Here is a 1,153,433-nt window from a genome sequence, read left to right as displayed (position 1 = left end):
TAAATATATGTTCATACACATACTCACATATTCATAATATATATTTAAATTTATTTCACTGGAACCATTACATCCAACACATCTTTTTTTCTATACTTTTCTTTTTGTGCCTTCACATAATTTTTATTTTTCATTATAAAGAATTTCTGAGGACATTTATCCCAGGAAGACACTTGCTAGAACTCGTCCTATTCTCTACAACACTATTTTCCCTTTTTTAAAAATTTTTCTGTGGCTACCACAGTTCTCATCCATATATTTTTAAGAACTCTAGAGCTAGCTAATATTTTCAAAAAAATATATATTTTTTATTCCTTTTAAAACTCAGTTTGGAAAATGAATTGTTTGGTTGATAATCTCATACTGAATACTTTCTTTGTTGTATGAAGTTTTCTAGTGCAGACCACATGTTAGGCCACAAAACAAGTTTCAACAAATTCAAGAAGATTGAAATCATGCCAAGCATCTTTTCTGCCCACAATGGCATGAAAGTAGAAACCAATCACAAAAGGAAAACTGGAAAATTCATGAATATATGGAAATTATTATATCTAATGAGTGAATTCAATAAAGTTTCAGGATATGAAATCAACATACAGAAATCAGTAACATTTCTATACCTTTTTTTACTGTGTATAAAATGCTTTATTATTATCATCACTGTACATCTAACAAGTATTGATTGTTATCTCAAGCTCTTTATATAGATGATACATCTTCATATATGTCAAGCAGGAAGTTTGGTCAATATTCACTTGGTTTCCCAGTGCTATTTCCAGATTATTATCTTTTACACTGTTGAGTAGAAACTAAAGCTCTCCTGAGGAGAAACTTAGGTTCTACACATTGCCTTATTCATACTATATGCTAATGACCAAAACATACATGTTGCAGAAGAAAAATAGTGGTGCTTCTTTCTGATATTCAGTTAAGATATTTCTCTTTGTTTATTATAGTACTCAAGTGTACTTATGTTACTAAAGCCTAAAGTCTGTGTCATTTATACTTTCTTTTAAAAGATGAGACTGCTTTTAGCCTTTTTAAAAAACTTCATTTATATTAAAATGATAACCGTATTTCCTTAATCGGAACTCTAGCCTTGAAATTATGAACTCCTGGAAGTGTTACTAATCAAGTTTGCTACTAAATTAAACCTGGTTTAATTCAAAAGATTGCATTCAAAAGATTAATGAAAAATAAACATTTCCTTCCTCCTGAAAAAAAAAAAAAAAAAAAAAGGCTGTTGAGGCTCATGGCACATTCTTACACCACCTCTATTTTCCTGTTCAACATCAACTGCAGAATTCTTGGATGTTCCCATTTAGTCAGTGAACACTTTGATATCTCACCAATTGTTATATTTCCAACTGAAGTCCTGCCTTCATCCTAAATGATTTTAATATGCAAATGACCCCTCTAGAATCTATTTGTTAAAAGAATTCTCTTTCCATTGAATTGTCTTAGCATGTCTATACATTAACAATAGAATTTCTGAAAAGGAAATAAAGAGATTGATCCCATTTATAATAACATCAAAAGCAATAAAATATTTAGGAATAAATTTAACTAAGGAGGTGAAAGATCTTCAGCATGGACGTAGAAAACTACAAGACATTGATGAAATAAATTGAAAAAGACTCAAATAAATGGAAAGGTATCTCATGTTCATGGATTGGAAGAATTAATATTGTTAAATGTCAATACTACTGAAAGTCATCTATAGAATCAATGGCAATCTCTATCAAGATTGCAATGGAAATTTTTTACAGAAGTTAAAAAAAAGAAAACCTCTTAAAATTTATATAGACTCATAAAAGATCCCAAATAGCTAAGGAATTCCTGAGAAAGAAAATCAAAGCAGGAGATTATCAGATTTCTTGATTTCAAGCTATACTATAAAGCTATAGTCATCAAAACAGTATGGTACTGGCATAAAAATAGACAAATCAATGAAACTGTATCAAGAGTCCAGTAATAACCCCAAGCATATACAGTCAACTAATACTTGACAAGGGAGCCAAAGGTACTCAATAAAGAAAAGATAGTCTCCTCAATAAATGTTGCTGGGATAATGTGATATTCACAAATAAAGGAATGAAATCAGACCCACATCTTACACCACTCACAAAAATTAACTCAAAATGGATCAAATACTTGAATGCAACATATAAAAACATGAAACTCCTAGAAGAAAGCTTATGAACAAAGTTTCTTGACATGGGTCTTGGTATTGATTTTTTGGATATGACACCGAAAGCACAAGTAACAAACTAAAAAATAGACAAGTGGAGCTAAATCAAACTAAAAAGCTCAGCCCAGGAAAAGAAATCATTAACAACATGAAAAGATAGCCTATAGAATGGGAAAAAATACTTGCAAACCTATATCTGATAATGAATCCCAAAATATAAATAACTCTTACAATTCAATAGCAAAAAAAATCCAAATAACCCAATTAACAGATGGGCAAAGGCCTGAATAGATATTTCTCCAAAAAAGATATGCAAAAGGCCAACATGTACATAAGAAGAAGCTCAACATCACTAGTCATTAGGAAAATGCAAATTAAAACCACAATGAGATATCACCTCATTTCTGTTAGAATGACCATCATCAAAAAGACAAGAGATAAATGCTGGCTTGGATGTGGAGAAAAGGGAACCCTTGTGTATTGCTGGTCAGAATGTAAACTGGGGCAGTTACTATGTCAAACAGAATGGACAACTGTTAACAAATTAAAAATAGAACTACCATATGATTGAGCAAGAAAAACACTAACTTGAAAATATATCTGTACCCCCTTTTTCACAGCAGCATTATATATAATAGCCAAGCCATGGAAATGACCTAAGTGTCTAACAGTGGATGAATGGGTAAAAATGTTGTGGTTAGACATACAATGGAATATTATTCAGTCATAATACAATAAGGAAATCCTACCATTTGTGACAACATTGATGGAGCTTAAGGGCATTATGCTAAGTGAAATAAGTTAGACAGAGAAAAATGAATGTATGACCTCACTTATATATGGAATCTAAAAGAAAAAAAAACAATAAATCTCATGAAAAAAGAGATTAGACTTGTGGTTACCAGTAGCAGAGGGTGGGAGGAGGGGGACTGGAAGAAGGTAGTCAAAAAGTACAAACTTCTAGTTATAAGATAAATAAACGCTAGGGATATAGGGTTCAACATGGTAACTATGTTATCAATACAATAACTGATATATAATATACAGAAATATTGTTGAGAGAGTAAATCTTAAGGGTTTTCACCACAGGGAGATTATTATTCTTCATTGTTTTCTTTTCTATTTCTTTTTATTGAATCTATATAAGAAGATAGAGGTTACCTGAAACTATTGTAATCATGTCATGACATATGTAATTCAAATCATCCTGCCATATGCCTTACACTTATGCAGTAATGTATGCCAATTATTTATCCATAAAATGGGGAAAAAAGTTACTTTCACCAAGATCAGTTTTCCACTTATGTACTCAATCATCTTTTGCATTGTTAGGAAGATGAATATTAGGATATAACCAACAAACTGCAAGAATGGGTCAAAGATAGTGAAGAAAAACGTTTCAGTCATTGGTGAAGTGTTTCCAAAGTTTAATTAAACTTCTGGAATTTGTACTTACTAGGGGTTAAGGGGAAATGAAACACACTAGTTAGATAGTTCCCCACAAGATGATTTTTATAGCACCTGCAAAATACAGCTGTGGGTTCTTTCTCAAGGTAACGTACGTTTCTGTGTTCCTGAACTGATGACCTGCTTTGCACTTCTCAAATAGCAGCAAAACAAAATTCTCTTAGAATCGAAGAAATTTTAAACATGTCAAATAGCATGTGAAGCTGAGAATCCTCTAAGGCAGAGGAATCTAGTTTTTAAGAGAGTAGAGAAATAAGCAAAATGACCCAGACAGAAAGCTTACCCTAAGAGAGAAAATAGCTGGGAGTGGAAAACCAATTCTTCAGAGGACAAAGATAGGAGGATAATTGGTTCAGAAGAAAACTTCTACCTGAAGTAGAGAAAAAGCAGGTTGATAACCCTTGTGGAACTATGAAGGAAGAGAACCAGAACTGTCTTCATAATCATGGAGGCTGGGATGGCCCCCAGTATTAGAGATTCTATTGTGAAAGTTAAAAGATAGAAGAAAGGAAGTCATTGTTCACTTGGAAAGGAACTAAAATGTTTTCAGGCCAAAGAAAATTCAATGCTGGGATTGAAACTATGAGGAAGTAAAAAGATAAATGAAACACTAGATGGAAAACTAAAAATCAATAACTTTTAGAAGGTTACTGAAAAAAGGATAATGTATATTCCCCCAAATTATTGAATTCATTCACATTTCTGTTTTTATTAAGCCTGTGTATCATTCCAAAATAAATGAAGCCAGTGATAATTTTTCACTTTCCTACCCATCAGTTTATAGGTACGTATTGCATATTTACACATATCAAACATGATGCCTGCAAAGACTACTCAGTGCTGTGTAACATGACTATGCAGTTAATCTTTGAGCAAGTAGCATTGGAGTAGGGAGTGTGCTTATTTTTAGTATAACATATAAATATGTTTAATATAACATATAAATATGTTTAATATAACTATGTTTAGTATAACATATAAATATGTTATACTGACAACGGAATGGTTTCTACGTTTCTTTGTAATTCTGGGAAACTTTTCTGTTCAGGATGCATCTGGAATTTTGTCCCTTCTTTCCAAAAAGAAAGGAGAATAAAATCCTAATATTGCAGATTATGAAACTACAGAAATGGAAACAGAACCAAAAGCACTACAAACTGGGCCAATTCTTTGGCAATATAGATGCCTTTAAATACCTTTATTAAAGACCAGGTCTTAAATGTTGGAGAGTGGAGGTTTTACACTAATTTTAATGACATTACAGAAAGGAGAAACCATCCCAATATAGGAAAACTTTGGACACAGAATGTGGACATTTTAAGAGAATCATTATCAGCTGAATGATTTAGAAGAAAAGTACAGGACAAGCTCTCAAATAACGCATTTCCTAGGCATATCTTCATAAAGACTTTCTTAAAAAGAATCAATCCTTTTTGAGTGTAAATTTAAAACAAAATAAAATACCACCATGCAAGTCAAAGACACGGGGAGTCATTCTGACCTTCAGAAATCTAGTGAACTTCTCCTAACACTCCTGTCAACTCCAGAGCCGATGGAAATGAAAACCATTAGAGTAGATGATGTTTGTGCCCTGCCAACATGCCCTTACTCAGCATTCAACTTCCAGCACCAATATATACACCTCTATTTCTTGGGGACAGAGGTGCCAAGGAGTACCCACTGGGAATAGCTCTCTACCAATAATTGGCAGGAATGATATATTAATACCCCCTCAGCCCGGGATACCTCTGAGGTATCACACTGGTTCCCCTTCCCCCAACGGGATTATGCTCAGTCACTCACAGTGTTAGAATAGCTTCATCAGGAACATTATGGGGGCCACCTTCCCTTCCTTTTCTCATTTCCTCCCTGCTGGACTGGTGGTTTCTTCTCCTCGGAGATGAACTACCTGCCCTAGAATCCTTGTCTCAGCATTGGCTTCTGGGGGCATATATGCTATGGCACATTCTCTGAGATCTCTATGTACTCCCAGGGTGGTAACATTTCTAGAGACCCTGTGTTCTCATAAGCTAACCATGGGTGAAATTCAGCTGCTTCTTCAGTTCTCAAAATAAATAGTCACTTCCACGACTTTTACAAATTTAAATGACTCTACTGAGAATTTGCAACGGTCTCTGGGAGGAGTCACTGTGCACAGCATGCAGCTCGTCTCTCTCTCTCTTTCTTGTCCTCTACATCTTTTTTGCAGATTGTGGAGCCTCAACTTCCTCTCCCTTCTTTTACATAGAAAAAACTCTTCTAATTTCTTTCTTCTTTCATGGAGTAGTGATAGCCAGCCAGCATCTGGGAGTCCCACTGCAACCCCAAGAACTTGTCTTTTCTCGGAGATAACTCTCTTCGGGGGATTTTAGAGTTAGCAGTTAAATTAACATTTTCTACACTTTGTTACGGTCGCGATGACCATACTAAATGACACTTACATTCTGAAAGTTACTATTAGTTATTCTTGTAGAGAATAAGAATAAAGTAGTTATTCTTAAAATACTGTGTAAAATAAACTGAACAGATTCCTCTAACCAAATTAGTGCCCATTGTCAACCCTTCTTTCTGTCATCTTGCTAGAAGTCTGAGTTAAAGAAATCCTCCTAGTACAGTTATGAATAACTATGTGGATTGGGTCCACTCTACTTGACCAGGGGTGGAACTAAGTTCTATTGGGTTTGACATCTATACCATTTGGAATATGCTTTAAGAAAAAAAAATGCAAAGATAGGTAGATGAGCCTTGGAAAGTCAAGAACTCAGAAAATTAACTTTAATTAACTTCACAGTCAATCAGCCTTACTCCGAGACTTGTTTTTTTTTTTTTTTTTTAATGTTTATTTCATTTTGAGAGAGAAAGAGACAGAATGCGAGCAGGGGAGAGTCAGAGAGAGAGGGAGACACAGAATCTGAAGCAGGCTCCAGGCTCTGAGCTGTCAACACAGAGCCCGAGGTAGGGCTCAAACTCACGGACCACGAGATCATGACCTGAGCCGAAGTTGGACGCTTAACCAACTGAGCCATCCAGGTGCCCCTATTTGTTTAATCTATATTTAATCCCAGATTCACAGATGAGGAAACTGCTGAACAGCTAGGTTAAGTAATCTGATGGAGGCCACACAACGACTAAATGACAAAGCTTTTGCCTTGGACAGTAATGATGTGTCTCTAAAACCAGTATTTCTATGCTATAATGCTTCTGAAAATTGTGCGCTCTAAATAGCTCACTATCCGTGAAAGGAAGTACACACCAAAGATAAATCCAGCATAAACAATAAAACTCCAGTTGTTACTTCCCTACGACCTTCACAGGTAATTGGATCAGCCATATAGTCAGGCAGGGGAGTACCAAAGGTGCACTTGTCTCATGAATCTTTCCCACAGGGCAGTCACTACAGTAGGAAACTCACTACTTGATTCCCTTCAAAATAAAATTCAACCGCCCTGTTAAGCCCAAAGCATATACATTAGTATAGATGTGTTGATCTGGACAGTGTCGTAATGGTACAATTACTACAGCAAAGTAGGTCTAATTATAGAACTCCTGAGGCAATCCAAATTCCTGAATTTGGATTCAGGAATGGGATCTGCTTGCATTATAATAAATACTCCATAGAGTATTTTCCATTGTGCAAACAGCCGCTACCTCAATTGCCTTTTGTCAGTTGAACTTAAGGGCCTAATCAATCTTTCTATTTTACTCAATTGAACCAAAAGGGGAAAAAAAAAACCTCTCCAAACTGACAAGAAAGAAGAATTTTCTTTCCAGGGAATTCATAATTGATACTGATATATCCTTGTTCAGTTAGGAGCAACTGTAAACTTAGATGTGTGGGGCGACTCTCTTCTACCCACTGTATGGTGGTGACTGAGAGGCAGAGAAAGCCAGTTACCAGAGAGAAACTGCCAGCAAAATTTGCCATTCACGGAGATGAGCTGCATAATTTCTCCTTTGGGGTTGTAATATGCCTGTGTATCATTTATAAAGTTTGGATTTTTCTGTTTTTTCCTTTATATTTTAACCTAGTTTGAATTCATTTTCATTAATTACAATTTAGAGAGTCCTAATTAATACAGATGTAACCGAAAACTTATGTTCATTTTATTAAAAATAAAAACCTATTTAAAAGTTTGACCTCCTTCAGAATTTTAACCACAAGTTGCTACAACAGTTTTCAATTACTATTAACAAGAGCGAGAATGTTCACATTCCTCTATGACCAGGGATCTATCGCAGTGTAAGTGGCCAGGACCGGTAATTTCTGAAGGCAACAGTTATTTCTCAGGGTATGTGGTATTAGATGGGTCTTTACCAGATCCTTCCTTAATTCTATGTTCTCCTTTTAAAGATTGAGGTCATTTTATTTTTAGTCGTTCATGTCATTGATATATTTCTGTTTTTCCTCTTCATAGAAACTATTTTTTTTTCTTTTTTCATAGAAACTTTTGATAATGAATCCTTGCTTTATTAGGGCTTGGGGCTTTTTAAAAGTTCAGTTGCACTGTGAAGTCAAGGTCTTAGAATTCTTTACAAGCACATGATTTTTGCTTTATGTTCATCTCAACTACTAGATTAGTTATAGCCTTACCTGAATTTTTATTTGATAGTTCATATGTATTTGTGTATGTATTCATGCATTTCTATATGCATGTATGTATGCAGTAGGAACTAAAGTAAATTATCATGCTGAAAATAAGAGGCAGGGGAAGACCATCAGTATTAACTCATTAAATAAAAGTAATTTCATTACTTAGTCAAATATAATCCTTATCTGGATATTGGGTTTTTTGTGAGTCCAATGTAATTTGAGTATTTACTGGGGTACAGGATGTTTCCTTTACTATTTTGGTTGTCTTTTCTGATTCTGTTAGATTTTCTATTCATGAGGAAATTTTAAAAGAAGCCGAAAAATATTTTAAAAGGAAAACTGTCACTTGTTAATTGTTCCAAGCAGATGGTAATGTATTTTAGTAACAAAAATTGGAAACTGGCTTTATATTCTCTTCAAATTTTGTCTCACGAGTAGTTTAAAAGGTTTGGATTGTCATCTTTATACCTTCTAAAAAACAATAAAATAAAATGACAGAAAACAAAACATTGGTTTGATTATTGCAGGAAGGGCTAATAGTATGTGCATAGCATTACAGTCTCCGTTGTTATTTTTCTCTTTAAGCAGCTATTTAAATTTTGGAGTTATGTTTACTATTTAAAATAACATAATATAATACAAGCAGTGGGGACCCTCAAGCCACATCTTCTTACATCTCAAGTACATAAGTATTGTGTCCTCACATGACATTAGTAAGACTCATCAGAGAAAATGAAATGTTATGATAACCGATTACAATTTTCTTGCAGCAGGCTGAGCTGAAAGAGTCATATGTAGAAATTCTACAGCTTAAAGAGCATGGCAGGCAGGATAGAATGATCATTATGCAATAAATATTTTACTTGCAGGGCATCCTTTTTTTTTGCATTGGTTTTGATTTTTGGTGTGAAACATAATCACACATAAAATACATACAATGTGTAGAAACCATTCACTTGTCTTACAGTTTTATCATATGTATAGTCACCATAAATGTTTTTGAGCTTTATATACATGAAATCATAATGTCTGTATCTTTTGATGAATTACTCTTTTTCATTCAACTTTATGACTTTTAAACATTTATCAGTTTGTATATCATTCACTTTTGCTTCAAATAGTAGTCTGATTTTTAAGATCTGTTGTTTCAAGATACATTATTTAATTTTTTATACTCTTGGCAAATATCATCTGGATTGTTTTCAGGTTTTAAAATTCTGTTTGTTTTTCGTATTACTGTATTGCTATGAACATTTTTGTGGATATCTCTAAGCTATATATCTAGAATTGAAATTGCTAAATCAAAGGATATGTATATATTCAAATTTATTAGATAACGCAACTTGTTTTTGCAAAGTTGTGTTTTTCTTTTTAATTTTTTTTCAACGTTTATTTATTTTTGGGACAGAGAGAGACAGAGCATGAACGGGGGAGGGGCAGAGAGAGAGGGAGACACAGAATCGGAAACAGGCTCCAGGCTCTGAGCCATCAGCCCAGAGCCCGACGCGGGGCTCGAACTCCCGGACCGCGAGATCATGACCTGGCTGAAATCGAAGGCTTAACCGACTGCGCCACCCAGGCACCCCGCAAAGTTGTGTTTTTTTAAAAATTCCATCCATATGTGAGAATTCATTACTCCAAATCAAGGCCAAGATTTAGAATGCACTAATGTTTTAATTATTATCAATACCATGGGTGACATATCATTATGTTTAATTTGCCTTTATTGGATTACTATAGATGTTGAATAACTTTTTAATGTATTTATATGCCACTTGTTTTTTATCTTCTTTGAAGTGCTTGTTTATGTCATTTATCCATTTTTTTCTATTGAGATGTTGATCTTTTTATTTATTATTGATTTGTAGGAATTTTTTATATATTATGAATGCTAATCCTTTGTCTTTTGTGTGTTTTACAATGATCTTTTCTCCAGCCCTAGTTGTAGTTTGTATTTTCTCTACCTTGTTGTGTCATTCATTGAATATAAAGTTTCAATTTTAACAAAGTCAAAACTGGTTTTCTTTATGTTTTGTGTTTGTATGTTTTACTTAAAACATGTTGCTTAACTAGATGATAGTTTCCTCTAAAAACATTTTGGCAATGTATGTCCTCCTGTCACTGACTTTGTGTATGGTTTAGAGTAGCATTTATTTTTCATTTTTATTTCCGAGAGGATAACCAATTATAACTGCACTGTTTACTAAAGAGTCCGTTCTTTCTCTACTGATGTGAATATCCACCTCTCTCATTTTTTAAGTCGCCACATATTCGGGAGATTTTTGAGTGCTCTCAAACTATTACCTTGGTCTATCTATTTATTCCTGCACCACTATGACCTTGTTTTAAATATGTTAATCTTGTAATCAATGTTGGTATTTAATAATGAAGCCTTTCAACTTGTTCTCTTAGAATACCTCTTGGGTATTCTTTGTCTTTAATCTTGTATCATAGAATCATATCACCAACATTCATTTAAAAATAAAATCCTGTTGTGATTTTGGCATTGACTCTATAGATCGATTTGGCAAGAATTCGTATTTTTTATGGAATTTATTTCTATCCATATACATGGTCCACTTCTTCAGTTAGTTGGGTGTTAAATACCTTTCAATCATATTTTATAGTTTTGTACATAAAGTCCTTGTACATTGTTTTTGGGTTAATTGATAGTACGTTATTTTTTAATGCTTTTATAAATTTATTTTTATATTAATGACATTTTCTAAGTCATTCTCTTATATATTTGTACTTCATATACCTTCATGCGGTTGGTTCAATAGCTCAGGGGTTAGAGCAGTGGTCTGTATACCTTCATGTATTGAATTGCCTAATATTTTTTAACCTAAGAAAATTCTTTCTTAAATCCCAATAATTTGTCTATAATGTGTCATGGATTTTTTTTGTAGAAAATCATATAATTTACAAATAATAACTTCAATATTGTCTCTACCAAATTGTAATATGTTATATTTTCATTAATTTAGGAATTTTAACATACATATAAAGTTTAACAAAATCTAAAGTTATAAAAATCTTCCCCCTTCTCCCGAATAATGCTAGCATTTAGCATGTTGAAACTCTGATCACTCACTGCTTAATAGTCTATTGTACACGATTTTTAGTCTGTCTTGATTTTATACCAACCCATGAGGTACCTACTATATTACAGCTTTACAAAATAAATCTGTCTAGTTTAACATTTTCTGCAATATTATTTATTTTTTCAACTCCTTTCTTCTTGAAACAAGTACATCCTGCAGGATTTCCTTTAATGAAAGTCTTTTAATTTTAAACTCTCTCAGGATTCTCTCTCTTTTTTTTTTTTTTTCATTTAAATTTTATATAGTTAACTTACAATGCAACATTGGTTTCTGGAGTCTTTCAGTTCTCTTAATGTAAAAAAAAAATCTTTATTTTTATCTTCTTTGATTTTTTTTTTATTTTCTGAACATGCAATTTGTTACTTACAGTTTTTTACTGTTTGGAGAAATTATTTGACCTCTTTCTTTTCCTCTGTTGTTCTTGTTGAGAAGCCACTTATCTGTGCCATTATTATGTCTTGGTAGCTAGCTTCTGTTATCCCTGGCTTCTTTTAATATCAGTCAATTTAATGATTTTTCCTTTAGCTTTGTCTAAATGTTCTTCTTAGTTACTTTATGAACTTCTAATAACATTTATTATTTTTATCTTTTCCAGAAATTCTACTTCATGCTTTTTCAAATTTCCCAGTCGTTAATTCCTCATCACTTAAATAATTCTGTGGTTTGTTTTTAAAAATGCTAAATATTTGTATTTTATATTCTATATCTATTAGTTCAAATATCTGCAGTCTTTATGAATATGATTCTGAAAGGGGTTTTTTTGTGGTTTGTTTATGCTTATACTCATTTCTAATGTCTTCTTTCTACATGTTTTAGTGACCTTTTTAGTTATGAGACTGTGTCTATAAACTTTATCTGTGAGAATTCTTTGAGGACTGGGTTAAAGACAGACCTTTCATAGAAAGTGTATATATGCTTCTCGTAGGAGGTAGGGGGAATTATTCACTGAGTAACATTTTGAACTAAACATTTGGCTTGGGATTTGGGGTGACCAAATAAGAATTTGAATTCCAGTTCCCAAACCATATAAATGTAAAGGGATAATTAGAAATTTTCAGGGAAACTCTCCCCCGGATTTTCTCTGAATTTAGTGAGGAGCAAAGCCCAAACAGGTAAGTGTTCTTTAAAGTGATAAATTGTTTCTTAGGTCGTGCATAGAAGGCCTTATACTTTTGACGGCCTGGCTTTTTGAGGATAGTATCTGACATCCAGCTACCTTTGGTCCTAGCTTTGTGCTGTCCTGCTTTCCCAAGATGGTGCCTTTGGCCAGAGGTGTCAGCAAATGCCCTGAAGACAAAAGGCTTCAAAGGCTTCCTTACTACTGTAGAATGGCTTCTTATGGTTTCTTGCTTCTTAGGAAATCTCTTATTTTCCCACTATTATACCATCTTCACCTCTTTCTCCCTGTCCCCTTCTTCCTCTTCCTCCTCCTCCTCAATTATCCTTTTATTTTTGACTATTTTATCAAACTTTTTTTTCTCTACTGGGACATATTTCTTTGCACATTTGTAGCTTCATATTGTGAGAAATGGAAATGAATTTGTTTCTCTCAAGAAAATTTTGGCTCTTTGGGTGCACAGAAGATCATAATTTTAAGCAGAATCATGTCTTTGGCACCCTTCTCTTTTGGTTCAAATTGCTTTGGGGCACTTATTACTGTTATGATCTTGGGAAAATTACTTAATATACTTGTATCTCAGTTTCCTTATGGGGTTAATAACTCTCCTACCTTATAGGGTTGTTAAGTTATTAAATGAGCTTAATGAAATGATAACCTACATATAATGTGCATTCAATAAATGATGATAGTATTGTTCTTCCTGATAAAGTGGGAAGAAATTATGTTCTTCTGGTTAGATCTGTTTGCATAGGCAGAACTGACTAAGTCAGGACAGACAAAATTTGTAAAGTTTGACTTGTAGATTGAGTTAAAGATGAAGATCTTGTTAGTAATAAAACCTATACCTTGTTTCTTCTTTTTTTCCTGTGTCAAATTGGAAATTGTAACATTTTGATTCTCAGCTTACTCCCCTTTATGATGAATCCATTGGTCCATGGCAGTAGGCTCACAGTGCATAGTTGCCATAACTTCTTGATAAAAGTCACTTAGATTTTTGTTTAAAAAGCTTGTTCGCAGAACCTTTTCTTAGAGATTCTGATTCAATAGACCTATTTCAGTTAAAAGTGAATTTCAATAAGTGCCAGTTGAGGAAAAGAACCTTTTCGTCTACACTCTATGTTTATGACCTGGAAGTTGCTAATTAAACCGATAAAAGACAGATTAACAGGAGGAAAATGGTTTATTTATGTATGCAACACACATACAGGTAGGAATGCTCAGTGATGAGTAACTCAAAGAGGTGATTAGAATTTGGGACTCATATACCTTAGTAGAGGAAGGAAAGGAAGAAAAAAGACTCCAGTGGGGAGAACAAATTGGTTTCTTTAGGAAAGATATAGGGATTTTCTTTTTCCCTTAGCAGAACTGATGAGAGATAAGAAAAGTTGTGATAATGTTTGTCTATGCAGCTATGAGTGGTCTTTGTGTCTTCTTCTGAGCCATAAAAATCCCCCAGTGAGGGGATTTATGGTAGGTTTACTCCTGATCTCTCCCTAGGGAGTAGAATGTACCTCAAAAAGGCAAATTATGGCAATCCTCATTTCTCAGAAGTTTCTGCTTTTTGTCAGATAAGGGAAGCTCTGAGAAGGTTTCTCTCTGCATCTGTTGAACCTCAAATGTCTTTAGCCTAAAATAATCTTTCTATAAACTCTGGAGTTCCAAGTGGGTCCTCACAGACCCTAGGGAAATCTAGGAAACACAAATCTATGACATCATGTACTAAAATAAAATCTAATGTATTTTCTAGTTCCGATCTCATTAAAATAAAAAAAAAACCTCAAGAAAGTCATTTGTACTTCATTCTCTTTTGTTTTACTCAGATAATCATGCTGGTTCTTTGTCATCAACAAGTGAAGAAAAATGTGTACAAAATACCACTGAGCATTTTGTAAAGAGAGAGCACACCGAATTGAAGCCAAATAATTTCCTAAAGTATGATTATGGCTCTCCTTTTGGTGTTTGATTTTGGTTATGTCCTCCAAATGCATCTAGCCAGATCAATAACCCTTTCTTGAATCACAGCACAATTTCCTTTTCCAGAACTTCTCTCACATTGTCCCAGACCTCCTTTTATCACCTCAGAGATACTATTGCAATAAATACATTACCTGGAAGATGTGTGCCATATGGAGAGTGATCTCATAAATAAAGTACAGCCAGATCAATCAGTTCATATCTCATGTATTAGAAGGTGGTTGAATCCAATGTGAATAGCAAAGTTGGTATTCTTTCATTTTTTCACATCTTTGTGAAGAGACAAACTCTACTAAGTTTCTGCAATTCATAATTCAGAAATACATCATGCATATTAAAGGGGAAAAAGCTATAGCCACTAACAGAAAGATACAGGCTTTCTATTTCTTCTGTTATATATTCCTGATTATACTTTACGAAATTCTTATGAGTTGAAATTTTCACTATGGCTCTTTCACTATCCTTAAAATTTTAGAGCTATGAAGCACCAGATACAAATATATGAAAATATTCAATACAAATATGTTCCTAACCCAATATGAAAGATTACAATTTAGATATTTTCAGCCTACTTCCTGAATGCTATGCATTTTAAACATTGATTTTGTTCATTTTTTTATTTTAATTCCTGCATATCTCACGTACAGTGTTATATTAATTCCAGGTCTACAATATAGTGATTCAACAATTCTATACATTACTCAGTGCTCATTATGACAAGTGTACTCTTAATTTCCTTCACCTATTTCACCCATCCCCCCCAACCTTGAATGCAGTGCATTTTTAAATTAAAAAATGGGTAATGATATAGTCCCTGTCCTTCATAATAATGTAATCCTGCTCCCCCAGCTTCCAACCACCACCCCCACCACCAATCTCACTAGAATAGAAAAAGCAGAAATGACTTTTAATAAAAAGTACCTTATTTCCTCCAAACATTGCATCAGTTCTGATTATTGAGTATAGCCCTATGGCTCATTTGTATCCAGCATTGTGAGTTCTGAGGAAGGAGCAATTAGACTTGAACAATGGGATTCCAGAACATAATGGACAATATGCCAGGTATTTAGTTTCACTATCTTCATTTCTATTCACATCTTTATGTACTGTGTGATTTTTTCTTAATTTAATTTTAGTGCCGTTATTGTATCTTCTGTTTAATTTTTTTATAGCTTGCTATAATTAAGCTTTTATTTGGAAGTCATTTTAAAACCACTGCATCGTTGTCATGGAATTGTTGGTAATATGTGATTACATTATGTTATCTTTTGCCAGGACACTCTTGTAAATGAAGCATTATCCTCAGAGATTTTCTTGGCTGAAAATGTAAGTAATTAAAAATGTAAACAAATATTATCTGTTACATATGCTGCAATAATAAATACTTCAGTATAATACAAGTCAATGTCTCTTTGGGGATGCAGTTTAATCCTACTACAACATGTTTTATAAATGGACAAATAAATGGTTAAGCACTTAATATCATATGTACTATAGCATGCAGATGTCCAGGGCTTTTATATGTTCTCTCTTTGAGTATTTATGCATTTTTAAATAGGCATCGTCAGTAATCTTTTCACATTATTTGTTATTTTATAACAATGCCAACTACAGAGATGGGAAAAAGAGAATCACTCTTCAAAAATTCCCAATTAACATCCAATGTAAATGATAATCTAGGAAAATAGGCACCCTTTGTCTATAGATTTTAGGAGGAAAATTAGTACATCTTGTTTGGAAGGCAATTTGGCAATATGTAACAAAAGCCTAAAAAATGTGGATAACCAGGGTGCCTGGGTGGCTCAGTGGGTTAAGCATTTGACTTTCGCTCAGGTCATGATCTCATAGTTCGTGAGTTCAAAGCCCCGTGTTGGACTCTGTGTTGACAGCTCAGAGCCTGGAGCCTGCTTCAGATTCTGTGTCTCCCTCTCTCTCTGCCCCTCTCCTGGTCGTTCTCTGTCTCTCAAAAATAAATAAACATCAAAAAAAGTGTTTAAATTTTATCTGTTAGCTTATTTCTTTGAAATTTTCCTTAAAAACACTGAAATGTATACAGAAGAGAGTGTACATGATTTTCATCACTATATTATTTCCAATATTAAAATATTGTAAATAACCTGATCACATATCTGTAGATAATTGGTTAAGTAGAATATGGTAAATCCATAAAATAGACTATTGTGCAACTATAAAAGCCAAGTTACAAAGGAAAAGTAATTGACATGATAACATAACTTCCCCCCTTCCTTCCTTCCTTCCTTCCTTCCTTCCTTCCTTTTCTTTCTTTCTTTCTTTCTTTCTTTCTTTCTTTCTTTCTTTCTTTTCTCCTTTCCGCTATTAAACTATAGTTGACACACAATGTTACATTGGTTTCAAGTGCAAAACAAAGACAATATTATACATTGCTCAATGCTCGCTCACCACAGTATGTGTTGATCCAGGATTTTGATGGCTACTCATTCATCTTGTTTTATTTCCTATACCTCGTGATGCAAATTGCTTATGCTATTGTTCTCAAGTGAAAAGACTCACTAGATAAGTGCATATGTTCAGTAAAACTTAATTTAAAAAAACAAATTTTATGTGTTTTTTTTTTCAAACTACATTCTTAGACTACCCATTGACGCCATCATTTTTAGAAACATAGTTCACACTCTAGTGTTTCCTGATGCTTTGGTAGTTCTTTGAGCAGGTGAACACACAGATGTATAGCTATCTTTATCAGGAAACATTTGTTTAATGTCCACCTGTGCACATTTCTATTAAATACTAAATTTGTTCATTTTGTGTTTTACATCCTTGGAGGGTAAAAAAGTGATATAACAGCACTTTCTCATGCAACATTCTAGCATCACAAATTAGAGGACGTGTCCACAATGTTGGAATACAATCAGGTGCAGAGCCACAGAAAGGGAATACATGAGAGGAAGCCCCCAAATCAAAGTTAAATTACTTGCCTTAAGTGTGACTAGAATTAAATCCTGTATTCTAGTCTTTAATATCCAGCTCTAACTTATTCCTTTTTCTCTCTGACTTATTGCACACACTTTACTTTTAATATCAGATTATCACATAAAAACTCTTTTTTGTATCTTACCTGTACCTAATAGCATGCAGAATTGCTTACATTTATGTGGTCTTTGACCTTAAAGCAAATAATTTCAAACAAGGAACACATACATGAAAGGCATATGAACAATTAAATACCTATGAGTCTAATATTATACCTTAGTTCTTAAAAATATGCTTATTTGTGGGGCGCCTGGGTGGCTCGGTCGGTTAAGCGTCCGACTTCGGCTCAGGTCATGATCTCACGGTCCGTGGGTTCGAGCCCCGCGTCGGGCTCTGTGCTGACAGCTCAGAGCCTGGAGCCTGTTTCAGATTCTGTGTCTCCCTCTCTCTGTGACCCTCCCCCGTTCATGCTCTGTCTCTCTCTGTCTCAAAAATAAATAAACGTTAAAAAAAATTAAAAAAATATATACTTATTTGTCATTAATATTTTATGAAGATGGTAATGGGCATTCACACAATTTTGGGCCATTTCATTTCACATTAGTCTTCATTCACTCTTATATAGCTCCTTATAAGAATTTCTCAGCATTTTTTTTGAAGAAATATGAAGAAAAGTAAGGCATGATGCAAAGTAATTTACATAGAGAGTATAAAAGTTAGGCTTCCATTTTTTGTTTGTTTTGCTTTGACTTTGAAGATTTTTTTTTTTTTTTTTTTAGTTTTGAATTAGAAGGCCAACCGGAATTAACAACGCTGCCAAGTTCTCAGGTGTCTGCGCTGGGGTTGGAAGTCCTGTGTCTTCAAACCCAGGTAGAGTAAGTACTAATTCTGTAGTTATCTTCTCCACTGCAGGAAAAAATGTAAAATGCTGCCATTAATTAAATCCTTTTCTTACAAAGGTAAAGTGTCCTTAAACAAAGCCCAACAGAAGGGATGAGTTGCTATGTAAAGAACATATGTTAGACATATAGATCTTTCAGTCTTTAGTTATAAAACCAGTGGATACTTTTTACAGAATTATGGGAAGCTCAGTCAGCATCGTGTTTGTTGTTCCAAGGTGTAATAAGGAGAAGGAGGGCATTTTTATTCATCAGAAAAATTCTTTAATTACTTTTTTCAACAAGTGAAAAGAGTGATACATATACCATTAGTATACATATGACATTTATATTGCCTGTAATCGATGTCGCAACTTTTTAGATCAAATTAAAAAAGAGGACAAAACATAATGAAAGTGTCTCCTCTCTGCACACTACTTCTTTATACAGGGTGGAGCTTTAATAAAAATGGAACCTATTTTCTAAATCAGCAGGAAGGATTTCTGAAGGAGATAAGCTTATGGTTCTTAATAATTCAAAATTGCTATATTTTTTCAGACTCAGACCATGCATCAGACATTAACCCTCCCATCCTCTATTTCCTTTCCCCCCTTCCTTTTTGCTCTGTGGATGATAAGGGATACCAAATCAATAGCTGTGTAGAAGAAGCAGATATAACATTCCGAGAAACACTGGAGACAGGGAATAGAGGCAACAATTCATTTTTCTGTCTCAGTTTAGATTGTATTTATACCACCTGCTATGTCTGTGGGAATGGAATCTATAGTAGTGTCTTTAGACACAAACTTTCTGTTAGTGACTTTCCTTTTTCTATTCAGTGTGATAGCATTTTTTTTTTCCCTGGGAAAAGTAGCCTATGGCACTTGGCTGAAGAGATGAGACTTCAATGAGAAATAGGAGACAAAGAGTGACAAATTAAAATGACAAGGCTGTCTTATAAGATTGTGATCCAGTGAAATGAAGTATTTCTGGCCCAGTCAATGTAGACAGCATTATGCTATGTGGGAATAGATTGCAAGACCTGGGCAGCCTGTATATGTCTTCGAGATAACTGAATTTGTCACTATCAACGCTCTCCCAAATTGTGTCTTTCCTGGCTTTTGAGAATAGGAGTATGGACAAAGGTGTTTCCAGAAGTCAAGTATTTAATGATACATTATTTTCCTTAAAAAAAAACTTAAAAAAAAAGATATTTTAGTAATATGTTAGTCTCTGGCATGAAATTAATCCAAGGAGAAGCCTTGAAATCGGTAACTAATAGCTCTAAAAGTAAACTTAGGCACCATATCTAGTTACATCTGTTCTCTTATTAAGTCTACCTGATAAGTGAACACATACTGTCTCCTGAGCATGAGTCCTGTCTGCTAGACATCTTTACCTGGTGTTAGCAACATCGTCTCAAATTCAACAAACATTAAGTAAACTTTGGAGACTTTCTTTAAGAAATCAGTGGAAATGCCATTGCACATTATCAGACAAAATTTACATGTAATCTGCATTTCACTGCCTGGTATGAAATGAGGAAGGAAAAGAGATAAAATGGTTATAAACATGCTTGAGTAGGAGAAAATTTAGAGTGACCTGTAATATGTCCTTCTTTGTCATCTCCTACATGTTACTTGGTGAATCACCAGATCCTGTAGTTTCTTTATAATGTTTCTTAAAACATTGCCTGGGTGGCTCAGTTGGTTAAGCATCTGACATTGGGTCAGGTCATTATCTCATGGTTCCCCATCGCTGCTTCTCAGGTTCTACCCTGATTGGCTTGATAACTCTAGGGGCTGGGTTGTCCGTTCCTAATTCACTCCATTGTGTGGGGAATCAGGCCATGGTTATACTGTCCCTTGTTTAACATAAGTTTTACAGTTTACTTTTTTTAGTTAGGCATTTTGATTGTCAAATTCCTTGGGGGAGCTGTGGGGGAGTAGGCGGTGTCTGTTACATTCTTAAAAGGAACCTTACAACCCAGGGGCGTTGATCAGGAACAATATGACGGTTATGACCTAGGGGGTTTGGGCTTTGATTGTGGCCAAATGCTCCAAGCGTTGTTTCAAAATATGTGTTTTTCTGCACCCCACCCAGACTCCTTGGGTCCTAACCTTTCCCTCGCTGCCTACTTTATTCTATCTTTCCCTATCATACAATCACTACAAAATGTAGAGGATGGTGTGCTTTTTTGTTATGTGACAATTGTTAGAATGGTCAGATTATCATTGTCTTTACTTAAATGTTATGCCCATATCCCCCAGTAAGACTGTTCATTTTTTTTAAATTCATTTATATAGTGTGAAGGATATTTTAGATGCTTTCTATTTTCTGAAACCAAACTCTGAAAAGTTTAGATAATTACTTAAAAAGTTGAATAAATGAGTGATGTCAAACCTGATTGTTGCAGAAATCTTAGACTCCCCCCAAATTGAGGCTCCTGGGGTCTGTCTTTCATACCCAACCCTAGGAATGGGTTATAACAATAGCCTTTTGGATGATGCAAAAGAATTTGAGTGGAGCAGTGTTTTGTAATTCAGAAACACAAAGGAAAAGTTACAATGAGAGCTATCACTCTTGGAAACAAGAGAGTCCCTTATGTTGAATCAGGAAAACTTCTGTACATATTCCCATAATATGAGAAAATAAAACCACTTCTCAAAGTCCCCATCCTTATTGTCTTATTTTTGAAAACTTTAGATTGTTTTACTCAATTCCCATTTTTTGGATTTTCCCAATGTGTTAGAAAAATAAAAGGTAAATTATAAAATGTCAAGACAAAATTTAAAATACTCCTGTAAAGTTCAAGATCCAAATGTGGCTCATTTCTCAGACACATTTATATAAGAATCAATAAACATAATCTCTCTTTGGTAAAGTTAGTGTTTTTAAATTGTAAACTGCTCAATATACAATATTTCCTCAGGAGCAATGGAAAGAAAAAAGGTGACTTACTTCACCATCAAAGATAACACTATATGAATGAGCTCAATGGTGGTCATTGTAGACTCAACTGGACTTAAGATGAATAAACAATTTCAATAAATTGAATTAATAAGGTGGGGCTTAAGTGTGCAAGCAGTCTATTTTCTGAAATCATGTACAATAACTTATTCAAGAAGCACTGGTGTATAATTGCCTGAAGTCAGAGGATAAAAAAGAGAAAAAACTGAAAATCCATTATGTTCATGTTAACAGTCTAACTAAACTAATTAACTGCTATCTGAATTTTCACACCTCTATTTCTTGATCTTTCTTGTCTCAAACCTCCAAGGCTCAAAAGCAACAAATAAACAACAACAAAAAAAAGCATGTGGAAGAGAACAGTATTAACTATAATGCAAACCATCCCATTTTGAAAACCAGTGATTCTTATGTTTTCCACCTTCCTCGGTTTACACTGCCTGACCAACAACCTTATCATATATACTCTCTCTATAAACTTATGTATCCTAATCAGTTATGTGCAAACAAATAAAATGAAATACTTTTATACAGCTATCAACTATGTTATGTGTATAGCTACTTTTAAATTTAATATCAAAATTAGAATTCTTAATATTCTAGAATTCTAGAATTCCTAATATTCAAACTTTTAAGATAATTGAGTAAAAAATTTCAAATCAAATACCAATACCCAGCTCTCTATATTTGTTATGCAGTTTTGAAAATGTCTAAAAGGCTTTCTTTAGTTTCTATCTATATTTGAATACGTTGTTGGAATCCATTGATTCACACACCTTCACTAACTGGGATCTTCTCTTTTATATTTGATTTTTAAAGAAAGAGACATATGAAAAGGAAACAAGTTTTCTTAAAATATCTTTTTTTATAAAGAATTTTTTACGTTTATTTATTTTACGTTTATTTATAGAGAGACAGAGCACAAGTGGGGGAGGGGCAGAGAGAGAAGGAGACACAGAATCCGAAGCAGGCTCCAGGCTCCAAGCTGTCAGCACAGAATCCGATGCAGGGCTCGAACTCATGAGCCATGAGATCATGACCTGAGCCGAAGTCAGACTCTTAACCGACTGAGCCACCCAGGTGCCCGAGGAAACAAGTTTTCTTGAGAAGTTATGCTTATGTAACAGGAAAGTGACCAACAGCCAACAAAAATCAAAGACAAAATTGCTATGTTGAACCATGTGAAATCTCCAATATTTGACTATTTTTGGCTTATGTACATGTTTATTTAATATGATTGAACCAGATTTAGGTCTGAATCAGAATTACTCATCCTGTACATCGCAGTTAACGGAGGCATAATAATATAATTTAAGATCTCCCAAAAGCCCTCAAATTTTCATGACTATTTAATGTTAAGATGCCCATTTTTCCTTGGAAAATTTGAAAAGCATATTCTATTTCCAAATATAACACTGTTCTTTAAATCACTATAAAAATGTAGTTTATTGAATTTTTAATGATTGACATGTTATTCTCTTGTAGAAGATATTCTGATGTTCAACAATTGGTTTTATAGATACATATTTTATTGTGATTTTCTTTTATACTGTCATTAGTTCAATTTAATTTACAAGAAGAGATGATATTGACAGTGATAGTATTTTACATTTCAATAAATATATTTTATTTTCAATAAAATCAAATTACATTATATAATATTTATAACATGTAAAATAGCATAATAAATAATATTTTACATTGATTATTTCTTTATAGTTTAAGAAACAGTTTAGGGTTGTAAACAAAACTATCCATAAAGAGTTTTCTTGGTTCTTAATAAAATTTCTTCTCTTGATAAGTTTTCACTTATGATTTATGAATAACACTAAATCTGAAATTACATATCAATTCAAATAAACTAAGGACTCACAAACCACAAATTATTTTATATTCTAAGAGTTGAATCTGCTAGTAGTCAGTGTCATATTCATGAACTGAAATCTTTGAGAGTGATTAGACCCTAATTTTCTTGTACTGCAATCCCTCTTTCATGCTCTTTGGTATACAGATTGTCTGGGTAATTTCTACAGTTGAGTTCTGACTATGAAGTGGCATTAAAGTTCAGCAGGACCCATTTCCTGTATATATTCATGGCTGGTTGTGCAATTGGTGAGAACACTCAGCTAATGAATCTAAGGTCATGAGTTCACTACTGGGTGCAATTGTTTGCTTTGTTGTAGTCAAGGGTTATGGATCACACCCTTCATCACAAATAACTTTCTTGCACATGTATGTTACTTGTCACAAGAGAGATCCATTTGCTGGATTTTGGAAGGATCAAAGCAAATCCTTATGCACGGGTGGGAAAATCACTCAAAGGCCATGTCTCCACAAGGCTGAGTCACCATCTTCCTCCCCCAGGATTCCTGCTGTTGTATGCTTTATGTTCACATGTTCTCCACACTCTCCTGTATCCCTCACAACAAGGTAATAATGGTATTTTTCCTTTGGGGAAGAGAACCCCTTCCAAATTATGTTCTGCCATCCCGCTATACCCATGGTTATGAAGGAATGCATGTAACAGTCAGAATTAACTGTCCTAAATCCTGTTCTTCCAGCCTTTCTGTATGGATTCTGAGTTTTACTTAAGATCATTAAGAACACAAAATATCTCAAATTAAGAGTCAAAAACTCAAGCCCAGGAATTTCTCATCCAAAATGAAGGAAATTATGAGTCAAAAAAGAAAATTTCCTTTCCAGTATTTATGAAGTCATTTAATAAAACTGTGCTTATTTTCAACATCTACTCCCTTCCAGTCTCTAAGATGTAATCTCCGGATATAAAAATAGATATAGATATAGATGATATAGATATAGATACATATATATACACACACAGAGAAAAAATATATTTAGAATATATATATTTAGAACTTAGAAATATTTACTTTTGAAAAGGTAAACAGAAAACCAACAACATGAAGGAAGATATTTTATAGAGTTTAGAACTACTATCTATTCCATTGGATTTCATTTTCTAAAAGTTTGCCTATAAGTATATCCATTTTTCAGATGTTAATAAAATTTTAAAAGGCAGTCACTACTAGAATGGAAATCTCCAAATGTAAAAACTAATAATAGCTGCAGACCCAATAATAATATATAAATAAGGCAGAGAATATTTACAATAAAATTTCCAAGGTTTCAAATAAGAGTATTAAGACACTATCAACTAGGTATGTCGATCTTGCAAATTCTATGTAAATGTTAATGATATTGTGATATTAAAGTGCATAAGGTTTTCTTATACACACACATTCCAAAAATGCAAAACATGGCTGTAGTTTACATCAGTTAAAGAACTTTTGTAAAATAAAAAGAGAAAGGAAAACTAGAAAAATGGGCAAGGAGATATTAGCAGTACTACTAGTAAAGAGAGAAAAGCAAATTAAAATAGCAACACTGTACCTACAGTGATAGGTTACGGTACTCAGTGAAATTTAATGTGCAGATATGGGTCTACAGTTCTATTCCTGAGTATGTATGCCATCCAGAGAAACTCTTGCTTAGGTTTCTAATAGGATATGTAATACAAGAATGCTTACTTCAACACTGTGTGTGTGTGTGTGTGTGTGTGTGTGCGCGCGCGTGTGCATATGTGTGTATGAGTGAGTATGTGTGTGTAAACTGGAAGCAATCTAAGGGTCCATCAGTAGGAAGATGGGTAAGAAAAGTGGGGATACTCATAAGCAATAAACTAGAAGTACATAGAGGAAGAGGAAATCTTAAAACTTATTGCTGAGTGAAAAAAGGAAAACAAACAAGAAGACAAAACGCTGGGGCACTTGGGTGGCTTAGTCAGTTAAACATCTGACTTCGGCTCAGGTCATGATTTAGCAGTTTGTGAGTTTGAGCCCCACGGTGGTCTCTGTGCTAGTAATGGCTCAAAGCCTGGAGCCTCCTTCAGATTCTGTGTCTCCCTCTCTCGCTGCCCCTCCCACACTCACACTCTGTCTCTCTTTTCTCTCTCAAAAATAAACATTAAATTTTTTTTAAAAAGGCAAAACCCAGAAAAGTAAAAAGCAAGGACAATAGTATAATAGGTATTACATAAAAGTAAAAATTCCAATATACACCTAGAGATCTTTCTAAGTATTCTTACATATCCTACAAATTTACTTTTAATGGGAGTGTGTACATAGTAGGAAGAGGAAAAGGGAAAGAAAAATAGGGATGATGGAGAAGCACTAAAACCAAAATAAAACAGCGACACACACTGAAGAAATGGGGTAGGATCAGGTGCCATGAGCTGACGGATTTAACTTGTTCTTTGCATCTGAGGTTATACAAGAAAAGAAAATGGAGGAGGAGGAAAGAAGAGGCAGATGAAAGACAAGAGGAGAGGCTCAAGCAAACATGCTAATCTTAGTCTTCCTGAATCACTAAGGATGTACTTTTAGGTAAGTCTTAAACTCAAAGCAAGAGTGAAGTCTGTTCTCAGATGCCAGTGCATTTGGAGAGTTTAACTGACGCTTTCCACAGACACTGCTGGTTCTCACTCGTCAAATGCTCCTTACATCCTGGCAATGATAGTCTCGGATTTTATTAATTCGGAAATTGTTTTTCTAATAAGGCTATTTGTGTGATGACATGCCCATGTCGCTTCGAATATATTTGGTGAACTATTAGAATCTTAAAAGAGTACATTGGGTATATTGTGTTTGATTAGAAAAAGTGCCACTGATTGCCCTACAGCTAAACTCTTTATTAATTTGTACCATGCAGTTTCTAGTTTGAAATTCATAGGCATTTAGAAAATTAATCCTTCACAGAGAAAGGATAATTCAGGTGGTGAACTTAGTAGAAGGAAGGCCTTTTGGGTATTTACTTTGGACACATTATTCCCAGCAGACCTGAGTGAAGGGCTTGCTGAACCATTTGCTGCAAAAATCTTTTCGGTAAGGCAAGTTCAGACGTTGCCTTCATCAGCTTATGGAAGGTGAATAAATCTTGCATTTACATAGTGTTTTGCATTTTAGCTTTAAAGTGCATTACATAGTACACTTGACTTAGGTAGAAGTAAACAATGTCAGGGGCTGGGGCAAAGCAACTCATGGTACTAACCACACCACAAACACACACACACACGCGCGCGCACACACACACACACACGCGCCACCCATTCAGTGTTGACAGGAAGATTATTCACCAAGAAGCCAACTGTGATATCACAAGCATATGATTATAGGCAAATTTTCTGCCAGCCAGCTATGTAAAATCTTCAACTTGAATTACATTCTTGGTGATTTTGGTTTGATTCTCCGAGGAGTTTCATGGCATGAATGTCCAAGTGCAGAATTGAGTTTGGAGCATAAGTACATGAGATAAAAACCTGGTTGCCATACAAAAGGGAGTGGGATGATTAAACTCACATTAAATAACATTATTTAACAGTTCTATATTTCTTTCACACAACTCACAAGACCAAAAATAAATTCACAGAAAAATTATAAAATCAGTGTAAATCCATCTGGAACCATTGTTCACAGGGTGATTATCTCTAAAATTTTTTCAGAGTATGAACAAGTAACACTTTGAAACTCAGTTTCAACTAGAATAATGTGGTTGCATACTACATACATTTATGTATATACCTACACACTCATTTTTCAAAATACACCACAATGACAGAGATGCATATACTCCACATGTACCCATGTGTAAAGTGTATACATATATATATACCAGGATGGCTTCCTGTAGAATAAAAGCATAAATATAGGTGAAACTTGAATTTAACAAACACAAATGTATCTTCAACTTTGCAAGCAATCTATCCTCAGTTGTCTAAAGAAAAACTGCCAGTTACATTTTTTCAAGAAAGCTTTGTTCATTATATTACCATTGTCCATGGTGACAAAAGTTCTTAGGAAAATTACTGGATGACATTTTATAATAGTTCTTTTCAAGTCCGTGGTTTCTCCTTTCTCTGTCAATATATTCTAATGCTGTGTCTAGAGCGCAGCATGAAGAAGCTGACTTTGTGGCTGATGACGATAGTAGCCACGAAGAAGCTGTTGGCAATTCAAAATTCTCTCCCGAGCTGAGGAGAGTGACTGAGGATGTTGATTTCTTTTGTGTTGTTGCTGTTTTCAGAAAAATAATTGGATCTTAAAATAACAACAAAAATAAAAGATAAAAATAAAATAAAACAACAATTCCTAATAATGACCTACACTGGGTTCTGGGAGGGTGTGTACATATAAACTAGTAATTTGAACAAAGTTAGGCAATTGATTGACATGACCTGGAACATACAGCATTCAAGGTGTGCCTGTGTGCATTTTGACTATTTACTCATTAGTAATCATTTCTGGACTGCATATAACCTCCGTGCCTTTAGCTAAGTTACATCTGTTAATATCTTTGTATAGAACAGAGGGTCCGGATTCCTTTCTGTTAATGAGGTAATAGCCAAATATGACAAACTTACCCCCTGCCAATCTTCATGTCTAACTCTTGATTTTGAGATACTTTCTTAATCTTTAATTTAAACTAAGCCAATAGAGTCGACTACTACTACTATTATTATATGATCTATGATTTTCATAAAAAGGCATCCTGGGGAAAGGGTCAGTTTTAGAACGAGGTAGGATATAGACAATGGAACACTCAGGCCCTAGGGCCGTAGCCCATCTGTGGCCAGTTCTGAACACATTTCTATGGTCTTTCAGTCATAGCCTCTGTGCTATGCTGGCAGGTTTGTAAACATCTTTAAAATAACGAAGTAGGTGAGAGAGGTGGAAACCAGATTGACAGGCACACCACCTTATTATCGTTTATCCCTGATTTAAAAAAAAAAAAACAATGCCCATATTAATTTTCACAGCACGTATAGAAGAACAAAAGGAATGATTTAAATGTCTATTAGCACCTATTATCTGGGACTACATTAAGGAGGTGCTGGTCAGCTTGGCTTCATTTGTCCTCCAGACGCTGCGGAGATGTGAGGCCAGGCCAATTGAGGTTAAAGCAGGCAGGGAACTGGTACAGCTGGGGATCATTAAGAGTGATCAAGGGCCAGCCAGAAGACAAAGTCAGCTGAAAACAAGGCTGAACGCTCTTCCAGGCAGAGCTGGAGAGTCATGTGCACTCAGGAAACAGCCTAACCCCATCCCGCGAACTTTGTTGATTTAATTAGATTTTGTTTAAAATTCCAAAGTAGGAGCAGCATGGTCAGCTTTGATGCAAAACTTGGCAGGGGAAACTATCATTCATTTTCAAAAGTAGTCTTATTGAGGCATTTAAGAAATGTTCAAAATCTTTGTCGTGGTTAAAAAAAATACACTAAAGCACACAAATGTCTCCTGGCTGATAAATTCTTATCATCTTTCCTTGACCAATTAATATATAGATTGTGGATTTTATTGTGAGCTTGTTCATCTACGTGCATTTAATTTATTGGCTTTTCCTCCCGTCTCTGTCTCACATTTCCACTCCTTCAACAGTACTTTCGGGATGACTTTCTGAATAAGTTATTTGATCTCAAATCCTTGTCTTGGAGTCTATTTGGTGAAACTAAATCAAGATGTACAAATCCCAGGAATTACTTAAATTTCATCTTTACCTCACAGAATCACACCTGATAATACAGGCAAAAATAGTTTTTAATAGTAAAGTGATACAAATGGAAGTTATTCAAAGACCCCCAAATTTGTCTTTGTACCGATTATAATTTGCCGTATTATAAACTAGAGGAGGAATTTAATAAACGTCTGTGGAAAAACGCTAGAACTCTGATGCTTACTTGGATATGTAAAATATTTTCAGAACTAAAAGCCAGGTTTACTGTTCTCATAGGCACACATGGGCAATGCTGCTACAGAGCTCTTGCTTCTTCTGTGCTTCTATGAGAGTAAGGGTGTGACATGAAACCAGGGGAGGAGAGGCAGTGGAAGGCGCAGATAGTATCAGCTAAAACTAGGTCCTTGCCTATACTAACCTTTGCCTACAAAAACATAGCTCTGAGGAAGACAAGGAAACAAATAAAATTCTGAGTCCCTAGTGACCAAATTATTTTCCAAGCCTAGGTTAAAAAAAGTAAGATAATGAAGGAGAAGAAGGACTCGGTTCATTCCCAGTATTTTCACTGTGTGTGTGTGTGTGTGTGTGTGAGTTTTATGAAGTCCTAGAAATTTCATCTCTTCTAGAATTTGCCTGTGTAAGCATAGCTTACACCAGTGGCTCTCAAACTTGTGGTCCTCAGCCACAAGTATTATCATTATCTGAGAGCTGTTAGAAGTGGAAATTACTTTTTTTAAAAAAATCAATATTTATATATATTGCAAAATGATCACCAAAGAAATCCAGTTAATATCCCTCACCATACAGAGTTACCATTTTTTTTCTTGTGATGAGAACTTTAAAGATCCATCCTTCTAGCTACTTTCAAATATGCAATACAGTATTGTTAACTATAGTCACCAAGACGTGAATTGCATCCCCATGGCTTACTCATTCTAAAGTTGGAAATTTGTACTTTTTGATCCCTTCACTCATTTCATGGACCCCCCAATGCACTGCTATACACAACCAATGGTCTGTTCTCTATATCCATGAGCTTGTTTTGTTTTGTTTTTAGGTTTCACATGTAAGTGAGATCATATGATATTTATGTTTTTCTGTATGACTTATTTCACTCAGAATAATGCCCTCAAGGTCCATCCATGTTGTCATAATTGGCAAGATTTCATTCTTTTTTATGGCTGAATAATATTCCATTATAGAAAGATAGATAGATAGATAGATAGATAGATCTTCTTTAACCATTGCCATCAATGGATATTTTGATGTCTTGGGTATTTTTCATGTCTTGGATATCTTAAAAGATGCTGCAGTGAACATGGGGGTGCATATATCATTTCAAATTAGTGTTTTAACTTTCTTTGGATAGATATACACAAGAGGGTTGATAGAACATATGGTAGTTCCATTTTAAAATGTTTTGAGGAAACCCCAAACTGCTTTCCACAGTAGCTACACCAATTTACATTCTCACCAACAGTGTTCCCATTTCTCCACATCTTGTCAACACTTGTTATTTCTTGTCTTTTTTATAACAGCGTTCTAAGATGAGGTGATATCTTATTGTAGTTTTGATTTTCATTTCCCTGATATTAGTGACAGTGAGCACCTTTTCATTATCTGTTGGTTAATTTGTCTTTTTTGGAAAGATGTCTATTCAGATCCTCTGCCCATTTTTAAAACTCAGATTGTGTTTTTTGCCACTGAGTTGTATGAGTTCTTTATATATTTTAGATATTTGACCCCTTATCAGATATGTAATTTGCAAGTATTTTCTCCCATTCAGGAGGTTGCCTTTTCATTTTGCTGATTGTTTCCTTTGCTGTGAAGAAGAAAAATTCTTTTTTTTTATTTTTTTTTTAATTTTTTTTCAACGTTTATTTATTTTTTGGGACAGAGAGAGACAGAGCATGAACGGGGGGGGGGGGGGCAGAGAGAGAGGGAGACAAAGAATCGGAAACAGGCTCCAGGCTCCAAGCCATCAGCCCAGAGCCTGACGCGGGGCTCGAACTCACGGACCGCGAGATCGCGACCTGGCTGAAGTCAGACGCTTAACCGACTGCGCCACCCAGGAGGCCCAAAATTCTTAAGCCTCATCACACATCTACTGAATCAGAAGCTCTGCACTCAGGGCTCAGTAATGTGTATTTTAACAAACCTTCCAGGTGATTCTGACATTTAAAGTTTTGGAACCTCTGGCCCACCGTGATGTCTTTGGATAAACTAAGAATGCTTTTGATTTAAAGTGAAAGTTCTAGAATTAATCTAGCCTTTAAATTTCTGTTGTACCAAAGCCTGCCTATTTCTGTTTTTAGAGCATCTAAAATTGAGGATCTGAGTTACATTGTCCAAGCTTCTGAGTGCCAGAGCAATAGGAGGAAGAACTCAGGATTTCTAGGAATAGCACATTGGAAACCACCAGGTTCTGCATAACCCATCTAGGGTAAAGAAGAGCGGAAGCCTATACACATCTCCCAAGGAGGGCAAAGCTAAGTTAGTGATGGGAAAAGTGGGTCCCTCCCAAATGACCTCTGCAGTGCTGTCTGGATGGAGAAAGAAAGGTCTTGATGATGCACAGCTTCTTTCCCCAGTCCATCTCAATGATACTCGAATGTATCATTTCCTTGGGAAATAATATCACTTATATTATTCTTGATATTGGTTATATTGCTTGGTGAAAGTCCTGGTGTGACCTCTGTGAATGGTGTCTTCCAACATTCTTAATAAATATTGACTCTTAGATAAATAGCAATCTCTATTTTATTTGGAAAGTACATGCAAATTGGATATAATGGAAATTTATTTGTATTTACTAGTGTGCTTGTTAACGTGTTTAAACTCAGTTAACATGTTTAAACTCAGTCATTCCATGGCCAATTTGATGTTTGTACACTGGGGCATTAAACTTGGGGCTGCATTAGCATTTGGGATCCTCACATTAAGCTAAATGTGGGAAATTGAAGGTGATGTGAAGGAGGAAATAAGTAGAAATAACCATAAGATTGCAAAGCAGGCTAATAGAGGAAAAATAAGGAAATTCAGATTAAATAATTTAGAGAAGGAAAGACTGAAAGGCAGCCTACCACTTTCCCTCAAGTTTATGAAAAATAGTCGTTAGTAGTTTATCCCCTTCAATGGCAAGAATGAAAAGGATAAGTTTAAATGACAGTGAGTAGGATATAGGTTAACTAGAACAACCTTCTTGGAATAAGGATTAACACAGACATGCCTCATCATGAATGGAATTGGACTTCTTCAGTGGAAAATTGGGCAGTGAGTTGAAGAGAAGGAAGCCAGAGCCTTATCATCCCTGGTCCAGGCGTGGGAATATTGCTGTGGATTCCCACACTTAGAAATATGGCGAGGTGTCATGAGAAGGGACCAGTTTTACTTCACAAATGGTTCAACTTCGGTTATTCATGGATGCTAAGAAGGTATTTACAGTCTATAATTTACAAAGCCTTAGAATCAATGACCTACAGTTAGCCAAATCTTCATTTTTTAAAAGAATTTAACCAATATAATTCACCCCATTTCCAAATATAGATTATTTGAAATATGGTATATTCTCTCTTTGAGAAATTTTCCTTTTTTAAAGGCAAACTATTGAATTTTGTAAAACTGTAAGTGAGATCTAAGGAAATTGATTAGGGTCCAATTAGCTCTTTTATCAAAAGAAGTGCTCTTCTTATGAAGGAAAGGTTTCGAACATTCATGTCTGAGAGGAGGATCTACAGATCCTCACTGGCATTCAAATCCATAGAACTTTTAAACTCAAGAGAAGATTTGAAAGATGGTGCTTATATTTCAACTGTTTTTTAAATAATAAAGGAGTTAGGGGTTTAATACATCAATATGAAATTTCATTCAATAAGAAAAATATTTGTCATTTATTGTGTTTTAAAGTGAAAAAAAATTAACGTGCGATTTCTCTAGCAATTCCAGGTAGTCTGACATATTATATTATCTGTGTATGCAGGAGGGGGGCTAGGTATGTGTTTACGTGTATTTATGAATGCACACTCCAAGCTCATATTTCCTATATAAATGATTATTTTAAAAAAAGAATCTCGCGGGGCACTTGGGTGGCTCAGTCGGTTAAGCATCCGACTTCATCTCAGGTCATGATCTCACAGCTCGTGGGTTCAAGCCCCGTGTCGGTCTCTGTGCTGACAGCTCAGAGCCTGCAGCCTGTTTTGGATTCTGTGTCTCCTGCTCTCTCTGCCCCTAACCCACTTGCACTCTGTCTCTCTCTCTTCTCTCTCTCTCTCTCTCTCTCTCTACCTCTCAAAAATAAATAAACATTAAAAAAAAAAAAAGGAATCTCATAAGAAGAGTAATTCCAGGACATGATTGATGTAGAGGAAATCTTAAGATCTGATAAATGATGGAACACTGGAGAAATCTTCATTCAAGGTTACTTTCTTAAATCCTCAATTTTTAAGTAGAGAACAGTCTTGTGTTAGATAACTAATCGGACAAGTATAGAATCTAAACTACAGTGCTCCACCTTTAAAAATAATTGGATTTCAAACTGACAGACTTATGAACTTGTATTCTGCAGTTTTAAGAGTTAACACAGAAGTATTGCATGTCAATTTAGATAGTAATGATTTGAATGTGTTCACAATTATCATTGCATTATTTTACTAATCTTTGCACATCTGTTAAATAACATTTACAACACAACTATATAAATCCATTAAATAGATAAATGTTTTGATTATCTTTTATTGTTTATATTTTATCTTCAGGGATTCATTACGTTGACTATACCTTTCAAAACATAATCTACAGCTTAATTAAGCCTTGCAGTTATAAATTTTGAGCCAACATATTAAGAGAGAAGTTATTGCTTTTGAGGGTACAATATTACTAATGAATGTTTTGCTCTGCGACACCACTGCTGGTATAAAATTCCGAGTCTATCCAAAAGAAACTGTCCTTGATTTCACTATTCAGAGATCATAAGTCAACTTTTTATGTACTATAAGCTTCTTAGGAACAAAATCCAAACCTATTGATGGCTGAGTAAATTTCACAGCTTGTAGAAAAGACACATATCATTGTAATGTGTGAAATTTTAATCAAAAATGTTATGAGGGAGAAAGGTAAACTGACTGCTATAATTAATGTGTTCTGACACAGAGATTTAGCTGGCACATTTGTGGACCGTGCTGTGCTCTGTTAACTGTTCCATTGCTTAAGGACTGTCAGAGTTAGGAGTTCCTGTGCTATGGTTCCACCACCGGACACATTTTCCGAGAGCGTCAGCTTTTTCATGGTTTGAAATTTACCGTCATTTCTTCCTTGGCTTTCCTATTAATATTTAGTTAGGTGTCATGGGTGTCTGGTGATAGGGTATGTTATCTTCCTTTTCAAAGCAGCTTCACTTACAATTAAACTATAGAAACATTGCTTTTAAAATGAATGACCTTGTGTTTTGTTTCTCTGCTGTTTAAATAGTATCCTATGTCTTAAAGGTGAGAGCGCTGAGTAAAACTAATTGAGGTAATGAAGAAATTAGGAACCATATCCTCATGTAACACACCCGAGTATTTTCATATTTTTCCACATTTATTTCACAATTAAAGTTACGTGGTCTCTCAAAGTAAATAAAATGCTTCTCCATTAGGAAATAAACTCTGATTTTTAAATTGTTTTAAATGTTTATTTATTTTTTGAGGGAGAGGGAGAGAGAGACAGAGAGCAAGTGGGGGAGAAACAGAGAGAGAGAGAGAGAGAGAGAGAGAGAGAGAGAGAGAGACAGAATCCGAAGCAGGCTCCCGGCTCCGAGCCGTCAGCACAGAGCCCAACAAGGGGCTCGAACTCACAAACCATGAGATGATGACCTGAGCCAAAGTGGGGCACTTAACGGACTGAGCCACCCAGGTGCCCCTTTAAACTATGATTTTTAAAAGAATACTTGCCGTGTATTTACAATTTGGAAGAATCATCAGATTCATGAACTATTGGTAAAATGGTGCTAAAATATTCTTTCATGCCAGACACGGAGTAAGATGGTAGGTTTCACGCCAGACGCTAGATTAGATGGTGGCTCTATATTTCAGAGAGATTCTTCTGAAAATTATAGATTGGGTTCCTGGCTCTGCTGTGTCAATCTACTTGCAGAGATCTACTACAAACTCTCTGAGCGCACCGTCAGTGTGGTTGTGCAGTAGACAAAAGACATACCTGAAAGGGGAAGACAGATACGCCACTTAAATTAAATAGGAAATGAATTGGCCAGCAAGCTGGCATGTCTGCTGAGACAAATCATGGACAACATGTCTCTCAACAACAAAACTTATTTGTTTTCTCTTGCCAACAGATTCATCACTGCCCAGGCAAAACAGGCAAAATACATTAGTGTCATGGTAAACTGATAAAGAGAAGTGCCTCAATCCAGCATCCTCAATGGTGAAAGTCTTAGGGCAGTATTGATCTGTGTTATATAAATCTTGTTTTCTGTCTGCAGAAGTGAATCAGGAATGACCCGTAAGGTTAACAAACATTGTAATGTCTTTCAGCTGGGGCAGATGCCTGTGAGTTCCACACATTGTATTTGGTCAAGTTCCATCTTGTCATTTTACCGCCAAGAAGCTTAACTAATTGCTGGCAATCATAAGAATGTTTGACGGAAGGAGAGAATTCCTATGATTTTTACCCTCTCTCCCATCCCCTCTCTCTCTCTCTTTTTTTTTCCCTTAAGTCTTAACAAGCAGTCAAAGCCAAGTAGCGGAAAACAATCAACACTGAATTAGTCAGCAGGAGTCTTCACTTACTTGAAAGTTTATGTAATTGGCATGTCATGTTCCTACATTGCCAAGAACAGACCTGATTAAGCTGATGCACTTTGTTTCAGTAAAGTTTGACAAAGAAAGCTTCTCCTCCTTTTGAGTTACATGCCGGGGTATGTACTTACCATGATTTTCTTCTGTTCATAAGGAACCAAAGGCCAATAGTGTACTCTGTGAGCTGATGAAATAAAAATTGTCACCAAATAAAGGGCTGACAAAATCGGTGTTTGGGGGAAAAGGGAAGACAATATTGATGGTAAAAGATAATCATCAATGAAAGGAAAATGTATGAGCAAAAGTACAATTACCCATGATAGCCTGCTTTATTTTATAAACAGAGCACTCTTAAAGGAATGGCAAATTCAGTCTTATTTTGTAAGGGGGGGGGTTCACTTGACCATATACACTTTCTCCACGTGTGGTGTCTTATCCTTTTACTTATGAAAAATGGTTCCTGGAGCCTTAACAAATTTTTACAATGGAAGCTCTCTTTAGAGACTAATCAGCCATCTGAATTTTGTCTGCTAACTTTTTTTACAAAGCTGTATTAGGCTGCATATGGTGGATTTTGCCCTTATTTGGAAAGTCAGCTTTTGTGGTGAAAAAACAAATGCCTAGCGTTCGAAGAGACTCTATAAAGCTTGTGATATTTTATTTGTATTTGCTCACACTAGTGTCCCCTTGTCATAACCCTAAATCAAATGGTAGATTTGAACTTGGCTTAGATTATTAAAGCTACAAGACAGCAGTTACTGAGGGAGCTGTCCACGCATCTATTACGTCATAGTTGACAGTATAAAGGCAAGATTCAGGGAACTAATGGAGTTTCTTTTTCTTCTCCCCTTTTGTCATAGAAAGGTCAAGCTAGTTTTCAACATTTTTATGTATGTCATTCTCAATATAGCAACAGAATCTCTTATGGAAAACAATGTAAGTAAATGTCTCCACGATGCTACTAGTCACCTGATCAAAAGCCAATGTTGAAAAACACTTCTAATGACTGTCTCTTATGCATCAGTGCACCTACTAATGAGCTGCCAGAAAAGGCTTTGTAAAGCTTTGCTAAGATAGAGCAGGAATGTGAGAAGCCTGAGATATAACTTCCCTGCTGTGATCCCTGCCTTTCTACTAACAGGGAGCCTAGACTTGGAGCTGCTAATGAGCATGCTGGAGAGAGTGTCCAAACCAATGCAGGCTGGAGACAATTCACCTGTCTGCTTTCAGATCCAGGGTATGATGCATGACAGTAAGACACCCGGTAGTAGCTTTTCTTTAAATAATTTAGATATTTATTGATTTTCCCTCTCTACCCCCATATTTTTATTTAGCCCCTGCATTTTACTTTCCTTCAGTGATTTCTAGCACCATCAGAGAAAAAAATAAGAATTATTCTTTCTATCGCCTTCCTCCCCCACCCACATATATATGAGAAATTAATGTCATCATGTCATATAATAGCAATATGGAATACCTAATTAATTTTTCTGTAGGAGAGAGAAATATGTGCTTTTCAGAGGTGATATTTATAAAATGAGGCAATTGAAATCAATAGCTTTTTAAAAGCCAAAATATGGCTTATTTGAATTAAAGGGATTCAAAATATGGCATGTATTTTGACACTTAAAACAATATATAGCATAACTTAAAGACTTTTCTCTCTCTAGCAATGCCTGTTCAACATCTTTATCCATAGCAAAACCCAGCAAGATCTTTATAAAGAACGCTTACTTAACTTGGTTTGTAGAAATTCCTGGCCCATAAATGAAATAGTTAACTGCAGGATACCTTTCAAGTTCAATGCTAAGCTGTTCACATTACAGGTTTTGATGCTATGCTTCCTTTGAGTTTTCCTAGAGGCTATTTTACTAGTTAATTTTTTTTTTAGTCAAACAAAATTACAGAATACACACTGTGTAATTTCACCAATTTGCAATGCCACAGTTATCCCAGAAAGAGGATCAACATCCCTGTCCATTAATTACAATCCTGACTATCTTCTAGCATCCCAGGAGGCAGCCCATGCAGTTCAGATGGGCTAGTGCTATCTGTCCCTTCCAGTTGCCAATGTTCCTATTTTCCACAGCTCACCCTTGCTTTTTCTCAGGTTGATACAACATGCCATGGGAAATCGCAAGCTCCGTGGCAACTGGCGAGATAAGAACGTCGTGTGCCTCGGCGGCCCCTTTTATCCAAGCATCTCCAAAGAGCTTTATAGAAATCTATTTTTTTAATCCTCTGGATACCCCCGTGAGATAGGTATTAGCCTAACTTCACAACTAGCACAGAACAAATCAGGGGAGCATCTACCTGCATATCAGCCCCTGAACCCTTCTTGCTATTGGATATGGTGCAAGAAGAGAGCTTGAATTCTGAACCCGTTTATGACAACGCGGGGAGCGAGTTGGAGTTTCCTGTTAGGAAAGTTCTGAATTCTCATAAAACGGGGCTGGACATAAATACTTCTTAAAAAAAGAGTGAAGAAACACAAAAATATAAATAATGTAATAAATGTTTGAGGTAACAGTTGTATTATAACAGGCCTGATCTGGAACTTTGTCACCAAGAAATCCTTATCTTCTCAAACTTGGTACTCCAAAGTACATTTTTTTTTAAATTTCTTTATTTGATAAACAAGTTGCCACAAGAGTAAAAGCAAAAGTAGGGGTTAATCAATTAAGGTTTTTGAGTAAATCTCAACTCTGTAGAGAGCTACCCAACATGCAAAAATCACCTTCTTACTCTCAGGAAACAGAATCTAAGAGGAAAGAGAAAAATATAGTTAAGCTCACCAACATAAATGACATGCTCATCATGAATATAACCTGCTACTGTTAAAAGTTATCTTTTGAGAATTTTACTATCTGTAGTGATAGAACATTGAATAAAATGTCTCTTTTTATCATGCTGTTTGTGGAATTCTGTCCTTGTATATTCACACCTAATAGAAAAATAAATTCTTAACTAATATATTATTTTCTTATTAAGAAGTGATCTTGAAATACTATGGAATGTTCTGTATCTATATCTCTTGCTGAGATACCCAGGGGCACGTCGGATATAATATTGTCATTGTCCTTTGGAACTCTACATTTCATACGTAAAATTTTGTTTTAGCATCAAGTTGTTTTTTTTTTATTGTCAGTCATTTGTCAAAATATATCCAAATTTTAAATATCTAATTTTCTTTAAATTTTCTCTTATTTTAGATCAATCTGACTTAAAATATTCTGTGCCACTCAGTGGCCAAATATTTCAGAACCTAAATAAATGTCTAACAAATGAGTTATCAAACCAAAACTGTAAGAAGACCTCCCTTCTTTTCTCTTTATTTTCTTCAGAATCTGAGCTTTTGGAGAAAAGCAAGTAAAGCACAATGTTATCTTAGCCTATCAATAGATAAGCTGTATTCTTCTCTAAGCAAGGGGATTTCCTGACAGTAAGTTAGGTCCTTGGAAAGAGACTTTCACTCTTGAGCCACTAGGGTCCCATTAAATACACACACACACACACACACACACACACACACACATATATATATATGTGTATATATATATATATATACATATATATATATATATGTATAATCACACTGACTGGTGCCTTCCACTCAGTTTGAATTTTTATTTTTCCCACTTCTATCAGTAAAACCATTTGGCCAAGCATCCTTAATATATTTGCATTTATAGATACATTTTATATATCTATATCTATATCTATCTATCTATATATATATGTGTGTGTGTATCTACTCTACTCAGAAAATATTCTAAGATACACATAAAGAGGATACTAAGGATGAGAGAAAATAAAGAAAATATATTAATGTCTTATTTATTCACAGGGAAAAACATACTTTGCTTCTAGTAATGGTATTGATTATAATATTTTAGTGAATTTTACATAACTGAATATGATTCCTTATTTTTGGAAATCTTGTTTAAAGTCTTAGTTTAAACTAAGTCCAAAAACTGGCCCTAGATTCAGTTTATTTTGATACTTGGTTTTAATTGTTACTATAGCTGGAAATAATACCTCACAAAGTTATTATAAAAGAAATGCTTTTATGAAATCGTTATACTGATTTTCAAATTCCATCCCAAAATACACCAATATTTTAATTTAAATGTTGATAATAAATTTCCATCTGTTTGATGACAATTCCTTTTGCATTTAGTTGGATTGAGTAGCCTTTTAACATATTGTTTTAAGTTTAGTTATTTATTTTGAGAGAGAGAGAGAGAGAGAGAGAACAAGGCAGGGAAGGACAGAGAGAGGGAGAGAGAATCCCAGGCAGGCTCTGCACTGTCAGCACAGAGCCCGATGTCGGCTTGAATTCACAAACCATGAGATCATGAGATCATGACCCGAGCCTAAGTCAGATACTTAACTGACCGAGGCACCCAGGTGCCCCATACTTTAATATTTTTAATGAATAGCTTCAATATTGCTGAAATGCTTTAGGAAATTTCAAAACATGTTAGCAAATTTTCTTCTTAAGATTATTTTCTTTTCAAGTGGAAAAAGATGCATCTTTAGAAAGGATATATCACTTTGGCCACAAAATCCCAAAATTACATATTATCTCCAAATACCTATTTTCAAAATTTATTTTTTATATATTTTTATAAAAATGAAGATTTTTTAAATTAAAACATCTTTATTTTAAAAGATGTAATTATGGGCACCTGGCTGGCTCAGTTGGTTAAGTGTCCAACTCTTGATTTCATGACTCTCAGGTCATGATCTCATGATCTCATGATTGGGGCTCCCTACATCCAGCTCTGTGCTGGCAGCTCAGAGCCTGCTTGGGATTCTCTTTCTCTTTCTCACTGCCCCTCCCACAATTGCACTCTCGCTCAAATAAATAAATACACATTTTTTAAAAAAAGAGATAAAATGAGTGTTTTTTATTCTTTTGGGGGAAAAAAGTCAGCTAATTATCACACCATTGGAGCCACTTGTCATCATCAATGAATTTGGAATACTTACCTCTTTTATAAAATAAAGACATATAGTACATTTTTTCTAGGAGCTTTCTCATGAGATAACCAGTGAACATTTTCATGGCATTCTTCATGTCATTCAAAATTACTATAAAGATTCTACCTTTTAAATGGATTGTTTATATGAGAATAAACTCCATTTTTAAAAAAAATCTTACAGTATGAAAGTTGTGATTTGTTATAATACACTGAAGGCAAACAGCGGTGTGAGGCCATCTCTTTCAACTACATTGTGGAACCTCATTCTTTCCCCAGGATGGAATGCATAGGAATAAACCCCTCTCTTTGGACCAGTGTTGATCTTTAGAAAAGCATAATTTCCTTTGGTTTATTAGATGAAAATAAATTTCATTACAAGACTTGATATTTTTCTATATCCTAATAGAATGACTTGTCCACTTTGGAGACCGCCATTCTGAACAGCCACGGGATGGGGTGGGGATGATTAGGAAGACAGGTGTCTGAATAGAATTTTAGTTGAGGTTAAAGCAATCATATCAAACATAAAAATAACATTGAATAATTGAACATGGTCACAAGCATTAGGAGAATTCAGTACATTGGCTGGTCATAAAATTGGTATATAGAAGTCAATAGATTTCTCACATACTGAGGATATATTGGATTAGAAAACAAGGACTAAGTTGTCTTTTTTCATATTTACAATAAGACATAATACCGAGAATAAAACCTAAAAAGAACTGTGCAAGACCTATATGTATAATATTGTAACACGTTCTGAAGGACATAAAAAAGAAAACTGGAAAAGTGGAAAGAGCTACTTGGTTCCTGGATAGGACTACAGATACCTGTGGATTTTCAAACAATGTTGGCTCTGGGAGAAGCAATTCAGAGATGGGACAGTTATTTTTCAATGTCTATCTAATAGTTTGTTATCAGTGTACAATTATTATTTTAAAATAAATATTAAAATAGCTTATTCTTATGATTTGCTTATACAGTATGGCAGGTAGGGTTCTAAGTACTTTACCCTAATTAACTCATTTAAACCTCACTACACCCCTTGAATTGAATACTATTATTCTTATTTTCTAGATTAGAAACTGAGGCACAAATAATTTATTTGCCATAGGTCACATAGTCAGTGGCTGGAATTTTGATCAACAGCCTAAGCTTTAAACATTAACATGTACTTCCTTTATGGAATAAACATCTTAAAAGTTATTTTTCTGAAATTTGAGGTGACTTTAATAATTCAAAGTGAACAAAGAAAATGTATACTTACGAACATGTTGTTTAGATGTTATAAATATTGAAGACACAGTATGTGATTTTGCTGCAATACCTCCTAGGTAAGCACACATCGTTCCACAGACCAACAACAATTTGGTTTTATAACCAAGTTACGTCCTGTGTTTCATGAGAATCCATGCAACGCTGAGTCTGCAGAAAATGAGTCCTTGTATTTAATAAGGAAAAAAAAATAGAAAATCCACAAACTTTGTCTTAAAAATGATTTCTCATTGTTTCTTGACATGGAACCACCTCCCCAGCCAATCACATACACTTTTTCCTGCCTTGGGGGCTTTTGTATGAGGTTTTCCCCCAGTCCCACACGTTCACAACCAATTCTGCTCACCTGTAAGATATAGGCTAGTCCCCCTCTTCCACAAAATCTTAACAGAGTAACACATTTGATGATTATTTTTCTCTAATATAAATTTCTTATTATACTGAAATATAGCCTGAGATATACCTGGCCATTCTTACTCATATTCTATTCTTAGAAATATTTTCTAATTTTATAATATATGTAATGTGATTTCTCTTTTTTCTAATTTGTATCAAGTTCTGGAAATGGTTTAATTTTCTTTTATATTTCCTATATGACCCAACATAGTGTGGAACTCAATTATTATTTAATAAATATTTATTAACTGTATTTTGTGTACATATCTGCTAGTTATTGAGGTTCTTAGAAAATGAATAAGATGTCATTGCTTGTTTCCTGGGAACTTAGAGGTTTGTAGAGGAGATATCTGAAAGTTAAACATGATAGTAATTATGTGAAAGGACCAATTCGATATCTTAGTGTATGTAGTTAGCCCAAGGCCATCTTCTTTACCTAATTTCCTGAACTCCTGATAATACAATTTATCTGAATGCATCAAGTGTTTTCTAAGAAAGTTAAAAGTTGTTTTTTTCAAAAGCAGCATGACGTGTAACGTTTAATTCTAAAACTAAGTCAGACTTATATGATGTGTAATTGTTTCATTGTGCTCATTTTTGACCACACTCTAGAGGTTGAATATTCAACTTGTGTTTTTCCAACTCTTTTTTGTCTATGATTCCAAATACTTATGTTTTGTTCTTCCTTTTAAATCATGTAGCCTAAATTCCAAATGGTTAAATAATGAAGCAGCATATATCAAAATAAAACACAATTTATTTCCTTTGTTTTCTTGGGTATAACTCCTGGTACAAGTTATGGGCTATTATTTTAAACAAACTCAATGTGTGTGTGTGTGTGTGTGTGTGTGTGTGTGTCCAGGATAACATAAAGTAGGAAGCTTGTGTTTTAGAAATATTTTATACAGTATTAATAAATGGGGAAATCAATTGTTTGATCTGTTTTTTACTATGTACTTTCTATATACCATACACAAGCTATTTTGAGCATATGGAATATTTTTGAAACTGTCAAGCAGCATGATGCAGATAACAAAATGTACATGCTGAAATTGGTAATATTCTGCAAAGGAACAATGCAGTGAACCATCAACATAGGATACTGCTGCTAATGAGTAGAAAATTCCACGAGACTGGCTGCCATCTTGTCCATGTAGCTTTTATTTGCCCTGAAACTGTGTCTCCTATGTATGTATCTACACATCAAAAAGAAATATTTGAAAGTACAGAAAGACATGAAATTAAACTCACATAAAAGTGAGTTTCCTAGTAACTCCGGCTGTTTTCTTCCATAAAACTAAATACTAAACTTTCCAGTTATCTATCAACAAAAAATGACTTCTACTATCTTCTCATTAAGAAAGGTAAGGAATTTAGCTCGCTAAATTATCTTTTTCTTAAACTCCAAAGTTTGTGAAATATTTTTCTTTTTAGTTATATAGATTACACCATAAAACTTAAACTTTTACTTCTTGATCCATAGCTTTTTGATGTTATATATAACTCCCCTATGCATAAGAAGACATTAACACTCCATCTCATTCTCCATCATCGTTTCTCTAACCCCTCCCAATTTTTGTTAGCTCTGTCATGAGTATGATGTCGCCAGTTGTACATTTATTTCATTATATATATATATATATATATATATATATATAGTATAGTACAACAAAAAATATATTTTATGTATATTTATATAGTGTAAATTAGTTTTCTATACTTCATATCTACTTAATTCTGAGATCTGGTAATGAATAGTTTTTGAAATATTGTTATTATTAAAATAATAGGGAGTACTATAAAGTACAGAATACAGTAAATATTGGTTCCATAAAGAAGCTGGTACAGTTTTTTGAGCTAAATCTATTTTTTTTAGAGAGGGTAAGCTAAATGTCAAAGTCAAACATTTTTATTTTCTTATACCCCAAAACTTTGGAGCTATGACTTTCCTGGATAGCAAGAGTTTTTAATCCTATGGTTTTACCATTAACATTGAAAATAGAAATATAGGGGCGCCTGGGTGTCTCAGTTGGTTAAGCATCAGACTCTTGACTTCAGCTCAGGTCATGATCTCATGTTTTGTGAGTTTGAGCCCCACATCGGGCTCTGCATTGATAGCACGGAGCCTACTTGGGGTTCTCTCTCTCTCCCTCTCTCTCTGTCCCTCCCCCACTCATGTGTTCTGTTTCTCTCTATTTCAAAGTAAATAAATAAACTCAAAAAATTTAAAAAAATAGAAATATATACTCTTTGCACTACTGGATGAGTGGTGAAATTTGAAGACACTTCTTTAAGAGACTGAAAGCACTCCTAGATAAGACCAATATATTTTAGATCTCATATCTTCCTCTTTCTTAAATTTCATTTTCATTGTCTAGGAATATTTTTTTAAAGAGTGGATGAGTAGTAAATTTCTGGGAACTTGCATTTCCAAAAAAGTGTTGTTTATTTTACTGCGCCCCCAGTGGTATGCCAGAATTGACTCATACCAGCTCACAAATGCTGACTGTTTAGCATCTCTTCCCAACCCTGTGACTTCACTTTGGTAGCTTGAAATTTCCCATGATAGGAGTGTTTGGCTTATGTATGTATGTATGTATGTATGTATGTATTTATTTATTTATTTACAGTACTGGTTGTTAAGTTTGGGGCTTATTTATTTATTCATTTATTTATTTATTTTGAGTACTGTTTGTTAAGCTTTTTTCTGCATACCACTTCACTCACCAGGTTGGGTATAGAATTTTCAATTCAAAATTACTTTCCCTATATATTGAGAAGCTCTGGAAAACATTTTTCTATTGCTTACATATTTCTTCTGTTCTCCTGTATATAGTTTTTTTTTTTCTTTTTAGAATGCCTTGAGTCTTAGTTACTCCATGAAGGCAAAGATTCTCATTCATTACCATGACAAAATCCATGAGGACAATATGTAGTACATAGTAAGCACTCAATATATATAAATAAATTAATAAATTATTAATTTAATTATATATTAATTAATATATATTAATATATATTAATTTATATATATTAAATTATATATATTATTTGTATATATCAATTTTGGCAATTTATATATATATTATATTATAATATATTATATTATAATTAATATATATTAATTTATATATATTAATATATATTATATAATTTTATTGATATATTAATTAATTAATTATTAAACTTTTTTGTTTAAGTGTTCAATCTTTTTGATGTTTTATTCTATGTTCAGAGAATTTTTCAGTAAATTTAGTAAATTTATTATTATTACTATTATTATTATTATTATTGTTATTTCAGCCATCAGTTCAATTTCAGAACTATTTCCTCTTCTCTGTTCCTCTTCCGTAGAAGCAGTTTCTTGTATAATGATGTAATGTTACCTCAATGCTCTTCGAGAGGTACCTTTGGAATTCTTTTAACATCCTTTTCTTTCCATTTTCTCTGCTCCTACTGATCCTAGTATTTCTATTTCTTTATCTCAGTCTTCTTCTTTTAAACTATTGATAATTCCTAGGTCTTATGATTCTTTAGTTATTATTTTTCATTTATGAGTGGAGAACTAATTTGAATAATAAAGATAGTTGATGTGGGCTTCTCTTACTACTACTGGCCTTTAACCTGACTTAAGAGTACTGACCACAAAACCTATGTGAGTGGATAGCTTGTTAATAACTGGAAGACTTCTTTTTGGTGTAGCAGACAAACCACTTGCCACACCACACTGCATTCTACCTATCAATTCTAAAAAGTTCTACCCTGGAAAATCAATATTCTATTCTAGGATGTATACAGAGAGATGATTGATAGATGGATGGATAGATAGATAGATAGATAGATAGATAGACAGTAGATAGATTTGAATAATATTTATGAATTAGCTGGACCTTCTTTATCATAGGTTTGATTCTGTATGCTTTCACTTTTTTTAAAAATTTTTTAACATTTATTTATTTTTGAGACAGAGAGACAGAGCATGAATGGGGGAGGGGCAGAGAGAGAGGGAGAGGGAGACACAGAATCGGAAGCAGGCTCCAGGCTCTGAGCCATCAGCCCAGAGCCCGACGCAGGGCTCGAACTCACGGACTGCGAGATCGTGACCTGAGCTGAAGTCGGACCCTTAACCGACTGAGCCACCCAGGAGCCCCAGTATGATTTCACTTTTAAGAAATTATGCAAAATGATTAGTCCTCTGATCTTCTTGTCCTCCTTTTTTCTATAGCTTATACCTCAGAATTTTAAAGTAGTTTTTCATCTCTGTACTACTTTATATTCATTTCAATGAGTCTTAATGAAAGAAATTACAGTGTGTGCATAGCTCTCTGTCTTGAATCCTATGGTTGGTTTGCATCTTAATAACTTCGTCAAAAACAATTTAAATTCTGACTTTTGGGAAGATTCCTCACTTAAAAAAATAGATCTCTGGTATGGTATTAAGTAATTGTGAGGAACACAGTTTGAATTACCAGATTTGTGGCTAATAATATTATATGCATATTCCAGGATACAACTGCAAGTGAAAATTATCTATAACACATATTATGATCTCAAAATCAATACCTTCTTGGGAAAGGTGGGATGAAGGAGAAGAGTTTGGCAAGTGATTCTCACACTTAAGGAAAACTGTCTAATATCAAAGTCTTATGTAGTTCATTTAAATGTATGACATTGGGCTCTCATGTGGGAAAATGAAGGAATAGATGTGTTTTAAACATAGTGTGTTAAATTTAATAATAGAAAATCAAAGCTATTTCCTTTGGAAATCTTTTCGTCTATTATGGATATTTAAGTAACTATAACTGCTTAGTGAGTTAAGACAAGAGAAGACTTAACTAAAACTTCTAAATTATGTTTGGTTGCCTATTGTGATTAGACACAAGAAGGAATTATTGGCTATTAAGATTCTTTATCGGCCCTGCTTCTTGAGTTCCTGGAACTTTTCCTCTTTTAATAAGTACACTTAGCTTGAACTTAACAATGACAAATGACCATTGGCATATCTGTCTATTTCCAGTAATTGAGCAGGCATTCTATACCTCCATGTACTATAGATTTGTAGTGTTATAACAATCTAATTATATTACTGCCCCTTATTTACAATGCTATCTTCTGATTGTGATGTCTCTTTGGCTTCTGGAAAATATGTAAGTTGATTACTTAATCCACACGGTACATACACAATTTTCTTCTGGATTGCTGCCACAATCAACATGTTCAGAAAATGAAAACTTTTAGATATCTAAGAGATCTGAGTCTCTAAAGTTTTGGTTCAGAGAGAATGGTTCTATGATCACAGTACCAGATTGATCAACCTGGGCTAGTTATCATTTCTAAGTTCAGTATCTTTTTTTCACCTATGAAACAAGAGAATTGTATTATTATTTTGCATACCTCTTAGCTTTAAAATTCCATGATTATAGGAATCAAAGATGGTAACATGTACAATAATAGTATACTTATGTATTAACACATAATGTAAAAACCTAAGAAAGATATTTAAATTTGGATGTGTTGACTTACATAAGTTTAAAATTATGAGAATAACCCTGGTTTAGTGCTAAAATTTTACACTTGGGAGCTGTTGAAATGATATTAATGTAAAGCTTTCTTGAAATACTCTTCTTCAATTTTGGCAAAAAGTTAATGACTTTTCAATGTATTACTATAGATATATTAAATGCCAAAAATGATTAATAAAAGTTGAAATCAGCTAGTAATTTCATTAAGTGAAATGGGAAATCAGTGGCACAAAAGGTGAAAAGTAAATGCCTCTTTCATGTTCTCATTTAAGTCATAAATAATGCAATTAGAGCTTTGTCTTAAATGTTTATTGAGACCACGCTCTCTCATTGAGAACTTTCAGACTTTGCTTTCCTTGTGCTTAAATGTTCAATTTCATTAATATGGTTTTGGCATGAGTAATAAAGTATAAATATTTTACAGAATCAAAGTTCTAAGAAAGGACTTATGAAACAGTTGGTGTATTTCTTAAAGTAGTTCCCTCCAAATTAATTTAAATTGGCTCTGGAATGAGCACTGAAAATTTGCTTAAGGACCATAAGAAAAAGGTAATTATAAATGGCAGAGCATCCGACTTAGGGGAGCTGTCTGGTGGGGTGTTTGGTGTTCATCCAAGTTTTCTCTAACAACTTTATTAATTATCTGGAAGAAGAAATAAACAGCATGTTAATTAAATTTGCAGCTGATAATAATTGGGAAATGTTGCCAACCCTGATGCAAAAAATAAAGAAAGAGAAAAAGAAGAAAGAAAGAGAAATAATAAAAGGAAAAATAGATTGGGTTGATATATGTTCAGACTATAAGAAAACAAGAAAGCAATGACAAATATGATAGAGGAAAATGAAAGAATAAAGAATCCTAATCATAAATCAACGAAAAGAATATATTAAATAATTTTAAACATTTATAATGTAGCTGGTAATATAATATTATAAGCTTAAATATGCCATCTGTAATGCATTCATATCATAAACATATGGATAATCAATGATTTTACTCAGGAAAAATAAAGTCCTAACACAAAAGATATAGGAAATCTTGGAGTTTGAGATTTGGGGAGATGAATATGATAACCAGAGTAAGAGTATTTATCAAACTAAATCATATTTAAGCTTTCTTCTACTTAATCTCCATCTGAAAACTCTACTGCCAGCCTTTACATTGTCTTTACCTATTCTTTAAGGCAGACAATTGGGATTTTAAAAAAATCCTAATTTGTTAGCCTTTTGAATGTGAAATGTATTATGTAGTATTTATCAGTCACACTCTCAAGGTTCTTTGCTAACAAAGAGTAGTTTTTATTGTATATTCAAACCTAAATAGCCATAAATTAGAAGGGAGATGAGGAAAAATGGCAGACAAACTTTAAATGAAAACGCAGTTCTTTCTTTTCTTATTCTTCATAATCTATTGTTCTCCTCGTCATGATATCCAATTACAGGAACACTTCATAGATTCAACTTTTATAGTGTCTTACTAATAGATCCTTTACACTATTTATCATTACAGCATATGTTTATTTATCTGTGCCTCTTCACTATGTGGTGAGATCCTTAAGGGTAGAAACCATATCTTAAACATCTTTATAATTTTCAACATCTAGAGCCATGTTTGATATCTAATAAATGTTCAAGTAAAGTTAACTGGATGAATACATGTTACATGATAAAGACTTTTACCTTTCTGAGCCTCATTCTTCTTATTCCTAAAAATGGAGAAAATTTAAAAACTGGAGAAAATAATATCCTATTTTACATGGATTGGGAATAAATCCTGTATATAAAATACAGTGTTTAGCCCATAAAATTTTACCTCCCTTCCTCTTCTTAAAACTTGTAGTTTTCTTTTTAGATTTTATCCAAATTTTATGTTCAACTCTATATGCATTGTTAAGTAGGTGTTAAGTGACTTACCTTGACTCTTCATAATGATAATATGTAAAAAGATCTTATGATTTATGTATTTGGGAATTTTAAGACAATTATTACTTAGAATACTCTATGACCACTCCATAAAAATACACATCACCATAAAATAACTGCATATGGAGTATTTAATCCTGAACTTCTAAAGATGAAAAGTGAAAGTAGTTACAATAATCATTATTTTCAATTTTATGTAGTTAAGTGGTTTTACACAAAAAAAATTAGCCTTCCAAATGACATAGTTATAATGCGTTAATGGTAGCATAACGTGTTATTACATTATGCAACATAATTTCATGGATATTATGTATGGCATTTTAGAAACTCATGTACTTACAGTTATTAGAAGATACTCAATTTTTTCAGACCATATTCTTCTTAACCCTATTACTTAATGTAATCCTTGAGTGGTTTCTCTGCCTTTTGATGAGGTCTTTGTATGGATTGTATAACCTATTTTCTAACAATTTAACTTACTGTTCCCCAATTTCTTCATTATTATCTTTTTGTCTTCTCATTTCCAAGTGAATATTTAGAATATTGTCTTAAAGTGATTCCAAAGTCAAGAAGTAATAATAATATACTATATCTAGTTTATAAAAAGTGCTTTGGTTTTAAAGGTTGACTATGTAATAAATCTTAATAAATTTAGATGGAATTGAATATTTCTTCTACCATCATTAGCACCAGAAGTAGTATTTTATTCATCATAATTCATGAAATTCTTTAATAGCAAATTATCGTTTATCAAATGGTCAACATTCAGTTAAATTCCCCACTTTCTGAGTACTTGCTTTTGGGAGACCGTGCACAAAATGGTTAAAAATAGAGAACTTCCTTTCAAACATAACTGGATTCAAATCCCAGATCTGAGACGTAATTCCTGCATGGATTTAGATGTGTTAATCCACCCTGGAACTTCTCTTTTTTCCTATAAAGTAAATTTAGTAATAATCGCTCCAAACATTTCTTAAGAATATATTGAAATAAGATTGCTAAAACATCTCAGATATTGTTATTCTAATTAATATTTTAATGTGTCAAGTAGTAGTAGTAAAAAGGTTAAAAAAGAGTTCATAGTTTCATGGAGCTAAAAGCTGAAAAGAATCACATAACTAGGGAAAATTAAAGTCACCGCCCTCAAGAAACGTCATATAGTATTTGTTGAATAAATAAGAAAACTGAGGACAAAGATTTGGCAAAGCAGTAACTTCAATGGAAGTCAGTGTGTTAGTTACCATAATCAATATAAAACAAAAGTAATGTGGATATTCTGGAGAAGGGGACTGAACTTTTATGGTTGAGGAAGATAAGAAAAGATTTAGAGGTCTGAGTTTGGAGGATAAGTGGAAATATAAAATTTGAAGAAGACTGGTGGGGTGTTCAAAGCCAAGATAAAACCATAAACAAAGTTTTGAAATAATTAAATTGTTGAATGTTTGCAAGGTCAGGATTTCTAATATCCTATGAATGAAGGTGTAGGGTTTAGGAAACAGAACAAAATAGTATTGGAGGTATGCTGGGTAACAATGATAAATGGAACAATGTATATGACATTGTTTTAAAACAATCCATATAACTTACATTTGTAATTATGTATTTGCATGTGCATGTAAAATGTTTGTCTGTCTGTACAGATTGTGGTAGAGTTTTAGATTCTATTCACAACAGCCCAGGGCCTGCCCTCTAGTATCTTACAAGCTATTCAGACATTGATTTCAATAGATAAATGAAAGATCATATAGAAAGTGGTCTGACAGTGATGTTTGGAAGTAGAAGTTAGAAGGAAGAAGGTGGTTCTGATGAGTATCTGCATGGGGTGATGAGCATCTACAGTCTGAGAAGACCTAACACTGATGAGTGAGCAGGTGCCAAGCAAAGGATGCATTGATCAAAACAGAAATGAAGACTACATTTTTCCTGGCTTGTTTCCTCTATTACCCGGCAGTCCTTACTACAAGAATGCTGTGTTTGCCCCCAAGTTTGTACTTTTCATTCTATTTTCCACGCCACTCTGAGTTTTGCTTTACTTCTTTCCTCTCCCATTTTTCTTCAGAAATGGATCAAGAAATGTTTCTGGCAAGAAGCCTGAAATGGTGAGAAGTACAGGCCTACCTAGGAGAATTTGTGGGTTTGGTTCCAGACCACTGCAATAAAAGCAAATGTTGCAATAAAGCAAGTCAAATGAATTTTTCGTTTCCCAGTGCATATAAAAGTTATGTTTACATTATACTGTAGTCTATTAAGTATATGATAGCCTTATACCTAAAAAAATATATATGTATCTTATTTTGAAAATACTTTATGCTAAAACATACTAACCATCTTCTGAGCTTCCAGAGTCATCATTTTTTTTTTTTTTTGCTGGTGGAAGGTCATGCTTTTTTAAAAACAAAATTTAATGTTTATTTATTTCGGAGACAGAGAGAGACAGAGCATGAGTGGGGGAGGGGCAGAGAGAGAGGGAGACACAGAATCTGCAGCAGGCTCCAGGCTCCGAGCTGTCAGCACAGAGCCCGACGTGGGGCTTGAACTCACAGACCGCGAGATCATGACCTGAGCCAAAGCCGGTCACTCAACCAACTGACCCACCCAGGAGCCCCTGGTCACTCTTTTATATTGATAGTTGCTGACTGATCAGGATGGTAGTTGCTGAAGGATGGGGTGGCTGTGCCAATTTCTTAATACAACACTGAAGTTTCCTGCACTGATCGATTCTTCCTTTCACAAATAACTTCTCTGTAGCATGTAATGATGTTTGATATCACTTTATCCATAATAGAACTTCTTTAAAATATGAACAATAAGGCTGTTTTGCTTTCTTATCATTTGTGTATTCACTGGAGTAGCACTTTTAATTTCCTTCAAGATCTTTCCCTTTGCATTTGTAATTTAGCTAACTTTATATGAGAGGCTTAGCTTTCAGCCTCTTTTGGCTTTCAACATGTCTTCTTCACTAAGCATAATCCTTTCTAGCTTTTGGTTTAAAGTAAGAGATATGTTCACAATTCCAGACTTCACATTATATTGCAAAGCTGTAATAATGATAACAGCACAGTTCTGGCACAGTAAGAAACACATAGATCAATAGAACAGAAAAGAAATCCCAGAAATAAACCCATAATTATATGGTGAATTAATCTTTGACAAAGCCAGAAAGAATGTTCAATGGGAAAAGGATAATCTTTTCAACAAATGGAACTCGGAAAACTGGACACCTACATGCAAAAGAAAGAAACTGGACTTTCCTTCACCATACACAAAAATAAATTCAAGATGTGTTAAGGACCTAATGTGAGACCTGAAACCATGAAAATATTAGAAGAGAACACAGGCAGTAATTTCTCTGACATTACTTATAGCAAAAGTTTTCTAGATATATCTTCTGAGGCAAGGGAAATAAAAGCAGAAATAAAATATTGGGACTACATAAAAGTAAACAGTTTCTGCACAGTGAAGGAAACAATCAATAAAACTAAAAGTAAACCTACTGAATGGAGAATATATTTGCAAATGACATATCTGATAAAGGCTTAGTATCCAAAATATATAAAGAACTTCTACAACTCAACACCCAAAAATCAAATAACTCAATTTAAAAAATGGGCAGAAGACATGTCTCCAAACAAGACATCCAGAAGGCCAACAGACATATGAAAAGATGCTCAACAACACTCATCATCAGAGAACTGCAAATCAAAACTACAATGAGATGTCACCTCACACTTGTCAGAATGGCTAAAATCAGAAACTCAAGAAACAACAAGTGTTGGTGAAGATGTGGAGAGAAATGAACCCTCGTGCACTGTTGGTAGAAATGCAAACTGAAAGAACCACCATGGAAAACAGTATGGAGGCTTCTTTAAAAAAATTAAAAAGAGAACTATGATCCAGTAATTGTACTACTGGGTATTTACCCCAAAAACACAAAAACACAAATTCAAAGGGATACATACACCCCTATGTCTACAGCAGCATTATTTAAAATAGCCAAATTTCCATTGATAGATGAATGAATAAATAAGATGTGATACACACTCACACACACACACACACACACACACACACACACACACACTGGAATACTATTCAGCCATAAAAAAGAATGAAATCTTGCCATTTGCAATGACACGGATGGAGCTGGAGACTATAATGCTAAGCAAAATAAATAAGTCAGAGAAAAACAAACACCATATGATTTCACTCATATGTGGTATATATAAAACGAAACAATGAGCAAAGGAAAGAGAGAGACAAACCAAAGAACAGACTCTTAACTATCAAGAACAAATGGATGGTTACCGGAGATGGTAACCAGAGGAAAAATGGGTGGGGGGATAAATAAAATAGGTCATAAGGATGAAGCAGCACACTTGTCCCAATGAGCATTGGGTGATGTATGGAATTGTTGAATCACTATATTGTACACCTGAAACCAATATAACACTGTACGTTAACTATGTTGGATTTTAAAATTAAATAAAGAAAACACACAAAAATATAAATAGATCTGTAACATTTTCTTTCACTTGAACACTTTAAAGTTATCAGAGGATTATTAGTTAATCTAATTTCAATATTGATGTGTCTCAGGGAATCAGAAGGCCCGAGGAGATGGAGAGAGATCCGTGGAGCAGTGAGAACACATGCAACATTTATCAATTAAGTTTTCCATCTCATACAAGCTTGGTTTGGGGACCCTCAAAATAACTACAACGGTAACCTCAAAGATCCTTGACCACAGATCACCATGACAAATATAATAATGAAAATTTTGAAATATCGTGAGAATTACCAAACTGTTTCTGTGACACAGAAACAGGTGAAGAAATGCTGTTGGGAAAATGGCGCAAAACTTGCTTGACTCTGGATTGCCACAATCCTTCAGTGTGCAAAAATCACAGTACCTGTGAACTGCAATAAAGTGAAGCACAGTAAAGTGAGGTATGCCTGTAATCAATTTAGGGTATTGAACAAATATGGGCTTTGCATCAGATTCCCATAAACTGCTTCTTACTTATGAAAGAAGTAAGAAACTGCATCTTACATCATGGTGACCAGATGTTCTAAGACTGTTCCCTCATCTCTACAATGGGGGGTATTAATAACACCTCCTTTATAAGGTTCCTCTGCTACAATGTCCTTCCTCATAGATACCCAGGAACTTTTTCTGTCAGTGGGTTCTTGTTCATGTAAAAAATCTTTCAGTGAGCAAAAATGGTCTGGTTCTGGTAATGTTGCCTTACTCAGTCACTGGCGGGATGCAGCCTTGTGGAACCATGTGTTGGCATGAACATCACATACAACTAAGGGTATAGTGCCTACAGGCTATTATTTCCCACTAAGAAGTTAATACTTATTTTCCCACACTGCTAGCCCCCCACAATCACTAATCCGTATTGTGTTTATATTGATTTCCCTATTTCATACAAATGGAATGATACAATACGTGACCTTTGTGTCTGGTTTCTTTCATGTAGCATGGTGTTTTCAAGGTTTGTTTATGTCATAGACTTTTTTAGTACCTCATTCCTTTTCATGACTGAATCATAGTCCACTGTATGTATATACCATATTCTGTTGATCTATTCATCCATTCATGGACATCTGGGATTTTTCTATCTTTTGGCTAACATGAATATGTTACTATGATCATCTTGTGCACTTGTGTACTGTGTTTTATGTGAATGCAGTTTTTTGAGTCCATGTTTTTAATTATTCTACTTATATACATAGGAATGGAATATCTGGATCAGATGGTATATGATGTGTAACTATATGAGAAACCATTAAAATGTTTTTCACAGTGGCTGCATCATTTTATATTGCCACCAGTTATGTAAAGAATTTATTTCTCTACATTCTTACCAACACCTTTTATTTTCTGTATTATGATTAGTGTGAAGTGGTATTTTCTTGTGATTTTGACTTACATTTTTCTAACTAATGATATTGAGTGTCTTTTCACGTGCTGAATGTCTATTTGTGTATCTCCTTTGGAGCAATATCTATTCAAGTTCTGTGCCCAGTTATTAATTGGGTTGACTTTTATGGTTGAATTTAAGAGTTCTTCATATATTTTGGATACTAGTTCTTTATCAGATATGACTTGCAAATATTTCTCCCATGGTTGTCTTTTCACTTTCTTGGTTATGCTCTCTGATGCACAAAGTTTTTTTTAATTTTGATAAAGTTTATTTATTTTTTTCTTTTGCTACTCTTGTTTATGGTGTCATATCTAATTACCCGTTGCCAGATCCCGGGCTGTGAGGACCTATTTTGTTTTGCTCAGAATTTTATAGTTTTACCTTTTGCATTTAGAGTTTTATTCTGTTTGATTTTCACAGTTTTTGTCAGTCTTCCCATTGACTTTATTGAGGAACAGATTTTTTTTTATATTTAAAAAAGATTTTTTAAAGTTTAGTTATTTTTGAGAAAGAGACAGAGTGCAAGTGGAGGAGGGGCAGAAAGAGAGGGAGACACAGAATCTGAAGAGGACTCCAGGCTCATAGCTGTCAGCCCAGAGCCTGACATGGGGATCGAACTCACAAACCGTGAGATCATGACCTTTAGCCTGAAGTTGGATGCTTAAACGACTGAGCCACCCAGGTGCCCACTGTTTGATTTTCACAATTTTTGTCAGTCTTCTCATTGACTTCATTGAGGAGCAGATTTTTGAAGGTTCTTTCTCTGCCATTCTGAATGTGTCTCTATCTCTCCTTGATGTTTTAACCTATTCATGTTTTAAGACTTTAAGCCAGTCATTTTATTTTTTTTAAGTTTATTCATATATTTTGAGAGAAAGAGAGCACATGGAGGAGGGACAGAAATGGAGAGAGAGAGAATCCCAAACAGGCTCTGCACTGCATAGTCAGTACAGAGCCCAATGCAGGGCTCAAACTCATGAACCATGAGATCATGACCTGAGCTTAAATCAAGAGTCAAACACTTAACTGAATGAGCCACACAGACACCCCTAAGCCAGTCATTTTAAAGAGTGACATCAATTTGGGCTTGTTTGATATGTCCACATAGCTATAATCATATTATAAAATTTTGTCGTAATACCAAAGAAGTGATGTTTTTCTTTAGTGCATCCTGTCAAAAGGCATATGATGCTAACTGTCCAATTACTATGATGTTAACTTGGATCATTTGGTTAAGGATCATATTTCTCCAGTGTGAAATTATTATTTTTCTCTTTGTAATCAACAAGTATGCTGTGAGGATGTAATATGAAACTATGTAAATATCTTATTTCACATTTAAGTTTTACCAATTGATCATCCATTGATATTTCTTACATTAATAAATTAGTATGTTGATGATTACTAATGGTAATGTGCTATGTATATGACTTCTTCTGTTATGAAGCAGTGGCCACATCTATGTCTCTTGGCTGCAAAGATTTCAAGTTGATAGTCTATATGCTCCAAAAAGTTAAAGGCTAAGTCTATAACCCTATGTTCAGCATGGTAGTTGGAATAATGATTAATCAATATTTATTTAGTAAATTAATCATTAAATGAATGAGAAAAAATTGTTGGCAGATTTCAGTCAAGAATTTTAAAAATATCCTCAAATTCCTAGCTCTTTGGAATTAAAACAACTTTTTTTTGAGGGTGTATTTTGAGGATATATTATTCACCAGAATTTATTTCCTTCATATATAAATATTATATTTCCCTTTTCTGCTGAGTTTAAGCATGACCCTGTGACTCACTTTGGCCAATGAAAATTGAGAGATGTGGGTAGTGAAAATTGCAGACTACATATTTTTTCTCAAACTCACATAGAAATTCAAAAAATAGACCACATTCTGGACCATAAAGCACATCTTCATAAATGAAAAACAAAAAAAAATACATACAGATGGCCAACACACACGTAAAAAGATGCTCAACATCTCTCATCGTCAAGAAAATACAGATCAAAACTATGATGAAATATCACCTCACATCAATCAGAATGGTTAAAATCAACAACACAGGAAACAACAGGTGTTAATGACGATGTAGGGAAAGGGGAACATCTTACACTGTTGGTGGGAATGCAAACTGGAGCAGTCACTCTGGAAAACAAGTCTGAAGGTTCCTCAAAATTTAAAAATATAACTACCCTGTGACTCAGCAATTACACTACTAGGTATTTACCCAAACGATAAAAAATACTAATTCAAAGGGTTATATGCACCCCAAAGTTTATAGCAGCATTATCAACAATAGCCAAATTATGAAAGAGCCCAAATGTCCATCAACTGATGATGGATAAAGAAGATGTATATACACATATACATACAATGGACTATTACTCAGCCATAAAAAAGAACGAAAATTTGCATTTACAATGATGTGGATGGAGCTAGAGAGTATTATGCTAAATGAAATAGTCATAGAGAAAGACAACTACCATATGATTTCACTCACATGTGGAATTTAAGAAACAAAACAAATGAAAGAGAAGAAAAACCAAGAGATAGATTTTTAACTATAGAGAACAAACTGATAGTTACCAGAGGAGAGGTGGGCAGGGTGCGGGGTTAAACAGGTGATGAGGATTAACAAGTGCATTTGTTTTGTTTGTTTGTTTGTTAGTTTGTTTGTTTGTGTTTTAAGTAGGCTCCATGCCCAACACAGAACCCAAGAGTGCACTTGTTTTGATGAGCACCAGGTGTTGTATGTAACTGATGAATCGCTAAATTCTATGCCTAAAACTAATACTACACTGTATGTTAACTGAAATTTAAGTAAAAACATGGAAGAAAACAAACAAACAAACAAAAAACAAAATAAAGAAGTTGTACAATGTCTGCCCTCACACCACAATGGAATTAACTTAGAAATCGATAACAACAGAAAGATACATGGAAAATTAAAAAATGCATAGAGATTAAATAGCACACTTCTAAAGAACACATGGGTCAAAGATGAAATCTGAAAAGGAATTTTAAAATATTTTTAACCAGGGGCACCTGGGTGGCTCAGTCGGTTAAACCTCCAACTTCGGCTCAGGTCATGATCTCACAGTTTGTTGGTTCGAGCCCCACATTGGATTCTGTGCGGACAGCTCAGAACCTGGAACCGGCTTTGGATTCTGTGTCTACTTCCTCTCTCTTCCCCTCCCCCGCTCACACTCTGTCTCCCTGTCTCTCTCACAAATGAAAAAATGTCAAAAAAAAATCTTTAACCAAATAATAAATACAACTAAACAAAATTTGTGAGATGAATGAAAGCAGTGCTAAGAGAAGTTTACAGTATTAAATGCATATGTTAAAGGTCAATAATCTGGGTCAATGTTATGTAAAACTATTATCTGAAACTATTCATTTTAAATTGTTTATGTAAAAAATGATACTTTATTATGATTTGAAGTTTTTACCACTTTTTCTTAGAGCATTTAGTGTTTTTTTTTTCTTTATGCTTTTCCCTGAAATATATCAATCATGTATAAAGTTATTGTCTTTGGAGTTTCCCCTTTTTAATAAAAAACTTTTTGACCACAAAACTAAATACAAAATTAAATAAACCATTTGAAACATTTCGGGCTTTGTATGTTTTCCCTTAAAAATACCTAAAGAGTTAAAATTACCTGAAATAGCAAGTAATTTGTTCTACCCATCTGCTCTATTTATTTCAACAATTGTGCATTTAAAAAAAAAATTAAGTTTACTTAGTCATTTAGAGAGAGAGAGAGAAAGAGAGAGAGAGAGCAAGTCGGGGAAGAGCAGAAAGAGAGAGACAGACAGAATCCCAAGCAGCTTCCACACTGTCAGGACAGAGCTGCACAGACATGGGACTTCAACTCAAGAACTGTGAGATCATGACCTGAGCTGAGATCAAGAGTAAGACGCTTAACCAACTGAACCACCCAGGTGCCCTTTAACAATTGTGCATCTTTAACATGCTTTGATTTTAAATTTTGTTATGTGTGTTGTGAATAAAAAGCTATAGGATGGCTCATACTCACATGTACAACTGTGTCAAATGTGTAAGCCGTGAGCTGGAGGAATGGAGACCTATTAGCTAAAAGCCAAAAAGATCCAATTTATTTTATACAAACCTCAGTTAAACCTATACTGTGTTAAACATTGCAATTGAAAATAAATGATTTTAAATAACCTGACACCTTCTGCCAGATATGCTTCAGACATTTCTTGAAATATGAAGAATGGACTAATGAAAATGTATCTATAGAATCCATTAGTTTGTGGTCTCCCTTTCTTTCCTGCACTCCAGGAAGGAAGATGATCTACTCCACCCAGAAGGCAATCATAATGAAACCTCCTATACATGACTGTTTTCTTGGCTACCTAATAGCCATTCTCAACCCCCTCCTCCCTCATCCAACCTTCACTCCAGGGGCTAAAAAGTCTAGCCCTTCCTTTCCCTCTCCTGCAGGTAGAAACGGCCATATGATCCAGTTCCTGCCAATGAGCTATTAGGGGGAACCTGTTCTGAACCTTCTGAAATAAGTTTTGTAACATGGTAAGAGAAGAGAGATACTACTGTAAAGTTCTTATGCATGCTTCCGCCTTTGGATGTGGTTGTGTGAGAACATAATGACTGGAATTGTAGCAGCCATGTGAGATCAATAATTAATATGACAATAAATGCTGAAATATTAAAGCAGAGGATGAGAATTCTCCAGTTTCTTGATGATAACATTGAGCTCATGAACTAACCACTAACCATGACTATAGATTTCTCATCTAGTCAACAATAAATGTCAAATATTGGCTAATACAATGTTAATTACAATAATACAATGCTACTACAATGTGTCTCAAACCCTTGCTACTCAAAGTGTGGTCATGATCAGCATCATCTGGGAAGTTGTAAAATGTGGAATCTCAGGACTCACCTGAGACCTACCCAATCAGATAGGCATTTTAACAAGATAAAGTCAATTAAAAAGAATATCAAAATTTAAGAAGCTCTGGTTTAAGTCATTGTCAGGTGGCCATGGTGTTACTTGCAGTTGCAAGATAAAATTGCTAAATTGTCAAGGTCCTATGGTCTCTGTTGCCTAATATATGATACTCTGACTCTTAATACTTCTTTAATTTCTTCATATTAAAATAAAATAAATTCTACACTTCCATTTCTTAGTTTTTCATATAATATTAGCTTTCCTTCTCTATTGTCTTTTGTTCCTGCCTGCTTTCCAGAAGGAAAAAAGCTTCTTTTATTGATTTAGTTTATTAGATATCACCACATATATGTGTGTGTATATTACATATAACCATATATATATAAAACATATAAAATGTGTATACTTTATATATATATATGTATATACATATATACATATATATATAACATCTACAGCTATGTGCTAATGCTGGAATTAAGAAATTAAATAAAACACATTATAATCAAGATATGACTCTTATCTTTATTAAATGACTCATTTATGTTATTGAGGAAACACAAGGATTAGATTAAAGCAAAAGAAATATATGAAGCAGGATAATAATTTGTCACTGTTAAAATAAAACAAAACAAAAATAATATATCCCCAAAGCCCTTAAATGTATTTCATGTAAAAGTTTCACAGAAGACCTCACTTTCTTCTGAGTTGCTTTTCATTAAACATTTTGCTTTACTGAAGAACCAAAATTAAAAATACATAATACTAACAACAATATTTCCTTTCAATCAATTATATTTTTAAAATATGATATCTTTAAGAGGGATGTATTTCTGTCCCTGGAAGATTATACTAGCTTAAATTTACAAAAACTAATGATTTTACGGGCTGGCCTCGAGACTTTATGACTACCTATAACATTTTGTGAAATAATATATTCCATTTGACTCATAAACAAGTTTTGGGAGTCCAATATATGTCTTCGGTAGGAATAATTACTGTATTTTCTAGAAGTTTAGTACTTGCTAATTTAGGACCATTTAATTAAATTTATGGGAAATAATTCCTTGCTCTTTGGAATTAAAACAGCTTAAAACAAAAATCTTCCCACTTATGGAAAATTTATTTGGTTCTAGGCCCCAGTCAAGACACTTTCCATGCACTTTCTAATTTAGTTCTCACAATATCACAACGATAGGAAAGAGTGTCAGAGATGAGGACACAGCTATACCAAGAAATGATGCAAACCAGATAATACATGAATACGTAATAAAAGAGGTTTATAAATTTCCACCATAAATATGGATTCCAAGAAGCAAAGATGTTTTTAAAATAAATTTTTTGTGTGTGAACAATTTTTGTTCTCTCAGTCTATATTCATTAATAAGTTTTGTTTGTTTATTTTCAGTTTTCAGGAAAATCTCCTCTGGTTTTTAGATTGATGATTCCAGGGGATTTCTGGCACAATAACTTTCTAATTTGTCCTCTGTGGAATTTGATGGGGTTCCTTGCCTTGTCCATTGAGATAGAGATGGGAACTTCTCCTAAAAACCTGCAGAATCAGAGCCCCCATTGCTGGCGCCTTTTCTACTGGCTGTCCTGGGCACCAGATGCTTCTCTCTGCTGTTGTGACAGTTGGAAAGGCACTGTGTCTTGATTCTTTTCATCATCCTGCTGGGCCTGTTCCTGAACTTTGACAGTAGCTGCTGCTTAACGACAGCAAGACTGTTGGTGAAATAGCTGTTGCTCGTGCTAAATGATCTATAAATCTATGATCAAATACTGTGGTCTGGAGAAAGTGGGTGTAGAGTTAAATGTGGCCCAACCATTTAATAAGATGAACTGTGAAAATGTTGCAAGGAAGACCAAGTACAAACAAGGTTTAACACCATGGTCATCAGAATATAAAGACTTCCTTATTACAACAGGAGGATGACCTGGCTGAGGTTTTCCAATTCAGTAGTGAGTTGCATTTTTGATTGGGTCTCAGAAGTCAGAGGGACTTCCCAATGAGTCCATTTTCCCAGCAGCTGAAGGCCAGTTATCTACCTCTTCTCTGCATACCACAGGTCTCTATGATCTATGTTGGGCAAAGCCAAGGTTGTCCTCTGCTTTATAAAGTTAGTCATTAGGAAGGTTTTATGTTTCACCCTTTTTGAAAGATTTCAAAATGTCCATTTCAAAGAGATGTGTGAATATGGGAAATTTAAAGACAAAAGGAGAAAATCGTCAGTTATTAAGCTGTAAAACTTGTGATAAGATTTGCACACTGAAGGAACTTAAATGAACCTCTGCTTCAGTCGACTGGACTTTTTAGGGCCAAATAAAGTCTAAGATAAACATAAATAAATCCATGCTTTTTATAACTCTAATCAGTGCCTTGGTGTCCAACCTAATTTCTGCTGGTTAGGCTGCTGTGCAACCAGCAGACAGAATTCCTAACAGACAATGCACGTAGACATGGAACAGAAATACGAACCCCCATTTGAACCACACACAAGTTGACTTGAGGCATATTAGACCGGATCTACTCTAGCAAATGGCAGTTAACTTGCAAACTTGCAAGGGAAATGTATTGGCTTGAAGGAGTTACCCAAGCTTAAAAATGATTTGTGTGTGTGTGTGTGTTGTTTGGATAGAGTCCTAGAAGCTGGATTTTAGACAGTGGCAAAGAGATAGAGAAAACGAGGGGCCAGAAAATAAGCTCCTCCTAACCTATTCCACAGCCAGTTGCTGGACAAGCAAGACCATTTCCATGAAATTTAAATGAGGCATTTAAATTGGCTCCCTGAATAAATTACTCTACATGGATATTCTCCTATCTGACATCCATGCTGATTTTAGATCCGTCTTGCTGTTACATGGAGTGTAGTTTATGTAAAATGGGTAAGGATTGGAAAAAAAAATTGGGTTGGCCCAATGAGGGGGTTAAACGAGAATAAGAGAATATGTCTCCAAAGCTTACATTATTCATCAAATTAGATGCAAAAAAAAATCTTACATTAACTAAAAATTAAGTTTGAGCTCTTCATTACAGAGATATAAGGAATTTACATGTTACAGTAGAATAATTTCTTTAATAGGAAAAAAATTCTGGGTTCCAAGAGCTTACACTGCTTAATTTGAGGGGGGGGGGAAGTAGAATCATCAGCAACTAAGGACAAAATGGGACTTAAGGAATTGCAGATTAAATTTCATGACTCTCCTGAGTCCCACAGGTTGCTTCTGCTGAGAAGTGGAACATTGTCCACAGTGCAAGATGTGACTAGTGAAACGAGCAGGTTCACCCAGTCTGGCATCTCCCTCCTTTGGCTTCCTGCCTTCCCCCAGTACACTGAGCTTTTCCTCTTCCTCCTTTGCCTCACCTTTGTTTTATAATCAGTACAACAGCTCTGCATCTGACACTTGCACTTAACTAGAAATGTCTGCCCTGAGGTCAGTGTTAAAAAAAAATGGCATTAAAAAATGGCATGAGTTCTTCAGAATAAACCCTTGCTGCCTCAATCATGATTTATCACTAAATGAGATCACTGATCATAGAAATATTTTTAATTGCTCTCTATTTATTGTTTAAAAAGTATGAGTTATTTCCTTACTGAAATATAGAAAACGAGTCTACTAATTGTAGTGACTCTGAAAAATCCCAATTATCCACATGATATTTATGATTCTTCAAAATATTCAAATATACATTACTCACAATATACATTTCTCATCTCTAGGTACTTATACTCAGAAAGGTATTTAGAAATTCATGCAGTAATCTCAATATACTATTTTAGGTTCTCCAATTGAATGATATACTGATAGAATACCAAGGAACTAGGGTATTTTAAGGATATAAACATTAAGGTGAATTAGAGTTAGGTTGTTTGGTAATGTCTGATAGAGTCAGCTGTCTTTAAATTGCTAGACAGGCCATATAGATTCCAGGAATTCCAAATGGTATCTGTTAGGGAGTGAATTGTATCTTTATGTTTAAGTATTAACCCTTACCACCTCAGAATGTGACTGTATTTGGAGATAGGGTCTTAACAAAGTAGTTAAATTAAAATGAGTTGTTAGGATGGACTTTAATTCAATGACTGGTGTCCTTAGAAACAGAGGATATTTGGACACAATCACATACAAAGGGAAGACCATGTGAACACCCAGGGAGGAGACAGCCATCTGTAAGCAAAGAAGAGAGGCCTCAGAAGAAAACAACCCTACCAATACCTTAATCTCAGACTTCTAGCTTCCATAATCCTGAGAGAACAATTTCTGTTGATTTAAGTCATCCAGTCGGTAATTCTTTGTTATGCCAGCTTCAGCAAACTAGTCAAGTACACCAGTGATTGGAAAGAGATAATGTCTTCCCTAAATGGTTTTGTCTACTACTCCCCCTTACAAATAGTAAACTCTGAGACAAGCTGGCTGATTAACTCCTTCAGTAATTCACAAATTAATTCATACTGTCAACAAATAAGCACTAATTGAATGTTCTCTATCTTCTGGTCACTTGCTAAATTTTGGAGCTTATAAGGATGTCATCTCTAGAAATTCACAGCTATTGGGAGATATGAACATGAGGAAATAATTACAGTTAGTGTGGGAGATGACAAAGTGAGAATATTCATTCCTTCATGCATTCATTTATTTTCTCAATTTAATGTACACTTGTTGAGTTCTTACTCTGCCAATACAAAGCTGGAGGAATATCGAACTCTCATGGCAAAACATTTCAGTGAAGCACTTCCTAATAATGTGTACATTTTCAAATGAGGAGGGAAGGAAGGCTTCACTCAATAGCTTTTATTGGCTTTCATCCGGATATCCCACCTGGTACCTCACAACTGAAACCTCCATATAGTGATGTTGTCTTCCCCAAATGAGTCTACTCCTCTTTCCAGTTCCCTCATCTTACTGCATAGCATGTTCCTCTGTCCAATCACTCAAGTCAAAACCTGAGATTAGCTGAGATTAGCTTTGGTCATCCTTTCATTCCCATCCCACATCTGTTGGGTCATCAAGTCTGGTGACTCTTCTCAAATATCTCAATGCTCTCTCTCTATACCTTACCTTCACCATCTTCTGCTTAGATTAGGTTAGTCTATAATTAGTATAGTCTACAGTGTATGATACAGATTATTATCTTCTGTGGTAGAAAAACTTCTACTTCCTATTGTCTCTCATTCTAATCATCCTTCCACATTGACTCAAGAATCATATTTCTAAAGTGAAAATGTGAATATGCAGGGTTTTTGCCCAATATTTCATGATGGCTAATGAGATGTAACAGAAACCCCTTAACCCGGTATACTAGGTTCTTTCTGCTTCTCCAGCCACTTCTCACTACTTACCAGAGTGTATCTTAAGTTCTTTTCATAAGAAAATTTGATTTGGGATTCCAAATATACAATATAAACCTGAAAAAAATAGAGGAAAAAAGGGAAACCTTTTGTTTTGTTTTGTTTTTGCTTTTAAAGTAATTTTCAAACTAAGGAAAGAATAACCGTCCTAGATCTTAATATGTGTGAACCCTTTCAATATTCATTACACCAAATGTTCTGTCTAGGTCCTACTTATAATTATTATCATCATCACTCTCCCCAAAATATGCATACAAGACTTTACCACAGGTAGGGAGAGAGGGGGAAGACTACGTATTCAAAGAAAATGTATAATTATAAATAATTAAATAAGAATAACCCCCGCCTTCTGATATCTTGGTATGGAAATTGGAAAATATCATGTGGATATAGGTGAGCAACAGAATAAATCAATTCAACATATTTTCCTCAATTGTATTTCATTTTCTTAGAGAAATCTGATTAAATAGAGTCACTCATTAAAAATATTTAAATAAATAACAAATCTTCGTATTCTTTATTTACAGGAGAAATAGTTTTTAGTGGAGAATATTTTAAAGGAAAATTAAAACATCCAAACCTTTAACTCAATGAAGGCAATAGGAAGGCATATAGTATTTTTTTTCAAGAATGGTAGAATATGTATTATGTCTTATGACCTCAAAATTGCATATGTCATGTATAACCCCAGAAACAGAATCAAGGAGTTATTTATTATAGCTGATAATATAAAAAGTTGTTTTCCTCTTACATTAATAAGTTTGCTAAAAATATGATTTCATGATCCATTTTTTCAGAATAATAAATATTCAGAAAAAAAAGTGCCCACGTGTTGTAAATCAGCCAAAGAAAAATTTTCTCAATTTTTGATACCAAAAACTGATAATCCGAGTCTTTATACATTGAATTCTGGGGTTTATTTCCCCATCAAAAACCAAATTGCTGTTATCCCTAGCCTACTTTTTGGCACATATCACATTGTTAGAAATCCATAAATATTAAGAAATTTCTTTTCAAAAAGACTAACAGTTTCAGGCCACCCAACCATGAAGACTGTCTTCAGAAGTTCCAGCCTTCTGGAGCCAGCCATGGAATTCATGAGAGTTCTGGGAGGGAATGGTCCTGCAAGGGTGTCTGAGGACAAAGGCCCTGAATATTATGCTAAGAAGCACTGAACATCAAAGAGAGAAAAAGAACCCAGCTTGATTTTAATGAAATCTGTCTAAAGTGCGGAAAAGGCAAGGAATGTGGAAACATCAGTGACTCGGGAAGCAGGTTGGAGGAGGAGGGCCCCAGTCTATTCAGAAGATTACTTGGTACCCGACGATAATTAGACAGTCTCTTGGAAATACATTAGTGGATGGCCCTTATTCTGGACAGGTATGTTTCCTTTCCAAACTTCAAATTATTGCCCCAACTGGATCTGTCAAAACCCTCCTGCCTACATCAGTTGGGGATGGAGATTACAGGCTCTTCATTGCCATTTCCAAGGCTTGTACGAAAGCTTCCTGCTCTACGGGTTTTGTGGCTCAATGGAAGTTTCCAGCCTCCAGGGCTGCTAATTTAACAGCTTCCATATTAAAGTTCAAGGAAAATAATCCCTTTTTAAAAAGGAACATTAAGTTATTTCTCACTAAATCAGGAGAAAAGCCTTTTCTACCAATTACAAAGTATTAAAAAGTTACCAATTATTAGGAGCTTTACTGACAAGGTCATTTGTAAAAGAATCATTCAATCTAGCCAGAGAAAACTGCTGCTGAGAACACAACTAAAAACAATTCTTCAGCTAAATTCTCAGGAAATTAATGTCTCTGTTATCTATATTTATATTTAGAGAAGGAGCAGTGAGAATGTTTCATCCTTGAACTGAGAAACTACCTCTGAGCTCTTTGCAGAGAAAAAGAAGAAAGTTTGATTGCACTGGCAGGCTTGAACAGTTTGGACGTGCAGAGTATTGATTTCTCTCCTGTATTTATTCTATTCTTGTGTTAGGAAACGTTAAGTATCTGGAGAGGGATGGCAAAGTGGGCATTTTTAAAACAGTTTGACATGATTGAAAGTCTTCATATTTGTCAAGGTGTTTACCTGCTCTATGGAATTGTTTTTTGTTTTCCCATTTTTGTTCTCACTGATGTCATATCCTTGAAATGTGGCAGATTCATGTCTCTGAAGTACCAGTTTTTCAGTTTAACACCAGACGCAGTCAGTTGTGGACGAGGGAACCATGGCATGTTGATATAGCCATATGTTTTTGCTCCCTTTTTTACTAATAAGGCAGTTGGTAAGTGCAAGGAATTGCCCGTATTGTACCGTTCAGCACATGGATCAAACACTGTTGTTAGTACTGTATTCTAACCAGCCATGGCCATTCTTTAGTCGTGTCTCAAAAGGTACCACAGTTCCCAAGTTGGTTTCTCTGGCAACTGTAGGGACAGTTGAATTACAATTCGTAATTGACCAGTCACCAGCCCTGGGGATTTTTTCTTCATCCGCCAAGCTTCCATGTGGCCTGTGGAGTGTGGAAAGTGGTTGCCCCTCCCAGTTTCCTGGGTCCTTTGAGACAGAGCCAGTGAACCACAACCCTCTGTGTTCTGATCACTGGACAGATTTTTTTTTTTCTTTACAATTCATTCAGAACTGCTTTTACTTTGTTAAAAGACTGTTATCCCAGGGAACAATACTGCTTGTTTGGGATTGTTTTGTGCTCTTCATACCTGTTGAGCTCAAATTATGCTAAAGCTGCCAACTCACTTTATAAAGAGTCATCTGGAAAACAATTTGAAAATGTCACCTTTTTGCTTCCTTTATAAACTTCACTCTACTATGACTCCCATATGAGCAAATGTAATGAGAATAACTTGTTAGGCTTCTAACGTTTCTCATATATTCCTCACGTGGAAGCTGTTTCAGATAAGTTGTCTTAAGTTAAAGATCTTATCAAAGACTTTTTATGTCTTACATAAATTTGTGGAAAACTCTTTCTCAGCCCTCGAAAGAATATTTTGTGTCTTTCGTCCTAGGTTTATGTGTAAGAAGTCTTGGCATCTGAACACATGTTAGTTAATTTAGGCACTAAACAGTCTGTCAGGTATGTCACAAGTACAGAATAAAACCAAATAAGCCTGATATTGAGAAGTATTAAATGTTTTGAGAAATATTCAAGTCCATTCCTCCATTGGCTGACGTGTAAATAAATTGCCAAATTTAGAAACCAAGGTAATTGCATTTGGAATTATGATTGCTTAGAGTTGCATTAACGTTTGCTTTTCATTTTCCATGAATATTGATTTGATCTCGGTGGGTGAAGATGGTAGACTGGTGTGAATCTTTACCTTTTTAAGTTCACATCAGGGTCTGTATAGTGCCCAGACGTTCAGGACAGAGGCTGTGTGGGGTTGGCTGGCGTAAGAGAAATGGGCTCTGTAAACACCAACACCATGGACACACCTGTGCTGCCCTTGGAAGAGAAGCCTTCCTTTTGCTTTACCATTGTCAGTCACGTTATCGATCACCGGCCCCCTCAGAGGAAATGTTGCCACCGGTGGTACAAATCGAGCCTGAGAAGGAACTCAATTAACACGATTCCCGTGCCACGGCCACTTTTTCAAGATGCGTTCTTGCTCACTCGGTGACTTTCCTGTTTCATTGATTCCAGGCACCCGGGTTCTCTCAGAATATATATGGCCAAGTGCTCTTTTGCTTTTATGGCTTACCATAGCACAAATTGCTGCAGATGCGAATGTTCTTATTGGCATACATGGAAGAATGACCTTACTTTATAGTGCTATTATAAAAGCACAGTTTAAACCAGCCTTTCAATTTTTGTGTGACAGAAGAAGGGGCTAATCTTATGGGTCTTGACCTCTCTCGAGCATTCAAACTATTGATGACAGAGCACAAGGCTCTTAACATTCCCTGCTTGTCATTTTCTTGGCCTTAGATGGTTTCCAACCCATTTCAGTGCATACGCCTTATTGACGTCCTGCGTTGAAGGGTAATGTATCTTCTCAGCCTCAACATCTCTGGTCTACTCTTCTGTAAGGATTAAGGAAAGAAATGATCTTCCTCAGTCCCAGACATTGCTTTCCACATCTCCAATTCGTAGCAGCAAAAATACTACTGGAGGTATGAGACCTCCTGCCTTATTAATAAGAGTACCTAATCAATGCATTATTTCAAGCAACTGGTTGATCATCCAATTTCATGGCTCACGCTTGTTCACTAAGCTGGATCTTCCTCAGAAACACCTTTAATTTCTTTTACAGGAGGTGTCTCAAATTAGTTGCACATTTTTTACTAAGGTTTCAATGAGGATTTCATCTACTGTGCTCATTCTCCTCTTAGGCATTTACCAATACTCTATACACATTTAAGCGGGAACTTTTCCTTTTAATTCCTCATGAGGATATACACAGAACAACATAAACGTTTAAGGGATGTACTAAAGTCAGTACAAAAAAGGACATAAATAATACTAAAAGGGGGCATCCTAAGCCATCTGTCAGTTTCGTGGTTTTCCTTGGAGATTCCAAGGTGTCTGTTGTTCCCAAATTCCCTCAGAGGGGCTCCTTATGTGGGGGACATCACCACTCTTACCATATACAATTGGTCCCAGAGTGCATGCTAGACACAAAGGCACCCACATGGCGTCTGGCCAGCAGAGTGTACATTTTCCTGGCGAGAGCACTTTCGCCAACTCAGCTGCCTTAAAATGGATGAGACTGACAGACCCAATCAGATTTTCATGTCCTTTGTGAAGTTTGAATGGGACATTCAAAGAAAGGCTGAAGACAATAGGGTGGTTAAAGTTGCTGAGAGATACACAGAAAGGAAGCAGTAAGCAGAAACTATGGGGATGTAGGACTCAGGGTTAAGAAAACGCCTCAATAGAGAAGAGAATAATGAGGACCAGCTTGCAAGTGACAGCAGGAGCCGTAGATGCAGAGAGAGAATGACTGAGTTGGCGTCATGTGGAACACTAAAGCAGAGAGGAGGAGGTGACGTGTGCTGAGGGCACAACTCGGTTCTCTAGAACTGTTTTTACTCTAAACAATCACCCACTTCTTCATGGTGGCTGGCTGTGTCCTTGAGGGTGTATGCTGAAAGTTATTTCCATCTCTGTGACTTAAGTTAGGCCTCACTTTGCTTGTGGGCATTTCCCCATTTCTCGTCTCAGGAAACCAGAGCCAGAATGTATAGGACTCTTAGGAGATAGAAAAACTCGCACCATATATACTTTTGATCATTTTTGGTGGAGGGAGTAGATGTCATCCAGGCTAGATCACTTGCAGTCATACTGTTGAAAAAAGTTGTAAATTTGGAAAAAAAAAAAAGATTCTTTACATTAAAAGTGGTAGTAAAAGAATTGCCAAGGATAAGTATTTCCTAACCGTTTTCAGGGGGACACACATGGGGGCATTTTTTTTTAATTAGAATTTAGGATGAGGATGATACGTTAAGTCTGGGAAAGGTTTAGGATGTGCATTAGCTTATTAAAATTTCTGTAAACTCTTGCAATTAGCAACAACTACTACTCTTGTTTAACCTAGCAAAAGAAAACACCTTCTCATTGCATCAAAGCAACAGATCATATCTCACCAAATTATTTTTTCTATGGTACGCAGTTTTTAAAACTTTAATTTACGTATGTAAAAACCACATTACATCTTACAAAGGATAGCTGCCCTTGAGATTGTACTGAGCTGTGAATTATTCTAGACTTCAAAATTCTTACTGCTCCCAATGTCATGCAAGAGGTGTTAGGAATAATACCAAAGGTGTGTTGGCTATTAAAAGTTCTGTAAATACCTATTTGAAAAATTTCTTTCTGTTTCTTCTCATCCAGCTTTTGGTTGTCTGTAGTAGATTTCCTTGGAGGGTTGCCAGTGCAATTTAGAGATTTTGCATATCAGCTTTCTAACCTGAGGAAATTGGAAGAGCAATAAGTATAATGGGTAAATACAGTTATCTTAACATCTTTGAAACAATGTGATAAAGATTGAAGAGATCAACAGGGATTGGATAAACACATGTTTCTTATCTCCTGTAGGACTCTAACTGAATTTTGGTACTGCTTTGCCACGGGGTAATTAAACACCGGGTATTCTGAGATACATAGTTTGACACACAAAGTAAAACATTCAAATTTTTTATTTCAGTGAGATGTAAAAGATGGCAATTAACACTATCTTAATAGGAGTTCTGCTAGTTTAATGGGAGAAGAAAAGAAAGAGAAAAGGATTTTAATTATGAAATCAAATAATTGGTTTAATCTAAAAAAGATTATTTAAGGACATAAAAGTAGAAAATCACTCATAAATTTTATGATATCTCCTTAATAACTCTGAAAATAGATGGCCAGTAGAATATAGTTCCATGCTATCTTTATTTAGTCAAGTAGCTTTCAACTCTGATAGTATTTAGGCATAGACTTGTATGGGGGAAGGCAAGGATATTAAAGTGTTCAGAATTTGAAAGTAATCAATGTATACTTTGAAAATTTGGAGAAGCAGAGAAAAGAAATTACTACCCACTCATAATTACAGTGTTTAGCAATATTGACTTTGTTATAGTTGGCGGATATATTTTCCCAGATGTATATATCCTTTTGTAGAATTCAGATACTAATACATAATTTTTCCAGCTTTTACCTGTGCTATATTTTGTCAATATTCCCATATATTCCATATAATTGAAACAAATAAAGATTATTCAAAACTTTTTCCAATTCCCATATTAATAATTACATAATATTTCATTGAAATTTATTTAACATTTCTCCTATACAGGTTAATTCAGGCTGATTTCTGTCTGAATTAATTTAAAATTTCAATTTTACTGATAGAATATGATGTGTGTATATCTTTTTTCTTTTTCTTTCTTTCTTTACGCACATCTTTTTTTCTTTAAGACATTTTTACTTTGGGATAGATTCCAAAACAAATTAATAGTCAGGTGTTTCAAGCTTTTAAAAACTTGCAATACATATTTCAAATATTTTGTTAAAAATCTTGAAAACATGTGCATTCTCTAGTGTAACATATTATAACCTTTGTATTTATTCATTTGTAAATTTCTCCTTCACATCCTTTTTACTCACCTATTGGTCTAGGTATATTTTCTAGTTGATTTTATATGAACTTTTTTCATATTAACCATTTACTTTGCATATTAAATAAAAATATTGGTATTTTTATATGGTTTGCTTTTTATGTTATTTTCATAAATAGAAGATTGGTGATCATATTCTAAAAACTATTGATATTTCTACAGTGATTTCTTCATTTCCTTATAAGCTTAGTATATCTACTTCTTTGTCTTAGGACTTATGCAAATTAAGGATGAATTCTCTCTCTAGGCTATTGTACTTGTGAGAGAATATTTTGAACTCCCACTTAAGGACTAGTAAGCAGGTTTTATTGTTCCTTTATTCCTTAGCAATGTTTTGGAGGGAGGAGTATTCTGATCTTCTTATGTGAACCTCTGTCACAGCAAAAAGGGGAATGTGTTGTAACATTTCACGAAAATTTCGAACTTCTCGGTAGAGTGCAATCAGTTTCCTCTAGCCTCTAACAGAATCAAAGAGAATAACTTGCACTTCTACACAAAGAGATTTTAATGCAAGATTTTGTAGAGGTTGTTTGCTCCTCCCTCATTTAAGTCTATCACCTAGAAAAGGAGCATCTAGGGCTTGGCTGGACTTGCTTACAAAAAGCAGAAGATAGTCACAGACTGTTTATTTCATCCTATTTATACTGCTAGTTCTTGCAATATATGAACTTCTTTGTAGAATCTGTGTCAAGATTATGTTATACTATCTTATTTAGCTGATGTTTATCTTAATAATACCACCACACAGTTTCAATTGTGTAATTTTATAGTAAAGTTTAAAATCTTTTTGGCAGATACCCTGTTATTAGTCTTCTTTTTTTTTACCATTTCCAAAATATTGATGTCTATTTAATCTTTCTAATAAAATAGATCAGATTCTAAAATAATGTCTTTGGGATTTTTATTGGATTTTCATTAAATATATATATTAATTTTGGAAGAAAATTGTATTTTATTTTAATAAAAATATCTCACAAAAGTCAAAATTGGTAAGTTTCTCTGATATACAATGTCTAATGGATTGAAAAGTGTGTTATAGTGGAAAGAACACTGGGTTAGGTAGTAGGAGGTTTGGTTCCCACGTCTGGGTTTCAGTTTTCTACCTTTATGAACTTGGGCAAATTAATTTACTGCTCTATGGCTCAGTTTTTTTATTTGAATAATAAAAAGGCTGTACCACATAAGGCATTAGAATAGTCAATGAGTTCCATTCCAAATTGTGAATGCAATGATGTTATTAAAAATAATTATTTTTGCCCACTGGCTACTTAACATCTTAGTTTAACCACTCTCCCTTCCATTTTAGCACTCCTTCCCTAGCTAAAAATATATTCCACAGAATTTTATGGAAATTATTGTGCATGAAAAATTATATCTGCCTTCTAAATATAGATTACCTAATTTCAAGTGGAATGGCACCATGCACCATATATAAAACTAGAATCTTAGATTTGACTAGTTTGGTTTTCAGTAACATAACCCCTTTGGTCCCAGTATATCTCATATGGGATTCCAGTATACAGAAATTAACTTGATGGGAAGGAGGCCATAAATAACCAGAAGAAGAAGAAGAAGAAGAAGAAGAAGAAGAAGAAGAAGAAAGAGAAGGAGAAGGAGAAGGAGAAGGAGAAGGAGAAGGAGAAGGAGAAGGAGAAGGAGAAGAAGGAGAAGAAGGAGAAGGAGAAGGAGAAGAAGGAGAAGGAGAAGAAGAAGAAGAAGAAGAAGAAGAAGAAGAAGGAGAAGGAGAAGGAGAAGGAGAAGGAGAAGGAGAAGGAGAAGGAGAAGAAGGAGAAGAAGGAGAAGGAGAAGGAGAAGGAGAAGGAGGAGAAGGAGAAGGAGAAGAAGAAGAAGAAGAAGAAGAAGAAGAAGAAGAAGAAGAAGGAGAAGGAGAAGGAGAAGGAGAAGAAGGAGAAGGAGAAGAAGAAGAAGAAGAAGAAGAAGAAGAAGAAGAAGAAGAAGAAGAAGGAGAAATAACGTTGTAAAATAAACATAACTAGTAGTAAGCTACAAAATGGATTTAATGCAACACAGCTTGGTTAAAATGAAATCCAACATTTGAAACACATTCATAGTTTTAAATATATCAACCTAAAATATAAAAAATAATGGATTATAAGCACTAAAGCAAGAGGGGCAAGCCACCCTAACACTAGAAACCAGACTCTCAGTGTCTTAATACAATTAAAATATATTGTTCTCTCATGTCATCGTTCAATCTGGATTTGCCACATGGTATTATTGAGAGATTCAGGGCCCTTACCTCCTGTAATCCAAAATCTCCTAAGGCCTCATTTTTCTCTGCATTCAGTGGTATGGATGAGCAAAGAGATGAGGGAGAAGGCACATTCTCTCTTAACCGCCTAAATCTTGGGGTAACATTTCACTTCTTACTTTCCTTGGCCTCAGTTGCGTAGTTCTAAAGAACTGCAGGGGAATCTGGAAAAGAGAGTCTAGTGATATGCCAAGAAGAAGAGGATCTATTTCATGTGAAAATTAGCAACATCTACCACAGTTAGTCATTTTTATCATGAAATATTAATTATTTATTTTTCTCCACATATAGAACACACGCATACCTCTCCCCAGGAAAGAACTCAATCCAATCTTTGCATTCAGTGTAAGCCTATGCTATCCAAATAATGGATAGTACTCTGTCTGTCTAGTTGTGGCTCCTTATTGCATGGGGGCCTATGAAATAAATAGACACATTTCCTGATCTTCTCGTAATCAATAGGCAGACACACTGAATGTCATCTGTCCAGGCATTTGAGAAAATTGCTTTAGTTGGACACTAGTGATGCTCTCTGGAAGGGACTCATTTGCCCATTGTTTTTGTCAATTATTCTCTACACCATATCTGAGGTAGACATTGGGGATGGTTTCCTCCTTGGAGGCCACGCATATATTGCAGACTGCTTCTAATGAAGTAAACTCGAGGACCCAAACTTTGCTTACAGCTTGAACAAAGAAAGTGTTTGTTAAGCCTGGGCTCATGATATTTTGAAAGACTGGCAAAAACGTCACAGGCATAAGACATATCTACCCTTAATAAAATCCATGTGCCAGTAACCTAGACAATTCTTAAGCTTGATTTATTTCTTGCTTCTTCCCCCCCCTCCCCCACCCTGCTTCTCTGCCTCAAATTAATGGTGCTGACTTGAGGCCATCTAGAACAAAACTCTCGCCTTTGCCACTTGGCTTAGTGATACTTATCCTTAAGGCCCCATCCCTCAATCTTTTTCCATACCATCTCTTACTATTTAATGTCTAGAAGCGGGTTCCAGAACTTCTGATCTTCTTAGTTCAGTTTCATTTATTTTTGTTAACCAGCCAGTTATTTCTACAGCTCATCTACTTCATTTAATAACTTGCCAAAGTCACCAATAGTCCTCTAACATACGCTCATGCAACGCGTCTTTCCACCTTTTCTAAAGCTGCCTGCTCAATGGCACGAGCTCTGCCTTTCAAAGTATCATGCCAGCATTTTTACTAAACATTTTGCCGAAGATTATCAAAAGCCTCCAGCCTATTGGCCTCCAATATTGATTGGTTCTTCATTACACAAGGCCCACTTACTTAGCCTACTGCTGAATATTTTGGGATATTTTTACATTAACATCCCTTTCTCAGCATCATTTTATCTTTTGGTCAGCATCTGTTAATGGCTAGAATGAACAACTCCAAATTCTTGGTATCTTAAATCAATAAAGATTTATTTTTCAGACATCCAAGTCTTGTATGGTCAGCAATGGAGCTCTACTTCACAGAAACAGGTTTTTTTCTTATGTGGTTCAACCATTTTCTAGAACTTTGTTTTCTTCTACATTAAGAAGCTGAATGAGGAAAGAGAAAGTGAGTAGAAAGTACACACATTTTAATTGCCTTTGTCTAAAAAGTGATACCTGACACCTCTGCTCACAATCTACTGGCCAGAAAGCCATCACCTCCATTATACCAACCGAACACATGTAGAGTCGAGTCGGGGGACTGTGTTCTACGTGTGTTCCCAGGAAGAAGAAGAACACTGCTGCTTTATCACGAGCCTACAAACAACTTAACAACAACAACAACAAAGGATAAAAATTGAGTGGCAAAAGGATAAAAACGTGTTAAAAGTTGTGTGTTCCTATCGCCTGTTTCTAACACACGAGTCCCTTCTAATATTAGGCTGGAACAAAAAGGAGTGCAGCAGCGATATGCTTCCATCTTTCCACTTTCCTAGAAATTCCTTCCACGTTTAATTGTTCAAGTATCACAGTCCTGGAATCTGGAAACACTTGAGCTCTCCTCTGTTTGACATGAACCATACTTTGTTGTCAAAGTAAAGCGTCGGCAGAGGGAGGTGATATTATTACTTGGAACAGCTTATACATTTGGTCAGAGGATGAGGTAGTTGTACGTTGCCACGGACACCACAGGGCAACTATTGGTTACACTGCAGTTCCGTACAATGCATGAATCCTTACATTAGATACTGAGTTATTGTCATTTAGTTTTTTCAATTTTTTTAAAGGGTGCATTTATTATTTTCACCACAATGAACCTGAAAAGTGGATAGTCAGTCTGTGGGAAATTGAGACTTAATTTTAAGAAATGACAGCATATATTCTCTGGAATGTGTGTAACTCTGCCTACAGAGAGGGATTGTTTGAGAAAGCTCTAGAGCTACACAGATACAATTTGAAAGTCACTAAGGAAGCGCTTATGGTAGACACTTGTTGGTTCTCATTCTTTACACATCTCTGAATTCATATTCATTTCCATGTAAGTTTATAGTTCCTGCAGCTAGAGACAAAATATATTTCTTCATGCCTTGACATTAGGTACAGCCATATGAATGACTTTGGCCAATGGATTTTAGTAGATGTGAAGGAAGCAAAGACTTGAAATGTGCATGGTTGGTGCAGTTACCATCGTCCTTCTTGAATTTCCTGTGAGAAAAACATGCCCCAGGAAACGCACCACTCCAAGGAGGACGAGAAGAATTTGACCCACGTTCCATCTTGGAACCAAGGCTATCTCGGCCTAGCTGAGCCTAGCCAGGATCATCCAAATCCTAACCAAATGGCAGATACACGTACAAGAATAAATGATGGCTGTTTCAAGTTACTGAGTTTTGGGATGTTTTCTTAAGTGGAAATCATGGAGTGATAGAGTCTTTAACAGGTAACAAAATGAACTACGATGAAAATTATTTGCCAAAGACAAAAGCCAGGATATATATAATCAGACAATTTTATTTCCAGATGGGCAATCTTTATAACATCATTTCTAGTTCAAACTTAGTTTCTGTAGGCATCTACCCTGTGCCATGGCTTAAGTTCAGAATATCAAAGCTTATATATGCTCAGTGTAAGCAGAATTAAGATGCTATTAGAGGATTAAGCTTTGTTTATGCTTTTTGTTATAGTTTTCTAGAGTGTGCTTTAAGCATTGGCCACAAGCCACATTGGGACATTAAGTAATCACGATACTAACACATTTCAATATTCAGCTGGCAACAAGGCCTACAATTATAGTTAAGCTTTGATTCTCTGTGTCTGCAATTACCTAACCAGTGAAAGGAGATTTTCATGATTGCCATTAAGGGTTTAATTATGACTGAGTTAGATACTCGAACACTTGTTAGCAGGATATCTATGCATCCCGGTGGCTACATTGGCCCATCGGAGGACAAGGCCTAGAAAGATAGGCTAAAGTAGCAATGGAAACCAATCAACTGCATTACTGTGGGCTCAGGACACATTGCTGCCACTTTAGTTTCCTCCCGGAAGCTTCATACAGTATGGGCCACTTTTGTGGCCTCATTGCCTTGAGAGGGCTGATGGACTTCAAGTGCAGAACAATCCTGATGCAGTCCTCTTGCTCTAGGTGTCTGGATACTTAATCTGTAACAAAGGATGGAATGAAAGGAAGTTCTTAGCATGTAAGTAATACTAGACAAAGTAAACACTTTGAATTACTTGAAAAGGAACTGGAAGATTGGATATTACTAATTCATTGGTTTTATTTATTGAATGTTCCTGTCACTTTAATAGGCCATTTGCAAATGTAATCCAACATTGAATATTTAGTGGCTTTGTTATAAACCATATCAAACAATTTGAATCTAAGCATGTCAGAGGAGAATGTCACTGGTTTGCCTAGTTGTTTGACAGGCATGTTTGTTGGCAGATAATAAGCCAAAAGAGCCATTGTTTTTTTTTAAATCTGTGGAATCCAAACAACATTATGAACAAAGGCTCCAGTAGGAAATAGCAGAAATAGATAGTTATTGTGAAGTGCTTTGGAGAAGCTAGTTAGAAAGGATGTTAGATCATAGTGGAAATAAGCAAAGGTGATCTTCTTTCTCTGAGTGTCTGAAGTACGTATTGTCCTGATTAGTTGTTTGCTTAAATGGGATAGTAGTGATTATAATACAGATAAAAAAAATTTCATGTTTTTGTTACATCAAAAGAAGAAACATTATTCGTTGTCCATATGCTAAATTTATTTTAACAAGGATGTGTCAAACCACTTTCAAGGCTCTAAAATAGTATTTTTCTCTTCGGCTCAAATCTGTTCTATCATTTTAACTATTTGGAAAATAAATTTGATGAGTTTTAGAATGTACCAGAGCATGAAGGATTCTCAGCAGGAATTTCCTGCCACAATATATTTTTAGAAAATGTTTGAAATTTAGCTTGAGCCTGAGAAAGATGAAATTACTTTCTTTCATATGTAAAAATGCCCTTAAAGTGAATTTAAGTTTAAGCAGAGTTTAAAAATATGCCATCAATGATTATTTAAGTCGAACAGAATCAGAATTATGGTCTAATTCAATTTTATTCACTTGGACTAAAATTTACTAATTTTTTTAAAGTACAAAACATGGCCACATGATCCACTTTTTCAATAAAATTGCATATTAAAATTTAAAGTGAGAAACTTGCAACTTAGAATTAAATGTAGACACAGGAAGACATAAAATATCCCAAAGAACAAAGTCAACATAAAGTCACGTTAGAAAAATGGCCATGTGATAGAAAAGAATGAAAACATTAGAAATGAAGACATGAAAAGAAGACAAGACCTAAAATACACAAAGTGATTAGATACAGTGTATACCAGAGTAAAAAGGTCCACTCTAAAAGTCTCCAAACATAGACATTTTTTCTACTGTACGCAATTTAAAAAGAAAGGGGAAAAAAGCACATGGAAATTGATGATTGCGTTGCCAGTTTAATTTATTAGTTTTTGCTTTTTGTTTTTAACACACTCTTGTGTAGCACTCATTGTAACTAGACACTAGCCACTAGTTAGTTACTTTATCAACTTGTATCATCTTCCAAGCAATTCTGACAGGTAGGCATTGACATTACTACTAATGCACAGAGCAGGTAACAATTTGCCCGGGATCACACAGCAGTAAATGGTGGAGGTCATATTCAAACACAGGCAGGCTCATTCCAGGGTAAGTGCACAGAACCACTATGCTTCCTTACCTCTGTAGTAACTCAACAAGTAGCAACTGCTCTGTCTACATTTATTGCCCCATCTATCTTTATATTTGCAAATGGTTACAAATGGTATATATATACTAACTGAACTCCAATTTTAGCCAACATAAGTTGCATACTAATCTTTTTCTTTTTTAATGTGTTCTCCAAACACAATTGAGAAAATGCGGTTCCACTGGTAGAATAAAATCATACTGTGTCTAAAGACAAAGAGTACCTCTCCCCCGCCCCCAATTTTCTTTTAGGGAGAATATTACCTTAAAATTGAATTGTTTCAAAGTTTTCTTGAGAAGACAAATTAGGAATAACCATCAACAATGTCATTTTTGGATGATCACAGAGGTTACCTATAATCTCTCTACTTTTTTTTAAGGGGTCAAACACAGATCTACTTATTACCTTTGGGACTAAAATCTTTCAATTGTGTTAGATGCCATTTTACATAAATCTTGTATAGATCATGTTAAAAAGCAAGACAGTAAATGATTATATTACAGAGATCACATACTATAAAAGTTCCTTACTAAAAAATAGACAAAAATAATAAAGGTGACAACAAAAATCTCAAACTTTCCTAATGTTAATCAAATAGGAACTTATAAATTGGGATAAAAGTTCCATGACAGCATCGTATATTGATTCAAAAACTTTCTGTGTCAAATAAACTATGTAAACTAGAAGATAAACCTTTCCAGGAAATCTTTCTAAATAACAAAGGTACAACTCAATTGATAACGAGGAAATTGATGTTGAATATGCATAAAAAGCATTTAAATAATATTATTTCATACAATGTGAGTGAAAAATGGTTCTAAATTAAAATATCATTTTCAGCACGTGACATGAACTCATACTGCAACTAAATTTTAAAAGAGGCACTGAAGAGACACTTGACCTTTGCCCTTACAATCTTAAAAGTTTATATCCAAATTTTTTGGTGGTTATATGTGCTAAGTATGTAGTTTATGATATAAAAATCTTAAATGTGTATGATCTTAAGTGTTTCATACTTAGAAGTTGAGTTGTTTTCGGGACACTCGGGTGGCTCAGTCAATTAAATGTCCGACCCTTGATTGTCACTCAAGTCATGATCTCATGGTGGTGAGATTCACCCCCAGCCCAGAATGGACCCTGCCAAATATTCTCTCTCTCTCTTTCTCTCTCTCTCTCTCTCTCTCTCTCTCTCTCTCTCTCTCCACCCCCCCTTCCGCGCTCAAACGCTTTCACCCTCTCTCTTTCTCAAAAAAAATTTTTTTTAATGTTGGGTTATTTTCTTTGGCTGCTACTTCATTGTTTGAACAGCAGAAATGGGATGAGGAGGACTGCTTCACTAGATCTTTATCCAATTCTGTATTCTGTTGAATACTGCTCATGATTAAGAACCTCAATAAATTTTAAATGACAATATTGACTCTTGTACTCTCCTTTTAAATATACTTACCCTCAAAGCTTGTACTGAATATATGTACTTTTTTTATTAGTATATACATATTTCATAATTTAAACAATGTTGTTGCCCAAATATGTGAGTGTGTGTGTGTGTGTGTATCTGTCATTACTAAGTTTTAAGTTATTAGAAGATTGGGTTCACACATTTATTCTCTGTACTTGTGACAAGTACTAATTAAATGTACATACCCTATTCTTGAAATGATTGGGAAACACAAAATAATAAAGCTATAATGTTCTTAAGAAAAGAAAAACAGGCTCCAACAACTGTAGACTATGCTTTGTAAATAATAGTCTCTCTTTAAATATTTTATAAGTATTTCACATAAGACTAGTGTTTGTGGAGCAAAATGAAGAATTATGTTTTGGAGGAATGTGGCTTTAGACATGTTCAAGAAGATGAGCCTTATGACAATTTAAGGAAATTGATTGACACCAATGAACAATGGTCCCAGGGGGGCTCATATCACAAGTGTTAGGAAAAAGCTCTAACAAATGACAGGAATTCTCACAATACTTTTAAGTGATACAAAATAGGGCTTGTATGGCTGGAGAGATGAAAGAGAGGGAGAGAGAGCAAGAGAGAGGACCAGTGTCCTGGAATTAAAGTGAGATGGAGTTGAATATCAAATTAAGAATTTATATTTAAACAGATACATAACGGGATGTCCACTGAAGATGCTTGATTGAAAGAAAATATTTTATAGAAATAGTGGTGATATGAAATGGCCCTTCAGTAAAATGATCTTTGTAACTATATGTGATGAACTAAAGCAGGAATGGATCAGATTCTAGGCAAATCAGAACAGAAAGATGGATGGCTATGTCAACATAGAGAAGGAGTCCATTCATGAGATAATAAGAATACAATCATGGTGTCCTTCTTGGAGAAAAGTGGGGACAATATATAAATATATACATAAATTGTCAATATGGTAGGAAACCTAGAAGTTTAATTTGTGATTACTAATTATATAAAAATATTTACTAGTGAGCTTTAGATTTGCATTTTTCTTTAAATTAAGAAAACTAAATTCCCCACTGCATTATCAGATTTTTAAGAAACAAAATAGATTTAAAAAAATAGGGATGGGGTGGATTTATATAAATCAGTCTCAGAGTTAAGAGAGAAATGCTTAAACACAAACTCTTCCTCCTAAGAGACTGGTCCATAGCGCCACCTTGTGTTGATGATACGGGTTTTCGGTTTTGTTTTGTTTTGTTTTGTTTTGTTTTGTTTTGTTTTGTTTTCAAAGACTCATTTCCTTGTGTTAAACCAGATACAGAAGCAAATATGGGTGATTTTGCCCTAATTTCATATTAGTGAATCCCTGAAATAAGTAACAAATAAATACTTTTAAATAATTCTTGTTCACTAGTCATTTTTTCTGCTCACTCTGCTGCAAATTATTGTGCTTTTTTTTCTTTTTTTAAAACTAAAATGTGGTCCATCTACTGGGGCCATGGAAAGGAGTATCAGGAACAGGTGGATTCTGTACTGAATCTAAAGGTAGAACTAAGTAAAGCATGTTGTTTTGGAGTAATTATAATCAAAGAAAGTACATGACCAGGTATGCGCATTGTAATATAACGCCACAATTAACTGGCATTGGGTAATCTATGTTTTCCAACTATTTTTTAAATGGGTACAAATTACTGACATTTTAGTGGAAAGTTTTTGTGAATTCACTGCTCTGGGAATGATTGAAATAGGAACTGATCAAATCTACCTTTACCAAGTCTTTCTATTATATCTAAGCCCTCATTATTTGAACTAACAGTGGATTACTATTTCTAATCACCAGCCAAATTGGATCTCCTTCCATTAATCCCTGGAGAGCTAGTAGAAAAAATGCTTGGGGAAAATAATCTAGACCATAAACCACAAACCTTATTTTGAAAGCTACTATCCAAAATTGTCTCACGGCCCACAAGTCTCTGGATGCTTTCAACTGAATACTTTTTCCTCCTTAAAAATCACCATAGCTGTTCCTCTCCTATCATCCTTTCCTTCATCCTTACCATCTCCTATCAATGATTGATTCATTTAAGGGAAAATAAGCTTGAATTGGCTTTTTTCTACTTTCCTTTTCCCACTGTCAAATAACTTCTATATCCTTAAATATAGGTATTAAATTAGAAAATAAAGATAGCATATGTAATTTATTTAGAGTGTAGCCTACCAAGATACTAGAACTGTCCCTGAAATAAAAGTAGAATCCACAGATTCTTACTCAAGCTAGTATAATTTCTTAATGATAAAGTTAGACATACCAACATGCCTCTAGAGTCTTTATTTACTATTATGAAACAAAAGATTTAGTGTGTTTTACATATAGATATTTATTATTATATATAAACTTTAATATATAAGTTTTAATTATAATATATGTACAACTCCACTGAAAACTGTATTTCCTATGGTTATGCGATGTGCTTATAACGGATAATGAGATTTTTTTTTATTTAAAAATTTTTTTTCATTTATTTATTTTTGAGAGACAGAGAGAGCACAAGTGGGGAGGGTCAGAGAGAGAAGGAGACAGAATCCGAAGCAGGCTCCAGGCTCTGAGATGTCAGCACAGAGCCCGACGTGAGCTCAAACTCACAAACTGTGAGATCATGACCTGAGCCACCCAGCCACGTTTAATCGACTGAGCCCCCCAGGCGCCCCTGGATGATGAGATTTCTTTAAGTGTCGATAGTAAATAACTAAAGTAAATTACCTATTAAGGATAATTTTAGATTCTACATGAATTTTACTGTAGGCAACCTTCTTCCTGTCTAGCACTTAAGTCAAAAATTTTCATTTTTACAGTTTATGTTCATTAAAATTTCATACTCTTAAGACCAATTCAACTATACGCTTAATTATTGTCAAAGAATCTCAACTCTTCATAAAAACACATTTCTTAAACGACAAACAAGGAATTTGTCACTAACAATTATTCTGGATGTCATGTCTTTCCCTTTCATCATAAATATTCTGTCATTCCTTTGCAGAATGCATATTTTTTGTCTAGCTGAGGTGCATTATTTTTAGGAGAAAGCTGCTCAACAGATTAGGGAATTTGAGCTAGCCAGTGGAGAATTTAACGACATAAGCCCACTACACCTAATTATAAAAGATGAAGGTTTTTAAATTTGCATAATTGCAACTATTGGTAGGGGTCGGTAACATATTTGCATTATCTACTTATGTTCCATACCAACACTTTTAAGCACCACTTAAAAAAAAAAAAGTCTGCTAAGTCAGATGCTTGTAGGTGTCAGAACATTGTAACCTAAAATGCAGGCAAAGCCTTTTCTACCCATATGCCTGCGTTCTGACAGCTTTCTAAAATCAATTTCTAGGTTTTGGTACTATTTTATCTTCTGAATTTTGAAATAAACAGTCTTTCTATCCAAGACTGCATGCAGCAAAAGAAATGCCTCGTGCTCTGAAACCAAGTCCCAAGTACTCATGTATCCCTTTTGCAAATAATCATTCCATTTGCTCTCATTCATAATAATTAATGGTTACAAATGGCATTCACAAAATAAAAGTGCAGAGATGGCCAAGAATAGTGGTTGGTCATAAAAACTATCCCCTCTCTAACCAATAATACAGGAATATTTAGTTCTTATTGGAAAATATTTAATACCTCTTGATTATGATATTTAGATTTAATATTTGTGTCTTATGTAAAAGAATTAGAAAGTTTCCCACATACCATTAGAATACTCCAAAGAAAGAAAGAGGGGTGCATTTCAATTTACCCAAATATAATGATGCTAGAAAAAAAATATTGTTTTTAGTTTTTCTATTACTCTTTCATCAGCTTTTATGGAAAATAAATTAGCAATTAGTATAAAATTATTTTTGATGTAAGAGGGTCGTTAACATCACACCTAGGAAAAATAAGTCATCTAGTTATTTTTTCCATCGTGGTTTTCATTGATCTACTATGTTTTGGGTAGTGTCTTTATTTCTCAACATTTTCTTCTCAAAGTGTTCTTTTCTTATCTCACAGCATAGTTTTTAATATTTAATTGAAAGTGAGTATTTGGTTTATTTCAGTAAATCCATTTTAGTAGTTTACCTGTTCTCAGAACACTGGTTTTCACTTCTGAACTGTCTCTGTACTAAAGTATTTTCGCTCTAAATTCCTATGTTGATTTTTTGTTTGCTTATTTTTATGAAGTTCTACATGGCTACCTATTCTTCACAACTAGTATAATAATGTTGAGTTTTTATTACAATACTCTAGGCCTGGCTCACTTTCCAATATTCTCACTATGGCACAGTAGCACGTTGCACAGAGTCAGTATACATTAAGTAAGTAAAGAAAGAAATGAAATTCACTTGGTACTATTTTGAGGACAACGAATCTTTACTAGTAAAAAATGGTGAAGTAGGATCTATCATATTAAATAGATTATTAAGGTTCTGCCATGAAAGAATTATTCATAAAACTTGGTTGTAATTTAATGGCAAGGAGGCAATATGGAGTAGTGGAAAAAACATGGACTCTAGAGTCACAAAAAGCAGCTTTAAACAGGTTTAATTTCTATAAGATCTAGAAAATTGGGCTAATTATTAGACTTTCTGAGCTTCAGGTTTGCCTTCTATAAAATAGGGGCAAAATATCTGTCTTAATAGGATCTTAATTATAAATAAAAATAGTATATGTAAGATACCTGGACTTTGCACACACAAGCTGTCAAATTAATAGTAGCTATTGTCATCATAATTCTTTTTTTAAGTTTATTTATTTATTTATTTATGAGACAGAGAGTGGGGTAGGGGCAAAGAGAGATGGAGAGAGAGAATCCCAAATAAGCTCTGCACTGTGAGCGCAGAGCCCAACACGGAGCTCAGTCTCACGAAGTGTGAGGTCATGACCTGAGCTGAAATCAAGAGTCAGACACTTAACCGACTGAGCCACCCAGGCGCCCTTCATCATAATTCTTACTAGCCAAATCTCAAAATTGATTATCAACCCCTTTTTCTATTTTCTAGTTCAATGATTTCAGATCCTATTTAAATACTACACAATAGCAGCTACAAAAAGATCATTTCCCTAAATTACTGAGATTCTTTTAGTCCTTGTGATGGAGGCAGAGGCTTCTTGGGACACCATCACCGCTCTTAGTCTCCATACACTTAATTTTTTTCATGTAGACTAAAGAGCACTTGTGGAAGACTCAACCAGCCATTTTCCTGAGTGTGTCTGCCTGTAATGGGAAATTTCCTCTCTCCTCTGTTCTCTAGTCCCTTGAAGTCTGGCACAGGTACCTCTTATATCAGGAAAATGTTATCATGGGGTGAGAAGGAACGGGGCACAGCAGAAAGGTGGTATCTTCTAAGCATCAATCTACAAGTATTTAATTCAAAATACATGTCCAGGATACTAATGTGATCACAGTCTTCCATTCTCTAATTTGCAGAATCACAGGAGACATATTATTACCTTGAATGTGGTTTTTTTGACAATGCCTTTTTAAAAAAATGTTCATTTATTTATTTTGAGAGAGAGAGAGAAAATGCTCAGCGCAAGGGCAGAGAAAGAGGGAGAGAGAGAATCCCAAGCAGGCTCTGCGCTGTCAGCACAGAGCCCAACGCGGGGCTCAGACTCACAAACGGTGAGATCATGACCTGACCTGGGCCAAAATCAAGAGTCAGGTGCTGACTGAGCCACCCAGGCACCTTGAGAATGTCTTAATAAAAGTTGGACACAAACTTCCAAAATTAGTGTAAGTCATGCAAAGAGACAGAATAGAAACTAAAATCATAGCATATTAAATCTAAAAATGACCACTCTTAGCAATCATTTTACAGGTGAGAAAACAATTCTCAAGGGATTAGACGATTTCCTTCAGCAGATGTGCTAATTAGGAATGGTGACTTCAGGACGAGAGTTAGGTTCTTTCTATGTACTGTGTTGGGTGTCTTCAACTACACTGTATTTAAGCATGTGCCTGTGAAAAAAAAGTAAGGCTTATTGCCCTCCAGAAATATGGTGACTTGAGGCAGCCAGTAAGTCTCTTGAGTGTGAGAGAAGTCCAGCTCAGGTCTGGCCATCTGTGAGGTCTCTTTTAGCTTCTACGTTTTTGTTAGTTTTTTTCTTTTTATTTAATTCCAGGATAGTTAACATAATGTTCTATTCGTTTCAGGTGTACAATATAGTGAGTCAACACTTCCATACGTTACTCAGTGTTTTCCAACCTCTACTTTAATCTTGTCTCCCAGCAGATTCACACGTGACGTTTATGATGCAACATGGTGTGTATTTGGAGTGTGCCTCTTTGGTATTAAGAAGTTTCTAAGAGAAAAAATTTAAATCTAGTTTATGCAAGAAAATGTGTCATTCTTGGCCAGCTCAATGTTTAGTCAGACGTAAAGACCTAGAGAAACGATTTAGGAAAGGGAGATCATAAAAAAAAAGAAAAGCATTTTATTTCCACAATGAGTCATGCTTTGAACAGTAAGAGTCTGGAGAGTCAAATGTCATTTTTTTTTTTTTTTTACCATACAAATGTAACTGGGAGATAATGTATTCATTATAATGCTATATTCATAAAACAAATCCAAAACAACATTTTCTTGCAAATCAAATATGACAAGTAGATAAGTTTCTGTTAATTAAAATTGCTTGATATCCTGGCAATTCCCAATGATCAAAATTGCACAGGAAGTAAGGCTGTTTTAGCTGGCTCCCAGTGAATACATCCATTTACTTCCCACTGACAGCAAATACTGAGATTTTTCACTTGCATTGCTCAGGCTCCCTTCAGTTTCTGCTCTCCTGAGGTAACGTTCGAGCCCGGCATTTTCTGTAACTTGATTTCTCAGCAGTTTCTAGGACAGAAAGGTATCAATGAGCTTCCAGTTTTATTATTAACTCCTTCACAGTGGAAAATAGCCTTTTCATCATGCTCAGTCGTAGAAGCAAAAAGTATTTAGCCACATCTTCTGTTGGATGAAGTTAGAATATCACCACCGAGTATAATAAAATCTATACTTACCTTTCTCTGAGCATCAAAACTAAGTGCGTGTGCGCGCATCTGTGTTTGTGTACGCACGCGTCGTGTGTTTCCTGTCGTGTCTTCACCTTGATAATAACAATAGCGTGTGGCTCTGCACGAGGGTTTCTCTCGCTGCACATTTTGATTTGCTGGTTTTTGAACTCTTGACAAATTTGGTGACACTGTGGCTGATCCACTTTATCCCTGCTTTGTTTGGGCATGGTCTTGCCTCTGAGGCTCCACTTCCCCGTTTTCATTGACTTCAGGAAAAGGTTCATTAGGCCTGATCTCGCTTAGTCTTTTTTGTTCCTCCCCTTTCTTCTCTCTTCTCCACGCTGGACTCTGGGGCTCTTTATTCCTCAGGTCCCCTGTAGGTTAAGCCTAAGCTCTTATCCTCTCTTCTCTTTAACTCTCAGTCGGCATTGGCATCTGTATTCCGTAACCCTCCATATAAATAAATAAAAGCAGGTACCAGCCTCCCAAATCTCCAGGTCTAGCCAGACAAACAGCTTGAGATACAGCTCCTGTCACAATTTCATACATCACCTTGGAGCAAAAACTCCCCAATGCCATTGAGATGCATCTGACTGTAACTTAAATTCCCTGGTGTTTAAGTTTGCCAGACTCCTACAAAGCTTTACATAACCTACAAATAATTAACATCTAAAGAAAAACAAATTATGGGCATGAATGAGGCACTAAGGCAGAAGGAATGGATGTATCTGTGCATGGGATAATTAAGAGTTTCTGTGGTGATTTTTATGCTTTTCGAAGGGTCTGATCTGTCAGTAGACAACTAGGGTCTGAGCCAGTTTGAGTAGTGAGATAGGTAATGTGCAATTGCCAAGATTTTTCACAACTCATTGTGTGCATCCATGATTCTTGCTCTTTATAAAAATTCTTCATTTTTCAAATAGTATGCTCCTTTGGAATTATTCCAAAATGATGACTGTTTGAAAATGAAACTTATGGGGGGGCAGGGGAAGAGCTAGTACTCTAGCTCTTGGGAAGTTTGGTTTTTGCCTCTGTTTTTAACGCTGAGGTTTACACAAAATTGAGCTATTCATATTATCAGTTCATAAAACATAATCATTCTGGGTCTCTGTTAAGTCACCGATCTTGGTGAGTATGTGGGTTGCTCATCTGCTTAAGTTTTAAAATTCCTTTTAATCCCTGTTTGTTGCTTAACCACACTCATCACTCCCTGATTGGGCAACCATTTTGCATGTGTAGCATTTTATTATATTGTGTTCTTGTAAAGTGTGCAAGGTATTATGTGCATTTATTTTCCCATAAATGATATTTTTCTTTAACTCTTTCTGTGTCCTATTTTCACCTTCTATGTTTTAGTACCCATCCCTGTTGTTAGGTATATTACTAGTTCATTGCTTGTAATAGCTCCCAATGCTCATGCTGTGTACCTACCCACATTTTGCCTGTTCATTAGAGGTCTGAACTTGACTTCAGAGTAAGGAAAAACAGACCCATAGCCTTAAGTTTTTTTCTTGCTCTTAGAGTTTTTTCTGTGCCAGTGCTGGGTGAAAGGATATAATGATCTAATTCAAGGATGGAAAAAAGGAGAAAGGATGTGAATTAGAATTATGGATAGTTTAGAATAAGTAGGATTGAGGTTAGATGTTTTAGATTCAATATTGTGCGGCTTACATCTGTTCAGACTTGCTGGATGCCAACCTTGGCTCATCTACTCACCAACTCTGTAACCTGAGAATAAGTTACCTGACTTTTTAGGCATCAGTTTCCTCATCTGTAATATGGATAGAAAAATAATATATTTCTTGTACCAATCCAGGAAGGCTATATAATAACAAACTACCTGCAAATCTCAAGGGATTAAGACCACAGAAGCGATTTCTTGCTCATGTTACAGGTCTATCAGGGTTGGCTGGGGGCTCTGTTCCATGTTGCTTTCATCCTTACTGCAGGATCTTGGTTGATGGAGAAACCACCATATAGATTTTTGGCTGCTGAGATAGTGGGAAAAGAGAGCTCTGGAGTCTCAAATAGAGGACTGTTCAGACCACAGGTAACAACCATACTTCTGCTTACAAGTTCTTGGTCCTAGGACCCTACTCAACCCCCCAAGGTCACAAAGGAAAATTTCCCTAAGCGCCCAGAGGTTGAAGAGCTTGAAATACTCAGTGAACATGCTTAATGGGTACCATATGCCTCACATAACTGTTGTAAGGTTTAATGAGGCTATCTCTTATGAAGTGGTTACTATTATACATAGAGTACAGTAAATACAGTATAAACATTAGCTGTTATTTTATAGTTCTTAAGAAGATATATCAAGTTTTCATGTTTTCCTAAAACTCCCTAAACATTGCATTGTATCCCTTCCAAATATTTTTTTCCCTCACATCCCACTAGAAAAATAGGCCAACTCTCCCTTCATGTTTCAGGTGCACAGTATTTTTCAGTATCTTGATCCTCATTCCATTTCTCTTGGCTTTCCCGGCCACTGATTCCTTGCCAATTCTGCCATCATAACCATCTCTTGCCCTTCAGATCTACCTACACTACTGGTCTTGGTGACAGTTGGCTCACAGCTGTATTTACTATAGCTTTATTTGTATGTTTTATCATATAAATACAATTATTGTCTAAACTAGCACTTTGTTAAGAGTAAAGGAGGGCAGCAGTAAGTCAAAACTGGGACTACTTCAGGGAAAATGGGATAGATAGTCCCTCTACTTGTTGATTTTAGCAATAAATTAATGGGCTGCTTTAATAGCTTCCTATGGTCCTTTTATTCCATATGGTGTCAGCTCACTAGGCTTGTTCTAGCCTTGAGGATTTTCTCATTTTTTAAGACACCTCAACCATAACTTTTCCTGAACATCCTTTTCCAATTCCTTCATTCCTCCAGTTAGTGCATTCTTTCTTGAAGAAAGAGGAGTATACTTCACATTGTATGAAAAATATTTACATACTTATCTCCTAAAGCTATGAAGTCCTTGAACACAGGGATCTCATTTCATTAGTCTTTGTATCCCCCAAAACCTACAAAGTCCTGACACATGGTAGGCAATCAATGTTTGTTGCACGGATGAATGCCGTTCTAGAAACGTAATACCTTAATTAAGGAGACCAAATCTTCAATGGTTTGGGAAGTGGGTATTCTAGCCATTGTGGGAGAACAGCTGGGGATAGATTTTTTTTTCAACGTTTTTTTATTTATTTTTGGGACAGAGAGAGACAGAACATGAATGGGGGAGGGGCAGAGAGAGAGGGAGACACAGAATCAGAAACAGGCTCCATGCTCTGAGCCATCAGCCCAGAGCCCGACGCGGGGCTCAAACTCACAGACCGCGAGATCGTGACCTGGCTGAAGTCGGACGCTTTACCGACTGCGCCACCCAGGCGCCCCATAGATTTTTGAGGAAGAAGTTATTTCAGTATTGTCTTAAGATTTCTTGTCAACGTTTTGGTTTCTATTCAAATGTTTATTCTAATTTATTTCTGGCATTTGAAGTCATTAGTTTATAAGAATTACAGTGCTCTAATACTATCTCTGTAGGATAGGTTTAGATGTTCTTAAACTGCAGATATTTGTTAATAATAACCGTAGTAATGATACTAGTAATAATCACATGAATCTTTAGAGAATTTAGGCCCTTTCAATACCTGGCATTTTTTTTTTATTGGAAAAAAAAAGCCCACAATCCCATCAGTGACAATTTATCAGTCTTCCTAAAAAGGCCTTCCCCAAAAAGGCTAGTGGTAATACTTTTTAAAAGACTAAAATTTGCACAATAATTTCATAGCCTCTGTAACTCTCATTAGGATCGACTTTCTTTATATTATACCCTTCATTTTCCCACCCAAAGCATTTCAGTATTGCAAAAGCCCCCCTAACTCCTTCCTCTTGCACCTCCAATTCATGCATCAACACTCATGGGGCCAGTGACTACAAACCAGTAATTAGATCACATGACTCCCTTGATCAAAAATTATTAAGGTGTATCTTTATAATTTGAAAGTGAAAGGACAGCATGTCATTTGACATCCCTCATCAATTAGACCCAACTTAGCTCCTAGACTCAAGACATACTACTGTCCACCGTCATTCCGACTCTTTAGTTATGCAATTGCCTGCCTGAATATACTAGGTACTTGCACAACTGTGTCTTTTTTTTTTATGTTTCTTCTTCCTTCCTTCATCCTTCTAAAAAAAAACTCTACTTATTCAATATTCAACTTAATGTTTATTTATTTCTGAGACAGAGAGAGACAGAGCATGAGCAGGGGAGGGGCAGAAATAGAGGGAGATACAGAATCCAGAGTAGGCTCCAGGCTCTGACCTGTCAGCACAGAGCCTGACACGGGGCTCGAACTCACAAACCGTGAGATCATGACCTGAGCTGAAGTCGGTCGCTCAACCGACTGAGCCACCCAGGCGCCCCTCAATATTCAACTTAAATGACACACTCTCCTTCCATTCCCTTTCCATGTATTTACAATTTTACCTTTGTTTAGCTTTTGTATCTCAAATGGATTTTAAGTTCCTTGACAAGAATTTTTATGTCTTATTGATATTTATTCCTTTAGCATCCACTTAAGTGTCTCCAAACTATAGTTACTGGTTTTTAAACGAATTGAATTGGGGCGTCTGGTTGGCTCAGTTGGTTAAGCGTCCAACTTCAGCTTAAGTCATGATCTTGCAGTCTGTGGGTTTGAGCCTCACATCGGATCTGTGCTGACAGCTCAGAGCCTAGAGCCTGCTTCGTACTCTGGGTCTCCCTCTCTTTCTGCCCCTCCCCCACTCATGTTCTGTCTTCCTCCATCTCTAAAAAATGAATAAATGGTAAAAATAAATAACTAATGGAATCGAATTAATTGTTGTAAAATAACTTACTGCATTAAAGTTCCAATTCTGAACAAAGATGATTTTTTAAACTGTCAGATTTGGGGGATGGACTAGACTTTCACAAGTGTTTCATATTTCTCAAATATTTCTAGGCTGAAATCAATCTTTCTTCTCGATTTCATTTTTTCCTTTACATCAAGATTTATAAAAAAAATCAATAATAGAAAATGTTTTATAAAAATATAAAATGTTTTGCAAAGTATACACCATGCTCATGAACTCAAAATTATTAACATTGTTTGAGGCTAAAATCTCTAATAATCTTAATATAAGGTGACACAAAATGCCTATAATAGTGACATCTGGTGGCTCATAGGAAAAGTTACATTAATTTACCAATTTTAATTTCTAAATGTGTTTCCATTTAGTAAGACAGCTGCCTTTGTCCATGTAAACTAGTACTTGTATACTTATGGAGGGCTGTTTTGTGACCCAGTATGTGATCTATCTTGGAGAATGTTCCACGTGCACTCGAGAAGAAAGTATATTCTGTCGCTTTGGGATGCAGAGTTCTAAATATATCTGTCAAGTCCATCTGATCCAATGTATCATTCAGGACCCTTGATTCTTTATTGATCCTGTGTCTAGATGATCTATCCATTGTTGTAAGTGGGGTATTAAAGTCCCCTGCAATTAGCACATTCTTATCAATAAGGTTGCTTATGTTTGTGAGTAATTGTTTTATATATTTGGGGGCTCCTGTATTCAGCGCATAGACATTTATAATTATTATCTCTTCCTGATGGATAGACCATGTAATTATTATATAATGCCCTTCTTCATCTCTTGTTTCAGCCTTTAATTTAAAGTCTAGTTTATCTGATATAAGTATGGCTACCCAGCTTTCTTTTGACTTCCAGTAGCATGATAGATAGTTCTCTATCCCCTCACATTCAATCTGAAGGGGTCCTCAGGTCTAAAAAGAGTCTCTTGTAGACAGCAAACAGATGGGTCTTGTTTTTTTTTTTATCCATTCTGATACCCTATGTCTTTTGGTTGGCACATTTAGTCCATTTACATTCAGTGTTATTATAGAAAGATATGGGTTTAAAGTCATTGTGATGTCTGTAGGTTTCATGCTTGTAGTGATGTCTCTGGTACTTTGTGGTCCTTGCAACATTTCATTCACAGAATCCCTCTTAGGATCTCTTGTAGGGCTGGGTTAGTGGTGATGAATTCCTTCAGGTTTTGTTTGTTTGGGAAAACCTTTATCTCTCCTTCTATTCTGAATGACAGACTTGCTGGATAAAGGATTCTCGGCTGCATATTTTTTTCTGTTCATCACATTGAAGATTTCCTGCGATTCTTTTCTGGTCTGCCAAGTTTCAGTAGATAGGTCTGCAGCTACTCTTAGGTGTCTACCTTTGTAAGTTAGAGCGTGTTTATCCCTAGCTGCTTTCAGAATTTTCTCTTTATCCTTGTTTTTTGCCAGTTTCACTATGATATGTCGTGCAGAAGATCGATTCAAGTTATGTCTGAAGGGAGTTCTCTGTGCCTCTTGGATTTCAATGCCTTTTTCCTGCCCCGGGTCAGGGAAGTTCTCAGCTATGATTTGTTCAAGTACACCTTCAGCTCCTTTTTCTCTCTCTTCTTCTGGAATTCCTATGATATGGATATTGTTCTGTTTTATTGCATCACTTAGTTCTCTAATTCTCCTGTCATTTTGGGTAGTCCCTGTGGTGGTTCCAAACTGCAGGGCACGTCCCCTGTGCTGTCTGGAGTAACTTGTGTTGGTGGGTGGGGCTGCAGTCAGACCCGATGTCTCCCCAGCCCACTGCTGGGGCCACAGTCAGACTGATGTGTACCTTGTCTTCCCCTCTCCCAGGGGCAGGACTCACTGTGGAGTGGTGTGGGCCCTGTCTGGGCTACTTGCACACTTCCAGGCTTGTGGTGCTGCTTCAATGGGATCTGGCCAAGGGTGCGTTAGCCCAGGTGGATCCACCAAGTGCACAGGGGTGGGAGGGGCAGACTTAGCTCACTTTGCCTTCGGTGGTACCCTGTGGGAGGGGCTCTGTGCCACCAGGAGGGAGGCAGACCCGTTGGAGGGATGGATCCACAGAAGCATAGCATTGGGTGTTTGCATGGTGCAAGCAAGTTCGGTGACAGGAACTGGTTCCCTTTGGAATGTCGGCTGGGGTATGGGAGAGGGAGATGGCGCTTGCCAGCACCTTTGTCCACACCCCCCCCACCCCCCCAACCCCCCGCCGAGCTGAGCTCTGTCTGCTAGGGCTCAACAACTCTCCCTCCCAGTGTTCTCTTGCCCTCCCCGCTCTCCAAGAGCAGAGCCGTTGACTTTTAACATCCCCGATGTTAAGTCCTGCTGGATGTCAGAACATATGGTGTCTGGCCCCTCAGCTTTTGCAAGAGGCTCTGCTTTGCTGGTCAGGCTGCCCCTCCACTGCCAGGCTCTCCCCGGCCAGTCCGGTAGCGCACACCTCCTCTCCACCCTTCCTACCTGCTTCCGTGGGCCTCTCCTCTACACTTGGCTCCGGAGAGTCCATTCTGTTAGTCTTCTGGTGGTTTTCTGGGTTATTTAGGCAAGTGTGGGTGGAATCTAAGTGATCAGCAGGACGAGGTGAGCCCGCCTCCTCCTATGCCACCATCTTCCCATCTGAGCCCTAAACTAGTACTAATTATTCAAAATATGTGCTTCATCTCTTACTGGGAAAATTAATATTATGCTATATGTATTATTTTCTAATATTCAAAAGTCTTAAATACATTGAGTTAGTTAGTAAAAGTAGGCTAAATTATAGACCTGAGTTCTTCTTAGACCTAAAAGGAGTAGAAGGTGGAAGAAGACATTAACAGGATCTGTAATCCATAACACTGTAACTCTGAATGCAATACTCCCTAAACAATGTTGGTCTTCTAGAACATATGTGTCAAAATCCATCCTTTGTACCTACATGGTGTGAATCACTGTGATGGAACAAAGATAAAGAAGAAGGGGAAGGAGAAGGAGATTGGAATTCCAGACAAACTCTACCACTGCTGAATTTTGTGACCCTGCATCAGTCTTTTAATTCCTTGGGCCTCAATTTTCTCATTGGAATGATTTAGACTAGATACCCTCCATCTTGAAAATTCTTAATGACAGGGACTTAATAGACAGTGATGGTTAATTACAATGACATAGCTCTCCTCTGATATTTGGCTTTTGGTGCATAGAGGATAGGTATTTTTAAAAATGATAATAAGGCTTCTTCAAATTTATATTCAGTATTCATGTAACATCCATTATCAGAGTACCCAATGGGATAACTCAAGATTCCCAGGACCACTGGCAAGGAGCCAAAGCTATTACAGTCACATTTGTGAATAAATTAGAAACAGCTTAGGCTCAGTTTCTCACACTCAAGAGCCGACTAAATGTACCTGCTGCTCTATCCCCATTCAGTAATTTCCAAAGTCTGTTAGAGAACAGATTCATTAGAATTATCTGAACACTTGTTAAATATATGTCTCTCGTGTGCCCCACTAAATCTACTGAAGGGAGATGACTGGAAGCCATATTTTTAACAAGCTCTCCTGATGATAATGGTGGTTATACTGGTTTGGGTACTACTTACTATCCCAACCCAGAAACCATATAAATTCAGACAGAAAGGGAAACTGATACCATCTAGTTGATAAAAGATAAACCCCTTTTCAACTGAAGTGTCTCAGGGCTCACACAAGTAACTTAAATGGGGGGGGGGGGGGGGAAACAGCCAAGTAGGAATTATGGAGAACTCTAGAGAACATGCCCCATGTAAAGTAGATAGCCTTTAATTAGCTCTAGTGGTTTCCAAGAGGCAAGCTTCCCAGGGTTGCCCTGTGTTTTGTTAAAAGAAGATGAAAATAGGATTCTTACGTGAAATCTCCAATTTGTAGGAGTTGGAACTAATTCAATGTGAGCTAAATGAAACACATTTGTGGCTTCAGGTTTATATTCTCTATTTGAGATCCAATTCTCATTGTGCCCTCTACATCACACTTCTCTCTTTTTCAGCTCCACTGCATTTTTCAGTCTAATGTGTGTTTAACCAGCCAGACGAACTTACAGAAAACCCCACATAGAATGGCCATTCTATCTTTTCTGTTGTCATATTGTTTCAAATTCTTATAAAATTGTTGAAATGTTGTTTCTTCCATAAAACATTTTGGAACTGCACTCTCTAAACTCTTGCAAATGCACTCATCTCAAGTATTATGCCCAAATATCTTAACCAAGTCTATTATTTAACAAATATTATGATAGGTATTATTCATCTTCACATACACTATCTACTATAGGCTTTAGCTAAAACAAGGGAAGATAATATTTCCAATAATAATTTTTCACTAGTGGCTAAGTGTATTACATACAATTAGCCTTTACATATAAATTTCAACGCTGGAAGCTTATTATTTATTCATTATTGAGTGCCTATTGCTTGCTTAACATTACCCTGATTAAAAACAAATACTGTGAGGGGCACTTGGGTGGCTCAGTCAGTTAAGCATCCAACTCTTGATTTTGAGTCAGGTCATGATCTCACATGGTATAGAACCCTGAGTTGGGCTTTGTGCTCACAAACTGGAGCCTGGTTGGGATTCTCTCTCCTCTCTTTCTGCCCCTTTCCCGCTCATGCTGTCTCTCCCTCTCAAAACAAATAAACTTAAAAACAACAACAACAACAACCACTGTGAAGATGTGTCTTCATTCTAAAGCAAGAGAAAGAATTTTGAAAATAACTAAATGAAGACTTTTCCCAATAAGCAAATTGAAAAGTTTTACGATGAAGTGTTCTCATGAGCCTGGATCCTAAGACAATATGAAAGAAAGTCTCTGGGGCATATGACAAAGTAAAAGACTTTATACAGAAACCCAGAAACTTTTTATAAAATAAACACTATGCCTTACACTAGAAAAAAAGTTCTAAAAATTGGCCAAAGTTCAATTTTTGTTCGTTTTTTGCTTGATTATTTTAGTTGTGATGAGTGATAGAGTAAAGTTTCTAAGTGACAGGGCAACACTTCAAATTCCCTGAAGAGAAAGGAAGGAAAATAAAAGCATATTACACTGAGAGGAGATCCCTAATATTAGCATGAGGACTGAGGCACACCAAAGCACTATCAATTATCTCCACATATTCGAATTGGTCATCCGAAGGAAATTCGGGATTTATTGTAACCTGGAATGCATCCAAAAGCCACTATTTCTGAATATATGACATATCACCAGGACTCATATCATTGTAAAATGATATGACTCGATTAATTTGAATGAGGATAAAAGATATCTAAATTTTATGTCCTATAATAAGCATTACTTATATGACACATTAATAGAATTTATAGAGGTTGATGATTTATTGAACATTAGCTCTGATTATTGCCCTATATGAGATGATGGAGAAAGAATAAAAATAAACACAAAAGATCATTTCCACTCTAGAGTAGCTTCAACTCTGTTTTAAAAATACAAACAAAGTACAGGCATAAAGATGTCTTGGAACAAAGTAGGATTCCAAATGAATTGTGTATTTTGATGAGAACTTGGTCCACCAAGTTTAAGGGAAGTAAAGATTCAGAGTACAGTGGCAGTTGCTAGGGAAACTAAATAAGCTATTTTTAAATTGTCAGCATAGCTAACTAGGTTCAAGACTTCTAATTCATTCAATCATTTATTCATTCAACAAACATTTGTTAAGTGCTTTCTGCATTTTTATTAAAAGGTAATGAATTCATATGGCTCAGAAATTTTTTAAAAATGTAGTAAGAAGTCTCACTACTCCCTCATCCTCATATATTTCCATAAACAATCATTTTTTTGTTTTTTCTTATCCTTATAGACTATTTTTGCAAATGCAAGAAAATATTAACGTGATTTAGTAGTTTAACCCCTTTAATATACAAAAGATAGCATATGTAAACACTAGTCTTTTTTGTGTTTATTTATTTTTGAGGGGGGGGAAGAAAAAGGGAGATAGAGAACCCCAAGGTGGGGCTTGAACTCACTCATGACCAGTGAGGTCATGACCTGAGTTGAAATCAAGAGTTGGTTGCTTAACCAACTGAGCCACCCAGGCGCCCCATGTAAACACTGGTCTTTACCTTACTTGCAGTTTTATTAAAGTCTCCTATATAATCAAACAATATTCCACTCTGTGATTATGCCATTGTTTAACCCATCCCCTCTAGATGGATACAGGTTATATCCAGTCTCTTGTTAATATCAACAGAACTAACATTGCTCCAACAATAATCTTGTGAATGTGTATTCATATTCCTTGTCTTTTCTCACCAAACTCCCTCAATAGATTCTAATACTCTAATAACACAAAAATTACCACTGGTTCAAGAGAAAAGAAGGTTAGGAATGGGGCTGCGGAGCAAAAAGTAAGAGAGAAGAGAGGTGGTAAAGGAAAGGAAGTGTAAGAATGGACAGGCCCTGCTCTGAATGCTGCCTATTATTACAGCATTATTTCCCTTCCCACAGGAGCTATCGTTCTGAAATTAAAATATTATCCAATTGTGAAAACTAAAAATCCTGCCATGGTTGACTATAAAATATAAAGGAAAATAATTTTTAAAAATGAACAACATAAATTTAGTACTAATTGCTTTAAAAATCCAAGACATTCTTCCATGATATATGTGTATATATATCATATATATACACAATTTTATGTACATATTTATATGTACAATTATATATTCTCTGCTATATTTTAAATATAATATATAATTTTAAACTTGATATATATTATTGCTGTCGATAATATCCCTCTCCCTCAATATAAATCACCGCATGAATTGTCCTCCAATTCCTGAAAGCAATTTTAAGGAACCCTAATGCAACTTAAGGGAAACATGACATTTTTGTCTCTCCACACCTCACATAATAATTTTTTCCCGGTAATAACCACCTTTTCTATCTTAATCTCTTATTGGTATTAAGTTGTGGATCATTACACAGTCAAAATGTTAACTGAATCATGTCATGTCCCATGGAGTTTTATCACGTTTAAATTTTCAAAACTTGGCTACATGTAGGAAAATGAAAGGTATTAAAAAAAACCAAAGCCCAGGTTCTTCCCAAGCTCTGACAGCTTGAAAGGAACTCCAACAGAGAAACAGAAGTAAAATGAAAACTCCTGGAGCCTTAGCCCACCCATACATGACTCTAATTGGCAGCCTTCATAGGGAATTCGTCAGTCTTTCCAGTTCCCCAGACTGTATTTTCTGATGAACTTTGAAAACACAGACATCATCTGATACTGTGATGTATCTCCAAATTAAAATAACAGTTAAATATTTCACAAAAGTTTGCCTTTAGGGTCTACATTTATTTTAAAACATATTTGTTACCTATTTCTTTATCACCTTTTATTAGAACTATTGCTTAAATAGCTACTTCAGATCCCGCTCCTTTGCAGATGAGATCATGTTCATGGCTCATTTAGTAAATTTATCTGTTGAGAATGCCTCTCTCTAAATGTAAAATTTTTCAAAGCTCTTCTCTGTAATGTGTGTGCATAATAGAACATACCTGACATACACTTTTGAAACTTGTAAGATCCTTTGTTAATTGAAAAAATATATATATGCTGCTTCTCAGGAAATCTCAGAGAATTTCAAAATTATCTGGTTTTAAAATCCTGTACACTTGTGAGGGATCAATATTATTTTGAAGAATATGTGACTTCTGAAAGCTCCGAGTCAGTGGCAGAGCTCAAAATAGAACCAATGAATCTTGCCTCTCAATTTGTGTCTCTAGCTAACCACATTAACTGGACAATTTTCTTTCATCTGTGTATTATTAATAACATAATATCCTGTGACACAACAGACTAATAGCCTCTTTGGAGAATTACCTTAGAGTTATGTGGTACACGTTTTTAAAGAACCTGTTATGTGCAGATATATATAACTTATGACTGTCACATAATTAAATAATTGCCGCCTACTTAGGTGAAGGTTCTCACTTTCAATAGTCTTAGTCTTATAAATAGGTATAAGCTCCTTGGAACAATGATACATCTTAAATGCACAGAGTAGCTTTTCTTGAACAAACTCCAGTTTTCTCATACTTAAAGACCTCATGAAAAGGGAGGTATTTAGAACCCTCACATCCTATCTTTATTTTAGGTTTAGGTAAAATGAGGTCTGGACTGAATAAATTACTGCTTCTGGATCCAAAGGAAATTAGTATTTGACAGGGCTTTGAACCCAGGCTATTCAAATTCGATTCCAGACCAATGGGTTTTCCAACTTGTATGGTTTCTGGTTAATGTTAGTGTTGTTGTTAGCTATTCAAGTATCATGATAACTGTATTTCACTACCTTCAAAGTCTTCCCTTCCTTAGTGGTAATAACAATTATGCTGTTAGGGTTTTCATGTTATTTCTCCATTTCTAATTTCTTCTAAACCTTAAATGGAAGTTTTCCTTAACAGTCTCTCCTTGAACTTCTTCTTTTCTTTCTGACTTAAACTTCCATGGCTCAATTATTACTTATATGAAGCTCTTTCCAACATGTATAACACTAGCTTAACCTTACTCCTGAGATTTATTTGCCTTCTAGCCATTTCCTTCTGGGTTTTCATTAGCAGCTCAAATGCAACATGTCCTAAGCTTTCCTTAGCTTTTTACTCTTGAAGGTATCAGCCGCATATACTCTGTGATTCCCATATGCATAAAAAGCCTAGTTTCTTTTCCATATTGTTTTATAATTATATCCTTATAGGTCTTTTATCCCAGCTAAGCTGCAAGTTCCTCATGAACACGGTCTTATTCATCTTTGTTGTCCTGCTAGATAGCACAGTATAGCGCTTGGCAGATGTTTCATAAAGTTTTTGGTGACTGAATGAATGAATGATCACTGGGCAAAGAGCTGGTAAACTTGCAGATTTTATGACATAGAATGAGATCAATGTCATGTAAGAAAAAGAATTTAAGCTTTGCCTTTTAAAAAGTTGCCAGATAACAAATTACTAGAATCTACTATGTTAATCGACTAGAACACCATTGTTATCATTGTTATGTAGTTTTAGGATATAATTTTAATAAAATTATATTATCTTGATGGAGCAGCTTCAACAATAGGTGCTGTCTCTTAAAGGCAGTCTTATAAGGCAGTGTCATTATATTAAAGTTTATGTTAGTACAGTGCTAGGTATTTATAATTATGAAGGAAATACAATTAAGACAAAAGCATTTCCAATCAAATAGGATTTGATTATCCATTAATGCTAAATGGGAGGTTCATGACCTGAGCCTGATGGGCCCTTTACAAGTTGTAGTGGACAATTAAACAACTCAGCAGTGAAACTGACATTGAGGAGCAGATTTTGCCTGCCAGCCGTTCTCAGGGTTTGGATTTCACTGGATCATGTTCCGAAAGGTCAGCACTGGCCAGATGACCAGTCCAGAACTGCAGATGGCAATGTGGTCACCTGACCACTCTGGGGCTCCCCAACCTGCTGCACAGGCTCAAGTTCACTGAAAGGTCATGGCAGGCCCTGTGTCACTACTCAGAAATACCATAATTCCGGGGACGCTCTCTTCTACATTATATGGAATAAAGAAGAAGATTTTGGTCTCCTAGCCACAGAATAAAACAATGACACTTATAACAACTGCAAGATAACAGCTTAGCTATAGGGAACAGCTCAATGTAGGCCAGCTTTCTTCAGAGGCATGTTCACATTCTAGGAATGAGACAACATTTACATACTCTCCAGAAACCTGGGAGAAACACACCTGAATTCAAGTCTGACTATGCCAATTACAACCTGTACATCCTTGTGGCAGTCAGGTCATCTCCTTGAACCTCAGCTTTATTTTGAGCTATAGATGGGAGAAAATAAGATTGTACCTATGTGCCCTGCCAACTTCAGAAAGTTGAGAAACACAGCATGTAATTCATTGGCCAACTGGTGACATATAAACATGCTATTTTCTTTGTGTTTGAATGAGTCTTTGAATGAATGTCCACAGCAAAAAATTTGGGAAAAAATGTTTTTCCTATTTTTAAGCCATATACATTAGGCTGAGTGTATGTACTTGAACTCTTTTAAAAAGGGACCCAAAGGAGAAGAGTTTGATCTAAGAAAACCTTTGGGCAATGATTCTCTTGCCCAAATATTGCCCAACCTAGCAGGAAAATGAAACTAACTTTAATTTGGAAACTTTTATACTGTCAGAATCAGAAATTAAAGAATATATGTTTGAATGTGACTTGGAACTATGTATTATTTGTGTTCAAATGAAATTAAAAAAAAAACTTATAGGATATAATCACATAATCTTTCCCAGTTCCTCTATTTTTCGACAAGACAACTTTTTTGTACTGTGACTCTCCCAGCTTCAACAGGGTATTTTGTTTGTCCACAATGTCCACCTCTTGGACATTATTCACTCAAGGTAACTGGAGTGAGATTATGCCCATGATATGAGCTGCTCATCTGCACACGAAGAGAGATAAAGCTGGACTCAAGGGTAGTGCTGGAATTTGAAACAGTGAGGTTATTTTTTTTTCTGAAAGCCCTCTTAAGAATGATCAGCAATGGATTGTAGAGCAGGAAACCACCCCTACAGCCCATGGATGAGCTCTTAGCTGAAGTTCTGCAAAGTTCACACATGCATGTTTTTAGCAAACAAATAGTTAATCTTGGAAGGAAAATTAACTTGTTTATTTTGAATTGTAAGGTACTAAGGAAGGGCTTAAAATATTTTAACTTATAACAATTGTGGAAAAAAATAAATGTATTTGTTTGAGACAATTGTCAACAGACAAAAAATCAAATGTGCATTGGTACATTCTCATTCTTTCCAATTATTTGTCTCTGCGCTGAGAGAACAGAGGCATCTGTCTACAGCTAATGTAGCCTTCTCCGAAAGTTTTCAAGGAAAACAATCAAGAACCCAATGGACAAGAGGGCAGATGTACAGTCCTTAAGCCTATGGTTGGCTTGGCATGACTTTACACCCCAGGAAATTGAGAGAATGCTGATTTGTGCCCAAATAAATACTTCTGGTTCCTTGGAGTAGGAGCAAGGAGAAAATAATTAGATTAGTTGTCTCATAGAAACTATAAAGCTAGAATTTCTACCTTGTTTTTGTGAAAACTGGAGAACTAGGCAAGGTCTGTAGCCTGCAGGAAAGAAACAGCTGTAGAGATAGACATGGACAGTCACTGCTCTTTCTTTAAGTGCCAGTGTGTGGGCAGTCAGCATCCTGAGTAGCTTAGGTTCTTTGTGTCTCGCCTGTTCTGCTACTGGTTTCTAAAAACTATGTCTACACATATGTGGCTAAAACTTTCCTTTCCTGGGTATTTCCTGTCTGTACTGGTGGTAGGATTTGGCTCCAAGAACTTGGATTTCTGTTTATTCACCTAGGCACCCACATATATGCCTCACCTACTAATTCTGCCTTCATAGCTTTTCCCAATGCTCTAATCAACACCATCGTTTGCTGCCAGGATTTATTTGCCCTGAGGAAACTACTGGGCCAGCTGATGGAGACAAACTGTACTGTCTAACTCTTCTTCTATATTTTGCCCCTTAGGTGCTTCAATTAGGAAAGGTATCCTCCCCATGCCTAAAAGTACTCCTAGGAAGTTGTTGTAGAAACGTTTGAACTGTATGCAAATCTGTCTCACACACACACACACACACACACACACGCTCTTTTCTGAAGCCAATCGTCATTTTTTTCAGCCTAGGTGTCTGTTCAGCCCCACACCACCCAAGCCTGGCTTGCAGGGTCAAGCTGTTGTTTCATAGTGGGAAAAAGCTGATGAAAATCCTTCACACAGAGGTGTTAAGAGCTTAATGATGAACATTCCCTTGAGTATCTTCATTTTGAAAGAGATTGCCTGGAGAGGTTATTGATTTACACAGAGAAATGGATTTCTAATCCTGGAATTTCGTCATGAGAAGGGAAAGAGATTGACTTGGGTGGGGTTGGAAATCATTTTTTGTTTTGGAATAACTCCAGAAATTAAACAGAAACAGCCACCTATTTGTCCTGATAAAGTGGACTGGGTTATCTCATTGCTTTCGACTCAAATATAGTGATGAACTTTGATAGAAAACAGAAAAGGGATCTTGGGCTGAGGATGGAGATATGGGAGTTGGGGTCAGGGGACAAAAACTAGAGCCAGAGTCAGCACCACTTCACAATAAGGGAACAGAGAATTCCACAACATCTACCCCTGTGAGGAAATGGGTTTCTAGGCAAATATTTGGATTACTTGGGCATAGTACTATAACCAACGAGTTTGGCAATTGAACTAGATTAAAATGAATATGTTTTGACAGCATAAAATAAGGTACTATCTAAAAAAAAGAGAAATTAATCTAATCAACTAGAGTGGCCTCTTAAATGTGCTTCCATGAGATCTTAAAACGTGTCATCTGCTAAACATTATGACGGAAGGAAGGAAGGAAGGAAGGAAGGAAGGAAGGAAGGAAGAAAGGAAGGGAGTGAGGTAGGGAGAAAGGAAGTAAAGAAATGAGGAGGGTGGGAAGGAGGGGAGGGAGCTCCGGAAGATGGAAGGAAGAAAGAAAGAGAGACAGAGAAAGGAAAGGAAAGTAAGGAAAGAAAACCTCAAACATGCCAGGGCAATGAGATCACTGTAATTGCATAACAAAGATGACTTTTAAAAATAGACACCTCCTATCCAGGTACAAAAGTGCAGGATGAATAAATAGCAGTAATATTAATAATATTTACTGAAGATAACGGTGATGGTAAGGAGATCACATAGCATTATTGTGATCACTAGATCATCATAGCAATATTATAAGATTGATACTATTAGCATTTTAAAGAGGAGGGAAAGGAGAAACTTGATGGACTTAAAATTAGCAAGTGGTGGAGCCAGAAGATAGCAAAGAAATTTTGTGGTTTTTCTTTAGTGTATTCTGAAGCTACATATGAGTGTTTCAATGCAAGCTTATCTTAAATGTTTCCTGTGCTTTTGAACCATCTTTAATTGGCCTCTTTGTTTCAGGGCTGTGGTAGTTCCTGACGACAAAGCCCAGATAATGACAAATCCTGACAATATTTGCAAATCCTACAAATCAATACTTCAAAGATAGGTAGAACCAGTTGCTTTGGGGATTTAAACAAAAGGAGAATGATTTCTTCAATCAATCAGTTGCCCTACTTTTCTTACTTTAAACAACAATGGCAACAATACTTTTTAAAATTCTTTGTTTCAAAGTTTGGAAGAGACATTAGAGATGGGAAAACTGAGGCCCATTAGAAAAGCATTAACTAATTTTCTCAAAGTAATAAAATGATATTAAAGGGCCTAATTTTCCAAAAGGTAGCTTCAAGTGGCATTAACATTGTGTCATTTAGTGATTTGTGATATAGTTATTTTAATCTAGATTACTGAGGTGGCTCGTATAAAGTAGGCATTTCGCCACTTTTTGTTGATCTTCATCCTTTTGCTCAACTTTGGCTTTTGCCCAGAGGCTCCAGAATCATTACTTTTGTTACATGAGAGAAAACACTGGATTTTCAGATAGTTATTCCCCCTTTCCTGTATCCCTCCCACTTTCATGGCTATTCTTCACTGAGGAATGAAAGCCTTTAACAAGTTTGCTTTTCTTGGGGAGGAATCATTCTTTTTTTTTTCATTCCTTAACGGTTTTTATGAATGCTTCATTTCTAGAGCCAACAAAGAAATCATGGGTGAAGATGCTTAGTTTATAATTTTTTTACTTCTTTTCCTATAATCAACTCCCTAGTTCTAGAATTTAAGTTCTTCCATTTAAGTTAATAACAGCATTTCTTTCAGAGCTGTTTTTAGGATAATAGATACATGTGATTGGGTAAAGAGCCTAGCACAATGCCTGACATACAATAAGTGATCAATAAATGCTGTTATTATTTGTGCCTGGCCTATAGTAGGTGCTCAGTACATATTGTAGTGTAATTATGATTATTCTATGTCTCTGACCATTCAAGATTTGTCTCACTACCATAGCAACAATGTTCTTGAACTACCGCTGCATAACCTTATTCTTTAGACAAATAAGCAGGATGTGATATACTTGTGAGGATTATGCATCATAATCCACATGCAAATGTCATGGAAAGTGCTCAATAAATGTTTGATATTATTATGGTTTTGTTTGGCAACATAACTGTTGCACAAGGCTTGTTCTGCACACTATCCTTCCCTAGCTACTCTAGCTTGTTAGTTAGGTGAATCCCCTTAACACTTAATTTCTAAAAGCAATATAAAACCACCAATTATGTGGAAATCTTAGTTCTGCCTCCATTGTCCTTTGTGGTTTGGGCCAGATAATTTATCACCTGTAAATAAGAGTCAGTTTCTCAATCTTAAGAGTGAAGTATCCAAATGAGATCTTGAGCGTACCTGTCACAATTTCATACCTTGCACAATTACATTCACATTTTCTTGAATCTGTTATGCAAGTAAGAGCCATAGGGCCATCACCATCACCACAAAAGCATGTGACCACTGCTTCACTTTCAGAGTCTAATTTGGAATCATCCGATGAGATTTCTTATCAAAGAGGCATATGCCAGTTGAAAGTCAAATACTAAATATCCTTGCTTTAAATACAGTTCTTAAGTTCCTAATTTTCTCCATTTCCTGATTGGGCAACCTGGTACAACATCAGGATAAAGGGCAGCGTATACATTACTTAGGATCTCAGCGTAAGCCATTTGTTTTGTTAATCTCATTATAAATTCTTTACAACGTCAACCTGGACCTTATTATGTGTGGAACTACAGAGAGTCATAATCTGATGAGCCATAAAGCAATGTAGTTTTGTCAAAAAATCTGTTTGTTGAGTAAAATGCATTTACACTTGTTTGTTTCAATAGATGGTGTATAGTGACATCTATTGGAGATTGTGTGTAATGAATAACACAGTTAAAATCCAGATTCTATGGGTGTGGTAAGCTTTTAGTGTGGAGAAAATGCACTAAATGGAAACAGGAAAATATAAATTCAGTATTAACACTTATGGTGTATGTCTCTCTGAAGAATTGAAGATGATCCATATATATCCCATAAAATAAATGGCTTCAAATGACTGGACAAATTGAAGGGGAAGAAAGCAATTTCCATGGAAACCGTATAAAGGGGAATTTTTATAAGAGTGAGTGAGGTGAAGAACAGAAATAAAAAGAGGTTGACCAGAAAGAAAAATATACTTAACAAGCAAATATATAGGGCAGAAGCAGTTCCTTCATTGAAATATTGTGTAAAATACTATGTAATTCTCTAAAACAATAATCCTAATAAAACAACTGTGGATATAATTACAGTTATATCATGCATTATGCCATAAAGTTAAATTTTCTAGATAGAAGTATTGTGTCACAAACATGTCTAAAATAGCAGTAACGGCACACCAGGGATGCTCAGTTTGTTGAGCATCCGACTTCGGCTCAGGTCACGACCTCACAGCTTTTGAGTTCAAGACCTGCATCGAGCTCTGTGTTGATGGCTCAGAGCCTGGAGCCTGTCTCTCTCTCTCTCTGCTCCTCCCCTGCTCACCCTCTGTCTCTCTCTCCTTCAAAAAAAATTTTTTTAATACCAATAGCAACACAGCATGGAGAAGGGAGTAAACTGGTGGTCAGGAGGGCAGTCCCAGGTACCAGGTCTGTTGTAACCTCTCTGGACCTTAGTTATTTTACCCACAAAATGAGAAGGAATGACAAGATAGTCTCAAAGGTCAAATTTAGCTTTAAATTTTTCCAACTATGACTTTAAAGTAGTGGCAAATTTTCTTTGTTAATGATCCCATGATTAGTTGTTAACTTGGTGTGCAACTTTGCACAAAGCACTTAATTTCTCTGTGCCAGTCTCCTCACTTAAAATTGTAGGTGTTTGGACTAGATCACCTATAAGTTGACATCTCTAAAATGTGATTATTTTCAAACACTTTACCATATTCCCAAGCCTATTTTGTGCCGGAGTGAATTACAACTCTACTTTGAGGTAGAATTAAGAGAATTGGTGAAATCCCCTGCATATAGATAAAAGGACTAGTTATATTAAACATGAATGTATCTCCAAATATATTCCTCTGAGTTTGAAGGGGATATTTTATTTAACAAAATCTATGCATCTGTACCACTTCTGTTGTTTGCTTGGTAACTGTGGACAGCAACAGAAAGTGCCTCTGAAGGTCCTGTCTCCTCTCCAACTCTGCCCTCAGTCGGGCTTCAAGTTTGGTACCATGGCACTAAAAGGAAAACAGAGGTCTAAATTTCTGAGTTCAATTCCCCAGATCCTCCTAAGTCTTTATATTTAAGCTGACAGTCATTCAGGGATTGCCTAAGATTTTGAAACAAAATTAAATACGCATCTACTATACCTGTTCTGAGAAGAGACACTTTAGTATAGCTATCTACATTCAAATTGTACTGTGCCTATACTGGAAAAAGCTACATACGGGTTACTAGGATTTCTTCATAATTAACAAAAGAGTAACTCTTTTCCTTATGTTTTGGCTTGAAACCAAGCTTAGAATCCCCTTAGTAGTATATTGAAGACCAATTTTATTGGGCACATATTATGCGCCAAAAATAATGTTAAAACTTTAGGCGCAGTGTCTCATTTAATCTTTCTAATTGAGTGACGGTCTTTTAACCTTTCATAAATGAAGAAATTTAAGCTTTGAAAGTTTAAGATATTAAGCTTGAAACTTAATTGAAGCAGAATGAATGTGAATTCATATACACATATATTTACATATTTATTTATTTATATTTTATGTATGTATTTAATTATATATTTATTTATATATATTATATTGTGTTTGTATGTAAGGCAAACACATGCAGGCACACAAACAGGCCCACTTTAATTGTTTTCTAGCATCGTTACCATAGGTTTAATCTTTCTTACTTTACTCATTCTACGAGGTAATAGTCAATGGTATGTTTAGTTTCTATATAAGAAGAGCTAAAGTAAATTTAGGACTAACAAATAGCTTTACTTTCTATTTCTGGTGCTGTTGGTTTGCCATGGGAAATAAAGGAGTTTGCAGAGAACTTTATATAAGGTTAAGAAATATCATTAGGTGTTGATGGAGGTGAATGGAGGAATTGAGGCACATTGAATTAAATTTAATACATTTTTTTAATATATGTGTTATCAATTTTATTTAAAAATATTTTTTTCAATTTTTCCTTTTTTTATGACAGAGGATTTTCAACATATAAAAAAATAAAACAGTAAAATGAACCACAACCAAAATGCACCTATAGGCAATCCTGCCTCAACCACAATCCATCTATTTGCCTCTCCCAAATTATTATTATTTTTTTAATGTTTATTATATTTCAAGAGACAGAGAGACTGTGAGCAGGGAAGGAGCAGAGAGACAGGAAGATGCAGAATTTGAAGCAGGCTCCAGGCTTTGAGCTATCAGCACAGAGGTGGACATGGGGCTCGAACTCACGGATTGCAATATCATGACCTGAGCTGAAGTCATATGCTCACCAACTGAGCCACCCAGGCGCCCTGCCTCTTCCAAATTATTTTGAAGCAAATCATTTGCATCATATCACTTCATCTTATATGTTTTAGAATGTGTCACTAAAATATAAGGAATTTTGTGTAATGTGACAATACATTTATCATGCATCCCAAAACAATAATTTCTTATTAGCAAATATTCAATGTTTTTTGAAATGCAAGTGACTTTAGAAAATATTTTTTCTTAGCAAACAAGACATAGAAAGGAAGTTTCTTAATCTGAAAAAGAAAGTCTTTTAAAAAGCTACAGCACATATATAATCAATGGTAAATTATTCAAAGGTTTTCTCTAGAGAACAAGAACAAGACATGGATGTATGATATCATTACTTGCAGAAAACATAGTACCAAATCCTAACAATCTAAGAAATCAAAACCAAAAAGACATTAGTTTTCAAGGCAAGAAATCACGCTATTAGTTTTGCAAGTGGCATGACTGTTTATGTAGAAAATACAGATTTTTTAGCAAGGTAACTAGATATAGGAAGGTAGATGGATATAGGTAAATATACAAAAACTAATTGCATTTTAAATACCAGGAATAAGCAGATAGAAAAATTTTTTAAATTTTAAATAACATAAAAACCAGGAAGTACTGAGGAAACATTCAATTGATGCATACAAGACCTCTATACCAAAAACTATAAATATTCTTGAAAAAAATTAAGAAATCCAATATAAATGGAGATATATATACTATCCATGGGTTGGAACTTTCTTTTTTTTTTTTTAATTTTTTTTAATGTTTATTTTTGAGACAGAGAGAGACAGAACATGAATCGGGGAGAGTCAGAGAGAGAGGGGGACACAGAATCCGAAGCAGTCTCCAGGCTCTGAGCTGTCAGCACAGAGCCTGACTCAGGGCTCGAACCCACAGACTGTGAGATCATGACCTGAGCTGAAGTTGGACGCTCAACCGACTGAGCCACCCAGGCGCCCCTGGAACTTTCAATATTGCAAAAATATCAATTCCTTCCAATGTGATTTCCAATAAAAAAACAAATTAATATCCACACATTTTATATCTAGTTGTATATGCTCTTGAAGCATACACAAATATTGACAAAAATAGTTTTATACTAAATATCTAATTTGAAAGAATCATGGAGTTTCACAAACACAACTCAAGGCAAGACCTAATCATTTCAACTGATAAAGATACAATGAGCCACTTTCAGATTTAGAGAGTTGACTGTTTACATGGACAGCAAAAAAAGAAGAATAAACCAAAGGTGGCAGCTTCCTAGGCCCTTGCCCAACACACTGAAAAGGACAACACTGAAACAAACAGGAAAGCTGAATAATTGCACTGCAAGTTGTAGAATATCCTGATGCTGAGGGGCCAAATCTAGACTGCAGCTAAGTGATTTTATATTATGCAGCTCTACAGTGAGGATGATTGAAAGAAACCCCCAATTCATATCTGACCCAGGAGATGAAGAGAAACTGTCTTATAACAGCATTCCAGAAGACATGAAAAGATGAGTGGGCAATGGCCTCATAGAAGATCCTTAAAGACCTCCCACACTCTCATGTTCCCAGAAGATCATAAGGTGTACTGTCAAAATTCAAATAAGCTGCATTTTAAGCCTTTGCTATTATGAATATGTGCAACGTCAGCAAAGTAGCAGAGATGAGCAATTCCCCTAACGCTATGTTCTTTGTGAAAAATATGGTAAGCAAAGAAGATTCAGATGGCAAGCATATTAAAGGATGCTCCACACCATAAGTCACCAGGAAAATGCAAATTAAAACACAGTGAGATACCACTAAACACCTATTAGAATGACTAAAACTCAGAACACCGATAATATCAAATGTTGGCAAGGACATGAAGTAACAGGAACTCTCATTTATTGCTGGTGGGAATACAAAATGGTACAATAACTTTGAAAGAGAGTTTGGCAGGTTTTTTTGTTTTGTTTTGTTTTTTTGTTGTTTTTGTTTTTGTTTTTTACAAAATTAAACATGCTCTTACCATGCACTCCAGCAATTGCATTTTTTGGTATTTACTCAAGGGAATTAAAATTTTATGTTCACCCAAAAACCTGTTGTTTATAGCAGATATAATTGTTGAATTCTGGAAGCAACCTAGATGTCCTTCAGTAGATCAACAAATTGTGGTACATTCAGACAATGCAATATTACTTAGTAATAAAAAGAAATGAGCTATAAAGCCATGAAAAGATGTAGAAAAATCTTAAATGCATATTACCAAGAGAATGAAGCCAATCTGAAAAGGCTACAAATTGTACAATTACAACTATACGGCATTCCGGAAAAGGCAAAGCTATGGAGACAATAAAAAGTTCAGTCATTGCCAAGGATAGGGAGAAAAAGGAAAGAAGAATAAGCAGAGTACTAAAAATGTTTAGGGTAATAAAACACTCTGTATGATATTATAATTATGGATAAATTCATTGTATATTTGGCCAAAGTCTTGGAATGTACAACACCAAGAAGGAACTCCACCGTAAACTATGTGTCTTGGGTGAATGTGATGTATCAATAGTTTATCCTTGGTAAAATGTACCATTCTGATGAGTCGTGTTGACAATGGGGTGGCTATGAATATGCGGGGATGAAGGATATATGAGAAATCTCTATACTTTCTTTTCAATTTAGTTGTAACTACAAAACTCTAAAAATAAAATCTTAAAAAATAAGTAATAAAAGTTAAAAAACTAAAAACTAAAAGCAACATAACATGTACTTAGGAACTTAAAAAAATAAAGATCAGGATGGAGAAGAAGATGTGAAGAAAATAATTACTTGTATCCCCATGCCAAATTTCTGGATCACAGATGTGCCTACGTGGTTCAGTCAATACAGCATGCAACTCTTGTTAGTTTGAGCCCCACATTGGGCATGGAGCCTACAAAAATAAATTCTGGATAACAGTGCAAGTAGTATTTTACAAGAAAAAAAAATTTAAACATGGGCTAACTATTTAAATCAGAAAGATTGAAAAGAAGAACAAAAATAAATCCAAATCAATAAAAAAATAAGAAAACATTATAGATGTAATCATCAGTATCCTATCAACATCATGTTTAAAATGAATTCTTACTGATTTTTCCAACACATATCTGTTACCACAGGGATCAATCCCCTTGACAATCTATCAGAAACCTGATTTCTATCATTTATTAGCCATTTACTTAATTATTCAATTCCAGTATTCTTGTATAATAGCATCAGAATCTTAACCTGTACCCTTTGGGAAAATAACTTTATCAACTAGACAACAATACTAGTGTGAAGTACTTTTACCTTTAGTCTTATAGGGCTCCATTCATATCTACGGATTTGCATCTATATATTTATAGATATGCATGTATGCATAAGTTAGTATACAAACATACCATTCTTTGTTCTGTCAGTTGAAAAGCCTAAAAGAAATAACATACCAGTAGTAACAAGCATACCAAATGCCCAGATTTTGCTTTCTAACACCATTCTCCAATAAATGGAATGACAGCTCCTTGGGGGAAATAGCTTAATCTAGGACAACGGTAGAAAACATACACAATGAACCTGAAGCATCTTATTGTGTCAGAAAGTTACAAATGAACAACCTCTCTCTCATTGATGTGGGGTGTATCAAACGGGCATGGGAGCCAAATGAAAGAAGTCTCAATGGGAAAGCTGAAACAATTCAAGCAACAAAATAAATAAAATAGATTATAACCTAAAAACAGAAATACTAATGAGTCCACATTGATATAAATAAATGATTGACTAAATGATGAACACAAGTCAGACCTAACAGTGAAGAAAAGTTCCATAAAAGTTTTGTAGGTACTCCACACTAAAGGAAGTGGAGCATAACTCCCCACTCTTTAAGAATGGGCTGTACATAGTGACTTCCTCCCCAAGAGTACGGTCTAGAAAGTGGGGAAGAGAATAACTCTACCATGGAGAAACCTGACAAACAGTACTTCAGACAAGTGATCAAGGTCAACATCAGCAGTTATAAATCATGTTGATAGTATGTTCCCTGGATATGATGTGATGAAAGTGGCACTTAACCCCTGTGATCTTCCCCTCAGAAACTCAAAACCCCAGGATAATCATGAGAAAAACATCAGGTGAATTCTAATACAGAGCATCCTATAATATACCTTACCAATATTCAAAACTGTCAGGGTCATCAAAAACGAGGAAATTCAGAGAAATCGTTACAGCCAAGAGGAAACTAAGAAGATATGACAAACAAATATAACAAACAAATATAAAGTGGTATCCTGCAACAGAAATAGGAGATTAGGAAACACCGGAGAGAATCAGCTATGAACTTTAGTTAATAATCTTAAAAAGGAAGGACATGACAAGAAAAGAAAAAAAAACTCACTAAAAACAGGACTAATGCAATTAATTTGTGACCCACTCAGACAATCCAGGATAATCTGTCCATCTCAAAGTCTATAACTTTAATCTTTTCTGCAAATATTCTTTGCCATATAATGTAATATATCTACAAGTTCCAGAGGTTAGGATATGGATATCTTTGGGAGGGGAAACATCTTTCTGCCTATGACAGGAATATAAAAGTAACCTTGAATAAATAGAGAAAGCCACTATATTTAGGAACAGATATTTTTAAGATTTTTCCCAAATGTATATAAATCTATATGAATGCAAGGCAATTACAATAAAAATTTTGGTGAATATTGAAAGAATTTAATAAACTGATTCTAAAATACATGTAGAAATATAAATGGGAATAGCTAAAACAATTTTGAAACAGCAAAATGAAGGAGTTCCCCTTCATCTGGAATAAATCTAAGCTTTAAATAAATAAGTGCAATGCTGTACTTGGAAAGACTTGAAAAATAGGCCAATGGAAGGAAATTCCATGAGTAAGTCCATATAGATACCGAAAATTGGCACACGAGAAATGTAGCATAACAGATTAGTGAAGAAAGCCTCGATTTTCTTAAGGATAATGATGGAAAACTTTCTTAATACATGGAGACGTACTTTGGGATGCCTGATTCACATCATTAAAAAAAAAAACTCCAAATAAATCAAAGACTTAAATTTCAAAGGTAAATTATAGACAACAAACTGACGGTTGATGGAGAGGAGGTGGGTGGGGGATGGGCTAAATGGGTGATGGGTATTAAGGAGGGCACTTGTTGGTATGAGCACTGGATGTTCTATGTAAGTGATGAATCACTAAACTCTACTCCTGAAGCCAGTATTACATTATATGTTAACTAACTAGAATTTAAATAAAAACTTAAAAAATAAAGATAAATTAAAAAAGTATTCGAACCATATTTTGAATAACCTTCTATTGGGGTGCCTGGGTGGCTCAGTCGGTTGAGCAACCGACTTCGGCTCAGGTCATGATCTCACGGTTTGTGGGTTTGAGCCCTGCGTCGGGCTCTGTGCTGCCAGCTCAGAGCCTGGAGCCTGCTTCTGATTCTGTGTGTCTCTCTCTCTCTGACCCTCCCCCACTCATCCTCTGTCTCTCTCTGCCTCAGAAATAAACACTGAATAACCTTCTATTGATGTAATTGATTCACATGTCTTATACAATACCTGACAAAATATATAATGGGAAAAGTTATGCGTTTGGCTACATTATATCAATGCTTTGTTTTTCCTATAAACACACATAGATAGAGAAGTGTTTTCAATGCCCCCAAAAAAAGAGTATTAATTCTTTGCATAAAAAAACAAATTCTCAAATCAACCAGAAAATTATGGAAGATCCAAAAGACAAAAATATGTGGGCAAGAAATAGAAATAGTAATTTGCACAAGTTAAGTCTGGGTGGTTAACAGGTATTTGAAGGGATGCTCAGGCTTGTAAAGAATCAGAGAAAACAAGAACACTACTTGCAGACTGGCAAAAACAAATGGAAGTTATTTTTGCAGAGAACAAGAACTCTTGATGGGAATGTAAACTGATGTGGCCATTATATACAACATTTCAGAGCTGTCTGTCTCTCTCCAACAAGCAAGCAAACAAACACATATTTAGATACATAGCATATATGAGGATGCAAATTGCTATTCGCATGATGCTGATGCTTATATTCTCATAGGGACACACAGATCTATAATATTGTATATTAAACGTGTTAGAGTTTGGACTTGGACGAGGATGAAGAGAAAGCATAATCAAATTAAATGAAACATGGGAAGGGTCTTGCATGGACCCAAATGATAGGACACCATGAGTTAGCCCTAAAGCATAATGTATCCTACCATTGTGAGTCTGGGTTTGGAATTTATAATGCATCATTATACTTAAACAAAATTCTAAGATGTTTTAGAGATTATAAGCACCCTAGAAATACTTTTTTCCCCTCAGTACAGTAAGGCAACATCCATTAGGTTTCTGTTAGCTCTAACTGTTCTTACTGGTGAGAAGACCCAATGATCATATTTCTGACACAGGTTTACAAGGCAAGAGAATCCCCTAAAATGAAATCGAGCGCCTACTACATATATAGAGAAAAATTCCAAGTTGTATTGTCAGAGATGTGGATTTTTTTTTTCTTTTTCAAATCAAGGATTTACTCTGCCTTATGGACAGGAAATACATAAAGAATGTCAGTAGCTCAAAGGGCCCTCCTCTTTCCAAGATATACTCCCAAAGAAAACTGGAGGGGGATCTGGGTGGCTCAGTTGGTTGGACATCTGACTTCTGTTCAGGTCATGATCTTGCGGTTCCTGAGTTCAATCCCTGAGTCTGGCCCTGTGCAGACAACTCAAAGCCTGGAGCTGGCTTTGGATTCTGTGTCTCCCCCTCTCTCTGCCCCTCCCCTGCACACACACACTCTCTCTCTTTCTCTCTGTCTCTCAAAACGCAACAATTTTAAAAATTAAAAAAAAAAAAAGAAAAGAAACTGGCGAGATGAGGTGTTTCACCAGGCAAAACTTGGAGCAGTCAGATTCACAGACCAAGGAATTCACTTTCATTTCAGGCAGTGATTGGATAAATGGATGCACCTGAAAATTTGCCACCCAAATTTGTGTTAAAATTTCTATGTTTTAGTGTGTAGAATGGATTCTAGTGTGTAGAACATTATCAGTGTTCATTTCTTTCTAAGTCACTTTCTTTATTCTCCTGTGTAAATGATAATGTTTATTGCAATTTGCCTGTTTGGGAGTGACTAAATTTTAATTAGAAGTTTACTAGCAAGGACTTTTCATGAATCCAGTCAAAATAATAATAACAACAATAAAAAATCTGGAAGAAGAATGGGGGCAGCCTGGAGATTGTAGTAGACTCATAAAATGTTTCTTTCTCACATCTTTGGCTTGTGCCTTTGCGATAAATACTTTTGAAGCTGTTTCTATAGTTAGAGTTGTATTATGTTTTAAGTAGACATATATTTGGAATCTTACAAATATATGTAAATGTGGATAGATGATTATATATGTGAGGCCAAAAAACATGGATAAAATATATTAGAAATTTTAAATATATCCTCATTGATCTGCTATGATATGGGACTTGGGTGTTGATATTTAGAGAGAGTGGCCTCTCTACGACTGAGTATGAGGCAGGATTTTTGCAAAGGTGATGTGAGTGTAGGGAGAATGTATCCCTGAGTACTATTTTCAAAATGTCTTTACTTGCTTCCTGTCCAGTTTATAGTGCTCTAAAGAACTTTTTTTTTCTGTTCAAATTAATTAACTTTCTTTTTCCTCTTCAAGCCTTTGTCAGTGCTGTCTGTTATGCTATGTTATGTCTAACAGTTTTGGAAATACAGAAAGTACAAAGATAATATGTTCTGACAAATGCTTAAGAGAAGTCCAAGTTAAATAATTTTATTCCTTTTAGAAAGGCAATTAATGAAATGAGTAATCAATAGTCACTTAATTTTCATTCCCTGGAGGAAACGTTCACATACGTCAATTCACATATTAGAAGAGTCTTTTTAAGCCACAGGAGGTACTTTTGAATAAGTAAAATATAAAGATGACTCTTCCATTGAAATATTTGGTGCAACTTTTCAAAATAATAATGGAGTGTATCAATTAAAACTATGCTGTCATTTGGATCAGTGAAGAATAAAGACTAGAGTTTGAGTCTTGGAGTAAGGAATTGGGAGAGAAACAGTTGCCTCAAATATTTCTTCTATTCCTTTACCTCTTTCTTCACCTTCTGGTATTCCTATGTTGTGTGTGTTACACCATTTGTAGTTATCCCACAGTTTGGGAATATTCTACTCCAAAATTTTCCTTCTATTTTTCTCTTTGCTTTTCAGTTTGGGGATTCTATTGACATATCCTCAAGCTCAGAGATTCTTTCCTCAACTGTGTCCAGTCTACAAATGAGCCTATCAAAGGCATTCTTCATTTCTATTACAGTCTTTTTGATCTTTATCATTTTTTTCTTAGAATTGTTATCTCTCTGTTTTATTTACTCATCTGTTGTTTCATGTTGTTTACTTATTTCACTAGAGACCTTAGCGTGTTAATCATACTTCTTTTAAATTCATGGTCTGACAGTTCCAACATCCTTGTTATGGTTGATTCGGATGCTTGCTCTGCCTCTCCAAACTGTTTTTTGCTATTCAATGTGTCTTGTTATTTTTTGTTGAAAGGCAGACATGATTTATTGAGTCAATGGAACTGTGGGTAAAAGACCTTAAGTGATGTAGTGATGAGCTGTGGGGGGCAGCAGGAGCATTCTATAGCCTTATGATTAGGTCTCAGTCTTTCAGACACCATGTGCCCCTGGGCTGTGAACTTCACAATTGCTTCTCAGTCTGTTTCATTCCCTTAGGTAGTACAGAATGGCAAGAGGGTGCTACAGTTCTATTTTTTTTCCTCCAGGTCACTTAAGTTCTGATAAAACCCCAATAGGTCAAGCTCTGATAAAACAGTTTCTCTTGAGGGCAGGACAGAATCCTGCTGTTAGGTAGAAGAGTCCTCTGATGTATTCCAAAGTGGTTGCTTCTTTTCTCCCATGCTGGAAGTCCAAGGAGATTTTTCTCTGATCTCACAGGCTCTCACGGTGAAATCTGTTAGAGCTCCAGGAGTTAAAATTCATAAAAATGTGGCTGGATCCCTCTGACTGGGTCCTCCTGTGGCTATTTTATTTTCTTTTTCTCTCAGGCTTGTCCACACTGACCTCCAGCAATTTGTCAATTACAGTTCCGGCTTCCTGGGAAAGTTTCTGCTGGTGGCTTTCTATTCCAGCAAGTTGTGATTCTCTGTATCTGTCTATCTGTCTCTCTAATTTTGGGGGCAGTGTTTGCCCTGTGGCCTCACTTCTCTGATAGATCTAAGACTTGTTGATTTTTCAGTTTGCTCAGCTTTTTACTTGTTAGAATGGTGTGGTGACTTCTAAGCTCCTTACATGCCAGACTGGAAAAAAGAAGTCCTAAATCAATAAACTTTTATTTTTTTCTTATATCTAATTTTGTAATAAGATGTTACTATTCTCATAAAATTAGTTGGCTATGTCTGCATCTTTTTTGTTTCCTGTTTTGTTAGCTGGAAGAAATCTGTAAGAAAGAATTCTTCATTCTTCAATGTTTGGTAAAAGTCACCTACAAACAGGGTGGGCTTGGGGGGTCTCATGACTATTTAAAATATTGCTTCAGGTTATATTTCTACATAAATTAATTAAGCTATTTGCATTTTCTAGTTCTCTGTGTTCAGCCACAATAAATCTTTTTTAGTATGTCAACAAAAAAACAGCTGGGTTTTGTACATGCTATTTTTCTTTTTGAAGTACTTTTACCTCTGTATATTTTGCCAGCTAACTTCTATTAACCTTTAGTTTTATTTGATACTTTTGTCTCTAATCAATAGCTCCTATCAGATAGTTGTGATCATGTTATAAAGAACCATGTCTTCTAAAAAACCATCTTTTTCTTTATTTTTTTAACGTTTATTTATTATTGAGAGACAGAGAGAGAGAGAGCGTGAGCAGGGGAGGGGCAGAGAGAGAGGGAGACACAGAATCTGAAGCAGGCTCCAGGCTCCGAGCTGTCAGCACAGAGCCCGATGCAGGGCTCAGACTCACAGACCGCGAGATCATGACCTGAGCCAAAGTCAAATGCTTAACCGACTGAGCCACCCAGGCACCCTGACACCCCGAAAGCCTTCTTTTTCTAAGTAAGAGTATGTGCATATGCTGTCTGAGCATGTAGAATACGTACTTCTGTTCTATATTCCTCATCACACAATAATACCATTCCTTGTAAACTTATCACTAAGTGTCTATCTCTTGCCTCCTTGAAGGCAGGAAATGGACTCCTTCACTTGATTCCTTAGTGACTGATGTATATTGTGTTAAAATACTTGTTAAATGAAATTATTCTATAACACTATAATTAGGCCATGGTGTTAAAGAGGAAGTTACCGGCTTTCTCTATACCTTTGTTTTGATATTGACATTGTGGAGAGATTTTAATTGTTCAGTGTACACTTTACAACAGATAAGCACTACCATCTGGTGGCAATTACATGAATTACAGCTCGCAGCCTCAAAGTGACTGAAAGCGGATGTTTTCTTTTAATCCAGTTGTTCTCACTTAGGGCTGGGAAACCAGATGAGTGGGTGGTGAGTAGCAAATAATGTGTTTATCAAAATACTCAAGAGGTCAACGTTAACACATTCTTTTTAAAAACATGGATGTTTGGTGGTAAATATATAACTATATATTTCACTCACAATCTCAAAGCTCAACTGTTTTCTGAAGATATCGTGCAGTTGAATACACATTTATTATTGTTATGTTTTACCACTGAATTATCTTTTTGTCATTATGAAATGTCCTTCATTTCTAACAGTTCTTCTTGCCTTAGGTTCTACATCAATATTAATATGGCCATACCACTTCCTTTTGATATTGCGTTTTCTATACTTTCATTTCAGTTGATCTGTGTCCATAATATGTAAAGTTTATGGCTATCACTCCATCTGCTTTACTGGTTCTGGTTTATATGTCAGGTAGCCCTCTGGGGATCACCACACCTAACTTCTGTAAGTGCCTTCAAGACCATTATTGTATCTCTTGCCTTCAACAGTGGGTGACACCATGTTATCCTGGTTTGGTCTTAAACTGCGCCTAATAAGAATGGATATTCCTCTGATGAACGGGATGCTTTCCTTTGTTCTGCCTATGTGCCCTTCCTGTCCTCTCTGCTTGTGGCCTTGTGGGGAAGGCATTGAACGAGGTCACGTGATAGAAATGTAGTGATTGTACCTAATGTGTCACAGAGAAGACATAGATGGAAAATTCCCACATAGGAATTCCCACATAGGAAATTTAACAAGACCAACAAACAAGTTATTGTTTACATTTTTCTATATAAAATGTAACTCTATCAATGATGAGCAGTTTCAACTTTTAGAGAGCCATTAAAAACTAGTATTCATGGACAGCATAATGCATGATGGAACATCATAGGCAACAATGTACCCAACATTGAATTAATGGTATTAAGACACTGCAGAAGCAATATCTCCACTGTTTCAATATAAACACATTCGACAGAGCCACGTTACCCCATTTTTTCTAAATGTTGGAAATATGAAACTAGCCATTGGACAATAAACAACACGCACAAAGTCATTCACAAACCTTAGCAGAAAGAGTGTGTGCCTGGACACTACAAGGAATCATGATGCGTGCCAATAAATAAATAAATAAGAACTTTTTCTCTGTGCCCTGTTAAAAAAGAAACTTTATTATAAATCACTCAACTTTGTATAGACTCAAGAATATTATAACGTATTTTAAAATTGTAGATATGGAAAGGGCCCTATAAGTAGCTCTGTTTGTAAGCACCTGTAATGAGATAGTAGGGAACTTGTTTAGGAGTGGGATCCTAGAAGGGAAATAACCCTAACTGAACAAGATAGAGTTAAATAGAACAAACTGGAGACTTCCTTTATAGTGAGAGAAGCAATGGATACACTCACTAATGATGTTCCATAAATTAATGGAAAGTACCAATTTAAATTCTGCCAAAGGATAGCTTGAGCATAGACCTTGGTTTCCACACCCTTTTGACTTTTTCTAGGATAATGCAATATGACATTCTAGAAAAGGCAAAACCATGAGAATGGGAAATAACTTAGAAATTTTAATGCCAATTGCCCTATCTGAAGAAAATACTCAAGGGGTTATTATAATTAGATGACAATTGAAAGAGAATAGAGATTTCCAAAGTAGGTGGTGATGGCAAGGAAAAAGAAATTTTGTGGGTATTAAATCTCTCTCCTTCTTTCTCTTTATCTACCCATAATTTCTACCTACCTATCTATCTAAAATTACTATGCTTTTGAAATAGAAGCTTTACGGCTCTTTATTCAAAAATGCATTATAAAGAAAAATATTAATAGAAACCTGAAATAGAAAATTTAAATTTTCTCAGCAAAACATAATAGAGGTAGTTGATAAGAGCCTTGAAATTGATATCAAATATACTATATAATATTAAGAATGATAAAAAGGAATCAGATTTACTTTTTTAATGTAGAGGGAAAACAAGACATGTATTATTTAAATAAGAAAAGTGAACATAAAAGAGACTGATTTTTGTAAAAACGAACAAATATATGCATATTTATGTACTTAATTTTGTATGGGCACAGAATGAGAGGGGATATAAAGGCTATTAACATGGGCTTGGTCCCAGCAGAAGAAGAGAAATAATAAAGATCAGAGCAGAAATAAACAATATAGAAACTAAAAAAACTGTAGAGCAGATCAACGAAACCAAGAGTTGGTTTTTTGAAAAAATAAACAAAATTGACAAACCTCTAGCCAGGCTTCTCAAAAAGAAAAGGGAGATGACCCAAATAGATAAAATCATGAATGAAAATGGAATGATTACAACCAATCCCTCAGAAATACAAACAATTATCAGGGAATACTATGAAAAATTATATGCCAACAAATTGGACAACCTGGAAGAAATGGACAAATTCCTGAACACCCACACTCTTCCAAAGCTCAATCAGGAGGAAATAGAAAGCTTGAACAGACCCATAACCAGCGAAGAAATTGAATCGGTTATCAAAAATCTCCCAACAAATAAGAGTCCAGGACCAGATGGCTTCCCAGGGGAGTTCTACCAGACGTTTAAAGCAGAGATAATACTTATCCTTCTCAAGCTATTCCAAGAAATAGAAAGGGAAGGAAAACTTCCAGACTCATTCTATGAAGCCAGTATTACTTTGATTCCTAAACCAGACAGAGACCCAGTAAAAAAAGAGAACTACAGGCCAATATCCCTGATGAATATGGATGCAAAAATTCTCAATAAGGTACTAGCAAATCGAATTCAACGGCATATAAAAAGAATTATTCACCATGATCAAGTGGGATTCATTCCTGGGATGCAGGGCTGGTTCAACATTCGCAAATCAATCAACGTGATACATCACATTAACAAAAAAAAGAGAAGAACCATATGATCCTGTCAATCGATGCAGAAAAGGCCTTCGACAAAATCCAGCACCCTTTCTTAATAAAAACCCTTGAGAAAGTCGGGATAGAAGGAACATACTTAAATATCATAAAAGCCATTTATGAAAAGCCCACAGCTAACATCATCCTCAACGGGGAAAAACTGAGAGCTTTTTCCCTGAGATCAGGAACACGACAAGGATGCCCACTCTCACCGCTGCTGTTTAACATAGTGCTGGAAGTTCTAGCATCAGCAATCAGACAACAAAAGGAAATCAAAGGCATCAAAATTGGCAAAGATGAAGTCAAGCTTTCGCTTTTTGCAGATGACATGATATTATACATGGAAAATCCGATAGACTCCACCAAAAGTCTGCTAGAACTGATACAGGAATTCAGCAAAGTTGCAGGATACAAAATCAATGTACAGAAATCAGTTACATTCTTATACACTAACAATGAAGCAACAGAAAGACAAATAAAGAAACTGATCCCATTCACAATTGCACCAAGAAGCATAAAATACCTAGGAATAAATCTAACCAAAGATGTAAAGGATCTGTATGCTGAAAACTATAGAAAGCTTATGAAGGAAATTGAAGAAGATTTAAAGAAATGGAAAGACATTCCCTGCTCATGGATTGGAAAAATAAATATTGTCAAAATGTCAATACTACCCAAAGCTATCTACACATTCAATGCAATCCCAATCAAAATTGCACCAGCATTCTTCTCGAAACTAGAACAAGCAATCCTAAAATTCATATGGAACCACAAAAGGCCCCGAATAGCCAAAGGAATTTTGAAGAAGAAGACCAAAGCAGGAGGCATCACAATCCCAGACTTTAGCCTCTACTACAAAGCTGTCATCATCAAGACAGCATGGTACTGGCACCAAAACAGACACATAGACCAATGGAATAGAATAGAAACCCCAGAACTAGACCCACAAACGTATGGCCAACTCATCTTTGACAAAGCAGGAAAGAACATCCAATGGAAAAAAGACAGCCTCTTTAACAAATGGTGCTGGGAGAACTGGACAGCAACATGCAGAAGGTTGAAACTAGACCACTTTCTCACACCATTCGCAAAAATAAACTCAAAATGGATAAAGGACCTAAATGTGAGACAGGAAACCATCAAAACCTTAGAGGAAAAAGCAGGAAAAGACCTCTCTGACCTCAGCCGTAGCAATCTCTTACTCGACACATCCCCAAAGGCAAGGGAATTAAAAGCAAAAGTGAATTACTGGGACCTTATGAAGATAAAAAGCTTCTGCACAGCAAAGGAAACAACCAACAAAACTAAAAGGCAACCAACGGAATGGGAAAAGATATTCGCAAATGACATATCGGACAAAGGGCTAGTATCCAAAATCTATAAAGAGCTCACCAAACTCCACACCCGAAAAACAAATAACCCAGTGAAGAAATGGGCAGAAAACATGAATAGACACTTCTCTAAAGAAGACATCCGGATGGCCAACAGGCACATGAAAAGATGTTCAGCATCGCTCCTTATCAGGGAAATACAAATCAAAACCACACTCAGGTATCACCTCACGCCAGTCAGAGTGGCCAAAATGAACAAATCAGGAGACTATAGATGCTGGAGAGGATGTGGAGAAACGGGAACCCTCTTGCACTGTTGGTGGGAATGCAAATTGGTGCAGCCGCTCTGGAAAGCAGTGTGGAGGTTCCTCAGAAAATTAAAAATAGACCTACCGTATGACCCAGCAATAGCACTGCTAGGAATTTATCCAAGGGATACAGGAGTACTGATGCATAGGGCCACTTGTACCCCAATGTTCATAGCAGCACTCTCAACAATAGCCAAATTATGGAAAGAGCCTAAATGTCCATCAACTGATGAATGGATAAAGAAATTGTGGTTTATATACACAATGGAATATTACGTGGCAATGAGAAAAAATGAAATATGGCCTTTTGTAGCAACGTGGATGGAACTGGAGAGTGTGATGCTAAGTGAAATAAGCCATACAGAGAAAGACAGATACCATATGGTTTCACTCTTATGTGGATCCTGAGAAACTGAACAGGAACCCATGGGGGAGGGGAAGGAAAAAAAAAAAAAGAGGTTAGAATGGGAGAGAGCCAAAGCATAAGAGACTGTTAAAAACTGAGAACAAACTGAGGGTTGATGGGGGGTGGGAGGGAGGAGAGGGTGGGTGATGGGTATTGAGGAGGGCACCTTTTGGGATAAGCACTGGGTGTTGTATGGAAACCAATTTGTCAATAAATTTCATAAAAAAAAATGGGCTTGGTATTATGAATGGATAAAGGAAGAAAGTAATCAGGGAGAAATTATTAATTTTTTATACTGTTTTGCATTATTTCATTCATTACAGTAATCACTTAATGTTTCTTTAACATTTTAATAGGGGAACTATTAATGAATGGTTATTTATTAGTGTGGGAAAACAGCCAAATCTTTGGTTGAGCACCTACTATCTTTAAGAAGATATGCAGAATTTGAGGTATTAGGACACACATGAAGTCTGCTCTCAAGAAACTATCAATCATTTTTACATTTCTTTTAAAGAGTGACTAAGTTCTTGCACACCAATCATCTGGACATATGCAGGCTATGGATAGTTATAAAACATCAGAACTAAAGGGAAATGCAGAGGATCCCAATATTTAGTGCAAGGTTTTTTGTTTTTGGGTTTTTTTTTTTTTGCCCTTGAGGCATTTGCCAGTTACCATGTTCTATATGATAAACTAAAAAGATGGAAAGCAAATGGTGGCTTAGAACCTGAGAAATTGGGCAAAGCTTCTTGTCATTTCATGTGGCTGATAGGACACGATGGTGTTTCAAAGCAACCAAGAAGGGGGATGTTGGGTAAACACTTCAGATTTTCATGTGAAGACCTGAAAAGCTATAGTCGAGGTGTATGGATAAGGGGAAATAGATCAGTTTTCACAAATAACGACATGTAGATAATAGTAAGTGTAAAGTTATCCACTCCTAACCAAGCCTGTCAGAATAAAACTGAATCTTCTTTGGAAGGATGCATCATCATCTATAGCATGAAAATACCATTTCCATATTCAATGCTTGGCACTAAATAAAAATTATTAGGCATAAGAAAAGACAAATTACACTAAGAAGATCAAGAGAAAAAAACAGAAAATAGAAACAGACCTAGAGAAGATTGTTATATTTTATTAATAATGAATTTGTATCACAATCTAGAATATATCAGAAGAATACTAGAAAATAAAAAGATCAAATAGAAATAAAGAATCTGTTATAATAAAAATACAGTAACAAATTAAGAAATCAAAACATGAGTTAACAGCTGAAGACAAGATTTCTTTAAGGCACAGAATTTATTCAAGTTTAGTAAAAATTCCAAATGCTGGGAGCATAAAAGAAGCCTCAAAAAACTTCAAGGGAGGGACACCTACGTGGCTCAGTCAGTTAAGCCTCTGACTTTGGCTCAGCATATGATTTCATGGTTCATAAGTTTGAGCCCAAGTTGGGCTCTCTGCTATCAGGGAAGAGCCCTCTTTGTATCCTTTGTCTCTCTCTCTCTCTGCCCCTTCCCCCCCCCTCTCAAAAATAAACATTTAAAAAAAAGCTTCAAGGGACTGAACTTACACAAAGTATACTGTTATAAAGTAGAAGTTAAACTAAAATAAATAATAAAGATGACTAGAAAAGCTCTAAATTTAAAATTATGGATACACCATTATATATACCATACATCAAAAAGCCCATGAGGAAATATTTTGAACTGAATGTCTATGACTATTTAGAGTATATAAATATTTATTAAATGCAGCCTAATGAAGGAGAAAAGCTATAACCATGCTTCCACGGAAAGTCATAGCCTTAAAGGCATATATTAGAATAGAAGAGTGAAAAGCCAATGATTTCAATATCCACCTCAAGAAGTTAGAAAAAGTAATCAAACCAAAGAAAGAAGAACAAAATAATAAAGACAAGAACAGAAATTAATGAAATATACTGCAAACATAGAATTGAGAAAAGCCTGAAAATGAAAAGCTGGTTGTTTGAAAAAAGTAATAAAGTTGTTAAAACCCTACAACGGTCATTGAAGAAAAAGACACAAGAAACAAAATACCAACATCACAAATGAAAAAGAGAGATAGAAGTATAGCTCACACAGACATTAGAAACATTAATGCATGATTTTGTGAACAGCTTTATGATAATATCTGATAATAAATTTCAAAATAAATTCCTTAAGAAACACAAATTACTGGGATGCCTGGGTGGCTCAGTTGGTTAAGCAACCTACTTCAGCTCAGGTCATGATCTTGCAGTTCATGAGTTCGAGCCCTGCATTGAGCTCTGTGTTGACAGGTCAGAGCCTGGAGCCTGTTTCAGATTCTGTGTCTCCCTCTCTCTCTGCCCCTCCCCTGCTCATGCTCTGTCTCTCTCTGTCTCAAAAATAAATAAAAACATTAAATAATTTTTTTTAAATATGCAGAAAAATTTTTGATGCAAGTCAACAGTCACTCATGATTTGGGGTGAAAAAAACTCTTAGCAAACTGGAAGGGTATTTCTTTAATCAAATAAAGAGTACTTATGAAAACCTATAGCAAACATCATGTTTCCCACATAGAAGTTAGGAAGGACTACATTCTATCACCACATTTTTTCCAGTATTGTATTGGAGAACCTAGTCAGTACAATATGGTAAGAAAAAGAAATAAAAGTTATGAGGATGAAAAGGAAAAAACAAAATTATTTACTTGCTTCTGCATGGTTATATATCCAAAATTTTAAAATAAATGTATATGGAAGCAAGCCAAGTGTCCATCAATTGATGAATGGATAAACAAATTCATGTGGAATATGCATACAATGGAATATTATTCAGGCTTAAAGAGGAAAGAAATTCTGACACCCGTTACGACATGGATGAACCTTGAAAACATTATATTAGGTAAAATAAATCAGCCACAAAAAGACAAATACTCTATGATTCCAATTATATGAGGTACTTAGAGTTGTCAAATTCATAGAAAGAGTAGAATGGTAGTTGCCAAGGGCTGGGGGAAGGATAAATTGGGACCTGTTGCCTAATGTGTATAGAGTTTTAGTTTTGCAAGATGAAGAGTTCTGGAGATTGGTTGCACAACAATGTGAATATACTTTTCAGCACTAAACTGTATACTTAAAAATGGTTAATGTTATAAATTGTGTATTGTGTATATTTTAGTATAATAAAAAATAAGTGTATAACTAAACTATTAGAATTAGTAAATGTATAACTAAACTATTAGAATTAGTAAGTGAATTTAGCAAGTTCACTTTAATTGCTGTATGCCACCACTACCACCAACACACACACACACACACACACACACACACACAGAGCAAATATCTAATCTAACAAATGGTGTACAATACTTCTACATGAAAAACTTAAAAACATTAGTGAGGTAACTTTAAAAAGAATCTAATGAGTAGGATGTACACTATGTTCTTGTACCAGAAGATTCAATAAGGTAAACATACTTATTTTACCAATATATTCTTGGATTTAATGCAATCTTAAGCAAAATCCTAATGGTCCTTGTGTGTATATGAAAATATGGTATTGACAAAGAGATAGGCAAATTGTACAAATGTAAAAAGAGAATCCAAAAACAGATGAAACATATGTGGAGGATGAAAACTTGAGTTACAGTATAGTATTGCATACAAGTGGAGAAAGCAAAGACTTCTAAATACATGGTGTTAGGTAAAATTAATAAATATACAACTAAGTGTATTTTGATCAACATGTCACATAATATTTTCAATTAAATTCAAGGATTCCAGATGGATTAAAGGTTCAATATAAAATGAAAAGTAATAAAACCTTTAGAATATTGTATGGAAGCATATTTTTATGAACTTTTGCTAGCTTAATTTAAAAAATGCAATACAAAAAGTAATGATCATTAAAACTATGCATTCCCAGTCAACTAAATACAGTATTAAAAGATTTAAAAAAGGATGTGATGCATTTTTTTACCAGTTTTTAAAAAATTGAAAGAAAAGACAACCCAGAGAGTGGGAAAATCTATAACTGGCAAAGGCCTCATTGAATAAAATGTAAAGAACACTTACAAATCCATAACAAAAAGACATAAAGCCAATATAAAACTGAGCGATAGACTTGCACAGGCACTGTGAAGAAAAAAAACCCAAGTGGCCAGGAAATATATAATGACTTGTTCAATGTTGTCAACCATTAGGAAAATATAAATTAAATCTGTATGAGATACCAAACATACACCAGAATGGATAAAATTAAAAACTCTGAAAATTCTAACTATTGGTGAGGATTCAGAGCAATTGAAGAATTCAAAGCCAAAAATTCATTCGGTATCATTCCATTATATGAAGTTCATAAAAATGCAAAACTAAATTTGAGGTTACATATTAGAATAATGGTTGACTTTTGCAATAACGATGGGGACAGTGATTTGGAAGTGACATGAAGGAGATTTCAGGATCCTGGTACTATTCCAGTTCTTGCAGTACAGGTTGCTTATATCATTGTCAATTTGGTGCTTATTCTTTAAGCTGTACATATGATTTCTATATTTTTCTATAAGTATAATATTGTTCAATAAAAATATTTATTAGTGTAAAAAGAATTCATTGCTGGAGTACAAATAAGATATTAGTGGAGGATGGTAGTTAGGAGAAGATAGTGCTGGGGACTTCAAGAAAGGCTGAAATTGGAAAGAATAAATTAATTTGGTGGTTGTGGATTGGTGAAGTGTGTATTTAAGGCAGGAGAAGAGCATGAGCAAAACCATGAAGATAAGACAGTACAGAAAATGAGGACTAGCAATCGTTCAGCTTCATTATAAGTGTGTATAGGGATTTCAAGAAAAATGAGAACGGAAAAACAAGTAGAGGTTAGCTTGAGGAAGATTGATACACTATTATATGAATAGTCTTTCCTTTGGTCAGTTCAGGACACGCACAGATCTCAGGGAAGAATTTAAAATGAAAATATAGACAATTCACTTCTCATTGATTCTATAATTCATAATTCTATTTCTGTAAGTGGCCTATTAAATTTACCTGTATATAAATGGTGAGCCTCAGTTTTCTTATGAAATTTCTCTGACTACAGGGAGTTTATAAGGGGTTCCCAATGCAATAAAGTCCAAGTTTCTGGAAAATAGATGTGAACAAAGAAAAATGAAAAAAATTCTGTGGTGCTGGAGCTTTTCCAGTGAGGCAGTGTGGACCAAAGGCCAGAGCTCACCATTATCAGTGAGGTTTGACCAATCTCAGAATTCTCAACCAGTTCTCCAGGAATAAAATAATCCAACCGGGAACAAAAATAAAGGAATATATGTGAGACATGTGTGTAAAAAATATTAAGGAGGTGATTCCACAAGACTTGATAACATTCGAAATTTGAGGTAGAGCATGGATTTTAAAATGATTCTGAGAATTTTTAACCAATAACCATCCCAACTGGTATTTATGCTAAAGATGATATTCTGGGAAGTCCTCAAGTTGGAATCCTTCAGTTGACAAAAAATTTTGCACTTTTTAACCACCTTGGAGTTTGTTATAAGAGCTCAAAATTTTGTGTTCTTATATGCGGATGAGATAGCTGAAACAACGGAATTAAATGTGATTCCGATGAGGTAAATGGGAAGATATAGATGAGAGAGGGAATAATATCTTGGAAATAAAGAAATATCTTGGAAAATATAGACCCTACAAATCTAAAGATCACATCATGTTATGAGGGGAGTGCAAATAAAAACAGAGATACCACTATGACCCCAATCGGGAACACCAATGACATCAAATACTGGTGAGAATGTGGAGCAGCGGGAACTCTCATTCATTGCCGCTGGGACTGCAAAATGGTACAGCCACTTTGGAAGACAGCATGGTGGTTTCTCACAAACTAAACATATTCTTACCACATGATCCAGTTGAAAATTTGTCTACACAAAAACCCCCACGTGAAAGTTTATGGCAGCCATATTATTAACTGTCAAATTCTGCAAGCAACCAAAATGTCCATCAGTAGGTAAATGGATCAATAAACTGTGATCTATCCAGACAATGGAATATTATTCAGTAATAAAAATAAATGAGCTATCAGGCCATGAAAAGACATGGAAGAACCTCAAATGCATATTACTAAGTGAAATAGGCCAATATGAGAAGGTCAAACATATGGTTTCATTTCAACTCTACAATGTTCTGGAAAAGGCAAAACTGCGGACACAGTAAAATTTTTTTAAAAACTCAATGACGGGTTGGGGAAGGGAGGATGAATGACTGGAACATGAATGGCTTGTAGGACAGTGAGAATACACTCTATGAAACCACAATGATGGGTACATATCATTATGCATTTGTCCAAATTTATAGAATGTATGATGCCAAGAGTGAATGGTAATGTAAACTATGGGCTTTGGATAATTATAATCTGTTAATACAGTTTCATCAATTGTAATGAATGTATCTCTCTAGGGGGAACGTTAATAATGGGGGAGGATGTGCATGTGGGGGTGCAAGAAGTATACGGGAAATCTCTGTACCTTCCTCTCACTTTTGCTGTGAATCTAAAACTGCTCTAAAAAATTAAGTCTTAAAATTGTCTAAATAAACACTGTATACCAGACATCTATATCTTATATACCTTGGTATTCTGTTAATTGCTTATTACAGTGATCATCCCCCAAATTTTGCTCAGCAAATATTTATTACATTTATGAACAATTCAAACAGATTTTTTGTGACTCCTCAGTCTGTAGCAGGATAACATAATTAGGGAACTGAGGAAAGAGACATTGCTAGAGGCATGCGGAGAAAGGTGATAATAGCAAAAGTAATAGCAAAAACTAGAATAACTACAAAAAGCAGTAATAAATTCTTTAAAAGCCAAGCAATTCTTTAGTCTTAAGTGTGGGGAACAAATGGTTATCCCAACAACCTCATCATTAGATCACTGGGTTCTAGTATGGACCATGGTTGATAGTGAAAATTATGCACGGAAATCATTAAGAAATCATCACAACTTAAAGGCCTTTTCCTTCATTGTATTTTAGTGACGTAACTTCATAACAGAACACATTACAAACATATCCAATAGATTCGTCTGTATTTATTCAAGTTGAGGTGGAAGTAGAGTGGGAAGAAAATTGAGAGAGATACGAATTTACATATATATTATATAAAATATGCATTACACTAATATATATTATATATAATATATATTTCATATATTCATTAGCTTATTTTTCAAAACTTATTTCATGATAACTTTTATCATTTCTACAGTCAGCTGACTAGCAGCCAGAGTTGGGTCTTGAGAATAACTCTCCTTTGTGGCCTGTTTTTCCCCCTGTCCCAGCAGAGGCAGCACCAAAGGCTTTAGACCAAAGCAAGAGTATGTGTATATGTTTAAGATATTCACACTAAATACACACACACACACACACACACACACACACCTCTCCTCAGCCCCCACCCACACATCATCTTGGCACTTAAAAAATGAAACTTTAACTATGAAGTTTTCCCTATAGAAAATACTACATTCCCCTACTACTACAATAGTAGAAAAATACTATTCTCTTCAAATAGCTTGATTACTAAAACTTGAGAATATTGATTTATTTATTATAAATGTTATATCAATTTAAGGTATACAATGTGACGTTTTGAAATATGTGTCGTGATGAAATGATTACTACAGTCAATCTAATTAATATATCCATCACCTCACATACTTACCTCTTGTGTGTGTGTGTGTGTGTGTGTGTGTGTGTGTGTGTGCGCGCCTGTGTGTGTGTGCACACACGTGGTGAGAATACCTAAGATCTACTCTCTTGGCAAATTTCAAGTGTACAATACATATTATCATTAACTATAGTAAGCATCATGTGCATTAGATTTCTAAAACTTGCTCATCCTACATAACTAAAACTTTATACCCTTTGACCAGTATTTCCTCATGGTGTAATCTTTTTTATAAGTGGAAACTGCATAGTTGAAAATATTTTCTCTTCCTAAAGCATTATTGTCGCTTATATTGTATTATATATGCAATATGCATACATAATATAATGTATATAAGGTTTTACATATTGTATATTATATTATACAATGTTTGCAAATGGCTAACATATGACTAATTTCCTCTCTCTTACTTGATTTTTTTTTTAATTTTGCCATGTTCTTCTTGTTTTAAGTTTATTTATTTATTTTTGAGAGAGCACAAGTGGGGGAGAGGCAGAGAAAGAGAGGGAGACACAGAAACCAGAGCAGGCTCCAGGCTCTGAGCTATACAGAGCTCGACACGGGCCTCGAACTCACGGGCTGTGGGATCATGACCTGAGCCGAAGTCACACACTTAACCGATTGAGCCACTCAGGCTCCCCTTTTTGGCTTTTGGGTCATTAACCAAATAATCTCTTTGGGGTGCCTGGGTGGCTCAGTCAGTTGAGCGTACAACTCTTGATTTCAGCTCAGGTCATGATCTCATGGAGGTGGGACGGAGCCCTATGTTGGGCTCTGTACTGAGCATGGAGCCTGCTTGGGATTCTCTCTCTCCCTGTCTCTCTGCCTGTCCCCTTCCAGTCTTCTCTCTTTCTTTCTCAAAATAAATAAACAAACATTAAAAAAACCCACACAAGTAATTTCATTCAGTTAAAACTACACAAGAATTTAAGCATTATTTTTCTGTTTTCAAAGTCACATGATTCATAAGCATGATCTTACCCATCCTTCCAGATATTTCCCTTTATTGTTCTTAACAAAACAAAAGCTTCAATTTTTATCCTTTCTATCGTCTTGTCCTCTTCCTGCATCAAAACTTCTTTACTTAAAAAAGAGGTACAGTTTATTTGAAATTATAAAATAAAACAAGTGAACCATGATTATGGAAAAACTGTGAAGTCATAAAGGCAGATTTCTCTGGGAACATATCTATGACCTAGATTGAAAGTTTGCTGTATAAAGAAATGTGCCCACATTCTTGTGCTCTGCTAACATTGCATTGCTATAAAAAGTCAGACTAAGAAAATCTCAGCAGAATATGTACATTACAGCAGTTGCTAAGGTAACCCCTTTAAAATTCTCTAAATAGAAAAAAAAATTAAAAATACATTGTTTGAGGGCAGATAAGTTAAGGCTATCCCAAGGCTTTCTATGAGTATTTTTGTGGCAGCAATAAATGACTGCAAGGAATATAGCTGGGATCTAAGCTGAGACTAAGTCACAGGTAAATAATTAATTAACCAGTGTAAATTAAATCAAAACACTATAGGATAAACCTCTTCTGAAGTTCCCTTTAGATACCCACAAGGAAGAGTAGCCTCAAGGAGAACTAAAAATGAGTAAATTAAACTATGTTGTCATATTCCTCCCTTAGGGTGAATTCACTATGAAGAGTGAACGAAGCTGGGAATAATTTGCTCACTATACAACTCTTCCTATTCAAACTTTATCTTTCCTGTGGGGGTGACCTTTGAAACTGGATTTCTTATGTAAGAGCCTGGAAATGCACAGAAAACAAGTTTCAGAAAGAGATTAAATTACCCTCTATTCAAAAAGTATAAAACATCTAAATACGTATTATTTAAAGAGGCAGCCACTGGATGTCATTGTAATGCCATGAAAATAAAAGTTTCATAAGGAAACCTTTATTCCATAAATTTGATAATGTTAAGCATAGTTCGGTTTATATTATCTAAAACAGCATCCAATATATGCTTTCCAAGTTTGTTTTGTTTGGTGGAGACAGGGATGAGGTATTCTTTAAAGGATGTAAATATTTTATTTAATTTACTTTTTTTTCTGTTTTATTAGTCAACTGATAAGTAGACTGAAAATATTCTATGATTTTTCTGTTATAACACTGATTATTTAGGTCAGATTAGTTTGTATGATTACTTAACGAACGAACATTTTATTAACTAAGACATTATTATGGTTCAGTTGAACCAGAGAAATGATGACAACGTGAGGCCCAGCCTGTTGGATGCTTTAGTCTTTCTTGAGGCTGCTGGAAAAAAATGATTGATGAGGCACTGTCGGCACTCATGGATACAAGGTATTGGACTACAATACCTGCTAAGGAAGTTTGTGCCTTATAGTACTTAGGACACCTTGTCCAGAGTACCAGTTACCCAGAGAAGCTACTGATAGGATTCCACAGTTTAAACACATATGAACAAGTCAAATTGACAGAAATATCAATGAAAAGAAGGTTTAGATGAAGCTATTCCTGTTCTGTTTGAAGTCAGACCAAAAAATTTAGGGACTTAGGAAGGTCTAGACCTTTGTCACATTCTGAATTTAAGATTCTTCTGAATCACTGTGGGGTCAGAATTGTACAATTTTTCCTATAATGCGATGTCCTTTTATTATATTCAGTTCTGAGGCACCATTTCAAAGATTGATGTTTTTTAGTTGTTTAGTTGATGTTCTCAGTCCGCAAAGTTTGGTGCAGATGTCCATTTAATCTCAAACACAAAGCAGAGGAAATTTAGTACACTATAGGTCTCATACGTTTTCCTTAGAGGGCTGGTTCTAAATTTCAGCATGCATCAGACACACTTGGAGGATTGTTAAAACACAGATTGCTAGGCCCCACATTCAGAGTTCTTGATTTGGTACCTGGGAAGTACCTCAAGGTTTTATATTTACCAAGTTCCTATGCGACGTTGATGCTGTGGCTCAAGGACCACACTTGGAGAACCACTGCCTTAGATTTTCTCTGAAATTATTTGTTCAAAGATCAAAGGCTGGAAAGTAGTTAGCCATTCTATTAGGAATAAAACTTATGTCATAGTACATTCTGCTAAACTTACTTTCAGCTGATTGGATTAATTGATTGTTCTTTGAACAATCAATTAAATATTTGGGCTAGTCATGTTAACTAAAGATCTCTTGTATGAATATTAAAGAAAAATTTTATCAGTCATGTACCACTTTTAATGCAAGTATAATTATGTATTTGAGAAATAAAATATATACACATTCTTATGTAACTTTCTGTCTTTTAAAATGGTGTAAGATGGTAAGAGTAGTAATAAATAGCATCAAAGTGAAGTACTTTATTTCAAAACTGGTGCTTTTGAAATTAATATCTGAGCTTTAAGATTGGCAGTGTAGGGGCGCCTGGGTGGCGCAGTCGGTTGAGCGTCCGACTTCAGCCAGGTCACGATCTCGCGGTCCGTGAGTTCGAGCCCCGCGTCGGGCTCTGGGCTGATGGCTCAGAGCCTGGAGCCTGTTTCCGATTCTGTGTCTCCCTCTCTCTCTGCCCCTCCCCCGTTCATGCTCTGTCTCTCTCTGTCCCCAAAAAAAGGTATATTTGATACAATTTTTATCTATTTTTACTTGGTTAAACTTTGAGGTTAATTTTTTTCTTCATCGAATTTCTTCATTGAATCACTGAAATTCACACAGCGTCTCTGAAAGTCAGATATTGGATAATGGAAAATTTGTCATCTGATGGATAGCACAAAATGGAGCATAAGTTCTTTTAACTTTGAGAAGTCCATTATCTTGTCATAGAAATTTGTCAATGTGTATGGTCTTTAACTGCATTGCCTCATGGGCAACAAACAATTATTTTGAATAAGTCTCAGTGACAAAATGAAATACAACTTTTTCTTTTTTCTGGATGTCTTGCACCTTGAAGTTCTAAAAGTTTCTTCGTTGGTGCTTCACAACAAAACATAGAAAGGGCTTTTCTCCAGGGACAGGTGTTTAAATTGCATAACTCTATTTCTATCTTCTTTCTGTTTTAAAACAGTGTTTATTGCAGTGAAAGCTTTCAAAATATATTTTAAATGACCTTTACATTCACGAATGCAAACAGTATGTGATTTTATCGATGCTAATAGCTGAGGTGACAATCTGCTCAGATTTTCTGATGCACATTTGACCCATACAAGCAAAGACAACACATGCCTCTTTTCTGTCCAGAGGTAGGCTGTAAAGATGTGAGAAAATGTACATGCATTTGTTATTTGAAAGCAAAAGGAAATCCATTAATTATTTCACTTATTCAACAAACATTAATTGAATGCTTACTATGTGCCAGGCAGGCACTGTGCTAGACTCCGAAATTGCAATCTACCACATTCCATCAGCACTGCTAACAAACATCCTGCATCAGTTGCTGCTGGTGGTGATAATAAAGACGAAGATAAGGATTGCTAACATCTGTTGAGTACTCACTATCTCCCAGGCATTGCTTGGAGTGTTTCACTCATTTAATCTTTAGAACAAATGTAGGAGGTAGGTACTATTATCTTCATTTTACAGTTGAGGAAACTAGAGCACTTGTCGAGTGTCACAGTGCTAATAGCTGATGCATCTCAGATTAGGTGATGCATCTGGGGCCAGGCAAGTCATCTAGGGTTTGGACCCCATGCAGTTCGGCTCCAGAGCCACTTATGCTAGAGCCACTATGCTAGAGAAAGCATCTCTGTTCTCCAGAAGCTCATGGTCTAAAGGAGGAGTTGGACACGAGTGGACATGAGAAGTGCTAATTACAATTTGCAAATTCATCGCAGTGAAGGCACCAAGACTGATGTGCTGAGTTCTCCTTGGAGCTGTGGAGGCTTCATGGAGCAGAATGTATGATGCGGGTCTAACAGAAAATCTTAGCATATTTTTAGCTAGACCCCTCTGGCAGTCTGATGAAATTTTCACAGAATAATATTTTTAAATGCTTAAAATAAATACATAGAAATGTAACTGAAACAAACTATATGGAAAGGGTTATTTAAAATATGTTTCTCAGGTACTAATATATGCACTTCTTTATAAATGCACTAAATAACAAGATTTAAAGGTGGTTCTAGTAATCACCCTAATTCAAGGAAGTGAAGAATCTAAATGTTCCTTGAGACATCTCTAATAACTATAACTTGTTATGAAAATATCTGTGATATGTGATGTGGTTGGTGACAGATCACAGGTTCTGCTAATAATAATGAGGTTTGGGGGCACCTCGATGCTCAGCCGGTTAAGTGTCTGACTCGGGCTCAGGTCATGACCTCACAGTTCATGAGTTCCAGCCCCTTACCAGGCTCTGCGCTCTCAGCATGGAGCTTGATTCGGATCCTCTCTCCCTCTCTCTCTGCCCCTCCTCTGCTTGTTCTCTCTCTCTATTTCTCTCAAAATAAATAAACGAACTTAAAAAAGATAATACTGAGTTTTGTGGTCTTCATTAATTTTTTTAAAAGATATGCTAAATTTCAGGTAGGGGTTAGCAAAATTGAACATATAATTTTTTTCATCCACATTCATAAACACATTGAATTCTATCCATGGTGTATCTCGGGTCCATGGACCCTGGGAAGAATGAAGAAGCATTTATGATGTGGACGAGCATAACCTGCTATGCTATGATTTAGAAAATACTGTATTAAGGGCTATCTTGAATTTAATCACAAGCAAAAGTCCTTCCCCAAAGTATAAACAGATTATTATTTTCACATCATGGACTGCGAGCATGGCCTGCTGAGAAGCACCATTAATTAAACTGAACAGTAAGCAGTTTACTCTCTACAAACTTTTTTTTCCTCTCTCACTGTGGCCAATTTAGGATTTACGTGTTCTTGCCAGCACTATCCTGCAGATTTCATTGTCTTAGTAATTTTATTACAAGGAAAACATCTGATCCTAATGAAGGCATAGTTTCTACCTGTGCAGTATCCATAGTGTGGTAAAGAAGACCCAAAATATGATAACAAAAGGAGTCCCCAACTATGCTGGGACCAGAATTTGGCAGCTACCTGAGGGGAAGAATTTAGTGACTGTCCAATTTGGGACTCAGCTTGGAAGGACTGAAAGGAGAGAGAGAGAGAGAGAGAGAGAGAGAAGTGGATTCTTGGTTCTTTGAAGGAAAGGCCATGATTGGAATGCAATGGGTGTCACTGAAAGTCAATATTCAAATATTTGTTTACCACCTAGCCCTCTGCTACCAGGCTTCAGTGTGCGCTGGGAAGTTTTCCTCAGCACATGCAAAGGCTCCAAGTAGTTCATTAAGGCTTCTCACCTCTTCCTTGCTCACCCTCATTTTTGGAGGTGTAAATTAGAGAGGCAGATGTACAATCTGGGAAGTTTTCCAGCTACATATTTAGAACATAGAGTGTTCGGCACCGTGGGCGTTGAGCAGGGTTTTTCAGTCTGTCACACATCCAGCCTCAGTGCCAAGGAAACCTCCCAAATGGCCCCCTGACTGCTTTGTTCTGGAATAAAATAGTAACCTTTATTAGGACAGGCTACAGTTTGCTTTTTAATTTTTATTGTATAATGAATAGCTATTGAGCATGACAGGAGAAAAGGATTGTGATTGAAGTCTGGGACACCCTGAGTTTCCTAGCTAAGTGATATCTGTTAGGCAAAACTTTAAAAGGTCCTTTTATTGCAACTTGCAGAAAATGCTTGTGCACCAAAAAAGAATATTAGATGCCAGAAGGCTCAAATGGCGTAAGAGCATACTTACTTACATTTGAAAAGTACTTTTCAGTCTGAAGAGTGCTTTTATATATTTTATCCATGTCATCCTGACTAAACCTCAAATCTGCAGAGTAGAATTTTATTTTTCCAAAATTTGATAGAGAACCTCATTCAGGTTAAGTAGGTCGGTCAATGCCATAAAGACATATTATGGTGGAATTAGGTATTAAGCCCTTCATTCATGAAACTACTCAATGACTGTCATTTGCCAGGAAAATACAGAAGGAAATAAAGTAATATTGAACTCTATACTCTTCTAATTTCCTCCACTATCTCCCAAATAACATAATATGGAGAGGAGTAATTTAAGAAACAGTAATAGGTGAGTATAAATAGAGATTAAGGGCAGCCCATAAAGAATATGAAAAGTTGGGAAAATTGTTCTTTTGGGTGCTCATAGTACCATAGAAAGCTGTTTCCACCTCACATTTTTTTTCCAGCATAATTGAGTTGTCTAGTCTTCTCTACTCTAAATATCTTTTGTTTTCTTTATTCTAAATTGAAAACAGTCAGACTCCATTCATGGTGAAAATCCTATAGCTTCTTTTGTCCCTCATTTGGACAATTCTGATGGATTCTGTGTGGCTCCTCAGAGGCTCCCAGTAGGACTGAGAACCAGTTGGCCACAGGGGTGACTATTTCAAGAACACTGGCTTATAATGGCTTCCTCTTTTTTTTTTTTTTGGCTTTTCATTCTTTCCTACCACTCACTCCTGCCCTTTGGGATGACTTCCCAAATAAGCCACTTGTTCACAAGCTCTTGTTTCAGGCTCGTGTACTTTCTGGGGAAAACCTAGGTGGACACGGGGAAACTATAGGTTTTTGGTTTTGTGTAACCTAAATTTCTCAGCTGGCTCTTGTTAGAAAAGAATTCTATTACTGTATACTATCAGCTGCAAAAATTGATAGTTGAACCCAAAACACCCTAGGAAAGGAAGTGACTGCCATCTGCCTCTAACTTCGAAGGAAGCCAGAACGAGGAGAGCCCAAGTTTCAACTGCTCACAGCCCACACCTCAAAGTTGCAAGACCATCTTAGTATTATGTTCTTTCCTTCTCTAATTAGAGCTCTAAGCAGAAAAAAAAAAAGAAAGAAAGAAAACACCTTCTGCCCTGTACGTTTTACCCAGCACAGACTCAGCTGTAAGGCGGATTCCCCTTTCAATTATGTAAGCCCCCAACTGAGGACTCCACTCATGTGCTCCATTCTATTTTCATCATAAAATTCAGCTTGCCTCTCTTAGCAAGATCCATTCCAAATGAAGTGCTAGGAGTTCCCCATCCTCTTCGGCTCTCCTATGGCAGTAGAACACATGCGGCATTGTTTCTGACAGCCACACCTCCACGGGCACCTCCTCGTCACCACATACTCCACAGGCATCAGGAAGCAATGCCTTCTGCTTCCTTTGCTGGTACATTATGCACTGGCTTTGGGAATGATGGTTACAGTCTATGATCTGGATACTTTGCCTCAAGTTACTCTAAGGAGAAAAGATAATCCCCAAACCCTTCGTTTTGTATTTAAATGATTAGCAGTTAACTTCTTTTTTTCCCCCAAAATAGAGAGATAAACCATATGACTGACCTGCATAACGAAATCGCTCACAAGAAGTTGAAGAGCTGGTCAATGAGCCTCAGTCTCCATTCATGTGCTCCAGATGAAGCTATTATGTGAAGGTTTTTATTTTCAACATGATCCCAATGTGTGGGAAGAGCATAAAAGTTCTGACTGTTATATTTTGTTGTCCACTGTTAAAAAAATGAAGTTTCACTCAACATTTTAATTCAGCATTAATACGTTCCCTTTTAATGGTATTGTGGAGCTCAAAAACAAATACACACGTCTGAGAAAATGGTGCAGCAATTGCAAAGTCACACTATTTTATACCATTTAAAATATTAGACAAGTGCCAAACAGTTATTTGTAAGTGATGATAGTGTTATTCGTGGCTGTGTCAGGATGAGCAAAACCACTCCTCACCTTATTTTTTGAACATGTGAAATGAAAGGCATTGTGATTTATATTTGTAGCAAATATAATCATATACACAATTTCTTCTGGAACAAACACATGTCTGGAAAAACTTTTGCTATTTTTTAAAGCTGCCACTAGATGGTATGCAAATACTCTTTCTACAATGCTGGTTTTACTGTTTTTAGATTGTTAGAATAGGAGAAATATCTGGGTGCGTGATGTTCTCATTTAACTTTATTCCCAACTTGGAGGTAGGGAACAGGAGGAAGGGATGTTGCTTGGATCAGGAATTTTTCATTCACTATTTTCAACTCCACAGAACTAATGTTTTCCCTTTATATGTTAAAGATAACATCTTGAAATTTTAAACTTTAAATCTTTCCATACCATTTTCCCAGTATACCCAAGAGCCAATGATTAAATAATAATATTTAGAGGTCACCTGCAATTAGCAAGTATATTTTGTGTCCAGAAGTCTTTGGACTAGAAGACTAAAGACATTTTATATTAGTGATTTTAAGAGGTTACTTAGTTTAAAAAAAAACTACATAGTTACCAGGGCACCTGGATGGCTCAGTCAGTGGAGCACTGAATCTTAATCTCAGGGTTGTGAGTTCTAGTCCCACACTGTGTGTGGAGCCTACCTAAAAGAAAATAAACAACAACAATATATTTACTAAATATAAATATGACCTCCTGGTCTGCAAGAAGAGAAAAAATAAGGTTTTTTCATGAGTTATTTCATACTTTTAATCTCTAAAATTATTCCCAATTTGGTCTATTCAAACATCTATGTCTTTCAATATATGTGAAAATATTTAATGTCCCTGTCCAACTGAGATTCTGATTTGTTTTCTTCTAGCTCATAAACAAAATTAGTAGGCTACCATTCCGGGTGAGGTAATGACATCCACCATTGTATAACAAATCTGTGGCAAATCCAAATCTTTCGAGAACCAATTACTATTTGAAATATCAATCAAGACTAGCTCCTAGTATTAGACAGTATTTTCACCATTCCAGCTTCTTTATTCCTGCTGCAATGTAGGATATCTTCGGTGCAAAAGTTACCTACAAGTTGTCCCAATCTATGTTCTCCAATTGGCGGTTGTGGTCTTCCCGCCATTCTTCTGGATGGGGGATTAGTGGAAGATCAGGAAAAAGTAGGAAGGAAAGAAAGATGAGGTGACATAGTCATAAGAGTCACTGACTCAACTACCTATGTTTAAAACTGTCTATACTTAAACCTTCTTTCTGAATGTGTAGCATACTTGTATGCATTGGTGCAATTGCAAAGATAAAAAACATCTTATCTCATTGCATCATTTAGCTGTTTATATAACTACATATACCTCCACAGCCATACACACTTTAAACATAAAAAGCCAACTGCACACATAACCACATAAATAGTAAGGAACTCCCTTAGATCTAAAATTATCTGGATTTTCCTGATTACTCATTTTCAAATAATTAGGAGCTCATCATCAGACTGGACTTGACGTTCATCTATTTTATTCCTCTTTTTGCCATATTTTTTTCTAAATCCCTGGCTTTTTAATCGCATACTTGTTTTCTCTGTTCTTGTTCTGAATCACACAGTAATCCCAAAGGAATATAGATAACCATGCATATTTCATGAATTACAGAGACCAGCTCAGCAGAAACTCTCCTGCTTGCTAAAATCCTACTGAAGACCCCAAAGTCATTATATACTTTGCTTAAGTTCCAGGCCCACTGGTTTGACACACACTGTTTATGGATAGGCTCACCTTTGGCTTCATTGATAGGATGGAAACGCGTGGATTTACTCTCCTCAAACTAATCTCACATTTTGTGGAAAATAGCAACAAAGGAAGGTGTAGCAATCTTAGTATTTCGTAATCAGTTACTTTTGATCCCATTATTTCCAGACACCTGAGGTCTTTGCATCTATGCCCAACTCTGCACTGTTTTTTTTTGTTTGTTTGTTTGTTTTTGTTTTTGTTTTTTTTACTTTGAGCAACTACTACTTTAATACATGGTATTTCTTTCCTTTTTAAAAATAAAAACAAAAAACTAATGAATCCTTCCTTTGCCCTCCACACTTACTAACACTTACTTATCTTCTATTTCACTGAAAACATGTCAGTATTCATTTTCGTTCTTGTCTTTACCAACTGTAATCTCTGCAATTTTGCATCTGACTCCACTGTTCTGAAAAAATGCTCATTTTCCAATACCGCTTGAACAACATACAGGTTAGGGGTGCCAATCCCCTACACATTCAAAAATCTACATTTAAATTTTGGCTCCCCCAAAACTTAACTGTTAATAGCCTATGGTTTACCAGAAGACTTACTGACAGCATAAACGGTTTAATTAACACATATTTTGAATGTTATATGTATTATGTGCGGTATTCTTATAATAAAGTAAGCTAAAGAAAAGAAAAATATTATTACAAAAATCTTAAGGAAAATAAAATATGCTTACTGTACTGTACAGTATTTAGGGAAAAAAATACACTTATCAGTGGACTCACAATTCAAACTCTTGTTGTTCAAGGGTCAATTTTATTCCATTTATTGTCACTTCTAATGACATTTCTTATTTCCATGGACCTGGGAAATTTATTTATTTTGTTACCAAACTTTCCTTCATGAACCTCCCTTGTGCCGTGAACTCTGTAATCACTACCTTGATTCTTTGCTTAACATTCTGATAGCATGTTCATTTATTTGAGATCTCCTGCATTTTCTCTTTCTTCTTAATTATAAACATTGTCTGGGATCACTGCATCCTGATCCTTTGCTTTTCTATTTTTTCTCCACTTATCTACTTTTTAATTTGCCCATTCCTTTTGTGCAGCCTTCATACAAGTCTATCCTTACCACTGCTAAACTTGCCACATCTTCTTGTGGGATGGCTACGCAGGGAAGAGAACCTTAGAGGAGAGATGATTGGAGAATGTGGAGAGAAGCCTGGGGTTAGGAAACCATCATTTTGTGACTACATAAAGTTAAGTATATAAACCAGATCATCATAGTAAAGATTCATTCAAGCAAGAATCATCAATGAATGTTAAATCTAGGAGAATTTGATGAGGTGTAAGATATTTGTATTGCCTTAAATTGTCTTGACAAATATCAGTTAATAGTTGCAAAAGGAATTTTGGGAACTGTACAGTGAAGAAAGTAAGCATCATCTTAGCTGGGTGATAAAATTAACATGAGAGAATGTTGGGCATTGTTTGCCTCCATATGTTATACCCTAGTACAATATCACTCAAGCCATCCGCCTCTCAGAATCCTTAGCAATGAATTGAAGATGTGCCTTGCGAGAGACTTCAAGAACTCAGCACTGTGTCTGAATTGCAAGCATTCAATAAATGTTAATTTCTTCATTCAAATTCTTCCATGATATGTCTTCATACAATATTTCTTACCTTTTATTCCACTGCTCTTCAGTATGCTCTCTTTACCCAAGTCATATGTATGTCTCTTTTCCCCAAATGGACAGGCAGGTAGTGGTCAGCATTCTACAGTGTTATACACAGAGTAGATGCTGATATGTGTTTGCTGATGCCACTGGTATTTGATTGCTGTACATACTGTTTTGTTTGATGAATTGGAGGTGAATAGACCTTTCTAATTTATACTAAGTCTGTTGCTATAGATACCACATTTTCCTCTAGGTTTTCATTTTCTTAATTCTCTCTATGGTACCAGCAAGTTATTTTTTTCCCAGCAAATTATTTTGATCACAATGCTTTGTAATTTGACTTAGCTACACAAATAACAAATAAGAAATGTAATTATTTAAATGACAATCTAAATTCAAAGCTTGTAAACAATCTTTCTCATAATAAAGTTTATTTTCCAAACAAATATTGGAAAACATATTTATTGATTATTCTGTGAAGCATAGGTAACACTAAATTTTAAAGTAAAGCTGTTACCTAATTGTGGCTAAAGAAACCCATCAATACTAAGTACATGGTGCAATTTAATTAAATGGTCCAAATTTCATCTGTTCAATAAAAATTATATTAGAAAATCATGTTTATTGATTACATGGGTAACTATCGATTTTAAACTGAAGTTGTTTTCTAACTGAGTATAAGAAATAATTAAGGTGTTAAGGTTTAAGGAATGATTCATTTTTATTAAGCTACCTTAGAAATTCATCCTTTAAATTAAAATACGCTTGTCAAATTTAGATGTTTGATTCAGATCCAACAAGAAATATTGTTTTAGTTTTTGCTATTTATTATATTGAGCATAGAATTTGTGTTCATTAAAGCACATTATGATTTGTATATGTTATGGCATAAAATGAGAAAAATATCCATTAAGCACAAATAAAATGGATAAGTTGGAGTGAACTTAATATTTTGTGTAATTTTCTCAATTGATTGCTTCACAATTTAGCAATCATTGTTTAGTGATTTAATTTCTTTGCCGAGACAAGGGTTCTTTAAGCTTTCTTTTTTGACAACCTTAATGAACATATTAAGGTAATAAATGTTTCAGAAATTAAATACATGTTCTTCAATTTTAAAATCAAATGCTAAATTTTCTGCACATACAAAGTCAAAGAAACCACACCATTTGGTTAAAAAAGCTAGAGAAATAAATTAGCTTTATGACATCTTATTTCACAGTACTTTGTAGCTTGTTTCTAAATGCAGGGTAGTGTTGAATTCTTGAGATAGAAAGCATCAAAGAGCAAATAGAACATTTTTTCCCCATTTTAAAATGATATTTAAAGATATAATGCTTTCAGAAACAATTAGGAAAATTATTCAACTCTATTTATTTTTGTCTCACTTACTGGAATTTTCAATATCTATCAGGTAATGAAGAAGAGGGTCTGAAAAGTATATAAATAGTACATGCACCAATCCTGGAGAATAAAGAAGTATTCCTTACTACAATTTTGTATCAATAGTATTAATAACCTCTATTTGTGAATTTTTCAAATATAAATGGCACCTCACATATATTAACTTCCACCTCAACTCTGTTCAATCTATTTGACAAATAAGAAAATGACCTATATTGTCTTTACTTGACAAATGAGAAAATAGTGACTTCAAGAAGTTAAGTAATCTGGCCAAGGTCATGAAGCGAGTATAAACAGAACCAGAATTCAAAAATAGTTCAGTCTACATTTAAAGTCTGCCCTTTTAACCAGTATGCATACTGCCTTCATGCGTATGCTTATATTTGAAGTGTGGAGGTTAAATAACTTTTAGTTTCTATTGTTCTCCTTTGATCATGGCTACATTCTACTTTCATCTCACCAGAAAACTGGCCAAGAAAAATATGAGGCTTTTCACATCATGTACAATTTTTTTCAACTTTTACTTCATAGAAAGAAACTATTTGAAGGCCAAGCTTAAAATGGCAATTGCTTTACCTTGATGCCATGTTTTCTCCCATTTTAAGGTGAAGAAAATAATATTTATCATCAAAGGTTGTTGGAAAGATTAAATGAGATAAGGCATCAAGAAAGTCATGTGTAAGAAATTACTGAAGTGTGCTCCTCAAAGGTAAGTGGTATTTTTACTTTTCTCTATGCTTTTTTATCAGTGCTTAGCATCATGACATAGTTGCGACCTGAAAAAGAAGCTACAACTTTTGGATAAGTAGTGTCATAAATAAATTCATAAGTATGGTACACTCAAAAAATTCTGATTTGCCTCTAGGGTACAGAGCAGATATGAGTAATTTAAAAAATACCAACTGGTACTCTGATAGTTTAGACGATCTAGGGAAATTAAATGTTTCATAAAATATCTGAGTAGAATGAAAATTGTATGTTTGTGCCTGTTGTTTTGAAAGTTGATACATACACACACACACACACACACACACATTATATATATGTGTGTGTTTATGGGTATAATTGCTTGCGTGCTCACCTGCCATAATAAGAACTTGCAAGGTGACTGGATCATACAGACTTTTTCTGTTATGAATATACTGACACTCTGTTCACATAGAAGGGACCTGTTAAACAAGAATGCACATTATACTTTAACATTTTCTCAACCAAGTGTCAATTCTACCACCTGCACACCTGGCATCTAAAGTGTATGGATCTCTGTAATTCCGTGGAATATTGGCACTTCAAATGTTGTCACAGAATTCAATCATGAATTGACTGTGATTTAATACTTGCCAAATGTTCACTTAAGATAGCTAATATTTTAGGGGTAGTACAGGGATTCATTAAGTAGCCATTGCTGTGAGTTCGCTAATTTCCCCAGTTTCCCCTATACTGAGTCAGGCCATTCAGAAAGCAATATTGAGTTTTCTTAGCGTCTTTCAAAGTCAACAAATGGCATCATATCCCTTTGCAAACATCCACTTCCAGAATCTTATTCCTCTTGCTCTATTAAAAACAAACAAGCATACAAACAAAAACAAACAAACAAAAAGACCCAATAGTTTTCTATCTTGACATATGAAGAGCTTGGAAGTTGTCAACACAAGGAAAATAATGAAAAAAAATTGGAAATCAACAATTCTTCTAAGAATCAGAGAGTTGAAGTTACTATGTAAATTGCTAATGACAGGCTAATGCAGAGAATCATGGTTGACTGGAAGCAGAAGCTGCTGGAGCCAGAGACTGATAGGAACATTTAAACGGTAATCAGCAAAATGCTGGAGGCTGAGTGTGGGCTACCTTCAGAGTTAAAACCAGTTGGGGCCCAACCATAAACCCTCCCACTTTCATTAGTGTTACCTCCAAGAACCCCACCAGGTTCTCACGCTGAAGATTGGGGAAAACTCTTGTGCTTCAGGTAGGAGCAAGGGAAAAGTAACTATTTTGAAATACACTTAGAACATCCTGTTTTCCTTAACAAAATTCTGTCCTCAAAGGAGACTACCTTACCAGAGTGTCATCTGACCTGGGGGAAGGGCAATAAACCAACTCCAGCCCCCCTCTGTGTTCCTGTCTCCTATAAGCGGAGAAATAAAATGGCTAGGAAGCTGTACTGAAGGTCACCCTTTCCCTCCCTGAAAATGGAGATTTAGTCACAGGATTATAAGTATGGAATGCTCCCTCCCCAGCATCTCATACCACATGACCCTTGCATATTTGCAGTGCATCACATCTAAGAGATTTGTAAGACATACACACTCCTTAAGGAGTTTCTAGGGAAATCAAACACAACAGAGTAAACAAAAAACGAGGCCAGTAGAGAAAATGGAAACCTCTCTGACATGACTACAGTAAATGTTAAACACAGCCTAACTCCTAGCCGAACACACATAGACCACTCATTAAAAGCTTATTTACCTCCGTTACTCTTACCCAATCCGTCATTTGCAGAATTCAACAGAAAAAGTACAAGCCATGCTAAGAGGCAAGGAAAGCACAGTCTGAAAAAACAAAGCAAACATCAGAACCAGATTCTGATGTGGCAGAGATTTTGGAGTCATCAGAACAGGAATTTAAAACAACCATGATTGATATGCTAAGGGAAGTAATGGGGGAAAAAAATGGACAACAGGCCAGAACAGATAGGTAATGTAAGCAGAGAGATGGAAAGAAGAAAAAGGAAATTCTAGAAATAAAAAACATCAACAGAAATGAAGAGTACGTTTGATTAGTGAATCATTGTTATGACTGGACATGACAATGACAATCAGTAAACTTGAAGATATGTCAGTAGACACTTCTCAAACTGAATGCAAACAGAAAATAATAATTAAAATAAAAAGAAATAAAATGTCCAAGAAAACTGGGGTAAATTATGAAAGGAACAACATGACCTGGAATACAGAAAGAGAAGGAAGAGGGAAAAGAACAAGAGAAATATTTGAAGTGATAATGGCATAGATGTTTCTAAAACTAACGACAGGGGCGCCTGGGTGGCGCAGTCGGTTAACCGTCCGACTTCAGCCAGGTCACGATCTCGCGGTCCGTGAGTTCGAGCCCCGCGTCGGGCTCTGGGTTGATGGCTCAGAGCCTGGAGCCTGTTTCCGATTCTGTGTCTCCCTCTCTCTCTGCCCCTCCCCCGTTCATGCTCTGTCTCTCTCTGTCCCAAAAATAAATAAACGTTGAAAAAAAAAATTTAAAACTAACGACAGACATCAAAACATAGATCCAAGTATGATGAGAGCCCCAAGAAGGACAACAATGACAACAAAACATATTGTACACCTAGGCATATCATACTCAAACTATAGAAAACCAAATACAAAGAGAAAATCTTGAAAGAAGTTAGGGTATGGGGGACCCTACCTATAGAGGAACAAGGATATGAATTACATTGAACTTCTCTCCAGAAAACACGCAAGCAAGGGGAGAGTAGAGTGAAATATTTAAAGCCTTAAAAGAAAATAAAAAGTCTCACCTATCTAGAATTCTGTATCCAGTGAAACCAGTTTCCAAAACTGAAGGAGAAATACTGTCTCAGACAAACAAAAACTAGGAATTTGTCATTATTAGACCTGCCTTGCAAAAAATGTCAGAAGAAGTTCTTTTGATGATATAGGTCAGAGAATCAGATTTACATAAAGAAAGGTATTGGGGAAGGACTAGATGAAGGTAAATTTAAAAAAAAATTTTCATTGATCTAAAAGATAACTGTTCAAAATAATAATAGGAACAATGCATTGAGTAGTTATATTGATGAAGAAACAAATAAATGACAGCAATGTTATAAGGGATGGAATGGATCAGTTGGGAATACTCTGCTATACTCTGCACTACCTGTGAAGTGGTATAGTGTTACTTGAGAGTGGGTTTAGATTAGTTGTAAAGCTACATTACAAACACCAGGGCAGCCGCTAAAAAGTGAATATGAAACTACAACATCAAAAACATCAAAATTTGTGGGATGCAGCAAAAGCAGTGCTTAGAGGGACATTTAAAACATCAAATGCATTGGGGCTCCCAGGTGGCTCAGTAGGTTGAACGTCCGACTTTGGCTCAGGTCATGATCTCACAGCTCGTGGGTTCGAGCCCCACATTGGGCTCTGTGCTGACCGCTTGGAGCCTGAAGCCTGCTTCGGATTCTGCGTCTTCCTCTCTCTCTGCCGCTAACCCACTTGCATTCTGTCTCTGTCTCTGTCTCTCTCAAAAATAAATAAACATAAAAAAATTAAAAAAAACACTTATTAAAAAAACCATCAATGCATAGATTAGATATGAAATAAGATCTAACTAAAGCCAATAATCTAAATTACTGCCTTAAGAAATTAGAGAAAGAAGACCAATGTAAATCTAAAACCTGAAAAGAAAAGAAATAATAAAAATTAAGAAACGAATCAATGGAATAGAAAACAGGAATGTGATAAAGAAAATCAACGAAAGCAAAAGCTGGTTCTTTGAAAAGAATAATACAATTGATAAATCTCGATTCAGGCCATCCGAGAAAAGAAGACAGAAGACAAATTACTAATATCAGAAATGTAGGAGTGTTAATCACTACTGATTCCACAGATTTTAAAGTATAATAAAGGAATATAATGTACAATGGACAAGTCTGTGCCCACAAATTTGATAGCTTAGATGAAATGAACCAATTCTTTGACAACCAAAATTTACCAAGCCTCACACAAAGAGGTAGACCATCTGAAGAGATTCATATCTATTAAAGGATTTGGATTGACAACGAATAATCTTACAAAGAAGAAAGCTTAAGACCCAGGTGGTGTCACTGGTGAATTCTACTGAACATTTAAGGAAGAAATGGTACCGATTATCTACAACCTTATAAAAATACCGAAACAGAGGAAACACTTCCTGAATCATTCTATGATGTTAGTATTATCCTAATACCAAAACTACACAAAGACATTGTAAGAAACTACAAACCAATGTCTCTAATAAATATAGATGCAAAAATCCTTAAGAAAAGAGCAAATCAAATCCAGTAATGTATAAAAAGTATAATACAGGAGCACCAGGGTGGAGCTTCTGTTTTCTCCCTCTTTGCTCCTACAATTAATACATGTTCTTTTCAGAAAAGTTAGAAAATATTCATAAGTAAAAGCATTTTAATTACACATATCACCATTTAGAAATAGCCACTGTTGTGGTGACCTGGTGGCTCAATCAGTTAAGCATCCAACTCTTGATTTCGGCTCAGATCATGATCTCCCAGTTTGTGGATTAGAGCCCAGCATCAGACTCTGTACTGACAGTGCAAAGCCTGCTTAGGATTCTCTCTTCCTCTCTCTCTCTGACCCCCGTTCTTCTCTCTCTCTCTCCCTCTCTCTCTTTCTCTCTCCTCTCTTTTCCTCTCACTCTCAAGATAAATAAATAAAATTAAAGAAATAACCACTGTTAATATTTTATGGACATACTTCCTGTCTTTTTATTGTGAAAATTTATAAATGTTTATTTTTTATTTTTTTAAATGCCTTTTTTTGAGACAGAGAGAGACAGAGCATGAGCAGGAGAGGGGCAGAGAGAGGGGAAGACACAGAATCTTAAGCAGGTTCCAGGCTCTGAGCTGTCAGCACAGAGTCCTACACAGAGCTCGGACCCACAAAATGTGGATCATGACCTGAGCGGAAGTCCAACGCTTGACCGACTGAGCCACCCAGGCGTCCCCATTAATGTCTATTTTTCACAAAATTGGACCATACTATGTATTTCACAACTTACTTTGAACTAACACCATCTTGGGATACCTGTGTGTCGCAGTCGGTTAAGTGTCCCACTCTAGATTTTGGCTCAGGTCGTGATCTCACAGTTCATGGGATCAAACCCTGCATTCAGCTGTGTGCGGCGAGTGCAGAGTCTGCTTGGAATCACTTCTCTCTCACTCGTTCTGCCTCTCCCCTGCTCACGCACACTCAATCTCTCTCCCAAATAAATTAAAATAAAAATAAATTAACACTATCTCAAGAATATACTTCCAAGTCAAAAGTTGACCTTGATCATTTTAATGGATATATAATATCCTATCATATGAATGAAAGAATGGACTTAGCCATCTGCTATTGCTAGACATTTAGATTATTTACTCTCATTTGTTTTTAAATGTTTATTTTGAGGAGGGGGAGAGAGAGAGAGAATGCACATGCGTGAGGAGGAGGGGCAAAGAAAGAGGTGGGCAGAGGATCTTCTCCAGGCTCTATGCTGACAGCAGAGAGCCCGATGTGGGACTCAAACTCATGGACTGTGAGATCATGACCTGAGCCGAAGACGGATGCTTAACCTACTGAGCCATCCAGCCATCCCAATTTTCATCTGCTTTTTAAATAAACAATGATATACATTCTCATATTTAAAAAAAGATTTAGGGGCGCCTGGGTGGCTCAGTCGGTTAAGCGTCCGACTTCAGCTCAGGTCACAATCTCATGGTCCGTGAGTTCGAGCTCCGCGTAGGGCTCTGGGCTGATGGCTCAGAGCCTGAATTCTGCTTCCGATTCTGTGTCTCCCTCTCTCTCTGCCCCTCCCCCATTCGTGCTCTGTCTCTCTTAGTCTCAAAAATAAACAAACATTAAAAAAAATTAAAAAAAAAAGAATTATACACCATGACCAAGTAGGATTTATCCCAAATATTCAAGACTGATTCAACATTCAAAAATCAATTAATGGGGGTGCCTGGGTGGCTCAGTTGGTTGAGCGTCCAACTCTTGGTTTCTGCTCAGGTCATGATCTCACAGTTTCATGAGTTCAAGCCCTACATCAGGCTCCAAGCTGACAATGCAGAGACTCTTTGGGATTCTCTGTCTCCCTCTCTCTCTCTGCTCCTCCCCCACTTGCACTATCTCTGTCTCTCTCAAAATGAATAAACTTAAAGAAATTTATTAAAAAATCAGTTAATGTAATTCATCAAGTCAATAAGCTAGAAAAGAAAAATCACACAATTGTATTAATAGATGTAGAAAATACATTTGATAAAATCCAATACCCATTTTGATAAAAACTCTCAGGAAATTAGGAATAAAGGAGAACATTCTCAACTTGGTATAAAAAAAAAAGAAAGATAAACACTATAAAACACCTTAACCTTGCGAATCTTGCTTCCCTATATCACAGCTATGAAAACACTGGAATTTGAAATTAGAAACACAATAACATAGAGGCGCCTGAGTGGCTCAGTCAGTTAAGCGTCCAACTTCAGCTCAGGTCATGGTTTGTGGGTTCGAGCCCTGCATCGGGCTCTGTGCTGACAGCCCAGAGTCTGGAGCCTGCTTCGGATTCTGTGTCTCCCTCTCTCTCTCTCTCTCTAAAAACTAAATAAATGTAAAAAAAAAGAAACACAATACCACTTACCTTAACATCTTCCCTCCCTAAAGAAAGAAATACTTAGATATGAATTCAACAAAATACATAGATGATCTAATGAAGAAAACTACAAACTCATGTCATTAGGGAATTGCAAATTAAAACAACGAGATACCACTACACTCTTATTAGAATGGCCAAAATCCAAAACATACACAATACCAAATGTTGATGAGGATGTGGAACAATAAGAATGGTCATTCATTGCTGGTGGGAATGTAAAATGGTATACCCACTTCGGAAGACAGCGTGAGAGTATGTTCTAAAGCTAAACATAGCATTATGATATGATTCAGCAATCATGGCCCCAGGTGTTTGAAAACATATGTTCACATAGACACTTGCACATGAATGATTATAGAAGCTTTGTGTATAGCTGCCGAACTCTGGAAGCAGCCACAGTATCCTTCAATAAGAGACTAGATTAAAAAAATATGTAGTGCGTCCACACTATGGAATATTACTCAGCAATATAAAGAATGAGCTCAGAAGCCACAAAAAGATATGGAGGAAACTGAAATACGTTTTGCTAAGTAACAGAAGCCAATCATAAAAGGCTACATATTGTATCATTCCACATATATGGCATTCTGAAAAAAAGTAAAACTGTAGAGAGGACGAAAAGATCAGTGGTTGCCGAGGAGCTGTGGGGTAGAGGGAGGACATGGTTAGGAGAGATGAATTGGGAAACTTCAGATTTTTAAGTATGTGAAACTATTCTATACTATTCCAAAATATAGGATATATGACATTATGCATTTGGCAAAACCCAAAAAAACTTTTATGACACAAAGAATAAATCCTAATTTAAACTAATAGACTTTCGTGAATGAAAGCAAAAAAAAGAACCTGATCCTTTGGGACATATCTCAACTGACTTGTGAACATTTACATGTCTTCCTCACTACAAATTTCCTAGCACATGGCTCATAGACTCCTTCTACCCCGAGTTCTGCTTACATTCTTGGGAACGTAAACAGTTATTCAACAATATGGCTTCTCAGTTCTTGGATCCTCTCATCTTTAATGGTACCTCACACACTTAAGCTTATGGGTATACCTTGGCCATGCCATTATCTGAAAATAAACGTTATCTCTTTTGAAAGAATTAATTCAAACATTCCTCTCTCTGACCAAAACTTTATTTCCTTTTTGCTCTCTCATTTAGTTTCTTCTATTAAACCACAGTTTGATCTTCAGGTCTTTGTATCTTCTATGTTGTCTCTACCTACATTCTTCTGTCTTTACTCTCTTCCCTAGCCAGCTAAGTCAACCATTTTAACTATTCCTTGGCCATATCTTTTTGACCTATCAGGTTTTTTTTAGTCCTATCTGCCTCACAAAACCAAAATTCCAGACCAACTTATCTCAAACACCTAAACAACCCCTGATCACATATCCCCTACCACTGGGGTGCCAACCACTGCTGGAGATAATCATGTATACAAACAAAATTGCTGTATTTCTTGGTCTCTAACTGCAATGCAAGCCCTCGCATTGCTCAACAATCTTTTCTGTATTTCCCTAGTTTTCTCTCTTTTCTCATTCTTCAGAACTGTCATTTTACTCCCTTGGAATACCTCGTACTGCATCTTTTCCTCAAATTCAGCATTTCCACTAGAACTTTCCTGGAGTTAGACCTCAGCTCCATTAGTTTGTGTATGATCTTGGGAAGGCAATTTAACTTTTCTGAAAGATTTTTGTCTTTTATTTGATGATAATGATAATATAAGAATGAAAAATCATAAACTGATAAACTCAATATGGATAATCTTCAGAACATTTTGCTAAATGAAAGGAGCCAGATGCACAAGACTAAATAATGTGAAATTCCATTCATATAAAGTTCAAAAACAAGCAAAACTAAACTGGTGAAATCAGAAGAGCAGTTCCCTTTGGGGATGGAGTTTCACTAGAAATGGACATGAAGAAACGTACTGGGCTGTATCTCAATTGGTGTGGTGCTTATATGGGTATGTACATCTGTCATAACTCTTCAAACTGTACTCCTAAACCCGATTTTTAAATTTTGTATGAAAATTAAACCTCAACTTTTTTTAAAAAAAGAAAGTCTTTATCCTCACATAAATCCTTGACTGGCATGCTATCCCCAATCTCAATGCAAGTGATTGCCCCATCCAATCAGCAACTTCTGGAAATAATTGTTCTCTTCATCTACACTGCCTCCTCATGTATTCAGGCTACCATTTCTCTCCTGTGGTTTACTGAAATATCTTCTAATTAAGATCATTATCTGTAACATAGTTGAACTGCTCTTTACAAATGAAAACCGATCATATCACAGTATTACTCAAAATCCTCCAGTGGCTGTCAATGAATCTTTAGATAAAGCTCACATCAGTTTATGTAAGTTCATGGGTCTTTATGACATAGGCCCAAGGCACTACTTACCTTGTCTTTCATAATTTACCAACTGGAATATTTTGTCCCGGACATTAGAAATGCTTTTAGTTTCATTTCAACCCCTTCTCTTGATTCCAGTTCTCCATTTTTAATTTTCCTTTGACGTGAAGCAATCCTAATTTGCATTTACTTGGCTAATTCCTACTCAATCATCTGCGTTCAGTTTAATTCACTGTTCTACAAGCTGTCCTCAACCACATATTTTGTTAAGGGCATAATATTCCACTCTTCTTAAATTATACATAATTACTTGTTTATTTGTCCATATTTCTTTATAAATCCTAAACATGTGATCCGAAGGATCTTATCGGTCTTGTTTACAATAATATCCACAACATCTACAACAATCCCTAGTCCATAGCAGTATATATATAAATACATGATTGTTCCTTAGTCACTGAATAATTGAGTTAATAAATGAAGGATAAATGAAATAAAGAATGAGTGAATACTATATTCCTGGCCTGTAAAAGTAAAGGACCTCTATAAAATAACCATTTAAAGAATAGTTGGATACAATTCACAAACGTGAGGTTCAGAGTTTTATCCATAAAAGTCTCATTAGCTGCTGAAATTTGCCACTCTTTGTGTCGGTTGTTTTTAAAAACCTCTGGCCAGAGTACCTGGGTGGTTCAGTCAGCTGAGTGTCCTACTTCAGCTCAGGTCATGATCTGATGGTTTGTGAGTTCCAGTCCTACAGCATCGGGTCCTCTGCTGTCAGAGCAGAGCCCACTTGGGATCCTCTGTCCCCCTCTTTCTCTGCCCCTCCCCCACTTTCTTTCTATCTCTCAAAAATAAAAAGTAAACATTTAAAAATAACAATAAAAATTTAAAACATAGAGGCCTCTGACCAACATAGGGCAAGAGAGTCTTATAACAATTTCTACTAATGAGTTCTGGTATATTAAGCAAATATACCGTAAAGTTAAAACTAATTCTGTTCCTATAAAAATAAGACATAGTTGCTCCTGTAACAACAGCTGCTAAGCAGTTAAATATAAAAATAAACAGTTTATAAGTCAACTTCCCAAGGGGAAACTCAGAGGAAGCAACATAGTTAATATCTTTTTATAAACCATGTCAGTTTCTAATTAAAACAAAATCCCCGGTAGAAAATTTGGGATGCAGTTCATGGCACCTCTCAGGTAACACAAGAAAGCATGACTATGTAAATTCTTTCTGGTAATTTTATTGCCTTGTGATGCTTTCTCTTTATTTGTTAAACCCCATCTTCCCCATTCAAAGCCTGGTGAACCCATCAGATTTAAAACCATTTGAGTGATAAACTAAGCTTTTATGTAAGTAAATAATGACTTTTTTCAATCTAAAATGTTTTTAGTTTACTTTTATTTCATTTTATTTAGTAATAGGTTATGATTAGTCAGCATTTACCAATTGGTTATTGTATGTTAGGCAGCATTCAGGTACTGACTTACTGACAGGTTTTGCTTCACTTTCTTGAACAATTATGGAAAATTTTCATCTTATGAAAATGAATGCTGGAGATACATCTGCAACATGTTATTAAGAAAATTACATTGTTAAAAAGCTTATTGAGTAATGTTCTGGTTACTTAAAATTACAGATATACTGTGTATGTGTAAAAGAGTATAAGCATATTCCCCACCAAAATGTTGACAATGGTTTTGTCTGTATGGTGGGATTGGGGTGATTCTTACTTTACTTTTTTAAGTTTATTTATTCATTTTGAGAGACAGAGAGAGAGCATGAGTGGCAGAGGGGCACAGAGAGAGGGAGAGAGATTCCCAAACAGGCTCCACACTTTCAACGCAGAGCCTGACATGGGGCTTGATCTCACAAACAGTGAGATCATGACCTGAGCCAAAATCAAGAGTTGATGCTTAACTTACTGAGCCATCCAGGTACCTCTGGGGTGGTTCTTACTTGCAGTGTCTTAAAAAAATCATTTTATAATAAGCACGTATTATTTCTTATTAGCAAGCACTTCTCCACCCCATGTACATGCTTACTTTGAAGATATTAAGATTAGACCGTTTATCATATTTAAACATTTCCCTATATTTTCATAGCTATAAATAGAAACTTCCTATTTTGAGCTTTATAGAGTCAGAGTTTTTGTTGCTGTTTATTTGTTTGTATGTTTTTTTCTGTATTTCTTATGTCTGGACTACAATATTCTATCAGAATTACAGTGAATACGAATGGCTCACTAAAAGATAAATGAATCATTTTAAATGGAATTGTACCTGTGTCTTGACTCCTGTCTCTTCTTCTTAGTATATAAACAAATTAGATTAGTTTTAAAAGATATTGAAATAAGACCACCACGGATTAAGAATATAATCAATTAAAAGTTATAATTTCCTTAAGAAATTATTTAAAAAGAATAACTAGACATGAATTCACCAAAAACTGAGTATTTTCAGGACAATTTCCAGTGTTCAGACAAAAAAATCATTCCACCCAAAGTTCAGTCAACAATTTATGAAGCTGCAACTTAAGACTATAGCTTGAAGCTAACATTTTCTCAACAAAATTTGTGAACCTCAAAATCAGACATTCTACTATAGTATCTACAAATTTTCTTACTGCTTATATTTATACCTAAAATCTGTAGGTTTTAAGTTTCTACTTCTGTAGGTTTGGTGGCAACTTTAGAATCTACTTTAAGAGGGGTGCCTGGGTGGCTTAGTCACTTAAGTGTCTGACTTCAGTTCAGGTCATGATTTCATGGTTTGTGGGTTCAAGCCCTGCATTGGGCTCTGTTGACAGCTCAGAGCTTGGAGCCTGCTTCAGATTCTGTGTCTCCTTCCCTCTCTGCCGCTCCCATGCATGTGCTCTGTCTCTCAAAAATGAATAAGCAGTCAAGTTTTTTTTATAAAGAAAAATTATTTTGAGAAAATATTTGGGACTTATTCTTACAGTTATACAGTCTCTCTTCCCATGAGTACCATGGCACAGTAGCTTCAAAAATGTAATGTTGACGCAATTATTTAATGAAATGTTATCGAAAGCAGGAGGAGTCCCATACAACCATTTAAATATGTATGCCCTTTAGACATTGACCAGAGAGCTTCATCTTTAATTGACTCTCCCAATTCTTGTTAAATATTTGAAACAAGTGTTCCTTGGGAGAGGGAAATGTCCAAAAACTATGCCATTTCTGCTATCAGTAAATAATGGTGCCCACTTCCTCATGAAAAGGCCTCTTCTATACATAAGTCACTTGGAGATAATTCCCTATTTCAGATGGGGAACCATAGCGAATATGATGCAGTGAAGAACATGTCTCAGCTACGATGATTAGAGCAAGTAAAAACCTTTAGATCCAGGGATGCCTGGGTGGCTCAGTCAGTTGAGCATTCGACTTAAGCTCAGGCCATGATCTCCCGGTCCCTGAGTTTGAGGCCTGCGTTGGGCTACATGCTGACAGCTCAGAGCCTGGAGCCTGCTTCAGATTCTGTGTCTCCTTCTTTCTCTCTGCCCCTCCCCTGCTTGCATTCTGCCTCTCTTGTTTCTCTCAAAAATAAATAAGCATTAAAGAAAACCTTTTTCATTAACCTTTAAATCCATCATGGTTATTTTCTTGATTCTTGGGGACCTGGTTCTACTCTTTGACCTTGGGTTTTGAATTAGCAACTGATGCTAAAGACTAAGAGGTACTGTGTCTCATCTTCTAACCATATTCAGTATATCTTACATGAAAACTAAAGATGGTCTAAGAGAATACTTGTTTACAACAAGGGTGAGAAATGGGTGGAGGGGTTGGTGAGCAACTATTTATATCTGTTATAGAATCCAATGGATAAACCCCCTCTTTTTGGAAATTTTGCATTTATTTATTCTAACATGGGTAATTGATTATTTCAGAAAATTTGTACATGATATTGGGTTCTAGATCATAGTAAGAGACATTTTCTTAATTCTCCCTTTATGCTTTGGACCAACACAGAGATCTTCAGTAATGTATACTGATGGGAAGAAAATTTTTCTTTGACTTTTATCAATGGTCAGCTGAATAAACAAACAAACAAACAAACAAATAAATAAATAAATAAATCTGTTCTTTTCCATTATATATAAATATTTAATGCTCCTTAAATAAATTGTTATTCTTCCTAAAAGGACTAAGATAAGGGGGAATGATAAATTACTTTTACAATATAGGGTGAGAAAATGTGTCTCTCTTGACAATCTTTCTCCAAATTGCTCTAACGGCTACAATGTGCATTCTTTACTAATGATACTATATCATGGATTAATATTTAATCACTACATATATAATTTAAGATCCTTATTACAGTATAATTCCATTTATATCTCTCCTATTCTTTGTGCTATTTTGTCATGCTTTAACACGTATGTTTTAAACATTGCATACATTGCTCTTATAATTCTAATTTAATAATTTACTTTTAGTAAATTTAAGAAAAGATATACAAGTATCTATCTACATGTTTACCAATTCTAATGTTCGTCATTCGTTCCTATACCAAAAAATAATCCATCTGGAGTCATTTACTGTAAGTGTAAGACATTTAATTAACAATATTTTAGTGTATATCTTTGGTGACAAGTTCTAGCAGCTTTTGTTTATATGTTAATGTCTTTTTGGGGGGGGGCTTAAATTTTTAAAGATATTTTTCCTGGATATAGCTTTTTTTTTTCTTTTGTGATTTTTGGAGTGTTATTATGTTCTCTTTGATTTATGCTGTTTCTAAAGAGAAATAAGCAGTGTTCTTATTATAGTTCCTCTGTATATAATTTTTCTTTCTTTTGGCTGCTTTTAGTATTTTCCTCTGGTTATTAGCAATTTGACTATTATGCGCCTTAGGTGTATTTTCCTCTTCATTTATGCTGCCTTGGGTTCACTGATATTCCTGCATCTGTATGCTGCTTTTTGGGGGGTCAAATTTATTTTTTTTTCAGTCAATATTACTTCGAATATTTTTTCCCTACACCTTTCATTCTTCTCCTTCTGGGACTCTAATTACCTGTATGTTCTATTATTTGATACTGTCATATTGACCATTGAGGCTCTATTCATACTTCTCAGCCAACTTTCCCTCTATATTTTAGTTTGGATAATTGCTGTTGACTTGCATTCATATATCCTGATCCTCTCTCCTCTTTTGTGCCATCTGATGTTAATCACATGTAATGAATGTTTGATTTCAGATATTGTGTCTTTTCAGTTTTACATTTTCCACTTGTTTCTTCTTTATAGTTCTGTAGCTCTTCTGAAATTTTCCATCACTTCCACCATTTTACCCATATTATTCTATATTTATTTTTGTGTGTTTATTATAATTATATTAAAATCCTGACTGCTAATTTCAATATCTGGGCCATATACAGGTTTGTGTCAGTGATTTATTTCTGTACAAATCTGGGATTTTATAGTAGGATTTTTGTTTTTGCTTTTTGCTTTTTTTTTTAGTAGTTGACATGATGTATTGTAAAGAATATGAAATCTGCTACTGTCTTCTGAAATTTCAGTGCTGCAATTTGTACAAGCATGCAAGTAAATTATAAGCAGTTTACTTGATCTTTGAAGGGATTATTTTTAGGCTTTCTTAAGAGAGGTCGGTTTTGTTTTTTGTGCGTGTTTTTTGTTTCTTGTTTTCGTTTGTTTGTTTGTTTTGAGTTTTATGGCAAACCCCTTAGTCTTTGGATGCAGTCTTTACTCCCAATATGTGACCCTTATGTTGTCAGTGGAGACCCTGAGGTATTTACCAAATGATGAGATTCAAACTACAATCCATTTGCTCACATGGTGAAAGTCACACTCCAAACCTGTTTCTCCAGCAGCAACTAATATCTCAGTATAATTCTTTCAGCTTTCCAGACATTGGTTTTCCCAGAGAGATTCATTGTTGTCTCATTCTGTGCATGCATAGTTTAGGAGTCAATGATTTGGGAAGGGTTTGCATGCAGAATCTCTGTGGGTCTCTCTTTTTTTGGGATTATCTCTTCATATTCTATCTACTCCTAGATCCATGAATCTAATTTGGATCTACTGTTTGACAAGTAGCTTTTTTCCTTGAATTCTGTCAAAGGCATGTCTCGCGGACCTGAGACTTCCCTTAAGGGAAGACTGCATCTTACCCAGACAGTTTCTATTCTTTCAGGGTTAAACCTCTTCCAGTTTGTTCTTGTTTTTCTTACTTTCCAGTAACTCTAAGTATTTATATTTTGCCCATGGTTTATAATTGTTAGCAGCAGGTCAATTAGTCCGTGTGTTTTTTCCATCATTGATGAAATTAGAAGCTTCCATCACTTTTATTTGTTTAATTTGCAAATTATTAGATAACTAGTAGATCTTTAAAATATTTTACTGAAGTTAAATTCATTTACATGCAAATTACCTCTTAGTAATGTGCATGTTGGTACAACATGAATAAGAACCTCAGAAATTAGGTATGTCATTATTTTAAAGTATATTAGTCATTATGCAATGAGCACACTGAAGTTCACACAAACAGATACTTGGAAGATGCCAATCAGGACTCTCAAGACATCATCCAAGTATTTAGTGAAGTTGGTAACATGTTTTCTAATGTCCATTGATATAACTCTTGCATTTTAACTCTATACTTGTTCAGATAAATTTGCTTATTTAAAGCAGCACTAAATGTTTTCAGAAAGGATCTATGAATTTATTCAACATAAATGATTTTACCTAAGGGTATTACATATTCATAAACACTCTTTAGTTGGCAAACAAAATTCACATATGTTTACCTGGTTTCATCTTCTTAATCATCCTCTGAGGTAGCATTTCAAGATTGCCATTTTAGAAATTTTAAAATTTTCAAGGAATTATGACAACATTCTAAATTGCAGGTGATGAAGCTAGGTCTGGGACACAATATTATGCTTTTCAGTAAAATCTTGTTTCCACTAATCCATAGCTATGGTCTTCACAAGGACAATGCTATTAACTTATCTCAATGCTCTTCTTTGTACAAGTCAAATACTTTGTGTTATCCTTGATATTACACAGAGTAATACAGAGTGTTTGATGGCAACTTTGAGACAGATTGCCTTGATGAGAAAACAAAATTCAGAAAAGGTTAAGTAATATATAAAGATCACATACTTTGACATAGCTCACATTAGAATTTGGGAACTCAAACTACTAAATGTTGCTCGCTTTGTGCTTGGAACAGTTAAAGAAATGCTTTCCATTTCTTTGTTTTCTATTCCCAATGTTTAAGTTTTTAAATCTTGGTCAACTTCAAGCTTAATACCTACAATACATTTGCACTTGAACAGAGAGAACTTTGTAGGAAAAAAATGAGTATGTGCAATTTTTTGAAGTAAATGTTAGACTAAAATCTCTCACTTAGCCTCCAATGTTTTATATCAGGCAGGAGGACAAGTTTTAAACATTTACTTGCAAATGGCCTTTTATCTCTGCATTCTATAACTGGTCTATTTTATCCTCTGGAAAAAAAATGGAAGATGAACATAATTCAATTTTTTTATCCACAAGTCCCAGTTATTTAATCCCACTCTGAAATGAAACTATTTTTTTTAACTTCTAGCTCTGAAAATAAGTCTTCAGCCTCTCAAACTCCACACAATGTACAGCATTTTGGTAATATTGTTGTTATTATGGGAGTTTCCTTCTATGTGACTTTATAAAATTGAATCAGACCCAAAGAAATCTGCCTGAGTGTCTATTTTTCTTCTCCCTCTTCTCTACTATAATTGCACCCTTACTTTGATTGTTAGATGTCCTGTGCAGAATATGAAACTGCTTCTGGAAAGCTCTTGCCTTCCTAATACACTGAAAGCATATGATTGCAGAGATGAAGCTCTTGAAGAACTTCTATGTGATTCTTGTTACTAGGAAACCACATTCCTAGATTAAATATCTCTTTCATACAGCCACTGCTTAATATAGACATATATAGATATGTTACACATGCATATGTATATGCATATCCAAAACAGCACATATATAAAAATCAAGTTAAAATAAGAAATGGCCTACCAGAGATATGATTTCTACAAATCTAATTGTACTGAAAACAGGTCGCTTTTGAGATGCCAAGCAAGCATATGATTGATACTAGATCTTATAGTTTTGAGCTTAGATATATACAGAATGGAGATTTAGAAAATAAAACAAGCTAACTTTGAAATTTTCCAGTTTCTGATTATTCTGTATTGAAAATATGTGTGGATAGTAGTGAAGAGAATTATTTTTCAGAGCTGACTTTAAATATATTACAAGATTTATCAAAGTACTTTCTCTTAAAAAAGTAAGAAAAAGATATGTATATCAATTTAGTCATGGTCCTGGGTCTTGAAGAGTACTACAAACCATTCAATCACATTTTACTTTTATTACTGCATTATTTGGTAAAGTTACAGAAACCTGCCTTTCACAAGTTGGTATAATGGTAAAGTGCATCCACCCAAGTACTATTGTTCAGAAAACTTCTCCTTAGTGGACATTTGCCACAAAATTAAGCCTCATACGGAGAAATATTATAAGGAGAATTATTTTGGCCCAGTGGCCAGAATGACCACTAAGCTTCTTGGGACAGAAAGAAAGCTCGACTAATGGGAGCTATTTTAGAGAGCAAAATGATTACGAGCTGAACTATATTTGAAATAAGTATATTAAACTGGTGGCAATGTTCAGTCCCTCCAGATTTGTAGGTCAAGTCACACACACCCTTCCAACCCTGAAGGAGATTAAGATACTTCATCATAGTATATTTCAGAGTTATAAGGGGTTCATATGCTATTACATACCTCTTTGTGCCTTCAGCTGTTTGTGGACGTGTGCTTGTATGTGTGCACACACACAGGTTTAACCAGAAATACCAAGGCTTAGGTAGTTGACCTAGAAAAGTATGTAAACCCCAATTATTGTGGGATTTGAAAACTTGTGTGAATTACACAAGTATTTCTGTGGCCTTGTAAGAGAGTCAAAGGGAAGTGTTTTCTCTGAAAAATGAGTGGACTTACAAATTTAAGAAGTACAGGTAGGTGAGGAACACCTGGGTGGCTCAGTCGGTTAAGCATCCAACTCTTGATTTCAGCTCAGGTCATCATCTCATGGGTTTGTGAGTTTGAGTCCCACATCGGGGTTGTGCTATCAGTGAAGAGCCCACTTGGGATTCTCTCTCTCCCTCTTTCTCTGTCCCTCCCCCGCTTGTACTTTCTCTCTTAAAATAAATAAATAAACTTAAAAAAAAAGAAGTACAGGTAGTTGAGGAAGTTCAAATAGAATTAAAGATAGAATTGTGAGGATAGAGGCTGCTTGGGGAGGGCTTACAATTACAGAATTGTGAAGTTTCCACTTTGGGAGATATTTAGTCAATCACAACTCTCAGATTTCACAAATGTGCATATTGTAGACCAGAACTGATTGTCAAAGCTCTTAAAATATAATGACAGAACAACAGCAATATCTTTACTCTCCTGATTCCTCTTCCAGAGTTTTCCCATTATATTGTGCTGTATTCATAAATGAGTTCCCCATAGCATCTCATGCAACTGCGTTTTTATTACTCCTATTACTGGGAAGCAAAACAATGTCTTCTGCTAAGGTTCTAGTCATATACTAATAAAAGCATCCAAAAACAGAGATAAAAAACTTTTCCTCAAAAGAATGCATGGACTATGAGGGATCCTGGGAACGAAGTCTCTGGCTGTAAAATTGTGAGGTTAAACACATCTGCAAAATTATGTGAAATTGGTTAAAAATGAAAAACTAATTTAATAATTAAAAAATATTCAATCATTGAATATAACTCAAATGCTCATTTTTCCTTTTCAGACTAAGAAGTAAATTAAAGGAATTGAGACTGGAAAATCACCTTCCAAGACTAAGGCACTTTTTAGGTATTTCTTTTTTTTTTTTTATGAAATTTATTGACAAATTGGTTTCCATACAACACCCAGTGCTCATCCCAAAAGGTGCCCTCCTCAATACCCATCACCCACCCTCTCCTCCCTCCCACCCCCCATCAACCCTCAGTTTGTTCTCAGTTTTTAACAGTCTCTTATGCTTTGGCTCTCTCCCATTCTAACCTCTTTTTTTTTTTTTTTCCTTCCCCTCCCCCATGGGTTCCTGTTAAGTTTCTCAGGATCCACATAAGAGTGAAACCATATGGTATCTGTCTTTCTCTGTATGGCTTATTTCACTTAGCATCACACTCTCCAGTTCCATCCACATTGCTACAAAAGGCCATATTTCATTTTTTCTCATTGCCACGTAATATTCCATTGTGTATATAAACCACAATTTCTTTATCCATTCATCAGTTGATGGACATTTAGGCTCTTTCCATAATTTGGCTATTGTTGAGAGTGCTGCTATGAACATTCGGGTACAAGTGGCCCTATGCATCAGTGCTCCTGTATCCCTTGGATAAGTTCCTAGCAGTGCTATTGCTGGGTCATAGGGTAGGTATATTTTTAATTTTCTGAGGAACCTCCACACTGCTTTCCAGAGTAGCTGCACCAATTTGCATTCCCACCAACAGTGCAAGAGGGTTCCCGTTTCTCCACATCCTCTCCAGCATCTATAGTCTCCTGATTTGTTCATTTTGGCCACTCTGACTGGCGTGAGGTGATACCTGAGTGTGGTTTTGATTTGTATTTCCCTGATAAGGAGCGACGCTGAACATCTTTTCATGTGCCTGTTGGCCATCCGGATGTCTTCTTTAGAGAAGTGTCTATTCATGTTTTCTGCCCATTTCTTCACTGGGTTATTTGTTTTTCGGGTGTGGAGTTTGGTGAGCTCTTTATAGATTTTGGATACTAGCCCTTTGTCCGATATGTCATTTGCGAATATCTTTTCCCATTCCGTTGGTTGCCTTTTAGTTTTGTTGGTTGTTTCCTTTGCTGTGCAGAAGCTTTTTATCTTCATAAGGTCCCAGGAATTCACTTTTGCTTTTAATTCCCTTGCCTTTGGGGATGTGTCGAGTAAGAGATTGCTACGGCTGAGGTCAGAGAGGTCTTTTCCTGCTTTCTCCTCTGAGGTTTTGATGGTTTCCTGTCTCACATTTAGGTCCTTTATCCATTTTGAGTTTATTTTTGTGAATGGTGTGAGAAAGTGGTCTAGTTTCAACCTTCTGCATGTTGCTGTCCAGTTCTCCCAGCACCATTTGTTAAAGAGGCTGTCTTTTTTCCATTGGATGTTCTTTCCTGCTTTGTCAAAGGTGAGTTGGCCATACGTTTGTGGGTTTAGTTCTGGGGTTTCTATTCTATTCCATTGGTCTATGTGTCTGTTTTTGTGCCAAGTATTTCTAAAATCTTCTTAAGCATACATGATCTGATTGGAGTAAATGGTCTAAAACTACAGAAGTAAACTTGCATTATAATTATATATATATGTGTGTGTGTGTGTGTGTGTGTGTGTGTACTATACACACACATATAAAATCAGGCAAGAAATGTAGTTGTCTTTGCCCCAGATTTTGATTCACTTCAACATTACTTTTGCGTTAATCGTGGGTGACTCATAGGGACTGAAAAGATTATTCCTTTTTGGAAAGTCCTGTCTTTAACAAATATTGATTAAGAAGAAATTTATTTAACAAAATTTATTTAACAAATGTTGGTTAGGAAGAGATTTATTTGGCTTAATGACCATTTCAACACTTTGAAATTAATAAAAAGCATGTATAGTAAGATAGGCCATTATTTAAGTTTTTCCCTATCATTTTTTTCTTTTGATATAATTAAGTATGATGCAGAATTGAAAAGATTGATAACTTCAACAAAATAAAAATAAATTAAAATTGCACAACATAAAAAGACCATGGGCTAAGGGGGAAATAAAAGACGATTTTCCAAAAATGAGTGAAAATGTTTGCAGCATATACTGTAGATTAGTGTGTCTTTTTTAAAATGTGCATTTATTTATTTTTAGAGAGAGAGAGAGAGAGAGGAGAGAGAGAATCCCAAGCAGACTCCACATTATCCGTGCAGAGCCTGATGCAGGGCTCAAACTCACAAAAAGTGAGATCATGACCTGAGCTGAATCAAGAGTCAGGCTCTTAACTGACTGAGCCACCCGGGTGCCCCTAGATTAGTGTGTTTTATCTGTAATATGTGAAGGTTGCTTCAAAAGCAAGGATAGAAGATCAGAAACTTATTGCAAAAGTGAACAAATGACATGAACAAAGATTTCCCACAGAAAATATGCAAATAGCCTCGAACTTATAAAAAAAGTTCACCATCTCTCATAATAAGAGAACACTAAATACAATTACTCCATACCATTTCTCATCTATCAGATTAGTGAAAATTGGAGAGTTTGACATTGCTGATATTGTGTACTGATGTTGCTGATAGAATACAAAAATGTAAAAACATTGTGAAGCATTTCCCAATAGCTAAAAAAATAATTACATGAAATTACTCTTTAACCTAATAATCTCACTTCTAGGAATTTGCCCTTAAAATACATCTCCAAAAACAAAACAAAACAAAACAAAACATCACAGAGATATTTATTGCAGCAATATTTCTAATAGCAAATATTTGAAACAATTAGAGTTCTCATTTATAGAACATTGGTTGAATAAACTCCATTCAATTCACAGAATTGAACAACGAAGAGGATAGAATAAAAATTATCTCTATGAATCCTATCATGTTACTTCCAGGACATATTATAAACTGAAAAAATGAGGTGGGGAAAAATATTTACTATGCTACTTTTTGTTTAAGAGTAAAAGGTGAATAAGATATTAATTGATAGATATTTTTATGATGGCTACTTCTTAAAAAAGGACATTCAGAATGGAACCAACAGATATAAAAGAAGATGGTTGCATGGGGGGGGGTGGGATTGAGGGGAAGGGGAAGGGTAGAGAGTAAGACTCTTCTAACTATATTATTTTACTCTGGAACTATGTAAATAATTTACTGTAAACTACATAAAGAATTTCCATGTTTAAAAGTAAATTAGAAGTAAGTGGCTGGCTCAGTTGGTAGAGCATGCAACTTGATCTTGGGGTTGTGAAGAGACTACCTAAAAATAAAATCTTGAAAAGAAAAAGGTAAATAAGAAAAATGCAAAAAATGCAAACGGCAATGTGAAAAACAAACAGAAACAAAAGAATGTAAAACTATGTTGATAACATAATCACACAGAAGAATTAACCTGCTTGATCAAAAGTGGAATTAATACACTTTTAAACATAGCTCTCTGATGGTACCTCCTGGGTGGATGTACTCTAAAGACAAAACAGCAACAGAAACAACAAAACCAGGAAAAACTGCAAAGAAAACATAACATAGTCTGATATTTGTAGTGCTAGGAATGTAGCAATTATCTGAGTATATATATTATAAGCCTGAGCAAACAAAGGGACATATTGATACTATTGAGAACTAGGTTCTTACCATGGGAGAAGTGAGTACAAGTATGAAATAGAAAAGGAAACAAAGAACCTTGTGGAGTGGGATTGGTATTAGAGGTATAGCTTCTTGTTAAAAAACAAAAAAACAAAAAACAAACCAAAAACAAAAAAAAAACCTCTATCTCTATCATCTATTTATCTAGCATCCATCTACCTATCATCTATCTATCATCTATATAACTATCTATCTATCTATCTATCTATCTATCTATCTATTTATCTCTATCATCTATCTCTCTATCTAACTAGATGCTAGCTAGCAGTGCATCTCTTAACATTCCCATTAACAGGAACTAGAATTCTGGTCGGTATCCAGTACCCACATCTTGTTTTTTCAATATTATTCCCCACTGAAAGAAACCAGAGCTTCTTAGAGAAGTGAATAGGGGTGGAACAGGGAATGTACAAGTTAGGAACATTCCAGACAAAAAGTAAAGGAGCCCTTCAAGACATATGGAGATTGGAAAGGACACAGAAGCCAGCTTAAAGGAGTGTTCACTGGAATTTACTTCGAATTTCAAAGAAGAAAGCATACCTTAAGAATGACAAAATCTAGCAGATGCCACCTTGACCAAGGCAGCAGATTTGGCATTGGACACACTGACTTATAAGCCTCCCAATATGATGTATGGAGAAGGAAGCAATACGGCCTGTGTAGCATTCCTTATAAAAAAGTTTACCTGAATCTGATCAGGAGGAAATAATCAGAAAACTAAAATCAAAAGACATTCTGCAAAACAATTGTCACAGGTGTTAAAAATGTCAATGTTAGGAAAGATTAAAATAAAACAAAACAAAAACAAACTAACTAAAAAACCAACCAACCCTGGAGAAATGGTCTAGATTATATACAACTAAAGAGCTATCATGAATAAATGTTGGCATTGATAACAGAACACATCTGATATAAAACTCATTATGAGAACATAATTAGTGATCAGTGATGAAATAAAAGTAAAACATAGATTTTATTAATTGAATATGTGATAACATAAAGAATAATAAGCTTTTACTTTGGAAAGTACAAAAGAATACAAAGAATAAAATAAAAACCACCAATAATCTCTTTCCCATGAGAACTCTTCTTAATATTTTAGTGTATGTTCTTCCAATCTTTTTTCTGCTTACTTTTTATTTTTTAAACACAGTTTGGCTCCTTCTCTGTGCACTACTTTCCATTTAACACAATGCCATTTCCAAATATCCCTGAATATTATGTATGACTTTGTTCTTACGAGCAGCGTAGTATCCTATGATGTAGATCTATCTAGTTTTGTGTGGTTTTAACTTTCTAGGTTAGTGTAACAAGATTATTCTAAACTTAAGTTTACTTTTTCAGAGATGCTTTTTTGTTCCCCCTAGATTCTGGTGTGCATGTTTGTAAATAAAAGGGGGTGTTAGTTAGACCAAATAATTTAAAACCTAGAAATAGTCCATTTACAAAATAAATGAAACCAGCAGCCATATCACACTAACAATTTCACATTTGACCTGCTTTTCTTTGTAAATTATTAAGTCTGGTGCTCATTAGCAGAAGACATCCAGCATCAAATGGAAATGTTGCTTGAAATAACAAGAATGTTAGTACTGGAATTTTCTCTGCTGATATCTGTGCTTCTTCTGTTAAAAGAAATAAGGAAGTTTCTTAAGCTGTATAATTGGAAGCATAGCTTAGGGACTGCATTGAGACAGGGTAATTGGCAAAGCCAATCTCTCAAGCTCAGTTTTGGCCTGGGCTTATGCACAAAAAATACCCCCTGCCCTGGGTGGGGGGGTGCTCTGGCAGGTCCCCCTCTCACACTTCCGGTACCTTTCCATTATAACTGGTTCCCTAGTTCCTGAAGTGAGATTCTATCTCCTCACACTTCATCCATACTGTGCTCATGCACTCCCATGCTTCATGCTGAGCTGAGCACTTCTTATTGTAGAGTGTTTATTTCCCCAACAACTAGGTAAGCACAATTTCTTTGAAATCATATATGCAGACTTATAATCAGTCCAACTACATATCTATAATTCACCAAAAAAAAAACCCACCACTTTTTAAAATATTTCATAGATAGATTAAAGTAAGAACCTACCTTAACTGTAAACGTAACACATTTACGTTGATAATATTTGGACTTTAAGATTCATTTCTTTCTGTATTATGTATAAAAACAATGTACTCTCTTTGCATGTTACAGGAAAGTCAGAGCAGAGCTTTCTATTCGTGTTCAGGAGGACAGAAAGACAGAATTCAAGCATTGATGTGTTTTAATTTATTTTTCAAATTAATTTAATTAACTGCGAGGGAAACAAAAAGTAACTATTTTCCCTGTCTTTTCCTCCCATATGCCTCACACCCCTCCAGCATAAGGATAACCAGTTCTGCCCAATAAAGTTGGCGGCGTTAATTATTGCTGCATCACCTGGCTGCTATAAGAGGCTCACTGCAGTGATGGCTGGCTGCCTGACAAAGGACATTCTTTCTTCTTAGCCTTTCTCATTCTTCTTTCATTAGCTGCATGTGAAGTTGTCACATATATTTTTATAAGAAGGCTTCTTCATGAGAACCCAATTCATTCAGTATTATATCTAGCCTGAAATTCTGGGCATCACATGCTTCTGTGCATTTCAAGAAACTTTATTTTTAGCTGGTCCTTTTTGTGCCCTGTCAGCACTTACGGCTTTCCTCCCTCTTGTAGCTAGGCAGTGAGGAAGGAAGGGCTAATAGCTAAGAAGATATATGCATTCAGAAAGAAGAGTCTCATGAATCCTTGGGGTGACTGTGCCAATCCTGCTATGCCAAATATTTATGTAGCAGCCTATAAATAAGAATCATTCAGTTGGAGTTATTTCCATTCTTACCAAAGGTCAACATTTCCTTTTATAGATTTTGTTTAAGTCTGTGTTTACACTCACAAAGCACTGATTTTAGCTTCTGTCCCTTGATCATCCAGAATGATCCAGCCACAAGGTAGTTCTAATATTCTGGGAAGAAAGTACCGGTAGACTTCAGTCGTAATGCAGTCCATAAAATTAGCAGGCTTTCTTGGGTCACACTCTATCCCTCTTACTCCTGAAAATAATTTGTCAAACTATCCACACAACCAGGAAATATGAATTACTTTTAGGCTTTCTTAGGGTGGAGTGGGGAGGAAAGGAATTTACCAAGACCAGTGAAAAATAGTGTGGCTACTACTTTGGAAAGTGATTTGATTTGAGCCTAACCCTTAAGTTTTTGGAAGAAAGCAGATTGGTCTGAACGACAAAACCTGAAGTAACTGATTAGTAACTCTGCGAACAGAAGATCTGAGATAATCACTGGCAGTGCTCTTTGGTGAAAACAATTAGGAAATGAATGAATATGCTCATTGGCTTCACAACTCCAGCCTACCACCAATCGCAACAAGGAAACGTATTTGTCGAACAATTGTGTTCTTCTCATAAATTGAATTGGTTGTTACGCCAAGAAAATCAAAACTAGCTGAATACCCGCTACCTTTGTTGTCTACAACTATACTCTAAAAGTAGAACGTTCCATCAAAATTAAATGCTGTGAAATTCTAAAAGACAGTAAGGCTGGCATAGTCTTTGTTTTTCAGTGGCTGTTGAAGTGGCAACAGAGCAAGTTCTGGAGTTAATCACGGGCAGCCAACAGAAGAAGGAGCAGATGATTTCTTTCAGCATCCAGAGTCAAAATTCTGAGCTCACCAATCCAACAAAAAAAGGCGCGAATAAGGAAATTACATTAGAACACTTCGCAATAATAAGTCTCCCACTGGTCTGTGTTTGGAGACCTCCTTTCCCTTGTGCTCTTTCTTTTGGGCCATTTCTGGGAAACTTGCATATTCTTTCCATTCTATGGGTGACTATCCTTAACATTTTAACAGGTATGTTAAAATAACTTTAAAGTTAATCATCATTTCTATCCTACTCACCCACCCAATGGTACAAAACAAATATAGAATTATTTAACCTGAATATTTTCTTCTACCTTGTTGGGTATTTTTGTCTGGTATTTATTTTTTCTCTCTTTTTAATACCATAAATAATTATTATTTTTATAGAGTTGGTGTTAACATAAATTTACCCACATATTTACCAATAATTGTGCACATTCTTCCATTCTATATCATTCACTTTCCTTAATTTTTTTTTCTTTTTCTTAAACTACATCTATTAGAAGTTTTAATGAAGTCTATTGAAGGTAGGCTCTCTTAGTTTTATCTGAAAATGTATTTTATCTTACTCTCAAATGTAAGTTAAAGTAGGTTTATAGTCTTAAAGTTATTTTCTTTTAGTAAATTGAAGATATTGTTCCACTAACATCTGGCTTCTATTGTTCTTATTAAAAAGTTATCTTTCCATCTAAATGCTAACTGCAGACAATCTGTCATTATTTTTAACAACTTTTAAGATATTCTAGATATTCTCTTTGTCTTCACTAATAGGCTTTCTATGATATATTCAATATTTTATTTCCCTGTTTGGACTTTGTAGAGTTTCCTGAATCTGAGAATTCATGTCTTCGGTTACTAAAAATATTGACCCATTATCTCTTCAAATATTGTCTCTCTTGCATTGTATTTTCTCGTTCCAGAATTTTGAAACGCATTAGATGTTTCTATTATTGTCTAATATCTCGTGGTTCCTATCTCATTACTTCCTTAGATTTTAGATCAATATCTCAGTTTACTAGGGGCGCCTGGGTGGCTCAGTCGTTTAAGTGTGCAACTTCAGCTCAGGTCATGACTGGTGATTTGTAAGTTCGAGCCCAGCATTGAGCTCTGTGCTGACAGCTTAGAGCCTGGAGCCTCCTGCAGATTCTGTGTCTTCTCTCTCTGCCTCTCCTATGCTCATACTCTGTCTCTCTCTGTCTCTCAATAATAAAGAAATGTTAAAAAAATTAATGTCTCAGTTTACTAATTACATTCAGGTGTGTATAACATACCTGATGTTTATGTGATCCACTGATTTCAATAATTATATGTCTGTTGTAGATATCATATGTGTGCTTTTGTTTTGCATTCAGGTTGTAATATCTGACTACTTTTAAAAGGTTCGTGTTCTTTGCATTCAACTTTAAACACGATTTCTTCATATGCTGTATCTTATTTTTCTAATTCTGCTGATGGTGATTTCTGCTCACTGACTCTTACTCATGGCGATTTATTTCTTAGCATGTCTAATAATTTTGGATTATGAGCTTGTATTCAGTTATTCTTTATTGAACTGCTATAAGACTAGGTTGAGATGCATCCTTTCAAAAATAATTTGTTTTTGATACTTCCATATACTTGAGATATCACAACAGAAAGAAAGAGAGAAAGAAAGAAAAAGAAATCCAAAGGAATAGGAAATTAAGAAATAAATTTTAGTCCTATATACATATCTAAGTCTTAAGACATTTATATTCTTTTCCTTGGTTAGTATTATTAGAATATTATATGGATAGGAAGCAGAATGATTTAGTTTTGCCATACTTTTTTATGTTACTCTCTATATATTGACTAAAGGCCAACACTTATAAATTCTGAGCCAGACTATTGTCTCTTCTAGGTTTTCTTTGCAAGTTCAGTCATATGGAATATTTCTAGCCATCATCCCTACTGAATGAAAGACTTCACAAAGTCAGTTTCAAATGATTGAAAGAGTGGAAAGAGTGTGAATAGGTTGCCATTAGTAAAAATAGGCCAGCCCCATGCTAATAATGTATTTTAAAAGTTTAATACATTGACAAATATATAAGAATATAAGTCATATGAACTCTATAGTTTTCTAAGAAACCCACCTGAAATTATCTTTGGTGTTTTTCAAGAGCAAATTGTCTTGTTTTCTCCTGTTATTAGTGGCACATTATGGTTCCACCATGTACGACTAAGTTATTTTTTCTTGGCCTAAGTTTAAAAGCACCTATAAAATAAATAAAATAGAGATAATTATCCTTATATGGTTGTTACAAAGATTGGATATTATAATGAATATCAGATCTTTAGTCCCCATTCAAAGTTAGCAAGAGATCCCTTACTTTTGAGAGACTTGAAAGCTTTGCAAACAAACTTAAGCTTTGATGTAAAAAATTTTTAGGACCAAAACATGTTAGATCATGGTTCTCAGGAACAAATAATTTATATTTCAAAACAGTAAGAAGAAGAGGCTCTTCCACTTTCTTGGAGGGAGCAAAACTATTACCATCTAAGAAGAATCTGATATCTAATTTGATGTGTTTTAAAGCAGTGCCTTGAGGACATGTGAGTATAACATAGCCACATTTTGACATGCTAATATTTTGACACAATTTTGTAAGATTCTTATAATTCCTTTTCAGGTATTATATGAGCTGATTTTAGTTTGTGATAACTATTCACTATCAGTATTATTTCAAATTGACCATTTGACTACATCAAGAGTAAATGTGGTAGTCCCTTCAAATTGACCAATTGACTATATTACATCAAGAGTATCACAGGTAAATGTGGTAGTCCCTTCAAATACAAATAAAGGTAAATGTGGTCATTTTGAAATAAACAATCTGTTTAGATGGCAGTGAAAGATGGGATGTATGAAATAATACATATCATCTGGAGAACATTATACAGTTACCCATGAAAACAAATCAAACTTGTTTTAGATTTGTCAAATGTCATGAACTCATTTTAAAATGGTAAGTTTGAGTAAATACTCAACACTTATAAATTACTGTTAGATAATGAAAAGATTAGTCTTTTTATGAATTATTTGAACTTCTTTTTAAGATGCCATTAAGTGTTTCTGAGATATTTTTAAAGAAACTGTTGAATCCATTAAGAATTTTTGATGAAGTTCTTTTAGGCCAACTAAAAAAAAATTACACACACACACAGCAACAACAAAAGCAATAGATCCTGAAAGCAACACTTTGCTATTGTCAAGAATTTATTTAGAAGCCCTGTAGTTATCATTTTGTAAGGCCCCCAGGTTCTGAGGAAAAGTCCTCTTACCACTAATTATTGTACTATTTCTGGTCCTCAGTCACATCTAAATAGTCTTGAACCAATATTATTGTTAAGACAGGGAAACTAAAGTGTATGCGATGGTATTGGATTGTTTTTTTCACACCAACAGGGACAAGAACCTTAAACATAATAACAGGAACAAAAAATTGTTCTAGGGAATCCCAGTGACATTACAATCAGAGATTAAATGTTAAATATATTGGAGGCGGGCAAGCCCATATATTTTGTCATGACTGCAGAAGCAAAATAGATGTGACCTAAATTGGACCAATGGGCAAGGAGTCTGAGTTTTCTCACTTTATCAACAAGAGAACTAGATGGCAGGTTTGAATAGTTGTCTTTGATAACCATTAAGAAAGCATAGACAAAATGCAGCTTGCTAAGACTGTTTTGCTGGCCTCGGCTGGATCAGGAGACACTACTGCTTTGAAACCTATCAGATCCAGGGATACAGAGGACCTAAAACAATGTTTCCTGCAACATGGAATCTCTGTCCACCTAGGACCAACAAAATTTAGTTCAATTTGCCATGTAAAATTTTATTCTCTGACCTTCAAATACAGACACATATAAAACACTTTTAATGCAGCTTATATACAAAAAAGGAATCAGAATAATTTTAAGAGACAATGGCATAAAGGATTTGCTCAGAAATCAGGCTGGATGAGGGGCACCTGGATGACTCAGTTGGTTAAGCACCTGACTCTTGGTTTAGGCTTAGGTCATGATCTCAAGGTTCATGAGTTCAAGCCCTGCGTTGGCCTCTGCAGCTGCCAGCATGGAGCCTGCTTGGGATTCTGTCTCTCCCTCTCTCTCTCTGTCCCTCCTCCACTCACGTGGTCTTTGTATATCTCCAAATAAATAAATATACTTAAGAAAAGAAATTAGGCTGGAAGAGCATAGGAGGAAAATCATAGCTTTGTTACCAGTACTGTCTACATCTACTAAAATAGGGAAAACTTGGAATTACATAATGTTTAATCTCATGGGTAGAAGTTTTGCACTTGATCTAATTATTCTCTCTAACTCATCTCTCATAAGAGAGAACATAAAAAAGGTAGAAAGGAGAAATTAAACTTTATTATCCCTTTCTACTCAAATAGATCTCGTGATGTTACTCCTGTGTATACATTTCAGAACTGCATATACTTTCAGGAACCTTATGATTACAAAATAGAGTGTAAAAGTCATCCCACCAGAAGTCAGCCATTGAGCACTTCTGAATTTTTTTTACCTCCTCTTTTATAAGAAGAAATAGATCTTAGATAACTAACATGAAAGGTTGACCTTCCTACTATAGATTTTTTTTTGTTTATTGTCTGTTCATTTATTTTTTGTTCTTGGGTGATAGAAAGCAAATCAAAAAAGGTGGTGGTTACTTGTGTTGCCATGAAACTATAGAAGCACTAGAAATTCTCTAATACTGATTGAGTGCAGCAATAACTGTATCTTTAAAGCCCTACCTGCAGACACACATTCTGAAAATAGATCCCTTGGTAGTGTTCTCAGACAAGGTCTTCCTTTTTTGGTCAGCTGCAGGAGGATCCAAGCTCTTACACTTATATTTTTGATTTGTTAAGAAGAAATAAAATATATACAAGATATATTGTAGTTGAATTCTACCAAATCCAAGGTTTTTCAACTTTAACACTTTTTGCATTGAAGTTAATTGAGTACCAGGGAATAAAATGAGGCATCAAGTCTTTATTATCTACCTTCAGACACGCTTGATATAAAACCAGGGTTTAAAACCCTCTCCCAATACTTCCACTCCTTACTTGCACCGCCTGCAATTTTGAAGGAGCAGACAATACCCAAGCTCACTTTAAGGGATTTTGAGACCCAATAGGAAAAGATTACAGCAATTAGGTAAGTCAAGAACATTAAGAAATATACGTAGCAGTGCTAACTCCTATGGGTGTTAAGAAAGAGAAAATGTTTTCTGTGGCTTGGAAAAGGTGAAATGTGAGCTCCATTATGATGACATAATGTTAATTTAAGGATGGGTGAGGAAAGGACTTTATAGCCAGAGGAATGGAGATAAGCAAACAGAATCTAGACTAGAGACCAGTCTCATTGGAAGACCTCAGTATCTCTATTTAAAAGTTAAGAAAATAGAAGTATCAAGAACGTGGGATGTTTGCCTGGGATCACACATCTAATAAGTGACACTACCTGGATTTCCAACACTGTCACAACACTTTGCCAATGAGGAGCCCAAGGTTTGCCTCCTGGGGAGCAGACAGAGAAATTAGCCTGGGTAGGAGAGGCAGGGCCTCTACTTAAAACCCATTCCTCCCACCCATTCCTATTTCTCAGTAGATGTTTTGTTTTATTTTATTCCCTCAGTAGACTTTCATTCTGATTTCCTTTATTTTTCTTTTCATTATTTTTTTCCATTTCCATTTTATTTTTCATTCTCAAGCTTTCTTACATTTTTTTAAATGTTTGTTTATTTTTTGAGAGAGAGAGAGATAGAGTGTGAGCAGGGGGAGAGGCAGAGAGAGAGGGAGACACAGAATCTGAAGCAGACTCCAGGCTCTGAGCTTTCAGCACAGAGCCTGATGCGGGGCTCAAACTCACAAGCTGTGAGATCATGACCTGAGCCAGATTTGGATGCTTAACCAGCTGAGCCACCCAGGCGCCCCTCAAGCTTTCTTAAATTAAGACTCTTATTAAGACTCGATTTCAGGATTCTCTGGCCACTACCTGAGAAACACAAAAATTACTTTTTCTCTTACTTTTTGGTCTGCCTCATTCTGAGATTTCCTCTGAGAATGAAGGACAAAGAGCAAGTGAAGGACTGCAGCCCGAGCTGGACTGGCTAATTATAGCTTTGAAGGGATCTGATGGGAGCCTCCCATCAGCTTGAGTACAGGGCTCAGCTTTAACCTTCATAGTTCACGCACATATAGCACCATAGAAACTGCTCCCTCTATAGATGTCCCCCTTCCTGTGTCACTTTTGCTTCCTTCTCCTCTTACACTTTCCTAGTCTAAATTTTCTGTCTCTCCCAACCTTTCATCTTGGTACATTTCCCTTTCCTTTTTATTTTACCCTACTTCTTTCCTTCTCCCTCAAAAATATGTAATGTATATGTGTGTATGTATATATATATATATATATATATATATATGTACATATATATAGTTGTACTATATGTATATGTACATATATATAGTTGTACTATAATTTAAAATACTTTTTGCATTTATTTAAAAAGATCTTTCTTTCAAAATGTTAAGCAGGGTTTTCTTTACCCTTTTGCCTCTCAGAAAGAATTGATCTACAGGGATTTATCTTGGAACTGCTTTTACTCATCCTGTTAAAAGATAAACTGAGGCATTTAAAAATTTTGGAGAGTTTATTTCAGCAAAAATGGATTTGAATTGGACAGCATCCAATCTAGTAGGTTGAAAGGAGCTCTGAGGAGCTATACAAAATGAAAGACTTTTATTGGCAGAAGGAAGCAGGAACAAGGGAGTCATTCTGGGCGAAAATGTGGGGGGTTGGCTATTGCAAGGTTGCTTTCTTGTAGGGGATGGCAGAGGTCTATGAGGTAGATTACCTAACTAGTGCTGATCAGATAATTCCCAAGTGACTTGATTTCAAATTCCATTTCTGGGAAATCCAAACCTGTAATTATGCATCTATTTGGTCACCTAAGGCTTAGCCTAAGCGACTCCACTTGGAGTCTGTTTTGTTTTTAACAAATCTATCCCCCTTCATTCAGTATTTTGATTTCCCACAAAGAAAAAAAAACATCTTATTTGAAACTCTTTAGATAAATAAATACATGGATGCTAAAAAGTAGCATCCTTCCCCTACAAAAAAAAGAAAGAAAAAAAAAAACTCTTTAATGTTCATTTTAACTTCTACTCCTATTTTTTAAAGTTTAGGAAACTATTTTATCAACATTTGTTTCATCTTTAATAATTTATTGGCGCTTCTGTTTTTCCCCAAGCATGGGCCATTGGTTCCATGTTATGCTACACACATACACACACTCACAAAGCAATCACATAATTTGCAAAGTAATGATGAAACAGCAACAGATTGATTCATTGCAAGACTTCAAAGCCTTTAATATGGTAATATGCATTGTGAATGTGCATTAATTCTTCATTTTCTTTTTCTCATAGCATTTCATGATAGAGCTAGTGCTCTACAAACATCCTGTGGGAAATGGTGTTTATGTATATATTATACAAAATAAGTAAATATCTCTATTAACTACATATCTCTTCTTTGACTACATAATAATAACAAAAGATTCCATTAAAGCTCTGCCAGAAAAAAAAATGAATCTAAACCAAGAAGTGCAGTATTGGTATTGTAGTGTGACCTAGCAGTACCTTAGAGAATCTATTCTAGGTTTCATGCTCCCTTGGTTCTTATGTTAAGAGTTAAAATATAGATTTGAGTTATAAACAGAGCTGACACACTAACAAAAATAGAACTTAAAATGGTCCATACCTATTTTTCCAAGACACCTTGAAAGGAAATTTTATACGGTAAAGATTTTGAGATTTAATTTAGAGATTAAAAAAACAGTAACATTTATCTATTAATAATTGGTACATCTGACTCTCAACGTTTGGTAGTTATCTTTATGGCACCTGATGTCTTTTTCCCAAAATGGAATTAGAATCTGACGACCATGTGTTCTCAGTATAAACACAGATATACACAGGCATACACAAAGATTGTAACAAGACTGCTTTACTGCCTTCTGCTATGTCTGCATCAGCTGGAATCTACATTTTTTGAAGTTGCTAAGTAAATTGAAAAGCCAGAAAAATTATGTCAAAAAGAATATTTTTCCAATCTATGCATTGTGGATGATAAAATAGTATTTCTTTTAGGTACTCTTTTCTGAGTAGATCTCCACCTTTCCTCAACCTTGAAGGAAATTATGTTTTTTCAGTTATAGACTCAGGTTGTATGTTTGCTGAGGGTTAAACAGATATTTAATAAATGTGCCATATTCAAAATGTGTTATCTTTCAAATCAGTTTAAGCCTCTCCTTGAAAATGGAGGCATGCTCATAGTTCTCCATTTTGGATTATTAATCTACATTAAACGTGACCCTTGCCAAAACTGATTAAGGTATTTTAACCTTCAGAGAGAAACATTAAGCATAGTCTATGTCAGGATGCTGACCTAATTTTTGAAACTTCAGCAACACCAGTGACATCTTTGCAATTAATACAGCATCAAGCTTCCTTCAACGGGCTTCAAAAGGACATGATGCTAAATCTGCAAAGACCTTCCAAGGTGGAAATTAGAAAATTAATAGAGGTGACCATGGGTTCAAGAGACTATATTTCTGTTTTCTTTTTTTGCTCCCCTCTTAGCTCCTACTGGGAAATCCCACACAGAGATGTTAATCCAAATTCCACCAGAACTTGCCTCAATATTTTCATGATGATTCATCAATGAAAAATATCTTGTAGGATACAGGGTTTGGAACTAAGTCAGTGTTCGAATGGTTATCTTAGAATGGGTACAAAGGGTACAAAATTTCCTTAACTTTACTCTATCATTTGATGCTGACACATTGGATTTCATCACAGTTTTATATCTAAGGAACCCAATATGTTTCAAATGCTTTATCTCCTTTTTCCTCCTTCTTCATAGCATCATTTCAACAAAGACACGAAGTATTATTTCTATTGTAAGAGAGGTCACATTGCACCAGGGAGTTTATAGAAAAGCTGGTCCTGTGCCATTCTAAATTTAGCAAGAAGATCCCAGTATGCACAGACACTTTGGTCTACATGATTGCTGGAGAGTCTGGGGCTTTGTTACAGAAGCTTATGAAAATAAATGTAACCCTCCACTACAGAAGCAACGAAGTACCCTTGAGTATCTCTAGACTCTGTTTAATTGAAGCTTTTCCCAGCAAAGCAACTGCTCTTTAAACATACAAAATTCCAGCCATATCTACACATAGTAATCAGGCTGCAGAGGGCAGAAAGAGTGGAGGAGACAGTCCCTAAGGCAGTGTGAGTTCTATACAGAACCTAAAAGCTGGTACTTCTCTTGGAGCCAGAAATACAGCATTCCATTGGCAGTAATAACTGGGAATAGCTGCTGAACTGTGCCCTCTTGAAAACGTGTGTTAAGGTTGCCTTCAATGGGAAGAAATGCATGATGTTAATAAGCACTAAATGATAATGAGACACTGTTTTATACATAATATTTAAAGACTGTACCATAAAAGACTGACATAGAAATTATGAATCAGGAGACTACAAAATGAATCCTATAAACAGAATTGTTTTGTCCTTCTTATATTTTTTTGTTTTAATTTGAGTTAGTTTCTAACATTTAAAAATTGGTAGGGTTTCACTCAAGGAACCATTTTCTGCCATCTCTTAAAAATTGGAGGACCTGAACAATCTAAGTGTCTATTGATGGATGAGTTGATAAAAAAATATGTGGTGTGTATATGTGTATAAACACGCATGTACACATTCTCTCTCTCTTTCTCTCTCTCTCTCTCTCTCTCACACACACACACACACACACACACACACACACATACATTTCAGCCATGGAAAAGAGGGAAATCCTATCATTTGTGACAAAGTGGATGGACCTTGAGGGCATTATGCTAAGTGAAATAAGTCAGAGAAAGATGAATACTGTATGGCCTCACATGAAATCTAAAAACATGAATCTCATGGAAATGGAGATTAGAATGGTGACTTCCCGAGGCAAAAGAGTTGGGGGAAAGAAGGAGTTGTTGGTCAGAGTACAAATTCTCAATATAAATGAACAAGTTCTGAGATCTAAGGGACAGCATGGTGACTTTAGTTAACAAAACCCTAATGCATACTTGAAAGTTGCTATGAGAGTAGAGCTTTAATGTTCTTGCTGTAACAACGAAGTGGTAATTATGTGAGGTGAAGGATGGCTTAACTAACTTTATTGTAGTAAACATTTTGTTAATATATATGTCAGCATGTCATTACATTGCATACCTAAACACAATGCTACATGTCAACTGTATCTCAATAAAGTTGGGAACGCATTAAAAAATTAAATTGGAAGACAGGGCAATTGTGGGCCAACATTACTTCAGGTCAACAATGAGCTGAAGCTCACATCACTTTACTCCCTATATTTGGTCTGTTTTGCATGTTATTTGAGCATCTGAATTCGCAAATCCTGTTCTAAGAGTTGCTTGAGATATATATAAAAACTGCCTCAGATATCACCTAGAGGCTCCAAATAGTATACACATAGTGACTTCTAGAAGAAGAGATCTAGAAACATAAGGATTTAAATCACTGTAATTTGTCATAAAGGAAGCCCAGAAGCAGGTATGACAAGTACATTACAGAATTAATGTGGAAAAATTAGATAATACCTGTTAAGTACGCGCAACCACGGCTGGCACGTAACAGGTATTCAGTAAATAATCCTTAAGGGAATTATATTAAAACCATCAAACGTTATATTAAAACCACTAAACAACTAATCTAATGTGAATATTTAAGTATTGCAAAACTCACACTCAGGAATGACCGAAGCCTTGTGAATCTACATTCCTCATCATGAACACTTAAGATTGCCATGGGGCGCCTGGGTGGCTCCGTCGGTTGGGCGTCCTACTTCAGCTCAGGTCATGGTCTCATGGTCTGTGAGTTTGAGCCCCGTGTCAGGCTCTGTGCTGACAGCTTGGAGCCTGCTTCGGATTCCGTGTCTCCCTCTCTCACTGCCCCTCCTTCACTCATGCTCTGCCTCTCTGTCAAAAATAAATAAACATTAAAAATAAATTGTTTCAAATAATAATTTAAAAAAGATTGCCATACACATGCATCTGCTGGGGCTTTTTGAAAAGCCCTGGGATTTCAAGGAAGGTCCCTGGGTTTGGTGTACAGTGTAATGACCGGTCTCCTGAAACAGGCAGGGAGTTCTCTTCATGAAGATCTTAAGTCACAAAGAAATTGAACCCATAACTACTTTCAGTGACATAGAAACATTTAATATGTGACAGTTACATACAATATATTTTTGTAACACATTACATTTAATGTGCTCTCACATGCATTGACTCCTTCCTGTCATATAACAATTCTGAAAAGTCGGCAAAGCATATATTCTTGCTCCTCTTAATAGTTTTTGATGATAAAAATGCATTTTGTCCAAGAACAAAAACAACAAAATCATTTGAAAAACCGTGAGTAGAACTTGGCCCATTTCCTTTTTTGTTAACATTTTTTAAAATATTTATTTATTTTTCAGAGAGAGAGAGAGACAAAGTGTGAGTGGGGGAGGGGCAGAGAGAGAGACACACACGGAATCCAAAGTAGGCTCCAGGCTCTGAGCTGTCAGCACAGAGCCCAACGGGTGGCTTGAACCCATGAACCATGAGATCATGACCTGAACAAGCAGAAGGCGGACACTCAACGGAATGAGCCACCCAGGTGCTCTGGGCCTCTTTTCTGCCAATAATAAAATTTTGGAATGCATTCTTTAAGTATCTAAATTATCTGCAATTGGGATAAATGTTAAAAGAGAAAATGGTACAATTGTTAAGAATGCAGATTCTTAACATTCTTACTCTGGGTGTTATCATTCCGGGTGTGTTGCTTAAGAGCCCACACCTTGCCAAGTTAATATATATTTTTAAGTGTTATTCTTCTCATTTGTAAAATGTACATAATTGTAGTTACATTACAGAATTGTGGAAAAAATGAGATGATATCTGTTTAGTATGTGCAACTGTGGCTGGCACATAACAGGTATTCAGCAAATAATCCTTAAAGGAATTATATTGAAATTCATAAGAATAGATAGAGAATTTGAATTTACCTACCTGGTTGAAAAACTGATTTAGGTTATTTTAATGTAACTTTCTCAAGAGCGTGTATGTAAAAAAAAAAATGCTCAGTGTGGAATTTAACTTAGATAACTGAATATATACGTGCCAAGACTCCTATAAAGATGCCAGAATGGTACTTGGGAAACAAATTGCTGTTGGATTCTATTACTCTTTTTTGTGCTGCAAGATTTTTTTAAAACTCATTTTATTTTTGTTGACAGGATATTTTTAATACTTGAAATGCTGTCGGGCACAATGCTTTTTAACAGTTTATTTCACATTTGCATTAACAAATGGAAACATTCTAAACCAATGCTTTCTCCATTACAATTGTGAGATATTCTGTAAAGCTATAGGAAAGCTGCAATCTTCCTTTTAGTTTGCAGCAAGGGTGATTTTTTTCTTTCTGTCCTTCAGAATTGCTATAATTCTCTTACTGGGTAATGAGAAACAGGTGTACATGAGTCAAAACTCATTAAAATGAACACCAAGCCAGGCTCATATTTCTCTGTGTACCATGTAACAGATACAGTGTTCTCACATTTAAATAAGTATAAATGCTTAATTTTTGCCTGATTATTGTTCATTGGAAATGGATCTTGACAAAATTGCAATGACGAAACACAACCAAACTGCATATTCTTTTTTTTTTTAATTTATTTATTTGAATTTGAATTCAAGTTAGTTAACATCCAATGTAGTATTGGTTTTTGGAGTAGAACCCAGTGATTCATTACTTACATATAACACCCAGTGCTCATCCCAACAAGTGCCCTCCTCAATGCCCATCATCCATTTAGCCCATCCTGCCACCCAACACCCTTCCAGCAACCCTCAGTTTGTTCTCTGTATTTAAGAGTCTCTTATGGTTTGCCTCCCTCTGTGTTTTTATCTTATTCTTCCTCCCCTTCCCTTATGTTCATCTGTTTTGTTTCTTAAATTCCACATATGAGTGCAATCATAAGATACTTGTTTTTCTCTGACTGACTTATTTCGCTTAGGGCAATATATTTGAATCCCTAGGGTATCTCAGATTGTATGGACACGTTTTCTATCTGACAATTCTCCATTGCCAGTTACCTTTTACAATCTTTGTTCTAAGAAAGAGAATGCATATTATTGAATACGTCAGAATAAGTCAAATTCCTTGAATTTCATGAAATAATTTGGATTGCAGAATTTCACTAGTGGTGATGTTTTAAATTAAACTGGTAAGATTTTCTTGATTATTTGCACTTGTAAACTGGAATGAGATAACTTGTTAATCATTACCAACAAATATTTAATCATTAAAAATACTGTCATTGTGACAGCTAGTATTTATAAAGTGCTTCCTAGGGGCGCCTGGGTGGCTCAGTCGGTTGGGCGGCCGACTTCGGCTCGGGTCATGATCTCACGGTCCATGGGTTCGAGCCCTGCGATGGGCTCTGTGCTGGCAGCTCAGAGCCTGGAGCCTGTTTCAGATTCTGTGTCTCCCTCTCTCTGACCCTCCCCCGTTCATGCTCTGTCTCTCTCTGTCCCAAAAATAATAAATAAACGTTGAAAAGAAAAAAAAAACAAAAATAAATGAAACGTTAAAATAAAAAAAAATTATAAAGCGCTTCCTATATGTCAACCTTGTGCTTTATATACGTTATTTCATTTAATCCTTGCAACATTATTCTCAGGCTTCACTCAAGATATATTTACTCAGAATCTGCATTTTTTTAAAGGCTACCATTCTCAAACATTAAAGGTTGAGAAACACCACTTTAAGTCTTATTCTGAATCAAATACATGAAATGGAACACTGTCTGCTAACACAAATAAAGGTCATTCTCAAAGTTATTATATCTGTTACAGTGAGACATCCATGATTATTGTAAAGTGTATTTGGAAAACCTACAATCCACAAGTGGCTAACATTCAATGAAAGTTATCTTCTCTGTTCATTATTCTTTAATCATAAAATTTATTTAACCTTACAGAACAGTATATTATAAATTGTACATTTGAGGTGGTGACTACTTTTAATTGATTTTTAAACAAGTCAAACAAGAATATTCATTCTTATAAAATATCCCAATGATAAAAATAATTATAGAAAAAAAAGCTGTGCGTTCTTTTTCCTACGTCAATAATTTCTTATTTCTCTTAGAGTTAATAAATAGTTAAATGCCCTTTCAGATATTTCTATTCTTGTGTGTGTGTGTGTGCACATGTGTGCATGCCATTACACATATAGATACACGAGTGCTTTATATTACAAATTTACTTAGAGAGAAACTAATATAGGTAATATGTGTAAATCTGTAAAATGTGTCATAAATTTTGTTGTAGAGAAAAAAAGTATTTATGTCTGAATTCCAAATACATCCCCATTTTTCCAGCAATGGGAAGTTTATTCTTTCCCATTTTTGGTAAATGCAGTCAAATCAGGAATTCCTCAATTTACTCAGAGGCATCTGTAAGTTTCAAGGGCTTACATAACATAATAACTTCAACAGGAATATTCTGGATCTTGGTCACCACCTCTCTCTGCAGTATCTGCTGAGATGATCATACTCACATTAGGAATCAGGTCATACTCAGAACTATGGCTTTCATTGCTATTTGTTCCTGCTTCTCCACAGGGGTTCACAGGGTCTCTGAGATTGGAATAGGTCTACTTACCGAGGAACCCTGAGGTAGCCATTTCTATTACTCTCCTGTGCCATGGTATCACAAAGAACTTTGAGGGCACTGGCCTCCCCTCAGGTCCCTTGACAGAAGATGGAACTTCAGCCCTGCTTACCATCAGGTCTTTCTAAGTTGATCTAGGAGTTTTGTTGATCATCTCTGGCCATAGGAGGGATGCATAGGGTCCTTTCTCAGCAGATCTCGCCAGTCTAACATTCTTGCTACTTTCTCTAGTGAAGCAAATTTTATCTTTGGGGGGGAGTCTCTCCTCAGTTCCAATAATTATCGCTATTTGTTATCTTGTAGAATTAGCCACAACCTCTCATATATTTTGAATATAGTGGTGTTAGCATCATTTTGGTTTTACATTTCAGTATCTTTCAATAAAATACCACTTTATCAAGTTTAGAAACTTTCCTCCTATTTCTGACTTACCATTTGTTAATATCTGCCAAATCTTTTATTTTGGTTTTGTCTGTGAGACAATTAATTACTTATAGATTCCCTAATGTTGAGTTATTTTTGTATTTTAGGACAAATCCTACCCAGTTACAATACCAAGTCTGTTAGTACACTATTGGAGTCAATTTATAATAAATATTTTATCCAGGAACGTTACATCTATGTTCATAAGATTGGTTTACTTTACTCTCTCTTTTATTAACTTTATGTTTTTGTTTTAGTGTTTCAGCATTGTTATCAATGTCCTTGATATAGGAAACATGGGTCACTATTAAAGAACTAATGAACGGGGGGGGGGGGCGGGGAGAGGAGCCAAGATGGCGGAACAGCATGGAAGTTTTTTGTGTGTCTCACGTCCATGAAATACAGCCAGACCAACACTAAACCATCCTGCACACCTAGAAAGCTGATTGGAGGATTAGCACAACAATCTGCACAACCTGAAGCACAGAATTCAGCAGGTACGTGGCATGAAGAGGTGAATTTGGGGAGCAAGAAGGAGCAGGAAGGGAGGTGCTTTTGCCAGAGGAGAGAGGACGGAGACTGGGGGGGAGGGGAGAATACGGGAAAAGCACCCCTCCCCAAAAGCAGCTGGAGAGAAAGCCGAAAATTGGAAACGGCCCCAGGGGCTAAACTAAAAAGGGAGAACAGAGACAGGGTTTAAATTCCATTAAGACTGTAAACAAGGGGAGCACAAAGTCTCCAACTCTGCAGCTCCATACCTGGAGGTGCTCTGGCGGGAAGTGCAAATTCCCAGGAACAGAGTGGAGTCCGCGAGGTTCTCAGGCCACACGGGGAAAAACAGTTCCACTGCTGGAAGGACATTTGGTAGAGACTGTTGAAGCCACCTGGTCCCAGCAGACCCCAGAAAATGGCCACATTCACTGGTGCCGGAACAAGGTCGTTAAGGGTGAAGCCTGGTGTGCCAGATGTATGTTTTGATTTTCCATAATCCCTGAAACGCTGCTACACTATCCCGCGAACTTTTTCTGGAGCGCGCTGGCACCTGGCCGAAATCTCGGGGCACCGGCAGCAGCAGGGTCTAGCAGGCGTTCTTGGGTGCAGCTGGCATTCAGCCATTGCTTGGTGAGACTCTCCCGCAGAGGGGCGGAACAGGTCAAAGCCACAGTTCTTCAGAAGTAAGGAGCTGGGGGAAACAGCCGCATCACAGGCAAAACTCAGGGGAGAGGTACTGCCTGGGGCCTAGTCACGAAGAGTGGAAAAGTGGGGAGTGGACGAAAGCTGAAGACAGAGGATGGGTGCGCGATTGCTGATCCGGGAGAACAGACTGGGTGGCTGTCTGGTGCAATTTTCACCGCTCCCACGCATGCGCATACTCACCTATGAGCACCACAAGAATCCACCCCAGTAGGCTAGCAGTGCCATCTAGTGGAGAGCAGAGCTGTTACACTGAGCCCCGCCCAACTGGGCCAACTTGGCTCTTTAAGAACACAAGTCTCACTGCCGGTTTAGTTTATGGACTATTAAGTAATACATAGACTGACTTCTAAGGGAAAACAAAGTAATTTCAGTCCTACTTCAATCTGTTAGCCGGTTCATCTATTCAATTTTCTTTCTTTCTTTTTTGTCTTTTTCTCTTTTACACTTCTTTTCTTTTTTTGAATACAGAAAGAAAAAATTCATTTTTATTTTCAATTTGTATTAAAAATATTTTTATTTAATTCTTATTACTATATTTTTTACTTTTGTGTATTTTTTCAAATTTTATTTTACTTCCATCATTTTATTTTATTTTATTTTATTTTATTTTTAATATGAAATTTATTGTCAAATTGGTTTCCATACAATACCCAGTGCTCATCCCAAAAGGTGCCCTCCTCAATACCCATCACTCACCCTCACCTCCCTCCCACCCCCCATCAACCCTCAGTTTGTTATCAGTTATTAAGAGTCTCTTATGCTTTGGCTCTCTTCCACTCTAACCTCTTTTTTTTTCTTCCCCTCCCCATGGACTTCTGTTAAGTTTCTCAGGATCCACATAAGAGTGAAATCATATGGATCTGTCTTTCTCTGTATGATTTATTTCACTTAGCATAACACTCTCCAGTTCCATCCACGTTGCTACAAAAGGCCATATTTCATTCTTTCTCATTGCCACGTAGTATTCCATTATGTATATAAACCACAATTTCTTTATCCATTCGTCATTTGATGAAACGTACAGACACCACAATGACTCCATCGTTTTATTTTAGTCTACTTCAGTGTATTCACCTTTTCAAATTTTCAAACAATTTCCTTTTTATTTTTTTTCCTTTTCTTTTTTTCTCTTTTCTTTTCTTTTTCTTGAATGCAGAAAGAGAAAAACTTCATTTTTACTTTCAATTTCTATTAATATTTTGTTTAATTTGTTTCCTATATTTTTTTCAGATTCTATTTTGCTTCCATCATTTTATTAGAGTTTACTACAGTGTATTCACTTTGTCAAATTTTCAAACGATTTCCATTTTTTTCTTTCTTTTTTTAAAATCTTTTTCCCCTTTTTTGTTTCTTATTTTCTTGAATACAGAAAAAGAAAAAAATTATTTATTTTTGATTTTTATTAAAAATATTTTTCTTTAATTTTCTCTACAGTATTCTTTACTTTTGTGTATATTTTTTCAAATTCAATTTTACCCCCATCATTTCATTTTAATATACTTCAGTGTATTCATTTTTTCAAATTCTCAAACGATTTCTTTTTTTTCCTTCCCCCGCCCCGCTTTTTTTCTCTAACCTGTCAAACCACTTTCAACACCCAGACCAAAACACACTTAGGATCTAGCATCATCTATTCGATTTGTGTGTGTGTGTGTGTGTGTTTAATTTTTAATTTTAATATATTTTTAATTTTAATTTTTTTATCAAAATTTTTCTACCTCATTATTTCCTTTTCTCCCTTCAAAATGATAAAATGAAGGAATTCACCCCAAAAGAAAGGGCACAAAGAAACGGCAGCCAGGGATTTAACCAACACAGATACAAGCAAGATGTCTAAACCAGAATTTAGAATCACGATAATAAGAATACTAGCTGGAGTCGAAAATAGATTAGAATCCCTTTCTGCAGAGATAAAAGTAGTAGAAAATAGCCAGAATGAAGTTAAAAATGCTATAACTGAGCTGCAATCACGGATGGATGCAGCGGCAGCAAGGATGGATGAGGCAGAACAGAGAATCAGCGATATAGAGGACAAACTTATAGAGGATAATGAAGCAGAATAAAAGAGGGAGATTAAGGCAAAAGAGCACGATTTAAGAATTAGAGAAAGCAGTGACTCACTAAAAAGGAACAACATCAGAATCATAGGGGTCCCAGAAGAGGAAGAGAGAGAAATCGGGGTAGAAGGGTTATGTGAGCAAACCATAGCAGAAAACTTTCCTAACCTGGGGAAAGACACAGACATCAAAATCCAAGAAGCACAGAGGACCCCCATTAGATTCAACAAAAACCGACCATCAACAAGGCATATCATAGTCAAATTCACAAAATACTCAGGCAAGGAGAGAGTCATGAAAGCAGCAAGGGAAAAAAAGTCCCTAACCTACAAGGGAAGACAGATCAGGTTTGCAGCAGACCTATCCACAGAAACTTGGCAGGCCAGAAAGGAGTGGCAGGATATATTCAGTGTGCTGAATCAGAAAAATATGCAGCCAAGAATTCTTTATCCAGCAAGGCTGTCATTCAAAATAGAAGGAGAGATAAAAAGTTTCCCAGACAAAAATTAAAGGAGTTTGTGACCACTAAACCAGCCCTGCAAGAAATTTTAAGGGGGACTCTCTGATGGGAGAAAAGATGAAAACATATGGACCAGAGACCACCAGAAACTCCAACTCTACAAGCATCATAATGGCAATAAATTCATATCTTTCAGTACTTACTCTAAACGTCAATGGATTCATGCTCCAAACAAAAGACATAGGGTAACAGAATGGATAAGAAAAGATCCATTTATATGCTGTTTACAAGAGACCCACTTTTGACCTAAAGACAACTTCAGGTTGCAAGTAAGGGGATGGAGAACCATCTATCATGCTAATGCTCAACAAAAGAAAGCCAGAGTAGCCATACTTATATTAGACAATCTAGACTTTAAAATAAAGACTGTATCAACAGATGCAGAAGGGCATTATATCATAATCAAGGGGTCTATCCACCAAGAAGACCTAACAATTGTAAACATTTATGCGCCAAATGTGAGAGCACCCAAATATACAAATTAATTAATCACAAACATAAAGAAACTCATTGATAGTAATACCATAATAGTAGGAAACTTCAACACCCCACTCACAACAATGGACAGATCATCTAATCAAAAAATCAACAAGGAAACAATGACTTTGAATGACACACTGGAATAGATGGACTTAACAGATATATTCAGAACAATTCATCCTAAATCAGCAGCATATACATTCTTCTCCAGTGCACATGGAACGTTCTCCAGAATAGACCATATACTGGGACACAAATCAGCCCTAAGTAAGCACAAAAATATCAAGATCATACCGTGCAAATTTTCAGACCACAACGCTATGAACCTCTAAATCAACCACAAGAAACGATTTGGAAAGGTAACAAATACTTGGAGACTGAAGAATATCCTACTAAAGTATGAATGGGCCCACCAAGAAGTTAAAGAGGAAATTAAAAAGTATATGGAAGTCAATGAAAATGATAACACCACAACCCAAAACCTCTGGGACGCAACAAAGGCGGTCATAAGAGGCAAGTATATAGCAATCCAGGCCTTCCTAAAGAAGGAAGAAAGATCTCAGATATACAACCTAACCTTAAGCCTTGAGGAGCTGGAAAAAGAACAGTAAATAAAACCCCAGAACAGCAGAAGACAGGAAATAAAGATTAGAGCAGAAATTAATGCTATCGAAACCAAAACAACAACAACAACAACAACAAAAACAAAACAGTAGAACAGATCAATGAAACCAGAAGCTGGTTCTTTGAAAGAGTTAACAAAATTGATAAACCAATAGCCAGTTTGATCAAAAAGAAAAAGGAAAGAACCCAAATAAATAAAATCAAGAATGAAAGAGGAGAGATCACAACCAACGCAACAGAAATAAAAACAATAATAAGAGAATATTATGAGCAATTATATGCCAATAAAATGGGCAATCTGGAAAAAATGGACAAATTCCTAGAAACATATACAACACCAAAACTGAAACAGGAAGAAAGAGAAAATTTGAACGGACCCATAAGCAGTAAGTAAATCGAATTAGTAATCAAAAATCTGCCAGGGGCGCCTGGGTGGCGCAGTCGGTTAAGCGGCCGACTTCAGCCAGGTCACGATCTCACGGACCATGAGTTCGAGCCCCGCGTCAGGCTCTGGGCTGATGGCTCAGAGCCTGGAGCCTGTTTCCGATTCTGTGTCTCCCTCTCTCTCTGCCCCTCCCCCGTTCATGCTTTGTCTCTCTCTGTCCCAAAAATAAATAAACGTTGAAAAAACAAACAAACAAACAAACAAAAAAAAAATCTGCCAAAAACAAGAGTCCAGGGCCAGATAGCTTTCCAGGGGAATTCTACCAAACATTAAAGGAAGAGTTAACACCTATTCTCTTGAAACTGTTCCAAAAACTAGAAATGGAAGGAAAACTTCCAAACTCTCTCTATGAAGCCAGAATTATCTCGATTCCAAAACCAGATAGAGACCCTACTAAAAAGGAGAACTATAGACCAATTTCCCTGATGAACATGGATGAAAAAATCCTCAACAAGATATTAGCCAATCGGATCCAACAATACATTAAAAAAATTATTCACCACGACCAAGCAGGATTTATACCTGGGATGCAGGGCTGGTTCAATATCTGCAAAACAATTAACATGATTCATCATATCAATAAAAGAAAGGACAAGAACCATATGATCCTCTCAATAGATGCAGAGAAAGCATTTGACAAAATACAGCATCCTTTCTTGATAAAAACCCTTAAGAAAGTAGGGATAGAAGGATCATACCTCGAGATCATAAAAGCTATATATGAACAACCCAATGCTGATAATCATCCTCAATGGGGAAAAACAGAGCTTTCCCCCTAAGGTCAAGAACAAGACAGGGATGTCCACTCTTGCCACTGTTATTCAACATAGTATTGGAAGTCTTAGCTTCTGCAATCAGACAACACAAAAAATAAAAAGCATCCAAATAAGCCAGGAGGAGATCAAACTTCCACTCTTCACAGATGACATGATACTCTATTTGGAAAACCCAAAAGATTCCACAAAACACTGCTAGAATTGATTCATGAATTCAGCAAAGTTGCAGGATGTAAAATCAATGTACAGAAATTGGTTGCATTCCTACACACCAAAAATGAAGCGACAGAAAGAGAAATCAAGGAATCGATCCCAATTACAGTTGCACGAAAAACCATAAAATACCTAGGAATAAATCTAACCAAAGAGGTGAAAAATCTATACACTGAACTATAGAAAGCTTATGAAAGAAATAGAAGAAGAGACAAAAAAAATGGAAAAAGATTCCATGCTCCTGTATAGGAAGAACAAATATTGTTAAAATGTCGATACTACCCGAAGCAATCTACATATTCAGTGCAATCCCTATCAAAGTAACACCAGCATTCTTCACAGAGCTAGAAAAAATTATCCTAAAATTTGTATGTAACCAGAAAAGACCCTGAATAGCCAAAGCAATCTTGAAAAAGAAAGCCAAAGCAGGAGGCATCACAATCCAGGACTTCAAGCTATACTACAAAGCTGTAATCATCAAGACAGTATGGTACTGGCACAAAAACAGACACTCAGATCAATGGAACAGAATAGAGAACCCAGAAATGGACCCACAAACGTATGCCAACTAATCTTTGACAGAGCAGGAAAGAATATCCAATGGAATAAAGACAGTCTCTTCAGCAAGTGGTGCTGAGAAAACTGGACAGCGACATGCAGAAGAATGAACCTGGACCACTTTCTTACACCATACACAAAAATAAACTCAAAATGGATGAAAGACCTAAATGTAAGACAGGAAGCCATCAAAATCCTTGAGGAGAAAGCAGGCAAAACCCTCTTTGATCTTGGCCACAGCAACTTCTTACCCAACACATCTCTGGAGGCAAGGGAAACAAAAGCAAAAAGGAACTACTGGGACCTCATCAAAATAAAAATCTTCTGTACAGTTAAGGAAACAATCAGCAAAACTAAAAGGCAACCGACAGAATGGGAGAAGATATTTGCAAGTGACATATCAGATAAAGGGTTAGTATCCAAAATCTATAAAGAACTTATCAAATTCAACACACAAAAAACAAATTAATCCAGTGAAGAAATGGGCAAAAGACATGAATAGACACTTTTCCAAAGAAGACATCCAGATGGCCAACCAACACATGAAAAAATGCTCAACATCACTCATCATCAGGGAAATACAAATCAAAACCACAATGAGATACCACCTTATACCTGTAAGAATGGCTAACATTAACAACTCAGGCAACAACAGATGTTGGTGACGATGCGGAGAAAGAGGATCTCTTTTGCATTATTGGTGGGAATGCAAGCTGGTGCAGCCACTCTGGAAAACAGTATGGAGGTTCCTCAAAAAACTAAAAATAGAACTACCCTACAACCCAGCAATTGCACTACTAGGCATTTATCCACAGGATACAGGTGTGCTGTTTCAAAGGGACACATGCACCCCCATGTTTATAGCAACACTATCAATAATAGCTAAAGTATAGAAAGAGCCTAAATGTCCATTGATGGGTGAATGGATAAAGAAGATGTGGTATATATATACAATGGAGTATTACTCGGCAATCAAAAAAGAATGAAATCTTGCCATTTGCAACTACGTGGATGGAACTGGAGGGTATTATGCTAAGTGAAATTAGTCAGTCAGAGAAAGACAAATATCATATGACTTCACTCATATGAGGACTTTAAGAGACAAAACAGATGAACATAAAGGAAAGGAAACAAAAATAATATAAAAACAGGGAGGGGGACAAAACAGAAGAGATTCATAAATCTGGAGAACAAACTGAGGGTTACAAGAGGGGTTGTGGGAGAGCGGATGGGCTAAATGGGTAAGGGGCACTAAGGAATCTACTCCTGAAATCATTGTTGCACTATATGCTAACTAATTTGGATGTAAATTTTAAAAAATATGAAATGCAAAATAAAAAATTAGGGAAAAAAAGAACTAAGGAACAGTTGTCATATTCTGTCTTTATTCTGTCTTATTCAGCTATTCAAATTTTCATGGCTCTCCTGTGCTTTATATTCTATCACAATTAACTGAGCTTAGTGTATGTCCCCTTGCACTTCAATTCTATATTATTTTAGTAACAGGTATGCCGCTGATAACACTACATTCTAAAACATTTTATGTATCATTGCTAAAGTAATTTTCTCAGATCTTTTCATTGCCACATTTTCATTGCTTTTCAAAAATCCATTCCCAATACTAATTCACTTGTGAAAATGGAGCTTTAGTCAGATAAAGGTTGGATAAATCTATTTTCTACTGTTGACAATCATAATAAAATATGGTTTAAAAGCACATATTAAATAATAATATGAATAAATAAGGCTTTAATAACACTTTAACATTTAATTCTGAAGGCACTTTAGAATCCGTTGGAACAATATAAGAATCTATATTAAATAATTTATCTTTGTATGGTGCTATAAAATGGGAGGAAGACTCTTATGGTTTGGGTTTCTAGATAAAACAAAATTGTTTTCCAAATTCAAGGGGAAAAAATTGACAACAAATTGACAACAACATTATATTTGTTACTCTGTGTGAACATATGTGGTATTTGTATTTAAGATATAAAGAAGCAAATATTGTCAGTTGTAATTTATAAAAGAAAATGTGTATAATTGTCATTCATCAAAAATTTGGAATGTTTTTGTTTATATGTCATCTTGAGAAAATTAAATTTATCTTGGCTAAATATAGAGCTCAAGTTTCATTGATTCTACTGAGTCTCATCTGTCTTTGCAGAAGGTACAGCTTTCACTCATTTTTGGAAAAGATACATTTATATATCAAACTTCACATATATATGTATATATACCTCATGTACATATATATTGCCATATAAATTAATATAAATATACACATTGCCATATCAATTAATACAAATATACGCTAATGTGACAAACTTCAAATGCATTCAGGTGAAGTGAGAGAACAGAACCCATGAAAATGTAAAGAGCTGTGAAAACAAGGGTGACTCAAATTTCCGAAATACATATTGGACAATGTAACTTGAAGTGAAATAGCACTTATTTCAAGCATCAGAAAAATATACACAAATCTATGTGGTTGGATCTATTTTGGTCTATAGGCTACATTTTTATTTTTATGCCAGTGTAGCTAAGTTTAGTAATCCTCTCTTCTCTTTTACCAGCTGTAAAACAACACTTTTGGAATAAAAATATGCTCTTTACTGTAACCTGCTTAATATGCATTTTTAAAAGTTTATTTCTTTTGAGAGAGAGAGAAAGGGAGCACGCACAAGCCGGGGAGGGACACAGAGAGAGGGAGAAAGAGAATCCCAAGCAGGCTTCATGCTGTCAGTGAAGAGCCCAACGCAGGGCCCAAACTCACGAACTGTGAGATTATGAGCCCAGCCAAAATCAGGAGTTGAGTTCTACACTTAACAGACTGAACCACTCAGGTGCCCCTAATATGCATTTTTAAATTTTAGTTTTATCATATGACTCAGATGTATGATTTCTTTCAGGCAATAAATCGATTATCAACCCTGCCCCCTCCCTTATGCCTTTGTACAGTGTATTAATTCTAACAATTGACACTTATACCCAGGTTAGGGGATGGAGCCCAAAAGCACTACTGAAATTAAATGTCATACAATTTTTGGAATAGGGGCTTGAAATAAAAATTAAACTGAATTATAGAAAAAATATAGTCCTTATAGACATGATTTTGTATACTGAAATTTATGCCGTATATAATCATACATTTTATTATTGTTTTGAAAAGGCGAATGCAAAAGAAATAGCCTTCCAAGCAGGAAGAAGAGCCTATGGAAAGGTGAAAAGTGAAATTGAAGGTTTCATATTGTATGTAGAGAAGGCGTGGCTTCTGACACAAAGTAGCTGCAAAATAGGTATTTGTTGAACATGCCGGATTAAGAGATGACACCAGTAGCTGGTGAAACATTTTGCTTTTCTTTAGGAAGGACTTGTATCCTTAAGTCCAGTGTATGTAAAAATGCTTAAGAGGCCTACCTGTTGAATGTCCAAAAACTTTTCATATATTCCCATTTGTGTTTCCTACCCCAAACTTAAAATCTAAACATCCCAAATAAAACAACTGTCTATAGCCTCACCTGATCCAAATTAACTGTAATCTAGCACTCCTTCTGCATCCCTTTAATTGTTGGATATCATACATCCAATACCCAGGTCCAGATATATCTGCAACCTCTTGGGTCCCCTAATCCAAGTGTGCCTCTATGTCCCTCGTCATCTACCAGGACAGACCCCTCACTGGCTGATGATAGTCAGATATGTATGATCCCGCTCAGCTATTTTGTTTTTGAGCTTTTTCCCCATGTGGTACATCTACAGTATTTCTGTTATACAGTATATGTATTCCTCAAGGATCTTGTCAGTAACTTAAATATATTCAAGGTTTAATAAATAGATTCAATATTGTAGACTTCACTCTTTCACATGTTTTTATACTTTTTCATAACTTTCACTTTCTAACATTTTTTAATTACATTAGTCCCTAAATTGGTCCTTTTACCTGTTTTCTACGTACTTACGTAGAACTGAACATTATTTCTTCACCTTTATAAAAATGTGTTGAGATTTCTATTTTCATATTTGAGCTTCACTGACCTTTTTTTGTAAATTACTATTTTGTGCTAGTGACTCAAACCTAGTTAGCTTTATGACCTCCTAATATTCCTAATAAAAGCACATAGCTTTTCTCAACACGTGATTATGTGTCCTAATTAATTAATTTAGTCATTATTTTTTATGGTAGTTCGGATAACTTTGCCCTTTACATTTTACTTTTTGTTACTAGGGCTTTAAGCAAGGTTTTTCAATGAAAGTTCAAATGTATAGGAGGTTTATTTGGAATCTTATAAAGATACTGTAAATAATTGAAGCAGGAACTGCCTCCACCTTAAACGAAGGAAAGTGAGGCTTAGCAAAGTTGGGCACCTTATCAAGAGCCATTCAACTAATGGCATTTTCAAAAAGAATATATAGTTTATTCTGAACGTTTGTTGGCTAAACTTCTGTTTCTAAACTACAACAATATCACACCACATGAATAGAAAATTAATCATAAATTCAAATGGAAGGGGATTTACGACTTAAAATAGCCCAAGTGGAATTCTACTTAAGTAGCATCTGTTCCCACCCACCTCCTCTTCTGATTTTTTTCCCCCAAAGTGCAAGGAAGTGGTGATTGAGGACATTCAACAATGTTCTTATGTGCTTTACCTTCAAACTCAAGGTTTAAATTGACTTCGTGATGTGAGTGACATTGTCCTATAAGGAACTGACTATATGTTTTACAGTTAAAAATTCCTTAAATCAAAATGGACCTCATGTTACGTTTTTAAAAATGGAATTTGAAATTTAGCTAATAATTTCTTGTGGTAACACTGTCACAAGGTTTTATTGAACACACATCTGTATATTTGTATTTTTGTCACAAATCTGGTTTGTTTGCCGAATACATGGTCTGCTCAGCTTTGTTTTCCAATCCAAGATTTTCTTTGATTTGTACTTTGCATGGGATGATGTCCTGAACTCACACATATTTAGCAGCCCATCACCCAGCAAGGAATAAGTACCAAAGCCTTTAGCTCATAATATCACACACAATTGCCAACTTAAAAAAAAAAAAAAAAATATATATATATATATATATATATATATATATATATATTACCATTTATCCCCTGTCGTTAAGCTCTAGAGCACTCATAGATGTTAAGAAGCACCCAGAAATGGATAACGATGGCCAGCAATGCAAGGAATGAAAATAAGCCTCCATGTGCAGTCTGCATGCTATCCTTGTCTGATATAGTTCCTTGCTTCTGCCTGCAAGCAAGGAAAACAGATTTGGATATTCATGGATTGGTTTCTTAGGGTTTCATGGAGGTAGAAAGTGGAAGGCGGTGTTCTTTTAATTCCTCCATTAGTAGCACAAGCTTACCTAAGCCTCTAAAATCTATGCTTCAGTACCAAAGAAAATGTCCTTAGTCCTTGGTGCTCTGTCATGGGTTTACACACTTACATAACTTAAAGAGTAGTACATTGCCTCCCAGTAGCCAGCATCCTGTTCTAGGAAGAAATAAAGATGAGGTCCTAATCCAGACTATGCCCCATAGATCTGTCTTTCTTGTTTATCTTCCCCCTACTTATTCCTTACTTCTACCTCTGTTTCCATTATCTTCTTCCAAAACATCTAAAAGGTAACAGCTTTTTTCAAGTAGGAACTTAGTGATATGTATATTTCTAATTAGGGCATAGTGAAGTCAAATTTGGCCCAAAGAGTATTTATGTTAAACACAGCTTCTGAGGTCTCTCAGAGCTCAGAGTTTCCAATTTTGTCCACTGATTTTATCTCCTCTGATTACATGAGTTTCTATTTTACTCAACATTCTTTAACAGACATTTAGACTCATTTATTACTTGTGGATTACTAGACAGGAAGTAAGAGGAGAAGAAAGAGAATCTAATGTCCAAACTTCAAACTTCTGCCCTACTTTTTTTACATCTTCTGGTGATTAATCTCATTAAACACATTTTAGCCCAAGATTCAGATTACTTATTGCAGCTGGCCCCTTCAAAGTGTGCTCTGTGTGTGTGTGTGTGTGTGTGTGTGTGTGTGTACTTACCACACAGGAGCTTTTAACAAAGCATTAAAAACTGACAGTATATCTTTGCAGACAACATGATACTCTATGTGGAAAACCCAAAGTCTCCACCAAAAAACTACTAGAACTGATCCATGAATTCAGCAGTCTCAGGATATAAAATCACTGTACGTAAATAGGTTGCCTTTCTATACATCAATATTGAAGCAGCAGAAAGAGAAATCAAGGAATCGATCCCATTTGCAATTGCACCAAAAACTATAAAGTACCTAGGAATAAACCTAACAAAGAGGTGAAAATCTATTCACTGAAAACTATATGAAAGACATTGAAGAAGACACAAGAGAATGGGAATGTATTCCATGCTTTATGGATTGGAAGAACAAAGATTGTTAAAATGTTGACACTACTGAAAGCAATCTACATATTCAATGCAATCCTTATCAAAATAACACCACAGAGCTAAAACAAACAATCCTAAAAATTTGTTTGAAACTAGAAAAACCCTGAATAGCCAAAGCAATCCTGAAAAAGAAAACCAAAGCTGGACGCATCACACTTCTGGACTTCAAGCTGTATTACAAACTGGTAATCATCAAGACAGTATGGTACTGGCACAAAAACAGACACAAAGATCAATGGAACGGAATAAGGAACCCAGAAACGGACCCACAAATGTATTGCCGAGTAATATTTGACAAAGCAGGAAAAAATATCCAATTGAAAAAAAGACAGTCTCGGGGCGCCTGGGTGGCGCAGTCGGTTAAGCGTCCGACTTCAGCCAGGTCACGATCTCGCGATCCGCGAGTTCGAGCCCCGCGTCAGGCTCTGGGCTGATGGCTCAGAGCCTGGAGCCTGTTTTCGATTCTGTGTCTCCCTCTCTCTCTGCCCCTCCCCCGTTCATGCTCTGTCTCTCTCTGTCCCAAAAATAAATAAACGTTGAAAAAAAAATTAAAAAAAAAAAAAAAGAAAAAAAAGACAGTCTCTTCAGCAAATGGTGTTGAGAAAACTGGACAGCAACCTGCAGAAGAATGAACCTGGACCACTTTCTTACACCATACACAAAAGTAAACTCAAAATGGATGAAAGACCTAAAACTAAGACAGGAAGCCATCAAAATCCTAGAGGAGAAAACAGGCAACAACCTCTTTGACCTAGGCCACAGCAACTTCTTACTTGACATGTCTCTAGAGGAAAAGGAAACAAAACCAAAAATGAGCTATTAGGACCTCATCAAGACAAAAAGCTCTGCACAGTGAAGGAAACAATCAGCAAAACTAAAAGGCACCCGACGGAAGGGGAGAAGATATTTGCAAACGACCTATCAGATAAAGGGTTAGTATCCAAAATCTATAAAGAACTTATCAAACTCAACACCCAAAAACCAAATAATCCAGTGAAGAAATGGACAAAAGACACGGATAGACATTTTTCCAAAAAGGACATCCAAATGGCTAACAGACACATGTAAAAATGCTCAACATCACTCATCATCAGGGAAATACAAATCAGAACCACAATGAGATACCATCTCACACCAGTCAAAATGGTTAAAATTAACAACTCAGTCAAAAACAGATGTTGGCGAGGATGCAGAGAAAGAGGAACATTTTGGCATTGCTGGTGGGAATGCCAACTGGTGCAGCCACTCTGGAAAACAGTGCGGAGGTTCCTCAAAAAATTAAAAATAGAACTACCCTATGACTCAGTAATTGCACTACTAGGTATTTATCTAAAGGATATAGGAGTGCTGATTCGAAGGGGCACATACACCCCAATGTTTACAGTGGCACTATCAATAATAGCCAAAGTATGGAAAGAGTCCAAATGTCCATCAACTGATGAATGGATAAAGAAGATGTGGCATATATATGTACAATGGAATATTACTCAGCAATCTAAAAGAATTGAAATCTTGCCATTTACAACAATGTGGATAGAACTAAAGTGTATTATGCTAAGCGAAATTAAGTCAGTCAGAGAAAAAAAATACCATATGATTTCACTCATATGTGGAATTTAGGAAACAAAACAGATGAACATAAGGGAAGAGAAACAAATTAATATAAAAACAGAGATGGAGAAAAACCATAATGGACTCTTAATACAGAGAAAAAATTGAGGGCTGCTGGAGGGGTGCTGGGTGGGGATGGGCTAAATGGGTGATGGGCATTAAGGAGGACACTTGTTGGGATGAAACTGGGTGTTATATGTAAGTGATGAATCACTAAATTCTATTCCTAAAATTGTTATTACACTATGTGTTAACTAACTTGGATTAAATTAAAAAGAGAGAAAGAGAGAGACAATAAGCTAAGGACTATCAGAGAGAGGTCAGTGGGGGCATGGATGAAATAGGTGATGGGGATCAAGGAGTGCACTTGTCATGATAAGCACTAGGTGTTGTACAGAAGTGTTGAATTACTACACTGTCCATTTGAAACTAACTGTTATATAACTGGAATTAAACAAAAGATTAAAAAAATTTTAACTTCTAGAAATTGTCAAAGGAGGTCATGGCAACACAAAATATACAAATGTGGATAAATTGGTATTTCTGCGACTGGAGCAAACATTTAATTTAATTTTTGTTTTAGGCTGGTTATATGCTGCAGAAGGAATAAGTAAAAAGGGATAGAAAGTAGTGCATATGGAGGAAAAAAAAACCTGACAGGGTATAATGGTAAAGATTCAGGATTTAAGTAGCCTGAAAATATAACTATTAAGACAAATATTTCCCTAAGGAAAGCTTTTTGTCTTTATGATTATATGACAGAACAAAGGTCTCAATAGGTCTCAATAATTAATCCAACGGACTAAGAAATATAAAACCATAAAATTCAATAAAGAATTACTAAATAGCATAATATTTAGAAGCATTGTATGTTTCTCTTTTGTAGTAAATATTACATTCTTTTTTCACCATAATCTATGTTAAGAATAGTTTGCCTCATTATAAAAAAAAAGCATGAATGCTTCAAGCAATATATCTATATTTTAGAAGTTAGATTCTAAAAATGGAGAGGTTTCAGGAAATATTTCAACTGTTACTGACCAAAGTCAAAAAGAAATGACCTACAAAAATAATTTTTACTCCAATTTGTTCTATTAGCTATATCCAAAAGAAGAGCTGTGTAAACAAAATCAAGGCTGGTACAGCTTATGTCCTAACAATAGCTAATATTTATTGAGTAGTTACACTGTGCTTGATACTGTTCCAAGCATTTTATGCTTATTAATTTTGTAAATCTCACAATACCTCTAGTAGCTTAATTCTCCAAGTGATTCATATTGGTGGCAATTTATATTAATTCCTGCTCAATCCCAATCAGCTTACTTTTTCCATAGCAAAGTGCCATCACACCTAATATCTTTAAGTGCTATAATCATTAAATTATAAACAAAAATTAAAACAATTCGATTCAATTAAACCAAATTAATTTGAGTCAAAAACAAATCTCTGTTAAAAATGAGCATCTCAAGTGAAAATCTGGCATAATTAATCAAGTGATAATGATATGGTATTACAATCCTTTTCAATAGTGTTTCCTTTAGAATTTCCCTGAAGGTCAGGGACAAATGGAATCCTTACTGTGCATTAGTAGGACATTATCTTTTTCCAAAAACTGATTACTTTGCTATTAATGAATTGAAAATTTACTCCATTTGTAACAATTCCGTTATATAAAACTCAATTTATTTAAGAAATTACCAATTAGTCCGTATCACTTTGCAATTTGAATCTATCCTAACTTTGAAATTCTACTGACACTTTTTCTTATGAGTCACTTTACAAACTGAAACAATTACTCATCCTTATTTCCACTCTCTCAGTCCTGCAGTAGTGCCTCCACTCAGCTTCTAAAACCGACATTTTGGGGCACCTGGGTGGCTCAGTCGGTTGAACATCCGACTCTTGATTTGTTTGAAGTTGTTAAAGTAACCTTCCTGGGGAAGCATCCCAGTATGGAGGGTAATGGTGACTCCTTGAATCTGAATCTCTTCCTACAACCTTCTGAAAACCCACATGACCAACAATGACAAATAAAATGAAATAAATAAACAAAAAAACAAAAATAAAATTACAACCAACCATATTTTAGACATCACTAGGGGACACAAATGCCATCAGCTTCTAATTCTTATAAGTAGAGAAATAAAAACTAAATTCCAGAAAGCTCTCATGGCTGGTGAAAGTCTATAGACTTCTATAGAATAAGTGAAGGAGAACTTAGGGATTCCGTGACAAAGAAGAATAGAATAGAACATATAGCAAAAAGATAGATAAATCACTTACAGAAAGAAATTACAACAGTTAGTACCAAAATACTAGAAACGACTCAAGTAATTGGTAGTTCCCAACACCAGCTACAAGAATGGGGCTTAAAAGTAGGCAAACCTGGAGGAATTAGCTTTTGGGAAACATTGCTTCTTATGTGGAGAATCTGCTAAATAGAGAATGAAAGAAAAGAAAGAAAGAAAGAAAGAAAGAAAGAAAGAAAGAAAGAGAAAGAAGAGAGAGACCTAAAAGTTAAGTATCCTACAGAAACAAAAGATAAAATGAGATGCCATTCATCCCATTTTCACGCCATCATCACTTATATAAATGGCACAACTAATTCTTTTAAAATGCACTTTACCATACTGGTAGAAAAGGGCATTTTTGAGCTAGGAGATCATCAAAAAAATGCCAACGATTTAAAAAAATCAACCAAAATCAATACAAAAGTATGCAAAAAAAAACAAAACAGAAAATTCCAATTAAAATATTACCTGTGATAATTTTTTTTCCAAAATTCAATAAGGAAGAACACTGTATCAAATATTGTAAATTATATTACTCAAGGAAGCATTTAGTTGTAATTCCAGAAATGCATTAAAACAGAAAGTTAAAAAAAAAAAAAACTAGTGACAAAAATGACACAACACAGGAAAAAATGCAATGTAAGTCCAACTCAGAAAAGAAATTGAAGAAAATGAAAAAGTAAACCAGGAAGTGAAGAAGAAATTAGAAGGTACCCAGGGGAATAAATATAGATTGGAATAAAAATTTAATAAGGGACTTTGAAGAAAGGCAGGACAAAAACCAAGAGAGTACATTTGAGATTGTTTTTAAGAGTATAAAGGTTAAGAAGAAAGTGGATGAAATGCCAGGCAGGCAAGGAAAAAAATCTGTCCTTAACATGATTAGAGTTACTGTAAAATAAAGAGAAACAGAACAGAAATAAACATTGGAATCTGTAAGGCAAGAAAAGTATCCAGAAATAAAAAATAGCTTAAATCTACATTTTGAAGGGGCCTACCTTGTACATGAGAAAATGGTCTAAAACAAATGTTTTGGAGAAATGTGCTAGGAAAATTATTCTACTTTAAGGGAAAAACAAATCGCCAGTTCCTCTAAACAAAATAATGAAATTATCTATAATGGCAAGTATATTAGTCTAACATCAGCCTCTCAAGAACAACAAAAAACACAAAGCAACAGTGAAGCAACCCTTTCAAAATGTTCACTAAAAGAAACGTTAAGCAAGGTTTTAAATTCAGCCAAGTTGTCTTTAAAGTATCAAGACTATAGAAAACAAGTGTTAACTGTGCAAGAACCCAGGATCTATCGTCTGTGTGAATCATTTGTGAGGAATCTACTACAGGATGAGTTCGTGTAACCAAGACATGCTAAGGAAACCTTAGGAAATGGATTTATGATTATTTCATATATAAAAGATGCTTAATGTCACTCATCATCAGGGAAGTAAAATCAAAACCACAATGAGATACCACCTCACACAGGTCAGAATGGCTAAAATCAACAACTCAGGAGACTACAGATGCTGGTGAGGATGTGGAAAATGGGAACCCTCTTGCACTGTTGGTGGAAACGCAAACTGGTGCAGCTGCTCTGGAAAACAGCGTGGAGGTTCCTCAAAAAATTAAAAATAGAAGAACCCTATGACCCAGCAATAGCACTACTAGGAATTTATTCAAAGGATACAGGAGTGCTGATTCATAGGGGCACATGTACCCCAATGTTTATAGCAGCGCTTTCAACAATAGCCAAATTATGGAAGGAGAGAGCCTAAATGTCCGTCAACTGACGAATGGATAAAGAAGCTGTGGTTTATATACATGATGGAATACTATTTGGCAATGAGGAAGAATGAAACCATGCCATTTGCAGCAACGTGGGTGGAGCTGGAGGTATTATACTAAATGAAATATGCCAGTCAGAGAAAGACAGATATCATGTTTTCACTCATATGTGGATCTTGAGAAACTTAACAGAAGACCATGAGGGAAGGGAAGGGGAAAAAAATAGTTACAAACAGAGAGGGAGGGAGGCAAACCACAAGAGATTCTTAAATACAGAGAACAAACTGAGATTTGATGGGGGGGGGGGGGAATGGTTGATGAGCATTTAGGAGGGCACTTGTTGGGATGAGCACTGGGTGTTGTATGTAAGCAATGAATCATGGGAATCTACCCCCAAAACCAAGAGCACACTTAACGTACTGTATGTTACCCAATTTGACAATAAATTATATTAAAAAATAATAAAAAAGGCACCAGTGCAGTAAGTCAAAAAAATGAAATCATAAAAATTGGAATATAAATAAACAAAATATTTGGTTGAAAATCAAAGATCACTACAAGAGTAGGGTCATGAATGAAAGGATAATATTTAAATATCAACGATCTGACTATGTAGAAAAAAATTCCATTAAAAATGGAAGGAGAGAGGGGCGCCTGGGTGGCGCAGTCAGTTAAGCGACCGACTTCAGCCGGGTCACGATCTCGTGGTCCGGGAGTTCGAGCCCCGCGTCGGGCTCTGGGCTGATGGCTCAGAGCCTGGAGCCTGTTTCCGATTCTGTGTCTCCCTCTCTCTCTGCCCCTCCCCCGTTCATGCTCTGTCTCTCTCTGTCCCAAAAATAAATAAAAACGTTGAAAAAAAAATTTTTTAAATGGAAGGAGAGAGAAAGAAGAACAAAATTTGAAAAAGGCAATTGGCTATTGCATATGTTAGTGTCAATGACTAGTACATAAAACTGACAGACTAGATAGTAAAATATTTTTTTTTAATTTTTTTAAGTTTATTTATTCTTGAGAGATGGGGAGAGACAGAGCGCAAGCAGGGGAGGGGGAGAGGGATGGGGAGACACAGAATCCAAAGCAGGCTCCAGGCTCTGAGCTGTCAGCACAGAGCCCAATGCGGGGCTCGAACTCACAAACAGCGAGATCATGACCTGAGCCAAAGTCGGACGCTTAACCGACTGAGCCACCCAGGCGCCCCTATAGTAAAAGATTTTTAAAGAAAAATTAGAATTAAGGGCACTGTAATAGATATAAATAACAAAGATAATTACTAGACTTTGAGAAACTTTCCCAAAAACCAAATTAAATAATAAAAGAAAACTTTGTTACATTAAATAGAACATGATACAAATATCAATTATATCATAAAATAATGCCAGAATTGAAACAATGTCACTCATAACATTAAAAGTACATGAGTAAGAAGGTCTTGTCTCATGACTTCTATTTGACATTATACTGGATGTCCTAGCTAGTGCAACAAAGCAAGAAAAAGAAACAAAATATAAACAGAATAAATAGAAGGAAATAAAACTTTTTATTTACAGATGCAATGATTATCTATGTAGGAAATGCCAATGAATCTTCAAAATAACCTATTAAAGCTAAACCTACTAGAATATGGTGAGTAGCAGATAAAAGGTCAATATATAAAAGTCAATTGTTTTCTTAGGTACCATAATGAAAACTAGAATTAAAAAGAAACATTTATAATAGCATCAAAAATCAAATACTTAAGCATAAATCTAATAAAATATATACAGAATCTGTATAGGTAAAACTGCAAAACACTGCTGAGAGAAATTAAAGATGGTATAAAGAATGGATAGATATTCCATGTTGATGGATTAGAAGACTCAATATAGTTAAGATGTCAGCTTTTTCCAACTTGATCTACAGATTCAATGCATTCCCAATCTAAATTACAAGGAACTGCTTTGTCAATATTGATAAACTCATTCTTAAGTTTATATGGAAAGGTAGAAGACATGCAACTCTATTCAAAATAATATTCTTTCTTTATCAACGACAGTGTTTCCTTTTTGAAATAGATTATTTTAATTCTTAACTCCGGACTTCCATATTAGTGAAAACATGTTAATATGTCTGCAAAAGTAGACTGGTTATTGGAAAATTACCTTGGAAACAAACTCAGACTAATCACCATGGGATGTGCTTTTGCCATGCTTAAAGAAATTGGCAGTTAGTTGTTTATTTGGGTAGCTCTGGGATTCTATTTTAAACTCTCCACTATTATATACCCTGAAGGATTACACATACCCAGTGGCAAGCATGCTGAGTATGTACAATTTGATTCACTTCATTGCTCAGATGTTCAATACACATCATGGTAATGTGCAAACAGAAAATCACAATTCTCCTCTTGCTGAACATAAAGGACTTATCAATACCGATGATTCTTCTCACGTAAGCTTCTGTCCCTGCTGAAATCCCTGAGACAGCTGATCAATGGCTAGGCGCCATTTAAAAATTCATTATGATCCCCACAGAAGATGTAATGCTGTGTTTTCTTTTTATAGCTCAGGAAACATCAAAAGCCTGCACTTACTCCTCCTTCTCATTTCTTGTATGAAGGGTGGTCTATTTAAAAAATATGAACTATAAATCTAGAAAGAAAGAAAAAAGTAAATTTTCCTACATTATAAAATTTTCCAGAGTCATAATAGATTTCCGTAGAACAAAATTAGAAAGTTAAATATCATGATGGAACTAAATAATTAGGTGAAAACTTATTAAATAAAAACAAAATTCACTAGTCTGGTAATAGAGCCTGTAAAAATCAGATGGTTGAAATTGTGTACTGATAATCAGCAATACATGCATTGATTAGTTAAAATTTATGAATTGCTATTACTGATCATTATACTTCCCTAGCAGAGTGGCTCTTAAATTTTGATTTACAATGTAATCACCTGCAGAATTTAATAAACTCGAAGATGCTCAAACCCCTCCCCCCCAACTTTATTATATGGAATCTCCTAGGGATTGGTCATTTGCATTTTTAACTAGCTCCCCAGGTAATTTTGATGTACATCAATGAAGCAATGAATCACTGTCATAGCATGTATTAGGTCTCCTAATAAGATGTATGAAAGGAATTTACTCTCCATTATTCATTATCCATGTCCAGTATGTAGAGGACCAACTCCTTTTGCTGCAATGGCACCTCTCTGCCACCATTTTCTTGGCATTTCACCTTATATTAATATGGTGGTAAGAGGGGGGAAATTTGTCAATTTTTCTTGTCACAGGTTTTGGTAAAGAGTGTGTGAGAAATAGATTAAAATTGATTTTAAGATTATTCTGGGGATTTTTCTATCTATACTTTCCATGTTTTTTTTTGTTCTCATAGATTAACAGAGGTGATTATATTCTCTTTGATCCTATATAAATCCTAACAGATTCAAGAATCGCAGAACTATCATATTAACAACAGTCTCAGAGATTATCTAAACCATCTCAGGTTCTTGATATAGAACTTGAATGATTTTATTTTCTTACTTTCAAACAGGCTTCCACCTTGTTTGATATCTGTGAGTCAGCAATCTAGTGTCAGGCCATTAACTTATAACAAATGAGCACAATGTGCACGTGAAGTCCTCCTTATATCCTGTCAACCTTACAAAATGTATCCAGTCTTGAGCCAACCAGTTTAACAGAAAGGGAAAATGTGAAGAGCAATTTGCAAAAGGGGATGGATGTTGAAAAAAAAAAAAACACAAGGCAAACAGGAATCTAAAGGACTTATAATCAGGACTATGATGCAGGAGAGTAAAAATGTGTTTTCTATTTCAATTGGGAATTAAAAAAAAATGTGTTTTAAATTGCTTCAGGAAGGGTAGGTCCTAACTTCTACTTATACTTTCCTTACACTAAGCACACTGTCGTGTCTCAGTCTCTTTGCACATGCTAATTCTTCTACTTGTAATGTTCTTGTCTTGCAAGATTTTCTTGACTTCACCTACCGCTAAGTTTTCCTTCTCTTTGCTTCTAATAGGGTGTAACATCATCGTTCTTGTGCCTGGCTGCTTCATCTCCTTTGAGGCACCTTTAACTCTCCGTTCTTACTATAGTGCCTTGCATACACTGGTACTGGGCAAATGTGGAATAAATGAAGAGTTAAACGTAGGGGGGAGACCCTCTTGATTAAAGAATTGTAGGTAAGTTCTTTACCTACAAAAAAAAAAGTTATTTGGAGGAAAACAGTGAAGTTGTCTTCTTTCATCCGAATTCGTCAGAAGGCAAATGTGTGAAGCCTCTGCTTTTTTCCTCAAACCCATTCTCTCTCCTAAGGTTACAGGGAAGGCAATGAACACGGCAGATCTGGTGGCCTCGGAGAAGCTTCTGCTTTGGCCACACCCACCACTTTAAAAATCTGAGCACAGAATCTGAGGCCGGGCTGCTTTCAATGATATTTTACATTGAAACCCCTGCGTAACTGAATGACAGGAGCTGTAAGGTGCAACCTTCTGTGTCAGAGCAGCACCGTTATAGTCTACAACCAGAAAGCCTGACAACCTCACTGCTGGCTACAACCAGCAGGAAAAGTCACCCCACATCACAACAGAAAAACAACAACAAAAATACCCTGTATTTTGTTTCATCCAGAGCTTTACAAAATTTAAAGTGTGTAAGATTCATTTGGGAAGCTTGTAAACCCACATTCCCATGGGCAGTTGATTCTGTAGGAGCAGGAAGCTGCCCCGAATCTGAAATGTAACTAAGGCTCTGTAATTCTAATGCAACTGGCCTTTGAAAATCATTGTTTCGTGTTGGCTACAGGAAGAAGTTTTTGGCTAATTACATAACGAAATCCTAAAACCTTACCCAAATAATTTAAAATGATCTTTTAAATACTTGGTCTTTATGGAACTAATCAAATAATGTAGGAAGTTTATTTAATTCCTATTCTTTGCAAGATAGAGGCAGATGGTATAGTAGTACAGAGGCTGTGTTCTGTATTCTCACTGTGACATTGGATAATGAGGCTTTTGTGGGAAAGACACTTCATGTTTTGCATCTTAATTTTCTCCTTTTTTTAGGAATGGGAGTAATGAAAGTCTTACAGAGTTGCTGTAAGGATAAAATGAAATAATAAGAAGTGCTTAGTACGATGTACTATTCCTAGGGAAAGTTAAATACAGGTTTTCTGTTGTGATAATGGTACGACTTACAGTTTGAAAAGGTAGATGAGGCTGCCTGGGCGGCTCAGTTGGTGAAGCGCCTGACTTTGGCTCAAGTCATGATCTCACAGTTCGTGAGTTGGAGCCCTACATGGAGCTCTCTGCTGTCAGCACAGAGCCTTCTTCGGAGCCTCTGTCATCCTCTCTCTCTCTCTGCCCCTTCCCTGTTTACACATGGGCACGCTCTCTCTTTCTCAAAAATAAACATCAAAAAAATAGTAGATGATATTTATATTGGAAACAAGTAAAACATTTAGAAATATCTGTGTTAGGACAACGGCAAGGGGTTGAGCAAGTTATAAAACCGTTAATCTCATAGCACAAGTAAAGTTCCCTGGAGTTCAGAAGATAGAAATAGTATATTCTACTGTGAGCAGAGGTTAAAAGGCTGTGTGGATGGAGTGACACTTGATTTGGGTCTTGAAGAATGAGTAACCTATAAACATATGAACAAGATCATCTCCAACATAAGAGCCTTGAGCAATTTTTGCAAACACTGAAGCACAGTGTGTATAGATAAGAGAGTGCTTCTATTTTGTTTTATCAGGACAGTAAGGAGAAATAAGACTGAAATGTTACATAAGTCTGAAAAAAAACCTAAAACTGAAGGCCTTTGCTTATTTGATTGCTTTTTTATACAGGTGTGTCTAACATGAACAGAGCAGCAGACACTTTTATTTCCAGCTTGAGAAGCAGTCCCAGAGGTGGTAACTGGGATGTCGATAACGACTGTCCTTCCAAAATGCAACGAGTCAATTGGAGTCTAGAAAAAAGGTCTCAATTAGTCACAGACAAATATTCAACCAAGCCTGTCACACGAACCTAATGAGGGGAGGTGCCAGCAGTATTGAACAGATGTAGCTTTTTCACACCACAGTCCCTGGGCTTTTCCTAACGGGAATGTGAAGAAAGTGACAGTATTTAGAATGGGAGAGAACTAACATCACAGCCTTTGGAGAAGAGCACCAGAGTATAAGAATGAGTGCCCGAGTCCAATCTTTGCCCTAGTATTAACCCCTTCTGCGGTTTGGGGTAGTTCCTAAAGCAGTAAGGACATTCCCTTTCCAAGGCTGTGACTCCTAACTAAACTGAAGGGAAAATCAGCATCTCAAGATCTTGCATTAGGCCAGCAAGTAAAAGGTGCTATTTTTACTGAAGGAGTATTAAGGTAATAGTATGGTTTTAAACTTAAAGTAGATAAAAATATGTTATATACTCTTAATTCCAGCAGTGCTGTAGAAATTGAAACTGAGTTTTTTGAACTTGGCAAAGAAGCAACAACATGAAATTCATGTTAGCCATTCGACTGTTTTTTGAATACCACGTTTCTAGAAGATAGAGTCATATCCACAGTAAAGATTTTCTAATAATATAATGTATTTGTCTTTTGTCTTCCAAGAAATTACATAACAATAAATAAATAAATAAATAAATAAATAAATAAATAAATAAATGCGGACCTGAATTCAGATGTTGTAAAATCCCAGAGATGGTTGGCTGTGTTTCTCTCTACATTAAATCTCATATACTTGAAACATTTGTACATAATATATGTATACATGCTTAAGACATATATACACAAGTGTTTAAAATAAGAAGACAAATGTTTTTAGGATTTCTCTAAAATAATTTTTATTACTACACGTAAATGTGATATGGGAAAAAAACTGACACTATTAAATATGCAGAATTATGCCTGCTGTGCATATACCTAAAAAGGATGTTAGTATGCTTTATTAAATAGATAACGCTGGATCATTTCTACCTCATGATAGGAATAAGCTGGCCTCATGTGAAGTATAGACTTCATTGTTACTCCTGAAGGTAATATCAACATGTTGAATATAAGGGACACGGTTTATTGAGTGATCTCTAGAAGAAGAATACCATTTTTCATGTTTCTGATGACCAATCATTTATACTTTCAAAATGTATATATCAATTATTGATAGCATCATCAGAATGACAACATACAGTATAACTTCACTATCTAGGTCTCACATAAAAAAATAACAACCTATTTATACAAAATTTACCATTAGAAGAAGAAGGTATTAGTCTGAATATGAAATACAATAGTAACACGAACCTATGGACAAATAGAGGGATGATTTCTGTAAACATCTGCTTATGCCTTACTATAAAAGAATGAGGGGACTGGGTGACGAGCTCAGAAACAAAAAACAAAAACACAAATAAGCTTTGATTTCAAGTATTAAATGAATTCTGTGATTTTGTTACTGCTAATGTTTATGTATAAAGTATAAAGAATAAATAGGCTTGTGGTATTAAGTAACTGGGCACTCCACATACTAGTGGTATTTTTAAAATCATAACGTTCTAGAATGTTAATGAATGAATACTTTATTTCAGAACATTTTATGTGCAGAAGTGATTCTAAATCTTCTTATTTTAATTGATGAAATTTACTGCTTGTAGAAGAAACATGTGCCTCTTTAAAATAAGCTTAGGAAAATCCCAACCTGCTTTGTTTTTAAGTAATATACTTCTGGTCTGATAGCAAAACATCATGAATTTGGCTAGCATTTCCCATGAATAAATTACATCCTGAGACAAATTTGCACAATTTGGGACTCCAACTGAATAAATTCATGTCATATGGCTCTTGATTCCTCCTAGAACTTGATTTTCAGAGCTTTCAGGCCGTACTAAAATAGTTAATTAGTAATCTTTTGGCATTTCATTGCTTTACCCTCCAGGTGTACATGCTCTCTCTATGTAGATTATAGGAAGAAGTGATTTAATATGGTCTAGAGAAGTCCAGTTTAACAATAATTTGCTACATACCTACTGTGTGTCAAGAATTGTTCACTTGAATTTTTATTGATATGCAGTATTGAAGAGTTTTAAGCAGGGAAATTAATCAGTAGTCTGTAAGGAAGATGAATTTGAGGCAATCATCCCATTAGGAAGATGATGCCAGAGTCCAGACTAAAAGTGTTTAAATTTTACTCAGGCTGTGAGAGAGATAGATGATAAAGACAGAAGTAGAGAAGAATTCAAGGAATACAGAAATGTAAATTGGCTCCTTCTGATGATTAATTGTATGTAAAAAATGGAAAGAACCAAAGGAAAAGAAAGAGTTGAGGGAGTTTCTAAGATTTTTTAGCATAGGTTGGGATGATTAATGACATCACCAGATATGATAGAGAACACAGGAGAAGAAAATGATTGGAGGCAGAGGAATATGATGGATTAAGCTTTGGGTATATTAATTTGGAGATTCTTCAAGGCATGCAAATAGAGCTTCCCATCCAAGATATGAAAGTGCGAATGCAACTTGAGGAAATTTAAGAGCTGGATGTTGTCATTTAGTCAGGAACAGCAAATGGTGGTAGAGAGGACGAAATCACATTAGGAGAGAAGAGAAGAAAGAATCATAATAGTTCACTGGCAAAACCCTATAGAGAATATCAATGCTTAAACATTGATATAATAAAAAGGTACTATAGGGGCACCTGGGTGGCTCAATTGGTTGAGTGTCTGACTCTTGGTTTCAGCTCAGGTAATTATCTCACAGTGGGATCGAACCCTATACTGGGCTCTGTGCTGGCAGTGTGGGTTCTGCTTAGGATTCTCAATAACTCTCCTCTCTCTCTGCCTTTCCCCAACTCAGATGCTCTCTCTTAAAATAAATAAATAAACATTAAAACAATAAGAAAGAGGTACTATAAAAGAAACTGAACGGGAAAATCATAAAGGTAAAAGAATCAACAGTATGGGTTTTACTAAAGAAAATGAGTTTTATGAATAACCAAACTAAGTATTCACTTAAAATATCTGCTTCATTAGAGCAAGGCACCTGCCTGACTTGTTCACTGCTGAATCCCCAGCACTGGCAGCAATGTCTGGGCCCTAATGGACACTAAAATAATGGTAAATTAATGAATCCATAGAGGTATAAAATGCGCCACCAAAGTTTTTTTTTTTCTTTTCTTTTTTTTTTTTAATTTTTTTTTCAACGTTTATTTATTTTTGGGACAGAGAGAGACAGAGCATGAATGGGGGAGGGGCAGAGAGAGAGGGAGACACAGAATCGGAAGCAGGCTCCAGGCTCTGAGCCATCAGCCCAGAGCCTGATGCGGGGCTCGAACTCCCGGACCGCGAGATCGTGACCTGGCTGAAGTCGGACGCTTAACCGACTGCGCCACCCAGGCACCCCACCAAAGTTTATTCAAATAAACACTAAAAATTTACCATTGGTGAGGTAATTGAAGGCATTGGCAAAAGTAATTTCAATGAAATGGTGGAAGCAGAAATCAAACTACAATGGAAGATTAAGAAATAAAAACACTGGGGGATAATTTCTCATTACATATGTGTATATATCATAAATATGTATACCTATGGAATGGTAAAAGGAAGGCAGCTCTTAAGATGATTAAAACAATGATAAGAATGGAAGCTTGGGAAACAGGAGATTATCAAAAGAAAAAAACTTTCTCTAACCCTCAGTATACAAAGGATTGGAGTCAAATCGTTTTACAGTGGAGCACAAAAAGGAGAATCCCATCGCCAGATTATAATTTCTTAGTAACAGAGACAGTCTTACTCTGTCTTCCTACCATAGGTTCTGACATGAAAGTTGGTACTCAAACTGGGTGAGCTTGCTGAATCAACTGTGTCTAAACTCGCTTTACTGCAACATGAAAGCTTTATTAGTTTGTACTTACTATTCCTGTCTTTCCCCTCTCTCCTCTCCCGCCCCCCTCCCAGCTTGGAAGCCCAGATAGTGTCCCAGGAGCTGGCCTGCACTTGCAGGTAAAATTATTGGAAATGGTCACAAGAGTAGCACTATTTGCAGATGGGCTCAATTATGCTCTCGTCCTGGGAGCTCTGAGGAAATAAGATAAAGTCATTGCTCCTTATTATGAAATTAATTCTCACTCTCTGGATATCAGATTTGTTACACAGCTCCTGAATTTTTTTGTAAGATTCAGAGATACTTCAGATACTAATACTTCAGATACTGATACGGTTGGATACTGATGAAATACATATTTTATAGCTATTTGCTCAAATAAAAGTTTGTTCCCATGGATACAATTAAATTCCTTTCACATGTTCACCTGAATATTGCAAAATAATAATATTATTTTAAACCTGGAATTTGTTCTTCCTTCTTGCCTCTCCCCCTCTTTCCTTCCTCCCTTCTTTCCTTCCTTCCTTCCTTCCTTCCTTCCTTCCTTCCTTCCTTCCTTCCTTCTTTCCTTCTTTCTTTTTCTTCCTTCCTTCCTTCCTTCCTTCCTTCCTTCCTTCCTTCCTTCCTTCATCCTTCCTTCCTTCCTTTCTTTCTTCCTTCTTCTTTCTTCTTCCTCTTAGAATGGGTATATGTGGAAGCTGCCTATTTCTGATTTAGGTGATTATATTTCTGTTTTGTACCATGTTTCTCTCTTACCACTACATAGCTAGTTTACAGTGTTTGGATACATTCCTTGGTATCTGTAGTGATTTGCCAAAATACTAGTGGTAGGTAGACTGTTATATAAGTTACTCGGCAGACTCTGAGCATTTGGAGCTCTGTCATTGACAGTTGCAGTTATTGGGAGCTGTTTTATCTAGACTTACAGGATGTCTCGGCGGATCTTTAATCTGATGTGATTGTGCCAAAATAACCTGGTGCCATGCATGTACAATATGTCTGTGCTAAAAATTCCCACAGAAATTTTGGATGAGTAACCTCACAGGCAAAGTAACTGGGATCTGCTATTTTAGAAACAGAATTAATGTGATTGTGTTTGTTGTTTTCAAATAGCAAAGAGTATATTATCACTAAATATGCTCAATTGTTCAACACCCCTGCAAAAATATGTTAGTTAGGTGTCCTATAGAAAATGTCAATACAACATGCAGCTTCAAGTGCTTATTAATTTTTCTCCATGGTCATGACAGTAGAGCCCCCATTGCCTGTATAAAAGTTAGTTTCTGATGGAAAACTAAACTATTTCCTAAAGCTATCTTGTAAAAGTTTATTAATTTATTTTGACAGACAGAGAGAGAATCTCAAGCAGGCTCCATGCTGTCAGTGCAGAACCTGACCCTGGGCTCACACTCACAAACCATGAGATCATGACCTAAGCCAAAACCAAGAGTCTTACGCTTAACCAAAGGAGCCATCCAGGTGCCCCTTTCTTATTTTTGACTCCCCCAAAACTCTATGATATAATCAACTTAGAGTCAGCCATAAAGACCAAATAATTAGCTAGAAAGGGGTGGAAAGCAAAAGACCTAACTTGTGTTAATGTTTTTCAAATTCTCATATACCTAATAGTCATTTGGGAGGCTTATTAAAATTGCAGGTTCATGGGCTCTATTTCATGCCCACTGAGCAGGAGTCTGTAAGTGTGGAAGCTGAATTAAGGAATTTAATAACTGCCCTTGGTGAATTTTATGTCTGTGGTCCTAAACATAAACCATGTCCAGGCAGTATAAAAATTTTCTGGGATTCAATACTAGATTTTAAAATCTTAGTTGGTTTTCATATTTTCTTTCAGCCTCTATTTATATGTGAAGGTGGTGTGGGATTATCAATAGACCATAACGAGTCTGGCAACCCAGAGAGAGTGAAGGTCAAGGGAAGAGTAAAGGCTGTGCCTCCCCAGCCTCTTTGTACAGGACATAGTGATAAGGCATCCCTACTCTTAAAGTAACACACCCGTAGGAGGCAACTGACCAGTGAAGTGAAGGGAATCAGGTCAATCCCTGAGCAGGTGAATTTGCTGTTTGAATAATCAGGGGAACTGACCTGATTTTCAGATTTTTCTTGTCAATGGAGACTTGGACTAAATTTGCCCTCACTGCATGCACACCAAGTTTGATAAGTGGCCAGACAAATCCAAATGGTCTAGTGTGCTTTTAAGACATTTGTGTTAGTTTTTAATTAGCATTGACACACTATTAAGTTGAATTTTGGTAACCCTTTGCATATTATAAAGCCTTTTTATATATGTCATGTCATTTGAGCTTCAAAAACTACAGGACAGGATTTCGATTATATGTTACTGCTTAAAAGATTAGAAGCCCAGAAAAATCTAACAGCTTGTTATTTGAAAATCAGGGACTATAACTCAGGGCCCCTGACATATTGTTCAGTTTTATATCTTTGATTGTCCTTTGATCTCTTTTTAAAATTATTAATAAACAATTGCTGCTATATATTAATAGGAATCCTGAGTCTATTAGCATATTTTAAGTTGAAAGTCATAAAAAACCTTCTCAGTTTGGCCTGGACAACAAAGGCAGTTCATTGACTCTTCAAAGCAAATGCTTATATGACTAATATTGCTTCAAGACAGCTTTGATCCTGGAACTCATATAAAGACCTAGTATTTTCCTCCCTATTTCTTTGCCCAACTTTTCACTGTTGACTCTGTTCTCCAGCACGGTCTTTCCTTATAGCCATAAAATAATGGCCAGCAGTGGCAAAGTTTTCCTTTTTTTTTTTTTTTTCTTTTTCTAATTTAGTGGTCACCCAAATTTATTATACTTTAGCAACCATAGTATGATAAGAAACATGTTTTTGGTTTTTTTCAATGCTAAAATCATTTTTTGGTTCTTCCAGAAATTGCTGAAAGTCTTTGGCCACAGCATTATTCAGATAGACAATTTTCGAGAGGAGCCTGTAGTTTCCCTTTTCAAAGTGCATTGTTTTAAAGACATATTTTGGTTAGGTTTTTGTTTGTTTGTTTTCTGTCCTTGTCTACACACTGAATTTCATATACTGTCTTTCTATTTATTTTTAATTTTTTTTTAATTTAAGTATACTTGACACACAATGTTACATTAGTTTCAGGTGTGAAACAGTGATTCAACAGCTCTACACTTTATGCTATGTTCACCACAAGTGTAGATACCATCTGCCACCGTATAATACTATTACAGTATCATTGACTATTGCCCCATGCTGTACCTTTTATTCCTGTGCCTTATGCAAAGCTTTCCTCCTTATCCATCAGGAAAGAAAATTTTTTGCTCTTCTTCCACCAATGGCTGGATTAAAATCTCATTCGCCTGACTTGGATCAGATGCTCAATTCTGCAGGCAGAACCAATGATGATGGGTTTAAGCCAAGCAGAGGTCATACTTGAAGGTAAGATTCTCAAAAACCTAGTGTTAAGGGAAAAGGATGTTCATGGAGATCAGAATAATTTTGCTTATTATCAGAATTCTGATTTCAAAGTCCCAGTATTTTTTACTCTTGGTTTTTAAAATATTTGCCTGGTCAGCTGGGGATTTGTAATAATGAAGGAAGACACTGAGTAACAAACTAGTTAGCTAACAAACCAGTTAGCTTTATAGAGGAAAAACCCTATCAATCTCCTAATTCTGATCAGCATTCTGTCATCCTTTTGATGACAAAAGGAACCAGGACAGATGGTGTGCAAGGTTCAGGATAATTTCTTTTTTCCGTTAATATATAAAATAACATTAACATATAAAATGTATAAGAACTAATATGCAATGGTACAATATACATCATACGTATTGTATGTATATCTTAAATCATTGACCTTTTGATAACATGGTGGGCAATATCTATACCTTTATTCCAGCCCTGCCTCTAAACCTTACTGGAATGAGGAAGTTAGCATTGGCATTAATTACTAGACATACAACAAGAATATATCAGTGGAAGAAAAATATGAAAACAAACGACAAATTAGGAAGAAATTTTCATACTTCTCCTTTTGAAATCTCTAATGCCAACAGAAGAACTCTCTAAAGTTTAGGAAGTTTAGCTTATCTTGAGAGAAACCATTTCAATTTTAACAGCAACATGACTTTACACAGAAAAAGTGTTTAAGTGCTTCATTCCATGAAAAATATTTCTTACGTAACAACTCTGTTCAAGGGATTTATTTAAGCACCCTATTCAATTACTGCAGAGGATAGATTGTGTTTGTTGGTTTTCAGTTCTGTTTGTTATATTTGTGGATTGACTCTCCTCTAATCCCAACTTTCCTTAGAAGGATATTGATTTATTTTTTGAAAATCACAGCTCCCTAACACTCAGATCATCTAGTTGGGACATATGAACTATACCACATTTCTAGCAATAACCACATGACTTTCCCCTTAGCCAGGAATAGAATTTTTTTTTCACTCTCCACAGTAATTGGTTCAGAGATTTACCCAAGCCAGATCAATGGCAGTCATTTCAGGGAATTTGCTGGAACTATTAAGAAAGAGAAACAAGTATACTTTTTACATGAACTACCCTGATACAAACATGAGTCTTCTGGAGGCTACCACTGGGCAGACAACTGGCTGGAAAATAATACCAACATGGAAGACAGCAGAACTGAGGGATGCAGATGGAAATCTAGTCTTGAAAATAATATTTGAACAGCTATTACCATCATTGTATAAAACTATACTGTCTGCTTTTCAGTTAGGCGAGCCAATAATTTCTTTTTCTTTAAACCAGTTTGATTTGTATTACTTATACAACTTAAGTATGGACTAACACTTAGTTGCCAATGCTAACAGACTGATAAATGTAAACCCTTATTTTTAAACTAACAGAATTAAAGACTTAAAAATATCCCTATCTATCTACCTATCATCTATCAATAGATAGATATAGATAGATATAGATACAGATATAGATATAGATATAGATATAGATATAGATATAGATATAGATAGGTATAGATATAGGAAGAGAATGTAGCAAGTTACAATGGACATTTATTAAATAGCAACAGTTTGTACAAGTGATCAAAATTTTGTAAGGGTAGACTCCACTTAATTGTAGTTTCCCAGTATATACCATACCCTTTTATCACAAGTGGTCTGAGATTGCATTCCCTTTATAGAAAGACTACTGCATAAACAATATTTCTGCATGTTTAATTTTTTTTTAAAACAAAATGTGCTTAGTTGCCAGAGGAGGCCACTCCACAGTCAGGGAATTTGAGAATTATAGTAATTCAGGCACACTTACAATTTAATTTTACCTTAGGAGTTAAATAGGGAATTTGAAAGTTGTGGTTTTTGGTCTAGCATGTTCATCTAGGTGACTTTCTTCTTGTGACATTTGGAAAGTGCAAAGCCTGAAACAACTGAGTGTTTTGATAGCTCCTGAAATAAATGGCATGGTAAGAAACCCTAAGGATGTGCCAAATTGTACACTTAGTTTCAGTCCAAGTAGGGAAAATCAATCTTTCTTACTGAGGAAAAATTTACATACAACAAATTTTTTTTTTAAAGTGCCTAGTTCGATGAGCTGTCATAAATATCTACACCTTAGTAACCACCATACCAGTAAAAATGCCAAAAAATTCCAATCACCCAAGATGATAGTTTGGTATAAGGTTCTGGTCAACCAACATCCCCATAAACAATCATTGTCTATTTTGTAAAGACTGTAGGTTATTTGTCCTTTTTTGAATCATATAAATGGAATTATAAAGCATTTAGTCTTTTGTGTTTGATTTCATTTTTTCAACATATTTTAGAGATTTATCTGTGTTGTTGAGTGTGTTAGTTGTCAAGTGTGTAATTCAAGGAGTTTTAACAATTGTATACAATCATGTAACCATCACCCAAACCATGATATAGAATATGTCCATCATCCCAAACATCATGTCCCACTTGCCCCTTTGTGGTCAACACTTCTGTCTACCCAGAGTCTCTGCCAAACACTGACCTGCCTTCTGTCACAATAGTTTTTGTTATTTTAGAATTTTAAATAAATGGGGTTAACAGATTGTTTAGTGTTTTATTTTCTGGTATCTTTTACTTAATGCTTTCACAATTCATTTGTTTTGAAATGTAGTAGCATGCTCCTCTTCATTGCTGAATATTATTCATTGCATCTTATTATATGAATATTTTATGATTTGTGTGTCCATGGGCTAGTTGATAGATATTTTATGTGTTTTTTTTTCTAGTTTGGAACTATTAGGAATAAGGTTGTTATAAACATTCACGTGCAAATATTTGATACACAATTATTTTCATTTTTTTAATTCCACAACTAGCTACAATTCGTATTGCTGAATTGTATGATGTGCGTAAATAACTTCATAAAGAAAAAGCAAGCTGTTATCTAAAGGAACTGTACCATTTTTTATTCATGTTGGGGATCATCAAGAGGATGTGATCGCTGGTTGAATTCAGAGCTGGACTCAGGCAACACGAGGTTCTTCACCTCTTCCTCTGTCCTTCAAGTGGATGTTCTGCCCACCATTCCCAGACTAGGAGCTGTTCTAAGGACATAGCCTTGAGAGAGTAAGGTGTTGTTGAGATAATCTGGACTGATTATGTGACTCAACCCATTTAAGGCCTCTATCTAAACCTTTAAGATTCTGGTCAGCAGGTGAGAACATCTACTTGTTTCACAGCTGCCCAAGACAATACTCATATATAAGGTCCCTTGCTTATTAAACCTGGCATCTATTACTATGGAGTGGCCTGCCTTTCTTGGGTGTCTCTTTGCCCTCCTTATGTGGGGCCAGTGGCAAACCAAGAATTGGTGAGCTATCCAGCAGACCGAAGACATGGATCTTGGGAATGAGGTACTCTTGGGGAGAATCCTGAATTGGCCATTTACCTGTATATAGGTAGGGAGAGGTGGCCCATATGTTAGATGCTTGTGGACTATTAAATGAGCTGCCTGAAATGCCAGCCATTTTAATGCATTTGTTTGAGGAACTGGGCATAGTATACTGTGGCAGAAAAGAACAACAGATGGCTGCTGAAGTGGGCTGGCCTCTACTGTGGGCAATTTGGCTGTCCACCGACGCCCAATTAGAGGCTGACATTTGAGTTAGAAAGTTGGAAGAAGATCTGAGGTTAGATAAAGGATGCATGGTATCCATAATTTTGCTAGCCTCGGGGCTGCCTGACAAGGTAGGAGACAGGGATAGTAAGTTGGAGACTTCACCTGCCACTTTGCAAAGCTAAGAGGGAACAAACTGTCTAGGATGAAGATCAAGGTTCTTCTGCCAAAGCCTGAAAGGGATGTTATGAAATGGGATCCCTGGGAAAGTGAGGGGAGTGAAGAGGAGGATGTTGTGGTGACTGTCAGTGAAACACATGAAATGCCCTGTACTGTCTGACCTCTAATACAAAGGAAAATAAAAGCAAAGCAACAGCATCCCTAGCCAGTTAGAACAGCCCTTAATTTAGGATATATTTGTGATGAAAGAATATACTCCCACAGAGCTTATGTAAATAGCCATCAAGTTCTGGCAAAACTCCAGGTAAAGTATTCAGGCATGGTTAGTGTGGTTATAGGATGGGGATGGAGGGCAAGGAGTGGGGGAGGTGGCTGTGATATTTCTCTGACTGACAGCAGGCAAAAAAAATGAGCAACATCACCACATACCCTGCCCATTGGCAACATTTGCATGGTACGGAGGGGATTTAAAGCACTCACTACCGTATAGATTGGATTATTCCAGCCTGCAGGGATGCTTGGCCCAATGAAGGGGGAGTGTGGGCATGTGGGTCCCTGGAAATCTATAGAGGAGATACAACAAATTCTTAGGGAGTTTTGAAATAAGATAGACAATCTGTGCTATAGTCTTAGAAGGTCCTGATCTGGCCACAATCACTGTAAGATACTCTGGTGCACCCCAGCACCTAGTAGAGGATGCTGCTATCCATGCTGAACCTAATCATGTAAGAAGACATTTATGATGTTGAGCAACCCATTTCTGATTTGGGTGAAACTGACAAATATCAGGAATGAGTATGGGCTGTGGGAAAGACCCAAGAAAGAAAGGGAGCTCTGAAAACAAAAAGCTATCCCAATATGCTGTGAAGTGTAACCTAGAAGCAAATGTGGTTTGACCTCTTTGCTGCTGAGACCCCACCTGAGCATATATAAAGCAACACAATGTTGGTCATTTAATGGAAAAGCCTTAAAACCTGAACAACAGGGGCTCCTGGGTGGCTCAGTTGGTTAAGCATCCAACTCTTTACTTGGCCCAGGTCATGATCTCATGGTTGTGGGATTGAGTCCCACACTGGGCTCTGCCCTGAGGACAGAGCCTGCTTGGGATTCTCTCTCTCTTCCCCTCTCTCTCCCCCTCCCCCACTTACTACTCTCTTTGTCTCTCTCAAAATAAATAAACTTAAAAAAAAAAAAAAACACTGAACAACAGTTCATACCTGCCCCACCTTTCCCTATGATACCTGATGCCGTGCTAGCTCCAGCCAAGGCCTGGGGGATATCATCCAACTTAGGGTGGGTTCCTGCCATGCCCCAGGTATAGGATATAAGCCAAGATTACCTCCAACTGACAGCCATTGGAGGCCATCACAAGCCTCATATTGAGTTATTTACTGGTCCCCCAGAAATAAACAAAAGGTGACACTGGAGGTGACATGTAGAGTAGTCCCCCTTATCCATAAGGGAAACATTCCAAGAGTCCCAGGGGATAGTATTGAAATGACAGATAATACTGAACCCCATATATACTATGATTTTTCCTTTACACACATGGCTATGATAAAGTGTATATAAACTAGGTACAGAAAGAGATTGACAACAATAATTACTGAGAACAGGATTAATTATAGCAATATACTGTAATAAAAGTTACGTGATTGTGGTCTTTCTCTCTCAAAGTATCTTTGCGCCTTCTTGTGATGATGTGATATGATAAAATGCCTAAGTGAAGAGATGAAGTGGGACAAATAATGTAGGCATTGTGACATAGCGTTAGGCTACTATTGACCTTCTGGTGATTCATTAGGAGTATCACCTGCTTCCAGATTCTGCTTGACCACAAGTAACTGAAACCACAGGAAGCAAAACCATGGATAAGGGAGGACTACTATACTCACTTACATGGTAACTCTCAGAAGATTTCTGGCCTCGTCAGCACCATTGATGGTTACGGAAGGCAAAATGTTATGATTAGGAAGGTTTCTTCGATACTGCAAGTTGGGCGTTCTTCCCCACAGGCATATATTTTTAATCTCTCTGATACCAGAGAACATATTGGGCGATGGTATCCTACAAGATAAAATTTTGGAAACCTCTAGCAATGAATTCCACCTCCAGGTTACAGTAATAAAACCAGAGATAAGGGGAAAAGCCAATTGGGAATCAGTAAGCATATTGCCTCCACAGAATGGTAACTGTTGAATTATATAAATTGTCTAGGGAGCATAAAGAAATAGGAGAAACTATCCAAGACCCGCAACAAGTGGGTATTGTACACCTTGCCCATAGTGTTTTCAACAGCCTGGTATGGCCAATAAAAAAAGCTAGATGGCTCCTGGTAGATGACTGTGTACTACTCAGAATTGAATAAGGTAGTGCTGCTATCCTTGTGGCTGTGCCCAACCCTGCCACCATCTTAGATAACTTGGCCACAGTCCTAGGTATATACCATGCTATAGTACACAAATGCATTTTTCAGTATAACTCTAGCCACTGAGTCACAAGATCATTTTGCCTTCACATAGGCAGGCAGCAAAGGACATTTCAAGTGCTTACTCAAGGTTACCTGCATAGCCCCACAATACATCAGGCAACGGTAGCTTAAGATCTGTCACTGGTCTCCTTCCTCACATCAGTAAAATGGGCCCATTACATTGATGATACAATGTTAACATGCGAAGACTTGTCTCTGCTGCAGGGCACTCTACAGGCTTTCCTAGAACATCCACATGGGACAGGATGGATGGTGAATCTACAGAATATTCAAGGCCCAGGCACTGCTACAAACTTTTTAGGAGTCATTTGGTCAGGTAAGATGTGCATTCTCCTTGGGCAGCCTGGGTGGTTCAGTCGACTGAGCATCCGAGGTCATGATCTCATGGTTCGTGCGTTCGAGTCCCACATCAGGCTCACTGCTGTCAACCTGTCAGTGCAGAGCCCACTTCAGGTCCTCTGCCCCCCTCTCTGCCCCTCCCTTGCTTGCACTGTTTCTCAAAATAATAAATATTGAAAAAACCCACATAATATGTGCATTCTCATAGAAGCTGTGATTGTTAAAGTGCAAGCCTATCCAACCTTAAGAAAAAGAAAGAGATGTAAGCCTTTGTAGGGTTTTGGGGCTTTTAGAGGATTGTAATTGCCCACCTGGCAGAGTGCCTCTGTTCCTTATACCACCTGGTAAAAGGGTACATGTGGGACTGGGGATCAGAGCAGAAAGCCACCTCTGAAAAAACAAAAATGTTAGTAAAGCCGATTAAAACTAGGCATTTTCCAAGCAGGGCTACCATTTGACTTAGGTATATCTGTGACTCCAGAAGATATGGGTTGGGCACTGTAGTGAAGAAAACAGAAGGGGAAAGTATTGATGGAATTTTGTCCCTAGCTCTGAAAGGGAACAGTGACTCCATATATACCCGTAGAACAACAGTTTCTGGTAGTATACACAGCACTCCTCCAAGTAGAGCCTCTCGTAAAAGAAGAGCATTTCATGGTTAAAACAATAACAACAACAAAACCCCACTTTTCTTTCTATCAAGGGCAGGGGTGAGAATATGTTCCACTGCTCCATTTCTGTGGTGGCTCTAATTCTCACTTTGACTAAATGGATCCCTATTTGCAGCAGAGGAGCACCTTGTCTGACAGTTCACTGTCCCTACAAATGTGAGTGCTTCTAGGCCCCAGAAGGTATGTAGATCCTCCAAATGGCCACTCCCCTTCCTGAGGCCTGTAGATGAAAGGCCCACTGATGGATCTAGTCAAGGCAATTGGTTGACAGGCACTACAATCACTATTCAGCCCAATTCTGACCTCAGCCAGAGGGAAACACAAATGAACTGAGAAGCCAGTGGGCCAAACTCAGTGGTTTAACTTGTGATCACTTAGGAACCCTAGCCACTTAACCGTCTGCAGGGACAGTTGAGTTGTTCTAAAGGGATTAACCCTATGGCATGGATAATGGGAAGTTGGGGCATGGATGATCACGAATGAGCATTTTGAGGCCAAGAAATGTCGAAAAGCATTTTAGTTCACCAGCAAAAGCCTGTAGTAGTCCTCACTGCTTTCCATGTCCCAGTTCATAAGGCACTGGGTACCAGCAGCCATTGGGTGCCAGCAGCTGATCCTTCAGTAGATACAGCAGATTGGGTGCAAAGAGAGAGTGACCACTGTAGCACTCGGGGGAAGGTGTATTGCCAAGGATGCTGGATTGCCCTTGAAATACAGTGACCTGGTTAGTGCAATAATAGCATGTCCTGTGTGTTCTAAACAGCCAAGGCAACTGCCAAAGGAGTCGGGGACCATCCATCCAAGTTCTCAACCTGTGAGAGACTGGCAAATTGGTTATACTAGCACCCTCCATCAAATGAGTGTTCCAAGTATGCCCTGGTTTGTGTGACCACTGCACCTGGCCTAACCCAAGCTTTTCTCTGTTACTACACAAACCAGGCTGCCACCATTAGAGGATTAGAGAAGCTGAGTACTAGATACACACACCCTCATTGAATAGACAGGGACTGGAACTCCCATTTCAAAGGTCATGATGTACAAGACTAGACAAAAGTACATGACACTGAGTGGAGGTTCCATCTCTATTATAGCCCGCAAGCAGCAGAGTTGGTAGAAAGGAAGAATGGAATATTAAAGCAGTAGATCAAATTACTAACAGATAACACCACCTAGGTTGGGTATACTAAGGTACCATTCCAGGCTTTAATACATTTCAGTGATCAACCAGCAGAACCTATGGTCTCATATGTTAGCTTGGCCCTGCTGAGGCACCTAACGCCATAAAGGTGTGGAAGTCATGGGAAACAGCCACTGTGCCCACTCTCATTGCAGATCAACATGCTGAGAATGCCAAGGCCCATCACACCCGGAAAAGGCATTGTCTATTGGAATTTGCAACAGGATGTCCCCACCCAGATGGGCGAGTTACTTTACACCTCTGGGTGAGGGGGGAACTACCCCACCTCCACTGCAATCTTATTGTCTTGCTACAAAACACTATATCTGGAATGGAACATGCAGCACTGAAAGAGGGGAGAACATGGAGGTTCTGGTCTGGCATATCCGACCTCAGTCCATCGCATCATGCCTGACAGCGCTGCCTCCCTCAGTCAGCATATATGGTATGAACATGCAGGTCAGATTTCTAAAACTGCCAACCTCCCTCTCCTTAAGTCCAGGTGGGAACATTCTGTTTTCCATTGATAGATCATTCGACCACCATCTTTGTTCCCTCCATTGGTCTGGTGGACATTATACAGTACATGGAAATGCTTACTAAATTCACCCAGGAGGACAGCCGGAAAAGCCTCTCTTTACTGAACACTGAAATCTTTCTAACGAGAAAAGCTGTCTCCCAAAATAGAATCGAACATTATTACTGCCTTGCTAGGAGGCACCTGTGCCATTATCCCAGCAGAATTCTGTGTGTTCATACTGATGAGTCTGCTAATTTATCAACTTTATTAAATCACATGAGACACAAGTGACACCACCTTGAGGCATCCGACCACCGGCCTAGGGGACATAATAACTCAATGGTTCATATCATGGGGCTCTTGGTGGGGGAAAAAATGTTACTTATTTTGAGAATCATTATCTTAATCTGTGTTTTCCCTTGCATACGCCTATATTCCTGCTGTGGTGTCTGCCTCCAATGGAGCCAGACAGGCACCAAACGAGCCACCTTCACGCTAAGGAAATCCCTTGCTGACTGCTCGCACAAGGCACATTTGTGAAGAAGGAGATCTGTGAGATTGCCAAGAGCCGGTCACAGTGGTGTAGTGTTGGAGGAGGTCACTGAAAGGACACGACCGCAAATTGACCCACGAGCTGGATCCGGGCACCTGGAAGCTCCTCACGCCCCACCCTACCTCACTCCTCCATCTTTGGAATGTTCCGCCCACCCACCATTTCTACATAAAGAGCTGTTCCAAGGACGCATCCCTGAGAGAGTAAGGTGTTGCTGAGACCATCTGGATTGGATACGTTGCTCAACCCAGTTAAGGCCTCTGTATAAACTTTGAAGATTCTGGCGGCGGGCGCGGAGATCGACTCGTCTTGCTGCCGCGGTCCTCCACAAGCCTCGTAAGTAAGCTCCTTGTTTGTTCAGCCGGCCTCCTCCAATCTGGGACGGCCTGCCTCTTTCTTCCCTCTCTTCCTGCCCGCTGTGTACCACGGGGGCCAGTTTGGGAACCGGCGAGCCCCATCAATGGTGTGTAAGAGCTGCCGTTGCTCTGCCTTGTCACTGATACTTGGCCCTGCCACTTTTGTGTGTTGGTGCGTGTGTGCGCCTGCGTAGGTGGCTTTGGGTTTGTTTTATCAATTGCCACAACCGGGAGGTGCTGCCTCATGTTTTTGTCGTGTGTTTCTCCAACCACGTGATCTTGAACGTTGTTTCCTGGGATTATTTGCTATTTATACTTCTTACTTCTTTGGTGAAGCACCTGTTAAATGATTTTGCCTGTTGATACGTGTTTTAAGTTAGTTGGTCTTAATATGTGGTATGGACATCCAAGTTATTTATGAGATATGTTTTGTAAATATCTTCTACAAATCTGTGGATGGCCGTTTCGTTTTTTTAAACAGTGTGTTTTAAAGAGCAAAATAATTCAATTCTGATGAAGCCCAATTTTTCTTTGGTATTGTTGTTCATGATTTTGTATTCTAAGAAATATTTGCCTAATCTAATTTTCTCCTAAGATTTTTTTTCCCCTCCTAGAAGTAGATCTTTAGCTCTTACATTTAGGTATATTATTAATTTTCATCCAATATTTATAATGGTGTAGGACAAGATAGGAGGTTTATTTTTTACATATGGTTATCCAATTCAGCACCATTTGTCGAAGAGGCCCCTGCGTTCGTTTCCTATTAGTGCTGTAACATATGAAAAGAAATTTAGTAGCTTAGCAAGTTTGTTCTGGAGGTCAGAAGTACAAAGTCAGTGTCACTGGGCTAAAGTCAAGGCGTTGGCAATGCCAGTACCTTCTGGTCTAAGGTAGAATCCTTTCCTTACTTTTTCCAGATTCTAGAGGTTCTTTGGATTCCTTGCTCAAAGCCATTTCTTCTGTCTTCTAAGCCAGAATTAGAGCCCTGTCAAATCTAGTTTACTGATTCTGCTTCTGTCATCACATTGCCATCTCTCACTCTGAATCTTCTGCCTTCCTCTTATAAGGACTCTGGAAATTACATTGTCTTTGCCTGGAAAATAAAGACCCTTAATAACATCAGCAAAGTCCCTTTTGCCTTATAAGGTGACATCTTCATGGGTTTAGAGGATTAAGACATAGACATCAGTTAATATGTGTGGTAAAGTCCCTAATTTCAGTCCTGATATTGGTGATTTGTATTTTTTGTTCAATTTATTTTTATCCACTGTTATATTTTTAAAAGAACCAGCTTTTTAATTTATTGCTTTTCTCTACTTTTTTTGGTTTTCTACTTCATTTTATAGTTCATTGACTTCTGCTCATATCACTAGTACTTCCTTACCTCTAGTTACTTTGGATTTAGTTTGATTTTTATTTTTCTAGTTTTTTAAGATAAAACTTAAATACTGCTTTGAAATGTTTCTTCTTTCCTTTAATGATTATTTAATTCAATGCTGTAAAATTCCCTGCAAGCAATGCTTTAGCTATGTACTTCATATCTTATGTGGATTTTTTCATTCAATTCAAAATAGTTTATAATTTGCCTTATGATTTTTCTTTTAACTATGAGTTCTTTCAAAGTGTATGGTTTAATTTCCAAATATTTGGGAATTTTCCAGATATCTTTCTTTAAGTTTACTTCTGTTGTGTTCAGATAACGTTTTGTATGAACTCAGTCCTCTCAAATTTATTTTGATTTGTTTATGAACCAGAATATAGTCTGTTTCGATGAATGTTCTGTGTACGCTACGAAAGAATACTTGTTCACCCAGCATGAAATAGGGTTTATAAATGTCAATTTGGCAAAGTTGATAGTGTTGTTCCAATTCATTTGGATCTTTATATTTTTCTATTAATCTTTGAGAAAATGATAGTAGTATATAAACAAGAGTTAATTACACATTAATCAACTTAATTGTTCAATTGTGACAAGGGCTCATACGTCTCAAATAGTTTTTACTTGCAAAACAAATTTATTATTTAAGGTCTCATACCATCATCAACTGGTTATAGGCGAGGCATCTTGGTACCAGGAAAAGCCAAGATCTATGATGGCGAAGGTCTTTAAAGTATGCTGATTTTACAGGCCGTATTCTGTAGCTGTGTGACTAGCCTTAACTGTTGGAGCCCCATTACCATTTATGGAAACCAGGTGCAAATTATAAATCCAATTAGTATTTCTAAACAATGCTTTCAGGGTATTAAATCCTACTCTGAAACAACTCACCAGCGCATGGTTATAGAATACTATTTATCTTTCAATAATTTCCATAGCATTCACCAAGGGTCAGTAGCTCTTGAGACAAGCATGAGAGAAATCCAAACCAGATAAAATGAATCCACATTATACCAGTGAAGTGTAATTATCGATATAAGACAACAACCAAATAACACATAATTCCTGTGAAAATTTTGTCAGATTTTTGCACCAACTTAGCTATTTTCTTACAACCTTTGTCCATTGCAATTTGAACTTTATTATAAGCTTAGGATTATAGCTTTTAATAGATAACTAATTCATTATTAATGAGATCTAAGTCCTATTCAGGCCCATAATTCTCCACTGAGATTATATCACATCCTAAGCAGACATTTGATCAACTATCTGTATTTTCATAAGTCTTATGTCATCTATCAAATTGACTTTACCAGTCATCTGACTATTGTATCAAATTGCAACATTATTATGAATATTAAGAATATATAAAACAAATAAGAAATTATGACTGTAGGATTTATTGCTACTTTCCAACAGAAATAACCATTTCCTCTGTGCCAAATATTATGTACAATTATTAACCAAAGGCGTGGGTCAGTGAGATATAAAGTTCTAGGTATTCTGCGTGAAGATAAGTTCCTCATCACACAGAATCAAAACAAGATGAGTTTCAAATGGAAGGAGGCTCTTAAGAAAGGCTTTTAACTATCTCTTGGGAGTATTCATGTAAAATTTAATGTTTGTCAATTGTACAATTGGGCTGTCTTATTCTGATCTGTGATGATGCCAGAGATGTTAAGAAGACTGATATAAAATATACTTCTCATTTGGAAACTTCTATTAATAAGGGGATCCATATATTTTCCATAAATGGACTGCTTGTGCTCTGGCAGTTGTATACCAGGTCAACAGGATTGCTTGTGTTCGCCTCTGTTTGAAGTAATACATTTAAAACTCCTGTTTGTGTGATGATACAAAGCTTTTTCTCACTGTTACGCATGGGCATGTTGTCTTAACTTTGTTCTATTTTGTAAAAACTATTTAGTTAAAACTCTATTATCAGACCAAACAGCTTGCAGTCTTGTGGCTACTTCATGGAATTTGGATGATCCCCAAGCCACCTGTTCTTACAGGACCTTTTTTTCTCTAAGAACTCTCTTAATTAAAGAAAATTCCATTTATCTAAATATCCCTAGGCCTGCTCTTATTTCCCCTAAAGGTCTCTTTGATTTGGTTGTGTTTTTCCATCATGTTTGTTGTGCCTACTGTGTGCTAACTGTCCATGTGTATTTGGAAAACATACCTTATAAATAAAAATGCCATATTTCATATTTCAGTTTCTTTAAAACACTATGAGGCACCAGCAAAGTAGCAGAAGACATTCTGTCCTTCTACCTTTTCTTAACAGTTCATCAAAATTTATAGTTACACAATGATCTTCATTTTTAATATAGAGTGAAGTGCATGAGGTTTGGCCTATGAAAAGAAATTCACATAGATATAGTCCAGTTTGGGTCACAATAGTAAATATAGCCTGTACAATGAGAACCAAACAACATACATACCATATTAGTGTTCTTCCCTTTAGATGTCATGGGGATTTCTATTCTGTTCTTTTATGGAAGCGTATGACATAAGCCATTCCAATAATGATTTTGGATGATGCTATCTCCCAGGTCATGGTGTTTTCTTTTAGTAATGATGGAGAATCAGCAGAAAAAAGTGTATCATCCTTACAGGCATCTGACCCAAAACTAAGAAAGAAAATTATTTTTTTGCTGTGTAAGTCTTTTTCAAGATACCAAAACAGTGTTTCATGTTCCTTTATGAATAATTATTTTGTTAACTCCTTTACACTCAGTCATTAGTTTACATTCTTTCCATTTATTTTGACCTAAACTTTTCCTCCTCAAGTGTGCACCCAGGTTTAGCCACTGGGTTGATCCATATTGCTAGAAGAAATATGAACCTTGTTAGTGTCTCCCCCTTCAGCCATTCCCATTCATTTGGTGTAGGATTAGAAAAATACAGATTTATGGACTATCCTGTAAGTAATAAAGCACTTGATATTGTGGAAGTCAGTTTTGGCTTTATACATTTGAAAGCCTATGATTAAATGCATATATATTTAGGATTTTATGTTTTCCTGAAAAATGTATCTTTTACCCCAGTTTTATTGAGATCTAATTGACCTACAGTAATGTATAAATTTAAGGCATATGTAGCATAATGACTTGACTTGCATACATTGTGAAATGATTATCACAAAGGGTTTACTTAACATTCATCATGTCCTATAGATACAAAACGAGACAAAACATGGGTACCTGGGTGGCTCAAATGGTTAAGTGTCCATCTTTGGCTCACCTCATGATCTAATGGTTTGTGTGTTTACGCCCCACATTGGTTTGTCTGTTGTCAGTGCAGAGCCTGTTTAGGGTCCTGTCTCCCTCTCTCTCTGCCTTTCCTCTTCTCATGCTCTCTCTCTCTTTCTCGCTCTCTCTCTCAAAAGAAAAAATTAAAAAGAAAACATTTTCCTTGTGATGAGAATTTTTAGGATCTACTCTCAGCAACTTTCAAATATACCACACAGCACTGTTAACAATTAGTCATCATGTTGTACATTACATCCCCAGGACTTATTTATAACGGGAAGTTTATACCTTTTAAGTGCCTTCATCTAATTCAATTACGAATTGACCCTTTAACATTATAAAGCATTGCTATTCACCGTTTATAATATTCTTTTCTCTGAAATAAACATGATATAATAATTCCTATAGCCATTCCAACTTTGTTTTGATTTGTGCTTACATGATATGTCACTTTTGTCCTTTTACTTTTAACGTATCTTTGTATTTAAAGTAGATTTGTTATACACAACATAAAGTGAGTCTTACTCTGCTCTACTTTACAACTGGAACACTTATGCCATATGCAATTGAGGTAATTATCAATATACTTGCATTTAAATTTATAATCTTGCTCTTTGTTTTCTGTTTTGTCATGTGTTTTTTTCTTATAGTAGGTAAAATAATTTTTTTCTTATTTAAATTCTATATATAGTATAGAATAGTTTCCTGAATTAGTTTTTGACAGTGAATAAAAGTTGCAATTAAAAACAATAAACCTTAGTTTTCCATAGCCGCTTTTATTTTTTCCTTAAAAAGAAAGCCCATTTTTTCTAGAGAGACATTCATTTACATATGTATTCTAATACACATTTTTTTCCCTAACATGCCAAAACATATACAACCCCCATTATTTCAGAGGAGAATTATAATGAACAGAAGAATACATCAGCTTAAATTCTCAAGGTCATATCAAATCCTGAAAACTCCCTGGTTTCTGTGATAGGGAAGGAGTTTTGCTAGTAAATAGTTGGACTAAAATCCAGGTAAAATGCTCTAAATCTTCATCTTCTGATTCTTAATTTTTTTAATATATTGCAACAGACAGTTTAATCAAATCTAAACATGTGCTAGAAAGACCTGAGAGTGTTTTATAATTTGTTTTTACAATTCCTAGGTAGGGGCGCCTGGGTGGCCCAGTCAGTTAAGTGTCTGACTTCGGCTCAGGTCATGATCTCACAGCTTGTGAGTTCAAGCCCTGCATCGGGCTCTGTGCTGACGGCTCGGACCCTGGAGCCTGCTTCGGATTCTGTGTCTCTCTCTCTCTCTCTTTGCCTCTCCCTCGCTCACACTCTGTCTCTTTCTCTCTCTCTCTCTCTCAAAAAAATAAATAAAAATATTAAAAAAATAAAAAAATTCTTAGGTAAACTTCATTTGCCAATTTTACATTCTTCTATTTATATTTTTCTTTGTTTTGTCTGTCTTCTTTTCTTTCTACAAATTCCCAGGGACAGTCCTTAAAAAACTATTAGTCCTATTACTTTGTTGGAGGTAAGTTTATTTCCACCGCCCTCAGGTTTGTGGATGTCTAGAGTGAATCTGATGAGGCTGATTGTCTCCTATGGCCAGAGGGGGGTCATAGCAAGTGATCTGGTACTGGCCAGGCCCCACTAGTCACAGTGCCTCCAGTATCCTGACACTAAAGCCCTTGAGCCACTGCTTGGTGTTTCTACAGAGCCACAGCACCATGGACTTCAGACCAGTTAGAACATCATCTCTTTTGTCCTGATGAGCATAGATAGTATCACATTTTACTGGCCATATAATTTCAGAAAATAAAGATGCAGGTAAACAGTTGGATCACAGGAGCCCTTGAAAGTAGACCATCCAAGTAACGATCCCCAAGGCTAATTCTTGGGGCGGTATGTAATTCTTTTTATGATGTATGTAATTCATTTTATTGGCGAGTAGGAGATAATGAGAAGTAGGGATGCTGCTCCCTGATCTATGCTTTTTATTGTAGTCACTGTCCCCGATGTCGTGAATAGTACAGCCTACTCCATGCATCAGAGAAGTTCCAATGCCAAAGAGCATGTATGAATCTGAAAAACAACCCAGTTCAGAGGCCAAGTCTGTGCTCCAGATACATGGCAGATTCGGGAGCAGATTCCAATGGGTTTGTCCAAGAGCATGAAGAGCAGGTAGGGTTGTAGAGGGTGGGGCACCAAATCCATGACCCCCAAAGCCACAGGCTGAGCAGCTGCTGGGCCTGAGGGTCACCAGTCCCCCTGCAGCAGTGGTTGCCAGAGTCAGGGAGCAGCCCCAGGAGGCCAGCAGCCTTGCCTGCCTCATGCCCACAAACTCCACATGAACCTTTGCTGGGGAACCTAGGAGGTATGATCCCTGAGCTATGTGTTCTTTGTTCTTTTTGCTTCATTCCCTGCCGTCTTTGGCTTATTGAGTACTTTTTATGATCTCTTTGTATCACCACTATTATCTTATTAGATACATAATAAGAACTCAAGAAACAGAACTAATAGGATGTATGTATTAAAAGATTTATTCTGAGGAATTGGCTTATGTGATGGAGAGGGCTGACTAGTAGGCAATCTGGATGCTCAGACAGGAGTTGATGTAGCCTTGAATCTAAAATCTGTAGTAAGGACCAGCAACTGGAAATTCATGGAGGATTCTTATGTGAAAATCTTGTGGCAGAATTCCTGTTTCTCCAGGAAACCTCAGTTTTTGTCTTAACGCCTTCAACTGATTCGGAACACATTCATCACGAGAATCCCTCACGTTGCCATATGTTAGCCATACCCACTTCTCTCCTGCCCCACCCTCTTCTTAACCCCTGTCAACCATAGACCTGTTCTCCATTCCCATAACTGTATTTTCAAGAATGTTATATAAATGGAATCATACAGTATGTACCTTTTGAGATTGTTTTTTCTTTCCACTCACCATCCAGGTTTCATTATGTCAGATAATTCTAACATTTTTGTGATTTTGGTCTGGGTGTCCATTAATTGTCTTTTTTATATTTATTTATGTTGTATTCAGTGTGGGATCTCCCTGGTTCTCAGTATGAGGAGTGATTTTCAGTTGAAATCTGGACATTTTTATGTTATGTTCTGAGACTTCGGGTATTATTTAAAATTCTGGTTTAGTTAACTTTTTCTGACACTGCTTCATAAGGAAGGAGTGGGGATTCTAGATGGAAATAGAAATTCAAGTTGCCCACTTGGCCTTTGTTAACAACTATGGGAGTGAAGGCTTTGTTACTTTTTGATGAACTTTCAAATCCGAGCTCCCCATGTGGAGTCCACTCACATTGTGGTGGGGATAGGCTCATACCACTGATTAAGAGTCCTGAATCTTCCCTAAGGCTGCCATGACACCAGTGGGGAGTAGTTCCTTGTTAACTGCTGGCTGGTGTGGGATCTAGGCTGTATGGGTTTCATTAACTCTGAGGGCAGGGGATTCATTACTAGCTGATGGGAATCAAAATCCTAACTCCTTACTTGACCTTCTTCAACACCACCTCAGGAATAATGACAGCCTCATAAGAATGGAAATCTAGCTTTGCCACTCAGCCTGTGCTGCTCTGGTTGGGCTGTGGCCATGGTTTTTTCTTTATTTTTTATTGTAGTAGATTGATTATTGTCTAAAAGTTTTTGGTCTTGCTAGATTGACTGTTCCTGGTCTCTCGGACAGAGAAAAGACACTTTTGTGTTTTGTTTTGTTTTGTTTTTTTGTCTGCATTTTTTGGAATTTCTAGGCTATCATCTTATTCAGCTCCAAGTCTGGGATATGAAACAAAAAGGAACTCACCACCATGTTGCCCCTTGGGTCTTGAGATCCTTGCTGGTCTACCTTCTGCTATCTTTCAAAGTCTTAAAGTATTACACATGCACAAATACACACACACACACACACACACACACACACACACACACACATACACACACATCTATCTATCTATCTATCTATCTATCATCATCATCTATCTATCTATCATCTATCTATCTATCTATCTATCTATCTATCTATCTATCTATCATCTATCAATCATCTATCTATCTATCTATCTATCTATCTATCTATCTATCATCTATCTATATATCTTTCTATCTATCTACCATCTTAGTTTCCTAGGGCTGTCATAATTAAGTACCACACACTGGGCGGCTTAAACAAGAGAAGTTTATTTTCTCATGGTTGGGGAGGCTAGAAGTTTATGATCAAGGTGTCAGAAGGTTTGCTTTCTTTCTCAAGAATTGTAGATTGCTGTCTTATCATTGTGTCCTCACATTGTCTTTCCTCTGTGCATGTTTGTGCATGCATATGTCTGGTGTTTGTGCGCCCAAATTTTCTCTTCTTATAATGGTACCAGTCAGATTAGATTAAGGCATAAATTCACATATATATGATTTTTGTTGTATTTAGAGAAATAGGGAAAAGTACGTGTACTCCATCATCCCAGAAATAGAAGTCCTCCTTGTTATTGGTTTTAATGTTATCACTTTCAAGATCTTATTACATTCTGGCTTCCATTAAATCTAGTGAAATGTCAGCCATGGTTTTTAGTTGTATCTGTCTTTGTAATATACATTGTTTTTTCTTTTGGTTTTCAGCAGTGTAAATATACATGTCTAGATATGGTCTAGTTTGTGTTATACTATTTTGCATTTGCTGACCTCTTTGTAGTATATATTCTTAACAAATTTTGAAAATTTTCAGCTCTAGTATCCTGAAATACTTTTTCTATCCCATTTTCTCTTCAAGTCCTTTTGGAACTCCCATTACACATCACAGATCACTTGTTTATTCATCACAGATCATTGAGGCTCTTTTGTTTTCTTGTCATTTTATCTCCATTTTTCACATTAGATCATTTCTATTGAACATTTTCTGCATACATTGATCCTTTCTTTGGCCATCTCCAGTCATCTGTTAATCCGTTTTAGTGAATCTTTTATTTCAGATATTGCACTTCTAAATTCTAAATTCCCATTGGGTTATTTTTATATTTCTCATTCCTCCGCTGAGATCCTCCATATATTCACTAATTTTGACAATAGTTTGCTTTTGATCCTTGAATATGCTTTAATAGCTTAAAGTTCTTTTTTGAAAACTCCACTTCTGGGTTATCTTGGAATCTCTTACTGACTTGTCTTTCTCTTAAATATGGGCGACATTTTTTTTCTCATGTAACTAGTAATTTTTATTGTATACTAGATATTGTAGATAAATACTTACAGAAACTCTAGGTTCTACTATCTTTCTCTGCAGAATGTTGATTTTTGTTTATCGGACTGGTTGGCTGTTAAACTTGAACTATGGAAGCTTGGTTTTATACATTATTAGAAAAGATCTGGGGGCATTTGGGAGGCTCAGTCAGTTAAGCGTCTGACTTCAGATCAGGTCATGATCTTGCAGTCTGTGAGTTCAAGCCCCACATTGGGCTCTGTGGTTGCAGCTTAGAGCCTGGAGCCTGCTTCAGATTCTGTGTCTCCCTCTCTCTCTGCCCCTCTCCCATCCGTGCTCCCATGCTCTGTCTCTCTCTGTCTCTCAACAATAAGTCAACATTAAAAAAAAATTTAGAAAGGAAAGATCCGTTTTGATTTTATCTTTGTTCAAGATAAGTATTGTAGTACTAGTATGTCCTTGATAGTCTTAAGACATGATGGTGTGGTATTTCCCTGAAAAGAACCCAAACTCAAAATTTTATCTTCCTTCTGTAGGAAGAAACTGAGATTTCTGCCCACTGAAGTCACCCTTCCACGTGATGTTTTTCACTATTATCATTAGAATGTTCTTCATGCATGCACAGCTTAGGGAAGAGCCAGTAATTTGAGGATAGTCATACATAGATTTGGGGAATACCCCTTCAGTGTCCTCTTTCTTTCCCCTAGGGTTTTTACACTCAATTTTCAGCAACTCTGGTAGCCCTAATTCTGTTCTGAGGCTACAAGCCACTGAGACAACAATTTTTCGCTTGTGTTCTAGTCACCTCTTGCCATGTGGACTGGAATATGCTCTAGAAAAAAAAAGTGGAGCTCACTTTAAGATATAATTCCCCTTAATTTTATGTGTCTATTCATTTGCTCTCCCATGCCTTCGAATAGTTATATTTAAAAATATTTTGTTTGGCATTTTTATTTGTTTTCTGGGAGAGGGTTAAGTTATACCAGTTACTCTACCAAAGCACTCTTTAAATTTACATTTGTAAATAAAGGAAAACAATCTATTAAAGAATGGTAAGAAGATACAATGAAACCTAAATGATAGTAATTTACTGATTTCTTAGGATGATGCATGAAAAATGCCTTCCACTGGGTCTTTGGGTTTTAACAATCTGATTTTGTTTTTATTTGAATAGAGGTTAGGGATATCAAGTAGTTCAAAATAACAATGAAATAAATTGACAAAAACAGGAAAAAAAAAATCAAAGAAATAATAACATTTGGCTTTGTAGTCTCATTCTAAAATTTGATCTTTAGACTGAATCTCACACTAAGTTTGCTAAATCTAAGGCTTCATGGAACAATGTCATTTCTTATAATCTAAGACTTCAAAGAAGAAATAGTAATGAACTTTTAAATTTTTTATCGGATTCTTGAAAAGTAAGATTTTTCCTCTTATGACTAACAGAATTATTTTGTTAATAATAAAATGCCAGGCAGTGATCTTTGTGTGCTGCTTCATTTGGGAAGCATGTGAAAAGAATAGGTTTCTTAAGGTTTGCCTAGAGACTCTTAAATACAGAGAACAAACTGAAGGTTGATGGGGGTGGCGAGATGGGCTAAATGCATGATGGGCTTTAAGGGGGCGCTTTTCGGGATGGGCAGTCAGTGTCATGTGTAAGAGACGAATCACTGGGTTCTACTTCTGAAGCCAAGACTATCCTTGTATCTTGCAATTTTAGGGCAGTTTTCTTTTACTTTCACACTTAATTTCAGGAGTCAAAATTAATTCCTCCTTATAGCTATCCCTATAAAATTTGTTCTAGCAAACAGAAGTAAATGGAAATACAATTATCTTCAAAGAATGAAATAATAATCATCTTAGCCTAAACATTGAATTTCCCAACTATGCCCACATTATGGCCTGCCTTTTCTATTATTTAAACTTGGTCCTTTGTTCTTAAGCTTTCCTTTTCTTACTGTGCTTGCAAATCAATGGAAAGGCTGCCTCTCGAAAGATTAAAAAGTAATTTTCTGGGAAAACACTTTTACATGATTAAGCACTTCTTTTCAAGGTAAACATTAAGCATTATGTGCACAATTATAGTTCTTTAAGCTAAGCTATTATACCCCATCAGGTAAATCTTTATTCATACTTTATTTTTTTCAACCCAACATTGTTTACCAAATAGACCTGAAATATTATGCAATTCAAGTTTGAAATGCATGTTATCTTGAAAAAAATCAGTGTTAATTGAATTGGTTATACATGAAATTTTGTTTGCATTTTTTCTCTTTTGTTTGTATATATATTTTTATTTCTAACACTTCTTCCTCCCTCCCTCCCTTCCTTCCTTCCTTTTCCTTCCTTCCTTTTCCTTCCTTCCTTTTTCTTTCTTTCTTTCTTTCTTTCTTTCTTTCTTTCTTTCTTTCTTTCTTTTTTCCTGCCTTCTTTCCTTCCTGCCTTCTTTCTGATTTTTATCTGAAATACATTTAAAATATTAACAGTAACTCAACATGGTACTGGCTAAGAACTCTTTAGCATTGGTCAGTTTGATCAGATATTTGGATTCTATCTCTCTATGTGGATTTCTGTCTGTAAAGATGGGAATGAGTGTTTATTAATATTTACATATAATATGTATACTTATGTGTATTTCTCTTATCTTTTGATCATATGCCTTTCACTTTCCCTTTCTCCCTGGTTTCTGCCCCCTCAATCTATCATTTCAATTTCACGAATACTTATTTTGCTAGTGACCTTTTTCATTTCATCATACTCTGTGAGTAGGTGTTCATCACTTGTGTCCTGTTACAACACAGGTCTTCCTTTCAAATCCAGTATACGTCAGATACGTTTTCCCTGTTTGTCAACCTGATAGAGTATACTGGACTTTCTAGTATTATTTTGTATTAGATTGGTTCCAGAAACAAAGTAAAGGCATGTATTGGATGAGGACACATTGTGTACCTATCCAACTATGTGCTCTTTTGGGGAATTGTTATGTCAGGTTTTCAAGTTTTTAAATATTTATTGTGCTTGTTGCTGCTTCTGCTAAAATGTATTAACAATTCGCAATAATTTGTACCCTGTTGAACTCTTACTGAAGTATATTGGATACAGAGGAGGATAGTTAATGTTTTGGCTCTTATCTCCTGCTAGGTATATTAGTGACTGTTCTGATTTAAAATTTGTAATGGTTTAACACATATTTTATCAAAGACATCTAACAACAATTGTGCTATTTATTTTTAACAATTCTATTAGTAAAATTAAACAACTGCAAAGTTTGACTGAACATGTCTTGATTATATCACGTATCTCTGTCACCTGTAATCTTTGCTCAGTTTTGAGTTGCATTTATATAATGTGACTGAATATTTTTATTAATATGTTATATTCATTATTATGTTATTAGTAATACTGTATTGAATATATTTATGAGAGTTTTCATGCAAATGCCATAGCAATATGGCATTTTTAAAAAAATTTTTTTTTAACGTTTATTTATTTTTGGGACAGAGAGAGACAGAGCATGAACGGGGGAGGGGCAGAGAGAGAGGGAGACACTGAATTGGAAGCAGGCTCCAGGCTCTGAGCCATCAGCCCAGAGCCTGACGCGGGGCTCTAACTCAAGGACCGTGAGATCGTGACCTGAGCTGAAGTCGGGTGCTTAACCGACTGAGCCACCCAGGCGCCCCATGGCATTTTATTATCTGTAGCTTCCTCAGATTTAGGGAGGGGAAGTATACTCAATTCACAATTATTGAACACCCACAGGTACATACCATTTGTTGTAATCTACTTGTCACAATTCTGTCTGCCAGAGGTAGAAACACATTCACCATCTTTTAAACTTATTGCATCCTTTAAACTTATGGAAACATTTAAGAGGCTATGTGTTTCAGGCAATGCCAGGAGCGGTTCAATTAAAAAATTACACTACTAGATGTTTGACATGGTGTACACTCTAGATTACAGTTAGATCTCATATCTTGATTAAAGGCCTAATCTATTGCCTTTGCATTGCTTCTCTACTGTTCTGTGTTGCCTAGGATGTTAATCCCAAGGGGACAGAATAATCAATTAATGGTCAAGGGACCAGGAGTGGCAACCCTTTTGCAGTACATTTTTTAACATTGGTGTAGACCAAAGCACTGCTGATTTACACAGTTTGTTTACTCTTCTAACCATATGAGCCTATGAACCACAACTATGGTTATGCCTTAAAATCAATTATTCTTTCCTACAAGTACCAGTAGTCTCAAGTGAAGTAAAATTTCTTAGTGTATAAGGCCAAAGATGGACAAGTACGTGTGGTAAGAAAGGGTTTTCCGTAGTTGAAAGTTATCAAAAGAAAAAGAAGTTCTTAAAAAAATGTTTGGCAGATGTGAAAAATGACTATTCGTTAGTATTTCTAAACAATTCTTAAGAAAAAAATGATAAAACTTCTATAAATTCATGTTTTACAAATAGGAAAGAAAGAAGTTAGAGTTTCTGTTAAACAGAGTTGGAAACTAGCATCATCCTTACCAAATCATCAGTCATTCAGCTTCTGTTTGCACTCACACAATGATGAGAAACTCATTATCCCATGAGCATGCCTGTACCCTTAGACAAATTATCATTTTAAAAATATTTCACAAATTTTTTTTAAATTTTTTTTTCAACGTTTATTTATTTATTTGGGACAGAGAGAGACAGAGCATGAACGGGGGAGGGGCAGAGAGAGAGGGAGACACAGAATCGGAAACAGGCTCCAGGCTCCGAGCCATCAGCCCAGAGCCTGACGCGGGGCTCGAACTCACGGACCGCGAGATCATGACCTGGCTGAAGTCGGACGCTTAACCGACTGCGCCACCCAGGCGCCCCCACAAATTTTTATTTGTGTAAAATTTCCACATATCCATAGACTTATGAGAATTAAAGACTAAGAACAAGCTAAAAATATTATGCCTTAATATAGTTTATTATCTACTTTTGTTGAAAAGTAAAATTCTTCTCTATTTCTAGCTGCATGAAGACACCAATACTAAATAAATCAGAAAGGAAATAAGCAATCTAAGACTGGGACTTCCCTATTTCATTTAGGTTGGGCTTGTTTTAAAGTTAAGGTGAGGTTATATACCCCCTTTATTGTGACCTTTCTTTGGATAAAGAATTCCAAAATTTTCTATCCCTTTACCAAATAAGTATAAATGTACTAAATGTTAAGACTCTTGCTAAACAAGTTTTAAGAAATAGCTATAAATGTATTATCAATCTTGAAATCTACCTTGTGGCCTTATTTGTTGGCATGTGTGGACTGATAATTTCACTTAGCTCAGTTATTAAACACTTTTTGCCTACTGTTGTAAGTCTCTTTTACCTTTCTTAACTGATTTAAAGTGACTTTTCAGTGGTGGGTCAAACAGTGTGCTGAAGTGGATTATATTGTTCTCCCTTCTTTGCTCATTGCCTTTCATCCATTATTCTCTAAGTATCTGTTCTTTCTTAGAACATTCCAGAGGTATTCTTGTTGGGATTTCTAAAAGGTTCTCCGTAAGTAGCAGTATTCTTTTCTACCCAATTCTGAATAATTTAAGAAGTAAACACAAGAATGATAGCATAAGTCAAAATACTGCCTTTTTATTGATAGTGAGCAGATTACGGTAGGATATTTAGGTTCGTTCATTTGGTAGACTAATATCTCCATCATCCCTGCCCTGTAGGTTGCTGGCAACCCTGAATAATTAGACCAGGCCACCACTCCAAAGAGGCAGCCGCCCTGAAGCAACAGGGGAATGTGTGTTTAGGTAGCAGACAGCTTGCTCCCAAGAGGAAGGAAGGCAGAGGTGAGCCAAGCATGCTTGGTTAATCACCTCAGATTTACCCATCACATAAATCATCTTACCTTCCTAATGACAAAGATAGGTGAACAGTATGTTGAGAAAAAATTCCTCCTCAGGGAAGCCAGGAATGGGAGGTGGGGAGAGTGTTCCCAGTTAACGTACTCAATGAAAAGAAATAGTGTGGGGAAGCTTTCTCTACCGTTCACAGAAGCTTCAGAGCACTGTTTTGTTCCAAAAGGCTACTGTTCCAGAGAGATATCAGATGAGGTTAAAAAGTGTTAGTTTACCCTATTTTTTAACCCTATTTTAGCTAGTTTCTTCTCTAGGTTATACATTTTTTTTTCTTCTGGGGGCAGTCCCAAGCACCCAGAATTCCTCAGTAAGTGCCTGGTATTGCCACTGTGTTCCAATACTTACACTTCTGTAGACACTTACTAATGGTAAATTATTTCCTTCACTATTTCCTACTAAGACTACATTTAAAAAATCTCTAGTTATTTATAATGAGTTATTTCTATCATGACTTTCTTAGAGCATGAGAAGTTCTTAGTTGTTGTAGATAATTAGGCATGATACAGAGAGCCAGCCAAGAGTCTTGAGAATTAGCTGTAGATGTCATCTAAGTCCTTTGCTCAGGGTACTCTCAAGCCAGACCTATCCTAATCTGGCAGCTCTTTTGACCCTTCTATCAGGGTCATAGTACAACAAAATTGTATCTATTCATTCAGCTTTATAAACTATACTGTTTAAATCATTCCCATTTTTTCTACTTATTAAGTTTTTGATCGTTACTAGTATTTTAAAATCTCTCATTGCAGTTGTATTTCTGTCAATGTCACATTGGATTTAGACATCTCAGTATATATCTCTTCATTAGTGCTTATACCATTACTAATGTAAAATGACCTGCTTTGACTGATCTGTTTTACTCAGGGAAGTTGTCTTTTGCTAGTAGGACAGCCCTGCCTTTGCTTTGCATTCTTCGTTTTACCTTTAGCCATTGCACATCCTTTCATTCTTAGATTTCTTTTTCTTTCTTGCCTTCTTTCTCTCTCCCTTTCTTTCAATATATTTTTAAGGTGATATATTTATTTTCAGAGAGAGAGAGAGAGAGAAAGAGGAAGAGAGCAGGGAAGGGGCAGAAAGTGAGAGAGAGAAAGAGAGAGAGAGAGAGAGAGAGAGAGAGAGAGAGGAGAGAGAGAATCCCAAGCAGGCTCCATGCTGTCAGTGCAGATTCCAGATGCTAGGCTTGACTTTAGGAACCGTGAGATCATGACCTGAGCAGAAATCAAGAGTCCATGCTTAACTGACTGAGCCATTCAGGCTCCCCTCCCTCCCTCTCTCCCTCCCTTCCTCCCTCCCTCTCTCCCTCCCTTCCTCCCTTCCTCCCTTCCTTCCTTCCTTCCTTCCTTCCTTCCTTCTTCTTTCTTTTCTTTCTTTCTGATATTTCTTATGAACTGATTATCTTTGCTTACTTATTTTTAAGCAATCTGAATTCTTATCCCAGTGCACCAGACTTTATATTCCCTGGCTCCTCAGTAACTTTCTGATCTCCTGGGCAGATCTGATTATCTCACTGTCATAGCTACACTGATCTCCTTGCTGCTCTTTGAATACTCTTGACACATCTTCTCTTTAGTATGTACCATTGTCTACCATATTTAATGTTTTACTTAATTTATCATATTGATCATCTGGCTCCTTTGGTAGAATGCATGTTCTATGAGGGAAGACATTTTTGTCTGTTTTGTTAACCACTCTACACAAAGGACCTAGGATACTTGTGGGCTGAATGAATTAAACAAATAGATCTGTATTTTAAAGATATAATACTTAATTTTGGCATGAATTTCTCTTACTTTGTGCTAATCTAGCTGTTCCTTTCTCTAAATAAGTAGTTTTATCTGCTTATTAACTTCCAGAATTGTTTCAAAGTTAGCCATATGCTTTTTAGCTATATGAATGGTTTCCTCAAAGTTTTTCTGTGAAATTCATAAGCCAACATTATGCTGTGAAGTGTGGAGATTAAAATCAAAGCCTTGCTTTGATACTTCTCAGATGTGTGACTTAGGCAAGTTGTTTAACTTCTCTGTGACAATTTCCTTATCTACAAAGTGAGAGTCCTAATATTTTTTTTGAGAATTAAATGAGTATATATGTATATATGTGTGTGTGTGTGTGTGTGTGTGTGTGTGTGTGTGTGTGTACGCATTTACAGTCCCTGGCACATCTTAAATACTGTACACTTGAAAACGGTTTTCTTAGTCCATTTGGGCAGATTATACCAAAGGTCACAGACTGGGTGCTTTAAACAACAGGCATTTCTTATAGTTCTGATAACTGCAAATCCAAGAACCACATGCTGGTATATTTGATGTCTGGTGAGGGCCCTCTTACTGTTTTATTCACCTTCTTCTCCATGTGTCCTTTCCCATGGTGGAGATCAGACAGAGGGCAAGCTGTCATGTCTCCTCTTCTAAGGCCACTGATTTCATTCATGGGGGCTTCACCCTTGTGAACTAATTACCTCCCAAAGACTCTACCTCCTAATTCCATCAAAGTAGGGGTTAGGAGTTCAGGAGATGAATTTTAGAGCCCTTAGTCAGTCCATTGCAACATTGTGATTATCATGAAATTGTAAATATCTGGAACAAATAGTATTTTTCTCTTCTGTGTGAAAGATAAGAGAATAATCTTTTGTTCACTGGTGTTTTCCCATTCTTTGTTTCTTTAATCCAAAAATATAACACTGTGTTCTCCTTCTTCTTTTCTCTTGCTTTAATAAATATTTGGTTTACAAATACTTAATTTTACATAGTGCTAGCCCACAGGCTAAAAATAATAAAGTAGACATGATCATAACGGTATAGAGTTTAGTGAGAAAAGATACAGTAAAGAGGTGAATACATAAAAATAAATGAATATATCAAAAAACTTAAGCAAATATTTTAATTATAATAAACCCATGCTGTGATAAGAAATACTAGGAAGGAACCTTGGTTTCCAGTTGTCAAACAAGGGCCTCTAAGGTGATATGACTGAAATTGAGAACTAAACAATGGAAAAGGCTGGGAATATTGGCAATAGGGAGGCAGGAGGACCAGAAGGTTCCAGGCAGAAGCAACTGAATGTCCTCATAAGGTTATTCATGTTTAATCTTCCAAAATCCCAGAAGAATACATATTCTGTTTTTATTAACTTAAAACTTTATTTCATAGTTTCCTTGTAAATTTTTAGGCTAAGTTTTCTTTAGTTATAATTTTTTTTGTTCTATTATTTCTTTTTTTTTTTTTCTGAAATTTATTGACAAATTGGTTTCCATACAACACCCAGTGCTCATCCCAAAAGGTGCCCTCCTCAATACCCATCACCCACCCTCTCCTCCCTCCCACCCCCCATCAACCCTCAGTTTGTTCTCAGTTTTTAACAGTCTCTTATGCTTTGGCTCTCTCCCATTCTAACCTCTTTTTTTTTTTTTTTCCTTCCCCTCCCCCATGGGTTCCTGTTAAGTTTCTCAGGATCCACATAAGAGTGAGACCATATGGTATCTGTCTTTCTCTGTATGGCTTATTTCACTTAGCATCACACTCTCCAGTTCCATCCACGTTGCTACAAAAGGCCATATTTCATTTTTTCTCATTGCCATGTAATATTCCATTGTGTATATAAACCACAATTTCTTTATCCATTCATCAGTTGATGGACATTTAGGCTCTTTCTATAATTTGGCTATTGTTGAGAGTGCTGCTATGAACATTGGGGTACAAGTGGCCCTATGCATCAGTACTCCTGTATCCCTTGGATAAATTCCTAGCAGTGCTATTGCTGGGTCATAGGGTAGGTCTATTTTTAATTTTCTGAGGAACCTCCACACTGCTTTACAGAGCGGCTGCACCAATTTGCATTCCCACCAACAGTGCAAGAGGGTTCCCGTTTCTCCACATCCTCTCCAGCATCTATAGTCTCCTGATTTGTTCATTTTGGCCACTCTGACTGGCGTGAGGTGATACCTGAGTGTGGTTTTGATTTGTATTTCCCTGATAAGGAGCGACGCTGAACATCTTTTCATGTGCCTGTTGGCCATCCGGATGTCTTCTTTAGAGAAGTGTCTATTCATGTTTTCTGCCCATTTCTTCACTGGGTTATTTGTTTTTCGGGTGTGGAGTTTGGTGAGCTCTTTATAGATTTTGGATACTAGCCCTTTGTCCGATATGTCATTTGCGAATATCTTTTCCCATTCCGTTGGTTGCCTTTTAGTTTTGTTGGTTGTTTCCTTGGCTGTGCAGAAGCTTTTTATCTTCATAAGGTCCCAGTAATTCACTTTTGCTTTTAATTCCCTTGCCTTTGGGGATGTGTCGAGTAAGAGATTGCTACGGCTGAGGTCAGAGAGGTCTTTTCCTGCTTTCTCCTCTAAGGTTTTGATGGTTTCCTGTCTCACATTTAGGTCCTTTATCCATTTTGAGTTTATTTTTGTGAATGGTGTGAGAAAGTGGTCTAGTTTCAACCTTCTGCATGTTGCTGTCCAGTTCTCCCAGCACCATTTGTTAAAGAGGCTGTCTTTTTTCCATTGGATGTTCTTTCCTGCTTTGTCAAAGATGAGTTGGCCATACGTTTGTGGGTCTAGTTCTGGGGTTTCTATTCTATTCCATTGGTCTATGTGTCTGTTTTGGTGCCAATACCATGCTGTCTTGATGATGACAGCTTTGTAGTAGAGGCTAAAGTCTGGGATTGTGATGCCTCCTGCTTTGGTCTTCTTCTTCAAAATTCCTTTGGCTATTCGGGGCCTTTTGTGGTTCCATATGAATTTTAGGATTGCTTGTTCTAGTTTCGAGAAGAATGCTGGTGCAATTTTGATTGGGATTGCATTGAATGTGTAGATAGCTTTGGGTAGTATTGACATTTTGACAATATTTATTTTTCCAATCCATGAGCAGGGAATGTCTTTCCATTTCTTTAAATCTTCTTCAATTTCCTTCATAAGCTTTCTATAGTTTTCAGCATACAGATCCTTTACATCTTTGGTTAGATTTATTCCTAGGTATTTTATGCTTCTTGGTGCAATTGTGAATGGGATCAGTTTCTTTATTTGTCTTTCTGTTGCTTCATTGTTAGTGTATAAGAATGCAACTGATTTCTGTACATTGATTTTGTATCCTGCAACTTTGCTGAATTCCTGTATCAGTTCTAGCAGACTTTTGGTGGAGTCTATCGGATTTTCCATGTATAATATCATGTCATCTGCAAAAAGCGAAAGCTTGACTTCATCTTTGCCAATTTTGATGCCTTTGATTTCCTTTTGTTGTCTGATTGCTGATGCTAGAACTTCCAGCACTATGTTAAACAGCAGCGGTGAGAGTGGGCATCCTTGTCGTGTTCCTGATCTCAGGGAAAAAGCTTTCAGTTTTTCCCCGTTGAGGATGATGTTAGCTGTGGGCTTTCTATTGATAGTGTTTAAAATTTCCATTTTGGTAGGATGGATTCTGCAGAATCTAACCTAAGGCTTTCAGTATTTTATTTATTTATTTATTTATTTATTTATTTATTTATTTAGAGGGTGCAGTGAGTGAGAGGCAGAGAGAGAGAGAGAGAGAGAGAATCCTAGGGGGGCAGAGAGAGAGAGAGAGACAAGTGGGACTCACCCCAAGCAGGGCTTGAGCTCACCGTATGTGGGGCTGGAGCTCACCCATTGTGGCCCTCGAACTCAGGAGCTGCAAGATCATGACCTGAGCAGAAGTAAGATCCTTAATAATTGAGCCACCCAGGCGCCCTCCCAGTATTTTATTTTTAAAAATTTCCTTTCATTTTACGTTTTGAGGGAATTTCTGGAGATAGACTTTTTTAGTCATTTGATTTTCTGCAGCATTTGCTATTCTCATTATTTTTTAAATATGGTAGGTATGCTTTAAATTCTCTTAAAATTCCTCATAAACTCAAATAGCCCCCATTTTTATACTTTTATGCTTCTTCTTTATAACTCAAATAGGCAAAATCTTTTTTGAATCTTATTGGGAATAAAAAATCTTTTGTTTCTAACGTGTTTTCTTTTTCTGTTTGTTTAACTCTTTTAATAAGAATAAACTTCTGTGTCTTTCAAAAAGTCACCTTCTTTTGAACTTAATAATCTTTTAAAGGCTTGATAGGATTTTTGTGTTGTGTTGTTTTCTGTCAGTAAGAGCTTCTGACTTTTCAGTATTGACTGGTCATCAAATAGAATTAGGCAAAAGTCAGCGAGGGCTCCTGCCAATATGTAAAGACATTTCTTCCAGTTTCTGTTTACAGTTATACAAGAGGTGAGCTAAAATGGTCGTTTGAGTATAGATAATTTCCAAAAAAGAATCCTTTAATGATAATATCAAGTGGGGAAAGAAAAAATATGCCATAAAGAATCTATTTAGTTTTATATACTGTATAGTTTTTGTGTGAAACATACAATGAATATGAATTAATTAGTCAGTGAATTCTAACTTTAAAATTGTTTTGACTTTTGCTATTTTATTATTTTATTTTTCTTTTCTGAACAGCGCTTAAGGGAAAAAAAGGCAGCTAAAGAAATTCTGAAATATTCATAATAGGCAAAATCATGGAGACAGAAAATGGATCAGTGGTTTCCATGTGATGGGGGAGAGGGAATTGGGGAGTGACTAACTGCTAATAGGTACGCAATTTCCTTTTGGGGTGATGAAAATGTTTCGGGACTTGATAGTGGTGATGGCCTCACAGCATTTGAATGTACCAAATGTCACAAAATTATTGTATACTTTATTTTTTTTTAACTTTTAAAAAATGTTTATTTATTTTGAGAGAGAGAGAGAAAGAGAGAGAGAGAAAGGAGGGGCAGAGACTAAGGAGAGAAAGAATTCCAAGCAAGTTCTGTATTGTCAGTGCAGGGCTCAGTGCAAGGCTTGAACTCACCAACCATGAGATCATGACCTGAGCTGAAATCAAGAGTGGATGCTTAACCGACTGAACCACCCAGGTGCTCCTCAAAATTGTATAATTCAAATGGTTATATATATATATATATATATATATATATATATATATATATGTGTGTATATATATATATATATATATTTTTTTTTTTAAGTAGGCTTCACATCCTACATGGAGCCCAACGTGGGGCTTGAACTCAGGATCCTGAGATCAAGACCTGAGCTGAGATCAAGTGCTGGATGCTTAACTGACTGAGTCACCCAGGTGCCCCTAAAATGGTTAGTTTTTATGCTATGTGTGTTTTATCACAATTTTTAAAAAGGGATCTCCCTACAAAAAAAAGAAAGTGATTGCTTTCTTTTAAGTAACAGTCTTGATTATCCTATACAATAGGATGTTTTCTTTTCCTGATGGACAAGAATAAGAGGAAGGTGAAATAAGAGGATAAATCCTGGCCCAGGATAAGGCAGCTATGGCCAGCACATTATTTTCAGTTGAGTAAGGCACCTTATGGTATCAAGCTATCCACCTCCACAACACATGATACAAAATTATGGAACAGAAACACAATTTCTACAAGGAAGGCACCTACTTGAAAAAGCAGACTAAGAAAGGCAGTCGTCTTTTTTCCATAGCATGTATTTTCTGCTAAATAGAATCAGTGAAGACTCCCTGCCTGCTAAGAGAATAGGCTTGTGTGTTGGTCAATCTAGAAGATTGTTCTGCTGTCAAGGAAGAGGCTCCTTCTCAATTGTCCTGCATGACCACAACAGAGAGGGACCTTTTCTCCATCCATACTGCCTTAGCGTTCCACTTCCTATTGGTGTTAAGTTGGTGGCCTTAGGATTGAACATTCACAGGTTCTTAAGTGCCTTTGTATCAATGCAGTCCTCTCAAAAACTTAACAGTCTTCTATAGTGCTTATTTGTGGGGCTAATAAGTGAAGCCAAGATCTTGACTTCACTGAACTCCCATGTTCTTTCCATATCTAACCTCTGGTTTAATGGCTACTGTTTGGAGTCCAGGAAATAATAACGACTAATCAGATTTTCTTCTTAACCAACTTGATTCATTCTGTTGGTGGAGAATACCTAATGAAAGATTTTTAGAATAGGCTAGGGTTTCCCTCACAACAATGATACATTCTGCAAAAATTGTTTTCTGATTCTCTGAAGGTATTAACTTCAGCTCAAGGCAAAAGAAACTGGTCTTATACACCCTGAAAAGCACAAGGGATTCAGTCTACTTAGAAAGCCTGTTACAGATAGAAATCTTTATTCTCAAGGCTGCATTTTTTCCCTTTCTTCTTTCAGCTTGACATTCCTTAGGTTAATTTCTCTTTGTTGTATAGCCCCTTGCAGAAAGCCACAGGATGAAACCAACACACAAATATTTAAAATTTTTCATGTTATTATTTTTTTACAAATTCTGTATCTCTCTAGTAGGAGACTTGTTATGCTAGAAATAAAGCAAAAGTGGCATATTGAAGGATGTGGAGATAGACAGTAATTGTTGGCTTTTTAAAAAAATGTTTCTTTATTTTTTGAGAGAGAGAGAGAGAGAGAGAGAGAGAGAGAGATGGAGAGAGCACGAGTGGGGGAGCCGCTGAGAGAGAGGATTCAAAGCAGGCTCTGCACTAACAGCAGAGAGGGCTCGAACCCATGAACTGTGAGATCATGACCTGAGTCAAAGTTAGACGCTCAACTGACTGAGCTACCCAGGCACCTCAAAATTGCTATTTAAAACAGCAAAGTCTGCTAGATTCAGGATTTAATACATGTTTATTGAATTATATTCCAGGGTTCATGCTTCTGGACAGCTCTTAATATTATTTTGTTTTCTTATTTTAGAAATCTTTATCTGTTTTTTTTTTCCCTCTGATTCTAAATACATCTGTATTATTATGATCAGGCTGCCATTCAAAATACCACAGAGTGGCTTTAAAAGAACCCCAGAAATCTACCTTTTCACATTTTCACAGTTCTGGAAACTAGATGTCCATGATCAAAGCACCAGCAGGGTTGGTTCCTGCTGAGATCTGTCCTCTCACTTTCAGATGGCTGCCTTCTTGCTGTGTCCTCATGTGGCTTTTTCCTTTTTGTATGAATGGGGGTGGGGGGTGAGCTCTCTGGTGTCTCTTCCTTTCTCTTCTTCTAAGGACACAAGCCCTGTTTGATTAGGGCCAACCTTATAACCTCATTGAACCCAAACTACCTCCTTAAAGGCCATCAAATACAGCCACATTGGGGATTATGCCTTCAACATATAAATTTTGGAGGGACATAGTTACATCCATAAAAATGCCATTTTTATGCAAAATTTAGTAATAACTACATTTCTCTTGGAATATCTGTGGTTCTCACTCTAAAAGATTTATTACCACTTATATGTCAGAGGCATTGCTCACTACTATTGATTGGATAGGAAATCATTCATGTTGAAACAGGGAAATGTATTAGATTAAGAAAAATTAATATAGAATGCATTTAGCATGAAGGCTAGAAAGGTATAATCATGTGATCATTGTGCTTGCAAATGTATGTTCAGTTGTTAGAACTGGTATATACCAGATTGATAGACTGAGTAAAAAAGGTATTAAGAATATAGAAAGACACAAGAGAGAGTAGGAAGAAAGCATGAGAACTCTGGATTCTTGTAACCATGAAAATGAAGCATTCTGGAGAATATTGTTAAGTCTGACAAGTGTTGTAAAGATTTCAATTAAGAATGAATCGCGTTGTCTTTATTCCAGATTTCTTCAGTTAGTGGACCCCTTTGCAAGGTGAGGCATTTGTTATGAGTGCCCACTGCCTTCTACACACTGAGGAGACAGCTGTGAGTTAGACAAGTGAGGTAGATGCAGGTGATGCCACATCTCATGTCACCTCGACCTCTGGAAGGAGAAGACAGTTCCTATGCAGGCTGGCAGCTTTTCCATTCATGTAGTTTAATGCTTCACAATCTAAATGCTGGGTTTTCTCCAGAACTCAGGAAATTGTTCATCCCACACAATGGGCAGCTCAGCAGAATTGAGAATGAAGCATTATCAGGACAAGTCCCCTCAGTGGGAAAATTGTGAGGTACAGTCATTTGTGCTCTCATGCTTGTTTTGAAAATGTGAAGTTATTCCAACACAATTGATATGTTAAGGAATGCTTTGAGCAGAACCCGAATTTTGTGTTTTCTAATACATGATTTCTTGCATGAGAAACATATTAAATTAGGGATTAGAAAACTCTGGCCCCCCAAATTGCCTATTTTTGTAAATAAGGTTTTATTGGAGCACTACAGACAAAGTTTTTTTAACCTTTTATGACTGTGGTAGGGTCTGTGTGACCCTCAATACTGAAAATATTTACTATCTGATCATTTAAGTAAAAGTGTGATAATTCCTGATCTAGGTGAATGCAGCATGCAGTTGACCAAAGCTACTTAAAAATACTAAATAAATAAATACATACATACATATTAAAAATACATACATACATACATACATACATATTAAAAGGCACATAGGCACACAACTGAAATATCTCCCTGTGACCTCAGAGCATCAGGTATGTTGTGAGTCACAGCCAGCCACAACTTGTGTTACAAGTTTCCATCAGATTTCACATAATTCTTCTTCCGCCACTTTGCAATAACTCACAAACTGTGAACCTTCCAGCAGGCCCTTCCGTCAACAAACGTTAGCTCTCTTCACAGCAAGGTGCCATATTCATTGTAGGCTTGATGTGTTTCCTAACCATTTAATATGGCTGACACTGTGCTACCATTTTTAAGGATCCTATCATTTTCTTTATGTGTGACTGATGAAGGTTTTCAGTATTGTGCTCCTGACATCATTTTTATTCCCATGAGCCCTGTAGTTTTATTGCATGTTTTTGTGTAACACAGTAATTTTTTTAGGAACCATGTACCACAATTATATAAGAACTGAGGCACTTTCTATACTCTGTTCTTCAGAAGGTCTCCAGAAAAATGAACCTCAGTTGGCCAATCCAGAGACCTGCTCATTAATAGATGGCGTAATTGGCTTCTCTGATTTCCCTTTCTCACTTCTCCCAGACCTTTTTTGGTGCTTCCTTGGATCACTTTTCACATAAACTACTTGCTCTGAACTCCTGATCTCAGTTTTCAGGTTTTTTTCTTTTCTTTTTTGTGGTGTGTGTGTGGGGGGAATTAAGACAACAGATTCCTACCCTCATGGAGCGTACATCCTAATGTGGGAAACAAATTATAATCAAGTAAATAAAAAAATACACAACAAATAAGCAATATAATACAGGTTGTGATAAGTTTTATGTAGGAAATAACCAGGGTGATGAGAGAAAGAAAAATTGGAGGAGGTCACTTTAGAGAGAATTCAGGGAAGGCTCTTCTGAGAAGATGATACTTGAATTGAAGCATAAATAATACAAATGAGCCAACTGGGGTAAAAATTATAATGATGTCATAATGGAAACGTTAGAGCAAAACACTAAATGGAAAAGGACCAGATGGTTCATAGTGATGTTATATCAATACTTGAAGATATATTGGGTACTACAATGCATGTCATTCTTCTACTGGGATGGGTATAGCCAGTATAAATGCATTATGTCTTAATAAAGCATGTTATACTCATTGTATGGAAGGGACCACAGCCTGAAAGACTGAAGTCCATATTTAGCATTTGGGAGTCAGGATAGATGGGTAAAAACTTCAGCACCTTACTGCTTCAATTGTTCTCCCTGCCTTTTACTGTTATAAAAGTAAGGTTTTCAGGAAAAGACAAGAACCAACAAGTAGGATAAAAAGTTAACAAATATGGCAAATAACACAAAATATGTGGTACAAATAAAGCATCTAAAGTAAGAATCCTCCAAGTCCCCAGTAGCAGGCTCTCAAAGAATGGTGGTGGTGATGGTTTTGACATTGATGTTGGCAGCTATAATAGAGAGTGTGTTAATCATGGTACTGATTATCAACCTTCAATGCAGAGAAAGTGAAATAGTCACAACCATTAGGCTTCCTGCCAATTTGGAAGAGACACACAATTTGAACATTCTTTTTTGTTGTTGTTTGTTTTTTAATGTTTGTTTATTTTTGAAGGAAAGAGACACAGAACGTTAGCGGGGGAGGGGCAGAGAGAGAGGGAGATTCAGGATCTGAAACAGGCTCCAGGCTCTGAGCTGTCAGCACAGAGCCTCACATGGGGCTAGAACTCACGAACCGCAAGATCGTGACCTGAGCCAAAGTCTGTTGCCTAACCGCCTGAGCCACCCAGGTGCCCCTGAACATTCTTTCTAGGATTGGCTCCTAAAACTTAAGGTATCCTATCAAAAAGAAAGGAAAAGAGGAAGAAAGGATTGATCAAGAGAAATGGCATTGCTGGGTGTTCTACATGTCATGACTCTTTGTCACACTAGTGTGACATTAGTCCTCTTTGTAATAACCACATGTGAATGATAGTTACAAGTCTACCCAATTCTTTAAAAAAAATTTTTTTTAACATTTATTTATTTTTGAGACAGAGAGAGAGCATGAACAGGGGAGGGTCAGAGAAAGAGGGAGACACAGAATCTGAAACAGGCTCCAGGCTCTGAGCTGTCAGCACAGGGCCCGGCGCGGAGCTTGAACCCACGGACCGCGAGATCATGACCTGAGCCAAAGTCAGATGCTTAACCGACTGAGCCACCCAGGTGCCCGTACCCAATTCTTATAAACAAGGAAGCTGAGTCTTGGAGAGGTTCTATAATTTGCCCAAGTTTACAGAACTCATTCAAACTAAAATGTATCTAGCTCCATGCTAACAGAGAGAAAATAAACTTAGTTACTAATATAGGCTGAATGGGTATCTATAATTTTAAAGAAAAGAACAAACACAGGAAAAATAAATGCCAGTTTTGAGTTGAAAGACTTCATTTAGAAAAGGTTGGACAGGAGAGAAGACAAGAAATGGGGCAGCTGGACATGAGGTCTCCTCACTCATATTGTATTGTCTTCAGCAGTGGATTCATTCTTGTGGATCATTGACTCTACTAAGATACACAGTATTGATTTTACTGTCAATAATTAAACAATTTGTGCTGATTTTGAAAAATTTTATGAACACAGTGGGGAAGCCAAACTGATTTAAATTTTTTTGCTAATTGCTAATTACCCTCAGTATAATGGCTGGTGTTTTTATTTGTGTAATTAGGAAGAGGGCCAGAATATTATTTGTAAGAAATCCTGCTCTAAAATTTGAGATGTGAGAACCATGTCAGCTGACCAACTTTCATAAAGAACCATAAAGCAGATGGTTCAAAAATTTTTTAAGTTTTAAAATAGTATTAAAATTCAATGTCTTGGGGCTGCTAGGTAGCTCAGGTCAGTTAAGCATCTGACTCTTGATCTCAGCTCAGGTCATGATTTCCTGGTTTATGAGATTGAGCCCTGTGTCAGGCTCTGCAGACAGCATAGAGCCTGTTTGGGATTCTCTCTCTCTCTCTCTCTCTCTCTCTCTCTCTCTCCCCCCTTCTCTCTCTCTCTCTCTGTCTCTGTCTCTCTCTCTCATTCTGCCCCTCCCCTGCTCATGGTCTCTCTCTAAAAATGAATAAATAAACTTAAAAAAATTTTTTTAAATTTTTTTTCAACGTTTTTTATTTATTTTTGGGACAGAGAGAGACAGAGCATGAACGGGGGAGGGGCAGAGAGAGAGGGAGACACAGAATCGGAAACAGGCTCCAGGCTCCGAGCCATCAGCCCAGAGCCTGACACGGGGCTCGAACTCACGGACCGCGAGATCGTGACCTGGATGAAGTCGGACGCTTAACCGACTGCACCACACAGGCGCCCCAAACTTAAAAATTTTTAAAAAAGATTCAGTGTCTTTAGATTTTCTTACCTTGTTTGGGAGAATACACTGATATATGTGTATATATATGTTTCTTTCATTTTTTGTTTTGCATATTTAGGAATGGGGTTGCTAATGGGCTAATGGGGATTACTTAAATGAAAGAGTATGGAACTAAAGGAAAACCCATCAATGGCAGTTGACTCTCTCAGGCCCCATTCTCCACCTTTATTTCTGCCTTTCAATTTTTCATACATTTATTTTTATGAATTTCAACTGCATAAATTTAAAATTTTCTTATTTCTATCTCAGTTCTTTAAAAAAGTCTGTTCTTATTTAAAAAAAAATTTTTGAGTATAGTTGACACACAATGTTACCTTAATTTCAGGTGTACAAGATGATTCAGCACCACTGTGTGTTAGGCCATGCTCAGCACAAGGGTAGCTACCATCTGTCACCATACAACACTATTACAACATCATTGATTATATTTCCTATGCTGTGCTCACTATTTCCATGACTTATTAATTTCATAAGTAGGAATATATATCTCCTACTCCCCTTCACCCATTTTGCCCGTCCTTCTACCCACTTACCTCTGGCAACCATCAGTTTGTTCTCTATATTTGTAGGTCTGATTCTGCTTATTATTTGTTAGTTTATTTATTTGTTTTGTTTTTAGGTTCCACATATTATTGAAATCATATGGTATTTTTCTTTCTCAGTCGGACTTATTTCCTTTAGCATTATACCTTCTAGGTCCTTCCATCTTGTTTCAAAGGGCAAGAGCCCATTCTTTTTTGATGGCTGAGTAATATTCCATTGTGCTATGTCACATTTTCTTTATCTGTTCACCTATGGATAGGTCCTTTGGTTGCTTTTATATCTTGGCTATTGTAAATAATGCTGCAATAAACATAAAGGGGAATGAATATATCTTTTCAAATTATTGTTTTCATTTTCTTTGGGAGTTTCTTTAGGAACCTCCATACAATTTTCCATAGTGACATTTCTGCCAACAGTGCACAAGGGTTCCTTTTTCTCCACATCCTTGCCAGCACTTGTTATTTTTTGTCTTTTTGATTCTAGCCATTTTGACAAGTGTAAGATAATATCTCATTGTGGTTTTCATTTGAATTTCCCTGATGATTAGTGATGTTGAGCATCTTTTCATGTGTCTATTGGCCATCTGTTTGTCTTCTTTGGAAAAAGAAATGAGAGGCATCCATATTGATAATGAAGAAGTTAAACTGTCACTTTTTGCAAATGACATGATATTATACATAAAAACCCTAAAGACTCTACCAAGAAACTACTAGAAATAATAAATGAATTCAGTAAAGTTTTAGGATACAAAATGAATACCTAGAAAACCAGCAGTGTTTCTGCACACTAATAACAAAGTAGCAGAAAGAGAAATTAAGGAAACAATTCCATTTACAATTGCACCAAAAGGAATAAAATACCTAGGATTAAACTTAACCAAGGAGGTGAAAGACCTGTACTATGATAACTGTAAAACACTGATGTAAGAATTTAAAGACAACACAAACAAATGGGAAGATATTCCATGCTCATGGATTGGAAGAATTGTTAAAATTTTCACACTTCCCAAAGCAATGTACAGATTGAGTGCAATCTCTATCAAAATACCAATAGTATTTTTCATAGAACTGGAACAAATAATGCTAAAATTTGTACGGGACCACAAAAGACCCCAAATAGCCAAAGAAATCTTGAGAAAGAACAAAACTGGTGGTATCATAATTCCAGATTTCAAGATATACTACAAAGCTATGTAATAAAAACAATATGGTACTCACACAAAAATAGACACATAGATTAATGGAACAGAATAGAAATCCCAGAAATAAATCTATGCTTATATGCTCGATTATTCTATAACAAAGAAGGCAAGAATATACAAAGGGGAAAAGATACTCTCTTCAATAAATGGTGCTGGGATAACTGGGCAACTATATGCAAAAGAATGAGACTAGACCACTTTCTAGACACCCAAAAATAACTCAAAATGGATTAAACATCTAAATGAAACATGAAACTGTAAAAATCCTAGAAGAGAACTCAGGCAATGATTTCTCTGACATTGGCCATAGCAATTTCTTTCTAGGCAAGTCTTCTAAAACAAGAGAAATAAAAGCAGAAATGAACTATTGGGGTGCATCAGTATAAAAAGCTGTTGTACAGTGAAGGAAACCATCAATAAAGCAAAATGTCAACTTACTGAGTGGGAGAAGATATTTGCAAATGACATATCTAATAAGTGGTTAATCCAAAACACATAAATAACTTATATAACTTAACACCAAAACAGAACAAAACAAAAAATCCAAAACCAAACAAAACACCAGAAACAAGAATTGAATCCAATTAAACACGAGCAGAGTATCTGAAGAGACATTTTCCCAAAGAAATCTTGTTTATATTGTGCTATGTTCCTTTACTACACTTTTAATTTGTATACTTTATATATTTTAATTTAGTCTTAATATTAATAAATTCTCTGTGACAATAAGGATTTGCTGTATATAAATGCTGTTTGAATTTTTTTTTAGGTTCTACTTGAAAGACAAAGTCCTATTACTGATAGAATGTCCTATTGGCCAAATAGGTTAATCAAGATTTCAAGAACTTTGGGAAGATTGCTACAAACATACCTTTATTTAATTAGTATGAAGAAGGAAGTAATTATGCGAATCTTTATCTGAGTCATGTCTTCTAGGAAAACAATGATGGTTGGGAAATCCTCTCACCATTTTGTTTTCCAAATCTCCTCACCATTTTCTTCCAAGAAATGGTTCACCTCACCACAAAAATCCTTTCCCGTTCCTCATATTACAATAAAAAGACTCTCCTCCACCTCTGCCTATTTGCAGTGACTCAGATTAGACCCATCTCTGTCCTTCTTCATAATTTCCATAAGATTCACTGATAATTTCTTAGTTTACCTGCCTCTATAGAACTGTTATTCATTAGTGAACATTCTCACTATTGTAATAGCATAATAGAATCATCCAATACTGATAGAATTGTCCAGTACCTTTTCTCTTTCACAAAGGGTTGAATGACTTGGAGAGGATTCTTGAGTGGATACTTGACAAAGGCTTTCATCACATCCATTCTTTGTCCTTTAGGTAGCCAGATGGCTAAAGAACATAGCACATAACAACTAACTGGCTCTATTCACAAACTCTTAGCACAAATATAGCTACCTAAAGCAGAGGAAACTGTGTTTCAGTTCCTCACCACCAACTGATATGAGTTGAATATCGTAAGATGACCTTCTACTTCAAAGTATCTTACTCCTACCTTATTGGTATACACTAACAGACCTATCAAAAAAAATGCAAGGTTTTCATTCAGTGCATGGTACATAGTGAATGCTCTATAAATATTAGTCATATTTACTATCATTAACAAAGTGCTCACAGTTCTTGTAAATTAAACTTTCATTCCTCTGGCTTGGAAGATCTTCCACATCTGAGATGTTTGCTAGTAGATGCAAATCCTTTTGGAATGGGTAACATCTGAACGTATTATTGGAAAAGCTCTAGATTAGTATGAATTACAACGACAGAGGAGCCAAAGCATTCTCTGTAGAAATGGGTGGCCAAGAAAAGAGAAGGCACTACAAACAATCTATTTATAATTTGGCTTTATACTGGTCACTCAAGGTCATGGCTGTATTAGGATAACAAATTTATACTTTATACTCATATGTACAACAGAAAACTTTCTTTGCCTATATCCTGTATGTTATCTAACCTTCCTTGAAAGCATTCCACCACCACATTAAATATGTATCCGTTCCACTGACACGTACACATATATACGTGTGTGTGTGTGTGTGTGTGTCTGTATATGTATATTTTTCTATGTATATTGCTTCCAGAAAAAACTAAATATAGTTCAGTCTGGTAAACTCAATCCAATCTGATATTTTATATTTCAGGTCTTTTTCAGGTCAGAAGAAATCTTGAGCATACCTTCCTCTTCCTCCCTACTCCTTTTTTGGGTAGAGTTCTGATACAATGTGATATAAGCGTTAGTTTTCATTTTATCTCAGAAAAGTAGGGAATGAATACTGGGTCTTTGATCCACATGGTAACTTTGAAAGCTCCCTGGAAAATGCTGTGGTGTGTCTGCTCTAGGCTACTCTCTGAATTGGTCATCACTGAAGCAAGATCAGTTCTATTCAGTCATTAAAACCATCTTGTAAGGGCCAGTTGTCCTTAGTCAGAAAGCCTTTATATATGGTGGCTGCTTTGTCCTGATCCCAGGCCTCTGCAGACTCACCAAATTTCTCAGTTTCTCTGTGGTTCTTCAATCTAGGCACACAAAACACCTGAATTCCTTATATTTCATACAGGGCTTGGGAACTAGATGCAGAGGCATTTCAAAAAATTTTTCGGGACGCCTGGGTGGCTCAGTCAGTTCAGCATCTGACTTCAGCTCAAGTAATGCTCTCACGGCTCGTGAGTTTGAGCCCCGCCTCAGGCTCTGTGCTGACAGCTCAGAGCCTGGAGCCTGCTTCAGATTCTGTCTCCCTCTCTCTCTCTGGCCCTCCCCTGCTCACACGCTCTCTCTCTCTCTCTCTCTCTCTCTCTCTCAAAAACAAATTTAAAAAAATTAAAAAAATTCTTTTTCTTTTTCTTTTCTGGAAAAATTTTTCTTCTTTTTTCCAGAGTGATATAATATTCCCACTTCATGATAAATATGACTGTGTTGAGCTACACATAGAGATTTGTGGCCTTCCCAGGGAAATATGTCACTGGCTAGTGCCACCATACTCCAGTTGCCTGCCATTTCAGGGTGTTTCTTCCATTTTAGTTTTCACATCCTCTATTCTCTCCTTGAAAGATGGAGAGCAAGGACACATGGATCTGATCTTTCTAACCTTTCCACATGTCTGTGTGCTCTTTTTTTTCTGTACACTATTGCCATAATGGGAGAAGTTTATTATTTACCAACGCATTCGAGGCAGAAGCCACCCAATACCCACCTCCATGTCCTGCTTTCTACTGGAACAATGGATCCTAAGAACTTCAAGAGACCCTGATGGCTAGGACATATGGGCATCTCCATGATAACCAGTATGAGAGAAAACCAGAGGGCTTACCCTCTAATGTACTATTTGAGAGTCTTGGTATTTTATATGACTCTCTGAAGGAGTAGAAGAAACACTAAAAATAATTGAGTTCTAACTTCCCAGCAGGCCTAATGGATGAGAGCTCTTCTTTGACCTGCACTGGATTTAAGTAGATTAAAAGAAAATGAGAAAACTGTACATCTCTTGTAAACTTTAATTTGTGGACAACACACATCTGCTACATTATGTTGTTCCTCTCCACAGTAAGTTCATAATTTTTGATGATTTACTTAACATTCACAAAGACTAATAATATGGATTTAGAAATTGATAATTTTAATATAATTCTAGATTTTAATTTTACTTTTAATAGATTTAAGCCTTGCATGCTCTTTTGCATAGACCATAATAGTTACTGATTCCTTTAAAGGTAAGTGAACTTCTGCTATGTGTTATACTTAAACATCCTTGGTATCATATGGTATGACAAGTATATCATATTTGCTATATCTGTATTTTTAACAGTTGTGGCTTTTGAGAATTTGAGTATTTTAGAGATAAGACATACTCAACCCACACATTAATTCTTTATGCTGTGCAAAATATCTAAATCAATAAGCATTTTAGAAGAAGAAAAATCAATACTGCCCAAACTCCAGTGAGTAGAATATGTCCTTGTGCTTCACATAAGTGCTGAAGATCTGTGGGGAGACCTATAATTGGATTGATTTTGTTTTTGGCTTTATAATACATCTTAATTGACCATGCTATATTACCAGCATCACCCTTTGCAGTAAACTTGTGCATCCAGGATCAGAGCCCCATTTTCAATTGCGCATGTTCAGTGCATGACAGCTGAGGGACATCTGGGGTCATCTGCTTAGAGATGGATACAAGGAAGCTACTATAAAGATAAAATGTCAAAGGCAATTTGCAAACTGATTATTGTTATTATTATTTTTTACCAAGGCCACTGCCATAGAGAAGTATAGCATTTTACCTTATCCTGGAAAAAAGAATGAATGTCATAAAATTGAGTTCTAATTCTCTAGCAACAGACCGGATGAAGGCCTTCCACTGACCTTTATTGAGTTCAATTAACTTCAAATAAATAAATGAGACATTCCCTACAAACCTAACTCAAAATGCTAATGTAAATATGTTATAACTATATAGATAAAGAAGTATATAAATAATCCTATAAGGTATTACTTCCAAAATCATATATTATCAAACACAAATATATTTTCATATTGCCTATATTTTAAAGTCAGTTATTTGTTTGAAAGTTAGACATCCCTAACTTCCCAAGCCAGGGTTTGCTTCATGTGTTCTTTTCAGTTATAATTAGGCACCAAGTTTCACCCAGGTGGATCAACTGGGTTTCCCATTTATTCGTCTTCATCACTTACTATGGACTTAATTGTGTTTCTCCCAAATTCGTATGTTGAAGCCCTAACCCTCAATGTGACTGTGTTTGGAGACAAGGCTTGTGGGAAGTAATTAAGGTTAAATGAGGTCATATGGGTGGGTCCTATTTCAGTAGGATTTGGAAACCCTATAAGAAGGAGGAGAGAGAGAGAGAGAGAGAGAGAGAGAGAGAGAGAGAGAGAGAGAGAGATCTGCTTCCACATGCATCAGAGAAAAGCCATGTGAACACATATTGAGAAGACAGCCATCTGCAAGTTGAGAAAGGACCCCTCACCAGGCCCAATCATGCTGGCACTCTGATCTCAGACTCTGAGCCTCTAAAGCTGTGAGAAATACATTTCTGCTGTTTAAGCCTCCTAATCTATGGCATCTCATAAGGACATCCTGAGAAAAGACACCAGCATTTGTAAAAGTAGTCCAGCCTCTTACAAATTGGGGTCAATTACCTCTGTTAATGTAATGATGGCTCTTCTTGCCTGCTGGCCCTTCGTCACCAGGGATCTAAAGAGCCATGGTGGCAACTGTGGCTTATAGTTCAGTGTGTCTCTTGCTGTGTCCCAAGAGTGTGTCCTTTTTGGAGACAATGTCTTCTAGTGTTACAGAAACCAGAATTGCAAGGATAGAAAACATAATTTCCTAAGTAGGTGTTCCTAAGGAGAGTGATGGTAAGAGGGAGAACATTCCAACTAGCATCTCTCAGTTCTCAGCTCAGTGAATTCTTTTTGGGAACACAGCATCATATACATTTTTCTGATTTAGTACATGTAATGAGTCCTAAATTTAATATGTATACTGAATCCTAAATGATGACACCACATCCTCATAGACTATCGCTTCCAAGATGGTACTTTACCATTTTCTTCAGAGGGCCATCCCTATGTTAGAGGAGACCAGCTCCTTCTGAATGTTGCAGTTTGTGACATAATCAATGGATCCCATTTTTATAGGCTTACTCTTGCATGTTCTTTGCTGTAAAATGGGTCATTTGGTTGAATGCTACATTATATGAAATTTAATACCTGAAATCAGATACACCCTGATTCTGGCTCAGGTCCTATAGGCAGGAAAGGAAAATCCATTCCTCAGAGAAGTATTCATATTTGTAAGGATAAGCCCCTTGCACTTCTAGAGAAGAAGGGTCAGTGTAGTTAACTTTCCACTGAGTGACCACTTGGTCTCCTTGAGAAATTGTGTCATATTAGTGGCTCAGTATTTGTCTTCGTTGCTGACATGTTGGACATTGAAGGGCAGTAGTAGATAGATTAGTCTTGGCAAGTGGCCTGTGAGTAGCTTCCATCAATGCCACATGACCACTTTGTCCATATGCACATTATACCACTTCTGGGGTGACCAATGATGATGACTGGCTAATGTTGACTAGTCGGGTATTTTGTTTTCATGGTTGTTTAGTGCCTCTTCTGTGGTAAGCACTTCTAGTGAATATTAATATAAGGTACACAAATCTTCACACTTTTTATCTTCTCTCAAATGCTCACCCACATGCCTCTGCCTCAGTCCTCTTTGTCTCAGATTCTCCAGTCTTATTCCTTCCAGGCTCCTGAATAGACGGCAGGGATATTGGACCTGTACTACCGTAGACTACATGAAATGCATGATCACGTATACTGTTTTTATCTGTACCCTTTAGAAAGATATTCTGTCTCTAATGCTTTTAAAGGCCCTTTCTAATGTAGCTACATCATAGCTACTTTTTTTAAAGCTTACACTCATATACCATACTGACTTACTAGAAAATCAGGCTTGTCCTCTTTCTTAGTCTTTCAACCTGCCATTTTTAATCCCCCTCATAAAAACATAGCAGTGAGCTAGGATGGTTGCTTGTGGGCCTTGATGGATGATATGGGTGGCTGCGTATCTGCTCATGCAGCTTTCTTGTGCTTTCTGGTCCTCCTCAACCTCAATTCCAGATGTACCATTTCCATTCTGATGGATGCTGCTGGGCCTGTCCATCTTCATCATTTGATGGTGCTAATAGAATCCATATCATAAAGGGCAGTTGCAGACACTTAGTGGAGGATCAGTGGTCAAGCATTTCCTCTCATAAGGGCCAATAACATTCCAGGAACTGTTTTTTGAAAAGTACATCATTATCCGCTGTAGATGGCATTGTTTTGCTCCAGAGTCTCAGGAGACTACACTGTGAGTCTTTAACTTGGGCTTATCATAAATTCCACACACTTCCATCACCAGCTATTGTGGCCCAAAAGTCAATGTAGACTTTCTTTGGAGCCCTTTCCTACTCTGAACCTCACTCAATGTTGGCAGCCTTCCATGGGACACAGTGTGTAGGCTAAAACATTATTCCTGGAGTTGGAATGTTTTGACTCTAGAACCTGAGGAGTTCCAGCAGATGCTATGTTTCCTTATCTGTGATAGGAGAGATAATGTAGCAATTTGTCTTTTAAATTTTTTTAAATTTTTTTTAACATTTATTTATTTTTGAGACAGAAAGAGACAGAGCATGAATGGGAGAGGGGCAGAGAGAGAGGGAGACACAGAATTGGAAGCAAGCTCCAGGCTCTGAGCCATCAGCCCAGAGCCCGACGCGGGGCTCGAACTCACGGACTGCGAGATCATGACCTGAGCTGAAGTCGGACGCTTAACCGACTGAGCCACCCAGGCGCCCCTGTCTTTTAATTTTTTGATGTTTATTTATTTTTTAAGACAGAGACAGCACAGAGGAGGGGCAGAGAGAGAGAGAGACAGACAGAGGACCTGAAGTGGGTTCCACGTTGACAGCAGAAAGCCCAAAGCAGCACTTGAACTCATGAACCATGATATCATGACCTGAGCTGAAGTTGGACGCCTAAGGGACTGGGCCACCCAGGTGCCCCTAGTTTGTCTTTTAATTTGGAAAGAATAGCCTGGCATGCCCTTTATCATGGAGACTCATATTTTTAATGAAATGGAAGATCTCTGAATCTCTCAATTGTCATAGGGCTTAATCCCCATTCTCTCAGTGCATGTGTTTTATCAAGCCTTCCAGGCTATTAACCACTTCATGCTGAATCTGCCTGATCACTACTATGTTACCAACAAAATAATCACTGTTGGGTCCTGCAAAACATTCAGAGAGCACAGATCTATTTGGACTATATTATGAAAGAAAATGGAAGAGTTCATATAACCTTACAGGACAAACCTGTAAATGAATATTTTTTCCCTTCCATGTGAACTCAAATTATTTCTGATCCTATGGACTACAGACTTGACACCTTAAAAGGAGAAAAGGATTTGATAGGAAAAGCTTCAGATTGAAGTGTAATTGAAAATCTAGGCTAGAATCATGAAGAGTCTTCAGAAAACCTTTCCTTGAAGGAGTTCAATGTCAGACAGAAATGAGCTGGCTCTAGTAGGCCACCACTCTTCATTATTGCTGGCAGCAGCCTAGGGAAAGCATGGCGTTGGTGTGGCTGCTAGGGAGGAACACAGGTGTTCTGGAAACTCAATCAACTATGCTCTCTGCAGCAGATTTTTCTGGAGGGAGATCCAGACCGTGCAAATCCATAGTTGCCTCCAAAAGAAAAAAAGAAAATGTCTGTTATCTCTGATCTCTCCATAAAGATCATGAATTTGAAATTAGTTTCACATTCACAGCATTGTCCCTCAAGTGGAAACAAACAAACAAATCACTTCTCAGAAGTTCTCATTCTTATCTCCCTAAATAAGTATTGAACAATATGTAAAAAATATCAATTTGAAAGGATCCCGAGTAATTACTCTGCTCAGGGCATTTCAGTCTAACTCCACCTGTAGGTGTATCCTCTCACTCCCTCTGGTGCTCATGCATCCTGGCTGCTAGAGTAGATGGTATTTTAGGTGGCTGCATTGCAGGGATTTGATTATTTTCTTTTTTAAAATTATTAACACATCTTGCAACCATCAGGTGTAAATTATGGGATTATATATAATTTCCAGGGTTTAAAAAAATCTACCTTTTCAGCATTCAGACTGACAAAATAATTACCAAACTGAAGAGGTGCCATGCTAAAAAGATTTGTAGATTCGGCAGACATATAAAGGTTTTGTGCTTTAAAGCAAGAAATGTCACCGACTGACTGTGCTTTGAGACCTTAATGTATGTTTTCCCACATCAAAAATATATGTAAACGTATCCAATCTTATTCTTGGAAGTTTGTGGGAAGTATTACCTGGTAAAAAAACAAGACATATTTGTTCTGTTAGTTTTTCAGTGTGAATACACTATACTCTAATGGCCTATTAGATACAGAATGCAGATCCTTCTTATCTTAAATTTGTGGTTGTCTGCTTTGATGAAGCAGTCTGTATGGTTTCCTGTGTTTTTAATAAAGAGTCTTTGCCACTCTGTGTTCAAACTACTCCTATCTTGTGGCTTTAAACTAATATCCACATCTGTCTACAGGGTTCTTCACTGTTTACTGTTTCCTCCATATATTGTTTCAACCATCTGTGAAAATATTTCTCTTTTGTTGCTTTTTTCCCAGAGACAAAATTTCTCTTTCTTCCATTAGAGTAAAAATCATCAAAATAGACACTTGATTTAAAATACATAGGTAGTAAGGTATATTCAACATTCTTCAGTGTTGCATTAGTAATACTAACATGTGTATATATTTAATTTATTATTTATAAATAAATATATATACAAAATATACAATTTTTAACATTACATGCTTTGAATAACAAATTAGTAATTTAAAATCTTTTGTTTGGCAGTGAAATATAATAAATACTCTCCTTAAAAAAAACACTGACTCCCTAAGAAATGTAGAAATACCGTTGAAGTTAAATTTAAGTAACATGGCTACAATGTAACTACTGTATTGGGTGTTGAAGGAAAGATTTTTCTTATTCAAAACTGAAAACAAATATATTTCTTTTTTTTTTAAATTTTTTAACGTTTATTTATTATTGAGAGACAGAGAGACATACAGCATGAGCAGGGGAGGGGCAGAGAGAGGGGGAGACACAGAATCTGAAGCAGGCTCCAGGCTCTGAGCTGTCAGTGCAGACCCCAACACAGGGGCCGAACCCACAAACCATGAGATCATGACCCGAGCCAAAGTTGGTTGCCCAACCAACTGAGCAACTCAGGCACCCCAGAGCAAATATATTTCTTGAGAAAAGAGTTGTTTGTAAATAAAGTCTTGACTTCATCTCCCACTTATTCTTCATCCCAATCCCTTCTGAGTTTTCCTTCTACCATTCAATTTAATTACCTTTGTACAGGTTGCAAATGTTTACCAAATCCTATGGACATTTATTTGTTCTTATTTCACACAGTGGACTTAGGTTGCCATAGTTAAGCACTCTCCCTTTGTGACTTTTCTGTCTTCATGATGCCATATTTAACTGTTTTATTTTTCTCCTTTTTTACCTCCCTTGCCACCATAACTTGATATCCGTAATTGACCCATCAAAACATGTTACAATATTCTATGAATCCTAATTTTTGTCTTACCTATCTTGCCAACTATAGTATTCAGCTACTGCTGTATAAAAAACAAGTAGAAAATTTCAGTGGCATACAATATTAAGAATTTGTTTCTTACACGTCTGTAGGTTGGCTGAAATGGCTCCACTGATCTTGGCTGGGCTTATTCAGGCATCCATAAACTGGAGGTTGGATGGACTAGATAAAATCACCTGGACAGCTTTGCTTAAAATTGAAAGTTAGCAATCAACCCTGTGGTTCTGCTTTATGTGTCTCTCATCTTTCTGGACTAGCAGGCTAGAAAAAGCATGTTCTTTTCTTGAAATGACAGAGGTGCAACAGGGAAAGCCAAAGCGTTTGGCTTTGTAAGGACTACATTCAGAATTGGCACAATACTAATTTCATTCATATTCCATTGATTAAAGAAATTCACATAATTGAGTCTAGAGTCAAGAAGCATAGAGATACACTCTGCCTTTTGTGCAAGGAAATGCATTATGACACGGCAAAGGATGTGCTTATAAGGATAAAGAATCGAAGCCAATAACTTAATCTACCACAGTGAGCTAACTTACTAATGATATTGGTTATCTTCAGTTCACAAATAGATTCCATTTTTCCCATACCAGGATCTTTACACATAATAGTCCCACTTTCTGGAATATTCTTCTCTTATATAAGATTCATCTCCTTGGAAGTATCTTTTCTTACCATTAGAGAACAACCAACAATCTTCTCTCACTTTTTCATAGTACCCTATTGTTTCCTTATAGCAATGTACAGAATTCTATGTATTATTTTATTTGTTTGTTGGCTGTTTCTTCCTCCAGAATTCCAAGCTTCATGAGAGTGAAGAGTATGTCATGTCCCCCATTGTTCCTTAGAATCTAATGCAAGATTATGCATATGATGTTTCATCAGTAAATATTTGTTGATGGATAAAATGGAAAAAATATGATTAGGGAAATTTTTCATTTAAAGTTTATAGAATACAGGTAGATTCAGAAACATTACCTCTGGCCCTTTATGCCATAGAAATGTCTTTGTTGTGGTTGAAAGGGGGAGGCCAAGAGGATGGTTATTAAGAATAGTGAAGTGTTGTTTTCCTTTTTTCTTCTCCATTTCTTTCCTTCTCTTTTCTTTATTTTCCTTTCCTTTAATACTCTTCTTTTTAAAATTGTTTTTAAGTTTATTTCTTTTGAGAGAGACAGAGACAGCACGAGTGGGGGCAGAGAGAGAGGGAGAGAGAATCCAAGGCAGGCTACCTGCCAGCAGTGCAGAGCCCGAAGTGGGGCTCAGACTCACAAAGCATGAAATCGTGACCTGAACCGAAACCAAGAATCAGGTGCTTAACTGACTGAGCCACCCAGGTGCCCCTTTCCTTTAATTTTCTTTTATTTCACTTCGTTTTGTTTGTGTTTTCATTCATAAATCCTGTTACATTTCTACATTTGAAAGTGAATATACAGTGAAATAATATCACAAAAACAAAGAGTCCAGTTAGAACATCATTGCAATGCTGAAGAGGAGAAGATGATTTGGAGTACGTGGGCAAAACAGAAATAGGAGATTTAAGAGGAAGGTGGTGAGTTCCATCTCGGACATGTGAAGTTCAAGGGGTTTATGAGACATCTGAATGGAGATATCTGATAGGCCATTGGAAATGGAGGCTAGAGAAAGAAATCTGTTCAACGTTAATGCGTAGTATTTGTAGCCATGGCAGTGGGTAACATTGTCTCCGGGGAATAAGTGAAGAGCAAGAATGAAAGGCATCCCAGAACTTTGCCCTAAGGAGCTCCAGCATTTAAAACTTGTTTAGAGGAGATGACACAATAAATGGAGATGAGAAGGCACAATTAGAAAAGTAAGAGGGACACTATGGCATTACAACCACAGTGGAAGAAACTGTTTTCTGAGAGAGAAAAAAATTATGAACTAGGTTGATTGCTATGGAAAGGTTAAATAAGATGTAGGAAGCATAGTATCCAGTGGAGATGGACACGTAGAGAACCTTTTTTACATAATCAAGAGGCATTCAGAGGTGTTCTGTGAGGGGAAGCTAGAATGCAGGAGACTGTACATTAAATATGGGCAAGAAAAAATGTCATCAGGTGTAGATTAGTCTTTTAGAAGTTTCTCCAAGAAGAGGAAGAAGTGCAAATATAAAATCATCATCCCCACCGTGTAGTCCCACTCCTAGAATATCTTTGTTTTCCTTTTTCACACGAAGTAGTCGAATATCTAGAAGTAAACTGGCTACCCTTGAGTTTGAATTTTAGCCCCACCAATTATTAGTTATTTTATTTAACCTCTAATCCTCAGTTCCTCATATGTAAAACTGGGGATAATGATAACAACACATTTGTTGTTCGTAAGAATCACTGAAATGATTCATGAGCATACGAGTGCCATAGAGGAGATCCTTCATAAAGATGTGATTCTGAAAGGGCAAACTTTAGAAGCCTTATAACAGTAAAGCACACTTTGTCAATTGGAAGCCTTTTTAATATATTTTTAAAATTAATTTCTTTTCTTGTCCTTAACTTTGGTACCATGATCCTATACTTTGTTTTACTATCCTGTGATTATACTTTTCTTTTTTACATTCTTTGTCACTGTTTATCCCATCAGTGTTTGGAAACACTTTATGCTCTTGGTTTTCCCTGTGACTTTCTGATTGCCGGAGTTTCTCTCCCTGGTACTGCAGCAATTGATTCTTGACAAATAACATCCTTACGTCATAGTTGCAATTATACAAGGATGTGGGTGACTCCTCAGACTACAGTTTCTTTTTTCCCTAGGACTACAACTTTCTGGGCAGGTATTTCTGTCATTTGTTACTTACCTCTTGGGGCCTTATTAATATTAGAAATTAAAGTAAATAGTTCAGTAGCTTGCTCTTGCATAGAATATATTCTATGGTGGACATTAATTCTGTATCAAGCACTGTCATATATAACAACATTTTTTCTTTTGATAACCCTATGAGATATGTAGTTAATATTATCCTCGTTGTAGATGAGGAAACAAAAGCATAGAGAGGTTGAAAAAAATTGTCCAATATACACAGTTACTGAATGGTGGAGCCACTGTGCCCTGCAGGTCCATAGATTGTTGCAATTCCAAAATCCAGAAGTTCTAAAAACCATATATTTTTTAGCTCATTTTCTGGCAAAAGAAACTTGACCTTAACATGATTTAGTCCAGGTGCTTAAGATGGTATAATATATCAAGGGAGAACTTTTGTTTGGACAGGGATTCCCAAACATATTTTCAGGCAGTAGGGAAAGATACTCAAGGAAAAAAAGGATAATAAATTATTTTGACACATATATACATTTAACTATATATTTTTTTTCTACCTAACTTGATGCTAAGTTCTGAATATGCAGCAATGAACTCAACATAGTGTCTCATCTCATGGAGTCTGTATTCTATGCCAGAAGGATTGTTGCTAGAACAAGATTTTAGAAGGGGTAGGAGGATGCAAAGTGTGGTTTACTGATGGCAGTGTCAGCATCACCTGGGAGACTGACAGAAGTGCAAATTCTCAGGCCATCCCTGAAGCCTGCTGCATCAGAATCTCTGCCAGTGAGGGCCCGGAATTTGTGTAATAACTCTCTTTACCTGATTCCTGAGCACACTTAACTGTGAGAATCACTGTCCAGAGCACACACAGAGGGATCAGCCTCATTAAAGAGGAAGGAAAAATGGGAAAATATATTGAAGTTCTGAGGTGAAGTTCTATGGTGAAATGAGATGAAGTAGATTCCACCAGAAGACTTTTACTTTTCATTGACACAGGGCTGAGGTTACCTGCTGAGCATATACTGCGTGCTCTTGAACCCTCTGCAGTTATGTCTCCCATTGTGTCCTGTGGAACCTCCACTCTAGTCAGTGTCTCCCAAATGCAGTAGGCACCTTTCCATCTCCTGGCCTTTCTCGGCTATCTGACCTGCCTTCCTACTCCTCTAAATTTATTACCATCTCCCCTCCTACAAGCCCACCTTGAGTCAATGTAGCCTTCTCACAGAAGTGCCTTTCCTATGAATTCTGGTTGCAGTCTGTAGCAGTAGAGGTGTATTATGGCTAGACTTGGGAGCCAGGCGACTGGGTTTCTAGCAGCTCTAGAACTTAACATGTGATTTGGGGGAAAGTGACTTAAGTTTTTTGAAGGTCAGTTTCTTCATTGTAAATTGGAGATGATAATAGTATGTACCTCATAAGTACACTTGGCACATAGCAAGCACTCTCTAATTCTTAGCATTTATTGTTTATTACCTACTCCACACTTACCCTCAACATATGCTACCTATATAATTACTTATTTTCTGTATATCCATATCTACACACAAACGTGTGTATATACATATCTATCTATCTGCCTATCTATCTATCTATCTATCTATCTATCTATCATCTATCTATCTATCTATATGTATACATATATACATGGTTCTCAACTCACTTGAAAGGGCTGAACCCTAACAGCTGTCTGGGGACTTAATAAATGTGTTACATAAACAATGACATCATAGTTCTCCATTGTATACTTTCCTGCTGGTATCCTGGATCAGACCATCCCTCTTAATATATCCAATACAGTATTGCAGGAACTGTGTTCCATGTGATTGCTTTGAAAGGGAAAACACTAATGTGATAGGAACACTGAGCCTCAAGTTTGAAAACCTCTATTTCAGAGATTTTCAGGCTCAGCCCTGTTGGCATTTTTAGCTGGGTAATTTATTTGCTGTGGGTGTAGGGGCTGTCCTGTGTATTGCAAGATGTTTAGCAGTATCCCTGGCCTCTAGATACCAGACGTCAGAAGTGCCCCATCCCAGTTGGGAAAATAAAAATTGTCTCCAGACACCAGCAGATGCCCTTGGAAGGCAAAATTGCCCCTAGTTAAGAACAACTGATCTACCACTGATATATTTATATTTAAACTTTGTCACTTCTTAGTTATATGCAACCTCGGTTGGGTCACTTCACTACTCTAAACCTCTAAGCCTCAGACACCTCATCTGTAAAATGTGTGTAATAATAGGTACTGCGTGGGAGTGTTATGAATACTGAATGAGAGGCTGTACTGCAGGGCCTTGCACAGAATATATTGATTATACAATTTGTTAACCTAAATTGTAGAAGTCCCTATAGTCTATCCGGGCAGAGCAAAAGAAAATGCTAAAATGCACCCAAAGCATGGAAAAAGACCATGGCCATGTCTAACTCCCTTACTTCTCTCCTACTTTAATATCACTTTCCACTTGATTTGACCCACGTTTGCTATACAGCTAAAATTGGCACTGTTTTAAGTAACCTTCACGCACCACCTGTCTCTTCTGGCAGCCCCGACTTAAAGAGAGACAAATCAGAAGTGGAAGAAGAAGAATAAAACGCAACCAGAATACCAGCAGCCAGGGTAGATAGGATACTGTAGTTAGAGACGGTAAATTCTTTGCCTTTAGGGCACATATCCCATTCTTGGGTGGCTTCATGGAGCTCTAGAACCTAGAGCAAATTTGAGGGGCACTATTCTTGATATTTGAAAACTAACATTCGTTAAGTGGGTAAATTAATTATGACAGAAAGTAGACTATTAAATATTCTCTTTATATCTTAGTAGCTTAATGAAACAGCTATTTATGTAAGATGAAATTATTCTTCAGAAATTATTTGGTTCAGCAAACTAATTCTATCTTCTCATCATATTGAAACCATAAATAAAATATTATAATTACAGAAATAATTGTGAATGCCTTAGAATGTAAAACCAAAATTAAATATGTCAAAAGATACAGATATGGGGTTCTTTCCCAAAGGATGTGGTAGCTCTTAGATGTAATGAAAAACTTGATGGACCAACAATGTTGCTACAGAATTGAGCTGGTCTGTTTAACTGGAACATTTTTCTTTGCATAGATTTCTCAAAAATGTCCAGACTGTTGTAAAAATATCTTTGTTCATTTTCCTATCTCAAGAAGCAAAACAATTTGAGATTTTCCTTGCCAATACATGTTCTTGCAATGCTGTAGGGGTCTTCATTCTCATGAAGAATGAGTAATGAAGAGGTAGAAAACTTTGTATTAAAATATGCATAAAATTAGTTTTAACAGTTTGCAGACACCCACTGTTTTTCTTAAATTCATCTCTGATATAAGCAAGTGCAAAAATACCAAGCTAACTTAGTTTATTGTAGTAAATTGATTTTTGTCAAAAAGTGTAATTTAAAATCACTGAGGTTCTTGCTGAGGTCATCAGTCTCTGAACTGATTTTAAAATATTTGTTTACTTACTACAATTAGCTTTAGATTAGCAGAGGATTCTTGTTAAAAAGTACAATATATGGTCCTTCATTTTTCTTTTTCCTCCTTCCCTACCTCTTTATGTTCTTTCCTTCCTTCCTTCCTTCCTTCCTTCCTTCCTTCCTTCCTTCCTTCCTTCCTTCCTTCCTTCCTTCCACCCCTCTTTCTTTTTTCCCTTCTCCAATATTTTCCACATTCAACATAATATATTTATTGCTTATGTAAACCTGTACCAAATGGTAAATTTGATCACCATTGATAAACAGGGGACTTTTCACAGGCCTAACTACCTCTAGGAAGTAATTTATTTCATCACTGAAAAATGGTGCTTTGACATTAAATGTGTCATAGACACATCTTTATAGATATTAAATGTGTATTTTATACTTACTAGATATCTAGCCATCACTACCATTCACTTTAGAATTAGAACTCAATCATAAACTGCTGCAAAAAATAATTTGAAACTATTTTAGCTTTCTACATCTGCTTTTATTGACTTCAAAAGGAGTAAGAGAGAAAGCAAATAATCTAATTATTGCTCCTAAATGGCAGGTAAACTGCCACTGTCATGCTGCCCTTACGCACACATGCGTATAAACATAGACACACACATACACACACAATTCTCCACTTCACCCATATGCTTCTTTGTTTATAAAAATAGGAGACAGCTCAGATGGAAAACTTTAGAGAAAGCACAGGTTTGTGACTCAAAGAGAGTTTTCATCCTGTGGTTTAATTAATTATTCACAGTTGATGTTCTCTCTGATTCCAGCTACTCATTATTTTTATTTAATAGTCAACTTATAACTGCTTCTCTGATATTGTTCTGGGACCACAATTTCTTTGACATTTTGTGTAAGAAACAAAAGATGAAATATTTTGCCATTTTATCTGTATTTTTCTGAAATTAGTGAGAAAACTTGCTCAGACTGTATATCATAGACTTAATAAAAAAATAAATAGGAATGATCTTGGCCTTTCCCGTGAGTTTTCCTTGGGAAAAAATATATATTTTCCAAAATACATTCACTTTACTCTCATTTAATTAGGATTATATTAAATATTTCCAAGACCTACTTCAGCTATCTCATACACACACACAAACACACACACAAATATACACAAAGACATGATGAAATTTTTAACTTAGATATTTAGACTTCTATACATTCTGTATGTATATACAATTATATATTATATAGTTTTAATTATGTTTATAATTATATATAAACATAATTAAACATAATTATGCAATTATATATAAACATAACTAAAAATAAATAATATATAATTACATATTTTCAATTATATATATATTTGCAATTTGTACTTTTTACTATGTTCTATTTATTTTAAAGTATTTTTCCCATGATTTGTATCTCCCAATATTTCTTCCCTGCTTGACAAAGAAGGAAACAAAACACAATTTGGTGAAGGAGTTTATTTAAGGTCACATAGGCAGTGACCAATCTGAGACAAGAATTTGAGGTTTTGCTTCCTAGCCTAGCAAACTTATCCCTACATGTGTTTTACTGAGTAGGGATGTTGCAACCCTTTTGAAGGAAGAACTCAGGAAATTGACTAATTTAAGCCCAGTTATGTACATTGGAAATAATCAATGTAAAGTGGTTAGTATAACCCTGATATAGAACACTATTAACTGGCATATCTTTCCAAGTAACACAGGCAGGCAAATTCCCTCTTACTATATGAATAGTATTCTTTGCAATTTAAATCTGTTCTGACTCTCTCTTCTCCTCATCCCCACCCCATGCTCACACACCCTTCTCCCCACCATTTCTTGCCTTTTACTGATTAGTGTTCCTGGTTTAGTGTACGTACGTGTGTACATGTGTATATGTTCACTCACGGCTGACTGTATGTGTGCATATATTCCCTTTTGTTTATTGGGAAGTACTGAATGCCAGATTCTGAGTGGAGTGCTCTATAAATTGTTGTTGTTAATGTTCTCATTAAGGGTCTTTACAAATAGAATGTAATATTCAAGCTTCCTACCTGACACAAAACAGAGAGGGAGGCTAATTACTCATTTTTGTATTTCTAATATCCCTCAAGGAAAAAGAAAAGAGGTGTGCATTTAGAAAACACAGACAAGGTGAACACAAAACGCTCACTGTTCTGAGACAGATGCCAGAGAAATGAGTCATTCAAGAATAACTATGAAATATTCAAAATCTATTGTGCTGTGGTAGCAAAACTAATGTGGTCAAGCATCACAACTTTTACAAAGCTACTTCATGCACAGAGCTGCTATTATGCCTTTTACACTAGACGTAAGCTTGGGTAATTTGAAATGGGAACCAGAAACCTTCACTTGATCATGAAAATGTGAGAGGAAAACCCCCCAAAAAACAGACCAAGGTTGAATTTTTTTCCTTTTATGTCTCTTGGTGAGACCAAATTCCCAATTTTCATAACTTACTAAGTAAACTCTAAACTCAATGGAAAATATCACTTAATCCTCTCCAAATTGTCTAACATTTGAAAACAAACCCGTGCCATTTGTGTGACTGAACTTCTCTCGAAATACTGGTGAACTGTCCGCAGCTGGACTTTGGTAATAGAGAGACCATACTCTGGGATTCAGAGAGGTTAGCTGGCATTTAAATTTCTTTAAGTCATGTTATTTCACAGAAGTATATGCTCCTGTGATATTAATATGCCAGGGGTTTTAGTTTAAGTCAGTAATTATAAGTAAGATTTAGTTTTAGTGATGTGGCTATTTTAATTAAAAAACAATGTCCTGTAAAATGTCTGGAGAACTTGCTGGCTATATGAAAAATATATACATATTAAAATTTTATTTTGTTCTTAATGTCATCAATATAATAGATTTACACTGGTAACCTGCTAATTCTTGCCTAATCTGCCAGTAAAACACAAATACACACCTTACAAACAATGCTATTGGACATCTCCCCCGACAGGGACATCTCCAACTGGGAATATCTAGTATTCATAAAAGGTGTCCAAGATAGTTTTCTAACAATTTTTTTTTCTTTAATCTAATTCACTTTCTAATGACTTGAATTCAGGGAGGAAAATGAAAAACTGGCCACCAAACGTGTCACAACTTCCTCTCTGGAAATGAATCTAATATGTCATATAATTTCAAGGAATATAAAGTAATACTTCTATTTCTGAGCCTGATGTGTATGAACAGGGTAATGATCTTTTAGCTATATTCTTGAGATGGACTATGTGAAGCAAAAGAGAAGTAAGGAAATTACACTATATTGCAATAAAGCAGTTCATTTGTTATTTTCAAGTTTCTTCCTTCCTATTAGAGTAGCCAAAGCATCAAGGGTTGCTATAACCATGGGAGTCTGGCAGATTAGGCTTATCCCACAGAGATGCCTCTTGTGAATACCTAAACTCTGATGAGTCAATTCAACAAGAATTTGGGGGGCATCTAATTTATGGCAGGCCCTCGGTGGGAGCTCACAGCCAGAACTGCCATTGGATCAGTGACACTGTAAGAAGTAAGACACGAAGGACAGAAAGGAATTGCCTTATGTGTAGTAGGTACACTTTTGAGTACTGACATGGCCCTCATCCAGCCTACTATTGCAAAAGGCACTGAGCTAGTAGGTGTCGTGATTTGCCAGGAACCTCATTCTTCATAAACTATGCTGACCACCAAAAGTGGAAGTCATCTTTGTGAGGAACTAGGGAATCCTAGATCCCATTGGGGAGCTACACCTGCATGCTCCTGTTCATATTTATCTTATGTATCATTTACACTATTTTTTTATAATCTGCTAGTAAACCAAAGTAAAAGCAATTTACACCTGGTGTGAATCTTCGTTTTTAACAGCTATTGAATGAGATAGATCATTAACAATTTCTAATGAAATAGATCTGTGTGGTTCACTTTGGCTCACATTTTACTAGGTGATCTTGAATATACAAGGGCTTTTCAATGTGAAAAACTTAATCTTTGACATTTGCTGTTCACTCTAAATCTAAAGATTTTATTTTGCTCAATTAAATAAATGAACCAGTTGGATTTTTGTTTTGTTTTGTTTTTTTGGTTTTCATTGATTTAACTGACTTCAGTTGACCATGTAATTAATTACATATGGCAATTAAATAAAGGAGTTATGTGTATATATGGACTCTTCAGCTTTTCCTTTTAAGTCTATGTGATTTCTTCTTTAAGACCACAGGATAATCAAGATACCATACCATATATAATTAAGCTCTTCTCTTCTCATATTTTAACATTTTAGATAATATATTGTATTTAACAAATAGCTTTTAATCTGGACCCTTTCTTTAACTGTTGCAAATTTGACTTTTACATACAAATTATTAAAAAAACAGTGTTTCTACTGTATGCATAACTGTTGAGTGCACTCCACCCTCTGGAGAAAATACTCCAGTGCCCCATCTGTTGTTACCTAATCTGGAAAAGAAGACTTAAATTACTTGCCCAAGATAGCAAAGAGGCCATCAACCTAGTCTAGATTATAACGGTAAATTCTCACAAAGTGTTCTTCTCTATATATACCCTGTGTCAAGTAGTAAGGATGTATTCACCATCATAGTTGAAAAATCCCAAAATTGAATGTCAAACTTGACAAAGGCAGGGAATGCAGAACCTGAAACATAATTACGACCAAGGGTAATTGCATCCCTTCTATTAGGCTAAATTATAATGTACTAATTAAATAAATTTATTTATTAATTATAATAAATATTAGTATTGCTTACATAGGTATTTCCTGTGCATTTAAAGTAGGGGAATGCCAAGAATGATCAAACCTAGTCTTAGCCACTATATAAATCGACCAGAAAAACTTAAAATTCTAAACAGAAATTCAGACAGTCTAATTATATTATTTAAATATTTAAAGTAATATACACAATTGGCTTTCTATCAAATTCTGGATGCTCTTGCTCCCAAAGTCCTGGAGACCTTTAGAATAATCCTTCTTTGTAAGCAGGTATTTTTTTGGTAAATGCTTGTATTTAATTTATCCAAGGCCACTGCTAGACTATCTGGTCTCTTTGTGCAGATGGAAAAAAGTACTCACTCTGGGTAATTAAGAAAAGACTCCCCCTTTAGGCAGATGAACCCCATGGGCATGGTGCTAGGTGAGCTGAACTCTGGCTAGATTTGAGTCCCCAGTCACAACCCCAGCTGGAACTTTTGCACAACATCCAGTATGCATGGTTATGGTGGTCCTGAGTTGACCCTCTGTATAAGTGATCATTATCTACAGTCTCACTTTCTAAAAATTTTCTCATCCAGTTTAACAATCTTGCCCCTTCATAAGAGACATTTGAGAAATGGATTCCTTATTCTTTAGTTTTAAATTGTTTCAGGCAACATTCCAGCTTTACCCATCTTTGGATTTATCCAGAAAACAACAGCAACAAAAAGATAAAGCTAAACTCCTTAAAAGATAACTTTGCAAAATGTGGACATTTAAAGAGAATAAAAAGGCAGAAATCATCAGTGAGACCAAACAACTGAGACTTTCAAATGTTTTAGCTTAAATTCAATCCCAGGAGGGCACAAATGAAATATTTATACTTTAATGTTCCCAAAGTAGTTTAATCCGATCTGCCAAGTCACGGCTACAGCAGAATACTGTGTCCCAGGGTTAGGCGATGTGCTGAACTCAGCAGGATGGGCCCAGTTTCCACAGTCAAAAATATATGTCCTGCAAGCTTCAGTGAGAATGCTGTAACTAAACATCGCCCTCCACTCTCAGCCACAGAGCTCTCTTAGAAATTTTAAAGAATCTTCTGTTGAGGTCTCTGGATTTGTCATTTCTTAATTGATATTGTGAGTAGAAGAGTCCGTATGTACAGAATTGCTGCACAGTTGCTACATACACGCAGAAAGAAAGTTTAACCAACTGTCAACAATTTTGAAGGACTATTTATAATTAAAGCTATGAAGTTTCTTTAGAATTTTAAATGTTATTAATACCTAGCAATGAGAAGAGTTTGTTAAAATGGAGGGATGGTAGAGGAAATCAATCTTAATTGATTTATCAGTTACTCAGAATAACACCATGATAAATAATTATCACCTAAACACTACTGGTTGTACTATTTCCTTTCAAGTGGTATTTATGACATATTATCAGTGTACCCTGATTAAAAGCTTACATATGTTTTTTCTCATCCATGTAATCTAATCAAAGGTGCAAACCCTGGGTATGTGCCAGTGCAAACCTTCCTCATTACAAGGCTGCAGCCTGCATGGTCCATCTGGAGTTGTTGGTCTGCTTGATGTCACATGACAGATCCTACCGGCATGGAAGATGAAAGGATGTTCAGGCCACGTGTCTGGGGATGACAGTTTTCTTTGTGAGGAACCACAGAGTCACAGCTTGTTAAATAAGCCTGTGACAGTGATAAAAGACAAAGCCATCAGTTTATAGCAGAATATGGCCTATCTGCCCATGACAAACCATGCTATCTTGACTCACACACGCTGACATCTCATAAAGCATTCCCACAAGTGGTGGCTAGAAATAGTCTCTGAAGACAACCCCTAAAGAGAGTAATAGCTTGCTGCTTATCTTTGAGCAAATGAATGGAAAAAACCTGGAGTGCACAATGTAGTTCTTTTAGCCTCACAGATAAAGGTAGCTTTCTACTTAGAACATTTTGTGTGGTGGGTCTATTTCACATAACATTAAAATCTTGAGCAGTCACATAAAGATGACTGTGAGGCCCCTGTTGCCAAAGACATGTTAATTTTGAACTCTCTTTCTATTGTTCTATATACCCATAGGCCCACTTTCCAAGACTGCTTCTGTTTATTCAGAAAAAATACATCTATTAACCAAATAATAATAAAATAACAATAATAAGAGCTATTACCTACTCAGTGCTTATCATGTCTTGGGAATAGTGCTAATCACACAGTATGCATTTCAGTGAATCCTTATGACTCATGTATCACGTGAACATAACTGGGTATGTTATTTCTTTTCAGGTAATAGTATCACTGTTCTCATTTTGCAAACTAGGAAACTGAGACAGATAGTTCACCCAGTCACTCAGTGGTGAGTCAAAGATTGGTATGTGCAGTTCCTGATTTACCCTTTCATACTACCAGAATAATAACAAATATAGTAGGAAACCTTATAAAAATAGATGGATGAAAAAATGTGAGGGCTATGGTCTTGTACCTCTATTCTCAGGTCATATCTAAATTCATCAATAATTTAGACCAAAACTGAGAGTTAAAATTGTTACCTATTGGAATCTCAGGATGTCAGCAGACTATATTCTTTCAGATGTTTTGCAGGTGTGTGATTGTTCACAAAAAGGAGCAGTTTTCAGTAACATTTAACCACTTCTTCCCTTTTGCTTCTTTTTATTCTTCCTCCCATTTTCCTAGTTTCTTTCTACCCATTTTTTCATGACCCCATTTCTTTTTGTATGATTCATTCATACCTTAGACTGTCCATGATGCCTTTTAACTTTGGTCCCTTCTCTTTCTGATCATTTTACACACACACACACACACACACACACACACACACACACACATTCTGGTGTTAGGTTCTCTTTAATCATAGGATGTTTTTATATAGCTCTGTAATTGTTTTACGTATATAAATTGTGGCTCACACAAGTGTGTGGATCATACACTTTTCTTGTATTTATATCAGACTTTGCAGAGTCCTGGACAAATAAAGAGTAAAATACACTCAGTGAATGCTTATCCAATTGAAATGCTTTCCTTAGCTAATGGTTTCAAAGACTAAAGAGGAGACGGAGCCCCTAATGTTAAAGAACAATAATACCTGACAAATCCAAATTCTGAATAAGCTTTTCAGTAGCAATAGAAATTTGCTTTAAAAAAAGTGGCTTTTTCTAGTCTACTAAAATTGAAAACTCCTTTCAATCCAGTGGTTTTTACTGTTGTAAGGGGATTAGCTAGAGACTACATCACTCTTTTGGTTTTGATGGTTACCTTAGTTCTAAGTGATTATGACACGCTATTACTGAATTTACAGACACATTAGGATGGAAATTAGTGCTGAAAAACAGTATTTTAATTACAAAATACCAAAAAAAGAAAGTTTTAACCTGAAATTGAACTTTTAAGTGTAATGAACTAATCTTAACTGGTTCTCAACTCTGACTACATATTTGAATCAATTGAATTTATTACAAATAAATATGTATCTTATTTATATGTATTTAATACATATTCATTTAATTTAATGTAATATAATTACATTTAATACATATACATTTATATATATAATATATATTAAATAATGTGTATAATTTATACATTTTTGTTTTAATATATGCATTTATTTATATAAAGTATATACATTGGATATTATATATTATAATCATACATTTGTGGTTTTATATATTTATATTCACATATATTATTTATATATATTTAATGCATATAAATATATTAAATGTATAAAATATTTTGTGTTCCATTGCCACAAATTATTGATTAAAATGTGTCAGGGCATTGAAAAAGATACTTTCAGATGATTTTGTTGTGTGTTCATAGTAAACCAGTGATTTAACCACAGATTGGGCCTAGAGTCTTTTCTATAACAGCCTTTCCCAAGATCATGCAACTTATTTCTTTCACATCTTCAGTTGTCAGAGCAGTGTCATAACTGAAAGAACTGAAAGACTTGAGGTCACTTGCAAAATACATTATTCACAACCGGAAAAGAGCACACAGATTTCTTAAATAGCATAATTAGTGTATTTTACAAATTTGCTTCAAACTTAAAAAGCACATACCATAAATAGGACTTTTAAATCCATGTCTTTCCCACTGAAGGCTTTGTGTTCTTTTTGAGAAAAGTGGGCAAATCAAGTAGAAAGTGTTTAAGAAGAGGCCATGGGAGGGGCACCTCAGTTGGTTAAGTGTCAGACTCTTGATTTCTGCTCAGGTCATGATCATGATCGGCTCAGGTCATGATCTCCTGATTTGTGAGATTGAGCTCCACATCAGGCTCCACGCAGAGCCTACTTGAGATTCTCTCCGTCTCTCCTTCTCTCTCTCTCTCTCTCTCTCTCTCTCTGCCCTTACTCTGCTCACGTGCATGCGCAAGAGCATGTGTGCATTCTCTTTATCTCTCAAAAATAAATAAACTTAAAAAAAAGAGAGAGAGAGACCAGGGGAAGATTCTCAAGGAGAAAACAACAGAAAAAGAAGAACAAGAGTTTAAGCTGGAAAAAGAATCATTATCTCATTTGTCATTCTGAAAGTTTGGCCATATCCTGTGCTTAATTTTCAGCTGCCACCTTCAAGTCACAGAATAACACTAGAAATCAGGTTTTACGTGCATAGATGTGTGTGTTGTTCTATTATTCAAGAACACTAGCCAGCTTGGTAGGAGAATGTCAAAACTCACTATCAAGTGAAATCAATTAATATTTATTGATCTGTTTATGAAAGACACAGTTAGAATAAGGGCTTAAAGTTAGCAAGAGTAGCTAGTATATGGAGGACCTAAAAAAATAGGCTTGTTGAGGTGGATAGGTTAGGTTTGAAAGAGATCTGAAGTAGCCAGTACATGGAGAGATAGAGGTAGAAAAACGATCAGTGTGTGAGGGGAAGTGATGAGAGCAATGCACGATGATTCTGAATGATATATGAGCTTGGCCTCCTGTGATAGAAGAAGAAGGTTACTAGAAAATAATTGCTCGGTTAGGAAGATAACCTTCTGAATGGCTTGATACTATTGAACTAACGACTTGGATCTCTGTCTTCCACCAGACTAAGAATCACATTATAACCTCCAAACTGGAGTTTAAAGAAAGGATGAGAAAGATGATATTGCAAATGAAAGACATGAATTTCAGCTGAAGTTATTTGACGTTTACAGGGAACAGGGGCCAAGGAGATTACCACAGCAATCTTATGTAATTACCTTATATAATCAAATTATTACCTTATATAATGATTATATAAGGTAATATCAAATGATTACCTTATATAATCAAAGATATTAAGAGGATTAATGTATTCTCTTCTCTCCAACAGATAAATTCATAAGATGATGTTAAACAATAAAATAATGTTTAAATGTAATAATAGAAGAGGTGTCATGAGATTAATAGAAGATTAATGCACGATGATGAGTTGTTCAGAAAGTGATGACTCTAAGAGCCCCAGAGAGATCCCTTCAATCTGTAGGGCTAGTGAAATCTGATGCAAAACCTTATGAATAAATATAAGTAGAAGGAAACATTCAGGAGAAACATTCTGTTATTAAATGCTTATAAACAGGATCTTAAGATCCTGTAAATTATATTAATTTACAGGAGTAAGATTGGGGGCAAGAGTAGATAGGTTTAAGTACTGAACACATGCTGAATAGTTTGAGCTTCATTTTGTAATTAGTGGGGGCCCTAAGGTTTTTACAGAGGGGACTTTTTTGTGATCAAAATCGTATTAGACAAAATTGACTTGATAGTTCAGAAAGAATGGATTGGGAAGGAGAGAAATTGGAGGGATAAAGTTCAGTTGGAAATGATCACAATAAAGTTGGGGCCCCTGGGTGGCGCAGTCGGTTAAGCGTCCGACCTCAGCCAGGTCACGATCTCGCGGTCCGGGAGTTCGAGCCCCGCATCAGGCTCTGGGCTGATGGCTCAGAGCCTGGAGCCTGTTTCCGATTCTGTGTCTCCCTCTCTCTCTGCCCCTCCCCCATTCATGCTCTGTCTCTCTCTGTCCCAAAAATAAATAAACGTTGAAAAAAAATTAAAAAAAAACCAATAAAGTATACATAAGGAAGTAAGATCTGAATTTGGATCAAGGCAGTGGAGTAGAAAGAAAAGGTCCAACGTAAAAGTTATTCTAAAGTAAGAACTGAGGAGTTGTGGCAACTACTTACTAAGTTTGGTGCTTCTATCATTAACTGTGGTCAGAAGTCTCAAGTGAGTTGATTGGTGAAACATTGACTCAATTGAAATGTGTGACAATTTATCACTTAAAAGGTCACACAAGTCAAACCCAGAAAGCTTTCTTATTTGGATATAATTATTCAAACACCATTTGGAAACAGAATTTCACTTATATCCTGCCTACCGAAATTTAGCCTGTCCCTTCAATTAGACCTTTTCATCTGTGGAACTTATCCAAGTCAACAGTGTTCCTCAGCCTCTGATGTCCCTTCCAAATCATATCTGACAGGGAAAGAACCCTCTGTCTGCACCGAAGATAGAAAATAACATTAAGTTCTAAAGCAGTATGGGTTCATTATCATTTAAAAGGATTTGAAAACACAAAGGTTATGAATTTGACCATATAAAAGCTCCATTAAGCTCCTTGGTTCTTAGGTGATGGTGTACAGAGAGGCTAGCTTTGTAGGTGGCAAAACAATACCAATGAAAACAAAACTTTGAAAGGACTTAAAACATAAAAAATTGGACAAAAAAGCTTATTCAGTACTTAGATTTTTCAAATAATTAAGTATTTGCTAGGTAAATCCTGTTTATATGTTATAGTTGAATAATTAAAGCTTTATTATGTAGAATGCATGAACTTTGGAAGAAGCTATCCCTAAGTATATCCTGAAGAGCTATTGTTGCATAATTTAGGTAAAGCCTTTAGTTTTTGTTAGTTTTTCCCTGCATTCTTTGAAAAGCCCCAGGTAGACAAGGTGATACATTTAACTCCCTTATTGGTCAGTGGTACATTCTGTAATTTGTTCTATGTAGAACATTCTAAGACTATACAGGCATTTCTAGCACATCTTGAGATGATAATACTTCACAGAATCATGACATCTTAAATTTGGAAAAGACTTTAGAAACTATAAAGCCAGCCTCCCACTCAAGACAGAAATACCTTCTCTGACAAGGATATCCCTGACAGAAATTATCACCCAGACTGTTTGAATGCTTTTCAAGTATTCCATTTGATAGCTTCTACTATTAAAAAAATTTAAGTCTTCCTTCTATATACTTATCCAAACAATTGTAAAATTGGAAAAACAAAGCCAGATACTAACTCTACAGTACCAGAGACCTATTAGATATATCACCATGCTTTTTTTTTTATTTGACCTTATCTCATCATCTTGCCCACAATGATGTAAGAAGTCTAAGAACTGAGTTATTAGATACTTTTGAAGCAAAAGCATTTCTAAAGAGAAAAGTCTAGTCACTCCATCTAGAGCATTCTCATCTGCCAGAGAAAATCCAATTAACAGGTCATGACTTGTTCTTTGTGAACCCATGATGTATTCTAATCATCACTACTTTATTTTTGAAGTACTTATGAATAATATATTTAATAATTTATTATGGAATTCTTCCATGGCTTAATATTAAATTCACCAGAATATATATTTATGATATAATTTGTTGATTTATTCAGTTTGAAAAATACACACTAAGCACCTACTTTATACCAAGTGCTGGCCTGTGTTCTCACAATGTGATGGTAAATAATTCTCTGCATTCCAGGAGCTTATAATCTAATAGGGAAAATAGAAAACAGACATCTTAAACACACTATTACAAGGGATAACAAAGAGGAAGTAGAAAAACTTTTGACAGCACATTGGGGGGATATTTACTGAGGCTAAGTTAGGTTTTCCAAAGGATTTGAGATCTTAGCTGAGACATAATAAATAGAAATTAAGTAAAAGCAAGGATAAGCAATATGGAGGAATCAGCATGTTTGGAGGTCCCAGTGATAGGCTTTCATTTCAGTGAAGGCCAGAGTATGTAGAAAACAAAGAAGGTGGTAGTGTGACTGTAGCAAGAAATGGAACAAAAGAGGACAATACCCAGAGGAGTTTTAACATTGGAGAAATGCACCATACACTATGCACACACTATATATGTATTGTGTCTGCTAAGGCAGAAGGAAAACCGGGAGACTATTATGGTGGGATGAATTCCAAAGGAAGGCCACTTGGTCAAGCAGGAGTCAGTATACCGTATGTATTTTAAGAAATCAAGGAAGATAAAACTGGGAAGTGTTTTTTGCATCTAGCAACAAATAAGTTCTTGGTAACTGATGTGAACAATATCAGCGGAGTTGGATATGCTAAATCCAAATTTTTACGGACTGAGAAGTGACTGCAAGGGAAAAAGTTAATATAAGTACAGAGAACTCTATGGATAACTTCACTGTGAATAGAGGATTAAGATAATGCAGTAGCTAGGAAAAAAAATCTCAAGAGAGAATTTTTTTTAAGCATGGGTATTTGAGAGTTAAGAAATGTTTAAATCTAGGGGTGCCTGGGTGGCTCAGTCGGTTAAGTGTCTGACTTCGGCCCAGGTCATGATCTCGTGCTTTGTGGGTTAGAGCCCCACGTCAGGCTCTGTGCTGACACTTCAGAGCCTGGAGCCTGCTTCGGTATCTGTGTCTCCCTCTCTCTCTGCCCCTCCATTGCTTGCACTCTGTCTCTCTGTCTCCCAAAAATAAATAAATACTTTAAAAAAAATTAAAAAAAAAAAGAAATGTTTTGCCTGGGTGGCTAAGCTGGTTAAGTGTCTGACTTCAGCTCGGTCATGACCTCACAGTTCATGAGTTTGAGCCCTGTGTGAGGCTCTGTGCTGACAGCTCAGAGCCTGGAGCCTGCTTCAGATTCTGTGTCTCCTGATCTCTCTGCCTCTCCCCCATCCCTCCCTCTCTCAAAAATGAAATAAAAATTAAAATAAATTTAAAGAAATGTTTAAATCTAGGGGTGCCTGGCTGGCTTAGTCAGTTAAGTGTTCGACTTTGGCTCAGGTCATGATCTCATGGTTCATGAGTTCGAGCCCTGCATCGGACTCTGAACTGACAGCTCAGAGCCTGGAGCCTGCTTCAGATTCTGTGTCTCCTTCACTCTCTGCCCCTTCCCACTTATGCTCTGTGACTCTGTCTCTCTCAAATAATGAATAAACATTAAAAATGTTTAAATCTAGGTGTTTGAATCTAAAATGTTTAAGTCTAGGTATAGGACAAGGAAAAATATAATTTATAAACCTGAAGAATCAGGGGAGAGTAAGATCGAGATCAAGTGGAGAAAATCACACAGATAAGAAAAGAGATGCCATTTTCATTGTAAAAAGGAAATAAAAGGAGAAAAATGTAAATGTATATGCAGAGAAGTCTGTAAATTTGATTATGGCTATAGAAAATCAAGAAAATGCTTATATCTTTTATTTTCTCTATAAGACCAATAGCATAGATGGTCTAAATCAAATGTTTAAGAGTGGAAGGTCATGCAACATAAAGGGCTGGAGGTGAGAATGGCTTTCCAATTCATTTGGGAATCTTGAAAAATATTAAAGTATTGAGAAATCATGAAAGTATCATGGTGGCACTGAGGACCCATTTGGGGATGACAACCATAAAGGTGCAATTTGAGCTGTTTTGTGAAAACTATCCAGCAGCATCTTCAGATAGATTGTAGATGGGGGGAAAGGGAAATACTAGATGAAAATGTCCAAGAAACATTGGCTTAAGTGGAATGAAGGTGAGGGTTATTAGAGTTATGATGAAAATACTCAGAAATTAGGTAACCGAATGAGTTCTTTGTGAAAGCAGGTATCTCCCAGGATAACGGAATGATTGGAGTGGGAAAGAAGATAGCCAGGCACGAAAATCTCCAGTGAATGAGGAATGTGTGTACAGAGGAGTGGTGTATGCCAGCACTGTGGAGGACTAGAAGCTGAAATGGCTTGGCATTATTCTCTCCCAAAGAGAAGCAGTTACAAGGAATAGAGAAATTATGGCTCTGAATCAGTACTGGAAATCCTGGCATTCGCATATCTTGACATGTGTGGATGTGGGAAAAATAGCAGTTTTTTTAGGGGGTCTGCAGAAGGTTGGATAGCTGGATGTGGGTGATTATACTTTGCCTTATTTTAAAAATGAGAAATTGGCATTGCACCTCTAATCTATGGTACCTGTTTGGTTGAACAAAAATGAGTGATAAGGAAATAGCAAGGTCACTAGGGTGATCAAGATCCACACAGTTGTGGTTGCTAAACCATTATAAATGATGGCTTAGCTGCCATCAGCAGGTTTTGTTCTATCACATATTAAAGAATATTCCTATTCACATAGAGGACAAGTCAGACTAGAATAGTGTGGTACTGACTATTCAATGATTCCTTCTCACTACTGGTTCCAGTATAACAGCATGCTATCTTCACCAACACAATGTCATGGACCCTCAGACCTCTTAAAATTAATAACCACTTTCCATCATTGAGTGTTTACTGGGTGCAGTCACTTGACATGTTTTCATCAACTCTCTGAAGTAGACCATACTCTTATTAGAATGCTGTGATGAAAGCAAACTTAGAGAAAGTAGGCAAATTAGCCAAGTTCACAGAACTGACTGGCTCCAAACATCATGCCCTTCTGTGACCATGAACCAGTTTTCTTTTGTATCTGATATCCCCAGTTTCCACTTGTTACCTTGTCCTTTACTGAAAACTTATACCTCATATGATCAATTGTCCATTCTATCTGTATTTGAATAATGCCCTTTGCTCTTAAATTAATTCTGTATATATCTACCCCGTCTTTGTCTCTCTTTGCTTGCTTTCCAATTCATTTCCCAGTCTGCCCTTTCTTCAATTGTCTGATACTTTGACTCCTGTATGTCTCTAAACATGGCTTCCAGCTTTCATCATTTTCTTTTGTTGCCCTAGTTGTAATATCTGTGGAGTTCTCTGATCTTACTTTCAGCTACTATATTGGTACTAAGTACAGTAATATGGAGCAGAAATATAAGAACATTTAACTGCTCTCCAAGGAAGTTAGAAACCTAGCAGAAAGCCAAAAAGCTCTCTGAGCTAGAATCTTATAAGAAGACAACTAGATTTAAAAAAAAAAAAAAAAACAAACAGATGGTGGGGCGCCTGTGTGGTTCAGTTGGTTAAGCGTCCGACTTCAGTTCAGGTCATGATCTCATGGCTCATGGGTTCAAGCCCCGCATCTGGCTCTGTGCTAACAGCTCAGAGCCTGGAGCCTGCTTCAGATTCTGTGTCTCCCTCTCTCTCTGCCCCTCCTCTCTCTCTCTCTCTCTCTTTCAAAAATAAATAAAATATTTAAAAAAATACATGGAATGGTAATATGAGCTAATTGCCATTTGAGTATTTTTAAAGCCCTGAATGAAATTCCATGATTCTGTGATCTAAACTTAGGGTAAACACAATCTTGTTCTCCAAGATTCTCCAGACTACTGTGAACTTATTGAATTCTGATCCCTAGTATGAAACTGAGAGTTAAGCTTCACCCCTTAAGTTAACCTACACCCCTTTTTGGCTGATTGCATTTTGCAAGTCTGCAGAGCTTAATGGGGAAGTTACTGTGTATGGAATGTGCACCCAAACTTCTTTGGACATGAAGTTATAGGCCCCCAGGAAAGTAAATTTTTCTACACCCCAAAGTGACAATTTACTTAGACCTTTCACTTCTTTCTTTCATTCATCTTATAAGTATTTTTCAATTATTATTATTATGTTTTTATTTTAGAGAGACAGTGAACAGGGGAGATGGACACAGGGAGATAGAATCTTTTTTTTAATATATTTTTTAATTTACATCCAAGTTAGTTAGCATGTAGTGCAATAATGATTTCAGGAACAGATTCCAGTGATTTATTCCCTATGTATAACACCCAGTGCTCATCCCAAGAAGTTTCTTCCTTAATGCCCCATACCTATTTAGCCCATCCTCCCACCCACAACCTATCCAGCAATCCTCAGTTTGTTTTCTGTATTCAAGAGTCTCTTATGTTTTTCCCCCTCCGTGTTTTTATATTATTTTTGTTTTCCTTCCCTTAGGTTCATCATTTTTGTGTTTTTAAGTTCCACATGAGTGGGTCATATGATATTTGTCTTTCTCCAACTAATTTCTCTTAGCATAATACCCTCTAGTTCCATCCACATAGTTGCAAATGGCCAGATTTCATTCTTTTTTGATTGCCGAGTAGTACTCCATTGTATATATATATACCACATCTTCTTTATTCCTTCATCTGTTGATAGACATTTGGGGTCTTTCCATACTTTGGCTATTGTCAGTAGTGCTCTATAAACACTGGAGTGCATGCGCCCCTTCGAAACAGTACACCTATATCCCTTGGATAAATACCTAGTAGTGCAACTGCTGGGTCGTAGGGTAGTTCTATTTTTAACTTTTTGAGGAACCTCCATACTGTTTTCCAGAGTGGTTGCACAGTTTGCACTCCCACCAGCATTATAAAAAAGATCTTCTTTCTCTGCATCCTCACCAACATCTGTTGTCACCTGAGTTGTTAATTTTAGCCATTCTGACTGGTGTGAGATGTCATCTCATTGTGATTTTAATTTGTATTTCCCTAATGATGAATGATGTTGAGCATCATTTCGTGTGTCTGTTGGCCATCTGGATGTCTTCTTTGAGAAGTGTCTATTCGTGTCTTTTGCCCATTGCTTCACTGGATTATTTGTTTTTTGGATGTTGAGTTTGATAAGTTCTTTATAGATTTTGGATACTAACCCTTTATCTGATATATTATTTGCAGAAATCTCCTCCCATTCTGTCATTTGCCTTTTAGTTTTGCAGATTATTTCCTTTGCTGTGCAGAATGTTCTTGTCTTCATGAGGTCCCAATAGTTCATTTTTGCTTTTGTTTCCTTTGCCTCCAGAGACATGTTGAGTAAGAAGCTGTTGCAGTCAAGGTCAAAGAGGTCTTGCCTGTTTTGTCCTCTAGGATTTTGATGGCTTCCTGTCTTACGTTGAGGTCTTTCATCCATTTTCAGTTTATTTTTGTGTATGGTGTAAGAAAGTGGTCCAGTTTCATTTTTTTGCATGTCTCTGTCCAGTTTTCCCAACACCGTTGGCTATAGAGACTGTCTTTATTCCATTGGATATTATTTCCTGCTTTGTCAAAGATTAGTTGGCCATACATTTGTGGGTTCATTTCTGGGTTCTCTGTTCTGTTCCATTGATCTAAGTGTCTGTTCTTGTGCCAGTACCATACTGTCTTGATGATTACAGCTTTGTAGTATAGCTTGAAGTCCTGGATTGTGATGCCTCCTGCTTTGGCTTTCTTTTTCAAGATTGCTTTGGCTATTCGGGGTCTTTTCGGGGTCCTTACAAACTTTAGGATTGGTTGTTCTAGCTCTGTGAAGAATACTGGTATTATTTTGGTAGGGATGGCATTGAATATGTAGATTGCTTTGGGTAATATCGACATTTTAGCAATGTTTGTTCTTCCAGTACATGAGCATGGAATATTTTTCTATTTTTTGTGTCTTCTTCAATTTCTTTCATAAACTTTCTATAGTTTTCAGAGAGAGAGAGAAAATCTTACGCAGGCTCTACTTTCAGCACGGAGCCTGATGCAGGGCTTGATCCCATTACCTTGGGACCATGACCTGAGCAAAATCAAGAGGTAGATGCTCAATCGACAGACACCCAGGCACCCTGTATCTTATAAGTATTTTTCAATTATTGTGATTGCCCAGAAAGTTGGGAGAGTATAAAAAAGAATCTCACAAAAATGCAACTATAAAGAAGACTTTTTTCCTGTAGGCAAAAATAGATATTAATGTGAATAATTATGATTTATGAAAAATATTATCAAGGCCTTAGATGTCTCAGCATAAATTCAGCTGTAATGTTTAATGCTGACATCAAGCATTATTTCTACTATTCTTAATTTTTCATATACTGATAGATACAAGAAACTGGCAGCAAATCTTCTGAGGTGATAGACTGGTTGGGGAAAGTGAAAAGGAGAATAGAGGAATGTGTACCAAAATCTCAGGTGGGGGGAGCCAGGTACAATTTTTAACAGCTTCCAAGGTATTAGGATATCATACCCTCCCCTCCCTCCACACACAGGCACAAATACACATCTTTTAAAGACTTCTGGGCTAAATAAACAAAGCCTATACAGAGATATTTCTTTGTTCATGGTTTAGGGAGAGTGTCTGATGGCTGAGAGATCATTGTTGGGTTTAGTAGGTTAATAAAGTTTACTGCTTATTATTTCTTTAGTGAATCCCCAAAATAAAACACATTTACATATATATGTGTGTATAAATATATTTAACATAAAAACTAGTTATTATTTTAATAACAGAATACTTTCATTTTTTATTGTTGCAAATATTTTTAAAATACAGATTGGATTGTGGGTAGAATAGGGAAATGATCTCAATTTCAGGTTAAAAATGCACCATGCAGTTATATAAATATAAACTGAAGAAAATATAAACTGAAGAAAAGTTATATAAATAGAACTAACTGGGTGAATATTTTGAATTTTATGAATAAAGTACTTAAAATCTTACTAGTTTCAGGGTGCTGGTTGCCATGGGTTTAGTGAGAGGAAAAGTTTTTCTACCACATTTAAGAGAGTGGTAGAACTAGCCTTATTAGTCCCCTTTAACCAAGGTAAAGAATAGGCTACTATTGAAATGCTTGTTGGTTTCAGTAAGGACTGAGCCGTGTAATGGATACTAGAGCAGAAACTAGAGGAGAGTGAAGTAAGTGCAAGATTTAGCCTTGGTGCTCCAGTCACCAAGTATTTAATGGAAGAGCGCTGTGTTCTAGAAGTATGTTTTTCTGTCCTTGAAACTCATATTGCAAACACAAGTACATGGGGTTAACTGGCCAGGAATTTCCATGTTTGCTATGATTGTATGTAAGAGTAAAGAAAACGTCCAGAGATTTTCAGGGTCAATCCCCTCTTCTGTGAGTTTTGTCTTTGGCAAGACAAAGCAAATTCATCATCTCCAATACAATTACAACTAACAAAAATGATTCTTCCTACTTCTGGACTTTTCTATCCTCTTGGTTTCTTTCTTCCATTTTCTGTATTTTATTTTCTTTTATCCCTTCCTTAGCCCATATGTCAGCCATATCTACCAGATCCATAAAGTCCATACAGTTTATGACAAACGATTAAGATGAAAGAAAAATTGGGTCCATAAAAATACATACATGTATGAAACAAAATAATGTGACAAAAATAAAATTCAAGTGATGAATTATAAAGTGAAAAATGTCAGTAGTTAGAAAATATAATAATACATATCCCATTTATAACAGCAACAAAAACATAATTTATCTGGGAATAAGCATATAAATACTACAGATTTATAGTAAAATAAGATCAAAAGGAAAATAAAACAGATTTCACTATAGCATATAAAGTAAAGCTTGAATAGATGGAGGATATTGAATAAATAAAATTTGAAATTTCAAAATTGTAAAGATGTTAATACCCCATACATTGATTTATAAATTGAACAAATTATTGAAGCTGATCAGAGTATTAGTTGTAGCATTTATTAATGTCTAAGAGAATAAACTTTCCCTGTTTTTTTCAAAATTTTCTTGGCTGTTCTTATTTGCAAATTCTATTAAATGGGTTTTAGGATTATTTCATCATATCACTAAGCGAATGACTGATTTACTTGGTGGAAAATTATGCAACGTACACAACTGTAGAATTCAAAGAAAAAATACATAAAAATGGTCAGTGAATATTTGTAAGATAAACACATAACTTGTGTAATATAAAATTCTAATAAAAACAGATACCATCTTCTTCCTCTTCAAATTGAAGTTTTAAAACATTACAATACTCTGTATTAGTGAGTATTTGACGAAATAGGTAGTCTCCTACAGTGCAGGTACAAATATAAAGCTATAAATGACAAAATCCTTAACCTTTAATGCAGTGATTGCCCCCTTCCCTTCCCCTGTGCACCAGCAATTCAACTTTCAGGAATTTATCTGAAGGAAATAACTGAATAAAAAACAAAACATGTATTTACAGACTTATTACTTGGTGTACGACACTTCACGGAGGTCATTGATCAACATGACTGATTAGTGTGATCCAAGGCAAGTTACTTACCTCCCCAAGTTTTTATTTCCTCACCCTTGAAATGGGAACAAAATACCTATCACTCACGATTGTGGTGAGAACAGCTATGACAATACATGTAAAACATATTGCTTACTCTGAATATAGAAAGAAGCTCTTGATAAGTGTAGTTATTAAAAAGTATACATAAATACATAATCTATACATATATAAAGATTAAACATTTCTGTGCATATGTGTCTATAGACTGTTTAAACAGAGTGTAATTTTTATTTTCTATTTAAGTATAGATTTAACAATTATACATTGTTTACTTTTTTTCTATATAAATAGGACTGCTGGAAAAGCAGCTGTTTTCCAGTACATATATCTGATGCTGTGTAGGTAGAGATATCACCATAAATGATAGTCTGGGGAAAAGTAAAATTCTTAAATATTTAATTCTCCCTGAAGCCTCCCCAACTGCCCCCTCCCAAAACACACACACACACACACACACACACACACACACACACAGTCCTATAGAGATACAATGATATTTAGTATTACACTTTACAACTTAATGCTTACTATTTTACTGTTTCATAAACTCTCCCAAATCATCAGATGGGACCTCACAACTGCATTTAAGCTTCACGCATTGAATGCATGCACTGCTGCTGCTTTGGACCCAAAAAAAAGAGACTGTGACTCCACCGACTGCCTTGAAGACTGGTGTGTTGTTGTTGGCACCTCTGCTACATTTCTGTGTGTCCTTGGCACAGTTGCTTGCCTGATACAGCAACCTGAGACAGTCTGATTGTTTATACACAAACCTCCTTTTAGTGCCTTATACACTACACTGATACCAAAGTCACACACAGAAGTGACCCAAAGGCACCGAATCACTCTCAAGTGTATCAGAGCACAGGGCCAGGTGGGAGGAGGGCTACCTGAAGAGCTCTTTTGAAACTCCGCAAGACAGCCAGAAGTAGGCTGCATACTCCTGTTAACATTACCCAAAGAAGGTATCAATGTCTCTCTAAACTCCACCATTTTAAAGTCTTTGTGCAGTTTGGCCTTATTTTAATCTAGAAATGTGGCAATCCAGGTGCAAGCACAACATCCCTTTTACATTTTCTTCGCATATAGAATACATGGATAATCTTTTAAGACACAAAAAGTAAAAGAAAAAGAAAAAGTGATTTTGAGTTGACACAAAGTATTCTCAAATTTCTTCCTGGCTCATCTCCTAGATGATTTCTTAACAGATTTGTTAGATTTAAAATTTCTAAAGCTGGACCTTCAGACTACCTCCTCCTAGATGAATAAATCCTTCCTGGTTAACTACTTGTCTTCTCCAGACTAAAATGTAAGCCATGTGCTGTTCTCTTTCCATTGTGGCAGTGGAATTCCCTTGGATTTTGGTTCTCTTAAATAGAAAGTTAGACACAGTGGCCAGAAGTTCTTGCACTGGCTCCTTTTGCCCGGTCTACCTTGAAAACGGTCTGGGCTATTAGAACTCCAGAATCTAAGATTAATGAGCTGAGGAACTGAACAGGCTTCAAGCTGAAAAAGACAAGGAGTGGGGAGTGTTCCCTGGAGACTTCAGAAGGAAGTGCAGCTCTGTTGAAACCTTGATTTTAGTTCAGTGAGACTCCAGTAAAATTCCTGACCTACAGAACTGCAAGATCAGAAATATGTGTTGTTGTAAGCCATTACATTTATAGTAATTTGTTACATTAGCAATGGATAACTAACACTATACACATATCAGCTCATAAAACTGTTGTGCTTATGGATGCAGTTGTTCCTTCTCATTGCTTTATAAATATCCATTTTATGAATATTCTACCATTTATTTATCCCTTCAACTTTTAGGCATTTGGGTAGTTTTTAATTTGAGACTATTACAAATACTTCTGCCGTCAGCATGCTTGTACATGTTGTTTGTGAACGTATGCGCATGTCCTGTTATGTCTATACCTAGGAATGGAATTGCTGAGTCATTGGGTGAATGTACATTCAGTATTAGTGTATGCTCTCAGTTTTTTAAGGGTTTTTGCACCCCAACCAGCAATATATGAGAAGTTCCAATTCAGAACACAGTCTCCAGCACTTGGTATTTTCAGTCATTTTATTTTTAATTGTTCTTATGTGTGGTGATATAACAGTGTGCCTTTTATTTGTATTTTTTTCATTATTAACACTTAGTTCACTAAGTATTTTTGAAATAAATACATGTTAAATTTTACCAAAGTACTTTTCTACTTCTGTTGAGATGACCGCATACTTTTTCTTTTGTGTTTTTATTAATGCAGCGGATTATGTTGATGGATTTCCAAAAGTGAAAATACCTTGATTTCTTGGAATAAACTCTGCTTAGTCATGAAGTATTCCTTTTTTCAGATACAACTGAGCTCTACTTTCTAGTAGTTTATTTAGGATATTTGAGTTAGATTGATGAGAGATATTTGCCACTAAATTTTCTTTCTCATGTCTTTATAGAGTTTGGTTTCAAGGTTATGCAGCCTCCATATGAAGAGGTAGAATTGCCCCTGTTTTTCTGTTCTCTGGTGGATTTGTGTAATGTTGGTGTTTGTAAGGATTCATAGTTTATTGTAGCCTGAAATTTTCTTTCTGGGAAGATTTTAAAAATTGGATTAATTTCTTTAGATTTTTAAAGACTATTCCAATTTTAAATTTATTAGTAAGTCTCTTTGGTAAGTTGAGTTTTCAGAGAATTTTTCCTTTTCATTCAAATTGTCAAATTTATTGCCTGAAAGTTTTTCATATTTAATCATTATAGTTTTAATATTTGGATAATATATATTGATGCTGCTTCTTATATTCCTGATACAGATAATTTGTATTTTTTCTTATTTTTTAAAAATCAGTCTTGCTAGGGTTTTTTCAACTTTATTAAAAGTTAATAAAAACTTTTTGATAATGTCTTCTATTGTAGCTTTATTCGTCTTATCCTTATTTTTCAATCTTATCCTTATTATTTGCTTTCTTTTTCATTCTTTAGGATTGAGTTGCTTTTTTAAATTTTTTTCAGTGTCTTGAAATGGATTTGTAATTGATTTTTAAGGATTTCTTCTTTTCTACTCTATGCACTTATTTTTGACTCCATATTTCCTTTTAAGCACTGCTTTAGTCCTATCCAGCAAGATTTGATATGTCCCATCCTTGTTATTACTTAGTTCATAACATTTTATAAATTCCATTATGATTTCTTCTTTGACATATGAATTACTTGGAATTTCCAAGCATATGAAGTTATTATAGTTTTCTTTTCATTATTCACTTTTAGTTAAATTCTACAGCAGTGAAAGAATATCCTCTAAATGATTTCAGTTCTTTGATATTTTTAAAGATTTGTTTTAATGTCTTAACACATGATCAATTTTTTAAATGTTTCTGTGCAGTTCAAAAATGAAAATGATGTTATTGTTGGGTGCAGTGTTCTGTATATGAGAATTTGGTCAAGTTTTGTTATTTGTGTTGTTTAAATCTTCTATGCTTTTTCTATGAATTATAGACACAAGCCTATTTAATCCATCCCCTATAATTGTGGAATTGTCTGTTGTCTGCTTAGGTTTCTCATTTTCTGTCTTATATATATATTAAAGCTATGTTACTTATTGCATATATAGTTAGAATTGTGATATTTTCTTGGATGATTATCTCTGCATGATTTTAAAATGTCTCTCTATTATTAGTAGTGCTTCTTGCTTTGTTGCCTACATTTTCTGTTAATATAAATATACCATTGTTCTTTTAATTAGTATTTTTATGATTCATCAGTTCTTATCTTTTTATTTTCACCATGACTCTCTGTTTATATTCCAGATGTTTTCCAGATGTTTTTATTCTTAGCAGAATTATTATTTATTTCAATCTAACATAATATTTTAAAGTATTCTATCCATTTACCTTTAATGTAATTACTGATATAGTTGGACTTAAACTACCCTATTACTGTTAGTTTTCTCTCTGTTCCAGGTCTCTTTTAGTCCTTTCTTTCTCCTCTTAAGTTTTCTTTTGGATTTGAACAATATTTTTATTATTCCATTTTTCCCTCTCTATTACCTTCTGAATTATACATTCTTTTATTACTCTTTTAGTGCTTACTGATTAAAAATTTATCTTTGATTTATTACCATCTAATACAAGTTATTAATAATTTTGCTTCCCTGTAAATGCTAGCATCTTAGAATGTTTTACTTTCAAGAATCTATCTCTCATTTTTGCATTGTTGTAATGCATTTTAACTCTTCATAAGCCGTTGCAATTATTGTTTTGTGCAATCATTGTATATCTCCCCAAATATTTACCATTTTCCACACTGTTACTTCCTTTAAGTATTTGACTTATTTATCTGGAATTATTTCACTTCAGCGTAAGAACTCTTTTTATATATCTTCTAATGCCTATTGATAATGTAATCTTTGTTTTTGTTTGCTGAAATATCTTTATTTCATTTTTTTTTGAAGAATATTTTTACTAGGTATAGGATTCCAGATTAACAGTTACTTTTACACTTTAAAATATTAGCCCATTATGGAGAGCGTGGGTGTCTCAGTTGGTTGAGCACCAGACTTTGGCTCAGGTCATGATCTCATGGTTCACAAGTTCTAGCCCCGCATTGAGCTCTGTGCTGACAGCTCAGAGCCTGGAGCCTGCCTCGGATTCTGTGTCTCCCTCTCTCTCTGGCCCTCCCCCACTCGTACTCTGTCTTTCCTTCAAAAATAAATAAAACATTTAAAAAAATTTTTAAAAATAATAAAATAATGTATTAACCCACTACTTTCCAGCTTTGTCTCTGATGAGAAGTCAGTTGTTAGTCTCTTTTTTGTTCTTTTGAAAATAATGTTTTTTTTGTTGATTGCCACCTAATGAAAATTTCTCCTTCTGTTTGGTAATAAGCAACTTGACTATAATGTTCAAAGTTATATTTTTTGAAATCTTGTTTGTGACCTGTTGAACTTTATATACCTGTGTGTTGATGGTGATCCTCTGTTTTTAAAAATCTTAACTAACATCTCTAGTGTTTCTCTTCTTTCTCCTATAGACTTCTTGACAGAGTCCCTGATGTCTATGAAGCTCATTTGTTGTTGTTATTCTGTGCTTCAGTTTGGATGTTTCCTATTGATCTGTCTTCTGCTTTATCTAAAGTTCTGTGAAAACTGTTGTTTTCTTAATTTCAGATAATGGGTTTTAATTTCTACAATATTTATTCCTTATTGTGTATTGTGTATTGTATCCCCATGTAACCAGTTTTTCCATCTTTTCTCTAATTTCTTGAATATATTAATCACAATCATCTTAAAATCATTGATATCAGATTCCAGTATCAGGACCACCTAAAAAGTCTGACTTTATTGGCTGTTTTTCCCCTTGCTTACTTGTCATGTGGTCCCGTCTATCTAAATGCTTAATTATTTTTAATATAATTATGACAGTGTACATACAAATTATAAAGGTTCAGATAATAGATGACATATTTTCACTATAGAGGTGCTAGGAAATGTATATAATCCAATCAGAAATGGAACTAGGTCAAGATTGCATTGGATTTTTAGTGAGATTCATCACTGTCTCTACTTTGTCTTTATCCTTAGGATGTGACCCTCTATAGCTTTTTATTTTATTTTAATTAAAAACTATTTTTAATGTTTATTTTTGAGAGAGATAGAGAGACAGAGCACGAACAGGGGAGGGGCAGAGAGAGAGGGAGACACAGAATCTGAAGCAGTCTTCAGGATCTGAGCTGTCAGCACAGAGCCTGACGCAGGGTTTGAACCCACAAACTGCGAGATCATGACCTTAGCCGAAGTAGAACACCCAACACACGGAGCCACCCATGCACTCCAACCCTCAATAATAGCTTTTAATTGAGGGTTTGGAAAGCATTTTTCCAGGATCTGGGAGATTGTTTGAATTTCAGCTCTGCTTTTCATAGGTTTTCAACTTATTCTTGTCCAATGCAGGTTTTGAATGGCAATTATATTATGCAGAAGTCTGGTTGTATGTTTAACTGCCAAAACTCTTGCTTGTCTTTTAGTTTCCCAAAACTCTCTGCCAGGTACCAAACCTAAATTCTCTACCATTATCTGCACTCAGAATAAGCAAATATTCTCAGAAAGAAAATCTAATGGTAGAATGTCAGTGTCAGTTCACCACTGTCTTCAGTGCCTTCAAAAATTGTTTTTAATTGCTGTTTCCTCTGGCAGAGAGACCTAAGTATTCAGCAAAATTTTAGTATTCAGTAAAAAATTCAGTAAAATTTCCACTTGTTTCTTTAAACAATCACTCTGCCCATCTATAAGTTAAGTTGTGCTCTTATGAAAGAAGCCAGCCATGTGTTTGGGGCAATTTAAGTCTCAGCCCTGGATGACTTAAAAACTCTGTTGGTGTATTTGTCATTGGCTTACTCTATGAAGGAAACCCAGATCCCCAGTTTCTAGATCACACTCCAAATTATCACATGTTCCCAGAGAAAAGAGAGCTGAAAATTCTGAGGTCTCCCTTGAATGTTTTCTCTACAAGTTTAATTAATCTCTGATGCCTTTAAAACTGTGATTTTTAAAACTTATCCTGGTTTTCCTAAATGTTTACATTGGGAATGTCAGCCTCCTGCAAATTACTTTATCTTACTTGGAAGTGAAATTCTCTATAGATAGTTCATTTTGACTTGAATGTAAGAAGAGCAATTATTCTCCAGTTTTCCAAAAGTTTTACAAGTCTTGATTGCCTAAAATACATAGCCTGATGCACTGTAGAATAAGTTTGTGACCACTATGCTAAAAGAAACTATATTTTTTTCATCTCCTCTGCTGCCCCCTAGTTTTTAAAGGTACAGTTCAAGCCAAACTCCTCTGGGACACTGCCTGCTTGGCAAGAGATGTTTACTTTCAATAAATTCCTTGACACTACTGATCTCTGCCATTTTACTCAACAATAAATATATGCATACATTTCATATGTTCCAAAATGAAAGAACATGCCCATTGTCTGATATAGTTTAGATATGAGTAGAGGACCTGGAAAGAATGGATTTTGACTCTTGCCAGTTTTGTCTCACCCTTATAATTGAAAGTTGTTTTAAGACTTTAATAACTATAAATTGCATGGAATACAAGCTAATAATTTTTGAAAGACACAGCTTTTGGACTACTTTGGAAAATGTAGCTTATAGTTCTCCTCAGTGCTTTCCTATTTCTACAAATGAAGACATAATGAAAAAAACAAAAAAGAAAAAAAAAACATACACAAAAGTCAGTTGCCCAGATAGCAACATCAAATTCATCCCATTGAATCTGAGTGTTAAGTTGTTCACTTGAATATTCTGCTTCTGGCTACACTTAAAATCCCTCAGGCTTCAGAGAGGAGTGAAAAAGGCCCACTATACTACTAATGAATTTTATCTTCCTAGTTTAGGTAACAACATCCCTGTGGGTACTAAAGGTAATCAGCTAATGCCCTGAAGCACACAATTTAAATATACAATTACTAATGTTAATAAAATGAGGGCTTGTATTTTGAAAAATAGCTTATAGCAGTATTGATAATACTCCAGCCGTGGTATTTGAAAAATCCAGCCACAATACCTTGATATTAAATTCTGTGTATTCAGTAGTGTACATTTATCAATAAACCACCATATGATTTATTCATATCACTCACCCTGTGTCCTCCAGCATTGATCTTAAGGCTGTTTTTTAGCTCTCTAATGAAAACTCTAGAGCTTAAAATCCTGATCAAATGTCATCACCACACCAAATCAGAAATACAGCCACGGGGGTTAAGGTAGGAGAAACTCTTTTTAGCTTGCATCATAAAATCCAGCCCAGAGCTATTAAGAAAAGAGGGGAAACAACTCACTGAGTCAGAACACTTGTTGTCATCCTTCCCTCCTCAGTATAGATTGGGCTTATCCTTCTGAAGCATGTGCTCCAAATATGGGCAAAAAAATGCCATTGATCTAATGAGTAAGAGAGGGTGTTAAACCAGAATATGACCTGTGGAAATGCATTTATGAAGAAAGAAGAAAAAGTTAAAGAAAACGCTTTTCAAAATGACATTGATTTGAAAATGAAAGCAACCTTGGGACAATAGAAATGGACTGGGTACTAGACTGCTCCATTCTCCATTATGAAAAGCTTAGGAAAGAGTGAGCTCTGGATTGGATAAGTAACATGACCATTTCTAACACCACACACTCTGAGGCAGAATCATCATATTTTCATAAACAAAAATGTAAAAGGAATTACAAGGAGACCTCTGAAGTATTTCCGATCAAATTCTTCTTGGAGGCCATTTTATAAACAAAAGTCAGCATTTTGTGAGGCCTCTGCTGTATCGTAGAGTAGGCATATTGGTGAGGTCTCGTACTTTTGAAAGATAACGAAACACCCAGTTTCTGTATTTCTTTATTCAAACAAAAGATATGATATGATTCAAACAAAATCATATGTATTTAAGAACTAAGGATTATCAATAAATTTGGTTTTCTTGTTTATATTACATTTCTGTATTTATAATATAGACAGTTTTATGATTATATAAACATCTAAAGTAGCAAATATGAAAACAAGTAGGATTCCACAGGCTAAGGAACAAAATTATTGAGATTGATCCCAGAAAAATCAGACTGTAGGTATAAAAATTATTTACAAAATTGACAAGACACCTTCTAACAATGAAACGTAATCTCTGAGTTCAATTAATTTCTAAAATGCAATAATATTTTCATCAGGCTTAGGAAACACCATTTAGTACTGTTGAACTATTTCATCTATTACTGTTATGTTTAGAATTACAGTCCAAGTAACTGTATAAGTCAAGGTTAAACCAGAGATGCAGAGTCAGTAGGAGATATAAAGTAAGAAATTTTCTACCGGCTTATGTCATTTTGGAGGCAGGCCATCAGGAGCAACAGGCTGGAACTCTCAGGGACGGGTTGAAGCTGCTGTCAACAGAATTTCTTCTTATGGAAGCTTTGGCTCTGCTTTTCACCACTTTCAACTAATTGAATCAGGCCCATTCAGACTATCTAAAATAATTCCCATTTCTTAAAATCAACTGATCATGGATTTTAATCCCATCTACAAAAAATTTCACAGCAACACCTAGAATAGTTGAAAGAATAACTGGGAACTAGCCAACTGACACATCAAAAAGGCCACTACAGTAATATGCAGAAGTTGCAAATTTAAGTGTTGATTTCCCCAAAATCTCAAACAGCATTGAAGGTTACTTATTTGAAATTCAATCCTTGCTCTTCAAAAAAAAAAAAAAAGTTATAAAAATATAGTATATGTTATATCTCTGATCTTTCCTTCTTATCTGGTTATTATGGGAATCAGATTAAGTTAAGGAAAGCTCAAATCTTTCTTACTATAAATTTGTCTCACTTTTAAAATAAATATAATGGTGTAAAAGAGGTATTGCTGGATAAAGAGTTTTCTTAGCTCAATGTCATAGACTATGCCTTACCATTTTCCCTCTCTAAAAAAAATAGGATAATTTTGTAGACACACTAAGCATACTTGTCTATGGTGAATAAAATTAATATTGATGTATTGATGAATTCATACATTAATAGAGAATGAGAGAATTTGTTTTTATAATCCTTTATCAGTATTAGAAATCTTGATCCATAGGAAGATAGAGAAGATTTCAATTATAGACAAAGACATATCATGGACTGCCTACAATATTTTAGAATGAGTCATACAAGTTTCATTCTTTTCTTTTGACCTTGATAGTAGCATTGTTTAAAATTATAAATATTTGTTGTAACTAACAGCATAACAAGGAAGGCAACTAAAATTTATAATGAAAGATATTTTTTTGCTTTTAAATTTACTTAGGCAAAATTGACCTTATTTTCTTCTAAAATTTTAAGCACTTTAACATATATAAATCCATGTAATCACCACTACAATTAGGATGCATAATAGTTTTATCATCCTAAAAAACTCTTGGACTGAACTGCCCATTTGTAATGAAACCTTCTCCAAGACTACTCAGGCAACCATGGATTTCGTTCCTTACCCCTAGAGCTGTCGGTGTTTTTTTTTCCCCAGAATTTTATGTTAATGAATATTTTGAGACTGTTTTCTTTCATTTAGCATAATGTTTTGACACATATCCATGTTATTGTATGTATCAATACTCTCTTCCTTTTTATTACTAAGAGTATTTAATTACACGGATGTACCACAGTTTTTATCCATTCATGCAAGTACTTAGAGGTTTTGGCAATTATAAAAAGATGCTAGAAACATTTGTGTGCATATACTTGGGTGAAAATAAATTTAAATTTCTAAATCATGAATAACTAGAAGAGAGATTGCTGGATCTTATGTTTAAGGTATGTTTAACTTCATAGGATCCTACCAAACTATTTTTCCAGAGTGACTATATTATTTTTTGTTTTGACTGACAGTGCATGTGAGTTTCTGTTGCTCCACATCGTTGTGAATGTTTTGTATTTTTAGGTTTTCTTTTTGTTGTTATTGTTTGCTTGTTTTGGCCATTATAGCTTTGAAGTGATATCCGTGTGTAGTTTTGGTTTGCATTTCTTGAATGGCTAATGATGCTGAGAGTATTCGTATATGCTTATTTGTCAGCTGTATGTCTTCTCCAAATTTATGATTTTCCCTCCAAAATGTTTTTGCCATTCTATAATTTTTCACATTTTATATAAATTTTAGAATCTGCTTGTCTTTATCTATAAGAAATACCATCAAGATTTTTATAGAAATGTAGATCAGTTTGAGGAGAATTAACTCCTTAACTATATTGTGCTCTCGAACTATAATGTTATTTATGTCTTTTTTGAATTCTTTCATTAGCATTTTGTAATTTTCAGAATATAGATCCTGTTTTTAAAGATATATATCTAAATACTTTTAGAGTCTTCACAAATGCTATTTTTTTCTAAAATTTCTAATTGTTCATTGCTAGAAAAAAAGAAATCTAGAATTTTATGTGCTAACCTTGTATCTTATGACTTACTAAGCTCACTTAGTTCTAGGAGTGGTATGTGTGTGTGTGTGTGTGTGTGTGTGTGTGTCTGTGTGTGTGTGTGTCTGTGTACACATGTATGTGTATGTGAATATCCCTTTGGATATTTTATGTACATAATCATTATCTGCAAATAGAGACGATTTCATTCTTTCTTTCTAATGAATGACTTTTGTTTATTTTTTCCTGCCTTTTTGCAATGTCTAGAACATCCAGTTCAATGTTGGCTAGGGGTGGTTAGAGCATACATCCTTGTCTTGTTCCTAATCTTAAGGGAAAAACATTTAGTCTTTCACCATTAAGCCTGGTGTTACCTGTGGGTTTGTGTGTGTGTGTGTGTGTATGTGTGTAGATTATTTTTACCAGTTGAAAGGCATTCTTTGCTATTTCTAGATGCCTGAGTGAATAGAGTTGGAGTTTTGTCAAATTTTTTATCAATTGATAACATCTTCTGAGTTTTTTTCTCTAATCTTTAATCAATGCATGAACATCAGACTAGCCTTGCTTACATTTCCAGAATAACTCCACTTGATGTGGTATATTATTCTTCCTCTTTACAACCTCGGTGAGTTTTCCTCACGGGATCCCCACTTCCCTGCCTTCTGGCTAGAAAACCAGGGCTTTATTTTTCCCATTCTGTTGCATACTTCTGATATTTGTGACTGCCTTTGAGATCAAGCGGTGAGAGGACGGAGAGAGAAAAGAAAGACAAGCAGTGAAGATTCTTTCCACAATGTTAGCACCATGGTTCTTCTGGACAGAGAGAGGGTTCATGTGTCCTAGAGTTTCTGTTGCCCGTTCAACTATTGATTCTATTGCTGCCACCACTACCATGGGAATGCCTGGGGCTGGAGCAGGGGAGAATGGATGAAATAAAAATATAAGGGGTTTTCTTCACTCTCTCTTACCCACAGTGCCTTCCTTTCCTACTATTCAAAGAAGAAACAAAGGCTTCCTTGGCATTCTTTCTGTGTGCAAATAGTGAGCAGTTAAAGAGTTCAAGTTTCCTTTGAGTTCAGCATGGAAGACACCAGAACGTAAACTGGGAAGCTTCCACCCAGCGGTACCTTGAGTTCTGGTTTCCTTCTCCAACCAACTGCTCCCATTATTTTTCAGAGTCCTCAGAGGACCTCTGTGTGCATCGTATTCAGAGATTTTAGTTGCATTTAGGAGGAGACAGAGTGGAATGTTCTTTCTTACTCCATGTTACCCAGAACCAGAACTGACAGGTTTGTTAGGTAAACAGTAAATGAAATACCCTTCATTCCCCGGTTAGAATATATTTGCTGTTAAGACTTTAACGTAAATACGTTTTGATTTTCAAAATTAAGGTGGCCATCACTCTGTAGAGTTGAACTGTAGAGTTGAACAGATTTTTAACTTGCAAACTTCAGTGCTCAGAAATTACAGTGGGTAAAAAATGCATACCATAGATTTTTAAGTAAAGACTGAAATAAAGCCATAGGTTAGACTACATATGTAACAAAAAATCTGTCTACTTTGTAGTGTAGGAGTTTGAAAATAATTGAATTTCTCTGAATTCTCATCAGCTTTATGAGTCTGTCATCAGATGCAGCTCATTATGTGGCCTTGCATTACTTTTATCCACGTTTTCTCAGCATAACTTATTCTTAGCAGGGTTGGAGCTTCTGCATTGTCGTCATCCAAGTGCTCTGTGTGGGGTAGCAGGGTGATGGTGAAAAGAAGCAGTATGTTTGGAGTGTGAGCAAACACATAGACTTGAGTTTTACCTACAAAAGGACTTGTGTCTCATCTGGCACCTTTAGCTAAAAATATTAGATGCTTGTTTTGACTATTCCCTCTGTTGCTGAACATTGAGTAAAGAAAAAAGAAAAGTTAGGTATCTGCAAACTGGAGGATTTCTAGGTTCATGGGAACTACGAGTACCTGAAGAAATATTTGGTATTCCTCTGCCTAAAATGTCCAGGATCTATGAAATACCCATGAGCAGGACTTCCTGGATTAGGCAGCACAGTGCTGGACAAAGAGAATGGGACAGAAAATCCAGAACTTCTAGGTTTTAGACCTGGTTTTATCCTAGAGCAATATCTTACCTTTCTATCATTGGTAGAATTTTATAACACTTTAACTCTTCATTGTCTCATTTGAGCTGCCCAACCTGCTGTCCACTAGGGAGTACTCCTGTTATTTTCCCGTTTGTAGGCATGGGAAACAAAGACTCAAAGAAGTTAAGATCGTCTACTCTCTGTCAATATGAGATTCTTCCCACATAAATGTCATTAGTCAGCTGGGTTACTAGGAGATTCAGTTTCTTGATCTATAACATTAAAGATTTTTATTCAGTTTTTTTCAGGCATCTTTTCAAGTTTGATCTAGTCATATTTGCATATTTTAGATACCTATCAACCATAATCAGTTACTATATAAATGATCTCTTAGGAAATTTTTCACAGTTCTTCAGTCTACAAAATAGTCTCTTATTCTGTCACTAAAATGAACAAGTATTTCTTTTGATCACACTCCAGTGCATAAGTACTGGCTCTGGATAATAGCAACAGATATCTTAGCATAGTTGAATAGCAGCTGATTTCTCATTGTGTTTATAGAATTATTTAATTTGGGAATTGTGATCTATTTTAAAGGCTGTTAAATTTTGTGGATTCCAACCACTCACCCAAATTCTTTCAATCTAATTTGTCTCATTAATATAAACATTCAATAGAGAAGCAAAGGATATAAATAGAGAATTCACTGAAAAGGAAATATAATTAGACAAGTTAAATAGATAGATATATAAATACTCAGCCCCATTAATAGCCAAGTAGATGGAAATTTAAATAATGAGACACCATATTACACATACCAGACTGGAAAAAATTATAAAAGATTAATAACATACAGTGATGATAAGGATATAGGGAAATGGAAAACCTCATATTCTAGATTACATCAGTTAATATTTGTTAAACACTTTATAGAGTGGCATGTGGCAAGCACTTAACATTTCTGCTTAAAAATCAATGAATAAATAATTAAACTATTAATGCAAGTATGAAGTGATTCAAATCTTTTAGAAAGAAAGTTATCTGGAAATACCAATCAGCATTAAAAATGCACTTAAACTTTGAGCACTGCTACTTTTGAAATAAGAGTACCAGTATTTAAGAACATATGTAGAAGGATGTTTCTTTGTGCAAAAATACTGAAACCAAACTGAATGTTCATCAGCAGAGGAACAGCTGCATAATATTATCATAGTCCAAGGAAATAGGTAAAGTATGATAATCTGAGGAGAGTTTATACACAAAGGGAATATTTTAAAAATATGATCAGCATGTAGGGAATCCACAAGAGTAATTTCAATGACCCAATTTTAATAGGAGTGGAGTTGTTACTCTCCTCGAGCCCTAGAAGAATCTGTGGCTGAAGCAAACTTGCATGGAGGGAGCTAAGAAATAATGCCTTCCAAAAAATAAAAAAAAATTTAAAAAAATAAAAAGAAAGAAAAGAAAAGAGAAAAGAGAAAAGAAAAAAGAAATAAATACACTGTCCTAGCCCTTTTTTCTTTACTCTCCTGCGGGGTTTTCTATTTGTCATCCCAGTTGGAACCACTGGGTAAGGGAACCCCTGAGAGGTTGCCTCCCAGAGTGCAGGGTAGAGGCAACTGGAGAGAGGGTCTGGGTAGTCACATAGAAGTTATCTAACACAATGCTCACATCACGTGGACACTCTGGAATAATACCCAGTGGTGGAAAAGGTGTATAGACTGATATGGATGGTCCACATCATGGCTATATGTATCCATGTATGTTACATATTTGGAAAAATATATAGTTTAAAGTTTTGAATATGATTCCAAGTTTTAAAACAATAGTTGTGTGCAATTACATGTATAAACATGTATATATATGTATATATACATATATATGTGTATATATGTATATATACATATATGTGTGTATATGTATATATGAAAACATGTGAATATATTAGCTTTTTATTTTAATGTTTCTACAGAACATTTGAAATATGTTAGGATGACAAGATATAAAGATTGTGATAGTGCTTAGTGCACTTTGCATATTCATGCCAGGTGATTGGTAATACAGATTCTGAGATGGTTGATATGGAAAGATATTTTGTGCATAATTTGCATAAACTAAATTTTGCTTTGTGATATGAGTAGACAAAACAGTGCACAGATACATGGACCTTCAGAAAGAGAAGATGGCAATTCTATTTTTTACATATCCATCCATATGCATACTAGGATCTCATATACTTTTGAGCCAGAGAAACCTAACAATCATTTGTAGGCAACTCCAATGTGATGGAACTCAATGAGGCCCTTAGCTCTGCAGAAACTTAGCTCAAAGTTAAAAAGGTACCCTAATGTCTGGAACATTTGTTAGATAATAACACATCTCATATCTTCTGTTCAACTGGGGGTCCCTAAATATTTGGGAATTTTTCTTCTTTACCGAAGGATTTTTGTATAAACATCCCCTTCCCCATTTTTAATAGGTTCCTGTGTTTATAACATGTTTTCCCGTTTTTAAAGTTTTTTCAAATGTCATTGACTTTCAAATATTACCTTTTCACAAAGCAATTTACAGACCTTGTTGTTTTAAAAACACATGCCAGACTTGAACTTGCTACAGATAGCACACCACACTTGCACAGCTGTTTCATCAACCTTACCTGGGATCATTTTCAAAATTCCAGGGCAAGACAGGAGTCCCACAGCCAAATGCCTGGAAAACAGCCAGTCTCACAGCACTGAGTCAATATGACACACAAACAGTGAGTCAAAGCTATATTTGTTTCTTTGGGTCTACAAGACATCAAACACATCGTGTTCTCTCTTTTCTCTCTCTCCCTTTATCTGTGTTTCTCTGTCTCTGTCTCCTTCTCTCTCTCTCTCTCAGTCTCTTTCAGTCTTTCTCTCTCTTTGAAAGAAATATGGATGCTCTGACATTATGGGCACAGAGTCTATTGGAAGGCTCTGTGGGAAGGAATATAAGTCACACTTGAGTCTTTTTCAGGTATGGCTGTACATGTGGAGAGCATTGGCTGTCATTAATACTGGCTTCAGTTGGGAAAGGTAGGAATTATGTAGCTGCTTTTTAAAATAAAACAAATTTTTGTGTGGCAAAGAATTTGCTAGGAAGATATAAAAATATGACCCTTACTTTTTAATCCATAAGAGCGGCACCTTATGTTTAGGATGTTTTGTTAATATTTAAGCAATGACCTGTGTACATTAGCCCAAGGAGCATTTTCATTGAGTATAAATTATGATCATCTAAAGTAAATAATCTACCAGAGGGAAATTATACCCTTGACATTGCAGAATTATAACCAGAACTAAGTAGCTCAATATTAGTGAAATCTTAACATTGTTTTTAATCATAAATTCCATATAGCAAACTAAACAGCAGTAATATTGAACAAGTTAATCTAATAATTTCTTATTCTGTTTTCATAATCTATTTTTGTAACCTTGGGTTCTTGAAGATGGTGGTATAGGTAGGGGTTCATAAAAGTGCCTGAAAGATTTCAAGACAAAAAAAAAAAAACCAAACAGGTGATTATTACTGAAAAACTTGCATAAAGCAGGTAAAGTTTGAGAATCTCAAGGTCTTCCCAGTTGTCATTATTTTAGCACATAGGAGGCTTCTGTGCCAGTAGGAAATAAAGCAGGAAATAAAGCATAAAAACAGAGCAAAACTGAGCAATAAAAAGTCCAGTGAATAGATAACCAGTGAGGTAAATCAATGACTGTCTATTTTGTGATGTTGGGGAAGGCAGAACAGATTGGTAACAAATGATATGACAGACTTGTGAAATATAGCTCAAAATAATTACAGGCTAATACTATAAGTGGGATGCTGGCCAAGGGATCTTTGCCTGAGCAAGAATCTTTCAGCTGGTTTCTAAGTACCTAGCGGATCTCAGTCCATTTTCCTCTTTGTTCCTACAGTGTCACTAGTAAAGAGACTGTACCAAGCAACAGTTTTAACAGTGTCATGTCACAGTATGTTTGCAGATTGGAGCCTACGGAAAATACTCTGTGAACTAATGATAAATCAGTATTGGTAGTCCATGACTTAATACTGGCCTCTAGATAAAAATGTCAGTCATTGTCCCTATTGCCTCTCAGCACCACTGATTTTCTTTCACTGTCATTTGCCCTCTCCCCACTCCTTCATGCTGTGGTAGCTGTAAAGGAAAAGCTAAGCGTTTGCTACCCATTAGGGGTCTTGTGGATTAAGAAATAAATATATTAGAGAAAGTAGAGTTTTGTACTTCTAGACTGGGCTGATACGCCTGTTCAGTAACCTACTGCCAAAACTAACTTCTTCATGAACTAGCTGAACTTTTCACTTAGCTTCATATTGGGTCAAAGGTCAAGGGCCTCTCGCTAGTTTCAAAAATTAGCAGAACTGCCTAATACCTGTTGAGTGGCTGCCAAGAAGCATTTGATAGACATTTTATTCTCACAATCACCCTGTGAGCTATGATACTATTATTCAGATTTTAGATATGAAGGAACAAGGGCCCAGAAAAAGGTTCAGTAATTCACCAAAACCAGAGTGATGGAACCAAAATTCAAAAACAGGTATCAAGCCCCAGAGAGTATCTCTTCTGCTTCTTCTGCCATTTCACACTGCCTTCTGCATTGTTATCAGCACTTCATATTTTAATGTGATTAACTAAATCTAGTCTCATGCATTCATCCAGGATCCAGTAAGCATGTGTTGAACACCGTGTGGGGTACCATGTTACTGCCTGAAGCCTCATGAGATGGGGGGCACTGGGAAATTGAGTTTGATGTGGAGGTAGATCAGGTGGCTGTGTGTTGACTATTCAGCAGAAGTATGGATGGGTACTGCCTAGGGTGGGCCCCTAGGGATTTTGTACAATAAGAACTTGAAAAGAACTAGATAACAGAAAATGAGTAGGTACCATTGACTAGTTTTACATTTTTTAAAAATATCTCCAGGTTTGATAGCTTTTAAATGTGTTATTATGACTGTATTTCCCAAAATTCTCTGTGTGTGTTTCCTGTTAGGGTGGGTAACAAAAATTATTTTCATGAGAGATTTGGAAGGCAAGAGTAAAGCAGCAACTCATTTTTTCTTCCTGCTCAGCTCAAGGCAGGTGCTTGTACAGCTCATGGATGTTGTCACTTACCCACTGGTTCACCTTAGGATCCAGTGGTAGCCAGGCCTACAACTGTCTCATCATCCTTTGATCCTCCCTCAGTTTCTGACTTCTGGGCGAGGGATGTGTTTGCTCCACGAGAAGGGATATCAGCTTCTCCCACAGGACACTTTATAAAGGTCAGAGGCAGTCCCACTCTGTCTTCATAAAGGTGCAGCCAGCTGGTGCTCATAAATGCCAGCTTATCCTTGTGCTCCTTCACACCCATCTTCCCTTCCTATTTGTCTGTGGCCTATGCATTTCAAGCTCCAGCATCAGAAACAAAGGAAGTAGTCTTACTACCAGTTTCCACATTGTGTGGGGTCAAATGCCTATATTAAAACCTCTGATTGAACTTGAACTAATACACTAGGAAAGGACAGGTCCAAATGTTCTCCCTTCACACTTCTAGATTACATGACCTAACTGTATCTAATACTCTTTGAGCCTGAAAGGTTGATGTGCCTCAGGGATCGCACACCTCTTTTCCTGGTTCATGCTATATAGACTAAATTCTATATGTTGAAACAAAATTCATATATTGAAACCTAATCCCTAATGTGATAGTACTTAGAGATGGGCTCTTTGGGAGGTGACTAGGTCATTATGTATTACATGTTATGTATTATGGGTGTACCATTATTTATTTAAATTATACAAGTAATAGACACACATAATCAGGAATGTGTGCAGAAAGCTATGAAGTATAAAATAAATCAGCCTTTCCCCTTAGCCTCGTTTCCATTCTGCTATTGCAATCACTGCTAAAAATTCATTATATTAGTTAGTCACACTGAGTTCAATATTACAAATTTAAATTCTGTGCTTTCCCTCTATTTTTTTGATTTGTCAACATTAAACAGTAACTAATCACTTCCTTAAATGAAGGATGAAAAATCACTGAATCTAGAACATATATTCCATTCCCTTGCACAAAGTAGATATTTATTACTGATTTATTTTTAGCTTTCATGTTCTAATTTTAACTTTAAACTGTATTTTTAAGATTTTATTTTTCTATCAACTTTTAATAATATCTACTTATTCCCTTCTATGAAAGATGAGGAAATTAATTCACCCACTGACCTTTTCCTAGATCTTACATTTCACCATTCCATGCCTTAATTTATGTTAGCTGTAACATGATTATTACAACATCAAGATTGATAATATTGACTAGTATGTTCAGTCCCATCACTGTGGTTAAGTATGCTCTCTTTACTTCCAGGTTTTTGTCCCAATAAATGACATTTATTATACCCACACTTAAACACACCTATTTACTGTACAACCAGATAAAATATTTGAACCAGAAAAAGGAGCAATAACATCCTATGTAACTGAAACTTCTAAAAGGCAGGGGCTAATGGTTTCTCTTTTATTTCCTTTTCAGTGTCCTTCATTTCTGGGTCACTTTTAAATGTCTTTTTCTTGTATTTTATGTAATACATCCTTGAATCACCAGGGACACATTTGCAACTGAACAGAGTTGGATGTTCTACTTGTTGTAGCGGGGGAGACACACACAGATGGGAACTGTAAGTCATCTCATTAAGAGAGTGTTAGAATTAACTGACTATAGGATTTGGGTTTGTGTTAGATGATTTGGGAGATAGTTTAAGTAATTAGGGGTTGCTTTAGATTGCATACTTTCAGGAAGTGAAAGTAACTCTATGATTGAGTATCTTGGTAAATTAAGGAGAAGATTTGATGGAGGTTAAAACCATAATTGATAAAGAAGGAACAATCACTCTTATGAGGCAGGAAAGGAGGCTGTTGGTCATTGTTGTGGTTTGGACATTGTTCATCTTTGTTTGTATTCAGACATTATGTAGTGGTCGTAATTTGCCTTGTTTTGTCATTGTCACAGAGTGGCCTTGTCTGGTGTTGATGATCTGTGAAATTGTTTATGTTCAACAGGAGAAACCAAGACTTAGCAGTGACTGCCAGGCCAGCTCAGCAACATCAAAACTTACCTGACAATGCCACCTGGATGTCAGGGGTTGCTAGCTAGCTGCCTCTCTGTCTATCTATCTATCTATCTATCTATCTATCTATCTATCTATGATCATTATCATCTATCTAGCATCTATCATCTATCTACCTATGAATCATCTATCTATATATCTATCATCTATCTATCATGTATCATCTATCTATCTATCATTCATTTATCAAGGGTTGCTAGCTGTCTATCTATCCATCCATCCATCCATCCATCCATCCATCCTGTCTGTAGATTGTGTGTGTATGTATATATATATCTATATATCTATATATATATGTAGTTTGTACATATATATATAGTTTATATATATATAATTTTATATATACATATATTTATAATCTTATACATATACATAAATGTGTGTATACCTGTTTGTGTATGTGCATATATACACATGTGTACACACACAGACACACACACACACACACACACACACACACATAAAGATATCAGTGATTCCTAATTGTGGGATATTATGCTCCCCACTTTCCCACTTACTGGGGATGCTATTGAGTATTCTGTAATGCACATGATATATCTTCAAAGCATAGAATTATCAGGCCCAAAATGTCAATAGAACTGAGGAAGTGAGGTTGAGAAATTCTGGTATATGTATATATATGTATACATACATACATGTATGTATACATATATGTATGTGTATATGTAAAATAACACATATATGTATATATTTTACATGTATATGCATGTACAGAGTATAACAGATGAGAAATTTTGAGTCCCTACCTGTATTCTAATTTTTCCAAATTTATTTTCTTCTTGCACTTGATTAATAACGTGGCTAGATATAAAACTGTAGGCTCAGGATTTGAAAATATTACTCCACTCTCTCCTATTGTTCAGTATTGCTGATGAAAAGTCTGGGGTAAATATGGTTTTTAATTTTTTGATGTTTTTTATTCTCCCTCTTTCTTGACTCTTTTAAGATTTATCTATCTAGGTATGGGCTCTTTTGTAATGTTTCCATTAATTCTCTGAGTCCTTTTAACATAAATATACTATTCTTCAGTTCAGAAAATTTTCTCTTAGTTGTTAAATATTTTCTCTTCTTCACTAACCCTGTTTTCTATACTTTTTGAGTCTTTCCTCCACATATTATAAATCTTGCACTCTGTCATTTTATCATATAGCCTAGAAAAAAATCTTTATTTTTTAATGTGTTTAAATTAATTATTTTTTTATTTTTTTTAATTTAAATCCAAGTTAGTTAACATATAGTGTAATAATGATTTCAGGAATAGAATTTAGTGATTCATCACTTAAATACAACACCCAGTGCTCATCCCAGCAGTGTCCTCTTTAATGCCTCTCACCCATTTAGCCCATTCCCCCACCCAACACTCTATCAGCAACTCTCAGTTTGTTCTCTGTATTTAAGAGTCTCTTATCATTTGTCTCCCTCTGTTTTTATATTATTTTGCTCCCCTTCCCTTATGTTCATCTGTTTTGTTTCCTAAAGTCCACATATGAGTGAAATCATATCATGTTTGTCTTTCTCTGACTTAATTTGCTTAGCACAATACACTCTAGTTCCATATATATATATATATATATATATACACACACACACACACACATACCACATTTTCTTTATCCATTCATCCATCAGTGGACATTTGGGCTCTTTCCATACTTTGGCCATTGTTGATAGTGCTGCTATAAACATTGGGGTACATGTGCCCCTTCAAGACAGCACACCTGTATTCCTTGGATAAATACCTAGTGGTGCAATTGCTGGGTTATAGGGTAGTTCTATTTTTAATTTTTTGAGGAACCTCCACACTGTTTTCCAGAGTGGCTGCACCAGTTCGCATTCCTACCAGCAGTGCAAAATGGTTCCTCTTTCTCTGCATTCTTGCCAACATCTTTTGTTGCCTGAGTTGTTAATGGTAATCATTCTGACTGGTGTGAAGTGGTATCTCACTGTGGTTTTGATTTGTATTTCCCTGATGAGCGATGTTGAGCATTTTTCATGTGTCTTTTAGCCATCTGGGTGTCTTCTTTAGAAAGTGTCTATTCATGTCTTTTGCCCATTTCTTCACTGGATTACTGTTTTTTATTGGGGGCGGCATTGAGTTTGATAACTTCTTTATAGATTTTAGGTACTAACCCTTTATCTGATATGTCATTTGCAAATATCTTCTCCTGTTCCATCAGTTGCCTTTAGTTTTGCTGATTGTTTCCTTCACGGTGCAGAAGCTTTTTATCTTGGTGAGGTCCTAATGGTTCATTTTTGTTTTTGTTTCCCTTGCCTCTGGAGACATGTCAAGTAAGAAGTTGCTGTGGCCAATGTCAAAGAGGTCTTGCCTATTTTGTCCTCTAGGATTTTGATGGCTTCCTGTCTTACGTTTAGGTCTTTCATCCATTTTCAGTTTATTTTTGTGTATGGTGTAAGAAAGTGGTCTAGTTTCATTTTTTTTTTTATGTCTCTGTCCAGTTTCCCCAACACCATTGGCTGTAGAGACTGTCTTTATTCCACTGGATATTCTTTCCTGCTTTGTCAAAGATTAGTTGGCCATACGTTTGTGGGTGCATTTCTGGGTTGTCTGTTCTGTTCCATTGATCTAAGTGTCTGTTCTTGTGCCAGTAATATACTGTCTTGATGATTACAGCTTTGTCATACAGCTTGAAGTCTGGGATTGTGATGCCTCCAGCTTTGGTTTTCTTGTTCAGGATTGCTTTGGCTATTCAGGGTCTCTCTGGTTCTATACAGATTTTAGGATTGTTTGTTCTAGCTCTGTGAAGAATTCTGGTGTTATGTTGTTAGGATTTGCCATGAACAGGTAGATTGCTTTGGGTAGTATCGACATTTTAACAATCTTTGTTCTTCTAATCCATGAGCATGGAATGTCTTTCCATTTTGTGTGTGTGTGTCTTCAATTTCTTTCAAAAGTTTTCTATAGTTTTCAGTGTATAGATTTTTTACCTCTTTGGTTTAGGTTTATTCCTAGGTATTTTATGGTTTCATTGCAATTGTAAATGGGATCCATTTCTCTTTCTCTTTCTGTTGCTTCATTATTGTTGTATAGAAATGCAACTGATATCTATACGTTGATTTTTATATCCTGTGACTTAACTGAATTCATGTATCAGTTCTGGCAGTTTTTGGTGGAATCGTTTGGGTTTTCCACATAGAGTATCATGCCATCTGCAAAGAGTGAAAGTTTGACTTCCTCATTGCTGATTTGGATTACTTTTATTTTTTGTGTTGTCTGATTGCTGAGGCTAGGACTTCCAATACTACGTTGAATAAGAGTGGTGCGAGTGGACATCCTTGTCATATTCCTGACCTTAGGGGGAAAGCTTTTAGTTTTTCTCCATTGAGGATTTTAGCAGTGGGTCTTTTGTTTATGGTCTTTATGATCTTGAAGTATGATCTTTCTATCCCTACTTTCTTGAGGGTTTCTATCAAGAAAGGAAGCTATATTTGTCAAATGCTTTTTCTGCATCAATTGAGAGGATCATGTGGTGGTTATCCATTCTTTTATTAATGTGATGTATCACACTGATTGATTCACAGATACTGAACCAACCCTGCATCCCAGGAGTAAATCCCACTTAATTGTGGTGAATAATTCTTTTAATGTATTGTTGTATCTGGTTTGCTAGTATCATGTTGAGAATTTTTGCATCCATGCTCATCAGGGAAATTGGTATGCAGTCCTCCTTTTTAGTGGGGCCTTTGTCTGGTTTTGGAATCAAGGTAATGCTGGCCTTGTAGAATGTTTGGCAGTTTTCCTTCCATTTCTGTTTTTTTAGAAAAGCTTCAAAAGAATGGGTGTTAGCTGCTTAAATATTTGGTAGAATTTCCTGCAAAGTCATCCAGCCCTGAACTCTTGTTCATTGGGAGATTTTTGATTACTGATACAATTTCTTTACTGGTTATGGGTTTGTACAAATTTTCTGTTTTTTCTTGTTTCAAATTTGGTAGTTTATATGTTTCTAGGAATTTTTCCATTTCTTCCAGATTGCCCAATTTGTTGGCATATAATTGGTCATAATATTCTATTATTATAGTTTGTATTTCTGCAGTGTTGGTTGTGATCTTTCCTCTTTCATTTGTGATTTTATTTATTTTCCTTTTTCTTTTTCATTTTCTTTCTCTTTTTGATCAATCTGGCTAGTGGTAAATCAATTTTGTTAATTCTTTCAAAGAACCAGCTCCTGGTTTCATTGACCTGTTCTACTGTTTTTTTTTTTTAATTTCAATATCATCAATTTCTGCTCTAATCTTTATTATTTCTCATCTTCCACTGATTTTGGGCTTTATTTGCTATTCGTTTTTCAGTCTTTTAGATGTAAGGTTAGGTTGTGTATTTGAGATTTTTCTTCCTTCTTTAGGAAGGCTTGGATTGCTATATACTTCCTGCCTTTGCTGCATTCGAGAGGTTTTGTGCTGTCATGTTTTCATTTTCATTGCCTTCTATGTACTTCTTAATTTCCTCTTTAGCTTATTGGTTAACCCATTCATTCTTTAATAGGATATTCTTTAATCATCAAGTAGTCATGGTCTTTCTAAATTTTTTCTTATGGTTGATTTCGAGTTTCATAGTGTTGTGGTCTGAAAATATGCAAGGTACAATCTCAATCTTTTTGTACTTGTTGAGGGTTGATTTGTGACCCAGTATGTGATCTATTCTGGAGAATGTTCCATGTGCACTTGAGAAGAATGTATATTCTGCTCCTTTAGGATGGAATGTTCTGAATATATCTGTTAAGTCCATCCAGTCCAGTGTGTCTTCAAAGCCACTGTTTCCTTGTTGACTTTCTGCTTAGATTAGCTGTCCTTTGCTACAAGTAGGGTGTTGAAATCCCCTACTATTATGATATTATCATCAATGCGTTTCTTTATGTTTGTGATTGATTTATATATTTCAGGGTTTCATAGTAGGGGCATAAATATTTACAATTGTTAGATTTCTTGGTGGATAGACCCCTTAATTATGATATAATGCTCTTTTTCATCTCTTGTTATACTCTTTATTTTAAAATCTAGTTTGTTTAGGGGCGCCTGGGTGGCTCAGTCAGTTAAGCGTCCGGCTTCGGCTCAGGTCATGATCTCACGGTCCGTGGGTTCGAGCCCCGCGTCGGGTCTGTGCTGACAGCTCAGAGCCTGGAGCCTGCTTCAGATTCTGTGTCTCCCTCTCTCTCTGACCGTCCCCCATTCATGCTCTGTCTCTCTCTGTCTCAAAAATAAATAAACATTAAAAAAAATTAAAAAAAAAAATCTAGTTTGTTTAATATAAGTATGGATACTCCAGATTTCCTGTGATGACCATTATTAGCATTAGCATATTAGTTAGATGATTCTCTATCCCCTTACTTTCAATCTGCAGGTGTCTTTAGGCCTAAACTGAATCTCTTGTAAGCAGCATATAGATGGGTCTCGTTTTCTTATCCATTCTGATACCCTTTGTCTTTTGATTGGAGCATTTAGTCCATTGGCATTTAGAGTGAATACTGAAGGATATGAATTTAGTGCCATTGTGTTGCCTGTAAAGTTGGTGTTTTTGGTGATGTTCTCTGGTCCTTTCTAGTCTTTTTTGCTTTTGGTCTCTTTTGTTTTTGTTTTGTTTTGTTTTGTTCTGTCTTTTCTCCACTCAAAGAATTCCCCTTAAAATTTCGTTCAGGGCTGGGTTAGTGATCATGAACTCCTTTACTTTTGTTTGTCTGGGAAACTCTTTATCTCCCCTTCAATTTTGAATGACAGCCTTCCTGGATAAAGATTTGTCAGCTGCATATTTTTCTGATTCAGCACATTGAATATATCCTGCCACTCCTTTCTGGCCTGCCAAATTTCTGTGGATAGGTCTTCTGCAAATGTGATCTGTCTTCCCTTAAAGGTTAAAGATTTTTTTCCCCTTGCTGCTTTCATAATTCTTTCCTTGTTTTGTGAATTTCCTTATTTTGTGAATTTTACCATGATATGCCTTAGTGGTGGTTGGTTTTTGTTGAATCTAATGCGAGTTCTCTGTGCTTCTTGGATTTTGCTGTCTGTGTTTCCCAGATTAGGAAGGTTTTCCACTATAATTTGCTCACATAAACCTTCTGGCCCATTTTCTCTCTCTTCATATTCTGGGAGTCCTGTGATTTGGATGTTCTTTCTTTTTTATAAGTCACTGAGTTTGCTTAGTCTTGTATCATGGTCTTTTGCCTTTCTTTTTTTCTGCTTCATTATTCTCCATGATTTTATCTTCTGTATCGCTAATTTGCTCCTCTGCTTTGTCTGTTCTTGCTGTCATGGCATCTATTCAAGATTACATCTCAGTTATAGCATTTTTAATTTCATCCTGACTAGGTTTTACTTCTTTTGTCTCCACAGAAAGGGGTTCTATGTTTTTTTCAACCTCAGCTAGTTTCTTATTACTGTGGCTCTAAATTCTAGTTCAGACATCTTGCTTATATCTGTGTTGATTATACCCCTAGCTGTCATTTCTTCCTGTTCTTTCTTTTGGGGTGATTTCTTCATTTTGTCATTTTGGGGGAAGTAGAAATTAATAAAATAAAAAATTAAAATTAAAAAATTAAAAACAAAACAAAAGCTCAAATAAAAGAATCTAGTTCTTAGGTGTGTTTTGCTCTGCTTGTTGGAAGAGGCTTGATAGAATATAGAAAAAAGCAAAGAAAAGAAAAAAGTAAGAAAAAATTTAAAAACTAAAACATTTTATATAATAAAATAGAATAAAATTAAATATAAATGAAATAGAATAATTTTTTTCAAAAATAAAAAAGAAACTAAAAAAGAAAAGAATTTTCTCTTTTTGTATGCAAGAAAGAGGAAGAAAGAAAATAATTTAAACAAAAACAGAAGCAAGGAAAACAGACAAATAAATGAACCAGCAAACAGAATGAAACCCAAATGAAGTTACATCCAGTTTCCCCTAGAACTGAAACTATGAAGCACTCTATAGTCCATATATTAAGCAAGACTTATGCTGGTGTTCTAGCGGATGTACTTGGAGGGCGCAGTTGGGCAGGGCTTGGTGTAATTGCTCCATTCTCCACTAGGTGATGCTGCTTAGCTTACTGGGGTGGATCAGTGTGGTGCACATGTGTGGGAGAGGTGGAAATGGCTCTACCCAGATCCTTGGTCTCTGGCACGGGAACTTCCCACTCTCACCGACTGGTGATCAAACACCCCTCTTTTGTCTCAGGCCTCTGTCCACCCCACACCTCTACCCTCTCCATGCCCAAGCACTGCCAGAGTTTTCTCTCAGATCGTGTTGTGTTCAAAATCTCATACTTCAGAGACCATGGAGGCTTGGACCCACACATCAACTCTGTTGGGGAGGTTGTCTCTGCGCAATGGCTGGGTGCTGAATTGCCCCAGAAAACGTTCAGGCAATTACACAGGGCAGAGGTTCAGATATTATGGCAAACCACAACACACAGCTGGTGCCAGGTTTCACTACATTCTGGTGTCTTTGTTCCAATACCAGAGAACATGGCTGCTCTCTGAGGTCTGCTGGGACCTTTACCTGTGAGGAGGCTGTATGTCCTTTCCCAAATGTTTCTCCAAGCAGTTAACTACTTCTCTGAGTGGCACAGAAACCCCTCAGACCTTTCTTCCTCCTCCTGGGGATTCACCCTATTTCCTCACCAGAGCACAGCCAGGCACTGAGCTCCAGAACTTCAGAGTCTGTGCTCCATTGTTTATAGAATGCTGGTGGTATCAAAACCCTCTCCTTTTTACCCCATCAGTGGTTTTGGGGAACAGATTTCTTGTTCAGTCCACTGTGAGTGCTTACACTCATTCTCTTTCTCTCCAGCTACTTTTGGAGGAGTGCTTTTCTTCCACAATCCTGATGTGCTGTACTCTCTCCCTTTCTCTTTCTCTGTCCTCTCTCTGCAAAAACAGCCCCCTACCCTCCGCAGCTTTTCTCTCCCCCAGTTTATGTCTCACACCATGTACCTGCTGTGTTCTATGGCTCAAGTTATGCAGATTGTTGTGTTAATCCTCAGATCAATTCCCTAGGTATTCAGAATGGTTTGGTGATGACCTAGCTGCATATAAGGGATGAGACAAGGTCAGGGTCTCCATGCTGCTCCACCATCTTCCAGAGGTCTCTGATGATGTCTTTAATTTGGATCACTTATTTGGCCTTAAGCTGTGTTTATTTTATTAATCAGTAAATTTATTATTTTTGTTTTTAAAAATCATATAATTTTCAAGAATTTTTATTTTTCATAAATGTTCTTTTCTCTATCATGTTATCCAGGTTTTATTTTAAAAACACACAATCATTTGAAAATCTCTGAAGTTATTAATTATATATTTTAATTACTTTTTTTCTCTAATGACTTGTTTCCTAGGCACTTGTATTATTTCTGTCACCCATAGTGTTGATTGTTCTCAACTCTCTGTTCCATCTCAATTGCCCATTCATAATTAATTGAATGACTAGATTAATTAATATAAGCAAGGAGCCTAGAGACCCACACAATTGCCAGGAGGATGACTTCACTCTGGAGATGGAGCAGAATAAGTGATTTCCCTCAAGGGTAGATTGGATTGTCTGGTTTTCCCCACTTTATCCACTGTGGCAGTCAGGATTGTGCAAAGCTCCAGTGTGCCTCTCTTTTAGAACCTTACACCCTCCCCAGACAGATTATAGACTTTCTTTAATTTATGTCAGGATTTTACCATCAGGGCAAAATCTCTTTGTGTTAGTCACTGTGTTTTCCTATGCAAGAAAGGAAGGGGTTAATCTCTCAGCTGTTTTGTTTTAAATTATTTAATTATTTTTTTCTGATGGCTGCAGGCCACACTTTTGGGAAAACTACTGATAGGTATCTTGGGCTTCTGTCTTCAAGGCCTTTCTGGATGTTGGGGCAAGACAAACAGGGCACGAGTCTATGTGAATGGAGACCCCTAGAGTTGCGCAGTGCACAGCTGGAGAACTACAGCTCTGCTATGTCACCTGCTCTGATTTTTCTGCCAGCCTCAATCTGGCTTGAGAAATATCTCTAAATTTTTATCTTCATGGATTCCCAATGATCTCATTTTTTTTGTCTTACAAATACTATTTTAAGTATTTAATATGACTTTGGGAGGAAAGAAAAAAAACATGTATTCTTAGCCCAATGACTTGAATCAGAAACCATGCATTATATTTAGTTATATTATTTTTCCTGGATATTATCTCTGATTAGATTAATTGCCTAAATATTATCATTCCAGAACTCATAGAAGAGGGGAAATAAGCAAGTTCTGATAACATTTATGTGCAAAATTTTCAATTTTATTTATGAAAACTATGACTTCTTCAGAATAACATGGAAGTCACTGAAAATATCCTTGGAAACTGCCTTTATTAGCTTCAGATACTTTAAACATAGAAACCCATTAAACAAAGGTGTAGGTATATGTCAGAAAGAGTCGTGAGAATGGACATTACTTTTTTTTTTAATAAATGATAATATTTATGTCTAAAAGTTCCTCTACTGAATATTTCAGGTAAGATAAGTAAATTTGATTCAAGGAGCAAAGGATTAGACAGTCTTGAAACTTCTAGTTTAGGGAGGAAGAGACTAGAAATAGAAGGAAAGGAATAAAAGACTGATTATTGACTTTTCTTTCTTATTCTAACAAGTGGAAAATAATCACTTGTAGCTCAGCTTAATATTTATCAACCAAAGAAGGACAAGCCATGTGTCACAAGTTGGGTTCCCTGAGAAGCAAACTCTAAGATGGAGATCTGCATGCAGAATATTTATTAGGGAGTGCTCTTAGAATCAACACCAGGGAAGGGAGGAATAAGAAGCAAGAGAATATAGTTGAACTAGGATGTTGCCCAACCAAGATCTCAACCCACCCTGCAAGAAGCTCTAGAACTCATCTGTGTTTCAGAGATGTCTCTAATTAGGATAAAGGAGGCGAGCCTTTGTATACCCAGATTGATCAGCCATTAGATGTTGGAACACCTGAAAAACAGGTGTGACTTACCCAAGGAAACTTTATTTTACTGAATATAGCTTTCAAAAAGGCTAATGGTTGCTGACCATCTTCTGATATCACACCCAACACCCATGGAAATAATAATTCCTTTATTGCTGAAAGGCGATCCAGAGAGTACATCATGCATCAACCATAGTGCACCCTTTCTACCACTTGGATTCTCTTCTTCTTACAGGTTATGGGAGCACCTCTCTTCTCTTGGTGAAAGGGGAGTTTAATAAGAGAAAGGTTAGTGGAACAAACTAGCCCCAGCTACTAGTCCAGGTTCCAACAGCACAACAGGTGATGTTTCTCAAAGGCCATATATACTGACTACAGATGCAATAGCCTTGCTCCAGAATCCTAGAGGACTGCATGACATTCTCCCACTGCAGCTTGTCATAAAGTCCATATGGTATCCTTTCCACCACCGATATCTCTGGTACCACAGGGTCTTCTGAGCCATATGATTACAACTCAAGAGATGCCTGCACTGCGGCCAGGAATTGCTACAGAGCCTTTTCCTGCTCTGGGGCCTACTCATAGCTGCCAATCTTTCAGGCACTAGCTGTATCCCCAGGTGTGCAATATGCTGCCTCTGGCCCTACCAGTTGTATGTTCCATTTTTCATGGTGCCAGGCACAAAATGCAATAATTTGTCCTTTACTTTGGAAAGAATGCCCTAGCATGCTGAAATCCTAAAATTTTTATTAACATAGTGGGCCCCTTAACCTTCACAGGATTTATTTCACACTCTGTGGAATGCCTATGACTTACTTACCAAGACTTTTCATCATACTAGCCACTTCTTGCTCATCCAGTCCAATTAGAATAGTGTCATTTATATAATAGTACAACAGTATGATGTTCTGTGAGATTGTCAGACAGTCTGGATTTCCTCAAACTATGTTATGTCAAGAGGACAGAATAGCTACTATACCCTAGAGCAAAACTGGAAATACATTCTGTTGTCTGTTCTTTTCTACTGACAAAGATACAAAAGAAAACATTTACCAGATCAAATCAATGGCCATTTACCAAGTTCCTGAGGTCATGCTAATCTGTTCCAGCAAATATGTCACATCTGGCACCACAGCAATAATTGGGGCTATTGTTTTCTTGAGTTTACAGTAATCAACTTTATCCTCCAGTATTTGTTGCTTTTTGGTTTTGCATTTTTTTTTTCAGGAATAAGATGGGTATTAAAGCTATGATGATGACTACCATTCCTGCATCTTTTCGGTATTTAGAGGTGATGTTAATTTCTGCCATTCCCCTGCAATGGGATATTGTTGTTTATTTATTATCCTAGCAAAGAGTTTAGGTGAAACAGTTTTAGAGATTTCTACTTGGTTTTAACAGTTCCTGTTTCACAGGCCAAGAACTTAATGTATGGGATTGTGTCAAGTAGCAAATATAATCATGATACACTCGGGACTCTAAAAATGATCATTGGGTGAATCTGCAAATCCAGTGGGCCAACTTTGAACTATGCCCAGGCCAGATCCCCATTTATTATCTGCCTTTATATGATCCCACTGTAATAGAAGGTCATGACATACTTCAGGTCTCAAGGTATCATCTCATCTCAGACCTGTGTCCAACAATTCTTGAGATGTTTAGATATTCCTCTCTGCTCAGTGGACAATAACTTTAGTAAATACCTGAAGGTCCCCTTTGGATAGGACTTGGAAATTATGGCCAGGTACAAACAATATGACTTTGCAGGGCTCTTTTTTTCTGGTGACTTAACATCTTTTTCGAAAACCAGTGCATTTGAGGTGTAAAACCTGGCTCTGAGATGGAAGCTGGGTAAGACATTGTGACTTTTTACTTGAATATTTACTCTTACCCACAGCTCATTACTCAATGAATTTTTATCATTGGTTTTGTAGATTGAGTAATATCCTTTTGCTACTTATTTATCATTCCCCTAGGGATGCTATGTTCTGTTAACCATCGCCATAACTCTCTGAAACTCTTGACCCCATGACTTGACTCCAGCCTTACTATTCATTATGGCAAATGCAGTCATCTGCATGCTTCTAGTTAAGTGCTGCCACCTTGGCACTATTGTGTTGGGCCCTGTAATCTTCATTGCTATTGGTGATCTCAGATCAGTGGTGATATTTTCCACTCACCTGGTCTAGAGAGAGCAATAGATAAACTTCTCAGTGATGTTGTAACCAGTCTCATCAGCATATTCATTATTGTTTTGGTAAATGGTGTATCCCTCTGACCTTCCCATGGAACAGAACAGTCTAATGGGATTTCTGACCTTATACAATACATCCCCTCTAACAAGTGTGTATATATATATATATATATATATATATATATATACAGATTTTCATCTCTTATTCCAGCATCTGCATGGCAATTCTGACATTGCCACTTCACTTAGAATGGGCCATCTAAAGGGCATGCTAGTAAATGCCAGCCTAACTATGTGTTCACATGATTTCCTGGTGCCCTTGCCAGAGTGGTACATGCTATATACTTGAAGAGTACTGCCCAAATTTATTTTCTGCCCTCCTCCTTGGTTCAGTGCCTTCAGAATCCAGTCCCAAGCATATACTCACACCCCATGCTGGTATATGGCCAGGTTCTAGTGTTCCCTTGAAGTTTAATCCCCTTTTAGCCCTTATTAGGCCTAGCACCTCCCTGCCTGGGTTATTATAAAATTTTGCCTAATTCATTGTCCTGGTGGCCAAAAAGAGGAGAAGGCAGATCCTGGAGACATGTTGTCTTTTGGGATAGATGCCTCTGCATTTTACTTAGACAAAGGGAGATAGTTAATTCTAGTAAGGTTAGGTTACTTGGGTCATTTCTGCAAGTTAAAAGGGTTCAGGGGAATCTGCAGGTTCAAGAGTTTTACATGTATCACCCTACACATACCGATTCCAGGTATCAGTGTTTCATTCTTTCACAATGAAGACCTGACCTGGGCATGGCACATCGACCTTGACTGGGAGTGTAATTTTATTCTGGAGCTCAGTACTCTTACAGTTCAGTTCTGGGTGTGGCCCTCAGCTCTCTGTCCTCTTGGGATAGGAGATTAAACCTACTTGACACCAAGGGCCTATTTGGCTTTCATACTTAGATTTTAGTAACATGTTAATCACTTTTAGCTTTAAAAAAATCCCTTTTTAGCTTGTTTATTTATTTATTTTTTTATATTTCCCCAGAAGGTTGATAAAGCTTAGCAAGAGCAACCCAATTCCAATATCTTTGGGGTTACTGTTTCCTCCATAATTCACTAATTTGCCTTGCAAGCTAATGAAGTGTCTTCCACAGTATAACATTACGGATTACCACTGATGAAAGTTTTAATAATCCCATTGCTACCTTACACTCAGTGCTACTTGTGTTCCCGTGCTACCAATGACAAGCTCCTTGTTTCCATCCCCAGACAGGGACAGATGATCTAGCTTCAAATCCCACTCAGTTTCTGGTTCCTCTGATCACTGACCATATAGAAGATTGGTTTCCCTAGGAAGGTGACTCTTAGATATAGATTAACGTGCAGGAGCAAGCTTATTAAAGAGTGCCATTGGGATCAACACTTGTGGAGGGAGGAACAGGAAAGAAAATGTGACTCAGCACAGGGAGAAGTGAACTGGGATTAAATCCCAGCAAAGGGTTAAGCTAGTACCATGGGGGATTCTGGAAATGTAGTGGTCCATCAGAGGTATATCAGCTTGGGACAGAGGTGTCTTTTTACCCCCTCATTGATAAATGTTGGTGTGCATGCTCCCCCTCGAAGGAAGCATGAAGTTTTCTTCAGCTAAGGTAATTCTAAAAGAGGACTGGCATATCAAGGCAGCTTCCAGCAGCTGGGGAAAATACCCTTCATTGGAAATGGTGATCTGGATGACATATCATAGCATCCATTACACGATCTAATCCATTATAGCTGAAGAGACACCTTACAAGCTAAGCCTGGAAACCAAAAACTGTGGCAAAATAATGCAAATAGTACCTATTCTCGTCGTTTTCAAAATGTTACTAGAAGAACATCATTTAAACAAGAAAGACTCTCATCTGTTATTCACCCATTTCTTCAAAAATGACACTTATTGAAAAAAAATTTAGGCACTTGTTGGGATTCAGATGTGAATAAGATAGTTCTGCTTCCATGAAGATTACATTTTATAGGAAGGGACAGATAATAAATACGTAAGCAACAAATATACAAGATATTTCAGATAATTTAGAAATTAGTATATGTTAAATGGATAATTTAGTACACTTTTTTGGGCACTAGATCTATTAGTATACTAAGTACTATGTGGAATACAGAAAAGAGTATGTTCTCTCCACATCATCTCTTTAATTAAACAAGGAGGCTATTAGACTAATGTGCCTCTAGTGCCATTACAACATATATAAGCAAATTTAAATATAAACCCTTCCATGCCTCAGAGTTACTAAATCAAAATGCTAAAGACAACCAATCACAAACAGCCAACTAGGTTTTAAACTATAGCCGATCAATTTCCTTTCCTTCTTCCACACTTTCTCTATATAGACAGTCTCTGACTTTTGAGGATTTATCTTACAGTTTTTCAGTGTTACAATGGCGTGAAAGTGATACACACTCAGTAGAAACTGTACTTTGAATTTTGAATTTTGGTATTTTCCCAGGCTCTCAATATGTGGTTTGGTCCTCTCTCTTGTGACACTGGGCAGTGGCAGCGAGCTACAGGCCCCAGTCAGCCATGCTATCATGAAAGTGAACAACTGATATACTTACCACCATTCTGTACTATTCAACCATTCTGTGTTTCCCTTTAAGTACAGTATTCAATACATTATATGAGATTTGCAACACTTTATTATAGAATCGGCTCTGCGCTAGATGATTTTGCCTAAATGACACAGGCTAATGTTTGTGCTCTGAGCACATTTAAGGTGGCCTAGGCCAAGGTTTGATGCATTTTTAACTTATGATATTTTCAACTTACCATGGTTTTATCAGGATTTAATCACATCATAAATTGAGATCTTTGTAAGTCTTTACCCTGGCTCCTGTCCACATAGTGCTCCTAGCCACTTGTGGATCGATGCCACCCAATTTCAACGAATTTTTGCTCAAATAAACTCTCACCATTTTTAACGTGCCTCAGTTTATTTTTTAACACCTCAATGAACTGACAGTCCTACTGGGGCAATCAAAGAGGCAAGTAGAAAAAGTGCAAACCATAAATGAGTCTGATTAAGATTCAAATAAATCAGCCAGGAAACTGTTATGTTGTATTTTTAAAAGTGCTGTTGCAGATCCACCAGAGTCTGGATCAACTACAGTTTTTGTTAAAAATGGAGATGCTAGGAACCTGCCTCAGATTTATGGAATCAGAATTGCTAAGCTGGAGCCTGGAGATGTGCATTTTACAAGCATTGAAAGTAATACTGATGTACAGCTGTGTTTGAGAGGAACTTGTGAAAATGGCACCTGAGAAGGGGTTATAATAATGGCTTGCAGGATGAGAAAAAAGATCCAAGGAGCTAAGAATCTTGAGAAGAAACATGAAAATGAATGAAGTTTAGAACAGTGAAGAGGGGATAATGTGTTTCAGGTAGGGGAAACTAATTCTCAAAGATAAATATGTGAGCAAAAAATATTTAAAGAGATATTAAAACGATCAGATAGACAGAATGGCATAAAGATTGATGAACAGTAGGAAACGAAGTTAGAAAATGTTTGCATCGACTGGTGGGGAGCTTTGAATGCCAGACTTAGGGATTTTTACTTTATTCCGAAAGCAATGGGGAATATTTATTTATGCCAATGGTGAGTATTGACTCGTGCCAAGTTTTGAGAACATTAATTTGGTTATGGTGTATAGGATTGTCTGAAGTGAAGAGACACTGTAATCAGGATCTCAGTTAAGATACAGATAAAACAAAGGTATGACTTCAACAGCCTAGGTTAGGAAGAGAAAGTAGAAGAGTAGATGGATGAAGGAGATACTACAGAAAGAATACTTCATTCCCTTCTATTTTTTTGTGAAAGCTGACATTTATTATTCTGAAAGATGTGGAGAAGCTTAAATAAGATAAATACCTCACTTGATAAATGGATATGCATGTCATGTGCCAGGTCTAGTCACTGACATGGGACTGACACAATGAATGCCAGCTCCAATACTGATCATTCATATGCTACACAAATTTGTGCTGTCGTGAGAGGGTAACTGACCAGAATCTGGAGTTCTGGATCACATACTGGCAGGTCTTACTTTAGGTAGGTTTTTGCTGTTTTGTCCAGGGTATGTGGAGAATTATGCATGATGGCTCTAATGTCCTTTGATGTTCTGAAATTCTACGATTTGAAGAAGTGATAATTTAATAGATGTTATAATAGACATCTTATATATGAATATGCATTATATATCATAAATATAGTAGCATAAATATATCATAAATATACTCTCTTCCAAGCAGAGATAATTCCCTTTTTCTCACATAAAGTTTTTTTTTTTTTTACAATTCCTTTATTTATGCTGTTTTCAGTATACAGTATGGCGTTTGAGTTTGAAGAGGAGACCTCTTACTTAAACTTTAAACAAGAACCAAGTTTTAGTGTTCCATGAAAAAATAAACGGCATGTTATAACAAAGGTTAGAACTGGACATCTTTCATTTGTCTACACTTGTAGAAGTACTCGTGGAAATCAATTTTAAAATCATGTTTCTAGGAAAAATAAAGAAACATAAAGGAATTTACACATGAACTTCCAAGTCTGAGAAATTGTAGAACACCCATGTCTGCAAATTGAGTTTAATGACCAAGAAGAATGACTGTGATATGTCTTTCCATCATCTAAAAAGAGAATTATGAACTGATTTAGATCAGACTTGCTTTGTTGAAAATCTTATACTGCAAAGATAAATGCAAGTACTTTTAAATTGAGGGACATTTCTTCAACTTTGGTTTAAAATAATGACAACTTACTTTCTATGATATAATCTCTCAACATCAACAATAACAACAAAAGGTGAACAGGGGTGGGATATATGTCTTGTAATTTGCTTTAGGCAAGTATTTCTAGTCAAGCACATTTTTCTTCACTAATGTTGGTAGGCAATCTAATGAAAGAGCAACTTTAAAATAAATTTGGCTTATTTAGTAGCACTCATGATAACTATGAAAATTTGGTGTCAACAATAAGTTGTTTCAGGGGTGCGGGGTGGTTCAGTCTGTTAAGTGCCCAACTCTTGATTTCGGCGCAGATCATGATCTTACAGGTTTGTGAGTTCAAGCCCCACGTCAGGCTCTGTTCACCCTGGGAGTAATTTAAACAACAAATTTCTCACATATATTAAAATGAATTTAGTTACCAAAGTGCATTTTATATTGGTTTTTGGTTCACATTTATTAAATTTATATGTACCTGTATATTGAATCCTATGTGTTGAATCTTAACAATTTCAATTAGCTGCCTGGTTTATCAAAGAAGTTGATTAGCCCTTATCTTATCCATCAGTGTAGGATACCGGCCCTAACCTAAGTAAAAAGTATGCATAATGCTCTTTTTATTTATGTATCATTTTCATAACATAATGGCAGTTATCTTATTTCAAATCAATTTTAAGATTCTTAGAATTAAATATTCTTTCTTTTTTTTTCAAAAATTTTTGCACCTTTAAATGCCTAAATGATATAACTTAAAGATATAAATGTTAGGAAATATGAAAAAGAATTTGGGATATGTAATTTTGTTATAAGATCTGTCTTTCAGGGCACCTGGGTGGCTCAGTCAGTTGAGCATCTAACTCTTGGCTTTGACTCAGGTTATCATCTCATGGTTCATGGGTTCAAGCCCTGAATTGGGCTCTGTGCTGATGGTGTGGAGCCTGCTTGGGATTCTCTCCCCTCTCTCTGCTGCTCCTCTGCTCAGTCTCTCTCTCTCTCTCTCAAAATAAATAAAAACTTAAAAAAAAAAAGATCTATCTTTCAAACTTTCTCTAACAGGATCAATTGGCAGAGAGGGGGATGAGGGAAGTGCCAGTTCTGTTATGTAGTCACATGTAGGCATTGGCCAGGAAGCACAGTTATAAAGAACTGTGAACAGATCACAGAGCCATTCCAGAGGGGTGGAGAAGAAGCATTCAGGAATAGAAGGCAGGATTCAGGCAAAGAGTCTTTCAGTTATCCATGGGGTAGCTTAAAGGTATCATAAGGACCCTGTCTGGGAAACTTAGATTTTTCAGACCTGGAAATTTGTAGATTTCCCACTCTTCTTTCCTGACCCACTTAAGCAGAATTACCCCCATCAACATTCTTCTGAAAAGAGAAAGGGAAAAATGGTCCAAGAGGGAATTTAGTAACAAGTCAAGCAGGTTTTGAATTTAGAAGGCATGCGTCAGAACTAAATATTCCCACTAACCCCATAACTATTAAAAGCAATTCCTTAAAGAATAATGCAAGATGTCAGAAGATTTATAGAACGATTTCAAATTTACAGACCATTCTTGCTTATTTTTCCAGCAGTGTTCATTCCCAAATGAATATTTGACAAGGCAGGGAAGGGGAGCAGAAAGCTATCTTTATTTCATATTTTTCTTTACCAATTCAAGCTAAGAAACCATGGGAAAATGCCCGTAAAGAGCAAGAAACGTTAGTTAAACATAAATGCACAATAAAAAAAATACCTGAAGGTGTTTGAATTATGGCATTCTGAATAGACTTTGGAAACAAGTTACTGGATATCAGTGTGCTTTTGCTGAAGCTTTAATTTGTCTCAATTTGAGATCCTAAGTTTATACTCTGCTGCAAATTGAAAGTGTTATTTTCACTGCATTAACTTAATTAGAGAAATAAGTCCATTGATAAGCAAGATGAATAGAAACTCATGTATTCACAGCCTCTTATTAATATAACTTTGGTTAGTTCTCTTTCTTTTTTTTTTTTTTTTCTTTTTTTTGGGTGTTCACTCTACACTGAATGGTAAATTTCTTGAATATATTTTGTTGAATTTTTTAGTGTTTAATTCAAAAGTTCTCTCGGTTTAGGGAACAAGTATTGCATAAATATGCACAACCTGTATTTAACATAGATCCCTGAGGCATGACCAGTACATTATCTCCAAGCTTATAGAGTGTAACTAGGGTTCCACGTTCTAATGGCTGAAGCAGGCATAACAAAATATATTTCAAATGTGGATAAAAAAATCCATTTGTTTGAGTCCTTTGTTTCTGATGAAACAACCAAATTCTGTTGAGTGTAAGATATGTAGTCAAAATCTTGTTCCTCCTTAACTAGTTTGAAGATCAGTGAGGCTGGCTCATCTTTAGCCTGCCCCTAACTCCACTGACTCACACCAAGCTCCAAAAATCTGTAAGACAGGGAAAGGGTGCATGTGTTCAATATATGATCACTACTAGGAAAACAAGTAAAAACACACAACTTGCCGATGGTAGCATGACAGTAATGGCTTTCATAGGCAGTGCCACATACTAATCTATTACTACTTTGATTTCTACGACATTTTGAATTCCATATTCAAATATTAAACTCATTTGAATGAGTCTGAGAATATAAAAAAGAAAGAAAGGGTAGGAGGCCAACTGATCCAAAGGTATAATTCTCCAAATCTAGCTTTTAGGAAAAATTCACATTATCAATTTTAAGTTTGTTGTTATTGGTTGAGTTGTTTAGAGAAGCTCTTCTGGATAGGGATCATGTTTTATATTTAATTCATTGTTTACATCAGTCTCACTGTTATCCTACTAGCAGGAAGGCACAAATCAGATGATTTATATGGAATAAGGTATGGTTTTGAAGGAGTCAGATTTACCTGTAGGACTTTCCTCCTTCCTATCAGCATCTTTCCTAGCTCCTCAGTTTCTAGTTGTTGAATGCCTCACGACAAACGTGATTACCCAGTCTAAGCTTAACCCTTCATTATATCCTCTTTTCTTTTTCTCACCTAAGTTCTTCCAAAGCATCCCATGTCTTTTAACTTAGAGTCCCATAAGAATATAATTTCCAAGAGAGCAGGACCTAGTATGTCTTGCTTATAATTTAATCCTCAGTCTGATATATATAAGAAGATTAATACATTCTTTTGGATACATAATTTATCCATTCACTGCAATTGGTTTGAGTGTGTCATCAGAATAAATATTTCCAGTTCAACTCATTTCTAGCACCTTCTCAAATTTGATGATAAAGCCAACTTCATTTTCTTAAGGTGTTAAAGAAAAAATATTCATGACCCATGACCCTTGTTAAAGAGAGTAAGGAAGACTTTATTCAAGGGGGGACTAAGATAATAGGAATAGGGATTACTGCAATCAGGTCTTGCAGTGGGGGAGAGAGCTTGGGCTCAACTCCAAATAGAACAAGGAAAAGTGGGAATTTATAGCCAAAGAGCAGGGTAAGTGGGCAGTGGTTGCAAAGTTACTAAGTGGAAACATGAAAGGTAAGGAGAGATTCTAGCTAAACTGACCTAACAGGATTCTTGCTACAGGCAGGCCAAGGTGATCAGACATCACCTTGGAAATAGTAGATGAGGAACCTGATTAGATATGGAAGGTGATCAGATAGGGAGGATGAGGGATTATGGCTAAACTCGCTTAGCAGGATTCTTGCTAAAATTGGACAATCCAAAGATGAACACAGGAATCTAAAGATCAAGGCCTAGTTGAAAAAAAGTTCAAAGTAGCCTGAGTCTACTCAGGCTGGGTCAAGGAGAGAGTCTTTATCAAAGTCCTCTCTAGATAAGAGTCAGTTAATGCTTGCTGAATTCTACAGTGGGATTTAAAGTAGTATTTCAGGTTTGCTTGATTTGTCTAAATTTGTTTATTATTATTATTACTATTACTATTATTATTATTATTATTATTATTATTATTATTTTGGCCAAACATTTTCACATTTTGATGGCATTTACTATCAATAGTCTAGGGTCTGGGCTTGAGTTTTATCTTTCTCACTTATCCTGACTATCTATTTACATACTTCTATGGGTAGCCTGATGGTCTTACTGTATTATGAAGCTTTTCAAGTAGCAAGATTAAAACTTATAAACTATTACACTGCTTTTAAGGCTTAAGATAATTTATTCACAACTAAAATTCCAAAATTTGGGTCTGAAAGGGTCTCCCAAGAATTTAGCAGTTCTCACTTCTTGCTTGTTGGCTATTAAATGCCTAATCCAACATGCACGGATGACTTGGGTTGTGATTTCAAAATATTACCCTGAAACAGTTGCTTCTCTGTATGTGTGTAAACATTGCTCAAAATTGTTTATGAGTAATAAAGAGTTTTATGATTAATTTTATGTGTAAAATGTGTACATTTTCCCCCTTCTACTTTGATTACATATAAAACATTTATTTTGCCATTGTGTGGTAGTTGGTAAATCTAAAGGCTTAAAACATTAGCTTGAAATGAATAGGAGCATCAGAAAAGGTTTTTTTCTCCATGAGATAAATGCAGGCTTCATGAGAGCTGGTGAGCAATTAAATGTGGGAAAGAGAAGCTGTTGGATGAGAGAGAAGGAGGGTGTATTAGTTTCTTAAGACTGTCATAACGAGTGACCACAGACTGGGAGGCATCAAACAACAGAAATTTATTCTCTCACAGTTCTAGAGGCTAGAACTCTGAAATTAAGGCTTCTTATGAGACTCTGGCTAAAATCCTTCCTTGCTTCTTTCTAGCGTCTGGTGGTGGCCATTGATCCTTGGCCTCCCTTGGCTTATAACTGCATCATTCCTGTCTCTGCTCCTGTCATCTCATGGCATTACCCCTGTGTGTCTCTATCCAAATTTCCTCCTTCTTATAAGAACACCAGAGATTAGATTAGAACCCAGCGCAAGGCCTCGTCTTAACTTGATTACATCTTAAAAACAATTTCCAAATAAGGCCACATTCTGAGGTAATTGGAGCTAGGACTTCAACATATCTTCTGGTGGGGGTAGGGGGACAGACATAATTCAACCTATAACAGAGAGTTCAAAGTAGGTTTAAGATATCTATGCTAGACCATTGGCATGCTAGTAAGGCTTATAATGAAAATAGATTATATAGAAAATAGGTGGGCTGGGGAAATACACTATTTACTGGTGGTATTTTCATTGCTATCATCTGTGCTTGCCTGAGAAAACCATGTAGGCTCTCAATATTCTATGGGTCAACAAAATTTTAATGGGCAAGAGGAAATAGCAAAGGAAGCTGAGAAAGAGTGGACAGAATCTTTAGAGAAAAATTAGGGACAGTTATAATAAATTAAAGGAGAATAGAATTTCAAAAAGGAGCGTAATCAATCATGCTAAGTTATTTTAGGAAAAGAAACCCTAAAACTCAAAATATTTGATAGATAATAGACCATATACTAGATAATAGATCAATTTCAGTGTATTTAAATTACAATAAAAATAGCAATGAATGTCACTCATATAACCTGAAGCCATATGCAGATATTCCTTCAATATTGCACTGAGTGAATTTCTACCCTGACCATCACCATGCTTGCTCCCATGATTGTTCAATATAAGGTGGTCAGAATGCAAATAACGAGATCAGTTGTGTTTGTATGTGTTTGTGAATGTGTCCACTGTTGTTGACTAACTCCACATGACCTAGCCAGACCTAGGCCTGAGCAAACTGGCCTTCTGCCTCAGCCTGCTCTGTGGCCTCGCCGGCAGCATAGAGTGCTTGCAGATCATGTCAAAATAACATAGCCCAGAGTAATTATATTCATGAGATGAGTTGGTCCTATAATTATAACTGAAGTTGCTAACTATTCTTAGGATTGGGATTACAACCTAGACATTTCTGGGCTTTGTTCTTTCAATGAGTGATATTTAGAAGCCCCAAGTCATTAGACGTTAAGAACAAAGGCTATTCAGTAAGCATCCTACCATGCCACTTTACAAATTAAATCTGGATTTTTTTTTTTGCTTTTCATCTTAAATTATTAATAAACAATGCTTTATAATTCATTGTGGGCTTCCCATTTGCACTGAGACAGTGGAGTATAGTGGAATGAACACTGGACTGGGAGCTGGTATTCCTGGGTTATGGGTGTGGTTCTGCCAGTAACTTGCCATATAAATACAAGCTGGTCATTTACCTCCATAAGCCCCAGTTTTACTTCATTCCCCTAAAAAGCATGTTTTCAACTAAAAAATTAAAAGGTACAAAATTATTCTTATGTGGAGATAGAACACCTTTTCAAGGTATTAAAGAAAATAATTGTCAACCTTTATGCTAAACACGAACTGATTATTCCCAGAAAGATTTGACATACCTTTACATTTACATGAGCTGTTGCAGCAATTTTGAGGCTACTTCTAGGCAAAGAAGTGAAAAAAAATATTTTGCATGGATGTAGTGACTTTTATATCCAAGAACTTAAAATCATTTCAGAAACTTAATGGGAAGTTATGACCAGAAGAGCAGGTTTTAAATGGTTTGGTAAGAAAGGAATTACATCTTACTGTCACTATGAGCAAATTGAAAATATAAAATTTACCAGTTCTGTTGGGAGCGGTAGGAGTAAAAAAAAAAAAAAAAAAAAAAGGAAAATGTAAAATCCTGTCGATTACTACAGATACTCGGTTGTACCAGGTAAAAAAGAATTTAAAATGTCTTTGGATAGAACAGGAAATAACTGGGTAGTAAATTTAATAGTATACCCCATCAAGAGTTAATAAGATTGTTTCCACCAATGCAATTATGGAGTTTTAAACAATGACAAATAATTAAAACCATCCATTCATTAATTCATCTCAAAATGATTCACTGAGACTTTTGATGAACCTAGAACTGTTTTGGGTACTGGGGATGAGAAAATGAGCAAGCAGAAAACACCTCTGTCTTCATAAAGATTATAATCTAGTAAAGTTAGATAACAGTAAATGAACAAACCAATGATATAAAGTCTTTCAGAGAATGACGTATCTGAAATAATTACACTACAAGGATGTAGTAGAGAGTGACATGATGTGGGTAAAATAATTTCTTTCTGGGTGGCATCTTGCTAAGATCCAAGTAATGGAAATAAACTAGTATGGGAAGCAAAATAATGGCCCTGAAAATGTCTATGGCCCAATCCCCAAAACCTGGGACAATGTTATAATACATGGTAAGAGGGACTTTGTAGATGTGATTATACATAAGAACTTTGAGATAGGGAGATTATTCTGGATATTTGGATGGGCCCAATATAATCATATTAGTCCTTAAAAAGAGGAAGGCAGAAGAGTCAGTCAGAGAAATGAGACAGGACAAAGAATCAGCCTGTTGTGGCTAACGACAAAGATGGAGGAAGAGGGTCAGGAACCAAGAAACGCAGCAACTCCTAGAAGCTGAGGATGGCCCTCAGCTCACAAGTTGCAAGAAAGTGAACACCTTGGTTATACAACTGTAAGGAACTAAATTTTGTCAACAATACGAATGACCAAGAAACAGATTCTCCCCTAGAATCTCCAAAAAGGAGCACAGGCTGCTAATATCTTGATTTTATTCCAGTGAGGCATATTAGACTTTGAACCTACAGAACTGTAAGATAGTAAGTTTGTGGTATTTTAAGCCACCAAGTATGTGGTAATTTGTTATGGCAATGATAGAAAATCCAGTTAGTCTCTTTGTTTGGGTTGCTATAACAAAATATCATAGGCTAGGTAGCTTATATACAACAGAAATGTATCTTTCACAATCTGGAGCCTGGGAGTCTAAAATCAGGGTGGCAGCGTGATAGAGTGAAAGCCCCCTTTTGGGTTGCAAACTTCTGACTTCCTGCTGTGAATTTACATGATGGAAGGGTCTAGGGAGCTCTGTGGGATCTCTTTTATGCAAACACCAATCCCATTCATGAAGGCTTCACCTCATCACCTAAGCAGCTCTGAAAACCCACTTGTTAATACCATCACTTGAAGGATTGGATTTCAACCTATGAATTTGGGGAGGATGCATACATTCAGTTCACAGCATCTCACTTCGTAAAAAATAAAAATAAATTTGAGAGAAGGGTGGTCCAGGCAGAGGGAAAAACAAATGTAGAGGTTTCATAGTTGAAATGACTTTACCATATATGATAATCAAAAAACAAACAAAAGTTGAGTATAACTGAAGAGAATGGAGTGAGACAGGGACAGTATTCAAGGACTTTATTGGCTGTGGTAGAGAGCTTGAATTTGCTCTAAATGAAATTCAGACATCAGAAGACTTTAAATCAGAGTATGACATGATATAATTTTTAAAAATGTATTAGTCTGCTGTAAGACTAAGTAAGATGATGGTGTATTGGGAAATGGCAATAGATACAGAGCATAGATGAATTTAGGGCATATTTGGAGGTAAATTCAGTAGCATGAACTGGGGAGTTGGAGGCCAGAAGTCAGTGAAGGAAAAAAAGTCAAGAATGACTCATGTTACTATTTTACAGAATTGGCTGGTTGGCAAGGGTATTTTTTTTATATGGAGGAAACTGGAGAGGAAAATATATCCCACATTGACTATTGATGATAATCAATCAGGAAGATGGAATCTCAAACATGAATTGACCAAAGTAGTCTGGGAATATTTGGATATCATATTTATTCTTCAAGGAATGTGAGAGTCTCTTCTGTCACTTTCTCCAGCACCTTGGTGAAACTTTAGAACATTTATGCAAGTGTGAGTTTCACATAATTCAACTTAATCCCTTTAAGCATCCCTGACAATATGGCAACTGGAGCCTATATGTAGCCCATATGTTGTGGATACTCTTTACCTCCAGCAGCTGTGAAATTTATCTTAAGAATGTGGTATATATACTAGCAGGTTTCTTTTCCCTTGGGATTGACTTTAGACATGCTATTATTAGGATGAAAACTGAATTGGCAAGACAGATTTTAAAAGTAATTTATAACTATGCTCTTTGAGAGGAATTAGAAATTACAGTTACAATAAAATTATAATTTATTGAGATATTGTTGTATACCAAGTGCTGAACTAAGTGTTTCACACCTGCTGTTTATCTGAGGTACATACTACCTTTAACTAATTCACTCTATGCAATCCTGACGTTCAGGGAGGTTAAGTAACTTGAGTTCACAGAGCTAGCAAGGGTAGAGCTGTAATCAGACACAGGCTTGCAATTCTTCATAGTTCACATTCTTAACCCCTACACTAAATATGTTTCGTCCCTGATATCTTCCTTATAAATGCCTAAAATTCTATCAATTATGTAACAGATTTTACATATTTACACATATACACACAATGTACACACCCTGAAGTATTATTGCAACCCTTTAAAGAAAGTATCATTTTTTTCTGACAAGGAAAGTAAAGCTTAGAGGGCCTAATACATGTGTCTAAACTCACAGAGTTACCAGTTGGGATTTGTTCTAATTTTAAACCTCACCCAGTTTGTTTTCTAGGCTTATTTCTCCAGTATGGAAAGTAATAAAAATAGAAGACATTTATTCAAAAACTATGACTTAGTGTTTATGATATGCAGGCACTCTCTTAAGGACTTGAACATGATTTTTTGAAAATTTTATATGCTAAGACTTCTGCTTCTCACTGTGATGGAGTAATTGGTACCAGATTTACCCTTTTGCGCTAAACAATACAAAACTGGACAAAATGTAGGAGTTCGTTGTTTGAGTATCAAGCAGTGCAGTATTGTGATTTTTTAGCAAGAAGAACCACTCAAAGCTCTGTATTTTTCCCACTTCCTGCCTGGGAGAATTTTCTGGATCACTTCACTGAGAAAGAATAGAAACAATAGAAATCCTAGTAAGTCAAGGAGTCAGACAGAGATTTGAGTTTGGCCTCACTGAAGTGTTTGGAATTCCAGCAGGGCAATGGAAATAAGGGAGCAGCAGAGATGGGTACAGAAGCCTGCTTAGGGTTATTCTGTGGTCCTGGGTGAGGGCCCGGTTGTGCACGAGCAGGCCAAAACTCACTGTGGCTTACTAGAGTAGATGAATTGAAACCTGAATGGAGCTATCAGAAATTACACAAGGCTAAGGCTGATGAAATTCTGGTTCACCTAAAGTGGAGTGGCCTCACTGAGTCCTTGGGCATTCAGCTGAGACCGCAGAAAGACTAGAGTTTAGGATTCAGGAAATATAATACCTCAAGTAAAGATAATACCCAAGCACTGAGGACAAAACTGAAATCGCCCTAAAACTAAATAAAGCAAAACAAACCAAAGGAAACCTGACAGATTCAAGAGCATCTCCCATGATGTATCCATATGCCACACCTTTTCTAGGAAGGCAGCAGTATTTAGATTACCTATAATATATCACCTTTAATCTCTAGAATTGAATTAAAAAAATGACTATTATGTGAAGGAACTGTAAAGTGTGACAAATAATCAAGGAAAAAAAGTCAATAGAGATTGAGAGATGACTCATAAGTTAGAATTCAGGTAAGAACTTGATAACAGCTATTTCAAAAATGTTCAATGACCTAAAGGGAAGAACTAGATAAAGTGAAAAGATGAGTAGTCTTAGCAGATATACTGTTTGACCATATATATATATATGTATGTATATACATATACATACATATATATATAATTATATATAATATATACACATAAAATGAAATTCTACAGCTAAAAACTACAGTGTGGGAGAAGAAGAATCCAGTGGATGCACTAACCAGAAGATTGGATACTACAGGGGGAAGAGAAAAAGAGAATCAGTGAACTGTAAGACAGATCAATGAAAATTATTTCAAAGGAAAAACTCATAAAAAGATGTTCCACCTCTGGAATGGCAGCTGTGGAGCTCCATGGACTCACTTCCCAGCTAAACAATCATTATTAGTAACAAGTATTTTTTTGAAAAACTATTTAAAGTTTCTGCTAATTGTCATAAGGATATACAGAAAATTAAAATATATTTATTCAAGAAAATCCACTAAGTCTTGGGAAGAACAGTGATACTCTGTGGAACTTGAACCACAACCTGCTCCTTTCCTAATCGGTGTGCCAGATACCCCACTCTGTGTGGATGTGACCAAGAAGATGGGGCTAGGCGTTCCCTCTCTTCTCTCTCTTAGCCAAGGGATAGTGTATCTCTCCAGGAGAGAGAGACGCCTCTGGCATTTCTCATCCCCCACTTTCAGCCTTGATTTGCAAAGACTAACACCATGGTAAATTTAATCAAGACATTGGTGACTCCCTTCTGCCAACCAGCATCCACTCACTCAAAGGATGGTTTTCCAGACTGAGGGTACAGTTGCCCCAATCACCCTTACTTTAACTTCCTCATAGGATGGAGGTTGAAAGAGACAAGCCAAGAAAAGCAGAGACTATCACTCAAACCCAGCATACTGTTTACAAACCAAGGGTGTTGCTCCTAGAAAAGCAGACCTTTGTCCCCCCATCCACTACAGAGGTTTTGCGCAAGAGGAGAGGGAGGACATAAGGGCAGAGTGCTCCAAAGCTCTCCCCAAATAAACCAAATTTATATGAAACAGAGTGTGAAAAAGTTCCAAGTCTAAGGACACTCTTCAACAATGAAGATATTGGTAGTAAGCAATTAAGAGGCTAGTAGCTCCATAAGAGCTAAATTGTGGGGTAGCTAGTTTACTAGAGAGAACCTCGAAAAAAATGTTTTTTTTTTTCCTTTTAAAGGAAAAAAGATTTTTAGGAAGAACCCTCCCACAGTAAGAAAAACTTCATTGGCCTTAAAAGCTACCCCTGCAAAGAGGCCTGGGTTTAATTGGCCCAGACTGTGGAGCAGTTTGTGCCCCAGGGCATTACTGAAAACAGTAGAACAATCATCTAGCAATTAGTGGAACCTAACAACTGCTATGATACCAACAGAAGCAGACAGCTTCACCAAGAATCAGAAAACAACGACAACAACAAAACTCTCAGAGACCCTGCTAAAACCATTTTCATCCTAGGATGACTGCACAGTAAAAATGTATATTTCTTTTCCTGTATTTTCTTAACTAATTTAAAAAGCAGTAATATAAAACAATATGTGTGTAATTAAATTGTTGTGTCTATAATGTATAGAAACGCAGTACATTTCGCCATACGTGCACAAAGGAGAAAGTGAGGAGCAAAGCTGTGCTAGAGGAAGAAAATGACATCAGATGGTAACTGGAATCCGTAGGAACAAGTTAAGTAAATTAAGGTGTTAAATAAATATGTAAACCATAGCAAACTGTTAGGCGTGCCTGTGTGGCTAGGTCATTTAAGCATCTGACTTTGGCCCAGGTCATGATCTCATCGTTCCTGAGTTGGAGCCCTGCATTGGGTTACCTCGAGCGCCGCATTGGGTGAGCTGGAGCCCTGCTTGGGGCTCCATGCTGACAGTGCAGAATGTGCATGGGAATCACTCTCTCCTTCTATCTCTCTGCCCTTCCTGGGATTCTCTCTCCCTCTCTCTGCCCCTTGCTCACTTGCGCCCTCTCTGTCTCTCAAAATAAAAAAGCAATTAAAATGTTACACTGGAAGTTACTTAATGAAAAAGAAAGCAGTAAAGGAAGAACAGAGGAACAAACAGATGTGAGACACATAAAGAAGTAAAATGATAGACATAAACCCAAATGTACGGACAGTAATATTAAATGTAAAATTATTAAACAATACAATGAAAATATAAAGGTCAACAGACCAAATTAAAACCAATATTCTACTTTATGATGTCTATAAGAAACATTTTAGAGTCAAAGATACAAATAGGTGAAAAGTAAAAAGACGAAAAAGTTGTATCATTCAAACAGCAACTGTAAGATAGCTGAAGTGGCTACTGTAATATCAAATAGATTTTATTTTTTCTTCGTTTTTGACAAAATAGATTTAAAACAAACAAAAAAAGATGTTACTAGAGATCAACAAGATAAAGATAAAAAGGTCAATTCATTAGGAATATCTAACAATTATAAACATTTATGTATTTCATATATGAGCCTCATATAAAGCAAAAATTGATAGACTTGATGGGAAAAAATGGATAATTCAATAATAATAGTTGGAAATTTCAATACTCCAATTTCAAAAATAGATATAACTAAGCAAAAGATAAACAGGAAAATAGAAGACTTTAAGAACATTATAAACCAACAAGACCTAACATATCTAAAGAACACTTCCCTGAACAATAGCAAAATGCACATTTGCTTAACTACACATGGATAGTACTTTGGAATAGATTATATGCCAGGTGACAAAGGAAGCCTTTATATATATAAAATAATTGAAATCATACAAAGTATATACTCTGATCACAGTGGAATAAGATTAGAACTCAATAACAGAAAAATTTGGGAAATTTACAAATATGTGGAAATTAAACCATACACACCTAAATAAACAGTGGATCTAAGGAGAAATCACATGGGAGATTAGAAAATAATTTAAAATAAATAAAAATTAAAACACAACATAGCAAAGATGTGAGATGTAACTAAAACATTTTGAGCATTTTATACAGGGTAATTTGTAGCTGTAAAAGCCTATGTTAAAAAAAAGTCTCAAATAATATCAAATAATAGCTGTAAACGCCTATATTAAAAAAAAAAGAAGAAAGTCTCAAACAATGTCAAATAATATCAAATACTTCTTACAACCATTTTAAAAAGAAAGAGCGAAAGCAAACCTGCTGGAAACAAGCAGAAAAAAATAAAATAATAAAGATTAGAGTGGAAATTAATGAAAAGGAGAGAAAAATGATAGAGAAATTCAACAAAATCAAAAGTTGGTTCTTTGGGAAAATCATCAAAATGACAAAACTTTATCTAGACTAAGACAAAATAAAGAAGACTCAAAAACAAACCAGAATGAAAGAGGTGGTGTTATTACCGATATTGCAGAAATAAAGGGGACTATAAGGAAATATTACAAATGAAAGCATGCTCCTGAATTAGATAACAAATTAAATGGATAAATCTAGAAAGACATAAACTGTCACAACTGACTTGAGTTCCCAAACATAGAAGAGGAGAAAACACTTACTTTCGACAAAGAAAGTATTTCCCTAAGAACTGTAACCACTATGTGTGGGCCAGTATAATTATTTCAGGTCAATATTCAAAACCAGACAAAGACATCATGAGAAAACCAATATCTCTTGTGATTAGAGATGTAAAAATCCTCAGCAAACAACTAGCATATTGAATCTAGCAATAAATAAAACATATAAAAAAGGAGTATAGACTGTGGCATACCAGGAGTGAAAAGTTGGTTAAATATGTGAAAATCAGTTAATGCAGTATCCTGCAGTAATAAAATTAAAGATAAAACTCATATGATCATATCAATAGATGCAAAAAGAGGCATTTGACAAAATTCAGAAGCCTACACATGATGAATCAAAAATCCTTATAAAGAGATGGCCCTATGAAGACAAACACTCACAGAAAGAAGACAATGTGAAAAAAGAAGAAAATGGCCATGTGATTCTCTAAAATATATGTTAAATGCATCTCTCTCTCTTTTTTAAATGTTTATTTGTTTATTTTGAGAGAGAGAAAGAGTGCATGCGTGAGCAGGGAAGGGACAGAGAGAGAGGGAGAGAGAGAATCCCAAGGTGGCTTCATGCCGTCAGCACAGAGCCTGACATGGGGCTTGAACCCATGAACATGTGAGATCATGACCCGAGCCAAAATCAAGAGTCAGATGCTTAACTGATTGAACCACCCAGGCACCCCGTTAAATCCACCTCTTATAGATTGACGAAGTTTTGTTCTTTTTTTCTCCTCTGATAATTTCTACCTTTTATTTAAATTACACGGTCCACTTACATTTGATGTAATTATTTATATTATTATGTTTAAGTCTACCATATTGCTCCTTTTTCTTTTTATCTGCTATTTGTTCTTCTGTTTTGTGGTGTACAAAATTATTGACTAGAATATTCTTTGTTATTCTAATCCTATGATTATTATTTCTCTGTATTTCCTCAGATGTTGACCAGTGAGGATTCTTTCTTTCCCCTTTCTTTCCCTTTCCCTTTTCCCTTTCCCTTCTTTCTCTTTCTTTCTTTTCTTCCTTCCTTCTTTCCTTCATTTCTCTCTTTCTGCCTTTCCTTCTTTCTTCTTTATTATCCTGCATATATTATACTTACTGATGCACAAATTGTTTAATCTCTGGCCAATGGGAACATTCTCAAGTTGGTTCTTGAAGCTTTTTACATGACCCTACAAATTTTTGATGACTTCCTTGTTTGGTTTTTGTTTTTTGTTTTTGTTATGGTGAGATAACATTTCCTGTCGTAGACCTACCTTTATCCTCTTATAAAAGGAAATCTGATTATGTTCAGTGGTAACTGATATTTAGAGACCACAATCTAGACATTAGACATGCTCATTAATATCAGGTTTATCACTTTTCTAGGCCTTTCAGTAAATAGAGATAGGAAATAATTTGCCTTTCTTTTTTTTTTCAAAATAATGTAGAACATAAATGTATACCGATACTTTCAACTAAAATTCAGAACATTTTTCATTTTTACCCATTTTATGTCATACTGAAATTCACTTCCTGCAATATGCATATTAGTTTAGAGTAACAATAACTGTACTACCATGAAATATGATAAATAAAATTGGTTCAAACTTGATGTGCAGTGCTTTTGTCTTCAGGATACATTTTACTAAAGTCATATAATCAAATTACTGTGTATGAACATTTTATAGAATAAATCCCTTTGTTTGGTTATGTCACCGACTCAAAATGTAAGTTTGTTTCATTTTTTGTTTTCATTTTTTAATGTTTGCCTTAATATAGTTAATTCGGATTGATAATTGTGTTAGTTTTTTTTGTTTGTTTTCAAAGTCAAATATAGTATATTCAGAGACATGTAACTTCTCTCCATGTTTCTTCAATCTCCTTCTCTTCTTTTTCCTTTGGAAAATATCTTAAAACATTTTTTCTGTTCTTTTTTTTAAATACAAGCAAATGCATGTGTATTTTCATAACCTCCCATTCTTAAATAAATGGTAGCACACTAGACGTATGTTTTTCTTTCTTGCATCTGCCACTAATGTATCTTGGAGATCACTCCATAATACTATGTAAAGTTATTTCTCATTCCGTTTTATGGTTGCATAATACTCTATTTTGGATATATCACAGTGCGTTCAACCAGTCTTCTATTGATGGACTCTTAGTTTGTTTACATCCTTTATTATTACAGATCATGCTCTTTAACTACATTTGAAGAAAAAATCACTGATATAATCTGAGTTTTTAATCAAATTTTCAGTTTCAATATTATTAAAATCAGAATAAATGTATTTTTTGCACTGTTTTCTAAAACTAAGATCATTTTTTTTCCTTTCTCAGTTGAACTTTTCCAATGTGTAAAAGCTTCATGATGGCCATAAAATACCTCAAATAACTTTGATATTGGAAGAAATGTATTATTTTGCCTGTGTTGTCTCCAGTCTTTCCTCAGATATAGATGCTTTAAAAAGTAACAATCACAACAGAATGAGCTGTACAGACATATACTGTCCACAGAAAGCGCATTGTTGCTTTGGGGAGGTTGAATTAAATGTGGGTTGTGGTAACATTTTCTCTCCTAATTATAATTCTAATATATGCTTCTATAGCATAGTTATTTAATAATTTAGTGAATGTTATACACTATATTTTTTAAATAAAAATGTGCATACACACATACATATGTACACATACACATACACACAATCTTCTTAAAATTTCAGAGTGAGCATCAAAGCACTGAAGTCTATCCTTAGACACTGGGTTAGGAATCTACCTTCAAGTTAACACTACATGGCAGTGAGACAGTTGCTGCACACAGTGTGAATTTCTCTGCATACAGTGTAAGCTTCATGACTGAAGCCAAGTGCTTTACTGTAGAAATTATAGAGAAGAATTTACTTCTAAAGACAGATTTGTTTTTCTGTACAAATGATATTTTTACCTTTACAAAGGAATTTTGTAAAATTCTATCAAGTAGAAATGGAGGGAAATTAAAGCTTTTCTCCTAGAACTTGGAAGACAAGTTACTGTTTTTTAAACATATTTGTTACAAAAACCTAATATTATAATTTGTATTCCCAGTGATTGGAATGTTCACTCATTTGTTACATACATATGGGTGTGTGTGTGTGTGTGTGTGTGTGTGTGTGCAGTGATTAGATGTGCTAGGGAGTAGGTACTTATCAAAACTAGACATATTTTCTGCCACATGGAGATGAAAGTGAAGTGATAGAGATAGATATTAATTAAAGGCTCATTAAAATACAAATTATATTGAAGAAGTGTAGTGCTGTGAGGAGGGCTTATAATGAAGAAATATGACTTAATCCAAGAAAGCAGGAAAGTCTTTGTTTTAAAAAGAATACTGACTGAGCTGAGATATGAAAATAGAGAGGGAGAGATATTACATAGGTAAAAGGCAAAGGAAACATATTCCACCAGAAACATATTCTTCTGTGAATGCCATGGGTGGATTATTCAGTTGAAATCTTTCACATATTATTATTTTTTTCTGCAGACATAGAAGCATCAGTGGGCAATTAATAAACCTTATCTTAGTCCTATGTCTGTAGATTGATTGTTGTTCTAGTTTGCTCAGGGCAATCTTGGTTACAGTCATGATAGGCAATTATTACTGTGGCTTTCATTCTCAAAAGTGTCTGTGGTTAGACAGTAAATAGCATGGACATCTATGTCTCTTCCTTGAGCATTGGACAACCTTGACAAGACTCGATCTGTGATCTTCAAGGCTCTTTTCAGCTATAAGTACTTTTGCAATAGTTTTGATAGCCATGAAATTCTGACTAGCTCCTTTTCCTCTTAATTTCAAAAGTAGTTTAGTCTTTTGTACACTATGTGTAATCATTGCAGATGTGTTTACTGGCAATGATTCTACTGTCTAAACAGGACTAAAACTATCCTGTCCTGCTTCTGCATGTGTTCATCCATGCATTTCTGTATATGTCATTGTATGTATAACCTGTTGACATTTTCTATATTTCCTCAGTATCCTTGTATTAACAACTTGGTTCTTGATGATTAATTCAGTGGTATCTTCAGTCTTTCCCCCCCAACCCCATTTCACACTAAAATGTGGGAAATTACATGGTAACCTTATGTGTTGTCTCACTGCCACCTGGTGGCAAGAGTATAGAAAAGGCAGCAAAACAAGGATGGATGACTGACCAGTTGAGTCATTGCCCGGAGCATAAAAATCACATGTTCTCCAATATTTTTCAGAGAGATCTAGCAGAAGTATTTTCCATATTTCTGGTTTATCTCTTTCAATAAACTGTACAGAAAGCCCTGAGAAACAACAAGGGATGAAATTTTCAATGATTAATCAATATGTCTTTTTTGAAGAAAATATGAAAATAGTAAGATATTAAAAATCTACTTTTTCAACTATAACTTTAGAATGCTTTAAGTAATTTTTAACTTTCAAGGATAAACTTTCTTAAAAGTTTTTAATTTTTTGTGACTTTACTCTTTGTAAGTGAAGGAAGTCAAGCTCCCCAATATTTGAAAATATACTATAATACATATAATTTTTTAAATCAAATAGATATGGCTCATGACCTCCCTTTGTGATTTAAGTCATTTTTTAAAAATCTCCAAGACTAAAATCATTGTTTTTAGCTTAAGTGTCTTGTCTTCATTACTAGCTGCTCTATATTATTCCTCACATCAGAATAGAGACAGGTGTTGATTGGTACTTTTCAATGTCTAGAAATTTAATTCTATCATGTGGAAAATATGTATTTAGAAAATAATATTGAATATCACTTTGGATCTTGCTGTTCATGTTTTTCTAATACATTATGCTTTAACTTTTTTTAATTTATTTTTTTTTCTTTTAGATCGAGAGAGAGCACAAGTGGGGGAGAGAGGCAAAGGGAGAGAGAGAGAGAGAGAGAGAGAGAGAGAGAGAGAGAGAGAGAATCTTAAGCAGGCCCCATGCTCACTGTGGAGCCTGATGCAGGGCTTGATCCCACGACCTGGATCATGACCTGAGCCAAAACCGAGTCAGACACTCAATCATCTGAGCCAACCAGGCACCCCTAGTTCATTATGCTTTAAATGAATGAATCTTATGGAATACCAGTGTTGACATCTGTGGTCTACTTTTCCTATTTGAGGAATTTATCAGTTCAGGCTTCTACATTTGTCACAATTGTATGTATGTGTCTATATAACATAGATATCCTATTTGAGTTATTCACATATACGGTAATGAATTTCTATATCAGAATTTTTTCCACAGTGTGTAAATAGAGTAGTAAATTAGTTCTTCATATTTTTCCAGCTCTATTTAGATGTAATCAACATATAGCATTATGTAAGTTTAAGGTATATAATGTAATGATGTGATATATATATATACACATATATATATGTATATATATATAGTAAAATGTTTAGCATAATAAGATTAATTAACACCTGCTTCACCTCACATAAATACCATTTTGTTGCTGGTATTATTATAGTGAGAACATTAAAGCTCTACTCTCATAGCAACTTACATATTTTTTTAATCAATTTTCTTTATATGTTCTACTGTATCTGATTCTCAAAAAAAAAACTCTTGTGGTGGAGAGAATAAGACTAATTATCCCTATTTCGTAAATAAAAAAACAAAAACATTAATTAGTGAAGGATTTGTTGAAACTAGGAATTCTGGTTCCAATGCCAGAACTTGCTCCTATACATCACAATAAATTCTTGTTTTTAATGTCCACTAACATCTACCATCACTAAGGGAATTTGATATGTTCATGAAAACACCCCCAAGGAACTGTGAAAGAGTGAAAGAACATCACCTCATGTTTTACAAGATACATGATTTGGCCTCAGTTGAAAAATTAGAATTATAACACATTCCTTTCCAATTTCAAAAGAGGATTAAAGGTAATTTATGCAAAGCCCCTGGCACAATGCTGGGCATATAGTAAGTTACAAATAGCTATTATTAAGAAGAAAATATAAAGCTGACAAGATCCTTGTGGATCATCACACTTGCACTGAAGACAGGCCCTCATAGATATACTGAACTGACAGTGGATTATCTCGAATGGACCACCAGATATTACTGCTGAGTTCCAAGGCTACATACACCATCTCCTTTTAAGTGCCCAGCAATGACTGTATTGCTGCCATATTAACACTGATTGGGGAGAATATATGTGTTATTAATGTTTGCAAGTCTAGTTCCCTTATCTGCAGTCTCATATAATTAGTTTGCTTCCATCAAGGCAGTACATGAAAGTCTATCTTACTCGTGGCACTGTGCAAGACAGTTTTAATAAGCAAACAAATAAAACGTAGGTAAGGCTGTACCAAATTTAATATATGCAGCTAACATAGGAGAGAAGAAATTGTAGAATAAAGAAAAACTCATAATTATATGATCACTCCTGGATGTCGTGGGTATGTTTGTGAACGTGTACATGCCTGTACATGCATGTGTGTATGTTTTAATGAAACAGCATCATGCCCTGATCACATAAGCAAAATCAGTCCAAGTAACACACTGCTTGTAGGCAAGAAAAGTGAGTGAGTGGGTTTTGGCCAGGACTCAGAACTGAGAAGACACTGCCAGGTGCCAAGAGATTCTAACCAATTCAGTATCTAAGAAAAGAAAGAGAGGGCAAGAAATGGTCTAGAGAGAAACACAGAAAGTGTCACCCTAGTAACCACTTTACAGTAACATGCTTGGGCCAGAATACTCTCAAGACAACAGTGCATTATGCAAAACTAGGAAAAAGACGTGCTAAGCTGGGGGCTAATGTTTTAGAAGAAAGGATTCAGAGGCAAAAAGGGGCATTTATGTAGATAGTTATAAGATAATCTGGTAAATGAGTGAAGTTATTTTTGAAAGCCCAGGAAATGATTAATATAATGAAAATAAACTTCATATTTATGTTCAAATACTGAGATGGTACACATTTCAGTATATTTTTTAAAAGATTTTATTCTTTTTTTTAAATTTTTTTTTCAACATTTATTTATTTTTGGGACAGAGAGAGACAGAGCATGAACGGGGGAGGGGCAGAGAGAGAGGGAGACACAGAATCGGAAACAGGCTCCAGGCTCTGAGCCATCAGCCCTGAGCCTGACGCGGGGCTCGAACTCACGGACCGCGAGATCGTGACCTGGCTGAAGTCGGACGCTTAACCGACTGCGCCACCCAGGCGCCCCAAAAGATTTTATTCTTTAAATAATCTGCACCCAACATGGGGTTTGAACTTATGACCCCCAGATCAAGAGTCACAGGCTCCACCCTCTGAGCCAGCCAGGTGCCTCTCAATACATTTATTTTTAACTCTCATAAACAGGTATAATTATCTTTAAGCAAATATATGATGTAGCAACTACAAAAAAATAAATTTGAAGATAATCGTTTCCTTTATAAATCACAGAACATTTCCTTTAAAAAGTAAGTTCCAAGTGTGCATTTAAGTTTAATTTTAATTTATTTTGATTTTTTTTAAATTTTTTTTTCAACGTTTATTTATTTTTGGGACAGAGAGAGACAGAGCATGAACGGGGGAGGGGCAGAGAGAGAGGGAGACACAGAATCGGAAACAGGCTCCAGGCTCTGAGCCATCAGCCCAGAGCCTGACGCGGGACTCAAACTCACGGACCGCGAGATCGTGACCTGGCTGAAGTTGGACGCTTAACTGACTGCGCCACCCAGGCGCCCCTATTTTTATTTTTTTAATGTTTTTATTTATTATTGAGAGAGAGAGAGAGAGAGAGAGCAGGGGAGGGGCAGAGAGAGAGAGAGGGAGACACAGAGTCTGAAGCAGGCTCTAGGCTCTGAGCTGTCAGCACAGATCCCGACACGGGGCTCGAACTCATGAACCATGAGATCATGACCTGAGCCAAAGTTGGACATTCAACCAACTGAGCCACCAAAGCACCCTAAATTTAATTTTTAAAAGATGGTAATTTACAGATATCTGTGGTTATGGCATACAATGAAAGGTCTACCATAGTCTCAGGCATGAGAAGTATGATAAAATAGAACTGCACACTAAGATCATGATTTTAAGTATCACAGAAATTCAGCAATATAATAGATAGTCTACAAGTTAGACAAGGAAATTGCCTTACTAAAAAGAGAATATAATATATCTTCAGGCTGATAGAAAAATGGAAAAAAATGAAAAAAATCCAGTCTTTAGGAACATGAGTCATCAAATGTTAAATTGTTGAACTATGATTCTTCTCTGATTCCATAATACAGAGACAGGAGTACTCAGTTCTTACTCAAAATTGATTTTTAGAGAAAAATAAACTACCAGAAGATTGAAAAGTGATTTCTATGGTCTAGTTATGACGAACAAAATACTTGGACAAGAAGTGAACAACTTCATGAGAAAAAAGGACACCTAATTGTAACTCGATCCAGAAATACATGGAAAGTGATAGGATGGATAAGTAAAAATTAACTTATTAAACAGTTGTCTGGCTTTGAGGAATGGTTGATATTTTTTATGAAGAAAATATGTGGGATAGGAGTGGGAGTGTGGTGTTTATTTCTCCTACAACTATGATTTTCTACCCTGGCTTCGCATTATAGCACCTGGATCACCTGGGAAGCTATTTAAAAAGAAACATGTTTGTGCCTTACTCTAAAGTAATTAAATCCAACCAGGAGGTGGAACCTAGGCATTTTTGAAACGTTCTCTAGATGACAATATGGTGCAGCCATCCTTAACAAACAGTGACAAGGGCACCTGGTGGCTCAGTCAGTTAAGTGTCCAACTCTTGATCTTGGCTCAAGTCATGATCTCACAGTTGGTGAGATTAAGTGCCCTGTCAGACTATGCTCTGAGGGTGTGGAGCCTGCTTGGGATTCCCTCTCTCTCTCTCTCTCTCTCTCTCTCTCTCTCTCTGCCCCTCCCTGCTCTCTCTCTCTTTCTCTTTCAAAATAAATAAATAAACTTGAAAATAAAGCAAACAATTCAACAATAATTAACACTAATTTAGTCTATATTTGCCAGGTGCTCTGTTATATGATTAACTTACATTCTCTCATTAGTCCTCACAACACTATGATGTTGGTATGATTTTGTTCCCAATCACAAAAGAGAAAATTGATTCTTACTAAGTAACTTGCTAAAGTTATAGGGATTAGAAGAGAAGGAGAAAAGGATTATCTGACTTCAGGAACTTATAATTGACTTCTATTATGAAATCTACAAGTACATCCAATTGTTTTTGAAAACATTCATCTACTCACCAATTATATATTGACTGCCTATTGTGCATTAGAATTTGGAAATACTACAGGTAAATGCACATGTCCATGGCCCGTGCCCTTGGGGAGTTCATTCCTAGAATATTCTCACTCCTATGCCTAAAATGTAGCTGTGAATACTGATGTCCCTATGACTTTCAGAATATGTTCCCATCTGTCTTTAGCAGCTCTTCAGATAGGAATTTTACGGCAGCTGTACAAAGGAATTTTAAGTTGGTACATACACAACATTCTTTGCTTTGACCTTATAATTCTAAAGCTATGGTAGGTTGCTGGCTGGCTGGTACTTAATACAAAGTTGGGTTTTAATGGGTTAAACTAGTCTTTCAAAGAGGTGTATTTGGCACCTGTCTCAATTGGTCATATATGCTACCTTTTATATCCACTGTCCCTAGCATACTTCCTATCTCGCACATAATAGATATTGAATAACTTTATTTAATTGAAGTAAACCAAACTGAATGCCAGTCTCAGTTCCAAAGGATTCATTATTTTAGGATTCCTTTTCTACCTTAGGCTTAAACCTTTCACTCCCAGACCTCTGTTACTGATGCTAGGTATCCTGACAGAAGAAGGCCTTATTTAGATAAATAACAGATCTGTTTTGTCTTCTGCTGGGATCTATTTATTCTTGTGATTTGTGTTCACTGGGATGGGAGGTTTCTAAAAGTGCCATGTACCCTACTGAGTCCTTCATTAAATATTAAGTGGATATTAATGGAATTAAACATTAAACTGATTCCAGAAAATTAAAATAAGCAAAGTCATCATTTGATGGTGAGGTTTTGTACTTTAAAGTTTATGTATACAATTACAGGAAAGACTTCCGGCAATGAGAGCTTTTAACTTTGGGAGAGAAAAAGTTGTAGTAAAGTCTCTGATGTAAGAACACAAATGTTTCTCCACAGAAAGATGCACTAACTCTTGGGATTTAAATGTCGAATTTTGTGTCCTGTCAAAAGCTTTCAAAGAGGAATTCTCTCCAACCAGACACAAACTGAAAGAGAATAATCTCCCTGTCGTGAACCACTGCTTTTCATGAGCTTTTTCCTAGAACCCAGGTGTGGAAAGGAGCCTGAAAATGAAACTTAACCTTTTATGTTTGCATAAAAATGACGGCTTCGGGGTTTTACATAGAAAGGTGCGTTGAAGGGGGAAAAATAAACTAAGCCACTCTTACTTGTGCAGACCTTTTTGAGCAGATAGCATCCTCAGTGGAAAGCTGTCAGAACTCTCAGATCTGATAGTAAGGACTGGCCATAAGCCTTAATGGACAGTGAGCCGGCCAGCACATTCAATTTTAATTAAGTCCCCATGCCAGGAAAGAAGGCTTTGGGGGGAAAGCAAGCTTTGGGAATGCCATGTGTTCGCAGAGTTGCTCTATATTCATGGAACCATTTGAAATAATTGCAGCTGGTGTGGACATTTAACTGACCAATTAAAAGAATTTTATCATTTGACTCCTGCCAAGCATTTGACATAAGTACAAAATGATCTTTGAATTATGCACACCTTTATGGCTGTTTGTTCTCCTGGGAGGCGAGGCTTTCATCCAGAATTGCTGTCTCTCTTGAATTCAGGCCAGCTCTTCCTCTTAGAGTGTCCTGTCACAAGTAATAAGTGAAAAATAAACCATTCCATTCTTCTTGCAAAAACACCAAGGACTCTGAGTTAACGTTTCCAGCCCAACTCCAAAGAGGCAGAGGAGGCCAATTACAGCTGTCGAAGGCAAGCTGGACGTGGTCGTCGCAGGTAATAAGATCTGCCTGACACTCACCATCTGCACCTTCATGGCAGCAGTTGCTATCAAATTACATTTCCCGTAAAGAAATTAAAGAAAAATCGAATCACACACCATATGTAGATCCAGCTCTCTGGTGTTATTTACATTTGCCTTTGCCATAGTGACTGTTAGGAGAAAGGGTACTTGTGACCTGTTCTACTACTAAATTATGGGTGGATGATTCTACTGCTGAAATATGGCTTTATGCCTGTAATGCCACCTTCACGTATTATGTTAACATCTTATCAGTTGCCTTAGGAACAGGGGGCCGGCTGTAGGTTCTGTTTCAGTGAGCCATTTTTCCTCAATCTGGAGTGCAAAGGGGGACTGTTTGTTGTTGCTGTTGTGGTTGTTTATTTTTTTAATGTTTATTTATTTTTGAGAGAGAGAGAGAAGACAGAGCACGAGCAGGGGAGGCTCAGAGAGAGGGAGACACAGAATCTGAAACAGGCTTCAGGCTCTGAGCTGTCAGCACAGAGCCCACTCGAACTCACGAACCACGAGATCATGGCCTGAGCCTAAGTCGGTTGCTTAACTGTATGAGCCACCTGAGCACCCGTGTTGTTGTTTTTTTTTTTTTGTTTTGTTTTTTTTAATTTTTTTTTTCAACATTTATTTATTTCTTGGGACAGAGAGAGACAGAGCATGAACGGGGGAGGGGCAGAGAGAGAGGGAGACACAGAATCGGAAGCAGGTTCCAGGCTCTGAGCCATCAGCCCAGAGCCCGACGCGGAGCTCGAACTCACGGACCGCGAGATCGTGACCTGACTAAGTCGGACGCTTAACCGACTGCGCCACCCAGGTGCCCCTGTTTTTTTTTTTTTTAAAGGAAAGAAAGAAAAGAAAACACATGCAAGTTGATAGTCTTATCACCAATATCTCTTTCTGAACCCAAAGTTGGTGCTATGGGTAAAGAATGGGAAGCAATAGCTTTTCTTAATAGCACTGGGAAGACTCAAAAAATTTCTCTATTAACGATAAGGCTACCGTTGACAGTATAATAAGGAGAGGAGAGAAAGGAAGTGTGTAAATGGGGAAGGTGCTTAAAATGAAGACTTACCTCTTCATTGTTGCTATTTATTTGGTCTATTGTTCTTTAACCTCTCCCAGTACACTGCTTGTTTTCCCTAGGTATATTTACATGGTATAATTACTCTCATCTTAAAAAAAAGGTTATTAGGTCACCTCCAGCTCCTGTTCTACTGTTGTATTCCCTCTTTCCTTACCTTCATCGTTACAGTTTTGAAAATCTCCACCTGCTCACTTCCCATTAGTGACTCAGTGCACTGCAACTTTGCTCAGCTATCCTCAGCATCCCACTAAACTGGGACATCCCTAATTCATTGCACAGGCTTTAGTCCTCACGCTCTAACTTTCTGCCCCAGAAACATTTTACTACTTTTTTTTTTCTTTTTTAAAGTCTAGCCGCATGCACTGCCTCATTAATAACTTTTCCTGGTTTTCCTTCAACCTCTGGTCTCCTCTCTTACTGTATCAAGCTCATCCCTTTCTTATCTGCACTGTTATGACCTTAGTGCAGGACGTTAGCATTTTTTGTCTCCATTACTTAAAAACCCTCTGGATTAGTATCTTTCCATTGGTTTGTTGAACTTTAAATCCTTCTTTCTTCTTGCTGCCTCTCCTATCATTTTGTAACAACACTCATTTCTTCTCCCTTGCCTTACTAAAGTTTTGCAACGGTCATTAGGATAAAACCCAGACTTCTTACCATGTCCTGCATATGTCCTGGTGACTGCTTCCCAGCTTTGCCCAACACTCATCCACAAACATGAAGCCATACCAAATTGTTTGCAAGTTACCTGACTACTGCATTCTCTTCGTCGTACATTAAATGTTTTATCCCATCTCCTAGTAAGGCCTCTCGTCTACTTTTTCGCATAACTCCTACTCATATTTCATGACATATTTCAAATCTTATCTCCCTGAAAAATCATCCCAGACACTGCATGCAGACAGCCCAATATTCCTCCTCATTGCTTTTGTTGCACTTTGTGCATGCCTCTGTAGCCACTTATACTGTTTTGCAATGGTCTGTATCCTGCCACTTGACTCATCTTTATCTAGTAGTGGACTGGTTTTTTAATTGGTATAGTCCTATTATTTAGAATAGAGCTTGACATTAGTCATTCAGTACTTAGAAGAATGTAGGGAAGGAAGGAAGGAAGGAAGGAAGGAAGGAAGGAAGGAAGGAAGGAAGGAAGGGGAAGGAAGGAAAGAAGGAAAGAAGGAAAGAAGGAGGAAGGAAGAAAGAAGTCCAGAATTCATCCATCTCTTCATCCATCCCTCCAGTAGTAGATTCCATAGGAACCACCCTCTTCTACTCTTAGTTTGTGTGATTCAGGTGGAGTTAATTCCACATTTGGCTTCAAGGGTGGACATATGGATTTTGAAAATACAAGTATAAATTTTTGTGCCAATTCTGAATGTGGAAGCTTTGAAAGCTCAAATATTTCAGACATAGAAAAACTGTGTTGTATGTTTTCCAAGGATACGTCATATTGAAAGTGAAGTTGTATACTCCTTTATCATATGTATCAACAAAGCTGTCTACTAAATATCTAGCAGGTGTTATATCCCAAAAGCCTAATCTATGAATGAGCTCATTACTTTCAGAGATGAATAAAATCATTTATCCATGCAAATGAGTCCTTGGATGCAAGTTTACATACTTTTTGTGAAAACTTACTTGAACTTTTGCCTAGAATATCTTTATGCATATCCTATATGTTGATATTCTTTTGGTGTTTATGGCAGAACAACTATTTTTGACTCTTTTTTTTTTTTAGCAGTCATACAATCCTTCCTCTGAGATGTCGCAACAATTCCATTTTTCCTCTCCATCTCCAAATTCTTATTTTCCCATCGCCTGTCTTAGTTCTCTGTGGTACCAGTTTCTGGAGAAAATACAGGTGTACCCCACCTCTTCACACTCTCTTTACCAGCAACACAGAAGTGGTAAAAGGTGCAAGACAAAAACTGAATCAAGCCCACAGAAGTATTTTTCAGAAACCAAATTATAGCAACTCGAGGATCTAACATAAAAGCTGAATTTCTGGCTTATCTTGAAAATAAGTTCCAACAAACCTAAAGCCCAAGGTCTTTTATGGTAACCGTTGTGAGTTGAATTGTGTCCTCACCCTCCACCCAAAAGATACATCAAAGTCCTGACTGCTAGTACTTATGAATGTGATCTTATTTGGAAGCAGAGATTTTGCAAATGTAATCAAGGTAAAATGGTGACGTAAAACTGGATCAAAGTGGGCCTTAATTTAATGACCGGGTGTTCTTGTGTGTTTTTGTTTGTTTTTGGTTTTGGTTTTCGCTTTTGTTTTTTTTAGCAAGTCCCTACTCTGTCCCATTACCTCTTGTGCTTCATCACCTCCTCTCCTCTGCAAACTTTTAATTAATTAATTAATTTTAGTGGGGAGAGAGAGAGCATGTGTGAGCACGGAAGGTGGCAGAGGGAGAGAGAGAAACTTAAACAGGCTCCACATATAGCACAGAACCCGACGTGGGGCTCAATCCCACCACCCTGGGACCATGACCTGAGTGGACATTAAGAGTTGGATGCTCAACCAACTGAGCCACCCTGGTGGCCTTTTTAAGAAGAGGGAAATTTGGACAGAGACATTGATAGAAGGGAATGCTGAGTGAATATGCACAGATGTAGGGAGAATACCATGTGGCAGAGAATGGAGTGGTGCATCTACAGCTAAGGAACACTGAGGATAACTGTCTATGAAGAGGCAAGGAAGAGTCCTCCCCTAAGAAGCACATAGCTTTGCCAGCACTTATATTGAGAACGTCTAACCTCCAGAACTATGAGACAAGAATTTTCTATTGTCTTAAGCCACTCAATTTATGGTATTTTGTTATTCAGCATAGAATACTAATACAGTAACAGTGGGCAAGAAATGAACAAAGGCCACTCCTTTAGATGGGGCTTATGATCTTCTGTTCCAGGAGTTAAGGATAGACCCTGTAACCTCCTATGGTTTCTGTGTCATCAAGGCTAAGTGTTAATGTCATCTGCCACGTTACACTCAGCCGATTTCCCTTATTCGCATTACGTCTTTGGTCCTTGTAAGGTTTAGAATTTAGTATTTGTATGTTAATATGTTCATTTTTATTTCAAGTTGTGTATCTTCTTTAACACAACTATCACAAATATCATTTTGTTATTGCTGCTGCTGCTGTTATTGATGTAGTTGTTTACATTTAGGATATCAGCTTTAGGGGCGCCTGGGTGGCGCAGTCAGTTAAGCGTCCGACTTCAGCCAGGTCACGATCTCGCAGTCCGGGAGTTCGAGCCCCGCGTCGGGTTCTGGGCTGATGGCTCAGAGCCTGGAGCCTGTTTCCGATTCTGTGTCTCCCTCTCTCTCTGCCCCTCCCCCGTTCATGCTCTCTCTCTCTCTCTCTGTCCCAAAAATAAATAAACGTTGAAAAAAAAAATTAAAAAAAAAAAAGGATATCAGCTTCATCTTGACCAAAAAACCAAAAAAAACAAAAAAAACAAAAACAAACAAACAAAAAAAAAACAAAAAGGAAAGAAAAAAATATCCAGGTCTTCACCTAGATATTGGTATTTTATGGTGGAAAATTCATTGTTTCAGGGGTACTCCTGTGCCTTGTAAGATATTTATTGGCATCCAAAGCCTCTACTCAGTACATGCTAGAGACACCCCTATAGTTATGACAGCCAAAAATGATTCCGGGGATCGTCAGGTATTATGGAGGGGGAGAGATTTGGGGTGAGGGGTGAGGGAAGAGGTGGGAGCAAAATGATAAAATCTCCCTCAGTAAGAACCACTGTCCTAGACTGTTTATCCCATCCAGTCTCATAAAAATAAACACATTAGCACACTATAACAAATGTTTCAACATAACAAATGCCTTTCAGAAAATAATGCACATGGCCAGCACACTTTTTTGTCTTGTCACCTTCCATACATCTAGCGCTAAAAATTTTCTTCCTTTAGTCTTGACAAAAAGTGTGAGCTGTTTATTTGGGCACTCTGCCATGCCGATAAAAAACTTCATTCCCGAGAGGAGTGTGGCCAATCAAGGTATGTAAATAGATGTTGGCCAAAGACATCTGAATGGGAGGGCTGTGTGAAACTTTCAGAAAGTGCCATTAAAGAAAGGGCTTACTTATTTGCTTTCTGCTGCATGGAATTTAATGTAATGGTTGGGTGTCTGGCAACCATCCTGAGACAATTCACTAAAAATAGAGGAAAAACAAATCAGAAGTCTGGGTACCCAAAACAGAGGAACTGCCATATCATTTCAGGACTGCCTCCCTTAGAACTTCAATTCAGGAGAGAAAAATAAAATTTTATCTTGTTGACATCATTCTTATTTCAGACTTCCTGCCACATGGAATACAGCCTACTTGTAGTTAACAAATAGCCCATTCCAATTCTAAGAAATGCTCCCAACGTTTATTTGATGATAATCTGCACCATTTCCATATTGGTTTATGCATAGCTCAGTTTAAAGTTAAAAAAAAATTGTCCAAGCATTTTTTCGTAGTATGGCAATAATAATATATATCTTATGAGAGTTTGTTTTAGATCAGAGATAAATCAACTAACACACTGTTTGTGCGATAGATATGTTGCTATAATCAACCATGAGGACAATTATAACTATTGTAATTATTCTTAGATCTAAGAATGTCTTCATTTAAAATTCCTATAATCTAGGTAAGTGATTCTATTGGTCTTTACAGTGTCTTTTTTGGGCGGCTAGGATACTTGGCTGAGTGAAACTTACATATAAGACTTAACTGTTTTCTTTTGTGTTATATATAAGTATGATATTAAATACACAAGTTAATATTTTAGAAATGTTTTGGGGACACCAAAATGTTATGATATTTAGTCTCTTAATTTCAAGCACAGTTATTTCTTTTAAGACTAGATCTGACTTCTGGAATCACCAATGGTATTTTAAAACTTATGGATGCCTGAGTACCACTTCTAGAGATTCCGGTTTAATTACTGGGTCAGCTTAAACACTGGAATGCTTTTACAGCTCTCTAGTTGATTAAAATTCTTAGCGAAGTTTGAGAACCACCATTTTACACAATAGTCAGGACAAGTAGTTTTTCTACTGTTACAGTTGTCAGAGATCAAGAGCCTGGCACCTGAAAGGAGTGAGAAATGTTAGCTCTCCAGTTGCCAGAGTGCTAATCAAAGTAATTATAAGATTTCCTTTTTTTTTTTTTTCCTCATAGTCTTCTCTTCTGATACCTTTATCTCCCTGTCCATCACTGGCCATTCTAAAATAGGAAAGAGATAATTTTTTAAAAACTATGTATATGAACCCTTAGAGTAATGGTTGAAGAGAGATCATCAGAGTGGTTTGGCATCAGGATGGATTTCTCGGCAATTTTAGCCACACTTGTTTTGACTCCCAGCCCATTGCTTTCCTTACTTCTAGTATTGCCCTTTGCCACTATTACCAGTTTCTTCACACTAAACTGAAGGCAAGTTAGGGAAGCAAAGGGGGGAAAAATAATAAATTACTTCTTTTTCTTTTTACCTTGGAAACTGTCTCATAACAAATTTCAAGGTGAAATAAAGCAATATAAAATGAGGAGGTGACATTCTGTTTTTTTAAAACCATTTGATATTTTCTAATGTCCATTTTCTATGAAAAATAATTTATCAAACCTTTGTTCCACCTCCTTCAAAACTCAGCCTGCTAAGAAATTATAGCTTATAGCAATCCAACTTTTATGCCTGGAGGTTGGTTTTAAAATGTACAGAAAGCATATTAGTGCTTGTACTAAGTGGGTATAATGATCTAGGATTTAAAAGAAAGCATTGTTATATACCCCATTGTGGATGTCAAACAGGTTTTAAAGCGGATCAATTCTAATGATAGAAAATTGAATTTGAAAATTGAGCACAAACATTTTTATTTGAAAAAGTCGAGAGTGGTATTCCTGTCACTCAGTTGTAAATACACTTTGAACTTTTGGAAGGAAACTTTCATAAAAAAATATGTTAGTGTGGTTATTTATAACAAAGAAACATCCATGTTAACACCTTCACAGGTCAAGAAAATAGGACATTGTCAGCATCTAGAGTACTTCTAGATGTCACTTCTCAATCCCTACCCTTCCATCCTGCAAATGGCAATCAACACCCTAAATTTTATGCCAAATATTTCTTTACTTTTCTTTATAGATTTACTAAGTGAGCATGTATCCATAAACACTAGAATTAGTTCTGACTTATAAAATGTATATATATGTATTTATAATTTATATGTATGTATATAAATTTTATATAAATGAAACTATAAAGTATGTGTTCTTTGAGGTCTGTCCTCTTTCAGTCTATGTTATGCTTGTGAGATTCATTCATATGATTTCCTGGAGTTGTAGTTCACTAAATTAATGCTACACATGATTTCATTGTGTTTATATGTCACAATAAATTCATTTACCCTTCATATACATTTGATTGTATTCAGTTTGAAGATATGATAAACAAGACTATGGTGACTATTCTTGTACATTTCTTTTAGAGCATCTGGCAAAGGTCAGTGTGATAGTTAAAGAGCCTGACATGCCGAGAACTGGAGATGATTAATAGATGGACAGCAAATAAGAATATTAATTCATACAAGGGCAAATGTCCAGGAGACTGAAAAAAACTCCTATCACCCACCACCAAGAAATCACAATTCCTTACCCAGTTTTTGCCCCTGAGCTAGTTAGTTCTTCGACTCCAAATCCATTGACTGGAGGGAAAGCTGGGTCCTCAGGAGGCAGAAGACACCAACATGATGGCAAATGTATGCAGTAATGATTCTCTGAGACTTTCCTCAGAGCGGCATACATAAATTTACTCAGGTTACCCTCCAGCGGCAAAAGAGGCATACCCAAATGTTTTGAGGACTTTTGAACCCAGATTTCACGTTAATATTGACACCAAGGAGTCTGAAGCATCATCATGGTCTTCTCATCAGGGTAGAGGTTTATGTGGGGACAGGTAATAAATAGCGTCCTGACCAAGCCCCAGCTCATAGTAGGTCAGTTGAGTCCACCAACTGGTTATCATTTTTATGTTTCTGAGCATTAATTGCAGGCACATCAAATGGGAGTAAGCAGAACCATAGCACTGGTTTCTTGACCTGTAGGGTAAGAGCTATCATATGTGGGGAATTCAAAGTGGCAGCTGCTGAAACTGCCAACACCCTTCTGTGTCAAAATAATAAAAACAATACTCCTCCAAGAGATAATGAACATAGATTATCATCAACTTTAAGAATCTAAAGGATGCAAGGGTAATATCCTCATTGTACACCCATTTAATTTTCCAGTCTGATTCCTATATGGACCAGACATATCTAGGATGATATATTAGATTACTCTAAACTTGCAAAATTAATTGTCTGTTTACAACTGTGGTGCCTCATGAAGTATCTTAGCTAGATAATAGATTCACTGGACCAGATGAACATAGTGTCAAGTATATGGCCAATGATCTGACAAATGCATTGTTTCTCATGTCTATGGGGAAAGGGAACTAGAAATAGTTCACATTCACGCGAGATGGATAAAGTAAATATTTATTCTCTTGCACAAGGGTTCATGTTAATTTCCTCAATCTTTTTTTATAATAGAGTCCAAAGGGACCTGAAGCATTTGCACATTTTACATGAATCCCACATTGCACCATATTAATGACATCAATTAATCAGACCGAATGAACAGAAAGAGACAAATACATCGGAAGCTGTGATACAACACACGAACTTTTGCTACTTTGGACCCATGACCCAGCAGACCCTCTAATGTAAGAGGTACCTTTGATGAGAAAATATACTGTGTAGAGTTTATGGCAAACTCCTGTAGAATTCCAACACATAATCCTGGGATTTTGGAGAAGGCAGAATATTGTATACCAGTTATGAAGTCATCCCCCGGTATGATGCTGGGCCCTGGTAGAGATTGACCAGTGGTCTGGCTAGGAGCCATCAGGCAACCATGTAGCTCATCTTCAGCTGAGTTCCATCAGACCCACCAAGTCATAAAATCAGGTGGAATCTGCACCAATTCACAAGTGAAAGTGGTTCATTTCGAATCAGACAGAAGAAGGGCAGAGAGTATGAACTGCAAAGCCAGGCTATCTAGGCCTAATGCCATATCCCATTGTTGCACCTAAACCTCTCCCTTGGCTCACTGTATGCTCTCTAACAGGAGAGAGATGATGAGCATGGCAGGCAGAATAATGGACCCCCAAAGATATTCATGTCCCAATCTTCAGAAACTGTGAATATGCTAGGTTATGTGGTATAGTGGGTTGCATAGTGTCCCCTAAAATATTCGTTATCCACCAAGAACCTCAAAATAAGACCTCATGTGGAAATAAAATTCTTACATATATAATTAAGGTAAGCATCCAAATGAGACCATAATGGCTTTGGGTAGACTCTAAATACAATGTAGTGTCCTTGTAAGAAACAGAAATGTGTCCTTATAAGAAAACACATTGATCCAGAGAAGGTGATGTAAAGATAAAGGCAGAAAATGTAGTAATATATCTACAAGCCAAATACCAAGGATTGCCATCAGCCACCAGAAACTAGGAGAAAACCATGGAATTATTTTTCCCTCAGAGGTTCTAGAAGGACTCAACTCTATGGACATCTTGATTTTGGACTTTTGGATTCCTAAACTATAAGAAAATAAACTTCCTTGGTTTTAAGCCACCCTGTTTGTGGTAATTTGTTATGGCAGCCCTAGAGAATTAATACACATAGCAAACAAGAAATAAGGTTATAAATAGAAATAAGGTTGCTACTCAGCTAACCTTGAGGTGGAGAGATTATCCTGGATTATCCAGGTGGGCCCACTATCCTCATCCAGATCCTTAAATGTGAAAGAGGTAGCAGGAGAGAGAGAAGAAGGGAGATGGCAACATGAGAAGGAATCTGCCCGCCTGTGATGGCTTTGGAGGTAGAGGAATGAGACTGTGAGCCAAGGAGTGCAGGTGGCCTCTAGAAGCTGGAAAAGGCAAGAAAGTGGATACTTCTCCACACTGCCTTTATCTTTACATCACCTTCTTCTCTGGATCAGTTTTCTTATAAGGACACATTTCTTTTTCTTATAAGGACACCTGCACTGGATTTAGAGTCTAAGTCCCAAGCAGAAACAGATGGCAGTGGCACACACAGAGTAGGATAAGTTGAAGAGCATTTATTTACAAAGGGTCTATGTATACAGTTGTGGGTGTAGGTGAGGGATAAGGGATTGTGGAATAACCTGGATATGGTATCAGCAAGTTAATACCATCCCTAAGCAAGAAGGCATAAGAGGAAAGGACTAGATACCAGAACCCAGAAGGAGAGATATTATTGGTTCAAGGAAGCAGATAGTCTTGCATGGGACCTGGGAAAGGAATAAATACCTTTGTCTTAGTCTGGTTGGTCTCTCATTGACAAACTCAGTTAAAATCATAAGGCATGGGGTGACTCAGTATGTTAAATGTCTGACTTTTGATTTTGGCTCAGGTCCTGCTCTCATGGTCCTGAGATTCAGCCCCTGTCAGACTCTGTGCTGAGCATGGAGCTTGCTTGGGATTTTGACTCTCTCTCCCTCTCCTTCTGGCCCTTCCCCACTTGCATGCATGTGCACATGTTTTCTCTCTCTCAGAAAAAAAAAAATCATAAGGTAAAGGATTCCTGTTAACACAGATCCCCTGCCTCCCGGGGTAAAGAGCAAGGTGGAAAACATTGGAGAATGGATTATTAGAGGCAATAGAATAAGGGCTTTGGTATTATTCAAAGCATTCAGAGGTCCTGGCAGGACTATTGAAACACTATATAAATACACACTTTATAAATACTTGTTAATTGTATTTAATGTAATACAAGAAAAAGAAGCTATGTGACTGTGTTAAGTAAATGAATGTTAATTAAATACTTACCATGTGATAAACACTCTTCTCTTAGTCCTGAGGATACAGTGGTAGACATAAGAGAAAGAGAAAACAAAACAAAACAAAACACTGCTTCTTCATGAAGATTGCATAAGTCACGTAGCAAGAATATGATAGAGCTACAAAATACTTTGTTATATGCCAGCAATGCACTCAAATAGATTCTAAATCTCATGATCAAAACCTTCATCTGAATATTTTATTGATTTATAAAAGGTCATCTATGAGGCAAAGTATATAATGGATGAATGTCTTTAAAACTTATAGGTAGACTTTTTAAAAATTAATGCTGCAAAATTGCAGTAAATTATGTTTTAAAATGTTACTGTTTGTATACAGATTCCCCATTGTGTTTGGTTACTACTAGGTAAACAGTACAGATTTCGTATGTAGATTAGAGCCCTCAACCCTAAAGTTCAAGTGAATGTAAGTGTACTCTGATACAAACAGACTCTGAGGAAAGCACGGGTGGGGAGGAGCTGATGGTAACTCAAGGCAAAATGTAATTCTGAGGTCCCTATACATTGAAGTTTAAGAAGATATTAACTATACAAACAAGAAACCCTTCAGGGAAATAAATATATGGGCTGATCCCTGCAGAATGAGGTTTTGTTTGTTTTTGTCTAATATGGGAGAAGATAACATTTCAGGAAGAGAAAGTGATGTAACAGAGAAGTGGATATTAGAAAACATGTGACGTGCCTGGATGACTCAGTCCATTGAGCATCTGTCTCTTGATTTTGGCTCAGGTCATGATACCAGGGTCTGTGGAAATGAGCCCTGCATCGGGCTCTGTGCTGAGCATGGAGCCTGCTTAAGATTCTCTCTCTCTCTCTCTCTCTCTCTCTCTCTCTCTCTCTGTCTCTGTCTCTCTCTCTCTCTCTCTCTCTCTCTCTCTCTCTCTCTCCCCCTCTCTGTCTCTCTCCCCACCTCTCTTAAAAAATAAAACATGAGGCCTTTGGTCACCTAAGTTTTTTGTGTGGACAAACATATGTGTTTGCTTTAGTCCGTTAGGAAGACATTATGAGGAAAATTTCCAAGACCACTTCCTTTCCAATGTGTCTGGAGGTATTCATATTATTTGCAGCAAGGATAATTATATTCACTTGCTTCTTCTTAAAAGCAGATTCAGATCATTGTTTACAAGATCAATCATTTACAATTAAATGTAATAGATAAAAAGTCTTATGAATTATGTAATGTTAGCGATTTAATCAATTATAAAACCTTTCCCCTTCTCTATTTATCAGACATTCTATTAATTCTTTAAGGACTTATTTTTCCTTCTTCAGACCAGAATTTCCCTCTCCTTATTTTGTGTTTCTATAGCCACTTGTATGTGTTTCTGTGACAAAGCAATTTTAAATTCTTTTAAAATTTACACCCAATTAATATTGATTTACTATCAAATACTGACTTATCTAGCAAACAGTAAACATTATGTAACAGGTCACATTTGTCTTCCCTTTAAGTGCTCAAAAGTATAAAGCTAACTTTGATACTCAGTGATAAGATTTACACTAAGCTAAATAATCAGTGTATTTGTTTCTCTTTATACTTACAAAAACATAAATAATAAATCGCTTAAAATTTTGTTTTTATTTTTAAAAGTACTGGTTCACATCATATGTTCTTAGTACAAGAATGTCTCCCATGAATAATTTCTGCACATATATGAACTATTCTTTCTCAAGTAATATATTTAAGAGGTAGTTAAGAGTTATGACTCTAGTAAGTAATATATAAAACAAAGAGGTGGGTCAGGCTCTGGGCTGATGGCTCGGAGCCTGGAGCCTGTTTCCCATTCTGTGTCTCCCTCTCTCTCTGCCCCTTCCCCGTTCATGCTCTGTCTCTCTCTGTCTCAGAAATAAATAAAAACGTTGAAAAAAAATTTTAAAACAAAGAGGTGGGAACAGAGAAAACTATTTATTAAAACACATAGCTTTGTTAAAATTATAACTTAACTAAAATTACAGTGACATGCTGCCCAGTTAATCTCACCCAGCAACTCATTGGAGGAAATTGACAAACATGCTTTATAACTTTAATTGAATTTGTACTCACTGCAAAATTAATAGCTCTTAAAGCTACACAGCTTAACAACTAAATAGGTTAATGTACATGTATACATGGTCAAAATATTTGTGCCTGTCAATACTGTTTTCTCCATTTCCAATGTTATGGTTTTCTGATTAGCAAATCATAGACTATATACAATCGTGTTCAATTTGTGACATAATCGACAAGGCAACAAAAGTACTGATCCTATTGTTGAGTCACCATACGGTTGACCCTTGTCTGATTGACTTTGAGTTTTGGTGACAATAGTAGGAAATCATAATGCTTCTCTGGTATAAAAGAATAAAAGAAGGTGAAACTGTTGGGAAATCAAAATCTAGGTAAAAGGTAGTTCTCTGTGTGTATTTGTGGGTCTGTTAATGTGGTTTGAGCTTTATGGTAATAGGATTTGAGGATATTGGAAAGAATTTCCTCCAACTAATTTCCTATTATATCCCTTACATTTTGCTATTAGCAATTATATTTTTGATTTAGATATTGGCCATCTAAGTATTTCTGAAATGTATTGGGTCACCAAACATCTTGTAAAAATGTGTTTGGCAGAATGTTCTCTTTGGGGAATTATGTGAGGAAGATTATAGAATGAGCATGTTGTATAACTTGGGTATGTATATATTTTCTTCAGGACTTTGCTTTTGACAAAGAAGAATAAAACTCTGTGGTAGAAATTTCAGGTATCAAACACAACTTGTTAAAGAATCTTTCTAGTTACCTTCTTGTTGAGGGTGGCCATGGTACATGGTTCTGCTCAAAGAGTCATAGGCAGTAATTTTCTAGGTGGGATTTCTGAGATTATGAAGGCTTTTTTAATTGAGAGAGAGAGAGAGAGAGAGAGAGAGAGAGAGAGAGAGAGAGACAGAGAGAGAGAGAGAGAGAGAGAGAGAGAGCAGAGCCAGATGGAACACCCCTTTATGCATTTTTTTGGTCTCTTTTTTCTTCTTCCCCTAACTTGTCTTGCCTAGAATACTGATCAGAGGCTATGTTGCAGTCATGAAGAAACAAACATGAGAAAAATATTAAAGCATAAGATAGGATAACTCTATGCCTCTAATGGCATGTGCTTGAGCTGTCCTGCCTGGAACTCTCTAAGAAAGACTTTTTATGGATTGAGACTAATAGACTTCTGAGTCAAGCACATTAATATAGAGTTTTCTGTTGCTTGTAGCCAAGTGAAATTCTAACAGATAAACTTTCAATCTCACCATGCAGGGAACTGCCTCCTCCATCACTTACTAATCTTGTTGCAATGCCAAAGCCAATTAGATAACCCAGGAGAATGCCAGTGTCACATTGCTTAATACACCAACGTTAGAAAGTTTTTGTAAAGGAGAAGGATTCTAAAACTATCCTGAATGATTATTATGGAAACTTATTCAACATAAAACATGCCACACATGAACAAAATAATGCCCAGGGTGGGTTTTTTTGTGGAGTATTTAAACAATCATTTAGAGCAAAGAATTCCCATCTGTATGTCTTTTTTCTCCTAGGTTTATTTTTAGCAGGTTTCATAATGTAGTGTCTGCCAGAATAGGGTAGAAGAAACCCTATTTTGGCCCATAATGGTGTATGACAAAATATCATGAAACAAAAAGTAAAAAGAATTGAAAGAGGAATTTCTTGACCTGAATTTATTCTTTAGATTATGGTTGACAGCATAATGAGAAATGACAGTGAAAAACGATCTGTCAGGGAAAAAGATCCAGATTTTTTGCTGCAATGTCACATTATACTATGAAATAATAATAATTTAGATTAAAAAAGGTAAGAAATTAAATCTTTAAAAATAAAGTAGGAAGAATGTATTTAGCAGATGAGAATTATTCCCAATACTTAATTCTATCCAGGACTAACAACGTTAATGACTAATTTAATGGAGCTACAATTTTGTTATTTAGATTAACTTTCTGCATAAGATATATTAACAGTATTCAGCAAAAGAATTTAATGTGGGAGACTTGAAATAAAATATTAGCATGAAGAGTTTCATAATTATATTTTGTCCAACAAGAGACAGAATATTCCGTCAGGACAAATTAGAGCAAGAGAAATGGAAATTTGTCTTTGAAAAGATTAAATATGTCCACATTGGGCAAATGCATCTCAAAGAATCTCAAAATCCAAAGTGCTGTAAAACATTACCAAAATGTGCTTGAATATGCAGTATGGCTTACATATGCAGTGTTGGTTAAAAAGAAACATTCAAATTAGTTATCAAATTTAGAAATTTAACAGATTTGGAAGAGGGAGTCTGTTTTAGCAGTTAGTAAGGGCATGGAATTCATGTATTAGTTACAAGGCTGGGAAATAAACTGAACTGAACTCATTTTGCGACCTAAAGCATATCTCCTCTCCATCTTGATTTCCTTTGCTGTAAAATTGTGCTGATAGAAATCAGTGGTCCTTGTTTCCTTAACCTGCCTCACTTCATGGGCAGGAAGTTCCCTTGAAAGTTAGTACAGAGAAGGTTACACTAAAAACAAACATTAATGCACATGCAGTTGTACATATAAGCCCTAGATTTTACTGTTATAGTAATAGCCACTTGCAACTATGATTATCTTTGATTTATAGTCAAGCACAGCTATTTAAATGCAAATATGTGTTTTCATTTGGCGGTTTCAAGGCAGAATTGATTTTATATTGTCAATGAGTATTTTACTTTACTTATGCACATGCTTATTCTTCTTTATAATGTCATTAAACTAGATGGCAACTTGTAGTAAATTACTTCTAGATACCTTTATAGTACCATGCATATGGTATAACTGTATAGCAACCTGAATAAAACATGTCTATATTTATTTAGAAATAGAATCTTGTCAATACTTAGAAAGAAGGTATTTCACTCTCTGTGGGGTGGTGTGAATTTTGATGACGCTTTTAAAATGATTGTTGATTGGTGTTGTAGTTGGGATGCCCATCTTCCAGAAAGGTGATGGTGAACTCGTGATTACCTTCCTTCCTCTATATCCCTCTTCCCTTCTTTCTACTATTCCTTCTTTTCTTTCCATTCCTCCTCCTTTCCTTACTCCCTTCCTTTGCTTTTCCTTTCTCCTTCTCTTGCTTCTTGTATCTGTCCCTACATGTCTTCCTCTATCCCTTCCTTCTCTTTCTTCTTCCCTGTCACCTTTTCATCTTCTCTTCTTTTTATCCTCATTTCCTTCCATCTCTTCTCTTTCTTACTTCCTGACTCAATTCCAACCATCCATCCTACCTGCTCCTCTTTCTTCCTTTCGTGCGTCCTGCCTCCTTTACATCCATACATTCATATATTTATCCTCCATGCTTTGCTTTCTTCTTTCTTATAACAAATATTTATTGGATACTTACTACATGCCAGATGGCATGCCCAATATTAGGAACTCCGAAATAAATAACACTTGATCACCAAGGAACTGAATGTATACAAGGAGGAAAGACAAATATCAAATTATTAGTAAAATCATGTAGCGGGAAGAGGTATGGGTTGAAAAATGAGGATTGTGCACAGAGTTCCATTTCTACCCTCCATTTCTACTTTCAGAGACCACTTACAGATATCTAGTGCAGAAAGTAAGCACCCCACCCCCTACTGTGATACACTGTATCACAACTCTTAAAAAAATTGCTCTCTGCAGATTTCAGTTATTTATTTCAATAGCCCATCATATTGTCCTAAGAATGTTCATTCTGGAGAGGCCTTGAATTAGTCAAGCACCAGAAATTGGGCTTCTCAAACCTTTCACATTCTCAAGAAAGACCTGTTTTTATGCCTGGACCTTGGTTCAGCCGGGAATTGACCTGAATCCTTGGAGTAACCTGCCTGATAAGAATGTTTTTGTTTTCCTGAGGTCTTGGGCCATTCTGTATCAATTTGACATCTTAGGGGCCAGGAGACCGAATAGCTGAGGTCAGTTAGATGAGCATTGCATGCCTGATGTGACTGATTTACAACAGAAACCTTGGACACCAAGTCTCAGGTGAGCTTGCCTGTTTGGCAGCACTCCACATGTGTGGTCACATGTTGTTTAGGGGAAAGTTAAGCCTGTTTGTATGTGGCTTTATGGGAGAGGACACATGGAAGCTTGTATCTGGTTCTCCTGGGATTCACCCATGTGTCTTTTCCCTTAGTCGATTTTAATTTATATCCTTTCACTGTAATAAGATATAACAGTGAGTATAATAACAACTTTATGAGTCCTATGAGTTCTAGTAAAACAGAGCCTGAGGGTGGTCTTGGAGACCCTTAAGACGCCAAGAGATAACTGTTCCATTTACTGTACTTTCTATAGATGACACATAATACTGTAGTTATGCAGTATAATACCATTGAGAGCAATTAGGTGAAAGTGTATGGGATCACTCGATTCGTGTTTCTTACAACCATATTTGGATCCACATGTACAATAAAATGCATCTCAAGATCTCAAAATAATTTTTTATACAAGTCTTTGAGCTGTACCCTTAAAATTGGTGCATTTTGTTTTATGTCAATTTACACCCCAGAAGTTGATTTTAAAATTTCTGGATTCTGACACAAATATTCTAAGAACTGGGAGAACATGTCACTACTACGAGTTATACTGATTGAAAAAAGTTCCAAATTGCTTTATTTATTATAAGATCCTGGTACTTGCCCTTCATATAGTAGCCAGAAACATTTATGCATTCCCTTGATGTTGGTTTTTATTAGCAAATCAACTTTTCGTGCTTTTCTACTTAGGTTTAATGTTTTCTCAAGAGGCTCCTCAGTCCTTCCCACAAAGAGGCTTTTAGGGGGCAACCTCATCTTGCTGCCAGAAGTACTCAAACACACTGTAAAACCAGTCAGACACAAACTGGAACCCCTCCTTCAAAATAAAGACAAATTTAATGACTCTACTAAATCAACTCAAAATAGGTTAACTAAGTGTTTATTTAATGCTAATGTTTTACCAGGAATTGCAGAAGTTGTTAAATTACACAAAACAAGGTCCATACCTTCAGGGACATTAAGTTTCTTCTTTGAACTTTAGTTTTCTCAAGTATAGAATAGTGAAAATAAGAGTATTTACCTTATAATTTATGAGAATTAAATGAATTTCAAAGTGTTATGTAACAATATGAAGAAAGTGGTCGAATGGGTGGAAAAGAGTACATACACTATGAGCTTCGGAAGAGGAGCAAAAACAATGATGCGTCAGGGAATTTTAAAGATGATGGGACTTGAGTAACCTGTAGAGAAATTCGGTGGAGGTACAGGAATATAAAACACTAATAACAAGGGCGGATGTTTGGCATTGGGCTAGAAATGATAATGAATTTACAGGGTTATGGTGGAACATGAGGATGGATAGATGAAGAGCACAATTGTAGAGAACTTTTCATAATAAATAAAGGTGATATTTTTATCCGAGAAATAATAAAAGGCTATTAAAAATTTCTAATTGGACACAATAAAAAGTTGGTGTCTCAAAGAATAGGAATGTGATCTTCATCAGTAGGATGGCTTACAATTACATAATCTCAATATATGGGAAAGATGTAGGAGACTACTTTGATGACCCAGATATGAAGTGATAAAAGTCTGAAATCTTGAAGTCTGGACCCAAGAAATAGAATGAAACAAATTAAGTAAATTTTTATAGTAACATAATAATGTAATCTAATAACATTATTTTTACTGAAGTATAGTTAACATACAGTGTTATATTAGTTGTAGGTGTACAATATAATGATTCAACAATTAATTAATTATAATTTTATTCTTTGAATTTATATCCAAATTAGTTAGCATATAGTGTAATAATGATTTCAGGAGTAGATTCCTTAATGCCCCTACCCATTTAGCCCATCCCCCTCCCACAACCCCTCCAATAACCCTCTGTTCTCCATATTTAAGAATCTCTTATGTTTTGTCCCCCTCCCTGTTTTTATATTATTTTTGCTTCCCTTCCCTTGTGTTCGTCTGTTCTGTCTTGAAGGCATCATGAGTGAAGTCATATCATATTTGTCTTTCTCTGACTGACTAATTTCGCTTAGCATAATACCCTCCAGTTCCATCCACATAGTTGCATGATTCAACAATTTTATACATTACTTAGTGTTCATCACAATAAGGATACTCTTGTTCTCTTTTTTCTATTTCACTCATTTCCCCCCTCCCAACACACACCTCCCCTCTGGCAACCATCAGTTTGTTCTCTATATTTAAGAGTCTGTGTTTTTTGTTTATTTGTCTCTTTTTTTCTTTGTTCATTTATTTTGTTTCTTAAATTCCGCATATGAGTGAAATCATATGGTATTTGTTTTTCTCAGTCTGACTTATTTTACTTAGCATTATACCCTCTAAGTTCATTTATGTTGACAAATGGCAAGATCTAATTCTTTCTATAGCTGAGTAATATTCATTGCATATATATACCACATCTTCTTTATCCGTTCATCTATCGATGGACATTTGGGCGACTTCCATACCTTGACCATTGTAAATAATGGTGCAGTAAACATAAGTGTGCATAAATCTTCCCAAATTAATCTTTTTGTTTCCTTTGGGTAAGTATCCAGGAGAGGAATTACTAGATCATATGGTAAATCTATTTTTAAGTTTTTGAGGAAGCTCCATAGTGTTTTTCACATTTGCTGCACCTATTTACATTTCTTCCAACAGTACACAGGGGTTCCTTTTTCTCCACATCCTCACCAACGCTTGTTATTTCTTGTCTTTTTATTTTAGCCATTCTGACAAGTGTAAGGGATACATTATTTGCAAATATCTTCTATTCAATAAATTGCCTAGTTGTTTTGTTGATGATTTCCTTCACTGCAAAACCTTTTTATTTTGGTGTAGTCCCAATAGTTTAATTTTGTCTTTGTTTTCCTTGCCTGAGGAAACATATCTAGAACAATATTTCTATGGACAATATCAAAGAAATTACTGCCTATGTTTTCTCGAATTTTTATGATTTCAGGTCTCATATTTAGGTCTGTAACCCATTTTGAGTTTATTTTTGTGTGTGGTGTTAGAAAGTGGTCCAGTTTCATTCATTTGCATGTAGCTCTCCGGTTTTCCCAGCACCATTTGTTGAAGAGACTGTCTTTTCCCATTGTATATTCTTACCTTCTTTGTCATAGATTAATTGACCATAAGTATGAGTTTATTTCTGGGCTCTCTGTTCTGTTCCATTGATCAATGTGTCTCTTTGACGTAATACATTATTAAATGGTAATAATTAGGTCTGCGTTCTTTTTGCCTTTATCAAAGAGACTATATGTTGATTTAATGGTTAATTAATAGTCTGTAACTATTATACTTTTCATTATTTCTTTTCAGTGGGAATTTGCTGTTTTCTTCTCAGCATATGGATGAATGACTCATTGTTAGTAACAATATATCGAGTATACACTGTGAATTATTTGCTAAATTTGTTACACAATCTTCAGACTAATCATTCATTCAGCATATAATTGGGTCTGTATACTACATATTATATTAGGTATGGATAAAATATGATATTTTATTTACAAGATAATATTTTATGGCTATGAAGCTGGAATGTCTTCTATTTTCATTTTCATTTCTGCAATTAGATAAATATAAACACCACAATCCTGATAAAACATGCTTCCCTCATCTCCCAAATTTCCCTCTGGGCCTTCTGTATTCAATCCTCTTCCTCACTCTCCAACACACTGACAACCACTTCTCTGTTAATACAGTTCTGCTTTTTTAAGAGGAATTTTGTTTAAATGGAATAACATAGTTGATATACTGTTATGACTGGCTTCTTTCATTTAGCTGAATGCTTTAGAGAGGGTCATGCATATTCTTGAATGTATCAGTGTAGATTCTTTCACTTTGTTCTTAAGAGGTATTCAGTTGTATGAATAAACCACAATTCTTTCATCCATTCACTATTGTTTGGACATTTGGGGCTATTATGAATAAAGCTGCTATGAACACATATACAAGACTCCGTTTGGACTTATGTTGGATCATATGGTAGAATATATGATTAATTTTATATGAAAGTCTTTATTTATTTATTTAAAAATTTTTTTTAATGTTTTTATTTATTTTTGAGACAGAGAGAGACAGAGCATGAGTGGGGGAGGGTCAGAGAGAGAGGGAGACACAGAATCCGAAGCAGGCTCCAGGCTCTGAGCTGTCAGCACAGAGCCCGATTGAACCCACAGACCATGAGATCATGACCTGAGCCGAAGTCGGAGGCTCAACTGACTGAGCCACCCAGGTGCCCCAATATATATATGAAAGTCTTTATAAGAAACTTTGTAACTTTTATAGGAAACTTATTTCAGTAGTGGCTACATCATGCTTTATTGCTACCAGCAATGTATGAGAGTTTTACCTGTTCCACATCTTCATCAAAACTTGGCATTGTCAAACATTTCTTTTTAAATTTTAGCCATTCTGTTGGGAATGGAGTGGAAATTAATTTTGGCTTTTATATTTGTTTTGCTAATGATTAATAATATTGGACACATTTTAAAGTGCTCACTAACATCATTATATCTTCTTTAGCATAGTGTTTGCTCAAATACACTATCCATATTTACTGATGTTTGTCTTATTATTTCACTTCAAAAAAGCTTTAAATATTCCAGATACAGGTACTTTATTGGATATATGCATTATACTTTTCCCCAATATTTGGCTAGCTCTTTATTTTCTTAACAGAGCAAGTATTTTAATTTCATTGAATTCCAACTTATCATTTTTTTTTCCTTTATAATATGGGCTTTGTTTCTGTGTGTTCTCTTTAAGAAATTTTCACCTCAGTCAGAATCATTAAGATTTTTTTTACTGTTTTCTTTTAGAAATTTTATAGAATTAACTTTCATATATAGATATAGGCTCTATTTTTAGTTAATTTGTGTATATAGTGTGACATAAGTGTCGATTTTTTTTTTCATATGGCTTAATTGTTTACTGCCAATTACTGAAAAGACTGCCCTTTCTCTATTGAATTATCTAGGCTCATTTGTTGAAAATCTGACAGTCATATATATTTGGGTCTATTTCTGAACTCTCCTGTTCGTTCTGTTGATCTATGTATCTATTTTTACACAATACCACATTGTCTTTATTAATGTAGCATTGAAGTGAGCATTGAAATCAGATAATGTAAGTCCTCCCACTTAGTTCCTCACTTTTGAAATTATTTTGGCTATTTTGGGTGCTAGGGGCTTCATATACATTTTAGAATTGGCTTATTAGTATCTATAAAACTCTTAAAATTTATTATGATTTTATTGAATCTATAGCTCAATTTAAGAAGAATTGGCATTTGAACAATATTAAATATTTTGATCTATGAACATAGTATATCTTTCCATTTATTTATGCCTCCTTTAATTTTTTCAACAATGTTTAGTAATTTTTGGTGGATAAGTTTTATTTATAATTTTTAAATATATCCTTATGTGTATATTATAATCTCTAGACTATTTTAAATTTTTTTTTCACCGTTTTTATTTATTTTTGGGACAGAGAGAGACAGAGCATGAACGGGGGAGGGGCAGAGAGAGAGGGAGACACAGAATCAGAAACAGGCTCCAGGCTCCGAGCCATCAGCCCAGAGCCTGATGCAGGGCTCGAACTCACGGACCGCGAGATCGTGACCTGGCTGAAGTCAGACGTTTAACCGACTGCGCCACCCAGGCACCCCGATCTCTAGACTATTTTAAACTGTCTTGTATTTTAACTTGAATTTCCAAATATTCATTGCCGGTATATAAAGCATGCAACTGATTTTTAAATTTCTTCATGTATATTATAAACTTGATAAACCCAATTATTACTTCTAAAGTTTATTGTGAGTTCATTAGGATTTTCTGCTGAAATAATCAATTAGTCTGTGAATAAAGATCATTTTACTTTTTCCTTTTCAGTCTGTATACTTTTTACTTACTTTGTATGCCTTTTTGCAGTGGCCACAATCTTTAATGGAATGTTGAATACAAGCTGTGAGTGAACATTTTTTCTTGTTCCTGATCTTAGGAGGAAAATAATTTAGCTTGTCACCATTAGATACGATATTTGAAAGAGGTATGTATGTATGTATGTGTTTTTGACAGCACAAGCAGGGGAGCGGAGCCCAACCTCGGGCTCCATCCCGTGACTTGGGATTATGACCTGAGCAGAAATCAAGAGTCAGTCGCTCAACTGACTGAGCCACCCAGGTGCCCCTGAAAGAGGCTTTTGGAGATGACTTTTTTCATGTTAAGGAAATTTTCTGGTATTCCTAACTTAATTAGAGAGTTTGTTTTTTTTTTAATAAGTTGAAATTTATTATTTTCAGTTTCTTTTTTTCTGCATCTGTTACAAGATCTCATTTTTCTTTTTATGTCAATATTGTGAATTGCACTGATTTTTAAATATCAAACCAACTTAAATTCTTCAGAGAAACTGCTTCTGTTTTCTAAAATTTAGGTGAGGAAGGTTCACATCTATGTTCATAAGGAGAATGCTCTGAGATCTCTTCTAATTTCTTTATGTGGTTGCAGTATATGATTTCTCTCCTCATGATTTGGGAATTTATCCTCTTCTCCTTTCTGTAAAAGTTTCTTTACTGTTGGTATTATGCTTCCCATAAATGTTTGGTAGAATTCACCAATGAAGCCACTGGAACTGGAATTTTCTTTTTAGGAAAGTTTTAACTGCAAATTTAAGTTTTTAAAAAATAATTATTGAACTATTCAGGTTATCAATTTCTTTTTCTTAACCATTCAAATTTATGTGTATTTCATACAATTTGACAAATGTGTTGTACAGAATTGTATTTTTTATATGTCTATAGGATTTGAAGCATTTATTCTTTTTTTATTCCTGATACTGGTAGTTTGTGTCCTTTCTTTTTCTTTTTCTTTTTTTTTCCTGGTCCATCTGGCTAGAAGTTTACCAATTTTATTGATCATTTCAATGAACCAGTTATTGTTTTCATTGATTTTATCTACAGTTTTCTGCTGTTTTATTATTTTGCTCTTTATTATTTTCCTTCTTATGCACAATTTGTAGGTTTTTAGTTTTGGTGTCTTTTTGTTTATTTTCAGTTTTCTAAGTGAAGGCTTAGATTATTGATTTGATACACTTATTTTATAAAAGATTAGCAATTAATTCTGTGAATTTCCCTTCCAGTCTTGCCTTAGTTTCATCTCACAAATTTTGACATGTAATTTTTTTTTCAATCAATTAAAATTGCCTTCCAATTTTACTTGTAATTTCTTCTGTAGAGTAATCAGCCAAGGGTTCTACCAAGAAAACAGATGATAGATAGGTAGACAGATACATAGAAATATATATATATATATATATATATATATATATATATATATGTATATGTATATATACACACACACATACATACATGTACACATAAAGTGTATATATATATAATATATAAATAACATATAAAAATATATATAATTTACTGCAAGGAAAGGAATTGCCTTTTGTGACTGTGGTAGCTTGCTAGGCATTTCTTACGACTTCTTAATGTTGCCCAGTATTTATATATATTTAATTTTAGTTGTTATATTTACATGTCTGTAGTTTGATTTGGATCTTTTTTATGTCTTCCATTTCTTCCTTCATCAGTTTCATTTTCTTCCAGAGTTTGGACACAGGTAGTATATTTATAATAACTGTGTAATGGCCTTATTGCTAATTCAGTCATCCATATCCTTCTGGTTATTTCTAGATTGATTTTTCTTCCCCCACCCCCTTTTTTTGAGGGGGATGCCTGATAATGTTTGATTGAATGCTGGACATTATTCATTTTGTGTCTTATGTGCTGGATTTTGTTGTATATTCCTTTAAATATAGCTGGCCTTTGTTCTGAAACATAATTAAAATATCATTATAATTATTTTGAGACTTGCTTTTGAGCTTTATAGATCAATCTCTACTTATGGTTTCATTTCACCTATTAATGTAGTAACTTTCTGAAGAGTCTCACCAGTGTTCTTTCCATACATTAGTAGGTTTTTCACTTCAGATGATGACATAAGCAACTATTTCCAGTCCTGTGTAAGCTTTGGTAATTGTTAAGCCAAATGTTTTCCTTAGTTTTTCCCTCTAGTCTTGGGTAGTTTCCTCACACACTTGTGAAAATTAGACAAGATTTGAGTTGACATCTATGAAGATATCTGAACCTCTCTTTCTGTTTTACTTCCTTCTCTCCATGATTCTGTTCTGTAAATTCAAGCTGCCTTGACTTCCCTGAACTCTAAACTTTGTCTTCTCATTCAGTCCATTGAGCTCTGTGTGGTTTCCCACTCAGCATACAATGGTCTGGAAATTCTATTTAGCTGGTAAGCTGCGGCAATCATAGGGCTTACCTCATTTTTGTCCTTCTTTCAGGATACAGTCTCTTGTGTTCCTTGTTGTCCAATATCTTGTGTTCCACTGTTGTTTTCTATATTTTGTCCATTATGTAGTTGTTAAAAGTAAGAAGTTAATTTCTGATCTCATTATTCCATTATGAAGAGATCTGGAAGCTCAGATGGTAGCTTTCAAATTATTTGTTTAGGACAAAGCTGGTTCCTGGTATACAGATTGGTTAAAAGTTTAGAGCTTTTATAATGCAATAAATCTGTTCAAATATATAAAGACTTTTTTTTTAAATAACTAAAGAGAATGTCTTCCAGAAAAGAAGCAATGCAATTTAGTGTATTTCTAGGGAAAACTGTGTATTTTTACAATGTGCAAAGACCAGCGATTTAGATTTAATGGATACAACACATAATTAATCTGGATAATGATAAGAGTGCATTTATTAACTAAGGACAATTTTAAGATCTACTGATATAACATACATTTCATTCACTACCTTGGTCTTCAAAACAGCTATAATTTGTAACAACTGATTCAGTTTTGGTTCAATGTGATAGATTACTTATAAATTCATTAAAGAAATTATCTTCTATTTTTATAAGCTTATCCATTAATTTTTGAGAGAGAGAGAGGGGGAGAGAGAGAGAGAAAGAGAGAGAGAGGGGCGTTGGGAGGGGAGGGGGGGCAGAGAGACAGGGAGAGAGTGAATCCCAAGCAGGCTCCACACTATCAGCATGGAGCCTGATATGGGGTTTAAACTTACAAACCGAAAGATCATGACTTGAACTGAAATCAAAAGTTGGATGCTTAACCAACTGAGCCACCTAGGTGCCCAAGAAATTATCTTCTAAAACAACCTTATAAATGCACTTAATCAAATCTTCACCTAGAATGTCTATATAATTTTTTAATGAACTTAGGTTTCATAAATTATTAGAGCTGTTAGGTCATTATTTTCATATGTCAATTACTGATGAATGTATTAACTATTCATGTATGAACAGATTATCTTCTGCAGGAATAGGTGGCATATTTTAAGAAAGCGTCTGCTAACATGTTATTGCTCATAGAAAAGGCTTTAGTCTTTCAGTAAGATTTACATATACTCAATGAGATGAGGCAAATATTAATCATTTGCATAAAAACTATAATGTGAAGTTTGTTATTACAAAAGTACCCCAGGTAAAGTAATAACCATTTGGATTAAAACTGACATATAAAGTATATTATCAGGAAAGCATCTAAATTTTCTGAAGGAATGTTCAATTTTCTAACCAGACATGCTCATGTTAATGTATTAGAAACAGCCACTAGTATTAGTCCAAATCACTGAAACTAATGAGTACAAATATGATTTACCTACTCCTTTCTCTACCTTAATTTTCATGCCCCAAACACACAGCACTAGTACCACCTTAGTCTAAAGTAGTTAAATCTTATATGTTAATGTTAATATTATTAATTTACTAATTTTAAAAAATATGGTGCTTAGATTGTAGGATAGCTGTTATTTAAATGTTCACTTGGGGCGCGTGGGTGGCGCAGTCGGTTGGGCGTCCAACTTCAGCCAGGTCACGATCTCGCGGTCCGTGAGTTCGAGCCCCGCGTCGGGCTCTGGGCTGATGGCTCAGAGCCTGGAGCCTGTTTCCGATTCTGTGTCTCCTTCTCTCTCTGCCCCTCCCCCGTTCATGCTCTGTCTCTCTCTGTCCCAAAAATAAATAAAAACGTTAAAAAAAAATAAATAAATTTTCACTAACTGCTAGAGTTTGCACTAAACACTCGAAGTCCAGTCTCCTAGTTATTCTTTACAAAAAAAGGGGAAATTTAAGGATTGTTATACTGATTTTGAACAACAGAGCTTAACTACTTTTATTGGTTCCTGCTGTGATGGCAATTTCAAGTTCGAATCCAGTTTTTTTTCTGCTTTTTACACTACTCCATGCTGCACAGATATATTGTTTTAATGACCTCCAAATTTCTGCCTCCTATGATATTCTAGAGCTATGTATAATAATACAAGCCAAAATTTGCCTAACTTGTAACTGTAAAGTCCGAAGTTTCTTAGGTTAAATGTGACCCACTTACTAGGATAATACCCAGGACCCCCATAGAAGGCCACATTAAAATAACCTTTATAATGCTACATTGTGGCCATGACATTATTTAACTAGTTTTACCCAATTGAGAAGACTTCAGTTTAATTTCATTGATTTATATTCTACATAATTCAAAAAATATGAAACAAACTACATTGCTTATCTGATCTCAAAAAGTTTTTATTCTTTGTCAGTATAAGAATACCGCTTAAATAGCCCACAATGGATGCTACTATTTCCTTAAAGATTCAAGCATTGATGTATGATACTTAAATATTTTCAAATGTAAGGTTCGTAAGCAGGGCTCCATTAATTCTGTGGGCCTGTATACAGAATTTTGTGTGTATGAAATTTATGAGTACTTACTATGTAGTAAACATTGTTAAAAAGTTTCTAACACACTATGAATACTAAACTACTTAATTTTAAAGTAACAGGGACAATTAAGTAGTTTTAAGAATATATCTGAATCTGGGGCACCTGGGTAGCTCAGTTGGTCGAGCATCTGACTCTTGGTCTTAGCTCAAGTCATGATCTCATAGTTTGTGGAGTCAAGCCCCATGTCAGGCTTTATGCTTGGGATTCTTTCTCTTCTGCTCTCTCTGTGCCACCCCCACTTGCTGTGTCTCTCTCAAAATAAATAAATAAACTGTATCTTTGCCCATAAGCAGATCATTTTGAGTATTAAAGTGTACACTTGATAGGATTTCAACATTTAATTTATGTACTTTATTCAATATTTGGACTTCCAAAAAAAAAAAAAAGGCCCCAAATACTGAACAACTTATAAAATCTGTCCTCAACACAGTATCTAAAATGTGCTTTTGTAGATCATGGGGATGAGGGGAGGGGTAATTTTCCAGCCAGCAAGCAGCCATGATTACCATCCTCTGGTTTGATTCTATTATTGGCTGAATATAGATTGATGTACTTGTCTCCACTGTACCAATGTATAATGCATGAACACGATTACTGGGGTAATTTAGAAACAGGATGCCTTTAATCTTCTGCTCAGATCAATCAATTACAATACATAGGTTATAGAATGTCCTATGATCTTACACTGAATCCTTAATAGAACTAATCTTACAGCTAAATGAGGTTGGGAAAAATGTGAAGCCACAGAGATTGCTAATATGAACACAGACAATGGAACTTCAACCATCATGTGTTTAATTACTCAGAACAATCAAACAGAGACTACTCTGAAATTTATAGAGAAAGAAATAATATACCAGGGAGCAAAAAGCCATTTTTTCTCTTGAAGAAGCCACTCTTCCACCCTTAAAAGAAGCCACTCTTCCACCCTGAAAGAAGAATTCAAGGATTTTGAGACTCAATAATCTGTGAAAGTATCAAACTCATACTAGAAACAGTTTGCACTGTTACCTTTTGCATGTCAATACATCTTGTCATATGGCAGATAATTCTGTTTCAAACTGCATTTGGAAATGCCTGTTTCCCTTTACAGCAATATTCATTCACTGACTTTCCTTGTGATTTGAAAAAGAAATAGTTTTCCATACGACCTTGCCTTGCCATAACCTACTGTTATGCCTTTATAGTGTACATGAAACCTTAATTACAATCTGCACAATGTTAAGTTTTTCTGTTTTCTGTAGAGTTCTTGGTGCATTTTGGGGAGAATGCATTTGAGCTTGGATTTAGCTAACAATATAAGTATAAAAAGAAGATGGGGGTGCAAATAGCACCGTTTCTGTGGGTATCTAGTGAGGACATGTGTATGTGGATATATTCGGGCCCACTTGCCGAGTTTGCAGTTCTATTGTCTGGGGCTGGATGTAGGCGGAGAGCAGTTACTAACGGCAGAGTCAGAGTCAGCACCACGGATAGCTCCACACGTTTAACACCTGGGAGAGGAACTCCGACGTTTCATGAGCCCAGCTGCAGCTAGGGAATAGAATGATAGAGTGATCTACTTATACTGCAGAAGGGGAGAAAATAAAGCTGTACATTGGAGGAGCGTGTCTTTTTATGTTCCGAGAGAGGGAACTGTACAGATTCAGAAAAGCTCAAGCTACCATAAGAGCCTAAGGGTTGTCATAGATTGTTTCTTTTTTTAAGTAAAGCTAATTAACCTGAAAATTCAACATTCCCAGGCAATGTCTTGCATTTCTAATTCATTTTCATTACTCTGACATGAAAGGGGAAGAATTGCTTAGGTTTTGGGGGTTATTTGGGAGGATTTCTTTTTTTCTTGGCTTGTATTTTCTGCAACATAAAGTTAAAATCAATATGTTTGTTTCCTCATTATTTATTGTAGTCCACTTTTTCACTTTCCTAATCTAAACCTCCCTCTTGGCCCTTCTCTGTTCCAGTCTCATTGTTTTTACTTTAGATTTTAGTTTGTAACTGAGAAAATCTGAACCTGACTGATTCAAGGCACAGGCAAATCAGGCTAATGAGTTGCAAGAACCCCCAACACTATTTTACAGCTACATGTTTCGATAGAGGACTTAGGACTTTTGTCACCAGCTAGAAACAAGAGGTTTGTCCGTCTGTGTTGTGGTAGTTTTGTAGGTTGTAGCTTGGCAAATTCCATTTAGAGAAAGGGGCGTGGATAGAGGCTGACTATTAGGTTAAAGGAGGAGATAACATAAATGAAGGGAAAAGAAACGAGAAAAACTAGAAAAACAACTTAGAAAACACCGTCTCCTGGCATGACTTGTCACATTTGATTTCCTAAGTCTCCAGGAGGTCTGTTTAGAAAGATGTGTATATGTAACAGGAGATTCCCGCCTTGGCAGGCTCTGAGAGCAAGAACGAAGAGGACTCTATTCTGCTCCTTGAACCCTTTCCCATCCTAAATGAGATAATTTCTTAGAAATAGTGGAAGAGAGTAGAATGGTGTGCCTAGTGTGTTCAGGAGATGAGTAGCATTGGAGGTCACACCAAGGCTGGTAACTCTTTGCCCCACCCACCTTTTGTTCCTTTCCCCTGGAGCACAGCCTCGCCCATTTCAAACACTTCCCTTGTTTTGTACCAGTTGCTAGTCTTTGGCCTTCCCATCTTTCTTCCAGCCTCTAGCACCAAGAGTCCCAATCAACCCCCAACGTTGCAACTCCTCACGGGTTCAAGCAGTGAAACCGGGCATGCTCAGCGGCGGTACCAGCAGCCTTTAGTCTTTGGGAGACTCGGCTCAGCTCAGGGCAGGGACAGGAGTGCCAATTCAGCTAGGGCTTCAGCACCCACCTCCGCGGAGTCCTGGGGATCCGAACTAAACCTGAACCCTTAAGTGGCTCATCCTCAGTCTTCAAACTCCTGAACGCCACCAGAGCTTAGAAATAGTCCTCACTGAGGGACTGTTTTCACACCTGTCTTTTCTTTGCAGCTAAGGGTGTTTTAGCTACTGCGGCGTGAGGAGCTCAGGGATGGAGCCCTGTGGCTGGTGGCCGTGGAGATCACCTTCCCAGAGTAGCTGTTTGTCACTGAGTTTTGGAGATTTCTTGGCTGGCTTCCGCTAAAGCACGCTTGAGTAATCCGAGCTGTGGCGGCGCCCAAGCTCTCGGGATAAAGGGTGTGTGTGTGTGTGTGTGTGTGTGTGTGTAGGGGAGAGGGCGGGGATAGAAACGTCAACTCCCCCCAACCCCCCAGCCTCCTTTTCTTTCTCGTCTTCCTGCAAAAGCCGCACGAGTCTTCCATCCCCCTCCTCCCCCCCCCCCCACCCCCCCAGGCATCCTCACAGCTCTGGGCAACCGCCAGGTTAAGCCCATTTGCACTGGGAAATTGGCGCTGTTTGGGAGAAGAGAAACAGATCGATTGCCCTTGTGACTCCCCGCCCCCCTCCCACCCCACCCCACCCCCACCGCTCCCTCCCTCCCTCCCTCCCCCGCCACCCCCCTCACCCCGCCTCCTTCCCTCTCCCCACCCCCAAACCCTCTCACCCGTGGCAGTCCGGTGCGAGGCCCCCTCCGGAAGGTGAAGGGGATGGATTGGACTCCGCTAGGGAAAGCGGGTGTCTAGAAGTGGTGCTAATGGGAAGAGATTTCTGGTTTCAAAAGAGGATGCTCTGCCACAAAGAGCGGCTCGCGCGCTGGCCTGGGCTCTAGCCGAGGAGAGATCCCGGGAGAACTCCAGAGCTCGGGGGGAGCGCTCCTCGGAGGACCGGGGTCAACATGCCTGTTCGCAGGGGGCATGTGGCACCACAAAACACATTTTTGGGGACCATCATACGGAAATTTGAAGGGCAAAGTAAGTTCATTTGTTCTCTTATCTCTCCCTCGCTTTCTGCTTTGACGGTGCACTTGGCGTTCGCCGCGTTCAGGCTGAGGAGCCGGCAACTCCGGGCTCTTTCAAGTTAACAGGCTGTGAAACCGAGCCAGGAGGTTCGAATGGCAGCGGGAGTGTTCTCCCCCAGATATTAATTCTGATTTACATTTTAGATTATGGTCTCCATTGTAGGAGGCAATTTGATCCTCCTCTCCCACTGCTCCATTATCTGCCTTGCTACTTAATGTCCTACTCTTCTACTATCTTAAAGGGAACGTACTAGTATAACATGGGTTTATATTTTGAGGCTGTTTAATTGTAGACTTTTTGAAAGTCAGGAGTAGAGCAGAGCATACCACTGGAACCAGAAAATGTAAATGGTAGCAGCGATGTAAACGGCTATGCAAACTATATTTTACCTGGGTTAAATTGCTAAGCTGTGGTATGACAGGGATGCTTGCTTGCTTTTAGTTTATAGAAGCTAAACTTTGCATTGAATCAACGCAAATATATCCCAAGAAGGATAATTTGGGAAAAGCAATATCTGATCCGTGCTGGTTCCCAATGCAAATGGTTGATTATTCAAAACAACATTTATGCCCCTTTATCATTTCCTTAAATTTCCGTTACGAAATGTGAAACTTGAAATGTAATAAGTAAATCCCACAACTGAATGCAGATACATTTAACATTCTCCTGTGGACTAACTGTAAGGAATGAATTATTGTTATATAAACATATTAATTTTAAATCCTATGCTTGTTAATTCATATTCCACATTTCCTTAAAACTACATTAGCACACAATTATACATTTTGCAGGTATTGGCACTGCATTTAGTGACATGAGGATATAGTACCTTGTGTACAAAATATACTAGTATATCTTGTTCCCATCTTACCTGGAAATAGTAAATACAATTTATGATTGAAACTTAATGAGCCCTTTGTATTGAAATCCCTACTACTGCACACAATTTCAAGGTTCTCCCCAAGTAAAAGTGAAAAGGTGCTAATGTGACATTTACTGTGTATGTGTAATTTTTTTTTTATCTCCTAGACAATATATATTATGAAAAGTGAATCTTCAAATTATTAAACTATTAACACAAAATAGTTTTATTGCTAATAGTTTCACGTTTTGTTTTGTTTTTTAACATGATGAGTGTGTAGCATGCCTTAGAGGGATAGAGAAAAGCCAAATCCAAAAAATAATAACTACTTTGAGAAAGTTGTACTCTTAAGGGCCAAAGCTGAGGTGAGAAATCTGACAGTTACAAGGTGTTTCATTGTTTGGGCTTTGAAAATATTTATCTTACAATTAAATGGTATTCTGGAAATAATCAATGGGCCAGCTGCTTGTTGAGTGTGCATTAGGACCCCCGGGAGCTACAAGGCTTGAGAACTAGACTATTTGAGAAATTACATTCTTGAAATTTGAAGAGTAGTTCCTTAATACTTTTTGTTAAAACTACTTGGGACTGTTAATTTCACATTTAGGATTTTTTTTTTCTTTTAAAACCCTGGGCAGTTAGAAATTTGGGAAGCACCTGCTTTTCAGATCTCCTGTTATGCAACAATTTGCTCCAGTGTTTATGGAAATCTTGTGGAAGCTTTTTAAAAGATGTCTCACTATCTTCTTATTGCAGATAAAAAATTTATCATTGCAAATGCCAGAGTGCAAAACTGTGCCATCATCTACTGCAACGATGGGTTCTGCGAGATGACTGGTTTCTCCAGGCCAGATGTCATGCAAAAGCCGTGCACCTGTGACTTTCTCCATGGGCCTGAGACCAAGAGACATGATATTGCCCAAATTGCCCAGGCATTGCTGGGGTCAGAGGAGAGGAAAGTGGAGGTCACCTACTATCACAAAAATGGTAAAGTTCATCTATTTAGAATTATTTTTACTTGATTGCAGTGAAATGAAATTTTAACAACTGATTATTGAAAGTTCATATGCAGAGAAGCTCCAAATATTCAGTTGTAGATATCTTTTGCTTCTAGTATTTTAGGATTCAGGAAATCTGGATGCTTTCACTAGTGGACTAGTAAGGACAATTTCTTCTTTGAGTAAGGGTACTCTGTACTCTTCAAAAGTGCAATGACTTACTATCACTAGGACAAAGTACCACAAATCAGTCTTACTCTCTCCCCTTTCTAGGGAATAATATAAAGGCCAATAATTTACTGATTGTGTTGATACATGTTTCCAAGGAGACACATACAGAATTTTATTTGCTTGAACCTGAAAATATTTCACAAAGCAACATCTTCTAGAAAACTATGTATCTTCAAGTAAAACTACTGCAGTTATAAATGTTTCTTGGCTCTTCAGCTTTATTTGATAGTCAACACCCCTTGTTTCTTTTGCTCCTTTTCATGTAACATTAAGGTGATATGTAAGAACGTGAAGAATTGGTCCAGTAAACCTATGTATATTCAAATAATAAAGGCTGTTAAAGATTTGTCCTAAAATAAGAAATGGGCAAAGAGAGCTATGATACTGTGGAGTTGTCAGTAATCATTTTTATAGCTGCAACAAAACTGGCATCTCAAACTTAAGGTCATACCTCAACTTCAAGGGCACCCCTCCTTCTTTCAGGCTTGCTATGGGAGTATAATATAATAGACCTATAATAGTTCCCCCCAAATATCCATTTAATAGACATGCATTCATTAAACATACCATATATAGCATATGAACTCACATGTATGAATATTCATATATACCCCTTTAAAAGAATATACATTCTCAAATATACACAGTGATATTTGACAATTTAGTGCTTAAATGTAAATCATTTAAAATGCATGCTGTGGTTGGTTTTGTTGATATTGCATTACCATTTTTTTTCCATTGGCAGAAATCATTGAGGCAGAGGGGTATATAGTAGTCAGATTTTTAGGTAACTCTTAAGTTTTACAAATGAGAAAATAATCTGTTATAACCTATATCATATAGTGATTCATCATTTGATGAAATACACAGCAGAAATTCTAGCAGGGAAAAGGTTTAACCCTTCCTCTTATTTTCTTACAATTAAATATTTTATGATAGAAAATGTAGTTCTTAATTACTGGTTTTTCCTTAACATCAACTTATGTGAGTATATGTGACAAACTATGATTAGAAAAACAGGTTTGTATAACTTTGGATCAATCTGCAATGAAAACAATTATATGATTATCAACCAACATAGAGATTGCTTTTAAACTTCTCATCCCTCCCCCCCTTTTCAATCAGTAGTGTTGGCATGCTAGAAATAGCCTAATTGCTCTGTTGTCTTGAAAGCATTTCTTGGACTAAGGCTCTCACTATCCAAATGAAACCCATCTTTTTTGTGTGTGTATCTGATGCCAACAATTTGGGCTTTTGGAGTAATTTAATTGTCTGACATTTTTCCCCATCTGAATATTTATCATGATATTGACACAATCTATATTGTGATTATGCAGGGCATGCTGGTCCACATTTGATCATTATGTTTTTTGGGATATTTCAGTATTTTTTTTTAAACTTGAAGAATTTAAGTATAAAATGAATCTGGACTGTCAGGATCACTTAGATACTCACTATATTTTTCAGAAAGTATTTTGAAATGAAAGTTGTTATTTATTATATGGCACGCGGAATGGTGATATTTCAAAACCTTGTGTAACTTGTATAATGTGAGCACATGAAGTTATCTCAGAATACCCAATAAAGGCAACTTAAGGTAGAATCACAAACATGAATGTAAAAGTTTCTACAGCGAAGATGTTCCTGGTACATTGACTAATGCAAATCTTTCTATCTGAGTGATGCACTTGGTTATATGAATTAAAACCTTCTCATTTTAAAAAAGGAATCTTTACTTAGAAGCTTGTTTAGCTATATAAATATTAACCTTTGGTGATGATTTTGATTCTGTTGGCTTCATTTTCAGATTTGAGTCAGTTTACAAAGACTTGGTAATCTTTAGAGCTAATGCCAAATGCTGCCTATTTTACTTTTATTGATATGAGATATGTGAGATAATGGGCCAAGCTTTTTATTTTTCTTTTTCCAAAGAAAAAGATTAATTTTATTATATTTTTAGATTGTGAAGACACAGCCCAATTTGCTCTCAATGTAATCAACCTGTGTTTTTGAGACTAGTTCAGATACCTTGAATAGAATCTTCAAAGTACATTGGTTTTATTCACATGGCAACTGCAAATTCAGTCAGAGCTTGTGAAGTTCAAATGCTTTGAAAGACTTGCCCTTAGAGACCTGCCTGGCACCCTACATTTATAAAATCAGGAAGGGATAAAATCACCAACATTTTGTATTGGTTTGTTTTTCAGTGTCCTTACTTCTTTATTATTGAGCTAATTTACTTTGGGGAGTTTCTTGGTTTCTTAAGTATATACAGTAAATGCTTCCTTTACTTATTCTCTATTTAGCACTTTACAGGAATATGGATAGGAATGTACTAAGCACAGTGAACAAAGTAACAAAAAGTTGAGATATTCTGTTTCCACTTTTTCCAGTCACTCATACTAGAGCAGCAAAACCATAAGCTTGGTTTTACTTCTGAACGCTTGTTTTCCAAACTGGCCAGAGGTGTTCTACGCAGTTTGAACCCATGATCTACGCCATGAGTTCACATACATGCAGTGTGTGATCAGCTGCATGATCCCCCTCATGAAGCCACACTTCCATCCATGCTACTTTATGTGATTTTACCAGGTACCGTTGAACTTGCTGTTTACCAGAATATCAATTTTTAAAAGCCTAGTTATTTGCAGTAGGCATATTTGACAGCCCTTCCTTTGAGGATTCTATTTTACAGTTTAAGTCATTATTGCATAAATCATTCTTGGCAGCTGTGAAATATTGCTTGAGGTGATAAAGCTGTAAATCTTTTGACATAAAGCTCTAATTATACAAAACTATAATTATGCAGAGGCTTATACAAGGATGGGCATGTATTTTAATAGGGTAATGCATTCACTTTTAAAACAACTTTTTAGGGGTGCCTGGCTGGCTCAGTCAGTAGAGCATGCGGCTCTTGGCTTGGGGTCTTGAGTTCAAGCCCCTCATAGGAAGTAGAGCTTACTTAGGAAAAAACAAACAAACAAACAAACAAACAAACAAACAAACAGTTTTTAAACTTAGATTGAGGAATAACAAATGCTTCAGTTATTAACTAGATCATAGTTTGGAGGTGATGTTAATAGCAAGGAAACAGAAAAGTTGGTCCTCTTTTTTTAATTTATCGCTCATCAGGTTTGGAGTGTGTAGGTTTTGTAGTTCTCCGCTACCTGTAGCTCATCAGGTTTTGTAGTTCTCCTCTTCAAAGAGAACTAGCAGTTGATGTGCTTGTCCACTTCAGGCATACGCAGACATGTGATTTTTACCTTAAATTATCCAGCAAGTCTAAACATTTGGAAAATCAAAGTCTGTTTCTCCAAAGTAAATAAATAAATGCATGTCTTAACTCAGTCGGAAAACAGGGCATACAATGCTTCATTTTTAGAGGTTGGAGCATTCCTGTCTTTTTGCTGCTATGCTCTCAGACATGGTACAATGGCAGTTTCGTTAACAAACCAGAAATGTGCCGATCTTTGCCTTGCCGTCAAAGAACTAAAGGATGAGAAGAGGCTGAGGGAAGGCTTTTCGTGATCCAGACAGGGCACCAGTCATGTTGGGACAAAGTTCCAGAGGCAGTGTTTGATTCACCTAGACTCAAAAGAGGTTTTGGTTTGATAACATTAAATCTACCATCTCTGAGGGTTATTTGGAAAGACCTTATAGAAAGTGTTTCATTGTTGGGAGGAAAGGTGAAGATGTGTGCTGAGTGCCACCACCTCTCTTAAAGGTAGTGTTTTAGGCGCTAGAGGAACAATAGGAGGAGATGCAAAAGAGGACACAAGTTCATTTCTGCTTTCAGGATATTTGCATTATGGAGTGACTAACATTCCCTTCTATCTTCGAAACCCCAAGATGTTTTTGTGAAGTTGTTTTGAAAGAAAAAAGAATGTATAGACCATGAAATGAAGAAGCTTTTATATAAATGGAGAACAGAATTTAGGGTTAATTACCACTCTTCCTCTATCCCCCCACTGTAAAATAAACTTGTTTTTGTGTATTTCCTGTCTCCTTTTCTCATTTATATGCAATACTAACTTATTAAAGAAACAATGTAGTTCAGTTAAAGCCTTAATAGCTCAAAAATAAATGTTATCACAGTCTTCTGTGTTGTATGACATGTAAAATATTCAGCTTTCATAATTCCCGAATTGTGTAGTAGAGATACAGACGGTAGCTTTTATAGAAGAATGGAAGAAATATATTCTGTGTATGTGTAATTCAAGTGATAAGAAAAATTTTCAGGGAGTGTCTTGCCTAGAATTTATTTCGGTGTTCGTTTTAACTTTCTTTTTATACACTCTCATGTTTCACCCAACAGTAACCTTAAAATGTATTTTCTTTCATATACCTAAAGTTTGTGACATCTCATGGACCCTGGATATTGTATAGAACTTAAATATGATCAGTGTATTGATTAAGAAATTAAGAATTCTTGAGAAACATTCCTCCTCACAATTTGAAAACTTGATTTCACTGTTGTCCCAAGTGAAAACAAAATGTCCCCAAATGGTAGTTGGGCTACATTCTTAAGTCCCCTTTTTACCACCTACCAGCACTGTACCTCTATGCAGCTCTGGTCCTAAAACTTAGAAGCCGTGTTGTCCGCCAGCTTCAGAGATAACTGCTCAGTTATTTTCACACCCAAGGGACTTGAGAACAGGGTCAGTTCAGGGTGATAGGGACAGGCTAGCCTTAGTGGGAGGAACTGACTTCTCTGGCCTCTATTGGCTTTCAACATTGTTTTTATTTTTATTTTTTCACTATAAATAGTCTCTAAATCAATTACGGGCACTCAGCAGCCAGGAGAGTCCTAGGATAATTAATTCACAGGGAAGTAGCAGTTGGACTATGAAATATTAAGACATCAGCATTCATCTGGCCATATAAACTAGAGGCCTCGGGGTTGTTTTCTGTTTTGGGTTTTCCTTCCTCTTCTCCCCAAACTAGTTGGTCACAAACTTTTTTCAATATTTACCCCTGAAATATCTCCCAGTGTTACCTTTGCTTTTCCATAACTGCCAGATGCTATAGTCGAAGCCCTCTTTGTTCTTCTTCTGGAATACTGAGGATTGAAGTTTTCCTGCCTCTGCTGTCCTTTCCTCACAGTGCCATCAGAGAGCTGTTTCTGAAACAAGAATCCCATACGCTGATGACTTATTGAAGCCAAGCATCACTCTAAATAAATTTCATATATTAAATGATGAGTACAACAGTCTCATAAAATATGTACTCTCATCATCCCCATTTTATAAGAAAAAACACTGTGACCCTGAGACATTAATTTGCCAAATCACACACAGCTTAGAGTGGTGATGCCTGATCCCTTAACCACTTTGCCATATTTGCTGCTAAATGCTCTTATGATATACCTTGACTTAAAACACCTATCTTAACTCATTAAGACTCTCAGGATAAAGTTATAGACTTTTTAAAAGGATGCTTTGTCCCTTTCAGAATTGAATTCACTTGGGTTTTTAAGTAAGGTATGTTTAGAGGAACCAGCTGGATTCACAGGTCTGACCAAGTTTCCCTTACTTGCACCTCATTTATTTCCTGATACCTACTTGGAGAATAACATCCACTTTGTTAGGGTAATTGGATGTGTTGTATACAATAAAATACATAGCGTTATTTCTAGCTTGGTCTCTTGCCCAATATGTACTTAATAAATATTTATTAGGTGAATATCTTGCCAAGTCCATTTCTGTTACAAATCTTATGTTTCAATAATATTTGACTGCTCAGAGTTTCTCGAATAAGCCATGCACTTTTATGTCACTGAGGCTTTGCTCACCCTTCACAAGTTTTCTTTCATCTGTAGTAAACAGTTCAAAACCTCAATGAATAGATTGCCTTTCCCTCAGCTTCTCACTCTAAAGAAACCATTATCTGCCTTCCAAAGACCGATCAAAAGACTTCTCTGTGAAGTCTTTTCTGATGATCCCATTGCCTGCTCCAGACTACTTAACGTTTCTCTGTGTCTTCACAACACTTGGCTCTAAACTCCAATGTAGCACCTGGAATGTGCTGTATGTCATTATATATTATTGTAGTTAACCATCTGTTGTTTAAAGTTCATTAGGAGAAAATATTGAATCTCACTAATTTCCATGTCCGGAATATACGAAGAGTGCATGGTGTGAAGTACATGCTCAATTAGCATTCACACAAAGAATGAAGAGAGGATAAGAAATGGTACCATGAAGCTGGGGAAACAAGAAACAAATTGAGATCAGGACGCATGAGAAACGTGAGCTATGGAGACTAGGTGACACTTCGATTTTTCTTACTTTCTAAAATGTTAAGAAGAATTTCCACTTGAATTTCATCAGTAACTAGATTTCCTTGCTTATAAGCTAAGGTATAAATCATCTTTATAGCCTACAACTCTGCAGATAGCTAGAAATATTTGATAAAATGTTAGAAGCTATGAACCAAAAATTAGTATCAGTTACTACCAAAGTGGCACTCACTCAGCACCGCATCGAAATGGCTCTCCAACAATCTCTCCGTAATAGCCAAACCCCAAATTCTCTCCTGTTCTTTTCTGTCTTGAATTTATTGCTGTGTTTGACATACTGTATTGACCACACAAGTTACACAGTTTTGGCATTTTATATCTAGTATGACGTTTTATTTCTTGATGTCTTCTTGAAAATTCTTAATTGACAGTGAAGCTTGCTCTCAGGGCCACTTAGTAATGAGGGTGTTAAATCTAAAATAATAAAGATAGTTTATTAGCAATAATAAAAGTCATTATTATTAATTATGATTGTCAAATGAACATTTTCTCTCTCTTTACTGTGCTATCTGCGTTTAGCAAAAGTGCTGAACTACTGAGGAACAATCGAATCAGACAGCAGTAAGACATTAATCACCATCGTGAGGAAATTTGTCCTATTACTGAACAGTTAAGGTGAAATTGACACTTGTCACACACAGGTGGGTTAAGAGAAATCCAAGTGCTAGGCTCCTATTGCTATGACAGAACATTCCATATTTTTCTTTTAGTCCTTTAAATTATATGAAATGTCTAATTAAGAAAACCAAAGTAGTCTTTCTGTGGGCAGTTCAAATGGTGGCTGAGACGATCCCCTGGGCCTTTTCCTCAGTTAAAGTAGGTCTGCGTGTGAACAAACTCTCCTTTTCGTGGTTTCCATTGTTTTGTAGAATTGTCTCACACTTTTTTTTTTTTTATTTCAAAAATGGATAAGATAGCCCGGCTGGTGCTTGGTGGGTGAGAAATGGAGAGGAGTGAGAGAGAGCTGCGGGTGCATTTTGCCCTTAGTTGGCTCCTGTTTGCAAACTCATCTAAACTAGACTGTGCCATGCGGGGTCTGGCGAGGCTGCTACAGCCACACTGCTGCTCTTGCTTACCTGCTTTTTTTCTCTGGGTGGCCAGTCAGACGCCATTGTGACAGCAGGTGGACTCTCACCGTTGCTGCTTTTATTTGGGTTTTTTTCTTTCTGTTCTGTTTCGTTTTTGTTTCTTTCTTGACAATCATTGGGAGTGTTTTCTTTTCTTTTTTGAAATAATGAATTCTTTTTTTAATGTTTATTTATTTTGAGAGAAAAAGAGAGTGTGAGTGGGGGAAGGACAGAGAGAGAGAGAGAGAGAGAGAGAATCCCAAGTAGGCTACACTCTGCCAGTGGAGAACCCTTCAAAGGGCTTGAACTCATGAACTGTGAGATCATGACCTGAGCCGAAACCAAGAGCCAGACACTTAACTGACTGAGCCACCCAGACAGCTCCATTTGGGAGTGCTTCTGTTTGTCCGATTTTGTTTTCCTAAGACATGGATTCTTTCATGTTTGAAATAATTAATTGGTTTTGAGAAACATGTAATAACTGCCTGGGTTGGAGGTAACTTAGAATGGTTGTTGCTTCTGATACTGATGTTTGACTTCTGTGTTCAAAACACCCTTCTTAATTATATTCAGTGAAGTCTGTACTAATGACCCAAGATGATTAGAGTGATGACAAAAAGTATAAAATTCGTGGTGGTTTCATAATCAATTTCTCAAAGATCAAGTAGAGAATAAGATCTAGGACAAACAGCATGAGTGACTCAGTCAGTTAAGCATCCGACTCTTGGTTTTGGCTCAGGTCATGATCTAGTGGTTTGTGAGCTCGAGCCCTGCATTGGGCTCCATGCTGACAGTGTGGAGCCAGCTTGAGATTATTCTCTCTCTCCCATTCTCTATGCCCCTCCCCTGCTCGTGCTCTCTCTTCCTCTCTCTGTCTCTCTCTCTCTCTCTAAAATAAATAAATAAACTTAAAAAAGAATGAGGACAAACTAAGGTATTTTTATTTAAAAAAATAGGGGCACCTGGGTGGCTCAGGCAGCTAAGCGTCTGACTTCAGCTCAGGTCATGATCTCACGGCTTGTGAGTTCGAGCCCTGCATCGGGCTCTGTGCTGACAGCTCAGAGCCTGGAGCGTCTTCGGATTCTGTGTCTTTCTCTCTTTCTCTCTCTGCCCCTCCTTTGCTCACACTCTGTTTCTGTCTCTCAAAAATAAACATTAAAAAAATTTAAAAGAAAAAAATAAAAATCCATCTGTGTCAGAAAAGATCACATATTGAAATCACAATCCTTGGGTTTTTTAATATACTAAGATTACATCAATTCAATAAAATAAGTGTTAGAGCTACGTGACATCATATGTTGTATGAATAATTTTTCATCAGGTTCCCATTACTTCTCTTAGCTAAATTAGTGAAAAATTTCTTCCAATTTTACTACCAAATTCTTATTACTCCATCCATTTTCTTTAATAGTGTTAATCAGATACTCTTGAACTGTATATTCATTTAGGTCCTGTATACACAGGGATATGCTCTCCCAGTTTTAAGTTTTGTGGTTGCAGTTTATAGACCATAGCCCTCCACGTTATTACTCTTCTCCCAAAGGACTAATGTTAATTGAGTTCCAATCTTGTGACTGGCTCTTTATATACATTACATTATCTGATTTTCATGATAGCTTTGGGAGTAGATATTATCACTTTTTACAGGTTAAGTTGACATTCAGAGAAGTTAAGTAAAGTACTGATGATCACAGAGGAAAGTGGAGATGAGTTTAAAATCCAAATTTGTCTGTGCTTGCAAACTTTATTGCCTCCAAATGATACACTGTTCAAACCTCACCCGATTTCGTAATTAGATGTCCTAATTGTAGTTCTTAATTATAGTCTTTTATCGATTACCTGAGGTGTGAATCTGCTTCAATTAATTTGAACCAGAAGGTGAATGAAGCAAGCTTTATCCTAGGTATTTTGTATTTTAAACAGAACTATGTCATTCAAAATGGATCTCTATGTGGTAGGATGCTCAATTTCAGTAGAATGAGGATAGCCAGTGTATGCCAAAATCTTTGCATAATTATTAATGGCATCCTTTTTTCCTTTTCAAAATGTCCCTGTTTGAGACTGTAGATTATATAGTCAAGGTAGATTTGGGGGACATTTTAGTTAAGGGTTCCTCAACTACTATTTGTCTAGTCCTTATCTAAGTGTGGAAGAAAATTCTTATGGTATCGTGATTCAATTGCAGGAGCTCCGTTGTGCTCTCACCCTCTTCTTCCCACAAAAGAGTTTTGTTTCCTGGGAAAATTATGCGATTTGACAAGATCCACCACTGGTATTTAAAAGGGAAATCCTAGGGGCGCCTGGGTGACTCAGTCAGTTAAGCCTCCAACTTCAGCTCAGGTCATGATCTCGTGCTTCCTGGGTTCTAACCCTGCGTCCAGCTCTGTGCTCACAGCTCAGAGCCTGGAGCCTGCTTCGGGTTATGTGTCTCCCTCTCTCTCTGCCTTCCCCATCTCCCACTTGTGCCAAGTCTCTGTCTCTGACTCTCTCATGACAATAAATAAACATTAAAAAAAATCTTAATAGAAAATAAAAGGGCAATCATAAACTTTCTGGGGTGGGGAGTCTCCGGCTTATTTAAAATACCTCCAGTTTTCTTCATCCTGGTTCCAAATGTCAGTCTCAGTTTCTGCTACACACCCAATTATCTTGTGCTTCTGAGCTCCTTCCGCCCAGAGGCCACCACCCTCTCCTGTGCATGGTTTTCTCTAAATCCCTCAGGCAACCTTGTCCACATATTCTAACACTTTTTTCTTATCTCTGTTAGAACACTTATGAAATTATCTTGTAATAATTTGTTTCTATGTCTGTCTCTTTCACTCAGTGTTGAACTTGAAGAGATTTGTTAAGGCTCTTATGTAAAAAAGAGGCAATGGAGGGAGAGAAAAAAATAAATTTGAAAGAACCCGGGGATACACTGTTTGCCAATGAAAATGCTAGGTGGCACGTTTTACAGAAGTCTCCTTCATTCAACATTCTGTGCCAGTCATTTTGCTTGGTATGAGAATTGTAAAAATTGAAAACCCGCATTGTTTAATAATTAACTTAGTAACTTGGCTGCCATATGGTTTCTGCATCATGAAGCAATTTATTCTAATACTTGACCTGTTTCTCTTCCTGAAAAGACATAACTAATCACCCTTCTTCAGTTGGTTTAGAAGGAGAGGGGTAAAGGGTCAGGACAGTCTAGATTGATGTTTAATGCCTACGGAGCAGATTCTGATGGGGCATCTTCACATCAATGAAGGAAAGAACATGTCTACCTGTTCTTATAATAATATATGCACATTTGAAGCAATCCCAGCCCTCCCTGAATTTCCTTAGTTGAATACTTATAATAAAATACTTACAAATCCTTGCCATTATTCTGATGTCTTTTTCTGTAGTCTTTCTGTAAATACCAGGAACAGCCTCAGACTTACATTGGCTTCCCAACACATTTCATTCTTTTCCCCAAACCCAGAGTTGTAAGTTGAGATCGCAAGGCCTGTTTGGTATCAGCAGACACTTCATCAGTCACATCCTGATACAGGATTTCACCACCTCAACAAGGACTTCATATCTCCACTCTCTCTTACAGTGATTTAACTCCCTTGTCAAAAAATTAGAAAATACAGAGAACAAATAGAAAAAAAAAACACCTAATAATCTTGAACCTAAAGAATAAGTGTATTTTCTACACACACATATGTGCACGTGAGCACACACGTGCACGCGTGCACACACACACATGCACACACACAGGATAGCACTGTGTATACCAAGCTGTAGCCTGTTTTCTTCACTGAGAAATTAATGAATATATAACATTTAACACATGGACAGTACATAAATTATTTTAATATTCACACAGTATTACACTAAAGGGAATAAAATATTACCAACGATACTTTATTATCAACTTTTCACAATTGTAAACACATAACGAAGAGTCTGTCTCTCCTGCACACTTGTGCTATTTTTTTTCCTTAATGCTCACTCCTAGAGGTATACTTGTTGCGTAAAACAATATGTGTATCTTAAAAATCTTTGGTACCTTGGGGCACCTGGATGGCTCAGTTGGTTGAGCGTCGGACTTCAGCTCAGGTCATAATCTCGTGGTTTGTGAGTTTGAGCCCCGCATCGGGATTTGTGCTGATAACTCAGAGCTTGGAGCCCGCTTTGGATTCTGTCTCCTTCTCTCTGCCCCTCCCCTGCTCATTCTCTCCCTCCCTCTCTCTCTCAAAAATAAACATTAAAAAAAAAAAAACCTTTTGTACCTCTTGTGCACACTTACCATGTAAAGCTGGGAGTTCTTTCAAAAAATTTTGACCCAATAAAAATAGAATCTTACTGTTCCATCACTGAATTTAACCTGCAATCCTTATTGAAAAACACATGTAGAAACCATTGAGGCCATTTATTTTCTTATTTAAAGAAACTAGTGCTCAGTATTGCCAAACCTAGGGAGCTATGGAAGTCTCCCAAGTAGCTGATTGTGCATACTGGACGCCTCATCCCACACCAGGGTCACTTTTCCAAAAACTGCTCTTCACATTCACATTTTCATTTCAGTAACTTGCTGACAGTTTTCCAAGCCTCACATTCAGAAACTAGTAGTAATTATTGGCTACTTAACAGGATTCTGTGAGCATTTTCTCCTTTCTTTTTGGAATAAGTTGGATTTGAAGTTATTTTCAGTATTTTGTATTATCTCTCTATAATTAAAATCTTGTTTAGTGGAAAGAGTTTTTATTTGGCAGTTTGCACCTGAATATATACATATATATATATATATATATATATATATATATATATATACATATTTAAATATTTATAGTTTTGCTTAGATTCGAAGTGATAGACATGAAAGATAGTAAAACTCATAATAAACGTTTAGCTGAAATACTATGTAACAGATACAAAATGTACTTGTAAACTATAAATGACATCAAATGTTCAAAATACACAATAATATGTGGGAAATATGCAAGCGAAAGAAACTCCACATAGTGTTGACAAACCTGTAACTTTCTCCAATATAACACTACCGAAATGACTGCAGAGAAAGATCATTCTCTTCCTAGGCTGCCTTACTTAACCGAGACATGCAGAGCTCAGGTAATCTGATCTTTCTAGCTGTGACTCAATTCTCGGGTCTTCCCTCCAGGTGTTCTTTATAATGAATGTCACTTAACCAAGGCTCAGTAGGATTTATGGATTCCCAGATTGCTCCTCTCTGAATTTGCTCCCTGAGTGAAGGACTACACAAAAATGCCACTAATGATGCACAGCCTCAACTGTCCTGTTAGCTGGCTTCTATTCAGTTCTCACTCTAAAATGGCAGGACTTGTTTCTTTGCAGTTCATGTTTCTAGAGTGAGCAGAAGCAGTAGTGAGCCCTACTGAAATTTCATACCCACCAACATTCATTATTTTTAATGTATTCACAGCAATGTGAGTATAGTGTGACTTGCACAACATTTTGTTTTAATTATTCTCTCCTTCGAGGATGCCAATAACTTCAGCAATGAATTTCCTTCCAGAGAATACTACATATAAAAAGTTCTGTTAGTACTTTTTGTTATTAATCTAAATTTTTTTGAAAACGTAATGGATACTGATTATATTTTCTAAATCTTTACTCTAAGTTTCGTAATGTCATTCTTGATTTGTCTTCAATCATAGAAAATAAAGATAAATATTTGGTTGAGCTACAGCTCAGCCTCAGAAAACTAATCTCAAGTGTAAAAGAATAGGCAAGCATATTTTCGTAAATATTTCTCATACGGCATTTGATAAGTTGCTAGTAACATTTAAAAACATTTCTTTTCCAGAAGAGAAGGCTTAGAGATTTTAGTTAGAATATCTGAGGTTATAGAATTTAAAAATTAAAATATAAAGAATGAAGATGAAACTTTTACCTCTTAACTACTTTAGCTGCATGTTGGTTTACCTGGAAGAGGCAAACAAAAGAAATTCCAGGCATATCATTTTCATTCCAGCAGAAGTCATATGTGCTAACTTATGTTAAAGAATCCAAGAAACATAGACTAAAAAAAAAAAAAAAAAGAGAAAAAATGTTTTAAGTAACGACATGAAAATATAATCAGGCAGGACCTCCTTGCTACTAGTCCCTCTGTTCCAGAATTGAAATAAATCACCCCTTCCCCATCACTACAACTAATTTAAGCATAACTTAAGAGAAAATAAGATCCTGGGTTGGTGTTCTTTTTGTTGATTTTAGTCTATTTACATCTGTGCATAGTGGTATCTTGCAAGTGAGTTAAGACTGGGCTTGTTGAATTATCTGTGGCAACTTATATCTTATTTTATAATTGATCTGGATTTAATAATAAAGTGTGGTTTGAGCATTTTAAATAATATTAACCATCATTTATTGAGCACATACAATGTGCTAGTACTCTTCTAAAATCTCATTTTTTTTTCTAATCCTCATAACTTCCTGTGAGGTAGGTGTTCCCATTTTACAGATTGGAAAGATGAAGCCAATAAACTTCCCAAAACGACTCAAGTAGCATATAACATAGCCGCACTTGAAGTACACGTTGTCTTCCTTCAGAGCCTATGGACTCAACTCCAGAACACCACTGAGCATGCCTCCTGTCCGTGTGTTGGCCCTGACACACACAGTGTACACATCTGTAGACTCACGTCCCTTCTTGACAGAAAAGCGTCAATTGTTTCTTGATTTCAGGCATGCAAACGTTTTAAATCTGGAAGCTTCGGATTTTCTTTTCTTAAATGCAGTTAGATGCCTGCCGCTGGTGTTTTAGAAACAAATTCACCTCTTTCCCCACCGCCTAATTCAGTGCCTTGCAAAAAGTAGCTACTCAATCCATAATCTCTTTAAATATATGAATTAATATAAACATGAGGCAAACTCTCTTAACCATTTGATCTGTCAGTTACTGCTTCAATAAAGTGGAAGTCATCTCTTGCTTATTGCAAAACGATGATACAGAGGGAACATAGCATGGTAGCTAAGGTCATGGACTCTAGAGTCAGGGTGCCTGGGTCTAAATATTGAACATATTTATTGTGTGATCTTCAAGTTACCTAACTACCCTGTCCTCAGATGCATCATCAGTGAATGGGGACTATGGTAATACTAGAACCTATCTTCTAGGTTTTGCAAGGACTAAATGTGTTTATATATGTAAAAGCACGTACAACAGCTCCCGGTACCTAGTAAGTGTAATATAAGTGTTAACAAATAAAATAATATGAACAGGAAAAAAAATGTGTGAAAAAGAATTGGGTTAAAATGCATATTAAGTCGATATACTCACTGAGTGTTGTGCGCAAAAAGAAATTTAGAGCTGCATGTGTGACTGAATAAAAAATGTGAACCAAATTTTGATGTCAGTAGGTAAAGGAAGAAATCAGCAGTGTTTCGTAAACATTTTACATGTGAAATCCCAGAGATTTTTATCTTGGAGAATATGGCCTCAGTCAAATCCTGTATAAATTTATTCTTAGACCTATAATTTATTCTTAGACCTATTTTGAAATGCTGAAACTCATTTTAGGTGTGGTTGCCCTGAAAATGTCAGCAGTCTGGGCAGCTTGGGCTCTGTGCACATCTGTCTTTCAGCTACATTGCAACCAATTCTAGTAATGGCATTCCAGAAACCTGTGTGTTTTGAGAGCAAAAGTTCAAGTCACAATGAGGTGTAAGTTCAGTCCACCCTTCCTCCCCCCTAGGATTTCGTGGGAAGTTAGAAATAATCTTATTTAGAACCAAGATGTGAAATTAATAGAAACCAACTGATTGGAAGAAAATATATGGATATAAATACCTAAATATAGCTAAGGTAACCATATAATCTATCATCCAAAGTAGGATTCTTTTTAAAGTAAAGGGGGAGGTTATTGATAATTATACCAAGAAAATAGGGAAAATCCAGAACTGTCCAGACAAACTGGACATATAAACACTCTAAATACTACCTATATCTGGCACTGTGTATCAGGTTTTCAAAATGTATACCATTCTATAGTACAGACTTTTCATGAACATTTTGTAGGTTTTTGAAAGTAGTGAGTTTAAAAGTGTAGCTACTCATTCTTGTGATGCCTAAAATGCTTACCGTGTAGACAAAGACAGTATCTTGCAATCTGGAGAAATGAGTCAGAATTCCTCCAAAGCGTATATTGCACCTGCTGACCTCTTTGAAGTAAGACTACAAATGAATCTTTCTATAAATACCATGTTGAAGGTTCTTAGTAAAGGACTTAACATCAGCCACTTTATGAACCACAGTGAGTCATGAGAGCAGAATGGACTAAAAGCGAAGAGACTGAGCTCGTTGTTGAATGCCAACAGTCCTTTATAAAATACCTCTGACTCTCAGAAGTCCTAAAAAGGATCTTTATCTTGGAATCTGTTACAGCATGGGTGTGCACAGGGTGTGTGACCAACCATCTTTTTTCCAGCTTCTCTGTCAGGCCTTAGTCATTTGTGTTGGTCTATTTGTAATCCTGTGATAAAATTAGCTTTCCTTTGTGTCTACGATTTGTTGTCTAAAGGATATCTATTAAGTGGGAGGAACAACCCCAGAGAAGTTGGGACAGATAGCATTAAAGCAGAAAGTTATTAACATTCTAATAAAAACAATTTAAAAATAATTAAATCATTCAGACTTGGCAGTACACACTACACTTATTGGTTCTCATGAGTTTAAGTGGAAATTGGTATTTCCAAATTTAAAGAGAAAGATGTAATTATCAAAAAATCAAAATTAAGGCATAAGACATTGTTATCCAGAGGACAGTTAAGCGAAAGTAATACTACTGGGATTCTCATATTGTTTGTATTTTTCCAGATACACAAACATGAAAGAAGTCATCTTTGAATGGGAATATTGGGTTTGTAAACAAATTTAGCTTTTGCAGTGCTACAATCCAAAAAGGGAAGACAACCACAAAAAATAGCTATAAATAACAATAATGATAAAAAGCCCTTCTTTCCTCCCAGATTCTACTAACAGCCTTTTTAAAAAAATGCTGTTGGTTGTTGAGGTCATTGCCCGTGATGAAACATTACCAGAAGAGTGTGGGCAAAATAAATGGGGATATGGGGAATTACAACCTCCACACTGCTCTGTTTTCCTGTCCATCTGTGGAGTCTCATTCGCTTTATGTTTCCTAAATAAAAGTTTATGGAATAAAGAAACACCTAAATAAATAAATTGAAGAATTTATATGTGGTAATGGAAGTTGCATTTTGGTGGGTGATCATATTTTTGGCTGAAATGTCTCCCCCTCTTAATGAACTATGATGGAAAAAATACTCACAGGCTTTCAAGTCAGCACTACTTTCAATTTAGCCTTAATGAAAAGGTTGTCACAGGAAAAAGCAGCATCTAGTTTTGGTTTAGGAGCAATTTCTTCTTGTTCCTTAGCCTGCATTCTTTCTCAGCTCTTTGTTCCAAGGAAACAGTGTCCTGCGTCCAAACAAAGTGTAATGAGCTGAACATGGCAAAAGCTTTGGCAACTGGAAAGCAAGATGTGTTACTATCTTTCAAATGGTACCCAGATCAACATTATCCTTTTAAAATTTTGAGGGGTGCCTGGGTGGCTCTGTTGGTTAAGCATCCGATTTCGGCTCAGGTTATGATCTCATGGCTTGTGGGCTCAAGCCCTGCGTAGGGCTCTGTGCAGGCAGCTTAGGGCCTGGACTGCTTTGGGTTCTGTGTCTGCCCCTCCCTACCTCACGCTCTTTCTCTCTCTCAAAAATAAATAAACGTGAAAAAAAATTAAAAAAAAAAATAAAATTATGGGTAAAGGTCCATATGTCTGATTCTGCTATGATCACTTTAATTAAAATTTTTGTTTTCAAAAATAATCAGCCCTACACAGGAGTTGCAAAAATATTACAGTGAACTCTCATATTACTGTAATATACAGATTCAGCTGTTTTTTACAATTTGGCTTTATCTCTCTCTACATTTTTTGTATGACATATACACATTGCTCTTTTATGTCTGTTTACTTATTTTGCTGAGCCACTTGAAAATTGCTTGCACAGAGTCACCTGGGTGGCTCAGTCAGTTAAATGTCTGATTCTTGGTTTCAGCTCAGGTCATGATCTCATGGTTTGTGAGTTTGATCCCCACATTGGGCTCTGTGCTGTCAATGTGGATCCTGCTTTGGATTCTCTCCGTTCCTATCTCTCTCTGCCCCTCTCGACTCGTGCTCTCTTTCAAAATAAAAAAATAAACTTAAAAAAAGAAAAGAAAATTACTTGCACAGATCGTGAACCTTTCATCCTTAAATATTTCAATATTTTTTTCTACTAATAATGAGAAAATTCCTTTATGTAACTACAGCTTAATTATCAAATTATCAGGAAATTTTACATTGATACAATACTGTCATTTAGTATATCCTTCAAATTTTGACAGTTGTCCCTGTATTGCTTTTTAGCTAATTTGTTTTTAACAATTCAGGATTTAAACCAATATCATACATTGCAGTTTGTTGTCATGTCTCTTTAGTCCCCTTTAAATGGATGAGTGAGTGATTTCCTCAGCTTTTCTTGTCTTTTCTGTCATTGACATTCTTTAAGGATAAGGGCTTGCTGTTTTATAGAATGTTCAGTTTGAATTTGTTTGGCAAATCATCATAACTTAATTCAGATTGTGACTTTCTGTCATGTATAAAATATAACTGATGGTGTGTCCTATTCAGAATATCACCAGAAGCACCTAATGTCAGTTTGTCCCATTACTGGTGATGTTACTTTCATCACTTGTCTTGCCATTTTTTTACATGGTTTGGCTCAACAATTAGAAAGTGAAACTTAAAAATACTCTTAAAATCAGCACCAATATAATAAATGTAACACAAACATGCAAAGCATCTACACTAAAATAATTATAAATATTATTAAGAGAACTTAAGGAGCAAATAATAAAGGAGATACTACATGTTCATGAATTGGAGGTCTCAATATTGTAAAGGTGTCTAGTCTTCCCAAATCAGTGTATAATCTTAACCAAAATTATAGATTTTTTAATATAAAGTAACAAGTTGACTCACAAATGTGTATGAAAATGCCAAGGATATCTAGTAGCCAAAACAGTTACAGAAAAGAACAAAATTGGAGAACTCTAACTGCCTGATTTTAAGAATTACTGTAAAGCTACAGTAATCATGATGGTAGAGTATTGGCGTATAGTGTAGTAAAATAGATCAGTGGAACAGAATAGTCCATAAATAGATCCTCACGAATATAGTTAATTGATTTTTGATAGAGGCACCAAAGTAATTCAATGGGGAGAAACACCAATCTGTTCAACAAATGAGCTAGATTAACTAGAAAAATATATAAGAAAAAGTAGATCTTGGTCCTTACATTATATTTTGCACAAAAATTAATTTGATATGGTTTGTAGATCTAAACATAAAGGCTAAGCCTATAAAGTTTCTAGAAATAAACAACCACAAAAAGGTTTGTAACTTCGAGTAGGCAAAGATTTCTAAGAAAGTATAAAAAAGACATTATCCATTAGAAGAAAAATGATGAATTGGACATCATCAAAATTGAAAACTTATGTACTTCAATGAAAATTGACATAACCTGAGAGGCAAATATCATCAATTCATTTATTTGACAAAGGAATTATATTTTAAATAGATGTGTCTATATACTATATAACATATAACATACAACATATAATAAATATATGTTTATGTCTACAAATCAGTAATGAAAAGACAAACAGCCTAAATAAAAATTATGGGCAAAAGATTGATATGGATACCTCACAAAAGAAAAATACAGAATGGCCACTAAGCACATGAAAAGGGAAATGCAATTTAAAACCAAAGTAAGATGCTACTTAACACTCATCAGAATATATCAAATTAAAAGACAACATCGAATGTTGGTGAGAATGTGATGCAACTGAGACTCTCATACATTGCCAGTGGGATTACAAAATGGTATGAACACTTGGGAAAACTGTTTAGTGTTTCATTATAAAATTAAACATGCACGTACCTTATGATCCAGCAATTCCTCTTCTTAGTAGGTCTTCATCCAAGACAAATGAAGATATATGTCCGCAAAGTGGTTTGTGTAAAATGTTTATAGTAGCTTCATTTATAATAGCTCAAAGCTGCAAACAACCCAAGTGTTCATCTACAGGCATTTGGTTAAATAAATTGTGGTATAACCATCGATGGTATACCAGTCAACAATAAGGAATAGCAAACCATTCATATGAAAGAGAAACATTATAAATGATTTTCATAAATATGTTGAGCAGAAAAGCCATAAATAAAAGAATAAAGACTGCATAATTCTATTTATATAAAGCTCAAAGTTAGGAAGAACAAGCTAATCTATGGTGATAGAAGTCAAAACTGTAGTTGCCTGCGGGGTAGGGGGAGTAGGAACGGCCTGGAGGGGAGCACATAGAAACTTTTGGAAGTGATGGACACATTTTAGATCTTGATTGGTGTGTTGATTATATGAGTCTTTATATTAGTCCATACTTAACAGATTGTATATTTAAATTTCCATTTCACTGTATATACATTTTCCCTGAATATAATAAAGTCACTATATACATTCAGAGTCACATAGTTTTTTTCTATAACCATACAACCATTACACAGACTTTAGTATGACTTAAATAAATGCATCAAAGGAAACACATTCTTCAAATCCAGGGTACTTACTTTCATGTATAGGGGAATTAACATTATATGTAGTAGTCTATATATTGGATTTTCATCATAGCAGTAAAAATCACAACCAATAACTCATTTCCTGTCTTCTTTTTCAAAGATGAAAGACATTAAAAGTATCTTGAAATACCAACTAGGGTTTATTTTCAGTATTTGGAAATAAGAGTTACACATTTGATTAGCTACTAGTTGTGTTATTTTCCCCAGTGGCCTCTCAGATTTTAGTAATGCCTCAAAGGCACTAAATCTATTGCTTTACTATGTGGTGGCCTATTTTCTATCGAATTTCACCCTTGGTAACAGTGGTAATTCATAATTTGAAATCCTTATGTCATCCTCTTAAAACTATATCTAAACCAATTGTATTTCTTTCTTTCCTACATTAGTAAATGGTATTTCACTTTTGTTTAAGGACATTATTTTTATTTTTAAGTAACAAACGGATCTTCAACAATCTCTGAGTCCTTCAGGGTTGGGTACTCTCTATTGATTTCTGCTTATAGTTTTCAAGATTCTATTATGGGTAAGGCAGGAATGGCAGTTTTAATGAGAGTCCTTTTTTGTTTTTGTTGTTGTTGTTAAATGTAGATCCAAAGAGTTCTACTAAAATAAGACAAATGTCAGTAGAGGAAAATGCAATGGTAGAAAAGGTTTCTTTAGTAAGGCAGATTTCTAACTAGAATGTTTTGATCTAGAGAGTATAAGTGATAGGAAATCGTGTAATCCAAAAGATACATACATGCTACTCATGTGGTCACATACATCTCTTCTTCACCAAAATACTGAAATCTAAAATGGCCCAGCTTTCTTTGAAGATTGAAAGAAAGCATGTTTAAATGTATAGCTATACTGAGATTAATATAGCTGCCCCCAAGGTATAGTGTTGATTAAATTGACAAGTGTGTCTTTATGGAGCACCTGGGTGGTTCAGTTGGTTAAGTGTCCATCTTTGGCTCGGGTCATGATCTCACAATTCGTGCATTAGGCTCTGCCCTGACAGCTCAGAGCCTGGAGCGTGCTTCAGATTCTGTGTTTCCCTCTCTCTCTGCCCCTCCCCGGCTTGTGCGCACGGTCAATTTTTTCTCTCTCTTTCTCTCTCTCTTTCTCTCTCTCTCAAAAAAAAAAATAACATTTTAAAGAAAGAAAAGTTTATTTGTGATTGCTAGAGCTGAGACAGACGTGTTTGAGATGTAGATTTAATATTTTATTGACTCATTTGAGACTGACACAAAGGGAAGCCAGTTTTCCTTAGTGGCCATCCTTTGGTGCCCCTTTGCTTTTCAGTATGCATAATTAATCAGGGCATTCTGACCCAATTGTTGTGTTCCTTACTTTCTTTTATTCCTCTTTATGTTTAATAGAGTAAGATCAGTTCAAAACCATACCTAAAACCTAGTGCATACACGATTGCATTACTTCACAAGATTTTCCTAATGATGGAGTGTTTGCTCACATTTATCATAATGAGAGTTGAACTATATCCTAATTATTTTGTCATGTGATAGATCACTAAAGATTATTATTGCATATTTATATCTTTGGAAAAAATGTCATGTGTCTCATTTATTGATTGATTGATTTTTAGAGAGAGAGCACACACAAGCTTTGGGGGAGGGAGGAGGCAGGGGGGGGAGAGAGAGAGAGAGAGAGAGAGAGAGAGAGAGAGAATCTTAAGCAGGTTCCATGTTCAGCGCAGAGCACAACTCAGGGCTTGATCCCAGGACTCTAGAACCAAGACCTGAGCAGAAACCTAGAGTCAGATGTTCAAACAGCTGAGCCATCCAGGTGCCTCTCATGTGTCTCTTTGTGTGTGTGTGTGTGTGTGTGTGTGTGTGTGTGTGTGTTTTCTTTTGGGGAGAGACAGAAAGAGAGAGAGCAGGGGAGGGGCAGAGAGAGTCAAGCAGGCTCCGCTCCCAGTGCAGAGCCCGACACGCGGCTTGATCTCCCGATCCTGAGATCATGACCTGAGCCATAATCAAGAGTCAGATACTTAACCAACTGAGCTACGCAGGCACCCCTCTCATTTTTTATTACTATGATTCTGATTACTTTTATTGGTTTGCAATCTTAAAACTTCACTGCTTTAAACAGAGGATTCACTGGTAATTCTGTTCCTTTCATTCTAAACTGAACCAGCATGTTTAGAATAAGAGGATAAGGTATATTCTCTCCTTTAATTGTAGTAAACATTAGATTAGGATCTCTGGTCTTTAAATTTGAAATGTTTGGAGAGATTACTTCCTGTAAAAAATATAATTTTCAGAGTATAAAAGACAAAGTTCGTATTTGTTTCTGTTACTGGAAGAGGCAAAAAACAGAAGTAGAGATGGAGAATGGGGGAAAACATGTAGGAAAACAAAGCTGTGAAGTACAAAGAAAACCCATACATGGGCCTGATGTGGAAAGTGAGGAGGGTAGGAAAACTGGTTCAAGTCAATGAGGGAATAATAGAAAGAAGAATGTTTTAAGAGAGAGAGAGAGAGAGAGAGAGAGAGAAAGAGAGAGAGAGAGAGAGAGAGAGAAACACTCCTGCTTCATCCCCTCAAAAGAAAACATGCCAATGAAATCTCTGACAAGCACAAGTTCAAGAGGGTTATCTGAGACTAGACATGGTGATCCCAGAAGGATGAATTCTTCAGTGTGAAGAATATTTATTCCTTAGATGTGTTTGCTGTTCTATTTGGAGCTAAGGCAAGAGTGATGAATAATGGATAACAGGACACCCTAATTGTCTCTGTAACAAAGGCGGCAACACTGGAATTCATTATACCTTATTGTGTGAGACCATATATTGACAGATACACAGATAAAAGAACTTACCCTCTATAGATAACAGGTCTTTGTTCCAAACAACAGATTTACTTTTTCAAAAGTAGAAGCTAATAGGGGCTGATTTTGCCTTCCACACCTCATCTCTTTGGTGAAGTAACTACATTAAGCCTCATGGAAAATAAGATAATGATGATAATGGCATTTCCCCCCTGTTTTAAAATCTATTTAAAACAATAGTATCTAAAGATGAACTGCTGCAGAATCACAAAATTTTAAGATGGTGAGGAACTCAGATCCCACATTATACTTTCTAGGAAGTGGACAAATGGTTCCTGGCCCAGAGTAGCAGTTCCCCAAATGGAAACTGACTAACCAGCTTCCTTCCCGCCTGCGTCTTTTCCTCCCCTTTTCCCTCCCTTCCTCCCCGCTTCCCTTCCTTCTCTCTTTCGAAAACCTTTATTTTACAGAGGAGGCAAGGCCAAGCAACTTGTCCAAGCTCACTTGAAATCAAGACCAGGGCCTGTATCTTCCAATTTCTAAAATAGGGCTGATTCCCCATTGTCTTCTTGCTCGTGCACTCAAACAAACAATACTCTTACAAGTATCAACAGAGTCAGTTTTTGCTTCCTTGAAGACGAGGAACACTTGGCCTGAATTTCAAATTGGCATTTCTTACTGAGTTTGAACAATCATGTAGCTTTGTATTTCCTTGCCGAGCATTTCATTTGCTCTTTTGGTGCTTTTTAAACAACCTTTCATAACACTTTCTTTTTTCCAATATAATACATGAAGTGTATGAATCTATAAATTGATTTAAGCCCTTGAGAAGGAATGGTGCTACTTGTACTGTATATTAAAATAGTAAGGCATCACTATTTGCCATAAAATGACACTGCAGTAGTGTCAGTAAGAAAGGAACTCACATCTCACAGAGCATCGACAGGGACATTGGAAATGAAACAATATTAATCCATTTAAGTTGGTGAGTCTGACTTATTTTGCTTTATGAGTCCTTGCAGGTAGTTTTGGGTAATGAGCTGTTGCAGATAGTTTTGGAGAATGTTTGTAGTTGTGTCTCTGTGAAATGTTAACATCATTCAGGCTTAGCTGTGCCACGAAGACAATTCATGTTCACTGTGGAGAAAAAAAATTAACTGAGGACGGTACATTCTAGTTACAGCTAGACTTTTGGAGTCTGTGTTTTTCTGACTACAGTTTCAGAAATTGAGTACAATCTTTAGAGATTACACTTTATCTGAAGCACCACTATGGTGCAAACTATTATCATTCTGTGCCCTTTTGGCTCCCAGTTGTGCCTAAGAGGACACTGGTGGTAGGACAATTAAAGAAACCACAGTTAATGATATTTTCTTCCTGCAGGATCTGCCCTGCTGATTGCACTCTTAATTCGCCCAATTGTGGAAAATAATGAAACATTCATTTTTTTTTTAAAACTCCATCTCTTGGGTGGGTGACTGGTCAGTGTTTTGAAGACACACTATTCCATTTGCTACTAGCTTCATTTGATAGATTGTGTCTTAGTTACTTTAACTTTTTAATTGTGTATATGTTCTGTTGAAGTATTTCTGCCTCACTGAAAAAGTAATGGTATCAAGAGTCATGTTATCTATTTTATCTGAAGGTTTAGGTGTCTGTAGCTTGTTTTTTTCTAAATCATTTTTCCCTTTAATTCCTAAATGATAGTTAGGGGAGGAAGTTTTCATAATATAATATTTCAATAATCTAGTTTCTTTCTCATTAAGGGTTACATTATAGCACAAGGTGTTTGAGAAATCTAAACATAGAAGGGTTCATTACTGAAGTAGCTTCCAATACAAATCTTATTACTCATTTTGATTAGAAACTAATTAAAACTCAGTATAACTGCCACTGAAATGCATGTATAGTACTTTAAAAGATAAAGGATTCTAAGGTTGGGAATCATAACAGTGCTCTGGCTAGGTTTTTTGTTTTTGGTTGTTTTGTTTTGTTTTACTTATGTAAGAAGAGAGAAGAAATATTAATCAATCTGTAAGACATGGACTTAGATCAAACAGACCACTAGCTAGAAAAGACTACTTCCCAGAAAAGTAGGGAGCCAACCAAGCATATGCTGGAGCAGGATCCTGGCAGTCTCTCGTGTGCCAGGAATAATCCCCTAGTAGCTGGATCACGTGGTAGTCTATGGGATCTGGTGCAGCCAAGGTAGGGCGGGCAGCATACAGAAAGCCATGATTAGTGGCTGTTTACCAAAGTATGCTGAGATGTTTTGGAATTTTATTAACAGGGATGGCTATACTGGGTGTAATTACCAAATTGAAAGTCATTCACACACACACACACACACACACACACGTTATATATACACACACATAAGTGTGTGTGTATCTGTGTGTGTGTATATATATATATATATATATATATATATATATATATATAAACACATATATATGTTATATACATGTGTTATATATATGTGTGGATATACGTGTGTTACATAGACACATATATATATGTATATATATATCATATACAAATACCACATTATGCACCATTATTTTATACTATTTATTACACATGGATTTTTTTTATCAGTATGAACAGTGTGTATATAAGTAGGGCTCATAAGGTTTAAGTCAGAATGAGGGGAAACTGCTATTTATTACCGAAGTTTAACATTATTTCCTAATAGTCATTAGAATTCTGGTTTTACACCAGAATTTTCAAAATTTCTTGAAATTCAGGCGACTAGTGGCTGCATAGTGTTTAGCGATTTTCTTTCTTGAATGCAGGCCTCCATTAGTAAAGATTGGTGTGGTAAATTTCTTTGTCTACTCCTATAGAAAATGTATTAGAATAGTTATGTGGGTGAGGGGAGTTACTTATTAACAGGAAATGTAAAAAGACTATATCACCCATACCTGAAATAATAGGTTTTTGTACTTTTTTTATCAAAAACTTATTGGTGGTATGATTCACAATTTTTTTCTTTACCGTAGCTGGATTTTTGCCGCCCATATGAATTTGTCTCCATATCAGCTATTCAGTCAAAAAAAAGCCTAGGAATTTTTGTGAACTGTATTAGCATGTCTGCTTAGAGATTTCTTGGTTAATGGAGTTTAGAAGTTATTAGAGCAGTCTTGAAAGAGATAGACAATATTACTGATAAGACCATTCACTACAACTCAGATTTCTCCCAAAGTTCTAAGTAATGCTAGGGCATGGTTTATTAAATACTCTGTCATATTTGGTATATAAAATGTAAAAGAGAACACCAATATGAAAATCAAATTTTTATAATGACAGACTTAAGAGAAATATGGATGAATTGTTAAATTTGTAAAGCTGTGTGAGCAGTGATTCATTGTGGATAGGAAATAATTAAGTCTTCTAGTGCCCTTATGGCTTTTCCCAGCAACAATTGGGAGAGAGTGAATGATGGACATGAAGTGCTGATCTAAAGGTTTTCAGAGTTTCACCCCAAGTTTTAATGAGCTTCACCAATCACCCCTGATGGCAGCCTGATATTTTACAACCCCTCTAATAAAATTTTCTTACCTACTGTTCAGAGGTACTATTGTGTATACAGAAAGAGAGGGATGCAGCTGGTGAGGAAGACTTCTGGCAGAGCAGAAGAGTGCAAATTTGGCTTTAATTTTTATGTGTGATCATCTTAGCTTTCTTTGAATTGAAGGTTAGCGTGTACCAGTTATCCCTGGTCCTGTTTGGATTCTGGGAAAAAAACAATCTAATGTTAACTATACAGTTTGCCGTATTTTCTGACTTATCTCCTCACCTTCAGTATTTCTAATCCCTGTCTCCATAGTCTTTGTCCTCTCTGACTTCGAACATGCAAAGATATTGCCTAAGTTTCAGAGGGAGGGTCGAGAAGGTAGCTGTTATTTTCCCATTAGTTATTCTCTGTTTTTGGTCTCTTTTTTTCCACATGAGAGTTCTAGATTCTTTTTTCTGCCAACCCTCTTTCTGCATTTCCTTACCATACCACTCTCTCCAACTTTGAGTTCCAGAAATCTTTGAATCCCAGACATTCTAGTGAAACTGCATTCTCAAAGGTCATTAAGGATATTTTCACTGCAAGGTCAGCCTGCCCTTCTTCAGAATATATGCCAGGAAACTCTCCTTTCTCATCTTTCTTGATATTGTAGTGTTCTTCCTCTCTGATTGTTGTATTCTCATCTTCTACTGTCTTTGGATCTTACTTATTTATTGTTATTGTTGACTTTTCATCTGTACTTTGACCTCTGCATTCTTACCTGTAGAACTATTATTTTACTGTAGTTAGATACCATTTCCCAAGGCCTAATGCTCATTTTAACCTCACTCTAATTATCTTATATTTCACTGCCAGTCTGATCTCAACTTGTGTCACTTTAAAGAAAATATCTGAGGACCTCCCATTTCTTTCTGCTTCCCATAAGTCTCTGTTGATATGGTAACTTTCAAGGGTCTCTTATAAATGAACTCCATTCTGCAGCTTGATGTTTTTCAAACTTTTTAAACCATGACCAGAAAAGAAATATATTTTATATTGTAACCTGGCATGTGCGCGCGCGCACACACACATACACACACACACACGAGCGTGCGCACACACAGACGCACACACACACACACACACACACTGTGCTATCCACTCACATATTTGAAAGAAGTTTCCTGAAACCATATTTACACATACTATGTACAATTTACTTTCATTTTCCTGTTGTGTTTCCTTTAAAATAATGAAGTTATTATTTTAACTTGACTTTCTGTCATGATCACTTGACTTCCTGTCATGATCCCACAGTTTGAAATGGTCTAGCTTCTCTAATCTTTCACCTTTTCACACTCTTCCCCCTCTACTCTCTCCAGAACAGTCTATCCCTGCCCTACAAGCACAAGCACTCAGGTTTCTGAATTTTCATTCATGTTTTTCCAACCCAAGTATTTTCTTTTTTATTTTTTAATTGTTTTTAACGTTTATTTATTTTTGAGATAGAGAGAGAGACAGAGCATGAATGGGGGAGGGTCAGAGAGAGGGAGACACAGAATCCGAAACAGGATCTAGGCTCTGAGCTGTCAACACAGAGCCTGACGCGGGGCTCGAACTCACAAACCGCGAGATCATGACCTGAGCCGAAGTCGGCCGCCCAACCGACTGAGCCACCCAGGCGCCCCAGCCCAAGTATTTTCTAATTATGAAGACATTTCTGCCACCTTGAGCTCTTGGAAATCCTCAGTTCCTCTAAAGGACAGCATTTCTAAACTGTCTTACACAAGATGACCCATAATCCTCTGCTGATTTTATAATGGTTTTATAATAGTAAATTTTCTCCTTATCTAGCCTGTATACTCATTACAAATAACACTATGTCCCCAATAACACTGATTTTAAGTGGTCAAAACAAAGCTCCTAAGTTATTTTTTTTTTATTTATAAAACAATAAGTTTGCAAGTAACCTATTTTTCAAACTGCTGGTTCTATATGATGACATGAACTTGGTTTCTGAGGGCTAGGTACAAATCTTAGCTCTACTATTTATAAGGTATGTGATCTTGGGCAAAATCCTTAATATCTCTTTCTTAATTGTAAAGCAGGAGGAACACTAGAACCTGCCTCAGAAAATTGTGAAAAGGATGAAATGAGAATACTTGCAAGAGCTCCTGGCGTATACCATTCACCCACTGAATATTTGTGGTTAAATACACTGTCCTGGCACATAACCATTTTATCAGTTTTCTTGTTTTTTTTTTCTATTCGTATATAATATTTTCAAGTGCAATCTTGTCTGTGGTCTTCCTTGTTGCACTTTTCTGATCATGCTGATTACCTACCAGACACAGTTTTCTAAATTTTATACTTCTTCAGACAAAGTCTACCAAACAATAAATGGGAGATTGTGCATGCCTTCAAATTCTTATCACCCCTTGTAGTAATCAATACATGACTCTCTGATGTTCTAGGGAACAAAGAGATAAAACCAGCTTCTATATTATATTTTCTTTGTAGAAGACTCTCATTGTAAGATTTGTTCCACCAACTCTGAAGATTCATTATACCAAATTAAATTGCTTTTAAATGTCTTATTTAAAAATTTAAAAAGCTTCTGAAATGAAAAAAGAAATATTTTGAGCTAATTCTTCATTTTGGAAGGGCGGGTGTTGGCTTGGCCTTTAGCATAACTAGTTATTTGACAAATTATGAGATGCTATTTTTTTAATTTGTGAAAGGAAGGTTTTGTATTTTAAGATAAACTAGGACACTAAGTTTTAGAGGCACATATTGCATCAGATTTTAGAACTAAATTTAAATTCATTTTCAACTTTCTGTGCTATGATATATGCAGATTAAAAGAAAAGTGACACACATAAAATCATGTCTGTTAAGTGTTTTAAATTTAAAAAGTAGTTTTTTACTCACCAATCTCCCAAGAGTGGAACTTACTGGCATAAATTATCTAGCATCAGTTAGATGGCATTAGGTAACAGAGACTGATAGCAGATATAAAGGGTAAAGATGGTGAGCCGAGCAACCATGAGTCTTGATAGGACTTTCCTGTCAATGTTAGTTTACCTCTATCTCAAACAAAATTCAGTGTAAAACATTTCTCTTTCCTCATTCATTTGGTTTTTATTATGTGTGGTAAACACGTGACCTCTGATATGATGACAAATTTCTGACAGACTTTCTGTTGGCACCCACTTCATGTCTTGATTTTCTTACCCACACTTCTCCCATTTCAGAGATGTGTTCCCAGCATAATAAACTTATTTTGTATCAGCAGGCTGTTAAAAGCATAACCTCTGTTGGGTTCAGTGTATTCATCTATACATCATAGTATAGATGTATTATAGATGTTATTAAATTACAGATGTATATTATATTAAGAAGAGGTGAGAATGCATCACTTACAAAAGAATTTTGAAATCTGTGCATCTCTGTCGGTCAGAAGATGATACAAATTTTTATGGAATCAAATAAATTGTTATCCTAGTTCCATACTGCCTCTGTCCCTCTAAGTTAATATGGAAAATTAGAAAATAATCTTTTACTTATATATTTACTACCCTAAGGATGTCTAAAAATGTTTACATCAAGCGGAAGACTTAGACCTGGATCATCTTATGTATCCTTAGAAAAAGAAAAAAAAAAAACTTTTATAAAGCTTTACTTCTTACAAGATCCACTAATCTTATTATGTTCCCCAAAATATTTCCAGCAAAACATGCTTCTGATATACAAGTGTGATATTTGTTTCTTAGTAAAAAATCAACTTGAACTATCTTCTTAATAATTACCATAAGTACTGAGTAATGCTTTACCTTCAATGAGGTTAAGTTGCATTTCAATAAAGTTTTGACTTTATTCTAGAAAGAGGCAGAACAAAAATTTCAAAAATGTCATTTTAGTATCTCTCAGTGTTGTAAGTTAAAGGAAAAGCATCTTCGGAAAGATCTAGTTCTTAATAAATTCATATCACAAGAAACAAGAAGCTAAAGAATGTCAAAGGGTCTGAGTTAAGCTGATATTTTTTTTAACTTTTTATTCAGATTGCCTCAGGAAAGAGTGCAGTTGCCAGATGTTTTGTTTTGTTTTGTTTCTTTGAACTTTCTCTCTTTTATAACATCAGACTTAATAATGATTTAGTTTTATCTCGTTATGTAGTGAATGATAATAATCATCTTTAAGTTAAACTAATTGTCAGTTGATGGATCTCAAAAATGATCCTATCTAAATCTTCATTCAGATTTGTCTGGAAAATTCCACTGTTAATGGATTAGAAAATCTATGAGGAGATTCCACTGATATGTACAAGACAGCCCTCATCCTCCAAGTACTGAGACTTGCAGAGCAAACACTGGACTACCCAAGTTAGGACTAGCATGATGGTTTATCTCAGGAAATATTCAACCACCAGTCTCCTTTACTTCACCACTTGGAACATTTCTACCTGTTATCTTCTATTTTACAGCTGCTTGTCCTTACAGATGGAAAACTAATTCCCAAATTACTTTACAAAAAATGCAGTTCAGATTCTTTATTTTATATGTATGCACAGACGTGTGTGTATGTATGCATGTGTATACATTCACACATAATATGCACATGAATACATTTACATACGTGTGCATGCATGTGTGTGTATGGCACATTGCAAAATTGAAGTAAACTAAAGAAATAGATTATAAGATATTGGGCCTCATTTTCAAAATTTTTAAAATTTGCATTCTGTTATTTTAATTCTTCTTGGCCTACTCTTCACCTGGGAATTGGAAGTTTCTAAATTAAAAAAAAAACTAATTTTTTAAAAATAACAAAAATTTAGTTTGAGAAAGGTCCAAACTGGCTATATAATGTAGAGAAAAAAGTAAGAGTTTTTCTTATGTCTCTTTAAAACCCAGCCTTACTTCTCAGAGATTAACTGAAATCTTTCTGAATCAACTCTTTCTGAATTCCTTCCATACTAAAGGCTTTATGGGGTAAAAACTATCACCACAGATCCAAAGTCTAACACAATGTTTCACACATATTAGGCCTTCACTAATTATATGCTGGGAAAAAGAGAGTGGGTGTGAAAGAAGAACTTAAAAAATGGAGAAATATTCCATGTTCATAGATAGAAAGACTCAATCAATATTGTCAAGATGTCAGTTCTGCCAAACTTGATCTGTATATTTAATGTAATCCCAAAGTCCAAGTGAGTTATTTGTGGATATAACAAACCGATCTAAAGTTTATGTGGAGACGGGATGCCTGGGTGGCTCAGCCAGTTAAACATCTGACTCTTGATTTTGGCTCAGGTCATGATCTCACAGTTTGTGAGTTTGAGCCCTGCATCAGGCTCTGTGCTGAAAGTGTGCAGCCTGCTTGGGATTCTCTCTCCCTCTGTCCCTCCCCATGCACTCTCTCTCTCTCTCCCTCCCTCCTTCCCTCCCTCTCTCTCTTTCTCTCTTTCAAAATAAATAAACTTAAAACAATTAAAAAAAATAAAATTTATATGGAGAGTAAATGAGGAACTGTAAAACTCCTTGAAGATATTATAGGAGAAATTTAGATGATTTTAGGGTTGGCATTGACTTTTCATACGCAACACCAAAATCACAATCCAGTAAGAATATATTGATAAGCTATACTTCATTAAAATTAAAAAGTTCTGCTCTGCAAAAGAAACATTCAAGAGAATGAAAATACAGGTCACAGACTGGGAAAAAATATTAGCAAAAAACATATCTGTTAAGGGATGGATTTCCAACACATGCAGAGAACTCTTAAAACTCCACAGTAAGGACATAAACAACTCAGTTAAAAAATAGGCCAAAATAATTAACAGATACCTTGACACAGAAGATATACAGATGGCAAATGAGGGAAATTCAAATTAAAACAACAGTTAGATATCACTATAGACCTATTAGAATGGCCAAATTCTGGAATACTGACAACACTAAGTGATGGTGAGGACGTGGAACAAGAACTTTCATTCATATGCTGATAGGAAGGCAAAATGGTTCAACCACTTTGGAAGACAGTTTGGCAGTTTGTTACAAAATTAAATACACTTTTACATATGATCCAGCAATAGTACTCCTTGGTATTTTCCCAAAGGAGCTGAAAACTTATGTCCACAGCTTTATTCCCAACCTCCCTCTCTCTCTCTCTCTCTCTCTCTCTCTCTCTCTCTCTCTCTCTCTCTCCCCCTTTCTCTCTCTCTCTCTCTCTCTCTGAAAATAAATTATTATCTCTGAAAATAAATAAACTTAAAAATTAAAAAATAAAGTTTATATGGAGAGTAAATAAAAAAAGGAAAAAAAACAGAATAACACAATATTGAAGAACAGAGTTGGAAGACTGACACTATCCATCTTCATGACTTGCTATAAAGGTACACTGATCAAGGCACTGTAGTATGGGCAAATGAATGGACACTTAGATCAATGGAAAAGAACAGAAAACTCAGAAATAGTCATATATATATTCAAAAATAGTCATACACACACACACACATGCACACACACACACACACACACACATTGTCTTTGTTTTTGACAATGGAGCAAATACAATTCAATAGAGAAAAGATAGTCTTTTCAACAAATGGTATTGGACCAACTGGACATCCACATCCAAAAAATAAAAAATAAAAAACAATCTAGACACAGATCTTACACCCTTCACAAAGACTATCTGAAATTGAATCTCAGCCTAAATGTGACCTGCAGCTTTATTCATAATTACCAAAAATTGGAAGCAAACCAGATGTCTTTCAGTAGGTAAATGGATAAATAAATTGTGTTCATCCAAACAGTGGAATATTATTCAGTGTTAAAAAGAAATGAGCTATCAAGCCATGAGAAGACATGAAGCAATCATGAGTGCATGTGACTAAGTGAAAGAAACCAATCTGAGAAGGATGCATACTTGTATGATTCGACTATATGACATTCTGGAAAAGGCAAAACTATACATACAGACAAAAAAAAGATCAATGGTTGCTGGTGGTTGAGGTAGGGGGGGAAAGAAGGATGAATAAGCAAGGCACTGGAGATTTTTAGCACAGTGAAAATACTGTGTGATACAATAATAATGGATACATGACTTTATACATTTGTCCAAACCCATAAAGTGTACAACACTAAGAGAGAAACCTAATATAAACTATGGACTCTAGGTTATAAAGGTGCATCAGTTTTGTTTTATGATCAAATGTACCGCTTTGGTGGGAAGTGTTGATAACTGGAAGGGAGACTATGCATGTGTGGGGGCAGGGGATATAGGGGAAATCTTTATATCTGCTGTCCATTTTGCTATGAACCTAAAATTGCTTTAAAAAATAAAGTCTAGGGTGCTTGGTTGGTTAAGTCCGTTGGGCGTTGGACTCTTGGTTTTGGCTCAGGTCATGATCTCGTGGTTCGTGGATTCGAGTCCTGCGTCAGGCTTGACGGAGGCTGCTTGCTATTCTCTCTCTCCCCCTCTCTGCCCCTCCCCCACTGATGCTTTCTGTCTGTCTGTCTCTCTCTCAAAATAACTTTAAAAAATTAATTTTTTTTAAAAAAGTAAAGTTTATAGGAAGGAAGGTAGGAAGGAAGGATGGAAGGAAGGAGAAAGAGAGGGGAAAATAATATATGAATGAATGCAAAAAAATATAATTAGTAAATGGCTTCAAAGTCCATATTATATAAATTATTTATAAATCAGTTTTCCATTTTATGTCTTCTTTATTTTCAACTTGCAAAGGGATGTTAAACTTCGGGTTTATAAATTAAAATAAACCATAAGCCTTATCTTCAGAAATTTGGCTTCCTATAATTTGATTAATATATAATCTTGTGTTTAAAAATGTTAAAAGATTATTATAGGAACTAGTTTAGGTAATATTTTTAGTTTAAGAGTTAACCTAGTTAGTAGTTATAATTTTTATGTCTTTGGCTTCACTAAAAAATAATATTTTTTATTCCCACAACTGTAGTTTTACTGAAACCTCAAATTCCATTCAGATATCTAGTGTTTCCAGTTGTGTGAATGCCTAATGGAATACAAAGTATCATTGCTTTATTAAGAAAACTTGTATTGTCTCAGACTGCTAATATTTCTTCCCTTGGTGACTTAAACAGAATGCCATAAAGCACAATGCAAATTGTAACACTGACTAGTAGAATTTGAGGACTAGAAGGCCAGATCATTAATTTTTTTTTTTTTTCAAATTCTTCTTTAGTTTTCAGAGAGACAGAGAGTGAGCAGGGAGGGCAAAGACACACACATGCATACACGCGCACACACACACACACACACACACACACACAGAATCTGAAGCATGCCCCAGGCTGTCAGCTGTCTGCACAGAGCCCGATGTGGGGCTTGGACCCATGAACCATGAGATTATGACCTGAGCTGAAGTCGACACCCAACCAACTGAGCCACCCAGGTGCCCCAGATCATTGTTTTTTTATTAACAGTAATGATAGCTATTAGTAATTGCCTACTCACAATCATGAATTACTGAGATAAGGAAATCTATAAACTACAGTAATAATTTGTGTCAGTCACAATTCAAAGGCATCTACTATTTTCTGGTATTAAAGAACAGAGCATATAGTAAGAACTCAAAAAACTGTGAGTTTTAAATAACATTTTATTATCTTCATCCAAAAACCCCTGAATTGAAAACAATGAATGGTTGCACAAGCTGTTATTCCTAAATCTGAGTTACCTAAACTTAGAATTAGTTTAGAATGATTTTATAAATCTATATAATCCTTTGAGGCAGTGAGATTAGAAAATTTCATGTCTGGGAATTTAGGTATTCACATTGTCATATTCACAGAAATGGTATAATCGAGGGTGAGGGAGTAAAAACTAAATGAAGTTATTTTGATTTTAAAATATTTTGGGAGGAAAATTCTTTGATTTTTTGGAGATGATTGGAGACATCTTGGCATGTTACCAAATGTGTCATTGCCCATAGTTTCTGTAACTAAGTAATGAAGACCAAGAAACACAAGGAAAGAAAGCATCTTTCTGATTTGAAGTGGAGCTTCAGCCTAAGTCTGAGTTCTAGTAAATTCCTCTGTTCCTTTGTTGCTCTAAATATTGCTCTGTGAATTATATACCAAGGTAAAATTGTTCTCTTCAGTCACTAAGGTTCCAGCGATGGTTCTCTGATTAGAATGAAACATATATCAGTAATGTTTGTTCTCAGATTATTGGCCTATAAATAATGGTCTTCGCAAATAGAATAATTCTATATTATTTCACGGTGGCAGAATTTTACAGTAGAAAGAGCACAGTCTTCTCCAGAAGAGGTCATTTCTCCAGTCAGAAGAGGTCATTTACTAGCTATGTGACCTTGAGGAAAGTACACATTTTGTGTTACTTTCCTCATCTGTAAAACAAGGTTGATAACCATCTTAACGAAGAGTTGAATCCAGTGTTAAAATATTAAATATTAAAATATCTCACAGAGGTAAGTCAATAAAAATGCCTTAAGTTTCTTGAAACATATTAGTTTATCAACAGAAGCTCTTCTAGAATTATTATTTAAAAAAATTAATGTTTATTTTTGAGACAGACAGAGCGTGAGTGGGGGAGGAACAGAGAGAGAGGTAACACAGAATCTGAACCAGGCTCCAGGCTCTGAGCTGTCAGCACAGAGCCTGCCGTGGGGCTTGAACCCATGGACCAGGAACTGAAGTCAGACGCTTAACCGACTGAGTCACCCGGGCGCCCCTAGAATTATTGTTAAATTCCTACTCTTCCCTTTTGTACATTTCTAAAATTAATTTAATCAAAATAAATTTCTCGTTTGTGGGAATTGATCACAAATTGAAGTACATTTTAAGTAATTCAGTTATTCCTTCAGAAGAAGTCTGTGAAAAAGGTTAGAATAAATAATTTTATTTGTAAATAAGTTGACTATTTCAAAATGGATTGAATTGTCAAAATTATTCATATTAGAATTAGAATACTGTTTAGTTCTCCAAATAGAAATCTTTGGGAAATTAAGAATAATAAATGCAATAGAATAGTAATTGTTATGGATCCGTGATCGTTCTGCCTTCAGTGAAGCTTTATTATTTGACCAAAAGGCATTTTCATTGATGATGAAGTCCTCCTCTTCTGGCTTGGTGCATCACATCACTGAGTTCGGTACTCTTCAAGGCGTGCAATTCTCCCTCTGCCACATTCAGTAGGATTTAAGGGCTATTTTGGAGGCTCAAGAATTGCCTAATATAATCTCCTGTCCATAGGCCTTCCCAGGTCTCCTGCCCAAAGAAATGGATCCATGCTGTTGTTAAATATATACAATTGTGCTGGTTTTCACGGTAGTCACTTACCCATATGCAGCTTTCAGGAATTTGAAATGACTATCAGACTAGTAAGACTGAGAAGCTTATTCTTTTTTAATTGTGTTTTTAAATTAAATTAAATTTAAATTAAAAAAACACTGAGTCAGTGTTTTGTGTTTGTAAATATTTTTCTGGTAAACAAAATTATTGTTTTTTTAAACTACATTTTCAGTTAAATCACTGAAAACTTAGCATCTGAATTGAGATGTACTAGAAGTATAAAATGGACACCAAATTTCAAAGATTTTATATAAAAATTTTAAATATCCCATTAACAAGTTTTTGTATATTGTTACAAAAATAATGCTGTTATTTTTGATATATGGGGTTAAATTACATATATTGTTAAAATTTATTCATGTTTCTCTTTAGTTTTTTTTTCCCCCTGTGGCTATGAGAAATTTAAAATGTCTCTTGTGACACTGTTTCTATTTCTATTGGACGATGCTGATATAGAGAGATGACTGAAGCAAAAATAGCCCAATTGAGAATTAAGTGCTAGCCTCAGATAAGTCAAATCAGGCCTATAATGTGACTTGGGAGAGGAAGGGTACCTTGTAGCAGAAAGAACAAAATTTGTCTGCTCTTACAGATTCTAATTCAGAAACTGCTATAGTGTTTGTCTCAGCAACTAGTACAGAAAACTGTCTTTTAGCTAGAGTGCTGACCGTTTTACCTAATCTATAATTGCTTAGGTTTTCCCAATTCACTTGAGTATTAGTAAATTTTTGGTCACACTGTATCTCTTGTTCTTAGGAAAAGAAACTAGAAAGTTATTAAACCAGAAGAGTAGTTCTTAAAGTATTCCTAGAACCATCAGCAGCCGCATCACATAGCAATCTTAGTAAAAATCCAGATCCTGCAGCCTCTCCCCAGATCCACTGATCAGAAAGTCTGAGGAGGAGGTCCAGAAATCTCTACCAAAAGCCCCCTGGATGATTCTGATGCACACTGAAGTTCTCAAACCTCTGAAATACAATATTCTTGTGCTGGAATATAATTGTGCTGATTAATAAAATCACTAATAGGCTGAGAAAACAGTGAGTCAATAGGTATTAATGGATGGCTAACTATAGGGCCATGATTATGTCCTAAGGAACTCATTAAAGGAACTCATTAAAACACAATCATGGCTACCCTCTTCCAACAACTTCTTATATTAAATCATGAATTTTAGAAAGACCTCTAGATGGGTTTTCCTGGTTATAGTTTGACTATTATTATCAATTGTCTTAATTGAGTTTACTGTTTAGCATTCTCAAACAACACCTGATTTATTGTGATGAAAGGAATTCTAACTGACCACATGCTTTTACTTTTAATAATGAACACTGGATCACTGAATGGGATAATATGTGAGTTTTAAGGCATCTCACTATGCTTCATCCATTTTGATGAAAAATGATTGTGTTGCCTTTTAAGAATGTCAGAATGATTATGTAACTTTTATGGTGCTAAATTATTTTGAATATGACATTCTTCGCAGGAAGAAAAAGGGTGCTTTAAGAAATTACTTCAGAATCTTACTAATTTTTTTATTTCAGAGTTTGCTTGTGGAAATTAAAAAGAAAAAGAAAGTTCCTTTGTTCAGAATTGTTATCTTTGCTATTAATTTTAGCACCCTCAATATTTAAGTTAACTTTAAATATTTAAGAAAGGAAAGCTTGTCTTTTTGTATTTTAAATTCTCATAATAAATTTCTCTTTCATTATTCATTTAGTTTGAGGAATGGTTTTAAGTCTGTAAAATACCATGCATTTGTTTTGTAAACATATTTACTCCTTTCAGGTTAGTTCCAAATACATCAAAATGAATTTTTCCTTCCTTTAAAAATGAACAATCCTTGGCTATATCCTTGCATAAAACTAAATATAGATTTAAAAGAAATAAAACATGAATTTTACATTAAAATGTGAAATAAAAAGTCAATATATGCATGTACTATTTGAGTACATTTTTCTTTTCTTACCGGCAGAGACAAGCCAGCAAGAAAAATCTTTTAATTACTATCACCTTAAAAAATGCCTTTCCAAATACTAACCCCCCGACACCCAAGATACAATTTTTTAAAAAACAGGACAAATATACAAGAACACAGGGTAACTGGTAATACTCTAAAGCTAGGAGTTCTTCAAAAAGCATTAAACATCTGAAGGAATCAAAGTCCTAGCACTTTGGCATGCAACACCCATATCAACATTGATGATTATTATATTTTATAATCTAAAGTACAGGAATAAAAAAAGCTATTGCAGCTTGTTGTGCTGGTGGTTGTTGGTATTAACAAGTGCTATTCTTGTTCATGTGCATGACTAATGCCTTCTTAAAATGTAGTAATTTGACCCAATAATACCCTATTCCATTATGAGTGGATAATAAAGACATAATATTTTTTACCATGACAGGTGGGCTTGAATGCTTCAAAGAGCACTTGATGGAATATTTGGAATTAGGACTTGAGGCATCCTGGAATTAAACTGCTCTAATCAAGGTTTTTAAGTTGGACATGATGCAGGGCGCCTGAGCGGCTCAGTCGGTTAAGCATCTGACTTCAGCTCAGTTCATGATCTCATGGTTCATGGGCTTGAGCCCTGCATTGGGCTCTGTGCTAACATCTCAGAGCCTGGAGCCTGCTTTGGATTCTGTGTCTCCCTCTCTCTCTGCCCCTCCCCCACTCATGCTCTGTCTCTCAAAAATAAATACATGTTAAAAAAATTTAAATTGGACATGATGGGTGAAATTACAAACTAATTGACATCGGTAATAATAGCATATACAATACAAACTAAAAATACTAATGCTGAATATGACTTGCCTTAAATTGGTCTGGCAAAAGCCCTTGGAAGGCTGTTTACTTTCCTTTTCTACAATGCTGCACCTGGGCAGCTCACCTTTCTAAACTGGGCGATTTTTTTTCACCAGCCTTCCTTTTTCCTTCTTTTAGATACCCCCAGGCTCCTGCCGCTTTGTTGTGATGTTGTGTTGATAAGAGCTCTACTGCTCTGGTAAAAGATAAAATATGTGTATTTCTGTTTCTTACATTTGAAGCTTTTGAGTTGGTTCTTCCCTTTCTGAAGCTATTCACAGTGTATGTGTACACACAGATATATAGATATTTATGTGTATATATATTTATATGTGAAATGAAGTATTTTATATATAATACAAAGCTACTCTCTTACACTTAGATAAACACAGGTAGTACAGAAATACAGAAAAGACAAATGTATAATTGATGATCCTTGGATTTTCTAAGGCTTTGAAATGAAAACCAGGCATGCAAATTGTTTGACCAAAAATGAAAATGTTCCCTTGTGTGACAGCAGTTTGTTTCACTTGCACCTGTGTTTTACTATGATTCACAAATTGGCTGAAATTTGGCCTTTAGCATCCTTTCAATCTCAAAATGTTTAAGTATTCTAGGGGTGGAAAGAAAGGAGGGATTGAGCATTTGTATACTTATATCTGATTTTAGATTAATTTTAAGTTTATGAATACAAGGTTTGTTTTGAATACAACTATATGATAAAATTGGAAAGACTACTTATATATACAAAACAGTCTTCTAAAAATTTAAGAGCTAGGTTATAATGATTGATTATATCAGTGTTTACCTAATCTTTAAAAAATATTAATCCATTGATTATTCCTTATGCTTCATGTCATTTAACAGAGAATATATATGCAATACAATAATAAAATATTTTTTCCTGAAATTAAAAAAGAATGTTACTTTTTCTCAAAAGTTAAAGGGAATATTTATGGAGGAAAAAAATACACAATATATACAGCATTCAGACCCCACAATTACTATATTTGAGCATTGAATTTGGCACTGAATTTCTTGACAGCTTAAGGAAAATGTGGAAAGGGCCAGTTAAAAAGGAGAAAACATCTGTTTCTCTGGGGAAGCAAAGCTGTCCTTGCTACTGAAAAAATAAAAGACATTTCTTCAATGAGTCTTCAACCAGAGGGTCTTTGGTGATAGACATATAACTAACTCTGCTCAAATACAACCCAACAACAAACCTCCTGAGAGAGCTCATTTTTTATAAGGGTTCATCAATGAAAATCACCAACAAGCATTAAAAATCAACTCTTTGTTTTATTTCAAAGACAAAACTGAGAATTTCCAGCAAGAATGTCTTTCAAAAAGTCTATTATTCTCATTTCTTTCAGTTGTACTTTTGCTAAATAAGAGACCGTTGAAAATTCTTTTATATGTCTGGAATTTGAGATACAGAAATCCTCTGTCATTCATTGAGAACGAGACTTTTTTTTTTAATAAGAAAAGCAAACCAAAAATATTGGCCAGTATCAAAAACCCAAAAGATAACAGTTGGTAGAGACGTGAATAAGTTGGAACCATCGTTCACTGTTGGTGGGAATATAAATTGGTACAGCCCCTATGGAAAACAGTATGGAAGTTCCTCAAAAAACTGAAAATAGAACTACCTATGATTCAGCAATTCCACTTCTGGATATTCATCCAAAAGAATTGAAATTAGGATCTCAGAGAGATATTTGTATTCCCACGTTCACTGTAGCATTATTCAATCACCAAGATGTGGAAAAACCTAAATATTCACTGGTAGCTGGATGGGTTGAGAAAATGTAGTATATAGATGAAATGGAATATTATTCAACCTTTAAAAGAAGGAAATCCTGGGGCGCCTGGGTCGCGCAGTTTGTTAAGCGTCTGACTCTTGATTTGGGTTCAGGTCATGATCTCATGGTTCAGTTTATGAGATGGAGCCCTGCATCTGGCTCTGTGCTGACAGCACAGAGCCTGCTTGGGATTCTCTCTCCCTCTCTCTCGGTCCCTCCCCCACTCACGTGCACACTCTATCTCAAAATAAAGAGAAACATAAAAAAAAGAAAAGAAGGAAATCCTACAATATGTGACAACATGAACTAACTTTGAGGAAATTATGCTAAGTGAAATAAGCCGGTCACAGAAGGACAAATGCTCCATGATTCTACTTATATGAAATATCCACATTAGTCACACTCATAGAAACAGAGAGTAGAATTGTGATTGCCAGGGCCTGAGGTTGTGAGTGGGGAACAGAAAAATGAACAAGTATAACGTTTCAGTTGTGCAAGATGTAGAAGTTCTAGAGATCTACTTTACAATATCGGGCCCATAGGTAATAGTACTGTATTGTATGCTTAATTAGTTTTGAGGATATCTCTCATATTAAATGTTCTTACTACAATGAAATATATATATATATATAACAGGGTGTCTGGTCTCTCACAGCAACATTATAATTATTGTTTATATTTCCATCTCCATTATTGTGAGCTCCTATGGGTGGGGACCACTTTTCATTTACAGTGTAGTGCCTGGTACATTTTAAGCACTTAATAAGGAAAAATAAGATAGTGTAAAGATTGTTTTACCTTTCTCATTAGTACATTCTGGGGGACCCTCTTCTATTTTTGAATCTTAAAAATGATTTTAAGATAATATATATATTTTTTAATTGCATGGAAGATTTATTCATACTGCCTATTTTTTTAGAAAGTGACAGCATCAAAGAGAGACATAAGAGGGTTCAATATATGTTGCTGATTATTTTGGTTTGAGCCAATATTTCAACTATTGTGTATTCAGATTTGATCTGTCATTATATTCCCCTACTAGGGAAACAAAGCATTCATAGAAAATGAATCCTAGAAAGTTGTTCAAGATTATATCATATAATAAATAGAATGCACAATGAAGACTTTGAAATATCTATGTATATTTTTCTAAAATTCATGTGTGTCTCTTTAAGAATCTGACTATATTTATTCTGATTATAATGCAAATGAAAGCTTTGTCAAAAATTATCTTGTTTGAAATTCTTTCCAAAAGTGTTAGCTCCACAGTACTTCCTTCAGAAATTCTCTGGGAGAAAAAAAAAGAAAAAAAAAAAAAAGAAAAAATTCTCTGGGAGAACAAATTCACAAGAAAAAATAATGTAAATTTGTAAAAGCCTTAGGATCAACCATTTTTATTTTGTTGTGAAATTACTTTGTTTCTAGGAAAGAAGTTTCTATTATATAAAATAGGAAAGTGCTGTAAACTTTATATCTATATATAGTGTATATATAGGTCACAAGGGACAAAGCTTCTTACCTTTGTTTTTCATTTACTGAAAGCAGATAAACTTGTATTTCTTTAAGGAGTGCCGAATTCATATTATAATAAGTATTATTCTTGTCATTATCACACTTTTCTTCAATAAGTCAAGTAGGAAAAAAGATCCAAATAAGTCTCCTTTTTAATTTAGAAATGGGCCACTATAAACAGCTAATGCAACAATTCAAATTTCCAGACATCTGATTGATTTTCATAAAGCCATAATATCTCTCTCTAACCTTTGCTGAATTTCCAGAGATGTAACTTGGCCCGCCTGTCTAGTCAAGAGGCTTAGTGCAGTCAGGCCCTGCTTTAACCTTTATTCATTTTTGAGAGACAGAGAGAGACAGAGGGCAAGTGGGGGAGGAGCAGAGAGAGAGGGAGACACAGAATCAGAAGCAGGCTCCAGGCTCTGAGATGTCAGCACAGAGCCTGACGTGGGGCTGGAACTCACGGACTGGACCCTGAGATCATGACCTGAGCTGAAATCCGATGCTTAACCAACTGAGCCACCCAGGCGCCTCAGGCCCTGCTTTAAGCAAAATGGTGAACTTGCCTCTGGTGCTCACAGACCTGTGGGTCAGTGCTGCCCACTGTGCTATCATTTTAAAGATCACATTGACAACACATTCCCATACCATTGACATTTATGTTGCAGACCAGGGGTTTGCAACTCTGGCCCATAGGCTAAAAATAGTCCAAATATTCCTTGAATTTGCTTTCATTTTGTTCTTGATAGTATTTTGTCTGAATGCCCCTGTGTCTGATCTGCTGTAGCCCCAGACCAGTCAGTCTTGTTTTCCTTCCAGCCCATTACACTCATTTATAATAATCACTTGGCCCCTGAAGATACATTAGTTCTCCATCACTATGACAGCTCTTGTTTTCTGCTGAGTAATGTTAGACATCTTTGTTCAAATCAAATGTGTTGATATCCTAACAACTACTAATGAAGGGATCAGTTCTCTTTAGGTAACTCATGTGTTTTCCAGCGAGAATCACCAACATCATAATGTAAGAACACTAAATAGACAATTGACTCTGATCAAATGTTGGTTTAACAGACCATCGTGTTGGGAATTTCTGAGACTAAATCCAAGTTCATAGCAAAAGATTACAGTTATTGGTGGTCATTGGCTGTGAGAGATTAAGGTGTATCAAACTTCTGTGTTTCCAACAGATTAGAATTTACCATATTATGCTTTATAATTATGTACTTGCCATATAGCCCCACCATCCTTCAACTAGATTGTAATCCAACTGGGTGAGTGTGCGTGCTAAATATCTATGTCTCCTTGTGGCACGTATCTCAGAGCTTTACGCGTGGAAGGCTACCTATATAATTGATAGGAGATTAAGCCAGGTCAGAGGAGAAGATATTTTCTCATCACCTATCTCCTGCTGCAAATTTACGTGCAAAGAGATTTTTAAAAAATTAAAAATAAAACACGATTAAATAAAAACAAGTTTTTTAAAAAAAGTCCTGAGTTATGAGTATGAAACAAACACAAACACAGTTTATTTTATCAAAGCTACAGCTCTCTTACCTTATCTCTTAGATAGCCTGCAGTTGCTAATGCATAGGAACCATGGCTTGTTAGATGTTCACACGTGTGCCATGGTAAACATAAGATAGAATACGCTATGCAAAACTGCTACTGCTAAGGAACCACAGGTAGTACCTGTCCTCAGAAATATTTTTCTGATAAGAAGAGATGGGAAATGCTATCACGTATTTTATTTTATTATTTATTTAATTGTTTTTCTATCATATGTCTTACATTATCTAAGACAAGAATCTATGACCTTAGGTCAGCTATGTTACCTGGATGACATGAGGAGAAAACCTCTAAATCTGCTATCATGATGTAGGTGCTTGAGCCCACTAAGCTCACCTGAGATAGATGGCAGAGTATCTCACTGGACAAACTATCATAATCCCAGTTGACTTCTGGTTCAGTCAATATCAGTGGGAAGGTCTCCTTGTCAAACAGTGTTGGCTTGCTGCTTTTTATGTGCCGGGCTTTGTCTTGGCACCTTATGTACATTAACACATTCAGTCCTCTCAAGAATGCTTTGAAGTTCAGATTATTATACCCATTTTACAGATACGATCACTAAGATTTAGAAAGATTGAATAACTTACCCAGTGTTGTGACACTGATCAGCAGTAGATATGAGATTCAGACCCTACCTTGTTTGATTCTGGTACCCGAGCTCTTTTTTTTTTTTTTTTTTTTTTTTGTCATTCATGGTATGTAAAAACAACTTTTTAAAAAGCTAACTTATTGTAGAATTTCACATGTCCTGATGTGCATGACCCTGTGTCTTAGATGTGTTCATAAGTAGGACACAGGATGCTCTCCTCTTTCACTGTAGAAATGGAACCAGTCAGAGCAAGGAGTTCACAGTTATTATCTTAAATTGTTGATGAATCCCACAGACATAAACTCCTACTCTGGGCACATCTCAAGATTAAGTGACGAGAGATGGTCTCTGTTCTATGGAGGTTACAAATGCATCTCAGTGTGACCCGAGGAACCTTCAGTGTCACAATCTGAATGTGTAGCTTCTCTGACATTCTTCTCATGTGCTAGATTTGGAATGGTATATTTTCAGAGATAGCAGTGAATACAAATTTTGGGTCCTGATGATAGGACTCAAGAATTGCTATGAGCCAATGATGGAATGATGCCCTCAGGACTGATTTCACCTTACTTTAACCATCTGAGTGGGATATTCCTTTGGAAAAAAAAAAAAGTGCCCCTGGAACCAAAATAAGAAATGTGAAACACACTGGTGTGGTCTAGATTCCTTGTAACTGTTGTTGCTCCTTCCTTCTTTTCTCTCTTCTCCTTGGTGACCAAACTCTCTTGAAAGTGTAAAGTTTTAAACAATTTCATTCCAATCTATCCACTAAATTTTGTAATGATAAAAAAGATTTTAATAGAAAGTAATTGTATTATCTAATTACTGATCATATAATATTAAATTATTGATAATATGCAAGGCAAACCTTAATTTGAAGCTAATTAATAAGTCCTTTTTTATCTATGAAATGAGTTAACTGTCCAAGTATATAGATTTTGTGGTTACTTATTCATTTAAGTGATATTAAAAACTAAACCATGTTCTTAATTACTGACTGGGCAACATAGCTGAAAGCGCAATGAATAACTTAAGAAGAAAAAATACAGAATGTAATTTCACTAGCTCTGATATGTATTTTACTCAAGGTTATGAATTAAAACCTTTAAAACTATTAAAACCACAGGATATCAAGAAATAAAATTAATGTGTTTCTATACATATTAATAAGGCCATTTTTCTGTGTCAAATTCTTCTAGGACTTAAGTCATACTGTAGTTTGAAGTTAGGCTTTTTGAAAGGCATTATCATGTGCTAATAATAGGAACACATAAATGATACAATAAAAATTGGTTTGGTAAGTCTAATTAGTACAGCAACTTTAGGCAATTCATTCAAGCAAAAACTTCCCTGAGACTCTTTTTTCATATGGGCAATGGAAGTAGACTTCAGAGTATGAGAGAGAAAAAGAGAGAGAAAACATTACAAGGACAGTGGTTACATACTTGTGGAGATCACCCTGGCAATTAACGTATGAGTGCCACAGCTGTAACATTTTCTCCTGTGTTTCTTACAATCTTCTTCTTTTTTCTTTTTATTTGTATTTATTTGAGAGAGCAAGAGAGCAAGTGCGAGAGGACAAGGGGCAGAGAGAGAGGGAGAGAGAGAGAATCCCAAGCAGGCTCTGTGATGTCAGCACAGAGCCCAACTGATGTGGGACTCTATCTCACAAACCCCAAGATCGTGATCTGAACCGAGATCAAGAGTTGAATGCTTAACCAACTGAGCCACCCAGGTGTCCCTCTTCCCAATCTTTCTAGACCAGCAAGGAGTGGAGTTGTGTTAGAGGAGGGGAGAAAAAAGTGATACTGTCTGCATTGTACTTGTTGCTTATAGGCAAAGAACATGGAGTGATTTTACATGCACATATGTCAGACATCAGGTATATGATATGATATGATATGTCTGAGTTAGCCCCTGACAGATAAGCAGCCAAATCCTTCCTTCTCCTTTCCCCATCTTTTCTTTTTCTTCCTTCCTTCCTTCCTTCCTTCCTTCCTTCCTTCCTTCCTTCCTTCCTTTCTTCCTTCTCCTTCTTTCCTTCTCTTTTTTACTCCCTCCCTCTCTTCCTCCTTTCTTTTCTTTTCTTTTCCTTTTCTTTTTTATTTTTCTTTTCTTTTCGCTTTTCTTTTCTCTTTTCTTCTTTCCTTTCCTTTCCTTTTCTTTTTCTTTTTCCTTCCCTTCCCTTGCTTTATTTCTGTTTCTCTCTCTGCTAGCCAGTTAGCTATTCATCCATCTAGCTTTATTTCTTCATTTTACCATAAAATTTCCATCCAGAATAAAGACTACTTTTTTTTTAATTTCTGAAAATATGCCTGCAAATTTTGAGATGAAAAACAAGTAATTTATTTTCATCATTCACATTAAAAAGTTGAACATCTGGATAATTCTCAAAATTAAGGTACTTCGTGTTGATAAATTCAAGTGCACTGATGTTAACAGTAGCTTATATTTGGAATTCTTACTTAGAATGAAAACATAATATAAAAATACTTTATTATAAATATACTTTTTTCACAGAACTTTCAAAAACAATATACCAACATTTACTGAAACAATCTATAAAAACCACATGGGTTTTTAAGCTTGCTTTGTTCCTGATAGAAGCATGAGAGTTCTGAAACCACACTCCCAGGGTCCAAATCCTGGCTCTAGGACCACTTTGGATTTTATATCCTTGTGTGCCCTTGGATGGGTGGCAGCTTTATCTCTGTTTTTGTTTTTGTTTGTTTTTGTTTTTTCTGAGGTTGTAGTAAGGAAAAGGTGATAATCAAGCTCATAGAATAGTGCCCAGCACATAGTAGGTACTCTGTGAATATTGGCTCATATTACTAGTTTTAGTAGAGGTTTTCAGAGCCATTAAAAAGAGGGGCTGATTAAATTATTGGAAAATCAATAGCTCAATTAAAGTGGCACAGTCTCAAATTAATGCCCATATTCAGGGGGTTCTAAATTCTAAGCAACACTGGTCTCAGACTCTTTCCTGATAAAGTGGTCCAAAAGAACCAAACAAATCAACAACTAATAAACAAAAACAACAACTAAAACAACAATCCCACTCACTTCTGCTCCCCCTACATAACAAACACTCCAGAAAAATAGAAAATCCAAAATGGAGGAAGACTTCCTTTTTAACTCCCTTACTTGAATGTTGAGAAAGTCACATTAAAATGACTGCAAAAACTCCAGTGAAGAAAGTCAGGATAACTAGCCAACAGCAAATTATGATCACAAATCAATAAAGCAGTGAACTGTTGAAAAACTTTTGATAGAAAATAAGACGTGGAGGGAATATACTAAAAACGACCATAGAAGCAGGAGCTACAATGATAGGGTAAGATGTTAATAGAAGAGTATGGGTTTTATTAAAGTGTTATATTTAAGGTCATCAATCTTAAGAACAAATATTGCTAACTGGGGTATTTGTTTCAGGCTAAATGTGATTCATAGCACTTAAAAACACTGGTGTTTCTTGATTTATGCTGTTTCATGACAAGCAAATATTTTCTTTCAAAAGTGAAATATATGTATAGATGACAGTATTTTAGATGGATTTGTAAAAATAAAAGAAAATGAGGAAGTAGTGCAGACTCTTTGCATAACGGAACCTGTTCTCATTGGGCCCATGTCAGCTGTTCCTGGCAGATTGGTAGCACTAGTTGGAAGAGGTCTAGGAGACTGTGACTGTCTCCAAACCAACCTCACCAGCTTTCCTCATCCTGCTCTCCTCCTTCTGGGCTGGTCATAATACTGTGGAGGTTAACCAGCAGTTAAAAGACATTCTATCCCACTGGCCCAGACTGAACTCCATTCTCAATTCAAAGCTTCTGAAATATCGCTGTTGGTAATACAGGGCAGCGTTGCCAAAGACACCCTTTTCCCTGAAGTATGTACTGAAATTATCCAGAACAACTAGTGCCGCCTATGGAGTTTTTAGGAAAGGAAGGGAATCTCATGTTTATTGACTACCTGACTACATTTGACTGTCACTACAATCCTGGGGTAAGGTGATCCGCCTGCTCTTTTTGTGGATGCAAACAATGAAACTCAGAGAGTCATTTGCCTTATGTTGCCAGGTATGACAAGGAGTGGCTCTGGCGTCCTCAGGCTTAAGCTGTTTTCCACTACTTGTTGGGAATATTTGAATAAAATTAAAAACAAAGCCACTCAACTAAAAGTTAATTATTCGGTGCTCAAGTCAGTGGCTATATAATTGACAATAGGAGAATGAACATATCCTGGTAATGATAATGAGAAAGAAATAAAATATTGGGGTCAGTATTATTGTTATTTCCATACCGAACATACAGAGCTTGAAGAAAGGAGTGCTAATCTGTAGTTAATAGGCCAGCATCTACAGAGAGGCTCTGCCACTCATTGATGCTAAGAATATGGGCAAACCGATCTCTCAGAACCTCCATATTCTGTAAAACCAGACCACAGAAGGGTCGAGAGGATTAAATAAAACAATGTAATAGAGAATCTGTTAAATATAGTAGCTCAATAAATTCTTGTTAACTTTGTATTAGTAGCATTGAGGGATGGCTCTTTTTTAAAATCTTTAATTTGCTGAAGAGTTCCACGGCTGTTCTACAAGCAGTCCGCATTTCACAAAATCCAAATTGTAGCAACAATGTAAATTCAGACTAAATGGGAGTTTTGCTTGAATAAAAATCAAGGCAATTTCTCAAACTTGTTTTTTTTTTTCCCCAAAGGAGATCAACATTTGTTTTACTCAGACATAGTAGTTATTAGCTCTTTGAGCTGCAACTGGAATGCACTCAGTACGTTTAGAAAGAAGAAACTCTGAAGTCTGGAATTACTGATGAATAAGTCAGACATTCATTTACATTTCAAACTGAAACATGCAGAAAAATTCTCTTTAATGTAGGTATCTCGTGTTCAAGGCTGTGAGTAAAAGGTGTAAGAACTTTGCTGAGTTTTAATGACAACACTTTTTTGTATCCATCATCTTAGAGATGTCACCTTTGGGGGATACAGCTAAAGGGATTGGTAAAATAAATTTAAAAGAGGATATTTATTCAATCTAGTCTTACGTTGCCTTCCCTTCACAGTGTTTGCTGAGGCATCAGACTGGCAAATACATCTCTGTCAACATCTGCTCTCATTTTCCAAATTGACACCATTCGGAGGCAGAAGTTAGGATTAGATGTTATTCTTAAACTTTGGATCAGGCTATGAAATCAATATTCTGTCTGCTACAATAAAGCCTTCCTGAAAATATCTCACAACATCATTGGCCTAAGCCAACACATCCTGTGCAGGATACATGTTTATTCTACAATTTTCCAAAATTTGCTAGTAATTGCTAAGCTTATCAAATGTTGAAGCAAATGGATAATTTTCTGTAAATGGACTGGATCAAGAAAGTCCACTAATGAGTGGTCACTTATGAGTGTTAAGGGATAAGGAATTGATCAAAGAAATTAGACCTTACATTACTGTGAGAGGAGCCATGGAAGTGAAGGTCAGAAATGAGAGTTTGATCATCAGAGAAGCAATCAATCAGAAAAAGCACACACTTCCTGCTACCAAGTTGGACCACCAAGAAGAAGCTTACATGTGAGTCTTTAGGCAAATGTTGCCTCTGATAAATTGCCACCTCTGTATTTCCACAATGAAGTGCCTGGTTGTGGCCCACTGTTGGATTAAAAGGGTCAACAGCGAGGAAGATGCTAGATGTAGTGGAGGAGAGTCAGGACAGGCTGTAACCTGCCAGGTACCTCTGCACCTGTCAATCATAGCGTCTGATGACGGTGACCCTCACTGAGTAATGACTCCTGGACTGCTCTACTTTCACCTTCCAAATCCCACGTAAGCTCCCCTTCTGGCCAACCAGATTGGCAATCATACAGGGAAGGGGAGTTTGGAAACAGTTTCCAACTTATCCAGATACACAGTTTCAACCATCACATGTTTGGGGCACCTGGGTGGCTGAGATAGATGGTTGAGCATCCGACTTTGGCTGAGGTCATGAACTCGTGGTTCGTGAGTTTATTTATTTTTTTTTTTAATTTTTTTTTTCAACGTTTATTTATTTTTGGGACAGAGAGAGACAGAGCATGAACGGGGGAGGGGCAGAGAGAGAGGGAGACACAGAATCGGAAACAGGCTCCAGGCTCTGAGCCATCAGCCCAGAGCCCGACGCGGGGCTCGAACTCACGGAGTGCGAGATCGTGACCTGGCTGAAGTCGGACGCTTAACCGACTGCGCCACCCAGGCGCCCCTCGTGGTTCGTGAGTTTAAGCCCTGCGTCGGGCTCTCTGCTCACAGCTGAGAGCAAGCCTGCTTTGGATTCTGTCTCCCTCTCTCTCTGCCCTTCTGCTGTTCATGCTCTCTCTCTCCCTCAAAAAATAAATAAACATTTAAAAAATTTAAAAAAAATAAACCATCACATGTTCCATAACGCATATTATGGATGCTGATTCCATTGCTGGCCATGGTGAAGGCTGTTCAGTCTCCTTCTGAAGCTATTTGACTTTATTCTCTTCTCAGAATAATGTAACAGAAACACTTGGAATCATTGTTGTTCTTACAGCCTGGATGTATTTCTTGGATGTTTTCTTCATTAAATCTCTCCAGTGGCTTTGTTTTTTCCTCAGTGGTAAAGCCAACGTCCTTACAATGACCTAAAAGGCTTTGAAGATGAACTCCTCATGTTTTTACTGATCTTACCTCCAGCCTTCTCTCTTCCCCTCCCTCAGCTACAGCTACCCTGGCTGGCCCCCTCACGTTTCCTTGAAAATATCTGACGTGCTCCTGCCTTAGTGCCTGTGCATTTGCTGTTCCCAAAATGCTTTTCCCCAAAATATTCACATGACTCATCCTATCACTTCTTTTTGTTTTTTTTTTTTAAATACCAGGACTATTTTATTTAAAACTGTACCCCTGACTCCCTATTTATCTTTCTTGATTTATTTTTTCCCATTGTCCTTTCCACTATCTAACAAACTGTATATATTCCATATCAATTTTGTGTGGTATCTTTTCTCCCACACTAGAAAGTAAGCTCCATGAGGACAGAAAGAGTTGTCTATATTATTTACTGTTGTACCTGGCACATGACGAACAGATATGCCAGTAGTAACCGCACAAGTATTTGTTGAATCTATTCAATAAAACAGTCAGTCACAAAATTGTTTGGTCATTCACAAGGATTGTGCAGGGGTTTTGTGTTACAAATGCAAAGAGTAATTTTAGATGCCATATGTCAAAATTAATGCTAGAAAAATCAAAATTCCAGTTAGTTTTTCATTCTGACTTTCATCTCAGTGAGATGAGACTTGCAACATTTAGGAATATTTGTGGAATTTATCTAGCTATCTAAATTTCCACCTTTGCAGGGTTTTGAAACAGCCACTCACAAATAAAATTTTCTCGGTCATGATAAGAAATTTGCTTTCCTCCCAAAGCCTTAAGTTAGTCACTTTTCTAACTGATCTCCCTGAAATTTTAAAAGCTTGGGCTTGGAGACTTAGAGGAAAAACAGTTCAAAACCAACTGTCTAGATTTATCTGTTGATTTCTTACATTTGACTGTGTAATCATTAATCTTTAAGGACCTCGTGCTCAAAACATGTTTTTGGCAGAAAATTATGTATAGTTAAATGCTAAAACGTCTTTACTTGTTACCTCAGTGATCTCTTCCCTTCCACTGCTTTCATTTTTTCCACCTTCAATCCAAATTTTATCTTCTTCATTCTCTCCTGCCACATTTAATTGTTTCCATTTGCCTAGGTCAGGAGAGTGTGCATAAATAATGTTGATTGTTCATAAACATGTGGATTTAATTAATAAACAGAGGGACTTAATAAATATGTAAATTAGGATTAATAAGCAACCCAAATTCAGTCTCTTGTCTTACCACTTAAAGCAGCTTCAAATTGTGATTTCTTTTTATTTCCCTAAGCCTCACCTGTTTAAATAATAATAGACAATAATAGAGTCTATCTTTATGAGGACCAGATGGGTGAATGCACATAAAACATTTAACAATGCCAAAGACATAAGCACACATTGAATCCATGCTATTATTAATATTACTATTGATAAACGTGGATATATGCCTTGTCTATAATACTTCATCACTCTCATTCTCTGTTTCTTCAGGTGTAAAATGAGAATATTAAACTAGTGTATCTTGGGTGAGCCCCTGGGGTGCTCAGTTGGTTGGGTGTCCAGCTTTGGCTCAGGTCATGATCTCGCAGTTCGTGAGTTCGAGCCCCGTGTCGGGCTCCATGCTGACAGCTCAGACGGAGCCTGGAGCCTGCTTTAGATTCTGTGTCTCCCTCTCTGTCTGCCCCTCCCCCACTCACACTCTGTCTCTCTCTCAAAAATAAATAAACATTAAAAGACAATTAAAAAAAACTGGTGTATCTTTAACCTCGTTTGCAGCCATAAAATTCTGAGTCTATAATATACAGATTAAGAGTGTAAATGTATGTGTCTGTATGTTTAAGCATATGGCATAATTTCTATTGACTTATCTCTTAAATGAATTAAACAACGATGGTAATAGAATATATAACATCATTGTACCAGTTTATTATAGTCCTTATTCATGAATGATACCTGTTCTAATAGCTACTTCTGAAAAGGAAGAAAACCATATTTATTTGAAGCAGTACCCTTTTCAAATTGTGAATTTATAAGATTTTTAGTCTAATGACTAGTTCAAATAATGTCTTCTGGAGGAAATCTTATCTTTACAAATACATTTTCTCCCAAAAGTTCTAAGTCAATTGTTTAGAACTGCAAAGCCTTTTACAAAGACATAAGGTTAGAAATAGAGGCCACACTTGTTTATGCTTGAGAAAAGTTAATGCAGTTAGGATAAGGGTATAGATAAGAATGATTTTGCAGAGTCTGAAAGTTGTGTTTAGGGTACTGGCTTTTCATCTTCATTTTATCTCAAAATTTTAATATTTTCTGCCCTTACCCTTAGGACTCAGTGACGATTTCAAAGTGTTCATTTTACAACTACCTAGACTGGCAAAATGCATCACTTTTTGTAGTAGCCAAAGATAGGGAAAAAAAACAAACAACTAAAAATCCTTCATTGGAGAACTTGTCACATACGTGAGGCACAACCACACAGTGAAATACTGTGCAACACTTAAAAAGGATGTGGCAGTTCTTTGTGTACTTGTGTGAAAACATCACTAAAATATTTATTGTGGGAATGAACAAGGCCTAGGAAGGTCTGAATAATGAGTTATGATTTTTGTGGAGGAAAATAATATTTCTATGTATATGTGAAATTCTATTAACTGTTATTATCTCTAAGGAAAAGAATTACTTTTCTGCAAATGGAATGAAGAGAGAGACTTTTTTTGTTGTTTGTTATCAGAATGAATTTATAAGCACATAGTTTGACTTCATGTTTTCCATCTCCTTGGATATATTAATAACACCAGCACTCTTTAAATTAAAAAAAAAATTTTTAATGTTTATTTATTTCTGAGAGAGAAAGAGAGAGTGAGTGAGCAAGCAGGGGAGGGGCAGAGAGAGAGGGAGACACAGAATCCGAAGCAAGCTTCAGGCTCTGGGCTGTCAGCACAGAGTCTGACTCAGGGCTCGAACTCACCAACCATGAGATCATGACCTGAGCTGAGGTAGGATGCTTAACTAACTGAGCTACCCAGGTGCCCTGCACCAGCACTCTTGATATGCTAATCAACCATACACCAGAAGGGTTGTGTGTGTGTGTGTGTGTTTAAATGTTTATTTTATTTTTTAGGGGGGAGGGGCAGAGAGAAGGAGACAGAGGATCTGAAGTAGGCTTTGTGGACAGCAGACAGCTTGATGTGGAGCTCAGACTTATGAACCATAAGACCATGACCTGGGCTGAAGTAGGACGCTTAACCAACTGAGCCACCTAGGTGCCCCCGGAAGCTTGTTTAAATGCTCAACTGCAACAGAGGGAAGGAGAAAACAGACATACACCTTGAGGAAATGGAGGCAATTGAGACGGAAAGAGGAAGAGGGTTCAAAGGGTTATAGGAGTACATTGAGTAGGAGATTATGGTGCAATTAAGATATAGAAAGAAGCAAAGAAGGCAACAGTGACACTCGGTGATGTAGAATTTCTCTGCAAATGGAGACCTTGGAGGAACATGGTTGGTTCAGACAGTATTCTACCACCAGGTGGCACATGAACCCAAAACAGTTTGGATGCTATAGGTTAGTAAGGATTAGGATGGGTTAATGATTAGTAGAAGGAAGGTAAAAATGACTTTTGGATTAAGAAGTAGAAAACAGGGGCGCCTGGGAGGCTCAGTTGGTTAAATGTCTGACTTCAGCTCAGGTCATGATCTTGCAGTTTGTGGGCTCGAGCCCGGTGTTGGTCTCTGTGCTGACAGCTCAGAGCCTGGGGCCTGTTTTAGATTCTGTGTCTCCCTCTCTCTCTGCTCCTCCTCCATTCATGCTCTCTCTCTCTCTGTCTCTCAAAAATAAATTTTTTAAAAAAGTTAAAAGAAAGAAGTGGAAAACAGTATGAGTAACTTCAGAAGTTATTATAGCAAGAAACATACATATAACAATTCAGTTCTTACACTCAGTGCTTTTTAGAGAAAAAAAATGTGTGTGTGTATAAAACAGTTGTTTAAGCCTTTCTTAAAAGCTATCACTTTTGTTAGTGTTAAAATTCATATTATGGCTTTGAAAAAAATATTTTCCTATAAATTTGATCAGCAAAATAAAACAGCGAATTGTGAATTAAAACAGAGTTGACATAGGTAATGAAGATGGCAATAGTTTCTGAGTTGCACTAAGATTTGAGTTGAATTACTGAGGAGGCTGAATCATCCAGAAACAGAAAAAAATATTGGGCTTCTCTCTGACACGGCGTCAGGATCATGGAGTCAATAATTGGCAGAGTAGTAAATGCACATACTCCATGGATAAATCTTCTATAATAGACACAAGGGTCTATCTTAGAATATCATGTTGGGCAGTGATGTCTGATAGCATATGTATTACTTTGAAATGTGAGTATCTAAAATATCAGTGTTACATGACATAAATAAATGTGTCCATTTATTCTCTGTCAATCCATTTACATGATTTGATAATTTTGAAAGAAGTATTTTAGATCATGTTATAAAATATATTTTTTGGTATCTATTCTATGAGGGAAGAACCTTACGAGTTTATTTATTAAAGAAGATTTCCTAGTTATTTTCCTGTGCCAGGTTCTATGCATGCACTGATTACAAGATGAAAAAAAATATTCAGTCCCAAGCCTCATGGTATGTGATTATGAAAAGTAAAGGGTCTGAAGTAAACCTGACTGGTATCCCAACATGTGGCTTTTTGATCATGTAATACTTACAAATTAATTAGTTTCTCTAATTCTCCATTTATTTAAAGAATACTTATGGAGAGTCTCTCACATGCCCACTACAGTGTTGGGCAAACAGAAGTGAATAAAACAGATAAAATTCTTGACCTTAAGAAACGTACATATTAGTTACTTCATTAGATAAATAACATAATAATAACAATCTCTTTGCAATAAAAATTGAATGAAAAAAATATACGGAACCTGTACAGAGATCAGTTCTAGGAAACGAATAGGCTCCCAATAAAGAGAAACTCTCTTCTCCTTTAATTTATTGGGGTTAGATTTTTTTCTACAAAGCCTCCTTTTTGTGGGAAGGAAGCACTTTTGTTTTTTTTCAATCTTTGTATTCACAGTAGGAACTCAATAAAAGTTTAGCAAACCATTAATATTTTTTATCTGGAGAAGTGATGAGAAGAGCACTGGAAAGTTAGACGAGGGATGAATCTTGTCTGATAAATTTAAGAATCTACATTTTGTTCTGCAAGCAGTGAGGAACCACTGAAGGATTTTAATTCAAGATGTTCAGAGATCAGATTTACAAGTTAGAAAAATAACTGCATTAGCAGTCAAAGTGAAGGGAGAAAAGAAGGGAGGTTTCTGGGGGTGAGAGGTAACGGTTCATGATTGTAATGATTTTTGTACTCAAAGTTCTGGGAGTAGATCATTTTGCTCAGGGACATATGGGCTAAGGTCAGAACCCAGGGGAATACAGATGTCGATACAATTCAATTATAGAAGTGCTTATTGAGCACCTGCTATATACTGGGTAATGTTCTAAATGCTTCAGAAAGAGTGATGAATGGGTGCTTGAAGTTTACATTCTGGTGGAGGGAGATAATAAACAAATAAAACCCAGAAGGAAATATCAGTTAGTGACAAAGGTTATGCAGAGAGTTGAAAGAGGTTGATGGGAGGGACAGTAACATAGGGCTAATGTGGATCAAGTGACCACAGGAGCCTCTCTGGGATGTGATGTGTAAGGTCCATATGGCAGGAAGGAGCCAGGCCTAAGAAAATCAAGAGAAAGCCCACTTTGGGCGGAAGGTTATATAGATAGCTAAGCAGAGAAAAGAGAGCTGGCCAAAAGGACTGAGAAAGAGCAGTCAGAGTGATAGCAGGTGCTCTTGGAAGCTTTCCAAGAAAGAGTGATCGACATCGTCAAATCAGAAGAATCAAGTTTAAAAAAGCCCATAAGCTGTGGATTAGATTTGTTAATGGTGACTTGAGCGAGGGGAAGAAAAGGGGGGTAACATTCATTATCATCTGCTATGTATATATGTGGCTATGTTATTTTACATTTTATGTGACTGTTTATTTCAGTCTTCACGATAGCAATATTATTACTATACTCATTTTACAGATGAAAAGACCTAGAATCAAAGATGTTAAATATATTACCCAAGGTCAAATAGCTAATAAGCTGGTATATGAACTCAGTTCTAACTATAAAACTTAGTGTCACCAACATTAGTGGGAGTGGAAGAAGCAAGGTTGCAGAATGTAATGAAGGGTGGTGGTTAGAACAGGGAAAAGTGAATATTTTGTGTACATAATTCTTTCATGACATTTGACCATGAAAGAAAGGCTATGAAGTAGGCCTTTCCGTAGCAATTTGACGTGCTGAATTAAATGTTTCATTAACAGTATTTACTTTACTTTATTAATTTATAAAGGCCCTGAAGAACAAGTGAAAGTTCTTATTTTTATTTTACCCTGTACCAGGAGCTGATAAACTATATAGTCTGTGGGCCAAATCTGGCCCATTGTCTTGTTTTCCTAAGTGTAATTTTATTGGAATAGGACCACACTCACTTACATGAGTCTGTGGCTCACATTGACAAATTGTCATCTGGCTGCTTTTGCACTGTATTAACTGAGTTGAACAGTTGCAAGAGACCATGTGATTCATATAGCCTAAAATATTTCCTGGTTGACCCTTCACAGAAAAAAAAAAAAACTATCCTTCATAGTTTGCCTTTCCTTATAGGGAAAAAAGGGTTGTTGAAAGTTGTTAGCAAAATGAAATGGATTATGTGGAACATAATAATGGTATTATATATACCATATATATACCATAATATACCATTATATATATATATATATATTATATATATATACCATATATATAATAATGGTATACACACACACACACACACACACACACACACACACACACACACATATATAGAAGTGCCTGGGTGGCTCAGGCAGTTAAGCGTCCAACTTCGGCTCAGGTCATGATCTCACAGTTTGTGATTTCGAGCCTTGCATTGGGCTTTCTGCTGTCAGCACAGAGCCCACTTCAGATCCTCTGCCTTCTTGCTCTCTGCCCCTCCCCCGCTCACACTCTCTGTCTGTGTCTCTCAAATATAAACATTTAAAAAACAATGATATATGTGTAAACAAGATTAACAAGGTTGTTCGTGCAGTATGAATGTATGGGCGCTTCTGCTGCTGTTGCAGGAAAGAAGTGATGGGAACCTCCCAGGGTGGGACAGGCAGGAGAGGGTAGATGTAGACTTGGGGGCTGATGGAATGCAGTTGTGGGACTCCATCAAGGCTGATCCAAGGAGTCAGGTGAATGAGTGAAGAAATGGGGAATTGAGAAAGGAAAACAGTAGAAGAAAAGATGGGGAAATTTATTTTAAAATGTGTAAGGCATTAAATGTGGCATAGCGCAGAGATCACAGGCTTGAGATCTGAGAGACCTGGGTTGGAGTCCCAGCTCTCCCAACTGTACCATGTGACACTGACAAAATGACCTTTTCCATCCTGTTTCCTTATCCAGCATAAGGAAAATGATGCATTTTGGTGAGTTCTAATTGAGAAGCCTTGCAGCTAGCATTGGGATTGGGACATATTACCTAATTGTAGTAATATTAAGATATTGTTATTGTCCACAAAGTTATTATATTTCAAAATACTATGGAAATTAGGCTGTCATAGCAAGTATTGCATTACATTAGATTTCATTTTCATTTGTGTCAAAAGTGAACCCTTTGCTTGACTTTGGCCTTTTTCTTCTTTGTATTCAATCATCTTTTTTTTCATACTTCTTTAATAGACAATTTGTCATGTACATGCCCAAGTAGGAAACTTTCTAGTATAACATCAATTTCCTTGGCATTGAAGAATAAATTTAAATGAGTCATTAGCATTAGAGAATTATTTGTTGAAATTGCTATAATTTTAATGGAATTATAGGATATGATCAGATTATTCTCATCTGAAAACTTAGTATTTCAACTTCACATTTATTTTTATTTTTAATAAATGCTTCACCCTCACCGTTTGTCTTTCTACAGCCATCCCAGGGCATAATGAGATTGACACGGCCACCTACCTACTTACCCAAGAATTCCTCCAGAGGATTGTTTTCCTCTCTTTGCCCTTTTAATCCTCACTGGTCATTCTATATCCTTTTTACATAGTACCTACAAATCAAATACCAAAATCAAAATTAAATAAAGCAAACAACTTAAAATTTTTAAAAAATATTTATTTATTCTTGAGAGAGAGAATGTGTGTGTGTGTGAACAGGGGAGAGGCAGAGAGAGGGAGGTAGAGGGTCCAACCTGCTCTGTGCTGTGATCGCAGAGTCTGATGCGGGGCTTGAACTCATGACTGTGAGATCATAACCTGAGTGGAAACCAAAAGTCACCTGCTTAACTGAGCCACCCAGGCGCCCGCAAACAACCTTTTTATAGTAGTTGTCACTGGATAGGTTTTATACATACATGAGTGGTCATAATGTACAGTTTAAAGATTTATAAGATATTATAAGATATTATACCCACACCCCTATAATCAGTCTTAGCTATTGAACTTTAGGAAAGAAAAAAGTATACCTTTTCTTTTCTACCTGATTGAGAAACTAATGGAGACTTAGACTAGATGCAGGAGTCAAATGGCTGGGTCAGTTTTGTTACCAATGAAAACCAGATCTGGCAAGTTTGGCTTAGCTGCCAAATAAATGGACCTTATAATACTTTTTTGTTAAGTTCAATATTAAGCATTGCTTCTTAAGAGAAGGCGAAAGGCCAAGAGTGTCAAGCTACCAAAAGTTCCTCTGCTGGAAACATTAAGAGCAGGGGGTAAATGCTTACTCATACCATTAGTCTGTTCTTAGAACTCTTTCCTACAATTAGCCATATGTGACTAGAAGAGTAGAAAGAAGGCTGAATGCCTGAGGTTATTCTGAAGCAAAGCAAAGCAGTGTTTATTCCCATCTATTTTGATACCAGGTTTCCCTGAAAATGTTACTTTTTGTTAATCTTCTCTTTTGTGTCTCTTTTGACATGTATCCTCTTACGCTTCATGTATTTTCAGTGGTTCTGCGTTCTGATGTTTTACCACACCACTGACTTTGGTATTTATTTAATTGTTAATCTTTTAGCTCTCATGCAAACATGATTTAACTTGCAGCATGATTTCACCTTGATGGGGATTCTGGTGGCTCACTGAGCATGGAGTCTTGCTGTACATGTACATTGCTGTCTCTCATGCATTTTGGTTTATTCTTTTAAGCAATTTGCAGTAGGTTAGGCTTACTGCCAAACTCTTTACTTCAAATCTTTCTCAATGCACACATTGGATTTGTGTTTAATGATTCATTTACCTAATGCATACCAAAAAGAATCAGTATGTAGGCCAAAGTGAGTCTTTTTAAAATTTTAACAAATGACAATAGCCAGTCTTAGAAAACTCGTGTTTTAAAATCTGCTTCAACTCAGTATTGTATTCAGCAGGATAATGCAATTGGTGTTAATTCAATTTATGCTACTAGTCTACCTTGTTTCACACAAGGGACCAAAATAAAGTACCTGGTACCATTTTCCCTATGACATCCTGCTGTGAATTTGCTCACAGCCATGTGTCTTTGCTCTGATTAAAAATCTTGGCTCTGCTACTGGCCTTAGGGTCATTGGAAAGTTGCACTTTCATAAGTGTCAGTTTTCTTCATTACAAAATGATGATACAAACCTCACAAGATTGCTGGACAATAAAACGAGATAATATAGTAAGTGTACATAAAGTACTTAACATAACGCTTAGCTTATATAACGCATGCAACAGAGATTAGTCTCAAGTTCAACATTCAGTCTCCCACTTCCTATGCCACCGGAAGAGAGTACTCTAGCGGTGATACTTGTTTAGTGAACAGCAGAATTATCTTAAAGATTCCGGGACCCGCTTATATGATAACTCATTCAGCCTGTATGTATGGAGCCTGGGATGGCAGGTGGACATTGGACTCCAAGGACCAATCCAGTTCCAACAACAGAGCATTGAGAACAGGGAGAGACGGAAAGAAAATAGTAACTGTCAGAAGGGGAGAGTTCATAGAGAAAACTTCTTGCACAATAGCTGATCCCACATCCATACTTTTCCCAAATCAGCAAGTTACTTCATGTTTCTCTACTATGCACTGCTTTAGTTTTAGCTCTTTGACGAATGAGAAACAAAACCCCACCTTGATATCTCAAGTAGAAATGAGAGTGAAACAGTAACAGATACGATGAGGATATGAGAGCCGATCTCATTGTCACCCAATAGTATGAAGTGAAATATTATGGCATATATTACGAATGTGTCATCCACATCCCATGGAAAGGAAATGAGGAACTGTTAAATCCTGGACAACTCTCGTTCAGAGGCTCCATGGTCTCCTTTCCTGTCATCTTTCTCTTCTCTTTCCTGATCTGCCCTCTGCAACTCCATGGTCTTCTCTTTCTTTTCTCTCTTCCTCTATTTCCTCTGCCTCTCGTTCTCTCTCTCCTCACCCCTCCTACCAGCATTTTTCACTTGTACTTGGTCCTAAATGCAGTCTTTAAATCAATATATCTTTTATTATATCTTTCAACTCTTCATGCAAAGATAATTGGGTCAGTCTTTCATTATTTTAATTACACTTCCCAGAGAGAAGCTGGTTTGGCTCAGATCATTTGTGTTAATCAGTGGATTTGGCCTCCCTAGATATGAGTTTGTGCATGTGGGTTGTGTTCATGTGATGCCTATAGTAAACCTCCTCCAGAGGACATATGAGCAGGTTCATTAAGAAAGTATCAGTTATTTTCCTAGCACTTCTCACAGGGTCTGGAGAGTAGTGTATGTTCAATAAATGTCTGCTGAATAAATAAATGATAACACTGAATTCATACCTTATTTTACTAAGATCTCAGCTTTACTAATCATTGACAGCCAGTATGTATCAAGTGTTTATCATTAGCTAGGCATTGTTTGATGTACATTCCATGTGTTCACTCTGTCATCTTCACAACAGTCTTATGGTAAAATCAGGCACGGAGAACCTAAATAATTGTTCGGGGATATACCCAAGTCCGTGCCTGGGCCCTTGACTCTCGTATCCACAATCCTGACCTCCATTCTAAACCAGCTTCAATCTACAGTTTATTTCTGACAGTACAAAGTAAGTGTATGTTAACTTACACCACTAACTTATACCAGTAGTAGTTTAAAAAAAATAGAGAATGGAGTTGTATAACAACAAATGAACAGACACCAAGAAGTTCGAGTTGACTGGTATGCAGTATTGATGGCTTAAAAAGTGTAAACAGGGGCCCTTGGGTGGCTCAGTTGGTTAAGCATCCGACTCAAGAGTTCTTCTTTGGTCATGATCTCACAGTTCGTTAGTTTGAGCCTTATATTGGGCTCTGCTGGCAGTGTGGACCCTGTTTGGGGTTTTCTCTCTCTCTCTCTCTCTCTCTCTCTCTCCCCTTCTCTCTACCCCTCTCCAGCTCACACACACACTCTCTCTTTGAAAGTCAATAAATAAACAAAAACAATAAACATTTGCTCCTAAAAATGTTTTCTACTTTTCTTCTCCCTGGTTCTGTATCTTATATTCTCTTTTTTTCCTTTCTCTTTATCAATCTTTTTCCTTTTAATAGCCATTTTATTTATACCATTTGATTAATCAGTGGGAAAGCTATTCTTGTTGTAGAAACCATTTTTAGTCAATTTCTGTTCTATAGCTCAGAACCACAAATTTTCAATGACTTCTCAAAGGATAATACGTGAGTAGAAAGGAAAGCATAGTAGACCATAAGAGGAAAGCCTTCTGCGCAACAAAGAACAAGTCCTAATGACAATGTAATCTCAAAAACTCAAAACATTATGTAAAATACAAGGACAATGAAATAAAAAGTACAAGACAGCTCAAAGTGACATTAGACTTGCTATTAATCAAAGAAAAACCAACACAGATTTTCTTTTTTAAGTAAACTAGTATATTTAAAAAAAACGGTAATGCTCCCTGATGTAGAGGACACAAAGTAGAAGAGCAGTGTATTTCTAGCAGAGAATGTGATGATATGCATTAAAGTCTTTAAAATATTCATTAATTTATCTTTCAAAAATTATATGTTAAGAAAGTTATTTCAAGAGTGGCATAAATTTCTGTACAGTGCTGTTTATCACTGTTATATCAGTCAAGCCTGGTGATAAGTTAATGTTCAAAAATGAGAATATGTTAAGTTAGATATCATACATATGAAATCTTATGCTACTATTAAAATGATGTTTACAAAAAATCAGTTATCATTGTTAAATACCATTGAAATAATGTTTACAAAAGTTACTCTAAAGCTATACGTAAATAGATATGTGCACATTCACAAATGAGGAGACTCGAAGAGACACCAAAATATTTGTAGCATTCATCTCAGGCTGGTAGAATTATGCAGAATTTTTTCAATATATTTTCATATTCCAAGTTTTCTATGATAAACAGGTTGGTATGAGGGCAATATTCTATTAGGTTTGTGTTTAAAGGAATCTTCTTACAACTTGACTTCTCACTACAGACAAGTGTGGAGCATCCACTTGCCAATTCCATCTTGGGAACAGCCTTGCTTGTGGTACATGAGGCACTAAATCTTAGGGCTCCAAGTTAAAAGACACTTGAGGTTTCCCACCTTACCTGCAGGGTAAGTGTTATAGAACAGCGGCAAATACCACCACTTAGATAAGCCTTTTCCCAAGATGAAATTCTTTGAGTAGGTAGCCGTTTAGTATAAACTTCAGCTTTTTTTCTAAGGAGGAAAAAAACCCTGTTCTTCCCTACTATGTTTTTAACGAAAGGCATTTCACTGCAAATCAATTGTCATTAAAAACTGAATGGTTAGTAATAAAGTTTTAAAAATCTATAAAATGCTGATAATCAGAATTGATGGATCCTAAGTATTGTCTTGTGATAATACTGATTCTGATAAAGTGTAATTCTAGCTACAATATGAAGAATGACCTCAAATGTATAAAAAGATTCATTTCTACCCTTTCTGTTTCTGGTTTTGATTTAGGAGGTTCTTATTTATGTTTGTTTCTCTGTGTGCTTTCTGTTTCATTTTATTTCTGAGTCATAAGTTAACACAATTCACACTCCCCCTTTTTTCACTGTCGTTTAACAAAACCTTTAGTTCATGTTGGTAGGACACAACTCCTAAAAGTGTTACTGCTCCTTGTAAAGATATACTGGGATTATTTAGAATGATACTTTTTTTGTAACTGCAATATTCAAGGAGCTTTTAGTTTCATATTGACTGAACTATATAATAGTTTTTTGACCATTGAAAACTGTCAGATTAAACTTGCTCTTGTGAGTTACTAGATTAGGGGACCCAGAGAAAACAGAAGCTAGTGTCCACTGAGAATTTATTTAGAAATCTTCCCTTGGTATGAGAAGAATTATTTGTTTTACACGGTTATAAATTCCTGGAAGCCTACCTAGTAACTCGTTTCTTGTCTTTGTATCTAAAATACCTATTTAATACATGTATATTGAATAAATTAATGAAAGTTCAGGGAGACGTCTATAAATTTTTGTCAAAATTTGTGAGTATTATAGATTCAGAAATTCCCAGTTTAGGATATGGGAAATATTGATTTGACATGCATATTTATTTTTATTTTTAGCAAGACATGTTGTCTCCTTTCAAGGACTCTCTTTTTTTGATACTGGAGGACAGACAATCTCTATCCTTCGATTGTTACAAATTTATCATTTAATTTAAGAAAGTATAGCTATTTTTATTTGCTCTAGGAAGAATTCTGATATGGTAGAAGAATTCACCAAGTACAGTTGTGTATAAATGTAGGTAAAAGTCACTATAATGATTGAGGAACTGATCCAGTTAAGGTAGAACGATGACAATTGGCTACCAGGAAAAAAGTAGATGCAAAGCTTCAAGGAGGTGATGAAGCTAGCGGTGTGGGGATCCATTTTCCCTCTGTATGGGAAGAATGGAAACTGGTGGTTTTCTTGTCTGAGCTGTATATATGTCTTTCTCCTCCACTGTATAAGCGGCTCAAAGACAAGGACAGTATCTTTCACTTTGACACACACACAATGAATATTTAATGCATTGAATTTGTTAAATTAGGAGAAAGAAAGGGGAGGCAAAACGCTGGAGATGTAAACGATAAGGTCGTATTTAGTTTAATTATAGTCCTAATTGGCCTCCACTATTGATTCTATGTGATTGAAATAGGGCTTTGAGGATATTAGGTTTGAAACAGATTGATGTGTCTCCAGCTATATCTGAGCTGGCTGCTCTGGTACTCACTTGACTTTAATAACATTTGTGGCCGATGGAAAGTGGGGAAAAGGAAGATAGATTTAATAAATACTTGAAAAGGAGAAACTATACTATACTGCATGAATTAGAACAAAGAAAGGATAAAGGTTAAAAAAGATTTCATTTTTGTGAAACCAAGAGGTAATACAATTGATGTTACTGGAGAAGTTGTAAAGAGTATAATGAGGCGATAAAATTAATGCAATGGAAGGACAAAGTATGGTGAAAAAGAATAGCTTGGGTTCAAGTTCAGACTTTCCTGTGTTTACTGGCATTGAACTTTGCAATTCTCAGTTTTCTCATCTCTAAAATGGAGGAAATATTGGGGCACCCGGGTGACTCAGTCGGTTAAGTGTCTGACTTTGGCTCAGGTCATGATCTCATGGTTCCTGAGTTCGAGCCCCATGGTGGGCTCTTTGCTGACAGCTCAGAGCCTGGAGCCTGCTTTGGATTTTGTGTCTCCCATTTAATTTTTTTTTTTTTAAGTCAAAATAAAATGGAGGATATATTTGTATTTTATCTATAGAGTTATTTTGTTATGATGACTGAATGTGATAAAATGTGTTTTCTTTTTTAGGGATTGTTTGGATTCAAGAACCTGAAATCCATTTACTAACTCAAATAAAATAGGGATATATTTTAAAGATTAAAGGGAAATTAATGACTAATCAAAAGAAGTATAGCCTCGCTCATAAGAATTTGAAAGTCACTGTGACTCTATTCTCTTAATTTCCCCTTTCTTTCCCTGGGATCTCATGGTCTATTATCACCTCATTTCTCTGAATTCCTGTGCCATTCTTTATGATGTCTTTGGCCAAGAGTAACAGAAAACCTGTTTACGAGGGGCTTATACAACAAGGGATTCATTGTTTCATGTAACACAAAGTTTTTGTAGGTAGAACAGATCCAGAGTTGACAATTCAGCAGCTCAACCATGTCACTGTGGACACAGGTTCTTCCCTTTATACTTCTCTACCTCCACTTGTAGGCTTATCGTCTTCAACTGGCCACTAAACAGGGTCCTCAGATAGATACCTTATTCTCGAGCATCAGCTGTCCTCAAAACCTGTTCTTCCTTGCACATTTGTTTTTAAGAGCCAAAACTACTCATTGGGTATATTCCAGCAATAGTTTTCTTTGTAAACTACATAGAATTATACAAATAATTTTAAAGCTATCCATAAAATACTCAAATGAAACATTCTGAACATACAGACAAAAGATTAAAAAAAATCTAAACCACTTCTAGACTTCCTTTATTGATAGATCAGAAGTTATACATAGTTATCTGAAAACTGTTTAAATTTGTAGAAATTATAATCATTTAAAATAGCTTCCGCATTAAACTTCATTTTAATAGTTGCTAGAGTGAACACTAAATTGAATAAATAATATGTCTAGAAATCTCTCAAGACAATCAGAAATACACAAACATGAAAAATGGCATAAAGCCAAACGTGAGTACGAAAGGACCACGTAGGTGTCCCCAAATGTGGGGGAAGGAATTGAGGAAAACTTCATACAGCAATGGCATTTGACCTCACCTTTGGAAAATTCAGGTCTGGAGTTTGGAAGAAAATTTGACTAAGTTAAGAGATTTGAATGTCATCACCATATTGTAATATACAAGACTTGAGAAGAGAGTAAAAGTGAAAATTTGTGAGATGAAAAATAATAAAAACTGGATACTTTCTCATAATAATATTTATTATTAGAGCAGTATCATAGGATATTTATAGTTTCAAACCATGTGATTTTGTCGTATCTTAATTGATTCTCTCAGAAACATACCTCAAAGGTGTTAGTACCATTGTTTGGTAGTTTTTGAGACTGTTACTTAAAGAGGTTAAGCCATTTTCCCCAAATGAAGGTGTCAGAAAGCAGAGAAATTGGAATTCTTGTGCTTGCTTTTGGACTCAAACCTCATCTTTAGTAATTTATAATGAATTGAAATTTATAGTCTTTGGATTCTAAAATACCATTATTAAATAAGTCAAATAAATATACATACAAGATCCAATAGCAATATTCAAGAATTCTATATTTAATTAAATAAACATTTTTACTGTTCTTTAGATTTCTTCCCATTTTGAATCAGTCTGTTCACTCAGATTTTATGCTGTGTAGAGATAAAATGACTAGATTGTAATGACAATTCTCAAGCAAATATGTAATCAAATTGCAACAACTGGGGCTTAAGATGTACCACCTCTGAATACCTGAGATTGGCAAATGAAACCAACCAAATATTTCATGGACTTTACTAACAATTCAAAGTTTAAAAGCCTTTGTTAGGCAAATGATGAATAAATTTTAATTAAAAAACAGGAGCATCGTTTTGCTTTCATATTGCACTTTTCCAAAATCCCAAAGGATCAGAAACACGATAGTACACCTATGTACAATATTAATTTGTTTATAAGGACATCTGTTCCTCCTGTTTTGCTTATTTGCATCTTAAGTTTGTGTGTTTACAAAATTTGACTACTCAACTAGCAGATGCAATTTTTAATATCCTGCTTCAATATTTTTAACCCATTGGGTTTCTATTTCATTCCATACACACACACACACACACATATGCATATAAATACACACATGTACACATGCACATATACATCTTTACATATGTTGGTAGGGTATCTTCCTTAAAATAAAACCGTATTTGTCCATATTACTTAGATAGATACCTCATTTGTTCCATATTTATCTCTACCTTTCCTTTGGAGATGGCCCTTCTTTACCAAGATCTATAGAAGGCCTTAATAGGCTAGTTGTAATAGCAGTATGTGGACAGCAGGACTGTTAATTCAATGAATATTGTTTGCAAGAATTCATTAAATTTGTTTTTAAGCGGCATTTCACTTTTGTAAATGGTTGCACCCAGAAAAAGCTCTAATTAGAGGAATTAATTAGGACTTGGAAAGGTGAACAGAAATTTGTGGGTATTTCCACAGAAGAAAAATACCTCCCAGGGAGCTTGCACACCAGGTAAAAAGAGAATGGAGAGTTTTGAGTTTTAAAGGCACAAGAGAGTGGATGTCTTGTTCAGATTAGCATAAGACATTTTGCAGGTCCTAGCGCACCTAGTTCTTTCTTTGGTGGAATTCATCTTTTAAAACATCTGGTTGCCAACATTCGAAACCCCCATTTAACCCAAATATAAAGTTAAGCCCAGTTAAATAAGAATAATCTCACTATGTTAACCATTCCGTGGTCAGAGTGGCGCTTCTTCCCCTGTCAGTTACCTTTATAATATCCCTGCCACCAGAAACCCAAAGGAAGCAGCTGTTCTGAGTATGTATAAACAAAAGAAGCTGTTACTATAGCAACCATAGAACTCCGGGGAAGCTCTCTCTTTAACCAATCCCTCCTCTTCACCCCTCCTGGTTTTCCTTTTTTGCACCAGTGCAGACTGCCCTTGGGCAGAAATGGTGATTGATGATTGGACCATGTGTGGGCGGGGCGTGAGGGGCAGGCAGAGGGAATGGTTTAGCTTGCTTTTTACACTTTGCAAGAAGAGCTGGAGGACTTGCTCCTGGCCAATGAAGCTTATGAAGAGGCTGCAGAAATTGACACTTCCGAAGTACTTGTTTGCTCTTTCTTCTTTAAAGAATACTACTGGCCTTTCCCATTCTCTGCTTGAGAAAGTAATAATGTCTCTTTCATCTCTTCAGTTTCCCCCCCCCACCACATATCCATACCCATAAGCCAAACCTGGCATGGCTGAATGGAATCTGATTGGAACCTGATTGCACAGTTGCTATGAAATTGATAGATAAGAGAGTTTTGATTTCAGAAGTAGATGGGGGGCACTAGTTGCTCAAGATTGTTGTGTTTCTCCATAGGGTAGAAAATACAGGCATAGTTTATAAAAATCGAACCCAGCTTCAGAAAACCTGTCCCAAATAATTAAGATTCTAATCATTTTATTTCAGTTTTAATGGCCTGCAAAGTTTTGTTTTGATTAATCTATCAACATTCATATTCATATACTTTTATGTCTCTTGGTAGTCAACCTTCAATTTGTGAATTGCCTGTTCTTTCAAATTAGTTCTGTTAATATTCCTCTTCCAGTACTTTGAATTCAGTCCTATTTAGGTTTCTTTCTCTTCCTCCTTCTTACCCTCTGAGGAGTAAGTTTGTTGTTGAATGTTGGCATTAGTAGCAGACTAGTCTACTTTCTGCTCGCCTGTATTATCTTTCCTCCTTTCATATCCTTTTCCTAGTCACATCGACCAAAATAAAATCCCTGTAAATATTCATGTTAGTATTATGACATTTTAATATTTTTTGAACTTCCTTTTATGGCTCTATTTGATGTTTATATGGTTATATATGTCTAACAATTTAAAAATATAGCAGCTTTAAAAAATTATGTTAGCTAACCAAAATATGTTGGCTAGGCTCGCCTTGCCTATTTAACATAAATTTATTTTGGCTGGAGTAAACTTATACATGATGCTTCATAACATACTAAAATATCATGAATTTTAGAAAATAAATTTAAATTTGAAACTGTATCTGCTTAGAGATTTTTTACATTTACTTTGGGTAAATGCCTTTAGTTTTGGAAAAATTACTTATAAATAAATTTTTTTTCTAGGTATCTAATATCCAAGTCAATGGCTTATCCCCGTCAATTCTGTTCTAGCCATTGTTCTTGTGGTAATTTTAAAGTGGTGATTATTTATGCCTGCATGTAATTTAAGTGGATCAATCAGTCTGTTTCATGCATTTTTGAAAGCATTTAGGTATCATTTTCAATTTTAATCGGTTTCTAATGATACCTTAGAATTATCTTGCTGGCTTATACTAGTTTCTATCAACTTTATCAATATTTAGATAATTCCAGAAGAAAATACAATATGTTGTCTAGTTATAAGATGCTATTAAGGACAATATGTGAAGAAAGATACTCCCTTATAAAGGATTTCGTTATTAGTACTTATGTAAAATATGGCTACCTTGTGCCTTGAATTTTTATAGTCATACCAGTCATAAAATGAAAGCATCACTGGTTATTGTAGATGTTGATATTTTTCTTTTATAATATGCAATTTTCCAAGACAGCATACTGCCTGTAGATTTCCCAGTTCCTGCCTTACACTTCTCTGGCTTGAGATTCACATGAAACCTTAAGGAAATTTTTAGTCATAGTAATACATTATTGAAAAATATTTACCCACTTCTGATGTGGAAAATATAAACAAAGGAAAAGGCAAGTGTTTAGAAAGAAAAATACTAGAAAGAAGTTTACAAACACCGTCTACTGGTATAAAATCTTTCCTTCAGGTAGAGAACTGCCCCCCTCCTTCCATTCACACCTAAACCCTAAAGCACCTTCATTATGCTCTCCTTGATCCATTATGTACTTGCTGCATTGTTTAAAGATGCGTCCAATTAAGAACAAAAACAATAAATTTTATCCACAGAGGCTACTCTAGTAGTCATCACACAGTAGGTACTAGATAAATATGTAATGAATGAAAGAACCAATATGCACAAGCAGTATAAAACACTCCTGCTGCAAATGCTTTCCTTCGAGTTAATTTTCCACCAGGTGATCAACCTAACTCCGACAAAACTTGTAGCACTCTCTATGTCCCCTGGCCATTCTTCTCTATTAACCAATCCCTAGTCCCTCCTTTCTTTCCCCTGTCCAGTTCACTCAGACATTTACTATTTGCTAAGGCATCAGGCTCTGACCACTTTATACTCTACCAATTTGGGAATTTTTTTCTGATCATTTTAAGTATCAGCATAGTGGTAGAAATGAGAAAGAAACATACTGTGTAAGTTGCAGTGAATAATGTGCAGTTTTAAATAATGATAATGAATAATGTTGAAGGGATGCTGAGCAGATGCTATTTACAATGAACAATTGTATCTACTTGGCTTATCATAAATGGGATGCAAAATGGCACAGTGGTAATTGATGTAAGAGTGAATACAGATGCAAGACTTTGCCTTAAAGATGCTGACCAGTTCAGTGATTGGAAATGACTCAGAAATAGTATTTTTAGTGTTTATTGAGTTACTCAGAATAGTGCTCAGTGAACTATGGTTGCTGTCTTAAAAGAGTGTACATTCCTTTATGATAGTCAATTTGTATAATTCAGACAAAGTTATAGCAGTTAAAAGAAATGCATCATTTGCAGGGGATTTTGTGACATCTTTCCTGAACTACACTTTGAAGGGTGGAAAATATATTGGACAGAGGAAGAATTATAGTAACAGTGATGGATCTTATCATCTCTAGTCTATCTATCATATAATAAAATGCTTTCAAGATGTCATCATGAATCTGTTATTTTAGTGGCTGAATCTTCTTTTAGTCACATTGAATGAACTGCTGAAATAATAGTTTCTTAATTGTATAGAATATATTGACTGCTTATTCTGAATAAAACACAGGTTGAGAATCATGTCTCATGTCTTATGGGGTGCCTGGAAGTCTCAGTCAGTTAAATGTCTGACTCTTGATTTCGGCTCAGTCTTGATCTTGAAGTTTGTGAGTTCGAGCCCCCATCGGGATCTGTGCTGATGGCATGGAGCCTGCTCGGGATTCTCTCTCCCTCTCTGTCTCTCCCCCGCCCCCCACCCCCCACACACTCACACCTGCTCCCTCTCTCTCTCAAAATAAATAAATAAATTTAAAAAACATATTTCCCATGTTTAACTATATCTTTACAGTTTTTCTACAGATATTCACATTAATTATATAATTTCATGTCTCATGGATTTTCTAAAGTAGAAAGGCCAGGAGTTAAGATACTTATTATATAAACAATGAGTTTGGGGCACAGAGATAGTATGACTAAAATCCAATTCTCGTGGCTCCAGCCAACTTTCTTCAGAATTTCTTAAAGGAGTCCAAACTTTAATAACGTATCAAAAAACACTTGACACGTTAGAACGAGTTCTAAATGAGTGATGTGCACAATACTGCTAGGATTGAGAAGAGGCCTCCAATCTGTACCATGGTCTTTGTTGATTCTTCCTCTGCTGAGTAGACCAGAACAAATCTAAAAACTGCTCCTTTTCTTCTCACTGCTCTCACACTTCCTACTCTTACCCCTGTCCTAGGCATTTCCCTTTCTAACATGAGCTTCATTAGCTTAAGTTATTTGCTGCCCAGATGTTAAAACAAGGACTCATTCATGTATATGTTATTTCATGATCCATTTAAAAGGAATTGTAGGGGCATCTGGTGGCTTAGCTGGTTAAGTGTTTGACCTCAGCTCAGGTCATGAAAAATAAATAGTAATAAAAGGAGATATATAGTATATAGGGAAAAAAGGGAAAAAAAACTGAGGGAAAAATCAAAGTCTTGGCCATTGACAGTAAAATGTATAGATGAGTGAAGCCAGGCTGAGAGACAGAGGGACCGGGGGCGGAGGGGCAGGAGATCTAAAGAATAGAGAGGATGGGGAAAGAATGGAGACTTGTTGCCCCTTGGGAGAGAAAGAGCAACCCTGGATCTTGGTTTCCCAAATCCTCTGTCCATCTCTGAGGGACTCACATTTACTGTTTACTTTCCTTGGAGTATCAGCAACCAATTCAAACTAGGTTGGGGCAGGCGTGGGGGGGAGGCAGCTGAGACTTACTGGAAGAATGAGAGTTTCTGTCAGAATTAAAGGAATAATTAAACAAACATAACAATAGAAAGGGCAGAGGCTGGACCACTCATGTACCCATAACTGAGAAGCAACTGGAGCCACAGACTCAAATACACCAGATACTCTTGACTAACTCCTGCGTGAGGTACATCACATTCTCACACCATTGTCAGTGGCAGGAGGGGAAGGTACTGTTAAAACTTAACAGACTGGGGTGCCTGGGTGGCTCAGTCAGTTAAGCGATGGAACCTTGATCCTTAGATCATGATCTCACAGTTCACGAGTTCGAGCCCTGCATCAGGCTCCTCACTGACAGCATGGAGCCTGCTTGGGATTCTGTCTCTCCCTCTCTCTCTGCCCGTCTCCTGCTCTCTCTGGCCCACTCCCTCAAAATAAATAAACTTAAAAAATATCTTACCAGATTAAGATCAGACTGCCTGACTTCAAATACCATACCATCCCTCACATGCACTAAGGCTTGGTTAACAACTCCAAGTTATAGTTTGCTCACTTATGTAATGTGGTGACTAAAGATAGGATTGTAAAACATTTAAAGTGCTTAGTACTTGCAGTGTCTGAACTCAACAAATATCAGCTGTTGTTATAGTTGTTGTAACAGATATTTTGCCTTTGGGGACTCACTTCTCATAGTGCTGTTGCCTGATAGAAACAGTCTCTGTTCTGTACGTTCTAGTTTGAAAACAGCTTGAGATTGTTCCTAATTATCCTAAGTATGGTCATGTGTTTAGACTATAAGAATATGGGGACTTTGGAACTACAACTTTGAAGTCAGAAGGGGAGGGACATTTCCACAGAAAAAGAAGGGAAGAATGCCAAGCAGATAAAGAAATAGATGTTCGCCACATGTAGATATCTGCAGTGTCTATCTTATGCTTACAAAAAGTCTCTCTTCATTTAAGCTTGCTTGAGTGGGTCTCTAACTGAATCCCTGATGTAGATATCAATGTAAACATAGGTACAAAAGTAGTTGAAGTGGGGCCCCTGGGTGACTCAGTTGGTTAAGCATCTGACTCTTGGTTTCAGCTCAGGTCATGATCTCACACTTTGTGAGTTCAAGCCCCACATCAGGCTCTGTGCTGATAGTGCAGTCTCCTTGGAATTCTCTCTCTCCCTCTCTCTCTCTCTCTCTCTCTCTCTCTCTCTCTCTCTGACCCTCCCTTGCTCTCTCTCTGAAAATAACTAAATAAAACATTAAAAAAGGTAGTTGAAGAAAATACAGACACAGATAGATTAGATAGATATTATGTGGCCAAAGATCATTGTTTGGTCAGTTTTATAGAATAGGAAAAACAAGCTTAGGTTTGCTGTAATGTAGTGGTGTGATTCTTACGTAGGAAACTTTTACAAAACACTCATAAACTTAGAAATCACGGCCAAGCAACTAGAATGATATCTAAATTATAATTACCTGCTGCTCTACATATAAATAATGTTTTGTTTGTAATTGGAAAATAATACTTTGTGCTGATTTAAGGAAGTTTTATTAGCATGCGTATCTAGAGACATTTTAAGTAAGTTGTTCAAAATGACTGTGTTTATGCATTCAATAGAGTATATATCTAAAAGGAAAATCCTTGTCCAGCAGATGCTGTAATGAAATAAATGCAGTGAAAAAAAATTGAAGCTGAATGTATTCGTACGCATCCCAGATACTTACCATTTCTGGTGCAATTAGGTTTGAAAGACAAGTGATTCACTACTTTTGATCACATTAAGAATACTAGTATATGACTCAAAAGATAGCATTTAGAGGACTAATGAAGGGATCTTAATAACTTCGCCTAAAATCAAAATTTATAATATTTTTCCCTTTTAATCATGACTAAATGATTATACCTTTCCATCCTAAGGATCACAGACCTTATGGGCTTGCAGAATTATTAAAAATCCATAAAAGAAATAAGCATTAGCTGAAGATTCAATAAAAAAATGTCTTGCACACATGTAATTCTAATATAAGGAGAAGTTGTTGAGATTGATAAAAATTTAAATCAACTACTGAATAATGGTTCAGGCCACTAATTATATCTTTAATCAGTATATGTCAGAATAAAGTATTATGTGCAAACTTGAGACATGTTTAATATGTAAAGTTGTTCTTATACTGAAAATCTACTTTAGATTCTCACTGAAATACATCATATTTCTTAACTATGTCAGGGAATTGTTATATAAAGTTTCTATCATCATAAGCTGTATTTACAGCATTAAGAAATTATCTGCTGCATGCTACACAATTAGTTAACATTGTGAATGTATTACAACACTTTCCCCATAAGCTATGGACATACCTCATTTTATCGTACTTTGCTTTATTGCACTTTGCAGATGTTGCATTTTTTACAAATTGAAGGTTTGTGGCAATCCCATAGAGCAGTCTATCAGTACCATTTCTCCAATAGCATTTGCTCATTTTGTCTTTGTCTCACGTTTTGATAATTCTCACAATATTAAATTTTTTTTATTACGATTATATTTGTTATGGTGACCTATGGTCAGGGAGCCTTGAGGTTACTATTATAATTGTTTTGACACCATGAAATGTACTCGTATAGGATGGCAAACTTCATTGATGCATGTTGTGCTTATTCTGGCTGTTTCATTAACTGGCCATCCCCCCCTCTCTCTCTTTCCTTGGGCTGCCCTATTTCCTGGGACAAAACAATACAGCAACTAGGCCAGTTAGTAACCCTGGCCTGTAAGGGTTCAAGTGAAAGGAAAAGTTGCACATTTCTCACTTGAAATCAAATTCTAGAAATGATTAAGCTGAGTGAGGAAGGCATGTTGAAAAGTAGACCTCCTGAGTCTGTTTAAAGCGTTAGCCAAGTTGTGAATGCAAAGGAAAAGATCTTAAAGGAAATCAAAAGGGCTGCTCCAGCAAACAAATGAGAAGAAAGCAAAATAACCTTATTGCTGATCTGGAGGAAGTTTTAGCGTTCTGGATAGAGGATCAAACGAGCCACCACATTCTCTTAGGCCAAAGCCTAATTCAGAGTAAGGCTCTAACTCACTTTGATTCTATGAAAGCTAAGAGAGGAGAGGAAGGTGCAGAAGGAAGTTTGAAGCGAGCAGAGGTTGTTTCATGAGGTTTAAGGAAAGAAGCCATCATAACAAAAGTGCAAGGTGAAGCAGTAAGCACTGATGTAGAAGCTGCAGCAAGTTATCCAGAAGATCTAGCTAAGAGAATTAAAGAAGGTGGCTACACTAGACAACAAATTTTCGGGGTAGAAGAAGATGCCATCTACTGGAAGAAGATCCCATCTAGGACGTTCACAGCTAGAGAGGAGAAGTCAAGACCTGACTTCAAAGCTTCAAAGGATAGGCTGATTCTCTTGTTAGGGGGTGATGAAGCACATGACTTTAAGTTGAAGCCAATGCTCATTTACCATTTTGAAAATCCTAGGGTGCTTAAGAATTATACCAAATGCGGGGCACCTGGGTGGCTCAGTCAGTTAAGCATCCGACTCTTGATTTCGGCTCAGATCATGATGTTGTAAGATTGAGCCCCATGACAGACTCCATGCTCAGCATGGAGCCCACTTAAGATTCTTTCTCTCCCTGTCTCTCTGTCCCTCCCCAATATGCACTTGCTCTCATTCTCAAAAAAAGAAAAAAAAAAGTTATACTAAATGAATTCTGCCTGTGCTCTAGATGGAACAATAAAGCCAGTATGATGGCACATCTGTTTATAACATGGCTTATTAAATATTTTAAGGCTACTGTTGAAAACTATTTCTCAGAAAAAAAGATTTCTTTCAAATTATTACTGTTTATTGGCAATGCATCTGGTCATTCAAGAGCTCTGATGGAGATATATGAGATTAATGTTATTTTCATGCCTACTACACAATATTCATTATGCAGTGCAGAATTCAAGGGGGTAATTTTGACTTTCGAGTCTTATTATCTAAGAAATACATTTCATAAGACTATAGCTGCCATAAATAGCAATTCCTCTGTTGGATCTTGGCAAAGTAAATTGAAAATGCCCTGAAACGGATTCACCATTCTAGATGTCGTTAAGACCATTCATGATTCATTGCAAGATGCCAACATATCAGCATTAACAGCATTTTGGAAGACGCTGATTCCAGCCCTCACAGATGACTTTGAAAGGCTCAAGACTTCAGTGGAGGAAGTAACTGTGGATGTGGTAGACATAGCAAGATAACTACAATTAGAAGTGGGGCCTGAAGATGGGACTGTATGGCTTCAAACTCATGATAAAACTTGAATGGATGAGGAGTTGTTTCTTATTGATGAGCAAAGACAGTGGCTTCTTGAGATAGAATCGACCCCTGGTGAAGATTTTGTAAAGATGGTGGAAACCAAAACACATGATTTAAAATATTACAAAACTTACTTGCTAAAGCAGTGGCGATGTTTGAGAAAATTGACTCCAATTTGAAAGTTCCACTATGGGTAAAACGGGTAAAAAAAATCAAACACCATCACATGCCACCAGAGAAATTGTTTCTGAAAGGAAGAATCAACGTGGCAGACGTCATTGTTGTCCTATTTTAAGAAATTGGCCCAGTCACCCAACCTTCAGTAACTACCATGCTCATCAGTTAGCAGACATTAACGTCAATCCGACACCAGCAAAAAAGATTATGACTTGCTGGAAGCTCAGATGATGGTTAGCATTTTTTAGCGATAAAGGATTTTTAAATTAAGCTGTGTACTTTAGTTTTTTAGGCATAATGCTATTATTGCACACTTAGACTTAGAGGGTAGTATAAATATAACTTTTATATATACAATAGGAAACCAAAAACAGAACAAAACTATGTGACTTGCTTTATTGCAATACTGTATTTGCTTTTTTGCAGTGTTCTGGAACCAAATATACAGTATCTCCAAGGTATGCCTGTACATTATTATCACATTATGCACAAAGTTATCACATACTCATTCTTCAGGGTTTTGTATCTTTTCAATGTATTAATAGGTGAGACTCTGAAGCCTAATTTCACAATATTTGTAGCAATGTTGAGAAGGAATTTGGGAAACAAATAGCCATTATTATCTAGAAAGTAATTACTGACACACTTGTAACAGGTTTAAATTGTTTGAGCGTCTCTGGTTTTAAGAATTCTAAAAGTTTACCTTTCTCTATTTGTTTTTCTTCCCTCTTCTCTTCTTCCTCTGCCCTTCCTCCTTCCTTCTTTCTGTGTCTTACTCCTTTTTTCTTTTCTTCCTTTCCTTCTTTCTTCCTTATATTTGGTCCTTAATCCAATTAAACCTGGTTGCAACTTCATTCCAACCCATGTCAGTGATAAGTTCAAAAACAATCATTTTAATCTTTATTACTTTTAATTTGTAGAGGTCTAGGGCTTACATCGTCCAATAGATCGAGAAGACTTGATTGATTAATTCATTGTGGTCACCACTGAAGATGTACCTTGACTTACCTTAGAGATCTACTTAAAAGATGGCATTTCTTTTATCACATTCACTCTCTCAATGCTGTGCTGGACATTTCTCCCTAGATTGCAGTAACATCCATGCAACTGCTCCTCCTCAGGGATGTGCCACTTTCTATGACCTGTGTGTGAGACTAGGTTGTTGATCACCACCATTAATAGAAAAAGCAATCCAAGTCACTTATCTGGATAGGCAACTTCCCTTTGTATTCAGGAGTCTCAATGTCTCTATTCACTTTATTATGTAGATAAATACGATTTAATAATCTCTTCAGAGATCTAAGTTTTCCCAAACAAATGACTGTTGCTCCTGGAGGTAAAAGAAGCAGAGACCCAATCATTATGTACCTATTTGGGAAAGGGTGGGAACGTGTGTCTCCTTTCTTGAAAAGGCAAAAACTTCTCAGGTCATTCATCAAGAAACTTTTATTGGATCGATATATTACACTATATTTAAATATTTTTTATGTCATCCTTTTCTTCCTTAAATAAATCACTGTTCTTCCTTTATATTTCTTTGATCTCAAAATGAGTTCATAATGGTATTCTTAAATTTCCTCCCATGCATAGTGTACCGTGACAGTTCAAAATTTAGTTAAAGAGCAACAGAGGGGGCGCCTGGGTGGCGCAGTCGGTTAAGCGTCCGACTTCAGCCAGGTCACGATCTCGCGGTCTGTGGGTTCGAGCCCCGCGTCGGGCTCTGGGCTGATGGCTCAGAGCCTGGAGCCTGTTTCCCATTCTGTGTCTCCCTCTCTCTCTGCCCCTCCCCCGTTCATGCTCTGTCTCTCTCTGTCCCAAAAATAAATAAACGTTGAAAAAAAAAATATTTAAAAAAAAAGAGCAACAGAGTTTTTATTGTTTGTTTGCTTTCAGTTATTGCAACTTCTGTAAATTGATTCACATTTTAAGTATACAGGATGAATCTATAAGAGGATTCAATAATAAAGCCTTTGGTATAGGGAATAATTCCTTCCAAATTTAATGCTTTATCAGAGCTGATGGATGTATTTTCATGTCTATAGCATTAACACAACTACAGAAATCAAATTACTACCTAAAGCTAAAGAATTTCCTCAACATTTTAAGACTGATGGTTGTAAAAAAAGTATTTTTTTCTGTTTGTTTAAACATAATATATTCTTCAATACCATTATAACCTTGCTGCTTACACTGGATACTAACCAATCTTTAATGATTGCCCAGGAGCTCAGGAGATTGTCCTCTCCAGGGATAAAAGTACAATCTTGAAGATTACTGATGAAATTGTGTAGCTTTATTGCTAAAGTTTAAACCTGACAATAATATATATATGTGATTTTCTGACTTTCCCTAATCTCAAATTTTCAATATCTCATATTTCCTAGAACAAACTCATTAAATATCCATTTGTTTATTCAACAAATATTTACTTAGCTCTTACTATGTTCCAGGCACAGTTGGTTTCATGGAAACAGAGAAAGGATAGATTCTTGTCCTTTTTTTCCCTGGAGTTAACAGACCAGGTCTGCATATATAATCTCCAGTCTTACTGTATTCACTCTAGCTTTGATTCTGCCCAGGTACAGTGAGCTCATTGAGATTAAGGTCACCTCAGAAGTGCATGGTGCAGAATCGTGGATTAAATGGTGGAGTGTATGAAAACATAGCACTCGATGGCAGTGTGTCTGATAGGTGCTAAATTTTGGAGAAACCATATAACTTGACAATTGTCCCAACAAACAAGGTCTTTGGCTGCTATTTACTTGTAGTAGAAATGTGTGCTGTACTTATTACCTTGTGAGAAATCTACGGTCTGATACCATGTTCTTTCAGAACATGGTGTCGGGGTGCGGGGGGTGATGAATACTTTCACATAATTCTTTGTAGCATGTTTTTGAGCTCTGCAGAAATAATCATCTCTGCATGGCAGTTCCTTTATTTAGGAATTTTGGTATTTTTGTGATCAAAAGCTTCCTGGAATATACATTTTGGTGGGGTCGGGGGAGATGATGGCGAAGTAAGTCTATAGTCATTTCAGGGAGATTGTATTTTGTTTTCTATTTCTTGACAGATTTAAATTCTAGCAATAAAACTGTATCATTTCATCACTAGTACCCTCAAGACAGCACTTTTAGAAAGGAAAAATGCGTTAAATAGACTAATTGGGGAACCTGAAGTCTAGTCACTAAAATCACCTGCCTGTTCAATACTTGTTGAGAGGTTTGTCTGGAAGCCTTTCTTTCAGTCGTCCCTAACATTTAAAATCTAAACACTGATATTCCCATTTTAATTTTAGCTAGTACCAGAAGGAAATGGTAAAACAGCAGATGATTACCTCAGTAATTCATTCCATATTTTCTAACAGCTTTACAGATTCAAATAAAAAATAATAATCTAAAAATAAAAAAAAGACACTACTAAAATTAAACATAGAAAAATATTCTTAAACGAAGAGATTTTTTTTTCTTCATACTCTCCCAAATGGTGGAAAGAAAATAACAGCACAATGTAAACAGGACCTAATTTTACCACTGCTTATGTGTTGATGACTAACTTGGACTTTTAAAGAAAGTCATAGTTTCAAGTCCTATTACTTTAAATTTTGTGATTATTTAGCTAAAGGATTAGTTGGTATTTGTTTTTGAATTTGCATTACCTAAGAGCAAATGTCACTTTAGACATACTCTCTGTATAAGTTAAATTAAATTGCTCTTGAAAACAAGTCCTTAAGTGTTTTGATTTAGTTTAGTTAATAGTTTCAAATGAAAGCAACAGAGATGAGATTTTCCTCAAATGTCAAAGAAAGGAGACTGAAGCCGGATAAGTGTCACTTTAACAATAGGCATTTGTGAAGACTCTAATATATCCCAGGACTTGTCCTAGACTCTGGGTATAGCAACAAACAAATAGGCAAGGCCATTGCTCCTGCATCGTTTATATTTGAACCTATGACTTATTAAAACTGATCTTGATAAGTCATTTTACCTCTTACGGTTATTTTTCTAAATAAGATTAGCTTCTTCTTCTTCTTTTTTTTTTTTTTTAATTTTAGAGAGAGAGAGAGATTGCTGGTAGAGGATAGGGACAGAGAGAGAGAGAGAGAGAGAGAGAGAGAGAATCTTAAACAGGCTCCATTCTTGCCTGATGCAGGGCTCAATCCCATGACCCTTGGATCATGACCTAAACCGAAATCAAGAGTTAGGTGCTCAACCAAGTGAAGCACCCAAGCACCCCAATATTAGCCTCCTCTTTAGTTCAAATACTATTGATATTTTTATATATTTTGAGAGGAAGATATATAAAATTGTATCAGTCTCTTGAAGTCTACTGAATAAAAAAGCTAATATTTCTTTTTATATTTCTTTTATAACAACTCATTTCTGATGAATAACTTCTGAAAATTAAAAATAGAATTCTTTATTTTAGTCAACATAATTAGAACATATCCCTTAAAATGTGAAACATTGAATTTACTAATGTCACTTGCTTTTCTTAACTTAGTATTTTGTTAGTAGTAAGACCTCAACTTACCTAATCCAATAACAATAAAGCAGATGTAAATAGGATTACTACTCTGGTTGTGGTACACACAACTTCTAGCTTTCTTTAAGATTGTCATTTAAAAAAATTTTTTAATGTTTATTTATTTTTGAAAGAGAAAAAGACAGAGTACGAGCAGGCAAAGGGCAGAGAGAGAGGGAGACACAGAATCTGAAGCAGGCTTCAGGCTCTGAGTTGACAGCACAGAGCCCAATGTGGAGCTTGAACTCACTAACCTGGAGATCACGACCTGAGCCAAAGTCAGATGCTTAACTGACTGAGCCACCCAGGTGCCCCAAGATTGTCATTGAGATTTACCAAGAATATGCTGATGATTTTAATTCCCAAATCCAAGTCAATTATAGCTCATGATTAGTATTTCATGTCATAACATAAATATTATATGGCAAAAATTTTCATGAGTCAATAATGAAACAATGATGTTTGTTTCGATGTGCCCATAAGTGGTTGAAATTTTTGTCATTACATCTTAAAATGTAATGTATCTTAAGATACATTGTAGTTCTTCCATTTGTGTTTGCTAGGAATTATTCACTGTGACCATCTTTACAGTTAAATCTACATTTACACAATATCACATGAGGATTCCATCTAAACATTTTTTAGAAAAACTGCATTAAGTTACACTGAATAAAGCAGATTGGTAAAATTTGTGGGTTTTTAATTACATAATGTGTATATATTTAAACATAAGTGAATAGGGCACCTGGTTAGCCCCGTTGGTTAAACATCCAACTCTTGATTTCGGCTCAGATTATAATCTCACAGTTCAGTTTGTGGAATCAAGCCCTGCATTGGGTTCTGTGCTGACAGTGCAGAGTCTGCTTGGGATTCTTTCTCTCTTCTTTCTTTCCCCCTCCCCCTGCTTGTGCTCTTTCTCTCTCTCTGTCTCTCATAATAAATAAACATTAAAAAAAATAAAAAAATAAACATAACTGAATTGGCAATATCCTCTATTCAAAAGAAAGTAAATTCTTCTGGAAAAAGTTTAATTTTTGTTACTATTTTTCTAGAGAAAAAATAACAATGGAGAATGTTAAACATAAACGGGAAGACTACTATAGTGTAAGAAACTTCTTATTTCCATTCAGACACTTATTGTGGCAGTCATCAATGTAGAGTCACAGATTTCCAGCCCAATGTAGACCTTAGAAGCCAGGCATTTCATGTGTATTGGGGGCCAAAATAAATTTCATACACAGTGAGTCCTGTTCTTAACATTCTGAAGCTGCTTTCCCAAGTTTCCCAAACTGCTAAGTACTGAATCCTATGGCTTCTTCATAGGGTCATTTTTCCCCCCTTTGCATTGTATTCATTTGGATTTGAAGTAATTACATTCTCGTGATTGCACTCTTCTGAATATCTCGTCCCAGCTTCCTTGTTCCATCTGCGCTTCCTCTATCCATCTCTTAAATCTCCTAATCTCTTAAAAGCAAATATAAAAGTAAGTGTAAATTCCCCAAGGTTCTGTCCCTAGACTTAACTCTTCTGGTCTCATCATTTCAACAATTGCATTTGTTAGATAATTTATAAATTTATAAACCCAGCCTTGATCTTTCACCTGTTGCTTGGATATCTCCACATGGAAAAGTTACTAATACCTCAGTCGCTCTTCATGTTGAAATCTGCACTAATCATTTTTACCATTTTATCCCAACCCTTCTTCTGGTCTATCCATTAATTTTATTTTTGCTAGAAATTTTATTTTATTTTTTTACACTTTCCATATCCCCCCTTCCCCTTCTTATGTAATCAGTTACCAAACTTGGCTGATTCACTCTGCAATGTCTTTCTTTTTTCCTTTTTTTTTTCTTTTTCTCATTTCTATTACTTGTGTACAGCTTAAGAATTGTAACCGGGTCTGTTTCAACTACTTCCTTTTTCCTCTCCTGATTTTCAATTTCTTCCTTCTCAAATGCATTCTTTATTATTGTGACAACCACTGTATTGATTTGGGTTATACACTCAAAGAAATGAAAGACTATGTCTAAGGATATTATAAGGTGAATAATAAATATTATCACTTAATAAATATATAAATAATCAATATCATTCCCTTGTATTTGTTGAAAATGCGTTTGTATACATGATTTATATATATATATTATACTCAAGATTAAAAGCAAGTAATGTTTAATATCATGTTCAATCTTAATTGAAATTAATGGTTAAAATATAAATGATTAACCCATAAAACATGTAACCTATTATTTTCTTTTTTTTTTTTTAATTTTTTTTCAACGTTTTTATTTATTTTTGGGACAGAGAGAGACAGAGCATGAACGGGGGAGGGGCAGAGAGAGAGGGAGACACAGAATCGGAAGCAGGCTCCAGGCTCTGAGCCATCAGCCCAGAGCCTGACGCGGGGCTCGAACTCACGGACCGCAAGATCGTGACCTGGCTGAAGTCAGACGCTTAACCGACTGCGCCACCCAGGCGCCCCTGTAACCTATTATTTTCTAGGGGAAGAAAAATAATTCTCCCACTTACCTTCTAGGTTCTTGGCTGAGACCCTTCTGTAATAAAAAACAGATTAACAAAAGAATAACAGACAAATTTATTAACACATACACCTTCTTTGTATGTGGGAGAAACTCAGGGAAATTGAGTAACTCCACAAAATGGTCCAAGAGATCACCTTAAGTACCACATCTAGCTAAAGATGAATGAAGATGTTGAGGATTGAGGGAGCAAATTGAGGGAGTTTTCAGGCAAAACACAGAAAATCATGGTAAGGTTGTTACAGTTGAGTCTCTGTCTTCTCCACTGATAAGTTTCTAGAGATTTAGTCACCCTCCTCTTCATGGTACACAGAGGGAGAGATCCTTATTAATGGAGAGATTTCCCTTATAAATGTAAATTTCTTTTACAATGAGGCAACTTCTACCATTCTCTGAGGATTTCCTGTGTCTGTAGTTTCTCAAAAATAACCAGCTCACGATAATCCTTATGCCAAAAGGGAATTTTGGGGTGGCAAATTCTGCTCCCTTTCAATATGCAAATAGAACTTTTACAACTTGACTATGTATGAACTGTATGAGTTTGTTAAGCTTTTAGAGGGAAAGAGAAAGTAAAAAGAGAAACTAACAGGGAGGAGAAATAATTCTTAAACCCAAAGTCATTCATCTAGGAAATCTTATTAGCAAAGAAGGGTAAGCAGCTTGTTCCAAACTAATTTAAAAATTATAAAATGGAATAGTCCCATCTTCAGTAATTCCTCTAGGATGCCAACTGAGAGATTATAGAATTAGTTTTTTGTTTCAACAAAGCTGACTCCAACTAATGTAGATGATAAGAAATTGACTGAAAGAATATTAGAATTTTGCCAACTCAACCAAAGGTTGAATTCACTAAATTTAACACCACTGTTTGATAGAATGGAATACCCACATTTTCAGTTTCTTTGCCCCTCTGCTCATGATTCAGAGTCTAGGGAAGGAGCATCTCTTTTTTTTTTTTAAATTTATTTTGAGAGAGAGAGAGCATGCATGCATGTGAGTGGGGAGCAACAGAGAGAGAGAGAGAGAGAGAGAGAGAGAGAGAGAGAGAGAATCCTAAGCAGGCTCTGCACTGTCAGTGCAGAGCCCAATGTGGGGTTCAATCCCATGAACGCTGAGATCATGACCTGAGCCTAAATCAAGAGTCAGAGGCTTAACAGACTGAGCCACCCAGGTGCCCCAGGAAGGAGCATCTTAATGGCCTAGTTTGAGTCATAATCTCTAATCTTTTCAGAAGCATCAGAGAAACTACAATGTACGTTTCAAATACAAAAAATAATTATGGCAGAAAACTGTGTTGAAGAAAATTGAAATTATATGTCCACATTTTCCACATCTAAGCTGGTCAAATTAAACAAATAGACCAAAATAATAATAATAATAACATTGGGAATATTTGAAATGACAAAAAGCATAAACATTAGAACCTCACCTACCCCCACCCCCAACAAATGATATCTGTCTTCATAATAAGTGAAGAAAGCAAAAAGAGACAAAGATCAGGACAAAATTATAAGCATTTGTAAAATTCTGGATGGCCTTTTAAGGTTAAATGTGTTCTTGATCAGGTTCATAGAAATTCTTTAGAAATCAAATGAGAATTATGACTATCATTAATCAAGACTTCTTTATCTTACGTTATACTATGTGCCTCTTTGACATTTTGATGAAGTCGATGAAGGCCATCTTAGAATAATGTCCCAAATCCAAATACCTCTATCTATCTATTAATCATCTATCAATTATCTATCTATCTATTTATCTATCATCTATCAGAAACTATAGAAATTTACATGGTTTTAAAAATATGGAATTTCATGACATGTAAATGTCTTTCTTCAATAACATTTTTTTTTAATGTTTATTTATTTTTGAGAGAGAGACGGAGAGTAAGTAGGGGAGGGGCAGAGAGAGAGGGAGACACAGAATCGGAAGCAGGCTTCAAGCTGTCAATACAGAGCCCAATACGGGGCTTGAACTCAGGAACTATGAGATCATGACCTGAGCCAAAGTCAGAAGCTTAACCACTGAGCCTCCCAGGCACCCCTTTCTTCAATAACATATTAAATAAGAAGAACAAAAGTGATGAGTATAAATAATAATTTGAGATATTTACAACAATATACTTGATATGAAACTGTCTTTACTTTCTATCAGTAACAAAGTCAAAGAAATTTTTAATGATTTGTGGTAGAATTTTTTTCCCACCTTTAACTTAAAGTACTCCCTGAATCACAGGTAAAAATTCCTGCTCTGGGATAATTTCAAAGTATGATCCTGAGTGAGCACAATAAATTATTTATGTGACTTCTGCTTAGTTATTTTAACCCTGTGTTTTCAGCTGAAAAAATGACTTATTTGAAGGTCTATAAGAGAAAACCATTAGACAAAAATAGAACATTAACTGATGTGTTTTTAAAGAGATACCAGGTATATACTGGAAAACAACAAAATACTTGAAACAACAAAGTGATATTTTCCTCTTAAAAATCTTTCTCTTGTGTTCTTTATGATCCTGGGTAGTTAGACTTTCGTTAGTTAATTTCTAGAGGTTTTTGGTTTAACTTTAGCATAAAAATAAAACAAAAATGTCATTTGTTTCTGCTGAACATTCATTTGGTTATGGAAATACTTTCCTTTTAATAATTTTGAGGTAAATAATTATACAATGGATTACTTGTACAGTCAGCCTCCACCTTAGGTAAATATAACCATCAGTTATATAGAGCAATAAGTCTTACTGACATAGAAAATATGAATTACCGCAAGAGAGACAGCAGAAGAAAAGCTAATATGGGATTTAATCTCTTAAAAAAAATCAACTGAATGCATTTGCAGACCTAAACAGCTTTACTAAATGATTCATGAATCAGGAAGCATCCCATCTAGCAAGTAGAGGGGAGCTACTAGGAGTTGTACAAAATAGAAGTTTTTATGGGAAAGAGGATTGGGCAAAGAAGTTATTAGCAAAAGAAAAGAAAAGATTGTTCCAGGCAAGGTCACCTTCCCTTAGGGGGAAGGGCGGTGGGTTTTCTTTGGTGGATTACCTCATCTCTCTTGAGAGGTGGATAGGGCCCATTTGACCGATTACCTCATTAGTGCTGACCAGAAGATTCCTGACTGGTTAAGACTGCATTTTGGGGGGAGGTTGAAACTGTAACTAAGGTAATTAAGCCCTGGTTTGGTGACTTGGCCTGAGTGGCTCCATTTTGGTTCTATGGTTTTCCTTTTTCTTTTTCCTTTTCAATTTTTTATTTAAATTCTAGTTAGTTAACGTACAGTGCAGTATTGGTTTCAGGAGTAGTATTTGGTGATTCATTACTTCATGGTTTTCTTTTTAACCAATATAAACAGGAAAAAGTGAAGGACTTCTCTCATTTATTTTGCTTATCTTTTATTCATCATTCTTGTCATAGAACATTAAATGATACAATACTTTGGTGGAAAGTAGCTTAGCTATTATTAAGGGTGTCATGATTTTCTATTTCCATTTGAATTCCTTCTTTGGAAAGTATGAATGCCTTCCTCTTAAAACAAAGGTTAGATACAGTGTTCCATATGTGAAGAAATCCAAGACATCCAGAAATCAGGAGGACCAGAGTATCACAACAATGGGCTGTTGTTCTGTGACCATATTATACATATAGCGAAAGAGTCTTGGGAGAAGAATCAAGTGTTCATGAAAAATATTGTTGATGGTATTATTATTCTGTTTTCTTTTTTTTTAAACTTGGCCTAGAAATTGTATATAAGGGAACTAAGTCTTGGGAAGTTCAAAGAAAGAAAGAAAAAAAACCAGTTAAGTTGTTTTTTTTTGATGAAGTTTTAAAAACATGTATTTATCATAGTGTAAAAGATTGAGGCATAGATTTTCAATGAGATTCTTTCAGATTAGGCGTGATTTCTATTAAAATATTGGGAAGCATAACTTTTTTCCCTTTTTGTTTCTGTACATGAGAACTTGAGCAAAAATAAATCCAAGGTGACACATCCTTTTATACAACCCCAAACCTAAGTCAAACAAAATTTAAATGCTGATGAAAATTACATAAATCAAACCCTACAACATTAAATATATCAACCTGACTTTTAACTTTTATAAATGAATTAATGTACATCCTGTGCCTCTAAATTATCTCTAGTATGTGTGCCATATATAAGTTCATCCATTTGATATAAACTTAACTTGGAAAATATTTTATGAATTATACTAATTCTTTTGTATACACTTTATGGGTTATATTAATTTTCTGAATTCTATAACCATTATATTCATTTCAACATGAATTTTATCTGATATTGATAACATTGTATTCTTTTTTTAAGCCTATCTAGAATTGCTAAGTCATATTTATTTTACCACCTTAGCTAAGGCTTGTCCAGGATTTTTTGTTTGTGTTGAGGAGGGGAGGAAGAATTTTCTCTGCCCTTCAGTTTTCTCAGCCATTCTAGCTGAACTAAGAATCAAATTGACATTTGACAGATTAATAGGAGAAAATCAAATTTAATATCATAGGTAGGGGAATTTACACAGACATGGAAATTCCAAAGACTGTGAGGCAACAAGACACTTCTTTGAACTAAGCAGAAGGAAAGAGTCTGGGGATACAAAGGGGAGTAAGACCATTATCAGGAAAGTGAAAGATTTTTAGAAAACAAAGGTTGCTCTCTAATGTGGATACATTTCTTAGGTAAAGAGCAACCTCTGTTAATAACTCCTTGATATCAGCAGGAAGTTGAGTGGGAGATAGGTAGCTTTTCCTGAATCTACCGGGTTATGATTGTTTTTAACTGAAAATAATGTACCTGTCGAAGTGGCCCATCTTGGGGCCTGCTCTTGGCCTCTACGTTTGTTTGCTCACATGATTTTGTTTTCCTTTCCTTTGTGAGATTAAAAGTTAACTTCCAAGACGTTCTCTGTACTGTCTCTGTATTTCCAACCAGAATACAGCAAGGCTGTGGTTCTTTTTCCTTGTAACTCATGCTGTTGCCACCTTTTTTCTGTGACACAGCCTTGAAGCTAATGCTGCAATGTGTGCGATTGACTCTCTGGCTTTGCAAAGACTGATTTGATGTCTTCTTTTAAAGTTTTCATCCTTATTTCCTCTGTGTTAATGGGTTGAATTCAGATTTGTCGTTTCTTTTAATTAATCTGATTAACCTTCCTAGGCTCACATAAATCCCCAGTGTAAGTTTCATGTTTGAAATCAGAGAAACCCAGGTCATCAATAGGATGAAATTAAGTTTACTCATTAAAAAAATGGACTCATTCCTATCACAGCATGTATTTCATTCTACCTTTAAACTTTACCAACTCTCAGCAAGAATGTTGTCTTCCCTTCATTCAGTCCTTATTATCAACTTTAAATTCTAATCACTTCTGGGCTGTGCATTCCTTCAGCACCCATAGAGACCCTCGATATTCTGTCAGTTTGTTCTTTGAGATATATTGCTTTTGGCATTTTCTGCCCAGTTTAGTCAGTTAAAAAGAAAACCAAAAGCCAAGGTAGAGTCACTTGGTTCCAGGATAGCAAACCAAGACTTAATTGCAGTTTCATTTCTCCAGGAGTGGAATTTTAAGCCAGTCAATCTGGAATTTTCTGATCAGCATTAGTGAGGTAATCTGTCACATGGGCCCTCTCCATCCCCCCCCCCCCCCAAAAGATGAGGTAATCTTTATGACCCAGACACCCTGCCCATCCCTCTAAGGGAAGGTGACTTTGGCTGGAACAATTCTTTCTTTTTTTTGCTAATAACTTTCTTGATCCACCCACCTTCCTATAAAAACCTTCCATTTTATACAGCTCCTGGGAGCTCCCCTCTACTTGGGATGGGAGCTAGATGCAATGCTTCCTGATTCATGAATAGCTTAACAAAGCCTTTTAGATCTTCAAATTTGTTTGGTTGGATTTTGTTTTTTTAACAAGTCTGTGTACTTTCTGCACAGCTATATAGTTCAAGGGTCTTGGAGATCAACTAACTTGAGGACTGTCTAGTCCCTTCAAATCTTTGTTCAAATGTCAGCTTCTTAAAAAGGCTTACTGTGTGAAATTGCCGTTTGCTACTGCCCTCTCTCCTTACATTGTCATCCTCACCCACTGTCCTGATTGCCCTCATCTGCTAAATATTTTAAACATTGCTTGTCACATTTCATAACACGTATTATAAAATTTACTTAAATACTATTTTTATGTTGTTCATAGTCTGCCTTTGTTACTAGCAGGTGAGTCCCACAGGGACAGATATTTTTGTTCATTTTGATGGCTAACATATCCTAGGAACCTAGAAGAGTATCTGATATATGATATGTGTTCTGGAAATGATTGTTGAAGGCATGAATAATATCAGTCTCCTGCATTGTGTCCTGTTCCCATGCTCCTTTGCACTCAGTGCAACATGTTTCAAAAAACATCTATCCACATTGGGTAGATCTCCAATTAAAAAAAAAAAAGGTGGGTAAAGAAAGAGAGAAAGAGAAAGAAAGAAAGAGAGAGGGAAAGAAAGAAAAAGGAAAAAGAGAAGGAGAAAGGAAGGAAGGAAAGGAGGAGGGAGGGAGGCAAAGAGGGAGGGAGAAAAGGAAGGAAGGAAGGAAGGAAGGAAGGAAGGAAGGAAGGAAGGAAGGAAGGAAGAAAGAGAAAGAGAAAGAGAAAGAGAAAGAGAAAGAGAAAGAAAAAGAAAAAGAAAGAGAAAGAAAAAAGTGAAAGAAAGAAAGAAGGGAAAGGAAGATTACACTGATGCTTGTTGACTCTGTTAAGTATTGGTTTGTTGTTAGTGTTATATCTCCTATGCTCATGGTCACACATAATTTTTAGTAGTCTTCTGAAAGTTACTGCAAAAAGAGTACAGCCACTTGTGTACTAATATCTGAAGTTGATTCTACTCTGGTAAGGTCAAATTTGGAGAGAACAGAATTATGAGGGAGGAGGAGGGTGCCTGTCTAGTTAGCCAGATCAGCAAAATCATTGAGCCTATTACATTTAGATAACTCATGCAAGAAAAGTCTTCTATTTTCCTTTCATCATCAATGCCTTGGCTTAGTTATTCAGTACTTTCTATACCTGCACTATGATTGTTCTTTAAACAGCTTGACTAGGCTGAAAAGGAAGATGTTTAATAAATTTGGAGAAGGGCATAAAAATCTAGTGCAGCTCATCTCAGCAAAAGAACTATTGTTCTAGCTGAAAAAAAAAAGTGAGGCATTAAAAATCCAATCAGGATATCAATGGGTAACCTGTGAAATTTTAAAACTACAGTGATGACACTTAAGACAAATTTCACAGAAGCCATAACAAAACTTTATGGTATGAGGAACTCTGTAATGTGTTCTGAGCCTTGTTGTCCCATAGGATTTCCCTGAGGGCTATGAAGTGATGAGGCCACAAGGACATTTGCATTTCCTTTGTGCAAGTCTACACAGTCAGTTTAGTGTCTTTTGAAGACTTTTCATAATAAAATGTTTTTTTTATTGATATACAAAGATTATTATTTCAAGGTTCATTATTTGCCCAGGCAACCACTTCCACCAACCACAGATCTCTGAACTAAAGAATAGCTGTCAAGAAAGGTAAGAACGAAAGATAAGAACCAGTGTTTGTTCATAAGGAAGATAGATACATGATATAGATTCATACATCTTTTTTTTCTGGGCCATTGTAGAAAGTACTATAAGTAGTTCTTAAGAGTTACTAGGTCACTAGTTAAACATCAACCTTTTCAAAAAATGAATTACTCTATTTGAATAGTGAGGACATTTGAATATCAAAAATCCAGTTCTCCACTAGAAGTTATAAACATCAAACTACCTAGTTAGCTTTGGTAGCTTTCCATCATCCCAGGGTGCTCTATTTTCTGATGTCTTTAAGTTCAGTTAAACTAGTAAAGCAACTTCCATTAGCAAGCTACTCCATCATCCTGAACTAGCCTAGTAGGTGGGATATTGAGTTCATTTCTGCCCACACATTTGCTGACACCACAAAATCCCAGCTGGTCAACCCACACCCAACTAGAATGTACAAGGAATACTTTTAAAATACATCAACAGGGGCGCCTGAGTGGCTCTGTCGGTTAAGCGTCTGACTTCAGCTCAGCTCATGATCTCAGAGCTCATGGGTTCCAGCCCCGCGTTGGGCTCTGTGCTGACAGCTCAAAACCTGGAGCCTGCTTCAGATTCTGTGTCTCCCTCTCTCTCTGTCCCAACCCCCACTTTCTCTCTCTCTCTCTCTCTCTCTCTCTCTCTCACAAAGATGAATAAACACACACAAAAAATAAAATAAAATAAAAAATACATCAACAAAAAGCAATAAAAACACAGCACTTTATTCTCATTTATGAAAAATAAAGAATATATACTTGCTTTTGAAAATTCTTGGGAATAATTCCCTGGAACTATTATATTGGCTCCTGTCCTTTTCCGTGCTAACAGATCAAAATTCTTGATGGTTTCTTTTCTCATTGATGTTAAATCCTCAGAATCTAACCCCCATTTAGATAAAGCTTCTTTTTAAGATTCACAGTTTTCTTACTCATTCAACTGCTGGTCACACCACATGGCTTTTTTCTACCTCATTAAATTTTTTTTTTCCTATCATGCTGCCTAGCTCCCCCCTTCCCCTAATGGCATTCTCAGTCAGGTACACTTTGGAGTTGTTTAAAAATGGAAATATGTGCATATGTGCATTACAAAATTAATATTTTTACAAGCAATATTTTAGATTTGTATCCAATAAAATGATGAACATTTTTCGTACATTTTTCCTTCTTTGCTACTTTGGCTCCATTATTATTTCCATACGAGCAGAAAAACCTAAATTGTTAATTGCTAATGGCTGAAGGCAAAGTCATTTGGAAGTTCATGGCAATTCAAGAAAAATAGAGAGGTTTTGCTTTTTTTCCAGTTCTTTCATTCTGACACGACTATCTTGATAAGTTTTATGAATAACTTCGAGTTTTTAATGTTAAAATGTTGTCTTTTAAATTACTATGATAATTACCTATTCTGTTCCCATATATCATCTACAGAAATCATAATGAGCAAAGATGATTTGCTAATAGATTGACCCGTTTTTTTAGTGTGTGGATTTATTGGCATTTTACCTGATTTCTGATTTATAGACTTGTTTTAGATTTATAGCAAATTTTATTAGAGTGTCAGGACATTGGTGATTTCATGAAATTGGAGTTCTGAACAAATCTGGGCTGAATTTCAAGTTTGATTTATTATTTCAGGCAGAAACCATGTAAAGTTTGGCAGTGTGCGATCAATTTTGAGTTTAAGTTTTCTGGTTCATTTAAACCTGGATCTCAAAGCAGTCCTCAAGGGACAAGTACCCAAGAACTGAAGCCGAATTCACTATAAATATTTTCAAGATAAAAATACTTTCTGACCTCTAAGTCAAATTCTTTTTTATATGTTAACGCTTACATCATTGCTGGCTAAATCAGTTATCTTTTTACAGGCTAAGATGACAAATTACTGTTTGAAAACCATATATTTTACTGTAATATTATTAAGAATGATGCAGCTGAAATGCAAAGTCAGTTTGAAATTATTAAACTTATTTCCAGCATTATTAGTTACTATATTTACATTATTGTTTTAGCTTGAAATCTTCGAAACCAAATTATCAGGAAAGGGAGGTTGAAGAGAAATCATTGTTCTGTACCTGCTTTAAAAGAATTAGAACAGCAGTTCTTACCTTTGAAAACAGAAAGTTTATGAATTTAGTTTTGCAAATTACATATATGAAACCAACAATCTTTATAAAGTTACATCAGCTCCAAGCATTAATGTGCTGAGCTGGGAGGAAGCAGATTTTGGCTTATAAGAAAAAACTACAATACAATTCAGTGTTCTTTAATACTTTTTCTTTAAATGTTTTTTTAAGTTCATTTATTTATTTTGAGACAGAGAGAGAGAGAGAGAAAGAGAGAGAGAGCAGGAGGAGCAGAGAGAGAAGGAGAGAGAGAATCTGAAGCAGGCTCCAAACTGTCAGCACAGAGCCCTATGCAGGGCTCAAAATCAGGAGCCATGATATCATGACCTGAGCAGAAATCAAGAGTCAGATACTTAACCGACTAAGCCACCCAGGCACCCCTCTTAGTACTCTTTTATTTGTAAAAAAACTGAGATAGAAGCAGAAAGCTTTTTTTTAAAGAGAAAAATGCCAAGAAAAGACAGTTATAAAAATGTTTTATCTAATGCATATTAGAATAAAAAACATACTTATTACCTATTTTAATTTTTTTAGTTTTGGTTTTCATGAATTATGATTAAACAAGCACTTCAGAAATTAAAACAAAGTATGCTTTAATATATCATTCTATTCTATTTAATATCTAGTTAGTCCCTTTGGAAAATATCTTCTGTGAGGAATATTATTTTTCAAGGAATATTCTGTTAATGCAATAGAAATCATACTATTTTTTGTTTAAAGAGATTTTTTTATTGAAATTAGCTTGTAATATTATTATTTTCAAACAAAAGGAAAAATCTCAATTAGGGGGCTTAATTCACATCACTTCCTAAATATCCCGTTTAATATTGGGTTCTTCAGTTAAAAAGAAAACAAAATGTTTTTAGGTCTTGACATGTACATTTTGTCAATACATGTACATTTACAGCTATACATGACATGCATTTTGCAGCTATAAAAGGTAGATCAAACACAGTGATTGAGTAGAGGTAAGTAAGCCTCGTTGAGGTAAATTAAGTTTAAAACAGAACTGGGATTGAATTGACAACAAACTGTGTCAAGTTGCTTATGTTTTATGATTGTTGACTGATAACAAGACCCCTATTAATCATCTCTGTCTATAAAAGCCTAGAAGCTCTACTAGTCAAGTTCATATAAAGTCAATTAGTCATACAAGGATACTCTCAAATTTCAATGTTTGAATATCCTCCAGGACCAAAGCATCTTCGAGTATTTTGGCGACTTGAGTGTCAAAAAATAAATACATAAAAATCAATGAGCAGTAGCTTTGACTGTTTTTGCCAAGTGTTTGGTTACTTGTGGAACCAGTCATGGTTAAGTGGGGTCTGAATATCAGCAGACTTGCCACACCAGTCTCATTTCTGGAATAATCACAGGTTGTTGTGGTAATCAAAAGTTCTGTAAATTAGGATGAAACTATATGTGTAGAATTGAAATTGTCCAGACAAAGCTGGTGAGAATGCTGTGATTAGAGCCAGGAGGAATTGGGAATACCTGCTTGGTAGGGAAGCTTCTTTGCCTGGGGAGAACTTAATTATAGTGAATAAAGGGAAAATACCAGAGTCACTCAAGGAAGAAAAAGGCTGGTGCTTAATCTTAAAAGGTTGTATTGGCAGCAGTTATATATCTTAGAGGGACTATCAAAAAATTAACATTTAGTTCATACAATAAAAAATTATGTCACAAATTCCTTGGCAATTTGGGACTATTTATAATGCATTTACTAAGGTAGACCTTTATGTCATTTTAAATCCTCTGTGATTTGGGATAGGAGTAGTCAGATGTATTTGTCAGTTTTTTAATAACCTGACAAATGATTGCATTTGTAAGGATGATCTCTTTTCTATTTATTTATTGATTGTTCTACCTCCCTAATCACCTCTAGATGATCAACATTTGGGGGATAAGATGAGCTCAAGAACTATGTGGAATTTGAAATAGAAAAAGAGTTCTCCTTGTGTCTATAAAATATCTTGAAATAAATCACTTTCAACAGAACTTAGATGAATGTGAAGTTTACCAATATAATTTTGTGGCAGAGGATCATGCTTTTTCTTAAAAAAATTTTTAATGTTTACTTGTTTTTGAGAGAGAGAAACAGAGTGTAAGTGGAGGGAGGGGCAGAGAAAGAGGGAGACACAGAATCTGAAGCAGGTTTCAGGCTCTGAGCTGTCAGCACAGAGCCCGATGTGGGGCTTGAACTCATGAACCGCAAGATGATGACTTGAGCTGAAGTTGGATACCTAACTGACTAAGCCACCCAGGTGCCCCAAGGGTCATCCTTCTTACACACTGGAACAATGTGTGAAGTAATGTTTAAACTATGTATAAACTATGCTATTCCCCGTTAGATGTACTTTGTGATTAATTGTTATTCTGTGGTTACCATTTGTATGAATGACCCAAGCTCTGGCATTCTGGAGTAACATAATGTAAATTCAGAGAACCTCAGTCTCTCTTGTATTTATTTTTGTTGTCATTGTTATCAGTTTTCTCCAGACTACTGAAATTTTGGCCCCTAGCAATGCCCATTGGTAATAGAGTATCCGTGCATTAAAACATTTTGCATACTTTTAATTTTTAATACCAGAGATATAATGAGTCTAGTATTCAGTCACTGAGCCTGAATTCTGATTCCTGTTCTTAACCAAGTTTTGCTTATGTTAGTAAGTTATTGTTCTGTCATTTTCTCATTTTTCTTTTGCCAACATTTTCCATTATATGATACTATTTTGATTTTGGCAACAGTCTCTGGTCCATTTTCCTTTTTAAATCTTCAGTGTATTTATTGTTTTATTCATCATTTTTCTTCTCCTTTCTTCCCTCCTTTCCTTCTCATAATGTTATGATTAAGAATGTCTCTCTACAGAGCTTCTTTTAAATTACTTATTTTTAAAACAATAAATACACAAGATATATAATTCAAAATATTAAGACCAGTATACAAAAAGGCTCTCATCTCTGGCTGGCCCCGAGCCATCCAGTTCCACTTGCCAGAAGTTACTACCTGTAAACAGTTAACCGACAGAGATGCAGGAGATAGACTCTATCATATAAAGCAATGTAGTAACTAACAAAGAGAGAGAGAGAGAGAGAGAGAGAGAGAGAGAGAAACATAAATCATGTTGACAAGAGCAATTAATGAAATAGGAAGACAGCAACTAGTGAGAGAATCACAGAAGGAAAACTTGGACCCTAAATGTGACAACTAGAGTTTCTGCTGGGCCATCAGAGCCTGTGGCAGATTACCTTTAAGTGAAGAATAACATTCCAGTTCACCTAAAACTTGAATGTATTACTTCTGAGACATTTCTTACTCCTGTGTATTGTCATCTGACAATAAAGTTTCACTATCTGAGGTGATTGGGGCGTATCCCGATTCTTATTGCAAGAGCCATGTCACAAACAAAAGATACGTCTTTGCTAAATTTCAAGTCTTGCGTCAACCATAGGGAGGTCTCTCAATCTCTGTTGCTCTTTTCTGTAGTAGCAAGTTAATACCAGAGTGCAGTGTGACAAAAGGAGTGAAGCCTGAAATGAAAACATCTGTACTGTTTACATCATTCACTTAGTGGAATTGGAGGTAATTTGTCTACAGTGTTATTTTGTTCTCTCTGAAGAAATAGTTTTAAAATACTTAGTTCTCAAGAAGAAAAGAGAAAACAAAAATAAAAAAATTTCTTTCTTACCAAGAAATGAAATATGAAACGTATAGTGTGAAAAATAGTAGTTAGATAATAAAAATGGATTAAATATGCAAAATATATGAACATAATCAATATATTATATCAGATTAACATTTAACTTCTAAAAACAAAAAAAACCTATTTTTCTATTTTATAGTCAATAAAGAAACAAGAAGAAAAGCTTATGTAATCTAGGAAAATTATAGAAATGAGGTAAGAGGAAGCCCATTTTAGGACCTTTCCATTTACAAATACAAGATCAAAGTTAAAAGATAGATTAAACCAATTCCCTCTGTCACTCTCACACACATATTGCTCTGGACCGTCTTCAAGACACTTTGATCTTGATTATTCATACCACTCCTCATTCTGTGTTCTTTTATTCTTAAACACTGTGTCTCTGCAACACAAATATCAGGAGATGTGGCTTTCGGGCTTAGAACTTCTGTCATCATTTGGAATTGAAGCCACTTCTGGTCTTAAAGACAACGTTTGGACTTCTCCATGCAATCATTTTGAACATTGGTTATCTTATCACAAGTGATAAAATAAGTCTATTTTCAAAACAAAGTTTGAAGGTATTCATAAGCAACACTGTTGCTTCAAAGGAAATAAATTAACTTAAGAAAACAAGACTTTTTCATCTTTAAACTGAGTTTTAACATTTTATACATATCTCCCATTTCTCCTTGAAAATGGGAGTATATTTTGTAGAATAATCTAATGAAAATTCCTTGAGAAATGCAGCATGTTATATAAGCTCAAATGTCAACACCATTATGTTTATGTTATGAACTGCTAGTTATCTATATTTCTTAAGAGGAACACAACAAAGTTTATTAGAGTTGAGATTTTCATACTTGAAACTTAAGAGCTGAAATCAGTTTTGACCATTAAGCAATATGGAATTACAATTATTTAGAGCATGTTGGTAAAACAGTTGTGATAGATCAATGAAATACGTAATATATAACATCTAGTATGTAACAGAGCTTATGTTATATAATAGTATATAATAATTATAACAGGACATCTAATAATATAAAATATATATACCAACCCTATTTAATATATAGTAATGTAAAATATATAACAGCTTAGTATAAAATGTGTTTGTTTTTAAATATTTTTAATTTAACATAAAAATGATATATGTATAGAGCTAACATACCAGTATGCAGTTGTCTAATGCCAAATACCCCTCCCCTGAAACACTGCTTGAATTTTCCCTTGAGAAGACAAAGTTAACTTGTGTTTGGATATGCATAAATTATCAGTCAATCATCAAATACTTCTGAAGTCTATATTATGTGCAAAGTTTTGAACAAAGATTCAGAGAGAATTAGAAAGAAATAATAACAAAAAATGTCATGCCCTTGAGATAGACACAACCCACCATATATAGCAAACTAACAATCCTAGAAAGTCCAGGAAAGTGCTTTAAAGATACACAGGGACCATAAGAACTATGGCATTTCTGATGACTTGGCAGTGTTGAAAGCTAACAAAAATAGGAAAGGAGGGGCGCCTGGGTGGCGCAGTCGGTTAAGCGTCCGACTTCAGCCAGGTCACGATCTCGCGGTCCGTGAGTTCAAGCCCCGCGTCGGGCTCTGGGCTGATGGCTCAGAGCCTGGAGCCTGTTTCTGATTCTGTGTCTCCCTCTCTCTGCCCCTCCCCCGTTCATGCTCTGTCTCTCTCTGTCCCAAAAATAAATAAACGTTGAAAAAAAAAATTTTTTTTTTTAAAAAATAGGAAAGGAAATTGCAGATGAGAGTCCAGACCAAATTCATGGAGGCAGAAACAGCAGAAATTTTGAGGGGCTGTAATAGATGTCATGATGCAGAACTGGAAGGTCACTACTAAAAATATGGCCAGGAATTCAAAAAAGCTAGAATCCTGGGATCTGCCATACAGTTGACACGCTGGTGATACCAGTGTAAAGATCCAAATATGATCCCTAGTTAGGCATCATTGAGCAAGTCATTGAGTAATGGTGTGACTGTAATAATATTTCTTGTATCCTGTGTCTTTCACTTTAATTGGACGTATTTTTGAATTTTACCTGCAGACCCAAATTCACTTCCCTCCGGTCTGGGAGAAAGGTCAGCATCTCCATTCTTTCCTTCTGGTGTTGGTTGGAGTCTACCTATGCTACTAACCTGGTCAAGTGCTGTATATGCTTGGGAGGAACCCTGGGATCTTTTGGCCTTTCAATCACAATACTTTCTAAATCTTGCTTGTCTGTTCTGTTAGCTGCCTAAGGCCTCATGTTTATTTAAGACTAAGACATTGCTCCAAACCCATTTTCTTTCTTTCTTTTTTCATTTCTTTTTTCATTTTTTAAAAATTTACATCCGGGGCGCCTGGGTGGCGCAGTCAGTTAAGCGTCCGACTTCAGCCAGGTCAGTGAATTCGAGCCCCGCGTCGGGCTCTGGGCTGATGGCTCAGAGCCTGGAGCCTGTTTCCGATTCTGTGTCTCCCTCTCTCTCTGCCCTTCCCCCGTTCATGCTCTGTCTCTCTCTGTCCCAAAAATAAATAAACGTTGGAAAAAAAAAATTAAAAAAAAAATTTACATCCAAGTTAGCATATAGTGCAACAATGATTTCAGGAGTAGATTCCTTAGTGCCTCTTACACATTTAGCCCACCCCCCCTCCCACAACCCCTCCAGCAACCCTCTGTTTGTTCTCCATATTTAAGAGTCTCTTCTGTTTTGTCCCTCTCCTGTTTTTATATTATTTTTGCTTCCCTTCCCTTGTGTTCATCTGTTTTGTCTTTGCCTCTTCTGAGTATTTGGCTCCACCTTTCTCCTTATTTCTCTCCCTTGACTCACATACATTTGCTGTTCAGCTCCCAGCTGGGGTCCTGACACAAAGGGATAGAACTCTCTAAGCAATGCTGGTTTGACATTACCATTTGTCGTTGAATTATCACTGCTTTTGAACTGGAATCAGTCACCGTTTACCCCAGGCACTGACATGCTAAAACTTGTTGAGCTGCTCCTGACATAGTGGCCCCTTGGGATATTGGGCCATCGACTGCTTGGCTCCCCTTCTCTAGATTAGTTTTTCCTGTCATGTTAATCCTTCTCATGCGTAGTGCTTTAATGATTAGGTACTTCTAGGACTCAACTCAATCCCAGCCTTCTTCACCCATGAACTGCCACCCTCATATGCCATACCTCATAGCTGTGTCTTTTCTCATTATGTCTGAGTGATCATATGTTCAAGTATGACTACTGACCTTAGATTACTTGTAGTAAAGTGGACAGGAAGGAATAGGAGCTGGCATCTTTACTCCTTGAAGCCAAACCAAACTATGTGGAAAAATATCAAGGAGATGAGGAGATGCTCTCAATGACCAGGCCTCACACAGGACCATGGCCAGGTCTGGAGTGCCCTCAGTGCCGTTCCCAGCCTCCAATGGGAGAGTTAGGAAAATTTTAGGGATGCTCACTTGATGACAGGGCCTCAAGCAGAGGCTGGGGCACAATATCTCAGTCTCCTGAAATAGCCCAGGATGGTCTCTGAGGGTACAGTGGCATAAGCAGTGAGGAGAAATTTAAATTATCAACTGGAAAAAAACATGGTGCCTCAGGTAGTAAGGCAAACATAGAGAACATCCAGGTGCATGTGGCTGGCAATCAGGAAGTTCAGGACAAAATAAAATTGTGTCGGAACATGGTGATGAGACATCTAAAGATCTATGGTGACAACACTCAGAAGCTGTGGTAGACAGGTGGCATGGGGATGAAACAGCTGTGAAAGTGACCTTAAGCCATTTAACAGGAATTTGAAGCATGGTTCATAGCTTTTTAGACAGGAAGTAAGTCAGGTTGAATGTAGTTCAGAAGAAAGGAGAGCCAAGAGCAGGACAAGTGTGCATAGGGTTTTGAGGAGAGGAATTGAAAATAGGCATCTTAGAAGTGTGCTTATAAGAACTGGAGCCACAGGAGCCAAGGGTGTCGGAGGCTCCCAAAGAAGCCAGGCATCTGTATTTCAGAAGGGCCTGAATACCAGAGGGCATGAGGAGCTTGGAGAGAGTTGAGGTCAAGTGCTGGTATAGGTTAGTATCCAGAAGCAGAGACAAAGCTATATGTCTCAAAGTGGCAACTAATGGTGTGGGGGGGTGGTGGATTATGGACCAGGAATTGGGCAGAACCTGACATAGACCCAATGAAAGTGGTGTTCTGCTTTACTGAATATATGTTGTGATGGAGTTCAGAATCATCAGGATGAAGGCAGACAAGTTGGTTGTCTAGGTCTCAACAAGAGGAGGATGACAATTAAGATGCATTAAATGCTACTTTATATTTGCTATTATTTTTTTTTTAATCCTCCTAGGAGCCAGCATGGGGAAGATGTTACTTTCATTTTATGGATTAGTCTCAGTAAGGATAAAAAATTGCTTAACAGCCAGACCAATATCAGAAAACAGGGCACACAGGGCTCTGAGCTTTGTTTTTGAATATTTGTGCAATGTGCTCTGTTGGCATCGACTCAGTTCTAGTGCTTCCTTTAGGATTCTTGTTCACAGGGAAGAACTGGGTCAGATTAGGCAGCATTCAGCAGGAAGCTATGGAGTTCAGAGACCTCCTGACTGAGTCAGAAAGCCTTCGTCAGCAAGTTCTACAAAACCCTGATTAAATGAAACCAGCAAGGCGAACTCATCCTTTGAAAAAATTTCAAATTAGGGCACTGATCATTTTAATATATAAGGGCTGTGCTTCTCTGTGCTCAAGAATACTGAGCTGGCAGACCACTTGGTCATCAACAGGGGACGGTCATTACTCACCCTCTCTCAGCTAGCAGTTACACACAAGAAGGAGCAGAGTCTTTGGAAATAAGGACTAATAGTAAATATATGTGTGTATGTGTATATAGATACACACACATAGGAATAGACCCATATCACCAGAACTGACCAATGGTTTGGCTAGTAACATTTAAGGTTAGAATTTTTAAGAGGAACTTATCATAGAAATAGTCTATATCATTGTAGCAAGAACAAAATAGTGCTGTTCTCTTTTTACAACTATTTTCAAAAACCACGCAGTATTATCCAGTGTTCGACCCTCTTGACCTTATAGCAGGAGAATGCAGTTAATGGCAAAGGGAGCAAAATATTTTAGACTCCGTCAGTAAAATCCCAGAGTGTGTTTGTGATTAACTTTGAGTATTATTATTGTCTTTGATGTTGTAGTTTCTATCAGTCACTAATATTTTTTTCAATGCACTATGTAATTATTTTCAAATACAACTTTTTTTAGTCTTCATGCATATTTTTCCCAGAAGGGGTCTTATATCATTTAACATATGTAGCCCAAATGTCTGTATTTTATCTCTCACCTGAAAGACAGCAGAACCATGATAACTTTCTTAAATATTTCTGAGAATCCTTAGAATACTCACATTTTTCACAATGTCCTTGGGGCCATGTCTCATGTTTTCCTTTTTTCTCGGTGATCTCACCTTGCCTTGTGCTAGTCACAAGGCTGCATTCCCACTGTTCTGATCCATGAGCGTGAACAGGGTCCTCTCCAAATATATTAGCAGCTGCCTCTCTTGGGAATCACAAGCCCTCACCTGCTGCTCTGGGCCCTCCTGTCACGTAGGCAGAGGGCCCAACTCTTACAGCAGACAATCTCTAACCTAACAAAACTTAGGAGCAATTACCCTTTCCATCCTAGATGCCTTTGATGGACTCACAGAAGACATAGGGTCCAGTCTGAAGTATTCACCCTTGGCTCACTTCATCAAACACCACATGCTCACAAATAACGTGGGGATGTTAGTTGTTCAATTTTTGGTGGTCCTAGACAAGAACCATGTTCTCCAAAAGACTATATTTTGCTTGCTAGAAAAAGTAAAGGCAGTTTTCTTTCAAAAGACTTCAAAGTTTTCATCTCCCTGGATACTCCATAAATCTTTAGGAATGCAGAAATGTAGTTCATCCTTCCCTGGGAAGTTGTACACATGGTCCTGTTACTGTTATTTGCAAAATCAAATCTAGGTCCACAGCTTGTTTTCTGTGAGACTTTCTGCCAAGCTACAGAGTTTGCCTCACCGTGAAGAAATACAATAAAGATAATTAAGACAGGGGGAAATAATAGAAGTCCTACAAAGGAATGGGCCTTTTCCTGTGCCCTTTTCTTTAGGAAGACCCAGTGCCTGTTGCTGTCATGCTTTGAATTCTGAGGGTAATTCTTTTTTTTTTTTTTCAACGTGTATTTATTTTTGGGACAGAGAGAGACAGAGCATGAATGGGGGAGGGGCAGAGAGAGAGGGAGACACAGAATCGGAAACAGGCTCCAGGCTCCGAGCCATCAGCCCAGAGCCTGACGCGGCGCTCGAACCCACGGACCGCGAGATCGTGACCTGGCTGAAGTCGGACGCTTAACCGACTGCGCCACCCAGGCACCCCTTGCGGGTAATTCTTGATGGTTCCTACCTTTCTTCGATTAATGACCACTGTCCAATATGTCCCCTTCTTCTTCTTCTGTGTCTTTGGTTACCTTAGAAATGATAGCAGTTTCTGTCTGTTGGAGAACAGCACATCATCTATGATGGGTGAGCTGTTTAAATGTCCCTTAGCCATAAATGGATCATTTACCTTCTGAGTAACTTAATGATGGGGAACTCCCTTCTCAATATATAGCCTCACCATTGCTTTATAAGGACAAATTGCCTTGACAGATTTATTTTTATAGAACACTATCCTTTTAAACCTTTATTTTGATGTAAATCATGTGTGGTAGGGACCACAAAGACACAGATATTCCCAGATCGGAGGTGTTTATGCAAAATGGGTAAAAAGTTTAGATTTCTTAAAATGATATATGCAAAACTTAACTGTAATTTTCTTTAATTGAAATTAATTTTGATGATGGGCCTCCATTCTACTCAATTAGCAACTCACGTATTCAGAGTTTTCTTGGTCCAGTCAGGATCTTTACTCAGTGTGGGATTCCTTCCCTTCTTCTGGGGCTATGCCAGTGGATTCAGTGGGGGAAACCTGGTCCTGAGTCCTCATCTGCTGCCCAAGCTGGCATCCATTAACAGATAGTGTTTATACTGTTTCTGTTTTTATCAGCACCAACTGCAACAGACATATACTCAAAATATCCATTCCTTCTATCGTTAAGTCAGTGGCCCACACAAGTCATTCAGCATTCCCCTTATCCTCACCATGAGGCACTTCAGATCTGCTGGCTTCCTCTCAACTAAGTCCATGCCCTTCTCAAGGAAGGTTCTGTAGGCAATGAAATGATCAGTGGGGCGCTCCACCAAGTCTTGTTGGTCTAGGCATGACTCAGTCATTTCTTACTGCTTTATACCATGTGAGACTGAATGTAAAGGTTGTCATCTCCCAGAAATAAAGGTAAAAATTCTGTTAACCTTAAGATCCCCAAAATAATTTGTTGGCTTTTAGATCCCTAAATACAAGGCTTGGAGACAAGTCAGTAAATGTAAGGTTTTAAAATATCATTTTAAGGACTTGCAACAACATTTAAATCTATTGTTTTTATTGGGACTCCTTTCCTTCAACACTACTGTCTCCTGTCCCTGTTTTTTTAATTTTTTTAAGTTTATTTATTTTGAGAGAGAGAGAGAGCAGGGGAGGGACAGAAAGAGAGGAAGAGAGAGAATCCCAAACAAGCTCTGCCCTGTCAGCATAGAGCCCAGCATGGGCCGGATCTCATGAACTGTGAGATTATGACCTGAGCTGAAATCAAGAGTCAGATGCTTAATCAGCTGAGCCACCCCGGTGCCCCATCTCCTGTCCCTATTTTTATTTGTTGATTTAAGAAGGATTAGTATGCATAATTGGTCTCAATCTATCATAGGTTTGTCTATAACCATGGCTTATGATAGAAGCCTGATGTCTTGAGTTCTATTGAGCTCAAAATCAAGCCATGATTTTGAAAACTGCACTTAAACTCTCTATGCCATGATTTTTAAAAGTCCATTTAGAAACTCAAAACATTCCATTTCTGTTTAAGCAACTTTTCTTGAAGCAAGGAGTGTCTAATGTCTAATGTCTAGTTTTCACAGGAAGGAGGGCTTTCATGTGATAAAAGATAACAGAGAGGAAAACACATTTTTTTTCATATTTCAAAATATATCCATCACACATGCACATTTGCATTAATAACAGAAAATAAAGACTTATATATACCATGTTGCCTTAATGATTTCAGATAAAAACATTATACAAAATCAATATTTATGTCCATTATTTCTCATAGGAAAACACATTTTGTTATAAACCATATAAAAGTCATAAACTAAAAATAAAGAACAGTCCTTTCTATATAGATGATATGGAACGTTATGAAAAAACACGTATTTTCCAGTTTATCTCATTTATCCATGGGGGGCAGAGGTGATAAAACTTCATCAGGGGATGTCACAGATCCATGAAGGAATCATTGTCTCTACTCAAAAGTCAGGTAAAATTTAAATGCTGCCAATTTTGTGGTGGCTGAGTGGCTCAGTTGTTTAAGTGTCTGACCTCGGTTCAGGTCATGATCTCGCAGTTTGTGTGTTCAAGCCCCGCGTGGGGCTCTTTGCTGACAGCTCAGAGCCTGGAGCCTGCTTTGGATTCTGTGTCTCCCTCACTGTTTCTGCCCCTCCCCGCTCATGCTCTGTCTGTCTGTCTCTCAAAAATAAATAAACGATAAAAAAATTTTTAATGCTGCCAATTTTGGGACTCCTGGGTGGCTCAGTAGATTAAGTATCTGAAACTTGATTTGGCTTAAGTCATGATCTCCCGGTTTGTGTGATAGAGCCCCACATTGGGCTCTGTACTGATAGCCCAGGGCCTGCTTGAGATTCTCTCTCTCCCTTTCTCTCTGCCCGTCTCTGTTCACACACACACACACACTCTCTCTCTCTCTCTCTCTCTCTCTCTCTCTCTCTCTCAAAATGGATAAATAAAGATTAAAAAAAGGAAACAAAAATAAATAAATAAATGCTGCCATATTTCTGAATAGAGCTTTTTGAATAAGACTTCCTAGAAACTACACTTTGAAGAATGGAATAGGCTTAGAAATAAAAACATAAGTTTAGGACTAAAAAATATACATATTCAAATACAGACACAATCTACATTTCTGAACTGCAATTTACTTGTTTAAGAACTGGGAGGAACAGTAACTATACATTTAAGCAATGTTGATCACTTAAAATGAGGTAAACTATGAAAAACACCCAGCACATGGTGGGGCTTCAGTTAATTTATATCCATTCCGTTCTAAGCTCTACAACTAAAAAGGAAACATTTATGCCATTTTCTACAAAACTAGACACTTCTATCATGCTCTATACATTCTCCTTTCTCAAAAAAAACATTAGATTTATCACTGGATCAGATGCCTCCTATTTCTAGGCAGGCATGATATTGTTGCTGATGTTTGGCAGAATAAAATGGCTGGCAGAGCTAGAAAGATGTATGGGTTAGCTTAGGCTAGGATCTGCCGTGATAGTAAATGACAGTGCAGTCTCAGAGGCTCATGAAAACAATCGCTTGTTTTTGCTCAGGCTGCATGTGCATCATGAGCCTGCTTTAGCTCTGCTCTTTATCATCTTCATTCTGGGATTAGACTAGAGGAGCAGCTCTCATCTGGGGAAATCCTGATCTTCTGGCTGAGGGAGAGTTGCAGAAGGCAGAGCCACATGAGGTATCTTAAAGCTTCTGCTCAGAACTGGCATGTGTCCCAAATTTATTGGCCAAAGTAAGTTATTTGGCTAAGATGATGTTACCAGATTAAGGAAAGAGTAATCTAGTCATAGGGAAAAGTAACAAATATTTTGAACAATAATACAATCTAGCGAAGTGGGTAAAAGTAAGCCTATAAAGATGACAAGATATACACAATAGAGAATAGTGGGTGCTGTCGGCAGTTAACTACTCAGCTGTAGTTAATTTGCTGTCATGCAGGATTGTGGACCCAGTGTTGCTAGATCTGTATTTTCAAAAGAAGGTGAGGTGGGGCGCCTGGGTGGCGCAGTCGGTTAAGCGTCCGACTTCAGCCAGGTCACGAACTCGCGGTCCGTGAGTTCGAGCCCCGCGTCAGGCTCTGGGCTGATGGCTCAGAGTCTGGAGCCTGTTTCCGATTCTGTGTCTCCCTCTCTCTCTGCCCCTCCCCTGTTCATGCTCTGTCTCTCTCTGTCCCAAAAATAAATAAACGTTGAAAAAAAAATTAAAAAAAAAAAAAAAAAAAAAAAGAAGGTGAGGACTGGTAACTCTGTCCATTCATCGTTCATAGCTGGCTCTGAGTCAGGTCCAGCTCCTGGACAGATCCTGGCTCCCTAGTCTCTAATACCAGGTATAGCATAAGATTATACCAGGGATGGAAGGAATGGACACCTACACATGCCAGATTTTCAAGAAAAGATGGGAATCCGGAATTTTTTTAAAAAATTTTTTAACGTTTATTTATTTTTGAGAGAGAGACAGAGTATGAGTGGGGGAGGGGCAGAGAGAGAGGGAGACACAGAATCCAAAGCAGGCTCCAGGCTCCGAGCTGGCAGCACAGAGCATGATGCAGGGCTCAAACTCACAAACTGCAAGATCATGACCTGAGCAAAAGTCAGACGCTTAACTGACTGAGCCACCCAGGTGCCCCAGGAATCCTGGAATTTTATGTAAAATATTTATATTTCCTAATGTCATCAATGAATTCAAGCATTTTAATAACACAGTGCCAGACTAACAAAACATGATTTGAACAAAGTCTGGTGCACTGACCAGTTTCTGAATAATGATAATGGTGTGGCTAGAGATCCCTCCACTTTCCTGAATTGGCAGCTTCTAAGAGGGAGTCATCAAGCAAGTTGTCAGATTGCTACGTAGTAAATAAGTGGATCATTTTCTTCTTCCATTGTTGGGGAATGGCCAGCTTTTAGGGACTTCATTTTTGTGTGACTAACATATCTAGAATATTTAGGTGGAAAGATGAAGGATGAAGGATTTGTTCTATCACACAAAACATTTACAGTGATAGAATTAGATATTCTATAATAAAAGTGAATGATGACCAAATGGTATTTTAGGTCCTTTCTAAATGCATAAATCCTCATAAAACTATAATGCAGTGGAAATCTTTAAAATTTTGAAATTAAAAAGATGGCTGGCATCAGAGCTCCTGGGTGGCTTAGTCAGTTAAACCTCCAACTCTTGATTTTGGCTTAGGTCATGATCTCACGGTTCCTGAGATCAAGCCTCATGTTGGGCTCTATGCTGACAGCACAGAGCCTGCTTGGGACTCTCTCTCTCTCTCTCTCTCTCTCTCTCTCTCTCTCTCTCTCAGTCTCTTTCTGCCCCTTCCCTGTGTGCGTGCACTCTCTCTCTCAACTTACTGCTTAACTTACTTTTGGTTTCCTTTCTCCTATATAGAACCTATTGGTTTTACATGTCCTGGATCATTGATAGTATTCCCTGCTACAGCTTGCATCAGAAGACTGTCAGATAATCAATCAAATGTCATCTTACCTTCCAATATCCACTCAGGAGAACAGCTTGCTACAGAAACAGGAAAATAAAATCTTCATCCTCCTCACACACAATCCCTCTCAATGGCCATAGAATCTGCCCACTCCTAAGGCATCGTATCTCCAACACCACCATGGTGGCAGTTGATGTTCTTACAGTAGCAGAGGAGAGCAGGGATGTCTGGTCACCCCCCTTGGCATTTACCATTATATGTAGCCTACTCTTTCATTTAGCAGGAGATGCAGCCACCTTAATTCTGCCAACTTTATCTGCCAGCTGTCAGCAGTTCAGGTTTGTAAGCCAACAGGCTTCTTTTTATATTCATATTTGTTGTAATTATGAAATATCTCAAATATAAACAAAATAAAAATAATATACCTGGCATCCCTATGCCCACCACCCAGCTTTACAAATTTAACTTTTGCCACAATTATTTCTGTTAAAAGAAAAAAGAAAGAGAAAACTCTAAATTTTATTTTCTTCCTCTTCAGAATTTTCCCAAAAGTAATCTACTATCCTGAGTTTGGTATATGTTGCAGGGAGTAGGGCCAGAGTCGCAAAAGATGAGTCCGCAAACAAAGTGCAGTTAAGTGAAGGTCCTCATACTCGAATTGGAATGAGGTATGCCTAACATAAACAGAAAAGGAAGTCTGATACATGCTTAAATTTTATGAGTCTCATTTAATCTAAAAGAGATGGAGAATTTATTTGAAACATTCATTAAGTGGCCTTTCCAAGTGGCCGTGCCTAATAATCCAGTACCAATTTTCCAAAGTTCTGAATGAACTGGCCCATCAGGTAAATGTGGGCTGGGGGCAGTCATCCCTCCTTCATGCCATACAATGGGTTCAGATGTTACATTTGAAATGATGTCATCTTGATATTGATGCCATCGGAGCTCTTTTCTGGAGTATTTGGTCCGAGCAGAACCTACAGAAGCCCAATTAATGGCGCTTCCTTTGGAAGTATTAAGAAGAATTCTACCAACCTCTCCTCCACAGAGCTCCCAATTAACCCATTCCTCAGGATTTATGATCTTTCTTAATTGACATCGAGGCAATTTAGGAGGGCGATTGTACGTAATTCTTTGACTTCTCATGGAGACTCCCTTAGTAAGCACAATATAGAGACATTAGTCCCATTGGGTATTTTTGCTATCCATACCTGTGAATGAAATGTAACACATTGTTTGCCTGTTGCAAAGCATATAGGTGGCCTATATGCACCTATAGAATATTCTGGGATTACTTTTTTTTTCCTTTTCTGGTTTAAATGGGCCTCTATTATCATGAGGTCCAGGCAACCAGACTGAATCATTTACATAAACTGGGAACGAGGGATCATCCCATGTAATTAATCTATTAAGAGGTAGATTTGGAATATAAGCCCAATATGTGTGATTCTCTTTAGTACTCACAGTTAAAGTAAAAACCGACATCATGTCAATAAACAGAGTAGTGGAAGTCTTAGGTGTTCCTGTTTTTTGGAGGATCTGTTCTGCTTCTAGAGGCATCTTCTTCATCTGTCCCCATGTTGGAGGTTTGGCTTTCGTTGTTTATTGGGTTCTTGTTTCTATCTCTCGTTCCAGGCTTAATTCTTCCATATCTTTCTCCAGTGGTCGAAAATTGTAGACTCTTTTTCTCTTCGCCCATCTGTTTGTATTATGGTTTTAATTGCCAGGCTGGGAGCCAGGTATCCCCGTTATCTATGGATACAAGAGCAAATCCTCAACCCCACAATTTAACATACCCAGGGCACCATTGGCTATTATCATTTTTCCAAAATATTGGTTGTGAAAGGGGTCTGATATTAGGGACTGTGTGATGTTTTTCAACTGCAGTGAGCTCTTGTTCACCTATTAAATCCAAAAAATTAAGTGTAAATAATGCTTTCATTAATTGATTCTTTGGATTCAAGGCCAGGTATAGATCATTTCCATGTACATTTATGTACTTTTATTCATAGCATGTATTCATAAACATAGTAAGGCATTGTTTTGAATTCTTTATAAAATATTATAAAATGTTTTCACCTTCTGCACTGTGCACTTTTTGTTCAATATTTTGCTTATTTACCATATTGTTATAGGTAGCACAAATTCATTTATTTTAATTGCTAAGATTCAGTAGACTGAATAGACAAAAATCTTTTGGTCAGTACTCTGTTCATGACCATTTAGGTGTTTCCTTCCCTTCCCTTCCCTTCCCTTCCCTTCCCTTCCCTTCCGTTCCCTTCCCTTTCCTTTCTCCTTTTCCTTTCCTTTTTGTTTTCTTTCTTTAAATTATTTTTTCAAAACAAGTAACAGAAGCAGCTTTTGTACATATGTGCAAACATTTTAGAATGTATATAAATTAGGCATAGAATTGTATTAAAAATATACACAACTACAACTTTACTGAATATTGCCAAATGCATCTCCAAATAGGTACAACAAATTTACCTTTCTTTCAACAGTGTATAAAATAACACGTTGGTTCACAGCCTCAGCAATATTTGGTATTATCATACCTAATTTTGTTCAAGATCATGGATGCACATTTGTATCTCATTAGTGAGTTTGAACATCTTTTTATGTTTCTTATTTAGGTTTTCTCTTTTGTGAATTGTTTATTCACATCTTTGCCTCCAATTTGAGGGAAGATTATCTATTTTATTGATTTATTTTTTAAATTTTTAATGTTTATTTATTTTTGAGAGAGAGAGACAGAGAGTGAGTGGGGGAAGGGAAGAGAGAGAGGGAGACACAGAATCTGAAGCTGGCTCCAGGTTCTGAGCTGTCAGCACAGAACCAGATGCGGGGCTTGAACTCATGAACCACAAGATCATGACCTGAGCTGAAGTTGGATGCCTAACCGACTGAGCCACCCAGACATCCCTTTTTTATTGATTTCTAAGAGCTCTTTATATAAATGGAAGACATAAAGTCTCTAAGAGTTAATATGCATAAATCAACAGTCTTCTCAGGCTTTGACTTTTTTCTCTCTCATTGTTTATGGTGGATTTCTTTTCCTTTTTCTGAGAGAAAATTCTAATTCTAATGCTGTTAATTTTTTACCAGTTATTTATTTTATATTTAGCATCTTATTTTGGAAATCCTTATTGCTTTAAGGTAATAAAGATTTTTCTTTTCTTTTTCATTATACATTTTTAATTTCTCATTAGGTCAATAATTCACTGTAGTTCAGTTATATGTATATTATAAGGATAGATCCAAGTTTTCTTTAATTTTCCTTCCTTCCTCCCTTCCTTTCTTTGATAACCAGTTGTTCCACCACTTTTAATTTTGTTTAGAATTTTTGTATTTGTACTCATAAGTGATACAGAAACATCTTTTCTTTCTTCTGTTTTTGTTAGATTTTGGTATCCGTTTTACACTAAAGTGATTAAATGAGTTACTGAATTTCTCTTTTTATTTCTAGTTTTTGCATACTTTATGTAACATGGTAGAGATTACCTATAAAAACATATCACATTGTTGGCAAATTTGGAGGGAAGGATATTTGGGGGGAAATTGACCGTTTTTAACCTGTTGATTCAGTCATCTTCACTGTGGCTAGAATTCAGGTTTTTAATTTATTCTCATGTTAGTCATATTAAATGTAAATGTATAAATGTGTTAAAAGTACTCTGTTATGATTAATGAAATCACTGTCTTCATTTTTGAGACCCTTATTTCCAATATTGTTTATTTTTGCCTTTTCTAGTTTCCTTGGTCAGATGATCAGGGTTCTGTCTTATTACTTTTGTCCAAGAATCACCAATTGTTTTTATTGTTTCTTGATATTCTAGTTCATTATTATCTTCTCTCCACTTTAATTAGTTGATTCATTCTTAGAGATTTCATTAGGTTTTCTTTAACTCTTTTCCAAATTTCTGTTTGCAGGCATAGTTAATTTATAGTGCGTGATTTTTTAGTGCAAGAATTTGTAGCTATAAATTTTCCTGTTTGTAACATTTAATTCCAAATTTAATTCCACAAGTTGAATATAGTATTTATTTTTTTAAGGTTTTATTTTACTTTTTAAGTAATCTCTACACCCAACATGGGGCTCAAATTCACAACCCTAAGATTAAGAGTTGCATGCTCTTACCAGCTGAGCCAGCCAGGTGCCCCTGTATTATTTAATTTTTTAAGGATTTAAATATATTTAAATTTATTTCTAATTTTCTTATGTTTAGTATGACTTCTGTTTCACCTATGAGTTATTTAGAAGCACTTTCATTTTGTAAAATTTCCAGTATATTTTTTACTAGTTAATTTTTCATTATTTTCAATTTAATTACATGCGGTTAATGAATGCAGCTTGTATAATACCAGTTCTCCAGCCATGAGGTTTTACTTGTAGTCAATGTTTTTGCACATAAATTGTAATAATAGTTTTTTGAAAATAAATAATTTTTTGATACATTAATAACTTTTTTGAAACTCTGCTTGTCTATTTTTCAATTTCTATTTCTTTCTGCAGTATTTGCTTTGTATCTTTTGAGACTCTAATATTAGTTGCATTTAAGTTTTGACTTAGAGTTTTGGCAAAGTTTTCCTCTTGGCATTATGCATTGAGCCTCTTTTACTTCATTCTCTTTGCCTTAGAACAAATTTTGTCTGATGTTATTATTGTTATAACTACAAGTTACTGTTTGTCAGTATATGTCTGATATATACTTTTCTATTCATTTGCTTATCATTTTTGTATATTCTTGAGATTTTATGTGTCTTTTGTCAATAAGATATAGATCAATTATACAGTTGTGTGAATATACAGTAAGCTTTGTTGTGGTGTTTTTTAAATAAACTTTTTCATATACATGTATGATAATTTCTCACATATTTGGATTAATTTCAACTATCTTATTTTGAGTTTTATTTCTTGTTGTTTCTTTTTATCCACTTTCCTACTTTCTGTTTTGAGTGATAATATTCTTTAATTCCCATTGAAGAAATGAAATTTTATAACAAAGTGCCTAGGAATTTATTTTTATTAATATTGCTTCAAACTTTTTTGTACTTATAAACTGGGAATTTGTGTTTTTCACAAAATCTGGAAAACAAGCTCTCAATTATGGTCATTTTCAATATTAACTAATTCTCCATTCTCCATTCTTTCTTTCTAGAAATATAAGAATCATTTGGGTCCATGATTCTTAATTTCTCTTTCATATTTTTCATCTCTTTTCATTCAAAATCGTCTAATTTCTAATTTGGCTGTGTTTAGTAATATGTTTAAATCTTACTTTTAGTTTCTTATTTTAGGAACTATAATACAATTTTTAAGTTTATCTTTATATATGTTTTGTTATGTATATTTTTAAATTAACATTTTCATGTTCAGATTGTCTTGTTTTTTTCTTCTATTTTCAATTCCTTATTCTGTACCTAATACATTTAAATCTATTTATTTTATAGACTTGATTTTATTGCTAAAAAGTAAAACTATATGATCTACTCAATAAGTGCAGAAAAACATTGAACAAAATAATTCAGTATCTACCTAGGATAAAAACCAATAGAAACTACCAATAGAATAGTATCTTTTCAAACTTCAGAGCATCTAAAAAACCCAGACAAAATCTTATTAATAACATCATACGTAATGATGAAATACTGAATGTTTTTCTGAATTTAACAAAAAAACAGGCAAGATGTTCACTCTCCTCACTTATGTTCAACATTGTATTGAAGGTGTTATCTAGTTTAAAAAGCATAAGAAAGAAATAAAAATATGCAGATTGGAAAAAAAGTAAAATTGTCTATAAATACAAATGACAAAAAAGTTACTACAACTAATTAAGATTAGCAAGTTGTTGACTACAAGATCAATTTCCAAAATTCAGTTATACTTCTCAATACTAGGAATAAAAAATTAGAAATTGAAATCATAGCATTGAAACATGAAATATTTTAGGATAAATTTAGCAGTGTAAAAACTGTTTACTGAAAACTACAAAAGATTGAAAGATGCAGTATTGTTAGGATGTCTTCTTCACAAATTGAGGTGGAGTCTATACAATCCTAATCAAAATTCCAATAGGCAATTTAAAGGAAATTGACAAGCTGATTGTCAGCTACATATGGAAAGGCAAAGCACCTAGCATAGCCAAAACACTGAAAAAAGGAAAAGAAAAAAATCAGAGGACTTCAAAATGTATTATGAAAGCTACATTAATTATGATAAGAAATATTGACATAGGGAATAGGTGATAGTCATACAGATCAGTGGAACAGTATTAAGTAAGTATTAAGTAAGTATTAAGTAACAGTATAAGTTGATGATTAGACCATATATATGTATACTCAATTGATTTTTGACAAATGTGCGAAGATAATTCAAAGGAGTGTGGTCTTTTAAACAAATGGTGTAATGATTGAATCTCCATGTCAAAACAAAACAAAACAAAGTAAAACTTTGAAGCTTACTCCACAGCATATAAAACTAAATTTGAAGTAGATAATTTAACTAAATATAAGAGATAAAATCAGAAAAGTTTGGAAGCTGGGGCACCTGGGTGGCTCAGTTGGTTGGGCATCCAACTTCGGTTCAGGTCATGATCTCACGGTTCGTGGGTTTGAGCCCCGCATTGGGCTCTGTGCTGACAGCTTGGAGCCTGGAGCGTGTTTCTGATTATGTTGTTATCTTTGGAAACCAGGATTCTTGGTGCAGGTAAAGGAAAAAATGGACAAGACAGATAAGTTTAAGTAAATTTGAATTGAAGGTATCTATATGAATTCATGGTGTTTTTGTCTTTTAAAAAAGCTGGCCCTGCTGCTAAAAAGCAAACCTTAAAAATACAAACTGACCCAGTAGCAATGATAAGCTTCTTCCCCAATATTTAGATAATAATTCCTATCTACCATTTCCCACTAACGTGAAATGAACAAGCATTCCTTGGGGAAATGGCTGATTTCACTCAGGTCTAGGGTAGGAAATGTACATATGAACCCAGAATGTCATATCAAAAACTAAGGAAGCTATTAAAGCCTTTATGAACATACCAAGAAGACACTGGAGTCAATTAAAGACATTTTTACTAGCCATAGATGGGGAAATTTGAACTTGAAAAGTAATAATAACCTCCATAAACTGAAACATGTTTAAATATGGGTTTATAACACCTTAAAAAAACCTCATTGGTCACCATTCAAGGTAACCAACTCATCATTTTGAAGATTAGAAAATACAAAATACTCAAGCACTTACCTTGTTTTGTATATACATTATACCTTTGGTAACAAGTAATTGATAAGAGGAGCTTTTAAATTTTTTTTAACGTTTTATTTATTTTTGAGACAGAGAGAGACAGAGCATGAACGGGGGAGGGGCAGAGAGAGAGGGAGACACAGAATCGGAAACAGGCTCCAGGCTCTGAGCCATCAGCCCAGAGCCTGACGCGGGGCTTGAACTCACGGACCGCGAGATCGTGACCTGGCTGAAGTCGGACACTTAACCGACTGCGCCACCCAGGTGCCCCGATAAGAGGAGCTTTTAAAAAGATAATCCAGATAATACATAAAGGATGAATGAAAGAAATAAAATCACACCTTTTTGCAACTTCGATTGAAACAACAGATCCAACCAATAATTATCACTGTTCCTTACATTGTCACAAAAAGAGAAAGGGCCAGATATTATGTATCTCCTGAAAAAAATACACAACACTACCTATGTCATAGCAATACAAAAAGTTGAACCTGAAACCAATCCAGCTTTGAACTTCATTTTCTATTCATCATGTGACAAAAGATCATTAAAAACAGCATCATGAGGATACAATCAACAAAACCCAAACTGTGGAAAACTACAGAACAAATGACCCAGTTTTTTATTTTTTATTTTTAATTATAAAACAAGTTATAAGTAGAGTGAGGCTAAGGATGTAGATTCAAATTTATAGGTTAAAATCTATAGATCAAAACAAATGAGATGTATACCTATTAAAGGCAATGAATGGATTTTATTGTATTCCAATTCAAACAAATTTTTAAAAGTGAGGAAAAGTTGTATAGTGATTGGATGTCTAATAATATTAAGATATAGTACTAATTTAAAAAAAATTGTAGCGTTGTGGCTGTGTATTTTTTAAGGAAAATATTCTTTTAGAACTAGGTGTTGAATTATGTGCAGATGATATGATATCTGCTGTATAGAAGATATGATAGTGTCAGTAAAGGTGAACCAGCATTACCCACGAGTTGATAGTTATGTAACCTGAGTATTGAGGGTATCAGATATTTCCACTTTATTATCTTTAATTGTGAATGTGTTGGAAGTTTTCCATAATAATAAAAAGAAAAATTTTGAAATGTCCACCTGAGCAAAAATATTTGTGCTCTATATACACAGTGTAAAAGAAACCAGACAAGAGCTAAGGGTGATTTAAAAAAAAAAAAAGACAAAAACTTGACTTCTTCCTTTTGGTGGTCTTCTTCCCGTATGATTTCTGAATGCTTATATTATTCTAGTATGGTGACATGAGATGAAATAGGACAAGATAATTAAGCTTCCGATAATATCGGATGCCTTTTGTAAAAAGACTGCATAAAAGTTGCATGAATATATTCTGAATACATCTAGAGTTCTTTTGGTTACCATATGAGTAAAGATTTTTATTTATAATTATTATTCTAAAGAGAGATCCTACCATAGCAAATAGTCATTTTAAAAATGTAAGGAAAGATGGTAAATAAATGTTGCTTCTCTAAATTTAAAACAAAATTTGGGAAAAAATGCTAAGGACGACTTTTATATAAATATGTCCTCACTTATACTATATATTAAATTATTGTAGTGGGAAGCAACAATCTGTGTAACATATATAAGTGAATATTACCAATAACAAAATTGTATTTGCATTAAAGTCCAAATAAATTGTACCACTTTATGGGGCGCCTGGGTGGCTCAGTTGGTTAAGTGTCAGACTTCAGCTTGGGTCATGATCTCACGATTTGTGGGTTTGAACCCCTCGTCAGGCTCTGTGCTGACAGCGTGGAGCCTGGAGCCTGCTTCAGATTCTGTCTCCATCTCTCTGCCCCTCCCTTGCTCTGTCTCCCTCTTTCTCTCTCAAATTTAAATAAAACAAAAAAAAATTTAAATTGTATTATGTTATCAAAAATATTTGAAATAATCTTATTTAAATACAGTTGAATTGAGAAACCACAGTATGGCTAAAACTAGGTTTATGGGCTTTCTATTTCATATTGTAGAAATGTTCATCAGCAAGCTGTTGGCTGATGTGACCTTAGCTTTTCAGAAGACATTCCAAAAATAAAACATACTTTCAGTGAGTCATGGAAAAAAAGAAGTATTTTCCAGGGCTGTTGTATGGAATTTAAGAGAAGTAATCTTTTCCTCTGATGCAGTCAATTGCCATTATATCTATTTGACTATATTCACTTTTAATGCTATGTAGTACACACATACACACACACGAGTAGATTTAAGTTGTTAACAGGTCTAGCAGTTTTTCAGCTGAATCTTTATTCTAACACAGCACGTTTCAAGTAAAAGTGGCTAAGAACCTGTATTTAAAACTGTGTGAATTGATTCTTAGTTATCATTGTAGCCTTCATGATGTTAGCCCCAGAACTAAGGTATTAAAGTTCTTTATGAGCTCTATAGTTTTTTAAAGAAGTGTTTCTCCACCCCTGGATCACAGCTTATTTTCCTATATTATCTTTCCATAGGTATAGTTTTAAGTTTTACATTTGAGTTTTTAAATCTACAGGTAGCCCCTTCTGCATATGTAGTAAGCAGGAAATTTTGTTTTTTCCATACAGTCAGCTGGTTTTAAGAAGACCGTCTACCAAGCATTCTGATTTTCCTTCATTGGTTTGTGGAGACATTACAAATTAAGTTCTCCTTTATACCTGCATCCATTTCTATAATCTCTGTTGTTTTCACTGGTCTGTTTCTTTAGTTGTATGTCATTATCACACCATTTTTATTATTATGGCTTTGGAGTATTGTTTATAGTCTAGTAAAGCAAGTCCCCTTTTGAATTCTTTTTTCAGGGTAACATAACCATTCATGTACTTCTGTTATTCCCCATATATTTTAAAATATGTTTATCACATTCTTTAAAAAATCCACTTAGAATTTTAGATTGGAATTTGGGGTCGTATTGAATGTATAGATAGTGATGATAGTATTTATCATTCTTTGATTAGAGGTGCCCCAGTCAAAAGCATGGAATGTTTTTCATTTCCATCTTTCAGAATTTCCTTTTTGTCCTTTAATAGAGTTTTAACATTCTCTCTAAATGGGTCTTGAGTATTCTTTGTTAAATGAGTTCCTACATAGATTCTAGAATTTTTTTTAACTATTTTCGAATGCCATCTTTTTTAGCACATACTTCTGGTTAAAGATAAATTATTTTTGTTCTATTTAACTTAATCTAGCAACTTTGCTAACCTTTCTTAGGAACTGGAATTGTTAATAATGTGGTTCTTTGTACATGAGCATACTATTTATAAATTCTAATTTTCAATCTTGGTACCTCCATTTCCTTTTCCTTTTCTTACAACATTGTCTGGTACTCACTGTACATTACATTAAATAGGATTTGGGGTGTGTGTGTGTGTGTGTGTGTGTGTGTGTGTGTGTGTGTGTTTAAGCCAAACTAAGGAGGTTCACTTCTAGTTCTAGAACATACACACTAATGAATGAAATGACTTATGGTATTCTTGCGTTTCATTTTTATCCAGTTTTGCAATTGAGATTACATGAACTTCATGAAATTAGTTACAGTTTTCATTTGTTTTCCTGTGTTTTAGAACTAGTAAAAATAAGGACTAACACTAAATTTTATTAACTTCCTTATATGGTCTTATATTGATTGTAAGAAAGGAAGTCTACCGTTTCAATTTTCAATAATGATTGATATGTTTAGGTTATTTCTTGTTGTACCACTTTGTGGATTTTAAATATTTTTTAAATATAGAATTATTTCTTACAGGTTTTAAATTTTATTAGAGTTTGTTATTCATCATACCTTCTAAAAAACTCTTCTACAACTGTAGTGGTTTTTTTTCTAATTCTTTATTGATGTTGTTACGTGCATCTATTCTTTTTCTCTTTGTCTAATTTGCCAGAGGCTTATTAGTGTGTTTAAGAACAATGATTTTGTTTTGTTGTTTTACTGCTTTTTTTTTTATTTCCATGATTTTTGCCCTTTTCTTTACAATGGTCTTTTTTCTTGTTTATTTGGGTTTGCTCACTTTCTTTACAATTCTTTGAATACTTAACTTTTAATTTTATACATCTTTAAATACTGAATAATTTTTCCCTGATAAATATACTTAGTAGTTTACTTAAGTACTGCACACTCTCTCTTCCCATCTCTGTTTTTTGATGAAGTATTCTATATTTATCTAGTAATTTAAACCTATTAATTGTATTACTCAGGTTACTTATATTTTTACTATGCTTGTTATTAAAGAAATTGTTAAAATTTTAAACTATGATTGATGCTTTATTTTTGTTGCAGTATTCTTACTTATGGCATTATATATTTTAACTTTACACACATGTGTAGCAGTTATATATTCTGCTCTGTTGTTCTCTTTTGTTCATTTCTTTTTATCCTTTATTATGTCATTTTCCTTTAGATTCTACTTCAAATTTCCTTTAAATTTGTCAGGTACTCAAATTACTACTTCAACTTCATTTTGACTCATTTTGGCCTGGTTTATCTTTTTCTATTATTTTAACTTTCTATATCCCAATATTTTAAGTGTGTCTCTTTTACCTGATATACTATTAAACATTTCTTATCCAGTCTGAAAATATCTTTTAATTGTTGAGTTAAGTCCATTTACATTTATTGTAATGACTCTCATTTCTGCCACTTCTTTTTCATATATTTCGATTTACTTTACTTCCTTTTGGTTACCTATCTCTCTATTCTGTTTTCAACTGGTTAGTCAGTTTTCTTTAATTTGTATAAAAGTTCATTGTTCTGCTTCTTTTCAAATGGTGGATATCCTTGTAGATTTTTAAAAATTTATCAGTATCTATATACTCCTCTAATAAACACATATTTTAGTATGCTGTCATATCTCTCTAGTCCCTCTTCTCCCCATCCTCAAATTAGGTAATGTTTATATTACCTAGAATTAAAGTTTTGGGACTTCATTAATGCATTTTTGATATGTCACTTCTTTGCTGCTTTCTATTTTAGAAAATAATAAACTTTATTTACTTTCTTTATTTTTAGTGTCTTTAAATGTCTTCTTATTTAAATGGAAACTTGATTGGATATATATAACCAGGTTGACTTTTTTTTCCACTTTGAATCCATAAAATTATTACTCCATTTTTCTCTTGTATATAATGTTGCTGTTAAAAAAGACCTGATTAGTCTGATTCCTGGCTTTGTAGTTAATGTGCTTTTTTTTCCTATTTTTTTTAATTTTAATTTTTTTTTACTTTCATATATGAAAGTATGATTACTTCAGTTAGATGGGTACTCTTTAAATGTTTTCAATCATAAACAGTTCATCTGTTTTTAATTCTTTGAAATGTATTATTATTTTTTATATTTGGGGGGATTTTTATTATCCAGATACATTTCCCATCTTATCCTCCATTTCTCTTAGCTTTTCTTTTCCTTTTTTATTTTTTTAAATATATGAAATTTATTGTCAAATTGGTTTCCATACAACACCCAGTGCTCATCCCAAAAGGTGCCCTCCTCAATACCCATCAACCACTCTCCCCTCCCTCCCACCCCCCATCAGCCCTCAGTTTGTTCTCAGTTTTTAAGAGTCTCTTATTTAGCTTTTCTTTTAAATCTACTTCCTTATTATCTCCTCTGTCTTGTGTTATGGGGTCTCAAGTTGATCTTCAGTTCACTAATTTATTCTTTGGCTTTATCTGTCCTGCACTTTCATGGTCCACTTTAGTATGCTTTTCAACTATTATACATTTTTTATTCCTAAAATTATTCTTAAACTGTTTTTATGACTCTTGTTCTTGCTTTGTCAGTTTGTCTTCTTTAAACTGTTTGAATTTATTTACTGTGATTAGTTTAAATTCTTTGTTTCTCCTTTCTTAATAATATTTCTTCATTTAGTAAATAGAATTTATGTGCTTATTTTGGCCTATATGTTCATGTTCCCCTGGGCATCAGCTATTACAACAATATATACCAGTGAGAGGTTGAATGCTGACCTCCAGAGTCATCATAGAAAAGAAATGTTAGAGGGGCACCTGGGTGGCTCAGTCGGTTAAGCGTCCAGCTTCGGCTCAGGTCATGATCTCGCGGTCTGTGGGTTCGAGCCCCATGTCAGGCTCTGTGCTGACAGCTCAGAGCCTGGAGCCTGTTTCAGGTTCTATGTCTCCCTCTTCCTCTGACCCTCCCCTGTTCATGCTCTCTCTCTCTCTTTGTCTCAAAAATAAATAAATGTTAAAAAAATTAAAAAAGAAAAAAAAGAAAAGAAATGTTAGAGTAGGAATATTTATGGCAAAAATAAAACAAATTGTTAAATATTGCTATTTATTTTTTTCTGAAAAGCTTTTAATTCAATCAACTTCACTTTTTCTTAGATTTTAATTATGTAGAATTACTTGGTAGTATATAAAATTATTCATCCATCAATTTTCTTTCATGAAAACATTAAACATTGGTAAGATTTGTTTTTTTTAATAAAAGTAATCAAATACTCAAAAATCCTTAATTATTTTTCTTTGTAATACTTGAATTTGAAAACAATGATACTGTAGGCCTTCAGATTCAGCATGAAAATTTTTACTTCTCAGAGCATTTGAAGTGCAAAATAATTAAAGCATATTAATTATGTATTGTGAAATTTAACCGTAAGAAAGACCTGCTACAGCAACCAATCATAATTGGGAATGATTTCTTACATTTTTCTCACCTTCCCTACTGGGTTGTGAGATCAAATCTACAGATCAGCTAATAAAAGACAGTGACCTGAGATGGAGGAAATACTGCTATGTGACTAGGGAAAAATCTTAGTGTTTGTGTCCTTTAGTAGATATTGGCATAAACAGAAGAAGGTGGTGTCTTCTTTTTTGGATTTCAGATGTCTTTACCCACATGTAGGGGTATGCTGGCACCAGCTTTACCAACTCACAAGAACTGATTTTTAAATTTTCAGGAATTCTGTGAGCCAATTGTTAAAAATCATTTAAAAAATGTATTAAAAGTAGGGGCCCTTTGGTGGCTCACTCGGTTAAGCACCCAACTCTTGGTTTCAGTACCGGTAATGATTTCACAGTTGGTGAGATCCAGGTACATGTTGGGGGCCATCCTGACAGCACAGAGCCTGCTTGGGATTCTCTCTCTCTCCCTCTCTCTCTGCCCCTCTACCACATGTACATGCACTCTCTGTCTCTGTCTCTGTCTCAAAATGAACGAATAAACTTTTAAAAAGTGTATTAAAGCCATTTTTAAATTTCAGCCATTATTAAAAATTATCTCACGCAAACTTACAGTTGAAAAATATATTGGGGCCCCTGGGTGGCTTAGTCACTTAAGCATCTGACTTTGGCTCAGGTCATGATCTCATGGTATGTGACTTCGAGCCCCGCATTGGGCTCTGTGCTGACAGCTCAGAGCCTGGAGCCTGCTTCGGATTCTGTGTCTCCCTCTCTCTCTGCCCCTCCCCACTTGCGCTCTCTCTCTCAAAAATAAACATTAAAAATTTTTAATAAAAATATATTAAAAGCAAAGATAATAAATCTTCAAAACTCATCATTTCCTAATTATTTTATTTCATCTTACTATTATTTATGCCTTTGAGGTTATTTACCCCTGCTGTGTGAATGGTGGAAATATGATAATAATGGTGGAAAATATACGCGTGGGCTGCTGTGCATCTCCCCATTTCACATTTCCTGGCATCACGCTGGTAGCTTGAAATAGGTCATGGTGTCAGCATTTACACCTCAGAATTCAACAAACGTTACAAATTTGCTTTTAATTTGTTGTTTTATTGATTGTTTAAATTTTAAAAAATGATGGAAAAAATGCTAATAATGCAGGTTATAGGTAAAATTCTTTAGTGCCTGTAGCCATTCTACTGTGATTAGCCCATTAAAAAATCAAGGGGATTTTGTCGAAATTCTTCTAGCATTCACAAACTTGAATCCAATGAGCTGGAGTCACATGAAGACCAACAAGTGCCGTTCCTACACATATCATAGATGCTTCGCTTTCACCTTACTCATTAACTTAAATGAAAATGGCAACCATGGGGCGCCTGGGTGGCGCAGTCGGTTAAGCGTCCGACTTCAGCCAGGTCACGATCTCGCGGCCTGTGAGTTCGAGCCCCGCGTCGGGCTCTGGGCTGATGGCTCAGAGCCTGGAGCCTGTTTCCGATTCTGTGTCTCCCTCTCTCTCTGCCCCTCCCCCGTTCATGCTCTGTCTCTCTCTGTCCCAAAAATAAATAAATGTTGAAAAAAAAAATTTAAAAAAAAAAAAAAAAAAAAAAAAGAAAATGGCAACCAACATTCAAGTTGGAACCAAATTCATTTACTAACTGCAACCATACTTTGGCTATGGATACCAGGATTCAGCAAAATTCAGCTAAGGTATTCTGTGAGAATCAATTGGCTATGTGGAATTTACAGTAGAGTATTGCTTATTTTGCTGTTATCTTAAAATTGTGTGCTATGTAACCTTTGTGCCAGAAAAAACTATAGTCAACTTATGTGTGTATACCAGTGCACACTTTTTTTTCCAGCGGCAGGGAAGGGGAAAGCTAGTTGTTCACTGCCTATAACCCAAGACTGCCCATATAGATTAACTCCATAAGACTTGATTTCTCCACACTATGGTTCACTGTTTTTTTTTTCTTTTCTAATCAAACATAACAGGTTTTTTTAAGTAGAGGGAAGGAAGGAAGGAAGGCTTATAGACAATTTGTGATTTACTTGATCCTCTGTTCTTGATGGGGCAAAAAAAAAAATCTGTCCCTCAAATCTTCCCAGGGGCTTTATGAAGACTAACATTTCACCAAACAGTTTTCATTATAGATGCAGGAGTGTTTTGTTTTTTGGGTTTTTTGTTTGTTTGGTTTTGTTTTCTGAGATGCAAAACTATCTCCACAAATGTGCAAGGAAAATACTTGATTCCTGGGCTTCCTGATAAAACAGTCTCAAAGTAGCAGTGAAAGGCATACATTTGTGACCATTATCTTTATAGTGGCAAGTCAACTTGCAAATTTGGATGGATAGGATTTGTTTTTTTGTGTTTTTTTTTTCCTCTTGGTAATAGCTAACAGCTTCTAGTATTTTAAACATATCCAGGGATAAAGACTGTGTTATAAATAAACCTGCAGGGAACCAATTAAACAAAGATTGTTAAAGGGCTGGCTGGGGGGGTGGGGTGGCTTTGGTGAAGTCCAAATGGTAAATTCAGGTAAACTTTATCTGTCTTGGGAGTTTTTTTGTTTGTTTGTTTTTTCTTGAACCTGAGGATGTTGATTGAAAATAGCAAGCAATTTGGGAGAGTGAGTAGGTTGAAGTCATGGTTTTGTATTTAGTAACTAGCCCACATATTCCTATTTAAAAACGAGGTTGCAAAAATTAGAGTTTTCACTCCATCTGTTTAAATCTGTTACTTGCATAGTCAGGGTGTTCTTTTTGAATATAATAAAATATTCTTGCTAAACCATGAGGACACCTTTATTCCTAACAAAATGGAGATATTTTGTGGTTATTAGAAAAGAATGCAAGTCAGTTCACTTTAGAACAAATCTCACAGGTACACTTTGTTACTTAGCAGTTTGACATTTCAACCTTTTAGAATACAAGTTTGGATTTATAACGTCATTAATTAAGAACAAACAAAGGGGAAAAAAAGCCTGCAGCTTACATATCTAACATGTCTGTACTAAAAATAAACTATGTTACTTTACCAGGTTTCATGCACTTAATGCATTTCCTAAAAAGGATTAAATAAGGATAAATATTAGCTTTACAAGATCTTTTACAATAAGGTCCTTTGAAATAGCAAGCCCCCTCTAATGCACTGAATAAAAGAATAGCTAGGACTGGAAGAGATTGCAATGATTAGTTCCAAAGTCACAACCACACCATAGAAACTGAGGCCAGAACAGTAACGTATCTTGTCTGAGATCTACAGCTAAGATATTACCAGTACAGGATAATAACTCATGTCTCCTGACTTGCCTTCTTTCAAAGAGAGTGACACTATCACTGAATTGGAAGACAGGTGGGAGATCATGGACCAAATTCTTTTGTTTTCTTTTTTTAATTTTTGAATTTATATTTATTCTAAATGTGTGGGGAAAATAATATTCAAGTTAATTATTTCCAGCCATCATAGATATATGTTACCAGCCATCATATATCATATTATATTTAGATAATTATAAGTATATATGATATATGATATATATCATATATCATATATACATTAAACTAATCATATATCATAGGATATATATATAGAGAGAGAGAGAACTAATTCAATCTTTAATGATTGAGAAAACACTTAAGTAACTTGCAATTCTTCTTAAGCATCATTATAAATGTAATTTAAATTTTTAAAAATTTTTCTATGCAAAATTTATAGGAAATTAGATTGAACCTTACCAAATGTGTGCATTCCCTAGAAATCTTATATAAGAGAAAAGCATGAACATATAATTGGAATAATGGGGAAAAAAGGAAACTAAAATAATCACTGTTCCCCACCAGAATGGCACATTTGTTACAATTGTAGAACCTACACTGACATATCATAATCTGTCAAGGTTCATAGTTTGCATTAGGGCTCACTCTTGGTGTTGGACATTCTGTGAGTTTGGACAAATGCCCAAATGTATCCAATATGACAGTATCATAAAGAGTAGTCTCACTGCCCTAAAACTTCTATGCTGCACCTGTTCATCCCACTCCCTTCCTCCAACACCTGGCAACTACAAATCATCCTTGACTTATGATGAGGTTATATCTTGATAAAACCATATTATAAGGCAAAAATGTATTTAATACATCTGACCTACCAAACGAACTTGATAGCTTAGTTCCAAACATTCCCAGAACACTTATATTAACCTACAGTTGGGCAAAATCATCTAACACAAAACCTATGTACTGAAAATGAAAAACAAAATGGTTGGATGGGGACAGGATGGCTGTAAATTTATTGGTGGTTTACCCTTGCGATTGTTGACTGGGAGCTGTGGTTGCATCTGCCCCGCATCATGAGAGAGTATCATACCACAGACCCTTAGCCTTGGAAAGATCCAAATTCAAAAGTCGAAACATGGTTTCTACTGAATGCATATCGCTTTCCCACCATCATAAAGTCAAAAATTTTAAGTTGAACCATCGTAAATTAGGGACCATTTTACTGATCTATCTACTATTTTCATAGATTTGCCTTTTCCAGAATCAATTTCTTTTGTGCATTAAAAATTTTATACCTCTCTGACTCTTAAAATTGGGTTGTTATACAGCATGTCAGAGATATATCCACTGGACAAAATGAAATTTATCCACCTAACAAGTTAATATGATTTTATAAAGTACAACTAAAAAGGTATCCATACGCAGGTTCAGAGACATTTGAATTAAAATTAACATGAAGACTGGAGAGAAAATGTTTTATTCCGAACTCTATATATATTAATTATAAAATGGATTGGCATGTTTAAAACATAAATCAAGCAGATCATAATTTAAACATCAAAATGAGTGTTGTTCCATCCAAAGTAGTGGTTTGAAGGGTGTCAATACCAACGTTTGTTATACAATGACATTCAAAACGAGTCTCGCAATCCCATTTTAAAAGTTCTTCCAGAGCCACTTTACCAGCAAACAGTGAAAAGGAGAGTCTCATTATGTTGTAATCACATCACTTTTTTGATGAAAAATTCATGAGGTCTGCTTTGTCCGTACCTTGTTCCCCACAGTGGGCTTTAAATGACTTCTGGCTATTTCCAAGGCCGAGTCCACTCTTCAGAGATAAAAATTTCCATTATTGAATATATTGAAGTTAAATTTTCACAAGCTCGGAAGGCACTGATAAAGAGTTGTTGAAAGAAACATATTTGAACAATTCTGGAGTCTTGGAGTCAGTTCACTGCCTGCCAAGGGGTTGATTTTGAGGTGAAAGCCCTACTTATAGTTTGACACCCTGGTATGTTTCATTTAACAAGTCACATTGCTTCTTAGGCACACAGTTGATTTCCTTAAATGTGGCCTGGGGTTTTAAAATCAAATATTGATGTCCAAAGTTTCTAGAGTTTTTTCTAGATGGTATCTAAGGAATTTCACTCTTTAGGGATAATTTTTAGAATTGTTGTCTTTTTCAGTACTACTGAATTTATTTTCCATAAGGAGCTAGTACATAGATCATCTGTTGATTCAAGTTTGGGGAATATATGTTTGAAAAAAATAGGCACTTACCTTCTAGTGGAGGAAACTGAGAATAAACACCTGAATGAATAATACAAGATCAGGTGGTGAGAAAAGCTGGGAAGGGTTGTATTGGAAGTCACCATTTGTGTCTGTGTGATCAAAAAGGCCTCTTCGAGAGGTTGACAGATGATCACATCTGCATGCATATAGTTGGAATGTTTTCCTGCCAGAGGGAATAATGCAGACACCCTGAGAGCTTTGAGGAGCAACAAGGTGCCGCTGAGGCAGAGAGGAGTAGACAGGGCTGGTGGTAAGAAAGGTAGACACTCTCTCCGAAAGGTATATAGGGAAGCAGTTAAGGTCCTGGGCCTACATACTAGCTGCATCGATTATTATCTGTTTTCTTAACCTCTCCCTGTTTTGTTTTTAAATTTTTTAATGTTTATTTTTGAGAGAGAGAGAGAGAGAGAGAGAGCACGTGTGTATGTGGGCCAGGGAGGGGCAGAAAGAGAGACAAGAGAATTCCAAGCAGACGCCGGGCTGTCGGCACAGAGACCAGTGTGGTGATGGAACTCACGAACCTTGAGATCATGACCTGAGCCGAAATCAAGAGTCAGATGCTTCATCGACTGAGCCACCCAGGGGCTCCAACCCCTAACTGTTTTGGATCCCCAACACCCAAATGGGAATCACAGAAGCACCATCTCATACATGTGGCAATTAAACAACATAACACATGGGCATCATGTGCCAGAGTGCTATCAGCAGTCAAGAATTAGTTGAAGTAAGAGAGAATGGAGACATGAAGTTGTGTCTTTCAAAAAAAGAAAGTTAAGTATCTGTTCACATATTAAAAGGGAAAACCTTAAAAAAAATGTTTCACTTTCTAGCTCCAGCTAAAAATTAAAGGTTTCCATGCAGTCCTTCATCTCACCACCTCCTGATAACAGCTGCCATTTATTTACTTCTAGGGTCAGCTCTTTCAAAGCAGCACCCACTCTGTTCAAGATCTTTATAATAACACAACTGATACAAAGTTTTTATGCCCCTTTTCATAATCACAAATGTATTACATGGTTATTAAAAGAAAACAAATTAAAACACAGAAGTATAAATACAGGAAAATTATATATCCTGGCTGTAATCAGTCAGAAGATATTTTTCCATGTGATTACATATTGGTATCTTGAACCAATCCTAGTGACTCGATATTGTAGTAAAGATTTGACCATATTTTATGACTTCATTTTTACATTGGATTTTCTGATTTATCTCTATTTTGCTGTATAGTTCAATGGAGATCTAACTTTAATATTTCTCCTAAAGGCAAAACTCAAAAACTCATCTCTTTACTAAATTGAAATCTCAAACACTAAATGCATAAAAATCACTTGGGTCTGTTTTTGGACTTTCATTTTTTTTCCTTCAACAGTCTTTTCTTGAGCCGATATTACATTATTTTAATAATTTTACACTAAGATCATCAGTATATAATGATATTATAAACATTAAGTATCTTGTAGCAAATTTATTATGCATCACTGCTTTTAAACATAATTGTTTTGTCTACTCTTAGTCTATTTTACTTCCAGATAAATTTTATATTATTTTATTAAGCTAAAATATTTCGAGGTTTTTATTGCAGTTGTGTTAAATTTATAGATGCATTTGGAAGATCTGATGTCTTTGAATTATAACTCTTCTCACCTGGGATTATGTCATGTCACTCTGTAAGTGTGTGTGTCTGTATGTGCATGTTCTTTCACCAAAAAGATTTAAAGGAAATTCTTTATTCCTCACCTTTTTTCTCCACTTCAACATCATTAGCTGTTAGAGAAATGCAAATTAAAACAACAGTGAGTTGTTACTATACCCATACCAGAAAGGCAAGTTTAAAAAAAAAAAAAAAGAAAGAAAAAAGAAAAAAAAAGTAACACCGTGTAATTGTTGGCAAGGATGTAGAGAACACTCATCCATTGTTGGTGTGAATGTAAAATGGTACAGCCACTCTGGAAAACAGTTTACTAGTTTCTTTAAAAAAACTAAACATGAAACCACCATATGACCTAGTAGCTGCATTCCTGGGCATTTATCCCAGAGAAATGAAAATTTATGTTTACGCAAAAACCTGTATGGGAATCTTGCAGCAGCTTTATTCATCATAGCTAAAATCTGGAAATAGCTGTCAGCAGAAGAGTGGTTAAACAGATTGAGGTTTATCTAGAACATGGAATACTACTCAGCAGTAAAAAGGAATGAAGTATTTATTGATACTTGTAACAGCTTGGATGAAGCTTCGGGGAATTATTTTTTAGTGAAAAAAAGGCACTCCCAAAAGGTTGCACGCCACAGCATTTAATTTATATAACATTCTTGACATGACAAAATTATACAAATAGAGAACAGATTAATGTTTTCTGGGGATTCAGGACAGGGTGTGGATGGGAACAAATAGATGTCACTAAAAAGGACAGCATGACATATTCTATGGTGATGGAATTATTCTGTGGTTGACTGTATCATTATCGATATCTTGACTGTGATAGTGGACTATAGCTTTGCAAGTTGGGACCTTTGAGGGAAATTGGTTAATTAGGCTACACAAGATCTCTCTATGTTATTTTTTACAACTGCATTTGAAACTATAATCACCCAAAACATTTAATTAAAAGTAAAAAAAAAGTGTATTCTTAGTATTTTTATTGGAACTGTGTTAAATTTATAAATATGGAGTTATCTAACATTTTGCAGTATGTCTTGCCATGTAGGAGCATCTCTGTCTCTCTCTGGCTCTCCTCTGGCTCTGTCTCTCTCTCTCAACGTGTGTGTGTTCCTTTAATAAATCTTAACAATTTTAAAACAAATTTAAAACAATTTATTATTCTTCAACTCTTTTTTCTCCACTTCTGTCTTTCGGATATTGACCTAGATAAAATCGGTCTAAAAAAAGCTGAAAATTCTCAAGCTCAGTCCTTTTTTCATGACATTATCCCTTCTGGTGTCAAAAATGAATCTTCTCCTTAAAGTTCTGATAGACCACAGTCTTATAGAAACAAGTATTATAGTCCACAACTGCTGGTGAGGACACAAAGTAAATCTCAGCCAAAAATAACTGCCTATGTAAAGTCCAAGCAAGTGATTAATATCTATTTTATTAAGCAGTGTATTTTCCCTGAAAAATAGAAAAAGCACTGGATTGGGTTTCATATTTTTAAAATCTGTTTGTGTTCTGCGACTTTGTAACAGATGACATCTTCTAAGTCCAGTTTTCTTGTCTGTAAAATGGAAGATAATTTCTGTGTCTTCTTTCATCTCTGGGTTTCCTAGATTGTTGTATGTTTTACATTTTTATAGTCTTATAATAAAACTCTAACCATCTAATGTAGTACTATAACTATGTGTTACAGTAAAATATCTTTTATTATCAGGGCTCTCGGTAAGTGAGGGAATATTGGCTATTAAACCTCTTCAGAAGCTCTTTTGACATTCTAATATCCAAGCCATTTTATTCTGAAACCTCATATAGAATAAGGGGCACAAGTTTGGGAAGAGATCAATATAATTGAAATTATGGCTCCACCATTCACTAGTAGGTACGAGTCTTTAAAAGTCCCTGAACGTGTTTAAGCTCGGGTTCCTCATCTGAAAATGGGCATTCGAAGGTTACAGATATATCTATCTGTCTGACAAATGACAGGTCTTCATAAAGTTTTAATTTCTATTTGTTAATGATGAATTTATTCCACAGGGTAAATTAGTTATTGTACCAAAAGAAAGACAAGTAATCCCCTAATAAAGTCTGTGCTCTTTTGCTCCCTAAAATACCTATGTGATCTCATGGGGAGTTGTAACAGTTTCTAACTTCGCATTCAAAATTTGTCCACATTAGCACTCGATATTTATTATTTTCACATATAAGTAATCTGAGTTGATTCAGACAACTTTTTATACCTTAGACCACTTTAAAAGCTATTATCAATCCTTTGGTGAGACAGTGTTTAGTCTAAAAACAGACCTTGTTCAACGCTATTTATAGACTTTGATTCTTTACACAATGCAATTTGCAGAAAATGTTTACTTAAAACAATATTTGAAAGTAATATTTTATAATAAATCACTTTTGGACATAGAAGATATCATAGAACTGATTATAAAGTTGAGATTTCTGGAATCTGAGCCTAATTTATATGAAAAGCCAAAAAGCTTGAGTAAGATCTGATTTCAAGGTATTTAAGGTTAAAACTTGTTTCTGAGTCTCTTAACACATTTTCATTTACTCCTTAGAGTAATAATTTAGTTAGATTTTTATCTCTTAAAGTACATATAGCTAAAGAAGTCTATACAGTTTCTTTGAAAAAATTTTATAAATCCATTAAATGCAAACATAGATCTTTATGAAATAATCTCAGATCTCTTAAAATGTTTCATTGTACATTTTTTTTAAACAACATGCTGGTTTCTTGCATCATATTAATTTTTGTATTTCTTTGAATTTAGATGTCAATAAAAGAACATAAATTCTATTTCTAGCTGTGCCAGTTACTAACTGCGTGCCTCTGGGAAATTCAGAATTTTAGGTTCTGATAGAATTCTCAAAGATTTTTCTAAATTTCAGAGCTTTAGAATTTTCATAAATCCTACTTAGAACCTGACTAAATTTTATCCTTTGTAAAACAGGCATAATTACCACCCCACTACATCAGTTATGTATTGTCATAGTAATATCACTTCAAAAACAGCCACAAAATTTAAGTTGCATACAAGTACAAACATTTACTTAGATCACAAATAAGCAAGGATCAGCTGATCTTAGCTGAGCTTACTCATGCATCTGAGATGAGTTATGCGTTGGCAAGGTGATTCTACTGACCTTGGCTGGGTCTCCTCACATATCAGTTGCTGCCTGGCTGTTGACCGATTTGGATAGCCTTGAGTAGGGCTATGGGAGTATTAATTCTGCTGTGTGTGTGTGCGCATGTGAACGTGTGTGTGTCTGTGTCTGTGTGACTGTGTATGTGTGTGAAAAAGAGAGTGTGTGTGTGTTTTAGAACTTTATATTTTTAGAGCTGTTTTAGGTTCACAGCATAATTAAAAGGAAAATACAGAGATTTCCTATATATCCTTATATCAATAAGGATTATTGATATCCATTATCAATACCACTCACCAGAGAGTACATTTTTTACCTATATTGACTCATCATAATGACTCATAGACCATAGTTTACCTAAGAGTTCATACTTGGTTTTATACATTCTATAAGCTTGGACACATATATAATGACATATATCCATTATTATAATACTATAGAGAGTTTTGCCATGCCCTAAAAATCCTCTGTGATCTGCGTATTCATCTTCCCCACCATCCTGACCCCTGGCAACCACTGATATTTTTGTTGTCCCCATAGTTTTGCCTTTTTCAGAATGTCCTATAGCTGGAATCATATTGTTGTAACTACTTGGATTCATTTAGTAATATGCATTTAAGTTTCCTCCATGTCTTTTCATGATTGAGAGATTATTTCTTTTTGGTGCTGAATAATCTTCCATTGTCTAGGCATACCAATATTTCTTTCTTCATTCATGTACTGAAAAGCACTTTGGTTTCTTCCAAGCTTTGGCAATTAAGAATAAAGCATCTGTAAACATCTGTGTGGAGATAAATTTTCAACTTCTTTGGGTAAATACCAAGAACAATTGCCAGATCATATGTGAGAGTATGTTTAGTTCTATATGAAACTGCTGAACCGTCCTCCAAACTAGCTATACATTTTGCATTCCCACCAACAATGAATGAGAGTTCCTGCTCCTCCACATCCTTACCAGCATTTGGTATTATCAGTAGTCCAGATTGTAGCAGCTCTAATAGGTATGGGGTGGTATCTTATTGTTGTTTTAATTTGCACTTCCCTTATGACATATGATGTAGAGCATCTTTTGATCGTCTTATTTGCCATATGTATACCTTCTTTGGTGAGTTAACTGTTCAGGTCTCTGGCTGATTTTTCTAATTTGATCGTTTGTTTACTTTTGTTGAATTTTAAGAGTTCCAACTCTTGATCTCGAGGTAGTGAGTTCAAGGCCATGTTGGGTGTAAAGATTACTTAAAAATAAATAAATAAATAAATAAATAAATAAATAAACTTTAAGAGTTCTTTGTACATTCTGGATAACAATCCTTTTATCCTATGTGTCTTTGGCAAATATTTGCTTCCAGTCTGTGGCTTCTTTTTTCATTCCCTTAACATTGCCTTTCACAGAGCAGAATTGCTCTAAAGCTAGTTTATCTGCTATTTCACAAATAGTCACCTAGGTTTCTCTATTTTAGCTTCTAGGAGTGTTATAGTTTTGCGTTTATATTTAGGTCTGTGATCAATTTTGAGTTAACCTTTGTGAAGGGTGTAAAGTCTGTGTTTAGATTTATTTTTTTGCATGTGGATGTCCCATTGTTCCAGCATCATTTGTTGAAAAGACTGTCTTTGCTCCATTGCATTGTCTTTACTCTTCTATCAAAGATCATTTGACCATATTTATGTGGACGTATTTCTGGGCTCTCTATTCTGTTCCATTGATCTGTTCATCCTGATTTTTTTTTCCACCAGTATATACTGGTTTGAATTACTGTAGCTTTATAGTAGGTCTCGAGGTCAGATAGTGTCAGTCCTTCAGCTTTGTTCTTCTCCTATAATATTGTGTTCATAATTCTGTGACTTTTACTTCTCCATGTAAACTTTATAATTAATTTGCTTGTATTTTGATTAGGAATGCATTTAATTTATAGATCAGTTTTGAAAGAGCTGATGTCTTAACAGTGCTGAGTCTTTTTATCCCTCGACATGGACTGTCTATTTATTTAGTTCTTTTTTGATTTATCAGCTTTATGTTTGTTTGTTTGTTTGTTTTTCAACAGGTTACCTCCATCATGTTCTCATGGTAACACTGAGGGATAAACACTAAGTGTAAACATTCAAGTATTTTTCAAGTTTCTGCTTGTGTCACAATTGCCAACATACCATTGGCCAAAGTAAACCACATGGCTGACCTCAGAATAAGGGTCAGTGGAATGAACTTCCAATTCTTGCTGTAAGGAGCTTCAAAGTCATGGCAATGGGTGTGGATACAGGGGAAACTGAAGAACTCTCATTAGGGTGACCTGTATGGGACCATATGCAATCAATCTACCACACCAGCTTATTACATTGGACCTTCGTAAAGATGAAATGATGTACTCGAAAGCCTTCAGTAAAAATTATAATACATTTTGTACATCCTGTTACAGAGATTCTCATTATCATCATGACATTTGTAATACAGCTGCCTTGACGGACATAACTTTAGAACAAGGGTCAGCAAACTTTGGCTCTTGGGCCACATTTGTCATATGGCATCTCTTTATATAACTCACAGACTAAATATGTGTTTATATTTTTAAATGGCTGAAAAAGATAGAATTTTAAAAATAATATTTTATGTAATGTTAAAATTATATAACATTCAAATTTCAATGTCTCTAAAGAAAGTTTTATTGGAATACAGCCAAGCTCATTTATTTTATATATTGTCTATTGCTGCATTTCCACTACAATGGCAGAGTTGAGCAGCTGAAACAGAAATCATGTGGACCCCAGAACCTAAAATATTTATTATCTCGCTCTTTACAGAGATGTTTGCTGACCCCCTGTTGTAGAATACTTAAATGGATCTTACATTTTTTTAACAGATATTTCTAAAGACGTCTAGCATGGTGATGTGGGTCACTCCTCTAAGATTCCTCAGTGAAAATTTGGAAGGTTGAAGAGTGATATTATATGATTTTGACTGGCAGTACTAATGTACCTTCTTTGTCAGCTTATCTTCTACATGTTTTTTTTTCTTCCCTCACTGCTCTTTTGCTTTATTTAATCTTTCAACATCACATTAGCTGGCTATCCCTCTGCAGTGTCCTTGCAGCTCAGGTTTGGGCAATTAACTGATGTGAGTCTCAGTGACCAGTTGTTCCCTGCAAAGTTCATCTCAAGGAGAAGTCCAGTTCTGTAAGCACCCTGCCAATATTCCCATCTGTCAGAAGTAGCAAGAACTAGAACCCCCCCAGCTGGAGCCTGCTGGCTCTGACCTAACATTTTAGGCTCCAACAAGGCAGAACCCCTCAGACATAAGTGTATATTTAGTAAAAGAAATAGCTTGATGGAGAATTCAAATATTCTGACTCTAAATATTAGAATAGTGCTATATTGTACTATAGTCATGGTTCCTTAGATGTTTAGCTCATAATTACATTTTCTACTTTATGTTTATTTAGCAATTTAAATATATAATGTTGTTGTTAAATAATTACACGTCATAATTAAAACCCCACACTTAAACATAACACCATGCTTGTATATACTGTTTCCGTTTTTAACTACATAGACTTACCTATGTATTTGATTTTATGAATAGTCATTAAACTAGTGTGAATAATTTTATATAACTCTGCTTTTATCCTCATGCTGGATTTTAAAGTTCCTTTCTAACTCACTTCCATTTCTTACTTTGGGATTAGCTCATTTTCAATGCTAACATAAGGTTCTGAGTGTTTAGTGCATTTGGGGATCAAAATGCCATCAATTTTGCCCAGAGCTACCAGCCACAAGGCATGTCCTCTGCCTTCAGAGATTTCCTGGCTCAGGCAGCAGTTGTCTTAGCACTGCTTTGTCTCAGAATTTGCCTTCCCAGTCATTCTCTCTCAACTGATAAAATAAGAAATTTCCATCTTATTTCTTCTCTTGACAGTGAATGCCTTATCTATGACTACTTTCTCCAGTCATAAGGAATTGTCATTCCAACAACCTGAATCAGTTACTTGAACGCTATACACATCTTTCCTTCCAAATACTGAAAAATAGAGATTATAGTCAGGTAACTACATCTTGCAGCAACAGCATTCAACTGGCATTTCACAACCAAATATGAGTGAATATTTTTCCCTTTACTTTAAACAAAGTAGGAGATGTCTTCCTTCTGCCTAGTACAGTTCAGTGAGTTGTTCTGATAAGTGAAGCTTGAAATGTAAAAACCTAAGTCAGCATCTAATACTTTTCTAAATGGTCTTTTGAATCATATGTGCTGAAAACTGATAGCAGGCCAATTGGTAGAAGAGCAATATTAAGGCATCGGTGCCCTAGAAAGACCCAATATGGATGTTTCAGAAAGTATTAATTAGTCTACTTCATAAAACCTCTTGAGAATGGTTTGTTCATCTGATCCTCATTCTCTTTTGTTTCAAAATCATTCTGATAGTTGTCTATGTCAAGTTTTTATTATTTTAAACCATTTTGAGTGTAGTTTAGTAATGTCGTCACAACCACTCTTCCCTTGTGCAGCACAAAGATAGTTCCTCGTTCATCAAGAGCAAGAGGAGAGCAAGTGGAGGGCACTGAAGAGTACTCTCACAGAGCCCTTTGCCAGTGCCAGAGAACCGCTCTACTGAGAGGCGTGAAGGCACCATTTGGAGATGGCTAATGACATAAAGTAGGAGGCATTCTCACAAAGAACACCAACTTGTACACCTAGGACTGAGGGGGAAAGAGGGTGTGGCACGGAAGCACTTTTCTGTGATTGTCCAAATCCACTCTTCGCTCTTGTTCAGCTGGCATTAAAGTTGTCCACTTTGTCTTTTTTTAATTCTAAAGATGCCAAACAATTCAAAGGCTGAAAATATGTTGGGAAAAGCCCTATTAGCCAGTTAAAGTGGTGAGTGATAAGTCTGGTACAGGAGGACAAAATACCCTCTGATCAAAGTCCTCGGGTCCTGTTGGGGAACTTTGAAGAGAAAACATACTGTCCTAAATGCACAACAATGAAAAGGGGACAAAGGCAGATGGGAAAAGAGGGCAGGGGACTGCTCTCCTTTTGTCATCTCCTGACTCTTTACCCTTTCATATTTATTCCTTTAGCTTGTGTTTGTGTGTTTGTTTGGGCCCCTTCCCTTTCTCCTTCCTTTCCTATTGAAGGTAAGAGCTATTGTAAACCTGCAGGAACTGAGGCTTCTGTTGTGTTCCCCTTCTTTATGGGAACAAATGTTGACTTCAAAGCTGAGAGCATATTGTACCCTTTCCAATATTTTGAGTTATGTTAACTGCTGAAGAGAAACATGACTTTTGGTCATCAGGAAAAGTTCCCGTGAGTTTGCATGGGCACAAAGCTCCAAAGTCATTCTTTTAATGAAAGTAATATATATGGACTAATCCCTATGAAACCTGTTATTGACAGTGCAGGATGGAGGTGGTGGTGGAGGTGAGGGGGGGCGGAAATAGTATGTGACTTTTTCTGAGCAACACATGTTACAAAAGTCTTTGCCACGTATAACTTGTTTCCCTGTTTCTCCCATTTATACTCTATCAAGGTATTGCCATTCAGAGACTGTTTTCTTAGTCCCTTCCTAGCAAAGGCAGAGACTAATAGGTTAATGGTGGCAGTAGCAGCTCTAGTGCAAGAGTTCTAAAAAGGTAGTACCTTTCAAAATCTCTGCTGATACAGAAGACCCAGAAATGACATTGAGAATATTGCTTTAGGAAAATACTCAGCCCGGCTGGCATACACTGAATGAAATAGGGGCAAGAATATCACACAGTCTGCAGTTGCCCTTAAAAATCCCTGTTCCTTGCCTCTTGGTTTTCAAGCTTTGCCTGTTATTTTTAGATAAGGGTGTTTTTCAGCCATGCACAAATAATAATTAAAAATATAATCATTATTTTTAACATAGGTAAGTGTTTTATATGGTTATTGAATTGAAATTACGCTGAAAAAAATCATTGTAGGAATCAAAAGCAAAAATTGCAGAATGGTGGTGTGCGGGCCATATCAAGACCACAGATGTGTTTGGTTTGATCTACAGTGTTCTAGAAGAATGTGTGTCAACTTTTTAAATCTTTGAATTTCACATGAAAAAGTCAAGGTCTCAACTTCTCCCCAAATCCTGGAAGATTTTGCTCTACTAGGCTTACATTCTCAAATGGCAAAATTGGCTGGCTCCAAAGGGCAGCTCTGACCAGTTTTGCCAGAATTCCTGACACCAGTCCACATCCTTACACAATGTATGTGCCTCGGACCTGCACCCCTCACTCAGCACGCATGCGTGCTCTCTGCCCTGAAGCTTCCGAGTGTGTGATCTTTGTTCTAAATTTTTTTAAGTTTATTTATTTATTTTGAGAGAGGGAGAGAGAGTGAGCACAAGTCAGGAAGAGGTAGAGAGAATCTCAAAGCAAGTTCTGCGCTCCCTCTGCAGAGTCTGATGCAGAGTCTCGAACCCATGAACAGTGAGGTCATGACCTGAACTGAAGTCAAGAGTCAGAAGCTTAACCAACTGAGACACCAGACACCCATGACCTTCATTCTAAAAAAAAAAAAAAAAAATCCAAATAAAAGTGTGTCTTTTCCCAAATATGAGTGGATAACAGTGCTAACATGCTTGTACTTTCTGAGTTATGTATACATAAATACTGTTTTATGATGACACTTTGTGCAGTTCTACGGCAAGCTTCTCCATAGTATCAGTACCAAAGGGTTGACAGTAGGCATGGGTCATCAGCAAATCAAAAGGAAGAAAAACAGAAAGTTCTAAATTTACCAGAATTTTAGTCAAAAACATCTAGAAATAAACGAGGCTAATTTTATCATACATGTGTATGTCATATTTTCCAGGTTACCGTTGTTTTTGTTTCAAATTACTATGGTAGTTCCCATAGTGATTTTAGTGCTACAGCCCATAAAGGATTTATTGAGCTAATTCTAAGCAACTGGCTTTCAAAGTTTCTTTTGGATCCTGGAGGTAATTTTGGATGTCAGCTTTATGTCATGTGGCTATGGAGTGAAGCTATTTTAACATCTAGCCAATTCTACTCACCTGATTGGCAAATCTTTGGTTGTAGCTTTTGAAAACTAGTGTATACCTATTCACTCTTTTCTCCTTTCTATCTCATTATCTTCTTTGTTTGATGACCGTGCATGTGCAAAAGGGTGAGTTCTGTCCAAAATTCACTCTCAAATGATGCCATTGGTTTTATAGTTTGTTTCTTTATTTGTTTATTGATTTATTTGAGAGAGAGGGAGAGAGAGAGAGACAGAGAGAGAGAGACAGAGAGAGAGAGAGAGAGGGAATATGTGAGTGGGGGAGGGCTGGAGAGAGATGGACAGAAAGAATCCCAAGAAGGCTCCACTCTGTCAGTGTACAGCCTGATGCGGGGCTGGATCTCAGGGACTGTGAGATTATGACCTGAGCCCAAATCGAGTCAGATGCTTAACCGACTGAGCCACCCAGGTGCCCCTCAAATGACCCAGTTTTATCCCTTCAACATCTACTATTGAATAATCAAACTATCTGCCTTCATAATTTTAGCAACAATGTGCACTTTAGGGCACATTTTATGTAGGTTCAATAAACATTCAGAGGGAAGATATTTAAGGGATGGAGAAGGTAGAGAAGTACTTAGGAGGGACTTGAATAGAGCATTAGCAGTAAGTAAACTAGGCAAAAGGTATTCTAAACACAGACAGTGAGAAAAACAAAGGCTCAGAGAAAAACAAAGGCTCAGAGATAGGGTGTGCTTTGAGATGTAGGGTATAGTATAAACAGATTGGTTGGCTGGACTAAAGTCTGCAAAAGAAGTTAAGGGCAGAATGTGGTGGCCCTTGAATTCCAAGGTTAAGAGCACAAAGTTTATTCTGTATGGATAAGAAATAACCACAGAAAACTCAGACCAGGGAATGATGCTATAGCTCTTAGGCAGCTAATTGGAAAACGGTGTTTATTCATGTAACATTTATTAGGTAGATGTTATGTACTTAAATGTGCACACGTGTATACACACACAGTATTAAAAATATATAAGCAAGAACAGAGATTAAAATATAGAATTAATCTTAGAAGAAGCAAGATAAACACAGGAAGACTAGTTAGGATATTACTATAATATGCAAAGCTGCTACTTGTGCAGACAATCCCCCAACATATGATGGTTCAACTTTATGATGGTGCAAAAGCAATACATATTCAGTAGAAACCATACTTCGAATTTTGAATTGTGAGCTTTTCCCAGGCTAGCCATATGTTTGCCATACTCTCATGATGCTGGGCGGTGGCAACACAAGGAGCTAGGGACCCCAGTCAACCATGTGATCACAGAGGTAGACAACCGATACACTTACAACCATCCTGTACCTGTACAACTATTCTGCTTTTCATTTTCAGTATGGTACTCAATAAATTGCCTGAGCTTCTCAACACTTTACTATAAAATAAGCTTTGTGTTAGATGATCTTGCCCAACTGTAGGCTAATGTAAGTGTTCTGGGCACATTTAAGGGAAGCTAGGCTAAGCTACGCTGTTTGGTGAGTTAGGTGTATTAGATGCACATTCAGTTTCCAATATTTTCAACTTACGATGGCTTTATTGAGACATAGCCCTATTGTGAGGTGAAGAAAATGGCCTTTTCCATTTCAGACACACACACACACACACACACACACACACACACATTTCAGTCATACTGAAATGTTCTGACAGCCCCACTTAACCTTCTATGCAAGCAGTCAAGAACCTCTGTTCTAGTTCATCACTCTTACAGATGGTTACCATCTTATCCATCAGTTGTTGTAGGGGATGGAGAGCATGCTAATAACCCCTGGATCAGGAGGTTTGGTTTTCAGGAATTTACTCAGACAATCACCACCAACAAGGAACCAGGACCTGGATCCGGAGATTCTCTACACTTCACTATCACATTATGACTCCTTAAAGCCAACACTTACACTGTGCTTATTCTAAGCCAGACCTTATTTTCGATGCTTGATCTTAAATTTATATCAGTTTTTAATACCTCTTCAAATATTCTTTTTTTGTCTCCAGGATCAAAATGGATTTTATTTAATCGCCACGGTAGATATAGGATGTAGGTACTAGTATCATCTTTATTTTGTAAATGATAAAATTAAGGCATATTTGGAACGTTGCAGATTATTAGAGCTGCACACCATTTTAATGGCGAGTTTCAGCGTATTACTGCCCCACTACTCTCTATCACTGAATCTAGGCTGGATTCTTTCATCTGCACGATTACTTAAATTGTAGCAGCAACAACATAAGAACAATCATTTATTGGGTGCCTGCCATGCGTTTCCATACCATGTGTTGAATATTAGGTGGTTCTAAACATATACTCACTTTTTCTACTTCATGGCTGTCCCGCCTGTCATTCTGCCACTCTGATCTTCCTTGTCCCTAGGCCTGGATGGCACCCACAGTATTTCTTTGTCTTGTCTTTCTCAAGGATGACAGGGAGTATACATAAGGTGGCTGATTGACTGTTCTATAGGTGCATATTATACACTTACGAGTTCTCACTACTCCTAAAAGGCATTCTACTCATCTCCGGTAATTCTCTTTTGCACTCTACTGAACAGCTATTCTCAGGTTTTACCCTCCCAGAAGCCCCCGGTTTCTGCCCCTGCATGCTTCATTCTCAGCTGACAGCCGTGGAAAAGGTGAGTTTCCTCAGCTTTACTTTTCTCACGCTGACAAGTCCCTTTTTTATTCTCACCTAGCTCTTTCCTTTCCTTTGATCTTGTCTTAAAGGATGAGGTGTTCCCCTAGAGGAAGCTAATTGGTCTACTTTTGCTTCTAAGCCTGTGTCCTGCAATTCTTTCAGGACTTTGATCCTCAATGGGTTTTTTTTTTTTCCTTAATTCTTTTTTTCTTTCTCCGGTCCCTGTCTCATATTCCTTGACCTTCAGATATGTTTAAAACATACCTTAGATTTTAGTAAACCAAGACTTTCTCTGGACCTTGATAACACTCTAGCTACTATCTTAAAATTTTAAATTATTTTGTCTTAATGACCCCCACCCTACAGTAGTCAATGCTTCATTTATTTATTCAACAAATAACTGTGGAGTGCCTACTATATGCTAAGAACTATCCCAAGCTGTAACAAATTAACAGTAAACAAAATAAAAGTTCTTATGGATCATAGATTGTAGGAAGGAGACCGGTAATATGTAAGTAAGAAAATACTATACTATGTTTGAAAATAAGCGCTAAAAAGAACAGGGCAACTGGGTAAATCAGTCAGTCAAGCATCTGACTCCTGATTTCAGCTCATGATTTCAGGGTTTGTGGGTTCGAGCCCTGCATCAGGTTCTGCACAGAGCCTGCTTGGGATTCTCTCTCTCTCCCTCTCTCTCTGCCCCTCCTCCACTCATGCTCCCTCGCCCTCAAAATAAATAAATAAACTTAAAAAAAGAGCTAAGAAAAACAGTGAGTAGGCAAGGACAATGGGAAGTGGGTAGGGATTTTGTCATTTTAAATAGGGCAATGAGGGAGGGTGTGAGGAAACATTTGAGGAAAGTTGCGATGAAAATGAGAGAGCAAGGTTTATGGTTAGATCTGGGCAGGGAAGAAAGCAAGTGTAAAGACCCCAAGACTGAAGAGTATCTGGTGATTCAACAGATCTGGAAATTCAAGATTAGTCTGGCCAAAGCAGAGAGAGTGAGAGAGAGACAGTATGAGAAATGATGTCAGATGTATCAGATGATGTCACTTATCTGCTTCTACTATATTCCATCCTAACTTTTGCCTCTTTTGAATACTCATTACATATTTCTTTTATGTCAGGTGTATCTATATACATGCCCCATCTCTTTTATTTGAACATCACCTTCTTTTAATTTTTTTTTTGAAATAGTTTTATTTATTTTTGAAAGAGAGACAGAGCACGAGTGGGGGAGGGGCAGAGAGAGAGGGAGGCATGGAATCCAAAGCAGGTTCCAGAATCTGAGCTGTCAACACGGAGCTTGATGCGGGGCTTGAACCCACGAACCATGAGATCACGACCTGAGATGAAGTCGGATGCTTAACCGACTGAGCCACCCAGGGTCCCCTGAACATCACCTTCTTTAAACAGAGTGTAACGTTGTTTACCATCGGATCCCTCACAGACCCTAGTTTTGTTCCTTTGATACAATATATGTTCTTGATCAATATTTCTTTAATGGAATTAAGTGAAATAAGTGATGACTTTTAAAATGAGGCCTTTCTTTACGAACATATTTTAAATTGTTTAAATTATTTTTTAGATGATGGCTGCTCTAAGCCACATAGTTCATGGTAAAGACCGTCTAATTCATACCCTTCTGTTTTAGGCGTAATGATATCTAAATTTGGCTGTTACCAACTGACGTCAGAGCCTTCTCCCTTAAAGGTTAATAATCCTAGTTCTTTTTACCTTTTTTGAATTTATGAATTCTGTGCTTGCTTTTTTAAATCTAAAGGAGCAGCAAATGCGACTTCAAATTCGTGGCCAAGATTAAAAATCCTTAAACAAAAATAAAAATCAATTAGATGTTTTATAGTCACACAGATTTAGATTCTCGTCCTTTGATTTCCAAATGCAAGAAGGAGAAATAATGTTCTGTAAACGCAAAACCTCTTAAGGGAAAAATATGGACTGTCAAGAGATGTGTTAATAAGTTGTGTCCTTGAGCTTAAGTGAATGCACATTCTAGTGTACTGTGAGGGAACACCATGAAACTGGAGATGTTCCTTGGCTTTCAGAAATAGAAAGCTTCCCCACTCCAACTGTGCTCATTAAAGGTCTCAGTAACACACATTGTAAAAAATAAAGTGCTGGTTTAAATGACCAGAACAACCTCTAACTGTGGTTATTACCTTCTTAAGTACGAGAGGCGGTTTTAAGCAGTTTTTATTTCCTATGTGGACGAGCATTATTTCCAGCCTCTTCCCTCCTACAGGCAGCTGCATTTCGATGGTGGCTGACATGACTTCTCTGTGGGTGAAAGCAATTACAGGCAAATAGTTTATCAAGCACTCTGAAAACTGTAGAAATAAAAAAATATTTTACAAGGATACCAGATAGTATATTTTTTTGGAGGGCTTTGAACATCCTTCATTATACAAAATGGATAATTATGGATAAAAACTGTGGTAAGGCATACCTGAGCTCTTGACTGGGCCCAGCCACATGCCTGCTGTGACCTTGTCAGTTTACCTAACACCTCTGAACCTCAGTCTCCTCTTCTGTAAAAGGGGGGTAACAAGGGTCCCTGCTGTATGAAGACTGAGTAATGCATGTAAAGTCCATAGCAGACACTCATGCCGTATATAAGAACTGCTCCTAGGGGCGCCTGGGTGGCGCAGTCGGTTAAGCGTCTGACTTCAACCAGGTCACGATCTCGCGGTCCGTGAGTTCGAGCCCCGCGTCGGGCTCTGGGCTGATGGCTCAGAGCCTGGAGCCTGTTTCCCATTCTGTGTCTCCCTCTCTCTCTGCTCCTCCCCCGTTCATGCTCTGTCTCTCTCTGTCCCAAAAATAAATAAATGTTGAAAAAAAAATTAAAAAAAAAAAAAGAACTGCTCCTATCGTCATCATCGACAGTATCATCACTATTCATGTTAGCATCATGATCATTTCTGCTGCAGCCGTTTTTCATGGAGATTACAGCATCTTCCCCCACTGTTTCATTTTTGAAAACAGTTTTGGTTTCTTAACGTTTCTGTAGATTCAAAGGTGGACTTTAAATGATTTCCAAGGTTTGTTAATGTTGGCTAAGTCATCCTAAGGGCATCAAAGCCCTCCCTGAGCCCTCCTGTCTTTGGGTGATGGACTGCAAAAGATTTTTCATTTAGCAGAGCACTTTTCTGTGACTCAAAAGTGTACCTCTGTGGGCATACACAGCAGAGGCTTAACTGAAATATCAAAAACTTTGAAATGTAAAGTCTGACTTTCAAATCAAGTACATTTGTGTAGAGTGTGTTTTCTTTCCAATGTTCTAATTTTATGGCACCATGAATGCTCCAGCTGGAAGCACTGGCTGACAGTTGGTTTCGAGTGTGTTAACTTAATTTTTAATGCATTTTTAGGATTTTCCCTGTTTGGTACCCAGAATTCATTGATAAGAAAAACATTCACTGACTTCAACCCTAAATACCAACTTTTTGCTGGATGTGCTTAGCGAGGTTTTAGCTGTGTGAAGACTAATTTAAAATCTAAAATGACCTGAGTTTGGTTTTGCTAGTCACTCATAATACAACGCAGTCCATTTTATCAGCCCAAGGATCATAATGGGTACCATTCATTGGACAAATCCCTGAACACCAGTTTAGTGTATTTTCGCAATTTATACTATAACAAATTTACACCTGATGAGACACAAAAGAGTTAAGTCCAGGCATAATTTCCCTTTGAGGCATGAGGCAAACAACGTGAATCCACTTCATTGTTTCGGTGGTCTGAAAAGGCAAATGTTACATAATTCTACAGCCTTCCCACAAGTGAGAGGAGAACTCAAGATTTATAAATCTTATCTGTTTGAGTAGGTCCCTAAAGATAATAAAATTGCCACTACACCCGTTAGTTACTCAAATTTGCTATTTTTAAAATACTTTTAAAATGTGCCACCTCTCACCTGTTTTCATTTAAACAGATATTGTCTTTAGTTTCTAGATAAAGAAACAAGCATAGAGAATGTGCCCATGGTTCTGGTACCACTCTGTTATTGAATAATCTATGTGACCTACATGTAAATTCTACAATACATACACCAATTTTGGGTGTTAGATTGCTTTGGGATAAATTACCTAAATGTTATGAGATGTTCATCAGTTTTTCTCTTGATTCTAGTATTATTTAATCATTTACGTATAGCTTTTCAGTTTGTAAGTAGAATGTATGATAATAGAAATGAAGTATGATTTATAAAAAAAATCCGTAATGACAAGCTATTTAAAAGTACTAAGAATTTTAACTCATTTAATTTAGTTTTTTTTTTCTATTTTAATTTTGTCAAAGCACAGATTTACAAAAATATGAGAACTTTTTTTGTTATGAGCTTTTTTCCCTTGAATGTATTTTTCTTTATCTCCAACTCTACTTCAAATCAGACTTTGACTAAGAGGCCGGGGGAGGGGGAAATATTTGTGTAGGTTTTTGGTATCTTTGTTTACTCTGCCTGGCCAGAAAACCATTTTGTCTTCAGTCACCTATAAAGGCTAATTGGAGGTCATGATTTTCTAAAATCAGTTGACTAATTCTCAAGCTCAAAACAGCAGAGAATCTGGAGAGGGGAACCGAAAAAAGTATTTCTCCCATTGCGCGGTTTCTCCTTCTGTCTCATGGAGCTGGAAAGAGAAACTCTAACTGCATGAGGCTGGGAATTTTTTTTATTTCATCAAATATTTAAAAGTAATAATTCTTCCAAAAGACACATCTGAAATTTTGACCCTTACTTTCAATCTGAATCAAGGCATACAATTCATAAACAACAGCCTATAATTTCTGTGCAACCAAATGTTGCATTTCAATTCAGTGTTAACTCATGGGAGAAAAAATAATGTCCGTAATGTCTTTCCCTGAGATTTCAATAACTTAATTGCTTTTCTAATTGCCTTTTTTTTTTGGTTGACCATATTAAAGTAAGAATAATGCTTTGTCATTATTTTTTATCTTTTAATTATGAAATCTATAAACACCTGACTACCCTAGACACAAGTACATTTCTCTAGGGGAACAAAAATACAGAATATATTCTATGATTTAGTCAAGGTCAAACATAATTTCAGTGATTAGGGAGGCATAACAGGATATCCAAAACTATATTTTTACCTTGGAAAATATTATCTTAATATTTTTCAGAAAGCTCACCTATATTGTTTTTTGCTAATGTTATAGTTTTCACTGCAACCTAGGCCAAATGGTGAAGTAGTTAAATTTAAATTTTATGCCGCTTTATTTCTTATATGTGTTTTAAAATCCCTACTGGCTCCTGGGTGGTTCAGTCGGTTAAACATCTGACTCTTGATTTCTGCTCAGGTCATGGTATCATGATCATGAGACCGAGCCCTGCCTAAGATTCTCTTTCTCCCTCTCCCTCTCCCTCTGCCCCTTCCCTGCTCTCTCACTCACTCTCTCTCTCTCTCAAAATAAATTAAATAAATAAATAAATAAATACCTACTTCTTAAAAAGAGATTGCTATCATGTAGACTTTATATATAAGGTTTAACATCATCTGTGTTTAAATATAGATGTGTCATTTGAAACTGGTTATTTTAATGCAAAAACTATTATGAAATAATAAAATAGATTACATAGTGATCCAAACTGTCTATCGCTCTGATATGTCATATTTCTGTGAGTTTTTGTTGCTTCTCTCAAGTATACATGCTTAAATGCTTGAAGTTTGCTTACATTCTCCGTGATTTAGGTGTCCCGTACATAAAGTAGAGATAATAACGCTAGCCATTTCATGGGTTGTTGTGGGGATCAAATGAGATAATACATAATGCATGGTACATAGTAATAGCTGTTACCAGCTATGATTAGCTATTGTGATTATTTACCTCCAACTACTGTCATAATGAGCTATGAAAACTGTTCTTTCTTCTGACTATCATATGCAACACTTTTTTTTTCATCATTCATACCACCCTGACGATGGTTCAGGTACTTGCAGCTTCCTGAATTAGTGCCATGTAACACTCTTCGCATGAGCGTTATTAAGTTCTTACAAAGACCTAAGGTATTGTGGGAACCCTATATTTCCAAAGATGAATTAAACATTATCCCTCAATAAACATTTGGGCTAGTTAGGAAGAAAGAAAATAGGCAGAGGTTTATAATTAATATGACTAAAGAAGATCAAAAGAAAAGAAAAAGAAGAAAAAATAAACTGGCAAAGAAACCGTTAGGAGTGGGTACTCCAGACACAGAGATCAGCTTGTTTACGGACCAGAAGGCTAAGAAAGAAAGAACTAGAGATGCAGTTCTTTAAATTCATGAATAATAATGTAACTGGGAATTTGACTTTTTTTCCCTTCAGATATTGGAACACATGTCTTGGGTTTTCTTATCACATCTACAGTGCACTATTTGACACATTATCATGGGATAATTGTTGCGATTATTTTTAGAGTATTTTTAAGCAATCCAGGCAAATGATGAGTAACATCGTCTGAGGCACAGTATTTCAGTTGATTGCACTAAAGTGATAACACATTATATTCAAGGTGAGAACCAGATGTTTCTACCTGATGGTGTGTCATTTATTTGACAAAACAAATTGGTATCATACAACTTATTTTACTACCGTGCCTAATCTATGCACAATGTAGTGTAATAGCCTCAGGATTTCAATACTCTGGCAGGATGGAGGGAGATACTGAATAGCGATCTAGATTTGTCTGATTTCTGAAGAGAATATTGTGTTTCTCACAATCAGTAATAACACTGATGATGGTAATAATATACTGAATTTGTTTATGGTTCATGTGGGCTGATATTTCTCGGTTCTTGCTTTAAAAGGACTTAACGTTTGGAAGACAATATTTTATCACCTTGTAATGTCTTTTAAGAAATTGAAATAGGCTAAACTGTAAAATTCTGTTAAGCACCAGGATATAATCTTTAATTTGATTTTAAATGTTTATGAGGTTAAACTCTAACCCTTAAGCCTAATTTTAGATTGTGTAGTAACAGGAGTTTAGAGGTGTTTTGGAGCGTTATGAGATTATATTTTAAATATAACATTTTCTATGTGCAAAATCACTGTTTCTAGCAGAATCTAGCCTATCTGGACCCTTTTGTCAGTACCATTTTTTCTAGGCACTTTGGTGCTGAGAATAGTAATAGGTAAAATAATTTTTAAAAGATGAAAATACTATGTTAATGGATTTCAACCAGGATTTCTTTTGAAATCGTCTGTAAGCACTTTTTGAGCGTTTCCAAGTAGATTAAATATTTATTATATATCTAATATTTATAATTTATATATATTTATCAAATGTAATAATTTTCAGATAACTTATCGATGCTATACAACTGGCAAAATTTGTATTATACATACCCTATGGAAAAAAATTCAGATATTTACAATAGATAGACTATAAATAAAATCTGAACCACAAGAATGAGAATGTCCTAATTATTTATATTTGACAATATTCAAAATAGCTTTCTTTTTCTCATTCCCCAAAGCCTCCTTTAGAACCATTTCCTTTTGACAGTGTCCTTAGTAACAATTCATTGACTGTATTATAATAGTTCTGCAGGTTCCAGGAGTGCAGTATACTTGTCATTCCTTATTAACAGAGCACCTGATTATGTGAAACTCTATTGGTCTAGCTGGTTATGAAACCAGTTCTCTGGCACATAGGCCAAACACAAGAATAATTTTATTATGAAAGAGCAACCCCAAAGCCTTAAAGAGAGCAACCAATATTTAACTATTTTAATAAGCCAAAACTCTGATTTTAAAGACACCAAAACAGATTTGTTGTATCGTGTTCATCCAGGAAAAAAAAAAAATCTAACTGAATGAGCAACAATCTTCCAATTTGTTAAAAGCCTTTGACAGACTCAAAAAAGGAACAGATTCTTAAATGTTAAGGAAAAAACTGAGAGCAACAGCTTTTAAACCTCTGACACAATCACTAAGAAACAGATTCTGTTAGCTTCAAAGAAATTGGAAAGGATCTTTATTTTTCAAATATGCTGACAGTCATAAAGTAATGGATTTTTTAAAAGAAGAGACTCCTTGCAAACATTTACATTTTTTACATGTAGAATTCTGGAGTAGTTGTCTACTAGAGCAAGGATGGCAGTTTTGTCATATTTAATTCAGCCCTCTTTCCTTTCTCATGCACACCAAAAATAAGTATTTCAAATCATGATCATTATAGAGGAGAAACTTTCCCACTGAAAGGAAAACAGAGAAACTGGCCAACAGGAATCTTGGGGACATCTGCAGAAGGTCATCAGCTTGTGGGATGACCGTGGATTCGGAAGAGCACCTCACGGCTTCATAGCAAAAGTGCAAATGGATGAAAAGTGTTCGCTTTTGATCTTTTCCTTACAGTAATATTTGAAATGTCTTCCTCTTCCTCTTGGCTGGGACTTTGGAGATGGTGTACCTCATCATGCCTCTGCCCCCAAACTCACCACTCCCTTCCCATTTACAACATCACGTCACTTGCTCCAGTGGGGAGGGGGTGGGGTGGGGTGGGGGAGAGTCAGTTGCAACTTTGGATATATTCAGATATTCATTGGGAACTCTCAAAAAATTTTTTTGAAAAGGAAAGGAAATATGTGATGCTTTATTGAGCTTAGGGTTCTTTCTACCACCCCTGGAATTATACTATGGAGGCAAATATCAAGTTAAAAATGTGGTCATAGTTCCAAGGTATCACTGTTTAATTTACTGGGGGGAAAAATCTATCTTTCCTTAGTTTTCTAGGCCATGTTATTTGCCTTTCTTTGTTTCTCTTCTCACTTACATACTTAAGAAAAATGGGCAGGGGAAGGTAGTGGGGGGGGAGGGGGCACATACTCTTAGAGATGTAGAAGTTGAATGGCTCTTTCTGTACTGTTCAAAGTGAAGACTCACTTTATTTTCAATATTATGAGAGGAAGTTGTGATCACCAGGAACAGGAAAGACCGTTTTTTAGAGGTGATTATTGACTGTCCATTTGTCAGTTACTAAATTAAAAGCAAATAAAAAAGGAGGCTGTAAGGGGCGCCTGGGTGGCTCAGTTGGTTAAGCGTCCGACTTCGACTCAGGTCATGATCTCAAGTTTCATGAGTTCAAGTCTTGCGTCGGGCTCTGTGCTGACAACTCTGAGCCTGGAGCCTGCTTCGAATTCTGTGTCTCCTTATCTCTCTGCCCTTCCCCCACTCTCTCTCTCTCTCTCTCTCTCTCTCTCTCTCTCTCTCTCCCTCCCTCTCAAAAATAAAATAAAACATAAAAAAATTAAAAATAACATTAAAAATATATAAATGTTTGAAAAACAATTGAATATGAAATAAAGGCAAGAATCCATCCCTTAGGAATATTACTGAATAGTAAATAGGAATAGTAAATTACCGAATGCATATTGATACAGTTCCAGCATGTCTTTGATCAAAATAAATTTGGGGGGGAATAAGGTTAAGATGTTTAAAGTTTAAAACTGCAACTATGGCAGCCATCGGTTTGTTTTCTGGATTTATAGCCAAAGGGAAGGGAGGCAAGGGAGATGGGCAAATGGGTAAAGGGAGAGGGAGATACAGATTCCAGTTACGGATTGAGTAAGTCATGGAACAGCACAGGAATTATCGTCAATGATACTGTAATAGTGTTGTATGGTGACAGATGGTAGCTACACTTGCCGTAAAGGTAGCACGGACGTGTAGAGATGTTGAATCACTATGTTGTCACCTGAAACTGATGTAACATTGTCAACGCTACTGAAAACACAAAAACAAAAACTGACAATTTGCCTGGCCAAAGAAAATATTTTCCTGCCCAGTAACTATTTCAGAATTAAATTCACTCTAGCGCAAAACATAAACTTGAGAGTGTAATACTTAACAGGTGAGGAAGAATAATTATCATCTAAAGGGTATCTGAAATGCACTAAATATTTAAGATGCATTTTCTCCCTTAACCTTTACAACAATCCTGTGATATTTGTCTCATGGTTTCCATTTTATAGATGAAGAAATTGAAGTTTCTGGAGATAAAGTAGGTTCTCTCTAAGTAAATACAAAGCCTGGAAATGAAATACAGGTCTGTCTGACTTGAACCGAGTGCTCATTCTAATATCCAATTCTTTGAGTTTTGCTCAAATGCAACTGATTCTTAAGTCTCTCTAATTTTGAGCTATCATAAAAAGAAATGGGAGTCATATTAAATATGAAGCTTTTCTTTTGAGAAAAATATGGCATATTAATGATAAGTCTTGGAAAGATAAAATTATGCAATGGTAGTAAAAAAAGAGGTAGATTATAGTTATCCTATGAAAACTTATATTCACTGACCCAGAGAAAAGGCAAAACAAATCATTATAAGGGAGATTTAGTGCTCACAAGTTGGCATGGCTTTCTGTCCATAATCGTAAGCACTAGAGTGCATACTGTTTTCAGACAGAGGCATTAATTTCACAGGATAAAACACTGTCTCACTGCTATCCATTCATATGTGCAAAATGTCATCTTGTAGCCATTAAATGTTTCACGGGTCTGATTTGTAAAAACAGAAGAGTAACAGGCTCAAGAGTTGAGAAGAGGGAATTAGGAGAAAACTGAGTGAGAGGCTACGGTTTTCAGGTCACCTATCCCAAGTTTGTGAGCTTTGCATCCCGTCCATAAGTGCTATGAACACTGTGTGAGTAATGAGGTGGCATTAATTTTAGAAACCCTAAAATCTTGGGGCACCTGGGTGGCTCAGTCGGTTGAGCAGCTGACTTCAGCTCAGGTCATGATCTCACCACTTGTGAGTTCCAGTCCCACCTCAGGCTCTGTGCTGACAGCTCAGAGCCTGGATCCTGCTTCGGATTCTGTGTCCCGCTATCTTTCTGCCCCTCCCTCGCTCCTGCTGTGTGTGTCTCTCTCTCAAGAATAAATAAAACATTTAAAAAAAGTTAAAAAGAAACCCTAAAATCTTGTAGTCAAACTATGAACAACGTACTTTGGGAAAAGTAATATTCTTATTGTTCATGTCCAGAGATTGAGACACAAATAATATGAAGCTGTGTTTCACAGAAAGAAACTAAGAGATAAGAGATTAAAATGGCAGGAATAGAAGATGAAGCACCTTGAGGTACACCAAAGCTAGTTGTCCACTCATTAAGTCTCCTGAGCAATAGATTGACAACTGGCTATTACTATCTTTTTATGTCATTGAAATATTTTGAGAGAGAGAAGGGGATAGAGAGTGAGCAGGGAAGGGGCAGAGAGAGAAGGACAGAGAGAGTCCAAGCAGACTCCGCACTGTCAGCACGAAGCCCAAGACAGGGCTCGAACTCACGAATCATGAGATCATGATCTGAGCTGAAACCAAGAGTACAGTGCTTAACCGACTGAGCCACCCAGGCGCCCCTGGCTATTATTGTTTTATTTTGTAACATCTTATTATAAAACAATAAAGCACAGATGCAGAAAGTCACAAAAAAGTATAGCATTATGAATTGTTGTAAGACAATTCTTCTCTCCCACCAATGACAAGAAATACAACTTCTACCACAGCAGTCCTTTCCATGTCTTGTATGAACACCATCCTCCTCCCTTCTCTGTTCACTAAGTAACCATTACCCAGACCTTAATCCCTAGAATTTCTTTTTAGATTTATCATCCAAGTGTGCATCTATAGAACACATAGTTTTTAGCCTTGCCCGTCCTTTTTCAATTTAAAGTGTGTTTCAATCTATAGGTTTTTCCTCCGGCCCTCACATTTTCTTGTATTTATTGATATTAGTTCCCAGGACATTTGACCTGTAACATTCTTGCAGTCTGCATTTTGCTGATTGCATGCTCATGGCATAGTACAACATGAGCCTCTGACCTCTGTATTTCCTGTAAGTTGGCAGATAGATTCAGAGACTAAATTAGACTCTGCTCTATCCCTTTGGCAAGATTGTCAGTGGTGGTATATTCTTTCCTCAGGAGGCACATAAAGGCTGGTTGCCTCTCTATTTGGGATATTAACAGCCATTGATGCTCAGTGCTTAGATCCGTTAATTCATTGGCAATTACAAACTCCTGGCATTTCTTTTGCATTTATTAATTGAAATAGTTTTCTAAAGAGACATTTCCCCCATGTTCTATTTAGTTAGCCAGTGGTGCAGTTCATATAGAAAAGGTTAGCTGAATGGAAAGAACCAAGACTAAAGTTTGATTTCTTCCATTTATTTATCAGTTTTCAACATAAAATACATTGGTTTCCTATCATCTTCCAAAAGCCAATTAGATTGGGGCGCCTGGGTGGTTCAGTCGGTTAAGCGTCCAACTTCAGCTCAGGTCATGATCTCACAGTTCCCGAGTTTGAGCCGTGCAACTGTGCTGACAGCTCAGAGCCCAGAGCCTGCTTCAGATTCCGTGTCTTCCTCTCTCCGCCCGTGCCCCACTCATGCCCCCTCTCTCTCTTTCAAAAATAAATGTTAATTTTTTTTTAAATTTAGATTTTTAAAATATAGTTATAAGCTTATAAATTTGAACATACTTGAAAAGTTTCAATCAATTGCAATTATTATTCTCTTTGAAGCTCAAATATTCCAATTTTGGGGAAAGGAAGTATCTATCTTTTCTTAGGTTTCTGCGCCCTTCTGACATGACACTAGAAGTAGTTGTTTGCTTCTTCAATACCTGATATTCCAAGATTTTTAAGGCTTTTTTGTATGGTTTCTGCCCAGACCTGGAATCAGACTTTTCTTAAAAAAGTCCTGGTTTCTTTTAATGGGAAAGAGGATTTTAAAGCCACATCTTGGTCAAAGAATGCTCACTTTTGGTGCAGTAATCGCTGTTTTCCAGACCTCTTCAGTAGACAGCGTTAGAAAAAATATTTTGAAAAATAAAATGCCTTATGAATTTTTATGGACACTTCCCATTCTTATCAGGACTCTGGGACTTATGTCATTATTTATTCTTTAACCTCTTCTGTGTATTCCACATCAAAAATTCTGGTATTAAAGACTAAGGGGATAATAGAATTCAAAAAACCTGTAATTGTTTGGTGTATACCATATTATACATGTAATAGCTTCCGAATAATAATGTTACATATATGTAATGTCTAAATATATATTGCTATAATTTTAAAATTATAAACATTTAGAGCAGATAGATCGCTCAGTCAGTTAAGTGTCCAACTCTTGATTTCAGCTCAGGTCATGATCTCAGGGTTCATGGGTTCGAGCCCCGCTTCCGGCTCTGTGCCAACCGTGTGGAGCCTGCTTGGGATTCTCACTCTATCTCCCTCTTTGCCCCTCCCCACTCACTTTCTGTCTCTCAAAATACATAGCTAAGCTTTTTTTAAAAAGTAATAAAATAAAACAATAAACATTTATAAAATACTTTTAACATTATTTTCCCCCTCTTCTTTTCAGTAATGCTATATTTATGCTACATACGTACATGACCCTTGATCCCCTTTTTAACTCTCATTTAGTCTTAGTTCCACATATAACCATATGCTTAATTATCTCCTCAGTCCTCACCTCTTTGCCTCCTTTGGTCATTTGACTTCTTTCAAGATCATTCTCTTGTAGATTCTTCAAGAAGAACTTGTGTGAACAATATTCCTTTATATGAAATTTGTCTTTCTAAACTTTCGGGAAGAGGTGGGGTCAAGATATCTTTTCTAAATACATACAGCCCATTTTTTGTTGTTTTCTTGTAGTGATATACAAAAAATTTGGTGGCTTGTTTTCCAATATCTCCTGGAGCTGTTTCCCTCACTTGCTTTTATACGGACCTTCTTTCTGCTTCATTTCCTTTTGCCAATGGCTTATCTAGTTTTGACTCTTCTCCCATGGTTTTCTCCTAGAGTGGGCTCTGGGATGTCATTGTTCAGAGATAGAGAGCCTAGACTGTGGTGGTTCTTTGTCTTCTGGAGACATACCCAGCTTAGATCTCTTACACTCACTGACCGTTGGGCTAAGCAAAACCACTTTGATGTTTCAACTGCTGTTTTCAAGGTGGCCCACTGTGCTTTCCAGTAAACACCTCCTGAGTATTTGAGGGTTGTCAAGATCATTAGATGTCCCAGTAATTTCCTCTACTTATTACATAAAGATTCAGGTAACCCACAGCCAGTGTCTGGCAGTGGTTTGTCCTCAGAAACCTGTACTTTGGGGTTTATGAGAATATTTTATCAGCTAATTTTGTCATAAATGTTGTCCATAGTTCTTGGTTTTGCTCTTTTGTAGGTCTATTTTTAAATGTTTATTTATTTTTGAGAGAGCACAAGGAGGGGAGGGGCAGAGAGAGGGGGACAGAGGATCCAAAGTGGGCTTTGCAGTGACAGCAGCGAGCCCAGTAAGGGCTTGAACCACGAACCTTGCAAGATCATGCCCCGAACCGAAGTCAGACACTCAACCGACTGAGCCACCCAGGTGCTCCTGTAGGTCTATTTTTGTTGACATTCAAACAAACTGATGCCATCACCATCCTCCCAAATCCAATAACTGGTTATTATGTAACACACATAACAGTACTACAGTTAAGAGCCAAAGAAAATTAACAGACTTAGATAAATAACACAGGCAATAGGATCACAAGTTTTTCATTAGAAAAACATGAAACTTTATTCTTTCGAATATCATTACTATCTAAAAACACTGCAAAGTAAGGATGTCTAGATTTAGTAAAAATCTCCACTCTTTAACATATATGTGTGTGTCTATACACATACATACATACATATATACGTATATTTTACTCTAAGCAGTCTGGGAGTTGTGCTCCAGGAATCTCTTGGCTGCAAGGAGTGTTTCTACTTCCTGACCTCCTTGTAGTTATTTTGTCCTCCATTCCTGGGAAGGAAATTTCAGGAAAGAGTGAGAACCCATAACATAACCTCTGATTATACATCTCACTCCCAGACTATAACATCACATTCCCAAGCGAGAGGCTTAAGAATCATAAGAGGTCTGAGTCCCTGTGTTTGTACTAAGTACACGCACACACACACACACACACACAGAGATACACAGACACAGATACACGTACCCCATATAGTTTCTGAGTGGTCAGAACTCCCACTGCCTCTCTGCTGGAGCGAAAATAACTGTAGAAAACTGAACTGTCAGGATGAAGAAAGAAATATGATGTATCAATGACTTATCATAGATAGCTTTCTCAATACATCAGATATTTTCTCTGCATCATTTTTAAAAGGCCAGCCTCCGATTCACTATTTCCCAAGTTCTGACGTGCTAATGAGAGTTTTCAATAATGCACTTGGTAAATTACTGAAAGATACACTCTCAGAGAGTATATATCATTAAAATATATAGATAGTTGTTAATGACTAGACTTTATACTTGTATAACACCTTTCTCTAAGGGACCTTGAAAACATTATCTTATTAATCTTCACGGGCTTTTCTTAAATTAAATTATGAAATCACTGCACCATTCAAAATTAGAACTAATGGAATAGTGTTTCTTCTACCCATAATATCATAATTGACTCCTTATTATCTGTAATATCCCCTGAGATAACAGCCAGCCTTTCTTTTTAACATGAAAAAGGTTTAGTATTTGTGTTCAGCTTTTATTGCCACATAGACTTCAGCGATTTGGAAATTGTCTTTTTTTTTTTCTTTTTACTCATTACATCAGCACTGTCATCTTCCTTTACAAGGCTTTTGTGTCATTTTCTCACCCACATGCTCAACAGTCTTCTACCCCTCAGTAAATTTTTCTACGAAGAGATGTATGGTGGGTATCCCCAAGCACCATGTAGCCTTCTACTCCCTGCCATCAGTGGTGATTCTTGTCCTTAACTGTTCTGATTTGCAGTTGGATGTATGTGTTCATGGCATAGCACATTGCACATTGAAAATGTCCTTCCACTGACTTGGGGCACCCGGGTGGCTCAGTCAGTAAAGCGTCCAACTTCTGCTGAGGTCATGGTCTCACCATTTGTGGGTTTGAGTCCCACATCAGGCTCTGTGCTGATAGCTCAGAGCCTGGAGCCTGCTTTGGATTCTGTGTTTCCTTCTCTCTCTGCCCCTCCCCCCCACTTGTGCTCTGTCTCTGTCTCTCAAAAGTAAATAAATGTGAAAGCAAAACAAAACAAAACAAAACAAAACAAAACAAAATGACCTTCCACTCACCTGATGCTGTTTAAACATGGAATAATTCTTCAGTGTTACCTTACTTATTTTTAATACTTCCCAATATATGACATTCTTCTGATGTATGATTAGAACTGATCCAAAGGAAAGGAAACACAAATTGCACGCTATAGCTGAAAATTACTGGGACACCTGGGTGACTCGGTAGCTTATGTGTCTGACTTTTGATTTTGGTTCAGGTCATGATCTCACTGTTTGTGGGATCAGGCCCTGAATTGGGCTCTATGCTGAAAGCATGGAGCCTGCTTGGGATTCTCTCTCTCCTTCTCTGCCCCTGCCCCCCAAAGTTAATAAATAAACCTCAAGAAAAAAAAGAAAATCACTGATTTAACCTTACCTACAATATTTCCCTTCAAATTTAGCCACATCCTTTTCTTTTCTAATTTTTTTTTAATCTTTAAGCTCTTTTTAGGTGTTACAGAAGAATGTGTGCTGAATTTGGTCCTTTTTGGTGGTCAGTTTACTCAGGAGCTCCTTTAAAATGAAGAATCAGTGTGAAGCTAAAGGGCCCTGGGGGTGTGTTTTTCAATGAGCAATTTTAACAAGTAAATGGTCAAATGGTCCATGTAAACAATTTAGAGTCCCTTCCTCCACAACATCTTTTTCTTACTTATTTAGCATATGTGTATGTGGACGATATGGAATTTGTACCTGTGTAGATTAAAAAAAATTTTTTTTTCAACGTTTATTTATTTTTGGGACAGAGAGAGACAGAGCATGAACGGGGGAGGGGCAGAGTAGTCTCTTCAGTTGAAGGATGGGTGAAGAAAATGTAAGACCAAATAGTTTTTAGCCTTATTGCAAAGGAATTTTAAAACAGACTTCATACACATCTGGAAAATACAACCTCTAGTCTGTTGTTTTCCCATGTAGCTATGACTTACCAGTCATATTACTCCTGGATTGCTAGATTGGACTGACTCTGTCTATAAAGAGTTTCCTATAAAATATTTAATATTCACTATGTAATTCATCATTTTTAAGAGTTTGCTACTGCAAAAAGTTTTACAGGAAAATAAGTTGAGTTAGTGAGAATCCTGCATTTAAGTCTCGCAGAGATGAGGCCAGGATTCTTACTTTACCTGTTGACCAGTGTGCCTCTTCTTGCCCTCTAAATTGATCTTAAAGATAAAAATTCACTCAAAGTATGGTCTCCACAGGTTACAGAAAAAATAACCACCGGCCTAGAGTGTCAACAAACAGCATATACAACTTAAAAATAAATAGCAATGGTCTAGGAAGTAAATTACTAACAATGGTCCCAGAAAAATAAAATAATTTAAAGTAATTCAGAGGAAGTGTTCACTTCATCTTCTCTATGAATTTAGACATATCAACCTGATATGATATGTTAAGAGGTATTTTAATTTATTCTCAAATCTGATATGTAAAGAGATTTTAAATTTGTTGTTGTGGTTTTGTTGTTGTTTAATTTAGAAATCTATCTTTATCATTCATGGGTGGAAATAATACTTCTGAGTGAAGTTTGTGGCCAGGAAGCAGGTAAATCTCTATCTCCATTAACAATCAGAAGCCGGAGCAACAATAATGGAAACTGACCTAATATCCACCTATCTGAAGAGTGCGGAAAACCAACTAGGAAATTCCATCAAATAGGTAGTGCTAAAGCTGGAATAAGCAATAGGCTTCCTCAATGGAAATAGAAAGTGAACTTGCCTATGAAAGTTTCCTCTCCTTAAAGGAAAGTGTGGTTAAAATGCCAATTATTTGAGACAATAATATTGACAGAATTCTACCATTGAAAGACAGGCATTGTTTCCTTCTTCTCCCCTCTTGTTGGATTGTATAAAAAGAAGTCCTAGAAGGTAGAGCATTCATCCAGCTACTCATCTTCCTCATACTTCTTGTCTACCTTATCCTTCTCAGATATTTGTACCTGAAAGGTATGTTGAAATATTTATACATTTCCTCTGTGAAACAAAAACTCTAGAAACCATTTAGTTTTAGATTAAACAGTGCATGCGACAATCCTGATGGGTAAACACCAGTGTTTCCTTTACTTGATACAATAAAGCCCTGCAAGGCACTAAATGCATTTTAATAGGAAACAATACAAGCAGATTTAACTGAACCTTGCATATCATAGCTATTGAATTTAATTTACTTATACTGGGCAACATGTTTGTCTTTTCAGAAAAAAATATTTTTTTGTGATTCCTGTGTTACTAAATAAGAGAGAGGCCTAAATAACCATAATAATTAAATCTAATACAATAATTATTAGTATTTTATTTAGTATCACAACAGTATAATAACAGATACTGTTTATGTAAAATGAACTATGTGCTATACACTGACTTGGGAAGATGAGAGCATTATTGAATACTGCGTTACTCAGGTTGATAATAAATCTGGAAAAATGGCAGGTGATATACCCATTTTATAGATAAGAAAACAGAGTCTCAAAAGTTATACAGCTAATAAGTGGCAGAGAAGGGATTCATTCCAGATCTTTCTGACTCCATCTCTGGCTCTTTGCATTATGGCAGCTTATACAACTCTGGGACCTAAGACACCTACACCCCCTGTGAATAACAATGGACATAGAGTGTCATTAGATAGCAGTGTAGACAGCAGACACCAAAAAGGAAAAACAGAAAGAAAATACCTAGACCATGATTACAATTCCTAACAACAAAAGGATGAGTTGTACTGGATTGCTTGGTAAGCCATAACTCCATCTTTGGAAAACTGTGACTTCACTTTAAATGGAGTGTCCTAAATAGCGTTAACCTTATATTCCTATCTAATATGATGTAGTAGCGTGGCAGGAACTATAAGTCTCCTAATTGCTTAATCAGTTATTATTTCATTCTGAGAACTTGAATATTAGTCCTACATATCACTAGTAATTTTTTAAAAATTGTTCCCCTATACAGTGAAATATGATCCAGTGAAAAACTTCTTGATGAAATGCTTGATAAAACTTGGATTGTGCACACAAGTAGTTTTCATTTACTAGAAAATTTCTTGGGCCATCTTTTGAATGTATTCTTCCAATAAAAAATCAGTCTGGTGGTTATCATGCACAAAAAACTTGTATTTTAAATTAACACACTCTTTGTTCTGCATGGCTCAGCCTTCAAAATGGTGGGTCCTTACTAGAAGGTGTGCTAGCAAATGTTTAACAGGTGATCTACTGCAGGGGGAGGGGAGCCCTGATTTGTACTCTCTGACAATTTTTGTCGTAAATACTTCAACATGGCTGATCTAAAGCTACCAGTGTGATAGCACTGAATGTGGAGTTGTGAAGAAATGTGCACTGATACACCTTGTAAAGTGTTTTTACCATACAGTTAGATACAACAGCATAAATAACTTCAAGAGCACAGAAAATAATAACATGTTGTAAAATTATTAGAAAGTGAGAGTTTTGTATATTTGTTAACTTCATTTTTATTTTTTTATTAAAAAAAGTTTTTAATGTTTATTTATTTTTGAGGAAGAGAGAGAGACACAGTGCAAGTGGGGAAAGGGCAGAGAGAAAAGGAGACACAGAACCCGAAGCAGGTTCCAGGCTCTGAGCTGTCAGCACAGAGGCTGATGAGGGGCTCAAACTCACAAACTGTGAGATCGTGACCTGAGCCGAAGTCGGACGCTTAACCGACTGAGCCACCCAGGTGCCCCTGGGGGAATCTTATCTTAACCTCTGGGCCATATCTTTACCAAATGGAAAAGTCTTTTTTTTTTTAAGTTTATTTATTCTGAGAGAGAGAGAGAAAGCACAAGTGGGGGACGGTCAGTGATAGAGGATTGCACTGCCAGTGTAGGGTCAAATCAATATGGGCTGAAGTTGGACACTCAACTGACTGAGGCACCCAGGCACCCCTGTTAACTTCGTTTTGAAAATGATTTTTTAATGGTTGATTTATGCTATTTAATTTTTAATGATAGCTTTGTTTAACTGTTGTGTCACAAAAATCCTGAAAATGTAGGTCACTTCTTGGGAGTCTTTATAAACGGTGGGGCAGTATCAGTCAGCTCCAGCAGGTCACTGGTACCAGGCATGTAATTTCCTTCATACATAGCAATGCAAAGCATCAAGGTTTTAAAAATGAGACAATGAACGATGAAGATAGTACTGTCTAGAAAATGGTCCAAAGTTTTATCAAGGTCAGTTTCAAAGCTGAGGTTGTTACCAGCCATATTCTTCCTAATGGACATTTTCATTGTTGGGTAAAGATAGCTGGGCACTACTTTTTTGGCTTCTTCCTGCTCAAGATGACCGTGATAGGTCTAGACAAGGAATCTTGGGGACAGTTAATAACCATATCTATTGTGTTAGAAATACTTTCTTCTGGAAAAACAAACTAATAAACAAACAAACAAAAATAACTTTCCCATACTGAACATGGGCTTTTCACAGGATCTGGAGGATTCCAACGAATAGAAAATTGTTCACTTCTAATGAAGCACCTGTTGAAACTTCATCTGAGACTGCTTGTATGCCAGGCAGACTGGACACCCTCAAGAATTTGTACTGGTCTAAGCGGGTTTGTAAAACTGATTTGGACCTATAAAGCATAGGCACGTTTTTTAAAAGGGAGGAATATGGAAGAAAATACAATATTACAGAAGGGATTTCAGGAAACATTTCAAAGGAGAAAAGTAGATTGTTCTTTTATGGCATGCAACTTTGTTCTGATGTGTAGATAAACTTCTTCCAGACCTTTTAAGGCCTGAACTGATTTTGATCTCTTGTAGACTGAGATTTGCAAAACACGCTCACATTGTCTCCCTGGGTACCTTTTAAGACAAAACTATGACAAACTTTTACAGCATAACTAGCCAAAGTTGGTAATATTATTTCTGGCAATGAAATAGTTCGCACTCACTAACCATAGCTAACAAAAATTACTGGGCTTTTTTAGGAGATTATATTAGCAAAATCTCAGGATTAAAAATGAACTGGTATAGTCACTCCTCTGGTTGACAGAGGTTAACTACCTTGGATAATTTATTTGTTTAAACCCCAGCTAAAGAAAGAAGCAAACATGTCTTTAAGTTTGGGTTTTAAAATGGGATATTGCTTTTAATGTTTAAGCGCTTAAATTCCTTGCTATGGAAGGGGAGTATATAGAGTGACAGCAAAATCCCATAAAACCGTTGTTATGTCCATCAGAAGGTCACGTCTTTGCCCCACCACATGCTAAACTGTTTTCAGTATTGCAATGAATGCACTTTCTCTCTTTATGCCTCATTCGTCTTGACCTGGTTGGCTTCTTCCATTAAAACTAGCTTATGGTATGAGCAGTAATGTCAGAGAACCGCTGTTAAACTGGGGTGTTTATTTCCACTGGAGTCAGATTATCAGTCAGCTGATTAGAAAAGAAAGGCCTAAAAATTCAGTAAGCTATCTTCTCATTTTAGAATGAGACATCCGTTTTATCATTTTGTTCTGCTTTGTTTTTTCTTCCCTGACTGGATGAGTTAACAATGAGTCATTATTAAGGTTTGAGTAAATCGATATGTTTTCATGTCCTTTCTTTCCCTTTCCCTTGATTTTTTGTTTGCCTCTTTTTTTCTGTGCTGTGGGCCAGACCCTGGCATAATCCCTCCTGAGTGACTCCATTAGCCCCTCATGGGCACCTCTAACTTTCCAGTCTGGCCTCACCTTATTTGTCCTAATACACCTGAAATAGCTCCTCCCACCAGGCACTTCTAGTACTGTCCCCCAACATTTGCTTCTATTTTCTTGCCGAATAACGTTTCTACCTTGGAACTCTACCAGTCTCCGAGTACCAGCTCAGTTCTAGATGCATCACAGAGCCATTCCCTATAATTCCAACATTTCCTTCCGGCCACCCATAACCACCCACATCTTACTACACATTCTGCCACCAGAATATATTCAGTTGGCCTTCTGTTGTATGCTATTTTATACTATACCAGTTTTCTAATTGTACATTTTATCTCCTAAATGAGCTGCTAGCATTCCTGAAGGTATGATCCTCAAATATTTTTTTATATTGATTTTAGTGCTTTACAATTTTCTAGGTACTCAGCAAGTGCTAAAAACTTACTTGTTGACCAGAGAGTATGATGATTGAATTAGAGAAATACTATGTCTAAATTAACTTAGACATGCAGGAAAGTTCCTTTTATTATAGGGAATTAGACATCTGTTTCCTAATGTGACTTCGTGTCTCTGATTAGAAATGTCTTCACTGTGTCTCACATAACTAAGTAGTGTATTTGAAAGCTTGGAATGTTCTCAGTGAGCCACAGGAGGTCAAATTAAGTATGAATTTAGGTGTTCAAATAAAAAATAAAATCTAAGGGGAAAATATTTGTAAAGGGTAAGTTGTCAAAATGATATAATATATTGGTTGAATGTTTAAAAATAATTTTCAGCAAGATTAACAGAAAGATATCAGGCTAGGGATAGAACAAGGTACAGAATGAACTTTGCCTTTTTCCATTTAGGTTACTTTGAATAAGCCACCGAATATTCTATCATCAATACCTTCATCTCAAAAATAAGGAACTTGTAGTTGGTGACTCCAAAGGCTATTTTCAGCTCCACAATACTATAATTTCTAAGTGAAAAACTTTTCTAAGTGAGGAATTTTTGACTTGGAGATCTAAAAATATTAAGTTAATTTTTAAATATCTGCACTACCTGAATAGAAAATTGTATGCTTTGTTTGAATATCAAATGGTATACATACATTTAAGAAACTAATATTCCTGTTTGCCTTACAGAGATGGATGTAAATCTCTAAATGCTAAAATTCAGTATGTCTCTCAGTACATAAATAGACATCATCACCTTGCCGTGCCCTGCAATAAAGAGTTCTGGTGCATTCAGCAGGAAAAACCATTTCTGTATTATACTTTTCTCTTATCACAATGCTTAAAGTTTCAACGGTGTCCTTCAACACTTTCTATTTCAATATTATCTTTCTTCTCTGCCTATTTTTTGATCCATGCCCTTGAGAAGAGGAAGGTGAAAAAAAATCTATACTTTCATATATTAAGCGAGCCAAATTTGGTGCAAGCCACTATGTAAGACAGTCTTGTTTAAGCTGACATGTATTGATTGGCAAATCATTTATTGTCTGGGTTTCTTCTGAATGAACATTCAAGGAAGTGATAGTTCAGTGTGGTTCTGTCTCAACTTTGCACTATCATTGCAGGTGCAAGCAGGTCTATTAGTATAGTTTTAAACTCTGTTTCAAGGTCTGTACGTTACATTTCAGTGTTTCCCTGTGATTGCAAAAACAATTAATGTCTCTTTATTTAAAATTGTAAACTATAGAAAGCTCAAAGAAGAAAGTAAAAGCATATATAACCCTACCACACAGAAATAACCATGGAAATATAACATTTTGTCAAACATTCTTCCAGTATTTTTTGTTGTACTATCTATATCACCTGAAAAATAAATAAATGGGTAATAGCAACAGCAAGTGTTTATGCTTCTAAAAAATGGCCCTTCCATAATGGATTTCCATTATGTACATCACATATATGTATTATCATTTCCAACTCTCCATTGCTTAATATAGTACCTGCCACCTTTTGGCACTTATATAAATATTTCCTCAATGAATTGGTACATAATGTATTGGAAGAAAGGCTGGTCTGGCTATTCCATTCTGGCTGCATGGAATCCTGTTCATTGCCATTGGCAATATATTCTTTTTTTTTTCTTTTTAAAAATTTTTAATGTTTATTTATTTTTAAGAGACGGTGTGAGCCAGGGTGGGGCAGAGAGAGAAAGGGAGACACAGAATCTGAAACAGGCTCTAGGCTCTGAACTGTCAGCACAGAGCCCGAAAACGGGGCTCAAACCCACAAACTGTGAGATCATGACCTGATCTCAAGTTGGACGCTTAACCAACTGAGCCACCCAGGTGCCCCAACCATTGGCACTGTATTCTAAGCCTTGACCCATCACTTCACAGGGTCAAAAATACAGTTTTATGACTTTACTTTTTTAAATAAATTATGGCAGGGCACCTTGGTGGCTCAGTCGGTTAAGCATCCCGACTTCAGCTCAGGTCATGATGTCACAGTTTGTGAGTTCGAGCCCTGCATCGGGCTCTGTCCTCACAGCTCAGAGCCTGGAGCCTGTTTGGGAATCTGCATCTCCTTCTCTCTCTGCCCCTCCCATGCTCATGCTCTGTCTTTCCCTGTCTCTAATAAATAACTTTTTTTAAAAAACTGCTTAAAATAAATTATGGCAATAAATTCATTTCAACCAATTCTTATACGGAAAAAATTAATTTTGAAAGCAGAAGAAAAATTAATTGCTAGTAGTAGGAAGCAAATGACAAATGCTAAAGAGCTATGATTTTCTTATACCTTTTATTTTTAAATGCATTTTATCACATGTATTTGTATCACATCATACAGATGCATCAAAGCAAATAAATAAGGACCTTTTTTAAAGGGAAAAAAATCACTTCTAAGTGTAACTATTTTTATGTTATTTAAATGTGTCTTCACTTAACACTAACCACAAACTCTGGCTTTTAGCTCACATGTAATTATAAAATTAAATTTAAATTGACTCCAAATAATACTACAGAACTAGGAACATTTCAATAAACAACACTAATGGGAGATATTTTTTTTGTCCAAAAATTAACCATTTTCACAGCATGAAAAGCATTCATATGGTGCTAACGGCTAAAGCATGAGCTTTTAGGAAAGACCTGACAAAGAAGTCTGCACCTTCTTTATTTTAACTTAAATTATTTAGTAAAATACACATAGATAAAAGTGCCCAAATCATAATAGTACCGCTTTCTGAATTATCACAAAGTGAACATACCCATATAATCATCACCCAGATGAAGAAATGGAGCCATCGACCCAGACACCTTCCTGTACCCCATTCCAGTCTCTGTGCCCTTCCTTTTTTTCCTAAAGACCACCCAGCACTAGTTTGTGTGGGTGGCATGTTTATACTACTGCATTCCCCATGACTCTTCAACTTCTATCCTCTTCTGTTTTTGAAGTACAGATATCCCTCAGTTTCTGAAAGTAGAGCATTCCTATGAAAACTTTCATAAACCACAGTGACCTTAAGTGAAGAAGCAATCACCATTAATTTCTATGGAAAAGTTTTGAGTGTTCCCAGACCTAAAAATAACCTCTCTTAGGCTTTTCTGATACCTTTGGACACATCTTGGTAAGAGGTTCAGAAAATAATCAAACTAAAGCACAGAGGTTCACGGACACAGTTTAAAGCTATTGCGGCTTGTTGCAGACACTGAGTGTATTTCTCAGGGAAATACACTAGTGGGACTGGTGTCTCTGCTCTGGGTGCAGTCTGCCTCTGTAGTGGCTCACTGCAAAACAAATGCTGAACGCTTTTATTGCCTTTTGCCTTTTTTCATAAAAGTGAAAATCCTTTTCAGATTTCTTTTGGTTAGGGAAAATAGGTTACTAATATAGGTCTTTTTAAACAAATATTTGAAAAGTAGGGGTCACCTGTATTGTGAAACTTTTGTTTTGATAGCACTTTGTGGCATCATTTAGGTTTTTTATGTTGACACAAATTTATTATTTATGTGTTAACTCCACATTTTCCTCACTAATGATGATAGCTAACGTGGCGTGCTTACTATGTGCTGGACATTCTATTAAGCGCTTAACTTGAAATAAACTTACTTAATCTTCAAATAAGACAACAAAACAGGTTTATTATTATTGTTATTTATTTACCTTAATATCTTTAGGTTATTTATCATTCTCTTATTATCTTTTTATAAAAGAGGAAACTGAGGTACGCGGCAAGCAAGTAACCTGCCCAAGGTCATATAACGTGTAAATTAGGGTTCTAGGATTCACACCCAAATGGTTGGACCCCAGTGTTCAAGCCTTTAATTACCTAATCTTCTATGCCACTTAAAAGTTTTTTTTTTAATTTAAAGGTTTTCAAAAGTACCATGTGGTACCAACTTCATGAAAAACTCCAACATCCACAGAGGCATGCGTATCTCCTGGCAGTATAGCTACAAAATGGTACTCCACATCATACAGCATAGATTATCATTGCAATTCAAAGTTAATTTTAGAAAACATTTCCAAATAGAAATTTTGGAAGCTGTCTTTCCCCCATATACAAACAAATATGTCTGTGAATCCTGTTTGAGGGAAACAGTATAAAAGAATGAGAAACTTAAATTATTTTTCCTTATGAAAGGCAATTAACGAGAGAATAATCACATAGACTAATCCCTACACCTTGCCTGCTATTGAGTGATTCACCAAATATCAGTAAAATAAATGATTAACTAAAGACAGGTACTGCCTGTTGTCATTCAATATTGTTTTGTAGTTGTTGGATTATATTAGATGAGCTGCACCTGCTGAACACAAAAATGGGTTACAAGTGTTTTGACTACTTCTTTTGTCAAACATGATCGACGATTTGGAAGGACTGTTACTGGAACATGTTATAGATGAGCTAAGCTGCAGATGAGGGACCTTAGAAAGTCACTGAGAAATGCAAAGTAGATACCAAAGAGGTACCTTGAGAACGACAGTCTTCTCCTCTTTTGTAATGAAAATTATTAAATTCTCCAGACTCCGATTTTTTCCCTACTGGTGTCTTCAGTTGGATACTGAAAACCCTATCTCTCTCAATCGGTTTTGAGCTCTGTCCTTTGGCCTACAGCAGTGGTTCTTATGCATGACTTCAGAGATGAAAGGAGCCAAGGAGCACTCCAAACTGAGGTGATGGTGCCAGTGTCACCAAATAATATGGCACTCATAGTTCCCCTTTGTTTTTAACTTTCTGTAACAATCTTGTTAAAATTATTTTTTGTTTTTTCATTTATTTGTTTTAAGATTTTAATTTTTAAGTAATCTGTACCTCCCATGCGGGGCTCTAACTTACAACCCAGAGATCAAGACTCACGTGCTCTACTGACTGAGCCAGCAGGTGCCCCCTGTATTGATATAAAATGTGGATTTCCTCCCGTTGACAACATTATCCCTAGAGTATGCTGATATTAAATACATGAAGACTTCATGGTTTACTCAAAAAGCAACGGTGTTAAAAAAACATGACTTCCAGTGCATTCTTCCATTAGAAAAAACTTAGAAAACCTTTGAGTTTATGAAAAAAAAATTATATTCCTGAATCTCTTCTCTGGACAGAACTTACCAACCAGTTCATACTAATCAATTTGGCTCTTACTTACAGCCACTTGTTCTTCTCCTCTTGAGACCCTATCTCATCTGAACTTGACTTGGCCAACAAGGTCCTATGACCTGCCCTCTCTTTACTTGGCAGCCCTCCCATTGGCCACTATCTTTTGTGTTCCTAAGCTTCAGCCATACCCTGGTCTTTAAAGTTCCCAGAATAATCTAAGCCCCCTTGCTTGGGCCCTTCACTGGAATACTCTGGGATAAGCATTTTACCTTTGCTCTCTTCTTTATTTATCTTTCATCTCTGTGTCTTTTTAACGTTTATTTTTTATTTCTGGGACAGAGAGAGACAGAGCATGAACGGGGGAGGGGCAGAGAGAGAGGGAGACACAGAATCGGAAACAGGCTCCAGGCTCTGAGCCATCAGCCCAGAGCCCGACGCGGGGCTCGAACTCACCGACCGCGAGATCGTGACCTGGCTGAAGTCAGACGTCTAACCGACTGCGCCACCCAGGCGCCCCTCTGTGTCTTTTTAAAAACAGATATTGGGGCGCCTGGGTGGCGCAGTCGGTTAAGCGTCCGACTTCAGTCAGGTCACGATCTCGCGGTCGGTGAGTTCGAGCCCCGCGTCGGGCTCTGGGCTGATGGCTCAGAGCCTGGAGCCTGTTTCCGATTCTGTGTCTCCCTCTCTCTCTGCCCCTCGCCCGTTCATGCTCTGTCTCTCTCTGTCCCAAAAATAAATAAACGCTGGAAAAAAAAATAATAAATAAATAAATAAAAACAGATATTATATTGGGGTGCCTGGGTGGCTTGGTCAGTTAAGCGTCCGACTTCGGCTCAGGTCATGATCTCACGGTCCATGAGTTCGAGCCCCACATCGGGCCCTGTGCTGACAGCTCGGAGCCTGAAGCCTGTTTCAGATTCTGTGTTTCCCTCTCTCTCTGCCCCTCCCCTGTTCATGCTCTGTCTCAAAAATAAATAAACGTTAAAAAAATTTTAAAAAAAACAGATATTATATGTTCATCTTCAGAAATTAAAAGCATTCAGTAATGTACAATATAGATAATCCTATTATCCCCCATAATCCTATAACACAGAGATAACTGTAAAAGTATTTGGGTATCTTACTTCATTGAAATTGTTTTTAAAGGCTGTATATAAGGAATTTGATAAACACCAAATAATACATGTGATTAAATATCAGCATGATAACCATTAGTCATGATCCACCATACAACTAGGAAGAGTCACATTATCAATACAAAAGTCCTATGGCTTATGATTTTCTCTCCCAACTCCCCTTCTTTGTAGTACTATGTCTTTACTTTCTACAGAAATTTTTAAAATAGAGATCAGTATTATAGTCATTTAAAAGTTAGTACCCAGAGACTTAGTAAGTTTGAAAGCAAAGAACCATGTAGCCAGCAGAGGAGCCAAACCTAGGACTCTCAGACTCTAGAACTCAGACTCTTAACCACTAGTCCACATTATTTTTTGGACTCCCATACCAGATTTGAGATCTTGATATATGCTATCATGCATGGCACTCAGAAATTTACTTTCATGGAAGATCATGACTATGATTACTAAGTATTTGTATACCTGTTGGCATAATGGTAAACTCCCACTATGTAGTTAGCTCCATGAAGGTAGAACACAGGTGTGTGTGTGTGTGTGTGTGTGTGTGTGTGTGTGTGATTATCCCATTACTGCAGCTCAGTAGGTATCTAGTGAATGGATGGGTAGATGGACTAGGGGGTTACAGATTTCATTGATGTCTGCAGTCAGTTGAGCATCCGACTCTTGATTTTGGCTAAGGTCATGATCCCAGGGTCATGTGATCCAGCCTGTGTTGAGTTCCGTGCTGAGCATGGAGCCTCCTTAAGATCTTTCTTTCTCCCTCTGCCCCTCCCCTGCTTGCACTCTCTCTCTCTGTCTCTCTCTGTCTCTCTCTCTGTCTCTGTCTCTCTGTCTCTCTCTCTCTCTCTCTCTCTATATATATATATATATATATATAAATATACATATATACATAAAATAATAACAATTTTGTTGATGTCTAGCTGGTGCTATGAAAAATGAAAAAGACTTGAGTTTCTCCTATGTGGTATATCTACACTATGGAAATCCAACTTCTTTTATTCCTCCAGCCCTACTCACTCGAACAATGAGTAGCCTGTCCAGCAACTGTGTCTTCCATTTCTGTTGTTTCATATTTCTCGGATTGTAGGTTGCTCTTTTCACTGTGTCCTCCCTGCCTTCTCTTCCCCTTCAAAACTTGGAGACTGCTTTTACATGAATGACATATCATTAGCGAGAGGATGGCCCACTACATGACCACCACTCTGCCATCTGCTCTCCTCAGAGAATCATTGACGTACAGTCCTAGTGAACATTGCTTCCTTTTCAGTTTTGATCCTTAAAAGTGAATCAGCACAAAATACTGAGACTGTAATGTCAAATACCATAAGCCATTAATGTACTCAATTAGCTACATATTGCCATTCTTTATCTAGAAAGATGCCACATTCTTTACTGGTTTTGTTTCTGTAATAGGTTTAAATATGGCATGTTTTCTACTTCCGTAAATAAAACTTTAATTTCTGTATCTTGAATTTTGTAAATTTGAAAGATTCTATATACTTTACATGTTCTTGGATAAGTTTTTGAAATGAATTTTCAAAAGCAAATTAAGTCAAATTTAGAAATATTTCAGAAGGTCATGAAAATTGAAAAATATGGGGTATAGACATAAGGAAGGCGTAATACATTAATTAACACAAAATGAAATCCTGCCTTGGTTTTCACCCTGAATTAAAGAATTAAAAACCCTGTGAAGTATTTTTCATATGACTCCTGGGTTACTGAATGGATCAGAAATAAAGATAACGATATAAAGAAAAAGTTGAATGTGAGACTCATAACATAAAAGCAAGAAAATGTAGTTTGATGCCGTTGTTCTGTATTTAACTCTGTAAAATGTTCCTATATTTTAAACAACTGCTCAGAATGTTTCGGTAATTAGCACATCAGGGATGCATTAATAGAGAGTAATGGGCTTAACTCTGGGAGTTTTTTAAGCTTTAGTAATCTCCCTTTCCCCAAAGTATAATATGCAAATAATTTAAATTAAAACAATATATCTCAATCATCTACTAATTCACTCTAATATATTAAATACACACAAACACATTAGCTTACACATGTAAACCTGAAAATGTTGCAATATTACTTGTTGAACATTTCTCTGAGAGGACTGCAGATATGGCTACATGATAACAATTCATTCCATTCTGAGAACCATACAAACAAAACTACTGTTCTGGGAAACTGCTGTTTGCCAATCGTGTTGTGCAGGGCTCTTCCCTTCCTTTAACATCTCAATAGCTTCTTTTCAACTCAAAAGAGCCACTCTGTTTCTGAAAACTTGCACTCTAAGACAATTATGTGCTGCTGTTGTTTCCAGTTTCACACCTGTGACCTGTTATTTCAAATGTTGCTTTGGCATGTATTTACAGTTCTTGAAGTCTGTGTTGAAATATATAACTACTAAACTCAATTATCCTGCAAAGGCATCCAGTGCCTATTGTGCTCACTTCAAACACTGGTCAACTGTCGAGTGAGTGTGTAACCATCATCTTCTTCATTCAGTCTCAAGGCTCTAGACTTTTGTCACTGTACATTGGATAAATATTCTACATAAGCCTAATATTACCCCCATCCCTAATATGGCCACTGCCTGCTAGGAAAATATGCTTTACTCCAAGAACTTTGAAAGGGTCCCTTGGCTATGATCAATAGGAAATTAAGTCATTCAAACCAAGCACATGTGTCCAACATCTGTTAACAGTGAGGTGAAAGAAATCTCTTACTCTTTGCTCTAAAGCAAAATTCACACAGACGAAGCCCCCAGAATATAGTCATTTGAGTTTGATATGTTGTGTAATGATGTCAGTGAAGCCATAATGCTCAGTCTACCAGTCTTCCCAGAGCATTGAAAGGTTTTTGGTAGACTTTAGACTTCGCCACTTAAGCCCAGTGTGTGCACAGTTACCATGAAGAGATTGTTATTGGAAATGAGTCTTCATTGTTGATGAGAATTTCTTATCAATTGTCATTTCTTTTACCATTAGTGGGATATCGAGTCCCATCTTGTTCAGGAATATCGTCATTCCTTAGCATTCTTCTTAATACCTCAAACTCAAGTCAAATAATGCAATTATAATGACAGAAGCTATTACTTATTGAGCTCAATTAGTGATTGAGTACAAAATGCCATATCCTCTTCTGAGGAACCTCTATGTATAATCTCTTATTTTCATAAAAATAAGAGTTATTTTATTGTTATGTTATGTTAGTGGGTGCCTGGGTGGCCCAGTCAGTTAAGCGTCCAACTCTTATTTCGGCTCAAGTCATGATCTTAAGGTTCATGAATTCAAGGCCTACATTGGACTCCACACTGACAGTGCAGAGCCTGCTTGGGATTCTCTCTCTACCCCTCTTGCTCTGCCCCTCTTCCCGCCTCTCTCTCTCTCAAAATAAATAAATAAACATTAAAAGAAAAGAATGTTGTTAGGAAAGCTCACAGCCTTCATTCAACCTAGAAAACTGCAGTCTTCCAGTATATCTATATATCTATATGTATATCTATCTATCAATCTATATAATTAATAATAAATATGCTTTACATTTGTTCAGCACTTGCAAATGTATAAAGATCTTTCATATGTAAGATCTTACCATACCCTCAAGATAACTTGATGATGATCCAATAAATAAATGAACCAGAAAACCCAAGTAAACACTCTAAAAAGAGGATATCCAAATGGCCAATAAATGAAGTGATACCAATCAGAGCAAGAAAATTAAAGCCATAAGGTGATACTACTAGCCACCCACCAGAATAGTTAAAACGAAGACGGAAAATACCAAGTATTGGTGAGAATGTGAAGCGAGTAGAACTCTCTAGGGATGTGACTATTAAATGGTAAAACCAGTGTGGGAAACTGGCAGTAACCACGAAGCTAGGCACGTGTATACGCTGTGACTCAGTAATTCCACTAAAATGCAGACTATGTTTGTCTAAAGAAATGCACAAGAATGTCCACACCAAGTATTACTTGGCAATCAAAAAGAATGAAATCTTGCCATTTGCAACTACGTGGGTGCAACTGGAGGGTATTATGCCAAGTGAAATTAGTTAGTCAGAGAAAGACGAATATTATATGACTTCACTCATATGAAGACTTTAAGACCAGATGAACAGAAGGGAAGGGAGGCAAACATAATATAAAAACAGGGAAAGGGACAAAACATAAGAGGCTCTAAAATCTGGAGAACAAGCAGAGGGTTGCTGGAGGGGTTGTGGGAGGGGGGATGGGCTAAATGGGTAAGGGGCACTAAGGAATCTACTCCTGAAATCATTGTTGCACTATATGCTAACTAACCTGGATGTAAATTAAAAAAAATAAATAAAGAATGTCCACACCAGTATTATTCATAATGATTCTGAATTGAAAACCGCACATATGCTCCTCAAGAATAGAATGGATAAAGATATCGTGGTAAAGTATGGAATATTACACAGCAATAAGAAAGAGCAAATGACAGCTCCCTACAACAACATGGATGGCTTTCACAAATGTAACATTGAGGGTCGGAGGCCAGGCATAAAGGGTATCTGTGGGGAAGGTACCTTGAACATGCTCCAGTGGTACTGGTAACATTGTTTCTTAATCTGGGTGTTGGTAAAGTGAGTATGTTCAGTTTGTGAAAATTCATTAGGTGGTACATTTATAATACACTTACACCTCCATGTTATGTATCTCCAAATAATGTTAAAAAAACCACATGATGACATTGCCAAAATGAATATTAATTAATTAATTAATGACAAAACAATAAGACATTTTCAGAGTGCATATTCCCATGTGTCTACATTTTCTGCTATATAATCTGTCAAAATTTAAAAGAACTGTGGATTCTAATGATTTCAGTCCTTTTTACTAGTATTTTTACATTCAGTTAACCAAGTTGATTGGCAGAATCAAATAAATTAGGAGAGTAAAATGCTAATTTTCTGTTATAAAGTAATATTTTAGAAAACTTCCTACATTTATATAATTTTTTCATATCTTTAAGCAATGGTACCACAGGATTTTTTTGTTTGTTTTTGTTTTTTTTCATAAATGATATCCTTGCAAATTCTCTAAGCACAGATAGTTTTTCTCAGGGAAACATCAGGTACGTGAAATAAGAATGTGGATTCTCTATCACAATATGAAGCCATGTGTGATGGTACAGAATATAAAAACTTTTATGTGAAGTTACTTTGGAAGACTTCATTTTTATTTCAAACTTAAAACAAATGGCAGTAGTAACTACTGGAGCTTTCCAAAGTACTTCTGTTTGCAACATTTAGTTTGGGAATTCTTATAAAATTACTTCAGAAGCTCCAGAGGATGTCAGCTATGGCAGTTATAGGTTTCCTACACATAGAAATAAAAATTGGAAGTGCCTTCCTTTCTAGCAAATGTTCAATTTTGTTCTTTCTGTGCTATCTCTCCTTTTTTTGGGGGGGGGGGGGTAGATACTGTCTTATGCAACTATGCCAATAGAAGCAGAGGAACTGAAACATTTGGCATTTCTCTTGGTTAGTTTCCTAAGTTCTATACCTTAAATGCTTAGAAATTGATCATTATTTCATAAATGGGTAAGAACATTAAATATACCCATTTTACTGTACAATTGCTTTCTGCTTAAGTGTAACAGAGATTTGTAGGTGCCTTCAATGAGGTGTCTTACTGGATTACTTAATAAGCTCCATTGTTGTCTTCAACATCTTAAGAACTTTTACTAAATGTTAGCATGCTTTCCTGTAAGTGGAACAGAGCCTTGGTGATAAATCTTCCTGCCTACATGGAAGATAGATTTTAACTGCATCATTACTGTAAGATATTCAAGCTGACATGATGTCTACTTTTAAGCACTCAAGTTAATTTAAAATTTGGAGAGGGTGTGTTTAGAAAAGGGCACTGGAGTTAATACAAGAAGATGAAACACTGATTTCTTATCTATCTTTATGCAGTCCTTCACCTTTCCCATTGTGGAGACTTATTGGAGACATACTTAATATATTAATGGCATACTGGTAGTGAACAAGTATGATAATTTCAAAGAACTGATTGATATATATTGTTGATTCTAACACTTTGCACACTATCTTTATAATGTCTGTCATAAAATTTTGCTTAACTTTTTGTTTTATTTCTTAATTAAATGATTAACAAGTATAAAATATTTTAAGGTATATATTATCAATAATAATAACCCAAGTATCCAGTATTTAGCTTAAGAAATAGGACGTTTGAAATCTATTTAAATATATCCCCTCCTCCTTACCATAATATTACTATGCTTATTATTATTCTTATTTTCTTTAAAATTTAATAGCTTTTTTTATGTTTATTTATTTTGAGAACGAGAGAGAGAAGAGAGAGAGAGAGAGAGAGAGAGAGAGAGAGAGAGAGGGAGCGGGGAGGGGCAGAGAAAGAGGGAGAGAGTGAATCCCAAGCAGGGCTCTATCCCAGGAACTGTCAGAGCATGACCTGAGCCAGAATCAAGAGTCAAACACTTAACCGATTGAATCACCCAGGTACCTCTTATTTTCTTTAAAGTTTAAAAGAAACCAGTAGGGGCGCCTGGGTGGCGCAGTCGGTTAAGCGTCCGACTTCAGCCAGGTCACGATCTCCCGGTCCGCGAGTTCGAGCCCCGCGTCAGGCTCTGGGCTGATGGCTCAGAGCCTGGAGCCTGTTTCCGATTCTGTGTCTCCCTCTCTCTCTGCCCCTCCCCCGTTCATGCTCTGTCTCTCTCTGCCCCAAAAATAAATAAACGTTGAAAAAAAAAAAAAGAAACCAGTAAACCATACATTGTTACATTTTTAATATTTTTTGAATTTTGTATTAGTGGAAATATCCTGCATGTTACTTTTAACCTGCATATTCGTCACTCAAAATTATGATTGTGAGATTTACCTTGTGTTGATGCATGTATCATCATTCATTCATTTTCACTATTAAATGGTATACGTTGTATGAATATACTATGATTTATTTATCTAACATTGATTTAATATATATTTATTTTTTTCTAACATTTTGCTGTTGGAAACAATCTTCCATGTTTTAATTTTAATAGATAATTCAAAATTATTCCTTTTATCTACCCTACATTAGATTAATTTTGACTTTTTAGCTAAATAATCACATCTTTTGCTCTTTTTAGAACATTCTCCAACTACAAACTCTATAATTATTTTCTACTCATTTTTCTCTCTCATCTCCTATTGGATATCTAAATGAACATATATTACAACTTCTCCCGCTATCCTCTATAGTTCTTTGTCTCTTTCAGACCAAATCTCTGACTCTCTAGGCTACTTTTTAGTTACATTTTTCATACCTATATTTTAATTTCTTTTAACAAATTTCTATTTAGCTACCCTAACCCATAGTTTAAATATTACGTTTTTAATTTCTATAAAACTTTTTCTTAATGTATTAACCATTTTTAGGTTTTCTATATTTTCATATGTAATTGTGATGCTTTCTTTCCTTTTGTGCATAGCAACTTAGTTGTTTTATAGTTTTTGTCCGATAATTCCAATACTTAATATATTTGAAATTATAAATCCCATTTTTTTTCCTACTGCTTCTCATTCATGGTACCTTATTCTTATGTGTGTCTTATGATTTCATTATATACTCATTGTCAATAGAACTTTTATCTGTGAGAACATTTTGAAGGCCAGGTTGAAGATTTATATTCTTTTCCAAAGAGAAATAGCTCCTGATTATGTCAAGCACTGGGGAAAACTACAAACCCTGGATCACTTTAATGTTGGACTTGTGGTTTTGAAGATGGCTCATAACTTAATCTGGACTCCAAGCCTATATCAATCTTGAGGTTTTGAATTCTCAGTGAAATTTTCCCCTCTCCTTACCAAGTGTAGCAAGTTTAAGGCAGAATTCATTACCATTGAGTAGACTTGCCTCTATTTCTGTTGAGTAGGTTTCACTGGGCATGCAGTCCTTTGAGTTTTCTCATCATATCTTGTCAGATTTTCAAAGTTTGGTAAATCCTAGACTTTATCTCTGGTTTTTCACATATTTAAAAAATGTTAAAACTTAAGCTCTCCATCAACAAGAATTGATAGATGCACTCAAGGTAGCTATCAAGTTTTGACAATAGTTACCTTTTAAGATTCTTGCTTTCCCTCACGTCCACTTTTTGGATTTTTTTTTTACTTGTTTGATAGCTCAGCAATAAAATTCAACTTATTTTTCAATAACTTAATGAAGATTTTTAGTTGTTTTGAAAAGAAAATATTAATCAGAATTTTTCTAATATATACTGTAAATGGAAGCTAATTTCTATTTAATTTAAAAATACTAGTTTATAAATAAAATGCCTTTATATAAATGAACTCAAGTCAAAGAACACTATCTACTTGATTCATCCAGTGAATGTTTATTGAGCATCTACAATGTTCTAATCACTGTTTTAAGCATTAGAGGTATAATTTGAATAGCACAGAATCCATGCCTTCAAAAAATTCTTATATTCTAATGAGAGGGAAAACATAATAAACATAAAACAACATGAAAAGAATAATTCTGGACACCAATGAGTGTTGTAGGTAAAATTAAGTAGGACAATATGATAGAGCTATATGGGATGAGGGACCTGATTTATGTAGGGATTGGACCAGTTGCTTGGAGGAAGTAAAATACTGGTTGAGGCCTGAATGATGAGAACTAGATACTTACTCATCCAAAGGTGAATGGCATTCCAATCTGAAGGAATGGCAATTGCAGAGGTCTGGAGATGCTAATTAGCTTGAGTGTTTGAGGAAAGAAAGATGGCTAGTTTAAGTACAGAAGGTGAGATGAGGAGAGAGAGAAGTTTAAAGATAAAGGTATATGACAAATGGTAATATTTGTAGGCCATAGGGATTAGGTTATTTTAATAAGTGGAATATGGAACCGTTGGAGGCACTTTTGCATGGGAGTGACTGATATGATTTACACATTTTTTTAATTAAAGGCATTATTTTAATTTTTAAAGTTTATTCCAAGGGAGAGAGATTGAAAGAAAGAGGCAGAGAAGGAAAGAGAGAGAGAGAGAAAATCTCAAGCATCTGCACTGTCAGCACAGAGCCTGACATGGAGTTCATTCTCACAAACTGTGAGATCATGACCTGAGCTGAAATCAAGAGTTGCTTAACAGACTGAGCCCTTCAGGCACCCCCTGGTTTACACTTCTAAAAGATCCTCCTGGCTATTGCCTAAAGAATGGACTAGAGAGTGCAAGAACAAAGGTAAACTGGCAAGAATGATTTTGTCATCCATAGGAGGTTATGGAAAAGCTTGAATTAGAGTTGGAGAAGAGGTGGTGATTAGAAGGGTTGGCTTGAGATACATGTGGAACTGTAATAAATTGAGTATATGAGAAAGAAAGGAATAGATGCTGACTCTAAGGAGAGTATTTACTGAAATAAGAAAACTTTATAGGCAAACTTTTTTTAAAACACAATAGTTATTTTGTTAATTTTTTAAGTTTGAAACTCCTTTTAGATGTCCAGTTATATATATTAAGAAGGCAATCTCAGGGGTGCCTGGGTAACTCAGTTTGTTAAGCATCTGACTATAGATTTCAGCTCAGGTCATGATCTCAAGGTTCATGGGATCGAACCGCATGTCAGGCTCCATGCTGACAGTACAGAGCCTGCTTGGGATTCTGTCTGTCACTCTCTCTGACACTCATGCTCTCTCTTTCTCTAAAAATGAATAAATAAAATGAAAAAAAGGAGGCAATTTCATATTGTGGAACTAGAGAGAAGTCCAAGATGGAGATAAAATTTGAAAGTCATCAAAGTTTTGTTGTTTAAGCTAATGAATTGAATGAAATTTCTTTTAAAAAGTTTTTTTTCATGTTTATTTTTGAGAGAGAGACTTGGAGGCAAGCAGGGGAAGGACAGAGAGTGAGACACAGAATCTGAAGCAGCTTTAGGCTCTGAGCTATCAGCACAGAGCCCGACATGGGGCTCAAACTCATGGACCATGAGATCATGACCTGAGCCAAAGTCGGACGCTTAACCGACTGAGCCACCCAGGTGCCCTGAATGAGATTTTTACAAAGAGAATGAGTGTAGGGAAGGGAAGAAAACTAAGGACAAAGAGCAGGAGTAGTTAAGCAATTACTGCTCTGGCAAAGAAGATATCAGTAAAGGGAAATGAGGAAACCCAGGTAGGGAGTGTCCTTTCCAGATAAGTGTTCATGAAATTAAAATGAGTCTTGTCAATCCATAATTTCTTTACCAACTTTCAGCTATAGTGGTACACCTGTAGGTCTTTTGTTAGCAGGTAATTGAGTTAACCAGAGTTGAGGTTTTATTAGGCAGTTTTGACAATGGTAGAAAGAGGTTAGATTGTTATGATGTTCGCAAAGGAGTAAGTATAGTATTGGATCATAGAATGTACTCTAGATAAGGAAGGATTTGCCTGAAGTGTGGTCACAGATTAGGAGACTCATTGTGCTCAGAGGATTGTTGGATTGGATGTACTAGAGAAGAATAACTGGAGGAGAGGAGATGAGTTTCGGTGAGAGGGATAGCAAAATCTATATATCGAAGGAGGTGCAGACATTGGAGTGAGAATAAGATCTATGGGTATGGTTCTTACAAAAGAATACAGTAGCTGAGGTATTGGAGGTGAGTGTTAAGTGAGACATGATGGACCTGAAAGTCTGAGGATGTGGTAGTGACTAAAGATCAAAGTAGAGAAGAGATAATTTTTTTCAAGAATGAGAGGAACCAAGAGACTTAGTTTGGGATGGGTCTTTATGATAGCTGAAATCTCCAAGAACATTGGAGAAGAAGTCAGGAAATAACTTGCTGACATCAACAGTAAATGATATAAAATTACTAGGAAGACAATAAAGAAGAGACATGACATAATGGTTGTTAAAATTTTTAAAAAATGTGCTTTAATGGAGTTGAAGTTTTCTAGCAAGGAAGGAATGGAAACAAAAAGCACCAGTAGAGAGCAAAGAAGACACTCATCATGGCTCCAAGTCCTAAGGCACATGAAGTATGAGAGGAAAGAAGTGAGGGAAGAACTGGAGTCTGAATATTGTAGGAAAACAATGTTCTCAGGTAAGAGTGAGGTTTCACTGCCAAGGAAATCATAGAAGAGCTTGAAAAAGGAGGAAAGTGTCCTTTGGATGCAATGAGAATTCTAAAGTCACTGTGGAATGAAAGTAGTGGTGGGAGTGGTGAAGTGCAAGAATTACTAGGGATCGTACAGAGCATTCAGAAGATTTGGAAAATGATTATCAATAAGATATGAGAGAATCTGAGAAGGTGCACTTGTGATGCTGTTGGACATCAACAGAAGTATGAGGCATAATGACATAAGCACTGGAAGTTGCAGCGAACAACAGTGATTTAAAACCAAGACATAGATTGCCTCCCTATTTGGCTTAAATATAGTGCCCTGAAGCACAAGGCAATGGAAGATACTGAGGTGGTTGGTCATTCTAAGCTCATTGTAAACAGTAATTTCTGTGGAAAACAATGCTGGATGTGATAGTTCTTGTTTTCTTTGTTTGTTTAAATGTTCACTAAAATAAAGATAGAATTTTCAAAACAAAAAATGTTCCTTTCTATACTTTTTATATACCATTATTTATTATACACATCCCATGCTTTAAGAAATACTGATTTCCAAATTACCCTGTCATGTTCATAAAGTTTTCAGGAAGCAAATTCCAGGAGGTTAAAGGAGAGTAAAGAGGCCAGTTAAAATCAGAGAGAAAAGTACTGAAAGAAGTGAAGCCTGCATGTTATGTTATAATTGCATCAGAATAAAAAAATTAATCAGGAGATAGGAGTCAGGTAGCAAAACACTTGATTCTTGAATCACTAGGTAAGAGGAAGTAGAAAGGGAAACAAATTAAATATTTTTGGTAACTATTCAAAATTGAATTGCTTCCAGATAAAATACCAGGTTAGAAACAGCTCTATGTTTGTTTTCTTTGTTGTCTGTTTGTTTGTTTGCTTTACCTTGTAACAATTTCAATGAGCATTTGAAATACGTTTCATCATTTTTTAGATAGATAGATATTAGAAAATGATCTCTATTTCTAAAAATAACTAATTCTGTTCCTCCCTTAATATCTCTTTATTTAGAGCCAAACATAACTTTTCATCAAAAGACATGATAATAAATATATCAGTGGTTTATGTTTAAAATTTTATGTCCTTATTTAAAGCTTAAACAGGTTTTAAAATTCTCAATTGCAGATAAACTCTAATTAGTATTTAAGCCAAAAACTTAATTGTAATTTTGGATTTATTCAATATGCTTACATGAAAATTAAAATTCTGTTTGATTTTTACGTTCAATAGTGATAAGTAAATGAAAGAACACAATTATAATTTGAGATGACTTTGACAATATTTTTTCAAGACAATTTGAAATCAATTATGTCCTTATAGAATTTGAGGATAGAAATGAAGAATTTATGATATTTTTCCATTTTTCATAATGAATTTCTAAAAATAGAGTACACTTTCAAAGATATTCATAGGAGATGAGATATATGAGTTGAATATGACCTGCAAGAAAAAGAAGTAGTTAAAGATTAGGAGGGGGCGCCTGGGTGGCGCAGTCGGTTAAGCGTCCGACTTCAGCCAGGTCACGATCTCGCGGTCCGTGAGTTCGAGCCCCGCATCGGGCTCTGGGCTGATGGCTCAGAGCCTGGAGCCTGTTTCTGATTCTGTGTCTCCCTCTCTCTCTGCCCCTCCCCTGTTCATGCTCTGTCTCTCTCTGTCCCAAAAATAAATAAACGTTGAAAAAAAAATTAAAAAAAAAAAGATTAGGAGGAGGAACTGGGCAACTTATTTTATTTTCTGTCCATAACCAAATGATATTCAAAATATTTAAATTCTACAAATCTGAACCAGTCATTGCTGGGACCATGCCATGACAAGCTTAAACACCTAATTGCTGGGTATCCTTCGAGAGGGGCCGGGAAGCCAGATCGTCCAGAAGAATATTTAGGGAACTTAAAGCTGAATATTTTTCTGACTCTTTTCAGTACTCTTTTCAATATCTAACAACCAGTGCATATATTCTGCTGCACACTGGCTGCAAAACAATATTGTCCATCATCACCATCACCTTTATATAAAAAGGTGCTATGTCTATATATGGAGTAACTATCCATTCTCTATAGTTATGTGGATATGTTAGATGGATAGTTATATGCATTTGAAATAAGCGATACACTATACAAACTCTACTTTATTACCTGTAAATATCTGGAGTTTCGATTGTGTTTCTTCTCTGTGTCTTATTCTCCTCATCAAATGTCACAAGGTGGTGGGGTGCAGTGGAAAAAAAGTATATAATTTGGATTAGACTTCGATTCACACCCCGGTTCCACTACAGATGAACCATAATTTTGTGCAAATTATGTAACCTTTTTCTCATTCAACTGCATCTTCTGTGAAATGGGGTTCGTGAAGTTTAGAGACAAAGAACAGAAGACACCCAGCGCAGCATCTGGCACGTGGCAGTTACTCAATAAATGGCAATTATTCCTACTGCTTTGAAAATTGGAAGGAGGTTGCTAAAGCAGGTGTTTTTCACTGGAGTTTATACACGGTTAGACCTTGCAATGTCTAAGAATTCCTAAAATCTCAAGTAAAACAGATTGTATGTTTTATACACTCTTCTGGGGAAAGAGTCCATAGCATTTGTAAGATTCTTAAGGGGTGTTTTGAATTTAAAGCGGTTAAGAAGAAAAAGTGATTGAAGAAAAGTTGGTAGAAAAAGGAGAAGGAATGTCACAGAAAGAGAAAAAGATGAAGAACAGGGAGTAAGGACAGCAGCTAAACAGGGACTCAACTTTAAATGGAAAACTAATGTGAAGAATTCACAGAGGAAGGAGCCCATAGCATTGATACGGTCTTGGCGCAAAAGTAGAGTTGGCAGAAAAGAGTAGATGAGGTCAGACAGAATTAATAAAGCCAGGTAGGAAACATTGCAGCTTTGTGATGGGGTCTGCCGTAAGGGCAGCGATTCTTAACAGATTCCTGGGAAGCTGTTATGTTCCAAATTGCTTCTGTTTTATCTTCCCTTGTTACTCAAAACCGTTTACGTGGTTCAGTTTACTGTATTGTGTGCTTTACATTGATTTTTCCACCCAATTTTGAGACATTGAAGCCATCCCATCACTGTTATACTGTCATATTGTCTGATGTTACTTTTTCTGAATAATTGATAGTCTCAATAACTGGTTTGATGAAGCTTTTTCAGTGAGATCTTCCCTTCGCAGGTTAAATGTTTAAATTTGCATTTCAGTTTCTATTCTCTCTGACAGTTGATTATTTGATTCTCTCGAACATTTTCAGAGTAGGTAAAAAATGTTAAATGATGCTTTTCTGGAAGAGCAATCTAATCAATTCTCTCTTAAGAAGGAGAATTTAGTGGTAATCAAAATTATGTGTTACTCTGAGAGGAAAGTAAATAAGAGAAATCACACCTGACTGGATTGTCACTAGTAAATCATCAAAAGTTGCCATCAAAACTCATCTTGGTATAAGAGTAAATATGAAAAAAACACAGAAATATTGGAATAATAACAAGCAAAATTTCTGCAAGTGTAGTACTTTTTCCCAAAAATGTAAAATGAAGTTATATTAGGAGTCCAGGAGTCGGTATGAGAGAATATACTTTCTGAAAATATGTATTCAACAAATGCCTACTGTGTTTCTACTCTGTGTGAAGAACACAGCTTATAGGAATCATATTTTAACTTTCACAATGACTCATTTACTGGTTTTGTAGATGAGTAAATGGCAGCTCTGAAGGTTATGACTTACCCAAGGCTATAAAAAACCCCAGCTACTATTTACCAAGTGCTTAACATGCACCAGCACTGTTCGTTCACTATCTTTAATTCTCTAAAACACATGTAAGAGAAGCCTTATTGCTATTATTTATATCGACAAGTGACAATTAAGGCTTAAACAAGTTAAATAAGTCATCTTTTTAGATAGAAAGGTGAGGTCTCTTCACCTCAGTTCAGCACTTTCTACTATGTCATACTTATTCATTTATTTATTCTCAGAACAAATATTGATTGTGTACTTAATCTTTGCCAGACATTTTGTTACATGCTGTACCTACAACCATGGCAAACAAAACAGTTGTAGTTCTTGTTCTAGTGGAATTTATAGGCTATTATGGGAAACATTTTAAACATCTAAGCAAACAAGGACTATAAAGGAAAGAGAACAGCTTACTGAGAGTAAATTAAGGAGATGATCAGAGAGGCTCTTTGAAAGAGTCAACAACGACGAGAGGGATATCCCAGACAGATGGCAAAGCATGTGCAAAGGCGCTGAGGTAGGAAAGACATTGTTTATTAACTCCCAATGAACACAAAGATCAAAGACTTTTTTTTTTTGGCACACAGGATGAAATGTACTTACTTATTAAATAAAGGGATCACATAAATTGATAGGTATGTCAAGTATCTGCCATCAATTTAATTTAACAAGATAGACCAAATTCTAAACCATAAAATACATCTTAAATGTTTTAAAAGAATAGGAACCATACAATGTATTTTCTTAGACCACCATGGAATTAAGCTAGAAATTGGTAGTAGAAAGATAGCTAAAAATCTCAAGATACTTGGAAATTAAATAAATCAGGTCAAGGCTTACTTGAGAATATTAATATAGAATATATGTATTAGGAATACAGAATATATATATATATATTCCATAGTGAATGGGTATGAAAGTGTACAATGAATACATTTTAGCTCAGTTATCAAGTTTTACATAGAAAATTGGAATTTTAAATACAACCAATTTTCTTTAAAAATTTTTTAAATATGATAATATAAAACTTTTGAAATTTTTACTTATCTACAACTAAAACCACTTAGTGTCAGGACCCATTATAACAGTGTATGCAGACAACAAAAGAGAGATGATGCAAAAACGTTTTTGGAAACATCTTTCAGTATCACTAGACCACTCTTGCTTTTCATTTCCTTTCTAAATCTGGAGTATCTCCTTCTCAGTAGTACACAACATTTATCCCATAAAATATATAAGGTTTACATTACCTGAAATAGCTTCTTACAGGATCATTTTTATCTATTACAATCTGCAGTTCTCTGTTCTTACCAGAGATTGAGCCTCCATGATAGCAACAATCAACACTCATAGCTTACCCAGAATTTCATGAATTGGATGACTAGAGATGTTTAGATTCTCAAAGAAATAATCTTCACTATATACAATGACCTTTTACGTTCTTAACTACAAATAACATTATCTGAAAAAAAAGTTGAAGATTCCCAACCATATTTATTTCTGCATTGAATTTTGTTAAAAATACCATACTCTAGTTTCTGTTAAACATCTGGTTCATCTTTTACAAACTTTTTTTTTATTATCTTTCCTCCAACTCTGAATTCTCCACATTTCCAAGTTCTTGTCTCAAAGAGCAACTTTTAGGCATTTTGGTAACCTTCTGCAAGTGTAGGCGGTAACAATTCATTTTGCCTTTGCTAATAGGTAAATATCCACAGTGTTTCCATTGATGGAGCACTTTTCTGTGTGAGCTGGTGCCAGCAGGAGGTAGAGAATGGACTGTAACACCGTATGTGTGGGGCATCAGGATTATAGTATTGTCATATTCAGTCTTGCCTGGAAAATGTCTTTCTTTGGAGCATGTGGAGAATAATTTTAAATTGTCATAGTTTCTTCAAAATAAGTCAAATTATTTTTTTTATTGTTTTCTAAGATATATCCCTTTGCCAAAGAAAAGCACTATATTATTATACAGAACTTTTTGTTAAGAATCATCAGGAAGCCAGTCATAGTAGAGACAAGACTACTGGTGTCTAAAGAACTAAGTCCTTGTCTCACTCTTAAATAACTAGAGGACATCAGATTTTTACCTTTCCTTGGTATTAATTTCTATATACAGAATTAAAATTTAAATCCACATCGCAATATTTCACAGGATTTTTGGTTTGCCATTGTATAAAAAATAATTTTTAAAGTGAAAAGTTGGGAGTTTTGGGGTAGATTTAGAAGGCAGAAAATCAGGAAGGATGTAGTTGAATTCAACAGCACTATCAATCAGATATAATTGACATCTAAAGAATGCTATATTTAACAACAGCAGAATACACATTCTTCTTAAGTTTGCATAAAGCATTCACCAAGATAGACCACATTCTAGACCATAGAACACATTTTAAATGTTTTAAAATAATTGGAAGCATACAGTGTCTCTTCTTAGACCACCATGGAATTAAGTTAGAAATCGGTAGTAGAAAGATAGCCGAAAAACCTCAAGATACTTGGAAATTTAAAGGAATCATAGTTCTAGGATAAACTCTCAGAAGAAATAAAGAATAGTTTGAACAAAATGAAAATATAACTTCCCAAAATTTGTAAGATTCAGCAAAACAGTGTTGAGAGGGAAATTTATATCATTGAATACATACATTTAAAAAGAAGAAAGATCTAAAAATCAGTGATCTAAGCTTTCACCTTAGGAAACTAGAAAAAGAAGAGAAATTAAATCCAAAGTAAGCAGAAGAAAAATAATAAAAATTAGAGCGGACATCAGTGAAATTGAAAAAAAAAAAGAAAATCAGTAGAGAAGAATCAACAAAACCAAAAGCCGTTTCTTCAAACAGGTCAATAAAACTATAAAGCCTTTATTTAAGTTAACCAAGGAAAAAAGAGAGAAGACACAAATTACCGTAGCAGATATGAAAAGGAGACATCACTAGAGAACCTATGGACATTAAAAGGATGATAAAAGAGGGGCACCTGGGTGACTTGGCTAAGCACCCAAGTCTTTATTTCAGCTCAGGTCATGATCTCAGTGTTGTGAGATCAAGCCCTGCATCAGGCTTCACACTGGATATGGAGACTGCTTAAGATTCTCCCTCTCCTCTCCCCCTCCCCTACTCATGCCCTCTCTCTCTCTCTCTCTCTCTCTCTCTCTCTCTCTGTGTCTCTCTCAAAAAATAACATAAAATAAAGGATCATAAGGGATTATCATGAGCAACTGTATGCCCACATATGTGATAATCTAGATGAAATGGACCTATCCCTTGAAAGACTCAGTCTACTAAAACTCTTGCAAGAAGAAATGGACAATAAGTCTATATCTGTTAAAGAAATTGAACCAATCATTAATAATCTTCTAAAACAGAAAGTACTAGGCACAGATGGATTCACTGGTGAATTCCACTAAACATTTAATGAAGAAAGTATATATACTCTCTATAATGTCTTCCAGAATACTTCTGGAAGTTAGAGGGAATATTTCTAACTTATTCTGTGAAGCCAGCCTTACTCTAATACCAAACCAGACAAAGACATTACAAGAAAATCAGAGACCAATATCTTTCATGAGCGTAGATGCAAAAGTCCCCAATAAAGTACTAGCCTAGTGCATTGGCTGCTATGTAAAAGGATTACACAGCAGTCATTTGGGATTTATTCCAAACACGCAAGGCTAGTTTAAAAACTGAAAACTGGGGCGCCTGGGTGGCGCAGTCGGTTAAGCGTCCGACTTCAGCCAGGTCACGATCTCGCGGCCCTTGAGTTCGAGCCCCGCGTCGGGCTCTGGGCTGATGGCTCAGAGCCTGGAGCCTGTTTCTGATTCTGTGTCTCCCTCTCTCTCTGCCCCTCCCCCGTTCATGCTCTGTCTCTCTCTGTCCCCAAAATAAATAAATGTTGAAAAAAAAATTTAAAAAAAAAAAAATAAAAACTGAAAACTGATTAATTGAATCCATCACATTAACAAGCTAAAGAGGAAAAATCACACGACCATATCAGTAGATACAAAAAAAGGCTTTGACAAAAGCCAATGCCTATTAATGATTGAAAGTTCTTATTAAGTAAGGATTAGAGGATAACTTCCTCCATTTGCTAAAGTATATTTACAAAAAACCTACAGCTAACATCATACTCAATGGTGAGAAACTCAGTTTTCTTGCTAATATCAGAACAGGCAAGTGTGTCCCCTCTCAATTCTTCTTTTCAGTATCACATAGGAAGTCCTAGGTAATGAAGTAAGACAAGAATGGGAAACAAAAGGTTTACAAGTAAGTAAGGAAGAAATAAAACGGTCTTTTTTTTTTTTTTTTTTGCAGATGACATGATTGTCTATGTAGAAAGTATAAAAGAGTTGACAAAAAAAACTCCTGTAATTAATAAGCTATTACAGCAAGTTTATAAGATCTGAAACTGATATACAAAAGTCAGTCATTTTCCTATATACCAGCGATGAACAACCGGAATTTGAACTTTCCAAAGCCATTTATGTTGGCACCCCCAACAATGAAATACCTAGATATAAGTCTAACAAAACATATAGATGATCCATATGAGGAAAACTATGTAACTCTCATGAAAAAGGTAAAAGAACAAACTAAATGGAGAGTTATTTCAATGTTATAGATAGGCAGGCTTTCCAACTCAATCTATAGATTCAACACAATCCCAATAAAATCCACAAAGTTATTTTGTGGATATTAACAAAATGATTCTAGTGTTTACAAGGCGATGCAAAAGGCCCAGGATAGCCAACATAAAATTGAAGAAGAGAGAAGTCCGTGGACAAACTACGCAGCTTCAAGACTCACTATGAAGCTGCAGTAGATGAGAAAATGTGATACCAGTGAAAGAACAGACAAATAGATAAATGGAACAGAATAAAGAGCCAAGAATTAGACCTATGCAAATAGAATTAATTGATCTTTGGCAAAGGAGCAGAGGCAATTCAATGGAGGAAAGACTCTTTTCAACAACAGTGCTGGAACAACTGGACATCAGCACGCAAAAAATAACTGAATCTAGACACAGATTTTACCTTCTTCAAAAAATTTAACCAGAATAAATCACAGATCAACATGTCAAAAAAATAATTATACAATTTCTAAGGATAACTACCATAGAAGAAAATCTAGATGACCTTGGGTTTGGTCATGACTTTTAAAATACAAAACCTGGGGTGCCTGGGTGGCTCAGTCGGTTAAGCGGCCAACTTCGGCTCAGGTCATGATCTCACACTCTGTGAGTTCAAGCCCAGCGTCGGGCTCTGTGCTGACAGCTCAGAGCCTGGAGCCTGTTTCAGATTCTGTGCCTCCTTCTCTCTCTGACCCTCCCCTGTTCATGCTCTGTCTGTCTCTGTCTCAAAAATAAATAAACATTTAAAAAATTTAAAAAAAATACAAAACCAAAGGCATGATCCATGAAAGAACTGCTTAGTTGGACTTATATAAAAATAAAATCTGCTCTGTAGAAGACATTATCAAAAGACAATGAGTAGAGACTACAGATTGGGAGAAAATATTTGCAGAAAGAAATAGGATAGAATACATAGAAAATATGTAGGAAGGCTTAAAACTCTACAATAAAATAAATAAGCAATACAATAAAAAAGTGAACATAAGGATATCTTTTACCCACTAAATAGACACCTTGCCTAAAAAAATATAAAGATGGAAAATGAGCAAATGAAGAATTCTCCACATCATATGGCATTAAATAATTGCAAATTTAAACAACAAAGAAGTATAAGTACACACCTATTCAAATGATGAAAATCAAAATGCTGATAACAATAAATGCTGGCAAGGATCTGGAGCAATAAGAACTTTCATTTATTCCTGGAGGGAATGCAAAATGGCACAGCCACTTTAGAAGACAGTTTGGAATTTTCTTGCAAAACTAAACATACTATTACCATATGATGCAGCAATCACATTCCTTGGTACTTATCCAAATGAGCTCAAAATGTATGTCCACACAGAAACCAGCACATGGATGTTTATAGCAACTTTATTCATATTTGCCAAGACTTGGAAGCAGCCAAGATGTCCTTCAGTAGGTGAGTGGATAAATAAACTGCAGTACAACTATGGAGTGGAATATTATTCAGCGCTAAAAAGAAATGAGCTATCAAACCATGAAAAGACATGGGAGAATCCTAAATGCATATTACTAAGTGAAAAAAAGCTAGACTAAAAAGCTTATGCACTGTGTGATTCCAACTATGTGTCATTTTGGATAAGACAACTCTATGGAAAAAGTAAAAAGAGCATGGTTGCCAGAGGTTCAGGAAGAGGGAGGGATGACTAAGCAGAGCACAGAGGATTTTTAGGACAATAAAACTTTTCTGTAAACTACAATGGCAGGTATACATCATTATACATTTGTTGCAACTCAGAAAATGTACAACGCTAAGAGTGAACCCTAGTAGAAACTGTGGACTTTGGATGATAATGAGATATCAATGTTAAGTTCATAGATTGTAACAAATGTACTCGTCTGGTGTGAGATGTTAATAAAAGGAGAGGCTGTGTGTATGTGGGGGTAGAGGGAATATGAGAACACTCTGTACTTCTTGCTCAATTTCACTGTGAACTTAAAACTGCTCTAAAAAATAAAGTACAATTTAAAGAATTGGAAGTTTTACACACGTGTCCCTTTTTCTAGTGGTGATCTGCTACTGCTGTCTAGCATCTTCAGAGAGGACACATGCCCTGCAAATTGTCACAGTCCTTCCCAGTTTATTTCCCATTTCTCTTATCTGTAAGTCATTTGAATTTGTAACCCTCGAGCTTGGTGATTAATCATTTCTAACGTTCAGTGTTTCTTTTAAGCCGGATCTAGCCCAACAAATTTTTGAAAATTTTCTGTATATTCTTCTACCTTCTCTTTTGATGCTCCATAATGAACATCCACATGCTTCACCATTGATGCAATCTGTTCATTTATTGGTTTTCTGCCATGTCATCAAACATGCCAACAAGGATACAGTATTCTACAAATAGGCCTGGCTATAGTCTCAGAGAAATGAAAAGGAAAAGAGATGATTTGTAGCCTTTATGCTCATCTTCCCTTCCTTATCATTATCACTAAGGTAGAGTAATACCTTTTCACCCTTCTACAATGCCCTGTAAGCTTTTAGTCTATGATTTCTTTCCTCATAAAAATGATAGATAAGAAGGAAGGAGAAGCCAAGCAGGAAGAGCAACAAGAGAACTGAATTCAAGACCCACCTCTAAATGCTCAGTCCTCATGCACTGGGTATTTCAATATGTACATTTAGACTGTTATTTTCTGTGTAGACTATTTTATAGTCTGGATAGTCTATCTGTATAGATCTTACATAGAATTTAAAAATTTTAATGTTTATTTATTTTTGAGAGAGACAGAAAGAGAGAGAGAGAGAGAGTGAGAGTGGGGAGGGGCAGAGAGGGAGGGAGACCCAGAATCTGAAGCAGGCGCCAGGCTCTGACATGTCAGCACAGAGCCTGATGTGGGGCTTGAACTCATGGACTATGAGATCATGAGTTCATGACCTGAGCTGAAGTGAGATGCTTAACTGACTGAGCCACCCAGGCACCCCAATGTTATATAGAATTTTTATAAAAAGATTGACACTAAGGTTGCATAGAACTTGAGTCAGTGGTTTATTGTTTGTTTCTGTTTTCCAGAGAAACTTGTCAGGAACAAAAAAGGCCTCATTTTAGACTTTCTAGAGTGTTTACAAAAGACCAAATTCCAAGAAGGAATATTTAAAATACATTAAAGTACATATTTTAAGAACTTTTTACGTATTATAATCTTTTTTTGAAAGTCTTCCCGCATTACCTTATTTTAAGTGATTGTAGATGTTGTATCTTTTTCTCTGTGTTATATTGTGTTTGTACCAAATACTTGATCAGGTACTATCTGTATGTTATTTATTATGCTAAGAATTTACATGTCATATGTCAATGATAGTCACAATGACCCTGTGAACTAGACATTATTATCTTCAATTTACAGATGCAGCTTTAGATTATTCAAGGATTCTTAACATACAGCAGAGCTGGGATTATAACCTACTATATTCAGCCTTTAGGACTTCAAATCTTGGTGCTTTAAAAATATTAAAATTGCATCAATAACACTTGTTGAGTTCAACAGAGTATATGTGTAAATACACGAAGAGCAGACACATAGTTTTACTAGGTCCATCACCTTACACTCTAAACCCAGAGATTTGACATTGCAGTTGCCAGAAATCTACTAAAACAAGGTTAAAATCTGTGATGTTGGAGTCAGGTTTGTCTTGTAAGCCTCCATTTCTTTCAAGTGAAATGCAATTATAATTCTGGGTTTTTGTGAGGATTAGATGAGATAAAGTAAAGCTCTTGGCACACAGGAATCACTCAATGATATCTGCACATACATTTATTCCAAAGACACAGTGAAAGGTGCTGTCCAGATTCCTTGACATCTTTCTTCAAATTGTCTGTATATTTTAAGAGACTTAAAATAATGTGTTTGCTATGTAGAGAAAAACATTTGATAAGTGCTTATTGTTATGAAAGTATTGAAATTGGAACTAGTATTTATAAAATAGCTACAATGCAAAGTATTTTATTTGAAATATCTCTTTTAAGCCTCAAAATGCTCCTGCTAACTGGTATTATTATTATCTCTATTTTGAGAATAAGTTAAAGGCTTAGAAATTTAGGAGCTTCCTCCAAGCTGGTGTGGTAGATTGTAAAGTCTCAGCTCTTTCCACTACATCAAAAGCTTAAAGTTCACTGCTTTTGAGTTTTCCTAATTAAAACTGAAGGTAACTATGAAGTGCTTAGGAGACAAAACATTTTCTTGTGCTTAAGACTTTGTAAAAAAAATAAATAACGCACTAAGCTGTTTCTCTCCTACATTTTGTAGGTATTCATATTTCAGAATTTCTCTTGAGCATACAGAAAAAATGCCACTGTTTATTTTTTAATACATAAAAAGTAGTCAAAATGCACTTTTTAATAAACCAAAAGTAGTCAAATGTTTCCAAAAATTAGCAGTGCTTCTTAAGTATAAAAGCATGCATTTTTCAAGATAATAAGGAATTATTTGTTTATTTTATTTTGAATTTTTGTAATGTTTATTTATTTTTGAGAGAAAGAGAAACAGAGCACAAGAAGGGGAGGGGCAGAGAGAGAGGGAAACACAGAATCTGAAGCAGTTTCCAGCTCTGAGCTGTCAGCACAGGGCCTGATGCAGGGCTTGAATTCATGGACTGTGAGATCATGACCTGAACTGAAGTCAGGCACTTAACCAACTGAGCCACCCACATGCCCCTATTTATGTTTTTTTGTTTTGTTTTGTTTCTAATATGCTATCTTTGAATGCTATTCATGGTGTGATTCATTTTAGAATGTTGTGGGGGGGGGGATGGTATGGCCTCTGTTATATGTACCTACCTTGTAAGTGAGAGGGTCTCAGTTGGGTCTTCATAGACTCTTCTGTCTGTTTATTCACTTATTCATTGAGTATTGATGGAGGGCCTCCTCCATGCCAGGTCTTATGCTAAGAGAGTGACTACAAAAGCACACATGGCCCTTGTTTTGGTGCTGAGGGCCTAGTAGCAGACACAGGCATCACATAAGTGAATGTACTAAAAGATAAAAATTGGCAATTGAGGTGAGTGTCATGAGGCAGAGATACATAGTGCTGTGAGAATACACAGGAGAATTTCACTCCGTCAGGAAGGTTGGAGAAGGCTTTGCTAAAGTAGTGATATTTGAAACTGGACCTGAGGAAAGAATAGTAGTTGACCACGTGAAAAGGGAAGAAAAAAAGTTGCCTTCATGGTAGCAGCCTATACCAAAGCTTCTTGTTAGTTTCTTTCATACTAAATAGATATTATATATATTGAGACAGAGCCCTTAACATAATTGAACACTTGGTTTTGAATTGTGAAAAAAATTAAAAAGAATTCAAGGTTCATAAATGAACTGCACAAGTCATAAAAAGTCCTTGTTTAATACACAGCTTTATACACAAAAAGAGATTTTTAAAAACATACTATCATAGAAACAATTATGAAGCATTTCCACCCGTGTATGAGCTAACTATACTGTCTAGGGATGTGGAGAAATGAGCAAAATCTTTGGCCGTGTGAAATTCATTAAAAACCTCGCAAATTACCATAATGGGCCAAGAATTGTGCTAGGCTTTAGAGACTCAAGGAAATATAATATTCTCATGCTCTGAGAGCCCATAATCAGACCAAAGATCCATACGAGCATTGAGCGAAATATTATCTAATTATGTGGAAGATCAAACTCTTCAGTTGATTTAAGTGCTAGCAGAACATGCAAGTGGGAGGGAGTAATTTTTTTTCTTTTACAACTTACTGCATTGTTTGGCTTTACCTAAAGGCCCAATACATTAGGAATATATTAATTACCTTATATGAGTAAACATGCAATCAATCCTGTGTCATTAATATAGAACATATTGTTATTGCTGTACAGTTGTACAGATGAATGCAAATGTAGCTATGTTTAACTATACTCTGTTACTGACCCAACAAAGAGAGAGCAGAATCCATGTTAATTTAAAGTAAATATTCTGAAGGGAAGGGGAAAAAAATAATTACAAAGATGGAGGGAGGCAAACCATAAGAGACTCTTAAATACAGAGAACAAACTGAAGGTTGAAGGGAGGCTGGGGGAGAGGGAAAAATGGGTGATGGGCGTTGAGGAGGGCACTTGTTGGAATGAGCACTGGGTGTTGTATGGAAGCGATGAATCACGGGAATCTACCCCCAAAACCAAAGGCACACTTGGTACACAAGAGCATACAGTATACACGGTATGTTAGTCAATTTGACAATAAACTACATTTTTAAACCCACAAAAAACAAAAAACGTAAAATATACATTAAAAAAATAAATATTCTGAGTTCCAAACAACATATGAACATTTCACCCTCTTTTTTCAAGTATTCAATGGCATCTCATCACCAAAGAAGACTTTGAATGCAGAACTTGAAAAATAAGACCCAGGATTTGTTCTCAGGTTCTGCCATTGTCTCATTGAATTCTCGTGATGAATCTCCTAATGTAACAGTGCCCAAACAAGAAAATGCATGCTGTACTACTATGCTCAAGCAATGTGACTTCTCAGGAGAGACTTAATAATATTTAAATGAATTCAAAATAATAAGTGTATATTTCAAAAAAAAATCTATTGAATGCAAAATAGCACTAGATGGTTTTTTACTACAAACCTAAAAGTAAAAATCGTTTTCAAGTTTTTCTGGCATCCTTTTATTCTCTGAAAATTTACCATGTGTGTAGACTTGAGCTTTTCTTGAAATAAAAAGCCCTGTGATATAATTATTGATATAATCTCTAAGAAATCTTCAGCATACAAAAAAAAAGGGCTTTGGTGCTTTATTTCAAAATTCATTCATGCATAACAAAGATGTTCTTCCTCTGAGAAGGTTTTGTCTTGAATAGGTTACGAGAAGAAAACACTCAGGTGAATTTATTTAATAATTGATAGTGGAAATAGCGTCTTAATGAAATTCCCATCTTCCTGAAACATGAGCTCTGTATTTATTAGTTTTTATAATTATCTAATACTGATGTGTACACTTATACCTGACTGCCTAACTAAAACTCCTATTAGCAATATAAAGTATCTGTGTTGGAAAATTTTTTCAGGCACTAATCTCTCTTCCTTAAGCTCGAATAAAACCCATATAAGCAGTGGTGAGGAGAAAATTCTCATGACAGAAACATGTGTTCTTATTCAATACATTTTAATTCCAATGAGTGTTTGTTTTTCAGTTTCAGAGACTGGACACTGGTAACGGTAATACTATTTCATTGGAATTGATTATTATTTCTGTAGGTTCATTGAGATTTAAGACTACCGCTTTGAAAGTGGTTAAATTGACACTTTTATTAAATAAAATTGAGAAAATCATCCTTCTTAGGATCATAACATTTGGAAAGAATCCTCCAATATTAGGGTAATTCCCAAGCCAAAACTTTTTATTTTACAAATCTAAAGATACTCAAGCCCCAAAATACTGGAACTTCAATTGCCTAATGTTCTAGAGCCACTAAATCAGAGACTAAAAATGAGCAGTGTTCTTAGCAGCCCGTCATTCCATCGAAGTAGCAACCTAACCTGACAGAAAAATTATTGTCTGGCTTCTACTGGAATTCGGCCAAGGACAGGAAGCCACAAACTAGTCCCAAATTGTCTATCCCATTTATGAACAATGCTACTTGTAATTTTTATTTATTGGTCCCTATTCCACCTTCTGGAATCACGGGAATTCTTTTCTCTCTTCCAGAACTTTCAACTTTGATTGCAGCTCTCATGGCTTTTGGGAAATCTTCTCTTTTACCCAGTCTTGATATTTTCACTCCTTCCTCATATGAACTTTCCTTCAAACTTTATATCTTGTTGCCTTTTTCTCTGAGGATTTTATTCTACCAATTTCCCTTCTATAAAATGTAATACCAAGAATAGAGCCTATGAAGATCTGACTAGGATCTCATTGGGCACTATAAAGTTGAGAGGCTATAAGGCCACTAAAATTTATCTTCTCACAATGTATATTATATAATTAATATAAAATTATATTACATTATTTTAGTATTGTCTTGTTTGTAATTTTTGAAATACTAATCTTAAATACTCTAAAGTGTGATTATTAATGATAATATCCACATTAAAACACATTCATAAAATTCATTAATCATATTTTTTCTGGGGATTTGAGACATTTGCAATAATCAAGAAAGGATAAATTTAGGAAAAGTAACCAATTAACTACTTTAAGAATTGTAGGACTTTAATATAATTTAAATCATTCTATAGCAATGTGTAAAGTAACAATTATGCAACTTATGCAATTTTCTCAGTCCATGAAAACAAAAAAAGCCTTTTTAAGGGGCCAGATTATTGGCACTTCCTTCCTAATAAGTAGGTCAGACCTTACCTAGAGGCGTCACAAAGGCTGTTAAGCATTCATTAACTTTATATGAAAACACGGCTGCTGTAAGGAAACCATACATTTCTAAAGAAGATTCAAGTATTTATTAGGAGATTATTTAGGAATGACTACCCTCTCTTCATCAGGGATTTTTAAATATTAACAAATAAAATGAACTGAATGCTTACTTTAGCCAGGTACCATACTAAGTCCTTTATGTGTGTTATCTATTTCTTAGAATGTTTTGAGTCACATATATACAATTATTGAGCCCATTTTATCTGTAAAGAAAAAAATAAGGCTTCTCTAAAATTATTTGCCAAAAGTCATAACTATAGTTAGTGACAAAGACAGGACGTGAAGTTAGGTATGTCTGACACTCAAGCTTTTGACTACTCTGCCATTATCCATTCATTACGTGGTTGCTAACTTACTTAATCAAAATAAACTTGACCCTAATGCTGGCAAGACTTAGAGATGTTAATATAACCACTAAGTGCTGGGTCTTAATTAACATTCAAGTGCTCTGAACTTCTGACCCAAAGCCTATGTCTGGTTAGGTACTGTTCTGGCAAAGCTGACACCCCGCAGTTCTAAACTACATATTATATTTAGCTCTATTTGGACTTCGTATTTTGAAAGTCAGAAAAGCCAACATATCGTCTGATCTCTATTTCTCTTCTCCTTCATAACTTAACTCCTTCACAACATGTAAAGTTTGCCCACTGAAATGTGCCTAATGGCAAAGGTTGGTGAAATGTATCCTTGCAAGTAATTGAAAAAACAAAAATCCCTTGCACAAACTGTACATATCGTAGAAGGTTTTTTTCAACTTAAAAAGTAATGCAAGTCTTATATTTTACTGAATAATACAGAATTATTTCCATATTTTTTATCCAAATTTGTTTTTAACAAAATTGAAGCTTTAGAAAGGAGCACCATGTGACTTTTTGTGCCTTGTTACCTTCATGTATCTGTAGGATATCCATACCTCAATTTGAGTATAAGCATGGTAAAGAGGTTCATTCAAAATTTATCAAATCATTTTTCATACTCTCATTTATTTAAAAAAAACTTCTTGGGGTGCCTGGTGTCTTAAATGGTTGAGCATCCCATCCGGCTTCAGCTCAGGTCATGATCTCACAGTTCATGGCTTCGAGCCCCACATCGAGCTCACTGCTGTCAGTGCAGAGCCCCCTTTGAATTCTCTGTCCCCCCTGTCTCTGCCTCTCTCCCACTCATGCTCTCTCTCTCTCTCAAAAATAAACATTTAAAGAAAAAACTTCTTGCCTATCTACTTTTAAAAATATTTATTTATTTTGAAAGAGAGAAAAGGAGAGAGATAATACCAAGCAGGTTCCGTGCTGTTGGCACAGAGCCTGACCTGGGGCTCAGTCTCATGAATAGTGAGATCATAACCTGAGCCGAAAGCAAGAGTCAGATGCTCAACCAACTGAGCCGCCCATGTGCCCCTTGAGTATCTACTTTTTAAAAAAATGATGCAGACAGGATATGGAAATAAATAATATATACTATCTGCCCATGAAAACCTCAAAATCATAGCAGGGAAAATAGCCTACCAAATAATTCTAGTACTTACTCACCCTCTAGTAATAAAATCTGCTGCAGTAAGTCTTAATAGTTATTAATAAAATATTAACACATTCTCTTTTTCGAGCTATGTATTTGAAACTCATATGGGCCATTTCCAGGCAGTGAATTGATATTGATGCCACAGATGCAAATGCCATTTCAATTGCTTATTTACATTCTCTGGGCTTTTGCTTTGAGTGTCTCTCCTATGAGCATCTTTATATGGGAGAGTAGATGTCTGAGACAGCAGGCCGAATAAAACTTTTGTGTAATTACAGGATTTCATATAGTTATTTGATGTATTCCAACATCTCTTAGTTGTAACAAACATTATTTTCCATATCACGGCCTTCCATAATAATTGCAATTTGTTGATAATTGACATCCAATACTTCTGTCTGATCAATATTAAGGAGTTTCACTGTTCTTCTCATATTCAACTAGCTTATTTATTTTTTAACGTTCTTGTTCATCTTTTCTATCCTCTCATGAGATGTTAGGGTCATTGTCTATGTGGTTTCTCAAAGTTCTTTCAAATGGTTCAGTCATCTTTACACTTTTAAAATATTTAAACTGAATATTTAGATATTCTCAAAAGCACACAAAATCATTAAATAAATATTCATAAATACAAATATTTCTTACAATTTTACACTAGTACATTAAAAATATGTAAAGCATATCAATAACATGTACTAAATTCTAGGCCTAGTTTTAGCAATACTATATAAAAAAATAGAGAGTATATACTATATAAAATACTATATAAAATACTATACTATATATATAGTATATATAATATATTATATATATTATATATTTTATATATATATAAAATACTATACTGTATAAAATACTATATAAAATACTATATAAAAACATAGAGAGTTTATAAACACTCACTCCTTGTCACCTACCAATCATACTCATGAATTAATAGCTTTGATATTCAAATGGTTCCTATATGTTTAATTGTTCAGCAAGAATGGCATGTGAAAACCGTATTTATCCAAAACCTGGAAAAATGTGCCTGAGTGCTCTATGTGTAGAGAAAAGCAAAGCAGTTTTGTTAAATAGCTGTTTAAGAAAGTTGTAAGCAATCTATTGAAGAGACTTAAGACATTTCCCACCCACCTGGAAGAATTTAGATAGTTTTCATCCAAACTGGCATTTAAACTGGACTTAAAGCAGAAATGAGCAAACTTGTCTTATAAAGGGCCAGATACTAAATATTTAAGGTTTTGCAGGCCTACAAACAAAATCAAAAATATTAGGTAGGCACTTATATGACCACTTACAATGCAACTATTTAAAAATGAAACGCCCAGGGGAGCTTGGGTGGCTCACCCTTGATTTTGGCTCAGGTCATGATTTCACAGTCCTGAGATTGAACCCCATTTGGGGCTCTCTGCTGGGGGTGGAGCCTACTTGACATTCTCTCTCTCCCTCTCCTCATGTCGGGTTCTGTGCCGACAGTGTGGAGCCTGTTTGGGATTTTCTCTGTCTCTCTGCCCCTCCCCAGGCTCCATCTCTCTCTCAAAAATAAATAAATAAACTTAAAAAAAAAAGAAAGGAAAAGAAAAAGAAAAGAAATCTTATAAATTGACTTAGCCTCCTTTGCAAGGGAACTCAATCTCCAGGACAGTAGGTGAGAAATCTGCATGGCTAATAGCCTCAGAAAATCTAGATACATTTTTTTTCTAAGATTTTATATACCTAAAAAGAGCACTGTTCTCTTTTAACAGTCATAGAGCAGGTCATGTACAGTATATGCTCATTAAAATTGCAAATGAGCTCAGCCACAGAGAGTTGTTTCCCAATTACATGGTAAAACTTAAATAATAAAAAATTACAGATTATAAAAATGCTTCAGTAAATATGAACTCAATCAAATGGAATACGCAGTAATACCATAGGGATTCTTTTTTAAAAAATAAATCCTCTCAAACTTAGATTGTCTTACTAAAATAGACTAGGAAAATTTCACTAATCGTGAAGTGCCACAAGTTAAATATGAGCAAGCAAAGTGGTAATGATGTGTGTGTGTGTGTGTGTGTGTGTGTGTGTGTGTATGTGTGTGTGGAGAGAAAGAGAGAGGGAATGAGAGAGACTAAATTGATTTATGAGATTGTTATTTTCTAGGGTCAAGAAACCTCAGTTGAATAGATACTCCCTACATTTAGCAATATTTGACCTTTAGTAAAACAATGTATTGAGTGTCGTCTATGTTTGCTGTAAGGATGTTTCAAGTTTTTCAGAGGAGAAAAATTAAAATAATTAAAGAAGAAATTGGACCTCTGAGGACAGCAATTTATGTCAGCTTATTTAGAAAAGCAAAAGCAGAGTGATTCTTTCCTCCTAGGTATATGATATATTAATATCAAACAAAAAAGTAACTTATTTTGGGTTATGACTTTGCTTAAATGTAACTAATTATTAAAATGAATACTTATTATTTTTCATTATAGAGATACTGAGAGCTAAAATCTTACATTTGTTCTACGGATAAATCCTAATATTGCTAAGATTTCAAATCACTGAGCTGCCTTTCTGGTGATACTCAGGACAGGATGGCTTAACTCACCATTTGTTGAGGAAAAAATTGTAGATGTAGTGTCACAGAAACCAAGGGAGCTTTCCAGCTGCTAAAAACAATGAGAGCCTATATAATATAAAGCTATAGGATATTGTTTAGGAATCATTAGTTGCTATTAACTATTTTATTTATTTGGACAACTTGACTTAAAATTGAAATGTTGCCACAGGGCAAGGATGTGCCATCAACTATTTCCTCTCACGTAAATGACTTTTTACATACTAAAGTTTCCTTTCAGAGCCAAGGCTATGGATACTTAGTGAGTCATTTTAAATACCACAGATGCCGTGCATTTTCTCAAGCCTACTTTTCCTGTAGTTACTCAAATGTACTTCCTTAAACCCTGGACAAATGGAGAGGAAGATGCAGATAGTAGACAAAGTAGCAAGTAGAAGGAAAGTAGCATGTTGGTGCCTCCAAGGCCATAAACAGGAACCACACAATCTTCCTACCTGAGTCAGAGCCATTACTTTTAAAAGTGCACGCGGGGCGCCTGGGTGGCTCAGTTGGTTAAGCATCCAACTTCGGCTCAGGTCATGATCTCACGGTCCGTGGGTTCGAGCCCTGCGTCGGGCTCTGTGCTGACAGCTCAGAGCCTGGAGCCTGTTTCAGATTCTGTGTCTCCTTCTCTCTGTGACCCTCCCCCGTTCATGCTCTGTCTCTCTCTGTCTCAAAAATAAATAAATGTTGAAAGTGCACGCAAATCTCACTGAATAGTATGTCAATCTGTTTCATTAAGCATTTTTCTTTAAATAATGAAGTTCATTTCTTTGTTTTCCATAGTGTAAATGCAATTTAATTTCAGCCATAAAATTTTACATACAGCTTCTCTGAAATTTATACCTCTCTTTACTGTGTAATTAGAGTTAAGCAGCATATTCTGGGAGACTTTTTGCAAATAGGGTGGTGTCTAAAACAAAATCAATAGTTTGAATGATCATCAATTAGGGATGCTCTGAGACAGCCAGCTGCCCCATTGATACACTAAGGTTGGAAAGTAAGCTGGTTTAGCATTATTTGACAAAATCACCATAAAAAGCACTGCAAGGGCAGTTCTTAAAGTCATTAAACTCTTGAAGGAAGAAATCCCATTAACTCGGGGGTTCCTCTCGGTAATAGCTTGAGCTGTGTATGGTTTCAAGTTTTAATTGCATAAATATTTCTATTTTCTCTCCATTTCACTCCATAAAGTATTTTAAAATTCTCAAACCATAAGCCTTCTTTCATCTTATTCCTCCCCAAATGCTTGTAATTTGACCGCTACGCTTTTCCTCATTAAATTGTTTCACCATCACCGTAAACACATTCTGAAATCTCTGGTACATTATTACTTAGTGCTTTTCTGTCTACCTGTGCTAAGTAACCTCCTGGTTATCAGCTTCCTGGTCACCTGTTCTCCATTTTAGAACAGCAAGAAAACAACTGCAGGCTGCTGTGGATTTAAGTTTAGCGAGTGTTACTGCAGCCCCAAAGCTTATCTGTGGCTTCCAGCAGACACATGCGGGTGTTTCTGCTGCTTTTGTTCCTAGGAAGCGGCAAAGTGTGATACAAGTGAAAGAAGCATTTTGGCAGCAGAAATGATCTTGCCTGAATCATTCCAATACTGACAACAACTCACCCCTTCAAAAACCCACAACGTATTCTGTGCCTTCCCTGAGAAAGCGCTGTAAATAGATAAATTGAGAAACTTATAGTTACTAACATATTTCAGAAATATATGCTGCATTCTTATTGCACATAAGACATTGCAATAGGGTCATGGTGGATACGCAACAAGATGCAGAGACAAGAATTCACCTTAAGGACCTTACTACCTGTTTGTTTAACTGAAAATAAAAGCATGTGAAAGTAAAAACTAAATTGCATAAATATTAAAATGACAAGAGAATAATGCAAAAGGTACCGTGTCCTAGCATATTTCCTTACATTTAGGGGCTAGTCGATATGTATTTGCTGCTATGATTAATACACTAGCTGAGTTGTGCATACAAATGAGTGCTTTAAGAGTCTAGACAGGAGCCATCACTGTGTGGCATTCAGGAAACCTGAACAGATTTGTGGTAGTAAGGTTGGGTAGAGCTTAAGATAGAATTTAATCAAGGCAAAACCTCCCATACCTTATACCTTCCTAGTAGAATTTATTTACTGAGTTCAGGAGTCTTTTGTTCCACTTGAAAGATATACTCTGCATGGTCACATTATTGTCCTTTCTCTTAATGAGCAAATAAAAGCAATTAAAACTGAAAGGGTCAAAAATATGTTTAAAGCTTTTCAATTATTAAACTTATCCAAATGTTCCTGTCTCTCTGATATTTTCTCTATGTGATATTTTTTAATCGTGCTTTTGTTTTTTTTGTTTTTTACTCTGAGATAATTGTAAGAAATGCTGTTATGAGAAATAATACAGAAAGATTCCATGTTCCCTTTACCCAGGTTTCCCCAATGGTAACATCTTGTAAACTTATACTACAGGATAGCAACTAGAATATTATCACTGATATAGTCAAGATAGAAAACATTTCCATCACAACTAGGATCTCTTAGTGATCACTGTTACTTTCCGCCTTAACCAACACTTTCCCTAACCCTTAGCAACCACTAATCTGCTCTCCATTTCTATAGTTCTGTCATTTACAGAACATTATACAAAGAGAATAAGATAGTACATAACCTTAGCTTTTTTTTTTTCCACTCAGCATAATTCCCTGGATATTCATCCAGGTTTTTGCATGAATCGATAGTTCCTTTCGTTGCTGAGTAGTATTTCATGGTATACATGTACCACAATTTTGTGTAACCATTCATCTATTGAAGGCCATCTGTGTTATTTCTGGGATTCAGTTGTTATGAGTAAAGCTGCTATAAACATCCATATACAAATTTTATATAAACGTAAGTCCTCATTTCTTTGGGACAAATTCCCAGGAATGCAGTTGCTTTATCACATGGTAGTTACATGTTAGTTTTTTTTTTTTTTAACAAACTATCAAATTGTTTGGCAGAGTGGCTCTACCATTTTACATTCTCAAGAGCAATGTATGAGTGATCGAGTCTCTCTAAATCCTCACTAGCACTTGGTGTTGTCACTATTTTTTATTTTAGCTATATGATAGATGGACAGTAGTATCTCATTGTAGTTTTAGCTTGCATTTTCCTAATGGTTAGCAAAATTGAACACCTCTTCATGTGATTGTTACCTGTATATCCTCTTCAGTGGAATCTCTCTTCCTGCCTTTTGTCCATTTTCTAATTGAGTTGTTCGTTGCTTTGACTGTTGAGTGTTGAGACCTTTTTCTTTTATTTTTTTAAGTGTTTTATTTATTTATTTATTTATTTATTTATTTATTTACAGAGGGAGGGAGAGAGAGGGAGAGCAGGGCAGTGGTAGAGAGAGAGTGGGAGAGAGAATCTCAAGCAGGCTCTATGCTGTCAATGCGGAGCCTGACGCGGGGCTCAGTCTTACAAGTCATGAGATCACAACCTGAGCTGAAATCAAGAGTCAGATGCTTAATCCACTGAGCCACCCAGGCACCCCAAGAGTTCTTTATATATAGTATATACCAGTCTTTTTATGGATATGTGATGTGCAGATATTTTCTCCCACTCTGTGGCTTGTCATTTTTATCATAGTTATTGGCTCTGATGAAGCCCAACTTACCATTTTTTTTCTTTTATGTCTTTTGGTGTCAGTCTAAGAACTCTTTGCCTGATCTATATCTTAAAGACTTCTAGGTTTTTTTTCTAAGATTTTTGTTGATTTCTACTTTACATTTAAGGCTGTGATGCATTTTAATTAATTTTTACATAAGATGTGAGACTTAGACTGAGATTCCTTTTTGTTGTTGATGTTGTTGTTACTGTTGAAAATGTTTTCTTTCTTCAATTGAATTGCTTCTGTACTTTTCTAAAATATCAGTAGCATATATTTGTGTGGGTCTATTTCTGGGTTCCCTGTTCTGTTCCATTGATTTGCACATAACACAGCCTTCATAATGATAGCTATGTAATAAGTTTTGAAATCACATAGGCTGATGTTTTCCACTTCATTCTTTTTCAAAATTGTTCTAACTATTCTATTTACTTTGCCTGTCAATATAAAGTTTTTCATAAGCTTATCTATATCTACTTCAAAAAAATCTTGCTGAGATTTTGATAGGAATTGTGTTAAACGTGAATACCAATTTGCAGAGAATTGAAATCTTTACTGTTGACTCTTTAAATCCATGAACATATAGGTTTCTCCATTTATGTAGAAATGTTTATATATTTGTATAAATATGTATAAATGTATATTGATAGCTATAGTTATAAATCATCTTTGATGCATCACCATTGTGTGGCTTCCCCATACAAATTCTGTACATATTTTTTAAATTTACTATTAAGTATGTATGTATGTATTTATAATTACATATTAGTTACTAAAAATTGAATAATATATATATTTATTTAGTGATTGGAAATGACATGGTTATTTTAATTTTGGTTCCTTGCTAGTATGTAAAAATAGAATTGAGTTTTGTATGTTTATTTTGTATCCTATGATCTTCTGAACTAACTTATTAGTTCAGGAGGTTTTTTTTGGCAGAAATCTTTGGGATTGTCTATGTAGAATCATGTCATCTACAATAGGGACAGTTTTATTTTTTCGTTTCCAATCTGGATGTCTCTTATTTCCTTATCTTGCCTTATTGCAGTGGTCACAATTTCTAGCAGTATGTTAAATAACCATTCTGTGAGTGGACATCTTTGCCTTTTTCCTGATCTTAGGGGGAAAACATTCAGACTTTCAGACTCAGACTCTCTGATATTTTAATCTTAGCATGCATTTAACATTTACATCAGTTTTTATGTTTGTCTGTTTTTATTATAGGTAAAGTAAAAACTGTATTGAAAAATCTTGTAATGTAGTGCTTGCATGCATGGGCTTTAAGATAGCCAAATCTAGGTGTGATGCCATGCTCTATCCCTTCCTAGTAGTGTTACCTTGGGCAAGTTTCATAACCCCTCCAAGTCTCAATTTATTTATCTGCAAAATGGTACAACGCATTAATCCATTCCATAAATTTAATTTCAGTGTTTTAAAAACTTGATACTAAAAGTACCTACCTATCTCACAAACTTGTGAGAACTGAATGACAGGATATTTGTGAAATACTTAGCACATGGTAGGAATTTGAAATTTAACTATTAGACCATGATTATCAAACGAAAAATTCTCCTGTAATTATGTAATTAGATCAGTGGTTCTCAATTAGATTGACGGGAATGATTGTGTCCCTACCTCAGCCTTCAACTAGAGTAGGCGGTGCCATTGGCATCTAATAGATCAAGGCCAAGAATGCTGCTGAACATTCTGTAATTCATAGGACAGCCCCTCATAACAAATAATTCTCGGGTCCAAAATGTTACAGTGTAAACACTGAGAAAACCTGATTTAGATGGATAATAGGCATATATGTGGGAATATGTTAAAAATAGCTTATAGGTTACCAGTAAATTTCCACCCCCTCTTTAATCTTTGGCTTAAACTTATTTTCTCCAAGACCCTTTTTTGGCTGGATTTTTCAAATTCAGAACAGCTTTTCATCCACACCCTTTCAATAATACATTAATTTATACTCCTAGATCTCAATTGGATCACCAGCCAAAAACTGCATATTCTTATTCTTTGAGAATAACTCCACTTTTCTAGTACACATTGCTGATAGTCACCAAATTTGTTTAATAATTCTGCCTTGGCTTTGCTTTTTTGGTCTTAAACTCTGATTACTTTTAAAAGTCATGTTTTTATTTATGTCTTTTACAGCAGTTCCTTAGAGTTAATGATATGACACCTTGTCTAGTAATAAGATTGCTCTTCTGCTTTCAAAATGTGAAAACCTATTTTTCTATATGCTCCAGTCATTACTATATTGTTAGAAATACCCCAAATAGCAGTGTATATAAGATGACTTCATTTCACATTCAATTCAGCATTTGAGAAGTGGACTCAAAATTAGTAGAAAAAAATTCAACGGCTGATTGAGCAAAAATCCTTTCCCATGAGTACCAATCTGAAGCAGAATCTAAATGTATATATGTCTAGTGACTGTTTTGGCCTCCTGTGAGGTTTTTCCATTGACCAGGAGCACTTTTATAGCATAACCCCTGGTCTTTCAAGGTGGACCTACAAATGTTCAGAGTCTACCTACAGATGGAACTTCCATCTCAGTAACAAAAATAAACTAGCCAAGGACTTTATCCTCAAGTACCATACCTATAGCTAGTGTATGGTTCCATTTGAATGATAAGATTTGAGAGATGCATCCTATTGCAAAAATGCTCTCCCAAAAGCCTGCCATTGCAAATGAGTTACCTCCATCATAGTAACCACTTTGAATTAAAACATTGTGTTTCTCCCATGGGACTATCAAAACATAATGCAAATATAGCACTAAAAGAGATGACACACTAGAACTTTTCATCACTTACATGTAAACTAACAATATTAATATTTAGGTCAACAGGATCCAATAAATTATAGCCATTCTTCTCCTCCAGGATCACATGGGGATTAACACATCATCTGTATAACATCTAGTCAGATGGATTAGAGAACAAAGCAGAGACGTTTGGTCACTTAGAACTATCTGATATGTTTCTTCTACTAATGTAAGACGATCCAAAGGATAGTCCACAAAGCACATACTCACCTAGCAGGCTGCAAGGGGAATCACTGCCTCAACCCGCAGGCATTGCCCAAGAAGACAACACCGCCAGGTCACATAAAGGAAGGATTAAGTGGTAAAGAAAAAAATGATAAATGGGAAGGCTCCAGATAAAAATATAAGGACAGGAGTCCTCCTAACCATGGAAAGTGGCATTATCAAGTGTCAAGAGACCAAAGCAGAAGGCACAGAGGAAGTACATTTTGACATAGGCAGTAGTAGAGGTTTGTGAAAAATTAAACAAAAAAAAAAGTCTCAATGGTTGATTCTTCTATAATTAAGGAGAATGGATGGGGGCACTTGTGTGGCTCAGTCGGTTGAGCATCCGACTTCAACTCAGGTCATGATCTCACGGTCTGTGAGTTCAAGCCCCACATTGGGCTCTTGGCTGTCAGTGCAGAGCCTGCTTCAGATCCTCTGCCCCTTCTCTTTCTGCCCTCCCACCTTATGCTCTCTCAAAAATGAATAAATATTAAGAAAAAAAAAGAACGGATAGAAAAGAGGTGGAAGACAGCCAGGTGGCCCTAGATTAGGTACAGGAATAGCATGGGGAAATGTGGAGGGTTAAGTTGCAAATGACAAGGACAAGCTCTGTTACTCAGCCACATGCACCTGGCTGGCCTTGCCAAGCACAGTGCAAGATTTGGGCCTTTGGAGGAAAATAGAAGGAACAAGTTTGTTTCTTGACCTCAAGGAATTTATAGGCTAATCTAGAGGGATTATTGGGTTCCACTCATGTCCATGGGATATATCGCTAACATTTACATAAAAACAAACCTTAAAAGCAACTGACTATAGAGTATTAAAAATTCACTATGTGATGTGATATATGTATTATGTGATGGCTATGTCATGTCATCAAACTTTCATGTCCAGTCGTTTGTTTGGCATCAATGTAGTGGAGCCCTAAATCAACCAGACCTGGAAACAAAATAAGACAATTTATCTAGACAGTGAGAAAAAGAGAATGTTAGAAACCAGCCAAGGCTGATTTTTGCATGGACTGGGAAGCACAATGAGGGACCAACAAATTGCAGGAAATAGCAATCAACATGACGTTGGCTGTTCGGTTGACAGCACTTGGCAACAGCTGTAATGAATGTCCTACAAACAGACATAATGATTCAGGTAAAAGCTGGACAACATTCAGTGACAAATCTTTCCTCAAAGAAAGATGAATATTTTAGATACATTTAATCTTTTCTTCTGTGTTTCCATCTTTGGCTAAGATTCTGATTTACCCCTCATTTGATGGTGCTAATTTTAGGCTATCTCCATGAAATAACGCAACCCGATAAAATGTTCTTGCTGCCAAATAGGAAAATGTGCTAAATAAATACAACTAAACATCACTTTGGAAAGGAGACATTTTATGCATGAATTCTAAAATACCCAAAATCAAAGCAGGTGCAAAAAAGAAGCTCTAATGAAATGGATATGGCTCTTCCAGCAAAAAGTGAAATGATTTTTTGTTGTATTTTTTAAAGTGAGGAAGAAAATTACCCTTATTAACTGTGAGGGAAGAGAGAGCCACATAGGCTGCATATTTGATAGCTTTCTCTGACAGCAAGATGTTCCCCAAAGCCGCTCTGGCATGTGGATGAAAACTGATAGGGAAGTCAAGCTTTTTCTTATGTAGTGCAAGAATAACAGGGTTTTCCAGCAGCTTCTCACAGGTGATAAACTTCACATCCCTAATAGTAAAGAATCAGACTGTTTTGCTGATAATTTTATCAGTGGTTATTTCATACAAATGAATGGGGGACAATTCTAGGTCATGATTTTCTATTTTCCATTAAGTAACACAGACAAAGATGATGTGAATAGATCACTCTCCACAAAGTTATTATCTAAGAAGAATTAGTATAAATTGTGATTCAGAGATATATACTGCCAAGGCAGTTCTGGGCCTGTGTAGGCGGGTATAAAATCAGCACTAAGATTTACAAAATGTTAAGGTCAAAAAGCAGGACTAAACTTAAAGAATTTTAGGGCAATAGATACTTCAGAGCACCCCATGTCAATCAATTATACATCTCTGCAAGGAAAGAGATCAGAAAAACCGAAGTAGTCTCTTTCAGACCTATTGTTATTATCACTGTTATTTTTAATCACTATTCCCAAGAATTTGTCTCCTGGATTTTGAGAAACTTATGGAACGAGATGGAGTCACCTGTTTTTGTAAACCAGTGGCCAGCTGATGTCATGGCACATAGCATGTTAAATGTTCACTAAGGAAATGAAATTAGCAACTTCAGAATATGATCTCCGAGTTGGATGTGCTTAATCAACACTGCTCAACAGAGATTTCTATGATGGAAATCGTTGGCACTGCCCAGTTTGATAGCTGCTAGCCACAAGTGGCTATTAAGCCCTTTGAAATATGGCTAGTGCAACTGAGGAACTGCATTATTAATTTTGCTTAATTTTAAATAATTTCAAGGTAAAGTTAAGTTAGCCACATGTTGGACAGTGTGGTGCTACATTTACAAAAAAGTAAAGAGTATTGAAGATGTTGATTTTGTAACTTGCTATTTTAATACTATCTGTTGTCTTCTCTTTCAATTAATCATCTTTCATTAAGTAAGAAATCAAAAGAAAAAAATAGTCTTGTGTTTCAGGTTACTTAAAAGTGATCAGTCTTCCTTGTTGACTTGCAATGACCAAATATCACTTATCCATCTCATAATTATTGACTCTACGTCTGGAGTAGAGCATAATAGAACAAGCACACAAGATCTCTTATCAATGAAATGGCGATTGTAATAACCACCTGATAGGTCATTGGGAGGATTAATGACTTAGTCTTTACTGCAATGCCTGATACATAAGAGATAATGAATGGTAGTTGTTACTACTATGGTTGCTATTAAGGGTAAAATAATGTGCTAAGTGCCATGAGGGTATTGAAAGATTAGTATAGTCCCTGGCTTTTTTGGGAGATATTCTAAAAATTTTCATTTACTCTATACAGGTACCAGTAATTTTTCTGTCCCATATCAATATGTCATTAATCTTTGTCCCTCATGTAAAGGTTACAGGTGCTTCTACGAAGTTCTACATGGTTTTGAGGAAGAGATTCTTCTCTTAATTATGTCTTCATACTCTTACAACAGAACCTGATAGTGTTTAATAATGGTTACTGACTTTGAATGACATAAAACTACAGTCTTCACTGCTGCTGCTAAAGGAAAACAAGGTTCACTCCCTCTCTCTCTATGCCCCTCCCCCACATGTGCTCTGTCTCTCTCTATCAAAAATAAATAAATGTACAAAAAAGGGGGGGCATCTGGGTGGCTCAGTCGGTTAAGCGTCCGATTTCAGCTCAGGTCATGATCTCGTGGTTTGTGAGTTCAAGCCCCCGGTCGGGCTGTATGCTGAAAGCTCAGAGCCTGGAACCTGCTTTGGATTCTGTGTCTCCCTCTCTGTCTATGCCCCTCCCCCTCTTGGGCTCTGTCTCTCTCTGTCTATCAAAAATAAATAAATGTAAAAAAAAAAAATTAAAGGAAAACAAGGTTCTTATACAGCAACCAGCGAGAACAACAAATATAAGATATGATAAAACAAAAAACATCCCATTATCTATAGTAATATTTATCTCACACACAACTCCTTCATCACACAAACACAAGCAAACAGGTAATCTAGGAAAATAGTTAACAATAAGTATGAAGGACCTATAGAAGAAAATTATCAAATTTATATAAATGTATATAAATTATCAAATATATATAAAGAAAACTTGATTTAATGCAAAAGCATATCTTGTTCCTGGATGGGAAGAATAAACATTGTGGAAAAGTATAACCCATTTTAAAATCTAAACGTGTAAAAATTTCTGGAAATCTTTGAAAAATAAGAATAATGAGCTTGTTCCATCAAGTATTAATAGAATAAAACTTGTGTAAAGCTGCAGTAAGTAAACCAATGTAATATAGGTACAAGAATAGACACATAAAAAGTGGAATAAAATGGATAAATACAATTAAAGACAAATTCGTTGAATTAGGAATTTTTCACTTAAAGACTTTGGCTTAAATGCTGACTGGGGCACTTATAACTATGCAACCTCAGGCTCATTATTTAACCCATATGTATGTTCTCTTATCTTTCTTATCTTTAAAATGAAAATTTGAAAAACTAAATGTCGTAGGGTTAACATGAGAAATTCATAAATGTGTAAGACATTAGTGCATTTTTTAAAACATAGTAAAATGGAGATAAATGGTAACCTGAAAATAATAAAAGGTTAATACACTTGTTATGTAGTTTTATAGATGATGAATTTTAATGTTTTTCTTTTTCTAATATGAATCTTGCAAATATTTTTTTTCAAGATAGTTTCTTGCTTTGATTGTTTGTCTTTTGTAAGAGAGAAAATTTTCATTGTATTTAGTTAAATCTATTAGATATTTCCTTCATGGCTCTGGGTTTTTCATTTTATTTAGGAAGTCTGCCCTTCTTTTTCAGTTTTCTTCACATAACTATAAAAATATTCTCCTGTATTTTTATTTAGCATTTGGATTTTTAATTCAAAAAAAATTATAAGTATGGTAGACGATCTAATTTTATTTAATTTTAAGTGATTAGCTGATTGTCACAACACTATGTATTGAATAATCCTTTCTAAAATGTTTTAAATGCCATTTATTAAAGCTATATTAATATTTATTCATAATAAATTTATTCATAATATTTATCCTTTTCTGGACCCTATTCTTTTCCACTGACCTATTTATCTACTCCTCAGACAATCTCCCTGCTTTAATTACTACAGATTATTTACAATTTTTAGATTTATTTTAGGTTAATATTATTTATTGAATTTTTTTATTTTTGAATTCTTTTTAATATGAATTTTAAAATAAGTCATCAAGTTCTGTAAATATAATGTTAAGATTTTTATTGGAATTGCTTTAAATTTATTGATTAAATTAGTTTTTAAAGCCTGGAACTTGGTAGATTTCTCTAATTATTAAATTTTTTTAGCACCACGCATTCAATAAACTTTTAGTTTTCTTAACATAGTCATCACACATTCCTTTTTCTGCTTATACTTAAGCATTTTACTTTTTGTTGTTGCTATTTCAAATGATATTCTTTTCCCATTAAATTTGCTAACTGTACATTCTTGCTTTATAGAAAAGCTACTGACTTTGGTGAACTTATTATCTTGCTGAATAATTGTATGCATTCGTACCACTAATTTCACTTAATTTTTATGCATTTTCCTGTTAGATAATTTTATCATCTGAAAATAAAAGCCTTTCCCCTCCTCTTCAATATCTTATACCTTCATTTATTTATCTCCTTTTTTCGTTGAATGAATGGAGTTTTCTATGTATAATGATGAATAGTAGTTTTGTCCCAAGTATTTATTAATGGGAAGTTTTCTAATATTTAGCCATTAAGTATGATTTTGTCTGTTTCTAATAGATAATCTTCTTTGGGATTAAAAAGGCCCCTCCCTTTCCAAAACCATTCCCCATGCTAGAGCCATTCAACCAGAGAAAGGGACATTACAATTTTTGCTGGGAAATAAATGCCTAAAAAGTGGGTGGAGCAGGGTGGTGGAAAATGGAAAAACTCTACTATATTAAAGTTTATTTGTTTTGAGAGAGAGAGAGAGAATGTGTGTGTGCATGTGCAAATGCATGAGCAGGTGTGTGTGTGAGCACATGAACGGAGGAAGGGCAGAGAGAGAGAGAGAGAGAGAGAGAGAGAGAGAGGGAGAGAACCCTTATTTAGGGCTCATGACCTGAGCTGAAATCAAGAGTCAGATGTTTAATCCACTGAGCCATCTAGGTGCCCCCCTGCTCAATATTTTTACAAAAAAAAGAACATTAAAGGAACACCTTGTTATTTTAATTAATTAATAACATTTGAAACACAATTCCTTACAATGCTTTTATTTTATATTTATCTTTTCAAAATACATTTACATTTGTAACACCTGGGTGGCTCAGTTGGTTACATGTCTGACTCTTGATTTTGGCTCTGAACATGATCTCATGGGTTTGTGAGTTCTAGCCGAGTCAGGCTCTGCACTGACAGCAGGGAGTCTACTTGGAATTCTCTCTCTCCCTCTCTCTCTGCCCCTCCCCTGCTATTTCTGTCTCCCAAAATAAATAAATACACTTAAAAATATATTTACATTCTTCTTAAATCCTGTTAGTTTTTTCACCTTCTCTGATGTCAGTTTTTTTCCTCTCAATGGAATATTAATTTAATTCTATGATTCATTGTGATCTAGAGTTTTTTTTTCCTTTAGTTCCTTTTTATTTCTAATGTTTCAGGTAGTTTTTATGTGTTACAGTTATATTTACCAATTCATATGAAACTGAAATTAACTCATGTTACTTTATGATGTTAAATGTCTGTTTTTTTTTCCTTTGCACATTTTACTGTAAAGAATTCAACATTTTTTAAAAATCCGACAAATTAAAATTAAAGAACAATATTTCATAAATGTATTTCAACTTTACTCTTAGGAGTTAGATATTGAATCTATCCATTGATAAGAAACAGATCAAATTTTTCTCCAAATTGTTAGAAAGACTATTTTTTCCCCTTAGTTTCTTGGACTTTTGTTATACCAGCTTCTAAAATGAGCACATCATTTTCTAGCTTCTGTCACAGTTATCACAGAGGGATGTGGTTTGATGGAAAGCTATCCAGAAACACAGGGGGAAAAAAATGCAAGTTCCTTCAACATACAGAGAAACAATGTAGTGTCAATGTACAGAGCTAGTAACATAGTGTCACCTGCAATGAGGTAGGTGGGGGATGGAGGGGAGCTTCCCAGCCTACAGGTTCCCATCAGATGAAAGTAGAGTAAAGCCTTGTCAGCCCACAAAATTAAATTGCCTAAAATGCACTTGTTGGAGGTAAGTGAAATACCAGGAAAAATCTACTCAGTTTAGCAGTCTAGTGTTCTTGAAGCCCAGCTATGAAACTTCGGTCAGCCTGGTCCAACTCCCTTTGGCATCCCCCGGTAGTGATCATTCACTCTGGGCATAATGTGGATGGGGATAATTCTAGGTCTGGTGACAGACAAGGATCTTCAGAATCACAGCAGCCGTGCCAGGAGTCTCCCAGTTAGCAGGAACCTGATCTGAGAAATTAGGCTTGCAGTATTGAAAGAAAATTGCTTGTGGTTTTCTCAGTTAACTCTGTAACCTTCTCCATTCAAGAAGATAAAAACTTTCATCCACCTCTTCTCCAGACGGGAAACTTCAATTTTAAAAATCATTTTTCCAGTGGTGCCATTATCCCTGGCTGATGCAACCTTTAAACCTGTGTAGAATCTATTACTACACCAATATTGCCAATCTATGTGGTGTTTTTTTGTTAATTTCTTTTAATGTTTATTTATTTTTGAAGAAGAGAGAGACAGTGTGTGAGCAGGGAAGGGGCAGAGAAAGAGGAAACACAGAATCCGAGCAAGCTCTAGGCTCTGAGCTGTCAGCACAGAGCACAATGCTGAATTCAGACTCACAAGTGTGAGATCATGACCTGAGCTGAAGCCCAACGCTTAACTGACTGAGCCACCCAGGTACCCCTGCCAATCTGTGTTTAATCATTTAATTTATTTTGACAATATCCATTACATTTTTTAAAGGTGACCTGCATTTAGTGTTTTTTATTATCTAATCTTCTCAATACAGTTGTATATTCCAAGGAAAATAATAACAACTTCTAATTGCTAAAGCCAGCATCTTCACCTTTGGCTATAACATTGCATTTTTTAAAAAAATTTTTGTGACATCTTTGTTATTTCATGTCACTTTTTAACTTCTTTCATGATTGCTCATCTTGCCTCCATCTCTTAGTTGTACATATTCCTACAGGTCTTGTCCTTAGCATATTTCCTTTAACTACATATATTTTCCTGGGTAATCTTTTCTGGGTTCATGCTGTCACCTGTCGTGGCAATGAATGTAAATCTCAGAATTGTATCTTGAACTTGTATTATGTTCCCTGAAATTTTACCTTCACAAATCCTATAGCTACCAGTTATTCATTTATAGATGATTCCCCATAGGGAATTCAAATTTGTTATCTGGAAAACTTAAATTATTTTTACATATATATAGATTTTTGCCATTGTTCTGAGTGATTTTCTTGTCTACATGATAACTTTTCCAGGTCCTAAGCCTTATAGTTCCTTGACGGCCTCAATTCTTTTGACCTTTATATCCACCCCACTTTGGTAGTTCACTCCATGACCAAGTTTGGATGTTGTCATCACTTGAGTGTTTTCTGCCTCTGAAACCCAAAATAATTTTATGTTATCTCAGTTAGTAAAAAAAGGCAATCCAAAGTCTTCCAGGTTATACTTTAGCTTTTCTTGGGTAAATTCAGATGCTAAGATTTTCAAATCTGTCATTATTCATAATTCAACTCCCTGTCTTTTTTTTTTAATTTTTTTAAATGTTTATTTACTTTTGAGAGAGACAGAGACAGAATGTGAGTGGGTTAGGGGCAGAGAGAGAGGGAGACACAGATCCGAAGCAGGTTCCAGGCTCTGAGCTGTCAGCACAGAGCCTGACGCAGGGCTCGAACTCACGAGCTGTGAGATCATGACCTGAGCTAAAGTCGGCCGCTCCACCGACTGAGCCACCCAGGTGCCCCTCAACACCCTGTCTTTTAAGAAAATAAAGAAGAAATAAACTGGTAGAACTTTAGTTTTTATGCTGCATTATTTTTCCAAAACCTAAAGAATGAGCAATCTTTCTTATTCTATGTGTTACCAATCAAAGAGAAGAATTTGAAACTACTCTAAACAGTAGTGTGCTGGCAAATGTTTAATAACTAACTTTGTGAAAAATAAAACCTCTTACGTATAACATTTTCTGATTCCTTATAGCTTTCCGATTGCTGCAAATATTCCCACCATGGCCACTTTCAAGCTACCAACACAATGTCAAGGAATGTCGTGCTGGGAAAAGCTGTGCGTAATCAGGTCTTGAGAGCTTGAAAGAGCCACTGTGGCTCCAGCACACCACTCACTGCTTCTAAGCTTGCACTGCTCTTCCTTCTGGCTCACGTCAGATTCTAAACCCCACGAGGCCCTGTGTTAATATTTCATCTGACAGCCAGAGCAGTGGGGAAGAAGTGTAATCCACTGAGAAATGAGCACACAGAAAATGCAAGTTGGTTACCTCTCTGCTGGTTCCCTTAACCAGTCCAGTCTCTGCCACTGGTCTGTTATGTAACTTTCTTTGTTCTACTGGAGCATCTCAGGCATGGGCTCTTGTGTCAGTAATCTAATGGAAGCATAACCCCCTTAGGAAGAGTCACCAGGGCCTTTGCATGAGGGTATTTTTCATATTCAGCCAACCATTGGTGAGATGGGCAATTCAGTCATGGCTGGTTACCTTCTGTAGGCCCATGGGGGAAACTTGTATTCCCACCACATCACCACACCACCATTTATTTCCTGGCTTTATAGAAAACTTACCTGTGGTGGGGGTGATGGCAGGGAGGGGGTTGCATTTATCGCTTTTAACTTTGTTTCAACTGCTTATGCTATAATGCCATTTTGCTACTGAACTCATCCCACACCCCAGGAGAGATGATAACCTTGTGTGTTCTGCCATTCCTTAAACTTGAGGTCCAAAATGTATACAGGTCCCATGTTCAGAAATACCTACAGACTGTTGTGAGCAAATCTATCTGGGAATAAAGGTTCCTCATAAGGAAAGAGGATACGTGTTCCCCACCTCACACAGGAAGGAGGCCATGCGGAAAGGATGGTATAAGCACCAGAAACTAAAGAATCGCAAAAACTCTTTGGCCTGAAGACCCTCTCTCTATTTCTGGCGAATATTATATCTCTGCCTAGAGTAGGGAAGGATGAAAAACTTACTCTTCTGTAGGATCGGTAACCTAGTTTCTTTGTTCCGTGTGATTCCTGGTAGGGCATGTCTCAAAAATGGAGGAAAGATTTCTTTCTCTACTACCACATTTATTGGAAAAACTTTATGGTACAAGGCAAGTGCCAATTAAAAGAAAACAAATGTATTTTCATCTCAATGCCAATATTTTTCTCATGAAGAGATTCTCTCTCTTCCTCTCTCTCTCTATCATCTAAACTTTGGAAGCATGAAGGAATAGGTACATACAAATTTTGTCTTGATTTTATAAAAACTCTAATTCATCATTATTTATTTTTATGCAGTTTGGTGCATTCAGTGGAAACTGAAAAGATAGTATACATATAATATGTGACTTCTTTGAATTTTATAGTCAATTGGGACACTTGGGTAGCTCAGTCATTTAAGTATCCAACTCTTGATTTCAACCCAGGTCATGATCTCACAGTTCATGAGTTCGAGCCCCATGTCGAGTTCTGCACTGACAGCATAGAGCCTGCTTGGAATTCTCTTTCTCTCCTCCCCCTATCACTGCCCTTCCCCCCATTAGGCCACCACAAGTTCCTTTAGTAGTTTCAAGTCAAAGGCATTAAATATCTATCATTATAAAGAATGAGATATGAAAATCACTGGTAGTCTCATATCTTTCAGTTTTTACTTCATTAAAAAGTATTTAGCCATGAATTTTAAATTATTTCTATATTCTATGCATTATCTCGGTATTTATTAATTAAAAAGAAATTAACATTTTTATTTATCTCAGTATTTTTTGGTGGGATGCATTTTTAGGAATACAGTTTATTTAATACTGTATACATATTAATTTAGTTCCAGTCTGCATGAATTTATTTTTTTCACACATTCGACTATGACATTGGTAAGTAATGTTCACCTGGGTCAGACATCCCATTTTATTCACCATCTCACCCTGTCTGTTAAACCAGTTACAATGCAGACAGATGGAGAAATCAGCCACCAATCACAGATCATTCCAATAACTGCAGTTACCTGAATAGGAAGCCCTGAACAAATCCAGATTGCAGTGCACTCTCAATATTCTTAGATGCCAGAAAAATCAAGTTCCCCAGGCTGACTGTCTCTGGCAAAATGTAAGAGGATAGACTTTAATTTCCCCATAGATGTAAAAGAACACACATGATTGAGAAGCCCCTTTCAGGACTAGGAGGGAATTCACTCACTAATTCAACAAACATTTCCGGTTGAGTGATTCTATGAGCATAATCTTTCAAGTTGCCACAACATAGGGACTCAATGCCAATATATTTTTAAAATTCTTTTCTTTGATTGGTACCACAGAGAGTAAGAAAGACCGCTCAGTCTTTAGGTTTTGGAAAAATAATCCAGCGTAAAAACTACCAGTTCTACCAGTTTATTTCTCCTTTATTTTCTGTATTGGTAGTTGACCCTTTGAATTAATTGTCTTTATGTCCACAACTGGTATTGTTATACAGGCTAAGTTAGTAATTCTCTCTTTTTTTTTATTCTATAATAACATAACTCTTTAATAATGACCCATAATGGGGATAGAATGAACTTGTCTATACAATGATAGCACCTATTCCTAGTGATGCTAACCTACAATTCAGAAAAATCAGTGAATTAACTTCTGCTCAGATATTAAGACTGAATTTATTATATCGCAGCATCCATTACTCACCAAACTGTATTTAGATTACCACGTATCACACATGCCAATCATTTCTTTTTGTGTTAAAAGAGATTTTGGGGGCGCCTGGGTGGCGCAGTCGGTTAAGCGTCCGACTTCAGCCAGGTCACGATCTCGCGGTCCGTGAGTTCGAGCCCCGCGTCGGGCTCTGGGCTGATGGCTCAAGAGCCTGGAGCCTGTTTCCGATTCTGTGCCTCCCTCTCTCTCTCTGCCCCTCCCCCGTTCATGCTCTGTCTCTCTCTGTCCCCAAAATAAATAAAACGTTGAAAAAAAAAATTAAAAAAAAAAGAAGAGATTTTGGATCTTTAATCACAGTAAACGTATTAGGCTACTTCTTGATGCCCAGAATTCCAGTTTTCCCTCCTTTCTACCAAATAGCAACATCTCCATGTTTAACATCTGTTTTATGGTTAATATTAGTATTATAATTATTTTATGAGACACTGAACATGTATTACAAGGCTATAAAACTAAGTGTTTATGTAGGGCCTTCATCCAAAGTCAAAGCTCTCTGTGGGCACTCTGTGTCTTTAAATATGTATTATCTTAATTAACAAATGGCTTGTGTTTGCTGACATTTTTGTTCAGCCGTTTTTCCCAAAATTAAATTTTATATGAGAGTGTAAGTGAACTGCATACTGTATGAATAGTATGTTTTTACTGAAAATTGAGTTAAACAATCACATATTAATATAACTAAAATTCTTCCATATCCATAGCACTCCACAGTTAAGAGCAACTACGTCGGAAGTTTAACCAGAATATAATTAGACCGCTCTAAAGTCCCAGCTCTGTGGCGGGATCACATTCAAATGAACTCTACTTGATCGACAACATTTTTTTTTTTAATTTTAGATACGTACTAAGATTCCCACGGCAAGACTTTTCAGAAACCTCTTTCCCCCAAGTGAGCAAAAACTGTCCTTCTCTCTCACTTCACACACACTGTATGCCTTTTTATGTTAGCTCCTACCTCTACCTTTCCTGATAAATTCTTCCCTTTTGTTAGAGCTTTCCTCTTTCCAAACTCTCCAAGGTAATCTCAAATCCTGTAGCTCTTTGTACTTATCTTAATACATATCAGAATACTAGAAAGCTAAACAAAAAACCCTGTGGGGTAGGTGAATGCTCTTATATATTACTTTTTTTTTTTTCTGGTTACTCGTTTCTATTTTTTTAATCGTGTAGTAACTAGAAAGCATCTTTTTCTTTAAAAGCAGCATCTTTTCTTGCTGCCTGTGCCCTGTTTCTGCCTAAAGCAGCTGTACCTCTGAAACTCAAATTCCCACCAGTTGCCTCCCCCCTTGCTAGCTCCTGCTTGCATAAGGTCAGAAAAAAACAATGGGCAACCTTTGCTGAAGACTTACCAAGTGCTAGGTAATGTTCCAAGTGCTTTGCCTGCATTTACTCATTTAATCTTCACAACAATGCTGAGACAGGAACTCTTTTTTCCTTCTTTCATAGATGAGAAAAAAGGTAGCCCAAGGGGTTAAGTAAATTGCCCAAGGTCATAGGACTAGTAAATAACAGTCAGGATTTGAACCCAAGGGGTTAGAATTTAAGAGTTACACATTTAACCATCATGCTGCTTAAAACTCTCTAAATCGCTTGGATACAATATGGAGAATCATTACACAACTGACAATGGAAGTGGAGAAGTTTAGGAAAGAAGCTTTAGAAATTGGTCATTGGAGATAACAGGATTGTTGTATAAGAAGTTATGGAAATTGATTACAGTTCCTTATTCTGGGACGACGTGTGTGATAGCAATCCATGAAAGTACAGATAATGTATTTAAAATAAATAAGGACCTATCTAATTAATTTTGGAATGTCAGAATTTGAACAAGATGCTGGAAATTCAGAAAGGTAAGAGAGTATAAATAAAAGGAAATTGCACCTTAGCAAATAATAGACCAGGGTTTACACTATGCATTTATAAGCATTTTTCACATGGGGAAAGAGATTCATATGGGTTAAGAATTCAAGTCCTAACAGCCATTGCTCCTAATCTAGGTGCTATTCTGCCTCTCAAAGACTCCCCACATTATTGGATCAGAAGTTAATGGTATTAACTAACACATTCATAGTGTAAGCTAGGTGCATTCATTATTGAAATAATTTTATAAATGATAGTTCATTTAATATTTATGACAACTTCATAGGTAGTGTTATCTCTATTTTATAGGAAACTGAGGCACAGAGAGATTATATAATTTGCTCAAGGTGTTATGACTGATTCATAAATCCAGGTTTTGAAACCAGGTAGTCTTGCTCTGGAATCCGTGTACATAACCTCTACACTAAACCACAGCAAGATGAATTTTAATTAGATCAGTGTATTTTCAGTGTGGGCCCGTAGTGTTTTAATAGGTCACATAAAAAAAAAAAAACAAAAAAACTCTGTAGTCAAATTAGTTTATTTTTGCCAACATATTAGATCCTTTAATAAGAAAATGTGTAATATAAATCTTACTCAAGTATAAATGCTCATTATTTTAAACTATTTGAAATTGCTAAGAAAAAAATTAGACTTACAAAAATGACAAGAGACTGGTTATAATAAGCAATATCTCTAAGAAAATGATTTAGTGAAATACAAACATTTTAGAAAACTCAATGTAGTAAGCTATAAAAGATTGACAAATATTTTCTTCGGAAAGAAGTTAAAATAGGAAGACATTTTCCATTTTTTAGGTTAATGTTATGGAAAACTCACCATGCCCTAGGACAAATCACCTCTTATGAAATACAGAATACAAACCGAGATAATCCACAGTTTTCACAAACTGCCTTACAATTTACAGGAAAAGAAGTTTTTGAGCACAAAAACTCAATCTAACCATATTATATATTCTACTTATCCCAGCCATAGATAATGCAGAAGTAATGCAGAAATTTCTCTGAATTAGAAGACTCTACTCTTCTCTTTTCCATCTCTTGCTCTTTTTCATCTTTGGACTAATATTTTTCATTAATGATTAGGATCATAAATAAAAATGTGAAATGCTTTTTTAATGTCCCTTCCTTTTACAGAATAGAAATCCATGGAACAAAAAATATGAAGTAACATGTATGAGAGGCAAAGCCAAGACTCTGCACAAATTCTGTATCAGCTCTCTTTATTAGTTTCCTAATCACATCCCTGATAAATTTCAATTCTCTGGACGTGTGTAATCTGAACTTTTTATTCTTGAAAGACTTGCGACCAGGTTTTATGATCAATTACAACTGGGCTTTAAGTGGCACATACATAAATATAAATTGCAGAATTTACTATTACTGTGTTCCAGAAATCTAGACATTAAAAGACAATAGTTTAGACCTAGAAGAAAACGGAAAGATCGTCTGTCTTTCAACCCACCCCCAATAATGACGAAATTGAAACCAAAGGAGGCAAAGTTACTTTAGCACATAAGTATTCAACACTAAGTATTCTGTGTGAAGAGTAAACTAATTTAACTTCATTTGACATCTGCCAGCTTTGAAAGACCTGTTTGATAATACTTACTATTGGTTTGCAATAAAAGAATCGCCAATAGAGTTCTGTTAGAACCAAACAAACCATTGTGTTCTGTAAGCTCCATGTGATCAGGAACCTGACTGAGTATCATCACAGGAAGGAATGATCCTGACCCACTTTTGATACTCCTCCCATGATTGTTTTCTGTGAATGCGGAGTTGATCGCTGTCATCAGCAGGACACAACTCCTATTAGCAGTAGACTCAGGAGTGTTGTATATTTGATAACTATGCATGAGAATGGCAGTTAATTTCTTTACAAGTTTAATTTAAGCCTTTCTGCAGTTTCTAAAAGTAAGTGGGAGAATGAATAGAACAGAATGTTCTCACTCCGCAGAAATAGAATAGCAAACTATATATCAAGAGAGAAATTAGACTGAATATTCTTTAAAAAGACTCACATGAGAAGTGGTAAAAGGAAAATACCCTTTGATAGCAATTTTATCTTTAGGGATTTTGGTGACTTTTCTCATAAAAGAAATATTTGGGCTATGCGTGTAACTAGTGATGATACAGAGGATAATGCAAACTGATTCTTCAACAAACGTAACTAAATCAACTACTTCTATTTTGCCAAAACAAAAGTTAATGGCTGCTTTGTATACTGCACAATCCCTTACGTAAAAGGAGGTTTTACATAAGATTTCAGCATCTGGAGAAAATTAACCAGCTAATAAAATCAAAATTTATATTTAAATAAAATTTAAAATTTAATCTTTTTTGTTTTTTTCCTCTGTATGTACTTACCGGCACTGGCTAGGTACTGAACATGTACTTACTGAGTTGAAGTCTGTGGTTTAAATATATTTTAGATGTTAGTTCAGTGTGGTTTTATAAAGCCACCCAGTTAAAGTGTGTAATCAATTGTCAAGACATATTAAGCACAAATTATGTTCACAATCCTTGAAAAGCATGTATAGGAGGACAGTAACTATAAAACGTCCCAGGCTTCTTCCCCACTTTGGAAGCAAAGTGAGATAAATTCATAATTTCTAAGCAGAGCCAAGCAAATGGAGTAGCTTCAGTTGAGAGGAATGTCTGTGTGCTTTGGTACTTCTTTAACTAGAAGATTATCGCCAGCAGGAGCACACGCTTAGCTTCCCCCATGCTATGGATCATTCTTGCATATTCTCTGACTTTATGATTTTTACCCAGGATTTGAAGCAGAGGGAAAAACAAGAAATCACAAAATAAGAGTATAGAATTGCCTCTGCAGAAGTTACAAGTTTCAAAATTAGCAGTGTGCTCTGGGAGTAAGTTAAACTAAAAGTGTTTAACCAGAAACATACACACACATAGACACACACACAGATATGTGTGTAATGGAAGACAGGATGGGATAGTTAATTGGTGGAGGCATTAGGAAGTCAGGGAAGGAGGTTTGGGTCATTTCTGTTTAGAGTAGCCATTTGTCTCAAATGACAGAGGCATTCCAGTTTATGCCTTTTGTTCCAGCATGATACCCAGTTTGAATAATACATCATAATGTGCCAAGTATTAGGGATTTCTTGTATATTACTGAGCAAAGGAATTATGTGACAGAGGGTCTGTGACAGGAAGATTATTTTATGATTTCCTGGCATCTGGAGTAAAGGGAGGCTGGAAACACCATGAGAAGCTTTACCATTTACCATTTATATAAACAGGAAGTAAATATAATTTAGTGAGTAGGACGCAAATAATGAGGGGGATCCATAAGACCTCGTAGAGAGGTAATTGATATAATTTTTAAAATGATAAAAAATAAAATATGACAGATAAAGGATCTCAAAAGTAAAGATCAGTTGTAAATCTAGGGAACTTGGGAAATGGCATTGTCAATAACAGGAAAGAAATATTGGAAGAAAAATATTTTAAAGAGAAAATAAGGAGTCCACTATGTAAAAATATCGTTTTCAGTCATCAAAAAGGCTAGCCCAGAAAGTTGTGTCATCTCATAATTATCATAGAAACAGGAAATGCACATTTGAAAGCATCAGAATTTAGATGATTTTGCATGGATCTTAAATTTCTGGAACAAGTTGACATTTAATTTATAAAAGGGACCTTAGAGACCTTGGAATGCACATTTTTATTGATAGGGTCTAGCACGGAATCCAATATCTAAACCTATATCTATCTATCTATCTATCTATCTATCTATCTATCTAATCTATCCCTGAAACGGACAGAGAGAGTGAATATAAAATGGTTTGATGAAAGATCAACAAACTATAAAGCAGTAGATCTGGGGACTGACCCCAGGTCTCCCAGTACTTTGCATTCAGCACCCCATTATTTCAGCTGTCTCCATAGAACAAGTTGTAAAATCCTCAAAGCTTAAAAGTTAATAGACATCATACTTAATTTAGATATTTTTATGTAACTTCCTCATGTTCTCTTAAAAATAGGGTATAAAGATAAATAAAAATTGTATAATACATAATAACAAGTTAGATTTGCCAAGCTTTATGCTCTGCAACAGATTTCTGGGACAAGGTGAATTTAATTACTGGGGAGCATCTTCCAGGATCTGGAGATTAATTTGCAATTGTCAACAAAGTCTTTAGTTGTCAGCAAATACTTAAGAGAAAAAGAATTATTTCATCAATGATAGGGATATATATTGGCTCATCTATTAAAAGGATCCCTTTGGGGGAAGGACATAATTGTCTTCTATTTTGTTTTCAAGGTGTGCTGTCACAGAGGAAAACATTAATAGATCAACTGTCACTTGGCATTGATTTTGGAGGGTTTTCTAGAGGAAGACTAGGGATTTGGTTTGTTTTTTGTTTGTTTGTTTGTTTGTTTGTTTTGGAAGAATTGAGTCTCCTGGAGCAAAGCATAAAAAGTTCTGCTTGATGTTCCTTCTTAGGATTATAAAAAATATAATTAATTTCCTTCAAAAAACTTTGCAACATTACCTTTGGTCTTTTGTCCTGACTTCCCATAGGATATACCTAGTTAACAAAATTCTGATATTTTCTCATTTTGTCCTTATTCTCTCAGCAGTATCTTTTCAGACCTTATTATTTGTTTGGGACATACCTTAATAAAGTAGAGTATATCATAGCTGTTAAGGACGATCCTTTTTTTCTTAAGTAATAACTTTTTACTTTCCATGCTTAGTGACTAAATAGACTACCACAGCAGCTCTTAGCACACAATACCTGATGATGAATAATTGAGTGAATGAATAAATGAATAAGTAGACAGATGAGGTATACATTCAGCAAAAACTGGCCAAGATTATAATGTCTTTAAGAATAGAATTTTTGGGGGGCGCCTGGGTGGCGCAGTCGGTTAAGCGTCGGACTTCAGCCAGGTCACGATCTCGCGGTCCGTGAGTTCGAGCCCCGCGTCGGGGTCTGGGCTGATGGCTCAGAGCCTGGAGCCTGTTTCTGATTCTGTGTCTCCCTCTCTCTCTGCCCCTCCCCCATTCATGCTCTGTCTCTCTCTGTCCCAAAAATAAATAAACGTTGAAAAAAAAATTAAAAAAAAAAAGAATAGAATTTTTTTTCTTTTCTTAAAAAGTTTATATATTTATTGTGAGAGAGAAAGTGAGAGTGCACACATGCCCACGCACAAGTTGTGGAGGGGAAGGGAGAGAGGGAGAGAAAGGAGCCCAGTGGAGAGAATCCCAGGGAAGCCCCAGTGTGGAGTTCCATGTGGGGCTCAAACTCCGGAACCATGAGATCATGACCTGAGCAGAAAACTAGATCAACACTTAACCGACTGAGCCACCCAGGTGCCCCTCTTTTTCATCTCTGTATCACTAACAGTGCCCAAAAGAGAGATTTACCCACGCCAGAATTTTACCAAATATTTACTGAAAGAATGAATCAAATCGTTCATGAGTGAATATGTGAGACAGTGATAGCAAACTTCCTGGTCTAATGTCTCCTAAGCTAGCTATTCTACTCTTTTGCATTCCTATTTAATTAATCTATAATTAATCTAATAATAATATAATCAATTAATGTAACAAAATCAGCTTGTTGTCTTGGACAGTTTTCCATACCTCCTCTGGTGCCTATAGAAGAGATTCAGAGACATTAAGCTACTTCAGCTAAAGGGGTACCTGGGTGGCTCAGTCAGTTAAGTGACTAATTCTTGATTTTGACTCAGGTCATGATCTCATGATTCATGAGATCAAGCCCTGTGCTGGGCTGACAATCTGGAGCCTGCTTGAGATTCTTTCTCTCCCTCTCTCTCTGCACCCCACCACCCCTCCCACCAATCTCACACGTTTGTGCGCTCTGTCTCTTGCTCTCAAAATTAATAAGTAAACATTTTCTTTAAAAAAGCTACTTCAGTTAAAGAGAAGATTCAATTGACACATCAACTCATTAACATCTGCAACCATAAACTCATAGGTTCTTACAGATCACAAAGAATGAAAACCAAATTACAGAATAATTTTAAACCAAATGTGACAGTTTGTAAAAGATTACAGTTTGAAAAATTAGATAGATTATATCATCTTCCCAAAGTAAAACTAAATATATGTAGATTTATTTCCAAATCTGTTCTTGAGTGTTTTTTTTAAGCTAATGACATCTTTGTATACATTTAAACTAAAATGTTATGTAAGTTTATGTTGTCGGTGCTTGTGCACACGCCTGTCCTCTAAAATGATTTTTAAGATACAGATTTTATAATAATTAGCTTATTTAATGATGTTGTAGGATCTGTTTTATAAAATTCAGTATTAGGGGGGCAGCTGGGTGGCTCAGTTGGTTAACGTCCGCCTCTTGATCTCGGCTCAAGTCATGATCTCACAGTTCTTGAGTTCGAGACCTGAGTTGGTCTCTGTGCTGTTGGCATAGAGCCTGCTTGGGATTCTCTCTTTCTCCTTCTCTCTGCTCTTCCCCTGCTTGTGCTCTCTCTCTCTCTAATAAATAAACTTAAAAAAAAATCTGTATTTGGTATATAGGGGAGGATAAAGTTTTCCTTGACTCTCTTGGGGTCTGAAAATTAGACTGACAAAGAACGATTAACAGGAGAAAAGCATACATATTTATTTAAAATAAGTTTTACCTGACATGAAAGCCTTCATAAGGAAATGAAGATGAGAAGATACAGTTAAACCTGAGTGTTCTTATGCTAAGTTTAATGAAGAGGAAAATGATGTGATAGAACAAAGGGTGTACATTAAGTATAGTAAACTGGGGGAGACTTAACAAGGCCTGTTCATTCAGATTCCTTTCTGTGTCCCTTTTGTTTTCAGAGTTAAGGATGCTCCTTTCCTCCAGGTATAGAGAGGGCACCTCTCACATGAGGGTTTTGTGACTTGCTTCAGGGAAAGTTCACAAAGTTCTTCCTTAACATGTCATTTCTCAAATTCTTTCAGCTTGAAAAATGCCACCATCCCATATTTTGGGGTTATGTGCCCTAAACCCCATTAGGGATTAGGAGAATACTTTAGTTTTATCTTTGTTAGTCATACTGTTTCCAAAGCAACTGAACAACTCTCATTTGCAAAATGTTGCAGCCTGAGACTAAATAATTGTGGAAAGAGGTAGATAAATCTCTTGTAGTTGCAATAATTTATGAGTATGTGGCTTTATAAACATTTTGTATTATTATGCAGCATTTACTTAGAAAAATATAATCAATTTTTTCTCTTCATTATCCTGCTTGATAGGATAAATTAATAATGTCCTTTTCTTTACATAAGCTAGGTTTAACTAGAAATATTATTATTGTTTTTTCTTTTTTTATTAATTGTAAAAAATTAACATAAATGTTAAAAAACTCCCTAAATTTTAGGCTTGTGACTACCAGAATTAAGATTTATATAAGGACTTTAAAGAGAAAAACATTGGAAAAAATGTCCAATGACTATTTTAATAAATGCAGATTTCCCTCCTTATTTATAAATTAGATTTTATAGTCATTTTATAGGTTTTATTTAAGACTAATTCATGTTAAATTTCATAACATTTTGACTTTTTTGTATATGAATAACCCCTCGAAAGAAAAAAGATGTTAAGATTTTATTTTTATTTTTTTTAATAGGGCTCCAGCTTACAACTCCAAGAGCAGGAGTCACAAGCTCCACCAACTAAGTCCCCCCGTGAATAACCCACGTAATCCATAGAAATGTTAGACTAATATTGCTTGTCACTCAAGTGTTCTCCAGTTTCTGTACATCTGACTTGAGACCAGCACTGACACAGCTTAGTTTTACGTGTATGATTTTGTTTTTGCATTTTTCTCAGTCTTGCCCTTCCTTCTTATAATCATCAGGTCCAGTTGAACTGCTGTTGAAGGCTGGATGCTTTGGTTTTCTAAATTCTTAAGGACAAGACATCAGTCCCTGCTATGCTTCCTTCCCACCCTGGCTTCTCCAGTCACACCATGTAATTGATTCATTGACTCACAAAGCCACTGCTTAAATTTCACTTTCCAGGACTATGACTTCTCTGTAGAGCTTGCGAAATGCATTTACAAAAATGAAAAGAACACAACCATGTGCATGTAAGCAGAAAGCCACACCGCAGGCACAGATGGTTATTGAATTTTCCTCTTTAGAATGAATTTCTATATTTTTAAGCAGAAAAATCAGTGGCCTTTGGGGAGATAAAAATGCCCATTTTTTAAGTAGAAATATTTTTTTTCTCATAATATAAATTGTACAAATGCTTTCTATCGCTATACATTTTCCTCATGTCAAAGAGAAATAAATCCCAGGACAGAGTCCTCTTGAAAGACCCTTTCCAGAATTTGCATTTCTGTGTGGCTTCCTTTTCATTCTGCCACCCACACCCTGTTTTGGTGTAGAGAAGGTGAGGCTGAGGCCGATAACAGATCCTATATAAGGATGAAGAGGTCAAGATAATTGATGGTACAGTAGGAAGACTGGATGGGAATTTAAACATCTACCATCTGATTTGCTCACTTAATGGATGAGGCAACTGAGTCCCGGGGAGGTGAAAAGTGATACTTGACCTCAGGTATACAACTGGTTGGTGACACATGAGAACAATAATACAAGTTTTCTAAATCCCAGGTTACTTTTCTTCTCCACCAGATATGACACATCATTGTGTGATTACTTTTTCACTTAAAAGATTTCACACTCCCAAGTCTTGTCTCCCCCCAAAGTCTCCAAGCAGCCTGATGAGGAAGGCTATGTCACCAGCCCATTTTCAGCCTCCACGTAGTGGGGGACATAAGGTTTATTTATTATATATGAGTTAGAATTGAATTGCGTGGAACTGGATTTTACTCTTTTACCCCATGAGTCATAAACTGAGCTTCTTAAATAGAGGTCAGACTAATGTAGAAAATTTTGGAGTGATAGGCTATGCCTAACAGGATCCGTACACAATCAGAATCTTAGTCATTTTTAAAAACTATGCCTCAAAACAAACAAACAAACAAAAAACACAACAAAACCAAAGAAAAAAAACTATGCCTCATTTCCTGACTTTGGCTCAGATCATGATCTCAAGGTTTGTAGGTTTGAACCCATCCTTGGGCTCTACATAATGTTCTTATACTTACCAGAATCCCTGAATAGGATTCTCTCTCTCTCTCTCTCTCTCTCTCTCTCTCTCTCTTTCTCTCTCCGCTCCTACCCTACTTGCGCTCTCTGTCTCTCTCAAAAATAAATAAGTAAACTTAAAAAAAAAAAAGAAACTCATCTCAACAATTTTCCTATCTCGAATTTAGTGACTTGTAATTTAGTGTGAATAGGAAATCATTTTGTTAATTACTTGAAAACTGACTTATAAGCAATCCAGGAAGCAAGTTGTACTTTTTCTTTTTGCCAGTGTATTTAAAATATGGGTCATTTGTACTTTTTTGCATGTGCATTCATAATTATAATTACATTCATAAACATTGTCCCAGAGCTAAAACACTTTGCTGATCACAATCTTTTAAAAAGAAAAGAAATACAATAAAGCAATGGGATAGTTTAATAACCTCATTATTTCATTACCTTAACAATAAATAAATTACTCCACATTAAGAGAGTGCTGTGTAAATGATAAGCAATTATAGTTAAAAATAACAATTGATAGATAATATTGTCAGTGTGTGCAGAGTGGCAACACGATTCTTAAGGTAGGATTATGATTTTGCCTTGCTGCCTACCATTTGAGAAACTTAATGAATTTTTTAAGCCTCAGGAGAGGCTAAGAAAGAATGCACAAGCCACCCTGACCACTAGGCAAATCCTTCCTAGTTTTAGGTTGTTGAGTCCCTTGAGGGATATCTTTTTAATGTTTTTTCTTTTATGTAAACAGTCAGCTGAGTAAGGCAATAGTCTGGTTATTTACAACTAACATGTTTGTAGGCAATGTTTGAAGTGCTGAATAAGAAAATGAAAAGTGTATGGTACTTAAGTTTAGATTCTAATGTGGAAAGGACAGCATTTTTCTATACTTATTAGAACCTTCCTATAAAATCTCCTGTGATGGGCTCCGGGTACATTGATGCCTAACAAACCCTTGCTTTGTGTAGGAGTAGGACTCAGGACAAGTGACCAGAAGCCGCAGATGATATACTTAAGCTAACTTGAAATATTAGCAGCATATAACCTGAGGTTCTCTTTAACTGTGAAAAATAAAATTCTTTAAGTGTGTTAGAGAATGGCAGATCTGAGTAGTTGCTGACATTTACCAGGTCGCTGTAAATTTTAACTCTTACTTTAAGAAAAACAAATTTTCATTATAATTTTTTTTCTTTTTAAATTAGGAAATGTTTCAAACTTACAGAAAGATATACTGAGTATAATGAACACATTTAAAACTGCTACTCAGCTGAAGAAGCATCACAATACAAAGTTCAAGAACCCTCTCCAATAGCATTTTCTTCTCTTCCCATCCAGTAGTAGGAAGGATCCCAAATACGGTGCTTATCACTCCTGTGCATGGTTTTATACTTCACTACAAAGATGTGTATTCCTCATGAAAACAGCATCATTTGGTATTATAAAACACTATTACACATGATGTGTTCTTCTGCAAATTGTTTTTTCCATTTACTATTATGTTTTTCTAAAATATTTATCCATTGTGATTACTTCCAGCTCATTCATTCACATCATTAAGTATTGTTACATGTATGGACATTCCGTAATTTATGTAGCTATTCTTTGGGGAGCAATTAACTAGTTGGCTTTGTTTGGTTTGTTTTTGCTATTTATTACAAGCAGTGTTACTGGGATTAGTCTGATATATTTCTCTCTGTGTAGGTGTTTAACACTTTCTACATGGCCGTGTACTCAAAGTGTGGTTTGGATCAGAGTCTATCAATGAATTACTGGTTGTCTATAACCTCCAAAAGTAAGCAGTTGAAAATCTTCATAGCAGTGTGACATTGCTACAACATTTGCCTATATGATTTTGTATTTTGCAACATACTGTTCTCCAGCGGATCACACATTTTAAAATTTGTTTTAGGGACGCCTGGGTGGCGCAGTCGGTTAAGAGTCCTACTTCAGCTCAGGTCATGATCTCTGGGTTCATGAGTTTGAGTTGTGTGTCAGACTCTGTGCTGACAGCTCAGAGCCTGGAGCCTGCTTTGGATTCAGTGCCTCCATCTCTCTCTACCCCTCCTCTGCTCGTTCTGTCTGACTGTCTGTCTGTCTCTCTCTACTCAAAAATAAGTAAACATTAAAATAATTTTTCAAATGTTGTTTTAACCATAGATAGTTTCGGAAGTATTGCTCCAGTCTATGTGCTTTGGGATAGAGTTGCTTTGTCTGGGATTTGCACAACTTAATCTTCAAAATATTGCCAATAATTCTTCAGAATGGTTGTGTTCATTTGGATTCACACTAGGAATGAGGAAGCCTTTGTTCCTTCGTGTTTTGTTTGCTCTTCTTTTCCTATGCTTACCATTAAAACTTCTTTTGACAGAGTGATTATTCAATTTGTATTTCATTTCCCCTCTACTACAGAATTTAAATGCTCTATTTCTACTCTTTTAGGGATGACCCTTCAAAAATTTAGCATGTATATTTATCAACAATCATTCTCTCCCTTCTCACATATTATTTATACCTAGTATATTTTCCTTTCTCATTTTTTGCACTTGAATTACTAGTTATTATTGTTTTATGCCATCAGTGACTGAATCGTCTAAAATTTAACCAGTTTTTTGCTTTAGTGCCTTTTGAGCTTCTTGTCTGCTTTCTGGAATAATTTTATTCTTAGTCACTAAGAAGTTTTAGTGTTTTAGAAGTTTTTCCATTCACTGAAGGTCTGTTGATGGCAAAATTTTAGTGCTGTTTTGATTAAAATACATATTCTTCCCTTGAATAAAAGTCTATGTGACAGTATTTCCTCTTACTACATGGAAGAATTGTCCTACTGTCTTCTGACTTCTAATGATGCTATTGAGATATTTACAATCCCTCTAATTATCGTCCTTTGGAGAAAATCTGCTTTTATCTCAGGCTTCTTTTGAGATATTTTTATTGCATTTAGTGTGGTGCAGTTTCACTATGACATGGTGTGTATCTAGCTATGGATTCTTTTTTATTTATTTGCTTGAGATTTATTAGCATTCTTCCATCTGAGGATTCATGCTTTTCAATTCTGGAAAACGTGTTTTTCCCTCTCTTATCTTTCTCTCATTATGTAGAAGCATTTTACCAGAAGCCATATTAGATACATACAAAATTTTCTCATTCAGTCCTCTAAGCCCCTTACATTACCTGTCATAATTTTCATCTCGTGTCTCTGTGCCCAATTTTTGTAATTCTTTTAATACATATTATTTATTAAGTATCCTTTAGCTGGTGACTGGAGTAGCCAATTATTTAAGCTTTCCCTTGTATTTTAAATTTTAATTATTTTTTTAAATTTGTATCAGTGCTTTTTCAAATTATGAACTGTCTTAAAAATATATATTGTTGTTTCACATGTTTCAACCTATTTTTCTGTAAGCATTTTAAACAAATGTATTTGCATTTCATATTCAATACGTAAACTATTTGGCATTCTTGTGGATCTAATTTTAATTAAGCACTTTGCTGATTCTTCCCCATGTGTTGTTGTTTTGTTTTGTTTTGTTTTGTTTTGTTTTGTTTTGTTTTTAATTGTAATTATACACTTTAGATTACATTTGGCAAGGCTTTATCTCTGGGAACCCTGAGAAGTTTCCCTTCCTTTTGACAGATGCCCTGGCATAATATCATCAATACCAATTCTTTACGGTAATTTTCTGTTTGGGGGTCTCTGAGAGTACCTGCAGAGTGCAGATTTAACCTTTAAGCCAATGTGAATGTAGGCTAAGAGGAGACTTTTTTTTCACTCAAGCTCAGGTCCAGATAGATTTTACTTATTTTTCTCAATTCCTTCTTTCGTGATGGATCTTGGCTTTGTATGATGCTTTCTGCTCCACACTTGCATAGCCACTAATACTCAGTTCTCTTAGTCATCAGGATTGGGAAACCCTTCTGAAGCAGTCATGATGTCTACATCAGCTTCTACTTCAGATTTTAGCCACTTTTCACTTTTGACTCTTGCTTATTTTCCTTCCTTTCTTGGAAGCTCAATTCTGAGTCTAAAATGAATGTTTGCTATATTTTATCCAACATTTCTATGTATTTTGTATTCACAGGGTTTTTCAAATTATCCAATATGCCCTAATGCTGAAAATGGAAGTGAAATTCTATGTTTCCTATTATCTACACTACATGAGCTCCTCCTGACTCCATAGCTCTATTCTAAACATCAACTCTTCCTGTAATGATTTTCTCCATTTTCCTAAGGTCTATGCATAAGTTAAGATTCAAATCAATTTCTGCCTCCTTTATGAAGCATTCCTTAACAATCCCACCCCCCAGTGAACCTCACAACATGGGACAGGAGTCAGACATCAGAAAAGCAATAGCGTTATTTAGATTTCTTCTCAATTTTAAGGGTCCCAGGAGAGAAAATGGGTACTGCTCTTTGTCATTATGTATCCAGTACATTACTGTGAGGTACAGTTGTAGGCTTAATTCACAATGTGTTCAAACGTACAAAAAAACTATAACTCTTTTTCTCCCGTTACTAATGCTGTCTTTCCCCCTAACCTCGAGCACATCTGAGTCTTAGAACGTGAACTTAATGGCTAATCCATTGATTCTTTTGTAGATCTGCTGCTTTAATTAGTGCCTTGAAATAATGTTCACTATCTGGAAAAACAACATGTCCTAACATCTCATATTTCTTAGTTCATTATTGCTTTCTCAGTTCCTCCCTAGAATAGCATCAGAATATTGGAGAGTAGTGTGTCTTACGCAACCTTGTACCAGAGAGCAAAAGTCAAAGTCTAGATATGTGATGCTATCTGGCGACTCATGTCACAGGACAAGATCTCTTATTCGCTTGATTGTAGCTTGCCCTGCTAGAACCTTTAGATAATGAGTAAGGCCTGTGTAACTCAAGATCTTATCTCTTTGCCACAACCTCCATTTGTCCCTGTGCCTGGCTGTCCACTTCAGGGCCACCACAGTAAAGCCCCATGTGGGCCCCCTGGCTCTCAAATTTGTAGCCATGTCAAGTGTGACTAGAGATGGTTGGAAAAGTTAAACCTCAGGGCTGCCAAGTTTACTTTCTTATGTTGTACCCTTAATGGATGAAGGATAGTGTGGTTTCTGTCAGGGTTCCTACAGGGAACAGGATCTGGAGTTTTCCTTTCCCTCACTTCTATCTAACTTACCTTTCCATTTTGACTGATATTGTGTTTTCACTGAACCCAGCCTTCAAATCTGTTGTCTCACAGAGTCATCCTTTTTCTTTTGTATGACATTTAATACCTTACAAATCCTAATTGTTATCACATTGCTCACTCCGTGCATTGAGGTAAGCAAAGTGAAGGTCTAGTACTCAGGCCAATAAGAAAACACCTTACTCATTTTTAGGATATTAACCTAATTATTATTTCAATAACTTATCAGAGACAAAATGAATGAAAATAAAAACATCTAAATCACCAGCTTCATGCTTTATTTGCATAATATTGGCAGAAAATTGAGACTAGAAAAGTAGAAGATATTTTAATAAATTGTGAGTTTCGTGTAAGTTAATAAAAATAGGGTATCTTTGTTGTCTCTAGAAATACACATGTAGGGGCACCCAGGTGGCTCAGTCGGTTGAGCGCCTGACTTCGGCCCAGGTCATGATCTCACAGTTCGTGAGTTTGAGCCCTGTGTCGGGCTCTCTGCCGACAGCCCAGAGCCTGGAGCCTGCTTCAGATTCTGTGTCTCCCTCTCTCTCTGCCCCATCCCCATTCATGCTCTGTCTCTCTCTGTCTTAAAAACAAATAAAATATTGATAAAAATTAAAAAAAAAAGAAATACACATGTAAAAACAGTTCTCTAACTACCTTTATTTTCCAGTTCAATCTCCCTATGTCCTAAGCTTTGGGAAAAGAGCACTCCATACAGGTAATGTTTCTTGAAAATGATGTAGGTAGCCAGACCTAGGTGGGAAAAAGAACTCATTAGCTATTCCCTAAAGGAGCTGTGGTACCTAAAATGAAAACATAAATGCCTTCCTTGCTTGCCTAGGCTCCCTAACCTCTCAAGTTATATCGCCATAATGTACTTTTTAAAACGTTAAGAAAAATGCTCCCATATGACTTTGAAAGGATATGCCACACTGTCTTGACCTTATTTCCAAATTTTGGGTTTTGTGCTCCTGTTTCCCTTTCCAAGCTCATTCTGTTGTTCAGTTTAGCATATCTTTGTTATATAAAAGTACTGGTGAAAGAAGAGGCACAGAGTGAGTGTAATCATGCCCGAGTTCCCTGTTCTCCTAAGGGGAGGTTGGAATCAGAATACTCCTAGGGATGCCTAGGGATGATCTGCTTTGAGCTTGAATTAGACACAATTAGATTTGGACATAGACTGTTCCAGACCATAACCTCCTGGCTGCTTTATCCAAAGTCCAGGCCATAACCCAGGTCTTATAGCACCAGGACACCCTCCCACTGACCCTCCACTCATTTGATTCCTTGACTCCTCCAGAGTCACATGTAGTGTCCGGACCTCTTTTAGGAGCTGCAACTCAAGTCCCCACTTCTCCCTTCCCTCTCCCTCTACTTTCTGCTAAATATCCTTTCAAAAGGAGGAAAAAGCAGCAAGAAGTTAGCCTTAACTTTATTTATGCACACTTAGCACTTTCTCCCTTAACTAACTCATCTTGCCTCTGGGCCAAAATACCTAAAATACCTTCACAGTGAAATCCAAAAGAAATATCCATGAAAAGGTTGGACTAAGTGATCTCTAAGGGCCCATCTATGACTTCATATGAGAACAACAATGCAAAGGAAAAATCCAATCCAGTCCTTAAAAAATTCTATAAGTACTGAAAATCCATTCTGTGTGACATGTGGAGTGATGGTATCTAAAAAAAAAAAAAAAAAAAAAAAAGACCCATTTCTATCCTCAGGAACCCTATAGCCTCATTCTGAAGTATAGAAGACCTACATGTGAAAAAAGTTAAATGATATTTGAGAAGTCCGTTCATTTATTCATGAATGATAAAGAAACTCACAGTCTGGTGGGGCTTTACTTACAGATAGTGAAGTAAACAGTTATGAAGGGACCACAATAGGGAAAATAAAAGATACTTGGCAATTCATGGAGGAACAGTACCCAACCACCTCCTATATGGGAAGATAAAAATATCTTCTTGGGAAAAATAATATCAGACTGAGATTTGAAGAGAGAGAGAGAGGGAGAGAGAGAGAGAGTGTATTGGAACCATAATTAAATGGAATCAGGGAGGAGAAAACAATCTGATCAAAGGCAGTACCACTTGTAAAGATTCAAATGTTACAGTAAGGGCATCTCTTTTTCAGGAAGCTATGTAATAGTAATTTAGTCTGGCTATAGAATGTTTAAACATCAATACAGAGGGGCGCCTGGGTGGCTCAGTCAGTTAGGTGTCTGACTTCAGCTCAAATCATGATCTCACAGTTCATGAGTTCAAGCCTCACGTCACGCTCTTTGCTGACAGCTAGGAGCCTGGGCCTGCTTTGGATTCTGTGTCTCCCTCTTTCTCTGCCCCTCCCCAGCTTGTGCTCTGTCTCTCTCTCTCTCTCTCTCTCTCTCTCTCTCTCTCTCAAAAATAAATAAACATTAGAAATTTTTAAATAAAATAAACATCAATGTAGCATCATACGGTAATGCACAGTTCAGAAGATGCCATAGGAAAACATGCTAGTTGCATGATGTGAATAGAACGCTAGAAATTCAGAGGTTGATTAACAAAAATTACTTAAAATTAGCTACACCAACACATGTGGAGAGGGTATGAGGGAATGATGATGAGTGATTCCTGGTAGAATTAATAATGTGATCAAAGGCAGAGTCAGCAGAATGCATGGAATTGTGAGTGGTCTATAGGTAGGCCTATTGGACTAAAGTTAGAGTGTGAATAGGAATTCACTGGGTAAAATTTGCCACTTCCAAATATACTTTTTTCCTATTGCTGAATAAAGAGAACAGTTTTGATAGCCCCACAGAGTCCCTCACTTAAGCACTGGTAGGGATGGGAAATTACACTAACATGGAAAATCAGAGGGAAGTGACTTCTGAGTGCCATGTTATGCCCAGAACAGTCTGTATTAGAGGTGCCCTGGTTGGGCCCAGAATTTGGCATCATCCTGTGCCTGCAGCATGAACTTTAATACTACTGAAATCAATTTTTTGTGTGTTTGTTTAGAGTTAAAATACCTATTTATGCCAGCTGCATGTTTTTTGTCAGCAAATCATGCCATCAGCCCCTCACACAGAATCCCTCTCTCCTCGGGCTAGCTGTGGCTCACTGCCTAAGCTACTTGTGTTTGCATGTGTAGATATGGTCAGCACATGAAAGTCAAATTCCTTCTTCAAAATGGAGCTCCTTTGTAAACACCTCAGCCCAAGTACAACCCCAAATACTAGCTGGATTTGGAATCTGACATAATGGAATAAACCTATCTAAGAAATACAAAGATGGAATGTTTCCTAAGTTAGAAACAGCTAAGGGAGGGGAGCCTGGGTGACTCAGTCGGTTAAGCATCCAACTTCAGCTCAGTTCATGATCTCACAGTTCGTGGGTTCGAGCCCCGCATCAGGCTCTGTGCTGACAGCTCAGAGCCTGGAGCCTGCTTCGGATTCTGTGTCTTTCTCTCTCTGACCCTCCCTGCCCACCCTCTGTCTTTTCCTCTCTCAAAAATAAATAAACATTAAAAAAATGTACTTAAAAAAAGAAACAGCTAAGGGAGTAAGTCAGATTTTGTATATTAAGAAACTTTGTAAGTCAACCAAGCCCATATTTTCAGAATGTTGTAATTATAATCATATCTCCAAGCTTACTGAATTTGTTAGTGTCAGAGGAAATCAAAGGTGTACTTAAAAATTTATATTTTCATCCAAAGGTGTGCAAAATATACACTATTAACTATTACATGTTTGGAAAATAATTTGTATAGTGTGTTTAGAATTTTCATTCAACTTACATAAGTATATAATTAAGGGTAGTGAAATATTGTTAATAATGAGAATAATTTCATAGAGCTTATATTATTATGCATTAATGTCCACCTGATACAGATTAAAAATGAAGTAATAACGCCAGATATTTTTTTTTATTCCAAATGAGTTTTCATTTTCTCAAAATTTACCAACTATGTAGTCAACTTGCATTCCGTTAATATACAAGCCATGTTTCTACTAATTTTTAAAACATTTATGTTTCTAATTGGAAAATGAATGTATATTCATAGGCAAATAAAGACATGAAGAAAACAATTTATGATCTCACTACCTACAAGTAATCACTATTCATAGTTTGACTTATTTATGTCTAGTCTTTTTAAAATCTATGTATGTGTTTTACAAGTTGGATCTTAGATATACATGTTGTATCTTTTTTTTTTTTTTGCATCAGCTTTTTTGAACATTATTCCAAGCCAATATGTACTATTGGAAGGACCAATTTTGGTAGTATCATAATAATCTAAACTGAAAGGATCCTAGTTTATTTAGTGAGTTCTCTGATTGCCATACATTTAAGCTGTTTTCATCTTTTTCCTGTTTGAAATGACATTTTAGTGGATGTCTTTGTTTAAATCTTTTATTTATGATTCTGGTTGTTTTAATAAGATAGATTTCTAGAAGAATTACTGAATCAAAGTGTAGGAACTATAAAAATCAACTTTCCACATTTTTCTTCAGGAATTTATTTCATTTTTTTCAATGTATTTATACTCAGGTATGCAAGCCTGAAATCCTCAACAGCACTGTTATTTTTGTTGGTCACCATGATAGGCAGAAAAAGGCGATCTATTCAAATTTCCATTGATATGATTAATAGTGAGGTGGAACGTTTTCACATTTAGAAGCCATTTATACTGCTTCTATTAACTGTTCATATCCTCTATAACATTTCCATTTCTTTCCGATTAATTGAATAGAATTTAGGATTTAAGACTGAGTAGAAAAAAATAATTTAAAAAATGATAACAGTAAATGTCACCTTGTAATTAAATGAATACTTAAAAATTAATCAACTTTTAATTTACTGTCAGTTAGTTCAATGAGAATTTTAATTAACACAATAATTTTTAACTCTCTTCAGTTTTTTTTAAGCTTGACTTTTAAAAAATTAACTTTTGAATTCCAAAATCAGGTTTCTCACTGAAGGCTGTACATTGTCACAGTCTCCTTTCATTTCTCCCGGGCCACATATTTGAGCCACATGCTCAAGCTGATTACCCAGTAGCAGCTGAAAAGGATGTGAAAAAAAAAAATTATGGGCCAGAGAAATAAATCTTTAACAATAGAATTTAAAGGTAGCGAGAGAGATTTATTTATTTACAAAGGGATCTTCTACTATGTAGTCAGCCATTGCTTATAAAAATCTGTCTTGAACAGGATATTAATCTTTCTAGTACAACTAAAATAAAGTAGAAAAAAATAGCACCTAGAAAAATAGAATTTGCTAGGAAGGCATGCAGTATATCCACCTAATATGCTACCGGGAAGTATAAAAAGACTTGGAAAATTAGAATTAAACCCTAAATAACTATCCTGAATCTTAGTTGTGCTTAAGGTATAAGTGGGACCCCAGATTTTTTGACTTGTGTGAGTTATGGAATTTTTCTCACTGACTCTGTCAAGGGTCTATCTCAATACCAAGAAAATCAAATTATCAAGCTAAGTAACAGGGATGGTGCAAGCCTTCAAGGGGATAGGGTTAAAGCCAAAAATTGAAACTTTCAACAGCTATAGTGTCTTCTTAGATGTAGAGTAACTTTTTGTCAGAGAAATGATAGTTGCAGAACTCAAATTAAAGCAGAATTTTAGTGCTCACATCTATCAGCTTCTAGGCATCTAGAAATCAAAACAAAGGAAATTTGTCAAAGATTAAAAGTTTTACTTTTTCCTTGAGATTCAAAAAGTTAAAAATGCATTCTGTATTCCTCTTCCAGAGATTTCTAGTTATAAATCCCTAGATGTCTGTTTATTGCTAGCCACTGGACCATTACAAGTTTGAGAGTTGCTACCACAGGAACCCTAATAGGTTTTAACAAGTCTTCTCTGAAATGATATATTTTGTCATAGCTCCAGAGCAGCCTAAATTGAAAAGCAAAATTAATCTGCTGCTATAAAGGTGAATTTTAGTCTATCATGTAGTCTGTGACAGTAATTAATGCTGCTTTACTTTCTTTCTATGCTCAGCCCAAGAGCCCTGGTAGTAATTTAGGTGTGTAGAAAACTGATGTTGAACTTCATTCATTTCAGCCACACAGGATGAGGAGAGATTGACATGTTTGCACACTCTCAATCTCTCCAAAAAAGAAGGCTTTGATACGCATTTCCTTTTTACAGTTCTCATGTAATGTTAGATAATTTTCTATTTTCCAGTGAGGAAAGAAAATTGATCAGGCACCTCTATGGTAGCTTTTAAAAATGTGGATAAGTTGATGGTATTTTAAGACTAACTTTTGAAAGAGGTTATTTCCCGCTGTGTACTAATGCAGATAAATGAAAACAACATTGTTAACTATTCAATGGTACTCAAGTCTTACATACCACTCCTGCTTTTAATATAAACAATTCAGGTGAGAGACTCCTTTCTTTTTATGAACATCGTTTTTTCTTGTTTCACAGGTCAAGGTGACTTCTTTTCCTTCTTTCTAAGGCAAGAAAATCTCAACTAATACCTTAGCTTGAAAACAGGGGAATAGGAGATAGATATGAAAGATTTAGAGAAAGTAAAATCAAAAGGTCAAAAATATGGAAGAGGCTCAGGTGATGAAGAGGAATACTTCCAGAATAACTCTCTTATTTGTGGCTTTAGTCATTAGGTAGCTAGTGGCACCTTTTACAAAGATAAGAAATACAGAAAGAGGAAAAGATTTGTAGGGGAGAACAAACAGTTCAGTTTTGGATGTATTGTATGAAATATACATATACTGTGGAATAAACAGTCAATATTGAGGTGCGAGCTTGAGAGAAAGAAAGAAATTTGGGAATCCTTAACATTTAAAGGGTCTTTGACTCCATGGAGTTGAATGGCATCAGTTAGGTAGAATGGCGATAGTCTACAAATCGATTCCCAGTCTCTCAATGGAAAATTATTATTATTATTTTAAATTTAGGACCAGTGAACAATCCATTACTGAAACAAAGAGTAGATTTTCTAGAAGTCTTGTATTTATTTTTTTTACTTTCTTTTTTGCTCATAACTTTTGATCATGCATAGCCAACTGAAATTTATTAATTTCCTAAAAAAAATATCATAAGGCCAGAAGCCACAATTAGGGAAAATGTGCTTTCTTCCTGAAGCAATCAAATTTGAAAGAGAATCTCTAGTATAAATAGAACTTTCTCTAGCTAAGTAAGTAAACTTGCCCTTATGTGTTTGCCACACACATTTTTTCATGTCAAAGAAAAAAAGAGTCAACAGGCCAAGCTTCCTTAACAACTTAAATTACCCTATTTTATGAATTAAGATGTTATTTTTAAGGTATCTATTTTAACTGTATTTTATGACTATCTATGATAAATGCAAGTAATACTGCAAAATTATTTTATATTTTTTAAACACAGTACTAGAATAGATTATTAAGGGATAATAGATTACCTTATGAATTTTGGAACTGAATTTTCCATTCTAGAGCGATAGCTTGAGGACAGGATTCAAACATATAATGCATAGAGAATAAGGACAAAAGTGATTTTGTGTATATAGGATGTTTTCTGAAAGCTGATAGTTTACTCGTTTCTTGAACAGAAGTATGTGGAAAAATATCTCTAGATGTCAAAACTCTGTGATTCTATTATCTTTCTTGAACATAATAAGAATAATGTTTTCAAAACCCTTTCTGCGTCTTTCATTAAATCTTTGAAAATATGCAATAGAATGAAATCCTTGGCCATATAAATAATGAAAGCATAGCATTTAAATAGAAACAAAAAATCAATCTTCCAGATATAGAACAAATCAAAAAGCAACATGAGAATTTGGGAGTATCAGCAATGCCCCACAAAGTATAGGTTTTTAAAAATAAATAGTTAAAACTACCATGTTCTCTTTTATCAGGTCACAATTTATCATCTTGCAATCTGTACACCCCCAAGACACAGGAAAGCCAGATTATAATTTGACATATGTTTCATACTGGCAATATCGATAGTTCACTTTATTTGTATTCTCCATCCTTGGAACTTAGCAAAAATGAAAAATAACAAGACTCTACATGTCAGAAAACACAGAGTTGACACCATAATTCAGTCTTAAACTCCTAACCTCTGCCTACCTGGTTCTCACAATAACTCCTGCTTGTATGATGCACCAGTCCAACCCTGGTTCCAACCTTGGGCTTCCTGCCATGGTTCCAAGTTGAACTCTATGCCAGTCTACAGGAATATAACAAAAAGGGGCCCCCAGTTTCTCTCCCCATTTTAGTGCCTTTCATTAACCTCTTACGGCGTTTCTTTAGGCTTTTGACACACTCAGCTTTCCCACTCATCGCTTATTTCTCCTTTTCTGATCTCTTTGTTCATTTATTCATATAAAACAATAACTTAATATAACACCAGATGGTGATAAGAGTTATAAAGAAAAATAATTCAGAGTCATAGAATAACTAATATTGAAATATTTTAGATAAAGTGGTCAGGGAAAGTCTTTCTGAAAATGGAATTTGAGCAGAAGCCTGAATAAAGTGAAGGGATGGTCCAAGTAAGTATGTAGGCAGAGGGAATATAGAGGTGCAAAGGCCCGTGATGGCAGCAATGTGTTTTCATGTTGACTCATAGAGGGAAGTCAGGAGTTCAGTGAATGAGGAGGAGAAGAGCAGAAAGTAAGGTTCAAAAGATAGACAGAGGCCAGGTCAGGTAGGGTTTTGTTGGCCTTTGAGGAGAATGAGATATTTAGCACCTTCCTCATATGTGTTAGCTTGTGCAGTTTCAAACGTGTTTGGGTTTGACCACTAGCTAGCTACCTTGTCTCAGGTTTCTTTGGGTCTACCCATAACACAGGCTTCCAGTTCAACTGGGCCCTGAAGCGATACCCTTTCTGCCTGCTGGCCCGTCAAGGTCTGGCTCTCATGCAGAAGACTTTCCCTGCAATCATCTTTCTAAACCTCCTACTTATTACCTCTAATTAAACTTACTAGACCATGGCCCTCACCCACTTGAAAGTAGGGAGTAAAAGGAAATGAAATGGCATTTTATTCCAAAATATTGCAATAGATTCTCCCATATGTGCCTTCCCCTACTGCCACCCCTGCCCCTCCTCTGCCCTCACACCTTGTGGACGCTACTAATTTCTTTTTCCGTTGGGCTCAGGAGCATTTACTCTTTTGTGTCCAGGTTATAATACTTTGGAATAGAAATTGCATTTTAAACTCACAGCCAAACTATTCTCACTTTTCTTCTTTTTTGAAAGTTTTATTTATTTATTTATTTATTTAGAGAGAGACAATCCCAAGCAGGCTCCATGCTATCAGTGTGGAGTCTGACACAAACTACGAGATCATGACCTGAGCCAAAATCAAGAGTCAGATGCTTAACCAACTGAGCCACCCAGGCAACCCTCACTTATCTTCTTAAATTTCACATTAATCTATTTGTCAGAGAACATGAATTCAAAAAAAAAATGCTGCAGACTGTCCACTCCTTTTAAAAGAGGTGCACATCATGAAAAGAGTCTTGGGAAAAATAAAGTGCAGTCCCTACCTATTTAACACAAGAAAGGCAACAACCACATACCCAGGTATTTACAATATTTAATATAACTTAACAGGATAGTCTTCTGAAATCTTTCAAGTGATCAGTTATGGTTGAACACATCCTTTATCACAAAGATAATTGTATGACTTATTAACCTTCAAAGAAGACAAGTTAGAATAAACTTTGTCATTGATGGTCCAAACAGAAGGTTGAAAAGATTAATTGTATAGTTTGTTAGGGAATGTGACATTTAAGTACAAACTGAATAATTGCATGATCATTAAAAGTCCCTTGTGACTTGATTTAGAAGTTTAGCCTGAGAAATGTTAACACACACACACACACACACACACACACACACCACAAAACAAGAAGTTTTTTTTTTAATTGAGAAGTCAGAACAAATGCAATATCCTCAAAAAATTGTTGGTGAAAGATGTTATAGCTGAATGCAGAGAACCTCGAATGGCAGCCTCATAGTCTCACCTTAAATGAAGGGACCCCTGGTCAACTGATATAATTTGCCCCATTATCTGCAAACCACTGGCTACCAGTAGGTCACACACTTTTACTGGATTATGCACATAGGTACTCTTCTCCAAATACATAGGGGAGTAAAAGCCTGCTTAGGCATTCTGTCAGGAGTATTGATGTGAACATGATTTACCCTTTAGCTCCTTTCTGGTTGGCCATGTTCTCATTGAATCTTAGAGCAAAAGGGGACTTAAAATCATCTAGATCAGGGATAATAAATAGCATACATGATATCTTTTTTTCTATTTTTCTCTCCCCATGAGAGATATCACTACTCCATGGAAGGTTCTTTCCCATGAAACATAGAGTCCACCTCACAATTCCAGAAGAACACTTGAGACAGCCCCTTCTAGTCAGTTGGTACTCCAGGTAAAAATCACCTGCCATACCTGATCTAGTCCAAATTTCCATTTCACAGGTAAGGAAACAGAGACCCAGAACTCATTTACAGCTGGTTGAGAGATTCAGCCTCTAATCTTGAAATGGGGCTTTTTCCTATTGAAAATAAATTGATCCAGGGGCGCCTGGGTGGCTCAGTCGGTTGAGCATCCGACTTTGGCTCGGGTCATGATCTCACAGTCTGTGATTTCGAGCCCCGCATCGGGCTCTGTGCTGATGGCTCAGAGCCTGGAGCCTGCTTCCAATTCTGTGTCTCCCTCTCTCTCTGCCCCTTCCCTGCTCATGCTCTGTCTCTCTCTGTCTCAAAAATAAATAAAAACATTAAGAAAAAAATTTTTAAAAAGAAAATAAACTGATCCATAAAAGAAGTAAAACTTTAATCTTGTGTGCTCCATGTTCTAAGTTACAGATCTAAAACATATACATTGAACTACTCAGTACTGACCTGACAATTTGAAAGGCTCACTTCTTTACCATTTCTACTCAACACAACAGTAATAGACCATTTAGGGAGTTGTCACTGAAACTAGTTATTTTCATATGGGCCAGATAAAATTTTCCTAAATACTGGGAGGCATGCTAGTTGTCTTGTAATTTAAAAAAAAAAATTTTTTTTTAACGCAGTATATATAGCACAGACAGAATCTTCCACCCTCAAATTGTCTGGTTTGTCCATGAAATAATGTCAAAGCAGGGTGCCATAATTTGTAAAGTGCCCTGAGGGAAGATGCCGGGTAAAGGTGATCACCTTGCCATTTCTGCTTCGTCTTGTTTAACTCAGTGAGCCTTCTATTTGTCTTTCTCTGAGGCTCAGTGTGGAGAATACGGCAATCACCAGAATTTAAAAATAACACAATGTAGAACCATTGCCCCTAAGCCCATAACAGGTGATATTCTGCAGAGAGCAGTCCTGGGTGCATTTAACATCTCTGTGTGTGATTGATTACGAGCTGGAGAGTAGTCATTAAATTTGCCAAGTACATCATATCATCAGGATGGGTGAGCACCTTGGAAGACAGGATTAGAATTAAAAATGACCTTGACAGTTAGAAAAATGATTACAAGCAAATGAAATTGAGTTCCCCAGAATCAACCTTGTAGCAACATACTAAAGAGACCACAGACTGCACAAATTCAAGTGTGAAATGGATGAGTTGAGCAGATACTTGTTGTTGCCTAGTGAGCCACAAGCTGTACATACTTTGGTCAGCATTATTTTGCTGATTAGAAATGTATCCTAATCCAGATTGTATAATTAAAAACCAGGGTAATATGTATCTCATAAAATGTATAATCTAATATTTGACTAAGTATAATATATAATTTTGTTAATGGATTAATGAAAATGTAGATTCATCATTAAGTAACATTTTAAAATTAATTTATGAGGTATATAAATTAAGAAACTCTTGGAAACCCTGGAAAAGAAGCAGAAACCTAGGATGGAAATAATTACAAGGAAAGTAGAAAAGTTAGGAAATGTTAATAAAAGGATTTAGAAAGGTTAAGAGTATAAAGCTGGTCAATGTTTAAAGAGAAATGAAGAGAAAATATGTTAAATAACATCATGAAGAGTTTAGGCCATAAATAAAGACAAAAGATCTTGAATGTTATAAAGTCGGCCTTGATTTGGGAACATTATTTCATAGACAGAGTGTTGATCTAGTCTGTTAACTCAACAGCTTTGCTTGGATGCAACAATGTGAAAGAGTTAGGATGCTGTGATCTTGTAAGGGCCAAATGTTATGTGGAGTATTGATTGCTGTCCCTGAAGAAATGCTAGTTTATAACTTCTTGAGTCATATAACCTTTCATGATAAGTGATTACAAAGTTATTCAACTATTGAGAAATTATGAAATTCTCTCAAAGCCTTTTAATAAAATCTTTAATATTATTTGATATCGAATATCACAAAGATTATGCTGATACCACATAATATCTCTATTGTGCAAGGCAGGAAAGACTGGTATGGGATCTTCTGTTACTTGTGAAACTTTAATGCTAAAAAGGACTTTTGACCTAATCCCATTAAACATTTCATTTGGCATATTTAATTGTAACAACACCTTTAATAATGATAAATCCTTGAAATGATAGCCACACAGTACTTTTCAGTGGGTGGTAACATTTTTTAAATTAACCAAATCACTCGGTGAAGGAACTTTTAAACTGGCTTAAATGCACCTAAAATATTTAGCCTATATGGTGTTTTATAGCTTTTACTGCAGTATTAAAATATTGCACTTCTTAAATACCTAGGGAAACTTTTGATTCCCACCCCCCCCCTTTTTTTGCCACATGTAACACTGACCGAATTTTAGCAGTTTTAAAAGACTATTTATACATTCGGGTATCTATAGCTTATATTGACATTTAACACCCTTCAGATGAGTCTTTGCATAATTTACGTGATTTTTCTTACTGTGTTCTTAATTTGCAGCAAAATGTGACCTTTTCTGGTAAGATTTCACCTCTGTTGTTATATCGTTACCTTATAAACAAAGAAAACTGGCAACTTCCACATGAACCTCACAGGTGTTCTAAAGGGATTCTCCAAAGTATCTTTAGCACACAGCTAGATTCTACATAGTTTAACTTGTGTGCACAGTGTTGGTTCCAGCAACTTATTTACCATGAAAGAGATGTTGGTATCTGTAATATCAGCCGTGTGCAAGCCATGGGAGTAAGAAGAGAGAAAGAGTGAAAGAATGAACACTGGTACTGGGTAAACAAACAGGCTGAGGATTGGCTAGAAATACTGAGACTTCAGAGTAGGAATGTTCTCTGGGAAATAGTGTGCAAACAGAATTCTAATGTAGATTTGGCAGTTTATGTATCTGATACAATGAATATCCAAACATGTTTCCATTTCTGATAGCAGGAAAATAATGGATTTTCCAAAACGTTCTTTTGGTGTTGCTACATCCTCTTTCCCTTGCTCTCATCTCAATACCCATACCCAGTAAGAAACTTTGCTTTGGTTGATGAGCAGTGACATATGAGAGAGAGAGAGAGAGAGAGAGAGAGAGAGAGAGAGAGAGAGAGAAAGTGGGGGGGGGGGATTGATAAAGGCTAAACATGGTTGAAGCAATTTCATGAAGGCTGTAGTTCCAACAGGAATATTCACTGGTTATAAACTAGCATGTCTATTAAATAAACTAGAAATGTTCTTCTAAAAGACAGTGATGGGGATGTGCTCTCTCCCACCCCAAATTGTTAAGGACTTTGCTAAAATTATAAGGTTAATTTGGAATATGATGATGTATGCTATGCAACCAGAGAAAACTGCCACTAGATGAAAGAAGACCTGGTCCCAAAAGGCCATGGAAGACAGGATTCTGTGCTCAAAATGATGCTACTAGGGTCATAGTCCTTCCTTCATTCTTCAGATATAGGATTAGCCAGTCAAGTGCAAATGCAGGGCAAGACAGGAAAGATAGCACTAAAATGATCTTATGCAACATTTGAACAAAAGTGTGCAATATCTGAGTTCTTGTCCATGGGTCTGTTGACTCAATAAATACATAAATTGGTCTGGTTTGAAGATAATTCGATTCAGCCCTCTTTCTTTGGTTATGAGATTGAATCTTTGACAAGTATTATTAGAAACAAAATTGTAGAGAAATCATCTTCATTCTCATTTAGAAATGAGAACTCTGCAAGCTGAGAAATGTCAAGTAGACACACAGCCCTATTGTTGTTGTTATTAGTTATCAAGACTGAAGATTTGGCCTGAAATCAGTGAAAATCATGTTATCACAGGCGAGAAGTGGCCATTCTTATCCCTGCCCAATCCATTCCAACTTAAATAACCGAAGAACAATATTGAAGAATTGCACATTTCAGAATTGCACAGGGTGCCTTTTCTGGAAACAACAACAAAAAATCTTTGCTTCCAATATTATATTGGGTCAAATTTTTTGAGAACATCACTATTCTCAAAGTCAGCCGCCTTGTCCATAATGCAGAATACCTGTCAATTCTGTCTGCTTACATTATTATTCCCATTATACTGGAGAGGAAAAATGAAGCTATTTGGTTAAAGCAAAGCAAATTCTTAAATATAATTTCCATTAATTATGCCAGGGATCAGCAAATTAAGGTCCAGGGGCCAAATGCAGCCTACAGCCTACTTTTTTATGGCCCTGGAACTAAAAATGATTTTTACACTTTTAAAGGAATATTTTTTAAAAATATGCAGTGACATGAACTTGTGTGACCCACAAAACCTAAACTATTTTCTATTTTGTGGCCTTTGCAGGGCCATTAATAATATATGGGCACACCTCGGTTTATTGTGCTTTGCAGATACTGTGATTTTTTACAAATTGAACCCTGCATCGAGTAAGTCTGTCAGTGCATTTTTCCCCCAACATTTGCTCATTTCATGGCCCTGTGCCACATTGTAACAATTTTTGTAATATTTCAGGCTTTTTCATTATTACTATATTTGTTACAGTGATCTGTGATCAATAATCTTTTCTGTTACTATTGTAACTGTTTGGTGGCACCAGGAGCCATGCCCATATAAGATGCCAACCTTAATCGATAAGTGTGTGCATTTTGGCTGCTCTATTGACCAGCAATTCCCTCTTCTCAGGCCTCCCTATTCCTTGAAATACAACAATATTGAAATTAAGCCAGTTAATAACTCTCAAATGACCTCTAACTATTCAAATGAAAGGAAGAGTCACATGTTTCTCACTTTAAATCCAAAGCTAGAAATTTAAAGTTTAGCAAGGAAGGCATGTTGAAAACCTAGGCTAGGTCTAGGCTGACAGCCAGACCTCTTACACAAAACAGTCAAGATGTGAATGCAATGGGAAAAAAAATTCTTTTGAAGGAAATTAAGAATCCCACGCCACTGAACACAGAAAGGTTAAGAAAGTGAAACAGCATTATTGCTGACATGGAGAAACTTTTAGTGGCGTGGTTAGAATTACAAACCAATGACAACATTCTCCTAGGCCAAAGCCTAATCCAGAGAAAGGCCTTAATTCCATTCTGTTCTCGGAAGGCTGAGAGAAGAAAGAAAGTTGCAGAAAGAAGTTTGAAGCTCTCAGAGGCAGGTTCTTGAGGTGTAAGTGAAGAAGCCATCTCTATAACATAAAAGTACAAGATGAAGCAGCAAATGCTGATACAGAAGTCGCTGCCAGTTACCCAGAAGATCTAGCTATGATAATTAGAGAAGGTGGCTACACTAAACAGATTTTCAGCACAGACAAATCAGCCTTCTATTGTAAAAAGAGGGCATATAAGACTTTCATAGCTAGAGAGGAGAAGTCAAGACCTGGCTTCACAAGCTTCAAAGGACAGACTGACTCTAGCATTAGGGTCTCATGCAACTGGTGACTTGAAGTTGAAGCCGGTGCTCATGCACCATCCTGAAAATCCTAGCACGCTTAAGAATTCTACTAAATCCATTCTGCTGTTCATTAAACAACGTGGTTTACTGAATATTTTAAGCCCACTGTTGAGACCTACCACTCAGGAAAAAAAAAAAGATTCCTCTCAAAATATTACTGCTCCTTGACAATGCATTTGGTCACCCAAGAGCTCTGATGATATACAATGAGATTGATGTTGCATTAATATTAACAATGAGATTGATGATTGGCGTTCATTCTGCAGCCCAAGTATCAAGAAGTTATTTCCATTGTCAAGTCTTATTATTTCAGAAAAATATTTCATAAGTCTATAGCTTCAACAGATAGTGATTGTTCTGATGGATCTGAGCAAAGTAAATTGAAAACCTGTTGGAAAGAATTCATCATTCTAGAACATGCCATTTAGAACATGGGAGAGGCCAACATATCAACTTTAACAAGAGTTTGGAAGAAGTTGATTCCAGCCCTCATAAATGACTTTGAGGGTTCAACACGTCAGTGGAAGAAGTCACTGCAGATGTGGTGGAAATAACGAGAACTAGAATTAGAAGTGGAGCCTGAGGATGGGAGTGAATTGCTATAATCTCATGATAAAACTTGAATGGATGAGGAGTTGTTTCTTATCATTGGGGAGAGAAAGTGGTTTCTACTCCTGGTGAAGATACTGAGAAGATTGTTGAAATGACCACAAATGATTTAGAGCATGACATAAACTTAACTGATAAAACAGCAGCAGGGTTTGAGAGGACTGACTCCAATTTTGAAGTGCTGCTATGGGTAAAATGCCATGAAAGAGCATCACATGCTACCAGAGAAATCATTTGTGAAAGGAAGAGTCAGTCAATGCAACAAACACATTGTTGTTTTAACTTAAGAAATGGTCACAGCCACCCCAACCCTCAGCAACCCCCTGATCAGTCTGCAGTCATCAACATCAAGGCGTGAAACCACCAGCAAAAAGGTTATGACCCACTGAAAGTCAGATGATGGTTAGTATATTTTAGCAATAAAGTATTTTTAAATTAAGGTGCGCACATTGCTTTTTATAGTATCATGTAAACATAACTTTTATATATACTGGGAAACCAAAAAGCTCATCTGACTCACTTTATTATCATATTCTCTTTATTGCAGTGGTCTGAAACTGAACCCACTGTATCTCTCCAGTATGCTTGTGATACCTTTAAATGTAACTTAAGTGGTTGATTTTTAGTAAATTAAATGATTTGGATAAAAATGAAATGTTTCTATCTAAGCCTAGAAAATAGAAATAGGATGCAGATACTCATTTCATTTGCAAAATTCTGTAATATGCTTTTGAGGTAGAATTAGTTGTTGGGTGTCAAAAATACATTAATATTTTGATATCAAGAAGAAAGAAGCTTTTCTATTTGTAAACTTGCGAGCTCCAAAGAAGATAAATAAGTTGATAAGGCAAACCTTTGCCAGTATAGCCAATAAATAGGAGTCATAAAATAAAAGCCATATATATATATGACTTTTAATAAACTATGTATATAGTTTATTAACATCATTATAATAACACAGATAAACAAATAGAGTAGTGTTAAATTATCCAGTAAGTTAATAAGGGCTCTGAGGATCATTGCAGGGAGAGATTGTAGACATTTGCTGCAGCCGATTTTTGCAGCTTTCTTCTAGCCATATTGAGTCAGATCACCTAAGTATAGACACTTTTCCTGCTGTTAAATTTCTAAGCCTGCCTATTACCCTGAACCAAGAGTCCATTTTCCCAGAGTACTCCAGGTACTTTTTTTGTTTAGTTTCGTGAGAAGAAGAGTCATGGAGAAGACCTAATAAAACTAGTATTCTCACAGTGTTTCCAATGCCCGCATCCCCCCTCCCCCTCCATGTGCCTGGGACTATAATTTACTAGCCTGGACTCTGATACTGAACAGCGTCCTGCCTGGTGCTGTGGACTTCCACCTCTTTCCTTGCTGATGTACTTAGAAAAGCATCAGCGTCTTTGCCTTAATATAACTCTAGTGCTGATTGCAGATGGTGGGTGAAACCTTTGTCTATCAGGAGACTAGGAATAGATCAGGAAACTCAGCACAACTCTGAATTAAGTAACCTTTCAGCTGTGGGAAACTTGAATCACCCTACCAACCTTGCACACTATTCTTAACTGTTTCTTTGTCAGTGTTTTTGTTACATGGAAAAGGATAAGACTGCTTTCTCTCTCTCTCTCTCTCTCTCTCTCTCTCTCTCTCTCAGTCTCTCTCCCTCAATTCCCTCCCTGCTCTCTCTCTCAGTCTCTGTCTCAATCCCCTCTCTTCTCTCTCAGTCAATCCCTCTCTCAGTCCCTTCCTTTCTCTCTCTTTCAGTCTCTCTCTTTCTCTCATTCTGTTATCCTAGTAGAAGAAAAAACAAGAAGTATACTGAAATCCATTGATTTTGTGTGGGACTTGTCCCATTACCTCAACATTTACAAGGCTTTCAACAAGTCTCGGAAAGTTAATTGTAAAGTCTCGTTGCTTGTAATGGGTTGTCTTAGAATCCTGGAACTAGGAGTGTGATCTGTGACAGGAAGAGAAAGGAGCCCTAACAGGAATAACAGGTGTGCTGATTCTTAATTAAATGGAAAAGAAGCTATTAACAATGAGGGTTTAAATTTCAAAAATTAAAATTAAAATTCTTTGCTACTTCTATAGTATAAAAAAATGGCCAAGCCACAATTTAGGGTAAAAAATGTATAGATTTTATGTGACAAATACCTACAGTTAACCATTTTTGACATAGAGACATGCCAAAACCATGAGACCTAAGTCACTTGATGACTCACTGAGAGTTAGTTGTCCAGCCGCTTCCCAGCAGCTGCATGTGGGTTAGTTAGTTGCAGCACTGTGAAGATTGGCTTTTTTTTTTTCATGCCATCCATGGTTTCTCTCTTGCTTTTCATGTCTTCCACCAAATATATGTAGCTGTTTAGTTCTGGGGGAAAAATCACTTTTGTAAAGGTGGAAGTCTGAAATAGGAACAGTTAGAAGTGACTAGAGGTCATTCATTCATTTCAATAAATAACCATTGAGCTCTTGTTATATGTTTGTAACATGCTGGATATGGTTATAAGGTCTGTCAAGACCCATGTGATCGAGGATCCTTGCTTTGTGGAAATCATAGCCTGGTGTGAGAAGCCAGACCAAAAATTAACAACACAAATCAGCGTGTAATTTCAGATAATGTGATGGAGCTAATAAATTGGGTGACATAGAAAGAAAATAAGCTTGTTGGGAGAGGTGGTTTGGTTGTTTGAGGAGAAGATGATAGTCTGAGCCCTAAAGGTGGAAATGGAGCCAGCCTTGAATGAAGAGCTGGGGGAAATGTATTCAAAGGAGAGGGACCAGCACAAGCTTATGGGTGGGAGTTGGGGTTGGGCATGTTCTTGCAACAGAAAACTTACTGAGACTGAAATAACTACTGGGCATGGGAATGGCTGAGATGAGGTCAAATGGTAGGCAAGGACCAGACGGTGGCCCATAGAGGCTGGGGTCGGGAGTTTGAATTTGATTATTGGTTGATTGTGAAGCCATTGAAGGGCTTTAACAATGTGCTGTGCTTTACATATTTAAAAAGTCACTCTGGCAAATGTGTAAGGAAAGTAGGTTTTAGGGAGGGAAGAGTAGAAGTGGAACTATAACCGTTATCCAGGCTACGGAGTAATAGTAATGGAAATGGGGATCAACGGATGGATTCAGTATGTGTATTTTTTTAAATATAACCTGGAAGTTACGGGTTGTTGATAGATTAGACAGATAACTTTGTGCTGATCATTCGGGTGCTAGGGAAGGAATAAAAATGGACTCTATAGTGTTTGCCTTGAGCACGAGGAAAGCTAGAGAATACAGCTTTCCATTTGTCTTCCTTTGCTATTTTTCTGGAGAAAAGTCCTGGGATATGCTTCTCTGTCACTTTCCAGTCCACATGAGATTAGGCACTGCTCCATCAAGAGCCTTGCCACTCTAGTCTGTCTCCTGTGTTACAGCCCCAAGATGAAGTCTAGGCATTTTCTGGGTTTGTCGATCCAACTGAAGTTTTTTTTTTTTTTTTTTTTTTTTTTTTTTTTAATTTTTTTTTTCCAACGTTTATTTATTTTTGGGACAGAGAGAGACAGAGCATGAACGGGGGAGGGGCAGAGAGAGAGGGAGACACAGAATCGGAAACAGGCTCCAGGCTCTGAGCCATCAGCCCAGAGCCTGACGCGGGGCTCGAACCCACAGACCGCGAGATCGTGACCTGGCTGAAGTCGGACGCTTAACCGACTGCGCCACCCAGGCGCCCCCCAACTGAAGTTTTTAAAATATTTACCCTAGGGGCGCCTCGGTGGCTCAGTCGGTTGAGCGTCCGACTTCGGCTCAGGTCATGATCTCACGGCTCATGAGTTCAAGCCCCACATCAGGCTCTGTTTTGACAGCTCAGAGCTTGGAGTCTGCTTCAGATTCTGTGTCCCTCTCTCGCTGTGCTCCTCCCTCACTCATGCTCTGTCTCTCTTTCTCTCAAGAATAAATAAAACATAAAAAAAAATTTTTTTTTAATTTTTACCCTACCTCTTTCCTATTTGCAGTGATAGCACTTGCCAGAGCTTCAGGAGGTACCACTCCCCCCTACTCCAATGCACTAGGATAAATGTCTAGTACAAGATGTCTGTTTTCTTGCCACACTGTGGTTGGGAACTTTTGAAATCTCTTTGATGTAGGTGGCACAAAATTATTTTTAAGTGCATTTCTACATGAAAGAGCTTTTCTCCAGTTGCCTCCATGTTCCATAGTTGAATATTTCCTTTCCCTTTTCTACCCCCAGTTTCCATTCAGAGCCCATCTGGGGTTTTATCACCACACTAATGCCTCCTGCATTGAATAAGCCAATCTAGCTTTCCTCATCACATGCATGTTTTCCTGTTTATTTTGCATTTTATTTCTCTCCATTCTTTCCTCAATGTATTAGTTCTTGCCTTAATGTACAGATACTTTAACAACAATATAACGCATGTTTAATGGATTGTGTGTGCCCACAGATATACAGGGGTAATAACAGCAATGATATTTTATACCTTATCCTTCCTTGTTACCTTTTGTTTCAAAAGCTCCCCTACTGTGAAATCTGAAGATGTAGTTTCTTCTCATGTTAAATTCATGGCTTTAAAACTTATTTTATCAGAGAAACTGTCCCTCAGGAAGAATCCTATGTGAAGCCCCAACACCCTGTATGTGAAAGAAACAAGAGGAGGGCTACTCCTCTAAAAGAGGAAGATGAGCCACCCTTCCCGTCTCTTCTGTGGACCCTGTGATTATGCTTGAGACATTTATCCATATGAAGTCTTGTGCTCTACAAAATTCAGTCTGAAACCCCAGGGCTAAAAAAATTATCCTAGATCTATTTTCTTTAAAATGTCCTATTTGGGAGTTTTTCTGCTTATTCTACTTGTCATGATTATAAGTCACTAGTGCTGCTGCTAATGAATGTCCTACATGCACACATACACACACATATGTACACGCACATACACATAAACATGTACGCACACATACACACGCCTCTTAATTCTAGGACATATATCCAAGATATCAAGAAGAATATCCTGTTCTCTGCTTCACGATAAACATTGAAGAGATCACCTTCTTCAGAAGTAGAGTTTTATTTAATAATAATGAGGCCAGATTTCTGGACCCTTCCCACCACTTTCCTGATTCGTGCAGTTTAAGGCCTCCCCTGGGAATCGTTTGACCCAGAAAGCTGTCGGGTGTCCTGGCCACATTATCATTCTCCACCCAGCATTCTTGTTTCATTTACTTCTTTATCAGCCTTGTGAGGTAAACAGAGATGAAATCTTTAGTACAGGTTGAAGCATGAAGAACTGAGACCACATTTAATGAGCCAAATTAACTCTCCAGATTATTTTTTAAATATTTATTTATTTTGAGAGAGAGAGAGAGAGAGAATGAGCAGGGTGGGGCAGAGAGAGAGAGAGGGAGAGAGAGAATCCTAAGCAGGCTCTGAACTGACAGTGCAGAGCCCAACACAGGGCTCAATCTCATAAACCGTGAGATCATGAACTGAGCTGAGATCAGGAGTCAGTTACTCAGCTGACTGAGCTACCCAGGCACCCATCTCTGTATTATTTACTCATGAAATTGTGACTGGGGTCATACAGGGTGTCAGAAAAATCGTGTGGTTTATCACGTTGGGTCCTAGTGTACAAGCTTTATTCCCTGATATAGTAATCCAGGCTTAGGATTACACCTGCCATTAATCACATGGAGCGAGGGGCAGGAGGACTGACAGTGTTTCATAATTATTGGAAACATGAATCTAGACTATAACAAATAAATAATGGATTAACAAGAGGTTCATAAATTTATTACACATATCTCAATCTGACAAACACTCAATTTTTGTTCTTAGGAGGTGTATAGAAAAGACCATAGTAGTAGTACTATATTAATTAATTAATTAATTAATTGTACCAAATTCATAAACATTACATAAACATAAACATTCATTGAACATTCATATTCAATATGGTAATGAAGCTACCAGGATCTATATCAAACAAGCCTCTTTGTTTGATATACTTATTGGGTGAATAAACCATAAAAATATATTGATTTTTTTTAAGAAAAAAAAATAACTAAATTTAGATTGGTGCTATTTCTTCATTTTTGCCTCTAACTTTTCTTCCAAAAGGCATTTCTCATAATTTGGGCAACATTCAGAGATAAGGTTAGGAATTGAGTCGTCATTACTAATGGCCTCTTTTCATATGCTACAGTGTTCAGCTGTGTACATTCTGTGGTCTTTTAATAGCTCCTAAAGGTGCAGGAACAGTGGGAGGAAGAAGGGACAGTTTGCCAGTGGCACCCTTGTTGCTGTTCCATAGCATGACTGGTTTTCTTATCTTGGCAGAAATTACAGATGTAGAGCAGGGAAATGGGCTTTTTAGTATATGCAGCAGAATTTTTATGTATCTCAGCTGTGCTATCTTGTATTGTTATATATTCTGGCTCATCTTGTGTTCTTAGGGTGTGAAAAAACATAAAGACATATCTAAATGAATTTGCCTCTTATGGAGACAAAGACAAGGCAAATAAAAGGTAACATATATTGTGGTAAGAAGCATATGTTTGAATACTCCATAGGTACCGTTCACTGGATGGTAAGGTAAGGTTAGGAATTGAGTGGTCATTACTAATGCTTCTTTTCATATGCCACAGTATTTAGTTGTGTATATTCTGTGGTCTTTTAATAGCTCCTAAGGTGCAGGAACACTGGGAGGAAGAAGGAACCATTCACTGCAGTGCCAAAAGGGCTATACTTTTTTATTTGCTACTCATCATACATGCTAATGTTTTCTCTGGACAAAGTTGGGGAAAGGGAACAATATAAACCAAAATAGACTCACGAGAACACAGAGAGGGTATGGGTGACATAGCATACATGTGTGTATAACTAAACATATTTTTGCAGCTGCTTCTACTATCTTGTAGTTAAAAAAATTCTAAGTGCTGTAAGGACAGAGGCTTCACAATGAAGTCGATATTAAAAACAATAGAAACAATTTTTTAACATGGACTCTGTATTAGTTTTCTCATGTCAGGCTTATGAAATTCTGGGAAGTTATAAGTACATGTCATATAGAGTAAAGGAGGTAAACATATGTAAGTAAAGGCAACCTTGTTACATGATATTCCAACAGTTTTGTTTGGGTTTTACACTTCAATGACAATTTCCCAGAAAAATTGTATCTGGACCTTAAGTATCTCTCAACCAAAAAAACTGGTGTAGTCAAAGTGAAGCCCATTCAGATTTCCCTGTTAGGACTGGCAGATGACTCATAAATGCAAAGTAAATAGCATAATAAAAAAGCAGAAATTTAAGTACATGAATTACAAGAAAAAATTGTAGCTACACACAACAGTTTCATATATGTGAATTCATTTCATGCCAACTCTTAGTTTTGCTTGCAAGTAACATTTAGGCAATTTGAGATAGAAGAGTGTGAAGCTACTTCTTCCATTGGAAAAATGTGCGTATACCTTGAGTCAGTGTTTACACGGGACATACAATCTTGACTGAATGTGGTTGTGATGACAATGGAAGGATGCATAAGTATAGCTGACTCCATAAATGAAGTTGATACAAATGTTTCTTATTTTTATCTTAAAATTTTAATGGGTTTTTAAGACATGGTAAAAATTATTTGTATTAAGAAATCCACATGTATCACTCTATTTCTAATTTCAAATTCACTTGCAACTTTCGTATTGATTTCAAAGCCCACCTTCTCTCTCTAGGGGAAGAAAGAAAACAGAATAAAAAGCCGTTATCATTACATCAGTTTTTCACGTCATCAGATATTCAGGAATTTCAAAACACGTTAAATTTGGTGGCTTCACAATGGAGTACTACGTGGCAATGAGAAAGAATGAAATATGGCCCTTTGTAGCAACGTGGATGGAACTGGAGAGTGTGATGCTAAGTGAAATAAGTCATACAGAGAAAGACAGATACCATATGTTTTCACTCTTATGTAGATCCTGAGAAACTTAACAGAAACCCATGGGGGAGGGGAAGGAAAAAAAAAAAAAGAGGTTAGAGAGGGAGGGAGCCAAAGCATAAGAGACTCTTAAAAACTGAGAACAAACTGAGGGTTGATGGGGGGTGGCAGGGAGGGGAGGGTAGGTGATGGGCATTGAAGAGGGCATCTTTTGGGATGAGCACTGGGTGTTGTATGGAAACCAATCTGACAATAAATTTCATATATTAAAAAAAATTTAGTGGCTTCGGGGCGCCTGGGTGGTGCAGTCCGTTAAGCGTCCGACTTCAGCCAGGTCACGATCTCGCGGTCCGTGAGTTCGAGCCCTGCGTCAGGCTCTGGGCTGATGGCTTGGAGCCTGGAGCCTGTTTCCGACTCTGTGTCTCCCTCTCTCTCTGCCCCTCCCCCATTCATGCTCTGTCTCTCTCTGTCCCAAAAATAAATAAACGTTGGGAAAAAAAAATTTAGTGGCTTCAAGGAAAAACCATTTATTCACTCATAATTCTGCAATTTGGGCCCAACTCAGCAGGCCAGGTTTTTGGCTGGACTCACCAGGCATCCCTCACAGAGTTACAGTCATCAGATCAACTGACAGGGCAGGACATCTCCGATGGCTCCAAGTCTGAGGCCTAACAGGCTTTCTCTTTGTGTGGTCCTTCCTGCCAAGCTCCTTCAGGGCCTGGTGCTCTTGAAGTTTCCAAAAGGAAAAACAGAAGCTAGAAAGCCTTTCTTTTCAAGGCAAGTTGCAAGGCCACACCAGCTTCAAGGGGTGAGGAAAGACCCTGCACCCCTTGTTGGGCAAACGGGGGAATCACCTTGCAAATGGGCACACAAATGAGGACAGGAGGAATTTAGAGCCACATTTTTCAATCTACCACAATCATCGAATTAAAAAGGAATAGCTTGGATGAAATTACAGTAATCCAATCATGAATGCATAGGAAGACAATCCTGAAAACTGAAAATTTTATTTGAAAACAGAAGCTTTTATTGTGTAAAAGATCTATTTTCATTTCTGATCAACTTTTTAAACTATTCCATGATTCTGGAATAGAGTTCTGGGGCTTTATGAATTCACACATTTGTTACATTTTGCCAAAATACATACAGTTCCTTTCTTTTAAAGAAGTATAAATAAGGCTTGTCGACATAAACAATTCAAACAGAATTCTAACTTGCTTAAGACTAATCTAACAACATTTCTGAAAATCTTGCTTTAAGTTTGGGTTAGTGAGATATGGCACGGAAAATTGTTTATTGTTTGATCTTTCATCAAGTTGTGTCTTTTTCATTTCATCATTTATCTAGTTGTGTCCATTTATATTAGATAGAGACTATTATTCAGTTATATATTAGAGGATATTTTAGAAATGCTTTATTGATCCAACGATCAATTTAATTTTGATTTTTTTCCAAAATCTAAGAATTATTAGAATAAAAATACGTAATGAGATGAATCCAAGTTTGGAAAAAGTGGGGTCTTAGATATATTATGTTTTTAAAAGCTGTATATGTTTCATTTTACTATATTTTATGAAGCAGAGATAATTACTCAATCGATGCTTTATGCACAGAAATTTACTAACCATGGAGCAGAAGTGAGACTATGAGCTATAATGACGAAGCTCACAGCACATCTCTTTCTACAAAGCACTTTCACAGTCATTCATATTCTCAAGAAATCCTACAGGGCTCAAAGAGACAGCTAGAGCCCTTATTTAACAGATCAAGCAACAGGTGACGAATTAGGGAAAGTGAGTTGCCCAGAACTAAACCAAAAATTTTAATGGGACAGAATTGGGACCCAACCTTGGCCTCGTCCTCATCCTATTTCTTCTTTCTTTCTATTTGGAGCAAATTGAAAACATAATTGGTGGGCAAAAGCTTAATATTGCAATAATACCTATTCATCAGTTCATAAGCACTGAAAAATGCAGAGGTTCTGATATAACACCATGTGACCTTAAGATCTAAATTTCGCAGCTATATAGGTTTTTCGTGAGGCAAGGTAGGTAAAGACCAAAGGACAAGTTCTAACGCGTGGTAGCTTCTCAAATACCTTCACTCCCACCTTCAATAGCTCCAGGATTTAGAACACAAGACCAACTCTGACTGCTTTGTAACTAGCTCCTTTTGGCATTTCAGGAGCTAAAAAGGTGGTATCTGGCTTTCACATATATTAGATCTTGGCTCATTTCTCAAACTAGGGTCTGAGGCTCTTGAAAGTTCAAGAGCATAATCTTGTGGATTAGCGAATGCTCAAGAGTTAGTTTAACCATCCTGAAATTGCTAATAAGAAACCAATGAAGATGGGCTTAGTGTGTACGTGATATTTCCCATGAAAACTAAAAGATTTTACATTGTGCTGTGTGAAAGGTTTTACAGAATGTAAAGTAAATCATTGCACAGCATACTGTAATAGAGGCCTATCCACTTGGATCTAAAATTCTGAATGCAATCAGTTCTGAACTAAAAGAAAATAATAATGTGAATGCTATTGACCCATTTGGTAGCAAACTTGACCTGTATGGACATGAGGCTCTTTATAGTTTTTATATATTTTACTGTGAATGTGTGTATGTATTTGTAAATTATAAGGCAAAGATATTAATATGCTTGCTTATTGGGTACCGTCCTTTTCTAAAACCTGAAAGAGTTTGAATTCTGAGATAGTTCTTGCTCTGTGGTTTCAAAGGACAGATTGCAGAACCATACAGATATGATACTGCAAAGGAATCTGTGTCAAGATGGCGAGTATGCGATTCTTTATTTTTAATGGCAGCTTTATTGAGACATTACTGTCCTATTCTTACTGCTGATGTTTGTTTCAAAAAAGCCACACCAGCCATCATATTACTGGTATTTGTTTTGAGGGATGGCGTTGTTTATGTTGTTTCATTTGTGTTAAAGGGTAAATGCATTTTAGTTGTAAATGTGTTAAGAATTGTGGACACTTGAAATTAATTTTGAATTTTGGGGCGCCTGAGTGGCTCAGTCGGCTAAGCATCTGACTTTGGCTCGGGTCATGGTCTCATGTTTGTGAATACGAGCCCCGCATCAGGCTCTGTGCTGACAGCTCAGAGCAAGCCTGCTTCAGTGTCTGTGTCTCCCTCTCTCTTTATCCCTCTCTCACTCATGCTCTGTCTTTCCCTCTCTCAAAAATAAACATTTTTTTACAAAGAAATTAATTTTGAATTTTATGTTTTTAAAAGTTTTCCATACTGTTATAATAAAATTATTTTAGGCCCACTAGAAAGTTCACAGGATTTTTTTTCTTTGCTTGTTTAAAAAGAAGTATATTAATCATATTCAAAAAACCTCATTCAACATTGTACTTAGTAACTAGAACAAGTATAACAAGATGATAGCTTAGAGTGACTTTTCACCTTTTTAAGCTTTATACACTAGCAAAATTACTCTGGGGAAAATGTAGCTATGTCCTAAAATATGACTGTGATATTTTGTTAGTATCAGGAGAAACAGTTTTTATTGCTTATAACATAGTATGGAAGTAGATCTGAATTTATTCCCTCACAGAAAGCATGGTGAAACTCCCAGCCTCTTTACTCTAAGAAGTCTGCCTTCTCTTTGCATCAGACAAATATCCAGCCTATCTTTGCTACTAACCATCTGGTCATCTACCTGAAGCATCTGAAGATTCTGGGAAATGAAAATTTCTCTAAATATATACTAACTAATTATAAAAGATTTATAGCAATTAGTCAATCAGACTTATTTAAGTAGGTAGGTTGCTTTGAAACTTCAAAAATACAATCAGGGATGCAATTTTGAGATTTAGCATTTACCGCAGAAGTTGTCTCTATTGCCCATGCCAAAAATAGGTAATAAATATATCACTCTTAAACAACTAAAATGTAGCATTTAAAATGTTCCTCAGTGTGGAGAGATTTATGAGCAAGTAATTATAGCAAACTTGCATTGAGTTATTGTTGGTGTTACTTTCTCCGTACAGGTGTCACCTACTGTTATCCAAGGTAATAATCAGAGAACAATGTCATTCAGTCCCTTGGATCTGAAGACTAAAACGAGGTTTTGAGAAGCCTCATGTGTGAGGTTGTGCTCGATCACCCTGCTACGCAGTGTCTGAGTCAGGCCCTTCACTTTGAGTTCAATATAACAGTTTTGTTATCATTTGGAATGCAGTACACCAAATCTAAAGAGGAAGTGATAGTATCTTTCCCCACAGCATGCACATGGACGGTCTCAAGAGCGTCGAGGCAGCTGTGGGGCCTAGGGACAAAGAATGTGACTCAACCAGACTCCCTACGGCAGGTCTGGCTTTAAAGCTGAGTCACTGAGGAACACCTTGGTGGCTCAGTCCGTTGAGCATCCGACTCTTGATTTTGGTTGAGGTCATGCTTCTGGGGTGGTGGGATTGAACCCCATGTCGAGCTCCCAAACTGAGCATGGAGCCTGCTTGGGATTCTCTCTCTCTCTGCCCCCCCAACCCCACTCCCTCTCTCCCACTCTTTAAATAAATATTTTTTTAAAAATGAGTCACTGAAAATTAGATTGCAAGTTGCTGTGTGTCTGTGGACTTGTCCCACCAGCAAAAGGGCAGAAAGTCTCAACCAAATTGAAATAGGGGAGTTTCTCTAAGGAAGCTTCCTATCAGTCTTAAAGTGATTATTTTCTGTTTTATCCCTACTAATCTTTACTAAAGAGTTAAATTCTAAAGTGTCATACTGTATAGAAGAGTTTGAGGTAATGCTTCTCAGGTTCATTATTTTAATAAGGGACTCCAGAAGACCTTTCTCAATCTTAAAAAAGAATGACAGGTTGTTTGGGGCAGCCAATGTCAGCCTAACATCCTCTCAGACCAAACCACGTGGGCAGCTATTTGTGAAGCCAAATGGAGTCTTACGTCCTCTCCAGGCAGAGATTATCTTGACCTTTCAGAATCACCTTTCTCATAAATCTCTAGCTGCAAAGGGCATGAGTGTGCAGCCATGCCTATCCAGCCTTGTTTAAACAGCCCTTCAGTTTATCCAGCCCATTCTGCTTTGCAAGCTGTCTTGTACGTGGAGACCTCCCCATTCCTTCCGTCAGACACTGTGCTTGTCATCTTCAAATGAGAAACATAAAGGGAGCAAGAGAGAGGCCAACTCAGCAGATCACCCTTCCACAATGAGGGTCTCATCCCTGCTTTTCGTTTCTCAGGTCAGATGGGTCCCTTTGTAGTCAAGACATTTGAAGCATCTCTCTGGAGTATACTGCGGTTTTCTTAATTGTAAATCAAACCAAATTCTAGTCAGTTAAGGTACATGACATTACTCCTGGCATTTGGTATTAAAATTTCCCCAATAATTACAAATAATACTCAAAATAAATATTAATTTTTAATCAGCCTATGACCTAACAAGATACCAGTAGGTAAAATTAAGAGCATCTTGAGAAAAAATATATATATTCAAATATACTTGAGAAAAAAACCCTAAAGAGTTGCCATAAAACAAAAAGTAATTTTCCGTGGTTAGAAAGGACAAGCAAGGGATATGACCTGCAATGACTCTTCTTATAATAAGGCAGAGAGTAAGCACTCACCTCCAAAAGAAGGTGCCCCAAATACCTTGGTAATGGATACAATAAAACGATGATTCTATTTTTGCTAAGCTGTTATAGTAGTGATTGCTGTATTGTTCAGTCATTCATATATTTCATGCCTTTCTGAAAATAGCTTACCATTGTTGTTTTATTAAAGTCTCTGCAGTATTTATGGGTACAAAAAAAATCAATTAACAAAGTAAGTTATGCAGTAGGCCATGCTTGTATTGGATTTTTTTTTTAAATAAGTTTTAACATTTGGGTTCATTTTGTCTATTGACTTGAATCTGTCATAAAGAGCCCTATCATTTGAAATCAAAATGGAAGTTCTTCTTCTTGTAAATTAGAAAAACATCCAGGAACTTACTAAATTTCACTTGGCTGAAGCCTGCCACCATTATCCATCATGATCACTCCAAATTCTTTACAATTTTCAATTTCCCCCCAATTTTAATTATAATAAAGCAGTGCCCATAAACATTCCATGGCTCTCATTGGACACAGCCAATAAACAAAGAAATTCTACCATTTTTCAAAAATCTTTGTTAGTCTCACCTTCTTTCTCTGTAAGAATATCACCCAGGCCTATTAACATCCTGAGATCATTTCTATATAAGAACCTTAGGAGCTTCCCCACCTGCTCCTCAGCACCTACAGGAGTATTCTGCTTGAGGCTACGCTCTTTGCGTTCTACCCCTAACCAAGCATTCCTCTCACATTCTGGTGCCACTCTTTTAAAAGCCATTCTCCGGTGTCATTCTGATAGTGTCATGGTTGTCTCTTCTCCTAGCAGCACCTGTTTCTCTCATCCAAGTAATTCACTGGCCTTCAGGACACATGATATTCATAGAGGGGACCTCCTTTCTACAGCAACACATGACAGTTCTTGTATTGAAAAATTGAATTGAGTTGCAAAGATAAAACTTAAGTGAATTAAATAGACTTGAATGAAATAGATTGGCCTAGGATGGCAGGACTGGAAGGGGATACTTTAGTACTGGACCCCTTCCCCTTTGAAGGCTTTCCTGCTTAGACTCTTAAAATGAGCCCAAGTTTCACTTTTTTAGGGTGATAGCTCTGTCCAGGTTTTGGATTTATTTATACCCATTTTTATTTTTGAAAAAAATCACTCTTATGAAATATATCTTCCTGAAGAATGGAAACTGAGTCTTAATCAATCCTTGTAGGTACTTGGTAAATGTGTGTGTGTGTGTGTGTGTGTGTGTGTGTGTGTGTCTGAAAACCAGCTTATACCAGTGTTGGACATTGACAGTGAACCATAAATAATGTAAACAAGTTAGCACTGCCAGAGGACAAGAGTTCAGTTATAACTTAGAAACACTTTCCTGGCTTTGAGCTATGATGCCTTATGACACAAGCCAGGAAAGCTCACAGAGTTGCATTATCTGAATACTTTTAAGAGAACAGCCTGGGGTACATGTGACCTGAACTATAGTCAAGCCTGCTTTGAATGAAGGTAGGGAACTACTACATGAAATGACACCAGCTCTTCCTGAGGTTGTTATATATATACATATATACATATATACATATATACATATATATATGTATATATGTATATATATATATATATCTGCAGAAAGCATCTTTCACTTTTTCATAAAGAATTACTTAAAATTATTATCAGAATATTTCACAAATAAGAAATCATTATCTCTCTGTAAATCTTTCCTTTTTTACAGTTCCATTTGCTAACCTTTCTGGAGAAAAAAGTGTTTTCTATCTATGATTAAATGTTCTTTCCACTGTGCATCCATCTTGGCTAGGGTTCCTCATTAAGCGACAACCTCTGCTGCTGTTATAAGATATATGGACTTTTGGGAAGGCTTACACATGTTTCATATATGCCCACTATGTGCCGGGTGAGCTGAACAGGGACTGTTCGTCTGCCAATGTCCCTCAACTTGCTCCCCAGCTGTTTTCACTGCATCAAGGACAAGAAGCCCTACAGGTTTCTGTGCTGAAACCGATAATGTCAGACACTAGGGAGATTAAAGCCTCTCCAAGCTGCTCACTGAAGCAGAGGAAAACAGAACTTTCATGTTGACGCAGCAGAGGAACAGGAAGGACATGACTGCTTTGGAAATGTGACGGCACTGATTCTTTCCACACACTTCCATCAGCCAAGAAATACTGCATCTCCCTCTACAGGAAGGAAAGTTGAATGAACCCGCCCTTCCATTGATGTTCTCTATGTCCCAGGAAGGGGTAAAGAGTGGCGCAAGCCCACAAAGGAGCCAGGTGACCAGTTGAGTGTGAGTCTTGATCATTAGAGTGGTGAGCTTCCCACTAGGAAGCAATGAAGTCTCCCTTCTGGCCCTTTTCCCTCTCAGGCAGCACAAATAAGAAATGCCTTGGCTGGCTCTCTGCTTGAATAATTTATATGACCCTTAAGGATTCACACAGCCCTCCTAAGCCTCATAAATGACCCCAGGAAAAATCTGACATATATTTTTCTCCATGCTATCGCTAGGTTTCACTAATAAATAGGATTCTCCTATTACCCAATCAGTCCAAGGATAGGTATTTCAGTAGACAAGAAGACATAACATAAAATTCATTATCTTGCCACACATAAAAATCTCATGAACCTGAATGAAGACTTAATGTTTGGTTTTAGTAAAACTGAAAATAATAATTTGGTTATAATAATAATTTGGTAATTTGAAAATAATAATTTAGTGCAACTGAAAATCATAATTTGATCTTCCCATGAGATCATACTCATAGGAAGTCTGTTTTTCCAGTGAGAGCAAAGATGCTTATCAAGGGAAATAGGTCCCACCTTCACACCTTGGAATCACTCTTCTCTTCCCCATCCGTAAATGCGTCTGTTCCAACCCACGGTCCCTATGTCAGAAACTAAACTGCTTGATCTCCCCAGGTGCTGCCTTCAGAGCTGGTCCAGAACCAACCCCTGAAGTAGGCAAAATACTTCAGTTTCTTCTTTCATTGTCATTTAACCAAGCTTCAGCCCTGACTTCCTGAGGTCTTAGGTGCAGTGCCCTACCTTGTCTGCCATACTTGCTTACTGAATTGACTTTCAGATACTGGCAAAAACCCAAATCTGGGGATCAGAAGACTTGGTTGTGTCACTTACTGATTTGTCATATATTAGACATGTCCTCAACCTCTGTGAATTGGGAGTATTAATACCTACTTTACAGGGGCAAGATGAAGACTTATAATGTATATGTGGAAATACATTACATTTCCACATATAAGCTTCTGAAAGCTTAGAATATAAAATAAATATAAAGATTTAAATACCTTGAAATAACTTATGTCGAATGTCTGGCTCAGTAGATAATCATATGCTAAAAACCTTATTGTTTAATGCATGTTATGCCCATTTTTCCCCCTTTGCTATTTCCCAGCTATTGTTGAAGGGCCCACTGTTTTCCAAATATCGCACACATGCACACACACACACAAACACACACAGCGCTCGAAAGCTCTCTCTCACTTCTTTAATTTGTGAAATTCTTCTATCCAGAGACAAATCATTGCAGTCCAAATCATAGATAATGAATATTCCCAGGGCAGGGTTGCTTAACAACTGAATTTCTTCCCACTAAGTTATCAATAATGAAAAACAGATGCCTTATGAGAATCAGTTCTCAAAGAAAGGCCTAAAGGGATAAGGGGTGCAGAGTAGGCCCTGGGCAAGAGAGTAAAAATCATGCTCTCCTTCTTGATAATTTTGTGAAAATATAACCCACCCTTTTAAAATATGTTTCAGCTTTTTGTTCTGGTCTTCTCTCAATCTTTTTTTAAAATTTTTTTAATGTTTTATTTATTTTTGACAGAGAGAGAGACAGAGCATGAGCAGAGGAGGGGCAGAGAGAGAGGGAGACACAGAATCTGAAGCAGGCTCCAGGCTCTGAGCTGTCAGCACAGAGCCTGACACGGGGCTCAAACTCACAGACCACGAGATCATGACTGAGCCGAAGTCGGATGCTCAACCGACTGAGCCACCCAGGCACCCCTGGTCTGCTCTCAATCTTGATCCCACATAAATGCTTGTGGATAATCTGAGTCAGCAGCAAATAAATCAGTGAAAAAGACTGGGGAGGAGGCTATCCAATGAGTGGCATACTTTAGAGATGCTATCCGAACGCCTTTTGTGGAAAATGACCTGAATCACTGCAGGCACATTGACCTAGGGTATGTACTGCAGCATAGGGGCTTGTTTATTCCTTGTCTCAATATGCCATTCCAGAGGGCATGGAATCCTAGCGGAAAAACCATAGATTAGGCAGACTTGGAATCATAACTCAACCACTTAGGAGCTCTCTGACCTTGCGCAGGTGACAATATGGTTAGGCTCTGTCTCTTCAGTTGCGAAATGGAAATAGCAATGCCTGTGTTGAAAGAACCTGACATTGGTAATATAAATACATAAAGTCTTTTTTTTTCATTGATTTAATGAGAAACTTACAGAAAATTGTAGAAGTCAAGTCTTCTAGATAAAACTGTGCTATCTTAATGAGGCTAAGGCTATTCCACTGTGTGGAGAAAAAACAATGAAGAATTTTATGTTGTTATAGTCTTTTGCAGTTTATAAAATAGTCTCCCTACAACTCTTTCTCATCTAAGTTAATATAACTCTGTGAGGAAAGGAACAGGTTATATTTTCTTACCTTTTTTTCAGAAGTAACTGAAATTAGGTTACATGCATTGGCTAAAATTTCAGGAAAACTTGTATTAATAGGGAAGCTGGGTCCAAAACCCCAAGCTCAAGACTTTTGACCCAAGATCCACCATTCTTTTTGCCGTTGGAGACAGGTTTCCAGAGAAGTTTCCAGAGCAGCAAACTTTATTTCTTCAGTTTCCTTAATATATTGTCACTGCTCTCTTCTTTACCTTTGGAATTAAAGATATTAATATAATTGTATATGGCCTTAAGTGAGGGAACATGAAGACAGAAACTGAAGGAATAGTAGGTAAAGATAAAATGAAGGAGTGTTGTTTGCTGCTCTAAGAAACAGATTCCATTAAAGAAATAGGTTCCATTTCAAGTAGTTCCCTGACTCCCTAAATCTTGGTGAGTTAGAATTGGAAGACATTTCATCTCCTTCTTTCTCACTATCCCCAAGCTCCCAATTTCACAGAAAGCAAAAATGAAAGCCAGAGTGGTTACATAACTCGAGTAAAGTTGCAAAGAAGATAACAGAGCAACAAGTTTTCTTGTCTTTGCCTCAAGAACTCCTAATCCTTAACCTCAAATATTGCCAGAGAAAAAAAGTATAACAAACTTAGTAAAGTCACGGGGAGAATTCCATGAGAGAATTTAAATTCTTCACATCAATTAAGGGGGAAAAAAAAACCCAGTGACTTGGTGTACAGCCATGATCTCTTTTTATGCAAAAAAAAAAAATTGATGTTGCTATTAGAAAAATGCACTTTTGCCAATTTCAGACATCCTTCAAAACTTATGGGTTCAATTTTAGAATTAAATCCAAATTGTGTGGTTCACAAAGTTGTTTATGCATGGTGAAACCCCATTTCCTACGAGTGAGTCAGCCATCTGAAAGATTGTTCATAATGCTTCAAGCATTGCAAACATAGTTGTTTGGTTTAAATTAATTTTACAGTTCTGTGGCCAACTAAGAAAGCCCATTGTAAAATATCTCTGTGAGCTAGGTTTGGAATTTCTTAACTAAAGTAGTGATTTTGTTTGTTTAAAGTTTGTGTGCGTGTGTGTACATGTGCATATGCATTCATTTAGTTTAGTATTATTTGTCATGGTTCAAGTCACATAATTTCCAAGGTAAATTATTGTATTCCTATACTATTTCACAAATACGTGCTGCTGTTCACAAAAGAAAGTATGTGAAAATGCCATTGGGATGCGGTCAGTGTAGTTACATGCAGAAGAAAATGGCAGATACTAGTGGCCAGAACCTGAAGTTTTATCTATTTCCTGGGAAAATCAGTCATTTGGGTGCCAGCTGTAGCTGCTCGTGCTAGGAGAAAGTCTGGCCCCAAATAGACTATCACGTGCAGGATGCATGGTTATAGACAAGAGCTGGCTGGCCGGGACATCACTGGGCATCGGGAGATCCAATGGTTGAGAGGGTTGAGAGGGTCACTCCACAGGCATCACAGGACAGTGTCAGGAATTCTAGACAGGTAGGTGGGCTGTCCCGGGCAAATCTGTCTACAAATAGCAAAGGTCCAGACAATAGACAGAGGCAGAATTCCCCATGGGAGACTATCCTAGCTGAGTAGAGACCGAAGCAAGTTACAAAGGCTGGGATTCAGACAAGAAAGCAAGAGTAGAGTAAATATGGAAGGGAGCCAGGGTTGAGGAATAAGGCAGAAAGCCAGCTATTCTACTGATCTTCAAGGTCAGTAGCAAACTAGCAGCAGGTGTGATTTGATCCTCTGTCCCCAAATAGAAGGCTTTACATGCTCTAAACCCTCCCACGCACGGTCAGATTCCCAGCTCTGGATCCTGGACTAAGCCTGCTTGCCAAGTGACTTAGCTGGAGAGGAGGGGCCTGGGCCTGTGCAGAGGCGATGCCTGATATGAACAGTAAATTTTGCCAATAATTGAAAAATCAAGGAAGTGAAAGTTTCAAATGCCTAAAACTTCCACTGATGTTTGATATTGTATGCCAAGGAGAGCTCATACATTATTTACCATTCTCATCTACTGAACATTTAGCTTTCTACATGAAAAAAAAATATTTTATCAAGAGAAGAAACAATAGTTAATGTTTTACTTTTGTAAACCAAGTCTAATAATACCATATAGAGGAAAGAACATAGAACTTAGTCTCCAAAGAGCACGCTTCGGGTCATGGACCCGCAGGGCCTGGCTGCAGTATCTTAGCCATGACACACATTTGTTTTCATCATGTGCACGCTGGCGGGATGACTTTACAGGTTCATTTTGGCTCTAGCTTTCCATATTTTTCTTCCAAAACAATCAGGGATAAGCATCACTGAAGTATCCCGTGGTTTTTCTTTTAGACAGTTCACATGGCACTCATACGGTGACATAAATTTTTAAATGAAAACCAAGAGTTCTTTGCCCTCGGTAGCTTCTGAAAGTCATTGCAATCTATTAAGTAAATAGCTTACGTTTCAAGTGCATTTATACAACTGTATTAAGAGACCATAATAAAGGAATATTACAGCTCTATTAAGCCGATTCTCTTAACATGTATGTGATTGAGCTTTTGTTCCTCTACTTTTGTTTTACAAAGAGAAGAAATTGAGACTTAAGAAGAAACAAAACAAAACAAAACAAAAAAAAACTATGCTGAAGTTATATAAAGACCATGAAAGCCCTGAAATAATGAGCTGAGACAGGTTCTTTCTTTCAACTTGAAGAATGACTAATGAAAAGTGGGAAACACAGCCCATGCTCTCTCAAGTAGCCACATGTGTATTGTATTAAACATTCACATTTATTCATCTTTAGTGTATTTAGTTTGTAACATCCAATAAAAATATAAATATTCACACCACAGAGATGAAAAAATGCACCTGGTCTTTTGAGACTTGTTCAATGGATAGTGAATTCTGTGATTGAAGATAATTAAATACCAATATTTAAGAATAATTTCAACTTCTTAAAAAACATTTTACCTGCTTAAGAGTGAGGTGTGATGATAATTTGAATAAATGAAGAATTGTGATTCACAAACATGCTTATTCTGCTTTTTAAATAACATATCCGTAATTTATAGCAACCCATCTTCCCAGGAATTTGTTCCCAGGGAATATGTACAGCAACATACTTGCATGTGTTTTAAACGATGATACCAATATCTCTTTGCATTTTCCTTAAAAAGTTGAAACATAGAAGCTGCCTGCCAATTAAACATATAGAAATATTTCTATAAAACACTCAAGTAATTTTAGTGAGCATGGTAACATGTTGAATAATTCCACCAAAGTAGGACAAAGAATGATTTCGCTAGTCTTGATTCAGATTTAATACAATGCAAACAAAAAATAAAAGGCACCAGAAATATTTTATTTAGTCAGTGGGCTGAAGAAAATAATTTCATTTACTGATATTTTAAAATAACAAGCATTTTATAACAATTCTGTGACCAAATAGTAAGTAAAATTTTTATAAATTCGAGCAACGTAATTGTATAGTTGGCTGTTTTCTAAGTTACTTCAGCTGAAATCTACACCTGATTTGTTCCTATACTTAATTGTTATTAACAGTACCTTCATGAAATTGAAACATTCATTCATTCTGGTGTTTATTTCTTCTGGAAATGTTTGTTTAGCTCCTCTTTTTCAAGCACTGGGAGACTGGATCTTGACCCAATAATTAGAGGAAAGAGCTATTATTCCTACCCATAAGGGTCTCTCACCCAGTCATGGATTAATGTCAGAATTCCTCTAGCCTCCATCACAATAGCCCTTTGACCTTTCTGTATATGATACCATTTAAGATACTTAATTTATATAGTTTTTCCCCTACCATTTCACAGTGTTTCTTGAAGGGATTAGTTTCAGGGTTTATTGAGATCTAATCTGAAAATAATGAGCCTGTATTTGTATTTTCAGAACATAAAGTTATGGATAATTTTTAAATTATAGCTGCATTTATGCCATATGTGCAATATCTGAGAAAAAATATAAAGATATTTTAAGGAATCAAAAAAGATATTTTTAATAAAAGATAAGCATCTTCTATGCTATTTGAGTTCTATTTACATTTAATTCTATTTACAATAATTTTCATTAAAATTCCTAAAAATTACATTTCTCTCACTACTTTCTCACTAGAATTCTTTCTTTTACACATTTCTTATATATCTTTAGATTTTCTTTTTATCTCTGCTCTCCCAAGCTCTGACTTCATTCTTTGATCTACAGAATACCTAAAATATTGACTCTGTTCATTATGCAACCCAATAATAAATTTTGAACAAAGAAAAAATGCTTATTAAAATGCCACTAAACTTGGCTTCATTATACCATTTTTGTTATTTACCTAACTAGAAATAGAAATTATACAAAGTATTTAATTTAACATCTTAAAAGTTTTAGAATAATGACTCATTGTTTCATATGTGTGTTTGTATTATCCAAATCATTCTTTTTATGTTTTCATTTGAAAATTATTTATTGAGATCTTACTGTGTACCAGACAGTATTCTAACCAGTGAATAAAATAGTAAAAGTACCCTCTAAAGTTTTTTTTTCTAGAGGAAAGAGATCAACAATAACAATAAATAGACAATAAATAAGTAAGGAGTTAATCACCATTAAACCACCCTTACAAAAAATGTTGAAGGGACTTTCTTAAACTGAAAAGAAAGGGTGCTATTTGGTAATAAGAAAACTTGTGAAAGAATAAACCTCACGGAAAGGTAAATATGTAGTAAAGGTAGTGGATTAATCACTTAAAAATGCTGGTGTGAAGGTTAAAGGACATAAGTAGTAAAAGGACTATGATTACAGTATTAGTTATGGAACGTACAAATAAAACATGACATCAAAAACATAAGATGGGCAAGAATAAAAATACTGAGCTTTAGAATGGAATCAAACTTAAGTTGTTATCAACTTAAAATAGATAGTTTTAGATATAAGTTGTTATATGTAAGCCTTATGGTAACCACAAAGCAAAAACACATAGCAAATACACAAAAAATAAAGAGAAAAATAGAGAAGATATAAATATGCCACTAAAGAAAGTCATCAAACCACAAAGCAAGAGAGCAAGAGAAGAAGAAATGAAGACAGGAACTGCAAAAAATAAAGCCAGTAAACATTTAACAAAATAGCAATAAGTATCCACCTATCAGTATTTACTTAAAAACTAGATGGACTAAATTCTCCAATCAAAAGACAAAGTGGCTGAATGGATTAAAACAAACAAACAAACAAGACCCATCTATATGCTGCCTACAAAAGAGTCACGTTAGATGTAAAGACACATATAGTCTGAAAATGAAGAGATGGAAAAAGAAATTCCATGCAAATGGAAACCAAAGAAAACTGGATTGGCTATACTAATATCAGACAAAATATATTTTAAAACAAAGGTTGTAATAAGAGATGTTGGTGGGTGTTACATAATGATAAATGGGTCATACCAACAAGAGGGTGTAACATTTGTAAATATTTATGCACCCAAAAAAGCACCCAATTAAATACATAAAGAAAATATTAATAGACCTAAAGGGAGAAATAGACAGCAATACAATAATATGAGGGGATTGTAATATCCCACTTCCATCAACGGACAGATCATCCAGACAGAAAATCAATGAGGAAACATTGGCCTTAAATGACACATTAGGCCAGATGGATTTAACAGATATATGCAGAACATTCCATCCAAAAGCAACAGAATACACATTCTCTCAAGTGCATATGGAACATTTTCTAGGCTAGACGATACATTAGGTCATTAAAAACAGTCTTAAAAAATTAAAGAGGATTGAAATATCAAGTACCTTTTCTCACCACAAAGCTAGAAAATAATTACATAAAGAAAGCTGGAAAATTTGACAGATGTGCAGAAAATAAATAACATGCTACTAAAAAAAATGGGTCAAAGAAAAAATCAAAAGAAAAATTTAAAAATACCTTGAGACAAGTAAAAATGGAATATAACAGCAAAATTTGTGGGATGCAGCAAAAGCAGTTCTGAGAAGGAAGTTCATAGCAATAAATGCTGACCTCAAGAAACAAGAAAAGTCTCAAATAAACAACCTAACTTTACACCTCAAGGAACAAGAAAAAGAAGAACAAATAAAGCCCAAAGTTAATAGAAGGAATGAAATAACAAAGGTTAGAGCAGAAATATGAAATAGAGACTAAAAAGACAATAGAGAAGATCGATGAAAGGAAGGGCTAGTTCTTTGAACAAATAAACAAAATTGACAAACTTTTAGCTAAATTCACCAAACAAAAAAGAGAGAAGGCTCAGACAAATGAAATCAGACATGAGAGACCAGATGTTACAACTGTTACTACAGGAATACAAAGAATCAAAGAGACTATTATGAACAATTATACACTAACTAAAAGAAATGGGCAAATTCCTGAGAACATCCAATATTCCAAGATTGACTCAGGAAGAAATAGGTTATTTGAACAGAACAAATACTATTAAGGAGAATGAATCAGTAACCAAAAACCTCCCAACACTAACAAAAAAATTCAGGACCAGATGATTTCACCGGTGAAGTCTACCAAACATTCAAAGGAGAACTAACACCAATCCTCAAATTCTTCCAAAGAATTGAAGAGTTCATGAGGCCAGCACTATACTGACACCAAAATCAGACAAAGATACTACAAGAAAATAAAATCATAGGCCAATATCCCAGATGAGTATTGGTGCAATAATCCTTAGAAAAATATTAGCAAACAGAATTCAACAAAAATTTAAAGGTATCCTATACCATGATTAAGTGGGATTTATTTTAATAATGAGAGAATTAACATCCACAAATTAATCAATGTAATATACTACATTAACAAAATGAGTACAAATCATGTGATCATCTCAATAGATGCAGAAGAAGCATTTGACAAAATCTAATACTCATGTATAATAAAAACTTTCAACAAAGTGGGTATAGATGGTACATACCTCAACATAATAAAGCCCATTCATGACAAGCCCATACCTAACATCATACTCAATGGTGAAAAACTAAAGCCTTTACTTTAAAATCTGAAACAAGACAAGGATACCCACTCTCACCAATCCTGTTCAAATAGTATTGGAAGTCCTAGACAGAGCAATTAGTTAAGAAAAAGAAACAAAGGTCTCCAAATTGGAAATGAAGAAATAAAACTCTCACTATTTGCAGATGACATGATATATATGGAAAATACTAAAGACTCCATCAAAAAACTATTGGGAAAAATAATCAAAATTAATCAAATTGCAGCATACAAAATCAATATACAAAGATATGTTGCATATATATTAATAACAAATTATCAGACATAGAAATAAAGAAAACAATCTCATTTATAATTGCATCAAAAAGCGTAAAATACCAGGAAGAAATTTAACCAAGGAGGTGAAAGACATGTATATTGCAAACTACAAGACATTGATGAAAGAAATTTAAGACACAAACAAATGGAAAGATATTCCATGCTCATGCTTTGAAGGACTCAGTATTGTTAAAATGTCCATACTATTCAAAGCAATTTACAGATTCAGTGGAATCTCTATCAGAATTTCAACAGCATTTTTCAAAGACATAGAACAAATAATCCTCAAATCTGTTTGGAACCACACAATACCCTGAATAGACAAAGCCATCTTGAGAAAGAAAAACAAAGTTGAAGGCATCATGGTCTTTGATATCAAACAATATTACAAAGCTATAGTAATTAAAACAGGATGATAATGGAATAAAAACAGACACACAGATCAATGGAACAGAACAGAGAGTTCAGAAATAAACCCATGCATACACAGTCAATTAATTTACAACAAAGGAGCCAAGAACATACAATGGGGGAAGGACAATCTCCTCACTAAATGGTTCTGGGAAAACTGGAAAGCCACATGCCAAAGAATGAAACTCAACCACTGTCTTACACCATACACAAAAATTAACTCAAACTGGATTAAAGACTTGGATGTAAGACCTGAAAGCATAAAGCTGCTAGAAGAAAACAGGCAGTAGACTCCTTGGCATAGATCTTGATAATGAGTTTTAATTCTAACACCAAAAGCAAAAGCAACACAAGTAAAAATAAATAAGTGGGATTGCATCTTACTAAAGAGCTTCCATGCAGCAAAGGAAACCATCAAAAAAATAAAAGTCAATCTATGAATAGGGGAAAATAATTGAAAATCAACCATCTGATAGGGGGCTAATATCTGAAATATTTAAAAAAACTTCTACAACTCAATAATGAAGAAAGAAATAATCCAATTAAAATAAGCAGAAGATCTGAGTAGACATTTTTCCAAAGAAGGCCTACATATGACTAACAGGTAAATAAAGGATGCTCAACATCCTTAATAATCAGAGAGATGCAAATCAATACTACAATGAGATATCACTTACACCTGTCAGAATGGCTATTATGAAAAAGATAGGAAATAAATGCTGATGGGATGTGGAGAAAAGGCTTGCACTGCTGGTGAGAATGTTAATTGGTGCAGTCACTATGGAAAACAGCAGGAGAATTCCTCAAAAAATTAAAAATAAAACTGTCACAGAATCCAGTAATTCCACTTCTGTGTATTTATCCAAAGAATATGAAAACACTAACTTGAAAAGATATATGCACCTCATGTTGAGCAGTATTATTTGCAATATGGAATATGGAAAAAAGCTAAGTGTCCATAGGTAGATGAATGAATAAAGAAATTGCGGTGTGTGTGCATGTGTGTGTGTGTGTGTGTGTGTACACATTATATATATATATATATATATATATATATATATATATGTATGTATATATATAATACATATATTATATATATAATGAAACGTTATTCAGCCATAAAAAAAGAATGAAATCTTTCCATTTATGACAACATGGATGGACCTCAAGTGTATTATGCTAAGTAAAATAAGTCAGACAAAAAAAGTAAAATACTGTCTGATCTCTCTTATATATGGAATCTGAAAAAAAGGTTCATAGATATTAAAAAAATAAAAATATACAAATAAAAAGAATTTGTATTACAGATATATGACATAACTTCATTGAAGAGAATTGGGGTGATTTACCTAAGTAACTTAAGAAATTAGTGGAAACTAAGAATAAGGATTAAAGGAATGATACATAAGCACTATAGTATAGTTTTAAAAGCTGTTTCCCATGGAAGTACAGGTTAACAATTCTGATACCACTATACATCTTTACTGGGATTGAGCAAACAAGCAAATAGATCATGGATGGTGGTACAAAAGAATAGATAAAATTCAAAATGAAATAGAAATGAGTATACTTTCAGCCCTCCTCTTGTAAGCAAATAGATGATGATGATAGATAGATAGATAGATAGATAGATAATAGATATAGAGTAAAAATTAACAGTAAATATATATAATTATGCGGATGCTTCACTTAAGCCAGTATTAGCTGTGGTGAAAGGTTGGAGAGGAAGCCTGAAAAAGACTTGCCTTCATGGAAGGTACAGATAGCATGTATCATAGTAGTAACACCTACCATTCTCACTTTTACTCACCTCCAACCTCCAGTTTTATATGGATACCTATCTTGCTGAGCCTCACCTAATGGTTTTTCACTGAATTATTTAGAAAGGGCAGAAAGAAGAAAGGAGGACTGAACCCTTTATAAATTCACTACCCTTTGTAAATTTTCAATTTTCATTAGGAAAAGATTATTTTGACTGCAGTGTGTAAAGAGTTATTTTGGAGTTATCATAGTCGGCTATGATAATAGCCGGCTATGATAGCTAAAGTGATAATTTTATAATTCTCATTTTCCTCCTAAGGATTGGGCAGTTGTCTTGTTTTCTTGTAAGTATTGGGTTCATGCCATATACAGGTATAATAACGGTTCTGCGTTTGTTCAGTTAAAAATTACACCATTGACATGTCATCAATAAACTATAGCTTTTGGATGCCTGAACCCTTGCATCCCCACCTAGCTGATCAAATCCTGCTCATCTTTTAGGACTTTTCTGATACCTACCTGGTAGAATTCTTTCACTTTCCCTTTGGGTACCCTTGTGTTCAGTACATAATTCTCTTACAGCTGCTGAAACAAAAATATTACACTTTGGTGTATCCAGATTTGATATCTCCCTGACCCTCACCTTTGCTTACCAGAATGAAAACCCCACAGTGGCAATTACTGTGTCTTATTTGTCTTTGCAGTCAAGCAAAGTATCTGGTCTTTTAAGTACTTAATAAATGTCTGGTTAAATGAATAATGAACTAATGTTGTTTACATAAGGTGGAAAATTATTTTTCTTCCCTTATACTTAATGTTCATATTTTTAAGCCAACCAGTCAATTTAGGCTGGCAGTTTGTGTCAACAGGGTAGACCATATGGAACTGAGTTTGTGAGGAAGCCGCATTCTAATCTTGTTCTAAATAAGTGAACTGAAAATGATGATGAAGCCTTTATTGAACACCTTGCAAGTCCCCAAATATTATGATCTCCCTAAATAAAATTGGACTAGAACAAAGGAGTCATGCTTTATATAAAAATAGATTTAGAGAGGACATTAAACACAGATAAGTATCCTAGGTCTGAAGCTGGTGAACTCCATGAAATATGATGGAAAAAGAAAAACACTGAACGACCAGTGAAAGGTGCTCATTTGAAAGAGGAAAGAGTTGGTTCTGGTAGACTGCCCAGAGGCAGTGCCCTCTTTGGTTGAGTTCTTCCAAAGATTTTCTCCACTCTGAGCATTAACGTGGCAGGGCATGGTTCATTTTTCCCAGAAAAATGAAAGTGACTTGTAAGTATCTTAAAGCAATAAATGGTATGCTAATATTTTTAAGTATTTAATACCCAGCACTTTTATAGTCATTATTTTCTTTATCCTCACAAAAACCTTTTATTATCCCATGCTTCAAAAATGAGGAAATGAAGGCACAAAGGGCTCAGTAATTTGGCCAAGGTCACTCTCAGACTGAAGAAGCTAATATTTGAATCTGAGATGTCATGACATTTAAAACCATTCTCTGCTCCCAAACTTAAAAGATAATAAGAAAATTCTACAGGTGGCGAAATTTTATAAATACAGTTTCACATCCTTTGTCATGGTCTTAGGAGACCAAGCACTGACCCCCAATTTGCAGTGTCCTAGTATGTGTTTAAGTTAGGATAACTAAACCACCATTCAACAAATGACTCCTCAATGGGACATGTTGAGGTCTCATACAGTAACATAACATTGACTTTTTCCTTTCCATCTTATTTCATCAGTCAGTAAAACTTGGCATCCTTTGGTACTTCTTACCGAGACACTTATATGCTAATTTTCCCAATATTTATACATAAAACATATTATATCCTAGTGGGGGGCTACACTAAATAATGAAAATCTATTTAAATAGCCTATGATGGGGCGCGCCTGGGTGGCTCAGTCAGTTAAATGTCTGGCTCTTGATTTTGGTTCAGGTCATGATCTCATGGTAGAGAGACTCCAGGCTGGGCATGGAGCCTACTTAAGATTCTCTCTCCCCCTCCCCTGCTCACACGCTCTTTCTGTCTCTATCAAAAAAAGAAAAATAGCCTATGTTGTCTAACTTATGTAAATGGCAACATTTCCTAGGGCTAGTCAGTTTTTTGGATTTTTTCAAACAAAATAATTTATTTGTACATGTTACTTAAACAAGTGATGATCAGTAAAGAAATATGTTACTGTAGTCTAAGCACTGTGTAAGAAAAAAAATACCATGGCAACTGAAGGAGGCTGAAAATCATTACTCATTCCTAGGGGCAATATTTAGATATGGGTAACAGGCATTATGCCAGCCTAGCAGATGGGCATATTGAAGCCCTTACTTATTGGTATGAAATATTAATAGTGGGGGCATGATTCCAGGCTGAGAACATAAAAACAAATTACTTTGGAGGTTAAGGGGATATGCCATCACTAATCCATCGCTGAGCTGAATTAGCCTTCAGAAATAAAAATGGCTCAGAGTCACATGTTTAACTTAATGCTAAACTTATTTTAACCAGGTGGGGTTTGGAGAAACTATAGAGATCTATTGTAAGTCTTCCAAGCTTATGAAATGTGAGACAAAAAGTTTGATGCAGAAGAAGATTGATCTAAGGGAGCTAAAAATGAACAGAATGGGGATCTACCCTTTAATGAACTTCAGAAGTAGAACAATGTTGTAATTTTTGAGATGCAAAAATATTATGTTGTATTTCCTTAATCCTAAACCAATAATCCTTCTCATCCTTACTGTTACAAAGAATTAGTGGTCAAGGTCACTTATAAAATATTCTGTAACATATAATGAGGGAAATAACCTGTGTAAATGTCTCTTTAATTTACCACAAGAGGTCTCTTCCCAAGGTTTTCCAAGAAAGGAAAGCAGAGCAGATCAGTTGTATACCAATTTTAGGGGTTAGTGAATTCTCTTTCACCTCTCTGGACCTCAATTTTCTCAGAGTTGCATGCTTGCTTTATGTTGGCAGAGCTAAGAAAATTCATTGAGAAGAATTCTGCAACTATAACACTCTCAAGGTTTGTACTAATGCTTTTAACTGGGACTCACTACCTGTGAAATTCCCCCTTGTTCCTCAACCTTGGTCATGTCATTTAAATTCTCTGGTTCATATCTGCAAATTAGGTTGAAAAAACACAGGTCTATGTCATGCTACACAGAGATTCTGGAAAGAGAGATTTAACAAAACAAAGGAAAGGTAGGAATATAGATGGAAAAACAGGATCAAGGAAGCAACATATATGTGGTAATAATAGTTTTATAATGAATTATAGAAGGAAAAGGGTATAGAAAAGAAAAAATATAGTATATGTTTTAAGTTTTGGTAGAAAGTAATTTTGAATTTCACTAGTTTATTACTATTAGAGAAAGAATGCCCAATGAAAACTTTACTTTAGATAAATTTTAAGCCTCTGATAAAGAATATGTCTTAAATAATCCCACAATAAATTATTGTAAGTGCCAGACACAAGAAAATGTTAAGGGAAAAAGAGAACTAGGAATGAAATTTTTGTGTAAGTTGACAGATGATTAGATTCAGACACTGTCTATAATCATAAGGAGACAATGCCATGAAGTCACCTCTTACTATTGAAAAGGATCTTATTTGGAGAACTCTAATTATATGCTTTCATCCAACAGTCAACATGCTGGGTTAATCTTTTCAGTCTGCACTTTATAAACTTTGAACTCAATTTTCACTTCATTTTTAAAAGAATAGTAGGTAATCAGTTAAATCTGGAAATTCAAGGGCATAATACAAGAAGTCATTGAATCATTGCAAGAGCATTCTTTGATAGAGTTCATCCTAGATTTACTATTAGCTAGAAAAAGCATACTGGAGTTCTAGGCCAGGCAAATAAAACCGCTACTGAAGTAGGTGAGTGTGTGTGTGTGTGTGTGTGTGTGTGTGTGTTTGTGTGTACACGCACATGCATCTGTCTGCACATGCACGCAAATTCCCATTTTGTGTTAATCAAAAAATACAGTACAAGATGGATTAATGTATAAATGGCCAGTGGTTATCAGTGGTTATCAATGGTTAGAGTGGTTATCAATTGTTGCTTACTAAATAGTGCAGTTTACATATTCAGGACTTTCATGTCAGTCATTAAATGATTTCATGCTGAACACCACCCACAAAAGACTTGGTATTAACTGAGTTCTCAGATGCAGAAAAGCAAGTTTCCTCAGATAATATGCGGCAGAGATCAAACTCAAACCCTTGGCAGTTGTCCCTGCCTGGGAAATGCTTATTACTGCACATTTAAACTCAGCGAATATGCCATCTTTCATTTAGTGGCAGTCGCTTAAATTACAAGTGTCGAAAATAGTTACCCTATGAAAAGTGACCTTGTGTTTCTGAGTCAGATAAGTGACAGTGTGAAGAAAAACCAAAACCTACCCTTATCCTCAAATGGTAGCAAGAGCAGTAGGATCTTCACAAGGGCAAGCGTTATTTCCTACTGCCATGGTCATAACAGGCTATCTGGCATAAGTGTATGCCCTCTATCTGGCATCATCCAACTTGAAGATGGATTCTAGAAGAGCTGAGATCATGCTAGAACATTTATATCAGACTTTGCTAAGGGCCCAGGAACAGCAACATGGGCAAGACGAAGAAAGTAACATAGACATTGAAGAGCCAGTTTGCAAGATCCCATTATATTTGGGATTCCTAAGCAAGTTGCTTCTGTTCGGCAGAGGCTACCCTTCTCTGGTCACCTGGCAACACTGAGCTTCCTCAAAGCCCAACCAAATGAGCAGGGCCCAGAGAGAGACAAGTCTGCCTCCCATGTTCCAACATCTGAGCTAAGGACTGACCTTTTTTGCCTGGGTAGCTAAAACTATACTCATTTATCCTTTGCCTACACTGCAGTGCCCTGAACTCATCCCAGAGCCTCTGCTCGGCCAATTCAGAACACTAGACAGGACACACAATCTCTATGTAAGAGATACACACAGTGTTCACAAAGCAGGAAAGGTATACATGGAAGGTCCTGTGTGTTCCCCTGCCAAATCCACATCCTTACAACTGAAGCGTGTCTCAATTACTTAACTTTTTAATTACGTACAAGCAATATTTTAATAAAATATTCCACATTATAAATCAATACATTTTAATTAAAGTTTTGATTAAAATTTTGTGTATTGCATGGCAAAGGCAAAGTTTTCATTTTTACTTAAGAGTAAGAAATGGCTTTAAAGAAAATAAGGTGTTGCTTCTTCCCAGCAAAGATAACAACTATTACTATTACTTCACAGCCAAAAGCAACAGCCACAGCAAAAATAGAAATAAATGAAAATAAAGTACTTAAAGGAAAAAGAAAAGGGAAGCATACATACTATATGTCATGAATTTTCAATATAAATTAGATGTCTAATTGCAGTCTTTAGAGAATATGAATGAAAATTATAGATCTAAGAAAAATCTACTACTAAGCAAAAATTTTGAGGCTATAAAATCCAATAGTCAATGGGAAGGATTTTTTTTAGATTATAAAACAATAAAAGTTATTTCAAATCTATATTAAGTATGAAGCTGTTGGACTACTCTGGTTTTCTATAAGAATCATTCCATTTCAACAACTAACACTTCTGCAGAGACTAACATACAGGGGAAAAAAATGCCCTAGTACTTAGTTATTTCAAGAAGGGTGAATCATGGAATGAGCCATTGTCTGGATAGTCATCTTTTAAAGAGTCTGATTATAATGCCTTTAATCTTCTGTAATGCTGCAATGTTTTTAAATCAACATATTTGTAGAAATAAAATTATTTTTATTTTGAACAAACAGCTCATGAGAGCTGTTTTATCTGGTTTTTCTTCAGTTTTGGTGTTTGTAAGTATGATCTAGACATTAAAACTGTATGTTACAAAAACAGTCTACTTCTTTTTCAGACTTGACCAGCTTCACTAGTTCAAAGGCAGAACACTTTTTAACCTTGAATGCTGCATCCTTTCATACACAAAGTTTAAACAGTCAGAGCTGGGGCATGTCTTTTCTGTCCCTGTGTCTCCTTTCGAATTCTGGTTGCTGGCCATCCAGCTACATGCAGACTGCTAGCAATCCCCAGACTGGCTAACTGGGCTCTTACCTTTTCAGCCTCTGGCCTCTCCTATCCCTCAAGTCTTTTTGAGGCCAGAATGGTGTGCTACTTTTGCTCCTGTTCTAATATGGCGGTTTTAAATTAGCTGCTACCTGAGAGGTAAAAAGAGCTTGTCAACGCACGTATCTCTAAGACCAGAGTCTTACAGTCACAAGAAACTTTGAAATAGCACAGAGATGCTTCAAAAATGTAAACTTCTAATCACAGAGAAAAAGTTGGTTCCTGATTTATAAATTTCCTGGCAATGCAATATGGCATTTACTTTATTGCATTTGAGAACACGATGTTCTGGCTAGCTGCCACACAAAAAGTATTCTTATAGCTGGCATCCTCACTACTTTTTGGAGTTTACCCTCAAAGAGAATCAATTTCATCATGGACAAACATATAGGTGAAGTTGATATGTCAGAAAACAAATAGTTTAGAAAACTGTAACTAATGCCTACAGTGGGTGTCCATTTCTAAAGATGAGAACACTTCTGCCCTGTTTGGTTAACTGATAATTTTCTGTGATACAACTCTATATTGTAAATTGTCTTCCCATGATTCAGAACTACATCTGTTAAATATCAACTTGTGACAAATATACTTCAGGCACACATCCACACACCCAATGCCCAATGCCCAAATAGACACAACCATACCTCAGCCATAATATAGTCCATGCAGACATGTGGGACTGGGGCTACCTTTCCTTATCAATATAGGTATCAGCATCATTTCTTTGGTCCAGCTTGTTTTCCTGTTGCATTCTGTGTTCATACATAAAGCTTTCATTTTAAACTGGTTGCAATAAAGACTATAATGACAGTGGCCAAAAAGAACCAATTGGGTAACTCAGAAATAATATTATAAAATGGTGATGGGTTTCTGGCTACATAGTGTGATGTCATAGGAATGGTAAACTAACAGAGACATTAGCTTTTGTTTTTTTATGTCCTTGCTTTTAAATATTCTAAAATAAAATAGATTTGCCAATAATAATATTGGTACCAGGATTAATAGCAAATATTGAGAGAATTTTATGCAGTTTCTGGTATAAGAAACTTTATTATTAAATTTACTGCTACTGACTACAGCTGGTTCTCACATTGATTTTTCTCTAATTGATTGGAATTTTTTTCATCTGGACCTCTTTAAACATGACCTTGTAATTAAGTTCTTTAGAAATTATCTTTTACTTTGGAGTTTGGTTCCTTAAATTCTCTGGTTAAGTTTCCTCATCTGTTAATTGAGGAGCCTAAATTTGATGACTTCTAAAATGCTGTGGTTCTATGACTTCTAAACCATTTGATGTCAAAAGACCTTCACACGTTTGCCACTTGTAAACCACCCATTTATTCTTTTAAACAAGTAAAACACTTTTAAGAAAAGACTCTATTTTGTATCATAACTTCATACACTTTATTCAGATTCCCTTGCATCTTCCTTTAGTGGGTCAAAGAAGAAACAAAAAGTTCTGAGTTGGCTGTGAATTCCCCAAAAATGCACATTAATGTGACTTTTTATCCTCATTTGTAAATTTCTGCCATAACACTATTCACTTCTTTCACTTATTTATTTTAGGTTGTTTACAGACTAAAATTTGTCTAAAATGGGGTGCCTTGGTGGCTCGGTCAGTTAAGTGCCTGACTCTTGATTTTGACTCAAGTCATGACCTCATGGTTCGTGAGTTCGGACCCCGTGTGGAGATCTGCACTGACAGTGTGGAGCCTGCTGGGGATTCTCTCTCTCTCCCTCTCTCTCACTCATGCTCTTTCTCTCAAAACTAAATAAACAAACTTTAAAAAATAATAAAACAAAATAAAATAAAATAAAATAAAATAAAACAAAATAAATAAGTAAAATAAAGTAAAATAAAATAAAATAAAATTTGTCTGTAATAACTCACCATACCTCATATCATCTATAAAATGGTTCCTTTAATAGAGCTTTTTTTTTTAATATGAAATTTATTGTCAAATTGGTTTCCATACAACACCCAGTGCTCATCCCAGCAGGTGCCCTCCTCAATGCCCATCACCCACTTTCCCCTCCCTCCCACCCCCCATCAACCCTCAGTTTATTCTCAGTTTTTAAGAAGCTGTTATGATTTGCCTCCCTTCCTCTCTAATTTTTCCCCCCTTCTCCTCCCCCATGGTCTTCTGTTAAGTTTCTCAGGATCCACATAAGAGTGAAAACATATGGTATCTTTCCCTTTTTCAAGGCAAATTTTATTTTTGAAAAATCACCAATTTGCGTATGACATAGTAAAAGTGGGGCACATAAAATTTTATTCAAATTTGAATAGTATGTTTTTACTTATTTTTAATCATATCTTGCGCATTGCGCATTGTGATCAGTTTATGCTCTAAATAATACAGTTGATATGGCTTTCTTTAAGATTTTCGGTTTTGGACTCAAAACATGCATTAATACTGTAGCCCACCATATGTGTATCACCCAGTGCTTTATGAGGCAGTGTGTAATTGCACCTTAAGAGGGAAAGTAGGATTCTTGATTGTCGGGTTTCACTGCAGTTCTAGAGGAGGTGGACAGAGGTATAAGGAAGGAGAGAGTTAAAGTCCTTTCAAAAATGCCGCAAAAGAGTCAGGTGACTCAGATTAAGAACACTGCCATATTGATAGAGAGATAGAAAAACCAACTGGAAAGGGGAAAACCCAGCTCAAGCACTTGGGGGATAAAACAACCCCTGCCGGGGGGCGCCTGGGTGGCGCAGTCGGTTAAGCGTCCGACTTCAGCCAGGTCACGATCTCGCGGTCCGTGAGTTCGAGCCCCGCGTCGGGCTCTGGGCTGATGGCTCAGAGCCTGGAGCCTGTTTCCGAGTCTGTGTCTCCCTCTCTCTCTGCCCCTCCCCCGTTCATGCTCTGTCTCTCTCTGTCCCAAAAATAAATAAATGTTGAAAAAAAAAAAAAAAAAAAACAACCCCTGCCGGGCTCCTGTGGGGTGGAGAGCCTCTGGGTGGCAGGCGCATTAAGAGCCTCCCTGTGGCTACTGCCCCCAGCACAAGCCTCACTTGGTTGTGGGCGTGCCAGAGGATGAATAACTTAATTTTGATCTTCTTTATATTTATTTCCAAAATTATTCATAGTACATGAAGAGGGGAAAACATTTATTTTAAAAGGCACTTTGATAAACTTCTCCAAATGATATCTACATCAATGTAAGGAAATAACCTCAAGTTTTGATAATTTAAAAAATCATTGTGTATATCACTTTCTTTTTTTTAAGTTTATTTATTTATTTTGAGAAAGGGATAGAGAGCGTGAGTGGAGATGGGCAGAGAGAGAGGGAGACACAGAATCCCATGCAGGCTCTGTGCTGTCAGCACAGAGCTCGACGCTGAGCTCAGACTCATGAACTGTGAGATCATGACCTGAGGGGAAACCAAGAGTCAGATGCTCCACCAACTGAGCCACCCGGGCACCCCTGTCATTTCCTATCAGTAAAAATCAAGTATGTCAATTCGCCCCAGAAACAGTTCCCATAGTTAAAACAATAAGCCATTTTTAAGGATGTTTTAAGTGTCTTGACAGGGACTTAATATGTCTTTTGTGATTTTAAATAACTTAGTAAAAATGACGAATATCAAAAATGACACTTGCTTACGTAACAAATTGTTAATTAGAAGAGATTTTGGAAACTCCAATTTTATTTATTGACTACTATTCAATATTTGCTTAATGCTTAAGTTTAGAAATGTGTCTATTGTTTCCACTAGTACTCACTCTACACTCCCATTAGTTTCTAGATATCTTTTGGGTAGGTAGCTGACTTTTATCTTATCATATTAAGAAAAAGAAAGGAAATGGAAAGTTCTTGAATATGGTCTCTTTGCAGAAGAAGGTGCTAATTAAAGCTCTGCATGTTACTTTTTCTGCACATACATATGTCTTATCAAAGTAATTTAACATTTAAAATTCTTTTCACAAGATGATGTAGAGTTTGAAGGTTGAACTCTAACTCCCATATACAAATGCACTTCCCATAATATATAAAGATTGCTCATGATTTAGGAGACCTTTTCAGCATATTTCTGTGTGCAATGCTATCTTCTATTTTTAAGGATATTAGAAAAAAAAATTACCATTGTCTTTAGATTAGGTGGACTATTCAAAGAAAGTAGTTATATTAAAATAATTATATACCCTCACACAGACATGCCTCCCCACTCTGGTTTGGGAGCTTAAAATTAAAACAACAGATTAATCTACAAAACTTTTCACTATAAAACTAAGGGCCTGATTAGGTGTCCCTGTACCTTACTAAGGGTAAGGGCTATACCTCAGTCTTATTCATCTTTAAATATTTTGTTCAGTGCCTGACACATAGGAACCTCTAATAGCTTATTTGTTGAATGAATTAATTAACTACTTTAACTTGACTTAATTGCCTATACTTGTTTGCTCTCATTCATTATTATTGCAATTATTTGAAGAACACTCTATTCATTTTCTGAGTATGTTTGAATACACATCTAGGTTAACAACAGAAGTTTAAATATTAATCACTCCTTCCTCATCTTAGAGGAAGGGAAGAAAAGGGTCACAGTGCAAAGGTGTGCTGCATGTTAATCTTTGCCCGTGTCATGATTCACCAATTCATATTTCATGAGCACCTGCCGCGTATGAAGTTGTGTGCTAGGTAACAAGAAACAAATATTTAAAAATATTTCGGAGCACCTTGGTATCTCATTCGGTTGAGTGTCTGACTTTGGCTCAGGTCGTGATCTCATGGTTCATGGGTTTGAGCCCCACGTCGGGCTCTGTGCTGCCAGCTCAGAGCCTGGAGCCTGCTTCAGATTGTGTCTCCCTCTCTCTCTGCCCCTCCCCTACTGGAGTTCTGTCTCTCTCACTCTTAAACATAAATAAACATTAAAAAAGGCTTTTTTAATATTGCAGATGATTTTTGCCTCCAGGAACTTTTAGTCACATGATTCCTATCTTGGATTACAATAGATGATTTTATTGCTTCTAATTAATTAATCATCTTCCTGTAAGAGAATTAAGATTCCTTGCCAAGTTGATGTTGAGCTTACCCATACAATAGGTCTTGGGCCAATGAAATGTGAGTGTAAGTGAAATATATCACATTTGAAAAAATGTTTTAAGAGCCATTATACAGCTCAGTCTTTGTGTTTTCTCTCTGGCATAAAAACAACGTGAGCCTGGGTTCTGTAATAAAGAAGGATTTAGCAATAGAGCCACAGATAACCCGCAGCTAAGTCCATGTTTAACAGAAGCAAGAGATAAGCCATTTTTGGAGTAGACTACTGAGATTTGGGAAGTTGCTTTTTCCATAGTGCAGTCTTCCAAATGTGACTAGTATATGGATAAGTTCAACAGGTTTCCCAGGCTATTATAATATCAGAAAGGTATTCTCAGCAAGTGTGTTTTGTTTGGTTGGTTGGTTGGTTGGTTTTGTTTGCTTTTAAAAATTGTAGCAATTTTTTACCAATAAAACTAGATCTGACTCCATACTTGCTCTGTTGCACCATATTGTCTTTTTAATATAATGTTAATAATAATTGCCATAACAGGAGTATGAGTTAACATCCACCAGACCTTTTCTCTGACTTTATCACACTTTCCCTCTTAATCTTTCCAACAGTTATACAAGGTAGACACTGTTATTATTGTGTCCATTTTATTTCTTTTCCAGATTAAAAAGGTCATGTAGCTTGCCCAAAATTACATGACTATCTTCATTCATTTTTGTTTTCTCATGTACTTTTAAAAAAAAGAAAAGCCCAAAAAAAGTACTTTGATTCAAAGTGTAGGGTCCTGAAAAAAATTTTTAAAAGGGTGGGGGCACCTGGGTGGCTCAGGTGGTTAAGCATCTGACTTCAGCTCAGGTCATGATCTCACAGTTTGTGGGTTCAAGCCCCACGTTGGGCTCTGTGCTGACGGTTCAGAGCCTGCTTCAGGTTCTATGTCTCCCTTTCTCTCTGCCCTCTCCCACCCATGCTCTGTCTCTCAAAAAGGAATAGATTAGGTGGAAGTGTAAGGTCCTGGAACAGAAAACCTGTGCTTCAATCCCCATTATTAGCTTATGTGACTTTAAGGACATCACTTAACTTACTTGTCCCTCAGGTTCCTGATCCAAAAAAAATTTAATGCAGACTTAAAACAGGAAATATATATATGAAAAGCCTTTATAAATTGCAAGGTACAATGATATATATTACTATATTTATACAGAAAGAATGATCTTCTGTCTTTTAAAAATTAAATTTGCAGATTAACAACAATTATCTTTAAATATATGTGACGGTTTTATGGTTTCTTTCTGTGGAGTTACCCTTTACTGCCAACCTTTATTCCCACTCTACACATCTCCATTTCCCAGTCACCCACAATTAAAAGAAAAACAAATAGGCAACTTATACAGAAAAATAGACTATCAACTGTAAAGTGACATATACAGCATCATTTATAATAATCACTATCAGTATAATCACTATCAGGCTCATCCAGGAATTTAACCATTTCTTGTCAGTGACATTTTTTTGACATCAAATATAAAGCAAATATACTTTGCAAAGACTAGTTTACTTTTCAGTCAACTGCAGCAGGTTGCCTTTTCCAAAGATAACTGCACCAGCATTTCGTCATTCTCCCATTTTTTACCACTGTTGCATCAAGAAGGGGAGTCTGTTTCTCTACTCTGTTGAGTATAGGTGGGCCCTGTGGCAATTTGCTCAATACAATATGAAAAACATGATGCTGTACTGGTTCTGGGCTTAGCATTAGTTGTCCTGGCCGTCTCCACTTTCTGCCTCTTGTAAAGCTCACAACACCACTCATTCTTGGGATGTTTCCTCTAGAAACCAAGGTACCTTTTTATGAGAAACCTAAGCCACTTGGGGAAGGCATATGTAAGCATTCTAGTTTACAGCTCTGCTTAAACTTCCAACCATTAGCCACCTTCATCTGCCTTCCACGTAAAATGTGCCATCTTGGATAGCCAGTCCTGTCCTGTCTAGTCCAATCTGGCCTTCAGATGACTGCAGCCACAACCAAAATCTAACCCCAGTTACATGAAGGAAACTAAGCTTAAATAACCCAGCTCAGAACTTAAACTAAAGAACCATGCAAAATAATGCTACATTGTCATTTTTAACTACCAATTTTTGGGGTGGTTTGTAATAGATAACCAGAACACCAACTGTTTCTTTCTGTGAATGCATTAATACAATTTGACTGAAACCAAGGTGATTTTTAAACAAAACCCCTTAGTGGTTGCATCATATTGATGTTATGTACTTTTAAAATTTTATGGACTAATTTTATTTTACTTTATTATTATTTTTTAAGTAAGTTTGCACTACACCTAATATGGGGCTTGAACTCATGACCCTGAGATCAAGAGTCACGTGCTCTACTGACTAAGCCAGCCAGGTGCCCCTAGACTAATTTTAAAATGAAGATACTATTTCACATGTTTTGCAGCTTAGTGTGAAATTAATTTTTAGGAAAAGATGGAATTTGCATGCAAACACTAAAAAAAAAAAACATTGACTTTTTGTTCAATTATTTTTGTAGAAATCTTGAAATCTAATATAAATTCATTTTCAAAAGTAATGGATTTTAAAAACTCAGTAAGATAGGTTTTCAAGTATCAGTTTTCTTACATTTTCAATAATATATCGTGTCAGATAAATTGCAGCCAGATGTTCATAACTGATTTCCTCCTTTATAGAGTGTTTTTTTTCCAAATGAAAAATACCTTCCTACTTTTTCGTAATTACAAAGGTAATACGTGCAATTCACTATGAGAATTCCAGCGTAGACTATGAACAAAGTAGAGGTAAGAGTCCTCTGAAAATTCACATCTCAAAATAGTATTAGATTACCAAATGTCTTTGCCAACTTATTTCATCTTTCTGTGATTTGGTTTCTTCTTCTATAAATTCAAGATAATAATATGTCATGGACTTCCTCTGGAAGTATATAAAATGATACATACAAAACATTTAGAACAGAGCCTGACATATAATAAGCATTCAATGTTATTTTTAATTAGTAACAGTTTGATGTATAAGTGTATTTCCTTCCAGATTCTATTCTAAGCATGCATAATTACATGTACACATTTTAGCAAAATTTATGGACTCATAAATGCTCAGTTTTCAAGCTGATTTTTTAATTCTTCACATGGTGTGAATACAGTTTTATACCAATACACAGAAATATTCCCAGTTCCTTTTTACAATCACTTTTTATTCTAATTTATCCACAACATAGGTGAAATTTTCCCAGGGTTATATTTGAATGTTTTTTGTTGTTGTTGTTTTATTAACAATTTGAACCAGCATATAAAACACTGCAACGAACATCTTTATTTTTTAAGTTCTCTTACACATAGGATCCTATAATAACGAAACTGGAAAAATAATTACCCTAAAATACATGGAAATTTTTACTCAAATGGATTAGATCATTTTATGATTACATTGCAAGTGCTTTATTAACTCCAAATACTTACAGACACCATGAGGCTGCTAATCTACACACAGGAAATAAATACTGATGAAACCAATATATGCAGACGCAAGAACTAGAGAAACCTAAAACCTAAAATTTCTGCAATATTATCAGTGTTAGATCTCCTAAATAATCAAGTTTAGTTCAAAATGCTGGGTTCCTACATTAAGTATAGTATGTCACAAAGAGAACACTTACTTTATTACGCCATGTGAAATTCATTTTTAACAATTTTTAAGTGTTTTATTTATTTTTGAGAGAGCACAAGCAAGGGAGGGGCAGAGAGAGGGGGAAAGAAGATCTGAAGCAGGCTCTGCACTGACAGCAGTGAGCCCAGATGTGGGGCTTGAACTCAAGAACCCCAAGATCATGACCTGAGCTGAACTCAGATGCCCAACCGACTGAGCCACCCAAGTGCCCCTATGCTATGTAAAATTCTAATCAAAGACTAAGTAAATTCCAAATATACACGAGTATCTGAAGAAAGAATTTGAGTAAAGTGTATGAAATCTTAGATCCTGTGAAACTGAGTGAAACTGAGGTACACTGGCATGCTGACATTGAATTGACCTAATGGATAAAATAAAATGTCAAAGAGAGCAGGACTTGTTTAATCAGTGTTATCTGCAAGTAAGTTCCACACAGGGGGACCACCCACCTGCCTTGTCTTTTCTGTTCCTTTAAGCAGAATTTTCTTTTTTTTTTTTTCAACGTTTTATTTATTTTTGAGACAGAGAGAGAGACAGAGCATGAACGGGGGAGGGGCAGAGAGAGAGGGAGACACAGAATCAGAAACAGGCTCCAGGCTCCAAGCCACCAGCCCAGAGCCTGACGTGGGGCTCGAACTCACGGACCGCGAGATCGTGACCTGGCTGAAGTCAGACGCTTAACCGACTGCGCCACCCAGGTGCCCCAAAGCAGAATTTTCTAACACTAGCAATGGCAGAGCCAAGGCGGTTTGAGTTGAGGGGGGAAAAGAAGAGAAGAATTTGAGTCCAAAAGTTTTATTAGTTCCTCTCTTCAATCTGCCACCGTATAAACATAAAATCCATGTAAAAATATCAAACTTGCTATGACAAGACAGCTCCAAAGTAAGTTTCCTGGACTTCACCTTCCAACCAAGTAGTCACTTCTTGCCAACCCATTTTGGATTTCTGACATTCAAAACTGTAAAATAATAAATTTCTGTTGTCTTAACCTACTCAATTGTGGTGGTGTTCTATAGCAGCAACAGGAAACTAATATGCTACCAATGAAGGACATTGTTAAAAAGAATGGCATGGCTTGGTGCGCTTGGGTGGCTCAGTTGGTTGAGCGTCGCACTTTGGCTCAGGTCATGATCTCGTGGTGTGTGAGTTCGAGTCCCGGGTCGGGCTCGGTGATGACAGCTCGGAGCCTAGAGCCTGCTTCGGATTCTGTGTCTCCCTCCCTCTGCCCCTCCCCCCATTCATGCTCTGTCTCTCTGTCAAAAATAAATAAACACTGGGGCACCTGGGTGGCGCAGTCGGTTAAGCGTCCGACTTGAGCCAGGTCACGATCTCGCGGTCCGTGAGTTCGAGCCCCGCGTTGGGCTCTGGGCTGATGGCTCAGAGCCTGGAGCCTGTTTCCGATTCTGTGTCTCCCTCTCTCTCTGCCCCTCCCCCGTTCATGCTTTGTCTCTCTCTGTCCCAAAAATAAATAAACGTTGAAAAAAAATTAAAAAAAAAATAATAGAAAAAAAAAAATAAACACTAAGAATGACATAGCTCATCTCTTCATAGTAATGTAGCTTTGATAAGAAGAATATGACTGCCTAGAAACAGTCATTATATATTCATAGTGTTATGTTCTGATTAGAGCACAGATGCGATTGTATTTCTACCTGTCTTTGCAATCCTCAACCTCACATGTTTCCCTCAGTTTTCTTGCACAAGCTTTTATCCAGTTGTATCCTTCTAAAACCATGCAAAGGGTACAGGGTAAACTACACCCTCCTTTCATGGCTTTTTGTAATAATGATTTTATGTTATTACTATAGCTGTGCCAAGGATAAAGTGACTTGTTTCTTGAAGCTAAGATCCCTAAAGTCACTAATAACCCAGTATTCCCTAAACATCATAAAGAAGTATATCCCAAGGGTGTGTAGGCAAATGTAACCACCACAGATGCTTCAGGTCTGACCCCAGTTGGAATCATAGCCTTGTAGTTTCTGGTGGGACCTACTCTGGGAAGTTTATTTATTCATTAAATTTGAACAAAGCCTGTGTGCACAAAGGAGTTATGTTTTAATAAACATAAACAAAAGAAATGGCATAACTTCATCTTATACTCAAACCGAAAATTTAACCTATATACAAATAATACAATAGGATCCCACAAAATAGACCATCAATGTAAATGGTATAATAAAGTGCAGAATTCTTTCAAAAGTGCAGAAGAGATCCCAGATAAAATGGTAATAGAGTCCTTTGGAATTGTCCAATACATTGCCTTTGACCCTTTAAATTTCTGCAAAGAAGAAAGTGACAGTTTTTAAATTGTGTTTTCTAGATGAAGTCAACATTATTTTTTCTCATTCCTGGGTCCAGGGAACCATGAGGATGAGATGTCTAACATGGAAAATTCATCAAGGTCTCCATTGTAGATCTTTTGTCACTGTCTTGTTAGGGATATTTATGTTTAAAAGTTTAATTAATGTTTGTCATAAATTTCCACTGGTTAAAGTGCTCCTAACAACTCCTAGAAGAATCATTAAAAGTAAAATTCACATTCTGTATCAAGAATTTAGTAATTAAAAACTCAATGTTATAAAGTTAGTAGTGAATAAAAACAATACACAAGAGAACTAGGATTACAAATCTTTCCTGTTGAGACTTACAGGTGATGTTTCTTGCTTTATATATTGACATTAGAAATGTTTTCAATGCTAGAAAGATCTTCAAATATTAAAAAGACCACAGCGGTTCAGACTACTGCATGAATAATGAGCAAATGAATTAAAGCATACTGGGGATACTATACAAAATGATAGAGCAACCCAGTTTTATCACCTCAGACATGTGGGGATGTATTTAGCCTTAATTCTTTTTAAATTTATAATAATTAGATTTATTAAACACTTCCTGAAGTCTTTTGTAATTTCGCCCTGTGCACTTCTTGAAGTAACAAATTTCTTAAATATACTTTTCAATTATGAAAAAAGCTGTGCTTTAAGTTTCAAATTTTAGAATTCATCTTTGTCTTTGTAACATTAGGAGGAGCTACCTTGTGCTCATCATCAGGGTCTTTCCCTACCACACAGCAAACTAAGCCAGTGGAAAAGTAAGACAAAATATATGATTTCTGGAGTAAAACTTCACCTTTACGTCTCCAAAAAAAGGCCAGGGTAGAGTTTATGTCTTCTATTTGGGGGAGGTTTGAACTTCCTCATACTAAGCCCCAGAATACTGAGGCCCAGTAGCTTTGCCCACTCAGCTAGAAACATCCAAAGGAGAAAATGTGCTTTCTTTGGTCAGGCTTATTCTTAAGAGATAAAAAGAGCAGCTGAGTCAAGCCTGCCTAATATATCGTATCAATTTTACCAACCAGACAAATTTCTCTACTTTCCCAAAGGTGACCAAAAGGGTGGAGAGAAGTCAGGAGTGTTATACTAGTTTAATTTCCAGGACATGAAAGAAATACCCTGAAAGGGAAAGAAACATCCTCTCCCACTAATTGGACTTTCAGATTGTCACCAACACTCCTTCTATAAAGTCCCTTATTATTTTTTAAATTAACTTTGAGAATACGTCTTCGGTCTTTAATTCTCCAGATCAAGAGTATAATTGTAAAATGTACTTCTAAAGAAAGTTTTGCTTGCCACTCGTTCTGGTTTCTCATTTGGGGACCTGGTCTGTCACTTAAGCATTTCCTGATGTTTAAGAAGGGTGACTCTTAACGTTATCCGAGGAAAGGATTAACTCGTATTTCCCCCCCACACACCAGATCTTTTGATTCTAGTTTCCAACACCCTCTTCCTGAGGATGCCTTGAAATGTTCTCGGTCTTCTCTCAACAGCAGTAGCATGTTGAGCCCATATCTACAGGGAGCAATGAAAATGCTCTCTGTAGCTCTTTAATGAACCTTAATTGCTGGTTGAGACCCATCCATTATGTTGCAAATACCATCTAGATTAATTCCTCCTGAAATGCCTTGCCTGAGGCCCTGACCGAAACTTTTGCCATTTCACATAGCACACGTAACTCAATGTCCATTCAGTGTTTTCCCCACAGATCAAGCTTTTACTATATGCAAAACCTTCCTATAATTTTACCGTTCAGTCACCTGAACTATTGTAAAACTGTCAGATAAGACAAATTCCAGAAGTAGTTTTGGTTGTGTATTAGTTTCCTATAGCTGCATGATAAAATACCACAAATTAGCAGCTTTAAACAATTTATTAGCTAGGTCAGAAGTCCGGGCACAGTGTGACTGGTTTCTTTCTCAGGATCTCACAAGGCTGAAATCATGCTATCATTCCAGGGCTGTGGTTCTCATCGGGGTTGAGTTTCTCTTCAAGTGCAAAGGTTGATGGCAGAATCCATTTCCTACTAGCTGTCAATTCAGCGGCCCATTCAGCTGTTAGAGGCCTCCCCCTCAGCAGTTCAAACAGAAGTGTTTGCTTCCTTCCAGGCCAGCAGTCAAGGAAGATTCTCTCTCTTGTGACCAGCCAGAGAGAAATCTCTGCTTTTAGAGGTTCCAAGTGATTATGTTAGGATCACCTGGGTAATCTCTCTTTTTTTCTTTTCTTTTTCCCTTTTCTTTTAATTTTTTTAAATGTTTATTTTTGAGAGAGAGAGAGAGAGAGAGAGACAGAGTGTGAGTGGGGGAGGGGCAGAGAGCGAGGGAGACACAGAATCTGAAGCAGGCTCCAGGCTCTGGACTGTCAGCACAGAGTCCGACATGGGGGGCTCGAATTCAGGAACCCGGGAGATCATACCTGAGCTGAAGTTGGCCGCTTAATCGATTGAGCCACCCAGGCGCAGATTTCCCTCTCTTAAGATCAACCGTACCATGAGACATTAACTACTTGTGACGGTCAGATTCATACTATTCACTGTCACTAGAATTATTCAGGGTATGCACACGAGAGGCAGGAAATCCTGGGAGCCATCTTAGAATTCTGCCCAGCAAACACTGTTAATGATTCCTAGGCATAGAAATGCCTGATTGTTCCTATCCTTTTCTTTTTTTCTTATTTTTGAATCAGTTCTTTGTCTTTGCAAAACTCTGTCTAAAGAAGACTTTCATTCAGTTTTTTAAAACCTAAAATCCCTGATAAATATCTGTTAAATTTTTTTTTTAATAATCCAAATGAATTTACTGAAATAAACAGGATACTTAGAACCAGACAGACCTGGGCAGGAGTCTGGATTCTACTTTTTCATGGCAATTCACCCGTAGCCAGTTAGTGATGTAGTTGTGGAGCCTGTTTCCTTCTGTAAAAAGGAGACAATAATTCTTACCCCTGGAACACTGTCAGTATTTAATGGCTGTGTTAGATTCCCTACCACAATGCTGGGTCCAGAGTGGCTAGCTAACAATTGCCTTCTATTCCATTGCTTTATTTCTCTTTTCATTTTGGTTCTGCTTGGTATTTATTTAAGCTAAAAAATATACAACAGATGAAACAGACCAGATTTTGCCTTACAGAAAAATGTTACCTTTCCACCTGCATGTTATTCTCAATAGAGCATTAGTATCCTACAATTTATAACCATTGCCAACAGCTTGCCTGGCAGAGAAGCACTGCTTTAATCTGTTGATCCCGCTTAAATGCTTATCATGGGAATCACATTGACCAGCACATTGGTCATTAAAGTAATAAATTACATACTTTGGCCATCAGCACCATACCTTGAGTACTTTAAATATTGATGTTGGAAGGTGACTTATTTATATTATTTTTGTACAATACATTTAATGCACTCAACTTATATGTGGTTCTAGAACTCTTCTGTGTCTTGTAAAAGGATCTTTAGCTGAGTTTCCTTTTCTACACTGAATGTACCTTCAATGATTACATTTGTTCCCCAGTTTATCTCCTGGGTTGTTGTTTTTTTTAACCTTCTAATAACTTATTTAACTTAATTAGTCACTTTGAAATTCTTTGCAAGTGCCTCTCAAATTGTTTTTGGCTTAATTTTTTTGCGTTTCACCTTCAAATTTTACTAGATTCCTTAATTCTCTTTCACAATTTCTTCATTTTGGAAAAACTGTCTTTGTTGTTTGTTTCTTTTCTTCATTCAAGTGTATAGGTTTGCCACTTAGTCATGCATGGCTCGTGGTCAAGTTATTTTGTTGGAATTACATTATGGTGCATTTAAATGAACTGAAAATGCCCCCTGGGATATTAATGAGCACTTTATTAAAAAAAAAGTGTTTTAAATCCTCTGTCAGTTTTTTCTGTTTGTTTGTTTTCCATCATTAAGTACTCTCCTGATGATTATTTTTAGTTCCTCTCACTTACATTAAAATGTTGAATTTGATTATGCTGTTACCCCTTACTAATTTGCCATTTTCTGACCACTACTCAGAACTTAGTCTATTATATTTCATCTCTGTTGAAGTTTTAAAGGAATTTCATCTTGGAAAGTCATATATCTTATCCAGATACCTGACACTCACATTTTGTCCTAATTAAGACTTCTGACGGGGCATCTGGGTGGCTCAGTCGGTTAAGCATCCGACTTCTGCTCAGGTTGTGATCTCACGGTCCATGGGTTTGAGCCCCACGTCAGGCTCTGGGCTGACAGCTCAGAGCCTGGAGCCTGCTCGGATTCTGTGTCTCCCTCTCTCTCTGACCCTTCCCCGTTCATGCTCTGTCTCTCTCTGTCTCAAAAATAAATAAACATTAAAAAAAAAAAGATTTCTGACAATCGATATGGGGACAAATGTAGTGCCTTACTATTATTATTATTATTATTATTATTATCATCATCATCATCTAACCTAATCGTTTAGGTTCTTTTGGCCTCACATATCTGATTCACATTATCTCCATATTTGCTACATCTTTATTCTTTAAGGATGAAATGTCTGCCTTCACTTACTTTCCTTGTCTGGTAATATTTTTACCCTGTATGAATCAGTATCCAAATATTTTTGGAACACTCAAATTGGGTAATGTGAGGAGAGTTAATGAAAGAGCCATTTACAAAATGAGGGTAGAGTATATGAGGAGCAACATGAAACAGTGCAGGGTCTCAGGCTTAGTAACCACGGAAAGTCATTAGAAGGGGCAAGCAGAGGGAATGGTAATTATTGGAACCCTGAGACAGACCTCTATGCTGAGGGCTGACAGGAACTATGAAGTTTCATGAAGAATGCATCCCAGACTGCAACCTAGTTGCAGCCCTTATTAGAGCTAGAATCTGAGGAAAAAACACTCCACCTCTCTCTTCCTTCCCTCCAATCTCTTGCTGGAAATTCCAACTGGCTACAACCCAACTGGAAGCCAGGAGATGAGGCAATCCTTTCAGCATCTTCTTTCTCTGAACAGGAGAAGGATAGAGAATGAGCCTGGAAGGGAAAACTGAATGAATTGAGCAGAAATATTAACACTACTGACACTCCAATGTCAATGCCTTCCCTAAAGGGGGCATGGCTTAGGTACAGGGTATGCCATTGTTCAATTATTTTCCCTCCAGCCTGACTCTAAATTACCATTCACTGTTTGTGTATTTTGCCAAGCATTCCACACCTTGGTTTCTGAAAATAGTTTGGAAATACTTATGCACTCTCCATTAAGATGCAACTTGATATCACCTCCCTGGGGGGTTTTCCATAAAATCCACATGTAGACATTTTGAAATGCCAATTGCTTCTCAGGCGCAGTTCTTAGAAGGAGCAGCATTTTTTAATATATAAAATAAATCGGGGAGCGCAGGTGGCTCAGCCAGTTGAGCATCTGACTTAAGCTCATGTCATGATCTCACAGTTGTGAGTTCAAGCCCAGCAAAGGGCTCTGTGCTAACGCTCAGAGCCTGGAGCCTGCTTCCAATTCTGTGTCTCCCTCTCTCTCTGTTCCTCCCCTGCTCACACTCTGTCTCTCTCTTTCGTAAAAATAAATAAAGATTAAAATTTTTTTAAAAATAGTTAAAACATAAAATAAATCAATTCATCTTCTTCTTGACTTCTTGTGAATTGAAATTTTTGTCCAGATTCTTTCTAGTGTGTTTTTTCTTGTGATGTTAGTAGATGACCAAATGTTGTCTCCTCTCTTGTTCTTGTTAGCATTAATGGTATATAATATTGCCTGCTTTCTTTGTCCCTAGAAATTTACTGTGACAGTAAGAGAAAAGAATCTACTAAATTAATTTTTCATCTTAAAAGTTTTAATCTTTTTCTTCAAATGCAATCATGATAAATCAGCATTACTGGTGGTTTTATAATGTCTACTGAAATATCACCAGTGTGTTCAATTTAATATTTTTTTCAGTTCTTGTTTATCATTTGAAGGGTGGTACATTTCCATTGTCATCCCAAAATGTTTCTCCCATTGGTTCACCATAGTGACTGAAATTTCCTTCTTTAGAAAATCTTCTCTGATGTAGGACTTTATCTCCAGAAAGTTGCTATCAACTGGACTTAGATTAAGAGAAGTAACGTGTTAATGCATAGTTACTAATCAGCTTCAAAGTCATCAGGCAAAAAGGAGTCATTGGTATTTAGAAATACGTTTCTGTTTAGAGACTCTAAAGGCTTAACTTTCAGCTGATGGAATTAACCCAGCTTTTATGTCCAACATACTCCTAGTCGTGGGTAAAACCAAATGAACATCAGGCTTATCTGCCTAAAATTTTCAGACACCAGAGCTGAGATTTATTCTATTATCTGAAAATTAAGCCCATGTATCACTGTCAACAAGTGCCTTTGATAAATACGTGGACTGGTATATTTTCCTAAGAGATAAGACCCAGGAGAAGTTTAGAACTCGAAGCAAGGTCTGAGGAGGGAAATGTATACTTAGAGGCCAATAAAACCTGAAACATGGGATGTGTTAGATGCAGTTAGATGCTCACAAGGGAGATGGGGACACTACAAGCACATTGTGTTCTGTCTCCTCAACTTAAAAAAAAAAAAAGTTTGGCTCTGTCTTTCAGTCAATGACTTGATGGCTATAGAATTCCAAATTATTTTTGATAATTCTTTTATGGTAATAAAAGCTAACATTTTTTCTTCAGTGTATAAGGCAATGTTTTAAGCTTTTTGCAGATAATTACTAAGGCTCACTTCATCTTCACAAATAACACCATGAAGTGGATAGCATCATCCTTATTTTTCAGATGAGGAACCAGTCTCAAAGCATTTGAATAACTTATTCCAAAATCAAAAAATGGAAAGTGGCAGATCGGCAAATTAACCTCTGCCCATCTGATTCAAAAGCTTTCTGCTCATGCATTACCCTACGCAGCCTCTCATGGGCGCGGGAAATACATCCTGCCCCCCAGATAAATGTATGCTGCTGTGTGCACAAATCAGATTATTCCTCATCCACATTTTTCTCTCAGCCTCAATGTACAGACGGCCCACAGCAATTGGCTACTCTGCTACCTTGAAAACCGCAGACTAGGTCATGAATCCTGATATGGGTAAACACAAAAACAACAATAAATGTACTCATCATTTTTTGAAATCAAACCTCCCTCTCTTGCTGTGCAACTGTACTTGGAAGTATATAGTCAGGGCAGTATGAGCCATTGCCAAGCAATCCTTGCCATCAGGCGTCTGCTGCAGGCCCACGCTTCTGGCAGCCTTAGGGAGCAGGGAACATCTGTAGTAGTCACATGCCCCAAAGTCTGGTGTCAAAGCCTGGGAGAGGGTGTTCCCCCCCAATACCGCCAATGGGAACAAAAAACCGTGTTGTCACTAGTTACCAGGACATCCTTTTTGCTCCATGTGCTATTCTGTAAAAATAATCTAGGCATTTAAAAAATAAAAATAAAAACCCCAAGTTGTAATAGTCGAATAAGATCGAAATTTTTGTGAGGAGAGGGGAGGGCTAAGTTACCTGGAGAAATGACTTTGATTTCACCTTTCTCTGCTTCTATGGCTTTTGTCCCAGACAGGCCTACAGAGTCTACTTTTAACCCCATCGAGGCCTGTACTCAATGTTGAGGACTCTCAGAAGAGCCTGGACCACTTTCCATGATTTCTTTGGTGTTTTAACATGTGCCTTTTTTCTGTGTTGGATGAAGCAGAGGGTGTCTCTCAGAATCCTGAAGATGTGTGCTGGAATCAAACCCCAGAAGCATATAGGGCTGTGTGTGACTGAGGTCATTTGTGTCACCTATAAAGAAGTAGGAAAAAAAAAAGTCTGATTATGTTGTGTCAAGACAGTGGCATGTGATAGACCTTCTAGATTGTTATCCTGACTCTCCGGCCGACTGGCTGTGTGACTTGGGGGAGGTCACTTGTTCTTTCCATGATTCAAGGTCTTCTTCTATGAAATGGGGATATTTAGTGTAGGTACTTCATTAAGGTTCTCACGAGGATTAAGTAAGATATAGCACGCACAGGACTCAACATAATAATTGGCACAGAGCAGTTGTTTAATAAAAGTTACCTGTTTCTTGTTATTAAAATCAGAAATGCTAGGCATGAGGTAATTACACTGATTGCCCTGGAGGGGGCCACACACTGCTCACTTTGCCAGAGATTCACCATGTTTCTTCATTGCTAACACTTTTCCTTTCACTCCCAATTTCTACCCATCACGATCACTTAAGGCCCAGCTGAAAAGATGCATTTTTTCCACGAAAGACTGGTCTTTTTGTCTCAGGTATAGCACATGCTCATGAGGGGATTCTTTTTGGATGAAAGGTCCCTTTTTTATTTGTCTTTGTAACTCCTACAATTTCTGGTGCAGTGCCTTGCACATAGTAGGTCCCTCACACAGTCTTTGAAAACTTTAGTAATTTAAAATACATTTTTACTCATTCTAAGATAGGCAGTAAACTCGCATTGTTTATAAGTGTTCTACTTGCTCCAAAGTCACAAACTTAACGTGAGAAAAAAATGTAGAATTCTCCTCCACAATCACAGGAACACCACAAATAGAGCATAGACACATATGGACACATACAGCCTTAGTTAGCAGTGGCTAACATCAACACAGTGGTGCTGGCCTCAGGATTCTAATTGAGTTTGACCTTGACAGGTCACATACTCTGGTGATGTGCAGATTTGCTCATACTCTGAGTCAGTGCAGTTGGTTAAGTGTTAATGCAATTTTACTGAACAAACGGCAGTTTAGTGGAGTGGGCTTGCTGTAGCTACATTTGCAGCTTGGTAACAGGAATATGTCTTATGAAAAAAAAATTGAACCAAATAACCAAATATTTACTTGAGTGTAAAAACCACAAAGTATTAAAAATTGTCACAAATGTGCCCCAAAATTCCTGGTTGCAAACATAGACTTGGCTTGCCTGGACACTGAGTACAGCACTGCAAATCAGCCTCAGCTTGTTCTAACACTTATTAGTTCCAATACACTAATTCAATCCAAACAGCTCTAAAATTAAACAGGAACCAAGGCTGGGAAGTGGGGAATCATAATAGTACATCTTAAGAGACAATCTGGTTTACTAGCCAGGCAAGGTGTCAGAGTTTTTCTTTCTAATTTCAATCCCCAAAATAATTTGTTAGTGGTTCATCAAGTATAGAGAAACAGTTGAACTTGTTTTTTTTTCAATAATCAAGTATATAAGTATGAAAAAAGTATGAAAAGAGCCTAACACCTGAGCATAAATGTTAACAGAAAATATGTCAATGGGAAGAAGTGAAAGTAAACAAGTAATTGTAAGATACATATGCCCGTATTTTGCACATGAAAAGGCATGATTCCTAAGGAAACACAGTGAAAATATTTCCTTTCAGATATCAGAATTATCTCATGCAATTTCTGGTGCAGAATAGTAAGGAATTATTGAATTAGGGCTTTTATGTGCTAAAACCTAATCTCTGTTAAGTAGTAGGACCTAGGATGTGAAACACTCTCTCATATCTTGTTCAGTGATGGTCTTTCAACTTACAGCTAGCTTATGGGGAAATCATTGCCACAAGATATGTGATCAAATATGATAATGCTATTTCACTTGGGCTTCTGAGAGCTCAGATCAGGACCAATACCAAGCAGAATATATTGAGTAGGCAACATTAGCCTTTGCAATCATCTTTCCTTTCCTGCCTCAGTCCTGTGTTTTCTGCAGTTTCTTCCTCTCTTATAAGCATCTAGGCAACTTACGGTATATACATTTCTCCCTCTTAGAAGGGTGTCTTTGAAACAGAAGGAGTATGGCACAATTCAGCGTGTTTCAATGACGTTGCAGATTTCTCTAAAATAATATCTCAGAGTCAAATTTGGGATGTGCTACATTAAACAAAGTAAATATACGTGTTTTTGCAGAACTTCTCAAAACTTGAATGCAATGACGTTCACTGAGCATCTTCTAGAGAAGGACACTTTCCCAGACTGGATTAATTACAGAAAGCACTTTCCAATTACACCTATTAACATTTCTCTGTTTGGGACACATGATGTAGGAGAAAGAGTAAAAGCTGGAAAGTTCAGAGTTCAAACCTGGTTCTACTGCCTACTTGAGAAACCTAAGATAAAGTTGACTCATGAGAATCTTGCGGCATGTACAAAACATTCAGAAAATAGTAGCCATGATTTAATTATGTGGCTGTTAACAGCAGTAATAAAGATAATAGAAAGAGACTGAGGGAGCAGAGTAGAGCACCGTTATTCCTAGAAAGCCCAGAGCTGATAAAAAGGAGAGGAGGTAGAAAGGTCATGAAGGAGTATAGGACTGAATAGATTACATGAAATGTGGGGCTGGAGCAGGCTCAGCAAGTACAGGGCGCCTTCCTGCCTGTCAGGTGGCAGCAGAAAGGAACTCTGCCTAAGCTGAGAATACTGCAGAAATGTGCAAGACTAGGGGAAAGGAGGAGGGAAGAGTTTTAGCTCTCAGGCCATTACTCACAAAAGATAAAGATTTCTTAGAACATACCTGATTTCAAAATCATGGCATTCAGGGTCTTTGTCTAATGAAGGAATTGGAACCCACATATTCCTCCCCAGTCATGGAAAGGGCAAGGAGTGCCCCGAGATCAAGGCAAAAGAGAACTGTGCATGGCTTACTTTTCGTCTACATAATAGGAATATAATGGTGCCATTATCATTTGTGAAGATGCAAGTGATATTAATGCATATAAAGGCATTAGAGTGGTGGCTGGCATCCAATAAATGTTAGCTGTTATTATTACCCTTCTTTCTAAAATGTGCTTTCAAATACTAATTATGGTACTCCTAGAGCAAACCCAGAATTAAAGATTGTTTCACACATTTCCACTATGTACCAGATTCCACTGACTGTGGGGCTTGCCCAAAGAGGCTGAGCTCTGCTATCATAAAAGTTACCAAGTCTATGGTTTTCTTTCTGAAGGCAATAAGACAGTCTACAGGGACAGAAGAACTATTGGAAATAAACCAAGGGCCTTGTCACTGCAAAGTGAAGGAGACATATTTTAAGACACTAGATAACAAAAGAGTCTTTCCTGTACTAAGCCCCTACCCCATTCCAGCTGCCATTTGATGTGCTTTCTCATCTGAAGACAAGGGGATTAGGCTAATGAGTTCTTCACTGAAGCTCCATAAAGAGTTGAATGAATCAATTTTTTCATCAAACTTTTGAGGGAAGTTTAACCACCATTTCAAGTTGAAATTTATTTTCAAATTTATCCCCCCCCCCCCCCCCGTAAAGGCAACAACTCTCATTTCTTGCTCAATTTCTATACACCAGGCTCAATGCTATTTACAAGTATTATCTAATTTCACCTTCCCAACAACACTAGGAGGTAAGGCTCTTTCTCTTCTTTTCCTCACTTTACAGATAAGGAATCTGAGTCTCAGGGAGATTAAGTAACCTATCCAAGGCCACTCAGTGAATAAAAGCACAGCTAGGTCTGTCCAGTTCCAGGGCTACACAGAGCTACGTATCCAAGAAATTTACTCTTCACTGGCACTGCCTCGCCATTTTCGGAATACTTGAAATTGTTTTACATAAGAAGCCAGTAAATTATTCATGCTGTGGACATCTCACACAGTGCTAATACCAATACCTAGAATATGAATGTGATGAGCAGCTTTGTGTAAATTAGGTTCTTCATTTTTCAAATGAAAAGGCATCTATATAATCTCTCCTGGAAATTCTGAAATGGTATTTTTAGCACCATGTTACTCTATCAACTTCATCAACTATCTAAATATGTTCATCATTGTTATGCTTTAATTATATCTGTGATTGTTATGCTAAATCTATACATGTTGGTGATTATTATTTTGAGGTTCCTTTGTTGGACCTAATGTATTGTTAGGTATCGTTAGGTACACTGCTAAATATCTGCCAACTCAGTTTTTTTGTTAATAACTCCTCCGTAAAATGTTTTTTGTAGTTCACATGAAGGTCTCCAATTTGTTTTCACTAACTTCCTTTAGATTTAACCATGGAACTGGTAACATAAGAGAAATGGGCAAGTATTGGAATATCTGCCTCCCATAAGCAATCCAGTTTGACCCAGTTCACAAGGTCAAATAGACTGTAGGCTATTCCATTATTCTGGTTAATAAGTAGTTTTTCTAAATACGCCTTTTGTCTCTTCAAATAAATAACTCCTATTTCTTTTGGACTTATCTCTCTTCCCTAAGACATCACTAGTATCTAAAACAGTGCATGCCCTAAGTGTGTACTAAAATACTACTGTTATTGGCTCCTGGGTGGCTCAGTTGCTTAAGGGTCAAACTCCTGATTCCAGCTCAGGTCATAATCTCACAGTTGGTAAGTTTGAGCCCTGCGTAGGGCTCTGCACAGTGTGGAGCCTGCTCGGGATTCTCTCTCTTTCCCTCTCTCTCTCTCCGTTCCTCCCCCCACTTGTGCTCTCCCTCTCTCAAAATAAATAAATAAACTTTAAAAGAAAATACTAGTTTAGAAGATGGTCTCATGATTAAACCCATTCATTGTACCCTCAACCTCAAAAGACTGAATTCCAAGTACATAGAAGACATTCACGATGTGACCTCCTATCCCTCAAGCCTCATCCATCACTTCCCAGTTCACACTATATGTTCTAGTATACTCTTAATCTGTCAAGAGCAAGTTGGTAACAAAGTTTTATGTACCATGTCTTTACAGCAGGTAGAGACTATCAGTTCCCTTTTTCAATCCATTCAATGGCTTTCTTTTCTCAAAGACATTACAGTGCCCACAAGAGACTAGTTCCTCTGACACTCTCCCTGCTCCTTTGTTGGGTTACCTCTCTGCCCTGGATCTGTTATCACTTTCCCCTCAGCTTAATCTGTTTTAACCACGTGGATTGTCTGCCCTGGCATGCTTCAGTTTGGGGGCCTATCCTGGTCAGCTCAAGCTGTAGTAACAAACTACTACAGACTGGGTGCCTTAAATTACAGAAATGTATTTTCTCATAGTTCTGGAGGCTCAAAGTCCAAGATCAAGGTGCTGACAGGGTTAGCCTCTAGTGAAAAATCCCTGCTTGGTTTACAGATGGCTATCTTCTCACTGAGTCTTCACATGGATTTTCCTCTGTGTACACAGACTCTTGGTATCTCTTTCTCTTCTTATAAGGACATTACATTTGTTGGATTTCGGCCCCACCTTTATGATCTCATTTAACCTTAATTACCTTCTTGAAGGTCTTATCTCCAAATACAGTCACGCTGGGGTTAGGACTCCAATGTATGAATTTGGGACAATACAGTTTAGCCCCATACCAGGCAGGGCCTTAGATATGTTGTTATCTATTTTCCCAGATATGCTCATGATTCACTTCTCATCTCCTTCAGGTCTTTATTTAGAAGTAACACATTCAGGGAGGCCTTTCCCACTCTACTAAAAGTTACGAAATTTACCCTATTCCTAGCGCTCACTATCCCCTTTTTTATTTTCTCCATGGTGGTCTATACTATTACCATTTAATCTATTATGCATTTCCTTACTTATTTTTCTCTCCATTATTTTTGTCTCCAACTCCATTATAAATGACACGATGGCAGGATTTGGTTCAGTGTTGTTACCTGCTGAACCTCTAGCACCTAGAACAATGCCCAGCACATGGTTGTTTCTGAATAATTAGTTGTTAAAGTGAGATTGGTTTCAATTGTGCATATGTCTCTTCTCCATGAAACTTCCTTCTTCTCCAACTTTACTCCTACTCAGCCTTAAAGACTCAGGCCCTACATTTTTTGGCCTCTTACAAAAGTAACACATCGGGCATATTCAGTTTCTACAACTACCATATCCTTTTAAAAGATTACACTCTCATTATCTACCATTTGTGAGTATCTGCTGTGCACGAGGCACCGTACTCCAAATGCATCCTCTCGTTTAGTGCTCATTCTTTAAAAGAGAACTATGAGTCTGAATTTACAGAGAAAAAGCCAAGACAGAGAGAAGCTAAATAGCATCAAGTTTAGAATCTTTTCTAACTCAGGTCTTTTTCTAACTCTGAAATGCAACTTCTTTTTTTTAAGTTTTTTTGCTTGTTTATTTTGAGAGAGAGAGAAAGAGAGAGAGTGCATGGGGGTGGGAGAGGAGGAGACAAGAAAGAGAGAGAAAATTCCAAGCAGGCTCCACGCTGTCAGCACGGCACTGGGCTTCTCTTTATGGGGCTCCTCCAACAGGGCTCGAACTCACAACCATGAGATCATGACCTGAGCTGAAAACAAGAGCCAGACTCCTAACTAACTCTGAGGGTGCCACTGAGGCACCCCTAAAATTCATCTTCTTTTTTTTTTTAATTTTTTTTAACGTTTTATTCATTTTTGAGACAGAGAGAGACAGAGCATAAACGGGGGAGGGGTAGAGAGAGAGGGAGACACAGAATTGGAAGCAGGCTCCAGGCTCTGAGCCATCAGCCCAGAGCCCGACACCGGGCTTGAACTCACGGACCGCGAGATCGTGACCTGAGCCGAAGTCTGCCGCCCAACCGACTGAGCCACCCAGGTGCCCCAAAATTCATCTTCTTAAGACTGTAAGCTATTACCTACTTACAGTCACAAATGCTGCTCTGGCCTGGCTCAAGAGCCATCTCTTGTGGACAGCTTTTCATGAACTTCTCACTGTCAGGAAGAAGTAAAAATAAGTCAGCAAATATTTATTGAGTTCCCATTATGTCTTGAGGCTTGTGTGCATAGATTGCTAATACCCTGTCTTTGGGGAGCTTGTAGTCTGGTGATAAATATGCTCTAAATGGAATATTTTCACTTCTCAATTATTCTGCAGACCTTGGGATGAATTCTGGAACTGGATTGTGAGTACGAATTAAGTCTTTGTGTGTTTACTTTTCCTATCAGGAGTGGAATAACATCGGTTAAAAAATAATCAAAGGCTAAACAATGTTACATAAACTCTCCAATCATAGCAATTTTTTCTTATAGTTCTGTTTCAGGACTCCATCATGGTCTTTTGTTCTCTAAGCCACAACTTTTCCAACAGTGATGTTAATATCAGCAAGCAGTTACTTATATGGTGTGAATTTAAAATTTTTTTTGATCTTTATTTATTTTTGAGAGAGAGAGAGAGAGAGACAGAATGTGAGCAGGGGAGGGCCAGAGAGAGAGGGAGACACAGAATCTGAAGCAGGCTCCAGTCTCCGAACTGTCAGCACAGAGCCCAACACAGGGCTTGAAGTCCCAAACTGTGAGATCATGACCTGAGCCGAAGTCGGACGCTCAACCCACTGAGCCACTCAGGCGCCCCAGTATATGATGTGAATTTAGAAATATCTGGAAGGCGTTATCAATATAGCCAAAGTATTTCTGTTACACAGAGGCTACATTAGAGTCCATCTTGAGTTAATTGTTGTTTTTCACTACTCCCCTTTAAAAAAAATTCTCCTAAGAATAGTTATTAACAGTCTTATGAGAAATTAATACATTTCATGGTGCTCCTCGATAAGAGGAAGTTCATAATACTTCCCTTTGGAGGCCTGGAGAGAGCAGAGGAAGATGTTGAGAAGTGCTGAAAGAAAGAAAGATAGGGAAACATTAGATTCAAGTACAAATTTCACTAATTTCCTATTTCCATCTCCCCTTCATTCCACCTTAAGTCATTTGTGACTGAGTAACTCTCTCCTAGGAGGTGCAACAGCCCCTTTGCTTTTCTAAAAGGCTTTTCAACTCAAGATGAGCAATGCTGCTTCTTTGATGAGGCTTTCGTACCTTGAGGCTGCTGTCTTTTGTTTTTCTTCCAGGGCAGGTCTCTAATGGTATTTTTGAAATCTTCAAAGGGTTCCCTGGGCTACTAGAAAGTAGGAAATTAAAAACTTCCAGCCATTCACTAAACCAATCAGCTCGGAGAAGAATAATCTCCACTTGGTGCCCTTAAAAACAAATAGTGTAGCTTGTGGTTACAGGAATGGCAAAAGGTTGGAGGAAATTACACAGAGAGCCTGGAGAGTTAAGTGGCCCTTCTGGAGATCCTCTAATAAGAGGCAAATATAATTGCTCACCTTGTTGAATTTTGCTGCATGCCAGGTACTATTCTAAGAGTTTTACATGTGTATGAGTTTTACTGAACAGTGTGAAGCTTGGACTGTGAACAAAATGCAGCTTTTGTTTTATATCATCCCATTAAGCTTTATTCACTGGAGTAATTGACCCCTGTCTTTGGATGGTGATTTGGCTCTAAAATTACAACTCCCAACTGCCTTCAGGTCAGAATGCAAGGGGAAGCCAGCTTCAACCTTTCACTGTTACCCTCTCCCCACACTCTGGTTGCTATTTGCTCCCCTCCAAGTAGAAGATGAAAGGGCAAAAGGATTACAGAGCAGGACAGTTCCTGTTTGGCTGCTGTATTTGCCTTCTCTGGATCTGGCCGAAGGGCAGAGCTGACACTGTCTTTCCGGGGTAGGCTCTCCAGAACCCTTGCTGGGACCCTGTCTTCATTCAGGTTCCTTCCACCACTGGTGCTAACCCTCTACCCTGGGGTTTCTTGCCTATTCCCTCCTTGGTCTCCAGCATCTGGTAGTTTCCTGTCTGTCTCTTCCTCTGGATTCCCCTCGTCCCCATTCCTGGAGGACCCCATGCCTACTCCTTGTCCAGAAGACTTGACTGTGAGGCGCTTCTGCCAAAATTTAGGTGCACCTGCCTGTCCCAATAATGATGCCTACTGTCTCTGACACAGAAACTGAGAGCTTGTTCCTTCCTGGCCTTCTACACACCCAGGGTTGTGGCCTCACTATTGTAGGTCTACCATTCATCCATATAGCTTTCTCCCTGTCTCCCAACTGCAGAGAACACGTTTCAAAAGTCTTTAATGGACCCTTAAAATCCCCTCATTAGGCCTGGCCTTGGAAGGTGGCAGCTTGTGAGGGTGGGAAAGAGAAAGACTCACAGTAATGGACCAGTCCTCTCCAAAGAAATCTCTTCCCCAACCTTCTGACCACTCCCCTTCTCCTCTCCCTGTCTATTCTACATCCTGGATAGAAAGGTTCTGTAACTATTTCCTTTAGAGATCTGCATGTGTGGGGTGGGAGGAAGGGGGTCATTCTCATTTTAGGTCCTGATACCTATTATATTAGCATATCACATGACTGAAAACTGAGAAAAGGATTCTTATTCTAATACCGTAGTACACAGGTATTAATTCATTTGGTCCCCAGAACAATTCTACGAAATAAGGATTATCTTCTTGTACAGTTGAGGAGACTGAATTGCTGTGATATTTAGGAAATCACGCGAGGTTTACTCAGCAGGTAAAGGACGGAGCCCGAATTCAGATTTAGACAGTCTGATTAGAGGTAGTGCTCTCAAACAGTAGATTATAAACTGTTATCTACAAGTAGTATATACGTGAAAAATTAATGAACACTGAAGTTGCACTTGACAAAGGGAACAGATTGAGAAAATCACCGTGTGTTTTAAATAACTATGTTAGGCTTTTATTGACCTCACCAAATGGTGAGACTTGATGCAACAAAAATTTGAAATATAATCTTTGAAAAACTTAATTGAATTTGTATATAAATATGCTATAATATCTCTCACCTAAAAAATCCAAAATCTGATCACTTCAAAATCTCCAGCTATTACCCCAGGTTTCTGATCACCTCTTTAGTAAAGCACCTCAAAAGACTTTCCTAGATAATTGTGTACACTTCTGTTCTTATTCATGCATTCCAAACAGCTTCATAGCCACTAATCTACCAAAATGTCTCTTGAAGAGGTTACCCATGACTCAATCTTTTCTTAGGTCCCATTGAGCCTGCCAGAAAGTTTTGTGTAATTGATCATGCCCTCCTCTTGCAATACTTCCTTTTCTTAGCCCCCAGTGAGCTACACTCTGGATTTTCTTCCTACCTCACTGTCTACTCACCCACAATGTTCTCTGGTTCTTCATCTTCCTTTCTTTGATGCCACAGTCCCCTCATGTTTGGCTCCAACCCCCAACTTCCCTACTTGTTCCCTAGATGACCTCATACGGTCTTTAAATATAACCCATTCCTTAATGACTCTCAAGTTCTTATATCTGGCTTAGATCACTCCCTGAACTGAACTGCAGTATCCTGTTTTCAACTGTCCTCTAGACATCTGCACTTAGATATCTAGTAAGCAACCATAAAGTTAACATACCCAAATCCTATGGATTTACACCACCCCCAGGACCACCTCCTCCCACAGTCTTCCCCATTTTAATAATTGGCACTTCCATTCTTCCCCTTTCTCAACCTCCAGCATTGGACTTGTCTGTGACCCCTCTCATTCTCTCACATGCCATCACACCAGCAAATCATATAAGCCCTACCTTGAAAACATCTCAATCAGACCCCTTCTCAACAGCTTCAGCAATACCACCTTTGCTCTTTAAAAAAAAAATAATGTTTGTTTATTTTTGGGAGAGAGACAGACAGACTGTGAGTGGAGGAGGAACAAAGAGAGAGAGAGAAACAGAGGGAGACACAGAATCGAAGGCAGGCTCCAGGCTCTGAGCTGTTAGCACAGAGCCTGGCCCAGGACTTGAACCCACGAACTGTGAGATCATGACCTGAGCTGAAGTCAGACACTTAACCAACTGAACGACCCAGGTGCACCTAGTCCAAACCACTCTTATTGCTTGCCACTACTATTGTGATGTTTTCCTCCTGGCCTCCCAAGCTATTTTTCACATAGAAGTCAGAGAAGTACTTTTTAAAAAAATTTTATTTAAACCCAAGTTAGTTAACATATAGTGTAATAATAGTTTCAGGAGTAGAATTTAGTGATTCATCAGTTACATATAACACCCAGTGCTCATCCCAACAAGTGCCCTCCTCAATGCCCATCACCCATTTAGCCCAGCCCCCCACTTATCACCGCTTCAGCAACTCTCAGTTTGTTCTCTGTATGTAAGAGTCTCTTATGGTTTACCTCCCTCTCTCTTTTTATCTTATTTTTCCTTCCCAGCCCTTATGTTCATCTGTTGTGTTTCTTAAATTCCACATGTGAGTGAAGTCATATGATATTTGTCTTTCTCTGACTTACTTTGCTTAGCATAATACTCTCTAGTTCCATCCACATTGTTGCAAATGGCAAGATTTCATTCTTTCTCATCTCTGAGTAATATTCCATTATACACACACACACACACACACACACACACACACACACCCCACATCTCCTTTATCCATTCATCAGTCAATGAACATTTGGGCTCTTTCCCTAATATGTTATTGTTGATAGTACTGCTATTAACATTGGGTGCATGTGCCCCTTCGAATCAGCATTTTTGTATCCTTTGGAAAAATACCTATTAGTGCAATTGCTGAGTCGTAGGGTAGCTCTATTTTTAATTTTTTGAGGAACCTCCATACTCTTCTCCAGAGGTGCTGTACCAGTCTGCATTCCCACCAACAGTGCAAAAGTGTCTCTCTTTCTACACACCCTTGCTAACATCTGTTGTTTCCTGAGTTGTTAATTTTAGCCACTCTGACAGGTGTGAGGTGGTATTTCATTGTGGTTTTGGTTTGTATTTCCCTGATGATGAGTGACGTTGAACATCTTTTCATGTGTCTGTTAGCCTTCTGGGTGTCTTCTTTGGAAAAATGTCTTGTTCAGGTCTTTTGGAGAAGGGTACTTTTTTTAAATGTTTATTTATTTTTGAGAGAGAGAGAGACCGCGTGCATGTGCATGAGTGAGGGAGGGGCAGAGAGAGAGGGAAACAAAGGATCCAAGCAGGCTCTATCAGTGCAGAGCCTGACGTGGGGCCTGAGCCCTAGAACTCTGAGATCATGACCTGAGCCGAAATAGGACGCTTAACCGGCTGAGCCACTCAGGCGCCCTGGAAGGGGTACATTTAAAGCAAGTCATGTCAACCTCTGCACAAAACCTTCCAATGCCTCCTTGTCTAACTCAGGAAAATTCCAAATCCATCCACACATGGTGTGGCTCCCTACTTCTTCTTCAACTTTATCTGCCTTCTAACTCCAACCCTACAACCAACATACTGCCCTAGCCCTACTGGCATCCACATTGTTCCTTGAGCTTACAACCCTGCTTCTACCTAAAGCCTTTTACACTTGCAGCTTTCTCTGCCAGCTGAGCTCTGTACATGGAACCACATAGCCAACTCCATCACTTAGCCTATATAGCTTTTGATCTCATGGCTTCACCTGTATGTCATTTCAAAGGAAATGCATTCCCTTCTGATCTATCACCTTATTCTGCTTTCTCTTCCTTCATTGTACTTATTTTTACTTGATATATTAGATATCTCTGTATTTGTTTATTGTGTTGATATACATTCTGTAGAAGTAGAACCTTTGTTTTTATCATTGCCGTCTTTTTCATCATGGTCTGAGAACTCAGAATAGCGTTTGACCCAATGTTAGGTGCTCAATAAACATTTGTTGATTTTAGGGGACACAAGGATGCCCTGTGAACACAAACGGTAGAATAAAACATCTTTAGAGCAGTTCAAAGGAAGGAGTTCTGGTCACTATTTTAAAATGTGAAAGCAAGGAGTGGGCCAACAATTTTATTAACAAAAGAAAAATTATTCAGATTACTCTGAGTCAGCTTGCTCTGTGGCTACCGTTAAAAATTAACACTCGAGCCATTTTATTTTAAGGAGCGTTATTCCTCCTAAGCGGCCCTCCCGGTTTTGAGAATGTTTTTAGTCAGGAGACAAAATGTGGAAATGAATCTGGGTTTAACTAATATTTGTATAATTGCATGTATAATTTTAAAATTATTGGATAATCTTATTGTAAATAAGCTTCTTAACAAACATTATTAATTCCGTTTGAATACTGATTCATTTTAACAAGATCTCAGCTTTTTATTTCTAGATTTGTTTAGTTCTCTTATTTATATATTATTGAATGTGTCTGTTTTTTTTAAATTAATTGCTAGATCAGTGTTTGCTGACTGATATTTCCATTTCTCTTGCTCCCAATGTTGCATTCAAGAAAAATATTTAGGAGTGCCCAGTAATGCCTTATTAAAATAATGTTATTTTACAAAAGTAGTACCTTGACAGAACTTGGAGTTTGCGGAATGATGCAAGCTAAAATGCTTTTGCTTTACAAAATGTATTTGGTTCTCCTTCTCTTCTAAAGTCCATGTATCTCCTTTCAATAATCTGCTTTCCAGGAGGCTATGCAAGATTGATGGAGACATTAAATCCAAAAACTAAAAAGAGAAAAAAAATGTAAATGTGAATTTTCAGTTGACTTTAGAGGAGATATATTGCTTAATAGAAACACACAGGAAACAATGCTAGTGGGCAGTAAATCCCAGATTAATTACATATTTTCAATATGCTTTGGAGCCAATGCGTATAACTGAACTTTTTAATAAAGCACTATAATTTTATGATTTTTAGCACTAGCCAGTAAATTTACAAGCATTAGTATTGCAATACGTGATTTTGCCCCTATTACCAAAAGCAAAATTACTGTGCTCTATTACAAGCCTATTAAATCTCTGTTCCCACATCTTTTATTTATTGATTTCTTAAAATTCTGTGCTTTGTGTTTTTTTGTACAATCAGCAATATAAATATACTTCAATTGTTGAAAGATTTTAAACTGCTAAGTAACAAATCTATGAATTCACAATGATACTCTACATGATCTAGGAAATGTCATTTTAAGTGGTAATATCAATATGTGTTTTGATTCATTAGCAGAATACACAATGGCTATTTCTAGTATCTTCTCAGTCTGTTTAGCCAGTTTGTATTCTGATGCCTGGCCTGAAGCAATTCTATTTTTAGTTCTAGTGCAACAGTCTTAAATTACTTATTTTCTGTTTACTAAAGTCATCCCGTTTGTTACCATGGAAACTATGACAAGTGCTCTAGCTAACTATTTTATTAAATGAATTGAAGACACAGCTGAAGACTGTGAAGGTGCAGCACGTCTTTCTTAAAACACATTTTTCAACATCTGTAAAACCACGGCCATATTTACAGAAAATATAAAATTAATTGTAAATAAGTTCTCCTACATTTCAAATCTGGGAGACTACTGACATATAAATATCTGAATCATAACTAACACATAGGCATCCCCAACTTACAAAGAGTCTGTGTTCTAAGAGTGTTTTTGAAAATCAGTTCCTTGGAAATTAGAACATGTTTGCCAATAGAAACAATTTTCATAAACAATAATTAGATCTCCAGGCCCACCCTCAAAATCTCTTCCACCTGTGATGTCTCAATCGATAGCAGTATTAGCAATAGACTTTGTTCTCGGCTCTGGCGGTAGGAGCCATGTTGCAGGGATGAGGATGAGAAGAAAGGAAAGGGTTTTATCATACTTACTTTGTTTTTGATTCCTCATGCATAGGACACCATTTTGGAATACGAGCATCCACTGGGCTTCATGGATGTTGGTATTCCAACTACATTCTCCTGTTACTTGCCAATGCCCCTGACCTCAGACTCTTGGTGTTTCACTTTCTCACATCTCCCTCTGAAGCCAGGTCCCTCTTGCTCCCAACCTGCTTCTGCCTCTACACTAAATTATCATTGTCAAGATTCAAGATGGCCCCAGCCAGTTGTTACAAAACAAACAAACAAACAAACAAGTCAAAAAAAACATTCTATTACCTGATTGAGAACTCTTCCTGAAGTTTTGCATTTAAAAAATACAATACTTTTGAACCCAAACAAATCCCTAACCTGACGTTTCCATCACCATGACTAAAAAAAGAAATATGCAGAGGGTAAAGATGTGAGCAAGCTGCTTGAAGAAAATACTTGGTTCTAACTAATTTAAAAGAAATCAACTTCTTGACAGTGTTCTCTAAATCTTGGATCTTGGATTTTCTGTTTGAGGATGAGTGGCAGTGGTTAATTGTAAATTGATTCATCCCTTTGCTCATCTCATGTTCAGAAGATTCTAATAAAAGGTGTATTAGCCCCATAAGTGCTTTAAAAAGAATATCATATTTTTGGTTGAAGGAATTAAATTAGTACAATAAAATATACAAAATTTTGATCTCATTTTCTAACAGATTACAAGCCAAACCATTATAATTTGGCCATTGTGAATTTTGCAGAAAAAAAGGAAAGAATTATCGGAACATATTTAAGACACAGTCAATAACTTACTATTTTATATCCTGGCAATTAAAAGAGAAAAAAGGAATAATTTGCTTAACACTAAAATCAAGATGTCATAATAGGAGTTGTCTTCATTATTTACACAGCTGTTTTATATAGCTTCAGAATTAATCAAAATATATGAGAAAGCTAAGAGTTTTTCTAAAAAGTTAAAGAATATACTTTTTGTTCCTTATATTATTATAGTGGTGTGTGTGAGAACAAATGGGATTTGATATTCTATTTTTCCATAATGTAGCACCTGAATTTGCCTGTAAAGTCTATGGCAAAATTTGTGGATTTTTATGTAGATATATGTGAAATGAAATATGAAATAAAAGTCGAATTATTTTGTTAAATTTCAGTGATCGTTTACAATAGAAAATTCTAAGGGGTTATTAGAATTTTAATATTACTAACACTTCAAAATGAAGGCATGCTTTTGACCTAACATTCATTTTTCATCTCCTTAGGGTCCACTTTCATTTGTAACACTCACATAATTCCAGTGAAAAACCAAGAGGGCGTGGCTATGATGTTCATCATTAATTTTGAATATGTGACAGATGAGGAAAACGCTGGCTCCCCAGAGAGGGTAAACCCAATATTACCAGTCAAAACTGTAAACCGTAAGTAAAAGGCAACATGCACGTAATGCTGTTGATATTCTGCTACTGTAGTAATTTTAATACATTCTTCATTTTGAGTCAGTTCTCAAAATATGTTTGCATTTTAGGTAAAATAAATTTATATTAAACAAAGTCATAGCTGCTGTTACTCTTTGGTGCCTTATAGAATTGATCAATAGCTTTCAAAGCCATTTGACTTGGTTATACCATTGTTAATTCAACTAGTCCCCTAGTGATGGTTGTTTCTACGTTTTGATCATGACAAATAATGCCAGAATGAATTGTGAACACGCATGTATATTTTTGGAAAATTATCTTCAGGGTAAGAGTCTATAAGTGGGATTCCTAGGTCAAAGGGTAAATGCATATGTAATTTTTTAAGATACAACTAAACTCCCCTTCCTATGGTTTGAACCGTTTTATACTACCACCAGCAATTTATTAGATCTTTTCTCTAAAGCCACGCTAACAGAGGGAGTCAGTCTTCTCGATATTTATCATTACGATAGGTGAGAAGTAGTACCTCAATTAGTTTTAGTTTACAATTCTCTTATTACGAATGAGGTTCATATATTTAAGCACTATAGATATTTCTTTTTCTGCCAGCTGTCCATTTCCTATATACATTGTTTGTCTTTTTCTTTCAAATTGTAAAGTAAGCGGCAAATCTCTTCCCCAACAAATATTTTTTTAACTTTTCCTAATTTGTGTCATGCAATGGTTTTGTTGCTGTTGTTTGTTTGTTTGTTTGTTTGTTTTTGTAATGTAGCTAAATGAATGAACCTTTTCCTTTGCTGATTCTGAATTTTTGAGCCATTTTCAGAAGTTTTCACCATCCCAAGGTTGTAAAAAAATCTTTTTCTAGAACTTGTATGTTTTTTTTTAGTATCTCCGATCTATTTTGTTTTTCGTGGTTTATAGTGCAAGATATAAATTTAATTTATCATTTTAGCAATGGCTCTCCAGTTGTTTCAACATCAGTTATTAGAAAGTCTATCTTTTCAGCAATGATTTGAGATGCCACCTTTATCACACACTAAACTTCCTTTATCTGCTTGAGTATATTTCTGGACTTTGTCTTCGGTTTTGTTGGCTTATTTATCATTCAGAATCATATTGTTTTAAATATACAGTTGATCTCTGATATGACATGCTTCCCTTGAATTTAATTTTCAGGAGTTTGGGGTTATTTCTTGCTAAAAATTTTATATGAACTTTAATTTTTTTAATGTTTATTTATTTTTGAGAGAGACAGAGACAGAATGCAAGAGGGTTAGGGGCAGAGAGAGAGAGAGACACAAAATCCAAAGCGGGCTCCAGGCTCCGAGCTGTCAGCACAGAGCCCACGTGGGGCTCGAACTCAAGAGCTGTGAGATCATGACCTGAGCTGAAGTCCGACGCTCAGCCAACTGAGCCACCCAGGCGCCCCATTTTTAAAAAAATTTTTTTTTCAATATGAACTTTAGAAGCAACTTGTTCAGATATGGAAAAAATTCTTTGGGTTTTTAATTGGATTCTCATTACTTTTATAAATTAATTTGAGGAATGTTAACATCTTTATGATGTTGAGTCATTTTATACAAGAATATTATATGTATCTTCATCTTTAAGTCTAATTTTTGTGTCTTTCAGAAGTGTTTAAAATTTTTTCTTACACTGTAGTTTTCTACTTGGCATTTAACTTTTTGTTATTGCTGTTATTATAAATAGGATCTTCTCTTTCATTATATCTTCTGATTATTTCTGAGGCTAATGATTTTTTTTTCTTAGAAGGTTAGTTTTATATCCTACTATCTTAGTGAATTTTCTTAGTTTGCAGTGGTTTTTACATTGACTCTTATGAATGTTTCAAGTGTCTATCATATCAAATAGAGACTGTTTTACATTTTCTTTTCCAATTCTTATACATCTAATAGTTTTCTCTTGTTTAATTGTGCTAGCTGTTACTTCCAACATATTATGAAAAAGTCATTGATGGTAAACATCATACCTTGTTCCTGATTTTTGTGTAAATGCCAAGTGTTTTTATTCATTCAAATGACAGTATTTGGTTTGAGTTGTATGTGTCTTATACTTGCAGAGTTTTTCATTAACTTATATTTATTAAGAATGGGTGTTGAAATTTGTAAATTTCCTTTTCAGCATCTGTTGAAATGAGTGTGCTATTCTTTTTCTTTATTTTTACGGTAAATTTTATTAATGGAGTTACTAACATCGAACTATTCGTGCATCTCTGAAAGGAGTCACTATTGACCATGATGTATTTATTTTGTACTATGCAGTTGGCCTCTCTTTATCTAAAATTAATTTAAGATCTTTACATTAGTATTCTTTAGGGAGACTGACCTGAAATTTGTGTGTATGTCTATGTGCACTTTCATCAGGTATTGGTATCAATCTATAATTCCTTCAGAAAATAATCTGGAGATTATTTTCTATGTTCTGTGCTACAGAACCATCAAATAATTTGGAGATTATCTGAACTTTCAAAGTTAAGTATGATTTCCTTGTGAAATCCTCTAGGTCTGATACTACTTTATGGAGCAGCTTTTTGACAAATTTCCTTTTTTTTTTTTTTCTCCAGAGATTGGATTATTCCAGTCATCCATCTCAACTAGTATCAGTTTTACTAAATGTTATTTCTCAAGAATTTTATGTAGATTTAAAAAATTTATTTTAATACAATTATGCAAAGTTGTCTTTTATTACTTTTCAAAGATTTCTTCAGTTTTATTTTCTTGTTTATATATTTAAACCATCTTCTAGTCTTTCTTTGTTTTAGTTGTGCTTTTTTTATACGTTGTGGAGTGAAGTTTTCTTTTGTTTCTTATAAGAAAAAAATAATACTTGTCTTTTAATTTTTAATTTTAATAGGTACTTATATTTACTGATATAACTTTTTTCTTAGTACTAATATAGTCTATGTTAAATATACTCTCTTTTTGGGACACCTGGGTGGCTCAGTCGGTTAAGTGGACGACTTCGGCCCGGGTCATGATCTCGCGGTCCGTGAGTTCGAGCCCCGTGTCAGGCTCTGTGCTGATGGCTCAGAGCCTGGAGCCTGCTTCAGATTCTGTGTCTCCCTCTCTCTCTGCCCCTCCCCTGTTCATGCTCTGCCTCTCTCTGTCTCAAAAATAAATAAACGTTAAAAAAAATTTTTTTTAATTTAAAAAAATATACTCTCTTTTTAAATGTTTATTTATTTATTTTGAGAGAGAGAGAGAGAGCGAGAGTGCATGTGGGCGGGGGGGGCAGAGAGAGAGAGAGAGAGAGAGAGAGAGAGAGAGAGAATCCCAAGCCAACTCCCTGCTGTCAACGCAGAGCCCACTGTGGGCCTCAAACTCTTGAACTGTGAGATATGACCGGAGCCAAAATCAAGAGTCAGTAGCTTAACCAACTGAGCCACCCAGGCACCACTTAAATATACTCTCTTGAGACATTTGAGACATTTCATTATGTTATGTTTTCTTTGTTTTTTTTTTTTTTTAAACTCCAATGTGTGTTTTTGGTTTGTTTTATCTTGTTTTTGCTTTTGTTTTTATATTTGAGAATATTTGTATTTTTAATTTTATGTAATGTCCTTAATCTCTCCTCCTTTCCCTCAGACACTGTATTTTGATTCCTTACTATGAGCAAGAATAAAATTAGCCTGTAACTCTTTTCCTTCCCTTTCCACCATGTAATTTTAGTTAATAATATTATCTGTTCTAATTCTTATCTTTGCACTCCTAAGAATGGGCTTCTACCATTCAGTTTGTCAATTTAAATTATATTATTTTATTCCCAACTTTTACCAACAAGGTACTCAGTGAACTTTTTCTACGTTTTCTTCTCCTCTCATTTTGTTTTGTTGCAGTATTTCTAGCTGGTCAGAGGCCATAATGTTTACATACTTCTCACATTTTTTTTTAAATTTTTTTTAATTTTTTTAACATTTATTTTTGAGACAGAGAGAGGCAGAGCATGATCAGGGGAGAGGCAGAGAGAGAGAGAAAGAGACACAGAATCTGAAACAGGCTCCAGGCTCCGAGCTGTCAGCACAGAGCCCCACGCCGGGCTCGAACTCACAGACCATGAGATCATGACCTGAGCCGAAGTCGGACGCTTAACCAACCGAGCCACCCAGCTGCCCCCTCACTTTTTTTTTTTTTTTGGCTTTAAATTTCTAGTGAAATATATTCAGTGCTCACCACTAGTCTTCCTCCCCCGCCCCCCACCAAGAAGCAGTGTTTTTCCAAAGCTGCTAATTGAGGTCTTGTGCACTTTTCAAGTTACTTTTTATCGTCTATCTAGTAACCAGTCTTTTGACCATTCAGGTCACAGACCTGCTCTCAGTATTTCTTACACAGTGCGGAGTCCTCCTCCTTATCTGTGGGTTAACCGTATTTGATATGTGTTTTCCGTCACCCCAAGGAGACCTTTGTACTCCCCTTTTCTTCACTAAACTTCTGCTGAACACCATTGCAGTGTGCTTTCTGGAACCAATTCTGCCACTCTTAGGAATTTATTTGCCTGCTTATATGTAAATTAAAGTGTACAATGTCTCTGTCTCTAATTACTCTTTAGGCATAGTTTATGGATACTTTTATTTGTCTCATTTATTGGTCTCTACTGTGTTTAGGAAGATCCGTGAGGACATCGAAATTTAGGGATCTGTTATTGTCTGTAGGGAGCTAGGCCTTGTCAAAAAACTTTAATATTTTAAAAAAGAAATTGTTATTCTATACATAAATTCAGACAGCAAGCTAAAACTAAAATAAAAAACACAGTTTCAAAAGCCTATATTGTAAACCTAAGTATAATACTAAATCAAATCTATACCAGCTGAGAAGTTTTGATAGTATCAGGTACTTCCTTAGGTATGTCCAGATGCTAGTACAGTGTTATATTAAAGAAATAATGGGAGAAATATATTAATGTAAAATGATTCCAATATACTAAATATCTTACTCTGAACAATATCACACTCGGGGGGGAAACTTTTTATCAAAATCACCTATGTGTCAGTCTCCCTGGTGACATATTTAAAAACAAAATTGAGGTACTTGAAAAAAAAGTATTGTAATACTAAAGTCTTGTTCCTTTAAGTTGATGACCATTTTTATTTCTTTATATCTCCCACTAATCAATTCAGTCATTACTGAATGATTCCTGAGAGTATACTTTAGGTAATGTCAGCCTGTATTTTGGTCGTGAATGTCAATAAAATCTGTTGTTTTGGGGATGCCTGATGTTTTTCTTCATCGTCATCACAAATTCTTCATTTTTCCCATAGAACAGTTATCTTGCATGGTCCATTAATTTGAATGGAAGTGAAAAAGGGAGTGGTGTATCAGCAGCATAGCAAAAAAGGGGATTTTTTTAAAAATAAAGTATTCATGGGACGCCTGGGTGGCTCAGTCGGTTGAGCGTCCGACTTCAGCTCAGGTCATGATCTCACAGCTCGTGGGTTTGAGCCCCGCATCAGGCTCTGTTCTGACAGCTCGGAGCCTGGAGCCTGCTTCAGATTCTGTGTTTCCCTCTCTCTTTGCCCCTAACCCACTCGCATTCTGTCTCTGTGTCTCTTAAAAATAAACATTAAAAAAATTTAAAAAATAAATAAAGTATTCATTTCAAACTGAAATACAAATGGAGAATTGAAAGTTGGATTCCTTGAATGGAAGATAATCTATACGGTAGCCTCTCAGGATGTAATACATAATCTATGCAATTTTACACTATGATTAAAATAGCATCTCATGTATAAGCCATAGCAAATTCAGTAGAGGTTGGTTGTTAGTTTGTGAATATGAGTGGTTTCCCTACACTGCAGCTCATATACAGAGTCATTGGAGAAAGTATAAATATGCAGATAAAATTGTTTCCAGAGCATTACAAAGGCCCATTGTTTACAACCAGTATATTGGCTTTGATTATACTCTTCTGTCATGTTATGCTGAGGAATTTCCTTTACTTGATGTTAATTTTTGAAGAGTTGATAAATCAAGCAGAAAATTTAAAGAGAAACAAATTGAACTTGGTAGTTTCTGATACTATCCAGTTTCTACTTTGTATTATTTCTGATCTGGGGGAAAATCCTGCCAATTTTTTTTCTTAAAGTATAGTTTTCCTATCCATGTAAAATACTGATATTGGCTATTTCAAACATTGTTGTTCTAGTGGTGACCACCAAAACAAACAAAAAAAGAAAGAAAAGAAAATCAAATTTTGATACACTTCTTTTTGAAGAAACATATTAACCTTCAAAATGCCTAATTTCTTACCTAAATAAGAAGTAAGTACCCACAACTATATGGCCAACTAATCTTCAAACACCAGGAAAGAATATCCAAGGAAGAAAATACAGTATCTTCAACAAATGATTCTGGGAAAACTAGACAGCAACATGCAGAAGAATGGAACTGGATGTTCTTATGCCATACACAAAAATAAATTCAAAGTGGATGGAAGACATAAATGTGAGACAGAAATTATCATAATTCTAGAGGAGAACACAGGCAGCAAGCTCTTTGACCTCAGTTGGACCATCTTCTTACTAGACAAGTCGCTGAAAGCAAGGGAAACAAAAGCAAACATGAACTATTGGGACTTCTTCAAGATAAAAACCTTCAGCACAGCAAAGGAAACAATCAACAAAACTAAAAGACAGCCTATGGAATGGGAGAAGATGTTTGCAAGCTACATATCTGATAAAGGGTTGGTATACAAAATCTATAAAGAACTTGTAAGACTCAATACCCAAAAATACTGGGCTATTCAACCCAGTAAAGAAATTGACAGAAGACATGAATAGACACTTTTCCAAAGAAGACATCCAGAAGGCTAATAGACACGTAAAAAGATGCTCAACATCATTCATCATCAGGGAAATACAAATCAAAACCACAAGGAGATATCACCTCACACCTGTCAGAGTGGCTAAAATTAACAACACAAGAAGCAACAGGTGTTGGTGAGGGTGCAAAGAAAGGGGAACCCTCTTGCACTGTTGGTGGGAATGAAAACTGGAGTGCAGCCACTCCAGCCAGTATGGAGGTTCCTCAAGAAACTGAAAATAGAACTACCCTACTATCTAGCAATTGCACTATTAGGTATTTACCCAAAGGATACAAAAATATAGATTCAAAGGGGTACATGCACCTCAGTATTTACAGCAACATTATCAACAGTAGCCAAACTATGAAGAGATCCCAAATGTACATGGACTGATGAATGGATAAAGAAGATATGGTACATCTTATATATATATAAGATTATATATATATATATATGATTATATATATATACATATGGTTATATATATAAACATATATATATACATATATATATATATATATATATATATATATACACACACATAATGGAATATTACTCGGCCATCAAAAAAATGAAATCTTGCTATTCGCAATGATATGGATGGAGCTAGAATGTATTACGCTAAATGAAATAAGTCAATCAAAGAAAGGCAAATACCATATTATTTCACTCATATGTGGAATTTAAGAAACAAAACAGAAGAACCTATTGGAAGGAGAGGGATAAAGAAGAGAGGCAAACAAACCACAAGAGACTCTTAATTATATAGAACAAACTGAAGGTTGATGAAGGGATATGGGTGGGAGATGGGCTAGATGGGTGATAGATATTGAGGAGGGCACTTGTTGGGTTGAGCACTAGGTATGGTATGTAAGTGATGAATCACTGAGTTCTACTCCTGAAACCAATAATGCACTATATGTTAACGAACTAAATTTAATTTTTCATGTTTAATTATTTTTTTAATATTTAGTTTTTTATTTTGAGAGGAGAGAGAGAGAGGGAGAGAGAATGAGCAGGGGAGGGGCAGAGAGAGAGGGAGAGAGAGAATTCCAAGCAGGCTCCATGCTGACCGTGGAGCCCAACACAGGGCTCTCTCATGACTGTGAGATCATGACCCGAGCCAAAATCAAGAGTTGGATGCTAAACTGACTGAGCCACCCAGGTGCCCCAAACAACTAAAATTTAAATAAATAAAAAAAGAAGCACTTAAGTGTGTGGGTGGGAGTGTATGCCCCTGAGTGTTGGGATTTAAATGAGAGTAATACAGAAAAAGCTACTGTTTGTTTAAGAAGATGTGGGTTTCTATAAATTTAATTGCCTCTCCTGAAGTGACGACAAAATAAAGGAAAACCTGTGAAGTGAAAACACAAGAAATGCAAGTGAGAAGAATGAAGTCTTAAATAGAGAAGCAATAGGAAAGAAGGTAAATGCACAATAGAAAAGATGTATCATAAAAAGGGACTATGATCAATAGGACTGAGAAAATTCTGGAAACCTAGAGACTTGTTTTGCATCAGATGAAGTTGTGAATCATTTCTCAATTCAAATGCCTAATTTCTGGATAAGGAACCCTATCCAACTAAAGTGAGCAGCTTTCTATGGGAAAAACTAATTTTTCACAGGTTAAAGGTATAGAACCAGCCACAGATAAATGACTTATTTACCCTGGAATGGAGCAAGTACAGGAGAGAGTACTATACTGAAAAGTCTACCAAACTGATAAACACTGCATCATTAAGTCAATTAGTTGCCACATAAAAAGTATAAATTCCAAATAAAATATACAACTAAGTCTTTTCTCACTGATGGTTTCTGGAAAAGCTCTAAAATCTGAAAAATGGAAATGATACCAAATGGAAGAGAAGATTGTACTTTTCCTACCAACTAAAAGGGGGCCACATCTAAAGGAACTAATGGAATGGGGCAAAGGTGTTCTTTTTTTCTGTTCTAATATCTGTTCCTGTGCAATATTTGCAGGATGTAGAGGATAACCAAATTATGTGTTTTTGGTAACACTATTAATTTCAAAGTTAATAGTCATCAAATTTAAGAGACTTTCACTTTATTATTTTAACTAAAATATATCAACATTTTATTTTAAATTAGTTACAAGTATATTTGAGCTTTATATGTTGAGTTCTATTTTATAGCAGGAGTCTAGGATCACCAGTCTGACTCACAAATGCACACACACACACACATACACACACACACACACACACTTTAATTTGTTAAAAAATTTTCAAGGGAGTTAGGGCAACCTGAATTAAACAAAAAAGTCTCGATTAACATTATACATCCAAACAGAGAACAGATGCATTCTATGTTTTTATCTTATTTTAAAACCAAAGATTCACTTTGAGCCACTATGAAAATTGATCTTAAGCTCATATCCCCAAGTAAACTTTAACTAATAACATTTTCACTCCTTTTATCAATTTAAAATAGTTTCTGTTTAAATTTAAATCTATTTAATTTACTCTTACCATCACTATCACAAATCTCTGAAGTGTTCTCATTTTACTAAACTTTAAATATTTCCCAACAAGAAAACAGGCCCACATTGTTTCATTTACTTGCAGAAAAATGATGAACTTTGTCATTTTTAATTTAAAAATGATTATACTGCAAGTCAAAACTGTACATGAGATCTTAATTTTTTTTTTCAGATCTTTGAACTTTTTCCTTTGGCAAGTATTTTAAACTTTCATCTGGCTTCTAGTCACTCTTAACCTTAAATCACTCATTTGTCCCCACAAATAAACTCACTTCCCACACCTCAGAGCAAGGGGAAGGGTGCAGGCAGGAACTCCTTTAACAAGCCCACTCTCAACAAAAATGTCCCAATAATGTTAACTGAGGCTTAGATTCCACTTGCAACCCATTCTCTCTTCCATTCCTTCAAAACCTGTCCTCACCAATCCCACCCGCCGCTCCCAATATTTTCACTGGCTCTTTTCTTTGGCTCGCACTCATGCTGCTGAAAATAGCCTGTACTTCAACAGACACATTGATTATATTTCATAATATTTTCTCAAACTTTTAATTAGTTAAGTTTGTTGCCAACATTTAAAAACTGGAATATGACATCTAAAATGAAGATCTCTGGCTTACTTTGGAAAAACACAAGTATCTGACTACGTGTTTGCAATAGGCTGAAACTGAATACTGGCCACACCTTTTGATGGGGCCTGCATTCTCCAGTTTGCGATAGTCCTCAGCTGTCTTTATTGTTTGTTTCTATCTGGCTTTCTTCATTTATGTTGTCTCTTCCAAGCTTTCAGACTTCCCATACTTCCTCATTTGCTTCTCTTATTTCCTTCATTTCTCTGCTCACTGTAATTGAACTCTCTATGTTGTGCTCTCTATGTTCCCCTCTAGGTTGAATGTACCTTATTAAATCTGATTCTCTTCTCTCTGTTGTTTTATGTTCCATGACACCATACTCCTTTGTTTCTTTTGATCTCTGTGGCAGCCAATTTCATACCATTTTCTTATTCATCTTACTCTACTCATAAATGCTGTTTGTTTATCTCCCAATAGCTACTCTTAGTATTCTTCTCCTTAGTCATCTTCTCTATATACCCTGGATGGGCAAACTTATCCATGACCTACAGGGTAAAGACTCCCTCACAAATCAGTATCTCCAGCCCATACCTTTCTCTGGACTTTCCTTACCACTTAGAACGTCATGTATCCAACTGTCCATTGGGCATCTCCTTTGGAAGACTTTTAAATTTCTATAGATTTAGCATTTCAAGTTAAGACTTGTCTTTCCATCTCCAGTTACCATCCATCCATTCCATCAAAAACTCTTGCTCTTCATACATCCCAAACAGTGTCATCCAAGCCACCACAGCTGGAAACATGGGGATTATGCTAATCTTTAATCATCTCTTCTCCCAACCAAAGTGATCAAATTTGGTCAAGTGCACCTTGTGGCTATCTCTTGTACAGCCCACTGTAATTGCCTAGTAGGCCCACAACACATCTTTCTTGGGCTGATGCAGGGTCTCATAACTGGTATCCTTGCTTTCAGCCTCTTTTCTTCAGGATCACATGTCACACTACTTTACATCAAATTATAATACCCATCCTTTAAATGGTTCTTTGTTACTAACAATATAAAACTCCAAAGTCCTGTGTATTATACAAAACACCTGTGGTTTGATCTGTGCTACTTCTTTAGCTTTATGTCCTATCCCTTCACCCCATCACATCCCATATTTCAGTGGTGGTTCCTTGAAACATGCTTTATACCACCTTGTTTGTACAACATGGTAGCCCCTCTATTTGAATGCCTTCATCCCTCTAGGGTGCTTGCTCCAAAGAACTCTTCATCTGTCCAGGGTTCCGAACTCACCCAGAAAAATGTACCTGTTCCTGCCTCTGTGACATCATGCCTGCCTTTACTACAACATTGGTCATATTCATTTGCCTACTGGACAAGTAGCATAAAGGACTGAAAAAAGCCATGAATAAAAGTAGAGAGAAGGGTAAGGTCTGTAGAAAACTGGAAAACACCTTCCTTATTTAAAGTGGCCAAGAACTCTTCACCTCTAGTACATAGCAGAGATGTTATTTTCCTTTCCATGCATCCCTAACCTCTTGCAAATAGTAAGTATCGAATACATATTTGTAAAATTAAAAAAAATGAATAAGTTATTTTTATTGAGTAATTTAAGGTGTTTTTTTTTTAATTTTCCTACTGAATGGGCATTAGTCAATGATTCCCCAAGGGTAAGTCCATCAGCATCACCCTGCAACATGTTTGAAATGCAAATTCTTGGGCCTTACATCAGAACAACTGATTCAGAGACACAGAAATTTGGCAGTTTATGTTTTAACAAACCCTTCAGGTCATTCTGATACCCGCTAAAATCTGAAAACTACTGGGCTATGTTAATTAATGTTTATATAAAACTATAAAGGTAAATTTTAAGTGAAACTAAATGTAAAAGTATAATAAAGTTAAGTTTTTATAGTCTCTTATTCTTACAGTTCTTTTCAAAAGTGAACTTTTTAATCTAATTTAATCTTATTAAGGTATGACAAAGGAGATTCCATTATCTTTGAAATGATTAAAATCATACTGTCTGAACCAAAGAAGCATTTCTACTTTTGTGCTTATTAAAAGAAAAGTTTGAATTACTCTAAAAGCTTTGACAACAGCTTAGTCTATACACACAAAATGCAGCTGGTAATTTAAGCAATTATCTAACTAATTTAAACCACTAAAAATGTATTTGTATGCTTTGGACTCAATATTCTGAATAATTGACACACAAAATATATATTTGCCTGAATAGCTACATTACTCCCTCAAATTTGCATATCAGTTTTCAGACCTCAAGTTAAAGAACAAAGAAATTTTCTATATACTGGTTTCTAAAAGGGTATTCGCAGTGTTTTTACTATTCTCCATTGGAGCTGAAAGTTATTCTTTAATTCAAAGATGAAGAGCTGTAGTAGTAATATAGAGTTTCCCCCTCAGTGAGCATTACTATGGAAACAATCTATTATTCAGATGAATTTAATTAAAGGTTTTACAACGTAACTAATATTTACTATTATCTTGGGTTTGCAAGTTTCCTCTTTTCAAAGATTAAATTTGATATAAAAAAGGAACTATGACATGGTTGCTAAAAGAAGTCCAGGAAAATTTCCGTCACGGGTTGCAATCAACTTTATATTACATTTCCCCTCTAGGATTTGGGCAAAAGACATATTTCTGACATCAGGAAAATTGCTGGTAGTTGAAAAAAATTATGTTTTATCTCTTTATTAATAATGAATGCTAATGACCGTCTAAATCGACATATCCATGCCAGAAACTCCTCGTGTGCATATCATTTGGAAAATTTTGTTACCTAGCAACATCCAAATCAGGGACAGTTTCTGGTCATACTGCCTTTGGGTAGCTGGTGTCTGTACCATTTGTGTTTGGAATACTCCATCAAGAGAGTCCCTGTCAATGTGATGACTATATGGTGATCCCAGGTCAATTTAGGTTAAGTGTCATTACATTCACACAGTTTGAATGGCTTCTCTAATGGCATTTGGAAAAGGAAGAAATCTATTGGAGAGAAATAAAATAACAGTATTAATAAGACACACGTTGATTTATTAAGTATTTATCACATAGAAACCTTACTAGGTACATATAGTACCGATGTGTTTGCTTTCATTTCCAATCCCTCTTCACTGAGATATTTTAACCTTGGGTGGCTAAAAGCAGTCCACCACCTTGTCCCGTTTTCTGCCTTATATCCCGTATCCCAAACCTGTCTTTTCTACCTCTTGGCTTTCATGATGACCTGGCCAGGTTGGAAGCAGTATGTCTCAGACATCATCAGCATTTGTGAACCTGTTCCAGAAGTTCTTGCCGCTGCTGCAGCTCCCGTAATGGCCCTCGCTGCTACTGCGGCACTAACTTCCCCCACCTCCACACATGTGCACCATGCGCTACTGGGTCAGGACTTGCCTTGCTTCAAGATTCCAATTTGGTCTCACACTTACTGCCTCATTGTACGTTGCTGCTTTTTCTTGGTATCTCTCACCCTAGGAGTTAGTTTTTCAAGGCATTACTGACCATCTCTGTTCCCTTAAAGGGTCCTACATTTAGCTTCAGCTTTACTAGGTCCATGGGCCCCCTGGTGATCTTTTGTTGTCACTAGTATCAGGACTTCATTGGCTGCACTGCCCCATTTGTCACCCGCTAATCAGGTCAGCGCTGAGTTCATACTGAGTGATCCTTTTTCCCAGTCTAACTGCCACCTACTGCCTTCTTTGACAATATTATGGGTTGTTCTAGCAGCCTATGGGCAACATCATATATTCATTACACACTTGGGAGTAGGAAAGATTCATCTCCTTGCAGGGTGCCTCGATGGAAATTTCTGCCTAAAAAGATAAGGCAGATAAGTCAATTATCTTGCCTGTTTCTCCCATCAGATTCAGTCTGTTGCTCTCTCTGACTCAGAGATTAAAGTCATGTCTCTCTGCACATCTGGAACTATTTGGCTGGAGAAAACCTCACGGTGATTTTAAGGCTTCCAATTTAAGTGTCAGGTTGTGACTACCGTGATTTTAGAGAGGTACATCAACAGTACTTCACAAATCCTTATGGCGTGATAATAACTGATAGTAGGCTTCATTCAGATTACAGTTTTTTTCAGACCCAAATCTGGCTTTTGTTCTTGCTCTGCGCTGTGGGCTCGGTGCTACTCAGCCAGACACCTTCCTCAGGCCTGGGACAGCCTTGCAGCTGGGAATATTGGCTGCTGAGTGTGTACAGCTCTGCTCCTCACTGACAACTGTGGTCCAAGGAAGGGAAGTGCCTTGCGCAGGTTATGGACCTTCTCATGGGGTAGCTGTAGCAGGTGACTGGCTGATGCTGGGAGACAAAGACCAATGCCCTGACTTGAATGGGGCATCACTCTGCAGGGCTATTCTAGATCCAGAGGCCCCTGGAGGGCTGGCTGAAGATTCCTTTGCATTTGCATGACAGTTTAACCCAATCCTGTCTTAATCCCTTTTCTCAGGCATATCTCCTGAGAACACTCCTCATAAAGACCTTTGGTACAAGACGCTTCTCAGGAATCCAACCTCCCACTACCTATACTCCTTTGTGAGAGGAAAACATCTCTGTTCATCGTCTTCACGACATCCCCCATTTCCCACCCCCACCAAGCATGTCCCTTCCTTACCCTACTATATTCTCTAGTTTCCATGGCTGCTTGAACTAAAGTTTCTCTCTACTTTTTAGTAATTCAACTAAGTAATTCAACTAAGCAGAACCAAGCCAGAGTAAGTTGTTTCTGATAAAATAAGTATATTAAATATATTTAATACATATTTAAGATAGAAAGAATACATATTTAATATATATTCAAGAGGAGAGGGAACATGAAGCAGGTTCCATACTCAGCACAGAGCCCAAGGTGGGGCTCAACCCCATGACCCTGGGATCAGGAGCAGAAATCAAGAGTCACCAGCTCAACTGACTGAGCCCCCCAGGCACCCCTGGTAAAATTATTAGGTAATCGAAGTTCTAAGAGTTTGCAGCAATGAAGAGAAGCTGAACCCAGGAAATGACTGGGAATTGGCAATTGTGAGGAAATTCAATGATTAGCAGTATGTGGAGGACTTTTTGGAAATATTTGCTTTTCTGCTAGAAATGTCATTTCTAATATTCCCAGATTCATTCCTAAATTAGAAAAACTGTTTCCTTCCAAATGCTAGTTGATAAGAACCAACTCCCAGGATAAGAGAGAAGGAAAGAGAAAGAGCAGTTCAGGCTAACGGGGTCTTCTTCATTCGGAAAAGTTTAGTACAACTATTTTCTAAAGTCCATTACCCATTACCACAGGAGATAGGGCAGAAATGTAGCTGTGATCATTATAAATTTGTGGGAACTATGAATAGCATAAATATATAAACAAAGAAACTCAGAACGAAAAGGAATATTAAGAGTCAACTAATCCCAGGCAATCCTAGGGGAGGTTAGAAGAAGGGTTTTGGTTGAGGAAAGGGAACTTTGTTATTCATTTTCAGAGGTCGTAAATAAAATTGTGTGTATGCATTTATCTACATTTATTTAGAGGAGAATTATGATTCTCATTAAATACGCAGGTGGATATTTATGGCCCAAGAAACCACCAAATCTTGGGTAAAACTGAAATTAAATAAAATAAGTTGCTGTTTTATTCTGACTTTACCCTGATTTCCTGTTTGGCCTTGAGCCAAGTGTTTAACATCTTTGCGTATATCGATTGGAGTCATAATTCCAGGCTTTTTTAAAGAGAAAGATAATTGATTAACTGTGTACCTACTTGGGTGAGAAGTTAAAAGCTCTCAGTTAAATATGACACAAGATACATGAAGATGAAGCTTCCAAAATTACATTTAACAGCTTCGTAAAAGTGACATGTTCTGAGAAAGACCTTGTAGCAGTCATTCATTCATGCATGTTGGATACTTCTTAGATGAAAATGGTATATTTAAACGAAATCAGGTTTGTGTAGCAGTTTACTAAAACTTACAATTATTGGGAGAATGTGTAAAAAATGTGTAAAAGCTCCTAATCTGTCATTCGTATTTCAGATTTATAAAACATTTAATAGATGAAAGGCCACATAGTACCTATTTTAGTTGTCCAGTTAGAAAGCAGATATGGTAAAATATGGAGACTTAACTTATAAGGGTATTTTTCAGTGTTAAGAACCATGACAGGATTATACTCATCCATGCTTTATATTTCATGCCTAAAAGTGCTAGCACTGAGCAAAATTCTCAATGTGTATTCTTTCCGGATGAACTGCGGTTAGACAACTAAATCTGTAATGCAATATAACATGGTCATATTAACCTAGTGATGCAGAAAAGACCATCTGTACCACCTTGGATATGACTAAACTGTAGGAGCAAGCTAAATGCCTTGTGTGGCCATTAATTTAAGAAACATAGTGAATGGTTTTTAAAGGAGGAGGGTAATGTAACTGATGAAAAATGAATAAAAGTATGCATTGACCTTCAGTGCATTGTAATAAGCTTGCAGAATTGATTTGTAAACTGCTTTATAAGTCAATTCCATGGGCATTAAAAACTAATCAAGTGACATTGATGCAGTTCACTGATTTTTAACTTGGCAATTTACTTGAGCATATAAGAGTTGTTGGTAAAATTATGTAGGAATGCTTGCAAAACAGTTACTCTGGTACACTGTTATTTAATCTTATTTGCATAGATTGATTACTCTCACCTACAATTTATTAATCCAGAACTTAAAGTGGACCATATTTGGATTTTGTCTGTGCATTGTGTCATGTTTTTTGTTTTTTGTGTCTTTTTTTTACCAGAAAGATAAATTATATTACAGTTGTATTTAACACTATTAACTGCTAGCCCACAAATGAAAGCTTACAATAATAAAGTAGCCTACTTGGGGCACCTGGGTGGCTCAGTCGGTTAAGCATCCGACTTCGGCTCAGGTCATGATCTCATAGTTCTTGAGTTCGAGCCCTGTGTCGGGCTCTGTGCTGACAGCTCGGAGCCTGGAGCCTGCTTCGGATTCTGTGTCTTCCTCTCTCTCTGACCCTCCCCAACTAATGCTCTATCTCTCTCAACAACAAATAAACATTAAAAAAATAATAAAGTAGCCTACTTAATTCTAAAATTTTCTGTAATTAATTGTTTACATAAAATGAAGAATTTGAAAACACTTCTGTCGTATGTTCTAAAATCAGAATGGTAGCAATTAGTAACCTCTGAAAAAGGTAAAATTAAGAAGCAGAGTTGCAATCAGGTATAAAGGGCAAGGTATAGAGTTCATCATTTCCATGAGCTACTGAGTTCTACTCAATCAATCATTTTTGGTAAACATGAGTCAATACAATTCCAGAAGGCTAAGATTATCCAATTAAATTGGCCAGAGTAATTAAGTATCTTAGTTTTCCACATTCAGAATTGAAGCACATTGTCAGTTTAGGATCTGTTTATAGATGATAGAAATTCATTTACCATGCTCAGGCATTCTGTCAGAGGTAGGATTTGGTAAGCAAAATACACAGGGTTCCTGCCCTCATGAGGCCTACAGTCCACTGGAAAAGAGAAATGTTAATCAGAGAAGAAGGGCTAGAATTGGACAGATGGATCACGAGATTGGATTTGCTATGGAATTTTGAGGTGTCTTTTTAAGACTTCTAAGTGAAGATGTCAATGAGGCCAATCGATATGCAGGTTTGGAACTAAGAGAAAAGGTCTGGCCTGGAGATGTAGTTATGAATCATTGGATTAAATAAATATGGAATGGAAACTATGTGTATAGGTAAGACATTTACTGGAAGAGTAATTAAGAGTAATTATTTAAATAAAATACAGAAAAATCCATGAGTTTTGGAAGTGTTCTTCCATGTTTTAAAACCATCCTAGACTGAGGGAAAGTTCATAATTAATGTATTAAAAATAATGGTGCCCATGACACTTAAAGAATATAAGGTAGATAATATCGTAGCCCAAAGACTCCAAATGATTGACTAGAAGAGCAATTTGTAATTGTCAAGCCATCAGGCGATTTGAACATAGACCACTGCACTAGCAATGGAGATTAGAAACTCTGTGTTTTCTCATAGACAATACTTAGACAAGCTTTGAATTACACAATATTGTTTGGAGGCTATGTCTTGTCTCTTCATTCTTTAGAAGTAAAAGTTTTACCTCATCAGTTTTTTAAAAGTTTATAAGGAATGCATGCATGCTTGATGTAACAAACAATAAAAATATATACAGAAGAATTCAATACATTACCTTCTGCTCCCAAACCCACTTAGCCAGTCAACATTACGGGTCTGATGTGTGTTCTTCCACATCTTTCTCTATTGCTATACAACTTCTACAGACAAATAAAGTCTTTTATTATTTTTAATGAAATGTCACAAACATTAAACTGAAACTCTTTTTCACTTAACACTTTTATTTTAATAAACTTCTAATTCTAATAAAAATATATGTATATATATACATATATATATATATGTTTTTTAAAGAGCATTATAAGATTCCAAAGTATAAAAAGGTCATAATTTATTCAATCATTCTCCTTCTAATGGATATCCAGGCTGTGTCTTATTTCTGTGCCTTTGTACTATCCTATTATTGGGATTCCTGAGTCAAATGAAAAGTATGTTTTCATTTTAATAGATATTGCACAATGATTTTTGAAATAATTTGTAGCAATTTGCAATCCCACCAGCAAAGTGCCAGAATGCTCACCAGCATTTTTTGCCATCACTACATGTTATCTGTTTGTTTGTTTTTTCCAATTAACTGCTAAATTAAAGAGTGGAAAATGACATGCTTTTGTTTTGGTTTGTATTCTTACTCCCAGTGAGTTTATGCATTTTTTAGCTAATATTTTAATTTTAAAACTCACCTTTGAATGTTTATACTTGGTTGTCCTTCTAAGCCTCATCCACTGAGATAAGGATAACATTTCATGCCATATTCTCATATTTTGGAAAAACAAAAAAATATATATCAGGAAGAGAAATTCTTATCTTTACATCTCTATCTGAAATGTAAAGCCTTTAAAGATTTTCCAATGGAATGAGGAATGTTTTCATAAACAGCTGACCCTGTTTTTCTAATCCACACATGAGTCACAGTATTGTCTTATACAAGCCTTCTAGATATGTCAGGCCAACTTCTTATCCCCACCTCATTCCCTCCTTCTTCCAGTACAATCACCCCCTGTCCTCCACTCCACACATATGCACTATAATATTTCCAGTACCCTCCCTTTTGCCTATGGTGTCCCATCCCTTCTTTTCCTTTCCAAACTGTATTCCACCCTTCAAATTCCCGTAAAATTCCCCCAAATCCCTTAAAAATGGATGTATAGTGTTTTTAACAATATGTTATATGCAATAATGTGTAATAATATCTTTAATTTATTGAAACAAAGAAAGTCATGTCATCCAAGTAATGCTTTCATGTCAGTGGAGTGTATCTGTTTAACCATCAGAAACATGAAAACGTTCTTTTATTATTTTCTTACTGCTTTTATGGTAATTAGTCTCAGAAATTTTCTACAATATCTCTCATTCCAACTGTGACTGACTTAATTCAGTATTGATTAATAAATCTTATTACATGGTATTAAATATGAGTCAACGATGTTCATTTGTTTGTTTTTCTTAAGGGATATGTCTTGTACATATATAGTATATATATATGTATATATGGATGTGTATATGGATTGTATCTATCTATATATTTGTCTTATAATGTGTTTCTTTTTTCCTGTCTCCACTTGTAGGGAAACTTTTTGGGTTCAAATTCCCTGGTCTGAGAGTTCTCACTTACAGAAAGCAGTCCTTACCACAAGAAGACCCGGATGTGGTAGTAATTGACTCATCTAAACACAGCGATGATTCAGTAGCCATGAAGCACTTCAAGTCTCCTACAAAAGAGAGCTGCAGCCCTTCTGAAGCAGATGATACAAAAGCCTTGATACAGCCCAGCAAATGTTCCCCTTTGGTGAATATATCGGGACCTCTTGACCATTCCTCTCCCAAAAGGCAATGGGACCGACTGTACCCTGACATGCTGCAGTCAAGTTCCCAGCTGACTCATTCCAGATCGAAGGAAAGCATTTGTAGTATACGGAGGGCTTCTTCGGTTCATGATATAGAAGGATTCAGTGTCCACCCCAAGAACATATTTAGAGACCGACATGCCAGTGAAGGTATGTTTTTTTTTTTAAATACGGAAACATATATTAATGGGTAATGAAAGGTAATTTCCATAGTTTTTAATTTTGACATTAATGCCTATGCCTTGGGGGAAGAAATGTGAGTAAATTACAGCAATTACAAATTATGAATTTTATATCCAGAAGTGTTACTGATTTTCCTCTTTGAACCTTAGTGAATAATTTGGTTTCTTCTGGCTTCTTTTCTGTGTTTCTGAAATGGTATGATAACCATTATCTGCCAACTTTATGGAGTGTTAATTAATACTTAATATAAGATGTGCTTAGGTGATGACACTATCATCTCAAGCATAATTAATTTTGCTGCATTTAGTAAATAGTCAAGCTCTGACCAGGAGTGATGTGCCTTCACAGAACTCTTTTATTAACCAAATCTTTCCAAAGAAAGAGGTGTGTAAAATGTGGTGTAGCGACTAATCAGAAAGCTATAAACTGATTGGGTAGGGATGGGGTAGGAAGGAAGAAGGGGAAAGGTTTAGAGAGAAAAAGTAATCCCTGAAAATATTGGAAGACCAAACTTGAAAACCAAAGTCAGAACAAGTTAGAATTCGTTTCTTTTTCCCTGGCCTCTTTGTGTTCACATTCTTACATTAGCCGGTAGTGAAAGCAGCAATGCTCAAAAGACCATGACAGGGGCACGTGGGTGGCTCAGTCAGTTGAGCTTAGGACTTCGGCTCAGGTCATGATCTCACTGTGAGTTCGAGCCCCACATCGGGCTCACTGCTGTCAGCCTGTCAGCTTAGAGCCTGCTTCGGATCCTCTGCCCCCCTTTCTCTACCCCTCCCCCACTTGCGCTTTCTCCCCCCAAAAAGATAAATAAATATTTTTTTTAAAAGACAGCGACAAAAAAAATCATCATTAACATGATGATGGCCAACTTTTACTGAGTATTTTCTATGTGTTGAGGCATTGAAAATGTTTGACACACATGAAGTGATTTAATTCTTACAACCACTCTGTGAGTTAGGAATTATTGCTAAGCCCCATTTTATAAATTTTTTTTTTCAACGTTTATTTTATTTTTGGGACAGAGAGAGACAGAGCATGAACGGGGGAGGGGCAGAGAGAGAGGGAGACACAGAATCGGAAACAGGCTCCAGGCTCTGAGCCATCAGCCCAGAGCCTGACGCGGGGCTCGAACTCCCGGACCGCGAGATCGTGACCTGGCTGAAGTCGGACGCTTAACCGACTGCGCCACCCAGGCGCCCCTAAGCCCCATTTTAAAGATGAGGTAACTGAGGCTTAGATATGCTAAATATATGACTCTTCCAAGGTTAAAGAGTTCCAGAGCCGGCTTGCATACCCAGGACCACCTTTCTCCAGAGTCCACAATCCACCACTCAGTGTTTTCCTGTGGTAGGACGGGTCTGCGGACTCAACGAGCTTTCCCCGAGGCTCCGAGATTCAGAGTACCTGTTGAATGGATATATCAGTCCCACTTTTCTAAATCCCGCAGTTCAGGTTCCTGAGCGCCCCATTGTTCTGTGGTATCCATGTCTGTGCGTTCCCATCATCACTGCTGCTTTTGTGAGTTTTCTTCTTAAAACATGCATCTGATCACTGGACTCTTAATGTAGGGTACTAGGCACTTTGCCAGCTGGCCACAGTTCTTTTTCAAGCCTTCCTTCCTTCCAGCTTCTGCAGGACTCCTTCCCCTACTATGTATAAACCTGCACAAAGGTAATTGCTTTTTCCCAAACATGCATCACACATTGTTTTGCTTCATTAGTTTGTTCTGCCAAGAATATCGGTTCTCTACTTTGTTCCTCCTCATCCTGCCACTCACAGTCCTCAGGGCCCATTTCCCCTTCCCAAACCAAAGGAACTCAATGATTTTACACCCTAATGTGCAAAGCAGCATTTGCACATTATGATAGCATTTATTACATTCTACCTTTATTCCACATTAGAAGTCTGTCATTTCTGCGGGATACACAAAGCCATAAGTATGCTTCTGTGAGCTCCCCCATCACAGGAGCTGGGGCATAGTGTGCTTGGCAGCCTTAATATCCAACACAATCGCCTGTCTCATGGCAGGAACTCAATAAGTGTTGGTGCCACATTGAGAGGACCATGCTCCCGAACTATGTTTCAAAACCACGCACAACAGAAAATGATTATATTCCATAATACTTGAATCATGTGAGGATCTTTATTTAAAGGCCACAGTGAAGATGAGAAGGCAGAAGAGAATTCAGAAGGCAGAATTGCCAGGAAGAATTCAAAAAGAGATAAATCAGTATCACAAAAACAGAAGGATTTTCCACAGATGGGTTTGAGAAACTATATATGGTACAAAAGCCAGTAGCACATCCATTTTAACCTGTAGTCTAAAGAAGGTCAAAAGGCAAATAAAATCAAGGACAATTTCCAAACTGAATAGTCATCTAAGGTCCCCATACCATGGAGTGATTGCATGCTCAATATCTCCTGACTGAATGAAATTGCTGAAATTTGATCTTTGAGCAATGAATCATATAGCTGAAATGCAATAAATCCAATAGGGTGATTCAAATGACCAACATACATTTTGCTTAGTTCGTCCCGTTAGTGTAAGCATCTTTAGAAATCATACTGGCTTTTCAGAAATTGGCCTTATTGCCTAGAACCTGAGTTACAGTATTAATACCATTCTTCCATATTAGATGGCACATGATCAGTGCGTGGCATAGATGTCACCTGTGATTTGACAGTGGTGCTGAGGAGGTTAGATCAGATTTCATGATTTCACCTTATTTGCTTCCATTTTATGTAGTCTTCATTTCGTACATAGTTGCTGATACAATTATAGGAAATGATGATTTCACATTTCTGGATTTCTCAATTCAGGTTCTATACATGGACACTCAGTAGTGAGGACATCCTGGATTTTCTTCCCACACCAAAGCTATGTTATTTTCCAGAAAAGTACCACTTGCTTACAGATGCTACAGTTGTCTGGTTATCGGTGAATAAATTCAGAGGGTATTTTATACTTCAGCTTTAGAACAGTTTTTTTAGCCACAAAATCACTGATTAGCCTAGAAGAAACCACACTTCCTATGGCTACATAATTTGATATATTTCAGAAACTGAGCTGCTGACAAAAGAAGATGGAAAACTTTAAAAGTTTTTATTTTTTCTCTGGGTATAGTTGATGCACAATGCTACATGATGATGACAATTCTTTTAAACTGATTTTAATTTTATGAATTCATGTGACTGGTTAACAGGTTAAGTCCCACATGCACCAGATTCTGAATTCAGATTATTGCTTCTTCATTTAAGAAGAGAAATTTCCTTCTTTATAGGCTATCTTTATAGAACTTTAAATAATTTGCAAATATAATAGTGCATAATGTTTTACATTATCCTTTTATTTAATCTATATTACCAAGTACCTTAGAATTCTACTTCTCAAACCATTTATGGTGAAGGACCAGGATTTTTTCTAATCCATCACAGACCAATACATTGGTATATATAAGAAAAATGCACTATTAGAAAAATGAAATTTTCAAAAAAAATACATAGAAAATATAAGCCCTAACTGTTTTATTATTAGATTGACCCGACATAGAATTACTCTGACAAGTTGCTAGAAGATTCTAGATGCTTACTCTAATTTCTGCAGTTATATTGTCACGGACAAATAACAAGGTCTCAGCTAGCACCAATGCACAGACTGCGTGCTCTGTCTTAGAATGTCAAAGCAGCATTAACCATATAATATAACTTCTAGTCAGTTTTTTGGGAATTTGCAAATCTTTATAATTTCGAGGTTTGTTATAATTTTTAACTACTTATAAGTAGTTGTTACTTTACTAATGATTTGGGGGCCCCGCTTCTGATGGAGATAGTTAATTCTATGTAATCAAGGTCTCTTCACTATCCATATTTGCTTTTTTATGGTCCCTCAAAAAAGGCAGAGTTGTCATGTAAGGTCACAGTTTTGCATATCTCTATGTGAGCCAGTGTCTACACTAGCAGTTCAATATACCACATTATTGAAATTGCTTCACTTGTAGACTTTGGAACAATTATGATATATCCCAAGATTTTAAATATGCACAGCATTATTGTACATGTCAACAAATGTTGAACAGATTTTTCAAATCTTGGATATATTTGTATGGTTTTGACATGACTTCATTTCTTTTAAGCTTGTTTGTTTCAAAACTAGTAATGCAGATTTTGTTACTAGCAAATATGCATCTAAGGGTCAGGTTGCTAATCTCAAAATAAATCTGAAAAAACTTTGTTCTGAGATTTGAAAACAGCCCATCTTAATATAAATGAATTTCTTAAATATTTTAGGTATTATATTGAGTGCATTGTGACAACATAGACTTAAAAATCTCACATTACTTTTAAAAGTCAAATCTTTCACTGATTTCTTACAATTATTTTTGCCTAAGAATGATTCTTTGAGCACTATTTGGTGTTTTCAAAATATGCATCGAAGAACATTTGTGGGAGTGGCAGTTAATAGAATTCTGATTAGTGACACAAGTTGGTTTATTAAGGTAAGCTGTTGTCTTAATTTTCTAGGTTAAACCATATGAAAAAAACAATTACTTAACATACCAAATGTTGTGCAGTCTTTCTTGTAAATGACGGTTGAAGGGACACTAAAATTGGCTTCTGACAAGACTGAAAGTTTTTATCACAACTGCAGACAGCTGGAGATGCCTTCTCCAAAGTGTCGTAAATTATAAAAGATACCCATCTTGGAATCCAGTTAAAATAAATGAGATAAATGATTCACATACTTGAACGTGCATGCTTATGATGGCAGATATTATTTTTGGTATATGCATTTTACTTGGTTGAATAATACAAAATGCTAATTTCAAAGATACAATTTTCAATCATCACATCCTGTTTAGTGTGATTGTAATTCAGTGTATATAACATAATTTTAGTCTTCTTTTTATATTTCTTTCTTTTTTTTACCCTTATGTGCTCAAAACAGACAATGGTCGCAATGTCAAAGGTAATGTACGAACTCAAATTTCATCACCTGATGCTCAAAGAGCCCCTTTACTTGGCATGTTCACTTGCCTGCTGTATGCCCTGTTCAATGCAACATCATGCTGCCCTTAGCTGGTCCAGGTGCCTGGTGGAGATATCGTGGCTTGATTTTGTTGGAGACATTGTTACTTTCTCAGCTGTGGCACCAAAATGATTCTGAACTCCTTTTTCTTGCAAGTATAAGCCTAGGTTGACAATGAACGCTTCTAAATATTTAAACCATTTGGAAAGAAACAAATATTAAGCTAAATACATTCCGGTATGAAAGAGGCACATCAGCCTGTTTCAGCCCCAAAAAGGTTTTGAGTGCAAGATTAAATAAAGTAATCAAAGTGCTACATGACAGTATCTCTTCACTTGTTCCTCTTTTGTTTCCTTAAAACTAGTTTCACGTTCCTGGATGGCAGGGGGTATGGTTTTAAGCTTACTGTAGTAGTAAACTGTACATGCATGATGGTCATTTTCTATTTTTCTATATTACATTTCAGTCATTTTTAATTGTGTCCTATATTAGTCTGAAATCACTGGCATGACCTATAGGTACTGTAGGTTAATGTTTAAGTGGGCAGTACCTCTGGAAAAGTCGATTTGACTACAAATTTGAAAATCACCTCTGTTTTTTCTACTATATCATAGTAGGTACGAGGAATCACAAAATATAGTAATCATATTATTCTCATCAAATTGAAAACATTTGGACTTAGCCTTTTAACATAGGCCATGCATGCCGCTGTGAGTGTGCATATGGTGACAATGACTCATTTGATGCATGTATGTTGCATGGACACGTCTCCACCGGTAACCATCATTATTTAAAATTCACTGTTTTGGCCTCTTCTGTATGTCACTGCTACTCTGATCACTATGAAGTTCTGTATATTGATTTCTCAATTGCTTCCCTAATTAAGTCAGAGCTGGTGATGCTTATGAATTAATAGCACTAGACACTAAAGCTGTTTTCTGGTCATCAATCCAGGGTGATTTGAAAATAAGGGAAATTGTGGCAGCTTCTCCCATCCCAATTTTATTTTGTGAGCACTTCAAAAAGGGTCTATGCAGGTGACCTCCAATACCGGGATGGTATTTCATCCACATGATTATTCTATCCTCGGCCTGTCTACTGTGGTTTCTAAAAGAACAAATTAGTGTCAGTTGTGATGGTGATTTGAGTATAATTCAGGATATAATGTCAAGAAACAGAATACAGACACCCCTTGCTAACTTGCTTGTATGAAATATGATTGGCTTTAGCATTTAATAATTAGCAATTAATTATTAGACACTAATTTTCCAATGATCTTTTAAATGCAGTGAAAAATGAATCTGATTTGTCTCAATAAATAAAAATTGAGCTTGCTTATCTTAAAACTAGTAGTTCACACAGCTGTCATTCAAACCACATTTTTTTTATTTTTCTCTCATAAATCCATTTAATCTCCAACCCTTTTTCCTTGACCCTCAATTTTTTAATAGCAGTAGTCTTTAAATAAAAATGAATCATCAAAGTCAGAATTTGGAATTAGGAAACTCTAAACCATTGTAGGAAGTTTTCCCATATTAATATTTATGAAGTCAAACTCCCAAATTAGATTTAAAAATGCGCAAATTTAATTTAAAAATTAATGTAAATGTACCCTCCAAAGTCTTCATTATTTGTTCAGACTCTGGTTTTGAAACTATCAAAAAAGGGGCGCCTGGGTGGCGCAGTCGGTTAAGCGTCCGACTTCAGCCAGGTCACGATCTCGCGGTCTGGGAGTTCGAGCCCCGCGTCGGGCTCTGGGCTGATGATGGCTCAGAGCCTGGAGCCTGTTTCCAATTCTGTGTCTCCCTCTCTCTCTGCCCCTCCCCCGTTCATGCTCTGTCTCTCTCTGTCCCAAAAATAAAAAAAATAAAATAAAAACGTTGAAACTATCAAAAAATACTTAAGTATCTGGCTCTTTAAGATTTTCGCTGAAAAATTAACATGCTAAGTAGATATAGAATAATACATTAAGTGCGCTTTTAAAATTTTTTGGTTTTGTTTCTAAACCACACTTAAATAAAAATTAAAAAATAAAAGACAAATTTCTATACTTCTTTTTGTACAAATAATAATTACAGTTCTTAAATATCAAAGTCACCCAAAAATAATTTCTTGACCGAATAAAATAAATCATTTCGGCAGGCATTTGGAAGGACCTCAAGAGCATCTGGTTTATTCCCCTCAGGCGAGGTGGTTGGCAAAATTTCTGACACAAATGGTAGAGGAATCTTTATCTTGGGGGGATCCCATTCTCTAACTTTCTTGGGAAATCTATTTTACTGCCTGTTACGCCAAGAGCTAACCTAAATCCTTCTTGCTGAAATGCAATTTTCTTCCCCCCTTTATCTATCCTGAGTGGCCAGAGATTCCAGCTGGTTACGTCTAATCTTGATATAATATCATACTATAAGAACAGCAATTGGTACTCAGTCTTTTCTTCTAAAACAGAATCATTTCCATTTAACCTTCTTACTTAGGATTAAATTTGTTTCCCTTCAATACATTTCCTCGAAATTTATGAATCTTTGAAATAAGACTTCAGAGATCTAAGTGTAACCCATTATCAAGGATTGGAAAAGTTAATTCAAATAAATTGCATTTGCTGCTTCTATGTGTGCATGTACGTTAAATGCTGTTAACAATCTCTTTAATGTTGTGAGAGGTGAACCTAATCCTGTCTCAATCACTCATCAACTGATCTTCACCTCAGATTTAGTGGTGGTTTCTCTGCCTATACTGCTCTCCAAGTCATCCATAAAAATTAACCCACCCGGGGCGCCTGGGTGGCGTAGTCGGTTAGGCGTCCGACTTCGGCCAGGTCACGATCTCGCGGTCCGTGGGTTCGCGCCCCGCGTCGGGCTCTGGGCTGATGGCTCAGAGCCTGGAGCCTGTTTCCGATTCTGTGTCTCCCTCTCTCTCTGCCCCTCCCCCGTTCATGCTCTGTCTCTCTCTGTCCCACAGGTGAATAAACGTTGAAAAAAAAAAAAATTAAAAAAAATTAAAAAAAAAAAAAAAAAAAAAAATTAACCCACCCCTACCCCACTTAGTAAATAGGTCCTTAATATAGCTTTACCCCTTTATTGCTTCCAGCTGCTTATTATTCCAAGGAACTCTGCATCCCACTGACAATAGTGTGTTCAGTTTCCATCTTGTGTGTGAATCTGGCATATGAGTCAGAAACAAAACTATCTGCAAGACTGATCACAGCTTTCACCTCCCCAAGCCACAAAACCTATCAGACTCACAAAGGAAATCAACTGATCTGATACAGCTTGTTTCTTATAAGCTACACTGGCCAAGTTTTTGTGATCTTATAAGAATTTGCATACTGATTTTCAATGGTGATAGTTTTCTTCTGAAAATTATATATTACACACCCAAAGAAGTAATATGATTATGGACTACAAATAATATGATTACTTCTTATCTATCTAAGTTTTAAACTGGCTGCCAGTGTTCTTTTACAAAATCCAATTACTAAACACCGCATTTGCTTTTTTTCTAACGTTAAGTCACTTCAGCAATTTACATTTTATTAAACTTTAGCCAAATAAACTCAGTGCCCTAAGAAATATTGTGTAAAGACCTGATGATGTGATAACCTTAAGTTTTTTTTTTTCTCTCCTTTTCTTGTGTCCCATTTTATCCTCAAGAGCAATGATCTTTAAAAAAGAAAACAGCATTTTTTAAAAATTATCAGATGTCCTTGGCTATATTTCCAGCACTTCTAAAAGAGAATATATTCTCTTTTAGCATCTTGTAACTCATGATAAATTCAAATAACCTTATCATAAAAATTTTAAACATCTTTAATCTAAAATTCTTCCCAGTTGTTGCTTTAGCCTCTGGCTTGATCTCTAAATTCAGGATATTTCTTTGTAACTGGAACATGGCCTACTTTATATTTAATCAGACAGTTGTAATATATTAGAGCTTTATCCAGATGTTGGTTTAGTCTACTTGGTCACCTGTTTTTCGTCTCCTAGAATACAGAAACGTTTAAATGAATGGTCATCCATTTTGCAAATGTTTCTCTAAAGAACATCAATTCCTCCTTACACACCTTTGAGTTTTACATTCCTTTCTATTGAAGCTATTATTTCCCCTTATTTCTGCCCATTTATTTTATTTAAATTCATTTACTTTGTTTTTCAGGTTATCCTCCTTTCTTTCATTAGAATCCTAAATCCCATCTGTTCATGATCACTCTCAGGGAGGCTGCCTTTCACCTTTAAATCCTCAACCAAGGCCTCTCTGAATATAGACCTAGGAGGTAGGAAACCCTGTGTTCTGATTTCTAGTCCTTGATGCTTATTCCCTTTTGGCCTCATATTCTATCTGCTTAGGTCAATGATTAGTGAAAACGAGAATACTGTGAATACTTACCATAATTAAAATCTTGGGAAATTTTTTCACTAGAATTTAGATAGGTTTTAGAGGAACCTAAGCTAATGCACATTGGCTTGCAGACTCAGACTTCTGCAAATAAATATCTGCTTCAAAATCAGCGGAAAAAGCATAATGATCTTTGTTTATGGGATGAAATAGATTGTAAATGTCTTATCTAAGTAGCATGCATGAAGTATTTTAAGTAACATTTTAGGTTCTGCTGAATTCTTTAAATATATAGATTTAAAAGAAATCCTAGATTAAATCTCTATTATTAAGAAGTTACAAAAAAAAAAAAAGCAGAATAGAATAACAGTTTGAAGGGTTATCCACCAGTAAATACGAGAAGCTAAAATATGGACTCAATGAAGTTATAATATTCTGAGAGCAAATCTGCATATGACATATATTGACCAGTGGTTTCTCAGCCCTGTCAGACCCAATGTCCCCTTGTTTTGCAACAATATTTTTTATACTCATTTTACTATTCTGTAACAACATTTAGAAATAAGTTAACCTATTTCTAAAAGATCAACATGATTCTTTAACTGTAATGTAAAGGAGGAATACAAGGAAAGCAGTTTATAATAAAATGATACATTTCTCAATGTATTAATGCTCAAATATAACTAACTACACTAGAAGACATAATGCAATGAGCAGACATTTTTAGAAAATGGCTTTAAGAGCATTAAAGACATGAGAAAATCATCCAGATAAGTACTAGAGAAAATGATAGAGCAGGAATATGAGTGGATAACAAAATAAAAAGCAGTATTGGAATAAACAATAACAGACCAGAATTATTTATATATGAATTTTAGAAACAGGAAATAACCAAAATTGAATTATGAAAAATATCCCAAGATAAAGTGGGGAGAAAATGAAAAAGGATGATGTTCTCACCAGTAAGCTGGCCCTTAACAACTCAGTGTAATGTCAACATGATTTCATATGTGATAACATCAATATTAATGAATTGCACTGTTTAAGAAAGAAATCCCACCAAATGTCAGAACATATATTCTTTATCCAATATTGTAAAAAGGCCTTGCAGACCATATGCTTTCCTAAACAATGGGACTAAAAAATGGATTGGAACAAGAAATGGCAATCAAGACATTATGATGAAGTTGTGGCAGATCTCTAAAGAGTTACTAACCTGAGATTGGAAACCAACAGGCAATCTCAAGACAAATCAGTTAGTGTTTAGTTCTTACTACATAGTTTCTTTTCATTACATCATGTATCATTTTACATACATAGAGAACAATCATATGAAATATTTTTGAAAGAAATTTTATTAATGATCTTCAGTGTGATTCCTGTAATTCTCTGCAAATTTAATATCCAGTTCCAACACTGTCAAAAAAAATACTCAAATCTCTTTGTTTACATATTTGTTCGTGACCTGCAAACACAGACTATAACCTTATAGGGTGAAGTCTGAAATTTTGTATTGGCAATTCAAATGCCACAAGTAGAGTAACTCCAAGTGATACAATTTTTCAAAATGGTGAACAACTTTTGGTAAAGTTCTGAACCAAACAATGTAAAACTCTTTCCTTTACATGGTAGTTGTAGCTCTACAAAGTTCAACACATATTAAAATCATGTTAAAAGTACATTGTACTCTTTATATGTGAAACAGGTTCAAGGCTCAGATCGTTGTAAACAGGCTTTCACCTACAGGAATGCCCACTGGACATATGGGACAATTTTTCAATTGAGCCATCTCTCATCATTGTGACAGACAAAAATGTCCCCAACAAATGCCCCTAGGATGAAGTACTGTCATGGTTGAGACCTCGTGCTTATTGGTGTAGCCAGTTCAGTGGAGTTTATTGAAACTGGTTACAAGGACAATCAAAGCATATTTAACAGTGTTTGTCTCCTCTAATGTGATAGATCATCCATGTTTTTGCCTGATTTTTTTTAAACAACTCCGTAGAGAGTCAGCTATAGACATTCACCACATAGAAGGATGACAGAAATAGAGTTGAAAGGCATTAAGGGTTTAAAACACAACTTAACTATATATCAGAGCTCAACTTTCTCTAATCTCTTCTCTGTACCCCTGTGTGCAATAAAAGTACCCAATGAGTGAAAATATGACAATAGAGTTGAGAAAAAGACATTATCTAAATTGTTGGAAGTCCTGGAATATTTCACAAATTACAAATTTTAAGATATAGGCCTGGAATACAGCCATAATATTATACAATGATACAAAAAAGAGAACACCATCTAGGATATGTTGCAATACTAAATCAATGGTTTGTGATGAAGACTTATAGAGAGATCTAGAGAATGGGGTTTCTATCAGACACCTGTCTGAAGGCAAGATTAATTTGGTGCCACTTTCGGCTCCTATTTCTCTCCTTATCTTATAAATAGAAAAGAGAGTGAGCGTCTATATGCAAATGTGAGCATACTGGGCATTAAATGCCCAAATTGCTCAATGACATTTTTCACCTAGATGGATTTGATCATCATCATGGATAAAACTCAGGGAGTGAATAAAATTGCACCTCAAGAAGCACAGTGTCTGCAGTATGGATGAAAATGATCTTAAAACAATTTCAAATTTTTAAATAACCAAAAATAAAATTTTATAAAGGAATATATGTGAATTCTCTCCAAATTAACTATCAGCCAGGTGATGGCAATTATTTTTACTAGCATTATAGTTTATCTGAGTTGATTTGTTATTGTGGTTCAAAATACACCACCTATAAATTTAATTTTCAAGTGTTCAGCCCTGCATAAAGTACTTTTTGATCCCTAAAATGTATTTGTTTCATTCTGAACAGGAGAAAAAGTAGCATAAGGCAAAATGTGCTGACTAACAAGCTCAGTCATGCAGTCTGTGTGTTTGAAGCACTCTCTGAGGGAGCAAAATAATGGCTGAGTAACAGTCATGGGCTCAGGCTTTCTGTAAAATTCTTCCTGATGCCAATTTTTAGGAGCTCTATATCAGTAAAAGTTGCATTACCCACTATACAAGAAACTCTGGAGCATTTCCTGACTCTTCAAAAGCAACACACAGTAAGTTCACCTCAAGGTGTACCTAGTCAGTGTATTTATCCTCAACAAGGGAACCAGGAGCCCTGGAACCTTGCTAAATTGTCTTCGTGGGAAAGAAATGTGGGAATTGACCAGGGTCGGAAAATGGGTACTAACTTCCAGCTGCAAGATGAATCAGTTCTGGGGATCTAACATATAGCATGTTTGAAAATAAATGAATGGATAAATAAATAAATAAATAAATAACCAGGTACCACTAACCCCAGCCATTACCTAGCTGTGGTCACTTCAATGTTAAGTTATGTTTACCAAAGTATTCTTCTGGTATGGTTTTTTTATGGAGGCTTTTCTTTCTCTCTCTCAAAAAAAAAAAAAAGTCTTAAATGTAAATGAAAGGGGAAAAGAAGGAAAGATTTTAAAAATTTCACACAGGATCCTGGAGTTTTCAATAGAATACACGCACGCACACACAGACATTTGCCCTTCTCCCTCTTATCTGAAATTCCTGGAAGCTCTGTAAAACACCTCACGTAGGTAGTAGAAGCACATGACAGCTGGTTCGTCACTTGTCATTTGTCATTGGCCCAGAGAAGAAAGTAATACACATTGGAGCTGGGGACACAGCCTGTTCAGAAATTTCCTGGCCAACATGATTTTATCTACAGGCAAGTCTCTTCCTTGAATAATTCCTGGATTATAAAAAGACATTCTTGAAAAACCAGTTTGGCCAATAATAGGGAGTGGAGGTTTTTGGTTTTTGTGTTTTGTTTTGTTTTATATTCCTTTTATTCCAGCCCTTAATGAAAGAAGTTAAGTAACAGCCAAAGATGTCATCTGCCCCCTGGGTACACGCCTTGGACCCCATCTTACCCTCGATACCCATGTGCTGCTCCATGTGTCAGACCGTGATCCTAAACCTGTGGTCAGGTACCAGCTGGCTGCATTTAGTCCCTCCCGAAGCAGGGTCACACTGGCTGTGGATCATTAGCGGGTCATTCAGGACCATCTCTTTCTTCTTCTGTTTCTCCTGATCCTGCTTTTACAAATGTTTTCCAATTTTTTTAGGGCCTTTTAATCATATCAAGTCAAGCCTCCTGGGATCCACGTCAGATTCAAATCTCAACAAATACAGCACCATTAACAAGATTCCACAGCTCACTCTGAATTTTTCAGATGTCAAAACTGAAAAAAAGAATGCATCCCCTCCTTCTTCAGATAAAACCATTATTGCACCCAAGGTTAAAGATCGAACACACAACGTGACAGAGAAAGTCACCCAGGTGGGATATGATTTTATTCTCAATATTGACCATGTTTAAGGTTCTTCTCTGCACCATAAAGCACATTATTTTTCCCGTAAACGACTATCAAAAAAGGTAAGCTATTTATTGCACCCTAATATATCTTGAAATGTTGGGTAACCCTCTAATGTGACAGATTTAAAATAAAACTATAGACTGTGATTGTATCTCTTACAAGACTAAGGAAAAATGGGCTAGCTTGATACTGTTGTTCTCTCTGTCGCAGAGGTGGTTAACCTGCTATTTATCATGTTTGGACATTTATTGTTTTGCTGCCAACTCTTGCATTATTAAAGCACAGTTTCTTCATATAATGGATGTGACTGTTGAAACTTTAGGTGACTAACTGGGATTTAGTCTTAACTGTGACCTCCTTTTGTTCACTTCCTCTACTAAGTAGACTCAGTTATAAGTCAATTGACTTGAGGAAAAGAGCCGAAATGATTAAAAGTCAGAGTAAATAATACATTTCCACAGGAACAATATTTTATTGTTTTCAAATAAATATTGCAATTTGAACTAGGGTAAAAATGTAATGTCTAGCAGAAGTCCTGCTTTAAAGAATAGATAAAAATAATTTGTACCTATTATATCAAAATACCAACCTAAGCAACATCTAGCTTTTGCTTACCATGCACTTACATTGTTGGGAATTCGTGACTCTAAAATTTGTGTCCAGTAAACAGTTCTTCTACAAACACTTTAGTTGGTATATTTGCTTAGCACATCTTTTCAAAAACTGTCACAAATATATAGGTAAACTTGGCCCCAATCTCTGTCCGAAGCCTTAAAGATTTTGAATTGATCAAGTTTTTTCTGTAGTGATGATTACTGCCAGCAATACTGTAGTCAGTAAATAATCCTTTATGTGTTAGCTGAAATAGCGATGTAACGACCAGGAGTCAGTTCAAAATAGTCCTGAGTGGTCTGTGTTTGGGATGAGACATTCTACATGCCATATGCTACTATATATTTTATGTTTATGTTGTAATATGTAATTTATAATGATTATTTATAATAATTCCATAACATAGAAATTAAGAGATTTCAAAAACTGTACAAAAGTCCCTGGGTGTTTAGAAACAGATATTTTCCTGGCCCAGGGAGAGGCTAGGCTGGGCACGAGCTTGGGACAGGGGCAACTTTCCCCTCTAGATGGTTCTCCATTACCTTTTCACAAAAATGCCTTGAGTCAAAGTAAAATGCAACAGCTAACCTCAAAAGCTTGGCATTCTTTTCAGGTCTCATGCTTTCTCTTTAAATTCTTCTCTTATATTTAACTTCATCTTTCATAATATCACAGTATTTGTTTTAACATTTAAAAAATGTCTTCATTCCTTATCACGGAGGTAATCCCAAGCCCACAGAAACACCCCATTTCTTTCCTATAGTTTCTCATATTCCACACAAATAGTATAGTACCCTTACCACAGACTCCAGAGGGCCCCAAATGAAAAACAGTGCATCTTAAGGATGCTAGAAGATTTGAATTAGATCCTGTTTTATAAACGATCACTCTTTAAAATAAATGTGAAAAATACAGCAATAGGAAGGACATTCTGAAGACAGAACATTTAAGCAGATCTGGTTCTGGCCAAAATGATGAGGAACTGAAAAAAGGCTGGGACAAAAACTAAAAAAAAAAGAGGTGGTAGGAATGCTCCCTCTTCTTTTTAGTGTCATCTATAGCTCCCAGTAACAAACCCGCCAACAACCCACATGTCAAACCAAACAAGGTAGAGATTGCATATTGATAAATTCCTCCTGCAGACGTAGCCTCTGGAGATTGTTTAAACACTTGACAGCAGGACTCTTCTCATTTAATGTCTGTGAAGCTTCCTCATCATAGCTATCTCTGGAATTTCCATGTTCCCAACATATAACAACGGTCCTCTAGTCACTAAAAAAAACTAGGCCATAATTTTACTATTCCCTTTGTTAGGCCTGTGTGGAAATGTTCCTTATTGAGATAGTCTCAGTGCGTTTCTGTAGGCAGCCAGCAGTATTTTCTTTATCTAATGTCCTTATTTGTTTTATTCCATTTATAGATTTGGATGGTAATCCTTCCTTCAAAGATATCAGGGTTTTGTTCATAGATAATTCAACAGTGAGTTTTAAATATTCCTCTGAGCACAAACAATAAAGCAGACACGAGGAAAAAAAAGGCACAAAATCAAAGGAACAATTAATTTCTGCTCATGTTATGCTCTGTCAATATTTGGATCGTATCTCTATTATGCAATGGTTAGTTGCTAATTAGCCTAATGGTTATTTCTTCCCCAGCTAGACTGCGCTTCTTCAGAGTAGAGACCATGCTGTTAGTCATTCATTCGTTCATTCATGCATGTATGCATTCATGTGTTTGTTTATTCACTCAACAAGCATTTATTAAGAGCTAGTAAGTTCTGGGAATTCATGTGAAAAAGCAAATACTGTGCCTTAGATGTGTGAGAGAAACAGACAAGTACAATACCTAGGCATTAGGATGCAGTGTAAAGGATTACACTATAGGTAAACAACAGAGTGCAAAACGTACTGAAAGAGGAAACAGTACCTATATTGGAAGTTTGGGATAGTGGTTGGGGAATATAAACTCTTAGAGAAATTTTGAAGCTTGAGAAGTTTCAAGGCGAGGAATTAGAATCTGGAATAGGACATACTTGTGGAACTGTGAGTACCAGCGAAGGAATGAAACATGAGGTATTTGTATTTTTAGTGCCTAGCGTGATATATACAACATATAAGAAGACTCTTAAAAGATTTGGAAATGAACCACTGAAGGCATTGGAGAGAATTAAGCAAGAGTACGTCTTTTGGTCAATAATCCCCAAAACAAATGCTTGCCTTCCAAATTCTCCCTTCAGGCAATATTCTAAATCTGACTCTTGTTTCTGGTCCAGAGACCCCTTTCATTGGCTGGTGTCATAAGGCATACTTCTAGAATGCATCATCTCTTTATTTGATATTCTATATGACCTTCTCTGCTAATTGGAGAAAATAGAAATTAACTCAGAAGATGTGGATTTTTTTAACCGCAGTCTAGCTGGTACAGGCTGATGTGTAGTCGGGTCCATCCTCAGGAGACAGGGCCTTACTTGGCTAATTCTTATCAAATAGCAGTGGAGTAGTGGAGAGAGAACAATGGATTGGGATAAAAGTTGGGTGAGTGAAGAATAAAGATCTGCTTTTACCATGTAATTGTGGTTCTCATTTGAGGATAAAATTCTTTGCTGTATCTGCCCCCTTTTAAATACAAGGAAACCAAACTTCTGTACTCTTGGATGATTTCATTATTCCTGAGGCTAGTTCTACTTCTACTTCGAATGTTATGCTAATTTTAGGATAAAATATGTTATATGTTGTCATGTTCAGCTTTTACAAATTTGGTAGTAGATCCCTCTCCCTGGATATGCATAAGAATATCAGGAAGATTTAAGAAAAAGGCCCTATGGGTTCCAAATCTTTTTTGGTCACACGAGACTTTATCAGTCAGTCAGTGCCATAACAGAATATAAAAGAAGCCTACTGGAACCACCTTAGGCGGAATATGAAAGGAGGAGGGGGAATTTATTGGGTCACATAACCAAAAAGTGCAAGGACAGACCTGCTTTGGGCCGTGGCTGCTGCCTTCATTGTTTAAAGAGTTGATGACATTCTTTCCCTCTCAGCCATGCTTTCTTCTATCTTGACCTTTCTCCACATCTGATAGAAGCAAGAACCTCAGACTCTCTTGACTCACATAATACTCACAGTTGGTAATCTGATGAGAAGGGCCTTCTCTCCTCTGATGTCCATTATATTCCTGAGAAAGTGGAATTGTATTGGCCACTATGGGTCCTGTGCTCATCCTTGTAGAAGTATAGCCCCTTGACCAATGACCACATCAAAAAAATGCAGTGGGGGAGGGGAGGCTCTAAAGAAGAAAAACAAAATAAGTGGCCCATTGCAAAGACAAAGATGGGATTCAGGTTAAACATCAGTGTCTCTCTCTTTCACACACACACACATACACACACACACACACACACACACACACACAAACACACACACACTAAATATGCATTATGTGCCAGATAGGCACTAGAGACACAGAAGTAGAAAACTAGCACTAATAGTACTAGGGGTTATAAACTACTCAGAAAAACACTATATAACAATATATAATGATAGCATTTTTCAAAGTGCTAATGTAATAAATGCTACAAGAATATATTATGAATTAAAAGTAGTTTACATTTCCTTTTGACTCAATACTAGCCAAATTATGACCAAATAATTCTACAACTTATTGCATTATTACTTAGGAGGCATGTCTGATGAATTTAGTAGACATTCATATTGTGATAACCAGAAAAATAAGACATATGAAAGGCCCTAAATGAACCAGGAGACTTTAATTTGGGGAAAAGATGACAGGGAAAAGAATTGCTGCTGGTCCACAAGTATAATTTTTCCATAGCTTAACTAAAAGAGACTACTCAAGAAAATAATTTTAGGACTAATTAGAGACTTAGGTCACAAGAAAGAAATCTCTGAATGCTTAAAAGCCCATATAGTCGTGAAATCCACATAGAACTCTAAAGCCAGAATAGATTCCCATTATTTAGGATTCATTTAAGTGTATTGTTGGCATGAAAATAGAATTATGATAGATTTAATAATAGCTGACATTGATTGAGCATTCACTATGCGCCAGGCTCTATGCTAAGTGGTTTAATGGATTGTCAATTTGAATCCACATAACAGTCTTTCCTGTGACTTGGTACTATTATTATCATCTCCATTTCATAGAAAAGGAATCAAGCTTAGAGAAAGGAAACAACTTGCTCAGGTCACATGGGAAATGATGGAAGTAGCCTTCAAACTGAGGTCATAGGACTCCAAACTTGAAGTACTCTAAAGTACCCCCTCTCTATGATTCTGTTTCCCTGTTTGCCTCCTAGATCCACTCAGAAGTTAGGATGCCATTTGGATGTAACCCTAACATTTGGCCATTTCATCAAAATGCTAATCTGAAAGTTTAATAGTAATTTACTGGAAAAGTGAGTCTACAGAAATAGGAAAGAGAATATGGTAGATTTTCTCCAGAACTCCCGAAAGTCTTCAAAAAGCAAAAGAAAACAATCCTTAACAGGAGAGCTTCATTTCAGCATTATCTTTTGTGTAAGTGTATATCCCATTTTGCTTATGCTACTTTTAGATTAGGATAAAAGATTTTGGCTTTTGTTGGTAGCATGCCACTCAGGAAAAGGAAAATTACACAGAGATTACTGACATAAAGTGGAGCTTAGAGATTATGGCTTTATATTTGCCACTGAATGTTGTCCATTGCGAATATGCTCATTATCTCTTCATGTTTTTCAGTGGCTCTAAACTTATATTTACTTTTGACAGAAACCCTAAACAATACTTATAATTCCAGACTTGTTTAGAAATGGAGATTGGTTTATAATAGAGAGAGAGTGTTGATTTTATTAGTTAGTGTTTAAAATCATAAATGCATATAATTTTTGTATATCAGTTAGCTTCAGTAAAGCAAAAATATCCATTTATCATCTCAGGCTTAACAGTACAAAACTTCTTAACACTTGCTGTAGTTTCCCTCATACTGGATAAATTTAATCCTCAACTTTCTTTAGTGACAGTATTAAAAAATATGTTTCTGACACCACTGCAAATTAAAAGTGGTTTTCTATGTAGCAATAGTTTTCATTAATAATGCCGTTATTAGTCTAACTCCAGTTCAGATTCTGACACCAGCTAGATGTCCTATAATTCAACTCAATTATGACACGATCTACCTGCGGGGATAGCAACAGATTCCACAGGTTAAGGGCCCAGTGTCACAAAACTCCCCCTCCCCCTAAAAACCCACCATGCCAACCTCAAGTCCAGGTTGTCACCTGTGCCTCCATGACTGGCTGCAGATTGGAGGTTCCCATGACCTGCTCCTTGGGCTTGACTATTTGTTAGAGCAGCTATGGAACTTAGAGAAACACTTACTTAAGTTTACCAGTTTATTATAGGAGGATATAACTCAGAACCGCCAGATGGAAGAAATGCATAAGAGTGAGGTATGAAGAAAGGGGTGGAGAGCTTCCAGGCCCTCTCCTGGCCCACCACTCTCCCTCTACCTCCATGGTACATGGAACCTGGAAGCTCTCCAAACTCCATCCTTCTGGGTGTTTATAGAGGCTTTATTACATAGGCATGACTGATTAACTCATTGACTCTTGGCTATAGATTCAACCTCCAACCCATTTTCACCCCACCTCCCCCCAGAGGTAGGTGCTGGGACTGAAAATTTCAACTTTAATCACATCTTTGGATCTTCTGGTGACCAGCCCCCCATCTGCAGGTGACCTTAGGTGACCTAGGGGCTTTCCAGAGTCACCTCATTAACATAACAAAATCACATTTGTCATTCTCTTCTCTTAGGAAAATCAAGGGTTTTAGAGCTCTGTGCTAGGAACAGGGAGAAAGACCAAATTCGTGTTTCTTATTATAAACCATAATATCATGGTCATGAATCAAAATTACATTTAATTAGAAAGTCTAAAATTCAACAGTTATTTTTATAAAGCCTTATTGATTCTTCATTCATGAAATTACAAAAAACAAAAGTCACAGTACTTCTAACGGAATGTTTTAAATGTTTTCATAAACTTCATTTCTTGCCTAAACTAATATAAAATCATGCAAACCTCAATAAAACTGTACAGATCATCTTGAACTGCCAGAAATAGTAATAATCACAAAATTCCAAATTAAATTTGAAATGTAATGCAGGAGTCCAAAATTGCCTCTGCACACTTCCAATTTAATATGACGTTGGTTTTGCATTCATTATCTTACTGTTATTTATAGAATACTATCAAACTTGGCTCAGCAAAACAGAAATCTTCATCTAGTGTTTTCCCATTATCCTGGGTTTGATCTATGTCTATACATGTAAATTGAAATGAAAAACAGTATTTGTGGATCTGCAAGTAAAAATAAAGCACATTCATCAAGATAATTATGGATTTCATATTTGTGAGTGCTTACCAGCTGTAAGTCAAAGTTTTATGTACAGTAGTGATACAAAAATATGTAAGTCAAGGTCTTTACCTTAAAGGGTCTTTTACTAAATACAAAGCTTTGATCTTTGAGATCCAGGATTATGTCATTGAGTTTTCTCTGGACAAATAAATATATTCTATCTATCTAAGTTATGATGAGAAAAAGATAAAAAATAACTATAGACATTTAAGTAGCCATTGACTACTAAAAGCATGTTTTTTGCTTTAAAATAAAGATGTTCATAATTTTGAAAAGGGAAATGTGTGATTTTTAAAAAGCAACATTAATTTTTTATCTCTTTTTACTATATACTATATGCATATCAAAACTGATCATTATTTGCTGACATGTTCTACATTAAAATACAGTTTATTTCGGTTTAAAACGCCTAATTAGTTCAAAAGTCGTACTTCTCCATACTCTAGATGAGGAAGCACAGCATCCATATGAAGCCCTAATGGCAACTAAGAGCCAAAGCTTGTAGAGCAAGCATTTAGGTATGATTGCTTTAAAAAATAAATAAATAAAACACCTGTTTGGTTTTGTACATTCATCATATATTTCTAAATGAAGGAAGGAGAAAATAATACCTTCTTTAAAAGTTTTGTCAGCCAAAAAAAACATGTTGAAAATAGATGCTTGAAGAAAAGAAGCAAAATACCAGTGGTCACAAAAGACAGGTAAAAATAATTTGGCTCAGCATACATAGTGATAGCCTGGTTGCTACGGCAACAGAGACACAGAAAGATTATGGATATCTGTTGCCAAGAAGTTTCGTTTTTAATCCCTCCAGTTTGTGTGAGCCTTAGGTTAAGTCAGACCCAGAGACAGAAAGGAAGTTTTGAAAGGAGAGTTTCTTTGCTCATTTGCCCTCATAGCCTAGGGACTGGGACAAACATAGTTCAAAGTGGGTTGCCTAATGAGAGTAGGCAGAAGGAGTAAATTTTTCATGTTTCACAGGATGAGAATCAGGCAAAGGATTTTTATCAGCTATGGAAATTCCAGAGCAGACATGCCATTGTCTCATACCAGGCAGCACAAGGTCTTGTAATGTTAAGTAGCTGTGAACTGTCCCTAGAGTTAAGAAATTAACTCAACCATGGAATCTTATTCGAAAGGAAATCCCAAATAATACAGTAAAATAAAATAAAATAAAATAAAATAAAATATCCCATTGATTTTCTGGATGGTGATATCCTGGGTAATATATTATCCCCTCTAGCCCTAGTTCTCTATATTGTGGAAGTCACATTTATAATGGAAACTATGTAGTTAGATAATAAACCCTCTAAAACTCAATTGCTTTAAAAGAGTTCATTAAAAAGCAGTTAATCTTCATAGAATTTTAATATTCAAAGAAACTTAAATAACATCTTCCCTAGGTTTTTTTCAAAACTTCCTGATCAACGGAATCATCTGGAACACTTCTCTCTTTCTCCCGTCCATCCCCAACACACATACACTCCCTAGAAAATCGATAAAGTTCAGTGGAGTCCAAGGATTCTGATTTTTAGCAATCTCCATTCCATTTGCAACCTCTACTTTCACATGTTTAAGATGAGACAAATTTGGGAAATATGGATGTAGCTCAATCCTTTCATTATGCAGCTAAAGAAACTAAAAGGAAAACCCAAGTAGAAAGCTAGGTTTTATCTTTCTTTATTGTTATTGTAGGTGTATCTCTTTCTGTAGATTTCTGAATGAGATAAAAACATATTAATTCTTACTTATGCAATTCGTATTGGAGAAACAGACTTACTTTCATAGGCAAACTACTGAGTCCAAGAGAAACTACTGCCATTTTCACTTACTGGACAACCCTCTAAGAAACAATCTCCATTTAAGAACATTTTTCTAGAGAACATAGGCTGGAGTGCTCCAAAGTGTCTTCAGAACACTGGTCTCACAAACATTTCCTAGCAGAAAACTTTTCTTATTCAAATAACACCACTGCCATCTCCCCCCCCACCGGGGATTACCATAGCAAATTAGCACATTAGAAGTTGTCAAAAGTCCTAATTTACAGAAATCTGTACAACTTTTACTCAATATTTTTGATGACTATTTGCTTGATGGATATTTGCTTGGCTCAATGTTTCATCTTTTTACCCATTTTTATTTTTTTATTTTATTTTTTTTTTTTGCTTTTATTTTTTTTAAGATTTTATTTTTAAATAACTCTGCACTCAACATGGGACTCCATCTTACAAGCAAGAGATCATGAGTCATATGCTCAACTGACTGAGCTGGCCAGATGCCCCGTCAGAAACCATTTCTAATGTGTTTATATATAATACATGTATTGATATTCTGAGGAATTCATATTTAAGGGGAGATTCTCTAGGAAATACCAGCCCAGACAAAAGGCTTTTTCGTGGCTAACTATGAGCACTGTAGTTCAACTTAAACGTGGATGTGATAGAAATCTTAACACTTTTAAAAGAAACAAGGTTGGGATCGGCAGGAGACAATAGAGACGGGAAGAAGGTAGTACATGTTAAGTACATTTTTCTTCCTTATTTTAATGAAGTCTGCCTAGGTTTCTTTTCCAACCATATAGAATTCAGCTTAGAGGAGCTGGAGAAAATCCCATCTCTATTCCTTTTTCTGTTTTAAATACAGCTGTTTCAAATATAACTGTATTTTGAAGCCTACTTCTTTAGAATCACGTAGAAATGGAAAAAAATGTGCAGTGCAGGATGATGAAGGAGAGATTTAACAAGTGTCTTTCTTCTGAGGCTGCCATAGTTGAGGCTGACCTGCTGTGTTTTAGTGGCCATATTGTTGGGAATGGAGAACTTGCTTTTTCTGCCCCTCGTTCCAATATCCGGAGGTTGGTGGTATCACGATATCACTTTGATGGTGGGGAAGGGATGAGGTGGCCTGTGATATGAGGTGAACCAGGTCACATAAACATGCCATTTTCCACAGTTCCTTGGCACTTCTATGTCATTCTGGTGTCTCAGTTCTCCTTTCCAGATGGAGCAGAAAATACTTAAAAATGGTCTGCAGCTAGCTCCTGGTGCCTGTTGATCCTTCTTACATTTGAAGTGAAGAATCAAGCTGACAAATCTCCATACTATTCCTAGGAACACAGTCTTGATTTTCAGGTCATGGCAACAGTGTTAGGTGAAATTGAGTGAAGAAAAGATGTACTGAGAGAAATATCCTAATACTATTTCTTAGTTGACTGGCACCTGTCGGTTGAGCTATGCCATCCTGTTCCAAGTGATAAACTGTCATTTGTAAATTATGCCCATAGCTATATCCATTATTCATGGGCTGGTATTGGAGAATAGTGATTTCAGGCCCCTAAATTTTCCTACCTGCAGGCACCTGAATTACTTCCAAAACTGTTACGTTACCTCGTGTGCCCTTGCAATTTTTCTACCATCATCAGATCCTAACAGCCCACTTTGTGTCTCAGATGAAGACAGCTTCCTCCCCTCCTTTGCCTATATTTCCTTCTACAAAAATGAATGAATAAATCCTAATGAATGAATGTCCAGTAAATGGACAGCAAACTGCAACCATGAGATTTCAGTATAAAGCTAACTGGAAAAAAGAAGAAGTATTTCCCAAAGAACAAGTATTACTGTCTACTGTATACAACTTATTACTTGAAAGTGGGTACAAATTAAGGCATTAACTTTCTGGATATTAAAAAGAGAAATCATTACCATATTTTTACATTTTAGAATTATTTTATATTATTTATATGATGAATTAAAATAACCCCTCTGCCTAGACTTCTCATTAGTCACTTTAAGATTTTGGATATGCTTCTTACATAGATTTCCTCAAAATTTTTTGCATTTTGGAACCAAATTAGTCCTTTAGAATCAGAGGGGAAAACAATATTTTCAGAGGGAAGTTGAAGGAATCTTGCCTTCAACGAGACAGTTTTGTTCTATCCTGAATCTTGAAACCGACCCCTTTTTTTAAGTTCAGGGAAGGTACCAGAGACATAGGTTTTTTTAGTTCCTATTTCCAGCCAGCAATATTGTCTAGCATATCAAACTGCCAATAAAAACATTATTACATGTTGAATGACTGGATTGGGGTACATCGTGACAGTGGCAGTCTTTCTGATTTCTTCACCATGTTTTTGCTTTAGCAGTAAAGACAAAATAACATAATATAGAGAAATACTCTAGTGCTATTTTGGAGGAAGTCTCCTTTACAAAATATAATTGTTCCAATAGTTTTGTAACTTGTGCTCCGTAGGGTAATAGGTGCCAAGAAGCAGGATGGGACCAAAGGGAAGGACCTCTGGGACCCCCACATTATGGCCAGGTTGGTCAGATCCACTTCATTGCAAGTGGCTTTATATATTGACTTTCTCTTAAGGTTTCATATGTGTGTATATGTTTTGAGGAATTTGAAAGGGTCAGACATTAAACTTTGCTCTAGTTCTACTATTTACTTTGTGGTTTCTTTTATCGCAATCTCTGACTTTTTCATTGATTCTAGTCAAGAGTTTATTTTTATAGAGAATTTTGAGATAAGTGAATTATCCAGAGTCCCACAAATTGTTAACTGAATACCCAAGACTCGTACCTTCATTTCTGGACTTGGAGTCCAGGATTTTTTCCACTTGACATGCCCACTTGAGAGCAGGACCATTTTGATTCCTGTATACTCTCCTTTCCACTAAACTGGCAGGATCCCAGAATCTAATCAGCCTCCTAGTCCAACTTCTAACTCCAACCCTCTTCTTTACAGGATAAATTGTTCAAGTAGTGTAGGCACCACTGAATGTGAGTCTTCATAGCTAGTTAAAACCAAGTAATCAAACAGACTACTTTTTTGAAGATGAGTATTCTACTACCTGTCTCAAGAATAAGACAGAAAATTAACTATGTGGGAAAGCAAACAATTTTTTTTAAACACAGTCACTAAAATTTAGACTGTTATTACTCATTTGTTCTGAGAATACTCTCGGGAAAAAAAAATCTGATGCTACTTTTGTGCCAGCAGTTTCAAATGTAGAATTGATATCATCAGGAAGAAACACAATATACAAGAACTTTAAAAAGTCAACAAAGAAAACAGTGAACTTCTGTTCCTTAAGAAATTAGTTTTATCATTGAAAAATAGGATTCCCAAATGAGGTCAAGAGCAGTAATTTGACATTCCAGAATCCCTCTTCCACTATACTTAAAATTAAAATCTATTATCAAAAGACCACAAAGCAATATACAGAAATATATGAGAAACAGGTGCCTTGTGGGTAGGGGAAATAGCTTAAAACTTGATTTAGCCAGTATGGCTCCTTGTCCACAGTATTTGAAGAAGTTACAATGTAAAATTTTATAATTATTGATTTTATTTATAAAATTAAGGTAAGACTTTAAAAAATATATTCTATTTTTTTAAGTTTATTTACTTATTTTGAGAGAGAGAGCAGGGGAGGGGAAGAGAGAAAGGGAGAGAAAGAGACTCCCAAGCAGGCTCAGTTCTTTCAGCACAGAGCCCAATGCTGGGCTCAAACTCACGAACAGTGAGTTCATGACCTGAGCAGAAATCAAGAGTCAGATGCTTAACTGACTGAGCCACCCAGGCGCCCCTAAAAATATATTCTATGTTTTAACATGTACATCTCTGTTTCTTACCAATATAGAATATAAATTAGCTATTTTAAAATTTATGAGTCAAGAGTGGAATTTGAGAATATATTAAAATGAGGAATATACCTTGTTTTTTGTTTTGCATGCTATTTTTATGTCCATAGCTTATGAAGAGTTAATTCTTTATTAGTAAGAGTCCTTTCCTATCCTCAACCCTTGAGGAAAAACCCAGAACACAGTTACTGGTACATAACAGTTCCAGAATTTTCAGTTGCAACATATGAAAATTAACCTGCTAATAGTTGGGATATAATTATATTCACTTGGCACTTGACATTCACTTTGTGTTCCAGAAAACATTAAGAATAGACTTTGAAGTTTATAGGGAAACATTTATTTTTGGTGTAGTTATCCAGTAGAGGAAGGAAAGATTCCTGATTGATCTGTGAAGGTTAGGAGAACCTGCTTCTGGAACATTTTCAACTCCCCGAGTTTCTGTAGCTGCAGAAAGCAACAGACATCAATAATATCATTCTCTTTTCGTGCTTTGGCTTAATGCTTCACTTGAGTGACCTGCCTGCGCATCTTGATTCTGCTTCAAACAATGAGTTTAATGTAGCTATTTAAAAGTACTGGCATTGTTTAAAACAGTTGTTCCCAACACTGACTCAGAGAGAAAACTTTGGTATTTTAATGAGGCAATTCCTTTTTTGCACTATCACCCACATCGACTCACTTCAGTACATCCTTTGGAATTGACTCCTCTCATCTTTCTGGAAAACGTGTGCGCACGCGCGCGCGCACGCACACACATACACACACACACACACACACACACACACACACACTGCAGAAGACATTTGAATATTTTCTCTCCTCAAAGCACCCTCACACCGCGTATGCTTTCCCCTTTCTTGCCACTTGTGTTCTTACTCCTCACCAACACATACTGTCTGTTCTGAGCAAAGAGTCTCCTTAAGTCTCCATTTTTTCTACTTACAAGACCTGGAGGGCTGCTGGCAGGATTCCTACACTTGCAACATTGTCATCTTCTTCTCTATATATCAAGTCCTACCCATTTCTGAAATCCATAGCATCTCCAGGTGAATATGTCAGCCTTCACAGCTTGCGTTGATCTCTCCTATCCTTAAACTCTAAGGCACTTGGTCTATTTTCATAAAAATAAACAATTTATTTTCATGCTGTTTTATATATCTTGGTAGAGAGATGATAGATGGATGGATAGATACATACATACGTACATACATACATACATACATACATACATAATTGATAGATGATAGAGGGAGAGAGATGATAATTATTTGTGTGTATGTGTGCCTTCATAATGACTTTTTTCATCTTTCTAACTATGCCTTGAACAATAGGATTATAACACCTTTCTAAAATATGCCCCTAAAGACCTAACACAGGGCTCATTCATCAACTGGTAGTCAGGCTCAATAAAATGCTATTTCATATAGTATATTGTTGGCACTCATAAAAGAAGATTCTAATTTCTGATAATACTTTGGCAATAAGAAATAAGGAGCTCATATATCCATTCATTTAACATTTTTAAGTTCCTTTAAGTGTCAGGAGGGTCAAATAAGACATATGAAAATTAATTCTACTCCCCCTTGTCCTCTCCTGTTACCTCCTGTTGACCAATGGGAAAAGAGCCAGGAATGATAGGGAGACATTGGACTGGATAGAGCAATTTGGACAGAACTAACCTGGGCTGACCTGTAAGAGGTAGAGCCTCTGATACCATTAGCTTCCAAATGGAGATAAAAGAATGTCACCAGGATTCAAATTCCAGCTCCCATCCCTTAATGCTGCCAGTGTGCTTAGCTACATTGTTTGATCCTTCTGCCTTGAATTCGTAATTAGGATCTGAGTAAGGATGATCTATCTTTTCCTTGTTGTAGGCACTCACTAAATGTTTAGTGGCAGGCCCAAGGCAAAATGACAAACAGTTCTCTAATTCTTCAGGTATGTACCGAGTATCTACTCTTGAACAGGCTGCTGTGTTGAAAGTCTGGTTAGAATGGTAACACATCCCCACCATCTAGGTTTGCAGACAAAGATTGAAAGATTAACAGAACCCATTAAAAAGTATGATAAAAATCATACTGTGGAGTAAGGCGTGACCTGAGAAAGGCCATCTAACCTAGTGTGGAGGAGTAAGAGGCAGCAGTGCCTCCACTGAAATATGAAGGGAGAAGGTGGACAGAAGCAGCTAGAGACATAAGCAGTGAGGACACACAGTACATACAAACATTCACACAGAGGTTTCCAAGCCAGTGAAATAAGTGAAGCAAAGCCCTAGAAGCCAATGTAGGTAGAGTATGGTGACATAGCTTCCATTTCTGAATTGCCCTCCTATTTCCTGCCTCCTCTTCTTTGACCCCCTTGCACCTAATAACTTCTTACTCTGTTAGGTAGAACATTGTTTCTGGTCTATATTCCACTCCAAAATACTCCCTCTGTATCCTGGATGACTATCCAATAGACCACCCAAGTGTTTTATAGTAATATACAATATCGGTTAAAAATAAATTCCCCCAGTTCTTCTCATTATAATAAAAATCCATGTTTTCTGAATTTTGCTAATTTGATTGGAGTATTTCATATAAAAAGCTATTTGAAAAACCGGGAGTTTTGGTCTCACTGGGATGTATTTGCATCTTGCAGGAGAAACTCATTAACTCAAATGAATCTTTTATTGATGGAAAGGCCAGGGAGGGAGATGAAGGGATGACGAGCCTAAGAAAAGCTATTTTTAAGAAGCGGGCCTTCTGGTTATGTCTGTATCCTTCCAAACTCCCTGCCACACTACCTTCCTCAGGTATCACTCAACCCCCTGCCATTATCATTTCCCTTTCAGGAGGAGTTCTGGGCTCAGTAAGACAGTCTTCTCCTGATGAAGGAGCATTCATTGTTATTCAAAATAAATTTATAAATGTGGTAGATGGGCTTCCTGTGTTTAGTGTAAACTGAACCATTTACAGGGTAGTATTTGGTCAGGAAAACTAAGAAAAGTGCAATACACCACAGGTGTCTGTTTAAAACAGTAACATTTCAATAAACCTACATTTTTTTAAATAATAACTCTTATATGAACTAACCAGAACTCAATTTTTTATAGCTTAATCTAATGGTTGCCTTCAACTAGAGATTTTCTTTCCTCCCATAAGGTCTTGAAATAGCTTCATTAAACCCTTGAGAAATTATGGTCTCCTTGGCAAAATCATTCTTCACAAAATATCGGTTTATATTTGCAATACCTTCAAATAAAATCTAAGATGAGAATGTCATGAAGTAGAAATTAAAATAAATTCCATCCCTCTATCTTGAGGACCAGCCTGAGTTATTTCTATTCTAAGAAAGACAAAGAGTCAGAAATTAATAGAACTTAAAAAGTGGCATTAATAGGGATTCTATCTAGACCCCTCCAAAGGCATTCCCAGGTAGGTAAAAATATTTTCCTTCAGCTCTTAAAATCTGATTCCAGCTATACATACTTCAGTCATCATACGAGTAAGAACAATCTTCACCACACACACACACACACACACACACACACACACGCAATTCTTTAATGTTGTATCTCAGGTTTAATTCCACTGCCTCTATCCTTTGGGAACATCATATGTTGTGCACCTATGACATATAAGACACTATCTGCTATACAGAAGCAGTATGCACAGTGATTTCCTCTGATGAGTCTAAGTAGGAAGACTATTTGTAATATATGACATAATAGGAGAATATACTACTAAGCTCTGTATGATTAAAGAGTAACCTGTATAGGCCAGACTATATTTGCAGTTAGCATTCAGGGAAAGGATATATCTGCATAGTCAGGAGAAATTTCATGGAAAACCAGAGTGGTCCTTGAATGGTGAGCAGCGTTTGGAAGTGTGGAGAAGGCATGTGGACATGAGGGTGAGCTGAGGCAAGCCCCAGCTGTGGAATTGAGAAGGGGTGCACGAGAACACACTCCAGTCTGAAAAAAGTTATCATTGTGACTTCACACTTTTTATTCTCCATACCTAATTATTTTAGGTCTTTCTGAGTTCCCTCAGATGAATACCCCTTAAAGTGCTTATCTATCCTGTGAGTATACATGTAAACTCCATTTCTAATCTATAAAAACTGAAACAAAGAGTAAAATATGTATTATTACTTGATTTATGTTTAAATTGTGAGCACGAATTTCTCCTTCAGTTGAATTTTGAGTTGTGTTTTGAGTACTGATCATTTGCTCTCATTAATAAATAAATGTGCTTGCTTGGAATCCGCAAGAATATATACAGTTCATAAGCTTTCTATTTCACCAAAAATCCAAGTCCTGGTACTACTCCTAAACATAAACTAAAACCTTTAATTGATATGTAACGGAATCCTTTAGCTAATCAAAAGTTAACATTAGTTTTAAGAGATAAATAATCTATATTCAGTTTATCAGTAAATATTAGATATAAATTCAAGATATTGAAAAACCTTTTATATAATTGAAAAGAAGACTTTTAGATCCTCAGATTCCCTATCCCTGTTAGAGGAAGTTAACATTTTCCAGTAATTGAGTCATCCTTACTTACCTAAATTTAGAGTGCAGTACATCTCCCTCCCTCGTGGTTTCTGTGAACAGATCTGAAGCTTTCAAAATAAAAATTTCCCACATGTTTTATTTGTATCAGTTCTGCTTCCTTCTCAAAAGCGCAAGGAAAGCCCAGGGAGCTACAGTGATTAATGACCTGTTCTAGAGTCTAACCTGCTCTATAAAATGTGCTACATTCCAGAGCATAAAAGAAACTCCGAAGTAGGTCAGGAGCTTAAACTGCCCAAGGGCCTACTTTAGACTAGAGGCAAGCAAGTCTGAAATTAAATTAGCACCAGAATTGCGATGACTCCTGATTCCATGGTTTCCTATTGGACCAGGAAGATGGGGATCTACAGTGTGTAATAAAGCCATAAAAACCAAATTCACTCAGACTTATGCAATTTTTAATTTGCATTAATTCAGATGATGACCTGGTTCAAAATAGTTGTGAGCATTCTCTAAAGTTGAAGTGGAGTGGAGGGGAGAATTTGCAAAATGAATTAAGGAACCATTCAGCCTGTAAGGCTAGAGACCAACAAAATATGATCAAGGATCATTTTAGAAGAGTCACAGAATGAATGTGCCAATTACAAATAATTCTTACTAAACTTGAGATTTTTATAGCAAACAAGTAGATTAAATCTATACGATGTTCACCACCGTGGTAACACATGATGCTCTGGGACCTTAAGCAGGTCACAGCTGCTTGCTGGACAGTCTGTCGGCCACTTCCGTCTCTAATACTATCATCCACATGGGACAACCACCAGAGCTGCCAAAGCTGTAAAGACACTACTAAGTGGGAAGAGATGGGGTATCAGTGGGAGGTGGTGAATGCTTCTTACAAGAGAGGCCTAGATTTCTAGGTCCAGAGAATGACTGCAAGTCTCCAGGCAGCTCTTCCAGGCATGTGAGCCCTACCTGTCTCTAGTCTCACCTCCACGTGCCAACAACATATCTAGCCCACATCAACCCAAATACCATTTCTTCAAGAACGGCTGCCCCACCCTCACCAGACTGGGTTAAATTCACTCAGTTTTACACTCTCATAGCTCCTTCCTTTTATCCTATATTACACAAATCACAATTGTAATCAAATCTTTATCTGTGTAGTTTTTTGTGTCTTGCTTGCCTTCTCCCACGAGTATGTAAGCATGGTGAAGACAGGGGCTTATGTCATATTTCTTTCTAATGGTTTTCCCCATGTCTGATACATCATAGGTGCTCAAGAAATGTCCTATGGATGCATGGATGCATGGATAGCTATATATGAAGAATAGGCATATATTTGAAGAGGCAAAGTGGGGCCAGAGTTCCACCAAAGCCCCTCCTAAACCTTTAGTAGTATTTGGTTTTTAAGATCTAAACAATATTTCACCCAGTAATATCTTTCTATTGAAAGATACTAAAAGTCTTTAAACTGAAAATAAGAAAGGATTATTAATAAAATATATTCTTGGAACAAAATATAATATTTTGCTTCAAATGTGCATCAATATTATTTCCTGGAAAGAAAAAAATGACAAGCTGCTTTCTCTAGGGCCTGCCAAACACACACACACACAAACACACACACACACACACAAACACACACACACCACCACCACCACCACCAACAACAACAACAAAAAAAAAACAGGAAAACTTCCTTCATTTAAAACCTTCCCTTCCCTATCCTATCTCTGAAGCCTACAGGGAAGACCCTGCTGACTTTTTTTCTCAAGTCTGCTTGTCGGGGAAGATAGGACCGAAATTGGGAAAAGAGCCAAAGGAGTAAGACTGTGCCGGGCTCCTTTGTACTCCACAAATCCTGGATCTTGGCTTTACCTCTTGCATGCTCTGCTCTTTTACTCTCCAAGGGCTTGTTAAACTCTGAACACTTGTGATGCCTGGAGGGCCTTAGTCTCCTGCTGGGTAAGTCCATAGCTAGGAGAGGAGAGCTCTCAACCCTAAAGAGACATCATGGCAGGAAATTCTGCAGAGTGACAGGAATGATCATAAGCCCTAAATCTTTCAAGATGCTGCCTTTAATTGTTGCCATGTCCCAGGCAAAAATTGCAAACTTTTCTTTTATCCTTTTTTTTTCTCTTCTTATTGCTTGTGAATGAGGTTTAAGTGGCTAGCCTAAGCCTTAGATGTCCTGTTTCCTAATTCCTGAAACATAAAAGATGTTCAGGGATGCGTCTTCTGCCCCTGACCAATGCACATTTTTATTGCTGCAATAAAAGCTTCTATTGCAATTGTGGAACTTAACTATATGCATAACTACTTTTTACATCTGAGAAGTTATGTTTCTACCAGAGGTAACAACAGGATCTTACTTTTTGAAGCTTCACATTTGCAAATATTCTCTGGAAAGCTATTCTTTCTTCAACTTCTAAGGGAATGGCATAAAATGCTTTCTGCCATTATCATTTTCTAGAGATAGTATAGGGGTTAACCTCTGTTTGATCAATTATCTCAAGATTTAGTTGTATTTAAAGATGTTTTTAAATGTATTAATAAATGTACTAATGAATCTATAATCTTAAAGATGCAGAGTAAATGATATATAACTTAGCAAAATGGAAGTAATTTGAAATGAACTGGTAAGAACGTGCTTCATTAGTTTAAGATTTACAACCTTTATTTGAAATATATATTACATTAAAGATATAAAATCTACTATAAAAATCACCTCATTTCACCTTCTGTCTTCATAACAAGGTAAATGATAGTCTCAAGATAATGAGTTTTTCTGAATCACTGAATGTATTAAGATGCTCTGAGATATTCTTATCTGACAGTAATCCAGGCAAATATTAATATTTTGGTGCAGCCTTTGGTATAATGAATATGTCTTAGAGGATTAGCACTAGAAGTTTGCTCTGTATATAAAACTCTGGTGTAATTTTGACCAGAAAGTTTCAGGACATTATTTCAGCAGGTTACATTGAGAAAACTGAGGCTTGATAGGTTGAACTTCATTAATGGGTGCCAGACTCCTTTAATGAGATGCCAAGCTTCAGGGGCTTCATCCAGGATCTAAATGGTCAGGACAAGGCTTGCCAATTTGCTTTGCTGAAGGCACAGAGATCCCCCTCAAAAGGGTCTTCTCCAATTGCAGCTTTCTGGGTTAATGTATTCTAGGCTGAGTTATCTCATCCAATGATTGCTGCCCTGGGAATTTCAGTGTTCGTACAAACTAACAACGTCCACCAGACAAGCATCAGCAATACCCAGCTGGCTCTTTGTTCCCCATGGGAAGTTTTCTCAGTCAGAGCCTGGTAATTGTTTAGCCCAGCTGCTGCAGTTCCAAGGGTGCCAGCTCATCTGAGCCAACTGTATGCACACAGCTCATGACTCATAAGACTGAGAAATACACATCATAGGGGGGCGGGGCTTCAAGGACTCCATTTTAAATTTGCTCTCTTTTTTGTCAACTGTTTGGGGGAGAATACATAATGAAAGGCAGTTATTCAAGGGTTACAAATATACTATGCAGTCATGAAATTCCACCATAAGAGTGCATAATAATCTCATCCATATCAAAACGCATTCGCTGTATGTCTCAACAGTCACTTACTTGGCTGTACTCTATGTGTTACAACAACTATACCGTAACAGTGTGGTTTCTTCCATATGCCCGGATGTAGAATAAAGAACTGGCTCGATATCCAGAGCGAGGGGCAATTTGGGTGCAGGCTGGGAGTTCAAGCCCCATTATCTGGCTTCATGCCATGTTAGCTCGCATAAGGGTTCACTCTCAGATCTTCCAAAGTTATACTGGAGATGCCAAAAAATATATTTTGTCAGAAAAGTAGACAAAAACAGATTATATAAACAGTTTGAATTCCTCAGGCCTTTACTGTCAATTAGAGGTAGTAATATCCTCCTGGAAAAATCCACCTACGTAGTATTCTGTACACAAATGGCATCATTAAATAGTGTCAACCTGCCACATTTATACCAAGTGTCTCCAGGGGCTGGTGGTATATGTGATGACTCCTGATGTTTTAGTTAGCTGCTACTGAGAAATAAATTACAAAATCTTCATGACTGAAAACAAGCAGCATTTATTATCTCAGTTTCTGTGGGTTAGGAATCAAAGAGAGGTTTAGATAGGTGGCTCTGCTCAGGGCCTTCACAAGGCTGTAAGAAGGTGACAGCATGCACACAGTCATCTCAAGGCTTGGACTAGGGCCGGATCCGCTTCCAAGCTCACTCCCGACTGACCTCAGAAGATCCTCTCCTGACTTCACTCACATGGCCTCCCAACAGGACTGCCTCACACCATGGCAGCTGGCTTCTTCCAGAGCAGCAATCCAAGAGAGACTGACAGAGCACTTGTAGGAATGAAGCCACAGGTTTTTATAACCTCATATTGAGAGTGACATCCTACTTCATCCACCATATTCTATTCATTAGAAGCAGGTCAGTAAGTTCAGCCTACACTCAAGAGAAGCGATTGGACGAAGACATTGAATACTAGAAAGCAGAATCATCAGGGACCATCATCATAGGGTCTGCCTACCACACTGAGGGTCTCTCTTAGTCTAAAACCTCAGCATTTATCTCTGGAATTATAGCAACCACCTCTAATTAGATCCAGAGCCTAATTTTGATCCCCTCCTATCAACCTACCCTTGCTATGGTAAAGTGGTTTTTAAAAACTGCAAATCTGAATATGTCATCTAACAACTCCTAACTGTCTTCAGGAGAATGTCAAACCTTCTTAATATGACACACAAGACCCTTTATGTATGGTGCATAAAGGCAATATCAGATGGTCTCTAAGGTAATGGGCTATAAAGCCAGGCTCCACAATTTATCAGTTTTATGGCCTTGAGCAAGTTTATTAACCTCATTGGGCTTTGATTTCTTTGTCAAAACCTGAGACAACACAGTGTCTAGCACATAGTAAGACCTCAATAAGAATAAGTTGTTATAACTTTCCATTTATCTGAGGCCATTTCACAACATATCATGCAACTAACTAAACCAACCTACAGTGAGGAGGCCATTTTGACTTCTTACAAGGCTGTTTTCTTTGCTTGGGAAGCCTTTCCCTATTCTCCTTTACCTGAGAACTTTTGTTTATGCTTAAATACTCAATTTAGGAGTTCAGTTTTCCTCCTGGGCTAGGTGCATCTTCTTGTATTCCCTCAGCTCACATGCCTAACTGCTTATAGTACTTATCACACTATGTTGTCATTGTCTGTTTTTCTATGGCCTTGTGGAAATGTGAGCTCCTCAAGAGAAAGAATAAATCTTACATTTCTACATCTACAGAGCCTAGCTCGGTGACTGGCACAGAGTATGTCCCCAATATATGTGGTGGAATGATTTACTAAACAAGCAATTTGAGAGATTTCTGATGCAGCCTCCTTCCTTCTCCATTTCTTAATACTACTGCTTGCCCTCACTTATTCATACCTTCACCTACAGGTCCTGGTTCCATAAGAATATTTCAACTATGGCTTTGAAGAGACTGCTGCACGAACTGCTATTCTTTGTTTAGATCAAAGAACATGTTTCTCTTTGCTTGCAGCTCTTAACACACAAATTGGATGAAAACCCATATCTCTTTTACTGATTTCCTTTTATTTGGGCTTTTGAAGTCAACACCTTTGTAATAACTGCATTGCTTCGCAAACCAAACTCCTCAGATAGGCATTTAAGGCTGCACTCAAACTACTTCCTACAGCCCCTTCCATCCACACCATCTCTACACCCCCTTCTTCCTTTGCCTACACACACATACACACACAAACACATGCACACACATACACATACACATACAAAACACACACACAAGAATACACACACACACACACAAATACATACATATGCAAACACACAAATATATACACAAAAAAACTAACTGCCTGGGATTCAATATGGACACTTCTTAAAATTCAAACTCCTAAGCCTCACCTAGATTCAGAGAGCAGAGGAGAGGAAATCAGCCTTTTGACAAGTTTCATGGGTAATCCTCATACATGGAAAGGCTTGAAGATCATAGCCCTTGTCCCGCTGATTGGTCTTGATGAGCACGTCTGCAAGCTTTACTAGTGTTCCTGAAAAGCATCTCATTTCCAACTGAAAAAAACAATCCCAGTTACCCTTTAAGATTTACTCAAATAGCACCCTTGTCAAGCATTCCTCAATGGCCCCACAGCAGTTGATGGATTCTGTTTGGCCCTTGGCACACATTATGAAAATTATTAGTTTGCATGTTCATTCTCCAGGTCAGTTCAAGAACAAGTTGCGTGCAAGGACCACCTCTGGCAGCACTTTCGGTACAAGATCAAAAGTAGTCATTGTTCAGTGTTACCTGATATTTTAGCTATTACATTAAAATACTGTTTTTCTCTCAAATGTGTTATCCTGTATTAGTCTATAAGACTTTACTTTTTAAAACATAAAAAAAATATCATAGGAGTATTAGGCCATAACGTGCCACCTTAACGTTTCAAAGACATTATAATAACGAATATATAGCTTCCCCAAGATATATAAATAGGACATTAAATTAAATTCTTCTGCCAAGACATTTGTTGATAATCTTGCATAATTTGGAATAGCTAACTGCAAACTAGATAATGTACAACTTTTAGTTATATTGGCATAATGGCTTTATATTCCATAGTACAAAGGCATAAGTTCAGATCATATTGGTATTTTTATTTCTATTTGGATGTCCCAGTTATTTTAATACTTTGAAATTGCTGCTGAGTTTTTCTTCTCTCCCTGCAACTTGGACTCTATCAGGTGGCCAGTAAACAGACTCCTCCAACTTAAACAGTCACCAAGGTTCAATAACCAAAAGCATTTAAATGCAGCCATTGCTGAGTCTACCACTACCAGGGTGGCTGTTCCAAGATGGGGAGGATCGAGAGGTACGGGCAGCAGAACACCTGAGCAGCTGACAGAGTCAGCTCCTGGCACATAAATGCACAAGCTTGCCAGTTGATCAAGCATGGCAGATTACATTTAGAATTCAGTTGACATATTGATTTCACAACCTTCGGTGAAAGAATCACTTTCGGCTTTCCTGTGACATGTCGTCTGCTGACTAACTTCTTCCCCAAAGCCAGGCAATTTACATAGCTTTCCAGTCTTCATTCAGTGGGGGATTCTTTAGGCTGTATGGTTTTCCTTTTAATATCTTGTGAATTCCCAGAACAAAGCTTTCTCCACTATCATTAGAAGGAATTAAAACCTATCATGGAATCGTATAGAATTATTTGTAAATGATATGCTGATTATGGTAATCCACCTCTTTCCCTCAAGAACAGACGTGGGCAAAAGTTGCTAAAGCAATGGATCTCTTTATTTTTAAGTGATTCTTTCTCCCTTTAAAATCATTCACTATTACTTTATTGAATATTTAATATATTAGAATCACCTCTCTTCATTCCACAACTTAATTTTGATGCTAATGCCAGTTAAATTGTTCCAAATTTCCTAGACATTAGATAATTTTGAGTATTCTGGCTGAGCACCCATTACTTTAAGCCCATTGCCTGCCTGTCCTTAAATTGAATATGGAACCTAAACTAGTCACCATGAAACGTGACTATACAGCATGTATAGTAAGTCACAGCAATGTGGTTTTGATGTCTTCTAAGCTTTCTTTCATGATATGATATTGCCAACCAAAGCTTCCTACCACATTTAACCTGTAGTGTCTCTCTCTTGCTATTTTAGGACTCTAGCCAACATACCAACATTGATACATGAGCGCAGGCGCACGCGCACACACACACGCACGCGCTACTATATTTATACACTCATTTGCATCACAGTTATAAGCTTACCCCCTAACCACTGAACTTATAGCGGCAAGGAAAAAGATGCATTCAATTAAACAGAGAGATAAGACAACACACTACTGAGATGTTAAGTTTGATTTCTTGCCATGCTGGGTAAAGTCTGATTACTTTCAGAGGTTGAGTTTAGTTCAAAGGAACCCTCTATAAAAGCAAATATTGAAGATGGATTTGAAAAATAATTGAATGGTGGCCAGTCTGTCTTCTAGGAAAATAGATGCCTTTTCTGGGTCCATAGCTGCTTAAAAATGCGTAGAAAAAAGATGAAAAAGAAAGAGATGCATGACTGCATAGTAGGATGCACACTTGCATGGTACTTAGTGGGTTTGGGGGTCAATGTATAATATTAATATACGTAGTTAGCTATAGTCAGCTCCTACGTGCATTCTCAAGAATACAGTACACACCATTACTCAGCAGGACTAACTGAATTTTCCCTGTACAGAATAATATCCTTGTGACCAAAATACTTAATCTGAGGCAGCTTTCACTCTAGGACATTTCAATTAGCACAAAATACACTTGGGCAGAAATCTTAGCACTCAGTGGTCTGCCTGTATGAAGTCCTGCCCTATCACAGCCATTGCCTATCTAATAAGTATATAGGATACATCTTATGCTTAAAAATTGCAGTCATGTATTGGAATTCTTTCCTTTTATGATAGAGTTTGAATACAATATCACCAACACAATAACCACTCCCAACTAGCAGAGTAATTTACAGTACAAAAAATGCAGTAACAATCAGAAACTTAGACTATGTTAGGGCTGGGAAGGACTTTAGAGATCACTTAATTCAACCCATGTATTTTCTAATTGAGCCAATTTGCATGATAATTTTTCTAAACTCTGGCCTGCAGAGCAATGCTTGCTGGAAGTTTATACTGTCCACAACAAAATGAGAAAGATGAAACAGTGTAACAAAGTTTCATAAAGCTGAATTTACTCATTTAAAATAATAGCCTTTTTTCTAAGAGTTTGCCCTTATATTAACATTCTTTTATGAAATGTTGAGGATAAAGAAAGACGGTTGCTTTTCCTTACATTTGTAGTGAATTAGAGAAATACTTGGCAACCTTGTTATGTGCTCCAATTCTTTTTTTAATTTTACCAGATTATAAAATCCAAGAGTGGGGGAACTACCGACTTAGATTCCAATGATAAATGGAGTCCACTGCCTATTCTATGTATGAGAGGTTTAAATTTATCAAAAAGGCAAAATTACTAAGACGGGTTATTTATGAAATGAGTTATGTGAAAGAACACTGATTCTGTTTTCTACGTAAAATTTGACAAATGGTCTCAAAGGAAGTTATACACATCTTTTGCTATTGATGCATGACTTAGACAAGAGAATAAATTTAACAGTTTTTAGCTGTATTTGAAAAGAAACTGGCATTTATTTTTTTCACTCAATAAGATGTAAAATCTGCAAGAATAAAGAAATCAAAGAGAAGGAAGCATGGTCATGATCATATTGTTACACATTTGTTAGGATAAAGGTTGTAGAGAAAGCGATACTTATCATCAGGAGGCATAAACTGGCTTGATTTCTATTTGTTCTGTGTCACATGCATAATACGTTTTGTTTCAGGCAGACATTATCAGATTCATGGAGAGGAGTCAAAAATATTAGAAATTTTTTTAGTGTAAAAGAATTTCTAATGAGATATAGAGTATAATATCAGGCAAAATGGAATTCAGGACTACTTAGAATCAGGATAAATTACCTCCTAAGAAGCGATCCTTGCAAGAAGATGCACAAAAATAGGAAGATAATGAATCCCTGGTACAAAATTTTGCTTCTACATCAAGTCTTTTAAATATGCAAGAATGTCATATTTCTTTCTTTAAAAAAATTTAATCTCCAAGAATGCTCTATTAAACAACAATCCAACTTAGATAGAAATTTCTCTTTTAACACCAAACCATTCTAAATTTAGTTTAACTACCATATGTGTGCCCTTTTTTGTCGTACCTTTACTGAAAAAATACCTTTAAAACAATGGTTTATAACCTTATGACCTAGTGTCAATAGCAGTTATATTTCTAAAAATTGATTTTATTCTTGGTATAAAAGGGAGAGTGCTATTTGTCTAAAATTTTATTCTCGAAGATATTAAAACAAAGCATATTGTTCCTACACTTTTAGACCCAAGGTTTTGTAGACTCATAGTAGATTTGTGCATTTACACAAAGAGTATAATTATGTACACTACAACTGATTAGTATACCAAACAGTACTCATAACAGTAAAAGTAAGATATGCCTTCAATATTATTTAATATCTGCACACAAGAGACCTGCATGACCTGCTTAGGGGTCTTATTTTTAAACAATTTCTTTGAAAACTACAAGTTACCCATTTTTACTATATCCATTTTCCAGGATAATATTTTAGTATTTTTGAAACTTTCCTTGCGAGGTAAACTCCATGAGGGCAAGATATTTTACCATTTTATTTGAGTTATACTTGACCTACAATATTATGTTAATTTCAGGTGCACAACATAGTGATTGGACATTTGTGTATATTGTGATACGATCACCACTATGAGTCTAGATCAGTTACCTTACAAAATTAATACAGTATTATTGACTTTTTCTCCATGCTGCACACTACATCCCCATGACTTACTTACTTTATAATTGGAAGCTTGTACTTCAGTTGATACCCTTCCTCCATTTGCCACCGCATCCCCTTTCCCTCAGGCAGCCACCAATCTGTTCTGTGTATCTATGGCCTGGGTGTGGTTTGGTTTCATTTGTTGGTTTGTTTTTTGGATTCTGCATGTCAATGAAATCACGTCCTTTTTGTTTTTCTATGTGACTTATTTTACTTAGCATAAACCATCAGGTTCATTCATGTTGTCACAAATGGAAATACTTACTTCTTTTTTATAGGTGAGTAATATTCCACTGTGGAGATCCACCACACCTTCTCTATCCATTCAACCATTGATGGACACCTTAGGTTGCTTCCATATCTTGCCTATTGTAATGAATGCTACAATGACCATAGGGGTGCATATATTTTGTGGAATCAGTGTTTTCATTTTCTGTGAATAAATACACAGAAGTAGAACTGCTAGATCACTCCATACATTTGAGGAAACTCCATACTGTTTTCCACAGTGGCTGTACCAGTTTGCATTCCCACCAACAGTGCATGAGGGCTCCCTTTTCTCCGCATCCTCACCAACACTTGTTGTTTCTTGTGTTTTGATCCTAGCTATTCTGACAAGGGTAAGGTGATATTTCATTATGGCTTTGAACTGCATTCCCTGATGACTAATGATGTTAAGCATCATTTCGTGTGACTGTTGCTCACCTGTATGTCTTGTTTGGAAAGATGTCCAGTCAGATTCTCTGGCCATTTTTCAATCACATTGTCTTTTTGCATTTTTTGTTTGTTTGTTTTTTTATTGAGATGTATGAGTTTTTTATACATTTTGGATATTAACCCCTTATTGGATAGATGATGTGCAGTATCTTCTCCCTTTCAGTAGATTGCTTTTTAATTTTGTTGATGGTTTTCTTTGCTGTACAGAAGCTTTTTCGTTTGATGTTGTTCCATTTTCCATTTTTTTTTTTTTTACTTTTTCTTTTGTTTCCCTAGCTTTTGGAGTCAGAACTCAAAAAAACATCAGTAAGACCAACATCAAGGAGCTTCTCATCTATATCTTCTCCTAAGAGTTGTATGGTGTCAGGTCTTACTTTCAAGCTTTAATCCATTTTGAGTTAATTTTTGTATGTGATATAAGATAGTGGTCCAGTTTAATTCTTTTATGTGTAGCAATCTAGTTTTTCCACCACCATTTATTGAGAAGGCTGTCTTTTCCTACTCTGTATATATATTCTTGACTTTTGTCACAAATTAATTGGCCACATATACATGGGTTTATTTCTCTTCTGTTCCATTGGCCTATGTGCCGGTTTTTATGACAATACTAAACTGTTTTGATTACCACAACTTTGTAGGATAGTTTGAAATCAGGGAGCATGGTACCTCCAGCTTTTTTAGTAGGGATGAACTTCTTTAGCTTTTATTGGTCTGGAAAAACTCTTTATCTCTTCTTCAATTCTGAATGATAACCTTGCCAAGTGGAGTACTCTTGTTTGGAAGTTTTTTGTCATGGTAGTTGTTTTTCTTTCCAGAACTTTGTTTTTGTTATTTTTTTCTTAAGTATACGTATTTATTTAGAGAGAGAGAGCAGGAGAAGGGCAGAGAGAGAGAGAGAGAGGGAGAAAATCCCAAGCAGGCTCGGTGCTGTCAGCACAGAGCCCCATGTGGGGCTTGAACTCATGAACCATGAGATCACGACGTGAGCAGAAACCAAGAGTCAGATGCTTAATTGGCTGAGCCACCCAGGCACTCCTCTTTTCAGAAGTTTAAACCTGTCATTTCATTCCCTTCTAGCCTGCAAAGTTTCTGCTGAGAAATCTGCTGTAACCGTAGAGGGTTTTCTCTGTATGTAATAATTTTTCTCTTGATATTTTTAAGATTCTTTAACTTTTGACATTTTAATTGTAATGTCTTGGTGTGAATCTCTTTGAGCTCATCTTATTTAGAACTCTGTGCTTCCTGGACCTGAATGTTTGTTTCCTTCCTTGGGTTAGGGGACTTCTCAACCATTATTTCTTCAAATAAGTTTTATGTCCCTTTATCTCTCTCTTCTGCTTCTTGAACCCTGACAATGTGAATTTCATTTTACTTGCTATTGTCTTATAGGTCACTTATTTTCTTCATGTTTTAAAATTCTTTTTTCTTTTCCTTGCTGTGTCTGGGTGAGTTGCATTGTTTCTTTTTCCAGCTAACTTATCTGCATAGCTTCTCCGTCCAGTCTACTGGTGAGCACTTCCATGGTATTTTTACTTCAGTTACTGCATTCTTTATCTAGTGACTTCTGTTTGATACTTTATTATATTGTCTCTTTGTTGAAGTTCTCACTGTATTCATCCATTCTTCTCCTGAGTTTGCTGAACATCTTTATGACCACTACTTTGAATTCTTTGTCAGGTAGATTACTTCTCTGAGGTTTTATCTTGTTCTTTTTTTTTGGGGGGGGGGGGGACATATTTCTCCATTTCCTCATTTTGCTGGACTCTCTGTGTTTGTTTCTATGTATTTCTATGTAGCAAAACAGCTACGTCCCTCAGCCTCAAAGGAGTGGCCTTGTGCAGGTAATGAAACTTCTCATTCAATCTTTCCCTCAGCTTGTCTTTCAAACCTTTGTGGTCATCTAAACCTCTTGATTTATTCTTGATACACCTCTGTTGTACTGAGGGTGTTTCAACACCTGCCAGTGATCCAAGGGGAGGAATCTCATTGAGCACCTAGTTTCAGGTTGATTGGAAGCCTGAGCCACAGACAGCAGCTTTTGAAGTATAAGAATATACACAATCCTGTGGGGCTGCAATCATAATCCCTGCTAGCCTCCAGACCAAGAAATCTGGACATGTCCCCTGGATGACAGTTGTAGAAATAGGGGCTCCAGACAAGCATATCAGCTCCTTTCTGGGAAGTCATGTCAAGTGGTAACGAGGCCAAGGCAGTGTATAAGAACAGTGTCTCCCATGGGGCGCCTGGGTGGCGCAGTCGGTTAAGCGTCCGACTTCAGCCAGGTCACGATCTCGCGGTCCGGGAGTTCGAGCCCCGCGTCAGGCTCTGGGCTGATGGCTCAGAGCCTGGAGCCTGTTTCCGATTCTGTGTCTCCCTCTCTCTCTGCCCCTCCCCCGTTCATGCTCTGTCTCTCTCTGTCCCAAAAATAAAAAATAAACGTTGAAAAAAAAATTAAAAAAAAAAAAAAGAACATTGTCTCCCTGTTTATGTTCCTTGGGAGCACCTCTTTAGCTTTTAGATATGTGGGAAACGTGAAGACTATCCCTCAGGTGGAAGCTCCAGTTTAAGTAAATAGGCATTTTTTGCAGGAAGATGGGGTTTGTATTTCAGTCTACTGTCTGTGCAGTGCCCTGGGGATGGTGGCCTGCTAAGAACTGTCTTTCCAATTGTTACATTCCTTTGGAGCTCAGGAACACCATCCCCTTTGGCCACCATGGCCAGGCGAGATCAAGGGGAGTCCTCTGTGTGGATTGTGCATACCCACTGGCTTTAACAAGGCGGCTGTAGAGTGTAGGGGGCAGGGCATGCTCACAGTCTTCAGAAAGGCAGCAGAGAAAATGTCTTGACTGTACAGGCCCATTGGCTTCAGGAAGACAGTAGGTGAGTGCTTTGTCTACACATGTCAGCCAGCTTTAGGCTGGGAGCCGGAGAATGCCCCAGTCAGGGAGCAAAGGACTGCTGCAGCTGCCTTCACTCTCGGGGGGTTCAGCAAGTCAGGGGATAGTGCCACATCACCGGCGCCTGCCTGTGTTAGCAAGGCAGCCTGAGAGTACCGCTTCATCAACAGACCTGGCCCAACCAAGTAAGACTCTCAACTACAAATTTGGTAGCAATGTCACACTTGCTAAGGCCGCTTAGTAACTGAATGTACTCATCTGGGACAGGAAGACATTCTTCATTTGAAAATTTAGCAGGAATGAGAAACTGTCCTTGAAACCAAGTTATTTAAAAGCAAAACACAGGCTTGAGAATTAACAGACCATTCACCCCGTAAACACTCAGAAAATTTCTATCAATAATAGAGAAACAGCTCAACTGTGCTTCAGTCAAGATACCATCCTTGTCTTCACTGTAACTTTGAGCACGTTTCCTGTTAGTGCCACCGCCATCAACTTCTGCTTCATTTTTTTCTCTAAACATTTCCTGTTCTTACTTTTCTTGCCTCTCTCTTTGCGTCTCCTTCTTTCACTTGATGGTTCTAAATGTGTTTGTGTTCCTAAGAGATTCAGAGACCCATAAAAGTTCATGACCTAAGTCAGGGAGTTTATAAATACTTGTAGGTCATAGATGCCTGAAACTCTGATAAAAGACATGTACACATATTACCTGAGATGTAAATAGCACCACCAATCTCATATTTTTTAGATAATTTCAAGGAGTTCACAAAAGCCCACCTATATATCTCAGGATAATTCACTGTGCTATTCACACACGTATATACACATTTACATTTCCCCATCATCCTGAAATTTTTGTGGAGAGGGTTTCCAATTTCTTCCCTTAAATACCTTCATCCTTGACCTGCAGATGATGCAGATGCAGTAAAATCACACTAATTTAGTGTAACAGGGTAAACAACCTGTTAGGTAAAAAAAAAAAAAAAAAAGAACAGAATTATAGAATTTCAGAGATCATCGTACTGATTTTGTGGTGTATATCATTTATATAGGATCCTTGGGAAGAATAATCAAGTTTAAAAACTGACAGGGATTCCATAAATACTTACTGAATTCATATTAAAGAAATAGCATTCCATTATTTGCAGCAAAATAGAGAAATCCATACACTCTTCAAAGATATTCAAGAGTAATTTTCACCAACCACCCATCAGATGTTCAGTTCTTTGTGAAAGCATTCCAACCAAATCAACTAGATGTTTTCTATGTCTAGGACACATCCTTTTATGAGAAAAAAAATATCCTATCATTTGTTTGAACTGGGTCCTTTCAAAATGTTTGAGGTCTTTTAAAAAACAGATGATTTCCTAAATCACCACTTTAGACCTGGCCCATGGGTCAATATAGCATAATTGAGTTGTTCATAAACAAAGAAAAATTGCTATCTTACCAGCAAACACATGCAATCAAGAAACGGAACCATCTGTCTTCTGCTGTCTCTGTCTTTGCATAATTGACTTCTCCAAGGGTCACCTCAGAGAACTTGGTTCAGTCAATAACTACATTTGGCATTGAATGTTATCTATAATTAAATTTTGAGTTGTTCAAGCTAAAAACACTGGAAATTATAATGATAACACTTATTTGGTGTTTATGGTGAGATGGGAATTTTTTGTGGAAATTTATACATTTGTTGTATACTGTACTTATTGTACAGTTTCCTGTGAGGAAGATATTGCTGTCCTAATTTGCTACTAAGGAATCTAATACTCAGGGAGATCTTTTATTTTTTTTTTTATTTTTTTATTTTTTGTTAGGTTTATTTATTTATTTTGAGAGAGACAGAGACAGCACTAGTGAGGGAGAGGTAGAGAGAGCAGGAGAGAGAGAATCCCAAGCAGGCCCTATGCCAAAACCATGAGATCATGACCTGAGCCAAAACCAAGAGTTTGGACACTTAACCAACTGAGCCACCCAAGTGCTCCCTCAGGGTGAGTTTTTATCTATCTATCTTCAAACAATAGATATTTATTTTCTTACTGTTCTGAAGGCTCAAAATGAAATGGCCATGGCAGAGCTGGGATATGTAACAGGGCTATTTCAGTCCAGAGTCTGTCCTGTTCAGCAATATTTGATAGATTATGGGTTACTAATTCATGGAAATTATCTTTGTTTTTATTTTTGGTGCCATCATGGCCATCTAACATTTTGTTTGTTTGTTTGTTTGTTTGTTTGTTTGTTTGTTTTTTCAATGTCCTACACGTGTATATCCATCCAAACAAGTGGCATTTAGGCTCTTGACAAGAAGTGGTTCTACATGAGTCTCTTTACTATTTTGTCACAGGTGATTAGGATTTTAGAAAGTATTTGATAACTATGAAAACATTCACACAGACCCTTAGAAAATAATTTCTTTGGGGCGCCTGGGTGGCTCAGTCAGTTGGGCGTCTGACTTTGGCTCAGGTCATGATCTCGTGGTTCACGGGTTCGAGCCCCACATTGGGCTCTGTGCTGACAGCTCAGAGACTGAAGTCTGACTGGTGGATTCTGTCTCCCTCTCTCTCTGCTTGTGCCCAGCTCATATTCTCTCTCTCTCTCTCTCTCTCTCTCTCTCTCTCTTAAAAATAAATTTAAAAAAAATTTTTTTTAAAAGAAAAGAATTTCTTCTTCTGGAAACAGAATTTCTGGTCAAAAAACACAGACTTTATTCCCTTAAAAAATATATTGAATATTGGGATACTGCTTAGATAAGAAAACAGACACTGTGGAACCAGACAGCTTTGGGAAGTTAGTTAACCTCAGTAGTCACATCTGTAGAGTGAAAAAGACAATAGCACTGTCTTAGTTTTCTGGGCTGTCATACAAATTGCCACTAACTAGGTGGCTTCAAACAATAGATATTTATTCACTTACTGTTCTGAAGGCTCAAAATGAAATCAAGGTGTTAGCAGCAGAAGAATGTTCTCCCTCTCCTCTAAGGAAAAATCTGTTCCGTGCCTTTCTCTTAGCTTCTGTGTTGTTGGCAGTCTTGGTGTTCCTTGGTGTATAGATACATCACTCCAATCTCTGCCTCCATTGCCACATGACATTCTCCTGTGGATCTGCTTCTGCGTCTATTCCCTCTACTTACAAAGACACAAGTCACATTGGATTAGGCTCCGTTTCAATCCAGTGTGAACTCATCTTAACTTGATTGATAATATCTGCAAAGACCCTGTATCCAAATAAAGTCACATGCACAGGTATTGGATGTTAAGATTTGAGCATATCTTTTGGTTGGGGATGCGGTTCTGCCCACAATAAATACCTACAACTGTGACATTTAAATGAAATACTGCCCATATCATTTTCAGTAAATAATAGGCATTCAATAAAGTTAGAGAATATTATGATTGATAATATTATAGTTGGCTCTGAGAACTCAAATAAGTTATTCAGTCTCTCTGAGTCAGTTTCTTACCCTATAAAAATGGATATAATTATGCTTATCTAAAAGAGCTGTTGAGAGAATTGAATGCTATAATTCAGTACTGAGCCTGGTAACTAACGTGAAAGATATTCAGTATTAACTGCCCTCTTTCTCAAAGACAAAGCATTGATAAAATGTGTAGGAGTTATCTGTCGAGAGTCCGTGTTAATCTCTGCAGCATATTCCAAGGAAAAGATCCAAGTAGTAGGGTAATGCTAGCTGCTGGAACTAATAAACACCCATATTACTGTAGCTTACCCAGTATTATATTTCATGCTCAAGCAATAGTAGAAGCCAATATTCCTGTGCAATGAGTGATTTTCTTTCCCTTTGTAATTTGGTGACAAAGTTTCCTAAATTTGAGGCTCCACCATTCCACTGGATTTAAGGACTCGAGGCCTCAGAAACATCTGTGCTTACCAAATGGAAGGAAAAGGAGAGAGCAGGAAAAGATACACCTGCTTCTTGGAAGCTTCAGCCAAGAAGTGCTATTCATCAGACACATACACATACTTAGATTCAAATAGGATTGGGAATGTCATTTGGGGCTAAGCAGACATGTTCTAGCACCAACAACTCTATTCTATGGAAGGAAGAACAACAAATTTTGGTGCACAGCAGCTGTCTACCATAATCCTTTCTCTCATGTATTTTCCATATTGCCATCTCCATTCCCTCTCTCTCTCTCTCTCTCTCTCTCTCTCTCTCCCTGAGCTACAGACATGTCCACTCTTTGGCATACTTACTATGTATGTATTCCAGTCACCACGCTAAGCCCCAGAAATACTGGCTATGCCCTTTTTCTTTTTCCCACATTTCAGTTATTTTCAGTATATTCTCTCTTTTTATACTCTCTTGGCAAATGAATCCACTTTCCAGAACTTCAACCATTGCCTATCCAGGATGAAATGTTGAGCTCCACCCCCCTTGGGGGTTCTATCCTAGACTTTCTATCCTCCAGGCATCTTCTCCTATTGGCACCTGGAACGTCTACCTCCAGGTATCCTAGCTAAACTCTGTATCTCCCTTTCCCATCTCTAAGTCTGTTTCTTAGTTATCTGTGCTTTTGAAAAGCATTTGTGAAAGGTTTACTTACAAACTAGTGTGCTACGTGCTCCTTTTCCTTAAATCAGATCCATTTAAAAATAAAGATAAAAGAAATGGAGAGAAGAGTGCATGTGTGAATTTTCCACAAGAAAAGAAAGAGAGAGGAGGCAAGGAAGCAAACAGGCCAGAGAGCATCTGGTATCAGCAATAAGGTGATACCACGAGCTCCCCAGATCGGCCACAATCACCCCAGAAGTGGGGTGTCAAAACCAAAGGCTGTGTCCAGCTGGCCATTGGTGTGAGAGTTAAGAGTTTATGGCTCTGAAAGAACCTGTAATTTTTTAATAGACATATGTTTCCAGTAATTTATGAATATTATGAATGCTGAAGATATTATCTAAACTATTTCTCATATTGAGTCACAAAATTCGAGCAGCAGATATTTTTTCTACTAGCATATATATTACATACAAAACAAAACACTAATCGTAACATTTAACTGAGCCTACATGACTCTGATTTTTACAAAATTGTACTGTCATCCGACTCAGCCAGATATACCTGCAAACATATACATGCACACACAGGTACAAATTGTAAGATGTCTACTTTAACCTAAGCCTTAGAAAATTCTTTGATTATGAACAGCTGCAGTGTTTCTACTACCTAAGTCCTATATTTTATTTGTTTAAAAAGCTTCCGATGTGACAGACTTTATTGTGTGAATCTTTTGCATCTTTTAATTTAAACATTTGGGTGATCATCAGTGGGGCTGCCTGTTTTAAGGAAAATTACTCAGATTTTACTGGACTTGTTAAATCATCCCCTGAAAAGCCAGGGGAATTTAAATCTTTCCTGATGCTATCTTATCTCTCTGATTCATTTTGTTACTACTTTTTCCGATAGATAAAAATACAGCTAGCCTATTAGTTAACTGCAAGTCCCAAGTAAAGGATAAATAACAGATGAGCAGTTTCTACCAACACCTCAGCATGGCGTTTAACAGCTGCCAAAAGTACTGTATAATCTTTTGGAAAGCTTAATCGTTCCCTATTGCACTTTTCAAAAGAGAAGAGTAGTTATTAATCCTGGTATTCGCACACAATTCTCGCAGTAGATCTTCATTGAATAAATAGTGCTATTTTGTATAAAGATTTTGGTTTTATATAACACTGAACTGTTACAGGTTAAACAAATAGCAATGTGCAAGCAAGAAGAAAAACTGAATTTGGTAAAGAAAACCATATTTTAGTCTGTGTTAAACTGTACATTTAATTGGTGGTTTCAGGAAAGAGAAAATAGAAGTGTCTTTCTGGAGACCATGGAGTTCCCCTTTTTATATAGTGAGAGGTTTTTTCCCTTTTTTCTTTCACTCTTAAAAGAGAATCCTTATAATAGTTCAATTAATCATGTTTTATGTTTCTCAAGTATGTTATTTCTCAAATGTGTGGGAGAAGTTGGCTCTCTTAAGGAAACGTACTAGATTGTGTAGCAGCCTTTGTCTGTTCAATCACTGGCACCTTAGAATCCTATTCACAGTTTTAAAACAAATATTTGCCTGCCTACTATGTCATTTCCAACATAATGGCTCTAAAGCACTTTCATGATTAGTATTAACTTACTTGTGACTTATGATTTATATATTTATCCTATTTCCAAAGAAGTATGAAGTGACATTATATTATTTTATTTTTCTTTTTTGGGGGGGCGTGGGGAGAGAGAGAGAAGGGCAGAGAGAGAAGGAGAGAGAGAGCGCGCAAAGCTGACACAGGGCTCCAACTCACAAACTGTGATATCACCACCTAATCCAAAATAAAGAGCCAGAAGCTTAACCAAGCAAACTTCGCAGGTGCCCCTGTACTGAAATTTTAAACTCACAGTTTTCTGCAAGGAGGCAAATGGAGACTGTAATTAATGAAAGAACTCTTACCGTCATGTTTTTTTCCATTATTTTATTTTATTTTATTTTATTTTATTTTATTTTATTTTATTTTATTTTATTTTTTATTTTTTAAAATTTACATCCAAATTAGTTAGCAAATAGTGCAACAATGATTTCAGGAGTAGATTCCTTTGTGCCCCTTACCCATTTAGCCCATCCCCCCTCCCACAACCACTCCAGTAACCCTCAGTTTGTTCTCCATATTTATGAGTCTCTTCTGTTTTGTTCCCCTCCTTGTTTTTAAATTATTTTTGTTTCCCTTCCCTTATGTTCATCTGTTTTGTCTCTTAAAGTCCTCATATGAGTGAAGTCATATGATTGTTGTCTTTCTCTGACTGACTAATTTCACTTAGCATAATACCCTCCAGTTCCATCCACGTAGTTGCAAATGGCAAGATTTCATTCTTTTTGATTGCCGAATAATACTCCATTGTATATCTATACCATATCTTCTTTATCCATTCATCCATCGATGGACATTTGGGCTCTTTCCATACTTTGGCTATTGTTGATAGTGCTGCCATAAACATGGGGGTGCATGTGTCCCTTTGAAACAGCACACCTGTATCCTGTGGATAAATGCCTAGTAGTGCAATTGCTGGGTCATAGGGTGGTTCTAATTTTAGTTTTTTAAGGAATCTCCATACTGTTTTCCAGTGTGGCTGCACCAGCTTGCATTCCCATCATGTTTGATTGTCATGTTTTTTAAACAAAAAAGAAATTAAACCGTTTGATTTCTCAATATCGATTATTTCCTAGAAATGGATTATAAAAGGATTATATAATGCCAATGTTTACCAAAATGACATTAACTAACATAAACATTGTGTTTAGTGGCAGCATTAAGGAGGAAAAATGCAAAAGCATACATATGCCAATCCAGAATGAAAGCTTGAAGTTTGAATATGAATTGTTAATAAAGTAAAAGTATTTCAAGACAAGGTCTGACCTAATGGGTCTCTGAGATGTGGCTGTATTTTTTAATCTAACTTAATGAACAAAGTAGCCAAGTATACTCACAGAAATGAGCATCTGCAGACTTAGCATGTTCAACTGTCTTCTTGTAACATGATTTGTCTGAGCCACCAATTTGACGGGACTTTAAAGGCAAACATTTGAAGGTTGGCAAAGTTGGCATTGTGTGTAGTCTGTGTGGATGGATGGAGGCCGACATAATATGAATGAGATGTGCAGAGAGCACATTAAACATTCTGTTGTAAAAACAGCAATCCAAGCTTACCCAGCAAAGAACCACCTCATTTCTGATAAGAGTGAGCCCTTGTGATTTGTGCAGACCCAGTTCTTTTTTTCCATTAGGAAACTACATCCTCAAATTATCTTAGGCTTTTCTGGCTGAACTTCTAAAATTCCTTTTTTTATTATTGTGAAAAAATGTGGACTATTATGAAAATAAGAAGAATACTATCTGCCCACCCCCCAATTTCAGTAATAGTCAACATATGGCTAACGTTGCTACATATAACCAGACTTTCTCTCTGCCTTCCATTCCACCTCTCTGGATTACAGTCACCCCCACTTTCTGAAGCTTTGCTTTCTTCAGTTTCAGTTACCCATGGTCAGCCATAATTTGGAAGCAGATGACCCTCCATCTGATCGTCTGATTATCACAAAAGACCAATGGTAGCCTAATGTTATGTCACAATACCTATACATACATCTCACTTCATCTAATCACATAGACATGTTATTACTTCCTTACAAGAAGGTCAGTGAACTACAATAAGATATTTTGAGAAAGAGAGAGACCACATTCACATAACTTTTATTACAACATGTCATTATAATTGCTCTATTTTATTGTTTGTTACTGTTGTTGATCTCTTACTGTGCCCAATTTATAAGTTAAACTTTATCATAAGAGTGTATGTATAGGGAAAAACATTATGTGTGTGTGTGTGTGTATATATATATATATATATATATATATATATATTGAGTTCAGTACCATCTGTAGTTTCAGGCATCCACCACGGGTCTTGGAATGTATGCCCCACAGTTATTCCATATATTAAAGCAAACTCCCAAATGCACTTTATCCATAAAGTATTTCACTATGTACCCCTAAAAAGTAAATACTAGTAAAAAATAACCACAATATCATCCCACCTAAAAACAATTGGCAATAATTCCTGTGACAGTTTGTTTCCAAGATGGCCATAATTTATTCTTTCCTTCTGCATCTATGCTATTCTTCTATCAAAAGGTAAAGGCTACTCCTCCATATTCTTGAATCTAGGCTGGCCTGTGACTGCTTTGGTTAATAGAATATGGCAAAAATGATGCTGTACTATACCTAGACCTTGACTTTAAGAGGGCTGGATGTTTCTATTTCTCTCTTGGGAGAACTGAATCTCCACATTGACATATTACTACCCTGCTGCAGAGACCATAGGGAAAAGTGCCATGAAAAGGGACTATATGAAGAAATTATATATAATTTTTATAAAAACTGTATCTATGTATATGTATATGTATATATATACACACATATGCATATATATACGTACACACAGAGCCTTTATATTATATATTTCTCTATATAACTCTATATATACACACAGTTTCTATAAAAACTGTATATATAAAAAGTCTCTCTATATCTAGATAAGTAAATATAGATATATGTCTTTAGATTATATTTATCTATATCTATATTTATCTAGAAAAAAAAGAGCCACCCAGCTGTTCCAGCATCTGTCATGAGGCCAGCCTTACAACTATCTCCACCAAGGTACTAGAAATATCAGTTAAGACTTTCTGGATTCTCTACACAAGCTCAGCCACACCTAAACATCATTGAGGGACCCCAGTTGACACTGTTATGGAGCAGAAGAATGGCTCAACTGAGCACAGCCTAAATTTCTCATCCATAGAGAGCCACTCTATAAGCCACTATGTTTTGGTTTAGTGTGTTCCAGAGAATAGATAACTAAACATTTCATTAATATTATCAATGTCTAGTCAATGTTCAACTTTCTCCAATTGGTCCATAAATGTTTTGGTTATAGTTGATTTGTCTGAATCAAGATATAAGTAAGTAAGCCTAGAATTCTAAACAATAATGAAATTACTTTATGTAAATACTTCCCATTTTATCAGCTACTTTTATAGAAATTACCTAATGTGATATGGTAGCTCTGTATAGAGAGGTGATTTGAGCAAAGATTCTATCTCCATTACACAGATGAAAACACAAGACAAAACAAAAAAGCGTAGATCTAGAGAGATTAAATTACTTACAAGAAAAAAATGTGTCTGGAATTTAAACCCAGATCTTCACATTTAAAGTCCATCAACTAATGAATGGATAAAGAAGAATATATATATATATATATATATATATATATATACACACACACACACACACACACATATATGTAGATACATATATATACATGTGTAGATACATATATATATATATACACACACACATATATATATGAGAATCCCAAATTATATATATATATATATATATATATATATATATCCACAATGGAATAGTACTCTGCCATCAAAAGAATGAAATCTTGTCATTTGCAACAACATGGATGGAGCTAGAGTGTATTAGGCTAAGCAGAATAAGTCAGTTAGAGAAAGACAAATACCATGTGGTTTCACTTATATGTGAAATTCAAGAAGTAGAACAGTTGAACATAAGGGTGGAGGGGAAAAAGGAATGCAAACCATAAGAGACTCTTAATCTTAACTATAGAGTACAAACTGAGGGTTGATGAAGGGGAGGTGGGTGGGGGATGGGCTAAAAGGGTGATAGGGATTAAGGAGGACACTTGTGTTGAGCCCTGGGGTTATAATGTAAGTGATGAATTACTAAATTCTGCTCCTGAGACAAATATTACACTGTAGATTAACTAACTAGAATTTAAATAAAATTTGAAAATAAAATAAGTAAAGTCTAGAACTCTTTGCCTTATTCCATAAATGGGTTAGCCTTCATAGATTTATATTACTGTGATAGGCTATAATAAAACTCATTGAAACCACAAAGAAACAAATGTTTCCTTACTCCTCATCCTTATCTGAAGATGCATTTATTTCTCAAAAGTGTCCTTTTCTCAATCTCTGCCACCTTTCCTTAAAACAGGCTTTCTTGATCTCTCTGCACTTGTCTATCTTTCTTCCATACCAAAGTCCTAATTTATCTCCAAGCCTCTAATCCTGCCCCCTCTGGTTTCTCCCGCTTTCCATTGCCAGATGCATTTATTTAAAACTCAATTTGGTCACTTTGCCTTCTCTGTATGGTAACCTTTAACAATTCTTAAAAAATATTCACAGAAAAGAATATTCTCAAACAGCCATAAGTTCCTCCAGAAAATCTTAAAAATTTGTGTATGGTGGTGAAAGCTCAAAACAACAAAATAATCTGACTCAGTAAGATAATCACTTAATAACAGAGTGCTACCTGACTTCAGTGCCTATGACCACATTTGGATTTATAATGAGACCTCATGGTGCTAAAATATGCTCTATAAATAAAAGTTTTGAAGTGATTGGCTAGTAGAATTCATGAGAGAATTGAATGATTATATAACACAGGCATACCCATGCAGAAATCAAAAGAACTTGTACCATATAATTTGGTACCATACCAATTACTGCAAATGCATTGTCAAAACACATTCCATTGCTATATTTAACAAATTTCAATGGTTAGCTATCAATAGGTATATTGAAATATAACAAATGGATTAACTTTCTGAAGCAGTTCCAAAAATCATTTGAGTAGATAATCACTAAATTTAAAATTTAATAATGCCCCAAAGCAAAACTTAACTTCAGGTAAGCAAAGACTTTTATACAGTATGAAGGAACATGATTTAAATGGGCTTTTGAAGCCCAGTAGGAGAAAAATTTGAATTAAGAGTTAGATCAGATTACCCTAAAATAACAGTAAAAACTTTGAAGTGGTATTTTGTTTATTTATTTATTTATTTGAGAAGGGGGAGGAGCAGAGAGAGAGAGAGAGAGAGATACACACACAGAGAGAGAAAGAGAATCCCAAACATGCCCTTTGCTGTCAGTGTGGAGCACAGTGTGGGGCTCAATCTCACAACCATGATATTATGACCTGAGCCAAAATCAAGCATTGGACATTTGACTGAGCCACCTAGAACTCCAATCTTTGAAGTATTTTGACAGCATACCTGATATAAAGGCATTGAGGTTAAGAATAGAGGAAAATATTTTACCCCTTAGATCAAACCCCACACAGTAGCCAAACACCAACAGTTTTTGACTTACAGATGTGTCAAATACTCAATTAGTGATGGTAGTTTGAATTCATTGGCTTGCAAATATTTTGTAATTCATCTATTGTCATTTTTTGTCATTGTATTAGTATTCTAGGGCTGCCATAGCAAAATAAAATGGATTTCTTAAAACAACAGAAGTTATTGTCTCACAATTCTGGGGGCTCGAAGTTCAAAATCAAGATGTTGACAAGGTTGGTTCCTCCTGGAGGCTCTGGGAGAGAATATGTTCCAGGCTTTTCTTCCAGGTCCTACTGGCTACCACCATTCCTTGTGTTTCTTGGCTTGCAGCTATATCTTCCCCCATTGTCACATGGCATCATCCCTCTGTTTCTTTGTGTCTCTGCCCCAAAATTTCCCTCTTTTTATAAGGATAACAGTTATCGCATCAAGGCCCACCCCAATCCAAGATGACTTCATCTTCCCTTGATTACATCTACAAGGACCCTCTTTTCAACTAAGGTCATATTCACAGGGAGGTTAGGACTTCAACATACCTTTCTGGGATTCACAGTTCAACCCACAACAGTCATATTAAGAGATATAAACATAAGGAGTTTTAACTTCGTTTTACTTTTGCATGTATTTCCTTAACACTATAAATAAAAATAATAGCCGTTACCATTGAGATCCTGTCTGTAATAAGTATCTTTCCCTTAAAAGGAGTCTGTACTTTATTCAAGTGTGAGAAACTGACCTATAGGAGAAAGCTAGATATCCCTATCACATTAGATCTTCCACAGCCTGTCACTGTCTCTCGGCACTGCCATCCCCACCACAACTTCCCTTGCCTTTTATCCATCAGCAGCATAAGGCAGTTTGTAATTCCTCAACACACAACAGATGATTCCATGCTTCCCTACCTTTGTTCATTCTGTTTCCTCTACCTGTACTAGTCTTCCCTTGCCAGTATCCTCATTCCCCAGCTGCATTCTTTTCTTCTTCCCACTTGAAGTCTTAGTTCAAGTGACATCCTTCCCTCAAAGTCCTCTTTAGAGGCCCCTTTCATCAGCACCACCACCAACCCCAGAAATGAACCAAGTGGACCTCAGCAGGGCTCCCATTTTCCTGCATGTCTCTTTTTCTCCCAGTAGACTGTAAACTCTGCAATGTCTAGGACAGTATCTTCCCAAGGTTTCAGTCTCCAGCTCTTAGCACAGTGGTTATCTAACTGTTAAAAGAATGCTTGCATGTGTGGGATGGAAAGGGCTCCATCCACAGTTTTCACTTCTCAGGGGATGCTCCATTGTGCTGAATGCATTCTAACTTAGACTTCTGCTAAAACAAGTATTCAAACTGCCCTCTGTGGGAGGTTGGTATCAGGGGCATGTCACTTAAGCAGGAAACAAACTTAGACAAATATCCCTTTCTTTAAAAATGACTTTTTGGGCATTCTCTTTGAATAACTATATACCCTTTTTTAATGAGAGATATTTGTGAATTTAGGGATTTGGTAAGATCTCCACAGTTCAAAAATTTTAGCCAAGACTTGTCAGAGTGCATAAAAGAATCTACTGAGAGAGGGAACTGGAAAGATATAATAGGTCCATGTTTTAGATGACTTTGAGAGGCAAAATAAGGTTTTGGGTTTTACTTCTTACACTCCGAATCTTCCCTGCTTTTTTTGTTTTGCTTTGTTTTGTTTTGTTTTTAGAAAAGGACATTATATAATGACATCTTAAGAGCTGATCCATTCTTTCTGGACCGAAATGTTATAGGCTTGTTTTCTGTACTGACCATTACAGGATTAGATGCACTCATCAACTGACAGATTTTCCAAACATATTCCCCTTTAGAGTTAGAGACCGAGATTGAAATCTTGGACTCTGAAGATTTGTAGTCTTCCAGAAACAATGAAATCACTTTTTTTTCTAGATTTCTTTTTTTTACCGATAATTAATTCCTGTCCTTTCTCATAATAGCTTAAAATAAAGCCCTATTTCCTGTTCAGATTTACTCTGGACTGAAAAAATGGTTAAGTTCATTATTATTATTGATTTGTTATTATTATTATTATTTATTTTTTTAACTGAATTAAATCAGTTTAGCTCTTATCTTCAAACATCTTTGCCTATTTTAACTGAACTCTTCTGGTATACTTAAAAATCATGTTGTACCTCACTTGTGGTTGTTACTATACTTCTCAAGTTTTTTTTTTTAAATAAGAATGGTAACTCATTATATGTGGAGAAAAAAGGTGTGGGATGTGACAATGAAAATGAGATTTAAGAATGAAATTTGCCTAAGATATTGTTATAGTCAAGTTAAAACCTACAGGGATAGAATTATCAAGAAGGCAAAAATAATACTTTCTAACCAATAGGAGATTGCCTGAGGTTCATACTGCAAAGATGAGCATATATTATCTGTATTTACAAGAATCTAGCCTAAGAAAATTTATTTAGTGAAATTAACTCTGAAATAGGGCCATTGTGTACAGGTGGAATATTCATAATACAAGATTATAACTCACTGCTCCCTTAAAACATGTCTTTATGTGCCATTTATGGAGTCATCAAATTTTTTTTATTTTTTGTAAACCCATATATTTAGACTAATTACATTTTCTAGGTAGCTAGGTAACCTTTTTGTTTTGAGCTTTGTTCTTGAAACTTAGTCTAAAATTACCAACTCATGGGGGCACCTGGGTAACTCCATTGGTTAAGTGTCTGACTTCAGGTCAGGTCATGATCTTGCAGTCTGTGAGTTTAAGCCCCATATCAGGCTCTGTGCTGACAGCTCAGAGCTTGGAGCCTGCTTTGGATTCTGTCTCTCTCTCTCTCTCTCTCTCTCTCTCTCTGCCCCTCCCCCACTCACACTCTATCCCTCTTTCTCTCTCAAAAATAAAACATTTAAAAAGTTAAAAAAATTACCAACTCATGAAATTTTCTACTGGGTTATGATTCAAATTGAGTGCTCATTTTTTCAGATCAATCAAGACTCTAAAAGATGAGCTATTTTATTTTACCCAGTGTCTTGTTATGTAGAACAAATCTCAGGGTTTACGTACCCCTTGGTGATAATAATCTTGCAACATTTCCAGATCGATATTCTGAACATCTCTTTGCACCATTGTCTTTTCGTGATTCTCTACATGTGATGGAGGAGTTTGGGTGAAAGTACATTTGTCCCAGGTTATAAAATATTCTCTCAACCTTTTAGGAAAAAGACTCCTTTGTGTTTATTTTAATCTCTTGTGTTTTCCGCACCGCCCCCCCCCCCCAAAGGTTAAAAACAGATTGCAGGTGGAAAAATTGTAATTAAAGATTTCAATGAGTTGAGTTTAATTTATCAGGGTTTAATTATAAATTAAATATATGTAAATTAAATATGAATCTGGATCCAAGTAGGCTGTTTCTATTCATTACAGACAATCCTTTCTAAGACTTGAAAACTGAATTACTCGTGTATCAGTCTGATTTTATGATTTTCTAAAAACGGGTATGTGTTTTTATTTCTGAGTAGTAGTATGTTTCAAAGGAACCCGTAACCATTCCTTGCTATCAGAGTGACAATATCCATTACTTTTCAGTGCAAATCATGTTTAGCAAGAAATACCAATGGAGTTTTCTGGGGTCAAATATGCCACATAGTGGGGGGGTGGGTATTTGGGTTTGTTTCAATGTACGTGTTTTTCTTACTTACACACTTCACAATTACATGCATTCTTCCTAATCGATTTTGACATATAATTACCTTAATATTTTTATAGGTTAAGAGGTTACATAATGACATTTTTATATACTGTGTAATGTTCTCTTCTGTGTTCAGGTTCTCTCTTTAGGAGCAGATGTCCTGCCAGAATATAAACTCCAGACACCACGTATCAACAAGTTTACAATACTGCACTACAGCCCCTTCAAGGCAGTCTGGGACTGGCTTATTCTGCTGTTGGTCATATATACTGCTATATTCACGCCCTACTCTGCAGCCTTTCTCCTCAATGACCGAGAAGAACAGAAAAGACGAGAATGCGGCTACTCTTGTAGCCCTTTGAATGTGGTGGACTTGATTGTGGATATTATGTTCATCATAGATATTCTAATAAACTTCAGAACCACATATGTAAATCAGAATGAAGAAGTGGTAAGTGACCCGGCCAAAATAGCAATACATTACTTCAAAGGCTGGTTCCTGATCGACATGGTGGCAGCAATTCCTTTTGACTTGCTGATTTTTGGATCTGGTTCTGATGAGGTAAGAGCTGCTTAAGAGTCTTATTTTCTGAAAAATCACAATTACCAAAGTGCATCTATCTTGACTGCCAAAAAACCACAAGTGGTTGCTTTACAAACGTCCTATATCTCAGAGATGAAATTCACTTCATTGGAAATGCTATAAAATGAAATGGAACAATTTTGCCAGTGCAAACAATTCACAGTTCTCTCTTTTTCTACTAAGAGATACTAAAGACTATTTATCTTTTAACCAAGAAAACAGACTGTAGGAAAAGTGTTTCATAACACATAACACATTTCCAGAATGTAAAGTCTCTACATGTTAACTTCATGGGTATAAAGTCTCTTTCTTTCTTAACTCATAATTGCAGTTTGAGACAGCCAGAGCTTAGTTTATGTTCAAATTATGTAGAAGAGGCATCTCCTGAAATGTCGTGTTCAAAACTCTTTCTCTTAAATAATATCTATGTTGGAAAATACTTCTGTGTCCCCAATATCTTATAAAGTTGGAAACTTCAAGGAAATCTGACAAATACATGTACAGTGTGCATTTTCTGGAGAGAGTACATAACTTTAATCAGATTCTCAAAAGATTCTTTGATCCAAAAGAAGTTCTCCTAATGTCCCCTCCACTTAATTGCCACTGATTTTTATTGTAAATAAGTTTCCTGGGTTCTGCCATGGAAGGATTTACAGAAGATGTGAAAGTAATTCTAAGGGAATGGCTTGGGAAAGATAACCTCAATGTGGGGGCTCATGAGTGGTTCAGTCAGTTAAGTGTCAGACTCTAGATTTCGGCTCAGGGCATGACCTTTCAGTTTGTGAGTTCAAGCCCCTCATCGGGTCTCATGCTGGCAGTTTGGAGCCTGCTTGAGATTCTCTCTCTCTCTCTCTCCCTCCCTCCCTCCCTCCCTCCCTCCCTTCCTGCCCCTCCCAGGTCATTCTCTCTCTCTCTCTCCCTCCCTCCCTCCCTCCCTCCCTCCCTTCCTGCCCCTCCCAGGTCATTCTCTCTCTCTCTCTCTCTCTCTCTCTCTCTCTCTCTCTCTCAAAGTAAATAAATAAACTTAAAAAAGATAACCTCAGTGTGTTGAATTTTTAAAATTCAGGGTAAACCGCATCTTTTCTTTTTTTTTTTTCAAGAGGAGATCAAATATCAAAAATGCCTCTGCAGATGTTTGCTCCCTGACCGATTAAGGAATCCTCCTCTGCCAAGAGGAACAATTGCTTTAGAAGTAAATTCTGTCCTACAGACCCTGCCTGTCAAACTCTGAGCAGTTAAGAGCAGGGCAATGAAGCAATATATCTTTCCTGGTTCTACAAACCTCACACAAAGCCTCAAGCCTGACTCTCCTCCTCTGTAAGGATGATATTACCCCCCCCTTACATTGTTTTATTTATTTATTTTTAATTTGAGGATCTAGGGAGATAATACATGTGAAACTCTTAGAAATATACTCAAAAAAAAGTTAGCTGCTCTTAAACCAGTTGAATTTTTCATGTCAGATACTCCTAACTTTGGTTGTTAAGTAAGAGGGAAGAAAGTGAAATACTTCTTTATAGATATTTATCTTTATGAGTTTCTTACAATGGGTGAGCCATGTACTTAAACCAAATATGTTCTTATTGGTAAACAATAGAATAAAATCTCACTCTTCCAAACTTTAAAATATGTACACCAACAGCAAATTAAATTTCAACTTGGTGAAATAGAAGAATGGATGAACAAATAAATAAGTAAATAGGATTGTTAAGAGTAGTTGCTTTACTGATGAGATTTAATCCATAATAATCAAACCAGTGAGTATTTGGATATGCTGATTATGACCATGAAGGTAGAATTTCTAGGATGCAGCATTTGACTTGTTTAATCCCATTACTATATCACTTGAAAATAATAAAGTTAACCTATGCAATTTAGATAATCACTATTTTAGGCAAGAGTTTAAGAGAGCTGAAACAGGAGAAAATTTATGTGATTCACATTAGTAGAGGATGAAATAGTCTCTGGAAAAAAATGGTCTCCGGGCCACATTTCCCATATATCATCAAGGAAAAAGTGAAGTTTGCCTAAAGAAAATGCCAGTTCTCCACTCCTGTGTACTGTCATGGCTTCCCCCATGTTCCCAAAGCTGCCTCTCATTTTTTTTATTTTTTTATTTTTATTTTTTATTTTTTTTTTTATTTTTGGGACAGAGAGAGACAGAGCATGAACGGGGGAGGGGCAGAGAGAGAGGGAGACACACAATCGGAAACAGGCTCCAGGCTCCGAGCCATCAGCCCAGAGCCTGACGCGGGGCTCAAACTCCCGGACCGCGAGATCGTGACCTGGCTGAAGTCGGACGCTTAACCGACTGCGCCACCCAGGTGCCCCAACCTCTCATTTTTTAAGATGTGATCTGATAGGTGAAGAGCTCTGACTTTGGACTCAGACAGACCTGGGTTTGGTTTTCGTCTGTGCCACTTACTTGCTATAGTTTGGCAAGATACTTAGTTTATTAAGATTTCATTTATTTTTCTGTAAAATCGTGAAAGGTAGGCTCTTGTGATTTTTTAAAAATAAAGCAGCAAAGCAGCATATGAGGCACCTAGGTGGCTCAGTCCATTAAGTGTCTGACTTTGGCTCAGGTCATGATGTCACTGTTAATGGGGTTGAGCCCCACATCAGGCTCTGTACTGACAGCTCAGAGCCTGGGGCCTGCTTTGAATTCTATGTCTCCCTCTCTCTCTGGCCTTTCCCCACTCATACTGTCTCTCTCTGTCTCTCAAAAGAAAATGAATAAATGTTAAAAAGTTTTTTAATAAAAAAAAATAAAAACAGCATATAGGAAGAGACTAACCCAGTACTCGGTACATAATATGTGCTTGCCAAAGGTTACTCCTCTTCTTCCCATCCCTTTGGATTAAAGTCTGTGTTTCTTTTTTTTTTTTTTTTTCTGAAATTTATTGACAAATTGGTTTCCATACATCACCCAGTGTTCATCCCAAAAGGTGCCCTCCTCAATACCCATCACCCACCCTCTCCTCCCTCCCACCCCCCATCAACCCTCAGTTTGTTCTCAGTTTTTAACAGTCTCTTATGCTTTGGCTCTCTCCCATTCTAACCTCTTTTTTTTTTTTTTTTTTCCTTCCCCTCCCCCATGGGTTCCTGTTAAGTTTCTCAGGATCCACATAAGAGTGAAACCATATGGTATCTGTCTTTCTCTGTATGGCTTATTTCACTTAGCATCACACTCTCCAGTTCCATCCACGTTGCTACAAAAGGCCATATTTCATTTTTTCTCATTGCCATGTAATATTCCATTGTGTATATAAACCACAATTTCTTTATCCATTCATCAGTTGATGGACATTTAGGCTCTTTCCATAATTTGGCTATTGTTGAGAGTGCTGCTATGAACATTGGGGTACAAGTGGCCCTATGCATCAGTGCTCCTGTATCCCTTGGATAAATTCCTAGCAGTGCTATTGCTGGGTCATAGGGTAGGTCTATTTTTAATTTTCTGAGGAACCTCCACACTGCTTTCCAGAGCGGCTGCACCAATTTGCATTCCCACCAACAGTGCAAGAGGGTTCCCGTTTCTCCACATCCTCTCCAGCATCTATAGTCTCCTGATTTGTTCATTTTGGCCACTCTGACTGGCGTGAGGTGATACCTGAGTGTGGTTTTGATTTGTATTTCCCTGATAAGGAGCGACGCTGAACATCTTTTCATGTGCCTGTTGGCCATCCGGATGTCTTCTTTAGAGAAGTGTCTATTCATGTTTTCTGCCCATTTCTTCACTGGGTTATTTGTTTTTCGGGTGTGGAGTTTGGTGAGCTCTTTATAGATTTTGGATACTAGCCCTTTGTCTGATACGTCATTTGCGAATATCTTTTCCCATTCCGTTGGTTGCCTTTTAGTTTTGTTGGTTGTTTCCTTTGCTGTGCAGAAGCTTTTTATCTTCATAAGGTCCCAGTAATTCACTTTTGCTTTTAATTCCCTTGCCTTTGGGGATGTGTCGAGTAAGAGATTGCTACGGCTGAGGTCAGAGAGGTCTTTTCCTGCTTTCTCCTCTAAGGTTTTGATGGTTTCCTGTCTCACATTTAGGTCCTTTATCCATTTTGAGTTTATTTTTGTGAATGGTGTGAGAAAGTGGTCTAGTTTCAACCTTCTGCATGTTGCTGTCCAGTTCTCCCAGCACCATTTGTTAAAGAGGCTGTCTTTTTTCCATTGGATGTTCTTTCCTGCTTTGTCAAAGATGAGTTGGCCATACGTTTGTGGGTCTAGTTCTGGGGTTTCTATTCTATTCCATTGGTCTATGTGTCTGTTTTGGTGCCAATACCATGCTGTCTTGATGATGACAGCTTTGTAGTAGAGGCTAAAGTCTGGGATTGTGATGCCTCCTGCTTTGGTCTTCTTCTTCAAAATTCCTTTGGCTATTCGGGGCCTTTTGTGGTTCCATATGAATTTTAGGATTGCTTGTTCTAGTTTCGAGAAGAATGCTGGTGCAATTTTGATTGGGATTGCATTGAATGTGTAGATAGCTTTGGGTAGTATTGACATTTTGACAATATTTATTTTTCCAATCCATGAGCAGGGAATGTCTTTCCATTTCTTTAAATCTTCTTCAATTTCCTTCAGAAGCTTTCTATAGTTTTCAGCATACAGATCCTTTACATCTTTGGTTAGATTTATTCCTAGGTATTTCATGCTTCTTGGTGCAATTGTGAATGGGATCAGTTTCTTTATTTGTCTTTCTGTTGCTTCATTGTTAGTGTATAAGAATGCAACTGATTTCTGTACATTGATTTTGTATCCTGCAACTTTGCTGAATTCCTGTATCAGTTCTAGCAGACTTTTGGTGGAGTCTATCGGATTTTCCATGTATAATATCATGTCATCTGCAAAAAGCGAAAGCTTGACTTCATCTTTGCCAATTTTGATGCCTTTGATTTCCTTTTGTTGTCTGATTGCTGATGCTAGAACTTCCAGCACTATGTTAAACAGCAGCGGTGAGAGTGGGCATCCTTGTCGTGTTCCTGATCTCAGGGAAAAAGCTTTCAGTTTTTCCCCGTTGAGGATGATGTTAGCTGTGGGCTTTTCATAAATGGCTTTTATGATCTTTAAGTATGTTCCTTCTATCCCGACTTTCTCAAGGGTTTTTATTAAGAAAGGGTGCTGGATTTTGTCAAAGGCCTTTTCTGCATCGATTGACAGGATCATATGGTTCTTCTCTCTTTTTTTGTTAATGTGATGTATCACGTTGATTGATTTGCGAATGTTGAACCAGCCCTGCATCCCAGGAATGAATCCCACTTGATCATGGTGAATAATTCTTTTTATATGCCGTTGAATTCGATTTGCTAGTATCTTATTGAGAATTTTTGCATCCATATTCATCAGGGATATTGGCCTGTAGTTCTCTTTTTTTACTGGGTCTCTGTCTGGTTTAGGAATCAAAGTAATACTGGCTTCATAGAATGAGTCTGGAAGTTTTCCTTCCCTTTCTATTTCTTGGAATAGCTTGAGAAGGATAGGTATTATCTCTGCTTTAAACGTCTGGTAGAACTCCCCTGGGAAGCCATCTGGTCCTGGACTCTTATTTGTTGGGAGATTTTTGATAACCGATTCAATTTCTTCGCTGGTTATGGGTCTGTTCAAGCTTTCTATTTCCTCCTGATTGAGTTTTGGAAGCGTGTGGGTGTTCAGGAATTCGTCCATTTCTTCTAGGTTGTCCAATTTGTTGGCATATAAGTTTTCATAGTATTCCCTGATAATTGTTTGTATCTCTGAGGGATTGGTTGTAATCATTCCATTTTCATTCATGATTTTATCTATTTGGGTCATCTCCCTTTTCTTTTTGAGAAGCCTGGCTAGAGGTTTGTCAATTTTGTTTATTTTTTCAAAAAACCAACTCTTGGTTTCGTTGATCTGCTCTACAGTTTTTTTAGTTTCTATATTGTTTATTTCTGCTCTGATCTTTATTATTTCTCTTCTTCTGCTGGGCTTAGGCTGCCTTTGCTGTTCTGCTTCTAGTTCCTTTAGGTGTGCTGTTAGATTTTGTATTTGGGATTTTTCTTGTTTCTTGAGATAGGCCTGGATTGCAATGTATTTTCCTCTCAGGACTGCAAAGTCTGTGTTTCTTAATGAAGTCTTCCTTACATTTTACTTACATTTTACTTACACATTACCACAGTAATCTGCAAATACTTTAATAAGGCATTTATTCAACAAATATTTATTATCTGTGATCATATAATAGTATTAGATTAGCTAGCTGCATGTAGGAAACCTGAAGAAATGGGAGACAGAAAGAAAATATTTTGAGGACAGTTACTGGATTGCAAAGCACAGGAACATGAGGCATATTGTGAGGAAAGTACGTGGGCATCAAAGGTAGCAAGTGCAGGGATGGGTCTGGAAGGGGGTTAAGGGTATCAGCTCTTGGGCTGAGTCAGCTATGAGAGGTAATAATAATACCTGTGATGGATTGGACTACTTCATACATTTTTCAAGAGTAATAAAGAAGATACTTCTTTTATATACAAACTATAGTATATAATTGTAATGAAACTCTTAATCAGGCTTTTCAGTACATAATGATATTTCAGAATAATACTTTTCCAAAAGTGTATAATGTCATGTCATAATAGTATTAAAAATATACAGCATTCATTTTTGTTTCTTGCAAAGAAGAAGAAGAAGAAAAAAAAGAAGAAGAAAAAGAAAAGTGCTTCCAGAGAAAATAGCTCTTATATTCAAAGGAACTATTTTTGGACATTTCATCATATAAGTATAGAATAAAAAAGACTTTTGGGGATTTTTGACCCCAAATTAAGTGACAAATCCTAAAATCATTAGGCTAGAGGTCACTCTGATGAGAATTATCCAGTGCAATGTTTTTCAAACTGGAGTATCACTGAGGTGCCTGAGAGAGTTGGACTGAGTTCAGAGGCCCTCAAGAGTTGACATCAAGACAGACTGATAAGACTCAGAGCCATCCATCTCCACTAAAAAGGATTGGCTTGATTTTATATGCTTTACCAGTTAGAATTTCATGTAGTTTTTTGACATATTTGAATGAGAATTGACTTAATTCATTTTTCCATTCCCAGAAAGTGTTATGGTAGCCTCCACTCAGGTGGGTTCATTCATTCTATAAGCATTTATTAAGAACAAACTATGTGCCAACAGGCTAGATCCTGTATTTACACAAACAAAACAAAACAAAACAAAAACAGTAAGACAAGATCCCATTGTCTGGGAGCTTGCAGTCTAGAATGGGGAGCAGTGGATAAGCAGCTGGAGTACTATCTGATAAATGCTTTCATAATGTTAGGTACAGGAGGACATATGAGCATGGAAGGAAGGGTTCCTGATTGCCAGTAGAAGTTTTTCAGGTAGAAAGTTTAGGAAAGCCAAGCCAGTTACAGAGGAAGCCCACTAGAAGCATGGAGCTATAAAGCGTCGGTTCCCAATCTTATCAGAACCAATATAAGAAATATTTTATAATGCCCCCTTTTACTATTATTCAATAAGAGTCATAGATAGTATAGCCTTCTTATACATATAATTTCACAAATACAAAATTTAATGTCCACCCTTAATATAAAGAAGAAATAAATGTTCATAAAATACCTAGTTGAATATGTTAATGTTTCAGATAGGTCTACATTAAATGATATAATGGAGTTGGCAGATGCTTGTACTTAGTTATAATGAGGAAGTTCATATTTGAGCAATAAATTAAACATTAAACTGAACATTATTGGTTTATTTTATATTTTCATCTTAACATAAGGGTTGAATATATATGTATGTGTTTATATAGGTTTTTATGTGTATACATACATATATGCAGGTAGATACGTATATACATGCATATACTAACATACCTAGAAATCTCAGGACTGTGAGATAGACTCCTAGTGCTCATAGACTGTATATGCACAGTATATGTATATGCACAGTACACACGTACTACAAGACCTGATATCATTGAAGATGTAATTTCCTGAAATAGCAAACACCTGTTAATGAAGGTCCAAACTGGACTAGTTCATTATCTCTCAGTTTACATGGTAGCTAAATTCCTGGATATTTTCACGAATGTTAAAATGTGCAAAAGTGAATATCTGTTATATTAAAACCCAGTGACGCTTAGTAAATAAATTTCATTTTTGCCCATACAAATGACTGTGATACATTGAAAAATTATATAGGACACAGAAGATTTTTGCTGTTGTTGGAGACCACTGTAGGCATTCCCGGACTTCTACTACCTCACTCAACTAGGAAGTAAGGAAAAATTCAAGAAGATGGTGTCAAATACTGTAAATGTATAAAGTAGGCTAAAGGCTGAAAACAAGTCACTGGGTGTGTCAATTCAGTATGCATTGGTAGCAAATGGATCAGATACTGGTCACAAGCCAAACTGAAGTATCTTCAGAAATTAACAGGCAGGGAGTAGGACTCCCTCCTGCTGGAATCTTGGTAATAAAGAGAAGAGGAAAGAGCGGTGTTAGAAGGTTGCACATGGTGAAGGAAGAGGCTATTTTGTTTTTCCTCTTAAGAACTTTGTGAACTGACAAGAAAATAGCCATGTAGTGCAGTGCGACTTCAGTGGGTAGCTAATTTGGATGGGGAAATTAGGAAAGACCTTTGGGGAGGTGCCGTTTGAGTTGAGACTTGATCCAAAGAAACGAGCTTCGTGAAAACACATGCAGAGCATTTCAAGCAGAAGAAAACACTAATGAAAATGAACTGGGGAACAAGCTTGGTGTGTTAGGATAGAAACAAGGCCAGTGGCAGCTAGGCTGAAACATTGAGTGCTAAGATATGAGAATGCAGAGACAGGGACCAAATCACAAGGAGCAGTGACATTTGATATTTATTCTGGCTGCAGTGGAGCCTTCTGAGTTGGAATAATATGATATAATGGACAGTTTTAAAGACCTCATGGTGGATGTCTGCAGAAAGTTTAGTCAGGGTAGAAGCAGAGGAATGATATTAGAGCTTTTGCTATAATGGGACATTATATAAGGGTATAATATATATAATATATATATAAGGACATATATATAAGGGACAAAACAACAAGGGTTTGCACCACATGGTGGCAATAGAGGTGAAGAGATGTAAATACATTTGGAAAATGGTAGAAGAGCTGTTAGGGCTTGTTGATGGACTAAATTTTGCTGGAGTAAGAAAAAAAAAGCAGAATTAATGATGGTTCAAAGATTTTGTTGTTTCTTTCTTCTTGTTTGAAATATTTTGGAGGATGGAGACTACGTAAGCAACTTTTATAGGTGGCCACTTATGTATCCAAATGGGAAAAGCCTGGGGAGAAGAAGGTGCGTTATGGGGTAGAAATTCCCGTTTGAACCATGTGAAGTTTGAGATGCCTATCAGTCATCCGAGTACAGATGGCATGTAGGCAAGTCGAGGACTCCATGAGCATCTAGAAGATATATATGTGAATATAAGAAAAAGAAGTGAGATCCATTAAATTACACATAAATTAGATGAAATCATGGTAAAGATTGGTTTAGATCAGTGTTTCTCCATCAGGACCATGCACTGATTTCTGTGTGGGTCTTATAAAAAAGTTTGTAGATTCATATTGGGTAGGTCTAAAGTAAAGCCTTGAAACCTGCATTTTTAAAAATGGCAGGAACGATTCTGCTGTTTAGATATCCAAGAACTGGTGGCCTCATCTGGGACAAAGAGGAAGTCCAGGAGAGGGCTTTCATGTGCTCATAGGTGAACATTTCTACGAAATGAAGACATAAATAATCAACTGAAGGAGTGTTTTAAGACTAAATATAAGAACAGTCATGATTTCGTAATTGCTTAATTCTAGCTGAATTATTAAAATGTTGTTTTCTATGCATCACAGCATCTTGGATAACCTTAGAGAAAACAATTTTGTCAATGTCAATTAAACATTAATGTCTTTCTTGCCAATTTCTCTAAGTGGTAAGCGACTGTGACACTTCAGTTTCATTTACATTCAACTCTGAAGAAGGAAACCTTTACAAATTTTGGATCTATATTATTTTAGCTATAATACATACATGCTAGCAATGCTGAGGACAGTTTGACATATACATTTTTACTGAAGCAGATACATGAGCAGAATTGCTCACTTTTTCAAAACAACCATTTAATCTTTTTAAATGTTAAAAAAATGTTTAAGAAAGGAATACTAACAATAACTTGGTTTGCCTGTGTCATTAATATCTTCCTGATGTCAGTGCCATCCAGTCGGACCCAGGAAGGAAGGGATTCTCTATTTCTTAATTTTTACATCGTCAAGTATGATGCCATCCATAGAAAATTATCTCAATATCACTGATGCAAGAGAATAACACTATTGGCTCAGTCTCCAAAAAGTCAACTTTTCATTATCTGCCTCAAGTGTTCCCATATTTTGCTTATCTGTGGCAAATCTTAGTTTCAGATAGATCAACTGTTAGAATCTGGAGGACTCTCTTTAGCTACACACTTCATTAACCTCTTCCTTTCCTGAAAATTGGTGTTCTTTTGATTCATCACTTGCTTTGTCAACCTCTCTCCATTCCCACTTTACTGTTATTTTTCATGAATCCTGAATGCAGGCAAGGTGTTTGAAACCTAAGTATTTACAGTGCTCTTTGGGGGAAATTTTAATAGAAAAGAGGAGTTTCTACTCACATTGGTATGTTTGCTTCATTAGTCTGTTAGATGCATCATAGAATGGATACAAGGAAAAACTTAGGAAGTATCTGTATAGCAATTCTGATCATCTTGTCAGCATTCTTTCTGAACCTGATTTCTACAGTAGTTACCATTAGTTTGTTAGAAGTGAATTGCTAAAACATTAGACACACTCATGTTCAAATTTAAATAAAAAAATACATTATGAAGACCTGTATACATAATATATTTCTACACATAAAGTGACTGCATCTCTCTTTAGATAGTTCTTTGGGAGTTAAGGCAGATGTCTTCATTGGCATGTATTTGAGGCTGTCGGTCATGCCTGCCGAAATTTGTGGCATGACAAGTGAGAGACACAGGATCCCTAGTGCAGTAATTTTTGAACCAAGGAAAGATAAGAACATTCCATCAAAAAATATATTTTGCACTAAGTTGATCATTTATTCATCATGTATATGTCATCTATTGTCTACAATTTGCTAGAGATGATATAAGTTTCAATTTGTGGTTATATATTTCTCAAAACAAGTCAAATTTCCATTTTAAAAATACAACATCCATAATTTTTTATTCATTGTAACATATCTTACTGCTGTCTTAAAATCACTTGATGACCAGTTTTCCATGTTATTGTAACTAAAGAAAGGGAAAGTGAGTTCCAACTGCAGCAAAAATAGAATGTTAATTATAAACAAAATAAGTATAAAAGCATCTTGACAGTAAAGGTTGTTAAATATTAGAGTGACTGTCCCAGACAGGTTGTAAAACCTTCTGTTTGAAAGCCACAGTTTGTGCAGAGATTTGTGAGGTTTGGGTACGAATAAGGAAAGGATAAGCTAGGTGATTTCCTTAAGGTTTTTTACATATTCAAATATGGCTTTTTTTATTGTATTAGTGAATGTGTCCTTAGAAATATTGAAAAAATGTGGCTCAAGCTGAAGGAACTTGAAACTAGCTTCAATATTACTGGGTTTTATTGGATAAGTAATTCATGGAATGGTGTATACAAGTACCAAGGCTTAGGAGGGAATTGAAATGAAATCTAAAGCAAAACAGGAATGCAGAGTTATGAAATGTATTACTCACTAAGTGTTCCCATTTCTCCACTTGAACCCAAATATTTCTTGACAAACAGAACAGAATGATGGATTAAGTAGAGATTTTCAACGATGATTCATTCTTTCAGTCCTGTAGACAACACTGAAGATCACATACTTATATTTCCTCATTTATAAAAGAATAATTCTGTCCACTGACTACAGGCGAAAGTTGTGAAGAGTAAGCCTCTGAAATAAAGTATTTTACACGTAAGATTCTTGAAAGCGCTCACTTAAAAAAGGTAGAATTATTTTGAAAAATTATTGAGCATAAGACTTTCTCGTATTGAGGAGGCTTTCCCAGTTTGACTGTAGCCAAATTTATTCTTGAGTAGAGAATTGTTGGACACTAGCAAGAAATCCCCTATTCTAATTTCAGGTCTTTAAAATGAATCCCACTTACACTGAGAGAGATTATTGCCTGAACCATTTGAAAATATCTTGAGTCTGGGTCTGGTATCTAACATGTTTACAAAATTTCAATTGCTTAGAGGATATATTTTTAAATTCAGTTTCATTAAGAAAGTCATCCGTAATAACGGAGACTAACTTCTACCTCAGTATAAGAAAGTATCCAGGGCTTTAATAAACTATGGATGTGGGTAGGTCTTTAAAAAAATTTAAATTGGATGATATGCTTCAGCCACCCAAAAATGTCAATAATTTGAAATTCCAGGGGAAAAATCATTTTACATTTAAAAAGTTCTGACAAAATACATTAAAAATACAAGTCTTAAACAAGTACACTTTCTTTACGTGGCATTCAGGCAAAGAGTTTGAAATACCATTCAGTCACAGTGAAAGGAGTTCTGAAGTGGCATAGGTACTGATGAGGCAGAGACATGACTTATTAGAGTTCATTATGTCTCTTTTGCTGCAATCCATGGGCATGACCAAAAAACAAAGTACCTTGCTTCCATCTACTTACTACCAAGTCGCTCACCTCTTTCTCCATCTTATTTATTGTCATGATATCTTTGTAGTGCATAATCACACATACCTCTTGTGAGCTCTTATGCTTGGTTAGTCTACCCAAAGTAGCAAAAAGCAGACAATATTTTTTCTGAGACCAGTGGAAAGTTAAAAAATAATACCTAAGATTCTTTGTACCTCTACTGTTTTTTTTTAATTGTTGCGATAAGTGTAAGGATGGATTTATTTCTATTTTCAAAAATTAGAAAAAAAACACAAAATAAATTTACATAGTATGGCTGAGTATTACATGAAATTAGATATATGGTCAGAGAAACATGTATGCCAAAAACATTCCCTTCAGCCATGTTCTGATGTTAACACAGCTATAAGGTAGATGTGGGTCTCATTTTTCATTTGTGCATAAGACGGAGATAGTACATTGAAGTAAACAAAGGGACAAATAGTCGCCAACAAATCAGCAAGAGGAAACTGATCATTCTTTAGTCTTTGCTCTCTGAGATTTTGCTGTAGTTGTTTTTCCTTTGTGTAAAATGGGAAAACCCCTTTAAATCTTTAAAGAGAAATTTAAAGAAGAAGAAAAGTGTTGTTGCAGTCTCGTGTCATCTATCTACAAGATAGGCTGCACACAACAGTAGCTAAGGAAGAAAGCCCAGGTGTGTTAGCAGCCTCTTGATAACAATACAAATAAGATCAAGTCATTTGTTACATTGCCAAACAACATATGTAGTTATGCTTGGGTACATCTTATGGAATCACAAGAGAATGGCTTTGACTGTTGAAGTCCATTTTCATTCATCCTCAGAAGCAACTGAAAGATAAAACAACTGCTTAGAAATTTCTCCCTCTTTTCTCTCCCTCTTCTTTTCTCTCTCTTCTTCCCTCCCTCTCTCCCCATCTCCCTCTCTCTACCCTTGCAGTCATTTAGTATCATGTCAGTTGGTTTGAGACTTCATTGTGTACCATATTTGTTAAGCTTTTTTTTTTTTGTCCAGAAAAGATGTTATTTGTGTGTTGTTATATAAATTATATTCACTTATCTGCTTAGAGAACTTACTGTCATTTAGGTTTTGCCTTATTTTGATATAATCCTAGAAGAAACATCAGATGTTTCTTTGAAGGGAGAGAAAAAGGAGGAAGCTGGCCTACACAGCAAATGGATTATATAACATCATTTTTGCTTTACTATCTTGGCAGCCAAAAGAGTCATTAGTACTTATTATCACAAGATGTTATTAAAACATCTCATTTGTTTTGAAGCATTTCACTTCATTAACCAAATACCTTAGAGAATTTTCATTATATTTCACTTATTTTGAGGTTGAGAGAAAATTTTTCTTCCAAAGAAAAGAAGTTTTAAGCAATAATTTTCAATATTTCTGATTTCTCAACACAAGTAAATAGGTAACAGAGCATGGAGGAAATATAAACACACAAACAAGCTATGAAGTGTAGAAAGAGACACGTTGAACCAGTGATTCCTGCTACTAAAGTCCAAGCAATCAGTGCATGTAGATGATGTTTTTGTCTTTAAAATTCCCACCCATTTCCTGAGGATGCCAAGACCAGTGTTGGAAAAGCCTCCATTTGGAATTCTAGATATCGAAGTAATGCATTTGGAAAATGTATGTATCCATCCATTTTACAATATAATGTTCCCACTTACTGATAGAAACTAAAGCTTATGAGATATTTAAATAAGAACAAAAAGCTACTATTTACTGGGCATTACCTACAAACCTATGAGGAGGCATTATTATGCTCATTTACAGATGAAAAATTTGAGGTCTAGAGATGAAGTAAACAACTTCTCCAAGATGATAGATGGGTATGGATACAGAATTCATACATCCATTTGTTCGTTCCAAAGTCCCAATATGTAACTGATCAGCTAAAACAGACACATGAAAAGATGCTCTACATCACTCATCATTAGGGAAATACAAATCAAAACTTCAGAGATACTGCCTCACACCTGTCAGAATGGCTAAAATTAGTAACACAGGAAATGACAGATGCTGGCAAGGATGTGGAGAAAGGGGAACCCTCTTGCACTGTTGGTAGGAATGCAAACTGGTGCAGCCACTCTGGAAAACAGTATGGAGGTTCTTCAAAAATTTAAAAATAGAATTACCCTACAACCCAGAAATTGAACTACTAGGTATTTATACCAAAGGATACAAAAATACTGATTCAAAAAGGCACATGCACCCTGATGTTTATAGCAGCATTATCAACAATAGCCAAATTATGAAAAGAGCCCAAATGTCTATTGACTATGACTGGGTAAAGATATAGACATAGATATAGATATAGATATAGATATAGATATAGATATAGATATAGATATAGATTTAGATATAGATATATAATGGAATATATATTCCATTATATATACAATGGAATATTACTCAGCCATCAAAAGAATAAGTCTTGCAATTTGCAACAATGTGGATGGAGCTAGAGTGTATTATGCTAAGTAAGTCAGAGAAGGACAAATACCATATGATTTCAGTTATATGTGGAATTTAAGAAACAAAACCCATGAACATAGGGGAAAGAATGTAAAAAAAAAGAGACAGAAGGAGGCAAAACCATAAGAGACTCTTAACTGTAGGGAACAAACTGAGGGTTGATGGAGTGAAGGTGGGTGTGGGATGGGCTAAATGGGTGATGTATTAAGGAGGACACTTGTGATGAGCCCTGGGTGTTACATAGAAGTGACGAATCACTAAATTCTACTCTTGAAACCAATATTATACTATATGTTAACTAAATAGAGTTTAAACAAAAACTTGAAACAAAGAACCAACGAAATTTGAAAAAAAAACTGATCATCTAAAATGTTAATAATTCAAATGATGGAAAGTTTTTTCTTCCAGAAAACTACTTAATAATAACTTAGACTTGGGGCGCCTGGGTGGCGCAGTCGGTTAAGCGTCCGACTTCAGCCAGGTCACGATCTCGCGGTCCGGGAGTTCGAGCCGCGCGTCAGGCTCTGGGCTGATGGCTCAGAGCCTGGAGCCTGTTTCCGATTCTGTGTCTCCCTCTCTCTCTGCCCCTCCCCCGTTCATGCTCTGTCTCTCTCTGTCCCAAAAAATAAATAAACGTTGAAAAAAAAAATAATAACTTAGACTCTCCCTTTATTTGTTGAGAAGAGATATACTCTTACATTTGTGAAGAAAAAAAATGCTATTTTCTTTATTCCACCTTGAAAAACAATAATTCAACATTGGGAGCAGAGAAGACTCACTTCTTCACACATCCCATAATGAACAAAGACCAGAGCCCAAATGTAATAAGCACATCCCAACTACACAAGTTCCTCTCACCTCTAGAAGGGTCCAATACAACTTAAAAAGAATTTAGAGGAGACCAAGGGATCTCCCCTCCTCTTAGTGACCACTCTGAAGAAAAAGAAAAAAGAAAGAAACTACAACACTTATTATAGAATTCTGATGAAACTATTTTTCTTAATATTTAGTGCTTTTTTTCCACCAAATCAATATGGATAGAGGGTGATAGTTCTGCAATGTGCTATTTCTTTAATTAAAATATAAGTATTCTTAATGCGGTTGGATGTACTTTGCAAAATAAACACCAACAATGAACACATAAAATGACTCAATAATTGATTGGTAAACACCATGTAACTATGGAATAATTATATGCCCTGTGAATTATATAGTACTTATAGCTGACATTATTTAGGAAACCTAAGAAATGAACTTGTAATTTGTACTTATCAGATTTCAAATCCAAACAACCAGTGAAGTATCCTGTTATTATATAGAAGTGTCCTATCATTAGATACCTGGTCAGTAATAATCATACAATTAATTACACATATCACACCCCAAAGAAAAATACGTAATATCATTGGGACTTCAAGAAACAATTTATCAATTTAACACATTTGGGAATGAAAAATGAATTTAAATATAGTGTCTAAGGCATACATGCAATCATCCAATAAGTTTCCCAATTATCTGCTTGCCTGGTTCTTCTCATTATGCAGGTTTCTCTCAATTCTAGTATCAGTTCCTCAGCAAGTTCTTCTTTGGCCTTTCTTTCCAAAGCAGTCTCCATCCTGACTCATGCCCTCAAATACCCTCTATCATACCACTTTGTCTTATTATTGTTGTCACATTTTTTTACTCTTTAAACAATCTTATTGTTCGTTTCTTTAAAAAACATCTGTTTCTCCCCTCGAGACAGTGGACCTCATTTCTCCTCACTAGATACAGCATTTTGTCTAGTAAATAAATATCTTTCTATTATAAAAGTGATCACGTCTGTTTGCTCAACGCTACAATCCCAGTGTGTAGGCACTTGCTAGGCACACCAGTAACACATGGGACGTTTCTTGGTGAATGAATGATTTACTGACTATTCGTTATCTCCAAGGCACTTGGTTAGAGCATAAAGCTAGACAGATGGAGTGTCTGTCCCATGGGTCTTGCATGCCAAGATATGAATGTACCACACACTTTCAAAGTATTTTCCAAAGCAGACGTAAAGTTAAAACAAACAAAAACTAACCTTAATACTTCATTCAAATATGCATTTATCTTCAATGCTACCACCTTGTTTTGACCTGTTTCTACCTACTTTGCTTCACAGGAACATACACTGAGTTGTTTGCCAACTGTTTCTGACCATACACATTTGTTTCCACAGACAACAACATTAATTGGTCTTTTGAAGACAGCTCGACTCCTTCGTCTGGTGAGAGTGGCCCGGAAGCTTGATCGCTATTCAGAATATGGCGCTGCTGTTCTAATGCTCTTAATGTGCATATTTGCCTTGATTGCTCACTGGCTGGCTTGCATTTGGTATGCAATTGGGAATGTAGAAAGGCCCTACTTGACAGACAAAATCGGATGGTTGGATTCCTTAGGACAACAAATTGGGAAACGTTACAATGACAGTGACTCAAGTTCTGGACCATCCATTAAAGACAAATACGTCACAGCACTTTATTTTACCTTCAGCAGCTTAACCAGTGTAGGATTCGGGAATGTGTCTCCTAACACCAATTCGGAGAAAATCTTTTCAATCTGTGTCATGTTGATTGGCTGTAAGTAGATTTCTCTTTTGTTATCTATTAAGATGAGATAATATCACAAAATTGATATCTCTAGAGGATTAAGAATAAGGCAAAGAAAAAATTATAGAAAACTGTAGAGATAACGGGATTACATATATGGGTACTATATTCTATCAAAACTGATTCTGTGAAAGGGAGACACTGAAGGACTTTCAGGACTTCAGAAAACCAAAAACTGAAAACTGGAGTGGCATGGATCTTGGGATCCAGGAACTGAGACTTGCAGTTCACTTTTACTGCTGTAAAAGTGTCTGTAATTTGTTACCAATGGTTATTTTCTATTTTAAGCTGAGGTCAGATTACAATGGGAAAGACTAGTTTACATTACGTTACTAGTTTATATATATATATATATATTTCTATCTATATAGAATATATATTTCTATATAAAATATATATATTTCTATCTATATAGAATATATATTTCTATATAAAATATATATATTTCTATCTATATAGAATATATATTTCTATGTAAAATATATAGAGATAATAGAAATGTTTCTTATGTATCTGCATTTATACACATATATACACAAATATATATATTCTTCACCACTTACTGACTAAAAATGCCTTTTCCTATGACATCAGGCCAAATTTCAGTTATTGCTCTTTACCTTGTAATAGGATGATGACATCAGTGTCATTAATGAGGTATATTTTTTTGGAATAAGAAGCAAAAAAAAAACGCATTAAAAAAGATGTATAATTTTTCTTAAAAATCATACTGTGGAGTCACTAAAGATAACCTTGCTGATACCAAACAGCAATTGACAAAAGCATAATGGATTTTGAATGCTTAAAAAAAGGCATCATCCTTAGATTGTATACAAATATGAAAACAGATCCAGAGTTGCTTTTTAAATGTTAACACATTAACTAATGAAATATACTTAGATAACCTTTATTATGAAACTTAAATCAATTCACCCAGTTTATTGTTCATTGTATTTAAAATTTACTTTTCATATATATGTCTTAGTATTTTTATTATGCTAGGATTGCTATAGGCAAATGGTATTATATTCAAATAACCCAAGATATTCTACAGATGCAGGCTAAGTCTGTACTACAAACACAGACGTAATCTTGTACCCAGAAGGAAATGAAGAGGGACCTACTGGGAAAAATGGAAAAATTCATTCCAGAGAGACTAAATCTCTCGGAACAAGCACAGTCCCACCCACTCTGTGATTACAACTGCCAGTAAATACTTTACAGAGATTATCAATCTTAGTGAAACAGGTAGCAAACAAAATTTTTAAAAGTCTGTTCCTAATTACTTAAATATCTGTATAGAAAAAAATATATATACTTTTCATAAAGAAAACAGAACCTGCATGTTGAAACTTAGAATTTGCAAGAAGGAATTTTTCAAATGCACTGAAGTTTAACCTGCTCACCACTTAGGGAATACCCATCAGTTGTGAGGATTGTTAAATACATACTACTATTTATCCTGTGAATCATCTTAAATTAAAGAAAACCCAGTTCTTTATTTGGCCTATACCCAATCTCTAATCCCTAAATCAAGGTTGTTGGCAGTCTTTTTACCTTCCTTCCTTTCTTCCTATCTTTTTCCTTTCTTTCCTACCTTCCTTCTTAAATATAGCACTAAGCTATTTCTATTGATTCCTTAAGAATACTTGGTTTCTTCAGACAATTTTCATATTTTAGAAAAAGAGAAAACACTTTAGTTAACTGAGTAGAGTAAGATACAACCACAACCACCACCACCACAACAACAACAAAAAAACAAGCTTATGGATCCAGAGAATAGATTGATGGTTACCAGAGACTGGGGTGAGGAGTAGGTAAAATGGGTGAAAGGAATCAAAGGTATAAATTTCTGGTTATTAAAATAAATAAAAAATAAATAAATAAATAAGGATGTAATGTACAGCATGGTGACTCTAGTTAATTATACTATATTGTACATTTGAAACTTGCTAGAAGAGTAGATCTTTTTTTTTATTTTTTTAAACTACCAAATTTTTTTAAACTAACATTTATAAACTTCCAAAAAAATTTTTTAATGTTTATTTATTTTTGAGAGAGAGGGAGAGACAGAGCGTGAACGGGGCTGGGGGGGCGGGGAGCAGAGAGATAAGGAGACAGAATCAGAAGCAGGCTCCAGGCTCTGAGCTGTCAGCAGAGAGCCGGACATGGGGCTCGAACTCACAAGCCGCGAGATCATGACCTGAGCCAAAGTTGGACACTTAACCGACTGAGCCACCCAGGCACCCCTAAACTACCAAAAAATAATTTAGGCTGCTTTTTAATGTTTATTTATTTATTTTGAGAAAAAGTGGGGGAGGGGCAGAGACAGATGGAGAGAGAGAGAGAGAGAGAGAGAGAGAGAGAGAGAGAGAATGAATCATAAGCAGGCTCTGTGCTGTCAACACAGAGCCTGATGTGAGGCTCTAACCGACGAAGCTGTGAGATCATGACCTGAGCCTAAACCAGAAGTTGGATGCTTAACCGACTGAGCCATCAGGTGCCCCTAAAAAAGTAGATCTTAAAAGTTCTCATCACTGTGGTGATGGATATTAAGTAGACTTATTTTGGTGATCATTTCTCACTGTATACAAATATCAAATCATTACTTTGTACTTCTGAAACTAATATAATGCTATATGTCAATCATATCTTAATAAAACAAACAAATGAAGCTCAGAGCCAGAATTGACAGAAATGATGAAACTGGTAGACAATACCAAGCACTTTAACCAATGTGTATGTGGATTCCCTGAAAATGGGGGAGGGAACCAGAAAATAAAATGTATCAAAATGTGTAAGAGACAGCTAAAACAGTGCTCAGAGAGAAATGTGTACCTTTAAGTGTCTTTATTTTTTTTAAGTTTATTTATTTATTTAGAGACAGAGCATAAGTTGGGGGAACGGCAGAGAGAGGGAGAGAGAGAGAATCCCAAGCAGTCTCCACTCTCTGTGCTGAGCCCAATGTGGGGCTTAATCGATAACACGACTATGAGATCATGACTTGTGCTGAAATCAAGAATCAGACGTTCAACTGACTGAGTCACCCAGGCACCCATTAAGTGTTTATATTTTTAAAAAAAAGATCTAAAAATCAAAGATCTAAGCTTCTGTCTTAAGATCTAAAAATCAAGGATCTAAGCTTCTATTTTAAGACAAGCAAATTAAACATATAAGTAGAAGAAATATCAGAGATAAGAGCAAAAGTTAATAAAATGAAATCATACATTAGAGAAAATTAATGGTAGTATATTCTGGCTCTTTAAAAGATCAATAAAATTGATAAACCTCCTATTAGACTGGTAAGAGAGAAGACATAAGTTAACATGTCTTATATGAAAGAAAAGATCTTACTATCCATTATAAAGATATTAAAAGAATAATAAAATAAGATTATGAAATACTTTATAATAATAAATATGACAATTTAGATGTGATAGAAAAGCTTCTTAGTGAAACAAATTACCAAAACTGAAACAAAAAATCCTGAGCCATACAATAAAATTTGATAAATTGTATTTCATCAAAATTGGTACCTCAGCTTTTCCAAGGACACTATTAAGAAAAGGAACAAATGATAGATTAGAAGAAAATACTCTCCATACTTAGACCTAAAAAAAAAAAAGTCTTGTATCTGGAATATATCAAGAATTCTTACAACTCTGTAATAAAGGACAACTCAATTTAAAAAGTAGCAAAAGATTTAAACACATTTCACAAAAGAAGATAAATTAATGGACAATAAGTGCAGGAAAAGATGTCATTAGTCATCAGGAAATGCAAATGAGAACTCTAGTGAGGTATTACATGGCCACTACAAGGTTAAAATGAAAGACTGGCAATACCAACTGTTGGTTTGGGAACAACTGATACTGTTACATATTGCTGGAGGGAGTATAAATTGACACAGGTTTGAGAAACAGTTGCGTGGTTTCTTATAGAGTTAAACATACCACACAATTCCACTCCTAGGTGTTTGAAAGGGAAATGGAAGTATATGCCCATACAAAGACTTGTACACAAATGTTCGCAGCAGTTTTACTCATAGTAGCCAAAAATGAAACAATGAGCTTTCTGTCAACAGAAGAGGTGAACTGAACTGGTAGAGCCATTGGATGGATACTGCACAGTGATTTAAAAAAAAAGAAAAGAACATTTTAATGATTTATACAACAACAGGATTAATTTCAAAAACATGCTGAACAAAAGAAGTCAACACAAATGAATGTATACATCATGATTCCATTTATATGAAAACCTAGGAAATGCAAACTAATCTTTAATGACATACATTGGAGCTTAGTGGTTGTCTAGGTTCTGAAGTGAGTATGCAGGCAGCCAACGAACACTGGGGAATCTTTTGGGGTGATGGAATGTTCTATATCTTGATTGTGTTTATAGCAGCGTATACATTGGTAAAAATTAATTGATCTGTACCATTACCACCTATTTAACTTATTGTATGTAAATTACACACCTATAACATCTAATTTTTTAGGTTAAAACTTTTTAAAAGTTTGTGTATTAGGTAGAAAACGTGTATTTGCTCTATCGGTACATTTCAGCTAATGTTTAATGGCCTACTAAATACATTCATTTGGTTAGCATATCAGATTTTAGGTGTGGTGTGCTGAAGGAAGTTTTAAGATATACCTGTTTTGTTTCTATAATATCCAAGCCTAAAACAAACCATCTGGTGAAATTACAACTATCTATTGAGGAAAGCTAAATAAAATACTGAGTTGAAGAGAGAAATGCCTTTATATAGTCTACCATCTTGCTTTTGACTCATATTTGGATTCATATTTGCCATCTTACTTTTGACTCGTATGCCAATTGTTAAGCATTAACCGAATAATGTATAAAGAATATAACTATGTTGTGCTTCTTTCTTGCTTACGGCTCCAGTTGCTCCTGAAAAAAAAAATCAGAAAAAATAATTTGTGCCTTCATTACAACTTAAAAAGCCACCACATAGAATTGCCTAAGAGAAATACATGTTATTCATATATTAAACTACATGCTTTTAATCTAGATTTTGCCATTTTGTCAATGAATGGAAATACCTGTCTATGACCCAGACTAATGTTTTGGTTCATTTTCATAGCAGTATGGAGATAAAGCCACAATGTAGAAATGAAACCATAGTATGTATTACAAACAAATTAAGAGTGCTTTCCCTGACCCGCCTCCAAGTAGTTATGTGGTTTAAATAAAATAACTGGCATTGAGGGGCACCTAGGTGACTCACCTGGTTAAGCGTCCGACTTCAGCTCAGGTCATGATCTTACAGTCCTTGAGTTCGAGCCCTGCGTTGGGCTCTGTGCTGACAGCTCAGAGCCCGGAGCCTGCTTCAGATTCTGTGTCTCCCTCTCTTTCTGCCCCTCCCCTGCTCATGCTCTGTCTGTCTCTGTCTCAAAAATAAATAAAAACATTAAAAAATTAAAAAAAAATAACTGGCATTGATTATGTCCCCCTGATGAAATCAAATGAACTTAATGTGTGCTACCTATAACTGTTTCCTGAGAAAATGATAGATACTTTGGAGACACAACAGCATGCATAAATATTTCTGACCCTACAGTTAGGAAGAGTAAAATGCATTTTTCACAGGAATCTCCTTGGATCACAGGAATCAGTTTCAGGCAAGTATTGCTAACTCTCTTCTTAATCAACTACTCATTTACTCAAATTGGGCACGAGTCTTTATCTTTGGAAGGTCCAATCTAAACAGCTTGTCTACCTTACTGAGAATTACTGTCCTTCACACATCCCAGGTCAGGCTCACTACAGATCTCCCCAACTTTCATCTCTTTAAATAGATAAAAACAAAGGGCCACTCCTTTCTCTATGGCATTCTCTGACTTGAGCTATCTATGGTATACAAGGCCATATGAACCAAGAGACAAAGATCAGATGGAAAATTAAGCAAATGACCAAGAAGATAAGTTGTTTTAAAATGCTTAACCCGAATTTGGTCAAAATCTACTTGAAAAACGATTAAGGGGTTTATAGAAGTAAAGGTTTGTAAAGTGTGTTGTGCTCGTGGGGGGCGGGTGGGGAATGTGTTTGTTGAATACAATTGAATCAAACACTGTGCTCATTTTTTACCACGTGCTCAGGATATTGCAGGCCCAGTGCCTTAACATATGCTACCCTCTCTCTACGGTTCTGGCACATGCCCAGAGACCAGAATACGGTCCATGTATCATGATTTGACTTTCTGTATAGAATACAGCACTGTTTTAGGATTATTGGAAACAATACAAACATAAAAGGAAAGAGAAGATACTCAAAGAACTTACGTTAAATCACAAAGATTTAGCCCGGAAAACACTGAAAAGGGTATTCTACATAAGTACTGGAACGTATAGCAAGGATTCTCATTGCAGTTCTTTCTTCTCACAGACAAAAGGGAAATGTATACTCTATTTTTTTTCTACAAAAATAAAATGATGTCCTCATACTCAAGCCTGAGATATCTGTTTCTCATGTAAAAATACTGTAAAACTGAATTTTAATAGGTTAAAAATCGTATACAAATAAATAAGGAAAGTATGAGTTCCTTAAAACAATGTATCATTCCTTAGCAAAACCAAAGTATTCAAAATAATCTTGAGATTTATAATAGATTTTTAATATTAAAAGGTTAGGTTTGAGTCTGAGAGGCAGAGATGTCACAGTTTGAAAATAAAAATTTTAATCCAGCTCCAGAAAACATATCTGTGGTAACTCTGTGACATATATCCTTATTACATTACAAAGAAAATGTTTATTTTAGAGGCATTTTATCTCTGTAGTCAATATTCCAGATCATAGGTTGATAATGTAAACAATCTGAGTTTATATTCTAATTTAGAATCCATGGTGAATTTGGAGACTTTTCCTCTCCAGGTTTATTATCAAATTTATAAAATTTATAATATTGGCTTAACTTAATTTTTTCCCCATTGGCCAGTGATAAATCTTTACAACTGGATTGAGATCATAAAAAAATCTACAAACTTGAGATTCTGACAAGATATAAAAATGCCCAAGTGCAGTCTTCCCCTATAACTTTGTTTTTTATCCAATCCAGCACTAATGTATGCAAGCATTTTTGGAAATGTATCTGCAATTATCCAAAGACTATACTCGGGAACTGCCAGGTACCACATGCAGATGCTTCGAGTAAAAGAGTTCATTCGCTTTCACCAAATCCCCAACCCTCTGAGGCAGCGGCTTGAAGAATATTTCCAGCATGCATGGACATACACCAATGGCATTGACATGAACATGGTATGTATTTCTGTTTTCCAAAATGGAAGTACTTCAGGCATTATAGCTACAGTTCAAATGGGAAAGCCAGTCTCACCAGCTTTGAACCCCTTGCTTTTGTTTTCCTCTCGGATGTTTATTTTCTCCCCTGGAGATAGTCTCTCATTCTCAATTCATGGCATTGCATGGTGCTATATCTAGTTATACTGTGTGGCAAAGGCATTATAACATGATGCAAACTGATATAACTGTGTAGTAGAGTTCCCACTTCTGGTTAGGGAGAACATGATTAACATAGGATTTGGGCTTATCAGCACCTGTCCTAGCTTCCAGCACCCAAAAAAATAGTTGGACCCATGTGTGTTAAGATTTGACAAGTAAATAGTAACAATCACTCTGATGCCCCCAAACAGAAATCCAAAGTTAACATTCCTTTAAAAAAAACAGGACATTTTGAGGATTTGTGGGAGAGGTTAGGGAACTTCAGCATGCCATAAACATTTCATGATTGGAAGTTTCATATTTCTGTTAAGGACAAATTTTTCTATATTTACAACAATTAACTATGTGCCCTTTTACTGTACCTGGTTTAATGCATCTTTCCTTTCAAGGAGGAAATATGGATTTCTTCATAACTTTTAAGCAAATTCAACATCAACAATCACTTTTCATAATTCCTCCCACGTCTATCAATGTTTAAAAATCAACATAATTAAGGAGATCACCATGGCATAAAGAGCTCTTTTTATTATTAGGTGAATGGCACACATTCTCTTGACCTACCTGTATAGCTACAGAGACTGATTCCTACAGATAAATTATGTGACACGCCCAAATTCTATGGCATATCACAGATCTATTAGGAAAGATTAAAAATACGATGGCCTCCCATGTGTCAACTCCTCCAGTGGGCAAGGACCCTGTTGCTAAGAATTCTTCGGAAAATCAAACCACTCACATTTAATGACATGAACAGCATAATACAATTTTTGCATAAGTAAGCCTATCCAATTTAATTTGACGTTTTTTATTTGACTGGTAATATTCTGACAAAAAAGCAAATTCTGACAAAAATTAGCAGTCAAAGGGCAGAAGGCATGGCAAATGTTGCCCAATTTGAAAGCCATGTAAGGATAAGCAGATTAAAGCCAAATGTGATGTATTTGACTGAGAAGTAAGGACATGCCGGTATAAAAATTGACATTTGATAAGCCAATCAATTAGTACATTTCATATAAAAGCATAACTGAATTCCATGAGTTATTTCTAATTATCCCAAAGTTACTTGAGAAAATTCATTTGATAAATTTATATCACTAAGATATAACTTAAATTTCATAAGAAAGCACCTACCAATTTATCACTTTCGATGCTTCCATCTGTATTATTGTTGAACAAAGATACCAGCATTCAGAAACTATTGGGGATTCTGTAACTCTGGGTTGGCTGAAGCAGTGTCAAGACTTTTTAATCAGAACACGTGTCACTCAATTTTGTTGTTCCATACTGCCAGATTATTTCACTAACAGTAATAAAACAATTATATATTGTACATCCCCTCTCCATATAACTAGTTTTGTGACCATTTTTGTGATAAAGTCTCTTTTTGACAACTATTTAGCTTTCATTGTTTGACTCTATTACCTATGAATATGGTTTATATACCACTTGCCTATTTACAATGTACTTATGAAAGATTTATCTCTTTCCTGTCTGCTTCACACCTTAATACATGGAATCACAACACCCACCGGTAAGAACAGGAGGTATTTATATCCAATTTAATTCTCGTGTAAATTGTGGAGAACACCCTTGTTATCTGTCAGGTTTAGAGCTTGTTAAGTGATTTCCAATGTTAGTTCTGATCTTTTTTGCATGATGTAGCAAAGGAAATACAAAGCAAGGACCTGGAGAAGATAACCTGGAAGAGGCCAAGTACAGAATAGAAATCCTTAAGTTTAACAAGAACTTGACCTCTAGTAATATTTATATACAGTTTCCCCCTCCCCACAAAAAGTCACTTATCTGCTCCTTCCTCCACTCTGATAAAGGTTATGGGTATACGGTTTGCATTAGATAATTGTCATAAAGAAAATGTCATTCTCTTTCATCATCCTCTATTTTCATGATGTAGGTGCTTTACTTTCCTTCCATCTGCATGCCTGTAATTACATGATCCTGGAGTGTGTAAGCTCGAAACCATGTGCCACTGAGTCTTGCATGTGGTTTTGAGAGCTTGACTTTGCACGAACTTCTTGTTTGTACACAGTGTCTACATTTCTCATCTTGTGACTGCAAAGTGAGTAAAAAAATCAAAGTGCAAGATAACTGAAAACTCAGCAAGTGGAAGATGCCTGCTTGTTACACACAATGTGCAAAAAACAAAACAAAGTTAGAGAAAAGTAACTGTACTCTTAGACTACTGAGAGGTTAAAAAAAAACAAAGTAGATTTTTTACCTCTAAAACCACATTCTTATAATCCCCGTGTCTTGTTAGTTTATTGTTAACCAAATAGTAATTTAATAATAATTTAAAGTGATTTAAATTTATGTATTGTGATACATAAAAGTACATCAAACTGTTGTATTTTACATCAGCATTTCACGTTATTTCATTTAAGCACAACCTTAGACATAGTTTCTCGTGAAACATTTCAGGTCATTTTTTTTTTTTACTGTCCAACCATGTCAAAATGAGGTATAAGGTTTCCAATTACATGTATTAACTGACTCAAAATTATTTTTCGTAACCCAAAACATGGGATTCCTTGACAGAACTCAAAACATAGGAAACAGGCCTAAAATGTGCAGCCATATTTCTTATTCCCTGGATCTTTTGCTTTTTGTGAAATAGCTATCGTCACAATATTCCAGAACCAAAAGTATTCTGGGGACATTTATGGGCTCCCTTTCAATGGAACCAAGTGGTTCAGAGTACAAAGGGAAAAGAGTCAAGATAATGAAATTAAAGAAAGGATAGTGTTCTTTTGTATCTGATGTCAAGCTTAGGAATAATGACAATTTTTTCAAAAATGTCTATAGGTCAATTCTGAAAAACTCTCTCCCTTCTACTCCTCCAAATTTGACCAGTTAGGAAGAGGAGATACTTTCTCAGATTAAGATTGAGAAAGGGTATCTCAAGGATTTTCCCAAATTGAAAGCTGTCCTCTGACCCAGTCTGAAACTTTCTGACATTATCCCACATTGATTTTAGTTACAACATTGTCAAGAACTGAAAGTCAATATAGAGTCAAATTTCTTCATATTACACACAAGGGCCTGGCCTTGTGACCAGGCTCTATACATCATCCTGGAGGGAGGGAAATAAATCATTCATGACAGAAACGACTTCATAATTTAAAATTATATTGACATGGAAGACAATCCTTTATGAACAACTGAGGAAGAATTTTATTTCTTATCTTAAAAATGCCCCCCTAGTTATGCCTAATAATATAAAAATAAGAACAGGCATTCAGAAGACCTAAATACCAGCTCTTTAATTTGCCACTCATCTTGGACAAGTCACTTAACCTCTCTGTAATTTCATGAAACTTGTCATTGTCAAATGCTTTTAAAGCACCAGAACTCAAATATGCTAAACATATAGAACAATTATTATGGGAGATTTTCTGCTTAAAGATGGAGATTCAAACCTACCTGCTGCCTGCTCCCTTGCTATCTGTAGTGAGCTTCTGGCTCTCTTTTATGGTGAATTGTTGATGACAGAGAACAGAAGGGAACCATTTCAGGTAAACACTAGGACAGGAATTGAGTCCCATATGTGGGGAAGCACAAGAGAAAATTAAGGCAGGTAGTGCAGAAACAACTTTGTTTAATTTATTTTAGGAAGAAAGAGAGCAACTGACATTTTTTTTTTTATCCTGAGGTATTAATGGAGAAATTTTTGAGAAAGAGACATAGAAAGGAGTTGGAATGAGAACCTAGGAAGAGGGATGAATGTTTCAGCAGGGTAGATAGACAAGTTTTCCTTAAAGACAGGCAGGTACAAAAAGAAAAAGGGTAAAGGCACTGACTTTGAGGAGAAAAGGAGAAAACTCAATGGTATTAGCACCACATGGTCTAATCTCCTTGGTTAAGCAGAGGGTAGATTAAGTCCTCAGAAAGAAGGAGGTATAAAATAGGAGAAGAGTTGAAGAAGCGGGGAGAACTTTTAGGGATCTCATTCAAGAGTCAACTGAGTAGGCTAAAAATGCTTAGAACCAAAATAGGACTCGGAGTGACAAATCATTCATTTATAATAGCCCAAACAAACAAAGCCAATCAAAATGGAGAAGAGACAAATAAATAATAAGCATATTGTCTAATAGAAATTCTTACTCCTTGGAGTTGATGTGATGTCTAAGAAGCATCTTAGTGAAAATCTCATTTCCTTCCACGGCTCTTCTCCAGCTCCTCTGCTATCCCTCAGAGAATCATCTGTTAACTCTACCTATTGACCTTAAGTACTAACTACTACCTACCTACGACTACTACTGACTGCTGACTACTCTCTACTTAATTGTTAACTACAAATACTGATTATTTCTGCATCCATGATCTAACTCTACGCCATCAAACACTTTGTTGTACCCATTCTCTATGCTAACTGAAATGACTTCATCTATGCCAGACCTTTATATAAATCTCCTCCACTCAGTCTATTTTGATACACCATAGTGAAAGGTAATGATGAGCTCTTTCAGTCCTGTGCAAGTCAGCCACTCATATAGAAACAGTCCTTGTGACATTAAACCCCATTGGAAATGTTAAGCAAAATATACAGAACAGCATGGCTTGTTTTTACCATATTGTTTTCATCCCCCTTTAACTTTTTCTAAGGATCCTTTATGCAGCCAAGTTGATAAATAGGGTCAATGGAAAACCTTTGATTCTTTAGTCATAAAGTTTAAAAACATGATTAAAAATACGGTAGCCTCATATTTACCCCTCTAGCAGGCAAGGATTCTAGGAATTCTTCAGAGAAGAAAATCACTTAAATTTAAAGATACCAATAGCACAACACAATTTTCATATCGGTGTATAGTTTGCATTGATGTTTTTTTTTTGTTTGACCGGTAATATTCTTAACAAAAAAGCATAGTTTCAAAACCAGCAGTCAGCCTGCAAAAAGCATTGCAGATATTGCTGAATTTGAAAAAAAAAAAAAAAAAAAACGTTTCTTCTCTACACAGACTAGTGAGTAAATTCACACATTTGAAAATGGGGCATGGAGACTGGCAAAAACCTGCATTTATTTTATTTTTTTTATATTTATTTATTTTTTTTTTATTCTCAAGTTAGTTAACATACAGTATAGTCTTGGCTTCAGCAGTAAGTAGAATATAGTGATTCATCACTTACAACACCCAGGGCTCATCCCATCAGGACTGGTGAGACATCTTTTAGTTTTCTGTAAGGAAATACCTAGCTACTATTTAGGAGTTGTATTAAAATAGCTGTCTACAATGTACTTTAGAAGATGTTTTCATCTGCATGCTGATTAGTTAACAGAAACTGCCTGGCTCTACAGAAACTGTGTAGGCAGCAAAGTTTCTCGCTAGCAAGAAATCTCCTAGCACACGTGCTTGCCTAGTGTAGCCAGTACCTGAACCATATGTGCTTTAGAAAGGGCAAGGTGCATGTCTTTCCTATTTTTTACCAAGCTAGTTACTCTAAAGTCTCAAAAATAGCACACAGAACAGTAAGTGCCATCTGGAGCCCCCTGACATGCACAATAGCAGACTTCAGACAGGCATCTGGTATTTTCGTGTCCCAAATGGTATGTGCTCCATCATGTTTCACAAATGATTATGGTCACTTCATCCTTGTCTCCAACCGTTATCAAGAAGGACTTATTTACGGCTGGCACCATGCTGCTTCTGTGCAAAGGGAGCTCTTAACAGTGGGATTTTATCTTCGGTGGTTCCTGAACCACGGGAAATGACAACGTGGCCTGGGGCTTTATGCATGAAAAAACAGTCATTGCAAAAACACCACACTGAGGCAGTGAACGTATTGCAGTTCTTGCATTCATTAGTAATGTTCTTCTCCCAACAATAGGATAGTGGAAATGATGTGTCCAATTTTTTTAGCTCTTTGAAATAATGGTGCCATTCAAACAGGACTCTAGAGTGCATCTCCTCCTGCTGGAGCATGTGATGCGTTTCCAAACACTTTCTCTGGAGTCCTAGAAGCACAGGAGTAATTCAAACTCCATTCAGTTTGAGATCACTTACTATTCAACACAGATTTAGCCTATAATTTAAAAAAATACAGAAAGACATCAAAATTTAGCTTTACAACATTCTGTAAATATGACTTTAAGTCCCTTTTAATTCAAATATCAGAGTAATTCAGCATTTATCAAACTTAATGAAATCAAGCCATTCACAATTTCTCACAAAATAAAGTCCAGTATTTTCTTTAGTGGGAGAATTATCTGAGACATTGCAGGAACCTGTAAATTTATATTGAAATGGATGTGTAAAAAAAAAAAAGAAAAGAAAGAAAGAAAGAAATGGATATGTTAATAGTCCACCCACTATGTCAGAGTTTAGGTGTTTTTTTTTTTTAATTTATTTTTTTAATATACATCCAAACAGATGTCAGAGTTTTTTTATATCAGTTTTTAGGGGTAAAAGCAAACAAGAGTAAGTTCATCCAGTTCAATTGTTCTTATAGTCTTAAGGCAGTAGTACTTAAGGAATTGACATATTTTTTAATTGTTTTCTTGGTTTAGACATTATGCTATCCGTGTGGATGAGTGTGAGTGGAAAAAATATATAATCCTTGCCTCTTTTATAGCAGATGTTCCTTAAAAGCCTCTTTTTGTTTGCATCTTGGGGCTCCTATTGGTCAGGCGGGTCACCCCCAGAAGTCTACACTCAATTTAAGAACTGATAAGAATCATTCTTATTCAGGCTCCAGCACCTAAGATAGTACATTTTCATACTCTGGAGCTATGCTAAATCATTTATATAAGTGCTGCAGTTCATTTTTTTCCCACTCCACTGGAATCTTCTTAGATCACAATGCTTTACACCACCACAGAACTGAAACATATCAGTAGCTAGAAACACCTACCAGGGTGAGAAGATAAGTCAAAGGTTCATTCTGTGCAGGTATAATTCTTGTATTTGAATCATAGAGCTCCATTTCTACTAGCCCTCATCTTGGTTTTGTTTTGGTTTTTTTTTGTTTTTTTTTGGTTTGGTTTGGTTTATGAATTTATTTTGAGAGAGAGGCAGTGCACACAAGCAGAGGAGAGACAGGGAGAGAGGAAAGAGATAGAATCCTAGGCAGGCTCTGCACCATGAGCGCAGAGCTGGTCGCAGGGCTCCATCTTGGGACCTGTGAGATTATGACTTGAGCCAAAACCAAGAGGGACGCTCACCCAACAGAGCCACACAGGCGCCCCACCCTCAGCTTGTTCTAACAGTGGAATCACTATGTGTGGATGCCAGGAAATTGGGGTGTTAGTCGTATTTTAAGATGGGCACTTTAGCCCAGAATCTGACTCTAATTTCGTCTGCTTTGTCAATGACCAGTGCTTCATATTGAACAATAGACACAAAACACTGAGGTCACAGCTTTATAATAAAGCATGTATGGTTAATCAAGATGTTTCCTCTATAAATTACCTATACGTAGCATTTTTGCATAGTTTTTTGGTTACCTTTTTCTTATTTTATAAGAAATCTCTGTGAATTATAGATAATAGTGTTTTGTCTGTCATCTATATCGCAATTTGTTTCTAATCTCTTTTCAATATGTTGATTTTGTTAAAAATATCTTACAGATTTAAAAATGTTTTTTTTAATTATTTTAAATATGGTCCAGTTAGTCAACTTATAGTTCAGAGATCTTGTCCTGATTTTCAAAGGTCCTATGAAACATACGGATTATACAAGTAGTGTGCCAGATTTGCTTGTAAGTTTTGTTGTGTGATTAGAAAGAAAATTCTGTATTCTGTTTGAAATGTAGCTTTGTAGATTATTTTCTTTGTCTGAATAGAAGGTAGAATGTAAATAAGTCATTATTTTTCTATTGATTCAAAATACCATCTTATTTAAACATTAAATTGTCAGATATAATGGGTATACGTATCTTTACTTTCAAATTGGCTCTATTTGTTCATTCCTATGGCAATATAATAATTTGTACTTAGTGACTTTATACTATGCTTTAATATCTGACAAAGTAGGTCAACCCTAACTAATCTTGTTTTTCTTATTTTCCCTGGCTACTTGAGAGTTCTTATTCTTCCAGATAAGATATATGACTGTTTTCATTCAATTACAACAAAGTCCACATTGACATTTGAGATAATCCAAAGATGAGATTGTCAGATCTGGCTAATGAGAGTCGGAAATTGTAACCAATATCAAGATTTACCAACAATGTCAAGAATGTATATAATTTGGGGCTCCTGGGTGGTTCAGTCAGTTGAGCGTCCATCTCTTGATTTCAGTTCAGATCATGATCTCACAGTTTGTGAGATTGAGCCCCGCATCATGCTCTGTGCTGACAGTGCAGAGACTCTCTCTCTCAAAATACATAAATAAACATTAAAAAAAAAAAAAAGAATGTATGAGGGCGCCTGGGTGGCTCAGTCAGTTAAGCGTCTGACTTCGGCTCAGGTCATGATCTCACGGTTCGTGGTTTCGAGCCCTGGGTCGGGCTCTGTGCTGACAGCTCAGAGCCTGGAGCCAGCTTGGGATTCTGTGTCTCCCTCTCTTTCTGCCTGTCCCCCACGCCCACTCTGTCTCTCTTTCTCGCTCAAAAATAAACATTAAAAAAAAATTTTTTTAAGAAATTCTTATCTTTGCTATTAAATTTATTCTTCAACTTTGTACAGCATAGTCAGTTAAACAAATGACATATATTACACATTTCCATTTTTACCTGTGTATAGATAATAAGGAGTCAAACTATCTTCTTTACAGCAACCTAGTACATTCCCTACATTGTTTTGATAGGACTTTTTCTTAGTTTAATGTAATGTGGTTTGGTTTGGGGTTTTGGAGGATTTTCCTTGAGCATTTATGTTGGATATTCTAGGTGTGCAGTCATATCAGCATCAAAAAGAAAGAAATTCATTCTCTCTTTTTAAATACTATGTATTATGATTTTTAGTTCATTAGATCTTCCGAAACAATTTTGAATAGAGATAGCTGACTTCAATAAAAATAACTTCACCATTAAGACTAATACTTTTAAAATATCTTTGCATTCCTGAAATACATGCTACTTGGTCACTGAGTTTTTTATTCTTTTTTGATTCTGCTGGTTAGTAAATTATTTAGAATTTTGCCTCTATTTTGATATGGCATACACTTATATGCTCTTTTAATGTTAGAAAGAAATTATCTGTAAAACCATGTGGTCCTGGAGGTTTTCATATAGGTCTTTAATCACCATTTCAACTCTACTAGGTATTTATTTACTCTTTTTCTTCCTTGGCCAATATGGTAATGTTTGTTTTGTGAAGCATTCGTCCATTTCATCTAGGCTTTCAGAGTTGTAAAATGGCATGTAGGGTTCTCTTCTAACCCAGTCTTTTCTGTATCAGCAGGTACATCTGCCTTCTCATTCCTAAACTTATATGTTTTGTTCTTTCTACTTTCCTTTAGCAGGCTTTCAAAAGATTTATGAATTTCATTGGATGTTGTTCAAGGAACTAGCCTTTGCATTAATTTATACTTGCCACTATTCTTTTTATTTCCAGAGTTTGCCCTCATTAATTCCCCATTTTTTATTCCTTTGGATTGGTCTATTATTTTCAAGATTGTATTAAGGTCTTTTATTGTTGGAGTCTTTCTTCTGTAATACCGAAGGCATGAAGACTGTACATTTTCCTTTCAATGCAAGCTTTTCTGTGGTTGCATCGGTTTTGGTATGACTTCTCCTTTTATTGCTTTCTGCATTATTTCTTCTTTGATCCAAAGGTTATCATAAAGTATGGTTCTTTATATCCATGTATTTCTGATTTTCTGGTCATGTTTTAATAATTTTTAAAATTTTTGGATTATAGTCAGAGTTAATGGACTATATAACATTTCTACTTTTATAAATGTTTAAGCACATACACTTAATGTAAAAACAATCTGTAGTTGCAATTTTTAAGATGACTGATCTTTATTAAGTCTTTCCAAAGCATTTAGCTTTTTATTTTCATGGGGATGAAGGAAACTGCTCTCTTGTTTTACACATATTTTATTATTTTATGTGCAACATGATTAAGTTACCTGATTCCACTAACAAGTACAGCTGGCATAAATAGATTTCAGAACACGCACAGCTGGTCTAAAATTCAGTTGGCAGAAGTAGAAATGTGTAGGAACAATATCTGAAACATTTATTAGAGTGCCGGGGTAGCAAGAATCAATACATTTTACAGAAGAGGAATCAGATAGGTGGAGGAAGATAACTTCTGCTATTTTGAGAGCTTCTCCTATTTTGTGAAAAGTTTGGTAGTTGCTGATATAGTCATCACTTTTTCTAGGAAACAATTGGAATTGTTGTCTGACCCTAACCATTCGAAGGAACAAATACCCTAACTGGTACAGTGTGAAAATGACATTTATGCTACATTTCTATTCTTTGTTAATTATTGATAAAAACCAATAAATGAAATGAATGGGGAATGTTTTGTCACCACGTTAGACGCAACTTTAGAAATCCAGTGTAATGGACAGCTGTGGTAAGTCAAATAGTTGAAGGAACCCTAGACTAAGTCTGAAGTCTTAGTTCCTCCACAAATAAAATCCTTAATGCATTTATATTTAAGCTTTCACATATAAAAAATGAGGTAATCACCACTCTCTATGTTTTATATAAAGTTGAATCAAAACATTTGATTCTAAAATATTATCACGAGAAAGGTTTCTGAAAACAAAACTAGGTTTAAGTTCAAGACAGCATATCAAGTACAGGGTGGTACTTAAATCACTCTTTTCATTACCTGGCAGACTGCACTCCCTTTTCCTTTCTTTGTGAGTGAGCTCAGGTCATTTACAATTCATCCATTTTGGAAGAAGTGTTTTCAAAGCATCCAATAGACCCCACTGTAATTTATTCTGTTAATGCCTGCCCTTGCTCCCTCTCTCAAGGAGTTGGGTTCAGGGGAAGGTCCTGCAATTGTTTCTCAGTATCCGAGTTCCTCCTGTTATCTTAAGAAAACCTAGTGGGTTCCGTGGGTTTCCCTTGAGATTTTACTGCATACATCTTAATGCACCTTTTTTAAAAAAAATAAAATAAAAATAATCAGTCTTCTGCTGAGTCAGCAGAACTCCAGAATCTGGGTAACAAGGACATGGATGTAAAAGCAATAAATCCTTTCTGCCTACTCATCATTACCCACACTCCAACTCATCCTTGACCCTGACTTAATCGGAGTCAGTTTAAAGTTGTCCTTCTGGAAGCAAAGACGCATCTCACATATCATGCTGTTAACTGAGAGAGGCAAGGAGAAGAAGCAGGAGGGAAAACTGTTTCATTTTTCAAGGAATCATTACTTGTATCAAAAGTGGTTCAGGATTTATGACACTGGTTTCCCTGTCTGCGTGTGGCACGTTTCTGTTCTGTTCATGATTTTGTTTCTAAATGATGTAACCATGTGACATGACAAATGTGGAAAAGTTACATTTTTAAAATTAGTTAATTTTCTCAAGGTTTATAAAGCCCCCTATCATGGATTGCAGGATACTTTGCTTTGCCAACAATCTGGCCAGATATGGTATCCTTATACAATAAAATAACTCCTTATTCTCATTAGTCACGTGAAGGTAAAATAAGAAAGCAGATAGCAAAGCAGTTTGAGCTTCAGACCACAGCTGCATACACTTGAATGTTTATAACTCCTAAAATAATCCACTTCTCATGATCAGTGGGTAAACATGAAGTATTAAACATGTAATCTCCAAGGAAAGATGAAAAATATATGTTTCCTATTCCTTAATGATAAACCATAACCATAGCAATAACATGATCTGGGATGACCTCAAAATTAGGGAATGCATGAGTTTCTAGAAACAACAAAAGCAAGGTTCAGTATCTTGTAAGTGGTAAGGATTTATCAAATGCTGAATGCCCACATGGCAAACAGTGATTCTATCAGAATCAGAAAATGCTATAAAGTCTTAAGGGCAGAGATTTAAGATTTAATATATTGCCTGCATCTTCTATTTGATAATCACACTTGAGGATTAGTGTTTCAAGGGGAGTGCTAATTTGTGTTTTGATTAATCCTAATTTGTCAAGATCTAAGTGTATTTAATGAACCAGAGAAGCCCCTCAGAAAATTTCCTAATGTGAGTTATCATAGTTACCAAACTTATTCATAAGATTAATTTGCTGTTTAGGGGAATCATTTGACACAGACTGTCTTCTTCAACGGTGCTCTTTTCAGCCTGCCTTTAGGAATGTTCCTCTCTGCAGCTATGCTAAGTGAAACAAATAAAAATGCATTCATTACAACATAAACCAACTTTCCAATATTATCTCGATAGAGGATATCTATAAGAAAATACATTGTGATTTTTTCCAGAGCACATAGAGGGTTTAAAACACTATAGATGGTGTCTGGAGAACATCTTCATAAAAAAAACTCCATTGTTGATTTCTTCTAACAGAGTTTAGAAAGTATACCCACCATAAAAGAGTATTTGGCAGTCCAGCCTAATAAACAGCAGACATTGAATCATGTATCTTAAATTTGAGGAAGGAATAATAGAGTATATTGTGAATATTTAACTTAATTTGAAAATCCTTACCTATCAGCATCCAGGTAAAAGTTGATTGAGGAACTAACTACATTTCTCTCTTGCAACCTCTACCTTCCTTTAATCACATAGGGGTGAGGCCAGGACCGTGGAGACTCATAGAATAAAGGGAAGCCTTAAACTTCTGGATGGGGAAGAGAATGTGGCTTTAAGACTATACGTCACCTGCCCTACCCACCAGACATATAGTTACTGTTAAAAGACAAAGTTGTATTGAAGTATGATTACAAGAGAACTTTTTCCAGAGCAAAATCCAATGGACAGCAGTCCCTCACCCTGAAGGATGATATAATAGTTATATATAAAAGACAATAATAATCATCTTAATTAATATTCATTAATATCTGTTTTCTTAGACTCCACTGATGGAAGCCCTGGACACATTTTTCTAATTATAATCTGTCATAGACTTGAGCCAAACTTGTTTTTCACTGAAACCCCAATACATAAATTAGGTACTATAATTGTATACTATACTAAGTATAAAAGTTTAATTTAAGATCTGCTCACTAAAAAGAAAATGAGACTAATGTCCTTTTGATGGGCACATTCATATCAAATCAGAAATTGCAGGTTTATATTAACCTCAGCCACCATTCCTTTCTAAATTTTGTATTCATTGCTCAGTGTGGAAGAAATTTGACTTCACACACTGCATAATTACAAATATTAACAGTATTGTAGTATTTATTCCATTAGGTGTGTGTCAGCAAATTCACATTTGAGGGAAGTTTAGTGTAAAGTTAAATACTCTGAATTAATATTTAATCATGTTTGATAGGTGCCTACAATGGAATAGTTATTTCCATTTTTGCTCTTTGTGTGATTCTTCAGAGTTTTAGTTTGATTTGATCATGCTATTGTATTTTGTAATTGTTGGGTTATCCTTGTTTGAATGCCCTTAAACTTTGGGTCCTTTGATACTAAACTATGGGTTGATTGCTTTTAACAATCACAGAAAGCATTTCAAACTCAAAAGAATGAATGTCTCATTTGTCTTACATAATTTGAGGATCCCAAAAAGTTTTATTCACATAAAGTGAAGTAAAGGGGAGATAACCTTACATTTGTAAAATATTCAAGTGACCTTATACCATAAAAAAGACATGAGATTTTTACTAGCCTTGAAAAAATTTTCTGGAGCATCAGAAAGTTTAAAAAATCCCTCATAACTGCAAATATTAGAAAAGTTAAATGAGAGCTTTTCATTCACCTAATTAACTAACTGTATTTTGAGGGTTCATTTGAACAACCATTGGTATTATAAATGTCTATTATAAATGTCCAAATGTGTGCTATAAATGTCCATGCAGAGCAAACAATGGGAAATCGTGAATATATATATATATATATATATATATATATGTGTGTGTGTGTGTGTATACACACATATATATATATATATATATTTTTTTTTTTAATCTGGGCACTTAAATCTGGGCTTTAGGTAAATTTTCAGGGATATTTTCAGAACATGTTTTTTGTTGTTGTTTTGTTTGTTTGCTTTGTGTGTGTGTGTGTGTGTGTGTGTGTGTGTGTGTGTTTTCATAGTTATGCTTCTATACCCAGTAGAGTGCCTGGTACAGGGTAGATACTTATTACATATTTGCTAAAAGAGTGAGAGCTACTTTTCCAAGCTGCAGGCCATGAACTTGATTCTCTGTGATGTTCCTTGGTCTTTGAAATCTAATTAACTCAATAAATAATGACTCAAGATACACAGTGAAAGGTGCTGTGTACCCTCAGAGCTTCAGAACTTGACAGAGAAGGTTATATTGCGTGGAGTAGAAATAATTTTAACAATCACAAAGCCAGCTTGTGTCTTAGTTTGTACCTGTGTGTTTGACATAGCTACCCTTTACTACCAGATCTTCTAGGCCTGGTAAAAATGCCAATATTTGAGTGTTAAATGAGGAAGTTCTGTGCCAGGGAATTTAGCAGAGGAACTAAAACTGACAAATAAAAGTACAATGAATCAGTTGGAAGTAAGGAAGGGAACACTGCTGGGACCAATGGAAATGGGTGTCTCCAATGACTACTATTTAAACCTACCCCATTCGCGTCACTCTTTCCAGTGTTCTTCTACCTCTATTTCTCTAGTGTTTCTGTCTTTTAACTCTGCTTTTATAAAGTCTCTTTACTTAGGCATGCCCCAGATTCATACATAAGCTGCTGACTTATGTATGACATTTAAATCTCTGGGCTAGTAAGACATTCAATTACTAAATATTAAGTTCAATGGAATTTTACTTGAGTGATCTACATAACTGACTTAAGAAAATCAAGAAAGTCAGTGAAGGACTAACCCCACAGGACAATTCCTTAATCTGGACAAGTCCTTCATGCTAACAGGTGTGTATCTTCTCTGTGGACAAGCAAAGACTTCTCCATTAAACTCTATGGTACCTCCAACTTGAGACCAGTCTTTCCAGTGGGTGTCACATCTGATAGGATAAATGCTAGGAAAATGACACTTAACAAGGACACTTGAGAAGAGAGTAGAATGAAGTTGAAAGACTTTCCCAAGAGCCTTTCATGGTCTTCTGAGTGTTTCTAAGAATATCGGAATTCCAATAACATATTTATATTAATTTAGTAAATGCCTACTCTCAAAAAGAATTTAAGAACACTCACAGTGAAAACCTAAGTGCAAGTAAGCCAAAACATTTAACACAAGTCAGAAACAGGAAACAGAAGTTAGAAAGAGGAGAGAAAAAAAGAAGTCTTAAACTCTGTTGAGACAATGGAACACAAAAGTTAGTGGTGAATTTTCTATTCACCAGAGACCAAGGAGAATACACTGGATGTTTCATATCTCAATTTCTGGCTAAAGATAATTTACCAGCTCTTCAGGAACAACAAATATGTATGACAAAAAAGAGTCGGAAATAAACTGTCTATGGCACATCTACAATGGATAGGATGATTTACATACATTATCACATTTAATCGTGAGCACAACCCTGTGAGGTAGATATTATTAATTATTTTTACAATTGAAGAAACTGAATCTCAAGAAATTGAATTGAATCAACCAAAGTCCCAACTAGTAAGTGATGGAACTAGAACTTCAGCTCATGCCTGTCTGATTCCATAGCGCATCTAATGTGCTCAGAGAAATGAGTAGTCCCTATGTCTATCTTATCTGTACCTTCCAATTCAAAGCATGCATACACACCTGTGTACACGTGTGCACGCACACACACATGCACAGTTTTTCCTTTTATAAGCAAGCTATACTCAGAAAGTGTAATGGAGGAACTTCAGGAAAATGCCAGAAATAGCAGCTATAAGCTCAATAATCTCATTCCAGCTATTATAGTAGAAGTGCTAGTTCCCCATTTATGTGAAATATAAAATGTCTTTTTGTGCCTTATTATAAATAAGCGAAATCTTAGGAGAAAAATAAACATGTCTAACTTGTTACTTGGTGTGAGGCCCTTTACATTTTTACCTGGTTGGGGACATCTGAAAATCATGCCAAGACCACAACAATGGGCTTCAGGGAGGAAAAGTGTGCAGGAAGACCAGTGAACTGGGGTTTTTCCTACTGTAACACCTCCAAATAAAGTGGTCCCATTTCAGAAAACTATATACAAACATCACTCAATTCTAGTCTAGCATAACTTGCCAAAGAATCCCATGTAGGAGGGATCGGTGACGTACCAGAGGTTTGGCTCTAGGAGAGGAGCTGGGTTGTGTAGGATCTGACAGAGTGCAGAAAGATCCACTAGCCCCCCCAAAGCAAAAATGGGCAAAGACTAGGCAAGTTATCATTTTGGAGAGGTCTTCCGTCCATGCAGGAAATCTGGCAGAAGTCCAGTCATGTAGACAAAGTCTGAAAGGGAGAGTTAAAGACAGAGGTTCAGATGAGTGCCCAGGAACTCAGAGGAAGGCTCATTTCTTTCAGGTCTGAGCCAGGTAATACAGAAACTTCGGGACAAATGTCTGAATTCCTACAGATATTTGGAGCTGGGTAAGCGGTATCTAGCAATTGGCACACTATGCATTGGTAACTTACGGCAATTTTCAAAATTGTAAAAGCTCTTATTCTCTGGTAAAGAAACACAGATAGATCAAGTGACTTGCACAAGTGTCAACCTGTGGCAAATTCATGACCAGAACTCATGTTCTGTGAGTTTTCTTCTAAAACACCCTTGACCCATTTCTATGGGTGATGTTACCATGAAGGAAACAAAATTGCAGATAGTGGCTGCCATGTTTTAGGTCTCTAATTGATCCGTTTGTATGATACCACAACTGGTCTGACCAATTGCATCACACAGTGGTCCTACAGATGCAGTAGACCTGTGGCTGCTTTAACATGTAAAATAGAAATAAGTGTAAGGAAACTCAAATAGGATCTAAGTTGAAGTTCTCCTATGGACCATATACATTTCAATTATCTGTACAAATGATTCATGATTATTTTTAGCTTTATCGGACAGCAATAGCAAGGTTGACCCAAAGGTTAGAAAATCCTAAAATTTCATTATTAGGTACTGTGTGCTGCCTCCTCCCTCTACTCCAAAGCATATTTAAATGGATTTATTTTTAATGACAGAGGAAAGTCAACATGAGAATTAAAATCTAGATACGACACCCAAGATAACTAAGACACACAAAGAGAAGTAAGAGTTGAGTGTCTTTGGCCCATATCCTGGGGATTTTTATAAAATAATATACAATTTTATTCCGTTTAAACTGAGTAGCACTTGTCACAAGTTATTATTTAATCTCTTCTACAAGTTTTAAATCAGTTACTGAATAAGTTGTCAAAACAGTAGTGCTGTTAGAAGCTTTATGTTTGCATTGTAAACTCTGGCACGATTTCCATTTCTGAAAACAGAACTATACTTTTAAAGTATGTTTGCTGTTATCCTTCCCTTTCTCTATTTTCAGTGCTTATCAAAATATTTAGTATTAATAGTGTGCATATGAAACATAAATATTCCACGTACTGTTAGCTAAGAGCACTCTCTTGTATATGACATTTACAAATGCCATGGCTATTTCAGGATCATTATTTTTGCTAATTATAATTAAAATGTATACCAGAGATAGCAATCCAAATTGACTTGAGATTCCTTCAAAAGGTTGTCTTCCTAGCTGTACCGCCTCTCATTAGTTATGTCTTATTAATTGTCACATTGCATTATATATGTGCACAGTACGATGCTACCTCACATAATTCAGGGAATGAGAAGCAGTGTGAAACATCAGCATCACATTTTAATGAGACAGCATTTGTGTTGAGTCTGAATGCCTGCAGTTAATTCAGAGAACAAGTATTTGAGTTAAAATTCTGACATGTTTAGCAAACCAAGTATTCATTAAGGTTGGCAAGGTAGAAGCATTGTAAGAACTCGTGTAACAATGACTACACCTGCAGTTCTGGGAGCAAGAAATATACTTTATTTCAAGTGGATGTACCCTGTGCACTGGTAGTATGAAACTCTTTATGTTTTTTCTTCAGGTCCTAAAGGGTTTCCCAGAATGTTTACAAGCTGATATTTGTCTACACCTCAACCAGACTTTGCTGCAAAACTGCAAAGCCTTTCGGGGGGCAAGTAAAGGTTGCCTTAGAGCTTTGGCAATGAAGTTCAAGACCACCCATGCACCTCCAGGAGACACCCTGGTTCACTGTGGGGATGTTCTCACTGCACTTTATTTCTTATCCAGAGGCTCCATCGAAATCCTCAAAGATGACATTGTGGTAGCTATTCTGGGTGAGTGTTTTAGAACTGGATGGTGACAGATTCAGTTGTTAGCTAGTGCAATGTGTATTTTAAAATGATAGAAAAAAAGGATTGATCTGTTTCTTTATGAGTACTATTTAAGACTGATAGTAATTTTAAAGCTTTATTTAAAATTCAATTCAAATCAAATTGACCTTGCAGAAAATACGTTTTCTTGACTATCTCACTTTTCCTCCAATGTGTAAACACTTCCATGACTCTCTTTAGTTCTTGGAAGCTACTTAAACATCAGAACCCAAATGTATGAAAAGAGTTAGCATTTCGCTTTTCATGTTGGAGGGCCTTGGATTCATTTCGGATCCCTTAACGCCTTAAATAAAATGTGTCCATTGTGGGTTACTTGCTAGCATGTGCCAATGCCTTGTCATGAACTGTGTCTATGTATTGATAGGTTTCATCTATATGCTCTGCACTTTTACTTGCTGTGTCCCACCAAATGGAATTACATAGTCCTTACTTGTGAACTATGACCTATGAACTATGAGCTATGAATTTAGCATTCAGGGATAAAGGTGTTGAGGAAATTAAAATTACTAGCTAATTAAACTGCTTTGGGTGGAAAAGAATGTCCGTCTGTCCAATCTGTGTCTTCAAAAGCAAATTTAGTCAGTGTGAACTTGTAGGATTTCTTTGGACTGTTAGAAGAGTGGGGAAGAGGAAGGAAGCAGAGAGAAAGGAGATCAGTGTTTCGTCCCTAACACCTAGCCAGCAGCCTTAAGACTCAGTCTCCCTGAGGGAATATCCTCTCCCAATGTTTGTGAACATTTGCCCTTTTTTGTTTTCCTGTGGATTAAATCCAGGTCCATTTAGATAATGAACATGTAATTCAATGACTTCCTTTCACTAGATTCTTGATGTCAACATCCAAAAGGACAGGATGTTGTCTGTTTTCTCTGCTGCCTAGTAGGACCAGAGTATGGCCTAGCACAGGACAAAGAAATTTGAGTGATTCCTATATATTTTGATCATTTTATTTTAATGACGGTTTTTTAAAATCCCATATTGACAAGATGCATAAGGCAAAGAATAAAAACATAAATCAGGTAGTGGCTACATAGTAAGTTGGATTTTCACCACATTCGGCCTTGACAGTTTGCTCTGTATGTTGCCAGGGAAGAAGCATGCTTCAGTGCTTTCCTGATCTTAGAATGAGCCTGCCCCACCTTCTACAGGGAGGTAACAAGACTTCTTGCTTTATAAAACAGTAATTTTAGAGTGTAGTTAAGCAGTACACGCTGACTGGCTTAGTTTTTGCTCATTTTTACAGTCGTGTAAAGTAATTAAGATGCAAAGCCCATGCTGAATTTAGTTGAGAGCTTTTCTTTGACAATATCTACACTGAAGTATTAAAACTATAAAGAATTTCAAGAGATTCTTTTCTTCTGTCCCCATTTCCATGTAAATCTGCACCTAAAATCCTCACAAATTATGATTCTTCGTTCCATTTTGAAGCTAAGTATTTATTTAAAACAAAGTTAATATATTCTCTCCCATATCAGTTTCTGTCATAGAGATGTGCTCTCTGATTTCTACCCATTAAATTCACATTTAAAATAAGAACATTATAGCATTTTTTGACTGGTTAGAATTTTATCATTTAAAAGTCTTTGATAGTTTCTATAGTTGGGTATATATAAGCTTGTCTGTCAAAAAATAACTTAACAGATCCAAAAAGTTTTTTCTAAATCTGAAAAGAAGCTTCAGGATATATATAAGAAAGTACCATTTTACACTGATGATCTTTAAAAGATGTATGATAGATAATTTATTGGTAGTTATTAAGCATTTATTTCACAGCTATAATTTTTAAGTGTCTTGACATTCAGAGACAGAAAAACCTAAATGGCCATGACATTCAGGTAAAATATTGGGAGGAGATAAACATATCAAGTGTGAAAAAGTTTTGACTGGAGTCAGAATGCATGGGATTTAAACATGGCTACTCTCTCCCTCCCTTCACCCAACTAAGTAGGTGACCTTGGTCTAATCAGTTTACCTCTTCAATCTTCTTTTCATAGTCATAGTATTTAAATAATAGAGAGTAACTTCCTTATGAAGTTATTTTAGGGATTGAATGAGATAATTCACCTACGCATTTGACACAGTGCCTGGCACCTACTTAATTCTTAATAAGCATTTGTTGTTGCTGTCATCATCCTCAGTATTAAACAAAGCCTGGAAAAGTAGGTGGCATGTGGCCAGGGAGAGGGGATGAGGAGAACCCATCAGAAGCCAGACACTGAGATAATCCCAGGTTTGGCAAGAAAGCAAGGAGGACACACTTTTAGAGTAAAGGCCATTTGGTAAAAAGCAAGACTATAAATAAAGCTAGATATATTCAATAATTGGACAGAGTCATTACGGGCAAATCTGAAAGTGGTTAGTAAAGGAAACAAGGTATGTTCAAATTACACCCCTAGTCCTCTAAGTGTTGAAAGTGTGCCACTATACCCCCATGTTTGCCATCACCCCTGGAGACCATCCTGAGTTAGAAAGTTTGTGAATCTGACTCACTGCTGCCTTTCTCATATTCCTGGATTGACAAAATTGAACCACACCTACTGGATGGCAAGACCCTTTTCTAGCCATGTAAGGCATAGCAGACTAAAGCCATATTTGCTACATTTCTAGGCATGTAGCCAAAAAATCAAAACATGGAAATAATAGTCATTATATCAGGACCAGTATGTTAAGAGGTAAAATACCACTCAGCAAACAAACATGACTGAGGCAATCAGTAGGAGGTACTAGAATTTTGAGGCTCTAGTGTCTGTTGGCCAGGGGATCTTCCATTTGAATTCTTTGGCCCATGGATTGGTCACTGGTCCCCTTGTATTTTTAGAAAGAAAGCATTAAGTTCACATTCCTTTTACCTCCTTTATTTATTTATTTATTTATTTATTTATTTTTAGGGAAAAACGATATATTTGGAGAAATGGTTCATCTTTATGCCAAACCTGGAAAGTCTAATGCAGATGTAAGAGCTCTCACGTACTGTGACTTGCATAAGATCCAGAGAGAAGACTTGTTAGAGGTTTTGGATATGTATCCCGAGTTTTCCGACCACTTTCTCACAAACTTAGAGTTGACTTTTAACCTAAGGCATGAGAGTGCAAAGGTATATGTTAATGGTTTACTTATTTTTGGATTTATGACATTTTATTTTATTCTTGGATTGCCAAAATTCTTCTGCAATATCAAGCAAAATATAGCAAAACTTTACCAACTCTGAATATTTGGATACCAACTCTTAATTTTGGAATTTCTAAATTATAGGGAAGGAATTCTGTCTAATTACTTTCAAATATATTGAATAACTTCAAGGAGGTCAATTAAATTTGACCTTTCAGAAACACTTAGGTGACATACTTGATTTAAAATAGCCTTGGTTTGGGGCGCCTGGGTGGCGCAGTCGGTTAAGCGTCCAACTTCAGCCAGGTCACGATCTCGCGGTCCGTGAGTTTGAGCCCCGCGTCGGGCTCTGGGCTGATGGCTCAGAACCTGGAGCCTATTTCTGATTCTGTGTCTCCCTCTTTCTCTGCCCCTCCCCCATTCATGCTCTGTCTCTCTCTGTCCCAAAAATAAATAAACGTTGAAAAAAAAATTAAAAAAAAAAATAAAATAGCCTTGATTTATATTGAGTGTGCCAATTATTTGTAAGATATGAATGATCTTAGGCTATTTAAGTCCCCTAGAAGAGCTTATTTTACACAAGGGTTAGAATATTCTCCAAGCTATTATTTATACCACACACGGGTTAGCAATGTCTTTTCAATAAAAATGAAACATTTAAACTCACTCAAGTTTAGGTCCATATTTCACACAATTTCCAAATCACAGAAATATAAATGAATCAGGCTTAAACCTGAGTCAAAATTAGTGCTATAAAATGAATAGCATATGGTCTAGTAGAAATAATATTTTAAATGATTCTACACATAATTTAACCTTGAGTGAATTTTAAGAGTGTAGCCTTTGTCTCTTTCACTCTCTACTACTATTAAAAATGTGTCTTTATGACATCACTATGCTAAGAATACAGAATTGCAGTCTACAATTTATTACTAGTTTATTCTTCCTTCTTTCCTCCCCAAAACCCCATCACCTCAGCTTTGATTCTAAATAGCTTTTTGCCAGAAATCAAACGTTAGGGCTTTTGAAACTTCTGGGTTTTTTTGTTTGTTTTTTGGGTTTTTTTCTTGCATTTTTTTGTTTGTTTATTTTTTTTTTTTGTTAATGCTAACTAATATACTCTCTGGAAGGAAAAAATCCTCAAGTCAATAGTTAGGTAAAAGGTAGTAGATTTAATTCTCCCCGGAATTAGTCATTCCCAGGTACTGTGAGAGACTTAAAGAGGATAAACTTGTAAGGTCACCAGGGTACCATTTCATAATCTGAAGCACCAGCTCAGATAATAGCTTCTTTTCAAAACACTGAAGTTGAAAAATATCTAGGTGATAAGAAATTCAAGTTATCAAGAGCATATATTTTTTATAAAGGTTTGAATTCAGTACTTTATTAAAATCTGTTTAATGTCACCAACCTCATTCTGATTTTGCCTTGATGAACAACAAGATAACTTCTTTTATTTATTTATTTATTTATTTATTTATTTATTTATTTATGTATTTGAGAGAGACAGAGAGAGAGAGAGAGAACACAAGTAGGGGAGAGGGGCAGAGGGAGGGAGAGAGAATCTTAAGCAGACTCCACACTCAGTGTGGAGCCCAACATGGAGCTTGATCTCATGAGATCATGACCTGAGTCAGAATCAAGAGTTGGACGCTTAACGGACTGAGCCACCCAGACTCCCCAGATAACTTCTTCACATAAAAAGTTTAGGCAGCAACCAGGGTAGCCTGGATGGCTCAGTCGGTTGAGCATTTGACTTTTGATCTCTGCTCAGGTCATGATCTTTCTGTTCATGAATTTGAGCCCCATGTTGGGCTCTGTGCTGACAGTGTGTAGCCTGCTTGGGCTTCTCTCTCTCTCTCTCTCTCTCTCTCTCTCTGCTCCTTGCACATGTGTACTTTCTCTCTGTCAAAATAAACATTAAAAAAAAAGTTTAAGCAGCAAGAAAATAAAGAAAATAGGAACTTCCATTTGTTCTATTTATTTGGGAGCTTCCATTTTTATTACAGAAATGATCATAATTTCCAGAAGGGGAGGAAGGAGAAATAATAAATAGCTCCAAATAAGAAAATGCTTGCAGCATAGTGTTCATTGAACTTAACTTTATATTTATTGTTGTGAAATTTAACTTTGTAATCATTACCATGTATTTAAACATCATAGCTAATTATAATTAGCTTACACTTTTTTCCCTGCTGTAATACAGATTCTAAATTTTTTTTTAACATTTATTTATTTTTGAGAGAGAGAGTGTGTGCACAAGCAAGGGAGGGGCAGGGAGAGAGGGGGACAGAGGATCTGAAACAGGCTCTGTGCTGACAGCAGAGAACCCGATGCAGGACTCAGACTCATGAACCGTGAGATCATGACCTGAGCCAAAGTCAGATGCTTAACCGACTGAGCCACCCAGCAGCCCCCTGCAATTTTTTTAATTATTATTTTTATTTTAACTTTACCAAGTTACATAAAATACATTCTACATGAAGAAATATGTTGTCTCTAAATGTTGACATTATTCCTAAACATTTCTGATAAATAACTTATACAACTATGATTTCCCCATCAGATGGTGAAACTACTTGACTATTAGTCCATTTTATAATTTAGAGACAACCAGGAAACAAAGTATTGTAGCTATTTGCCTGCAATCTAGTAGTTAAGCCTCAAAGTGGTTGAAATGATATGAAACAGTAGAGAAGTTACGGATAACATGTTCAAATTGAATAATCTTCCATTTTATCTTCATGTCCATTAACAAAGGCTGATCTCTTACTACGATCACAGTCTGTGAATGATTCTGAAGGAGACAACTGTAAGCTACGAAGAAGGAAATTTTCATTTGATAGTGAAGGAGACAAAGGTAATTCATTTTATTTCTAAAATTTAAACGTAGAGCATGTGGTGATTAGCTCCTCTTACTAAATGCCCATTTACTACTGATTTCATGGGTAAGTTTCATTTGGATTTTAGAAGGGCAAATCCTTTGCTGTTCTCAGTAGCTAATAATGTGTTTTCTGATTGATAGTTATCAATGATGTCCTTCAGCAAAGCCATCTGATATCTACAGGGACATCACAGATAGAGATATAGAGTAGGTTGGTTAAAAAAGAAAAAGAGAGAAAAAAAAAGGAGACCAATTAATAGCAGATGAATAACTACACTCAAAGTCTTGAACAGAGTGTTCTGGAAGAAGGACCCTTGTGACAGCCAGAGTGCTAAACCCTCTCACAGGCGTGTGTGACATGGATGAAGGTGGTATTTGTTAGGTCTCTTCATCCTTACACCCTCTGAAGTGCTTGCCACTCCTACTCGTCTCTGGGTTTTTCTGCCCTTCTAACTATTCTTTATGTTTCACTCATGTATTCAAAAAATATTTAACATTTCACATTTTTAAAGAACTACTCAATTTCTGAGAAACTAATTGTGTAAAACAGCCCCTACCCTTCCTAGGAAGAGAGATGGCACATACCTTTTATAATTCTGAATAAAAACAGCAGGTGCTGCAACAGAATAACCTCGATGGAAACCCAGATGAAGGTATATTTAATTGTGCGTGGGCAGATGAGTGAAGGCTTTTCTGGAGAAGCATCTACACTTTTCCCATGCTGATCCAATAAGTGTTCTATTCTTCACCTTATTTGGCTCTCATTAAAACGAGTCCCCTCTTTTTCTTGAATAATATTCTCTTGGCATCTGTGTTACTGCCCTCTTCCTATTTTCCTTCTATGCTCAGTAATTCCCTGAGGAGAATTACAGGATCATTATCTTCTAAACCAGTTATTAGTTATTAGATTTTCTCAAGGTATGGCCCTAGCTCTTCTTCTCTTCTCATTCTAGACGAACTCTTTCCTGGGTGATCTCATTTATATTGAGTTTATTTATATTCTCACATAAGAGATGTGAATATTCACATTGTAATCCCAGACCATCTGAGCTTCAATCTCATATATCCAACTGCCTATTAAACCATCGAATTGTGGGACACCTGGGTGGCTCAGTCTGTTAAGTATCTGACTTCGACTCAGGTCATGATCTCATAATTGGTGGGTTCGAGCCCCGTGTCAGGCTCTGTGCTGACAGCTCAGAATCCAGAGCCTGCTTTGGATTCTGTGTCTCTCTCACTCTCCCTCTGCCCTTCCCTTGCTTGCACTCTGTCTCTCAAAAATAAATAAACATTAAAAAAAATTTTTAAAAAAACCAAAAAAACAAAAACACTGACTTGAAATCTCAAAGGCAGCCCAAACTGAACATTCCCTAAATTGAACTCATCACGGCCCTCTGGAAACCTCTCTCCATCATTTACCAGATCTCTAAATGGAACCACAACCCAATCAATTGCACTAATCCAATTATCTATCTAGGAGGTGACTTTCTCTCAACCTCTCCATCAATTCTTGTTATTATTTCTCCACTACACGTTCATTTATTTTCTTTTTTTAAAAATTTTTTTAATGTTTATTTATTTTTGAGAGGGAGAGGCAGAGTGCGAGCAGGGGAGGGACAGAGAGGGAGAGGGAGACACAGAACCCGAAGCAGGCTCCAGGCTCTGCGTTGTCAGCACAGAGCCCAACGCGGGGCTCCAACCCACGAACTGCGAGGTCACGACCTGAGCCGAAGTCGGACGCCCAACGACTGAGCCACCCAGGTGCCCCACATGTTTGTTTAGTTTTCAAATGAGGTCCCTTTAGTTTACTTCTCTCCACCTTCTTAGCCACAACTCTGAGCCAAGCTACCATAATCTGTCACCTGGAATACCGAAACAGCATCCCAACTCACCTCCCCAGATCTAACTTGCCCCTCTCTTATCTATTTTCTGGACCACTGGTGATTTTTTTTTCTAAATGCAGTTATGTTTATGTCATGCCCATATTTAAAGCCCTCTAAGGACTTCCCCTTCCCTCAACAACCCTAATCTGGCTTTCTCCCAGCAGCTCATCTACTTTGCAGCATTAATTCCAGTTGTACTTCTATGTCCATTGGCATCATTATTTAATTGATGTTATCTGTCCCTAGATTATAAACTCTATTAAGGTGGGAAATATTTAGTCAGCTATAAGTTGTGTCACCTATAAGTCACCTAAAGACTATTCAGTGTTTGTCTCACAGCAGGTATTCAGCAAATATTTGTTGAAAGAGCGAATTAACAATGAAATAGAATTTGAGCATCTTCCTTTTGATTCTCTTCTTTTGCCTTCATCCAAGTTCTTTCCTTGGCCCTTTTCTCTCTGAATTCTTTCCCTTGGGAAGCTTGTCTACTAGCTTCAACACTCACTACACTTCGAGTAAACTTCACTTCCCTCTCTTCCATGTAAATCATGTGTCTTTTTGCTTCTACCATTCCCTTAATCAGAAGTTACCTCCCTATCCTCAAGCATAGGCACATGCAACCACACCACTGTTTTCATCCACCATCCAAAATTACCTTTTTTTTTTTTAGTCATGGTTAATCTCCAATGATATATTCAACGTTAACTCTCTCTCTCTCTCTCTTTTTTTTTTAGAGAGATGTAATTGGTTTTATAAGCAATTCGTGAATTGGGCAGCATCTATCTAACAAGTAGAGAGATGTTCCCCACCATGAACTCTTTCTTGATTTGCCCAAATATATAGATTTTATTCCTTTTATGAATTCCTGTGTCAGTTTCCTTTGGTGATATTGTCAAAATATGCCCTGCACAGTGGTTAATGCTTATTGTCTTTTTTCTCTACAAAAATGTAGATTCCTTTAACAAAGACTGGTTGATACATATTTGCTTAATTGGGCTAATTGTTGAGTCCTCTAGCTGATCGCAGAACAATAAGCCACTCAGATAGGTGCTAATTTATTTCTGCAGTGTCTTTCATTATTCTCTTGGTAACTTTTTCTAAAATCAGCACGATTACTGTCAAGTTGTTTTTCTGTAGGCTTAACCAAAATCCCTTATCCTGGTGTTAATCTCTTATTTTTATCTCTCTGGAGATGAAGAAAACTTGAAAATGTGTCTATATAATAATGTTCCCCATACAGTTGAAGATTTATTAAATCTCCTTTCAATCTTGTTTAGTTTCCTCAGTCTCAAGCTAAATAATCTGTTTATATCTCCTGATAAGGCCCTCAGAGCGTGTCACAATGTATATTGTGCTCATGCAACTAGACATTTCTATTAATTCTGGAAACTTTTCCTTTAATCACAGTCTTAATCTATGAGACTTAGTTTATATCAAGTGTAGATAGTAAGGGATATGCCTGCCTGCCTGCCTGCCTCTCTTTGAAATTTCCTGGTGTGTCAGTGAGTAAGCATGATTTGGGCAATGAGAAAACACAAATTAACTCCGGTTATACACAGCTTGAGAACCGATTCTAGACTTTAGCACTAGTCTTTAGGACTCCATAGCACTACAGCAAGTATAAAATTTGCTGAAAGCAATTTAGTCCCCATGGACTCAATTTAATGTTCCACAAATGAGTGGCCCCTCATTTGATACGTATCTTGGTGTAGAATTAATGTGTAAGAGAAAAACACATACACTAGTATGAAGAACAGGGAACTTTTAGAAAATTATTGATGCTAAATACTGTGGAAGTACGTCAACTAAAAGCTGCCCATGAAATGCATCGATTGTTGACTGCTTGTGTGAAACATAGACATCCAAGAGCGCCGATGATTCTGAATCACTCAGCAGAGGCACCAAGAACCAGACAGAAGAACACAAAGCTGAGCACTGGGGATAAAGAGAGAGGCTGAGTCCTACAGTGCCATCCACTATCTACTTAAGGCACCAGAACTCTTCAGACTTCAATCCTTACTGCCTCCTACCCCTTACAATCATGCCAACTACATGTTGTTAAGGAGCTTACATTCAAAAAGATATATTTAAGAGATGCCTGAGTGACTCCGTCAGTTAAGCATCCTACTTTGGCTCAGGTCATGATCTCGCAGTTCACAAGTTCAAGCCCTGCACCGTCGGGCTCTGTGCTGACAGCTCAGAGCCTGGAGCCTGCTTCAGATTCTGTGTCTCCATCTTTCTTTGCCCCTTCCCTGCATGCGTTCTCTCTCTCTTTCTCTCTCTCTCTCAAAAATAAGTAAACATTAAAAATAATAAAGAAAGAAAGAAAGAAAGAAAGAAAGAAAGAAAGAAAGAAGAAAGAAAGAAAGAAAGAAAGAAAGAAAGAAAGAAAGAAAGAAAGAAAGAAAAAATATTTAAAAAGAAAAGCTATATAGAATCCCTGGCAAGTTGACTTCAACAAAATAGAGGCTAGACATTTTGGACTTATCTCTTAGAATTAATGTGTTAATAAACGTGCTTGTCCTCATGAGCTTTACATTTCTTCTGATGAAATAAACCTACTTCTCAACAAGAGAGAGTTGTTAGTTTAGGCATGAGTTTCAGAATATCTAGTGTTTTTTTGGTGGTTTTTTTTTTTTTTTGTAATCTTCAAGTAGTTCTCTTTCTTTCATGAAATTCTGGATTGGAGGTGCCCCGGAACCCCCAACTTAATTAAGGTCATTGTAGGAAGAGGTCCTACAGTTCCTGAGATGGAAATAAAGTCATTGTTACAGAAAGTGAAGAAGAAAAATGATGTTTTGTGACCTATTTAGTGGCCTTTATTAAGGACTTGTTAAGATGGTTGGACAGAACAGAAATAAATGAGGTATAGTCATTTGGAACATGCTAAAAAATTGTCTGGATTAAAGTAGTTTCCAGAGTTAAGTTGTGCTTACTTCAGAGTATGACCCTGTGATTCATTGGGTGATGGGAATAATAATTAAGATTTTATGTTGTGTTTATTTTATAAAATACATAGTCTATAAGTACAATAGCATGTATAATAGCACATGAGATATGCACATACACACTCACACCCATGTATGTTTTAACCAACAAGGTTTTTGTAACTAAATATTTGGAATATTCTGCACAACTCTTCCTATGCACAGAATATGCAGTATCAAAGTGGTATAGTAGTATGAAAGTTATTGAAGTAAGTAGTAAATATATGCAGTTGAACTTATTTTTATAGAATAAAGGTGATTTAATTCTATTAAATTAAGCCTTAAATATGTTGGTGGTATACTTTGGCATCTTTTTGGAATATCTCTTCCAATACGAACAGTAGTTAGCTTTTGTTATGCATTTTAGTGATATATAAATGTGATTTGCTTATTTTCATTTTTAAGATAGCTTAAATGTTTTTTATCTTGCATTTGTATAGAAAAATGACACTAGTCCCCTTTCAACATTCCTTGAAGCTAGAGAGGAAGTAAGGTATTTGAAATAAAATGAAAAAATTTATCTCAGACCTCAATTTTTCATGGAATAACTTTTTCAAATGCATCTAGCTGGAAAATGCTCAGCTTATTCCAAAACTGTTACCAATAGAAAATACAAAACTCAAATGCTGACAGGGCACATTAAATGCCTCCCTTTGACCAAAATTTGCACCTATTTATCGGGTCTGATGAATAAAAATGGTCATTAACCTGAGATAAAGGTTCCATAAAAGATGGAGTGAGCACAAGCATTTGCTTCCAGATCGACAAGCAAAACTTTTTCTTTGTAAAATGGTGGGAACAAGAGCAAACATACAATCTCACTTCTAGCAAAGGGGAAAATGTAAAACTCCCTCAGCTTACTTCAGAGTACTATTTCTACATAGAATAAGAATAGCATTAAGAAAAAACTAGTATTAAGAAAAAACAGTATCTAATACTATTTCATATCTATCAAAGAATTCAGTTTAATTAGAAAAAAAAAAACAGAAATGGAACAGTCCATCAAAATCTAGAGGTACCCAGAGGCTAATTATAATACATTTAGCCTAATTTCATGTATTCCTTCAACCCACCTCCAGCTTAACCCTGAGCAGTTTCCATTTTTAAGCCATAAATAAGTTGTCTTTTCAACTTTCATTTTATATGATAAAATGTGAAGTTTTGACTTGTCTAATAAGGAATAAGAAAATGTTGTTGCAGTTAGGTTGCATTCAAGAAACTTGTCCATGTGGCCTGTGTTCCAGGAAGCAGCTGGTTTATTATCCAGTGGCAGTGAACCCAGAATAAATGTGGGGTAATTCTCCTTACATACTGGAAAAGTTCAAAGATACCTAACTCTTGCTTCTTCTCTCATGATTCTGCTTTTCCCTGGAATTTTTACTATAGGAGTTAGAGACCATGTATATGAAGTAATTTGTTCTGGGGCACCTGGGTGGCTCAGTTGGTTAAGCGTCAGAGTTCAGCTCAGGTCATGATCTCACAGTTTGTGGGTTTGAGCCCCGTGTCAGGCTCTGTGCTAACAGCTCAGAGCCTGGAGCCTGCTTCGGATTCTGTGTCTAAACTCTCTCTCTCTGTCCCTCCCCTGCTCACTCTCCCTCCCTCTCTCAAAATAAATAAACATTAAAAAATTTTTTTAAAAATTTAAGTAATTTGTTCTGTTTTACAAGAGAACAAAATAATGATCCTTCCTTCACCACATGTCGCAAATACTTGTCCTGAGTTGAAATCAGCAAGTTAGAATTCAATTAAAAAATATGATGAATTTGTGCCTAAGCATCCAAAATCAAGTCATAGTTAAACTAAGACCGAGGCCCAGGTAGTAGGAAGGACAGAACATTTACCATCTGTGAGGATTTGAAAATCCACAGAGAACTCCAAGACCTCTCAAGCCAAGAAGACAAAATGGTTGCGTAATTTGTGAGGTACTTTCGTGACAAAGATCCATGTTAGCATTATCCATACTTAGATTGGAGGCATGAGAAGTGATGGTTAATTCAGTTTACCTTTGAATATACTGGAAAAAGACTCCATGCAAGTGTTTTTTAAAAAGGCATTTTCAAGAAGATGAGAAGCCAAGCCAGAGTTGACTCAAATCCCACTGCTGCCCAAAACTGCACCTATCTGCTGTACAAGAAACTGATGCAATTCACTAAGCAAGTGTGAGGACAATTTAGAAAAGGAAAGCTTTTTTTTTTTTTTTTTACTTTTACTAGCATACAATTGGAAACAATTATTATTTTTGAGGAATGAAATATGTTCATAAGATGGGGAATGTGGATCAAATTTTCAGGCGGGGAGAAGTTTAAACCAAAAAAAACAGAGGGTGAGATGACAATAATGAACTCTAGAAGTTTAAGAAGGGTCATGTCCGTGTCACTGGAGAGAAAAGAAAATGCTGATCTGAATATTTACAGGCAGTTAGATTAGCGCTTCAGTGGGGAAACACGACACCGAGAAACCAATGCTGCCCACAGTGCTGGAAACCAGAACGATCTGTGATCTTCTCTGCTCAACGATGAAATCATTGAGCAAACGTGAAATCTTAAATTAAGCAGTCTGGTTTTGCCACATTTAACTTTAATTGACAGGACATAAACTAAGTCCTTAATCACATCAAGTTGATTTTTAAACTCTATTCACTTTTTACTTTGGGCTACTTTCTGGTTTCTCAGATTTTATTTTATTTTTTTTTAATTTTGTAAATGTTTATATTTATTTCTGAGAAAGACAGAGACAGAGAGTGAGTGAGGAGGGGCAGAGAAAGAGAGGGAGACACAGAATCTGAAGCAGGCTCCAGGCTCTGAGCTGTTAGCACAGAGCCCAATGTGGGGCTCAAACCACGGTGAGATCATGACATGAGCCGAAGTCAGATGCTTAAGCAACTGAGCCACCCAGGTGTCCCTGGTTTCTCAGATTTTAAATTATGATATATATATATTTTTTTTTAAATAAAGGAAAAATTCTATGTTTAATTTCTATGTCATATAAGAATTTTAAAGAATCATTGGTAGTTTATCTGGAGTGGCCTTAAATCAGTTCATTTGGCCTCTTCCATAAATAAGAGAGTAAGCAATCAGGCATTAAGTAGATGGGGACACCGTCTTAGCCATTTCTCTTGAAAATACTATACTTTCTGGAGTTGTGTTGGTTAGTTATTAACCATAAGCAGATGGAGAATTATACTGTCTCCCCAGGACACTAATGGAAACAAGTTTCAGGATTTGTCTTTTTGAGCTTTTCCTGCTGAAATATGTTCTAACACAACCTTCAGGGCTAAAATTATCCTGACATTTCAGTATAATACAGCCAATATGCACTGCTGGTTTTAATGTAATTAGGTAAACTCACCTTAATTACTGTATTTAAGCTTTATATTCTTTGCAATATGCCACAAGACCAAACTACCTGGAATGTCAAGGCCTTTACATACATTGAACTAAGGTTGAAATTCATCCCTTCAGCCTTTGCCATGAGGAGGCTTCCTGTTTTGACCTTTGCCATGCGTGAATGGCTGCCACATGAGAGAGCATGAAGGCTAAAAACAAACAAGGTGCAGAGTCGTGGTATTTTAGAATTGGGACATATTTTCCCTCCCTATTCCCTTTCCTTAAAGAGATAGTGCACCAGATTTTAAGAATACAAATGACCGTTGCGCATGTGTAAATAAGGTTATGTTATCGTTTTTTTTTGAGATATAAACATTATTGCTATTGCAGATATTCTTTTAACTCTGAAACAGATATGTATTTCACAAAGATACTCTAATGTCCTTTGAATTAAAAAATTCTCCTTAGGTAGCTACATTCTCAATGGGAAAAGGAGAATGAACATCCTTTCTGGTGGTTTTAAAGGAAATTCTATGTTAAAATTATTTAAAGGCCATAACTCTTAAAAAGGCAGTTTATGTATAGTTAGGCAGTATAATATGCATAGAGTCTCACATTTGATTATCTTCTATAAAATAATTTTTTTGATAGATTTTGGCAAAGGGAACAGTACAAATGGTCCCGAAGACTCTGTAGATACCATAAGACATTATCAGAGTTCCAAGAAACACTTTGAAGAGAAAAAAAGCAGATCTTCATCTTTCATCTCATCCATTGATGATGAACAAAAGCCTCTCTTCTCAGGAATAGTAGATTCTCCTCCAGGAATAGGGAAAGCAGCTGGACTCCATTTTGAAGAAACAGTCCCAACCTCAGGAAGAATTCACATAGATAAAAGAAGTCACTCTTGCAAAGGTAATCAAGTTTCTCAGGAGTCACGTTGTCTCCCTTTAGTGCTAATTGTAAAACGGTGGCTTTTCACAAATCAAGAACTGTACTGACACGTGTTAATTTAATCTTTTACAACTTCATGAAATATTTGCAGAGTTCACATCTCAGATCATCTATGAAGCATTTGTACAATTCTGGAACAGTGTTAATTATTTCTAAACATTGATAGTGTAAGAGGTTTTTGTGGCAGTGAGCTTTAACATAATGTCACGTAGAACATTGTGGGAAGGTCAATTGTGCTTCTAAGAGAGAGGAGGGATTAATGGGTATTTTAAGAGAGCTAACCAGTTGATTCTTATATGTACCCTCTGTACCTGTTCCTCACTCCCAAGCCAGCCATTTTATAGCATGAAAAGCCAATGCAGTAACACTATAATACATGCCAAGAAGAATTTGTTTATAGGGAATTTGAAGAAATGGGAAGAAATGCCCGTAAATAAAGTATGTGCTTTATCCAACTCATTTAAACACATTTGTTTAACATCTCTACCAGAAGGAATATGGGGGGGGGGGTGTAGAAAATATGCATGAGATGGATAATAATGCTTAATTAATGTATGCAGATTTGATTCTAAAGGATGGGAAACTTAGGAAAACTTGAGAACTATCACATGGAAGAACAAATAACTTAGCATAACAGGAGCTAGAGCTACAGATGTGGTTAAATCTAACCTTTAAGTGGGTGCAAGAACAGGTGTTTGGGTCCCAACCTGGCTCCCTTTATTTCTTTGCTTTGTTCACTTGCCCCCTTTATGTCTTTGAATAAGTGACTTGACAGACCCCACTAAGGCTCAGCTTGCTCAGCTTTTTTTTTTTTAAGTTCATGTATTTATTTTTGAAAGAGAGAGCAAGCAAGAGATAGAGAGGGAGAGAGAGAATCCCAAGCAGGCTCTGCACTGTCAGAGCAGAGCCAGATGTGGGGTTTGAACTCATGAGCCTTGAGATCATGACCTGAGCTGAAACCAAGAGTCAGATGCTTAACGGACTGAGCCACCCAAGTGCCCCAGCTTGCTCCTCTTTCAAATACAATAACATTTTCTAACCAACAATAGTTGATTGCAATTATTGAACAGGAGAACATGCATAAGTTACTTTCTCTGAAATAACATCCCTAAATCAGTCTAGTATTGTCTCACAGGTTTTATTTCCTAACCTGTTAATTATTGAATGTATATATAAAATGCCTATGCAAATAGAGCTATAAAAATGTAGAAATAGGGGCGCCTGGGTGGCGCAGTCGGTTGAGTGTCCGACTTCAGCCAGGTCACGATCTCGCGGTCCGGGAGTTCGAGCCCCGCGTCAGGCTCTGGGCTGATGGCTCAGAGCCTGGAGCCTGTTTCCGATTCTGTGTCTCCCTCTTTCTCTGCCCCTCCCCCATTCATGCTCTGTCTCTCTCTGTCCCAAAAATAAATAAACGTTGGAAAAAAAAATTTTTTTTAATGTAGAAATAAAGAATGTGTAGCCAAAAAAATCAAAAGAATGTAACAGAATTGAAGGAAAAATAGGATGCTCTTGGCCTGGCAGGATAGCAAAATTATGGCACCAGGTAAATAAATATTACGTATCATTGTCACCATTATTGGAAGTGACTATACCTAGCAACAATTGTTTCATTGAATTTTGGATGTTTAGGCTTTACATCTTTCCCTATCGTGTATCAAATCAGCTTTTGCCATGACCCTGTGTTGAAGTAAGCTAAGAATATATGCAAATGTTCTCTGGACAATTTAAAATCTTGATGAAGTGAATGAAAATAGTACCTCATTTATCACAATGGAAGAATGGAATATTCGATGTGATTACCAAATGTCCCATTTTAGTTATTTATGAAATCAGATTCTGGGAAGTGCTAAAAATAGGAAAAGGTTGTATCATCGAAGTCAGAAGTTCTGAAGAGCTCACTGAGCCATCTCTACTTCTCCAAAAGTCAGCATAATGTGGACTTGATTTTTTTAAAAGTACCTTCCATTGTTTTCTTCTTGAGTTGTAGAGTCTCAAGTGACAGGGCACTGAAGATATATTTGGGGGACTTTATTTGACTTTATCATGACTCTTGCTGACAGTGAATTGTCATGCTCTTCATCTTGTATTTTTCTTGGCCGCTTCTTCCAATTATTTTTAATTAGCTATTTTACATGCATAATAAAAAAAGTATTCTAACAAATAATCTTAATATTCCCAGATTTCTAATTTTCAGAAATGTACAATTCAATCCCTATTCAAGTCATAAATCATTACCTTGAATGGAAATACATAGCTAAATATTCATGCCAATTGAATAAAATAATTGATGGCCTATAGCATTGCGACACATGGTTAACCTGGTTAATTAATGTGATCAACTGATGGAGAATTATAAAACTTCATTCACTGCAAATTTTATTCCCTAATGATTTTTTTAAGGGGAAGTATTATGGAATGTTTGAGAACTTGTTTTTTTTTTTAATTTTTTTTTAACGTTTATTTATTTTTGAGACAGAGACAGAGCATGAACGGGGGAGGGTCAGAGAGAGGGAGACACAGAATCCAAAACAGGCTCCAGGCTCTGAGCTGTCAGCACAGAGCCCAACGCTGGGCTCGAACTCACAGACCACGAGATCATGACCTGAGCTGAAGTCGGCCACCCAACCGACTGAGCCACCCAGGCGCCCCAGGAATGTTTGAGAATTTGAATAATACATAGGATGTAGCTGTAACTGCTACAGTTTGAACTACTAAATCCCCGCAAATTTTAGTTTTGTCATCAATAGGAAGTTCCATTTACTCACATTCCTGGTACTTATCATGCTGAATCCAACAGAAGAGCACCTTTTGGCAAAACTAAGAAGAAAAAAAGCAAATTAAGTGGACTCTGACCCTACTTAGATTGAGGCCAAAAGTTAACTCTAGAAATATCGTGTACCCAGAGCAAAGTGAAAGTTTACTTTCTGTTCATCCGTTTCCAGAAATGCGTCTTGCAACTATAGCAACATTTTCCAAGGCAACCAAGTGCAGATTCTTTCTGAGCTATATTTAGAAAGTGTCTACAAGGACGTTCATTTTGATTAAGACCACTAACCAGGATTTCCCCTTTGAACTTTTTTTCTATGTTACTGTTAAAACAAGCTAATCATGCATAGCCAGATTTTAATAAAAAAGTAAATTACAATTAAGGAAGCCTTTATCTGATAGTTTACACTTTATTCATTTCTGCTGAGAAGATAATCAGTTTTTTTCTTGAGCAGTAAAAAAATATATATATATAATCATACATAATTTATTGCATGCGATTCACCATTGTTATTTAAAAATCAATTTATTATACATGATTTGAGAATGAAAGAGCTGTTAAGCACAGGCAGAAATTCTATACGCTCTCTTGGCACAAAACTTCTGAGCATAATATGTAACTTCCATCTTATCGATTCTTACTGTCTTCTGTAAAGATTCCTCCTAGCCGGCTAGCAGGTAGCTAGACAGAGACAAGGATTGGCATCCCCAAACCATTGTATGTGTGCCCTAAATGTTGGACATTGCTGCTCCAAAATTGAAAAACTGGTGTACTGAGACATTATATTATTGTTTTTCCTTTTAAATAGAGTCACAATTCTGTGAATGGCAAATCATACTTTTCAGTGAAAATCTGCTGATATATTATTACCCAAAACTTCAGCACTGTCATTTTTCTAGGTTCATTTTCCTGTTGTTGTGTTTGGTAAAATATCAAAAGAGATCATATACTGTCACTTTAAAAGAGAAAACAAAACACCAAAGATCTCATAGGCTAAGAAGCCTTAATCACAAAGAGCCATTCTGGAATGCTTAACAAGCTCTATGAGATCTGTTGCCCATTTCAAGAGAACAAGGAACCCCGACCTTCTATTTTTCTAATGCTGTCTTTGAAGATGCTGATTCCTGGGGTACCTGGGTGGCTCAGTTGGTTAAGCGGCGGACCTTGGCTCAGATCACGATCTCACAGTTTGTGGGTTTGAGCCCCACCTCAGGCTCTGTGCTGACAGCTCAGACCTGGAGCCTGCTCCAGATTCTGTGTCTCCCTCTCTCTCTGCTCCTCCCCCACTCATGCTCTATCTCTCTCAAAATTAAATAAACATTAAAAAAATTTTTTTTGAAGCTGCTGCTTCCTTTGGTACAGCTTCACCCAAATGAGACAGCAACTGTAGGCCTCTCATTAAGAGAAATTTCTGTGTATTCAATGATAAAGAGATAATGATAGGAAAAAAAGCATGAAGAAAGAATACAGAGATCTTTCTGCTCCTTAAAGAGAGGGGATGCTTCTGAGCTATCTGACTGTACTTTTGGAGAAACTGCAGGAAAGGGACTACAAGAAGCCCTGCAAATCCTGTTCCCTATTTCTAGAATCATACCTAATCTTCCCAAATCAGTTACTTTCTACTCATTTTTTTAAATAGCTGCGGATATAAATTCCTTAAGTTTATATAACTTTTGTCCGCATTTAATCATAGCTAGTGTCCAAAAAAAAAAAAAAAGAAAGAAAGAAAGAAAAGAAAAACAAAGTTTTTCTATCAAACCAAAATCACTTTCTATAATTCAAATCTATTTCCATGTGAAAATGAAGACCAGTTTTAGATACTCTTTTCCTCCTACCAACCCTCCCAGTGAGAAGATGTCACTTCTTCTTTATCCCTGAAATAAACTCCCAGCTCCACGAGTAATTTTTCATGGGCTTTATTTTCCAACCCTTTAATCATTTTATATGCTCTCTTGTGGAATGTAGAGGGCAAGAAAGCAGAGCAAAAGTCATCAAAGTATATGATATAAATGAGAGGAAAAGTAAGATATTACATCCGTCCTCAGATATTGGTAACTTGCAAGCACAGATCGTAAGAGAAGCTGTAAATTAAAAGATTAGTCAACAGATGAATCTCTGTACGAAAACTATCAGCACCTTGCTACCAAAGTCTTCAGGTGTAGGGCCTGTCTTCTTTGCCTTAAATTCCTCCACATTTAGCAGAGTGTCTGGGGCATAACAGACACTGAGAGCACTTGAAAAGTGGACTTGAACAGATAAGCGGTATGTTTCAAATATAGAAACATAAAAATATTCTAAATGAAAGCACCACAAGAAAGCATATTGGAAATTAATGTGACTATAGTAAAGGGCAGTGCAGAAGGAGCTACAAGGAAAAATAAAAACCTGTAGTGGGCCTACAGGACATTTAACGCCCTTGCCATCTTTAACGGCTCCACTTTGAGGTGAGTTGCCCCAAGGGAATCCCCTGAAGCTTGGCACTTTTCTGTGGCTTTCTCCTTGGGCCCATTCTGAATCACACAGTATGCTGATTATCCTGGGAGAACGGCCCTAAAATCTTAAATGCAAGGCAAAGCAGTACAGGCATACCTCAGAGAGATTGCAGGTTCAGTTCCAGACAACTGCAAAAAAAGTGAATATCACTCTTTAATGTGCAATAGCATTTTGTTTAAAAAAACAATGTACGATCCCTCAATTACAAAATACTGTGTTGTTAAGGTGTGTCGGTTAAGCATCCAACTCTTGATCTCAGCTCAGGTCTTGATCTCAGGGTCGTGAATTCAAGCCCCATATGGGGCTCTGCCCTGGGTGTGAAGCGTACTTAAAAAAAAAAATGCTATATTGCTAAAAATATGCTGAAGTTTATCTGAGCTTTCAGCAAGCTGTAATCACTATAGTTCACCGTAATAAATATAATAATAATGAAAAACTTTGAAATATTGCAAAAATGACCCAAATGTGGCACAGAGACACGAAGTGAGCAAATGCTGTTGGAAAAAAAAAATGAAGCCCATAGACTTTTGCTCATCACAGGGTTGCTGCAACCCTTTGATTTGTAAAAACCGGGATCTATGAGGTGCAACAAAGCAAGGTGCAGTAAAACAAGCAAAATATGCTGTTTCTTCCCAAGTAATCTAATTTGTCTAATCAGAGACAAAATCACATTCAAAACTCTTGCCCTTCTGTATGTTCATTCATATGGAAATGGACAGAGGAGGTGGCAGGCAGGGTGAGGGTAGGGCTCAGCTACCAATTGGTTGTGGCCCCTGGACAGGTCCTTGAATCACTCTCCTGGGTCTTTCGGCTTCTACTCTGAGGTCCTTTCCTGCTTATCTTGTAGAAGTCTCTGTATTATTGAGGCAAAGAGGCACCCAAAGAAGTTGACATCCATCTTGCTATTTCCCACAGATACCGCTGACACCAGAAGCTGGGAGCAAGAAAACGCGCAGACTCAGGCTGATGAGTCTAGCCCCTCAGCACTTCAGCGAGCTGCCTGGGGGATCTCTGAAACCGAAAGTGACCTCACTTACGGGGAAGTGGAGCAAAGATTAGATTTGCTTCAAGAACAACTTAACAGGTACAAGTAACGGCAAGGCAAAGAGAGAGCATCACTCAAACCCTTGGTGGGGTCTAGCTTTCCTGCTGGTAAATAGCAAATTCCTACTACCATAATCTCGTAGTTTTCATATATGCTCACTTACTTAAAATAAGACTACAAGTTGACAGAGTTATTAATCTGTGTTGCAAGGAGCATTTATTTAGAACACGTCATGCTTCTGGCAACATAAATCCTATTTTTTCTTTACTTGTCATAAAATTAGTATATCACCCACACCAGCTGCTGAAGAAAAATCCTTTTTGTCCCTCAAAATAATTCATATTTGGCTTGTTTACTAACACCCTCTTTTAATCCTGCTTTTATACTTTTGGTTGTTTCTGGTAACTTAGTTATGTGTGATGGCATTTTTTTTTTTTTTTCTGAAATTTATTGACAAATTGGTTTCCATACAACACCCAGTGCTCATCCCAAAAGGTGCCCTCCTCAATACCCATCACCCACCCTCTCCTCCCTCCCACCCCCCATCAACCCTCAGTTTGTTCTCAGTTTTTAACAGTCTCTTATGCTTTGGCTCTCTCCCATTCTAACCTCTTTTTTTTTTTTTTCCTTCCCCTCCCCCATGGGTTCCTGTTAAGTTTCTCAGGATCCACATAAGAGTGAGACCATATGGTATCTGTCTTTCTCTGTATGGCTTATTTCACTTAGCATCACACTCTCCAGTTCCATCCACGTTGCTACAAAAGGCCATATTTCATTTTTTCTCATTGCCATGTAATATTCCATTGTGTATATAAACCACAATTTCTTTATCCATTCATCAGTTGATGGACATTTAGGCTCTTTCCATAATTTGGCTATTGTTGAGAGTGCTGCTATGAACATTGGGGTACAAGTGGCCCTATGCATCAGTGCTCCTGTATCCCTTGGATAAATTCCTAGCAGTGCTATTGCTGGGTCATAGGGTAGGTCTATTTTTAATTTTCTGAGGAACCTCCACACTGCTTTCCAGAGCGGCTGCACCAATTTGCATTCCCACCAACAGTGCAAGAGGGTTCCCGTTTCTCCACATCCTCTCCAGCATCTATAGTCTCCTGATTTGTTCATTTTGGCCACTCTGACTGGCGTGAGGTGATACCTGAGTGTGGTTTTGATTTGTATTTCCCTGATAAGGAGCGACGCTGAACATCTTTTCATGTGCCTGTTGGCCATCCGGATGTCTTCTTTAGAGAAGTGTCTATTCATGTTTTCTGCCCATTTCTTCACTGGGTTATTTGTTTTTTGGGTGTGGAGTTTGGTGAGCTCTTTATAGATTTTGGATACTAGCCCTTTGTCCGATATGTCATTTGCGAATATCTTTTCCCATTCCGTTGGTTGCCTTTTAGTTTTGTTGGTTGTTTCCTTTGCTGTGCAGAAGCTTTTTATCTTCATAAGGTCCCAGTAATTCACTTTTGCTTTTAATTCCCTTGCCTTTGGGGATGTGTCGAGTAAGAGATTGCTACGGCTGAGGTCAGAGAGGTCTTTTCCTGCTTTCTCCTCTAAGGTTTTGATGGTTTCCTGTCTCACATTTAGGTCCTTTATCCATTTTGAGTTTATTTTTGTGACTGGTGTGAGAAAGTGGTCTAGTTTCAACCTTCTGCATGTTGCTGTCCAGTTCTCCCAGCACCATTTGTTAAAGAGGCTGTCTTTTTTCCATTGGATGTTCTTTCCTGCTTTGTCAAAGATGAGTTGGCCATACGTTTGTGGGTCTAGTTCTGGGGTTTCTATTCTATTCCATTGGTCTATGTGTCTGTTTTGGTGCCAATACCATGCTGTCTTGATGATGACAGCTTTGTAGTAGAGGCTAAAGTCTGGGATTGTGATGCCTCCTGCTTTGGTCTTCTTCTTCAAAATTCCTTTGGCTATTCGGGGCCTTTTGTGGTTCCATATGAATTTTAGGATTGCTTGTTCTAGTTTCGAGAAGAATGCTGGTGCAATTTTGATTGGGATTGCATTGAATGTGTAGATAGCTTTGGGTAGTATTGACATTTTGACAATATTTATTTTTCCAATCCATGAGCAGGGAATGTCTTTCCATTTCTTTAAATCTTCTTCAATTTCCTTCAGAAGCTTTCTATAGTTTTCAGCATACAGATCCTTTACATCTTTGGTTAGATTTATTCCTAGGTATTTTATGCTTCTTGGTGCAATTGTGAATGGGATCAGTTTCTTTATTTGTCTTTCTGTTGCTTCATTGTTAGTGTATAAGAATGCAACTGATTTCTGTACATTGATTTTGTATCCTGCAACTTTGCTGAATTCCTGTATCAGTTCTAGCAGACTTTTGGTGGAGTCTATCGGATTTTCCATGTATAATATCATGTCATCTGCAAAAAGCGAAAGCTTTTTGTCCCTCAAAATAATTCATATTTGGCTTGTTTACTAACACCCTCTTTTAATCCTGCTTTTATACTTTTGGTTGTTTCTGGTAACTTAGTTATGTGTGATGGCATTTTTTTTAAGTATAGACAAAATTATTTCAACATTTAGATATTCAGTCAATATGTGAAAAATGTATTTGAATCAAAAATAGCACAGCGTTGAAGCCCAGATCTTTTCCATTTTCCTTCCGTCTTTGATCTATACCCTTTTAAGATGAGGCATGAATTTTGGTTTTAAGGAGAATGGAATTCCTTAACGCAATCTGTGTAGATGTTGTAAAATCAAACTGGTCACTAAGTCAGGAAAAAAAAATATGTGATTGAGTATGATATCACTGCTTTAGTTGTGCTTCACGTGGGAATTGACCTTGATTCAAAGGTAGCCTCTGAATACACCACCAGGCAAGGCAGTGTTCATAGACGAAAAGCTTCATGGATTAAACTAAAATGCTCAAATCACACAATTTACTAAATCAATGTAGAACATACAATGAGAGGGGCGTCTGGGTGGCTCAGTCTGTTGGGTGTCCGACTTTGGCTCAGGTCATGATCTCGCAGTCTGTGAGTTCAAGCCCCACGTCGGGCTCTGAGCTGACGGCTCAGAGCCTGGAGCCTGCTTCAGATTCTGTGTCTCCCTCTCTCTCTCTGCCCCTCCCCCACTCTCACTGGGTCTCTCTCTCTCTCAAAAATAAAAAAAATTAAAAAATTAAAAAAATTTTAAAAATTGAAAAAAAAACATACAATGAAGGTTGAGGAAAGCTAGATGAGATACTTAACACATTTCTAATAACTGCATGCACGGTAAAAGGAACACACTACCCGAATCCTGATTTATGACATGTGCATATATGCTGCATCATCCTGCCCTGATGTGTGGTGACTAGGACAACAGTGGCAGTTTGCACAAAGCATCCACAGACAAAAAAATCTGTTCCAGTGACACACACTTGCTCTATCACGGAGATGTAAGGCTGGATATGCCGGCCACAGCCGTGGCTCTCCAGTTGGTCTGCTCAGCAACTATGTATTTTATTTGCTCTTTGTAGGTAAAGCCCATGTGGAGCTGGAGTGAGCCTATGCTGTGTGTCACCACTGGATGGCCAAATTTGGGGGTGACAGTTGTCTGTCCTGAGTTGACTTGAGAATAGTTTCTTGTTTCTATCTGTGTCTCTGTAAGCCACACTCTGGTTTGTTACATCCTATTTCTGTTCTATCTTTGGAAGGTCTTACAGGTTACCTAGCATGCTGTCTGTATTTAATACACCTTATGAATTCTCTCCACGTTTAGCAAGCTACTTACTCATTATCTATACTTAACTAACACGTCCTATGAGTTTTGCCTACACCACATAAGCTCCTGGTTTACTAACTACTTGCTTAATGTTTCCTATGTGCTTTATCCATTATATCTATCTTTCATGGGTTTTTTTTTAATGTTTATGCCAGAAATGAATACGGACAAACAATACAGTAAGCACATTAAAATGCGTGTACACACACATATACATTGCCACAAAAAAAATAAATTAGGAATTAAAACAGACAAAGAGAAAATCTACAGATTTGTAAATTCAAATAAATTTGTTCATTTCAAACAAAAGTACGAAAATATTGCAGGAGCTAAAGATTTATTTTGCATTTTGTCTTTTCATGGATTTTAGTTGAATTTAAAACCTCCTGGTGCTAAGGTCCATACACCATTTTCAAGTGTCAAATGCAAGTCTTATAAAATTGAAACATACCTGAGAAGATTAAAGTATCGTGTCATTTACTTAGGGTCAGCAATCCCTAATTCAAGTATAAGAACTTGCCATGGTAATACTTATTATTGGTCAGAGAAGCATATTTAGTGGCTTAATTAATACATTTGCTTTTTTACTCTCCTTGCCTTGTTTACTGAGTCACATTGATCCTTTAGCCACAACATACACAAAAATATATACTGTAAACACATAAAAATTGATATGTGTGATCTCTGGACTTGAATTTTTTTGATTCCTGCGACTTAGGGAAAATAAGTGTCCATCTCTTTACTGCCAGGTCATAAAATGTGTTCAATTTGTTGAGGGGATATAAAAATGAGTGAATGAAAAAATAAAAATAAAAATAAATAAATAAATAAATAAATAAATAAAAATGAGTGAATGAATAAGTGAATTGACAGGGACAGCAATGATTTATTTACAAAATACTTGTGGTTAGCCTAGATTGAGGTCATAGCTCTGCTACTTAACTATGTACAGGGTTTATGGTTCTCTAGCCTCAGTTTCTGTCTTTGACTCATACACACCTGCAATAGTATTTAAGGACTAAGATATGATATGTGGAAACTATAGATGCTCACACAGGGAGGGGTTGTACCAGCAGCTAGGTAAAATCTGATGAACAATGAACTCTACTTTATTATTGGTGTTCCTCCTGAGTGTATTCTCCTAGTTTATATTTACTTCCTTTAGTCCTTTCTTCAGGATTAAAGTTAAGGTGTTAGGATCCCTTTAGTTGCCTTTTCAGGGGTACCAATCATTGCTGCTGAGATAAGTTGGAGATTACTGAAAACGTATGTCTTCAATATGTCCCGGGGCCAAAAGTGTAAACTCTTAAGGGCACACCCATCGAGGAGCATTTGATTTGCAATAGCCCATTAGTAATAATAATTTTTATTGTTATCTTATTACATTACTTATTATGATTTTTATATGAAACTTTTCATCTGTAAAGTACAATTAAATTTCTCCTAGGGCGCCTAGGTGGCTCAATAGGTTAAGTGTCCAACTATTGATTTCGGCTCAGGTCATGATCTCACGGTTCATGAGCTCAAACCCCACATCAGGCTCTGCCTTAACAGCGTTAAGGATCTGCTTGGGATTCTTTCTCCCACTCTCTCTCTCTCTGCCCCTCCCCGACTCGTGCATGCACATGTGTGCACTCTCTGTCTCTTCATCTCAAAATAAACATTTTTTAAAAATCTATCTTGGCATCTATTTTGACATAGTCCCAGCATCTATATGTCCTTTGATCTACTTCTCACTTTGACTTACTTCTATTTCTCTCCAATATTTTCAACAAACATTTTATGGCCTAACTCAGCTTAGCTTCTTTTGGATTTGAAATCCAAAATATTACATTTTTACCGCACTGGTGTCTCCAACATCTTTCCTCCACTTTACTCACGAAGGCAAAAGTATAAAGAACAAGTTTGAAGAGGGTAACTCAGCTCAAACTTTGACTTTGAGTGGGAATCCTGGGACATTTTCTGGAATTGGGTCTGCCCTGTTTAGCTTCAGCATTCTGTTCGAATGTAGAACTGTGAATCACAACCCCGTTTGTCTCCTTCAAATATTCATATTAAGCAAACTGTGCAATAAGAACAGATATAAATGGGTCTATCTTGAATCAGCTTTGCTGCTACCACTTTCCTGCTTTAATGACCATTAAACTATATGGAGGGTTAAAGGTTTACAAAAGGAAGGTTCTTACATATTTATATATTATGTCTACAGACATACATACTTAGGGCAATAGCACTTGATCCTAAAACAGGGCTTCTCAAACTTTACTGTGAATGGGAATCGCTTGGGGATCTTATTAAAATGCAGATTCTAAGTCCCGTAGATCTAGAACTCCATTCTTTTTTTTTTTTTTTTAATTTTTTTTTTCAACGTTTATTTATTTTTGGGACAGAGAGAGACAGAGCATGAACGGGGGAGGGGCAGAGAGAGAGGGAGACACAGAATCTGAAACAGGGTCCAGGCCCGAGCCATCAGCCCAGAGCCTGATGCGGGGCTCGAACTCACGGAGAGCAAGATCGTGACCTGGCTGAAGTCGGATGCTTAACCGACTGCGCCACCCAGGCGCCCCTAGAACTCCATTCTAACAAGGGCCCAGCTTTGACCATGCTACAGGTAGGGAGCTCTGGAGCATGTAAAAGCTTTTAATAATGATTTTGTGTCTTACAGATCATCCAGAGCAATTTACGTGTGTGCCGTTAGTATGGCATTGAGCATGTGCTTCACCTAGTGTTATACTTATTTATGTACTTCCTTCTTTTTTCCTTCCTACATGGTCAGCTTCTCTCAGCACCTTACACTAGATTCTACGTATATCATCATCATGTTCTCCTTTTCACCTTCCTGCCCACCAAAGTGCCTGGTATATCGTGGATCTTTAAATAAGCGCATGAACGCATTTACTTTATGCAGCTGAATAGTTATGTTGATGTAGGAGAGAAAAAAATATTTTTCCCTCTACCCTTCTGAGTTCTTGGCTAAGACCCCTGTAATTAAAGACAGATTAACAAGAAAAAACAAATAAGTTTATTTAACGCATTGCCCTCATGTATACATGAGAGATATACAGAGGAAAATAAATGAGTAAATCCCCAAGGTCGCTTAGAATCCGGGATTAGACACCACCTTGTTAAGGGAAAGTGTAGGGGGACGTAGGCCTCTTAGAGGAGAGTAAATGATTTTTAGGAAAGGTAAATGGATAGTCAGAAGAAGAGGTAGAAGATATGATAGTTTGTGAAAAAGTTTGTCTCAGTGTGGTGTCAGCTTCCAGTCTTTTCTCTTGTGACAAGAGCCAATCTTCTCTTGCTGATGAAATACCAGAGGAGTGAATTTATCACAGTTGAGTTCCTTTTGGATCCGCTTTTAGGAAGATAAGGGAAGTTCAGAGAAAGCCTCTCTCTGCATTTTCTGTTTTTCATGTGCCTACAACTCAAATAATCAATATGCCAAAGTGGCATATTTCGGTACCTTTCATTGACCAAAAAAAAAAAAAAGTTTTAAAACCGGGTTATAGACTGGGTGGTCTATAAACAACAGAGACTCATTTCTCACAACACAGGAGGCTGGGAAGCCCAAGATCAAGGTACCAGCAGATTCAGTCTCTGGTGAGGCTGGTTTCCTGACTCATAGGTGGCTGTCTTCTTGGGGTGTACTCATATGGTAAAAGGTAGAAGGAAGGAAGCTCTCTGGGGTCTCTTTTATAGGGACACTAATCCCACTCAAAAGAGCTCCACCCTCATGACCTAATCACATCCTAAATACCCTACCTCCTAACACCATCGCATTGGGGGTTAAGATTTTAACATATGAATTTTGAGTATATAAACATTCAAGCCATTGCACAGAACTACCCAAAATATCAGATAACCAGTTAATAAACAAAAACTAAGTATTCAAAATTACTGCAGGAAGAGAGAATGCTATCTTGAAAGAGCCTAAGTGGTGTCTCAGGAGGGGAAGTAAGTAGGACATTCCTAGGACTTTGAAATCTGGGCCCTTCAAGGCTGGGAACTAATTGGAATTGGGCAAAGTTCACGCTGTTATAATCCAGGTTGAGGGACACAGTGAGGTGAAGATCTTCAAGCAAATCTGAATGAATAAAATCTGTTTGATAAACAAATTATTTGTTCAGATGAGCAGACTGTTGTCTCCAATGAGTTGGTCTATAGAAATTTCCTCAAGAAGTGAAGTGAAGTTTATATTTAGTCTTATTTTTTTCAGGCAAGGTTTTCCCGGAACGAACAACAAAATCAGGTTGACAGAAGTGGTCCACACAGTCTCAGTTCTCACCCTGCACCTGCTACTTCACCTGCCAGGGAACTCTTGTATGCATGAGCCCTACTTACAGTAGTACATTGCCATTACTGAAGACCCACCTTCCAACAGATTTCTTCTTCATGGAGACTATTCAAATAGAATCCATGATATTAAGATCCCATTTCTCAGAGACCACTGCTGTTTGATAAAGGACTCAAAAACAGTATCATGATTTTTTATTCTCTGTTGCATTTTGAATGCCATGTGTTGAAATTTTTATTCCATCCCCCACCCCCAAGTCCATTTATATTCAATGTAATAAATACTTTGTAAGCCACTCACTAAACATTAGTCTGTTTGCAGACTTCTTTGGGGGTGCAAAGGAGGGAGAAATGAACTCTGAATGAGTCCAAGATGGAAAGAGTTTCGGGTGCAGATAAAATTTGAACTGGAGCTTGAGAAATGAAAAGGAAAAATTGACGTATGACAACAAAATAATAAGTCTTCTCCAGTTAGTTGGCACCATAAAGAAATAGATCAGACCTACAGGTAACAAGTAGATAAATAAACTGGTCGATAACTCCTCTTTTTGTCTCATTTCAGTGTGTGGTTTTGACTTTTGTGAGGCACAATCATGTATAATTTATAGCTTTTGGTTTAGAAGACAGGAAGCTATATGGTTAAGCATACCAAGTATAGAAAACCTGTACGAATGATGTTATTATGATTCTCAGGAGGAAGATCTGTAGTGGCAGGACTAAGAACTAAAAAGAAAAACAAAATGACCTTTTCTTAAATCAAAGACTAAATTCTCTCCACTTCAAATGTCACAAACAAATGCAGCATGTATATAATTGGACAAAATTAGTTCTATGATTTTAAAATTTTGGTAAGATTTACCTTCTCTTTGCATCTTTCATTCAGAGACAAAATAGCACAAGTAAGATTTAAAGTTTTCTAAAGATGCATACAGTCCAAATTTTCTGTTCTTATGCCCACAAACTTTCCTTTTTTAAAGTGCTGTTAACACATGCAAAAAAAGAAAATTAGTCCTATTGTATTTTGCTATTTTCCTTCGAATTTTAATTTAAAATGAGAATGAATTTAACAGGCCAGTTGGATCCTTCTGAGCTTTGGGGAAAAAAACATCAGACTGGCATCTTGCAAGCCAGATGGGTCATAGAAGCAAGTGAACTTGTATATTTGGTTTGTTTCTTACATGCCAAAGGCCTGGAATTGTAAATTGGTTAGAAATTTAGCATCTAACAGCATTTAACAATAAAGAACACAATGGGGGGTGCCTGGGTGGCTCAGTCGGTTAGGCGTCCCACTTCGGCTCAGGTCATGATCCCACAGTTCACGAGTTCAAGCCCCGCATCGGCAGCTTGAAGCCTGGAGGCTGCTTTGGATTCTGTGTCTCCCTCTCTCTCTGCTCCTCCTTCCCCCCCTCAAAAATAGGTAAATTTAAATTTTTTTTAAAAAAAGAATGCAATGAGTAACATGCAATACTGTGAATAGGACAGAAACAAGGTAAAATAAAGGTAAACTTGAAATACATAAGAAATTACACAATTATTGCAGCTATGAAAGAAATGTGCTACCAAGTCCATGTTTAAAGAGTAAACAAAATGTTCTCAAGAAACTGGCAAAGCCTGATTAAAAAGCAAAGAAAATTATCATTAACAATGGATTCTCAGTATGTTTTACATTTGAAATCAATAAAGGTTGGTAAAAATGTAGTCTATTTCAATTCAGCTGCTTTTCCATTAAGATCTTATTAAAGAAGCAGGAAAGCAGGAAAGCAATGGTGTTTATCAGAACCACTAGTGGAACACAGAAAGTGAGCATCAGCCAGGAGAGAATCTGTGTGCTCCCTCTCCTGTCCTTCTTGTTTAAAGCAGGGCCATAATTCTGTTTGTTGGTGATACTGAATTTTCTCAAATGCCTTGCAATCCTGGACTATTTTAGGACTGTCTTCCCCCATTTGTGTCTGTCCTGCAGACTTGAATCCCAAATGACTGCTGACATCCAGACCATCTTACAGTTGCTGCAGAAACAAACCACTGTGGTTCCCCCCGCCTACAGTATGGTAACTGCCGGAGCGGAGTATCAGAGACCCATTATTCGCCTGATGAGATCCAGCCATCCAGCAGCATCCATCAAGACTGATCGAAGTTTCAGTCCTTCCTCACAAGTAAGTGTAGATGCTGTATAAACGAGAGTCTCTCTCTGGGTGTTTCTGGGGACCACATGAGTCAGAACCATCTGGGGTGCTATGGGAAAATAAAGGTCTCATCCCCATCTGTTTTTGCTCCATTAAATTTCTGGGAATAGCCCCTAGAATTTGAATTTAAACCAGCCCCCCAATAATTCTTCTGTTCATTTATTTTTATTTTGTTTTAATTTTCATCCAGTTAGCATGTAGTGCACAATGATTTCAGTAGATTCCTTAATGCCCCTTACCCATTTAGCCCATCCCCCCTCCCCAAACCCCTCCAGTAACCCTCTGTTCTCCATATTTAAGAGTCTTTTATGTTTTGTCCCTTTCCCTGTTTTTATATTATTTTTGCTTCCCTTCCCTTATGTTCATGTTTTGTATCTTAAAGTCCTCATGAGTGAAGTCATATATGTCTTTCTCTAATTTCGCTTAGCATGATACCCTCTAGTTCCATCCAGGTAGTTGCAAATGGCAAGATTTCATTCTTTTTGATTGCTGAGTAATACTCCATTATATATATATATACACACACACACACACACACCACATCTTCTTTATCCATTCATCCATCAATGGACATTTGGGCTCTTTCCGTACTTTGGCTATTGTTGATAGTGCTGTTATAAACGTTGGGGTGCATGTGTCCCTTTGAAACAAAATGCCCGTATCCCTTGGTTATGTTTATTTCAAGTTTGAGAACAGTGGACCTCAAAGAATGATTTTAAACCACTAGTAATTTTTTTTCCCCTAAGAAAAAGTTCTTTTCAAGAATTAATCTGCTTGAGTTTACATATGGTAGAGCTTTGAAAGCTGTAGCCCTGGGTCCAAAAAGCACTTCAAAGAATGGTCTGTAATTTACTATGGTGACAAGAGGTGCTCTTGGGCACCATCTCCAGAAGGAAGTAAGGGGAGGAGAAAGAGCAGTTGTCCACAGAGGATCTGAGGTTCCAGTGAGATCAGACTAGTAATCTCATTTGTGCCCCACCCATCACCAGAGATCTCTAAACTTTTCACATCTCCATGATAGTAAAAGGAGTAATGTTAAAGTGTCCTTTATCTTGCCTCTGAAGACTTCTAAGATCTTTTTAATAAAAATATTTTAATAAATTTTTTAAAATGTTTATTTATTTTGGGAGAGAGAGGGAAGGGCAGAGAGAGAGAGAGAATCCCAAGCAGGCCCCCCACTGTAGGCACAGAGCCCCATTCAGGGTGCGATCTCACCAACTATGAGATCATGACCGGAGTTGAAATCAAGAGTTGGATGCTTAACGGACTGAGCCACCCAGATGCCCCTAAAGACTTCTAAGGCCTTTTGACTTATGTTAATATGAAGGTCTGCATGGCAAATTATTTTTAATTACTTAAGCCGAATAGCCAAACTGACTCTAAGGAAGGTGGACCCAGCACAGTCTTCTAAGATTTTTTTAGAAGTTTGGAAATTTAGTGCAAAATATTATGGGAAATTAAGCTACATTAATAACAGGGAGAAATGTGAAGAAAGAAAATGATGAAATCTTTCTGAGATATGAAAGTAGAAATTTTTTTTTATCCCTAGCTAGTTTTGAATGTCGCCGATCTTGCAAAACTGTGTACTTTGTTCTTTGTTTTCAGTGGATTTAGGTAATATTTTCCGACCAAGGATGGGTGATTTTCCTTCGTTTGTTTTTTTTTCCCTCTCCTTCTTACACTGTCTAGTCACCAAATGGCACACATTTCTGATCTTAGTTTTGTCTTGAATTTTGAATTAAAACTCATCTGGAAACTCAAACTCAATGTTAAATTGCGTGTATGTATGTATGTATGTATCTGTATGAATCTGATCTGGCTTCAGTGCAAAATTAAAGTTCTTAGAATGGTTGTTTAGGATAAACTGATGCCCAACCTCCAAAGCCTTGATCCGGTCTTGGGAGGGAAAGTTTGGTTAATACCACTAATCAAATATAGATTAATGGGGAAATAAAACGTATTTTGATTTCGTGAGTGTAATTTTAGAAATCTGTCCAAATGAATTGTAAAAACGTGTTTTCTTGTCTTTCTCTCAGTGTCCTGAATTTCTAGACCTTGAAAAATCTAAACTTAAATCCAAAGACTCCCTCTCAAGTGGGGTGCATCTGAACACAGCTTCGGAAGACAACTTGACTTCACTTTTAAAACAAGACAGTGATCTCTCTTTAGAGCTTCACCCGCGGCAAAGAAAAACTTACCTTCATCCAATTAGGCATCCTTCTTTGACAGATTCATCCCTAAGCACTGTAGGAATCTTGGGTCTTCATAGGCATGTTTCTGATCCTGGTCTTCCGGGGAAATAATCATTTTGTACTATTTACTCCACATACAATGTAAGTGCTTTTAATGGCTGTTTTCCTTTTTTTGTATTTAAATCCTCTCTACTTGACTCAGGGGCTCACAAGGTACCATTATATGCAAAAGTACTGTATATTTTCCTAAATTGAAGCTTGTAAGGTAAAATTGAGCAATTAGGATGTAAATATACATATGAACTCTTTTGTTCCAAATGTTAAAACTGCCAGCATCTCCAGGCATCTTATTTTATTTTTATTTATTTATTTTTTTTTAAATCATGTGCATGTTAGGAAACTCCAATTTCTCTTGCATGGAGACTCCTACTTACTACTTTTACTAAACCTGTACTTTGTTATGAAAATGCCTTCCAAGCAAGTAAGAAACCAAGGGGTGACATTGTTCATGGAAGCAAATCATGGAAGATCCTAAAGTCACGGAAGTTCCAGGGGTAGAAACTCAGAACAGATACCCTTCTGTTCTGAGAGGTTTATAGTTAATTACATCCATTTCACCACACTGAAAAAAAAATAGTTTTAGAGTTCTGAATCTTCGACCACGTTGGGTGTCCATCTCCAAATACATGAATATAGGCCAGCTTTAATGAGGACAAAAAGGACTTTCGACTTAAAATTCTGTCTCTAACTGCATTTACAAACTACCTAACATATTTCTCACTGGCACATTTCCTTGCATATTTAGAAACAAGTAGAAACAAGTTTCTCTCTCTTTTTATTATTATTATTTTTTTTTTTTTTTTTTTGAGGAGGGGAAGGGAGTCTTCTCAAGAACTGCCAAGGTGTGACTGACACAAAGTGATATCTACAGCTTTCCTCTGATTCATAGATTAGGGCAATCCTGAATTGGAGCAAAAGAGTGGACACGCATGGTTCTTTTTTAAAAATGTGCAACCCAGTGGATTTGCATGGCAAAACTAGCTCCCATTTAAGCATATGTTGTTCCACGGTTTTCGATTTAATCCCAGCTGTGGAAAAACAATATGCTTGTACCTGCCTGTAAAGGAAATGAAGACACCAGCAGTAAAATTTCTGTTTTGTTCAGTTACTCAAACACATTTGTTAATCAAAGATTAAATGAAAATGCATTCTGTATGAATTGGGCTGAATATATTTGGACCCCAGAATATCAGAACATACAGTGGAATATATTTTAATATCTTTAACTGTTAGACTTTTTCGGAGGGAGTACGATATGCTTCTCATAAAATCAGGATACAGAAAAAACTGCAAGTTAATTTAAGATTCTGAGTTGTCAATTTTTAGTTAAGTTTTATTTTTCAATTCCTTTGAGTACAATTTTAATTTTATTATGGGCTGATCTATTATATCCTTTCCTTCTGAATGAAATCTTGAAATTTTTTGCAAGTTTCTTCCTTCTTTAATAATTCTTACACAGACATATATTTTTAAAGAAATATTATATCTGTGCACATTATTAAATGGACTAGTTTCCATCCCTCCAGGATAGAAATGTAATCTATTGACTTACTTTTACCTTTGACACTATTGGTTTCAAATATAAGCAATTCCTTTAAATTTACAAAGCTATTGCACTATTTAAAATGATGAAAGTGACCTTAAGTTGCCCCCTATATATTTTTAAATGGTCACATGTGTGGGAGGCAATCTGTAGGTGTGAACATATTCTTATCCCTGCTAAATGTTCGAAAAAAAAGAAAACATAAGCGATAAAGTATGTATGGCAAAATGACTAGTCAATTCAGTAAAAAACAGAACAAGTTTAACTAGCTTCCCAAACCATTTGGTGTTAGGCAGATACAAATTTAAGGACTAATGCTTTCTTTCCTTCATTCAACAAACATTTACGGGTGCCTAGCTGGGGGAGGCAAATGGCTAACGTTGATTCAGAGGACTATTTGAGGATTTTATATCTATAGTTAGGCATATTTTTGCAGCTGCAACAAATTTCATAAGGATTGCTGGCCTAAGCTCCAGGGAAAGTCAGAATGAATTCACCAGAGACTGTCATTTGTAGAGAGTGAGGATTTGGCAGGTGAGGAATTTAGATCTGATTGTTTGATTAGTGGATGCTTCAGCTCCAACACTTGCTGTGACGTGCATAAAATCCCACATAAAGCCTCTATACTTCTTTATAAAAACTGAGCATGAAAAAAAATAAAAATTGAGCTTGAGGGAATGGAAAGATGGGGAATAGTATACAAGTTTCCAGCTTGCTTCAAGTTTTGCATAAGACAAACATTCTTCCTCTTAATGCCTTGACATAAAATAATTCCTTGATATTAAAATCTAAGTCTCAGAGAATTGGACAGGATTAAGAAGGTCCCCTCTTCTAGGATATTAGCTTAACAGGAGCCTGGAAAAGCTAACATGTGATTAGTTAGGCAGAAGTGTCAGAGGCTCAATGGTTAAAATGACTTAGAGATGACCAAAGCAATTATCTTAATTTACAAAATGCATCTCCTTATCCCAGTCAAAGGTCCAATGCCTGAAATCACCTGTCATGTTTGCTGTGGCCAACAGTCTGACCCCTCCATTGGCGATCCTCCTGAGAGGCAGGGTTGACTGCCCATCAGTCCTGGCAGTAGGAGAACTGCTGTCCTCCTAGGTAATTCGAAGCACTTAATACAACTGATGCTTTCCACCTAAAAATAGTGAGATCTGGTTCCCAGGCCTAAATAAAATTTCATCTAAAATCTGAAGTTTATCTGAGTGAGTTGTTTTCCTGCTGTTATTGCTGGGCAGAGAGCGGGACATATCATTTTACCTTAGAGAGGAGTCCCATGTTCTAATTAGTTGATAAGGAAACTAGGAATGAAAAATGTTGAAGCAATGTTCTTGCAGGATTTTTAAATTAAAATTCACCCATTCAACAGACATGAGAAGGCAGAGGCAAATTTGGGACAGCCTCCTTTTCTTATGTCCATGGTAATGGATTGGTCATCAGAGATGAATTTTCCCACTCTTCCAGTCAGAAGATATGGGTATTGTATCAGGGCCTAGTGGCATTTGGAGTGAGGTTGGATATATGTATATGACAGCTGCTTACAGGTCCTTTTGGAGGTTTATCTTTAACAGTGGTTCCCAAAAGCCTAAAAGAACCATTTCTTTAACCAGATGTCATTTAAAATCCCTTCATATATTATCAAAAGAAAAAGTTTATCACCTTGTCGGCATACCTAAAACAATCATTCTAATAGGAAAATCTTTCCCTTGAAGGCTTTTCATGATTAAAAAAAGGAATGTGGGAGATCTAGTTATTAAAAATGAGTCGCAACACTGATTTGGAACATAGTAGTCTTTAAACTGCTTATCCATGATTGAAACCAAAAGTAGACAATGTATTTGAGGAGATTCCTACTGCAAATCAAAATTTTTATAAATTACAAAAAATTTCAGATCTTGATTTTTGCACAATAGAAAAATGTGTCTATCATGTAAGTTCAGAGGCACCTGGAAGACAGATGATGATGTCTTCCCATGTAGGCCTAGAATTAGCAGTACTAAAACAGCCAGGGATCATGCTAGAAATGCATATTCATGGGCCCCACCCAGACCTACTGACTCAGAAACTCAAGAGGTGGAACCCAGCAATCATCTTTTAACAAGCCCTCTTCTATATGATCTCCATAAACACAAGAACTTTGAGAATCACTAATGTAGAGCATGGGCTCTGCACGTGGGTCTCAGGAGTTCTCTCATGAATAGCTGTGTGACCCTGACCAATTTAATTAACCTCCCTGAGTCTTTTTCCTGAATTTGTAAAAATGAGATAATGGTACCTGCCTCAAAGAAGCTTGAGGAAGAAGTGAGATAACATATAGTAAAGTGCCTGGCACACATAGGTGCCCCTAAAATGCTAGATTCTTTGATTCTCATCCAGGACCACGATATTAAAAACAATCAGGAAGACAAATAATTTTTTCCACAATAAAGCTTTTGGGTAATGTGCTATGCCTCCAGCTAAATAGCCATTAACAAGACTGAAGGTTTTGATTCACAAGACACAAGAGTAGCTATTGTTTTCTCTAATTGCATTTTGCACTATTAGGTTTTTAGCTTTAAAGTAATACTATTTATAATGATAGTGAGAGTATGAATGTCATTGTTACAAACCTGTGTACTCTGAATCAGTGATCTGTTGAATTCAGTGCTACTAAAAAGTGGTCTGTAAAGACCGGCTCACTGGGGAAGCCCCTCTTTAGATCCATGACGTAGTTCCCAGATGGGTATTTGGAAATGCATTTTCAAAATAGTGTTGAAAGAAAATACACTTTCTATTTTCTCAGAAAATAGAATTTATAGTTGTAGTGGTCCTTTACAGGCTTCTAGGCCCACACCATCATGCACAGATACGCTAAACAGACTGCCTGCCTAAGTCCAGTGTGCGATGGTAGAAATGGCAAGAGACTTAGTGTCATAAACCTGAATTAAAATCCTACCTTCTCCACTTTTAGGACAAACCCTCAGTGAGCCCCAGTAGCCAAAATTATGAAGGCAATGTCTTAAATATCTTGAGGAGTGTTAGGGAGCCTCTGAAGTACGTATATGGAAGTGCTTTGTAAACCATAAAGCACCATGTAACTATAAGCTCTTTATGTGACTTGTGCATCATCACAAATACAGTGTCATTATGGTGGCAGTGCCGTAGCATGACCTAGGTCTTCTGAAAACCTTCCATGGCTCCTCCCCCTACCCAACACTGACAGCATTCCCACTCTGACAAAAATCTATACAGTGATTCTCACACGGCTCTCAAAGATCTATTTACTCAGAGTAGGAAAACACCAGTGTTAGGAAAGCTATCCTCTGCTATAGCATCCCCGTATTTGTCAAAAATTGTCGGTGTCCAACATCCATAGAATTCTATATTTGAGTTGTGATGGTTTTCTAGGTATGCAGTACTTTACCCCTTACCCCCTCACTTCTTAAGTGTTCTCATTCAAAGCTTCTGTCCCTGGGTTCCACTTAACTTACAACAAAGTGATGTTTCCATTTTAAAAACTAAAAGGATGTTTTAAAATGCTTTGTAAGGTATTAGTTGTTGTGACTGATCAGTGCCCAACCTTAGAATAATTCATTACATGTTCTGTAGTACAAATACACTTGCTCTAAGAATATACAATACAGAAAATTCACGGAAGACATGAATTATTAATAATTGACAGCATGAAAAGAAATTATCACAAGGCCTATTTATATAAACTATTAAGTGGAGGTTGAGAGAGATGACTAACAAGACATTTTTTTTTCAGTTTTTTTTTTTTTCCAACGTTTTTTTTTTTTTTTATTTATTTTTGGGACAGAGAGAGACAGAGCATGAACGGGGGAGGGGCAGAGAGAGAGGGAGACACAGAATCGGAAACAGGCTCCAGGCTCTAAGCCATCAGCCCAGAGCCTGACGTGGGGCTCGAACTCACGGACCGCGAGATCGTGACCTGGCTGAAGTCGGACGTTTAACCGACTCCGCCACCCAGGCGCCCCAACAAGACATTTTTTAAAATACATTATCACTATGAATAGGATGAAACATCTGTAGGAATGCAATGTTAAGAACACAGAACCATATGATCAACTGACTGATTTCATTGTTTTAGCAATCAAAATCAAACTTTTAAATGAGTAGCAAGTATTAGAGAAATGCGCCCAATAAAATATTTATTATGAGAAGTGGCAAATTTAACATGATTTTTCTTGAAAAGCTAATGTCAAAACTTAGCTGAATTCCTAACTGGTAGTCATGAAGTCATGACATTTGTGACTTTCATTAGTTAATTTATATGTTGAGAGATACAAAATAATCTGGTACACCTATGGTTTTAAAACACTGTATGTTTAACCTTCACTTTTGGTGTTTCCCTTGTATGCATCATTTTTAAATGAAAAATAATCACACCTGTTAGCACTTAAATCATATACTTTTTGTATTGACACTGTATTAAGTATTCTGAGTATATGTAAGAAAATTCCACACCATCTCATCAACCTCATTTATTTTGGAGTAAAATTTAAGGACTGGTCATCTTATACTTACCTCCTCCACAGTCTCTTCAGAAGATACAATGTTACAATAACATTGAATATGGCACCCTTTTTCCAAACATAAAAACACCGAGGAAACCCTAGTTTTCATCTCCGGGGTACCTACTGACTTTAATTAGACACACCTCCTTCTAGCTGAAATTTGCATTCTATGATTTTGATAGAAAAATATATACCAGAATGTTTGCCAGTTCAATAATACATTTCAAAAAATAATGTGTGTAATCATTTGAAAATGTCAGTCATCTGATAAAAAGAAGTTCACTCACATTGGTTAAGTAGTAAGTACCTTGGAATGCTTTAAATGTAATGAAACAATCTACCAAAACACATACTTTTTCCTAGTCTTTATGCACATAATGTAGCATGAAATCATGACGCTTTTGAAATACTCTGTGCGGATATATTTATTTTTTAGCAAATATTTTCTTCAAAGATTGGTATGTGGTATTGGCAGTGTAATCTACTTGCACAACTAGTTTTGCAATAATCTACAAATAACTGTAAATAAGAAAAATGTAAATTTCATGTAAAAATGGTTGCAGATTTTTGGTAGCTAAAAGTGTACAAGTTGTATTGAAAATATAGTATATATACATAATTTAAGAACGAAGCATATACTTTCTGATCTATTTATACATGAAAATTCAAGAATTTGTAAAAGAAATTATTTTGGGGAAAAAGAAAGTAAATCTCATTAGCTAGCTTTTATTAGAGAAGCCAACTATTTCCAACATTTTACTAGGTAGAGTGCTAGATACAGGCATGGTGGTGCTGATGTACTTCACGAAATCCCATAATTGCAACAGTGCCACTGCGGTTTTACGGAGTTCACTGGGACACTAGTAAACTGGACTGGGTGGTAAAAGCATTACGTCTAAAATTAAAGAACTGTAAAAACATTTCACTTACTATTGACTGTCAAGCACACAGTGGTAACTGACTAAAACGTCTACCGTTCCATTATTTAAAATTTCTGGTAACTGAGCAGGCTTCAAATTACATGGGACACATTTGGTATAATGCGTGGATGGTTCATTTTTTTCGTCAAGAATGAAAATATCCAGATAACATTATTTTCATTTGCCTATGTTTCATATATTCTAATTCCTCCCCTAGAATCATTTATCTATTGTTTAAGAAAAAGCATCTATCTTCAGAGAAACCTTTTCCACAAAATCAGTTGGTCATAATGTGGCATTTTCTAAGCTAAGGACTATTTACTCTGTTTAGTGGTTTAGATTCTCCACCATTCATTTTTTTAGGTTTAAGAAGCCAAGAGAACATTTCGCTATTTAATAAATGAAAAACCAAATCAAATATAGATTAGCAGAAACAAACGTGTTGTTATCTTTAAGTGAGGCTGATTAGAAAAAGAATCAAAGTATGAATAAGCTATTTAAAAACTTAAAATCTCTTGCCAGAAGAGAGATTTGAGGGTGATGCATTTAGATAGCTTTGGGAAATTAAATATGCATCCAAAAGTTCGGCTAACCCGAAAATTTTCTGATATGGCTTATAATTTTCAAAAGAATGTGGATCTTTATTTAGTATGTTTCTGGAACATACATACCTGTTCAGGTTATGTCTTGAAATTTCAGTTATCATAGCAATATAAATGTGATTAAATATAGCCAGCTAAAATGCAAATGACTGCATGTATCTGTAAAGCACATATTTATATTTTCATGCTTAAGGGAAAATGTTGGGATCCGCCCCCCCAACAGTGTTATCTGATGAAGGTACTAATTCCTGGCATATTTGTCTCTGAATATAGCTATTAAATGATGACAGAGCCAAAATTCTCATTTCCTGTAAGCTTTCCAAATCGCCACCATCTCTGATGTTGTGGAAGGGTTGGAAATGTAAGTAGCACATAGGCAAGGACCCTCCTCACCCCCTAACTGTCTGGTGCATCATAGTAATGTAGGAGTGCTGCCAATGTCTACTTACTCTACATTCAGATTTACAGAAGCACACCTGAAGTTATTCCTGAATGCTCACAAAATAATACACGAAGCTGTACATTGCCAAGCTACCTGGGTAAAAGGAATGTTAAGCAATATAAGGCTCTTTTCTTTATTAGATGCCAGTAAAATACGTTTTTTAAAACAAGTAGAAAAAGAAATGGCCAGAAACAAAAGCACAGATTTCCCAGCATCCAAATAATGAGTTGATAGTGAGCCAGACAAATTTTTCATAAGTGTCCTGATGTTTTGCTGGAAAGTAGTTTTGTGCTCAGTATTCTAAATTACAGGAAATATTTAACTTAATATATGGACATATATGATGTTGTAACCTTATTCTATACTACAAATCACCTAAACAGTATTCATTTAAAATCTTCTCTGCATTCATCACTATAACAGAAGTTTTAAATATTTGTTTTTTCTTTGTGTCATCTAATTTTATTATAAAGTCTAGACATACTCTTAGATGATAGCTTAGAATTGTACATTTATTTCAAAGTGCTTACAAAATCAAAAAGATGTGGTTTTTAATACAAGTTTCAAAGTAATAAAACACCCATGGCTGCATTTTAAAGTTTAAAAGAAAAGAAAAAATGCTAACGTGAAAGAAGTCTTGGATTTTTACTCACTAGATTTAATTACCAGATGTTCACAAATTTATTCCTATTAATTTCCCAGAAGTCTGCTACAAATTCGAGAAAACATATCATCTATGAATTTGTCAAAAGTACAAAAGAAAAGCACATTTCTGACAAATTGTATTCATTTAGTTTGTCCAGTTTAGTAATGCCGTAAGAGTACAAGTGAACTTGATTTGTATATTTTCCTTAGAGAAAGAATTATAAATTGATGTTTGTCATTTTTTAAACTGCACAGACTTTGAACTTCATTAATAAATTCTACTTTCTTCCAGGGTGAATACCTTTTCTGGAAATAAATATATTACTTGACACTTTTAAATTACTTTTTGTTTCTGAATGCATGCTTAAATAGATCAAATGAGCACAGTCCTTGAAATTACTTTAAAGTGGACCAAATTAAGATTCCAACAGTATTTATTTCCCCTTGATATAATTTAAAAGGTGTAAACTGCCACTCAAAATAGAAGTGCAATATCTGACATTGAACCATTTGGCAGTTTTTTAGGCGGAGGTGAATTAACTGCACTGTTATTTGAACTGAAGCATCTCATATATGTTAACAGATTTTGTATGATACAAAACTTTACAGCAAGCTATTTGAATGTTTATTAAAAAATTCTCAAAATGACATGGAAACACGTTTACTGTATAAATAAAAGCACTTAGATGTTAAGAGTGTACATTATTCAATATTTTACTCTTTACGAGAAAACTGGGTGTGAGTTAACCAGTACAAACTACCATACGATATTCATCTTCCAGTCCCTGTTCATCATAAGACTATTTGATTTTTACTTTAGTAATGGATGTCTGTTTACATCAATTATCTTTAAAGCATCAAAAAGTGAGTTGCATTTCGGTATAAAAACTCCATCTAAAATATCCTCTATGCCTAACGTTTTATAAGATTATCTAGTTAACGGACAGTGCAAAAGAACTGTCTGACAAGTTGGATTGGCATGGAAAATTAGTTCTGCTAGAGAAAGGAGTTCTGTGGTCAAAAATTTTTGGAACAAACTATGTCAAACAGAAGTAAACAGGATTTTCTGTACCTTAGGCTTTATCAAGCTCCCTGAAAAGGGTGAGAATTTCCCAAATATGTTTGGTCACTGAAACGGCTTCACAGACTGACCATGACCAAAATTCACAGAAACACCTTTGGAAAAGGACGAGTTAGAGAATCATATGAAGAGTTCTAATACAAACTGTCATTTGGCAGAAACTTAAATGAATAATATCATATATCATTTTTAAAGTTTTTAGCCTCAACCATTAGCCTACAAGTAAGAAATATTATAACTGATGTCAGAACGGTACAGCAATGCAATTACCTATAAGCTGGATGTTAAGATACCAGGCTGCTGAGTCATATTATCATCCTCATTCAACATGAATGATGTAAGAGTGTGTTTACATTAGTTTCTTCTACAACACTTCTAATTAGAATACTGTATTTTATTTTATACCTCAGTTAACATCCTCTCACATTATCAAATATATGTTCATGGAAAAAAAAAATTAGCAGCCAGAGGACAAAAGTATATGGATTATTTATTCACACGTTTATACTGCTGACCAAATGAATCTGACAGCTAATTACATAAAAATATAACGTGAAAATGACTACCCAATACTTCCTTTCCAGGACTGTTGAAAGTAAAAGTGGATTTAAAAGTCTGTAAGTTTACGAAACTTTTTTTTTTTTTTCAAGATGCTACCATTCATCCTCCATCCTTTAAGAAACCCGGAATTTTCTAAAAAGAATAATTAATTTGGTCACCAGTCATACTAAAATTACGTCAATTTGTACTCGCATTTGAAGCCGGAAGACATTCGGTTAAGGTGTGAGAAAAACACATGGTGTTTCAAATCTTCATTAAGAAAGACTTAAGAGTGTTTGCAAGGAAAGGGGCAGGATTAACTACAACAGCTCGTATCAGGGGTCCGAAATGCTAAGGATGTGATGACCACTTTGCAATTTCCACAGAGATGCCACTCTGAAACAGGGTGTGGTGCCTGCTGTGGTCAGTACCCCCCACATTACACACCTGCGTTCAACGACTTGCCAGTTTAGCAATGCCAAAACCTGCGGCTAATGTTGTCAAGAAAGGTGAACTTACAGTTTCTGAATATCTAAACAAATTGGTAGATTACTTGATTTTTTTAACTTCGTAAACAGTTGGCATTATATATGAAACAATTTAGTTTAATAGAATACATTGAAATGTTGACATCTCATTAAAAATATGTGTCACTTCCAGAAAGTCTAGATTTAAAAGGAAGATGCCATTTTAGGCCCTCTAGGTCATCACTAAAAAAAAAAAAAAAAAAAAAATGCAGAGAGAAAACATATGTTCTGTTAAGAACTTTTTTTTCCACAGAAGATAATAAAACATATTGAAGAAAAATATACACTGAAAAAAATAAAGGAAAAATGCTTCCTATAGCCTTATTTCTCTATATATTAATTTGCAGTCTACTTAAGGTGACGTAATACAAAATTTTAGGAACTACGATTTTCTTCTTCATAGGCAAAGACCAGTGAGTTTCTCTTCTTAAATTATGCAACCAAGGAATAAAGAAACCCTTCTACAAATATGGCACAAAATCCAGACTTCTAGTTCACCTTCAAAACCAACAACAAGGAAAAAAAATTCAATGTATAATTTGTAACCTTCAAGTAAGTATACATTAGCTTTATCTAGGCTTTCACATTTGGCTTCTTATATTATCTATCTTGTAAATACATTCTTCTGGATTTACAATGTTAAAAATTAAGGCTAAAAGGTATTTACATCAATTCATCATATACCAATGTTTTATGATACTAAGATATGTTAAGTGAACAGCTTTCCTAAAAGCACTACTATTCCAAATACAAAAACACTTCTTGTATTGCTTTAAATTATGCACTAAAGTAAAAACACATAGAAATAGGACAGACTTATAACAAGGTAGAAACATGGAAAAGCCAAAAAAGCATCAAATTCAAAGTAGTCCAGTTCATGTCTTCCAAGTAAAAAAAATTCACAGTATTTCTTCAGCTTTCAAATTCTAGACATTCAAATTGCCATAGTACCCTGCAAAAACTAACACATAAGCAAAATCATCAGCTGGTAACAACAAAAGGCTTTTTGCTTTTGATTAATTACACTCCATGAAAACATTTTCACAAGAGGGTAAATTTTTAAAGTTTCCAAGGTTTGTAATTTAAACCAGTATGTACTAGCAGGGAAGTGTTGACTCCCTAACTTCCTCATAACAAGAACAAAACAAAAACCCTGAAACATTGAAGTACATGTGAAATATAATTAGTTTCAATTAAAAAAAAAAAGACACTGGAATCAGGTTAATTGCAACCATTTGAAATGAGAAATGAACAGCTTCATAATTTATCATCATAGATGAAAATTTCCTCTTGAAGATTACCAAAAAATAAACTACTCTTTATAAAAATGGTAGCTTTGCCCTTAAAAATGATTTGAAAGGTGAACTGCCAAAAACATGTCATAAAATTTAGAAGTACCTTTATAATATAATGTCAACTTGATATTTATACAAGTATTTAACCTTTTATTTGCATTTAGCTGATAAATTCAGAAAAGGAATATGGTCTATAAAATATATTATTCCCATTATTGGTACCAGAGACCTCTGAAATTTTTTTAACAATTATGAACACATCTAGGGAACAGTGTAAATACCAGAATACTTACATCATCATATACAAAATTCACAACCCCTTGTTGCAAGTGGTCTCTTCTCCTAAAGAAATCTTTAAACAAACAAAAATTTATCACAATTTTAAATTTATAGTTGTAAATGCTTAGTGTCCCTAGGTTCTAAAATATGACTAATTTCATTCTCAATTTTTTTAAAAAAGTATTTTTTAGGGGTGCCTGGGTGGCTCAGTCGGTTAAGCATCTGACTCTGGTTCAGGTCAAGATCTTGAGGTTTGTGAGTTTGAGCCCCGTGTCAGGCTCTGTGCTGATAGTGCAGAACCTACCTGGGATTCTGTCTCCCTCTCTCTCTCTGTCCCTCCCCTGCTCCTGTGCTCTCTCAAAATAATTAATAAAAATGAAAATAAATGTTTTCAAGGTTTTTTTAAAGTTGTTCTTTAAATTCCAGCTAGTTAACATACAGTGGAGTATTAGTTTCAGGTGTACAATATTGTAATTCAACACTTCCACACATTATCGGGTGCTCATCACAAGTGCACTCCTTAATCCCCATCACCTATTTAACCCACCCCCCCAAACACCTCCCCTCTGTTGACCATCAGTTTGTTCTCTCTATAGCTAAAACTCTGTTCCTTGGTTTGCCTCTTTTTTCCCTTTGCACATTTCTTAAATTCCACATGTGAGTGCAATCATATGGTATATGTCTTTCTCTAATGGATTTATTTCACTTAGCTTGAACCTCTCTAGCTCCATCTGTGTCACAAGTGGCAAGATTTCATTCCTTTTGGTGGCTGAGTAATATTCCATTGTGTATACATACCACATCTTCTTTATCCATTCATCAATAGATGGATACTTGGGCTTTTCATAATTTGGCTACTATAGATAATACTGTTATAAATGTCTGGGTGTATGTATCCCATTGAATCAGGATTTTTGTATTCTTTGGGTAAATACCTAATAGTGCAATTACTGGATTGTATGATAGTTCCATTTTTAACTTTTTGAGGAAACTTCATACTGTTTTCCAGAGTAGCTGCACCAGTTTGCATTCCTACCAACAGTGCAAGAGGATTCCCCTTTCTCCACAGCCTCACCAACACCTGTTGTTTTTTGTGTTGATTTTAGCCATTCTGTTAAGGGTGGGGAACTCATAGTAGTGATTTGTATTTCCCTGGTGAACAGTGATGTTGAGCATCTTTTCATGTGTCTGTTGGCCATCTGGATCCCTTCTTTGCAAAAAAAGTCTACTCATGTCTTCTGCCCATTTTTTAATTGGATTACTTGTTTTCTGGATGTTGAGTTTTATAATGTTCTTTATATATTTTGGATACTAACCCTTTATCAGGCATGCCATTTGAAAATACCTTCTCCAGTTCCATAGGTTGCCTTTTAGTTTTGTTGATTGTTTCCTTTGCTGTGCAGAAGTGTTTTATTTTTTTAAGATTATTTATTTATTTTGAGAGACACATAGAGAATGTGAGCGAGGGAGGGGCAGAGAGAGAGGGAGAATCCCAAGCAGGCTCCATGCCACCAGTGCAGAGTCGGATGCGGGGCTCAAACCCATGAAACCATGAGATCATGACATGAACTGAAATCAAGAGTTGAATGCTTTACTGACTGAACCAACCCAGTACCCCATGAGTGTTTTATTTTGATCAAGTCCCAATAGTTTATTTCTGCTTTTGTTTCCCCTGCCTCAGGAGATATATCTAGAAAAAAGTTGCTATGGCCAATTTCAAAGAGGTGACTGCCTGTGTTCTCCTCTGGAATTTTTATGGTTTTAAGGCTCACAGTTTAGGTCTTTAATCTATTTTGAATTTTTTTTTTTGTATGGTATAAGAAAGTGGTCCATGTTGCTGTCCAGTTTTCCCAACACTATTTGTTGGAGAGATTGTCTTTTTCCCATTGGATATTCTTTCCTGCTTTGCCAAAGACTAACAGACTACAGAATTGTGGGGTCATTTTTTGGGTTTTCTATTCTGTTCCATTGATCTCTATGTCTAATTTTGTGCTAGCACCATACTGTTTCAATTACTATAGTTTTGTAATCTAATTTGAAGTCTGGAATTGTGATGCCTCTAGCTTTGCTTTTCTTTTTCAAGGTTGCTTTGGCTATTCGGGGTCTTTTGTGGTTCTACAAACATTTGAGGATTAATTTTTCTGGCTCTACGCTTCTTGAGATAGACACGTATTGCTATATACTTCCCTCTCCGCACTACTTTTGCTTCATCCCAAAGATTCTGGGCCATTGTGTTTTCATTTTAATTTGCGTCCACATATTTTTTTTTTAATTTCCTGGATGACCTATTCATTGTTTAGTACGATATTGTTTAATGTCTGTATATTTATGATCTCTCCAAGTTGTTTTTCTTGTAGTTGACTTCCAGTATCATAGTGTTGTAGTCGGAAAAGATGCATGGTATGATTTCAATCCTTTTGTATAACTGAGGCCTGATTTGTGACCTAACATGTGATCTATTCTGGAGAAGGTTTCATATGTACTTGAAAAGAATGTGTTTTACACTGATTTAGGATGGAATGTTCCAAATATATCTGTTAAGTCATCTGGTCCAGAGTGTCATTCAAAGACATTGTTTCCTTGGTTATTTTCTGTTTAGATGAGCTGTCCATTGATGTAAGTCAGGATGTTGAAGTCCCCTACTATCATTGTATTATTATCATTAATTCCTTTATGTTTGTTATTAATTGTTTTATATATTTAACTGCTCTCATGTTGGGTACATAAATATTTGCAAATTGGTAGATAGTCTTGTTGAATTGTCCCTTTTATTATGATGTAAGTACCCTTCTATATATCTTATTACAGTCTTTGTTTTAAATTCTATTTGTTTTATATAAGCATTGCAACTCTGGCATTCTTTTGACATCCATTTGCTTGATAAATTTTTCTCCATCCCCTCACTTTCAATCTGCAGGTGTCTTTAGGTCTAAAACAAGTCTCTTAAAGGCAATGTATAGATGAGTCTTGTTTTTTAATCCATTTGGACAACCTATGTCTTTTGATTGTGGAGTGTTAAGTCCATTTACATTCAAAATAGTCCTTGAGAAATGTATTTAGTGCCATTTTATTACTTGTTTTGTCATTGTTTCTGGAGATTTTTCTCTCATCCTTTCTTGTCTTTAGACAAGACCATCACTTTTGGTCTCTCTGTTGCACTCAGTCTCCTTTAATATTCTTGCAGAGCTGGTTTAGTGGTCACTAATTCCTTTCGTTTTTGCTTGTCTAGAAAACTCAACTATTCTGAATGATGGACTTGCTGGATAAAGTATTCTTGGCTGCAGATTTTTCCCACTCAGCACTTTATTTTTTTTTTCAGTTTATTTTTAATGTTTATGTTTGAGAGACAGAGTGTGAGCGGGTGAGGGGCAGAGAGAGAGGGAGACACAGAATCCGAAGCAGGCTCCAGGCTCCAAGCTGTCAGCCCAGAGCCTGACGTGGAGCTTGAATTCACGAACTGTGAGACCATGACCTGAGCGAAGTTGGACACTTAACTAGCTGAGCCACCCAGGCGCCCCTCCCACTCAGCACTTTAAATACAGCATGCCACTTCTTTCTGGCTTGCCAAGTTTCTGTTGAGAAATCTCCAGCTAGCCTTATGGGTTGTCCCTTATAAGTTAAGGACTTCTTTTGCCTTGCTGCTTTTAAGATTTTTTATCACTATATTTTGCAAATTTAATTATAGTATGTCTTGGTGTTGGCTTGCTTTGGTTGATTTTGATGGGAGTTCTCTGTACCTCCTAGATCTGGATGTCTCCTTCCCCAGATTAGGGAAGTTTTCAGCCCTTATTTGTTCAAATAAATTTTCTGCCCTCTTCTCTCTCTCTTCTTCTTCTGGGACTCCTATAATATGAACGTTATTATATCTGATGAAGCCACTGTGTTCCCTGAGTCTATTCTCACGTTCCATAATTCTTCTTTGTCTCTTTTGTTCATCTTCATTATTTTCCATTTTGTTTTCAATATAGCTAATTCATTCCTCTGCTTCTTCCAGCCTGCTGTTCATTGTATCAAGCCTATTTCCAATCTCATTTATTGCATTTTTCATCTCTAATTCTTTTTTTAACTCTTTTTCCTCTGTGACAAGGGTCACCCTGATGTCTTATATTCTTTTCTCAACCCCAGTGAGTAACCTTATGATTGTTGCTTTACATTTTCCATCAGGCATGTTACTTACATTTGTTTGGCTTAGATCTCTGGCTGTGGCCTTATCTTGTTTTTTCATTTGGGATAAATTCCTCCATCTTGGCATTTTGTCTAAGTCTCGGTCTTCTTCTGTGTTAGAAAGGCCAGTTAATTCTCCTGCTCCTGAGAGTAATAGCTTTATGAAGAAGAGGTCATGTAGTATCCAGGGCCTGGTGCTTCAAGGAGTATCTCTGATGTTTGCTGTGTGAGTTCTGCTCTTATGTTTTGGCTGCTCTATCCTTCTGGCCAGTCATCTGTAGAGGTTCTACTTACCTGCTGTGGGCAGTGTTTGGTCGCTGGCCAGAACGTGTCAAGTTTTAACTAGGTGTGCTCTAGTCTGCTTGTTTAATGAGTCCTGACACCACCTGCACCAGAACTGAGGCTGTATAGAACTCTTCTCTCAGATGTGGTGGAGGCAGGGGCTTGTGCTGGTCTTCTGGGGAAGGAGCCTGCCATTCTGAGACTAAGCCATGCTTGACTGAGAAGTGAGTCCTGCTAGAGCACAGGTTTGGTATAAGGAAACCACCCCACAGGTTTGGTATAAGGAAATCAGGCAGCCTGTGTACGTGCTATGCCGCTTCCCACATGCAGCTATGTGCTTATGCTGAAGGGTGGGGGAGGGAAATGACACCAGCTGGCTCCTTTGTTCCTGGAGAGGTGTCTCTGTGAATGCTGCCTCTCAGGGATGTGCAAGAAGAGTGAATATTCTCCCCACTGTGTACCCCAAGCATTCTTCAAATCACTGTTTCCATGCTGTCTGCCCCTAGGTTGTGTGCCTGCCTTCTCTCCAGGAGCAGTGCAGTACCCTCTGGACTCTATCCTAGTCAAGTCTGTTGACCTTCAGAAGTCTAAGCTTCAAGCCCTGCTAGTTGCAAGAACTCGTGAAATTCAGCCTCTCTCATTTTCCAAGCCAATGCTTTGGGGAAACGTTCTCCTTATGCATTCCCATTTGTTCCTCTCTCTCTCACCCTTCTCCATGACTACAGCTTCCTCCTCCCTACACCACCCATGATCCATTTCTCCCCTCAACCATGTCTCCACTCATCCTACCTTCTTTGATGTGGCCTCTTCTCTCCCTTTAGTTGTGGAGTTTGTTCTGTCAATCTTCAGGTTGATTTCTGGGGTACTTAGGATAATTTGATAGCTATCTAGATGTGTTCATGGGACAAGATGAGCTTAGGGTCCTTCTACTCCACTGCCATCTTCCCTCTTTCTCTTCATACTCAATTAAATCAAGTGATTTCATATCCCAGGCAACTGAGACATGAAAACTTTCCAAAACTGAGCTACAACAATCTTTCAGTATTCATATTGCTAAAGTTTTTTTAAATTTTTTTTTCACAATATTGCTAAAGTTTTAAAGCCTTAAAACTGATTAAATTTAACAGTGAAGAATGGTGAAAAATACATAATATTACAAACTTGTCGAAGAAAACAAGAGATATTTTTCAGAGAAATAGCTACAGGGCACCTGGGTGGCTCAGCGAGTTAAGTGTCTGACCCTTGGTTTCTGCTCAGGTCATGATCTCATGGTTTCATGAGTTCAAGTCTCACATCAGTCTCCGTGCTAACAGTGCAGAGCCAGCTTAGGATTCTCTGTCACCCTCTGTCTGCCCCTCCCCTACTGTCTCTTTCAAAATAAATAAACTTAAAAAAAATCAGTAACTTCAAAAAAAAAAAGAAAAAGAAAAATAGCTACATAACGCAATACCGATTTTTAAATGATGAATACCTGTCAGTGCTCGAAGCTTCACACAGCAAGCCACATAATCATCAAAGAAGATTCTGCCATTCTTGCTGTACCGTTTAACAATAGCAGTTAATGTTTGAGGGCTCAACCTATAACCTAGAAATAGGAATTAACATATTAAAACTTCTAAAACCAAACACCCTAAGAACATCACAGCATTACACTTTCTTTAAAAACAATCAAAAAAATAAAATTCCAAAATTCATTCCATAAAAATATATACTAAAAATAAAACACATTCATATTGAAACTTATCAGACAAAGGCTTCACTACTAATAGTTCAGTGGTACATAAACATCTAAATTCTAGCTCTGTAATGAAGTCATAGCTAAGAAAAAACAAAATTATGTTTTTGTATTTTTAGAATATATTTTTATTTTTAAATAATGTCTAGAATATTTTATAGATTTTAATGCTCCAATATTTCAATTCTGTAATTTCATAGTTCTTTAAAAATATCAAGGAAAGATTATTAGTGATTTTTGCTATCACTTAAATTCTTTATTTCCTTTTTGCCTTTTTTTTTCATTGAGGTATAATTGGCATATATAATTATATTAGTTTCAGATGTACAATATAATGATTCCATAGTTGCATATATTACAAAATGATCACTATAATAAGTCTAGTTAACACCTGTCACCCTATATAGTTACAGAATTTTCTCTTCTTGTTATGAGAACTTTTAAGATCTATTCTTAGCAACTTTCCAATATGTGCAGACTTTACTGTGAAGGATGCTGACCTAGAATTATTGTCTTTATATATTACTATATTAGCAGATTTGGACAGAAGACAATCTACTCAAAGAGGAAAATAATAATAAATGTAGAGAAAATTTTATGTGCAGCTACAATCCAGGGAACTTGCTAAAAATAAATAAATAAATAAATAAATAAATGGAAAGATATAAATTAATAGAAGTAAAATATGGAAACTTATGTAATTATATGCAAATGCATTTTAAGCTTCCTAGTAGAGAGTTATGATCGGAATGTGTAATGATAAAATTCTTATTATTTCCCATAGCATTCTCAGCAAAATAATTTGAATATTTTAACATGTATCTGAAGATCTTAAATTTGAATAATCTACAATATCTCTCTGTGGCACTCAAATGCCTATGTGAACTCTTTGGCAGTTTTCTTTTTTGCCTAAGGTTATAGTACCTTTTCTACATTATGTTGAATTAAGGATCAAGTTTAATCCATTAGGTATTAATGCTTTAACTGAACTATATATGATGTGTCCAGGACTGTCTCTAAAATGACCATCTATTAAATTAAAATGTCTAATTATAAAACAAAACAAATCACTAGCTTTAGCTTCTTTAAATTGGAATTTGAGATAATTTGCATTGGGTTCAGATTTTAAATTTCAAAAGGTTAATTTTCTTACAACTGTATTTTGTTTAGAAATGAGTGTAAAAAAAATCAAAGGGTAAACACAATTAGGAATACTACATGAACTGTAAAAGCAGGTTAAACACCATTTTATATTACCACTTTTGAAAGAAAGCAGACTGAGAACCTCAGCTTACCAAAGATAGGATAAAAATAAAGTTACATTCTTTTAAAATACTCTAAAATGCAGACTTTGCATTCTGAGGTATTTTGGCATATACTGTGTATACTAAGCACATAAGAAAACGAAGGAAAATTTAGAAAACATGGTTTTTATTGTTGAAAAGCTAGAGTATAATATGGAAACCGGTAATATATTGAGATAAGCCTTTGGTATCAAATTAGAGCTCTTACCACAAATGAACACTATTCTATACTCAGGGATTGGAAAAACCAATATTGTTGAAATGTCCATATTACTCAAAGCAATATACAGATTCAATGCAACCCCTATAAAATATCAATGGCATTTTATCACAGAACTAGAACAAATTATACTAAAATTCGTATGGAACTAAAAAGACCCCAAATAGCCTAAGTAATCCTGAGAAAGAAGAACAAAGTGGGAGGTATCACAATTTCAGATTTCAAGATATACTATAGAACTGCAGTAATCAAAACAGTGTGGTACTGGCACAAAAACAGACAAATAGATGAAAAGACCAGAATAGAGAGCTCAGAAATAAACCCATGCTTATATGGTCAATTAATCTATGACAAAGGAGGCAAGAACATACAATGGGAAAAAGTCTCTTCAGCAAATGGTGTAGGAAAATGGTACAGCCACATGCAAAAGAATGAAACTGGACTATTTTCTTACATCATACACAAACTCAAAAAGGATTAAAGAACTAAATATGAGACCTGAAACCACAAAACTCCTAGAGGAAAACATAGGCAGTAATTTAACATTGGCTGAAGCAACATTTTTCTAGATAGGTCTCCTGAGGCAAGGAAAACAAAAGCAAAAATAAACTACTGGGACTACACCAAAATAAAAAGCTTTTGCACAGTGAAGGAAACCATTAACAAAATGAAAAGGCAACCTACTGAATGGGAGACGATATTTTCAAATGACCTATCCTGTAAGTGGTTAATATCCAAATATATAGAACTTAGACAACTCAACACTAAAAAACCCCAAATAATCCAATGAAATATATGCAGAAGACCCAAACTGACATTTTTCCAAAGAAGATAAACATATGGCCAACAGACACACAAAAAAATGTTCAACATTCCTAATCATCAGGGAAATGCAAATCAAAACCACAATGAAAGATCCCATTACATGTGTCAGAATGGCTAGAATAAAAAATACAAGGAATAACAAGTATTGGTGAAAATGTAGAGAAAAAGAAACTTTTCTGCATTGTTGTTAGGAATGTAAATGGTACAGCCATTGTGAAAAACAGTATGGAGGGCCCTCAAAAAGTCAGAAATAGAGCACCTGGGTGGCTAGGATGGTCAAGCTTCAGACTCTTAATTTTGGCTCAGGTCATAACCTCACAGTTTGTAGGTTCGAGCCCCACATGTGGCTTACCAATGGGGAAGTCTGCTTGGAATTCTCTCTCTCTCTCCCTCTCTCTCTGCCCCTCCCTGCTTTTTCTCTCTCTCAAAATAAATGCATAAATTAAAAATTAAAAATAGAAATACCATATAATCCAGTAATTCCAATACTGGAATATTTCCAAAGAAAAGGAAGACACTAATTCAAAAAGATATGTGCAGCCCTGTATTTACTGCAGCATTATTTACAATAGACAAATTATGGAAGCAACCTAAGTGTCCATCAACCAATAAATGGATAAAAAAGATGTGGTACATATATACAGTGAAATATTACTCAGCCATATAAAAGAATGAGATCTTGCCACTTGAGACAAATGGATGGACCTAGAGGGTATTATGTTAAGTGAAATAAGTCAGAGAAAGTCAAATACCATATGGTTTCAAAAATATATGGAATTTAAAAAACAAAACAAAGAAAAAAGGAACAAACAAAAAAGGCCCTTAAATATAGAGAACAAACTGGTGGTTACCAGAGGGGAGATAAGTGGTACAAACTTCCAGTTACGAAATAATTAAGTCACCCCAGGGGCGTCTGGGTCGCTCAGTCAGTTAAGCATCCAACTTTGGCTCAGATCGTGATATTGCCAGTTATGAGTTCGAGCCCCGCATCAGGCTCTGTGCTGACAGCTCAGAGCCTAGAGCCTTCTTCAGATTCTGTGTCTCCCTCTCTCTCTGCCCCTCCCCTGCTTGTGCTCTGTCTCTTTCTCACAAATAAACAAACATTAAAAAAAATAAAAAGGGGTGCCTGGGTGGCTCAGTCGGTTAAGCATCCAACTTCAGCTCAGGTCATGATCTCACAGTTCACAAGTTTGAGCCCCATGTCGGGCTCTGTGCTGACAGCTCAGAACCTGGAGCCTGCTTTGGATTCTGTATCTCCTTATCTCTCTGCCGCACCCCTGCTTATTCTTGCTCTCTTTTTCTCTCTCAAAAATAAATAAACACTAAAAAAAATTTTAAACAAAATAATTAAGTCACCCTGAAAAATACAGCATAGGGAATACAGGCAATAAGATCATAATATATGTTGTATGGTTACAGACGGTGAATATACTTGTGATAAGCACTGAGTAATGTATAGAATTGTTGAACACCTGATATGGATATGAATAGAAATGCTGTATTCTTGAAATTAATATAACACTGCATATTAATACTTCCAAAAATCTGGCAAAAATAAAATAAATAATTAGACACCTCAGCAAATTAAAAAAGAATACACTATAAATGGTGGTTACCCACAATTAGAGGAATGCATTTTAATATACTCAAGAGAGGAAATTCAGAAATTAATTTTATCAACCACAATGTATAAAAAAGATCATCTTTTGAAAAAAAACATAGATAAAATGGTTTTGTTAAAAGTCTTCAATCAGAATTCATCTACAATCTTCAAATCAAACTGGGCAACAGCTGGTGAAATAATAGATTCCTTTGTCACTTAACAAATTAAAACAGTTAAGATTCATTTCATCAAAGAACAATTATCTGGATAGATTCTAAAGAATTTTAACATTCTTACCCATAGCAGCGATGGCTTGATTCAATTCATGATGTTCCACTGTGCCACTTTGGTCTTGATCAATAGTCATGAAGTTTTGCTTCCAGGCATTAAGAGCTGCCCAAAGTTCTTTGAATTCACTAAACCTCATTTTTCCTGTGTAATCTCTCTGATAGTTTTATTAATAAAAATAAATTTTGATACCAATGAGAATTTACTTGATCCAAAGCTGTAAATCATTGACTAAAAAACTATTAGTATGCTTCTGCAAGTTAGCTAAATTCAGCATATGAATAGATTTCTACTTCAAAATGGAAGAGCATGGAATTCAAACAGAATCTTACAAAGTATTTTTAAAGTCTCTAATTTACTGTAGTCATCTACAGCCAACAATTGCTTAGTTATATTCAGAAAACAATTATTCCATATTCTAGTATTTTCTATTTTTATTCAAGGATACATCCAACATGGCGATCATAATTCTGCAGGTTTCCAAACTGAAGGCTGTAAAACATATTTATTATTTGAATTGGAGTCTGCCCAATTTTATCTATGTAAAGTTATGACAATTACTATTTTATAAAATAAAATGTTTAAAAATCGCCAAAAATACAGTCACCCGATCAACAAACTGAATGCTTATGCATCCATAGTAAAAAAAAAAAAAAAAAACTAAAATAAAAATTACTACTACTCCAAACTATTCACATCTAGTAAGGGGATTTGGTAGTTATATAAGCAATTATAAAATAACTGAAAATTACTGTCACAGGGGAAAAGAGGGCTTTGATCTTCCCAACACAAACAACAAGCAGGTTTTTAAATGGAAATCTGACATATACGGAGTACACAAAACATGAAAGATATAGAGATGTGATTAAAGTTTGAGGTGAAGGACTGGCTTGTGATGACATCTAAAGGGAGAAGAGGGTCAGATCATGAAAGTCTTGAATGCCACCCTAAAGATTTAGACCAAGGGAAGTCACTGAAGAATTTTACAGAGCAGAGGGGCAATTCTAAAATTTCCATTACGGAAATACTCATTTACATTAAACAGACTGCAGAGTAAAGTAAGATGAACCCGGATGTAGGTAAATTATTTGCTAGTTTACTGCAATCAATCAAGTAAAAATATGAACTTCTGATCCGAAGCAGCTGTTTTCCCTTGGGCAAGGGAAAAGGCAGGAAGAAAAAATAAATATAAACTATCTTAATATCATGGGTTATTAGAAATATTAACATTTTCATATTTATAAAACTATAACTGAAGACTCACACTAAGTAGAATTTTTCTAATCCTTATCACAATTACATTGAATGCTGATTTACCTCAAGACTTATTATATCAGTCTTGATAAAAGAAATATTACGTCAGTACAGTTTAGGTAAGCTTACCAAGTTCTTACTCTTCGCTCCTTAAAATGAATGAATGAATAAATAAAAATGCTTAAAATTATCTTATTTTGTTATTTGATGATAGCATATTTTGAAATTTTTATGAGAAAAAATATTTCAGCTAAATTTTAGACCTATTAAGAAAAAAAATCATAAAACATTCCACAAGTTAAAATAGCTGATTTTCTTTAAATGTTTATTTAATACAGTGTCAATGTTAGAATAGGTGGTTATAATATTTTCAGATGGACAAATCAACAGACACTCGATGAGTATTCACTATGAGCCAGGTAGCATGATTTTGTGATTTTACATAAACATACAAAGGTATTATAGTCCCAATTTACAAATGAAGAAACAGAGGCCCAGAATAATAAAGTTTCCCAAGTCATAGAGCCAGTAAGTGGAAAAGTCAATACAGGAGCCCAGTCCTCCTTCAAATCCTGTTCAGGTGGGAAGAAGCAGGGTGGCAAAGTTTCCATGAACAATCCCTGGATGGCATTCCATCATTTTGTCAGGCAAATGCTATGTTTTGCTTTCAAGTTAACATGGCACCCATCCGTTACGTGGGAGAATCTCAACAGATGATAACAAATGGCAAGAACTGAGTCTTCATATAAGCATACCTTCAATCATAAAATAAGATTGAATGTATATGTATAGAAGATTAAATATTTTTGACAAAGAATGGAGAAGAATTTTTAGGAAAGTTCATAGATTTTTAATACCCCATTGTAATGGGAAAAAATTAAATTTCTAAAGTCATAAACCATTAGAAAAAAGAGAATGAGAGAACATAAAAGAAAAGAATTGTAAAATAGTAAGATGAATGGAAGTTAACTGACGTAGATAAGAGAAAGTGACCATGAACACGCAATAAGAAAAGCTGAAAAGTAGCCTAGTTATCCAGGGGAAGACCCCAAACATGTTTAAGAACTGGTAGTATTTCTAAATATGGGTGTGCAGGTAGAGATAAAAACAGAATAACCAATTGAATATCTGTTTAAAAAGTATCTACAGCCCCCAAATCCCTCCTTGCCTTAGCTCTGTAGATGGATACTATGTCTATTCTCACTTCAGCAGAAGTCTGGGAATTTGCTGTCTGGAGAGTTCTTCCAATTTCAGGGTATCAGGCACATATATGAAGCCCTATCTACTAACCAATGACCGTAACCCTTAACCTCTAGCACTGATACTAACATTGACTCTAACATTAACCCTAACACTAACCCTCTAGAGAGGTCTCTGCACGACAGGATAACAGTTATATACCCTAACAATAATCCTAACACTAACCGCTAACCCTTAACCCCTAATACTAACACTAATCCTAATCCTCACTATAACTCTAAACCTAAAACTAACCTTAGGATAAAGTGGCTTCCTGAATACATAGTAAGAAAAGCTTTGAGAAGCAGCCTAGTTATCCTGGGGAAGAATCTCAAAATTTAAGAATCTGTAGTATTTCTAAATATGGGTGTGAAGGTAGAGATAAAAACAGAAGGACCAATTGAATATTTATTTAAAGAGGATACAGAGCCCCAAATTTCCTCCTTGCCTCAGCTCCATAGATGGATGTCATGTCTATGCTCACACCAGAAGTTGGGGGATTTACCATCCAGAAAGGTTTTTGAAGTTCAGGATGCCAGGCACATATTCAAAGGCCTCACCACTAACCAATAACCACTAAGCCCTAAACTCCAACCCTGATACTAACATTCACCCTAATATTAACCCTAACACTAATCTTCTGGACAGGTCTCTGAATAGCAGGATACCAGGGACATACCCTAACATTAATCATAATCCTAACTCTAATTTTAACCACTAACCAGTAACCTACAACCCCTAACCCTAACACTAACACTAATCCTGACTCCAACCTTAACCCTAGAGATGAGAAAGGGGCTTTCTAAGCACAGTTTTTCTGATAAAAAAAAAAAAAAGGAGAAGAAAAACAAAAACAAAAAGTGAGCAGCAGTCTAGCTATCCATGAGAAGACCCCAAACGTTTAAGAATTGGCAATATTTCTGAAAATGGATGCAAAGGCAGAAATAAAAACAGAAGGACAAATTGAATATCCATTTAAAGAGCATTTAGAGCACCAAATCCCCTCCTTGCCTCAGCAGTATAGATGGCTACGATGTCTATTCCCACCCAAGCAGAAGTCCAGGGATTTACTGTCGGGAGAGATCTCTCAACAGCAGGATACCAGGCACACACCCAAAGTCTTCAAACCTAACCTCTAACCTGTAACCCTAACCTGAACCCTAAGACTATCCCTAATCCAAACTTTCTGGAAAGGTCATTGAACTCCAGGATACAAGGCAAATACAAGAACAGTAACGCTAAACCTAATGCAAACCCTAACGATAACCCTAGAGCTGAGAAAGTGCCTTTTATTTTATTTTATTTTATTTTTAATTTTTTTTTAACGTTTATTTATTTTTGAGACAGAGAGAGACAGAACATGAACAGGGGAGGGTCAGAGAGAGAGGGAGACACAGAATCGGAAACGGGCTCCAGGCTCTGAGCTGTCAGCACAGAGCCCGACGTGGGGCTCGAACTCACGGACTGTGAGATCATGACCTGAGCCGAAGTCGGACGTTCAACTGACTGAGCCACCCAGGCGCCCCAGAAAGTGCCTTTTAAATACAAGATACAAAAAGTTGAGAAGCAGCCTAGCTCTCTTGGAGAAGATGCCAAACATTTAAGAACTGTGTGTGAAGGTAGAGATGAAAACAGGAAGACCAGGTGAATATCTATCTAAAGAGTATTTAGGGACCCAAATCCCCTCCCTGCTTCAGATCGGTAGATAGCTGCCATGTCTATTATCACCCCAGCAGAAGTCTGTGGATTTATTGTCTGCAGAGGTCTCTGAATTGTAGGATACCAGGCACATTGCCTAAAACTGACCCTGACCCTAAGGCTAACACCCCTAACCTAACGCTACCCAAGATCTGAGAAAGTGGCTTTCTAAACATATAAGAAAAGCTGTGGAGCATCATACTTATCCTAAAGAAGACCCCAAACATTTAAAAATTGGTAGTATTTCTGAAAATGAATGTGAAGTTACAGATAAGAAGACAACTGAGAATCATTTAACGAGTATTTACAGCCCCACATCCCATCCATAGCTCAGCTGTATATAAGGCTCACATGTCTGTTCTCACCCAGGCAGAACTCTGGGATCTTATTCTCTGAAGTGGTCTCTTAACTGAAAGATTCAAGGCAAAGACCCAAACCTTTCACACCGAACACTCAATCCCTAACCTCTAACCCTAACCTTCACCCTAAGACTGTCCCTTACCCTAAGCCTCTGGAAAGGACTCTGAACTCCAGGATAAGAGGCATATGCACTAACATTATCCCTAACCCTAACCCAAACCCTAACTGTAACCTTAGATCAGAGAAAGTGGCGTCTGAACACACGATAAGAAAAGCGGAGGAGCATCATACTTGTCCTGGGGACGACCTTGAACATTTAAGAATTGGTAATATTTCTGAAAGTGGGTGTGAAGGCAGAGATAAACATGGAGCCAATTAAATATCTACTTAAAGAGCATTTAGAGCCCCCAAATCCCCTCCCTGCCTCAGCTCAGAGGATGGCTGCAATGTCTATTTTTACCTCATCAGAAGTCTTGGTACTTACATTGTGGCGAGGTCTCTGAACTGCAGCATATTCGTCCATACCCAAATCCCTAAACCCTACTTCTGAAGCCCTAATGCTAATCCTCACCTTAATCCTAAACCTCTGGAGAGATCTCTGAACTGCATGACACCAGGAACATAGTAGAACCCCTAATCCACAACCCACAACCCTTAACCCCTAACCTCTAACCATACACACTAACTAAAACAAACCCTAACTGCCACCCTCTGGAGATGTCTCTGAACTGCAAAACACCCGGAACATACACTAGCATTAACCGTGACCCTAACCATAACCCTAACCCTAATCTTAACCCCAATGCTAGGCCCTGACCCTTGATGTGAGAAAATGGCTTCAGAACACACAAGAAAAGCTGACAAGCAGCCTACTTATCCTGGAGAAGACCCCACAAACATTTATCAATTGGTAGTATTTCTGAAAATGGGTGTGAAGGTAGAGATAAAAACAGAAGGATCAACTGAATACCTACTTAAGAAGTATTTAGAGCCCCAAAGCCCGTTCTTGCCTCATCAGTAGATGGCTGCCATGTTGATTCTCACTCCAGGGGAAGTCTGGGGTTTTATTCTCTGGAGAGGTCTCTGAACTGCAGGCACATATCCTAACCCTATCCCTAAACTCTAACACTAACACTAACCTATCTAGCAAAAACAAGGTATTTAAATAAGTGTTTATCAAAGACTGAGAACCCTCCTGGGTCCTCTATCCTCTTTTCCTACCAAACAACCAGCCCAAAAGGAAATCCCAAAATATGCTGATTCTCATTGTTGCACGACAAACTGCCCCACCAGACTACCAGACATTGAAGCCTATAGTGAATACCAAACCAACACCTCGGAGCGTCTCACCTGCATTTCAGTTAAATATGTACGACAAGGATCAGCACACCTGAGAAAAGCATCTAACATGAAAGACAACCAAACAAATAAACTGGAAAAAAAAAATTGGAGAAAACACAGTTTACAAAAGAAGAAAAAACTTTGAAAAATACATTAACAGTTTCAGAGAGATAAGGGAAGACTTCACCTACATGAAAAAAGAAGAGAAGCTCTTGGATTTTAAGAATATGAGAGCAGAATTAAAACACTCATAGAAGGGGGGCACCTGGATAGCTCAGTTGGTTGAGTATGTGATTCTTGATTTCAGCTCAGATGACGGTCTCAGGGTTGCTGAGATCAGGCCCTGAATCAGGCTATGCACAGACAGCATGGAGCCTTCTTGAGATTTTCTCTCTCCCTCCCCTGCTCTTGCTCTCTCTCTCTCTCTCAAAATAAATAAATAAACTTTAAAAAAAGAAAACTAAAATCTATAGTGATAAAAGTATGTTATTTTGAGATCTGGAGGCAAATTTCAAGAGTCACCTGAAAAAGCTGAATGAAATTTCGTCTAGGAGTAGTTAATGTCAGGGAGACAGTTATGTACAAGGAACACAAGGAACAGTTATCTTCACAATAAGCTTTGCAGAATTATTGGATTCTTTAAATTATGGGCATGTATATCTGTGATAAAAAGATTTTTTTTTAATATTTTAAATACGGGGGTGGGGGAGATCTCACGAGAGTAAGTTCCACTAATTCCAGACTGTGTCAAACATTTCTGAAGTTCCTCAGCATCCACTTCACCATCCTGTTAAAAAATAATTACAGTCTGATTTAATGCACAGCTGTATAAAATCACATTAAAGTGCTGACTGGCTGTTCTAGGCCAATCAACAGACACGCATTTTTTAAAACATTATTATCAACTACAAAATTAAGACAGACAAGTATTGACAACAAAGGCAAATTACAGAAGAGCATACAAAATAAATAATTTTTCACAAATTATATTCTATTAATTTTTAAGCACTTCAAATACAATCTATTTTCTCTACTCCTGAGAAACAACATAATCACTCTGACCTATAGTAGATCAAAATAACATCTGTTGAAAGTCATTGGAACTCTACGTAAAACAGAAAATTGATCAAAATGTGTTCAGAACAGTCTCAGACACATTCCCTTAATGCCCCTTTCATGGGGGGGGGGGGGGGGGATTATTTCTAAGGGATACTGAGGTTGTAACCACTGAAGCAGTAACCGGGAGGAGAGAATCCCTTCCCCCCTCCACCATTACCCCTAGTCATCCGGCATCTTGTTGGTATTCTTCTGATTACTGCCCAAACATTCTTGTTTGAACTTATTGTGGGAAATAAATTTTTTTAAACACAAACAAGAAATCACAACCAAAGTAAAACAGGTTGAATATTTTCATCATGTTTCAGTATCTCACCCTATTTTCTATAAAAATATACAGAGCAATTTACTTGGAAGCATCACAGACATTGTCATAAATGCAAAAAAAAATAGCTCTGAGGAAGTATCAGGGAGGCAAATTTAAAACACAAACTTTTTAAGAGTTCATTTTTGTAAGAGACCCAAGATATGAAAAAAAATGCTTCCAAACTACTTCTAAGAAGTATCATAAACACTCATATCTTAATGGATCTTTAGCAGGGAATTCCTTATAACAAAAATTTCAGTAGAAGAAAAAATTCCAGTAGTTCTAGCAGGAATAAAAAGCATTCTTTCCAATGGATCATCCATGTGCCTACAAAGAGTATCTAAGTGTTCCTTTCTCTGCCACGCATAGTTTTGAGATTTCTCTTATAAATTTTTAAATTCTTTAGTAAGAGAATTGTACTTTATAAAATCACCATTTGTTTAGAACCAAAGCTAGGTTAGAAATTTTTCTTCCAATGATAAAGACCTTAGAAGGAATTTTTATTTAAACAATTGCCTACCTCCCTATTATATCAAATCACTATTATATTTCAAGACTTTGAAAAATTAGGCATACACTTCTAACATGATTGGAGAAGAAATCATCAGTAAACAACACCAAACCAACAAACAAAAACAATCAAGGAAGTCTACAGCTGCCACTGTCAATAGTATCTCCATGAAATGACGGCACAGATGCTAGGTCATTGTCAATTATTGCACAGGAAATTTTAAAAGACAATCTTTTATAAATTATTAAATCAGAAGCAAAGGTAGGAAATGACTTTTCTCTCATTTTAAAAAAAAAAAATCTATGCTTAAGATAACATGGTTATAAATCACCTTTAACTTTCCTTAAGTGGGAAAATGATACTCCACCCGAGACTAACATTAGTGATAATTACTCAGCTTCATCAATTGTTTTCTCATTTATAAGAAATAATGCATTGTGGGGGCGCCAGGGTGGCGCAGTCGGTTAAGCGTCCGACTTCAGCCAGGTCACGATCTCGTGGTCCGTGATTTCGAGCCCCGTGTCAGGCTCTGGGCTAATGGCTCAGAGCCTGGAGCCTGTTTCTGATTCTGTGTCTCCCTCTCTCTCTGCCCCTCCCCCGTTCATGCTCTGTCTCTCTCTGTCCCAAAAATAAAAAAATAAAACGTTGAAAAAAAAAAAAAAAGAAAGAATGCATTGTGGAAACATTAGGCTCAAACTTAAAACTTTCTAGAAAAAAGAAATTTGCATTTACTAAAAACCTTGACCAATCCAATTAAAATGAGGGAAATCAGTCCCATGTGGTCTGATGATTTCTGTTCAACCATGAGCTTCTCTAACATTTCATGGAAAAGCCCACTTAGTGTACAGAAGATGTTTCTCTGAATTATATACATTCAGAGACATAGAAGGGACCTTGAAGAGTACGGAAATTCTTTTCTAGGGAAAGAACAAAGATTACAGAGGAAGCAAAGTTGAACAGCAGTAGGTTCAAAAGACACACAGGAATTATAAATTCGGGTTAAGGAGTATAAAAATTATGTTAGTCTTTGTTAACCCTTTTTGAAGAGAGTGAAACTAAGAACAGTACAAACACAGCAAATTAGTGTTGACGATTTTAACACTGAAAGAGTTCAGAAGTCAAATAAAAGTCTCTAAATATATATGCCCAGTTCCTATGTTTTAAGTTATAATTTTATAAAATAGATTTAATATATAGTCAGTTATAGATAACAGACTTATTCCCAGCATTACAGTACTTAAGAGTTCTTTGCAGATTGGAATGGTATAATGTAACTGTTAGCATTACAGTTAGCTGCAAACAATAGAAAATACTACCAAAGAGATTTAAACCAATAAGGGTTCATTGTTTTGCACAAGAAGTCCAAGGCCAGGCAGAACAGGACTGTAAGGCAGCTTTAAGATGCCATGGATCTCTGCATTTTCCCATGTATCCCATCCAAAGGACTTTATCTCAAGCTTGTTGACTCAAGGTACCAAGATGACTGCTGCACCTCCGAACTTCAAGTTCCCTTTCTAGGCAAGAAGTAAGGAGCAAAAAAGGCCAACACTAGTTCCCAGGAGGGATTTTCTCCCTTAGAAAAGGAAAGTGTCCTAAAGAAACGGCACCTACATCTCAAGGGTCAGTCCTATGGCACGTGGCTACCTTTACTAATCACAAAGGTGTCCGGGATGGCACTGGGGCTTTTCCAACTACCACTACACAAGGGAAAAAGAGGTTGTGAATGGACTTGGGGTCACGAAAACAAAGTGTCTGCCACATATAATAATTCTGTGTGTATCCTCTATTTCCAGCCAGGTATATGGGACCTGGTGAACACTCAAGCGAAAGAATACCGAATGAAAACTGTTATCAAAGTTCTGTGAAGTTCTAACTACTCAAAAAGTTTTCATCGATAAGTGTAAACGAAGAGATACGGACTGTGACTAAGACTCAGTATGAACCTATCTCTTCTCATTTGTCTGGTAGTTGAACCTCCTTTCTGCCCTGTTTTCTTTACCCTTTCCCAATTTGCTTTACCTTCAAGTCTCTCCCAAACTATTCACAATTGAAAAGTCTCCTTTTGACGCTCTGCCCCAGCTTCCTCAAGGAGATTTACACGTAGACCTCTTTCCCCCAATCCTCTTTGGCTCAGTCACCATGCAGCATACCACACTGTTTCCTCTTTCAGTGAAATGAACAATGCGTCAGGTATCACACTAACAGAGTTTTTAAAAAATGAAGTAATTATGACTACCCTCATCTCTGATCTCAAGAGAAAAATCGGTCTAGGTAAGTTTAAATACAAATTTCATATACATTTAAAATGACACACTAAGTAACAGAGTTGACATTTCTTTTAAAAAGCAATCACTTCTTAAAACTGATATCTGTGGGGCACGTGGGAGGCTCAGTCAGTTAAGCATCGGATTTCAGCTCAGGTCATGATCTCACCATTCGTGGGTTCGAGCGCTGCGTCGGGCTCTACGCTGACAGCTCAGAGCCTAGAGCCTGCCTTGGATTCTGTGTCTCCCTCTCTCTTTGCCCCTCCCCTGTTCTTTGTCTCTGTCCTTTTCCCTCAAAAATAAACAAACATTAAAAAAATTTTTTTAAAACAAAAGCAAAAACAAAAACCCTGATATCTGTGCAATATATTTAGCATCTCACCTGTCCAGCAACAGCAGTGAAGTATGTCCACATGGGGTCTCCTGCTGAGGAATAACTGTCAGAATACGCTGGGTATCCACCAGGGAGCAGGTTTGGGCCTGTTCCTGGCATTGGTTGTCCTATCTGCAGCTGCATTCCTGGCATCTGACCGCTAAAATCTCCAAACTATAAGAGTGAAAAAAGTTAAGATTATAAATGCAAACATTATTTGTTATCCACTAAAGTAATATTTATGAGTTGTCTACTGAAAAGCAAGGATAGAAAGAGTTCCTAAAAAGCAACCAAATTCACTGTCACAAAAGCTGTTTGCTAAAAAATCCTAGATGTCTGGCATTAGGACATAATTCAGTTCACTAATATGTTATCCGGCATCAAAGAAATGTAACAGAAGAAAGTACTCTCTAACCTTTAGGAACTTAGCAGATGAACATGACACACAATTTTTAAGTGTTTACCATCAACATCACTGAAATAAACAAAAGGCAAAGAAATACAAGAAAATTTCACCTACAGTCAAACTAAGAAGTAGTATACCTCGGACACAGAAGAATACATGGTAAATACAACGAAATTGTGAACTAGTCATGGGCAACTGCATAAGGTGCAAACATCCTCTCCCCCAGAAAAAATCCTTTTAAAAAGACACCAATAGGAGAACCAGGGTGGCTCTGTCCAACTTTGGCCTCCGACTTTGGCTCAGGTCATGATCTCATGGTTTGTGAGTCCCAGTTGTGAGCCAGGCTCTGTGCTGACAGCTCAGAGCCTGGAGCCTCCTTTGGATTCTGTGTCTCCCTCCCTCTTGGCCCCTCCCCCACTCGTGCTGTCTCTATCTCTCATAAATAAACTTAAAAAAAAATTTTTTAAGACATCAATAAACAGACAAAGTGATAATTCTAACCACAGTCTTCAAAACTAGTAAGAATAGCAATATAATAATGTATAGCTAATATTTACTGAAAGCTTTTTATAGGCCAGGTACTAAATACTTTCGGTTATGTGATTTGATTTTCCAACAACTTTATAAAGTATGAAAATACTATGTACGTTCTGCAGTTGAGGACCTAAAACTTAAAAGGTTTCCTAAACTAGTAAGAAGTAAGACCATGGTTAAAATGTAGATAGTCTGATGTTTGTTCCTGCTACGGTATGGTTTCTCTCTACTTTTTTCACTTTGCAACTTGGTATACATTTTTAAAACCTCAGAGAGGCATTTTATTGAGCATTTTTATGAGTCTGGAGGAGAAAGAAGTATCGAGATTGTTCATTATTCCAGTTTGAACAAAAATCTTGACCTGATCCTTGAAGGATGAGTAGAGACTGCCAGAATGAGAAGAAAAAAATAATTCTAAACTGGGGGGAGGAGGAAAGTGAAAAAGGTAGGATACTACCAATAGTTTGAAGAACTGCATCACTAGATGTGTACAGGGCAAAGGTATGGAGGAAGTATTGGAACTCAGAAAATGCACTTCAAACTCCAGGAAATGCATGACTAGATCATGAAGCAATTAAGAAAGTAAACGGTAAATGTTAAAAGGATATAATGGATAAAAAACAAACAAAAATAGATGGAGGTTTTTTTGTTTTGTTTTTTAAGTTACTTCTTTGAAGAGAAGAGACCAATAAAAGGCCAAATTTAGGAATTAAAAAGAGTATATAACCACAATTACAACTTCCAACTCTCAAAGGTGATTTAGGATAAACAGTTATGTAAGAAAAAGTAACCTAACCCTGACCACTTCCCCCTAAAAATCTAGAACAGATTGCCCTTGGTAGAATAGCCAAAATTAGGAGACTTTTAGCATACCTTATTTATTCATAAGCAACTTAAAGGGAAGAAAACAAGAAGTGGTCAAAAAATCGGAAAGAGGACGTGTAGCAAAACTGAGGAAGGTTTTGTCCACCACAAAACATCACTGAACAGGAAAAGGGTGCTTTGGTTCCTCTAAACCAAGAAGGCAATTTCTAAAAGCACAACACATCCCTGGCTCCACAAGGAGCACCTAAGGTGCCCCTCAGGGACCAGAAAACCTGTGGCTCCCCGCTCCCCTTGACCCCAGCTTCCAGCACAGTGCAGTCTCAGCCCCGCTGAGTACGGGAGACTAGCCACGCGAAGCAGAGACAGAAGGCGGACCCCTCAGGCTGGCACCGCCCGCAGGGACGCTCCACCTTGCAGGGGCGGAGGCTGCGGAGAAGCGGCCAAGACTCACCCCTCCTCCGTATCCTGGGTAGGCCATGACGAGTTGAATTAGCGTCCCCCGTCACCCTTTGAGTCAGCGTCCGCCCAACTGGAAGAAAGGAGGAGGAACCGACGCAGATGCTGGGCAGATGCAGAAGCAAGTGAGGCAGAAAGATGCGCTAGCCACGGGGTTTACTTCCCTGCGACCGCCCCTTCCCGGAGCCGAACCCCGCCTTGCTCGGCTCTGATTGGCTGAGTCCCGTCCTTCGGGGCCCAAGCTACCGAAACTCGCGACTTCAAGGAATCTAATCCCACCCACCTCATCTCTGATTGGCTTCACGCACCCAGCCCCCCTCTTGCTCAGTTCCTATTGGCTCGCTCAGGTCTCGCGCTCTCTCCTCACCAAACTGCAGAGAAGGCTTTGCTCCGGTAACTTACTCTCTTTTTGGCAAGGGTCTCCAGGTTGAAGTTTCCTTTCCCCGAGAACCCCTAAACCCGCCAGTCCATGGTTTCTTTTAACCTACTCTTCCACTCTTTTGAGCTGTGCTTCCAAATATACATTTGTGAATTTCAAAACTTTCAGTTACTCACATTTATTTTTGCGTAATGTTGACGTCACATCATTAAACTTTGAAACCTTCATCATCTCTGCCCCAAGGGGAGTGCTTCTGAGCTAAAACCCACTTCATGCGAAATTTTACCAGGTTATTTGTAGTTTGATAGAGAAATGGCGAATAGAGTTGCCAGATTTAGCACATAAAAACACAGAATGTTCCGTTAAATTTCATTTTCAAATAAACGATGATTTTTTTTTTTTTTAATGTATGCAGGTCCCAAAAATCACACGAGATATACACTTATACTGAAACATTCGCTGTTTATACGTTAGTACACAGGATGGCCTGTATATTTTCTGGGAACTCTACCAATGACTCAACCTTTAGGCAAACTCTTCGGATATGCCCCTTAATTATATGCACCTAGCCAACAACTTGGTTTATATCACATGGTGAAAAAAGTTATTTTAATGTATTAAGTAACAGTATTTGATAGTTCTGCTATTCTCTGGAACTCAAGTGAATTTTGTAGCTCTGGCTTTAAAAAGACCGTATGCACATACACACATGAGAGAACAGGATAGCTGTAGCTTTAGCTTAAAAATGGAAAAAAAAAAAAAAAAAGAGCAGGATGATATTAGATCTGAAGAATATGACAACCAATAAAATGTATCTTAACATTTTAAGGATGGGGGATGAGATTTAGATATATATTAGCAGAGGAAAACAACCTTGCAAAGCTGAGTAACAATTGCCCAGCTACACAACAAAGAAGAAACATACCTTCTGAAATTTTATCAGGAAGAGGCAGAGAGAAAGGAAGATTGCTAATGTACAGGAGACTCTTGAGAAAGTGTGTGTTTAGTTCCTCTAACACAATAAGAAATACTTTAGGCTATAAAGTTAAATTAGTGGCATAAATAAAAAGATGATAAAACCTACTTGACAAAAGGAAAAACATATGACTGTTAAAGCATCAAGTGATAATGCATTACAAAGCAAAACAAATCATAGCAAGGTCTGATTCTAAATGATTAACTACATACTCAAATGCTCAGAAAGGATTGAGTGTTTTACATCTACAGTGTTAGTCTAAATCTGTGGTCAGAATTTTTGTGCATTTTTTTTTTCATCGTGATAGACTGCGTTTGTATTGCAACTGTGTATATCAGGGATCAAGTCTCCTTAGCTCTCTTGCATTGCTACAAATCTACTTTCAAAGATAGGGATAGTATTTCCCTCAAGGGCAGAGAAATTCGTTGCAAGCTAACAAAGATACTCTCTCCCTCCAGGGCAAAGTTTGGGTAGGTTTGCTAGCAAGAAATTCCAAAACTTGCAGTTCCTCCATTCTGATACAAACTAACTGCTTGCACAGCACTTGCCTAGCAGGCCCAGCTCACACTGAGGGATTTGGGAGCATGAGGAATCTATGGGAGCCTGAAGCTCACACTGCCTGTTGTGCTACGAATAATAAAATCCTTTGTCTCTGACAGAGGAATCTCAATGCATCTGCAACTTCTATGAAACTGTGACAGGCTACTTGTTGGCTTACAAGTGAGATAAAATGTCAAATCCTTCACAGTTCTTGGCAGTGGAGCTACAGAGCTACCTAGGGAAGTTCCTACCAAAGGGTAGCAGAAGATGCCGCTCCAAAATATGCCACTTTGGCATAAGGATTATTTTGAATTGAAAGCAACTGAGAAGAAGCAGATACAAGAAAAGCTCCTGCCCTCCCTGCATTTGCCTAAAATCATGCCATAAATTTACAAAAGTGTCCTTCTTCCCTCTACCAGGAAGGACAAAGATGATTCCTGCGACAACTTAGACCCTTATCAATGGAGAAGATGCAATCATAAATCTGCATAACAAATCTTACACTTGATTACACTGCTTTTCCAGGCAACCTCCCCACAATTAGTCTCCCCCCCACCTTTCTTCCTTTTCTCTTTAGCTGAAAATGGTATCTAAGCTTGAATCACCTCTGAAAGTTACTAATTTTTCCCTGGGTATCTCCCATGTATACGTGAGGATACATGTTATTAAACATCTGGGTTTATTCTGTTGGTAATCTGTTTTTTATTACAGGGGTGTCAGCCAAGAACTCAGAAAGGTGAAAGGAGAATTACTTTACCTCTTGTACAGAACACCACTGTCTGCAGCATCTCTCTAAACCTAGTATTTCAGATTATAAATTTTCTAGTATAGGAATTTTAAATTTCAAATGAGCCCATAAAGAGGTTTTTTTTTAAGTATATAGTAATGAAAATTTACCTCCATGATTCAGTTAATATTGTATGACCAATGTCGTTTTATGAAAATGTAAAAACACAATGTTTTGTAAAAAAAAAAAAAATGTAGAACATTACATTTCTAAAATGTAAAAAAAAAAACATCCAATTTTAAATTATACATTTTCTTTTCTGAAAACACTCCATTATTCTATAAAAATAGCTGCTTACAGAGTGAATACTGTGTAACAGGCACTGTGTGCTGTGATGAGCTGTTGCTCAAAACAGCGCCATCAGGTATATACTATTATTATCTCCATTTCACAAATGTGAAAAGTATGGTGGAAAACTGTATATCACTTGCCCAGAGTTGCATAGTTGGTAGCAAAGCTGAGATTAGAACTCAGGCCACCTTGGCTGCAGAATGTAATCTCTAACAATGCATTTTCCCTTCCCTGCCCACTCCCCACCGTATCATCTTAAAATACAGTAAAAATGATTTACACTATAGGAGAAAATGGTTTAAGGAGTAGAAAAACAGCACACCAATAACTAGACAGGTAGATAAGAAAATTCATTGTTTTGACTAAGATGAGCCAATGAAATTACTTCTCTTACACAAGATACAAGTTTTCTGGTGAGCATTAAGCTTTCATGATTATGTCTACTTATGGTATTTCTTCCTAATCTTCTTGAACTTTGGTCTTACCATAAATTTAGATATTAAGCTAACCAGTAAAATACAAACACTGAATTAATAATGTTTTCCTTTCCCTATCTGTTGCTACCTCATTTTTCTTTCCCTCTATACAGGGGGGTGGGGGAGTAGGGAGTAGGGATAGGAGAGACAGGGACATAAGCGCCAAGCGTAAAATTTTAATGCTCCTCAGCAAACTTCAGTTGCAGAGCCAGAGGCTACCTCTCTCACAGAATTTATTTATATATGCTAAATACTATAACAAGACATACCGACTAATGAAAAACAACATTACAGGAGCTCATTTTATATCATTAAGAAATTTCACTTAGACTGATTCATTTATTCAAAAAATTACTGAACATCTATAATGTGGCAATGGTTTAAATAAGAAAGAAAAATACACCAGGGTTGGAGGAAGTTTTGTGCTTCTGGACGTTACATTCTGGCAGAGAGAACAAACAAAAAGTGAAGACACTAGGTTGTGGTATGTTAGGAGAGGATAAGTGCCTGGAACAAAAGGAAAACAAAATCTGGGTGGGGGAGTAAGGTGACAGAGCAGGTTGCTCAAGGTAACCTCATTGAGAAGGTGAAGTTTGAGCAAAGACTTGACCTGAGTAAGTTAGACATGTAGTAACCTGCAGGAAGAATGTTCCAGCAGAACTAGAGCTACAGTTCTAAGGCAAAAGCCTTCTGACCTGTCAGAGAACAGCAAGGAGGCCAGTGAGTCTGGTGTGGATGGAGCCAGAGGGAAAGTCTAATAATGGTTACAGAGGAAGGGGAATGGGGCAGGTCACCCTGGGCCTTTATTAGGCATTGTAAAGACTTTATACTCTGGGTGAGATTAAGAACCCACTGAGGGTTTGGGGCCTTAGCAGAACATAATATGATTTAATTTGTAAAAGATCACTCTTCCAGCTGTGTTGACAATAGACTGAAGGGGGTTAGCATAGAAGCAAGGAGATCCAGGGGTGCCTGGGTGGCTCAGTCAGTTGAGCGTCCAACTTCAGCTCAGGTCATGATCTCGAGGTTTGTGGGTTTGAGCCCTTTGTCAGGCTCTGTGCTGACAACTTGGAGCCTGGAGCCTGCTTCAGATTCTGTCTCCCTCTCTCTCTGCCCCTCCCCTGCTCATGCTCTGTCTCTCTCTCTGTCAAAATGGATAAACATTAAAAAAATTAAAAAAAAAACAAAGAGATCTGATAGCAATCTGTTGGTAATTTAGAGATGGTGGTAATTTAGAGATGTTTGCCAGGGTTAGCAGCTGAGATGGGAGATGTGGTGAAATTATTTTTTATTTTTAAGGTAAGGTACTGATGTTTTCGATTTGCCCTTTATTTTTTTTGTTAATGTTTATTTATTTTTGAGAGTGAGACAGACAGACAGAGTGCAAGCTGGGGAGGGGCAGAGAGAGAGGGAGACACAGAATCTGAAGCAGGCTCCAGGCTCTGAGCTGTCAGCACAGAGCCCGACGCGGGGCTCGAACCCACAGTGAGATCGTGACCTGTACTGAAATCAGACGCTTAACCGACTGAGGCACCCAGGTGCCCCTAGATTTGCCCTTTAATGACATGGTGATAAATAACTCTCTCCTTGACCAAACTCTAGCCGGGTTCTTCTGAGCTCTCTTCTTGACTAAGCCTTAATCCTGGCCTATAAAGAATTGAACAAACACTAACATAGTTTGACAGCTCCAGGCTGCATCCCTAGGATGACTGTAGCTCCCTTTAAAATACTTATCTGAGAGAACTCAAGCCTGCCAAAAGAATTTACTGTTTGTTCCAGCCAACATCTGAAGATCGGGCCTACTCTCCTAGTCTCTGTGAGAGGGTAGGAGCCTAACTTGGAGAAACGCCAGCAGACAAACCCAGATGTGTTTCACATCGACTAAACCCCTCTTACTGCTTTTTGTAATTTTTCTTTTTCCTGACACTATAAAGCCCCCACTCACTCCTTTCCTATTCTCTCACTCTCCCTTTTATTTTTTTTTTAATTTATTAAAAAAAATTTTTTTTTAACGTTTATTTATTTTTGAGACAGAGAGAGACAGAGCATGAATGGAGGAGGGTCAGAGAGAGGGAGACACAGAATCTGAAACACGCTCCAGGCTCTGAGCTGTCAGCACAGAGCCTGACGCGGGGCTGGAACTCACGGACCGCGAGATCATGACCTGAGCCGAAGTCGGCCACTTAACCGACTGAGCCACCCAGGCGCCCCTCTCACTCTCCCTTTTAAATACCCTGTCACTTCTGTACAAATCAAAGTTGAATTCCATCCACTCTGGACATTTTTCCCCATTACTGTTATTGTAAATATTTCCCTATTATTTAGTATAAATAGTATATTATGGATTAAAATCATCCTTACCACTTTAGTCCTGCTTTGTTTATCTTTGCCAATGGTAAAGACCAAGGAAGAGTTGTTTGGGGTGGCCAAATCAAAACTCAATGTGGTACATATGAGACTTGGGATGTCTGTGAAACTAGGTGATAGTGTGAGGTAGGTTGTTGATCTAAGAGGCTGGATGGAGTGAACAGCTTAGCTAGTGATGGTTCGTACCAACCACCCAGCATCTGTATCTTAATGAACCTTGCTATTCTCCACTTGTTACATATGCAGCAACTGTTGGGAGGTAGGGAAGAACTTGGTGGGACGTGGAAGGTATTCCTCCAAAGTGGTCTTAAAGTGAAAATTAATTGCTAATGCTGGTAATGAAATAAGAGGGGCCCAAGAAATGAATACCCCTTACATCATTTTCCTAGAAATTAATAACAGAAATAGATTTATGACCTAGTAGATAAAAGGTATAGCTTATCACATATGCAAAATGATTCTGGCAAATTTTAAGTCCATGTAGTTTGAGAAACTACACACACACACAGTGTCTCAGCTCATGCTGCCATAACAAAACACCATAGACTGGCTGGCCTAAAGAACGGGAGGAGTTTATTTCTCACAATTCTGGAAACTGAAGGTCCAAGATCAAGGTGCCGGCAGGGGCAGTGTCTGGTCAGAACTCTCTCCTTGGGTTGCAGATGGCCGCCTTCTTGCTGTATCCACACATGGTTCTTCCTCATTCTTGCTCTGTCCTCTGACTATGTGGGTGGAGAAAGACAGAGGAAGTAAGTTCTCTGTTGTCTCTTCTTATAAGGGCATTACTCCCATCGTGAGAGTTACACCTTCCTCATCTCATCTAAACCTAATTACCATCCAATGATTCCCAATATCATTACACTGGGGCTTAGGGCTTCAACAAATAAATTTTAGGGGGGCACAGTTCCATCTATATAGCACACTAAATCTGGAAGGTGAGGAAGAGGAAATATGTCCATACGTTAGTCATAACGTCCACTGTTGTGTCATCACCTTAGATCTGCCCTAGTATTTGTTTATCTATTTTATGCTAAAATGTATTCATACGGATTTCATGCCATGGTTTTAATTGATATACATGCAATAATTGTCATACTTTTTGAGGAAATTATTTATTGTTTTTATGGAATAACATATTGTATGGAATAATGAAGGCTCTGTATGTATTATTTGTACAAGGCATAAAAATGTGACAGTATAAAATGAAACTATCCAGTAATAATTTTATTATCAAACTATTGCAAGTGCCTAAGGGTTAATGCCCACTAGTGAGGACAGAGAAAAATAAGCTTCACAAATAAGACAGAAGTAAATATTATTTGTCTTTTATTACTGAGACCAGCCACTTGACAAACTGCCCTTATTCAGCTAAGCTTTCAACAACAGTTTTTCTGTTTCTAATTTCCGTAATATTAAGTACTCTTTTGGCAGAAGCACAAACTCAAAAGCAATTTAAAAAAAGAGTAATGCATATATGAAAAGTGTCAACAGGGCTCTTCAGAGAGGTGAAGAATGGTAGTTTTGTAATACATACTTCCTCACTTGGATCATCAGGCACTATTAAGCAATCTAGATTCAGTGCAAACTTCTTTAGAAATTCTAAAACTGTATCTAAAATGCTGACCACAAAATGTGTCCACAAAAAAATCCTCAAAAACAGCTGCAATACTTACCCGCCTAGGTGGCTCAGTCAACTGAACATCCAACTCTTGATCTCAGCTCAGGTCTTGATCTCAGGGTCGTGAGTTCAAGCCCCACATTGGACTCCACACTTGGCGTGGAGCCTACTTAAAAAAGAAAGAAAGTAAAAGAACAAGCTGCAATACTGATTAATAACCTTGATAAAATAATCTGTTACTCAGGAAATGTTGGAAAAATACCCATCTTACATGTTAAATCCAGGTTTCATGCTTGTGAATATCAATTAGACTCCATATCAATAACATGGGATCATATACTTTCAAAATTATAGAAATATAGAAAAAACTAATGTTGACTGAATACTTATTTTAGCTGGTGCTTATCCTTGGTTAGTAACTTGCTCACATACAATGGGAATTAAGTTAGAGTAGTCCTGTTACAAAAAAACAAAAATATTTTGATCAAAAACATAAAAGTGCTTAAACACATTACAGACTAAAAGCTGAGATCATTCCATTTCTACACTAATGCTTAGTTGTTTTGCATATGTGTGAAGATAAGATTGCCCCTCTCTCTCATCAATGTGAAACTATTGGTAGGAATAAGACGCAGTAATAGAAATTTTAACAACTACAACCTATTTATTTATATAGCACACGATGCTTTTCATAGCTATTTTGGACATTATCATATTTGAGTTTCCTCCAAATCTTGTGAAATTAGTAGCACCAATTATATTTTAAGAGGAAACTAAGATAGTAATAAGTTGAATTATGGAGGGAGACACAGATCGAAAGAGTTACAAAATATTTTTAAAACAAAACATGACCTGATTCATTCATGTTTGGAAAATGACAACCTACAGTGCTCCTATACTTTTGAATGAATGAATGAATGAATGAATGTATGAATGAAGTCCCATGCTTAGAGCTTTTTAAGTTGCTTAAACTAAGAATTAAACTGGGTAGGGGCGCCTGGGTGGCTCAGTCGATTAAGCGTCTGACTTCAGCTCAGGTCACAATCTCGCGGTCCGTGAGTTCGAGCCCCGCATCAGGCTCTGGGCTGATGGCTCAGAGCCTGGAGCCTGCTTCCAATTCTGTGTTTCCCTCTCTCTCTGCCCCGCCCCCGTTCATGCTCTGTCTCTCTCTGTCCCAAAAATAAATAAAAATGTTAAAAAACAATTAAAAAAAAGAATTAAACTGGGTAGAACTTTACTGCTTGAGTTATCCTAAATTAAAAACTGAACTAAATGAAAAGAAAAAAAACTGGTGCTCTCTGTGTATATAGTCCCTGAGGTTGGGATTATGATATATACTAACATTGATGAGGACTCATGATCAGAAATGGTGTCAGGAGCAACCTGGGTAGGTGTAACAAGCCCAGCTAATGCCCCATCCAAGATTTGCTTCATTTCACCTACCTCGGACATTTGTTTTGCTCTCCTGCCTGTAGCCAAAAAACTCAGTTGCTGCCATATCCATCAGAAAACAGCAGATGGCACACTCAAGCATAGTAATTGAGAAACTGCAATAAAGTCACCATTTACAAAGGTGTTAATACAGTTAAGAGTCACCAAAAAGGGATGATGGGGCATCTCAGAGCAAGCTACGATGAGAATCCATTACTGCCCTTAGGATGAGAGGGCAAGGTAAAGAAGCAGTGTTGAAACCTAAAGAGAGTAGCTATACAGAGACAGCCATCTGACACATGACCTTTAGTAGAAGGATACATGATGAACTACACAGAAAGGAGCTGAGGGAACAAATACTACAACCTCACTCTTTTCCCTGCCTCTGATCACCTGTCAGTGCTTCCATTGGCTGATCTCAATCAGAAGCCAGCGGGAAAGAGAGTTCATGGATGCAGTCCATAAAGGTCAGCATCCCGGGGCACAGTGCAAAATAGAGGGTAGAGCATGGGTCTTCAGGAACAAGTGGAAAATATCATGCACGTTGAAGAAAAAGAAATTCCACAACTTACGCTTACAATCCTGCCAGAATTTGACAACTTTTCAATGAGAAACTCAACCCATTTAATTTTTCTGTCAGGTAAGGCAAAAATCCAGGCAAATTGCATACAATAAATATTTATAGAATAATTATATTGAATGGTGAATTAAATCCAAAGGGATGATTAAACAAATAGGCTATATACAAAGTGGGGGGAAGGAGGGAGAGAGAGGAATAGACAGAGATAGAAAAGACAGAAAGAGAGACAGCAAACATGAACGTAAGTTTTTATTCAGCCACCATGATTCTAGTAAAGGAGAATGTAACCTAGCAACAGAAGCTTTACAAAACGGTTTGCTCATAAATTGTTGAAAATGGTAGTGATATCAGAATGCATAATTAAATAAAGAGAAGTTACCAAAGCGCTGACTGGGGACAGAGAGAACTAATATCTAAGTAGATGGGTAAGAAAGATCAAGTGGTTTGTGGGGTGCCTGGGTGGCTCAGTCGGTTGAGCGACCGACTTTGGCTCAGGTCGTGATTTCATGGTTTGTGAGTTTGAGCCCTGTGTCGGGCTCTGTGCTGACAGCCCAGAGCCTGGAGCCTGCTTTGGATTCTGTGTCTCCCTCTCTCTCTGCCCCTCCCCCACTCATGCTCTGTCTCTCTCTGTCTCATAAATAAACATTAAAAAAAATTGAAAGAAAGATCACGTGGCTCTTAATATTCAAATTCTGATGTCAAACCTTTTTACACATTATTTTAAATAAGTATTCACATAAAGTGAAAACTGTTTAGAAGGAAACAAAACTAATTTTTGCTGGAAAAGCATGTGCCTAAAATAGATCCTTTTCAGTCTAAATTTGAAAAAAAGTAAGTATAATCTCAACCTTGCAGGAAAACATTTATCTTTAAGTTTGTGACCCTATCATAGTTTTTCAATAATGAAAAACAGCCGATACTTAGATCAATTTTGGTATTTCCTCCTGATTGATATTTGGTAATATTTATGTATAAAACTATCAGCTAACCACATCATGTGGTTAATACCAATAAATTAATTACCAATGTCATAAATTAATACCAATGTCAGAGTTAGGATAATTTCTCTTTATCACTACTGATTTCATTTATTTACACACATATTATGAGTTCAAGGGAATATGTTAATTGGTGTATGTACTATATTTTCTTATTTTCTGTATTCCTGACTCTCAGGCATCTGGGGCCTCTCCACCTTGAGAGAGACTGGCCCTCTTAGAGACAGCCAATTCTTAGAGATAGCAAATGACTCAACTGTCATACGTAAACTAGGCAATCCACAGTCCCTGCCCTAAACTACCTCCTTTCTGGGCTCTTTCACCCCAAAGGACAGTACTTCTCTGCATTAATCTCCCCGGGGCTGGACAACAGGCAGCTAGAGATAACCTCCCTGCCCAGAGCCCTCTAAAATTATTCAAACTCGTCAATTCTAACCCTACCTACCTTACCTCGCATTGCCTTTTCCATAGAAACCACAATAAAGGCTTCTGCCCATGCTTCCCTTGTTCCTTCTGCCTCTTGACTGACCCCGGCATTTCTCTATGTGGTCCTCCATGGGTGATGTGCCCCTCTTATTGGAAATTGTAACAAACTGTTTTTCCAATGGCAGTCACCTCTGATCTGCTGGCCTTACCATACTGGAAAAATAAGAAAATTTACATGTTAAAACAGTTGGTACTAGTCATTATTGTTTATGCTAACGCCTAAAAGAACTGAGCAATAAATAGTTTAGAGCTTTATAATTGACTCCAAGTTCATCTTCTGGTTCTGTGACATTGGGCAATGTAATAAAACTTTTATGAATCTTGGTTCCTCCTCTGGAAAATGGGGATATTCCCTTCTAGAAGATCCATTAGTCCCCTTTATGTTGTTCTCTGCTTTTATAAAATAAGTCTATACCAAATTATCTTTATCATCTTTATCTTTATCTTCCCATTGGGAAATATAGATTACCTACCTTTTCTTTTATGTGTTAAAAATTCTATATCGTTCATAGTTGCGATTTTACTTAATTGATACCAGCCAAATCGGTTCTGACACAGTTAATATTGACAGTAAAAACCCCACAAGGTGGCGGCAGAGGAAACACAATTATAAGCAGGTTGTATACAAGAGCCTGAGGAAGGAAGCAAGGTCTGGCTTCCCCTTTCCGAATACCTTTCTGAGAATGGGGAGATACAGCCGAATGTCAACCTTGGCCTGGGCTGCTTTGAGTCCGCCACCTCCTCAGAGAGTCACTTGTCATCAAAGTTCCAGGTACTTAATGAGCCACAGACAGTTCTTGGGCCCACCTGAGAACCTGGGTCAGCTTTTGGAATTCATTTTGTGAAGAAGCTCAAGTTTTCTCTACAATTCATTGTGGCATTCCACAAACATTAAATGTTAATATTATTCTTAATTCCTTTTTTTAAAGTTTATGTATTTATTTTGAGAGAGAGTGCAGGAGGGGCAGAGAGAGAGGAGAGAGAGACAGAGTCCCAAGCAGGCTCCATACTGTCAGCACAGAGCCTGATGTGGGGTTCGAACTCACGAATGGGATCATGACCTAAGCCAAAACCAAGAGTTGGCCGCTTAACCAACTGAGCCACCGAGGCGCCCCAAATATTATTCTTAATTCCTAATCAATGACATACAGCACATTTATGTGCACATAACTAGTCTGTTCCTGAAAGAAAATATTTATAAAATGTATTAAATCAAACACCACTCGCAATCGATGCTTGCAGCCTTATTTACATTTATCCATCTATTAAAATCATAAATCCTTCATCTTGAAATATTTTTAAGTGCATCACTTGTAGTAATAAAATAATTTGGACCGCTCTGTAACTAAAAACAAATTCCCACATAGCACAATATGTCTCTCTTGAATCTTTTACTGCATTGGAGGAGAAAGAATCAATGAATTAACACCATCTGTGCTAACTAAGTTCCAAAATTTTTGCACCAGTTCTAAAGGTTGGGAAGGACTATGCAAACTCCCCTAAGTCTATACACCTTCAACACAAATATGCATTATAGACAAGCAAATGCAATGCACAAACACACGTCCTAATTAGGAATTTAAAGGAGAAAGATTAAATCATTTTAGCAGGCATCAGGAAATATTTTACAAAAGTATTTTTAAGATATTTTAAAATATTTAAAAAAGTAAATCGTAAGTTGTACAAATATGAAATCATTACACATTTTAGGATCATTTGCTTTATAAAATGTGGTATCATTTGCAGCCTGAGTGAATTGGTGTGTCATTCTTTGAGTCACTGACTGATTCTACTCATGCCTTCTTTCACTTATAACAAGCGTAGAAGTCCCTTTCCCTCCCTCAACAAAGTCCCTTTCCCTCCCTCAACAATATGGTATACTGTTTTCAGAACTTGCCCAAATTTTTTCATATGTGGTTCTGTGCAAAAATGCCTGGGGCAAAGGCAGCTGCCCAGCCTAAACTCAGAGTTTTGACTTGTTGGGAGACAGTTCAAGAAGGCTGTACAACTTGGGGCACCTGAGTGGCTCAGTCGGTTGAACACTGGACTCTTGATTTTGGCTCAGGTTGTGGGATTGACCCCTGTGTAGAGCTCCACACTGGTCATGAAGGCTGCTTGGGATTCTCTCCCTCTCTCTCTGTCCCCTCCCCTCTTGAGCTCTCTCTTCTTCTCTCTATAAAATGAAAAAAAGAAGTCTCTGGTACAATATTTCTATTTCTTTAAAGAATTCTTTATACATCATGTTCTGGTCTTTCAGCACAGAAATTTTCAAATGCTTGTCCAAATATATGGAAAAATGTGGAATTTTTTTCTCACAACAATTTTTTTTTTAAATGAGTCTCTTGACCTAGTCATGGCCTTGAGGTCATCAGGGATCAGCCATTGTCATATTCAAAATCATGCCTTTTATCAGGCAAAAGTTAATGTCCCTTGTCTTCCTCAGAAGAAATTGTGTCAGGGATGCCAGAGAGACTTGAGGTGAGGCCTATTTAAAACTTGATTCCTCGGACCAGAGGAAAGTCCTTACTGTGGTCGATTGTACAAGTAGATATTTGTGGACTGTTTAGCATGACCACCAGATTCTCTGACACCACCAGTGTGCTTTTCTCCTCCAAATGTACCTCTAGTCTCAGTCCCAAAGTATAAAGTGTATAAAAGATGATCTGCTGTCTTTGGAGTAGGAGTGGGGCCCAGAGCCTTGCCCACTGAGCCTCTCTCCATACCCCTCTAAGGTATCACTATGTCATATTAAGTTTCCTCAAAGTACGGTTTGAATATTAGTCACCAAGGGTATGACAGACTTGGAATAACAGTGGCTACACAATGGAGCTTTATTGGGTGTGAAACTTGGATTTCCTGATAGTCTTCCTAATTTCCCTCTTAATGGTAGAAGAAGTATAAGAAATTCCAGTTGCTTAACATAAGGAAGACAGTTGTTTTGAACCAGAGGGGTCGCTGATTCTCTTTGCTGAACCAATGAGTTGGGGACTACCCAGAGCCTAGGTAACAGTTAGGTGTAAGATAAGCTAAAATTCCTCTAACGTCACTCAGGTTCAGATTTTCTGCCCTTGTTTGTTACTTTCCAGTTCACACACATTAGATGACCTTTTTAGTTGAATTTATATATGATCCATTTTTTTCAAATATCTTCTGGAGATTTACATTCTGAAGTGTTCACAGGGCTACTGCCATGAAGGTATGTATTTTCTGTGATGTAGAATACATTTCATTTGTTCTAGGAAAATATCTGACAATGTCCAGGTCAATGGATTTGGTAGACAAATGTTGCAAACTACATTTCTCAGAACAAAGTGCTGAAAATGTATGTTCATTTATATCTTGGCTTTAGCTAAACTGAATGGGAATGACCCAGGAAGTACACAAAGCACAGCTGAGTTTTTCATATTCACCTGGGTAGCCTAGGAAACTACTTACCTGCTCACTAAAATTTATCTGTAACCCCCAAATCATTACTTTTGAGGAATCATTGGTGGATCTGTGCAGAGTGGCGAAAAATTCGAATCACCTAATGCGGATGTTCCCAGCCGAGGCTGAACAAGGTGAAGTTTTCCCTTCTTGTTTCAGCTCTCATACTATGAACAAGTGTCCTTTTCATGGTATATTTAGTGCCGATTTTTTGCATTTTTGTGCTTTTTGTTGGTGATTTCACTGTTTAAAATGACTCCAAGCAGAGTCCTGAAGTGTTATCTGGTGTTTCCAAGCACAGGAAAACTGTGATGCATCTCACAGAGAAAATGTGCATTGGATAAGCTTCCCTCAGGTATGAGTTATAGTGCTGTTCAGCGTGAGTTCAATGTTAACAAATCAACAGTACATATTACATAAGCTGTCTTTAAACAGAAACACGCACAAATCAAGGTTATATATTGATTCGTTTTTAAAATGTTGTGAGCAGAGTGTGACCTCATTCTGTATATCCCCAAGAGCAGTGGTTCTGTATTCAGTGATTCAGTACAACTTTATAGTACAAAACTATCATGAATAATGAGACTGCTGGACTCAGCCAGCACTAGGCTAGCAGAGGCCCTAACACCTCGTCCTCACCTCTGGCTGGAGAGCAGAATCACAAGTGGAATTGAAAGGGAAAATAACTGACACTAAAGTTCCAACAGTGGAGATTTGGATGCAGTGGATAATTGTGTACATCTTTCCATGTGAGTCTAATATGCAGCTCACCGGGCTTGAGAACAACTTCCTAACTCACTCTGTGGCCACAACAAGAATTGAACGGCTGCTTTGGCATTACTTCCCACCGGGGGTGCTCTCCAAGGGCAATACGTGTGCTCCAGTAGGGAAATCAGCTGGAAAACAAAATTTTCTAGCTTTCCTTGTATATTTTAAATCTGTATATTTTAAAATTTATTTATTTATTTTTTTTCAACGTTTATTTATTTTTGGGACAGAGAGAGACAGAGCATGAACGGGGGAGGGGCAGAGAGAGAGGGAGACACAGAATCGGAAACAGGCTCCAGGCTCTGAGCCATCAGCCCAGAGCCTGACGCGGGGCTCGAACTCACGCACCGCGAGATCGTGACCTGGCTGAAGTCGGACGCTTAACCGACTGCGCCACCCAGGCGCCCCTTATAATTTAAATAAAATGGTTTGAGCGCCTAGGATAAACAGTGCCTTACTATTAAACATCAGGATTGTTTAATTTATAAGCAGATACCACTTTATGTTAGGGAAGGATACAACCCAGTTCAAGCCAATGAAATATGCAAGAAATTCTGCTGCTGGGACTGGGGGGGGGGGGAGCTCCTAGGACATTTTTTTCCCTTCACTGTTGGGAGGAAGCAAATGGGAGAAACTCGATGCTCCAACCCTCTACAACAAGCTTTTAACTGAAGCTGTGAGAAGAAATAATGTTTGTAGCTACTGTAGCCATTTTGCAACCATGAGACGCATCCTAGGGTTCTGACATCAATGAATGCACTGACTCCTCTTGTTATGTGAGAAAAATCAATCCTTCTGGCTGCACCACATTTACTTAGCATTCTTCATCTTGTAGCTGAAAGCATGCCTACAGAGATGGCCCTTTCCATTCTGCAGAGCATTGTAAGTCTGGCACTATCCCTAAGATGTCTGAGGATTCCTCGGGGGCTTATGCTCTCATTGTCACCCTTGGATGGAATTCTCAATCCATGTTCCCTGTCACAATTTCAGCAGATACACTTTCTTCCTATGCAGCTCTGCTGTACCACATGGGGTCACCAGCTCTCTTTATTTACCAAAGCACCACAACACAAAGCTGTTCTTTGTGGCAGACTTTTATGCAAGATCTGGGACCAAGAAGGGTCAGTACAGCAAGTGCAACATAAGAATGTGCTTGTTATTCAATAATAGGCATTGCTGCCCAAATATCCCGGTCATCCCTGCTACTGGGAATCTCCTACAGACTCTTTCTCCCCTTGGCATGTCAACATGGTCTCCCTATGAAGATCTCTTCCTTGGAGACCTCTTCCTCATCTCAGATCACTCCCTGTTGAAGAGATGTGTATATGCACACAGGCATATACACCTATATTTACATAATAAGATATTGGTAGGAAATACACTTAAAATATTAATAATGCTTATCTCTGGGTGATGGGAGGACAAGTAATTAATATAATCATCTTCAGTATTGTGTTATTTCCTTCCAAAATTTCTACAGTGAACATAAACTGTTTCTTAAGTGAAACATTAATTTTATTAAAATATTCAATTCCCGAATACATTTCATATCCTATTGCATGCCTGGCAATGATATGAAATATATTCAGTTTGCATGTGTTAACTTAGTATACTGACATTTGTCACAAAGCAATACTAGAAATTGGAAATGTTCTTCCAAGATCTAAACGCTGAATTGCCCTTCTTTTTCCGACGTTCACTCTCCTTTCACCTACACATCTTCCTCTTCTACTCATATTAATTCTGCTCTTCAAATTCATCACAGCCTCTAGTGCTTGGGCTCTCTAGAGCTGAGGTCTCCAAGGAGTTTGTTTTTGATTCCTTATTACTAAAAGTAGTTGACCATGGACCATAATAAACTTTTGTATGTACTCACTTAGAAAAATCTTTATGTATACAACTATAACAATTTATCATAAAATACAAACAAATTAAATAGTAAGGCATCAGATGAAGATAAAATGACATTGTTGAATGTCATTGATATAATCCAGTGGGTTAACAATAAAAGGTATTTTGTAATTGACAATGCTTTTTTACTTAAAACAAATCTTAGTTTAACCCTTTGTGATTTAGCAATTCAAATAGATTGATTCAATTTATGTTGATATTTGATTTCAATAACTCGTTCTATAGCACACCTACTTCAAAACTTTGTCAGTTATAATATGAACAGGTGAAATAAAAATATTTAACTAATTGTATGGGGGTGGATATTAAGTAATTAGAGCAGCAACCCTTTAATCAAAATGAACACAGGATGAGACCTCTAACCCCAAGTGTTTACCAGCTAAATGTCAACCGTCATTTCAAGGAAAAACACAATGACGCTCTAATCCCTCTGATTGAAGCTTGCTCTCAACCATTGGTTTTAAAATCAAGTAAAAGAAGCATGGCCAATTTCTGCCTTTGAGGTAAAGGTGTTGTTTTAACAAAAACATGTCCAAGTGACTGTTTTTGAAAAGACTTAAGCTATGGAGGAAACATTTGGAAAAACAGATGTTTGGAAAAATGTTCACTGATACCTGATTTTTTTTTCTAACAGTGTTTGTTATGTAAAAAGACGTTTACATGTGCATGCTTACAACCAGACCTTTATAACTGAATTGGTAAAAATAATTAAGAACTGAGTATCAGGATCTGATAAACCTAGCTAAAAGTTTTAGCTTTCTGTTTTGGAACTCCTGTTTTGAAATATAAAGCTGTGACAGTACACTTTCAATAACCTTCTCTGCTAAATCAGTCTATCAGCTTCTGTTTCTTGAAAAAAGTGATACTGTCTAAAAACTCAATTACATGGCTAGTTACTGTATAGGTTTACATATATATGTCACCAATTTATTTCCACTATAAATTGTGCATTCTCTGAGAGGTAGCAACATCTCTTACTCATTGCTTATATAAGAATGCTGGCAGTCGCTTCTTGGACTGGTGCTAAGTGCTTTACGGTCTAACCTTTGAACAACCTTATAGCATGGTACTGGTGTTCTTGTTTCACAAGCGCAAAATTTTAGGTGATTTTTCCTAAGAACACACAGCAATTCAGAGGCAGTGCTGAGGGTCACCTGGGTGGCTCAGTTGGTTAAGCATTGACTCTTGGTTTCTGCTCAGGTCATGATCTAACGGTTCAGGAGTTTGAGCCTCACATCGGGCTCTGTGCTGACAGTGTGGAGCCTGCTTGGGATTCTCTCTCTCTCTCTCTCTCTCTCTCTCTCTCTCTCTCTCTCTCTCTCTCTTCTTCCCTCTGCCCCTCCCCTGCTTGTGCTGTCTCTGTCTCTCTCAAAATAAATACCTGAACTTAAAAAAAAAAATAGAGGCAGGGCTGAGATGTGAGTTCTGATGTCCTGGCTCAGGGTCATGATGCTTAATCAGAACAGTATACTGCTAGATTAAGTTTAAAGCCACATTCAGCTGTGAAATTATACTTCCAGTTTGCCAAAAAAAAAAAAAAAGTAAAATTACTTCTCAATTGTACAAACTCAGATGAAAAGTTGGATAATGGCAGGAGTCAGTTATCTTGTATCTTTCTGAATTACTGTTTCTGAGAATAAAATGCTAACAAGTGACTTTTAAAATTGATGAGGTGATGGGGCCTAAAATGTTTCTTTTGGGTTTAAAAAGAAAAGGCAGGTCTAGAAAAAAGGAAACAGATAAAATTCAACAAATTTTCTATCCCAAAGGAAAGAGGAAACAGAAACTGATATTTAGACAACAAGGAGGAGAATGAAAATGAAACTTATCAGGAAAATTGACAGAGGAAAACGCCCAAACAAAAAGCAGAAAATAAACTAAATCATGCTGCACACTTGTGGATAAAGAAAAAAGACATGTTTTGAGAGACTGGCTCGGCTTCCCCCCCCCCCCCAATCTCCTTCTTCCAGAAGGGGTCCTATCAAGATGATGGAAGATTCCTAAAAAAGATGTTCCTTTCTATTTTCCTTCAGGCTTCTCCACCCATTCTCAGTCCTCATCATTCAATCCTCATCCAGCAAAGTGACTCTTACTTGAGAATAAATATCAATTGTTGTTGATGGATATTATGGAATGGTAATGGTGTGATTTAGAGGAGGCTGTCTATATGGAAAATCAACCGGTGAAACTATAATGTGCATTATTATCTAGGTCTTACCAAGATCAGGAACAAGACAAGGGTGCCCACTGTCCCCACTCATATTCAACATAGTACTAGAAGTCCTGAACAGAGCAATCAGGCAAGAAAAAAGAAAGGAAAGGCATCTGAATTGGACAAAAAGAAGTAAAGTTGTCTCTATTTGCAGGCGACATGATTCTATACAGAGAAAAATTTAAAGACTCCACCAAAAACCTAATTAGATCTCATCAACTAATTCATTCAGCAAAGTTGTAGGATATGAAATCAATATACAAAAATCAGTAGCATCTGTGTACACTAAAAATGAATTATCTGAAAGAGACATAAAATGATCTCATTTACTGTAGTATCAGAAACAGGAATGGATCTTACCATAGTCCTCATAGCATTTGTTCTCTATTATTTGGTATTTGTCCTCCCACTCACATTAGAACGTGAGCTCCACAAAAAAAGAAACTTTGTTCAGTTTTATTAACTACACAAGAGCAGCACTGCTCATATTGCAGGTACTTAATAAATATTTTCACATTATTGTATGAACAAATGAGGTAACCTGAACACTAAATATCAAAGCTTCTACTTTTGACCTTCTGTCACCCCAACAGCAGTTCCATGGTGTTAAGAAGATGACATTATCTCCCCATATTTGACCATCAAAACCTTTGTATCCTCCAGTGTTTGAAACCCAAGGACAGAGGGATGAGTATTAGGGGACAGAATGATTTTTGGTTGGTTGGTTGGTTTTTGTCTTAACATACTGAGTGAAACCGGACAGCACCTGAAGAGCAGGCATGGAGGGAATTTCTTGGAATAGTCCTAAAAGGTATCTTCATACACCCAATAACTAAAATTGATCATTTGAATACTTTTGTAGAGACATCTAATTTGATATCTTTTATTTAAGGGGCCAACTCCCCAAAATAAGTAAATACATAGTAGTGTTTTATGAAGAAACGTTAAAGAATAATATAAAGCAGGTTCATCTGCAAGGCCAAAGTTGCATTTCGCTTCAACAACTTCCACTATGTGTCTGACATTGGACCAGCTGCTAAGGTCAAGGCAAATAAAATTCTCATTGGGGATAATCAGCAAGGACCTACTGGTAGGACCTACTGCTTGTATTATACTGGTTACTGTGTAAATATGTCCTCTCTTCAAGCAGCTTACAATCCATACAGGAAGAAAAAGCTTAGCTACATAATATCATTAGAGCATAAAATAAGATAAAATAAAATGAAGAGCTCAATTGAATATTTTGTATGCCTCTGACGAAAACAAGTATTTCTCTTACCTAGTCCAAAGCACCACCAGGCCTCCCTGTCCTATCCAAACTTCACTGAATGTGCTTTGCTAACAGATTACTTTTCCTAAACGTATCTTTTTAAAGGTTTAAGTGACTCCCTCCTTCCTCCACATAACTCTAGACCATGAGGTTCTCATCGTGAAGCATATACACTACTACCCACAGCCACCCAGGGAGGCAGAATGTGAGTAGCAACCTGAAGAACTCACTTTCATGTGGCTTCTGTACTGAACCGAAGCTGCCATTTTTCAGTGTGGGTGTCTTTTTTTCCCTCATGACATAGACAAATGTTGATGTTTACTACAAGTTGGTACATTAGTTGCTAATTAAGTTCCTAGCTGCTTCAGCCAAAACTTTCTGTATTGAATCCAAGAAAAGAATGGCAGCTATATCAAAAATAAGTTGTTGGGGATTTTGTTTTGTTTTATTAAAGGAAAGTTGTATATTAAAGAATATGGGGAACTTACAGGCTGAGAGATAGAAAACCTTCTTTCTTGGCTTCCTCCTAAGCTGAGTTGGTGGTTAAAGTCCCTCTTCGTCTGTCACTGGGCCCTGGTCAAAGCCAAATAAATACTACACGAGGCAAGAAAATAAGGTGTTTATCATTATTCACTCTTTCCCCACAGACTGTAAAAGCAAAGAGGTCGTTTCGGGGGACCCACAGGAAGTCAGGTTTATTCTAGAAAGGGTGCAGGGGTCACTTCATCCTGGCGTTCTGGGTCTACACATCTCTGGAAAGATGTCTTCTTAGCTTTCTTAGCTTTACCTCTTCACCCTGTACCCTGCAGTCTTAGCAACTTACCACCGGGCAGCGGGTCAGGGCAGAACCTACCTGTACGCACCAACCAAGGGTGCCTCCTTCTGTTGGCATCAGTGTTACAGGCATCTTCTCTTCGCTTCTGCACTGGGAAGTCCCCCATAACGCGCTTTCAAGCCCTGCACGTTTCAACTGACAAGGGGTATGCTAGACGGCGGTGTGAAAGACATCTGATTTTTGAGGCAGAACGCTGCAAAGAAGGGAAAACACCTGCATAAGAAGCATGACTCCACCGGGGCTGTCTTATTCGAATTCGCTTTCTTTTTCCGTTTCCCACAGTGCCTGCGACCGAAACACGGTCCTTGCCAGGACCAACCAAAGGGCGTCTCCTCCCCAAGGAAACCTACACTCCCCGCCTGGCGGATTACGTCGGGAAAGCCCTGACGCGGGGGGGCGGGGAAGAGAATCGAAACAGAAACCGAAGTTCGGAAAACTACAAGAACTGCCCGGCGGAAAGCGGGGCTCAAAGCTCCCTCTCGAGTTTGCAGCGGCGGGTCTCTGGCGGGTCTCCGGCGAGCACTGCAGAGAGTCGGAGGTAGCGCGCCTGCCCGTCCGCAGGGTCTCGCCGCCGCGTCCCTAGGCCCGTAGGCCCGGCCACCTGCCCACCCGCCCCCTCCACGGGTGCGACCAACCGCGCCCTCGCGCCCCGGCCCGCGGGCCCTGCGCGCACCCCGGCCGTCAGGCACCTGACTGTGAACCCTGTGGCTGCCAAGGCGCGCACCTCTCACCTGTTGAGCAGAGAACAGCAACCGTCGGTCTACTTGGGAGAACCCCCTCCCTTTTCTGAGCACGAACGAAAGATGTCGAATGGATATTGCGCAGACAGGAGTTTCTGCTACCTCCTCTCGTGTTTCAGGACCAGAGTGAAAACGTACATCCAGGTGGAGCCCGTACTGGACTACCTGACCTTTCTCCCTGCAGACTTGAAGGAGCAGATTCAGAGGACGGCCGTCACCGCTGGGAACATACACGCAGCGGAACTGCTTCTGAGCACCTTGGAGAAGGGAGTCTGGCCCCCAGGCTGGGCTAGACAATTTGTGGTGGCCCTTCAGAGAGCAGGCAGCGTTTTAGCCGCCCGCTACCTGAACCCAGAGCTCACCGACTTGCCCTCTCCATCCTCTGAGAACGCTCATGATGAGTGTCTCCAGCTGCTGAACCTCCTTCAGCCCTCCCTGGTGGACAGAATTCTGGTTAAAGATGTCTTGGATAAGTGTGTGGAGGAGAAACTGTTGACAAACGAAGACAGAAATCGGGTAGGTGTCCTCTCAGGTGGAGGGACATTTTGTAACTCGGGGTTGCGCCTTCATTTGCCCCACTCCAAATGTTCTTTGGTATCTTTGGGTAAATGTGGTCCCCTCCTTCCTTTAGAATTCTCGAGACTAGTCAGGCACTTACAAACATTATTTTGAAATTTTAAATATAAGAAGAGCTCTTTTTCTAATCCTTTCACTAAAATAAGCTAAAGAGGAGCTAACTCCAAAATAGTAATGCATACTAATAGATAACATTTATTGAGCACTTACTGCAGACAATTGGTATCATGTGCAAAACGTATATCAGAGTACATGCTCCCAGTAATCCATTATGACTTTTAAGGTTATTGGGGCGCCTGGGTGGCTCAGTTGGTTGTTTGACTCTTGAAGTGGGCTCAAGTCATGATCTCACAGTTCATGGGATTGAGCCCTGTGTTGGGCTCTCTGATGGCAGTGCAGAACCTGCTTGGGATTCTCTCTTTTCCTCTCTAGCCCTTCCCCTGCTCGTTCTTTCCCTCTCAAAATAAATAAACTTTAAAAAAAAGATTTTTTAGATTATTAATTTTGTTTTACAGATGATAAAACTGAGGTAGGTTAATAACTTGCCCCAGGTGTTCCAGGAAAGCAGCGGCAGAGCTAAGGACCTACTTCCTGGTGGTGTGCAAGTATATGTCTTAGTTTATATAGTCCATAGAATGGACCCATGGGCTGAGTCCAGTCTATTACTGGTTTTTGCAGACCCAAAAACTAAGCATGGTTTTTACATTTTTAAATTTTCAGTGTTGATAAAGAAAGTTTTCCTGGAACACTGCCATGTTCATTTACATGCTAGGACAGCTTCTGCACTTTTTAAGAGTAGTTAAACAGAGATCATACAGCTCACAAAACTTGCAGTACTTATTATCTGGACTTAACAGGTAAAAAATGCCTATTTTGGGCCTATATTATACATTATGCCATTCAATCTTGGTCCAAGTGGAGAAATTACGACACGCACGCGCGCGCGCACACACACACACACACACTTTTTCTTTAATCAAAGTTTTAAGTTATGACATTCTCTGGGAATCAAAAGTGGCAGATAATTCATTGAAAAAATAAACATTTTATTTTGCAATTGCAGTTTTTTGTATTAGCAAAGAAGTAGTAGATTTTTTAGGTGGCATTTTGACAGGGTGAATTTTAAAGGGAACTTTACATTTAATGTAATGTTTCATTGTTCATTGTTTCCCAATGAACAAGGTTTCTCCCTTTTTCTTTCTTTCTTTCTTTCTTTCTTTCTTTCTTTCTTTCTTTCTTTCTTTTTTTCTCTTTCCTCCTTCCTTCCTTCCTTCCTTTTAGATTCATCAGTTATTTGTATCTTCATTACAAAGCTCAGGCATTGGCCTCACATGAGCCAGTGATGTAACTTGGTCTTTAGTGACTAAAGTTAGTGTTCCTTTGTAGACGTGACAGCCATAGGGCCTGTCCAAAGACCCAGGCATGCATCTAATTTTGATGGCTGGTTTTCCCAACAAGTAAATTACTTTACACTGTTGTCTGTAACGTTTATGTAGTTTTGTGTATTGAGAACCAGCTAGAACGCATTCTAGTAGTCCAGCTGGATATGACAAATGTGTACATCACTGTGGCAGAATCTTAATTTGGAAGACAGTATGCAGCCTTCAAGCCAGCTGGAGATGGAAGATGGCATTTCCAGCCACAGTAGCTGTTAGGAAGTCCAGAAGCAACAGAGTCCAGTAACACCACAAAGCTGTTTATGTTTGGTGGGTATGATGTCCCGATTGCCAGCGAAACAGCACTTCTCCTTATTTACTCTAAATACTTCTGCCTATCAGCATCACTTTTGTCTTGCCTGGATTGAATTTCCGCCAGCTAGATTTTATCCAAGTTCTTGATTCTGGCAAGCTTGGAGGCAGCTAGCAGTAAAGCTTGGGATTTGACACAAAGAAGATGTAGACTAAAGGGACATTTGTGTACTGGGTGGCAGTTAAAACCAAAGCAACCCAAACTCTCCCTCAAATTCATATTTCAAAAGAGGCTCCGAAAGATGGAGGAGCTCTGCATTTGAGGCTTTCTAAGGAGGAGTAGTGTCTCTGTGAGATTCTGGAATCGTCTTTGTACACATCATTTTAATGTGTCATCAGTCTCAAAACTAAACTATTGATGACAGTGGAAAAGAAGCTTTAGGGTTAGAGGAATCTATGTTGATATGGGGATCATTGATCACCATTTATCTCAAAACAGCAAAGCGTACTGGGGAAAAACATGAAGAATTTGGAATGGGAAAACCATTCCCATCTCAAATCTATGTTTGTTTCTTACTATATGTGTGTTACTTTGGGTCAAGTTATTTAAGTTCCTTGATCCTAAATTTACCCATGAAAATGGACATAATCATGTCTCCTCTCACTCACAATACTTTAGTGAATGCAAATGAGAAATCATGTTTATGAAAAAAGTCTTATCAAGAGTTGTTTTGATATGATGATGATGATGACCTCTATCATCATTCATTTGGGTACATTTGCCTGTGAATTTAAAGTTTCAGAGACTTGGGGCTCCTGGGTGGCTCAGTCGGTTAAGCGTCCGACTTCGGCTCAGGTCATGATCTCATGGTCTGTGAGTTCGAGCCCCGCGTTGGGCTCTGTGCTGACAGCTCAGAGCCTGGAGCCTGCTTTGGATTCTGTGTCTCCCTCTCTCTGACCCTCCCCCGTTCATACTCGGTCTCTCTCTGTATCAAAAATAAATAAAACATTAAAATAAATTTTAAAAAAAGATTTAAAAAAATTTTAAAAAAAAGTTTCAGAGACTTACGTAAATCCCCTACATTGAAGCTCAGATATGCTTAAATTCCCTGGATTAAACTGTGATTCCAAGCAAAAGCTATGTCTTTCACCTCTAGAAATCTAGCTAAGGCTAGGTATAGAAGAATTCATTGACTGATTGGTTTTATTTCCAAACAGTTGTCTGGAATAAAGGATAAGGGATGAGAACACATGACGTCATGAATTGCTTTGCCAGGCATTTGGAAATGGATGGATGATGGACACAAGATCTTTTTGTGACAGCTTAAAGTAGTATTTGAGTAAGAAGTCAGGACTTCTAAAAATTAGTTTAATTATTTTCCTACTTGGTCTGGCATTTTAGTTCACGATTCTCATGTCCATCCCTGCAGCCCCTGGCCCCAGACATCTGAGTCTCCAGAAATGACCCTAGATTTAGTTTTGTGTCCAGCAAGTACTCAAAGAAACTTATTTAAAGGATTGATTATTCATTCATTCGGTTTAAATTTATAGAGTGACGTCTTGTGCCAGGCACCATGCTAGTGGTAAAAAGACTGGATAATAATGCAGATATTGTCTCTGCTTTCATGGAGCCTATGTTGTAGTGTGGATCAGTATTCATCTAATAAATAGTTAAAGAATGTCTAGTGTGCGCAAGGCACTCTTGTAAATACTGGAGGCCCAATAATAAATATAAGAATCACTTCATAGATCATTGTAATGTGACGATCCCTAATAGAAAGGGAGTGCCCCTGTACTGACCTGCTTTTTTTAAGGATGCTTAGTGACCTCTTGGCACATCCATTGACTTAGACAGCCATGAATTTTGGAAAAGAGGTGATAATATAAACATTTCGATAGTGTCTTAATAGCAGTCCGAACACCTGAAGAGAGGTGCATGTTCCAACCCTGGCCAGCTCAAAGCAGTAAACATCCATAGTTCAGGAAGACCCCATATACGTCTCATTTACATAGGAGATCCAGAGATACTGTGATGAGTGCAGCTAGAAACCAAGTCCAGTTGTCCTTACGTGACCACCAAAGACCTGAGTCCGTCTCTCCCAGCTTACTGTATTGTTAGGTAAATTCTGATGCTTATGGATTTTATTAGCAAGAAAAAATACTATACTAGTATATACTAGTATATATAGTATATATAGTATACTATACTATACTATACTAGTAAGAAATTAGTTATGGCAATGTGATGATAAATATTCATTTAGAAACACATTAAGTTTTTATGGGGAACTAGCTTTTAAAAATTCTTTGCTTTTAACATATGAGTTTTGCCTTCTGATTTACTGGTGTGAGAGCTAAGGTCTGCTGTGTTAAAAAAAATTACCATTATATTTAAATAGCTCTCTAAGATTTTTATGAAAGAGAGAAAACATTTTTGTCAAACTTTACAATTGTGATGGCAAGCCAGTGTTTAATGAAAAATATCACTGTTTTCTCTCCTGATTTCTGTTGGAAAGAAAAAACATAGATGAAAGAATTTAGAATGTGAAAGCATATAATTGTATTACCCACAAATTCATATTTATTTTATAAATTATTTAGCAGTGTATCCATAGCTGTTTTAAACTGCATATTCAGAGAAAATGTTCACTGGGGGAAGAACATGAGTGAGAATCACTACATGTCCTGTTGAAGTCTCAAGTCTAAATATCTTTCCAAGAGTTTCCATAATCAAACTTAATATTGGAATCTAATGTCTTTAGTATGTTTTAGGAGGACAGATTAAGTTATATGTATATATGTTTATATATATATATATATATATGCTTATATATATTATATATATTTATATTTATTTATTATTTATATATTATTTATTATTATTATATATATATTTATATATGACTGCTTCCAAGAGAATTGATCTACTTTCTAGCACCCAAACTTAGAAAACTTCTTAAAAACTCAGGATCTTGATGACGCTGCTAAAATTGCACAGGTGTTATATGTAGTTCCATATTCAAATAATATAAATACTTGCAGGAAATAATGGCATAATGATCTTCAACTGCCTGAACTCAATAAGGACAACACAAGCTTGACAAATGTAATTCTACAGTTAAAATCAACTTAACTGATTAATAGTGGAAGAAAATTTAGTGCCTATAATATACTTAGATTTTTAGTAAGAATATTCATTACAGTGCCTCACTTGCTGTTTTTAGAGAAATGCTTTCTGATTACTTCTGTCAGATGGATTTAAAGCTGATTAAAGAGTGGGGTAATTAGAAATAGGATTGGTTGAGTTAAAAGAAGGTGCTCTGGAAAAAATTTTTTTGGTTTATTTATTTTGAGAGAGAGCACACACGGGAGGGGCAGAGAGAGAGAGAGAGAGAGAGAGGGAGAGAGAATCCTGAGCAGGCTCCACACTATAATAGTGTGAAGCCAGATGTGGGGCTTGAACTCACGAACCATGAGATCCTGACCTAAGTTGAAACCAAGTTTCAGTTGCTCAACTGACTGAGCCACCCATGTGCCCCTAAAAGAAGTTTGCTTAAACCAGTCTTACTTAATATCTTTAGCAACTATTATTAAATTAGCAAATAATAATAAAGACATTTACAAACACCATAGAAGAAATGTTTCTAATAGGAGATTAATGAAGTTAGAGAAAAGGTAGGAAATGAGCAAGAATCTGCTTAGAAAATGCTCTGGGGGAGATGGACTGAAATCACCTAAATTTAATTAAATCCAGTAGTCATCTTAACCATTTCTTGCTGGAAAATGTGCTTAAAGTTGGAGAGGATTAGTAAGTATAATTAGAGTTCAGGAAGGCAGTATTTGGCCTCTGAAACCAATTGCCTGGGATAAAATTCTACCTCTGCCATTTAACTAGCTTTGTGGCTCCAGAAAGGTAACTGGATTTTTCTGTGCCTTGGATTTCTGATCTGTAAAATGGGTTAATGTTGGCTCCTTCTTCAGGATTTCTGGGTTAATATATACAAACGCTTTATAATAACATGAGTAAGTATTCTCTAAGTAAGACTAACACACCCAATGGGTAGAAATTATGCTGTACACTTCTCTACTAAGTAGTGCCCCTGGTGAAGTGTTTATACAGGTAGATGCTTTCTTCAGTCATCCATAATAATAACTAACACTGAATTTGTGTCAGATACTGTTTCAAAAATGCAAACTAATACCTGACACTAAAAGGTTATGGGACATACTTATAGGACTAGAAAATACACAAATTTAATAAGAAACAATTAATCTAGCTAATCAACCCAGATTATACATGTAGAAAGTGGACAAATGTTCAGAAGGGCCTTTGAGAGTAGGTAAGTCAGTATTTCTCATCGAAGCCGCTAATTAGAAGTGTGAGATCCTTAAAAAACCTTTTGGCTTCCCCACACAGACAAAACAAGTCAGAATCTTTGGGAGGGAGGGTAGATCCCAGGCATGAGTGTTTTTTTAAAGCTCCCCAGGTGTGTCTAATGTGCAGGTTGGGTGAAGAAGCCACGACATTTCTTTTCAGTTGCCTTGTTTTGCACATGCAGAAACTGAGGCCCAGAGAAATGATGTGGCTGGCGTCACGGCACAGCAAGCTGATGGTGTGGTGTCTAATTTCTTTCTGGTCTAAATGTGGCTTGTATTAGCCTTTTCTTCAAATGTTTGGTGCTGTGTGAAGTCCTGGGAAGTGCACTGTGATAATGATTACGTGAATGATCCACACTTAAAAAGATTTGCTGGTTTAATCTAAAAGAGACATTAAAGGAAGGCTAAAGATTGTAATGAATAGATATAGAAATAATTCTGCCCCATACTTTAAGAAAGGAATGTGTGCACAAGTCCCTTTGTCTCATAATACTAAATAAACACAAATTTAGGAAAAATATTATAGTCGAACATATTACAGATATTAAGTTAGCAAGAATATAAGTCTTGTGATAGCAATTCCTTCATAGTAGTGATAGCCAAGCAATATTTGGTTTCCTATTTATAGACTCCATGGGTTTAAAAGAAATAGCAAGCCCTGGATATACCAAAATAAATTAATGCAAATAGACATAGCAGAACTAGAAATTAAAGACACTTTCTCCTGCACCCCTTGTTCAGAATGGTTGAGGTAAAACATTTATTTCCTAAGCGTCAGTTTTGCATATCTCAGTGGCTTTAAAAATGGTGCATAGTTTTAAGGGGGCTTGGCCCAGAGATTTGCTCCCCGCTACAATCCAGAGTTGCTACAAGTGACATTCGTCTTTTCTCTCATATTTGAATATAAGCCTTTATTAACACTGATGCTTAATTGCTCACTTGTTAAACAATGTTTAAACATTGTTTAAAATTGTTCAGAAGATGTTTGTTCTTTTTATCCACTCATCAGTTGATGGACATTTGGGCTCTTTCCATAATTTGGTTAATGTTGATAACACTGCTATAAACGTTGGGTTACATGTGTCCCTGTGAATCAGCACTCCTGTATCCTTTGGATAAATTCCTAGTAGTGGTATTTCTGGGTCTTAGGGTGATTCTATTTTTAATTTTTTGAGGAACCTCCATACTGTTTTCCAGAGTAGTGCACCAGTTTGCATTTCCACCAACAATGCAAGAGTTCCCCTTTCTCCACATCCTTACCAACATCTGTTGTTTCCTGAGTTGTTAATTTTAGCCACTCTGACTGGTGTGAGGTGGTATCTTATTGTGATTTTGATTTGTATTTCCCTGATGATGAGTGATGTTGAACATCTTTTCATGTGTCTGTTGCCATTTGGATGTCTTCCTTGGAAGAGTGTCTATTCATGTCTTCTGCCTGTGTCTTCACTGGATTATTTGTTTTTTGGGTGTTGAGTTTGATGCGTTCTTTATAGATTTTGGATACTAAACCTTTATCTGATATGTAGTTTGCAAATATCTTCTCCCATTCCATTGGTTGCCTTTTGGATTTGGTGATTATTTCCTTTGCTGTGCAGAAGCTTTTAACTTGATGAGGTCCCAGTAGCTTGTTGTTGCTTTTATTTCCCTTGCCTTTGGAGACATGTCACATAAGAAGTTTCTGTGGCTGAGGTCAAAGAGGTTGCCTATTTTCTCTTCTAGGATTTTGACAGTTTCCTGTCTCACATTTAGGTCTTTCATCTATTTTGAATTTATTTTTGTGTATGGTGTAAGACAATCATCTTGTTTCATTCTTCTGCATGTAACTGTCCAGTTCTCTCAACACCATTTGCTAAAGAGACATTTTTTCATTGGATACTTTTTCCTGCTTTGTCAAAGATTAGTTGGCCATACATTTGTGGGTCCAATTCTGGGTTCTCTGTTGTATTCCATTGGTCTATGTGTCTGTTTTTGTGCCAATACCATACTGTCTTGATGATTACAGCTTTGTAGTACAGGCTAAAGTCTGGGATTGTGATGCCTCCAGCTTTGGTTTTCTTTTTCAGCATTACTTTGGCTATATGGGGCCAAATTTTAGGATTCTCTGCTCTAGCTCTGAGAAGAATGATGGTGCTATTTTTATTGGGATTGCATTGAACATGTAGATTGCTTTGGGTAGTATCGACATTTTAACAATATTTGTTCTTCTAATCCATGAGCATAGAAGATATGGTATACATAAACAATGGAATACTACTCGGCAACGAAAAAGAATGAAATCTTGCCATTGGCAACAACATAGATGGAAGTAGAAGGTATTATGCTAAGTGAAATAGGTCAGTCAGACAAAGACAGATATCATATGTTTTCACTCATTTGTGGAAGTTGAGAAACTTAACAGAAGACCATGGGGGAAGGGAAAGAAAAAATAATTACAGAGAGGGAAGCAAACTATAAGAGACTGTTAAATACAGAGAACAAACTGAGGGTTGTTGGGGGTGGGGAAGGCAGGGAAATTGTGGGATGGGCATTGAGGAGGGCACTGGCTTGGATGAGCACTGGGTGTTTTGTGTAAGTGATGAATCACGAGAATCTACTCCTGAGGCTAAGAGCACACTGTATACACTGTATGTTAGCCAACTTGACAATAAATTATATTTTTTTAAAAAAGTAAATTTTAGAATAAAAAAATAAAATAAAAATGCAAAAAAAAGATGTTTTTTCTTTTTATCCTCCTTTTCCCTTAAAACAGATTTCTGCTGCAGAAAGCAATGGAAATGAATCAGGTGTAAGAGAGCTACTGAAAAGGATCGTGCAGAAAGAAAACTGGTTTTCTGCATTTCTGACTGTTTTGCGTCAAACAGAAAACTATGCCCTTGTCGAGGAGCTAACAGGCACCACTTGCTTTGGAAGCAATGCAGGTATCTTATTTTACTAAGAAAGAGTGTACATTTTTCCTAGTGATTGAGAGTTTAATGAAGACTGTAGACACAACATTAAGCACTAAGATAGAATCAAAATTTCAAAACTGGAAGCAATTTGAGAGATCATCTATTTTTTTTTCCCCTTTACAAATGAGGAAACTGTTGCCTGGGAAGAAATAAACTTACCAAAGGTCACAAAACTCGGCCAAGTGGGCTAGAATATTGGCAGCTGACCACTAGTCTAACACTGTTTCTATGACCCATCCTATATTGGAAACACAGTGATTACCTAAAAGTTTTACTCAAAATAATTGATACATTGATTAGACAACCAATAAATTGGAAGAAAATATTTTAGTGGCTATTACAACTCTGCTGCATAGTCGTCTGACCATTTATATCAATTTTTAAGGAATTCATTAAATATTTGTTAAAAGGTTAGTAATTACCAGCGTATCTCAAATTCATTCCTGTTTCTTTGATCCTTCAAATATGATAATAAAAGTAACATTTTAGAGCCCTTGCACATATATTATTTCTAAATCTAATGTAAACTACCATCTTATTTTTCTTTTCAGGGTATGGATCTTATGTTTTAAAAAAATCTCATATGTAAGATAAATCAAAAGCTAATTGGTAATGAATAATTTAAATAGATTAGAGTCACTTCAGGCCTACTTGACTTTTTCTGTTAATCCAGTCATTCCATCATTTGTTCAATTAACATGGAATGAGTGTGAGACACTGTTCTAGGTGACATAGATGTGGACTTAAATGAGACACGCAAAGTTCCTATCGCCACATATGCCTTTCTAATGGAATAAGATACACAGTACACACTTCTCTAAGTTGTTTGTGTGGAATAAAAACAGATAGTTACTCAATTATTAGAATAAACAACATATTATATTTTTATTCTATATTATTTATAAAATAGCTTGATTTTGCCCAGTAGTTACAAATACACGCACACACACACACACACACACACACACACACACACACATATATACATGTGTATATATCTGTGTATATATATCTGTTGTATGTATGTATATACACAGAGATAGGCAGACAGACACGCACACATCCATGATGAGTTCCCTTTCAGGACCTCATGGAACCATTTCCATCTATGACAAACATTCAAGGGCTTAAATTTCAAAGAGAAAGTGGCTGCAGTCTACATTTGTTTGTTCCCTGGGAAATATTGGTCTCAGTGTATCAAGTGATATTAGAAAGGGTAGCCTTTCGGGTCACAAGACCTTGTCATATCCATCCCTCACATTTGATGGTACCTACCCATTTTAGAGTTGTGTTCAGTGGCTTCCTGTTTAGAATGGAGTCTAGAAGATCTGCTCCAAAGTGTCTTCTAGATTCCCCTGATATAGACAACATGTCTGGCCATATTTCTTTCTAAAATATTTTTAAGTTCCTCTAGACAAAAGCTTTGCTAGAAGGGTAGTGTAATTTTAAAAATTACAATTCTTTGAACAAGAGTAGTGGGTGAATCTAGTAAATCCCAGGTAATAGCTACATCGTTAACACCTCGTCCCATACACCTGGTGTTCTCATGCCTTCCTCTTACCTTTCTTTACTGCGTGCCACGACTTTGTGTTGTTATGAGGTCTCTATGTGTCTGTTTCAGAATGGCTTAGGAACTAAGCCCACGCACATATCTTGGCTGGTCAGGGCCACGCCCTTTGTAAAAGGGGGAAAGGCCTTGTGAAAAGAAAACAGTGGCACCAGCTATCCATCCCCCCTTCCTCCCTCACTGGTCCCACAGCAAGGCTCTCTTATGGTTGGGGCTTCTCCTTCATTCGACCACTGCAAGTGGTGACGCATGTTGACCCAGATATGAGGGCTTCCGTGAGGGCAGGGGGCAGCATGCGAAGGGGTCACTGAGCTTCCTCTGAAGGTTGGAAGGACAACACCAATCCCTGGATGGGGCAGCATTTGTGCAGTATCTCAACACCCCGACTGCAGGCAGGTTGCTCCTGATCAACTCACTCCAAAAAGTAGGGCTTAGTTTTTCATTTCCTCAGCACATCTAATCAGAGGAGTTGGGCTTTAAGTTTTGTTTCCTGAACTGTACCTCTTTGGATGGGAATCTAAGCATTTTTCTGGCCTTAATGACCAGAGTAACATTAGCTGTGACTATTCTTGTGGTGAGGAGCTGCTATGGATGAAATTGTGTTTCCCCAAAATCCATATGTTGAAGCCCTAATCTCTAATGTGACTGTTTCTATGGATAGGGCCTCCAAGGAGGTAATTAAGGTTAAATGAAGAGAGAAGGGTGAGCCGTAATCTGATAGGACTGTGGCTTTGTAAGAAGAGATCTCTGTCTCTTTCTCCACCATGTGAGGACACAGTGAGAAGGCGGCCTGCTGCAAAACTCATAGCAGACACCAACCTTGTTGGCACATTGATCTAGGACTTCCGATCTCCAGCACTATGCGAAAGTAAAATTCTCTTGCTTACGTCATTCAGTCTGTGGTATTTTGTTATTGTGGCCTGAGCTGACTGTTACAGCAGCCTAGGCTCCAGATCCTGATGCTTCTTGAATCCTGGCTCTTTTACTTCCCTCGATGTGTAACTCTAGAGCAAATCCTTGCCCTCTCTGTGCCTCAGTTTACTCCTCTGTGCAATGGGGAGAATACTATTACCTATTACCTAGGGCTACTTTGAGGATTAAATGATTCAACACTTCTATCGCACTTATATGATAAGGGTAAAATAAATTGATTATTATGATTATAAACCCCAAACAAAATGTGTACCTGCAGACATTGCCAAGCCATCTAACAGAGTCCAAAGTCACAACAATTTTCTTTAGGAAATTCTCCACACACAGACATACTTTCTTTAAGATGGGCTAATCCAAAACGATACTTTAAGCAATTTTATTTATGGGATCAGTCTTCGCTGATAGATTGTAGCTTCAAGAGGACAGAAACTTGATTTTTCTTTGTAGCTCACGTAGTCCCTTAAGAAAACACTCAAAACATGTTGGTTGAAGGAAGGAAGAAAGGCCGTTGGGAGAAATGGAGGGAAAGAGAAGGGAGGGATACAGAATATTTCATTGAATTCCTAAAAAATCTCCAGATATCCAAAATACATGAATTTAGGCTGACATTAAAGCATATGTACATCTCATATAGAACACATAGCGAGGGAACAAAATGGCAAGAGCGCAAGCTAAAGAAAACCACCACCAAATTTGCATTTTCATAATTCAGCCTTAAATATAACTTTGTATCACTGCATCCGTGGCTTACCTCCTACCAGTAATGGTCAGCTAGGACATCATCATGCTCTTTTTGTGACTAGCATAATACTTATTTTACTGTCTTTTTAGATAAAATTTAACCATTACAAAAGAATTACTCACTGTGTCCACATTAAAAATAGAAATACTGTATCATAACAAAAAATATGTTCCTCGCTTTTCAAAATGTCAAAGTATGAAAGTATATTCTGGCAAATTTCTCCTAGAAACTTCCACTTGGTTTTCACAATAACAATAACAGCTATTTATATTGTGTAGAAACTTGCATTACCGTGCAATTTACGTTCTGTTGAGAATTTCACAGTACTTCAGTCTATGCAGGTAAATGCCTATTTGGAGCTCCTGTTTTGTTTTCAGGATAGCAATCACAGTTATGCAGACTCTATAAAAACTTGCATTGCACTATTGTTTACAGTCTCATGCTGTATTCATAGGGACTGAGAGTTTATCACAAGAAGATGGCCCTGAAGTTAAAGAGGGGGTTCTTGTAGCCACGGGTCAGCTGAGTCCAGACAAAGAAGGTCGGGACACGGAGACTCACTCACTGGAATCGTCTTTTGCTGATCCTTGTGTAACTTCAGGTATTTGGAACCCGCACACATTTTACAGCATTTTACTAATTACGACTTCCAGAAACAATCAGTGGGTGGATTGATGACATCACGATCTGTTAAACAGAGGGAGAAAATTCAGGCTTTGGGGTTTTGCAAGCATTTTTATTAAAATCTTATTTCTAGACAAGATTACATTTTTCTTTGTGGCTAAAAATGTTTTCATAACTAATGCAATATTAATATGTGATGAATATGAACACATTTGGTTCTAATTTTGCCTTACAAGGTATCCATGGTCTTTGTGATGTGATAGGCATTTATAAGCATACCTTATTTATAAGCATACCTATACCTTATTATAGTTCATAGTTTTTCATAGTTTTCAAATACTTTCAAATGTATGAATTAGTTTGATTCATCCAAATCTCTGAGAAAGTAAAAGGCCGTTCATTATCTTTTTCTTATTTCATAGACTGGGATGTCTCAGAGAGGTTCAGTTTTTGTAGACACCAAAAGCAAGGCTGTAGAAAGGCAGATGAGGGGAGGCTAAACTGGGGTTGGCTTGATTTGCAGTAACTAATTGGTGACAGAACTGTTTACCGCCATGACCACCTTTCTGATATGAGAAGTCACTGGAACAATAATACCAATTTAATTACATTTCCTTCCCTAATTTTCTCACGATAGGAAGATCTTTCTCCCTTCCCCTTTCCCCACCTAAGGGCCGCATTCTATTTTCATAGGAAATAGTCATTTAAAAGAAACAGTTTTTCAGGATCTGTAGTGTGCTGGTAAATGTTGAACAAGCAAGTGTCTGGGAGGAAAGAAGGGAAGTCCTGACTTGTAGCATTTGCCAGTCCTCACAGGGCAAATGCTCCCACTAAAGCTGGTGTCAAACCTCCAACATCATGTCCCTGAGTTGGGAAGAGAAAAGAGGGAGCTCACCATGGTGTTAGCATTTCCAGGATGCAGACACGAGGGGCGTAAACAGCATCAACGTCACGGATGATAGTAAATTTCAGGAACACGATAAGGAAGTGATGAGTTTTAAGTATTCATTACCTTGATTTCAATACAATTTATTTAATTATACATTTATATAATTCATTTGCTAATGTTTATTTATGTATGTATGTATGTATTTCTAGAACTTGAGGGAGAGAGGGTGTGTGCAAGCAGGGAAGGGGCAGAGAGAGAGGGAGAGAGTCTCAAGCAGGCTTCAGGCTCAGTGTGGAGCCGAAGATACAGGGCTCAACCTCGAAACCGTGAGATCGTGACCTGAGCCGAAATGAAGAGTCAGTCGCTTAACCAACTGAGCCACCCAGGTGCCCCTATATAATTTAATTTTTAAAATGACTGTGTTTGACAGCCTGCTCACAAAATTCCTGAAGATTTAACAATTGGTTTTTGTGAGCCCATTTAAGCTGACTCCATCACACCACTGCAGAGTTCACTATTTTTTCTCCATTTTTTTTTTTTTTTAGCATTTATTTATTATTGAGAGAGAGAGAGAGAGCACGAGCGAGTGAGCGTAAGCATGGGAAGGGCAGAGAGAGGGGGAGACACAGAATCCGAAGCAGGCTCCAGGCTCTGAGCAAGTTGTCAGCACAGAGCCTGACGTGGGGCTCGAACTCACGAACTGCGAGATCATGACCCGAGCTGAAGTCGGACACTTAACCAACTGAGCCACCCAGGTGCCCCTCTCCATTTTTTAAAAATAATCTCGGGGCGCCTGGGTGGCTCAGTCGGTTAGGCGGCCGACTTTGGCTCAGGTCATGATCTCGCGGTCCGTGAGTTCGAGCCCCGCGTCGGGCTCTGTGCTGACAGCTTGGAACCTGGAGCCTGTTTCAGATTCTGTGTCTCCCTCTCTCTGACCCTCCCCTGTTCATGCTCTGTATCTCCCTGTCTCAAAAATAAATAAAACGTTAAAAAAAAAATTAAAAAAAAATAATCTCTAACCCCAGGGTGGTGCTCGAACTCACAGCCCTGAGATGAAGAGTCCCATACTTCACTGACTGAGCAAGCCAGGTGCCCCCCAAAGTTTACTCTTTTCTACTTCAGAAAAGTAATACAGTTGCATTGCAGAATACTTGGAAAATGTGAAAACATACAAGGAAAAAGTCACCCATACTCCAGCAATGTAGATCTATTACTCTTAACATTTGGGTTATCTATCCTTCTAATCTTTTTACGTAAGTGAATGTTTTATACATGGCGGCATTTCTCCTGTGTTCCTAGGTATTCTTCCACAGCCTGGTTTTTAGTGACTTAATAATCACTAAAAATGTTTAAAAATGTTTAAAAATCTCTACATTGTGAACAAGTCCTTAATATCTATGTTTCAATTTAATTCCTTTTTTTAAATTTAATTCTTAAAAGCATATTACATAACTGGAATTTCTGGATCAAATGATCTCTACAATATTAAAATGCCTGATACTTAATGTCAAATTACCTCCTGAAACTTGTACCAAATTACATGTTCTTCGGGAGTATAAGAGACTGTGTATTGCCCTGATGTCTCTTCTACAAGAAGAGGTAATTCTTCAAACTTTGCCAATTTGGTATCTTGCTACTTGAATTTGAATTTTTTTGATTTCCAATGAAAAGCATTTTTATAAGTTTATTCTTTTTGTTGTTGCTAATTGCCTATTTTTCTGTTAGTGTATTAATATTCTTCTTGATGGTTTATATGAACTATGTGAAACATGTAGGATAGCAATCTTGTCATAAGTAGCACGAGTGTGTATTATAGTTTCCCTGCTATTCAAGCTTGTGCCTTGTTTACAGGTTTTTTTTGTGTTTTTTCTTCTCTCTTCTCTTCTCTTCTCTCTTTTCTTTTCTTTTCTTTCCTTTCTTTCTTTCTTTATTTCTTTTTTTTTTTTTTTAATGCAGTGCTTCTCAGGCTTTCCTGTGTGTCTGAATCACCTAGGGGAGCCGGTCTTACTGAAATGCATTCTGATTTAGTAGGTCCTGTGTGGGGCCTGAGATTCTGTGTTCCTCACATGCTCCCAGGTGACACTATACTGCTGGTCCTGGACCACACGTTAGGTAGTCAGGCTTAATATATAGAATAGCAAAAACTTGAATTCTAGAGGGTTTTTTTTTTTTCATTTGAGCAGCTGCACTTTCTTTCAGAAATCATGATCTGATAGGAATGCCAAAATGTACTATCTGAATGTATGTTTGTCACATTTTAACATACTTCCTTGGTAGGCTACCCGACGTCCCCGTGGGTTACTGGCTACTTTCTAAATCCACACTAGAAAGAATCAAAGACAGGAATCAAGCTGGCAGACGATCCTGCATCTCAAATGCGAGTTTTTCATCAAAGGTTGCCAGCAATGCATCTCATCAGCCTGTAGTTTATGTATCTACAGAGGATTCTGAGTCTCAAAGTGAACAAAATTAAAGGCAAAACTTTAAATTTTTTCTATTTTCTTACTAGTTCATATAAAACTTTAAGTTGCATTTTGTGAAAAAAAAATCTACAACGTAATAATGGCCTTAGGGGACAGAAAGGGTTTTTTGTGTGTGTGTTTGTTTTGTTTTTTACCCCTCTTGTCTTCCCTCTCACCCTCCCTCCCATTTGACCTCTGTACCTTTTGATTCTTTCATGTAACAAATATTTATTTAACTACTATCACGTGCCAGGCATGCAGTGTTCAGTGTTTAGCACTGCAAATACCGTGGGGGAACGTAAGAGAGGTGGGCTTCTGCTCTCATGGAACGTTCAACTGATGGGCACGTCAGTCAAACAGTAGCCACTATATGCCTGCACAGTAAGTGCTAATAACAGTCATACAGTAAATGCAAGTACAGCCTATTAAAACATGTGCTAGTCTGAGAACCTGTGAAAGTATAGTACGCTAACAGTGATCTGACGACCCCACCCAATCCACAGACTTTAACGACCTTCAGGTCTGTAGGATCCTTATGCCGTATGGATTTCCCTGTGCACATGGGAGCAAGTCAGTCCAATCCATTCTAGCCCTTTTCAGAGAAGTAACGAAGGGTAATTTATTTATTAAAATGTAGTTCCTTAACCTTAGGCCTTAGACACCACTACTCATAGATGCTATGGATCATTCCAAGTGTGTGTTTATTTTCTTATTGCTCTCCAGAACTAAGATGATGGATATAAATAACTTTTAAAGTACCATTAGCCCAAAGCAGCTACTGATGTTTTTTTGCTTCGAGTTTTTGTTGCAAAATTTACGGTAGGAAGATTTTGCCTATCCTGTCATCCTTTCGTAGAGTTAGCAATCAAAATAAAGGAGGAGTTATCCCATAGTTTCTGATATGCATTTGCATAATTTTGTTTTTTGTATTTTATCGATACTGGTAATGTATAATCTTTATTTTGAATTCTAATATATTGGATTAGGATTTCATATACAGCTCAAATATAGTCAATGCTACCAAAGTAGCATTGAAAGAAACGTATTACTTAAGCTGCACACATTCTATAAATATGATTTTTCATATGCAGAAAGAAAAAATGTGACTTGAATTATCTCTAATTTTAAGTTGACTCCTCTAATTTTTATTTCTGAACCAGTTTCTAAAATATTTTTTCAGTGCATAGTCTTGGTGCATACAAATGGCAATTATTTATAGCTTCAATGCAAAGATTCCTTGTCTGTTGTTTGTTAGCCCTTTTTACTCCTTGACACACCTGACAGGGTGAGATCTACTACCGCTAGGAACGGTAGCCCACCCTGAAACCAATTTGAATCCCATTTCTCCTTCATCCTTGGGGTGATGTATCAGGATTCCCTAGTAGGTGGCTCTGGAGAGTGATTTTGTCCTGATTCCACACTGGGGGCTGGCATTGTTCTTCCTCCCTCCTTCCAACTCTGTGCTTCCCATTCAAAACTGGTTAATAATTGAGATATACCAATTTTTAAAATTTGCCTTCTTCCAAATTAACCCAATAATTTCAAAAGGATATTTGAATAGTTCTCAGACTATGAGTAGAATTTTAATGCTGGATGTTATAGTCCTGCTTTCTAAAGTCACTGGCCATCTCTCATAACGAGAAAAATATTGGAAAACCCCCAACTCCCAAGAAAACATCAGAGGAACACAAAGCCCACGTTCATTTTCTTCCATTGAAAATATTTTAATTATAGAAAATACAAAGTTAGCTGGATTATTTTAATTCTATAGGCTTTCAGTAAAATTGGTTGTACAATTTTTAATAGTCTATTTTTAATAGTCTTTAATAGACTGTTTTTAATAGTCTGCTGTTACTGCTTTCTCAAAACAAGCACGTGGTTCTTCTACACCGACCTTTACATTATACTATTTCAGGAATTAATGATCTATAATAAAATAAAAGTAAAGAAAATGAGATTAAAAACAAAATAAAACGCGTATTTGTAATAAACTTACTTTTCTGCAGAATTTCACATAAAATCTCCCAGACTTCTTTTATCATTCTGTCTTGGATCTTGGTTAGGAAAACTAGAAAATGCCAGTACCTCAGGTCGGCCAGCAGAGGGCGCTTTTACATTAAAAAGAGAATGGGATTCACTGTTCCAGTGTGGAAGATTATAATGTAACTGTAGAATGTGCCATGTGTGAATATACAGTGCGCATGACTGTGAATGCATGTGTATATTTTGATTTATATATTCGTTCACGTGAAGATTTTAAAATTCCACCCCAGCTAATGAGCTTACCAACCTGCTTGTTTTCAGACTTTAATACCTTCTTTTTCATATTCCCCCATATGTTCCACTCCTTAGGTTTATCCGGTGACATTATGCTTTGGAATATATTGTGGATATATTTTGCATAGATCATGTTCTGTAGGAGGGGTTTAAAAATTGACCTTTATAAAACAGCCTCCTTCTCCCTGGCCCAATCTGTTATAGCACTTTTTTTGTTGTTGTTTTGTTTTGCCTTTTTATAGACCAAAGTCCAATCTTAGATTTGGTCTATACTAATTTCTGTAAAAATGCCACAAAATTTATCCTTGCACTTGAGGACCAGAATAATGTTTTATGGCACCAGCCTCTAGAAATTTAGAGATTTTTAGAATCTCTAGAAAAAAAAAATACCATATAGCATTTAAGACCTCAGTGGAAAAGATGATCGATAAAGCAACATACAATAAGATTGTGTCAAAATAACCCACACTATTACAGGATTGGTTTCACTTCAGATAACTAGCCTTTACTTCTATATTTTGCTAAACTTAGGTACATTAATTATTAGAACTAGAAATACTACTGAGGCAATCTAAAAGGCAAATACTAATTTGAGCTGAGAGAGAGAGACAGAGAGAGAGAGAGAGAGAGAGGGAGAGAGATGCTGTCCCTGCTGATGTTAGTGTTTGCTACAGGTTAATATGGGTTTCTATTTTATTTGAAACCTACCTGGAGCTAAGTTACTTATATGACTTCTAATCGCTTAATAGTTCCACAAAGGTTGTTGTTCATATCTCAGGAATGAGGCCATAGGTATTTTGACAGAAAGGCTATCCCTGGTGTGCAGCTATGACATACTGGATTTATTTTCCTGACATCCTTTCATGGCTACAAACCAAAAACTTTTTTTTTTTAGCACCGTTTCAACAAAGGCGGCGGGTTTTATTTCAGTTTGATGCTCGGGCCTTACCTTCTCTATTTAGCATGCGGATGAAGACAAGAAGCCAGAGAGTGAGTTCGTCAGGTCTTGTTCCCGAGAGAACCGAGTCCTGGGGGTATTGCCTTCACCCTCAAAGAGTTTAGAACCCAGTTCCAGAAAACAAGTTATGGCCCCCCAAAGAGAAACAGTCATCTGTCCAGAGCGAAAGAGAGAATGTGTTCAGGGACGAGGAGGGAAGACTTGGGAAGGAAGGAAGATGCAGAGACAGCCTCCCCGAGGAGGAAGCGGAGACCTCTGTTCATCCAGTCCTGGGTTGGGTCTGTGCACAGAAGCGGCAGGCAGCGTTTCAGACCCCATGGGCACTGTGAGCAAGAGAGTAGGTGTGGGAAAGTTCAAAGTATGTTTAGGGTGAGGGGTGTTAATAATGCGGAGGGGCTCTGCATGTGTGGGAGCAGGGCTTGTGGGGAAAGTCTCCATACTGCTCAGTTTTGCAGTGAATCTGAAACTGCCCTGAAAACAAAAGTCTATACAAAATGAATCTAGCTGTAGTAAACACAACAAAATTCTATAACTATGGATGTAGGAAAATAATTCGGTTAAGAGGGGAGCATTTATGGAGGAAGGTGGGTGAGATAAGACTTCTTATATCAATGAGTGTTAATGGATTTCTCCATAGTTTTTATAAATGATTTTTCTAAGGCAAAAAAAAATACTCTTACAAGTTTATCATTCATCATTTGGCCAATTATGATATATTAGCACAATGCACGCCTGATCGTTTTAGATGATGTTTGTGGGAGAGTCCTTAATCGGAGGAATGAAACCTCTGGGTAGCTGGAACCGGCTCCCACTGGCTTGCACAAGCCAGATGCACACATCTCTTCCCAGCTCCACTCTGTGACATCATGCTGGGAGCTTGAAATCAGCCCTGGCAGGAATATTTGCACCATGGAAATTAACAGACGCTTCTATATCGTGGCTTTTCCCCCCAAACAGCTGACCATTGAGCATTTATCGGGACAACCTTAAATGTATCTCCCCATACTTGCCTCACATTTGCTTAAGCCTGCTTAACTTGAATACTTCTTCCTAAGGGGTGCTTACCAGCCGAATTAGTTTCCAATTCATCTTCTAGCTTGCCATCCCTAAACCTTGTTACTGCCAAGACTTACTTCCCATGTGGTCATTTAGCTTTTCACTCACAACTTTTTCACTCTGGGACTTTTTGCCTCTGTTACTGACTGGCAGTGAATGAATGGGTCTGGTGGATATGGTTATCCCCACAACCCTGTATTTTAATAACTGTCTTTGTATATTGAGACTCAAGTCCAAAGGCTAAAGGGTCTAGATGATTTAAGCCAACACTATTACTTACACACAATTCAAATGTAATTCTGACGGAAACATTTCGGCAGTATAAATTCTATAAACAGGAGCAAGGAGCTCCGTGGATAGCCATGTGGGCCTGTGGCTCTAGGAGAGTTTTTTCTCTTTGGGGAACTCATTTCCTAGAAGCTTGGATCCAGGAGAGAATATGCAAGGTGGGTGGAGGTGGCTTCTCTCCATTCTGCGGGAACACATGTTCCCTGGCACGGAGAGCAGAATCTGACAGACCAAAATGTGAGCGTGTGTGTGTGTGTGTGTGTGCGCGCACACACACACACACGCACAAATCCATATACATAGAGCTGAAAATAAAAGTCATCTATTTCCTCTCAAAAAAGATTAAGGATAAGTTATTTCAAAAGAAAAGGAGTGTTTGAGTGTTAGGATACTTTGCATTTTAGAAAAAAAAAAGACAAGAGGTCTTAGCAATGTGTCTGATCCAATTATAGGAGCCCACAGAAAAGCACAGAGTCAAAGGAGCCCACAGTGGGAGGAGAGTCCAGAATAACTTTATTGGTGGTCTTGAGGGGTTTGGCTAGTATAGCTCCTCAAAGAAGAGGAAGGGAAAAGAAAGAAAGTGATAAAGGTTCATCTTAGTCCCCAGTGTACACATCACAAAAAGCCTGCTTTTTCCATATGGGCAATACTCAACTGTTGTTCATTTTTAAGTACCAGTAAGAGCTATTGAAACAGACAGGACCCTGAGAGAGAGAGAGAGAGAGAGAGAGACGGAGAAGAAGAAAAGAAAGAAAGAAAGAAAGAAAGAAAGAAAGAAAGAAAGATGGGAGGGAGGAAGGAAGGGAAGAAAGAAAAGAAAGAAGTAAAGAAAAAAAGAAAGAAAGAAAGAAAGAAGAAAGAAAGAAAGAAAGAAAGAGAAAGGAAGAAAGAGAGAAAGAAAAACTAAATAAGTATTATTAGTAGTATGAAAATAAACACACTTAGGAAGCCCACGCAGTAGTTTTGGGCATGCCCATACATGCACATGTGTTTGAATCTTGAGGGCTACTCTTCGACATTCCAGGGTGCGTGGGTTATGAAACCAGGCAAAGGGGAAGAGCTAAAGAGGTGAAGCTAAAATGCACCACAAGGTCAGAACTACAATAAACATCAAAGTACTGTGACAAGTGAAATTAGATTATTTGCAGACCTTGTAAGCACTACCTCTCAGGGGGAATGGGATCTGCTGGTGCCCTTCTTTCTCAACGAGTACAGGCCCTGGCCCCTTGCACTGCTTCCTGCTCTAATACAAAACCACTTTTCGGCAAAGAGAATGTATGACAGCCAGGGGTAAAAAAAAAAAAGAGAAGTATTCTGTGGGGTGAGAAACACATCTAGATTGAAAATGGGGGGGTGGGGGGCATTACCTGTCAGGAATAGAAGTAAGAACCAATCTGTATCTTACCTAATGAAGCTTAGCCCTTAGGTTGAATAAATATCCTTACAAATTAATTGTTATAATAGCACTGGCCAGTAGAGGGCATACTTTACATTGAAATAGATCTAAAAAGGCCTTCAACCAAGAGGTTTTTTTCATATGAATTTTTTTTTTAACTTCAATATTTTTGGTTCTAAATGGTTTAAAAATATTTTAAAGTATTTAAAGTCTAGAAGATGTTAAATGTGAAATTTCTCAGATTCCAGGTAATATTTCTGCTTTATTAGTAAAATATTCAAGTTGTGATTGCAAAATGAGGCATTTTTTCCATGGCTTACGGACTGGTCTTAGGATCATTGTACTCAGAGCTGTTCTTTTTTTGTGCTGTTTACAAAGTTATTACAGAAAATCCTATCTTTTAATTGGATGAGTATCATTTTCTTTCATTCCAAAAAAGTTTGATATAAATAACTGCTTTTTTCTTTTTTTTTTTTTTTTTTTAACAGTTAGGAATTACCAACATTTTCTAATCTGTTTTGTAGCCAGCTTTGATATTTTCCCTAGAGGAAATGACAGCTATATAAAAGTTAACTAAACTTATTATATAATGTAACTCCAATATTCAAAAGCCCATTTAAGTAGCAACTTCATGAGAATTTAAGATTTGTTCCTCTTCAAGATTTATTTCCTTTATCTAACATAATCATTCTCAAAATAAATGAGAAAATAGAAACTACTATCTGTATTTTAAAATTTTAAGAAAAAAAAAAGGTTAAGTCACTTGTTAGCAGTGGCTGAGCTCAGATCTGGAGACCGATCTGTTTGACTTCATAGCACATGTTCTTTTCATGGCAACACCCTGCCTCCAATTGACTACTCTATTTTATCTGATCTATTTTAAAATCATAGACACATGACTTTACTCATCAGGACATAAGTCCAGATTGACGTACTGTGAAAAGTACAAAAGATGAAACAAAATAATCCTATATAAATCAATTACAGGAATTCTTGGCTTATAAACTCAATAGCTTGGTTTAATTTTGGCATCACACAATCACTTGATCTGACCTTGTGTGTGTGTGTGTGTGTGTGTGTGTGTGTTATTTTTTTAAACATGATTTCTCTTAAGTGACTGCAGGAAGAGAATCTCTGGGAAAGACATTTTATGGGAGTTTCAATATATTTTCTTTTATTGTTCAAGTTATTTCCTCTAGTACTTCTCTTTCTATGAAATAAAAAATATATATATCAAATGCATAAAAATTCGCTGCCTAGGAAACAAAATTATTTTTGTGTTGAGAAAGTAGAGATTTTATATATCCTCAAAATGACAAAGAAATAAACCTCTATATATTCACTTTCATTTTCATAATTATCTCCGGGAGAATTATTCCAATTAATTTTGTTTAACAAGGATGGAAGTGTTCCTCTTTTATATATGTGCAGAAAAGAAAATTTCAAAAATAAGTGTGGATGTTTAAATGTAAAGTAAACGAAAGTCTATCGATGAAATCAGAAATGTGAGCAAAATAAAACAATCTCTAGCTTTTTTTCCCCTTGAGAAGATAAACTGAAGATTGCTAGAAAATTCGACATTACAATGAAAATGTCTATATGCTCTAAAACGACAACAAAAACCAACTTTCATTTCACTTAACGCTATTAGATATAGGATTGTTTGCTTGTTTACAAAGCTTCACACAAAGCATCAGCCATTGCGTGCTATCAAATAAAAAGCACTGGAATAGTGACTGGACTCGGATCCAGAAATTGGGGCCTCCTAGCTCGGCCCCATTATGGCTGTGTGGTCAGGATAAATCATTTAACTTCTCTGAGCCTTGGTTTCTCATCTATAAAACTGAGGTGACAATGGATATCTACCACACAGAATGTTGAGGTTTAAAATGTAATTTACATCTGTGAAGGTACTGAGCTCAGTGTTTTCTTAACACACTGCAGATTTGTTTGTTAAGATCAAAATAATCCAGGTAACAAACTTAATTAATAATACCCTATTTGGGGGTCACAACTTTCTTTAATATTTATAAATTAATCATGCACGTTGTGTTAAATAGCTTCCCCAAACTTATATATGTTAGAACAGAGCTTGGGGAAAACTTTGACTTTACATATACACAAAATAGTTTTAAGATTGTTGTTGAACTGCTAATGATTAGAGAATCAAATGAAAATCAAGTGCATTACACTTAATGGGAAACAAAGATACAAAGGGTTAATTTTAGATAACACTTGTTAGTATTTTTCGGTATTTTTGGTGTTATCTTCAGTTCTCAATACCCTATTTAAAACAACAAATGAAAAGCATGTCAAAATTTACTTTTTTGCTTCTGAAATCCTAGTCTGTATTTCTAGATCTAGAATTATCCTTGCAATGACATTTTCCCCATCTCATTTTACACCTTGCCTTTTCCTTATAAATCTTATTCTCTTTTCATCAGTACATCTGCCCCAAACGCTCTTCTGCTTGACAGTTCTATCCCACACTCGCCTCTAAGCTTCTAACAAGGCATACCTCTGGGAATTGCAAAGTGCCATATTTAAAATCTCTCAGTGAGATATACAGGTTTTCCCGTGTAGTCATAAGGGATTCCTCAAATCTGAGTTTGAGAGCTAATCTACGACAACTGGTAGGCACAGTATTTTCAAATTAGTATATTTGTGTTGTGCTAATATACTTAAACAATATGCGTGTCCGTTGAGAATTTTTCCACAAATTCCTTATCAGCTTTCTTTGAACTTAAAAAAAAAAGATATCTTACATATTTGATTGGCATCAGTTATAATTCCATTATATTTCCCGCTAACTAGGCTTATTGGAAGGGAGATGTCACAGATGTCGCAGATGCTCAATGGAGTACTAGTCAGCAATAAAAAGGAACAGATTAGTGATATGAACAACAAGGATGCATCTTGAATGTGTTAGGCTAAGTTAAAGAAATCAAACAGAGGCTACGTATTGTGTGAATCCGTTTATGTGATTTTCTGGAGAAGGCAAAGCTATAGGGATAGAAATTAAATCAGGGACTGCTAGGGGGCAGCACGAGGAAAATGAAAACAAAGGGGCTTGAGGGGACTTCTGAGGTGATAGAAAAATCTTGATTGTGATGATGGTTGCAAAACCATATACATGTGTCAGTGTCGACAAACTAAACCTACCTAAAAAAAACAACCTAAAAAGAATGATTTTTATATTATCTAAATTGTACCTTAATACACCAACTTAAAAAAAAACTGGTTAAGGAAAAAGAAGATACTTGTAGTTTTGAGGAGTTGTATATGGTCTTTTTCCAGAGAAATTTTATTGATAATATACTATGTGTGTGTTTCAACGGGTTCTGTTACTAGCCCTAAATGGGTGGCACTCACACTAGTTTCAAATAGCTAACGGCTACTTTATGTAATTTGTTTTGTGCATTTGGGAGCTTTAGCATGAAGTGATAATTATGCAACAAGTATAAGTATTATGAAATGCTATTAGTTGTAAGAAGAACGGTATTTAATGGAACTCCTGCCCTAATACTAATCAACAACTTGATTTTTATTTCATTTTCCAATTATCAGCACTGAAGTTGCAGTGGTAAGAGTTTATTGTGCCTAATATTACTTACTGGTTATCAAATTCTGGAGGGTGAATTGTACTAGCCCCATTTTAAATGAGGGCAAGTTAGGCTCAGAGCAACCTCAACAGCAAATTTCACAAGTCCTGATTCCAGGGCTGACGTTTGCTGCCATCTTTCATTTACTTTTCCCAGCTTAGCAATAGTTCTGATCCCTGTGGATAAGATGGCATAAATCCTTGGCAATAAACTGTAAAGAGGGAAGTCTTCCCTAGAGGGAAAAAAAAGATTTTCCAAAGGAATTGATGCTGAGTACTGAAAACCAAAAATCGGGATTAACAAGTTGAGGGAACGCTCTTGACATTCATCCTCATGGTGACTTTTTGATGGAAGCTTAGTTTAATTGTAGTAAAGGAAAACATTTATTTCCAGCCTCACAGAAGCTTCCATTACAACTGCAGTGCCAGGCTTTAATGATATTCTTTTTGAGCAAATTCTTTGTGAGATTTTGAAGTAATGTTTATCGCTGAACTGTTCTTTTGGGAACCAATCAATAGAACCATGTGGTTTATCAATTCTTTATTCTTTATTAATTCCCTGCCATATTATGTTAAAATAACTCGGTGGTTTCTGTGTAGTACTTTTTGTCTCAATGCCACCATCAAGCCTAGATCTTCTCTTCTTGCACAAAACTTACGTGGTGGGGGGACATCAAAAGTCACACGTGTTTACAAATTTGTATTTGCTCTCGAATCGGATGTATGATACTTCAAGTAGGTATATGTGTTTGATTCACTACCCGACAGCTGCTCATCCATAGTAGACTTTTTAAATGTTGCTTGCCAGGAACTCTTACCTTTTATTCATAATTGTCTGGGTGTGCCTTTTCCACTTGCATTGAACTGTATGTACTGTGTGCTGTAGAGGTGTGCAGTTAAAATACGTTTATTCTCAGAAATATTTTTAAAATATTTTAAAATGTTTTCCTTTGCAGAATCAGACACAAGTTTGGCAGAAGGAAGTGTCAGCTGCTTAGATGAAAGTCTTGGACATAACAGCAACATGGGCAGTGATTCAGGCACCATGGGAAGTGATTCAGGTACTGCCTAACTGTTGTGTAAACCTTAAAAAGTGTGAAATAAGACGCCATATAGTGGAAAGCATGGGGGCTGTTCATACCCTCCCTAATGTATTTATGCAATTAAAGCAATTCTTTTCTCCAGTTGAAGTAGTTTTGGAACTTTGCCATTCACTTTCTTCAAAAGTACAACTTATAAAAGTCTTAGAATCAAGCTCTCTAATTTTTGATCCAGTACTTATCTTTTTGGTGTCGATAAGAATATGCATATGCCACCTTCCATAGAATTATGTCATCTATTTTATTTATGCTGTCTGTTTCAGTTAATTTGACTGCATTTAAATGATGTATTCAGTTTGGTACATGTGTACCAAACCTTATTTTTTTTAATTAAAATACTTTTAAAATAAATCCATTAATACTGTCAATAAGATGATGGTGACTCTGTAGATTAGCTGCAGATAACAAGAGTCCTTTTAAAATGAAAAACTAAAAATGACACGTGTAGTTAAGAGAGTTTCAGTTTCCCTAAATATCTCCTGCATAGGAGTAGAGTTTGCAAAAACACTTTTGTCACTAAATGAGAACTTTATTAGGTGTTTCCCTAATTGCTCCCTCTATTAGCTGGTAGCACACCAGCAATGAACGAGAGCGCCTCTTCTCAATGCCACACTTTAGCAATACTTCCTGTTATCAGATTGCCTAAATGTTGTCAGTCTGGTCAAGTTCATATCGCTTCTTTCTGTTGATTGAATGTGCAGTTCCAATGATTACTACTGAACTAAAATGTTAACATTTTCTAAGAAGAGGTGATAGATCCTCGGAGATTTGTTATACACCTCTCTATATTCGTCTGGTGTTTGAAGTATCTCACAATTAAATTAACAAATTATAAACAAACAAAAAATGCTTTGCAATGTGGCCAGCTAAGAATCGGTAGGAAATTGGCAAATTCAGAAACACAAATTACTTTTGTATTCATTTGTTTTGTGATTGAGTTGTAGAAAACACTTGGAAAATGTTGTGTATTTCAGATTACCCTGCATTGTCTGAAGAATTATAGAAATTTAGCTAGAATAGTCCTGAAGAGACAAAATCATTTACATGAAAATGGTCATCTGCTCTAAAAGCTTTCCAAGCTTTTAAAGGGTTAATCCATTTTCTGTTCACTGCAGGCAGTGTTTATTAAGTTATTGCCCTATGCTTAATTCTGTGGATTCTATTTGAATTTTCTATACTTGCTATGCAAACAACTGTTAGATTTAATAATTAACATTTCTATTAAATGTTATTGCTGTTAGAACTCAAACTGTGCTCTAGCTAATATTTAACATCTTTATGGTTGTTTTAAGCTTCTGGACCTCATCCTAATTTTTGTTTGTCTAAGTAAGGGCTTTTCAACAATATTCATTCATTCAATAAATATTTAATGGGCATCCCCTATGTGTTGGCCATTTTGTCTATTTAGAGCTGTTAGCAAATGTAACTATTTACTGATTTTCAGTCCTCAATGTGGCATGAAAGACGTGATAAATCTGAACGCAACCTACTTTTAAAAAGCAAATACATTTTCAAAGGCAAATACATTTGAAGACAAACTCATTTTCAAAGGGCACCCATTGAAGTTCTAGATGGGGTCAGTGCTTAGAAATGAAGAATTACTTCGCATAGTGGGTAGTAAAATTCTGAATTTATAAAATTATGAGATTTCTTTCCCTCAGGTGTATCGTGTAGAGTGAATTAGAAATCAGTTCAAAAAAGGTTTAGATAAATTGCAAATTGGTAAACATACATTTAATTTCTAAAAAGCATCACAGTGTTTGCGATTATATCTTAACCTTTCAGGCTGACAGCAAAGGGACTCTATTTCATATGTCCTTTGTCCACCTTCAGCAGTTACATAATGGGACATAAGGCTCATGGATGTGACCCAATACCATACCATTGTGTTCCTTTGTGGAAGTATTTCATCATAGGAAAACATGATTAATAAGGCTCCTAAAGTTTAAATATTCTAATTATGCTAGGGAAGGCTTTTTTGTTTTTCTGTTTCTCATTTTTAGAGAGATACACTGCATCTCACAAAGTGGCAATGTTTTTGGCAATACGCATTGGCCTGATATGTAGAAAGTATTTCCTTACTATTTCGAGGTAATACCTATTAATATTTGTCCAGCTGGAATGGCGTATTTTTCCGTGGTTACATACTATAGGTAAAGGAATACTTTGTCGATTTCAAACACATGCAGTGACAGACCTTTTCTCTCCAAGAATAACTCAGCTGTCAAAATCAATGTGAGAATGAAATGTGCCACATGGTGTAGTTCCAATAAAATGTTATTATTTAAGTCCTATTTGATTTTATTTTTTGACCATTTATATGGCATAGTATAATTTCAAGGTCTTCAATCAATATTTGTTGTAGAGGAAGGGCACAGTGTTATTCAAAGCTTGTGCATATTTTAAATACCACATTCATTATTGCATTTAATTGATTTTGCTTTTCAAAGCAAGCCAAAAAGAAACAAAAAAACAAACAAACAAAAACCCAAACATTTCTTTTATAAAGGAAATTGGCTCCTGGCTCCTTGACACCCGCCCAGTTCTCTCCTTCTGGTGACAGAGAAGAGAAAATTCTCTTTTCATTGCTTATGTGGATAAATTCTTCCATCCCTATGTCAGAGGATGTGATAAGGCAAGAATCAGGCTGAATATTTAGCACTCACCCAGCTCTTCTTTGGATGCTGTTCTCACAATGAATCCAACTCTGATTTTTTCCATATTCACTCTGTGTTTCTCTTTTAAACTTGGGGCTACCCATCAAGTTTCCTAGAGTTGACTCAAAAGTATGGACGCTAATAGAGCTATCTGTCTAATAGCCAGACATTGTTAGTGGCCGCAGCATATAGTGCTTTAGACCCTGAAGTCCTTGAAGACAAGGACTCCATTCCTGGGGCTGCATGGCACATAAGAGCCACCTAGTGAATAATTACTGCACAATGAATTAGTGGTGCATGATGAGGTAAGTAGCAGGGAAACATTACAACTTTGGCTCTAGAATCAAATCTTGAACATGATAGTCCTTTTAGCTTCCTAACTCATCTTACATTTTTCAGTATAATAAATAGCTAGCACGCATAAGCGGTATTGATGTTGTGCTCATTTGACTTAGTTTTAGATTACTTGGGGAAAAGACAGAAAATTGCCCTAATTTCTCTTTTTAATATGTATCACCCAAGGATATAGTAGGAAGTGTGAAAAATAAAAAGGGGAAATGATTAAAGAAGTACATTTAACTACTACGAGGGAACCAGAATTTTATTATTTTTAAAAATCCATGCAAAAATATACCTGGAGTGAAATTAAACAAAGGGAATCTGTTAATATCTTTTAATGAATTTCCTAAATTAAATACCAATTTAGCAAAAGTAAATAACTGGATCTTGGTGTTAAACGCAATTTAAAATACATCTTCCTTTGCAAATATTCTTGCTCTTTTGGAAGTTAGGTAATCAATGCTGGTAATGTAGATAGAATGGTAGGATTTTGATAATCTATAAAAGCCACTTAGCAGAGAAGTAATGATATTCTTAAATAAATCTGAACCTTACATAAATGTAATAGAAGATGAATCATTATGATTGCTGTAGAGTTCAAAACAAGCATGGAGAGCAAACTTGTAAATGCATATTTTTAAATGCTGGTGATCTTAAATGAGTTTCTCCTGAAAATCATATTAAATGAATCGGCAGATGATCCAATGATAACTTAAATGTATTGCGTCTTTGTTTACTCATCCATACAGAAGACAAATTTCCTGCCAGGTTAGTAGATGACTCTTACTAAGTGGTATTTGGTGTGAATTTTCCTACCTATGCAGATAGGACTATCACAACAAGTTAAAACCCATTTAAACAGAATCATCCAGTTGCTGAAATGGAACCATCAGCAATTTTTGTGAAGTTAATGGGATTATGTTGGTTTAGTTTTTTTGCAATCATTGATAAGACAAAGAACACTTCATGTGTAATGAAGTACTAAGTGCTGTCATTTCATTTTTTCCTTATGACTATATAAAGCATAAGACAGGCTTTTAAATTGATATAATATTTATTTTACTACATTCCACATGATAGGTTGTACATTTTTAGATCTTTTTCCCCTGGCTAATATAGATAAATCTGGTCACTTTTAAACAAAACATGTTTAAACCAAGATATGTTATAATGATTTTATTCTAATGTTCAAAGAATTAATGTATATTAGTTCAGAAATTTTAAATTTTAAATTCAGAAATCTATATTAACTGGACATATTTTTTATGTATTGCCTTGTGAGTTTCAGGAAAATACAAACATGTGGAGAATACATATAAGGAAGTGATAAAGACCAAAATTCAAAACTAAATTTATCACAATTCAATTCAAACCAACAAAATTATTTTTCATCTTTTAAAGACAACCTATCAACTAAAGGCTTGCATGGGAAGTTTTTCCCCTTCACCCTTGTTTAATCTAGCTACATCACATGGCAAAAATAGGATTTTTTTTTTTTTTTTTTGCCATTTTAGAGTTTGGGAATAGATAGATGATAGATAGACAGGCAGGCAGACAGACAAACAAGCTCTGGGATATTTGGTTGTCAGATAAAGTTTTTCAAATGAAGGAAAGTAGCATTAGCTATAATATCTTCTTTGCAATTAAAGGTAAGGGCTGGGGAGGGGCAGATACAGAACAAAGAGAACTAATGACTCCTGCTTTCCCAGTTCCTCTTGATTCATAGGTATAAAGTCTAAAAAGAAACAAGTAGGGCATAAGGGCTCAACAAAGAATTGGAAAGTCTGACGCATTAAGAACTGTTACTGCCAATCCTGTGCTACAGCCCTTTCTGCAATTTCCCCTGGCTTTGCTCACTCTCTGAAAAGACTCTCCCCTGTTCCCTCCCCTCCCTGCCCACCATCCTGTTCATTCCCTCCCCAGGAACCTCCACCGCCAGGCCACTTCCATGGTGGAGTGCCTGGTTGTATCCTGCAAATGCCAAGAGAGCTGACACCCATTTGGTATGGAAAAATAGAAAAATGGATTGGGTTGGACCACACATGAAAGGGAATTTAAACCCCAAGAAGCCTATGTTCGGTTTTAGACTTCCTAGCGTTAGTTGTTTTATTGCCCATTCCCTTACTTTTCTACCTTTTAATTTCCTTCAGAGGAAGAACATGTGGCAGAAAGAGCATCCCCTGAGCCAGAACTGCATCTCAGGCCCTACCAAATGGAAGTTGCCCAACCAGCCTTGGAGGGGAAAAATATCATTATATGCCTCCCTACAGGGAGTGGGAAAACCAGAGTGGCCGTTTACATTGCCAAGGATCACTTGGACAGGAAGAAAAAAGCATCTGAACCTGGAAAAGTTATAGTCCTTGTCAATAAGGTATTCAAATCGCACATAATACAACTGTGTTTATTTTCACTTTATTATTCTGACGCATTTGTAAAATGACACTATAACAATGGATCACACGGATTAGTGTAATTCAGAGTAATCTTTTATTTTACTTTATATCTTTGCTTTTACAGTTAAATGGTATCTAAGTTATTAGCTTTTAAAATGATTTTGCTTCATAAGACCAGAGCAAAGATCAAATAGCTGTTATTTAGGTATTAAGAATACATTTACCCAGATATTCTTTAAGGTTAACTGGCACTAATTTAAGTTATCACTGTAGGTGGACATGAATGACCTCAAAATATTACTGGAATCTAGGATCAAATATTGTCTTTTGAAGTCTCCTTAACTGTTGGCCCTTAGTTAAAGGTGGTAAATCCTCCTTACCCAGAATATGTATAATTTATGTGAAGATAAAGAGAAAATTAAGTGAATATCTGGCTGATCTAAATCAAGTTAAAAAGGAAAATAGATGACTAACTTTCAATAATTATACAAAGATGCTACTTGAAATGTACCTGAGGTTTCCCTCTAGTAATTTATGTCCTGGGATATTTAAAGACCAATCTTCATAAACAGGTATAATTCCCCTTTACAATAAAACAAAATCTAGTTTTTTGAGCTTTATTCAGATAAATGAGTTTATTAATTTATTAACTTGCATATTGAGTGGATTAATTTTTACTTTTATGGAGTAAAATTGAGTATACATTTCCATGGCCAAAATAGTCTTTTCTCTATTACTTACAATAACTCGGTTTTCATCATGACCCTTACCAAAAATATAGCAACAGACTATACAGCTTTCCTGTGTTTTTGGATTTCTGTTATGCTTAAAGTTTTAGTTGCAACCTGCTTTTCAGTACTGAAGTAACATACTCAGAATCTATGATCTGAGTAATTTCTATCATGTGGTTCCAAATGCATTCTATATACAACTACTAAGTCAAAAGATCTTTATGCTTAAATGACTATTATTAGAATACTTGTATTTCTTTTGTGACAATAGTGATGCACCAGAATTTATTTGCCCATAGCTTTTCACGTAGTGTCTTTATTAAGGACATTACCTTTTGGAATAAAAGGAATCTAGCTTTGACTACTACTTCTTCCTACCAGTAGTTTAACCTTGGACAAATTCCTAACTTCTCTCACTTTAGTTTCCTCATCTGTAAAGCGAACAAAATAATAGTACCCTATACAGCTGCTCTGAAATTTAAATTAGATAATCTGTCTAAAGCCTAGGAATGATTCAGTGAATATTAGTTTTTCTTCCCCTCCCTCTTCCTCACCTCCAAAACTTGGTAAATGGAACTTCTTAACTAGTTGAACAGGGTCTTAATGCCAGGTTTGGAGAAAAAAAACAGAGTTAACTGGATTTGAAGATACTTCAGCTGGAGTTCTTGATACCATTTGAATATTCTACAGTTTAATTTCCTCAACCTCAGCCTCACCATCACCCTCCCTACAGGCTCTTCTTCCCTCTCGATCTATCTCTTTGTTAGTTACACCACCTCCTCCAAAGCATGAAGCCTCAACACCTAGGGTATATTTTTGATTCCCTTTTCTTATCAGGCCACGGGGTCATAAACTATTAGAGCTGAAAGAGAACTTCAAGATCTAGTGCTTATCCATTGCAGGGTGGTTCTCTCACCTCTGCTGAGTAAGCTGGAATATCCAGAAAGTCCCCATTTTAATAAGATAGCTTGATCCATTCTTTGAATAACTGACTCAGAAGGAAAGCCCCAGCAAAATCTGTTTCTCTAGAATCCACACTCATTGGTTGGAGTTCTTTCCTCTGTGATTATACACAATAAGTATTAATTCTCCTGCCTTGTGACTGCCCTTCACATAGAGAAGGCAGAAATGTGGTTCCTGTGTCGTTTTTCTTTTGATTCCCTGGGATAAATATTCCTAGTCCCTTTAACTCTTTTTCATATAACATGGTTTCCAGGTTTTTCATCATCCTGAGTGCCCATCCTTTTTGAGACTTCTTAAAATACAGTGTCCAGAGTTGGGCAAAATACTACAGATACAGTCTTATCAGTGTAGACCGTAAGCCCATGTGACACGAAGCCATGAGCAGGTTTGCCTTTATCACCGGTGCCGGCACTCACAGACTCATCTGGAGTTTGCCATAAACTAAAAGCCTCAGTTTCTTTTTGTCCGAAAATCTGTTAGACTAGAAGCCTTTTAAGTTATTTTTGTCCAGTTAATTTTTTGAGCCTAAATGTAAATACTTAACATTCGTTTCTTCATCTTCTGCATGTTGACTGATCATGGCAGGTCTCAGGGTTTTGTATGCACCTAATGTATCTCCTTATAATGACTAATGACTCCCTCTCAGTGCTGTATGCTCATCACAAACCATTCATCTCATGCAACTAGGTGATTCTCATGAATCCACATTTACAGCCATGTTTGAATGTTAAATTATCCTCATTAATTATTCATATTCATTGCCCTGTTGTGTAGACATTTAAGGACATAAGTCTAATTCATCATCTGCTTCTCTATTGTTTTTTCCCTAAGAATTACCAGAAATCCCTCCACTGGTTCTTCCATATATGTCATAATTGTTTACTTTATTACCCTGTTTCTTTCCATTTTAAAGGCACATGAGCTTCAGTTCTTTTTGATTGAATCAGGAAATCGCTAGTTCCGTATGTCAAATAAGCTTAGTTCTGTATTTGACCAAATAGATGGTATTATCACCCTTGATCTGGAAAAGAGAAATCCTGTCCCCTCCAACACCGTTTACTTTCATCTCCCTGCCTCCATGCTTTCCAAAGTTATCGCCTTCAAATGCAGGGAGAAATGAAAACACCACCTGTGTTCCCAGACTTTCTATTTCCTATCTAGGGCTTCAACATCACGAGAGATAAATCCCAGGTTCCTTCAGATGCTATAATACAGCCCCATATGATTCAGCAGAAGTGGGTAGCAGTTGGGTTTGATTAGTCTTGGCAGGCACTCTGTCACATCTCAGGAAAAGGCTCCAAGAGGACCACACACCTCCCAATTAGCCATGTCAGACTTGCATCTGGCTTTCTCTGTGTCCTTCAGTAGGAAGTCAATGCCACCCAGAGTGAGTATCAGGATTTCCAACACCTGCTACCTCCTGTGAAAACTTATTTTTGTTCTGTAGACCAGAAGATGCTTCTTCTTTGAAAGTTCTTGACTCATCCTTTACGGGCAGAACCCCAGGTCGCTTTGTCACCCCATGGTACAGAGATTCTTCGATCACTCAGCAGCATGAGGGTGTTTAAAGACAAATCAAAGGCAGATCCTGTCCTCAGGAATCTACAATCTAAGAAATTAGAGATGTGTATTAACAATGTAATAATTAATATTGTATTGCACTTGGTGATACAATATTAATTATTTTTATCATACCTCATTAAATCCACACGGGTACTCTGTGAGGTAGCCATAATTATCCTCGTTTTGCCCATCAGAAAACTGAGGCTCTGAGGCTTTAATTGGTCCATCAGGGATCATCCTGCCAATAAGTAGCAGAGCCGAAACTTGAATCCTTACCTGCTGAAGCCAACTGGGCCTTCTTTTTTCACTCCACAGCTAGAATGAAAGGATTAGCAAAATATCAGGAAATTTTTATGAGTTATGAGTACCCAGAAAATGACAGCCTCTATTTCATTTAATTTTCGCAACAACTCTACCGTAGGGCTAACATTATCCTCATTTTACTGATGTGGAAATTGAGGTGATTCAGATGATTCGGTAACTTGTCCCAGGTCACATAATAAGCAGAGGGCTGGAGTCATTTTCAGAGCTGACTTTCTTTCCTCTGGATCTTACTGTCTCCTTCCACTAAGCTTAATTTCCATTCTCTTCTTCAGAATCTCTCTTACTTCCTCAGATCATTTCCCCTGTCTCATATAAGTAGAATGGAAAGGATAGCTCTAGAAAAAATGTGTCAGAAATGAGTTTGTGTAAGTGAGAGAAGAGCTGCGGTTCTCAAATTTTAAAGCCTTGCTGTCACACGAGAGGCTTCATATAAGCGCAGGTTTCAATGTTTTGTCCCCAGAGATGGTGCCTAGAGCCAGTAGTTCTTTGGTGGGGCCCAGGAGTCTTCATTTTCCAAATCTCTCAAGTGATTTTGTGGCAGGTAGACCAGAGACTTTTACCTTGACAAAAACAAAAACAGAAATACTAACGGAAAGTTTCTCTTCTTAGTCGTTTCCCCTTGTGTTATTTTCTTCCACTAACCAAACTTGGTTTTTGATTTTAGGTCCACACTGTTTCCTTAAAATTCATAGATTCCATTTTAACCCCTTCCCCCTCCACATTGACTCTTGGACAAGTTCATCATTTCTACTAAATAATGATACAAGACAGTGTTCTTTGTACACTGTTCTCAGCCAGGGGTATCAGCCAGCCCTCATTTTACACATAAGTAGGACTCACCTCAAGTACAAAAGATGAATAACACATGTTCTGCAGACCAATAGAAAGATAACCATTGATCACATTATCTGGTAATCACGTTATGAGGAATATAACGCTTATTCTTTGATGCTTGCCCTTGAAACTCTTCCTGCCAATTCCCTATTTGCCACACTGTACATCCCTAGGCTTCCATGGTATAAATTCTCCTAGCATATAACCTTCAAGATGGCCTGGTTATTCCTTTCCCTTGACCTAGGAGGTATTCTGAATGATGGGCAGTGCGTAACATTCAGGTATCAACTCAGCCACCTTCAGCAGATGCTATGACATATGGAGAGCCAGCTGAAAGGATTCTTTTTTTTTAACTACCATGCAATAAATCTTTTATTAAAACTTTCACCAGGTTCGGCTGTTACTGAAACTGGTAATTTCTAAACTTAAATTGGGGCAGATGGCTATAATGCAGAGTGATGCCATCATTGGGCAGTATGAACGCAAGACTGAAGAATTAATAGCCACCCCTTAAACAGAGGACCAGATACAGGGTTGACACTTTCTGTATGTTGTAGTCAGAAAGAATGTGGCCATCTTCCAGCTCCTTGCCTGCAAGGATGAATCTTTGCTGGCTGGGGGTTGGGGGGCGGGGGTCCGGGTGCCTTCTTTGTCCTGGATGTTGGCATTCATGTTCTCTATGGTATCTATCACTGGGTTCCATATTCTGATCTCCAGATGGTCTTTCAGGTCAGGGTCTTCAAAAGAGTGACATGTTGACCAGCTAGTGAATGCGACGATACTGTGAATTGCCAATTACACCGAGTAACCTCAATGCCAGCATACTCCCACTCAACAATGTCAGTCAAGTCTGAAAGATTTCCACTTATTTTTCCAAGCCTGTTTGCTTGTTTGTTCTTTCTCAGCCACCAAAGCCATTTTAGTGGTCTGCCCCTTCACCGCACATCTGCTCTCCTAAGCAATGTCTTACCTCCTCAGTTTTGGTTCTCTGCTATCTTCAATTTTTTAGGCATATTGTCTCTGGCCCCATCCCAAAACAAACAGCAGGAATAAATCAACACTAAACACAACTCATAAGGTCCTATGAACTATAGTAAATTTAAAATATTCTGTGTGGTATTCACAACCCTTTATAGCTTGGCCCTGATCTATGAATTCAAAATTTATTTCTTATCCAGCCTTGGTTTTCATTTATCTCGTCATTGACTCATGGCCTACTTGATTAGAATTCCTTCTAAACCTTTCTTTTGAGCAGTCATTTGCTTCTGCCTCTTTGCTGTCACTTTGTATATATTTCTATGAGAGAATTATTATATTGTGTTTTAATAAGTTGTGCTTTTTTGTTGGTTAGTCTTAGTCTATGTGCTTAGCTGGACTGTTCCTTGAAGTTGTCAGCCATATCTTAACCATTTTGTGTCTCAGATACAATGCCTACACCTAATAGGCATTCAGTAAATGCTTACTGACAAATTGGATAGGTCTTTATGCTTAATTAACTGATAATGTAAACACCTCTGATAATGCTTGACACATAGTAGGCCTTTGATCAATACTCCTTTTGCTTTGACCATGCTCTCTCTCTCTCTCTTTTTTTAATTTTGGCATTTTTAAAGGTACCACTAGTTGAACAGCTCTTCCGCAAAGAGTTTGAACCATTTTTGAAGAAATGGTATCATACTATTGGATTAAGTGGTGATACCCAATTGAAAATATCATTTCCAGAAGTTGTCAAAACCTATGATGTTATCATCAGTACAGCCCAGATCCTTGAAAACTCCCTTTTAAACTCAGAAATAGGAGAAGATGATGGTGTCCAGTTGTCAGGTTGGTTGAAGTGTTTGTATTTTGGTAAAAGAAGAATTAGTAGTAATATCAATGATAGTAACAGAGGCTGTATTTGTTAAATAATCTTCAAAATGCTGATTTAAAAGAGTATCTCTGATTTAGATTGTCTTTCATTGCTTAAGTTTTCATTAAACTCTTCTACTTTCTTGGGGAAACGTACAAAGATTTTGGTATATTTTTAATTAGATCCCTTTATATACATAAGGATACATTATTAAATCAAGCACTCACTGGACTTTCTATTTACTTTTTATTTCTATGTACCAACAAGTTATTTTCATATGCTAATGGATACTGTTAGATCTGCCATGTTTCCGTAGAATAAAATACAGTCCTTTCTATTTTGGGGGAATGGGAAGAAAAAGTGAGAGAAAGGGAAAGAAGTATATATATTCATCATAATAATGATAATAATTAAATTCAATGTTAAAACAAGGCAAAATTATCTCTGTTTAAATGGTATGGTTCTCATTTGCATAAAAAAAGCCTTCAGCCACTTAAAATTAAATGTGTTATTAAAGAACAAAAGTGTAATCCTGGTTAATTTAAGTGTAATCCTGATTAATTTGGGAGAATATAGGCAGAGATTGAATTCTGTCCCATAACATTTTGTGCCTTTATAAACTTTCTGAAACAAATCTATTAAATAGGGGCAATATCTAACAGGAATAGTTTCATGATTAATATACATGGACCTCTGGATGTACAGGTTACTGGCATAGTCACTTCGCCCTCGTAAAAAGAGGTCTGTGCCAGAATTCTGCTCGAGAAAAGACATCACCATGGCACCTCAGTTTACTAACTTAAAGGTACTTTTCTTCACTATACCTCGCTGGTATGGACAAATGAACCACTTGGATTTTCTTTTAAGACTTTTCCCTCATCGTTATTGATGAATGCCATCACACCAACAAAGAAGCAGTCTATAATAACATCATGAGGCGTTACTTGAAACAGAAGTTGAAAAACAATAAACTCAAGAAAGAATGCAAACCAGTGATTCCCCTACCTCAGATACTAGGACTGACAGCTTCACCAGGTGTTGGAGGAGCCAAAAGGCAAGCTGAAGCCAAAGAACATATTTTAAAAGTAAGCCATTATGTATATAACATAATGTATATGTATATGTATATGTATATGTATATGTTATGTATAACAACAACAACAATAACAGCAACAACAACAAAAACCTAAAGCAAATGCCAGTGCTTCTTGGGCTTTTTGAGTAGATTGAGGTCCAAACGCCATGGAGTACATAACAGAAGGTATTTCATGATCATTGATTAAGTTAAATCAATGTGTTTTAGTTAAAATAAATATATTCAATCTTCTACAAAACAGTAATATGCTTTAATTGATTACTATGGCATATAAAAATGTCACAAAAATTATGGAGTGCAGATATAATAAATGAAAAATTGGGGCAAATGAAATACCTAATTTTAAATATCCACTCTTATTGCTAAACTTAATGATCCATTTGATATAGAAATAAGCAATCTATCTCTCTCAGAAAATAAATAAATAAACATTTTAAAACAAAAAATAAAATAAAAGGGGCACCTGGGTGGCTCAGTTGGTTAAGTATCTGATTCTTGATTTTGGCTCAGGTCATGATCTCACCGTCGGTGAGACTGGTAAGATCAAGCCCCACATCAGGCTGTGTGCTGACTGATTCTCTCTGTCCCTCCTTCTGTGCACACACGTGCACTCTCTCTCTGAAAAAGATAAATAAACATTTAGAAATATGCATAAGTGATGAAAGTTTCTAATTTTCACAATACTCCATGAGTTTTAAAATTGCATATTTTCTTCTGTGCCTTTGTTGTTCTATGTGATTCTCAGATTCTGAGTAATTCAAATTAAATGGGAAAAGGGGGATACAAAAATCTCTGTTCGAAGTTGGACTACTTGTCAGCTGACCCCAAATGGTAACACCACATAAAGTACTATTGTTGATTTCAAATGTTAAATGAATTCAGAGAAACCCAAGGAGTATGTTGGTACTAAAGCAATTGCATTTATATTTTAAGTCCCTTACTTTAAGTTGGACTCAGTAAAATCACGTACAACAGACAGAGGCACAATTATTGGTTCCAAAATACAATTTATTATGGGATTAAGGACTAACATCAGTCTAGATTCAGGCACATCTAGTCTTCAACTGCTCCTAGCTTTACATTGTCCTTTTTATGGTTATAAGAGGGTGGTAATCTGATCCAGGGATGTCAAGATGGCCTTTAAAATGTGTCATATAGGGGCGCCTGGGTGGCTCAGTCGGTTAAGCGGCCGACTTCGGCTCAGGTCATGATCTCACGGTCCGTGAGTTCGAGCCCCGCGTCGGGCTGTGTGCTGACAGCTCAGAGCCTGAAGCCTGTTTCAGATTCTGTGTCTCCCTCTCTCTGACCCTCCCCTGTTCATGCTCTGTCTCCCTGTGTCAAAAAAAAAAAAAAAAAAAGTTAAAAAAATAAATAAATAAAATAAAATAAAATGTCTCATATAATATGGTTACCTTATAACCATTCTCTGCTGATCTCTTTTATTTACTATACTGTTTCCATATCAGTTTTTCCAGCTGGCAAATGGAATTTAAGAAAGGAGAATAAATACACTTCTTTTCTGGAATTATCCGCCAACTGATTTAGAAGTTTCGTTTTAGTCTGTTGAGATAAATGTACTGGTTAATCAGATCCACAGTAAAGTAATACTCAAATGCTATATTTAGCAAGTCATGGTACTTATTTATTATATGAAAAAATAGTTCTACATTGAATCAATTGAAAAGGAAAACTAAATATTTGAATATTGAAAAAAATCTCTTTTCCAGATATGTGCCAATCTTGATGCATGTACCATTAAAACTGTGAAAGAAAATCTAAATCAACTCAAAGGCCAAATAAAAGAGCCATGCAAAAAGTTTGCAATCGCAGATGACACCAGAGAAGTATGTGCTTAAAGTTTTATATTTATTAGATTAATAATACCATACTCAACTGAAACATGCAAAGGTTATTTTATACAAACCGAAGAATATTATCTTAAATTTTTAGCAAAATAACTTAGTTTTGTTCTTTTGTATTATTAGATGATAAAGCACTGCTGTGAATTCTCTTGTCCATCCTTTTAGTTTACCAGTTTATATGAAGAGACGCCATGGGGATGAGAGTAGAGAGGGTTATATACAAGTAAACTAGAGAGATTACTATAGTTCATTTTATTCATTTAACTTTCTTGGTGAATTCCAGGACTAGTTTTCTGACATTTCACAGAACAATTTTGTTGCTACCAAATTGCAGTTGGTAATGATAATGGGAATCATTCCTAATTTGCACATTTACTTTCTTAAGAAAACACACGGTACACACAGTAGTAAAGAAGTAAAATATTTACTTTAATGGTTCCTTTGAAGTGAGTATTTTTGCTGATTATAAAAACCAACTGAGTTGTTTTGGATATTATGATCGGTATGTTATGTCAATACTTTCATTTGTAAAATATAAAAAGCATGATAAATTTTAGCTCTATGTACTTGATAATAAGTGTAGTCATTGAAAAGCTACGTCATAGGATGTTAGGATTAAATGACATGAAATATGTATAATAGACAATATTGTGTTTGAAATGTCGTAGGCGCTAAACCAGTGTCAGTGACCAATCTCCGTAGATTAATTTTGGTGGAAATTCTGAAGAAGACTACTATCTATTCCAGCTGAACTAGAACATTTGAATATACTTTATTTTCCTTCAGTTTTGTTACTTATTCCCTTTTACTTGATAAATTTAAATGCATGTTTCTACTCATCATCATTGAAAAAAAAAAAAACCCACGACATCCCTAGGATAAATTTTTAAAAGCTGCCATCTTACTTTTTAACTTACTTAATTTGGGTATGTTTTTTATTGAAGTATAACAGACGTACAGGAAAGTACAAATTCATAAATATACAGATTGCTGAATTGTTTTAAAATGAACACATCTGTATAGTCAAAATCTAGACAACATTTTCAACACCCAAAAAGCCCTTATTTCTCCTTCCAGTCACTCATCCCCCAAGGATAACTACTATCCTGACTTCTAACACCAAGATGGGTTTTGACAGATTTTTAACTTTATTTAAAGGAAATCATTTAGTATGCACTCTTCCGGTTTTTTTGTTTTTGTTTTTTAAACTCTCTTAACTTTTTCTTAAATTCATTAGAGGGGTACCTGGATGGCTCAGTGGGTTAGTGTCCAACTTTTGATTGTGGCTCAGGTCCTGATCCCAAGGTCATGGGATCGAGCCCCGCATCAAGCTCCATGCTAGCTCGCGCTTAGGATTCTTTCTCCCACTCTCTCTCTCTCTCTCTTTCTCTCTGTCTCTCTAAAATAAAAAATAATCCAGTTAGTTAACATACAGTGTTATATTAGTTTCAAGTGTACAATATAGTGACTCAACAATTCCATGCATCACCCAGTGCTCATCACAAGTCTCTCTTGACTTTTTATTTTGCTAGAAATCATACCAGTTCTTCAAATGGAAATGTTTCTTAAATTACATCACAATCTCTAAATAATTGGGGTATTGCTTTAACTTACATATTTTAAAATTACTCTTAGCATTCAAATTTCTTATTATTCATTAGTTTTATCTTTGTAAAACTTTTAAAATGGGAATTCCAGTGGGGGTGCATGGTGTTGGTGTGTGTGTGGCTTAAGGGTGGGTTTCAGATAAGAAAGAAATGTACGAGGAAGTGGTCAGAGATTAACTTGTTTCTTTGTCTCAACAAAGATTATGAACCAAATTTATTATAACATGGAAATTATGTTAACAAAGGTAGTGTTATTTCTTTAACAACATAAACATGTAAGAATAAGTGTATAATTTATTTTTAGGATCCATTTAAAGATAAACTTGTAGAAATAATGACCAGGATTCAAAGTTTTTGTGAAATGAGTCCAATGTCAGATTTTGGAACTCAACCCTATGAACAATGGACCATTCAAATGGAAAAAAAAGGTAACTGGGTTTTTGACTTAACACTTCCATGTTTATGCTGAGATTTCAGATGATCTATCATATAATCTCAAGCAAGCTGAAAGCAAATGGAATATCAGATGGAATTTCTCTGAAGTAGTACACAGATGTACATGTTGTAATCTCTTATCTACTGATGGAAAGAAGCTCCAACCTATCCATTTTTGTCTTCATTTCCAGAGTCTTTCACTTATTGTATGTTTAACACATTAAGATAAATATTAACGTTTCTGTCTCCAAATGCAAACTGAACTGAAATGTTTTCCATGCTATTCTTCTGAGTCAGCAAGAATCAGGTAGGTGTTCTTGCTGTAACAGAGCTCAGATAGCCAGTCCAGAGGTTGAAAGGCTTTAAGAGCTCAAGGCGCATTTTGGGCCTTAACTTGCCCATTTCAAAAACAAGTATCAAAGACATATTCAAGTCCACAGCACAATTGTAGGGGTGTGTTTTACCATTATTTCACTATGTATAATGTGTTCTTTCACAGCTGCAAGAGAAGGAAATCGCAAAGACCGAGTTTGCGCAGAGCATTTGAGGAAGTACAATGAGGCCCTACAAATTAATGATACAATTCGAACGATCGATGCTTATAATCACCTGGAAGCTTTCTATAATGATGAAAAAGAAAAGAAGTTTGCAGTCCAAGAAGATGATAGCGATGAGAGTGGTGAGGAGGGTAACGATGATGGTAACGAAGATGAGGATGATGACAAGAAGCCTTTGAGAGTGGATAAGACAGATAGATTTCTCATGGATTTATTTATAGGTGAGAATCAATGTGACATTTATGGTGTATGCTCATGCATGTGCCTCTTTGGCATGAGCCCACTGCTTCTCAAAAGCTCCCCAAAAGGCCCTCTTTTAAAAAAAGTATGTATTTATTTATTTATAGAGAGAGAAAGAGAGAGATACAGAGAGAGAGAGGGGATCCCAAGCAACCTCTGAGCTACTAGTGTAGAGCCTGATATGGGGCCCTATCCCGAGAATCTCAAGATCATGACCTGAGCTGAAACCAAGAGTCCAACGCTTAACCGACTAAGCCAGCCAGGCACCCTCCAAAGGCCCTCTTAAAATAATCTTTCATTTTGAAAGAAGAAATCCCACCTATATCGGGGCCCCTTCTAATTGATGGGTTCAGATTAGCCATTAATTGTGTAATCACGATCAGTCATTCAGCCACCTGGTTTTATTATCAACAAGCCTGCAATACATTTATTTATTAAGCTAGCCTCATTGTTAGATATAGCACAAGATTAACTGTAGGTCAACTACGTATCTCAGTATCTCATTACATAAAATCTCCCAGTGTAATTATTCACATATTTTATAATCAAACTAATTATTTTTTAAAGAAAACAATAGAATGTTGAAAAAGCTGGCTGAAAACCCAAAACATGAAAATGAGAAGCTGACCAAATTAAGAAACACCATAATGGAACAATACACAAGGACTGAGGAATCAGCCCGAGGAATAATTTTCACAAAAACACGACAGAGTGCATATGCCCTTTCCCAGTGGATTACTGAAAATAAAAAATTTGCTGAAGTTGGCGTCAAAGCCCATCATCTGATTGGAGCTGGACACAGCAGTGAGTTCAAGCCCATGACACAGGTGAAAACATCTCCTGTATTTCTTTCCTCATGTTGTTATTTCTCTTCCCAAATTCATTGTAGTCTTTTTCTTTTTTCATTTGTTCTCTTGACACCCCACAAATAATTTTGTGGGATGAAACACGTGTTCTTAAGGTAAAATGTGAGTTTAATAGCAGTCTAATCTGTGGTATTTGATAAGCTGAACATTGTGTTAGGAGTCACGTTTTTCACATACTTGGAGCAACTTTGGAAATTGAGTTTCCTTTGCAAAAATGATTGACATTTAAACCTAGTAACAAAATGCAAAACTGGTTACAATATCATATCGAGTGGAAAAATCAAATCCCCACCAAAGTATGTACATTATAATTAGAAAAATGTAGAATATGTTTGCATAGGATGAGATCTGTAAGGCAACTTGGAAAAATTAAGACATTTCGTGTGTTAAAAGATTTGGGACTATGAGCGATTTTCTTTTCCTTTTAAAGATTTGTTTTGTTTTGTTTTCATTTCATTATACTACTTATCATGTGCACAGTAAAAACCCATGGGAGATTTAAAAAAAGGCACTTGTAGACATTACAAGCATGGATTGTTAGAGTAAAATGTTCTTCTGAAGTCATATTGACTTTGAGTCTTGAGGGACAAGAGGAGCCTTGAATTCTGTTATGGTCATCATCATTCAGTCCAATGGAGCAAATTATCTGTTTTATTGTTTGCTGAAAAAAAAAATAGTTCTTGAAATTTTACATGATAATGCTCAATATACTCACTACATATACTCAGTTAAAGCTCCCTCTAAAATTTATGCCAGACAAAGAAAGACCTGTTTTCCTTGGGTAAGGAGCTTACTTCCTCCTTTGTGATGAGAACTAGTTTTCTTAATGTGTTTCCCTTTTGCCTTACCTTTCCAGAAGCTCACAGGTAAAACTCAAGTTCAGTCCCACAGCCTCTGGGTTAATGCTTACAAGTAATACATCTGTATCCTTTTACTCCTGTTTTTAAGTTTCTATTATATTAGCTTTCGTATTATGACTTCAGATATATGTGGCCTCAGCTCCTCTTTGAAAAGAGATGAGGTATAAAAGGAAAGTATGTTATCAAGCTACTTTTTGGTCCTAAGTCCTTTCAGATTTGGGGGCTACATACCAAATTTCCTTCCTTACATCCCACATCCTCCCCTTGTGAACAGAGTTGGCCTTACTCCTTGGGAGAGGGAGTTGGCCTCTACTGTTTCAGGGTTTGATGCTGTGTCTGAAATTCTCATTATTAAAGTACTCTTGAATAGCAGAGACATCTTCTGCTAAAATCCAAAGACATGTAAGCCTTTATCAGTGGACATGAGTGCCAGAGGGAGAAATGATCAGTGAAGACTGGAGAGAGGCTTTTTCTGCACAATGCTTTAGCATTTAGGAGTCAAATAAAGACACACTGCCTCTAAGAAGAGAAGGAAGGGGATAGGAAAACACACTGCTGGTGTGACATGTTATTTTTGTTTAATGTTTGGGGATAAAAGACAGCATAAACATGCACCAGAGGCAGACTGGACCAACAGCTTTGATAAGAGTAGTTGTGGCAGTAAAACCACCGTGGCCATATGGGGCTGGGTTTATGTTCACCTGCCCCTCCTATGCAAGGGCCAGTGTGCATGTTTTCTTTCTTTCTTTTTTCTTTTTAAGTTTATTTATCTATTTTTGAGAGGGGGGAGGGTCTGAGAGAGAGAGAGAGAGAGAGAGAGAGAGAGCCTGACATGGGGCTTGAACTCACAGACCATGAGATCATGACCTGAACTGAAATCAAGAGTTGGATGCTTAACCCAGGCGCCCCTATTTCTTATGCTAAGAAATTAATATACTCAAAAATTCAAAATTCAGAGTTTTTTCATTTAATTATAGTTTTAATATTATGTTTGAATAACTTATTATTTCATTTTTATTTAATCTTCTCTTTGAACAGATAACATATTCACATCTTTCAGAATTAATAAGGTTCAGGGCACACGACTCCTCTCCGGTATTCTGGCTCCCTCGCTGGAGGCAGCCAATATTTTCAATTTTTCACATATCCTTCCAGAAATATTCTATAGGTTTCATGCTCGAGTGACTCTTTAAGTGACCAAATGTGGCATAGACTGTATTATTTTCTCTGTGACTCAAAATTCAACAATCTTTAAAAGTGTCACTGCATCTTATTTTCTGAATACTAAAGATTCTGAAGTTAACATAGTAAAGAGCAAAGCCCACTCTAGTTTCTCATTGCCCTATCCTCTCCTCAACTGAAAGCATCTCCTTTTTCCTCCCTCCCAAGTTACCCATCAATTTATTTCCTTGGCAAAAATGATGGTCTTCCCACTTCCAGACTGGATGATGGAAATATTTTTATTATTGTGTGGTAATCCCAGATTGGAAATCAAATGTTGTCTTACCATCATGTCTTTGTTCAATGCCAAAAACAGATGGCAGTGAATCCGTGTATGAGCTAATCCTTTGATTTGCACTGACCAGTTGCAATTTATTATTTCTTCTGCTAATTAGAAGATTATAATGTGTTTAGCATCACAAAATTTAATTTATTAAAATGTTTCTACAGAATGAACAAAAAGAAGTCATTAGTAAATTCCGCACTGGAAAAATAAATCTGCTTATCGCTACCACAGTGGCAGAAGAAGGTCTGGATATTAAAGAATGTAATATTGTTATCCGTTATGGTCTCGTCACTAATGAAATAGCCATGGTCCAGGTACACTTAATACCTCTAATATGTTAAATTTTTATTTTGTGTTATTACTTTAATTGTTTTAGCAAAACAGCACAGTTTTAAAAATATATCTATTCTTCTAAAAGAGAAATCGGTTCTTATTGTATACAAATACCAACTCATTATATTGCACACCTGAGACGAATACAATGTTATATGTCAATTACACCTCAATTCAAAAAAAGAAATCTTGAAGAGCTGAATACTCCTGTTTTTGATTCGCATGACAATCAGATAACTGTTGTATTTTTGTTGTTATTTTTAATTTTATTTTTAATGTTTATTTTTTGAGAGAGAGAGAGAGGGAGGGAGGGAAAGAGAGAGAGAGAGAGAGAGAGAGAGAGAGAGAGAGAGAGAGACACGGAGCACAAGCAGGAGAGAGGCAGAGAGAGAGGGAGACGCAGGATCCCAAGCAGGCTTCAGGCTCTGAGCTGTCAGCACAGAGCTCGACTCAGAGCTCCCAACTCATAGACTGAGATCAACCTAAGCTGAAGTTGGACGCTTAACTGACTGAGCCACCCAGGCATCCCAACTGTTGCATTTTTAAACAACTCTTCTTTGGTTGTTATTTCTGTGTCCCAAGACTCTTCAGAAACATGACACTGGCCCCGCCCCATCTGTAAGAGTCAAAAGAGGCCTCTTCATTCCTAGGATGTCTGAGAGCTCCCAGCTGGACTAGGAATCTGAAGTGCAGTGGTCTTAAAAATGTCTGACAAAGCAATATGCACAAACCTCAAGGATCCCTACCATTTCTGCATTCTCCTCCTAATTCTTACAGTTTTTCTGTATGTTTTGAATTTTTCATCATAAAGTGTTGAGGGAGGCAAAGTTACACATGCAAAACAAAAGTGAAATGTCCTAATTTTCTTTTATCTTTTACCCACACGATTTTAACAATATAATTGTTACCTTTCATTTGCATATATAATACTCTTCCTATAAAATTAACTTAAAATCTTTTTTAAATACATTGAATTGTATCCCTGCATGGGAGACAAGTCAGGAAGACTAAGATAACCAGACAACCATCAAATTAGCAAGTAATTGAATTTCAAGAGTTAATTTGTTGGTGGCTTGTAACACTGAATGCGTTTTTCATACAGATATTATAGCTGGTACTTAGGTTCCTGGGCCAGGCCACAACATTGTCTGTTACTCAAAATGTACCTAAATATTACTTTCTAAAGAGGACTACAGAAATTTATCACCATGTTGAGCCTGTTTTCATGGGGAAATGTGATCAAAATCCAACATAGATACCAGGAGCAGAAACTGCATTTTCAATAGTCCTGTTGTCAAGGTCAGAGATGCCCGTTCTTTCCATCTATCCCTCCTACCAGGCCGGAATGCCATTCCAGTCTAAGTCAATGGTGCCGGCTCCCAGGGTTGAGAGGAGGATCCTGGGAACAAAAAAGGTGGACAGAATGGTCTTGTGCAGTTGAGGGTTTTGAGGGTTGGTGTGGTGACCTAACCATCATCGCTCTAGAACATTGTTTCTGCATTAAAGCACATTTTGAATTTCAAATAACTGATTTACAAAAAATGGGTAACAGCTAACTTTACTGAGAATAAAGAAATTACTTGAAGGCTGGCACACTGAGCAATGAATACCATTCCAGACCAAAGATGAGAGTGTGGACAGAAGGCATAGCCATTCGTTTATTTGATTTCTTTATGTTCTCAGGCCCGAGGTCGAGCCAGAGCTGATGAGAGTACCTACGTCCTGGTTGCCCACAGTGGTTCAGGAGTTATTGAACGTGAGATAGTTAATGATTTCCGAGAGAAAATGATGTATAAAGCTATAGACCATGTTCAAAATATGAACCCAGAGGAGTATGCTCATAAGGTATTGTTTTTGGACCTCTCCGAATTTATTTTTCACTTTAAAGTGGCTGCATGTGGTTGCCATTGATAGCTTTGTGGCTAAGTCTCAAGACAGAAATTGTGCTTGAATTTTAAGTTCCAGTTGGATGAGCTGTACTTAGTCCAGATTCACATACAAAAAGAATCAAGATCCATCATGAGCAGAAATTGTCAGGCCACCGTTCCAATGAAACCAACCATAAATTTTGATGATGTAAATTTAATCTGCCCTTGTTTAGAAAGATTAGTGCAGTTCACCCATTCAAGCCAACCTGGTAATTTTGGTTTCGTTGAATCAGTACAGACACAAATTTTCATTATAGAAGCATTTATGAAGTGCCTACTCTGTGCCAGGCAATGTTCTAGAAAGAGAGAGCATGGTAGCAAACAGCACAGACCGATCTCTGCCACGTGAAGCTTATATTCTAGAGTATACGTAGTGAGAGTTGAAGAGGAGAAACAAGAAACAAAAATGAAGCAAGAAATATATCACATAAGGATAAATTCTAGAGAATTAGAATAAGACAACATGAAACGAGTCATTAGATGAGTACTTTTTAGATTGGATGTTTGGGGAAAGTCTCTTAGAAATAGAGACATTGAGGTTAGATTTGAATGATAAGAAAATACATAATATGTTATCTAGCTGCATCTCAGTTTACTAATGTAGAGTCATTTGAGCTTCAAGAGGAATGCCGTGAAGGAAGAATGCATTTCTGCAATATTTCAGGAAATCCCCCATACCACTGAATTAAAGACTGTAACTACTATAATAGCAAACAATCCATTTAGAAGAAAATTCACACCCTTGCATATGGGTGTGAATGTTAGTTTCTTAACATTGGAATTGGCTCTACCCTAAATAGAGTTTCACGAAAGGGATGCTTTTAAATTGGTGTGCATTGCTATAACCAACTCCAAGGTTTCCTGGCCAGGTTTCTACACAAACTTATATTTTAAAACCCCTTTACATACAAGGCAAACCAAACATTTGATAATGTCAAATCAAACATCTGTGACCATATAATGCCACTGGAAAGTTAATCAAGTGGATATTTTCAAAGATTGATGTTTCAAGACCAGATGTTTTGGGTAAACTCTAGGCCATCTCTGGAATTTATGAGGCAAATTTTTCCAGATTATATCTTCAATAAGATACAGTCTCTTTGGGGGCCCCAGAATCGGCTACCTTTTTAGATTTCCTTTGGCTAAGAGCTCTGCCCTCCTAAAGCTACTCCAGGCTGACAAACTCAGAAAAGGATGGCAGGGGGTACATTTGACTACTATTCTGTGCAGCTCCCTCAGCAGACATGGCTGGTAGACCCCAGCACTCCCTTCTTCTGAGTTAAGAATCCGTATCAACACAGTGTTCAGACAGCCACTAGTAAATGGTGAGCCTTGACACAGAAGGTGAGGTCTATTTTCCATGTCATATACAGAATCTGTACAAAACTGATAGCCTGTGCATCAAACTTATAGAAACAATGTGAAGTTTTTAAACATTTTCCCTGGCAATGACCCAACAGCTTTTCCAACTCGTTACATTTTATTTAGACTTTGACTGACTATAGCTTGTACCTCCCATATATCTATGATGCTTTGTTTTCATTTGTTGCCCCTCCGATTCACATTCTTTACTATTTTTCACTATTTTAGAACTAATCCCTTACTGGTCTTTAGTATTTTAACTAATTAATCAGTTAATTAATTAATGTATATATATATATGTATGTATATATTATATATATATATATATATATATGTATGTGAGGGAGAGAGAGAATTTAAGCAGACTGTGCTAGTGTGGAGCCCAACATGGAACTGGATCCCACAACCCTGGGATCATGACCTGAGCCAAAATCAAGAGTCAGGCTCTCAATTGACTGAGCCACCCAGGCGCCCCTATTCTTTACTATTTTAAAACTAATCTTTTAGTTTCTGGTGTCCTGGTTACATACCCATACACTAACTTTGGATTTATTTTTATCTTTTCTGTTGCACCTGTGTTTCTTAATTGCCTGCCATGTACATGATCCCATGCCAAATCATCTTTTATCAGCTCAGTGAATGATAGTATCTTGCAGGAACAACCTAATTAAACTTTTAGGGAACATAATACTTCAATTTTTTATATTGCTATAATTTACACATGACACTAGTCTTTGTACTTGTCTGTTTAAACTATTATATGGCCCATGGGCTGCTTACAAGGTTTAGTTCTCCTTTCTGTAGTAAATATGGCTGTCTTGAATCAAAGCCCAAAACAGAAGTGAGAGCCAGAGATGGGCCATTCAGCTTTGCTCATCAGCACTGATAATTTACTTTTACTACAAACTTCCCCTCAGCCTTCAGGAAAACAATGGCATCCTGCACATTTTAATATAAATTTGCTATCTATGAGTGGTTTAGTTTGGAGGTAAATTATTTAAGAAACAAGTTTCCTAACTTCCTATGTGAAGTTATGTAGGTGTGAGACCTGGCCAGTGCCTATCTCAAGTTTTGTGTCTCTACATTGTTTCTGTTATGACACAAATTTTGCCACTAGCCACAGGGCCTGGAATACACAGTTAAGGTCTTATTCTCTCATAAAAAAAATGTGGATAATCTAGATCCATATGATAGCTCCATGATGTCAAGGAAGCCAAGACCTTTCTCTCTCTTATCTGCCCTCTTAGTATTTGGTTTCTGTTATCCAGGTCAAAGAGAGGTTTTTTTCAAATTTCAACTGTCACATGCTCATTTTAGATGGAAGAAAGAAGATGGAAAAGACAGAAAGTGCAAAATGGCCACTATCTGATACTTGAGCTTTTCTAGAGATTCTACTCAACATCTTATGTCTCACTGGCCACTGGCTTGGAATGTTGTAATGTAGCTAGCATATTTTCACCTGGGATGAAATTATAGTTCTGTTCCCAGGAAGAATGGACTCTGGGTGGGAAACTAGTGTTTCTGCCACAAATGTGTAAGGAAGAGATTGAGTAAGATAGCAAAGGGTCTAGAAAAGATTAAAGAAATTGGTGGCGGGGGGGGGGTGGCTTATCACAAGTAAGAGAAGACTATTGGTAATGTCATAATAGTGTTTAGGTCTTCAAAGGGATTCCATGTAAAAGAAGGCTTAAACTTATTTTATGACACCGAATTGAAACTAATGGCAAGGGAGAGAGGTGGTAGGATGAGGTGTTATTTTGTTGTTGTTTTGTTTTTGTTTTTTTAATATTACTAAGACTTTCTCACAGTAGAACTTGTCTAAAATGGAAAAGGTTGCTTTCTGAACACATTTCCATGATTACAGGAAAGGATTATATGCAACATTCTTTGGAGGCTATCGCCTCATTATTTTTCTTTCTATACTAAGGCCAAGTGTACATTTTTGTAACTATTTAAGATCTCTGAATTCCAGGAGACTTACTTCAGTGAAGCTGTGAAAAAAAAAAAAGAAACACTGAATTTTTTTTTCTCAATGCAGATTTTGGAATTACAGATGCAAAGTATAATGGAAAAGAAAATGAAAATCAAGAGAAGTATCACAAAGTATTACAAGGAAAACCCATCGTTAATAAATTTCCTCTGCAAAAACTGTGGTGTGGTAGCCTGCTCTGGGGAAGACATCCATGTAATTGAGAAGATGCACCATGTCAACATGACACCAATATTCAAGTAGGTCCGGGAACACTGAATTTTTATTTTCTGTGTAAGAAGTGAAGTAGGTTGTACTGTGCATGTTCTTCCGAAATAGTACAAATGAGGTTCATTATTTTTCAGAACTTCTCCTCCTTTAGCCCCCATATTCTATCCCTATTTCAAATGTGACTTTTTCAAATATATTGCACTGAGGCACGGGGGGAGAAGGGAGAGCCCCAGAGCCATTTGGATCCAAGGTGCATCAGTCTGGTGTGTAGTCATATTTGTTCTCAAATTTTTGGACAACTTAAGTCTAGTTAAAATAATCTACAGACTTAAAGAGGCCACCAAAAGCAACATGGCCCTTGAGAGATGTATGCGGAAAGGGAGCGTCTACCTGATGATCTGTGGGGGCAGGAAGGAGAGGGGGATAAGGTGTGGGATATGCATGCAGGTGGCTGAGCTTCAGGTCCAACAGCATGTACCCATAATTTGCATATTTGTCTGTTGCAAATTCTCAGGTATGTTTTTACTCCTTGATAATTTTAGGGAACTCTACATTGTGAGAGAAAACAAAGCCCTACGAAAGAAGTTTGTAGACTATCAAACAAATGGCGAGATTATCTGCAAAATATGTGGCCAAGTGAGTAAAGTGCTGTGAGCTTATGTTTATTTTGGCCACAGGGAATTCTTAATTGGATGTGCATTTAATTTTTCCCCTCACTCTCTTTTGTTTTCTAGGCTTGGGGAACGATGATGGTGCACAAAGGCTTAGATTTTCCTTGTCTCAAAATAAAGAATTTTGTAGTGGTTTTCAAAAATAATTCACCAAAGAAACAATACAAAAAGTGGGTGGAATTACCGATCACGTTTCCTGATCTTGACTATTCAGAATATTGTTTGTTAAGTGATGAGGACTAACATTCGATTTGAGACTCTTTAAAAAATATTATCATCTTAACATTTACTTTGATTTTGATGAGTGTTTTTACTATACTACAGAACTGATATGAGGATTAATAAAGTCATTGCCTTACTTGGTGTTGAGCTGCATGGAGGAAGATAATGTATTATGCTTTCAAGTATCTATCTTGTTGTTGGGCAGGGGTAAAGAACACCTAGCAGTAATACGCATTAGTATGGAGCATTATGGGACTGTGGAAAGAATGCTAGCATATAAAGGAGGCATCCAAGGTACCACTATCAGTCCTGTCACACTAATCCTCACGATGAAATTAACCAAATCAGTTCATCTTTCTGAACCAGTGTCCTTATTCGTGAAATCGTCATAGTATTATTTACCTTTGTTTTCATTAGCTTTCTACTGCTACACAACAAATTAGCACAAACTTAGTGGCTTAAAACAACAGTCCTTTATTATTACACATGTTCTGTAGGTCAGAGGCCTGGACAGTGTCCTCTGCACAGGGTCTCAGAGACTGAAATCAAGTTATGAAACAAGTGATGTTTTTCATCTGGATGTACTGGATGAACATTGAATCACTTCCAAGCTCTTTCAAGTTGTTGGCTATCATTTCCTTGAAGATGAAGATGGGGATTCCTGTCTTCTTGCTAGCTGTCCACTGGGGATCACTCTGAACAGGTAGGGCTGCCTTCATCATGTGACTTGCTCATAGACCTTTTATAGCACAGCTATTTGCTTCTTCAAAGCCAGCAGGACAATCTCTCTCTTGTCTGCTAAAATCTGAACTGTAATCACAGGAGTGACTGTCTCATATTCATAGATCCTGCCCACATCAAAGTTCAGGGATTTTGAGGGCATATACACCAGCAGACAGAAATCTTGGAGGCTGTCTAAGAATTCTGCCTCTCATACCACTTGCTCAGCTTTTGTGAGTAAGTGATATATGTATTCATATGAAAAGCACTTTGAAAAATATTAAAGCACCATAAAAAGCAAGGTACTATGAAGAAGCAGCATCAGGTAGCTTAAGTCTTATTTTTTCAGCTTTCCCTCCATAAACACAGGAATGGTGGCTAAGTCCAGACTATTTATTAATACTTGTAAGATTACCTATGTCAGTAGAGATGTCTAGGGTTCACAAAGGATGTTAGCAGGGAGCAGATGCTTGATGTTATTAGAGAAAATATCTACCTCCACTTGTCCCTAACACCAGGTAGAAGGGTAACCTCTCCATGACTGTGATATTTTCAGTTTTTCTGAAGTAAGTATGATTATTTGGAGATAGGCACAAGGTGCAGCATTCAGAACATTCTCACAGTAGACAAACAACCTCTTTTGCCATGGAAGAGCCACATGATTGAGACTGATTCACAATTGACCATTTTAACCCACACTTACTCAGATGATCTGCTGCATGGAAAGTGTTACCTTCTGTGACTAAAGAGAAACAAAATGTTGGAGGGAATGAGAAAGAAAATTCTTCTGTGGTTTTGATGGATTAATTAAATTCAGTCTAACATTAGCTTTTCTTAATAAGAACCAAGCAAAGATGAATATTAACCAATGAGAGCTCTTGGGACAAAGAAGATTGTGGTTTTCTTAAAATACTTTTAAAACCTCCAGCTGACTCCATTTAAAGTACTGCTGTCTTCTAGAACATTTTGGAAACTATGCAGGAAACCAAATGCATAAAATAGCTAAATGTACTACTGTAACATATGTAGACTGTTTTTGAGGTGTCAACAAATATCAGGTTTTTTCATCTGTGTTTTCCAGTAAATTTTTTTTTCAATAAAGAAGTGTTATCTTTACCTCAAAGTTTTGAAATCCGTGTTCCAAATAGTATAAAACTTAATATGTGGTGGTACCTGAAAACTCAAATTATGATGCATGTAATAATTGTAGCATTTTGATTGATCGTTACCGAACAGTTTAATACTTAGAGTATTTGGATATCATTTACAGGATAGCCTCATGACATGTAGATATCAACCTGGAGTTGGAAGGCCTAGGCCTAGTTTTAGTCCCCATGAAACCTTCAGTTATTTGGGGCACTTTGGGCAACCTCATCTCACAGGTGCTGTGTTTTCTCTCCTGGAAAATGAGAGACTGGATTGAATGGTATTAAAGGTCTCTTACAAGTCTAGCATTACCATACTCTATGCTTCTGGCTCCCTGGTTGCTTTCATTTTAAGACCTTGTCTCATTATTTGTGGTAATATCAGCTGTGGGCTAAATACCTGGCAGGCATATGACACATTTGAAAGTAACTCATATCTGCTAAAGGGCAGTTGCGGGGGTCTCACAGGAAAGGTCCATTGGCTGGAGTCCTGTATCTCAAAGTGGGTTGGAAAGGCCTGAAAGTGTCAGGAGATTTTAGAGCACGCATTCCCAAGCCAGTAGATCAGTGACCAACTTTGTGGGTAAGAGATGTCAAGGTTTTATACCAAAAGTTTGAGATCACTTGAGACGCTATGAAATTAAAATACAATAATTTACAGTTCATACAAACATTTGAATGTAAGGCATTGAGGCAGCACGTAAGTGAATAAGAAATGGTTGCTCAAAGGACCATGAGTACACATCACAAGCAGTTGTTGAAAGCATAAAACACTGCAATTTAATATCTCAGAGTGTTTGTTATGCCTTAGGGAAAAGAAGGCTTCTGGTGGTATTTTCAATTCAGTGGAACATCAAGCCAAAGAGGATTTAAAGTTTCCCATCATTGTTGCTTTTAAGATGTGAAGAATTCGAACACACTTATGTGCAGATGGGAAAGAATAATAAAGAGTGAGAGAATAGTAAATTGCTTGTTGGGTGTTACTGATAAATCCTGACAAATGATGCTGCTACAGTCTTTTCTGGGTACCCTCATCCTTTCTCAACAGTGCGTCTTTACACGCTTTCTCCCTTCTTCGCCATCTCTCCAGCTGACATCCTTTATGTTCCACACAGATGAAACCCATGTGGCACTTCCCAGCATCTAGCACAGTTCACGTTTTCGGAACTAGAATGTTGGGATGAGCACTGGGTGTTGTATGTAAGTGATGAATCACGGGACTCTATCCCCAAAACAAAAAGCACACTGTATACACTGTATGTTAGCCAACTTGACAATAAATTATATTTAAAAAAATAAAAAATAAATAAAAGGAAGCAGATTAGAAAAAAAAAAAGAGAGAACTAGAATGGAAAGAACACGCAGGGGGAATAATATTCACTCACCCTGAGCATAACAAAGTGCTTGTTTCCAAGGCCTGATAAACAATTACATTAGTCACCACAGTAAAGTAAAAAAACAAAAAACAAAAAACAAAAAAACAAAAAACCAAGAAAATTATTTCATTTCCTTCTAAGAGTTATAAAGTTAATTTGAAATAACCATGAAATAACCATAAGCTTCTTCAGTCTCCTTCAGTTTGTGAATTTCTCCTTAATTTGTCATACTAGATACAGAGTTTTACATCTTTGTTTTTGTGGGGGAGAGCATGGACTGAGATATAATTGGGTTTGGATCCTCAGTAGCTTTGTGACTTGGGCAAGTCACTTGATCTCTCTGAGACTATAGTTAGTACCAGCCTTGAGGGACTGTCATGAGAATTTGGATATTGCATGGAACATACCTAGCATTTGGCATTTAGTAGGAATTAATGTATACAACATAGTAGCGAGAGTGGCCAGAAGAGCAACAATAGTTGTAATAGAACAGCTGTAGGTATTGCATAAAAATAGTAAATTTTAGATTTATGTTTGATAATAAGTAGGTTACCTACAGGACTAGAGTTCCCACATCCAACATTTAGCCTAGAGGGCTTATCCAAGAGCTAAGTGGTAGCTGTAATGAAACATGATTGCTCTGAATGTGCTATTCATTGTCAGTGGAGGGAAGATTTAATGTCCATATCTGTAGGCCAACAGAAAAACAGGTTTCAGCGTGAACACAAAGATCAGCACTGATTTTTTAAGTGGTTATAGGACTTCACTAGGTCTATTATGTAGGTACAATTTTAATGAGATCCCATCTTTATCTTCAAGAATAATGTGATAGTGTTGCTGTATTGACCTGCCCAACAATTGCAAGAGAGAGGGGTTGTAGAATGTCAACAGTAATTTTTGTCCAACACGAATGATGATTGTCTTTTATTTGTTTCTAAATCCTTAAACTTTTTAGTCGGAGCATATGAAATATGAAATACACATGGAAAGCACTGCAGATATTTTTTGTAATTTTTAGATATTTTCCACACAGAGTATTACCAAGTTCTTCTTTATATAAATTAATCATCCCAGAAGCATCTCATTTGAAGATGAAATTGGCTGTGAGTCCTATTAGTTCATAATTTTAAAATCCAAATTAAAGACCAGATCCTCGGTGGGACTATGGGAAGAGAAACAGACCTTATAGGAAGTAATATTTAACCATGCAGTTGGAATACATTTGGGCCACTATTTAAGTTGAATATGTTTGATGAAGTATATTAGTTTTTACATACTAATTTCATAAATGGACTTGATTTTGACACGAAAAAATTGTATTTAATTCAGTTGTATGTATAATACTGAACCAAAGATGAGCATTTTTTCAACTTAAGTATTTCCTTCAAACACTGTCTTCTGCTGTCTCTTACGAAGCTTGTTCTTTAAACACGTAGCATGAATGGACTGTTGGATGGTTAGTTCCTTCATTTTGATTCACTTAACAGGTCATAACAATGATCATAACTCATCAAGCTGTAAGGATTTGTATAATACTAAAATTACAAAACAACTGATTTAGTGTTATCCTGGACAGGGTTGCCCACCTGAGATTAATATCACTTCAGTACCACACCAATGTTTCTATTGCTAAATTTACTTTTTTTCTTTGCATTTTACCCAGGTTTATAATTTCATGACTTTACTTTGCACAATTTATACCAATAACTGTGATAACCTGTTGAGTTCACAGTCGCAACTTTCAAAGGATTGATCTCATTTGACAAGTGTATCTCAAATCTTGTGATGTTTCTTGTGTTTAATTAGACTAAATGGCTTATTCTATTGAAAGCTACTAACCTCATGGCGATAACTCACTTAAGGCCCTAGATTTTGTAAATGAACAACTTGGTTCAGTGTTTTATTGTTATCACTCATTTATTTTGGGATAAAATGCAATCCTCAAATGACTAACTGCAAGAAACAAACAAAAACCTGTCATTCCATGTAAAACACTGTGTTCCATGCAAGAGAAGAAAAAGAAGAGAAAATGAAGGTAAAAAAGGAAATAGATAGAAGCCAAATGAAATAGAAGCAAAGAAATTAAAAAGACAGCCACATGATAACACATAGACAAAGAAATAAGAACAGAAGAAGAAAAAATAACTGAGGGATAGTCATACATCTAATAAATGGCCAATTGTTTCTTTTCTACTCATCAAATAATTTTAAGTCTTCCTATTTGTAAGGTACTATAGTTTAGGCACTGAACGTAAAATATGGATCTTGCTCAAGAGATTTTTTTTTTTTAATCCAGTGGTGAGGATCTTTTACTCAATAGTGAGTAAAATGAGGATCTCGCTTTTAGGATTCACTTACAGAGATTAGCCATGTGTGTAAATATCAGTACGGAAGACAATGACCAATGCCACAAGAGAAGGGAAGGAGAGATTACTTCCAACAGGGATGGAAGATAGAAGACTGCATTGGATTGTGGAGTGTCCAGGAGATTTTTTCAAGTCCTATTTAGAGTTTTCCCATCTTGGGAGTGGGAGAGTTGAACATGGATTGTACATAGAAATAAGAAAAAGGAGAACACCTGATAGTCCATAAAAGAAAATTTTACTATCAAATATGGTTAGAAAAAGAAAATTCACTCTAACTGTATTTAGAATAAAATATTTTTGGTTTAAAGCATATAATAGGTTTGAAATATCTTGTAGATAAACATGCCATTTGACTTAAAATATTACTAAACTTTGTTTACCCAAGTAATTATAAAACAGTTAAACTAATTTTAATAAGGTTCAACTCCACAATAAGGGATTCAAGAAAGAAAGAAACCAGTGAAAAAAGATGCCAGCTTCTGATGTAACAGTCATGGGAAGAGGTCAAGACTTCTCTAGATGGAGGGGTGCCCGGGTGGTTTGGTCGGTTAAGAGTCCGACTTCGGCTCAGGTCATGATCTCGCGGTCCGTGAGTTGGAGCCCCACGTCAGGCTCTGTGCTGACAGCTCAGAGCCTGGAGCCTGTTTCCGATTCTGTGTCTCCCTCTCTCTCTGCCCCTCCCCTGCTCATGCTCTGTCTCTCTCTGTCTCAAAAATAAATAAACGTTAAAAAAAAAATAAAAAAAAAGACTTCTCTAGACAGAGACAGGAGTGGGAGAAAGATTGTGAGATGCCTGTGCTCTGGTCACTTCCATCCTTTTCAAAAGATGCCTTGAGACCCAATCCTATTTTTCCAACATTATCCTGGATAAAGGCCTCAGCAACTGGCCTAGCAGTCATTCTCCGGCCCAGGTAAGGTTACTACCTCGTAATCATCTGAGGGATAGAATACCTAAACAAGCATAGTTTTGTCTGGAACAGATGGAAGGATGGCTAGTTTGGTACATTGTACATCTTTGTTCACAATATCCAATGATTAGAATACTTTAAGAAAAGTTTTAAAATATGCTTTGGAATGAGTGCTCAATCTGATTGCACCGTGTGGTTAGGCTAAGGAAAGCATAGACCAAGTGTTCCTGATAGATAGTCTTCAACAAAGAGTGATTTTCAGGAGGTGATGAAATGAATGTAATAGCCTAGACGATCCTTAAACGGGTATTGTGGGGGGAAAAAATGAGGAGGAGAAATTTTTGAAAGGGGATCCAAGGTTTCAAACCTGTCTACGGGCTGAGGAGTAAGAGCTGTGAAACAGGGAGAGATTCAAGACTCAAAGGGAGAGAGGAGGGCATAACTGGTGTTACAAAATGCATCGGAAGAAGGAAGTGGAGAAATAAAGAGCAGAGGAAAAGATGAGGCTAGTTGCCTCTGCTGCTGCTGAAGCAGGAGGAAAAAAGTAATTATGAAAAAAAAAGGTACAGTTTAATGTAAAGGTAAAAAAGCAGAAGGCTGATGGAGTTTTTCTACTGGCATCAATCACTGGGCTATCTGCCGAGTTGGGTTTTGGATTTGAGGATGGACATGGGGAAGTAAGGAAAGCAGTAAAGATTTTTAACATGCTTCGATGAATGCAAAGTGACTGATCAGAAACTGAGTAAGAAGATTACCGTGCAGTAGTGGGACTGGCTGATTTAGAAATAACAAATATAGAACTAATCATTTAATAAACACTAATGTGCAGGATACTGGACTAAGTTTTCTTGTATTTATCCTTTGATATGTAAAAGAAAAAAAACCAGACTGTTTAAAGGTTTGATGGACTCAAAAAGTTTTAAAATGTTATGGTCACCCATATAAAGCTGGTCTTGTTTGTGACTTCTCTCAGCACAATACTGTATTTAGAAGAACCCCAACATCAACATCTCTTCAAAACTCCTCAGAAATTACCTTCCTGAAATCCTGTGTTATCCCCTCTGAAATCCCCTACTTTCCTCCCAGATTCCTCCTCTTATAATGTGAATCAACATGATTTTACTTGTTTATTTCTTTTCCTCTCTCTGTTCATTTACCCTTGGTTTGATGGAAGCTTGAACCACAAACGGTGTTTTCCACCTTCCCTATGCGTTGGGAAATGAATTTTTTTGTGAATATTCATATTAGCATGTTTTTAGTCTCTGAAATAATGGAAAATAACAATACCTGTTACCAATTTATTATCTTTAATCTCCAAATTCAACTTTTTTTTTTTTATCTGGTCTCTAAACACACAGCTGGGCCCTTCAAGTATTTTTGCTTTGCCAGCTGGCATTGACATTAAACTTTGCCTGTAGAGGGTTCTGGAGAAACAATGCAGAAAGAAAAGGTTTTGCTTCCTGGTTCTGGTGCACTTGCTTTTGGCAAGCTTTTGCAAGTGTGGGTAGCTTCTCCGGTATACAGTTCCTGTAGGACACGTGGCTTTCTCGGGCACCCAGGTCTTGATGGCAGCCAGCCGTACGCAGTGGCCAGCAGTATCTCCTTAGGAGCTTTGTGTACAGTGTCCCCATGAATCCCTCCCCATGAATAGCTTTCCTTGGGACCCAGATGGCACATTTCCAGCGAGCTCCAAAAGGCAGACTTTCAGCGAGTTCCAGCGGCCCCTTGGCAAATTCTTTGCTTTCAATAACCTGCAGTTGCTTTCTCCAATAAGGTCTGAATCTAATGCTTGGTTATCTATCTCAGCCACAAGGGAAGCAGCTGCTTCATGTCTCTGTTATTTCCGTATTCTCTAGAGTTCTTTTTACTTCTTACTAATTAATTTTCTGTTACTCCAATCCCATTATAGTTAATAACTATTTGTATTAAATTTTAACTAATAATTAAATAATAATAACTAATAATTAAATATTTATTTACATTTTACCTGTGGTTTCTCTCACCAGACTAGACTCACTCATGCAATCATGTCTAAAGAAATATGGGAGTTAGTTCACAAGAAGTTACTCTTATGTGTAGACATTGTATTTTACACAGGAAATGACCCAAATGCTTCTGACCAATTCTCTAACCAAATAATTTAGAAACAAGACAGAATATATTTTATAATTAGCTACTTTCATTTTCTAAATCCCAACCATCAGTTCTATAATGCCAATAGCTGAACCCAAAATTCCCATCTTATGTGAAAGACCACATAATGGACATTGAGAGGATTAAATGAGAAAATGTCTGTATACTAGATTTTTTTAAATGATTTAAAACCCTCAGAGAGAGAGAACTACTTTTGTTTTAGAACCCCCTAATGTGTGTTTATTTTTGAAAATGAGACCTTCTTATAGTTCCATTGATAATGAATCAAAGAAATAGCTAAACTGTTTTTGCATAAAACAGGATCAGTTAGAAAGAACTAAAGAGGAAGGGAGAAAATGTTGGAGAGAGGGAGTCTCAGGAGCAAAGCAGGAGGCTACAGCCCAAGTAGAAATTACCAGTGGAAATTCCATCCTCATTGTCCCAAAGCACCAGTGAATATGCTACTTCCATACTTCAGTTGGCTTTATTTGGGATCAGGGCAGTCTGGCAGCGCAATATGGAAAGAGCGAAGTGGGGCGCCTGGGTGGCGCAGTCGGTTAAGCGTCCGACTTCAGCCAGGTCACGATCTCGCGGTCCGGGAGTTCGAGCCCCGCGTCAGGCTCTGGGCTGATGGCTCGGAGCCTGGAGCCTGTTTCCGATTCTGTGTCTCCCTCTCTCTCTGCCCCTCCCCCGTTCATGCTCTGTCTCTCTCTGTCCCAAAAATAAATAAACGTTGAAAGAGCGAAGAGAAAGCACACACACACACACACAAGGAAAAGTGGCTACAGAGAATTCCAGATAACAAATGTTTAACACATTTTATGGTGACACAAAGAAAACATTTAATAAATATTAATTTCTTTCTCTAATTTGAAGTATAAGATGTAATCTCTGACCTTGGGGCATCAACAAATTGACAGAGTGTTCCATGATTATAGGCACAAAATAATCAGAAAAAATATGAGTATACAATAATCACGTGGTATACAAATTACAGGTATTTTAGAACTGAGAAAAGTTTCTGAATTAGAGTGAGTAAGAAATTTGAACAATGCTCTGTATATATTAGATGTTCATATTTCATAATAATTTAAAAGGGAAGAAGAGTAGGAAGAATGCTTTAAATGAAGGTAATAAGGAAAAAGGAAGAAGAAAAAGAAACATGTTTTGCATATCTATTGGAATACCAAACTGAATCTCGGATTGACTGGGTAACCAATATGAAGTCATTCTAGTTTTTTGAGCAGTAGAGTGGCAGGTAGAAAAGACGATCTGCGAGGAGTTAGCAGGCTAAATCATACTGAAGAGAGAAAAATTGGAAGGAGAAAGATCAAGGAAGTTGGAGCCATTGAGTCTGAGATGATGAACATCTGGACTTGGTCATTGGCAGTGAGAGTGGAAGCAATGAGTGATGCTGGAAGATGTCGAAATAAAATCACGAGCTGGAAAAATTGTGACTGATACGGACTTGATGGCAATAAACAAAATAAATACAAAAGTACAGCACAGTTGGTGATAGAACCAAATACAAGATATTTCTTTACGTTACCTTCTTTTTGCTCTCAATATGACTCATAATTCTACTTGGTCGTCATCTAATTCCACATGCGGTCATATTCCTGGCATACAGAATAACTCTTTTATTTCACCCAAGAACTTGCTCACTGGGCCCCAGCTGTTTTCTAATCCACCCACACTGATCACTGAGCTGTGGTGGATACAATTCCCTTGTCCTGAAGAAAAGGTTTAAAATGAGTCAGAATCTCTTGATTTGTGAATAAATCAAACATTTTTATTTCCCAGAGGCTCTGGTTCCCAAGAACTTCCTACATCCATTCCCAGTCTACCAATGGGGGCAAACTGGTTATATGACCCAGGTGCCATCTTGGCCTCTCAAGAACTAAATAAAGTGCTTTGAGGCTGCCATTCTAAGTAGGCGAAGGAAGTGAGTTTCTGAAAATGGGGAGAGTTCTGCACTCCTGATTCTGTGGCCCTTTCTAATAATGTCTGTCTTAGGCTGTGGCCTGAGATAATGACCCTTTTTCCAGACTTTAAGATTAGTTTAGACCAGCTCTGTGCAATGAAACTATAGTTTGAAACAGATAACTAATTTAAAGTTTGCCAAAAGCTACATTTAAAAAGTTAAAAGAAACAAGTGACATTAATTTTAATAATGTATTTTAACTCAATATAGTAATATTACATTGACATATTATCAATATAAAAATTATTAATAATATATGTCATATCTTACCTGTCAAGTCTCCAATATTTGATCTGTGTTTTATACTTTTAGCACATCTCAATTTGGACTTGCCACATTTTCTTGTTTTTTTAATTTTTTTAATGTTTATTTATTTCTAAGAGAGGGTGAGAGAAAGGAGAGAGAGAGAGAGAGAGAGAGAGAGAGAGACAGAGAGAATGAGCAGAGGAGAGGCAGAGACAAATGGAGACATAGAATCTGAAGCAGGCTCCAGGATCTGATATGTCAGCCCAGAGCCTGATGTGGGGCTTGAACTCACAAGCTGTGAGATCATGACCTGAGCTGAAGTCAGACGCTTAACCGGCTGAGCCGCCCAGGCGTCCCAAAGCAAATTTTATGCCCACCGTGTTCGAACTCACAACCTCATGCTCTACCGACTGAGCTAGCTGGGCTCCTAGGACTGGCCACGTTTCCAAGTGGTCAACAGACACCTGTAGTTAGATGAATAGTGCAATTCTAGACATTTTAGTTTTTAAGATAGATATAGAGAAAACACAGTTTAAACGTGAAGTTCCAATTTTCTTCTTGCAAGTTATTACCTAACTTCGAATTCTCTTACTTTCTGTTAATTCTCTGAGGTCTTCTTATCTCTAAAGTTGTGCATATATTTATATATGATAAAACAATGACTTGTGAGAATACATAATAAACACCATGGCTGTCTGCCCAGATCCTCTCCTCAGGGCCAAGGCACCCATCCCCCTGGGCCTGGGAATATGGCTGCTGACAGCTCATAGCTGCCTCCCTCTGTGGGTATCACCCTAAGCTATGGGGAACTGCCTTTCCTAGGATTATGTCTTCTTGGCGGTGGCCTGAACCAAATGACAGACTGATGAGGAAACACAAGCCTGTCCCCCTTTACTCCATTTGGAACAACCCTGAAGAGCAATCCCACTCCTGAGGTCCCCGTAGGGTAGAATGAGGCTTCCTTTGCAATCGTTCTGCAGGTCAGTGTCTCCCTCTGCTCAGGCCTGCCTTCTTTTCTCTACAGGTATTATGTCCTGAGAACAACCTCTATCGACCCCTAACCCCACCCATAAACTAAACCCTACTTGCATCTCTCCATCTCAGTTTCCAGGAAACCCAGTTTAAGAGAGAATATATTTTTGAGACAGAGAGAGACAGAGCATGATCGGGGGAGGGTCAGAGAGAGACAGTGGGAGACACAGAATCTGAAACAGGCTCCAGGCTCTGAGCTGTCAGCACAGAGCCCGACGCGGGGCTTGAACTCACGAACCATGAGATCATGACCTGAGCCGAAGTCGGACGCTTAACCGACTGAGCCACCCAGGTGTCCCAAGAGAGAATATAAAGTAGCCTCACTTCTGTAAAAGCAAAATTACAGGCAGTGTTTGAAGTGAGAAGAGGGAAAAGCAGCAGCCAGACTCTGGTTCATTTCTGTGTATTATAACTCTACTTTCCCAAAGTGAACAAGACCAGAGCTCTCTATGAACCTTCCTCTCTTTCATGTCTGTTCACTCGCATTATGTTTCTTTTTCTAGATAACACTTCCCCCAAAGGCCAAAGGGACAACTGAGTCAAAGGTATGGCCAAAATATGGGATTAATCCTCATTGGGTTGAAGCATAAGAAGGGGAAATCAGTTTCCTTGAAGAGAGAAATCTAGATTTCCCCTCGTTTTAAAACTTGGGCTTGTCTGCCACATAAAGTTCTTTGACTCTCAAACATCTAAGGTTATTCTCCTGGAGGATGTTGGTTTTTACTATTTCTGCTTTAGCTTTCTTCAGTGACTTCATATCTCTGTCTCTCACACACATACATGCATACTCATTTAGGTTAGTGACAATTAATTCTGCACAGCATGGCTGATGGCTCTGTTCCAGATCTTACAAAGCCATAAATAATTGATTGTTTTTATATATTACAACCTGGGGAAGTGGAAGGAGGAAGCCATCATTCCCATTATTTCCTTACATCTTAAGTCCCATAAATAAGATGAGGTAGTTATTTCTTAGACCTGAACTGAGAGTTAGGAGACTTTGATTCTCCACCTGATTTGGTCTCCTACTGAAGTTTTTCGCAACTGGCTTAATAGCTAAAATATTCTACTATTTGTCATATAAACTGTAGCAATATAATGTTTAAAAGTGATTTGTGTTCTGGGAAAACTTTTCTAACTTGTACATTCAGGTTAGAAGATTGGGTAAAATCTTACACAAGGAAGACAATATTTCTTTTCTTCATCTTGCTGATGCTTTGGTCTTGGTAAAATTCAGAAGAGTAGTAGAAAAGAATTGTAGAGCAGGTGAGTATTTATTTTCCTAATTCTAGAAAATGTTTTCTTCTGAGTATTTTTATTGTGTATATAACTAAGATACTACTGTGTTAGAAATACCAAACCATGGAAGTTTCTGCGCTTCTGTGAAAAAGTAGGTTGGACACTGTGGTGACACTCAATACACAGCACTGAGAGGTCAGTGACTAGGGGTTTTTCAAAAGAGAGACCTCACAATTAGTGAAGGACATATTGTGGGGATCACAGTGATAAGGAGATTCTGGCATAAGTAATATCTCATGATAATACCTGAAATATATTTGATAATATAATATCTCATGATAATACCCTGAAAATATATTTGAGAATATCTAATAATACACATTGGCTATTTCTGTTAGTTGAGTAAAAGCCAAACTAGAACAAACCCTCTGCAGTCAAGCATTACCCCTCCCGCATTCAACATAGGGACTTTTCTTTTACTTTCCATCAAGAGGTAGAAGTTTATGGGTGCCTGGGTGACTCAGTTGGTTAAGCATCTGACTCTTGATCTCAGGGTTGTGAGTTCAAACTCCATGGAGCTTGGAGTTTGGATATGGAGCCTACTTAAAAAAAAAAAAGGAGATGGGGATTTATATAGAGGAACAGAATGTTCCTTTTTCAAAAATTGTGATAGTAGGAACAAGGTTACTAAGGAATAAAAGAGCATGCCTCAGTATCACATAAAAAGTTCCTTTAGCTTTCGGTATTTGGCAAGAGAGAAATTGTAGGTTTGAGGTCGTGCCTCACTCTAGCCAGTTTTGTGGCATCAAATTGTAGGACAATAAGTTAATGCCTTGGTAGATTGTGTGACTTCACAGAATCTGCCCTCTTCTGCGCTTCCTGTCTCCTGCCTACTGCTTCCTTCATCTTTCTTCACAAGCCCCTCTACCATGATAGTTCACCAGTGTGAACACTGACAAGAGGCCACAGGCACCCAAAGAACTCCTTGACTACATCAGCTTAGCTTTGCCGTTCAAACTGATTATTATGCCAAACCATCCACCATGAGCATGGCAAATCACTTGTCAAAAAATAGACCCACAATTCTGGCACACGTGTGTGTGTGTGTGTGTGTGTGTGTGTTAAACTAAAATGGAAAAATGATCAGAATGGAACACAACATTGATTAGGTTACATGTTCATTGAAATTTTGCTAATTAGAATGTCTGAAAGAAGCAGACATGGAATTGTGCTAATTTCCACTTTACTAATCCATAAAACAGATACTTCTCATAAAGTAATCTTTCCTCAGTTCTGGTAATCTTTCCTCAGTTCTCAGGAAAAAAAAAAAAGACTGAATAGCTGCAGTAAAGTGTCCTATTACTAATGCTCCATGTTATAATGAACAAAACCACAATTCATGTTGAAAGGCACACTTAAGCACTAGCACAAGGATTAAATGACCATTGTTAGATAACAATGGTTAATATCCGATTGTTTAACAATAATGAGCTTGACCTTTTACTGGTCACACCTGGAGGTGTTCTCCTTGAGCCTTATCTAGCTTGGACCCACAGTGAGTAGCAGGTGAGCTCCAAATCATCTATATCGTTCATTCATTCAGACAGCAATATTTATTAAGCATCTATTTTTTATACTTCTTTATTTTGGGGAGAGTGCAAGCATGGGGGTGGGCAGAGAGATGGAGACAGAGGGTCTGAAGCAGGCTCTGTGGTGACAGGCTAACAGCAGCAAGCCCGATGTGGGGCTCAAAGTCACAAACCGTGAGATCATGACCTGAGCTGAAGTCGATACTCAACCAACTGAGCCGCCCCGATGCTCCTATTAAGATAAATTAGTGAAACAAGCTGAAATGGAGCTATATGTAGGGGAAAGAGGAATAAACAATAGAAATAATACATACATACATATTATAGTTTATTTGGAAGTAGCAAAATCTATGGGGAAAAAAAGACAAGTAAACTAAAAAACAGGAGATTGAAGTGGGTCAATTAATATATACATAGAGAGAGAGTGAGAGAGAGAGAAAGAGAGAGAGAGAGCATGAGTGGGAGATAGGGGCAGAGGGAGGGAGAGAGAGAGAAAAAAATCTTATGTCGGCTCTATGCTCAGCACGGAGACCAGCACAGAGCCCAACACAGGGCTCAATCCCAGAACTCCTTCTGGGATCATGACCTAAGCTGAAATCAAGAGTTGGATGCTCAATGAACTGGTTCAGCTTCATTGAGAAGATAACATTGGAGTGAGGACTTGAGCCTGTGTTGGCAATGTCTTTTTTCCTCATCCAGAAATCTTTTGCTATCATTATCTTTCCTGATGCCATCTACTAAAGAAATAAAAAAAAAGAAATTTAGTGTAGGCTTAAGACTACATAGACCTCAGGTCAAGGCCAGTGATTTTTTTTATGATAACATAGGATTTATCTCCTGAAAACTGAAGAGACCTGGTCTTACTCATGAGAGCAGTAAGTAGGTTCCTATATGAAATAACAAGAAATGTGCTACCAAAAGTTCTGTCTCCTCTCTCAGTTCTTTTACTATTTTAAGATCTACTTCTTAAAGAAATTACATAACTTTCCCATCACTCAGCCAAGCTGCCTAAATTCACCACCATTAAGATATTCATTATATTAAAGTATAGCATTATCAGCAATTCTTTTTTAAAATTCTCATATGCAATGGGAGTAAGACTCAAGAAGAAATATGCACATTCATGAAGGGAAAAATCTGTGTAGGTGGCATGGCCTGGCAAGCCTGTAGGCAGAGTCCCAGGATTATTCCAGTATACCAGGGGCCAAACTGGAGGCACAGGATGAGTAGAGAGAGTACAGATGGAGACAAGACAAAGATTGGAAGGTCTTTTATATTTATTTATTTATTTATTTATTTATTTATTTATAGTAATTTCTGCACCCAATGGGGGGCTCAAACTCACAACCCCAAGATCAAGAGTCGCATGCCCTTCTGACTGAGCCAGCCAGGTGCCCCAAGGATTGTAAGGTCTTAGACTTGGGCTCATATGCTTTGCATAATAAACACACAGCAACATTTTTTACTCTCACAAATAAAGATAACCTCATACAATTTTATTGACCAACCTGGCCCTTCACTCTGATCTTATTTTCTCACTGGGATAGCACTTTTTGACCTCTGATGGAATGGTATACCAAGGGTGGGGGATACTGGGAGTGCAGTGGTTTGCTTCAGGAAGGAAGGAGTGTTTTATCACTAACATTGTTTACAATTACTGGACAGTGATAATAAAACAGAAGACTGATTTTAGTGGCTTTCACTATTGCTTGTAAGTATGTTATAGATAATACTTCCCTTTTATTTTCTCTTTCCGAGAAAGACTACGCTCACCACACCCCACCTTGAAACCCACCACTCTGAGGCCTGTATTTCCAGAGTTTCTATTATGTATATACCTACATAAACGTTTCCTGTCTCCTCTTCACAAAAGTGGGTTTATACTATACATACTAAAAGGTTGATTGTGGATCTTTCTACTACCTTTCTACTAAAAGGTAGATTGTGGATGCTTTCCATGTCAACAAATTTAGACCTACATCATTCATTTTTGTATGTTCCATATGGCTCTAATTCCCTCTAGATAGGCTTTTAGAAAATTTTCAGTTTCTTGATATTGTAAGCTGAGTTTCAACAGCAGTCTTGTATTTGCAACTTTGTACACTTATCTAATGTCATCCTGAAAATACATTACCAGAGATAGAATCACCATCCTGAAGGGGATGCATATTTTTGATATTTACTTCTAAACTGCACTCCAGAAAGTTTGCAGTACTTTCCTCCACCATCAGCTGATCATGAGAGGGCCTGTTACCGTTTTTAAATGTCTGCTAATCCAATAAATGAAAAATACACCACTCTTTGCATTTCTTTGAAGTCTGACAAAATTTAACATTACTTTATTAATTTATTATATATTTTTTTACATTTTTATAACTTGTAGCTGTGCCTGGATAAACTGTCTATTTTTTCTCTTTACCCATTTTTTTTCTCTATTGTGCCGTGGAGCAAATGTTCCAAAAGAGAGGGAAAAGATAATGAGCACAGATGTCACCTACTATATCAGACTACTTACATCCATCATATGAATTTGCAGATTTATTTTTTAAACATATGAAATTATATGAAAAATCATATGGCTCTATATTTCTACTAATGTAAATATTCCCCTCCCGTAATGAGCCCTCAAAACTATTTGGAGGTGGCATGGCAAAACCTGTTATGTGCAGTCCATTTTTTTTTCTTTTCAAATTTTTACTTAAATTCCAGTTAGTTAATATACAGTGCAATGTTGGTTTCAGGAGTAGAATTCAGTGATTCATTCCTTATACAATACCCAGTGCTCATCAAAACAAGTGCCCTCCTCAATACCCATCACTCATCTAGCCCATCCCCGACCCAGCTCCCTCCATCAACCCTCAGTTTGTTCTCTATCTCTGAGAGTATTTTATGGTTTGTTTCCTTCTCTCCTGTATTTTTTTTATTCCCTTTCCCATATATTCTTCTGTTTTGTTTCTTAAAGTCCACATATGAGTGAAATCACATGGTATTTGTCTTTCTCTGACTAACATTTTGCTTAGCGTAATACACTTCAGCTCCATCCATGTCTTTGCAAATGGCAAGATTTCATTCTTTTTGATGGATGAGTAATATTCCGATACATGTATGTGTACACACACACACACACACACACACACACACCATATATACCACATCTTCTTCATTCATTAGTCAATAGACATTTGGGCTCTTTCCATAGTTTGGCTATTGTTGACAATGCTGCTATAAATATTGGGGTGTATGTACCCTTTCAAATCTGTACTTTTGTATCCTTTGGGTAAATACCTAGTAGCCCAATTGCTGAGTCATAGGGTAGTTCTATTTTTAACTTTTTGAGGAACCTCCATACTGTTTTCCAGAGTGGCTGTGCCAGTTTGCATTCACACCAGCAGTGCAAAAGGGTTCCCCTTTCTCTGCATCCTTTCCGACATCTGTTGTTTCCTGTGTTGTTAATTTTAGCCATTCTGACAGCTGTGAGGTTGTATATCATCTTGGTTTTGATCTGTATTTCCCTGTTGATGAGTGATGTTGAACATCTTTTCATGTGCCTGTTAGCCATCTGTATGTCTTCTTTGGAAAAATGTCTATTCACGTCTTCTGCCCACTTCTTAATTAGATTATTTGTTTTTTGGGGTTTTGAGTTTGATAAGCTCTTTATAGATTTGGATACTAACCATTTATCAGATATATCATTTGCAAATACCTTCTCCCATTCCATTGGTAACACAATTACACTAAATTCGTATCTTTCAATAATCAATCTGAATTTAAATGGACTAAATGCTCCAATCAAAAGACATAGGATATCAGAATGTATAAAAATTACAAGACATATTTATATGCTGTCTACAAGAGACTCATTTTAGACCTAAAGACACTTGCAGATTCAAAGTGAGGGAATGGAGAATTATCTATCATGCTAATGGACATCAAAAGAAAGCTGGAGTAGCCATACTTATATCAGACAAACTAGATTTTAACACAAAGACTTTAACAAGAGAAGAAGGGCATTATATCATATTTAAGGAGTCTATCCATCAAGGAGATCTAACAATTATAAATATTTATACCCCCCGCAACTTAGAAGCATCTAAATATATAAATCAATTACTAAGAAACATAAATAAGCTCATCAATAATAATATAATGATAGTAGGAGACTTTAACACACCACTTTCAACAATGAGCAGATTATTTGAGCAGAAAATCAACAAAGAGGGGCACCTGGGTGGCTCAGTTGGTTGAATGGCTGAGTCCAGATTTCCGCTCATGTTATGATCCCAGGGTCATGTGATCAAGACCAGCATCAGGCTCTACACTAAGCATGGAGCCTGCTTGAGATTCTCTCTCCCTCTGCCCCTCTGCCCCACTCATGCACTCTCTCACTCTCTCTCCCTAAATTAATAAAAGAAAAAAGAAAAGAATCAACAAGGAAATAATAGCTTTGAGTGACACATTGGACCAGATGGACTTAACAGATATATTCAGAACATTTTATCCTAAAGCAGCAGAATACGCATTCTTTTCTAGTACACATGGAACATTCTCCACCTCTTATTCTGGTCATCCCAGATGAGATCTCTCAACTACCTACTTTGTGAGATGAGGGCATAAGTTTCCCTGCCCTTCTGTCTGTGTTTCTTCACCCTCTTCTACTTTCCAAATTCTACTCTATGTAAATTTAATTTTATTCAGATACAAATAATAAATACTTTTTATTGATAATTTCTGACCACAAAAAAAAGCTTTTGTGATTTGCCCACAATGAATTAGAAGAATTTAAAACCAATAAACATTAAATTATTGAATATATAGGTATTGTTTTTGAGCTAAGGAGTTTGGTAGGATTACATTTCATCCTCTGTGGGTCCAATAGTACTTTTTACGCTCATCAGTAGAGAGTGTTCTTAAGATTCTACTTTTATATTCCATCAACTATCTCCATCTGTTATGTGACTATTGGGACTCTTGTTTATAAGTGGCATGCAAAACAGCTCCAACTTAGAAAAAAAATAGTTACTCAAAAGAGTAGATCTGACTTAAGAAATGGCAAGAGACGGGCTCACACACTGTTAGCGTCTGGTTTCCAAAGACCAGATTCTCCATTTCATGGTTCAGCTTTGTTCTGCTCTAAATGGTGACTGTAGGACTTCACTCCCTCATTTTGCTGAAATATACCCTCAAGTTTCTTCCTAAGATAGGATATTTGAGCTGTAAACTTTCTGAGTTCCCATTCATCAGAAAATATATTTATCTTATTTTCATGTTTTACTGGTTTCCTGCCTAAGTAGATGCTAGCTTGACAAACATTTTCTCTCAGAACCCTGAAAACAATATTCTGTCATTTTGCAGCATCTAGGCAGATATTGTTTGTTGTCAGCCTAATTCTTGCTACTTTTGTAGAAGACTTGTTTTTCTCTCTGGAAAAAATAAGAATTTTCTCTTTGAAGGGCCTGGGTGGCTCAGTTGATTAAGCATCCAGCTTTGGCTCAGGTCATGATCTCGTAGTTCATGAGTTCAAGCCCCACATCAGGCTCCATGCTGACAGCTCGGAGCTTGGAGCCTGCTTCGGATTCTGAGTCTCCCTCTCTCTCTTCCCTCCCCTCACTCACACTTTGTCTCTCTTTCTCTCTCTCAAAAATAAATAAACATTAGAAAAAAGAATTTTCTCTTAGAATATTCTGGACTTTCACAATTATGTATCTAGATGTGAGTCTTTTCTCATGTTTTATGCTGGGCATTTTGTTGGCCCTAAAGACTTATTTTATTCTTGAGCATTGGGAAATTCTCTTGTATTCATTTTGTATAACCCTTCTTCCTCTGCCTTCTTTGATCTTTCTTCCTCAAATTCATACTAAGTGGATATCATACTGGTTGAGTTTATATTCTATGTCTCTTACCTTCTCCATCATTTTATTCATGTTTGTATTTCTGTTCTGAGAGATTTCCTCAATTTTATTTCCTAAACCTACAATAATTTTTTTTTGGTTAAGCTTATTTATTTATTCATTTTGAGAGAGAGAGAGAGAGGAGAGAGAGAGAATTCCAAGCAGGCTCCGGACCATCAGCACAGAGCCCGATGCAGGCATTGAACTCACTAACCGTGAGATCATGACCTGAGCCAAAACCAAGAGTCTGATGTTTAACCTATTGAGCCAACCAGACGCCCCTATAATGATTTTTTTTGGATATTATATTTTCAATATGTAAGAGTTTGTTGGAATGTTACTTTTTCATAAACTGGTTTCTGAATTGTAGCAATATCTGGCTGAATCTCACTGAAGATGCTAATTCAAGCTTCTTTTTCTTTTAATTTTTTTTAATGTTTATTCATTTTTCAGGGACAGAGAGACAGAGCATAAACGGGGAGGGGCAGAGAGAGAGGGAGACAGAATCTGAAACAGGCTCCAGGCTCTGAGCTGTCAGCACAGAGCCCAACACGGGGCCGAACTCAGGGAAGGCGAGATCATGACCTGAGCTGAAGTTGGACGTTTAACTGACTGAGCCACCCAGGAGCCCCCTAATTCGCTTCTTAATTTTTTTTATTTGTTTTCCATTTCCACTTTATTGAGGTATAATTGACAAGTAAAATTATAAGATATTTAAAGTGTACATCAAATTGTGGTTTATATACACAATGGAATACTACTTGGCAATGAGTAAGAATGAAATATGGCCTTTTGTAGCAACGTGGATGGAACTGGAGAGTGTTATCCTAAGTGACATAAGTCATACAGAGAAAGACAGTTACCATATGTTTTCACTCTTATGTGGATCCTGAGAAACTTACCAGAAGCCCATGGGGGAGGGAAAGGAAAAAAAAAAAGGAAAGGTTAGAGAGGGAGGGAGCCAAAACATAAGAGATTCTTAAGAACTGAGAACAAACTGAGGGTTGATGGGGGATGGGAGGGAGGGGGGGGGGATGGGTGTTGGGGAGGGCACCTGTTGGAATGAGCACTGGGTGTTGTATGGAAACCAATTTAACAATAAATTTCATATTAAAAAAAAACTACAAAGTTCAGATTTTGCTAAAAAATAAAAAAATAATAAAAATAAATAAAGTGTACATCATGGTGATTTGATATACATATACATTGTGGAAGGAGTCCTTCTGTCTAGTTAATTCATCCATCACCTCATTTCTCTGTTTGTGTTTGAGAAAATTTAAGTTCTACTCTTAGCAGATTTCAGTTATACAACACAGTGTTATCACCTATAGTCAGTATGATTTACGTTCGATCCTCAGACCTCATTTACTTTGCAGCTGGAAGTTTGTACTCTTTACCAACCTCTCCCTATTTCCCCCAGCAACCACTTTTCTGCTCTTTTTCTAGGAGTTTGACTTTTTTTCCTCTTATCTTTTTTCTTTGAGCCTTCACGTTTAAATGATACTACGCAGTATTTGTCTTTCTCTGTCTAGCTTATTTCACTTAGCATAACGCCCTCCAGGTGCGTCCATGTTTTTGCAAATGGCAGGATTCCTTCTTTTTTATTGTTGTATAATACTCTATTGTACATATATACCACAATTCCGTAACCATTGGTCCCTTGATGAACACTTAGGTTGTTTTCATATCTTGACTATTGTAAATAATGCAATGTACTGGGAGTGCAGACATCTCTTTGGTACCTGTTTTCATTTCCTCTGCATATGTAGCCAAAAGTGTGATTGCTGAATACAAGCTTTTTTTAATGGCTGTCTTTTGTTCTCAGAATTATATCTGTGGTCACTTTTTCTATTTTCCTTGGTTGTCTTTTTTTTCCTATTTATTCTTCTTAGTGTCTTTACTTTTTCTTGCATGTATTAGGTATTGATTCTTCTTTTTTAAAAAAAGTATTTTTTTTCTACTGATTCTTGTTTTTGTAGCAGATGTAAGAATAGGGTAAGAATGGAGAGACCCTACTATGCAGGCAGGGCTTATTGGCTGATAGGTTTGTTTACAGAAAAGAGGTCAGGAAGCCAATAAGTGAGAGGACTGGATCTACTCTGTTGCACTGACTCCCAGTTAGTACCTCTAGTACCCTTCATCATCAGTAGTTTAATATCTCTTAAAATTAAATCTCCTATTGGGGAGCCTGGGTGACTCAGTTGGTTAAGTGTCTGAGGTCAACTCAGGTCATGATCTCGCGGTTCATGAGTTTGAGCCCCGTGTCGGGCTCTGTGCTGACAGCTCAGAGCCTGGAGCCTGCTTCAGATTCTGTGTCTTCCTCTCTCTGCCCACCCCCCACTTGAGCTTTTTCTCTGTCTCTCAAAAACAAATACACATTAAAACAAATAAATATATTTTTTGCCTGGACTAAACGCTCAGCTTCAGAATTGTTCTACATCTGGAGGTGAAGAGTCTATCTATGGATGTTCAACTTGTACCCTTTATTGCAGCCCCATTTCTCTCTTCAGCCTCAAGGGCAAATGCTATCTCTATTTTTGAACTGTTTCATGGAAGTTCCTTTCTAGGTGTGTCCAGGGAGTTGCTATTTCTTTTCTGTTTCATCCACTGATGATACTGTCTCTGTTCCCTCCACTGTAGCATGCCTTATCCTTTTTTCCCTTATAATCAGTCTAATGGAGTTTCAGAAGGCAAAGAAATTGATGCATATGTTAAGTCTACTGTGTTGAATTGGAAATTTCTTCAACTCTTCTCTAAAGTGTTTAGAATGTGACTCAGGGTATTTTTCCCCTCTCCCCAAGTATTACCATAATTTGAGGTAAATCATGTTCCCAGATAGATATCGCAAATGACACCATACGTTCTTTTGCCAACTACTTTTCCAGTTATGTCATTCCTTTCCTCTATCTTGGCCACCCATCTCTGTATCCACACAAGGATACAGGTCCTTGTCAGCACTTTGAACTGAAATCTTAAATTGAAACATTCTGCTTTCTGGTAACAACTTTTATTTTATTTCCCACACTACCACTCAATACCTGCTTTTGGCCTCGTCAAGATATGTGGCTTTCTGGCCCATTTAATTTCTTCCTTCTGTTTCACCTCCTCCTAGATCCAGCTTGATTACACATCCCATCACTGTACCTATATATACTCTCCTGTCAGAATCTTAAACATGAACCAATCAAATTGTGTTATGGAATAAGATGTGTTCATGTCCCATCTCTACCGCCGACATGGCTTACGAGCACAAGATTATAAGCTGTGTGACTTGGGGAAGTTACTTAAATTTTCTGTACACCCATGTTCTCATCTTTAAAATGAGGATAATGGTATTACTGATGTTGATTACTGAGGATGAGATGAGACAGTTATATATGAGGTCAGCCTCAATATAAGTGTTCAATAAACATTAGACAGAGCAATAATATTCTCTAATTTAAAAATATTAATGAAATCGCAGTGTGCTTTAATAAGTTGTATTGACATATATGAAATGCTTACTCATTCAATTTATACAATTTAGTCAGTCTTTCTTGATTGAGCATTTCTAAGGAGATATCATATTTACATATTTAAACTACATCAAGGCACCCAAAGAAATGGGTTATTTCTCTAATTTCTTTTCCTAAGCTAACTTTGATAGTTAACTCTCTGCATGTCCAAGGAGAACTTGCCCTAATTATTATATTTGGAACCACTCATGTCTAATTATAACATCTATCAAGGTAGTAGTTACCAATTACAAACTGGGAGGCATATTGCCTCATACTCTCCCTTATATAACGATTGTGGTTTTAGGAAATAGACCAGATTCAAAGAGTGATTTAAACTCTGGCACTGTTATGCTGTTATGCCACTTCTTTCAGATCTACAGTTGTGGATAGCTATTATGAGCTTTGAAGATCTCAGGAATCTTTCAGCTTGGATCTCAAAATCTCTTTGATGATGGGATTCTGCTGAATCCCTTAATTTTGACAGGTCCCTGAAGGAAGACCTTTTAGCCCCCAGGCAATAATTATTGCTTTGATTACTAGATCTTCATTTTACTAAAACTAACCAAATTTATATTTTGGACCCTATCCCTGTAGGGTGAGACTGTGATCTTTTAAGACATACATAACAATGTCCTTTGAAGATGTGAGAATTGTGCATATTTTAATGATAACGATTCTACTATCATACTCTTAAAATTTCTCTGAATAGAGAATCAGTGAGCTGTCAATTAAATTTAAAAAAAACATTTGTTACTATTGAACCAACTTCAGGAGCTATTACCAAAAAACAACGTAATATGTTAACATTGGGTCCTGTTGGAATCTTGGGTAAGTTAACTAATTTGTCTGGGCTCCATTTTCTAGTCAGTAAAATGAGTTTTGATTATGAGTTAAGTAAAATAACGTACTAAAGCTCTTTGTATATACCACTGAACTAGAAATATTTATTGAATCTAAGGAATCAGATGGGCAGGTGTGGCCTTCTTAAGAGAAAATTCTTATTTTATAAAAATCAAGGCCTATGTGGACTCCACTCCTGTCCTCATACCCTTTACTTATAATTTGCCATTAAATAATCTGTCTTAGATTTTGGTTAATAAATGTATCTCTTTTTATCTTCCTACCCCCAAATAACGAGAGAGAGCATCCCTATTCACGCCTTCAGCATGGTCTTACTGCCATTCACTCTCTACGGGTGTATCACTGGCTGTGTTTTCTAGGAAAACATCTACATCAAAATCATTTTTGGCAGATGCACAGTGGCTACTGCTGAACAGGTCTATAAATCTGTCTTAGTAAGCTAAAGGTTTACATTATAGTCAACTTTCCCAGTGGGCCTATCAGAAGGTAGTCATATTCCAAATTAACCCTCAGAAGGCTCATCTTTGGGGAAAAGCTCAGTTAAGCCTCTATTATCCTAACTCTTGCTCTTAGTTTTATATAAGCCAAAGTCATACTTTCCATTTTTGTTGCATTTGAGTAGACTTTCTGAAAAACATCCAGTCCTGACAAAAACTAGACTTACATTAAGGATACCAAACATGGTGTGTGGACTTTCTGACTCCTCCTGCGTTTATGTGGAAGTCAACAACCCATCAGGGGTCTCTTGCTTACTAAACATAAACCCAGCCTCAGGCTCATTCTCAGCAAGAGCTCCCAAAAGGCAAAAGAAATGAATATGTAAGAACTTGCCAGTCCTGCTTATACTAGAAAGTAAGCTCCCTGAGGACAGACCTGTTTTCCTGACATACATGCTGACTGGATATTAACTCACTGTATAAAATAAGAATGGTGGTCAGTTTTCCTAATATTTAAAAAATTGTTAGCATAAACATTTTAAATTCACTCTGAAAGAAGAAAAAGCCAATAAAGATGTTATAATATTAGAAGGATCCAAATTTTGTTTGGATGAAAGCTAGAACACTTACAGTATCTCAAAGGGATGGATATGTATAGTTCTATTAAAGCAACATGTCCCTAACCCATGGAATCGCATGGGAAAAACTCTTGACATTTTTACTTCTGTAGTTGGTCTTATTTTTCTAAAAACAGGTTTAAGCCAGTAAGAATTTTCCAGAAGTTGCAGTTGGAATCACCAACTTTCCAAGGAAAAAATAAACAAAACTAAATAAACATATTTCAGCCTCATAATACCCACTCACTAACAGTTTCAACTTAAATTTGTTCCTTTAAAGCACCCCAATTTCTCCATAGAACCTACCAGTTGGGTCTCTTGTGGACACCCACACTTGGCTGCAATCCTAAGTGGTACTCAGACTAGATAAGTGTCAGTGTATATTTAATTGCTAAAGCGAATAGTTTCCATTTTAATTACACCCTAATCATTTATTACAGTCAGTCTTCAGAATGTAAAGTCTTGGAAATAACACACTAAAAAGTACTTGTGGACTCTGGGGCTTTGGCAGGCTGTAACAGAACTTATGAGAACATGTTGTGTGAATTTTCCAAAGGAGGCAATCAGAGAGGACCCACACGGGAGCTGTTCATTTGGAAACTAGCTGGTGGCTTTTATCTCAGGTTTGAGGATCTCACAATCAAAGGATATGCTGCAACTATAGAGCATAACCAGGATATTACTCTTAATCATTGCTTCAGTTTGTAAAGGATTCGCCCCATCAACTGCAAAAGAGGGCGACTCATCTAGAATCCGGGTGGCTACATCTCTCTGCCAGTAAGTGCTGAATGACTCATTTTCCTCAACAGAATTTTCATAAGACTGGAATCCAGGGAGGGATGTCTGGAGAATGTCTGAAAGGAAGTTCACAAGCCACTGTCCTGCTGTTTGCTGGAGAGAGCCTCCCATGGTAGTCAGGCCAGCTGACTAAAGCAAACAGCAACAGATTTCAGTATAGTTTCCTCATTATCTTTCATGAACAACCCATGAAATGTCACCATGAAGGTTGTTTGAGTCAGGTTGAGAATATTATAAACTTCCAGAAAAGAAAATCGTTGGTGGAAAAAAAAAAGACACAGTAGGTTAACAACTGTGTTTACGTGGAACCACAGAATCTATCCAAGTGAACTGCACTGAGCCAGCCAGAAAACTCCAAGAAACTGTTGTATGCATGCATTTTTTAAATATTCAGTCAACCATCTTTCTGGTCTGTTGAATTGACCAGTTGCTTTGGAATTACATGGATTTAGCCAAAAGGAAATTGTACTTAAGACTTACTTCTATTTTCAAATGCTTTTTTATTTGTTTTAGAGGCTTTATAATTACTAAATGGTCTTTTCTCTCAGAATATATTCTGAGATAGGAGCAGAAATATCACTTTTGCAAAGCCATTTCCATTCTTCCAAAGGTCTGCTGGTAAATTATTCTCACTGATCTTTCCATCTTTCTGGCCTGTGCATACACACCTAACCCATACTAAATTTCACCAGATGGCATTTTATTTCTTTAAAGTAAAGCAGTCGTGGGTTTAGACAGTTGAATTTTTAAACTTCTGTATTTACTGAAAGTGCATATGGTGCTATATGGACAAAGAAATTGTGCTGAAAGAAAAACATTTCTGTCCGCAAGTACCTCATAATCTCCCAGGGGAAGAAAAATGTGCAGTTATGTGGTGTATGTCTCATAAAATCTTATATGGCTTTAATTTTCTTTCTCTGCAAAAAAAAAAAAAAAAATAGACATATATATATATATTGTATGTACCTAGAAGTTCTACTATTTTAAATTATTTCGGTTGCAAATTAAAAGGTTATACTTGCCAAAGTGATCCATGAGCGATTTCTAGAAGAAAATGAAACATAAACCCAAACTTGTTAAAAAAAAAAAATAATAAAACTAAAACCTCTGTATGTCAACGTAAGCAGATGTTGGTGTAGAATTTACAAGGATGAGAAGGCTATAAAACCTCCCTTGAGCCACTCACAGTTCATTTTAAGGCCAAGAACGCCCCCAAAATCTGTTTCTAATTTTACAGAAATCTTTTGAAATTTGGCACGGTATTCAAAAGTCCGTGGAAAGAAAAAAAAAAAAAAAAAAAAAAAAACCTTGTCCTAGCTTCAGCTTCCAACTCTGAAGACAGACTTGCTGCTTTTCAACGGTTTTCACAGATCCAGTGACCCACGCTGTGAAGTCAGCTAACTTTCAAAAACATCTGGAAAAATGAAGGTTAGTATATGCAGCCTCAGGTATTGCTAAAGAATGAGGACTAGCTGGGTTGAGTTTGATCAGAGTTTTCTATTGTTTAGAAGGTAAAGATTTATACATAAGTATGCACTTCCTGGAGTGGGTTGGGAGGGAGAGATTATTCTGACTATATTGCAGAAACATTTATTCTGGCCGAGCTGGAAGAATTCCAGCAATTATAGCCAGATCAGTGGAAAACAATCAAAAGCTTTGTGGGGAGGGAGAAATAGGATTAAGGTGTAAACAAAATCTTGCCATTTCTACTTCCTAGCAGAAACTGTGCATCTGTCAATTTTCTTTATTTTATGTAGATATGGTTAAAAATTGTATTTGGAATTGCCACCTCTGCTGTTCTTGCTTTGCTGGTGATGTGCATTGTCTTACGTCCTTCAAGAGGTAAGAATTTTCTCTGTTTTGCTCTCTCTCTGCTTAGGATAGCTTGGAAAGTGCACTAATGCATGGTCGCAAGTGATCGAACATTTCCTAAGTGTCTATTTCCCAAAGTAAGTCTGTTATTTCTAAGAAGACATAGAGGCTCACAGAGATGTTGTTGAGCAACCAGAAATACTGAGGAATTTAAGGCACAAGTAGGAAGGGATTTCCAGTATTACTTCAGCAATAGAAAAGCCTAAGCACTATTCCGTATCACTCCCCCCACACACCCGCCAACAATATATGCTAAGTTACAAGTTTGGACAGGCCTTTAGAGAAAATATTTTTAACTAACATTGCTTTTCATTATCGGATTCGCTTATGGAAAATAAAGTAAGAATGGAAAAGTCAAAACAGAGCCTATGGGGTTTTGTATTACGAATCGTTCTAAAAATTTAAGAAGGCAGTGGAAAATAGATATCGCAGGAATAGCTGTATAGAAAAGGTGAAATTGTTGCTCTGGATGCAGTAGCAATGAAAAATCAGATTAGAAGACTATCATCAAGTGAGCATTATGTCTAGTGATAAATTGATCCTTTTAAAAGATTAACATTGATCTCAATTTGCTGTAAGTTGGAAGATAGTGTGAACTGATATTGGGACTAGTCTGAATTTAAATTAAGACTGTCTACAAATAATCCAGTGATATTAGGGGAATAAGTTTTTATGAAACAGTTGATGAAGAGAAGCTCAAATTCTAAAATAGGAAAAATATCACAACAATAACAGGTCTTGAGCGTTGGGATCTCGGGAAAGGAGAAAAGTTTGTACTAATAAATATTAAAAGCTTATGATAGCTAAGATGGGAAACATTTTTGGTTACAGGTTAACTGACAATAAATGCAGACCAGCGGTAAGCCTTTAGCTAAAAAAATGATCTGTTGCTTTAAAAAAACAAAATGTAGAAAAATATTTTGAAAAATTCATAATGTTACTGGGATTTTCACAGAATTATAAAATGAAGAAGTTAGTCAACAAGATGAAAGCAGTGTTCTTAGATCTTCAGTGTTAATCTTTAGTCCTTATTCCTGCTATCTTCTGGCACTGATTATTCTTAGGCTGCTGAGATGTGTGTGCCCATCCATATTTTTCATATGTTTTTTCAAATTAAAATTGTTTTCAGATGAGTGTCTCACTTCAAAGGTTTTGGGCCATATTTCCCTCAAACTATTAATTGTCAGATGGTGGATTAGGTCTAAGTGACCTGTTGAATGCTAATCCGTTCAAAATTAACTCCTTATTTTGAGAGAAACTCACCAGTACTTGAAATCAACACTTTGCTCGCCCCAAAATTAATGTTCTGAGAACAAAAAGTGTGTAGATATTCTTCTGAGCTTGCCGCCATGTCCACAAGCAAGATTGGATTGCATTGGCACTTTGCAGTTTAACCCATAATTTTTAATAACAAACATACTATGGTTATACATTTATAAAAAGTATACAACACATAGACATTTGTGTAGTTGTATACGATCTCAATCCTTACCTTCTTCCCAAGGTTAGATATGTATATTACACACATAAATATATGTTATAATCTACGTATATATTGAAGTCCTATCATTTGTAACATAGTTGTCCATTTCAACCAACAAGATTAGTCTCCGAGCAAAGTAATTTCTTGAAAGAGTGAAATAATCAAATTAAACTTTAGATAAAATTTTATTACTCCTCGAGCAACAGAAAAATCACCAAAAAAAAAAGCCGAGAACTGTATCTTTTATATCCATGATACCATTCTTTTTCTATTCTAAGTTGGCTGAAGCACTTCTCAGAATTGCCACTTCAATAACTTGTACATGGGACTATTCGTTGCCTTACTTTTCTGAACAGGAACAGGTTTGAAGTTTTCCTTCCCTCAAGTCAGTGTATAGGCAGCCCTGATTCTAAGCACATCCTTCTGACCTCCCTCCTGTCTTCTCACCTCACTCCTTAATCATCTCAGATCCAGAACTTCGCTCTCACATCTGTCCGGTGCCTGGTCAGAATAGCATCTAAGGTAATAAGGCAGGAGGAGAAGGGAAGGAGGAACAGAGAATTCAATGCCAAGTAAGCTTCCAGTTAGCCTTCTCACACTTCCTCAGAAATACCATTACCTCACATTGGCCTCAAGTGCCCTCGTATTCTTAGCCCAGGGTTTCTGTGCCAGTATAAGAACAGTCTTCCTTTGAGAAACTTAAACACCCACTTAAGAAACATTGGCTTGCTTATTTATTAATTACCGAATTGAGTCCCACCAATGACCTGCCCATCATTGTGCCAGTTACTGGGGAAACAAAGATGCAGTGGTCTAGATTTCCTTCTTAAATGCAAGGTTAAAACCCACTGTGGATGCATAGTCATCACCACCAGTGGAGATTTCTGCCAATCCCCACCAGGTCTCAGTGACAGAAGGAGAGAGATGGGCTTTTCCACACAGGGAGAAGGTCCCAGGAACACCAGCCTCAGTTCTAAAAGAGCTGTGGAGGAATTAGGCAGGATTTTAGGAAAAATAGAAAATGTAGTAGTGAAATGAAAAGATCCATTTACATTACTCACATAATAATAAAAACAAGGGACAACATTTTTGGATACTTCCAAAATTTCCCATTTTTATTTTCACCAAATGGGAAATTCATAGGGTTTTCTATCCCTTAGCCCAAGGCTATCCCCCTTGGCCTCAGCTGACTCTCCTTTCAGCGATGCCCTTTCTAGTCTCCTGACTATTCTTTTTCTCTCTTCTTCCCAAGCATCGCTCCACTTCTCTTGTGAAGATGCAATGAGGCCAAGAATGAAACTAACCTTCCCCCTGTTTTCGCCAACCCCAAAGACAAATGCACAGATCTTGTTACAAGAGATTTCAAGAGATAAACACAAACCCACAAAAAAAAAAACACTAGAATTGGAAAGTGATAGAAGTTCCAGAATTTCTTTTTTTTTTTAATGTTTTATTTATTTTTGAGACAGGGAGAGACAGAGCATGAACAGGGGAGGGTCAGAGAGAGGGAGACACAGAATCTGAAACAGGCTCCAGGCTCTGGGCTGTCAGCACAGAGCCCGACGCGGGGCCCGAACTCACGGACTGCGAGATCATGACCTGAGCTGAAGTCGGCCGCTTAACCGACTGAGCCACCCAGGCGCCCCTAGAATTTCAAAAGTAAATTCTATATGGCCTTCCTTGCCTCATAATTTACACTCTCAGAATTCCTGGACCTGATTTGTATAAATTGTGTGTGAAAGGAGAGGTGGGCATGCACTGCCCCTCCCCTAAACTTCTACTGCATGTAGAATTCCCCACATGATAATGAGCAAATTCTCCACAAGTATTAGCTATTATTTTTTGTTTATGATTGTAATATAGAGTAGCTACTAAAATAGTGACAGCCAGAATTTTATTGTGTTCTTCATCCTAACATACATGGCAAGTAGGCCGTTGATGTATTCCAATTTCAACAGTGTTCTCCGTTCTGAGAGTAGGGAGTCTTTACCCCTGGGTACCATCCCTGTTCTTATCCCTCACCTCCTTGAACGAAAAACAAGTATTTTTCAGAAACTTTTGTGCACAACGCACTCACATAGGACACTAGCAGCATTGGCGCAAAAGCAAGAAGAAAAAAGGAAGAAGATAAAGGAAATTGGAAAGGGAGGTGCAGAATAAAACTGAAGAAAAGGAAAAGAGAGGGAGAATGCAGTGTGGAGAAGTTGAAAGTTCTCCTGGGCAGGGCCTCCAGGATCTCTCAGTGGAAGGAGAACCATTGGAAGTCCAGCCTCAGATGTCCCTGAAATCCTCTGTCTACCTTTAAACATTTTGCCCCTTTTTGTTGTTTTGGGGTTGGCAGTGTTTCATACAAATTTGTATTAGTTGCCAATTTTTAAGAATCAGAAGATTTCACATAAAAATCTTAGATTTTTTACTCCACTTTAAATATTAGATCTGGCAACATTGGGCCCATGGTAACCGTTAGTTGAAAAGTAGGTGCTCTCTTTAGATGGGCAATGCATTCTCCAGTCTGCCAAAGACCATACAACTTCCCATTTTATTGTGCACAGGACACCATATTCATTTACAATATCTGCCCGACTTCTGAAAACAGTTGGATTTTTAACCCTTGGACTGAATGAGGCATATGATTCCTCCTAGGATTAAAACTAGCAATCTACGGGGTTCCAGGGTGGCTCAGTCAGCTAAGTCTCTGACTCTTGGTTTCAGCTCAGGTCATGATCTCATGGTTTGAGTTCGAGCCCCACATTGGGCTTTGAGCTAACAATACAGAGCCTTCTTGGGATTCTCTCTCTCCTTCTCTCTCTGCCCCTCCTCTGCTCGTCCTCTGTTTCTCTCACAAAATAAATAAATAAACCTAAAAAATTTTTACAAATAACAGTCTACTAAATATGAAAAACCTGAGATTAGCAGCCTAGAGTTATCCAATATCCACAACATCCAGTCCACTGTGGCTCCCTGACATGTCAATTATTTGTCCAACGATTATTTGTTAAACACCTTCCGAATAACTGCCACTAGTCTAGGGCATGGATGACAAGATCTCCATCCTTAAGAAAGAGCAGTCTGATGATAAGCAAATAAATACCGAAGATAGTTCAATTTCTTAAAAATGTTACCTAGAACAAGTAGAGTGAGGGTTGTATTGACATCTAGGACTGCCATAACAAAATACCACAGGCTGGGTGGCTTAAAAAACAAAACTTTATTTTGTCACAGTTCTGGCGGCTGGAAGTGCAGGATCAAGGTGCAGACAGGTTTGGTTTTTTTGGAAGCTTCCCTTCTTCGCTTGTAGATGGCTGTGTCCTCACATGGCCTTTTCTCTATGCACACACACTCCTGGTGTCTCTTCCTCTTCTTATAAGGACACCAGTTATATTGGATTAGGGCTCCACCATTATGATTTTATGTAACCTTAATTATGTACCTCTTTAAGGGCACTGTCTCCAAATACAATCACATCAAAGGTTAGAGCTTCAGTCTTTGAATTTTGGGGGACACAATCTGGTCTGTAAAGAAGGTCATCAATGAGCCTCCTCGGAGATGACAACTGAGCTGCGACCTTAAGGACAGGGGGGTTACAATCCTCAAGCCAGGGATAAATCCTCAATGCAGAGGGAAATGCAGGCACAAAGTCCCTGAAGCAGGAAAGTGTTTAAGAAGTTCAAGAAATCAAAAAGAGAATGATAGCTGTGAGGTCAAATTGTGTAAACCAGTTAGCACAGGAAAATATGTATATACACATATGTTTACAGTTATACACACACCTATATAAAATCTACAGTGATTGCTTCCTTAGCTAGGTAATGCCTTATATAATTCATTTCAGAAGATATCTGAAGCCATAGACAATTTGGAAAGAACCGAAATCAGTATTTTGCAAGAAATATAATTTAGGATGTCTGCATTTTAGGCAAAAATCCACAGTTGGTAATATTACTATTACTACTACTATAACCTCCGTCATCACTGTTTGTAAAATCAGATACATGTGAGACGAAATCATCTTCAAAGGAGATGTGAATATGTTTTTAGGGCTTGAAATTTTCCCAGTATCAACATTCAGAACTGTGAAACAGACTCCCTCAAACATCTAAGAGTTTTAAGCTTATTTTTTCACTGTTCTTTTGGAGGAAATATGGGCAAGTCTGAAGGATTGAGGAAAAGGTTCAGAAAGTTCATGGACATGAAAGAGCTTTTGAGTTGAGCATAAACAAATCAACTTTGCAGATTATATTTCTGTAATTTACACTTGGATTTTTAAATCACAGAAGATGATTCTTGGCAAACTTTCAAAGAGTTTTGCCAAATTTTAAATAATATAGAAAATAATCCGTGTTTGGATGAGTCCCATCATGCAGAGGAGTTTACCTGTCTCTGATTTCCAAAGGGAATTGTGTTACAACTTACACAAGAACTTCTAGTCACAGATATACTTGAAAAAAAATCTCTAAAGCTCAAATCAAGTTTGTGTATTTGGGGATAAAAGTTTTTAAGAACCAGAGACAGTCAAACTGAGTCTTAAAATATATTGTAATAATGAGCACAGTAGGCACAAATTGAAATGATTTTCCATAGGATAATCAAACACGAGCCAATCTTTTGTTTAAAACTTATTCCCACAGGGCGCCTGGGTGGCTCAGTCGGTTAACCGGCCAACTTCGGCTCAGGTCATGATCTAGCAGTCAGTGAGTTCGAGCCCTGCGACGGGCTCTGTGCTGACAGCTCAGAGCCTGGAGCCTGTTTCAGATTCTGTGTCTCCCTCTCTCTGACCCTCCCCCGTTCATGCTCTCTCTCTGTCTCAAAAATAAATAAATGTTAAATAAATAAATAAATAAATAAATAAATAAATTTATTCCCTATTTATATGCAAAGCAAAGAACTTATTTTTCATTTCAGTATCTTTGTGAATTAACAAAAATTATGTAGTAAAAACAGAATAACTGACAACTCTTATTAACCTGTATTCCTATTAATCATAAAAAGAATATGATTGCTTAGTATCTAAATTAAATTTTTTCATATAGGTTATGATTTTATACTTGGTAGAAAAACAGATGTAATAGAATATGTAAAATTTAAAAAAAATTAATGTCTATTTATTTGTTTATTTATTTATTTTGAGAGAGAGAGAGAGCACAAGCAGGGGAGAGGCAGAGAGAGAGGGACACACAGAGTCCGAAGCAACTCCAGGCTCTGAGCTGTCAGCACAGAGCCCGACGCGGCCCTGAACCCACAGACTGGGAGATCATGACCTGAGCTGAAGTCGGACACTCAACCGACTGAGCCACACAGGCACCCTTGATGTGATAGAATCTTTAAAGTAACAGGATGAAAAGACTGTATGCCAAAAAATCAGGCAACATATATAAAATGGAAAAATTTCTAGAAAGATACAAACTCCCCAAATTTACTCAAGATTAAGTGGAAATCTGAATAGAACTATAAGAACTAAAGAGATTGACTTAGTGATTTTAAAACTTCCAACAAAGAAAACCCCAGGCCCAGATGGCTTCACTGGCAAATGCTACCAAACATTTAAAGAAGAATTATTACCAATCTTTCACAAACTTTTCCAAAAATAGAAAAGAATGCCTCTCAATTCATTCCACAGGCCGGTATTAGCATGACACCAAAACCCATAGAAAGATGTCACAAGAAAAAAAGTTACAGACTAATATCTCTCAGGAATATAGATAAAAAAAATCCTCAACAAAATACTAGGAAACCAAATTCAGTTATGTTTGAAGGATTATATAGCATTACCAAGAGGAATTTATCCCAAGAATGTTGGTTTAACATCCAAAAATCAATTACTATAATAAACTGTATTAATGGAAAAAAAAGACCAAAACCACGTGATTATCTCAATGGACACAGGAAAAATTTAAGGAAATCTAACACTCTTTCATTGTAAAAGCACTAAGCAGACTAAAGATAGGAGGAATTTCCTCTATCTGATCAGGGTCATCTACAAAACATTCACAGCTAACATCACAGTGCTATAAGATTCAGTGCTTCCCCCCTAAGATCAAGAACAACACAGCATGTCTTCTCTCACCACTTCTGTTCCATATTTTTTGATGGTTGTAACCAGGGCAATTAGGTAAGGAGAAGAAATAAAAAGGATCCAGACTGGAAAGGAAGAAATAAAATTATCTCTATTTGCAGATGATATAATATGGTTTATAGAAAATCTCAAGGAATTCACCAAAAGAAAATTATTCAAACAACTTAGAAAAGTTGCAACTTTAGAAAATAATAACAACTTTAGAAAAGTTGCAAGACACAAGATCAGTGTGAAAAATCAATTGTACATTAGCAATAAACATACATTAGCCATAAACAGTACAAAAAGATCTAAATAAATGGAAAGACATCCTACATAAACTTTATATAGATCAGAAAACTAAATATTTTTAAGATGGCAATACTCACTAAATTTATCTACAGATTAAAAGTAATTCTTATCCAAATCCCAGATAACTTGCAGAAATTGACAAGCTGAAAACTAAAATTCATATGGAAATGCAAAGGACCCAGAATAGTTATCTTGAAAAAGAACAAAGTTGGAGGAATCACACTTCCTTATTTCAAAACTTAGTACAAAACTTACATAGTCATAACAGTGTGCTGCCTGCATAAGGACGCACATATAGATCAATGGAATACAATTTCAAGTCCAAAATTAAAGCCTTATATATAGGATTCATTGATTTTTTTGCAAGGGTGCCATAACAATTTAATGGGGAAAATGCTTCAACAAATGGTGTTGGGAGAACAGGATGTCCACATTAAAAACAGATATTGGACTTCTTACCTCTCACTATATGTAAAACTTAACTCACAATAGATCAGAGACTTAAATGTAAGAGCTAAAACTATGTAAGTCTTAAAACAAAACATAGGAATAAATCTTCATGTTCTTGAATTAGTCAATGGTTTCATAGATAACAAGCAACAAAAGGCTAAGTACATGAACTTCGTTGAAATTTAATGCTTTGGGCTTACAAAGGATACCATCAAGAAAGTGAAAAGACTACCCACAAGATGGGGAAAATATTTGCAAATCATATATCTGATTTGAATCCAAAACAAATAAAGAACTCTTAAAAGTCAATAATAAAAAGGCAAATAAACCAATTTAAACATAGACAAAAGATAGACATATCCCTCATCCAAAAAAAAAAAGGGTATGCAAATGACCAATAAATACATGAAGAGATGCTCAACATCATTAGTCATTAGAAAAATGTAAATCAAAATCTGAATTAAATACCAGGAATGAAGTTGCAGGTAGAGCAATTAAGTGTCCGTTATAATCTACCTAGTGAGAAATGGCTTGGTCTTGAAGCCATTGGTCTAGAAATAGAGAAAAGCAGACACAGTAGAGAGAGATTTTGGAGACAGGGTTGTCAGGTTTCGGTGCTGGAAAAAGGAAGAGGGGGAGGAGAGAAGTCAAGGATAACTCCCAGGTATTTGAATTGAGGAACTACATGGATGGTAGTGCCATTACTTGGAGGAGTCTGGAGGGGCAGCGTGGAATTCTTTTATTCTTAGCTTGTAACATACTGATTTTGAAATGCCTGAGAGATGTGTGAGTGGAGATGTTAAGAAGGAGGGCTTTTTTTTTTTAAGTTTATTTATTTATTTTGAGAGAGAGAGAGAAAGAGTGTGTGTGTGTGCATGTACACACATGAACAGGGGAAGGGCCGAGACAGAGGGAAAGAGAGAGAATCCCAAGGAGGCTCTTCACTGTCAACACAGAGCCCCACATGGGGCTCGAACCCACAAACCGTGAGATCATGACCTGAGCCAAAACCAAGAGACAGATGCTTAACTGACTGAGCCCCCAGGCACCCCGAGGATAAGGTTTAATATACAGGTCTGGAATCTAAAGAACAAATCCAAGGCGGGGGGGGGGGTCAGGTGTGGCAATGGTGGTGGAGGTGAGTCAGGCCAACCATGTGTAATAGAAATCCTACAATGAAATGGCTGAGGAAAGTGGCTCTCCTCAGACCCCAAGGAATACCAATAGGAGCCACTCCAGAATCTAAACCAGATATTAGAGGCAGATGAGCTGGAAACGTAGACTGAGTGAGCCTTCAAAAATAGACAAGGTATGCTTTTACCTTCAAGGTCACCCAAATGGCATTTACTGTTCCTGTTCTCATGCATTATGTTGACCATGTCCTCTGATCTTCAAAGCTTTAGAGATCATGGAAAAAAATGCCCTAATTATAATAACATGGCACAATAATGACATAATACACAAACGGACTTGAAAAACTGACAATTCCTTTGACTTACGTTGTTTAGTGTTATTTATAGAGAAAATTGTGGAAAATTGCTTTCAGAACTGCGAACTACTACATTCTTCAGTGAGACATTAAAAGGTTTCTTGCGACCTCTGCTTTGACGAAGCTCAAATTGCTTCGTTTTCTCTTCACCTATGTTTTCAGGTGTAATTATTCTACGCTCTTGTGTGGCTTGCTTCTTGACCTTATTTTTGTGTTTGTTTTGTTCTGTGGTTGTTTTAACGTGTGCTCTCACTTTAAATCACAGTATAGTAATAAGATGCGAGCCTCTAAGATCAGATAGAGCTGGATTTAAACTCCATCTCTGCTCTGTATTAGGCAAGTTACTTTATCTCTCTAATTTCCATTTCCTAATCTGTAACATAGTGTTGATAATAGTACTTACACCCGAGAGTTGCTGTGAATATTTAATGGGACCAATGCGTGTAGTGTACTTAGTACTTATAAGAACCTAGTAAATTATTACTCGTCTAAGGCTGCCTCAGACCTATTTTTTTTCCGGAGTTGTAAGCCTTTGCTCAAATATAATGTTAGTTTGTGAAAAGTATACTTCGTACCCTAATACTTCCTACCCTAACCCTTGCGGTGTTCACTCCAGAAACATGCATGACCTGGTGTGATGGTTGGAGGTGACGCTGCCTCACAGACAGCATCTCTGCAGACCCCACAGAAGCACCGGTGTGGTGTGTGTGGGGTCTCGGGTCACTTTCCCTGAGGTGGCTCATAAGCATTGCTTCCAAGTCAAGTTCAAAAGTGAGAGCAAAATGACCTACTAGCCATTTGTGTTCCCATTTAATAAACCGTATTTTCTCATTTAGTTGATGATGAATATTGCAGCTAACATCAGATGTCTCTGCTCCAACACTTACTCTCAGTTTTTCAGGACTGGAAAATTAAAGAGCAGAAATAGAATCCTGATAAAGAATACACAAAGTTTTAAGAAAGAATTAAGAAAATAGTGAATCATTACTTGTGAATCATTTCTATGAATTGTAATTTCTTGGATTTGTAATTGAAGTAATTTTCAGCTTTGCTTTAATAGGTTGAAAATGAAGATAATTGAAGTATGGTTAATTAGAGTGTTTAAGCAGTGTATGAGTAACTTGTGCTAAAGACGGGCCAAATTGAATTTAAGGGCACTATCAGGAATTAGGTGTTAATCAAGTGAGTGTCAGCTATGTATAGAAGAGAGATATGCTTTCAGAATTCATTTGTGCTTCTGTTCAACAATTTAAAGTTTAAGAATTATGGATGCCAAAACTAAACTTCCAAAATAATCAAAAGGTTATATTTCAAAATTAAAATGTTATTTGGAAAAGTGCATGAAATTCTATTTATTCATACAGTAACTATAGTGGAATATTTTTCAAGTGACTAGAAATTGTTTAGTGTGATTGATGCCACAGAGTTGCACTTTATACTGATTTACACACACACACACGTGTGCGTGCACACACACACACACACACACTCAAACCACTAGAAAACAATGACTCCCATGCTTTCCCTGCAATCTTCCTTTAATCTAATCTGGGGCAGAATCAGCACACACACACACATCCCTTGCCTTTTCTCCATTCTTCAAGGATCAGCAGAGGGAATGTACCTAAAGAGGAGTCCATGTAGACACAGCCTCAACAGATAATGAGCAGGAGGATTGCACAGGGGCATAAACATTAAGAGAAACCATCAACCTTTTGAAATCCACGATCAACACTTAGTTGTAGAGTGTCTTTATCTATGAGGTATGGATTGTGATGCAGACCAGGAATTTATAGGCAAAGAGCAAGTCCACTGATAGGCCCAGGAGTACATTGAATCAAGTAGATTCAACGAAATCACTAAATTTGGATTCCTTGAAGAAGCACCAACTTGGGGTGCTTGGTAAAAATAAAAGCTACCAGGGCCCCAGGGCCTAGAGATTCTAAATCAGTAGGTTTGAGACAAGGACTAGGAATCTGTTTTTCAAAAAGCACTCCCAGGGACTCCAAGGACTAAACTTTTATGCATTCTGTAAATGAAGATATGTCCAGGTAGAAGAGTGTATACATGAAATTCACAACATGGACAGGAGAGTAAAGAGTAAGGACATGCAAATCTTTGAGGGAGAATTGACAAAAATAAGTTAACATAAAATCTGTTTAGTTGATTTATTTTTTAATTCAACAGTTATTTATCGTGCTCCCACTCTATGCCAAGTAGTCCTGGCTACTGGGCATATATGCATGAGAAAAATCAAATACAGACCCTACTCTCATGGGTAAACACCCACACCTTATCCAATTCACATAAATATAGAGATGAAAAGGGTATGTGTACAATAAATTTAGGTAAGTACTGAGATAGCAGTTAGCTAATGACAGTTTCATAGAACCCAGTGGAAGATCATTTTTGCTGGTAGCTGATACAGGGGTTAACACTGGTAGTGTAGTAAAACATAACTATGTTTATGGTCTTTCTAGATGTACAAACAACCAAAGCTTGGATTGGAAATTCTGAGTAAACTTCATGTTTCATAACTCATATTATGTGACCTAATGCAACTTCTCAGAACAGATATATTACTCCACTGCATTTATGAACATGTGGCCATTTTCAGCAGAAAGAAAAGAATGCCTAATTTAAATTCTTCCCATTTGATTTGGTACTCCTCTGAGCCCAGCCTGACTCTGGCATAATCACACCTTCTGAGCTCTGGCTACACCACACGTAAGGTTAAGAGCAGTGGCCTGCCCTAAATCTGTGCCATGAACCTTATTTCCACACCAACATAGCTGGCTTCTCTGGATATGTTTTTTGTGCATCCACTCATCACTTCTTGGGTGCTGGTGGGGCTTATTATCACTATACTAATTAGCAATCTAATTAATACATGTTTAAAATTGCTTTTCAGATATTTTGAGTCATAATAGGACATATGCTAAGTTCTCTATATAGATTGTTGGCATTTATAGCTACTATGCACCCATTTAAAAAAATGACTAACTAGGGAGTAGTATGAAATACACTTTCATGTAACTTTCCTGAATAATCTAAATTAGAGGTTCTAAAAGAGTAAATAACTAATCCTTAAAATCTTTTTGAAAAATCTGACAAGGATCAGTATGATTGTTAAGGATATGAAAAGGAAAATGGGTAGGTATTTTAAAAATAACTTGAAATTCTTGTTTTTTATAAACTTTATTTATCCATGTATGTGATATTAGTACTAACTGCATTTACGATCACAATTGTGATATTTCAGTTGTAAAGCTGTAAGATGACCAAAATGTTCCAAACACAACTGATGAATTTTATTATATCAAAATAAAAGTGAACATTAATTATATACTAATGGTCTAATCTGAAACTGCATTTCCCATCTGTGGTTTTAGTAGATATTCAAAAATAAAACAAAACAAAAACGGTGCCAGTGGTCAAATTAGTTTGGAAAACACTGATCAAGAATATTTATTTGGTTGGGCAAAATGGGTGAAAGGGAGTGGGAGATACAGGCTTCCAGTTAGAGAATGGATAAGTCACGGGGATAAAAGGCACAGCATAAGGAACATAGTCAGTGATATTGTAATAGCGATGTAACAGGACAGATGGTAGCTATGCTTGTGGAGAACATAGCATAATGACTGTATAAACTTGTTGAATCACTATGTTGTACACCTGAAACTAATGTAACATTGTGTGTCAACTATTCCCAAATTTTAAAAAAAGGAAAAAATATTTAAAGAATACAGATAAGTTAATAGCAAAAGCTAACATTTATTCACTGATTACCATGTTCCAAGCATAGAGCTCAATGTTTCATTTCAATTAGCTCACTTAATTCAACCTTCTACAGAAATGAAAATTAACTGTAGCTATGAATTTCTCCATTAAGCATAATTGCAAGTAAGGAAAATTATATGCAAGGATATTTAAATAGGAAAATCTATTATGTAAGTCATCAAAGTCAAAGCATTACTTATGCTAGACAAAAAAGTAAATAAATAAACCACCAATGTTATATTTATTTATTGAATTAATATCAAAAAAAGTTTTTTACAAAGCAATTATCTAGGGCTTTTTTTGGTATTCACAATAAAGGGATTCACTGAATTGAAAATTTCTTCATCTATAGGTTCAGGATTGTGTAGACAAAATTAAATGCATCTCAAAAAGGAAAGTAATTTCCACTGCAAATAGTATTAGAATTTCCCCTTGACTATATTAGAAACAGATTGTAATTTGCTTTTAGAAGAGTTAAGTAAAATTTATTTAAAATACTTAGCAAGTATTCTAATGTTATTGTAGTAAAATGGTCTTTTATTCATTGAATAGGAATTATAAAAATCAGTGGTATATATCTTACACAAGAGCATTTAATTAAATAGAAGACCTTTTATTATGAATAACTATCTGGCTTAGAATTCAAGGAGAATTTAAGAAGATGAATATTTTAAAAAACCGAATAACTTAGTGTTATTATTTAGGGTCTACTTGCAAAAGGGTTCACCAGCCACCTGTTGTTCTTATAGCCACCAGAATAATTTTTAGTAAATTAATAAAAGAATTCAGTGTCCTAATTAAGCATATGGAGCATACATACATCAGTGTGAATCAGTTAAAATAACATAAGATGATATTATCCAATTGGTCAATTAACTCTTATCACATTTATGTAGTACATTTATGTAATTACAAGGTTATAGACCATGTTGATTCTCAAATTTCAAAAGCTAGTGTGGAAGTGCTGGAAGTATTATCATTTTCTAGTACAGTCCTTCATAATATTTCAGGTGAGTAAGCTATGATGCCAGAGATTGACTTACCAAAGCCATACCGGAAATTAGTAGTAGAATGATTCTGTAAAAAAAGAGGACATAGGTCTCATCCATCCATCCATCTTTCCATCCATCCATCCATCCATCCATCTGTCCATCCATCCATTCTTCATTTAAGGTATTCATCCATTGAACAAGCATTTATGAAATGCCTATTGTATTCTAGATACAAAGGATGTGATGGTGAGCAAAACTACACATGGTCCCTGAACTTATTGTGACTGAGAATATGGTAGAAGGTGGAGAATTAATAATAAAATACTCAAATACATACATGATTACAAATCAAGACAAATGCTTTCATGCAAAAGAACATGGTCTATGGTAATGTATAACAAGGGAACCAGATCTAAACCAGAGGGTCAGAAGGGTCTTCCCAGAGGAAGTAGCCGTTATATTAAGCATTCAAGCATGACTAGAAGATATGGGAGGGGAGAAGGTGGAAAGAAGTGCAGAAGCCCCAGAGAAAGAAATGAGAAAGCCCAGTATGTTTGGAATCTAAAAAGAAATGACAGAGAGGCAAGAAGGGACTGGAGGGCCATCCCAGACCATCCAGGGCCTACAGTTCAGACTAACATTTTTGGTCTTTATCCTAAGAGTTATGGAAAGCTATGAGACAGTTTAGCAGGAGGATAAAGTTATAGCTCTCATCTTCGACAGTTTTATTTTTACATGGGCAAATACCAGATTCACAAATGCTATTCAAGGTAGAGGACATTTTTCTAAGTTTTGGTTCTGTAAGTGATGGCCTGGAGAAGGGGTAGGGTGGGAGGGATGGAGAATGGCAATATGGATATGAAGGAGGACTGGAAGATGGTTGCCATACTATCCATCTGGCGTATCTGACTGTTGAGGAGCTCTGTAATGAATGTGTTCTGAGAATAGAGTCGTGTTTGAAAAACACAATTGTTTTGGAAGATTCAAATGTAGGTGAAACTTGCCTGTGGTCTGTCAGCTACCTTAGGTGAGGTTTTACATGGAAATCCTCTACTTCTGCAAATTTTAAGATCATTTGTATAGATCATGTGGTTTCGGTTCTTTTTTTTTTTCCCTGTCCCACTTTCTCTTTATAAAAATCCCAGTCAGGATAAGAAATTATCTACTTTCATTGATACATTCTCTCTTGAGATGTCTGAAGGTAAGGATTTTGGCTGATCTCTTCTGACGAAATGGAATGCTAAAATATGTCCTTGACAAACCAGTAGTAATCCAAGCCAAGCATCTATGACGAAGTACAAAGAACTGCTTAAAAGATAAGGTGTGGGTTTTTTTTTTAAAGTTTATTTATTTATGTTGAGAAAGAGAGAGAGGGCTTTTCTCACATGAGCAGGGGAGGGGCAGAAAGAGAGGGAAAGAGAGAGTCCCAAGCAGATTTTGCACTGTCAGCACAGAGCCCCATGCGGGGGCTTGAACCCACCAACTGTGAGATCGTGACCTGAGCTGAAACCGAGAGTCAGACGCTTAACCCATCGAGCCCCACCCAGGCACACAAAGGACGAGTTTTTAAGCTAGGTCTGCAATCCCAGCTTTGCAAGGTTTAGGGTTGTTGGAAGGTCACCTCATCTTTTAAAAATATATTTGGGGGGGGGGGGGCTCCGGGGTGGGACAGTTGGTTAAGCATCCGGCTTCAGCTCAGGCCATGATCTCCCAGTTCATGTGTTCAAGCCCCGCATTGGGTTCTGTGCTGACAGCTGGGAGCCTGAAGCCTGCTTTGGATTCTGTGTCTCCTTCTCTCTCTCTGCCCCTCCCCCACTCACGCTCTGTCGCCCTTGTGGTTTGTCAGCTACCTTAAGTGAGGTTTTATATGGAAATCCTCTACTTCTAGAATTAAAAAAATTTTTTTCTAATATTTTTTTAATGTTTATTTTTGAGAGAGACAGATGGAGCGCGAGTGGGGGAGGGGCAGAGAGCAAGAAGGAGACCCAGAATCTGAAGCAGGCTACAAGCTTCAAGCTGTCAGAGCCCTAGAAGGGGCTCAAACCCACAAACTGTGAGATCATGACCTGGGCTGAACTAGGAAGCTTAACGTCTGAGCTACCCAGATGCCCCAGGTCATCTTATCTTTTATAAAAGACCTCTGACAACCCTGTGCTTCCTGAAGAGGGTTCCTACAACCCATCATGGCCTTCCTGAGTGCCCATCATACTCCTTCTGGCAAGCCGACTGTCTCTCTAGGCCTTGATTAGCCTCTCTACCAAGGCGATGACACTCACAACTCTTAACAGGGGTGAAAAGTTTAGCAATGGCAGTGTTTTCATTACAGGAGACAGGACAGATGAGAGACAGGCTCAGGATTTATTTGCGTTATTAATCATCTTTTTAGTAATACTGTTTCCATCTCCCCTAAAGTTCATGACTCTGAAGGAAGTACAACAAGAACACTCACATTGAAGGATATTTTAAATGGGACATTTTCCTATAAGACATTTTTTCCAAACTGGATTTCAGGTAAGTGGATTGTTTCTTTACCTTTTGAGGTTTTTGAAAATACGTGTTTTTGTTTTTATTTTTCGTGCCAATACATCTCAATGGTAACAGAGGCCATATCAATTGAAATAGAAAAAAAAAGCACTTACTTAGATAAGTCAAATGGCCACCAAAGCACCTTTGACAGAACCATTTGCCGAATAGTAATGATGCCAGTTGGATTTTCAGTAAAAAAGTGAAAGTTGAGAGTACATTGCTAGAACAATCTGAGAGTATTGTATGACTCTTCTGAATATGCACCTATTTAGGAGAGGCCATAAGAATTTTACCAACAGAGAAATTCCATTGTTAATCTAGATAATCTGAGAAATGGACAAATCCCATCCTGGCCACAAAAAAAAAATCCTTCATAGGCCATAGAATTGATATTTGCATATACGTTTTCAGAATAGGATATTGTCAAATAAGTCCAAACAAATAGTAAGGTCAACTAAATTATTTATGGTATTATAGTTTGTATCTAAAGTGGGACTAAACACATTTAAATATTTTCGTTTTTCTCTTTAGAAAATAAAATGCACATCAAAAGAGTTTTAAACTAAATCAAACACAACCCAAATATAATGTATTTTTAGTTCAAAACAAATACACCATTTTAACACCAGTTTTTAAACACACCAGTTTATCCTCTTTGTTGTATCACAGAGAAAACCCAATTTTATTCCCCAGCACCCTGAACTGGTCACAATAGGGCAGCCTACTAGCAAATGTGGCATTTTTGTGGAAAATAGAAAAGAGCATCCTTTCCTCCCTTCCACTGTCAGCTAATTATTTTAAGTCTGACGAAGCAATGTCCCGGACAGGGAAGAAAAGCAAAGCACATCTGTGAAATAAGGGAGGTTTCTCTTTCTTATAAATGCATTTCCTACTAAGGGGGATCATTTCAAGTTTGTTTTCCTTCTTGTTTAAAGGACAAGAATACCTTCATCAATCTACAGATAATGATATAGTATATTACAATATTGAAACAGGAGAATCATATACCATTTTGAGTAATAACACCATGGTATGTATCCAGCATCATCTTCCTCCTCAAACCTTTGCCACCTACTCAATGACCAAGGAACAGAATCCAAACTCTCAGCACTTGACCTAGCCTTCTCGGATCCATCCCCCACTGAATTCTCCAGTTCTCTCTTCTAGTCACACTATACTACTGCCTTTGCCTCCTCTCAATCACCCAGCATCTTTCCTTCTCTGGGAAAAAAGTGTAGTAAGAGAGAAGAGTTGAGAAATCATTCCTTATAACAGGCAAACTGAGGCTCAAATCCAGGTTCTGTCACTTCTTAGCTATGGAAAGTTAAATAAGGTTCCATACCACACCAGCCACGGTGTGCCTCATTTTCTCTCTCTGAAGAGTAGGAAGAATAATACCAGTCTGGGTTTCTAGAAGAGGTAAGTAGTGTAACATTTGAATGTGGGAGGACGGCACCTAACCTGGAATACATGCTGGACAAACAAGAACTATGAAATGTAGGCTTCTGCTGCTCTATGCTCCTAGGCTCTTCCCACTTTCTCCACCCTCAAAAGCCTGCTAATGTTTTAAAGTCAAGCTCAGATGATACTCTCTTCCTCATGCAACCAATGATCCTCTGAATTTGATTTAATCAACTCTTTTTCAAATGCTTTCGCAATGCTATATTTGTATTTCTTCAATAGAACTTTCTAATTTGCAATACGCTACTTATTTTCAAGTTTAACATATTAAGCTTCCTGAAATCACAAAGTATATTCCATGTATCACATCTTCCTCTCATAGTGTTTAATAAATTTGTTTGTATACAGTAAGTACCATGTAAACGTTTTTTTAATTGCATAGACAGTATATGTACGTAAGAGTATGTCAATTATGCGATATCCTTTTAATACTTCACATTTACATGGCTCTGGTTTTTCTTCTATATTCTAATTGACTTATTTATGATTTCAGAAAAGTGTGAATGCTTCAAATTATGGCTTGTCACCTGATCGGCAATTTGCCTATCTAGAAAGTGATTATTCAAAGGTATTGACTATTTAATTTGGGTATATCCGCTTATATCTTCTACTAATCCACAGTTTGGTTTATAAAAGTAAGAGGAAGTGAGAGTATATTTTTATCTCTAAATATTCAAGAAGTTAATGTGAGTTCTAGATGAGCCTAAAAAACATAACTGAAGCACATACGCATAATTCAGAATTTGGTGCACTTGTCTGGCTATCCTCCAATGGTAGAAACTACTTTCCTCTGGGGTAGGGGACTTCATTTGGGGGCACTGATATTTATCAGAAATGGGACAATTACACTTCTATTTCTAAAACTAGTTGACTTCATAAGTCGTTAGTTAATCTTCACATATTTTAACCTTGTGAAAGTTAATTGTTATGGAAAATGGAAATATCGAGGTGTAGCTTATTTAACTCACTTGCTCAAGTTGGATAATATATGGTCAGCGGTACACTAGGGTTTAAATCTGTGGCTTCAAAAAACTGGGGTAGGAATATCCCACCAAATCAGACCATTTACCTTTACTTCGTTTCCCCTTCTTGAATGAAGTTATAGAGGGAAGTTGATGATCTTATTTTTTCTACTTACACAACTTCGAGATAATTTTGCAAGAAGGCAAAAGAATTTATTATCAAATGAAACTTCTTGTGATTACCTTTAGAGAGAGAACCTTTTTACTGCCATTTTTCATATCCTATGTGAGATATAATACAGAATGAATAGTTAATCTTGCCCCCCTCCCAAGTTGTTCAGTCTGCTGATTATTTTCCAGTAGACCGGGTCCTGGTCACTACCAGTCTTCAAGAAGACATGTTTTAACCAGTTGGAGTTTCTTTGCCAAGAGTTTGAAAGCTCTTTTAAGAAACAAAATCCAAAATAATATTTGTATTATTCACTAACCACAGAACAAATACCCTTAATGAGAAAAAGAGCAGATTTTTTCAGGAGGAATTATAAACTATGGAGCTTCTATTTCTTTTTCAATTTCTATTATTCTTAAAAAGTGTTATATTTTAAGAAAGGCAAACATGTTGTAACAAAACTCTGTGTTGAATAAAATTCTCTTTATCTAATTTTAGAGGGTATCATTGTAATGAACTACACAGGTTTGGGGTAATCCTTATGGCCAGGGAGATCATGGGGGTTTTACTTCAAATCAAGGTATAGCATGAAGGAAAAATTCTTAGGATAGAGTGTGTCAAAGAAAAGCTTTTTATATTAAGAAATGTCTTCGGATATGCTTTTTATGGAGTGAGGGTTGAATCACTGCTGAGATTAGTTCTGGAACTTAGACAAACATCACAAAAGTCCACAGTAAAACTCTTTAAATGAAGACTCTTTTGGAATTGAAACATATCCTTCCTAGTGCTTTATGAAAATAGTCCTTTTATAATTCTGAATCTTGAATCATTTGTTATTATACATTATTGACGGAAGCTTTTTAAGAATCATAATTTGTCTCTGTCTCTCTTCTTTCCGACAGCTTTGGAGATACTCTTACACAGCAACATATCACATCTATGACCTAAATACTGGGTAAAATTTCATATCTATGTATTGATACTACTTAAATCCATTATGATTTTTCACTCCACGCTCTGATTTAAAGTTAAGATTACATTATCTTGTTACTGATCTTAGTGTTTTACTTCTTTACCGTGTATGGGCACCCATAAAAATTAAGAAATTTAAGGAAATACTTTTATGAGACATTTACCTCTTTTTATTTGACAAATGTTCTGTATTTTTATTCACCAGGCAGTTTTATTCTCCCTACTTTGGAACACCAAATTATAAATATACCATTTATGGACATAAACCTACATACTGAAAGCACAAACACGTGCATGGGAATGATACACTGCTTACGAGAGAGTGCCTGTTTCAACGGAAGGAAGCAGAAGGGCAGGAGATGCAAATCTCCTTCAGTTGTATCTAAACACAGACTCCATTAATTGATTTTAAATTAACTGTTACTAAAATTGCAAAACGTTAATATTTTTTAAATTGGGGCTGTAGATAAAGTTGGCATCTGTCATACCATTTTCTTTCTTTCTTTGTATGCTTCACTATTTGAAATATTTCAATTTAATCAAAAAAAAGAAAGAAAAAGAAAGAAAGAAAGAAAGAAAAAAAGAAAAAGGAATGAGTAGGTAGGCAGAACACCTAGTGAGGGAATTCCTGACAGAAGGAATAACCTGTAAGGGCCCCAAGAGAAGGGAGAGCACAGAGAGTTTCAGAAACTCAAAATAGGTCAGTTGAGTTGAAATTGGAGGAGGGCATGCTGACTAGTGAGAGGTGGTGTAAGGTTGGGAAGGAGTTGGGGCCAGGAAGCAAGGGCCAAATAATCATGAGGAAACCATTAAGAAGAGTTTAGATGTCGTTCTGATGACAATAGGGAATCAGATTTGCACTTTAGAAAAATCTCTCTGACTCAGTATGGACAATGAATTGGTTTAGTTACTCATCTTAATGTGATATCCTATTTGCTGTTATATAAAAGGGAAAAATAATTATATGGCTTGAAGAGGTATTGAAAAATTTTATGGTCTATTTCCTCTTTTGTCCAGTAAGAACACAAAAATTCAAAACAAAATCTACTTGTTTTAAGAGTTCAGAAAAGAATGATTCTGATCTTAAACTGTCAATTTAGGAAATATGAACTACTACATAAAGTAGAAACTGAACTCATCTAATATACTCTGGGTCTTTCTCTTCTCTGTATCCACATCATCACCAAATTCAAAAATAGGTTTTTTTCTTTTTTTAAGTTTATTTTTTTATTATTTTGAGAGAGAGAGAAAGAGAGAGAGAGAGAGTGTGTGTATGTGTGTGTGTGCACATGTGTGCGGGGGAGAGGCAGAGAGAAATGGAGAGAAAGAACCCCAAAGAGGCTCCGCACTATCAGCTCAGAGCCCAACACAGGGCTTGAACTCACGAACCTTGAGATCATGACCAGACCTGAAATCAAGAGTCAGACACTTAACCGACTGAGCCACCCAGGAGCCCCTCAAAAAGAAATTATTGAACACCTATTATGTGAAAAGCATATATGGGGAGATACAAATGAACTCGAGGCACTGACCCTACTCTCAAGAAAACTTTAAATTGGTGAAGTAAAATCCTTACTCTTTCAGCACAATTTCTTAAGGCTTTAATCAATTCCTTATTTTTCTTTTAATTGTTTTGAAATTCTCCACATCCTACCTTAAGGTTCAGCAAATTAAACAGCATTCCAAAAGAAAGTGACAATACTAATATTTTAATTATGGCTTGTATAAGTTTTATGGCCTCGAATCATTTTAAATATTTAGCTTTTGTGCAGTGAACTTAGTCAAGCCACTACTTGCCTGCTTGCTTTCTCTCTCTCTCTCTCTCTCTTTTCTTATCTGCACAACTTTCTAATTTGCCAAATTTGTCTTTTGTCAGGTAAATATAGCATAATTTAGGAAGTGAGGGATGACAAATTTGTTGAGATTCAAGGCAAGACCACATACCACTAATTCCAAATTTTCTATATGCTTCTGAAGAGTCTATAAAAATCTACCACAGAGAAAGTGAAGATAGTTCTGGTTTCAAGCATGGGAAGGAATACTGAGAGGAGACGACAGCCTTTGTGAGCAGCCTCCTCCACTTTCTCTCATAGTGTTAGTTATTTAGAAAACATAGAAAATGGCAGCTGTGGTGACTTGCCAGTCATGAAGAGACTCTGCGCTGAGATTTTCAGCTTGGCGCTGTCTGCATGCTTGCATAGATGATTCCACAGCATATGGAAACCTAAGACAGCGTTGCAATGTCAAAGGTAACATGAACGCTGGCCTGAGATAGAAATGCCTGTTCTTCTGGATCATTCCTTTGCCTGTGCCTTCACATGTGTTTCAATATATTGTGGACCTTCCCAGTGCCTGCTGCTCATATACTGCCCTCTGGCAGGCAGGATTCTCACTGCTTCACCAGCGGTCTCTCTCTTCCATGGCCATTGTTCTTTCCCCAGTCAAAGCTGATCTGCCTGTGTTCCCTCACGGCTTGCTAGGCCTCAGGCTGCATGACCTAATAAGTTGTGTCAAAGTAACGTGGGTTACAATTCTTTGCAGGTTCCAGCTTTAAAAGAATGAGAAAAGTAGAAATGTCAGGCATGTTAGGTCCAGGTTGGAGTTAGTTTTTTGAGGGAGAGGACAAAGAGTCTTTCTTCAGGCTCCTCAATTTATACCTTGGAGGCAAGTCTTGTTTCGTTTATCTTCAAAAGCAGTCTTGATGAAACTATTAATATAATCTTCAAGAAGATAATAGTCAAAACTTAAGCATGGCATCCTATGACTCTTTAGCACTTAACAAAAATCTGAACACATTCTCGTTGAAGAACTACAAAAGCCCCACAGTGCAAGTTAGTCAATTGAGTATTTGCAGGGTGAGTCTAGGCACCAAAGTGAGATTTTTGGCCAATAAGATATTTGAAATTTCCCCATGGGTGGAGAACTTTGCAAGCTTAAGGCATACTGCCCAGTGTATGATCTGTTTTTCAGTTTAGTTTGAGATCAGATGTTCCTTTCCTTTTCTGATTTCAAGTCAGATCCCTGGGGAGATTGTCAAATGGCATCTTATTTTCAAAAATTTGAAATGCATATGCATTCACAGAGATGGGGGTTGTAAATGAGAATGTGGAAGAGCACATATTAAACTTCAGCACAGCTATAGCATTTTAGAGCTGGAAGGCACTTCATCGACCATCTCAGCCTGATGTGTACAAATTTTACAGTCCTGAGGGTTAGGAGACTTGAGTTAAATTAGGGTCGGCCAAGAACCAGTGATGTGATTTTAAAAAGTCGTATCTCTCTAACCTCACGTTTATTTATTTTTTTTTAACGAGGGTGTTCCACCAGATAATTTCTAGAGATAGTCCCACTTTCACAGTCTATAAATCCTTAATAAATCTTTAATTCACTTCATTACAAAGGTCAGAAAACTGAGACCCAGAGAAATTAAGTGACTTAAGTAACTGGTAAAGAACTGCTACCAGAACCCGATGCCTCCAGTGCCATTTTGTCACATTCTTTCCGTTAGGTTTGAGGAAGCCGAGGACGATCCTTCATTTTTATTATTTACTTTTTTCTGTTTGTAAAGATGCTTTTTTCCCCCTTGAACAGCAAGGTTTATTATTATTTTTTCTTCCTTTTTTTTTTTTCCTTCTAGACAGTTTGTAAGAAGAAATGAGCTTCCTCGTCCAATTCAGTATTTATGCTGGTCGCCTGTTGGGAGTAAATTAGTAAGTGTTTAAATTATAGAAGTGTTTAATCATTTAAATAAAAGAGGAGCCATTTGATTTTGGCCTTTGTTAAATTTCCCTGCCTGAAAGGAAAAAAAAAATTCATGACTATTTTAGTGGTTAAAAACGGGAAGAGTTTTGATAAATTGAAACTCATCTGAGAATTCCGCAAAATCTCAAGCTCATGGATAGACTTCTTTAAATATCGCAGTCAAAAACTTTATCCTCATACTCAGCCAGAATGCGTTGTGCCAGAAAGCTGAGGAAAAATATGGTTTTCACAAGTTTCCCAGACTAGCTTCAGACAACATGAAATTTTGTCCAAGCTCTTATTTAAGGACTCTAAATAAAGATTAGATCTGGCTAGCTATTAATATTCAAAGACTTATTTGACTTTCTGTTAATATGTACAATTATTTATTTGAGTAATAAAACAACAAATATATGGTAAACTTTATGCTTTATTTGATAGACTTTAAAAATCATAACTGATGTTAATGTGAGCTGGTTGGTTTTTTGACCTATTAAAATGATACTTTAGTTGTGATTCCTTCTTGCATCTGGATTACCATGCATTTTGAAGGTATTAGGTAAATAATTAAAACAAGTTTACAGGCTTTATTGTATTTCTTATGGGATTCTCCTTATTAACTAACTTACCACCACTTCTAGGCATATGTCTATCAAAACAATATCTATTTGAAACAAAGACCAGAAGACCCACCTTTTCAAATAACATTTAATGGAAGAGAAAATAAAATATTCAATGGGATCCCAGACTGGGTTTATGAAGGTAAATCATATTCTTTTTCTACCATTGCTGTTTTAGGCTTTTAATTGAAAATAATTGCATATATTTAGTAAAGTTTAGACAAGTGGTATGTTACCGAGATGAATGGTGGCATTTCTGAAAGCTGTTATCAGGTTATGAACAGGATGTACATGTTCTCAAAGAACAAAATCTAATAATCAGGCAGGTAGAGCTGATTTTCATGAGCATTATAAAGTGGTAGTAATAATTTACATTTCAAGAAGTTTATGGTCCTTAGATGCTGTGTTGGTACATTTCCTCAGGTTTCTTTTTTCTTGAGGAATAAATCTTTCTTCCAAAACTAAACAACTGTCTACATAATTTTGCAGAGAAATATTCCTAGTTTTTGATACTTTTGTGAATTGTGTCCTCTTTGTAGGCCATGTAGGATCCAGGACCAAACTGGACTTTAAGAAGTCTTATAGTTCTTGCCTTTATTAAAAATTATATAACTGAACTGTTTTTGTTTTTTTGTGTTTTTTTGTTTTTTGTTTTTTGGTTTTTTTTGGTTTTTTAAATATTCCTAGGAGAAAAAGTCAACATCTAACACTTATGTCACTCTTGTAGTGTAATTACAGTTCTCCTTGTTTGGGCTACATTAGGTGACTATAAAAACCAGAAGCTGCCCCAAGGGAAAAATCATTTATTGTTGAAATGCTTAATTAATTTACTTAAAGAATTACATTTCTGATTAATGTCAATTCCTACACAGACTGATTGATGTTTGAAATGAGGTATAAGTTAGGCTATGTCTTTAAACTCAGATTATTTATCTTTTTTAATAACCAAATTTTGGCATATGTCACACCCACATTAAATAAATTATTGCAGTCAGTAAATGGCTAATACAATATATTTTGAAGAGTTTGCAATAATTTTAAGAGTAAGCCATAACGGTTATTTGTATGCTTGCATTTTATTTTTCAGAGGAAATGCTTGCTACAAAATACGCTCTCTGGTGGTCTCCTAATGGAAAATTTTTGGCATATGCAGAATTTAATGATACCGAGATACCAGTTATCGCCTATTCCTATTATGGTGATGAACAATATCCTAGAACAATAAATATTCCATACCCCAAGGTATGTTGAGTACTTTCAACAGATGCTTCCATTCCTCTGGTGTCAAAATGAGCAACCAACACCATGAATAGAGGTGGGATCAACAAGTTTGGAGAGCTTCTTATCCTTGTGCATTGTAAGGCAAACATTGTACTGTGCTCTATTATTTATGTGGACATCTGTTGCTTTGGACATCTGGTTGTGCTGGATGAAGTAGTCTTTGCAAAATCCATCGCAGAATCTTTGAAAAACATATGGTCTAGATTATGGAGGAAAAACAAGCTTAACTTAATTTTAATTTTTCATCTTTCATGCTCCAAATTCAGGGTAAAGTTCTGTTTTGCAATTCCTTCTTGAATTCTCATGTAAATGCGAACTAGAATGGAAAATACAAATGTTGAACTTGATGTTCCTGTCAGGTAGAAGCAGGCATGAGTTGTGATCCTCTCTGGACATATAAGGTAGGTTAAGTGTGTGAATCTAGTGTCTTCCTTGAGGAAATTAGACATGGAATGAACCCAATGTTTCTTGTATAACCATTCTAGAATTCTGAGTGAAACACTTTTCATTCAGCCCCATGTCTGAAGAGAGGGCTCCTGTATGTATAGTAGGAGAACAGCAAGGTCACAGTGGAGAAGCGCCATATCCTAATTTGACTTAGGCAAAAAATCTGAAAAAGGATCAAATAATAAATTCTCTTCTTTTACAAGGAATGTAAGTGACTGTAGAAAATAGTTCTTTGTTCTTTGGTCCCTGTTGTGTTTACTTGCCAAAGAGAACACTGTTACAGATGGACCCAGTGGGTCCCTCTATGGATATGTGTACACACAAGTGGTTTCTGATGCGAGTCACAGTGGGTATAGATAGAGAACTAGAAATTCCAGATAGTCTAAAATTTATGTTAAAAGTCATGTGATAAAAGATAATGGATAGGAGATGCATGTTTAGGTAGGAGACCCCTCAACAGCTATATATAAAGTCTGAAAGACTGAAGATGTTTGGAAGTAAGAGAAGTGGCACTTGGGACCCAAGACGTAAAAGAATTTGGATCTTCAAGAGGGTGTAAGGCAGCAGGAAGAAATGGAGGAACCCAGAGGTGAGGACTAACTGACACCGACAGAGAAGTTGGGACCCAAATTTTCATGTTTTCCTTGAAGACTAGAGTTGTTGAAACATCTGACATCAAGCTGAGAGGTGAGGCAACTCAAAAGAAACCAGAAGTCCCAGCTAAGCTTCACAGTGAAACAGGAGGTCAGAGGAGAGCCTGGACAGTTCTTTAGATACATCCAAACGGCATGGAGTCATTTAAGGCTGTGAACCTGAACTCTGTGGACTTAAATTGTTTGACAATTATAAGACTCTCTTTTTCTGTGTTAAAATAACAGGAACTCTAAGAAGCTGTCTGGGTGTGAACTACACTGTCATGTAAATTTAGGGTGTATAATAGCACAGAAAGTACAAAACAAGAAAAGTGCAAATTCTACAGTCACTTTATTTGGAGGTGACATTTCCCTAATTTGGGGGGGATGATAACAGTAGTAATGTAACCAGCTAGGAGACCGACTGATGATTGTCCTAGACCAAATTATAGGGCAAAAAGCAAAAAATATCTTCTGTTATTTATTGTTTATACTGTCTTCCCCCCTGCACTCCTTCCAGTACAGGGAGAAGTGATTATAATAATTATCCGAAGAAGAAGAAGAAGAAGAAGAAGAAGAAGAAGAAGAAGAAGAAATATCTGTCTTGAAAGTCAGAAAAGAGAATATCAATTATGGCACTGCATTTTCATATCCAAAATATTTTCCCCTACGAATCAAAGCTCTCTCATTAATCACTTAAAATATGTGTCTTCACTCTGGCTGACATAATATTTGTAATTGCCCTGCAAGTAAAATCGAAATGAAATTCCTGGTCATGTTATAATTCAAATGTTTTCAACAATGGTATACTTAATATTGTAAGCTTATAAAAAAATGCCTAAACTCCTAAAGTGTCTTTAATATCTTAGTCATAATTAAAAATTTATGAGCATATAATCTCCATTTTTTCGGCAGGCTGGAGCTAAGAATCCTGTTGTTCGGTTATTTATTATCGATGCCACTCACCCTGAGCATATAGGTCCCATAGAAGTGCCAGTTCCAGCAATGATAGCATCAAGGTAGGGCAAGCCCAGATGCTCTCTTTCCACCTTAACCTGAATTTTAACACTTAAATTTCTTAGCTGAGATTTACACTTCTTTTCTAGTGAGTTTATCATATGTGTACTCTAAGCAGAAATAAATAAATAAAATTGGCATGTAAACCTAAATATGTAACCAAATTAAAAATGACATTTCTTAAATTGATTTTAAAGTGTCAGTCCCTTTCACACATGTAAGGATGATCAGAGCGATCTAAGTGATACTCCCCTCAGATGTGTGAATGTAAACCTGGGATCGGCGGGCAAATAATAAAATTCATATATGTTCTCAGCCTGTCTTGTTTCAAGTCTGGTCTACGTTCTCTCAAGCCCAGGGTTTATAGATCATGTTTGATCACATATGCATGACTAACAAGAGGCCAACCCTCTCCAAATATTAGCAACTTTTACTAGGATGCAGTCTATTCACAATTATCTGGTTGTACAATTATCTGTTTGGGATTCACTGTAAGGAGACAGGGACATGAATCAGTCTCACTCCCCCAGCTTGGGGCCATATGTAGATCCTGTCTGATTAGTTCTGATTGTAGCAACCCTTCCAACCCTCCATCAGTCCTCTGTGGTCATTATGGTTGAAGCAGATCAAGGTAAGAGGCCGCCCACACCCAGCCTGGTGGGCCTCCTCACTACTTCCCAAACCCTAACAGGCCAGGGCATGCTGCCCCTTGCAGGAGAGTCGGCCAGGGCAGAATGATTGATCACTGACAGGAAAGAGAACCTCAGCAGAGGCCTCTGTGGGGCCTTGCCAGGGTGAATCTACTCTTGGATAATTTAAATGTTTTTTAATGTTTATTTATTTTTGAGAGAGAGAGAGAGAGAGAGAGAGAGAAAGAGAAAGAGCACACGAGCAGGGGAGGAGCAGAGAGAGAGGGAGACACAGAATCCGAAACAGGCTCCAGGCTCCAAGCTGTCAGCACAGAGCCCGACACGGGGCTCGAACTCAAAAACCGTGAGATCATGACCTGAGCTGAAGCCGGGTGCTCAACTGACTGAGCCACCCAGGCACCCCTCTTGGATAATTTAAAATGGCTTTATTTGGGGGGATGATCCATTACTTCCCCCAACTACCACCAATCTAGTTGATGGAAACTTAGACTAAATACATCTTTCTCTTTCTTTCTTTCTTTCTTTCTTTCTTTCTTTCTTTCTTTCTTTCTTTCTTCTGTCATTCTCCTTAGGAAGCAAATGGAATTATAGAAAGGGTACTGTATAAGGAGTCAAGAGGAGCATCTGTAAAATACTAACAATTTAATAGTAATAGCTAACATTTTCTCAGCACTTACCATGGAGCAGGCAGAATTCTCACGAACTTTAAGCACACTCAGCCAATTCTACAGCAACTTCTACATTTGGTAATACTGTTATTCCCATTTGATAAAGAAACAGGGGCACAGATATGTTAAGTAAGTAGCCTTACCTAGTAGAAATACTAGGAGGTAAAATCAGAATCTGAGCCAGAGACCCTTCCAGTTCTGTGATTTCTTTTATATCAATGTCCAGAATTCTGTGGTTTATTCACATTGATGTTCTCCATCTATAGGTTCATTCTCAGAGCCGAGTGATAGTTGCTGCCATTCATTGACACCAACTATGTGCCAAGCACTAATAGAGTTACTTAGTGTACATCATCTCTGATTATGATACTAAACCTGAATTTCAACCCCTGACCCTGGTCACAGTTAAAACGAGTCCTCTAATACAAACTGCCTAGAGAGAAAGATGGGCATTTATCACACTTGGCTCTCTCTCAACCACTTAAAAAGTGAAAAATTGAGTCTACTCATGCAAAATAACCAGGAAAAATGCTTCCCCCCCCCCCTATATTGACCAATAGCTTTGGCCTCATGTCTTAAAATGTTTCCCAAGATATAAAAGTCCAAAATGAGGAGAAAGCTCGAATATAAAGTAATTCCATTAGATTAACCAACTCTCTTATAGATATTGTTTAAGGGTCAGCAAGTATATTTAAACTTTCTCTGAAGAGAAGGGAAAGTTCTACCTTCTTTATCTGTGGAATAGATATTTCATAATAACAAAATGCATCCTTGAGAAAACAGAACTTGAGAAATTATTTGACATCATACTGGTTTATGGTAGTGACTATTGTTTTGGTTTATTTGCAGTGATTATTATTTCAGTTGGCTCACATGGGTTACTGATGAACGAATATGTTTCCAGTGGCTGAAAAGAATCCAGAATGTTTCAGTTCTGTCTATATGTGATTTCAGAGAAGGCTGGCAGACATGGGATTGTCCAAAGGTAGGTCATATTAAACCCACAGAGGTGTATTTCTGAAGATGAAAGTGTATGAGGGAGGACTTATTTATCGCTAACATTTTGTATTATAAAGCCAGAATTACTGCATTCAACTCTTGATTGCTTTGCAAAACAAAACAAAACAAAAACAACCCTTTATTCACAGTCCATTATTTTTATTAAATAAGTAATAGACTCCTTGTTTTCTTGAATGACTTTAGCATTGAAATTGAATGGAGAAAAAGACTAAATGAAACAATGTAATATTGGAAAAATAAAGTATCTGGTTCTGAGTTAGGATGAAATTCCATCCTTTTGAGAATATAAGATTGGTAGTCAACAAAACCCAAAATGATGAAGATGAGAAGATAAGATGGGTCTTTAGGGAAATAGATATATTCTACTTAAAACAAAACAGAGGGGCGCCTGGGTGGCTCAGTCGGCTTAGTGTCCAACTTCGGCTCTGGTCATGATCTCGCGGCTCATGAGTTTGAGCCCCGTGTCGGGCTCTGTGCTGACAGCTCAGAGCCTGGAGCCTGTTTCAGATTCTGTTGTCTCCCTCTCTCACTGCCCCAACCCACTCGCATTATGTCTCTGTCTCTCTCAAAAATAAATAAACATTAAAAAAAAAGAAATAGATAAAAAAATAAAACAGAAAAATGCCAACAGTGTTATGTCTATTCAATGTAAAAATAGAAAAATAGAAATTTTGAAGGAAATTGATGTCATCAAAAGAAAGCCAAACATTCCCATTGTAAAATTTAAAAGCAGATAATTGAGAATATGACATGAAATATCAGGTCAAACTATCCTGCTATCCTGTTATCTTGCAGTAATTCAGTGGGTTAATACAATAGAAATACTGTGCTAATTTTAGGAAGGGAAAACTTGAAAATTAAGCACAGATTTATTGTTGAGTTTTAATTGTTTCTATTGTTCAAATCCAAACATAATCTGTTAAATTAATGCATTAGAAAAGTACTCCACCAATCTAAAAGCTTTAAAATGAGCCTGTTCATAAGTACTCCTATTAGAGACTCAGACACACAAAATGTTTTCTTTAAATAGGAAATTTGATGGATACATTTCATAAGACTTCTAATTATGAAGACATGTTTCATTAAACCAAATATAGAATAAACCTTTTTTTGTCAAGCAAGAAAGAAAGCACAGAGGAATCAAAGTAAATCACTAAATTCCTTCTTGAAATTAGGACACTATGTTTTGCAAGAAAAGAGTCATATGAATCTATTTGGAAATATATCAGGACTATTATAGTCAACATTACTTGGGCTAAAAATATTTTTTTAAATCACTACTCTGTAAGAAGCTTGACTAATTTTGATGGAATATGCTAGAAGCTTTTTTTTTTATATCTTATTTATATTTTTCTATACAAAACAGAAAGATTTTGGCTTCAATGCAGTACCATAGGGGGAAAAAAAGAATAAACTTGATTGTGGTAGTTAATTAGAAACCATTCATCTGATAAATCAGCTTGGGATGAATATATCTTCAATGTTTTTATTGAATCTAGGTATTAGGAATTGTTGATTTTACTTATTACTTTTAAACTGTAAGATCAGTCATTTAGACTAAGATTTTAGTTCTTAAAACTAGGCATTTAAAAACAGTAATTGCTTTGGAATCTGAAATTCTAATTTATAAAAATCAGGGTCAACTTTAATCTAAATTGACAGAATATAAAAGATGCTTATTCAAGGAGATGTGGAATTCCTTGGATATAAACTTTAACTTTACGGCCCAAAACAGTGATTAAATTTAGAATACCAGGTTTAATTAACCTTAGGATTTCAAAGCAACCTCTGTTTCAAAATAATTTGATAAATACATGGAACACATTTTCAGATAAGAACTGCAAAGTGTCGTGTTAGACAACAAAGCTGTGCCTTAAAATTTATTATTCCCTTGCTTTTCATGACAGTACCTTCTCTCATGGTTCCCTTTCTACTTCACTGACCTTTTGTTTTCAGCTATTCTTTTTATGATTTCTCTATAAATCTTACTAATCTCCAAATTAATGTGTTTGTAAGGTAGGCTAACTGCTAGAACACCAATAAGACCCTTCTTATTATTACAATACAATACAATACAATACAATACAATACAATACAATTAATACAATAGAAATTTTGGGGGGCACCTGGGTGGCTCAGTCTGTTAAGCATCTGACTTCAACTCAGGTCATGATGTCATCATGGCTTGTGAGTTCAAGCCCCACATCCGGCTCTGCACTGACAGCTCAGAGCCTGGGGCCTGCTTCAGATTCTGTGTCTCCCTCTCTCTCTGCCCCTCACCCACTTGTGTTTTCTCTCTCTCTCTCTCAAAACTAAATAAATAAATTTTTTAAAAAAGAAGAAAGAAAATTTTTACACATTCATGTAACCACCTAATACTGAGTCCAGGTTTGTGGGGAACTTTAATTGGGATGCTCTGCTCTGCACAGTCACTCTAGGATCCAGGTTGATGGCATTTGTGCTGTCTTCATCTAGTGACTTCCAAAGCTAGTCCAAGGTTATTCAAACCTGATCACCAACATCCCACTGGGGGATGGAAAAGAGAATGGAAGATCACATATAATAGGTTTATATAGGTCAGGCCTAGACGTAGAATGAGTCACTTCTGCTCACACACCATTGGTTGGAATTTATCACATGACCACATCTTACTGGAAGCAGGCCTGGGAAAAGTAGCCTAGCTATAGTCTTAGCAAACAGAGAAAATGATTGCTAATAATCTTCTAGTCTCTACCATAACTCTCAACTTACTCTTTGGGCAATTTTTATCTGTACCAGAGGTTTTGGTTACCATTTGCCCTCAAATTTATTCTGAGGATTTGAACTTTTAAATATCTCTGGCTACATCTTCTCTGATCCATATTTGCTATCCATACCTAGATTAAGGCCTTTATCATCCTTTTTCCCAAACATTCCAGTAGCCTTCCAATTGATCTCTCTGCCTCTTTCTATCTTGCTGACTTATAATCCATTCTCTGTATCATGTTCACAATTATATTTTCCAAATTGTGACTTTGAACTCTTTCAAAGGGCTCGTCTAGAAGGGGAATCTAAACTTCCTAGGGTGGCATAAAAGTTTCTCCAAGATCGTTCTGATACCCAAACATCTTCCTTCCTCTTGAACTCTTTTCCATAGTCACCTTCCACTCAGCCATATGGAACCACCCCTGTGGTCTACTAAGCTGGCCTGGTCTCTGTGCTGTTCATTTCACCTACAATGATCTTTCTCTAATTATTTGTCTAGGAAAGCCTATTCATCCTTTTATGCCCACTAAATTTTGATCAACAAATGATTATACTATCCTAAAATGTACACCAAAATAAGATTCTGTGCACATTTTAAGATTCCTACCTACTTAATAAGATTAAGAAAAGAAAAATAATTTAACCTAAACTCCACTGTGAAATGCTTTTTTAAAAAAACGTTTATTTGTTTATTTTTGGAATAGGATAGAGTGAGAGTGGGCATGCGAGTGGAGGGAGGGGCAGAGAGAACGGGAGAGAGAGAAATCCCAAGCCAGGTTCTGTGTTGTCAGCAGACCTGGGGGGCTCAAACCCACAAACCACGGGATCACAACTGAGCTGAAACCAAGAGTCAGACACTTAACTGACTGAGCCACCCAGACACCACTGAAATGGCTTTTTAAACTATACGACACCAAGTGCTTGGGTTGTGCTCAGCTTCCATAAATGAAATAATTCCAGGCACTGCCTCATGGAAAATTCAACCAGAATTATTAAAGGTTTTCAGTAAGATCCATCCCTTAGATTGCTCATGTATATGCAATAGTGTTGATGTATAAGATGTTGAATACGGTCATCTTAAATTCAAGTATGAAGTTAGGCTATTAGCAATGGTACACTCTGAGTGGGCAGCTTAACAGGTTCAAATGCCCAGATTATGTTTAGGAAAAACTGTTCTCCTAATAGTGTGCTTGATGTGATCTTTCTTTCTTTTAGACTCAGGAGCATATAGAAGAAAGCAGAACTGGATGGGCTGGTGGAGTATGATTTTGCTATCTTTTCCTTATATTTTAATGACACTTCACAGATTCTCAGCCATCAAAGGACTTTTTTAAATGTATCCAAACTGACACTACTTGTCTCATAGAAAAAACACCAAGGTAAAAAAAAAAAACACAGAGGTAGGGATCCTTTCAGCAGTTTTGTGCCAGACAATTAATGTCTATATATTTAAAATTCTACTGAGAACAAATCATAGTCCTCATGTCACAACCTTAACTTTTTCAACTGACTCTCTGATATTCATAATTAATATTCTTATTAAACAAAATAAAGGCTGTTTTTCAAAAGCAATTGTAATTCATGATCGACTTAAAATAATACTTACTAGCCAGTTGAATCCAGAAAAACCAAATACATTGGGTATTCATAGTAATTTAAACACAATCTGCCTCTTATTCAATTTCATATAAACTGAAATGAATAAATGAATTATGTATTCGTTTCCAGTGTTTAAGTGGTATCAAATAGGAAATCGTATATTTTGTTATGGTTTGTGATCACTAGATTTTTTGGATAAGCTTATTCAGTGATTTGTAAGAATTTTTAGTGTAAAAAAATCATGATTTACAAAGTTATCAATTGTGTACAATATTCTATTTGAAGAATATAAAATAGGACAGAGACCAAGTGAATGTTGCATGGATGCTGCCATTTATTACAAATACATGATTGAATTCAACCAGCATTTGGATTTAAAAAAACAAAACAAAACACAGTTTCTCTGAGTAGCACAAGCAAAGAAAAAGAAGACCCTTAGGACCTGGCTTAACACATTAACCCATGATACAAGGACAATAAAGACTTCAGAGTTAATTGTAAGATGATAACTCATAAAAATTCAAAGTTAAGATGGGTAGAAAGAAGGTAAATTGCAAAGTAAAAATCTTCAGATGTCAAAAACTCCTTGTACATTTTTCTGGAGTTAGCAATTTTAGCTTACATATATTTACTCTGTCTTTAGTTAAAGATATCTCAGTTCTAAATAACATAAGAACTCTTTGCCACTGTACTAAATAACATAAGAAAAATCAGCAGTATTCAGTGGAAGGGCAGAATTTTCTAAATTTTTGGAATCTTGGTCAATCCATAGCTCATCTTCCAAAAAGACAATGCCTAGATCATTGTTTGAAAACTTAAGGAAAGGGGAAGTTAATCTATGAGTTCACTCTCATTATAAAATTTCCAGTAAAGATTGGAGGCAAAGAATACTTTAAGACTTCCTTTGCTTGTATTCTCCATGATGATAATATAGCTAGAGTTACTGCAGAATATTATGAGTGACATGATTTTACAAATAGATAAACAAGGATACCAACAATCTTCTCAAAGACGTGATCTTTGGAATCCATGCACATTTATTCTGAAAATGCTGCATGCGTTCAAACCACTCTGAAATATTTTAGATTGCATCTTTTGAAATCTCTTATTTATAAGCAACTTGGAGTCAACATTTGTATCTTATCAATTTTTATAATCTGTATAGCAACAACCTTGTAATCCCAGCAAACATGAGCAGAGTGAATTAATTAATTAATTGATTAATTGCCTTCTAAAGCTGTAGAGCCTTGTTTTAAATACCCTCAGTGGAGGCACATACACATCCTTTGAGGGAAGATGAGATCCCTACATTAAATAAAAAATGATGCCAAAGTAAATCTAGTGAATAATGTATTATGTATCTGCAACATATGATTTTGTGCTAGATCATTTTAACATCTGTAGCTTTGGAATTCTATTGGAAAAAAATCATCTTTTAATGTATTCATCTCAATCTCTTAAAATTTAAAATAGTCAGTAAACTTTCTAAATACCCAAAGAGGTATTGTCAAAAATTCTTTGTAGTGATAGCTTTCAGGAGTAAGTTCACACTCTCCCAAGGCAGCTGCTTTGAAGAAGTCATTAGATTTTACAAGCTTTGACATGTCTTTTGAAAGTCAGGCCATAGCTTCATATGCTTATAAGTCATATGTCATAATGTGCTGGATAGCTTCCTTTAACCTATAATCAAATCAGTGACTTAACAAAATTACCCAGAAAAAACCTAGGAGTATGAAATAACCTTTCAAACATTTGTTCAAGTAATATCTATGAACTTTTTAGAGAAAGTGTACAGGCTAGTCATATCAGTATAAAATTAAAGAGTGATATTGGAGAAGTTGTTCCTTTAGATTTTATTAAGGAGATTTAAACTGAAAAACACCTTTGGAAATCACCTGTGAATCAGAAAAGATTGAAGGACTTGCTAAAAGCAATGGACCTGTTACGGTGCGGGGCACGGAACTAGCAAATAGAACTTTACCTATCACTCTCTCTCCTCCAGCATGAGATAGTCAAGTGTCTTAATTTGGGGGATGTAGCCTAATATCTCCTTTGGTATTTGATCAGAAAAATAACAAACCATGAGTTCACTTTAAACAAATTTCTTTTTGCCCTGTAGGAAACCCACAAAAAGAACTATTTAATCAAAGAATGTAGTATTGAATCAGTAAAATTTGGAGAACAAACACTAAAAGCATAGACTACAATGCTGCATTTAAATTATTTTAAAATAATTAAGCAATACGGCCCCTCCCTTTGCTGTCAGTAAAACCCCTTTGTTCAGAAAAATGAGCTTGTGGGTTTTTTTTTTACTTTTAAGTAAGCCTTTATTTCCTTATTTCACAAATAAAGTTGGCTGAATTGGTTGCCGGAAAAACGAGTTTTCTGCTTGATGCTTGGAAGTCTGTGCTTTTCATCAAATGTGGACTCAGCTTAGGCATCAGCCTCTGATATCTAGGACCTTGGGTTGTTTACCAACCATGGCAAGAAATTATCAGGTGGTAAATAATCTCACCTTCCAAGTAAAACAGTTTAAATGGCTTTGCAGATAGAGGTGAGTAATTTATCAGAAAATCTAAGCTGATAAAGAGACTGTGAAGAGGTCTTGTTAAAACTGAGGACCACCTAGTTACCTGTGCTTTCTAGGGTCCAGGTGTAACTTGATGCAAGACGCATTTAACTCAGGATGCATTATGGAGCTAGCTCTGGGAAAGTGAATGCGGAAATATTTCACACTCTCTTTAGTTCACCCAAGTTACCTGTTCATCTAAAGCAGCTGTCCTCAGTGTGCGCAATAAAAGGGGAGAAGATAACATTCTTTGCTTAGCGGAGATAGTCTTCCTGTTTGCCTGATTCTAAGATCTTCAAACACTCTGCCCTTTTTTTTTTTCAATGAAAATGAAAGTTTTAAGTTTTAATCCAGAACAAAACCTTTTTTAAAGTTCCTTACTAACCAGAGGTGTGAGGAGACTATGTTTTTACTCTGGCATCTTAAAATATTTTGTGACCCTGGTTCCATTTTAGTGGTAAAAACAATGCATAGCCAGTTTTTTGTCTTTCACCCTAAGGAGTGAGAGGGAGGCATTGGAAAGTGGTTACTAGTAAGTAAGGATTATCATCATTTGTCTGAGAAGGCAAAGCTTCATTCTCAAATGAAACAATGGCTTGTCAGACTTATACTAACAAAATTCCATCCACAAAATTGCAAACCAGAATTTCTTTTCCCTGGGCCTCTTTTTCACTCAATTCACTCTTAATTTTATTTAGAGGCACAAGTCTCAATACACAGAATCCTACCAAGGCTGGTCTTATTATTAATGAAACTCATAAAGGAACCATGGAAGGAGACAGCAGTTTCTCCTTATCCCATTTTTTCATTTTGTGAAAGGCATCCATTCTATGCCAAAGTGATAAGACTTAGGACAGGGTATTAGTTTCCTGGGATCAATGTGACAAATCACCACAAACTTGGTGGCTTAAAACAATAGAAATCCATTGTGTCACCATCCTGGAGGCTGTAAGCCCAAAGTCAAGGTGTTAGCATGGTCCTGCTCCCTCTGAAGCCTCCAAGGAAGAATACTCCCTCTCCTTTTCCACCTCCTGGTGGCTCTTGGCAGGACTCCATTGGCTTGTAACCATCTCCCCAATCTCTGCTCCCATCCATGAAGCCTTCTTCCCTGTGTCCCTCTGTGTTTCTTTGTACCCCCTCTTTTTATGAGGACACCATTCATTGGATTTGGGGCCCACTCAAATCCAATATGGTCACATCTCAATTCTTACTTTGATTATATCTGCAAATAAGGTCATTATCTTCCTTCATTTGAGCTGTTATGACAAAGTGCCATAGACTGAGTGGCTTAAAAACAACAGAAATTGATTTCTCACACTTCTGGAGGCTGAAGGTCTTAGACCAGGGTGCCAGCATGGTTGGGTTCTCGTGAGAGCTCTGTTCTGGGTTGGAGACCACCAACTTCTTGTATCCTCAAGTGATGGAGAGCAGAGCAAGGGAAGCAAGCTCTCTGGTGATTCGTAGAGGGCACTAATCCCATAAGGTTCTACCCTTACGACCTCATCTAATCCTAATTACCTGCCCAATGTCCCACTTCCTAATACTAGCCCTAATTCATATTAGGGTTTCAAAATATGAGTTTTAAGGAGACACAAACAGTCCATAATAGTCACATTCTGAGGTTCTGGATTCACGTAAATTTTGGAGAACCCTACCCAGATCACTACAGACACTGCAACAAATAAGTTACATTTTAATAGCATGCAATCATAATCATCAATTTGGTCAAAAACCATCACTCAAAAGGCCTACAGCAACTAAAAGATACTGATAGTTTGGTTGTTGTTGCTTGGTCAATTCTGAAGGAGTTAAACATCTTGATTCCTTGTTGTGTGGAAACACTTCCAGCTAGAGAGAGCTGGCTTGGGATTATTTGTGGGAGTATCTACTGGCCGTGATGTAGAGTAGCTCTATCCTCACATAGCTATTTTACCATTTTTACCTTCCTTTTATAACCCAACGGCCAGGAAAAAAGAAGCTGACAAATGTAAGAGAAGGATATATATTTTTAATTTTTTATGTTTATTTGTTTTTCACACACACACACACACACACACACACACAACACAAGCAGGGGAGGGGCACAGAGAGAGAGACACACACACAGGACCCGAGGTGGGCTCCACATTGACAGCAGGGAGCCGGACATGGGCTCGAACTCATGAAAGAACTTGAGATCATGACCTGAGCCACCCAGGCGCCCCAAGGCTATTTTTTTTTATGGGAGAAACTACTAACTAAAATTTGGTCTGAGGACTTTTGCAGGGTTTTAGTTATCTATACCATGAAGGATATGAAAGTATGGTTTGCTGAGTGTCAGGGCCTCCATAGGTCATTCACCAGTTCCCAGTAAATGACCAGTAGGGACCCTGGGAAGAGGTCAGAGATGGGTAATGAGGTCTGCTTCGCTCCCTGAGCTCAAGGAGCAAACCTCCTACTTGCTTGTCCTGGGTCTAGAAGTTTCTTTCCATCATGAAAAACTGTAACTAGCAGGGCATGATATTTTCATCTTTAAAATGTCTTCATTGAATCATTGGCATTAGGTGCTTGGCATCCGACAAATCAAAACTCAAAAAAACTATCAGCCTTCATGAGTCATGCTTTGGTCAAATACCACATTTTGAAGTTAGACTTGGCTACATGGCAACATTCATTTATGATTCTCTTAACTCTGTTCCAAACCACAGTGTCTCCAAGCATAGACATTCAATCAAATTAAACATTATAAACAGAGGGGCATGTAGTAGCAATTAAGCAGCAGTTGGAATGTGCAAATGCCTGTTAGAATTACTAGAAAAGCTGTCTAACTGAAAGAATGGCATTTCAGATGTGGTTGATGGACACTAGGGGAGGCAGGACATTCTGGTTCCGATAATCATGAACTATCCACTGCTTATAAAAAATTCTATAGTTTTAGTTTGGTTTGTCTTTTGAACATAACCTCTGTTCATTTCTTTCAGTTCTTTGTTTCAACACCAGTTTTCAGCTATGATGCCATTTCATACTACAAAATATTTAGCGACAAGGATGGCTACAAACATATTCACTATATCAAAGACACTGTGGTATGTTCCTTCCAAGATTTATCTCCTCAAAGATCATTCAGTTGAGGTTGCTCAAATAACGCTCAGCTTCACACAACATAATGTTTGTCTTTTTATAGGAAAATGCTATTCAAATTACAAGTGGCAAGTGGGAGGCCATAAATATATTCAGAGTAACACAGGATTCACTGTAAGTATTGCATGAAGCATGATGCACCATTCAGGTTTTAATTGGCACTGATGGACCCACAAATGATACTGTACCACCTCTTAGTTAAAAGCATTTTTTGTTACTTACTCTGTAGTGTAGTTCAGACAGCTGTGGTTTCATTAAAATTGTGTATTCTTTAATAGTTAACATGATTTCTTTTAGGAAAGAATATTTAGTCAGCAGTCACTTCTCTTCTGATACTTGGTAGATAATTACATTAAAAGTATAAAATTTTAGAAATAATAACGACTTTTAAACACAAATTTTACTCTTTAGCACTTGAAGAAATGAGCAAGCTTCAAAAGTCCATGAAGGGCAGCCCACAGATACAGAAAGTTTTTTGTAGTGATTCACTGTTATAGAAGTTTAAGATTATTATCTACAACAGCTATCTTTAAAAAAAAGTTTATTTACTTATTTTGAGAGAGAGAGAGAGAAAAAGAGAGAGAGGGAGAGAGAGCGCCAGGGGGGAGAGACAGAGAGAGAGGGAGAATCCCAAGCCGGATCTGTGCTCTCAACACAGAGTCCAACGTGGGGCTTGAACTCATGAACCATGAGATCCTGACCTGAGCCAAAGTCAGGAGTCAGACACTTAATCAACTGAGCCACCCAGGCTCCCCAGCTATCGTTTTTTGAGCAATTACTTCATACCATATACTGTAAAGTAGAAACAATTACCCTGGTTATACAGATGAGAAAGCTGATCCTTGGAAATTAACATGGCCAAGACTGCATATTTAATTAGTAGCAGAACTAGGATTCAAACCTAACACATATTAAATCTAAGGTTCTTATTGTGATCTCAACATGGGACTTCTTCCTTCCAGTTCTTTCCTCAGTCCATCCTGTGTGCTATCTAAATAAATCATCTTAAAATAATCATTTATGATCAAACTTCTCTAGTCAAGAATGTACAGTTTCTTTCCCTTGCTTCTAATAAACTCCAAATCCAGGGTACTTTCTTATAACCTGCCTGTCATTATCTGTAATTCTAAGAGCAAAGAAAGGGAATCATTAGTCCAGGCTCACTGGATAAAAACATGTCGGAAACCATTTGTCGATTTATGGCACTCTTGGAACATTTGACAAAGGAGTTTGAACATTATATGGAGAAGTCATTACAATCACCAGTGTAAGAAGAGTGATGAGATAAACGTGGATGGCAAATATCAGACATAACAGGGTTAGGACTTCAGGGGAAACCAAAGTCAGGGAGACCCAGCTATGGTCATAATCCAGGCCTGCAATGATAGAGACCTACATTAGAATAGTGGCAATAAAATATGGACTCTTTGAGGAAAAAGCTACGCCTCCTTTCTTTGTGTGTCCTTAGCACTTGACATAGTGCCTGACACATAGCTGGAATTCTGTAAATATTAGTTAAGTGAGTGAGAGGAAGGAGATAGACCATAAAGACAGATGGAGGTTGAACAAGACTGGTGACTTCGTGGCAGTGAAGGAAAAGGGAAAGGCAAGGCAAACTGGACTCTGCTGCAAGTGTCAGATGAAGGTAATCAATCGTGAAGCCTTTGACAGAACAAGAAAGCTGTGGGAGGGTGGGGGGAGGGTGGTGCTGTTTGGAAAAGATACTGAGTATTTTATTCACTAGTAGTTTCAGATGATGTGGGGGAAGGCAAGTGCAAGTGACCATCAGTCTATCAGCGTTGAAATCAGTAAAGTCATGTAGAAAAACGCTGGGTCAGAAGATACATTTAATCCTAGGAGTGATTGGCATTCTGTTGCCTTTTCTTTTTACTCGCGGGTAACAAGGTTTTTATGACAGTGAACACATAGTAGTACCTGAGCCACTGAACAACCTCAAGAATTAAAAATTGGTAACTAAACCTAACTTTCTACAGTCTATTATGCTGTTCTTGAAGGGGAAAAAAAAAGGCGGTTTCTTCGTGATATTCAGATGAACTCAGAGGAGTGAAAATCATGCCACTAAATTGGATTTCCCACTTCATGGCTATATTAAGACAGGTTAGAACTGGGACCCAGATACTTAAGTAACAAGTATGTTCTCCTGTGACTTCTTTTGCATCTGGGTAAATCAACATGCCCCTTTGTGTTGTGTCGTAGTGTGGATACGTTTCTGGGTTTATAACAAACTTCTCTGTCAGGGTTTCTATAAAACAAATCCAAAATATCTTCAGAATCACAAACAGAATTAAATAATATAACATAGAGAAACCAGTAAACTTTATCATGGTAAGGAAGGGGGTGATATTAATCAATATCCTAGCTTATTTTGTATAACTCATAAATAATGAATCAGAATATAATACACCTATAGTAAAAAAAAGAATATTTGGCACACTTTAATCCTCCTATGATTTGAAAGTCAGAGTAAGTATATAAAATTCAGTGTTATAAACAGCAATGACTGGGGCACCTGGGTGGCTCAGTCACTTAAGCATCCAACTTTGGCTCAGGTCATGATCTCATCGTTCGTGAGTTCGAGCCCCACCTCAGGCTCTCTGCTGTCAGCACAAAGCCCACTTCAGATCCTCTATGCCCCCTCTGTCTGCCCTTCCCTCACTCATTCTCTCTCTCTCTCTCTGTCTCTGTCTCTGTCTCAAAAATAAATAAACATTTAAAAATAAGTTAATAACCAGCAATGATTTATCTACATAAGTGCCAATTAATATAGTTTCATTAGATGAACATTGGACTACATTGTTTACTCTATTAGTACTAAAAATTCTATCACCATTTAGTTATAAATATTTATCTAATAGCTTCTGAATGTATTTCAGGTTTTATTCTAGCAATGAATTTGAAGGCTACCCTGGAAGAAGAAATATCTATAGGTAATTTATGTCAATTCATTCTAGTATTTGTATACATTAATTTGAATGAAAATATGTCAGAGTCCTTTGGATACATAGAATATCTTTAAAGCATAAATGTAATAAAAATAATATATGAATTAAGGTAAAACATTTGGAGCATACTGTACCCCACATCAGTATAAAATATACACCCCCCAAATATTAGCTAACTCAAAATGTCTTCAGAAAGAAAAGCCAAGGAATTCTAATGCTGATAAAAACATGATACTAAATACTTCAACTAAATTTAGAGGTAATTGACGATGTTCATTCACTTAGCAGACACTAATTAAGTCCCTATTGTGTACCAGGTATGGCGTTGACTCCCATATTGTGTGATTTCTTTTAACATGGTTCACCTTGGCATAAGCCTATTAGGATTGGAGAAAATTCCTCTCTCTTCCCAAATTAGTGTTTAAGTTGGCCCAATTGTCCCCTTGGCAAATGGAATGGTGGCCTCGCCCCACTAAACATTTTTAAAAAGGGAGAAAAAATGAATGGTGCCCTCAACAGCCCTTTCTGATGTAGAAGTAAAAGGCATAGCTACCATGGGCTGATAGTCTGCTATATGCCAGGCACGTTTTTATCTGCTTTACATATGTAATTTTGTTGAATCCCTACAACTTCAGGAGGCAGGCAATACTATTATAGCCAGAATTTGTACCTGGGCATGCTGACCTAATCCCCTTACTATTAACTGCCTACATAATATTTCCAAGATTACACCAAAATGTGAACATGAATGCAGACTGTAACCAAGGAAATAAGAAATTTTCCCTCTGCTGCATTCCTCTGCTCCTTCCTGTATCATGACTTCTTATCTGTTGGGGAGAATCCCTCTATGGCGCCAGCAATGTCCCTGGCTCCCCTCTACCATGTCCAAGGCAAGATCAAGGGCAGCAGCAGAAAGAACACTGCAGCAGCCACAGATTATTTTACCAGTCACAACAGATTCTGACCCTGACCCATGTTGGCATCATACCATCTAGTCTGCCCCAAATGAGATTCTGATTCTGAATGTTTGGGGTAAGGTCTTGGAGTCTGTATATTAAAACCAACCACCTCCTTCAGGAACTACACAGAAGGTTCTACTGGGGAGAGGGTGTAGGTCCATGTTGGCTTATGTAAGAATGCCGGTAGGGAAGCATTCCCAGGAAGAGCTTCTCTGAACCAAAACTTCCTTCTGAAAAGAATGAAAGGCACTGGAGGCACTTAAAAACTGTGTTTTTTTTTTAATTTCCAATTTGCTTATTACTAATTTCCCCTTCCAGATATATGATAAGAACAGCGACCCTTTTCTTGGTGAGACTGCCAGATTTCCTTGCATGTTTTACATGGGAGTACAAAAAGAGAGATGGAAAGATGAAGAACTATGCATTGCCAACCACTTTGTAAGATGTGAGAGATGAATGGCTATGGGAAGTGGTTACCTCACTTCCATTCAAGGTGTTAGGTATTTCTCCCACCCCAGAGAAACTGGGGGGGCTTCTCCCTCAAGTCTGGTGCCTCTTCAAGCAAAGATGATTGAAAATCAGGCTACATCAAAATACTGTAATTCCCCTTCACTTTAAATGATATTGGCAAGAGAAAAATAGAGTGGGTTTGATGTCAATATGTAAATTAGTCATTTTACATGGAGTAGTACATTTTGATAAATACAATCTCAAAATTTCAGCTTAGTTTTATTTTCATTTTCCTCTAGAATTAGCATTGGAAGCTATCCTCCAAGCAAAAAGTGCATTACTTGCCATCTAAGGAAAGAAAGGTGCCAATATTACACAGCAAGTTTCAGTGACTACGCCAAGTACTATGCACTTGTCTGCTATGGTAGGTAATGGACCCAAGACGAACTCTACCACATCACTGCCAGTGTGGTTGCCTTCATCACCACTATCCTCTAGCCGATCTTAACTACGGGTTATCAAGTACCTTTATGGGAGGGGATCTTACCTATGTTATCTGACCTGATGCTTATGGGGGAAAAGAATAAAAAGAAGATAGGAGAGCATTATTATCTCTTTTTTTTTTTTTTCGCAGTTGAGGAAATAGAATAGCTTGCAAAAGGTCTGCACTGCTGGCAAGCATCAGAGTTAGGATGGGACCAAGGATCTATTGACTGTAAATCCCAAGCTCTTACCCGCCACCTGCCACAGCACCATCTAGTTATATGCAAACACCATCTAGCAGCTATTTCAGCAAGACTCGAGCAATAGTATTAAAAGAAGCATTCTGTGTTAAAAATGGTTGCCGGACTTCGGCCCCATTTGCCTGGAAAATGTCAAACTCTGATAGCCAGGAGGAAGAATAACGTCCTAGAAACATGAGCTCCTTCCCTTGGAGGCCAATAATTCTTTGAAGTACAGTTTCAGCGAGGATGGAAAATAAAGTTTGTCACCCAGAATGTCCTTTCTAAATTTGGGAAACATAAGAATTCATTCAAATATTAAAAAGTCATGGGTAATTAAATACACTAAATACTTCATGGTTTTTTTTTAGGTCATGTGTACATTTAGCTAATCATTTCTATCCAAAATATTTTATTTTATGCATAACATCTTAGCTATATCTTGAACATATGAAAAGCAATGAAACAGGTCAGGTTGGGCATCAGTAGATCAATGAAATATGTTGGGGTCATGGAGATTTGGAAAATGGACTTGAGAAATACCTACTTTTCCATTCTCTGTCCCATCCCCATAATTAAATCCCTGAGTTTCTCTGGTGGGGAACAGCAAATGGAAGATGTTATTACAAAATGCACACCACTCAGCTCTTTCTGGTATCAACTCCCAGTGGAAGGCAGCTCAGAGAACAAAAGGAATCTTTGCCCGATGGAGATCCCTGAGCAGTTGCAGAAGACCCCAGGTTCTTTACTTCCCAGAAGGAAGGCTTCCCTGACATGCCATTCTCCTCACTCCAGTCATCTGGCCCCTGAACCAGAGCCCCAACTCATTTGACTGCGGAAATGAATAAGCATTTTACCCCAAATGCCCCCTGTAAGATGGCACAAGATGTCGGTTTGTTACAACTATTTTCACAAAATGTTGGGTCAATGACATCTCTGAAAAGCCAAGAGATTGTTGTTCATAATCATATGTGCTGAATGTGGTTATGGTACTTAAAGGTATATATTAAATGTCCTTGTCAAATTATATGCAACATTTTTCAACCCAAGCTATGTATTCAGGCAAAACATATTGAAAGCTTACATGCCAGGCATGTAGTATCATTGAATTAACTCTACTGAGTAATCTGTTTGTCTTTCTCTCCTGAAGGCAGAGGATGCTTTCCTTTAATCTTCACATTCATAAGGCCAAGAAAAATGGCTAATGCATAATAATTATGTATAACGTATAATGCATAATTGTTGAATGAACATAGGTACGAAAGAAGATCCAAGCATTACTGCCTTTTGTGAAGTCTAACAAAAAAACTTTTTCTTATGCCGATATATTTACTGATAAAGACATCAGTGACCCTACACTTGCATACACTCCTTTGTGTTTGTGTGCTTTCTGCATTTGCATAATGCTTCAACCCTTTTTGAAAGCACTATGCCACTTTTTATAGCGGTTTGTCTTCCTAATGTTTGCTCGAGTCTGAGTGCCCACTGAAAAGATAAGGAAGCAAAGACTAAGCTCTCCTCAAAAGTTGGTGGAAGAGTCCTTTCTAGAACTTGAATCGCCTGACTTTTCCACACTCACTCTTGCTCGGCAGTATGGTAATTTCCCATTTAGCAAAAAATATACTGTGTGGGAAGCATCACATCGTCTGGTGTTTTTGAAGCTCCAGTAAAATGAGTCACTGAGCCATCATAAGAAAAACCTTGAAATCTTTCCCTTTAGGACTAAGAGTAAAGCCTCATTATGTAACTTCAAACTCTCCAAGAGAGATGGTGAGTAAATCCCAGAGAATAGGATTAAATAGGTGAAAACCCTCTTCGTGATGCCGATGGAACAAAAGTAATGCAAAGGGGGGATTCCAGACAATTGATGCTTTTATGCCATTTGTGCTCAGGTCTTTTGTATCTAGGGCAGTCAGTTATTATTTAGTGTCATAATTTGGCCAGAAAAGATATGCTAGTTGTCACTACTGGAACCGCATACCCGTGAAAATTCCATAGGATGGATGCTGGTTGACTAAAGTCAACAAATTCTGATTCATGTTTCATTTCCTTACATTCTGACCACAAATATAATATGTGTTTGTCCCTTCTAATACCTTTGAAGAAAAGCTGGCCAAAATGACAATCTCTGAAATTAAGTTCTATACAATTTTGGACACTCCACACAATAACGAATTGTTGTTTTTTTGAGGGAGTCTAATAAATAGTATCCCTTCTCCTCACTCTCAAGTTAGACTGAAGGGTCAAGAAGGAAATTAAACTATTTAGCTTTATTACTTGTAAATGTTAATTGGAAAATGTGGTTAAATGTGTACAGCTTCCTAATATTGTACCTCAGAATTACAATTACACAAATATGGGTATGACTGGACAGCCACTGGCTGCCCCCACGGAGCCCGGCACTATCCTATTTGGAACACTGAGGACCCGACAAAAGCAGGGAGAACGATGCCAGGAACAAGGCAGAAGAAGGAGTTGTTAAATCTAGGTCTTCTCAGAATTCATCAAAAGGTCACCCCCTCCTCTGCTGGCCTGGGATCCAGGGTGCTACCCGAATGATGTTCCAAAAAGAAGGCAGAAGCATCAGAAGTGCAACGAAGCTCTACCCCTAACCTCCATGTTGTTTCTTTTAACGCATTGACTGCCTGAGCAAATTTATCCTTTAAGAGGATATTATTTTATCTCTCAAGTGAGAGAAAATTAGTGCTTAATTATTTGTAGGTCTTGTTAAAATGGCCAGTTTCTGCACAGAGGCCCTGAGTTCCATGCTGGAATATGTAGTGGACACTGAAGTGCCACCCAGAACCTCCCACCTCAGGACTGAACCCCTCATTCTGCCAGCTGCTGAGGGTGCCAGCGGCTGACAGCTCACAGCTCAGCTCCCACCCTGGGACGTGCCTTGCCACAGCCAATGGCCACTCCATTCTGTGTAAAAGCCAGCCCGGCTGGTACATGAAGGCAACTCTGTAGGCCATCCAGCTCTGGAGCTCCCTGTGGGGTCGGCTGAGTTTTGTGTTTTGACTGCACTGAAGCCCACCTTCCCTCATTGTCTCATCCCTCCTAATACTACCCCAGAAAAACTGCTCACCCACAAAACTCCTGCTGGGTCTGTTTCCCAGGGAATGTGACCTGCCACAGCACATTTGAACAGGCAACAGATTCTAGATAAATTTATTTCTTCATTTATTAATTACATAGAAAAAAGATGTTGAGTTCTACTGAGCATTGAACCAAGAAGCCAGACTGAAAGTATTATCTGGGTACTGGTGAAGGTTATTGGATAATAGAGACTTAGCTAACGTAGCTCATACAGCATGGTGTCTTCTCAGAAGGCCATTTGCCACAGCAGTTTCTGGGGTCCATTTCTGTAACTAGATCCTGGACTATTCAGGATCCCTCCTGGTAAAGCGCACCGGTGACTCTTCTCTCACATCTCATCTTTGGGCTCTGATCTCTTGTGTAGGTTAAACTTACTTAACTTACAAAGTGATGTTTCCTTCTCTCTGGGGGAAAAAAATAGCTGTAGAATTAAAAGATGAAGTTGAGCCTGACATTAACCACAAAGATGACCAGCAGTTCTTATTGGAAACCCAGGGTTTATTTAAAAGCTAAAACATGTGTTTGTTTTTATCCTGTGCACAGGCCCAGGCCTCCCCATTTCCACCCTTCATGACGGTCGCACTGATCAAGGTACGCTCTCTTGCATGCTGCTGTCTAAAGAAACGGTGAACTGTCGGTGACATCACACTAGAGGAAGCAAGACACTTTCCTCACACCAACACGGGGACTGTGATGGAGTCTTGTTCTCATAAAGCCTCTTGTCATGTAGATTTGGGTATTCTTTGAGTCAAACTGGACCCTATGAAATTTAACAATTATTTGCAGTAAGAACCTGGCATAACACGGATGGGTTGTTATCACAGGGATTCATACTGTCTTCCCCAATCGGCCCCCTAAAAAACACAGCAGCTTAGCACTAGAAGGACAGTTAGGATATTTAGCACAACCTCCCTCCCAAATCAGAATTCCTGCTTTTTTTGTAACATCCCAAACTGGAGACAAATTCCAGATATAAGTCCAGTTCAAAGCAGAGGGTGACTATCACGCTGGCTTTTTGTTTTAACAGCTACATCACAGTGTTGCTACGTATGAAAGCCCTGAAATTCAGAGGCTTTTCCCATCTTCAACTATGATCAAGATCGTCCTCCTCCATCCTGTATTTATGGTATAGGTTAAAAAGGGTTCACAGACCAAAGATGACTGTCTTTGCCCTCGGCGGAGTTATCCAAGTGTGTCACTGCCCCGTGCTCTCCCAGCAATTCCCCGTTGTCTTCTGATTTACTATTAAAGGACATTTTAGGTCGAAGTTGATGGAGACAAGGGACAATGAGGGACTTGAGCACTTGTGCCTGTGATTCTGATCCCTGAACAGCTTTGATGACAAGTCAGGAGACTGTTTTGGGATTAGTTTGGCTGCCAGCACAATGGCTCAAGTATAATAGGTGAAAATATGGTAATGAGGAAAAACAGAGTCAATTCAGGAGCTCTGGACAGGACAGGCATTGTAATACAGGGACTGTGAATTTAGTTTCATTTTGAAGTTTTGGTTTTTTTTTTTTAACCTTGTGGCTAATAATGAAATACTTTTTTTTTTTTAATTTTTTTTTCAACGTTTATTTATTTTTTGGGACAGAGAGAGACAGAGCATGAACTGGGGAGGGGCAGAGAGAGAGGGAGACACAGAATCGGAAACAGGCTCCAGGCTCTGAGCCATCAGCCCAGAGCCTGACACGGGGCTCGAACTCACGGACCGCGAGATCGTGACCTGGCTGAAGTCGGACGCTTAACCGACTGCGCCACCCAGGCGCCCCTGAAATACTTTTAAGAATAAGTGATTGTATTTCTCAATATGGCTCAACTCAACCTTGAGTAAGAGACATTTTAAAGCAATACTACATTCAAATCTGTAATCTTTTGCTTTAATGGAAATTCCCATAAATGTATGATTTCCATTTTATCATGGCTGTTAAAGGTCAGCTTCCCTTTTCTCAGGGCATGAATTTCCACTCTCTTATTATCCTTCTCCTCTTCCTGCCAGGTATCGATTTCTGTACTGCATACAAAAGTGTTACTACTTCTCTCAATACTTACAAAGCAGGCGCGGTGCTCATGTCATTTTCATTTGTCATATGTATTTATATGTTTTCTAACTCTCCTACAGAACACAAATTTTTTTAGAGCATAGTTATGCAAACTTGCCTAGCGATGAAATTCTCCAGAGATATTTATCATAAAGGCCTGAGCTTTCAGGCGCGCCCCAGAAATTCCAGTTCAGTACCTCTTTGACTGGGCTAGAGAATTTGTATCTTTAATAAATTCCCAGATACGTCTTGGAGCTGCTTTTTGGAATTGATGCTGTGTCTTCTATTCATTTGTAGCTTTTGTTTTCTTTTGTTTTGTTTTTACCCATTTTCCATTGCATTTCATGCCAGAAATCTTTATTCAACATATATTTATTAAGCACCTATCACATTAATCCAGGCACTGTGCTGGATACTAGATCTTAAAAATGAACAGATACTGGATTAGATATGACTGGATTAGATTAGGTAGATTTCCTTTCCTCAAGGAAATTATAGATCAATGAGGAATGCAGACATGTGAATGGACAATACTGTGGGGTAGAGAATTCAGATACGGGAAATAGAGCATGAAAGCACATAAGCAGGGCACCGCATCTGGGTTTCAGGGGTTTGGAAATGTCTCATAAGGATAAATACGTCAAACTGGAAACCCACAAATATGAAGGAGGTATTAATTCTGCTTGGATGTCTGGCTTGGTCAAGTGGATTGATATTGATGTTTTTTTTACTGGAAGAGGGATTCACAACAGAGAGAATATTTTTGTGGAGATGATGAGTTTTATTTTTAACGTTGAGCTTGAGGCACTGCGACGATATCCAAGTGGAGCTGACTGGAGTGGCAAAGTTTTCAATCTGGACATCACGGGATCAGTTTGGACTGAAGATGAGGAACACGAAGTCATTACTTTATTAAATATATGGTTACTGAGGCCATGGAAGTGGATGAGACTGCAGAGTAGGAAAAATGAGGGTGGGCGGAGGTAGTAGAAAGTGAGCCTAGAATAAAACTGTGCAGAATACCAACATGAGAAATGGGAAGAGGAAAATGACCCTGTAAAGGAGACACAGAGGGACCAGAAGGAGGACAACCTTGTGGATATGGTATCAAAGAAGGCAGGGAGGAGGGCAAAGAGGGCAAAGAGGGAGTGCCCACCTGTGTCAAGTGCTGCAGAGAGTGAAGTGAGACCTGCTCCAAATCAATGAATTTAACAAGAGGGAATTAGCATTGTCTTGGTCGGAGCATTTTCAGAGAACAGTGCAGGTGGCAGCCAGAATAAAGCAAGTTTAGGCTTGCAGAGGAGGTAGATAAAAAGACAGTATTTTCAATAGGTCTGACTGAGGAGAGGAGGGAGAGGGGGGTGGATGATGGCTGGAAGCAGTTGATAGAAGTTCAATTTTGTTTTTGAAAGATAATAAACATTTGAGCGTGGTTAAATGCTGATGGAAGAAATGAAGAGACCAAAGGGGTTGAAGACATAAAGGAGGGGAGTCCCCAAGGAGTTGGGAAAATGGATGGAGTCCAGAGACAGGTGCAGAGATTCATCCCTGGCATTGTGCTGAGCAAGAATGAAGAAAATACTAATGTGATTTAGTACAATTTCATATAATGTACGTCAGTTTGTAGACGTTGCAGAAAACAGTACATGGCTTCATTTTATCTGCAAAGTGGGGTCAGGCCATTTGAAAATAACATAGTACCTCAACCATGTGCTTTAGAAACCCAGAAGAGTTGGCCCTTGACGTAGCCCAGTTGAGGCTTAGTTGCTTCGGGCACAGCAGGTTACCCAACTGATTGAATGACCCCGTTTATCAGCTTTTCCACAGATTCCTCACATAATTTAATTAATGAGCAACATATAGTAGTTAATGCAATTGAAACAAAAGTTTCTTGCATGGTCCATCCTTTTTCTTTTTTTATTTCATCATAATGAATAGTCCACAAAAAATACAGAGCACGTCCTACGTACCTATCATGTACTAGGTACTGCGTATACAATGATGAGTGAAATAAGTTTGAAAGGTACAGTCTAGACTGCAGCACTCCTCCCACATTATTGGCTTTTAATGCAAAGCCACATAGAGAAGCCCAGTCGGCATCCCCCAGCCACAGTCCTATGAAATCCCATTTTGCTCCAAGGGGTGGGCAAAATTGCCAAGTTACCGTATGTACAAATGCTTCTCTGCACTATAGAGCATTAATAAGCTTATAAATTAAATTTGGCATTCAATAAGTCTTGAATCAGTAAGTTCAACAGCTAGCCAAATGGAGAAGTGAAAGTCTAACCAACCTGCCAACACTTGGGTATGATCTTCCAGTACCTGTTGGTAAAATGATAAAAATAAATAAGCAAATAATAAATATAATAATAACTAAAATATAAAAAGAAATAATAAGCAATTATAACACACTCTGTGACTCCACACAGGATTCCCTTTATCCATAATAGCTCCACACACAGAACCCACACAAAGAGAATGAAGAATTGGCTCCATTGTACTTAGAATTGTATATTTGTTTTTTGTTTTTTGGGTTTTTTTCTAGTTTTAGCTTTTAAGATGCCACAAGTATCTCTTTCCTGATGGATTATCCAAAGTTAAAATGAAATTTATTATGTATCTTATACAACTCATACCAAAACATCTATACTTGTTCTAAGATTAAATATAACATGTTGGAACAAAATGCCATGAGTATATGAAAACTGAGAGTTACAAGGGAAGTGGTTTGGCAAACTTAGTGTAGTTACAAGTACTCCTCCAGTTCCCTATCTTCAAGGACCACTTTTTAAAAAGGCACAAAAACAAGAAGTTCACAGGATGTCTTTTGTAAAACCTGCCATATCTCAGAAGTCATCCAGACCTTCTTTTAAAAAATAAATCTACAAATTCCACATGCCATATGAAAGTCTAACTTTTCCCTAGAAGATAGCCAGTATCAATTCCAGTTCAAAATCAAACTTGCAAAAAGCCCTCTATTGCTAGAAACCCATTTGCATAGATCACCAAACTACAGCCTCAGGAGATCAATGGATTGTTCAGTTTCAAAGATTAAAGTGTGAAACGGAATTAATTTCACACATAAACAGCAGTTTTTAAGAAGATCTTTTAAGGTGAAAGACGGAAAGAGAGCATAGTGTTATATATTGTTATTTTACTAAGGTATGTAACCACCTTGAGGGAAACGATCTGAAGGAATATAATGTGCAATAGTTCAATTACAAAAAGAGGAAGAATATCGTGTATTACTTAAGCAGAGCAGGAAAGATTAAAAATAAACATGTATTTTAAAAAATCACAGAACTAATACTTGATTTTACACATTGAAAATTTTAAAAACAAACTTTGTAACTACATAATCAATTATTTTAACTGAGATTCCAGCAATATAGATTGTATTTCTTGTTTCTTTTCTTAGATGATAAAAAAAGTCACCTTCTCAGATCATACATAGTTTCACGTTAGAAAAGTTGGAGATGGGGAAATATGGGGAATAAACGTTACTGTCTCTGTGGTTCTGCTCAAAATGTGTTGCGATGCCATAAGGATCAGTACAGGAGACAATGATTGATGTCCTCATAAACTCATACCTGCTTTAAAGGCTGGGTTAAAAATATGCTTGGCAATATGAAACTTGCTACACAGTTCCTTATACAGTTTCAGTTTTATCCATATTAAAACCAAAGGAATTTTAAGAAAGGAATTTTCTTGTGTTAATGCTATTAATTAAAAATGAGCATTTTATTTTTTAAGAAATTAAAATCCTGGAAGAAAACAAGGAATTGGAAAATGCTTTGAAAAATATCCAGCTGCCTAAAGAAGAAATTAAGAAACTTGAAGTGGATGAAATTAGTAAGATCTTATAAAAATTTCTCATTTACAAATATGAAGCTGAACACTTATCTTGCTTTTAAAAAAAAATTACAGGGTAAATATTATAGTCCAAACACTACCATATTAAAATAACTTAATTCAAGCAATCTTACTACTATAATAGAGTTTCACAGAATGTCTTTAATATGTTTGTAAATAGAGTTGATCTGATACTTTTCTATAGCTCCACTTCAACCCTGATATTTTTTAAAAGTTTATCTGATTTTAATTTTAGTACGTGTGCTTCTAGATAAACAATAACTCAAGATTTCTAGTAATTTATAAATTTGACAAAAATACACAGTAAAAATCAACTTAAAACATATGCTCGATTCTTCACAATTAACTAGTTATAAATTTATTTTATGTTATATTGTAATTAAAGAAAATAAATAATGACATATAGTGGAATAAAGATTTTTCTTTTTTTCCCAAGCTTTATGGTACAAGATGATTCTTCCTCCTCAATTTGACAGATCAAAGAAGTATCCCTTGCTAATTCAAGTGTATGTAATATTTTCTTTGGTGTAAAAACTATTTACTGAAAATATGTTAAATTAAATACACATTTATGAGATAGAATGAACCATTCTCCTTGGTAACAGTTCCTATTGATGCTGTTTTTATATATTCCTCAACTAATCAGAGTAAATAAAATATGGCTATTTAAAATAGAATGAGGAAGTTTGGGGATTTTAGATGGACTGGCTTGCATTTGCTGTCTTGAATTTCCTTTGTATGGCAAATTGCCGAATGTGTCAGAATACCTTTGAGATAGAGAAATTGCAGCCAAAAAATATTGTAAATCATCTTAATGTCTTATGTAAGTGAGTTAGAAATGAAATAAGGGAATGGAATACATTTAGTGGAATCACACCCAAAATCAGTGCTGACCTACACACAATTTGCTTAAAACACCATGCATTTTTTTTAGTATATCTTATGCCTGCTTTTAGCAAGTGGCAGGTGGCAGAAATGACGAAAAACCCACACATATTCCTTGAAATGCCAACCCTAGATGTATCCGTTTTGGGGAATAGGAGAGGCTGTGTCCCAAAACAACTTCCTTGTAGCAAACCTCTGGGAAAAGCCTGGTCCTCTCTTGATTTTGAGCCAGTTCTAATGCCACTGTTATTGAAATTTTATCATACAAATGTACTGGAAATACTAAAGGCAATTCTTAGCTACGATGAGAAGTTGAGTTTTACAAAGGAATCCAAGGTTCTTTTTTTTTTTTTTTCCTTTAGGTATGGTGGTCCTTGTAGTCAGAGCGTAAGGTCTGTATTCGCTATTAGTTGGATTTCTTATCTTGCAAGTAAGGAAGGGATAGTCATTGCCTTGGTGGATGGCCGAGGAACAGCCTTCCAAGGTGACAAACTCCTGTATGCAGTGTATCGAAAGCTGGGTGTTTATGAAGTTGAGGACCAGATCACAGCTGTCAGGTGAGCACCTCATTCAAACAGAAACTGGCGTGCAACAAAAGTCATGCAATCACTGTCGGGTTTCTCCATCTTTCATGATTTAATTCTTTTTGTCTGTTTTCCTAACTTCCTCTCAAGTTAACATTAATCTTAAAGAGATATTTTTGCCCAATATGAGAAAAAAAATAATGATAGACAAGAGCTAATAAATGTGTAGAAACAAGATTTATAGTGATAAATGACAAGTACTCTCAGTGTTTCAGTCGTTCTGATATCCTTTCGTTGATTCACATGGCTCACAACTAGAAAAAAAAATTGTGTAACTCTAGGGATGGTCTATAGGAAACCAAACATCTGAATTTGCTCAAGCATTGTGGATTCTATCTCATAGACTTAGAAATGTCTCAAGATTTCCTCAACACCCTACACTTACAGATACTAAGCATTCTTTTGTAATTAAGCTAGCTGTGAAGTTTAGCTGTGTTAGCATGAAAGTGTTTTCCTGTTTTCATTTGACAAAACATGCATTTTACGTAATACAAATTATATTATGAAAACATTCATGGGGAAGGCAGACCCATAACCTGAGTCCTTCCCAACCACATTCTCAACCATAATTTGTGTCTCCATCATCTTTTCTGAAACAAATAGAATATAGGCATCAAAATTGCTGTTTATTTGTAAACACTGTGCAGGATGCTTCAGGATATTTCTCTATAGTTGTTGGGTTTCTGTTATTATGTTGTGAGTATGTGAAGTCAGAGAACAGTAGTTTATAAATGTAAAAGCCAACACAGGCCAATTGCACCCTTAGTTGTGGATATATATGTGTGTGTAACGGCTTAAGGTCAGACATTGTTGCAGAACAAAGAGCAATTTAGAAAATTCATTAGCACATTCCTTTTATCATCTTAATGTCACTGATAGTTACCGATTTCAATATAGCATACACAATGAAGATTGTATTTAACAGCAAGGAGGTGGGCCCAGACAACACTTTTCTGTGTTTTTGTCTCTAATCAAAGCAGAAGAGTTTAGACTCACAAGTAATTATTTTTAAAAATAGAAAAGTAATCATAACCCATATGTTTTCAAATTTTCCTTCCATTCTGTGAACAGTAATATACACACACTTCTATAACACAAAATATTCAATTAAAAACAGTCTATTTGAATAAAATCTGACAAACGAATAAGTAGATTATTAAATAACACTATGAAATCTCTAGGTGTCATTCACACCTCATTTCTAGGAGGCTCCATCTTTCTTGCTAATCCAGATTATTTGGCCTGTCTGCTATTAACCTATTTAGGATAATCTTCTGCCCGATGGAGAGACACAGAAGAGATAGCTCAAAGAAAAATCCACCACGAGATCAGTTTCTCACATATGAACGCCATTGTGGAAATATGAACACCATTGTCAGTATTATAGACCTAATTCTTTAAGGATTATTATTTTTTTTTTGGCACTGCAGGTCACATCTATTTTTATTTAAACCATGCAATAAACATCAAGGGTACGCAATCCTGGGACCACATCAAAAGACAGATGTAGATTATACCTCATTCGTAATTCAGTTACATCTTTTCCAAAGTTCGTAGCGCTAAACAGTGGTTTGTTCTGGCATTGGTTGAAAACCAAACTTAACAGAAGCAGCTCATCATCCCAATCTACCAATAACAACAAAGTGCATCATTATGTGTTTTGCACTTATTTACCACCAAAATTGCAGCATTTGTATTTAAGAATACCTCAAGAAACAGAGCAGATAGCTTCTTATCGTGTTTCTTGGATGGAATGAAAATCTAAACCTGAATCCCATGTACAGGCCTTAGCTAAAATTGTTATTTCTGCTGTTCAATATATAGGACATGAAGCCACAAATTGTACCAATTTTCACAATAATATAAATGTCTTTGGCATTTAGAATTGAAGATAGACCAGAGGCAGTTATTGGCTACCTTTACCTTCTCTGAGCCATTTTTAGGATGGAATCTAAAGAAAGTCTTCCTGCTATAGAGCAGGCATATGTTCACTCATTTGCTCAGCCATTCAACAACAGATCAAATATTAATGTATGCCATTGCAATCCACTCTGTATAAAACTGTGCAATTTTTATAATCTCTACTTTCAGTGCACTTACAATCTTTGTAAAATGGATAAACCCCTGGCACTCTGAAGGGACAGCATTGCCATTAGATGGAACTTTTACTAAACACCCTAGTGAACAAGGGGAGGCTGTGTGGCCCGTGCACAGCATGTATGCAACAGTGGAGATGCCAGTTGAGGCTGGTCTGGCTTTTCTTGAAAGCGCCATTCTGCAAAAGTGAAAGGGAAGCCTTGGAACCGGATGCTTTGAGAAAACAAAAGCTAAAAAGGATAGATTTATAATGATGATCCTGGGAATAATTCAACCGCATGTCTGCCAAGAAGTGTTTTAGGAATCAGACACTGAATGTCTGACATGGGAATTGGGATTGTAATCCCTTTATGGTAGCCCTCAAATTACCTTCCCACGAAAGAATGAAATTTATCCCCTTCAATCTCATATAGAATGCAATCTGGGCAAACTGTAAGAGACTCTTAAATACAGAGAACAAACTGAGGGTTGATGGGGGGAGGGCAGTGGGAGAGAGGGGAAAATGGGTGATGGGCATTGAGGAGGGCACTTGTTGGGATGAGCACTGGGTGTTGTATGTAAGCAATGAACCACAGGAATCTACCCCCAAAACCAAGAGCACACTATACACACTGTATGTTAGCCAGTTTGACAATAAATTATATTTAAAAAAATAAAAACTAAATAAAATGCAATCTGACTAAAATTTTTACATACCAAAAGAAAATCATGTGTACCTATTTGGAAATGAGAGTAAATGCTAGAGTCAATAAATAGATTTAAACAAAGCAAAGCAGTGTTAAAAAAAAAAAAAGCCACACAAGCTCACTACTTTGACTACACAAAAGAGAATGCTTCCAAGGAGATGTTTGTGAGGTCAAAGCACACACGAAACTGAGACCTGCTTTCCCCAGACTTCTCTGCAAATGGTACTTACATAGGCCCCACAAAACTTCATTAGTTATAGGATCAGTTCTACTAATTTGGGGTATATTTGGCACTTTTGGCATTCCCACAGTTTAAAATTTTTATATAACTTGAAGGTTAGTGGTGAGAAAAATCTATCATACTGTTATACCTGGCATCAACAAGAACATTTCCAAAATAGGATAATAATTGATCCCTAGGGTTCCAAATTGACCTTTAGAATAGGGTCATTTTTATGAGAGAAAAGTTGTGAAGTTCAGTTTAGCCTCCAAAATGCTTTTTCATTTGTTCCTAACATGTTTCTTCATTTAACCACATCATCAACAGTATTTCTGATAACTGTCTTTGGAAGCGCTTCAGAATTTGGAGGTAAATTTTATAGAGCTTTGGTGGCCTTAAAGTGCTCGGGTTATCTAGCTAACCTTTAACCTAGTCCTGCCACATTAAGTGTTAATGTTTCATTTCCATGTTAACTATTGCACTATCATTTCCTGTAAATGTCATCCTTTCGGAATAAACCGAGGAAGGGAGCTGTTAAGAATTTCCTGCTCCCATGTATCACCTGCTATTTGCTTTTACCCCAGATGCAAGGCAATATGATTGCTAGCTTCCGGGAGATCATAAAATCGAAATTGATTTTATGGCTCAGAACCGTCTTCCAGCACGAGTGGCAAGATTCTTTTTTTTTTTTTTTTTTTTTTTAACAAAGAGAGCGAACCTTCTCTTCTTTCATTTGGTTTGTGAAGTTTGTGGAAGAATTGCCGAAATGCCACAGTTTGCTGCACATTTTCTCTGTTTTATCATGAACAGCATCCACACAGGTAGCAACTTCCCGTTTGCTGCTGCATTTCTTCCCCGTAGACTCCTCAGTGTCCCTCAGAATCGGTGTAGGGTAAGCTGTGACTGACGGGGCTTCTTCCCATCTGTTTGTCCCGGGCATTTGCCCAACTCCTCTGTGCATTGGAAACGTGCATGTTGAATCAATGCAACGAGCAAAATGGTTGCTGTGAAATCCCCTTAAGAAACTCCATTATTCAACTAATGAAACCTCTACATCTTACTTCCAGAGAAAAATGACAAAGGACATTAACATAACTATAGGGAACAAAAAAAAAATGGTCTTTTTCTGGCGCTGCGTGTGCCACTTCGTTCTCCTCGCCTTCCCATTACTGTTGCATCCGGGTCTCTGCAATGGCTCATCCAGTTTGCTATTTTCTTCCACTGCTCCTGCTTCTCTGAGAGTTCCTGGAGTTCTTATCAAACCATCCCCCAAATAAATCACAATTGCTCTAGAACACCAATCCTCAAGGGGGCATGGGATAAATTAGCCTAAAATATTCCCATTTTCGCACCGACTTTGCAAAGTTATATTTCTGAAGGCTTCCCATGACTTTTATTTAAAAGTTGTCCTTCAGCACGGTCTCTTACTCCTAAGAAGACATTTATTTTCAAAATAGTTTTCAAACGATGGCTCTTCTGTGATGAAACGCAAACGAATTATGACCATATCCTAAAAGATACATATCCATGCTGTGACAAACCGAGGGTTCCTAAGTATGGAATGGGAGAGGGATGGATATTTTTTTTGCAGATGAAAGCTACCGAAAATGAGATGGCCATTATCATTAACATCTAAGCATTTAACACTGATAAAATTTAAGGCAACAACAATGAAAATCTTTTTTTCCAAAATCTGAGGATTTGGATATTTGGTCCTAGTTATGGTGCTAGTATTTCTTGTGTTACTGTAAGACTAGGTCTTGACCTCTCTGAGTCTGCAGTAACTCACTCCCGCAATTAGGATACTAGACTTTCAGCCCGGAAAGTAAGACTCAATAGATGTACAGTAGAGCCTAAAGGATCCTTTTTATGCTTTGCAGAAAACATGATCATATTCTTTTAATTATTTGTAAGTGCAGCATTATTATGCATGTGTTTAAACAAAGAAAATGAAGCGTTTCTATTAAATCTTTGGATTAAATATGCTTGTGTAATGAAGTAAATGTCATGTGTACACACTTAAAATTCTAAAAATTTGTTTCTTTTATTTTAGAAAATTCATAGAAATGGGTTTCATTGATGAAAAAAGAATAGCCATATGGGGCTGGGTGAGTTGTTTTATATGTTTTATGCCTGTTATTCAGTTCAGCAATCATAATTTTCTAAAGTGTTCGCTTATAAGGTTTCTCATGAAATGTTAATGTTGCAACATAATTTAATCTGTCAATGGAAACAGTCAGTTTGGGTAATCTAGGCTTCAAAGTGGTGGCTTTAAGTGTTCCTTTTTCCCAATCATTTAATTTCTTTCTTGTGTAGCAAATTAACTCATAATTGATACATTTTTACTTAATTTTTTGGTATTAGATTACAGTATCCTGAATTGAACTATGTTCATCAAAGGTTTCATTTCCTTTGTTATTTTGGAGTTAATAAAGATCTTTTAGAGTTCATAATTTCATTTTTTTAATGAAAAACTAAGCTAACATTTGCAATTATAGGAACTTTTAGAACACAAATTCCCTAGTACCTAGCCTATCCCAGTCATATCTTGGCTGTTTTGATTCTTTTTTTTTTTTTTTTTTTTTTGGTAATCAAATTATTTTACCAGACCTAACATTAATTTGTGCTAACTGGAGAGGAGTATAATTTAGTTTCTGAGTTATAGGTCATGGAGATAACTGCCCACGTTTGAGGAGCTGTGCAGGTTCTCAAAATACACATTAAAAGGAAGAGGCAAAACTTCCCAATCATGGGCAATGAAGTCACTGGAAAGTTTAGAGAAATATTGGAAAGAGTTTAGATTTGCCCATTATAAATTATGATAATTACCCTTCAAAGAAGATTTCCTGTTTCACTTTTTGGTCTGAATTTGTACATTTGCAAGTCAATTTGCAGCCGTTTGTGCTTGGGTTGTTTTTCTTGGCTGTTTTCTCTGAGAGCGGCCTGCACAAGATGGAGGGAATGAAACCCAATATTGAAGGGAATCTGCAGGCTCCGACTCAGCTCTCAGCTCAGTGACCAGATGAAGAGCTGTTATGAATTTGTGGAAAGTTGTTACTTCAAGCCATTTGGTCCTTCTTAAAACTATCAAATGTTAAATATCTAAACAGAATGGAATTCAAATGGGTGGAAATAAATGAAATATTTTTATAGTGAAATATTTCAGATAAAATCTCTCCATCCATTTTTATGAAATTTCCTAAAGTAAATTTTCAAAAGATTCAAATTTCACGCGGAACACTTCCATGTAATCATTACCATTTCTCTTACACTTTTACTTTGCTTTTACTGCAAGCTCTGAAATAATCAGAAAGTGGAATTTTTAATTTCATTTCTACAACATCCTGGTATTAGTTTGGTAGAGAACCATCTATGTGGGATGATTTAAAGAACCCACTCATCACCTCAAAATACATCCATATCAGTCTGAAATTCTTCAATAAGGGATTCTCACGATGTCTGTGCAAATGCTTCTAGAAGAAGTAGTATATTAGGTCCCCTTTATTGCTTACTTTCCAACATGGCAGTAATTGCAAGCTAAACCCTGAGAACATGCGCGGAAGAGGGAAATAAGTGAACTGCCACCGGATGCAACGCATGAGCAACCCCTGAATCAGCAGGGCCCAGAAGATCCTGAAGGAGAAAGACCTTAATACTATACTGTTATTTATCAATTAGTTAAGAGTTATTTAACCCATCCATCCGATCACTGGTTCATGCGTTCTTTCATGCATGTAGTACATTTTTATTGGATCTCAATTAGGTCTTATATTAGGTTCTTTAGAAGATGAAAAGATGAATAAGTTATAGCCCTGGCCCTCTGTTAGATAAAACAGAGAGCAAAAAAGCAATTGCTCAGCAACATTCCAAGTGTTAAGACAGACACAACTTACCGTGGAGAATACCAGGGAGAAGACTGGTTAATTCTGGCTATGAGAGCTAAGGGAAGATTCAGAAATGAGGTAGTGAAGATAGGTTAGTAGTGGGTCATGCCAGAGAATGGAGACAACATTGCCAGGGTCCGAAGGTAGCAATGAGTAGGGCACAGTTGGTCTGGATGCCTGAAACTTCAGAAGTGTAATCCATACATACTAAAGAAGGTGTAGGAAATTAGTTTGGATAGATAGGTAGCCAGATAACAGAAGGGCTTTTAGACTGCATAGAGAAGAATAGGCTCTCTCCATGGCTTTGCAGACATTTCTCTTATTTTTCTATGTCTCCATCATCATTACACTCCATTCATTTTTTAAAAAATGTTGGTGATTTTCAGGATCTGACCTTGGCTCTCATTGTTTTTCACTTCCTTGGTGACACCCAGGTAATTTCAAAAATGGTGATGACAGTCAGATCCCTGCCACTAGCCCCCACCTCTCTTCTCAGCTCCACATTTCAAATGCTCACTGGTCATCTATCCCAAATCAATGTCTTACAAGAGGCTCAGGCTTAACTCACACAAGCTAAACTTGTTATAGTCTACTTAAAACAAGTCCTCATCTTTATTAAAGGACCTCACCACACACCTAGTCACCCAAATAGTAAGTTCAGAGCTATTTGCAACTTCTCCTGCTCCCCAGCTCCAACACTCCAGTGGTTAGTAAGATCTATCAGTTCTACCTTCAAACATTTAAATCTGTTCTCGTCATCCCCACAGCCAGTGCTTTAGCCCAAGTTTCTTCATATGTAATTTAGATAAGACCTTCTCAAACTTTAGCTTACATAAGCATCACCTGAAGAACTTATTGAAACACGTTCTAGGGCCCTACCACCAGAGATTCTGATTCAGTACTCCCTGGGGAGGCCCGAGGATTTGCATTTCCCACAAGATCACAAGTGATGCTGATTCCTCTGGTCCAAGGACCATGGGTTGCGTAGTTCAGTTGCCTCTGAACTAGCCTTCCTGCTTTGACTTCACAAGCTGCAATGTTGCTAATGAAGTTATTGTTCCCAAACAGGAATTTACCATGTTGCTTTTCTGCTTATATGCTTGTACATTTTCTAATGTACACATCAACCTTGACCTGGTGCCCAAATATATTTCCTAGCATGCAAAGCCCATGACAAGCTGGCTGAAACCTCCTTTTCCAGCCTCATCTCTTTCCACTTTTCCCCATGCCTTATGAATAATTTGACTCATGTCTGTGCTTCCTCACTCCCATGTTTTTGTGAATCCTGCTCCTTGTACCTGCAATGTGTCTATCTTCTTCCATCCCCCTCCTCTTCCTCTGAAATGGAAAACTCACTTATTCTTTAAAACCCAACTCAGACATGACTTTCTTTGTCCTCCAATAGTTCTTTTTACTGCTCTTCTGGGAATTACCATGGTTTATCTTGTCTGTCTATTGGTTTCTCCCATGAAAATGTAAGCTCATCGAGGGAATGGACTTCATCTGTTTCTAGATTCGTTTCTCAAACGTTTGGCATAATACTTGGCTATCTCATATATCGATGATGTTGTTTAAACTAAATTTAATCCTAGAAGTCAGTGTCCCCCCACATGTATCTTATTAGTACCAAGGGATTTTTCAGGAAAAGTTTATCTGGTATAATAATTTGGTAAATTATAAAGTCTACATAATAGTGTGTGCTGGCTCTGTGAAGGAGAGATTTCGATTAACAGTATTACCAAAAAGTATTTGATTCCACGGATACTTTTTTGAGATGCGCTCTTGAAGTCAGTAGGGAATAGAATTGGTGTCTTAGGAAGATCCTCTTGGCTGCAGAGTGAAGGAAGATATGAGGTAGGAGAGGGAGTGAGCCAAGGAGCTAGGTGAGCAGTAATATGGGCAACCAATGCCCACGGCCTGAATTTAGGCAGCGAGGTATGAGGTGGGAAGAGGTTCAAGTGCTCTTTTCTAGTATAATAAGCAGGAGCCTGCAAGACACTGAAGACTGGAAAGAGGAAGATATTGAGAACGACCATGAGCATTGCTTAGCTATTATTGTGTTTCATATCAAGGAAGGAAATATCTGTTTGCATGAAGTGTTAGGCGCCAGAGTGGTCTGAGAAACATACTGCAGCTAACCACATAAATTTTTGGTAGTCAGTGGGTGAATAAGATGAAAATCCTGCATTTCCCTCCATTATCCTGATTAAGAAGGGGAGAAGAGGCATTTTTATCTTACCCTTTTATTTTTCTGGCTCACACAAGTCAAAGTCCAAGAGCCCTGTTTTTAGTTTTATTAGATATCCACTGTGCACCCAACACTATGCCTAGGGAGTGTCTGTTATAACTGGTTCTTAACTAGGCAATTTTGTCCCTCAGGGGACATTTGGCAATGTCTGGAGTCACTTTTGGTTGTCACAACTGGGAGAGTGCTACTGGCATCTAGTGAGTAGGGGCCCAGAGATGCTGTTAAATATCTCACAATGTACAGGACAGCTCCCCACAAAAAAGAATTACCCAGCCTAAAATGTCAGCAGTGCTGAGGTTGCAAAACACTGGTTTATTTGAAGAAAAATTGAAGTAATTATTCTGACAATTGAAGAGCAGCAGGGGTTTTGCCTAAATTATTAGAATAACAACCTCATTTATGGGCCTTGCTTTGTTAATATAGGCCTAGCCAGGTGGTGTTGAATAAGCATTAGTTCATGATTTAATCTTAGTTCCTTTCTCTTCCAGTGACTAATTATAAGCAATTTGAATTGCTATGTGCGATCAGCGATGTAAAAGTAGGACAAATGCACCTCTAATGAGACTACATTAGACTCCAAACTTAAAGTTCCCCAAAGAGGTTTGCCCTAGTGCAAGGACGGAGCGGAAAGTCATGGGTTGTAGAGGAAGGTGTCCTTGCTTTGAGTCCCGGCTCTGCTGTTTCATGACTCCAAGAGTCCTCTATGTTCACTCTGAACCTCAATTTCCTCATCATGAAATGCAGCCCTGATTTCCTCACCAAGTCACTGTGAAGATTAGCTGAGTTAATAGGAAAGTCATATATTCGTCAAATATTTAGTCTATTCCCTTCTGTGTTCCAGGCCCTATTCTCAGGGCTGGGGATACCTTTGGTCACAAGACAGATGAAAATGCCGACCTTTGTGGAGTTAGGAATGGTTGGGAAGAAAGACAGCAAGCAAGATAAATAAGTAAAATGAATAAGATGTTAAATGATAAAATGCCCTGGTGAAAACCAAGCCAAAACAAGAAAGGAGCATGAAGCAGGGTTGGTGCAATTATAGATGAGAAGGACGGGTGAGATTCTTTGAGTTAAGACTTGAAGTGGGGAGGAAGTGAGCCCTGCCCATATCCGGAGATATGTTCTAGGCAGTGTTCTAGGCAGAGTTCTAGAGTGTTCTAGGCAGAGGGCAGCAGCATTTGTGAAGGTCCTAGGACTAGATCATGCTTGGAGGCTCCAGAAAACATTAGGAGAGCCAACAAGCAGAGGGACATCTGAGGTGGGAGAAGGGAAGCAAAGTTGTGGGTCCTCAAAGAAGGTCACAACAGCCTTGGCCATACAAACATTAACTATCTATTATTATCGCCTGTAGGTAAAATGTTCCAATGTACATTATGGCTCACATAAAAGTGTTCTATAAACCCTTCAAAATTCTGTGCCCTTCTAAGAATGTTTTTAAAGATATCCTTCATTTAAACAAAATGGCAAGGCATCTAAGTGCAAAGGACAAAATTCTAGAATTCTCATGGCCAATCTGCTCCGTGGGTTCCTTTCTTGCGACAGCCACCCACTCTGCCTTGGAGCCCCACCCATGGGAGAGCAGAAAAAAGTCAACTCGGGTTTATTTTATTTCCTCTTCATTTCTACAATAGGAATAGCTTTTCTAAGCTGCCTGAGAATTTAAAGAACACCTACTTTTGTTGTGCTGCTGCTACACCAGTTTTGCTCTTACAAATTCCTAGAGACAATTTGTATTCATCCTGCAAACACGGAAATTTTATTTAGATACAGCATTATTATCTAATCACTGGGTAGATACAGATTCATAACTTGTAAGATTTCAAACAGAAATGTTCAAAACCCTTTTCACTATATAGAAGCGCCTTTGATTTCAAATCTTGTTTCATGCTATTTCAGCGGGACCCACTGTTGTTACTTGTAGTGAACACAGTTTTCCAATAAAACCACAAATGATAATATTTCTAACTCAGGCTTACTTTACTGTCTTTGAACCTGAAACTGAAAGAAAGAAGGAAAGAACTCCCGTGTCAGTAATAGTCATTGCTAACCTACTAATTAAAACAAGTCATTTTTATAAGTGAAAATTTTCACTTACCCAAAAGATTTTTAAACCCAATGTTCCTTCCATTTTTAAAATATATTTCCCCTATTAGAACATGTTTTAGTCTTCTTTAAAGAGGCCATGATATAATTGGAGATGCTTCTATTCTGTGTTTTGTAGCCAAGGGTCCTCCATAAAATTCTTCAGAACTGGAAACCTACAACTGTAAACTAGTCAAAGAATTCTTCCTTGAACTCATCAATTCAGCAAGATTGTTTAGCTTACCGCCCTTCCCCCCCGCCCCATACCATGTATTTCACAGGTTAAGAATAGACCCTTGCTGGGGCGCCTGGGTAGCTCAGTCAAGCTAAGCGGCTGAATATTGATTTCAACTCAGGTCATGATCTCACAGTTTGTGAGTTTGAGCCCCACGTCGGGCTCCAGGCTGAGAGTCTGGATCCTGCTTGGGATTCTCTCTCCTTCTCTCTCTACCATCTCCCTCTCAAAATAAATAAGCTTTAAAAAAAAAAAAGAGAATAGACCCTTGCTACCGACCTGCCCTCACTACCATGTCGGTCTGTCTGTCTGCCTGTTGTCTCTCACTCTATAAAGCTCTCCCACTCACTCTTTCACCCTCTTTCTAAAGACTGACTTTTCTGTGGCAAAGGGTGATAAGATCTGCTGATCTAAGGGAATAGCTCCCAGAGGCTTGTGGTTATAAGGTCCTAAGTACAAGACATATTACATTCCTAGTTGGAAAGTCCCACTGTTCTCTTGTGACTTGTGGGAACCTTCCTGTGTTGGGGCAAGAATATGCACTGAGAATCACTTCTTAATCTAGCACACACATTTTGGAGGGCTCAGGACCCAGGGCACTGTTTAGTCCACATTCCCAGGAGAAGCATCTCTCTCAGGCATGTTTCTACCTTTGACTTCCAGGGAGAGATGCCACCTTATTGTGTTCTTTTCTTCAGTTTTAGGAAAAGGTTCAAATATCCAGGTGACACAGGCAGACATCTCCTGTTGTCAGGGTCACATTTGTGAACCATCTATTTGATTCCTTGGGGAAGAAACTTGATGAGAGTTAACCCTACTCCTGACTGTGCCATTTGTATCCCCTTTTGCATGTCTTTGTTCTTCCATTAAATTTGTGGGGGGCTATGTAAGACTTTACAATGGCTTTTCCTCCTTTGAGCTGCTTTGCCAGAAATCTTCAGAGCAGAATATATAACACTACATTATACCCAAATTCTGGCCATTTCTTCAATATCCAGAAGATTCATATGTCCTTCCCTTATTGTTCTATTATGAAAACAAATAAGTTAATACACAGATGTGAGTTCTGCCTCCTGGGACTTTTGCAAGCTGTGAGAAGTATCTCGCTTTTCCATTTGGGCAATAATCTGCTTTCTTTGTGCATTTCTTTCAAGTAAAATCCTGGTTTTGCTCTGGCAAGGTCTTCATTGGAAAAATATGGAGGAAAGAATTTTGGCAGAAAAATTACAATTATAAATATCTCTTAAACTGCCCCTGCCATGCTCTGATTAGCACACCAAGTATTTTTAGTTTACTAGGGGTGAAATTATGCTGTGTCAGGTGGAAGTCACTGCCAAGAGTGCAAGATAGACATTTAATCTACCCCATGCACATCCCCGGCGCCCATGAGTACTTATTGTGAGAGGAGTTGCTATAAAACTATCTTGGAGAGTTTCTGAAAGCAAATCTGGGACTGACTTGCAATGATGTCTCCACAGTCCTACGGAGGCTATGTTTCATCACTGGCCCTTGCTTCAGGAACCGGTCTTTTCAAATGTGGGATAGCAGTGGCTCCTGTCTCCAGCTGGGAATATTACGGTATGGAAACATTTCATAAATGTTGCTGCGAAAACATTTAACACATAATTACTCTATATTTGAGGTTGCTAGGAAAACAAATTATGCAGTAAAATTCACCCCAGCTTCACTGGGGAAAATATAATCTATAAACGAGGTTGTTTATATGATTCATTATAATCATGTTGCAGCAATCAAAGAAATCTTAAGAATGAGGAAGGGCTCTTCTAAAACCCAGTATGTTAGTCTCTCCCCCAACACCTTGTGCCTCCTGCTACACCAAACCTCTAGAACCAGAGCCAGCTCTTTGTTTTCACAGGCACACAGGTGCAGCAGGTCTGGCTTTCAAGCACATTGTATGCAAAGTTAGGCAGAGCCACCGCTATTCACCTCCACACCACAGTTTGCAGCTGCCAGTTCCTTTGCTCCAGAAATCAAAACAAAACAAAACAAAATTTGTTGAGAAGTACACCTCCCGTGTGTGCCTATTTTTATGATTAACATTAACGCAGGATGATCAGTCGGAATTAACCCTAACAATTGAACAAAAATTAGCTTTCATCAGATCCTCGTCCCTGTGCTGGGATAGAAATGAAGCCACTATAACTTGGAGGGAATCTTTATTCAGAAAAAAAAAAAAGGTGTGTGTGTGTGTGTGTGTGTGTGTGTGTGTTGGGAGAGGAGGATTTGGGGAACACAGTTCCACCCCATATTAAGACACCAATAAAAGTACTAGAGGCGGCTGCATTTGTGATTTCTTTTAAAATATAATGAGGTCATCCCATAAGGTCCTCCCTAGCTCAACATTTCCACCCCTCCCCACCCTGCCCCCACTGAAGGGCTTTGGGTAGAAGAGAAAAAACTTAAGAGCATCCTTTCTCGTGTTAGCTGTTCCTGTTTCCTCCTTTGCTTCGCCAGCCCTACTGAGGCAAATTGCAGAGCAAATGACTTGGGTGGAGCATTACAGTAAAGGAAAGCAAGAACCTTCCTCAGCAGCTCCACAGGGGAAAGTGGTGAGCAGTTCTCAAACTGAGGGGTCTTGCTGGTTAGTGAAATGAACCATTTCACATGCAAACAACATGTTCTTATATGTTTTACAGCATCTATCTACACGGAGCGATTCATGGGCCTCCCAACAAAGGACGATAATCTCGAGCACTATAAAGTAAGCATGTTCTGTTTAATTTAGGTCATTAACGGAGTTCCAGTATGTGCCACATACTTTTGAAGCAGTCATTCAGAGTTTACACTTTTGCTGGGGCCCCAGGCAAATGCGATGATCTTTTGTTAGCTGCAAAACACCTCCCTAGAGAGAAATTTACTCTTTGGATTCTCTTCTTTCTTTCCCCATCCTCCCTTCCCTCACCTCCCTTTTCCCCATCGTGCTGCCCACCCCCAACCCCCACACAGCTTGAGCGGGCATCATCTATGCCTAAGGTCTCACTCATATGTAACATATGACACATAAACTTTCCGTTTTTCAAACTAGGAATCAGATGGAAGTAATGCAAATGATGATGAAAATGTGTTGCTCTGACTCTTAAATATTTATCAACCAAAGCAATACATAATTTCAGTATTGGTGCTAAGTCCATCGCACAATGATTTAGCTAGTTTTCTATTAGAACTTGCAGCAACTAAAATGTTAATTTTTCCTCTTTTCCAGAATTCAACTGTGATGGCAAGAGCAGAATATTTCAGAAATGTAGACTATCTTCTCATCCACGGAACAGCAGATGGTGAGGTTTAAGCAAGACTCTTACACATAAAAATACTGAGCCAACATCACTTTGTTTAAGAAACATTAAGCATCCTCCTATGCCTATGCTCAGGGTCAGTACCTAAGAGTCAGGGACATTTCCATAAATGAGTGTGATTACTCACTGCTGACAATGTCAACTGCATGACTAGATAATTGTCGGTGTTCATTTCCAGGCGGTACATTGTCACTCTGTGCTTTCTGGTATTTAGCAGCACTTTAACTCTCTCTCTTTGTTGCAGATAATGTGCACTTTCAAAACTCAGCACAGATTGCTAAAGCTCTGGTTAATGCACAAGTGGATTTCCAGGCAATGGTACATAATTTCGTTTTACTCATGTTCACGGCCTTAGACCCGTAAGCTAAAAGGAAGAATCTTATTTTTTGATTATAATTATTACTTTTTACTGAAACCTGGCAAACTGGCTGTAGGGTAGAGTGGGCAGAACATTAGCAGATGGGTCTCAGATCTTTCATGAACTCCCTGAAGGACACTAAGCAAGCCATGTCACCTCCGGGGATCCTAGTTGAGTCATATATGAAATAAAGGCATCCGTGAGATGAGCTGATCTTCTAGCTCGAAATCCAATAGTTCTGCGATCCTGCTTACATAAGTGTAGCTACATACTTAGAGTCCCCACAAAGGCCGGGAGACCCAAAGCAGCTAAAAGTCTCTGTTTACCCAGTAAGAAGCAATCATGGAATGTTACCAGAGGCTTCCGAGGCTCCCGGAAGTCAGGCGGCTCCGCTCAGAGAGCCCTTTCATCTGTGTGTTCTCAGCACCTGACACATGCTTGGCCCAGCACACGAGCTGGTGTTTTCACCGAGCGAAGGAATGAATGAGCTAGCTGTAAAATCAAGGTTGCATGAGGAATAGGAAATGACAGCAGAGAGAAAAGTAAGGTGAAAACCACGGCAAGGGAGACAACCCCTGACAGCTGTTTCCCCCCTTCGGTGAGCATAAGTTCCCCCTCACTTGCTTTTCCTGAATAAGAACCTAGAAAAGGAAACCCTCATTTTTGGAATTTTGGTTTTTAAAAATAATTTACAAAAGCGGACGTGAGGTTTTTCTGGTCTTTTTTATTGTGACCCTCCCCCCCCCCAACATAAATTCACCTGATGAGTATATGGAGCATTCCATCACGACCACGATCTACCTTTATTCAGTGAAAACAATCATCTTACCAGCATCTCCCCAACAATGAAGTTTAAATTTATAATGCTGTCTCCCTGGGTGTTTTTAATGATACTATGTTTAACTCCTATAAAAGGTGTTTACAGTTATATGTGTTGTGGATTTCCTGCAGCAGACAGGAATTGGATTCAGAGGCTAAAAGCCTCGTGGAATTTTTGAGCTAGAAGGAGCCTCAGAGGAAATCAAATCCAACCTCCTCATTTTTCAAATGAAGAAACCAAGCTCCAGAGAAGCAAAGTAATAGACCCAACATACCAGCTCTGGAGCCCATGCCTGCCTCCGGATCCCCCCCGGGATGCTGGCCACTGTTAAAGCTCAGCCACCAAGATCTAAAATCTCAGCTTAAAGAATGTGAGAGAATAGTGAGGGTTAATAGAAGGCTTTCATACCTTCCTGTTCTAAATGCTTACGTGTAAGCTAGTTTAGTTATTTGAGCGTGCTTAAGTAGAATTTCAACCACAATATTAGAAAAATTACCAGGACCTGAGAGCGTAAGTCAAAGCTAGATGCATCATGTGCCTGTGGTTGTAACAGAGGCTTCTGTCCTTTGTGTTTCAGTGGTACTCTGACCAGAACCATGGCATTTCCGGCCTGTCCACGAAGCACTTATACACCCACATGACCCACTTCCTAAAGCAGTGTTTTTCTTTGTCCGACTAAAAATGATGCAGACGCAAGCCTGTATTGCAGTCTGAACACTTCATATAAATGCCTCCGACCATTTGCTTGTTTTACTCTTTCTGCTGTTAAATCCTGGTACAAACAAACAAATGAATGATGTTCTAAAGGCTGGAAGAAAATTAGAACTCAGAAGTTCAACCTCCTAAAGATTGTTTACATTTTCTGGCACTCTGTGAAAGAAGAGGAAAGGCAACCATGCCTTTTGCTTTGGACACAGACAATGTTTCATCACCTGTTTATTTGCGGAAAATAATAAAGTCAGAAGTTAAAGTGCTATTATTTTGTCTGTGTGAATTAATTTCAGACTCCGATTTTATTACAGAAAAAAAAATGCTTACACTAAGCAAGCGCATGAATAATATTAGGTGGTTATGGAAGAGAAGAACCCAAGAGTTTGGGATTTTTGTAATTAGAGTTCCAGATGCTGGAAAGAGTAGCTCAGGGTATGCAAAAGCATTGTTCAGAAATCAAGTTTGAGATGCATTCTGCAGAGTCATCCTGATGTTTACACTCTATGCTGTCCCTCCAAGAAATGTTTCTTACATTTCTCCCAAATTTCTTCAATGTGGCCAAAAGCATTTGACAAGGATAAAGTCTGAATTTTAAATTCAAGCTCCTTTTAATAAATGCTTCAAATCTGGAAACATTTCTATTTTGTATCTCTTTTAAGAATTAGTGATGCTAACTGCCTGCAGATTACTGAGCCACACAAAACTGAAACAGCAAAAAAATTAAATAAAATGGAGATTGACAGCCAGAAAGGAAAAGTGTTGTATCGATGAGATTTTTCTGGGGTTTGAATTCTACATTATCGAGCTCATTTTGAATAAAGAAAAAAAAAGCCATAATGCTTGCAATCGCGAAGGTGATACTCCACCAGTAACAGTCCCCATCAATTAGAAACTTATGGGAGGCTTCCATCACTGTGGTTGCCACAGAGTTAAAAAGATCCAGGTCACCGAAGATATTTCTTAAATGAATGTTGGAAGTGGCCATGAAGCCACTCCCTAGGGGACTTTTCATTGATGTGTTCCCTGGCACTAGATTGCTCTAGATGATTTCTCCCCACCTCTAGCTTGATTCTTCCTCATTGCAGGCAGAAGACCGTTGTCCCTTCTCTCATGTTCTATAACCAGAAGAACCAATCCAGGCATGGAGCATTACAGCAGGAAGGGGCCTCAGACCATAGACCACAGACTCTTCTAGAATTGTCACATATTTCTTTGTCCAGCTCTCTCTCCACTACTGCTTTCTGAAATCATGTCTCCCACGCAGGCCACATAGAGCCACCTCACCTTTCAGGAAGGGGTGCTTTGTCACGGGGCTTGGGTAACACCCACACAGATTCAGAATGGGCCATCGCCCCTCCTCCCCACATCTATGCAACTGCTGATGCCCTGCGGGGCAGAGAGAAGCTATTACCTCCCCATTTTGTTCTGCGTGGAACAGCCTCCGAAGCAAGCCAAGATTTCGTCGTAATATTCTCATCATCCATTCTCCCCAACTGGGGGAAAAGAATAAGCAACGGTTCTTTCCTGATACCCTATCAAGGGAGACAACAGAGCAAGAGCAAAGAATAAGAAAATCTCGTTCCTTCAATGTCTTTTCTGCCTTTGTGGAATTTGCAAAGCTGTAATTTAATATCAACATGCAGTAAGTGGTCTCCCACCTCACGCCTTTGTCCCCACTGCCACAGAGGCCACTTCTAAAAGACAAACCGAACTGTGTCATTATTCCAGGTGGAAGCCTCCAGTATTCTCCACGGTCTACAAAATAATATTGTAGATATTAAATGTAGAATATTTCCCTCATCACAGAAAGTGCTATTGGATGATGCTATCCTCGGAATCTTCACAGACCATATCTGGGAACATAGCATATGGTGGAAGCTCACTGATTGATAAATGAGCGAATGCCTCTGTGTTCACGGAAGATTCATTTTTCTCCATCACTGTTGCTAAAGCCTTCCCTGACCTCCTCAGGTAGGGTCATCCAGGTGCTCCTCAGGACATTCAGCATATGTTTATGTATTCATTCATTCATTCAACAAGTATTTGTTGAGTCTATCTGTATACCAGTCACTGTGCAAGACTTTAAGGATACAGTGAAGAGCAAGGCAGTAATTTGCGAGGCAGGTGTTTTGTTTTTGTTTTGTTTTTAATGTTCACATTTTATACAGCTTTACTAGATTCTTCTTTTGGGGTAGAAGATAAAAGATACATAAATTACCAAAGGGAAAGATTTAATAGGAAATACCAAACCAAAAGGGAAAATTAAAAACATCTTTCCTTTTCTATTTGTAGGAAGCGAATTGTAGTAATAATTATCCTTTGACCACATTTTATTCCTATATATGAGATTTGGGGAGGAGGGTGTCCCAACACCCTAACTAATGCTGCAAACTATCATCATGCTTCATAGATCACAAACTTGAGATTTTCATTCATCCATTCGACAGATATAATTGCAAGCCACTGTTTTAGGTACTAAAGTTGACCCTCCACCTCCCCAAAATGCATGCATATTAAACAAAATGCAGGCTTATGGGCAAAACCTAAAGCCTTATAAAGGTGAAAAATGAATGTAACTACAATGCAAGTTCAAATGATATCAGTGCTATAGGGGTGGGATTCTAACATGTGTAAGAAGGAAACCGTAAAAAATTTCATCATCTCAAAATGACCTCAAATGTTAGCCCTCCAATGCTAGCTTTAGAGCTATTTTAAAAGGTATCAAAATTCTAGGTGACTATCTCATATATCCTGACGTGAATGAGAAAGAACTAGTAAGAAAATGGGTATTTTGTTAAATTTAACATAAATGAGGGAACTTGCATTGAGGTTTAGAAAAAAAAATATTAAGTCTACCCAAAAGCATAAAATGTATGAATTATTTCCTTCCAGAAACACTTTTTGAATACTTATGCTTTGCATGGCAGTACTCTAGGTACTGTAGGGCTTACAAAGAGGAATGTATGTACAATTTCTCCATTTCTAGACTGTTTCAGTAAAGGCGACTTAACGAATCTGATTTTCCCAACATTTGAGCATTTTTCAGAAACTGACAGATCTTTATGCAAATGTTGTTGCCAAGCTGTTTGTAATGGTGAAATTATACTTTGACAGTAACTCTTTAAAATATATTAAACCCAGCTAAGGTTTTTTTGGAAATGTTGCCAATTAAGTGACTTTAATGAGCTTCTTGATGGTAATGTAATTAAAATTCAGATGTTCTAATTGTAAAAAAAAAAAAAATTACAGTTCTGGGAAAGTTAACAGTAAAATAAGCAAATGTAAAATGAATTAGGACTAATTTAAATGGTGATTATGTGGTCTTCTGGGAAGATTTTACCAAAACAATGCTTTCAATTATGCTGTTTGTAAAGAAGAAAGAAGACACCTAACAGATATTTTAAATTTATCCAATAAAGCGGAGATTTTGAGTTTATCCAATAAAACAGATTAAAAAATTCTGATCATGGTGAATCATTCTCAGCCGTGAAAGAATTGCTAAAACACCCCCTTGGCATTATGGACAGGCACCTTGACAATCTGAAGTAGAATGTGTAATTCAGGGAGAAGTAAGTGATTGGACCTTCCCAAGCTATTCATGGGGAAAACGTTCTGGCTCCTAGCAAAAGTCTCTAATGGCCACCTGCTCTGATTATTGCCATGCAATACTAACATGCTGGTCACAAACTCTTCTTTTTGACACACAGGTAATATATTTGGCAAGCTAGAGCAGCATAATCTCACCCTATTGGCCTCCAATTAATACTCCATTACTTACTCTACCCATTTAAAAAATTGCTTTGACAGAATGTGTTTTAACAAATATTTGTTGGTACAGCCTTACATACCTTGTTCTATGGTTCTACAGAATCTGTAACCTGTGAATAAGAAAGAGCAGCAATCTACCAAAGGGCATGCCACCATGGTTTGACAACTCATCCTCCTTCTTTCATAAGTAATGTCCATTGGCAAGCAAAGACAGGAGCATCGTTGCTAGCCATTAATTATTAGGGGCAGGAATTTTTCTCACTGCTACAGAGGGTGAATTTTTGAAATGCATGTCTTAATGAAACATTTAAGATGATATATAAATCATTCATATGTTAAAATCTACTATCGATTCACACATATTCAGTTTGCTAATTGAAACATCCTTTCCAATATTCATGAACACAATCGAAATTTTAGATCTGTCATAGAATTTGCTTATATCACATCAGCATTAAGCTAAATTTTCAGTTTTGAGAGGTGATAAAAAGCAATGATGCTTTAATATACATAAGCACTTCATATGGTGAAAGGAAATAATGCCGCTGTCTGAAGATAAAAGTAATACTTTGCAGTGTTACAAATTCCTTCCTATCAAATAAAACACAAGGTAGCTCATATGTCAGTTCTTTGAAATATAATGTGTTCATTATAACTTATTTTAGAGATAGTGGGCTTTAATAGGTAAGTGCACAGATATAAAAGTAGATTACGCGGTTTGCATCCCAACTCAGTAACATATTCGCTGTGTAACGTTGCTCAGTTTTCACGAGTTCTTTCTGCTTTGGTATCCTTATACATGAAGTTCCAGGGTAATAATAGTTCCTACCCCGTAGGGTTGCTTGGAGGTTTAACTTAGTTGTTATTCGTAGAGCTAACAGCGTCTGACATACAGTAAGCGTTCTGTTAGAGTTTGCTAGATACATAAGGTAAACCACTTTGTAGTTGGCATTTTCAATAAATTAATTTGAAAGGAATTAATAGTCTGATCTTTATTGCAGCATTATTTGTAATAGCCAAATTATGGGAGCACACCAAATGTTCACTGACTGATAAATGGATAAAGATGTGGTGTGTGTAATGGAATATTACTCAACCATAAAAATGGATGAAATCTTGCCATTTGCAACACCATGGATGGATCTAGAGGCTATAATCCTAACTGAAGTAAGTCAGTCAGGAAAAGACAAATACCGTATGATTTCACTTATATGTGGAATTTAAGAAACAAATAAAAGAAAAAAGGAAAAAGAGACAAACCAAAAAACAGACTCTTAAATATGGAGAACAAACTGATGGTTATCAGAGGGGAGGTGGGTGGGGGTACGGAGGAAATAGGTGAAGGGGATTAAGAGTACATTTATCATGATGAACACGGAGTAGTGTATGGATTTGTTGAATCACTCAATTGTATACCTGAAACTAATTAAATTAATAGTCTAAATAAGAAGCCAATAGTTTCTTTTCCATATCAGTGAATTTATTATAAGTGTGGGAATAATCAGTTCCTTATAAAGGAATCTCTATATTTTCTGAAACCGTGTGACCCATGAGGAATAACTAATATAGAAATCATGAATGTCCAAGGAAGTTCATCGACTTTGGCACTTTCTCTTGAATGAGTCATTCAACCCCATATCTCAATACCTGAGTATTTGCAAGCAGTGGCAAATACTATTGAATATTTGCCAGCAGTGATGGAAACACTGTTGGAGAAGACCTACAGCCTGGGAAAAATGCAGTTGAAAGACATGAACAGTTTGTTTACCCAGGCTTCAGGCACAGCCCCAAAGCACCACACAGACCTTCCACTCTGGTACTATCTCTACCAGGCTCCCATCATCATCCAAACTCCAGCCCCATGAGTCTCCTTTTCTATTTTTTTTCTTTTTCTTTTTCTTTTCCTTTTCTTTCTTTATTTTTTTTTTTTAAATCCAACCTCATTTCTGTTTCAGGGACTGGAATGTGGTTTTCTCATATTTTCACGTGGCTGTGTCCTTGTCACCTAGGTCTCAGCTCAGGTAACGTCACCTTAGAGAGAATCTCTCTCATCACTGGATTTAATGTTGCTTCTCCCATAACCAGAGACTTCTAACTACATTATCTAAATTTGCTTTCTTGATAGCACTTATTAGCATCAGAAATTATTTTATTTATGTAAGTTCTCCTCTGGTACGAATTTCTCTCATTTGAATATAAGCTCCCTTTGAGCAGTGACTCTGTCCTTTTACCTCTCTGTATCCAGGGCCTAGACAGCCCTAGAATAAGGTAGGAGGAGCTTCGTAAATATTTGCTGAATGTATCCCCATATTCTGTGGATGGGAGGGCCCGTGAAACTAGAATCCTTTTGTGTGACCTCACAGTGGAAACAGATCACATCCTTTCAGGAACTTAGCATGTGATAGGTACTTGCTGTTTCCCCCTCAAAGTGAAGAGAAAGTAAAATCCCTGAGCATCGAGTGGTCCAGAAGAATGAGATTAGGAAGAATCTGAACCTCACCCAGAGATTCTGAAAGAGGGTGGTCTATGAAACAAAAATAATGTGGTTCAGGAAATGGAAGCACAGTCCACTGACTGCCCTACCCCTGATATCACTGCTTCTAGATCAATCACCAAGACACTGCAGACTAAGGAAATCTGACACAAAATCTTCAGACTAGAAAAAGTCAAATAATTCTCTGGAATGCTATTGATTACTCTAGGAGCTTTTATTTAAAAAAAAAAAAACAGTAGTTTTTAAAATATTTTTTACCTAATATGTTTCAAGTACTAATAATTTCTTTCATGTGATAAACAAGTATCCCGGTGCTTTATACTGTTTCTATCTCCTGGTTAGATAGGTCTTAAGTTCAAACTTTGGAAGCTTTGTTGGTTGATTCTTTTATTTTTTAATTTATTTATTTAGATTCAAGTTAGTTAACATACAGTGTAGTATTGGTTTCAGGAATACAACACAGTGATTCATCTCTTACACATAACACTCAGTGCTCATCCCAACAAGTGTCCTCCTCAATGCCCATCACCATTTATTTAGCCCATCCCTCACCCATCTCCCCTCCAACAGGTTGATTCTTTTAAATGCAGAATACAAACCTGCAGTCATCAAATATAAGCCAATGAAATATATCTTCCAAAAGCTGAACATTTTAGATATTTGTCTAGCTGACAACTCAACATGGGTGAACTGAACTTTCTAGGGTCTCACTGATGGACCCAAGTGTAGCCCTTTGTATCTGCAAGATTGCCAAACAGAATTCAAGAAAATTGAATTCTAATTCTTGCGATTTTGTAAAGCTCTGTATGTTCCTCGGATTCCATTACTCCCTCCATGTGCCACACTTACTGGACTAGATTCATGGCTTTGCAAGCCCTACGAATTCCTCTGTGCCCCAGTAGGTGATAATGCAAGGTAATTCCTAAGCCCTAAATCATCTTCCAAAAACTGAGACCTATAGGTCAGATTATAGGAGCTAATCCCATGTTTTGATTCATTCTTCTCTCCTCTGTATCTCATAATCTTCTGGGATTATAGTGGTTATATACACTGAAGATTTCTTTCCTCTTCATATAGAGCTCTCTCTCATGAGTCTCTTAGGCACTATTTATAGAGATGGGGTGGAACAACAATCCTAGACCCCCTAGAAACACAGTGGCTGAAGTATTCCCCCTGACTCAGAAGGTAAAAGCAAGGCCAGGGATCCACCATGGTAGCTTGCTTGATGCTGGTATGAAAACATTCTCAAGGGAATTGTCATCAGCATCATTATCCATCATCTTTTTTGATGAGACTGATGTTATATGAATTAAATTGGTAGTTGAGAATCTTGTATGAGACAAATGTAAGGGATGCTTGGAGTAGAGTTCCCCATCTCAAGCAGCTTTTGAGGCCAGCCAGGTCATCAGATGAATGGAACAAACCAAGGAGGGTGTTAGCAAGGTCTCCGGTGACCTAAGGGTGGGACTCTGTCGAGCTGGTGAGTATATTAGAAGGCATAACAACCACTGGCACAAGCTGTTGCCATGTGGAAATACAGGTGTATTATTTCTTAGCTTGATTTTTATCGAAAGAAAGTAGAAAAACGGATTTTTAAATGCAAAGTCCCTCTCAATTTTGAACCTTTGACAACTAATTTCTAAGTAAAGAAAACTTATGTTTGGCCTATGGATATCAATTTCTATTTTAAGTAATAATTTAATTGCCTTTTTTTTGGGATTTCAATTATACACCCAGTACTCCATACACATTATTCCTTTTAAATCTCCAAACTCTATCTGGTTAGGAAAACGAGGTAAAACTGTGGAACTTGCCTAAGGTTCCATGGGTTCAACCATGGTCTTCCTACCACTACCATACGTCCATGTAACACAGGCAATGCCATTCCAGAAGGAGTGTGTGGAATGCCTTTTCTTTTGTTATATTACTGTCATTAATCAAATGCTCAATATAGAGTATAAATAAACACAACCCCAGTAGTAAGTAGGCTCTTATCAGTCATTATTAGAATTTATTAGGTACAGTTAATGAAGTAGCCATTAAGTGACTGTTTAAATAAATATTTCCAGGGTGGCTTTGAAAATGGAGTTTTGTGTCTCACTCTATAACTTGGTAACTTCTACAGGGTTCGCATCTTGCTTCTGGCCCTAGTGAAATTTTGTGTATGTACAGGCAAACCATCCAATATGTAAATCTAATTCGTGTCTGGACTCAGAATGATGTTAGCTTTCCAATCTTCCCATCACCTCGTCTCCACTCATCAGTATTTCTTCTAGATGACTTTTCTCTAATGTTACCCCTGCTCTGTGTCTTCCCACACCTGTTCTCCTACCAACTCCTACATCATGGCCATGGAGCTACAGAAGGGGGCAGGATGGTAGGGAAGCTTCTAAAATATCACACAAGAATGGTCTCCAAGTTGGCATCGGTTGTGTCTTGCCAACAGTAAGGAGGCTGCCAAAGCAGAGGCTCCAGAAATAAAGAACAATGAAAGTGTAAACCTGAGACTTTATTCCTCCAGATTAGGTTTTTAGAAAATCAAAAAGTACAATTTAAAAGAGCCAAGGTAAAATAAGTATTTTGTATCTCTCCCCTGTTTTTAGCTAGTAGCTATCAGTGTATGCTTTCAAAAAGTCATGTGTGCCTCCAGGTTGCCAAACACTGTCAGGATATCTGGAGTACTTTTATTATTTGCTTTTTCAAGATACAGTATCAGGAACCATAAAATATTGTTTACATAATCTTTGGTGAAAAAGCCATGCCCGGTGAAACTCTACTATCAGTTCTTTGACGTAGACTCTTTTGCATGGTATTTCCTCTTAACAAATGTTAGGAATTTAACATTATCAAAGTGTTTAAAAATTGTGGAACACCTTATGAATAATATTCACATCATCCATGTGCCATATTTCCCAGAAAATAAGTCATGGGAATCATGATGCAATTGTTAAAATGTGTAATTTATTACATGTTTAATTTTTTCATTAAAATTTTACTCATTTTTAAAAAAGAATTTTATGCATATTTTATACATTTTCTATATATATGTTTTATATGTATACTGTACATGTTTACATATATATGTATATATTACATATGTATATCTAATGTGTACGTGTATAACTATTTGTAGGGCACAGTATCTACAATATATAAAGGACTCTTTTTTTTAAGTTTAGTTATCTATTTTGAGAGGGGAGAGAGAGCGAGCTGGAGTGAGCAGGGGAGGGGCAGAGAGAGAGGGAGAGAGAGAGAATCCCAAACAGACTCCACACTGACAGTGCAGAGCAGAAGTCGAGAGTCGGATGCTTCACCGACTGAGCCTTCCAGGTGCCCTGAGAACTCTTAAAGTTCAGTAACGATTTAAAAATGGGCAAAGGACTTGAACAGACATTTCTCCAAAGAATATATACAAGCATCCAACAAGCACATGAAAAGATGCTCAATATCCCTAGTCATTAGAGAAATGCAAATCAAAACCACAATGAAATACCATTTTACACCAACAAAGACGGCTATTAAAAAAAAAAAAAAGAAAGAAAAGAAGTATTGACAAGGTTGTACTTTGCTGGTGGTTCAGTTGCTGTGGAAAACGGTTTAGCAGCTCTTCAAAATATTAAACACAGAACTGCCATACAACCCAGCAATTCCACTCCGAGGTGTATACCCAAAAGAACTGAAAACAGGTTCTCAAACAAATAGATGTACAAGCATACCCACAGCAGCACTATTCACAATAGTCAAAGGGGGAAACAACTCAAGTGTCCATCAGTGAATGAATGCAAGAACAGATTGTGGTAGATATATACCACGGAATAGTACTCGGTTCTAAAAAGGAGTGAAGTACTAACACATGCTACAGCATGAATGAACCACAAAACCATGTTAAATGACAGAAGCCAGACACAAAAGGCTGTTGTACGATTCTATTTATGTGAAATATCCATGATGGATAAGTCCACAGAGGTAGAATGCAGATGGGTGGTTGCCATAGGTTGGAGGAAGAGAGAAATGAGGAGTCACTGCTTAATAATAGAGAGTCTTATTTTGGAGTGATGGAAAAGTTTGGGTACTAGATGGAGGTAGTTGGATGCACATTGTGAATGTACTAAAATGCCACTAAATTACTCACTATAAAAGATTTGATTTTGTTATGTGAATTTCCTCTCCTTTAAATTCATTTATAATGGTTTTCAGTATAAGTAATCTATAAAAGTTATGGTACCATTTCTAGAATCAGTAGACTCAGGCGTTTCATAGAAGAGTATATTCCAGGAAACTAGGCTCTTGGGTGTTTTATAAACATTTATTTTGATCCATCCTCATTGCTAATGAAAGGAATATTTTCATTCTCAATTAAAGAAAATTAAAATTTGTTAAACTCTTTTAACCGATTGACATTCATAATACCAGACATCTGTGTACAAAAGAGGAAACCCATAGGATTCATCCCCTTCAGTCATTACAGATCCAAACCTTACACCTCATGAGCAATCAAAACAGTCAGACCTCTCAAATATCAGCAATTCCCTTGTCTGACTTTTAAATTCCGTTCTTCCAGCTTCTTGATCAACTGCATTAGGCACAATGGCTCTTCCAAAGCAACATTTTCAAATACCCAGCCTCAGGCTGCCACCTTCTTGGCTTCTCCCTGCCTCCTCATCAGTTTTCAAGAAAACAGGAAGAATGGGCTCTTCTCCCTACCAAGACCTGTCCCATATCTATGCTCTGCTCTAAATCCTTTGCTCTTTTAATACCCCCAAATTTTTCATCAGAAAGTGAAATCTGCAGCCCTTTAAAAGGGTGAAACCCTATTGTGTGACATTCTAAACTATGGATCTGATTCTTAAAAAATGAAATCTCCATAGTTTTTTTGGAAAGCAGTTTGGAAGGCCCTCAAAATATCAAACATAGAGTTATCATATAACTCAAATTTTATTTCTAGAATTCTTCTTTAGAATTCTACTTCACCTAAGAGAATTAAAAATATAGTCCAGGGGCACCTGGGTGGCTCAGTAAGTTAAGCATCCAACCCTTGATTTTGGCTCAGGTCAGGATCCTGTGATCGGTGAGAGGGAGCCCCATGGAGGTCTCTGCACTGACAGTATGTAGCCTGTTTGGGATTCTCTCTCACCCTGTCTCTCTGCCCCTCCACCACTTGCATGCTCTCTCTCTCTCAAAATAAATAAACTTTTTTAAAAAAACATAGTCCAGACAAAATCTCATATTGAATGTTTACAACAGCATTATATATAACAGCCAAAAGTGGAAACAACTCAAATGGCCATCAACTGACAAATAGTTAAACAAGATGTAGTATATACATATAATAGAATATCGCTCAGTCCTATAAAGAAATAAAATATTGGAAAAAAAAGAAATGAAATATTGATACATACTACAACATTGATGAACCGTGAAAATACTATGCTAAGGAAGCCAGATGCAAAAGGCCACATACTGAGTGATTCTATTCATATGAAATGTTCACAAAATGCAAATATCTAAATAGAAAGCAGATTAGTGGTCATCGAGGTTTGAGAAAGGGGCACTGGGGAGCAACTGCTAATGGGCACAGGGTTTCTTTTGGGGGTGATGAAAAAGTTCTGGAAGTAGACAGTGATGAGAGTTATACAACAGCGTGAACTCACTAAAAACTACTGAATCATACACTTTAAAAGCTAAACTATAAGATAGCTGGAATTGCCAATCGTTTAATCTTTAGATGTCTTGCTATCATAGCCATCTGGCAGCTGTGAATGGATTCAGACAGCAGTCAAGGCAGATTCTGAGGAGGTTAGAAGATTATGCCTGGAATCCCACCACTTCTTTGCAGTCTTGCTCTAGAAAGACTGCGTGGTCTGGATTCAGACCCAGAAGTGTGGCTTTAATTAACTTGACTGTTCTAAGCCCTCATCTCATCATTTGTAAAAACAGAGGCAAAATAATAATAATAATAACTTACTGTGTCTTGTAAAAATTGGACCATAATATATTCAGAGAGCTTTGCCCTTAGTAGGCAATCAGTAAATGTTCCATTATCTTAGGGGACTTGCTCCTCATTTCTGAAGTATAAAATAATCTGGCCTGAAACAACAAAAATATTTTCTATTTCATTCAATCTATTGTTATTTCTGAAACTGATTGCTTGTAATGAAGTCTCTAGATGAGTTCCAGGTGAAGTTTTTTAAAAAAGTAATCACCTAATAAAGCACTAACCACTGGAATGAATGGCTGCCGCACTTTCATTCAAGCACTCAGTTAAATGTAGCCCTGAAATTAATTTATACCGGATTGTTTTCATAAGCATCAACTGTCCTAAATGATACATTTATGTAGAACAAGTGCCCAGGAAAACATTAGATTTAAACTGGTGCTTAAGAAATCAAACCAAATGTTAAGATATTCATTGAATCACCTTTTTTTTGCTACACGTTGTGCCTAGTATTGAGAGGAAGAAGTGTCAAAAAAAAAGGTGTAAGAGCCACAGGCTTTGACTTCCAGACTTTAGCCGATCAGTGTTTATGGAGGACACTAGTGATCACGGGCCAGATCTATGAGATGAGGAGAATGCATCTTTCTGCATTATAAGGGGCTCAGTATTAATACTCTGGTGGCTCTAGGAAGAGAAAAAATAATTTATTAAAGTAAAAGTGAAATATCAGTCTTTACTTCCTCTGATAATAGCCAACAAAAAAATTATTGACTTTTAGCAAAAAAGAGTCAGACTTAGAACACAGTACTGATGCCTTGTGGGCTATAGGACTGTTTCTAGGCGCAGAAAGAAATTATTTTTGGTAATTTCTTACAAAATGAAATTGTGGATATTAATTCTCTGTGTTTGAAGAATAAAATAGCTAAACAATGAATTACAACAAAGTAAATAAAATTTTATTGTAAAGTAGGAAATAGTCTGGAGAGCTTTATAAATTATCCTCTACTCTATGATTTTATTATTTCAATATCACCAAAAATAGGCATATCTTTACAATACATCAGATAAATTGTGAATTGGTAGCATTGAGCAAGTTTCAGGCAGGGGGCAAGTCTGATTATAAGGCATAATGTATAGAAAAAAAGTGTTTATAACTCCATTTCACATTTTCTGCATTTTTTTTGGTATACAGATTTCAAATTTTAATTTTCTAATGGCTGAAGTTACTTCCTTTTACAGAAGCCTTTGAAAAATTGCAATGTTTTAATTGGTTCACATTAAAAACTCTTAGAAGCTTGAAGAAAAAAGTCTTTCCAGATGAGCAAGAGGTTGGATAAATGTAATGACATATGGTTTGTTTTTTATAGCTACAATATGCGAAAAATAGAAGCATAACACATGTATTCAATGATATATATGTATTTATACATATAAATATATATTCTGCTTATAAATTATGAGATAAGATTATTTTGTACAAATGCAATTTTGTTTTCTTTCTCTTTCTTGTTCCCTTTATGAATAAAAATAACAACTGAAACTTAGAGCAATTTTAAACATCTCATTATACCAGGGATCTAGCAAAAGATGAAATCAATGTATGCAAAGCCATGATGCCACACAGTCCCCTGCTCACGCTTGTGAGCCTCAGGCTTGTGAGACCCCTACAGGGTCTCAGAGCCTCAGGGCAGGAAGATGTCTGATGATCTTATTACTGAATATTTCCTGACCCAGCAGGCTTCCTCTGAATCATTCCAGATGGATGGGTCACAAACTGTTCCTTAAATGTTTCTCAGTAAGGGTACTTCTCACATCCTCTGGCAAACTCAGAACATCCCCTGGTAGTTCTTCCTTTATTGTCCCTGGATGCCTGAGCCCATCAGGTCACTCATAAACAGGTTTTTATACTTATAGCTCATAAACATTAGATTTTTACATTCTGTGTACTCAATTTTTAAATTTTCAAAGGCTATTGTTAAATGAATATACTTTCGTCATCAAAACTTAAAAAAATCTCAAACTTTTCTCTCACATACTATTTATTTATTTATTTATTTAGGAAGGCTCACACCTTTTCAGAAGGCTGTGGAAATGAGTGTTCTAATCTAGGAAGAACATGGCATATGGAGAGGATTATCTCTGAGAAACAAAAATGAACTTCAAACTCACAAGGCAATTTTACCTGTCACGCCCAAGTCACGCCTCCAGCCTCCGGAAGCACAGGCATACCCTCTGGAAGAATGTAGTGATGCAGTCATGATTCCCTTACCCCTAAATGATGGCTCCCTCGCCCTGCTTTCACGGCAGTTGTTTCTCTATTACCCAGGTGCTGTCCTGTGCTACCAATTCACCTCTAGACTTTGTTGCTCACCATGTGTCTCCAAACTACATTTATTTTACCTAGCTCATACTTAGTAACTAAAGGATCAATCTCGTTATTTATTTATTTATTTACTTATTTATTTGATGTTTTTATTTATTTTTGAGAGAGAGAGAGAGACAGTGTGAGAGAGAGAGAGGGAGACACAGAATCCGAAGCAGCCGCCAGTCTCTGAGCTGTCGGCACAGAGCCCCACACGGGGCTCCAGCCGACGGACTGTGAGATCATGACCTGAGCCGAAGTGAGAGGCTTAACCAACTGAGTCACCCAGGCACCCTTTAAACTCCTTTTTTTAAAGGTAAAATTGGTACACTGTTTTTAAAAGGTAAAATTGGTATAATTATATGTTTCAAGCATACAACAGGGTAGTTTAATATTTATACATACCACACAGTGACCACAAGTCTGGTTACCATCCATTACCATAAAATTGAGCCCCAATACTCCTCCACTTACCTCCAACTCCCTCCACCTCTGTAAAACCACCAAATATATTCTCTGTATCTATGGGTTTGTTTTTGTTTTCTTTGTTCATTTGTTTTGTTTTTAAGATTTCACATATAAGTGGATTTCACATACAAGATTTTCTTCTTTTTTTATAGTTGAGTAGTATTTCATTGTGTGTGTGTGTGTGTGTATGTGTGTGTGTGTGTGTGTGTGTATTCCATCGTGTGTGTGGAACCCATTCACTTACAATGGACACTTAGTTGTTTCCATATCTTGGCTATTACAAATAATAATCAGCATAGGGGTGCATATATGTTTTCAAATTAGTGTTTGCATATTCTTTGGATAAATACTCATAAGTGGAATAGCTGTACTATATGGTGTTTCTATTTTTACTTTCTTGAGGAATCTCCATACTATTTTCCATAATGGCTGCACCAATTCACATTCTCACCAAAGTGGGTACTTTTCTCCACATTCTCTCCAACACTTATTGTTTCTTGTCTTTTTTATACTAGCCAGTCTAATAGATGTAAAGTGATATCTTATTATAGTTTTGATTTGCATTTTCATGACGATTAGTGATGTTAAACATCTTTTCATGTACCTGTTATCCATCTATATGTCTTCTTTGGAAAAACGTTCAGGTCTTCTGCCCATTTTTTAGAGTTGTTCTTTTGTTGTTGAGTTGTGTGAGTTGCTTACATATTTTAAATATTAGCCCCTTATCAGATACATGATTTGCAAATATCTTCTCCTATTTGGTAGTTGTTTTTTTGTTTTGGTGATGGTTTCTTTCAGTGTGCAGAGGTTTTATAGTTCCATATAGTCCCATGCAGCCCTATTTGTTTATTTCTGCTTTTGTTTCCTTGGCCTTTAGAGTCAGATGCAAAAAAAACAAAAACAAAAACAAAAAACAAAAAAACCCACATTGTTAAGACCAACATAAAGGAGCTTACCACCTGTATTTTTTCTAGGATATTCATGGTTTCAGGTCTTATATTCAAATCTTTAGTTCATCTTGAATTAATTTTTGTGTATGGTGTAAAACAGTGGTCCAGTTTTATTCTTTGCATGTGGCTGTCCAGTTTTCCAATACCCTTTTTTGAAGAGACTGTCTTTTCGTCACTATATATTCTTGCCTCCTTTGTCATAGATTAATTGGCCATATACAAGTGATTGCATTTCTGGACTCTCTATTCTTTTTCACTGAGCTCTGTGTCTGTTTTTATGCCAATACTGTACTGTTTGATAGTTTTGTAGTTTAGTTTGAAATTACGGAGTGTGATATCACCAGCTTTGTTCTTTCTCAAGATTTCTTTTGATATTCAGAATCTTTTATAGTTCCATACAAATTTCGAAACTATTTGATCTAAGTCTGTGAAAAATGCCACTGGAATGCTACAGGAATCTTAATAAGATTTCATTGAATCTGTAGATTACTTTGGGTAGTATGAACATTTTAATAATATTAATTCTATCAGTCCATTAGCACAGATTATCTTTCCATTTATTTGTGTCTTAATTTTTTTTTTACTATTTTACATCTCTTTCATTTCTGGTTTTATTTGAACTCTCTTTTTTTTCTTGATGAATCTAGTTAAAGGTTTGTCAATTCTGTTTATCTTTTCAAAGACCAGCTCTTACCTATACTCAGCTTTTCTATTGTCTTTTTAGTCTCTATTTCATTTATTTCTTCTCTGATCTTTATTATTTCCTTCCTTCTACTAAATTTGTGCTTTTTTTATTCTTTTTTTTCCTAGTTCCTTGCAGTAGTAGAGCTGCATTGTTTATTTGAAAATTTTCTGGGGCGCCTGGATGGCGCAGTCGGTTAAGCGTCTGACTTCAGCCAGGTCACGATCTCGCGGTCCGTGAGTTCGAGCCCCGCGTCAGGCTCTGGGCTGATGGCTCAGAGCCTGGAGCCTGTTTCCGATTCTGTGTCTCCCTCTCTCTCTGACCCTCCCCCATTCATGCTCTGTCTCTCTCTGTCCCAAAAATAAATAAACGTTGAAAAAAAATTTTTTTTTAAAAAAGAAAATTTTCTTATTTCTTCAGGTAGGCTTACATTTAAATTTCTTTCTTAAAACTTCTTTTCCTGCATTCCATAGATTTTGAACTGTTGTATTTCCATTTTTATTTGTCTTCAGGTATTTCTTCATTTTCCTTTGATTTCTTTGTTGAACCATTCAGTACCATGTTGTTTAATCTCCATATATTTGTGATCTTTCCCGTTTTGTTTCTGTAACTGATTTTTAGTTTTATATCATTGTGGTCTGACAGATATTTGATATAATTTCAATTAAGTTTATTGAGACTTGTTTTCTGGCCAAAAATGTTATCTATCCTGGGGAATGTTCCATGTGCACTAGAGAAGAATATATACTCTGCAAGTTTTGGATGGAATGTTGTGTATATATCTACTAAGTCCCTCTGGTCTAATGTGTCTTTTAAGGCCAATGTTTCCTTATTGCTTTTCTGTCTGGGTGATCTATCGATTGATATAAGTGGGGTATTAAAGTCCCATACTATTATTGCATTGCTGTCCATTTCTTCTTTCGTGTCTGTTAATATTTTATTTATAGATTTAGATGCTCCTATATGGGGTGCATAAATATTTACAAATGTTATATTCTTTTGTAGGATTGACTCCTTCATCATCATGCAATGCCCTTCTTTGTCTTTTATGATAGTCTTTATTGAAAAAAATCTTTTTTCTTTATTTTTGAGAGAGAGACAGAGGACAGAGTGCAAGTGGGGAGGAACAGAGAGAAGGAGACACAGAATCCGAAGTGGGATCCAGGCTCTGAGCTGTCAGCACAGAGCCTGACGCAGAGCTTGAACTCATGAACCACGAGATCATGACCTAAGTTGAAGTCGGGTGCTTAACCAACTGAGCCACCCTGATAGTCTTTATTTTAAAATCAATTTTGTCTAATATAAATATAGCTACACCAGTTTTCTTTTTGCTTCCATTTGTATGGACTATCTTTCTTCATCCCTTCACTTTTAGTCTGTGCGTGTTGTTAGATCTGAAGTGAGTGTTCTGTAGGCAACATATAGATGTTTATTTGTGTTTGTTTTTTTGTCCATTCAGCCACTCTAAGTCTTTTAATTGGAAAATTTAGTTCATTTACATTTAAAGTAATTATTGACTGGTATGTACTTAGTATCACTTTGTTGATTGTTTTCTGGCTGTTTTTGTAGATCTTCTGTTTCTTTCTTCTTCTCTTGTTTTCTTTCCTTGTGGTTTGATTTTCTTTAGTGTTATGTTTGGATTCCTTTCTCATTGTCATTTGTGTATCCACTATAAAGTTTTGCTTTGTATGTATGTATGCATGTATAGATTTTTATTTTGTCTCTTAACTAAGTATTATAATTTTACTACCTTCTGTAGCTTTATAAGTAGTGTAACTAATTTTATTATATATTTGCATTTGCCAGTGAGATTTTTAACTTCATATGCTTTGTTGTTACTAGTTTGTGCTTTTTCTTTTCAGCTTAATGGAGTCCCCCTAACATTTCTTGTAAGGTCATTTTAGTGATGATAAACTCTTTTATTTTTTGCTTACCTGGAAAACTCTTTATTTCTCCTTCAATTATGAGTGATAATATTGTCAGGTAGAGTATTCTTGGTTGGAAGTTTATTCCTTTCAGCACTTCGAATATATCATGTCACTCCCTCTGACCTACAAAGTTTCTGCTGAAAAATCAGCTAATCATCTTATGGGGAGGTTCTCTTGTATATAACAAGATGTTTTGTTTTGTTTTGTTTTGTTTTGTTTTGTTTTTTTTACCGTTTTTGATATTCTCTCTTTGTCTTTAACTTTTGACATTTTGATTATAATGTGTGTTGGTGTGGATCTCTTTGGGTTCATCTTATTTAGAACTCTCCATGACTTCTGGAGCTGGATGTCTGTTTCCTTCCCCAGTTTAGGGATGTGTTAAGCCATTATTTCTTCAAATAAGTTTTCTATCCCTTTTTCTCATCTTCTTCTGGAACCCCAATAATGTGGACATTATTTCACTTGATGTTGTCCTACAGGTTAAATGGTCAAGCTCTTTAGCTTTCAAAGTAACTGATTAATTGGTGCTAATGTCCTACCCCCACATTTATTTTATTATAGCTTTAATTTACCTTATTTTTTTGGAAAATTTCAAACTTATACAGTATAAGCAAAATCACATAATAAACCCTATTTACTCATCAGCCAGTTTCAACAATTATCAGTAGTCAGCCATATTTGTATCATTTATACTTCCATCAACATGTCTTTTAAATTTTATATATTTTTTCTTTTAGTTAAATTTTATATAAATTGAAATCACAAATCTTACCTGTACCATTTTGACAATTGGACAAACCTGGATACCACACACCCCTTTAACAAGATAGAATATTTCTATCTCCCGAGAAAGTTTCTTCCTAGACTATCTCCTCCCTTCCTCTTCCAAGGACAACCACAGTTCTGAATTTTTTTAACCTTAGCTTTGCCTGTTCTTGAACTTCTAAAAATGGATTCATACAGTATCCAGTGTTTTTGCGTATATAGCTTCTTTCACTCAGCATAATATCTGTGAAATTCATTCATATTGCTTCCAGTATCAGTTATTCATTCTTTTTTTTTGTTATTGTTTAGAAGTATTCCATTGTATCAATTCCACACTACAATTTGTCTAGTATTTTGCTTAGGTACAGACAATTCAGTTGTTTCCAGTTTTTAGTTATTATAAATAAAGCTGCTGTGAATGTTTTCATACATGTCTTTTTGTAGATAAATGTTTTCATTTCTTTTGGGTGAAATTACTAGGTAAAGGGTAGTTGTTTATTTAGTTTTAAGTTTAATCTTTTCCCAAAGTGGTTGCACTGTCACTTCTTTTTAAATTGAATTTTTTTGTTGTTATTTTGAATAGGATCATTAAATCAAGTGAACAAAAAAGCCCCACAGTATAACAAGTATATGTTGAGAAGTATTCTTGGCATTGTATTTCAGTCTACCTGATTGTTCCATGCTGCCTCCTACGGGTAAGGGCTTCCATTAGTTTCTTGTGCATTCTTCCAGTTATTTTAATTTTTGTAATTTTTTTTTAACATTTATTCATTTTTGAGACAGAGAGAGACAGAGCATGAATAGGGGAAGGTCAGAGAGAGATGGAGACACAGAATCCAAAACAGGCTCCAGGCTCCAAGCTGTCAGCACAGAGCCCGACTCAGGGCTCGAACTCACAGACCACAAGATCACGACCTGAGCCGAAGTCCGATGCCCAACTGACTGAGCCACCCAGGCGCCCCCTTCCAGTTATTTTAAATGCAGTGATGAGTAAATAAACATATATTTACTTGTCCCATTCCCTCTCCTAACACAAAAGTGGCCTACTATGTATCCATAATGTACCTCCCTATTTCCACCTAACAACATATCTTAGAGTCTATATTGGTGAATAAAGAGCTTCTTCCTTGTTTTTTTTTTTCTAAATTCTGCTCTATTGATGGCTCCTTGGATTGTCTCTGACTTGTTACTGTTATACACAATGCCACAATGAAGAATCTTGTACCCACATCATTATATATGTGTGTGTGTGTGTGTGTGTAGGAATAAAATTGGGACAAATTTTCAGAATGGTGCATGAGCCTTACTAGGCCAAGGGTTATAGGTATTTGTATTTTGTAATATTGTCAAATTTTGCCTACAAACATTTTGTAACATGATGTGCTCCCATCAGCAATGCAAGAGAATTCCCTTTGCCCATAGTCTTGCTACCAGGGTAATACCACGAACCTAGATCCTTTCCATTCCCAAACATTGCAACCCAGCCATTCTGAACAGCTGAGGAAAATCAACATGCAAAATTCCCATACTCCATGATTTTGTCAGGTGAGGTCCTAAGAAGAATTCGATACATAATTTGTGTGGCCAAGTGCAAAATAAAAATGCAGAACCCTTGGGGTGCCTGGGTGGCTCGGTTGAGCCTCCGACTTCAGCTCAGGTCATGATCTTGCGGTCTGTGAGCTCGAGCCCCGCGTCGGGCTCTGTGCTGACAGCTCGGAGCCTGGAGCCTGTTTCAGATTCTGTGTCTCCCTCTCTCTCTGCCCCTCCCCTGCTCATGCTCTGTCTCTCTGTCAAAAATAAAATAAACATTAAAAAAATGTTTTTTAAAGTGCAGAGCCCTTGATCAAAAGTCATTAAGAACTTCAAGATGATGAGAGCAGAGTATTAAACCAAGCATGGGGCTCTCTAAACATATGGCTTCATGCAACTGCATAGGTTTTAGGCCCATAAAAGTTATCCCTGGTCTTAATCATCATAAAGAAAGCAAGAAATCTTTGAATAAATACCTTACTTTACTTTAAAACTTGATGTACATTTTTGTACTCTACTCCATACAATAATTATGTTTTATATTACATATACCAAGTCAAGTTGACCTTTCAGGAAAGTATATCATAGCTATTATGTGGCAATGCCCCCTGGCAGCCACCAGGCACCTCCCATATAGTCTGATGGGAGAACTCTAGATGGCATACCCCAGAATTTCCCTGCTCCTAGATAGGCTATTTAGCACTAGTCATATAAATACAAGGACACCACTTTCTCTGCCTTACATGTGAATAACTGAATAACTGCAACAATGGGAATTGAAGGCCAAGTAGAGGCTGGCGTTGGGACAGTCATTGGAAGAAGATCCACAAGTCCACATTGCACTTGATGTTTGTCTTATTTTCTGATAATACAATGTCCATTAGGGAGCCTGCTCTGCCCCTGCTAGGTAGGAGAGCCGAGCCCTATACAATGAGGCTCATAAGGCTTCTGCATTTTCAGAATGCTTATTATTATGGTGTTGGGGACTGCCCAGAATCAGTGTTGGAGGGCTGGAGATGAAGCTAGAGGAAATTTCCTGAAAGAACTTGGCATAGGCACTTCTGAAATAACAGAAAGCAAATGCGGTGGAGGGAAACAAGTTATGTAGTAAAATATTGAGAGATATTGGAAAAGAACAAAGCCAGGGACTGCGTTAAGGATTTTATATACATCATCCACAGAGCCCCCTTCTTAGGACTGCTCCACAAACAGGTAACACCTGAAAAGGAGGCCAACACAGAGGGATGAAGAGACATCTGTTCAAATAGGCAAAGACAAAAAATAGAACTGAATGTATAGTCAATGTACTCATGAGGACTGAGGTAAGAGAGGAGTAAACTGATCCACACTTTCAAGCCATTACTGTATTTATAAGTGTTAATCCACGTGTCCTGAGGAAGGCCACCTTTCTCTGCTCTTTCACCCCCTCTGCTGGTGGTGCTAAGAAGTAGTCCTCAGGTGAAAATACCAGCACACACCGAGAGGAAGGTGAAGAAAATGAGATGGGTATTTTATACAACCAAGCTTCTCAAACTTTAATATGCATATTAATTGCCTGGGAATCTTGACAAAATGCAAATTCTTACTGGGTAAGTCTGGACTTGGGCCTGAGAGTCTGCATTTCTAGCCAGCTCGCTCCTAGGTGATGCTGGTTTTTGGACCATACTTGGATTAGCAAGGCTTTATACCATCGGTAATCACCAGTACAAACCCCTTTCCTGAGGTCTCCCAATTTCACATAGAACTGATCTCTGTGGCCTTTAACTGGCTTTACATCAAATAGTGGGTCCAAACCATGATCAAACAGTTTAAGTTCCCCGGGAATGTTTCTCCAGCTGCTTCCACGATTTACTTCGGTAAAAGTCATTAGCTTTGGCATGCACTTGATGGTGTTCAAATATTGGAATCTAGCTAGGAAATGGTGCAATGATTTTTGTCATATGGAATCACATTTTTATTTCACAACAGTCATTTAACCAACCCTCTCATTTACAAATGAGGAAGCTGAGGCACAAAGAAAGGATGTGACTCGACCACAGTCACACAGCTTGTTGATAGCAGCCAGACTAAAATCTAATTACACTGACACTGTTCTCATGCCACCTGTCCAGGTCACTTCACATTTCTCTCTTTCTCTAAAGTGACCAGACTCGTGTCTGCTAAATCCTGTATATCTTTAAAGTCCTAAGTGGTGGGTCACAAAGCTCAGGAAATGTGACAATATGCATCTCATCTCAACAGTTTTCCTCACATTTTCTCTTTTGTGAATTAGTGTCCGGGTCTCTCAACAGTTAGTCTTTACATATCCATTAGAAGAAAAAAGAAATACTAGTTCCTGTCTTATTATCATTACCTATCTTGGATGTTTAATCCTCATTTTGCTGTATCCTTTCTGCCTGAATCCAATTTTCCACAACAGGACACATTAGGTCTTAATTGATATTTTTAAAAAATTCCTCTAGAAAATAGTACAAATAAATTTCGTAGGGGGTGGGGATGAGAAAATTCTGATTGAGTATGTGTTGAGCAAATGATTTATTACTTGGGTAGATGATAGAATGAACTGATTATTGCATTCAGATGAATGCATCATAATGAAACAACAAACGGGAGGACTTGTGAGACCCCCAAATGAGACCCTGCTCAAAGTGAGGTTAGTTAGCCATAGTCTATGTAATTTCACGGGTTTTTTGTCTTCGGCATCAAAATTCACTTTAGAGTACTTAAGTGATTTTCATGCCTGACTGAGGGTGAAGGGTGAATTTCCAAACTGCCCTTTCCATTCCCAACAACAAAAAAAAAGCAAGAGAGTAAATAAAAAGTTTCCTGGTCTCCGAGGTCCCACCCAATATAAGCTTAGAATGCAGATGAGCAAAGTGAGTAGGCGAGTGAAATCGTTTGTAACAAAAACTCATTATTTACAGATGAGAAATTTATACTGTCAGCGTAATATCTGTGAGTCTAAACAACGCTGAGAGTATATAAATACAGTGCACTGTGCTGCAGAAGTACAGGGCTCAGGACACACACATCCAAAGTTCCGAAAAGAGGGCTCGCTCTCTCTCCGCCTGCTCTGTTCCAGTCAAGTGTCAGAAGGTAAGACGAATCGGGAGTGATTGCAAGATTGTAAATCTTGTTTGGGGTACAGTTAAGTATTTTTATGGGGCAAAGTATTATGAATTAAGTGCTGTTCTTTCATCTTATACTTTATTAATCATAATACAGGGGGCGGAATCGAGATGAAAAAGTGATATAAAACGCATTTACATATATTTATTTCAACATAATGAAGCTGAAAAGCGAATTGGATAAACAATTCAATTTAAAGATATAAAATAGAAAGAAAAACAAAGATTCAAATCAATGCCCTTGTAAGATTTAACAGTTATGAGGACTGCATTTTAAAAGTAAATGGTTAACATTTTGAAAAATAAATATTTTGCTAGGGTTTGATAAATGTATATACTACTTTGAACAGAAGGCGCCTTTTAAATTCAGCAGAAATGTGTCCATTAGAGAAGCTATAACAGCAATTGCTCCTTACCAATGAAAACTTATGGCTTTCCAAAAGAACAGAGTCAACATTATCCTTCAAATATTCAAATTTCTGATAAGTCTATCAAAAAATCAACGTCCGTGAAATCAGTTCACTGTAAATGAGACATAGCATATTTGGTGCAGAAAAAAATATAGTCAGTTATTAAGAAGTCTTTGGATGGAACTGAGGTAAACCACTGATGAATAATTACCTCCCAGGGATTGAAGACCAATAATAATAAATAATATATCTAAAATGTCCACATCCTGAAAGGAAATTTAGTAAGTCTCTTCAGAAAAAAACAAGATGTTCTAAAGTACCCATTTAACTTCTTAAGGACAAAGAACAATTTTACAAAGATCCTCAAAGGAGAAAATGATCAAGGGGTGTGTTTTTGCCATGTGCACGAAGGACTTAGCAGAGGAAATGAGCCAACCGGTTTGAAAAGGACTTATTTGGCCTACAACACCAATATGTTTAGGGATATGATATAATGTCACCTTATCTAGGTCTAAGGTTAATCTTTCTAAAAGGCTTCCTACACAGAGAATACTATCGTTACCATATTTTCCTTTAAATTTGAATGGCAATATGTGGTTCTTTAAAAAAACTGCGGATTCTCTCCTTAGACTGCCTAAAGGGGGGTAATTAAAATTCTTCTCTTATTGAGCAGGAGGTGGAGCTAAAATAACGTAAATATTTGCTTTCTCAGGAGTGGTATTCAAACAATTAATCTGATTCTTCAAATGTTCACAATTCCATAGGCTTCCACTAAATGAATAACTGACATCTTAAAAATCAGTTCCTTTTTCAGTAGAACTCATTTTGTTGACTGTAGAGGACTGAAGATACTCACTTCCCTACAGTTGCTTCTCTTTCAGTTCCCACAGTGGCAAAATCCCACCTGTTCTAAATCTGCCTCTGTAAAACATACTAGAAAATATCGTAAAATTTTTTGGATCTTTGCGTAGAAGGGATTATTTAGGACTAAACCGGCTTTTTAAAAATATTTTTTAATGTTTATTTATTTATCCTGAGAGAGAGAGAGAGCACGCATGAGAGGGGAGGGGCAGAGAGAGGGAGAGAGAGAGAGAATTCCCAAGCAGGTTCCTCACTGTCAGCACAGAGCCTAAATGCAGGGCTGAAACTCATGAACCCTGAAATCATGACACGAGCTGAGATCAAGAGTCAGACGCTTAACCACCTGAGCCACCCTGGCGCCCCTAGGACTACATTGACTTTTAACAGTGGGGCAATCCTAAAAAGAAATGCTTGCCACCATAATTTTTTTAAAAAATTCCCCAAAGTATGAATTTTCAATTGAGAATTATAATCAGAAGACACAACTTGCGTAGATGACAAAGTTTCCTAAGTTTGCCAACTAGATGAACTGACCCAGAGCGAAATGCCAGATAAGGAACTTAATACTGATGAATGAAGAAGGGTGAACCTGTAATTCCTAATGTGTTACTTTGTCTAATTGACCACTTAATCTAAAAAGACAGTATTTCAAAGAAAAAAAAATACCACTGCAGGTACTACAGTCTGCGTGTTTTAGTGCCAAAGACAGATAGTAAATATGGCTAGGATGTTCAAGAAAAGATTGATAGTTTAAAATGTTAATATTTATAAAATCCTTATTTCAAACCAAATGCCATTTGCCAGAAGTACTCATTCAAATCATTTACGGATAAGCATAATCAAACATGGATTGAAATCCCCACTTCTCAAAGTAAACACGGTCGGTCTTAAAGGTAGGAGAGAGAAGTCCATGACCAATACTGGACTCAAAGGTTCCATTCGGTAAACAGAGAAGCGTGCCCTGTGGGGTCATGCTGCTCACATTCATATTGATCCCCATCCCGTCCACACTGCATCATCAGGTCCTTGGCATCCAATGGCTTCACAGGGCATCTGCTTGAGATACGAAGACAAGCAACCAGGTGTATCCCACAACCAAGCCTAGGGTGTCAGTAGCGGTGAATGACGTATCCTGGACTAAGTCCAATTATAAAACAACCTGGGGACTACCAAGACTTCAGAAGCAAGCATTAATTTTCTTTATGACAGTGATCTCTTAGTTTCTTGGTTGTGATTGTTCAAGTTGCCAGAAGCATTAGTTTTTGTTGCAAATTGCTTGTCTTTAAAATGATTTTTCCCTTTAATTTAGAACAGGTCAAAGCACCCTAAAATACCTCAAATCTGTTGGCCGCTTTATAATTACAAAGTCTAGACCAAGTTACACTATTTAAAATATAAATGAATAATACATCTGAACCGACAGCTGGTATGCCAAGTTGTAGCCTGAGGCTGCTTTAAGATGGTTGAAATGCAGTATAATGTAAATGCTTGGAAGTGAAGGACTATTAATTGAAAGCCAGACTGATAGTGAAGGGGGTGGCATTATGGATAAAGTGCCATTCAGGCTAACCATATGTAGCATATCATCTACAGTAGATATTTTAAATGTTTATCATGGACATTTTTAATTTCAAGTCTGGAAATGAGCCTTTTCTGATCATTAACACAAGTGTCCTACACTAATGAAAGAGCTTAGTTGGTGGTACATTGCTTTTTTTTTTTAATTGGGTGGAACATATCTTTTGTATCCTTTTTTGTCACCCCCAAAATCTGGGGAAAAATATAATCTACTATCTGAAATGAAGCAGGAAATATAATCAGAGTAAAGTTGATGACTAGCTTATACTTTCTATTTGTAATATTTACTTAGTCAAAATTGAACTAATCTAATTGGACAGGTTTAAATGTGGTTGCCTGTCTCCCCCCACCCGCACACCCCCCTCCCTGACTCTGTGTTCCCACAGGCAGCAAAAATGAAAAGCATTTACTTTGTGGCCGGATTGTTTGTAATGCTGGTACAAGGCAGCTGGCAACGTTCCCTCCAAGACACAGAGGAGAAATCCAGGTATTAAATCTCTAGACTTTAACTAACATGATATTATGGTTAGAATACAGCCTGTTAAAACTATGGTTCGTGAATAGGTCTCAGTAAAATACTCTGCACATTTTCCAAATGTTCAAGGTATCATTGTGATACAGGCTTTTCTGCAGTATAGATCAGAGTATGTGCTGTTTCATACCCAAAGGGGTGGGCAATGTTGAAAATTTATTACACAGTAAATTATAGCTCTTTCGAATCTTCAGTTGATCCTATCTGTACATTCATTACATACTGTAGAATAGATTATTTTAATGATTCATACCAACTTTGTGTCTTTTTTAAAAATAATGGCTAGTTGTTAGCTATAAAAGTCATATGTGTTCATGATAGAAACTATTTTAAAAACACACAATTTTGTTTTCAGTGCTCAAACTTCATTATTCAGAGAAAACTGTTAATAATTTTGAAATTTGGTATATTACTTTCCTGTATCTTACGTGTATGGTGTATAAACGTATTCCAGATACGATGTTTTTTTTTTCTCTTAGCATTATGTTGCTAGTTTTTTCTTATATCATTAAAAATACCTATTATATGTAGGACCTTTAATGCTTGCATTCTATTCCGTCTCATAAATGTACAATATTTATTTAGCTATTCTTCCTTTATTGAACACTTAAGAATTCTTCAAATTTTCCCACAAAGAATACTGCAAATAACATTTCCCCCCTAGATTTCTTACTATTTTCTGAGGATAGATTTCTAGTAGTAGAATTACTATGTCAAAGGGTTTTGAATGAGTCTAATTTTTTTATATTATCTTGCCAACTTGCTTTCCAGAAAAGTCACACACATACACATTCCCATCAGCAGTATAGAAATACTTCTCTCACACTATCCTCCCCAGTATTTAATCTTCACTAATTTGACAGGTAAAAATAGTATCTCATTTCTATTTCTGAGTATTAATCACATTGAATATTTCCCCATATTTACCATGCCAATGAACTGTTGATTTCTAGCATGCGTACTATCAACTATACAGTTTCAAATTATCAAGTGTACTTTTTCTTGTCTTTCTTTTTTTTTAATGTTTTTAATCTATTTGAGAGAGAGAGAGAGAGAGAGAGAGAGAGAATGAGAGGGGGAGGGGCAGAGAGAGCATCTCAAGCAGGTTCTACCCTGTCAGTACAGAGCCCTATGTGGGGTTCAAACCCATGAACCATGAGATCATGACCTGAGCTGAAATCAAGAGTTTGATGCTTCATCAACCGAGCCACATATACACCTCTTTTGTCTTTCTTTGAATGTTTGTCTTTCTTCCAGCATTAGCTATAATATACCCAGGTAACTAAACTTTTTTATATGAATATATGCAAAACAAAATTAGGAACATAAATCTGCTGCCCAGCAAATGATGTGGAATTTTTTACTCTTTTAAAATATTCAAGTCATTGATCTCTTCTGTCATTATTAGCACAATCATGAGTAGATGAATTAAGTGAAAAAAGATTTATTTAATCCCATTTCAGAAAAAAAGAAGCCAGGTGAAAAAATCTATTACTAGAATTCAGAATCAAAGTGTATTCAATTCCAATACAACTATGGAATTCCCATGGCAAGCCAAGGTGTCTCCGAACTACCCGCTGAAATACTCAAGGCACCTGCCTTCCAGCGTCATACGGTGCAGTATTTTGTAGAGAGGTACTATTGAAGTGATTCTACTCTTGGGGAGAGATTTAGTTGTACCCATCACTGTTCTTTACAGATCATTCCCAGCTCCTCAGACAGACCCGCTCAATGATCCGGATCAGATGATTGAGGACAAACGCCATTCTCAAGGCACATTCACCAGTGACTATAGCAAGTATCTGGATTCCAGGCGTGCGCAGGATTTCGTGCAGTGGTTGATGAACACCAAGAGGAACAAGTAAGAGTCTGAACCTAGTCCAAAATTTGCACACAAATATATTACATAAATATGTCTAAAATTTCTCCTGTTTTTTTTATCATGTTCATCAGTTAGTGCACATAGGCTCTTCCAATTTTGGTGATTTTCAAGGTTGGTGATACTGTCCTTTGTATTATTCCTTGAACGTCCCACCCTCTCACCCCTTCAGTCCCCTTATCTACCCTCCAATGGGACTTAGACTTTATATTCCCACCCGTGGTCTTAGCAATATTTACCTTCTTGGGCCATTTTCCTTTAAAATCAGAAGTTGACTTTTGTTAACCTGCAAGATTAGGAATCTAATTTCTGACCAAAAGATACAGAGAATTCACCATTCCCTTGTAGGGTTCAAACTCATGATTGTGATCACATTCAAAGTATCCTCTAGCCAAGTTAATCATGGTAAGGAATGGAAACAGATGCAGTCTTTTTCTTGTAGAATACAATCCAAGATACACATTTAAAATTACAGCCTAGCTGCACAGCATAAAGAGAGAAGAAGGCAAATAAGAACACAAGCCTATCGTAAGGCATACATTTTAATGTTGGATTTTCTTTGACAGTGTTGGGTTTTTTGCTACATCTAGGCTACTGGAGGAAATCATCTGCAAGGGTTTCACAGAGATGGTGGAATTTCACAATTTCTTTGGAGGATGGCCCACAAGGGGAAGGGAGTTATGCATACAAAGTAGCTAAAGGAATCTAAAAATCAGGAAAGGGCATAGATTTGTCTGGATAGAATAGAGGTGTGCCTGGGTGGCTCAGTCGCTTAAGCATCCAGCTCGGGTCATGATCTCATTGTTCATGAGATCCAGCCCCACACTGGGCTCTTTGCTGACAGCACGGAGCCTGCTTAGGATTCTCTCTCTCCCTCTCTCTGTGCCCCTTCCTTGCTCATGCTCTCTCTCTCTTAAAGATAAAAAGAAATAAACATTTAAAAAAAATAAAAGAGAAGGGAGAGAGGAAGGGAGAGCAAGAGAGTAGACACAAGCCAACAGGAGAAACAGGAGAGACAGAACGATTGACCAAAAGTTCTTAAGTGAAAGTTACAGCTACAGAAATGATGGTCATGGCCAGAAGAGACACTGGGAAAAGTTCCTGCCAAGGACTAGAGATGAGGCCTTTGGTAAAATGTGGAAAATCAGAAATTTGAAAAAAAAAAATGGAAACAGCTGTCCTCATTTCTAGAAAAAGAATGCCACAACTTGGTAAACTAATGTGAGACAATTATTTTCTTAGGCAGTTTCTGTTGTGTGTTTCAGATAAACCTTCTGGGGTAACACACATCAGGGAAACTGAGGGTGGCTCGTCACCCACCTACACAGAGCACTCTGCACATGCTTGAGGGTGAAATGGAGCCCTCTTCTTCGCTTTCCTCGTTGCTGGCCCATCACACGTTTCCTTTAGTCCATTATCCTGTGGTCCTTTTGCTGGATTTTGAGATGGCCCTTGGCTTTCCCTAGAAGCATTGCATTAACTCTGACCCCATGTGGACTAATAACAAACAGCCGTCTTATCTGCAAGTAGCACAGCACGGTGCAGAACCCACTTATATTGAGACTGAAGTGAATGCAGCTTTAATAATCAATGGCACAGACAAGCAGGGGAGCCGAAAATGAGTAAGCCGATAGAGTGGAGGGGCTTTAGCCCACTTTCATTGTTACTAGCCCTGTCCCATCATCCTTCACTCCAGGTAATTGATGTAGCTTCAGGATGATCCCCCGGCTACCCTCATCTCCCAAATCTCCCTCAGCCCCTTCTACATAGGATCCTGAACCCCAGGCTGCACTGTTTAAAGGTGAGAACCATATTGCTAAAGAGACAGATCTTCAACTTAACTTTCACATTTCGTTCAGGAATAACATTGCCAAACGTCATGATGAATTTGAGAGACATGCTGAAGGGACCTTTACCAGTGATGTAAGTTCTTATTTGGAAGGCCAAGCTGCCAAGGAATTCATTGCTTGGCTGGTGAAAGGCCGGGGAAGGCGAGAGTAAGTCTGTACATTCTTATTTAACATTTTTTTTTGCATGATGCTGAAAACTTAGACTACAGTTATCTATATATGGATCTGGATTACAGAAGCAATTAGTATAGTCTCACAAAGTGAGGAAATAACTCATATTGGTGGGAGACAGTCTACAAAAGTCTAGTCTGTTTTACTTTTGATAGCAAGGATTAATAATATTTGTAATTAATTATTATTCTCTATTAGAGTGGCATTGTAATTAGGGCATTCATTTGTCAATCCAGAACACTCTTGATAACAAGTAGAATGCTTTTTTGATAACTGTACGAAGACAACCGGCTTAAACGAGAACTGTCTTGGGAAAACTAGGTTTAAGGAAAAAGGAGACACAATGCTGAAAACAGAAAGTCCGACTGTAAATATTTACACATGGGATCATATATATGTGTGTGTGTGTCAGGATTCAGGTAAAAATGTGATGAAGACTAAAAGGAAGACAATTTAAGATGTGTAATGAAATGACCCTCAAAGCACAGATACGTGGGAACAGTCATAGATTTAACAATATGCCCATTTTTTTAATAGGGCTGTCATATAGACAATCACCAAATTGTCAAAGTTGAAAATGAAGCTAGAGCCTTTTGGGACTTTCTTGGAACTTACCACAACCAAACAGATTCCTGAACCATCTCATTTTCTCCTGATCATTTTGATTGACATTTGAAATATGAGAGGCAGGAAATTCATGTTCAACTCTTTTTTTTTTCTTAAGTGAGATTTAAAACAAGTTCACTGAGCCTTAAAGAGAGCTTAAGGCAAAAGGAAACTAGTATTGTTACTGACTTAAAACATGATCAAACCGATGAAACTAATTGGTAAAATAGTCACTTACACTTGAGGATATTTTGTAGTGTTTTAATGTACTGCAAAAATTTCTGCTAGAGCAAACCATTCAAAGAGGAAATGTTATATGCACTAAACTTTAATCGGCTAATCCTGTACTTTGCCAGGCTGTTCAGACAATCACTAGTTTTACAAGACATCATACGTTTTTCTGATTTATAGACGAATTAGTCTCAGTAATAACATCTGTGCTGCCAATACACTAAAATATTCAAAGCAGCCCGGAATATTGAGAAGGGCATGAAGTTACTCCTTAGGTCTGGTTTCAGTTCCCAACTCTGCTTTTTCCTACCTAAATCATTCCCTTGCCCACATGCAGGTTTCTGTGAGGCTTTTCATAGCAGGCCCCTCCCGCCCCCCCCCCCCCCCCCCGCCCCGGGAAATAGAAACTTACTGTTTTCTCAGTGACCCTCACACATGCTACCAGGGATAAGCAGTCAATAAGCACTTACTTAATACCTTTAACCACTCATTTGGCCCTTATTCCTTCAGTTTCCCAGAAGAAGTCACCATTGTTGAAGAATTACGCCGCAGACACGCCGACGGCTCTTTCTCCGATGAGATGAACACAGTTCTTGACAATCTTGCCACCCGGGACTTTATAAACTGGCTGCTTCAGACCAAAATTACTGAGAGGTGACACCATTTTAGTTAATTCTGAAAACCATCAAAACTTTCATAACTATTATCATACAGGCTACAGGTGGTTCCCGGTGTGGGGAAGAGGGTCTTTATTTAGTCTCTTGGTATATAATCGAAATTATGAATCCTTTAAGAAAACATTATTATATTCACTTTTCATCAGTAAGATTTATTCATTTACCCCTCTATTGCAAAAAACATTTCCTGAGTGTCAATAAGGGATAAGGCATTAGGAACACAGATATGAATGAAACATGCAGATGTTAAGGCATTTGCATATTAATGTCACATTAAAAATTGCTATTTATGGTGACATTTTAGCACATGGGAAAACACCAGTATACATGGTATTATGTCCTTACTGTAATAAGCATAGTAGTAAAAGTTTAAACACCAAAACTTAACCACTTATTTTCATAGGTTATAATTGCTTTTTATAATTTTTCATAAACTTAATATTTCATCATAGGGGAACTTTAGGATAAGTCGTCTCTGCAAATGTTTGAAGAGTTGAAAAGACTAAGGGATTTATAAGATGAAAAGATTGATGAACAAATTTTATCAAAGTAAATCACTGAAATATTTTCTGGATAACTTAACTACTAAGTGTCATCTAAGTGTCATAGCTATTGTTAAATCACTACCTTTTTTTTTTTTAATTTCTAGGAAGTAAGTATGTCACTGTTCAAGATCACTTCACATCACCTGCCAGCCACATGGAATATTTGAAATTTTAAGTTCTGTAAATTTAAGAGATGTATCCTGAAGCCATATTGCTTTGCATGCCAATAAATAACTTTTCTTTTAATATTGTGTGACCAAAGATTGTAAATGGAATAAACCATGGTCAAAGAGTTGTTAAAATACCAGCTTTAAAATGTGGAAGTGCAGAATTCTCTCCTTTTCTTATTTTGGATGAAGTACCCTAACCTGCTTACATTTAGCAATGAAATTACTTTTCTGTGATGTAATTTGTACATATAAATTATTTCAATCACAACATATCTGCATTGTAATGATAAGATAAGGGAAGGACTAGTAGCCACAGTGGTGAAACTGGAAAGAGAAATTCCTTCTTGAAACATTTGTCATAAAAATGCTCTGCTTTCAATATATAAATGGTAGATAAATAAAATTTTCAAGCTTCTTTACCATTGTCTGCCTTCTCTCTTCTTCATGACCCCATTCCTTCCAAACACCCCTTCTTCCTAAGCTCATAGCCCATGAGCCAAATCTGGTGCCCAGACATGGCTTCACGATTTGAATGGCTGCACGGTGCTTTGTGGGCAACCCTGAAAAAATATATAAACGTATTGATTTCTGGCTTATCTTTAAAAATTAAATCATCAGTTGGGGCGCCTGGGTGGTTCAGTTGGTTGAGCGTCTGGCTTTGGCTCAGGTCATGATCTTGCTTTCCATGAGTTCTGGCTCCGCATCAGGCTCCGCATCAGGCTCTGTGCTGACAGCTTAGAGCCTGGAGCCTGCTTCGAATTCTGGGTCTCCCTCTCTCTCTGCTCCTCCCCCGCTCATGCTCTCTCTCGCTCCTTCAAAATAAATAAAAACATTTAAAATTTTTTTAAAAAAATAAATAAAAATTAAATCATCAAGCGATATTAACCTGCAAAACAAATCTCATCTGGAGATAAGTATCAGCTGTCTCCTGAAGAGTCACATGCTCATAGTCAATTTTGTTTATTTAAAAAAAAAAAGCTATTGTTTTTCTGGTCTATATTTCATTTATTTCCACTCTGATCTTTTTTATTTCCTACCTTCTGCTAACTTTGGGCTTAATTGTTCTTGTTTTTCTAGATCTTGAGATGTAAAGTTAGGTTGTTTGAGATCTTTTGATTTTCTCAATATACACATTTATCACTTTAAACTTCCCCCTGCTTTTGCAACATCCTCTGTATTTTGGTGTGCTATGTTTCCATTTTCATTTGTTTCAATATTTTTTTTAAATTTCCTTTTGGATTTCTTCTTTGATCTATTGGTTGTTCATGAATGTGTGCCTAGAAACTTCTCAGGTCTCCTTTGTTGATTTCTAGTTTCATACCACTGCGGTAAGAAAAGATAGTTGGTAGTTGGTATGACTTCTATCTTCTTAAATTTGGTGAGACCAGCTTTGTGGCCTATCATATGATCTATTCTGGAAAGTGTTCTATATGCACTTGAGAATAATGTGTATGCTGCTGCTGTTGGGTGGAATGTTCTAGAAATGTCTGTTAGGTTAATTTAGTCTAATGTATGGTTCAAGTTCAACATTTCCTAGTTGGTTATTGGTTTGGATAATCTGTCCATTGTTGAAACTTGGGTATTACAGTCCCCTACTACGACTATGATTATATTGTTATCCATTTCTGCCTTTAGATATGTTAGTATTTGCCTAATATATTTAGGTGCTCTTATGTAGGGTGTGTCTATATTTATGACTGTTATATCTTTTTGATGAATTGACCCCTTTATCAACATATAATGACCTTCTCTTTTCTGTTACTGCTTTGGCTTAAAGTCTATTTTGTCGGATGTAAATATAGCCATCCCTACTTTCTTTTGGATTCCACTTGTATGGAATATCTTTTTCCATCCCATCAGTTTGAGCTGCCTATGTGTGTCCTTTAAGCTAAAGTGAATCTTTTATAGGCAACATATAGTTAGGTCATGGTTTTTAATCCATTCAACTACTCCAGGCCTTTTGATTGGTGAATTCAATCCATTCACATTTAGAGTAATTTTTTTAAATGTTCATTTAATTTTGAGAGAGAAAGAGAGAACACAAGCAGGAGAGGGGCAGAGAGAGAGGGAGACACAGAATCTGAAGCAGGCTCCAAGCTCTGAGCTGTCAGCACAGAGCCTGACATGGGATTCGAACTCACAAACTGTGAGATTATGACCTGAGCCAAAGTCAGATGCTTCACCAACTGATCCACCCAGGTGCCCCTAGAGTAATTATTGATATGGAATGCCATCCTATTCATTGTTTTCTGGCTGTTTTATAATCCAATTGTTTTTTTCCTCTGTTTCTGCTTCCCTTTGTTAATTGGTGATTTTACATGGTTTTTTTTTCTGTTAAACAATGGTTTTATTAACATAAAAACATACATACCCACAAACTATAAAGTGCTAAGAAACTTAAATATTTAAGTCATAGCAAGCAGGTGGCAATTCAACATCCAAGGCCCCCAGAATGCTTGAAGGAGACCACAGCAGATTATACTTCCAGAGTTAAGAGGGCATTTTTAGAGGGGAAAGGCAGCCACATGTAATAGTTTTTCAAGCTTCCACTTCTCATCCAGGCTCATGGGAAGCATTCTCTTCAAGAGGAGGTATGCCATTTCATATTCCTCAAGCAGGTCAAAACTCTTGAAGACTAGAGGATATAAAGGAAAGAATTTTTCTATTTCTAGATCAGCATCACTCAAGGCAGGAATGGAACTTTTTGCTTTAACAGTCTTCCCAGTCATCTGTTTCACAGGGAACTTTGTCTATTTCTGTTTGAGGGCTCCATTAGTCTTTACTGACTTTTCTGTAGTTATGTTAACAGTTCTCAAAGCCTTTCTGGAAGCATTAGATAAGGCTGGTGGAGCACCAAACATTTTGCCAACACGTGGCATTGAAACCTGAGATCTCCCATTGAAGGCTCTGGCTTGAAGTCCAGATTCTAGCTTTACCCCATCCTTAGGTGCTACACAGGTACCTGGATCACCATTTTTCCTTAACAACAAAGATCATAGCAGCCATTCTGGATTAAGCAAGGCTCAGCCTCTTTTTCTGCTTTTGATTCCCCTTTCTTTATCTTTTGTGAATCTTCTCTAGATTTTTGCTTTGTGGTTGCTCTAAGCTTACATAAAACCATCTTATAGATAAAGCAGTACATTTTAACTTGACAGTGACCTCACTTAATTCACATTCAAAAGCTCCACCAAAAGCCCCACAAAAGCTCTAAATATATATATATGTATATATATACATATATATATATATACATATATATATATATACATATATATATGTAGAGAGAGAGAGAGAGAGAACGTGCACAAGGGAGAGGGGCAGAGGAAAGAGAGAATCTTAAGCAGGCTCCAAGCTGAGCCTGCTGTGGGTCCAAGCTGCAGCTGCTCCAAGAAGGCTTGGAGCCTGATGCGGGTCTTGATCCCACAATCCTTGGATGACGATATAAGAGCTGAAATCAAGAGTCAGACAGACACTCAACTGACCGAGTCACCCAGGTGCCCCCCTTTATATTTTAGATGTCACAATCGACCTCTTTTTATATTTTGTATTCTGCAGATGCTTTCTATTGCATTTTTCATTTCATTCACTGAATTCTTCAGCTCTAGAATTTGTTTGGTCCTTTTTATGATTTCTATCTCTTTGCTAAATTTCTCATTTTGTTCATGTATTAATTTCCTGATTTTCTTTGAATTGTCTTTTTGTGTTCTCTTGTAGCTCATTGGGTTACCTAAGAATAGCAATTTAGAATTATTTATCAACTAGATTGCAAAATTCTGTGTCTTTGAGTTCAGCAATTGGAGGATTATTGTTATCTTTTAGTGATGATATGTGTTCTTGATCCTTCGTGCTTCTAGAGTTTTGCATTGCTGCTTTCATATTCAAGGTAGTAGACACACTCTCAAATCTTTACTAGTTGCCTTCAAGTAGGATATATTGTTCATTGGTCCTATTATATGAGGGGCTTCTCTGACCTTTTATGGATACATCCACTCTAGACTTCCTACTTCCTCTTGTGGAAGAATTCTTAAGCTTTTGTGTCTTCTCTGGTTCTTATGATTCACCAGGCTGGCTGCTGGAAACCTATCTTCTGTTTTCCAAAAGGTGGCACTACAGCTCAAGTTTGTGATTTCTCCCTTGCTCAAAGACCCTGATCTAATTTTATGAGTGTACTCCATTTACCAGAGCTGGCTCTCTCACCCACTGCACTGGGGAGCACACACCAAGGGACAGGCATAGAGTTTAGGGAGGTGTGGGTTCAGCATTTGGGGTATTGAGAGAGCCTACAGGCCTGATGGAGATGGGGAATGTCCACCATGCTTTCTTGTATGCAAATCATTGCCTTTACCACTCCAAAACCAATGTACCCATGGGTGACTTAAAAGGCTCCATTTGGAACTAAAATTTGGTTTAGAAACTGTATCTTCATTATACCAGAGTCAAAAGTGTGAGAACATCGCTGTGAATGTTCCAGTTCAGCAGCAGCCTTCAGAACCATGGGATGTCCTCATACAAAAGAGGAGAGGTAGTCAGCTAAGAAAACTGGCACATGGCTCCAATGAATGGAAAAGGGAAGGATAAAACAGAGTATGTGAATCAAGCCCAAAGGAATGACAAAAGTCAAAACCAGAGAAGATTAATCTTCCCTTAAGTAAAAGAAGCAAACTAAGGGACAACATTGGGAAATAAAGCTAAGGAAGGAGTCATGTAAGTGTAGACATGAAGGTGAATTATTAGTTATGTATTTGTTTAACTATGTGTAATACAATCCCAATCACAGAGAGTTAACAATATAGGTGTTTGTTTCTTATAATACAAGAAATCCAGACATAGGGGGTCCAAAGCTAAACATGTTAGTAATAGCACATGGTCTTTATCCTTCTGCTTTGCCATCGTTAACAAATGCCTTTCCTCCCATGGTCACCTTAAGATTGGAAGGTGACTGGCCCATCTCCCAGTTTCCTGTTCATCTTCCAGGGAAAGATGAAGAAGAAAAAAAGTGAAAGATGGGTAGGAAGAGAGAGAGGAAAAAGAGGAAGAAAACAAGAATAAGACGTATAGGAAGTGAGAATTAACAATCAGAAATACAATGAACTGATTTTGAGAAAGTGAAACACTCTCAGAAATCCTCAGATTTTCAATTTTGTCTTGCTGGCCAGAAACGTGCCCCATGACCACATCCTGGCTCTAAGGGAGGCTGGGAAATGCTGCCTTTAAGCAGCATATAAAATCAGGATCATATTTATTAGGAAAAGGGAAAAAATGAATATTATGTAGGGAACTAAAATCAAAAAGCATATTACCACAGTCAGGGTTAGATGCCCAAGCCTTAGTTTAGTGAGTGTCATCTTTATAGTTTGAGGTTTTGTTGGCCTAACGTAAGTCCAAACACCCTTACAAAAACAAAAATTCAGACTGCCCCTGAACTCAATGTGAGAAAAGTAAAACACCCAACAAAGAAATTATTGGAGAATATTCAATGAGACTCATACAAGCATTTTATATCTTCAATTATAAAACTAAGTTTAAATAATGGGAATACAGGAGTAAAGGATTCAAGTTGAATTAACCAGGCAGATATAAAAGAAAGCAGAATTGTGCTTTTGTCATCAGAAGGTAAAACTTAAGGAAAAACTATTACGGAAAGAAGAATACTTTAAGATCCTAAGTGTTATTGGGGACCCTGGGTGGCTCAGTCGGTTAAGCATCCGACTTCAGCTCAGGTCATGATCTAGCAGTTGGTGAGTTCGAGCCCTGCAACGGGCTCTGTGCTGACAGCTCAGAGCCTGGAGACTGTTTCAGATTCTGTGTCTCCCTCTCTCTCTGACCCTCCCCTGTTCATGCTCTATCTCTCTCTGTCTCATAAATAAATAAACATTAAAAAAATTTTTTTAAATAAATAAAGTTCATTTATTTATCTGGGAGAGACAGAGACAGCATGAGTGAGGGAGGGGCAGACAGAGAGGGAGAAAAAGAAAATCCCAAGCAGGCTCTGTGCTATAGCACAGAGCCTGATGTGGGGTTTGAACTCATAAAACCGTGAGATCATGACCTGATTGAAACCAAGAGTCAGACACTTAACTGACTGAGCCAACCAGGTATCCCTGAAAAACCTGTTTTTTTAAAAAAAGTGAAAACATACAAACTATAAGAAATGTTAAAGAGTAAATAATTATCAAAGTAAAAAGAAAAAATTTTAATTAAGACTAATTTGAACAACTCTATGTTAATATATTTAAAAACAGATTTAAAAAATACCTGTATAAAAAATATAGCTCATCAAAATTGTCCTCAATATAGATGGACAATCTAGAGAGATCATTTTCCACTAAATAAGCAGAAAAAGGTTTTAAAGATGTCCCTACAAAAAACAGGTGGAGCATATAATTTCGCAATGGATTTTTACTTAACCTTGAAACATCAGATAATGAATACTATTAAAACTATTCCAGAATACTGAAAACACAAAAGCTTGTACATTCATTTCCTGAGGTGAGTGAGTATAACATTGATACTAAAATATGAAAACAAATCGCACAAAATTTTACAGATGAATGTCACTTATAAACATAGATTCAAGTATCTTTTAAAAAGAGTCCAACTGTCCATTAAAAATACAATGTGGAGGGGCGCCTGGGTGGCGCAGTCCGTTGAGCGTCCGACTTCAGCCAGGTCACGATCTCGCGGTCCGTGGGTTCGAGCCCCGCGTCGGGCTCTGGGCTGATGGCTCAGAGCCTGGAGCCTGTTTCCGATTCTGTGTCTCCCTCTCTCTCTCTCTGCCCCTCCCCTGTTCATGCTCTGTCTCTCTCTGTCCCAAAAATAAATAAACGTTGACAAAAAAAATTTTAAAAACAAAAAAAACCAAACAAACAAACAAACAAAAAATACAATGTGGAGAAATTGGAACTTTTTGCACTGTTGCTGGGAATGTAAAATGATGTAGCTCCTGTGGGAAATAGTGTGGCAGTTCCTTAAAAAGTTAAAAATAGAGTTATCATCAAACCCAACAATTCCACTTCTGGGTATATACCACAAATCATTGAAAGCATGATCTCAAAGAGATTATTTGTGCACCCCTATTCACAGCAGCATTATCCACAATAGCTAAAATACGGAGACAACCCAAGAGTTTAATGACTGATGAGTGGATAAACAAAATGTGTCATAGACATACAATGGGAAATAATTCACCCTTAAAAATGAAGGAAATTTGGGGGCGCCTGGGTGGCTCATTTGGTTGAACATCCGACTTCAGCTCAGGTCATGTCTCACAGTTCGTGAGTTCAAGTCCTTCATCGGTCTCTGTGCTGACAGCTCGGAGCCGGGAGCCTGCTTCAGATTATGTGTCTCCCTTTCTCTGTGCCCCTCCCCTGCTTGCACTCTGTCTCTCTCTATCTCAAAAATGAATAAACACTAAAATTTTTTTTTTAAAAATGAAGGAAATTTCATGCTACATGCTACAACATGGATGAACCTTGAGGACATTATGCTGAGTGAAATAAGTTAGTCACAAAAAAACAAATACTATATGACTCCACTTTTAGGATGTACTTAAAGTAGTTAAAATCATAAAGACAAAAATTATAATGGTGGTTACCAAGGACTGGGGGAAGGAGAGAATGGGAAGTTATTGTTTAATAAGTATAGAATTTCGGTTTTCAAAAAGTTATGGGGATGGAAGATGGTGATGATTGCAAAACAATGTGAATGAATTTATTATCACTAAACTGTATGTACACTTATAAATGGTTAAGATGGTAAATTTAATGTTACATGTATCTTACCACAATAAATATGTGTGTGTGTGTGTGTGTGTGTGTGTGTGTGTGTTTGTGTGTGTGTAATGCCCAAGCTTTATTTTAGTGAGTGTCACCTTTGTGGTTTGGGGTTTTGTTGGCCTAACTTAGGTCCAAGCATGCTTATATAAACCCTAGACTGCCTCTGAATTCAATGTGATAAAAGCAAAACATCCAACAAAGAAATTATTGGAGAATATTCAGATAAGACTCATTCAAGCATTTTATATATTTAATTATAAAACTAAGTTTACGGGCACCTGGGTGGCTCAGTCGGGTGAGAGACCGACTTCGGCTCAGGTCACCATCTCACGGTTAGTCGGTTCCAGCCCCGCATTGGGCTCTGTGCTGACAGCTCGGAGTCTGGAGCCTGCTTCAGATTCTGTGTCTCCCTCTCTCTCTGCCCCTCCCCTGCTCGTGCTCTGTCTCTCTCTCTCTCTCTCTCTCTCTCTCTCTCTCTCTCTCTGTCTCTCAAAAATAAATAAACATTAAAAAAATAATTAAAAAAATAAAATAAATAAACTAAGTTTAAATGATGGGAATAAAGGAGTAAAGGATTCAGGTTGAATTAACCAGACAAATATAAAAGAAGTGATGCGGATTATGCTTTGGATATGAAGTAGTTCAATATTAGAAAGTCCTTTAATACAATTCATCATACTGATAGGCATGAGAAAACCATAATCTCCTCTCCATAGATGCCAAAAAGGCACACCACAATATTGAATCCTCAATCATGATAAGATAGAAATTGACGGATACTTTTTAAATATGATAAAACATATACTGGCCTAAAAGTCTGCAGTTTACTTAATGCTATATATTGGAGAAATTCCCATTAGATTCAGAAACAAGGAAAAGACACCATTATTTTGGCTACTATTTAACACTGTCTTAAAGGTACTAAGAAATTGAAGAAGTTAAGGTAATTAAATAAGAGAAAGTGCACAGTGAAAAAGAATGTACTAAAACTATATCTACTTAAAGATGATGTGTTTATATATCTGAATAACTCAACAGAATAAATGGAAAAATACTACAAATAATAAGGTAATTTAGTATATTAGAAAGATAGAGAATGAATATACAAAACCAATAACCTTCAGAGAGAAAAGAAAACAAAATGAATACATCAATTCTCATTAATTCATAGTAGTCATGTTACATAAAACCACGGTAAACACTGAATTAATGAACATTGGGCTGCTAGGGGAAATACAGAGCGAAGTTCCCACAAACCTCCATTTTTGTCAACATAAAGCCATATGCCTTATATAGGTTTGTTTGCCAATGTCCTTGTAAAACATACCAGTCTCATAAGCATTAAAAACCTCCTCTTCCACCTCGCTCTTTTCCTTGTAACACTTAGCAGGTATTTTAAAAATTCTTCTGTAGCTTCCTGATCTACATACACAACCTGCCTTGTTTACCTGCAAATGGACCATTTTCCACACCATATAACCTTCTGAAACAGAGCCAGCAGGCACTGCTGAGAAGGGTTTAACATTTTTTCTTCACCCTGGGTAACTTGACTGTGCAGCTCTTCAGCTTTCTGCTAAATGCTGTCCCCTCTGGTTTTTTGTTTGTTTGTTTTTTGTTTTTTTAAAAGAGAAGTCACCAAAACAAGTACAAAAATGTGGAAAGCATGACACTAAATAGACCATAAAAAAGACATTTATTTACAGTATGAGAGCTGAAAAAAGAAGGTAGAACATCACTTTTTTTTTTTTTTATCTCAGCTGGGAATGTCCATAGAGCTACTCAATTTTTCACCACTCTGTGAATGTCCATGAATGACCATGAAATTGCTGGATTGATTTTGGGATTACAAATAAAAGTTTGTAGGTGAATTTGCAAATATGGAATCAGCAAATAATGAGGGTCACCTATAATAGAACCACAATAAGATGGCAGGTATAATCCCAAATATACTAGTTTTATACTAAATGTTAATAAACTAAATATTCATATTGAAGACTAAAGTTATCCAACCAGATAAAAAAAAATGTCGAACCATTACCAGTGACATAGTCTGTACATAAAGACATAAGGAGTTAAAATAAAAAGACTATAAAAGTTGTAACATGCAAATGCTCACACAAGAAAGCTTGTGTTGATATATTAATAGCAGGAAGTAGACTCTAAAGAAACTAGCATTATTAGAGATAAAGAGGAGCATTAAGTATGATAAAGTAATTAATCCATTGGGGATATATAGTGGTTCATATATAGGTTAAAAAATAGATGAGGTCTAAAATGACAGAATTAAAAGTATAGAAAAGTTCAATCATAGTGAAAGACTTAAGCAACTTGGCCAATAGTTGGCAGAGCAATAGTTGAAAAATCAATAAAATCTGATAAACTCAATCAACAAAATAATTTTAATGTTTATGGAACAACGTACCCAGTAACAACAGATGAATATTCTTTCTAAGTGCATATAGAGTATTTATCAAGATTAACTTTACGCTAATCAAAAGTCTTCAACAAATTTCAAAGATTCTCACCACAGTAGAGTTAAGGTAGAAATCAAAAACAAAAGATATCTTTTTAAAAATGTTTTAAATGTTTTTATTTATTTTGGGGACAGAGAGAGAGAGAGAGAGAGAGAGAGAATGAGCAGGGGAGGGGCAGAGAGAGAGAGGGAGACACAGAATCCAAAGCAGGCTCCAGGCTCTGAGCTGTCAGCAAAAAGCCTGACACGGGGCTGGAACTCACGGACTGTGAGACTATGACCTGAGCTGAAGTCAGACCCTTAACCGACTGAGTCACCCAGGCGCCCCAAAAACAAAAGATATCTTAAAATTTTTTTGAAACTAGGTAATCACTTCTAAATAACCCGTAAGTTAAAGGGGAGCTCATAAAGGAAATTTAAAAATACTTTGAACCCTATGGTAATGAAGATACAATAAATACAAACCGGAGAGAGAACTAAAGCAGTGTTTAAAGTTAAAATATAGCTTTAGAGGCACTTGGGTGGCTCAGTCAGTTAAGCATCTGACTGGCTCAGGTCATGATCTCAAGGTTCATGAGTTTGAGCCCCATGTCGGGATCTGTGCTGACAGTTCAGAGCCTGGAGCCTGCTTCGGATTCTGTGTCTCCCTCTCTCGCTGCTCCTCCCCTGCTCGCGTTTCTGCCTCTCTCTCTCTCTCAAAAATAAATAAACATTTTAAAAATTTTTTTAATAAAGTTAAAATATAGCTTTAAATGGGTTTGTTAGGAAAGAACAAGTTTGAACTCACTAGCTTAAACTTGTACCTCAAAAAGCTGGAAAAAATTCAGAAATCCCAGAAAGTAAAAGAAAGGAGAATTTAAAAGATGGGAGAAAATAAATAAATAAAATTGGCAATAAAAAATAACAAGACCAGAGGCTCCTGGGCATCCAGCTTCAGCTCAGGTGATGATCTTGCAGTTCAAAACCAGCATGAGTTTGAACCCTATGTCGGGCTCTGTGCTGACAGCTCAGAGCCTGGAGCCTGCTTCAAGTTCTGTTTCTCCCTCTCTCTGCTCTTCCCTCACTCACGCTCTGTCTCTCTCTCTCTCTTTCAAAAATAAATAAACATTAAAAAAAATTTAAAAAGCCAAAAATTGGTTATTTGACTAGATTACTAAAATTAATAAATGCCTAGCAAGACTAAGCAAGAAAAAAAAAGGAGAAAAATTACCTATAATAAAAGGGGACCTCGGTAAAAAGATGTTATAGACAATAAAAGGGTAATAAGAATATATTATGTAAAATTATATGCCTGATAATTTTGACAACCACATGAAATGGACAAATGTCTTCTAAAAATGTTACTAAAATAGACACAAATAATTGGAAAATCTTAATAGTTCTCTATTTTGGAAATTGGATCTATTATTTAAAAAAACTTTTCCATAAAAGAGATCCAGGACCAGATGGCTTAACAAGTGAGTTCTTCTAAACATTTAAGGAATAAAATATACCAATATTATATAAACTCATCAAAATAAGGAAAAAATAAGTAATATTTCCCTGCTCATTTTATGAGACAAGGACAACCTTGACACAAAAATATGACAAAGATTCTGTAGCAAAGGAAAACAACAGACCAATCTGGTTCACGAACATAGGTGAAAAATCCTGTACAAAACATCAGTGATCAAATCTAGCAATATGTAAAAGGAATATTACAGTACAGAGAAACAAGGTATATTCTAGGAATTCCAGAGTGGTTTATTATTTGCAAAGCAAACAGAAAAAATCACTGTACTTCACAACATTAACAAAAATAAATACAAAAAAATCACATGCTAGTCTCAATAAATGTAGCAAATACATCTGATAAAATTCAAAACACATCGGGGTGCCTGGGTGGCTCAGTCAGTTAGCGACTGACTTCAGCTCAGGTCATGATCTCGCAGTTTGTGGGTTCAAGCCCCGTGTCGGGCTCTGTGCTGACAGCTCAGAGCCTGGAGTCTGCTTTGGATTCTGTGTCTCCCTTGTTCTCTGCCCCTCCTCCACTCGCACTCTGTCTCTCTCTCAAAAATAAATAAACATTAGAATTTTTTTTTAATTCAAAACACATTGACAATCTTTTTTAAACTCTCAGAAGGAAATAAGGTTTAAGACAGTAAGAAACTGTACGGAAAACAAAACAAAAAAACATAGTAATATTAAATCAAAATCACCATTTTAAGAAAAGAAACAACAAAATAGAAAACCACTAACTACTCTAAGCAAGAAATAAAAGGAAACAATATTTAAAATAAAATGAATTGGGAAATAATCCACTGAAACAGATAAAATTAAAACAACTATGGGATTATTGAAAATGCTGAACAAATATATTTGAAAATATAGGAGAGGTAGATAAGATTTTAAAGAAAATATAATTTTAAACATTGACACTAGTAGAGATTTAAAAAGCTTAAATAAATCAATTTCCATAAAAGAAATGAAGAAAAGTATCAAAGAACCACCTTGTAAAAAGGCACCAAGTTCAGATGGTTTCACATGGAATTTCTATCAAACTTTCAAAGAGTGGGTAACCACAATGTTTCAAAAATTATGGGGAACTATGAGTCTGGGGGAATAAAGGAAAAGAATGTCCTTTTTTTTTAATCTACATAGGAGGCGTAACATTGATATCTAAAGTTGTTAAAGATAGAAAGTAAATAAAAATTATGGACTAATTTCACTTTGAATATTGATTTAAAGACCCTAAAAATATATCAGTAAGTAGAATTCAAAAGCATATTAGAAATATTAATACACTGTGACCAAAGTTGACTAATCCCAAAATTGTCAAGAGTGGCTAAATTTTAGGAAATCTATTCATGTAATACAGCATATTAAGATATCTAAAAACAAAGAAAATTATCATCTTAACATACCCTGCATAGACTTTGAAAAAAAATTAGCACCCATTCCTCAAATAAAAATTCAGTAAAATGGAATTAATGCATTATACATTTATATCAAATGTGTAAAACCAGCAGGCTACATGGTGGCAAAGACATAGCACAGCTAGAATTGCCACACGTTTCTGGCAGTAATATAAAATGGGGCAACCACTTAGGCAAACTGGCAATTCGTTATAAAGTTAAACATGCATTTACCTTATACATATTAATGAAAAAGAACAGATTATTATAAACAACCTAAATACCTATATATCTCTCCATAGGATAATGGTAGAATGAATCAAGTTACATTGACAAAATGGAGGACTACATAGCCATCAGAAAAAAAAAAAATGTATGTATACGAACGAATATAATTTGAACAAGTATGTTCTTAGTGACTTTTTTAATAGTAAAAAAAAAACTAGAAACAACCCAAATGTCCATCAACAGGAGAATGAACAGAAAAACTGGTGTTTTCATGCAATGGAATTTTACACAGCAATAAATAGGACAAGTTACTGAATACACGCAGCAACACAGGTAAGTCTTACAAATAACATGTTGCACAAAAGAAGCCAGATACATAATAGAACATACTACATGGTTCTATTTATATGACGTTTAAGAAGAGAACAAAGCAAGCAATGGCGGTAGATGAGCTTAGTGGTTGCCTCTGGAGGAGATGGTGTGGGATTTGAATAGAATGGGCACAAGACTGCTTTCTGGAGTGATGAACATGTCCTATTTCTTGAATGAGATGAGGGTTACGTGGGTGTATACATTTATCAAAAATCAGCATAATGCACGTTTAAGATCTGTGCATTTCACTGTATATAAATTTTGCCTGAATGAATTTAAACATGCAAAATGTATGCAAATAAAACAAAATAAAACTCTACTGAGATATTATTTCTAATTCAAAAGCTTGACAGTACATTCTGTTGATGGGGATGTGGGTACAGAGTCTTTCAAACATTGCAGATGAGACTGCAAAATGTTATTACCCTTATGAAGAGAAACTTGACACTCTACCAAACCACTTGCACATTTGCCCTTTGACTCAAGAGCTGTGGTTCTAGAAATTTACCCAAAGATACACACTCAAAAACGTTAAAGCTACGTGTAAATGAGATTATTCCTTGTGAATATTGATTGTTCATTGCAAAAAATCAGAAAAAAGGGCCCCTTAGGTGGCTCAGTCAGTTGAGCGACCGGTTCTTGATTTTGGCTCGGGTCATGAACCCGGGGTCATGGGATCGAGCCCCACTTCGGGCTCCACACTGAGCATGGAGCCTGCTTAAGATCCTCTCTCTCTCTCTCTCTCTCTCTCTCTCTCTCTCTCTTTCTGTGCCTCTCCCCTGCTTGTGCTCTCTCTTTCTCTCTCAAATAAATAAATTAATTAAATAAAAACCAGAAACAATCTGAATACCATCTGTAGGATACTGGGTGAATGGATTAAGATACAGCCATGCAATAGAGAAATATATAGCCATTTTAAAAAAGAAAGAATCTTAGTTCATAAAGCTAGGTTTGTTTTTAGTAGTGTTGTTAGTACAATAATTCTGACACTGTTAGCAATCAGGTTTCCAATGCATGAGAAAGGAGAAACAGATATGAAATCAGAAAGGGAAGGAAGCACTATGTGGACTCGAATTGGATGTATTAGTATGTATATGTGTGCATGAATATCTGTGTATTTGTGCATAGAAACACACAAGAATTAGATATAAGTAAACGTGTACATATATATTTGTTGAGAGTTTGGCTACACTACATAATACGCTAGGCCCTCCCTGGTGCACATGCCCAGATAGCAGCTGCAGAGTTACAGGTAAATGTAAATCCCTGCTGTGTCTTCTAAAAGCCCTCTTGATAAACATTATGCCCACTGCTCAGGGCATTTCCCCTGGGACCAACCAAATAAGACCCCATGGTGGGGCACCTGGGTGACTCAGTAGGTTAAGTGTCTGACTCTTGATTCTGGCTCAGGTCGTGATCTCACGGTTTCACGAGTTCACGTTTCACATCAGGCTCTGCACTGGTAGCATGGAGTCTGCTTGGGAATCTCTTTCTCCCTCGCTCTCTGCCCCTCTCCCACATGCTCTCTCTCTGTCTCTCTCAAAATAAATAAACACTAAAACCAAAGACCCCCCCGGGGCTTACCAAAATCCTACTCTTTTGATTTGAATTGACCAATTCAGCCTTAGCCCAGCAACCCCAAAGCACTCCACCCTCAAATGCTAATAAAGGCATGTGCCCCAGGTCCTCACGCTTTCTCTGCCTGCACTCTGCCTTGACCTCCTCCCGTGTGGCCTCTCACTTAAGGCATGCTGCATACCGTCCTCCAGGACCTGTGAGTAACTATTTGACTTTGTCTTGTGGTCTTTTCTTGAACTTTGGGTCACCATTCCACATCCCAGGGGTAACTTAACAAATGTTAATTTAACCGAGTCACAACACATACACACACACACACACACACACACACACACACACACGATTTCAAATACCATTTTCTACCAAAAAATCAGGAGCTCTTTGGAGAAATGTTTGATTCTCCTAAGGAATGTAAAGTACAAGATGAGCTTATGCCAGAAAATAAGGAAATGCTCAAAGGCTCGTGAAAGAGGTGGTACAAATGTGACAAAATGCTACACATTGACAAACCTAGAAAGTGAAGAGTGTATGAGTGTTTGTCGCACTATTGTTTCACCTGTTTTGTAGTTTTAATATTTTTTCTATGTAAAATATTTTTAAAATTTTATTATCTTTGAAGATACCAACATTACTCCAAAATAAATAAATAAATAAATAAATAAATAAAAGGAAAGAAGCAAGCATTTGTTATACTTTTTCTGCCCATTTAGTTATTTTAGAATAACGTAATAGTTGGTAAAAGTTTTTTTTAATTTATTTTTGAGAGAGAAAGAGAGAGAGAGGGAGAGAGAGAACAAGCAGGGGAGGGGCAGAGAGAGAGAGGGAGACACAGAATCCTAAGCAGGCTCCAGGCTCCGAGCTGTCAGCACAGAGCCCGACAAGGGGCTTGAACCCACAAACCGTGAGATCATGACCTGAGCCAAAGTTGGACACTCAACCAATTGAGCCACCCAGGCACCCCGGTGAAAGATTTTTTTTAATAGAATTCTTGTTAAAAAATAAAAAAGAAATTATAGAATTAGAAAAATCACCATGTTGTGTTCCAAATTCCCGATTAAATACCCATGGGGACAAAATAGTGATAATAATGAATAGTAATAATAGTAATAGTAATCTATTATTTTGTAGCCATGGCTGGTGATTCTAGGTACATTTCTACCAACTCAGCTCCTCTCGCCACCGTAACAACTCTCACTGTGTTCATCTACTCCTGCTCAGTTATACCAGATGCTCTGGGAGATGGTAAGTGTTCAGGAGCATGCCAGGCCCCTTGTATTTTAGAGCAGTCACTGTGACCCTCGCATTTTAATCCCTTTCTTCTTTTCAGTTTCCGTTTCTCTTATCATTCTCTTTAATTCTCCCTTTGGCCATCTTATCGCTCTGGATGTCTTCTGCTTTGGACACAGACAGCTACGTCTCCTTCGCCTGGGCATTCTCCTCTCTTTTCTCCTTTCACGTGGAACGAACTATTAATCTCATAAAACAACTTTAAAGATTGGAGGGAAGTGGCGATTTGGAAGAGCATTTCAGTTGAATGACACTGAAGATTTGAATTGAAATAATGAGAGTAAACAGAAAGGAAGAGGTAAGCATGGACACAAGTGACATGGCTAGAAGGTGGTAAAAGTATGCCTCCCAGAGCTCTGGTTTGGCATCTAGATGGTGTCACTCACTGAAGAGTTCATGCTAGAGGAAGAGCAGGTTTGGGGAGCTGGAGGGAGATTTGTGGGTTTCGTTTAGGACATAGGAAAACTATCCAGTTGGCTTCTATGCCACCCGTACCCCAGAAGAACCCACTAAAACCTGTCCCACAAAGGAAGGATGCAACAGATCGAAGTACAGTGCATTAAGAAAAGACAGTAAAATGAGGCATACAGATAACAAGTGTAGACCACTGTGATCTCTCACATTCTGCCCAAAAGAGAGGGAGTAGAAGCAGCTACAAGGTCCCTGCATAAGGAGGACATAGCAGCAGTGTGGTTGGAAGGGCATTGGGATTGACACCATATCTGCATAATGGTTTGTATCAAATTGAGACAATTTGCTAGTTGTTCTGGTGAGAAAATAAGGGGGAAGAAGAGAGCCGGTTAGTAGGAACAAGCGGTGGTTTCGGGTGACTGAACTGGTGGCTTTGTTAAGATGAGATGAGTTGGGAACACAAAGGTACCTCCTCCCAGCCTAGGCAGACCACACGATCAGCAGTTTGGGAAAGGTTGTCATTGAGGTGGAGGTGCACTTTCTTCTTTCCAAGGGAAGGACCTAGAGAAAAGAGGCCACGAGAGTGACAGCCTCAGTCCTCACCTGGCATGCCAGGTTACACGGGTAACAAAAATCGACTGAGGAACAACATGGCCTCAAAAACTTTCTGAAGGCAGAATAGGAGTTTAAACCATAACTTTGCTGGAAAGGAGTTCTGAAGTTTTGCTCTTTAGAAATGACATTTCCCCCAGGGCAATTACAGGTTCCTGCCAAGACAGAGAGAGTTCTTGCTTTTTCCCCAATGTTTTTGAGGGATCCCTCTCACTTTTCCAAAAATTACCATTTCATTTTTGATGTTTGAAATCATTTCCAGCTGACATCTGGAACAAATACATGGCATTTCTAGGAAACGAGCTTCTTTTTTCCCCCCAAGAAACTTACATTTATAGTAACACATCTTCCTTGAAAATTCATGGTGCTTCAGATTCTTAACAACTGTATACCCCAGCTAGAGAAACTGAGCGTAAACAATGGTAGGTCAATATGGTAGAATAGAGAGAAGACGGGCTTTAACATCAGGCAGAGTGGGACTTACATGCCAGCCCCATCAGTGACTAGTTGTACTGTTTTACCTCCCCATACCCCAGTAAAGTAAGGAGAATGATCCCTATGTCATAATTTTGTTGTGCTATGGAAGTGACATAGCATATTCCAGGCTCGCAGCACTGTAGCGGGCACATAGAATCTTTCAAAATGGAATCCTCTATTACATAAATTATTTTATTTATTTTTTTAAATCTTTATTTATTTATTTTGAGGGAGAGTGCAAGCAGGGGAGAGGCAGAGAGAGAGGAAGAGACAGAAGCCCAAGCAGGCTCCATGCTCAGCACAGAGACCAATGTTGGCCTCGATCTCACAACTGTGAGATCAGGACCCAAGCCAAAACCAAGAGACAGATGCTTGACTGACTAAGCCGCCCAGACGCCCCTACATAAATTATTGTAAAACACTTGATAAGCAGTTAATGTTATCAATGGTCTAGTAAATACACACTAGTTTTGTTATGGCTGTTGTGATGCGAACATAACACTAAATAACTGTTATAAATCTAAAAATGGACTGTTAAATAGAGTCACAAAGTTCAAGACAAGCACAGACATGTTCACGAATGAGACTAGATTAGTTCCTTACTGCTGCCGACAAATCGCCACCAAGTCAGTTGCTTAAAACAACACACATCTAATTCCTTGCCGTTTTGCAGGTCAAAACCCCAAAATGAGTTTCGATGGGCCGAAATCAACGTGTTGGCAGGGCCACCCTCTCTCCAGGCCTCCAGGAAAGAAACTGTCCTCTTGCACTTTCCAGCTTCTTGGAGGCTGCCTACATCCCTCAGCTGCTGGCCTCTTTCCCTACCTTCCCAGTGTGCCTCTCCAATCTCAGCTCCCAACCTTCTATCTCTTTGCTCTCCAACCCTAACCCTCCACCCCCTCCAAGGACACTGGCAACGACATTGGGTCTGCCTGGCTATCTCCCTGTCTCGAGATCTTTAACTTAACCACATCTGCAAAGTCCCCTTTTCCATGGACGGTAATATCTTCACAGGTTCTGGGCGTCCAGATGTGGGCACTTCTCAGGGGCCATTATTTACCCTGCCACGAAACCCAAGACTTATTACACAGATGTGGCATGTAGAAAGTATCAGTTTTACGGTGAAAGGCTTGAGATTTATTCTGGGATGTAATATATGCCAGAAACAAAGAGGAAATGCTGTCATTTAAGATAAGAAACGTTGCTGTTTATTGACAGCTGATTAGAACTTGAGAAGAAATACCATTGCCAGTTTTGTATAGTGAGCTGTGGAATAGACTTAAATGAGGAGCATTTTAAATTACAAAAAACAATATTGTGGAGAGGGAAAAAGAAGTCTTCTGAAAAATAAAGGAATTGCAACTGTGTAGCTTGGGGCGGGGGAGGGGAACAGCGTAAGTCTTAATAATTAATTGCAAGGGAGTGGAGTGTGGGCCAGAGATAATTAGCAGGAAGGTTTGCTCTTGTCTTTTCCATAGTCACAGAGAGCTGTAAAAAGAGGAAATGGGCCAAGCTGCAGTGAGAAGCTGGGTTTTTAAAAAAGGAAGTTCTTGACCATGAAGATCAGACTACCAAGGGAAGCTGTGTAATCTCCATCCTTAAAGAGCTTTAAAAATAGTATAAACAGCCATCTGCACAAGATGATTTATGCATTGACCTTCAGGAGGCGGGCCCAGATCATCTCATGAAGTCCCTTCCAAGTGTGGGATCCTATGATTTAATCAGTATGTGATTTTTCTCAGCTCCACATTTTGTGAGATAACCAGCAGATGGAAGCCACAAATCCCCCAACATCAAACCAGAATCATGGTTCCTCACACTGGTAGGGCCCGGTCAAGCTTGCCAAATTGGCATCAGTTGTAAAAATCATTGAAGGACCCACCTCAAACATTTATTTATCTCCTCGTGGGTGTCTGGACCACCCATGTCCACAAAATACAGATAATCCTTATACTGATTCATGTGCATTTAGCTTTGATTTAGCATAAGAGAAAGTTGCATACGTTAGAAGTATTTGTCTGTTTTTGAAACCCGAGGCAGTACCTCTCAAAAATGTTATTAGAAATTTCCAGACCCTCGTCTAAGCAGAAATGAGGCCAATTGGACACTTTGCTTTGAAAAGATTCACAGCTCACTTGGGCCTGAGTGCTTCTCACTTAGATGACAGATACGGTTCTCCGTGTACGTTCATTTGTTCACTGAACAAATATTTGAGTGCTGACTGCATTCTAGATTACGTACAAAGCATTGGGATGCAACAGTGAGTCAGACTCTGCCCTTCTCTCATGCAGCTTAGAGTCAACTAGGAGAGACAAACAAACAAACAAACAGGGCATTTTGATGCAAAGGGATAAAAGCTGCAATGGAGTCAGGGACAAGGTGCTAACATCGAGGAGCAACCAACCCAGTTGGAGGGGACCCAAGACGATTTCTGGAGGAAGTGATGCCTAAGGCAGGGTGTCAAGGATGAATGGACATTGCAGGGGAAAGCAGGTGGTAGAAGGAGCATTTCATGGAGAGGGCACGGCCTGGTTGAGGGCTGCATGGTCTGGGAAGTGAGAGTCTGTGGGTACGGATGGAGCGTGTCAGGCAGAGAAGGGTGAAAGGTGGCCGGGAGGAAGGGACCGAGGGAATGTCAGAAATGAGGCCTGAGAGATCAACAAGAGACCTCACAGGCTTGCGAAAAAGTTGGGACTTGGTGTGAGGATACTGAGCAGCCATTGAAAAATCTAGATCACGTCTGTCCTTTTAAAAGGTATGTTAGTGCGAGTTTGAATTCAAGGGAATGAAAAACACTTACATGTGTCTCAGAAAAAGGAAGTGTGTACCGAAAATATAAGGAATCAAGGTAAGATCTGAATGTCCAAGCTGAGCGAAAGGGCAACAGTATTTGCTGGGAGCCACAGTGCCAGGCCTGGGAGCATCATGGCGTCTCGTTCTTCTTTCACTGCTGCTCCTTCGTGCCTCATCCCTTCCACGTGCTCTTCCTGTTTTTCCAGTCCTGTTAGTGGTCACCAAAAGCTTCTGAACTTTAAGCGCTCGGGCTTGACAACCCAGAACAGACTGGTCCAGTTCTGTCATTCTTAGATCCAAAATGCCAATGAAAGGGACTTCCAGGCCTCGCTTCAGTCTAGGAGCTCATCTCTTGACTGAAGAGCCAGACGGGGGAGCAGAGATACAGGACAACAGGGCAGCCTTGCAGCAGCCAGTTGGATGGGGAAGAAGGGCTTCCTTCCAGAAATGGAAGGGGCTGCTTTGCAGCTTTGCCTGTGTGGCCTGGCTGCAACTTGAATTGATGGAAACCTGGAAGCAGAGCCCCTCTAGAGATGGTTGTATGTGCGGAGCTTATACCTGGGCTCAGTGAGGAGAGGTGAAGCCTCCACTCAGCCCAAGAACTACACAGGCACACTAGCCACAAGCCCAGGGCAAGCTCTGGACCTCCGTTAGGCTCTACAATCCAGAGAACAGTTTTCTGGGAATGTGTTCTTATTCAAAACTGTAACTACTGGCAAGTTCTACTCTCATATATGAATTTCCAATCAGCATGCTTTTACTCAAATCGTTCTTTTGTTTCATCGTGTTACTAAAAAAAGTATGACAGGTTGGCATGCTTGTTTATATGAATGTCTGCAACCGTAATTCCTTACATGGTAATTTGGAATCATTATATAGGCTACCATTTAGGAGATTCTCTGAAACAATAAAATCATCTTATCAGCATTAATAAAACATTCTTTAAATTTGTGAAGTGTGAGGTATAAACCTTTTCATTAATGAATAATTTACTTCTCTAGAACTCCATCCGTTGTAAATTTTGACCAGCAGATGCTACATGAAGCAGTATGTATGCAGTTACCTGTTTAACCACTAGATGGCACCATACATCTTTCCTTCTAATTTTCTCTCAAACCAGCTTCTCAGAAATGGGATTTGCTTTTTTTTTGTTTTCATTGTTTTCCAAAGAGTTCATCGTATTTTTGCACTGTTTATTTAATAGTCATCCGTGTCACTACTTTTCTGTGATACTACCTTTAATCATGTACTACATTTCAATATATGCTACAACTGTGTTTCTAGGCAATTTTATTATTTTATCTGTCAATCGTTATGGCAAAACCATGCTGTTTTAATTATTTTAGTTTTACAATACATTTTAATGTCTTCTATCACCATCATTTCTCCTCACTTGTGTCTTCAATTTCAAAATCTTTCTCATCCGTTAATTTATCCGCGTGAAATTTCGGCTCATTTTATCACCTTAAAAAAATCTACTGGCAAAAAAAAAAAAAACAAAAAAAGGGGTGGGGGGCGCCTGGGTGGCTCAGTCGGTTAAGCGTCCGACTTTGGCTCAGGTCATGATCTCACGTTTGTGTGTTGGAGCCCCGCATCCGGCTCTGTGCTGGCAGCTCAGAGCCTGGAGGCTGCTTCGGATTCTGCGTCTCCTCTCTCTGCCCCTCCCCCGCTCATGCTCTGTCTCTCTGTCTCAAAAATAAATAAATATTAAAAGACAGAAGATCTACTGGCACTATAATTGAAATTAGCAATAAATTTATCAGTTATTTTGGAGGAAAGTTACACCTTTGAAATATTCGTTTCCTTCAGCAGATTGAATGCTTCTGAACCAATGAATACAAGAATATACGCAAACTTCTTGGCATGTTACATGAGTGTGTGTGTGCTGGCGTACAGAATAAATGAGTATATACAGAGGGACATAGTCAAATATTCCCTATAGAAGAGAAAAGTTGGGGAGAACTTCTCATGTCCTACTGTAACAGGTGGGCTAAATAAAGTACATAATCTCAACAGAATATTACTCCACTACATATAGTGATTTCAAATGAGAAAATATTCATAATAAAAGGCCAAGTAAATACATGTAAATATATATACAATGTGAGAACAATTTGGTTTAAAAAATAGATACCGAAAGCAATAGGTAATATGCTAACTCTTTCTCCCTGGGAGTAGCATTACAACAAATTTGTATTTTCTTTTTTTAATATAAAAAAAACTTAATGTTTATTCACTTTTGAGACAGAGAGAGACAGAGCATGAGTGAGGGAGGGACAGAAAGAGAGGGAGACACAGAATCTGAAGCAGGCTCCAGGTTCTGAGCTGTTAGCACAGAGCCCCATGCAGGGCTCAAACCTATGAACCATGAGATCACGACCTGAGCTGAAGTCGGATGCTTAACCGACTGAGCCACCCAGGCACACCTAATTTGTATTTTCTTAACAATTTTTAGAATTTACTAGAGCGAGCATGTATTGCTTTCATAATTAGAAAAGCAAAACAGGCTTCTACGCCTTTAAAACAAATAAGTTTCAAGGAGATTGCAAAGATAAACCATTTTCTTATACACAGGTAGACATATACCTAGGCATTAGATTGATTTGTTGGTCAATTTTTTATAAAAATGACTTATTAAATGCATACATTTGTATTATTCAAATCAGAAAGTCTCCCGTGGTCAAAAAGTACCTTTCTGATACTTTTCCTACATATGTTCCCTATTCCTTATGACTTATCTCACGTTGCAGGTCACGGTCATCAGAAAGTGTATTGTTGTAAGATTCTCCATTTTGACTTCTTTTGCACGATGTCTAATCTCTCAACTTTTTCCTGAGAACAAGTCTTCATCTTCCAGTAAGTAAGAAAATTCAGTGGGTCTCAAACTTTCTGGTCTCAGGGGCTTTCTTTCCTCCTACAAATTGTTGACTACCCCAAAGACCTTTGTTTATTTAGGTTATACTTATTAATATTTAACATACTTAAAATGAAAGCAGGGATTTCTAAACATTTATTTAATTCATTGAAAATAACAGAATAAGGACGGGCTGACCACAATGGATTTCTGAATTCCCCTCCCCCCAGGGACACAGAGAATGCACAGCTTTCTACAGAGAAATCGCCTCTGAAGAAAACCCAGGAACCAGCCAAGCAGCTCTCACACATCAGATGAACAAGACAATACCTACCCTGAAACAGGTAGAAATGGCCAAGATACACTCTTGCCATAAGCCCCGTGCCTGGCACAGTGCATACAATCAAAAGGGTACTCTAAACTCCTAGCTTCTCCCTGAGGAGTGAAGGGTTTGGACCCCACATTTAGTGCTACAACTTTTAAGACTCCCACTTTAGGGATGAGCCCCTAAACACTTAGCTCTGAAAGCCAATGAAGTTTTGCATCTGTGAGACTCAAGACTACAGCAAACAAAGTAATAGTTCTTAGCAGGAGTGACAAGCATTCACTGTAGCTATCTCCATAGGGCTCAGCCCAGAGGGAGCAAGGAAAACTGCCCATCTCCCAGTCTTTCCCAAACGGGTCCATCTGTAAACTTTGAAAGCTGTGGATCAGTCTTCTAATTTAACATACATCTAAGGGCTGACTGTGTTCTTCTCCAGAGAATGCCCACTCTCACCACTTTTATTCAACATAGTACTGGAAGTCCTAGCCAGAGCAATTATGCAAGAAAAAGAAATAAAAGTCATCCAAATTGGATAGGAAGAAGTAAAATTGTCTCTATTTGCAGATGACTTGATATTATATATAGAAAATCCTAAAGATTCCACCAAAAAACTGTTGGAACTAGTAAAGAAATTCAGTAAAATTGCAAGATACAGAAATCAATATACAAAAATTGGTCACATTTCTGTACACTAACAACAAACTACCAGAAAGAGAAGTTAAGATAACAGTCCCATTTATAACAGCATCAAAAAGAATAGGATACTTAGGAATAAATCTAGCCAAGGAGGTAAAAGATCTATACACTGAAACTATAATATACTGATGAAAGAAACTGAAGAAAACAAAAATAAATGGAAAAATATTTTGTGCTTATAGATTGGAAGAATTGATATTGTTCAAATGTCTATCTATACTATTCAAAGCAATCTACAGATTTAATACAATACCTATAAAGTGACAATGGTATTTTTCACAGAAATTTAAAAAAAAAAAAAGCAATCCTACAATTTGTATGGGACCACAAAAGACCTTGAATGACTAAAGCAATCTTAAGAACAAAGCTGGAGGCATCTCACTTCCTGATCTCAAACTCTATTACAAAGCTATAGTAATCAAAACCGTATAATATTGACATAACAACAGATACATAGATCGATGTAACAGAATAGAGAACCCAGAAATAAACTCATGCATATACAGACAATTGGTTTTTGAAAAATGAGTTAAATGAGCCCCTGAGATCAGAATATACGATGGAGAAAGGATAGTCTCTTCAATAAAGAGTGTTGGGAAAACAACATTGTCACATACCCGGGGTGAAACTGGACACTTATCTTGTACAAATCACAAAAGTCAACTCAAAATGACTAAAAACTTGAATGTAAAACCTGAAGCAGTAAAAATTCTGGAAGAAAACTCCAAACGCTCCTTGACATTGGTCTTGGTGATGAGTTTTGGATTTGACACCACAAGCAAAGGCAACAAAAGCAAAAATAAAGTGGGACTACATGAAATTGAAAAACTTCTGCTCAGTAGAGGAAACCATCAACAAAATGAAGAAAAAAAACCAATCTCTGGAATGGGAAAAAATATTTGCAAGCCACATATCCAATAAGGGGTTAATATCTGAAATATACTGGAAACTCATACAACTCAATAGCAAAAAATTAAAATTAAAATTAAAAAAAAAAAACCCAAAACACAAATAACCCAGTTAAAAATTGGGCAAAGGACCGAAATAGACATTTTTCCAAGAAGACCTACAAATGGCCAACAGGTACATGAAGAGGTTCTCAATATCACTAATCATCAGGGAAATGCAAATCAAAATCACAATGAGATATCACCTCATACCTCTTAGGATGGCTATTATTAAATAGACAAGAGATAAAAAATGTTGGCAAGGATGTGGAGGAAAGGGAACTCCTTTACACTGTTGATGGGAATATAAATTGCCATGGAAAACACTATGGAGGTTTAAAAGTAGAATGACCATGTGATCCACAAATCCCACTTCTGGTTATACATCGAAAGTAAATGAAACCATATCTCAAAGAGATGTCTATATCTCCATGCTCATTCAAGTTTTAGTCACAATAACCAAGTTATGGACACAATCTATATGTCCCATCAAGGGATAAATAGATCAAGAAAATATGATATATATATATATATACAATAAAATATATTCAGCCTTGGGGCGCCTGGGTGGCGCAGTCGGTTAAGCGTCCGACTTCAGCCAGGTCACGATCTCGCAGTCTGTGAGTTCGAGCCCCGCGTCGGACTCTGGGCTGATGGCTCAGAGCCTGGAGCCTGTTTCCGATTCTGTGTCTCCCTCTCTCTCTGCCCCTCGCCCGTTCATGCTCTGTCTCTCTCTGTCCCAAAAATAAATAAACGTTGAAAAAAAAAATTAAAAAAAAATATATATATATATATTCAGCCTTAAAAAATGGGAATTTCTGTCATTTGTGGCATGTATGTACCTGGAGGACATTATGCTAAGTGAAATAAGCCAGACAAAGAAAGACAAATATTGCACACTATCACTTTTGTGTGTA

The 1,153,433-nt window shown here is 36.5% G+C and overlaps 5 protein-coding genes, 2 long non-coding RNA genes and 2 pseudogenes across 12 annotated transcripts; 4 read left to right on the top strand and 5 right to left on the bottom strand.

Moving 5' to 3' along the window:
- Positions 1-238,493: 238,493 nt before the first annotated feature.
- LOC122479487 lies at positions 238,494-239,402 on the bottom strand (annotated as a pseudogene).
- Positions 239,403-394,420: 155,018 nt separating this feature from the next.
- Positions 394,421-879,373, top strand: KCNH7 (potassium voltage-gated channel subfamily H member 7). 3 transcript variants are annotated; one of them, XM_043576907.1, is made up of 16 exons: positions 394,421-394,767; positions 396,434-396,664; positions 720,335-720,490; positions 740,127-740,555; positions 745,537-745,557; positions 754,099-754,313; positions 801,147-801,572; positions 818,945-819,344; positions 826,453-826,652; positions 844,893-845,145; positions 848,088-848,293; positions 851,068-851,167; positions 860,039-860,302; positions 866,517-866,685; positions 876,629-876,821; positions 878,888-879,373. In XM_043576907.1, the coding sequence occupies exons 1-16, from the start codon at positions 394,692-394,694 to the stop codon at positions 879,152-879,154; spliced, it is 3,606 nt and encodes a 1,201-aa protein (XP_043432842.1). In that variant the 5' UTR covers positions 394,421-394,691; the 3' UTR covers positions 879,155-879,373. The 3 variants fall into 3 exon arrangements, with proteins under 3 accessions (XP_043432842.1, XP_043432843.1, XP_043432844.1); XM_043576908.1 differs by lacking the exon at positions 745,537-745,557; XM_043576909.1 differs by lacking the exon at positions 860,039-860,302.
- On the bottom strand, positions 420,577-466,776 carry LOC122481392. The gene is made up of 5 exons (XR_006296843.1): positions 466,079-466,776; positions 456,586-456,668; positions 449,523-449,623; positions 423,303-423,476; positions 420,577-420,878 (listed from the first exon to the last, which is right to left on the bottom strand). It is a non-coding gene; the product is annotated as an uncharacterized LOC122481392 (long non-coding RNA).
- Positions 879,374-887,624: 8,251 nt separating the features above from the next.
- Positions 887,625-922,144, bottom strand: GCA (grancalcin). 2 transcript variants are annotated; one of them, XM_043576910.1, is made up of 9 exons: positions 922,095-922,144; positions 921,006-921,143; positions 912,394-912,558; positions 908,531-908,600; positions 902,370-902,413; positions 901,931-902,078; positions 897,418-897,531; positions 891,515-891,573; positions 887,625-890,887 (listed from the first exon to the last, which is right to left on the bottom strand). In XM_043576910.1, exons 2-9 carry the CDS (start codon positions 921,123-921,125, stop codon positions 890,861-890,863), a joined length of 747 nt encoding a protein of 248 aa, XP_043432845.1. In that variant the 5' UTR covers positions 921,126-921,143; positions 922,095-922,144; the 3' UTR covers positions 887,625-890,860. The 2 variants fall into 2 exon arrangements, with proteins under 2 accessions (XP_043432845.1, XP_043432846.1); XM_043576911.1 differs by lacking the exons at positions 921,006-921,143; positions 922,095-922,144 and adding an exon at positions 914,601-914,850.
- Positions 922,145-923,461: 1,317 nt separating this feature from the next.
- Positions 923,462-936,793, bottom strand: LOC122481389. The gene is made up of 5 exons (XR_006296842.1): positions 936,688-936,793; positions 935,975-936,149; positions 935,610-935,694; positions 925,499-925,687; positions 923,462-923,586 (listed from the first exon to the last, which is right to left on the bottom strand). It is a non-coding gene; the product is annotated as an uncharacterized LOC122481389 (long non-coding RNA).
- On the top strand, positions 936,760-993,420 carry IFIH1 (interferon induced with helicase C domain 1). Its single transcript, XM_043576905.1, has 16 exons — positions 936,760-937,212; positions 946,087-946,255; positions 949,982-950,128; positions 964,035-964,139; positions 969,325-969,545; positions 975,596-975,806; positions 976,699-976,916; positions 978,655-978,771; positions 980,701-980,824; positions 981,331-981,609; positions 982,196-982,455; positions 985,026-985,175; positions 986,878-987,039; positions 990,523-990,713; positions 991,227-991,320; positions 991,419-993,420. The coding sequence occupies exons 1-16, from the start codon at positions 936,760-936,762 to the stop codon at positions 991,596-991,598; spliced, it is 3,081 nt and encodes a 1,026-aa protein (XP_043432840.1). The 3' UTR covers positions 991,599-993,420.
- A 26,107-nt stretch (positions 993,421-1,019,527) lies between these two features.
- LOC122481387 (fibroblast activation protein alpha) lies at positions 1,019,528-1,093,539 on the top strand. 2 transcript variants are annotated; one of them, XM_043576903.1, is made up of 26 exons: positions 1,019,528-1,019,841; positions 1,020,171-1,020,255; positions 1,037,256-1,037,354; positions 1,038,305-1,038,399; positions 1,039,324-1,039,398; positions 1,040,864-1,040,916; positions 1,044,571-1,044,643; positions 1,045,316-1,045,436; positions 1,046,382-1,046,536; positions 1,048,570-1,048,673; positions 1,050,839-1,050,974; positions 1,054,970-1,055,014; positions 1,060,883-1,060,987; positions 1,061,086-1,061,156; positions 1,063,937-1,063,990; positions 1,065,714-1,065,838; positions 1,069,779-1,069,826; positions 1,075,031-1,075,129; positions 1,075,587-1,075,656; positions 1,076,398-1,076,592; positions 1,081,676-1,081,730; positions 1,089,550-1,089,649; positions 1,090,729-1,090,793; positions 1,091,295-1,091,367; positions 1,091,630-1,091,703; positions 1,093,141-1,093,539. In XM_043576903.1, exons 1-26 carry the CDS (start codon positions 1,019,836-1,019,838, stop codon positions 1,093,240-1,093,242), a joined length of 2,283 nt encoding a protein of 760 aa, XP_043432838.1. In that variant the 5' UTR covers positions 1,019,528-1,019,835; the 3' UTR covers positions 1,093,243-1,093,539. The 2 variants fall into 2 exon arrangements, with proteins under 2 accessions (XP_043432838.1, XP_043432839.1); XM_043576904.1 differs by lacking the exons at positions 1,019,528-1,019,841; positions 1,038,305-1,038,399.
- Positions 1,093,540-1,117,167: 23,628 nt separating this feature from the next.
- Positions 1,117,168-1,127,213, top strand: GCG (glucagon). Of its 2 annotated transcripts, XM_043573438.1 has the most exons (6): positions 1,117,168-1,117,252; positions 1,120,520-1,120,620; positions 1,122,365-1,122,526; positions 1,124,404-1,124,541; positions 1,125,913-1,126,056; positions 1,126,729-1,127,213. In XM_043573438.1, exons 2-6 carry the CDS (start codon positions 1,120,529-1,120,531, stop codon positions 1,126,733-1,126,735), a joined length of 543 nt encoding a protein of 180 aa, XP_043429373.1. In that variant the 5' UTR covers positions 1,117,168-1,117,252; positions 1,120,520-1,120,528; the 3' UTR covers positions 1,126,736-1,127,213. The 2 variants fall into 2 exon arrangements, with proteins under 2 accessions (XP_043429373.1, XP_043429374.1); XM_043573439.1 differs by lacking the exon at positions 1,126,729-1,127,213 and having other exon boundaries at positions 1,125,913-1,126,060.
- Positions 1,127,214-1,129,097: 1,884 nt separating this feature from the next.
- LOC122479686 lies at positions 1,129,098-1,129,800 on the bottom strand (annotated as a pseudogene).
- Positions 1,129,801-1,153,433: the final 23,633 nt, after the last annotated feature.

Source organism: Prionailurus bengalensis, chromosome C1 (genome assembly GCF_016509475.1).
Source record: "Prionailurus bengalensis isolate Pbe53 chromosome C1, Fcat_Pben_1.1_paternal_pri, whole genome shotgun sequence".
Classification (NCBI taxonomy): Eukaryota; Metazoa; Chordata; class Mammalia; order Carnivora; family Felidae; genus Prionailurus; species Prionailurus bengalensis.
Note: the sequence above shows the minus strand (reverse complement) of the source record. Positions and strands in the feature narration are given on the sequence as shown.

Excerpts from the sequence above, each read along its gene's own strand:
- KCNH7 (XM_043576907.1), top strand. The coding sequence starts at position 394,692 with ATGCCTGTTCGCAGGGGGCATGTGGCACCACAAAACACATTTTTGGGG. Across the intron at positions 720,491-740,126 it reads ACCAGTCAAAACTGTAAACC|GGAAACTTTTTGGGTTCAAA; the intron begins GTAAGTAAAAGG and ends CTCCACTTGTAG. Across the intron at positions 851,168-860,038 it reads TGATAGTGAAGGAGACAAAG|ATTTTGGCAAAGGGAACAGT; the intron begins GTAATTCATTTT and ends TTTTTTTGATAG.
- GCA (XM_043576910.1), bottom strand. The coding sequence starts at position 921,125 with ATGAGGAAGAACCATGTGTGGATACAGCAAGAAGGCGGCCATCTGCAA. Across the intron at positions 902,414-908,530 it reads AATTAGTGGAACTTACTCTC|CCTTCAGTTTGGAAACCTGC; the intron begins GTGAGATCTCCC and ends TATGTTTTACAG. Across the intron at positions 890,888-891,514 it reads TGAATTTTGTATATGATGAT|TTTTTGCAGGGTACTATGGC; the intron begins GTAAGTATTCTG and ends CTTATGTGTTAG.
- IFIH1 (XM_043576905.1), top strand. The coding sequence starts at position 936,760 with ATGTCGAATGGATATTGCGCAGACAGGAGTTTCTGCTACCTCCTCTCG. Across the intron at positions 964,140-969,324 it reads CACCATGGGAAGTGATTCAG|AGGAAGAACATGTGGCAGAA; the intron begins GTACTGCCTAAC and ends AATTTCCTTCAG. Across the intron at positions 990,714-991,226 it reads AACATGACACCAATATTCAA|GGAACTCTACATTGTGAGAG; the intron begins GTAGGTCCGGGA and ends TGATAATTTTAG.
- LOC122481387 (XM_043576903.1), top strand. Across the intron at positions 1,075,130-1,075,586 it reads ACTTGAAGTGGATGAAATTA|CTTTATGGTACAAGATGATT; the intron begins GTAAGATCTTAT and ends TTTTTTCCCAAG. Across the intron at positions 1,091,368-1,091,629 it reads CATCCACGGAACAGCAGATG|ATAATGTGCACTTTCAAAAC; the intron begins GTGAGGTTTAAG and ends TCTTTGTTGCAG.
- GCG (XM_043573438.1), top strand. The coding sequence starts at position 1,120,529 with ATGAAAAGCATTTACTTTGTGGCCGGATTGTTTGTAATGCTGGTACAA. Across the intron at positions 1,122,527-1,124,403 it reads ATGAACACCAAGAGGAACAA|GAATAACATTGCCAAACGTC; the intron begins GTAAGAGTCTGA and ends CATTTCGTTCAG. Across the intron at positions 1,124,542-1,125,912 it reads AAAGGCCGGGGAAGGCGAGA|TTTCCCAGAAGAAGTCACCA; the intron begins GTAAGTCTGTAC and ends TTATTCCTTCAG.